We start from the raw sequence: 1,062,270 nt of genomic DNA, 5'->3' as shown, positions 1-1,062,270 counted from the left end.
ATAGGAGGTATTAGGAGTGTAGCATTCTAATGGAGTTTCTTTGGTTTCCGAAGAATCTCTATGTATATAATAGGTATTTGGTATCTATGGGAGCCTCTGATCCCCACTTTCTAGTTTAATCATTAGTTTTAACCTTATTATACTTCATTAGGGCTTTTTTTGAGGGGAAAAATCATCCAATGTATTCTCTCGCCTTAGGCGAGGCAAGAGGGAGTGTCAGACTCTTACTGACTAAAAACCAACCCGTTGCTACTCCTGCTTTTCGAGCCGGAAACCCGGTAAACCCGCTAGGTAGTCCGCAGCTCCGGATCAGGCATCAGCCCTGCTGGGCCCCATCTGTAGTGATCTGATGGCTCTTTGAGCACGCACGCACGCACGGGTCTGGTTCTGTTCGTGAGCTACCCTTGCTCGCTGTCCGCAGGCCCGCACTTACGGTGGCCGGAGATCGTCGCGCGATCCCCGACGCTCGGAGTGTCTCTCGCGACGGCTGGGGCGTGAGGAGGTTTGTTCTCTCACGCACCCCGCCTCTAGGGCTAGACCTAATACCATCGAAGGTTTGAACGTCAATGTTTAATAACTTGATTTTGATAAGTTACTGAAATAATATGTTATCCGTTCTCTTTTTGTACAATATTTTTCTTGCATTTAAATTACTCTAAATTCGACGGATAGCTTGTTGTGATCTATAACGAAACCTCTTTTATTTGATGTCAACCTGGTACGTGCAAAAAATGCAGCAGTTTGATAGTAATAGGCTGATTGATAATAATAATTGTAGAAAGAAATAAAACAAAATTGACAATAATGAAATATTGTTACCAACAGAGATATTCGATTATTTATATTTACAGAAAGACAAATTGTAATAAGACAATGATGTAGGTGGTGATGAAGGCAATCACGCGGAGTGGGAAGGACGCGTCCACTGCGAACAGGCCGCACACTCGCAGCTTGTTGAACGTCGCGCCTTGGACGCGCACGATGTTCTTGCAGAATCTTCTTTGATTAACTGCAGACATAAAGAATAATAGAAAATACTGGTTCAAGAGTTGATAGAGAAATAAAGATGCCATTGAGTCAAAAAGAACATTAGGACTGATATAAAAATATAACGTCAAAAATGACATATTTTTTTACCCTCCCATTTTTTGAGAGGGCAATATCATGCAATGACTTCTCTCGCCTTGGGCGAGGCGAGAGGGAGTGTCAAACTCTTACTGACTAACCCGCTAGGCAGTCCGCAGCTCCGGGTCGGACACACAATATGCTAGTGAAGCAATATTGCCAAAGTCATCGACTTTTAGTTCCAGCTGTTACCGCATCAGAATCTTTTTTGCCAAACTGTATAACTGTATAAATAACGTTTCTACTTCCTTCTAACCTGAGCTCCTCTCCGAAGTAATCATCTGCGAGCAAGTGCTCTCAACTTGTTTGATGGCCGAGTAGTACTTCTCACACTCCACGCACAGAAACGTTATTATCAGGAGGTTCTTTATCACCCATGTTAGGGATGAACATGTTAACAGAGTGTACTGGAATCAAAAGTAAAGTTATTCTATTTTGTAATTCACATCAGATCATCAAGCCGAGAGACTATCATAACAAGAGAGTTCCCCTTAGTCTTCCACGTACCTTAAGTTCATCCATGGGTACTCTGATGTGGGCCTCATTTCTACTCGAACCCAAATGTCCAGTAATGAGTTTGAACACGTGTGTACTATCATAAAAGAGTACCTTAAAAATTAGAATCTGGCCTCAATATAAATTTGTAATGAGTTTGAACACGTGTGTACTAAATAAAAAAGGATCTGTAATATAAATTTGTAAAAATATTATGTTGATTATGGAGCCATCATATTCATTCACAATGTAATGCAATGAAAGCTAGAGTCAATCTTTTTAACGACATGAGTACATTGAGAAATGCAATTCCAATCAACCTAAGCTTCAGGATATTAAACATAAAACGTTGTAAATAACTTTGACACTGAAAAATGACAATAGAAAAAGCGAAACGTTTTCATCTCAGAATTAAGTACAGTAAGTACATACCATAGGTTCAAAAGTCTTTTCAATTAATTGAAAAACTTCAGTGATATCAATAAAACACCCAAACATGGCGTTCCAGTAACTTTCATCCCGTGAATCATTAGTGTATGCACACATCTGCAGATCTCTCCTCCAATTCTTGAGAGATTCTGTGATTAGTCTTAAACATCTAGTAGCATAAATCCCGTTAAAATCAAAGCGAATGCAGACATATCCAGATATAATATTGAGAATATCAATGTCATCGAAAGCAAAAAAGTAGATGAAAGTCCATATGATATGGAAACAGTTGATGGCGAGCACACAGACCCAGTTGGCTATAATGGTGCGGTTGTAACAACGCTCGTCCAACTTGAGGATCCTGTGCACGTTCTGGATCTTCAACACGTACAGCACGTTGTTGTACTTCTGCTTTATGTTGACAACTACGTTAATAAGCCCTCCGATAGAGAATATGACAAAGTGATAGATGTTAAGAAAGAAATATTCGAAGTCATCCACACCACTTATATTTTGTGTCAAGAAAATTGAGCTGTAAAGGTACACCTTGATAAGAAAGTAAAATATAACAGATACGGCGCTGTACAACCGACTGATGGGCTTGATGACGTGATCCTTGATTCTGTATTTAGCGCAGAAAAATACATTTTGGATAATATTTAATGGTCTCAGTATTGATACTAAGTAAGGTTCAATAATATGATTCTGCTGAGCGTTAACTTCACTCTCATTGTGATTTGTTTTATCTGGTGGAGGGGGCTTAGTCTGATCTGGTAAAATATAAATACTTGAATTTCTTTTAAACATTTTTAAAGACGACATGTTAATACGATAGGTCGAGATAATTGTGGCAGTAAGTGAATAAAGTAACTTATAAATAAGTACATTATAAAACGAGTTAATATCGGTTCACTATTCTCCAATTTGTAATGAATAATCAACGCAAGAATTCCTTATTCTTACAATTCTTCCACCAAGCCTATCTTGGGTAAAATAGAATAATACTAGCTAGGCTTTTACTTAAATTAATTTCTATTTCTAAACATTCCGCAGTACTTACGTCTAGTTTGTATTTACACAAGAAATTAATTTACTGCAGCAAAACTATTTATTTTATTTACTGACCTAGAATAAGTTTCTAATATTTTAAAAGTGAACCTTACGTGTTTTTTTTATGGAATACAACGAAATACAACGAAATCGTTGTTTCACCTCAGTTTTCTGTGAGGCCGTGGTATCACACCGGTCGAGCCGGCTCATTCGTGCCGAAGTATGGCTCTTATACTTGTGTTTGCTTTTGTAGCATTTTATTTAATGTGTGTAGTGTAATGTCTTGTAATGTTGAAAAGATTTTCTCTAGGCTAATGACAGAAGACTTAACCTGTTAACTGTAACACGAGACTAAACATAATATTACTATAACAGCGTAGTAAAGGTTGCGAGGAAGATTTAGACAAAAAAATAAAAGAAGTTCAATTTAAATTAAGTATACTCCAGTTTTTAAATTACGGCTTACTCACGACTGGAGCCTTACGTCTGCTATTTCAATTGCCATGCAGAATGGTCGATTCATTGAGCAGTGCGAGAGGGGCAATTCTGATACAATTGTAATGCAGACTAAGACCTGTAGACGGATCGGTGCACGTCTGCTTGGTAAAACGATGACTTTGTAGGATCTAAGTCCTTTTAACAGTAGAGGTTGAGACATCATCATCAGAAGCTGTGAGCAGCTTGATACTTGCTTATATGTAGCTTGATAATACATTTATGTTTTACAGAAAGACGAATTGTAACAAGACGATGGTGTAGGTGGTGATGAACGCGCACACACGCAGCGGCAGCGACGCGTCCACTGCGAACAGGCCGCACACTCGCAGCTTGTTGAACGTCGCGCCTTGGACGCGCACGATGTTCTTGCTGAACCTTCTTTGGTTTGCTGTTGACATAGTAAAACAAGATCAAGAAGAAATGTATTAGTGAACAGAGACGATGGAACAAAATATAAGAGATTATGGTATGAAATAATGAAGAAAAATCGGACGGATCACCTGATGATAAACGGTTTACGCCGCCTATGGACACCTACAATAATAGATGAGCCACAGTGGCGTTACCGGCTTTTTAAAATACTGCCAACGACAGCTGAACTTTTTGGCTATTATAGAGACGCCGATTGTTACCATCAGGAGTTTCATCGTAACTCATTTTCCGTCCTATGCCATAAAAAGTATATTTTAGGTTTATTTTAATTATCTTATTTGAAGTTTCTTCTAACCTGAGCTCCTTTCCGAAGTAATCATCTGCGAGCAAGTGCTCTCAACTTGTTTGATGGCCGAGTAGTACTTCTCACACTCCACGCACAGAAACGTTATTATTAGGACGTTCTTTATCACCCACGTTAGGGATGAACATGTCAATAGAGTGTACTGGAATATAATAAAAATGTTAGTAAGGAGCTAATATATGAAGATATTAGAAATTAACCAAATTAATTCCATAGCAAACGCGTAATTTAAAATACCTGAAACTCAGTGTCAGATGCTATTGGTCTCTTTGACACGAACCCAGATATCTAGCAGTGAGTTTGAACACGTATGTATTAAATAAAAAAATATCTGAAATAAAATTCTAAAATAAAACAAATCTATTATCTGAGCCAAATAATGATTGCAGTAAATACTTACCATAGGATGAAAAGTATTCTCAACTATTGGAAAATTTCAGTGATATCCATGTAACACCCAAATAAAGAGTTCCAGTAGAATTTATCCTGTGAATCTCTCATGTATGCAGACATCTCTAGATGTGTCGTCCAAATTTTGAGAGATTCTGTCATTAGCCTCAAGCACGCAGTAGCATAAATCACATTGACATCAAACCGAACGTTGGAGTATATTGACAATGTACTGAGGAAGTCAACGTCTTTAAAGGCAAAATAGTAAATTAATATCCAGGAGATATGGAAACAGTTGATGGCGAGCACACAGACCCAGTTGGATATAATGGTGCGGTTGTAACAACGCTCGTCCAACTTGAGGATCCTGTGCACGTTCTGGATCTTCAACACGTACAGCACGTTGTTGTACTTCTGCTTTATGTTGACGAAGAAGTTCACAAAGCCTCCGATAGCGAATAACACGTAGTCGAAGACGTTCATGAAAAAATGCTCGAAGTCGTCCACGCCACCTTTATTTTTTATCGCGAAGAACATACAGTAGAGGTACACCGTGAGGAATAAATAGAAAATAACAGACACGGCGCTGTACAACCGACTGATGGGCTTGATGACGTGATTCTTGATTCTGTATTTAGCGCAGAAAAATACATTTTGTATGATATTTAATGGTCTCAGTATTGATACTAAGTAAGGTTCCACAAAATGTTCGAATAAAACAGTGTTTTTATCATTATTTAATTTATTTGACGGCTCAGGTTCCGTATTGTACATTGATACATGAATTCTATTACTTATCTTTCGTTCATGGGACGACATTTTAATATGGCTCTAATAAGAAATGGCTTTGGAAGTTTGATATAGTAATCATTGTCAAACATTTCCATTTCCATATCGTTTATAATTCAAATTATGATAACGATTTATGTGTTTAAACATACCATTCATTTATAGAATTAATGTCGATCGATAAAGGTAAACGTCCATTGCCGCATCGTAATTGCGGCACGCAACGATTCTTAGTTTTTTTGTTAGAAACTCATACATGCGGCAATTTACATGCAACCGAATAACGATGCCAAAAATTCAAGTGAAAGTGATATCGGCAATCCGATAGCTAATAATACTCGCGTCGGCAATCCAAACGCTGCCGATACAGTGGACGCAGTCAATCCGTTTGATGTGATCCGTCCGACGCGTACGATGCGGACCTGTGGATGCCTATCACAAATCGACGAAACTAGGACAAAGTAGTACTTTGGAACAATTTACAGAAACACGAATTGCAACAAGACGATGGTGTAGGTGGTGATGAACGCGCACACACGCAGCGGCAGCGACGCGTCCACTGCGAACAGGCCGCACACTCGCAGCTTGTTGAACGTCGCGCCTTGGACGCGCACGATGTTCTTGCAGAATCTCTTCTGAGGACCTGTAGAAATAATAACATACAGTCAATTCTCGTTAATTCGAAACTGAAAGGACTCCTCAACTATGTCAAATTACCGAGTGTTTGAGATATCAAAATCACTTTGACTTTGAGAGAAGCAACAAAATATGTCTTATCGTCTACCTTTTCTTAAATTTCGTCTATTACGTCATAGGGAAATATTTTCTATTAGTGTTTATAATATGGGCCTTATTATTATTATTCTTTAGTGTCATTTCTTTCTAACCTGAGCTCCTCTCCGAAGTAATCATCTGCGAGCAAGTGCTCTCAACTTGTTTGATGGCCGAGTAGTACTTCTCACACTCCACGCACAGAAACGTTATTATTAGGAGGTTCTTTATCACCCACGTTAGGGATGAAAAAGTTAAGAAAGTGTACTGAAATCAAAAGCAATATAATTTATTTAACACTAAACTTATAGACTTTATTGGACTAGAAAACGTAAGAATACCTGAAGTTCCTTATGAGGTACTGTTGGCCTCATTTCAACTCGTACCCAAATATCCATTAAAGAGTTTGAACTTGTATAAACTAAATAAAAGAGTACCTGCAATAAAATTCCACCAATGAAACCTTAAGACTATAAATAGGGGTGACTGGTAATTAGTGAAGGATATTTAAAAACGTGATTGTACTCATGATTGCAAACAACTTTTCCAAAGAAACTTTTTATTTTTATCACAATAACAAAATAACAAAATTTCGCGCGCGCGTTCTTTTGTTTGTTACCCAAATAGTAGGTATTATGGCATGGCGAGAGAAGTCTTTGGATGATTTAAAAAAATAGGTATTATGGAACTTTACGCAAGCGTACTATTGAAATTTTAACTACCTTCACTAAATACCAGTCACCCTATATAGTAGTGTTCTGATCTGACTTACCACAGGATGAAAAGTTTTCTCAATTAATTGGAAACCTTCAGTGATATCGACGTAACATCGAAACATAGTACTCCAGTAATTATTATTCTGTGAATCATTGATATATGCAGACGTCTGTAGATCTGATGTCCAAGCTTTGAGACACTCAGTAGTAAGTCTTAAGCACCTTGTAGCGTAAATCACGTTAACGTCAAATCGAATGTTAGAGTACCCTGACAATGTGGTAAGAATACTAACATCATTGAAGGCAAAAAAGTAAATTAAAGTCCAGGAGATATGGAAACAGTTGATGGCGAGCACACAGACCCAGTTGGATATAATGGTGCGGTTGTAACAACGCTCGTCCAACTTGAGGATCCTGTGCACGTTCTGGATCTTCAACACGTACAGCACGTTGTTGTACTTCTGCTTTATGTTGACGAAGTAATTTGTAAAGCCTCCGATGGAGACCAAAGTATAGTCATAGATGTTCAGAACAAAATGCTCGAAGTTGTCCACACCGCCTTTACTTTTCGTTTCAAAGAACATGCAGTAGAGGTAGACCGTGAGTAAGAAATAGAAAATAACAGACACGGCGCTGTACAACCGACTGATGGGCTTGATGACGTGTTCCTTGATTCTGTATTTAGCGCAGAAAAATACATTTTGTATGAAATTTAATGGTCTCAGTATTGATACTAAGTATGGTTCCACACTATACTTATCCGTAGTTTCGTTTTCTTCTCCGTTAGTTTCATGTGATGTCTCTGTTTCTGTATTGTCTATATATATACCAATGCTTTTACTTGAATTACATTTGCGTTGTGTACGGGACGACATATTGATTCCATTATAGATAGCTAACGGCCTGTTTTTGATACTTCATGATTCTAATTTATGATTATTAATCGAGCCATTAGCCTTGTTTATGTTTTGTCATACAATCCAAACGTTTTTTCATTATAGTAATATTCTTTCAATCAATATAATAGTGTTTATCTACACCATAATTTTATTTGCTTTATTTTGTCAGTGAATGAAATTACTATTTCATTTGAAGGTAGCATAAATTGTACATCGCTTTTCACTCAATTAGTTTACAAAGAAACTTTAATAAAAATATACTTCACAATGCATTTACATTTCTTGGAATGTTTTACTAGATATTACGAGTATACACGTGTTTCATTAATCGATCGCACCCACACTAAATGCATGTATGAACTTCAGCATGCAAACTACCAATAAACAATAATTACTCGAGTAATAAATAATGGATAGTGCTATTGACCTTTCAAGTACATTTATACATACATTTATAAACTAAATATGAATGGCAGATCGTTTTGATAGCGTAATTATGTTGATAGAGTTTTGCGTTGTATTGAAATTTTAGATTTGATATATATTAATAAAACAAAACAAGTTTATTTATGGAATTTATTTGGCAAAGAAAGCAATAGCGTTATTATAATAAATTATTGATATAATTCTTTAACAATTATTAAATAAATATAACATGTATTACAGAATAGCAAACTGTAGCAACACTACTATGTAGTTAGTGAGTAGACTCATGAGACTCAGTTGTAGCGCGGCGTCCACGTAGAACAGGCTGCACACACGTATCTTGCTGCATGTATTACAGAATAGCAAACTGTAGCAACACTACTATGTAGTTAGTGAGTAGACTCATGAGACTCAGTTGTAGCGCGGCGTCCACGTAGAACAGGCTGCACACACGTATCTTGCTGCATGTATTACAGAATAGCAAACTGTAGCAACACTACTATGTAGTTAGTGAGTAGACTCATGAGACTCAGTTGTAGCGCGGCGTCCACGTAGAACAGGCTGCACACACGTATCTTGCTGCATGTATTACAGAATAGCAAACTGTAGCAACACTACTATGTAGTTAGTGAGTAGACTCATGAGACTCAGTTGTAGCGCGGCGTCCACGTAGAACAGGCTGCACACACGTATCTTGCTGCATGTATTACAGAATAGCAAACTGTAGCAACACTACTATGTAGTTAGTGAGTAGACTCATGAGACTCAGTTGTAGCGCGGCGTCCACGTAGAACAGGCTGCACACACGTATCTTGCTGCATGTATTACAGAATAGCAAACTGTAGCAACACTACTATGTAGTTAGTGAGTAGACTCATGAGACTCAGTTGTAGCGCGGCGTCCACGTAGAACAGGCTGCACACACGTATCTTGCTGCATGTATTACAGAATAGCAAACTGTAGCAACACTACTATGTAGTTAGTGAGTAGACTCATGAGACTCAGTTGTAGCGCGGCGTCCACGTAGAACAGGCTGCACACACGTATCTTGCTGCATGTATTACAGAATAGCAAACTGTAGCAACACTACTATGTAGTTAGTGAGTAGACTCATGAGACTCAGTTGTAGCGCGGCGTCCACGTAGAACAGGCTGCACACACGTATCTTGCTGCATGTATTACAGAATAGCAAACTGTAGCAACACTACTATGTAGTTAGTGAGTAGACTCATGAGACTCAGTTGTAGCGCGGCGTCCACGTAGAACAGGCTGCACACACGTATCTTGCCGCATGTATTACAGAATAGCAAACTGTAGCAACACTACTATGTAGTTAGTGAGTAGACTCATGAGACTCAGTTGTAGCGCGGCGTCCACGTAGAACAGGCTGCACACACGTATCTTGCTGCATGTATTACAGAATAGCAAACTGTAGCAACACTACTATGTAGTTAGTGAGTAGACTCATGAGACTCAGTTGTAGCGCGGCGTCCACGTAGAACAGGCTGCACACACGTATCTTGCTGCATGTATTACAGAATAGCAAACTGCAGCAACACTACTATGTAGTTAGTGAGTAGACTCATGAGACTCAGTTGTAGCGCGGCGTCCACGTAGAACAGGCTGCACACACGTATCTTGCTGCATGTATTACAGAATAGCAAACTGTAGCAACACTACTATGTAGTTAGTGAGTAGACTCATGAGACTCAGTTGTAGCGCGGCGTCCACGTAGAACAGGCTGCACACACGTATCTTGCTGCATGTATTACAGAATAGCAAACTGTAGCAACACTACTATGTAGTTAGTGAGTAGACTCATGAGACTCAGTTGTAGCGCGGCGTCCACGTAGAACAGGCTGCACACACGTATCTTGCTGCATGTATTACAGAATAGCAAACTGTAGCAACACTACTATGTAGTTAGTGAGTAGACTCATGAGACTCAGTTGTAGCGCGGCGTCCACGTAGAACAGGCTGCACACACGTATCTTGCTGCATGTATTACAGAATAGCAAACTGTAGCAACACTACTATGTAGTTAGTGAGTAGACTCATGAGACTCAGTTGTAGCGCGGCGTCCACGTAGAACAGGCTGCACACACGTATCTTGCTGCATGTATTACAGAATAGCAAACTGTAGCAACACTACTATGTAGTTAGTGAGTAGACTCATGAGACTCAGTTGTAGCGCGGCGTCCACGTAGAACAGACTGCACACACGTATCTTGCTGCATGTATTACAGAATAGCAAACTGTAGCAACACTACTATGTAGTTAGTGAGTAGACTCATGAGACTCAGTTGTAGCGCGGCGTCCACGTAGAACAGGCTGCACACACGTATCTTGCTGCATGTATTACAGAATAGCAAACTGTAGCAACACTACTATGTAGTTAGTGAGTAGACTCATGAGACTCAGTTGTAGCGCGGCGTCCACGTAGAACAGGCTGCACACACGTATCTTGCTGCATGTATTACAGAATAGCAAACTGTAGCAACACTACTATGTAGTTAGTGAGTAGACTCATGAGACTCAGTTGTAGCGCGGCGTCCACGTAGAACAGGCTGCACACACGTATCTTGCTGCATGTATTACAGAATAGCAAACTGTAGCAACACTACTATGTAGTTAGTGAGTAGACTCATGAGACTCAGTTGTAGCGCGGCGTCCACGTAGAACAGGCTGCACACACGTATCTTGCTGCATGTATTACAGAATAGCAAACTGTAGCAACACTACTATGTAGTTAGTGAGTAGACTCATGAGACTCAGTTGTAGCGCGGCGTCCACGTAGAACAGGCTGCACACACGTATCTTGCTGAACGACGCGCGGTGCAGGCGCAGCACGTTCTTGTACAGTTTTCTTTCATCATCTGTAAAATGCGACATAAGTATCTCATACATACATAATGTATACAAAAGAAGATGGGTATGGAATTAAATATTATTGTTTCTAAAACAAAATATCAACCTGAACAATCTGATTCCAAAATAAGCGTGCAACTGTCTGGAACAGTTTGGAAGGCCAGGTATAATTTCTCACATTGTCGAGTCAGTATTGTTTGCCATATCAAGTCTTTGCACAACCAAAAACATACTGACGCTGATATAACCGCTGCTTTATCCTGAAAATTATGAATAGTAATGATAGTTTGGCTTATAAACTACTTCATTCTAATGCAGAGAAAGCTGGACTCTCCATTCAGAAGTTACAAGCGGTCATTTGATTAAGTTAGCGTTACTATAGCGTTTTGAAAGTGTATCTTTACAAATATTTCTTGCATCGTCTGTCGATCGGAATGCAAGAAATAAATAGCCTTAGTATTAAAATAATACTTTATGCTATAAGCCGGTAAATGAACAGACTGGAAAGTGGCCGCTGTTCATGGAAACCCGAAACATTAGAGGAGATACAAGTGCGTTGCAGGCCTTTTAGGGGTAAGGAATTTAAGGGTTATTAGGGAATAGGTGATGGATAAGGAGGATAATGGGGCCTCCGGTAACCTCACTCACACAACGCAAGCGTAGTTTCGAGTTGGTTTTCTGTGAGACCTTGGTATCACTCCGGTCGAGCTAGCATTCCTGCCGAAGCATTGCTCTCTCACACTTCAATAATTTATTAACACTTAACAATTACCTATAATCACAAAAACATGAACAGAATACTCACAAAATTTAAAATCACGCTTCTTTTCATAATTTCAATTGCAGCTTGAATGTATACGAGTGCGTGTGTAAACAGTTCCATAATGAAGTAGAGGTACTGGAAAGAAAACAATTTGTGATTAGTTTAGAACAGACCATATTTTTTTAAACAAAATTTCGACTGCACGGTTACACTAATAACTTCAATTCAGCTTACTCTGCAACGTCTTTCGCCGCAGACGTAACTTGCGATTATGAATCCCGGTAATGCTTGAAAGTAATCGAGCTTGGAACAGTAACATGTTCGCAATCTTATGTTCTGCGCTTTTTTTCGAATCCGAAACAACAATTTGTGGATCACACAAAGAATTGCTCGGTGCTCGAAGTCGCTAGACATTGCAAGGCAGTCAATATCAATATCAGTCAAATAATAAATATATTACTTACAAATATCTGGAACGTTCTGTTATTACTGTTATAAGTCTCCAATATATCGACGTAAGACTTAAATAACTCTTTATGGTTAAAACGTCCACGTCCCTTTCCATTCAGAGACTGCAGAGCCTGAATATTCCATAGCACAACTTTATCCTCCAAAAGTTTCAACACTCGAATGAAATATAAAATGTTTATATCAAAGAATATAAAGAAGTACCAACTGTACGCCCAAATGAATGTAAGTTCTAAATATACGTAAAACGCTGTCAAATAGACCACCATAAAACATGAGACGGAAACCACAGAAATCCAATTCCAAACAATATACCGTTTGAATTCAACAACATTGTTCAGAAAGTTATGAACCTTTTGGAAACACAAGACGAATTGAATGTTACTTTTGCTTTGAACAACGGTGACAATGAAAATGAAAATGAATCTAGAGCAGGAGAAAAGACAGTCGTAGTAAACGACGATACCATGGAGCCTAGTGCCGTCTAAGTCTTTATAGAAAGGCAGGACAATGTTCCGATGGATGACGGAAAATATGAGTGCGAACATAACACACACTGAGAGGAGTTTAATGAAGATGCTATTGGGAGTGATAAGGTTCCTTTTGATGCAGTATCGGGGACTGAACATGATATACTGTATCATGGTGAAAGGTAGAAACATGGACTGTACATCCTTTCCCACGAAGTTATTTGGTTGGCGAAATTGTTTCAAATACATTTTTCGAATGAATTCTATGTTATCGGCGTGTTGGAATTACACGAGCATAGTCTAGTCAAGAGTACTTACACTAAATGCATATAAACTTACTTATAACTATTAAATATTGTCATTACTTAAATTAAGGATGGACCTGTCGACCTTAATGGTATTTATGTCAGCAGTAATTTATGATCATTTAATTTGTTTTGTTAATTATAATATTAACTACTTCATGAAGCTTCAAAAAAGAACAAGAAATGAGATATATTTATACTTTTATTCTTTTTTTTATAGGACAATTAGTTGCATTTAAAATTAACGAATTTACTTAACTAGGTTTAATGTGTGTAAATATGTTTTCATATACATAGAAGCAAGAAATAGCATTTATGGGGCAGTATGAATATCAATGAAATAAAGATATTTACTTCTTAAATCTTTAATTATCTATTTTTTTTAAAGGGATTTGTCGCAAATATCTTGCGCATGAAATTATACCACTATAATACGAAGTAAACTTAATAAATCGTTCTTATATTGAAAAAGCGGTTATTTAATTTTGCCGTATTTTAAAATTCTTTAGAGAACATTTTGGCATTTGACTCGATGTGAGACTATTTGAATAGTGCGCGTGTTACTCTTATATTACGTGAACAGATTTAAGACAGTTTAAGACAGACGTTGAATGTGAATCTTGGGTTTTATAAACCAAGGACATAGCTGCGCAAATTACAGAATAGCAAACTGTAGCAACACTACTATGTAGTTAGTGAGTAGACTCATGAGACTCAGTTGTAGCGCGGCGTCCACGTAGAACAGGCTGCACACACGTATCTTGCTGCATGTATTACAGAATAGCAAACTGTAGCAACACTACTATGTAGTTAGTGAGTAGACTCATGAGACTCAGTTGTAGCGCGGCGTCCACGTAGAACAGGCTGCACACACGTATCTTGCTGCATGTATTACAGAATAGCAAACTGTAGCAACACTACTATGTAGTTAGTGAGTAGACTCATGAGACTCAGTTGTAGCGCGGCGTCCACGTAGAACAGGCTGCACACACGTATCTTGCTGCATGTATTACAGAATAGCAAACTGTAGCAACACTACTATGTAGTTAGTGAGTAGACTCATGAGACTCAGTTGTAGCGCGGCGTCCACGTAGAACAGGCTGCACACACGTATCTTGCTGCATGTATTACAGAATAGCAAACTGTAGCAACACTACTATGTAGTTAGTGAGTAGACTCATGAGACTCAGTTGTAGCGCGGCGTCCACGTAGAACAGGCTGCACACACGTATCTTGCTGCATGTATTACAGAATAGCAAACTGTAGCAACACTACTATGTAGTTAGTGAGTAGACTCATGAGACTCAGTTGTAGCGCGGCGTCCACGTAGAACAGGCTGCACACACGTATCTTGCTGCATGTATTACAGAATAGCAAACTGTAGCAACACTACTATGTAGTTAGTGAGTAGACTCATGAGACTCAGTTGTAGCGCGGCGTCCACGTAAAACAGACTGCACACACGTATCTTGCTGCATGTATTACAGAATAGCAAACTGTAGCAACACTACTATGTAGTTAGTGAGTAGACTCATGAGACTCAGTTGTAGCGCGGCGTCCACGTAGAACAGGCTGCATACACGTATCTTGCTGCATGTATTACAGAATAGCAAACTGTAGCAACACTACTATGTAGTTAGTGAGTAGACTCATGAGACTCAGTTGTAGCGCGGCGTCCACGTAAAACAGACTGCACACACGTATCTTGCTGCATGTATTACAGAATAGCAAACTGTAGCAACACTACTATGTAGTTAGTGAGTAGACTCATGAGACTCAGTTGTAGCGCGGCGTCCACGTAAAACAGACTGCACACACGTATCTTGCTGAACGACGCGCGGTGCAGGCGCAGCACGTTCTTGTAGAGTTTTCTTTCATCATCTGTCAAATACGACACAGTTATTTTTACCATTTAAATTTTCATCTCTCATACACATCTCTTTTCATTTACCTGTACCATTCGACATTAATATAAGTGTACATCTGTCCTGTAGACTTTGTAGTACTATGTAGAACTTCTCACATTGTTTGGTTATTATAGTCTGCCATAATAAATCTTTTGATTGCCACATAAATATCAGTATTGATAATGCTATTGCATTGTCCTGTAAAAAAAGATGAACTACGCTTTGGAACAAGCACGAAGCTTCATTCGTTTTCATTACTTTAAATGTAAAACAAAATCAAACGAAGGGTATTTTATAAAGTAAAATAAATTATAACTACTTACCAATTTATCTAGTGTCATATTTTTTTTCATCATTTCAATTATAATTTGGCAATAGAGTAAAGAATGAGAGAATATTTCAACGTAGTAGTAAAATATCTGAAAATTTGCAAAATAATATAAAAAAAAGAATTTTATCAATTAAAATTCATCATTCAAATTGAATTAACTACTTACAAAAATCGAAAAAGTCGCTTTATGTATATTGTAACTGTGTAAAATATTGACGTAAGCTTGGAACATTTGCTTGCTGAACTCCTCATCACGCGCGAGTCCCGACCTGTGGTAGCTCCAGGCGCGACTGTTCCACAGAATCACTTTATCCTCCAACGCTTTCATCACTCGAGTGAAATAAATAATATTGCAGTCAAAAAATATGAGGAAGTAGCAACTATACACTTTGAAGATGGATTGTCCAGCTTCTACGAACATAAAAGTGTTCATAATGAGGTAGGTAGAGAGCGTTCCAAAAACAGTGATCCAGTTCCAGATGGTAAACCGAATGAAACTGATCTCGTCATTGAGAAATCTATGAACTTTTTGAAATGTCAACACAAACTCAATGTTCCTTTCGGATTGAATGGTCGCAATGATGAAAACGATGACAAGCCTAGAAATAGGAGAGATGCAATCGTAATAAGAGGCGAAATTTGAGAAATCGGACATTTCAACAAAATTTTGGTAAAAATACCAGTTCTTAGTACGATGAAGGATTGATAAGGTAAATGCTAGTGTAACGAGTGTAGAGATGAACTTAATGAGTGCAGTGTTGGGAGTGATGCAGTTGTGTTTGATGCGGTATCTCGGGCAGAACATGATGTACTGCATCACGGTGAAGGGCCGCAGCATGCACTGCACATCCTTGTCCACTGTATCGTGTGACGTCACGTTTGGAAGACGACGTTTCATTATACAGTTACACCAGTTTCTTATTTTTAAAAACTTTGTCATGGTACAGAGCTAGCGAGACAAGCACATTGATACTACATAGTTATGGTCATAAATAATAATTCAATATTAACGAATCCTTATTCATCAATGGTTATTTCTGTAAAAATATTTTTTATTTACATTTACCTATATTGGCATATTAAAATTGTCTGTAATCACATTTAGGTAAACATTGAAAACACATTATCTAATAACAAATGCCTGTTACGTAAAGTATAATGATGTTTTTAGTCTTACGTTAACTGTCAACGCTCATGCTCAGTGCGTAGTTTGACAGACAACGACCAAAATGCTAGTAGAGAATACGATATAACATCGACCTTCAGCGAGCTGTTTAACCCTTGGTATGCCGTAACGCAGATCTACCCGAGACAGAATGTGTTTTCTATTGTGTCTCATATACGATTGGTAAATGGATAAAAAATATTTGATAGGTAATTTTGTTAATTAACAATGATAAAAACATGGGTTGCCTGTTGAAATTCTTGACCAGGTTATATTTAATTAAAAGTTTCATCTTCTAAGTACTGCTGCATGCGCTGGTGCGGCTGCTTCCGCGGCAGAGGACCTCAAGCGGCGCAAATATTCTAACTTAGTTGGCAATTATTGTTTTGAGCCGTTTGGGGTCGAAACACTTGGGCCATGGGGTCCTGGTGCACATTCTCTATATAAAGAAATTGCACATAAGCTATTCGACTCTACGCGTGACCAGAAGGCTGGCTATTTCTTCGGTCAAAAGATAAGCATTGCCATACAACGTGGCAATGCGGCCAGTCTTCTGGGAACGTTCCCCAATGACAGCGATGCGGACGATTACTTCGAGGCCTAACCACGCCTAACGCCTTTATTTTAGTTTTAAGTTAGTTTTTATTCCTTATTTTTTTTTTGGTATTTTTAAGTTGTAAATAATGTTTTAGTTTAGATTAATAATTATTCCTAGTTACTATTCCAGAGTACGTTATACATAAATGATTACATATTAAAAGTTTCAAAATGATTTTTGTTTTAAATATCATCATTGTTTTTGTAAGTTTTGTTCTAATTTTCACAAGATGGATCTCCGCCATTAGCGCTCGCTGACGTTGCGCATACCGTTAGCGTGAGATTAAAATCAGGCAATCAATATTATATTACAAACGTAGTTAAAGTACTTGTTGGTACTCTTTACTTTAGTAGCTGTAACCCCAGTGTACGGTTATAGACTCTGCTCATTAGTTATGAAAACATGCTGTTTTATATTCGCGAATAGTGGAGCATATGAGTACACCTCTGTCTAACCATCACAGAAATAAAAGATATGTTGTCATTTTAATTTATTAATTTTATCTAATAGAGAAAATCAAACTATAGCAAAAGTACTAAGTAATTCATGGCCTGACTCTTGACATGAAACTGTAGCGCACACGTAGCTTGTGCATGTATTACAGAATAGCAAACTGTAGCAACACTACTATGTAGTTAGTGAGTAGACTCATGAGACTCAGTTGTAGCGCGGCGTCCACGTAGAACAGGCTGCACACACGTATCTTGCTGCATGTATTACAGAATAGCAAACTGTAGCAACACTACTATGTAGTTAGTGAGTAGACTCATGAGACTCAGTTGTAGCGCGGCGTCCACGTAGAACAGGCTGCACACACGTATCTTGCTGCATGTATTACAGAATAGCAAACTGTAGCAACACTACTATGTAGTTAGTGAGTAGACTCATGAGACTCAGTTGTAGCGCGGCGTCCACGTAGAACAGGCTGCACACACGTATCTTGCTGCATGTATTACAGAATAGCAAACTGTAGCAACACTACTATGTAGTTAGTGAGTAGACTCATGAGACTCAGTTGTAGCGCGGCGTCCACGTAGAACAGGCTGCACACACGTATCTTGCTGCATGTATTACAGAATAGCAAACTGTAGCAACACTACTATGTAGTTAGTGAGTAGACTCATGAGACTCAGTTGTAGCGCGGCGTCCACGTAGAACAGGCTGCACACACGTATCTTGCTGCATGTATTACAGAATAGCAAACTGTAGCAACACTACTATGTAGTTAGTGAGTAGACTCATGAGACTCAGTTGTAGCGCGGCGTCCACGTAGAACAGGCTGCACACACGTATCTTGCTGCATGTATTACAGAATAGCAAACTGTAGCAACACTACTATGTAGTTAGTGAGTAGACTCATGAGACTCAGTTGTAGCGCGGCGTCCACGTAGAACAGGCTGCACACACGTATCTTGCTGCATGTATTACAGAATAGCAAACTGTAGCAACACTACTATGTAGTTAGTGAGTAGACTCATGAGACTCAGTTGTAGCGCGGCGTCCACGTAGAACAGGCTGCACACACGTATCTTGCTGCATGTATTACAGAATAGCAAACTGTAGCAACACTACTATGTAGTTAGTGAGTAGACTCATGAGACTCAGTTGTAGCGCGGCGTCCACGTAGAACAGGCTGCACACACGTATCTTGCTGCATGTATTACAGAATAGCAAACTGTAGCAACACTACTATGTAGTTAGTGAGTAGACTCATGAGACTCAGTTGTAGCGCGGCGTCCACGTAGAACAGGCTGCACACACGTATCTTGCTGCATGTATTACAGAATAGCAAACTGTAGCAACACTACTATGTAGTTAGTGAGTAGACTCATGAGACTCAGTTGTAGCGCGGCGTCCACGTAGAACAGGCTGCACACACGTATCTTGCTGCATGTATTACAGAATAGCAAACTGTAGCAACACTACTATGTAGTTAGTGAGTAGACTCATGAGACTCAGTTGTAGCGCGGCGTCCACGTAGAACAGGCTGCACACACGTATCTTGCTGCATGTATTACAGAATAGCAAACTGTAGCAACACTACTATGTAGTTAGTGAGTAGACTCATGAGACTCAGTTGTAGCGCGGCGTCCACGTAGAACAGGCTGCACACACGTATCTTGCTGCATGTATTACAGAATAGCAAACTGTAGCAACACTACTATGTAGTTAGTGAGTAGACTCATGAGACTCAGTTGTAGCGCGGCGTCCACGTAGAACAGGCTGCACACACGTATCTTGCTGCATGTATTACAGAATAGCAAACTGTAGCAACACTACTATGTAGTTAGTGAGTAGACTCATGAGACTCAGTTGTAGCGCGGCGTCCACGTAGAACAGGCTGCACACACGTATCTTGCTGCATGTATTACAGAATAGCAAACTGTAGCAACACTACTATGTAGTTAGTGAGTAGACTCATGAGACTCAGTTGTAGCGCGGCGTCCACGTAGAACAGGCTGCACACACGTATCTTGCTGCATGTATTACAGAATAGCAAACTGTAGCAACACTACTATGTAGTTAGTGAGTAGACTCATGAGACTCAGTTGTAGCGCGGCGTCCACGTAGAACAGGCTGCACACACGTATCTTGCTGCATGTATTACAGAATAGCAAACTGTAGCAACACTACTATGTAGTTAGTGAGTAGACTCATGAGACTCAGTTGTAGCGCGGCGTCCACGTAGAACAGGCTGCACACACGTATCTTGCTGCATGTATTACAGAATAGCAAACTGTAGCAACACTACTATGTAGTTAGTGAGTAGACTCATGAGACTCAGTTGTAGCGCGGCGTCCACGTAGAACAGGCTGCACACACGTATCTTGCTGCATGTATTACAGAATAGCAAACTGTAGCAACACTACTATGTAGTTAGTGAGTAGACTCATGAGACTCAGTTGTAGCGCGGCGTCCACGTAGAACAGGCTGCACACACGTATCTTGCTGCATGTATTACAGAATAGCAAACTGTAGCAACACTACTATGTAGTTAGTGAGTAGACTCATGAGACTCAGTTGTAGCGCGGCGTCCACGTAGAACAGGCTGCACACACGTATCTTGCTGCATGTATTACAGAATAGCAAACTGTAGCAACACTACTATGTAGTTAGTGAGTAGACTCATGAGACTCAGTTGTAGCGCGGCGTCCACGTAGAACAGGCTGCATACACATATCTTGGTAAATGACGCGCGGTGCAGGCGCAACACATTTTTGTAAAGTTTCCTCTCAGAATCTGTAAAACATAATTCAACTGTATTCCCGTCATTGGTCACAATATAACTCTCCGATTCACACTAATATAATATATATTATTTCTTACTGAATTAGTTACTTCTATATGGTAATAAAGAAATATATGTTTTACCTGTACAATGCGAGCCTAAAATAAGTGGACAATTGTCTTGAAGATTTTGCAGAGCGATGTAAAACTTTTCACTTCGGTAGGTCACTATAGTAACTAATGCCAAATGTTTTGCCTGCCACACGTATATCAATATTGACATAAGCATTGCTGTGTGCTAAAACAAAGACTGGTATGATTAGTTGTAATGTTGTCCACTTCGATCCGTTGATATGCTTAATCTTGTAATACATTTAGGTCTTTCATGTAACGAAAATACTCACTAGGGTCCCTGTCAATACACTTGTTTTCAACGATTCAATCGTGAATTGGAAGTAAATTAATACATGAGTGAATGATTCTGCCAACACGTATAAGATCTGAAAAGATATGACAAAATAGTTTCAATTCTTCGTCTCAATTTTAATTCAGTATCGCGATCAAAGTCAGTAAAAACTTACAAATATCCAAAAAGACGCTTTATGTATATTGTAACTGTGTAAAATATTGACGTAAGCTTGGAACATTTGCTTGCTGAACTCCCCATCACGCGCGAGTCCCGTGCTGTGGTAGCTCCAGGCGCGACTGTTCCACAGAACCACTTTATCCTCCAACGCTTTCATCACTCGAGTAAAATAAACAATATTAGAGTCAAAAAACACAAGAAAGTAGCCACTAAAGGTATTGGAGAGAGGTAAGACCGCGCATACGTTAAACGAACTGAACATAAAAATGAAGGTAAATACTGTTGTGTAGTGAACTATCCAGTTCCAAATAATATAATTCCTGAAGCTGTTCTCGTCGTTCAGATATTTGTGAACTTTTTGAAATGTTAAGACAAAATTAATGTTAGTCTTGGAACACATGGTTGTGGTGACGAAAACTATAATCAGTCTTAAACAAGTGGTAACACAATCGTAGTTTGTACAGACCAATGCCAACGCTCGATTTTGTATAAATATGTGATAGAAATTCTTCACTTGGGTTCGAATAATGTTGCTTAATAGGAACGCTAGTGTAACGAGTGTAGAGATGAACTTAATGAGTGCAGTGTTGGGAGTGATGCAGTTGTGTTTGATGCGGTATCTCGGGCAGAACATGATGTACTGCATCACGGTGAAGGGCCGCAGCATGGACTGCACGTCCTTGTCCACTGTATTTTGTAAGACCACGTTTGTATGACGTTTCATTTCCAATATGCGTATTCTTCTTTGAAACTTGAACATGCTTAGAACTAGCTAGTAAGCTAATGATCTATTGATGCTCATATTTAAACGTACGATGTAAACTTATTGATTACATAGACCACATTTAGCTCAATGCTTTAATCATTCTACTTATGATATGAATACTCATCTACATTGAAGATATCGGAAAATATGTAAACATAGATTAGTAATAATAATTTTGTAATTTACTTAAATCTATCTTCTAAATATATAAAACTCAAAGGTGACTGACTGACTGACATAGTGATCTATCAACGCACAGCTGAAACCACTGGACGGATCGGTCTGAAATTTGGCATGCAGGTAGATGTTACGACGTAGGCATCCGCTAAGAAAGGATTTTGATCAATTCTACCCCCAAGGGGATAAAATAGGGGATGAAAGTTTGTATGAAACTTTGTCAATTTTAAACCAATCGGACTGAGACTTTGCATGCATAAAGCTACTAAGGCGTAGCGCCTAATGACAGATTAGTAAAGAATAAAGATATAAAACTCAAAGGTGACTGACTGACTGACATAGTGATCTATCAACGCACAGCTGAAACCACTGGACGGATCGGGCTGAAATTTGGCGTGCAGGTAGATGTTATGACGTAGGCATCCGCTAAGAAAGGATTTTGATCAATTCTACCCCCAAGGGGATAAAATGGGGATGAAAGTTTGTATGAAACTTTGTCAATTTTAAACCAATCGGACTGAGACTTTGCATGCATAAAGCTACTAAGGCGTAGCGCCTAATGACAGATTAGTAAAGAATATTGTGTACAAAGAAGTTTTGTAGGCCCTAATTTTTTACACACGCTAAACAAAAATAAGCCGCAAAAACCATAACTAATTAATAATAATACTTCTTAACGCGAGCAAAGCCGCGGGCAAAAGCTAGTAATTTATAAGTTCAAGAAATTGGAATTGACTATGTTGTACATGGTATGACTAGACATAATTTTAATAGGATAAGTATTATATTGGTTTAGATATACCCAGATATATCTATCCAATAATTTATGAACGAAATGTTCCAGGGTAGATTCTCATGAGAAGGAACCGGACGAAATCTGTATTATAGCTCTCTAGAAGTATTTGTTTTAGATTAAATTCTTGTTTTTTATAAAACAAAATACAACGGATTGTCAATAATTTTAATAATAACGTGATAGTGATGCACAAAGACAAGGTATTTGTGACTCAGTTGTAGCGCGGCGTCCACGTAGAACAGACTGCACACACGTATCTTGCTGCATGTATTACAGAATAGCAAACTGTAGCAACACTACTATGTAGTTAGTGAGTAGACTCATGAGACTCAGTTGTAGCGCGGCGTCCACGTAGAACAGACTGCACACACGTATCTTGCTGCATGTATTACAGAATAGCAAACTGTAGCAACACTACTATGTAGTTAGTGAGTAGACTCATGAGACTCAGTTGTAGCGCGGCGTCCACGTAGAACAGGCTGCACACACGTATCTTGCTGCATGTATTACAGAATAGCAAACTGTAGCAACACTACTATGTAGTTAGTGAGTAGACTCATGAGACTCAGTTGTAGCGCGGCGTCCACGTAGAACAGGCTGCACACACGTATCTTGCTGCATGTATTACAGAATAGCAAACTGTAGCAACACTTCTACGAACATAAAAGTGTTCATAATGAGGTAGGTAGAGAGTGTTCCAAAAACAGTGAACCACTATGTAGTTAGTGAGTAGACTCATGAGACTCAGTTGTAGCGCGGCGTCCACGTAGAACAGGCTGCACACACGTATCTTGCTGCATGTATTACAGAATAGCAAACTGTAGCAACACTACTATGTAGTTAGTGAGTAGACTCATGAGACTCAGTTGTAGCGCGGCGTCCACGTAGAACAGGCTGCACACACGTATCTTGCTGCATGTATTACAGAATAGCAAACTGTAGCAACACTACTATGTAGTTAGTGAGTAGACTCATGAGACTCAGTTGTAGCGCGGCGTCCACGTAGAACAGGCTGCACACACGTATCTTGCTGCATGTATTACAGAATAGCAAACTGTAGCAACACTACTATGTAGTTAGTGAGTAGACTCATGAGACTCAGTTGTAGCGCGGCGTCCACGTAGAACAGGCTGCACACACGTATCTTGCTGCATGTATTACAGAATAGCAAACTGTAGCAACACTACTATGTAGTTAGTGAGTAGACTCATGAGACTCAGTTGTAGCGCGGCGTCCACGTAGAACAGGCTGCACACACGTATCTTGCTGCATGTATTACAGAATAGCAAACTGTAGCAACACTACTATGTAGTTAGTGAGTAGACTCATGAGACTCAGTTGTAGCGCGGCGTCCACGTAGAACAGGCTGCACACACGTATCTTGCTGCATGTATTACAGAATAGCAAACTGTAGCAACACTACTATGTAGTTAGTGAGTAGACTCATGAGACTCAGTTGTAGCGCGGCGTCCACGTAGAACAGGCTGCACACACGTATCTTGCTGCATGTATTACAGAATAGCAAACTGTAGCAACACTACTATGTAGTTAGTGAGTAGACTCATGAGACTCAGTTGTAGCGCGGCGTCCACGTAGAACAGGCTGCACACACGTATCTTGCTGCATGTATTACAGAATAGCAAACTGTAGCAACACTACTATGTAGTTAGTGAGTAGACTCATGAGACTCAGTTGTAGCGCGGCGTCCACGTAGAACAGGCTGCACACACGTATCTTGCTGCATGTATTACAGAATAGCAAACTGTAGCAACACTACTATGTAGTTAGTGAGTAGACTCATGAGACTCAGTTGTAGCGCGGCGTCCACGTAGAACAGGCTGCACACACGTATCTTGCTGCATGTATTACAGAATAGCAAACTGTAGCAACACTACTATGTAGTTAGTGAGTAGACTCATGAGACTCAGTTGTAGCGCGGCGTCCACGTAGAACAGGCTGCACACACGTATCTTGCTGCATGTATTACAGAATAGCAAACTGTAGCAACACTACTATGTAGTTAGTGAGTAGACTCATGAGACTCAGTTGTAGCGCGGCGTCCACGTAGAACAGGCTGCACACACGTATCTTGCTGCATGTATTACAGAATAGCAAACTGTAGCAACACTACTATGTAGTTAGTGAGTAGACTCATGAGACTCAGTTGTAGCGCGGCGTCCACGTAGAACAGGCTGCACACACGTATCTTGCTGCATGTATTACAGAATAGCAAACTGTAGCAACACTACTATGTAGTTAGTGAGTAGACTCATGAGACTCAGTTGTAGCGCGGCGTCCACGTAGAACAGGCTGCACACACGTATCTTGCTGCATGTATTACAGAATAGCAAACTGTAGCAACACTACTATGTAGTTAGTGAGTAGACTCATGAGACTCAGTTGTAGCGCGGCGTCCACGTAGAACAGGCTGCACACACGTATCTTGCTGCATGTATTACAGAATAGCAAACTGTAGCAACACTACTATGTAGTTAGTGAGTAGACTCATGAGACTCAGTTGTAGCGCGGCGTCCACGTAGAACAGGCTGCACACACGTATCTTGCTGCATGTATTACAGAATAGCAAACTGTAGCAACACTACTATGTAGTTAGTGAGTAGACTCATGAGACTCAGTTGTAGCGCGGCGTCCACGTAGAACAGGCTGCACACACGTATCTTGCTGCATGTATTACAGAATAGCAAACTGTAGCAACACTACTATGTAGTTAGTGAGTAGACTCATGAGACTCAGTTGTAGCGCGGCGTCCACGTAGAACAGGCTGCACACACGTATCTTGCTGCATGTATTACAGAATAGCAAACTGTAGCAACACTACTATGTAGTTAGTGAGTAGACTCATGAGACTCAGTTGTAGCGCGGCGTCCACGTAGAACAGGCTGCACACACGTATCTTGCTGCATGTATTACAGAATAGCAAACTGTAGCAACACTACTATGTAGTTAGTGAGTAGACTCATGAGACTCAGTTGTAGCGCGGCGTCCACGTAGAACAGGCTGCACACACGTATCTTGCTGCATGTATTACAGAATAGCAAACTGTAGCAACACTACTATGTAGTTAGTGAGTAGACTCATGAGACTCAGTTGTAGCGCGGCGTCCACGTAGAACAGGCTGCACACACGTATCTTGCTGCATGTATTACAGAATAGCAAACTGTAGCAACACTACTATGTAGTTAGTGAGTAGACTCATGAGACTCAGTTGTAGCGCGGCGTCCACGTAGAACAGGCTGCACACACATATCTTGGTAAACGACGCGCGGTGCAGGCGCAACACATTTTTGTACAGTTTCCTCTCAGAATCTGTAAAACATAACTCAATTGTATTACCGTCATTGGTCACAATATAACTCTCCGATTCACACTAATATAATATATATTATTTCTTACTGAATTAATTACTTCTATATGGTAATAAAGAAATATATGTTTTACCTGTACAATGCGAGCCTAAAATAAGTGTACAATTGTCTAGAAGATTTTGCAGAGCGATGTAAAACTTTTCACTTCGGTAGGTCACTATTGTAACTAATGCCAAATGTTTTGCCTGCCACACATATATCAATATTGACATAAGCATTGCTGTGTGCTAAAACAAAGACTGGTATGATTAGTTGTAATGTTGTCCACTTCGATCTATTGATATGCTTAATCTTGTAATACATTTAGGTCTTTCATGTTTTGGTTATTATACATCGTTTGTATTTAGCGACAATACTCACTAGGGTCCCTGTCAACACACTAGTTTTCAACGATTCAATTGTGAATTGGAAGTAAATTAATACATGAGTGAATGATTCTGCCAAGACGTACAAGATCTGAAAAGATATGACAATGAAATAATTTCAATTCTTCGTCTCAATTTTAGTTTAATATCGCGATTGAAGTTAGTAACAACTTACGAATATCCAAAAAGTCGCTTTATGTATATTGTAACTGTGTAAAATATTGACGTAAGCTTGGAACATTTGCTTGCTGAACTCCTCATCACGCGCGAGTCCCGTGCTGTGGTAGCTCCAGGCGCGACTGTTCCACAGAATCACTTTATCCTCCAACGCTTTCATCACTCGAGTGAAATAAACAATATTAGAGTCAAAAAACACAAGAAAGTAGCCACTAAAGGTATTGGAGAGAGGTAACACCGCGCATATGTTAAACGAACTGAACATAAAAATGAAGACAAATACTGTCGTATAGTGAACTATCCAGTTCCAAATAATATAACTCCTGAAGCTGTTCTCGTCGTTCAGATATTTGTGAACTTTTTGAAATGTTAAGACAAAATTAATGTTAGTCTTGGAACACATGGTTGTGGTGACGAAAACTATAATCAGTCTTAAACAAGTGGTAACACAATCGTAGTTTGTGCAGATGAACGCCAACACTCGATTTTGTATAAATATGTGATAGAAATTCGTCACTTGGGTTCGAATAATGTTGCTTAATAGGAACGCTAGTGTAACGAGTGTAGAGATAAACTTAATGAGTGCAGTGTTGGGAGTGATGCAGTTGTGTCTGATGCGGTATCTCGGGCAGAACATGATGTACTGCATCACGGTGAAGGGCCGCAGCATCGACTGCACATCCTTGTCAATTGTGTCGTGGGAGATCACGTTTGTATGACGTTTCATTTCCAAAATGCGTATTCTTCTTTGAAACTTGAACATGCTTAGAACTGGCTATAGTATACCAATGATGTATTGTCTATATTTAAACGTACAATGTAAACTTATTGATTACATTTTACTCAATGCTTTAATAATTCTACTTATGATATGAATACTCATCTACATTAAATACATCGAAAAATATGTAAACATCGGTGACATCACTTAATATTAATTATTTTGGACTACAAAGAAATTATATGCTCAAGAAATTGGAATTGACTATGTTGTACATGGTATGACTAGACATATTTTTATTAGGATGAGTACCTATCTGATTTAGATAAGTATAACCAGATAATGATCTGTCCAATAAAAATTATGAATGAAATGTTCCAGGGTAGATTTTAATGAGAAGGAACCGGACGAAATCTGTATAAACAAATACTTCTAGAGAGCTATAGCTCCCTTTTAAATCAAATTCTTGTTTTTTATACAACAAAATACAATGGATTGTCAACAATTTTAATAATAACGTGATAGTGATGCACAAAGACTTTTGACTCAGTTGTAGCGCGGCGTCCACGTAGAACAGGCTGCACACACGTATCTTGCTGCATGTATTACAGAATAGCAAACTGTAGCAACACTACTATGTAGTTAGTGAGTAGACTCATGAGACTCAGTTGTAGCGCGGCGTCCACGTAGAACAGGCTGCACACACGTATCTTGCTGCATGTATTACAGAATAGCAAACTGTAGCAACACTACTATGTAGTTAGTGAGTAGACTCATGAGACTCAGTTGTAGCGCGGCGTCCACGTAGAACAGGCTGCACACACGTATCTTGCTGCATGTATTACAGAATAGCAAACTGTAGCAACACTACTATGTAGTTAGTGAGTAGACTCATGAGACTCAGTTGTAGCGCGGCGTCCACGTAGAACAGGCTGCACACACGTATCTTGCTGCATGTATTACAGAATAGCAAACTGTAGCAACACTACTATGTAGTTAGTGAGTAGACTCATGAGACTCAGTTGTAGCGCGGCGTCCACGTAGAACAGGCTGCACACACGTATCTTGCTGCATGTATTACAGAATAGCAAACTGTAGCAACACTACTATGTAGTTAGTGAGTAGACTCATGAGACTCAGTTGTAGCGCGGCGTCCACGTAGAACAGGCTGCACACACGTATCTTGCTGCATGTATTACAGAATAGCAAACTGTAGCAACACTACTATGTAGTTAGTGAGTAGACTCATGAGACTCAGTTGTAGCGCGGCGTCCACGTAGAACAGGCTGCACACACGTATCTTGCTGCATGTATTACAGAATAGCAAACTGTAGCAACACTACTATGTAGTTAGTGAGTAGACTCATGAGACTCAGTTGTAGCGCGGCGTCCACGTAGAACAGGCTGCACACACGTATCTTGCTGCATGTATTACAGAATAGCAAACTGTAGCAACACTACTATGTAGTTAGTGAGTAGACTCATGAGACTCAGTTGTAGCGCGGCGTCCACGTAGAACAGGCTGCACACACGTATCTTGCTGCATGTATTACAGAATAGCAAACTGTAGCAACACTACTATGTAGTTAGTGAGTAGACTCATGAGACTCAGTTGTAGCGCGGCGTCCACGTAGAACAGGCTGCACACACGTATCTTGCTGCATGTATTACAGAATAGCAAACTGTAGCAACACTACTATGTAGTTAGTGAGTAGACTCATGAGACTCAGTTGTAGCGCGGCGTCCACGTAAAACAGACTGCACACACGTATCTTGCTGCATGTATTACAGAATAGCAAACTGTAGCAACACTACTATGTAGTTAGTGAGTAGACTCATGAGACTCAGTTGTAGCGCGGCGTCCACGTAAAACAGACTGCACACACGTATCTTGCTGAACGACGCGCGGTGCAGGCGCAACACGTTCTTGTAGAGTTTTCGTTCATCATCTGTGAGTGATGAGAAATGATACTGATATGCATTCTTCGTAGCAAAATATTTAAGTACATAAGTGTACGTGAGTCTAAGGTTACCTGCACAAGTCAACATTAGAATAAGCGCGCAATTGTCCTGTAGATTTTGAAGAGCTATGTAGAATTTTTCACTTTGTATAGTCAGTAATGTGAGGTACGTTAAATCTCTTGACTGCCACAAGCATATTAATGTCGAGACAAATATTCCTGTTTGCTGAAAAAAGAAATTCTTATGTAACCTTAGTTTATTTTATCTAGACGTTTGATTTATTATAAAGTTTAGTAACAATACTCACTATGTTACCGGTCTTCACACTTTTCTTCAAAACCTCGATTGTCGCTTGAAAATAAAACAATTCTTGAGTGAATATTTCTATCAAGCAAAATAAGATCTGAAAGAAAATGTGATTGTCAAGTATCCAAAAAGTAATTAGATACAAGATATCCGAAAATTGTATTAATATCACATATCCACAATATGAATGGGGCCGTCGATAAAAGGCATTCTAGGTATGGTGCGGAGCGAGAGGGACTGGGATGCCGTCTCCTCCCTTCTACGAAGCAGTCATGCTAGCTAAAGAGGAGGCGGGGCGCGTGAGAGAACAAACATCCTCACGCCCCAGCCGTCGCGAGAGACACTCCGGGCGTCGGGGATCGCGGGACGATCTCCGGCCACCGTAAGTGCGGGTCTGCGGACGGCGAGCAAGGGTAGCTCGCCGCCCAAACAGAACCAGACCCGTGCGTACGGCGCGTCGCGTTCCGCGCGCGCCTCAAAGAATCATTAGACCACCACAGATGGGGCTCAGTAGGGCTGATGCCTGATCCGGAGCTGCGGATTACCTAGCGGGCTTACCGGGGTAAGCCAAATTAAAAGTACCCTTAACCGACGAGCACGTATAAAAACACTGATGACTGTTGATGAAGCAAAATTTATGTATAATTATATGAATGTAAATTGACCGTACAAAATCTCAAATATTACTCACAAAAATCGAAAAAGACGCTTTATGTATATTGTAACTGTGTAAAATATTGACGTAAGCTTGGAACATTTGCTTGCTGAACTCCTCATCACGCGCGAGTCCCGTGCTGTGGTAGCTGCAGGCGCGACTGTTCCACAGAATCACTTTGTCCTCCAACGCTTTCATCATACGGATGAAGTAAACAGTATTTGAGTCGAAAAATATGAGAAAATAGAAACTGTACGATTTAGACAATGCCATCCCAGCGGTTTTATTGAACAAGGTGTACATAAAAATATACACAAAAAAGTTTGAATACAAAAATATCCAGTTGCAGACGATATAGAACCTGGAAAAGTTACTAAGGAAATTGTGGGCCTTTTGAAATGTTAGAACAAATTCAATGTTAGTTTTCGTCTGAACAGTTGTTATAAAGAATACGACAAGAAGTCTGATACAAGAAGTAGCGCAGTCGTAGATTGAAAGAAAGCATACAAAAGCAGTACTTTGTATGAAGGTTTCATAAAAATCTGTGTTCCTGGCGCAAAAAAATGTTGAAACAATGAATGCTAGTGTAACGAGCGTAGAGATAAACTTAATGAGTGCAGTGTTGGGAGTGATGCAGTTGTGTTTGATGCGGTATCTCGGGCAGAACATGATGTACTGCATCACGGTGAAGGGCCGCAGCATGGACTGCACGTCCTTGTCCACTGTATCGTGGGAGATCACGTTATTATTGCAACTCTTATTGAAAAAACGAAAGTTGGTCCTTTTAAATGACTTGAACATGTTTACAGCTGTAATGGCTCACGCAGCAATAATTATATTGAATGGAATTTAAATTTCTCTAATGTGTATAATGTCTACTGAATTTAATCTTTTAAGGATGCCCTTACTAGTCAAAGCAAATATAAATAAATTGTCGAATTACGTAAAAAAAATAAGTGATGAGTATATTTCTAACACATTAGCTTCTGCCTGCGGCTTCGTCCGCTATCTCGTGTTGTTGTTGTATATTATTTTATTTTGATTAAAATCTATCATTATGTCATCATCGTACGTTTATTTTATCAGAATGTAATTAATAATCTTTAAAAAGAAAATATTTTGATTGTGACTCAACAACGCATTGTGGTATCGGTACAATGTAATCAGTTTGCAAATATCAAATAGCCGGTAAACGAGCAAGTCGTCGACGGTAAACGCCGCCGCCCATGGACGCCCAAAACACCAGAGGCGTTACAAGTGCATTGCTGAGCTTTTGAGGGTCAGGGATTAAAGAGTTGTTGGGGATTCGGGGATTGTGAAGATTGGAAGGAAGGTAATTTGGCTACTGGTAACCTCACTTACACAACGAAACACAACACAAGCGTTATTTCACGTCGGTTTTCTGTGAGGCTATCACTCCGGTCAAGCTAGCCCATTCGTGCCGAAGCAGGGCTCTCCCACACTTAAACTACTAACACTAAGACTTGAGTATCAAACATAAAAGAAAAATAATGACAATTTTTTATAATATTTATTAATGTATAATACGTATACACAATAATGTAGGATCAGTTCAATCATTCATCACTGTTTGAACTCTGTTAAGATATTTTCCCAAAATTGTACTTCTTCATCGTCAGGTGCTTGACCAGGTTTCAGCACATTGCCAATCTCCAGATAATCCTTGTTGTCCACAGTATACGGAGTCCAAGTAACGCCCAATGAATCATCAGGGGTGGGGTTTCTGAAATATTGAGAAAATGGTTTAATTCTTATGAGTAGTTGATTCAAAATAATGTCGAATGGTTGGCAAAATAAGGCACAATTTGGATTGATTTATATAAATGATTTTCTGAATACATATTTGCATAATTATTATCTTTCTTTTAAAGGTATAAGCTAAAGGTAAACGAGCTGATGGTTCATCTATTGGTAAGCAATCGCGCCCGCCCATGGACACCCGAATCACCAGAGGCGTTATAGTGCCGTAATTATTTTGCGTTGATAAGGTGTAATAGGGCCTACGGTAACCTCACTCACAAAGGAAACGTCCTCGAGCCGAGCATTATCTTTTAGCTTTTGTTTTGTCATTTTGAAGAGTCAGAATTCTTTAAGGTTTATTTAAAATGTGAAGCTACTTACCCATATTTAGCAAAGTTTGTCCAAAGTTTAGTGACCTTTTCCACATGTTGGAATGTTTTCGAATTCATGTCGAGTTCTGGCATAGTATTCGGTGTAAACAAATAAAGTAAGTCATCTGCATGAGCCACCACTGGTTTATCCTTTATTAAATCTGCTAGGCCCATCATCTGAGATATCACATTCAATTCTGTAACACAAGTGAACTTGTACAAATACGTCTTGTTCCTCTTAGATTGAGCACACAGTTTTACCCATCTGTTCGCAGGAAACACGAATAAATCTGCCGAGTAGAATTTTCCCAACTTCTCCCAATCATCTGTTATCGAAATGGGACCCTTGAAATAGTATTCTCTGATTCTCTTCCCGAGCTCCAATTGGTCATTCGTTGATAATGTTAGGGACATTGGATACGAAACGAAAAACTGTGGAAAGTTTCTGGCTTGGTCTAAACTTGCTGAGATATCTCCAAAGATGCCCAAGCCCATTATACCCTCATCTGCTGTGTATCCTGTCATAATCTCTACTCCTTCGTGAATACCATTCGCTACAGCATCAAGCACATCTCCATAGAAGAATCGTTCATTGTTTCCAAACTGTTTTTCGTCAGCCACACTAAAATATGCCTCAGTTTGGATTCTTGCCTTCTCTGAAAATGTTATCGGTACAACGGCTTTAATAAGAGCCTCGAGAGGTTGTTTTTTTAAGAACTCGTATACTTCCTTAGGGTCATCGGAATATAATCCTAATTTCCTCGCTAACGCAAAGCCTCTTTCACGAGGTTTGTAGGCTTGTGCCCAGTAAGAGATACAGACACCACTCTGAGCTATTGCTCTCCTGAATAGTCCCTTGGACATCGGTGATATCAAGTGATAAGTGACACTGGCTCCACCAGCGCTCTCACCGAATATAGTTATATTGTCTGGGTCTCCACCGAAGCTGGCGATATTTTTCTTCACCCACCTGAGAGCTGCTACCTGATCCTTCATGCCAGCATTTCCAGGCGCATCCTCAGTGTCTAAGCACAGGAAACCAAGTACTTCAAGTCGGTAATTGAAAGTGACAAGGATAACATCTTGTCTTACAAGAAACTTGGGACCGTATAGGTCGTCGTCACCAGCACCAGACACTAGACCTCCTCCATGGATGTAGAACATAACTGGATAAGGCTTGTCAGGTTTGACGTTTGGTGTGTACACGTTGAGATAGAGGCAGTCCTCACTACCTTCCACTTTTCCTCTTTCAAAGAACGCATCATATTGGTAGCATTTTGAACCGAACTGTTTCGCGCTGCGGACATCTTTCCATGGCTTTGGTGGTTGAGGGGCCTGTGAAACGATCATAAACGAATATCAATTCTACGTTTCATTTTGAATAGGTTCGAAGATAAATATAATTAAATCACATCAAAATTAACTACACAGCTCGCAGTGTAGTCAGACCCTGATCCGGAGCTGCGGACTACTTAGCGGGTTTACCGGGGCACCGGCTCGACAAGCAGGAGTAGGAACAGGGTAGTTTTTAGTCAGTAAGAGTCTGACACTCCCCCTCGCCTCGCCCAGGGCGGGAGAAGCCATTGGATGATTGTCCCCCGCAAAAAAGTGTTGTTTCTTTATCAATATTTTTTTATTATTATATGACCTGGTAGTAACATACCTTGAACCTTAATTCTCCAAGAGGAGGTTGTGCGTACGGGATCCCCTTGAAGCTACAGTAGGAGCCGCCATACTCGTTCTTAACCACCTCCCCCTCCAATACCCCTTCGTTTACTTTAACTTGCACCATCGTCACTGGACCGACACTCAGTACCTCGCACGACTGATGTCAATTTATAACTGTCGTAATCTATATATCTATTAATCTATCATATATCTATTTTCTTATCAACTATCTGATTATTTGTCTAAAAATATATATTGAAGAAAAGAAACTCTGGCGTTTGGTTCCCAGGCGTGGATAATCAAGAAGAACAACTAACCTTTGGTCCTTGATAACAACAAAAAATATCACGATGACATTTCAAGTTGAAAACCAATGTTTATGTTTTACACGCGCTAAAATAATTGTTGTTTTTTGGCTGCAGATTAGATAAAATCAATATTGGAAATTATGTACCACGTGTAAATGCTTAAGGTAAGCGATATAACTACAGCTATTACTGCAGTTGTTTTTTATGGAATAGGTGGCAAACAAGCAGACGAGTCACCTGATGGTAAGCGATCAGCGCCACCTATGGACACCCGCAACACCAAAGGAGTCACAGGTGCTTTGCCGGCCTTTTAAAAAGGAGTATGTTCTTTTCTTAAAGGTTTCAAACTTTCAAGAGAAGAGCATCATAATAATATTGGTTCAAGGTCATATCGTTTCGGAAATACCTCCGACGACAGCTCATTCCACAGTCATTTCACAGACTTCACTTCATACTACAGACTCTAACTAATACGACTAACATTAATTCCTTTTTAATTGACTCAACACCTATTATAACTTGACATAAAAACTATGACAAACTGCATTTCAATAAACCTTGAAATGCAGTACTATAAAAACAAATAACTATCGTTAAAACAAATGTAATAATAATTATTAAAACAACACATTTGCTGACAGATGCTGAACAGTTCTACAGAGCCGTTTACAAAATGGAAACAAAAATTGGAACTATCACTACGGTTAAGTCTAAAAAAATACTTCGAAGTGAAGTTTTACTAGACAACTTTATTGAGAGAGATTTACAATCTGCTTTCAAGCCGTTGCATTACATGCAGAGCTTACTAATTTGTTCAAAGTACTCTATTAGAGACAATTTCATCACTTCTAACACTTTCATGTACGATTTCATTGGAATATTCGGTTTTATTGTATGTCGTTCCATTAACCTGTACAACTTGGTCATTCTCATGGGAGACTGGAAAAGTACCGAATATTTGTTCAACTGGAGCGGTTTATTCGACTATGCCAGCTACACCTTTGGGTTCCTCTTAAACTACTACATCAACATCAAATTCTGTGATGACAATATTCTTATGGTGATCAAAATTCAGCGCGTGATCAGGGCTCTTAAGATTAGCTCCAATGATCTCAGAAGAGCGACTATTTTTAACTGGTTTGCCGTTATAATCATCAATGCTATTATAATTTTTTCCATCGCAGTCATCTCCTACATTTTCTTTCCCAATGTAAATTTTTCTGATGTGGTGTATTTCTACTTTAGTATGACTTATGACATGAATATGCTTTATTTCACTTTTATTATCAAATTGTTGTCTATGACGCTATGTGCTTGGACTGAAGATGTGCGTAAATCGGTTAATTCTTACAAGGATTGTTATTGGGAATGTATGTTTGATGTTTATATGGATATATTTACAGTATATGAGAGTGTTGTTTCAACGTGTGGATATTTGGTAAGATATTTGACTTTTTCCACATGTACATACTTAACAGCTTCATTTCGTCGGCTTCGCTTATATTCACGTGGTATAAAAAAGTAGCCCATGTATTATTCCAGACTATAATCATCTCTATCCCTGCTACAAACACCCTGATCCCTTCAACCGCTTTGACGTAAAGGGAGTAACAAATGAAATGTCCCTTTTAGAATACTAGTAGGATTATCTACCGCTCTTTTTTCTTTCCTCTTCTCTCAAAATCTAAACCACGTTTGCTTTTAATTTTTAGGTTTTGTTCTTCGCAGTATTTGCAATATCTCATGGTCTCATGAACATGGGTGTTGTAATAAAATTAAACCTGGCCTTGGCAGGTGCAGGTATACAGGTGGGTGCTACAGTTACTAATTCTACCATTTTTGATGACTTTGTTGTCTTTTCTGATGTTGATGATGAAACATACATTACATAACCTCACTCTTGTCTCCCACGAGCATTTTTTTAAAGGAGAAAATCATCCTATGCCTTCTTCGGCCTTGGGCAGAGCGAGAGGCCCCGTGTTGCCTCATATCAGACTTTCAATTACTAAACACTACCCCGTTCCTACTCCTGCTTTTCGAGACGGAGCCCCGGTAAACCGGCCAGGTAGTCCGTAGCTCCGGATCAGACATCAGCCCTACTGGGCCTAATCTGTGGTGGTCCGATGGCTCTTTGAGGCGCGTGCGGAACGCTCAACACCGTACGCATGAGTCTGTTTCTGGTCGCAGTCGCAGACTCCCTTAGGTACCTTTTTTTTTTTGAGGGGGAAAATCATCCAATGACTTTTCACGCCTTGGGCGAGGCGAGAGGGAGTGTCAGACTCTTACTGACTAAAAACCACCCCGTTCCTTCTCCTGCCTTTCGAGCCGGAGCCCCGGTAAACCCGCTAGGTTGTCCGCAGCTCCGGATTAGGCATCAGCCCTACTGGGCCCCATCTGTACCTAGACTGCTAAGACCAATTGCTATGAATCACAATGATTATTAATCTAAAATTACTTTCAACAGGGCTCGATATTTATATTTATAACGCAAGTGTGGTTTGTAAAGAATATTGTCCTGATTGCGTATCTGAGTGTTGTATGCGAGAGATTTTACAAGGCTATCGAAGAAGTCCCTGGTGCGTTTATGTTGCTCACGAAGAGGCATGGCCGTTCAGGTATTAACATATTCGATTATTATTTAGAATTGAAAAATAAAACGTGATATTTACCATGTTTTACTTTTTTATTTATGAGTTTCCGATATTTCGGCACTGTTGCTGTTTTCGTTTATCCGTGAGTAACTAAGTTTATCCGTGATCATGGCGCTTGATTAAGTAATGAAAAACATGGTAAAAATCCCGTTTTAAGTTTCAATACTAGTGTTAGTGACCATGTTAGTTTAAAAAGATTATTATTTAATTTTGTTCCATAAATACTGTAGAAATAGAAAAGACAGTCTTAGGTACAACATACAGCTAGAAAGATACAAAAATTGAAAAAAGATATTTGGATGTTTGTATCGTACGTCGTACGTATATTCATTTGCAGGCCGTTTAAAGCGGTTATTTCAATATTACAAACAGACACTTCAATTTTATTTATTAATCTAGATTATTTTATTCCAAAGCAGTGGATTAATTAAGTCTTCTTCTTCTCCTCAGACACGCAGAAAAGAGTTTGCAAAAACATTGAGCGCATTCAGAGAACGCGTTTCATGAAATTGGACGCGTGTGGCGTGTTCACCGTCGATGCAACACTTCCCCTGGACTTGATCAGCTTCACTACAACTTACACTGTGGTTCTATTACAATTTTCTATATAGATATATTATTTTTTATTTAACTTAAGTTTAAGTATGGGAGAGCCACGCTTCGGCCGACTCAACCGGAGTAATACCACGGCCTCACAGAAAACCGACGTGAAACAACGCTTGCGTTGTCTTTCATTGTGTGAGTGAGGTTACCGGAGCCCCAATTACCCCCTTTCCCAATCCCCGATTCCCCAACAACCTTAAATTCCTAACCCTTAAACACCTTAATTGGAAACCAGATTCTTTTTCAAAGCTAGCTATACAATTAGACAATATTATAGAAATGTGAACTGCAGAAGGACGACAGAATAGTCAGTAATGACTCCCATGAGACACAGGATGAGTGTCGCGTCCACATAGAACAGCCCGCACGCGGACATCTTGCTGAACGTGCGGTTCATCTGCTTCACGCGCTTGTACAGCCGTTCTTGACTCTCTGAAAGTAACAAATCACTTAGAAACATAATTAAAATGTTATTTTCTATAACTGTAGAGAAACATTTAATTTATTTAAATACATTTTTTATAAACGTCGCTCCATTCTAGGATTCCGTGTGTGCGTTAACAAACATACAAGTTCATATACATATCACATCCAAACCCGAAAGAATAATTTATGGACCAAAAAAAGTGTTGCTCCGTGCGAGGATCGAATTTGTTTTATGTTGCACGGTAGTCGATTGCCCAGCCACCGCACTAACCGAGCAGTCATACACAGTTACATATACATCGCGTAAACTATTCGATGAGGTAATTTGTCTAGTTTCAAACTATAAGTACCAGGGGCACATAGTTGTGAGCAGCACTACGTGTACACAGTAGTGTCTTGTCTGCTGACCTGTCGTCGAACAGTTTTGTTAGTCTGTATGCCGTGCAATGTATAAGTAACTAGCTACTTCCGCGCGGTTTCACCCGCTCTGCTCGGCTTCTATTGGTCATAGCGTGATGTTTTATAGCCTATAACCTTCCTCGATAAATGCACTATCCAACACAAAAGAATTATTCAATTCGGACCAGTAGTTCCGGAGATTAGCGCGTTCAAACAAACAAACACACTCTTCAGCTTTATAATATGAAGTATAGATTCTTGTTCAAACATATTACTTGTATAGTTTCTATTCTTCATGAGTTGTATGCAAGCCGATTCAGCTTCCTCGACCGCAGTGTAGAACCTCTCATTACATATGACGTGAATAATTGTAAGAAATCCAATTTTTAAGAGCCAAAATGATGCATTCGCTAAATAGATGGGGGAAGTCTGAAAGATAAAACAAACTATATGTCATATATATTTTTTAAATGGTGCAAATAAACTATAAACTGTTTTTCTTTCTTATTTTCTTTCTTTCTATATATGTACCTACACATATAATATTAGATACGGACTTTGTCCTAAAAGATAAAACAATATTGTGTCATCAAGTTTAACACATATTTCTTTTATTTTCTCCAAATTCAGATTTAGTGTACTTTTCCACCAGAGATGTGACATGCTAACAGCAACGGCTGTGGATGCGTTTGGCTTCCACCAATCATATTCATTGGTACACTGATAGCTTAGCACTGGTGGAAACAGATAAGCAATGTTTTTTTATATGGAAAGATCAAAAGATGCATGCTATGGATACGTGCTATGGATGGCTTCCCTACTATCGATACATCGCATACTGCGCATCTTCCTCGCACAGCTACATTGCTCAGTATTAGTGGAAATGGCCACATAGTTTCACTGCTTAGCTATATTCCATCTTCGTAGCATAGCTGCATAGCACATCTCTGGTGGAAAAGCACCGTTAATCGCTTTATATAATGTATTCGAATAATAGAGATTTTGGTATTACTTACCTGGCTTCCTGATATTAAATACTTTTTCACTTTAAAAATGATGATGTAGAGAGACAGTAATGTTCGAACGAATTTGTCCACGACGTGGCTTAATGTCTGGAAAAGGATGAAATTGATTTGAAATAATAAATAACATTAAGCATTACACAATTCACTGGAACTTTTATTATCAGTCTATCTACAAATAATTTTATACGTAAACGAGTACATATCACATTTTTTTAAGGTTGGGAAATCATCTATTGTTCATTTTTTGAGTGGGGAAAACCATGAAATGACTTTTCCCGCCTTGGGCGAGCCGCGCAGGAATATCAGACTCTTATTGACTAAAAACCACCCCGTTCCTACTCCTGCTTTTCAAGCCGGAGCCCCGGTAAATCTGCTAAGTATTCAACAGCACTGGATCCCATATGACCACTAGTATTATTGTGTTATCTTTAAAAAAGCAATTCTCAGCTAAAGTTTCTTGGTATGGTACTTACCAATAATTCATAAATATCCTTATACAGATTGTAAACCATTAAAATATTTTGGTACAATCTAAATAACTTGAGGCACTGCTCATCATCATTTACACGTCGATCCTTCATTTTGAGTACTATTTCAACCCATTCGTCCAAATACTTCTTTAACAACACTATGAATCTAATACAAATCACATAACTGACATCGAATACGAAAAACATATAGTCAATAGGAATTTGTACCATAATTTTTGTGAAACTGACATTTAGGTACAATGTGTAGAAGGTAACGCATATGTACATGTTGATAGATATAATGGCAATTAAGAAGATCCAGTTCCAAATGATATAGCTTCTGATACTGTTGCTAATATTAATGTTCCGATTAATATTTTGGATGCCCAAGATGAGAAAAACGTTGTCGTACCTATGAACGGTGTCAAGGACAAAAGTCATGATGAAGTTACCCACGTAGATCATGAAATAAAGGGTGGTAAAGAATCTAATTAAGCTATTTTCCAAGTTCGTCATATTCGTGTCTGTCATTGCGAATGTAACAATTCTGTAGAATGTCAATACATTTGAAATTATCATGATAGAGAAGGCGATGAAATGGTATATATTGCCTCTTGGGTAAATGTGGTCATTTTTTATGGAATATTTTGAAGCGAAAAACAAGTGAAGGGGGAAATTCAAGGAGTTGGCTGCACTTTGTATTTCTTTGTCTAATTTGTTATTGAGTAGAATTTTGTGTGAGCCTTTTGTCATAGTTTTACGTTTACAAAATATAGAAACCATCTTCAATGTCCTTCAGTGGCATGTGGTAAACTAGAAAGTTTTTACGTGTAATGTAATATTACTTTAATACTTATGATTAAACACACATTAGAAATATTAAATGGATGTTTCCATTTTCTAGCCATCTGACATTTTTAGTTATATTTATATTTCTATATATAAAAATCAATTGCTGTTCGTTAGTCTCGCTAAAACTCAAGAACGGCTGGACAGATTCAGCAAAGGGATTTGAATTATTTGTGGAAGTCTAGGGAAGGTTTAAAAGGCGAGAAAAATTATTGAGGCGGAACGAAGTTTGCTGGGTCAGCTAGTATTAATAAAAACCAACATATATTACTTTTAATATCGATTTCAATGATAGGTTTATTAAAGAGGATAAGTAAAAAACCAATGATACAAATATCTTGGATGTACTAGAAATAGATGAACTGCAGCATGACCACAGCGTAGTTGGTAATGACTCCCATGAGACACAGGATGAGTGTCGCGTCCACATAGAACAGCCCGCACGCGGACATCTTGCTGAACGTGCGGTTCATCTGCTTCACGCGCTTGTACAGCCGTTCTTGGGCCTCTAAATGTAAAAACAAACAATTACTATCAAAATACAATATCATCATGTAGACAATTCTTTTATTACTAGTTGCGTCTTCTATTCATTCTCTTCTATTATCCTTCATCTAATTGTTGACATAAGAGCTTTTGTCTTCTTATTCACGCTTGAAGCAAACTATAGATGTTTTCTTTCATATAGCTTTCTTGTTTCTTGTTTTTGTAACAAGTAGCTATAGCTTATAGCTTCATTAATGGAACGACTAGTGTAGAATTCTATTTCATCGCTACATGATACTTGTTATTCGGATTAACCAGCTTCTGCCAGCGGCTTCGCCGTGGGGTAAACAATAAGTATCCTATCATTTAAGTCAGCTCATACCCTGTCTGTATATTAAATTTCATCAAAATCTTTTCAGTAGTTTCAGCGTGATTGACGATTTATAATAATAGTGTGATTGAAATGATTCGATTTTGGTATTAATCTTTTCTACCGCTATCTACATGTGTATTATTACGTTACAAATTATTAAAAAAATAGAATGATAAGATTATAATGTCTCTTACTAGTATATTGTCTGTTCTTCAGAAGTTGTATGCACGCTGCCTCAGCCTCCTCTACCGTTATGTAGAACATCTCACAGTATGCCGTGTGGATCACTATTCGGAATACATTTTTCACTATCCATACAACGGAAATTATTATATAAACCCAGGAAATCTGAAATGTTTGAGACAGATTATTATTCTTCATCATATTCAGTTACAATGTCCACCATTAGGATGCTTTTCCACTGGAGACGTGTCATGTAGCTGTGCTGCGCAGATGTAATAGCTAAGCTATGAAACTATGTGACCGTTTCCACTGATACTAAGCTAAGTAGTGGTGTGATTAAGATGTGCTGCCGCAAAGTACTGCACGAGGAAGATGCGCAGCTCGAGAATGCGATGTATCGATAGTAGGGAAATCATAGCACACATCCATATCACACATCTTTCCATGTAAAAACATCTGATTAAATATGATTAAGGGAAGCCAAACTCAGCCACAGTAACGTAGCACAGCACATTTCTGGTGGAAAAGCAGCCTAAAGATCTCTCTAAAGACTTTCAAATCACTTGATGATAGAACAACTTTGTCTCTGTATACAGAATTATAAAATTTTCTTAGAAACTGTAATACTTACAATGTTTGCAGTAAAAACGTTTTGTATGAAACTATAAACAATTATGTTGAGAATTATCAAGCTTCGAGTGAATGTGTCCAAAACATGGTTTAAAACCTGAAAAGTATAAAAACATTTAAATTCGAATACCTGCTTATTTTATTTTATTCTTCTTCAGACAAATAACAGTGCATGGCCGACTTAATGCCTTCTGCGGACTGCCTAGTGGGTTACCGGAGCTCCGGTTCGAAAAGCAGGAGTAGGAACGGGGTTTTTGTCAATAAGAGTCTAACACTCCCTCTCGCCTTGCTCGATGCGGTTAAAGCTATTGAATGAATTTCCTCCCTTAAAAAAGACTTAATGCCTTAAGGCAATTTCTAACAGTCAACCTGTTCTAGATACAGCTTAATTCCTGTTAATTGCTATATTATTTTTATGACATGCCCCATTACACGGTTCACTGGTATATACCACAGGAATGTTGTTATCAGCCTAGCAATTAACTTCTTGTCTGTCAGTATATGAGACACAATAAAAAACTCATTATGTCTCGCGTAGTTCTGCGGGTTAACTTACAACTACCGTACAGTAAACATCACAAACCTACCAATATTCTGTAAATTTCTTTATACAGGCTGTAGGCGTTTATAATATTCTGATACGATCGGAACAAATTCAGATAATACTCTTCATTTTCTTGCTTCATCTGTGACACCAATACCTTCTGTATCCATTTATCCAGACACTCTTTTAACAACACAACGATTCTAATGCCGCTAACGTAATAAATGTAATACATAATAAATATATAGTCACTCAATCCGCTAAACAAAAGGGTTGTAAAATTGCCGTAACTAAAGAAAAAGTAGTATATGACAAGAAGCATGATTTCAACGACAATATTGACAATCTGTGAGACCCAGTTGCCAATGATATAGGTGTCGATATTGTTGCAGAGACCGATGCGTCGGTAGATGGTCTGGATTTCTAGAATGAGGTACACGCTTCTTTGTTTGTATAAGAAGTCAACAATGAACAGTACGTTGAAACTAATCACATGTAGAAAGTAATAAAAGATACCAAATATAAGCATGATACAGTTTGCAAAATCAGACATGTCTTGAGCTATGTCGTCTACGTTAGGACGTCTGACGTCTACGCTAAACATACTATAAACGCAGCACAAATTCATGAGAAGGACGACACAGATCTTTGATATTCGAAATTTGTTACTTTCTTTCAAATATAAATGATCATGTTGTACACAATATTTTGGAAAGCCAAATAGATAAAGACCAAAGTCTAATGATTCCACGATATCTCGAATTTCTTTTTGTAGTTTGTATTGGTACGAAGGCAACATTTTTCATGCTTTCCACATTACAATCATTATCAGAGTATTGACTTGTTCTTTTCATTCTGTACAATGACCATTTAATTTTACTAATGTTTTTTACAAACACTAATGAAATCAAGATATTAATGTTGATTTGAATTACATTCAAACTCAAAGTCAAAGACAAAATTATTTATTTCAATTAGAAGGAACTTTTGAACGCCTAAGCAATTATGGTAATATTAAAAATATCTGTCTATCGGTCAGTCCTCTAGTGAAGCTATTTGCTCGTTCCAAAGTGAAGATTCCTTTGTTGTTTGTTTTAGTTAATTATGTAATGTTTTGTTATTTAATATGGCTGCCTTAATGTTTGATTCTTTAATACGAGGTTCTGGATTAATTCTTTAATGATTATCTAACAAGATAAACATAACGTAATCTAAATACGACACGAGTGTTAGGTCAGTTCATGATAACACTTTGCTACACATATTTTTCCATTAGCTAATGCCCGCAGCTTCGCTCGACTGGATTACGGACGTTGTGACTTCGTTTTCTAAAATAAACCAGCCTACAGTAGATACCTGGCAATAAAAGTCCCATTAAAATTGGTCCAGCCATTTCAGAGATTAGCCGGAACAAACAGACAGACAGATAGACAAAAATTGTAAAAAAAATATATTCTGGTATATGTATCATATGCATATAATAAAAAGCGGTTATATCAACATTACAAACAGACACTTCAATTTTATTTATAAGTCATATTATAAGATATTTAGGCACAGCCCATTTTTCTAAGAAAAAACAAAGTTCTTGTCCTTCATCGGGGTTAAGTCTTTGGAAGAAATTATAAAAAGGTGAACTGCAGCATGACCACAGCGTAGTTGGTAATGGCTCCCATGAGACACAGGATGAGTGTCGCGTCCACATAGAACAGCCCGCACGCGGACATCTTGCTGAACGTGCGGTTCATCTGCTTCACGCGCTTGTACAGCCACGCTTGACTCTCTTAAACAAAAAGCATGTTTAAAGTTACGGTTAGTTAAAGTTAAACCATTACGGTGGTTCCTCTAATATTTTCCTAGGTTGTGCAAACATTAAGGATGGCGAGCACGGGTAGCTTGCCGGAAGACCGAACCAGAACCAGAACCGTGCGTACCGCGTGTCGCGTTCCGTGCGCTCAAAGAGCCTTCAGACCACCATCTAGCGAGGCTGATGCCCGATCCTTCGTCTCAATGTAGGTGTCGGGAATGACGTGGTTTATAGTCTGTAAGAGTCTGACACTCCCATTCGCCTCACCCGAGGCGGGAGAAATCATTCGATGGTTTCCTTACTCAAAAAAATTGTGGTCTCTTGTCTGGTTTAGAGAATACCTACTATTATAATCGCCATTCTTCAAAAGTTGTATACACGCTGACGTAGCTTCTTCAATAGCAATGTAGAACCTTTCGCAGCAGACCGCGTGTATTATCACCAGGATGGCATTCTTCGACACCCACACGAATGAACCAATTATATAAAATGGTGTAGCCTGAAATTAAATGAATGACATTCAGTTGTCACCTTTCTCTTCAATCGATCAAATAAATAAAATGTCACGTGAGTGAGCCAAATCCTCTCGTCCCCAAACCCCCTAATCCCCGTGCGTATGGCGTATCCCGTGCGTAAGGCGCGTTGTGTTCACGCGACTCTCATGAAGACATCAGACCACCACAGATGGGGCCCAGTAGGGCTGATGTCTGATCCGGAGCTGTGGAGTAACTAGTGGGTTTAGTGGAGCTCCCTCAGGTGATAAGAGTCTGACACTCCCTCTCGCTTTATAAGCTAGGCTAGAGAATTCATTGGATGATGTTTTCCCCTTAAAAAAAACTCCAATGCGCAAATTCGCAAATTTCTAATCCCCAAAAGGATTTCAAAAGGAACGCACTTGTAACTCCTTTAATGTTGCTCTCGTATTGATGGGTGGCGCTGTTTGCTTCCATATATTATGTACCATTAAAAATAGGACAATAAAATAATCTAGAATAAGTACTCACACCACCACTGGAGCTGGTATATCGTTTCGTCGAGAAGAGTATAATATAGAGGGCCAGTAAACTGCGGATAAATGTGTTCACTACATGACATAATGTCTGGAAAATAACAATTTTAATTGTAATTGAAATTTATCTTAAACCTCAATCTCAGCACTACTTAATATTCTTTTATCTATTAATATACATATGTCTTTTATCTTATATGTTACCTATTTTTTATCTATTAATATATATTTATAGATAAAATAATATTAGGTTATGTAACACAGAATAAAACTGTGTAAAAATAAAATTGGAGGAAAGCCATGCTTCGGCACAAATAGGCCGGCTCGACCGGAGTAATACTACGGCTTCACAGAAAACCGACGTGAAACAACGCTTGCGTTGTGTCAGTGAGGTTACCGGAGGCCTAATTACCTCCCTTTCCAATCTTCTTATTCCCCGCTTCCCCAACAAACCTTAAATTCCTAACCCCAAAAAGGCCGGAAACGCACTTGCGTTTCGGTTATCCATAGGCGGCGGCGATTGCTTACCATCAGGTGATCCGTCTGTCGATTACCGACGTATACCATTAAAAAAACTGTGTACTTACCAACACTTTAAAAGTTTTCTGGTACAATTTGTAAGCTTTTAAAATATGTCCGTATGTTCCAAACAATCTCAGATTCCGATCCTCATTTACTTGCTGGTTCTCCATCAATACTTCTCTAATCCATTCATCGAGATATTGTTTCAACAGCATCATGATTCGAATACTAATCACATAATTAACTTCAAAAGTAGTAAACACAATGTCACAAAAGTAATCAGTCAGGATTTCTAAAGAAGTGGAATTCTCATACAAAATCACAAACGAAGCGTACATGTAGAAATTGATGAATATGATAGCAAATATAGAAACCCAGTTCCATATGATGTAGCTCCAAATATTTTTACTGAAGTCTAAGCTTCGATGAATGGCTTGGATTTCTATGATGATGAAGACATTGTCCTGTTTATGTAAGATGTCAAGAATGAACATGACGGTAAAGCCAATGGTGTAAAGCAAGTAATAGAGGGCGCTGAGGAGAGTAACCATATCATTCTCAGATTCAGACATATTTGGGTCAGTAATATCTACGGTGAACATTCTGTAAGTACACACTAAATTCATGAACATGGTGAAACAGAATGCTAAACACTGGTACTTGTGTCCTCTAGGGTAGAGCCGGCCACGACAAATATTGTACTTTGAAGCACAAAATATTTTTAAAGGAAAATTAAACGAGTGCACTACTCTTTGTATTTCTTTTTCTAGTTTATTGTTTAGAAGCACTTGGAAGGTTGGTTTTGGTAATATTTTACATTTTTCCATAATTTTTATCATCTTCATTGTTCTATGGTTCTGCTGTGTCTACTTTCATAATATTGTTAATGCCTTCGACAAGTAACATTCTGATCTTATCTAAATTGCCATGCCTTGTTACATTAGTGGAATTAAAACTTCATGTGTTTCTTTCTTGTTTTAAATGAATACATTTTGTTATTTTGTAAGTAATGTCCATGGCTTGTATTTTTATGTTGCCTTGAATAATTTGAATTATTCTGAGTGATTGCATTTTGTCTGGAGTACCGAGACTTTTTCTTTTATGAATTCTCAGTACTTAATAACATTTTATAAAGTAAATAACTTTTCCTAAAGAAAAGGATGATTCAGAAAAATACAAAAAATAATAAATTGAACAACAACATCAACAGCCTATAAGTACGGTAGCCACTGCTGACTAAAGGCCTCGTCTCGCATGGAGAAGGTTTGTCAGTGGTGTCTAAATCATCTTAGAAAGTACATATAACTCGGAAAAAGTCACATTGGTACCTGCCGTTGTTTTCGAACCCGCACCCTAATAAACCTCCGGGCCACTACGACATAATTATTAAATTATATACTTTGAGTAATATATTGAAGCAGTAATCAAATTATAGAAACATTTCACATTAAATAGATCGATACTATGAGTAAGTGTATTATGCAAATGAAATTGTTTTGTTCGGAATTACTAACAGCGCACACAGTCAATTCGTTATTTCATTGGATTTTATACCCTACATCTTTCAACTTGGAGTTCAAGTTCGAGTTTATGAGTTTTGTCCATTAGAAAAATATCTTCGATAATCTTTAACATCTTCTGTAGTATTTATCATTAAAAATCAAGTCTGAAATCTGCCTCAGCCTATAATGTTGCGGGTCTGGAGTGTGTGACATAGTGAACGTGGTTATGTAATAGCGTTTTTTGTCAACCCGGGATTTGAACCTACGCAGCCGCTGGCGAACAAGTCTAACGTGCCAAGTGTGATTCCAGGCAGAGGGCGCGATAGGTGCGAAACTCGAGTCGCCAGTAGCAGCGCGACAGTCGCCGCATCATGTGTCGCGAAATGCTGCTCATGAATACAAGCCTCAAGCATGGCTTGGAACTAGTCAAGTTCCTTGTCAAACAGTTACGTGAGTAAGCCGATAACACAATAATTAACTATTAATTAGCTCGTACATAAGTATAAAACTGAAATTGCTTGCGTAGCTCACTCCAATCATTGCTTTGTCACTGTAGGTAATTGCAGACTTGAATAAATCGATAATAATTTGAATCCACGTGTAGCTTATGTACCTAGATAATGCTAGAAACAAAAGAGGTACTAATACATTAATAGAAATTCAATTGTTGTAATATTTCAATTATTAGCTATTACAAAATGTAAGACCTATCATTACATGACACTACTATATTGACTGTCATTTTCATGATATTACAATAGGGTACAGTAGGTATACAGGGTATGAAAATTCGAAATCGATGAATTAGTCCCTAAAAAAATATTATACACGCATTTTTTTATTTTGTCATATATACTTAGACGAAACTGACTTAATTATATGAGGTAGTTACGTCATGCTACTCTATAAATTGTAGTAAATCGTGACGTCACAGGATATTTCAAATCTGTTTCAAATAAGTATCGTCAAAACTATTGAAATTCAATTTTGTACAAAAAGAAAAAATACATATCTAATGTTTTAAAAATCTACCAGACGGACATTAAAACAAACTTAGGATATTACTCTATTCATTCATCGTGGAACACGAACTACTAGAATACGTAAATATAAAAATAAGTAATTTTTCACTGCAACAAAGTCAAGGACAAATGTATAATAATTTTAATTATTATGTTATCGACTTACTCACGTAGCTGTTTGACGAGGAACTCGACTAGTTTCTAGCCATGCGTAGCATACGTAATTTTGCCAGAAAGAATGATGAAAATGTGGCGCAGTCACGTCTACCACAGATTAGACTATTGCTGTTTTAAATCTACCATAGACAGGGTTCATGGTGAGAAGGCTTATTAAATTCTGTCCCGGAGTTATCTATTTATTACTAGGTATAAATATTTTTGACCTATAAAGAACTATTTAAATCAATCTAAAATTCTCAATTCATTTATTCTTCACACACAACCACACACGTTTTTAGTTGTGGAATAGTCATGAAACTAGTCAATTACGCGATCTAATTATGTACTAGCATCGAGCTGCTTTTATGATGGAATTGCTATGTCGCTCATGGAACCTTATTAGTAAAAATATCGTGTCTGGGCTCGTATGGTTTCTTCTAATTATTACAGGATGATGCGTCTTTCTGAGGGTGTTTTTCCACCAGAGATGTGCTATGCTACGTTGGTTGCTGTGGATGTGTTTGGCTTCCACAAAACATATTTATTGGTACACATAGCTTAGCACTGGTGAAAATGCGCTCAGCAATGTTTTTATTTAGAAAGATGCGTGCTATGGATGCGTGCTTTGGATGTGTGCTATAGATAGCTTCCCTACTATCGATACATCGCATACTCGAGCTACGCATCTTCATCGCTTGGAATATTCTTTGCAGCTTTCAGCAAAGACACGGTCATATTCTTAGTTAAAATATTGCCTAAATTATTTATGAAAATATATTTTGTAAAAAAAATATTCGTCTCATTACCACAAATAGAGGTTACATGTTACTTATCAATGGCCCGGTACACATTCATTTGACGAATACCAAGCGCATGGAGGATTATAAAAATTGGGTTTGGACCTGTACCTACCTTTTGTAATGCAATTGCAGCAATTAAGGAAAATCATCCCATGACATCTCTCGCCTTGGGCGAAGCGAGAGAGAATGTCTACTCCTCCTTTTCGAGCCGGAGCACCTGTAAATCCGCTAGGTAGGCCCCATCTGTGGTGGTATGGTGTCTCTTTGAAGCGCGCACAGAACACGACGCGCTAAAAATCACAGCGATACGGTTCTTTTATCACTATTATAATTTTAATAACTCAAAATATTTTATAATATGGGTATATTGACGTAAAATAAAAGACACAATCAATCATACATTCAAAAGAAATGCGATAGACACTAAGGTAGAGTAAGAAACAGATATAGTAGGGAAACAATGAATTGTTTGGCTACATACGTATCCAGAACCCAGATCACTCATTGATACTAAAGATAACGAAATTCATCGGAATTCGATAGTTATATTTCATTTAGGAACAGCTATTATCATGATATCGGTATAATAGTTCCTATTATTGAAATGAGACATTAAATTCCGTTTTCTTTTCATTAGTAATTCTATTCATTCGTCGCACATTAACCTTACTGAACACATGAAAATAAAAATGTTCTCTCGACATAATAAAATAATGGATAAACGTATAAAGATCTTACCAGAAGTTTTGATGAACAATAGACTGGAGAAAGACATACAGAAGATGATGTTTCCAGTGCATCTGATGTTCTCAATATTTCTAGCTTCAAAGTACACCATCAAAGATGATTACGTCACTCCAAAAGGAAGAGTCTACCGCATATTTACATTCGTCTTCGTAGCCGTTTTGTTTGGAATGACTTTGAATCGGTTGTTCTTTGAAGGGATAGAAGATACTCTCGGCTTATACAACTTCGATCTCGTCTCACTGTTCTATATATACTTCTGTTTCTTTTACCTGACTCTTCTCGCCATTCTCTTCTATCTAAATATGATTCACAGTGAAGCGAACATTTCCCTCATTTTGTTAATTCAAAAAATTTATTTGGGTTTAGATTTTAGTGATAATCTTAAAATTATCACTAGACGTAACTGGATCGGAATCGTTGGAACCTTTCTTTTGAATATTTTCCTTCAGTATTTGTTCTACACGACATTCGATGAATTCCATTTAATTGACACCATTCTGGACTTCATGTTTACCATCTTTGATTTGAACTTGGTCTATTCCTTACTCGTCCTATTATTGTTGAGAAGATATCTCGAGAAATGGATCAAACTTGTGATCGGTGATTTTGATGATAAAACTTCAGTGAAACTTTTTATTATTTATCGAAATATTATTGAAGCTTACAATCATTATAAAACTACGTTTAAGTTACTGGTAAGGTTAATTTTCGATAATTTTTCCTAATACAACAACATCAATAATTAAATTGTCTTTTCCATCCACAGATTATGTTTCACACAGTCGATACGTTTACCCGATGTTTATTCTACTTCACGATGGCCTTGCAAAAGCTGAGAATGTTGGATAATGTGGAGGATGACAAAGTAACTATAAAACAAATTAATGAAACATAGTCAATATAAATATTTGTTGTACTATATTTCTTGTATTTAATTCCAGAGAGACCTGCAACAATCAGTGACTGTAGTACTGGCAGTTGTGTGGTTATCGAAGAACATCTTCGTGCTGGTGATGCATAGCGTTCTGGGTGAGAAGTTTTACATCACTATCGAAGAAGCGGAGACCGCCTGCATACAACGACTGAAGAATAGAAATTATTTCGGTTGGTATTATACAATTTTTAGGCATTTGGCTGTACCGGTCATGTTTTGTCCATCGCTACCTTGACTCTACGCCAATTAATGCAATCCAGCAAAAGCCAGATGGTGGAAAGTATTGGAATTAATGATCTGTGTCTCCAATTTCCACCAAATCCCTAAGATTGCTATCTAAACTACACTGGCACTCATCTCTTTGTAATTTTTGTGGTGTTCCCCAGGGTAGTGTTCTTGGTCCGGTAGATCTGATGATACCGCATTTTTGCTTGGTCTTTAGGTGAATACGTTAAAATTACAATAATCACATGAAAATCACATCTTGCATGATTCAGCAATAGTTACGCGTATTTTTGCTCGGCTAATAACATTACATAGGTTTTTAGGCAATAATTGTTAGCAAGATGCTGAGAATTTTAAAATAAAGTACACGTTTCCCAGTTTATGCATATACCAAAACAAAATGCTTGGTATTAAGAGTGCTTTTTGAGATGTGAAGATGTAATAGCTAAGCTGTGAAACTATGTGAAGGTTTCCACTGAAACTAAGCTATGTAGATATGCGAGGAATATATGCAGCTCAATGTATTCATAGTAGGAAAACCACCCATAGCTCGCAAATTTCCTTATTATCAAACATAGCTTAGCTGAGCCCGTTTCCACCAGTGCTAAGTTATGTGTACCAATGAATATGATTGGTGGAAGTCAAACGCAGCATACATCTCTAGTAGGAAATCACCCTGAAGATTTGCCATTCTGGATTATATCATGGTGTAGTTAAGGAGTTTAATCGCCTTCTCAATACCAGCACCCTTATACTAACAGTAGTTGTAATTTAAGTTAATAATGATTTTCTTTACAGAATATGAAGGAGTTCTATGTAAGGAAGTGGTGCAGTTGAACCGAGTATCGTTTAGTAAGTTGGACGCGTTTGGCTTGTTCCATATCGATGGTACACTACCACTGCACTTCGCTGGAATCGTTACCAACTACATCGTACTCATACTGCAGACAATGTTCCTATAATTTTGCCTTTTTCTCAGCTTTTTTGTCAATACACAATATAATATTACATATATATAAGCCTTTCACTTTTATCTTTAAGAACTCTAAAGAGCTAAAGACTGTGTTAGAATTGTGCTAAAATGACCAAGAAACACCAAAAAAATTCACCTCTCGACCATTTTTTAGGTTAAGTTGAAAATCACATTTTCACGCGCGCGTTCCTTTACATGATCAGCTATTAGCAGCAAGGCGTTATCGGAAGACTAGAAGGTATTTTTTGTTTGGAATCATAAATACAATCACGTGTTTAAATATCGGTCACTAGTTACCAGTCCTACAATATATATACCAAAAATAGGAATGGACCTAGTATTACGCCCTGCGGTACGCCCATAGATATGCTAGCACCCCGTGAGTTTACTTTATTTACTTATAATTTAAGTTGCCTATCCTGAAGGCATAACTTCAATAGATTTAAAGATACCCCCCGAATGCCGTAACGTTCCAGCTCCAGCAATAGTGTCTCGTATTTAACGCAGTCAAATGCCTTCGAAAGATCACAAAATATTCCGACACGAGGCGATAACCCACTTAATTAGTGCTACTCCAGCGACAGTTCTACACCGTCTATTTATGAACCCGTATTGTTGATCGTGAAATGTAGAATTCATCTTAAAGTGACGCAGCATCTTAGTAAGCATCAGTTTTTCAAACACTTTACTGAGCACTGGTAAGATTGAAATCGACCTCTAGTTATTGCGTTCTGCACTATCACCGAATTATTTCAACGAAAACAAAGAAAACCTTCATCAGAATTCAATTGTAATAATTCATTTCGAAGCCGTTATTATTATGATGTCGGTCTAATGGGTTCTATCATTCAAATGAAATATTCAATTACTTTTTTATGATAATTCTATTCATTCGTGGCACAATAAGCTTCTGAACAGAACGCAATAAAAATGTTACTCCAGCCTAATAAAGTAAAGCGAAAAAGTGTGAAAATATTACCAGAAGTGTTATTGCAGAACAGATTGGAAAAGGATACACAAAAGATGATGTATCCAGTGCATTTGATGTTCTCATTATTTTTATCATCAAGGTATGCCATCAGAGATAATTACGTCACTCCCAGAGGAAAAATCTACTACACATTTACTCTTGGCTTTGTAGTAATTTTGTATGGTATGGCAGTGAAGCGATTTTTCTTCGAAGAGCTTAAAGATTCAATGGGAACGTACAACAACGATTTCCTCACATTGTTTGCCATATTCTTCTACATATTCTACCTCACTGGTTTCACCATCCTCTTCTTTCTAAATATAATTCATAGTGATGCGAGCATTGCCCTCATTTTGTTACTCCAAAAAGTCTATTTGAGTTTAGACTTCAGTGAACATCTAAAGAAGATCACTCAACGTAACTGGATGGCAATGATAGGAGTTTTTCTTTTGAATATTTTCCTTCACTATTTGTATTATGTGACTTTCAACGAGTTCAATTTGAGTGATACTCTCTTTGACTTCATGTTTATAACTTTTGATCTGCATTTGATGTATGCTTTGGTGGTCATAATTTTGCTAAGGAAATATCTTGAGAAATGGATCAAGTATGTGTTGCACGACATCGATGATGAAACTTCAGTTAAACTTTTAGTTATTTATCGAAATATTTTGGAAGCCTATGATTTCTACAGGGAAATATTCCAAGTGCTGGTAAGTTATTTTCTGATTGCTTATTAAATTCAAATACAAATCAAATTACTATATAGTGATATTAATTTACTCTATTCCTGTCTACAGATTCTGTTCCACACAGTCGACACATTTTTCCGATGCTTATTCTACTTCACGCTAGTGATGCAAATTCTGACAATGTTGGATAATATCGAAGCTGACAGAGTAAGTACCTATGGCAACAAATTAATTGCATCTATGTAGTACTGGAATAAGCTTCGTAGTATAGTCACGTCATTCATGTCGTTAAGTCATTCTATCTCCTGCATTAACACATTGAACGCCGTGGTGGTCACCAGTGACCGACGTTAGCGGAGGATTTGCCTTCAACAGTTTTCTATTGGCAGTCAAAGAAGTGGAAACTATCGTTTTCTTTTTCTTCTCCTCTAATAACATCTTCTGATTTATTTCGTTGCGGGATCCAAGACAGTCATTCATGTCCCTGCGACGCGTCGGACTCCAGTGTTCCGGTGTTTTTATGGTGGTATCTACTGTAGATCCTAGTTTAGAGGAGTTGCAGTGTTAGGGGAGGCTGTAGCGAGTTTGTCCCATTAAAAAAAGATCAAAATAAAACAATCTAGTTATTGAAATAACATAGTATAACAGGACAGACAGACTGCCTCGTTGGCCGAGTGGTTGCAAGTGCGATTGCCGGGCAAGGGGTCTCGGGTTCGATTCCCTGGTCGGGCGAAGTATTACTGGGCTTTTTTCGGTTTTTCGAAAATGGCTCACCACCTATTACATGGGACTTACAACATAAATTATGAAATGTGGGTGTAAATTGGCATTATGTGCCATAATGTGCACCTCTGCCTACCCCTAGTTATAAAAAAATTATAACAGGAATATGAATTGATGTCAATTATAATTGTTCCTACATCTGTTACAGAGGGTGTTAAACCTATCAGTATCGTTTATAGTGTCAGTTGTGTGGCTATCCAAGGACATCTTGTTTGTGATGGTGCAGAGCATGCAGTGTGAGAAGTTCTACAACACAGTCGAGGAAGCGGAGACCGCCTGTATACAACGATTGAAGAATAAACATTATCTGGGTAAGCATACAATCTATAGAACTTTTTTATTGAGGGGGAAACCATCGAATGACTTCTCTGGCCTTGGGTGAGGCGAGAAAGAATGTCAGACTCTTACTGACTAAAAACCACCCCGTTCCTAGTTCTACTTTTCGAGCCGGAGTCTCGGTAACCCACTAGGTACTCCGCAGCTCCATGTCAAAGAATTTTATAGAACTAAGTGCATATTATAGAGAATTTCATTGTTGGTAACACCAATAAATATTGCTAATTGAATAAAACTTTATAGATCGAGCAAATGCTATAACCAATCTAAGCCAATATTATTGCAAGTTCCTTTACCTAGAGACGGCCGATAATAATAATGCCTTTATGATTTTCGGTCAATAAAGTATTTTTTTTTATATATATTTGATGGATCGGCGTTTGGCCGTTATCTCCCCTGGTTGAAAGTGATGATGCGGCCTAAGATGTAGCACATCTGCCCAAATGCTTAGATTTCGTGTTTCCTTCCAGATTGTGAAGAAAATCTATGCAAGGAGGTGGTGCAACTGAATCGAGTGTCCTTCAGCAAGATGAGCGCGTGTGGCTTGTTCTCCATCGATGGCACGCTGCCACTGCATCTCATGGGGATCCTGACTAACTATATCGTAGTCATACTGCAGACTATGTTCCTATAATTTGCTATTAGTCCATAGCTATATTTGATTTCGTGGATGTTGTGGTGGGGGTTTAAGCCCATTTCTGATGCATGAGAGTGCGGTTTTGAAACCTACCAACGGCTATATGTAAGATAATTTAGACACAACTGACAAACGGTGAAAGAAACATCGTGAGGAAACCTAGGCTTATTTTCTAATTATAAGTTTGAAATCGTCAACCCACATTGAGCAAGCGTGGTGATTAATGCTTAAACCTTCTGAGGCTCGTGAGAAGAGGCTTTGGTCAGCAGTGGCTAATTATAGAATAGAATAGAATAGAATATAGGCTGATGATGATATTTGATTGAAATGTATGGATCCTGTCACGCACTTTCATTGTTTATTTCGTTGATTAATTTTAGTGTCTACACGCTAGATATTTCCAAAACCAATCTTCAGATAGAAATCAAATTTAATCTTGGCAGAAACATCTATAAGTTGTGTAAAACGGGATGAACTATGAATAATTTCTAGATATATTCTTCTTTGTACTTTATAGGTCACAGCAGCAATATAATCTATACCATTAGCTTCTTTTGTCTCTATTCATCTCTCGTTTCCTGTTCCCCCCGTTTTACGGTATGTTATGAATTTAAAGCCTGTAAAGTTACAAATGATTTAAAAACTACTTGAAATTATGACATTACCAAAAAAGAGATTTTGGCCTCCAGGATTGCCAGATAAGAAGACGACTACACGGTTGGCGTGGTAACTGGGCAACTGGCTGACGTGCAACGTGTAGCGGGTTCGATTCCCGCACGAAGCAACTCTGTGTGATCCACAAATTGATGATTTTGGGTGTCATGTGCATGTGAACTTGTATGTTTGTAAACGCAACCACCACACAGGAGAAAAGCCTAGTAAATAGGCAAATAAAAAAAAAATGATTCCTAATAGTACCAGGAGAACAGAAACAAAAAGGAGATAGTAAAAGACATAGATGTACGATATAAAATTAGTTTTAATATTTACAAGTTTATGTTATTTACATATTTCGCTTTTGTACTTGTGCCTTATATTTATAGTTTAGTTTACATTCAATATCCTACGAACACACACTTTATCTAAAGTAACACATTTAAATTTAAAGTTCTAAACAATTGTGACGTGAATTCTTAGCTGTGTGAGAGTTTGTGTGTATTTCTTATTAAACTTTGTGACTTCAATTTCTTGTTGTGTTATTTACACTTCTTATATTATTACATTGTTAAGATTTATATTTGTATAAACCATTTTATCGTCGTATGTGTCTATTTTCTTTATGTTAACAATATTTGCTTAGCTCATGCTTTTCTCTATATTTCGATTTCATTTCAGTTTTTCTACTTTAATTGAAGTGTGTTAATTAAGGTTCTTGCAAAAACAGTTTTTATAAAAGAAAGCGAACACAATTTGTAAGAACTATACCACTGTTAAATAAACTGAATTATTCAAAACTAGTCGACCTGGCAATTTTCGTCTTAACTCTAAAAAATTTTTTTCACTTTTTAAACGTTCCCTAAATGATTCAAGAACAAAATTAGCCAAATCGGTCCACCTATTTTTGACTTAAGCGAGACCAACAAACAGAAATTCATTTTATAGTAAAATAAACAACCAAGACGATATCTTCATCCATCTACATATACGTATATACATTTGCAATTTGTGACGTCGTTGTATCATTTTCTGCACCAAAAGTTCACAAACTTGACACATCACTTTTCCCTCGGTCTTTCCACACAGCTGAATATTTTGAAGTCTCTTCCGAAGGTCTCGCCATCTCCCAGGGTCTGCGGCAGTGGCTGGTTCAAGGTTTCTGGCAGGAACAGGGAGGTGACGCCTCCCATCACACTCAACACTCCCATTATTGTAAGCGGCAAGGCTCTGGAGTATACAGCCTGGAAAATTACAGACAAAATAATTTGATATAGTAAATGCAACTTAATCTAGTTATTTAAGAGATTGACGTGTAAAAAAGTTACATTAAATATAATTTATCATTTAATCTTGAAAGGAACACATAATATAACGTATTGAACTGGTGTAGGTATAAAATAATATACCTACATTCAAAACCTCACGCCTGTCTCCCATGGGGGTAGGCAGAGACATTAGAATGTCAATTAGGTACTACGAATCTTACATAATATCTCTTTCGCTTCATTAACAGTCATCAGTCTTTTCACGTATTGTCGTCGGTTAAGGAAGCTTTTAATTTGGTCCTTCTTCAATATATCGTTAATCCGGTCGCTGTATGTCTGTCTAGGGCGCCCTCTACCGACGGCCCCATTCATATCCGCCTTATATATTTCTTTCATAAATCTGCTTTCATCCATCTTTTCTATATATCCAAACCATCGTAACATTGCCTTTTCAATCCTTTTCGCTACGTCATCTTTCAATCCACACTTTTCTCTAATAACACTATTTTTCACTCAATCACTCAATAGAATCTAAAGTAATCAAGTTAAAACTTACCAAGTGCACAATATATGGGCAGGCTAGTAACCCCAATCCAGATATAAATGACGCAGCTCCCATGGCCTGGGCTCTCAGCACTGTTGGTAGTAACTCTCCGATCAGGACGTAGAATACAGCGAATGATGACGCGGCGAATAGACGTCCCAGCATCGAGAGGGATACTGTTATCCATGGCCACGCTGGAATAAATGAAAGTCAAAGTCATAAATAGGTTTAAGAAAAATCTTACAGATCTCATTATTGATTCTCTACTTAGTCTAAAGGACTTAGAGGAAACTCCTGTAGACACGACCCTCAGTAATGAAAAATGGAGAAGATGACTTTTGCTGGTCTAATGAATAGTAGGCATTGGACTAGTAATTGATATTGATATTGTAGTAATAGATATTCATCTACCGAAACCGAATAGTAGTAAATTCGGCTACACGGTTGGCGCAGTGGCAGGGCAACCGTTCGCTACGCAACGTGTAGCGAGTTTGATTCCATACGGAGCAAACCTGAATTGTATGTATATGAATTTGTATGTTTGTAAACCCACGACACAGGAAAAAATCCCAGTGTGGGGCGACGTTTTTTTAAAAAAAATCTGTTATTACGCTCAGTAAATAGGTAACATAGTAAAGATTCGTAACAGTATAAGAAAAGATTCCATTAAAAAGTGACTCACATTCAGGCACAAGGACGCAGCTGATGCAAGCGACACCCCCGACACACATGAAGATACAGAGCACCCAGCGGCGGCCGAACCGCTCCATGCAGCGCCACGCTATGAAGTACGATGGGATCTCTACGGCACCACCTGCGACAACATTATTGTTATTCTACAGTTTAAGCTCAACAAAACATAGTTCAATCAAGTCGTATGTGGAATACGACTTTTATCCTCGAAAGAATAGTGCACATTACGGCACGTAATGCCTTTTTACCATTTGTGTTATAAGTCCCATGTAATAAGGGGTGAATCTATTGCCATATACTGGGAACAATTCCAGATTCCGTGCTAATACTAAGAAATACCCCACTACTACTTTGCCGACTTGTATCGAACCCGAGACCGCTTGCCCGGCAGTCGAACTTGCGACCATTAAAGAGGCAGGCTGTTCCAGTTTAGTTAAATCAAATGTAAATTATAATAATGAACTTACCAATGAAAAAAGCCAAATAGTCGTTAACGCCCAAATTGGGAGTATTGTAACTCATACTGTTATACACAACTCCAAGCGCGACCCAATCAAACGTCAGTATGAAGAACTTCTTCCGTATGTTCGGATACCGAAACACATCCAGCGGAGACGCCTTACAGTCTCCTTCAGAATTCTGATCATCCATTCGTTTGTTCTCTATTACATCCTCAACGTCCCCTTGTATAAATATCTTACTGACTAACTGTATAGACTTTCTTCGTAAAGTACTCGCTGGTGATTTGGTAAACTCAGTCTGTGTCGCTTTCTGCTGATGGTCCGCATTCAGATTTGTAGTTTCAGTCGCATTTGGGTCCTTATCTTCTTCTTTCTCTTCTCTCTTTAATCTTGACTTCTTATTCACGATTTCTGCTACTTCTAGTGCTATTATCTTTTCTAAATTGCTCTTGTTGGCTTCGTCTGTTTCTGATATTCTTGTTAAGTCTGGTTTGAATGTCAGCATGTTACTTATTCTTCTGTCTAGAGCTTCGTCTTTCTCTGGTACTTCTGTGTACCCAGCGATGTGTCCGTTCATGTTGGACATTGTTGCTAGTTCTTCTTGCATTTCTTCTTCTTCCTCTTTTATTTTTTTCTGGAAAAGTCAATATTATTAGTTATAAAACAATGATTTGATTTGTAAAGTTGTATTTTAAAGTTTCAATGTCACGCCGATAAAGGAGCATACGTATCGCCCATCGGAATTGAGCCTCCGATAACCTAACTCAAACATTGAAATACAACGCAAGCGTCGTTTCACGTCGGTTTTCTGTGAGGCCGTGGTATCACTCCGGTTGAGCCGGCCCATTCGTGCCAAAGCATGGCTCTCCCATTAATATCGATTTTGATCAAAGTACTTACGTGTAATTCTAACAAAAATCCTCTTTCTAATATGATGCCATTTTTCCTGGCGAGATTCCTGAGGACTTTCTCAGCGTCAGCTATTCGGCCTCTGCCGACTAACCATCTTGGAGATTCTGGTATTAGCCAATAATATCTGGAAAGTGAAAACCCATAAGTATGAAATAACAAACATGATATTTTGATATAAATCTGTGGCGCAAACTGCTTGCTGTTGGTCGAGTGGTCACAATTGCGACAGCCGGGCAAGGGGTCTCGGGTTCGATATCCGTGTCGGGAAAACTATTACTGGGCATTTCTCGAAAATTTCTCAATAGAAGCACAGAGTCTGGAATTGTGCCCAGTATATTATGGCAATAGTTTCACCCCCTATTACATGGGACTTATAACACAAAATAATTGTGAAAAGTGGGCTACATTGTAAAGCGGCATTACGTGCCGTAATGTGTACCTCTGCCTACACTTTCAGGGATAAAAGGCGTGATGTTGGTGTGGTTAATAAAGTCTGGTAGATTTTAAACTACTTGAAATCTATTTAAGTTTATACCTAAATAACTAACTTACCCGTAAAGGAGTATGAAAGGTAACGTAGTGACTAAAGACAGGTGGTACCAGTCCTGCACAGCGTACGCCAGGAGTGATAGCAGACACATGCCGCTGGCAAACAGCATGCCTACCACAATACCTGGAAAACATAAACGTAGACAGTTAGTAGCATATAGAAGTTTACTAAAATAAACTACTTGGTTAAAATATTGCTTTGCCGAATACTATGGTACACTACAAGTTTGTGCTTTAGACTCTTTATTTATTTTATTTACAAACTATCGTGTAGCTTGAAAATCATTATTTGTTACGAGGCTGCTCTCCCCGTTTTTTTTAAGATTGTTAATCATCCAATGACTTCTCTCGTCTTGGGCGAGGCGAGACTCATAGTGACTAAAAAACACCCCGTTCTTACTCCTGCTTTTCGACCCGGAGCCCCGGTAAACCAGCTAGATAGTCCATAGCTCCAAATCAGGTATCAGCACTACTGGGCCCGTTCTTCCCGGTTGGGATCGTAGTAGCCAATTAAGGTATTAAAAACAATGACCAAACTGCAGCACTCTCTACCTCTCACCAAGCTCAGATAATATGGAAAACTCTCAAAGAGATCCACAGTCCAGCAAAGAACTGCCATTAGCTCTTGATGTTGCCGGTATCTACTAAAATTCTATCTACCTGTATGATTCCTCTGTCCAGGCGGCATCAGCTCCAGTGCCAATATAAACGGCAGCTGGTACAGAGCTGGGAAGAACAGTCCACCAGCCACTCTCAGCCCTACATATGTCCAGAACGACGTCGCGAATGATGATGCTATTGCCAGAGGAACTTCCAGGAATACCATCAGTAGGATTGTGGGGCGACGGCCGTATCTGCAAGGAAGAAAAGAAACATAGGTGTAAAGCATTAACGTCACGCCTTATATTCATCAAATGCGTTGGTGGAGATGCATATAAGCAATGTAACTTAAGTGTGCGAGAGCCATGCTTCGACACGAATGTGCCGGCTCCACCACAGTGATACCAAGGCCTCACATAAAACCGACGAAAACAATGCTTGCGTTGTGCTTCGTTGTTTGAGGGAGGTTACCGAAGGCCCAATTTACCTTCTTTCCAATCTTCCGATTCTTCAACAACCCTTCAATTCCTAACCCCCAAGAGACCGGCAAAGCACTTGTAACGCCTCTGGTGTTTCGGGTGTCCATGAACGGCACCGATTGCTTACCATCAGGTGATTCATCGGCTCGTTTACCGGCTTATACCATAAAAAATCTTTTCATCAGTTATGTTGTGTTCCATGTATATGGAGTTCATTGTCATTCACCGAGCACATTTTCAGACTCCGTACTACACTACGTATTTAAAGATTTTTATTTACCTACCTATCCGACATCCATCCAAAGAAGAGGTTCCCAAAGATGGATCCCACCCAAAACAGAGTGTTGCACATTCTTGGAAGCCAGTCCATGTCGCAGACTAGGGAGAACTGGAAAACAAAACAATACGGATCATCAGATTAAGAACCAACATGCAACACTTATGAAGAAAATGGGACACCGAATGACAATATTCTTCTTTTTCTACAAAAAGTTGCCCCACACTAGGGTTTTCTCCTATGACGTGGGTGCGTTTACAAACATACACATGACACCCAGACCCGAAACAACAATTTGTGGATCATCGGTCGATCGACCCCGCTACACGTTGCGCGGCAGCCGGTTGCCCAGCCACCGCAAAAATCAGGCATTCATTCTTGGTTAAGGAAATAAATAATATTTAAACTATACAAAACGTAGAAGAAATAGAGTTAAGCTCTAACAGGCACCTATAAAATTATACTCACATCAGTGACGAGGGTATCCTGGTACTGTTCCGTGCTGAACCGCCAGCCATTGGCACATGGTGATGTAGTGTTCCTCCTCACTGAGAGCACCGCGCTGGTGACGTTTGATATCTGTGAGTTGAAAACAAATGTATGTTATTATCTTTTTTGGAAATCTTCTTTAGCATACCTACATATATATTATTGTGTATTGTAGAGTGGGAGGAGAGAGGCCTTTCCCTTGCAGTAGGACGATCATGGTTAAAAATAAAGATGGTACATAGGGACTAATTTTTTTTTTGAGGGTGAGAAATTATCCAATGGCTTCTCCCGCCTTGGTAAAGTGTCAGACTTACTGACTAAAACCACACCGTTCCTACTCCTCTTTGAACCGGAGCCTCGGTAACCCGCTATATAGTCCGCAGCTCTGGACTATCCCACAAAGGGACTCTCTATTTTTATTATGCTCGTGAATAAATATAAATCTTTGCTTTAATTCAAACATATTTGGTGGTGTTACTCTTTAGTTAGCAAGAGTCATTTTGTTTGACAATTTTCCATCCTCACAAAAATTTGAAATCGGCCTCTAAAGTCTATAGACTGGTCTATCAGACTCCAATACTGCTTAGACTCTAAATATGTAGATCAGCTGCGTAAAATAAGTACTTACCAATTCTTTCTGGCGTTCATCGCTAACAGAGACCAGCTGATATATCTGCAGTGTATGGAAAGCATTGCCTTCCTTAGTCGTCACTGTCCTGTGGAAGAAAACAATACAATTATTGATATACTTTTACAAAGAATAATTAATATTAAAAAATGTGTCTTCAACTCTGTATGGTGAAACGTGAAACAACTTGCGTTGTGTTTCGTAGTGTGAGTGAGATTACCGAAGGCCCAATTGCTCCCTTTCCGATCTTTCCAATCCCCGATTCCCTAAAAACCCTTAAATTCCTAACCCCTAAAAGGCCGGCAACGCATTTGTAACGCCTTTGGTGTTTCAAGTGTTAATGGGCGACAGCGATTGCTTACCATCAGGTGATCCGTTTGCTCGTTTACCGGCTTATAGCATAAAAAAAATCTATTTTCAATTATTCAATTTTATAAATATTCCGCAACTAAATTACCATGGTCATATTTAGTTGCGCATGGTAAAACCTTGCAAAATCGCAAATGACGTAGTAAAATCGACTCGAGTTACGTGAAACTTGCAAAAAATTCAATGAACGAGACGTCTGTTGGTTCAATTGGACGCCCACGTGTTTGTTTTTTGTGATCAATTTGATGAATGTTGTTGTAAACGGCTTAATTATTGTAATTAATATAAATGAACGTGTAAAAATTATACACGATACGTTTCCATTTAACTTTGGACGTAAATAAACTTTGCTTTTAATATTTTTGAAATTGATATCATGTATCATCTGTCAGTCTGACATCTTGTTTATTCTTATGCACTCCTAGTATAAAATATTTGTTTTACAACAAAATACTCTCAGTTCAAAGGTAAGTACTTAAATAACCTGTCATACGACATACGTTACCAATTAATAAAATTACTTGTATTAGAAAATATTTATCAAGAAACTAGCTGACCCGGCAAACTTCGTACTGCCTCAAACATTATTTTCTCACCTTTTAAACCTTTCCTGGACTTCCACAAATAATAATTCAAGACCAAAATTTGCCAAATTGGTCCAGCCGTTCTCTAGTTTTGGCGAGACTAACGAACAGCAATAGATATTTATATATAGAGATGAAACAAAAAGGCTGGCTGGCTTCATCTTTTTGCTCCCAAGTATCAGATATATAGGTATATTACCGATTTATATATTACAGAATGGGACAAAAAACGCAGGCGCCGCGCGCCGTGTATCGCTCGCGCGAGCATGTAACAAGAACTAAGTTTTTTTAAGAGCAACTATACATAACAATCATAATATATGCTATTTGTTTTTCTATTTTTTCTTTCACGATAAAAAGTAAATTATCATAAAGTCCGTAGTACAAGAGTCAAGTGCTTGCGTACTCATATCTTTAATATTGTGTGATATATTAACCAACGTAGATCTACGCGACACACAATGTGTTTTCTATTGTGATTAATAGTAAAGTTCAATTTAATTTTATGTGAAACAAAATATGGTATTGGACTCCAATCTTCGGTTAATCCAAGATTGAAAATTCAGAACATAGGTGTAAGCATAGTCTAATAAGCGTATTTTTCCATGATACAGATAAAAAAGAAACAAAAAGTACATGTATTGCGTGCATACTCGGACCATGTAATTAGTCCACTACACTAGTCTAGACAACAACTCTTCGCGCGATGATCTCCGGCCACCGTAAGTGCGGGTCTGCGGACGGCGAGCAATGGTAGCTTGCCGCCCGACAAGAACCAGAGCCATACGGCACGTCACGTTCTGTGCGCGCCTCAAACCGCCCTTAGAACCCTCAGAAAAGAGCTGTCAAGGCTGATGCCTGATCCGGAGCTGTGGACAGGTAGTCCGCAGCGGGTTTACCGGGGCTCCGGCTCGAAAAGCAGGCGTAGGAACGGGGTGATTTTTAATCAGTAAGAATCTGATACTCCCTCGTGCCTCGCCCAAGACGGGAGAATTTATTGGATGACTTTCCCACATCAAAAAAGGCAGTAACTCTTGTGCGTGCATACTCGTGCGTGATATTTTGATACGTAGTGCTTATACTTCTAAAATGGACCATATTTTAATCCCCAGCGAAGGTCCACCACTATTCGATGTTAATAAATAGTTCTTAGGCTTTACATATCATTATTTAAATACCTACAAGTTTATTTATACGTATTTAAAACCGGTACAATTGTTGTTTTGATCCTATTATATGCCTTATCGTGACAATGACAATCAAGGCAACTATCAGTCTAGATTTTGAGAATTGCTATGTTCGTAACACCTAAGTCAATCCTATGTACATAGTATAATGTTAAATTTTGTTGCACTGCACTCATGGATGCTTCTGGTTCAATACCCTTAATATGAGTTCGCTTTGAACGAAAACAAATCAAGAGCGTGTTTGGCGCTCTGATTGGTTGGTTCATTATCGCCAGGCAATCAGAGCGCCGAACGTTCTTACGTTTCAATTTCGTGCAACGTAAAGCAAACTTGTTCTAAGGGTACTGCTGGTGATGCAAGATGCTTTATGCTACGACGACCGCAAATGATCCAGGTAATCTTATGGGATGGTAACTGAATAAGAAACTAACAACTAAAGACAAGAAGAAGGGTTCCTTTCCACCAGAGATGTGCTATGTAGCTATGTTAGGAAGATGTAATAGCTAAGCTGTGAAACTATGTGACCGTTTCTACCGATACTAAGCTATGTAGCTGTACGAGGAAGATGCGATGTATCGATAGTAGGGAAGTCATCCATAGCACGTATCCTTCCATATAAAAACATAGCTTAGCTGAGTCCGTTTCCACCAGTGCAGTGCTAAGCTATGTGTACCTACCTATGAATATGATTGATGGAAGGCTGGAAGCCAAACATCATATCCATAGCAACGTAGCACAGCACACATCTGTTGGAAAATCACCTTAAACACAGTTCCAAATTCTGAGCTAAAATATGTATATTAATAACTTTCTGAAGTCAAAACAATAATTATTAATCTGCGGGAGTCATCGAACTGAACTAAATATAAGGACGCTTAGTTCACAGCTAATTTACAACTGCCAAGTGTGTTGACAAGGTAGAAATATTAACTAGTCGAGAGTCTAGACGAAAATAGATGAAAACAGTCAACGTGGGATAGCACTGAAATATAACATTTGTTTTTATTTATGAGATAAGCCGGTAAACGAGCTGACGGATCACCTGATGGTAAGCCATCGGCACCGTGCGTTGCCGGCCTTTTAATTTTAGGAGTTTGAGGATTGTTGACAATAAAGATTGGGAAGGTAAGTAATAGGGCCTCCGATAACCTCACTCACACGACGAAACACAACGCAAGCGTCGTTTCACATTGGTTTTCTGTGAGGGTATCACTCCAGTCGGGCCCATGCGTGCCAAAGCACTCTCACACGTTTGTCCCAAATAAATAATGTAAAAAAAAAAAATTGGCAAATTACCACTAACTACAAAAAAGAAAGTCATGTCACCAGGCGATCATAAATCAGAATTACCTTTCGACGATGAAATCTCCGAGCGCTTCTCGTAACTCCTTGCGGTCTATATCGTACGCTGTGCATGACTCGTACGTTCCCTGCTCTCCTGGTATTGTTAGGGAGCGAAGCAGCTGGTCTGGTAATCCTAGGTGATCCAGTTCTGGTGGTGGGGCGCACCAATGTTCTGGTGTTGCATTTGTAAAGACCTGGAAACAATGAGAAAAAGAACAAATTCAGAACAGTTTTTAAAGATAACATCTTAAAAAACTTTGTGTTTGGCATAATACTACACGTATTATGCCAAACACAAAGTTTAGAAGATAGAAGAGAAGAAGAAGATAGATTAATTGGCATTTCACGGTAAATGGGCATGTTGTTTCCACAAACCCCTTAAAAAACTAATGGACAGGCGCATTTTTAAAAGGGTTGGGGGCAGATATATAAAAAAAACTATACACGATTATTTTGTTAGTCATAAAATGTCCACGTGCCAATGTTTTGTATTCTATTTTGAAAATTGCGGAATGTTCCATACAAACATCCACTGGGATCTTAATAAAGTAACCTATGTCACTTTCCAACTTCACACAAAAATCATGTCATTAACTCGTTCCGTTACGACGCGAAGCAAGAGCAACAAACAAACATACCTTCCCATTTATAATATTGATAATAAATAATATAGTCTGTAGTATGAATTATCCAGAGCATTAGCTTAAGTGACTTAAGTAGTACTAATGTAGTATAGGTAATAGCCGATCAATCAAAGAATTGAGATAAACTATTCCGAATAATTTATTACACATTTTATGTTCCACAGATTAGTCATTTAAACTGTTAAATAAACAACGTTTAACTCAATTAACGGAATGGATAGCACTTTACGAACTCGTATTTTGGCACTGCGCCAATCCATTTGTAATACATCAACTTACAACATTTTAAATTAAAATCACTTTTAAATGATGCATGAACTACTTAAACAGTAGTTCTGTGTGTGAAATGAACCCATGTTAATGTTGTACATGAGCCAACTGCATTTAAGTGTGGGAGAGCCATTCTTCGGCACGAATGGGCCGGCTCGACCGGAGTGATACCACGGCCTCATAGAAAACCGAAACAACGTTTGCGTTGTGTGAGTGAGGTTACTGGAGGCATAATCCCCGATTCCCCAACGACCCGTAAATTCCTAAGCCCCAATAGGCCGATAACGTAATTGTCACGCCTCTGGTGTTTCGTATGTCCATGGGCGGGCGGCGGCGATTGCTTACCATCTGGTAAACCTTCCTTTTGTTTACCGGCTTATACCGTAAAAAAATGGTAGACCAAAAGTACTAAATACTGAATACTATTCCAATAGTTGACCATTACAATATGTCATTGCTAATACGCAGTATACAATTTCAAGTCAATCGTAATTCCGATTACTTCATAACTAAGCTCACGACTCCTTTATCCTTTACTGAGAAAACTGATCTCAATGCATTGTCTCACGATCATGACTCCCTGGTACTTTTGTCATGAAAATCAGTTTACGGAATGCCCTGAATACGGTATGACGTCACTTGTTTATTATGGGTATACTATGCTTTGTAGATGTGACATAGTTTCATATAAATGGGTAATGGAAATGCTTAGGAAGTAATCGATTGTGAATATAATAGGGACATAGGTATTTGTAATTAATAGGTTCTTCTACGAAATGATAAAAGTGCTTAATAATAAATGTGGCTAAGTGTAATACGCTCGCTTTTACTTAATTTTGTTGAAGTTTTCATTATATATAACAATTTTAACACTTCATGATAAATATTACGAACCTGGAAACAAGCATCCATAATCCTAATCAAGTATTCTTAATACCTAAGTAGTCAAATTCAATACTCTTTACTAAATGTTACAAACCATATTATTTTCTATGAAATTTTTAGGTATGAAATAGTGCGTTATGGCGTCATCAGATTTGTTCGTCAAATAGCGGACTTAATTTTAGAAAATTAACTAGAAAAATTAGAAAATTCAGTAAATACTCGCGAAATAAAATAAGAAAAAAAGAACAATAAAAATAAATGTAGATATACACAAAACTTAAAAAACAAATACACTAAAAAAATATTGTTTTGTGTCCGACTATTACACCAAAAATTCAACATGAATGCCAAACATAGTTGTTTCATAGGTTCAGTCGAAATTAGCGTCAGGTACTCTAGTGCCTGTGGCTATGCCGCAACACACGTAAAGCAGTAGTTATAATGTCTACAGCGGCTGGATAATGCAATTATTATTAAATTTAGCCTTTGCGTGATGCAGGTACACATAGACTCAGACAAACCGATAAATAACTATAGAACAGACTTCTAACTCAAATATTTTGTAAGCAAACTTTTCTTCATATAGACAAATCTAAGCTATATAGGTACTTAAAGTTAAAGAGTTTGTTTGTTTGAGCCCGCTTATGTCCGGAACTACTAGTCTGATTTGAATAGTTCTTTTTTTGTTACATAGTCTATTTAAGGAGGAAGGCTATAAAACATCACGCTGCGATTAATAGGAGCTGAGCAGTGCGAGTCAAACCGAGCGGGAGTAGCTAGTTCAATAATATACCATTTTATACCATTTAATTCAATCTTATTATTCATACACATATGAATATTCAATACCTATATAATATGTACAGAGTGAAATTCCCTAATTATATATTTTAAATTATTATCTACTGATAACAACGTATTGGCTCAAATTGTTTATGCATATAATCCGTATTAACTGCAGTTTTAGTAGATAAATATCTTTGATGTTACCTCACCTGGGAAGTACCTTCGGTAAGTACATGTTACGTCAAATTGATGAATATGTAGTATTGTAGATAAAAATGCAGGGACATTACATTTTTTTCATTATCATTGCATTTTTAAAATAACTATCGTGAGACATAGTAAATTAACATAAAATCGCGACTAGTGTAGTAGGCTGCCGTATTTCGTGGGTTAAGAACTAGAGTAGCGTAAGGGCAAAAACTCAAAAATTTTTTTTTTTCACCATTCGCTTTTTCAATCCCCATATTTGTATGTGCCGAAAAACTGGAACGATGTAGTGTGTAGATTGCTTAGTACAATAATAACGCATAAAAAATTAACAAGTTTGTTTATTGCTAAAAGGAAGTATTTCTACTTACAATAATCTTGACATTATTTTGTCAATAAAGTTATGAGCACAACGATTGTAACTCGACTTACGAGCGAATAGGACACCGAATTATGATTTTGTAGCCTTAATTTTTTCGTGCCAAATAAACGTAAGGAGCCGTTACTGCTTATGGGTCCTTGTTTTGTACGCTTCTGTAATTTTTCTCCGTGCCAAAAAACGTAAGGGTGGGTTACGCTACTATGGCACTAAATAATTAAAGTAATGCAGTCCGTTATTATGACGTATGTCAACCAGTTTTAGAAAAATATATGTATATATATTTTTTTAATTTAATTTTTTACCATACATTTACAGTAATCTGTAGCCAATAAATAAAGCTTTATTTTAAGTAAAAACCAGATATACAGATACTATAGATTTTGCCACAAAAGACCTACAAGTTGACGGTAGGTAAATTTGAGTTGTTTTTCGGCTCTCCTGAGAAGTTGTCATTTTGCCCTTACGCTACTCTAGTTCTTAACCCACGATTTGCTCTCTCTGCTCATGATAAAGAATCCATCTGTGACTCGAAAATAGTACAGCTTTTCTCCATTAATTTAGTAAACCGTGATTTTTAGTTAATGACAAAGTCAAAGTCAAAGGAGATTGTCCAAATCTGGCTATTTTTGAACAGGCTGCTCAACAAAAATGTAATTTACCAATAATTTTGTTTATATTTTAGTAAATGTCTGACCCTAAGGCCTCGGCCTCGAATTTTGCGGGCAGCGGGGCGGCGGCGGCGCGGGAGCGGGAGCGGGGCGGCGGCGGCGGACCCGTTCTCGAAACTAGCGGGCAGATCGCGCGGCACTACAGCGGTGTAGTGTTGTGTTCGTGGTTGTGTTGTCGAGATATTTGTTTTTATTAGCGAACGAAATCTTTTTGATTCAAATTTATTCCTAACGCTCGATTTACTGTGGGCAAAAGAAGAAGACCTACTATAGGGCAAGGAAAATAAATGGCGAGTTTTATCGAAATTATGAAGAACAGAGACAAAATCCCGACAAATTCTACGACTACACTAGAATGAGTGTAGAAACTTTTGACTATATTCTTGAAACTATCAAGAGTGATTTCAGTTTTTGCTTTAGTCTTCAATATTCAGTTCGTTTTTTATTTCTTCCCATAATTGGTTAATTTTTCTTCTATTTTTATGGTTCACATCTTTGCTGTTCCGTATGGGTGTCCTCTCAAAGATTGCCGAAATCATTTGCTCTTGCACGTCCGAGGACATTTTGATACGTCACAAAAAAAAATGTAGGTACACAACACTATACTACAATGCAGACGCGCAACGCGGGCGGTCACCGCTTGACTGGAGTGCACCGCTCGTTGCCCGCTCCCGCGCCGCTCCCGCGCCGCTGTTTTCGAAAACCGGTCCATTTGATTATACGCAAAAGATCCTGCCGCTGCCGCGCCGCCGCCGCCGCCGCCCCGCTGCCCGCAAAATTCGAGGCCGAGGCCTAATAAATTTGTATCAATTTGTACTTTAAAAAAATCGATTTTTATTGGTATTTGTTATGATAAGACCAAGTATTTGTAGTAGTTGGCTTTGAATTTGACTTTAGTGCTGCCAATCTGCTGTCAATCTGTTGTGTTTTTCGTTAAAATGACAGATATTATTCGCTTTGTTCTTTTGCATTGTGAGTGTTGAAACTCCAATTTATTGCGTGGGTAAATACAAAGTAGACACATTAGTAGGAAAACATATTTTGTATATATATTATATGAAAATAACACTAAAGGCAGGACAGCCATAAAACATTATTGCTGCAACTGCATGGTGGGTCATAGAACAGTAGGTCGATGTGCACATATAATAACTATTATTTGGTTTTTAAGCTGAGCAAGGTACCAGAAAATTATTAATCCACATGCCGAGTTCCTTGACCATATTTTAATTACATATGAATCGGATTAATAATGCAATTTAATAGAAAAAAATGTTTTATTTCATGCATAATCAGTTTCAATAAAATGTAAAAAAATATCTAAATATAAATCTTGATACAAAACTAAGTTTGTATCTTCATTCTTACCGATATGAAGTAATAAATCAAACATATATTATTAGCTGAAGTGCTTGTTCAAAAATAGCCAAAGTCCCATACAAGTTGGTCAATCCCCTTTATTTATTTCAATTAGAGGGAAGGCACTTTTGAACGTCAAAGCAAATAATATAATAATATTAATAACTTCTGTCTGTCGGTCAGTCCTCTAGTGAAGCTATTTGCTCGTTCCAAAAGTATTTGTAGATTTCTATGGAGAAGAACGAGCAAGAAACTCCATAGGTTACTTTTTTCAATCAGATTCATAATACAATTCGTGGTTACATTGTTTCGATTGCTTCAACTATGTGAGAACAATGTAAAACTAAACAATATTCAAACTTGAAATAGGAACACATTTGTTTTGATAGGCCAGCAATGTTTTTTATGCCCTGATGGTAAACAGTAAGCAATCGGCACCGCCCATGGATATCCACAATACCAGAGGAGTTACAAGTAAGTTGCCGGCCTCTTGGGAGTCAGAGATTTACAATTGGGGATGGGGGCCGCTGGGGTCTATAGTATTCAATACTCAATTCTTCATTGCTATAGTAACTTCACTCATACCTACTCACACGGTTCGGATATAGGTTTCTGGACAAGGAACTGCAAGCTGAGTAGAAGCTCAAAATTTTCGATAACCTAACAGTCACGTGGTAAGCTTGGGGATAATGATATAAAACCCATCCCTGGTTTGCTGTTAAGTCGCTACTATCTATCCCTTAGATGGCAGTATCAATTCTGGTTTCCAGCACATTACAAAGATTGGAAAATATAAATTTAATTGTACTTAGGTACTAAGCAGTGAACTCTATTGATCCAACCATTAAGAATTCATGAGGTCAGCTGCATGCAAACTGTCGCGGCCTTTTGTGATTGTAGACTTGAAACACACATTGACAATTATATTTTTCGGCTTATTCACGTAACTGTTTGACGAGGAACTCGACTGGTTTCATGCCGTAGTAGTGGGTCATAGTCATTCAGTAAATAATCAGGTTTATCAGAGAGCACTGTTGCCAGGTGTCTATCAAAATTTCTGTATACTCTGCAACACAGTACGGATTAGAGTGCTTTTCCAACAGAGATGTACTTTGTTACAATGCTACGAAGATATAATAACTAAGTTGTGAAACTATGTGACCGTTTCCACCGATACTAAGCTATGTACCGGTGCGAGGAAGATGCGCAACTCAAGTATGCGATGTATCGATATTAGGGAAGCCATCCATTCCAGGCATCTTTCCATATAAAAAACTTAGCTTAGTTGAGTCCGTTTCCACCAGTGCTAAATTATGTGTACCAAAGAATATGACTGGTAAAAGCCAAACGCATTCACAGCAACGTAGCATTAATAATTACAATACACTATAAGGCAATGACTCCTTCACATTCATAGTTGCCTGGTACATTGGTCTAGTAAACACGAGTGACCACTACAGTAGCCCTGATAAGAGGAGTAAGTACCTCCTTTAGACAGATACTAATTGTAATTACTGACACATTTCGTAAACATAAACATTATCTAAAGTGCTCCTGATAAGGATAGCTAACGACTTTGCTAATTATTTCGCGTATTTTTCTTGTTACCTATGTGATAACTGATAACAAGCAATTGGTCGCAAGTGCTACTGTTGAGCGAGACGTACGATATAATCGCCCTGTGAAACAAAGGCTTAATTCACAGATTGTTTCTTACCCTACCAACTGCAAAGTACCAATGTGACTTTTTCAGAGGATATAATATGTACTTTCTATGATTATTTAGACACCACTGATAAACGATGAAGGCATCGTAATCGGAAAACATCGTAAAGAAAATTGGACTTAAAATTTTTAATTATAAGTTTGAAATCGCCAACCCGCATTGAGCAAGCGTGGTGATTAATGCTCAAACCTTCTCCGTGGGAGAAGACGTCTTTGGTCAGCAGTGGCCACTTATAGGCTGTAGATGTGTGTGAAGCCTATGTTCAGCAGTGAACGTCTTTGGATTCATAAGATGATGATCCATTTATTTCAAACACTTTATTGATTGAGAGACATTTTTTAGTTTATTTATGTCTAATTTCGAAAGTACACATACTAGTGTACTTTCCTTTGTGTGTTATACATAGGTACCTATATTGAGATGCTAACACGCGAATAAAATCTTCGGATCATCAATAATCCTTTCTCCGGCTAACTTTCACTACTTTCGCGACGTGACAAGCACAACAGATACAATCTGCGACTCTATGTTATTTACATATCCACACTATGTACTTGTGTAGCAGCATTCACCTTCGTTAAGTTACATTTGTCTTAGGATGGCTTTGGCCTCCCTATTTGTTGATGACTGGACTTTAAGAGGTATTTGCTATAATTTCTACGTTTGGTAGGCGGCCGGCAGGTCAGAGATAGATCGCATTAAAAGGTTTTAATTTATCAAAGTAGGTACCTGTTTTGGAGAAAAATGTCTTATCCTTTAAAAGCAGGAGTAGGAACGGGGTGGTTTTTAGTCAGTAAGAGTCTGACACTCCCTCTCGCCTCGCCCATGGCGAAAGAAGTCATTGGCTGATTTTCCCCCCTTAAAAAAACTGCTTAGGTACAGGAATTAAAAAATCTCATAAATAGAAAATACATTAATAAATAAATAATAAGGTGATTGAACTTTCCTCCATAAATAATTACATGTTGTTAGTAAACATTTAATGTTTACATACATATACAATAACAAATCTTAAAATAAATCAATGTAATCTTTGTTTTATGTTTATTTTAGTGGAGCATGATTATTTTGGTAAGGAACGCTTGTTTTTGTACCATTTATCTTGTGAACAGCCTTGAATTTTGTACTTTTTAATAATTTATAATTTAAATGACTGATAATTTGGTGAATGTTTGTAAATTTAAATGAAAACAAATCTGGTTATAACTACTACATTTTGGAACTAGCAAATAGCTTTATTAACCGATAGATGGAAATTTTTAATATCTGAATGTTTGTTTTGACGTTTAAAACGGTTGGTGAGGGTTCGATTCGCGCACGGAGCAACTCTTTGTGTGATCCACTAATTGGATGAATTTGGATGTCATGTGTATGTGAACTTGTATGTTTGTAAAAGCACATACAGGAGAAAACATAAAATGTGGGGGATTGTTTAAAAAATAAGGTAAATGTAAATCTTACTGTCCTCGCATATGCACGCGCTCTTTTGAGGGGTTGAGGGCACATTTTCAAAACAGATTATTCACGATTTTTTTAGTTAATCACAACTAGTCCATATACGATTTTTTAGCTTTTTGTCTTGAAAATTGCTGAATGTTCCATGGCAAACTTCAACACCCCATTTTAGCAAAGTGTGGAGTCTAGAAAAAATCAAATGTAGCATAAATATGTCACACTCCAGCTCTCCAGCTATCTTTACACAAAAGAATCATGACATAAAACTTACTCCGCTGCGACGTAAAGAAAGAATTAAACAAACAAACAGACAGACACACTTCCCATTTCTAATATAACTAACTGACCCGGCAAACGTTGTTTTGCCTTATAAATTATTTCTAGAAAATAAATAGTAGCCGATTCTCAGACCTACTGAATACGCATATGTATAAAATTTGGTAACAATCGGTAAAGCCGTTTCGGAGGAGTACGGTACCTACCTAACATTGTGACATGAAATGTTATATATAGGTACAATTTCCTCTTATAGGTAATGAACACATTTATCCTCATTTTAGCGTATTATAATAATGTCATGTAAGTACGTGTGACCTGACAAATATCAAGCACAAGGTTTAAGTAAAACCTGGCGGATACCAATGTCGTCTCCAATCGATTCATTTACATACACAAACTAGTAGAACATAGGTAAACAAATATAATGGAATATTTATTTTGTTAGCAAAAAATATTTGTTGATTACTTGTGTTAAGTAGGTATGTCACTTATGAAGCCGGCCTCATCTATTGAAATATTGACGTGTAAAAGTGTTATTTTATAACCTATTTATAGAAATAAATATCATTTATCATTTATTTATGTACTACTTACTCCTGTACGAGCTATGGAGGTATTCCACATTGGGCACCTGTTTAAATGGCACCCGAGCTAATGGCACCTGAGATATTCCACTTACGGCACCCATAGGTATTTTTCAAAGGTGCCATTTGTGGAATAATAAGATACCATATTTTGTATAAAACGTTGCCCCCACACTAGGATTTTCTCCTGTGTCGTAGATGTGTTTACAAACATACAAGATAACATACACATGACACTCAGACCCGAATCACCAATTTGTGGATCACACAAAGAGTTGGTCCGTGCGGGAATCGAAATCGCTACATCGCTACAGCCGGTTGCCCAGATATTGCGCCAAACGTGCAGTCAAATATCATGGTTGGGTAAAGAAAATTCCCCCTAAAACTCCCTTACTTGGTACTCTTACTGCCGCACTCAGAGTCATTTAATGATTACTTAAACTATTTCTTAGTAACGATTTTGTATCCAAAACAATCGCTAAGGACTGGGTTAAGTAACCATTAAGTGACTGAATGAGGCTTCCGAAATATTTGACTGTAAAAATATGTGTGTTTTTCATCATTTTCATGTATTTTGTTGTCTAAGGTAAGGGATTGGTATCTGGTATCAAGTCCTAAATATAAAGACTGATCACGTCTATTCAATTAAGTAGGTTTGGGTGTGGTAAATACCAACTGTGATTGTGATTAATTAACTGGTGCAATATAATCATTAATTACGAATATCACCTCCTGTGCGTGTAGTATCTAATCTACATAGAAATGTTTTATGAATTAAACACATGTGTACTACAAATTACAACGTAGCTACTTGTGATACAATGGGTGAATGTTTTTTTACCCGACTGCGCCAGAAGGAGGGTTATGTTTTTCGAGAGTATGTATGTATGTATGTATGTATGTATGTATGTATGTATGTATGTATGTATGTATGTATGTATGTATGTATAATTGTTTGGCACGCTCTGCAGCCTAAACGGCTTGATGGATTTTGATTTGAGAGGTGTCGTTAGATTCGTATTAACTGTGAGAGTGACACTGGATATATCAAAATGTTTAAAAAAACAAAATGGCGGATTTTTACGCCAAATTCGAATATTGCTCACTCTCTAGCCTAAACGGCTTGATGGATTTTGACTTGAGAGGTGTCGTTAGATTCGTATTTACTGTGAGAGTGACACTGGATATATTAAAATGTTTAAAAAAACAAAATGGCGGATTTTTGGCGCCAAATTCGAATATTGCCCACTCTAGCCTGAATGACTCGATGGATTTTGGCTTGAGAGGTGTGGTTATTTACTGTGAGTGTGACACTAGATATATCAAAATATAATAAATAATAAAACTAAAAGAAAATAAAATAAAAAATGGTAATTTAAAAAATTAAAAAACCCGACTGCGTTTTTTTAACATGAAAATGAAAAAACCTTAAAACAAGAATACAAGAAAAATTTAAGCAGTCGGGACCCATTCTAGAAAGCCATAATTCTAGAAAACATAGTATATAGAATGGGTCCCGACTGCTTAAATTTTTCTTGTATTCTTGTTTTAAGGTTTTTTCATTTTCATGTTATAAAGAAACGCAGTCGGGTTTTTTAATTTTTTAAATTACCTTTTTTAAATAATAACCTGCACTAATCACCTATTTTTGGTTTTTAAACCGGTAAGAAGAGCAGACGGATCACTTGCTGGTGAGCAATCGGCGCCGCCCATGGTTACCCGAAACACCAGATTGGTTACAAATACGTTGTCAGCCTTTTGAAGGTGAGGAATTGTTGAGAATTCGGGGATTCGGGAGATTGAGGAGTGAGGGGTGATTGGGCTTTCGGTAACCTCACTCACAGGATGAAACACAATGCAAGCGTTGTTTCACGCCAGTTTTCTGTTGAGCTGACCCATTCGTACCGAAACATGACTCTCCCATACTTATATCAGCCTATAAGTCCCCACTATCCACATCCAAGGCTTCTTCTAACACGGAGAAGATTTGAGCATTAAACAACACGTTTGCTCAAGGCGGATCGCCGATTTGAAACTTATAATTATAATTAGGTAAATAATAAAAAAAACAGAATTTACCGATAAACATCGCCAGATGTTACCTAAGTGATAGATAAGGTCCCATAACACTACAGAAACGCTAATCTTTTATAGGACAGGGGGCTTTGGACCTAAGTATTGAATAATGCCCAGTATATAACAAGTTTGCCCTCCTTCAATGGTCTCATCATGTGCCGATTAGACCATTGAACTGGCCAGTAGGTAATTGGCGAACTCTTTGAATGTTCCCTTTGCCTAATGCCTGTCCTTATGCAAAAATGGTGACAAATTGTATTCCCTACCCTATCGTTACCCGTTACCAAACGGCAAAACTGATAAAGGTATATTTAAGTCTTTGACTGCCAATAGAAAACAGTTGAAGGCAAATCCTCCGCTAACGTCGGTCACCGGTGACCACCACGGCGTTCAATGTGTTAAAAACTCAAAAGTGCAATTACCTGAGAAAATACTAGGAATGAAGTAGGTATGGCCGCCAGTCCACAGAGTAAATAGAACAGCACCACATGCCAATGGCCAGTCTTTGTGGCCAGTACCGCGGCCTCGTCTAGCTCTTTAGTCCACGTCATAGTCACCTCACTATCTTCAACACTTTTTCAAATATCGAACTAATTCCCGCTCGTTCGAAACTTAAACTTGACATTTTATTAAAAAAACGTAATTTTTTTTTATTCGATAGTTCTCGACCTGTTATTTATTGATATTAGTTATTATTTTTATTTATTGGGACCTGTTATGTTATTTATGACACTCTCGTTATTTTATTGCTGTATTATGATATTATTTTTGCGAATTAACACATTATAACAATTATTTAGTATTCCTAAACATAATATTGATTTATTAATAACGTGTTATTGGCACTTAATTTTAATATTAATAGTATTTTTAAGACATAAATATTTATTTATTGTTTTTTTCCGAAATCACTGTGAATACGATTTTCTTTTGATTATTACGATAACTGTTTTAAATAAAAATATTAGCAACACACGTCTGTCTTTCAAAATGTTTAAATTACACTAAACATGCTTGCTCCGTTCTGCCTGACCAGGGGAGATAACCCGACCATATGTGAATGTTATGTATTCAATAAAGACAATAGCAATTTGCAAGTCGTTTTTATTTAGCCGCGTTATATCGATGGAGTACATTGAGTGATTACTACTTTACATTCTCATTGCAAACTCACGCTGGTGAAAACAAATGTTTATTCGAATTGTTATTTTATTTGTTTGTTGAATTAGGAACTTTATATATACGTATTTTACTACGCGTTTAGTATAGGCAACGAGTTTATTTCATGCTTAGACGAGTTGATGTCAATTGGAAAAGGAATAAGGAGAGGTGACACTAATTTTTTCAACTAGTTTTTTTAGGGACACCATGTACCCAATTTAGAGGGTGAATAATTGAACTATATGCACAATTTCAAATTCTATGCTATTTCTGATACATTTTTGAACAACTTTTGAAAGTAAAGATTGAAAGTATCTTTTCAGTCTTTCGAAAAGGTATTGAACAAACACTTTGCCTGGGTTAGGTATCGAACTAAAGATTCTTTTAATTTAATTCAATAACAGAACTGACTTACTTATATGATAAATTTGAATTTGTCCCGTATTCTCACGAGACTAGAGCAACGAGTTTACACAGTTCTATAACCTTTTCTTATATTAATAAGAAAAGGTAAAAAAAGGTAGAAAATAAGAAACCTATGATTAGGTATTAATATAGGTAACGGTAAATATAAGTATCTATATAGGTAACGAATGTATGTATTAATATTTTAAGTGAGAACAAATAGAGTTTCCATAGTAAACATTGATAAATCAGAAGTAATGTTATAAAGGCGTGGTGCAAGTGATAGCGAGTATCATAAGATTTTATTAATACCATTTTATACCGTTTTTAGGGACCTGTGAAATTTCGCAAACTCTACTAATGGAAACCTTTTTTATGTTGAAGAGCCTCATAGTTTAGCATCCACTGCACTATAGTTGGAATTATGCATCGGTAGGTATACAATATTTTTTTTGAAACCAACAAGCCCCGATTGTTATATTAATAGTTAGTACCTAGTGTTATAACTTACATTAGTTACTATAACTGACTATAGGCATTATTCCTACTAGTCAAATTCAATACTTTTTTCGAAACGTCAAAAACGATATTTTCTATGAACTTTGTATGAAATACTCTATTATGAAGTCAAATAGCAGACTTATTTCTAGAAATTTAGCTAGAAAAATATTTGAAAATTAAGTAGTTCATAAAATTTATGAATGAGAGTTATGTCACATAAAGAGGTGTGATTCTGAAATAAAACAATGTGTTATGTGTTATAAATGAATAAGAATTGTAAGTAAATTTTTGACCCAGCCATTATCCCTATTTATGCATTATAAATTCACTTGCTAGTACCTACTGTTATAGAGGTAACTTACATTAAGTCGACAATAATCCACCACAGACTCGCAGATATAGTGGTTTACTAATAGACGTCAATTGCGCCAATGCGTCAGGGACCGCTCAGTATGAGTTCCATTTGTGGAGGTTTCTCACTTATCCAGGTCCCACTTAACCAAGTTTCACTGTATATATAACTTTGTATGAAATACTCTATTATGACGTCATAAGTTATTGACGTCAAATAGCAGACTTATTTCTAGAAATTTAGCTAAAAAAATCGAAAATTAAGTAGTTCATCAAATTTATGAATGAGAGTGTGTTAATTTTTGAATATTTTATTGTATTGAAATGTATTGAAGTTGTAATAATTTATTTTTGACCCAGTCATCTTCCCTATTATATAAATACCTAGTACCTACTGTTATAACTTACATTAGTTATTATAATCCACCACAGACGCGCGACTCAGTGGTTTAGTGACGTCAACTGCGCATGCGTCACACCTCTCGAAGATGATTACAAAATATTAATAAACAAAGGTGTCATAATAAAACTAATGTTATTACAAAATTATTAATTGTATGTCTGTACCTATTTATAGACTAATATAATTCGTATATTTTCCTTAGTAAGTGTGTACTTCGTGCCTCTATACACTATAGTTTTATAATAACTATCGTGGGACATACTAAATTAACTAAAAATCACGGTTTACTCACGCGACGCTTACAAATAGGCTGCGCAATGTCGCCACGTCTACGCTCGCAAGAGTCAATCTGTGACTCGAAACTAGTAGAGCTTTTCTCTATACACTATGTATTGTAAACCACACATACTTAAGCAAATATGTAAAATTATCGCCCGAATACTGAAATACTAATTTTAAGTCATACTTATATCGTGCTATATATATATCTGTTATTTTACTAAGAATTTGTAGTGACCGAACTATTATTGTGAGCACCGTAAAATTTAATTACCTAAAAAGTCACGGTTTTGGTCATATGTCTGGCGCACTGGCCGCACCAAATAGCAATTATCTATGGTTTTAGTCTCTATTCACTTCTAGATTCTTATTCACTCCGTTTTACCGTAGGTACCAAATATTCTAAAATGCCTTCCGATTGAACTGAAATGGCGCGAAAATCCTTTGAAAATCGACAGCGCGGTGGCTGGGTAACCGGCTCCCGCGCAACGTGTAGCGGGTTCATTTTAATATTTCTTTATCTCGCTTACACTGACACCCTACCCTAAGCAGTGGCGCTTTCAAATCAAGATTTCGACCTGTTTTGAAGTAGATAATGCGATAATGTATTAATAGAATGAAACTAGTCTAATATTGTTGCTGTTCAATTGGTAATCGGTCATTAAAGTTTATGACTCGCTCGGGTTATACTAATATCAACACTAATCACTTATGATGCCCTAGTAAACACCAAATATAATTTTGATTTGTTTTGGAAAACAGAACATCTGGCCTTTTATTACCGACTAATAGTACCCGCTGTTGCCACATGTTTACACGTGACAAACTATAAAACCATTTTAAGATTTCTTAATCTCGCTTTACACTGACGCCCCAGCCCTAAGCAGTGGCGCTTTCAAATCAAGATTTCGAATCCTCTTTTGAAGTAGACCAATGCGCATAATGTATTAATAGAATGAGAACTAGTCTAATATTGTAGTGTAGTTTCAAGTACCAAAAATAATAAGAAATGGAACACCTGCTTCTCATCAGTCATGGTTCTAAGATTTTTACATTATAGATCATTTATAATTAGTACCTATGTGGAAAAGATTAATGTATAGAAACTAACCAGGCATGGCTTGTCAATCAAAAATGAAACTAAACTAAGCAAGCATTTCTTCAAGTGGTAAATACTGGTTTTTGTATAATATTTTAATATCATTATTATTCGAATACTGACGTATTTTAGGCACATTACGCGTAAAAATCCTTTTTTTTTTTTTTTTTAGGTGGATAATCATCCAATGACTTTTCTCGCCTTGGGCGAGGCGGGAGGGAGTGTCAGACTCCTACTGACTTAAAACCACCCCGTTCCTACTCCTGCTTTTCGAACCGGAGCCCCGGTAAACCCGCTAGGTAGTCCGCAGCTCCGTATCAGGCATCAGTCCTACTGGGCCCCGTCTGTGGTGATCTGATAGCTTATTGAGGTGCACACGTAACGCGACGCGCACGCGTAAAAACCCAACCCGCGTAAATGACAATCTGGAGAAGCTTGTGGTTGTTGGTCAGGTTAACTGGAAGGACCTCGCGGCCGTTCACCAACCCGTAGGCTAGATGCTGTTAGGTTAGGCTAAATGCTGTTAGTCCTAACTTACTACTCCGTGCCAGAAATGAGGTCAGGACAGACCTGGCCGTCATGTGTTATGGGGCTGTAGAAGAATCTGGACTCTCGCGCCCCCCACGATCACGTGCTGAAAAGACACCGGGGCGTTTTAGCCGGTAAGAGTTCGGCATACCCCTCCGCCTTTCCCCGGGCGGAGGAAGTCTATGAGGATTTTACCCGACAAAAAAACTTAGATGCTGTTATAATTAGTATGCGTAATAGATTATTGTGTAGAAACAAACCAGACAAGGCCTGTCAATCAAAAATGAAACCATAACCTCACTCACACAACGAAACACAACGCTAGCGTTGTTTCACGTCGGTTTTCTGTGAGGCCGTGGTATCACTCCGGTCGAGCCGGCCCATTCGTACTGAAGCATGGCTCTCCCACACTTAAAAAGGTTGCTGGCAAAGCACCTCACCTTGTTACTCCTTTGGCCTTGCATCATGGATGTCTGGCCACTTACCTTCAGGTAATCCGCCACGCCTGCACATTTGCCACCCATCCTCGTTTCATTGTTTTTAGCTGTTGGCATTTCTTAGAAAAATATGAAGTCACATAGCAAAGAAATAGTACTTATTGTTATTATGTACAAGGAAATAATATAATAACATAACAACTAATGAACAATTGTTTAGTTTTTCTCTCCTGCGGTTTTCTACATCGTACTTTACCTACAGCAGAAATCTTTGTTATAGACAAAAAAACCTAAAATGAGTATGTTTTTGTACAAACAAACAGGTTTATTGGCATTCTGTTATAATATTCTTGTCCTATTAATAACTTATAACAATAACATAGCAATAAATTAAATTGCTATTTATTTTATTACATTACAAATGTTGAATTAATAAATTTAATTATTGAGTCTTTAATCGAATCTTGAATGAATAAATTCTATTAAAAAGTGATAATATTGCTTATTTTAATTGTGTTTATCTAACAAATTAATTTACACCTTGTTAAAAATATGATAAAAACTATTTTTAAACTATCAGTTTATTGATTAGTCTATCTGATATGCCACTTCTTTTTGTGATTAGAACTAATGAAACAACGACTGAATTAAGGTCTCATTAAAAAAAATACGCGTAGGGGTCAATTTATTACACTTTTTATGTAATAGTAAGTAAGCGATCAGCGCCGCCGATGGAGACCCGCAACACCAGAGGAATCACAGATGCGTTGCAAGCCTTATAAAAAGGAATACGCTCTTTCCTTGAAGGTTTGGTCGTATCGGTTCGGACACTTCATTCTTTGACGACTTTTAGAGGTTGTCGGAGGCCCAGTTACTCCCATCCCCAAACTTCACAATCCCAGATTCCCCCAACAACCCTTAAACTCCTAACCGCCAAAGGTGTTTCGGGTGTCCATGGGCGGCGGTTGCTTACCATCAGGTGATACATCTGCTCGATCATCTATCTGTAATATTTTATTGTATCCACGTACATTGAATTCTTATTTTGTAGACTACAAAATAAAATAATAATATATTGAGTGCTAGTACCAGATTCTTTTCAAGATTTTTGTTTTTATTTGTAAACACTCCCACGGATCTTGGTAAGCGTGGGTGCGGTTGTAAACATTATTATTTTAAGTCTTAAGTATGCAAATATAATTAAGTAATGTTTTTCAAGCAAACCTTGGTGCCATAATATTTGTTTAATAAGCACTCCATATTAATTTACATAGAGTTTTTATATTTTTTTAAATAATACAACACAATCTTATAACTATTATAAATGTGAAAGTTTATTTTGATGTTTGTTCGTCAATCACGCTGAAACTACTGAACGGATTTTGATAAAATTTGGTATACAGACAGGGTATGAGCTGACTTGGGTGATAGGATACTTTCGGTCCAACGGTCACGCAAGCGAAGCCGCAGGCAGAAGCCAGTCCCTTACCTAATAAGTAGATATTGTTAGTTTTGATGCTAGAAAAAAAAACAATTCTTCTCTTACTTCGAGTAAAGTTGATTTTTTTAACTGTCACTGTGAATTTCAGTGTCCTACATTTATCTGTCAGTTGTTCAACTGTATACTCAGTCAAGGCTGTGTCAGTCAGTCAGTAAATAGTTTCTAATGATTTATTTGCACGTGGAAGAGTAATTTTCTCGAGCAGTCCAACCTATCAGTCTACAGGAACTAAAATTAAAATACCAGGAGCGCATACTAAAACAGGAGTTTAGTTCCCAACGATACAGGTCATACGCCAGTTGTATGAGCAAACAAACCAGCTATACGGATGTTTGAGCATAATTTAGTGGCTCGTAAGCAATTGCAGAGTTCCTACCGAGTGCCGAGGGTCCATGTTCTTCGAATTGAATTATTTATGTCTTGCCCATGTGCCAAATACGAGCTCTGATTTATGATAGAAATCATGTAATGATGATATTGGAATGTGGGAAACATTTTACAAGTTTTAAACTATACCAAAATTTGGAGTTCTGTGAAAAGTATAATATTTTGTCTCGCCTTGTTAGAGCTAATTAAATTAAGTAGGTGACTGAAATTTGTATTATAACTTTAGTGAGACATACTAAATTAATTATCATGTTTTTCTTCCCATTCACATAAAGCCTCGTATTCATGGTAAACATTTTGCTTAGCAACAGTTGATCAACGTTGTTGATGAATAGCGAGAATGCTGCTGGAAACTTTGTTTAAACTAATATAAACTGATGTTTTCGCTCGCCGGGCGTCAACTGTGTAGCATGAAGCGATCAACTCCGCAACACAAGTGTTGCCCGCAACATGTTTTATCCAACCATGTTGCTAAAATGTTTACCATGAATACAAGGATTAAGTGTGTTGCGCGAGTATCATGTTCATATTCATGAGGAACATTCCGTGGAATGCTCTTCATGAATATGAGCTCCTAGTATCGCTTGAAACTAGTCTATATGAAAAGTTTTATCGTAGACTGCACGGTTAGCACGGTGGCTGCCGGGCAACTGGCTGCCGTGCAATGTGTAGCGGGTTCGATTCCCGCACGAAGCAACTCTGTGTGATCCACAAATTGTTGTGTCGGGTCTGGGTGTCATGTGTATGTGAACTTGTATGTTTGTAAACGCAACTACGATACAGGAGAAAATTCTAGTGTGGGGCAACGTTTTATATAAAAAAAAACAGTATCTAATATTCTCACCCGTTGTGTCCTTGGTGTCATAAACAGATACGAAAATAAAAATTGATTCAAGTGACTGATGTCATTTACACTATTGTAGGTAATCAATAGAAGAAATGATAAATCATTCGATATGATAGGAGTAAAAATAGTAAGTCGTATGCGCAATATATCATGTTATCTTTGATCCGATCGATAAAGATATATTTGTACAGATTTATTTGTTGGTTTTCCTGTTTATAAGTGGTATTTCTATTTAGGTAAATATTCGGAGATATTTTATGATGAATGGTTATAAATATAATGATATCGCATTTTGTAATTTTGCAAAAATGTAGGGGATCATATGCACCAGAGATATGCTATGTAGCTATGCTACGAAGATGTAATAGCTATAAACTGTGAAACTATTTGATTAAGCTATGTAGCTGTGCGAAGAAGATACACAGCTCGAGTATGCGATGTATCGATAGTAGGGAAACCATCCATAGCACGCATCTATAGTACGCATCTTTCCATATAAAAAAAACATAGCTTAGCTGAGTCCACCAGTACTGAGCTATGTGTACCAAAGAATCTTATTGGTGGAAGCCAAACGCATTTACAGCAACGTAGCATAGAACATCTTAGGTAGCAAAGCACTCTTACTGACTAAAAACCACCCCGTTACTACTCCGGTTTTTCGAGCCGCAGCCGCGTTAACCTGCTAGGCAGTCCGCAGCTCCGGACGTCATACAAGCTGTGGTTCTTACTTTATTTAACCTTCAAGAAAATTCAAGAAAATACAACTCGTTGAACAGATTTACCACATTGCCCATTTCTGTTCCCTCATTCAACAACCAGAAATATATCAGAGGTTCTCCTTGCAATAAAAATGTATTAAAAGTATTCTGGACAGTACACGCGTCATATTGTAAGTCGATACGAAACACATGGCACTAATGTACCACACGTTTCGATATTACGAGTCTGGCTGTGATCTACTACTGTTATGACCATTGATTGCTTTGTTTATCACACCGAAACCTATATTTAGATGGTATTAGGTTTCATAGTGACCTGGATTTATATCTAGTCGAATGGGGCTTAATCCCCGAAGGGGTAGGCAAAGGTGCACATTATGGCACATAATGCCAATGAACACCCACATTTCACAATTTATGTTGTAAGTCCCATGTAATAGGTGGTGAGCCTATTGCCATATACCGGGCACTTTTCCAGACTCCGTGCTACGACTGAGAAATTTTCGAAAAACCGAAAAAAGCCCAGTATTACTTCGCCCAACCCGGGAATCGAACCCGATACCCCTTGCCCGGCAGTCGCACTTGCAACCACTCGGCTAACGAGGCAGTCGAGGGGTTTATTTAAGTCTAAATGTAAGTAAGTAAGGAGGGAGCCTGCGCTTGGGTGACTCAGAATTGATTAATTCAAAGATTAGCAACTCTCTGCCTCACACGGCAAAACTGTGGAATTAGCTGTGCTCGACATCCTTTTTAAACTGCTGGCTACGCATCTGTGATTGCTCTGGTGTTACGGACGTCCATGGGCGGTGCTATTCGCCACCATCAAGTGATCCGTCTTCCGCTTACAAATGCGTTGCCGGCCTTTTGGGATTCGGGGATTGGGAAAGGGGGTAATTTTCCAATATTTGGGGGAAATATTCTCTGGTAACCTCACTCAAACAACGAAACACAGCGCAAGCGTTGTTTGACATCGGTTTTCTGTGAGGCCGTGGTATCACACCAGCCAGCCTATTTGTGCCGCAGCATGGCTGTCCCACACTTATTTGAGAGATGAGAGTTTCCTTGTCAAACCTCTTTGTGGTTGCCTCCTAGTTACATATATCTATGTTATATGGAATATGGTAGTAATTTTACATAGACTGATACAATGAGTGAATTGGTTTTCAATCATGATGCATCGTTTAACACTGCAACTATGCAGTGTGCAATGCGGACAGTTGCGCGACAGACCGTGCAAGACCTTTGCAGACGCCAATCATGCGTGCATGCTGATCTATTGGTTGATATTACACACGAGCGAAAAATATCACGTAGGTACTTCTTTGGAATTCTGATAGCCTGGTAATTGGTCAGCTGAGTTAAGTGTGGGAGAGCCATGTTTCGGCACGAATGGGCTGGCTCGACCGGAGTGATACCACGGCCTCACAGAAAACCGACGTGAAACAACGCTTGTGTTTCGTTGTGTGAGTGAGATTACCGGACGCCCAATTCCCCCTTCCCCATCTTCCCAATCCCCGATACCCCAACAACCCTTAAATGCTCAACCGTCAAAAGGCCGGCAACGCAATTGTAACGCCTCTCTCTGGTGTTTCCATGCTTGTATATTAAGTAAGTTGGGTTCACACATTACTAGAGTTGATAAAACATATAATCTATGTTAGTACATGCCTGCCTTACCAAGGAAGGAACAAGCTTGAAGCTACAAACAAACCCCTTTTAATCCAATCCACGTGACTCGCATTACCAGGCGCACATACGTCAGCTGGCAGTGAATAGTTCCGCACACATCGATTAGTTAATGGGCAGCAAATTGTTCCTAATTGGGACGCTGGTCGTTGGTGATGTATTGCCGTACATTCAGTACCTAGACGCTAAAACAGGAATATCAGATGATTTATTATTTATCAATTTATGTATTCCTAGTAACAATTCGTTTATAATGTTGTGATAATCAGAACTAAATATGCAATAACTTAATCTACAGAGTAGAAGAAACATACATAAATAGCTACTAGTAACGTCACGCCTTTTATCCCCGAAAGGGTAGGCAGAGGTGCACACTACAGCACTAATGCCGTTATACCATGTACACCCACCTTTCACCAATTGTGTTAAAGTCCCATGTAATGGGGGGTGAGCCTATTGCCATATCTCTCAAGGTGACACAATTTCAGACTTCGTGCTACTACTGAGAAATGATCCGAAAACCCCCAAAAAAGCCCAGTACTTTGCCCGATCCAGAAATCAAACCCGAGACCCCTTGTCCGGCAATCGCAAACCACTTGACCAACGAGGCAGTAATAACATAAATAAATGTCTATTTTTCATAGAGCACGTGGCTCCGTCTCTTGCAGTATATTCCTTTATTTGCATACTAATCTATACTAATATTATAAAGCTGAAGAGTTTGTTTGTCTGATTGTTTGTTTGTTTGCACGCGCTAATCTCCGGAACTACTGGTCCGAATTGAATAATTCTTTTTGTATTGGATAGTGCATTTATCGAGGAAGGCTATAGGCTATAAAACACGCTATGACCAATAGGAGCCGAGCAGAGCGGGTGAAACCGCGCGGAAGTAGCTAGTGTACTATATTGTGCTAATGTAAAGTCGGGCCTCAAAAACATGTTGTAATCTGATATTTAGGACAGCATTAGAAGCAGTACAAAATATGTAGATATGTATTTATACTTCAAGTATTGATCACTATTATCAGGCCTTTGCCCTGCTAACGATTACGGCTAAAAATAAATAAATATACTATCAATAGAAAAAAGTAATAGTACCTGTAGTACTAATATTACATGTTGGGAGGGAGAAAACTATTGCTACTTGAAAAAATAAACATCGTAATGTACACCTCTGTCTACCCCTTCGGGGATAAAAAGAGTGACGTTGCGTTGCGTTGAAAAAAATATTGTTACTGTATCTTACATTAATTTTCAATCCATTTTATTCATAACTTTTTATATCCCCACTTTTCCTTGCTTTCTAGTACTTAGTACCAGGATATCAGGAAAAGAATAGCGTTTTATTCTTGTTAGTAGGCCATGCTGTGCATCGCCATCGTCTCGGCGCGTCGTGTCGTCGCCTTGGCATTTCTTTTTTGCTTCTACAAAAATGACGTCACGCGCGGTCACCGGTGACCGCTTGGGCGTTTGAGGCATGGTATTTTAGTGAATGGTACCAGGACATCAGGAAGAGAATGGAGGTTGTTATTGACTCATTTTATAACATTTCAGTGGTGGTTGGTGTAAAAGAGACGGGAGACAAAAGTAAATAAATAAAAATTGATACGGTATAAATGAGAATAAGAGACAATAAATTAATATTTTTTTACAGACATGAGTACCAGGACTTTAGAAGGAAAAAGTTCCAACCTCGTTAAACAGGAAAACTAATACGGCTGGCTGGGCTGGCTAGACTAATAAAACGAACCTTCCACGGTGGAGTATTATGACAGAAAGGTAACGATGAAGTTTCTTGCTCGTTCTTCTCCATTCGAAGCTACACATTGGAACGAGCGCCTAGCATCACTGACATACAGACTGACGGACAATTCAATTTGACGTTTCAATAGTGCCTTATTTAGTATTAATTGATAAATGTATTTTTATTCATATAAACCGCAGGCCATTATTACAGTAATCCAAGCAAGCAAGCAATCGCTACATAAAACATAAACATAATCATACAAATTACATAATGTAAGTAACAGATGTACTAGGACAGCATAAGTACTAGGGAGGCGCTCTATTACTTGTACAGGACAAATTGATTGACCAGTGGCCGCGTAGTACCAATGTCCACCAGTATCGTGGGAGTTTGCGTCAACAAGCCAACACCTTGGTAGAGTGGTGACGAGCACAGTGACGCACGTGGAACACGCTTCGTTTAACTATATCTTTATGTATAAATAAATCTTGAAAAATTATGTTTTAATGTATTTTATTTGGTGTCAAATGTATGTATGTAGTAGGTGTTGTGTTTTTTGCTTGTACTGTGTTTAGGATTGGTGGGTTTTTATTGAAAAAAAAAAAATACTTTGTGTTTCGCTAAAACAAAGAAAGGTGTTAAGTGTGTGTCTATCTATGTTACTGTTTTATTTTATGATTCAGGTAGTCATTGCTGATTAAACTTATCAAACTATCATTATTAGTAGTCCCGATGGTCGCCACCACAGAAACTTCAATCGTATTATTATAATCGTAAGGTATATTTCTATTGCAAACAATAGAAATATACATATAGAATATTTGTTGTCGTGTCATGATAGTAAACGGATCGTATATCTTTTTGAAAGAAATTAAGTATATAATATAACTAGCTGTGCCCGCGACTTCGTCCGCGTGGAATATTTATTTTAGGCATTATATTTATTTTTGCAAACAACTTTCTCAGCTTCATAAATTATGTACTTATAGCTGTTACCCACGGTTAATTTGTGCATTAAAAATTCGTGATAGCACTGGATTATGATTATAAGGAACAATCCACACTCGTTTCCACTGTTTTCCGGAAAACTGCGCCTATAGGTTGGGTAACCGCCACCCAGGTTTGTGTTTCAGAAATAAAATTCCTAGGGTACTTTTTAGATGGGCTCGCTACATGCGCGTTATAGCAGTGGTAAGTCCCCTCTTTGAAGAGTGGCTGGTACCTGTTTCGAATTCGGCGGGAGGAAACACCCAGGCGTTTTGTCTGGGTGTCGTCATTGCGAGGACCGCCCGGAAGATATGGTGGAGCATACAGTGGCGGTGTGCATTGCATGTGCTGAGCATCGCCATGTCCTTAGGGATGTGAAAGGCGACGGTAACCTCTCACGTCCGGCTCTAGTTCAGGCCAAGGTGCGGAGCGAGGGGGAAAGGGACGCCGTCTCCCCCTTCTGCGAAGCAGTCATCCTAGCTAAGGAGGAGACGGAGCGCGTGAGGGAACGATCCTCATCAAGCCGCAGCCGCCGCAGAAGACACTCCGGGCGTCTATCGGATCGCGTGACGATCCCCGACCACCGTAAGCGCGGGTCTGCGGACGGCGAGTAGCTCATCGCCCGATCAAAACCAGACCCGTCCATACCGTGCATCGCGTTCTGTGATGCCCGATCCGGTGCTGCAGTCAACGTAAAAGATTACCGGAGCCCCGGCTCAAATCAGAACGCGGTGATTTTTACTCTCCGCTTCACCCAAGGCAGGAGTAGCCAACGGATGATTTTCCCCCCTCAAAAAAAAAAGAAAGAGTACTTTCTAGAATAAATGTTTTCTTTCATACATGGTGTCGCAAGGTAATGAAATCCTTAAAGACCATATTTTTATACCCTATCATATTTTTATGACAATAAATTGAAGAATTGGATTTTTTTGTTTATCAAATGTTTCAGCCGATATTATTGCACTATACGTAGAATCTGGTTGTACTTTGTTAGACAGCCACAATAAAGTGTAAACCGCTTTTTTGCTATTCTACGCTGTAAACAAACGCTTTCGATGGTCAATGATCAAAAAATGTTTTACTTCGTTAGTAAAACTATAATTTTTTTGAGTATAGTTACACCAGGCTCCGCGTCGTTCGCAAACAATGCCTCTCCTCCTGGCAGCGTCATGTTTCGCGCATCATGCGGCGCGGGTGAATTTTATATCGGAGTTATTTTAAAATTGTAATATCTTCTAAGATGTTTGTTGAAGTTTAGTGATGTCAAAGACAATTTTGTTCACAATTAAATACTCTTAATGAATAACACATTTATTTCGATAAAGATTAATATTTTTTCGTTAATATAACTCTTAACAAATAATGCATTAATTTCGACCCAGTTTGATTACCATAAAAACGATTCTAGTAAGTTAATACTAAAAGATAGACATATACTGTCGCGGACTTTTTTAGATCATTTTAAGAGGAATAATTCTTTCATACATATAATTTTCGTATCTTGAACCATTTTCGCAGCGCACGCAACGGAAGCCCTCAAGAATTAATAATTTCCCCCGTTTTGTCCACATATTCCTTTATTTCTTCGCTCCTAATAGTTATAGCGTGATGTTTTATAGCCTATAGCCTTCCTCGATAAATGGACTATCCAACACAAAAAGAATTATTCAAATCGGACCAGTAGTTCCGGAGATTAGCGCGTTCAAACAAACAAACAAACAATCAAACAATCAAACAATCAAACAAACTCTTCAGCTTTATAATATTAGTATAGATAAAAAAATGATCTAGTCTATAATTTTGACGCCACTAGTATGAGTTTCCGTGGTGTAGCGGTTATCACATCTGCCTAACACGCAGAAGGTCCCCGGTTCGATCCCGGGCGGAAACATAGTTTTGTTCCTCATAGATAAGATATATTATTATTTTTTAATATCCCTTTTTTTCAATTTTTGATAAAATAATTTTAATAATGCTTTTTATTAAAACTTAAAAACGTATTATTAATATCTACATACATCTAAGCCGCGCCATCTCTGAACAAATAGTAGAACTACAACAGTGCATGAGAATTAACAGAGCATATAGTATAGCTATTCGACAACAGATGTCGCCACCTGCCTGATAAGACATTTTACGAAGTGGTAAAGGCCAACCCGGATTCTATGATTCCGGATTCTATGGTTTAGTTATTAATTTTTCATTATATAAATACATTATGTTTTTGTCCCTCAAATAATTTAAGCATCTTTTTTTAATGGTAATAAAATTGGTTTTATATTATTTATTTAGTTCATATCTTTTATTATTTTATTGATTAGCTAGGCCAGATCTTAGGAACTCGTGTGTACCATGTTTAGACACTGCGTTTGTTACAATCAGAAGGCGTATACCACCTTGATTAGGATTTTAATCTTCTATTTTTTTATACAAAAATGCACCACTTTCAACGTATCTATTACTTACTCATTCAAATAACCCTTTTTTAATTACATTACTTTAATGTATAATTTTTATTTATTTTCTAATCGACATCGACTTATAAACAATAAATGTTACAACAAGCGCCTGATCACAAATGCGAGCAACGTGTTTCAGCATTAAATATGACCTTCACTAATACATAAGGCGTTACATTATTGTAGTACATAGTTCTTATTATTTCCCTAGAAAAAATAAATGCTTCAACAGCAATAGAAAAATGTAATAATCGATACATAAGATATTGATTATTCTCTTAGCTGTTCAGCGACCCTGGTATATGGCTCGGCTATTTACTTTACTAAGCAAACATGACTTATCAAGCAAATGCGTTTTCAGGAAAAAAACTGCGCACACAGATCGTTGCACGATAAAAAAATGCAATGTCTGATAAAAAACTGCAGTGAGTTACTGTTATTCTGGTTCATTGAACCTTAAGGTACATATATAGCTGATATAAATATGATAGGTAAGTGTACTTACCTAGGTATATACAGATTTTTACATTAGTTTGAATATATCTAAAGTAAAACGGAACTAACTTTTTTCTTAAGGGGCAAAATTCATCCAATAACTTCTCCCGCTTTGGGCGAAGCAAGACGGAGTGTCAGACTCTTACTGAGTAAAAACCACCCCGTTCCTACTCCTGCTTTTCGAGCTGGAACCCCCCGTAACCAGCTAGGCCGCAGCGAAACTGTACCCTCAATGCAGTTGAGTCAAATTCTCGGTACTTACTTGTTACTTAGTCATTTATTTTAATCATGTCCAATATCGAGTCTTGTCGTTATTGGTCGGAAGTAAGGTCGTTGCGCACTGCCTAGCTGGTTACGGGGGGTTTCGGCTCGAAAAGCAGGAGTAGGAACGAGGTGGATTTTGTCAAAGTCAAAATTATTTATATCAAATAGACCAGGAAGGCACTTTTGAACGTCAAAGCAAATATAATAAGATTAATAACGTCTGTCTGTCTGTCAGTCCTCTAGTGAAGCTATTTACTTTGATCAGTAAAAGTCTGATACTCCCTCTCACTCGCCTCGCCTAAGGTGGGAACAAGCAATTGTATGATTTCCCCCCCCTTAAAAAGGGTACTTGTTTAATAGTAACGACCTTATAAACTGTAGGTAATTAGGACATAACTTACGAAGATCACTAAATTAGCTACTCCCTAATGCAAGATCGTGATGATTAATTTATTAATTTCAATCAATCTTGATGTAACAAATGACATGTCGCTCAAAATTGACTTTCGCGAAAAATTATCCAACTCCCACTCGTAATGACTAGGTGGTGTTCGCGTGGGCATTGCAATATTGATTTCGCCTTTACGCTGTATCATTAGCACAAGCTGTATAAGACTTGTCTTTACTTATGCGATCCTAGTACTCTGATGAATTTCGGTAACGCGTAATACCTAAGGTTTGGTTAATTAAATCGAACTATTGCACTACATTAATGAATAATAGCGATGTCTAAATAAAGTTTTAAAGTGTTTTTTTAAGGGACAACCTCGCACACCGCTGCAACTCCTGTAAGCCAGGATCTACAGTAGATACAACCATGAAAATACCGGAACATTGAAGCGTCCCAAGGACATGAATGACTGTCTTGGATCCCGCAACGAAATTAATTAGAAGATAATTAGAAGATATTTTAAAGTGTTTCTAAATTGATTTTTATTATTACCTTTTTATATTTACAGTTATAGAATTTATAAATATTAACAAAACATCATTAGATAAATTGAATTTAACGTAGGTAAATCCCAAGAGTCGGCAACACACTTGTAACGTCTCTGGTGTTTCGGTTGTCTATTGGCGGTGGCGTTTATGCTTAGCATCAGGTAATCTGTCTGCTCGTTTACCGACTGATACCATAAAAAACCTGAGGACGAATATGTATGTATCATCGGGTTTTAAATAAAAGAAGACGTTCAGTTATACACATAGCTATATGTAGGTATATCTACGATCATTAATCCCATAAATACAGACGGTTAAAAGGAAATAGGGTAAAAGCGATATTTTGATCAAAATGAGTTTACTATGCTATCCTACGTAAAATTTTCCGCTTTTTCTCATGGCTCTACGATGACAGTTTTTGGCGTTTATACCCTAGCAAAAAAAACATTTTCCTAAGATTCTTTCGACGACCGACGAGTTTAAACGGCTCTCCTGAACATTTCATTTTTTGTCGCTTATACCCTATTTCCTTTTAACCGTCGATATGTTTATGTAGACAATAACATTAGATATAATAAAGAACTAGGTACATATATTATATACTGCTTATCTTTGTAATCCCTTGCAGTGCCGTCAATCGATAGTAATCACCGGTCACCGATTGAAGGTGATTTTAACTACGCACTTACTTTTTATAAAACAGTAACTCTTATTTATAACTGAATCGTTTGTATTGATTTTATAAATAGTTTTTTTTAAGACTTATCGTGAAATTACCAGCCTATCTACTTATTTATCTTTGGTTCAGACCATGGTGCGGAGCGAGGGGGACTGGGATGCCGTCTCCTCCTTCTGCGAAGCAGGTATGCTAGCTAAGGAGGAGGCGGGACGCGTGAGGGAACGAACTTCCTCACGCCCCAGCCGACGCGAAAGACACTCCGGGCGTCGGGGATCGCGTGACGATCTCCGGCCACCGTAAGTGCGGGTCTGCGGACGGCGAGCAAGGGTAGTTCGCCGCCCGACCAGAACCAGACCCGTGCGTGCGGCGCGTTGCGTTCCGCGCGCGCCTCAAAGAGCCATCAGACCACCACAGATGGGGCCCAGTAGGGCTGATGCTTAATCCGGAGCTGCGGACTACCTAGCGGGTTTACCGGGGCTCCGGCTCGACAAGCAGGAGTAGGAACGGGGTGGTTTTTAGTCAGTAAGAGTCTGACACTCCCTCTCGCTTTGCCCTGGCGAGAGAAGTCATTGGACGATTTTCCCCCCTGAAAAAAAAAAAAAAAAAAATCTACTTATTTATTTTATTTTAGGTAATTTTTTCATGGTATAAGCCGGTAAACGAGCAGACGGATCACCTGGTGGTAAGAAATCGCCGCCGCCAGTGCGTTGCTGGTCTTTTGGGGATTAGGAATTTTAGGGTTGTTGGGGAATCGGGGATTGGGAAGGGTAATTGGACCTCCGGTAACCTCACTCGTTTGGGTTGGTTTATTCGAGCCTGCCAATCAGAGCGCTAAAAACGTTCTCGTTTTGATAACTTTACACGTAAAGCAAAATCGTATTAAGGATACAGGTTACCTCCTGATCCTGTACCAAGGAATCATAACATTCAGGAGTTTACTACTCCAAGTAAGTAAGTAGTAAATCGAAGTCAAGAGCTATAAGAGTGTGGCAATCAGTTGAGGCTTCACCGCTTCATAAACCACGAGCGACCCAGTGGTGTGGCGAGCTAAAATTTTCCATAATTATGTTATATTTTTATAGAGAACTGGGTCAGTGTGACATAACACTAGGAAGCGATCACAATGACTTGCTTCTTCTCATTTTGCACGCTGTTGCGTCAATCGCGCTGCAACTTTAAAATTTTATGTTTCTACAGGTTGATTTTATTTTTGTGGCGGAAATTTTTGTGGTTGCTTTGAAATGGAAATTATTTTGTGTATTTATTTATCACTGTATTGTATTTCTTGCTGTTTTGAATACATTATTCTATGTGTACGATGCAGAAGAATTCTTACAGAGATAGCAACTTACTCAGTTAATAAATTATTTAATTATATTTAATCCCATTGCAAAAAAAAATCGCTTACCCCTTTCACAAAATCCGAATAAATTCTCAGACATCTGATATCTATTACGTAGTAAATGTTTGGTATGTTGCAAGTTGCAATTGAGATACTATTTGCTAATAGAATTATTTGTATGCTTATGTATAAGCAAACATTTTTTTAAGTATTAAAAAAACCTAGTAGATATGCTATTCTGCATATTTAATTTGGTTTCTAAAAGGCTTAATTTTGACTTGACAGACAAAATAATAAAATTACCTTTACAAAACGTGGGAAGAAATATATCAAAATATTATATAGCCTACGATTACTAAATAAAAGTGATCATTCTGTATATTACACCGTTCCGGTCTACTTGCCCAGTTGTCGGCTAGTTGCCGTGTTATGTAACACCCTGTAGCAACCACTAGACACTTTTATTGAGTACAACGCCATCTACAACTAATTCCAACTGCGGACTATTTGAAACGCCTTGAATTTATGGCGCCCTGGTACCAAGCAGACGTAATAATCAGCTGTTTATTTTTGTAGGCCAACTGATTTTTCTCGGCGAGTGTGTACTTGCACAGTGCACGCTGCTCGCTCGTACATAAGTCGACTGGGTTTTGTGTATGAGGCGAGGATTGCATTTCCTAGAATTTATGTTATCCTTGTACTTTGTAGTTCAAATGATCAGCTGAATTCCTTGTAATACGGGCGATGTTGTTTTGAAAATAACATTACCAGACACACTTAGATTAGATGAATGAGTTGACTTTACTCACACAGGCCTACGGACTGCAAACATTCTCGAACGTATGCTGCCCTAGTACGTAGCAGGTGTGATGGTCAGCTGTGGAGGTTGAGCAACAAACAAGATTTAGATTTAAAGAGAAGCTAGCTGTATCTAAATGCTGTATTAGTAAATTAGTTTTCATGATTTCGGAAAATATTCCAAGCAAAAACTACCTAATTACTGAACTATTGGATATTAAAATGAACTAATTATAATTATCAATTTGATAACCTCTATCTCTGTAAGTTGAACTGAAACCACTAAAAGCCCCCTTTCATTCCTTAAAAGGTTTAATTAAGGGAGGATACCATTTAATTAAGGGAGGTACCGAAATAATGCTGCTGACGTCACACATTTTTTTTATACAACTTTAATGGGACGTACTTGATAGATAGTTTTAATTTGGGATAAATCTAGATTGGTCTATTACAGTGGTTCGTAGACCACTACTTCGACTAGTAGTCACACCACACAAAATTGATTTGACTGCATGATTGGTGCGGTGGCTAGGCAACTGGCTGCCACGCAATGTGTCGCAGGCTCGATTCGACACGACGCAACTCTTTGTGTGATCTACAAATAGTTGCTTCGGGTCCGATCCGCCTTCTCATACCAGAAAAAAAGACAAGATATTTATGAATGAACCAATAAGTAGACAATACTAAAACAAAAGCTTAATATTACAATGAAGGAACTCAGATTACAAGCAAACTGCTGTATGCACAAAATGCAACACTACCTTGCTGACAGTGGCTGTATAAGTAATTGTTATATTCCGAGAAATATAACATTCTAATTAATTGTCATTATTAATGTATTCTTTATAAATTAGTCACCTGTGATATATTTTCGTGTAATTTCGGTAAAGGAATGTTTTCATGGTGGTCCTTTGGTATTGTAAGTGGTATGGTATGCTATGGGTGGGAATATGGTAGTTTCTGTAGTCGTTTCCGTAGGATTCTTTGGTGGTCTGAACATGGTGTTGTGTTTCTTTAATCTGCATTACAAAAATGCTAAAAATTGGAATTTGATTGGCTGACACTATAAGCTGACAGATAAGTCGGTAAACGAGTAGACGGATCACCTGATGGTAAACAATCGGCACTACCCATGGATACCCGAAACACCAAAGCTCAAAGGCGTAACAAGTGCGTAGTCTGCCTTTTGGGAGTTTGGGGGGTAATTGGGTCTTCAGCAGCCTCACTCACATAACAAGACACAACGCAAACGTCGGTTTTCTGTGAGACCGGTGAATCACACTGGTCGAGCCAGCCCATTGCAGGTACCGAAGTGTTAGGTGTAAGATTCAGACAGAAATTCTAGGGAGTTGTAACCACTGCGGCGGTCACCATTAGATCAGCCCCTAAAAGGAGGAACTACGTACAGAAAATTAACGGCACACCATTAGGACCCAGATAAAACAGACATAGATAAAAAAGTATGATAAAACCTTTCTAATGACAACCAAACAGCATTTTTTTTATTGGGACAAGCCCGCCACAACCTCCCACACCGCTGCAACTCCTGTAAGCCAGGATCTACAGTAGTTACAAACATGAAAACACCGGAACCCAACCAAATAGCATCTCCCAAACTAATCCATCTTAATCGAACATTCACTAGTCAATCAGTGATCCATAACAACTAGTAATTACAGTCAGCTGGTTGTACTACCCCCCTCCCCTCACTAGTTGCGCGGTTTTTCGGCCGGGAGTGTTCGGAGGCTGCGCGGGAGTGGGTCGGCGACCCGCCGCGCCACGGCCTTGCACGTGCGACTGTACAGGCCAACGAGAGACTCGATATTATTTGTAATGTACTTATATTTAATAAAATATTTGAATATATATTTTTTTAGTGATAGATAAGTAGTTAAATTAGATCCGGTATTCCATAGCATTGCAATTTTTTTTAATACACATTCTATTACATCTTTTTTAATAAATAATCAAATGATAAAGGTCCTGAAACATTAATACGAAAATATCGTTAAAAGCGTAGTTTTAATATAAGTATAATAATGGTTCAGAGTTATTTTATTAGAATCGACGAACCATAGATTGTAAGTAAAACAATAGTTAAGACAAATCAAAATAATCTATTACCAGCAAACTATATTTTTTAATAATTGATTATAACTATTAATTAACCAAAATATATTTTTATTCAGTTATTTAACAATTATGGAAAGCTAAAAGCTGTGTGAAAACTAATAGAAATGTGAGACTGACAGCTGATACCAAATCTCAACAAAAACACACAAATACTTTTATTATTTATTTAATCGAAATTAATGAATAATAACAATTATTAGAAAATTAAATAAGAGCGACATTAAAATTAAACCTGCGCTCCAGTCTGTCGTGCGGTTGTGCGGACGCGTACAACGACCGGAACGTTGACACTGCTCTATGCAGTTTTGGTAACAACACCGAATGCATTTTAACTTCCCCCTACTAACTTCTTTAACGTATGATATCCTGGTACCTTAAACTGGATTATAGAGAAAGTCGTAGAGGGTAACTATGTATGTATGTATTGGGATTAGGCAATATTTCAATAAAACGTCTTGTTTGATTTCTTAATCAACACGATATAATTTCTAACTCAAAAATAAGAACAACGTCATTTTTCAAATCAACGTATGACAGACACATAAAAGAAAACATCGCCTCTCGCAGCAGACAACAAAAAAGTTCTCATGAACATAGAGAAACCTACTTTATAAAATTATATTTTAACACTCCCACTTAAATTTATAAAGTAGACATACAATTCTCTAGAAAACAAACATTCTTTTTTCTATTAAAATTATAAAGTACAATTAATAATACTTGACCACTATAATGTAATTGTAGTACATTAAACATGTTTCATCATCTTATCTCTAATTGTATTAAACTTAATTACAGGCAAAGCCTTGGTTAAAAAATCAGCCAATTGATTAGAAGTGTCAACATATTTAATATCAATTATTTTCTTTGCAACATTTTCTCTCACAAAATTATATTTTATATCTATATGTTTGCTTTTTCTATGAAACACAGGGTTGTTAATCAATTTAATTGCACTCTGATTATCGACATACAAATTAATTAAGCCTTGTGGCTCCTTAATGTCACAAAGAAATTGCCTAAGCCATAAAATTTCTTTGGCTGCTTCACTGGCTGCCATGTATTCCGACTCAGTTGTGGATAAAGCCACAGTATTTTGTTTACGGCTAGACCAAGTTACAGGACCTCCATTAAACAAAAATATATATCCTGTGTTAGATTTCCTAGTATCTAAATCACCTGCATAATCAGAGTCAGAATAGCCTACTAATTCATGATTACCATGATATACAATAGATAAATCCTTGGAATGGATAAGATAACGAAAAATTCTTTTCACAGCTGTAACATGGGATGGACCTGGGTCATTAACATATCTACTGACCACATTTACAGCATAAGCTATGTCAGGTCTAGATACTAATGATAAAAACAATAGTGCTCCCACTGCCTCCCTGTAGGGAAAACTTATAGGTTTATCATTACATGTATTCTTTGACAAGTGTACATTTACATCAGCAGGGGTACTACAACTTTTAGCTTCTAATAAATTAAATTTATTTATTAATTTCTGAATATATTGTTTTTGACTTATGCTAATATAATCATTTTCTCTACATATTTCCATCCCAATAAATGAATCACAATTACAAACCTTAATCTCAAACTTTTGTTTAAGTATATTTATAAGTTCAGATAAAACAACTTTATCTTTAGCGAATAGTAATCCATCATCAACATAAATAATTAATATTACTTTGACATCCTTGTAATGTGCTACAAATACACAATTATCTGATGGACATGGTACAAAACCACAAGTATATAGAAAAGAACTAAACTTTTCATTCCAACATCTAGATGATTGTTTAAGACCATAGATAGATTTAATTAACTTACAAACTTTTGAAGACTGCACTTTTAAACCCTCTGGTACCTCCATGTAAATTTCTTCAGAGAGCTCACCATACAGGAAAGCGGTCTTCACATCAAATTGTTCCATTTGCAGCCCATCTCTCGCAGCAATGCTGAGCACCACCCGGATAGAGTCGTATCTGCAAGTGGGGGAAAAGGTTTCATTAAAATCAAAGCCCTTTGTTTGTGTGAACCCACGTGCACACAAACGTGCCTTGAATCGTTCTATTTCTCCATATTTATTTTTCTTTATGGTAAACACCCATTTACAAGAAACAGGCTTCTTTTCAGTTCTATCAGTCAATATCCAAGTTTGATTTTCTTTATGTGACTGAAGCTCTTCTGCTATGGCTTTCTTCCATAGATCAGAATTTGGACTATTCATCGCTTCTTGATAAGTATTAGGTATTTCAAATTCTGTGAGATTTGCTTCTATATTGTTGTTTCGACGTGGACGTAAGGTGATGTTTCTTTGTTCATTCTGATCTAAATGTATATTTCTTGGGGGTACATAAGTTTCATCTAGATCTTCTGAACTTTTCATGCTATCATCTGAACTGATTTCTTCAGGAATGGTCATCTCTTGATTGATGACATGTTGAAACTCATCCTGTGATGTAGACTGATTTTCATTTTGTTCGACTGTCAGTTCCACGAAGTTTTGTTTTTCTTCTAGTGTACTATGTTCATCAAACTTCACGTCCCGTGATACTGTAATCTTCTTGGTATTTTGATCATACATCCTGTAATTATCATGGTCATATCCAACTAACAACATCTTCACACTTTTCTTAGAAAGTTTCTTCCTTTTTTCTTTAGGTGTGTGTACATATCCAACACATCCAAAGATTCTTATATGGTGTAAGTTAGGTTTCACTCCATGCCACAGTTCAAATGGTGTTACATTTCCCGTCTGACTTGATGTATTTCTATTTAATAAATATACTGCGCAATTGACAGCTTCTGCCCACATGTTCAAAGGTATATTCTTTGCATATAGCATTGTTCTTGCAGTTTCCACGATGGAACGCATCTCCCTTTCTGCTCTCCCGTTTTGTTGAGGTGTATATGGGGCAGTACGTTCATGTTGTATACCTTTACTCTCTAAAAATGACTTGAATTCTTGATTTACATATTCACAACCATTATCCGTATGTAATTTCTGCAAATCATTTTTAAATTTATTAACCACCATTGCATTATATTTCAAAAAGTATTGAAATACTTCACTCTTGTGCTTCATAAAGTAAACATGGCGATAGCTTGTTGCTCCATCTTTGAATAAAACAAAGTACTTCATACCTGATACAGATGGTTCTTCTATAGGGCCACAGACGTCGCTGTACACTATTTCACCAGGTTCTGTTGGACCTCGGGTAGATTTCATGAAAGGACGTCTTGCTTGTTTCCCATATTGGCAGGCTTCACAAACAAAATCTCGATTTCCAGTCAATTTAACAGGAATCACACCATTCTTACACATATTTTGAAGCTCCTTGACATTCAAATGTCCCAATCTTTCATGCCAAACTTTTATATCTGTTTGCACAATATTACAATATTCTTTTTTAATTGTTTTGACATTTAATTCAAATAAATTGTTTTCTGTTAAATGTGCCATCAAAACTACAACCTTATTTTTCATAATCATTGCTTCAGTATTATTCTTTATTATTATATATCCTTTTCTTGTAGCAGCACCTTCTGAGAACAGATTTCTACGCAACTCAGGTACATATAAAACATTTTCAAGTTTACATATTTCCCATGTACCATTAACTTGTTTGTTTATCAGTATTGTTCCTTCACCACATACTTTGATATTCTGTTGGTTTCCCAATTTCACAAAATTATTGTAAGGAGACTCGTTCAACTCACAAAAGTAATCCCGCTTGAAGGTCATATGCATTGAAGCTCCACTATCAAGGATCCACGCCTCTTCATCGTGTTCCTTAAGCGCAACACTGAATGCTAGCATGTTCTTAGGTTTCAGGTTATGCTTTTTCTTTGGCATCATACACTCTTGGGCGAAGTGACCTCTTTTACCACAATTGTAGCATACAAATCTATGACTTGATGATTTTTGATCATTTGTCTTCGGTTTATTAATATTTCTTGAATTGAACTTTCCTTTTGACGCCACTAATGCTGTCTCACTGCTACTTATGTCAGTAGCAAGACTGGCTTCTTCATCTATTAGGCGAGAAGTGAGATTCTGAATTGTTTGATTACTCTCATCAAGTGATAACCATGCTTGTCTGAGTGATCGATATGTTGATGGTAATGTACTCAAAATCTTAGTAATTATCGCTGTGTCACTAAGTTTCTCACCAGTCTCCCGTAACTGCTTTGCTAAGCTCTCCACTTTGGACACATGCTGTGCCATTGTGTCACCTGTGCTATATGAATATTGATAAAATTTTTCATGAATCAACATCTTGTTGTATTCTGACTTCTGTTCATATATTGCTTCTAATTTTGACATGACTTCTTTAGCAGTCTCACAGTTTTCTATCAAGGATATTTGGTTTAAATCCATGGATGATGTTAGAATGAACATTGCCATACCGTCATCTTTATCCCACTGCACTTGCGAGCTACTTTCCAATGGTCTTGTTTTTTCTATGCTTAATCCCTTTGCTCGTAACGCACATTTGACTTGGAATTTCCATTGTTTGAAATTTCTTCCATCAAACTTCTCAATTTTCATCGCGTTCGCAACCTCCATCTTGAAATGTGGTTTTCTTTTACCGGTTGTAAAATTTGCTCATAACTCGAAATTTTATTGAAATATTTATTTATCTAATTGCCTGGGCCCATAACCTATTGGGATTAGGCAATATTTCAATAAAACGTCTTGTTTGATTTCTTAATCAACACGATATAATTTCTAACTCAAAAATAAGAACAACGTCATTTTTCAAATCAACGTATGACAGACACATAAAAGAAAACATCGCCTCTCGCAGCAGACAACAAAAAAGTTCTCATGAACATAGAGAAACCTACTTTATAAAATTATATTTTAACAGTATGTTTGTTTGTATATTGCAATTAATGAATGTATTCTTTTTAAAATAAACTTTTCCCCATATTAGGATTTTCTCCTGTGTCGTGGGTGCGTTTACAAACATACAAGTTTACATACACATGACACCCAGACCCGAAATAAGAATTTGTGGATTACACAAATAGTTTTTCCGTGCGTAAATCGAACCTGCTATACGTTGCACGGCGGCCGGTTGCCCAGCCACCGCGCCAACCATGCAGCCATTAGTCGACTAGTTCCAAGTGCAACTTGCCTTGTTTTAACAAAAACTGGAAATAAAGAGTTTCGTACAGAAACAGTAAACAAATATTAATTTAAATCTGATATTCCAAACAAAATATTCTGTCCTATTTTTAAACAAAATAAGGATAATTGCGCTCTTCTCTATCGCTTATCTCCTAGTACCCAAGAAAGTAAACACTAAGTAAGTAAGAATAAAAAGCATTAATATTTATTTACTTACTTATCTTTCTCCTTATCCTTAACAGAAGTAGGTCATCATATACTACAAACTGAGTACTAAAATATTTATTTTAGGTTTAATTAGATACTTAGTCATCCTAACTTATTTTGTACTGCAAAACAGTTTCTTCCCGTGACCTTGAAGAAATAGTCCTATTTACCAATACATCCCTGTTTAATTTATAAGAAATATTACTCCTATCGATTCCTGCGTCCCTGGTACTTATTAACGTCATCCCAGTTTGACAAATACTTTCTTTTCCTATGGCGCACCGAAAAGTTTGTTTTTTTTGTAGATTCAGTCCTATTTACCAATACATCACTGTTTAATTTATGAGAAATATTACTACTACCAATTCCTGCATCCCTGGTACTTATTAACGTCATCCCAGTTAGACAAGTACTTTTTTTTCCTATGGCGCACCAAAAAGTTTGTTTTTTTTTTGTAGATTCAGTCCTATTTACCAATGCATCACTGTTTAATTTATAAGAAATATTACTCCTATCGATTCCTGCGTCCCTGGTACCTATTAACGTCATCCCAGTTTGACAAGTACTTTCTTTTCCTATGGCGCACCAAAATGTTTGTTTTTTTTTGTGCTGCAGATAAGTGCATCGGCCTGTAGGGCCAAGGGCCTCAGAACAGGGCCCTTAACCTCGGTGAAAGTACGACTTTAGACCATCTCGCTTATTTAGTTCATTCACTCTGGAACGAACAGGGTAAGTGGAGTCGCTAGGGTCCATTATCTATTGTTTGTAGTTTTATTTTTTTGAATGCGTGATTTTAGTTAGAAATTGTTTTTGAGCGAGTAATTGTCAATGCATGTGTTTGATTCGGTTTTATTCCAAAAGGATGAATATTATTTATTTTGGTTACAATAAAAAGTTTTGTTATTTCATAAAAAAAAATATTTTTTTAATGTCACTTTGCGATGACCAATTTTTCATATAGCTATTATAAATCTGAAAGAAATAAAAACAATAATCACTCAAGCTACATAGGTAAAACAGTTATTTACTAAAAAGGAAACAAATTCATAAATCTGCATGTATATTTAAATATCCTAACTTCTTACCAAAACAAACAACACTAAAACCATTTCCCAAACAAAAAAGAAAAACATCACAACAATAACTCCACAAGTTACGCTGCTCCAAATTTTCAAGGCTGTCGTTAGAGGCGGAAGAAAGCTTGGAAAGCGATAGTGGAATGCTCTGCGGTGCTTACTCATCCCCGCTCCCCTTCCCCCTGCACACAGGGGGGAGTGCAATGCCTCCAGGGCATTTCTTTTTTGGAAAAAAGTGTGTAATAAAAAATCAACAATAGATAAGTTGTGGTAAGTAGAGATACTTCGATGGAATGCTATAGGCTGTGTAGTGTTGATTTCAATTAGGGATGTGTTATACTTAGATGGTTGTGTGTGTGATTATTGGAATTTAATCTGGTATTAGTATTGTTTGTTAGCTATTAAAGGTAGGGAAAATAAAAACAGGATTTTGATGATTCTTATACACACACACACACACTTTTTTTTTGAGGGGGGAAGATCGTCCAATGACATTTCCCGCCTTGGGCTAGGCATTAGAACTGTAAGACGGGATATTTATTATTTACCACCCTGTTCCTACTCCTGCTTTTCGAGCTGGAGCCCCGGTAAACACACACACACTTAAGGATATAACTTTTTAAACTGACATGGTCACTAACACTAACATTAGAACTTAAGACGGGATATTTACCATGTTTATTAGTTTTTTCGTGTTTCCGATATTTCGGCACTGTTGCAAGCGCCATGATCACGGATGACCTCGCTACTACAGTATGTCACCAGGTTTGCCTAGGACGGCCACGGTTCCTATTCCCTTAGGGATTCCCTGTTTCCCCCTAGAGTTTCGGCAGTCGATGGGGCTTTCATGGCATATCTCTAACAGGTCTAAGTTTGAGATGGTCTCGGGCCAGTAAATACCGAGAATGCGACGCAAACATCGGTTAACGACGACCAAGAAAAATATGTCTAATGCCCTCCCAATAAAGCTTACTATACTAAGTCTAGTTGTTAATACGTAGTGCATCTAAAACCCAGATATATCTATGTCTAGACATTATTAAAGTCTGAATCTAGACTGCAGTTAGACAGATCAAGTATCAAGCCCTTTGATCTGGAATAACTTAATTCCTATACAAGTGTCAGTGACTAACTGAGTCACTTAGTGACAAGTGATTGAAAGGTCGCGGATACGAATCTGAATGAATATGAAATTAATTGACATATGTACCTTAAACTATAAGGTATATGACAATAGGGATGATGACGGGGTATAAAAATTAAAAATCTATCTAGTCTGCCTGTTAGGTATCTAATGAAAAAATATTAGACACGTATTTTTTTTTAATTTGTCATATAAGATAGCAAAACATACATAAAACGACGACATTTTTACGTATAAACGTACTTAAAAGTGACGTCACGCGACATTTTAAATCAATATATCTTCGAAAGTTTTTGTTCCCATAAGAAAGTAAAAAATACGTGTCTAATATTTTAAAATAATCTAGCGTTCTGATTGATCCGGCTAGAATTAACCAACCAATGAGAGTGCCGAACGCGCTATCGTTTCGATTACTTTTAACGTAAAGGAAACTCATACTAAAGTATACATTATCAGCCTATAAGTGGCCACTGCTGACCATAGACCTCTTCTCACGCGGAGAAGGTGAGGAAGCATTAATCACCACGCTTGCTCAATGCGGGTTGGCTATTTCAAACTTATAATTAAATTTCAAATTTCAAATTTATTTATTTGCTCAAATGTGGTACATAATATAGGTGTTACATACAATATAATAAGATCAGCACATTTACCATTATTGGCATGCAATTGGTCAGAAAGGTACAAGAATACTCATGCATAAGACATATTATATACATTTTGACAACAATTATTTAAGTAAGCTTTGGTACATAAGCTACACTTAACTTAATTTAACTTAACTATTATTTATTTCTTATTATATAGCCAAAAGATTTACATTAATTTTTTACTAAAAATTCTTGCACTGAGTAGTAATTTTCTTTTATTAACCATTTCTTTAATGTAATACAAAATTTCTTATAAGGAAGTTCCGTTATAGATTTAGGTAAGGTGTTATAAATAAGAGGAGCCATGTAAACACAATTCCGTCTAAATAACTCTAACCTAGGTACGGGCATTTGGAGAAGCACGCGTGTTGCTTTTCTCTTATTTAAGTTATCTTTAACTTCAAATAGCATTTAAAAATTTATAAACCCAGGTTTCACTAAGGGTACTGATAAATAAAATATCTAAATATACAAAAACCGCCATCATTAACCATAACTTCTAATAGAATCAATTATATTATTGTTAATCTGCATTGAGTTAGCAATCAGACTTTACCTTTTCAATTATTATAATTATAGGCATTCAAGTAGGACCTAAGTGAGTACTAGATTATACGGAAATGTGATGAAACGATGATGATCAGGGTTTCATCACGAAGCGCACTGTGATGCAAGGATCCTGATGGGTTGATAGATAACTGTAATTATATACGTCATTGGTTTATTGTCATGGGTAGAAATATGCTACTATTTACTTGGGTTCTGCTTATACTTGTAATACCGGAAAAAGAATCCTGATCGATTAAATTATCTTATATAAAAAAATTAATTTCTAATCGTTGGTCTCGCCAAAACTCCGAAACGGCTGGACTGATTTGGCTCATTTTGGTCTTGAATTGCTTTTGGAAGTCCAGGGAAGATTTAAAAGTTGAGAAATAATAATATTGAGGCGATACGAAGTTTGCTGGATCAGCTAGTAATAGATAAATGGAATAATGGCTTTTTCTTATGTTGGCCCACACTAGAATTTTTACGTGTCGTGGGTTGCGTTTACAAACACAATTTCTCATGACATCCAGACCCGAAATGAATCATACAAGAGGTTCACCGTGCGTGCGATTAAATTCGTACCCCCAAAAGGCTGACAATGCACTTGTAACGCCCCTGGTGTTTCGGGTGTCCATGGGCGACAGCGATTGCTTACCATCAGGTGATCCGTCTGTTCGTTTATCGGCTTACACCATATAAAAAACCTATAGCATCTTAGTAGTTTAATCTTTCATAGTAAAGATGCTAGTAGCGTATCTAAAGGACTCCTAATTGTATAATGGGGATCTTTGTCCTTCCTCGACAGGTGGCGTATTACTTGTAATTAGTTCATTGTCTTGTCTTTACCGCGTAACCTAATTGTTGGTTATATCAATGTTAACGTGTATACCATCTTGTAGCTCTGAGCTCCTAGTACTTTTATAAAAAAATATAGATGAGAGGTATCAGAAATTGTATAAAATAAGTGTCTGATAAAGTCAAAGTCAAAGCATTTATTTCAATTAATTATTCAGGCACTTTTGAACGTCAAATCGAATTGTCTGTTAGTCTGTCTGTCAGTGAAGCTAGGTGCTAGTAGATACTTACGTATACGTAGTACTAGGTTCTGCCATAGAAAAAAAGTATCATATCACCCAAGTCAACGAATACCTGTCTATATACCAAATTTCATTAAAATCCATTCAGTAGTATCAGCGTGATTGACGGACAAACATCCAAACAGCCAAATATTTAACTTTAACATTTATAATATTAGTGTGATCTAGGTTTTGACCTAAGGCGTCGTATCGAGCCTAAAATGAAACCTAAATCACTCTTCAACAATGGAATTATCATTATAGTCATCATCATATCAGCCACAAGACCAGCAGTGGACGCTGAACATAGGTTCCCCAATGACTTCCAGATAGGCCGGTTGGAAGCGACCTGCAGTCTGCGGCTCCCTACGATCTGTAGAAGAACAATAGAATAACTTTATGAAACAAATATTCTAATACTATCTCTAAAAACTAAAATTATACATAGCACAAAAATGTTCCGTGTTGCTTTAATAATTCGTCATAATAGAACTATTTTACAAAACACGCTTACAGTTTCAGGCGACTTTCCTTTTCATCTCTCAAATGGGCACGTAATAAAAAAAAAAACTAAATTTTTCAACCATTTGAAAGATAAAGATAAATAGCACCACTTCACGTCACGATCGACACATTTTTTTGGCAATTTTTACTTTCATACGATCTGACCTATCCTTCGCAACTGAACCAATTCCATAAAAATGAGACAACGTTCACCGTTATCCGCAATTCAATCCTTAAACCAAGGAAATAAGATACAATTTTCAAATAAACTTCACTGTATTGCCTCATACTATCGCCTCTACGTTGATCTCGTGGGATAGTTCCCAGAAGATAATTGTTATAGAATTTTATACTAGTAACTTCTATTCGATTATGTTTGCCTGGTACTCGTAGATACAAATATGTGCAATAATCGCTCTTATAACTCTTGAATAACCACTGACCGGCATTTTATATTATCATTCATGAACTTTAAGATTAAACGAATGGTTTTTTTTTTAATCTTATAATGATTTCCAAAATAATAGGCCAAATGAATGGACGGACGATTATTTTGAAATTCGTTGAGACTCTCATAAATTAGGATTATTCGATCATTCTTGTTCGTAACATACATTTCAATAATAAATCTTTCAGATTGTGAAAACTGTTAATTAAGTAGCTATCAGGCTATTACACAAATCTGTATTGGAAATATAGGCAAAAACACGCTTAATTATAGTGTTAGCATTTCACCACAAGACGTGGAACGCCTCAACCAATGTAAGTAGTCATTATGACACTTTAGAAGAGTGTATTTTTCTATGGAATATTCAAATCAAAAAATAAAGATTTTGTAATAAAATGAATGAATGATTTTTTGTACGTTAAGTGACAAGTTATTTATAATGCTTGCATAAAAGTGAAGCGTACAATTTTACTATAAACACATTAAAATGTTGTTATTTATAAACTAGACCTTTTAAACAACATATTTTCTTAATTAAATTCTACTTTAAATACTGGTTTAAGACACGGAATCCATTTATCTATTTCCCCAAAGGCCTATCGTCTCTCGACGCCATTAACTTAAGTAAAACCCACCTTCGTTCGTACAAGCCGATTAAAACGAACTCTTTGTTGATTCTGTCGCCCTGGTACCAGTGATTGGGTTTATCGATACTATTGAGTAAGTTAGTGATGATCGATTTGGTGTGATCATCACCATTAGTCGATGATTTTTGAGGAACTATCTTCTTGCAGTTTGTAAAGTATTAAAATATTTACCATTTTTAAGAATTGGTCTATTCTGTGAACGAAATTAATCGGTAAATTTTAATCGATTCTCGGTTCGACAGTTCTTACTGTAAGTATTTATTCGAGTATTTCAACCGATTGAGTAAAAATATGATTCTATTACTATAGAATATTGCATCAGTAAAACTTTTGAATGACACAATAGTATTTCATTCAATATACATTGAATGGAAGTGCCTTTTACATTGTAGGCAAAGGAGGTGAGAAAACGTGACGTCTGGTAATTTTTTGGCCAATTTATATGATGAACAGGTTTACCTATTTTTGCAGTTAAAATCGGATAGAATACTCTACTTAAGTTTTCATATTAATATAAAATGTATTATGGCTCAACGTTGCAATAGCCAGAATACATCAGTTGCCGAACAAAGGCTTGTGTGTTTAGAGGGGTTTGCTATGTATACTTAATAGTTAATCCCCATATTAGGATTACTTGATACTGGTTGATTGGTTCTCAGTTAGAGATTATCAATTAAAAGAATGCTCTCTGATAGCTGTTTGTAGTTTTAGGGTATACTTACTCAACAGGAGCTGCGGACTACCTAGCGGGTTTACCGGGGCTCCGGCTCGAAAAGCAGGAATAGGAACGGGGTGGTTTTTAATCAGTAAGAGTCTGACACCCTCTCGCCTTGTCCAAGGCGGAAGAAGTCATTGGATGATTTTCCCCACTTAAAAAAGGGTATACTCAAGCCCCTATTGTTCTCGGAGGTTAAAATAATAACTTATATTCTATGAACATGCTACGTCACGAGCAAGACTCCAAAGTAATCTTGATACTTTCATCTGAATGTCCAAAAATAGTACATAAATATGAGGACTGGCTTCACTACGTGCGGTGCTTCATCAAACGCCTAAATCCGCATTTACATGCGACGCGTGCGCTCCATCCCCACCACCATGCGCTTGCGCGGACAAACTTTCACTTTCATTTGTAGGGCAAACGTTTTACTTTGACAAAGTTGTTTGAATCATCTTCATTGTAGTAGAAAATCAACTTTTCACTACTAGAAATAAAGAAGGTTTTCATTTGTATCTTATTTCCTATTTAGAACTTAGTTGCAACAGGGAATTCAAATGACAAAAGTCGAAAGTGATGATTTATGTTTTATAGGAATTGTGATTCTGGTGTTTTGACTTTTAGGTTGATTTTTCAGTGATATGTAGGTGGTTTTAAGATGTTTTGTAAGGAAGATGAGCGAGTTCCGATATTCAGAGCCTTTGACGGATCCACGTTTTGTGTTATGAAATAGAATTGACACGAACTTTTGTGTTATTTTTCTTTTAGCTGTTTTTTTCTTAATTAAGGTCTTGCACCATTTACTTTGGGGGACTTCCTGACTCTAAAAAGGTTGTATAATTCATGAAAAACTGGTTGGGTGTTGCATTATTTATTAGCCATTTACACATTTTTCCTTCTTTAGTATATTTAACTAGTACTATTTAAAAGTATTTTAATTAAATCTAAAATTAAGATTCTTTAAAGTTCTGATGCTGCTTTGTCTAGGTATTGTACAAGTAAGAAGTCTTATTAAACCAGTGCTTCCCAACTAGTGGTCCGCAGAAGAAAAAATATATAAGACAATTCCTCTATACGATAAATAGCACGTTTAATAAAACTTCGAATTAGACTTATGTCAAAGAAGACCACTGGGAGGAGCAACTGATTTTAATAATCCAAAAGTATTATAAGGTTATTTTTATAAGGCCCATGACTCTGATGGTAATCTTGATTTGGAGCCGCACGAAAAAAGTAACAGTGGTCCCTCACCCAACAAGAATGATAAATAATAGTGGTTCCAAGAAAATGATGACCAAAAAATATGAAGTTACCGAAAGCCTAATTACCCCCCCACAATCTTCCCATTCCCCGATTCCCCAAACAACCCTTAAATTCCTAATCCCCAAAAGGCCGACAACGCACTTGTAACGCCTCTGGTATTCCAGGTGTCCATGGGTGCCGGCGATTGCTTACCACCGGAGACGGAGACGACAGACGGATCACCTCCGTTTGCTCATTTACCGGCTTATACCATAAAAAAATTAAAAGTTAATTTTAAAACGGAAATCGAAGATGTCCTACTTACAGTATTCGGTTTAGGGTGAGTCAGAGAAAAACCCGTTAGGTGTGTTTCTTTAGGCGCCACTCACACCGAATGTGTGATAACAGAAATTTACAAGTCTTCTAAAATTTAAATTGTCCATGTATAAAAATTTTTAGTAATGTCCAGGTTTGTTTTGGCTTTACCTGAATCTGGTATGATTATTTGAATAATCAGATATTAATTATATTTAGGGGGTCTTTGTTCAGCAGTGGACGTCTCTCGGTTGATGATAATGATGAATTATATTTAGGAGGAGGTTATTTTTCAAGTTCATCTGATTGATTAGAGTAGAAATCATCATGAAGGTTACGAATTAAATAGAAGTTAGGGGATTAGCAGAGGAGGTAAGGAAACACAGAGGAATTACAATGTCACTGTCATGATTTGAAATTTCAAAAATAAAAATCTAACAACTATTACGAAAGATTCTGGAATCGATATTAAAACGAATAACTCTATTGTAACACACATAACCAGTCGACCGACGAGACAGTTATAAGGATCACATTTATTAACATCATAACACCAATACCTAAGTCATGTTGCGCGTTGGTGTGACACACGTCCCACTCCGCTCGTACCGTTTCGCGGATGTCTGATGGCGGATTCAGGATCTTACACTCTTGCTTTCATTTGATTGTTCATACTTTTACCTTGACATCATTCGTCTGATACCGTATGTGTTATGTTCGTTAGTTATTATTTTGATCTTTGTTTTGTTTCTATTTATTGGGTTGATCGGATCGTAAAGCATATTTTTTTATTTCATAGATGTCTTATACTGGTCTGCCTTCCATATCCATATATAAGAAGAAGCCAATAAAAAATCTGACACCACAAGAAGCATAGCTACTTCAAGCCATTTATAGGACCACTGATAGAAACAAAAAAAGTGACAGAAAACTTAGGATGCCTGATGTTAGAATTTGAAAATAACACCTTAAACATTTTTGTTTTCTCACCTTTATATATAAAAAGATAGAATAGAATTTTAAATTGAAAACAAATCTTATGTTGGAGATCAGGTAATGCTAAAATTGCGATAACATTTAAAGAATAAGAAAATTCTATGTCGGATATGGAAGACAGACCAGTATAAGACATCTACACTAGTAGATACTTATGCAATCAAACTTCGGTCTCTAGGACTAACCACAATATTTATTGACATCGGAATTACATTTATTGATGTTGCAATTTTCATTGAAAATTGAAATACGAGTATAATCTAAAATGTAATACGCTGTGCCTAATTTTCTCAAACAGTAACAAGTGACTTTGAAAAATGATTCGAGCTGATATAAAAGTATAGGTACCTATTACTACCCGGAGCTGCGGACTGCCTAGCGGGTTACCGGGGCTTCAGCGCAAAATGCAGGAGTAGGAACGGGGTGATTTTTAACCAGTAATAGTCTGAGACTCCCGCTTACCTCGCCCAAAGCGGAAGAAGCCATTTAATGATATTATCCCTCAAAAAATAAAGGTACCTATCAAAAATTTCATTGTCCTGTCATTAAAAAAAAAAACATCATTATGATCACGGTTGATCAGATAAATTAATAAACATGGCAAATATCCCGATTCAAATTCTATTGAATTATTTCATATCAGTTTAAAAACTTATAAGTACTGCTACAGTGTGCATTAAACTTCATAATTTCCGTAGTTAATCTGAAAATATCTCTTAAAATCTGTCACCGGCCCATTCGACATAGTTTCACAAAGCTAAATGACTTCCTTCCATTAAAGGGGGTGGCATAAAAAGACAATTGTGTTACATAACCTCTCGCAAATCGTTGAATGTCGGTCAGTCGGTTGTGCAATAGTGAAAGGTTGCATAAGGCAGCTTAGGCGAGATGAGGCTCTTGCGCCAGACCCGAAACAGCGCAGATACGACCACTCTTTGATCGAGCTGATTAGACGCTGTGCATTTATTTTTAGAACACAATAGAGTATTTGGAGTTTATCTAACTTTTTAGCTTCTCGTGTTACTGAAAAACAATGAATCGGATGAAATATAAAAAAAAAGAAATCTTTTTCGTCGCTACAAACAAATATGAGTTTAGTTATATCATTTTTGGGTTTTAGAAAAGTCTCTTTCACTTGAATTTCGGGAAACCAAACACCAAACATTTTGGGATTGGGATAAAATCCCTCATATTAATTTTACTTTGACTTTGTTTTTTACTTTGACTTGACTTGACTTTGACTTGACTTGACTTGACTTTGACTTGACTTGACTTGACTTGATATGACTTGACTTTGACTTGACTTTGACTGACTTTGACTTTGACTGACTTTGACTTTGACTTTGCCTTTTGACTTTGACTTTGACATTGAATTTGACTTTAAAAGTTTTGTATTTTTTAAGTACCTCTACTAAGTAGACACTGACTTAGAATAGATAAAAAATCTATGATGCAATAAAAAAAGTGAACGATTTGAAAAGCAGGTCCTTCCTATCTTTTATTCTTGAAATGACACGTTTGCTATTGCGCATTAGTATTGATAGGGCTATGTCCGTGCAGTATCTCGTATTATGCAACTAATTATTATCTCTAGTAAAGTTGTTTGAGAAATTATTGATAAGCCATAAAAAATTACGTCGTGGAAATTGTTGTTGGGAAATTCAACGCTAATTTCAATTCATTCGAAAGAATGAAAGATGAAGAAATAAATTCTGTGGAGTGAAGAATTGAACACAACAACGTCATGCCTTTTATCCCCGAAGGAGTAGACAGAGGTGCACATTACGGCACGTAAAGCCGCAATGTACACCCACTTTTCAGCGTTTATGTTATAAGTCCCATGTGTATAGGGGCTGAGCCTATTGCCATATACTGGGCACAATTCCAGACTCCATGCTAACTAGTTACTATTGCGAAATTTTCGAAAAAAACCGATAAAAGCCCACTAATAGTTTGCCCGACCCCAATCGAACCCGAGACCCCGAGAGAGTGAAGAATTAACTATGTTTTTACGTTGTTACCACAAAACTGGTTCATTAGCACAATTCAAACTTCAAATGTGAATAGAATTTAATAAAGTGGAATACAAACAATAGTCGTGATAAAGAAATACACTAAAATAAATTTTATTGCTAGTTATTTTGGCACCGAGACTACGATTAATACCAATACATGCAACAATGTCCATATTGTTGCGTCACGTAAAGTACTAGGGCAACATTAGAGCGAAGAGGTATGTTAGCGAATCTCTTCCACCTAGTATCTGTTGCTTTGTATTTACAGTTATTATACTAGGGCTTCAGAACATCACAGAATATGTTTCGTCCTCAGTGAGATAGTGCGATATTCTACCGAGTTTCGCTTCTACAACTTCTGCGCTCCTCGTACAGTCTTAAGATCGAAAGGGGGGATGTATGTAGGTTGCGCCAAAGTCTTTGTTTCCCCTCCTATTTGCGGTAATTTCAAGCTAAATCGTGATGCTGTGCACTCATTTATTTGCAGAATTTGTTAAAAGGTAATTTTAATTATAGTGATTTCATGCATAATGCGAGGATTATGCATAAAATTGGAATTTGTAAGCAGGAGACGGTTTTCGTTGTAAAAGTGAGAGGATCTGATAACCACGTCTAATGTATGCCTAAACTAATTCAATATTAATTATTGCTTTACATAACATATCGCTTTAGTTCCTGATTCTATTCTCGTTGTGAGTTATTATCTGACCCGTTTTTAAATGGGTTCCGTTGAACCAAATATACAGTATAATAAAAAACATTATGCATTTAGATGTGGTGGTAAAGGTGCCTGCTTCTCAAGTAAGGGTTCTAGAGCTAGCAAGTATTAATACATCATTTTCTAAGTAACAGAATACAGTTGATAAAGGAAAACGTCTTGAGGAAACTTCGACTTATAACTTCAAATTAAGAGTTCCAAATCGCCAATCCGCGTTGAGCATGCGTGGGGATTAATAGTCATTCCTTTTTCGTATGAGAAGAGGTCTTCCAACATCTGCCAAACGTGGGGATGATAGTAAATCTTCTTATGTAGAGAATAGGGTAATAAAGACATTGATTTCTTCCGTCTAAGATGAGGTGAGAGGAAGTGTCAACTCCTACTGACTAAAAACCACGCCGCCTGTATATACTCCTACTCTTCGAGCGGGAGTCTGGGTCACCCCTAATGTTTTTGAGGGGGGAAAATCATCCAATGACTTCTACCGCCTTGGGCGAGGAGAGAGGGAGTGTCAGACTCTTACTGACTAAAAACCACGCCGTTCCTACACCTGCTCTTCGAGCTGGAGCCCCGGTAAACCCGCTAGGTAGTTCGCAGCTCCGGGTCACCGAGCCTATTTTATGAAATACCGGACACAGTATAAAATGAATCTACAAATACATACGTCATATCGATGATGAATTCTATCTTCTAAGCAACGTTACATCACTCTCAATTTCAAATTAAAATGAACTATAAGCCATTGAACTAGAATAAATTTTCTTATGAGAACGACCGAAAAAAAAACGAAATTATATAAATAAATCAGTTCCACGTATTATATAAGTTTTGAGCTTTAAGATCAATGATAGTGGCGAAGTGATACAGACTTGTATGTCAGTGGGTGACTGACGTTGCGCAATAGTGCTGGCTGATATACTTTTTTAATTACCGTCTGTTACGTGATTACGTGGTGTTGTTTTTTTCGTTTTTAGCACGATACAGAGTGTTTTCGATGTCACGGTTTGTGGGATTCGGATTAAGATGTAGTTCGTTTAATGAATAATTTATTAATGCAACTTTTTGAAAGTGTTGATGCCGCATTGATGATTTTAAGACGTCTTCTAGAGTTCCTAAGATTCGTTTCATTGTTTTTCTTTATACGGTTTTGATCAAATATCTAAATAACCTGTTGCTTAAGCTAAGGGTTGATAATTGCCTTTTTAAGCGATTTTAAAAAAAGAAGTTCTCAGTTTGGATCAGTAAGATTATCTCGCGTTTGGTTGAGCCGATTTTGATGCGGTTTTCAGCATAGTCTTTTTCAGATTCAGGAAAAGGTTTTAGGGATTTTACCTGACTTAAAAAATGGAGGTAGTAAAGTAAATTTAAGGCAATCCTTTTTTAATAAGTTTTTTTTAATAATAATAACTAACTACTAATATAATAATAACTACTAACTAACACTACCACGAGCAAATAAAGGATTATTCCTTTATTTGCTCGTGGTAGCATTGATGGAAACGGTCACATAGTTTCACAGCTTAGCTATTACATCTTCGTAACATAACTACATAGCACATCACTGGTGGAAAAGCATACTCAGTATCGATCTGTCGGGTAAATATGTGAAGATCATTACTGGGCATTTGCATATGTACCTACTTTCAATAAGGTAGTCAGTAGATAGACAACTATAAATTATGCCAGTAGGCAATATTATGTGACGCAATAGTTATGTTATAATGTTATTGTTATACGCATGCGCACTGATATAATTTTAATTACTCGATTGTTACGTGATCAACGCGGAACATTTTTCTCAAATGTGTTTTTTTATTTTGGTTTTTATTTTTAAAACGTTTAGTTTAAATACATTATGAAGTTTTAATTTTTGCATTTAATTATGAGTTTGTTGTTTATTTAAATCTAAATATATTATATAAGTCAAAGGTGATCCATTGACTGACTGACATAGTGATCCATCAACCACTGGACGGATCGGGCTGACATTTTGCTGCATGCAAAAAATGGGTATATGTAATGACGTAGGGATCCACTAAGAAAGGATTTTGGTCCATTCTACCCCCAAGGGGGTAAAATAGGGGATGAAACTTTGTCAATTTTGAACCGATCGATCTGAGGCGATGCATAAATAAAGCTACTATGAAATAGGCATCCCATCCAAAAACACGGGGTGGTTTGTATTCAGGATACTCTCTCTCGCCTCACCCAGGGCGGGAGAAGTCAAAAAAACTCATCCTAAAATCTATTATGTAGAGGATGCCCACAATTTAGCAATGACCAATCACAGGCTGTTGGCGGCTAAGTAATAGATATATTTGAACGTATAATATGAAGAATCGAACTAAGATTTAATAAAAAAAATATTTTCTGAGTTTGTTACGGCATTTCTTCTCAGAGTAGTCCGATAGGAAATGCCTGCCTCATCTAGTTATTTAAGAGATTGACGTGTAAAAGAGTTACATTGTATCCTATTTGCAAAATACAAATATAATTTATCATTTAATAAACAAATAAATAAATCCATCTCATTAATCGCTTTATAATGAATGGTGTAAGAGCTAAAGTTTACAATACCAATGTCAGTAGGTGAGAGATGTTATATAACACGTTATGTTATTAACTGTTATTAAGCAATGCTCACACAGTAGCACGCTTTATAATGGCGGGTTTATGCAAGCTGTTATCTATTTTATTTACTAGTAAACAGCTTCAGGCTATAAACTACATTTTTGGAGATCTTGTTTAAGTAGATAAACAGATTTAAAAAATAAAAGTTTATCTCAATTAATGTTTGTAATACTTATTTTATATTTCGTTTTATTTTATTTTAACTACGCTTTACTCGTATTGCGTTTTGTACCTAATTTGAATACCTGTCTAAACTGAATAAGTAAGTATTTTTAACTAACTTGTTTGAATTAATAAAAAGTCACAGCATAAAAAAATATTCAAATCACTCCTCAGATGTGTTCCGACAGTTAAAATTTAACTGCAAGTCAGTCAACCAAAACTGGCTACGTCACTAGGAGTCAAGAAGTTCGACAGAGGGCGTTGTCCGCAGTGAAATTCGGCGTTATGCCGTACCCGGCGGCCTTCACGCCGCTTTCCATTATACTAGTACCTTCGTTTTCTGTTCGCCTAGTACCTCGTTTCACTTAGTATGCACAAAAAAAATGTGGTCCGTCGGTTTTTGTTTACATAAAAAATGGTAATTTCGTTTTTACGGCGACAAGAATAAGTATAATGTTACCTCGTGGGTTGTAGTAAGAATTTTAATTTTTATATTGTTTTGAATTTTTTTGGGTTAAATTTTCTAAAAATATTTGTTAACTAGACACAAGCGTGAATGCTCAATAAATAACGTTTAGTATCGCAAAATGCATAAATTAGTAGATACCGGTTGCTAGCTGCACTATGAATCATGTAGGCTATTTATTTCCGTCTGCGAGCTAGCTAAACAATTATAATAATGCTTGTATTTACCTGTAGCGTGAAATGTACTTACGTTAAGGACCATCCATTCTTTAAATACTTTTATAACAGGATCTTCATGTGATTAGGGCTATTAGGATCCAGTTCTACAATAAAAACTATGATTAATTTTATGATTATTGCAGTCATATTTTCTAGTGAATCTTATAAACGACAACTAGGTGACCCGGCAAACTTTGTACCGCCTCAATAATTATTTTCTCACCTTTAAATCTTCCCTGGACTTCCACAAATGATTCAAGACTAACATTATCCAATTTGGTCTAGGCGTTTTCGAATTTCAGCGAGACTGCTGACGGCAACTGCTGTTCGATATAATTTTTATATATAAGAAGATTATATGTTTTACATACACAAAATTATTTCATTTCTTAGTGAAGTAATTTAAACGTTCATTGTCTATTTTCCCATAGAACCGAATCGTAGGACGATAATGTTCGCCAGTCTTGGGCTAGTAGGCAAACAGTATGACATCACCTTACTAAAGGTTAAAGACAAATTCTGATATGTTTCTAACAATCCCAAATTATATACTAACTAAATATAAGACACAAATAGCTAAGAAAAACCCTTAACTGGCTAGTCTAGCGGGTTACTGGGGCTCCGGCACGAAAAACAGGAGTAGGAACGGGGTGGTTTTTAGGCAGTAAGAGTCTGACACTCCCTCTTGCCTCGCCCAAAGCGGGAGAAGTCATTTGTTGATATTCCCCCCTCATAAAAAAAAACCATTTTCATTTTAAAGAATGCAATAAAACAATATTATTTGTTTAAATAAACCAAAACACTTATATTTTGAAGCCCTAGTAAAAATAATTTTCACTATTCATACGAGAAAATTCCAATTTTCCGGCGGTAGTGCGAGCCGGAGTAGCGTCGGGTGAACGCTCTCCATTCGACGCTATCATCTGCGGTGCGCCCGCGCAGCGGCCTTTATTAGTGTGCACGAAGGGCGTGTAGTGTTCATAATTTAAAACAAAAAGGATTTGAAGTTTTTTAAACGTTTTGTTGGTTGATATAGATGAGTACATATTTATTCTATTTCGTAGATTATTAAGATTATGACTGTAAAATACATAATATTTTTTTTTTACAGAAACTCTAATTTCATTTTCAACTAAAATGTTTACAATAAACTTGCATTTGGTACCTAAATGCAACAACTGAATATTTAATTTCATTCTTCTTATTAATCTTCTTAAACTATTCAGAAGTGTAGTTTCAACTTCACGTATTTTTTTTTGTATACAAAACTTCCAAAAACCCGAGCACACGAATAAAGGTGCAGCCCTCCAACACGTGTCCCTCCTATCTCTGTGACCCACTTACACACACAGCTACACATCTGCGCATGAGTGCGTGCGTGGGCCGTGTGCGTATACGTGTAATGCATTAGTATGCATTCAATGTGTCATTGTGTGCGGCAAATTTGGAGTAAACAGTATGCATGTGTGAGTTTATCTAGGATTACTGTTTCCGTACTGTGGTTTCGGTCGCTTTTTTCTAGGAGAAAAGAAATTGCGTTTAATTTTTAACATAGAATTTTCATTAACGAAACCTTTTTAATAGGAAAAATGTATGTGTTGTATATATCATCCAGTTCATCCGTGATCATGGCGCTTGCAACAGTGCCGAAATATCGGAAACTCATAGACTTAAATAAACATGGTAAATATCCCGTCTTAAGTTCTAATGTTAGTATATGCATATAAGCTTCTTGTAGAAGAAATAGAGGATAAAATATGCAAGAACGAGTATCAATAAAGTCTTATTTTAGCCACAAATCCTAAAATAAACAGTCATCAAACCCACAGCAAAGTGATACAGTCTAAACAGAATTATCTCAGAAGGGCAATAATGCGTCACTCAAGGATCTCACTTTACGTGCAAACATCTTCTACCTTGTCATACTTGCCTAGTACATTTACAGCCTACATTGCGAACTTAGTACTATACAATATAAAGTATCGTCACGCCTTTTATCCCCAAAGGGGTAGACAGAGGTGCACGTGCACGTTCTGACGTGTATTTTTTTATATACGTAATAATCAATGAGGATGTGAACTGCGTAGTACCTAATGCGTTTGTGTGTGATCGTATATTACAGTCCATGTGTGAGTTCCGTACTTTTCTTTGATAGTACCTATTTTTTATGGAATAGGTGGCAAACGAGCAGACGGGTCACCTGATGGTAAGCGATCAGCGCCTTCCATGGACACCCGCAACACCAGAGAAACAGTTTTGGTGTAAACGTAGGCAGTAGTTGTTTTAATTTTTGAAGCCCAAAACAAGATTTGAAAGTTATGTAAAATTGTGATCTAATGTATTCATGTATTATGCTAATTAGGGAAACTTGTTGTTGTGGGTTGACCGGTAATGACTTAATTTTTGCCATTTGTATCGGAACCGTGACTTGACCAATTTGGTACAAGCGCAATGAATGCCCTAGCTTTTCAGACCAATTTGTCAAAAACAAAAAATATCTTTGGAAAATGGTAACTTAGGTATTTCTCTATATCTAGAGCTGCGGAATACCTAGCGGGTTTACCGGGGCACCGGCTGGAAAAGCAGGAGTAGGATCGTGGTAGTTTTTGTCAGTAAGAGCCTGACGCTCCCTCTCGCCTCGCCAAAGGCGGGAGAAGTCATTGGATGATTTGATACCATTAAAAAAAGGTATCTCTATTCCACTTTCTCAACACAGCTGCTGGGGGTGTTATACTGTCCTGATTTACGCAAATACAATTGGGAATCCTGTACTATATATAATAAGGCTTTAGCACTGAAATGATCTAAGAATCTTAACCCACAAAATGCTCCTAAATCTTCAGGCTCCGGCTATCATTACTTCACGCAGCGATAAGGTAAATTGGTTCACAGCCGTATGTGCGGCCTGTAAAATAAACCGGTATAGATTAAATTTTATTTTATTGCAAATTGTTTATTGACTTGCATCTCATTATAGACCGGGCTGCGTGTCAAAATTCATGATAATCTGTTCGTAAAATTGTATGGCTTTGTAAAGGTATTTTGTTCATAGTTTGTTGGTGAATCACGTAGGTACCAAAGGTTCTCGAAGATATTTTGATATTAGGAGGAGTGTAATTGCAGTGCGTTAACTTTCCAATATATTTTATGTTATGTAGGTTTTAAAAGCCATCGTATAAGGGATGATACAGTTGCTCCAACTTCTGTGGATCTGGTACTAGTACAGTTTATTTTTGAGGGGGGAAAATGATCCAATGACTTCTTCCACCTTGGGTTAGGCAAGAAGGAGTGTCGGACTCTTACTGACCAAAAATCAGCCCCGTTCCTTCTTCTGCTCTTTACGCCGGAGCCCCGGTAACCCGCTAGGTAGTCCGCATTACTCATACAGTAATACAGTATAATATGGCACAGTGTAAGTAAAGGTAAATTAAAAAAAGAAACGTGGAAATCTATAGCCTGAGAGTATTAGCTCATTTTCGTTAGTGTCGTCAGTACAGGGCTTCGTTAACTAGTGAATAAGACATCTTGAGACTTAATAGGTTTTGTACTAGGGTACCATAATTTAGAGATACCCAACAATCTTAGAAGTCCATATTTAGCTATCGGCGAAGTCGATAGATTAAAATATCTGTTAAAACAGAAAGTGATGCAGACGGGTTAGTTTCCGTCTAACCGCACGTTGTCGTATAACTGGGCCAGTTAAAAATAACGGCTAACATTCCCGTCTCAGTTAGCGCGCCGCTTTTGCCAAATGCTTAACCCTGATCAGTTCAGGGTGTAGTCTGGGCAGCATTGATACGACCTTTTGCTGAGAGGGCACGAGAACTATCTGCCTTTAAACTTTAAAGTTCTTAGCAACTTATGCTGCCCTGGTACCTTGCGGGGAAATGTTGGACAGTTCTGTCTGTACCTTATTGTTTATTGGATGGATTGATTGTGATGATTGGTCATCATGACTCATCACTTTTGACTTAAGAACGTCTCTTGACTGTTGACGATGATGATTTTCTATAAATGGTATGCCTCCGTAGTGAAAGTCACTTATCAGTCCATAATACACTGTGTCCCTTTTGTTACGAGGAGTGTCTCTCAAATGTCACGAAGTGTCCATTTAAAAGCGTTGTATGGATTTAAGACTCTGACTTCCAAACCACTCGGTTTATCTTTAGTCTTTAGAAACTATTTATCGAGATATCATGCAAAATATATAAAAATTAATTCGTTGGTCTCGCCAAAACTCGAAAACGGCTGAACCGATTTGGTTAATTTTGGTCTTGATTATTTGTAAAAGTCTAGGGAAGGTTTAAAAGGTGAGAAAAAGACGTCAGGTAGTATAAAATGTTTTTAAAATGTCTTCTCCTGGAAACATACATCAACCTATTGACCGTCTCTTACCTAAAATATAACCATAAGGCACTTTTTGAACGTGATTTCAAAGCGCCACGTGTTACTCCATATATTTTTAAAAACTTGCTGTGTAAAGAGTGTTCAAATGCGCACTATTAAAAGTATTAAGTATGAATAAATATGTTATATGATATTATGTCAATAAATAATATGGCGCTGTGTAAGTATTACGGCCGGTACGGTTGCCGCACGCGTAACGTCCGGCGTGCCGGCTAACTAGGGCTGTCGCGGGGTGAAATTAATGTAAAAAAAGTGTGTAAATAATAATCTTTATTTTTATGCCTATCTATTATTTACACTTTTTTTTCCTATGTGATATTTGTAAAAATATTCTAATTAGTCCTAAGCAGAAAAGTATGATTGTGTCGACAATTTTTCAACCAGTAACTATTAGCAATAACTAATAAAGGAACTGTGATGGTTCCAAATACATAATACAACGGCTAATAAAACAAATACATGTATTAAGAATCGTATTTACTAAAGATGTATAGTTCTGTGATATGTTTTCTTAAAGTCTTAAATCTAAGTAGGCACGGTCTTATTATAAAGTTAGTACAGGAACGCAGAAAAACCGTAGCATTACAATATAGACAAACAACAAATCCATTTGACAACAATTTATTAGCTACACTGAGTTCCTAACCTATAAATTTTCAACAATGACAGTCTCAAAATAAATTTTAACACAACTATGTATTTTACAACGTGTCAACCCTACGTGACGCGACGGTGCAAGTGCAGTGCGTATTTATATCGGCCCAAATTCTAAAGTGGGATGCGTTTGTGGGCCAGCCCTGCGTATCCCTCGCGCGTATACATCTTTGAGTTTATATTCTCCTAGTACCTGGCGACGAGTTATCGATAGATTTTAAAGATTAGAAACGATTTTATCGATTAGATAAAAAAAAACTTTAGATTTTTTTAATCGTACGTAGTTAGCTCGGGTATACGAGTTTGATCGAGAAAAATACTACTTTAAGTAGCTTCTAATCGAATTATGGATCTTTCTTTGTATTGTTTTTACTGCAATAGGAGACACTTTTATTTGTATTTCATACATAGTATAAAACAAAGTCGCTTTCTCAGTCCTTATTTCCCTTTGTATGATTAAATCTTTAAAACTACGCAACGGATTTCAATGCGGTTTTTTTAATAGATAGATTGATTCAAGAAGAAGGTTTATATGTATAATATTATATGCATAATATATCACCATTGCACCCATGCGAAGCTGAGTACTAGTGTAGCATAAATTGGTTTTCACCTGTGGATTCATATTGCAATCCTCGGTCATGTTTCTTTAGGGGCGGAGTCTATGTCTATATTATGCTATATTACTTCTTTTTCATAAAATTAACGAGCGTAGGTAATTGTAACTTCTGTCTATTATTTATTAGTTCTATGTAAATTATTGGATTTTATATATGCAACATCACGCCTTTTATCCTCGAAGGGTAGGCAGAGATGCACATTACGGCACGTAATGCCACTGTACAATGTACACCCACTTTTCACCAATTGTTTTATAAGTACCAGTTTTATTGTTTATTTTTTTATAAGTCCCATGTAATAGGGGGTGAGCCTATTGCCATATGCTGGGCACAATTCTGGACTTCGTGATACTACTGAGAAATTTTCGAATTTACTGAAAAAAACCCCAGTTATCCTGACCCGAGAATCGGACCCAAGATCCCCTGTCCGGCAATCGCAATTGCGACCACTCGACCAACGACCACGGCAATTGTGTGTTTTTCTTTAATTCCTTTTTATTTTCGTCTATGAAACATTGGGATTTTCAATTTCAAAATAATCTTTTGGTCAGGACTGTGTATTCTTTTCGGTGATATAAAAATAATCTGTAACCCTTACAAAATAGTTTGTTGTTACCAGGAGTACATAAACGCAAAGATCTTGAACAAACGTGCGTGCTATCATGTAATTCCTTTCATCCACGGTTAAGATCCTAGATGTCTCCGGTACCTCACGCAACAGGAAACTGTTCATAGCACCCGGAAGGCGGACAACCTCGGTTACTCATTAATATAATAACGCCCTATAAATTATTGAATGATACTAAAACAATGGAAAAATCGAGTTTTTTTCCAGCGCCCGTCACGCGATGCAAATGTCGCTGTAAGGCTGTGGAAGTCGATAGGAAAATATGACGAGTATAAATATTCATTTGAAATTACAAGTTATATTTGTTACAATTACAATGTAATTAAAACCGACTTAAAACAGATTGACCTGTATGTTGGTACGTATGTTTGCTTGTGTGCGTTTCAACGTAGTATTTTTCAGACTTTTTTTAAGTGGGGAAAATCATCCAATAACTTCTCTCGTCTTGGTCAAGGCGAGAGGGAGTGTCAGACTCTTACTGACTAAAAACCACTACTGTTGCTACTTTACTTTCCGAGTCGGAGACCCGGTAAACCCGCTAGGTAGTCCGCAGCTCCGGATCAACCAGTATTTTTCAGACTTAGGAAAAGGTTTTAGGTATATTACCCGACTTAAAAATGTAAGTCCAAACTTTAACTTTTGAAAGCGTTTTCTTTTTTTATTCTATCCTGCATGGCTATCTTTAACCCGCATCTCGTTTCAAAAAATGAGATGCGTGTCACTTCTAGCTGGTCGATTTGAAAGTCATAGGTGACGTTTTGTGAAAATTATGCTTTGCAAGCAGCTTTGAGATAAAGGAAGGTTTTATAAACAAATAATGAAACTTGGTATTGTTTTTATTTAAAAGACTGTACAATTTATTACTTGTCATTGTCTCATTGAAACTACGCAATGCACGTGTAACTGATTGAATCATAAAAACTCAGAAATATTATCTTCCTATTCCTTTTTGTTGGTCTTAATTTCTTTAAGATCTTCAGCACACTCATGTTGCCTTGGTATCACAGGTGTATTTAGGCTACGCTGACACCTTACCATCAGTCCAATCGTAAGCTATGTGGTGACTGCTTGATGTATAAAAACATAGCGGTTGAATTGAGAATTTCTTTCTTTTTTGGATGTCGGTTAAAAAGTAAGTTACCACAATAGATTTTTTGGGACCTCAGACGACAGCATGGAGGTCGTCTCGAGCCAGGGACTACAGTAGATGTAATTATGAAAACACCGACCTACACACCAACCAATACTGAAGTTGCCGCATGTGCGCACGCTGCTCATGATGAAGAGTCCCTCTGTGACCGTCTTGGCCCTGGCAGCTAAGTTACCATCATAGGTTTCTTTTTGGGAAAATTTCATCACGACCTCCCCGAACCGCTGCAACGCCTACAAACCAGGATCTACAGTAGATACAACCATGAAAACACTGGAACACTGAAGTCCGGCGCGTCATAGGAACATGAATGACTGTCTTGGATCCCGCAACGAAATAAATCAGAAGGAATAATTAGAGAAAAAATCAACCGTTACCATATAAGTTAGTTAAATAAGTATAATTTCATTGAATTTATTGCAGACGTGGCTCCACAGGTGTGGACAGTACAATATCGTCGATGTAGGTAATTCTTCGAAACCGCTGTTCTTATACATAATTTGATACAACGGACATATGAGTGTTTTGTATTGAATTACAACTTACTACAGAATTACCTTCATTTATTTTACTTGATGGTAACGCGATCTTTTTGTGGTCTTTTTGATGGTGGAAAATCAGTAAATTACTTCTCCTATCTTGTGAGAGGCAAGAGGGAGTGTCAGACTCTTACTAACTAAACACCACCAATAGCTAGGCGACTTTAGAAGATTTCCCCCCGAAAAGTGTTCAAGATTTATTCGGAGTTTATAAAAACGTGAACTGTTTCTTTCTAAGTTTATTTCTTTATGAAATTACTAAAACATCGATTAAGTTCCTGATGCAGCTTCAAATGCTCTACTTTTGTAGAATTTTATTGGAATCAGATGCATATTTTTAAGGGTACACCGCCACCGTATGTTCCACTGTATCCCACCCAATCAGAAATAGGAACCTACTGAAGCTGCCATGTCCGCCGTCCGGTAAGCACCTGCGTCAGGCGGTAGGTGAGAATGCCGTGGCGCCTCTTAAGCGTCTCCCCAAAGAAGGGACTTAACGCTGCAATGACAGCGAGCCCAAGATGCATAATATTTAGGGTTATATGATGATCATCTTCACGAAATTCGACTGAATGTTTAACGCCCTACTTATACCTACATATAATATTTTGCGTGAAGCGACATATATCTGGAAGAGATACGATATCTTTACTCACATCTTGATATCAGATATTCCGTAAACACCTGTAAATACTTACTAAGATGATTATGACCTACGTTTACAAAAATGTACGTATCTATCGTCGGTGGGATTTTAAACTGTAATATCCAACTCCGCCAAGCCTGGAGAGGCAAACCTTCTTATGTAGAGGAGGTCCATAGTACTGAACTATCTCAGTTGATGTTGATGTTGATGTTGTAGCTCTGTATTCTCTGCTAAATACAGTGGGATGGTTGCGACTGTCTCGTTGGTCAAGTGGTCGCAAGTGCGACTGTCGGATAAGAGGTAAACCTAGTGGGATGTTATTGACTGTCTCCTTGGGTCCAAGGGGTCTCGGGTTCGATTCCCGTTTCGGTCAAAATATTGCTGTGTAATTTTCGGCTTTCAAAAATTTCTCAGTAGTCGCAAAGAGTCTGGAATTGTACCCAGTATATACATGGGACTTATATCATAAATTATGAAAATTTAGTCTTACTTCGGACAGTGGCATTACAAATACTTGACGATACATAATACATATTGATAATTATATATGTACAATCCTAAGCATATAAATAAATGACAGCTAGTAAGCACATGAAAGTACCACCATCTATAATTACCCCGATACTAATTGACAATATAAATATAATGTCTGTCAAGGTGATCAGGGAGACAATGCAGGTATTTCGGGAGCTGTCCACTGCCAACTGTTGCCACCAGCTCGGCCAATGTTGGGGCCAACGTTGCATAAGATATGACTATGCTACACGCCCACTTGAGATAGCTGAACACAAAAAAAAACATCAAAAATCAGAAACTGGCAAACGAAATCAAAGTCAAAATTATTTATTTCAAATAGACCAGGAAAGCACTTTTGAATGTCAAAGCAAATATAATAAAATTAATTACGTCTGTCTGTCGGTCAGTCCTCTAATGAAGCTGTTTGCTCGTTTCAAAGTGTAGATTCCTATGGAGAAGAATGAGTCCTTTATTTACACTCCCCTCAGGTAACTGCAAGGTATTATACAACTATGTTACCGGTCTTTTTTTGATCCTCTGGTAATGTCAAGAGGAGCTAGATGGAAGCCACTTAGATCCAGGGACCTTTACTGCCCAGAGATGCTAACTGCCTAGTGGGTTACCGGGGCTCCGGCTCGAAAAGGAACATAGGAACGGGGTGGTTTTTAGTCAGTAAGAGTCTGACACTCCCTTTCGCATCGTCCAAGGTGAGAAAAGTCAGTCAGATTTTCACCCCTTAAAAAAAGGGATCTTTACCAGGTCATCAAGGTCTTAAAGTTGTCCATCAAAGACACACCTATATTTACAAAGATAGATAAGAAACCTATCTTCCAATGTTTGATCCAATGTTTGGCCATCTATTGGCGTATTGGGCCAGCCCTCAATTGGCACCGGATATGCCAAGGCATGCGACACATCCAGACAAGTGTTATTCATTGAAGAGATATGCAGACTATCACCGCGGTGCAGACTTTGGACAGTTTTGATTTATTGAAAAACAATTTGTAGATAGACTTATATATGTACTATTAAAACTACCCGTATATGACCCGTATATATATACCCGACTTTTAGGAGGGGGGGATTGTCCAGTAATAAATAAATGATAAACGATATTTATTTCTGCAAGTAGATTACAAAATAACACTTCAATATTACACGTCAATATTTGAAACAGCTAGAAGAAGCCGGCATTTCCTATCCGTCTACTCTGACTATCAATGACTTCTCCTAATTATTTATTTTAGTTTGCTATACTGCTGTTCACGGGCATTCCGCTTTGCTTCCAGTGTCGAGCAAAGTATTTTCTAGATTTTCGAAAATAACTCATTTATGATACCTACATTTGAATTTCCACTCAACCAATTTCACAGCAAACTAAAATGAATAATCAAGAAGAAACTATTGTTCTATGACATAGACCTAAATAAGGAAACATGAGACACTAGGCGTGGGCAGGATTTGAACCTGCGACCTCTAGTACACGAGCTCGGGCCTGCCAACTGTGCCACTGGGCTGCCAACTGGGCCACTGTCTGTCCTCGCCAACTGTTTAATTAAGACCCCTTTTCTTTATGTTCAATGGCGAATTGTAACGTATTGTATCTTTCGAATATTCGCTTCGAATCCGATTCTCAAAGCAGGAGTACAAAAATGAAGTGATCTTTAGGCAAAAAGAGTCTAAAACCCCTTCTTGTCTCATCCAGGGCGGGAAAAGTTTTTAAAGTGGCTCCTCCTTTCCATCAAAGGTTCTGTAATACCATCCTGGAAAAACTATATCAGTAAATCTGGCTGCTTCGTTGGTCGAGTGACCGCAAGTATGACTGCTGGACAAAGGGTCTCAGGCAAAGTATTGCTAGGAATTTTTCGGATTTTCGAAAATTTCTCAGTAGAAGCGCGGAACTGGGAAAGTGCCCATTATATGGCAATAGGCTTACCCTCTATTAGATGGGACTTATAACAAAAATGGTGGAATAGCGGCCAAACGTCGACCCATTAAATGTTAAAAAAAAAATAAAAAAAAAGTGAGTGTACATTGTATAGCGGCGTTACGAGCCGCAATGTGCACCTCTGTCTACACTTTTGAGGATAAAAGGAGTGATGTTTTTTAAATATGGCTCTGGATCTGACATCGTCCAAATGTCCACTACATAGGAGAAGATTCTAGTGTTGGACAAACTTTACTTTAAAAAATATTGGTAATTTAATAAGGGTTTGAAAGAAAACAATAAAGTATTTTTCTATTAAATAGGTATATATTAAATTTAATTGCACCTATAACATCGAAGTTACGTGGTTCTGCTACCACTAACATTATTGTCAGAGAAAATTAGCAAGGCCTCATTCCTTCCTACCAAATAGGACTTTGAAATATACAAAATAGGTCAAAGAAAATATATATTGTATAAATTATACATAACTCATTCCGAAAAGGAAAATAGACGCATATTGGTGAACATAAAAAAAAACATTTTTACAATATACTCTGTACTTCTTTTTGTGCAAGTCATTATTTTGCATTGATTATTTTTTCATATTTTTTTTGTATTTACCAATATGCGTCTGAATTTTCGCGCGCAATAACAAAACATTAAGGAAAAAAAATAATAGTCTTTGGCTCAGAAGTATAGAAAGATTTGATCTTATAGCACCATCTGGACGACGTAGAAAAAAAAACTTTAAAAATAAAACAACATTTTTTTTTAACAAAGCATAAGAAAACAAGACATAATTATGTATCTAACGCCGGAATACTGAAATGCCACTCAATTTTAAGCTGCACTTAAATATCGTGCTATCTCTGTCATTTTATATAGAATTGGTAGAGACAGAACTAGTCTTGAGAGCGTCCTAAAATTGAGTAGCGTTTGAGTATTTGTACATAAGGCCTTTGTCTCACATAAATGTAAGAAATAACAATATTTCGGAACTTACTCTCCTATTTAGTATTAATTGAAGCCAAAACAATTTTTCTTTAGTACATTTTAATTTTCTATATATATATTATATTTATACAAAGTATTTGAAAATATATTTCATGTGCTTAGGCTTATTTTATATATTATATGTATATGTTTAAATAAAAGCAGGTAAAAACGGGACGGAGTATAGTATTATGACGTCTACACACAAGATATGTTTTTAGAAATATTTATACAAGTCTTTTGTTTATTTTTTATATAAATATTAAATAGGTTTGTGTATATAAATAGCATTAAAAAGACATAGAGAGAGAGAAAATACGTTTTTTTATAAATAGTTACTATACAATGTATTTTATAAAAATATTATTATATGTATAAAGAATATATTTTATTTTGTAATATAATTATAAAATATAGTTTTATTATTTATTCCACAGTGTGTAGATGTCATTTCTCTTATAATCATTATTACATTGTAGGATTCAATCTGGTAACTATCTGTTTCGAGACCCGTTTTACAATGACTGCCAACCCTAAGTAAGCATAGACAACTTTATTTATACTTTTAATTACACCATTAGGGGTGGCACTCAAAGTTATTGTTTGCATTTTGTTTTTTTATTAAAATAATTATATAAATCTGTTTTAAGCAGCCTAGAACCCGTGCTTGTAGCTACCGTAAAACGAAATTAAGTAGCGCATAACATTTACATCAGTAAGTATATTTTTAACATAAATAGCTCCTTGTACTTGCCATCTGGCGACGCCATAATAGATCATGATTTTATCATTTAAAACATCACTTAATCTTAAAAGTAAGTAGACAAGAAAATATCTAACAAAAAAGAAAGTTAAAAGGTACTTTAATAGGAATAAAAAATTTTTTAGACTCAACAAAATAATATTTACCCAAAAGAAACATTAAACACTAGATACGCTTAGCGATACGCCTAAATTAAGAATTATGTACACATTAAATATTTTTTATTAAAAAGAATAATAATAAAAAGAGTTGTATTTCCTCAACGATCAATAAAATTTCTCAGCAGAACAGGTAAACACATAAAAACCAACAATTTTTCAACATAATCGAGCTACCATACGATAGTATTTACCTCTTCTGTGGTTTAAGTCCAAGGAGTTATCGAAAACAATTACATATTAACTCTAAACATTTGATTATTGATTCAAAATTATATACAACCAATTTACATTAACATAACATAAACTATAGCTACTATTCTATATATTACAGTAAACTAACATAATATTTAACGAAAAAATAAGAAAAAGTTCAGTAAATTATCGTCTTCGTGGTGAAAATCTGATCAGTCATATTTAATGAGTTTTTTTTTTCATTATGAATGCTGCGTGACTTGTCGATGTCTCATAAATCCATTACAAAGTAAAAATTCTCTAATTAATGACAACAATTATGAAGAAAAATAAAAGAATAATTTTCATTTAAAATAAAAACGACCATAATTAAATGTTAATGCACTAAAATGTAAAAGCAACAACAACAATAATTATTTATATTCATTCATTTTTATTATAATAGTTTTCATTTTAACAATAAGTAATCTTTTATTTTTTTCATTTAACATCTTTAACAACAATCTTGGTACGACATCAATTAATGGAGTGTCATATTAACAAAAATCTATGACAAATGATGGTATATTATGACAATGAATTGACGAAGAACTATGATGCAGCCTTTAGGTAAACTTAGACTTTATTGTTATGACTTTAGAGTACATTTTCGAGACAACAATGGCAGTGATCGTGTGGTGAGCTGGCCCTGCCTACGTTTGAGATCACTTCTTTACGACAGGACTCACCGGTTACATCTGATGACAGGTATTAAAACGTAAGACTACAAAAACACGTAATTACATAGATTTATAATATTTGAATAAATAATATTAGTTTATAAATAATTCACGTAATTATTCACCGTGTCAACCCTACCTCAATCGCTGTAGTGATGTGCATTCGAATAATTCAACATTGCACAAAAGTTGGAACACAATTTTCATTTAAAATAAAAATGGAAGCATCAGGATTGGTGATTATAATGTTTGTTTACCTGTGACATTGCAATGAAATTAATCACGTACCAATTCAATTAAATAATTAATTACATAATAATGTAACTTTAACAAAAATAAGTTCAATCGTATGCATCTATGCGCTGTTACGTCTTCTTCTAATCTTACGTTATTCAGCTTAAAATCTAAACTATCCGTGTATATTTATAAAAAAAAGTAAACTGTAAAAATCACATAGTAATTCCGCTAACTAAACTTACAATGTAGAGGCGTCACATATATCTTTTTTTTTTGTTAAGTTTAGTTAATGCACAGTATCACACGGGCTTGCGTTATGCCGATTTTTACTCCATCTGTAACAAAAAGAAAAATAAACGTTAATAAGAACCTATTAAAAAGAAGCTTGATGATATTTTTAGGATTATCATCTCTAATCAATACTTCTTGATCTGCCAATATGATATAATGATAAATGCAGATACGTAAATACCACCTCGCAAACATTGAATAGATTAGTCATAAATGGGGTTATGATTCAACCAGTTTTCCCTTGTCATCATATAAGATACAGATCTTGCCATACACCACAGCATACATCCAGAATCCTCACAAATATGTCCTAGTAAACCTTCAGATGACCAAAGGACCAAAATTCTCACAATCATCAGCCACGCTCGCGCTCACCAAGTGAAGCAGTCTCAACCAGATTCTAACCTAAAAATCAACTTTCAAACTTCACATGACCGCAACCAAATAGTTTAAAAACGGTTTCATGGTCCACACAAGTATGCCAGCACTTGAGAACCATTACGTCACCACGGAAGCTTGCCGACCGACTTTCACAGGTTATGCAACGCCAAATTCAACTTACATAAGACCCCAAGACCCAATGTCCCAGTATTATTATTACGTCACCGTAATTTTTGAAGTTGAATGTTAGTAGAAAGTGGGACGTGCGAAATGTCAACATTAATAAGTCTATTCACATTGGCACGGATTTTTTTAGATCGTCATTTTTTGGGTTATAATTTTTAAAAATCACTGTGACGTTTCATATTGCACGGGGTTTCCTTGTTTCGTCTTAGATAAAGATTTCAATGTCCCTACTTCTAGTGGTGTTGATGTAGAGAAAAGGACCAGTTGTAATTTCGATACTCTAGCCATTCGGCTCAAAGGACCAGTTTCATAAATTCCTAGCATTCAAAGCTGTCCCAACCCTAATGAATCATATTTTGAATTCTAATGCAATTTCTGGGCAATATTAGCTATAACATTGTCATCTATGGGTTCTTAGTTAAAATAGGACTCACTTTTTGGGCAAAAGTATTGAATCTTTATCAAATACCTACTAGGTTGTCATCACTTGGCTACTATATAACATTAGATTCAGGTGTGGCATCAAGTAATATATCAGTTACTTAATAACTAGTTACTAGCAAACAGATGGCGATAAACTACGGTTTGAGGAAGCTTATGTCATAGAAAAAGGTTCTCTATTATACCTACACTGACATTTATAAATGTGAGAAGTTCGTAAGCATCTTATTAGATTGGTGACAGGATGACGTCTCGTAAATATTATCTAACTTTTATATTAATTTATTTGCATTGTTAGATTTTTATAATATGTACTGTTTGTAGCAGTAAATCTTCTATATGGAAAAGTCTTATACAACTTATAGTTATTTTTACGCAGTAAATATTAGGCTATGCATATTGGAAAACATAACTTTACTATCAACAAGAAATTAATGCACATTTTTTCGAATATTTTAAATTGAAATTCCTACAAAAAAGTACTAGGATAGCATAAGTTAAACAGGGTTTCTCTAGAATAATCTTCTATTTTCAAATTCAAGAGAGTTGATTAGTTCTTCCGTAACGAGATTTAAAGCATATGTAAAGCGGCCACTGTCTGAGATACTAAACCCATAGGGAAATCAGATTAATGAACTAAGTTCCTTGTGAACTCATCGCTGGTCGTTTACCTTAGTAGGTAAGGCATAAGATAACCGAAAACAGGTATAAGAATAGAAATTTCTACGAACAAAAACATGAGCTAAAAATAATTCAATAAAGTTTATAAGCCAAGCCATAACTTTTATTTTCTTTTGAGATACATTAATAAAAATCACGCTAAATAAACCCTTCAATTTTCCCAACGAAGTACCAGGCACACAGAGATCCCAACAGTTCAATTCGATCATAAAAAGATTAAAGCAATCAAAAGTCAAAGTACCAAGTACTATCGTGGTATCCCGCGCCGGAGCATGAGTGCATTACCCGATGCGTTTCGGCGGCAGGTCATTGACCTTACTGTGTGATTTTTTTATGATACTGGCTTGGGACTCGTTGGTTTGTGACCTCGGAAATAGATTGTGGGTTTTTTGTGTTCGGTGAAATAGATCGATGTGTGCGTGGTGACATAATGTACGCACACATCGGTAAATATGGGTCGTTGTTTAGATGGTACTGTGCTGACATATACCTGCTTTTAATTATAGAGAATTTAGATACTTTAAGAGAGATTAAAACTGCATCTTTATCTGTTTTGTATTCATAATAAATAGAAATAAAGGAAAATAGCTAGCGTTATCTCATTGGAAATTGGAAACATAGTTTAATTGTGAGCGTTCATTAAAATAGTAACAATAGCGACAACACATACACGATACCGACCAAGTTTATATTTTGGTGTCAATGTATTTCACTCTATAACGCACAATATGTGAGGTAAGAACTTCAATAGACTGCTATTCTCGAATGCGTCTTGAAGGACCAATTTTCTTGTTATTACAATGTACACACATAATTATAAAATCAGTAAAAAGAAGGATAACAAATGATCTGTAATATTATTGTATCTCTATCACAATTAAATCATAAACATCTTCAGTAACTGCCACGCAAAAATGTCCCAGGAAATAGGTATTTAGACGTACTTAAGTATAATAATAACCAAAGAAATTAGTCACAACTGAAGGTTATTAGAAGTTCCACGGATAAGCCATTGTTTGTAAATAGAATCAGACGTAGTACTAGTAATGATAATTGTGAATCAACACGGAAACTTACTTAGAGGATAAAATGAAATACTAAGGAAACATGAAACAGAAGAGGTCTTCTGAGCACCTCTTTAACATAAACACGCAGCGTACCGCGCTACGATTCTTACAAAACATTACGTTACTTATACAATAATGACATTGCACGCGCATTCGCGTGACGTTTCCTACATCCAGTTCGATGCAAGTGCGATGCACGCTGACGTAACAGAATCCCAAATGTGGGCCAAATTAATAAAAAAACGTGGCCACGCCTACTTCAGTAGCTCACGCACACGAACTCGCAGTGAAAGTGCGTCGGGTCGGCGCTAGCGCAGCTCAAAGCGAGCCGATTGTCACTTTAAATGCGGCCGTTGTAGCGGACGCACGGCTGATAATTACGTTAAGATTTGAGAGGTCAATGTTTTGGGGGAACAGAAGTATGCTGACTGTTCAAATTATGTAACGACGATTAAATCATTTCAGTTATCTAATAGATTTAAATATTTAACTAGCACATCTCGTGTTTACCGAGTCAATTATAATCAAGAATGTTTTTTTATTATTTGTTGCACTCATCAGTAAACAACACTTGATTGAGTACTTATCACAATGAATCAATATGGTAGACAACAAAAATACTACGTTTCAAACAGAATACATGATTCATATAAGTATTTTTAACGTGTTTTCCAGTCTAGACTGACTCAATGAAAAATTCCTAAAAGAACATTTGATAAGATTATGAATGATATGAAAACAAAAGCGTATCAAAATCAATTGCATACATTACCATCGCGCGCTGTAGCTCAGTACTAGTATGTTGACCGGTCAACATTCATCACTACATTCATTGATGCGTTTCTACCTATAATACAATTTCCTTTATGTTAAAATGGAGCAAGGGATATTCAATTGTAGTTCCCTATTATAAAGATCAAATTACAACTAGTTCCAAAAATTGCAAAGGTTTTTAAAGAGTACTTTCATATAAAAAATGCCAGTACCAGTCTCGATTGAAAGTAATCTTAAAGATAAGTACCACAGATAAGTGGATGGGACTAACAATCAATGAGTAATACTTTTCTCATGGAATGCGATCGATAAATAAGACAATTGATTGTCAATAGCATGTGGTAGTTACGTGTCAGGTTTTATTTGTAGCAAAAGGAGGAAATTTCCTTATAAATAAATAGGTAAAGGTAAACTATCTATTTACTAGGATGCCATAAGAAAGAAGTATGTCCAATCATTCAATCACGAAAGCTTAGAGTTAAAAGCACATGCAAAATATGTGAACTTTTTTATAACAACAACGCTTTTGTGTTATGTGGTCCTAGTACATGTTAATACAGCGAACACTTTTTGGTATGACTTAAATATATTATCACCTTAGTAGTCCTATGACAAAAATATTTAGAGTTTCCTCATGCTGAAAGCATAGAAAATCTTAGAAAATCTAATTTATTTCATACCTTTTTCTTCAAATACAAATAAATTCTACTAAATATTAAGTACTATAGCATTTATTTTTGGTCCTTCAATCCACAATCTACTTTTTACTCACTGAACCCAAAATATCTATCGGCGATCTATCAGATATGTTTGTTTGTTTATTTAGTGATTTGATAACGAATGTATGTCATTATTATCACTTCGTGCCCTAAATACTCAACTAGCTATGAATGAGTGCGTACTTACAAATGTAGAAAAGTTTTCCAATTATATCGACAATACAACTAAAGATTGTCTGTTTGTCGTTCAACAAAACTACATCACATTACTTCACACAAGTGATCTAATCATAGTGTCATTTGTGAACCTTTAAAATGGCCCTTCTCTAACACCAAATTGTTATCCAAACTGCCAACCTATTTTCAAGATTGCATTGTATAAAAATTTTCTCAAATTACAATGTAAAACGTGGTGTTTCACATCTTTCCTACCGCGACGAAAAACATGTGCTTCAGAGAACGTGGTCCTTAGAGGCAAACAATACCACGCGACTCCCAATGTGCAAGAAACGTGGTTAGAAGGAAAGAAAATACTTTTACTACTTCAAAAGGAAACCAAGCAAAGCACTTGGAAACTTCCAAGTACCAACCGACAACATGGTGAAATATTTTTTTTTTCGATAATGTTCGAGAAAAATTCTTGTTGCGCTGTTTGACTGGGCAGTTGTTCGGGATATTTGCTCATAAATTTTTTTACTCATAATTTCAGCTCAGTTAACAACTCGATGTGAAATAGTAGAACTCCTACAGATTCAAAAAAACATGTTACGAAATTCACAAGCCACCATAGGTGAGGGGTTGCTTCACAGAGGGAACTATTACGAAATTCTGTTTCATTCATTGTAAGCAAAGAAGGAAAATTTTGATCACGTGACCGTCGCCATGATCGACCCTTGAGAGAAACCGTGTGACAGGAAACTGGTGAACTGTTTCTTTGAAGCTACCAAAGTCAAGGTCCAAATAGAGGCCTGGTGTTATAGGAAAATGGGTGAGGAATGAGGAAATACAAGAATGTAGGTAATCTGTTGTTCAGAAACGTCAGTGAGATATATTTTCCTCCTAACTTATCAATGGTAGATATCTAACGTTGAAAGAATTTGAGTGGAATTTAGGTGGTATTCACTATAAAGAGTCCCACGCATAAGAAAAAAGACTAAGTTTTAAGTAGTAACAATGAATTTGTGTCACAAGTCTGCTTATGTTAAGAATTTAAACACCTTAAACTCTGTTATGCAATGACTATAATAAGTATCAATCTTAATGTTAAAGTTTTAATGAATTCAGATCAAATTAACTGACTATTAAATAAAAACAGTGACCGGCTAACGCAAGAAAAATAAGTTGTAAACAATCAATATTTCCATATTTCTTCATAATTTTGCAAGGCGAAGTAAAGCACCCGCGAATACACGTGATTTCTTCTAAACTTTATTTTGTAAGGTTTTCTTAAGTCAACATTTTAGGGCGCATATTTTTTTAAGAGTTAGCAATCGATTCGAAAAGTTATAAATAATTTACGTAACAGTCCATTCGGAAATTTGATTATAGATGATAGGGAAATGGTTGATTCAAGGGACGAGGATTATAAAGAACAAGAGGAAGGAAAGGGAAAGAAACATTACATAAGAGAGAGAGAGAGAGAATTTGAAGAACAAAATAGACGATAGAATAAAAGATGGACTTTATAATGATGGTGTAACTAATGATAAAAATGGTAGCAAAACTAGTGAGCCTGATAATGATGGGCATGCCACTGGGAAGTGAACACTTGATGGTATATCGCATTCAATCTCGTGACCCATTTTTGTATATTATTGGCCTTGAAAGGGCTTGGAGTCAATTGTGTTAGTACTACGAACTTGTGTGATAGGGAATGAAGTTTTGTGGATAGGTACTAGGGCAGTATGAAAGTGTTAGAAGTATTGTAAGCCAGATATTATGGTGTTGTATGTCCCAGTGATATAATACGCATCATGTTTAAATTAATCGTTTTATTTTTTACATTGCAATAGTCTTTATTTTTAAGAGTATAAGGTTCATTATCCTACTTATAGTTTTTCTGTACCCTGTTGCTGATTTTTTTATAGATTTACCAAAATGTATTCCATAACACAATAAATTATTGACCATTTCTTTTAATGTGGTTTGTCTTTAGATGCTACTTTATAGTTTACCCATTCCAATAAAGGGTAAATACAAATTCTCTCTTCGTTAGATTTAATTATTTTTCAATGACGACAGTAATTATTTTATGAGCTCATTGAATTTCGTGTGTTATTATAACACTTTATACTATGAGTGAATTATCAGTTTCTTCCTGTTCATTATCAAGCGGTCATTGAAGCGGCATAATGTGTATAATTAGTTTTGTATCATCTTGTTTAACATTGTTATAATATCGAGCCATGTATCATGGTAACTCACTTCCCCGTTTCATTGGGACAAGGTTGTACCAAAATATAGTTACCAACATAATATGTTTGTACAATATATCACTGTATATAAAAATCTATTGCTGTTCATAAGTCTTGCTAAAACTCTAGAACGAGAACTCGAGAAAATTTTTGGTCTGGAATTATTTGTGGAAGTCCAGGGAATGTTTGAAAGGCCAGAAAAATATTGGAGGCGGTACGTAGTTTGCTGGGTCAGCTAGTATTCATACGTAACACAAATTCATGTATATGTCCTATGGAGTTGCAGAATAGTATCTTGCATACTTCTTGAGCTCCCATCACATTCATGCTACTCATGATGAAGGGAAGTTAGAGATTTTGAGGTTTGATTAATGTCGAAATTAGTAGTTGTGGGTTACAAAATTGAACTAAAAGTGTAATGAACATGATTTTAGAGGGGTACCTTCAAAATATAAAAATATGTTCTTTACAAAGTGCCTTTAAAAGGCTCGATTTCTACCTACCCTGCAGAATAAAGGCGTATACAAATATAATCGAGCATGCCGCGTCACAGATTTCCCCGGACATTGCCGAAAACTTTCCAACATGGCCGCCGCTCCTGCGCCTGAGCACGGACTTATGCAATAACTGAACCATGATTTAAAAAAAATCTTAAAATTTTCTTTTTTTATATTTTTTTTTAGTATCGTTATTTATGCTAATTATAGTATGTGATTAACTTCATAATTTTAATCGGATTGTCAAATAATTATTTTTAGATTTTAATTCTATTATTTTCTTATGACTGTAACTTTGAACAACTTATCCTAATTTCCCTATGAATAGCCAAGGTGACGACAGTGAATTATGACACGATTCTTGTTGTACGTCAAAGTAAATTTAATTTGAATTCAAATAAGATATTACTCAGCACTCGTGGTACGTAGGCGATCGGTCGTAAAACATTATCTTGTACATTGGATAACCTTTAGATTTATAGAATTTAGATAGATAGCAGGAACAAAGTAAAAATAAATAATTATAATGCTTTAAATCTTGTTGATTGCGAAATCTAAAATAATATATTTCGTTTTTTTTTTATTATAAACTAATAAAAATATAGTAAAAACAATCAAAACAAATAAAGGCAACATTCTCTTGCATGACATAAGTCGTTCGTCGATCGTTTGACACACATACTGCTGGGTTGCGCAAAGCGGCGCGCGCGCCGCTTGGCACCGGCCCTCTGTTCTGCTTAGCGCATTTTGTAAGTTGAAAACGGATGTCTGGTGGATTCTAGAATCTAATTTGTCTATAAGACATAATAAAAAATTTTTTTTAAACGGTAGGTAACTAGTAAAACTCTAATCTTGGACCAATATTACATTAGGAAGTAAAATAGCCTACTAAATGATTTAGTTCAACGATCTAGGTTAAATAACAATTCAATTTTAAACCAAATTTTTCGCGCTTACTGAATTCCATGCCATGAAAAAAATTTAACAGTCCAACTACCATTCACACATACCTAGCATTCACACCGTAGATCCTACATCATGATTCCATACAACATAACATCATCCAAAAACACAAAAGGCATATTAACGAAAAAAGTGAAAGTGAGCCAGGCACGCACACACGCACAGACACGCCTACAGCCTATATGCGCGTGTTAATCTCTAAGTTGATTCATCGAAGTGTAGGTAGACTATTTATTATGTCCACAAAGATATGTAAATGCGCACATTTGAATTTGTATAGCTAATGAACTCAAGATTATGTGAGAAATCGATTACAATGTAAACATAATCCGAAAAAATCATTGTCATCCTGCTCGGTTTTAGGTTAATTATGTTTTAGTTCAATCAATTAGCATTTTAAGTACAACTTTGTTGGTATATTTTTGTAGTATCTATCAAGCAAAACATTGAATTATCTAGCAAGTTTCACGACAAGGACATGACGAAACTAAAATAGAAGCAGATACAAAAATACATCTAAACGATTAATAATATAATCATCACAATTTAATTATAATTAATATTAAATTAAAATCATTTTGCCGAAAGTGAAACTCCTTATAAATGTTTGCGAAAGTAGAACTCAATATATTTTGTCCGCCTACGCGCTATTATTTTTCTAATCTCGTTCTGTTGGTACTTTATATCCGTTATTTTATAGGTACATTAAATTTTTGAGTTTACCGACCTACCACAATATTTTCATACTTAGTGGCGTTTCGCTCTATATAGCATCTATAATTAACATACACCAGTTAAGTATGTGCGAAACGTAGGGCAAATTGATAATTAAAATACCGGTAAAACTGCATGGGTAAATACTGAGTATTTATAGTAAAAAAAAAAAATGTCTAATGTCGCCAATGGGTTAATTACATTTATAAACAATACTCTTCCTGCTTTCGAGTAAAAAAGGATTCAAATTCAAAAAAGAAAACTAAATAAATTGTTTGACCTACAAAATACTAATTTCCAAAACTATTTTTAGAAAACGAGAATTTTACCAATTTTTTGAAACTGTTTTACTAATCCATGATAGGAATTGTTGAAATAACTCAATAGAAGGCTTTGAGGGATAGCAAGTAATGTACTAGGAGCACATAACCATAGAAGAGTTTAGCGAACACCACGTGGAAACCGGTTTGCCAAATTATATTCAGTGTAAGTTGAGGCCAAGTAATTAGCATCCACATCTGAATTTTGCTACTATAAGTTTCTAAATTTCAAATACATTCAGAGGCTCGCAAACTATTGTTCCATAAGCGTGCAAACATAAAATAGTTAAAATCAACAAGTCAAACCGACGGAAGCCATTAAGTAGGGCACGAGAGGCGAAAATTTCAACTTTGACAGCCGAAAAAGTAACTTAATTGGTGGGTGATAAGGTCCAGTTTCCTGCGGCAATGACGCAGCGGTGAAAACGAAAGTCGCCGTCAGACAACGTTTTGCACAAACGAATTTGAATACTAAATATTTCGATCCGGCATTAAAGAGTTATGCTCCTTTTCCAAGAGGCCTGGCATATTTTTCACGGTACATCGAGGCAAAGTTGACATATCCTGAAAGATGGTGGCATCCGGTATTGTACTTGCATACTTTCTACTGTAAGGGCTTATTGAAGTGACACACTTCACACATAAGGATATGAATCACCAAGAAACAGATTACAATGTAGATATCGAAGTAAAAAATGGTATACTAAACGAGCAACCTGATTTTGAACTCAGTAATAAAAACTAACTAGATCACTTAAGTCAAGTGAAACCTGAAAGACAAGAAAATCGTAAAAGAGACGGTTCGAACAATAACAAAACAAATGTGTTTGGTAACCTAGATACTGTCCTAGCAACAGTATGTATTAACTTCTACAGTAAACGCGAGAGTCTCACTTACAATAAAAAAATATTCATAGTAGTTACAGGTAAATACCCTACGGAAGACCAATTGGTCCTTCGGGACAAGTCTTTCTACAATACTGGTAGGAACACACAGAACTATATCAAATAGAAAACTATATTACTATTGATGGTATAAGTAGCTGTTTTTGTTTCAAAACCAATTTAAACCACATGTATCCAACTGACTGTCTACATCAGCATGCTCTTCAAAGACCAACGTTTTTCCTAAAGGCAAAATTTAAGAATAGTTTCCGATTCGACAAAAATAGATCGTAATTAAAAGTCACACCAAACACAATCAGCATATATTTGACGTCATTGGACTGACAAGTCGGTCAATATTAGAAAAACGTGGATTAAGCATACCTTTGTCCAACAATCGTGTCAGCTTGGTAAATAAACTAAAACCTTTTTGGTTGCTATTCAACCTACAAATGGTAATAGGAGATGCTTTATTATTTTGGCAGATACATATTAATTTCTTGTTCTAAATATTAACTTAAAAATATTTGGGCTAAAATAGGTCCCTGAGGAACGCCTATAAAGTTCCAGAGGTATTGCTTTCGAATACAAAAATTAGTCAATAAACTTTTATATTTTTGGAAATTGAGATAGATTGCTTAATTTCTAATATTAGGATTTCTATTAAAAAGAAATATGTGTAGGTAGTTTCGTTTTAATGTCATTATTTCTTTAATGTATAAATTAAGTTCTATCCAAACAAATCTCAATAACTGTTAAGGAAAATAGTGTTTTCCCGCGGGAAATCATCCTAAGTCTCGCTCACTTAGTACACAAGTTTAATACCTAGGTACCAGGACAATATGGGTTGCGAGGAACTGAAAGTGTTATTCATATTCAAATCGACTAAAACCGGAATCTCTATAAATTACAATATTCATTCATTTAAGGCGTTGTCATTGTAGCCGTATTTGTTAAATTAAATATTCGATATCACTTTTGTTTTCGTTTATTGTTTTTATAATATCACGGTTTTGTTTGAACTAAGGGGTTGGTAGAAGAGAAAGCATTAAATAGGTATTTCGATAACCTAACTTTTTGTCATATTAAGCTGTCAGATTAAGTCCTATGAAGGTCGGGGTGCGTGCAAAAACATGATCAAAATCTTGAATTTAAATTCAAATTGTATCCAATAAAAAGACCATTGTAACAATATACTTATCTATTTATACTTTTATCTAAAAACAAACATACATACGGAACATTTCTTCGCATTAGTACATTTTTGCGCGCATTATCTAAAATCCTTAGGCCATTGCCATTTCAGTAATCTTTTTTGCAAATATTCGCGTTATCATTTATGTAATACCGCAAACTTATCTATGTAGGGTTAAGGCCGTGTTTGAAGGAAGTCAGATTATTTTTGTACCTAATTCATGTCCACGTCATTTTATTTATTTACTTTGTACAATGAATTATATTAATTATTAAATATAGCTCAGAAACCATTGCCAATGTTTATAAAATATAGAACAATTTGTCACTAACCAAACAATGAAATAAAACAATACAAAAGAATCGTTTTCTTTTTTTACCAGATATGGATTGTGCTACGTCATCTACCAGGCATGCAGAAGATAAAGAAGTTTCATTGTATCTTTTCGAAGTTTGATTCTTGCTACGCTACGTAGCAATACGTAGTCGCACATAGATAATAATAGAACAATATGCGAATATCGTAACCTCATCACATACACTAACATATGGTCGCTTCGAAAGTGACAGTACATTCATTTGGTTCGCAAAGCGCGTACTGCACTCGCGATTCTAGTTAACATTCAACCTTAATCCATTACAAAAAGACCCAAAGTAAATAATTAAAAGAATACGTGATATACATCACATATCGCACTGTAAAAATAAACAAACGACGTACTGGGTCACGTGGGCCTTTTAATATTTACAAACTAGTACTTTCCCTATAAAATTAAAATAAAGCTTTAATTATAGAATCAAATGTATTTCCAGATCAAACATTATGTCAAACTTATTTCTATTCTCGTAAACCAAATACCAAGGCTTCATGAATCTTAACTGGTGGCACTAACATAAGCCGATTACTGTTAGCAAATACACCGAGCACACATAAATTGTACAGGGATTAAAATCCAGTGCGCAACTGCCAAAAGCAGAGATCATAAACTGTACTAAAGTTCAAAGACAGCTTCTAGGAAGTGATGAGATCCTGGTACTTTATGTTACGAATATTATGCAAGCGTAAAAACTGGTTCGCGAGGTAGCTAACGGGACCTCTTTGAGTATTAGCGAAACGCATAACTTTCACAATGATTCAGATTAAACGTGACTTTGTTATTGAAAATCACGTGCAATTCAACGTAACAATTGTAAACTAACTATAATAAATTAAGTTTTGAAAAACATTATTGTTGGTGCACACGTGAGTAGAAAATCTTAGTAATATAAGCTTGTTCTTACTCATTCATAACATCCGACTTAAAAAGATGCAAAGAAATTTTTTAACTGAGTACCTACACTAAAGCTTATTTTTGAAAACAGATTAAAGGGTAATTATAAGGTAAGTACTATACATATTTGCCACATATTTACAAACGATTATGATCGTTAAAGTGATCAATGCGATCATCAATCAATAGATTTCAGAATAAAACTAATGGTGGTACATCGTTTACATTCACCGCTAGTTATCGGTCAACGCAACAGTAGAAAAAATGTTCCCCGAGAGATGATTAGCAATCTATCACTTATGGCTTACACCATATGAGACAATATTGCAACACACGATTGCACTAAGCAGCTTTGTATCTGCGACGCGTTTGACAAAAACAAAATAGATTAACTGAAGGAAAATTAGAAGTACCCGAATAATAAAAACTGATTTTATCGGAGTACCTGGTTTCTTCGGAAATTAGCTCATTATGTTTAAATATTGAATGAGGTCAAATCAAGGTATGTATTATGTACAATTTTAAACTAACCAAGCTAACAAAACAAGGGACAGTGTTCCTCATAAGACGGAAATTAAAAATAAAGAAACTGACATTTATAAACATTAACGATGCACTCATTTCTAGTAAAACAAGCAGCAACACGGCAACGGTCAAGTTTCAGTCGCTTTTACAATCAAAGAAACACTTGTACAAAGTGAACGACACTCCTGAACTACGACAATAAACAAATTGCGTAACGCTCTCATAAAATACAAAAAACCTTTTCTTTACATACACCATGTGATTTACGACTTTCCATGCTCGCACGAAAATAATCACACACACAATTTTTGTATCGCACACTACACTACCACGAATGCAGTTGGACGCACACACATGTGATATGGTACCTACCTATAATGGTCAGAGTGAATGATCCGGCGCCTGCGGCGCGCCCAGCTGCAGCATGGAGCGGCACAGCTCCGTGATCTCCGGGTGGTTCAAGTTGATCAGATGCACGTACATCTGTTTGTGCAGGCTCAGCTCTCCTGACACCGCCTCCAGCCTCTTTAGTAACACTTCTTTCTCCCGGAGGAGCGTCTTCACTTTTTCCTCTACTTCCCGAGAACGTACTTTAGCTTTTTCACGAGACTTTCTCACTGCAATATTATTTCGTTCGCGACGCCTTCTGTACTCATCCGTTCCCTTATCAAGTACCTTCCCAGACGAGCGTCTAGCAGGGGCGGGCTTGTGTTTCAGTAGAGGAGGGAGCAAAGGTGCTCCTAGAGGAGGTAGTGGTGTAAATCCTCCTCCATACGGTCCACTGACGCCGACAGTCGGCTGAGGATTATATTGCCCAGTGTACTGGGCGCATGTCACTGATCTGCGATAGTCATGGGGCTCGGGCGGTTCCTCCTTTATGGGAGGTGCCTGCTCGTGCCCCTGGCTGGTCTGTACGGGTGCATAAGACGCCCCCGAGTGTACTGGCTGTGGCATGTACGCCAATGTCGTCCGATTGTACCTTGGCTGAGGAGATTTGCCACCAGGAAGTATTTCCTGGAATAAGGCCATGCTCTCCTCACTTCGGAACTGGTCCTCAATGAGGTGCTGTAAGTCAAGGCTGATTTCCTGGCCATTGAGCTCGTCTAGGTCCGGTGGCGGGAAGGGTTGTCTCTTATCCTCTACTGCCTTCTTCAGGTCTGGTTGGGGTGGTGGTGGTGGCGCTGCGGCCGCGTCGTACATCTGCGGGGATTCCATACCGCCGCCCGGGCCAATCACGGGCCCAGCGGCGCCGGTAGCCCGTGGCTCCACTTCAAAGCACTGAGAAGCCGTCACTGAAGCACATGCACCGTCAAGTTAATCCTTTGCGTGTTGTGTTCGCGTCTGATCACGTGTCGGTGCGGAGCGTACGATGCGCGCGTGCGGGCGCGACGGCGGTCGGGCGGTAACTGCGGCGCCGCGCCGCCCGCGCAATGCACGCAAGGTTGGCCGGAAGGAAGCGCTGAAGTTGCCGCTGAAAGTTCGCGAGTAAAAGTTTGCGCGCCCACATCGATATTTAGGTGGATACTCTATTAATTTTTTGTGCTAATATTTTATTTTGGAACGCGACTCGACTATTGTTAAATATATTAAATATTATGAAATGATTAGAATGGATTGAAAAAAATATTTTCGTCTTTATATACGAAGTTTAATTGTAGTTATTAATGCGGTGAGGGAGTTTTAATCCCTATTAATGAGTAGAGTAGCGGTAGAACCCGTTAATCATCATAGTTAAGACGACTGCAGTTAATGAGTGCAGTAATGCAACTAATTAGTGTTGTGCTTATGTGATAACTTAATTACTAGATAAAATTAAATAACAATTACATAAGTAAATGGCTCTTAAAGAGTTCTACCGTATTAGTAGTATAGTTTTAACTTATTATTATGCAAAAAGGTTAAATATTTACTATCAGTGAATTTATTAAATGGAATAATACTACATCTAGTGAATCTACGCGTTAGATTATTTTTGAATAAATATAGGTTAAAATTTTGACAATTTTAACAGAAACTATATTTTTATCTTTATTTTATTTACAGGGTTTTTTATGTTAACAAAATTACACCTCAATTATTGAAGGCAATAGATACTAAATATTAAATAATTATTAACAATAAATAATAATTGAAAAAATCTTACTTACCCGCCATCTTAAGCCTATAGTTATATTGTTAAACAAAGTTCTATCTTTATCCGACAGTGGTGAACAAACACTATCTTAATTATCAAAATATATATTTTAGAAACATACATACATAAAACTGGTCGTTAATTTTGTTTATACGATTGCAAATCAACAAAATGTTATTTAATAGTGTCAAATAGATAAGTATGTGTTCGTAGGAAGTAGTTGTGCATAAGTTTGATCATCGAATTGACCATACCTACTATATCTTATGTATTATTGATTTTGTTTTGTAATATTACGGAATCAAGAATTGCTCCCTGTGCGTGGCAATAAGCTCACATCCTATTACATGAAACTTTTAATTTATCCAATGAAAAATTTGTGTACCTATGCAACTTATAAACAACTTATATTAAATATCATTTAACTTTTGTTTACCATCATCGTTATGAAAAGACGTATGTCTATGTTGTTTTATTTAATTTCACTTGCAATATTTTGAAACATAAGACAACAACTTTTTATTTTTAGCAATATTCTATAGGAGTTTATTATAAAATTTTTCATAATAAAGGCAATAGAAGTTTTTTCTGAGCAAAATATTTATTTGCCAGTCTGCAAAGTGTCTATTATGAAAGTTCTACTGCGTAGGAAGGCAGCAGTACTAACTTTTTTCTTTGGTATTGTCTTAACTTCAAGTTCCTTTAATAAACTTTGGTTGTTACTCCTTCATATTTATTCGCACACTAAGAGGTGCTCCGTATGGGAATCGAACCCGCTACATGTTGCACGGCAGCTACCACACAAACTATTGTCAGAATCTTGCAATATACATTCTTAACTATTTTGTTTTAAATCGCTGTTTAGTCATTCCAATTGAGTTAAATTCTACGGATTTTTTTTAAATTTCTTTTCAAATTCATAGCAGAAACAAAAAACTGAGAACCTCCTCCTTTTAGGAAAGTCGGTTGAAATCAATATCAAAATAAAAAAAAAATACTCTAGGTACCTCACATGTTCTCGATAACAGCCACCTTATCCCAATCTCTGGTTAGACGAACTAGTGATTGACCACGTACCAAACTAACGATTGTCACATCTCGATATTTTTTAATCGATTGCGTAGATCCACAGTGTTATCGATGTTCGTGACGATAGCCACATTGTGTCGATGGAATCGCCCCTCACGTGGCCAAAGTCACATGTGAAACGATTCATTAGAAATCGTTTACATTCGATAGTGTTGTGAAATTCATGAGAAAAAATTTTTCGACTATCTTTTGGTATGTGTTGATTGTGGATTTTTCTAAAAATATATTTAGGAAATTTTATTGAACTGCCTACTTTCATTTAGCTTAGTTGATTCCAAAGGTATTCACTTAAAATCTACATAAGTACTTTTATTCCTCCTAGTCTTGCCTCTTTTTTGAGGGAGGAAAATCATTCAATGACTTCTCCCGCCTTGGGCAGGGGTCTCAGATTCTTACTGAATAAAGACCACCCTGTTCTTCTTCTTGCTTTTCGAGCAGGAGCCGGTAACTCGCTAGGCAGTCGGCAGCTCGCTTAAACCTATGTACATCATCGACTATCGTCAACTAAATATATATTTTGTCAAATCACGATATCTTCCCTAACTTATTATTAGGCTTTAACAGGCCCTCCACAATTAATTAAGCCTCCCACTTAAGCCCTCACTTCAATATTTTCTTTTAAGCAGTTTGGGCTTTGCAGAGCTATTCCAATTTTGAAGTGTTTAAAATACGTTTCAAATGTTAAAGGTCTTTAGAAGCAGGACTATTTTAGTTGATAAAAAAACGAGTGCGGGAAATGTATTCTGTACCTAAATATAGTAATATAGGTACCAATACCTCTGTCCATACTTCTATCAAAAAAGAGACATTATAATGTTATATTTTCCATTGAAAACATTATTATTTATTGACAATCACACGTGTTATCCGACCTAGAACATACTCGCTGATTTTAGCACATATTTACTAAAAACTACTACATTGCAGAATTCGATATTTGTTCGCGAATAATTGCCATGTAATTACTTTTCGTATTTAGTTACTCCAATTACGTATGTACGTATTTTTTCGTTTTACATTGCGTTATATAATTTCATACATCTGTTGACTAAGTGAATTGCAAGACTGATTGTCAACACGAGCACGAATGACTTAGCCTTAGGTGGGTTGGTTGACCCGAGGCTGTGGATGACCTTGCTGGTTACCAGGGCTTCAGCACGAAGCAGGAGTAGTAACGGGGTGGTTTTTAGTCATTAAGAGTCTGACACTCTCTCTCTCTCTCGCCTCGCCCAAGGCGGTAGAAGTCATTGGATGATCTTCCTACTAAAAAAAAAGTGAGTTGGCGACCCGAGGCTGTGGACGACCATGCTGGTTACCAGGGCTCCAGCACGAAGCAGGAGTAGTAACGGGTAGGTGTTTAGTCAGTAAGAGTCTGACACTCACTCTCTCTCACCTCATCCAAGGCGGAAAAGGTCATTAGTTGTCATTAAAGGTGAGTTGGTTGACCCGAGGCTGTGGACGACCTAGCTGGTTACCAGGGCTCCAGCACGAAGCAGGAGTAGTAACGGGTTGGTTTTTAGTTAGTAAGAGTCTGACACTCTCTCTCTCACCTCATCCAAGGCGGGAGAAGGCATTGGAGAATTTTCTCAAGCCAAAAAGAAAGGTGGGTTGGCTACTCGGCTCTGAACAACCTCGGCGTTTACCAGGGCTCCAGCACGAAGCAGAAGTAGCAACGGGTTGGTTTTAAGTCAGTAAAAGTCTGACACTCCCTCTTACCTTAATCAAGGCGGGAGAAGTAACCTACTTCGAGCCGGAGCCCCGGTAACCCGCTAGGCAGTCCGCAGCTACAGACTCTGCATATCTATAAAATCATAATAATCAAGTCACATGTATCTATGAATGAATTTTCAGTGTAACACATTCTTACACACATTACGAATGATGAGTTAGTTCGTGCCACACGTGGTGTTTGTCGTCACGTGTCTGTGCTGCTTCCTAGGTGCAGTGGATAGTCACACGACTGCTGACCGTGAGGTCCTGAGTGACTGGACAAGTGGCTTATGTACCAGATGTTTGAGGTTGGCATTCTTGTCGGAGCATGGGCTTATAGCCCATATTATAGATGTACTATATTGCAATGGGCTCGCTTCCTACTACATCGGATTCGCAACAAAATTATAAGGCATACTATTTTGTTATTTCTACTCTTATATGTTAAGTACCAAATCTCCAATTCTCAATTGCTTACCATCAAGTGATCCGTATGATCATGACGTGTCGTGGTGGCCCATAAAATAAAGACAGCTTCTCATGCGTGAGGGTTCGAAACCTACCCATGCAAATACCAATGTGACATTTTTCAAATTAATGTGTACTGTCTAAGATTATTTAGGCACCGCTGACAAATGGTGAAGGAAAACATCGTCAGGAAAATTAGGCCTATAATTTCTAATTGTAGGTTTGAAATCCACATTGAGCAAGCGTGGTGATTAATGCTCAAATCTTCTCCGTGTGAAAAAAGACCTTTGCTCAGTAGCGGGCTCAGTCAGTTTCTGCCAGGGGCTTCGCCCACGCCACGCCCATAAAAAGTGCAGTGTCCTTTATATTATCCCAGACTACAATCTACCCCTGTTCCAAATTTCATTACGATCCCTTCAGCCACTTTGACGTAATTAAGTAACAATCATACACACAACTCACAAAACTCACAAACATTCGCATTTATAATATTAGTAATCTGAAGATGTAGGTGATCCGTATGTTCGTTTGCCAGTCTCTTCCTTAAAAAAAAAACCATCTGCAATGATACCTCTTAACTACCTAAAACCTCGAGCACTAAGTACAAGTCATGATGTTTCCCATTAAGGTTCACACAGTGCGACACGCTGTTCAGTAAAAACTAGTTACTAGGCCATTGTCTAGTGAACCAACACAATCAATTCTCGTCTTAAACAGACTATGTTCTATGAAAAACTGTTGTAGATATACTATGTTACTATGTTACATGCGATCGGTAATATGCTTGCAGTTATTTAGTACTTAGGTATTACTTATTTATCATTAACGTTCGTGGGATAAATAGTACTATCTCCCAAGTCAGCTCATACTCTGTCTGTATACTAAATTTCATCAAAATCAGTTTAGTAGTTTCAGCGTGATTAACGGACAAATAAAAAAACTTTCACATTAACTTCGGTTATTTTGAAAAACGTGGATTCCTCCACACTTTTTATTTTTAAGGACGGAAAGAGGAAGCTAGGCGAGATGCAGTATCAGGCTCTTACTGAATAAAAACCACCAAGTTATTTATCCTTCTTTTCGAGACGGAGCCCCGGTAAACCCGCTAAGTAGTCCGCAGCTTCGGATCAGGTTAAGACAAACCTACAGGTAACATGGATAACCTCATTTTAGAATTTGATAGAAAAGAAAATAAAAATACTAAAGTTACATTAAACACTGCAGAAAACGACAAACAAGTTGCATTACGATTCGTAAATCGATAAAGGAACCCGAGCCTAGGCGGATAAATGTGTCTTTTATTATATCATTATTTTATAATACTGCTAGAGTGTTATTTTCCTTGGTACGGCTAGTGCATACTAAAGCCCTAGTAACAGAGCCCCACCACTGGGGTGGGGGGTGCGGTGAGCGGCCCGACTGCTGTGACGCAACCCCGCGCCCGCGCAATGTGCTACGTTCGCTGTGCACTGGCATACTATCGGAAGTCGAACGTTTGAAATAGATAGATTGTTAGAAAAGGCAAAATCTAATTAGATGAAAGAAGATATAATTAGTAATTTAAGTGATTATTGCATCGTTCCCATTAAACTGGATTATGATAATTTATAATTAGTTAAGTACTAGTACTAGCGTAATACCACAAAAGTACGGGGCACAGTAAAGTATGAATTGTAAAGGTAAGAACCGAATAATTTAGGTATGTTACGCAACTATTGAACCTAGGAAAACAATATTTAATTTTTTTTTATATTTTATACACCAGAAGTGGTTTTAGAGGATAAAAATATTAAATGAATGTAACATAAAAAGTTATATTTTTATCACAAGTGTCATACTACACTTGATCATATAGAGCATATTCACTGACAGACAGACTGACAGAATATTATTTATTTCTTTATTTGTTGACATTTTAAAACTATTTTATTGACGCCTTAATTGGAATAAATTATTTGACTTCAACTGTTTTATAATAATTATTTATTACAAAACAAAAAAACTTTAAATAAAAATGAAAATAAAATCTTACATCAGCCAATCCACACCGCGCGAATGTCTCAGTGAATGGATAAGTAGGCGAGCGACAGCAGAAAGTGGTTGCAGTGACGCAACCGCGCCGGTAACCTAGTCACCGTGCCTTACCTTACCAGACGATGGTGGCCCTCCACTACTCTGCTGCAGCCCTGGTACTAACATTTGACTTCATGGAAAGGAGATGGACAAAAATGTTTAGGACCTGTGCCCCAGAATGTACAGAGATGAAGTATATGTCGTTCAATAGGGCACATCTTCAATAATTAAGAATCGTAAGTTACATATAGCTATGCAGTCGTGGAATAAAGTTATAAAGAATTAAAACTCTTGATTTTTTCAATCAGTTTTCATCATGATTTTACAATGTTGTGTGATAGTTGTCCGAATATTAGGTATATTATTACCTAATATTATATTTATTATAATTAGTGGAGCATTTGCATGGGGCTACGACACCATAAAATAATAATACGAAGCAAACGAATATAGTGAACACAATATAAACAACGAGTACTTCAAGTGCATAATATGTCATGTCAGTTTTGACGTTTGACGGATTCATTGAGTGTTGTTAGTAATAATTAATTCAAGTATAACCTTTATGTAAATAAATTATTAAAATATGATATTGTCTGTGTACTTTCAGTTTTGATCTAAAAAATCATTAAAAGAAGGTTTGTTTAATAAAAAAAATATCGTCAAAAATATATTTAAATAAATATTTTGTTATTAATATTTTAATTGCTGTATGCGTTTAGTTATATTTTCTTCTAAGCATTAATATTATTATATGGCAACATTGAATATGCTTTTTAAAGTGAAATTGAACGGATAAAATCGCTTAAAATTCTTTTATTTTTGTACTTTATTCAGAGACTGCTATGAAATATTATTAGATATTATCAATTATTTATTTATTTTAATTTAATTAATTGTAATACTTTTAATTATGTACAGCTTGGGGCAAAATTTGTCCATCTCCTTTATGTGGGAATAGGGCTGTAGAAGAGAACTCGTGATAATTTTCAGAAATCTTTATTAGTTCAGCCAAAACGTCTTATGTAAAAATCGTCTTAGAACTACTACTATCTGACGCAAACACCGGTTGCTAGGTAAACTTTTTCATGTTCTAAATATAAATAATTAAATACTCTAAAACGTTCTAAAACGTTCCCATACCTACATTTAGCTTAAAGGCTAGTAATTATCTACTTATTTCAAGCCTTTGGGAGACTAATCTTCTATTTCACCATGCCTTACCTTACCAGACGATGGTGGCCCTCCACTACTCTGCTGCAGCCCTGGTACTGCCATCTGACTCCATCGAAATTTATGTTAAAGGTTATTTGCCTACTTATTTCAAGCCTTCGGGAGACTAATCTTCTATTTCACCGTGCCTTACCTTACCAGACGATGGTGGCCCTCCACTACTTTGCTGCAGCCCTGGTACTACCGTCTGACTCCATCGAAATTTATGTTAAAGGCTATTTGCCTACTTATTTCGAGCCGTTTTCATGGAGATTAAAGACTAATAAAATCTTTTAAGCTGTTGAGGCTGGTAATCTATTCATCTCTGTTCACTTGGCACTTCAGCTAAAGTCCTGGTATTATCAACTTGGATCCATCGAAATGTATGTCAAAGGTTTCTGCTTAGATATCTGATGAATTTAGTAATATTAGAGGTATTTTTGGGCAACCCGTGCTACCTTACCAGACTAATGTGCTGAAGCTCTGGTAATATCATCTGAACCGATCGAATATTAAAGGTCATTTCGAGCCTATTCCGTGTATAGTAGAAAACTACACCGAAACATATAGATAAAAAAGAAATGTAAGGATACGATGACTTTATCGTGAATTACGAGTGATGCTTAGTTTATCTTGCATGTCATTCTAAAGGTTGAACCAAATTGAGGTCGTTAGCAAAGGACTGGCGGTTCTTCCTGAACCACTGACGATCGTCACGTCGCCCAAACGGAGAGATGCTGCAAATAGCATCCGAAATGAAATGATCGTTTCTGTGAAAGTGTGACTCAAGGGCATGAGTTGGATTCGGAGGATGAAGATTCGATCTTACATGTAGACTGGTCATAACCTCATTTTAGCCGACTTAAGTAACTTAGATATTTTTTATGAGACTGTATCATTTAGGCTGATAATTTGTCTAGTTAATCCATTCTTAAAAATGTGATCCTGGTTGATTTCCGGATTCTCCAGTTTTTTTTACTTAATAGGATGGCGTTTGGCCACCATCTCACCTGGTGGTAAGCGATGATGTGGCCGACGATGAAACACGTCTACCGTTGAGCAACCTGTTCATTCTGGACTTGAAGACACTCAAGTTATATTTTGTAGGAAACACAGACTCAAAAATCCAATAACACAATTCAACATCTTATACTAACACGATATCATATTTGGACCTATAACTGAACCTTGCACACACGTTTTCCTTGTTGTTTCTTATTGATCCGTCTGATCGTTTACGGGCTTATACCATAAAAAAGGATAATTTCGCCCTAGAACAGAAATATGTAGTTATGAACTACATAATTATTTCTTTCAATTTTTGCTATCGATAAGTACGAAGTATAAATGAAACAACACAAGTTACTGCACTAAGGATTTATTAAAAAGAAAACTCCTTGCTAGTTTCTCCTTCAATGTTGACTGAACAATGACTCCATCACTTACTCTACGATTAATGTCTACGTGACTTATAACAGCTTGCACAGTCAGTATGAATTTTATACAGTTATTGGTATTAACATGTTTAACTGTATATTAAAAAAGAAATGTGTACATATTAGTATATGATTATGTGTGAAAAAATTGGTTATTTATTTTAGAGTCTTCAAGTTTTAAAAACATTTAACAATAGGTTTCGTTTCGTAGATCATTTTAAAACATTACACACTTATTCTTTATTTTCTTACGGAAACGAATACTTTCAAATATATATTGATTTCAAATATCGGGTGACGTTACTTCTAAGTATATTTTACACGTATAAATGACGTATTTGCTCCCACTACTAAAATTTAATTCGTTTTATACGTACTGCTACTGATATCTTATATGACAAAATAAAAAAAACGTGACTAGTATTCTTTCATTACCTAACTGACAAACTAAATAGATTTTTAATTTTCATACCCCATCATCAATTGTAAACGGTCATCGTATTTCTTAACCATCAGAATAAAAACAACAACAACAAAATATGAAAAAACAACGTATTTTCCTCATTTCCCAAAAACATGGTGGACTTGCACCATCTTGGCCATGCCCTGAATGATTCAATGCATTAAATAGAGGTGACGGATCAGATTCTCTGATGATTGGATATAGCGCCAGCCCGGACACCAGTATACGTCAGTAGTCAGTTGTGTAATCGCCGGATATTATAGAAAGCGATCCTTTGGAGTTTACGGTGACGCGTGACGTCTCGGAACTAAAAACTAGCTAGACTAGAAAATAATTGCTTGAACTATTTTTTTGTTATGAAATATTTTATTAAATTAAAAGATAAATCTTATCAAGATGGTTATGTTTACATTTATTTACGAGAAACGGCGTAACATTTGCCCCGCTTACCAAGTAGACTAAAGCCTACAAAATGTTTATTATAACAAAAACAACAAAACAAAAGTTTTATCCGATTCTCACAAAAAATCAATCGCAGCTAAAATTAAGTAAGACATCGAAATACTTTTAGACAAAAAGAACTTGAATGTAGGTAACCACGCCGAGTACTAGGGCGTCATGAGCCGAACAGCGTTACGCAACCGGCCCACTCTCACTTTCGCGAGCTGAGGCCGCGCCGAGCTTTGTGCCGCCTCGCCGGTCCTAATATCATCAACAACCTACTACTGAGCTATGATCGCCTGGTATTTTTCTTACCTCGCAATAATAATAAAAAAACTTCGCTAGCGGTTACATTTTAACGGTTAACTTACCGATAAATTAACTGTTGGATAACATTGGAACAATTTGCCGACATTGATTTTATTCAGTTAGATTTATTACGAAATTATAGATCGAGCGAGAAAAACGAGGTGTTTGACCAAATTAAGTAATTGTAAAGTTGAGAGTTATTTATGTATCAATTCATCGGTCTGTTAGCACTGGTTTATCGGTTTAATGAGATATTCTCAGAAAAAGTAGACAAACGTAAACTTATTTGTAATTGAATGTTTTGAAAGGATTCTTAATTTACTTATTCATTGGTTTCACTTTGTTATTGCTTCTTTTATTTAATTTTAGGATTATTAATATAGTAAGTAAGTACTGTAAACGACGAACTCTTCTTTAACTATCAATGTCAATCTCCTTGAACATAAAAAAAAATATCTCAGAACTTCATAATTTTTACAACAATGACGATGAAAGATGACTTTTAAATGGCTCAAATTCATTCTACGCTTCTTTCGAATCCTCAAGGCAGCGAACAATACAGACGATATAGGTACTATGGTACCTACATTCAAATTTTATGATAGTACAGCAACATGATTCGCTCTGAGCGAAAGTGTGTCATACCTTATACCCACGCCACCAAGTGGTAGGGATGTGGTATTTCCCACTACCTTATATTATGAGGTACACATTAAAGATATTAAATAATGGACTTTGGCCTGTCTTTACTGAATTTCGATGAGTTCAAGAGAAGGAGTAATTGCTATACAATTTCTTGGATAAACAGAAATAATTATGGTCCTTATTTCAATTGAAAGAAAAATCTGGTCCTTGGGTCCTCAATAGGAAATTATGCTTTATTCTTCTTTAAATAAAAGTGAAACTTGCGGTTGTAATCTTCATTTGTGCTGAACTATATTCCAGTCAAGCGCAACACAAACATTTGGAAACTGTTTTGCAATGCTATACTTGCACTTTTATAAGTATCGTTGTAAATTCGGATCGAACGGTGTTTAAGAGCATTTGACCTGGTTCTGCCAATCTTGGTTTAAAATATTCTTTTTAGGAAATGGTGTAGACTGTATGACAAAGATAACGGAGACATAAAGAAAAAGAAATTTTCTATACCGATGACGTTCATGAATCACCTTAAACAGACAAGTCCGGACATGTCCAAAATGGAAAGTGAAATAGATAAAAATTGCGCAATATTAAGAAATCCATGCCCATAAATGTCTCTTTTAACCTGGTCCTTAAAAATAAAAGCACCTTTGTATTATATCCTGCGCCAGAAAATCCCAAGAAGTAAGAAATAACTCTTTTTTATATTAAGATTTCTTAATTATGCATTTGGTCCTGGTATCTTCAAAAGTAACGACTGTCCCTTAACCATATTAAAGGAACAGTGTATGATGTTTCCTAAGTTTATAAAGACAAGGTAATTTTTTTTATTAGTACAAGCCCGCCACGCCCTCCCAAAACCGCTGCAACTCCTGTAAGCCAGGATCTACAGTAGATACAACCATTTAAAATTGTTAGTTTGAGGACCGTGTGAGACTTTTGCTAGTCATTTTATTTTTAGTAAATTATATTCTGACAGTTTGAGCATTTGTGTGGCCTACCCAAATGTTCTTTTGGTTGGTGTTGTTCGTCGGATCATTCAGCAACAGCCGTCAGCTGAGCTGATTGTAAACTGACACATGCGTGCTGCCATCTGAACAGGTCCGCTCAAACTGCTGTGGTTCTTTCCTCAAAAGACCACTACAGAATCAACTTGCACGGTTCTCCGACATCTTTAATTGATTTGTCTGGACTTTAAAAGAGACTATGACCTCTGAGTTTGTTTCGGCATTTCTTCTCAGAGTAGTCGGATAGGAAATGCCGGCCTCATCTAGTTATTTAAGAGATTGACGTGTAAAAGTGTTATTTTATAACCTATTTGCAAAATAAATATCATTTATAATTTATCATTTATCATTTATAACCCTGAAAACACCGGAACACTGAAGTCCGGCGCGTCCCAGGGACATGAATCTTGGATCCCGCAACGAAATAAATCAGAAGATATTATTAGAGAAGAAGAAAAAGAAAACGATAGTTTCCACTTCCAAGACAAGGTTAGTCAAAGATTTGGGTCCTTTAGTCCACATAAGGACCAAATCCAAAATGGTCTTCAAAGGTCAAAAGGACCTTATAGTCTACATTAAACGAAAAGAGAAAGACACTCCACACAAACAGACAATAGAGAGAATTTCGATACACTGTCATTAGACACGGAATGAATGAAACTCGCAGACTGTGTAGGCAGGACAGTAGGTGTTCCCAGTTAATTGAAGAGGCTGTCAAGATATTTGATGACGAGAATTAAATTATAGACAGAGATCACGCCACTCTTGATAGGTCAGACAACTATAAACGAAGTACTAATACAGGTTTTTTGAGGAGGGAAATTCATTCAATGACTTCTCCCGCCTTGGGCAACGCGAGAGAGAGTGTCAGACTTTTACTGACTAAAAACCACCCTGTTCTTACTCCTGTTTTTTAAGCCGGAGCCCTGGTAACCCGCTTTGTTTTGAGGGGGGATAATTATCCAATGACTTCTCCCGCCTTGGGCGAGGCGAGAGGGAGTGTCAGACTCTTACTGACTAATTACCATCCCGTTCCTACTCCTGCTTTTCAAGCCGGAGCCCCGGTAACCCGCTAGGCAGTCAAGCAAGGCAAGTAGAGAAGAGCTAGAATTGATTGATTCCTGCAATAGAAATTAGGAACAATAATAAACTAGAGCAAAATGAAAGTGAAATCTAGAGTAATAGCATAATGTCTATTGTTAACAAATATCGTAAAAGCTATTGTGAAATTAAATTTAGGAACCTATCTCAATCGATACTAATAAATAAAATTGAAGTGTCTGTTTGTAACATTCAAATAACTGCTTTTTACTACATGCATTCAGATGCATGAAAATATGTACACGTATGTATAAAAATAATGCATCGTATGATACATCAACCAAAATATTTATACTAAATTTTGTCTGTCTGTCTGTTTGTTCTGGCTTATCTCTGAAACGGCTGGACCAATTTTGATGGATTTTTTATTGGAAGGTAGCTGACGTACTAAGGAGTAACTCAGGCTACTTTTATTTTAGAAAAAACTCAAATCACGAAAGTTATAATAAAATTATAACGACTTGGGGAAGTGATATCTATTTCCATACTACATCTTCAACATCGCTTTTATCGTATGTTACTTATCAATACGACTTTCTGGTCAATCACCACATCCAATTCTGAGTCATAAGTAAGTCAGTATAGGAATGTAAATGGCGCAACAGTGGTTGCAAAAGATAGGTATTCCCCAACTAAAAAAAAAGACTCAGTGAAGCGTGAATAATTATGTTTCTGATTTATGATTCCCTAGTACTTGATCCAGTCATTCTTTCATATCTTGTTTATTAAACTTGCCCTTAGTTTGTCTTAAAGGATATTTACACCAGTATCTAATACTACATCGTCATTGCATTGGTCATCAATGTTTAAGTGTGAGAGAGCCATGCTTCGGCACGAATGGGCCGGCTCAACCGGAGTGATACCACGGCCTTACAGAAAACCGACGTAAAACAACGCTTGTGTTGTGTTTTGTTATGTAGGTGAGGTTAGCGGAGGCTCAATTCCCCCCTTCCCAAATTCTCCAACAATCCTTAAATTCCTAACTCCAAAAGGTCGGTAATGCACTTGTGACGCCTCTGCTGTTTCAAGTGTCCATGGGAGGTGGCGATTACTTACCATCAGGTGATACGTCTGATCGTTTTCCATGATAAAAAAATCATCGTCATCGACCAATCGCACAATAAAAAATTAAATCAGAATCAAACTAAGTCATTAGAGTTCACTCATGCAGACACTGGCATTAGCATACAATAATATATGTGACGGATAATTAGTTGGTCAACACTGAACACACTGACCTGCCGTCTCCATTGTCAACGACCTTGGTACTATTCAGATGGACTATATTGTGTTAAGACGTAGTACGAAGGGGAACCACGTGTTTCATTCCTGTTGAATTCTGCTAGCCTGGTACTTGAGAGACTGATTTCCTTACACTGAAGAAAATTTTCTTTCATGCCTCAAAGATTAAAAAATGAAAGACGTGTTCCTATTCCTGTTGAATTATGCTAGCCTGGTACTTGAAGACTGATTTCCTTATATTAAAGAAAATTTTCTTTCATACCTCAAAGATTAAAAGAAGAAAGACGTATCCACGTGTTCCTATTCCTGTTGAATTCTGCTAGCCTGGTACTTGAAGAGACTGATTTCCTTATACTAAAGAAAATTTTCTTTCATTCCTCAAAGATTTTTTTTACAAAGAATTACATATTTTTACAAAGAAAAAAATAACAAGAATCAGTAATTTGGAAATCTTTATCTACCTATCTTCGTTTTTTTTTCAAAGAATTGGTTTGTCGAGTTAATTTTCTATGCTTTAAAGTGCAATAAAACTATATGTACCAAAATTCCCGCTTCAAAATTATCCAAAACAACGTCACACCTTTTATCCCCGAAGGCTTAGGCAGAGGTGCACATTATGGCCGAAATGCCGCTGTACAATGTACACTCACTTTTCACCATTAATGTATTATAAGTCCCATGTTATAGGGAGTTCTGCCTATTGCCATATACGGGGCACAATTTCAAACTCCATGCTACTGAGAAATTTTCGAATAACTGAAAAATGCCGAGACCGCCTTGCTTGCAATCGCACTTGCGACCACTCGACCAACGAGGCAGTCAGCAGTGACCCAAAACTTGCCAAAAATACATAATTTTCTAACCCACATTAAAACGCTACTGAAAAATCATAACAACAACAAGAATTTTAAATCTGAAGCAAATAAACACGCAGTCGACTTTATAACACAAGAAAATCTCTGTGTTTGTGCTACATACAATGCTATCAGACGCACACATGCACACCAAAGGGTATGTGACCTAAAAAAATGTAACGAAAAGATGCAAACAATCTTTTTAAGTTTTTATAACAGAGACGGACTTGGGCCTATCATGAAGGATGTGACAGGTGCATGAGATAATAGAATAAATTCTCTTTTAAATCGTGTAAAATATGTTTCAATTTCCTTAAAAATACATACGTAATTAATAAAGAGTGAGTGAGAGAGTGAGAGATTTAGTTGCCTTTTTAAAAGCGTACCTTTCACAAACGACACATACTTAAAAGAATTTCAATAAGGACATAAACATATAAGTTCATGTCAAACAACAATGTAAGTTCACAGTAAACAAGGTAATTGTTTAAATATAAATAGTCACCACTACAAAGATGCATTCACAGGACGTTCAACCAGGAAGGCAAAGTTAAAAATAAATGTTTTAAAATGCGCATAACTTTGTGATTATCGATAAAAATCTGTGAAGCCGGCCCTGCCTCTTTCTATTAGTATCTGCTCGACCTATTTAAGGGATTGCAACAGAGGGCTACGCACACTAACGCATTCTTGTGTGTGGTCCGTGGTAACATCAAATTGTGTGCCTGTGTGAGTAGATAGTGCGTAGACGCAGACGCGAGGTGTCTCTTTTTATAATTCTTAAATTATTTAATAGTTTGATAATGTTTTGTTGAGTTTTCTAATGAAGTTATTTATTTTAATTACGTGATAAGTTTGCTTTGAACACAGGAAGATATCTGATCACATAATTGATCATAATTGTAATTCTAGGTTGATATAAAACATTCTTTATTATTTTTATGAGACGAGCAGACGAATCACCTCGTCACTAGTCATCAGAGAAACCCATGGACATTCGCAGCACCAGATAAAGTATGAGTGTCTTATAGTCTTTAAAAATATTAATATTTTTCTTAAAAGATGGTAAACGTTTATCCTCAGAAATAAGACACTGGTTTACCGATCATTAAAAAATCTGTTGCTTTTATTACGGTTATGCGGGTAAACGAGCAGACGGATCACCTGATGGTAAGGAATCGCCGTCAGACACGGACACCCTAAAACGCCAGAGACTTTACAAGAATTTTGGGGGCTAGGAAAGGCGGCGATTGCTTCTCATCAAATGATCCGTCTGCTCGTTTACCGACTTACCCCATAAAAAAAAAACAAATTCATAAGATATTTCATACTTCCTGAAGCATATGAGTCGAATTTCTTGACAGATTCAGCAAATATAGTATTTTTGTTTGAAATATGAATTAGCGATTTCTAACACAAACAAAGTTGACTAAAATAAATATGAATGAATGAGAACTGAAGTGTTAATAATAACACAGTTTCTTTTAATAATTACATTATATTTTTTAATGCGATATCCATTAGTCACCATTACAAAAAATGTGCGCCAGTACCAGGGTATCATAACTGAACGATGTTTATTTAATGTTTGTATAAACGTAATTACTGACAACAATGTGAACTATGATTCAGAGATTTGAGATGTACGTACACTGCTAGCTATATCGTGCTTTATTTTGATATAACTACTACAACTTTCAATAAAAGAGCCTTATCCTTTTTAAAAGACTGGCAACGCATCTATTACTCCTCTGGTGTTGCGAGTGTCCAAAGGTGGTGCTGATCGCTTACCATAAAACTGGGTGACCTGTTCGTTTGTCACCTATTCCATGAACAAAACAGTAATTCTGGACTCCTGGCAAGTTCTAAAACTGTGGCAAAACTGCTATCCCCCTACCTTCTGCTCTTGTTTACGTCTACAAAAACTATACATATAATAAAGTCAATTGGTCGCAAAAAGTGGGGGGAGTTATTAAAACTCCCGGAATACTTTCCAGGTAAAACTTTAATAGTTGTGTGATTGGACTAATATGCCTTTTTTATCGAGGGGGAAAAATCATGCAATAACTTCTACCACCTTAGGTATGGCGAGCGAGAGTGCCAGACTCTTATTGACTAAAACCACCCCGTTCTGTCTCCTACTCTTCAAGCCGAAGCTTCGGTAACCCATCTAAGTCATCCGCGGGTCCATATCGGGCATCAGTCTTATTGGGCCCTATCTGCGGTAGACTGGGATTAATATGCGTAATACTACATTTTATAGCATTCAAACCTTTATTACAACACGGACTTTACCCATAGGCTATGAGAAAACGATGTTTTTCTTTCCATAAAAGGTGCAAGCAATTAATTACGTCATATGTAATAAGTTAGTTAACAGTGATCACACGTTAACCATTAACTTTACTTGCAAATGTCAACCGTTAACTTAACTGAATGGTTAAACTAAGTACTGGTTACAATGAGATGAAACTACAGGTTAATTGTTATGCTATCGGCTTACTCACGTAACTGTTCGACGCGGCGATTGTCGCGCTGCTACTGTATCCCGGAATGCTGCTCATGAATATGAGCCTCTAGCATGGCTTGAAACTAGTCGAGTTCCTCGTCAAAAAGTTACGTGAGTAAGCCGATAACATAATAATTGGTTTGTATGTCTCACGAAAGTTATAATAAAAGTTAGAGTACAGGTTGCATGAATTTTTTTTTTTCCTTAGAATTAATGCGAAAGCCGACACAGACATGCTGGTGTCTGTTGTACAACGGGTTTGTTCGTCTTGATTACAGGGTTGGGCAAAGCAATCGCCGACGCCCATAGACACCCGAAACACCAGAGGCGTTACAAGTGTGTTGCCGGCCTTTTGGGGGTTAGGAATTTTAGGTTTCGTGGGGAATCGGGGATTGGGAAGGGGAGAATTGGGTCTCCGGTAACCTCACTCACAAAACGTAACACAACGCAAGCGTTGTTGCACGTCGGTTTTCTGTGAGGCCGTGGTATCTGTTGGTATTATTGAAATAACCATTTTACTACATGCATTTTTGTGTCTGTCTATCTGTTTGTTCTTGCTAATCTCTGAAATGGCTGGACCGATTTTCACGGGACTCTTATTTGCTATAAACACGTGGTAAAATCCCATGGTAACTTTGGTATGTGTCCTCACGCACATAAAACACTAATTTTGCAAATGATCTCATTAGAAGTCCGACCATGTAACTACTGAACTGCGAATGAAAGTACAGAATGAATTAAGGAGTAAAATACTGCCTTCATTAATATATTGTTTTTCTACTTGTTTGTTTTATTCATTGATCATGTTGGCTGGGCAATGGGTAGCAGGTCGAATCCCGCACGGAGCAACTTTGTGTAATCCACAAATAGTTGTTTCGGGTCTTGGTGTCATGTGTATGTGAAATTGTCAGCGCTAAAGTCTAAGTCTAAGTCATTCTGTCTCCTGCATAAAATTCACCGAGGGAAGTGGAAACGATCGTGACAATATCTTCTGATTTATTTCGTTGCGGGATCCCAGATAGATGTCTCTGGGACGCGTCGGACTTCAATGTTCCGGTGTTTTCATGGTTGTATCTACTGTAGATCCTCAGTTACAGGAATTGCAGCGAAAAGGGAGGATGTGGCGGGCTTGTCCAAAAAAATTGTTACCGCTAAAAATCTTTACTTAAATAATTTAATTGTACCAACGAAACGGCGTCATTTAATTATTTGCATTTTTTAACGTCAGTACACCGAGTGTTAGTGTGTTAATGAGATTTAGTTCGTTTGTGTTAATCAGTGACTCACCTACTATCTACTTTATTCGTTCAAGTGGAAATTTCCGATAAAAATGTTCACGCTTCTTATAAATGTGCCTTTTTACCAACTAAGGGGTAAGCAGAAGTGTTAAAATAAACTTAACATCCATTGTACGCTGGCGGTCGCGGGATTTGAACCACGATGAGACCCATAGATTATGCCTACTTGATCAAACTGCTAGTTATCACCTGATAGTTATGAGTACCTTAAAACTAATAACTTAACGTGTGACTGAGATTACCGGACGCCCTATTACCCCTTCCCCAATCTCCCCAATCCCCTAATCCACAATTCGCAAATTCCTAACCCCCAAAATGTCAACGCAATTGTAACACCTCTGGTGTTTCGGCCTTGCGGTTCCGATTGCTTACCATCAGGTGATGCGTCTGCTTGTTTGCCGGCTTATCCCATAAAAAAACATAACTTTTTTATATATTTACGGTTTATTTTGTTTTATTTAATGTGATAAGATCGTCGAAAAGGTAAGTCAGTTGCCATGAGTTTAAGACCCCAACTTATCATTTCTTTTTTAAATCTATTCAGTTCTTACGTAGCTTTACTTACAGTGCAAAAAAACCTACAAACGTGTTCTCAAGTTGCATAGAAAAGGAAACTTGAAATGCATCACTGCTGAAACTGAAAAGCTGATTATTCAACTTATAGAAAAACCTCATCTTCATAGATTACACCACTTGCATTTTTCAGTACCTATCTATCAAATGTAAAAAAGACTGAAACATGACACGATACTTTTTGTAGCGCTCAGTTAGGTAAATCGATTCGGAGGGGGGAGATGAAAAGAATCGATTTCAGTATCTATCTAACCGAGTTGTATAATAGTGGTAACTCGATAAACCGATTGTTCACGACTATTATGTAAAAGTGAGAACCAGATCACCGACATACAAATTGGTCACATTTTTATTTTTCAGATTTTCAAAAGTAGGTAGGTAAGGTAAGTAAAAACTTTACTGTTACGTGTGCTATGCTGAATCTTTGTTACCCATTTACATAAGGAATTTAAACGCTTATCAAACGACTGAATAGAATAGCCAATGTATTAGATTGATATTGGACATTTGACAAAAACTTCTTATATAAAAGGTGTCGTGGTGGCCCGGAGGTTTAAGCCGTTCGTTTCTCATTCATGAGGGTTTGAAACCTACCAATGGCAAGTACCAATGTGACTTTTTCCGAGTTATATGTTCTTTGTAAGATTATTTAGACACCACTAATAAACGGTGAAGGAAAACGTCGTAAGTAAACCTAGGCTTATAGGTTAGAAAGTACATATAACTTGGAAAACATCACATTGGTACTTTCCATTGGCAAATTTCAAACCTGCACCCTCATGCATGAGAAGTGAGCTTCTTAAAACTCCGAGCTACGGGAAAATAAATAAATAAGTATTTTCTATAAAATGCTTGCTATTATGTCAATACTTTAGGAGACCACTACAAAATAAAATCACATTCATAAAATGTAAGTAACCGCAAAACTTTTTGTTTGTAATGTCGAAATAAAATGACATAACCGTTTATTTACACTCGGGAAGAAATTTTATTTCAGAGCAGTTTTTTATTCTAAATTAAACTTGATTACATAATGTCACTTCGATTCAAGACATAATGTGAAAAGTTTTTATGTAATCCAATTGATATTTACACAAAACGCTTCGACACTTTATACTTGAATAGATGTCATCTTGTGGTAATTACTGTTACCTATTTCCTGAGTTTTTGTGGCTGTTTTTTAACCGACTTCAAAAAAGAAAGAGGTTCTCTGTTTAACCTGTATGTATGTATGTATGTGCGCGATTATCTCACGATTAGCCGAACCGATTTTGATGCAGTTTTCAGAAAAGTATTAAAATTTTTTTAAGGGGGGAATATCATCCAATTTCTCTCGTCTCGGGCGAGGCGAAAGGGAGTGTCAGACTCTTACTGACTTACTGACTAAAAACCACACCGTTCCTACTCCTGCTTTTCGAGCCGGAGCCCCGGTAAACTCGCTAGGTATTCCGCAGCTCCGGGTCGGAAAATATTACACTTCGGAGCAGTTTTACTAACTATATCGATTATATGAATTAAAAAAGAGGATATTTAAGTCTGCTTTTTTAAACGAAATTTACTGAAAATCATCTATGTACTAGGATAGCAGAATTTATGAAGCGTTTTTACGGGACTAGTGGGATTAAACAGGTTGGCAAAATATATATTTAAGTATCATAATTAGGCCTCGCCTATGTTTATTACTTACAATAATTATAATTCATAACTGGCTATAATTTATGAGTTTAAATTGTCTACCTTAATACTCAATGATTCTCATTGCATTTATCATTAGGATAATCATAATACACCACTATACATGGCATTTACTAAGTACATACTTACCTCTCATAATCATCACGATGATAGCCGGCAACATCATTAACGCACATTTCTCGCAATTTCTGCGCTCCTAGTACTTGCGTGACGCAGAAACCAGTTATTTTATGTACACTTTGGAACGAGCAGCTTCACTGACGGACAGACTGACAGACTATTATTTATTTCTTTATTTGTTGACGTTTCAAAGATGCTAAAACGATGGTTTGATTGGAATAAATGTTTTTTTTTTTAAGGGGGGAAAATCGTCCAGTTACTTCTCCTGCCTTGGGTGAGGCGAGAGGGTGTGTCAGACTCTTACTGAGTAAAAACAACCCCGTTCCTTCTCCTGCTTTGAGCCGGAGCCCCGGTAACCTTTTACGTTATCCGTGATTTGACTTTGACTTTGACTTAACGGGTTATTTTAACATCTTTATATTAACTGGTTTATAGCAGTTTAATGTATTGGTTTAACTAATTAATTTATTAGTTATTACAGTTTAACAATAGATCATTTAGTTAAATTTGACTGTTGATTGTTGTTTGCGTTCAAAATTAGTCATCATACCCTTCATTAAGATTGTGTACAATGTGTGGTCTCGCTTTAGTACTAAGGGACCACCTTACAGTTACATATTATTCATATCAATTTTTATAGCCCTTTTAACATACCACAATTCATTTACAGGTGTAAACATGGAGTAGGACAATATACTAAGTTTTGTGTAACTAAACTAACTATACAATACATGTGTCGTAGAATCCTGCTCATGAATATGAGCCTCCAGCATGGCTTGAAACTAGTCGAAGTATGGGAGATCAAAGTGTTATGTACTAATTGGCCGACTTGACCGGATTAATACTACAGCTTCACAGAACACCGACGTGAAACAACTTGCGTTGAGTTTCGTTGTCTAGCTAAGTGAGGTTACCGGAGGCCCAATTACCCAATCTTCCCAATCCCTGATTAGGAACGGGGTAGTTTTTAGTTGCGTTAGTAAGAGTCCGACACTCCCTCTCGCCTCACATAAGGCTGGCGAAGTAATTGGATGATTTACCCCCCTCAAAAATAATCTGGATATAAAAAGTCAATCAAAACCATGCGTGATAGGTATCCAATGGTACATTTTTACTTCCAACTCTCTCATTGTATTATATATTGCTTTGTCTGGGTAAAAACACAGTAATTACACATCAGATCAAAATGCAATCGACATAGTAAAAAAATGCGAAATAAACAATCCATTTTACTAATTATTATTATAGCCTTTATTAACAATCTTATATGACTTATACAAAATACTTAACCTAATCATTTATTTATTTATTTCTAAGTACCTTTGAAATATCTAATTATTTGACACTAGTAGACACCTAGGGCTTGCTATCCTTTCCTATTTCTATTTACTTAAATTTACACTGATTACAGATTGTCTTGCGTACCCACAAAGGCCTCCCTCTAGAGTTTGCCATGCTTTCCTGGTCTGAGCCCTTCTACTCCAAGTTACCCTTACTGTTTGTCAGATATCATCCTCCCATCTTAAACGTTGTCTCCCTTTCTTTCTCTTATAGTGTCTTGGACACCATTCCTTTACGTCTTATCTTTCTTGCACCTAATCATAATATGTCCCACCCATGTCCTGTCCATTTTTAATTTCTAGTACAGTATTTTGTCCCTGTCTCTAGTTTTCTTCCTTAGTGTATCTAGTTTTACTTTGTCATGTAGTTTAACATTAAGCATACTTCGCTCCATACTGTGTTGACTAATAGATACTATTAAAGTAATAACATTATTCATTAATGTTTTTAATTACACACATCCAAATATAAAAATTGATCTTATTTGCTGGATATTGTAAAAATGTTCCTGGTTTAATTTTTGTGATCAATGATGTTATTTCCTAAAACATTTTCTAATTGGAAATAGTTATATAACCTTAGAGAACTCATCCTTAGTACTTCTTTCTTCGATCCAGTTAATCCAGATGTCACGATGCATTTTCCTACTATTCATTCTTGTAGCGTTTCCTTACATGTTATACATACGTAGTTAGTTGTCATGGTACGTACCTACACTTAGAATATATTTGTGTGCCAGATAGGAGCTCTTCTTGTTAAGTGGCGTTGCTTGGTAGAGCCTAACATTTGCCGCCACGACCGAAGTTGCGACTTGAAGATCGGCTTGACCTGCGCCGTTTATATAAGCATTAATTATGCTTATTATGCAACTATCAACTTATATGTATACAATAGAAATGTTGTGACACTTTTCGGGATAAGTTTACATTTTGGTATTTTTTTAAGGTTAATTCCATAAGGTTAGTGCATTTTGATCTGATGTGTATTAATGTTAAAGCAATAATGCTAAATTAATAGAAGTTCTAGACATAACTTGGGTTAAAAGTTTGATTTTATCTAATTTACCAATTAATAAAATCATGAAACAACTAACGCCATCTGTTCACAAATAGCTACACTATTTAGTAGCGCCACCTATTATTGAGTAGCTAAAGCAATGCGTGTCAACAGTAAGATTATTTATTGTTCACAGACAAAACTCCTACGAGAGATAAATATTGCCATTAAATGTTTGGTCAGGAATTGATATTTAAATAAATAATTAAATTGTACCTTATATAAACTACGAAAATAAAACAACAATCAAAAGTTTTATGTGGTTTACTGTGAACCCAGTTTGTAAAAGTTACACAAGTAAACTCATAGATGGCGCTGTTATTAAAATGTAAACTAAAAATTAATAGATGGCGCTGTTATCAAAAAAGTAAACGAAATCAAAACAGTAAATGACTAAAATAAAAATCCAGCCGTTTTGTTAACAATATTTATTCATCTACTTCCACTAATATAAGCAATAAAGCTTTCCGTACTGTCACTGTCATCTTCTGGATTTGTCCTGTGGGCAAACATCTCGGTGCTCCTATCATTTAACATAACTTCATGCAACGCTAATGTTCTTAGTAATTTATCCGACTCAGAACCGTCACCGTCGTCTAAAATTCTATCATTAATCATATTTGTAAGGTTTATTTCATCTATCATTTTATCATCAAGACTACTCACATTTAACGTGTCGTAATCATTCGTCCTTCTCGTATGGAAACCAGCTTCTTTCAATTTCTTTTTGGCTAGTTCTATGAACGTCGGTGACTTGAGAGTCTCACGGAGCCATGTTTTGATTTTGTTTTTCTTATCTTCTACTCTTGCTTTGAATCTGTAATTAAGAAGTTTGTGATTAGGTAGTGGCCAAGGTCGATCTTGACTGCATAACTGCTTATTATTAACTAAAATCACGGTATTGAAAAGCTATACTAGTTTTGAGTCATAGTAGCACGTAGCGTACTGACATGGCATTTTATGGCATGGCAAACGAGCAAACAGATCACCTAAGGGTCTACTAAGAGTTTGTTTTAAGTTTACCAAGATCATTAAGTTACCACATTTAGCCTCCCGATTGGTTAGTTCATTAGATTATTGTTCTTCTGATTATATCTTTTTCTTTTAAATAAAACGTGCCCCACACTAGATATTTCTCTTGTGCCGTGTGTGATTTTACAAACATACACTCGACACCCAGACCCGAAACAACAATTTGTGGATCACACAAAGAGTTGCTTCTATACGTTACTTAGCAGCCGGTTGCCCAGCCACCGCACCAACCGTGCAGTCAAGTTATATTCAATGTCAAAGTCAAAGCATTTATTTCAATTAATCCTAAATTAGGCACTTTTGAAGCGTCAAATTGAATTGTCCGTCAGTCTGTCAGTGAAGCTACGTGCTCGATCCAAAGTGTAGCTTCGAATGAAGAAGAACGAGCAAGAAACTCCACCGTTACTCTTTTTTTTAAAAAAAATGTTGTTCACAATATCTCTGATACATTATTTGATCATTTAGCTATTGTTCATCATACGAGTATCTCTACTTACTTCTGCAACTCCTTCTCCCTCTGCCTCGCCTTCTGTATCTTGGGCATGAGTTCAGGCACCGTGTTGGCCTCGTTGTTGGTGATGGTGTCCTCCACCCACTCCGTGATCTCCGACACGCGGCTGTACACGCCCGGGGAGCGAGGGTCGCCGCACTGCTTGCCGCCGAACGATACTATGCCGAGCAGCACGCCGTCTCTCACTGCTGGACCGCCGGAGTCATGCTGGAGAGGTGGAAGGGACATGGAATGTATATTATGATATATGGGGTGTTAACCGCCACGTAGGTAACAGGTGACTGGGGTTAGCAGAGGATTTGCCTTCAAATTAAGTTTTTTGATGGCAGTCAAAGCCTTAAAGAAAATTGTGAATTGGTCATGGTGATAAATTATTATCGTACGAATTTAGCTTTATTTAACTATTATTACCTATTACCTACCTTTTTACTAAATATTTAACTTGCTATTAAGTAGGTATTATTTTCACATTCACCATTTTGTTTAATAAACAATTTCATTATTTTGGTTACGGTATTTTAGCCCTTTTGCTTTTTAAGTCGCAGCGTGGAACGGTCATCGAGAGTTTGAGTTAGTGGCAACTTGTCTACGATGCGTAGGTAGATACCTAATAACATTAAATGCTGTAGGTATAGCATTTTTATTTAGTTAATATATGTTGCCCTACAATAGGATTTTCTCCTGTACAGTGAGTGCGTTTACAAACATACAAGTTCACATGCAAATGACACTCAGACTCGAGAGTTGTCTAGTGCGGGAATCTGCCCACCACACATTGCGTGGCAGCCGGTTGCCAACTTAGGTATATGTATTTCGTTTGTAATTAACAAATTATGATCATTCCTTTAACACAAATCTTCAACACTTACATTGCAAGCATCTTTCCCGCCGGTGGCGTACCCGGCGCACAGCATCCGCGGCGTGATGTAGAACCGGTACGACTTCTGGCAGTCCTCCAGCCGCATCACCGGCACCGGCACGAACCGCAAGCGGTCCGGGATGTGACCGTAACCGGACTCCTATTATAAAATAGATAAATGCTTATATTGTAATAGAACATCTACGTAATCCATACTTTCTTTGACAAATATAGTATAAGACAAAATCTTCATGGAAGATGTTTACTGAATTTTATCCACAAAAAGTTAGAATAAAGCGAAAAAGCTGAATGACTGAAAGAATAATTTAAAATAACTAATACTTTGTGGAGCGACGAGTAAGAGCCTTCTCTTGTTTACGATCGGAAATCCAAAATCGAATTTAAGTGTGGGACAGCCATGCTCCGGCACGAATGGGCCGGCTCGACCGGAGTGATACCACGGCCTCACAGAAAACCGACGTGAAACAACGTTAACGTTGTGTGAGGCCCAATTAATTACCCCCCTTCTCAATGTTTTTTTGGATGTATATATGTTTGTCCGTCAATCATGCTAAAACTACTGAACGGATTTTGATGAAATTTGGTATACAGACAGGGTATGAGCTGACTTAGGTGCTAGGATACTTGATATCCCACGAGAACTGAAATCGCTGGCAGGAGCTAGTACAAAATAATGATAGATTTAGGTGTTAATGATTCTGACGTTGATGATAACCAGTATAACTCACATCTGTACTCCCCCATCCTGTGACGATGAGGATGTCACTCTCCTTCATCATATAGTCCTTGGAGGGCAGGTTCAGCACTGCTATGTTGCGGCCTATGGGCATGGGCCGGTCCAGGCGGAGTAGGGAGTAGTCGTAGTCTGCGTTGCCCGGCACGTATTCGTGAGGGAAGAACACCTGGAAATAGGAGATTTTAAGTGTGGGAGAGCCATGCTTCGGCACGAATGGGCGGCTCATCCGGAGTGATACCACGGCCTCACAGAAAACGGACGTGAAACAACGGTTCGTTGTGTTTATGAGGTTATTAATTACCAAATAACCCCTCTCCCAATCTGTGCAAACCCCGATTTTAAGATTAGAGCGACTATAATGCCTGCAATAAAACAATGCATGGTGTCTACCTTATTGACCCTCGCTTGGTATCCTCCTCGGTTGTGGAAGGAGCTGCCAGCTCTGATTATGAACGGCTGCAGCTTCCTCTTGTCGCCATCAAAGGCCCTGCAAAATAGAATCAAAGAATTAGAACAAGTAGACCAGTAATAAATAACTACAGTAGTTCAAACGCTTACTAAGAGAACAGTACATTTGTTACGGTTAATACATTTTGATTTTCGTCAGGTATTATATCAAATTCGACACGGAGCACATAACTAGTGAAAGTCATGATAAAAAAACTGGATCGAGTTACTTAATTTTACAGTTTATTAGGTAGATGACTAAGTTTTCATTAGACACGTATTTTTTATTTTCTTTTGGAAATAAATACTTTCTAAGATATTATATCGATTTGAAAGAAATATCGCGTAACATCACTTCTAGGTGTGTTTTATACTGCTAAACTAAGATTCATTTTATTTTAGCATTGTTATCAATGACGTCAAAATAAAAAATACATGTCTAATTACCAACTCTCTTTTATCATTACCTAACTGACGGACTAAATAGATTTTTTCATATTCATACCCCGTCATCATGCCTACTATAGACATTAGAAAATCATTTAAAAGTTAATTTTAATGATTAATAGCTAATTACTATAGTGATGTTAATGGCTCGAAGTTTTAGGGCGTTTAATCCTATTATCAGCGATAATAGGAAACCTGCAATCACGTGCTGATTGTAGACGGTACACAAGATCACGTTTGGCTATGTAACATCACGTGTCTGCTTAGAAAGGGACCTATCATTAAGTTCGTACGATCACATGTTGATAATAATGATGTGAACGGTTCAACGAACACTGAGACTTCTCACTGAGATTTCGAATCTCTCTCTTCACACATTGAACGCCGTGGTGGTCACCGGTGACCAACGTTAGCAGAGGATTATCCTTCAACAGTTTTCTATTGGCAGTCAAAGACTTAAACTTTTGCCTTAAATTCAATTACATTTTTCCCAGACGGTTCAGTCTATGTCCGCGTAAGGCTTAGGGTGATTTTCCACCAGAGATATACTATGCAGCTATGCTACGAAGATGTAATAGCTCAGTTGTGAATCTATATGACCGTCGCTTACTGGTTGATCATGTTACCAGCGGTGCTAGCTTTACAAATAGGTATATCTGTTAAAATATAACTCACGATTCCAAGCAGTGTCCAGCAGTCAGCACCCACTGTTCATCAATGATGGATCCTCCACACCAGTGCTTGGCATTCCTGGAGATGGCCACGTTGTACGGGTACATGCTGACGCTGCTCTCCATGCCGCCCACGATACGGCGCACGGCATACGACCGGAACGCCCAGGCTATGTGGCGTTCATCGTGGTTCTCAGGGAAGACTAGGGAATCATAAATGAAGGATGACTAACAAATTAGAGTTAATTTTTAGAGTGTCAAAAAAACGGACCATGATGTCACAGTCGATCAGAATTACTCAAAATAAAATAAATTTTTCTAAACTCGAGAATGCTGGACAGATTTGGCTAATGTTCTAGAATTATTTATGGAAGTCTAGGAGGTTTAAAAGGTGAGAATAAAGTTTCCGAGGCGGTACGAAGTTTGCCGGGTCAGCTAGTTAAGATATAAACCTACTTAAGTTTAAAAAGCATACACGAAAACCTACAGGACAGAGGAATATCATTCAGTAATTTCTCCCGCCTTGGGCGAGGCAAGAGTGAGTGTCTGACTCTTAGGCCGGGACTCCACCAAAGCAGAGATGTGTGCGGTGTGCTGTGTGCTGTGCGAGAAGAGATGTTTTTCAGCTCGCGGGACTCCACCAAAGCGGAGATGTGTGCGGTGTGCTGTGTGCTGTGCGAGAAGAGATGTTTTTCAGCTCGGGTGCGGGGCGTGGTACTAGCAAGATGGCCGGCCGGCGCGCGCGCGGGGTTCTGCGGGTTGCTAGCGGGCGAGAGGGGGGAGGGTGACATCGCTCACTGCGCGCCGCTCACATCTCTCGTCTCCACTGCGCGTCGTCCGCGCACAGCTCACATCTCCGCTTCCATCGCGACATACAAATATTACACATCTCCGCACAGCGATCTCCACTGAAGCTGAGCGGAGAGGAGACGTGTCAATAACTCAATTCTATTGGTTGTTTAAAAAACATCTCCTCTCCGCTCGTCTCGTCTCCGCTTTGGTGGAGTCCCGGCCTTACTGACTGAAAACCACCCCGTTCCTACTCCTGCTTTTCGAGCCGGAGTCCCGATAAACCCGCTAGGTAGTCCGCAGCTCCGAGTATTCGCTATCCTTCCCTTACATTTCCGATTAATGATTTATAAATGGTTCCACAAACCTGGAAACTCTCCTCTCTCCTCCTTTGTCACCTTAAACCTGGTAGACGTCTCATCATTCTTAAACTTATACTTCTCTTCTAACAAAGCTTTAATATCTTCTTCATTATCATAATCATCCTTTTGTCTCATTATGGTTTCTTCTACTTTGAATTTCTGCTGTTCATCATTATTGTATTGGTTCTGACTATCCACGTCCAGAGGTTCATCGTCATTGTTAAACAATTGACCGTCATCCGCGGATAAGTCTGTTGCTCCTATCCTAAACAAATTGTTCACTACTATTGAAATAAAAACAGTTTTAATTATGCCTACGTTAATATGTATAACCATTTTTGTTTCATCTTAGATATTTATTCCAAGATTCCGATTTCCTTCGGTAATGAGTTTCTGTGCACTTCGATAACATGTTTTATGCTTGCATTTTATGGCTACGTCGTAAAGACAGATGGAATTTTTAAGCAAATTATTTGGTTGCCCTGTGTTGTTGAAATTTGGACAGAACAGTCTTCTTGTAGCTGTGTAGAGAGCTGTTTAATTAATATTCCTTTTTATTCAACTCTTGGAAGATCAGCATTGGTTCGTGTTCAGAGCTCCGTCTTCAAATGATCTTTGGCTTAAAACAATCTTGGTTAGTAATGGAAATTCATAAAACTACCAATAAAATGTAAATGTTCGATGTAGTAAATAAAAGAAACCATAAAATTATATAAAGTAAATCATGTTTTCGCTACAACATAAACATGGAAGCGGTACCCAGAACTCTCGGGGTTGTTAACGTATTTTATTTTATTCCGTTGGGTTTAGTGTGTATTCGAATTTAGCGAAAACAACTGGAGCTTGATTTTATGTTTTGTTCGGTAATCTAGCACTTAATTGTTATAGTTATATATTAGAAACTGTTGCTAAGTAGTTATTTTTCATTGTAATTTATTAACAAACTAGCGATCCGCCCCAGCTTCGCATGGGTGCAATGGTGATATATTATGCATGTATTATACAATTATAAACCTTCCTGTTAAATCACTCTATCTATTAAAAAAAAACCGTATCAAAATCCGTAGCGTAGTTTTAAAGATTTAAGCGTACAAAGGGACATTGGGACAAAGAAACTGACTTTGACTTTGTTTTATACTATGTAGTGATGATAATAAGTAGGTATGAAGTAAAAGATTTCTTGGGCCATCGACTTGTTCATAAGTCACTGAATCAAAACAATGTGTCTATTAATATCGTAGAAACTAGTAAATAATTCAATAATTACAGGAAGTTTGTCGGTCTGTTGGACGTTCAACGACTGTCCATTTGGCCGAAATCAATAATAACAATAGTTTATTTATTTTCATGTCGATCCTATATTTGTACCAGGCGTGTAGGAGTTAGAAGTGGTATTGATTTACGTGACATTTTGTGAATGTATGTAACTGGGTAAGTAGATAAGTACAATGAACCTACTGGTGACCAGATTTGTGTCTCCAATTAGAAAGAGGTTCTGAATCGTGGTAGACAAAAATACCTTTTAATCTTCATAGTGGCTTTTTAACGAAATTGGTTTCATTTACTTTTTATACTGCCCTCAAATAAATCATTTCATCAATATTTCATACCCTGAGTCACTGACTCAAGTTTCAAAGATGTTCTGTTAATGACTTAGAAATTCTATCAGAAGTAAACCGTAGGTAGAATTAATAATTTTTTTATTGAACACTATAAATCGAGCAGGCGTATCACCTGATTGTAAGCAATCGCCGCCGCCCATGGACACTTGAAATACCAGAGGCGTTACAAGTGCGTTTGGGAAAGGGGGAATTGGACCTCCGGTAACCTCACTCACACAACGAAACACAACGCAAGTTTTGTTTCACGTCGGTTTTCGGTGAGGCTGTGGTATCACACGGCACGTGGTATACATTATAAGTGGCGAGCATATATTTAAGGATTGGCAGTCGCAAAACAATTGAGGAAACTTATTTCTTCATTATGTGTATTTTTATTTATGCAGTATATGTAGTCGTTTAGCAGTAGATATATATTGTATTATGTGTATATATATGTATATAATATGTATTATATATGTATATGTATTGTATATATTGTATTCTTATATTTATTCTTTTGTACCTATGTTTTGGCTTCGCATCAATCCGCTTCATTTCTCTGCACTACCCTATGGTTGACTGTTAGAGAATGCCTTAAGGCATTAAGTCCGCCATTCACTGTTTGTTTTTGTGATGAAGTATAAATAAATAAATTATAGCATTAATCCTGTTAAAAAGTTAAATTTAAGTAAAATGGCTACAAATGCGTTAATAAAATTCTCGTGTTACGTACAGTGCTACCAGGACCGCATCATGGTACAGCCAGTAATAAAAGTTTACAGCCAACACGTGCTACCAATTGCTTTATGATTACCTAGTACAAGGACATATATTTTACGTTCTGAGTGAGTGTTGCGATTTTGACTGTGCACAATCAGTGAAGTGACTGAGTTACTGGTAGCTGGACAATTTGTTGTAAGCTTTTTTTTGAGGGGGAATTATTGCTCCCACCTTGGGCGAGACCAGAGAGAAGTGTAAGCCTCTTACTGACTAAAAACCACCCCGTTTTTACTCCTGCTTTTCGAGCCAGAGCCCCGGTAGCCCGCTAGGCAGTCCATACCTGAAAAGGTGACAGAAGTGTCGTAAGCTAAATTGAGTATAAAGTTGTTATCATCATCATAATCAGCCAGAGACCTACAACACTCCAACCTGTTAGCTATGCTGTGTGGCAATTATAGCTAAGTTGCGAAGCTATGTGACCGTTTCCAGTAATACTAAGCTATGTAGCTGTGCGAGGAATATGTGCTATGAAGATGTGCCGCCGCAAAGTAGCTGCACGAGGAAGATGCACAGCTCGAGTATGCGATGTATCAATAGTAGGGAAACTATCAATAACACGCATCTTTTTATATAAAAACATAGCTTACGTTTTCACCAGTGGAAGCCAAAGGCATCCACGACAACGCAACAAAGCACATCTCTGGTGGAAAATCACCGTAAAAGTGTGATACTGAATTTCTAATTCATCCATCAGCCACAATGCGTTAGATATTTAACCTTGAAAACATAATATACCATAAACATGTAAAAATTAATAAATCTGTCAGACATCATACGTCATCATGATCATTAATTGTCATTAATTTTTGTTTACAATGTTTTGAGTATTTATTTTGGTAAATAATTTCAATTCTATGACCAACAGTGTTGCCCTGGTGGTAGCGTTCTCATTTATCATTAATGATATACATTTTTTTATTGATTGTGAGTTATCTTTCTATATTCAGACACAAAAGTTTTCTTTCTTTAACCACCGGGAGGCGGGAGATGCTTTTCGCTCGTATTACTACGAGTAAAAAAATATTTATACGGTTGTAATATAATATTATTATCCAACCAACCTCTCTAACATGACTGAGATCTCTGCTACATGCAATTTTATGCAATTCAATTCAATTACATCTAAAAAAGTGTGATTTTAAGTAATGGGCCGGCTCGACCGGAGTTATACCACGACCAATTACCCCCTTTCCAATCCCCGATTCCCCAATAATCCTAAAATTCCTAACCCCCGATAGGCCGGCAACGCACTTGTAACGCCGCTGATGTTTCGGGAGCCCATGGTGATTTGTCTGTTCGTTCACCGGCTTTGTAACAACAGGTCGACTCACGGATCTGTAACATTTAATGTATATATTTCGTCAAGTGATTTTCTATTACAGCCAGTATCCTCCAAAACAAACACTTCACATCGAGCCTTGTCTATTTACTAAGCGTATGCCTTGTTCTTCGCAAGATCACCTTGATTCCTGGCATCGTATCTAAGAAATGGCCCATGATATGTTTCATTACAGAGGTAAGTCTAAAGGTATATATGTGTCCACAGACCCGCATCGTACGCAATGCACGCAACGGATTTTAGTTTGTCTTGTATAGAAACTCACACAACTGCGTCCACTGATCCGCATCGTACGCACCGCATCATCAGCAATGCCTACATGCGATGCGTACTGATGACGTCATACGGAATTCGTACGATGTGGGCGTGTAGACGCTTACCTTAATAGAATGTTTTTTTGTATGTGCTCTGAATGAGCAGCAACACTCTTTGCTTATTTTTCTTTTAGGTACCCATATCAATAGTAATACTAGAAGCATTCCTGTTCTATTTTTGGAAGCCAGTTCAAGACTATTTACTCCTACACTCTGATACTATCCTGGTACATTTGGCCGAGGAAAGGAGTTTGGACTGGCTTGTCTGTCACCTATGCTGTGGACACAGTAACTGCTCAGAAATATTTGCAGATGTTATATTGAAGTTTTTAAGCTTTGTCATTCTGTTTTCTGTTAGCTTTATTTCTGTGAAACATTTATGATATTGTTACTTGCTGGTTTTAAAGTAAAATTGATGACGACAAAATAATAAGCATTGGTTTTATTTATAGTAGCTGTTTAATCTATGTGAGCTATTCGTTATGATTATTGCCAGGCAATAAGTTGTTTAGTGCGAACACTAATTGGGTTTAAAATAAAACAGTTGTTGTGCTCTGATCCGCTGCTTTGAGAAATGCAGATCTATTTTATAGTTGATTAATTACCTCATTAAACTCATGTAACTTAACCAGAGCGCGATCTATTACGATCCCAACGCCATCTATTGAGATAGGTAAAAAAAATTTCTAAGATTTCTAATAATTTACATATTGGTCACAAACACATTGAACTTCTTACATATTTATGCTATCCTAGTCTTTTTTCCAACGAGAAAATGTATGTAATGAACCAGAAAAAAATGTATTATGGCTGCAACTCTCTGCACTACATATAAATGTATCAAAAAGACCTTGATTGCACATTTTTAGTTCATTTTAATCTCAACATCTAATGAATCTTGAGTCTGAAAGCGGAATTTACATTCAACGCCCATTCATTCCGCCTTTACGGCTGACTAATTTCCCGTCCCGTTCATCAAGACGAATCAAATGTGAAAATGAGGGAACATTCATTTCATATTCTGTAAGATTAAAACTAAAGCAGTAGTAGGTATCTACAGTAGTGAACTAGTAATTTCCTGAACTATGCTAGTAATTCCTATTGGGTTTGGATTTATACCCTAAAAAGGTAGGCTGGAAAGTAGTAACTAAAAATCACAGTTTACTCACGTAAATTAATGGAGAATATCTCTACTAGTTTCGAGTCACAGTGACTCAGTAGGCTGTTTGACATGCATCGCCGCGTTTGCGCACGCTGCTCATGATGAAGAGTCCCTCTGTGACTCGAAACTAGTAGAGCCTTTCTCTATTAATTTACGTGAGTAAACTGTGATTTTTAGTTAATTTAGTATGTCACACGATAGTTATTATAAAAATATGGTAAAGACGTACACTTATTTTTCCTTCATTTTTTTACCATTCTGTCATTGATCAAGCCGAAGCTTTGGACGGGTGTCCAAAACCTATACTTGGACGGGTATCAATAATTTTATTAGTAGTGCTTACCACTGCCTACTAAACTGACGAGATTGTGTGCAATGCACCAGGAACAAACAATACCCGCACCAAACAATACCAAGAACGCATCAAAGCGTCGCGTCGCTCGTTCACTATAGGAAGCTACGTACCAGGGCATCATAAAAGCGCTGTAGTGTAGCGGAAATTGACGTAGTAACGCGACACTGGGTGGGCCCTTGTCAATTAGTATTATGAGGCACATTCTCTTGGTAAACAATATCATACAATAACACTATACAACTGTTATGTGGTCCTGGTATTGTAAGGAATTAATTGAATGCTCCGAAGACATGATAAAGTTAAAAATATGTAGTTAATTTTCACATAATAAACAGTGAAACCTTTATATCTGGTTATTTCTATGTAAATAAGGCAATTATCTTTGAGACAACTCTACGGATTTTCATGACATTTTCATAGCTAGATAAAGTAAAATTGAGAGCAAAATGAGAATTTTGTTTAAAATACTGTTTAGAAACCACACATTTACTCATTTAAATAATCACTTTTTGCCCAATGGAGATGGCTAAATGACTGACCCAGGCATAATAACAAGAATACGAATTTCACGCTAACCCGTATCATTTAAATATTCACTTATGAATTATTTTGTGTTTAACTAATTCTTATAACTTGGTGAACAAAAATTAACAAAAATAAGTTTCATAATTGATTTTTTTCTGTTGTGGTTTGACATGACAACACGGAAGTAAGTACTGCAAGCTATTATTAGGACATTAGTTTCCCCGAAAATCAATTCGAAATAATTAAACAAACATAAATTTTTAATAACGGTAATATAATGACTTTTTTCTGAAACCAAATAATTGTAAATGTTTTGATCGACACAAAATATATATTTTGTATAAGATTGCACAATCTTACTATATATTTTGTGTCTGTCCTTGGTTACTTTGTGTCCATTATCTAGTATAAGCAGAACTGTTTACCTATCTACCTCATATATAAATAACTTTCGGCTTAGGTACCTCAAAACGCCTTGGAAAAGTTCAGAGCAATGTTATATTTTGAAGTTTTTGTAACGTTGTTTGACGTAGGAGCGCTACTTTATTTTCAGGATTGCGCAGATATGCCAAGTTTCTGGACCTTCTTAACTACAAAATATCAATCTTTAATTATGCGGCTTTATTTATTGCTAGGTACCATATTTATTCAATATTTATTTGTACGGGTTACGACGTCCATACTTTGGTTTAGCCATGTCCTTTATAAGTGTAGGGCAGCCATGCTTCAATATGAACGGGCCGGCTTGATCGGAGTGATACCACGGCCTCACAGAAAACGACGTGAAGTAACTTTTGCGTTGTATTTCGTTGTGTGAGTGAGGTTACCAGAGGCTCAATAATTAAGATTGGTAAAGGGGATAATTATTATCCCCTATACCAATCTTCGATTTTAAAACAACCCTTAAATTCTTAACACCGAAGAAACCGGCAACGCACTTGTATCACCTCTGGTGTTTCGGGTCTCATAGGGCGGCGCTGTTTTTATTTATGGTATAAGCCGGCAAACCAGCACACGGATCAGCTGATGGTAAGCAATCGCCGCCGCACATGTACACTTGATTGCTTACACTAGGTCATCTTTCTGCTCGTTTCACGAGGTATACCATAAAAAAAATATTATTGTGCTTAATCTATCTTAATAGACACGCCATATAAAATTCCAATTGTCTACAAAACATAAATGGCGGACGAAACACAGTTCATTGTCGAACCCTCAAACAATTTCAGGCAACAAAATGAAACTGTAGACAAAATCTCCGGACCAATCCCAATGGGGCAAAGCCATTAGATATCGGGATTTTCAATTTCAAAATATACAATAGTACGAAATATTTTGTTGCTGTATGACAATAGACACAAAACATTATGCCCTATATTTTATTTACGAGAGTCTTAAGAAAAAATAAATTAAAACTAGAAAGAAACAGTCTGCTAGCGAACCGTTTGATTAAAGTTAAATCAATTACTTGTAGTTATCCAGTTAGCGCTACGTTGTTTATTTTAAGCCGCCACTAGTGACGTGTATTTCTCTTACAAAGTCTGCGGCCCTGGTCTCCTGCACCGTGGTCTTGTACTCCATGTATTTTTGTCCTTTTTAATATTGTTGTGCTATTTTGAATTGGAAAGGACATAGATAGGACAAAAAATAAACGCCTGTGTCCATATTGCAGGGTGGACTAATGTGTAGAGGGCACACAATTAAGACAGCTTCGAAATCGCAACGTAATTCCATAAATTGTGTAAAAATATTTTTAGTTTTTACCGCTGCAACTCCTGTAAGCCAGGATCTACAGTAGATACAACCATGAAAACACCGGAACAGAAGTCCCGCGCGTCTCAGGGATAAGAATGACCATCTTGGATCCCGCAACGAAATAAATCAGAAAATATTTATATTAGAAGAGAAGTAAAAATAAAAGATTTTAAACTATCGTATAGTTTAGCCTATGTACCTAATAGATATTTTATTCCGGAATAATCACTATCCAACGTTGAAAACTGTATCAAAAATCGTTCAGTAGTTCCGAAGAAGTGTGCTAACAGGCAAGCAAACACATTTTTGTAAGGATAGATGACGGTATTGATCCATGAATTAAATAAATATCCAATCAAGTCTACAATGACTATAAAATATATCACGTCGTCGTCAATGAAATGTAAACTTAATTGTATTCCCAAAACGATTGCTTTTCACTTACTCAATTACGCCCTAAAAGGTTCTCCGTTAATGAAATAAGAATGTATAGATTGTTTTAGGAACAAAGAGTATAAAATACATAAACATACAAACATAAAATCACTTTATAACTCGTCCAAATATTTAGGTAAAGATTCAACGTTTGGCATTAAAAAAGCAATATAACTGTGCCTTTTTGATCGAACCAGAAATCTTTTTTTGTTTTTTGTTTGCCATACATTTCTCACACTTGTGACCACTCGGCGACAGACGAAAATGAAAATAGGAAAATATATAGGCTGTTTTTTTTTAATTCGTGTCAGAAGCAACAAGCCTTAGGGTGATTTTCCACCAGAGATGTACTATGTAGCTATGCTATAAAGATGTAATAGGTAAACTGTGAAAGTATGTGATCGTTTCTATTGATACTAAGCTATGTAGCTGTGCGAGGAAGTGCTGCTTGAGTATAGATAGTAGGGAAGCCATCCATAGCACACATCCATATCACGCATCCATAGCACGCATCTTTCCTATATGGACAAATAAGCCATGTTTGTCCATATAGGAAAGATGCGTAGTTGAGTCCATTTCCACCTGCAGTGCTCAGCTATATGTATGTACTAATGAATATGATTGGTGGAAGCCAAACGCATCCATAGCTATGTAGCGTAGCTCATCTCTTTTCACTAATAGAATTACAATAGAAGTATCCTAAATACTTTGTCAACATTGTTCAAATACACTACACAATCATTTTCGTTAACCAATCCTCCCCGAAATAGACAACAAAGAAATTGACCATTTAAAAAGTCCAAACATCGGCAGTTCAGTGTCACAATAGACGAGGCAATTTAAAACAACTCAATCGATCTCGTCAATCAAACAACTTTCTAAAACAAGCGATCAAACCTATATGGGTCAGTTTTGAACAAAACAATTACAAAAAATCACTCAATAACACCTTTATTTACTTAACTTTAAAGTTCAATTTAGTGTAGCATAACTGTAAATGGGTATTTGTATTAGCAGCATCCAAAGTAACTCGACGAAGATGGGTAGTCTCCGTCTGTGAGGTAATTGTGTAAGTGTGAGTGACAATTTATATTGGACGGATAATAGCAGCTTTTGCTTGGAATATTCGGGTTGTTGGCAGCGAAAAGATTCCTTAGTTTTCGGGGAAATTCTCCCTAGAGGCTAGAGCGCTCATTTTAGTACGGAGCCTTTTATTCGCATTGCTATTATTTTTATTCTGTTAAAGTGAAAATTGTTTGCGATACGCGATGTTTTTAGTAAATGGTTGTGTTTATGAATTAATAAACAAACTTCATTAAAACTACTTAATTAATTATGGATGGAAATTCCTTTTTTTCTATTTTATATAGATTCTGATAATGGATACCTATTTGAAGTGAAATAACAATCGACCCTAATAAGTACGAAAAATAAAAATTTCAGTAAAGGTTAATTTCTGAGATAAAAAAGTAATCAGTATTTTTTTCTTTTAATAAACACATCCTTTCAGCAAATTGCTTATTACACTGATCTTTTCACATATCTTATTTATAAAGCAATAGAGTCGACATTTCATCAACCAAATGACAAGAATAAAATATACGTGCAGAATTTAAACATACTCCCTCCCCACTTAACCGTCGCCATACATTTTATTACTTACTAAGTAACTGAGTAGCCTACTTAAGGCCCGGCTTCAGTGAAGTGTTAAAAATGAATGAATATTTGACGTAGTTAGTCAGTTTGGAATGGTAACCCCGCGCAAACTGTTGCTGGGCGGCTAGTCGCGCGCGCCCGCCCACCGATGGATACAACGGTATTTGTATAGAGTGGCTAGTTTGATGGAGAGTTATATTTTCTTTTAATGTTTGGTAAAAAAATATGTGGTTGATATTAATAATCTCAATTAATTTTGTAAAATACTTTGCTAATTATTTATAAAGTGAATACATTATTATGTTATCGGCTTACACACGTAACTGTTTGACGAGGAACTCGACTAGTTTCAAGCCATTCTAGAGGCTTATATTCAGCATGAACAGCATTCCGCGACACACGCTTATAACATAATGATTAATTTAGTTTGTCTCACGAATTTTTTTATAAAATGATTAAATAGTGTAGCTTTAATAGAGTATCTAGTTGCAAGTGGCTATTGTACTTGTACCTCATGTGACTTGGTCCACTTACATGTTAAACTTTAGGTTTCTAAAAAAAGTTCCTGAAAAATAGACGCTATACAATGAATATCGAATTGATTTCCTGTTTATGTAATCATTATTTTAAACACATACTTTGTAATAAGTCTTTCAATAAATGTGGAAGTTCCTCATCTTTAAAAATCTTTTTAAGTAACTTCACATTTGGCTAATAAATAAACACCCTTGGTGCTAACAGCTCTATATGTACCTAGACAACCCCTAACTAACCAACAGGCGACAGTGTGCCCCCGACCGTGCGATCGCTAACACGCGTACCAGGACGGCAGCAACGCGCGGGAGATGCACAGGTACGATAATATTTATCATTTTTATTTACACTTTAATAAACAAACAAAATTATTTCGCTTCGAATTTTACCTTTATCTAAATAATAAATTACTAGGCTAACATAAATTGATACAGTTAAGAATCGCAAATAGAATTTATGATCTTGATGAATGTCTCGGTGAAAATTGAGATGAATTTGTTTTCATATTATTTCCTTTTATTCGTAATTGCTCTTTTACTTTCTGTGACCTTAGTACTAGGGAAGATATAGTGATTCAAAAATTGTACATGGAAATGAATGCCGTATGCAATCAGTTCTCATAGTGCAGTTATGCAAATAACTTTAGATCGATTGAACAATTTTATAGGAACCTTCAATTGTGAACTAAAATTGAAACATTGTTTACTGAAATATGGAATGGTACATAACCTTTAACCTTTGAAACACGCTCAATGTTGATAAAATCGTTCGTAACATGTTGTTTTACAAACATACGAACGATCTTTATTTTTTTAACGAATAATTTTCATTGAAATACACATCGTTTCTACACATATATAATTATTTTATGAATACTAAATGTCTATGCTTAGAATAAGGTACAATCGCCAAAGATGTCCCGGTTCCTAAGATGGCCCAATACCACATTTTAAAAAAAGAGTTTATATTTTTTTCTGAGTTCATCCGTGATCATGGCGCTTGCAACAGTGCCGAAATATCGGAAACTCATTGAAATTAATAAACATGGTAAATATCCCGTATTAAGTTCTAATGATAAAGTTTATATTTGTGTTAAAATGCCAAAAAACTATATTACTTTTTTAGATATCTCGATGGTCAAATAAATACGTTACAACTTCCAATATGCTTCTTCTTAACTTTATTTATCTGAAAGATTTTACGAGACTTTGCAATAAGATGGGCCTTATTAGGCGTCTGTACCTTATAATAATGGTAATCAAAATCATAATATTAAACATCGTTTATTTCTCTGTCAGTCTGTGTGCACTTAGTTTGCGTAAAAACTGCTGAAGATATTTTTTTAAATATTGCCCACACTAGGATTTTCTCCTGTGTTGTAGGTGCGTTTATAAACATTCAATTTCACATATGACATCAAGACTCATTGGGTGCGATTTGTTAAAATATTTTGCTTAATCTTAAAAATATCAATAATGATATTATGTGGGGTCTATTGTTGAGTATTCAAGACTGTTTTTCCAATGAACAGCAGATAAAAACGATTGACTTGTCAGATACAATCACTATATTATAATAGAAGAAGTTATTGTATTTATTTCAAACTTTTATTACAAAGCTGCTATACTATCCATCGGAGTGGAAGTACTTTTATTACAAAGCTTTATGTGGACAGGCAGTCCACCAGAGCGGAGCGCAGAATAGTAACCAATAGAATTGCACAAAATCAAAGTTAAAGTCAAGTATTTATTTCAAATTGACCGGCAAGGCACTTTTAAGCGTCTAAGCAAATATTATAATATAAAATATGTCTGTCTGTCAATCAGTCAGGTCAATCTGTCCTATTGGTTAATATTTCTCTGTTTTTCCGCTCGCTCCGCTAACTCGCCCATTCCAGTGGACAGGCAGTCTTAAACATGTTTATATTTTTTATCATCTAATGGCTTCTCTCGCCTTGGGTGAGACGAGAGGCAGTGTCAGAACCTTAATGACTAAAAACGACACCGTTCCTACTTTCTGTCCTTCGAGCCGGAGCCCCGGTAACCTCGCTAGTTAGTCCGCAGCTCCGGATCAAGCATCAGCCCTACTGGGCCCCATAACATACTGAGTCTAATGGCTCTGTGAGGCGAACGCTGAACCCTTTAGGAAAGCGAGTGCGTAAGTTAAAAAGGTAATTTAAAAAAACTAAAAAACCCGACTTCTTTATAATATGAAAATGAAAAAACTCTAAAACAAGAAAGTATCAGTAAAGCTGTCGGGACCCATTCTAAATATTAAGACTTAGTGAGGACACATACGGCTGGCTTTCTAGAATCCATTTTTAACCCTCCTTCTTGCGCAGTCGGGTAAAAAAGTTACCTAACTACATTTAATACCTTTGCAATATTGACTTTATCGCTCTATGTAAAACACTAGCAAAATATGTTTTAAAATTCAGAACCGATCCCAAACTAGTTAGTAAAGGACCAGGAGAGAAAAAAGTTTAGTAAATATTGCAATTGAGTTTAAAGAGTTAGTAGAACAGTCCTTGAGGAAGGTGGTCTTTGAATACAGTTACACAGATCTATTGATATGCAATCGACAGTCCTGGTGGCCCAGAAGTACTCGTTCCTTGAGTTCGAGGGCCGCTGTTTCGAAACCTGACAAGTACCAATGTGGCTTTTTTTTACATGTACGTCTAAAACTATTTAGACACCAATTTCACACAGTAGAGGTAAACATCACCGTCGTGAGGAACCCTGGACTTATAATTTCAAATAATAAGTTTGCAATCAGCAATCTGATGCCCGATCCGGAGGCCTGCGGAGGACTTAACGGCTTGTTGGGGTTCCGGCTTGGAGCAGGAGTAGGAACAAGGTAGTTTTTGATCTGTAAGAGTCTGAGACTCCCTCTCCCTCAGCTATGCCAGGAGACGTCATTGAAGAAAAAATAATATTAATGGTCATTCCTTACCCTTGCAAGAAGAGACCTGTTCTCAGTAGTGGGCCGTTGCAGGCTGCTGATGATAATGACATCATATCGGCGTCATCATCATAAATATCACTTCCAAATCAGTTGGTTAAAAGCTACCTGCATTTAGCTGCTCCTTTCGACCGTAGATGGATGATCATTATTAACGCTTAATCTTATGCCCCATTAATTTGTCATCAAGTAAGGAGATTACCTGCCTTTGATACCTCATACATGTGTACTTATCATCATCCTAAACTCTTTAAGCAAAATATACCATGTTACGGTTTACCTGCCTCGTTGGTCGAGTGGTCGTAAGTGCGACTGCCGTACCGTGCGTCTCGGGTTCGATTCCCGGGTTGAGTAAAGTATTACTCGGTTTTTTCGGTTTTTCGAAAATTTCTCAGTGGTAGCACGGAGTCTGGAATTGAGTCCTGTATATGGCAATAGGCTCACCCCCTATTACATAGGACTTATAACATAAATGGTGAAAAGTGGGTGTACATTGTATAGCGACATTACGTGTCGTAATGAGCACCTCTGCTTACCCCTTCGGGGATAAAAAGGTGTGACGTTGCGTTGCTACGATTTACCTAACAATCTAAAGACTATACAAAAAAAAACTATTTACATAGGCACATGTCTATGCCAAAAAGAAATAGGTAACCCACCATTTACATAAGCACTGTACAAGCAAAAATTTACATTGAAAAGAATTGTCTGAATAGTGAAATGGACCCTTGTCAACGTTGTCCTATGTTCGGCCGATGGTATTTTGTTTTAAAGATACGATCCTACCCACGGGCCCAACATAATATAATAGTCTAACCGCCGTACTCAGAGTCATTTACTTTAGGGAACAGAGAGCAAAGTTCCTTAAGAAAAGGAGGATCCTCCGACCAAGCGAGGTGATCATGCCTGGCGGGCTTTCTGCCCAACGGTTGTTCGTTGGGATTTTCTATCTATGTTAATTCGCATGTAAACATTAAGTCGCAAGTAATCATTACATGTGTCTGAGTATGGCAGTAAGAGCTACTGAACCCTCCAAATAAAATTGTCCAAGTGTGGCGACACTCTGACAAGTGACAAGTAACAATTGACAGATGACAGGAGTCGCACATAGACTATCGACGAGCAAATCAATGGATGACGTCACAAATATCCTGCATCGCACATATGAAGTTTGCAGGCGGAATAACATGGATAGAAAATTCCAACGAACAAACAGTTGGGCAGAAAGCCCGCCAGGCTGATCACCTCGCCTGGTCGGAGGATCCTCCATTTCTTAGGGAACTTTACTCGCTGTTCCCTAAACAAGTTGCGGTCAAAAAGACGTGCTACGAAGATGTAATAGCTAAGCTGTGAAACTATGTGACCGTTTCCACTGATACCAAGCTATGTAGCTGTACGAGTAAAATGTGCTATGAAGATGCGTCACCGCAAAGTAGCTGTGTGAGGAAGATGCGCAGCTCGAGTATGCGATGTATCGATAGTAGGGAAGCCATCAATAGCATGTCCGTTTCCACCAGTGCTAAGCTATAAATATGATTGGTGGAAGCCAAACGCATCCACAGCAATGTATCATAGTACATCACTGGTGGAAAAGCGCCCTTACTCTTTTCTTTCTTTCTTTTTTATTTTTCCTTTTTTAAAAAAAAACGTTGCCCCGCTCTAGGATTTTCTCCTGTGTCGTAGGTGCGTTTATAAACATACAATTTCATATGCACATGACACCCAGACCCGAAACAACAATTTGTGGATCACACAAAGAGTTGCTCCATGCGGGAATCGAACCCGCTACACGTTGCACGGCGGCCAGTTGCCCAGCCACCGCGCCAACCGTGCAGTCTAACCCTATTAGTATTCAGTTTCAAAGATTCGACCCATCGACCAATGGCTACAACATAGGACGGGGCTAACAATAAACATTGTATTTGAACTAGTGACCCGTAGGATTTACTGTGGACCTGTTTACATTTCATCTCGCAGAACAAAATGTATGTATTTGTTTAATCTGTTTTGCTTTGCGTTGTGATTAGGATGTGTGTTTTGTTCGCTATCGTCGTATTTGGTGATTGGATTTATCGTTTCTGCTTTCGTTTATGTGCTATTTATAGTATCGGGACTAAAAAATTTAATTTGAGTGTTTGTTATTTTGAAATAAATGCTCTTTACTACATACATGCATATAAATACACATCTAACACATATATCAAAATATATTTTTTACAATTTTTATTTGTCTTTCTGTCTGTTTGTTCCGGCTAATCTATGAAATGACTATACCGATTTTGACGGGACTTTTACTGGTAGATAGCTAATGTATTTAAGAGTAATTTAGGCTACTTTTATTTTAGAAACATATTTTATTTCATAGGTTAGTCGCGCGACCGATGCCACGCGCATCAGCTAGTCCAATACCTCAATATCTAATTGAATAATTAGTTAATTTACACTAGAATTGTCTTCACTGTCATTGGTGTATTTACAAAAACAAAATTTCTTGTATCATCACAACAAATATGTAACTCACCACAAGAAATGTCACTGTACAACTGCGTACAAAGTAAAGTCAGGCATTTTGGCAAGACTACCGTTGTTTTCTTAATAATTTTCAAAACTATTTTGGCTTCGGCAATGTACCTTATCTATCTGGCGAATCAAGAAATTGTGATCTACCCTTTATAACTGCGGAAAATATGATACAAAATTCGTAGTTCAACGAACAGTAACTAAGATTACATGCTCTCTGAAGCACGGGGGTAACATGAGTTGTTGTGTCATTCTCATATAAACCTACCCCACCAAGGTTAACATTGAATGAAGTACGGTTGGTCGATCTGGAAATCTTTGGAAGAGACTTATGTTCAGCAGTCTACCTCTTATGACTGGTGTGATGATGATGATGATGCTGGTTTATGAATGCCTGGTATTTTTTGTACGAAATCATACAAACTGTATGATGTATGAAGGTATTGAAGGTTCCACCTGGTCCCATGAGAAAAAGACGTGAATTTGTGTACCTATGTATAAAAAATATATTTTCTCCATCACTTGTCCTCCAAATCATTTTCAGAACCGATACAGATGTTTAATCGCATAAAAGTGCTTTTCCACTAGAGATGTGCTATACTACGTTGTTGTAGATGCCATTAGATTCCACCAATCATATTAAATGGTGCAGCTTAGCACTGGTGGAAACTGACTCAGCTAAGCTAGGTTTTTTTATATGGAAAGATGCGTGCTATGGATGGATTTCCTACTATCCATATACTCGAGATGTAGTATCGAAAGAAACGGGCACATAGTTTCACAGCTTAGGTATATACATCTCCGTAGTATAGCTACATAGCACATTTTTGATGGAAAAACACCCTATTACTAAGTAATGGGGTGCTCTTCCTTAAACTTACTATTTATTAATAAAGATAAAGCCTAAACAATCAAAACAGAGATAAATAGTGGGAGGGATAACCAGGCTAATCGGGACTAAACATGACAGTTATATAAATCCACCCGAAACCAGTTAAAGCTGTTAATTTGTTACTGAGATTCCGGTTACTAACTGGCTGGCCCTTTCTCGTGGGACTCGTAAGGGATTACATGACTCCTCGTTGCTCCTGCTATCCTGGTACTAGGGCCACGCTAATAGGGGAAGTGCTGAGGACTAATGACCTAATTTGCGAGGTTGGTATGTTTTGCAGGAAGATTATAAGGCTTTTTGCTATGTACATAGTTTTACTGTGAAACTATAAGGCTTTTTACTGTGTAGACATATTATACTCTTTTTGAGTTGGTACTATAACTACTATAAGCCTTGTTTTTGTATATAATATTATGATCTCTTATAGGTACACCTACTTTTGTAGTATCCAGCTCAAAACTACCATGGTTTACTTAAAAAGGAGTTGGTTAATTGTCCGACATTTGTATTTGTATTTAAAGGAAATCGATCAGAAAATATATGTCTTATGCTATATACCTATTAAATAAATCTCATTAAGAGACAGCGGTTCCAGAAATCATTTATTTCCAACTGACCTCCTAGAGGGGCTCTCTTTATTTCCATAAACGTAATATTATTTATTTGTCTTGACGAGCATCTGTTCCTGACAGGTCCTCTGATACCTTTAATGTGCCTTTTGATAGCAGCTTTCATGTTCTCCCAACAAGAGCCGGCCAGTCATCGGCGCGAGGAAATTCATTAATAACGAATATTACAAAAATATTTATATGTACAGCGATCTTTTGGAAATTATTTCTTTGAAATTATAATTAAAGGTATATATTATATATTTTGAAAGTAATGGGGTTGGCCTATATTTTGGTAAGCATAAATTCGTAGTGTCGTAGTAATGCTACGCCGTAGCCGTAGCTCGTAGCTAGATCCGCGTAGCTTGCAAATGTACCTATTCCGCGGCAACATAGAAAGATATATTGTGAATTTATTATTTCATAAAAACCTAATAAATAACTAAACAATCAAAAAGTCTTTAAACATTTTTAAAATTAATGTTCATTTGAAATTCCACTTAAAAAATAAACACTGCAAACACATAAATCGTCAACAACTAGCTATTATATTTTTTGCAGGCGCTAAACGGTCTTACAATAAATATAAGGAAAGTCCCTTTCACACGATATTTTCTTGGTACAATTACTACGGAGGCTAAAAGCTTTGAGAGTCTCAGTCTGAAACGTGATATCGTGACAGCGTGAATTCAATCTCAGATAACGCGAATGTAATTTCAAACACGTGCGGCTTAAGGTACATTTTTAGACTGTTTTATCGCGGCGTCGGAAACAACTTTTGTGGTTTATTGTATAGACAATTTTATACAATACATAATTCTTAAAGTTATAGTAAAAGTCAAAGGCAACATTATTTATTTGAAATAGACTAGGAAGGTACTTTTGAACGTCAAAGCAATATAATATAATAATTTTAAAAATGTCAGTCTGTCGATTAGTCCTCTAGCAAAGCTATTTGCTCGTTTCCAAGGGATAGAAGAATAGAGAAGAACGAGCAAGACACTTTACGGGTTACTCTTTTTTAATCAGGTTCTTGAGGATGTTTTCTTTGGTCACAAAACATTTATTTATGTTTTTTTTTTTAAAGTAAACATCTTTATATCGCGCTGTAGGTATACGAAGCATTGCCCAAGGTAAATGTATAGTACTACAACATAATACCAGCTTACATACGCTGAAATAATACCAGGATAATAGAAAGAGTAAGGCTAGCACACACTACAAAACACACTCGAAAATCCACACACGAAACTTCAAGCATCAAATTTAAAACACCAAATAAAAAACAATTAACAAAATTGTTCACAAAATTTAGCTCAAAGGGTTCCAAAAACTCCACAAAGCATTCTTCATTTTACAAAAAGCTTTAGTTTACTCTTGTGGTTTCATGTGAGCCTGGTAGTTGCTCGTGGTATGTCGACGACGGTAGCTAAAAAGACCGCTCAGTTAAACACGGTGACGCTGAGAAAGCTACTTGTGGTCGGAATTAGGGGATGGAAGAGAGTACTTGTCCCTTTCTTGTGGAATTATTATGGTTGTGGAACATGAAGCCTTTAAGTAGCTTTCGTTTATATGGGAGTTAGTGCACTGTGCATGCACGTTTTATTTCAAAGTTTCAGTAACACACTGGTTGAAAGAAATATGGTTGTTCTATACCAAAATACGTCTATAAAAGAATGCATCAAAAAGTATTATTCTTGGTAATAATATGATCAATTTAAAGCCAATAACAAACTCAATTTGTCTTTATATCAACAGTAGTGTATGACTAATGACTATCCCCTACTTTCGGAACTATTAAACATTTGTTTATCTTTTTATTCGCCCCAGAACGATGATATTTTCTGACATCGCTGACGTGATTACCATTAACGAGTAATTTACTGGTTCTGATCCCCTGGTACCTTTGCATTCGTATTTATTCAACATTTCACTAGTGACCTATAGATAATTATTGCATTATTTATGCAATTTAGGTGATAAGATAAGCAGTATTTTTTTATACTTAAGTTAAATATTATTTAATATCAAATTACAACATCTTGTAATATCAAGTAATAGATTAAATGTTCAGGTAGTAAGTATAACTTTTATCTATAATTATAATTTCATAGGAATGAAATGCGAGTCTACAAACTTATAAAATAAAACGAACATTACATAATTGCATTGTATTTTTAAAAGAGCATATTTAAAAAACAAAAGAGATAGGTAACAGAGAATCTTTTTCCACGAAAACTTAACAAGGCTCATGCATCATCGAATAGGAACACGCCCTTCGCCCTTTCCGTATCCTACATGGCAATAAATTATTCACAAGCAATGCCAGCCTTTGACATAAAAAGATTTTCTTTCACAAGCCTCTAGACCTCAAGTACCAGGCTCCCAGAAAGCTATAGGAGTTAAGTGGCTGTATTTTAAGACCGGAAAATGCTTCGACACTTTCCTCGAACATTGGACGGACATTGAGCGATGTTCTCTTTTAAAACGTTTAAAATCTATTTTTCAAAAGTAGATTTCTTTGGATTCTGTAGAATCTGTTTTAATAACTTTGTAGCTTGGCGTAAGTTACTCAAATGTATATTAAAATAAGTGAGATTGCTTACTTTTGTATTTACTAAACATGACGCATTGAAACGGGAATCCTGGGTTTAAGAAAACATTATTCATTGTTTTGTATTCTATAATATCGTGTACATGTTTTCTATGAATATTAAAATAAGACTAGGTAAGTAATAATGTAAAGAAGTGACACCTAAGTGATTCCTCTTAGGCAAGAGCTTTTCCTATCTACAAATATTCGACAAAATTTGCTGACCACGAAAGTAGGCTAAGTGCGGTCAGGGCTAGATATGGTTTTATGGGACCAATATTTTTGACGATATTACATCTCCATATTACATGAAATATTTTTCTTAAAGTACCTGTCCACAGCTATGTAAAAAATATATCAAGCCAAAGTAAAGCAGTCCAAATATTTTACCAGGACTACATAGCTCCGTAAAGTAAAATAGTTATGGATATTGCTCGAGCTGCGATGAAAGCGGGCAGCTCAAGGAAGAGCCGACCTATTGCCGATCATAAATACTCGTAAAACCTTTTAACCTGGATAAAATTACACTACTTATTTTATGGTTTCCTGGTACTTAATAACTATGTGGTTGGAAAATATGTTCATGTTCTTCTTATTTATGTTCAACATATAAACTTGTTTTGATAAAAAATGTCGATTAATTATTCTGTACGTAGAAATTCTATTTAATATGGTTTTTCCATTTTAAATGCTCAGTAATATTCAAAGTCTAGATTAAGTATCTTGTACGTAAAAATTCTAGAATTTAATAAAGTTTTTGCATTTTAATTCCTCAGTAATATTCACAGTCTACAATTGTGCGAAATGTGTGCTAATTTAGTGTTGTTTTCCTACACAGAACATAGTCAAAAGAGAACATTATCCTAAGTCATCATTATCATAAACAGCCTATAAGTTGGCCACTGCTAACCAAAGACCTCTTCTTACACGGAGAAGGTTTGAGCAATAATCACCAAGCTTACTCAATGCGGGTTGGCAATTTCAAACTTATAATTAGAAACCATAAGCCAAGGTTTCCTCACGATGTTTTCCTTCACCGTTTGTCAGTGGTGTCTAAATAATCTTAGCAAGTACATAGAATTCGGAAAAACTCACATTGGTACTTTGCCATTGGTAGATTTCGAACCCCATTAATGAGAAGTGGGCATTTTAAACCTCCGGGTTACCACGACATCCTATCGAAGATATCCTAAAGGCAATCTATAATCCCGAAAATAATAAAAATTTTTTCTTTCACAAAATACCTAAAATGTAGCTCTTCCTTCCATTAGCTACATTGCTATCTCACATTAGGCTCACTACTCACGCTTGAACAAGACTAGACTGAATTAGATTGAGCGTGTGAATGCTACCTTATTATTTAGAGAGCTGTCCGGTAGATTAGCCGTCAATCACTACACACGATCAATCTAACTCCAGTTAAGTAGGAATCGGAAATAAATGTGAACAATGGCTTAATTGGTTGGTTGCAATTGATTAATTAAGTCGACTTTTTACTCATATTATTGAGAGACTACTCAATTCCCGTGTAGGGCGAAGTATTGATGGGATTTTTTCGGTTTTAGGAAAATTTATTAGTAGTAGCATGGAGTCTGGAAATGTGCCCGGTATATGGCAATATGCTCACCACCTACTACATGGAACTTACATCATAAATTGTGAAAAGTGGGTGTAGATTGTACAGTGGCATTACGTGCCATAATGTGCACCACTGCCTGGGATAAAAAGCGTGACGATATAATAATAAAAAGACTACTCGATACTACTTTCACGTGCCGAGGACTGACAGCAAAGAATAAGTACATAAACACTACCCCTACGCTTCCCACGGGTAAAAGGAATTATACGTGAAAAGAGGCCTGTCATCAGCACTCTCAGTAGTCTCAGTGACGAACGATCTCATACTATAGGTACTCATTGAACTGCGATCTCCGACTTAACCGGCTTTCATCCCCGAAGAGGTTGGGAGAGGTGCACATTACGGCACTTAATGCTGCTATACAATGTGCATCCTGTTTACATCATTTACGTTATAATTTCCATGTAATAGGGGATGAGCCTAGTGACACATACCGGGCCCAATTCTTCGAGGTACTACTTTAACCGAAAAAAGCCCAGCACTACTTTAGCCGGGAATCGAACCCGAGACCCCTTGCCCGGCAGTCGCACTTGCAATCACACGACCAACGAGGCAGTCTTAATAATAAGTTTCTTTTTAAATTTTTAAAAAAAATAAATAACCCTGACCTAATTGTTATAAGAATAATACCAACAAATTGTACCAGAGCAACATAAGTAAGAAGCAAGTGAAACCTTTAAAACAAAACTAATTACTAAATTGCAGCAAATATTTGGCGATGTCTCCAACAGGTTCAGCCACTATATCATATTAATTTAGGTGCCAACTGGTCACCTTTGATAGTGGGCGCGTTATATCTCCCTACACATCTGACTCCCTGGCACTGAGCCAACATAGCGGCGAAGGAATTACTTGATTTATTCATACATCTCTCAGTTCTCTTGCCATAATTTCATTTAAAAAGCTTATCTTATCCAGAAATTAATTGTTTTCTTTTCAAGTTAATTAATATGACTCTTTCTGAGTGGAATTTATGAACACAGATGCTTGTTATAAACGTTTTAAATTGAATCGACTCGTTAGAGCAGTGGCTGGGCAACTGGCTGCCACGCAACGTGTAGTGGGTTTCGATTCTTGCACGGAAAAGTCTTTGTTGTTTTGGGTCTAGGTGTTATGTGTATGTAAACTTGTATGTTTGTAAACGCACCCACGACATAGAAAAACATCCTAAAATGGGGCAAAGATTAAAAAAAAAACAAGAATTAATTTACCGTCTCTAATTTGTAAAATGTGCACATAAAGATATTGCCATTTTTACAGGACACCGCGGTAATGTAAGTAGTGCTTATTCTACAAAGCATTTATCATTAATGTTCACAAATTTATTAACTAAGAACGAATACAAAACACCCAAATGTGAAATAAGGACTTTATTTACACATGTGTACGTATAAGTCCCTACCCATTCAATCTCCATTCAAGAACAATCACGTAAAAGTTCGTCACATAAGCCTGAACGCTTGCTATTGTTTCTGCCACCCTGGTGGAGACTTATCGATCATGCGAGCGCTTTATTTTGTAGAAATCTCAATTCATCGCTCAGCTCGCGGGAACAAAGGATAATTGTGTTGGCTCACTCAAAGCCAACACGTCAAAGGATATATGAAAACCAACACACGATGTAATTTGACTACCGACGTTTCAAAGTAATCCAATATTTCCCCTTAATTACATTATACTCTTTGAATCGGTGTCCATGGCCGGTGAAAAAGGATGAGACATATTATACTATCTACATATATGTCACTCGGTAATTTGAGCGTATTTGATAAATAACTTTATATGTAAATGTAATTCTGCTTCTCCATTCCAATCTACTTGGGCACATTAAGGAGTCTTCTTTTTTCATCCTCTCCCAGTAGCTCATTCCTCCTAAAACCACTGCAATTCCTGTAACCTAGGATCTACAGTAGATACAACTATGAAAACACCGGAACATTGAAGTCTAGCGCATCCTAGGGACATAAATGACTGTCTTGGATCCCGCTACGAAATAAATTATTTATTCTCTCAAACACCGTACTACTACAACAAAATCCGTTCTCTTTTATTTTATTCTTTACGTAATTTCTCAATTTTTTTATTCAAGTCATCCCAACCATTCCATTCTTTCCAGCATTTACTTTACCTTTATAGGTAAAATACTAAACCCCATTATCAATTTGCTTATAATTCATAACAGTTACAAGAAATCTCGTACAAAATTCCCTAAATACTTATTATGTGTAGTATTCCTCGTAATTCTAGACAGCAAAACCATGCCAGTACCTAGACAAGTCATACATAGTTAATAAGAACGTCAGTTTAAACTCCTAACATGTTGTGTACCAGGCAATCATAAGCAATGAGGGACTACTAATAATTCAAAGTGACAGAACGCTACACTAGTTTTCGGTGTTCCACCTAGAATTAGGTAAATAGCTAATGTGACTTTAAGTGGACTATGTTATTGTAATGAAATGGTTAAAATTGGAATATTGGTTTTGTGGTGAAATGAAACTCTATTTCATTATCTATGAGCAGTTTGCATGTAGATCAGCGATGCGGACGAACCGATTTTAATTTATGCTTTCCGAAGTTGGTCTGTGGAATATCTCGTTTACTATGTAAAATTGTCGGTACCAGTTATCATACAAATACATACTCGTATCATCTACACCAATCGTTAAAGTCAGAATCCCGAAATGTGTCACTCTTATTGGGTTGCGGATGACACGTGACAAATGATTTGATACAAAAAATCTGGAAACTGTTTCTAGTATATTTTTTTAAACGTTGCCCTACATTCGGGTGTTATCCTGTGTCGTGGGTGCGTTTACAAACATACAAGTTCACATACACATCACACCCAGACACAAAACAACAATTTGTGGATAACACAAAGAATTACTCCGTACGGGAATCGAACCCGCTACATGTTGCGCGACAGCCGGTCACCCAACCACCGTGCGAACCATCCAAACCGTGCATTTACTACAAACTAATGAATTGGATAAGGCCACAAAAATCAGTTTTTTACCATGAAAGGTACTAGGGCAACAGGAATGATCTAAAGTATATTTACTTACAATCATGGATCAGTAAAGCCCCAAAGCATTAATGAAATTGAACGTCAGCCTCTCGCAAATTACCCGCGGTCAGTGCAGCTTACCTTCACAGATTAAACTGTCCAACTAAAAAGGCTATAATGAACTATTTTAATGAAAATTCGTTTAAAAATTTCGCCAACAAAACAGCGCATGAGAAGTTTGCATCCTCATAAATTTAGTGGTGCACAGGCTCAGTGTTTGTGACCTCCATTGTAATTTAGGATATTATTCAACTTTGTATGTCTACTACAGAATGGTAACATGACAGATTTATAATTCTACGTTTTTGTAATTTTGAAAATTCTATTGTATCTGTATTATATTTTGTAGTTAAATAAAGTATACACAAATTATTAGCTCGTGACCATTCGTGACAATTCATTGCTAGCTAGTTTCGTTGTATGAATGAGGTTACCGGTGGTCCAATTACCATCCTTTCCAAAATTCCCAATCCCCGATTCACCAACAACACTTAAATTCATAACCCTCAAAAGGCCAGTAACATGCTTGTAATGCCTCTGGTGTTTCGAGTGTCCATGGGCGACAGCGAATGCTTACCATCAGGTGATCCGTCTGCTTGTTTACCGGCTTATACCATACAAAAAAAACACTTTCGGCACTTTCAGTTTGCTCTATATAAGTGATACTCTTATCACTTATAAGAGATATATATTACAATGATATTATCACTTATAGAGGCGTTTAAAATAATTTCCATGGTAAGCAAGCGGGTTGGAGATCAATCATTGGACAAAATCATCAAGGTATTTTACATATCACACAGTCGATTGAATTAAAACTTCATAGTACTCAAAACTGAGATCATTCTCCCACAAGTCTTTGTACGACAAAGAATAAGAAACGCACAAACTTCGTCTAACTTTCCGACTTAAAAACATATAAAACTTTAGGATTTATTTTACTTTCTGTAATTTTCCAAGTTTTTATCAAATTTCCGAAAAGTTTCGTGAAGTAAGAAGTACCGGGGACTTAATGTTATATGTATACTGGTACAAACATAAGTAAGTATGGTTTGTTTTAACTTAACTTATGAGTTTATATTCTACGTTCCTATGGTTTGTTTTAACTTAACTTATGAGTTTATATTCTACGTAGTGATCGCAAGTTCGAATTCCTGAGAAAGGGCAGGTCTGATCTCTTATGCCTTGTTCGTACTACGCCAGCATTTTAGTCGAGTAGCAAGTATTTAGTAACTACTTCTAGAGAGAGCTACTATGTACTTGCTACTGGACTAAAATGCTAGCGTAGTGCGAACCAGGCATTAGGTCCGGTTTGGATTCTTAAATTCTCAGGTCCGGCAAAGTATTATTATTTTTTTATGAATTCTGGATAAATTCCCAGTAGTACTAGTATGGAATGTCGTTTTTTAAGGGAGGAAAATCAAATGACTTCTCTCGCCTTGGGCTAGGCGAGAGGGAGTGCAAGACTCTAACTGACTAAAACACACCCCGTTCCTACTCCTGCTTTTCGAGCTGGACCCCTTAGGTTCACTCGTCCAAAAGCGCAAAGTACTATTGTCTTTCCTTTATTGCAATTTTAAATACTTATTAAGTATTTACAAATGTGACTTCACCGTTGTAAAATGCTGAATATTCTACAGGCGTGATGTTTGTCTGAGTATTTGCTTAAACATGTTTAACACGCAATTCCCATAGAGACTGGTCCAAAAAACAAACATTTTGACACAATTTATGTACTTTCAGAATACTAAAATTGTTCTAAATTTTCATATTGTTTTTCTGAAAATCCAATGCTAATCATCTCAGAAACGTGGCCAAAAAATTCGGAATACCATTTAAAAAATAATAATTACCTACCAGGAGTTCAGATATTAGAAAGAGATATAAAAAACAATTTATTTCCAAATGCAATGCCACGATGTCTTTCTTAAATTCGATTTGCAAAATATAAATTGTGTTTTGAAGGAAATTAGATTTTAAGATGTATTCGATAAAGACTATTTTAAATTACCTTCGGCCGGCAGTTTAGGAAGAGCGATAAATTCAATCTCGCTCCAATTTGCAACGAAATTAATTATGGTCGTTTTAGATTACAGTTATAATTTAATGAGAGCGCGTTTTATTAATTTTATTTGTTCAGCTTTTCGCTTTGGCTTAACTAAACGACTTGCTTATTTTTTCACGGAAAAACACATTCATAAAATACGTACCTGAAAATATTTCGTTTTAGATATTTTATTATTTAGATTTTTTCCTGCAATTCTTAACGAAAGTAAACCATAACTTCAGTGGAAGTTTCTAATAGAAGTTTCCACCAGCGATGTGCTATGTAGCTATGCTACGATGTGGTAGCTAGGCTGCGAAACTATGTAACCGTTTTCACTGATACTTAGCTATGTCGGAAGTTGCGCAGCCCGAGTTTGCGATGTATTGATAGAAGCTATCCATAGCATACATCCATAGCTCGCATCTTGCCATATAAAAAACATAGCTAAGCTGAGTCCATTTCTAGCAGCACTATGCTATGTGTATCAACAAATATGATTGGTGGAGGCCAAACGCATGCACAGCAACGTAGCGTAGCACATGTCTACTGGAAAAGCAAACCTTCACATCTACCTTTTTATGCTTTCCTAGTACAAGTAACTAAACATAACCAACAATAAAAATTACAAAATAAATACAAAATCGTCGTATTTATTCAAATAACCACCGCTTTCAGGGCACTTCTAAATAAAAAAATATTGTTGTCATCATTTTTCATCTCACAAAACCTAATGAATGAACGAGCCAGCTTTCCATTAGCAGTTACATCTATATGTATGTGTACATGTCCCTCAGAGTAATTGTTATACAAGTCCCCATCATGGCTCGGCTTGGCATCACTGGCGTGCCACACACTCACATTACAGGTTTAAAAGAAGTTTCAGTTTTCAATATGGCAGTTCCATAATACTGTAATTGTGTCCAAATTCTTATTTATTTAATTTATTTAAGGTTTGCTTTAAATGATTAGCAAACAACAGGACATTGTAACAAACATTATTTCTTTTATGGTATACGCTGGTAAACGAGCAGACGAATAACCTGATAGTAAGCAATCGCCGCCGCCCATGGACACCCGAAACACCAAAGGCGTTATAATTGCGTTGCTTTTTGGGGGTAAGGAATTTAAGGGATATTGGGCAATCGGAGATTAGGAAGATTGGTAATTGTGCCTCCGATAACCTCACTCACACAACAAAACAAAACGCAAGCTATATTTATTCACGTCCGTTTTTTGTAAGGCCGTGGTATCACTTCGGTCCAGCCGGCCCATTCGTACCGAAGTATGAGCATCCCACTTAAAAATATGAACGATATATGAATGAATACAAAATGTTACCAGTCCGTAAATATAACTTGAGAGAGTTTAACTTACCTACGTCAGTTACAAAGGAACTTTTGTAAGTAAAAATAAATTATTATTATACGTAACTGTTTGAAGAGGAACTCAACTAGTTTCATGACAGCCAATAGCATGATTTGAAACTAGTCCAGGTCCTCGTCAAACAATTACTTGCGTAAGCCAATAACACAATAATTGATTTATTATCTCTCACGAAAGTTATAACAAACAAACTATTATATGATATCAGTACGTGATATCACATCAGTGAGAGTTTCATTCCAAAAATACGTCGACACAAAGAACCAATCAGCGCAACTGTCGAAGTAACCGAGACTTCTGTCCCACACATGTAGTTATGACATGATGCTGATAAATATCTCGCGTCGTATTGTTTCCTCGAGTTGGGCCCAACTATGACGGCTGTTCGTAGGGACAGAGTATGTGAGTTAGGTACTAGGGTAGCATGGGTGGCTAGAAGTTTAGACATGTTGACGTTTACATGGAATGTTACTACTTAACATTGGACTTACATGTCTTACATAAAGTCACTAGTATTATTATAATTAAAAAAATATAAGCTCAGGTTTCCTCATAATGTTTTCCTTCACCGTTAGTCAGTGGTGTCTTTTTTTTTAAGGAGAGCAAGTCATCCAATTCCTCCTCCCGCCCTGGGCGTGGCGAAAAGGAGTAGCAGATTCTTACTGACTAAAAACCACCCCATTCCTACTCCTGCTTTTCGAGCCGGAGCGTCGGTAAACCCGCTAGGTAGTCCGCAGCTCCGGATCAGGCATCAGCCCTTCTGGGCGGCTGTGACTAAATAGTTAATCTTATCAATTGCGAAAAGTCACATTAGTAGTTGCCGTTGGTAGATTTCGAACCCGTCTTAAAACTCCAGACCACCAGGAAACTGACGACTAGTTCCAATCAACTAAAATTCGTTCTTTCAAAAATCCTAGATACAACTCCATTTTTAGACTCACTGTTCCTATCCTTCACGTTGTTAGTCCCATGTCACTTGTCATAGGTTTATCGACTTACCACAAATCCAAATAGCGTTCAAATGAAATCTGAGAAATCCAAAATGAGATTTTATTTCTGAGATCTGAGATTTTTATTTTATTATTTCCTAAGAACGTTGCCCCATCCTAGGGTTTTCTTGTGTGTCGTGCGTTTATGATATATCATATAGATTTTTTAAGTGAATAGTAAACTCTAATAACTTATTTACTAAAAAAAAAAAGGGAACCGCCTTAAATTTTCTTTACCGCCTCCAATTTTTTTAATCAGGCAATAAATAACCCTACAACCTTCTCCTTTGTCTGAAAAACTATGTTGAAAACCGCATCAAAATCGGTTCATCCAAACGCAAGATACATACTGGTGAAAATAAGAATCTCCTTATTTGGAGTCGATTAAAAATCTAAAAAAAGGGGACATACTTTGACTTTTCACATCACAATTTAACCCAAAAAGTAAACAAGCCACGTTTAATTTAGCTTTAATTAACGATTCGACGATCTCGTTACCGCCCTAATAGGATGCCAGTCAACGATAATGGCCTTTCCAGGGACCTCAATGTGGTTCTTCAATTGGTTTTTCTTGTTCGTTCCGAGTTCCGAGCGACCATCCGTAACTTCTGTGCGCCTGGTAGAATGGATGTGATTAAAAGGTTAACTTTGATTTATAACATAGTTTAATTTATTTATACCTATAGTTCAAGTTTTATTGTAGCAAAACAACTGCCTCGTTGGTCGAGTGGTCGCACGTGCGACTACCGGACAAGGGGTCTCGGCTTTGATTCCCGGGTCGGGCAAAGCATTGCTGTGTTTCTTCGGAATTTCGAAAATTTCTAAGTAGTAGCACAGAGTGTGGAATTGTGCCCAGTGTATGGCAATAGGCTCACTACCTATAACATGGGACTTATAACACAAATGGTGAAAATTGGATGTATATTATACAGTGGCATTACGTGCCGTAATGTGCGCCTCTGTCTACCCCTTTGGGATAAAAAAGGCGTGACGTTAACGTGTTGTTGTTATTTAGTTTATTTATATAATTTTATCAAAAAAACTAACTTATTAAATATTGCCTTCTTTATTTACTATTCGGTCAGCAAAACTTAGTCAGCAATAATTAGGTTGTGTTAGTAAGATAAACATTCCTATTTATCTATCGGCAAATATAATAATTTGGTACACAACTTAATGTCAGCATATTGCTAAATGAATCAGCTTTTATTGATTGACTCATCACTTTTTCAAAACTAATTGTAACTTTCCGAGTTAAAATGATATGAGAAAATAATAACCAATACCGACTTTCCGAAAAGAAAGAGGTTCTTTATGTTATACATATAAAGAACCTCTTTCTTTTTACATACAACTTGCTTTATCATCACAACAAGTAATGACAATTTTATTCACGGATGATGACTGTGGGCCTTCTTTACTTAAGAAAATTGTCCAGGAAACAATAAGTGCCTTAAGCCTGTAAATATCTTGATTTAGCTTATGGGATTGTCGACATGTGGGATGTAGATTCAGCAATCATTGTGCCGATAGTCGTATCTGCCAATGGCTTTATAGCGAAATGCGTCGACCAACAGCTGAGTAGGCTAACGTTAGATGGTTGGGTCAAGGGCCTGATGCAGAAGGCAGTACTTCTGGACACAGAAATTCCTCTCTCTTGAGCCTTGACGGGTAGATTGGATTTTTCCCGTTACTGGTGGGTACTGCTTTGTATATTTTTAAATATAAAAATGTTATTTACAAGTATTGGGCAATTATAAGGGCAATAGGCTCACCCCCTATTATATGGGACTTATAACACAAACGGTGAAAAGTGAGTGTAAATTGTAAAGCGGCATTACGTGCCGTAATGTTCACCTCTGTCTACCTCTTCGGAGATAAAAGGCGTGACATGGCGTCAAGTATTGGAAATAAATAAAGAATAACTAAGTGCATTAAAGAAAATATAATGCATATTTTGTGAGAAGGAGCAAGTGCAAGTAATCAAGTTCCCTTGTACATCTTTAATAACATCATTATAGACTAGCTCTCTATTAAAGAAACGGAGGGAAAGCACAATCAATACAAATTATAAGTAGATACTTGTACATCAATAGTTAATAAGTTGTTGCCCCAGAAAATCACCTACAGACCTGATTAAAGAACTGAAAAAAAAATGGTGTTTGTGTTATCCTACTAATAATACGTATTATAAATGCGAAAGTTTGTGAGTATGGATATTTATTCCACTTTTACGTAAAAATTACTGAAGGGATCAGGATAAAATGTGGAATATGCATAGTTTATAGTCTGGGGTAACACAGTTTTTACCATGCATAGCACAAATCCAAAGCACACCTTTTTTTCATATAAAAAACATAGCTTAGCTGAGTCCGTTTGCACCAGTGCTAGGCTATGTGTACGAATGAGTATGAGTATGATTGGTGGAAGCCAAGCGCATCTGTAGCAACGTAGCATAACATACCTCTGGCGGAAAAGCACCCTAATATTTATAGATAGTATTCGCTGACGATGCTCTCTGCTTAGCCCCTGGGGGGATACATAAGTGCTAAGTTTACTACGTCGCCGATAGTAAGACTTTAAGTATAAGTTAGTGCTTAGCGGCAGATGTCGACAGCTCGTGTTTAAGTCAAATATTTATAGATGTTCATTTCAATGGCACTAGCTACATCCGCGCGGTTTCTCCCGCTCTGCCCAGCTCCTTTTGATCGTAGCGTAAAATTTTATAGCTTATAAATTTTATAGCCTTCCTCAACAAACGGACTATACAACACAAAAATAATTATTAAAATCGGTACAGGGGTTTAGGTGTAAAGAAGACACAGAGACGTGACTTACTTTCGTTTTAGCGTAATAATTTTTCACCCGTGCTCGGCTTTTAATGTCATAATTATTTGACCAGCAGTTACGAAGACTAACGCGTTCAAACAAACAAACTCTTCAGCTTTATATCTTAGTATAGATTGCAGATAGTATAATATGTAGTATAGACTTTTTTAAGAAGATAGTATAGACTTTTTTCGGTTTTTCGAAAATTTCTCAGTGGTAGCACGGAGTCTGGAAATGTGCCCGGTATATGGCAATAGGTTCACCACCTATTACATGGGACTTACAACATAAATTGTGAAAAGTGGATGTACACAGTGGCATTACGTGCCATAATGTGCACCTCTGCCTACCCCTTCGCGGATTAAAGGCGTGACGATATGTATGTATAGATTGAAGCTAAAATTCTTACTTTAACCTGCGTTACATAATAAAGTTAAGGAACCTCTTAATATAAAAAATAGACCCAATAAAAATGAAACATGTAGTACGCACGTTGAAATCAGATGTCATAATCCTTTGAGAGTGGCCCTGGGTACTAGGACTACAGAGCAGAAAGGGACTGCACGTAAATATAAGTAGTTACACACCTACCCTACATTACTACGCCGTACTAAAAGCTTCATTACAACTGTGTAGGTGAAAACAAAAGGTTCAGTCAGTTTTAAGTTGTGGAACATTGTATATTAATGGCTGCTTTTTTTCCATTTATGTTTCTTTTTGGCTATTTTTATGACAAACTTAACTTTTAATTTTATCCAAATTGATCTTAGCGTTATATCGGAGATTACATGAGATTTTTCATGCTTTAGTTCAGTAATAGCATAGAGTTTAGTTGTTGTATGTTGTTTGGTTATTTTGTTTAAACCACGTTCTCATTTTTAAAAGGAGGACAAAGGAAGAGTACTTCATTTTGATAAACATATAATTTGCCTTTAATAAATCCAACTGTACAAAAATATTCACACATTCTTCTCCGTCCTTTCCTTTAAACACATTGTAACAACATTTTAACCAGCTATTCACTGCAAAAAATCTTGAAAAACGATGTTATAAAAGCGAATATGGCTCGGCTTGCCGTGGTGGCGGCCCTCGACGACTGTTCACGTTTAGCAAGAGCACTCGAACGCTCAGAGAGACGTCACACATCGCCTGTGATACTGGCAGCTTATAGCTTATATTTTGTAAGAGATATACGATGCTGTAAAACTAGGTTTTAGAAAGAATTTAAAGTCGATTTCGACGATTTTGGTGTGCGAAGGCTAGTGTGAGCAGGATTGCTATTCATCTTGGTAGTATAGTGATAGCGTTTAGGTATATTGCAAAATGGTTACAAGTTTACAAAAATGTGTTTTAAAAGCTTCCATAATACGGGAGAAATTCGCGTCCACTATATTATTTGGTAATGTTGTAAGTAAAGAAAAGAGCGAAGTCCATGTGCATACAACGCACATGGACTCCTCTGGTGTTGCGGATGTCCATGGACGACGCTGATCGCTTATCATCAGGTGATCCGTCTCCTTGTTTGCCCCTTATCATTACCGCTACGTATGGTATATGGTATATCATTTATTACACTGGGTTATGTATACCTACACTAATAAAGGCCGTTTTTATTAATGTCTTTTCAATTTGAATTAACCCTTGAGATAAAATAGGTGACATTAAACTTAACACATTCAACGCCTTGGTGGTCCGGTGGACCGACGTTAGCGGAGGATTTGCCTTTACCAGTTTTCTATTGGCAATCAAAGACTTAATGACATTTTTATTATTTATTTATTATATAGGTCTTGTATTACAACGTTTCAATCAACTAGTCCTCTTAACCTTCTGTTTCCTGCTCTCCTAGTAACATTTCACAGTTGTAAGTTATTTTAGCAGAACCGGTATTTTATTGCGCGCCACATAAAACCTACGTGAGGGTGCTCTGATGTGCGGTGCGCCCTTCTTAATAGGATTTCTTTGGATGGATGCTGCAGAGTGGCATTTTCAAAAGATCTTTGCGGTGAGGCCAATGTGACGTGAAAGTGTGTGTCATTTATAGGACATGTATGTACTTTTTTGAGAGGTACATGTACCTTTCGTGGCTGTTAATAGTTTTCATGACTGTTGGGTTGCTAGTTTAATTCGCCAACAATCCTTAAATTCCTAACCCCTAAAAGGCAGGCAACATTCTTGTAACGCCTTTGGTGTTTTGAACGTCCGTCCGTTGGGTGGTGGTAATTGCTTACCATCAGGTGATCCGTCTGCTCGTTTACCGGCTTATACCTAAAAAAAATAAGTTAATTAATGTGTTTTTAACCGTACTGGGCGATGTTGCCTCGAAAAGAAAAGGTACTTAAATTAATTAAACAATATATACCAATAACCTACCTCACCCCCTATTACATGGGACTTATAACACAAATGGTGAAAAGTGGAGTGTACATTGTATAGCGGCATTACCTCTCGTAATGTGCACTTCTGCCTACCGCTTCGGAGATAAAAGGCGTGACGTTGCACCATGTACCTATAACCTGACGAAACCGCCATAAATACTTTAATATCTTCTATAAAACCACATTTCATTCTCAGGATTTCACCTCAATCAGTCAAATTAATAGTATAACTCAATTTAGATTCAACGTTCATGATTACTTAATTACATACTCGGTTTAATTCGACTACTGCAGAACAGGCTTCACACTTTGCTAATTCAATTGGAATTTACAATAATGAATTATTATATGAACTTACATTACAGTAATCTCATGTCTGTCTCCTATGGGGGTAAGCGGACTATAGAACGCCAATAGCTACGAATCTAAGGCTGCTTTTTAAGCAGGATGTGCAGGGATGTTGCTGTGGACACGTTTGGCTTTCACTAATCATATACGTTGGTACACATTTCTTAGCACTGGTGCAAATGAACTCAGCTTAGCTATGTTTTTTTTTATATATATAGAAAGACGCATGCTATGGATGCATGCTTTGGATAAGTGTCATGAATATGTGCTATGGATGCACTACTACTATCTATACTAATTTCCCTACTATCGATACATCGCATACTCGAGTTGCGCATCTTCCTCGTGCAGCTACTTTGCGGCGACACATCTTCATAGCACATCTTACTCGCACCGCTACATAACGTAGTATCAGTGAAAACGGTCATCAGCAGTCGCACTATCAACCACTCGACCTACAAGGCAGTGTGCTATCTATAATCCCTCGAAGCTCACATTAATTAAGCCGTTGGTTATGCTATACTACGCCCGAATTGTTTCCGATTGTTACGTGTTTAGAGTTTATCCCTGTATTTGCTCGACCGATGTTTGTGCGTCGTTGGACATTGGACATTCCAATTGAGATTCTCCCGTGATTTGTATCCGAAATTAATATCTTCCGATCTTAATTTAAAATCTATCTATCGATGTAGCTAAGTTTTTGATAAAAAATAAATCTATTCAAATCTTGACACGAATTGTATTGCATTTGGCTGTGCTAATGTAGTCCGAATTGCTTACCATCAGTCGATATCACACTAATATTATAAATACAAACTGCACGGTTAGTGCAGTGGCTGGGCAATTGGCTGAGGCGGAACATGTAGCGGGTTTGGTTCCCGTACGGAACAACTCTTTATGTGATGATGTGACATGTGTATATGAACTTGTATGTTTATAAACTCACCCACGTTATAAAAAACAATGTAAAAGTTTGTTTGGATGTTTGCCTGTCAATCACGCTGAAACTACTGAGCAAAAAAAAAAAAAAAAGAGCAGATGTTGACGAAATTTGGTATACAGACAGTGTATGAGCTAACTAGTGTGAAAGGATACTTTATATCCCAAGGGAACGCGGGCGAGACCGCTGGTAGAAGCTCCGATAAAAAAGTCGACCTGATACTTTCAATACTCCGATATTTCCAATTCTACCTCATCCATGCACATTATGCGTCCGCCATCACATTAACAATTAACTACTTAATGCAAACCGAAACGTAATGTATTACGTGTTCCCGCATACTTATCGCCTCATCCCGATTTTTATTCAACGACCAATCGATTAAATGGAATCCCGAATCGATTGCTGTTTATTTACTCGGGATTTATGACGTGGGACGTGTTTTATCGTACTCGTTTATCGATTTATATTAAGTGGAGGTGGTTGTTGATGATACAGCGTGTTTTTCTTCAAGAGATGAGAGAATGAGATTTGATGTTGATACTTTAGGTAAGTTTAGGTGATTTTCGTCTGGGGCTACAGCCTAACGATTGTATGTTGATTTCAATTTAAGAAAAGTGTTGATCGAGCAAATGATTATTGCATAGAAGAAACTTGATATTTTCTGTCGTACTAAGAATCTGAAATTGATTTTATATACGGTGTAAACGGAACGCTCCCAAACGCCACAAACAGGCGATTATAAAAAACGAGTTTAATATAAAAAAAATAAGGATTTCAATGTTTATTTTATGTATTACTCGTAGTTATAACTCGTAGTTATAATCAACTACTTAAAGCAGAAAAGAAAATCTATTTTTTTTTTAATTTAGCGTTTTGCGGGAGCATTCCGTTTGCAGTTAAAATATACAGGACATTTTAACTAGCCAAAAAATATTAATACTGCAAGAAAATTCCCTAACTTACTTTAAGAAAAACTACACGACAGTACTTAAAATTCAACTCTAAAATATTCTCCCTAACTTTTCTTCCTCCTTCATAAACAACAACAACAGCAGCTTACCAAACACAACCACAACAGCATACAACAACATTAACAATCTTCAACACACACACCGCTCCAATCCGCACTGAAACCACAAAGTTTCAGACTGAAGCTTTTTTTTTTGAGGGGGAAAATCATCCTATGACTTCTCCCGCCTTGGACGAGGCGAGAGGGAGTGTCAGACTCTTACTGACTAAAAACCACCACGTTCCTTCTCCTGCTTTTCGAGCCGGAGCCCCGGTAAACCCGCTAGGTAGTCCGCAGCTGAAAAAAAAACAGAATGTATCGAGTAATATTTTCATCTCAGGCACAATGTGCCTCTCGACAAAGGCCAAGGCCTCGGACGGGAAGGCCAGGGAGGGCAGGGTAGGGGGGGGAGGTTTTTCATTCAGTCGAGTAACAATAAGGGGTTATAATTACAGTATCAACGGCGTTTGATGTCGAAATAATAAGAAACTAATTAGTTATGACGCTGTTCATAGTTATAGTTGGAACTTAATGCGCTAGTTTCCAATACTTTTATGAAAAAACTATAGTTTTCTATGAATTTTGTAGATCGCTGATTATGAGGTCATCAAGTTTTGCGTCAAACAACATACGTATTTCTCAAAAATTTGCTAGAAAAATTAAGTATACTGTTAATATAATGAATGAAGTACGATTATTTTGGGATATTTTACATCTATAAAATAATTCAATTGTAAAATCTAATGTGTTTCACTTTTTTATTCTTATTGAGTTTCGTTTGTCTCCATCAGTCTTATTGATCAAGTGATAGTAAGTGTAATTTCGGAACTGTCTTAATTTCGATTCCCCAATCGAACAAAAAGTTTTTCCTAAGTTTATTATTGGAACATTTTCAAGTAAGTATGTTTAACAAAACTTTAACCGATAAACATACATTAATTTAAGACTTGTAATGTATAACGTCTGCAAAATTACTTTTTCCTATTTTTGTCCCCACCTATAATTTAGAAACGTCTAATTACCGTTATCAATATGTTTGATACGAAATAAACATAGTAAATAAGTGGAATCATTCATTGTAATGCGATCTATCACGCACACAAACACACACACACCGCCTCGCATCAATTATGTTATTAAATATTTCCAACGCACGTACGTAATATCGACGCAGGAGGCATTAGTAAGTATGGGACAGAGGCTTAACCATCGACATATTTATTGAATAAACATCTTACATATTGTATCTATCTATCAATTAATGTATTCTTACTGTCTCATAGTCGTGTGTGTAAGTGCCTATAACTGAGGCTTATTCATTTGATCGAAAATTCCGAAAAACACAAACACAAATTGTGAAAACTGGATGTACATTGTACAGTGGCATTACGTGCTGTAATGTGCACCTTTGCCTATCTCTTCGGGGACAAAAGGCGTGACGAAAAAACGTGCAAAAAAAAGGAAAAAAAACGGAGAAATTCGGTTTAAAATTGTGTAGTATTACTTTACCGTCAAAATAAAATGCTGGACACAATTTAAATAGATAGTTATAAAATTCTGACTGAGAATTATTAAGATTTTTATTTGGACATTCTAAATACAATGCAATAGATTTCTGCTCGTTTACAAGTTCTTCTCGTTTGGATTAGAGGACTCCATAAAAAAAGAATTATACTATTAACCAGAAACGAGACAAAGATAAATAACATAACCAACGAACACAACCACAACACATTACTTGTGTTTAGTTCACGTACTACATAACCACGTTTAATCCCACCACGTCACATGATTTACTCAAGACCGTATACATGTTTTTTCAGACGGATTAAGCGTGTAATATTTACATTGCGTAAACACATACGAGAAGGGAAAGCCACAACAAAGCGCTCCCATTTACACAGTTTACTCAGGTACAAACGAACGTGCGTGCGAAGTTTAGACTCCGTTGCTTATCTACTCCGTGCCACGTAGCACGCGCGCGATAAATATACCACCTGTGTGGATAATTTATGAGATCTATCGAAAATATCGACATATTTGATTCTGTAAAGGTTTGGTAGACTGCTATAAATGTTTTCGTAAGTAAATGGTGCCTTGGTAGAGGTTTAGTATTGTTTTATTATATAGCTTGATATCGAAAAACAATACCAGACCGGACGGTCTGGTAATAAAGCTTAGTAATAATACGAAAACTACTTTAACTTAAAATAAAAGTTTATCCACGTAAATATACTGAGAGAAAAGTCTACTAGTTTCGAGTCACAGAGGGACTCTTCCTCGTGAGGACGATATTTACAGACGTAAATAAAATTGCACTTTTCAGTGTCATCCATCGAGTTTTCTACTCTCTCGGTAGACAAAACCATTTTGGTGGGCACCGAAAATTATCTTATGACCCTTTTTTTTGAGGGGTAATGGTCCAGGGTAATCGTCCAGTGGCTAAGTGGCATTCGGCTGCTGCGGTCTGCCTACCGAATTACCGGGGCTCCGGCTCTCGAAAAACAGGAGTAGGAACGGGGTGGTTTTTAGTCAGTAAGAGTCTGACACTGCCTCTCGCCTCGCTCAAAGCGGCAGAAGTAATTAAATGATTTTCGCCCTCACAAAAAAGAGTGGGGTTCGGCTCTGAATAGAATTCGGTACCTAGTACCAACTCTAACGTGGTAATGTCTATTTGCCATCTATTTTTACGAAGAGCCTTGCAAGTTTTTTATTATATCGTCCAACTTTTTCTAACTTTTTACCATTGACCGGAGTGACGTCATCGTTTCTCAGTACAGGTTTATCTATATTTATAGATAAACCTATAAATATAGATAAACCTGTATATTGATTGTTACATTTGTAACAATCAATATTAGTTTGAGCTGTTTATAGACGAGAACACACGGTCGACTGAACTCTAGCTGACTACTAAGGAGAATTGATATTATATACTTTTTGACGGTACCGAGAAATTATCTCAACTTTTTGCTTCATCATCAGATCTCATTCATCATGCCGTGTATACTTTTATTTTATTTTTATTTTTTTGATCAATTACTTATATTAATTGTTTTTGTAACGGTGCAAATAAACTGTTTTTCTCTTCTTTCTTTCATATATATCTCTCTCTCTCTCTACAGACCTACATTTAATTGTAGGGTTTACTTAAGTTAACTAAAAAATTACCATTGCAAAAGATCTCCTCGATTTTTGTGACAACCAACGAAGATAATAAATCACTAAAATCGGTTTAAAAAAAGTTATTCCACTTTATGTGTTCATCATAAAGTGGAATAGAATTGTGACACCATCTTTTTAAGAGAAGGTAAACAATGTTATAGTTTTAAGCACTATGACATGCCATAATGTATTCTCTGAAAACGTAGGAAGAGGTCCAAGTACCAACAAACATATAGAGTCACACATAGTAGGTGTAGCTGCCCACATTGTTAATTACTTTATTACTTCCATCAAATTCCATGTAGCAGAGGGTGAAGTCATTGAGGACTTCGTGGAATCGAAAAACTCAATAATAGTACCTTGACTCCGAAATGAACACAAAACTAAACTTAATTTTTTGGATTACTGTTTAAATCTTGACATACGTAATTGATCAACTTTAGAAACGACTAGCAACTCGGCGAACTCCGTTTTGTCACCAATGTTTTCCTGATTTTCTCTTAAAATTTTCCTGAATTTTCTTTGCTATAAACCTCATGGAATATACGAATGCAAAACCGTGCAAATCTATTCGTGTGTTCTTGAGTTATAGCGTCAGGAAGGAATAATAGATTACTTATGATGATTTTACAACATTTAATTGTTTGCCAATTCATCATCAGCAACGTCTTCATCTTTTTGATGTTAACAGCGGGACCTAAACTGGTTCCATTTTTTATGGTATAACGCAATAATCGATCAGACGGTTCACCTGATGGTAAGCAATCGCCGCCGCTTATAGATACACGATTCACCAAAGGCGTTACAAGTGCGTTACCGGCTTTTTCGGGGTTAGAAAAAGAGTTGTTAAAAGGGGAATGGGAAGATTGGGAAGAGGGTGAAATTGGGCCTCCCATTACAAATTCCATCACAATTGTGTGATTACCATTCAAGACCATTCTAGTTTCAACTACAACCAAATAGCCACTGCAACTGCATCTATCTGTAACTATCAGTAGCAGTAATAAAACAATATTTCAAGCTATCACACACAGTGAGCTATCACAACACTACATAGTAGCAAGTTCTATTGCCTTTCCAAGTTCATATTGAGAAAGTTATACACTCGATAACTTTGCAAATAATACAAGTATGGATTCAGTACTTCGCCAGCTCTCTTGACCGCTAGCTCGGCGTCTTCCTGCAAACTTGTGTGACTTTAGTCGGTTTGAAGTGGCTTTATAGTTATAATAAACTGTAGCACGTGCTAAGAAGTTAGTTACACATGGTTCAGTTTCATTATCAATTACATTATGATCTGTTGGACTATAGGTACTAGGACTACATAAGTAGGTGTGTAGTTATAATAATGGTGTGGGAGAGCCATGCTTCGGCACGAATGGGCCGGCTCGGACGGAGTGATACCACAGGCTCACAGAAAACCGACGTGAAACAACGCTTGCGTTGTGTTTCGTTGTGTGAGTGAAGTTACCGAAGGCCCAATTACCCCCTTGCCAATCTTCCCAACAAACCTTAAATTCCTAACCCCAAAAGGCAACCAACCGCGTAGTCGGTCGCTTATTACAATGTTTAGACGAATGTTTATTCATTTTCATATAACGGCAGGTTAGGCTCAATCTCTTTCGGATAGATAAAGTCTAGTCCTAAGATTCTAAGCCCAGTCATCACCACCAATACGAACGCCTGCAAACTTAATAACATAAATGCTCTTACCGCCCCAAACAGCTTAATAATGCATCCTAAACCTCCGCTTATTCATAATTGAGCGGGATGATGGTACAAATCCTTTTTCAGATAGAGATACCGCCGCGGCGGGATTAAGCCAGGAGCATTCGCGGTAATCGACTGAAAGTAATGCTATCCTGGTACATGTAAACGGTAATTCGCTGGAATCAGACCGCCACACGAGGCCGTAATCAAAGATAATTACACCGCCTCGCCTTCTGATTTCCCAATATATTAAATGAGAAAGTTTGTTCGTTTATTTGTTTAGTAAGCTTTTAGGTATGTTCTTTGTTACTAACTTAGTAAGTAAGGAAAAGTTATTTGATGTCAATGTAATAAGTTTAGTATTTTTCTTTTGTACTCTCCCTCATTAGTTGGCGATTATACACTTCTTTTAAAGGTCAAATATTGTTAAATTACCAATTACTCCAATTTACCCGATTCGCGATTCCCCAACAACCCCATATAATCCTAACCCACAAAAGACGGCAAGGCACTTGTAACGCCTGGTGTTTCAGGTGTCTATGAGGGACGGCAATTATTTACCATCAGGTGATCCGTCTGCTCATTTACCGACTTATACCATAAAAAAGTATTAACCATTTTTTTAATCGTTAGTTCGCTGATTTTAACAATACTCTGAATCTTTGATATCAGCTTTTTATTATAGGAAAATGTGATGTCTAGCAGTACGAGAACTGGTTGACAATCAAAGATTAACTCTTTGAAAAGCATGAAACAAGAAATGGGGTTAACGAGGCCCAAACCGTGGGCAAAGGGTGGCCATACAATAAATCGATAAAATAACGACTGGCTTGATGTTAGCATACCCTAATTTGGAATTTATGAACTATCGTGACCTTTTTGGAGAAAAGTTTAATTTTATCATCTTTTCATACCAAACGGCAAGTATCAATGTGACTTTTTCCGAATTATATGTACTTTCTAACATTATTGAGACACCACTGCCAAACGGTGAAGAAAAACATCGTTAGCAAACTTGAGCTTATAATTTCTAATCATAAGTTTGAAATCACCAACCCGCATTAAGCAAGCGTGGTGATTAATCCTCAAACCTTCTCAGTAAATAGTTTCACTGCTTAACTATTACATCCTCGTAACATAGCTACATAGCACATCTCTGGTGGAAAAGCACCCTGATCTTTGCAAAACCAGGCTAACGTAGTTGGAATTACTTTACAAAACTTACTACAGACAAACTATTAAAGTAATATTAAACTAACAGCTGATGTTTAAACACCTCGGTACTAGGAAACCATAACATACAAACAAGTAACTCGCTAATGTTGGTTTACTCCAAATTACATTCAAATATAGAGCTTACCTACATTCGAATATTGATTAATTCGCCTCACCTGCTACATAAGTTTGATAAATTGTACTTCTCTCAAAGATTTGTAGGTAGCTGATATTACTTTATGATATGGGACTTATGGAAGAGATCCAAATAAGTTTCTTTTCCATTATTTATATGGAAAAAAGATTAATACGTATGTTTTCGAAGAACTGCCAATTTTACTATTTTCCATGACGTAACAAACGTCTGTAGGTGTACGTGTGGGTACGTGTTCCCAATTAATTAGGTAACGCCTAACTTTTAAGTATCAATTTAAGTGTTGTGTGGCTCTTAATTGATTGGTTTCTCAAACTAATTAAAGTTACACAAAGTAATTAAGTAAACTATACATATATATGTACACATATTATATTGTTTAGCTATACATGTTCGAGTGCGGAGTTGATGGTACCAGGATCACATAACCGGCAAGAGATTTACTAGACATTAATAATAATTTGTAATTAAGTATTTCACGAACATCCTTAAGGAAAATGTATTTAACCGCGTATTACTATAGATTTGTAGTCTGGAGGCTGGCTATATTATGTAATATTGTTAATAAATATTAATTAAAATGTTTGTTTTAGTAAATAATCCCATACTTACTTTTGTATAGAACTTACTTCAGCCGCTTTATGAAGTATTAGTAAGTTATTAGCCGACTTAAAAAATATTGACTTTCGCGCCTTTGAATGCGGTTCCATTTTTAATCAAACCTTAAGAAAACAGTTATTTTCTTAAAAAAAGAACTCCTAAATAGAACTGTTTGTCAAAGAGATTTAATTATTTGCTTGTAACTGGAATCACAAAGAGACCTTTGTCCATACAATTAAAAATAAAAATATCGCCAGTACACTCCGGGTACCCGGGTACTTTCAAACAGTTACAAAAACAAAAGATTCGAGAATAAAACCGTTTTTTCCGTTTATTTTTTTACACTTTGAACTAAATATACAGAGTGTTGATAAATAATTTAAGTTGTAAGTGATATTTTTAATGAATGCACTAAATACTGAGCTATAAACTATGATTAAGATTTTGACACCTTAACTTACTGGAGGTCAAATAACTTCCTCTCCAATCTCTCCAATACGCAAATCTTCAACAATCCTCAAATTCCTCAACCCCCCAAAAGACCGGCAACGCACTTGTAATGCCACTAGTGTTTCACGTGTCCATATGCGGCGCCAATTGCTTACCATCTAGGTGACCCGTCTGATCATTTACCGGCTTATACCATAAAAAAATCAAAGTACTCTGCTACTCAATTCCAGACAAATGTCAAATATAAAAAGAAATCACACCCTGTATTGAACAAAATTGCGTCATGGCTGAAAGTTTACAAGAAAAGTTTCGCAGAAGAAAATATTTATTTCGTTAAACATTGAACGTTTCATCGGGGCTCGATGAAATATTGTCAAGCAAAGTTTTTCAATTAGTTCACGCTGAAAAAATGTGTCGAGGCCTTGTACAGTTGTACAGTTGGTGTACAAAGAACAATTGACTCTATTCTGTAGGTACGCGTAGGTTGAGTTTGCCAAAACAGCATTGCTTGGATATTAAGGTAAGCGTCCACAGGTTCGCTTCGCACGCACCGCAGGCAAATGATTTTAATTTGTCTTCTATAGAAACTCATACAACTGCGTCCACTGATCCGCATCATCAGCAATGCCTACATCCGATGTGTGCCGATGACGTCATACGGAATACGTACGATGCGAGCCTGTGGCCTTTACCTTTATACTGCCTCATTGGTTACATTGTCACAATCAGAACTGTCCAGTAAGCAATGCCCGGTATTATAATATGTATTATAACTTTCGTGAGACATACTAAATTAATTATGAAGTTATCGGCTTGCTCACGTAACTGTTTGCGGAGGAACTCGATTAATTTTAACATTTATTGCGATTCTGAATGAAATAATTAGTAAAAACTCGAGGTCTTTATTTGTGGTATACAATGTCGTGATATTAGATTTAAATAATATTTAGGTCTTTCTTAATGTTCCTATAAATCTACGGAGCTGCTCGTTCTTCTCCATACGAATCTATACTTTATAACGAGCAAATAGTTTCACTCAATTTGATATTTTGACGTTCAAAAGTACCTTCTTATTCTAATCGAAATAAATATTGTACCTATCCAAGGATTCATCTTCATTCTCTCCTTCAGTAGTCTCACTACTTACATGCGATTCAACCACACAATCTTTCATCGTTTCAAGAGTAGAATTAATAAAACAATTTACACAAGGGCTGAGCTCGAGGTCAGAACCAGACCTCTGTCAATATGTGCTTACAACATGAATAAAAGAACACACGCCCCTCTGAGCCGACCCTCACAGCAATAGATGATATAAGCAGAGTAGTATTATCCCTAGGGCAACCCAACTAGCAAAATCAGTACTTAAAACGATCTCAAGACTACTTTTATTTTCACTTATAAGAAACTTGTAGCATTCTACAAAGCTGGATTTGGGCGCAGTTATAAGATCAGTTATTTCTATATCTATCTTATAATCAACTTATAAAATGTTACTAAGCCCTATAATATACTTGCCTAAGCACAATAGCTTCTATAATGTTATGAGACTACACAATTACAAGTACAAACGCTCTTGTTAGTATCTGACATAAGTATCTTACTAAAGCAATCTTGTTTATATGGCACTAGTAATGTACTTAGTTATTAGTTATAAGTATATTTTAAGAGGTTATTTTTGTTGTTGCTTCGGGTCGTGGCGCCGGTTGCTCTGTAGTCATTTATTTTTAATAAAAACGTAACTATTATTTTGTGTTATTGTAAAATATAACTAATAATACATTTAAAATATAGGGTGTGAACCCGTGGGAAAGTCATATTTACTGTAAATGTGTACCAAAATTTAGTTAATTTCACAATGCCCTCCGAAAAATAGCACATTAGTATATTATTGCAAATTAATTATTTCAACAATGTCATGAATATCCGCCATGTTTTAAAATTGCTCTTCGTTAAGTACTTTATAGAATCATTATAGGTAAATTAGTATTTGTAACAGTTTCTGTCCAGATAACTCTCCTCCATTTTAAAACAAATTAGGGTTCCCTTGAAGTCTGCCTGTTAATGATCGATTTTCCTTTTTTTAGGATTTAATTAACAAGATGGTCGTATTTCTGATACGACCATCTCTGATGTCGACTGTTTTTTGACAAAATCTTCTTTGATTTTACTTACAAATATAAGATGGCCTTGGACAAATACACATTTTGTGTTATCCGAAAGCTGCAATGGGTGTGGATTTCCAGTTTATATAAACAATATGTATAGACCTACTCATTTCCTTTGACCATTACATCGAGGATGAATGCACAATTTGTTACTGATTTTGTATCCACATATTTTTTAAACACACCCATAAGTACTTAATTTTTTAATGTTAAAATAATTTTATCGGATAATATTTTTTTTGACATTTGTTATTTTTTTATAGTCAGTGGTCTCTGCGTTATTTAAATCGTATTCTTCTTCCCAATTTTCAACTTCTTTACTTTCTGAGTAGTGGGAAAAGGGTGAAAAAATATTATTGATCGCGGAACCCTCAATTACTTCACCTGTGTTTGCACTTGACGCGCTTGATTTATATCCCGATCCTGTTGTTTACTAGTAAAGTGATTGATCTACTATCTTATAAACCTTTTTGATCTTATAGCTCTCTTTTTAAGTACTATTAGATTTAAAAGAGTCTCGAGCAAGACTATGATGGCACAAACTTGTAATCGTTTCAGCTAAGTATGTTATAATATCATTTTCTCTCACAAAATGCTACTATAGGATCAAAATATTATTCAGGATTATTTAGTCTTACTTCAAACAATTATAGGAGACTTATTCCTTAAAGTGTCCTAAAAGATAATCTTATAGTTAACTAAAAGACTGAGTTATAAAGGCTATTACTCTTGAGTATATGTATGCTTGTGAAATGCTATTACTAGTAAAAATGTCCTATAAATGTTTTAGAGATCAGTCTTGTAGCGAACTACAAGACCGAGATATAAAAACAAATGCACTTGAGTATGTTAAGGCTTGGCAAATGCTATTATAAGTTAAAAAGTCTATCGCAATGCCTTTACAAGAGCGTTATTAGTAGTGACAGACTTATAATATTTCCTTATAGGATTACTTTGCTTGTTGGGAAACTATCCAAATAACCAAATACCTAGGGAGAGTGCAGAGAGGCACCGTGAGACTAGCGTGCCCAAATTTTTTTTATGGTATAAGCCGGTAAACGAACTAACGGATCACCTGATGGCAAGAAATCACCGCCGCCCATGGACACCCTAAACATCAGAGGCGTTACAAGTGCGCAATAACCCCTTGCCTTTTGGGGGTTAAATTCTTAACCCCCAAAAAGCAGGCAACGTAGGTAGGGGTTAAGAGTTGTTGGGAAATCGAGAATTGGGATCATTGGGAAGGGGGGTAATTTGGCCTCCGGTAACCTCACTCACATAACGAAACACAACGCAAGCGTTGTTTCACGTCGGTTTTCTGTGATGCCGTGGTATCACTTCGGTCGAGCCGATTCATTCGTGACGAAGCATGGCTCTCACACAATTTCATACTTACATAAATGCCCATTAAGTGACGGCTTGTTGTCTAGGGCGCTCTCTAGTTGTAATCCGCCTCTGTATATCCACCATCTATCAGTTCTTAAACCGGTTCAGTATTGTTGCTAGTGTTTACTTACTGACTGTACTGGGACCAATTTAAAACAAGAAAGGGGATGTTTTGTTGGTTTTCTATGTGAGTTAATAATTCATGTTTCTATACATATAATTATGTGGTCCTATTTACATAACTATATCGATGCATTCCTTTTTAATCCCGATGGGATGCCAGAGGTGCAGTCTGAACTTCTTTTTTTTTTAAGGGCTAAACCGTCTTCTCCAGTCTTGGGCGAGGCAAGAGACAGTGTCACTCTTACTGAATAAAAAACCACACCGTTTCTACTCCTGGTTTTCAAGCCGGAGCCTAGGAATTGACTTCTTCGCAAAACAAACAAGAAACTCTATATTTTTTTAGTGGTTGTGTACTGTGGTTACTGTAAATTCTATATTTTTTTTAGTTTCTAATTTCAGTATTTAAATTAACTTCAAATGAAAATAATGCAAAACAATCGAGTGGTTTAATAAAACAGTAACAAATTACTTTTTCCCTTAAAACCAGTAATTCTGAGGTCTATACTCTAAGCCCCGGGAAAAGACGAACAGACACGCTTCCGGATTAACGACATTAGTACGGAAATGACAGGACATGACGTCATCACGTGGCGGGCAAAATTCCAAAGTTGTGACAAGAAAAACTATGAAATGGCTTCGCTAACCTGAGATACGATAAACAAGTTGTGTATTATTGGTCTTGTTTATTTTATACAGCTTTTCTCCCGAATCTTCTATCAGACAGTATTGTTTAATAGTTTCAGAATCAGTACACAAAAACAAACAAACAACGCTTGCGTTGTATTTCGCTGTATGACTGAGGTTACCGGAGGCCCAATTACCCCCCTTATCAATCTTCAGAATTGCCGATTTCCCAACAATCCTTTAATTCCTTACCTCCAAATGGCCGACAACGCACTTTTACGCACCTCTGGTGTTTCAAGTGTCCATGGGCGGCGGCGATTTGTTACCAGTTTTTTGCCTTGTATAAAATACATATTCTGCTACAATAGGGATACTAGAAGCAGTAGTAATAAAGAACTGGCTGTTGACTGCTTATACCATAAAAAAATTAATCAAAAGCTTAAAGATAAAAGCCTTAAAAGAAAAATACCCAATTCTACATTTAGCATAATCTTTAAAGAGGAACAAATACACATTACATACTCTATTATAAATACATAGCCATAGACATGTAACATTACACACGGTAATGTCTTTGTTTGTATGTTATTATGTCTGTTTCTCGAAACATTTACCCGTTTTATGATGTTCACCTTTACCGCTCAGCAATAAAAAGTTTTTTATTAGAGATTCGCGAATACATACATATACAATGTTGAATAAAATTGTGCTTAAAACTTTCTTCACGTCATTATAAAGAGGAAGGATTTTATTGTTTGTTTGCATCGGTTAAGCTCCGAAACTACTGAACTGATTTGAAAAACTCTTTAGGTGTCTCTTGGTCCAATAGGTCTTTTTTTCTACTCTCTAGGTCTTTTTTCCAGAGAGTTTATTATATAGGCTTTTTATGGCTTAGGACGGCAACAGACAGACGATCACCTGATGGAAAGCAATTAGCGTCGCCTATGGACACTCGCAATACTAGATTAACTACAAGTGCGGAAGTGCATAAGTGTGGGAGGGCCATGCTTCGGCACGTATGGCCGGCTCGATCGAAGTGATACTACCGCCTCACAGAAAACCGACTTGAAAGAACGCTAGCGTTGTATGAGTGAGGTCCAATTATCCCCTTCCCAAACCCAATCCCAGATTTGCCAACATCTCATAAATTCCCAACCCGCAAAAGGCCGGCAACGTACTACTAATGAAACTAGTGTAGCGGGTCTCCATGCGGCGGTGATTGCTTACCATCAGGTGATCCATCTGCTCGTTTACCGGTTTATACCATAAAAATAGTGCGTCTGTTTTTTAGGAATGAGGGCCTTAGGAAATTACGGTAGGTATGGGCTTTCGGTAACCTTGCTCATATGCACGTCATACGACTTTTAACAACGAAAATCTTTATTTTACGCACAGCATCCTGAAATATTCCAAATTCGACTCAGGCAAACCAGTAGATGGACAACTAGTGAAGGATAAACGTGTTCAAACCGTTATACATCAACTCTCGCTATCCACTCTGATAAGGCTTTCACAAAAAATTGGATTAACCTTATTTCAGAAAACGTGAGTGGAAAGAGTAGAAAACTCTGTTGGCATTGTGAATTTTATTGCCCATGATATAGAGTTAATATTTGTATGACGACGTGATTTTGGAGGAGTAGGTACCTATAGTAATGAGTTGCCTTTTTGTGAGGAGTTACGTTTAATTGGAGAACAAATATTTTGTCATACATTTCAATGTATGCGTAACGTAATTGGCAATTTGAAGTTTTGTGTCATCATAAGGCAATGGAGTAGGTAGATTGAGTTGGGTTCATTGACCCGAAACGTATCCAGACTGATAAATAAAATTGTAGTGTCTCTTTGTAATATTGATATAATCGTTTTTTATGTACTACATGCACATGAATATACACATGATACATATACCAAAAAAACATTTTTGTCCATCTCTTTATCCCGGCTAATCTCTAAAATGGCTAAAAAGGTTTTGACGGGACTTTTATTAGCAGCTAGATGATATACTAAGGAGTAACATAGGCTACTTTTATGTTAGAAAATGAAGACCAAAAATATATGCGAGCAAAGCTGCGGCATCAGCTAGTATATTAATATTTCTAGAGGAATGTGAATAAAAAAATCATAATGTTAGTAGGATTATTAGTAGGTATATGTAAAGGTCTGTGGGATCCGCCATCCTTTAACTCCGCAACCCTCAAAAATCCATTGGAAGAAATACTCACGTAATATTATTCAGGGTAAACAGGATTTTCCTCATTCTGAAGTACGAATAAGTACGACAAATATTATTGTTAGGAAAAAAACACATCGAAGAAAAAATTGGAAGATAACTTTTACTTTCTTACTTAAAACAAAAAGTTACAAAAATGATGTAAAAAAAGTAATGATGCAATATCCCTTCTTTTATGTATAAATATAAAAGGTATCAGAGAGTAAAGTTCCCTAACGCTCGAATACTGAAATGCCAATCAATTTTAAATTGCACTTAAATATCGTGCTATCTCTGTCATTTACAAAGAATTTGTAGGGACAGAACTATTCTTGAGCGCGTCTTAAATTTGAGTGACGTTTGAGTATTTAACCATAAGAAAAGGAGGATCCTCCGACCAGGCGAGTTGATCGTGGCTGGCGGGCTTTCTACCCAATTTTTCTATCCATGTTTATTCGCAGTACTTCATAATTATGAGCGATGTAGGATTTTTGATGTCATTCGTTGATTTTCTCGTCGATCATCTATGTGCAACTACTGTCATGTGTCGCCACAATTTAAATTCTTGAACAGTGGATTAGATTTAATCGCATAAAATAAAGAAACAGCAACATTCTTTATTAATAACATACCTACATTTTGTTTTAACCCTTCCTTGAAAGTACTAGGATCACATAACCTCAAGGAACTAGACTGTTCATAAAAATTACTTACCACGGCTGACTTCTTTCTGAAGCAATAAATTAAGGTTACAGTAAATGTTTCCGACACTAAGATATAGCTACTTTTTAAAATGGAAAACTGCCAAACTAACTAATTGGGTTTGGCAATTAGCTGACAATAAATTAACTTACACTTAAAAGATAAGTAGAGGTTAAAAATGGTTGGATTAGACATTTTTAAAAGAGGCTTTGTGACAATATTTTACCCGACTTCAAACAAAGGAGGAGGTACTCAGTTCAGAAGCTTGTTTTTTTTTTAAATATATTTTCACCAACTACTCTGCCATTTGTGGATTGATTTCCATTTTTTTTTTGAGATGTTATACTCCCAAGTTGGTCCTATATCCACCAAGTCAGAATCTGATGATGGAATCCTAGGGAAGGGAAACTTATGGCACCTACTTCTAATCTATCAGTTAGTTCTTATAATCGTGAAATACAGAGATTCTGTATGCTGTGCTTCAAATAGCCATTTTATGCTTTTTAGCTTTAACTTTTGGTTTTTTTTAAGTTGCTTCTTAAACGCAGTTTTTTATATTTATTTGTTTACATCGTGGTATTCCTAAAAAAACAATGTCTCTATTAATATCGTGGAAACTAGTAAATAATTACAGGAAGTGTATCGGTCTATTGGACGTTCAACGACTGTCCATTTGGCCGAAATCAATAATAACAATAGTTTATTTATTTTCATATCGGTCCTATATTTGTACCAGGCTTGTAGGAGTTAGAAGTGGTATTGATTTACGTGACATTTCATGAATGTATGTAACTGGGTAAGTAGATAAGTACAATGTACCTACTTGTATAATTTTAATGGAAGAAATTCATAGTTTAATCTAGATGTCCGTTATTTCGCAAAAGAGAACCTTTTCAGTAATAATAACTTTGGTAAAGCTAGTTTTCTGACAAAGAAATAAACGGGAATTGATAGACTCAATTCCATATCTATCTACACAAAGTACTTCATTTCCTTCGAAAATGTTATTAAATATATCTTGTTCTAATACCACAAGACGGTATAATATATTGCAACCTTCGAACCGAATTACTACAAGGAGTTACTACAATTTTGACACTATTGTGAAAAGCGTATCGATCCCTCCTCTCTCCTTTACCCCTCGACCCTCCAAATTCAGCTAAAATTAAATAGAAACCTTTGCTAACACTTTATTAAACAGGGAACCGAGCTTCAATTGGATTTTCCCTTCCAACGCAAAATGATTTCCGTCTGCGAGGCAACGGATATGGAATGTTGAACATTTTCCGTCACTAGCTCATGCAGAGTATATTTTGCAAACACCTCGAATTCATGATTGCCTGGTACGTGGTCCGGCTGATGTATGAGCAGCTTCGATAACGATAAGTTCGATTGGATTGAGAATTGGCAAGCGAATCGAAAGTAGTCCGAAAAATATGGACGGAGTAGCGATTTTCTCAGAATTGGAAGAAAACATTTGGTACAAATTGTGTTTACTGGCATAAAACTCGACATATTTTATCTAATTCATATTTATCTTATGACTCAACTTTTTAACTTGCCGTCACGGTCGTTTACTTTAAAACGCTGAACAATATGTAAAAATTTTCATGTTTTATTTTATACTAGGCACTTCGCATGGGTGCAGTGGTGATATATTATGCATGTATTATACATATAAACATTCCTCTTGAATCACTCTCTCTATTAAAAAAACCGCATCAAAATCCGTTGCGTAGTATGTAAGCATACAAAGGGACATAGGGACAGAGAAAGCGAGTTTGTTTTATACTATGTAGTGATGGAAAAGCTAAATAATCTACCAACAAAGGAATCAATACTCTATAATATGGAAATCCACATCATCAAACTCAATATAATCCTCTAAAGAAAAGAAAACTCTTCAAGACAGCAACAAGTGGGCCTTTCGAACTAAATCGAATAATGTTTTTCTTTTATTATTCCGTCGAAGATCCCTTTGAATTCTTTCAGATGTATCTAAAAGACAACTGGAACATACCAGGGCGACAGCATTGTAAAGAATAATAAAATTAAATGTACCGTAATGTGACGCAATAGAGAAATAACGCGGAGACATTAGACCAAGTAAACTTGTAATAGAGCGTGCAGAATGTACGCGGAGGGATCTCGTTACAATAAAATACAAATTGTGATCTAAATGTAACTTTATTTTTAAGTCTGGCTTCGTATTATTACATATTAAATTCTTTTGTATAAAACTGTATAATAATTTTGAAGAATTGTTTCTTAACTTTTATTTTAATGCAACGTCACGCCTTTTACCCCCGAAGGGGTAGGCAATGGTGCATATTACGGAATGTAATGCCACTATACAGTGTACGCCCACTTTTCACCACCTATTGCCATGGCAATATACTAGGGACTAGGAACCGAAAGCCTTATAATACTTTGCCCGACCTGGGAATCGAACCTGAGACCCCTTGAACAGCGTCGTACTTGCACATACTCGACCAACGAGGCATTCTTTTATTTAAAATATTTTTTTTTTCCAATTTGCTACATTCGGAAATTTTTATTAACACTTATTATGAAAATGTGTTGAAATATGATAGCATAACTAATCTTCTAGCACATCTACCGCACCATCGGATACAAAAAGCAAGGTTTTACATTTTGCAATCCGTCACAACCAACTAATTTCCCTAAATCTGAATAATCCAATCGAAATTTTATTCAAAACACGCAGACGAAACTTAGGTAAGAAAATCTAATGTGCACTTAAAGTCCTCGGCTGTCAAGGATTTTCAAAATGGCGGCTTTGAAACGTCAAATTAACGGACATACTTCGTTCCTTCCATTTTCTTTCTCTGATTTATGTCGCGGAGGGTTTTAAGACATTTTAATGAGTTTCTGTCGACTAGACTGTGATTATACGGATCTTTTTCATGACCAATGTAATTACACGAGCGTTCTATGTCTATAACCTTTTATGTTCATCGCCATAGTGCTAGCTAGTGTTATATCTTTCATTACTTTTTGATGTCACTGTCTCTTATACGTTTTGTGGTTGTGAGCACGTGTATAGAGGAGTCCGGTAAATTAATATTTATAATTTAGTTTTCCAACAGGGTTAATTCAAAAGCATCCTGGGTTTGTGCGCACCTGCGTGATAATTTTCATAAACCTTTCGTATTCTACATTTACAATTCTACACTAATATAATAAAGCTGGAGAATTTGTTTGTTTCAACGCGCTAAACCTCGGAACTACTGTTTCCAATTGAATAATTATATTTTTTTATCGAAGAAGAGCTAATAAAGCGAAGGCTATATGATATAAAAATATCACGACCAACAGGAACCGAGCAGAGCAGAACCTTTTAATAAGTCAATAACTTTTCTGGTACTGTGAGTGTCCATGGACAGCATCAATCAATCATCTACTACTCATTTACTAGACAGTATCAATCATTATTTTATCTACTCATTTGCCTAAAATCAATTTCTTTGCAACTCTTTAGGATATAGAATAGAATCAGACGTATCTATCTATCTACACTAGCATGCATTATTTCCTACAGCAAAATAAAAGCTAAATATTTACACAGTTCTTAGTGTAACTGTTCAGGAAATAAAAAGCATATTACAATGTTTCATTTTATTGATTTCAACAAAACCGTTTAAAGTAAACAACTTAATCGTTGTAACCATAACATGACGACTTTATCGTCTCACTGAGGTTTGGTGGAACAATCCAATTTTCCAGAACAATAAATCACGTTTACAGTATGAGACAATTTACATCAAGCGTTCCCAATTATTATTATGTCCCGGGGAGCTGGAGCCGTAATGGAAAAAACATGATGGCGCTTTACCCGACCCGGAAATTGAACCGAAGGCCCCATGCTTATTAAGTGTGAGAGGGTGCAGTGAATGAAGGCTCAATTTAATTATGGCCATACAAGATGTTTGAGATTGGAGTCTGCTATAATATTATGATAATATATTTAAATATTCCACTTCTCAAGAAAGTGAACTTTATTCCGCAGTAAAGATGGTTCAGTTTACGGTAATAACGATGATGATATGCTGACTGTGATAAAACCTTGGTGTCCATGAACGGCTCTGATCGTTTACCATCAGGTGATTCGTCTGCTCGTTTTTCCTCTACTAATTCCATAAAAATATCAATTATCCTTACACCGATTAGTTCTTTTATTATTACAAAAACGTTGCCCTCACCAAATTTTCTCCTGTGTCGTAGGTGCATTTACAAACATACAATTTCACATACACACGACACCTAGACACGGAACAATAATCTGTAGATCATACAAAGAGTTGTTCCGTGCGAGAATCGCGTCCGCGACACGTTCTACGACAGTCAGTAGCCCAGCTACCTCACCAAATATAAAGTCGAGAGCTAAGCCTTTTTCCTTAAAGAAATTGAATATGATGTATGTATGTCGCAGTACAAACACACATAGTTTACTCCACAATAGCCATCTCCTTCATGCATGGATTTAAACTCCATTTCGGCTGCGTCATAACGTTTCATGACGTCACTAAAATGATACACACGTCACATTGCATTGTATTTTATCGTCTGTAACGTTTTATTGCTGTTCGATCAGCCATTCCGAGATATATTAAAAGTAAGACTTTTAAGTATACAACTGGAAAACTCGCGATGTTTTCGATGTAGAAATGATCAAGTTTTCAAATAGGACTAGGACCTCATAATAGGGTAGATGACTATTTTTTATTTTAATGTCCGTCTTGTAGATTATTTTAAAATATTAGACACGTATTTTATATTTTCTTACGGAAACAAATATATTTTCCATATATCGATTTAAAATATCACGTAACGTCACTTCTAGATACGTTTTATATGGGAAAATGACACGCTAGTTACATTTTATACGTAGAATTACGTATTTTGTTCTCTCCCGCTCCTAAACTATGCTTCGTATTATCTAAGTATTGTTATCTTATACGACAAAACAAAAAAAAAGTGTCTAAAATTTTTTCATTACCTAACTGACGGACCAAATAGATTTTTAATTTTCATACGCTGTCATCATCATTCCTATTAATCGATAGGTCACGCAATTCAACAATATGTATACAGCTATTTACAGTTTCTCACTTGGCATCAAATTGGTTGTGCAAACAACTACTGGTCGGCAACCCTATTATCAACCCTGTTTGTCTCACTGTATTTCTGTATTTACCACGGTTGCGCGACCAGTCGTGCGACAATGGTGTCCTAATTGCTAAAGTAATAGGGTTCTTAATTGTAACACCTCTGTCTTCGAAATATCACGCCTCGATGCTGTTGTTTGTTTTGTTTACATTGTTTAAACAGAGACAATCTTGTTTGAGAGGGAACTTAAGTCAGTAGAAGAGAATTAGCGCGATTAGATTATATTATTTGGATGCTAGTAAATCTCGGTAGCAGTGTCATCTGAAATATTAGTAGCAGGAGTAGGAACGGGGTGGTTTTTAGTCAGTAAGAGTGATAATGGCTCAATTCCCTATTGAACGAAAAATGAGAGGTTCACACTGGCGCCATCTGGTGAGCGAAAATACGGTAGCCCCAATTACATTGAACGGAAAAACTAATAGGTATTTTTATAAAATTTAATCCATTACTATCCTCAATCGCTCTTTCAGAAGAAAATTTCAAAATATATTGAAAATATCGAGAAACGTTATTTGGGTGAAAACGAGGCGGGCAAGCCGCGAGTTATTTATACATGTAACAATGTTGCTTACTCACGTTTCCTGCTTTGAAGTACCAGGGCAACATCCGGACCAAGAGGTATTTACGTCCCTTTAAAATGTTCGTATCGATCGCTTGTTAAACGTTTCTATTATTTATTCAATCCTAGTGACCTATAAATAGAATATCGTTTGCTTGTCCGGTCACGATGGGGTATCCTTTCCATTTTACCCCTTAAGCGTAAAACGGTAAATTAAGGGTAATGGAACGGAAAGGAAATAAAACTTAAGTTTCTTTTCATTGGCAAAAAAAGTCTTAAAAGTTTTATAACCGAGAATGGGACATTCATTTCACTCTTAGGGTTGAATAGGATAGAAATAAATCGTGGGTATAATCGTGGGTGGTGTGTCTCTTTGTGGGTTAGAGTATAAAGTTATCTACTCTTATACATAACGTCTTTCATGCTGAGGGCTTAGTACTAGTTTGTGTTACGTTTAACGAGAACGCGTTTGGCGCTTTGATTGGTTAATTCTTTCGAACCAGTCAATCAGAGTACCTACCAAAACGCTACATACGAAATTACGGGCAGCAGCTAATTACAAAAATACAATCCTGATGCCTCTTCCAAAAAAACAAACCAGAAAATAAAATAGCCCACTATAGGTATAAAGTACTAGGCAAGCAGTAGATTATAAGAGTAATGCGGTAATAATTCCCGTTGTATATTATAGGTATTTATATGTGCTAGGGTGTGGGTAACGTATGATGCACCTGCTAGGATCCCAGGCGGGCGGCGGCCTTTGACCACACGTTGTCCTAGATACTGCAGATACATTTTTAATATGGAATATTTTGCAAATAACACAGCGTTTTTGCTATACATACTACCTTTCTCCCAGTAATTCATAAACAGCACAGTTATTTCAATTAATCCTTATTGAGGCACTTTTAAAACGTCAAATTCTCTGTCTGTCTAGTTGCTCGTTCGAAAGTGTCGCTTTGAATGGAGAAGAATGTGCAACTTACCTTATTTTCTACCCTTTAACCGCCTAACATAGTTCCGTGTACCTGCCGCTCATGTCGTATTGCTGCGACAGAGAAGATGCATATTATTTCGTTCTATTCATACGATAATCCTTCTTATTTAGTGTAGATATATTTATTTCTGTTTTGTAGCTACGTGCTATGGGCGCAGTAATCGATATTTAATAGCTTTAATTTAAATGGTTAATGGATATAACGCTCTCCAAATAATAATTAAAAACAGTGTCATTAGTACATTGTCTGTCTTTCATATAAGAGTTTCGTGTATAGGTGATAAAATTATAAAATTCTTTCTTCTAATACTGGCCCTAAAATTACTACACGGGTCACGTAGTAATTATTATGAAACTGTCCCAAAATTACGGCTAGAATTCGACATTAGGTTGGCCCTTTGCTACTTGGAAACTAATAACATTACTGGTGAAAAGTAAAGTTTACTTTTTACCTCTTTTGAACTCTTCAAACAACGTTTAAATTAACGTCTTTTTGAAGAAACCCAGGTCTTGTGAGTAAGTATTACTAGGAGTTCATACCATGAAGAGAAAATTCAATGTATAGTTTTGTCACTGAAATAACTCAAATTTTTCGCCACAAGTCGATTAAAGGAGAAAATTTCGCTCAAGATGTACCATAATATATTGCCTAACCAGCCTGCCTTACCCTTACGTGCATGTATTTTAAAATTTGTACAATGTACACTAGTGCAGGCGTCGCGTGCATGCATGCATCATGCACACGCGAGCTCACAGCTCACATGGCCGGCTTCATTAAAATGTATCGGATCTGCTACACAAGTAGACATTTTTATTTGGATTTCTTAGAAACATTCGTTCTTTGGAAATTGGTTAATTTTGAAGTTATTTTTGTCTACTCTAGATGCACAGCATAAGTAAAAACTCTCTGCGGGTCGGCGAGCAAAGGGTAGCTCGCCGCCCGACCAGACCAGACCCGTGCATACGACGCATCGCGTCCATGTCTCTATCTCTATTAAAATACTATTTATAGTTTTTATAAAGTCTTTATTTATAGTTTCACTGTCACTAACATACAAATAATTTTGTTTTGAAAAAGAAAACAAAAATAAACTTGTTTTTCGGCTAAAACACATAAAGAAAAAAGAAAAATAATTACCCCCAATTACCAGGCTAGCATGAAACGAAAGAGCAAATACAGCCAATTCTCCGAAGAGTAAACATAAATCTTCGTAAATCGGGATTTTACCTAACGTTTACCCCGAATTTATTACCCGGGATCAATTTACCCCTTTCTAAATAAATAGGATGACGGTGACAGTTATCAAGTCTGTGGGGAATGGATAGGGTAGTGTTTTTCGCGAATGTTCGACAGAACGATACATGGCTTCATGATTAACAATAGTCTTTCTGTGTTGTTTGAACTACGCGCGATGTTCAATTTCCAGCCGCTATTTCTTTTGTCGTTTTGTGTATTGTAGGTTTAGCTGATAGTCTTTTATAAAGATTGTTGATTTTGTGTTATTTTATACAGGTTTTATTATTTAGAAAAGGTCTTAATTTATCGTAACTAGGCAGTTTCCGTGCACTGCTGAACGTGTGTCTCTCTAGTCTAGGATCACAACATAGCCAATATTCGCGATCTCCAGCTCTTCACATTCAATTAACATGGGCCTAGTTTATATTATATTTTATTTAGGTTAAATTAATCAATCCTTGTGGTAAATATTTTACTCGTAGTGTACGTGTCTTACCAAAGGAAGTTGGACAAATCTATACAGGTATAAAAATTGTCGTGTTAATCGTGTTATTAATAACTCAAGAACGGCTTAATCGATATGGCTGAACATTGATGTGAATGCTTAGAACTAGGATATGGATATATCTAGAGTACTTTTTATACAAGGATTTGCCGAAAATTCTACAGGAATGAGAAAAACCGAGATTGTGCTTACGAAGTCGCAGGCAGAAGCTAATGAAGAATAAGTGAAAAATTCACTATGCACTATTTTTTTACAGTTCGGACTTCTAGAAATAAAAACAGAACAAAAACTTACTCAGTTCACACTTCTAAAGTACCTAAAAATAAAACTACATCTACGATATACACTTACGTAAGTTTTCGTGCAAATGCGTTAACTCCCAAGTCGTTTTAAACTGTAAGCTAACATTAGCATTGCGTGCCTTACAATATTTATTGGGTTTAACCCCCGACCAGCTGTTAAATTAACCACTAGCCACCCACTTACACACGGTAAGAGTTTACCAAAAGAACTGGGTTACTTGAATGAAGCATTTAACTTTGAATAGGTGAGCTATCATTATTTTCCATTGATTTCTGTAATGTATTTTTCTTATAGAATGTTCTCCATCGATTTCTGTATTCCTAGTACTCATTTTATTAAACAAATACAAAAAGTGATTTTCAATTAATCACATCACATCAACAGCCTATTAAGTGGCCACTGTTGATCAAAGGCCTCTTCTCACACGGAGAAGGTTTGAGCATTAATCACCATGCTTGCTCAATACGGGTTGGCGATTTCAAACTTAAAAAGCCTAGGTTTCCTCACAACGTTTTCCTTCACCGTTTGTCAATGTTGTCTAAATAATTTTAGAAAGAGGGTACGTATAACTCGGAAAAAGTCACAATGGTAGTTGCTGTTGATAGGTTTCGAATTCGGACTCTGATGCATGAGAAGCGGACATCTCAAACCTAAGGGCCACTACGAATTTGTGTCATTTTCGTACATTGAATTTTCTACTCTCTCGGTAGACAAGTGCTTAACACATTGAACGCCGTGGTGGTCACCGGTGACCGACGTTAGCGGAGAATTTGCCTTCAACAGTTTTCTATTGGCAGTCAAAGACTTCAATGGCATTTGGCTACAGGCTCAAGTTTACCAGAAAGTAGCTGCCCTATATCTGGTAGATGTGCAGTCCCTTAGTGTACTATAAAGACACCCGCGAGAACATGAGCTCTGGTAACAAATTGTTCTCTGCCGGACCACAAGGCTTAACTGAATATCTATATTATTGGCTAAATCAAAATGAATTTATAGAGAGTGCATCGTTATTCGAGTTGTCGCAAGTGCGACTATCGAACGAGGGAACTCGGGTTTGATTCACGGGTTGAGCAAAGTATTATTAGGCTATTTTCGGTATATCGAAAATTTCTTATTAGTATAACACGGAGTCTAAAATTGTGCCCAGTATGTGGCAATAGGCTCACTCCCTATTACATGGGACTTATAACACAAATGGTGAAAAGTGTGTGTATATTGTATAGCGGCATTACGTGCCGTAATATGCACCTCTGCCTACCCCTTCAGGGATAAAAGACGTGACGATAGTACACTACTATACTAGGTACTTACGTACATTGAAATCGTTCATGTTGCGTTGATTATAACTACATAACCAAGGTACTACTACATACTAATGTAGTACTAGTAAGTCCTTGGCTTTCCTAGATACGCATCACGCAAATCAATACCAATACACCTTGCTTTACACCCGCACACTGGGACATTACCTCATTGTAGGTTATGGTTTCATTGTAACTGTAGTTTACAGACATTTTGCTAAGATTACACACCTCTTTTGCTTCATCAACGGTAATCAACAGTAAGGTATAGAATATACATACAGAAAGAACAATACTGTTTTTTTATGACTTCTCTGGGCGAGTCGAGAGGGAATGTAAGACTCTTACTGACTAAAAAACCACCCCGTACCCACTCCTGCTTTTCGAAAAGACCGGGGCTGCGGATCAGAAGAACAATACTGTAGAGTGAGATGTTTGTCACATACAATACATAATCCTAAACTCCACGCAGTCAATAATACTATTTAGTAAGTAACGCTGACAAATATTGGAAATACTGGAAAAAAAAACCAATAATACTTTTGCTCAGCAATCGCATTTGCGAACCCTCGATACACCCAAAAACATTAAAATATTTTTTCATTACATACAAACAAACAATGCGATTATTTTAAAAACTCCTATTATAACACAATGTAACACTTTACAAAACAAAAATAGCACCAATTACATTCATAAATACTCATAACACAAAATCCCTTCAACGAAATAAAACACCTCTTCACCCCGAAGCCTCTCAAGCCAGCAATTATTAAACATTTCCAGGTAAATGTTCCAAAAATTCATATTTAGCTTCCATTACAGGATTAACACACAAACATATTTTAATTATGTATAATACATACATACATATCGTCACGCCTTTATTCCCCGAAGGGGTAGGCAGAGGTGCACATTATGGCACGTAATGCCACTGTGTACACCCACTTTTCACAATTAATGTTGTAAGTCCCATGTAATAGGTGGTGAGCCTATTGCCATATACCGGGCACATTACCAGACTCCGTGCTACTACTGAGAAATTTTCGAAAAACCGAAAAAAGCCCAGTAATACTTTGCCCGACCCGGGAATCGAACCCGAGACCCCTTGTTCGGCAGTCGCACTTGCGTCCACTCGACCAACGAGGCAGCTTCCATTACAGGATTAACACACAAACATATTTTAATTATATATAATTGGGTTCTAAACGCGTACTGTCCATAGGGACATGCTGTATATGTGTAATGGCTACGTAAATGACCGATGTGCGAAGAAAATTGGATTAAAATGTAATTGGAGTGGAACCACGTTTGTATTCATATACATATGTAATTGTGGAGGGGACTTGTAATGATTTGATTTTATTATATTCTATTCTACTTCATGTGTGTTTTAAATGCAAAAATGATACTTATATCTATGTTATTAATGTCCAGTTTACATTAGTTTAGTATTTTAGTGGAGTAACGAGTGATTTAGTGGCTAAATGTGTGTAAACAACAAAAAGCTCTAGAATTGAACGTAAAACGGGATATTTACCATGTTTTTCTATTTCTATGAGTTTCAGTTCATCCGTGATCATGGCGCTTGCAACAGTGCCGAAATATCGGAAACTCATAGACAGAAACATGGTAAATATCCCAGTTCAACTTCTAATATTAGTGTTAGTGACCATGTCAGTTTACTTATATAACAAAAAGCTCGTTCTTCTCCATAGGAATCTACACTTTGGCACAAGCTTCACTAGAGGACTGACTGACAGACAGACGCGTTGTTAATATTATTACCTATATTTGCTTTGACGTGTAAAAGTACCTTCCTGGTCTATTTGAAATAAATAATTTTGACTTTGTGGTATTTTTGCAATTATTTGCAAATCTTGACCAAAGAGGAAATAAAACAACCAAATATAGGTACAATCCTACTTCAAAAAAACTAATTGCAAAAACACGGCAACATAACGTGCACATTGCCCAGTTAATTATATTGTTCGTGTTAGTTTTGTGCATGCATGATTTAATTTTATATTTTTTAACTATTGTAAGTTAGTAATTGTATTTTAATGCGATAATTGAAGCATCGTGATAATACAATCAGATAATTCTAATACGGCTTACACACGTAAGTGTGTTACAAGGAACTCGACTAGTTTCAAGCCATTCTAGAGGCTCACAATTACAAGTAGCATTCCGCGACACACGGTCGCGCTTCCACTGAATCAGTCTGCCGTACTCAGAAACATTTAATGACTACTTAACTGTTCCTTATTTCGTAACGAGTTTCTTCCGAAAACAAATGTTAACGACAGGGTTAGAGTAATTTAAATGTCATTTCAAGGCATTTTTTAAATACCTAAAACATCAGAAAAGTACAAGTGCGTTACCGACCTTTTGGGGGTTAGGAATTTAAGGGTTGTTGTGGTATCCTGGATTGGGAAGATTAGGAAGGAAGGTAATTCGGCCTCCGGTTACGTCACTCACAGAACGCAAGCGTTGTTTCACCTCGGAACTCCTACACTGTAGCATAATAATTCATTTAGTATGTCTCACGAAAGTTATAATATGGATTACCTATAACGGATTTAGGAACTATTGTAGTTGATAAGTCTCTATTACACAAGATATTAATAGGAAGAGATATCCAAAATTAATTCACTTGAACTTTCCCATTCTTGTTTACTACACTATCGGCAAAAGGGACCTCCATAAAATGTAATGGTATCTAAGAACAATACTTTATGTTGTAATATCGTTCAGAATGATAATACTCGTAACGTCTTATCTGCACTATTAACTGGACAAAATACTCGTCAGCTACACAGCTTAGTATCAGTGGTGTAGCTCATCAATGATGATGCGCTTGTAGAGGTCCGGCTTCAAAGCCACGAACACAGGCGCAAAGTTGTAAGCCTTTCCGTTTTTTGCACAACTTGATTAATGTTAGTCCTTCTCATCATCGAACCACAAGATAATCAGCGAACCCACTCGCACGAAGCGGTTCGCTTCAAGCTTCCTTATGCGAACTGCTTAGGAGTGGATTTTTTTGCCGGAGTCTGTGTTTCCTGATGGGTATAACCTGGGTGTCTTCAACGCCCGAGTGAATAGTTTGCTTATGGGCAGACGTGCTCCATCGTAGGCCGCATCATCACTTACCACCAGGTAAGATAGCGGCCAAACGTCGACCTATCACGTATAAATAAAAAAGAAACAGTCACATAGTTTCACAGCTTAGCTATTACATCTTCGTAGCTTAGCTACATAGCACATCTCTGGTGGAAAATCACCCTTAACCAGATGTGATTATCTCATCTCTCTGAAGCTAAGTCTGTGACGGCCTACGCATCTCTCGTGTGTAGGTTTCTTGATTTAAATAAATTACGAGTCTAGTCCTAGTACCTATCTTGTAATCCCAGCAAATTAAATACATAAATTGTGGCAAGAAACTTGAACTACGCAAAACTAATTGTATACATGGCTAAACATCGAGCTACATTTTTATAGTATAAGCCGGTAAACGAGCTGACGGATCACCTGCTGGTAAGCGATCACCGAAGCCCGTAGACCCCCAGGAACACCAGAGGCGGGTTGTGAATTTAAGGGTTGTTAGGGAATCGGGGATTGTGAAGGGCCAATTACCCAGTTGGCCTCCGATAACCTCATTCATACAACGAAACACAACTCAAGCGTTGTTTCACGTCAGTTCTAGGTAAGGCCGTAGTATCACTCCGGTCGAGCCGGCCCATTGCCGAAGCATGGCTCTCCCACACTAAAAACCATTTCATTATGGTCTCTGTTTGTATCATCTTTCTGCACATTCGATCGATCAGTTTATATTAGCTAGCTTAGTTTGATTTGCAATCTTATGTACAATGCATAGGTACGGTCTATATATTTGTATTGTAATTCTCTGCCTATATTCATAGTATGGCCAAACCGAGGGGTACTTCCAAGCCGGCTCCAGAGTCGTAGCCAAAAACTTTGAGGCACAGCTGCGTTTAATCTCAAGTGATAAAAATAATTCAAGTATGAATATGAATATTTAATTGGATCTGAATTTCAATTATTCCATTTACAATTCTGCTATAAGATTTGGGTAGGTTCAGATGACAAGCGCTCAGCGCGCGTTGAACGCGCGTTGAATTTTTGTATAGTGTTCACATGGTGCGCGCTTGTCAGGCGCTAAACGCGCGTTGTTGCGGCCAGTTTGAGTTCTACATTTGTCGAAAATGAACGTAGAAACAGTTTTATCGGTGATTTTATACAGACGGCAGAAACGACACAACAGAAGACGGAGATATTGGGTTCACCCAATTTTGTCAACCAGGCTGACTGAAAGTCAGTACATTATTTTATATCCTAAGTTAAGGCAATTTGAGCCCAAATTCTTCAACTACTTCAGAATGTCCATCAAGTCATTTGATGACTTACTGACTCTCATAAACGATGAACTCGTAGCAGATAAAAACGCTGTGCGATATAGCATTTCACGGACGAACTTGACGAACCCTAAAATACGTCTACGAGCGTCGAAAGCGCGCGCTCAACTGAACGGAAACATAGAAAACCAATGATCTCAAAGCGGCGTTGACGCGCGCTGACAACAGTCGAGCGCTAGCGCAGCGTTGAACGCGCGCGTTACTAAAACGCGCGTTAGCATGTGTACGGCCTGAATAAAATGTATGTAGTTGTAAACGCGCGTTGAGCGCTTGTCATCTGAACCTACCCTTAGGAAATTATTATTTTAGCATTTTTTCACATTAAATGTTTTTCAAATGCAGAAATGCCATGTTTTTTTTTTAATTTATTACTTATTTGCACTGCTCGTTGACAGCCTCGGGTCTCAGGTTCAATTCCCATGTCGGGCAAAGCATAGCTGGATTTTTTTACTTTTTGAAAATTTCTCAGCAGTAGCCTGAAGTCGGATATTGTCCCCAATACATATACCATACACAACAATGACATATGTACGTATTTTACTCTGAAAAACCAATTAACATACAACATCTATTTATTTAAACCCAACAGAAACGATATCTACAATAATTAAATTAAGAATTAAACATTTCACAGAAACTTACAAAAAACTCATAATTATATGATCAATATCAATTCCATAACAATCTGTTACTGTATTTATTCCCTGACCCGCAATCAACACTCCATCCATTGAACCGTTTATAATGGAACAGGATTTAACTCGGGATTAGAAGGGATTGGGGTCATCATTTGTACCACAGATATTTATCAAGCCTACCTCTGTACATCTCCTGTTTCATGCAATATTTATGGTTGTTTATTGTCGACTGGCCAGCAAAGCAAGGGGTCTTGTGAAATGTTAAAATGCCATAGTGGCCAGGAGGTTTAAGACACCCGCTTCTCGTATGAGGGTGTGGTTTCGAAACCTATTAACGGCAAAGTACTAAGATGACTTTTTTCGAATCATAAGTACATACTTTCTAAGGTTATTTAGACACCACTGAGAAATGGTGAAGGAAAACATCATGAGGAACCCTTGGCTTATTTTATATGAAGTTTGAATTGAGGAACCCGCATTGAGCAAACGTGGACGCTTCCTCAATGCGGGTTAGCAATTTCTAGGCTCCGCTCTGATTAATGCTCAAACCTTCTCAATATGAGAAGAGGGATTTGTTCAGCGGTGGCTACTTATGGCTTAGGCTGGCGAAAATTCATAGAATCTAATAGCTTAGTGTTTGATGATGTGTCCTCTAAGATTTTTTTATAAATTTCTTTTTCTGTGAAAATGAATACGCACAAATTGAGAATTCATTAGGAAAGTCGAACAATTACACGATTCATTAAGGTTTTCCTTTTCTCATGTTTCTTATCGTATGTTATGTAGATCAAACATTTCTCAATGTAACGAAAATCTTCACAATAATTGTCTGTTCATTAAAAATACGTATCAGCATCACAAATATATAATGGATATACAGGATGTAAACGGTAAGCTCCTGAAAAACGCTACATTTATTTTTAACCGACTTCCCAAAAAGGAGGAGGTTCTCAATTCGGCCGGTATGTTTTTTTTTGTTTATTTTCAGCCATGGTCGTCCCTCTGCAGGGCAAAGGCCTCGTCTCTTCGTAGAGCTTTCTGTGGCTAATCCTTATCAAAGGCATCGAGTTCATCCCCCCATTTCTTTTTTGTTTTTATAATTTTAATAGTATTAGTTTTTGTGTTATTCATATAGCATCAGCTTTAAGTAGTTGATTACAACTATTGTAACATAAAATAAATTTTGAATTCCTTAATTTTTTCAATACAGAACTCGTTTTTTGCCATCATCTGGTTGCGGTTTTTGGGAACGTTCCGTTTACAGTAGTATCCGTCCTGTAGGTATAGTAGAAAAAATCTTCGTCCGTAATAAAAGAAAGGCAAGACCCTGAGTAATATTAATATCAGCAATTCGGAGGAACCTCACAGTAGAGGGAAACGGACACGAGAATGTAGCCCTCTTTATCACACGGACCTCTTTCTGTCACCCGCGTAGATATATCTCGAGCGGTATGTCCGTAAGTCCTCCGTCGAGGACACGGTTTAAAGGAATTTTTACTTTAAGACAGAATGTATTTAACAATCTTATTGATATATTCTTTGGTTTATGGGAATAGAATCTTATTAATTTGATGTATAGAAAAGGAGTGAATGAGTGTCTTGTTAGGGGAGCCCTATGTTCCTATGTATATCTTGTGGCTGATTTGATAATGACGGTAAAATATAAGGAGCCTATATTGTTACACAAAATTTCAAATTAATATTTTTTTATGATATAAGCCGGTAAACGAGTAGACGAATCCGAAGACGAATATTACCTGATGGTAAACAATCGCCGCCGCGCATGAACACCCGAAACACCAGAGGTGTCACAAGTGCATTGCTGTCCTTTTGAGGGTTAGGAAATTAAGGGTTGTGGGGAATCGGGGATCAGGAAGATTAGAAAGGAACGTAATTGGGCCACCGGTCACCACTCACTTAACGCAAGCGTTGTTTCACTTCGGTTTTCTGTAAGGCCGTGATATCACTTCGGTCGAGGTGGCCCAACAGTGCCGAAGCATGGCTCTCCCACCTTAAATTCTTTCCTGAAACTACTAAGGTATAAATAATATACATAGTGGACCAATGACACAATCATACGGCTGTGTATTTCCCTAAACAATATCATATTGAACCACTGTACGAAATAAGGTACAAAGTGCCTTTTGCGGTTTAGTTAGTTAGCCTTCCTCATCAAAGTTTCCCCTACAAACTTGACCACACCTTAAGCTCACCTTGTGTAACCGCTGACTACAATTTCCTCGATCAGTTACAAGTTGTACCTAACCTCTTGATAAGTTATGAGTACCTGGTAATTTCAGATGAAAATATCTATAAGTTTTGACGAAACTGAATTCAAGAAAGTGGCTGATTGATTAATCAGTATTTTGCTATTATTAAAAGATTTCGAATATATATTTTTTTATTATTGTTTGAAATATTTTGTAGTACCAAATGTTAAGCCAGCAAGCCAGCAACTCCAGAAAAAAGATATCAGAGACTGCTTAACTAATTCGTTGCAAATACATTTACGTCAAGTACAGTTATAAATACATAAATACATTTAGCATAAAAGTACCACTTTTTATTTAAATGAATTTATTTAGAGACTCATGCATAAATGCAAATCGTGATAACATGTTTGGAAGTTTGCCTATTTCTATTACCTGCTTGTCAATCTGATGATTGACGAGATTGAAAGCGGTTGATCACTATCAAGACAAGTGATGTTCGTTAAGAATGATGATACCTACCTGTTCATTTACTTCCCGTTATTTATTTGGCCCTAGTACATTAACATATAAATTAACCTCTTTGACGCATTAGAATTAAACTAACAAAACTGTGTGATTCCATAGTGTGATCGAATAAATGTTTGTTGTAATTTCTGACACTTGTAATTGTTCAGTTAGTGTGTCATGCGTTACTAATTACCTATTTAATTACTAGGCAATATTTATGCAACTGTACCTACCTATCTACCTACGAACAGCAGGTAAAATATTAGGGCCTGTTTCGGCCCAAATGTTTTACCTGAGCAAACTGCATGCCAATCAATTTCAATGGCTTAGCACCGTAAAATCTTCGTACCAGGGTATAATAAAACGCGAAAGCTTATCTAGCAAACAGCTGACGTACCGAAAGTACCACAAATGGCATGTAACAACGAAAACTTTCGGCGTCCGAAGTGCCTGCATTAGGTATGAGACTTTATCGACATCGATGTCGATATCGATGTCCCGCGGGAAATACAGGCCACAGATAATGTGATTCCTTGTTCACCAACTTGATGTTTATTGAAAAGTTTCACTTTGGAAAGTAGATTGTAGTTTAGTTGTGACTATTTTTGTATATTTTTTCTGACATTGTGAGTATTTGTGATAGCGTTTGGTTATGTTAAGTTATAGTAATAAATACATGACTTCTTTTTAGGTCTTTCGCTATATTATCGTTACTCTCACATATAAATATACAATAGGTAAAGGTCAGAGAATCAGTATCAGAGAGATTGTAAAAAAAAACAAATTTGGTACAAGTTAGGATGGAGTTTCTTACTCTTTCTTCTCCATTCGAAGCTACACTTTGGAACGAGCTTTACAATTCAAGGCTTGAAATGTCACAGATGTTATTCACCATGTAATAAAATAACAAACGTGCAATCGATATCTGCACATAATATCTGATCCGTAAATAAAATATCATCCCTATCGACATCAACTATTTATACAGTTGACCCCTTCACTAATGCTGCACCCCTGGTGCTTGCAACTGACTTATATTTAGATTTGACCTTATAGCCTCTTTTAGACCATGTTGCAGTTGCAGTCTAGACATTGTATAGAAACCAGTTTCTACTGGAAAAATACCTACATTTTACAAAAATGCCTGCCTCGTTGGTCTAGTTGTTGTAAGTGCGACTGTCGGACATGAGGTTTCGGGTTCTATTACTGGGTTGGGTAAAGTATTATTTGGGCTTTTTTCGGTTTTCGAAAATTTCTCAGTAGTAGCACGGAGTCTGGAAATGTGCCCAGTATAATAATATGGCAATAGGCTCACCCCGTATAACATGGGACTTACAACACAAATGGAGAGAAGTGGGTATACATTGTATAGCGGCATTGCGTGCCGTAATGTGCACTTCTGCTTAACCTTTCGGGGATAAAAGGCATTGTGTGTGTTTTACGAAAATTATGGAAAACGTGAACTGTAATGTAAAATGTGGGTCGAATTTACAATTAAATAAGTTTTATAATATTTTAAAGTTTTACTAGAGCAACAGGAGAGAGCGAAGTTTTGTTAAGTTTTGCTAGGAAAGTATTCAATGAATTAAGTAGGACAGAGCTAGGATAGTGAGCAGTCACGGTTCGTTGGATTTTTTGTAACATTATTATAAGAGATGATACGTAGAAGGTCGCTTAGATTATTGTGAGATCCTTAAAAATTATACAATATCTATGCAAATAATGTGTAAGTAATCATAATAATTTACTTCGAATAAATTTTGCCAGTGAAAATATAAAAAAATATATATCTATGTACCAACTTCAAAATCAGAGTATTACTTTTTAAATGGCCGACAACGCACTTGTAACTCTTCTGGTGTTGCGATTGTCCATGGGCGGCGCTGATCGCATACCTCGCTTGGCATATATCCCATAAAAAAATAAAACATTTTCCTCATTTTCCCACCAATCCAAGCGCACATAAACCTCTACTTTAAAGACCGTAAACCGTCTAAGTAATAATGTATCTCATTCATATTTCATCGACCGCACGAATTAACTTTGCACAGGCGCCCTCTCCCGGCTAAGTACACCGAAAGCGCTCGGGAAATATAAAACGTTAAAAGTGATTTCAACAATCACTTCACTTTAAGGCGGAACGTCTAATCATAAGTACTGCGAGATGATCCTTCAAATATTTTACATTTTCTTTGATATAATGGAAACATGAAAGACGTGCTTACAAAGTTAAGAAATATTTTGAAATGCTGCGTAAATTCAGCAAGGTTTTGAAAGGGTTTTAATTTTAAACTTTCAGAAAACCGACGTGAAATAATGCTTGCGTTGTATTAGTGAGATTACCGGAAGCCCATTTACCCTCCTTCCCAATCTTCCCAATCTCCGATTCCCCAACAACACTAAAATTCCTAACCCCCAAAAGGCCGGTAACGTACTTGTAACGCTTCTGGTGTTTCGGGTGTCCATGAGCGGCGGCAATTGCTTACCATCAGGTGATGCGTCTGATCGTTTACCGGCTTATACCTTAAAAAGTAACATTTTTAAACATTCCTATTCCCTAGAACTTAAAATGGGATATTTACCATGTTTAATGAAATGTTCATCCGTGATCATGGCGCTTGCAACAGTGCCGAAATATCGCAACTCATATAAACGAATAAACATAGTAAATATCCCGTTTTAAGTTCTAATGATATTACTAGTCACCGTGTCAGTTGAAAAACTTATATTCTTATTCCTTCTTAAATAAAATGCTAAACAATTTTCCAAGGGAATCGATTTTCTTATAGCAGTCAGAGTTATTTCAAACAAGATTAAATCCTTGTACATTTTCAATACAAGTCAAATATAAGTCGCGCCTCGCCTCCGCACCGTGTCGCGATCAATTCGCTCAGACGGCGGGGAAAAAGTTCCAATCTATAAGATTAGTTAAGGTCCCAAGTTACTGTAATAAAGTTTCAAGGTCAAATCGAATGCTTTTCCCTTTTTCATCTTAACTTAGAGGGTTGTTCCACGGGGTTGAGAAGGGTTTCATTAAGTGTATGGTTGGTACAGAAAATTGGAAAATAATATGGCTTTATTTTAAAAGGTTTTGCTAAGGATTTTTGTTATGTTCTACAATGTCCTAAAACAATTGGATAGTTTCTTTAGTCTAAAAATAAAACTATTTCGACTTTTCAATACAATAAAATATAAAAAAATATATCACACTTTCATTCATAGATTTCATGATCTACTTAATTGTAGAATTTTTCTAGCTTATTTTTTAAGAATAAGTCTGATCTGATGTAAAAATCCGATGACGTCACTATACACACATTATTTCATACAAAAATCATATAAAATATCGTTGATGACGTTACGAAATAAATATTGAATTTGAGTAATAGGAAACTAGCCTATTGTGTAATTAAACTTTTAGATTCCATCATAAATGTGTCGTTTTGATTCGACTATTTTATCTCTTTGCAAATTCGTAGCTGAAATTGTATGCTCTTCTGTCCTATTCTGCTTCTTCTGTTAACTCAATAGTACGTAAGTAGTGCAGCTCAGAAGTAAAACTATAACTGCAAAATAGAGTAAAATCGTAGAACTAATAGACAAAGTAAAAGTAAATAAGAGATGTGTGTTTTCTTAGAAAGTTTTTCCTCTTCCAAGACAAACGAAAATTGTAGAAAATTCACGAAAAACAATCTTTCTACAATTGAACTTTACTTAAAACTTTTCATTACCACACTATTATTTACTTCGATTACTAGGCTCCCAGGTAACCAAGGAGTTACTTGAAACGTCTCGTAAACGCGCTTGCAGTCATTACGAAGTATCTCCAGAGTAATAAACTGTGTTAAACAAAACTCGTTGCTAGTTGAGACCACGCCTTTATAGAGTTAAAGTTATTAGTAGACTAGAAGCTGGAAGCACTTAGCTGTAGATAGATAGTGATAAACAAGAGACATGGCCACCGGACGCTGTTACCGAAGAGTGGCCACTTCTGCGCTAATAGCTGGTTACACAATGGATGGTTAGCCCGTCACTTACTTTCATGAAGCTTATCATATGACACAAATGCTAGCTAGTAGCTAAGACTAGCTTCAACTGTTTCTGTTGCCCTGGTAATTAAGGAACAGAACTATTCAGAGAAACAATGGATTTTCATTTAGTTACGGTCATATGATTGAATGTCGTGGTGGCCGCTTTTCATGCATGAGGTTACAGGTTCGAATCTTACTAACGGCAAAGTACCAATGTGACTTTTTCCGAATTATATGTACTTTCTAAGCATATTAAGACACCACAGACTAACGGTGAAGGAAAAAATCATGAGGAAACCTGGGCTTATAATTTGTTATTGTAAGTTTGAAATCGACCAAGCGTGGTGATTAATGCTTAAACCTTCTCCGTGCAAGAAGAGGCCTATGGTCAGCAGTGGCCACTTATAGGCTGTTGATGTTATGTGATATACTTATTAGATTTATAAAATTAAGAACAGAATATTATGTCTACAAAATAAATATGATACAATTAAAATACTTATAAATATCACAGAAAACAAACTTCCAAATCCCAGAAACCAGTACTTCCTCGGTAAGTAGGCATCAATAATTCGAACCACACCGAAACAATTATATCAAATCCCCTCCAAAAACAATTACGGATTGTCTCCGAATTTCTGACGTCGTTATTGTTCCTGTTAAATTCCCTTATAGAAGTCAATTGCGCTGACTCACGTGGAAAATGGCCGCGGCTTGCTAATGAAAGGCTAATGACCGAGCAGCCTTTGTCCTAAGAATGATTTGCAAATTCTCGCAACGAAATTTTTGAATTATCGTCTTTTAAATCAGTGCAGTGAATGTGGGACATGTTTTTAAAATGAATCTGAATATTTAGATAGAAGAATTTTAGCTGGATGCAATATATTTGGGCGTTTTTTTAGTATAGAAGAGTGATTAAAATGTAAAGCAAAGATACTAAACATTTTAAAAGTTTTTGACTACACGGTAGGCGCGGTGGCTGAGCTGTCGCTGTCCTGACGTGCAATGTGTAACGGGTTCGATTCCCGCACGGAGCAACCCTTTGTATGATCCACAAATTGTTGTTTCCGGTCTGAGTGTTATGTGTATGTGCAAATGTATGCTTGACACAGGAGAAAATCCTACCAAGGGTAGCGTTTGTTTTTACAAAAACAAACACAAACAAAGTTATAATTTTGTAACGAAGATACTCGTAATCTTGATATTAGAAAATGAGCCCAATAATGTAAAACTTTCTTTCGTAATTGCCAGTGGCATATAATCTTACAAAATTACCAGGTTTCAACGTTCAAAGTAAAATTTCAAAATTCCATTGTAACCCGACTTCCTTTGGTCGGGTATAAATAATATTCTCTCTAGTAGAACGACTTCCTGATACCAGGACTGCATAAAAGCGTGGAGTAGTTAGCATACAAACGAGTGTAATCTGTGTTTTGTTGCAGGAACCGCATAGAAAGAACCGCGTCCAAACGATGGCGGGGCACCGTGCGGCGTATTGTGTCTGCTGCTGTTTGTAAGTATTAAATTGTATGCATAAGAAATTACAAATATAAAAACTCGAGGAACAAAATACAATCCAATTTATTCGGTTGTTTTGAAACTTTGAAAAAAAATGAGTATGTTGACCAAATACAAAAGGCTATTACAGCAAGACAAAATAAACTTTGCAATACGTAGCAGACAATAGACTGCTATTTATAACATTTTATTTCTTTGTAAATTATAAATGAAAAGACAAATCCAAGTAATTATTTTCATATTTGAATTTGACCAAGATTTACTCAAACGGAAAATACTACCAGGAACACAGACAGTAGCAAGAGCATACACTATGCAAAATTCAATTAGTGTAGCCACGTATTACTAACGTGGTTGGTATGCCTAGCCCATGTGTAGGAAGCCTTCATATTCAATTTACTTTAAACGAAGCATGTCTCTTTTATGTGAATGTGGAATTATGTACGTGCTACGAAATCATAATTCTCGTAGCCGTGCTACGGCGTAGCCACTTTTTTAATTTCTTTTTGTAATATTTCTTTAACCACCTACGAGGACCAAAAAGGAGATCTTTCTAAGCGAATCATAGGACCAATTTTTTAATTCAGAATTTGAGATAAATCGGAAACAAATAAAATATAAATCTGATGTCAAAAACGCCATTCGTAAAAATAAAACATTGTAAACAAAATATAATGATTTATATATTGTATTTCCAAAACACATTTTAAACCTTACCTTCAGGTACCAGAGTCATTGAATATTAAAAACAAACTAGTGTTCAATGCTAGAAATAGCAAAGTAATCAATAATTCGGATCACGTCGCGGTCATCTTGGCAGATCGGTAGTCGGGAACATTAGAACCATCTTTGTATAAGCAGCTGCGTGACTTGCAAGCAATCGGAAACCACTTCGCTGGTACAAATTATATTATTCTAAAATGGAAAGATGGTTAAGTTTTATAAAGGATTTGCTCAATGCTTCGCTCGCGGTAAGAAGTATTATTATTAATGGAATTTATCAACTTTATACATGCAAAGTCTCACGCCTAATCGTTTGAAAATTGACAAAGTTTCATTAAAACTTGAAACGAGTTATTTACCATGTTTATTAGTCTTTGTAAGTTTCGGATATTTTGTTCATCCGTAATCAAGACGCTTGCAACAGTGCCGAAATATCGGAAACTCACAAAGACTAATAAGCATGATAAATATCCCGTTTTAAGTTCTATTGATATTAATTCTGACCATGTCAGTTTAAAAACTTATATTGGCAAACTTTCATCACCAATTTTATCCACTTAGGGTGGAATTGACTAAAATTCTTTCTTGGCGGATGCCTACGTCATATCATCTACCTGCAAATACACTACCGTTCAAAAGTTTGGAATCACCCCAATTTTCATCGACAGAAAAACTATACCGCAATAAATCCATCAAAAAGCATATTGTTATTGGGGATTAGTATTTTTACGACCGTACTAACAACAATATTTAACAAAAACACTAATTTCTTATCAACTATCCATTGTTTTCAAAAATGACCAACACACGTATTTCATGAACACTCAAGTTGCGGCACCGCCGTTTGAATATTTGTTAGAATAGGCGGTTTTAAGCATTGTTGTTAGTAATAAGTAATGTATAATCTTTGGAATATGGGTATATTATTTTTAAAATTATCAGTTTATAGTTCAGTGTGAGACGTGAGAGTGTGTGACGTTCATGTGATAGTTACAAACGTTTGCAAGCTCATAAAATGGCAAAAAGGAAACAAATTTCGCTTGAACAGCGGAGTGCTAACTATACTTTGAGCAAAGAAGGCTATTTTTTGCGCCAAATCGCAGAAAAGGTCGCTATTTCGTACATTATACTCTTGTACGAAAAAGAGCTACTGGAGGAAATCAAGACTGGAAGAGATCTGGACGTCCCAAATCTGCAACTAAGCAGGAAGAAAACTTCGTTGTGACATTATCAAACAGAAATCGACGTTTAACTGCACCTCAAATTGCCGCTACTTTAAATGAACCAGAGAAAAGTCTGTTTCAATAACAACTGTAAAAAGACGTTTGCTATCTGCTGGTCTAAGAGGATGTGTACCAGCGGAAATACCCAGTTTGACTAGTGTTCATAAAAGGGGAAGACTGGAATGGGCTAAAACACATAAAAACTGGACAGAAGAAGACTGAAAAAAGTTCTTTGGAAGGATGAGTGTAAATTTCTAATTTTTGGATCTAATAGACGAGTTTTTGTACACCGATCAAAAGAGGAGCGGGCTTTAGAAACGTGTACTGTGCAGTCTGTTAAGCACAGCGGTAGTAGTGTGATGGTTTAGGGATGCTTTGGCAATAATAAACCCGGCCATCTGATCAAAATCACCGGGAAACTGAATAAAGAAGGCTATCTGAAAATACTTGAAGACAATGCCATTCCCTCTGGAATTAATGTGATCGGTCGTAATTTTGTTTTTCAACAAGATAATGTACCAAAGCATTCATCCAAATGAACCAAAGCAAAAACGATGTGAAAAAGTTTTGAAAATCATGAAGTGGCCCTCACAATCGCCAGATTTGTCTCTGATTGAATTAGTATGGGATGAACTTGATAGAAAAGTGAAAAACCGGTGTCCATCGAGCTCAGCACAGTTGTGGGAATATATACAGAACGAATGGAAGTCACTGGACTCCGAATACTTCAGTAAATTAATCAAAAGAATGAGTAAAATTTTTAAACTTAAGTAATAAAGAATAAGGGTGGTCATTTTGACGAAGCTTAAATTTATCGAAGAGTGTTAACTTTTGGTCTTAATTGTCCTAAGTATATTTAACTGAATACTAATCTATGATTTGATTAAGATTTAAGTGTAATAAAGTACACTTTACACATATTATAGTCGTTTTCATTAAAATAACCCTAGTGATTCCAAACTTTTGGACGGTAGTGTATATACAATGTGATAGGGGTGAGACTTCTAACCCGTTAAGGCTGAGTACTATATCTATTTCTATCGACAAAAGTCGGGGGTCGAAGGGGTCGAATCCCCTCCCCCTAAAAATTATGGCATTTTGTTTTACTTTTTTTGATATCAAAGGTTGTATGCGTCATAGAAACAAAAAAAAACGACAAATGGTAGCTAATAACCTTGGCTAACTAATTCATATGTTTGATAATGTTTTGGTGAGAAAAAAAAATCATTTGTGAATTATTCTTACCGAAAAAATCACTATTTTTCAATATTTTCAATTAGGGATTCAACCCCCCATATTATTTTTTTTTGTCGATAAAATTAGATGTAGTACTCAGCCTTAACGGGTTAGAAGTCCCACCCCTATCACATTGTATTCAGAAGAGATATTATAGGAACACAATTCTTGAAACAGTAGACATTGAGTACATATATTCCTCTTCAACACCTTCAAAAGACTTGCAACTTTTCTTGTTTTCTGAATGTTTGTGGACGACAATGGCAATGATCTGGAGGCGGAGCGCGTGAGAGAACAAACCTCCTTACGCCCCAGCCGTCGCGAGAGACACTCCGGGCGTAGGGGATCGCGAGACGATCTCCGGCCACCGTAAGTGCGGGCCTGCGGACGGCGAGCAAGGGTAGCTCGCCGCCCGACCAGATCCAGACCCGTGCGTGCGGCGCGTCGCGTTCCGCGCGCGCCTCAAAGAGCCATCAGACCACCACAGATGGGGCCCAGTAGGGCTGATGCCTGATCCGGAGCTGCGGACTACCTAGCGGGTTTACCGGGGCTTCGGGTCGAAAAGCAGGAGAAGGAACGAGGTGGTTTTTATTCAGTAAGAGTCTGACACTCCCTCTCGCCTTGCCCAAGGCGGGAGAAGTCATTGGATGATTTTCCCCCTCAAAAAAAAAAAATGATCTGTCTGTCCGTTTGTATGTCTATCTACATATTTAGTTCGTGGATCAAACCGTGGTAAAACACCAAGCCAACCGTTATGAAACTAATAGTGTATGAATTTAATATCCCATCTCGGCGGTCTAGTGCTCGCAACTACTAACAGATGTGTGTAGTTATGAAGTACTATTCCTGACTTAAATACAATTTTAGACTACTGTAGGCTCACGTTATCATACGTTTTATATGGACCTCACATCATAACTAGCGAATTAAAACATAAACTTATGTTAAAATCTTTGAACTCTTAAGCTGCCTTAGGCATGTACTACACTCGCTGTCCGACCAGAACCAGACACGTACGTCGCGTCACGTTTCGTGCGTGCTTCAAAGAACCATTGGACCACCACAGTAGGACAGATGCCTATTTCGGAGCTGCGGACTACCTAACGACTTAACCGGGGATCCGGCTACAAAAGCAAGAGTAGCAACGGGGTGGTTTTTAGTCAATAAGAGTCTGATACTCCTCTTCAAGGCGGCAGACGTCATTAGATGCTACCCAATCAGTGCAGACAAACTTAGCGATCGCTTTTGCAACCACTTGACCAACCAATGACTTCATAGCCAACCATGAATCTACATATTTCACTTTGAATAATCAAAACTGAAATAACTGTCAGTCAAAAAACAAAAACATTATACAGCTATATTTTGCATATTTTAATCTACATTTCCATTGTCTAAACACTGTCACAAATGTACTGCAAAAACAGAGGGCGACCCGCCACCGTCCGCATCCGCAAACAGCTGTCCCAAATATCCGAATGATAATGTACGAGTAAACAGCCCATAAATACAGCTTTTTGCATTTCTGCTTTCCTAGTACCTCTGTTACTGAATTTTAATATGGTTTTGCAATTCTAATTGTATTAATATTTATTCTGTTTGAATTGTTTTAGTTATTATTTTATAATGCTGTTTAGATACTCTGTTTGTTTTAGAGGGCATCTTAGGTAAAGGAAAGGTGTTGTTATTAATTCCTTCTGATAATGGCAAATGGCATTTTAACTTTTGCATCTCTATTGTTACATTATAAATGAAAACTAGCAAAAATATTACCAATTAGTAAAATTTCGTCAACTATGATTTAATGTAAACTGACATCTACCTACTTAACTTACCTACATTAATAAAACGGTGTCAGTTAAGCTAACATAGAATATTAACCAAAAAATCACGGTTTACTCACTTATTATTAATGGAGAAAAGCTCTACTAGTGATTGAGACCCTCTGTGACTCGAAACTAATAGAACTTTTCTCCATTAATGATATACATGAGTAAACTATGTTTTTTAGTTAGTTTGTATGTCACACCATAGTCATTAAAAAACATAGATTAGATTATGTAGTGAAACAGACTCTCATAGTACTGAATTTGGTAAACATGATCGTTCTGTCTGTATCTTTTCAGATAACCTATCCTGTTTTACCCACGGCTGCAGCACCGGATGGGTATCAGGAGTACTAGGGAGCGAGGCGTTAACAGGAGGTGCCTGGTTAGCCGCGCTACCGTGTCTGGTCGCGTTGCCAGCTGCGCCATTTTTCGCGGTGCTAGCTGACGCGAGAGGACGCAAGGCTGGGGCTTTTTGTATCTGCGTTAGTTTTATTGTAAGTAGATGACTATCGTACTTTATTTTATTTTTATAATCATCTGTTTATTTACGAATAGAGTTCCTTGCTCGTTCTTCTCCATTTAAAGCTACACTTTGGAAGGAGCACCTAGCAATAACGGAAAGACTGACAGACTATTAATTATTTATTTTTTGACATTTCAAAAGTACCTCTTTATGTTTTTACTAGCTTTTGCCCGCGACTTCGTCCGCGTGGTTGTGTTAGTGGTTGGTGGTCAAAATTAAAACGCCTTCTACCCTTTTTATTCGCATTCCTCCCCTATTTTTACCCATTCTCCCCTATTTTTTTTGCAATAAATAGTAGCCTGTGTTCTTTCGTTCCCCATTAAGTGTCTAAATACAAAGTTTCACTGTTACAGCTTTAAAAATGGCGAATTTCCGTATGACTCTCACCTATATTTTGCAATAAAAAGTAGCCTATGTTCTTTAGTTTCCGATTAAGTGTCTAAATACAAAGTTTCACTGTTACAGCTTTAAAAATGACGAATTTCCATATGAACATTCATACCTTATTTTTACTCATTCTCCCCTATTTGTTCTGTCCTTCAGGGTCTATTTTATCTCTGTACCAAATTTCATCAAAATTTTCGGTTTACTGGCTTAGGCGTAACGGCGCAAGCGTAACCATAGATCTAATCACCCCTCTCCCGCACGCGCACCCCTGGCCTTGGCGACGTCCACTTCGCAACGGGCCGTGCAGCAGAAATCGTAATATTTTAATTTCACCACAACTTCAAAACCAAACGTCCAATTTTAATCATTCAAAGACCAAATATTATCAACATAAACTGTACTTAATGATGAAATAATTTATTTTGATAAGGATTAATAGCATGAGTGAAATAAACGCGTTTAAATGTAGTCCAAAAAAATTCAAGATTTTTAAATAAAAATGTGGTTGTTGTGCCTCACTCGACATAGATAGGTATAGTGTGTCGCGGACTTTTTTGTAGATATTTATAAGATCTACAATTAATTATAACATTTTATGGTTTTATCTTTTGTAGTTTAGGCAGCGTACGCAAAATAAGTAACTTCTTTGGTTGATTTTTTTCAGTTTGTGTCCGAAAAATCCAAATATCTTACGGAACCCTATTTTTCCCAAAATAAAATATAGCCTATGTTACTCGTGGATAATGTAGCTTTTGAATGGTGAAAGAATTTTTAAAATCGGTCCAGTAGTTTTTGAGCCTATTCATTACAACCAAACAAACAAACAAAGTTTTCCTCTTTATAATATTAGTGTAGATTGTAACTTTCGTGAGACATACTAAATTAATTACTATGTTATCGGCTTACTCACGTAATTGTTTGACGAGGAACTCGACGAGTTTTAAGCCATGCTAGAGGCTCATATTCTTGAGCAGCATTCATGGTTAGCATACCTCTTTATGGTTTAATTGGAATAAATGATTTGAATTTTGTAGTAGAATCTAGAAAAAATAAATAATATCAATTGTTTCCAGATTTTTTTTGTGGGGGGAATATCATCTAATGACTTCTCCCGCCTTGGGCGAAATTGTTTTCAGATAAGCTGGTCGTTAGCAGCATGGTGTGGACCCCGAGGAGTTTGGGCTGCCAGGGTAGCAGCCGGCGCAGGAGGTGCAGGTGCTCTCGCACTGGCACCGCTGTACTGCGCAGAAATCGCCCCAAGGACAAGAGGGTTGGCTGCAATGCCTTCATTAGCTTGCAGGTAACCCACATGGGAGATTGTTGTTAGAGTAATAAAATCAAAGAACTGTGTAATTTATGTATATGTAAATTATAATTATTACACCACACCACGTTTAAAAAATCTCAGCGCATTTACCTACATATATACAATAAGCAACGGAGTACTAAACGCAATTACTAGTACATGCGAGTACTAGGAAAGCAGAAAGCATAGGTGTTCACATTCTCGTCATTCACATTTCAGTTGCGGAATTCTGTTCGCGTACGCAGCCGGCGGTATACTGTCTGCACATGCACTATCGTTGTCAATGGCGGTACCGCCTTGTGTGCTCCTGGTATCGCTCATCTGGCTGCCAGAGACACCATCATTCCTAATTAGCGTTGGGAGGATACAGGTAAAAAACAAACAGAATGAATAAGTACATTTAAAAACCATTTTTAGTGACTGAAACTGAACACAACACAGTACAGTACAAGTTTGCTTTACGTTGATCGAAAACGATCTAAGAACGCGTTCGGCGCTCTGATTGGCTGGCACAAATGGACGAACCAATCAGAACGAAGAACGCGCTCTAGTTTCGACATCGTTAAAAGTAAAACAAACTCGAACTAAGGGTAGCTGTACTAAGCTCTCAGAATTGTAAGGAGTTTTTATATTTCATAGGATGCAGCAAAAATAATCTGCTGGTTTGACGGCTCTGACTTCCGAGAAGACTTGACGGACGTGATAGAACAACAAGAAGTAAAGATTAGGACTTCAGACTGCTATGGGAGACGGGACCCCATCCGAAGGCAGGACTCTGATACATTCCAGCCGATGTTGAAGAGGAGCAGTGGATTGGACTCCAATTCTGAGAAGAAAAGAGAGCAGTCGGCTTGTAGGGAGCTGTGTGAGTAACATAACCGTATGACTACATATTATAGTGTTTCACAGCTATGTCAAAAAAAATGTAACAGAAATGTTGTATGTACATTTCGCTAACTTTTTTCTGATTATTAAAAAATATTGGCCCACTCCAGGATTTTCTCCTGCGTCGTGGTTGTGTTTACAAACAAACCAGTTCACCTACACATCACACCCAGACCCGAAACAACAATTTGTGTATCACGCGAAAAGTTGCTTAGTGTGGAAATTGAAACCACTGCACGTTACTAGCCAGCCGGTTGCCCAACCAACTGTGCAGCCGTAGAGTCGTAGAATTGTTACTTATAACGAAGCCAAAACTTGTACATTGGCTTTAAAAACCTCAATTTCTTTTGAAAAATCTTAAAAGATTAATTAAAGTCCCAAAAATTTTAACTATAGGCCTTTCAGCTACTTATAACTGTACTTCCAGTTCGACACAGACGCACGCGTCGCGCCCTATTCTCATGCCTGGTGCTACTGAGCGCTGCTGCAGGCAGTGGCGCGGGCGCAGTGAACAGCTTCGCGGCAGCAGTACTGCGACACTCCACGCACAGCGTCCCACATCTCAACGTTACGGCTTACAACTTCACTATGTATAATGGGTAAGTCTTCTTTTAAGAACGGTATAACAATACCTGTTTATTGGTGAAGAAACCATTTTCGAACAAAATAATCTAATAAGTGTGGGAGAGCCATGCTTTGGTATAAATGAGCTGGCTCGACCGGAGTGATACCACGGTCTCACAGAAAACTGATGTGAAACAACGCTATCATTGTGTGATTGAAGTTACCAGAGGCCCAATCAACCCCCTTCCCAATCCCCGATTCACCAAAACCCTTAAATTCCTAAACACCAAAACCGATTCCCCAACGACCCATGAATTCCTGACCCCCAAAAGACCGGCAAGACCGGCGGCGGCGATTGTTTAACCATCAGGTGATCCGTCTGCAAGTTTACCGGCTTATTCCATAAAAAAATCTAGCGACTACATCCAAAACCTCGACCAATTCACCTCGAATAAAAAAGGCTTGTAGACTGTTACTCATCACATACGAATATGTCTGTATAAGGTCTTTCGATTTTTTTTCCAGAACTGCACCGCGCTCACTATTCGAGCCATCAGAAGCCGGCTCTATACTATGCGGTACTGCACTAGTCCTTGGAGCCGCGGTAGCTACTGTTTCCGTAGACAAACTTGGCAGAAAGGTAAGAAAGACTTACTACTAAACAATTTATGAGAAAGACATTCAATTATGGGACTAAAGACTTATTTCCTGTTAACGCTTACAGATGCTGCTGCTCTGGTCGTGTTCAGGTATAACCTGTTGCCTCGCAATACTAGGAGCGTACTGTGACCCCAACATACGTCTGTACTCCTGGTACTCTCACCGCTTGTGGCCTTACAAACGTACGCACAATATCAAAGAAAAGGGCTTGCAATTGACAGAAAACTTCACACAAGTTAATACAATTCCAGAATGGAAGAATTATACAAACGATACTTCCAGATTTAGAGTGGTACTAGAGAATGGCAGTGTTCCTGGAGAATGGAAAGTCCAGAATATAACAAATGTGGAAGAAGATTCGGAGAAATCAGAAGAAAATTTATGGGCCCCTGTAGCTTTGATGTCAGTGGTGCTGTTTTTGTACAATATAGGATTGGGATCCGTGCCTTATGTACTTATATCTGAATTGTTTACCATCAATGTGAGTATTAACAAAAACTACGTAACAATACAATCAGTTATATCTAGTCCTTGGTGTCTTACAATTTCTTTTATCCACAGGTAAGAAGCCTAGCATCTAGTCTCCTAATATCATGGATGTGGCTTAGCAGTTTCTTCATTCTTCGGTACTACGGCACCATCGCCGTCTCTGTAGGCCTCCACGGCACCTACTACATCTGCGCCTCCATCACACTCCTAGGATCCTTGTACATATTCTTCATCATACCTGAGACCAAAGGGAAAGCCCAAGAACAAATCGACGAAGCACTCGATGGACCTCTATTGGTGATTAAACGAAAGAGAAAGAACCGCGATCAACGATGACAGAGAATTCCTAAAGTATTTACAGTGTTCTTCTCATCATTATAAGCTGCTATGAGTTCATGATGCCCTGGTAGGGCGGGAGTTTGCCAAATGGAAGTCGCTCAATTATTATTAATGGCGGTTGACAAACATATCGAGGTAAGAGTGTTCCGAAGCTAGTGGTCCGAGATCCCAGAGCTGTCAGACATATGTTATTTTTACAAGCATTTAACCTTCGGCTTACAGTAGTCTTGTATATACTTTTTAATGTCTGAATGTTTGTAAAGCTGGCCGAGTGACACCAGCGCAGGTACCAGGTGAGAAAGGTGACTAAAAATTAGACTAACTTAACTTATTTTTTTATGTCTGATTTTTATATATGTTTTGTAGAATATTAATCTGAAATCATATTAAAAAAATCAGACACTTTCCATGGACCAAAACTTTTGTCAGACGCTTTAAAGCTGTAAGAAAAATAAATAAACTTAATTTATTTTTTAATGTCTGATTTTTTTATATGCTATTAAGATAACTATTACAATGTCATATTTAATTAGTCAGACAAATTGCATGGACCAAACTTCCCCTAAATACCAAAATTACTCAACCATGTGTATGAACGCGAGAGCACTATGCACATGCGCTTCAGACCGAGTGAGACATCCATGGTAACTCGGTTCCCGTTCTTAAACTCACAATCTATTACTGTAGGTACTACTGCACATGTATGTGTATATACTATGTGCACACTTTTTAGGGTTCCGTAGCCAAATGGCGAAAAACAGAACCACAATTAAGGTTCTGTAGTCTATCTTCCAATCGTTTGGCAGATAGACACTTCCAAAGTGGAAAAATGAGTGCCTCCCTCTAACTTTATTAATAAGAGAGTTAGAAATCTAAAAAAAACATATGCTGTAGATTTCAATGGAAATTTTACACGAAAATTGGTTTTAACGAGATATCATTATTAGTTTTTAAGAAATATGCACCTCTGCCTACCCCTTCGTGGATTAAGGGCGTGACGATATGTATGTATATGTATGTATTTTTAAGAAATAATACATTTTCAAAAAACGCAAATATAACTTTGTCGTTCATACAAATACTAAGCAAGTTATTTTATAACTTTTTTATTATGTAATCTACCTGCTGCTACGGAACCCTTCATGGGCGAGTCCGACTCGCACTTGGCTTTATTTTACTATACATCATACTTCTATATTCGGGTTTTTGCGACCATATTGTTATAGGGTAATGAAATCACTTTGTTCTATGTAAAATATAGAAAAACTTTAATATAACTTTAAAAAAACAACGAACCTAGAAATCGATGACCGCTTTCTACGGGCCAATTACATCACCAGTTTATGGAATAATGCAGATAAAAAATTACCAACAACTTTTGCTCCGGAAAACAACGGATGGACGTTGGAAGATGGCCAATATCTTTTTTATTGGTTTGATGGTGACCAATTACCAGAATTCGTCAGTGATTCACTTCAAGAACTAGGTAACGTAATTTGCTTTCTGGTTTGCAATTTATTATATTGATTGTTCAATTTGTTTAATGTTTATCTTTTTGTTTTTACAGAACATGCTGCTAGCAACAATAACACGTCAGATGGTGATGAGGATGATGACTTGGATGAACGCGATATACTAAATGATGAAAATTATAATTCTAATTACTTTGATGATGATGAAGATGATTAAAATCAACTAAATGATTTATATTTAAAACAATTTTAAGTAACTCTGACAATGACATCTTATAAATATCTATTGGATCCAAATACGGCGAGGCCTATAATAATTTTCGGATTTACGAAAAATTTCTCGGTAGTAGCACAGAGTCTGGAATTGTGTCCAGTATATGGCAATAGGCTCACCCCCTATTACATGGGACTTATAACACAAATGGTGAAAAGTGGGTGTACATTGTACAGCGGCATTACGTGCCGTAATGTCACCTCTGCCTACCCCTTCGGGGATAAAAGGCGTGACGTTGTGTGTGTGTGTATATATAAAATAAATGTTATTTTCTTTAAAAGACAGCTGCTCAGAAATAGTTTGTTTTTGCCTGTTTATGCAATTTTTTTTTGCTGCTGTTGACATTTTCCTGCACTGTAGAAGGCAACAGTTTTATTATTAGTAATAGATAAAATAAATGTTATTTTCTTTAAAAGACAGCTGCTCAGAAATAGTTTGTTTTTTCCTGTTTATGCAATTTTTTTTTGCTGATGTTGACATTTTCCTGCACTGTAGAAGGCAACAGTTTTATTATTAGTAATAGATAAAATAAATGTTATTTTCTTTAAAAGACAGCTGCTCAGAAATAGTTTGTTTTTGCCTGTTTATGCAATTTTTTTTGCTGCTGTTGACATTTTCCTGCACTGTAGAAGGCAACAGTTTTATTATTAGTAATAGATAAAATAAATGTTATTTTCTTTAAAAGACAGCTGCTCAGAAATAGTTTGTTTTTGCCTGTTTATGCAATTTTTTTTGCTGATGTTGACATTTTCCTGCACTGTAGAAGGCTACAGTTTTATTATTAGTAATAGATAAAATAAATGTTATTTTCTTTAAAAGACAGCTGCTCAGAAATGATTTGTTTTTGCCTGTTTATGCATTTTTTTTAATTAATAATTGTTTTTTAAATTATATTTTTTTCTTTATCTATAAATATTCATATTAAACGTAGTAAGTTTTTTTAAAATATTAAGATATTTTAGTCTGAAGCGCATGTGCATAGTGCTCTCGCGTTCATACACATGGTTGAGTAATTTTGGTATTTAGGGGAAGTTTGGTCCATGCAATTTGTCTGACTAATTAAATATGACATTGTAATAGTTATCTTAATAGCATATAAAAAAATCAGACATTAAAAAATAAATTAAGTTCATTTATTTTTCTTACAGCTTTAAAGCGTCTGACAAAAGTTTTGGTCCATGGAAAGTGTCTGATTTTTTTAATATGATTTCAGATTAATATTCTACAAAACATATATAAAAATCAGACATAAAAAAATAAGTTAAGTTAGTCTAATTTTTAGTCACCTTTCTCACCTGGTACCTGCGCTGGTGTCACTCGGCCAGCTTTACAAACATTCAGACATTAAAAAGTATATACAAGACTACTGTAAGCCGAAGGTTAAATGCTTGTAAAAATAACATATGTCTGACAGCTCTGGGATCTCGCTCTATAGAAATTAAATGACGATATTAATTTTACAATGGTATGGAAAGTGGTGTAAGCTGATGAGTATTGCATTATGTATTAGTACTTACTAATTTCAGTCTCATGATGTGATTAACCGCTGTATATGTAAACCTACCTATTTTTCAGTTTACTCTAGAAAAATTGCACACATTTTTTAGTTTATGAATTTTCTTTATAGCAAAAGTATTTCCATAACCTCATTCACTCGACAGATTAATTTCTCGATTTCTAATCAAATAAATCATCGTTTTCTTAAAACGTGAGCCCCAAAAAAACTAATTAATGTGAAATGTTTGTGATAGTTATTTAAGTATCGGATTTAATGTAATGAATGCACAAATTATATTGAATGTAAGTAGGTGCGGTTTGGTCATAATGAGAATAGATCATTGATAATACAATTTAAGCATTGAATTATTTTTTTTGTAAGAACATGTAAAGAATTTATAGGGCTCCATCAAAGAATTAATTACTTTTAATGGCTTACACATATTACTGTTTGTTGAGGTAGCTCGACTAGTTTCGAGCCACGCTAGGGACTCATACTCATACTCAATACTATGAAATCATGATTAGATTGTTCTTATTATGACCATCAATACATGTTTATGTGTACACTTTTAAGTACTTAATCGTACTGCCAACAATATATTTAAGTATATTATGTGTTCTGATAAAGGTGTACATAAATGGCGATGTGTGTTTCTAAAGTACAATCGATGAATTTCAATCATGACCCACTTTGGTTATAAGTCATTTGAAATGGTGAAAACCAAGATCGTTTACCATGAGCTGCGGACTACCTAGCAGGTCTACCGGGGCTCCGGTTCGAAAAGCAGGAGTAGGAACGGGGTGGTTTTAAGTCAGTAAGAGTTTAACACTCCTTCTCGCCTCGCCCAAGGCGAGAGAAGTCATTGGATGATTTTTCCCCCTCAAGGAAAAAGATATCGTTTACCATGGAACTTTATGTTTAAGGGAACGTAATGTGAAAGGGAAATAGTGGGTCATGAATAAAATTCGTTGATTATATTATTATAAATAGATAAATATTGATAAAATTGTTGTAACAATAAGAAATTACTGTATTTTATAGCAGAAGCCGTGTTGTACCAAGTAGATGTTGCTCACACGATGTCAATATTGTAATATAAGTGTGATAATATTTTTCTATTAGTCACTTTGTGATAATTGTATGATATTATAGGACGAACGAATTAGTGGACATACTTCACTCATTAGTAAAGATTGTAACAGTGATCAATAGCAACAGAAAACATATTTCAACTTCTATCAGTTCGGTTTAATGTATTTCTCAACTAATTTAATTTACATTAAAAACATTAAATGTATAATTTCGTGAGACATACTAAATTACTTATTATGTTTTCGGCTTACTCACGTTTGACGAGGAACTCGACTAGTTTCAAGGCATACTAGAGGCTCAAATTCATGTGTAGCATTCCGCGACACATGATGCGGCGATTGTCGCGCTGCTATTGGCCGAAGCCGCATGGCTTGAAACTAGCCGAGTTCCTCGTCAAACAGTTACGTGAATAAGCCGATAACATAATAATTAGTATTAAATATAACTTAAAAATATTAATGTTAAACCAACTTATGTCCACTTTCAGTCTTTTTCTTCTTACATAATTCTTTATGCCACAATATCGTTCGTCTTGTAATAACACATAGATGGTGAGAATTATAGTTATATACCAAAGATTTTATTGGAAATAGTTGCAGAAAAGAAGATTTTCTATAGATAAAATTACATGATTGTATTATATTTGAGGACGAACCATTTGTTATGTATTTCACGTTAGTTGGGCAAGATGAGTATATATCGATAGTACATTTGACTCAATACTTTGTTTTAAAACATTGTCAAAATTTCTTGAAGAAGAAAATTAATAAGAAAACCGGAACACTTGCGGATTAAACGCCCGGCAGTTCTCGACTTACCGGCAAGCCTCGGAGGCTACTTTTTTCCTAAAGTGGCGCGCGTGCGCATATCAGCTTCCACCTCAAGGCGGTGTCGACGTGCGCGTCAGTTTAAATACCTATCCTAATGTTAAGTTAGTCATCAACCACTACTTATAAGTTTTTTAAACATAAAAATTAGATATATTATACAATTCCTATCATCAGTGATTTATTATAATCGCACTAAAACTATAACATCTTGTCATCAGACAAACCTAATACTATCAGTATAATAGTCAAGAAGTCAAATCCCGTGTCACAATATAACGACTTTATGATATAATATTTTATGTATGTATTCAATGTTCGGTGTGCCCAACTATGTTAAACTGTTCAATTCGCACAAAGTGTGTACAAACGTTTTGTATATTTATATACAGCGTGAATTTTAAATAACTGCTCTCCCAATTTAGAAAGATTTGATCTCAGTGGAACCGTCTATTTAGGAACAATTATGAATAATTATTTGGTTCTGAGACAATGACCTCACGACCAGCCTAACCGCTTCCACCCACCTATTGACATAAAAGGGATGATGATTATTTTTTATTTCTATGTAACTATATCCTTCTGGTAGATCAATTCAAAACATCGAACTGGAATCAAAAACTTTAGACGATAAATATTATAACATATTATGTATAATATTGATTTGAAATAACATATGATGTCACGATTGCGTGGCATATCGAGCTCGGCTTATCTAAGTATTGTTTTTTTTTTTAATGTCTAATATTTTGACTGGCGCATTAAAAAACTGTAATTTTATATCTTGTTATCATCCTGACAAGATATTTTAATTATCTATTACTATTGGTTCGAAGTCGCTATCAAGTTTATTTTTCACTACCATTATTAAAAATGTTTTTTTTAATTCTTACAAAACAAGACATGTTATAGTAGTACATTCTATTAAAAAAATATAAGTGTTGGGAAAACGGTAATGAGAAATTCACGCTATATATTATATGTATAATATCTAATTATGTACATAGATTAGGTAGCTCAATACATTAAATATAGACGGAAGATGATTTTTAGCCAAATTTTACGGAGATATAAAATAAACATATTTGTGGAATTGAATGTTGATATTATGTATTACATTTTGTATGGATGAATTAATTAAATGGCTTTAAATGTGTCCTTGTGTATATTATTTACATATGTTTCTTATTTACCTGACTAGCTGACCCGGCAAACTTTGCACCGCCTCAAACATTTTTTCCATTTTAAACCTTCCATTGACTTTCACAAATAATTCAAGACCAAATTAGGCAAATCGGTCTAGCCGTTAGTTTTACCGAGACAAACGAACAGCAATTGATTTTTAAATATAGAGATTTTTTCATTTCCACTATTTTGCGACAAGCACATACTTTTCCAGCAGTTATATTTATTGATTAATGCAGAAACGTAATATTTACTCTATTGTTTTTTATCTTAATTTTACTTTAATTTTTTTCTGGGCTTTACAGTAAAATTAACATATGAACAATAATATTTCAAAGAAATAAAACAACAGTTTTTATTAGATATAAACATTTTAATTTCCATTATTATCTTTACAAATGCATGTAAATTACCTAGTGCTTACATTGAGATTCTCCGTTAGACAAAAATCTCCCTAATTACCACAATATTTTAGTTCAAAATTCATTGTAAATTCTATAAAATATAATATTGATATGTTTTACTTTGCCTCAAATGATTTTGTTATAAAATTATTTCTATGTTTTTATTTTCTTACATATAATAGGTACCATTAAAAAATAATGCATACATTTTTCTTTCTACTAAAATTCATAGGTAGTACTCATCGCCTATGATATCCTAGTACCTCAAACACATTTTTACACAGCCGTTATCACCAATAAAACATGAATCACAAAAAATAAACTTATTGACTGATAGAAACAGGATTCATGCTCCCATAAATATTAATTCCAATTTATGATGCCCTGGTTAGTGGTTATCCCTATTTACAACTTCCTCTGCTGATCCCAATTTCATAAATTAACCATATCCGTAGCGAACCCCGTGTTATTCGATGTTAAGAACTAATCAGTATAATTTACATAGTTAAAATAACATATTTTATAATAATGTCAAGAACATAATTTATACAATAATGATTTTGTTTATAGGAGAAATTAGTAATTAGTAAAACAGTCTGCTCATAACATAACTTACAAAACCAATATACAGACACACTAATTCTTAAAATATAGAAGAGTGCCATCAGACGGACAAAATGTAGCAACAAATGGGGGCTACAGGGTTCTTTTTTTGTTCACTAGATGGCGCAAATATAAAAAAGGCTTTTGGTCCAATCACTGCAGCTGTCAAACATTGAAACATCCAATGGTGTGACACTAGTTAATTCTCTATTGGACAAAGAACGAGAGGCCTAGCGTCATCTGGCGATTCAAATACAATACCCCCTATTGCGTGCGGTTCCTGCATCCATCTGATGGCAATCCAACATTACCTAAACACCTTCCAACATTTGGCATTCAAAATCACAGTCTGACTAAACCCTGCATGATATCATCAAACAGTTTCTGGGTTAAAGGAACATATTCTCCTGTCTTTTGATCCATAAAATATATTGGATCGCTTATAATTTCTACATCAAAACCTTGTTCCATTAGCTCTTTCTTCTTGAGCTTAAATGTGGCAGTGAGAGGTGATTCTGGCAGGATCCTGACGAAGAGAGGTCTTGCGAATACTGGGAGTGATGAACGAAGGCCTTTGGCTAGTGCGGCCAGGTCCAAAGTCCTCTCTGGATCAGCGATAGCTGCCATTCCTGCTTTTCCTTCAGTGTTCGGAACCTGATGATATAAAAAATTGGTTAACCAAAACTGCAACTTAGTCTGTATTTAATAAAGATGAAAGTAGCTCAGCTCTTACCTTGACTCCATAAACTACAGCATCTTTCAGTCCAACCAGTGAACTGATAACTCCTTCTACTTCAGCTGTTGATACATTTTCACCACGCCACCTGGCAAAAAAAAGATTAATCAGTTTAAAAGTCTTATGCCCGAATACTCAAACGCTACTCAATTTTAAGACGCTCTCAAATGTAGTTCTGTCACTATCAATTCTTTATAAAATGACAGAGATAACACGATATTTAAGTGCAACTTAAAATTGAGTAGCGTTTGAGTATTCGGGCGTTAGATATTTTCCTCTCTTTCTTAGTTACTAAACATACAGGTACTAGGCTAGCATAAACTCAAGGCGCTTACCTGAACGTGTCCCCAGTCCTATCCTTGAAGTAGAAGTACCCGTAGTGATCCATTACTAGAACATCACCAGTGTTGAAGTAGCAATCACCTTCACTCCTCACATTGCGTACCATCTTCTTTTCTGAAGCAGTTTTGTCAGCATACCCCGCAAATGTGAGGATAGCTTTCTTCGCATCAATTTTACCTAACAGAAGACCTGGAAAAATAAGCTTTGTTATTAAGTAGTTAAGGTTCATCTTGCTGTGATATGAATGATTGTTTAAAACATACCTGGTTCATGAGGACCGCATGTAATACATCTGCCGTTACTGTCCCGTAAGATTTCACCAGTAATCTCATCACATCTGAAAGTAAATGTTTAGGTTTTTAAATGCTTTGACTTTGACTTTGACATTGGCGGACCGACACACGTATTGAATGGAAGTAAATACTCACTTGACTAAAGTAAGCGGGTAAATAGTTGAGAATATCCTGCTCAAAAAACCAATAGCTCCCACTTTCGAGTCCAGATTTACTGAAAATTGAAAAATGATAAAATTAGACAAAATAAAATGTATGACTGAACCATATTCAATTATACATACAATTTCAAAACTCACCGAGATTGCTGTTTCCCTCAGTAGCTCCATAGAACTCCATGACCCTTTTGATGCCGAACCTTTTAACAAACTCTTCCCATATCTGCGGCCTTAGTCCATTACCGAAGATAACGTTGACTTTGTGAGCGCGGTCGTTAGGACCAGGGGGCACAGCGAGAAGGTAGCGGCAGATCTCACCAATATATTGGGTTGCCTGAAGAAGAATATTTTTATTACATGTAATTTAAGTACACTTTCAGAAAACTTAAAACAATGGAAAACCATTTCTAAAAATATTACAAGAGCAATACCCAGCTGGCTCATGTGTGGGCTAGTGTGAGTGCAAATGGGCCGGCTCGACCAAAGTGATACCACGGCCTCGCAAGAAACCGACGTGAAACAACGCTTGCCTTGTGTGAGTGAGGTTGCCGGAGGCCCAATTACCCCCCTTCCCAATCTCCGATTCCCCAACAACCCTTAAATTCCTAACCCGTAAAAAGCCGGCAACGCACTTGTAACACCTCTGATGTTTCAAGTGTTTATGAGCGGCGGCGATTGCTTACCATCACGTGATTCCTTCAATAAAAAAGTAGGCCTTTCATTATAAAATATTTAGTGTTAAAATGCTAAATGGTCAAAAGACTTACAGTGCATCCATATTTAGCAGCATCGCTCCAGTAATTGGAAGCGGAGAACTTCTTCCTTAGCACAACTGTACACCCTGAAACTATAGAGAGTCCTGCGCCTAGTACACCGCCCGCTGTATGGTGAAGAGGTAGTGGGTCGTATATCACGTCGGAAGGAGTAAGCTGCGCGGAGCTCTGCACTCCTAGTGGTATTAATAGGTACCTGAGAAGAAAGCAAAGAGATATTATGACATTTTGAAGGTTATAAAAAGATTTCTTATTTTGTGTAGCGGTTTTTACAATTGTCACAAAAATTATGCTTCTAAAAAAATAACGTATGAAAATCGCACATTATTCAAGGAAAATTCGCGAATTGGCACACATTCAAACTTACGAAATTATTATTCGAAAATTTTGAGTGGAATCTCCAGAAAAACACAAAATTTTTCTTACGAAAAAGTAAGTTTTCCTTGAGTGAATCATCACTATTTTCCTCTAACCTCACCGTTTTAATACGACATTTGAAATTATGAATCTTAAAAAACTTGCTTGCAAGTCAAAGTCAAAATTATTTATTTCAAATTGACCAGGAAAGCACATTTGAACGTCAAAGTAAACATAAAAATGTGAATAACGTCTGTCTGTCGGTCAGTCCTCTAGTAGCTCTATTTGCTCGTTCCAAAATGTAGATTCCTATGGAGGAGAACGAGCAAGAAATTCCATAGGTTACTCTTTTCAATCAAATTCACAATTGGTTACATTGTTTATTTTCTTGCTTTGTTTACGTACTCACCTAATATTAGTAATAATAGCTGCCTTAGGGAATCCAGTGGTCCCACTAGTATAGATATACAAGAGCGTGTCTCTTGGCTTTGCCTTCTCTTTCTCAATAACAGGCTCTGTGGACATTTCCTTCAGCTCAGTGGACAAGTGTGTGACTCCCTGGACGAATGGGGCGTTCTCCCTATCCGGTGAGTTGTATTGGAAGAGTGGAATGTCTGGGATCTCTGACTGGATCTCTTTTACAGCTGAAATATGAAAACAACATAGTCTTTAAGTTATAGAAATGTTAAGTGGGTTATTGAAGTGAAACTACGGCATCGTTGGTCGAGTGTCCGAAAGTGCGACTGCCGGACAAAAGGTCTCGGGTTCGATTCCCGGTTTGGGCAAAGTATTACTGGGTTTTTTTGGTATTTCGAAAATTTCTCAGTAGTAGCACAGAGTCTGGAATTGTGCCCAGTATATGGCAATAGGCTCACCCCCTATTACATGGGACTTATAACACAAATCGTGAAAAGTGGGTGTACATTGTACAGTGGCATTAAGTGACATACCCCTTTTTTTTTTTTTTTTTTTTTTTTTGAGGGGGAAAATCATCCAATGACTTCTCCCGCCTTGGGTGAGGCGGGAGGGAGTGTCAGACTCTTACTGACTAAAAACCACCCCGTTCCTTCTCCTGCTTTGAGCCGGAGCCCCGGTAACCTTTTACGTTGTCCGCAGCTCCGGATCAGGCATCAGCCCTACTGGGCCCCATCTGTGGTGGTCTGGCTCTTTGAGGCGCGCGCGGAACGCGACGCGCCGTACGCACGGGTCTGGTTCTGGTCGGGCGGCGAGCTACCCTTGCTCGCCGTCCGCAGACCCGTTACGGTGGCCGGAGATCGTCACGCGATCCCCGACGCCCGGAGTGTCTTCTGCGGCGGCTGGGGCGTGAGGAGGATCGTTCCCTCACGCGCTCCGCCTCCTCCTTAGCTAGCATGACTGCTTCGCAGAAGGAGGAGACGGCGTCCCATTCCCTCTCGCTCCGAATCATGGCCTGAACCAAAGCCGGACGCGAGAGGTCACCGTCGCCGATCACATCCCTAAGGACACGGCGGTGCTCAGCCCATGCAGGGCACACCGCTACTGTATGCTCCACCGTGTCCTCCGGGTGATCCACGCAATGCCGACACCCGGGCGTTTCCTCCCGCCGAATCCGAAACAGGAACCTACCGAAACTTCCGTGTCCGGTAAGCACCTGCGTCAGGCGGTAGGTGAGGACGCCGTGACGCCTCTCTAGCCACTCCTCAAAGAGGGGACTTACCGCTGCTATAACAGCGAGCCCAGCCCTCGGTTGCAATAGTCGTTGCTTCCATTCCGCCATGAGATCGCGCCGGAGCTCATCCCGCCACGCACTAATCTGGCGCGGCAGTGGACTTTCGCCCCGGCGATGCGCCTCCGCACGTAAGCTATATACGTGCGCGAGCACTTTCGCCTCCAGATCCCACGGCGGTGATCCCGCAAGGAGGTTATCCGAATGGCCATGACCCTCTGGGATGAAACCAGCGCACGAGCTGGTCGTCTCCGTAGATTTGGCGCCCACACCGGGGCCCCATAGAGGGCCATGGACCGCACAATCCCCGCGTACAACCTCCGGCAGGAGGCGTTTGGTCCCCCAAGGTTGGGTAGGAGCCGCTTTAGGGCAGCCCCCGTCCGTTCCAACTTGGGAGCCAAACGTCGGAAATGTTCCTCGAATTTCCACCGACTGTCGAGGACGAGTCCCAGGTACTTCATCGTCACCTCGACGCCGATGGAAACCCCTCCGAGTGACATACCCCTTCGGTAATAAAACGCGTAACGTTGCGTTGGAGTGAAACTAGACTCACTTGATGAACATTTGGTTATTTACAGGTCTTCAAAATAGATAATAAAAAGAGATAACAAAGACAAAATATAAAGAATCACAGTTAGCAGTGAGCGAATAAAATACAAAAGCAAATAAATGATTCTGTAGGTAACTACTGATGTTGTTTTTAAAGTCGTTAAGTCAGTTTAGTAGCTTCAACTAAAACAAGATAATGTACCTAAACATAATATTTTATGCATGTGTGCAAAAGAGTATAAAATAAATAAACAAGATAAGATTATCAGCAAATCAGAGGATAAAGTTTACTGAACTCATAATAAAACAAGAATCAGCTATTTATTTTACAAAAATCTGAACGTGAGACATAAATACGATTTTTTAAAGTCACACAACGCTTTATGTTACTTATGAGTAGCGTTAAAATTTGTACTTTGTCTCTAATTATTCAAGAGAATAGGCCGTGCAACACCACGCCTTTTTCCCCGAAGGGGTACGTAGACGTGCACATTACGGCACATAATGCTGCTATACAAAGTACACCCACTTATCACCATTTATGTTGTAAGTAGCATGTAATAGGAGGTGAGCCTATTGCCATATACGATTCCGTGCTACCACCGAGAAATTTTCGGAAATCTGAAGTAATACTTCGTAGGAGGGGGAGAGTAAGGCGTATACATTAATTAATATTAAATAACTTACATTCAGACATTTCATCACCAAATATAACAGCTTTGCAGCCAGCTATCCTGAGGCAGTGTATCAGCTGACTGCCCTTCAAGTTGGTGTTGATCAGCGCAGTTGTCACCCTGATTTTGGCCAGGCCGAGCCATAGGAACACATACTCCGGCTGCGTCTCCATCAACAGGGCGATCACCTCACCAGGCTTGTATCCTGCGCGTTTAAAGTACCAGGACATTCGGTTGCTGAATTCATCACCCTGAAAGATAAATAAGTTTTTTTTATTTGATGCGTCGACGTTTGTCCGCTATGTCGCCTGTTGGTATGTGATAATGCGGCCTACGATGGAGCACGTCTGCCTGTAATCAGCCTATTCACTTGGGCATTGAAGACACCCAGGTGCCCAAGTTATGCCCATCAGGAAACACAGACTACGGTAAAGAATTTCACTCCTTAGCCGTTCACACAAAGAAGCTTGGAGCGAAGCGCTTCTTGCGAGTGACTGGGATATCTACCATGAAGCGGTGGCGCTTCGCCAATTGTCTTGAGGTTGAGAATTAACTTAAAAATAAAATTTTCAAATTGGTCCTTCGGTACAAATATCTAAAAAAAAAATGTAAATGAACACCCTTTATTTACTCAAGAAGCACCCTCAATTAACGAAAAGAAAGGCAATCTGTTATTCTTTTGTCCCTGCCTATGTATGGTTAAGATTAAACATTTTACTTAAAACTTATAATGCATCCGAAGATTCTGTGCAAGGACCATCCGAAATCATCCACTAGCTTCTACCTTTATCCTTCCTATTTATGTATCGTACTACTATAAGACATGTAGCTCACCTCGCGGAATGTGAGAGCCCTATTGTCCATGACAAAGGCCTTTTTGTTCGGGCTCATACGAGCCACGTCGGCCCACCTCGTCACCACCGTCTTGCCTTGACGCTCCCACATCCATATCCTGAATATTGTGTACAGAAGTACTCGCAGACCTCTGGAATAGAAAAATAAGAGACCTTGAATTCTATAATACTTTACAGGCAAAGTTGTTCTTGGTTAAAATTTAAAAGGAAGTGCCATATCTCCCATATTTGACTAGCAATTTTGGGACTTGCAATAAAATGATATTTTTATGGAGCAGGCCGACCTGATGATAAGCAATCGGCGCCAATGACACCCGAAACACCAGAGAAGTTACAAGTGCTTTTAGAGGTTTAAGTATGTATATGGAGAGTGGGAATAAACAAGACACTGCTACCATACTCCTGATGGCTGATGGTTGCAATTTTAGGACATTTGAATATCTTGCATATGTACGAGTAGGTACTATCCCTAATCCTAATCTTTAATCTTATTTCTAATTCTTTTCAAGCGTAGGTATTTTAATAATGCCTATAATCTTATCATGTTGGTACCGTAAGCTGAAAGTATTATTTTATCGCAGTAGTCAAGCGTAACAAACATCTGATTAAATACTATCTAATGATATTATGAAGTCACGTTTTTAATTTATTAATTTATTACATAATGATAAGAAGATATAGATGAAAGTAATCATCATATTATATTATCTCAGCATTAGTTTTGTTATGTTTATTAATTATAGCAATAATACAGTTTTTTTTTCCAAAATTCAAGTGAAACTAAAAAATATTTAAATACAGTTTTTCATTCTTTCTCCATTTTAGCAAGCCTAGCTCGTAATATTCCCACATGCAATCTACCAGGCAATCATAAAATTACATAACACTTCGATGACGAGCTCTCGTATGTTCGAGCTCGCCAATCATCCAATCATTGAGAGCAACTACGGTGGACTGACACCTCTTACTATACTACCTATATCTTGCTGCTCTCCTGGTCTAATAGTGAGCATCCGGCTTACCTTAAATTGAGAGTTATTTGTTATGTTGCATCGTCAAATTTCAATAGATTTGATAAGAACAAAAAATAAATAATATTGAAAATGTTACGCTTGAACGCTTTTAGTAATAATTATTGTTTAACATTTAAAGAGACATTGTGATAATTTCTTAAAATCAGAGTTTACGAAAGTAAGTGTAACGCTGTATTTCGTCCTTCCTTACATAATAATGCATAATTTATAAGTAAAACCTGATTATCTTTCTCGTATTACTTTTGAGGTTTACTCGTTTAATTTATAAGCGTATTATTAACGTATCTGAGATAACGCAATTGTAAAAATATTATAATAGGCATTTAAATTCTCGGCTTTGAGAACATACACACACACACACATTTTGTTATTTGGCGATAGGTAATAGTAATACTGTGCCTCTCTGTGTGAATTAATGCCTTTTTAAACTAAAATAGTTTTCTTTCATCGTATTCAGAGGCGTGTAAAGCGACTTAATAAAAGAAGAGATAAAAGAGCATTTCGCCTTGGAATGTTAACTGAACGAGTCCCCCTTGTAAACAGTTTATGTACTAGGAGATCAGGAGAGGCCAAGGTCCAACGCAACGGGCAATTGCTGCAGACACCTTGTGGCCGCACAATGGAGAGCTATCAACTGCGTCCGGTGTTTCGCATTACTCGCTACAGCTTATGTGACTCTGGTAGTTTGGGGGGATAGGGACAAATATGTAGTGTTGATATTTTCATAGAATTAAAACTTATTTGATTCCTTTCGTGGTCCTTATTTTACAAAAGGGTTGCCCTCTTGCCACGATTGATTGTAAACCATAATATTGACATTAACAGTATAGTAAACATACGTAGAATATACCTATACCTGTAGGTCTACTCCGGTTCTCGAATGCGAAGTTTCGTTTAATCTTCGGCCGTAAGTTTTATTGATTTACTAATGAAATTACTTAAAATAACGTTTTATTTTTAATTTCAAATCTAAACCTATTTATTTATCTTCATTTCATTCGTTCATTTTTGTTCACGAAAGTTCGCAATAAATGGAATTGTAGTACGAAATCTGTGAAGTTTCGGACGAAACTTCGTTTTTCGTTGAATTAGAGTAGACCTCCTGACAACACGCAAAATAATGTTGCATATGTTACCCAACTGTCTTAAACTCGACTTTATCAACGTCAAATTAAAAAGGTTCCCCAATTTATTAACACAAAATTGAATACGTCATCGGCTCATCCATTCAAATCACAAATAAAGATTGCTTCAAACACTGCATTGCAAGTATACCTATAATATTTCCTGTACATTGTACTCAAGTAAATATAACAGACTGCATCTCGAAACGAGTTAGACGAGTGCATGTCGCTCCTTATCAGCGGGCTGCATGTTCCTCACACGCGATGCCTCAACGAGCTCCAATGCAATTCATTAGCGCTCATTAGTACTGCTGCATCGAACTAACTGCACCTGTCTTTCTTTATTTTAAACGTTGACTGATTTATTATATTCTTTTAAGGAAAACAAGTTTAATTGAACCAATATGGCCGGTAAACGAGCAGACGGATCACCTGATGGTAAGCAATCGCCGTCGCCCATGGACATCCGAAACACTAGAGGCGTTACAAGTGCGTTGCCGCTCTTTTCGCGGTTGTTGGGTATTCGAGGATTGAGAGGATTAGGAAGGAGAGTGATTTGGCCTCCGACAACCTCACTCACACAATGAAACACAACGCAAGCGTTGTTTTACGTCGGTTTTCTGTGGGGCCGTGGTATCACTCCCGTCAAGCGAGAACCATGCTTCGGCCTATTCGTGCCGATAATTAATATAAGCTTTAATATAAGCTTTATATAATTAATATACTTAAGCTTTATAACACTAAAGTAAATTGGATTGGATTGGTAGTAATATTTTTCAAAGATTTTTTATATTTAACCTAAGCTTTGTGACTCACGTTTTGTAATTAATTATAAACATCAAAATCACCTTCCTCAAACCTTGACGAAAAAGGTAAATAAACGCACATCGTCAGTTCTTAGTGCACCTAGCAACACATTGAACTATCTATAGCCTATACAGATTAATTGGTAATCATATATTTTTTGAAAATTAAATGCTTAATCATTTTTCTCAATCCTTTTATCTGTTGATACTAAGTATTTTAGTCATGATAATGAATTATCTCCGTATCAAGTATTGAACTTTCGACTGCATTATAAATATATTTTTTTGTTTGAAATCTTATTTACTTTGATAAATTCAATGCTGCAATGCAAATGCTGGGTTGGGTAACCATTAAATGACTCTGAGTACGGCGGTTAGATTTAACTAATAATAAAACTACGTTTATAAAACCAAACCTCCATTTTTATGGCGGGTAAATTTTCTTAAAATCCCTAAAACCTTCTCCTCAGTCTGAAAAATACTATGCTGAAAACCACATCGAAATCGGTTCATCCAAACGCGAGATAATCGCGCACAAATATATATACCTACAGATCAAACTGAGAATCTCAACCTTAACCCAGTTCGTAGCATTGTTTTCGATACAAAATTGTTACTAAGGAATAGTTTTAATAATCATTAAATGTCTTTGAATGCGGCAGTTGATGTTTAATTTAGTTTAATAAAGAAAGCATTGTTTATTTATATAAGAAAATGTACCTCTTTGTTTAAACAATCAATACCTTACAATAATTACATTCCACACATATTCATCCAAATAACTGATCCTATACAAATATTTATAAAATGCGCCTGTTTACATTGCACTTTGCTCACTAGTAGTGTAAATTTTGCAACAAAACCCATGTATTGTTTAGGAGAATGTGAAAGAATGGATGGACTTCGATCCGTTTATATGTACCAGGGGACAATGAGTTGACAGAGCATCGGCGACACGCGACACCGGCCTAACCTTTGCTCTGTTGATAACATGTGTAACAACATGCTTGGAATGAATTGGGGGCTATTCTGTAATCTTTAATGTGTTTATTTTTCGTGTTTAATACTTAATAAAAACAGGAAAGACTTAATAGAAACAAGAATTTATAAAAAGAGAAATATTATTATGTACATTTTTTTTAATGAGACTTCATTATTGTTTGTTTCATTATTTTAATTTAATCGTCGAATTCTTAAAAAACATTAGCTAAACTTTAATTTAAAAATAATGACTTAAATGTGCACAAAACATTTCAAGAAAACAATAGTTGCTATGCATTAAAGATAATTATTAAATAACACATCCTTTTTTATCAGAAAATGTTAATTATGCATCTCACATAATGAATATGACTTACCGCCATAATCAGAATAATTTAACGATTACTTAACCCAGACATTAGCAATTGTTTTTAGAACAAAATCATTGCTAATGTATAGTTTAAGTAATCATTAAATGTCTCTAAGTGCGGTAATTAGCTAATTAAATTCTGAAAGTCACCTTTTATACAAAGATTGTTGTTTATGTACCTAATTGTTATTTTGGTCCCTAGGTAGGTACTCAAAAGATTTTTCAAATTTGTACCTAAATATTAAATCATAAAGTCTAGTATCATAATTTTTTGTTCATTAAGATTATATTAAGATTTGTCTTGCAATATAGAGGTCGACTTAATTAGGTATTATTTACCTAATTATGTTTTATACATCTTCATTATAATGCATAATTTACGTAAATATTTGTCGCAAATATTACGTAACGATTTTGTTAGATAATTTATCTATACCACTCTATACTAATATCTTAAGCTGAAGAGTTTGTTTGTTTGTTTGTTTGAACGCGCTAATCTCCGAAACTACTGGTCCAAATTGAATAATTCTTTTTGCGTTGGGTAGAGGATTTATCGAGGAAGGCTATAGCCTATAAAACATCACGCTATGATCAATAAGAGCCAAGCAGAGCGGGTGAAACCGCGTGGAAGTAGCTAGTTATTTATAATGAGGATTTTAGATTTAGATTTCAGCCATGATCGTCCCACTGCAGGGCAAAGGCCTCCCTACCCTATAATTAGGGTAATGAATTTATTATTTATTACTATATTATACGTTTAGGAAAATACTTTTTTCCTAAAAGTTTAATAAAGTTAATGTGTTTCTTTAAAACACACAAAACTTTAATTTATTAAATCATTATTCTCCGTTATTAAGCATCGTGGTAGCTTACTATCATCCTTATTTTTATTGGATTAGTTAAGAGCAGTGTCTTAGCATAATTTATTAAAACCAAATGTTGGTACACTTGAGAATAAACCTGCTCTCATTTGTCGAAAAGCCCTATACATAATTACCTTTAACATTAATAAGAACAATAGGCACATTAAAGATAACATTTAGTATATTGTTCTCTGCATTCCAGGCATATTGGATGCATAAGTAATATACATATCGATGGTTGAAAGGCTAATAGGGCCTGACCTCTGAGTTTGTAGGCATTTCTTCTCAGAGTAGTCGGATAGGAAATGCCGGCCTAATCTAGCTATTTGAAATATTAACGTGTAAAAGTGTTATTTTATAACCTACTTACAGAAATAAATACCTATCATTTCTTTTTAGGGATGAAAATTAAAAATCTATTTAGTCCGTCACTTAGGTAATGAAAAAATATTAGACACGTATTTTTTTTAATTTGTCATATAAGATAACAATACTTAGATAAAACGATTCAAAATTTATGAGTGTCAAATACGTTATTTCTACGTATAAATTTGTATTGAACAATATTTGGCTATATGTTTACCTATAACATAATATCGCAAAAAAAAATGTCGCTAAGATTAAGTAGCCTTTCAACCGTCGACATAATAAACTGATTTTGTTAAATAAGTAGTAGGCCTAAGTAATACCATACATCGGACACAATTTCATACTTATGTATCAGTAAGTTGGTATAGAAATCTGTGTGATTGAAATGAGAAACCTTGTATTATCTGTGGTCTGAGAAACAGAGGTGGAACTAACCGCAGCTGATTGAAATAATGTCACCAAGTCGAATATGAATATAATTTAAGTGTGGGAGAGCCATGCTTCGACACAAATGACGTGTACCACTGACAAAGCTTGCGTTGTTTCATTTTGTGAGTGAGATTACCGGAAGCACATTTACCCCTTCCCAATCCCAATCTTTAAATTCCCAACCCCCAAAAGCCAGCAACGCACTTCGGGTGTCCATGGGCGGCGGCGATTGCTTAATATTAGGTGATTCGTCTGCTCGTTTACCGGCTTACACCGTAAATAATTAAAAAAACAATACAAAATATAATATAAATACTTGCATCTACTAGTTTCTAGGATAAAGTACTCCATGTGTCATTCCAGACTATAATTTACCTCTGTATCAAATTTCATTCATCGCTATCGATCTATCGACAAATTAGTAAAACTCGTAGCCGTCGCACGGAAACAGTTTACAAACTTAATCAAATGCGTGGTCTGGCCATCTGTTACTAAAAAACTATTGTACGACAGAAAGGTAGTAAACATTAAATAGTCATATATTAAGTCAACAAAGACGAATAGCTGTACATTTTGACTAAACTCGTATTTTGTGTATCTAAGCTCTTGCTGTATGACACTAATTTACGGTTTACACCCAAAACCTAATTAATAGGTTTGAATATACAGAGATAGTCTGCAATGACACAAAGGGTACTTTTGTAGCGGGAAAATGCTTCTCCGTTACAAACTACGCACTACGAGTTACGTGCTACGAACTACGCACTACGAACTACGCGCTACGAACTACGCGCTACGAGCTACGGCTGTAGTATATCGCCGCAAATTAACTAATTTAGGGCTTATACATTTAAGGTTCAGCATGTAGGGTTAGAAAATGTACAAACTTCAAATAGAAGAATGACTAGGATATCATAAACATGACAAAAGTAATTTTTAATACTCACAGAAAATCCCTATAATGTGTCTGCTTCCAAATGTAGATCCATTGGTATCTATCTCCGGTCAAGAAGTATGTGCCCAGTAGGGCCACAGCGCCCATTACAGTCGGGGACCCGCGCGTTAACCATCCTAATGCTGCACATGACACTGCTATTGATGTAAGAATAACACCCTTCTTCTTCTCCGCCTCTTCAAAACGTACGCCTGTCTTTTCTGTCATCCTGGTACTTTCATTTGTTATTGTGCATAGTTGTTTGGCTGGAAAGAAAACATGTAGTTAGAAAATTTATAATAACTTGAGAATTTTATTCAGACTATTTTAATGTAACTAAAAATCACGGTTAATTCACGTAAATTAATGGAGGAAAGCTCTATTAGTTTCGAGTCACAGAGGGACTCTTCCTTGTGAGCAGCGTGCACAGACGCAGCGACGTCGCGCAGCCTACTCGTAAACCGTAAACCGTGATTTTTAGTTAATTTAGTATGTTTTACGATAGTTATTATAAAAATAATTTATTTCATAATTAAATAACATAGAGACTAACACACTAAATAACAGCAAAATGTGATACTGAACAACGACACAACACTATTTAGTCCTTAACTACGACACGACACTATTGAAACAAATAATGACATTAACATTGCAATGACAAGAAAAAAAAAACAAAGTTATCAAGTCCTAACTTATCTTACAATTATCTATCGTCTGTAGTAATTACTTTTGTGTTTATTAAAAAAAGGAATTTGCAATATCCCTATATCGGTACAGCACTCAATTGACAACAGATAAGGTTTGATATTGTAAATATGTATATTATTATTATTTCCAACTATCTTATCACTTATCACACGAGATCCCACTTTCATATGATAACGACCCCATACTACTAATATACTGTTACTTCTATTGACATGACAAAGGTCGCTTTTATAGACCTGTGACAGATGACAGAAGTCACACATAAACGATCGATGAACAAATCAACGGAAGACGTCATAAATCCTACATATGAAGTTTACATGCGAATAAACATGGATAGAAAATCCCAACGTACAACAGTTGGGCAGAAAGTCCGCCAGACACGATCACCTCGCCTGGTCGGATGGTCCTCCTTTTCTTAGGGAACTTTACTCACTGTTCCCTAAAGACCTGTGTCTGACATAGGCGTCTTTATTAGCAAGGTACTTATTGGAAGAACATCTATTACATAGCGACCAAAATAAACCTTAATTGGTCTGGTTAAATACATACTAATGTTGATTTCGATTCGACTACTATTAAATAAATTAGACATTGCAGCTATGGTCCCCGATTGTGGTTTGAAACTAGTCAAACATCTCCTCGAACAATTACGAACAGAAACTGTGTGTTTAGTTTATTTGTTTGCATGTTTGTCCGTCAATCACGTTGAAACTACTGAACGGATTTTGATATAGTATACAGATAGGGTATGAGCTGATTTGGGTGAGAGGATACTTTTTATTCCACGGGAACGCGAGCGAAGCTGCTGGCAGAAGTTAAACCTTTCGACTAGGCTATTATTTACTTAAAACTACATTTTTATTTTTTTTTCATAAATCTTTGATTTCCCGAGATAAGTGCTTCTACGCCAAATGTCTTTATTTATTTATCTCTAAGTTAATACGAGGAAAAAATATAAGATATCAACGTACTCAAAGTGCAAGAACCTCTGAGTACATTTTATTGATAATTCACGGTCATTACATTGTGATAACTGACAGGTTTGAAAACAAATTATAATCCTGTCTTACGAGTGCATAGTAAATACATTCAACGTATTTACAATGCAGACTTTAAGTGTGGGAGGGCCATGCTTCGGCACAAATGGGCCGGCTCGACCGGAGTGATACCACGGCCTCACAGGAAACCGACGTGAAACAACGCTTGCGTTGTGTTTCGTTGTGCAAGTGAGGTTACCGGAGGCCCAATTACCCCCCTTCCCAATCCCCGATTCCCCAATAAACCTCAAATTCCTAATCCCCAAAAGGCCGTCAACGCACTTGTAACGCCTTTAGTGTTTCGGGTCCGTATGCTCGTTTACTGGCTTATATCATTAAAAAAATCCGGTAATGTCGAAAACAGCCACGATAGTGTTAATTTCTAGCTCATTTTATTTCAAATCACTTCTTGAATAAATACTTCGACTCTCATAATTGTAGCGTTTTCACCTAAAAGTGTTGCAATCATTTACGAGTTCGAGGTTGGTCAGTGCCTACTGACTGAGTGACAGTGACAGTATTTTATATAGGCACAGCATGCACCTTGTGCGCCAATTAGCATTGCACCGCGTATTCCATTCAGTGAAGGTTAACATACGTTTAGTCAGTACAAGTGGTTTAGAGATTATTAATCATTTAACTAAACATTTTACTTATGATGATAGAAACGTGTTTTGAATCCATTTATTTTTTGGAAGGGGTAAAATCTTCCAATGACTTCTCTCGCCTTGAGTGAGGCGAGAAAATAATCGGAGATACATTTGGAAGTAGTCCCTATTGAGAATATTGGAATGTTTTTAATTCCTCGAAGTTAAAAACATCTGATGACAAAATTAGGTTTGACAATTAGTTATCTTTCCACTGCACGGAACTAGACAGATTAGACTACAAAACTATTAGAGAAAAAAAATATACCAGCTGAATCACGAACCTCCTCTTTTTTTGGGAAGTCGGTAAAGAATATGCAGATAAGTGTAAACTCAATTGTAACTTGTTCCTTCCTCCATGTTAATCTAAACATTCTGTTGGAGACATAGCTTACTTTCAACATAACTTTACAAAAAGTAAAACAAACATAAATGAGATATAAGACAGACTACCAACTTTAAAACAGCCAATATACTTCATAGATCCTTGCATAAACTCCTAGTACATAATCTCCTCCACTAACAAAACCCGACAAAACGTACGTCGAGTTGCACTTTGAACACATATCCTGCTCATCAAAATGTGGTGACGTAAAAGGAAGTCAAAGAATACGGGTCCGAGAGAACCGTTTAACTGAACCGAGTGCTGACCGCCGGCAAAGTAAATCGGTCCTTAGTGGCGCGGGAAGTTGCCATTTACGGTGCTTTTCCACCAGAGATGTGCTATGTAGATGTGCTACGAAGATGTAATAGGTAAACTGGGAAACTATGTGACTGTTTCCACTGATACTAAGCTGTGTAGATGTGCGAAGAAGATGCGAGCTCGAGTATGCGATGTATCGATAGTAAGGAAGTCATCCATATAGCACATATACATAACACGCATCCATAGCACGCATCTATAGTACGCATCTTTCCATATAAAAAAAGAACATAGCTTAGCTGAGTCCGTTTCGATTAGTACTAAGCTTACTTGAGTTTACCTTTTACATTGAAGTTTAAAACATTAAATTAATTTATTACTCATATAGTAATAATAAAAGCATATTTTATAGTTTTTATTTCATTAAAAAATTATAAAATACTGAAAGAATCAACGACTTATCGCGAATATTTACGAATTACTAAAAGTATTATTGAAATATACGTTTTAATAATGTATGTGGGAACTATTGTTTGCATAATATATACATTGTATATTAACATATTATACAATATACATGCATAAGTACATAATAATAGATTTCGCCCTATCTTTGCATAATTTTAACTTTTTGATTAAATATAATATACGACTTGATAATTCATTGACAGTAACCACATTAAATGAACCTGATTATTGGTGAAACCTATTGGTAACCTAATTACTGGACCAGGGCTGCAGAAAACCGAGGACATTGGTGAGAGCTGGAGGAGGCCTATGCCAAGAGGCAAACCGAAGTGCGAGATAATTTACTTAAATCTAAAGAAAATAACCAAAATGTAAAACATGTAATTCGGAATAAAAAGGCTTTATTAACCATATCAAATAAATACCCAAACAAATCTCCTATAACAACTCCTACATAAATACTTCTATTACTTTATTAAAAAACATCTACATTCTCATAAAAACAAGACGAACCCAAACGATTTACTAACGACATTAACACTTAAAAACTTATAAACTAAAATAGTTATCAAAATAACAACCAACACAGCAAACATACTTAAAAAGAAATAACCCAAAAGAATAACCAGATAATTAAAAAAATATATATCTTAAAATCTTAGTAGTAAAAAGAACAATATAAAATATTTATCATTACAGTACTTACCTAAACAAATGTGTTAATAAACTGATAACGTAATCACAGGCACACGATTGCACGGGCAACGCGCTTTGCTCTCAAAACGAGACTGGCCGTCAACTCTACAGCTTGCATAATGGTGATGTGTCATAATCCAACGACAACATGTTTTTATCGTTATTTCATTTTATAACTAGTTATCCGTTGTTTTGATCTGTTGTTTCGTTATTGTGCTGTGTTGTGTTGTGGGTTGGTGTAAAGTGTTTTTTAGACTGTAGTGTAGTGTGTAGTGTTTGTTGGATTTTGTTGGTATAGGGCATGATGAGGATTAATACAATTTATGTGAAATAATCTAATTAAAGTTTGTTGATAATTTTCTTAATGTATTTTAGATTTTCGAATGATTTCGGTAGTAACACGAGCTCAGTACGAGTTTGCTTAACGTTGAATTAAATCAAAACGAGAGTGCGTTCGATGTTCTGTTCGTAGACTAGTGGCCTAGTAATGATTCGTCTGTAGTCTATTTTAATAGAACTAATAACATAACTATAGAAAAAAAATAGGGTTCTGCTTACTTTTAAGGGGATTAAGTAAGTATGATGTTATTTTACTATGAGATAAAACGTAGATAAGCAGTTCCTAGGCCCCCTAGTTTAGGATAATTAGTACTAATATCTAATCGCTGCACCTACATAAGAAGATTAAATTTCCACTAATTATAAATATCGCTATCTTAAAGCTGATTACTTCTTTAGCAAAAGTAATTCAGTAGCCAATCACTACCCTCATGCCTTGTCTTTAAAACATGTAATTATGCTTTGTGGTCCAAGAACCCTATGCATCATAGCAGATTGTATAAAATAAAATTCCTTGAAAAGAGTAACCTTCATAAGGCGTATACTTTAGGGAAAATGACTAAGGAATGTAGCATTCTTACACAGACCTACATTTCTTACTTACTGGTAGGCACCGGTTCCTCTGAAACTCTAAATAACCAACCAGCTTCAAAACCCAGATTTTGCTTCGCATTTAACTTCAGATAAAGTCAAAGAATTTATTCCAAATAAATCACAAATAGTTAAAATAACATGTCAATATAACATGCACTAACAATACGTAGACACGTTATAGACCTTGACAATCTAGCAAAACAACCGATATAAATAGCAGTTACTCACAAACCGTTATCGTTTCACATCGTCACAACACTACAACGGTCAGGGAACACCGCTGTAATAAAAATAAACAATCTGCCATCCCACTTGTGTCGGTTACGTCCTTTTTAACTGAGTTTGTCATTAAAATATTATCTGTCGCAGACGAGAGAAGGTCTTAAGTGCCATTGTATGTAGGAACGAGTTTATTACATAAGAGCAAATCTCATTCATATTCTGTTAAGATATCTCTATCGGTCTATCGGGATGTTTGTTAGTACAATGTGATCGTAAATTCCTAATCAATCATTGTTTAGACGTAGTTTTGTGAATTCTAATTGGATGGGTGATTTATTTTAAGATATTATGTTAGTAGGTATCCTTTAAATTCGTGGGTATTTATCTGTCTGTGTTTGTGTTTAAAGTGATGAGGAAGTATTATCTTCAAATCAAATCACTTTAATGCATCCATAGTGTGTACACTATGGATGCATTAAAGTGATTGACCACACTGTAGTGTGGTCTACAATTTTACAGAAATATAAAAGTATTTAATCTACTAACATATGAATTGGTAACATTGACATACACATCAACAGCCTATAAGTGGCCACTGCTGACCAAAGGCCTCTTCTAACACAGAGAAGGTTTGAGCAATAATCATCACGCTTGCTCAATGTGGGTTGGCGATTTCAAACTTATTGTAAGCACAGGTTTCCTCACTATGTTTTCTTTCACCGTTGGTCAGTAGTGTCTAAATAATCAACGGGGCTCAGATCCACCACCCGCAAAAGGCCGGCAACGCATTTGTACCTCCTTTGGTGTTGCGACTAGGTGGACTGACGACATCGTCAGAGTCGCGAGGAGCCAGTGGATGCAGGTGGCGGCTTGTCGTTCTACGTGGAGGACTAAGGGGAGGCCTTTGCCAACAGTGGGTGTCTCTCGGCTAATGATGTTGATGATTGGTGTCGCGGCTGGATACCTTTGCATCTGATGTCCTGGTACTTCATAAATAAGTTATTATATTATGGTACAAAATTAACCGCTAGTTTACTATATTATGTCGGTTCAATAGTTATTACATGTAATCCTATGTGACCTTGGTACATCTATGACAATTTGTCACGCTCCAGTGAACAATGCGTGGTCGATAGTTATGCGTAAATTACTACAGAATTATAATAATGTACCTCATACCTTGTAATATTTTTGGGTGAGGCTGTTTGTTGGGTTAATGGCTTCATCAATTTGATTTCTATTAACAAATATTTTTTAAACGGTTTTATTTGGCTTGCATCGTTTGTTTGTTTGGTCTTTGAAAATGAAAATGAAAATATCCTGTATTGTTACCATTTGTTAGAACATTGGGTAATACTGTTAGGGGACTCCTTTTGAGTAAATTATACCTGTGTTACATAGAGACCCCGCTCTTCCATAACAAAAATGCTCCTTTAGTAATTCTCTTTTTGATGACAGATCGATCTGATATTTGGTACACTCCAAGGGTGCTTTTCCACCAGAGATGTGCTATGCTACGTTACTGTGGATGCGTTTGGCTTGCACCAAGCATATTCATTGGTATACATAGCTTAGCACTAGTGGAAACGAACTCAGCTAAGCTATGTTTTTTATATGGAAAGATGCGTGTTATGAATGCGTACTATGGATGCGTGCTATGGGTATGATCCGTCTGCTCGTTTACCGGCTTATATTATAAAAAACACACCACATAGAGCAGATGAACTATGCATATTGAAATCTTGTATCGAATCATACAATATCGTTTGATTGTGTTGTCTGATCAAAGCAACCTTGACCTCATTGCACGTCGGGTCAACGGCCGGTAAGTGACCAACCAACGCTTTGTTGGCCGAGATAAATTATACAGCATTTATACAGTGTGTCTGTGAAATGGGAACGAATTATAATGCTTGTTGTTTATCCTGTGCCAGCTGTGGCGTGGTACTTCGGTTTGAGCTATATTTTTATTATATATCATGTGCAAACGTTCATAGCATGTTTTTAATGTTGTTGTAATAGTGATCTAGCTTGAAAACAAATGTAATTGAGAGAAACTTTAATATCTGATAGTCTTCTGAAGTCAAAATTCTAAATTATTTATAAATAGACCAGGAAGGCACTTTTGATCGTCAAGCAATAATTAAAATAATATTAAAAATGTGTGTCTGTCAGTCAATCCTCTAGTGAAGTTATTTGCTCGTTCCAAAGAGTATATTCCTGTGGAAAAGAACGACCAAAAATCTCCATAGGTTACTCTTTTTCAAAAGATTCACAATACAATTTTTGGTAACATTATTTCGATTGCTTCATCTAAAAGAGAACAATGTAACACCAATATTCAGTCCAGGTGATAAAAAAAGAAAATACCATTGAGGATAGCAAAATAAATGCAGTCTGGAACTCACCAGTTCTCCAAGAAAAAAAAAGTTTTTTTTTATTTAGTACGGCTTCTTAATCCCAATTAATTTCAAAATATACTTTTAGTATTCTAAAGCAGTCTTCTTTACAACACATTTAAACGTTTTATTGCATTGATGTTTGCACAGGCGCACGATATATTTGATACGTATTTGCATGCATAGAATTTTATATAGTACTCATCCTGAAATCACTAGGTGTAGATCATATTAATAATGGTTTTACCTTAAGGAGAATTGAATACACAACAACAGATCGGGCACCAATCTATGTATAACCGCTTGTCGTCAACGTCTTTTATCCTCGAAGGGGTAGACAGAAGTGCACATGACGGCACGTAATATCATTGCACAATGTACGCCCACTCTTCAACCATTTTTGTTATAAGACTCATGTAATAGGGTGTAAGCCTATTGCCATATACCAGGCACAATTCCACACTCCTACTACTACTGAGAAACTTTCAAAAAACTAAAAAAAGTCCAGTAATATTTTTGCATACATACACACAAATGAAACCATAAATAAATTATGTACATGTCTATAATAATAAATTCTTATTAACAAAACAAATACTAAATTAACGTAACCATTTCTTAGAAAATAATTCTTGTATGGCATACACTGACAGTCCTTTGGTCTCTGGCAAGAAGTAAAAGAAGAAGATTGCTGTAGAAAAGCACATGAAAGCGAAGAAGTAAAAGACAGGTACCAGGCCTACAGAACTTATTAGGAGGTTGAATATGAACTGGACGAAGAAACACATTGTCCACGACCACTCCACTGCTAGCATTGACATTATGCTTTTTACCTGGAAATAAATAAAGGAAATTATATTGGTTGAATTACAAGTTTAATAAGATTAATAAATACATCGAAGTTTGGGAGAGCCATGCTTCGGCACGAATGGGCTGGCTCGACCGGAGTGATATCACGGCCTCACCGAAAACCGACGTGAAACAACGCTTGCGTTGTGTTTCGTTGTGTAAGTGAAGTTACCGGAGACCCAATTAGCTCTTTTCCAATCTTCCCAATCCTGAATTCCCCAACAACCCTTAAACTCCTAATCTCCAAAAGGGTGGCAACGCACTTATAACGCCTCTTGTGTTTTAAGTGTCCATGTTAGGCGGCGATTGCTTACCATCAGATGATACATCTGTTCCATAAAAAAGTCGCATTCATTACAGCTACTCTCTACTAAGAAAGGGAGAAGGCCATGTAGGTAGCCGTCGAAATGGTCTAATAACCCTTTGTTTTTTTTTTTTTTTTGAGTGGGGAAAATCATCCAATTACTTCTCCCGCCTTGGGCGAGGTGATAGGGAGTGTCAGACTCTTACTGACTAAAAACCACCCCGTTCCTTCTCCTGCTTTTCGAGCCGGAGCCCCGGTAAACCCGCTAGGGTCTAATAACCCTACCAGGATCTCATAACAGAAGAGAAGACAGTAGTACATTAAATTAAGCATTTTTCTCTTACCTCAGGTAAAAACACTTCAGCCAAAATGACTACAGGCACGGTTCCAGCCCCAAATGTATAGAACATTGTATACACGTAAATAAACATGGGAATTATCCACGTAGGACCCCACTCCGTCAGGATCTGCGTTCCTAGTACCACGCAGCACAAACCAGCAGCTATTGACGAGTAAATTATCAGTGGCTGCAAAAAAAAACATGTTTTATTAAAAAAAAACAACGTCACGCCTTTTATCCCCGAAGGGGTAGGCAGAGGTGCACATTACGACACGTAATGCCGCTATACAATGTACACCCAGTTTTAACCATTTGTGTTATAAGTCCCATGTAAAAGGGGGTGAGCTTATTGCCATATACTGGACACAATTCCAGATTTCGTGCTACTACTGAGAAATTTTCGAAAAACGGAAAAAAGCCCAGTAATACTTTACCCGACCCGGGAATCGAACCCGAGACCCCATATCCGGCAGTCGCACTTGCGACCACTCGACCAACGAGGCAGTCGATGTTTTATTTACTGTTTATTTATTCATGAGTTAAATTAATTAATACTAATGAGTACAAATTAAACTTAATGTAAAACTCGAAGCAAATGACTCATTCCTCTGTTTATGTATTCAAGTAATTTCATTAACATATTAATTCGTTATTTCTGTCATCATCTTACGCGCAGTTTAGTAAAATCTCGAAGGATGCATATTTATGCGTTTATATCAATTAATTTCATCACAAAGTGTAAATTCCTGTTGGAAAGAATGAGCTAGAAAAATCTTTTTCAATTTCTAGGTATTAGAGCAAGAAATATTCTCAGTTCTAGACCTATAGAATATATGTATATATTTTTTTTACATTTAATGGGTCGACGTTTGGCCGCTATCTCACCTGATGGTAAGTGATGATGCGGCATACGGTGGAGCACGTCTGCCCATAAGCAACCTATTCACTCGGGCTTTGAAGACACCCAGGTTATACCCATCAGGAAACACAGACTCCAGCAAGGAGTTCCACTCCCTAGCAGTTCGCACAAGGAAGCTTGAAGCGAAGCGCTTCGTGCGAGTGGGTGGGATATCTACTATGAAGCGGTGGCACTTCGCCGATTGTCTTGTGGTTCGATGATGGAAAGGACTAGAGGGAATCAAGTTGTGCAATTCCAAAAAATAATTCAAATATACATACAAAACCTCACGCCTGTCTCCCATGGGGGTAGGCAGATACAATAGACCACCAATTGCTACGACTCTTACATACCTCTTTCGCTTCATCAACAGGCACCAACCTTTTCATGCATATCATTAACAATTAAAAATTCAAATACCAGGACTTCATAAACTCTAAGAAGTAGAAGGTCACTCACCCGTCGCCCAAGTATATCGGTCAGGAACGCAGATATACTGCCAGCGACAATCATGACGACTCCCATGAGCACGCTGCATAGGTTCGGCGAGATGACGTCACGGGGCACTGCCTCGGCAAACATAGGCTCTGCGTAAACCTGAACTACTGGTAGTCCTTGCATGATGTACGCTACTTTGAGGGCCATTATTATGTAAAACTCTCGTCGTGTCGATGGTGAATTTTCTGAAAATTATGAAATAATATTAATATAGCGTAGTTTAGAAATGAAGAAGGTTTATCTCGTAGGAGAAAAACATAGCATTTTCCAACAAGAGACAAGAAAAGTCCAACACCCAAACTGAGTTTTTCGAGTTTCAGTTAAGTGGTATGAAATTCGGAAATGTGCTTGGTAAATAACAATAAAGGTAAATGGACGTGATGTTAGATTTAAGATATTACAGGGGTGTCATAATTTAAATTAGGAAAGTTGATGTTAGATTTAAAATGCATCCCTTCAAGGCATGGGTACAAAACAAAATGTGTGTTGTTTTACATTGTAAACAAAAATAGGTACTTACTGAAAAATTGCCAACAAGACACTTTCTTATTCTTTGGCAAAGGTGCTAAGCTTTCATCGATCGTTGTCAAGGCTTGGACATCTGCAAATAAATATGGCATCTTTTTATAACATCGTGAGTACTAAATGAACAAAATACAATTTGGTCCCGTAAATTAATAGAGTAAAAGAAGTCAACTAGTTTTGAATCAGATGGACTTTTGACCATTAGCATTTTGCGTAGACAGGCATCGCACATCCTACAGACTAGGCTTACTTCGATTAGGTTACGTGAGTAAACCATGATTATGTTAATTTAATATGGTATTTTGGACGAGTGGTAAAAAAGAAGCTAGTATACATTACTGCGGAAAAATGTACGATGTATGTCTTTACGTAGATACAATAATGAAGTAAGATTACCATCTCCGTTCACATTGAAGATCCGCCTCAGTTTGTCTATTTCTTGCAAAACTTCTTTAGATGTCGTCTTTTCGCTTCTATAAAACGCTATCGAATTTGCAGCGTCCTGAAAAAAAAAAACAAATAAATTGACTGATAATATTGTAGTGTGGGAGAGCCATGCTTCGGCACGAATGGGCCGGCTCGACCGGAGTTATACCACGGCCTCATAGAAAACCAACGTGAAACAACGCTTGCGTTGTGTTTCATTGTGTGAGTTAAATTTCCGGAGACCCCTCTTCCCCAATCTTCGCAATACCCGATTCCCCAACAACCATTAAATTCCTAACCCCCAAACGCCTCTGGTCTTTCGGGTGTCCATGGGCGGCGGCGATAGCTTCCAATCAGGTGATTCGTCTGCTCGATTACCGACTTATATCATAAAAAAGTATTAATACTTTGATACTACTACGATACGATATGAGTTCGAAATTATAAACTTAAAAAGAGCTCAAAGCTAATAAATTAATGACAATCCTTGAAAAAATCGTGATAAGAAAAATTTATGCCTACCTATTGTTTTTTTACGAAATTAATTTGATAGATCATACATACCTAATCTAATTACCTACATTCTATGCCTATTAACATTTTTAACGCGTATTATTAACAATGCTAGACCTCTTTACAACAGTTATGTTTAGAGTTCTATCAAATCCCATGTAATAGGGACGAGCCCTATTAAACCACTCCAATGGGTACACTCAGCATCTTTAAGAGTCACTAGTCACCTTAGTATGAGTTTGCTTTACGTTTAAAGTAATCCGCCGGTTGATGGGCTCAAATAAACCAACAATAAGAACGCCGCACGCACTCTTGTTTCCGAATCACGTGATGGTAAGCAATCGCCGCCGGTCATGGACACCCGAAACACTAGAGGCGTTACAAGTGTGTTGTCGGCCTTTTGCCATTAGGAATTTAAAAGTTGTATGAGAATCAGGGATTGGTTAGAATAGGAAGGGGGTAATTGGGTCTCCGGAACCTCATTCACACAACGCAAGCGTTTTTTCATGTCGGTTTACGACCAGCTTAAGCCTATAACTGGCTTATGCTAGCTCATAGGCTTAAGGCTAGTGCATGCTAGCACTGTGTCAGTGCCGGCGTTAGGGGGGCTAGTGGGGCGATGGCCCAGGGCGACAAATTCTGGGGGTCATAAAAATTAAAAACTACTACTAACACTTGATATTGCTTTCCTCAAGTGGGCGCCACAATATTTTCGCCCGGGGTGTCAGTGGCCCCAACGGCGGCACTGCACTGTGTCAATAATAAAAGTTTTTTTTTTTTTTGAGGGGGGAAAATCATCCAATGACTTCTCCCAGAGTCTAGGTCCCAATTACCTCTTCACGTCCTTTAGCCATCAGTGTCAGTGGTGACTCCTTGAGCACGGACAGCAGCAGCACGCCCACCACGGAGAGTGAGAGGCAGGCGTACACCATGTGGTGGTACGTCAGGCATCCACCCAGGAAGTAGGACACCAGGATCCCAAACCCATAGAACTGCATCGGCCCTGATGTCATTGTGCCTGGAAGACGTAGGTTTTATATAATTAATCACACAAAATATTACTTGAAAATGCTTTCTGAAATGGATGTGTGTAACCGCTTGAAATATGTATGTATCGCCTTTTATCCCCAAAGGGGTAGGCAGAGGTGCACATTACGGCATGTAATGCCACTGTACAATGTACACCCACTTTCCACCATTTGTGTTGTAAGTCCTATGTAATAGGGGTGAGCCTATTGCCATATACCGAGCACAATGACTCCGTAAACTTACTAGTTCGCGTACTGAAGAATTTTCGAAAAACCGAAAAAAGCCCAGCATTACTTTGCGCGACCCGGTAATCGAACCCGAGATCCTTTGTCCGGCAGTCGCACTTGCGACCACTCGACCAACGAGGCAGTCTACTACTTGAAATAAAAACCTCAATTTTTATTTCCGAAGGCGATCAACTCCGATCAGAGATATTTTATTTTATTATTGAAAAGACTGGTACGGTCGGTACTTAATCAAATCAAATCAAATCACTTTAATGCATCCATAGTGTGGTACAGTGTGGTCTACAATTTTATACAGTAACTAGCTGACCTGGCAAACTTCGTACCGCCTCGAAACATTTTTTCGCACCTTTTAAACCTTCCCTGTACTTCCACAAATAATTCAAGACCAAAACTTGCTAAATCAGTATAGCCGTTCTTGAGTTTTAGCGAGACTAACGAACAGCAATAGATTTTTATGTATAGAGATATGTTCCAACTATAATAAACTTAATTTGAATAGTGCGTCTTCATGCGTCTAATAAATTAATCTATGCGTATAGGCTTTATCTTGTTCTTACCTAGCTAACGACCTTTGGTTAAGATAACTATAGGCATTCAAATGAGAAGGTTGTACCGTAGTATCACGCCTATAAATTAAGATAAAATACCTACCGAATTCTTTCTTAATTTAATTTGCTAGATACACAATATTGTTTAAACCTAATTTAATAGCCTAGAAAAAACATAGGGTACAATGCCACAGTAAGTACATTGTGTTACAGAATTTTCTCGACTTGGATATCAACCGAAACCCCATAATCAACTATGTGTGACTGCACGGTTGATGAGGTGACTGGGCAACAGGCTGCCGTACAACGTGCAGCGGGTTTGGTTTCTGCACGGAGCAACTCTTTGAGTGATCTACACATTGTTCTTTCGGGTCTAGGTGTCATGTGCATGTGAAATTGTATGTTTGTAAACGCACCCACGACACAGTGACACACGACAAAAAACACAGTGTAGGTCAACTTCTTTAAAAAAATATCAACACAAAATGTGGCACTCGAAACTGAGGTGAATCAGCAACAGAACCTTTTTGCGCAGACCATAAAAACCGACAACCAGGTCGACAGTAGCACTAAGGAGTTGAAAAAGATATTTCATTGTTTATAAACACCTACCTCTTATGGAATCCTGGCATATCTCGCTAATATAAATAGTAGATTCCAGGAACACGGCGAACCCGAGACCTCCTATGAACATCGCAGTAAGAATCACTTCTACTTGACTTGATAGAGCTATTATTGACCACGCTATCTGAAAATTTAATTAAAAAAGTTGTATGAAGCAATTCGATAAAAAAAAACCTCAGCAAAATGTGAAAAGATCAATGATATTTAGTCTAAATCGAGACTTGAACCTTAGACATTCAGCAATCTCATTTCCGATCACTCGATTGTCGAGGCAGATCCTCTCAATTCCAAACATAATTTTTAGTCTCATCATAAAAACAGTCAAGTCTACTAAATAACATACTCGTTCAAGACTGACGCACGCTTCTCACCGTTTATGCAACCCTGGTACTCACCACGAAAATAAGAGAAGATAATGTGACTGATTTCTTTCTACCCAACCTGTCTAGTACCAGCCCAGCTATAGGGTTGGCTATCAGACATCCTATGGAAGGCAGACTGCCGAGGAGTGACACTTCTGCTGCTCTCATCGGCCGGTGAAGAGTTGTGTTTTCAGACTTGAAGAGTAGGATGGTGGACGATGGCCATGCCATCAATATACCCATGTTTGCGCAGGAAAGGCATACTGGAAATACAAGAAAAAAGTGAAACTAAACTAATAAGGATGGTGACGGGATATGAATATTAAAAATCTATTTATTCCGTCAGTTAGTTAATGAAAAAAATATAGACACGTATTTTTTATTTTGTCATATAAAATAACAATACTTAGATAAAACGAATCAAAGTTTAGGAGTGGGAGCAAATACGTCATTTCTACGTATAAAATGTACATAGAAGTGACTTCACGTGCTATTTCAAATCGAGAAAATAAAATATACGTGGCTAATGTTTTAAAATAATCTACAAGACGGACATTAAATTAAAAATTAGTCGTCTATCCTATAGGTTTTTTAGTTGCGTTGCGTTTTATTTCGCTGCGTAATTGATACTTACGCTGCTTTTTGAAAGAATGTGGTATCACTCCAGTCAAACCGGCACAGTTGTGCTGAAGCAAGACTTTTCCTTTAACCAAAGTGTTTACGTTCTAATACATGAAATGAAATACTCATGTATAAAACCTACAATAAATTATACTATATGGCATAGTAAGTATTATAAACGTACTTATCGTCGTGCCGATGATTTGAAGAGTGACCCCCATGATTTCCTCGTATGTGATGACGCTGCAGCTGAAACCATTCATCAAGTCATTGATTATTTACGTCCCGATGTCATAAAGTGTTTAAAGCTCCATTGACAGAAATAAACAATAGAGATAGGTATCTCTCTAGTATCGTAACAAGATTGGGTACAGTACAATTTTTTAATAAATATAAAACAATAATTAAAAACATAATAAGTTTATTTACTTTTTGGTTAATAGTATAAGCGGTTTACGATTCGACGGATCACCTGATGGTAAGCAATCGGCGCCGCCATAGACACGCGAAACATCAAAGATATTACAAGTGCGTTGCTAGCCTTCAGGGGGTTAGTTGATTTGAGGATTTTCGGGGATTTGGGTAGATTAGAGAGGGGAGTATTTGAGCCTCCGGTAACCTCACTCACACCACGCAAGCGTTGTTTCACGTCGTTTTCTGTGAAGCCGTGATATCACTCCGGTTCAACCGGCCCATTCGTGCAGAAGCATGGCTTTCCCACACTTAGATCAAAGATTACAACTTTAATATAAGTATAAAATAATACTTAGAAATCATCTCAATTCCTATAATTACTTAGACGATATAGGTACCTACTAAGTCCAAGTATTCTTGTAGCTCTTTTGAGAAAAATAAATAGGTAATAATTTGTTGCATAAACAGACGCCACAAGCTGCTATCTCGTTTAATATTCATAGAATTTTATTCTCGTTTTTGACATTTCGAAAACATGCATTATTGCATTGAAACATTGCATTTTATAAACATACAATAGGTACCTATCTTTATTATTAAGCATTTAATTACAGGTTTAATGTTGCTTATTAAATAAAAATTAAGCGGCAATTCGTTTTTAAAACTCCTTGTTGTACCCTAAAACTGCAACCCCTGTAGACGACAGAAGTTTTTGTTCACCAAGGGACATATTCTGGCTATACAGTGATAATAACAATCACGCTTTTATATTTATTAACTCTACAAGTCTGTATCACTAGAATTTAAAACGAAATATTTACCTACTATGTTAAATATCCCGTTTTAATGATATTATTAGTGACCATGTCAGTTTAAAAACTTAAATCTTCAAGTCTGGTTTACATCTTAGTCAGAAAAACATACCTATTTATAATATTTCGTCATATATTAATCCTAATGTGTTTTATTTAGTAGCTTAAAATAGACTGATAGATAAAGCTGTTCACCATTATTCCTAATTCTCAAAAAATCACGTCATTCTGTGCATAGCTTCTTTAGACGTGAAAGAATGATAAATAAATACATTTCACATTAATATTTATAAGTAGGGAAGTGGAGATACATGAAGACAAGTGATATTCTTTTATTAGGTACTGTTTCTCTATGAGATGTTAAGTAGCTTCAATGCTTCATGAAATACCGGAATATTATTCTACAAATATCTTTATGAATGATTGTGTAATAATTACGTAATTTCTACAAAAAGATAATTAGTAAAATATCTGCATTATGTCCACATAATTGTAAGCTTACATTAAAAAAATTATCTAAAAGTAAGTAGCTATGTTATTTCAACTTTTGTAGCGTTTATTTATTTAATTTAATATTTAGTAACCGTCGCAAAAACATTATTATTAATTTACATAGCTTTAACTTAATTATTTATTTAAACAATATGAATAATGCACTAGCTGAATTCTTTATTAAACGTGCCAAAACAATCAAGAAGCTTCTACTTTAAAAAAAGTTTATAAAAACAAAACTATTAAGGCTTGAGCAAAAAAAACCGGTAAAATATTTTATTTTACTTCACTTTATCCGCTCAATCACTACCAGGCTAACATAACAAACAGCATATTATACCAATAAATAGATCAATACAAATTAATAGACATACCAATGATAAACTATTTCAGATGCTCCTTCGAATTCATGTCACCCGTGTCACTAGTAACGCGTCACACAACGGAATGAGGCTGCGACCTACCTAATTGATACTTTAAAGTATTAAGTTTCTTATAGCCTACGAGTCTTTACTAAGAATTAAAAATCGTGAAACAAAATGACGAACAAATTGATTAGGTATTTATATAGTAGGTAAATAAGACCTAAGGCCTTTAGAAATAGGCCTTGGGTAATCTATTTTATGCACTTTTTATGCTAAAATATAAAGCAGGTAGGTAGGGTACTTAGCGACTAATGTAATGTTTTAAGGGAGATTGTGGTTAAAAGTTCGGCGTTCGATCCTCGTCTGACCACCTCGTGTAGCAATAAAACAAATGCCGTCAAACACGTTTTTTTTTTATTTGTGTTCACAAATAAATAGGTACATTATGTTAGTTTATTTCCTAGCCATAATATTAATCATGCTAACATGTATATTTATAGCGAGGCTTAATTCATTCGCGTGTATATTTTTGTAGGAATTATAGATTTTATTTAGGCACTACTTATGTCCTGATGTCCTAGTAACCTATCTAAACGGGTATTTAATCTACGAAGGATAAAACAGAGGTGTAAAGTAACTAATTGACACTCACTTTTCACTAATTAAGTTTTATGACAACTTTCGTAACATACATACTAAATTAATTAAGCTTACTCACGTAACTGTTTGACGAGGAACTCGACTAGTTTCAAGCCATGCTAGAGGCTCATATTCATGAGCATTCCGTGACACACAACACGCGATTGTTGCGCTGCTACTCTACATAATACCGACGTTTATAATTCCATGTCATAAGTGGCGAGCCAGTGTATACGATAGCGAGATACGATACGATATTTCAGACTCCGTGGTATTGCGAATATTCCATACTTCTTACTTTTGAGTGATACCACGGCTTTACAGAATACCGGCGTGAAACAACGGTTGCGTTGTGATTCGTATCCTTTTCATTCGATTCCTCACTACCTTTAAAGTAACCCCCAAACTAGGTAGTGATTGCCTACCATCAGGTGATCCGTCTGCTCGTTTACCGGCCTATACCTACCATAAAAAAGTACTTCTTACTACGAGATTTTTGGACAAGCGCAAAAAGCTAACCAACGAACAAAAGGACGAGTCGTGACAGTTCCTAATTCTCCTTAAATGCTTGAATCATTTTTATTGCTTCTATTACAGAGCTTAAAGGAAAACTTTTTGCAACTATACTTACTGCTGTTTTTGCAAAAATAAAAGTAGGTATTTTAGTCAGTTTTTTGTGGCGCTAAAACTACTTTATAAGATTAGGCATTCAGAACGTGACGTACATCTGAATTGATTAAACATTATGCATTTATTTACCCGTACCCACAAAAAACTTGTCAGTTATTAAATAATCTTCTATCTGCGTGCTAGGAATATTTTTGAGTTTTTTATTTTGTTTTGTTTTTAATAGGAATAATGACTGGGTATGCAAATTAAAAATTATTAATCCGTCCGTTAGGTAATGAAAAATATTAGACACGTATTCTTTTTCCGCGTCCGCGTATTTTGTCATATAAGATAACAATACTTAGATAGAACGAATCAAAGTTTAGGAGTGGGAGCAAATACGTCATTTCTACATATAAAACGTAGGTACCTAGAAGTAACGTCACGCGATATTTCAAATCGATATATCTTCGAAAGTATTTGTTTCCGTAAGAAAATAAAAAATATATGTCTAATATTATAAAAAAATCTACCCTATTTAAGTGGTTCGACGATGGAATATTCGCAAGTTTGACTTCTGTACTTAGCATTTCTAATTCAAAACCCTATTTGGATGAGCATAAAGTCTTATATTGATAGGAATAGCATCAATCACTTACTATTTTGGTTGAAACAGCTCCTCAAACAGCTGCCCTCGTCAAATGCAACTGAACTTCTACTATAGCCTACCTTCATAGACCATCACTAAGAAATCAATTGACCATCCACTCTCAGAGAACCTCACAGCACCACTGTACCACTACGATTGGCAACAAACACGGAACACAGAAATTACAATAACAGTTTCTGTATTCCATGGCAACAGAGCCCCTTTTCACATGTTCTCGTTTCGATCACCTCCCCGAGCTTTCATAATAGATTTTAATGGCTCTTTTTTGTACCTAAATAAATACTTCCTAAGGGCTCTGAACGCCTGGTAGCCAGATGTGATATTTTAGATATTTCTATTATCCTTATTTAAGGGCTGTTTGTGGATTTATTTAACAATATTGCAACTTATTGCCGTGACATTGAGCAAGCGTGGTGATTAATTCTCAAACCTTCTCCGTGCGAGAAGAGGCTTTTGGTCAGCAGTAGCCACGTTTTTTATTTACCATTTTTACAATTAATACAGGGTTATGCATATTTAATAGTATCTAACAAAAAACCACGAAGGTTTAAACTTGTGCTACCATGAACATGAATCCATCTCAGAATCGAAACTATATAAAACTAGCGGACCCGACAGACGTTGTCCTGTGCTATGTTAGCGTCTTATAATTTGATTCATCATTCATCAATTCATCATCGATCATTTGTCTCTTTCATTTTTTGAGTACCTACCAAAACAAAATACGCGCGGCTGCCGAGTGCCTTTTTGATCGAAAATTACCTACCTACTGTCAAATGTATATGACAATATCTATGCGTCATTCACTAGATATTAGTACAAATATGCGATGGTAGCGCCGTCTGAAAATCGGATTCATATGTAAATGCATATCCAAATATGCAAATGCATACTATCTGATCTCTAATTATCATTATTTAAGGGCTAATTGTGAAATTTTTAACAATCATTGCTCTCATTGGCGGCATTGAACAAGCGTGGTGAATCTAAACCATTCTCAGATCCTCTTGAACACACACAAAAAGTTTTACAATCAAAATCCGGTTATGCATAGTTAGTAGTAACCAAAAACCACTAAGGTAGGAACTTGTGCTATCAGTGACATACCTACATCGTACGGAATCGAAACTACTATATATAAAGATTAGTTAGGTATAGGCTGTTGATGTGTGATTGCACATTCGTTACAAGATTTAATACGCCTGCTGGTGTTAATTTTGCAATGTAATTGAAGTAAAACTTCACTGCATCTCTCCTTACTATCTTACTTATCGACTGGTAGTAGAGTACTTCTCCAAGAACTCTTAAATTTCCTAACACCCAAAAGGCCGGCAACGCACTTGTAACGCCTTTGGTGTTTCAGATGTCCATGGCGATAATGATTGCTTACAAACAGATGATCCGTCTGCCTTTACCATAAAAAAACTATAATCAAAAGATTTAATTGTCATACCTACCTATAATACCAACAGCAAACACCACACTTGAAAACTTCAATACATTAGATTTATTTTGAACACTTCCGTACTTTTCAAGGCCGCCGTTTATTTTCGAATTTGTTTCACAGGACATTCACCTTACCCCGTCCATAGGTACTAACTTTTCACCACTCTCATAGAAATAACTATTCACATTTTTACTTATAAAAGTCCTTAATACTACTGTTATGAACTAATACTGTCAGTTCGCACTAGATAGAGTTTATAGGTATAAACTGTATCTATTTTTATAGCACGTCGGAGATAGATAGGTACTTCATTGCGTAAGATCGCCAACTATTTTTGTACCACAGAAAGCTATTCTATCAATCCGCCAAATTACATTGCGGACATTAAACGACTATTATTTTAAGTTACTGCTGTTTTTATTTACCTACTATTAGTATATTTACTTTCATTTGTATCACCTACACTTCTACATTATTTTTTATACTAACTGGACCGACATACTTTGTACCGCCTCAATAATGTTTTTGAAACCCTCCCTGAACTTTAACAAATAATTCAAGAGCAATATTAGCCAAATCGGATCATCTGTTTTCAAGTTTTATCGAGACAAACTTAACACTAAAACCACTTTATGACATGCCAACATGTATTAGGCAAGAGGAATATAAAGCAGTTTGTGGACATTTTTTATCCTCTGACGAACATCAATTAATATCTATTAGACTATATACATACATATCATCTTGCCCTACGTCCGACTCTTATTGGGGTAGGCCAAGACAAACGCCAAATGCTAAGATTTTGGCACACCTCTTTGACTCCATCTACATACATCAATCTCTTCATGTATTATTTACATAAGTTGCTATAAACATATCTATTTTACTCATACTTTACTAGTTAACAAGGGGATGTGGGTTTTTTACCTCACTAAACCTCCCTGGTGGCCAAAGGAGGCACCGGGTCCACTGTGCCATATATCTAGATACAATCTCAGAATCCGTTTTATTAAATGCGTACTAAGAAATACATAAGAAATCAATAACACTTCGTCTACTGCAGCGGTATCTCTTGCTCAGCAAATTAAAATAAAACAATAAATACGTTATGTAATAATAAACTTTATTGTGAATGTGTTTAAATTAAATTACCACATCTGTAAGGAATGCATTGTAAAATAAATATACAATGACATGACTTTGTTGTTGCTAAGGAAATATAAATAAAATATAAATAACATAATTAAATATTGTACTATCAGAATCATTTAATGGTTACTTAACCCAGTCCTTAGCAATAGTTTTCGGAGCAAAATCGTTACTAAGGAATAGTTTAAGTAATCATTAAATATCTGAGTACAGTAATTAATCTCTTGGTGTGTACAGTATAAATCGATGGAGGCCCGGAGGTCTAAGACACCCGCGTCTCACGTATGAGATCATGAGTTCGAAACCTACCAACGGCAAGTACCAATGTGACTTTTCCGAGTTATATGTACATACTTTCTAAGATTATTTAGACACCACTGACAAACGATGAAGGAAAACATCGTGAGGAAACCTGGGCTTATTATTTCTAATTATAAGTTTGAAATCACCAACCCGTATTGAGCAAGCGATTAATGCTCAAACCTTCTCCGTGTGAGAAGAGGTCTTTGGTCAGCAGTGGCTACTTATAGGCTGTTGATGTGTACAGTAAACGACAAAAATATTCAATGTGAATGTTGTAACAGTGAAAATTCAATCAAACAGGATCTGAATATTTACTGTTTTAACTATACTGTGTCACAACCATATTAAATGCAGTAAATAAACAAAATTAACTTAAATATTAATCTTCTCAATAACATAAGTGTATGGTACATTACATAACAATATTAAGAAATAAGAAATCAAACTAAAAACAAAAAAGTGCCATCAATTGTAAAAAATAATTATTAATTAAAAAATACCTTATGGCCTTCATATATCATACTTGGCGTTTCAAGGTAAGCGTCCACAGGCCCGCATCGTACGCATCGCACGCAACGGATTTTAATTTGTCTTGTATAGAAACTCATACAACTGCGTCCACTGATCCGCATCGTACGGACCGCATCATCAGCAATGCCTACATGCGATGCGTACTGATGACGTCATACGTAATGCGTACGATGCGTACGATGCGGGCCTGTGGACGCTTACCTTAAAATAGAAATATTTCTAAACAAAAACGCCTTTACATTATTTGTTCGTAAAAAATGTCTACATCATAGTCAATTATTTTAATTCTAACTTTCAAGTCGTTTCAAGTCTTAAGCCCTATAGGTAACTATTTCATTGAGACCCTGTAGTCATTCGACCAGGTCGCACAATAGTACTGTCTGACAAAGATACACTAGAGATGATTTGGTTGCCGACCACCAGATAATTGTGCAACCAAGTTGTTACCGGCTTAATACGAGTTCGTATCGAAACAAGACGGCGTTCGATTCTCTGATCGGTTGATTCAGTTTAGTCGACCAAGCAGTACCCTTAGTATGAGTTTGCTTTACGTTAAACGAAAACGAAACGAGAAGGTGTTCGACGTTTTGATTGGCCAGTGCGAGAGAACTAACCAATCAGAGCAACGAATGCGCTCTCGTTTCGATTACTTTAAACGTAAAGCAAACTCAAAACACTCCGGGGTAATTAATGATCGGCTCCAATGAACCAAGGCAACGCATCTGTGACTCCTCTGTTGTTGTTGGTGTCCATTGGCGGCGCTGATCGCTTACCATCAGGTAATCCGTCTGCTCGTTTGCCTCCTATTCCATAAACAAGACGTAAAACAAACCCGTACTACGCCCTCAAGTGATATATTACATTTCATTGGTTGCGTGCGACCTAGTCGTACGACAATGGTATCCAAATGAAGTAGAGTTCTTACAAGGGCTCACAGAATTTATAAAATATACAAATTTAATACTAAATGGCCTTTGGCGTCTAGGGAGCATTGACCTTTATGTTGAGGATCTGCCAGAATATCAGCCATATCGGCAGCAGTATGGAGGTCGACAGGTTGAACAACCAGTTCCCGTACAACTGGAAATAGAGACAAATATTTTCATTATAAAGTACGAAATTTCCTCTTAAAGCGTGATTATAATGCGATAATTCGGTAAGCAACGTGAGCACCATAATTTTTTTTAACGTTGATAATTCTGCGTTTGGCCAATTGGATGTGGCTGAGGATGGAGCAGACAGATTTAGAAAGTACCTATTTACTCTGACCTTAAAAAGACCCGGGTAGTATTTCTCAGGAAAAATATTGTTCCATTTCCGTTTTAGTATGCGGACATTAGTTTGTTTATTACACTATACGTTGTAACAAGGTGCGGCTGACAGATTCAGTAACCGTTTCATAAAACTCTAGAAAGTTGCTGCGATCTCAAAATTATGCCTTAGTATTTTAACTGTATCACATGCCTATCACGTTAAATGCATTCGGAAGTGTAGTTAATTAAATTAAAACCAACCGGAATGTTCTATTCTTTAAATAAACATCTAATGCAATGATTAATAACAGTAAAGTGTTATGCGTATAACGTAAATCCATAGTCGTGTTTAGTGATGGGATGTACTGCTACGATGGATAGGTAGTCGATGTTTATTTAGAATAGAAAACGAAAATCGTGTGTCGTTCAATTATCACTCTTAAAAAACCTTTAATTATGTGGGTAAATCTACTGTAGACGCGGCTCTCTCTGCCCGAACCACAATGACTTTATCTGAGCACAAACATGTAGTAGGACATTTCAGGCGCCTTTGATAATGCGTGGTGGTACTTAATCTGAAAGATCGTGGTTGCTTTAGTAACATATACAAACTAATATACACTTATATTCTTCACGGTTCTGTAAAACTGAAACTCTGAAACACCTCAGGGCTCGGTCATAAAATATTTATTTTGAAAAGTATATACACGTAGTTACACTGCACAACTAAATAACACACACATTTAATAAAAAAATTAAAGAGAATTAAATGTATGCTGCGAGTATCGATAGCGATAAAAAAAGATTTTTCTAATGTCCATCCCTAAAGAGAGACGTCAACGTCATACAGGCATCTGTCAGCCGCACCTTGTTATAGCGCAAAAGGTATAATATAATATTATTCTACGGATTTCACAATTGTGCGACTGCGGGGCAAGGGGTCTTGGGTTCGATTCCCCGGTCTGGCAAAGTATGACTGGCAAATTCTGGCGTAAATATCCCTTTATACTAACCATAGAATCCACGACGGAGAACATGATGGCCTGCATGGCGGCGTCGGAGCCGCGGCTGAGCGTGGCCAGCCAGCTCTCGTCCGCCACCAGGTGCCGGCTGTACGCCACCATACATACCAGGAGTACCACCAGCGGGTGCACCAGTAAGCAGACTAGGCGCTTCAGGAGCTGGAGACATGCGCTGTAATATAAGAATAGTATGTACATTATTATGTGGTAATCATATAAGTCCCTTTGCCCTGCAGTGGGACGACCATGGCTGAAAATAAACATAATAAAATAAAAAATCATATAAATGTGGGAGAGCCATGCTCATCGGTTATAAACGTTTACTAGCCTGTTACAGACCTGACCCCGGAACAACTACAAGATCATATTTTGTTTTTAGTATAACCCAAGTAGGGTTATTATGTGGTAATCATATAAGTGTGGGAGAGCCATCCTTCGGCACGAATGGGCTCGACTGAAGTGATACCACGGCCTCACAGAAATCCCACGTGAAACAACGTACCTTAAATTACATGGGCTGTGGCGATTGCTTACCATCAGGTGATCCGTCTGCTCGTTACTTCGACCGTTAACCAGTAAACCAATAGATGGTAATAGTTGATTGCATGACGTTTCGTCGTGCTACAACACAATATGATTTTATGATTATGAAGCCCCAGTGTTACTTGAAACTAGTCGAGCTTCTACGCGTAATATATTCTTAGTATGTTTCATGACAGTTATTATAAAAACACAATAAATTGGACTTCATTTCACAATGCAAAGCAACTTCGCTAGATTTTTTTCCTACCCCAATCAGCTTTACCCGCCTCAAGCAGCAAACCCAAAAACTTTTTACTCAGCATCAGACTTACACAACTAAGAAAACAGTCAATATAAACAACAACAAAAAAAAATAACTCACCGTGCTTTCCCAGACCCTCTAACGTGGACACTGGTCATCAAAGCCAAAGGAGTATAAATAACAGCCATTGCGAACCCTAGAGAGAAGTTCTGCATAGCAACACTCAGACATACAGTGGCCAACTCCGTCAGTACTAGGATGTTGACTAGAGATAACTCCTCGTAACTTATGGGGCCCTTGCGCAACAAGTATGGGAGGAACGGAGTTATGAAGATGAGGAGTACTGCTATGCTTATTATACCGAAGTAGACCGACACTTCTGGCGGTTTCATGTAGTATACTGAACCTGGAATGATTGAAAATATTAGTGTGAATGCACTATATTAAATAAGTATCTTATACAGACTGACTGGTGAGATACCTTCAATATTTGAGGACGTGATAGTATGCGAACATATATCATGAAATTAAATAACATAAAAATGAAATATTAAATAACTTCTTAGTAAACTTCGTACACAGTACACCGAGAGTCCAGTATTTATTTATTTAACTGCGGAATACTTGGACACCGCGCGGACGCACGGGTCGCGCAGTGCGCTATCAACACAGAATACATAGGTACCTACACTGTACAGCTGTTGCCTACCTACATCGAGACCTATTCAAATTTCACTTATTTTTAGAGACATTTCGATAAAAAATTAAGTACCTATTTTTTATCAAGTTTACGAGAATCAAGTACTCTCTATTTTCCCTATAAGTATTGACCCTATTTCACCAGTCACATGATATTAATAATACTGAGGTGATTTGGATGTTTTTTTTTTTGCCCAGAGCTCTGATCTAGCTAGTCTGGAATAAAGCATAGGGTACATTTTGTTTATATTATAAATTAACTCATAACAGGATTAACATGTCAAAATGGTATTTTTTTATTTGTTCCACAAAATCAATATTAACCCATAGTACGTAATATATCTCATATACTGGCATACAAGAGGTTAAATAGTACATATTTTCGTGCGTTTCTACTTATTTCATTTGCCTTTATATGTGCACGCAATTCTATCATATTAGGACTGTACTAATGTTCAGTGATTTTTAAATTTGAAACGTAAAAAAATAAAGCAAAACTCACCATAATAAGCCATCATAAAAGGTGAGTTCATAACACCGTATCCAATAAGATGTACTAGGAGATAATTAACGCCGATGTTCAACACACTCATGTTTATATCGGCTTTCTTTTTCTCCGGAGTTTTAACTTTAGTAACCTCCTTCGTTTCCTGCTCGCCTGGTTCCTCCGAGTCGGAATCTTTAGCTTTCTCCAGCTTGTGTTTGCTTGGTTTTTTATTTGTTTTGTTTGTTTGTTTGTCGTTGTAATCGCCATCTTGTTGTAAGGTGGTCACCCATAGTGATAATGCTCTGATTAGCATAGCTACGCATAGTAGACATAGCGATGGCATGTACTGACCTGTAATGTAGGAATGTCGTTTCAGTATGTGTTTGACAAGTGACAAGTGACAAGTGACAGACGACAGAAGTCGCACATAGACTATCGACTAGCAAATCAACGGATGACGTCATAAATATCCTGCATCGTACATATGAAGTTTACATGCGAATTAACACGGATAGAAAATCCCAACGAACAACAGTTGGGCAGAAAGCCCGCCAGGCTGATCACCTCGCCTGGTCGGAGGATCCTCCTTTTCTTAGGGAACTTTACTTTCTGTTCCCTAAAGTTAGAAAGCATTATCTTGTGTACATTTAAAAAAATCTAGTTCTCTTTTTAGTCTGACTCTTAATTAGATACAACTAAATGATAGAGCTATCAGTTTAAAAAAGATACATGTCACGCTTGCGTTGTATTTCGTTGTGTAAGTGAGATTACCGGAGGCCCAATCACCCATCTTCAAGACCTTCCCAATCCCAGATTCCCCAACAACCCTTAAATTCCTAACCCCAAAAGGCCAGCAACGCACTTGTAACGCCTCTGGTGTTTTGGGTGTCCATGGGCGACAGCGATTGCTTACCTTCAGGTGATCCGTCAGAAATTACCGGCTACCATAAAACGTGTACCACAAAAAAATCTACCATCATTGTTATTCTGGGTATGTATATGTAATTCTACTTTTATGTTTATAAACGCACCCAAAACCCAGAAGAAAACTTTAATGCGGAACAAAGCTTACTTTAGAAGAAAAGATACTTGGTCATTTCATTCTATATTCATATTTCGACTGCACGGTTAGTGCGGTGGCTGGGCAACTGGCTGCCGCGCAACGGGTAGCGGGTTCGATTCCCGCACCGAGCAACTCATTGTGTGATCCACAAATTGTTGTTTTGTGTTTGGGTGTCATGTGTATGTGAACTTGTATGTTTGTAAACGCACCCACAACACAGGAGAAAATCCTAATGAGGGGCAACGTTATTTAAAAAAAAAAATAATAATTTAGTGTGTCCATGGGCGCCAGCCATTGCTTACCATCAAGTGATCTGTTAGACCGTTTACCGTCTACCATAAAACTGTACCATAAATAAAAAAACTACATACATTGTTATTCTGGGTATGTATATGTAATTCTACTTATGTTTATAAAGGCACCCAAAACCCAGAAGAAAACTTTAATACAGAACAAGGCTTACTTTAGAAGAAAAGATACTTGGCCATCTCATACTTATATTCATATTTCGACTACACGGTGCGGTGCCTGGGCAAGCTGCCGCGCAACGGGTAGCGGGTTCGATTCCCGCACCAAGCAACTCATTGTGTGATCCACAAATTGATGTTTCGAGTCCGAGTGTCATGTGTATGTGAACTTGTATGTTTGTAAACGCACCCACGACACAGAAGAAAATCGCAAAGTGGGAAAACGTTTTAAAAAAAAAAAAACATTTAGTGTGTCCATGGGCGCCAGCCATTGCTTACCATCAGGTGATCCGTTAGACCGTTTACCGGCTACCATAAAACGGGTACCATAAAAAAACTACATACATTGTTATTCTGTCTGTGTAATTGTACTTATGTTTATAAACCCAAACCCCAAAAGAAAACCCTAGTGTAAAAAAAAAAGTAATTTAAAAAACTAAAAAACCCGACTGCGTTTCTTTATAATATTAAAATGAAAAAACCCTAAAACAAGAAAGTAATCGTAAAAGGAGAAGGGGACTTTTGGGCCCAACAGTTAACTAGTTGAAATATATATTAAAAAAACCGTCATATTTTTCTAAGGGAAATCACAAAATATGGTACCTTGTTTCTATCTAGGAAGCGAGAAAACTTAAATTAAGTTGTGTAATAATGTATGTAAAATAATGTATGTATAACGTACTCTGTGATTTAAACTTCTTAAAACACTTCTGTCTGACTTCAGTCAGTCACCGATTGACAGATGACACTTTCCCTATACTCTTTGGATGACACTCGTTCGTTGTGTTTCGTTCTGAGTGCGCACGTATTTTCCATGTTTTATTGTTTAACCCCACGACCTCGGCTTTATAAAGGACTTTTAACGGATCTTGAATCTTTAAATTACCTGACTCTCTATTTTGGACAACTGCAACAAGCCTATCAATCGGATATTGACGACATGGATCGCTGTGTAAATTGTACGATTGCGACTGGTCGCAGTAACAGAAGATGAGGCGATTTTATCAGTTATTCGTCAGTGGCGTGCATCTCAGCCTGTATAATATGGTATCTCAGTTGGGAAAGATACCAAGAAAATATACGTACCCCGACACCCTACACAATTCTAAGATGACATTCTCCTAATTATTGAAGATGAATAATACATATTTTATACTAATATTGGTGTTTTATTTATATATCCTCCTGTCCCTTTTTTAGTTTTTAAAAGGTTAGTGCCTACTGCTTCTAAGGGCCTATGCACAACACGTTTTTTAAACGCGCCGGTGCCGTGCATTTGTATCGATACAAACGACAACAAACTGTTCTGCAGGAGAAAAACGCACCGTCGACGCGCGTTTGTAGCGATACAGACACGCGTGTGTAGCGGATGCGGAAGTGCGCCGTCGACGCGCGTTTTGGAAACGCGCGTCGACGGCGCGTATAAAAAGCGTGGTGTGCATAGGCGCTAAGTACAGAATATTGAATGTAAAAACTTGTCTTCGACTGTAGCGACTGTTCGGGGCGCTGGAGAGCCAAACGTGTCAGATCTTCGAACCGTCACACACGCTCCTTGCTTAAAACCATAACACAACCAAAACTATTCAAAAGTATTTCATAAAAAACACAAAAAACTGCAATGTTATAATATAACCTCACTTTTACTACATTAGGTACATATAACTTGATTCCTGGATAGCCAAATTTCACCAAATTTTCAGTGAGGGCTTGTTATTATATCCTCTAACAAATAAGGCTAGTTTGATTCAGTTAACACCTGGGCCCAGAAATGTATGGAGAAGTCCCCTTCTCCTTTAAGCAGTCGGGACCCGTTCTAAATATAAATACGTTGTGAGGGCACATACGGCTTGCTTTCTAGAATGGGTCCCGACTGCTTAAATTTTACGATTACTTTCTTGTTTTAGGGTTTTTTCATTTTAATATTATAAAGAAACGCAGTCGGGTTTTTTAGTTTTTTTAAATTACTTTTTTATTTATTTATTTTTAGTTTTATTATTTTTTCATTTTGATATATCTAGTGTCACTCTGACAGTAAATACGAATCAAACGACCCCTATAAAGCGGAAATCCATCGAGTCGTTCAGGCTAGAGAGTGAGCAATATTCGAATTTGGCGCCAAAAATCCGCCATTTTGTTTTTTTATTATTTTTATATATCCAGTGTCACTCTCACAGTAAATACGAATCTAACGACACCTCTCAAGTCAAAATCCGTCAAGCCGTTTAGGCTGCAGAGCGTGCCAAACAATTATACATACATACATACATACATACATACATACATACTCTAGAAAAACATAACCCTCCTTCTGGCGCAGTCGGGTAACAAGGCTTGCTTTAGAAGATACTCACCAATAGAAATGAACCGATGAGTAGAAGCCAGCATATAGAAGAAGTAGCTCTGGTGGAATCGCTCGAGCAGGTTGTTCAACGACCGCAGTATGCTCTCCAGCGCAATGCCCAGCTTGTAGAAGTTGCACCGAGAGAGCGTGTTGACGCGGGGCACCTTGCCGCCCGGGTCCATCTCGTCGCGGCCTTCCAGTGTCACCGCCTCGATGCCGAAGCGATGGAAGAGGCCGTGGTTACCGTCTGGCACCTGGAATTTTAAGAGAGAGGTTTTTTATAACACTTAAAATGAAAGCTGGTTTGTTTAGATGTTTGGATGTTTGTCCGTCAATCACGCTAAAACTATTGAACGGATTTTTATGATATTTTATTTATGTGTGATACTCTTACTGACTAAAAACCGCCCCGTTCCTATTGCTATTGCTTTTCGAGCCGAAGCCCCGGTAACCCGCTAGGCAATCCGCCACTCCAACCCTTTACAAAGTAAAATATGTATCGTAATATAATTATAAACTAAACAACTCCTCAAACCTCTGAGTTTGTTTCGGCATTTCTTCTCAGAATAGTCGGATAGGAAATGCCTTATATATTTGACGTGTAAAAGTGTTATTTTATAACCTATTTACAGAAATAAATATCATTTAACTGATAGACAACTTCACAAACTGACATACCCCATCAATCTGGCCGACCATCATCTCGAACATGGTCCAGAATCCGTTCTTCCAGTCGTCCATACTGTCGCGGCCGCGGATCCAAGAGTAACTGCAAATCATATTCAATTTTCAAGTAATGAGGGCTACTACAAATTGATTTATTGGCATCGCTAGTGTAGCGAAAGACCTCTTGTCGAATAACTGTTTACTAACGTAGAGTCAAATGAACATAGTTTATATCGCAAGTATGGGTAATACATGTCTTTGGACCCTCAATGTTCGGTAGCTACAGGGATTGAACAAAGATACGGTCATGTTACTTGAGCCCCATCTGTATCCTTAGTACGAATTTGCTTCGAAAAAGCGTTCGGCGCTCTGATTGGCCGGCTTTAATAAACCAACCAACCAGAAAGCCGAACGCACTCAAGTTTCGATTACTTCAAACGTAAAGTAAATTCATACTAAGAGTATGAATTTGCTTTAGGTGAGCAGATAAAACTGTAGTCGAGATTGTTTTGAAGGATCTGCAAAAAACAAAGGATTTCTGTCCACTACACTACATACCGCAATAATTACCTTTTTCCAAAAGAATGATGTATCCCTGACTTCTGACACAGCTTGTGAACCAAGTTTACAAGATCCAAGTTAGGCAGCTGACCGTTCAAACCTTCTATCTTCACCTCAACATACTCTGAAAAAAAAAATTTAAGACATTAATTTTATTTAAACAACATCACCAGGCAAGACTGGGCAAACGTCGGCATTATAAAAAAATAAATAACTAAACAAATTAAGTATAAAGTTAAGAGCCGATTTTTTAATCAACAGGCAACTTGTATTCATAGAATAATATTGAAGTCAGATAGTTTTAGTGTGGAAAAACTCGTAATTATTCCACTTAAACTTATCTGGCATTAGAAAAATCGTTTGTTTATTTATTTATTTTTTGTGCATCATGCTCGATGCTAAATAAATCATTAATATTCCTTCTTTCTTTCTTTCTTTCAAAAATCAACCCTAAAATTGAACAACATAATAAAAATAGAACTGATATACCAAGGGAAAGGTACAGTATAACACATATTTTGATGCCATAGAAATCACTTCACGGAATCTTCTATTTCACAATACCAACTACAAATACATAGCAGTAACAAAGAAAATCGTGTGCAAAGCGAGGTGTAACTGTAAATAACTTCTTAATAACAATGATGCTTTATTTACGGCTTATGATGCTCTTTCATTATTTTCAAACAAGCACTACCTCAAACAATGTCAAAGTCAAAGTCAAAGTCAAAGTCAAAATTATTTATTTCAATTAGACCAGGAAGGCACTTTTGAACGTCAAAGCAAATATAATAATATTAATAATGTCAGTCTGTCGGTCAGTCCTCTAGTGAAGCTATTTGCTCGTTCCAAAGTGTAGATTCCTATGGAGAAGAACGAGCAAGAAACTCCATAGGTTACTCTTTTCCAATCAGTTTCACAATACAATTCATGGTTACATTGTTTCGATTGCTTCAACTATGTGAGAACAATGTAAAACTAATATTTAGTCAAAGTGATAGAAAAAGAAAATAACCCTGAGGACAATAATCTTAATGCAGTCTGGAGCTGACCAGTCCCAGTTGACAGCGCCCGTTCACGAACATGACACGTACACCAGCACCGCCCAACTCAACCATGTTGCAGGGAATCGAGCGATCCAATGCCCGTGCCACCGCCAATGAGACCTTTGAGTGAGCATGACAACTCCAAGCTGACACAAGTGCATTCTACTAGTCTAATACAGTTTTAGCTAATTACAGGGCTCTCACATTTACAATGATTGTATCTAATTTAACAGAACAAATTGAAATAACATGGTTTTATTATTACATTATTGGAATTACTTTATTTTTTCGTTACCCTGTGGAGCTGGACCAGCCTGCCTCCAAGCATTTTTATCCTCTATATAATCATTCAATTTGTAGTATGCTAATCTACACATCGTTTTTTTAATACATAATTTAAATTGTCTTTCATTTAGGTGTTTTATTTCCTCTGGAATTTTGTTATAACATTTAACACCGAATCCCATGAACGACTTACTTATTTTTGACAATCTAAAGAATGGCTGGCTCAATCTATCCTTATGTCTAGTTTCATAATTGTGTCTGTCAGACACTTTGTCAAACAAGTTTAGATTTTTCCTAACATACATAATGTTTTCATAGATAAATTGACATGGAACGGTCATAATATTGATCTCCTTAAACTTTTCCCTGAGAGATTCGCGACGACCAAGATTGTAGATAGCTCTGACGGCGCGCTTTTGTAAAATAAAAATAGACTCAATGTCAGCAGCCTGTCCCCACAGTAAAATGCCGTACGACATGATGCTATGGAAGTAACTGAAGTACACTAGTCTTGCCGTGTCTATGTCGGTTAACTGTCGGATTTTCCAGACAGCATAAGCTGCAGAGCTTAATCGTCCCGCTAGAGATGTAATGTGAGGACCCCATTGCAATTTGTCGTCTACGGTGATTCCCAGGAAAGTAGTCTCTTTTACAAATTCTAATTTTTCACGATTCAATAATATGTCACATTTATTACTTTTAACATTTGGCAAAACAAATCTAATACATTTTGTCTTTTTATCGTTTAAGACTAAGTTATTGACTGTAAACCAATTCTGAACCTTCATTAGAGCATCATTTACGTCGTCATAATTATTTGTTCGTCTGTTTATTTTAAAAACTAGTGATGTGTCATCAGCAAATAATACCATTTGAGGTTCATTTTTGAATAAATGGGGCAAGTCATTTATATATGCCAAAAATAGGAATGGACCTAGTATTGATCCCTGAGGTACACCCATAGATACGCTAGCCCCATGTGAGTTTACTTTGTTTATTTGAACTTTAAGTTGCCTATCCTGAAGGTATGACTTTAATAGATTTAGCGATACCCCTCGAATGCCGTAGTGTTCTAGCTTCAGCAACAAAGTCCCATGCTCAACACAGTCAAATGCCTTCGAAAGGTCACAAAATATTCCGATAGCGTCCTGAGCTTCTTCCCACGAGGCGAAAATCCGTTTAATCAGAGCTACCCCCGCGTCAGTAGTAGAGCGTCCTTTGGTAAACCCGTATTGTTGATCATGAAAGATAGAATTCATGTTAAAGTGACGCAGCATCTGAGTAAGTATCAGTTTTTCAAATACTTTACTGAGTACTGGTAAAATAGAGACCGGCCTATAGTTATTGGGTTCTGCACTATCACCGGATTTAAATAATGGAACTACTTTACAATGTTTCATTAAATTTGGAAAAACTCCTTGATCTACACTTTTGTTAAAAATTAAAGCTAGATGAGGCGCTATAGTCTCTATAAAAGACCTACATATCCTAACCGACATTCCCCAGAGATCTTCAGTCGACTTAACTTTAATATCTTTGAATGCTTTGATGACTGCTTGTGGGTTTGTGTATTGAAATCGGAAATCAGAAGTGCATTCTTTAACATTACTTTTAAGAAGCTCGATAGAAAGAGATGGAGACGATTTCAATGCTTCCGTAGTTTTTAGCGGAATATTCTTAAAGAAACTTTCGAATTCCTGAGCAACTTGTAAATTTGTACTGATGCGTCCGTTTTCAGTATTTAAATTAAATTCAACATTACGTGGTTTATTTCTACCTGTCTCGTTATTAATTATATTCCAGGTAGTTTTTATTTTGTTTTCCGCGGTCTTAATTTTACTGCTAATATGAAGTGCTTTAGCATGCTTACAAACCGATTTAAATATTTTTGAGTACCTGGAGACATGACTGTGGAAAGCCTCACTACTATTAAATGGTTTCATGCCGTAAAGTTCAAACAACTTTTCCCTACTTATACGAATACCTGGTGTAGCCCAGTCACAAAAAACAAACTTACATTGAATGTGTTTACGTTTTAAAGGGAACAATTTATCATACTGTGTTTTAATAATGGATAATAAGTTGTCATAAATCTCACTCGGGTATTCATTATCATGTATTTGGTTGCCTAATTCATTTTTTAAGTTGTGATTTAATAACTCAATTTTCTTATTTGTGAATTGTCTGAACATAATTTCCCTATTTTGTACAGTTGTGACCGTGTTAAAGTTGACTGTCAGCCCACTGTGATCAGATGGTAATCTATTTACAATGTCCTTATGTAAATAATCACAGTTGCAAAAAATATTATCTATACATGTCGACGAGGTGGATGTTACTCGGGTGGGCTCTAGGAAAATATTAGACAAATCAAATGACTTAAAGAGACTCAACAAATTAGTACAATTATTGTTCTTTTCCAGGAGATCAACATTAAAATCGCCACATACTATAACATGTTTACTACTGGAACATGTTTTCTGTAGTACATCTTCCATTACTGAATTGAAAATACTAAGATTCTGCAAAATAGGAGGCCTATAAACACACACTACAATATGCCTATCCAGCTCAACACAGGACAACTCTATTGTGTGCTCTACTGATAGTAATGTAATATCTTGTCTTTCTTTATATTTCACTGACTCTTTCACTAAGATCAAGCTACCACCATGTATCATTGATTGACGGCAAAAAAAGTTGCCAACACAATAGTTTTTAAAATTAATAGATTCTGCTTGATAACTTTTCAGCCAATGTTCAGTTATACAAACAATATCATACTTAAATGATAATGGAGTAGGAATAATATATTATTTAAAAAAACGCTGACAATCATAGCTTTGCGCTAGGATTTACTCCTGTGTCGTGAGTGCATTTACAAACACACATATTCACATACACATGACAGACATGTAACAACAATTTATGGATCACACAAAGATTTTCTCCGTGCGGGAATCGAACCCGCTACACATTGCGCGGTAGCTGGTTGCCCACCCACCGCACCAGCCGTGCGGTGATCGTTGGTCAATTATATATTACATAATAATTATCTAACTACCACTTACTTATCTTTGGAGAGCTAAATTCCAAAAGAATAGCAGCCTGAATGGATCCAGACCTCCCTTTCAATGTCCCAGGATTCAAAGGCTTTTTACCTCTCCCTCTAAACGGAATATTAGGCAAGAAACTATCCATGGTAAACTTGGGAGTACCAGGCTTCCAGAAACTACCAAGGCTAGCGTGGAATGGCTCAGCTTCACTGTGCAAACCGTGGTAAGCTTCCAGCCACGCCTGCATTCCTAGTTGATCATGTTGTGTGACTAGGAAAATTATGTCTTTGGCCCAATATTTTTGTGCTGAAAAAGAAACAGCTGAATTTAAAAACAATGTAATACAATATTTTCCAAAAAAAATGTAAATAAACATATAGATTGAAAAAAGTTTAACGTTTTTTTTTTTTTTTTTGGCGATTTAACACGTTGCCCCACATTAGGATTTTCTCCTGTGTCGTGGGTGCGTTTACAAACATACAATTTCACATGCACATGACACCCAGACCCGAAACAACAATTTGTGGATCACACAAAGAGTTGCTCCGTGCGGGAATCGAACCTGCTACACGTTGCACGGCAGCCAGTTGCCCAGCCACCGCACCAACTGTGCAGTTAGATCCATGATTAAATTATATGTAGTACTTACGTCTTGCAAACTTGGCGAATGCTAACATAAGTGCTATGCCAGCCACGGTGGTCTTCTGATGAGATCCTACACTCCTGTATGGCACTGACACTACTATAGCCTCAAGCGATGAAGTACGAGGAGCTCGCAGTATACCATACACATTGGTACCTTTGAACACCTGATAAAAAAATTACAAGTCAACTATAAATGTGAAAATTCATTGACATTTGATACTCTGCACAATTAGATATAATTATATATAGTTTAATATAGAAAATTATTACATACATTTATTTTATTCAAAGGACTTTTTTAAAATACAAAACTCAAAGTTCAAATTCTTACACACCAGAGAAATTTTACAAGTATTGCAAGACTATTTAATAAGGTATACTTTTTTTATGGAACAAGCCCGTCACTCTTTCCCAAAACCGCTGCAACTCGTGTAAGCCAGGATCTACAGTAGTTATAACTATGAAAACACTGGAACATTGAAGTCCCATTGGCATACCAGGGAATCAGATTAACTACTGTCTTGGATTCCGCAACGAAATAAATCAGAAGATATTATTAGAGAAGGTATGATTATGATAAAACTAACTTGTCCTTTCCCCAGTGGGTAGCGAAGAGTAAAGTTGTGTGTGTAAACCTCCAAATGTATATGTGACATCATCCCCACCAGCCATGGCACCGGCATTTCATCCGTCTCTTCATAGTTTGTCTGAAATATTATCATTTAAATCTTTATCGCCATTCTCAATTCTCTCTTCCAAACACCATGATCATGGATAAACTGATCATGGCGCTTGCAACAGTGCCGAAATATTGGAAACTCACAGAAATTGAAAAACATGGTAAATATCCCATTTCAAGTTCCAATTCTTGTGTTAATGACCATGTCAGTTTAAAAACTTATTTAAGTCTTTGACTGCCAATAGAAAACTGTTGAAGGCAAATCCTCTGTACTCCAAGTACCTGTAGAAACGATCACATAGTTTCACAGCTTGGTTATTACATCGTAGCATACCTACATAGTACATCTCTCGGTTGTTGTTGTTGTACATGATTCATTGCAATTTATCAAACAAAACATTTACTAAACTTCTATATTTTCTTATCGATACATTAGAAAAGTTTAATTCATTTCTCACCTGTAATTCCGAATGTAATTCATTGAAATATTGATTTGCAGTCTGCTCTGCATTGAATTCATTGGTCACCAAGCCAGGAAGTAAAGCATTCTCGGAGAAATAAGTCTCGTTATTGAACTCTCTATGGCCGAGCAGGACAAACCATACCAGGGCACCAACATAGCATAGGAAGCAGACAGGACCGTGCACTCTCTTCAGCACCCTCACCCACTTCACAGAACCAACATCAGGGTCTGATAATAGACCCATTTTGCTATAAACTACTAAATGAGTTCACAGCTTTAATTATAACCGATGGAGTACAAATTTCATTAGTTTTTAGTCATTACAATTAGAATTGAATAAGACTTTTATCAAATGAAACGCCGCTCATCCAATATCTTTTATTTATCAGCAGGTGTCAACTGTCAATTACACTGACAGTTGACATTTAGTAGCCGTACCATAGTGTCATGACAACTTATTTATGGACGAAATGGAATGTAAAATAATATTATTGTTATTAAAATATTAGCTTCGGCCAGCGAGTTCGGCCGTGTTCCTAGGAGAAATAATAGCGTAAGTGCTAGCTATATTTAGTTCCATTTACGTATTGCGTTAAGCTGGTAATACACCCATTTCGTATTGATAGGTATGATAGAAAATTTTAGGATATAAAGTATCTGGGTAAGCCTTTTCCTAAATTACGTATTATTATTTAATGCAGAGAGATTCTCAGAAATACCTAAAATTTTGATGCAGGAATCGAACCCACGATTTCTGGCTCAATATTCACACTTGATATTCTTAATTAGGGTGAAGTAGTGTTCAAATAAAACATACACAGAATTTCATTTATTTTAATAACTTTTTTGCCGCCTGTACAAATAACCTCGCTCAAAAGTACTTTGTACCGTTTCGAAGGGCACTCTTCTTGTTTCTCTCATTATCAAATAGCATACAAATGCAGTCAGGAAATTTACACATGCGAATGCTAGGAAAACTCCAGATAATCCGAGGGTGTCCACGGCAGGTTTGAATATAAATAGAAGTATGAAATTCGCAATAAACAATGAGCACATCACGACGCTTGTCCCGAAACTGTTCAGCTGCAAAAAAAAACAAAAAAAATGTAAATAAGTATTATCTACACATGAGCCTCACGTTATACCTAAACAAAGATACCTCTTATGTCAAAAACCGGGCACAATTTTTAAATATTACTGAGATTTTTCTACTGACCCGGGATAAATGACCGGACCGCAAATGAGATTATAATTAAATTATAATTATGACTTCTTAAGACAGTAAAGTGCCTGGATGCAAGTAGCGTCCTTGGTCAAAAATCAAGTATTTTAACTTTAAAATACAATAAAATATCCCACAATAATCGTACCTTCATTCATTAATTTAAAAATGGATGACGTCATCAGTTGCTATCTCGTACAAAATTCACAAAAAAGTATCGATTTTGACATTTGGATAAAAGTATTGAAATATAACGTGAATGATAATGAAAAAAAAACATTATCATACTCACCTGCGGTGGTAAACATTCAGCGATTTGTATAAACGGTATGCTCCCAGACCCGAGCTGGAAGACTACGCAGTAGAGTATCATCACTAGTGGAATGCCCCACTCCGGGGCCCAAGTGAAGTGCTGCATGCTGGCCAGGCACGCCATGCAGCAGCCCGATAGGAAACATGTACTTATCATTAGAACCTGGGGATAGTAAACGGCAGATTAGGCAAATACAAATCCCTGTACACAAAGGTCCTAAAAGACTATAAAATCGTGGAGATAAAATATGATTATCACATAGTAAGTTGCAGAGACGCATTGCCATTCTGGTGATTCTGGACAATATTCCAAATTGTGAGAAACAGAGAGAGTAACCTTTTATAATTGAGAACCACGTTATTACTTTGTCCGATCCGAGAATCGATCTCGAGATCCCCTCAGGAAAAATTCAAAAAGCAGGAAAGCGGAAAATCACCAATAGAGCAATCATGACCAGACTTTTTCCGGCCACCACGGTTTTGCCTGCGTAGTCACTATCCATTTGTAAAAACCTAACAAAAATCTGTCAGGCAGTTTTTAAGTTCATGCCGTTCATGCAGATAGACGCGAAAGGGTCTAATAATGTTAATCTTACCCGTCTAGGTATTATTTCAACTATAAATACGGCGACTCCACTAGTAATTGTGACGATTATGGCCAGTATCACGGAGCAGAGATGTGGCGAGAAGCTTGGCGCTGCTTGCTGGAAGAATTGGCCGGCAAACGCCTGCACGGCGATCATACCCATAAACACGCACAAGTTTATTTGAACTAATAGAACTATTAAGGCGCGTCTTGCTGAGGTTGATGTTCCTGAAATTATTTAGATATTGATATTATACATTTTTTAATAATATGTATAGAGCTGCAAATTGTCCCATCAATATGAGCAAGCAATTTCCTATAATGCGATAGGTTTTGTTCAATAATAAATATGGCTTAATTATTAATCATCCATTTTCTTAAAGTGATAACCGGCGTTGAATGCCTAAGGGGAAACCTTCTATAGTTAAACATTAAATGCATTTATCCTAACCAACAATAACTATAAAATAAGCACGATAAATCGATTATCAAATCGAGTAATTATGTGATAGCGCGATGACAAACAGTAGTAACTAAATTAAAACAACATCCACATTTTCATACAAATAACCTAAACGACAATTTACATGCCAGTCGTACTAAAAATTTTAGCCAGGTAACATGTTGCTAAAATACTCTGGCAACGGCTCCGCACGGATGATCAAACTGAATCTTTTGTAACAAATGCTCCTTTTCTACTAGGCTACCATAAGACGCGAGAGCTATAAGAGTTTTGTACATAACGTGTATACCTACCGATGTAAATGGAGGGGGGAGAGGCAAAAGGTGGGACGGTGTTGTGCAACAACTACGGTTCATCCAACAATGTGTCGTAAGTGGAAAGCAAAAAGTTTCAATGTACTAGGACTGAATGAACCGCAGAAGGTTATTAGTTGCTTGAGTACCTATTTCGCAAACTAATTATCACGGATTCGGACTGAAGAGTGAACGAGTGAGGACGTCTGACAAAACTCAATCCGACATTGTGTCAATGACGAATCTATCGACTGTAATTACCAGGAGAACATAAAACAAAAGAATACGATAATATAGGCAGAGTTAAAAAATCGGACAATCACCGCTAGTGGGCGAGTGGGTGGGCGGCTATTCTGTTGCACGTATTTGAGGGAAAATGTAATAAACTATTTATTTAGTACATAGATATAGATACCATTTATCGTCAGAGTTCCAGTCAAAGAATCATACACCTATCATGCTGTTGACTTAGAACTTCCGAGAGAATGAATAATAAATATGTCAGAATTAAGACAGGTAATTTCTTTGTCCTAAGATAAGTGAAAAGTTTGCACATTCACCAAAGTAAATACTTATTATCACGTTCATAAAACCACTTACGCAATGTTGTCCAAGCGCTGTTTGATTTAATAATGCCACCAGTCTTAAGATTATTTTCTTCATTTAACATTTCTTTTTCATGTTGTAATTGAGGGATTTTCATCTCTGGAATGAAGAAAATTATTAACTTTTTAATGTTCCATTCTATTTAATTGATTACTAATCGTAGAAAATAATCTACGTAAATCGACACGTAGTAGATTAGTAATGGGAATTTCAAAATAAAGCATTGACATGGTTCAGATATCGGCTTATACCGGCCACAGCTACCAGGAGTTCAGACGGTCATGCAACTACGAGAAAACGTTCACAGATTTACTACGTTTTGTAATGACCACGCCCTCCATAAGTAGTGACCAACACAAATATACACATCTCTTTCTACAGTACTTCTAAACAACGAATGTAAGAAAGAATAATAAATATGTACCACGTAACATTTGTAAATGATCAAGGGTCCGATTATGTTATCTATAAAGAGCTTACCGATTTCATTGATATTTTCATTAATTAGTTGGCTTTTCAGATAAACTATTTCGTCTAAAATTTCTTGAGTAACCTTGGATGCGCCTCGGTAAAATTTGAGAGATTTTATTGCCTCCTACAAAAAATAAACTTAATGAATATGTATCATCATACCCCTTAGATATAAAAGATTAGGCTGACTGACAAGCATTTTTAGCTCAATTTTGTGGGATTGAACTAGATAGGTAGATAGATACCTATTTGTTCTTTTTTCAGCGATAATTTTGAACACTCTCAAACAAAAACTCACCTTTTCTTTTCCTATTCTTAACAAGTAAACGGGTGTTTCTTTAAGGCACATCGCCAGTAGTATAAATGTAACAGCTGTAGTTAAATTCAAGTAATTGATGACTTCATAACTGCAGAACCAGCCTTCTGTATAAGAAGCGAGGGTACCTAAGTTGTACATGAAGGACATTATGGTGAGAAGAGCCCCTCTGATGGATGCTTGACTGATTTCACCAATGTAAACCACGCCGGTGACAAAATGTAACCCCGTTCCTAATCCTATAATGAACCGACCGATTACAAGTTGCGTCACATTCTTTGCAGTTGCTATTGTTGACCAGGCGAGCTGAAATTGAAAGAGATTTATGTAATACAGATTTTCTGAAGAAGTTTTGTTTTGGTGCCTGTAGGTTTTATTCGCCAGTTGTGTTGTTATCTAGCCTCGTATACAACAGTTGGGTTTTCAAAGTATGCTCAAATAAACAGAAGTTTACAACTTTTCGCATAATTGAGCAGTTTCCTAGGTCAAAAATAAATATTATTTTTTATGTCAAATAGACGCAAACATTTTATGACGTCATAAGTAGCAATCTTTTACAAAATTCATGGAAAAGTTTTTGACATTTTGATAAAAGTAGGTATTCAATTAGGTATTAAATTGACTAGTTAGAAACTTACTTAGGTATTCTTCGATTACTTTTACTGAATAATCATTACGTCTATTAACCATTGGTACATATTTAATATAACAGCGATAAGATAACATTCAGATGTCACTTCATTACTCTTTATTATACTAAGAACTTTCCTTCCATTTCCTAATAGACCATTACTACATACATACACACAGCACATTAATACAATACATAGGTACGAGTACATATTAAGTTGATCTTAAACTCACCACAAAACATAGTCCACTTAATATTTCTGTTTTCTTTCGACCAATCCTGTCGCTTATGTATCCAACAATTACTATAGACGTTAGGGAACCCAGCATAATCACTGAAGATACCAGATTGCTATCACTCTTCGTGATTGGATATCCTATTGGAGAGTCTTCGCTTTCCAGAATGGGTAGTGTGTAGGACGTCCACGTGTTTCCAATTGCTAACATGAAGGTTGGCACTGAAACTGGTGAAAAAGAATTGTATACAATCTAAAAACCTTTTTTTCAGGGGGGAAAATTATCCAATGACTTCTCTCACCAGGGCGAAGCGAAACGGAGTGTCAGACTCTTACTGACTAAATACCACCTACTCCTTCTTACTCCTACTCCTTCTTGTCGAGCCGGAGCCCCGATAAGCCCACTAGGTAGTCCGTCGGATCAGGCATCAGCCCTACTGGGCCCCATCTGTGGTGGTTTGATGACTCTATGAGGCGCGCGTGAACTTTTAACTCTTAGGCAAAGTTGTTGAACTCCTGTGAGTAGGCGGAGGATTGGACTTCCAACAGTTTTCTGATAGCTGTCAAAGGCTTAAGTGTGGAAGATACAAGTTTCGGCACTCTTATACCAGCTCGATGGAAGTGAAACCACGGCCTAACATTAGGCGTTAAACAAACCTGACGTTGTGTGAGTGTTCCATTTTCTGACGGATTAACGACGATAAAATCTAGAAATGTTGGTGCTTTTTGTATGTCATACTTTAAATAAAGCCATTTTACCATAAAAGAAGACAATACAAGTAGAATGTAGCAGGCTGTACTATGATGGAAGGTTCTGAATGAGCATTCTTTTAAACTATATGTAAGTGAAGGCTCTCTTTCCTGCAGATCATTTATTTCCTTACAATAAATAACTGATAGCAGGTAGCTCAGACAAGTAAAGCACAAGCACAGCATAAGGGTATATTAAAAACCACTACTTCGAAATAACATCAGCATAATGCAAAAATACCAGTAGAATTCTACAAAATCATCCAAACAGCTACGTGAAATGAGTGGTTTATTTACATTCTTATCAGTTGAATGTCTTTGTACTTACTATGTATTATACTAATATGTATGAGTGGTAAGTCAAGGTATACAGTTCGGTGACCTCACCGGCATCAGACGTAACAATAACACGTGTGATTCGCTATTTACTTTAAAATAAATACTAAAGAACTAAGTGGAAAAGTAGTTATTTTTGTTACCTGATCAGTTCTTTTAATATAAAGAAATATTTAACCCAAATATCTAGAAAAAACAAAAAATAATTCTATGTGATAACAACAAATGTGTTTGATAAAATCAAAATGTTTTGTTGACCCAGGCGTCATTTTGAAATCCTCATATTCAAGAGCAATGTAACGATGATCTATGACTTAACAGAGCTGCTAAAAATTAACCTCGACCTTGATTAAAATTTTACATAAGAAATATGAAATTAAACTCACGTAAAAGAGCTACAGCTGTCTGTACCACAATCGGATTCATCTTGTTATATATTTTTTATTTATATTCAATCTCGATTAACAGTTACTTCGGAAATCCAACACAAAATTGTTCGAATAAATTATATTTTCCTGCACGAATGTGATGCGATGCGTCACTGAGTTCCGCTAGAATATAATTCACTAAAATAAATAATTATGTATCTAAGCAAATGCTTCTGACTACACTGTACATGTTACCGTACACCACATAATGCTACTTACAATACTTGCTCATTTTATTTATATTAAATTTATATCAAATAACAGATAAAACTAAATCTTTATTTAAATAATAGGTATACTACGTGTGTTCACAAGTACTTCAAGCTTAATAAGTGAAGCTTAAAAATAACGCTAGGTATGTACCTAGCGTTAAGTGCCTATATCGGTCTAGATTTCAATAAAAAACAGCACTATATATTGAGAATAAAACATAGGTACATTGTAATATTCATTCGCATGCTGATAATCTATTATTGTTCTTATTTTTATTTACGTACAAGTATTCTTTTATTTACATATGTACCTAAATAATTTGTTTATTTTAAGTACAACATATCAGTACAACGCAGGCAACCCTTCATCATCTCCTATCCCACTTTTTACCAATCCAAAGGTAGTCGATATGAAATTATTTTTTATTGACAAAACCACCATATTGCACAATGTTTCTGAATGGAACTTGCCAAGATATGATGCCTTGAGTTTCACAATTTACATGGGTACCTCCTTAAGTAGGTTCCTTACCTAGACAATGGAAAGTTACCTCTGAGTACTCTATCCTATATTGATAAGCGAAACCTGTTGATCTAGTCAAATTTGTATATTTCACAATGCCTTTTTTATCTTAGTGAGTGCGTAATGATGTTGTTGAGTTTCATTGACATAATTTATTCACATAAAAGTTTTAATTTAAAAATGATGAATCATTACATGTACATACTTAAAATATTTATTTAAATATTTGTGATACCATAATAAGACCCCAACAACAACGGGCGTGTCGTATTCTCTCGTATAATAATGAGGCACGCTATAAATTCGCAACGATGTTCTAACAGCTTATATTTTCCTGGTACAGCGAAGCGCCTTTCAGTGGAATAGTGACACAACTCAGTGCTGCTCAACGGATGGAGGACAGCATTTTCTTCGCATTGCCTCACCACTTCATTGCTTCACTCAGAGAGGGCGCGACCGCGACTTATTTTTTTACTTTATTTTTATGTATAAATAAATATTAAATGGGTAGTTAAGTAGGCAGGTATTAATATTGTATGTACATAATACCTACTTAAAATATAACAAGCACTTATATTATTATTTTTTGTTTAAAAAAACGTCATTTTCTGCTTATTGTCGTCAGGCCCCTCACAGTTGCGGAGTGGACTCTGTCGTCGTTGTCATCATAACAAAACTGTTACGTCAATTTTGCCTATTTTCACCAAGACATCATAAGAACTAAAGAGGTGTTTTATAACTGAAGACTTGATTCACGCCTATTCATTATATTTTTTTAAACAAGCTATGAATACAATGTGACGCGAAATGATGAACTCATTAAGAAATAATGAACATTTACGACGTGGAATAATGGTATTAGATGGACCTAGCCACCTATCTCTTAGTAGGGACTTTAAAATCTCCCCCGGTTGTATTCGCAACATCATGTTCCACGTCTAAATACCAGGGCGATATAAATACAAGGCGTTCGCTACGTAGCTCGTCATATTATAAGTACTAACATCAATATAAATAATGTATGTATGACAATGGCCACGCCCACTTAATCGGCATTCAGCGGAAATACCTACCAATCGTATACATGTATATGTATATCTTACAACTATAAAGTATGTATGTATTTATAAATATGTACGCAAGAGACAGAACAAATATTCACTGGCAATTGTTTATTTATTATTTAGTTAGCGTATATTTAACTAGCCCTTCCAGATTAATTAATCAATCGCACAATGTCATTGATTAGGTATAGGCAATTCGGGCTAAGGTCAACGACACTTTCTTAATTTATTGACTCTTTTTGTGTTATGGCGCTCTGGTAACTCGATGTTTTGTTTTATTTATTTAAATTGTTTCAACATATTTATTTATTTATTTCCATTCATTTCACATAAAGTGCTTAAAATTAAATACTTTTATAGGCATGTAGTATGTACAAAATCATCTATGCGTACGCTATGGAGTGTACTACAATTGTTTGTTAATAATTATGTAAAACAATTTTGTATTTATAAGTACTTACCCATAAGAAACCTATATGAAATGTTATGTGTCTGGGGACAGTGGTGGTGGTGGGTACTTAATAAAAATACTTATTATTTGAAGTTGTCGAACAATTTAGTAATCTGTACAATAAGTCTCAACAAACAATTATTGTGGGATGAACTCCTGATCCTTTAGATATAAGAGATTATAATTATTATGAAATAAAAAAATCCCCTACCTAGCCCAGGTCTTGGTTTCATGATGTTGACTAGTTAGTTATAAATGCCATAACAATATGGCATTTATTGTTGATATTTTTTAACAACTTGTTTCTTTAAAAAATGTATATATGGTATATAAGTTATAGCAAGTTCACTTAGATGAACGAATAAATAAAACACACAACATTTTATTAAAAAAAATATTAAATTGTACTTATTTATTTAATAAATAATACTTATTTCTACTTACTCATAATATGAACTATGTACAAATATAAATAAGGTAAATAAATTAATTAAATAGAGAACAATGAGTATGACGGATATTCCTAGAACGCAGAAACTTCCATTAAATTTACTCATATTGAACACAATACAACTAAATAAACTAATTATTGCAATGTAAACTCTGTTGGAAATGATGAAACAAAAATCAGCTGTGCATTCTACTAGGAGTACATATACACAAGAAGATTGTAAAAAGAGTTCGTATGTAACTATAGTACATGGTCGTTCGCTTGTCTATCTTACCTCGCACCTCGTCATGTTCCCCTTGTAACAAAATGTTGTATCAACCTGTTGCAAATGTTTGGTATGCGGTGCGGTAAGAGCTGAGGAAGCACAGTAACCTTAACCTAAATATTAAGTAGTTGAATGTCCAACCAGGAGCGCACAGACGTTGAGGTGAGTCGCGTAAATATTGTCGGAGCAGCAACAGTCGGACAAGTTGACGATATCCAACCAGACGTAATGCCCCAAAGGCCATCTTCCGCTATTACTGGCGCCCCGGCATCGGGCTGTGAATAAAAATCAAACTTTATATTTTACCATTCCACTTTATGGGTGCTGAATTAAATACTGAATATTATTTAAATAAATATTCTGTATTTAATGGTCACGTTTGCTATGAATCAAATGTTGCGTTGTATAGAGTTTAGTTCGAACCTAAATATCTACGTAATATTAATAATATAGAGATTTATTTTATTTATTTAAATTCAATCCATATAATTACATTACAATAAACTAAGCCCCACAAAACGTGTACATTTCGAGATAAATATTGTTTTTTCGTCTAGTAAATATAGTTTATTTATTAGGTAAATAAGTATCGCCCTTATATACAAAGAAAACATATTATTTTATGAATTCTATGGTGCTTCATGAACCACAAACATTTCGAGATACCTAAATGTAACATTTTCGGAAAAATTAAAATGCAAAGGATAAACATAAATAGATATTATTACAATGTGTAAGTGTAGTGTGTTCACCGATCAATTAATAATATTATAATATTATAATAAATATAGTAGTCTAATTTCTAATGAATTGGCTCATAATTAAGTAATTATTAAATTGTTTTACATTCGTTAATCAGTAGGCTACTCTGTGACATGAATGGCTATGAAAAATCTTTGCAACGCGGAAACTTAGTATCAGCCTAACATTTAGACTAGGCGCGCAGAACGCATAGGATGCATTATTATTATTTGGGTCGCCAGTCGCCACACTTACCATGCACACACTGTGATGAGTTACTATCGGCTTCAAACACATACTGGATTCGTTAATGTATTCTTTGATTCCCATCATAATATTTTTACATGTTTCTAATGGAATAAGTTTCTGAGTTGATACCCTCATGCTGTTATGTTTTATCCGTTCCTTTGCTGTTTCTGGTATTGTTTTGCCTTTTAGCTAAAATAAAGATTAAGATAAGTATTTTTTAATCCATTAATGTGTAATTTCTATTAGTAATATAAAGCCTTATTGAAGTCTTACCACTATTCTCGGCCAATATGTTGTCATAAACGTAGCACTCAGGACCTTCCCCTTAATATTCGATATTCCGATTGGTCTTAAAACCTCAGAAAATTCTACAGGCATAGCCAGCCTTAGAAGAGCGATGTCAAAATTTGGTTTCCCATAGATGTAGTATGGATGGATTTCTACTTTCTTTATTGGGACCAAGGAACCACCTCTTTTGCAGTCCACGGATCCTAGTCTCGTTCTAAATAATTTCAAAGATTCTCGGACACTGTAAATATATTAAACGATGATGGTCAATAATCTAATCAACATAATAAATACTATTAGGTTATTTACATTCCATAATTTTACAATATCGGCAAAGATAAGATTCTTTCGTAATGAGTATTATGACAACGCAATGATCTTGTTATTGTATGTCAGTAATGTCGTCTATTCATCAATGCCCAACACAGGATTGCACCTAAAGTCAAAATCAAAAGATATTTATCTAGTTTATAGAATTAGTAAAAAAATATTTCAATCGATTTCATTTTAGATTAGATGCTAAAGTTGATCTCTAAGCATGGGAAAAAGTTATAACTGACCAGCTTAATTTTTACTTGACTGCCAATGCTGGTTAAATATCACCCGAATTAATCAATTTTAAGAGGAGTAGGAGGATATTTTTCTAAAAAGCTAACACGCATTAGCAAACACGCATGTGTATGAAACAAGCCCTTAACCCTTTGACGCATGGGACACATTTGTCCCCACATATTCATTACAGTTTACAGAGTAATAAGTAACTTACTGATAAAACTCTCCGGCTACGCTCAAAACAAATCGTTTGTCAACCAGGGCCCCAGAAACGTAATGTGCTCCTTTCTTCTGAATCGATACAGAAAATGGATAGTCGACAAGTGTGTCTTTCTCGTCATCCTCTTCCTCTTCGGTGCTGATATTCTGGTACCCGCAAGTTACATTCTCGATGGTGGCAGTGGCAGTCTCGTTGACAGTGGCAGTCTCGTTAACAGCATCTATAATTTAAGAATTATATAGGTACATGTGGAATGTGAATTCAGCTATCATAGTGCCGATAGTCGTGTCGGCCAATGGATTAAAACCTAACAGCCTCGACAACCACCTTAGGAGGCTGGTGTTGGGCTGATGGATCAAGGGCCTGATGCAAAAGGCACTGTTTCTTCAAACAGCACGTATGACGTATTGTGAGGAGGTTTCTGTATCTGGAGCCCTAACCACCGGTAGCTTGGACCATGCTCCCGCTACTGATCGGCTCCTATTTTTATGATTTTAAATATGATTTTATATTGTTATAGAGTAGTATTAAAACTTTGAACGCCGTGGTGGTCACCTGTGACCCGACGCGACGTTAGCGGAGGATTTGCCTTCAACAGTTTTCTATTGGCAGAATTTAATTTTAGAGAATTAAAATAAATGTATGGGAAATAATATCAAATAACGCCTACAGTGTACAATCCCGTAGTAAACATTATTAGGGGGTCTTTTATCGCATACAGGGTGTAAATTAAAGCTATGTATTTACCCATATCTCTACTATCGTCGTCTAATCCATTACTATCGCCGACAAACTTAATTTCTTCTTTAATTAACTTTGTTTCACTTTCATTTTGATCTGACGAGGAGTCTCCCCTATCTTCAGGCCTTTGAGGGTTGCTATTGCTGATCACTTCTTTATTTATATTATTATCACATTCATTACCAACATTTTCTTCTGAGCTATATGCATAACTAAAATCTTTGTTACTAGAACATCGGGAATTGCAGTGAATTATAAAAACTATTAGGAAAATATGCAACGAACACATTAACTGATTCATGGTAGTTTGACTAACTAATCACCGAATTGTACAGAATGAACTTGGAAACATGTATTTCCAAGTTCATCGTGCAGGTGTTAAATACAATGGTAAAAGAGCGGCAGAAAATAGAAGAGCAGTTTTTTAATCGTCTATTCAATCAAGTACAAAAATAAAAACGCTCGATGGAAACAATATCAGATAGTTAGCCATTTGTACTAGATTTTTCTATCTTTTTGATAACCTTTTGTCTGTGAAATGTATGCAATTATAATTATGGTATATGTCACCGTAAAACTCGAGAACGGCAGGACCAAAGGAGGATGCCAGAGTTTCTATGAAATCTGGTCCCACTTCCAATAGCTATGTGTGTTACATCATTGGATAGGTAATTTTGAGCCGAATAAAAGTTACTATGGCGCCAAGTTCCAAATCTTAGTCCGTTCAGAGTTTATTATGTGTATATAATTTGTGTAGATGTTTAGAAATTAACATTTTACTTTTTATCGGACAAAATTTCCGTGCGAAGTTAGGTCAGCTGAAGAAAAAAAAAATTAACACTTAGCAAAAGCTAATAACATACTTACACATGATTATGTAGATATCCACATTTATTATTGAAGTAGCTCGAATAATATAATATTTATTATGTCCGACTAAGAGATAATCAGTACCACTGCCGACCGCGCACGATAAGAACCAATCAGAACAAAATAAAAATCTGTGTCACTGTGTCCATCAAAAAGGTCAGTAACGTAGAGAATCACCAGGCGCCCATGTTGTAGAAGATATCATTATAAAAAAACGAAAAGCTATTTTGTTCAACGTCGCGTAGCACGCGTAGCACATCGAGTTGACCGTGTCTTAGAAATCTTACAATATCACTACGATTTTACTTGTAAACGATAATCTTTATGAAAGAAGATACGAACTTTTCATTTTATTAGAAAATTAATAAAGATTACAATACACAAATCGCCTGAAGAACCGAAGACCTACCATATTTGTTAAGCCTTCAATTGACTGATAATAACTGATGGTGCTATTGCATAGTTTCGATGTTAGGCGCAATGTTTAGATGCCTTTACATAGCCAGGGAAATAGCTAGATACCTAGGTTAGGATTTTTTATGATATAAGCCGGTACACGAACAGACAGTTCACCTGATGATAAACAATCGCCGCCTCCCATGGACACCCGAAACACCATAAGCGTGCGTTACCTATCGGCCTTTTGGGAGTTAATTTAAGGTTTGTTGGAGAATCGGGGTTTGGGATGGGGGGGTAATTGGGCCTCCGCTAACCCCACTCACACAACGAAACACAACGCAAGAGACACTTTACCTGAATAAAAAAATTAAGTTCTTTTGTTTTATCATTTATGTCTTTTGGATACGATTTCACCGTACCTTATAATCTTTAAATGTTTATTATAAAAAGAAAATTGATAACTAAGGACGGAGCGAGGACGCGGATTTATTTTTAAAATCTTACCCGCCATACTCAATCATTTTCAGTCAGGTTTTCGGAACAAAATCGTTACTAAGGGAATAGTTGAAGTAATAATATTAACGGCTAATTTCAATAACCTATCTATCTGTAGATGTGCTGGCATTTTGACATAAGCTCCATACAAAATGTGTCAAAATTGTATATCTAGTAAGCAAATCTGCAGATAGATAAGTTATTGAAATTGGCCGTAAGTGTCTCTGAGTGCGGCAGAGTTACATGGAATTCACGAACACTGTGAAGTAGATAGATAGAAGTAGATAGTTGACAGAATTCACTTAGTTTATAAACTATTTACAAGTATTTATAGGCAAACATAATATACAGTGTCATAGCTAAATAGAAATTATGAATTCCAGCGAGATGTGTTATAGTAACCAGTAAGTAATTTGTAACGTTTGTTTTACAAAGTTCCGCTATTGTGCTGAGAAACAATGCGTTGTTACTTAATCACAATTATTGTTTGAATAACTAACTGTGCATAAACCAGCGATTAGATGAAATTACCCGCAAACGTTAGTTTCTTGTGAACTTTACTCTATTTTCAACGTCTTTTCAACATTACGTAAAATGGACAGATAATGTGAACGTTTCTGAACACTTACTTAGTACAATTTTATTGCAATTTTACAGCAATGGAGTGCATTCAGTATTTGATGTATTTTTTAGTTTTAGTTAATAATTTTAACCGTAATGTATTCGTGGAAAGCGGTAAGAAGAAAATTTATTTATGGACATGTGCGATTTTATACTTTATTTAGTTCATTACCTTGTTAATTAATTTTGTTAAAGTTTACTAGGGTAACAGCAATTATTATGGAGGGGAAGTAATCTGACCAGTATTTCAAATTATGTAGGTTCTTATTTTGACCTTAAAAGCTCCTCTAAAATTGAGTTAGTTCTGTACAAGCGTAAATATTAATTAGGAAATTCTTTAAGTAGAATTTGTACAATAAACAAAAAATCTCAAAAGCATTTTGATCTGTTGAGATTTCAGAGAAAATTGGCATAAACAAAATTTGAAAACGTGGTATTTCACGATCAACTATTCAAAAAAATTGTTGTAGTGTGAGACGATCACACGCAACGTTTTTTTACTACTCTACTTTGACAATGAAAGTTCACATGTACCAGGAGATGAGAAGTTAACAAGAGTTCGTTTCTTTTGCTTTAGCCATGGTCACCACAAAGAGGACTGAGTTAGAATGCGAATTCCCGCCTAAAATGGAAGAAGATCTCACTCATGTAAGAAGAAAAAGACTAACAACTGAAACTGGATTGGTCTGTCTAGAAGACTATCCCTATACGGTATCTGTAAGGTAAGAAATAAAGATAATTTTCCTAAGGTAACTTCATTACCCAATTAAAGTGTGGTGACTGCTAACAGCATATTAAGCTGGCCTAAAGCCCTAAGATGACCCACTGACCGTAAGGAACTACAGATCGATTCAGCGCTCTCTGATAGACAATATGATTACGATAAATCCTCTTTTCTGTCTAGAAGACCCAAAATCCAGGAGTGGTGGTGATGTAGTTACATTTCCTACTGACAAAAAATGTATTTTGTGAAATTCTTTACATTATTAATGTTATTCATTATAATATTTTTATTCTAGACTACATGGTAAGCACTGGTGTGGTGGAGCAATTGTTGGAAAAGTGTGGATACTCACTGCAGCACAGTGCTTCGACTAGTAAGTCATTATTTATCATTTTCATGATCCCTATAAATAAAATGTATGTGTAAAAAGTAATGATATAAATTGGTGTTTAGTAATAATATCCACTGCAAAAATTAAGTCGGAAAAGCCATACTTTTTATGAATCAGAATGCACTTTAAAAAAATTCATAAAAAGATTAATGAATTAATTTAGAAATCGAAAGGAATAATAATACTTGTTTTAGGGTAGCATAAATATTGAAGAGGTTGTTTGTTTGTGAAGTAGGTATATTGGTGTAGTGTGAGTAATTTGCTGTCTGACTTTGTAAAAGGCTGGTGGCTTGAACGTAGCATGACTTTATGTCTGTAATGTATGACATAATTACTTATATTACGTTAAATGCAAATATGGGCTTAAAAATAAGTATTTTTCGTCAACAGCGTTACAAAAGAAGAGGTATCAGTTCGGATGGGATCCGTGTTCAGAGATTTCGGCGGGAGGATATTGTCAGTGGTGGAAATCAAGAGACACCCGGACTACAGGATGGATCAGTACTATCCGGAACATAACTTAGCCATGGTCAAGGTAAAACATCAAATTACGCCTTTAAATAAATCCCCAAATGGGCAGGCAGTTTCCACCAGTTGTAAGTCCCATGTTGTAATATTGCCGGATTGCTAATTTTGAAAAAAAAACCCATAATATTTTACTCGATGCAAAAAATCTTGCTACCGGACCACACAAATCTGTCTATAGGTAATGTCTGTCTAGGTAGGTACCATTCATTTCCAGTAAAATTGGGCAAATGTTAGTTTCATCATAAAAATATTACAATTTTACAAACTAAACTGCATTCAGCAACTTTATCTATAGATCGGAGCGCTTCAGTGATGTTTCAAACAGTTCTCAACTCAAGATTAGTCTTTACTAAGTTTTAGATAGTCACTAATCTAAGTATGAAGCGACTATTACCTTCAATTTATGCCTTCCTGGTATTACAGGTGAATCTGCCGATAGCTGAAAACAGCAGAATGCAGGTCGTATCATTAGCTGGCCCTGATGCTGATCTGCCACAGCTGTTCGGAGAAACTGTTGTTACTGGATATGGTTCTGTGGTAATATCAAGCTGTTTTTATGAACACGAGGAAGAAAAATCTAGAAATTAGATTCTTTTGTACTTATCCTAGCCTAGGTTTTATATTTCCTATTTTTTGGTCTATTAGCTCCACAATCTACAACAACAAAATTCCACAACGAATGAATGTTGAAAAAAATACACTTCATTGTAGGTAAATAGGTAATGGGAGCATCAATCTGGTATTTACTTCCGTGGGTACCAGGTTCCCATGATCAAAAAGTGTTAGAGCGAGGCTCTCTGGCACACCGCCAAGGCCATGCTTATAGTGTTGCAAAAGCCGTCATTATCTACGAAAAACCGCTATCTATCATCTATCTATCTATCCATCTTTGTCGCACCTAATATACGGTTCGTTCAAATAGATGAGATAGAAAATGACCTGGAAAAATGTAGTTTCAATTTCTACACAGTGCGATGAACTTTACGTAGTAATTTATGCGCACGTGTAAAGATCAAGTATTACGTTACTTCTAATCTACGACTACTAGGGTATTAGAAACACATAGAAGTTAGGGCATACAAAACTAATTGTATTTAGTATTTTGTGTAACATTTAATTACAGGTGACTGGGCAAATTAGAGAAGGAGAGAATCAAGAATTGCGACGAATGATAGTTCGGGAAGTAAGCCGCAGTGAATGTCGATTGATTTACGGGAACGATTATCACCTACAACATGACAATATGTGCTTACAAAGCGTTATAAAAGGAGTTGCGTTATGTGCTGTTAGTATTACCTACTTTACACAAAATCTTCAGTGTTTTACTTTTGCTTTCGATCAATTTTCTTATCTCTATTAGTTTGATATTATTTGTACATGCTTTAAAACTACATTGCTACATGGCACCTACACATAATACATACATAGATACCTATCTACTTCTAACTGTTCAATAATTATCACCAAAATATTCAAAACCTTGACGAAAGGCAATTGTAACAGTTCTCTCAATGTTTTGGTACCAGGGTGACACAGGTGATCCGGCGGTTCATTTTAGTGGCCTCAATCGCGCGGGCACACTTTACGGCATAGCACTGTTTTCCGGCACTGAAGAGTGCGCTTACAAGTCGAAACCAGGAATTTTTGCTAAGGTAATAATTAATTGGTGATTTGAAATTATTCTATATAATGAAATTATTAAAATTCGTGATTAATGGAATTACATGAAATTAAAAATTCATACAGTTGCAACCCAGTGGGTATAAAATTTATTCTGTAATCAGTGGAATTAAAACCTTCTGAAAAAATTGTATAATCTAAGCCGAAGAAAGTAATGTAGGTAAACTTCGAAGACACATTGTTATTAAGATATTTATATAGCAGATTTATCAAAGTAGGTATAAGTTTGGTACCTACCCACATAAATGAAGAAATAGTAAGAAAGAAGAGTGGGGGAGATGTATTTATTTACTAAAATTATTGAGCTCTTATATACCTAGTAGTCTCAGGTATATATTTGTACTAGGAGTTCATATTAAAGAAGAGGTAGGTAAGTAATTGAATCGTTTTTTTTCTAGGTTGCATACAGCCGATTATGGATTGACAAAGTGCTCGGAGACATTCCTGATCACCCGGAAAGCGCTGACAGTACAGAAAACCTCATCCCAGTCGACATAAAATAAAATAACTTGATAACTTTATCATAATTACAGTACAGCAAACGTAAATGTATAAATTATTTTTTAGAATAAATATTAGCAATGATTTATTTTGGTTTTTTATTTGTCACCATTTTTTTATTTTGTCAAGCCTTCTCATTCCATCAATAAAACTGTTTATGAATACCATTTATAAAATTAACTAGCTTGTCTACGCTTTTCTAGTTTGATAAAGCATAAAAAAATCAAATTACAAATGGTGCCTAGAAAAATATCATAGCAATAAATAACACGCCCTCATAAACTAGCCACATTTTATTATGTATGGGTTCCACCTTGGTCTCGCTACCATATAATTCTACCATCATCGTGATACGTGATCATGATAGTTGGGTTATCATAGGTGATTGGTTAAATTCGGTTAACTAAAAAAAAAACACAACAACGTAAAAAAAACATAATCCAGACAAAAAATACGTTAACTGATGTCTAGCTCAAAATACAGGAGTTATTTTTCCTGGTGGGTATTAAGTTTGAATACGATATTCATATCAACAAGTTCTTTTTTGTTTCGTTATGTATAAAAATCTCCAGTTATGACTAATGAAAGATATCAAAAATCTACAAAACATTTTTTATCGTCGTACTTCTTAAGATAATTATAATATTAAAAAAAAACAACTATTTTTTAATCGGTGAAAACGTGTTCAATTGCCGTTATAGATGAAGGTACGAAAATTTTGCCACACCAAAAAAATATATATATACTATTACTGTGTACTTATACCTTCGCAGTGAACGCAAATGGCAGTATTGGGCAGCATCAGTTCGATACGTTAAGCTTAGAAGTAGTAATTGTATTATAGATATGTTGTAGTATGTACTATGTCCCTATTTGGTTTTAGAAACTATTATCCTGTCAAAACTCGTAGACCCACCAAAGGTGGTATGAAACCAGTATCAGAATCAGAATACAAGTAAGCATGTAAAAGAATAAATCTGATTGTAAAAAGAGAGCGGTCTGGGCTACTTGGCTATTTAGAACATTAGTATTTTCTCTAAAGCAAACACAATTTTTAGGGTGATCAGTACTGTTACTTTAAACTTTAGTTAGTTCATTTTTGTTATTTTGATAATGTCTTAATTTATTTTATACTACAAACGCTATCGTATCAAGTTGAATAAAGCGTAAAATGGAACGCAGTCTATGGCTACGTCAGAATTGTCAGATTCGCAATCATATGTCAAACTGTCAAAAATTTAAAATGCAAATTGTCAAACAATTTATAGAGGTTATGTTTGGATAAGGTAATAATTTTAATTTTACGTAACTGCAAGCAATATACCAACATAATCCGTAAAGTTAACAATACTAGAAATTAAATATACCACTAAGTTTTTTCACAAAATGAGTTCACGTAAGTGTTTATTGTGACATTCGGTCTATTTTGGGATTGCAAATATTTAGGCCGGATTGTGTCCAAAGGTTAAGGTTTTGGATGTGATTTAACAGTTTAAGCGGCTAACGCTGACCCTCCATCGGCTCGTGACGCTCTGACATGGATGAATTGAAGCACAGAGCTGGTGAAAAACTCGAAGCATTACAAGTAAGTGACTCTTGCTAACTTATGACATCCTGGTAGTTTCGCGCGAAAGTGCGTCGGTTATTCACGTCATTTTTTTTAGTAAATGTTTCTAGCCATCGGAATTCTTTCACAAACTACGATTTAACTATTCTCTGTTTGTTTTTGTTATGACAATGAAATGTCATTGCCCTAGTTTTACTGCTAATGACCATGGACTTATATAATGTTCATTTATTTTAGTCATTTAGCACACATTGCTCACACTACTAACTATTTCATGTTGCAAAATAGTAAATATTGATGATTCTAGGTTGCTCCACTTAGTTTTCCTTGAATTTCTATCCTTGTAAATTAAGTCTGTATTTTATTTATGTGAATATAATTAGGTATAATGTAACTGTAGGTAAACAAAACATTTGTAGCTACCCATTTTAAAGGAATATAAACATTTTACATATTTGATGTTGGGTAATGTAGCTAGTATGTTGATATGTATTAAAATTAAATGCATTCATTACTTGTTTTACATCCTACTTGTACTTGTTCATGTATGCTTAACAAACTATGCACACACTACATTATAAAAAATAGAAGTAACTCTTTATAAAACAAAAAATCATCATCATTATCACCAGGCTATAAGTGGCCACTTCTGACCAAAGTCCTCATCTCACATGGAGGTATGAGTATTGATAATAATCAGAAACATTTTATCATCTGTGAAAAGTGCTTATATTTAGCATATTTACAAAATAAATAAAATCTTTTATTTTGGTCAATTTAAAATACTTTCATAAAATAAATTCATTTTGTATTAGCAAAAAGTAATATTGAACCCTAACAATCTGAATATTTCTGAAATATGATTTTATGATAAGATAAAAGTCAATCTTTATATAAAGTTCTCACAAAATCTTACATTGCAATTTTCAGTTAAACCTAATTATTTCGTTTTTTAATAAAATAATTTATTTCGACTTTTCATAGATTTTTGATCTACTATTTAGTCTGATATTTGACATAAAAATCTGATGACATCATAACACACTACAAGTATTTCATACAAAATTCATAGAAAATATTGTTTTTGATGATCCGAAAAAAGTATTAATTTGACTAGCAGAAAACTAGCATATTGCAAATCTAATCACATATTATAGTTAGGTAATTAAACATTCTGTTGTTTTGACAAATAAATCAACTGATGTAACAAGAATACAACTAATAAAATTATTTCACCCATATCTCATCAGGTAGCAGCAAAAACTGTAGCTGACAATGGTAAATCGCGCGTACAAGATGTTGTGCAGACCACGGTGGATGCTATTCAGAAGGTATGTTGACCTAGTACCGTAGTTATCTACATTCTGTAAGATAAGATACTAGGATGAACCGTGGTATACTTGTGTCATGATTTATTGCTATATCAGTGTTCAATGGAGGTATGTGTACGCTATATCTGGTATTTTGATTCAAAGTTTAATAAAAATGTTAAACAATAATATAAAATATTTGTACTTGTTTACATTTTTATGGTCGCTGTAAAGATAATTGTCAGTTTGAATCGCATTTCATTTAAATTGATCTAACCTCTGTGCAGTTGACTTCAGTGTGGTTCAAAGAATGAAAAATTTATACTGAGTAAAATTGTAGATCATATTAATGTTTCTAATAGACCGCTATAAATGGTTTGCAATCAACTGACATTTTATTATAAACAATATACAAGGAGTTTACTTATCACATAAAGAATTTAACAATTCATAGGTCTACATACATAATTAGTTTAGAACTAATACATCAGATGACGCTATTGGTAGAACATATTATTTTGTTATATATATATTTAACAGTTTCTTTATAAAAATCATAGATCCGTGAAGCATTTCACGACATTTGGCACAACGAGCTGATCGCGGAGGGTCGCGAGCGCGCGGCCGCCTGGACCCGCGAGGCGGTGCGCCGCATCCGCGAGGGTGCTCCGCCCCTCTCGCCCGTCTTACTCTATGAAGAACTGGTGGCGTTGTGGCACGATAGAGGTTGGTATGCTAAGTTTACTTTGTAATTGTTATTTACCCAGCAGTAGATTAGTTAAAATTGACACTTATTACAAAGTAATTCAAGTTACTATGAGGGTGAGTGTCTTTAGATTACACTGTAAGGGATAGAATAGAACAGTCAAGCATACGGACTACGTAGAATAACAGTGGGAAAAAAGGTGATACAAGTTTTTACCTTTTCCATGAAACAAAATATTTATTTATTTCCAGTATGGCGTCGCAGTATGTTAATATTCGCGTGCGGCGTGGTGGCGGGCGGCAGCGCGGGCGTGCTGCTGGGCCTGAAGATATCGCGGCGCCAGCACGGCGGGCCGCACGCGCGCGCGCTGCACTCGCAGGCCGACCAGTCCGTCATACTCGTCGAGGACGCTGTCGCTCCTGGTAACTTAGTCTTTTGGACATTTATATAATAGCCCCTGCAACTCCTGTTAGCCTGGTTCTACAGTAACGACTAATCAGAAAAGAAAAGTACCAAAACTAATAAAACGCTATAAATGGTTTGCAATCAACTGACGTTTTATTACAAACAATATACAAGGAGTTTACTTATCACATACATAAGGAATTTAACAATTCATAGACAATACATAATTAGTATACAACTAAGACACCAGATGATGCTATTGGTAGTAGTAGTTTTGTTATATCTATTTAACAGAAACCATGAGAGCCTATTGCATCTCAGGAATATGAACAAAATGTTTTAGATTATACTAATCTGAAACTAATCAGAAGATATCATTTGCCGAAGAAAAAGACAGCTATTTATTTTGTTCTATCGATTTTTATTTCACCAAAAGTCTCGCTTTTGCCTCATGGGGATACGTAGATACTATAGAACGCTATTAAGTGATAGTTCAGTAAAAATTATGACGTTCAGAAAGTTATTATGTAACAAAATTACGATGAACTAACCAACATTTTTACATTCCCTAGGCGCGGGTTCAGGGGAGGTGTTAGTACGTGTGCAAGCATTCAGTATATGCACGGTGGACCGAGGGGCGTTGCGCGGCCGCGCCCACTTACTGCGCTCCCTACTGTACCGCGGATACGTCACTGTCGGGAGAGGATTCGCAGGTAAGGCTCCTGGATTGTTATGTGCGCCTGGTACCTGAAGTCAGTGGAATTTAACTTTTGATTAATTTTGATTTGTTGAGGAATAAAACTCCTAAATCTGCCTAAAAGCTTTTTGGTGATAACTATAATCTCCAACCTGCATGTCAAGTGTGGGGATTAGGGCAAATGTTCTCTTAAGAGAGGTTTATTCAGCAGATATATTCTGTGGGAGAAGTGAGGGAGAGCCATGCTTCGGCACGAATGGGCCGGCTTGACCGGAGTGATACCACGGCCTCACAGAAAACCGACGTGAAACAACGCTTGCGTTGTGTTTCTTTGTGTGTGTCGTTTGATTCCCATTCCCAAACCGATTCCTCAACAACTCTTTAATTTCTAACCCTCAAAAGGCCGGCAACACACTTGTAACGCTTCTGTTGTTTCGGGTGTTCATGGGCGGCGGTGATTGCTTGCGTATGATCCGTTAGCTCGTTTACTGGCTTACATAATAAACAAAGTCTGTAAACAATAAATTCTGCTGACGATGAATAAAAAAAAGTAAATTTTCGCTAAAAATGTGTTTGTTTTCCAGGCGTGGTGCTGGACGTAGGCCAAGGTGTGACGGACTTAGAAATGGGAGACGAAGTATGGGGATGTGTCTCGGAGTGGTGTGGTGGGGCGGCCACCGAACTGTTGACTATCCGCAGGTAACTATTTTTATTACTTTTTACTGTCCCATATAAAGAAGATATTCTTAACATGGGCTTATTTCGGTTTTTCGAAATTTCTCAGTAGTAGCACGGAGTCTGGAAATGTGCCCGGTATATGGCAATAGGTTCACCTCCTATTACATGGGACTTACAACATAAATTGTGAAAAGTGGGTGTACAGTGGTATTTTGTGCCATAATGTGCATGTCTGCCTCCCCCTTCAGGTATTAAAGGCATGATGATATGTATGTATGTCCTAACATTTGTTCTTTTCTATCAAATATTCCTGTTTTATATATTATTTATTAAATAGATCCTAATTTTCATCAATAGTACGAAAATAATGTATGACGTGGAATTTTTCGATTGTGGAACCTCATTTTCTCATAGTTATCTATGTCAACAAACCTCTTATGAATCTTTGTTTTCCTAGTACTCGAGTGAGCAAACGCCCCCGCGGTCTCGCAGCCGATACAGCGGCGTCCTTGCCCTGGGCCGGGGGCGAAGCCCTAATAGCGCTTCGGAACATCGCTTACACGCCTGATAACTGTAAAGGGAAACGGTATGTTCTGTGTTTCTTCTCAGAGTAGTCAGAAAATATCGGTCCTCCCAAGCTAATCATTTTTAATATTGACATGTAAAAGTGCAATGTTGTTAGACGTATAGATTTTATTTTTATAATAACTATGTGAGACATACTAAAAATCACGGTTTATATTAATGGAGAAAAGCACAACACCACAAAGCATAGTACAGCAAAGCAAAGCGTTGCTCATGAAGAAGAGTCCCTCTGTGACTCGATACTAGTAGAGCTTTTCTACATTAATGTACATGAGTAAACCGTGATTTACAGTCAGTTGTAGAAACGATCATTACATTTTTAAAGTGACTTTAAATATTAATGAATCTTTAAAGTGTTGCACAAAATAGCATTTCTCTCTTATCTTAATGCCCCATTAACTTTAATTAAAGAAACGTCAAATCGGGACTTTAGCCTTAGGTAACTTATAGGCATTATTTAATGAATTTATAGAACAAATATTAATTGTTTGTTGTAACGTTGCAGGGTAGCAGTATGTGGCGCGGCCAGCGGCGAGGGTTGTGCGCTGGTACAACTGCTGAGCTCGTGGGGGGTACACGTCACCGTCGTCGCGCCCCGACACGCCGCGCTCACACTCAAGGATCTAGGTAATTAAATCTCCTTACTGTTGCTACTTGCCTGGTACTTTTTGATTTCGGTTTGGTAAATGAAAGGCATTTATAAAAAGTTAACTGGAAGATACCACTTGCTTATTCGACCAAGTCAATTGATCGCTCATCGTACCGCTTCGCGTTCGCTTCTAGATCGCTCACGTAAGACGTCGTGTTATAAAAATATGGTTAAAATTTAAGACACATCTTAAACCATACCTATGACGTCAGATAAAATAAATAGAACTACTGAGATCATACTCAATATGTGTTTGCTATAGTGTGTGCAGTTCCGTTTCATCAATCCTTTCAATGCCATCATTAGATCCGCTCGATTGCATCATAATATTGTGTGATCATAATTTTTTTTATGGAACACGCCGGTCGTCGAGCCCGTGTATCACCTGATGGTAAGCAATCGCCGCCGCCCAATGGACACTTAAAACACCAAAGGTTCTACCTTTTTGGTGGTTAGGAATTTAAGGGTTGTTGTTCGGGAATCGGGGATTGGGAAGATTGGGAAGGGGGAATTGGGCCTCCGGTAACCTCACTCACACAACGAAACACAACGCAAGCGTTGTTTCACGTCGGATTTCTGTGAGGCCGTGGTATCACTCCGATCGAGCCGGCCCATTCGTGCCGAAGCATGGCTCTCTCACACTTAAAATCTTCTCATCTAATCTAATTGCTAGATTTCTTTTTACATTATTTGTCCTTATAGACATTATGCGTGTTATTAACATGATTGCGTTGCCATCACCAGGCGCCTCAGACTTCGTGGACATAGAAGGCAACCGTGAGTCGGGCGCGTGGTCGAGCCTGGAGGCGCGGGCGCGGCGCACGGGCCCGTGGGACGCCGTGCTCGCCTGCGCAGCCGCAGAGGTGCCCCCTATAGCACTCGCCAACAAACCTGCATTACTCAAGTATGAATGCTGATTTTCAGTTGATTTTTGGGCCGTTTCACTTACTCTAGGTAGCCGACTTTCTAACAGATATATAAAGTTATCTAAAACTATCTGTCCGGGCTTTAATGGGTGGTAGTGTTGTGTTTGAAGATTACAATAGTTACCCAGGACCAGTTACATCAATTTGCGAACATAAAGAAGTTATATAAACATTGATTACTCTGTATAACGTACCTAGTTCACAAATACGCACGATGCATCGCTTCGTCAATGAAAACAATTGCTATCTCTTTTCATCTGTACTAATCGTGTACGGCAATCACTATCTAACGACTAGTTCGTCACTATCTAATGTACTAGGTACACATAAATATGCAGACATATAATAAGCTCTTGATGGTAAACAATAAACGCTGCTCATGGACACCCTGCAAAACCAGGGAAGTTACAAGTAGCTTTTTGGATTGGGAATAGGATGAAGGAGAGGGAATGATTGGGTGTGTTGTAACATCACTCATACGGCGAAACGGTTCGAATTCACGTTCCTAATCCGTGCAGCCAGGGTATGGAACAATCAGCCGGCTTCTATCTTTCCTGAAAAATACAACCCGGGTCTTTTCAAGGTCAGAGTAAATAGGTACTTTCTAAGCCTGTGCTCCATCCTCAGCCACATCTTCGATTCGCCGTCCTGGCAGTAAGCGGGTTGGTGGCCAAACGTAGACTTATCAACGTTAAAAAAAAGTTGTTTCATGCCGATTCAATTTGGCCCAGAGTTGATATTATTAAATAAATAAATAAAAGTGTTTGTTATTTCCAAACAAATGTTTCCATCACCTATATTTTGCTACCAGGGCAACAGCATCGCGCACAGCTTTCGTCGACTTGAGACCGGGGCCGCTGATCACCGACCGCCTGCCGACGCCTTTCGCTATAATATATGCTACTTCATTCTACACCTTTAGGGTCTTACGGGTAAGTTAAGCAAATATATTTGTACTGTAATTATAGTCAACGTCAAAGACAAAACCATTTATTTCAAATAGACCACTTTCAACTAGACCAGGAAGGCACTTTTGAAGCAAATAGAATAATATTAATTACGTCTGTCTGTCGGTCAGTCCTCTAGTGAAGCTATTTGCTCCTTCCGAAGTGTAGATTCCTATGGAGAAGAACAAGCAAGAAACTCCATAGGTACTTTTTTTCAATCATATACTATTTTGATAAACTTTTCATTCGAAGTGAAGTCAAAGTCAAATCATTTGTTCTAATTAAACCATTTACTACTTATGAAACATCAACAAATAAATAATAGACTGTCTGTTACTCTTATAAAAAAATATGTTTACAATTTTTCTGATAATTTTATTCAATTTGTAATTGTACGTATATGTGAGAACAATGCAAAGACATTGCAACGCGCAACACAAATGGTAGAACTTACTAAGTATATTGTCGTATTTTGTTTCACAGTGGCTGGTGGGCTGTGGTTCCAATACAGATTGGCTAGAAGATCGATTTAGACTAAGAGAAGGCTTGGAAGCTCTTGCCAAACTAGTTGAGCGCGGTACTATGGCGCCTATACTTGATAAGGTAAAGATAAAATATTAGCACGATAATATGGAAAATACAATCTACTTCTTCTCTATTTTGTTAAATGAAACTTACTATTTTTTGCATAATGCTTTAAAAAGGATGAATATAATAGAAGCAAGAACACCAGGCGAATATGAATAGTAAAGAGTTCACAACGTCACGCCTTTTGATCCTCGAAGGGGTTGGCAGATGTGCACATAATGTACGGCACGTAACGCCGCTGTACAATGTATACCAATTTTTCACTATTTGTGTTATAAGTCCCATGTAATATGTAGTAAGCCTATTGCCATATACTGGGCACAATTCCAGACTCCGTGCTAGCTCTGAGAAATTTTCTGAAAACCGAAAATGCCTAGTAATACTTTGCCCGAGCCGGGTATCGAACCCGAGGACCCCTTGCCTGGCAGTCGCACTTGCGACTACTTGACTAACGAGTCAGTCTGATATAGAGTTCTTTCTTCCTTATTTTTCAGGTATACCTACCACAAGAGTTCGAGAGCGCACTCGCGCACGCGTGCAGCGATGACGCGATCGGTACCACAGTCATACGTTTCCCTTAGCAAATTACATCTGTTCCTTTATGTGAGCCTGGTACATCGGGCCAGTCTTAGTTCTAAGTAACCATCACTGCCAGTGGAGGATCATAAAATTAAATAGGAATTATCTTATTTATACAAAAATACTGCATACAAATCCAAACATAACGAAAATCAGAAAAAAAATGAAAAATAATAAAATCTAGACAGACGTTTTGTTTTAAGATCTAAATTGATTTGACTGAATAGGCAATTTAGTGATTTAGCGCAAATTCGAACGAATTATTTATTATTATATTATATTTATTTTTCTATATTGCGAAACAAAAATACCTCCTTAAAAATCTACATTTATACATTTAGTTACCAGGACCACATAACATACGTAGCGATGTATTTATTAAAAACGGAACTCAATAAAATGTTCCTGTGGAATGTTGTTCCTAAACTTAATTAAAAATTACTTTTATGAAATAAGTTCATCAATTAGTTACTTAATTCGAATTGTAGGAACACTGCGAAATCCAATAGCTAGTGTAATGAGCAGAGATCGGAACTAGGTAGAGTTATTCATGTACTTACACTGCACTGATTTCATACAGCGAAAGAATATATATGTATGTACCGGTATCTTTAAAATACGCACGACGTTGCCAAACAGCAAAATATCAATACGTGTGATGTTGCCAGATTTGTAGTTCTCACAACATAGCTTGTGAGAACAATTTCTTTCTTATTATTATTCAGTTGTAATATTGTTGGCCACACGGGATTGTCCATTAGAAATCCACGGAAGGTACACATTAATATCAACATTTGGATGCAAGTACATAAATAACTCTACCTAATTCCGACCGCTGGTAAATGTTAGCCATATCACACTGAATGCGTGCAATTATATTTGGTCGAATATTAATAATGTAGCCTCGACAATAAACTCGTATACCTAAAATTATTTACAAGTATTCACACGTACTATAAAATATTATTTACGTATTTGTTTTATTTTTGAATATTTTTCTTTTTTGTTATTTATTTTAGAGAATTATATCCATTGTTACTATAAGTTTTACTCTTAACGTTACCTAAAGTATCTATATAAAATCAGTGTGGATGTCTTAAGTGGCTCCTAAATGCGTCACAACATCAGAAGACTGTACAATTAAATATGTAAACAGATCTGTAAATAATGTAAATAAAGTTACTAAAATAAATAGGTGCTCAAACAAAAGTGTATATAAAAAAAAATATTCAATAATTTTCTGAAATTCAAATTTTACTCATTGTACGCCAATTTTAATGTTCCGGCCACACTGACGCGACACGTTGCAGCAACGCTTGACACGTAAAGCCTTGTATTCATGGTAAACATTTTGTTTAGCAACATGGTTGCAACACATGTTGCGGGCAACACTTGTGTTGCGAAGTTGATCGCGGCATGCTGCAGAGTTGACGCCCGGCGAGCGAAAACATCAGTTTATATTAGTTTAAACAAAGTTTCCAGCAGCATTCTCGCTATTCATCAACAACGTTGATCAACTGTTGCTAAGCAAAATGTTTACCATGAATACGACGTAGCAACGGTTGCTGCAACGTGTAGCTGCAACAAACTTATGAACTTTCCAAATCTGAGCTTTTAATATAGTCCGGTTTTGATGCGAACACGTTTTGTGTTATGTATTTACTTTTAATGCATTATTTATTACATGAATATTATTGTAAGTGCCATTTACAAACTAACTAAGTAATGTCTATATCGATACAGGAATCATGATGTATGATACGTTATTAATTCAATTATTATGACAGGGACAAACAGAGAATGTTATCAAAATGAGAAGCTTATTTTTAATCATAAACTTATTAAGTAAAAATGTGTGTAATATGATTTAATCGTGTTATTTATTCCAAGCGGGTGCTCGACTAGTTTCAAGCTACGGTAGGGGCTTATAATAATAAACAACACGCTTTAGGGTTGCCGCGAGGACGTAATTGTCTCCAATTGGGGTAGGCAGAGACAATGGATCGCCAAATGACACGGTTCCGGCACAGTCGTAGTAATTATGCATACTCGAATCTAGAACAAATTGCCGTGCGTTTAGACATTTTTGCCATACCTATTATAGCAAGCAAGTATAATAGCTCACACATAGGACCCGCTTAGTTTTAAGTCAAATTTCTGTGGTGCTTGGCGACTGGGCTCCTCCCAGTTGTGCAGTCTCTTTTATGCCTTTAGATTCAGTCACTCTGTCTCTAAATATACATACTACATACTCGATTGAGGATGCTTAAAGTTAAAGTAAGTATTTAAAAAGTTATGTACTTTGTATTGACGTAGACATTACATAGTTACAAACATGTACCTAATAAGGCAAGGGATTGTCACAAAGCAGTATCTGATCTGTACCGACCTCAATAACTCGTCCAAAGTAGATAGGGTAAATTAACTGAAATGTAATGTAGATAGATAAACGTTATTTTAAAATATAAACTGTTGTTTAAATATTTGTGGAGTTTTATTGTTTATCCTTGATGTAGAGAGCGCCCTTTTTTAAGGAGGCAAATCATTAATTGACTTCTCCCCTTGGGCGAAGCGAGAGTCTCAGTTCTTACTGACTAAATAGCACCCTGTTCCTACTCTTGTTTTTTATGCCGGAGCTCAGTAACCCGCTAGGCAGTGCCTGCCCGGTTAGCCATGGTGCCTTATGTCCGTTTTTACCAACCATCCCTTAGCTATCTCTTAATGAGTACCTAAACTTACCTGTACTGTCAGGTGTCACTTATATAGATTTCTGAAAACACAAATGTCACTTTTCTTAACGTATGGGTTCCTTGGTTGGTGCAAACAGGTATCAGAGCAACTTTAAATTGAGCGTTTGTCCAGTGTAGGTTTGGCGCATAACGTATGCACCGTGCAGACGCGTCGCGTTGTAGTGGCCTCAGTATAGTCCAGTAAATGAATACGCTGTCGATCGCCTACGCTGGATAATAACTTAATTTGATTGTGCTGCCCTTAATTCGTGGTTCTTATGACACCCATGAGAGGAATAGGGGTGGAGATAAATGTATTGTATTGAGAAAGTACCAGGGCAACATAACTGGCAACCAGTTAAAACATGGCAACTAGATGAAACATACTTAACCACAAACGACAATAAAACAACAAAAATATAATTGGAACCACATTTATTTAGTACACAACCGAGTACTGAACGATACATTTAGTATATAACATTAAGTACATAGAACGATGCAACGATTATATACACATACATATACTTTCACCCGCCGTCCACCGCGCACCTTCACCGCCCGCAATATTCATGTTTTTACTAAAAATGTACTAAATTGACCAACAAACATATTAGTGAAGGGGCTTAACGAGAGGCTTATAATCAGTGATATAATAATAAGGAAGTCTCTTCTTTAAAGTGTAGGCTAATAAGCATTACCTATTCCTATCACTGCTTATAATTCAGGTTTGTGAAAAATGTCACCAACAACTTGATTCAACTGCATCGTGAGTACTTTTTGCAATGCAAATGCAAAAGTAATTTTAGTTGTTTGTTACTTAACACTTTATCTATGCAACCAATCTTCTCATAAGGTTTGAGCATTAATCACCACGACTTCTCAATGCGTGTTAGCAATTTCAAACTTATAATTAGAAATTAACTTCTTTCTAACTTATAATAAGATCTTATAATTATAATTAGAAATTATAAGCTCAGGTTTCCTCACGATGTTTTCTTTCACCGTTTGTCAGTAGTGTCTAAATAATCTTAGAAAGTACATATAACTCGGAAAAAGTCACATTGGTACTTGCCCTTACTAGGTTTTTAACCCGAAAGGCTGCAAACATGTAATTTGGATAACGGATGAAGCTTTTCACCATGTCAAATATTAATAGAAGAGAACTTGCAGCGATGCAGTTGAATCAAGACAGACAAAACATTCCTCGTATAGGCAAACATTAACTCTTTCAAACAGTATATAAAATGTCGGAAGCAATTAGCTTTTCTACAACATATCAAAAAGATTATACAAAAAATGCTGAACAAAGGGCTTAGTACGAGTTTGTTTTACGTTTAACGAGATCGAAACGAGAGTCCGTTTAGCGCTCTGTTCCTTAGTATGAGTTTGATACCAACGTCACGCCTTTTTATCCTTGAAGGGTTAGGCAGAGGTGCACATTACGGCACGTAATGTACACCCACTTTTCACCATTTGTGTTATAAGTCCCATGTAAAAGGGGATGGGGTTCGGCTCTCTGATTGGTCGGCTCGAATAAACCAACCAATCAGAGCGCCGCTCTCGTTCCGATTACGTTAAACGTAAAGCAAACTTATACTAAGGGTACGGCGAACACGCTCTTGTTTCTATTTCGTTCAACGTAAAAGGTCGTACTAAGGCTATTGCATTTCATGAGCGAATCATTACAATTTTACAACAGGTACTTAACATTTTAATGGACATAGAAGCGACGAATCATTCGCTCATGATCTGCTATAAACAGCTCAATCTTAAAGGCAGTGTTACTTGAAAGAAACTCTTTCTACATGGTTTAGGTACAACATTAGCATTTTAAGGACTAACCGACACACTCAGAGTCATTTAATGGTTACTTAACAACTTAACCCAGTCCTGAGCAAATGTTTTTGGGATAAAGTCGTTACTAAGGAATTATTAAATATCTCTGAGTGCGGAGGTAAGGACTTTCATTTCATTGGACACCATAGTCGTACAACAGTCTTTTCAGCTTTTGATTGGTTAGTTAATTGGAGCTAGCCAATCAGAGGATTGAACGCGGTGACATTTCAATTGCGTTATCACTTTAAACTGTAATAATGTATTTGGCTTAAGCTATAAGCCGTAAAATTAAGCATGTTTTTACTAGTAAATAAATTGCAGTAAGCCTTGTGGTAAGATACCCTCTATACAACTGAATACATTTTGTTGGAAGTGCGACCATGGTGTCCTAATAAAATGAAAGGTTTAAATTCTAACAAATGTATAAGTTTTAAGACAATATTTAAACATAATATTGTTTAAAACAGTATAAAAACACATTCACAATAACATATAATAAATTAATCACATTATATTAATAATTATTTAGGTGTAAGAATATCATTCACTTAGCTATACATATAAACGTAAATAATACAATCATAATACGAAATATTGGGATACTGATATAATTATATTAATTCATATAATTATATGAATAATGTCGATTATAAATACATAACAATTCATAATAAATATCTTGCTATAACATAGCTTGAATGCATTAAAGCGTTTACTAAATTGTGAAGTTTAAAAATAGACACAATAACTGGTTCTCTAACATAAACCTCTTTTCATTTATGGTAATTTGATAGTAGTACCGTCATTCCTTTTATCCCCGAAGGGGTAGGCAGAGGTGCACATTACGGCTCGTAATGCTGCTATACAATGTACACCCATTTTTCACCATTTGTGTTATAAGTCCCATGTAGTAGGGGGTGAGCCTATTGCCATATACTGGGCACAATTCCAGACTCCGTGCTACTACTGAGAAATTGTACTATAGATAAATGTTCATTTGACGTAGTAAATAAGAATTCATAATTATACTTTCAATAAATCTTTCAATTATTGTATAAGGCAACCTAACATTTCACCAAAACGATCAATCAAAATACTTTTCACAGTTGACCAATAACTTTACCGACCAAAATCAAACATTTGTACTAGCCTACATATTTTTCTACTTCTTCTAAACAATTACGTAATTATATCTCTCTCAATAACCACGATATATTAATAAGATGTCACTTCACCTATGAAACTGTCATTCGGCCATTTCAATTTTTTTTTCATAGTCATTTTTATCATATTAGCAAGACGTTCAATGCTGAACATACATAGGCCTTTATTTAGTCACAAGACACCCGTTGCCAAAGTGTAACCATAACCGTTGTATCCGTGTCCCCCAATGAATCCAATCTTCCCAATCCCCGATCTCCCAACCACCCTTAAATTCCTAACCCACAAAAGGCCGGCAACGCCCTTGTTATCTTTATCCAAATCATTAAAATCTTTTATTAAAATCAATAATTTATTAGTATTCTCTTTTCATCACATCAAATTTGAACAAACCACATCAACTTTTTATTCTCAAAATTGACATTTACCTTAAAAATTTTTTCACGAAAGACAGCAGTTTCATAGGTAAAAAAAGACGTCTATTTAAATCAGTAGATAAGTCTATCTGATAGATATCTCTCAGCCAGACAGTTGGTCCCTACCAGGGCAACATAAAAAACAGAATATTGCTTTCACCAAACCACACCGTACCTTAGCCACCTACTAAATATCAAATAGTTATAGTTTTGTTATTAATTGTGACTATAGAAAATGTATTTTTAATTACATATTATGTCTCATAAAGCGTCATTTTCATGTCAAGAAGTTCAATTTTAGTTAATTTGCAGGAAGGATGACACGATACAAATAACAGAAACAAAAAACGTTTCATGAGCATATATTTAAAAAATAAAAGCCATTTGTTTCTTGCCGAAATTATTCGAAATAAGAAAAGTCTAGTCTTAGATAAAATCGAATTAAAGTTTGGGAATTTAGTGGCGAAGTCGATTGCCGCATACAAAATGATACGCATCATGATTATAAGCCCCGGTGAGGCTTGAAAGTGGTCGATCACCCTCGAAAATTTACATAACTCGGGAGTGTTTTTTAATTAGATACTACCTAAGTCACAATTGATAACAAATGCCCTATATATGCATTAGTAATAAGAGATTCTCCTATAACAATATAATAATTACAATATTGTGAGTAAAAGCAACAGGAATGTAGTTAAGTCGTTATACATTACTTATTATTATCAAAGTTGGAGCCAAAGTCAGATTACACGTCGATTATTTCAATTATTATATAGTATTATGTCAAAAATTGAATATTTCGCAAAGACATTGTTTATATGAATTGGTACCCGACATGAAATATAGGAAGATTTTGTCGTAGTTTAAGAAAGTTAGTTACGTTTTTCTTTTCTTATTCTTGTCTTAACATATCAGCCACAAGACATCCACTACTAAACATAGGCCTCCCCTAATGACTTCCAGATATACTAATCTTTAATCAGGTCGTCTATACATATTCTTATTAACTCACTTCACAAAAGAAGATTCTTAGTTTGACCTGCGTATGTTTGTCAGCGATTATCTCACGATGGGCTGAACCGATTTTGATGCGGTTTTCATAAAGTGTTTGTTACACTTATGAGCTCTCTCTCATACACGGCACTCTTACATTTATTTACTCCCAAGTAGACATGTTTAACCCCTCGTATGCCGTATATAAGACAACAATAGAAAACACATTGTGTCTCGCGTAGATCTGCGTTCCGGCATACAACGGGTTAAGACTTAAACAATAGCAATAACCACAAAATAAACTATGACAAAATCTCACCATATTACATGTCAGGATAATGATTAATAGTTTAGGCCAAAAGTATTATCATCCAGGCAGTCTTGAGGTAAGTGATCACACGAACGATGTCATCTGCGAGCCGATACCGTATACCTTAGCATAAGTCGAGCGAAACTAACATCCACAGGCCACTACTGAAGATTGGTATTCCTCCACCGGTTTGGATTTGAACTGGAAATAAAAATAACAATATTATTAAGAATAAATGTTGTAAAAGTATAATACTTTATACGAGTATATTTGTAATGCTATAATTTATAACACTAGCAACTTCCGCGCGGTTTCACCTGCTATGTTCGGTTCGGCTCCTATTAATCGTAGTACATATTATGTTTTATAGTCTATAACCTTCTTCAATATAAATAGACTACCCAAAACGAATTATTCAAACCAGACCAGTAGTTCCGGAGTAATCTCCGGATGCGCTAATATGCGCGTTCAAATAAAATATAAGATTCTCTATCTCGGCATTTACTGCTATCTGGTGAGCCCGAAAACCCCGCCTTTAATGCTTTTTATTCACTTATCAGTAACATTTATACAAGTTATTTATATAAGTTAGGTGTTTATACATACCACAATAAGCTCAGTAGAGGAACAGCTCCGGAAAGTACTTGGTGTATGGCGGCACGGCGCTGGTGTAGGACTTGTGTGCGGCGGGGGAACACGCGCCCGAGCCCGGCAGCAGGGGCTCCTCGCTGATCGAGTTGAAGATCTCCTCCAACTTGTCCTTGATCTCGTACTGGGAGATATATGGGTTGTTGTTAGCAATGGTAGGTACTAGTAAGTACTGAATAGTGTGTAGTGGATTAGTCTTTGTATTTGAAGTTTGAGTCTAAACTACACTACTACGGAGCTTCTTCTCCATAGGAAACTACACTTTAGAACGAGTAAATAGCTTCACTAGAGAATCTTCAATTTTCTTCAATTTTAATATTATTATATTTGCTCTAACGTTCAAAAGTGCCTTCCTGGTCTATTGGAAATAAATAATTTAGACTTTTAACACAAAAAAATCTTACAATATGGCATCATTTTTGTATGAAGTAGTCTGCTAGTTATATTTATTGAGAAGGGGGGTAATTTGACCTCCGGTAACTTCGCTCACACAACGAAATACAACGCAAGCGTTATTACACGTCGGTTTTCTGTGAGGCCGTGATATGACTCCGGTCAAACCGATTCAGCAATGCCGAAGTAGGGCTCTCCCAGATTGTCCGTCAGTCTTTCACCTGCAAAGCTATGTGTTCGTTCCAAAATGTAGGTTTGGCTTACCTTAGGCTGTGTAATATGCAGCAGATGGTCGAAGGGCGCGGTGCGGAAGGCGTTGTTGAGCGTGGCGCGGCGCCGCTCGGCGTCCCGGCGCTCCGCCGCGCTCGGCCCGCCCGCCGCGCGACGCAGCGCTTCCAGGCTCACGCATGATGCCGTGCCGTTTGCCTGGAAATATTTAGATTTTTTTTTTAGAATATTACATTAGATTTTATTTGTTTATGTAATTATAGGTATAAAATTAAAAGCGCTATTCCCGCCGTCAAATTGTTTTAACAGTTTGGTGGGTTGACGTAATGTATATTTTTGTCAAATAAAGATTTTTTTTATTAAATGCATTTGAGATGGTAAAATCGTTGGTGCCCTTGAATACCCAGAAGTATTATTCATATGGCAAAACAAAGCTACTAGATTAACCACCATATAACCAGTTTGAATTCAAAATACTCAAAAAATACGAATCTTAAGTAATCAGGTTTTACAATATACAATAATACAAATCTAATTTACAAAAAACCAGTACCATTGCTTTTCAATGCAGCGCATAACAAACCATACCTATACTTAAAATAGTAACACACTTTCTCTTTTAATCTAATACTAAAATAATTACAAAGTCGACCATGATAATTCAATTACAATACAATCTAATAAATACATGACCATTTGTATATATGTAATTACAAAGTCGACCATGATAATTCAATTACAATACAATAATAAAATAAATGAACTACATATCTAACATGTCTAAATATTCATACTACGCCATTACCGTAAGTTTCCTATCCCGTCGCGAGTAGCGCTCACTGCTGTGCGACTCCTGGTGGCCCCAGTGCCAGAAGTCATTGTCAGTGCGCTGACAGGGGGAAGGGAAAGGAGAAAGGATGTTTGATAGGGAATTTGGAACTTTATGACATATTCTAACTACACCTAACTATATGTTCTTCAAATAGATCTTTTTTAGGTTATGTTTACAGTTCTATTACTGCAAAAGTAACTTGTAGATTTCTTTTTTTAAGACGTTCCCCCACATTAGTATTTTCTCCTGTGTCGTGGGTGCGTTTACAAATATACAAACAAGTTCACATGACCCGAAACATCAATTTATGGATCACACAAAGAGTTGCTCTGTGCGGGAATTGAAACCCCTACACGTTGCCCAGCCACCGCACCAACCATGTAGTAATCATTGGGGAATAAATAAAATACATAGTTTCCTCATAGTTCCCATTGGTAACTTTTTTAAACATAAAATTAACTACACAACTTTGAAGAAGCCTAGATTTGTTTTATGGAATACGGGGCAAACGACACCTGATGGTAAGCGATCTGTGTCCATGGACACCCGCAAAACCAGAGGAGTCACAGTTAGTTGGTAATCACCACAGAAATTTTTTGACTAAAAAAAACATATCGGCCGAATTGAGAACCTCCTCTTTTTTAAGACGGTTAAATAGGACATTGAATTCAATTACTACAATATGCAATGACAGTATAAGCAGTAATTACATAGCATCCAAAGTTCTGCATGACGGGCCGGTGGTTGTGGTTGTACTTCTCAATGAACATTCGGAACTCCTCGTCCAGGTCGTCGTACTGAGTTAGCTGAAGACGAGTTGACGATCACTATTTTTTATATTAGCTTTATAAGAAATCTTCCCCCAAAACCTAAATTTCACTCAAATATCCCTAAAACGGTGTATTTGACTTTATAAAAGAGAAAGTAATGAGAGTTCGGGTACCAGGATCGCATAAGTTGGAGAGGGTTAGTAAAGGAATTTTATAAGGAACGCAGTGAACGCATCTAATGAATAAGTAATTACCGTGTCTTCTCCATCGTCGGTGTAACACTTCGAGAAGAGTGTCGTTCGTTCACGTTTAAAATATTTTTTAAATATCACTTGAAAACCAAAATTTATTACATAAAATCTAGTTCTATTTTTGACTATGCTGTACTTACTAGGTAACAATTGATTTTTATTTCATTATCATTGTTTAAAATTATACTAGAAAAAATACATTTATTTTAGTAAAAGTTTTGAGGTACCAGGCTAGCATAAACCGAAAGAGCCTGCAGTAGATACTCACCCGTTGTACTCCGGGCGAGCTGTTGGCACTGTCCAGTTCAGTGCCAGGCGCCGTGATCTCCGCGAGACTGTCGCGGCCTTGAGCTGCGCCTATTATTAAAACATTATGTTCTGAATTATAAAAAAAAAGAAAAGTTAATATATGGATAACTTATTTTTCTTTAAGTTCATAATGTTTTTGTGTCTGGTTATTATAATACGATAAAAAACGTAACGTCACGTGCATTGTATTGTAAGTCACATGTAAGTGGCGAGCCTATTGCCATACACTAGGCACAATTCCAAACCGAATAAGCCCAGGAATACTTTGCCCGACACGGGAATCGAACCCGAGACTCCTTGTCCGGCAGTCGCACTTGTGACGACTCGACCATCGAGGCAGTCTTATATTATAACTAGCTATTTCCGCGCGGTTTCACCCGCACTGCTCGGTTCCTATTTATCGTGGCGTGATGATTTATAGCCTTCCTTGATAAATGCACTACCCAACACAAAAATAATTATTTAAATCGGACCAGTAGTTCCGGAGATTAGCACGTTCAAACAAACAAACAAACTCTTCAGCTTTATAATATTATATATCGTAATATTATATATTATATAAGCATAGATTATTATGTGTTATAATGATAAAAGTAAGAAAATATGTGTTCCAAAGTACTAGGAGAGCATAAACATGAGAGAGTATGTACGTACCAGCCTCAACCCAGCTATGTCGGTGCGGCAGAGCCACGTTCCCAGCAGTGTAGGGCGATGTAGAGGACAGACGCGTCACGTCCACTCCGTGGGACTTCAGCAGGTCGCATAGTGCCATCTGTAATGATACATATTAATATTAATTCGAGTAGAATACATTTCATATTTGTTACCTGTATCACCGTTTTCGGGAGTGTTGTAAAAGCTTACCAAGGAATCATAGACGTAGACAGGTTTTAGTATCGGTAGGGGAGGGGGTGTCAAGGTTCGAACAAAACTTCTTAACCCTTCAGCAACTATTAGTTAATATAACCAGTTACTAGCTAAGTAACTATATAAATTTTAATCGGGGCGGAGGGGGTATTTGAACCCCTAACCCCCCCCCCTGGCTACGCCTATATGAGGGCCATATTCATTGTACACACATTTTACTGAGACTAGTAGATAACCAACTTGCCTCCTAAGCATGGAAATAGCAAGTCCAAAAATAGACTGTCATGCACTATTGATATTGTTGAAAAAAATAAATAAAGGTAGCATTTCACGTATTATTCTTTTCGCTTAGTTTTCAGCTTCAAGTGGAATTTCCAATAACATAAGTTAGTATTATATTCAGGCTGACTTAGGACTATCTTGAACAGCTTTTTTACCAAAGTTTAATATAGTAGGGAGTAGTTACCTGATCCATCATGAGGTAAGGCAGTTTGTTAGGCATCTTGGCGGGGGGGAGGTCGTCATAGTCCTCTTGTAGTGGAGGGAGGAGGTGGGGAGCTTCCTCGCGCCTGGCTGCTATTATCTGTAATATAAACAATAAGAAATAAATATATTATTGGCAATACTTTGATGAGAAACATGCTGAACTAATTTTAAAACGCGATGTTCTAATGAGAGTTGTTCGAGAGTAGTCGACTAGTTTCAAGAGTTATTATGGACCCCAGTCGTAGTTTGAAACTAGTCGAACGAATATTGTAAGTAGTAAGTCATGTCGTGTAGACGTTTTGTGGCAGATTCATACTAGGGCACGAAAGGGCCGGTTCAACCGGAGTGGTACCACAGCCTCACAGAAAACTGACGTGATATAACTTGCGTACCCCCTTCCCAATCCCCGATTTCCTAACGCCCCTTAAATGCCTAACCCCCAAAAGACCGGCAACATACTAGTAACACCCCTGGTGTTTCGGATATCCATAGGCGTCGCCGATTGCTCACCACCAGGTGATTCATCAGCTCGTTTACCCGCTTATACAATAAAAAAAATATTATGATGATTATGATGCTGATGACGATGACAATCATTTACCTTGTTGATGTAGTCAGTGAGGCGGGTGTGCATCATGACGTGCGGCAGTAGCGCCGCCAGCGAGATGCTGATGATTATGATGCTGATGACGATGACGATCAGTTACCTTGTTGATGTAGTCAGTGAGGCGGGTGTGCATCATGACGTGCGGCAGTAGCGCCGCCAGCGAGATGCTGATGATTATGATGCTGATGACGATGACGATCAGTTACCTTGTTGATGTAGTCAGTGAGGCGGGTGTGCATCATGACGTGCGGCAGTAGCGCCGCCAGCGAGATGCTGATGATTATGATGCTGATGACGATGACGATCAGTTACCTTGTTGATGTAGTCAGTGAGGCGGGTGTGCATCATGACGTGCGGCAGTAGCGCCGCCAGCGAGATGCTGATGATTATGATGCTGATGACGATGACGATCAGTTACCTTGTTGATGTAGTCAGTGAGGCGGGTGTGCATCATGACGTGCGGCAGTAGCGCCGCCAGCGAGATGCTGATGATTATGATGCTGATGACGATGACGATCAGTTACCTTGTTGATGTAGTCAGTGAGGCGGGTGTGCATCATGACGTGCGGCAGTAGCGCCGCCAGCGAGATGCTGATGATTATGATGCTGATGACGATGACGATCAGTTACCTTGTTGATGTAGTCAGTGAGGCGGGTGTGCATCATGACGTGCGGCAGTAGCGCCGCCAGCGAGATGCTGATGATTATGATGCTGATGACGATGACGATCAGTTACCTTGTTGATGTAGTCAGTGAGGCGGGTGTGCATCATGACGTGCGGCAGTAGCGCCGCCAGCGAGATGCTGATGATTATGATGCTGATGACGATGACGATCAGTTACCTTGTTGATGTAGTCAGTGAGGCGGGTGTGCATCATGACGTGCGGCAGTAGCGCCGCCAGCGAGATGCTGATGATTATGATGCTGATGACGATGACGATCAGTTACCTTGTTGATGTAGTCAGTGAGGCGGGTGTGCATCATGACGTGCGGCAGTAGCGCCGCCAGCGAGATGCTGATGATTATGATGCTGATGACGATGACGATCAGTTACCTTGTTGATGTAGTCAGTGAGGCGGGTGTGCATCATGACGTGCGGCAGTAGCGCCGCCAGCGAGATGCTGATGATTATGATGCTGATGACGATGACGATCAGTTACCTTGTTGATGTAGTCAGTGAGGCGGGTGTGCATCATGACGTGCGGCAGTAGCGCCGCCAGCGAGATGCTGATGATTATGATGCTGATGACGATGACGATCAGTTACCTTGTTGATGTAGTCAGTGAGGCGGGTGTGCATCATGACGTGCGGCAGTAGCGCCGCCAGCGAGATGCTGATGATTATGATGCTGATGACGATGACGATCAGTTACCTTGTTGATGTAGTCAGTGAGGCGGGTGTGCATCATGACGTGCGGCAGTAGCGCCGCCAGCGAGATGCTGATGATTATGATGCTGATGACGATGACGATCAGTTACCTTGTTGATGTAGTCAGTGAGGCGGGTGTGCATCATGACGTGCGGCAGTAGCGCCGCCAGCGAGATGCTGATGATTATGATGCTGATGACGATGACGATCAGTTACCTTGTTGATGTAGTCAGTGAGGCGGGTGTGCATCATGACGTGCGGCAGTAGCGCCGCCAGCGAGATGCTGATGATTATGATGCTGATGACGATGACGATCAGTTACCTTGTTGATGTAGTCAGTGAGGCGGGTGTGCATCATGACGTGCGGCAGTAGCGCCGCCAGCGAGATGCTGATGATTATGATGCTGATGACGATGACGATCAGTTACCTTGTTGATGTAGTCAGTGAGGCGGGTGTGCATCATGACGTGCGGCAGTAGCGCCGCCAGCGAGATGCTGATGATTATGATGCTGATGACGATGACGATCAGTTACCTTGTTGATGTAGTCAGTGAGGCGGGTGTGCATCATGACGTGCGGCAGTAGCGCCGCCAGCGAGATGCTGATGATTATGATGCTGATGACGATGACGATCAGTTACCTTGTTGATGTAGTCAGTGAGGCGGGTGTGCATCATGACGTGCGGCAGTAGCGCTGCCAGCGAGATGCTGATGATTATGATGCTGATGACGATGACGATCAGTTACCTTGTTGATGTAGTCAGTGAGGCGGGTGTGCATCATGACGTGCGGCAGTAGCGCCGCCAGCGAGATGCTGATGATTATGATGCTGATGACGATGACGATCAGTTACCTTGTTGATGTAGTCAGTGAGGCGGGTGTGCATCATGACGTGCGGCAGTAGCGCCGCCAGCGAGATGCTGATGATTATGATGCTGATGACGATGACGATCAGTTACCTTGTTGATGTAGTCAGTGAGGCGGGTGTGCATCATGACGTGCGGCAGTAGCGCCGCCAGCGAGATGCTGATGATTATGATGCTGATGACGATGACGATCAGTTACCTTGTTGATGTAGTCAGTGAGGCGGGTGTGCATCATGACGTGCGGCAGTAGCGCCGCCAGCGGGATGCTGATGATTATGATGCTGATGACGATGACGATCAGTTACCTTGTTGATGTAGTCAGTGAGGCGGGTGTGCATCATGACGTGCGGCAGTAGCGCCGCCAGCGAGATGCTGATGATTATGATGCTGATGACGATGACGATCAGTTACCTTGTTGATGTAGTCAGTGAGGCGGGTGTGCATCATGACGTGCGGCAGTAGCGCCGCCAGCGAGATGCTGATGATTATGATGCTGATGACGATGACGATCAGTTACCTTGTTGATGTAGTCAGTGAGGCGGGTGTGCATCATGACGTGCGGCAGTAGCGCCGCCAGCGAGATGCTGATGATTATGATGCTGATGACGATGACGATCAGTTACCTTGTTGATGTAGTCAGTGAGGCGGGTGTGCATCATGACGTGCGGCAGTAGCGCCGCCAGCGAGATGCTGATGATTATGATGCTGATGACGATGACGATCAGTTACCTTGTTGATGTAGTCAGTGAGGCGGGTGTGCATCATGACGTGCGGCAGTAGCGCCGCCAGCGAGATGCTGATGATTATGATGCTGATGACGATGACGATCAGTTACCTTGTTGATGTAGTCAGTGAGGCGGGTGTGCATCATGACGTGCGGCAGTAGCGCCGCCAGCGAGATGCTGATGATTATGATGCTGATGACGATGACGATCAGTTACCTTGTTGATGTAGTCAGTGAGGCGGGTGTGCATCATGACGTGCGGCAGTAGCGCCGCCAGCGAGATGCTGATGATTATGATGCTGATGACGATGACGATCAGTTACCTTGTTGATGTAGTCAGTGAGGCGGGTGTGCATCATGACGTGCGGCAGTAGCGCCGCCAGCGAGATGCTGATGATTATGATGCTGATGACGATGACGATCAGTTACCTTGTTGATGTAGTCAGTGAGGCGGGTGTGCATCATGACGTGCGGCAGTAGCGCCGCCAGCGAGATGCTGATGATTATGATGCTGATGACGATGACGATCAGTTACCTTGTTGATGTAGTCAGTGAGGCGGGTGTGCATCATGACGTGCGGCAGTAGCGCCGCCAGCGAGATGCTGATGATTATGATGCTGATGACGATGACGATCAGTTACCTTGTTGATGTAGTCAGTGAGGCGGGTGTGCATCATGACGTGCGGCAGTAGCGCCGCCAGCGAGATGCTGATGATTATGATGCTGATGACGATGACGATCAGTTACCTTGTTGATGTAGTCAGTGAGGCGGGTGTGCATCATGACGTGCGGCAGTAGCGCCGCCAGCGAGATGCTGATGATTATGATGCTGATGACGATGACGATCAGTTACCTTGTTGATGTAGTCAGTGAGGCGGGTGTGCATCATGACGTGCGGCAGTAGCGCCGCCAGCGAGATGCTGATGATTATGATGCTGATGACGATGACGATCAGTTACCTTGTTGATGTAGTCAGTGAGGCGGGTGTGCATCATGACGTGCGGCAGTAGCGCCGCCAGCGAGATGCTGATGATTATGATGCTGATGACGATGACGATCAGTTACCTTGTTGATGTAGTCAGTGAGGCGGGTGTGCATCATGACGTGCGGCAGTAGCGCCGCCAGCGAGATGCTGATGATTATGATGCTGATGACGATGACGATCAGTTACCTTGTTGATGTAGTCAGTGAGGCGGGTGTGCATCATGACGTGCGGCAGTAGCGCCGCCAGCGAGATGCTGATGATTATGATGCTGATGACGATGACGATCAGTTACCTTGTTGATGTAGTCAGTGAGGCGGGTGTGCATCATGACGTGCGGCAGTAGCGCCGCCAGCGAGATGCTGATGATTATGATGCTGATGACGATGACGATCAGTTACCTTGTTGATGTAGTCAGTGAGGCGGGTGTGCATCATGACGTGCGGCAGTAGCGCCGCCAGCGAGATGCTGATGATTATGATGCTGATGACGATGACGATCAGTTACCTTGTTGATGTAGTCAGTGAGGCGGGTGTGCATCATGACGTGCGGCAGTAGCGCCGCCAGCGAGATGCTGATGATTATGATGCTGATGACGATGACGATCAGTTACCTTGTTGATGTAGTCAGTGAGGCGGGTGTGCATCATGACGTGCGGCAGTAGCGCCGCCAGCGAGATGCTGATGATTATGATGCTGATGACGATGACGATCAGTTACCTTGTTGATGTAGTCAGTGAGGCGGGTGTGCATCATGACGTGCGGCAGTAGCGCCGCCAGCGAGATGCTGATGATTATGATGCTGATGACGATGACGATCAGTTACCTTGTTGATGTAGTCAGTGAGGCGGGTGTGCATCATGACGTGCGGCAGTAGCGCCGCCAGCGAGATGCTGATGATTATGATGCTGATGACGATGACGATCAGTTACCTTGTTGATGTAGTCAGTGAGGCGGGTGTGCATCATGACGTGCGGCAGTAGCGCCGCCAGCGAGATGCTGATGATTATGATGCTGATGACGATGACGATCAGTTACCTTGTTGATGTAGTCAGTGAGGCGGGTGTGCATCATGACGTGCGGCAGTAGCGCCGCCAGCGAGATGCTGATGATTATGATGCTGATGACGATGACGATCAGTTACCTTGTTGATGTAGTCAGTGAGGCGGGTGTGCATCATGACGTGCGGCAGTAGCGCCGCCAGCGAGATGCTGATGATTATGATGCTGATGACGATGACGATCAGTTACCTTGTTGATGTAGTCAGTGAGGCGGGTGTGCATCATGACGTGCGGCAGTAGCGCCGCCAGCGAGATGCTGATGATTATGATGCTGATGACGATGACGATCAGTTACCTTGTTGATGTAGTCAGTGAGGCGGGTGTGCATCATGACGTGCGGCAGTAGCGCCGCCAGCGAGATGCTGATGATTATGATGCTGATGACGATGACGATCAGTTACCTTGTTGATGTAGTCAGTGAGGCGGGTGTGCATCATGACGTGCGGCAGTAGCGCCGCCAGCGAGATGCTGATGATTATGATGCTGATGACGATGACGATCAGTTACCTTGTTGATGTAGTCAGTGAGGCGGGTGTGCATCATGACGTGCGGCAGTAGCGCCGCCAGCGAGATGCTGATGATTATGATGCTGATGACGATGACGATCAGTTACCTTGTTGATGTAGTCAGTGAGGCGGGTGTGCATCATGACGTGCGGCAGTAGCGCCGCCAGCGAGATGCTGATGATTATGATGCTGATGACGATGACGATCAGTTACCTTGTTGATGTAGTCAGTGAGGCGGGTGTGCATCATGACGTGCGGCAGTAGCGCCGCCAGCGAGATGCTGATGATTATGATGCTGATGACGATGACGATCAGTTACCTTGTTGATGTAGTCAGTGAGGCGGGTGTGCATCATGACGTGCGGCAGTAGCGCCGCCAGCGAGATGCTGATGATTATGATGCTGATGACGATGACGATCAGTTACCTTGTTGATGTAGTCAGTGAGGCGGGTGTGCATCATGACGTGCGGCAGTAGCGCCGCCAGCGAGATGCTGATGATTATGATGCTGATGACGATGACGATCAGTTACCTTGTTGATGTAGTCAGTGAGGCGGGTGTGCATCATGACGTGCGGCAGTAGCGCCGCCAGCGAGATGCTGATGATTATGATGCTGATGACGATGACGATCAGTTACCTTGTTGATGTAGTCAGTGAGGCGGGTGTGCATCATGACGTGCGGCAGTAGCGCCGCCAGCGAGATGCTGATGATTATGATGCTGATGACGATGACGATCAGTTACCTTGTTGATGTAGTCAGTGAGGCGGGTGTGCATCATGACGTGCGGCAGTAGCGCCGCCAGCGAGATGCTGATGATTATGATGCTGATGACGATGACGATCAGTTACCTTGTTGATGTAGTCAGTGAGGCGGGTGTGCATCATGACGTGCGGCAGTAGCGCCGCCAGCGAGATGCTGATGATTATGATGCTGATGACGATGACGATCAGTTACCTTGTTGATGTAGTCAGTGAGGCGGGTGTGCATCATGACGTGCGGCAGTAGCGCCGCCAGCGAGATGCTGATGATTATGATGCTGATGACGATGACGATCAGTTACCTTGTTGATGTAGTCAGTGAGGCGGGTGTGCATCATGACGTGCGGCAGTAGCGCCGCCAGCGAGATGCTGATGATTATGATGCTGATGACGATGACGATCAGTTACCTTGTTGATGTAGTCAGTGAGGCGGGTGTGCATCATGACGTGCGGCAGTAGCGCCGCCAGCGAGATGCTGATGATTATGATGCTGATGACGATGACGATCAGTTACCTTGTTGATGTAGTCAGTGAGGCGGGTGTGCATCATGACGTGCGGCAGTAGCGCCGCCAGCGAGATGCTGATGGCTTGAAGTTGGCATTGCTGGGCTACCGACAGTACTGGGTTCGATAGACTTGACTGCTGGATGCTGCAAGCAAATATTTATAGTCATTATAGAGAGTCATGCTTCCCTTTAATTGAAGGATCACAAGACTTCCACGATGTAGCAAATTATATTTGAGCATGTGAGTGTATCCTTTATTGGGAGTTCAAATAAACTTTTTATGGGGGAAAATCATCCATCCCACTTCTCAATCCTTGGGCGAAACGAGAGGGAGTGTCAGACTCTTAATGACTAAAAACCACATCGTTCCTACTCCTGCCATTGTTATTTCAAGCAGAAGCCCCGGTAAACCCGCTAGATAGTCCATAGTTAGATTGACCGGAGGGATACCACGGCCTCATAGAAAATCTGGCGTCAAACAAAGCTTGTGATGTGTTTCGCCGTCAGATTTAATCCCCTTACAAAAGGCCGGTAAAGCACTAGTAACTCCTCTTGTGTATCTATAGGCGGCGCCGATTGCTTACCATCAGGTAATCTGTCTCACAAAAACTTAAGAGTAGTTTCTCCATGATTAGCAACACACTTAACCCGTTGTCTGTCGGAACGCAGATCTACGCGAGACACAATGTATTTTCTATTGTGTCTTATATACCGATATACAAGCGGTTAATACCTCTGGAAGTCATTTCTTAATAGTAAATGCCTTTGGAGTTACATCACAGTGACAGCTCACCAGGCAAAACCTAGTACTTAAATAAACACTAAGCGCCTGTTTCACAACCTTCATATAAGTCACCCGATAAACTTATTGGACAGATAGTGCATTCAAAATACCAATTTATCTCGAACATAGCGGCTATGCAGATATTGTGAAACAGGCCCTTAAAATAATAAATATCCAGCATATACTCACGCCAATATAAGCTGCATGATGTCGCAGACGGTCTCCTCAGACGCCAGCTCGATGCAGATGAGCGCTAGCGTCGTGTAGATCGCCTCCACGTTCTCCATCGTGTTCGATTCTAGCTGCAGACCTAGGTGATGGAATCCGAAGATGTTATTAGATGAGAAGAATAATGAAACAGTTTCCACTTCTTAAGGATATAAATAATAGCTAAGGTGTGAAATTATGTGACCGTTTCAACTAATACTAAGAAGATGCGCAGCTCGGGTATGTATCCATAGTAGGGTAGCCATCCATAGTACACATCCATAGCACGCATCTTTCCATATAATAAGATATCTTTGTTGAACTCGTTTCCAATGCTAAACTATGTATACCAATAAATATGATTGGTAGAAGTCAAACGCATCTACAGCAACGCAGCATAGCACATCTCTGGCGGAAAAGCACTTTTATACATAGTGGTAGATGCAAGTCATATAATACAAGTTTTTAAACTGACATGGTCACTTACACTAGAATTGGAACGTAAAACGGGATATTTACCATGTATAATATCGGAAACTCATTAAAATTAAAAAACATGGTAAATATCCCGTTTTAAGTACCAATGCAAGTCATATAATGTCCATATTTATATTAAAATGTAATTAAAATCCAGTATAGTACATACCTTCATAGAGCGAGCTGAAGAGAGCGTACCCGTGCTTGCTGAAGAAGATGAGGTCCTGTCGGGAACATTTCTCCACTATCAGACCCAGCTCGCATACTTCCACACTGTGTACAGACAAATACACATTTAGTTCTGACACAGAGTTACAATATACATATTATATTTATTGATTACATTAAAAAAATATGATGCCTTTTTTAAGGGGTATAATCATCCAATGACTTCTCCCGCCTTGGGTGAAGGGGAAGGGAGTGTCAGATTCTTACTGACTGAAAACCCGCCGGAACCTCGGTAAACCTGCTAAGCAGTCCGCAGTTCCGGGTCGGCACGGGCCCTTCTGGATCCCATCTGTGTTGGTCTAATCATTAGACTCTAATGGAGCTTAGGGGCGCGCGCGGAACGCGACGCGCCGCACGCACGGGTCTGGTTCTGGTCGGGCGGCGAACTACCCTTGCTCGCCGTCCGCAGGCCCGCACTTACGGTGGCCGGAGACCTTAACGCGATCCCAAGATAAAAAATGTCATTGCAATATTTGCAATCAATTTAGCTAAATTTTTATCTAAAAACATAATAGTTTTCATCAAAAGTACTTTTCACATTATAATGATGTCCTTTTATATGATTGAGAACCATTCACATTATAATGATGTCCTTTTCTGTACATACGTGGGAGAAGCGAGTCTGGGCGCGTTGTCCCGTCGATCCAGCAAGGTATGCAGGATGCGCTGCAGCGTGGTCCGCGCGCGGGCCCCGGCGCCGCCGCCCAAACGGAGCAGGGCTTCCAGGAACGCCGCCGGGAACGCCTTGCTCAGCTCCACCGTGCGGTATGTCGTACCCACCTGGAGGATACATCACATATTTTATAGTCTTAAATTATATTAAACTATACAATGTGATAGGGGTGAGACTTCTAACCCGTTAAGGCTGAGTACTACATCTAATTGTATCGACAAAAAAAAATATGGGGGTTGAACCCCCTCCCCCTAAAAATTATGGCTATTTTAATATTTTTTTTACTTTATGTGATATCAAAGGTTGTATGCGTCGTACACGTCGTACAAAAAAAAAAAAAACGACAAACGGTAGTTAATAACCTTGGCTAACTAATTCATTACTCTTTTCATATGTTTGATAATATTTTGATGAGAAAAAAAATCTGAATTATTTTTACCGAAAAAATGCAATTTTTTAATAAGTATTTTGAATTGGGGTTTCAACCCCGCCTATTATTTTTTTGTCGATAAAATTAGATGTAGTACTCAGCCTTAACGGGTTAGAAGTCCCACCCCTATCACATTGTATAATTCGACGGTTAAAAGGTAGTAAGGTAAAAGGTAAAGGTAATAAGCGACAAAAAATTAAAGTAGAGCTGTTTAAAGTTTTAAATTTCAGAAAATTTTTCGTAGGATAGCATATTAAACTAATTTTTGAAAAAAATGTCGCTTATTCCTCTATTTCCTTTTAACCGTCGATATCAATTTTGTTTTTTTATTTCAATGCTGGTAAAATTTGTTGACGAAATAAGTTTGGGAGAGCCATGCTTCGCTACGAATGGGCCGGCTCGACCGGAGTGATACCACGGATTCACAGAAAACTGGCGTAAAATAACGCTTGCATTATGTGAGGGTACCAGAGACCCAATATCCCCCTTCCCAATCTTCCCAATCCCCACCTTAAAATTTCTAACCCCACAAAAAACTAACAACGCATTTGTAACGCCTCTGTTTTGCCGGTGTTTCAAGCGTCTATGGGCGGCGATTGCTTACCATCAGGTGATTCGTCTGCTCGTTTACCGGCTTATACCAAAAAAAATATTATACCTTGAGTAAAGATTTAAGCAGTATACTCTGCAACATAGCATCAGCTTTGGTCCCCTTGTTGGCGCGCTGACTGCTCGGCACCTTGTTGATGATGAACATCATAATATCTATTTTCTGGAAGTCGGGTAAGTGGTCCGCGAACTCGCCCAGAGCGTTGATCAAAGCTTCTTGGTATAGCTTTTCGTCTGTTTCTTTCTGTACATATAAAATAAGATATTATAAGTATGTATATGTATGTTATATTTAATTAAATTGGTATTTTCATAGGATAAAATATAGCACAAGATTAATTAATTATGAAATGTACACATAAAGAATGATTTATTATTTTGCATGAAGTACCAGGGTAGCAGAAATGCAAAGGAGATGTCGTTTTAAATTCCCTTCTTCTAAATATCAATGAACGTCAACTAATATTTTATACTGGTATTCTAATATTCAACGTGTAAGTAATTATGTATGTTTGTTAGATTTAATTAAATTGATCATTCTAAAGGACAAAATACAGCACATGATTAATTAATTATGAAATTTTCACACATAGAACGATATTATTATTTTGCATAAAGTACTAGGGCAGTAGAAATGCTAAGGAGACGACTTTTTAAACTTCCTTCTTGTAAAGACCAATACATGAAATCAACTAACATTTAATTGTACTGGTATTCTAATATTCAACGTGTAAGTAATTATGTATGTTTGTAACATTTAATTAAATTGATCATTTTATAGGACAAAATACAAGATTAATTAATTATGAAATGTACACGTAAAGAATGATATTATTATTTTGCAAGAAGTACCAGGGTAGTAGAAATGCAAAGGAGTTCAAACTTCCTTCTTCTTTGGTATTTTATATTGGTATTCCAGTATTCAATGTGTAAGTGAATTTATGAACTTACTTCAGAATCTCTAGCGACGGACGCGCGCAAGTTAGTCAGCAGATTGTTGATGATCTCCAAAACTGATGGCCCTGTAATAATACACACATTTTGTAAACAACTAAACAATATGAAGTTTACATGCGAATACACATGGATAGAAGAACTCGATGACTGTTCGGCAGAAAGTCTGCCAAGCGCGATCACGTCGCCTGGTCGGAGTATTCTCCGTTTCTTAGGGAAGTTTATTTTCGGTTTCCTAAAACGGTGTCTATACACGGTGTAACAAAAAGGGGGTATACATATCAAGTGCATGGTTTCTAGACAACATAACAAAAGATACGGGAAGTGTTTTTAAAACTCATGTTTTCATGGAACGAAGTTATAAATTTTTCCAATACATAAAATTCCAGAAACCGAACATCAAAATTAAATAGATACAGGTACTAGGCGATCAGATTTACAGAAGAAATGTTTCGTAATTAGCGAGTAACCCCTATAGTATTGTGACATGTTTGTATAATTTAAAATCAAGAACCATGCGATACCAAGTATTTGGTACCAATTTTTTTTGAAACGTATTTTAAGCTGAAGCTTTTTGTAGAGATTCTATTCAACCTGTATTCTTCAGTGGTTATTGATGTATATGAGTATTTTGTTACACGTTGTAGATGATGATAGACGGGCAAATCAACATCGCATATATGAAGTTTACATGCGAATAAACAGGGATAGAAGAACTCAATGACCATTCGGCAGAAAGTCTGCAGAGCGCGATCACCTCGCCTGGTTTGAGGATCCTCCATTTCTTTGGGAAGTTTACTTTCTGTTTCCTAAAACGGTGTCCATATAATATGTACCGACGCTGTCGGCGGCGGCGATGGCGACGATGTTGGAGAGCACGGCGGCGCGCGCGGCGCGGACGCGCGTGTAGTCGCGCGGGTCGCCGCTGCGGTTGCCGCCCGCGTCCAGGTGCTGCATCAGCGCCTCCACCACGCTGTACGAGTACTGCGCCTGCAGGGGACACGGACGGTGTTCGGTTAGTTAGGTTAGTTCATTTAGTTTCATCTCGTTGAGCCGCAGTCGTAACTCGAAATTAGTCTAACAACTCAGTTGAACAGCTTTTCGAGTAAGCCGTTATTTTTTGAGAACCATCATTATTTCGTTAAAATGATTACTTTATTATAGGAAAGATGTCCTATTGTTTTATTGTCAACTATCCAAAACTGATTAGTTACCTGTATAGAGAACATGATGATCTTGAACGTGTGTACTGCGAAGTCGTTCGGTATCCACAACTCGTGTCGGTCGAAGTGACTGTAAAAGAGACATACATAAACATACAAACAAATTCATTAAACCAAATTTTGCCTAAATTTTCATTTTCATTTTGGTATACAATATAATTATGATATTTATTAATTAATATTGATTTTGTTAACGTTCCTTAATAGTAATAAATAAATAAAAATGCATTTCTTGTGCATTACAGTGTATGAAAGGTACCAGGCGTACATACGTGAGCACAGGTCGCAGTACGCTGCGTATGTGTCCGAAGGACGCCCGGCCCACGAGTTCCCTGAGACACGCCTCCGCTAACCGCGCGGGTTGCTCCTCGCCCGCGCCGCCTTCCATGCATAGCACCGTGTCGTATTTCTCTGCAGTCTGGGTACGTATAATTAGTCATATTAGATAAATAAAGGGAAATGTTTTGTAGACAATATAACCAACTGAACAAGCCCGCTCACCTGGGACAGTAAACACAAGAACTTTGCTCAGTAAATTATTTTTGTGTGGGAGAGCTTCAGCACGAATGGGTCGACTCGACTGGAGTGTTACCACGGCCTATCAGAAAACCAGCGTGAAACAAAGCTTGCGTTGTATTTCATTGTGTGAGTAAGGTTACCGGAGGCCCAATTTCCGATTCTCCAACAACCTTTAAATTCCTAACCCCTAAAAGGCCAGCAACGCTCTTGTAACGCCTCTGGTGTTTTGGGCGGCGGCGATTGCTTACCATCAGATGGTCCGTCTGCTCGTTTACCAGCTTATACCATACAAAAGTAATGATATATTACAGTAGTATTTGTACAGATACTGCACCTGCATATTGTAGAGCAGCGAAGGCACGATCTTGTCCATGTGCTGTGCCTCCCATATGTTCTCCACCAAGTCATCCGACACGGTCTTTCTTATCACACCCTGGAGATTTTGACATTTTGTTAAACATATGATAGACGACTGTACAAATAAAAATGAATCGCCAAAATGTATGTACGTGCATAACTTCTAAACGACTGCGCCAAATTGGATGTTTTTTTATGTATTCTTTATAGTCAGGAGAAGGCGTGTATAAAAAATAAATATTCGAAGAGACTTGCTGTTCGTTAGTCTCGCTAAAACTAGAAAACTGCTGGACCGATTTGGCAGATTTTGGTCTTGAATTATTTGTGTAGGTACAGGGAAGGTTTAAAAGGTAAGAAAAAAAATGTTGGAGGCAATACAAAGTTTTCCGGGCTAGTTTGTAATACCTATTAACAGATGGATTTACAACGACTACATAGCTAAATAAACCGTGTAGCTAAATAAACCGTGTATTAGTCACCTGCAGTCCCTGTATGCCGGCGAGCCGTATGCTATCCCGGGTGGGCTTGTCGATGTGGTTGCTGTGGCACATGGCCGAGAACTTGGACACGAAGAAATCGTAGCGCCGGTGGTACGACGGCGTGTCCTCCTCTATGTTCGCGAAACGAACGAACTGGAATCAACGTTTTTGATAAGTAGAACACCTCTTTACACTACAGAGTGATTATAGTGATGACGTCGATGGATAAAACTGCTTTTTTTTTGAGGGTGGAAAGTCACCCATTGACTTCTCCCGCTTTTGGGCAAGGCGAGAAGGAGTGCCAGACTCTTACTGACTAAAAACCACCCCGTTCCTACTCTTGCTTTACGAGCCGGAGCCCCGGTATACACGCTAAGTAGTCCAAAGCTACGGATTTGTGATCAAACTTGGGCTTGAAGTTAAAATATGTCTTTAATCGGCATGTGGTGATCAATACTCATCCCTGTTCCATATGAGTAAAGTCGATTTATCCAATGGTGTAACATAACCCACTATACCTAGTAGATCAAAAATAGGGTACCGCTGTTGATGTCATATTGAGGCTTTGTAAGACACCTTTGTGTTAGCTGGACAATAAGAGAAAAAGTATGTAATGAGTTACTCCGGCCGGCCGGCCTCATCTATGTAGTTATTTAAGAGATTGACGTGTAAAAGAGTTACATTGTAACCTATTTGCAAAATAAATATCATTTATCGTTTACTCACACTCTGTGTAGCAAGTATCTGCAGCTGAGGGTCGGTGGACTCCAGCAACTTCTGCACCATCTTGAGGAAGCTCTCGACGAACAGGTTGAGCGTCTGCGAGTGGCACGCCACTAGCAGTTGGTCCATCGCCTCCATCGCTATTATCACGAACCTGAAGACAAAACGCTGTTATTATCAGAGAGCAATTATGTTACGGAACAGTTAAAAGGATATTTTTTTTAAACGATGCCCCACACTGATTACCCCAATTCTCAATTCCTCCCTTCCCAATATTCCCCATTCACAATTCCCGAACAACAACACTTAAATTCCTAACTCCCAAAAAGCCGGCAACGCATTGTAACGCCTCTGGTGTTTCAAGTGCGATACGTCCGCTCGATTACCGGCGTGTTAAAAATTAAAAAAATATATATTTTCTCCTATGTCGTGGGTGCGTTTACAAACATACAAGTTCACATACACATGACACCCAGGCCCAAAACAATAATTTGTGGATCATACAAAGACCGTTGCTCCGTGCGTCGTCCAGCCACTGCGCCAATCGTGCAATCAATTATATACTTATAACAAAAATATGGTGAAAAGTGGGTATACATTGTGTAGCGATATTACATGTCGTAATGTGCACCTCTGCCTACCCATTCGGGGATAAAAGGCGTAACATTGCGTTATTGAAAAACATATCATCAGTCAATTTTTTATAGCCTGAAGTTTACGACTCCCTGATATCGAGTTATTTCTTTTATCTAATACGTTATCTAGATAAAGTTCTAACACCTAGCAATATACATATTATAGATACCACTCATCATATAGCATTATAAAGATTACTTATTTGCATCTGTTTAATATTATAGTTTTCCCAAAAGATTAATGATAAATACGTGTAGATTCAGCAATCACTCTATCGATAGTCGTAGCTGCTAATGGCCTCATTGTCAAAACCATCGACCAACACCTGAGTAGGCTAACGTTAGATGATTGGGTCAAGAGCCTGATGCACAAGGCAATATTTCTGATCACGACGCGTATTTTTCGTAAATTACTCTCTCTTGAGTCCAAACCGCCGGTAGTTTGGATTTGGCGGTAGTTACGGTTTACTCATGTACATTAATGCAGTAATGAGCATGATGAAGAGTCCCTCTGTGACTCGAAACCAGTAGAGATTTTCTCCATTAGGTAATGTACGTGAGTAAACCGTGATTTCAATTTAATTTAACTAGTATATCTTACGATGGTTTTATAGATTACGTCAATTTAGATAGTTTCTCACGATAGGTATTACAATAATATTTGTAATTTTATACAAATGTTCTTAACATAGAAAGTTAAACACATGTTTTGTGTTTTGTATTAACCAATAATAAGTTTTATAATTAGCACAGCAGTGGTGCTTATGACCATTCGACTAACAATGCAGTCAAATGCATATTTTTATTAGGTATGCCATAACAACTGCACTGCATTTAAAATAAATTCCTAGTAATGCTAAATGCTACCTATTTACTCTACAAACATTAGTGTTATATACCATTGTACCTAAGTGTGCTTTTCCACCAGAGATGTGGTATGTAACTGTGAAGATATAATAGGTAAACTGTGGAACTATGTGTGACCATTTCCACTAATACTAAGCTATGCAGCTGTGCGAGGAAGATGCGCAGCTCGATTATGCGATGTATCGATAGTAAGGAAGCTAGCCCATAGCACGCATCTTTCTATATAAAAAAACATTTTAGTTGAGTTCGTTTCCACCAGTGCTAAGCTATGTGTACCAATGAATATGTTTGGTGGAAGCCAAACGCATCCACAGCAACGTAGCATAGCATATCTATGGTGGAAAAGCACACTAATGTATAGGAAAGAGCTCTATTACGGTAACACTATACCTCTTTTATTTATTTGTGTCATTGTTTAGCAACATTAGAGAAATACGTGTGGGTAATTTTAATTATTATGTTCATGGGATAATGAAGCCTCATTGGTAGTTGTGTTTACAATACTAAGCCTAAGATTACCTACTTTAAAACAGTCAGAAGTGATCTTAAGAAACCGGCTCATTCAATCAAAAAGCTTTATAAATTATTATTTTGTAAAAAACTTTGCCATACTCTAGAATTTTTCTCCTGTGTCGTAGGAGCGTTTACAAACATACAAGTTTACATAAACATGACACCTAGATCCGAAACAACAATTTGTGGATCACACAAAGAGTTGCTCCTCGCGGGAATCGGACCTGCTACACGTTACGTGGCAGCCGGTTGCCCAGATATTTTCAAATTGTTCTATACATGTCACACACATACCAAAATAATAAATATTGACATTTTAAAATGCTTAGTTACATATGTATTGCGTATGAAATGTTATTGTCTTTTAGACTGAACCTTTGACCGCATTGTGGCTAACCTTATCGACACAATAACATTACTTTTTTTATACAAATATAGAAAGAAAATACAACATTTCAATGTTTTATTGAAATGTTGTATTTTCAATACAGAATGTACATCATTTAATTCCTTTAAATGTAAATGAACAGACGAATCACCTGATGGTAAGCAATCATGGTCAAGCCGGCCCATTCATGCCGAAGAATGGCTCTCCCACCCTTCATATGTACCGAAACTATTAGAGTTCTAAACCGATTCGAGAAATTCTTTCAGTTTTCTTTTCAGGAATCATCACAAGATCATTATCTACTTAAAGCCGGGTCCAGACGAGTGTAACGTGTAATGTAATCCACCGTGTAATGTAACACGAATTCTACGTGTGGACGGCAGTACGAGCATTACATGTAACACTCGCGCTGAAGAATTCGTGTTACATTACACGGTGGATTACATTACACGTTACACTCGTCTGGACCCGGCTTAAGTGAAACCGCAGGCCGAGTGTTAAGCCGGGTCCAGACGAGTGTAACGTGTAATGTAATCCACCGTGTAATGTAACACGAATTCTACGTGTGGACGGCAGTACGAGCATTACATGTAACGCTCGCGCGGCGCTCGGGGTTGATCCATCGGCTGTCGGTTTTTCGCGCGAACACAAAGACGCAACTGAGTGGCACACAGCTTTTGAAATATTTTCGCGTTCACAATTCGCTTTGAGTTCGTGTGCCGTCCACACTGTTGATGCTAAATTACACGTAATGTTACATTACACGTTACAATCGTCTGGACCCGGCTTTAGACGTAAAACGTCAGAAGATACCTAAATACAAAGTAAATTGATAACATCACTTCTATCAAAATATAACTGTGGTACATGACAGCTTCGGCACGGAAGTGATAATCTTACGATAAGCTAACTGAAGATCAAGGAGTTATTGCCCAATATTAACTTTGACAACTACTCATGATAAGGTTTGAACAAACAAGGAAGTATTGGAAATGTAACAACATTTTTACACCAGTACTTAGTACAAGTTTGTTTTACGATCAAAGTAATAGAAACGAAAGCGCGTGCGGCGCTCTCACTGGTTGGTTTATTCGAGCCGGCCAATCAGAGTGCCGAACACGCTCTTGTTTGTAGTTGGGAATCGATATGGAGACTTTGCTCGGTAGTAGCAACCATACGAGGTAGTCAATACATGTCATACTAGGATTTTCTCCTGCAACCAGCAATTATGAAAAAAAAAGTTTCTAACTAGAACTTTTACTTACCCATGTCGTCTTCTATAGATATCTCTGGAGGCTTTCTGAAACAGGTACTCTCCGATCCTGTCCAGTTTCTCAGGACTCGACAGCGAGTAGAAGGTGAGTTTCTCCATGTTGGTCTTGACGAGTCCATCCTGTGGTATCGCGGGGAAGATGTTGTCCACCAGTCTCTTGTAGCGAGGCCGGAGCGCGGAGCAACAGCCGCAGCAACCTGGAATCATAAGGGCCTGATTAAGAATTGATGCCATCGGTGTTGGCGAGCTGATGGGACGAATTAGATAGACTATAGTTGTATATTTAGATAGACTATTGTAATAAAGTACGTTGCATCTTTAAGGACTTCGTCCTTTCGTACAAGAATGGTCTTTTGGTATCACAATGTTTTTATATCACACATCATCATCAACAGCATCTGTAAGACGTCTAGTTACTACGGCTCAGTGCCGAAAAAGGTGTTTCTTTTATTAGGCAATTTATCTAAATCCCTATGTTTATTAAGAGGTTAAGGGTTCATAGTTAGGACACCAAACATTTTGGAGCTGCCAGTTTAAACAAACATTTTTGAACCATTTATAACAGACTTCAAAACTAATTCCTAATAATTAACGTTCTCAATTACAAAAACAACGAGTTTTACGTAAGAGTATCGGTGAACAACCTCACTAAGTCAGTACCACGTTATCGAAAGTGAGATTTATCTAAACCTTCACCGCTCTATAGTCTCCTAGTAACCGATATTATCTCAATGTCATTTTAGTATTGCTTCAAATGTCTAAATACTAATTTGTCTTGCTTAAGGAGACAAAAAAATGTCTCAGGATCCGAAGCTGCGGACAATGTAACAGGTTACCAGGGCTCCAGCTCAAAGCAGGAGAAGGAACGGGGTGGTTTTTAGTCAGTAAGAGCACAGAATAATAAGTACAAGGTAAGAGTGATGACATTCCTTTTCGCCTCGCCCGAGAGAAAAGTCATTGGATGATTATCCCGCAGTTAGAGCCTCGGTAAACCCGCTAGGTAATCCGCAGCTCCGGGGAGGAGGAACCTGGCCTTTATCTTCTAATGATAAGTATGAAATCGCCAACCCGCATTGAGCAAGTGTAGTGATAATCTTTTTCTCAAAAGAGGCATTTGGTCAGGAATGGTCAGTTCTAGGCTGTTGATGATGATGAGATACTAGACCAAGCTAAAAATTAATGTTGCAATAGTCATAAGAAGTAAGTTGAATATTCAAAAACAGCAGCTCGCATTCCATAACTAAGTGCAAAGAGAGCATCAAATAACATAAACATATATCATAGCATAGGCACCTATACATATACCTATCTTAAATGAATCAGAGGTATCAATAAAATCAAGGATTGTTGTCGCAAATAATTCGTTACAGTAATAGTATCAATATAGTTCATTATTTACTTGATAAGCTGTATACAGACACAATTATCGAGTGAACAACATTAAGTGGTTGTTATTGGAATGTTATCGATAATTTCATCACGTATTTTGATACCTGAAGGGGTAGACAGAGCCACGTATCTAGTGTAAGTAGATAGGTATGTCGTAATTTCACTAGTTATTTTATAAATCCCTTGTTTATTCAGGTAGGTAACACTTAATTTCACTATTTATGTTATAAATCCCTTGTTTATTCACGTCGTTATTAAGTCCCATGTAATTAGGGGTCTTCTAGTTAGCTCATTATCAAGTTATTCCGCTATTATTATAAATGTGAGAGCTTGTTTGTTAGTTTGTATGTTTGTCTGTCAACCATGCTGAAACTACTAAACAGATTTTGATGTTCAGTATAAAACCGGGGTATGAGTTGGCTTGGGTGATAGGATACTTTTAATTCTATGGGAACACGGGAGATAAAGCAGAAGCTAGTCATACATAATGTCATGTTCAGACTTCGTGCTGTTATTGAGAATTTTCGACAAAAAAAAACAGTAACAATCTCAATATCGCTTTATCTAACTCAGTTATTGAACCCGATATCATTCGGCACTTATTATGACCATTCAATTTGTGGGGCTGAAGGTTTTAATTTACTTGGAAAAGAGGAGGAGGTTCTTTTTGATAAGATTTTTTTTTAAATAGTAACTATGGAGTTTCTTGCTTGTTCTTCTCCATTCGAAACTACACTTTGGACTCACGGACAATTCAATTTGGCGTTTCAAAAGTGCCTAATTTAGGATTAATTGAAATAAATGCTTTGACTTTGACTTTGATACTTACATGTCATGTACACAGTTCGACTGACTATGAAACACGCTCGGTGAGCGATCTTACGGAGAGGCAGCATTGTCAAAACTTTATGATAACTTTCAGTCTAAATTATTATTTAAAATTACACTTATATTACTCTTTGGTCACACATCATTGGTATAAGAGATTCTTTATCTCAATTTTGGCAAATTTTACACTTTATACTTAATTTTAACTTCATTCACATACACGTTCGATAGGTTCCTATAGTTAAATAATTTAATGCAGTTTATGAAAAGTTTCAAAGTATATTTATAAATGTTATAAAGACAATCTCCTTTTTAACACACCGTCACAACGCAAAATTTTACAACATGAAGTTACTATAGGTAATTTATGTGGTCCTGGTATTTTCTTTTATGAAATTAATTGCAAAATATGGCTCAATTCATCACTTTAAAGACGTGAATTTAAACTACTTTTTAACACACTATCACAACACAAAGTTTCACTACCTAAAGTTACATATTACTATACGTAATTTATGTAGCCCTGGTACTTATTTTTGGAATTAACTACAAAATATGACTTAATTAAACACTTTGATATTAAAGAGAGCCTTTATTTTTGACTGACTATCAGTTTGCAAAGACACTACTTATTAAAATTATTATCAAATCTGATAACACAATTAATTTATTGCACTCAAGTTCACTCAACACATACGAAAAAATATTAATTTTAACATATCCCAGATAAGTATCTACATAAAATAGTTCAATATATTATTCATATTGGAAATCCACGTTTAACTTTTCAACACAATCCATATCAATTATAAATTCACTATTTTCCGCGATTAAACTATAAATAAACACAACAATATATCATTAATATCACTTTTATATATAAAAAAAAAACGTAATTTCAGTTTGTTTATGTACAATTTATGTTACATATCAATACGATTGATACATTATGTTATTGTGGAAGAGACACAACTGTGTCACGCGATTTGACATCGCACACTGAGATCATACTCCAGTGATAAGGACGTATGATAACAGAACTAAGGCTGATTTTACAGTGGTACCTACAATTGTATGCCGCCCTAGTAATTTATGTATGTAGTACTACTTTTTTTTAGGGAGGAAAATCATCCAATGACTTCTCCTGCATTGGGTGAGGCGAGAGGGAGTGTCAGACTCTTACTGACTAAAAACCACCCCGTTCCTACTCTTTTCGAGCCGGAGCCCCGGTAACCCGCTAGACAGTCCGCAGCTCCGGGTATGTGCGGTAATACTTAATATTTTATTGTTAGTTTATTCAAAATAGAATAAATATACATATACCTAACTCAGCTCATGATTATAAGCCACGGGAAGCCTTGAAACTAGTCGATTACCTTCGAATAGCTTAGTGAGTCTTAATAAATAGTTTAGTTAAGGCTTAATAAATAGTATTTTTTTTACAGTGGTAGCCATAAATGTAGGTGAAGTATTTATACTTGGTTTACTCAAAATGGTAGGTTAGTTAGAATCCAACCTATCTCAGCTCGTGATTATAAGCCCCGGTAAGTTTTGAAACTAGTAGAGCATTATTCGAATTGTTTATGTGAGGCATTTAATATTATTATTAAATTAGCAATTATACTTTAATAGTGTTATTTAAGTTTAGTTCTAGTCAGAATTAAGTATAATATTGGGCTGTTAAACTGTTTTAGTTAACTAATATGATTCATTTAGCAACCTGCCTTTTACATCTCAATTACTCAACTTCATTTTAGAAAATACATTACCTAACCATGTTTATTAGTCGCAAGAGACGCATTTCTAATTTTCCACCATTGAGATCCATAGCGAAGATTATGATAATTACAGTTGACGCCAGCCCGGTATCGACCAGTCTGGCAAGCTGCCGTACTTTAGTACTTCAAGCAAACCCTAATATTTATGCATTTTCAACCTTCTAGCTTTAGTATTAAGTTGCAGATTTGGAAGAATGCGTGTAGGTTCACCTGCGTTTTATAATCGCAATAAAAAATGACATGTCAATCAAGTCTTTGCAATTATTAAAATAGATTATAGATGGGTATATAGGTAGCTTTAAACGCGTATTTTCTACATTTTTTTACGGGGGATACCTCGTATACCTACGGTAGTCTAACTACACCTGCAACACCTGAGGTAACACGACCGTGCATGAAACTGTTTAATTATGCCACCGTTTTCGTCGCGAAGTAATGAACTCTTGTATTAAAGCAGCTCCGGGTCGGCATGAGTATAAACTTAATGGGATGTTCTAAAGTACAAAGTCCAACTAAAGGGTCCCAGGTCATAGATAAATGTATCGGTAAAAGATATCTCTGTGAAGTACATACATGTTGTATTCTTAAACTAACTAACTAAACTATTCGTCACATAACATAAATTTCACCTCTTTTTCTATAAAAACCTTGCCTCACACTAGGATCTCCCCTGCAGCGTGAGTGCGTTCACAAACGTAACAGTGCACATGCACATCACAACCGGACCCGAAACAACAATTTGTGGATCACACAAAGAGTTGCTCCTCGCGGGAATCGAACCCGCTACACGTTGTGCTGCAGCCGGTTGCCTAGCCACCGCGGCAACCGTACAGTGTTGACCTATGTCTCCCCTAATTCCCAATAGACCCTAAGTTGAGAACTTAGCCTCTACAAGGACGATAATTAAGAAGAAAAAAATAGAATACACCAACAAATGATCAGCCGAAGTCTTGTGTTTTTTGATTAGTATAACCAGGGTATCTTCGAAGCCCGAGTGAATAGGTTGCCTATGTGCAGACGTAATCCATCGTAGGCCGCATCATCACATACCATCAGGCGCGATAGCGGCTAAACGACGACCCATCAAATGTTTAAAAATCAGGATTTATAGATTTCGTTCCAAAAAAGTTCATCACAGTTATTTACTTTGGCTCTAAAAGATTTTCTATGTAATCGCATTCCAAAGCGTCGCTCTCATCGATACGATCTAAAATCTAATTGGTTATGAGTATATGAGTTCTTGATGAGTAAACATATGAATCATTCCGTTATAGTGTATACAAGTTCATCTAGATATCTATTAAAACCTACTGACTGACATGTTTTGTCTAGACTTGGGATTAGGTCAGCTTATCACGAGTTTAAGTACTAAAGATCTTAGTGAATCATCTCGTGACTCTTGACTATAGACCTTTGCCGTTTTCAAAACCTATATCCTAGTTCTATAATTTTATAGCTACACAATATTAGAAAATATTTGATTGGGAATTTAGACCCTGTAGCCTGTAGGTACCAGTGTATAGGCATTTAATACTAGAAAATTTAAACATTTAGGTAACTTAGGACTATCTCAGATTTGTACAAAACAATAAAGATAGATAGAAAGATTAAGTTATGTTATACGTAAACAACATATCTATCTCTACTCTCAATAATTATATGGTAGGTACACCATTTAATAAATTCGCGCATGTGAACAACGCCTTACCAACTATAAAAAACTAATGAAGTAGGTAAATCGATCATTTTTAAATGTCGTTCCTTCCTCCAGCTTTTCTAGAGCAAGGCAAAAAAATATATGAGTTAGGTTGGTAACTACAAGGTAAAATAATATCATGTAGGTAGGTATGTAAACAGTGGACCAAAACTTATGGTCCTTCCGTCCATAATTGGGTCCTCGCAGGACCGACAGGTAAGGAAAATATGTACAATAATATTTAATAAATACGAAAGTACATATTGTAGCTCCCTAATAGTTGTACATAATAACAATTTAAAACGTTAGTTCCCAGTCAGTGGGTCATTTTAGGGGCTGATTACGGATTATTACTTACCCCTGCCGAATACAAGAATCACTATAAAAGCTTACATTAAATTGTATGTATTTGTAACTATACAAATACCAGCGCCACATAACAAACAAGAGCAACCTAAAAATCGCAGTCAAAACTAATGACTAGTAATGAGTAAGTATAATGCAAGTTCCCTATTCCCTACTTACCCCTTCTTAACACAAGAATCAGTATCACTATAAAAATACCCGTATTTTATGTACCAAACCAATGCAAATACTAGGGCCACATAACAAATAAAGAATTAAAATCAAACCTATAAATTCTAAACCTAAAACAATTATAATTGGCACTATTCGGCGGTGCAGAGCGCTCCGGACGCGGGCTCACAACAGACTGGCTAAATATAAATCATTGCCCACTCAACCAAAATAGATTGCCTACTGGAAAGGGATGACTTGAAAAGGGTGACATGTGACATATTTGTAGTTTGTTGATCTTATGTCTATACATAGAATATTTGGGCACGTGGACCAAAGGGAGAGGGGATTAGGTGAATATAACCCAGTGATCCATGCTAATTAGCCAGGTGTATACCTCTGCTTATATATTATACTTTCTTTGATCTCACCACATGAGAGATGTAAGGGCTAATTTTGAATACCTCAAATAAGCTTTACTGAAAAGGGCAAATGTGAACTGAAAATGGCAAAAGTAATTTTTGGCAATGTCATAAATCTGTTTAACAAAGGGCAAGTAGGAACCTTTTATGAATTCGATCAGATCTTAGCACATGAGATAGGTAGCTTATTTAATATTAATATCAAATTTTTATTTGATTTCTGGTCTGGTCTGAATATTGCTTCCTGTTAGTGTGGTTCAGTAATGTATTTAGCAACATTGTTGGCTACTTAGATGAGGCAGACTTAGAAGTAAGATATTTTTAATATACAAAAGAAAGATAGCACTATCCTTGCTAATTATTACTATTCTAAAGGATGCTGAGGCTCTCATAAGGATTGAGTAATTTGAGTTGTTATATGGTGATTGGACCACTGTTGCTCAAGGTGGGTCAGTGGCAATTTCAAACTTAGTAAAAGTGGAATGTTGGAAAAGGAGGTTTGCAAATAGGATTTATTTAAATTCCAATTGTTTTCTAATTAGATATCTATTCTAATATTATGGAGAGGGTACTAATTAAGTGATAACGTTTATCAATCAAGATAATTAGAAAATACCGGTTCATGTGGGAATAAAGATGACTAATATTATGAGTCACTAGCTACTATCAGCGGCTTCGCCCAGTGTTCCCATGGGATCAAAAGCGTCCTGTCTGTTATTCCAGACCATAATCTACTCCTGTTTTTCTTGCATTTATAATATTACCAAGGTATAATAAAAGACAAACATAATAATATTAAGCATTTATTGAAAAACTTAGATAATTATATACAGTCTAATGCTTCCTCTTGTCATCCCTACCATCCCTGCTAGATTTAGATCTATCATAGTCGTCATATTTCCGTGACATTCCCCTGCCACGCTTATCATCCATTCTACTACGTTCACGAGAACGATCCAACTCCCTATCCCTGGAACGAGACTTGTGTCTCTTACTGCTGCTAGTATTATATTCCCTTTTCCGTTCATACGGAGAACGAGACCTGTGTTCCTTCTTCGATTTATGGCTACTGTGGTATTTTGATGACAATGGCGGAGTTTTCGGTGACTTGTCCTTTTTAGAATCCCTTCTACTAGTCTCCTTAGATGTTGACGCAGTAGGAGACTCAACCTTCTTCTCTTCAGCCTTGCTTTCCCGGTCCTTTTGAGCTTGAATATGCTTGTTTGCCTGGTACACCTTACGTAACAGGTCTACTTTACTTTCCAGCTCTTCTGGATTCACTTTAGGCCTTTTATACAGCTGCAGGATACGAATGGAGACTTCCCTGATGTCTTCTTCAGTGACTTTGAATAACAGGAACCAATGTGGGTTATTTGGTAGGGGGAGACCAATCTTCCGTGCAGTCAAATATATGCAAGCACATGCAATAGTCTCCGGAGGGAACCTCATGAATACATCAGTGCGCAACGCATCATTCATGTAGTTCCATGCCATCTGCATCAACTGGCGGTTCTTTTCGTACTGCAGCAGTTGTAGATATACTACAATAAGCTTGTGTGGATGTTTAACATGCACACAGAAGCCAAGTTCCTTAAGAATTCTCCTTTCAGCCTTAATGACTTGGTTCTTCAATTCAATGTAGTTTTGGTCAACAATCAGAGGAGATATATTCTTCTGGGCCCTCACTTGCTTGATGTGATGGAATACGTTAATCACATCACGTATTCTACACGGCTTTTCTTCAACTTTAGAGGCTAAGTAAATGCTACCCATTGCCATAGTTTCCATGGGATATCTTACAAAAGATTTAGAATAATAGAACCGTTGGAGGTAGATTTGTCCGGTTGCCATGGCAACTTGTGGCAGTTTCAGCAGGATTCCGGCGGTCTGAATCATCTCACATCCGAGGATGCGGAGGTCCGTCTCAGTTTCCACATCAAGGCCGTCAGTCTGTGAGGGCGTTTCCTTGAATACATTCTCCGGCAAAAGACAGTTGTACAACGTAAGGACTATCTTTCCATACGTTTTTTGAGGTTTAGCAGGCGTCGTCGTACTGGTTTTAGCTTGATTTTGCACTGTTGTGTTTGTGGTCGACATGTTAATGTTTTGCAACCTTTCACTTGTTGAATTATGTAACGTATTCGTTAAAATTGTCACTCTGCGTTATTGTACGTATACTTTGTCACTTTAACTCATACATTTTTATAAAATTTCACTACAACGCGTTAGTAAAATGCCATGAAAACACACTGCTCAATGAATGTCATTGACTTGACGACAGTCGACACTCAGAATGAACTAAAAACCAAGATGGCGTCATAAACTTACCATATGTCAAAGTACATTTTTGTAAACAAATTACTAAAAGATACTTATTAGAATAGGGAAATTATATAAAATACTACATACCAGCCATTATTTCCTTTCACTTTACACACTACAATTATTCTAATATGGTATTTTTGAATTAAAATACCAAAATACAATAAACAGTCTCTGAGTCAGTCGATCGATTTTAGTGGGCGCGTTCCAGTTTCAGGGATGTTTAGCATTTTAGTAACCAAAGACAATATGAGGAAGTTTTTGCAGAAACACTGGAACACGCCATATTTAGTACCAAGTATTATTCTGTTATTAAAGTACAATTAGCACCAAATTTAATGAAGAAAGTAGTTACAAATAACTATTTAAGGAAATAAATTTAAACAAATCAAAAGCATATGTTTTTAAAACCGTTCCCGGTTACTTAGATCAGCTTGTGTGTGTTTTGGAGCGTGAAGTTAGCGCTACTTGCAGTATTTTCGCCCTTGGCGGCAATTACAATCGGGCAATCAATAATTGTGACAGTAACAACAACAGAGCATTTTTGAAACTGCGCCAATAATTGTTAATTTGTTAATTAAATTATATAAGTCTGTTATACAGCTAGTATATCGATTTTAATAACAAAATACTTACAGCCAGGATCAGTACATTTTTGCACGAAGGAGTCCAAAAAATCGTGGCCCTCGCCAGCTTCAAAACAACATTTCACGAAAGACATTTTTGTAACGATATAAATTCAAGAATAAAACTATTATAACAGGGAAATATAGAAGGAATTGTATAAAATTTAAATCTTCATTCTAATGAACAAATTTAAAGACATCACGACTTGTACTGTATAGATTTTAACACTTTTTACACAAATGTAACAAGGACTTAAAGACAAAAATATTATTTAGGCTCTTAGTAACTTAATATTTTTCTAAAAATAAATATTCTCTTAGAATTAGTACACAAAATATAGTATTGCTTTACAGTATAGCGTTAAATTGACTAGAATTAACAAAATTTAGGTCAACTATGTCACATTTCGGAAGCTAGGTGTTTTTTTTTCGTCTGAACTGAATGTCAATGCGATCATAATAACATGTTAACCGACTTATTTACAATGTCGCGAATTCATAACCTACATTCTTCTTATCAGGGATCTCGCCAACTTTGTAGAGTAATGCGCGGTAGCGGCTGTGTTACATTAAGTTGTCTAACATTTTACACTAGAGGCGCTAGTTGAAGAGCATCTAAAATGGAAATAGACAACTTTTCTGCTTTAGCTACTCGGCAACAGATGACGCTAGTAGTATATGGACTAGTTGGTTTTAGCAATGAGGTGGAATTAAATTGAATTAATACACTTAATAAAATGTCCACTTTTGGATCTTTGTTGAATAGTTATGTTGTGACTTATTAGTCGGTTCTTACAACGTCCATAGCGAAAATAATAGGGATGTAGCTGCTGTTAGTTCACAGTAATGCCCTATAAATAACTCCTACATTAATTAATTTAGTTTGATCAAACTCATGACTCATGACAGTTGATGAAGCGAAAGAGGTAAGTAAGAACGATAGCATTGGCGTTCCATAATCTCTGGCTACGCACAGGGGAGACAGGCGTGAAGTTACATGTATGTATGATTAAACTATTAACTGGTAACGGTCTTCTAACCCCATGATGTACATGGAAACGATACACTGTACCGATGTGGTGTATACTGTAATATTTTATGTTCTAATCAGGTATTAACGGACACGTAGTGGGTGGAGCGGTGACAATGCGACACCGGGTGCGTGCTGCCTTATCTAGGCAGTACAGTCGAGCGCTACCGGGTTAGAAACTTGGAACTAGACATAATACTGTTAAATAATTTTGTAGTAGAGGGTTTAGGAACTGTCAAGGAATGTTGATTGATCGTGTTTCGGTTTGGTTTGATTCACATAAGACTTATTTTATGCGAATTATTTTTATAATAATTATCGTGAGACATACTAAATTAACTAAACAACACAGTTTATTGCCGTTTATTAATCGAGAAAAGCTCTACTAGTTTCGTGTGACAGAGGGTCTCGAAATTAGACGTCGCGCACCTACTCGGCCTCATCTAGCTATTTGAAATATTGACGTGTAAAAGTGTTATTTTATAACCTATTTATAGAAATAAATATCATTTATCATTTATTTACTTGCTACTTCTACGCTGCGCGAAGTCACCGCGTCTGGGCACGCTACTCGTGATGAAGAGTGAAGACTCTGTGACTCGAAACTAGTGGAGCTTTTCTCCGTGAGTAAACTATGATTTTTAGTTAATGCGAATTATTGGCCAACGGGCTATTAGGACAAATAAATCTTATCGCCGTGTTATTAAATCAAGTTGAAGAGCTTGTTTGTTAGTTTGAACGCGCTAATCTTCAAAAGTATTGGTCCGAATTCATTCATTATTTTTGTGTTAGTCAGTCCATTTATGAAGGAAGGTTTATAAAACATCATGCCACGCTCAATAGGAGCCGAGCTATTTAACATAAAGTCAAATGATTTATTTTTCGCTTGATATACCATGATATGACAATAAGCATTTAAAGTCCCTGATTCTACTGCTGTCCTGGTCTGCAAGTGCGACTGTACGAACAAGGCATTATCGGTTGCGTTTAATAGAAAAGCCGTGTTATTCTCATTATAAGCTTCATGTAGGGCCTGTAACGACACGCCTTTAGAAAGTCCCAGCTTGATAACACACTAAATATAATATTTAATACTCAGCACTTTATTCTAGGTTACCGAGAGGTAATAGAAGTGCTATTCTGAAAGTTTATGTTGCAAAGTCACTTCTGAATCTGCGTTGAGACTAATTCCTTCCCAATCTTCCTAATCCCTAATGCCCTAACAACCCTTAAATTCCATTCCATTCCATTCCTTAAAAGTTCGGCAACGCAATTGTTCCTCGGCGATTGCTTAACCATCAAGTGATTCGTCTGCTCGTTTACCGGCTTATATCATAAAAAAACCTCAGAAACATTTAATGATTACTTAACCTGTAACGATTTTATGTACTACTAACTACTTACTATTCCCAAACCGATTTTGTTCCGAAAACAATTGTAAGGCCTGGGTAAATAACGCATTAAGTAATATAAATTACTTGATTACACGGTAACATAAATAGAATTTTGTATGTTATTTAGGCAGTATTTTATCTATTTAATAAAGAATTTTGACATTGTAACGAGTTTTTTTGCAAATGTAACTTCTAGATGAATTCATCCATTTTCAGAATAACATTACTGGTTATGTTTAGAAGCGGACCTTGCTTTGAATATTGTTTTCTTACCGTTGTGTAGGCTTTTTAAGAGATGCCATTATCGTTTCTCCGATTTCTATGTTTTCTCGTGTTGCATAGGAAAGTATTGAGCACCTAATATTGTATACTACTTATTGACATAACGTAGATATGGTATTGATTGTATAAACAGAAAGCCACTAGGTTGATTGCATGGGAGCAGATACTTAAAATATAGGAGGGGATATTTTAAAAGCTGTTAGGTATCGGGATATTTCATAGTTTACTTCAGGTTCACCGGCCTTGAATCTGCTCCTTTTAGTCGTAGTGTGATGTTTTATAGCCTATAACCTTCCTTAGTAAATTGACCATTAAATAAAGAAATAATTATTTAATTTGGAGCAGTAGTTTCGGAGATTAGTGCATTTAATCGTAGGTCCAATTACCTCCCTCCCTTGTCCTCCCAATCCCCGATTCCTCAACAACCCTGAAATTCCTAATCCTAAAACCGCACTTGTAACGCCTCTGCTGTTTCGGGAGGCCAGGGACGGCAGCGATTGCTGACTATTATGTGATCCGTTTGCTCGTTTACAGGATTTTATTATAAAAAATTCAAACAAACAAACCAAAAATAATCTTGTGGTTTTTTATAATAAAGTATAAAATAATATGATACCCCTTGTATGTTATGAGATATCTATCTATCTAATTGGATATTGAAAAACACTTATGATTCCTCTATCCTAAAGCTTATTGCTTATTAAAATTGTTTTGAATATATAATGTAATGTTTGTAATACATACGAATATGAGAAGCGTCATAATATGTGATTTCATAACAATAATTCATAAAGGCTTAATATGAGAGCTGTGAAACCATCATTGTCCGTATGAATGTGGGACTTTTACGCTGCTAAGCTCATAAAAGGCATACGAAGAAGTGACCGCAGGGCGCCATCATACAAAAAACCTGTCGACTAATGAGTCTTAGCGTCCACTCATGACATCATGCCTTAAGCCTCTAATCTTAACATTAACCAATTTGGCAGTATGACAAACACCTTCGCCCAAATGTAACGCCAAGCTGTTTTCCTTGCAAATAGCCTCATGCATATGCGGCGAAGCCTTTAAGCTACGTAATAGGTGCTCTCTCACTCGCCAATTTGATTTAACTCATTCAGTCGACCTCGAGGTACAGCCGAGAGCGGGTGTACGCCATCTTGTATTCTGAACTGTCAAATTTCGCGCCGATTCTGTGACTGTGATAGCACTAATTGCCAGCAAAAAATTAAGAATAGTGTAGTGAAAATTAATTAGTAACATTTAATAAAAAATTAAGTGTTGTTTTTCTGGAATTAATTCGTGTTGTTTATCTCGGTGTTATTGGCTGAGATCTCGGTCTGTGATTAGTGCTGTGTTTTTGTTATTTTTTTTTTATTACTTTTAGTTTTGATACCGTTTGAACTGTCACTGTTTGTGCCCGGAAAGGATATATTTCGGTAAGTTTTTAATTTATTACTATTCAATTGATTTATATTATCTACTACAAGCGATTTAAAAAGTCTAAACAGTTGGCTTCCTGTCTAGTATCGAACAAAAAATATATTATCTCGATTAAATCGATTTAAGACTTGACTAATTACGCCGGATACCTAGTGATCGAGATAAAGAGTGCTAAGATATCGATTAACGAGTGTAATCGACGTAAAAGGAGTTCGCAAGGACAGTTGGACCGGCCACTCTAATAAACACGAGAAATAATTCCACATTTGGTCTGAATACTGAGCTGTGATACCTACATAGGTAGATAGGTACTTGTATGTAAGTGAACGTTTATATTTTTGTAGTGAACGCGTTTGTTCATACTGTTGTTGTTATTTGTATCGGGTTGTTGCACAACGTATCAAACGGACCTTTGCTTTGCTTTGGGCTCAACTTCACATTCTACAACCTTTGTCGGTCATGTTCGCAGAGATGGATTTTGGGAAGGTGGGGTTCTGTAATAGTTGTTATTTAAACTGATATTTGTACTTCTTAATTTTTGTACGTTTATTTGTAATGCATAAAAGCAATAACTATCACTGGACCTTTATAAGCATAAAATGTTATCTTAAGTCACATTGTAGGTGAACTGGTACTATCTATCAACTACAAATGACACTATGACTATGGTACAATATTGGTACACACTAGGTACCTGTGACTGAGGTTATTTCCAAAGTCAATACAAGTGTATTCAAAAATTATGATTAACTACTAATTAGTAACTATAATAAGCCATATTTACCTATTTCGTTTTTTTTTATTCAGGAAAATAAAATTAAGGGCCTTTATATGTTAAATTCGGCCCTGTATGTAGGTAGACGTCTGCGGCAATGTTAAACTGTTTAGCACGCCCGTGTTTGTTATTTTTGTAAATTATCGTTTTAGTGTTGAGTTGTTTTTAATTCCGGATTGAACTGTCTGTTATCGAAATTATTGGCGTAGTAGGTACCTAGCTGGACGAGTCGGTAGCATCATTATAAATGCATAAGCTCTATTTACCACACAGAGGAAAAATATTTAGTTTTTTATGGGAGAATAGAATTTTCTTAGTGGATTATCTCAGGAATAGTGAAAAAACGAGAATTGTCTTTTTATGCATACGAAATTGTGGACAGAGGCTAGTGATAATAGTTTAGAAGCTATTAATGCGGAATGAATACCAAGGTAGCAGCGTCACAATCGCCGCATCGTGTATCGGGGATTGCTGCTCATGAATATGAGCCTCTAGCATGGCTTGAAACCTGTCGAGTTCATCGTCAAATAGTTACGTGAGTAAACCGGTAACACATATTAAATAATTTAGTATGTCTCTCGAAAGTTATAATAAGAATACAAAAGTTAATCAAACTTATGTATGTGTACCTACAATATTTTGTGGTATCTTATTCCCTGTGCTACTTTATTTTATTTTACTCAAACTACTAATAACTAGTCTAATTACAATTTCAATTCTGATATCGTTTAAAATTAGTCCCAGTTCGACCCAAACGAGGTTGATACCCTTGCCACAGATGTAAATTAATGTATTTGTTTATTTAATATTCAACATTTTCCTAATTTACTCGCTAATCCAGTTTGCTAAGTCCTAAACCTGGCTATACAGCCAGCCTGACATAATATATACATATTATGTCAGATATCATTTGATATTTGAAATATAAAAAAACATATTATGTAAATTGGAGATGCCTTAGAATTTTATTGAAATAGAAAAAATGTAGCTTGTTTTATGATTCTCATAAGGATAGTCACGCATGCATACATATGTATGTAGACGGGTTGTAGACATCAACAGTGCATCAATTTTTAGCAAGAATATTTGATTCTAATCTTTGAATCCATGTGAACAACATTGGGTAGTTTCCTCAGCAAAAAATAAATTATTTAAACTGTTGAATACAATTAAATATTCCTAAATAATCACACTTTCATTCATACATTTGATTTCTAGCAAATTTCCTAGAAATAAGCCTGTTATTTGACGTACAAATCTGATGACGCCATAACACACTATTTCAAACAAAATTCGAAAAAAGTAATGAATTTGGTTTGTAGGAAACTATAGCTAAATAGTTCTTTCAATGTGATTTAGTCAAATTAACCAACATTTCTTGCAAATTTATTTTTAGTCTTCAGGAACCTCGTTAGTAGACCGCTACTATCAAAGCTAAAACCTTTTTGGGAACGCCCCCAGGCAGGTAATCAAATAAGATCTTCCCTAATGTCCTACGGAACCCTTTGAACGTTAATTATGGCTCATTAAAGCATGTTTTTGCTTTTGACTCATAACTTTTTTTGAAATAGCGTGTTTAAAAGTAATATTTTCTTGTGAACATTATATGTATGTTAAGTTTGCGAATGTGCGCGCTATTTTTGGACCGTTTTGAAGTATGTAGTTAGGTTAGGTTGTTTGGTCATATTTTGCATGTAATAGGACCTATTTACTAAAAGTAAAGGTGAGAACTTTTAATGATACTATCACATTATAAATGTGAAAGATGGTTTGTTTGGATGTTTGTCCGTCAATCACGCTGAAACTACTGAATAGATTTTGATGAAATTTGGTATACAGACAGGGTATGAGCTGACTTAGGTGATAGGATTATTATCCCATCGGAACGCGGGCAAAGCTGCAGTTATATGTTGTTGTTTCAAACATATACACTCGTGTTCGTTGATTTTCAATCTAACCCTAAGGTTGACTGGGCGAGAAAGCCGTATCGCATTGATATCTGTCTTAACACATTGAACGCCGGTGTGGTCACCGGTGACCGACGTTAGCGGAGTATTTGCCTTCAACAGTTTTCTATTGACAGTAAAAGACTTAAGTAAAAGTACCATTTCTTGTCTTTGTGTACATTTAAGCTTAAATAAACAAATAAATAAATAAAATAAATGTTTCTGGAACCTTTGCATGTTCATATGAGTAGGAAATATCAAATTGTAAACCTTGAGTGTTTACGATACCTATATAAATTATAAGTTAACTACCTATTGTATCAGCGCTATAGCTGTGGAGTGAAGTGGGTGAAACAATAAAAACAATTCAACCATAAAGAAAATTAATTGAATATGAACTAGCATTGGGCAATAAAATATAATATAAATTAATATACTGCCTCGTTGGTCGAGTGGTCGCAAGTTTGACTGCCGGGCAAGGGCAAGGTCTCGGGTTCGATTCCCGGATCGGGCAAAATAATGCTGGACTATTCAGTTTTCAAAAATTGCTCAGTAGTAGCACGGAGTCTGGAATGTCTAGTATATGGCAATAGGCTCACCCCATTACATGATAAAAAGTGGGTGTACAGCATTGGGTGTACATTTTTGGCATTACGTGCTATAATATACGCCTCTGCCAACCCATTCGGGGAAAAGAGGCATGACGATACGAGATACGAATTAATAGATTTAAAAATACGTTCAAGGACATAGGATTATAAACGTGTTTACAAATCTGTAACCACGTGAAACAATCGTACTACAGACGCAAAGATTCTGTTAATTGTAATAAGATCTCTTTATATCAGAGGTAGTGATTAACAAGGTCCTATGTTAGCAATGTAGTAATGGTCTGGTGCCTATAATCACTAGACCATAGAAATAAACGTAAAAACAAGTCCTAGACCAGAAGAAATAAGTCAGTTTTATAAATATTATTGTAATTATTGTAACAAAACAAAATTTCTCGAAAGATAAGACAAAACAAACAAAATGAGAGTATAAAAATAACAATAACTAGGTTGCATGACGTCGCCGCGTCTGCTCACGCTGCTCATGATGAAGAGTCCTTATGTGAGTCGAAATTAGTAGAGTTTTTCTCAATATATTTACGTGACTAAACAATTTTTTTAGTTAATTTTGCATGTCTAAATTAGATATTAACTTTGATATTATTATAAAAAAATCCATAACTATTTTAAAGCCCTGTTTCATTAAGCTTATAATTATCCCCTAAATTATTTAAATATAAATCAGGTAATTTACAACATTTAACAGACAGTTATTCTATAGTAGTGACATAATATATCTATCACATGAAAGTAAAATTAAAAATGGTGGAAATACTGCACCTCTGCTGATCCAAAATAAGGTCTTTTAGTTACCATAGGTCATTTTTGTGACTGTTGATTTTTCAAGCCTCTAATTTTTCTGCCTCGTTGGTATAAATAGTGAAAAGTGAGTGTATAGCGGCATTATGTGTCGTAATGTGCACCACTGCCTAGTGCCTATCCCATCGGGGATAAAGGCGTGACGTTGCTTTTTTTAATTTTTCAAGCTGTAATTGAAGCATAAACATGACCTATGTTCTACCACAACGTAGGTCATTTGAAAGACTGTATCAATGAGCAAGTAGTCATAACATTGGCTGCGATCGTAAGAAGCGAATCATCACGGTGTGCGGTGCGCGGTGGCCGGCCGCTGTTAATTAGTTATACGGAGGTTTTTGTTCTAGTCGGGCGTGGCGCCAGTGGTGGCGGTCTTGTTAGGTTGTTCTGGATTATTGTGAAAATGGTATTACAGTGAGATATTATAAAATGTTGTATCAGAGGGCAGAGAGCTAGGAGTAAATTAGTGAGAGTAGTATTATTATCAAAACAATATAAAATACTAGCAAACCAGCAATGATTTTTCTGTTTCTGCTTTTCTCTTGAATTTATCTAGAATTTTCTTTTCTATATAAACTTCACGGAGCCTTTCTAACGAATGCAAACCCGTGGAAATCGGTTCGTGCGTGCTGTAGTTATAGGGTCAGAAAAGAAAATCCGACTTATTTTTATATTATAGGAGAGAGATTACATTGAGAATGTATGCATATTTTCAATGAAAAACTACATACTACATATGGAGTTAGTTAATATGTATTAATGTAATTTTACATACTAAATATTATCTTTTGAAACCAGTACTTAACTATCATTTTCAATTGGAAATATGGTTGATTTTACAGCAATGTAGTTCTACAGTTATTTCTACAACTTGTTATTAGTTTTCAAGCTCCAATTCACACAGAATGTAAATTGTTTTTTCGAAATAAATATTGAAATTGTAATATACCGTATATGAGGTACAATGACCTTTACAAATACATACAACTAAAGATAAAATGTCACATTTATTTTGTTTTTCTTTCATTTAAATAACTAATTGCTTTGCAAAATATATTCTAATGTAACATTAATACATTTATTTAATACAAAACGTGACTGAATTTAAATGAATACAGTTGTTCTTATTTCTGAAAAATATCCTTGAGACATTACTAAGTATGTAACATTAATACGTTTTATGCTAATTAGTCGTTAAATTATTTTGATTTCAAAATCGTACGAGTTGCAATCATTGTGAATGTTTGATTTATAACATAATTTGTTGAATAGATAAATATAAACAACTGTTTTAGTATTTTTTGGAAACATATAATTTTGAACACTCTAAAACTCTGATGTACCCTTGAAATGTTGAAAAATGCTTTTAATAAAGATCACAGATACTCACTGGATTCAGTTCACTTCCAACTTGTTGATCTGGAAGTAAGTAGTTTTAAGAGTAAGCGCCCTGGTTAGACTGGTGGCTTAACAGATAAAGATAAAAGCAGACAGAAACTCTGTGTCCATTATCCGCTCTCCGCTCTCCGCTATCACTCCCACCACACCTCAACAAAGCAAAAACCGCTGGATGTGCGCAGGCGTAACGTGGGCTGGAAGCTGTGGCTATCCAACCGTGTCCTGATGACGTAATCACCGGCCCAACTGATAAACTCCGTGTGGCATTTGTATGGACACAGTGTCACGAACGAAAGACATCAACGCGGAATTCATGTGCACATTTTTGGTATTGCGACATTTTGTTTGATTAAAGTGTTGTTTCTTAGTGTTTGACGGTGATATATTGGTTTGTTTTTAAATATTACGATTGTTTATGTTGGAGGTATAATTTTTGTTATTAATGTGATTTTTGTCAGTGATTTTAGTTAGGAATGTTGATATTTCAAAATTAGGCGTTAATATGTAGTTTCATTGAACAACGTGTTGTCATTAACAACTATGTGACTCATATAGTTACACTTTGTTAGCCAATGATTCTAAGTAAGTATCAATTGTAGACCAATCCGGATATTCTTTTGCATTCTTCTTCTTAGTCGTTACACTCTTGGCAGAGTGGTTGTAGTCGTCATATAGGTGTAGTGGCAAGCTTTACAATTTGTCGCCACTCCTTGCGCGCTGCAGCCTTCCTCATACATTGGTAAATTGGGTCATTGAGCGCAGTTTTAATTTGATTCATGCATCACATCGATGACCTACCTGGCCTATACTATAAGCCGCTCCACAGTATCGTCCCCTCAGCATGAAGCATAGCCGAAGAAAGTGAAAATGCGACTCAGGACAGTGGAAGATAGACGCTGCCTTATCCCGAGCTCCTTTGCATAGGATAAGCAGCAATATCAGAAATATTGTGTCCTCACTTTTCTTGTCAGTAAATAAAACATAACGTCACGCTTTTTATTCTATGAAGGGGTAAACAGAAGCGTACTTTATCTTCAGTTATTTTACAAACATGTAATAGGGGGTGAACCTAATTTCATAAATCATAATACACACAGAAAATAAACACACCGAAAACTATTATAATCTGTAATACCTTTTATTACATCACATTAAATCAACTACAAACATTTGTCAAACGAAAACGAAATTACATGTCGATGTCGTGTAAAATTGCTTAACCTCGATCGATCGCACTCAGCCCAGATGTAACCTGCGTATGTACGTGTAATGTAAGTACTGAAACAGTGTGAGTGAAAGTGCATACATAGCCTTGACAACACAGACCAGTATGTGCGGAACTTTACACAATGTGCCAAAAAAAAAACTGCAAACTGAATTGATGTCGGTGGCCGAAATTGCTATTGCCAGCTGTTATATAATACGATGGTTTTTGATAGGTATTTTGGTGGTTGATTGGCGAGATTTTTCTATAATAGTCGTAGTTGAAAAATGGGTTTTTTATGGTATAAGCCGGTAAACGAGCAGACTGGGGCCTTATTCTGCTATTACAATTGTGTCAGAATGGTCGATCATTGATCAGTGCAAGAGGGACGCAGCTATGTAGGTTGTATAACTCCATCCCTCTTGCACTGCTCAATGATCGACCATTCTGACACAATTGTAATAGCAGACTAAGGCCCCTGATGGTGAGTACATGCCGCCGCCCAGACACCCGAAACATTAGAAGCGTTACAAGTGTGTTTCCTATTGAGAGTTAGGAATTTAAGGGTAGTTTGGGAATCGGGGATTGAGAATATTGGGAAGTCATAAAACGAAACACAAAGCAAGCGTTGTTTCACGTCGATTTTCAGTGGGGCCGTGGTATCACTTCGGTCCGATCGGACCATTCGTGCCGAAGCATGACTCTCCCACATTAAATTAATCGGTCCAAATAAACTGTTTTTCTTTCTTTATTTAAACACAGTTTGGTGAGGTAGAATGTTTGTCTAACCTAAACACTTGCCAAAACTAAATTATTGAAGGCATAACCTCCGCTAAGTGTCACCAGTACCCGACGTGGCGGTTAACGTGTTAATTAATATACTGACAAAGAAAATAAATCAAAGTCATTATAAATAGCTAATAAACACCACCTGACTTAACAGACAATAAAAATATTAATTACAAAAGTAGAATTTATGGGAATAAATAAACGAATGAGAATAAATAACAGATTTGTGCTGTATTTAATATGTGTTAGAGGTCAGTCTCTGACCGAAAGATGCTAAAAATATATTTAAATTTACAAAATTAATATTGCATGTTGACAATTTATTATTATATTATCAATCTATTATGTTATTTGATATTTAGTTTTAAAATCAGACTCTGATGGTAAGCAATCGCCACCGTAAGTGGACACCCGAAATACAAGAGGCGTTACAAGTGCGTTGCCGGCCTTTTGGGTATTATGAATTTAAGGGTAACCTCACTCACACAACACAACTTACCTAATAATCTTATAAAAATAGAATGTCTCGCCTAATATACATTGTTATTTTTTTATAATGATTTATTAAGATACTGATACTTTACTAAATATAATTAAATTATGTTCCTTAAGATAGATCATTAATTATTGTAACATAAATGAGATCTAGTGTTATTACATTTTGGAAACCGCGAAATATATTTATTTTAGGTACTTTAATTCCCACACGTTTATACACAAAGAACTTAATTATTTTCATCTCAAAATCCGGTTGATAATGAGTGAATAAGATGATATATATCAATTACAAACACGGTAATTATGTTGTCGGTAAATTTATCGCATTATCATAATAAAAAGTAATTTAATACAAATTAACATAACGTATAACAATTATGCGTGAGAGTTTAGCTAACAATAACAACATCGTTTACTGTGAGAATACCAGGGACGCAGCAGTGCATAGAGCTATGTTGATACAAGAATTGGCAAATATTTTCTAAATGTTCTTTTGTTATAGTCTTATTTCGTATTTTTATTTAAGAACCGTGTGTTTTGAGAAGAATTGTGATAAAAATAAAACTAACTAGTATACAAAAAAAGGTTCTTTAGGAAAGTTGTTTGTAATCACGTTTATATATCGGTCACTAATTACCAGTCACCCTATACATATGTAAATCTGTGTGACAATTTTCGTTTTTTATTAGGTAAATGCTCAGTATTTTTCAAAATTAGCCAGTCACAAAATGCTTATAGTCGTAATAGTTTCAAAATGCTCAGAAATACATACATACTTTGTTGCGTTCGTGTATTCCGAACTTAAAATCAAAAATATTATAATGTTTACCTTCACAGTGTTTTATTTAACATTTTTATATTGGAAAAAGTTCCTTCTACACGTTCTGAAGTAAATGAGATCATGTCCGTCCGATGTAGATATCAAAACATATAATAATAGCTCCGCACGAGCGCTGCACTCCGCGTCAATCATTTTACACATTACACTTTGTACGTGGGTGAGCGCTTTACTTTTTTATCTGCAGGCCTTGATCAGCTGCGCTCCTTGCATTCATGCAGTCCTGGTATTTCTTTTGCATTACTATTAAGATGTAAGTTATGGGGTCAGTTTCAAACGCCAAGATTCTTGTTTGTTTTTTAAAAACAAGAGATTTTAATACATAAATAAAATAAACAATACAAAATTAGTTAGACACATGGATTTAGAATTGGAAACACCTGATAGGTTATTAATCCTCTAAAATAATGGCTATACACTACACAGGGCATAAATTGTGGATTCCTCGTTATGCATTCTTGAGACAACAGTGTAAAAAATCTTTCTTTCTTTCTTTTTTTGAAAACGTTGTCTCACATAGGATTTTCTCCTGTGGGTGCGTTTACAAACATACAAGTTCACATACACATGACACCCAAATCTGAAACAACAATTTGTGGATCACACAGAGTTGCTTGCTTGCGTGCAGGAATCGAATCCGCCATACGTTGCGCGGCAGCCGGTCACTTAGCCACCGCGCCAGTCATCAAATGAGAAATTGAAGCCAAAACCCCTTAAGCAGTATAATTAATCGCCATTCTCGCTTATAATCACCTAACCGAGTATTTATGTGGTGTTGCCTGTAATAAGTGGCGATTACGAAAGAATCCATCATTTTGCTCATTACTCGTGCATAATGTGGGTGTATTCCCGTGCTCTTTATGGTTTATCTGAAGACCTTGATCGGATGCACTCTGTGCATTCATGCGCGCCTGGTATGTCTCGAGCCATACAGATGATAATATGATGAATTACAGGTTCATGAGTAAGCTATTTATAATGTTTTTATCTTTATTTTGCTGATCTAGAAGCGTTCTGTGGGACATAAATATTTACCTTTATGTTTAGCATTCCGCCTACAACTTCATTTGCCTGGAATTTAAATGATTTCTTTAGAGTAGGTATCGTATAAGAATATTGCACTAAACATTCTTTTGATAGTGTTTTGAAGCCTAAAGAATGTTTGAAGTTATTGTGAATTAATGTATTTCACCACACTTTTCCAGCAGAGATGTGCTATACTACCTACGTTGTTGTGGATGCGTTTAGCATCCACCAATCATTTACTTTACGGCGGCGTATCTTCATAGCACATCTTACTCGCTGCATAGCTTAGTAACAGTGGAAACTGTCACATAGTTTCACAGCTTAGTTATAACATGGCAATACCGTGTATCGATAACACCAAGATTAAATCAGCAGAATATAATTTATTTAAATATGGTAAGTGTGTAATTAACACACAAGAAATAACACATATAAAATTAATATTTCACTGTCTACTCCAAGACACATGGCTCGATCAACTTAATACATACCGTATCAATAATGCAGTGTAAATGTTGCAACAGTTGATACAACGACAAGATTCTTCGGCCACACCTAAAATGAATTCTAAAGAGATTCAAATCAGAGTATTAAAACAACAGAAATTGGCCAACGAGTTGTATGTGGAGCGGCTGAGCTGTATGTCGACATTCGACCTTCGATGTAAAGAGCTGCAGGTGGACGCTTATCTATCTTGGAATAGATATATAATATATAATAGATCTGTTTATAACTCATGTTAGTTTATTTGAAAGGTGATGTTTGACAGGCGGTTTGATTGTGTATTGGTTTGTTGGGAACTTCTGCTTTTTACATACAATATTTATATTAGAACTTGAGGCGGAATATTTCCCACGTTTATCTGTGTTTATGAGTTTCCGATATTTCGGCACTGTTGCAAGCGCCATGATCACGGATGAACTGGGCGAACGGAAATCATGGTACTTGCTTTTTTTGAGGAGGGAAAGTCATCTAATGATCTTTCCCGCCTTGGGCAAAGCGAGAGGGAGTGTCAGACTCTTGCTGACTAAAAACACCCCGTTCCTACTCTTGCTTTTCGAATCGGAGCCCCGGTAAACCCGCTAGGCAATCCTTATACATATTTATATTTATGTAGCGCCCTTATGTATTCCTATGGTAGTTATCGGGATACTTTTGGTGATGTAAGATACTGCCTGGATTTTCCTTTCCAAAGCCAGATAGGTCGGTGAAAAAACTGGCCCATACGTATTATCATCATAAGTATCAGGCGTGCCACATCATCGCTTACCACCAGGCGAGATATTAAGTATAAAATATAAAAAAATATGATATACTTAATAACTTCAAATAACTTCATCATCATGTAAAGAAGTTTCATTTCAGAAGATGGTCCGGCAAGAACCTTGTCCGTGCAACAGATAATTAATTGACGATAGTGTGTTAACAGCATGTTGAATGCTTGTGATAATTCGACCTTTTACAAGTACAGGGCTGTACTTCTTAATAGATGAGTCAACGTTTACGACAGGCCCAAACTTGACATTGAAAGTTGTTTTAGTGATGAAAAACGCAATGTCATGCCTTTTATTCCCGAAGGGCTAGGCAGAGACGCACTTCCACATTACGGCACTTAATGCCTCTGTACAATGTTCATCAACTTTTCCCCATTTATGTTACAAGCCTCATGTAATAGGGGGTAAGCCTATTGTCATATACTGGACACGTTTCCAGACTCCGTGTTTTAACTGAAAATTTTTTGAAAAACCGATAAAAGCCCAACACTACTTTGTCCGACCCGGGAATCGAATCCGAGAACCTCGACCACTCGACCAACGAAGCAGACTACGCAAAAACATAATCATGTCATTTTTTCATTATCATGCTCAACTCGAATTCTTTAAATAGATTATTTAGTTTATTCATGACCTTTCCTTCTATTTTGGTACAATTTTATTACGACTTAACATTTCAAACACCAGCTTAAAATTACAATACATAGTGCCGTTAAATACCTGTATTTAGTCTAGATTACAGACCTAGGCGGTAGAGCAACCTTGTCAATAAACGGTAACATACCTCGCGCAATAGCTAACTAATGTTTTAGACTAGTCCAGTTTTTGTTTGCTCTGTCTCTTAATACATGTTGTTCGTACAAACGTCAGGTGTCAAAGCACCTCCTTATATTTATACAGTCCTGGTACACTGGTGTTTAAATGAAGGTGCCAAGTATGGAATTACAAATAATTGTTATTTGCTATGTTTTATGATTTATGAGCGTATGCCCAGTTGAAGCTTGGATGTATGAGATATTCCTATTTATATTAAGAAACTACACTACATTTGACAAAATCCTAATGTTTTAGACTAGTCCAGTTTTTGTTTGATCAGTCTCTTAAAACAATTGTTGTTCATACAAATGTCAGGTGTCAAAGCATCTCCTTATATTTATACAGTCCTGGTACACGGGTGTTAAAATGAAGGTGTCAAGTAGTTTTCACATATTTAGTTTGGAATTACAAATAATTAATATTTGCTGTGTTTTATGATTTATTTGTCGGTATGGTGGAAGCAAGAGCGTATGGCGAGCGTGAAGTTTTATGTTCGATGCGCAGTTGAAGCCAGAAGTTTGTCCATTTTGCTATCTAAACTTAAGGAACATTTGACAAAATCCAATACTGTCTGATAAGCTAGGACGTTGAACTGCAATCTCCAAACCCTCTGCCAAGCGTGGAGATAGGCTTACGTAAATGAGGCACTAATAAACGAGCATTTGTCGGTATCAGTGATGGTAGTTGCAAGAGCGTATGGCGAGCGTGAGGTTTTGTATCACCTGATGGCAAGCCTTTGGGGGGTTAGGGATTTAAGGATTGTGGGGGAATCAGGGATTGCGAAAATTGGGACAGGGATGTAATTGGGCGTCCGAGTAACCTCACTCACACAACGACATAACGCAAGCGTGGTTTCACGTCGGTTTTCTGTGAGGCCGTGGCATCACTCCGGTCGAGCCGGCCCATGCGTGCCGAAGCATGGCTCTTTCACACTTATAGTTGAAATTGACACACACACACACACACACACACGATGTATTCTCCATTAACGAGAAAAAAAAGCCCAAATTACATCCAATATAAACAATTGATTGGTTAACGGTCCACCAGATGTTAAACTACTAGTTATAAATATCTACTAATGTGAGATAATACATCATATCTCGTTAGTTTTACTTTAGGCTGTAATTATGTTTGATTAGAGATCATTTTTAAAAGAACTCATTTCGTTTCGCCGATTGAGTTATAATAATTATAAACTTTATAATAAAGTTGTGTGTGTGTGTAATTAGTAGGTAATTAATTGCTCAATGAATGAAAGGAACGGTTGAGCAAGAGTAGTGTAAATTAATTTGAAACAAAAGGCTGGATGTAATGATCTGAAGATCGAGCTCAGTCGTGTGTTAATTAATAGGCTAACATAAGTTAGGCAGAGGATGCAAAGAGGTTAATCGGACCATCAGACCACCACAGATGCGGCCCAGCGGGACTGTTGCCAACCCATTGCTGCGGACTGCTTAACGGATTACTGGGGCTCAGTTTCGAAAAAGAGGCTCAATTCCCCCTTCCCAATCTTCCCAATCCCCGATTCCCGAACAACAACCCTTAAATTCCTAACCCCCAAAAAGCCGGCAACGTACTTGTAACGCCTCTGGTGTTTCAAGTGTCCATGGGCGGCGGCGATTACTTACCATCAGGTGATACGTCTGCTCGTTTATTGCAAAAAAGCAGGAGTAGGAACGGGGTGGTTTTTAGTCAGTAAGAGTTTGAAATTTCCTCTTCACCTCTTCTATCGTACATAAGTGATCTTCAACTACATAATGTATTACACAAAATCTTAATTCTCACTAATATTATAAATGCGAAAGTTTGTGAGCTTGTGTGATTGTGTGACTTTGTGTATGTTTATTACTAAATCGTCAAAACAACAAAAGGGATCGAAATGAAATCTGGCACAGGGGTAGATTATGGTTTTTCCTTTGGGTATGCAGACGACAGTACTGTTGCTGAGAGATACACGTCCAGCGCACGAGCTAGTGGGTCACAAATCCAGTCTCTTCGAGAGGCTATGGTGGGGCGCTTGAACTCTTCCTTGGAGGCGGTATCCGCATGGGGCAATGCCAATTTGGTTGAGTTCAATGCTGTCTATTTTCCGCTAAAAGGAGCCAATTCAGCCCTGCTCCTACTTTCCGGGGTGCAGCCGTGCCAATAACCGACCGTCTAGATATTCTTGGTGTTACGCTAACGTCTACCCTCAACTTTGGGCCATTCATTGAAGCAAAGGCCCATCTTGCTGCAAAAAAACTGGGAATCCTCGCAAAGGTCAGACGATACTTCACGCAGGAACAGCTGCTCAAACTTTATCAGGCGCAAGTTCGATCATGCATGGAGTATTGCTCTCATCTTTGGGACGGATCAGCCCGATACCAGCTTGATGCACTCGAGGCAATCGAGAGACGAGCCAAGAGGATCATTGGCAATGACGCACTTGTCGAGTCGAAACTCCAAAGTCTAGAGCACCGACGCCGAGTGGCTAGCCTGTCGGTTTTCTATCGGCTGCATTTCAAGGAGTGTGCGTCGGAACTGCACAATTTAATTCCGCCTAGCCCGTTCCATCATCGGACAACCAGACGTACGGCAACGCGTCATCGTTACATGGTGGATATCCCATCTATACGCACAAAACGTTTTGGGAGTACATTCATTATACGTACAGCTAAGGAATGGAATTCCCTGCCGGAGTCTGTGTTTCCCGAGAGCTACAACCCTGGAATATTTAAATCAAGAGTGAATAGGTTACTTCTAGGTAAGCGCGCTCCATCGTCGACCGCATCGTCGCTTCCCATCAGGTGAGATAGTGGTCAAGCGTGAACCTATAGCTAATATAAAAAAAAAAAAAAAAAATGGTTTGGAATAACACATAGGCCGCTGGCAGAAGCTATTTTTTTGTATGGGACAAGCCCGCTACAACCTCCCATACTGCTGCAACTCCTGTAAGTCAAGATCTACAGCAGATACAACCCTGAAAACAGTGGCAGAAGCTAGTATTACAATATTTTTTATACACACATATAGTTAAGTGGTGAAACAATTTGTTTATGCGGTTACTTAAAGTATCTATGTGGTCAAAAACCATTCTTGGTTATGACCACATACTAGGTGGGCTGATAGTTTTTGTTAGTCATTGAATTACATAAACATCGTACAAAACATACCATAATACGAAGCTAATATCGAAAAAAACTATGGATAAACCATAATCAAACCTGCCATAACTATTTAACCATTAGGCTAAGAATTAAACTGTGATTAAGGAATTATGTTCATTACTTTTTTAGTTCAGACGCAACACAAATAAGTCTTTGAATATTATTTGATAGTGAATATCTTTTGATTGCTTCCGATATCAATCTGTTATTATTAATTTAAGTTATTGTTTGAATTTGTTTGTATTGATCAAGGTTTTGTTGAAGGTAGGACTTTCATAACGCTATACCTTTGATGTGCTATCAATAGTAGAAACTAGACAGAACAGGAATACAGAAGTATTCCGTAGTTTATCACGTTATAAAAAATACTACTTTGGGGTATTAAAATAACTGATACAAACTATTAAATGAAATGGAGAAATAAGCGTGCTTGTTTACAATGCCTTACGATACTACATACTCTGAATAGGTATTAAAATTACGATGCTACGAGTACCTACTCTGAAGTAATAAAATCTCATTCCAACTTTGGACATTATCAACACAGGTAACTTCGTGTGCCATTAAACATATTTAAGTACACAATAAAATAATACAGTTGACATTAAAAATTCGTACCTACATACTTGTCATTTTGAACACGTTCGCCACACTTATTTCGCTAACATTTGTAGTAACTTGTAATGTTCTGAAATTCCACCGCCGGAATATTAAGTGAAGTCCGTTTGTCACATCGTGCAGCATGCTCCTACAGTTCCTGCCGCCCTGGTATGTTAGAATTTGTATAAAGTATGTTTTGTTATAAAGTATTTTCAGTTGTGGTTAATCACATTAATATAATAAATGGGAAAGTTTGTTTGGATGTTTGTCCGTCACGTCAATCGCGCTGAAACTACAGGAAACAGGGTATTTGCTGACTTGGGTGACAGGTTATATTTTATCTAACGAGAATGCGGGCAAAGCCACTAGCAAAAGCTATTATTGCCATAAATGAAGATTGAGTTACTAGAAATGTTGGCTTTTACAAAAATTTCCACTACACTTTACAATTTAAACTAAACACTAGGTTTTTTTTGAACAGTATAAAAGCTCTTGTAAATTCCTGTGTCCCTGGTACCTTTACTTATCCTAGCCTACAGTTGAGCGTGGTTGAGCTCTTTTTTCAAATAAGTGTAGACTGTATTGTATCAGTATTGTGTAGTGGATATAAATTAAATACATTGTTAAAACTACAGTATACAGTAATCAAGAGGGTAAAATAATAAATATGGTTTATTTTTAGCTACCTATGTAGGTAAATGTAAAACAATTAACCACGTCCTAACACAAGTCCATATAAGTCAGTTACAACTATTTCATTCACCATAAATGCGAATCATTCGAATTTCAATCTAGTGGGCGCCAGACAAGTGACGTCACGTCAATAAAAGCTGCTGATTGGTCGCTGCGTCTGTCACCTTGGCTCGTGCATGCCCACGCGCAGAATAAAGTTATTTAACTCAGTTTTTTTCTTTATTCGAGTTTATTTATTGGGTGGTTTGATTGTAGGAAGTGGATGACTACATGGAATTTCTCTTTGTCTACAGTATTTCCTATAAAAGGTATTGAATGAGTGGCTGCTCAGCTGACGGATGGTGATGTGGCTGCTTTACCCTTTTTGGATGGTTACTGAGTGTTTTTGTTTACGTATGAATGTATAAAGAATTGTACGTTAAGTTTTGCTCGTATTGCTTTAGCTCGACTGCCTTGTTGGTTGAGTGGTCGCATGTTTGACTGCCAGGCAAAGGATCTCAGGTTTGATTCCCGGTTTGAGCAAAGTATTGATGAGCTTTTTTCGGCTTCAATAAACGAGCGGCCGGTAAACGAGCAGACGTATCACCTAATGTTAAGCAATCCAAGCCGCCGCTCATGGACACCCGCAACACAAGAAGCGTGACAAGAGCGTTGCCGGCCTTTTGGGGTTAGGAACTTAAGTGTTGTTGGGGAATCGGGGATTGGGAAGATTAGGAAGGGGTAATTAGGTTTACGGTAACCTCAAGCACAACGAAAAACAACGCAAACGTTGAAGAAAAATGTCCTTATTCTGTATTCTCCATAAACATTGAACGAACGATGTTTACTATTTCTACAAGAAGTAATTTATGACTGTTTATTTTTGTCTGCCAGTATAAATGTTTGTCTTGAAGTGTATAAAGTAGACTGCGCTTAATGTCACCGGTCGACATTGCTCGTTGAACATTAATACATTAATATGAGATGCTCTGAACTTTAAGATGTATTTCGTTTTGTAAACTTTAATTTATTTTTGAAGGTTTTGACGTGATATTAAGTGGAGTTGGGAATACAATAACAACAACGTCACGCCTTTTATCCCCGAAGGGGTAGGTAGAGGTGCACATTACGGCATGTAATGCCGCTATACAATGTACAACCACTTTTCACTATTTGTGTTATAAGTCCCATACAATAGGGGGTGAGCTAATTGCCATATTATACTAGGCACAATTCCAGACTTCGTGTTCCTCTTGAGAAATTTTCGAAAAACCACTGTGAAGCGTGGAGCTTATGAAAAATCCTTTTATAGGCAGGAGACTAATAGTTTACTTATTATTCTGTGCTAATAGTCTCTTCGTGGACTGTTATAGTCTGGTAGGTACTGATGATGACTATTGTTGTGATGACGATGTATTCGGATATTTTTTATGTCTTGCAGATAAAAACACCTCATGAGTATCATTCTTTCAGTTTTTACGTATTTTTTAAATATTAGTCTTAAATTTTTCCGATTTTCATCATATTTCTTTTATGAAACTTGGATGTCAGCTCGACTTAATAGATATTTATTTATTTTTTATTTAACACTTGCATATAAGCTCAACTTTTCAGAGAATTTCTTCAATTGACAGCTACCAGGATCACATAAAATATATGTCGACCAATAAATCCTTACGATAGAAATCACCATACTTATGTTTGCAACTTTGTAATATGAAAATGAGGTGCCATTCGGGTGTTAATGGAAAAAGGTTATATTTCAAAATTATCTGCAAGGAGGCGTTGCGTTGGTCAATCTATTATTTAAATACTTAAGTTGCGATCTGGTAAAACTGAGGATGCCTCATAGATCGTCTTCCTACACCTACTTTACTATTACCAACTTAATAACACACTTGATACCACTCTTATGTCTTAAGACTTAAGACTGAAAATCGAATATTTCATTACAAATCGTATATGGTCTAGTAATAAATTATGATTGTGCTGTATTAACATGCTTTATGTCGTTTAGATAAAGTTGAAAATGGATTGTTTTAAGTGTATTTGTGTGGTGGTTGTGGTTATAAATAATTATTGCAGTGGAGCGTGGGCGCGGCAAGGTGACACGGTGACGTCACCGCAACCTGCGCACACGGCTATACTTAGTTCACTTGATCGTAGTACCAAGTACTGAAGTTATTGTCTATTGATTTTACATTAATTTATGCTTTATTGTGATCTGTTATTGGAGTTGATGTCGTTTTGTTTGATTGGTTCTGATATACTCAAAGTTATTGTGACGTTGTTGTGCAGGTATTGTATTATGTACGTCAAAATGCAGCGAAATGGGGCTAAGAAATAAATTGCTATGCAATTTCATATACTATATATTGCACTCATTCTTATTAGGAACAGAGGGCAGAGGGCTTAGTAGGAGTTTGTTTTAAGTTGAACGAAAACGAAATAAAGCGCGTTCGACACTCTGATTGGTTGGTTCATTTGTGTCAACCAATCAGTACCCTTAGTACGAGTTTGCTTTACGTTCAACGAAAACGAAACGAGAGCGCGTTCGGCACTGTGATTGGTTGGTTCATTCGATCTGGCCAGTCAGAGCGCCGAACGCACTCTCGGTTTGTACAAGGGTACAGATCAATCAAATATAGGTGACCCATGCGATTTAGGGTTACCCTGTGCCCAAACATTTACCGATACTGTGAAATTTGATTTACCTTATTCATCATTAGAGAAACAAGCCCTAAGTAACCTACCTATTACTGAAGGTGCAATTCTTAAGCCTACACAGTTGTAATGTATTCTATGCATGAAAGCTGTCGGGAAACAACAGGCGCCACCTGCCGCATTAATCGTGAACTATGGCGGTACGTGGGATTACCGTGTGCCAAGTATTTCTGACGAGGATTATTCTAATAATGTTATTATAACATATTTATCTTTTCTTGTTGCCTTTAAAAAACTTAATAGTTCCTCGATTTCAGAGGCCTTTTTTAAATCATAAAATGACTTCTCCCACCTTAGGTGAAACGAGAATGAGACTGTCAGACTCTTACTGACTAAAAACCACCCCGTTCCTACTCCTGCTTTTCGAACTGGAGCCCTGGTAAGGGCTTAGTGCGAGTTTATTTTAAGCATAACGAGATGGAAACGAGCTGTCGGCTACCAACCAATCAGAGCGCCGAATACGCTTTCGTTTCGTTTTCGTTGAAAGTAAAACAAACTTGTACTAATGCACCAGTATTTAGTGGAGTTTATCCGTCCATTAATAACAAATGAATCTTCACATAATTACCTACCACATTATACCAAGTCCCACACTTACGGATGAAGACTGCGAAGCTCGTACATATGCATGGCGCTATGAATATGTAAGATAGGCTGTTCACACAACTTAATGAGGAAGGATTCCAAATCGGGAGGGCAGTAGCATTGTGAATGACGTCGTGTGTTGGCGCCTTTAGCCTGCTGATTAGTTATGAGTTCCTGGTTATGTCGTACGAAGGGTGCAGTAGTTTAAAACGTCTGGTTTATTTTATTTATTTTTCTGATAAATGTTAACAGTAACGTACAGTACAGGGCTTAAATGTGTCGGAGCTGCGGAAAACGTAAAACGCTTAAATCTTAACTCACTAAACTGTTCCATTTGATGCCGAGAGGCGCTCATTACATTATTTTATTGCATTAAAAAAAGGTAAATGATGATTTAGTATAATTTCTAGATAAATATATAAATAAAGATAATGTAGATAGATATTTCTATTTAGATTTCACCATCCTTTTGTCCAGGTATTTTTGTTCTTTTTCAGTATTTTCTACACAGACAGGGAGTGGAAGGAGAAGGAGGGTAGGGTAGCGTCTTTGCCCTGCAGTGGGCTGATCATGACAGAAATATTAATCAGTAGCTATCATCTTGATGGATGGATGGGATGTTAAAACGTCCATCTTGCTTATTGCTATATGCTCCGACTTCTAAGACTCTTCTATCAAGTGAAAGTTAAAAGTATACAAACTATTACATTAAATTATATTTAAAAGCTACAAACTTTGCGCCAGTTTTCATCAACAGATTTTTAAGTCACGCACTCAGATGAAGATTTAAACGCGACGATAATTCGCATCATTAGCGTTATTCAATACAATCTAAGTACCAGGGTTTCATAAGTAATGACAAGTATCAACAGAATGACAACGGAGTCGGCTCAATGGCCTCCGATGCACGCTCGCATTTAAATGTGACACGATCGCTGTAGAATCGCAATTAGTTAAGGCAGCGATAAATACGTAATGAGGGACCATTCAGATGAATTGTGTTCGATATTAGGCAAATGTTATGGGACTGTTTAAAGTTCATGTTTATTTTTGAGTTGCTATTACGTGTCTTAGAAATACACATTCTATGAAGTGTAATCTGGATACACGCATCGTCACGTATCCCCGAAGGGGTAGGCAGAGGTGCACATTACGGCACGTAATGCCGCTATACAATGTACACTCACTTTTCACCATTTGTGTTTTCAGTCCCATGTAATAGGGGGTGAGCCTATTGCCATATACTGGGAACAGTTCCAGACTCCGTGCTACTACTGAGAAATTTTCGAAAAGCCGAAAAGCCCAGTAATACTTTGCCCGACTCGGGAATCGAATCCGAGACCCTTTGTCTGGCAGTCTCACTTGCGACTACTTGGCCAACGAGGCAGTCAAGTGTAATCTGAATAACCATTGGAAAATAGGTTTTATTGTATTACCTGATTGTTTAGCTGGTACACACAATAAAAAACCAATATATCATGATCTCTCTTTCCAAGCAATCTTTCCGCACGTTCAGGCCAGGTTATACTGGTCTGTATACCTTCATGTGTACTCGTATACCTACTTATTAGCTTAGTCTATTTTTAATACCAATGTAGTGCAGTAGACAACAAATGACTCAGCCTTCAACCTGTCATATCACGATCAGTGACAAGTCATGTATTAAGTCCTATTGTTTACTCACGATTAATTCAATGAGCCATTAATAAAAAATACTTTTGTCAATCAACACCTTGTGTGGCAAAAAACTTGTAACTGGACGTATACATTTGTTTTAAGTCTTTGACTGCCAATAGAAAACTGTTGAAGGCAAATCCTCCGCTAACGTCGGTCACCGGTGACCACCACGGCGTTCAATGTGTTAAGTATCTTTAGTATGAGTTTGCTTTACATTGAACGAAAACGAAACGAGAGCGCGTTCGGCGCTTTGATTGGCTGGCGCGAATGAATCAACCAATCAGAGCGTCGAATGCGTTCTTGTTTCGATCTTGTTAAACGGAAAACAAACTCGTACTACGCCTTTAGAACATCGTTTGATTTTTAGTAGTTTACAATAGTGTACAAATTGATACAGTAAAAAAAGCTTCTAAGATCAATAATGACATATCTATACAAGTGACACCCACGCGCCATCTTATTTTCTTTTGCCAGCACATAATGGCGTAGGACAAATAATTTTATTCAGTTCTTAAGTCAACATCGATTTCATCACAATCACGTGTTTTGCACAACATTACTAATTCATTGACATCATTGAGTAATTTGCTTAAGAATTTTATAAGATGACAGTTTATTTTAGCACGACCATCGAATAATATTAAATTCTAGGTCGAAATGTGACCTAAGAAACATAAGTTTATGTATAAAAAACTAATAAAAATACCTATTAAACTGAAACCTGCGTCCGAGTGCAATAATTTTCTGAAAACCGCATTAAAATCAGTTCAGCTAATCACGAGATAATTGCGAACAAACATACATATGTAAATGCAGATCAACGTGAGAAACGACTTATTTTTTGAAGACGGTCGAAAAATGATGGCACCAATAAGGAAGAATATTGAAAATAAACAATTTAATGCAATGGATATGACCTTGACACTAGACCACTAACTTCTAGTTCACATGACACTCACGTCACGACTTAATAATTAAAACTTATAATTTTGATACCACCTAACAAGGTCAGTGCGTTCGGTCGTCAAATGCACTTTTTCTGCCATTACACTTTGAACCTTAGCTCAAGTTAATAGAGTCGGTAGTTGTTTACAGTTAACTGTAAGAATGACACATGTGACAATTGACAGCGTTCGATCTAACCTTGTAGCGGCGTGTTTGTACCTGCGGTCAACTTTGGCGTTTATAGACAAGTTACGTCATTACGTCAGAGGTTATATAACATTTTTTATAAGTTCATAATATTATTAAATAGATGAAGTGGGTCAAAGCCTAGAGAAACCTACGTTTTGAGGAAAATTTAGGTAAATTGAGATCGTGGACAGTTCATTACCTACGTGAGTAGATACTATCAACATATTATGTTTCATTTAAAATACTTTCTATGGGCGTTTAAATTTTTTTTTATCATGCACCTTTTTTTGAGCGGGGAGAATCATTCAATAAGTTCTCCCGTCTTGGACGAGGCGAGAGGGAGTGTCAGACTCTTACTGACCAAAAACCACCTCGTTCCTCTTCTGCTTTTCGAGCCGGAAGCCCGGTAGCCCGCTATAAAGATTTATCATGCAATTGGCCAGGGGATTCCTAACCATTTTTGGTTAAATACCATTTTTTTAATCATTTTTGTTAGGTAATGAACTACTACTATCTACTATTACTTTTTTCATGTTGTCCCACATAAGTTTTACTCCATGGTCGTGATGTTAGTTCTCATAAGAAAAGTGACTTTCTTATTATTGAAATCAGTTGATCCTCTCGGTTTTGATGTAAATTTTATTGGAACTTTGAAAATTGTATTTTTATTAGGTGTTGTCTTGTGAATCAATCTTATTTTGCGGACCATATGTTGCCTTCTGTGGATCACCGCGCGGTTGGTAACCACTGCACTAGACTTATATCGAACAAGTTTTAAAAACTAATAATAAATTAAACTGCATAAAACAATTACTTATTCCAATTAAAAATTCTAAATTAAATTTAAAAAGCCTTGTTTAGTGACAAGTTCAACTGTAAATAATGATAAAACTAACACGTGCAATGTGCATGTAAAGACGACATTAATTCTTAAAGAAAATGAATCACGAAATACTGCAGTTCATAAAAATATTTTTAATAAATTAAATGCCTAAAAACTGTGCCTAGGTCATTGCTGAACATTTTAATAGTTTGCTTTATAGTTTTTTTTTATAAAGTTGTTTTTGTGGTATAAGCCGGTAAACGAGCAGACGGTTTACCTAATGGTAAGCAATCACCGCCACCTATGGACACTCGAAACACCAGAGGCATTACAAGTGCGTTGCTGGCTTTTTGGGGGTTAGGAATTTAAAGGTTGTTGGGGAATCGGAGTTGAGAAGATTGGGAGGGGGTTATTGGGCCTCCAGTAACCTCACTCACACAACGAAACATAACACAAGCGTTGTATACGTCGGTTTTCTGTGAGGTCGTGGTATCACTCTAGTCGAACCTACCCATTCGTACCGAAGCATGGCTCTCCCACACTTGCAAATATCTTTGAGATATCAAGTTAATTCATCTACTTTATAACCCCAATTAATTTTCATCTAAATATAATACCTTATATATTAACTAAGAACTATGAGTTTATTAATTTTAATTGCTAAATCGTGACTATTCTGTCCTGTATAGAGTTTCTAGTTGGCAACTATTGTCAAGGCTGGCTTTACTGCTTATAATAACTTATACTGAATGCTAAAAGCCATTGTTTCACTAATTAAATTGAAGAAAAATTACTCCTATTTATAACTGAGTGACGTCATAGAAATCTTTTTTATTTATAAAAGGCAATTGCTGTTCGTTAGTCTCGCTAAAACACGAGAACGGTTGGACCGATTTAGCGAATGTTGGTCTTGAATTATTTGTGGAAGTCCCGGGAAGGTTGAAATGGTTAGATATTTTTTTTTGCCATACGGTTTGCCGGGATAGCTAGTTAAATATAATTATTCTTTAGAATCACAATAGAATTTTTGATGTTATATGGCCGTGGCCCATTAGGTCCTAAAATTTTACTGCGACATGGATGCCTCTCGTCAAATAATTACGTGAGTAAGCCGAAGAATATAATGATTAATTTAGTTTGACTCATGAAAGTTATAATACAGGTGTTGAAGTATCACACGTTTTCGTGGTTTAACTCCAACGTGACAGGTGAATTTACCTTGTGTTATAGAACACGACTGATTTTCTTTTTTCTTTCTTTTTTTTTCTTTTTTTTTAAAAAACGTTGCCCCACATTAGGATTTTCTCCTGTGTCGTGGGTGCGTTTACAAACATACAAGTTCACATGCACATGACACCCAGACCCGAAACAACAATTTGTGCATCACACAAAGAGTTGCTCCGTGCGGGAATCGAACCCGCTACCCGTAGCACGGCAGCCAGTTGCCCAGCCACCGCACCAACCGTGCAGTCAAATTTTATTACAAACGTGATTAAAGAACTCTTCGAAGAGGATACTCGGTAATCAGTAGACGTGTGTGACATTTATGCTACCCTGGTACAATTGTAGGAAAACTCTTGGGAAACCTTGATTGACGTTTGGGAAAACACTACGGAAATAAGACTTTTACAAGCCCTACAAAACAATGAGAATTGTTTCACGGAATCTTTATAAGAATATTAGAATTGTAATGACAACAATGACATAGATTGAGAAGATAGCCTTTGTTAATAATGACAATCTTGCTTGCTACTGGCAATGAGCCAACATAACCTATAATAAAAATAAAAAACAAAGCAACAATAAACCTCCTCGATAGTCATGGGTTCCTAGTACTCAGACCACACGGCTTGCAGTAATAAATCGTATGCTTACTTTACAAAATCCTCGCATATTTCACGTCCATTTCCTGACCGATAGAGCGGTTTACTTAAAATATAGCATGTCGCAAGACTTATTTCGTGCATGCAAGCCTTGGTTGGCGACAGTGACATTCACTGTTATCGTTTAAATTAAACAAAATATCTGGCCTCATTATTGTGTGCTAGAGTAGGCCCATTTCGGTATTGCGGTTGGGGGTACAATTACATATCGAACGTAGTAGGTTGGACTACATTAGCATCTAAGTGGCGCTTCTAGGCGGTAGTTTGTGATATATGGCAAATGTTTGTGGGATTGTGTAGGTAACTTAGTTGTAGTTTTCGGGGGCAACGACCAGTTCAGCATGTTAGCTTGTTTTGAATAATAGTAGGGTGAATTTAGAATTGGGCTTTAAATGGAGTATTATTCTTAGTTCACTGTGAGGTGGACTCTTCAATGTACTAGGAAAACATGAAACAAAAGAGATGAGGTACGAGAAAATGACAGTAGTCAATTTGGATATGCAAGAGATTGAGGACGTATTTTGCAAAACTGTGTATGTATTTGATTTGTTCAGAGTTAGATATACATATAATATTTAGCACTTTTAAACGCAATACGTCCGTAAGTAATGCTGTTAACTTACATCACTATGACAACACAAATATGACATAAAACATAAAAATCTAGATTGCGTTCCCAGAAGTGTAGTGTAAATAAATCGCGTTGGAGCAAAAATTTCTTATACAACTCCATATTTTTTTTCTGTACACGGCAATTGTCCGTCTCAAGGTCATCGGTAACAACTGTGATTATTATCATAACAAAGAGAAAAACACACAACGTGACCGACATGTGTCATTGAGAAATATTAAAGATAACAGATAAGTTAGTAAAATAACTCTAGAAACTGTTCTAAGCTAAATTTGCAAGGACCCAAATGTGGTGGCAGCCTTGAGGTTTAGGAATAGTAATTGTAGCGTAATGATGACAAATTACTCGTCTTTAGAACAGTCGCGTCGATGGGTCGCTTGCTGCATTTGGCATGTATTACAGTTGCTATATTTTAAGATCATACAGGAAAAGAGCAAAGCTATTATTTACGAGGAGTGAAATTAAGACTTTCTGCTAAGACTTATGCTTTTTTTAATTATTGGCATTATAGACTCTTAAATAATTTAACTGAGCAATTATATTACGCTAAAATTTGTTATAGAACCGACAAATAAATAAATAGAGGTATGCAGTCCTCATAGCAAAGCTAAACAGAGATCATTTCGATAAAATTCTCACGATCTTTACCAAAAAAACATAAATTCAAGTGGCATTTTTTTCCCGGATACGTACAAACAGTTGAGTTTTTCAACACATTAGAGAATATTATTTAGAGCAGGCAGCCGCAAGGTCGGTCGGTCCGTATGCCGCCTTCACTTCGTCGACTCGTTTACTGCCACTTGAGAATACATTTGCACAGCTATTTCTCTGTATACTGACTAACTATTCTACGTTTATGATGTCCTAGTACTTTTTTGCTATTGTACCTGTTACTTAGTACTAAGATGTCATCTAAATTACGACCTAATAAATAGGCATGAAACAACAAAATTAACCTTTTTTTGTAACGACACTTCCGATCGTGATTGAGAAAGATCATACTTTCCTTAAATACTACCACGCTACTTTTATAAAGTCCTGGTACTTATTTGCTGTTGTCCCTACTACATACAATTAAAATGTCATCGAAATTAAACCTAAAAACAAAGACGCAAAAAGCTAAATTAGAATGAGAGCAAAATTGAGTGCTAATTTGCAAGTAGCAAAAACTGCAACGATGTTATAATTAGTATACACTTGGCTAAGTAATTATGCGTACAGTGAAGTTATTAACATTTTATCGCTACATAATTACTGACAAGTAGGAAGTATCAAGAAGGACATGTTCGACTTCTCGTCATAATATTAGGTGATAAAAAGTAACAAGATATAGTGCAGGCACTGATTTTTGGCCTGTCAGGAATCAAAGCACTTTTGATAAGGTCAGGTTTGAGATGTCTCTTTTTTACGTGTGAATTACTAGAAGTAAAAATAGTTTTACCTCAAATTGTAACAATCGAGTTAAAAAATAGTATGGACACCGCTTCACCAGAGCTGTTGGTCGTACGTTATTAATTCTCTCTGTGATAATAAAATCAAAGATGATAAAAGTTCTTCTTAATGTAATTTGAATATACCATTCGCATGTTATTAGCGGACACTATTGTTTTCTTTTTCTTCTCCTCTAATAATATCATCGGATTTATTTTGTTGCGGGTTCCAAGACAGTCATGCATGTCCCTGAGACGCGCCGACTTCAGTGTTCCGGTGTTTTCAGGCTACCAAAAGTCCTACCTCAATAAAAAAATCCAAAAGGTCAGCAAAGTACTTGGGGTTTCCGTGACCCGTTTATATTTTTAACCAATGCGTTGCAACTACATTATAATGCCTACGTCTCACGAATCTCATTAAAACTAAAGACCTGTAAACATATTTAAATGATTCTCGAAAACATAAATAATTAATCATCGTAAATTGCAACTAATAGTTTTTAATTTAGACATCATATGGAGACCACCTGATGTATTTCTGTGTGTCCTGATGGGTATAACCTGGGTGTCTTCAAGATTCGAGTGAATAGATTGCTTATGGGCAGACGTGCTCCATTGTAGGCCGCATCATCACTTACCATCAGGTAAGATAGCGGCCAAACATCGACCCATCAAGTATAAAAAAAAAAAATATATAAATAAATAATAATTAATCATCGTAAATTGCAACTAATAGTTTTTAATTAAGACATCATATTGAGACCACCTTTATTAGGTACAGCTTGTTTTAAAGTTAGCAATTCCTACAACTACAGATACGTTTATAAGGTCAATTAGAAAAATGTATATCTATTAGAGTGTCTGAGTAATATAGTACCGAGGTTGTATATCTATGGCTGAAGGCTGATCGTATTAGCACATTGAAATCATTTAGATATTTTTTATCGATCTGAATAAGTGTTAGACCTTATATAATATCTTTGGCAGCTATAAAGGTTATTGGCAAAATATATCCGCTTTGATTTCAGTTACTTGAGCACGAATATTAGAGTTTTTGTAATGGTTTAACTGTATATTGAAATTAGGGTATTGTGTCTACGTATTTAAATGGGCTGGTAAAGGTCGCAGGGAGCTAAACAGATTGCTTCCTACTGACTGTGATCTAGAAGTGACGTCACCAGCCAACCAATTATGAACTGCAGAGTTTTCTAAACTGTCGCTGATCTAACAAAGCATGTCGTCCTATTAATAGTGAGGGATCTTATTTCTAATCTATTGTTTAAGGGCTATACTTCACTGGGACACTATGGCGGTGCAACTAGTAACAAAACTATTAACAAAATGTATGCTCTATAGAGAGTTACTTACCTGGTGTCCGCTTGGTTGCGCATCAATCTAGAAGCGCGACCAGCTCGGACGGCAGCATATACCTAATGTTACTGGTAGCGCTTCCATCGTGGTCGCGCCACCACTAATTACAATAGTGCAGTATGATGTGTCACTCACGCAGACACCAGTACGGAGTTCCATTTTGATATTACCTGCCTTGTGGTGCGACGACTTTAGTCTGTATGGTGTCTAGATCGGTAGTTTACGGAGACCACGGTGGCGCGTCTGGTGTCCTGGTCATATACACTCACAGGCACATTTAACCGCCCACCTTAGAAATACGTCACCGCGTTAGTTTGCGATAAGGAATGTTTATCCCGATGGCTGTTATGTTTCAAGTGGCTACTTTGGCAATAAATTAAACACTTGACCCTTGTTTTTTTTAGAAGTTCCTGCATTCAGATGCATTTTTGTAACTTAGTCGAAAATTTACATTCTCAGCAATCGGGTTAGTGTGAGTTTTAACCCGATTATCCTGCTCTTTTTGGTGTGATTACCATTTTGCTTAACTTCCTGCACCCCCTTGATTATTCTAACCGAATAAAAGTGCCACTGGATGCAACTGGAGCTGCAAGAACCGTAGTTTTTGCCGAAGCTGGGTACAGCCAACGTCGCATTGCTCGGATGCTTGGTGTACCTCGAATCACTGTACGGGATGCTATCAGACCCTTTCGGGAGACGGGTTCCTACACGCGGAGACCAAGACAAGGCCGTCATCGGTGCACATCGGCTCGGGACGATCGTTTCATTGTGAACAATGTATTGAGAAATCGCTTTACCACAGCTCCCGAGGTTAGAACTCGCCTATTTGAAATGAGAAATCTCAGCGTAAGTGAACGAACAGCGAGAAGAAGGTTGGCAGAGAGGAACCCAACTGCGTTTCGTCCAGCACGTGCCCCAGAATTGCCCACACAGCACCGTAGAGCGCGAATTCAATTTGCCCCAGAATACGCAAACTGGTCTACAGACCAATGGAAGGACGTTCTGTTTTCAGACGAAAGCAGAATAGCCCTATGAGGTCCAGATGGGCGTAAGCGAGTGTATAGACGACCAAATGGGAGGTTTGCCCCGTGTACGATATGGAAACTGTGGGTTATCAGGGAGGTTCAATAATGATTTGAGGCGGCATCAGTTACGACGCTCGTACCGATCTCGTAGGGTTTGATAGGTGTAGTGTTATTGCATACAGGGATCTGGAAGAGGGTCTTCAAGACCATATCGTGACATTTGTACCATTTATTGGTGAAAATTTTCAATCAATGCATGAGAATGCGCGATGTCATGTCGCTAGAATAGTGACCCAGTACCTGGACGAGGTCGGTATACGAATATCACCGTGGCCAGCACGCAGCCCTGGCCTCAATCCGATTGAACACATCTGGGACAACCTTAAAAGATGAGTTCGAGCAAGGGTTCCCGCACCAACGACGATTGGGGAGCTCAAGATTGCTGCAATTCAGGAGTGACACAACTTTCCTCAACCTGACATCCAAGATGTCATTTATGGCCTTCCAAACCGGCTGCAAGAAGTCATTAGAGCCCGGGGGGTAACACCCATTATTAAAATTCAATAAATGAGCCCAGAAACTGAAAAATAACAAATATTGTAAAACAAGAGTTTTCTACAGAAACCTCTAAAAATGCTTTTTTTATTTAAGTGATAAATAAATTCAGTTTTTAACATGACTACAGAGTATTTAATTAACAAAATGTGTCTAGTTTTTAAAAAAAATATCAAACTTTCCCAGATTTAAGTAGTGTATGAGAAAATCAAGAAAATCAAGGTGGGCGGTTAAATGTGCCTGTGAGTGTATATAGCTCTAACAGTGGATACCTTCCTGTTGCTGATGATGATGATGATGATAACTATGAAATGTATTGTCTTTTAAAATGTTTGTTGACTTGAACAGAATATTAACATCATAAACGTGAACTATTAAGTATTTAAGGAACTCTAAAAAAGCTACAACCTCAGTTTCATGCACAAACTATCGGATCGACGATCTAAATACGAGTTTTTTGTGTTGGCAACGTGCAAACATGTTTACATATAATGAGTAAAAAGTCAAAATGGACGCGTGCGCAAGTAAACAGTGTAATTATTGAGATACGACCGTGTTAGTGAACCTTAGGGACCTTGAGTTTTGTATAAAGATCATATTTTTACTTAGTTTACTTAGAATTTGTCGACGGAGAGATAGGTAGTTGCTTTGACGTGATATGAGTCGTAATTTGAACGCTTTTGTACCAGGATTGACTCGTTGGCCGAGTGGTTGCAAGTGCGACTGGCGGACAAGGGATCTCGGGTTCGATTGTCGGGTCGGGCGAAGTATTGTTGAGCCTTTTTCGGTTTTTCGGATATTTCGCAGTAGTAGCACGTAGCCTGGAATTGTGCTCAGTATATATGGCAATAGGCTCACTCCCTTTTACATGGGACTTACAACATAAATTCTGAAAAGTGAAAGACATTATACAGTGGCATTACGTGCGTACGTAATTGGACCTCTTTCAATGTGTCATCTATTGAAACATGGGCGCCTAGTACCTGTACATTCGTATCGTCACACCCTTTATCCTCAAAGGGGTAGGCAGAGGTGTACATTTCGATGGTATACGTATAACGTGTGTAAATATGATGTGTGGCTTTCCCAGTACGTGAAACGAATATTTTTTTACATATTGATCAATTGTTCTACTTTATTACTGATGTGATGACACTATTGTATTCCCGAAATTCATTCATATGAATGAGTAGTATGGAATTAATTTTGTAAACTTTTCACGTACGGGTAAATCCATTATCGAAGCTATTATTTTGTGAATGAGTATTATATTATCTACTAATGTATTATATGTATGTTAATATCAATCTATTGTTTTTATTCTGCTCTTCTTTAATGTTACTTGGGTTAGGTACCTTCATTATAATTCCTCATACATGGTGTGCGGGTGTAGTATCAGCTCGCCCCCTGGATCTTGCCCCTTCCGATTAAAATGTTCCACTCGCCCCGTTTTTATTAATTTGGAGTTGTGGTTCGCCCCTTACGAAAACCCTTACGGGGCGAGTGAAAAATTTAACAATTAAATAATTATTTTGATGCATCGACTCGCCCCTTGCGGCATTCCCTTTGAAATTTAACTAAAAAAGGTATATTCAGAAAAATGTACAGTAAACAAAACTGGTAAGTAATTTAACCACTTGTGATAGTTTTATTACCTGGCTTACCTACTGTAACAAAAGGGACCTTTTATGGGTGTAGTATCAGCTCGCCCCCTGGATCTTGCCCCTTCCGATTAAAATGTTCCACTCGCCCCGTTTTTATTACACATGCAGTTTTATTTCAATTTTCACTATTAAATCCCAAGGCATTATTGAAGTTTTAAGAAAAAATATTCATTTAAATATTTTATAAACTTAGAGTGCTGACAGTACTTTTAACTAACCAACAATCGGGGGCGAGTTGGAGTATCTAATAATTTAAGGGGCGAGTTGATGCACTTAGGCAATCAGGGGCGAGATCCAAGGGGCGAGCTGAGCCTACACCGGTGTGCGATGTTTAGTGTTTTTTTTAGTATTGTTTTTACCCATTCAAATTCAAAATGTATTTACACAAACCAGGTATAACATTTTAATTCAATGTGGGAGAGCCATGCTTCGGCACGAATGGGCCGGCTCGATCGGAGTGATATTACGGCCTCATAGAAAACCAACGTGAAACAACGCTTGCGTTGTGTTTCGTTGTGTGAGTGAGGTTACCAGAGGCCCAAACTACCCCGCTTCCCAATCTTCCCAATATTGGACTCGCCAACAACCTTTAAAGTCCTAACCCCCAAAACATATTTGTTGTTTCGGATGTCCATGGGTGGCGGCGATTACTTACCGTCAGGTGACACGTTTGCTCATTTACCGGCTTATACCATAAAAAATGAAATATGTATCAGTTAAGTAAGTAAAAACTTACAAGACTTTGCTGCAACAGACCATATAAAATAACTCATTAGTCGATTCCCAAAATTAACTTAGCTCCATGACAAATCCTATACGTTACGTCCTTAACAATTTACCAACAATCAAACGGTACAGCATTAATAAAACATAGCAAGGAACACGTGTACATATGAAATTGTATAATTCCATTAGAAACGGCTCGCCTTTTAGAATAGAATAGAAATGAAAATTACACCCATGGTGAATTCAAGGATAGTGTGTGTGTAATTTTGGTAACCGATCACGGCAATTTGTGTAAAGGTTGCTTTGCCATTAAGAGCAGGTTGTGGTTACCAAGATGTTCTGCTCCCTTAGTACGAGTTTGCTTTACGTTGAACGAAAATGAAATGAGAGTGCGTTCGGCGCTCTGATTGGTTAGTGCATTCAAGCTGGCCAATCAGAGCGCTGAATGCGCTCTCGTTTTGATTACTTTAAGCGTAAAGCAACTAAGGGTCCTGATTCAACTCGCCCTAATGTACTTGATGTGAAAGATTATAAATAAAGACAAGGGTTTTTTTGCTCATATACTTGAGTTACTTGTACAAAAAGTGTCAAAATCTGTTTAGGAATCCCTATTGGGACGTCAAAGCAAAAAATGTCTGTCTGTCGGTCAGTCCTCTAAGTGAAGCTATTTGCTCGTTCCGAAGTGTAGATTCCTATGTAGAAGAATGAGCAAGAAAATTCGTAGATATAAATGGAACCCTACGCTACGTAAGTGCCATCTGGTGAATACTAAAAAGTCTTTGACATAATTTCGTAGTACCTATCCTAGTATTTTATAAAATTATAGTCTATTGTTATTTTTTATTAAATCATTTAAAATTTATTTAATTACAGGGTTTTTACCTAAACAATACATACATACAACCTGTTTTCATCTAACGTTTATTTATTTTCAATTAAGTTTTCTAATACGTAGTATACATTGGAAGGTACTAGGGTAGTATAAAGAGTAAAGCGTTTAATAATCACTATTGGTCAAGGTCTACGTCGTTATTATTGAATACGTTTGAAAATCGAATGTCACGTGTTTACACGCGCCAACGATTGAATGGAATGAATAGATCGAATCGACCGATTTATTTGTCAATAGGTAATTAGTGGCTCGTAAAAAGTTTGACGTGTGTCCCGACTAGTGTTGTGATCACCCGGATATTCGATGTTCCGACTTTATCGATATTTTTCCGATAACTTTGGTTTCGGTGAAGTGATCTGCAATAGATTTTATTTCAGAGAGTATAAATTAAGGGTTTCTATAGAACAGAATAAATACAAGTTAAATGAAAAATTACTAAGATACCTTCACTTAGGTACCTTTCTATCTCCCGTTAAACTCAATAAACTATAAGTATAATAATTTTATGATTATTTACTCACCCCATTTAAAATAAAAACTTTTCATAAAACAGCCAATTTCATTGCAAACCGCGAAACCACACTAGTCTTGTCTCTTCAATAAATTGTGATTCAATAACAAGCTGCTGAGGCCCATTAAAGTCGTAGTTAGTTTCAAAACTGACCATAATTACTGAAACAACGAAGTAATCACTCATAACCACTTCTAGGAGTTGCGAATAATCGTTTACAATTGATATTATGTGGAACTGGAATCGGTAAACGACTTGGGTGGCGGTGAGAACGGGATTGTGGTTAAATTTTTTCTTTGGTTGCACATCCCTACTAATTGTGTAGCGATTTCAATTGGTAGTCGACTAAATATGTACGTATTTGTGGTTATTTATAGCTGGCAGTTGGTATGATTAGCCCTTCTGTGGTTATTATAGTATAAGCCGGCTCGACCGGAGTGATACCATGGCCTCACAGAAAACAGACGTGGAACAACGCTTGTGTTGTGTTTGGAGGTTACCGGAGACTCAATTACCCCTCTACCCAATCTCTGTTTAAAAAACAATCCTTAAATTTCTAATCTCCAAAAGGCCAGCAACGCACTCTGGGGTTTTGGGCGTTCGTGGGCGGCGGCGATTACTTATCATCAGGTGATTTGTTTGCTCGTTTATATCATAAAAAAGGATACCTTCTCAGTAAGAACAAAACATGAAACACACATCTGCAGTGAAGAAAATCTGAAAAATCTATTTTAGTTGTTACTTCAAAAAAACTCAGGCTGAGCACTTGTGTTTACGCTAAACTGAATTGCGTTTAATTGAATGTCAACCTCAGACCACTTTTTTTTCTTAAAGTATTTATCGTTCACATATACTTACATCCTTACCTTAACCACTCGATAATGCTTAAAATTTTCTCAAAAAGGTAACGACAAGCCCTCCAATCATGAATATACGATGAGAACGAAAGTAATTTCGTTTCGGGATCCAAGACTAAGGAGAAAAAACGTTTTTCTCACGAGCAAAAAAACTTTGAATCGTGATCCTTAAGATTCGGTAGCAAAAATAAACAGAAAAGACATGGTTTCGTTACTTCTTACTTTCTCAATGACCTTATATCGTGCAAGGTGAACCCGGGCAATGGTTCAATGGACCTTGTGACCATATTTAGGGCCTGAGACTCCAATGTAGGGTTGGGAAGTCATTAATGTACTGAATTTACAAATAACAAGCAATTATTTTTAATTCGAAATGACTATTATATAGACGTTTAGCCAAGTATTTCATTGTAGTTATATTTTTAGAAAAAAGTTAGGTAGGTATTTGCAAAACAAATCAAAGTACCAGGATAACATAAAATCAAACAGACATAAAACCAAATAAAACAGACATAAAAATCAAATTAGGTAAATAAAACATCGGACGTTACCGGTAAAGAACCTACACCTATATTTAACAAATCTTTGAACACGTACCAGGCGCCCATAAGACGACAGAAGTTTATTCAAATATTATCGGATTGTACGTGGAACATCACTACTGCGTGCGCATCAACAACGGCTTGACGTTGACAAGGATCCTGACAATACTGAGAACTTCAAGTTTATTGATGTTTATATTGATGAGGAAGTTTTAACTTGGCAAGGTAATGTTAATACGAAGCATTATTGCTTTAACTACTTATTTTTAAAATTTAAATAGGCATACTACTTTTTTAACTGCCATTAAGTGGATAGGTATGTATATCTTTGTCCTTCTCAAAAGGTAAGTATGGGAAAGAGAAAAAAAATCTAGAATTTAAATAATTCAACAAGTACTGCTTATTTATTGAGGGCCTAAAAACATTAAGGTAAGCGTCCACAGGCTCGCATCGTACGCATCGCACGGTGCAGGCCTTCTTTGTCTAGAAAGAAATTCATACAACTGCGTCCACTAATCCGCATCGTATGCACCGCATCATCAGCAATGCCTACATGCGATGCGTACTGATGACGTCATACGGAATGCGTACGATGCGTGCGATGCGTACGATGCAGGCCTGTGGACGCTTATCTTTAAAATAGCCTAACTACAAAATAAGAAATGAAAATAAGATCAACTTAAACTGAAGAAAACACTTTCTAAGTACCAGGGTGACATAAAATCAAAGAGGCGTAATTGCTACCACCGTCCTTTGAAGGGGTCAAACCAAAACTTTAAACAAAATAAGACTACGGAATATGGTCGAAAAAGCAAGACAATCGTCTCGATCGATGGCCCGATGTTGTTGACCGAACGACCGCTGAATTTTAAAACACAACCATCTTTGTTTTGGTAATCGTCGGATAAAAAGTTTCGCCATACTCAGTTCGTATTATGAACTTTTGTTGTCTCTGTTTTTGTTTACGAAAGCGAAGATTTGGCTGACAGACGGACATACACTTTCGTTTCGATTTGAAGCTTGTTATTTTTTTGTCAAAGAAATGGCTCTCGGGTTATGATTACTTAATCGAAATGTGTTGATTCATGGAGTCCAAATTGTGCAAACTGCGACGAGTCATACAGTTTGATCCGGGTATAAAAGTTAAAAGAATTTTGTGTGTAACGTAATGTGTTGAGGGTGTGGCCGAACGCAGACAATTTTATCAACGCTAAAAAAGTGAACATTAATATCACAGACTTTGGATACCAACTCTCTACCAAATACTGGAATTTCTGTGAACTATTTGACAGTTTATATCAAAGGGCTTAGTACGATGTTTTACGTTTAAACAGAGCGCGTTCGGCTCTGATTGGTCGACTCGATGAGAGCGCGTTCGGCGCTCTCATTTCAATTACGTTAAGTTAACCAAACTCGTACTAAGGTTACAGGTATTTTTGCGAGAATGTTGAAGCTGTTCTTATACTTTTGTCTTATAAAACTAGTATACTACTAAGTTTAATATGTATAATAGCTGAAGATATACCATTATTACATCTGCTCTTAAATTCAAGCACTAATCAAGATTCATATTACTTCACATGCGCTAAAAACGGTCATCAACACTCCGAATCATTACGATTGCCATCGAGACGCCTTTCTCCTCACATTAAAATACCTTGGGCCTTACAAAACCTAAACCCGTACCACATTTGTCACCATATATGAAGTGGTTGCACCGAAATATGCGTCCTTGCGACCATATACGATGTTTGGGCTGCAATCACGATCTTGCAGGGTATTAAGCACAGAAACCTGATATGTAGGTACATCATATTTAGACTGACTTGAGATGAGGTTTTGACGAGAGGCTGGAGAAAAAAAATATCGTCATCGTAAGTAGCATCCTATTTACGTCCACTTCTGGGTTATAAGTGTTACTACTAAACTATGTAGATTTTTTTATGGAACACACCGGTAAACGAGCAGACGTATCACCTGATGGTAAGCAATCGCCGCCGCCCATGGACACTTGAAACACCAGAGGCGTTACAAGTGCGTTGCCGGCCTTTTAGGGGTTAGAAATTTAAGGGTTGTTGGGAAATCGAGGATTGGGAAGATTGGGAAGGCCCCCTTCCTAATCTTCCTAATTGGGCCTTCGATAACTTCACTCACACAACGAAACACAACACAAGCGTTGTTTCACGTCAGTTTTCGGTGTGGCCGTGGTATGACTCCGGTCGAGCCGGCCCATTCGTGCCGAAGCCTGGCTCTCCCACACTTGAGTAGATACTATATATCATTACAATATTTTTATTCATGGCTACTTCAAGAATAAAATGACTGTCTTCCTGCATAAACTACGAGAGCATCTTTTGACCCTTACCACATTTTCACACCACCAAAGCATGCATTACATTACATAACTCTCTCTACTTGATCTATGAACCTAACAGAACATATAATAACTGGCTCCGCTCTACCAATAAATCGTAATCGATTCCATCAGATCAGACTACACGTATGAGTTTTTAAGATCGTTCACGATCGATTAAATTAAAATGTCATCCGCGAATAATAAATTCGCTTGTCTTATGTATGAACAGGTATTATTTGTATAGTCGTATAGAAAAGTGTTTGTGATTAATGCAATTGATTATTTGGTAGCTATTTGGTGTATGGCTACTGCGTTAGAAATTGGTCGCATGTATAGGGACTTGGGTTCAATTCCTTGATTGAGCAAAGTATTATAGAGATTTTTTAATTTCAGTGTAATATGGCATTGGATTGGGATATGGGACTAATAACACCAATGGTTAAAAGTGGGGTTACATTGTACGTATAATATGTTGTATGTATAATATGACACATAATTATGTGTCATTACGCACATGTCTGCCTACTCCCTTGGCGATAAAATGTCTTATGTTATAAAAATGTAAAGTATTTTTATAATAACTATATCGTGAGACATACCAAAAAAAACGCGTTTTATTGGCGTTATTTGTTCTTATAAATCTAATTATTTGAATATAGGCAATGCATATATACCTATTTGTAAGTGTTTTGTAAAATGAATTACATTTTCTGCAAAAAAATAACTATGTAGTATCAGTAAGTATCAGTTTTTTTACCAGCCAACCAAATCATTAGACAATTTAGCGTGCGACTGTACAATAGATGTTTCGGATTACTTTTAATAAAGTTTCATAAAAAGTTTATCCGTTCTGAGCTTATCAATGAGAAACGAGTTTGCCTCGGGTGTTGCCACGGTGCGGGTGCATATTTATCATATTCATATACCATTTAAGACACACACTATGTAATATTATAATATGATCGTGAATTTGTATAGGTTTATTTTATTCCTAAGTTCCGTTATAGAATATATTTTTATCTGAAGGGGGAAAGTCATCCAATATCTTCTCCCGCCTTGGGCGCGGCGAGTGTGTGTCAGACTCTTACTGACTAAAAACCACCCCGTTCCTACTCCTGCTTTTCGAGCCGGAGCCCCGGTAGTAACCAGCTAGGCAGTCACAGCTTTGTAATAGATACTTACCTTGAAGACTTCAGCAACAATAATATTTCCTAAACACAGATAAACTAAGATTTTCCAAAAAGGTTGGGTTATGACGTGTGTGTTTGAGTAGTTACTGACTGACTATTATCAATATCCAAAGTGTATGCCAGTCTTCACAATTGGCAGAGACCAAGGTAACAGCTTTTCTGATAAACCTGAACCTTATATATTGAGGTCGCCAACCTGACTGCCTTGTGTGGAGATTAAATGGTAACTGTCCACGTTGAGTTATTTGACGATTACATGCAGCCTTCACAAACAACTGCTTGCATCTTGCTTTGAAACAATGAAAACTGTGCAAAACCGCCTATGATTTTTGACGAATGCATGCATTCGTCACGTATGACACAATGATATCGTGGACTGTAGGCCTTACTAGAGACGCAAAATCCTGCAATGGACTATCACGGGCTGTTCACATTGATGTTGAAAAATCTAAATAATAATATCAACCTGACCTTTGAAACATTTAATCAGCTATAAAATTAATAATTATAATCCCCGTTTAGTAAGTGTGAGGCCAGTTTTAATAAATACCATTAAACATAGAATTTTAAATGTAGGCGTTAAATGAAGTGTTGCTAAACTCACGTGGGCCTCAAGGTGCAACCGACCTCTGCATTTCTGTCGCAAATCTTCCTAGTCACTTATGTTTTCCTGGTACTTGTCCGTGTTATGTTATGCATTTTTGTTCTTAATATAGCAGACAAGAAAACAAGTTATTTTTGTTGAATTTGTGTCATTTGTATTCAAGTTTATACTTACCTATATATTGTATGGAAATTAGTAAAAATTTAATAAACAGGATAAACTTATTTTAATCCCACACGAGACAAGATTTCAATCAAAATTTTCCTTTACCTACTGTTTATTTATTTAAACCTGAATATAAACAAAATAAAAAAATATAGGTAGAAACAAAAATACAGCACTAGTAGGAATTTGACTGCACGGTTGGTGCGGTGGCTGGGCAACCGGTTGCCGCGTAACGTGTAGCGGGTTCGATTTTCACACGGAGCAACTCTTTGTGTGATCCACAAATTGTTGTTTCGGGTCTGGATGTCATGTGTATGTAAACTTGTATGTTTGTTAACGCACCCACGATACAGGAGCAAATACTAATGTGGAGCAACGGTAAAAAAAAAGAATGACAATAATCATATTATTATGATCTTTATACTCCTTTCATTATCTGCAATCCTGGTAGGTGTCATCAAAAAATCTATTACAAAAACTTCTTTCTGACATTTCATTGATATCTGTTTGTTTAGTGACAAAATAAGATGTTTCACATATTTATTGAATAGAATGAAAGGTTAACATACAATAATGTGCTAAGTGTAGTTTGTTTGCAGACCAAGACATTACGTAAAGAGTTAGCGTAATAACTTGTAATATGTATCTAGAGGTACATGATGCTGAATAACTTCATAGTGCGATATGGTTAAATGAGCATAGAATTTGGAGCTTTTATTTCGAAAACATTTATTGCTTTTTTTTGGTTACTCAATTGCAATAAATATCGTTTTTTAAAGGCTACAAATTTAATTTATAAGCAAGAAAAGTCACCTGCTGTTTTTTATATTATCAACTATGATTGTCGTCGTATCGTTACGCCTTTTTATCCTCGAAGCGGTAAGCAGAGGTGCATATTACGGCACGTAATGTCACCGTATAGTGTACACCCACATTTCACCTTTTGCGTTATAAGTCCCATGTAACAGAGGAAACTATGATTGGAACATTTTCTTAACAATAATCACATATGTATTGTTAGAAAATCCTATTTATTACCCAAACACTACTAATAAAGACTAAAAAGGAGTCGATCTTCACATAAAGTTGCATAACTGTAGCATTTAATGCATACACAATGAGTAGTTTATTACCCAATCACGTTTCAATAATTCTTATTTCTAAACCAGGGCCGAACCACACATGAATACTAGCCACAAAAAGCATTTTCATGCGAATTAAATAAATAACTGGCTTTAATAATGTTTAATTAAGGTTTTAGAGATAATTCACATCGTACAAGCGAATAAAAAAGTAATGAGGTCATTAAACCTTCCATGGATCTTAATGACACCCGCTCTGTGTTGAGTAAAAGTTTTGTGTGGTGTTTGCGATGAGCGGACAGCGAGTTAAACAAGTCAAAGTATTAATGTAAAATTTTAATCAACATCAAAAATAATTGTGTAGGTATGTGTTGTAAGCTGGATTCATTTAAGATTGATTATAAATTTGATTCTAGAACTAGTTCTAGATTTTTAAGGAAAAGAACGAGTAAGCACACAATTTATTAATGTTAAACATAATTATTTATAGATATGCTAAAACGTTCAATACATAATTTTATACGACTTTTTAACCAGAATTATAAGTTTAAATTAAATGTCAATCTACTCTTCATTCCATACTATTAAATGCAAAGTCAACATACGACGTCCTCCGCTCGTCGCCTATACCTTACACCGTCATTGGCTAAGTAATGTTATTGGCAAGTGACCATTTGCTTTCGTAATCGGTCCACCGGCGACTGGCTACCGATGTGGGACATATCGCCACACCAAATATAGTCAATATTAACATGATTTCGTACTATGTACCTAAGAGACTGGCTAACAATTAGGCCACGCATTTCTAAGCAGTTTTATTAAAATAAGTTTTTTAACATTAAACTTTACGTGCCGTGACGTGTGCCTCTGCCTACCCCTTCGGGGAGAAACGGGGATAACGTTGCAAGTTTTTTTTAAAATAATACGGTTAAATCATGTAATTAATGGACCATACTCAACAAATTTCAAGTAACTACAGAGTTATGAATTATAAATCCCGGTCATAATTTGAAACGAGTCGGGCGCACTGAAACAGTTGTGTGAATAAGCCATATTTAATTTAGGTAATTCGAAATTATGTTAAGTCACTCTTAACAGTAGTTTGGACAATAAGAATTCGAAACCCATTATAACCCTTAAAGTAATTGCCCGAATCCACTTTTAAGAGGGTCCTACAAAAACGCCAGTCACTTCAACCTGTACACTACAGAGCCTTTTGTTATGTGTTTCCTTTTGATTTGAGTATCTGATTGATGATTGGCAGTCTTATAATTTATTGGGGAAATTTCAGGTTACTGCCCTTTTTATGAAAATTGTATTATCCTATAAATCTTTTAAGATTCTTAAGAGTATCTATGAGAGATTTCATTCATAACATGGTTTCCGAAGTTGTGTTCATGTTCACACTACTGACTGATGGCTGGACAACTGGCTGCCGTATGCAACGTGTAGTGGGTCGATTCCAGCACGGCGCAACTCTTTGTGTGATCCATAAATTGATGTTTGGGATCTGAATGTCATGTGTATGTGAACTTGTAAGTTTGTAAACGCACCGACGACACAGGAGAAAATCCTCATGTGGGGCAACGGCAATCCTCGATATCATTATAATGTTCAAACATTAGTAGCTGATCTAAATGTCGTGACACTACATTCATATCTTAAGAACTCATACCAAAATATTGATGGACCATAAAAAATACATTATACATACATTACACAACCAGAGTATTTGCTGATGATGTTGGTACCCATATTTCACGATATAGATTATCATCTGAACTTTGATCTGGGTTTGTGTGCGATGAGATTGTAGTTAATAATGATAGCTCTGTGTGAGGCAATAAAACAACATGTACTTCTAAAATACAATGTATTTGATGTGGAAGAAGCTAAATACATAACAGGGGACGTGAGAGAAGAGGAGCTATTTGTTTTACTAATTCTGATGATTTGGAATATACTTGAGTACAATAGGAAAAATAGAAACAAGGAAAGAAAAAATATTTATTCAGTACTGGGCACGATGCACCAAAAATACACACAAAACATTAATTAATATTAATAAAACCAAAATATTTTTATAAAAAACAGAAATAAAAATACTACACAACATAATGATAGAAGGACAGTATGTAGTAATGAAATAGAAGGAGATGAATGATATCATGGCGATTGATGGAGAGAAGTGGAAAAATAAGATAATATTGATAAATAAGACTTCAAGTGGTTTGGGATAAGTGAAAAAAGAAGACGTAGATTGATTAGCAGAGATAGTACAGTTGTAATTTTTTTTTAACTGAATGATACTATCATAACTATAAGACAGCATGGAGACAAAGGGAGCTTACAAATAAATCAATAACAATATATTTTCTTTGTTACAGGAATTTTGGTGCAAAATGCGGTCAAAGCCACGATTGTTGGTGATGTGAACAACGCAGTCGCCCCAATGTACGATAGCCCGAGAAGGTATGAATCACGTTTATTGATAACTATGGTTACTGCTACTGCAACGATCCCATAGAAATTCATGGTACTTCTATACATTTAGGTTCCATTTTGGTATATTTTATTTTCAAATATTTATGCCATTTTCAAACGCAATTAACTCATCTTTACATGAAGAATCCATCTTTAATTCATGTACCAATGTTTCTAAACATGGAAGCTATAATAGCTGCCAAAATTTCAAACCGGGTCTAAGTCGGTAAAACTTTTTACAGATAAGCAAATACCGATGATACCGAAACGCAAACTGCCGAGTTGACGGTAACCGAAACAGTAACTGAGGTACCAAAACCTGGGTACCTCATCTACCCAATGACTGATGAAATTGTCAAGTCGGATAATGCCGAAGATGGCGATAAGGTAGCCAAAGATACGAAGGTCGATACCGAAACGAAGGAAACGAAAGAAACAAAACCGAGAACTGTATCATTTAATAGGGACGTACACGTGAAACGATTCGGTGAGTTCGAATATCGATAGCTAACTCGGTTACATCTCTTGTTCTATAGAGACGGGACTACTTCGTTAACATACTAATTTTCCATCTATCTCGGTATCGGAAATCCTACAAAAGAGGTTGTAAATAACAAAAAATAACCGATTCACCTTGAGACTAATTCGTTCAAATTAATAAGACTAATTTTAATAACGTTTTCCTTTTTTTTGTTTTTTTTTTGTGTTTATCTTCCGTCGAAGCTTATTCTTTTTAGTCAAATTCTTGTTTTCCTATTAGCTTTTTGTAGCCAATTTTCCTTAATATTTTATTTTTGGTTTTGTTTTGCAAAACTGTATGTATTATTTTATTTACATTGCAGTTGAATGCTTGATATGGCATTTGCATTTTATTTATCAATATTATACAGACTAAATTCCAAATTCTTTACTCGTGCCGACTCGAGTTATGTAAACTCCTGACTAGTATGTTAACTCACCAAGACACAACAAAAAAAAAAGAACATTCAAAACACATCACAAATGTCAGCCATTGTACAAAATCTCCCCCTCCATGCAAACACAAGATGTTCTAAAAAATGTACTAGGACAACATGCAACATTAGAAGTTACCGTTCAATAAACAAACACAACAGTAAGATGAGAAATATGCCATCAATAGAATTAAATAACAAAGACAAGATAAGAAACAAGGCCACACCAAACAAAAAGCAATCAAATAAACAATTTGATCACTAATTGTCCGCAATTGAACGTGACGAATTATAATTGGCATATTTTACGACCAAACGGGCCATCACCGTTTTATAAAACAAATATTGATACAGAACAACAGTTTATACGTGAAATTGAGACGAAAGTGTAAAAGAAAAAACGTTAGACGTAATTGTTGTAGCCATTTTGTAAGAACGATTTTTATTTATGTATACCAGCGTTTGGAATTGTAAAGCTAATGGTTATAGGTAAACATCAGCTAACGATTGAATTGAAAAGTTATTTATAGCTTTTCCTCACGACAGGTTGTCTGTTCAAGTTTATAAAAATTGTATTATCGAAAAAAAGAAGCAGAAATATAATACAACTTAAATAGATTTCTGAGAACGAATTTACTCACATCTTATCTAGCAACTATCTATCTATAGGAACTTCATAATCTTTGGCAACGATCATCTCAATTCGTCTAGTTATTTCTGCAATGGATTCAAAACATACTTTATCACATTTATAGGCAACATTAGCAGGATCATCATTAGAACTCATAATGGGATACTTACCATGTTTATTAATGTTTACGAGTTTCCGATATTTCGGCACTGTTGCAAGCTAAGTATCCCGTCCCGCCAGCTAAGTTAAATATCCCGTTTTGAGTTCTGATCATATTACTAGTGACTATGTCAGTTTAAAAACTTATATTAGTAGGATCTCCTGACATTCACACGACATACATCTATCACACGATGCTCACATTTTGGGATATTTATAAACAAGGAAAATGGTAATATGTTGTATCTTAAATCTGTCGTATCTTTATTTTGTTATATTCTGCCTGTCTGCTTCTTAATTATTATTTTTTTATGTTTGCTCGCAGATTGATATTATTTTTCTTCAGCTAGTATATTTTTATCTGGTGTTTCATCCTCTCATTAAGTCATTACTTTGTATCATTTTCATTCGCCTTTTCTATGAGCAAATCGATTTCACATTCATCATCGTCATCATCCCCAAAATCTCATTTTCTTGCACTACTGGACATCCTTTATCTGATACAACGAGCAGACGGATCACCTGATGGTAAGCAATCACCGCTGCTCATGGACACTTCAAACACCAGAAGCGTTTCAAGTGCGTTGCCGGTCTTTTGGCGGGTCGGTTAGACATTTGAGGATTGTTGGGGAATCGGGGTTTGGGAAGATTGCATTGGAAGATAGGGGATAATTGGGCCTCCGGTAACCTCACTCACACAACGCAAGCGTTGTTTCACGTCGGTTTTCTGTGAGGCCGTGGTATCACTTTGCTTGAGTTGGCCATTCGTGCTGTAGCGTGGCTCTCCCACACTTATTTTCCTCATTTTCAACTTTGTCTTATTTCTTACTATTAATTATTAAATATTTAATATTAAATTTTAGAACTGGTTTTGGTCTTTGTGTGTTAAAATGTTTCTGAGTTTTATGACTTATTTTATTAAATTTTTAAGTGCTTAGTGGTTTGATTTAAATATTGTAGTATTTAATTATGTTTGTTACATGTCGGTTTGCCTTCATGTCTTACCTAACATTCAGTGCATTGAAGGTCATTGTCACTGTTTTATGGTCGCCGTGGTACATTAATTTGGTATGTTTTATTTTAAGTGCACCTAAGTACCATTTTTATGTTGGAAGTTTTATTAATTTGATGTTTTGTATTACATTTTGTTGTTTGTTATTCGATGTAAAGACTTTTTGTTTGGTAGTTCTAACAATGTGTTCTATGATCCTTAGATTAGATTTGATTTGATTTCAGCCATGATCGTCCCACTTCAGAGCAAAGGCCTCCTGGGTTCCTTCCAATGATCCTTTTATTAATCACTTACTCCACTGACTCTACAAGACAAAGTGGACTTAGAATCAAGAGTCATGAACTCCGATGAAACATTATCGTCATTTCTCGAGACTTTCTCGACAATAACTGTATCGAAACCCCTAAGCAAATAAATAAATTAAAATTAACTAATTTCTTTAGTACAGGGCTGGCAAAATACAAATGATAAGTAAGACATTTAAAACATCCTCTTCATAATAGAATACTGTGTCTAACATTTGTCGTTTAGTGTCTATTTCTTTGAAATAGTCGAGTTAACTTAAAACTTGTTTTAAAAAAGCTTGTATTCAGGTAGTGACCTTGACCGTTGTCGGTTGTTGTAGTGGACAACTTTAAAATTAAATAAACAGAATAACTGAAGTATAATGTTGATGTTTTTGTGGACGGCCTCATTTGTTGAGTATTACAATAGTGCCTCGTTATTCAAGTGGTCGCAAGTGCCGGGCCTGGGGACTCGGGTCCTGGGTCGGTCGAAGGACTACTGGGAATGAATAGTCCTATAAGGGTTCATGAACATACCATAATATGGTATAAATTACCAAGATAAATAAGTAGGAACCCATAAAAAAGGATTTACAAATTATTATAATTCTACGTTTAAAACAAAACACTATTACGTAGGGGTCAGAGCCCATTCGTCCCCTAAAATTCGTCCCCCAGCAAAAAAGTTGTAGATTCGGCCCCTATATAGGTGCCCATTGGTCTCCTTGTAGGGGACCAGTTAATATTTTAATTAAAAATATTATTTTTAAGGTACCCATTCGTCCCCTCTAATAAATATACAATATAAGTTAAAGATTCGGCACCTATTCAGGTACCTATTGGTACCCTGAGATAAAATTAGCTATATTTTACATAAGAAACGGTTAACATAGTACACTTGTAAACAGTTTATTATCGGAATTAATTTAATAAATCATAACATTTCTTTTGATTATTAAAAAAAACATAACCCTCCTTCTGGCGCAGTCGGGTAAAAAGAGCTATGATGAATGATAATCCGTCATGATAATAATATATAACCTGTCGATAGGCTTACGATGTAAAATTGTCTCACTACGAATGGCTTGTTAAAATAACGGGTTACGAATAGATAAGGTGTTTAAAATTGGTAAGTACTTACTCTCCAGAAAAAATAAATATTCTTCAGGGGACGAATGGGCCCCTCAAAAGTTGCAGGGGACAAGTGGGCACAGGGTGCGAATCTTAGGGGACGAATGGGCTCTGACCCGTAGTGGGTCAGAGCCCATTCGTCCCCTAAAATTCGTCCCCCAGCAAAAAAGTTGTAGATTCGGCGGGTCAGAGCCCATTCGTCCCCTAAAATTCGTCCCCCAGCAAAAAAGTTGTAGATTCGGCCCCTATATAGGTGCCCATTGGTCTCCTTGTAGGGGACCAGTTAATATTTTAATTAAAAATATTATTTTTAAGGTACCCATTCGTCCCCTCTAATAAATATACAATATAAGTTAAAGATTCGGCACCTATTCAGGTACCTATTGGTACCCTGAGATAAAATTAGCTATATTTTACATAAGAAACGGTTAACATAGTACACTTGTAAACAGTTTATTATCGGAATTAATTTAATAAATCATAACATTTCTTTTGATTATTAAAAAAAAGCATAACCCTCCTTCTGGCGCAGTCGGGTAAAAAGAGCTATGATGAATGATAATCCGTCATGATAATAATATATAACCTGTCGATAGGCTTACGATGTAAAATTGTCTCACTACGAATGGCTTGTTAAAATAACGGGTTACGAATAGATAAGGTGTTTAAAATTGGTAAGTACTTACTCTCCAGAAAAAATAAATATTCTTCAGGGGACGAATGGGCCCCTCAAAAGTTGCAGGGGACAAGTGGGCACAGGGTGCGAATCTTAGGGGACGAATGGGCTCTGACCCCGTAGTGGGTCAGAGCCCATTCGTCCCCTAAAATTCGTCCCCCAGCAAAAAAGTTGTAGATTCGGCCCCTATATAGGTGCCCATTGGTCTCCTTGTAGGGGACCAGTTAATATTTTAATTAAAAATATTATTTTTAAGGTACCCATTCGTCCCCTCTAATAAATATACAATATAAGTTAAAGATTCGGCACCTATTCAGGTACCTATTGGTACCCTGAGATAAAATTAGCTATATTTTACATAAGAAACGGTTAACATAGTACACTTGTAAACAGTTTATTATCGGAATTAATTTAATAAATCATAACATTTCTTTTGATTATTAAAAAAAACATAACCCTCCTTCTGGCGCAGTCGGGTAAAAAGAGCTATGATGAATGATAATCCGTCATGATAATAATATATAACCTGTCGATAGGCTTACGATGTAAAATTGTCTCACTACGAATGGCTTGTTAAAATAACGGGTTACGAATAGATAAGGTGTTTAAAATTGGTAAGTACTTACTCTCCAGAAAAAATAAATATTCTTCAGGGGACGAATGGGCCCCTCAAAAGTTGCAGGGGACAAGTGGGCACAGGGTGCGAATCTTAGGGGACGAATGGGCTCTGACCCCGTAGTTTCTGTCTATTTAATGTTATTCTATACTATATATCCTATTGCCTACTTAACGATGCTCTACGAGCTCTTAATTTAGTCGCATCTAGTCTTATCAAAACATCTGTCCTCGCATCAATGCAAAAATGTTGGAATGCTTCACAGAATAATGATCAGTTTTAGAAGGATTTTTTTTATAAACACCTTGGTTGCTTTAAAGGAAAAATTACAATGTTAGTATAGGCTAGGAGTAGTACTGCCATTTTGAAAATCCCAGTTACATCATCTGCTGCCACAACATCCAAAACCGCTGCAACTCCTGTAAGCCAGGATCTATTGATGAAAACATTATATAACATATTAATACCACAGCAACCGAGCTTACGGGCCGCCTGTTGGCGAACGATCAATGTGTGCCCAGTATCATCATATCAACTACAAGACGTCCACATTTGAACATAGTCCTCCTTAAAATATGACTTATACAAAACTAGCTTTTACCTTCTTCGGCGACTTCATTCGCGTGGAATAGTTATTGACTTGTGATATTTGGGTACCATACCCGTATCTGTGCATGGATACAGACAGACAAACATTTTTTTGTCACATTTTTGGGTTCAGTATGTACCTAGCAATACCCCTTACTATTTTTTTTAATATTTTCAATGTACAGAATTAACACTTCTACAGTTTTATTATAGACCACACTGTACACTATGAATGCATTAAAATGTTTTGATTGATTTGATGTGTGTATAGATATGCCTTAATACACCTGCAACACCAGAAATATCGTGAGTGTGTTGCCGATCGTGAATTTAGAATAAAACATTACGAAATATTAATAATATCTCTATTATATGAGACAGTCGCAGTAGTCAAAGTAATATTACCAAACAATTGCTGGGGGTCAATTAAGATCGTGTGAGTTCTGACCATTGATCTAACCTTTGTACATATGTATTAAGATTTAAGCAGTGAGGTTATGGAGGTCAGACAGCAGTTGCTTCGTGTAAATTATTAAATAAATATATTGATTTTGATGCATTTAACTGAACATGTCTATAGTATTGATTTTTGTTATTAAACACTATAACGTTTTTAGCGTTTCATCATTAGCTTTCTATGTAGGTATAGACTTAACATTTAAAGTATTTTTTGAATGTTATTTTGATGTACGGTCCACATAAAGAACATCAGTGTAGTTTGGAGATTGACGCTCGCAAACTATTAGCATCAACGTATATGTAATCTGTCTGTAAATTACAACATTCGAAATCAAACCACAACACATTTTCAGAAAAAATCAATCACTCATGCTTCTGTGTTGATTAGACAATTTACAATTTTCTTTATCCCATAACTTTTTCTATACTTAATCTTATCAAAACATGTCTATCTGCAAACAATTCAATCACCACGTTAGACGTTACATCAATTTTTTCACCAATCATTGTTACATCTACATCAGTGAGCATGTCTTGTTGCTCATCTTCATTAAGGTCAGCAAAAACTTTGACATGAACATCATTGTGAACCTTATCATGATTAAAATAGAATCGTTAATCAGTAGGGAGTGACAGATAGTCATCTTCGTAAACATCGTGTTGAAGATTAATTTGTAGTTGTTTTTATTGTGATGACTATGTTTTGTAAGCTATGGAATGTATCAAGTGTTTTGTAACTTGAAGAGCAAGATATAGGGTGATTTGTAATTGAACCAAATTTTGCTTGTACTAAATTACGCATAATTGGGTTATGTTACAGAGAAATAGATCGTTAGGCTGGGTAGCACATTGGGTGCAACAAATTTAGGCTGATACTAATTGTATGTTGGTTTATGTTATAGAGGAATAAGGCCTAAGCTGCACACTGGGTCCAATTCAATTCGATCTTAAAATAGAGAATCTGTTTCAATATTTGATCTTAAAATAGAGAATCTGTGGAACTGTATAGCAGTATTTCTTTTAGGCTTGATATGACGATAATAAAGAAACGTAATAGAGCAACATTATAGAGGCTGTGAGTGAACCAAAATTTTGGTTTGTACTAATTGTACGTCATTGAGTTATGTTACAGAGGCATATAGGGTGAGCTTAGGCAGCGTACTGGGCCCAATTTTATTCTATTCACTCTTAAGTACTTCGAAAGTGAAGACTACAAACCTGACTGTCTTTAAGGTCCATAGATAATACATTAGTTTAAAATGTCGGTTTTACCCTTACAAAACAAAATTCTACTAGTAGTCTCTTTAAAGCAATTGCATCATCACCAGCAAAGTTTCTAGGCATAATTTAGCTTAAAAACAAGGCTATGTCTTTTGTAGTAACAGTACAGAATTCTCGCAATATATTTTGTACAGTTTGTTTCCTTATAGTGTCCTTACTTCACAAACCTCTTATGTGCAAGGTCATCCATGCATAATTGCGTCACCGAATTTCCCAGACTGGTCAAATATTGAAGACATAATTATTATATCTTGTGCAATGTTTTAATCGCTTTGTGATAGGTCATTTGGACATGATGTGTGTTACTAGTTACTAGAAGTATTGTAAACCAATTAAATAATACACTTTTATTTCGAGTCAGACTGCCTCGTTGGTCGATTTGTCGTAAATGCGATGGGTAGGACACCAGACAAGTGCTTTTGGGTTAGATTTCCGGGCCGGGCAAAGAACTGTTTTTTTTTCCGTTTTAGAAAATTTCGGAACCTAGAATTGTGTCCGATATGTGCCCAGTATGTGGCAATAGGCTTACCCCTATTACATGGGACTTATAACGCAAATGGTAAAAAGTGGGTGTATATTGTACAGTGGCATTACGTGCCGTAATGTGGGGTGATAAAAAAGCGTGACGATACTTGCAGTTTAAAAGGAATATTGAAATTACAGGTTAAGAAAATGCCAATTAACATTAAAAAATTGAACTCAGCAAAGCAATATCGATCAAAATTAGGAATGAACCAGCGAAAGTTGTATTAACAGAGCATTGTCTTAACTAAAATCTGAAATAGAGCAATTTTTTTTAATACCAATATCACACCAATCAATACCAAGTAATCCACCACCTATTACAATCTACCTCACGACTACAGGAAGCCTAATCCAATACGAGCGCCCGGCCAATCACAATTACCTAACAATTAATACCAATGCCCGATCACATTGAGTAATAGCAACTAGAAACAAAACACGATCATAATTTCTTCCCAGCCACTTTCCGACAATAGTAAAAGTGCTTAATGCCCGCTGGGTACACACGTATACAGCGTGTAACAAAATACATCAAGAAGCACTGAAGAATACAGGTTGAATAGAATCTCTATACAAAATAATTGGTGTCGCTTGGTTCTTGATTTTTTCATACAAACGTATTACAACACTACAGGGGTCACTCGCTTATATTACGAAACATTTCTTCTGTAAATCTGATCGCCTAGTACCTGTATCTACCTAATTTTGATGTTCGGTTTCTGGAATTTTATGTATTGGAAAAATTCATAACTTCGTTCCATGAAAACATGAGTTTAAAAAACCCTTCCCGTATCGTTTGTTATGTTGTCTAGAAACCGTGCACTTGATATGTATACCCCCTTTTTGTTACACCGTGTATATACGCTGGCCGGTTGTAGCTTTGTGATGTAATGTATTACTACATTCTTACATACTCGCAGGTCTTGTATGCAAAGATAAGGGTTCACGAAATATGTGGACGGTGGTGTTGTGCCAAATTCATTTATTGGTTTGTAATCACTTGATGAAATTTCGCAGCCACGCCTGTAGTTTCGCATTCGTTTTTGGGTGTTGTGAAATTGTTGATTTATACGACATTATTTTTTTTTAGAACTGTCGTTTTTTGTGTATAAGCTGGTAAACGGGCAGACGGATCACCTGATGGTAATCAATCGTCGCCGCCCATGGACACTCGAAACACCAGAGGCATTACAAGTCCGTTGCCAGCCTTTTGGGGTTTAGGAATTTAAGGTTCTTGGGGAATCAGGGATTTGAAAGAGGAGTAATTGGGCCCACAATAACCTTACTCACACAACAAAACACAACGCAAGCGTTGTTTCACGTCAGTTTTCTGTGAGGCCGTGGTATCACTCCGGTCGAGCCAGCCCATTCGTGCCGAAGCTTGGCTCTCCCACACTTAAAGTCTAGAAAGGATATTTCTTTTTAGTCCTTTATTGTCTCTGCCTATTTCAACGACAACAACAAGTATGTTGATGATTTGTTTTATTAATTTAATATTCAAGGGGAAAAGGGGTGTTCCAAAATCTTAACACATTATCTACCAACAGTCAACGACTAAAAGTCGAATTTAGATAATCTTCCTTAGTCACAAAAGCACGTACAATCTACAACCTCATAAAAAATTATGTACGACGTGCTTCTGTAAATAACACACTGTACAATTTAGTAGCAACATCTATTTATCAGTTCCAAGCTCAATCATTATAATTCCATCCTCCAGAGTTTTTACAACCATGCAAACTAGAAATTTTGCTATACATATTTGGCAGACAGTAAATCATGACTGTAGTAATCAAATTCGCGTTTAGCAATACCTAGCCTCTCTTATAAACCAATTTGAATCTCTTTAGAATGATGCTTCGAAAATCATCTTAATTAAAGACAAGGTGTTATTCTGACATAACAAATCGTAAATCATTAGTAAGTAATCATAACTAAATTCGTTATGTTAGGTAATTGGCCTTTCCTAATTTATTATCTGTAGGTAGTTATGGCTTGATGGTAATATGATTAGTTTACTTTTTGTTTGTTGTTATGGGATTGGACTGTAGGTAAGAAACGGTAGTCATGAATACAGAACAAGTTAATGTAGACTTTCTGTAAGTAACATTAAAATCGTATTTTATTTGAACTTAAGACGGGATATTTACCATGTTTATTAATGTCTATGAGTTCATCCGTGATCATGGCGCTTGCAACAGTGCCGAAATATCGGAAACTCATAGACATTAATAAACATGGTAAATATCCCGTCTTAAGTTCTAATGTTAGTGTTAGTGACCATGTCAGTTTAAAAACTTATATCGTTTTTTTATTTTTCTAATAGCCTCTAATAGAGAGTATATTTAATAATAAATTACCTTAAAATAAAATAAATAAGAATCTAGACCAAAAGCCATTGGAAGTATTACCTCGAAACACAAAAAGATTTCGTCGATATAAGTGGCCCCAAAATCGTACCCTGAGGCACCCATTTGTGTCTTGCGTAGGGGGCGGGTCCTCTGCAATCTGGCGCTACAGACTGTCCAAAAACGGCATGCGATGACGATATAAAACATATAAAGACAGTTTCTGAGTCGGCATTGACCTAAACGAAGGAGCCTTATGCGGTGAACGATTTCGAAATCCTCCGTAAAAACATTTCAATGAACGTTAATAGAATGATTGCAAATTTTGATATAAATGTTATAATTAATCATTGTATTAGTTTATTGCGAGTATTTTGATTTAGTTTACGTAATATTTTGTGGTTTTAGATTGGACAAATGACTTGATTATATTGGAATTTGAAGAGCGCGTGGGCGATGGAGTGGCAACCTGTCACTGTTGTCACTGTTAAGTTAAGAAACTTAATTGCTCTATGTGGGTTTAAGTGATTTCTTAACTTTATTAGTAACGAGCCTATAGTTTTACTTGCTAACCCAGCTTCCATTCGAAACATGTAAAAAAATAATTGCAAGTAATTTAAAACTGTTAAGATTTCAGCAAATTAACTGGAATGGTTTCCTTATTATCAAGTCGTTATTGTCCGTTATGATAATTGAATTGATATTGTATGTGTTATTCATGTAGACTTTCAAATCAGTGCAATTATTTACATCGGTATGTTTGTATGTAATTTATTGCTCGTTTCCTTCATTGAGTCTATTTATTGTATCTATTGTATAGTGTATTATGATAGTGTGTTGTACCGCTGATTGCTTTTGAGAAATAATTTTGAAAGATTTGCACAAATAAGTTGCAATAATTCTATTATGTCCATTTTGGTGTGGTTTTAGTCGTCTATACACTTTCTACAGATGATAGAAGATCTGACTAAGGGACTACATATTTGAAATGATGGAGCGGCAGCGCTCTCTAATAAAATTTGAAACTTTTAAACTACTATCCAACCGTTTATATTACGTGTCAAATTATCTTGAGGCCTGTGGATTGTTACGGGTTGTTGATAATTTCGTTTACATGATTCACATTAATAAAATCTTTATTAACCTTGTCAAGTTCTCCGGATAACTTAATTCGCCTTCGATCACCACCATCTGCAAAAATTAGGTCATAAACGTCGTCAAATATTTTATACTTGTCCACGTGGGTTCTTGAAGGTTGTGTCAAGTTCATCCGCATATGCCACTGTTATTTGTCATTCTTATGGTAGGTATAGGGCGGCAAACTAGCAGACGGATCACCTGATGGTAAGAAATTAGCTCCTCCATGGACACCTGCATTATTACCAAAGCGTCGCCGGCTTTTTGGAGTGAGGAGGCTGGGGGATTAAAATTGGGCATCAACTATTCAGTGAAACAACGCTGTTTCACGGCGGTTTTCTGTGAGGCCGTGATATCACTTCATTTGTACCAACCATGCCATCTAGTACTACCGTTATCAGACCCAACAAAAAGATTGTTTGTGAAAGAATTTCGTAATTAGTTTCCAGATGAGCTCCCTTCCCATTTCTTTGTACCGTTAAACTGACTAATAGATTACGTCATTACGTTTTTGCTAAGGACGTTTTCCACGCACGTACCATCTTAGATACTTCTTTGGCTAAGGAATGTTACTGTATTCCGGTTAGATGGTATGTTTGTCTGTATAATTATAAGCAAATAGGAGGAGACATTAGTTTGGATGGTTAAGCCAGTTATAGTATTATTCAAATTATGGGTTTTGTAGCGTGTAATAGTCACTTGATTACTTAAAGTTTATATTTTTGTTTTTTGTATAAAATAAATATTACCAAATCCGACTGCATATAGGGAACTCAGGTTCGACTCTTGGCTAAAATATAGGTACTTTCTCTTAAACTTTTTGTGGAACCACTTCATTTCCAAATCTTAGTCGTTAGCTGGTATAAGACAAAGTAATGTAAGATTTAATCTACTTTTAAAAAATTCTTGGTATTATTACAAAACCTAGAATTCTGCCCGGGTGGACATAGATTACCCTCTATTACATATGACCCATAATACGTATAACTGCTAAACAGTGGGTGTTGCATTATCAGGGACCTCACTTCTTTTTGTAGAGCCTAACAATTTATATATAACAGATTTAAATTATAATATATTGTACACCTCTACCAACTCCTTCGTGGATTAAAAAGCGTGCTGTTATATTATCAAATAACAATACCTGCTATCCGGTCATCCCACATAGCGAATACTTCTAATGGCCTTCAATAACTGGTTCGAAGTTATCTGCAACAATGTACATTGTTATATTTGTTACTCTATCGCCTTGTATTGTCTCTACTTGATTGTGCATGAAAACACATTGCTTCCTTGGTGTTGCAGTTTTATTTTTAATAATAAGATTTACATAGATTACAACATGAGTGATGATTTAATGCGTAAATACAATTTATTTTTGGTTTTGGTTTTCGGTTTGAGCTAACGAAATAACGCCAGTGAAGCCTAAGACCCCAAAAACCCAGCAGTATATAAATATTTGTTCATGTTTATGTTTAGTCATCCCATTTGTTGTTGACTAATTACTCGCACAATTAGAGGCGGCAGTGTGTTTTATTTGGCTGAACGGTCGGCGTGCCATGTAGCGGGTTCGATTCCTGCACGGAGCAACTCTTTGTGTGATCCACAAATTGTTGTTTCGGGTCTGGGTGTCATGTGTATGTGAACTTGAATGTTTGTAAACGCACCACACAGGAAAAATTCCTAGTGTTGGGAAACGTTCTAATTTAAAAGAAAAGAAAGAAGAGTCTTAACTACACTAGTAACCATCTTTAAAAAAAATGCATTGTGAAAATGTATTGTCAATAATTTACAGTCAAAACCTATAGTATTTACATACAAAAAAAACTCTCCTAAATTAATTTTGTTAAAGATTCACATTTAATTAACTACAATTAAAACAAAACAAACAAACTTTCAGCACCTATCTTTCAATTAGACAAGAGGTGAAAAAAAAGTCATCTCTTAAAAGATCTGCATTCATTATACCGTACAAATCTAGATAAAATTGTGAGCAAACTTTTTGTGTAAACTCGCCCACGATAAACGGAAGCCTCCAAGGTTCACTACCCACTAATGAGTGTCTGCCTTTGTGTATCAATCTCCTAAATACGGACACGTCAGTTAGCACCTCTGCATCATAGAGTGTTGGTTTAAAAAATAAGGAAACTGAAAGGATGGGCCGACCTTGTGTCGTAAAGTAAAGATGAAAATTCGTAAATATTTTCTGGGTCTTTTTGCAAAAAAAAAATTGGCGTTTCCCTAAAAAAAAAAAGATTTTTTTTAGTAGCCGGCTAGATAACAATAATTAATTAAATTTTAGACAATGAAGTATATTTCTTAAAACAAAGAGTAGAAGATCGAGTTTAGTAGAGTAATAATAAAAGTACTCACACACGATAGAACTTGGTTCGGGCCGGACTTCAAACATTGTGCGCTCCGAATGATATTCGGTCGTGTAGCGCATGACTGTTACCTTATGGGGGTTAGAAATGTAAGGGTTGTTGGAAGATCAGGGATTAGGAACATTGGGAAGGGGTGTAACTGGGCCTCCGGTAACTTTATTTACACAACGAAGCACAACGCTATCATCGTGTCACGTTGGTTTTCTGTGAGGCCGTGGTATCACTCCAGTCAAGCCGGCCCATTCATGCCGAAGCATGGCTCTCCCATACTTAGAAATACATAAAAAGGTACTTATAATGAGTCATTAAACATTAACAAAATTGATCTCAAGATCTTTCAAAAGTACTTTACAAACCTACGTATAAACTGGATTATACACACGAAGGCTTTGTTTGTCATCCACGCGGATATTTATTCTGGTGAGTGTGAGTGGTGACTAAGTTGGATGTGATCATCGATTTTAAGACATAGACACAGCTTAATTGATTTTGAAGATGCTCTGCTTTTTGGGAGTTGTTTTAAAAAGGACGCTTCGTGTAATTACAACAGAAAATTGACTTTGACCAAGAAAAGTACCATAATACAATAATCATCATCATCATCATCATCAGCCGAGAGACGTCAACTGCTGAACAAAGACCTCCCCCTTAGTCCTCCTTAATATAATAATAAAACGGGCTAATGCAAAACAAATAGTAATCACCGGATCACCATTCGTTTTGGATTAGCTCAACGACGTAGTAGGTGTCATAAACGAGCTAGTGGGTTACCGGTGCTCCAGCTTTAAACAGGGGTAGGAACAGAGTGGTTATTGATCAGTAAGAATTTCTGACACTCTTTCTAGCGTCACTCAAGACGGCAGAATTCATTGGATGATTTTGCCACTCAAAAAAAAGGTGTCATAAAAAGAGATAATTACTCGTATATGTACAATAATGAATAACCAAATAAAATTCCCAAGTCGAGTATAAAACATACTACATAGTGAAGATGACAAAGTGAACAAACAAACAAGTTTTGTGACGTGTCTGCGTGTACAGATGTGTGTGGTGTGAACAGGTGTCGTGTGAGTAGTTGTATACTTTAACCCATACATAATTATATATGTTGTGGAAAATTGATATCAATGATTTTTGAAACATGAGTAACGGAGTGAATTAATGAATGAGTCGTTGGTTATAAATATAAATCTTTTACAATTGACTTGCCTAAGGGTGTTTTTCTACTTGAGATGTGCTATGTAATCAAGCTACAAAGACGTAATAGCTAAGCCGTGGGCAGCCGCAGCTCGAGTACACAGCGCATCGATAGTAAAGACTTTCCATATAAAATCAATTAGAAATAAAATTAAGCTATGTGGGCTTAGCTGCGTCCGTTTACACTAGTGCTATGCTATGTGTACCAATGATTATGATTGGTGGAAGCCAAACGCATCCACAGCAACATAGCATAGTCTTTTAAAAGCAGAGTTGCATATAATCAATGCAACTATCATTTTCGATCATTTGTTAGGCAATCAGGGGTGAGCCTATTGCCAAAAATATACTATAATAATACTTTATGATAACCGACCTGGAATTCTAACCCGATATTGTTCGACAGTATTCACCTTCTAGTAAGGCTATGGAAGCGACATAAGACTTACTACGTCTTACAAAATTGCAATTCTCATCAGCATACATAATTACTTTTACATAATATTAATTTATATGCGACGAGCTACTTAGATAAATCATATTATTAATTGGCAAACGTATAATGAGGTAGACAGAGAGGTCAGCGTTATAATAATGTTTAAATACGTAAATACAGGTTTCTGCGCCATTTTCCTTCACCGCAAAACTGTTATGTTCGTATGACGTTCGTACTCGGATTCTAGATTTAGATATTAGATATTGTATGTTGTATCGTCTTCATTGGGGGATAATGTTCTTTATTTTGTAGTGTTTAGGAAATACCTGTATAAGTATTTAACTTGTTTTGTAGTGAATAACATAACGTCATGTCCTTTAATTTAAGATTTGGAGGCAGATACACATTTTGAATAACAAGCAAAGCACAGCCAACACTTACAGACTTGGAAAGGTAAAACTTAGCATGTGTGTGCGTTACTTGGGGAGTGTAGGGGAATACTTAGAGAGGAATCCCTAAATTCCCACATATTAAGCGCATACAAATTCGCTGGGAGAAGCTTTGCATATAACCAATAAAACTGTAAAATGAGTTTGTTAATGCATTTCTAATTAACAAACATTTGGTAGATTAAGCATGCAAATAAATGTACAGCAATTACGTTTATTTATTCAATTAAAACATTAATTAAAAATCACGGTACTTACTCACGTACATTGATGTCGTCGTTAAATGGTGACGTAAATAATGATAAATAACGCTTCTGCGCATGCTGCTCATGATGAAGAGTCCCTCTGTGACTCGAAACTAGTAGAACTTTTCTACATTAATGTACGTAAGTAGAGATACAATTTTGACACATTTTGTATGGAGCGCATGTTAAAATTGTATCTCTAGTAAGCAAGTCTACAGATATATAGTTTATTGAAATTGGCCGAAAGCCGTGATTTTCAGTTAATTTAGTATGTATCACTATAATTATTATAAAAAAAAACAATAAAAATCTTCTTCAAACTCAAGCGAGTCAACCCGTAAAATTATTCAAAGTCTTACTTAAAGATACGAGAACCGGCAGACTGATAAAATGGCTTATAAATTTGTATATTCACAATAATATTCTCGTTATACTGGTATAAACAGTTATTATAGTGGCTGTGTTTAGACAACGGGCCGGCATTGTCACGGCCGCCGAGCGTGTTTTTATGTACAAATAATATGTAAACTACACATATACTAGTTTTTCGCATACGTGCCGCGTGTTGTTTACAGGGTATATCATATATACCACCGTACTTAAAGTCATTTAATGGTTACTTAACCATGTCCTTAGCGATTGTTTGCGATACAAAATCATTAAATGTTGTGAGTGCGGCAGTTAAAGGCACTTCTCCAACCCAACTTGTCATTTAAATTTGAACATTAAATCTTATGTCGTATGATAAGTATACTTCATAACGTCAGTACAAAAGGGCTGTAAGCTCGCGGTCGGCGAGCTGGCAGCGCGCTTACAGCTTTTTTATATTGTTTCCAAAGTAAAAATTTTCGGTGTTTAGTGGGAGAAATGGTTTTTTTAAAGTTACATTAGGATTAGTGGATCACACAAAGAGTTGCTCTATGTCAGAATCGGATCCGCTACAAGTTGCGCGGCAGACAGTCGCCCAACCACCGCACCAGTGTAGTCAACGTCAAATGTGGTTCAATAGTTTCAAACCCTACTTCATGCAAATAAACAAACAAACAACCAAATCCCTCCTCTTTAGGTACAATATTACTAAGCTAATGATAAACATTAACAAATGCTTGGTATTTTAGCAACACGTAGAGGTGCTAAATAATTTTACACGTTGCTACTTATGTGCTACATCCCACTATGTCGTGTGGGCTTATTGTAATTAAAAGTATGCCCACGCGAGATTTATAATATTTGGATGTCTGGTTGCAATGTGAGTGTTAAGACTAAGTCCGTTATTAATAACTGTTTTTGTCTTTGACGCATTGTTTTAGTGTTTATTTTATAGGATACCTAGTTTATTTCTATTTGATCGTGTGTGCTTCGCTAATGGAGTGGTCGCAAGTGCAACTGCCGGACAAGTCGGGCAAAGTATTAGGTACTAGGTATTTTTCGGTTTTCGAAAATTTCTCAGTAGTACTATGGAGTCTGGAATTGTGCCCAGTATATGGCAATAGGCTGACCCCCATGGGTCTTATAACACAAATGCTGAAAAGTAGGCGTACATTGTATAGATGCATTACGTGCCGTTATGAGCACTTCTGCCTACCCCTTAGGGGATAAAAAGGCGCGATATTATGTGTATAAATATTGTGCGATCGTTTTCGGAGTCTCTGAGCTATTTAATGTCTTGGAAATCCCGACTTTGACCTTACACCAAAAAATACAATATTGAATTAATCTGCCAATATTATTATTAACTTCATTTGACTTAACAAGTTGAGACAGGAACTCAATTGTAAACTATCGATTACTATCGCTAGACCACAGTCAAGATCAATTCCAGTCAATTGAACTTCATCAGTTTGAGGCTATTCAGTTAGAAAAATTGTATTTTAAACCTGACATTGCATTGCTATTCAAGAGGGTACTGACTGATTGGCGATTCCCGGATAGGGAGAAATAATATTGGTTTTATTAAGATTTTCTAAAATCCTTAGGACATAAGTAATGTCACATATTTTGGGATTGTATGTAATCAACATTAGGTTAAGTGTATGAAGCTACACTTTGAAACGAGCACCTAGGTTCACTGATATTGCATACTGCCTAGCGAGTTAGCGGGGCTCCGGCTCGAAAAGCAGCAGTAGGAACGGGGTGGTTTTAAGTCAGTAAGAGTCTGGCACCTCGCTTCACCTAAGGTGGGAGAAGACATTGGATGATTTCCTCCTCAAAAGAAGGGTTGTTGGGGAATCAGGGATTCGGAAGATTCGGTAGGTGGTAATTGGGCCTCCGTTGACACTCACTCACACTACCATCCTCTTCAAGGATTAACAAAAGCCTTTTGAAAAACCTGTCAATATTTAGTGGAACATCTACACCGTTACCAGCCAATAATTTATATGTGAGATTATTTACAATGCGATTAACATCTCTAGAAGCACAGTATCACGTATCCTAGGACCACACGGACGATTATTTGATAAAAAATCTTAGATACTTGGAATTGTGATTTATAATGAATTGTAACTGGTAACTTTGTTTTTTAAATTTGGTTGGTGTAAGGCTTCATGAGTATCTGATTAGGATGAGTATCATTATCTTCATGAGTATAAGTTGTAGACCACATTGTACACTATTTTTTTTTTATGAAACACGCCGTAAACTAGCGTACGTATCACCTGATGGTAAGCAATCGCCGCCGCCCATGGACACTTGAAACACCAAAGGCATTACAAGTGCGTTACCGGCTTTTTGGGGGTTAGGAATTTAAGGGTTGTTGTTCAGGAATCGGGGATTGGGAAGATTGGGAAGGGGGAATTGGGCCTCTGGTAACCTCACTCACACAACGAAACACAAGGCAAGCGTTGTTTTATGTCGGTTTTCTGTGAGGCCGTGGTATCACTCCGGTCGAGTCGACCCATTCGTGCCGAAGCATGGCTCTCCCACACTTAAACTATGGATGCACTAAAGTGATTTGATTTGAGGATGGCAAATTAAGGTGTACTTAAGGGTAATCGGTTCAGCCATTTCAGATATTAGCCAGAACAAACAGACAGACAGACAGAAAAATATTGTAAAAAAGATATGCAAGTAGTAAATGTAAAAAAGATAATTATGCAATATAATTTAATGTGTACAGATAGACTAGAAAATATACCAAAAACATTGAATTGTAGTTTTTATCGAACTATTCATCGAATTGAATGCATAATTGCAATACTTTTTACTTAATAAGAAACTCATCGACAACTTTTTATTAATGGCAATCCTTCATCAACTTTATAAATAGGCACCCAAGCCCAATCCACAGTATTCCGGGTCCCCCATACATAATATAAAATTCGTCGTATTTCTGCATACTACTTATACGGTTGCGTCGCAGGCGCATTAAGGCCGTGACGTCACAGTTGCTCACGCTTATTTTTAGCTCTGACTTTTGGCGCAAACAACTTTTGAATTTTCTTTGCTCCTTTTTTAATACTGGTATTGGTTTTAAACGGTAGTAAGTTTAAAGGGTTGGTGGTTTTTTTGTTGCTTTCAAGGAAGATGATGCGTGCAAGTTTGTATGCGAGAGGAGTACGATTAGGCTTTTTTTAGGGGTTTAAATCATCCAATGATTTCTGGAGAATCAGACTCTTACTGCCTAAAAACCATCCCGTTCCTACTCATGCTTTTAGATTCGGAGAACGGGTGGCCCGCTAGGCAGTCCGCAGGATTAAGCTTGCGGGTATTTACGAAGTGTAGTTTTGCGTGTGTAAGTGTGAGGAAATGTGTGTATGTGTTTTTTTCTCTTCAACCTGTACTACACATAACATATCATCAGCCTATAAGTGGCCACTGCTGACCAAGGCCTTTTCTAGCATGAAGAAGGTTTTGAGCATGAATAACTACGCTTGCTCAATGCGGGTTGGCGATTTTCGAGTATAACATATGAATAATTTCAGTCTAAATTAACTAAAAATCACAGTTTACTCATGTACGTTAATGGAGAAAAAACTCTACTAGTTTCGAGTCACAGAGGAATCTTCATTGAGCAGCGTGCACAGACGCGCAGTCCCTCTGATACTCAAAACTAGTAAATTAAGTATATCTCACGATCTTTATTATAAAACTTCAATCTATTTATTACATGTAGTAAATCATATTTTAAACGACATTTCCATAACATTATTATAACACAAAATAAAATTGATAAAACCAAAATCTGGCAACTTACGATTATGGTTAGTCTTGATGCGAATTCACCAAATGGATACTCCATAACAAATGATAGATCATTAACCATCGGTAAATCATTAGCTATTGTGTAGTTTTTGCTACAGACCAGGACCCGGGGTGACTAACATGCGTAGGAGTGGAGAAATAAGTTCTTTGCTCGATATTCTCCGTTACATTATGACGCCACTATATGTAGTCATATCGCTTTAATATGGACCTCTGTAGTTAAGTACCTGTATTAGGTACGTGTGTTTTTGAAATTATTGAGAGTAGTGTTGGCCCGTAGGTTTAAATGTGCTTTTCCACCAGAGATGGTCTATGATACGTTGTTGTGGATGCGTTTGGCTTCCACTAGTTATATTCTTTGGTACTCATAGCATACCACTGGTGGAAACGGGCTCATCTTATCTTTGTTTTTGCATGGAAAGATGCGTGCTATGGATTGGCTTCCCTACTATCGATACATCGCATACTCGACCTGCTACATAGCTTAGTATCAGTGGAAACGGTCATATAGTTTAACAGCTTAGCTATTACATCTTCATAGCATAGCTACATAACACATCTCTGGCGGAAAAGCACCCTAAGGGCGTCTTAGGGTGCTTTTCCGCCAGAGCTCTCAACGTAGCAACGGCTAGTACCAATGTAACGTTTCCCAAGTTATATGTACTAGATTATATAGAGAAACGGTAAAGGAAAACATCGGGAAGAAACCTGGGTTTATAATTTCTAATTATCATCTATATATTAATACGTGATGCAAAAACTTTGGACCGCTTTTTACGAAAATTGCGCGAACGTAGGAGCATAAAATTTGGTACACTTATAGTTTATGTGTAGGAGAAGTGAAGAACGCTAATATTTTTCAAAAATAATGCTTATAAAGTACATTAAATCAATAAATAAAACATTACACACACATGCATAGTATCTGATCGTATTTGACAAAACGTCATAATCAATAGACATTGCGATGATATTCTGACGTCTCATATGAATAGAGTTTTATAAAAGAGTTTGTTTGAGTTTGAGTTAAATAAAAATTATCCTTGAACGTATGTTAAGTGGTATTGTAAATTAAATCGTATATGGTCGAATTTCGACCACTAGGCGACCACTAGTAAGTTTGAAATCGCCAACCCGCATTGTGCAAGCGTGGTGATTAATACTCAAGCCCTCTCCGTGTGAGAAAAGGCCTTTGGTCAGCAGTGGTCACTAACAAATAGGCTGTTAATGTGTGTGTGTGTTTTGGAAATTGATTAAATTAATTTTGTTATGATTGGCCTATGTCGTAAAGTCAACGAAAAGTTGTTTAAAAATTCACAAGAGTTAGGCATCTCTCTGTTTGCAACGTAATTAATCATATGTTATAATTTTTTTACATTATTCTCAATCTCAAATCATGTACCGTGTTAAAATAAATAATCGAGACGAATCAAGTAACCTTAGCAAATCTATTACATGAATAATTTTGTTTTTATTCAACTTTGAAGTACAAAAATGTACGATTGTTCTTCAAACTTATCATAAAAAATATGTTAGTTAGACAAAAATGATTAATATATTTATCATTTATGCTCATACAAGTACCTTTTGAGTATTTTAAATATATCTTTATTATTATTTTACACAAAAATAAATTTGTGACAGCTTAATTAATAGTCTAACGCAACTGGTATCTGCAACCACAGGTAACATTTTGTTTGTGGAATGTGAACCTTACTATTCAGTAATAAAGTTTATTGTATATGTAAAATATATGTCATAATAATAACTTAATGTTTCACATAATAAGCCTGGTACTACTAGTACGAGTTGCTTTTCATAATAACTCATGGAATTAACCATTATGTCAGAAGATACTGATCATTGTATTTTCAACATTATTTGCCATTTATCATCTATGAACTACGGGATAAATTACTCATCTAACTCAATATTTACTAGCCATTAACAAACATACAATCATCCATCTTCTAAAGTAAAACGATACTAAATAAGGATTAAAAAGAAATAACTAATTACTTATATTTCAAAATTCGACCAATGCTAACTTGCTAATAAATTAATTCAGAACACGAAACCAAATAGCTAGCTAAATATTCCAATTATTTTTACAGATAAACCGCGCGCAACACGAACAACATCATCTGACCAACCCAAGTCCATCAGAAAAGAACCATTCACACATCTATCAGAAAAGGAACTCATTGAAGAAGCTAACAAAGTACGCGCACAGGCTGAAGGCATCACATGCACCTCTGATCATCCACCTGAGAAGTTCTTCTCCTTACCACATCGAAGAAAAAAGGACAATAAGATCGGAAGAAGGAACAGCGACGAAGGTGCTCCAGAGAAAACTCCTCTAGGACGATCAACCAGTGATGTAAGCAACAAAAAGAGAAGAGAAAGAACTTCCCTATCTACGCTATTCAGAAGAGCACAAAGCGGTAAGGGTTCTGACGCACCAGTTGTTGTTGCCACAAAACCTGTTGCTATAGTCCAGAGAAGTAAAAGTGACGTGTCCGATCTAAAGTCTAACACAACGCTAACCACGCAGAACAAACCAATCCGCAAACGATCGGGCAGTGAGACTGAAGAGTTCCTTAAGTCATTAAGAAATAAGAAGTCACAGCTGTCACCCATCATAGAAAGTTCACCCAGAGAAGATTACTTTAAGAAAACGCCACCCCTCGACCTGTACCAGAAACAAAATTCTGCTCAAAAAGAAAATAATTCTGAGAAGGAGAAATCGGATAACAAAAAAGTTAATCCCGTCGAAAAGCCTCCTAGGTACAAAGCTCCTGAAAAACCTGAGCCAAAAGCACCCACTAGAGCTAAAAAAGGTAAATCACAAGAGAAGGAGAAAGAGAAATCACCACAAATAAGTGCCACACCCAAACGAAAAACTGATGTGAAGAAGACAATTCTTGTGGATGAGATTGATTCGCCCAAAAGTAAAGATACAAATCCTGCTGATGTAAAAGATAGAATCAAAGATAGCATAAGGAAAATTGAAGAAAACGTTTATGGTGATAAAGAAATGATACATAGTAGTCAGCAACCGCCGGATAAACCGCCGTTGACTAGAGGACATACTGTGGATCACTTAGTGAGAATACTAAAGGAAGACCAATCTTCACCTCCACCTAAATCTCATTTGATTTCACCTCCCAACGGGACTAACGTGAATCAACCATTCTCTTATATTAAACCAAGTATCAGTCCTGATCCTAATCTTTTTGTTAGGAATACTAGTCCTGATAGAGTACCTTCACCAGTCAACAAGATGGATAAGGGGGTGGTGTATGCTCACGTAGTGAGAGATCACGACTCACACATCAACAATAGATTAAACAAACAGACAGTACATAAAACATTTTCTCCGTCCAGAGAAAAGTACGGAAACTTCTCCGACGAAGATGAAGGTTTAGGTTATGAGGAGAGACATAAGTTTGCTAAAACTCAAATGTATGACTATGATTATAAAAACAAGGAAAATGACAACTTCACTAACTTTGAGCCGACCTACAATATCACAGATTCACCCATAAGACCTCGGTTTAGGGAATACAAGCTGACTAGTTTTGAAGACTTTGAACCAACTTATGCCAATGAATATGCGCCAAAAGACAAGTCTCCTGATCTAAGTAATCAATACAGGGGGAGAGGAGATGGTATGGATACAAAAAAGAAGCAGTATGAAACAGAACCAACAAAGGTTGATTTAGATTTCAATGAACTAAGTCACAGACGGCAGCTTCTGGAATCAAGATTAAATGCTCGAAGACTTGATAGGGAGAGAAATGTTGAAGAGCCAATATCACGGTATTTACCCGAAGATCCCATATATGAAGCTGAGAAACGCATGCAAGCCACTGAGCGATACGTCAATGAAACAGTTCGTTACTATCGGAACACATTAGAAAGGGATGGCTTTGCTGAAAGCAGTGTTACTGAAGATTACAGTAAGTATGATTCAGACAATCACAAAGTTAAATATAACACAGAAAGCAGAACCTTCCAAAAAGTTCCTAAAGGAGAACTTGATAGACGTGAGTTCATTGATAAGTTGGAACCTAGATACAAGAGTTCTAAAAAAGATTTCCCCCCAGAGCCTGAGTACGAGCCTCCAAGCTTAGACTCAAATACAGGCAAACCTTTGCTCAGTCCTGATGAATATAAAGAGAAAAAGTATAAAGCTAAAAAGCAACTTACTTCTAGTCATGATGTACTTCAAACTGGACAAAAATATAAAGGCAAAGAATATTTCGGTAAGAGAAAAGGACATTACTCCTCCAATCCTGAGATTGCTCAAGAACGTGAAGAGGATTATGCGAATCTCCCAAAGTATGCCGATTCATACCATTCTCTGCGTCGAGTGAAGAATAAAGACAGATATAAGGAAGATTTTGGCATGACACGACATGATTCTGGTGACAGTCGTGAATACTACCGGGATGATAGATCACCTCGTCGCTTCGATATAGACAACAGACTAGTTGATTCTGGAATTGAAAATGACTTCAGAAAAGACTCAAGCGGAGAAATACACAGAACGAGGCACAGGAGACATGAGAGTGATGATGACGTCAGGGACACCTCATTATTTTTGGCTAGTGAAAGACAGCATACAGAAGACAACTACCCAGCTGAGCAAATATACGCTAACGGAGAGTATTTGGCAAGGTTTAAGGATTATAAGGACGATGGATATAGGAAGGAGTACACGAGGCGAGATAGAAGTGCTGATGAAGGATCACATTTTGAGCCAAAACATGAAAGATACGAGAAAAGTCCTAGTAGACTTGATGATAAAGTCAGTGCGAAACCGCCGAAGGCAAAGAAGCTAACTGGACTTGAAAAGGTAATTTGTCTCTTACATTTTTTATTATGAAGTTATAGAACGTGACTTGGAACTAATTATATCTTGTTTTGATTTATAAAGATGAAACAGCTGTTCTCTCGCGACTCTTCTAAGAAGAGCAAGAAAGAGAAGGAAGTAGTCCAGCCAAAGACTCGCACACGGGTGCTCAAGAGCCCTGAACATCTTGCCAGAGACGACTCCGAATATAGAAGGTACATTTTGTTAATTTTTTACTACTAACTTTCCACGTATAGTTTCTTATTTAGAAGATTCCGTGAGGTATAGCCTGCAGGAACATCTGGCTATAAAGGGCTTAATTTGGCCGCTTTCATCAACTATCCATATACTATCTTTTAACTAAAAGTTATTTATACACTGTTAGGTGTTCCTCATATCGATAAAATCAAAATTCCATTAAATGTTATCTATTTTAGTTAAAAATTGTGTAGTTGTTGGGGAAACAATTAAACTGTATTCAAGAAAAGAGCATATTCCTTTTTGAAACGCCCCTGTGTCTCATCTGGTATTGCGGGTGTCCATAGTGGCGCTAATCGCTTTCCATCAGGTTTTCCATCTGCTCATTTGCCCCCTATTCCATAAAAAAAACTGTCCGTTAAATAATGTACCGTTCAGCCATTCAAGACATTTACATGAAATGAATAGATTCATCAACGTAACAGATGTTATTTGTAATAGTATAGGACAATCTACTTTCCTAATTTTGCATTCTACTGTTTCATATAAACTTGTCTGCGACAATTCTGTTGCTCATGTAGGGCAGAGCAAGGAGCGGCGTGAATCACGTGGGATTTTCATGTCACTTATATTGTTATCAGATGAAAGTTGTGACCTGATTGTGTTGTTTTACTTTATCTAGCTTTGTTTTGTTCTAAGACAAGTAAGGTACTTAGAATTGACATGACTTTCCGTTTTAATGTACAAAGACTTATATTGTGGCAAGAATTATTATGGGTGTCATTTTGGATGCCGTCTGTAGTATTAATTAATGATTTGACACAAAATAAAACCCTTGTTCACTTCGGTAACCACCAGAGGCCCAATTATAATTGGGCTGGTAATTACCAGCCAATCTTCCCAATCTCCAACTCAACCCTTAAATTCCTAACCCCCAACAGGCAATGCACTTGTAACGCCTTTGGTGTTTCGAGTGGTCATCGATGGCAATTGCTTACCATCAAGTGTTCTGTCTGGACTGTTCGTTTACCGGATTATACAAAAGGTTACTTTTAATGTATGGGTTTGGGGACATTCACAAAATAGACGTTTCAAATTGTGAAGTAGTAAACGAACAGCCAATATTCTTGTGTAGAAAACAACTCTATATTCCATACATTTATGGTATGTAACATCATTGCAATATTAACCTAGATGACATTGAACAAATATAAGTAGTTTATATGCATACACAAATAGATGTTACTTAGATATTCTAAGTAGAATGAGTCATATCAAATGCATCAATGTATAAGAGGAAAACTTTGGTATGAAAATGCAGTCATCACGCTTCGTAGCAAGTTACCAAATTAGGTTTTTTGTTACGGATTAGTAATATACTTTCTTGATACTGCATCTGTTACTCATATTATATCCAGTTTTGTCTTTATGGAATAAGCCGGTAAACAAGCAGACACCTTATCTGATGGTAAGCAATCGCCGCTGCCCATGGAAACCCGAAACATCAGAAGCGTTACAAGTACCACTCACACATCCATGGAGAATGTAGTCAAATGGGTTTTATTCGAGTCATCCTATGACTTCTCCCACTTTGGGCGAGGCGAGAGGAATAAAATTGTCAGACTATTACTAACTAAAAATCACCCCGTTCGTTCCTACACCTACTTCTCGAGCCGGGGCCCTAATAACCCGCTAGGCAGTCCGCAGCTAGCCAAATGGTTAAACGCCTAGTTCTTCAGGAAACAAAGGACATAATATTATTTGTTGATACTAATATATATTAATAACTAAATACCTCTTCAAACTCAGGTACACCGACCCAGAACCAAGTGAAATCATAGTGAAGAAGACAATCGACTATGAATGCAAAGCTGACGAGCGAAGGTACAGAAACTCAAGGGAAGATCTGGATAGGCAGAGGAGCTCCAGAGAAGACCTGAGCAGGCACAGAAACTCCAGAGAAGACCTTAGCAGAAACAGGAATTCTAGGGAAGACCTTACCAGGCACAGGAATTCCAGGGAAGACCTGACCAGGTACAGGAGCTCAGACCCTCGGGACAGTGATCCTGAGAGGAAATATAGAGAGGATTATGATGGAAGGTGAGTTCGGAAACAATTTTTTTCTTCTTAACCAATTTCCATCTAAAATGTCTGGATTGATGTAGGTTTTTTAAAGATATCTTGTAGAATTGAAGACAAAATTCACATCAATTAAACGATTTTTCAATTTCGGTAGTTGTGATTGTAAGTTTGCGATAAATCAAGGTTTGGCTTTATAGTTCAAATATATTTATATCCACTATTGCAGAAAGGTATTCCCTTTAATAAGGAGTTTACCAAAACCTCCACCTCTGGCAGACATGGACTCAATTAATCACCAAATTGTACTTTGTCACAGTCTTTGGACTCACCCGGGATTTGTAGTACAATAATCGCCTGCCAATTTACGTACTAAAATACAAACTCTTCCAGATATGACAAGACGTTAAAAGAAGAAAGAAGATACAAGGAACGCAAAGAGGAAAAGAGACGGTACCATTCCTCGGACAGAGAGAGTGATAGACAGTCGAGACCTTCTGACGGAGAGAGCGATTTGAGGAAGTCGAGATCCAGGCCTTTGGACTCACCCGCTTTGGTAAGTAGACTTTATACTTTATTTTAACCCTTAAACTGCTAATAGATTAATGTTAAAAAAGAATCCTCCGCTCACAAGGGTCATCCCCCTTTTTATGGAATAGGTGGCAAACGAGTCACCTGATGGTAAGTAAGCGATCAGCAACACTAGAGGAGTCCCCTATGCGGCGGTTAACGTGTTTAAGGATAGCGACTTTAAGTACAATGCACATGATGTTATTGTTTTACATTAGCTTCTAACAATCTATCTATGGCAATGTTTTTGAGGGGTATTTTGAGGATATTAAATTATTTATGACTAGCTGAACCGGAAAACCCTCAGCATCTCTTTCTCCCCTTTTAAACTTTCCCTAGACTTCTACAATAATTCAAGACCAAAATTAGCCAAATTGGTCCAGTCATTTTCGAGTTTTGGCGAGACTAACGAACATCAATTCATTTTTATATACATATAAAATTAAAGTGGGTCATGATTCAAACCAATCAATTTTACGTACTTATAAGATGTCGTAATTGATATAAATAAACAGGAACAGCAAACATACGTTACTGAAAAGGTTCATTAAAGAGATCAGCACTTCTCTTGACATTTAAAAATTGTTTAATGGCCCATAACATGGAAGTTCACAAAGCGTGTATAAATTGGCTATTGCATAGTGTTAATTAGGGCTCCGTCCAAGCATCGGCTCGCAATGCGGAACTGGAAGAATCGTCATTCACTGCGCTGCTCCGCGCTGACCTATCGATGGTAAAGGTCGCCAGTTCAATATGAACCACTACTATTTGTTGCAAACTCACTTACACTTTACTTGGTGTACATACATACATATCGCCTTTAATCCCCGAAGGTGTAGGCAGAGGTGCACATTATGGCACGTAATGCCACTGTGTACACCCACTTTTCACAATTTATGTTGTAAGTCCCATGTAATAGGTGGTGAGCCTATTGCCATATACCGGGCATATTTCCAGACTCCGTGCTACCACTAAGAAATTTTCGAAAAACCGAAAAGCCCCAGTAATACTTCGCCCGACCCGGGAATCGAACCTGAGACCCCTTGCCCGGCAGTCGCATTTGTAACCACTCAGCCAACGATGCAGAGGCTTCGTGTAGTATCGTAATAAGCGCCTAGCTTCACTGACGGACAGACCAACGGACAATTCAATTTGATGTTTCAAAAGTCTCTAATTTAGGATTCTTAATTGAAATAAATGCTTTAACTTTAATATGATTGATAAATAAATACTTATTTCTATTATTATGATTTACATGAAGCTTGATTACATTTCATAAGGATGTTAATGATGTAGGTAGACTGTAGCGCTTTTAATTATGATTGATGTATTTTTTTAACATTTTTTTTTCTGCCTGTAATGGCAACCGAGTCTCAAACTCTACTATACTGCGATTGTCGATTTTTTTAATCTACGCTAGCTAGCTGCTATATCAAAACCAATATCAAAAACTGTCCTAATGACCCAATGTTTACCCATTAGGCCTTTAGGTTCTAGTAAACCCAGTTGTTATACGTAACTATCGCGCGCATAAACATTCTAAGCATTTACTACTTTAAAAAGATTTGTTCCAATTCTTTACAGCGATTAAGTAATTTGGATTACTATCAGTATACAACAACCAGTTGTTCCTTTTATTCAGATTTAATTCAATACAGTAAGCTTATCGCAGACGATCGGGGTTCTGACTCGGAAAACAGTCGGAGCCCCGACGAAGGAACGGGGTGGTTTTTAGTCATTATGAGTCTGATACTCCTTCCCGCCTCACCCAAGGCGGGAGAAATCATTGAATGATATTTTAACACCTAAAAAAAAAATCGCGGGCGATAGATTTGTACTGCATGTTTTTACTCGAAAACTTTTCACTTACATTCGATTCTCATGATCATTCGAGTTCTGATAGTAGTGGTATGATTACACAACTGTTCGCGCTCGACCATCACTTGCAGACTGCACTTTGATTGATACCTGCAGACTATACCCGCGTTAGAGAATACCTGCTTTGTTCTAGAACCTACATTGTTGTTGTTAATGTTAGATACTTAGTTTTTTTAGATTTTAAGGGAAATACTAGGTTTTATCAACAGTTTCGCTCGTATTAAAAGATGTGCCTAGCCTATGTGTTATTCCAGACTATAATCTACCTGTTCTAAATTTCATCCTGATCCTTTCAGAAGTTTGGTCGTGATTGTGTAACAAACATACACACAAACTTTCTTTGCAAGGCGCATGATTATTAAATAGTTCAAACGTTCTTAGTATCAATGTGCAAAACGTTTGCATGTTTGTGTAACATTGAGAGAATTCGTATAAAAGATGGATACAAGGATTGATATGAATAAAAAAGTAATTAGACGAATAGAGAGCTTAGTACAAGTTTGCTTTACGTTGAGCGAAAACAAAACGAGAACGGGATCGGCGCTCTGATTGGCCGGTTCGAACCATCCAATCACAGCGCCTTACGTGCTCTCGTTTCCTGTTCGTTCAACGTAAAGCAAACTCATACTAAGGGTACAAATAGACAGATAGACAGATAAACCCTATATCGTACACCATTCATTACTTACAGTTGTACCGAACAATTACAATAACAATGGGTGGCCTTATCGCAAGCAGCGATCTCTTCAATCCAGGTAGTAACCTTAGGATGGATCAATGAGAATTAAATTAATAAACGAATGTTGATGTTGCATCTTAATTAATGTTGTAGTACATATATACATAACATTACGCCTGTTTCCCATGGAGGTAGGCAATCCGGAGCTGCGGACTACCTATCGGGTTTACCGGGGCTCCGGGCCTAAAAGCAGGAGTAGGAACGTGTTGGTTTTTAGTCAGTAAGAGTCTCACACCTCACTCAAGGCGAGAAGTCATTGGACGATTTTCTCTCTTTTCTTTAAAATAGGGGTAGGTACAGTCAATGGAACGCTAATTGCTACAATCTTACACACCTCTTTTGCTTCATCAACAGTCATCAGTCTTTTCATTCATGCATGCACTTAATTAAGGTAATTAATGTAGTTATGTTTTTTTTTCAATGTAGTTTAAATGTTTAAACATCGGAAACAACAGCTCTGGTAATAACTTGTAGTTTCCAATGCAATCAATGCGACAATTAAAGTGGAGGAATGTTTCAACACTAGGCAACTGCAATATTTGTTCACACTCCAAGTTATGTACTTATTGAATAAGTACTTTTTGAGATATTGTAAGTTTTATTATTGAACTTATCTTCAAAATGTCAGAATTAGCTCAGTTCAAGTGTGGGAGAGCCATGCTTCGGCAAGAATGGGCCGGCTCGACCGGAGTGATAACCGACGTGAAACAACGCTTGCGTTGTGTTTCGTTGTGTGAGTGAGGTTACCGGAGGCCCAATTACCCCCTTCCTAATCTCCGATTCCCCAACAACCCTTAAATTCGTAACCCCAAAAGGCCGGCAACACACTTGTAACGGCGATTGCTTACCATAAGGTGATCCATCTGCACGTTTACCGGCTTATACCATAAAAAATAAATAAGTGTATTCCTTTACTTCACTACATTATAACAATATCACAGCTTAGACAAATATTAATAAGATAGAAAACGCTTCGTTTCATGGCTTGAGGTACTAGGGCTACATGAAAGTGAAAGTCAAGTGACAGGCCGCACTCCTGGTCGATATAAGCGGTGGCCTATATTTGAACCGCAGACGTTCGCAGTTTTTATGTTTGCCGTGTACTAACATTTAGCACGCATGTTTTTTTTTGTGATAAATAGTTCTTTGACAATGTTAATAATTTGGTAATAGATTTTTTATGGTATAAGCCGGTAAACGAGCAGACGGATCACCTGATGGTAAGCAATCGGCGCCGCTCATGGACACTCGAAACACCAGAGACGTTATAAGTGCGTTGCCGGCCTTTGGGGGTAAGGAATTTAAGGGTTGTTGGGGAATCAGGGATTGGGAATATTGGAAAGGGAGGCAATTGGGCCTCCGGTAACCTCACTCGCACAACGAAACAACGCAAGCGTTGTTTCACGTCGGTTTTCTGTGAGGCCGTGGTATCACTCCGGTCGAGCCGGCCCATTCGTGCCGAAGCATGGCTCTTCCACACTTAAATTAAGCAATGCATCTAGTAGGCGCACCTCATATATTATATGGGACTCAACATACCTTTTGCATAATGAATGTAAAATTGAATATACACACATTTGCTTTCCGGAATTAAAAAACGTGATATCATAAACATTTTTCTTTTCAAAGTTAAAACATACTTACAGTATATCATTATATATATAATTCTTCTGTACGTGTGTATGTCACTGAACTCCTCTTAAACGACTAGACGGATTTTGATGAAACTTTTTGTGTGTGTTCAAGAGGATCTGAGAATAGTTTAGATTCACAATTATGTCCGCTGGACAATGATTTTTAGATTATTTTTTAATTTATCAGTAGTTGTTGATTATGGAATGTTTTACATTGAATCCGACAGACGGCGCTACCATCGCAGTGTCAAATATGAATGACGTTAGATATTGTCATAACATTTGAATAACAATTTTCATCAAAAAGGTCCAGAATGTTTTAGCTTATTAAAAAAGTTTAAAATTTTCAAATTAACGTGTAGACAGGACAACGTCTGTCGGGTCCGCTAGTATCATTATAATTAAGGATTATTCAGTGAAATAATCTCCAGAACGGTCGGGGTCACTGACCCGAGTTCAATGTCGTGTATTTGACACCGACTGTGATGTCATACGAATATTCTCGAGCGCGGTTATAAAATAAACTCTCAAGGAATTTCATATCCTTAGCTGAATGACAAATGATAGTTTTGCATCGAACTTCTTCGTTGTATGTGCGCCTGGTAGCTGAAAAATGTCTTGGAATATTTTTTTGGCAAAATATTTTTCGGCTACCAAATTCATCAGCTTTGATTAAAGAAATGAAATGACATTTAATTTGAAAATAAATTAAATGAAATGGAATTAATTTGAAAGAAATGAAATGAAATAAATTTAATAAGAAATGAATTGCTGTATCGCATGCGTTGAATTTCTTCGTATTGTTTCTCAATTATAAGTGTTACGCGCTTCACAAAAATCCCAACAAAAGCCGGACAGGCCGAACACTGAAAAATTTAGCCGGACTAGAGACTAAAAAGTCGAACATGTCCGGCTAAAAATAGACAGATTGTAACCATAGCCGTGATTAATGTAAATCCTATTATATGTGCTGATAAACCTGTGCGTATTTGCTGTCTAACACAAGTTGGTCTTTAGTCATCCGATTAGGAGAAAACCTTAAACTTTACAACGTAAACAACAAGGTACATTATTTCACCACATTGTTGATTATAGCGACATTTTTAACTATTATTTTGTTCTATGTAATCTCACTTTCTAATCCTTCGTTGAAATTATGATAATCATTCAGTATTTACGTTTTTGAGATCGAAATATACTATGTTTGTTTGTTTACTGGACCGCAAACCACGTCGCCACTTAGATGGGTTTCGCTAAACAATTGCAATTTGGAGCCAAACACCGTTTTGCAAACAGCCTACGAGTAGCAGTTTGATAAAAGCTTCTTACGGTGTCTATAACCCAAAATGGTATCTTGACATACCTGCCTACTACAATAATACTTTGAATGGAACTTAATATCAGTTTTTGAACTTATATTTTCTTCTGCGTCGCGTCGTAGATATGATTTATTTTTTTAATAAAAGGTATAGGGCGTCAAACGAGCAGATGGATCACCTGGTGGTAGGCAATCGGCGCCATTCACGGATATCAGATGATCACATCCGCAACATTACAAGATCGTTGGCGACTTTTTGGTGATGAGGGATTTGAGGATTAGGTGGGGATTCGGGGATTTTAGGATTTGTGGTGGATTGGGAATTCGTTTATACGTAACATTACGCCTTTTATCCTCAAAGGGGTAGGCAGATGTGCTCATTACGCCACGTAATGCATGGATTCGTTTATAAACATAAAAATTAGGAAACAACAATCCCAGATTAAAAAAAGTCAAATCATTTATTCCAATTAAACCATAAATAGTTAGGTGCTTTTGAAACTTGAACAAATAAATAAATAAATTATAGTCTATCAGTCTGTCCGTCAGTGAAGCTATACAATGTGATAGGGGTGAGACTTCTAATCCGTGAAGGCTGAGTTCTATCTAATCTATCTAATTTTAACGACAAAAGTCGGGGTCGAAGGGGTCGTTGGGGATTCGACCCAACACCCCGACTTTTGCTAAAAGTTATGGCTATTTTAATATTTTTTTTTTACTTTTCTTGTATCAAAGGTTGTATGCTAAAACAAAAAAAAAACGACAAACGGTAGCTAATAACCTTGGCTAACTAATTCATTACTTTTTTCATTGTTTGATAATGTTGTGGTGAGAAAAAAAATCATTTGTGAATTATTTTTACAAATAATCAATATTTTCAATTAGGGGTTCAACCCCCATATTATTTTTTTTCTCGTAAAATTAGATTAGTACTCAGCCTAGGGTTAAAGTCCCACCCCTATTTTGTATAGGTGCTAAAGGCTTGCCAGGTAGATTCAAAAGTCAAAAGTTGTTCCTCGTTTTCTAGCCAACATATTAGACTGAAACTATGACATATTTACTTGCGTTTACAAAGCAGTAGCAGCAGTTTATAACATGTTCAAACACAGACATGCTAATCAGAGCAGATTGTGGAAACAGAGCAAGACGTGTCACGATCATTATTGCTCTTATTGTTTCATGCCACTGACATGCGACAGACTATTTTATTTACATATACGTAATTATATGTACAGAGAAGAGAAATTCACATTTGTAATGATTAGCAGTAGGTAAATCCTTTGGGGAGCCAGTGGATGCAGGTGGCGGCTGGTCGTTCTACGTGGAGGACTAAGGGGGAGGCGTTTGTTCAACAATAGACGTCTTCCGGCTGATGATGATGATAAAATCTTCTAATTTTTTTTATTAGTAATGTGTCGACGTTTGACCACTATCTCGCCTGCCCATAAGCGACCTAATTATTAAAAAATCTATAATTTAAATCAAATAAAGTAAATCAAAAACGGTTTAACCAAACGCGCACAATCTACATACATACAGGTCACACTACGAACCTCTTTTTTTTTTTAAGTCGGCTAAAAATTGCATCATTCCTAGAGCCTCGGCAACCCGTAAAGTCTTCCGTAGTTCCGGATCACGATTAATTACTTATTATAACTTAGTAGGTACTTTTGTTTTATAACAAAAATCCATTGAAGAAGGCAACTTAATATCCAGCCCACCCATACAACTGTGACAACAAACTTTTAAGGCTTTTCATACAAGTATTATTAACAAGAAAACTGTTTTACCTTCATTGTACCAAAATGGGCCAGTTGAGGTCACCGGCCATATGGCGGGCGGCCTTAAGCCTTAAGTTGTAGCGACAATCATTGATATCTCTCGTATAGCATTGTTTGTTCCGGCTGTAGTGTCAAAATGCGATAAAATTTGTCGGTTGATATAAATTACATCTCTTGTCTTTTATAACCGCCTAGTACCTAATTTGTTCTTTCTTAGTTTTCAAATACTTTATTAGGTACTCACTTGGCACACCCGTTCTGCTCAGTTGCTTTTCGTCATAGCGTGATAGTACTAGCTACTTCAACGAGGTTTCATCCCCTCTGCGGATCAGCTGTTGATTAGCGCGTTTAATCAAACAAACTTTTCAGCTTTGTAAAACAAAAAAATGTATAAGATGTGTGACAAAAACCTGTGGATCACACAAAGTGTTGCTACGTGCGGAAATCGAACCCGCTACACGTTGTTCAGAATGCAAAATATTGCTTTAAAACTATAATTTTTAAAACAAAAAAGAACTCAGGTACCTATTCATACATTGCAAACCACAGTTGCAAACATATTAAAATTCATACCTAATTATATTTTATCTGTCTGCAAGTATACTTGTCTATGCACTGTCTCCACACAGGTCATTGAACTCAAACGGATGTTGACATAGACAAGCGTTATATATCGTATTTGAATTACCAAAAACAAACAGTTCTAACCTTTTTTGTCGTAAGCTGATACTGTCGGTTAAATATAAAACATTATTATGGCTAGTCTGTATTTAATAGAAGACACTGGTTAGGAAATTAAAATTAATTATTACACTTTAAAAAACTTAAAGCAAAGTAATTAAAAGCCATTTTGACGGGAAACTGAATTCATCAAACCTTAGTATGAATGTGAATAACGTTAGAAGTAATTGAAATGAGAGTGCGTTTGAAGCTCTGATTGGTTGGTTTATTCGAGCCGACCAATCAGTACCCTTAGTACGAGTTTGCTTTACGTTGAACGAAAACGAAACGAGAGCGCGTTTGTCGCTCTGATTGGCCTGTGCGATTGAATCAACCAATCAAAGCTCCGGACGCACTCTCGTTTCCGTTTCTATCTCGTTAAACGTAAAGTAAACTCTTACTCAGCCCTCTGACTGGTTGGTTTATTCAATACGACCTATTAAAGCGCCGAACGCATTCTCGTTTCTATTACTTTAAACGAAATTCAAACTCATATTAAGGGTACAGATCTTCACTCTCGTGACTAAAGTTAATTAATATTTTTTCTTACATAACACAAACTATTAATGTTTTGACATGACAACAAATAAAAACTCTCAAAATTATAATTAAATAAAGCACTGACAAGCGTGTGGTTTTCACACAAAAAACATCTTGATTGATACGAGGTACCAAGGCATCATAAAGTATTAGGCGGTATTCAGGTATCTAGCCGACATCCGTTGCCATCCGTCATCACTTAAATCAAGTTTAAAGTGCACTCGCGAAATAAATGAATAAGCTTGACTTGTTATGCTTCATTAAAACTATAGGTAACTACTTACATATTGTACAAAGCAATATTTTTTATTTGATCATGCTTAATTAAAAGTATACGTAATAAAAAAACGGTTTTAATAAGTTCACATTGTTTGGTCATCGAGATTCAGAGTCTGTACCAAATATTAAATCGATTTGACTTTTTTTTTAGAGGGGGTAACAAAATCATCTAATGGCTTCTCCCGCCTTGGGCGAGGTGAGAGGGAGCGTAAAACTCTTACTGACTAAAAACCACCCCTTTTCTACTCCAGCTTTACGAGCTAAAGCCTCGGTAGCCCGCTAGGAAGTCCGCAGCTCCGGATAAAAATCCAATAACTAGATTTGACCCAAACAATAAACGAGCAAACATGGTGATTAATGCTCAAAACCTTCTCTATGCAAGAAGAAGCTTTGGTCAGCTGTGGCCGTGAACAGGACAAGCTAAATAGAACGTTTTAAATCCAGGACTAATAATGTATCTTCGTATAATGCGAAAATATGTAGGCATGTCAATTTGTTTGTTTTGTATACTCAACCAATCTTCTTGAAGGTTTTCGTGCTTACATAGGTACATATTAGCTGGAAATACAGACAACATAATTTACATTTCACCCGAGAAAAACCAAACATAGAATTTATGGCAAATTCTTGTTTTTCATAGTCAAAGCAAGGCTCCCACGGACTGAATATTAAAAGCTAGTACGAACTAAATGAAGTAAAAAAAACTGATTTCAAAATCTCAAGTATCCTAGAAGATACTATTTTATGAACACGACCGGTGTCAATGAACTTCATTACTTCATGTGGAGACGTGCTAACATGTAGCGGGTATGTGAGAAATAATAAGATGATCTCAGATCACAAAAACTATATTACGTTGTATGTGTACATACATCGAGCTCAATTGGTCATACTTATCATCTAGAAGACAGTTTCTTAATGTTTGATTTTGTTAATCAACATCAGTTCATAGTAGTAGCACTCCACAGAGCTCGATTATCAGTTCCCTACATTATTTTATCAACCACTTTGCCTTTACCTAGACCTCTATGAAATCAGAATTATAAGCTTCCATTGCTAAAGATGAATTTAACAAGCAGTAGAATATGCCGTCGTTGTATTTCACAGGCCTCACAGAAAACCGACGTGAAACAACGCTTGCGTTGTGTTTCTTTGTGTGTGTGAGGTTACCGGAGGCCCAATTACCCCTTTCCCAATCTCTGATTCCCCAACAACCTTTAAATTCCTAACCCCCAAAAGGGAACGCACTTGTAACGCTCCTGCGGTGTTTTGGCTGTCCATGGGCGGCGGCAATACCTGCTCGCTTACCTCACTCATAAAAAAATATAAGTCTTATCGTGGTCTTATGACCTCATCATTGTAGTGATGAACTCATGACAATTCGCTACCTTAACCAATAAGTCTAGTAGTCGATGCCTTTTTTTTTTGTGGGGGAGTAATCATCCAATGACTTAAGCGAGGCGAGAGAGAGGGTCAGACTCATACTGACTAAAAACTACTCCGTTCCTTCTCCTGCTTTTCGAGCCGGAGCCCAGGTAAACCCGCTAGGTAGTCCGCAGCTCCGGAGTAGTCGATGCCTAGCCTAGTAGGTAGATTATTAAATCATATCATCATCTAAACTACGATCCTTACTTCCAGGCTGAACGTTACCGCGAGAGACGCAGGCTGGCCACGCCGAGCCCGACCCCATCCCCGCCGCGGCGACAGGCTGCCCCCACCCCACCCGCTGGCAACTGGTTCAAGTCTCTCGATCGTCTTACTAGGAAGAAGAAGAATACTAAGGTACCATTAGATTATATTAGTTTTGGGTTTATTATAGTTGTGGGTCCTTTTATAGGCGAAGAAATTTTCAACAACTTTAATGAAGTGACAAAATTGAGTGTGAAGCGATTAATAGTACATATGTGAGGCTAATTCCTCATTTTATTGAGTTGATAACTTATTATAGTCACGCCTTTTATCCCCAATGGGGTAGGCAGAGGTGCACATTACGGCACGTAACAACACTGTACAACGTACACCCACTTTTCACCATTTTTGTTATAGCCGTAAGTAATAGGGGGTGACCCTATTACCATATACTGAGCACAATTCCAGACTCCGTACTAAGAAATTTGCGAAAAACCGAAAATAACTCAGTAATACTTTGCCCGACCCGGGAATTAAAACCGAGATCCCCAGCCCGGCTATACTAGCGAGACACATTAACTTAAACATGTATCCACTTTCAGATTGAAAAAGAAAGCATAATAACAACAGAAGATGAGGCACCACGCAAGACGTATCCCAAACCCGCCAAGCCTTTAACATCACCCGCAAAGAACCTCCGCTTCTTTGGAGACACAGACGTCGATTCAGATGCCAACGTCAAACCGGCGACAGAAACAAAACGCTACACTCACACAAAACATGGCACACTTCGGAAAACCATCTCAAATTCCAGCACAGGTCTAGATGAAGTAGATCATGGTGAATTGCACAGCAAAAGCTACTCTCTATCTAACCTACATAGGGACGAGAAAAGCGAATCACCAAACGGCAAGCACTATAAACGAAACCTTCAAAACATTTCCGAAATCCAGAGTAACTCCGAAAACGAGAGTCAATTTGATAGGAAGGTGAATGCGAAGCCGCCCATCAGTCCGTATGAAAGATCAAGAAGCCACAGTAGTTCGAAGACTTTGAAGGGATCTAAAGGTGATGTGAGGCGGAGACACGATGATAGAGGCAGCTCATCTGAACTCAGAGGCAGTAAGCAAGAACTCAGCAGGGATATTAAGTGAGTATGAGTTTAGTAAAGGATTTTAATCTTTAATGCAATGTATCTACTGTAGATTTTGGCTTACAGGAGTTGCAGCGGTATGGGAGATTGTGGCGGGCTTGTCCCATTAAAAAAATAATAATAATTAAATATCTAGTCATGATTTTTGAGTCATTCTTGAGGAATCCACTAAGACCATAGATTTAGGGCATATTATTATTATTCAGATCCAATTTTTATTAAATTGTGGAACATTGTGTGATCCACAAATTGTTGTTCCGAGTCTAAGTGTGATGTGTTGAATGTTTGTAAACGCACCCACGACAAAGGAAAAAATCCTAGTGATGTTTAAATGAATCAATGTTTAAATTCAACATTAACACGAAATTTTGCAACAGATTCCTTAAACAAGTGAGAACAAAATATCCTTGCTTTGAACACGCAATAATTATTCTTTCGACCTTGCCACGATTATTCAGAGCCACTTGCGTAAATTGTTCGCAACTTCTTGGCAAATTGTAAATCTAATTTATGACTCGCAGGCACCGCCGCAGGACCCCAGTCACTAATTCTGGTGAGAGCAGCACTGAAGGTGACTCCAGCCACCAATCACAGCGCAGCGTCGTCTACTTACATGCTACTACCGGTAAGTCTCATTCTAAAAGTTTTAGAATTAAAATAATAAAGGCATACTAGAAAACACTAATCATCCAATGACTTGGGCGAGGCGGCCTTGGAGGGAGAGTTACACTCTTACTGACTAAAACCCACCCCGTTCCTACTCCTGCTTTTCGAGCCGAAGCCTGGTAAACCTGCTAGGTAGTCCACAGCACCGGATGATTACCTGCCCTGCCTTGGCCATTGAATTTTGTTTTAGGTTCAGGCTCACTACTGATTCCTATTGAACCGTTGTCTATAATATGATTTTCATTCCAGTTGGTGACATCCCGGACCCCGGCCGAGTGACACGCAACCGCTCCCGCGACGATGTCTCCTCAGTCAACTCCTCAAACCTGCAAGTTCGATCCACAACGAAGAGCTTCTCAATATTCGCTCCCTGGACACCGAAACACTACAACGACCAACACGATGTCCACTACGCGCAGCGACCAAGAAAACCAAAGCCCAAAGAAATCGTGAAGAAGGCATCCTCAACAAAAACGCTGACAGAAGACAGACCGGCGACGTTACAGAAGAATAAGTCTTACAGCCAAACCACGTTGACTAGGAGACCACAGAATAGTAGGTTAACAAGCTCTAGCTCAACATTATACAAGAAATCTGACAAAAGAGTCAAAGATACAAACACTACTCCGCGGAAATCAGTAGCGAGAGACGGCAAGAAATCTCAATCGAGCGAACTAATAAACCGGGAAAGTGATAGGGAACGGGTATCCCGATCGATCTCTATGCCTAAAGATAACAACAAAAAGGCTGGATGGTTCAGGCTGTCTAGCAAAAACAAGAAGCCAGAAATCAATACTAGAGTCCGTTAAACAATAACTAATTCAGTTACCCCCAAATACTGAAATGCTACTCAATTTTAAATTGTACTTAAATATCGCGCTATCTCTGTCATTTTACAAAGAATTTATAGGGACAGAAGTATTTTTGAGAGCGAATTAAAATTGATTGGCGTTTGAGTATTTGAACATTATATTTGGTTTTTAGAACGCTGATCATTGCAATAATTACTAACACGCTATGAATTCTTTCGTCGGGTTGATTGGCTAAATCTTAGCTTTGACTTTAGATAAAAATTGATCAGCCTTCTGGAAACTACGAGGATTTGTTTCGTTACAATTCTTTTAATCCCTCCACTAATGTTAATGAGTAACGGACAACCCGTTCGTATTTGGTTAGGGTAACAAACATTGACACAAACACAGGTACATATCTTTGACAATGCAATTGTGTGCCATAAATCTAAACATCTTTTCTTGACTACAAATTAAAATTGGGAGCGATGTGAATTTTTTCGTTTAACGTGATCGAAACGAGAGCGCGTTCGGCGCTCTGATTGGTTAGTTCATTTGCACCGGCCAATCAGTACCTTTAGTATGAGTTAGCTTTACGTTTAAAGTATTCGAGAAAAGAGCGCCTAGGACACGCTCTGATTGGCCGGCTCGAATAAAGCAACCAATCAGAGCGCCGAACGCGCTTTCGTTTCGAACAATTTAAACGTAAAGCGTACGAGTTTTCGTACTAATGGCTTTGATTGGTTGGTTCATTCGCATCGGCCAATCAAAACGCCGAACGCGCTCTCGTTTCGTTTTCGTTCAATGTAAAGTAAATCCGTACTGAATGTACGGTTTGGATCGTTTTTGTGGTAATTAAACAAACCTGTGTTTCTTTTTGAGTGGTGCTACGGCTCTAAATATTGTGTAGTGCCTATTTAGTGGTTATTCAATAGTGCCATTGACCACTTGTATACTTACTTAGGTATTTTATCAATAAATGTTACCATTTTCTTATTATTTTTAGTCATTACGCAAAAATTGCTTTTAATACTAATAAGATATTGAAAATATCTGTGCATAATACCTATTTTTAATTTAATTTTCATTTAGTTTTAAGTTTTTTCTTTTGGATTTCATTTATTTTTAACGCTTTTGAGTACAACTAATTTGACGTGTGTTGTGTTAAATTGGAATTGAATTAATGACACGAGCAATGCTTGTTTGTAATTAAGTTGATAATTTGATGAAAAAGCTAATATAGCTCGATTGTAACTTGAATGATTTATAAATAAACGTCTAATTATACCTACAATATGTTTGATTGTACCCATATCCAGTTAGCTTTCATGTTATTACTCGGACGTCCGGACGACCTAGCGGGCTACCGTGGCACCGGCTCGAAGTAAGAGTAGGAGTGGTTTTTAAATTTTAGTCTGACACTCCATCTCGCCTTACCCAAGGCGAACGAAGTCATTGGACGACGTTTGTCAATATATTCATAAGATTTTTAATTTAATACAACAATTTACATATTTTCTACTTTGAGCGCCATCTATTAACGAATAGCGTAAAATAATAGGACTCACTATTTCCGCTATTCGACAACAGATGGCACAGCCGAAAATCTTAATCTCTAAAAGAAAAGGATCGTCAATTAATAAAAATAATTAATAATATTAGGTACTATATTTTTAGATTAATTTTAAATTGCATTTCTTTTATCGAAAAGAATTATCGAATTAACCCAGAAATCTGAATAATAAAACAATAATTATTTGTTCTTGCCAGCACCAAAAATTCGAAATTTTGTCTTTGTTATCTCTGATAGAACAGTCAGTTTAAATAATTTTTTTAGTAATTATTTGGATAATGTAGTATTAAAATTATTATCATAAATCTTAATTAATTTAGTTAATAATATTTTTAACTTTTGGCTTCCAGTTCCAACGTTAGAACCCCGGAATAGAAAAATGGTTCGAACACTCTATGGCTAGAACACAAATAAAATTGAAATTGACGTGTCCATTACGTTTGACATTAGACAATGTTGTATGTCAACGTCATGCCTGACTGGAAGGCAGACGATCTTTGTCATTTCGATTTTAATTTCTTTCGCGCACAGTTTTCACTCTATCTCTGAAAGTACTAGTGCTTCAAAATACTTGTCTTAAACAACACTAACCATGGCCCGTCGATATCGAGACGCCGCTGCGAAAATGCAGGAGAACGTTCAAAAGCATCTGAAGGAAATGAAGGAACTATCGTCGTCTGAAGATGAAGAGCCTTGCGAGTCCAGCGTCCTTGAAGGTGTGTTCCAAAGTTACTGGCGAGGTGGAGGTGACACTCAAATGCTTAACAGGACTAAAAATTTGTTAGAAGAAGCCATCAGCGGCCGCTCCGTAACGTGCCTCATATGCATAGGATCGATAAAGAAAAGCCACGCTATTTGGACATGTGATCATTGCTTTTCCTACTTCCATCTATCCTGTATACAAAAATGGGCCAACGATAGCATAAGCCTCCGTAGCGAAGAAAGTACCGGCGCTATAGCTATATTAAAACAACACAAGATTGAGTGGTGTTGTCCGAAGTGCCGGCATTCGTATTCTAAGGAAGAAATACCACGCAAGTATCGCTGCTTTTGCGCCAAAACCGATAACCCGCCTCCTCACCCTTGGTTAATCCCACATACATGTGGAGAGGTCTGTGGGAAGAGATTGTCCACTGGTGATAATTGTAAACATAAGTGCTTGCTTCTATGCCACCCTGGTCCTTGCCCCCCGTGCCCACAAACTGTCAATGGAATATGCTACTGTGAAAAGGAGAGGAAGAGAGTGAGATGTAGTGCGGCTAAATGGTCTTGTGGACAGCTTTGTAAGAAAACCCTGCTGTGCAAAACTCATAAGTGTGAAAATATATGCCATGCTGGAGATTGTCCAGATTGTACTTACACTAGCATTCAGCCATGTCAATGTGGCAGTGAGAAATCAAAAAGACCATGCAGTGACCCAATCTGGCATTGCAAGAAACCATGTAACAAGCCTTTTTCATGTGGTTACCATAAATGTGAGAGAATCTGCCATGCTGGCGAATGTGGCAATTGTCCCAACTCTGGAATGAACACATGTCCTTGTGGGGCCAACAAGCGCTTCCTAAAATGCCCAGATGTCATGGAAACATGCTTAGGCACATGTAGTAAACGACATGTTGAATGTGACCATTGTTGCCCAGAGAAATGTCATTATGGTAAATGTCCACCATGTCAAGTTTTAGTTTCTAAGAGATGTCATTGCTCCCATCATACGAGGCCACTACCCTGCAGTAAAGACTTTAAATGTGACAGTAAGTGTAGAGGAATGAGGTCTTGTGGCAAGCATAGCTGTGGAAGAAAGTGCTGCAATGGAAGCTGTCCTCCATGTGAGAAAATTTGTGACAAGGGACTTCAATGTGGGAGACATAAATGCACCAACATTTGTCACCGAGGGCCATGCTACCCATGTCCTCTAGAATCCAAAGTTACATGCAGATGCAAAGCAACTTTTGTACGAGTCCCATGCGGACGAGAAAGGCAGACGAAGCCACCTAAGTGTAACTTACCATGTAAAATTAAATATAGGTGTGGTCACACAGAGGAAAATAAACATACATGTCATTTTGGTGACTGTCCGCCATGCAAAGCTATTTGTGATAAGCAATATCCTAAGTGTGAACATAAGTGTAAAGCTGTGTGTCATGAGTATGTTGCTGTAGTGTTCAAACAGGTAGAGAAACCTGCAACTCCTTGGGAGGTGCAGCCACCTAAAACCAAAATTATGACCTTAGAGTGCCCTCCGTGTGAAACTCCTGTACCAGTTGTTTGTTTTGGTGAGCATGAGACCGACAACCAGCCCTGTCACACAGCTACTCGCAGACCTTGCGGAAGAGATTGTGGCAAACCACTGGCTTGTGGAAACCACAACTGTACAATGATGTGTCACTTGTACAGTCCGTTGCCTGAATATCCAAATGTGCCTTCTAGTTGCAAGCAATGCAACAGAGAATGTTCAGTTCCTCGTCCAGAGAAATGTGCTCACAAATGTCCTATTCGTGCCTGTCATCCAGGTCCTTGCCGTCCATGTGAGATATTGGAAAGATTGGCTTGCCACTGCGGCTTAACGGAAATCTACTTACGTTGTCGGGAGTTATCAACTGCAACGGAAGAGATGTTGTCATGCAAGCAACAGTGTCCGAAGAACTTAGAGTGTGGGCACCGCTGCCGTAACACATGCCATTCAGGAGCTTGTGGCAACCAAGTATGCACAAAGAAGACTAAAGTGTACTGTCCATGCGGTAACATTAAAAAGGAAGCCCCGTGTAACTCTGTTAGAAGTGGAGAAACAAAGATATTGTGTGACTCAACCTGTGAGGCTAAGAAAGAAGCAGCGAAGTTAGAGCAAGAGAAAGAAAAACAGAGATTGAAGGAGTTAGAAGAAGAGAAGAATAGAAAAGAACTAGCGGAGTATGAGTGGAAGTTGAGCGGCAAAAAGAAGAAGTATAAGGAGAAGAAAATGGTTGTGGACACGGATGATAGAAGCTTTTTGAGAAAGTATTGGGTACCGTTGTCATCGTTCCTCGTTTTTATAGCAGCAGCTATTTATTACATATTGTATGTTTAGTTTAGATGAAAAGACTTGTCAATTATTCCAACGTAAATACTTTTAAGTAGGTAATAAGGTAAGAATGCTACCTAGGCATCGCTAGAATATAGCTCACTAAATATTACTATTATGGTATGGCTTAAAATTATGGTATAATTATCAAGATTGATTGGTTTTATGGGATATGTATATAAGGCTAGAAACACTGGATTACCTTGTGGTAATGCTTAATGCACACTCAACACCAGATTTATAGCAGTTACACTGTAAGATTTAACTAACTATGTAGTTTTAACTGTACAGTTGAACTGTATTTAAATTACTGTACAGTTAAACTGTGCAGTTACATTGTATGGTGTGTAGACTGTATGGACATCAACCTACAATTTAACTATACAGTTATAACTTAGTGTTTGTAGAGCAAACCAATTGAATTATTATAACGATTGTGTTATATAATTGAGATAACTGTACAGTTAAATCATAGGCCCATATCTATACTAGGTCCTAGTCGATACTAGTCTACCGTAGTAGGTGTGTAGACTGTATTGACCTACGATTTAACTGTACAGTCCGACTGTACAGTTAAAACTGCACAGTTGTATAGTGAAGAAGAACACTATGTGACACTACTAAATTGTATAGTTAGTGCGTTGTAAGTTAAGTAGTGCGTTGGAAGTGTGTGCCTGCCTTTTCGGGGAAAGGGACGGATTCTATCCAAAGATCCTATATTCTCATGGGATAGGCAAAGACAGTGCATCTGATGAGATGCATTATCATGTCCTATTTCCTTGGTATTTAAATTACTGTGTCTCATTTACAGTTTTGTAATTTAATTATGTTTTGGTACCTCTTTTGTGAAATATTAGTGGTATTTCAAATGAATAACTATTATGTTTTTATCATGTCCAATTTCCCCTGATATTTAAAATACTGTATCTCATTTACAGTTTTGTAATTTAATTTGTGATTGAATTGTATTTTTGCACAAAATTTGTGAACTTACTATTATTTTTAACTAATAACTATTATGTTATTACCATGTCGAATTTCCCCAGATATTTAAATTACTGTATCTCAGCTACAGTTTTGTAGTTTAATTGTATTTTGGCACTTATTTTGTGAATTCACTATTTTAAATAAATAGTTAACTATTATTACAAAGCTACGTTATTACCATGTCAAATTTCTGTGGTATTTAAATTACTGTATGTCATATTACAGTTTTCTAATTCAGTTGTATTTTTACAATTTGTGAACTCACTATTATTTTAATTGAAAGACTTATTACAACTTTATGTTATTATGTTTGTGTGTATCATTGTGTTACTTTTTAATAAAAATATTAAAATATAATTAATTCTTGTCTTTTTTATGATATAAGCCGGTAAACGAGCTGACGGATCACCTGATGGTAGGCAATTGCCAGTACCCATGGACACCCGAAACACCAGAGGCATTACAAGTGTGTTGCTGGCCTTTTGGGGGTTAGGAATGTAAGGGTTGTTGGGGAATCTGGAATTAGGAAGATAAAAGCAGATGGGATCGAAATGAAATTTGGAACAAGGGTATATTATAGTCTGGAAAAGCGCAGGCTTCTATGTATTTATCTCATAAATGCGGGCGAAGCTGCTGGCAGAATCTGGCAGTTTACCACTCGACACTCGAGTAATTTTTTAGACGTAGGTAAATAAACATTTTAACTCCTAATAACTCTTATTTAATAAAAAACATTTATTGTTATAGGTGGTTGAGTTGCAACAGAACCACGACATAGCCAGTTAGAAGTCCGATCACAGATATTGGTAGTTTCACATCTACATATACCAGACCGTATGCAGATATCTTATTAAAATTACGGCTTGTCCGTAATACTTCTTTGTAAAGACGTGTTTGATCATCTGAAAAAAATAAAAACTTAAAAAAAATTGAGGATAGTGCCATCTGTCCTACAAAATGCAAACTAATAAGTTAGGAAACTGCAACGACGTTTTCAGAGATGACGCTATAATGTACTTTTTAATAAAAACTTATATTTAAGGCTAATATCTGATTTTTATCTTTAATGTGTATGTATTAATGTCTTATTTAACTAATCAGTTTAGTCACTTACTTGGGCAATTCTTTTTCTTCATAAGCTGTATGCAGACCATCTTAGCTTCTTCGACAGCAATATAAAACTTCTCGCATTGAATACTATGGCAAATAACTAGAATAATATCTTTAGTAATCCACAGGGTCGCTGATAAATCAATGACGGGGTTATTGAATACAGTCAGTTGCTAAAAAAGAGTAAGTATTTTAGAAGAGCATGCCTTGGCATGTATACCTTGGCTTGACCGAAGTGATTTATGATGGTCTCAGAAAAATAGGTTAAAACAACGCTTTACCATGTCTGCTCCTTTGCTGCCCTTTTTATTAAAAACTTAATTAGCTAAGGGAAGCCAGCAATATTTAACGCTACTTACTATTGTTTGTGATTCAGAGGCTTTCTTTAGCAATACTAAAATTTTCCAAAGAAAAAATAAATTGCGCTTTAGCACCGTGATTGCAAAGTACAGTATCTGCAAATAAAATTAAGAGCAATAGATATTTTAGGATTAGTACTCGGTATTTATAAGAAGTCTTCTTTAATTTTATGTTACTGATTCTATATAGTTACATCCACAATATGGCCATTGTGAGAGGTTACGAAATTCAAGGGAAAATTCTTACTTCCCCTTATGTCTTTATAATAATCGACATATGAGTTATTTCAGCAGCCATTGACATTGAATGTGACATTACATACCAGTCCTTGGAACATATTCTCGTACAGCTTATAAGTCTCCAAAATATTTTGGTAAGTCTTCGATAAATTGCTACAAAGTCCCTCCAAATCTGGTCCTTGGCTCAGTTTAATTATCATATTCGACCATCCATTGAGTAATTTAGTTAACAATGTTATAATAAAAATTGCATACGCAAAGTTAATATCAAACGTAGTATAAAAATAATTACGGATTAACATAGGTAAGCTACTTAACTCATATTTTATAACAATAAAATATGCTGTGAAGATAAAAAAGTTCACACTAACAACGATTATTGCAATAATCCAATTCCAAACTGCTAAGCTGCTAACACTTTCTTCTTTTACATCAATGCTTTCAACAAGTCTTTGTATCATCACAATTAAGGAAACATTGTTTTGACGGTGAATGGTATTTGTGACAAAAATCATAACAATACCGATACAGTAAAAGACATTTACTGAAAACACAATCACTTGAATTATAACGTCGTTCCCATGGAGATTAATGTAAGCTTCATTGTCCTTTTTAAAGTACCGGTAAACTATGGCAACTTTACCGGACCCTTGGCAACTTTACCATACTATAGGTATTCGGTATAAACTCATTTATCTAAAAATCTACCCACTAGAATTCTGTTTTGTAATAGTAGTATGTTTTAGACTTTAAAAGGAAATATTTACTATATTTTGCGTAGACGTAAGACTGCTATTATGCCAGTAATGGCCGTTACAGTGTAGTGCGTGAAAATGTGCTAAAAGTTAGTAGTTCCTAAATTGTGCTCACAGAGCCTTAATTATTTGTCACAGGTGAGTGAAATTTTGATCTTGTATGTATAATATAGTTGGGATTACTGTTGTAATGTCAGCAATTGCTTTTTTTAATTTATTGATAAATAATCGCTTCGGTAATGTTGACACAGGTTAGGTAAAGTTGCCACGGCCTGCTTTGTGGCAACTTTACCGACAGTTAGGGTTGGCAATAAATGTTTTTTTCTTGTTTGTGTGTATGTAACCATTTCGAATACCTAAATTTCCCAGCATAATAGTGAATATCCTGGATGATAAGTTATAATGTATTTAATAATACCTTTTGTTTTAGAGCCAAAATGGCTCACATGAAACAAAACCGCAGAAAACTCGGAGCTAGACAATATAAAAAGTATACGAAAGTAATGTTAAAATTAGCTATGGAGATAGTGAAGTCAAAAAATTAAAAAGTCAAAAGATTAAACATTATTTTGTAGCCTTTTTTACAATTTTAAACATAAATACTTAAAATTTTAGAACTTAATTTAGTTTAAAAGGGAACAATATTTTTGTCAGATATTTATGCTTTTTTTTAAGGTTTATAATTTTTTTTTAAATATACATGTCATAAAAAAAATTCTCATTTTTTGACAACCCCGAGCGTAACAAATTATTTGTATGTAAATTACGATGAAACCCGTGGCAACTTTCCCGACTGTCTGTGTAGCCGTTATCTTTATAGATTTCCTCATATTGTTTGCATTATAATACGAAGAGGTCCTAGATGAAGCCCTCTGTACCTCAACAACTCTTTAATATGCAATACACGATGAATACGGCGCGTAGGTAAAGTTGCCAAAAATTTGGTATCTTTACCCATGTTGTTTTTTCTTTACTACGGCTAAAGTAAGCGTTTGTATATAATGACGATTACAGTAAAGTGAGCCAGATAGATTACAATTCTAAATATATAGTTTTGGTTTCTATGCGTCTTATGGTTAAAAATATATTTCGATTTTTGTTCCAAAATATGGTAAAGTTGCCATGTTTTACGGTACATGAAGTAAATTGTAACTATGATAACGAAACAGACACTTAAAAGAGATATAAAAACCCGTTTTCTTTCGTTTGGACGAATATATTTAGATGATAGTGAAAATTTTGGAGAGCACAATAGTATAAAAAGAAAGTGGAATGGATGTAACATTTTTACAATTTGTCTGTTTATTTGATAGTCTGCTTGTTGTTGTAGCTGTTGGTTTTTGAACACTGACAAAATTTTGTGAATCATTTTGTAATGTAATGTAAATTGTCTACAACTTTGTCAACTCTAGACAAGAGTATTCATAAAGGTCGTTATTGGTCTTTATGTTCCCCTTTTGTTTTAAAGGGGAAAGTCATCCAGTGACTTCTCCCGCCTTGGGTGAGGCGAGAGATTGTCAGACTCTTACTGACTAAAAACCACACCGGTCTTACTAGTTACTCCTGCTTTTTGACCCGGAGGACCGGTAAACCGCTAGGTAGTCCGCAGACTTTATATTACCCTACAGCCGTTTTTCTTTAAAGAAACAGTCATTGTGTTACTTCCGCACACTTCTAGAGTATACAATTTAATGTTTTTCAAATTTTTAATTCAAATTAACAATAGAAACAGTAATAAAGTCTCAGTCTTGTTGACACACTTATTGATTTTCAGGCTTATACTGAATAATTGATAATCTTTATATATATAATTCTTCTGTACGTGTGTATGTCACTGAACTCCTCTTAAACGACTAGACGGATTTTGATGAAACTTTTTGTGTGTGTTCAAGAGGATCTGAGAATGGTTTAGATTCACAATTTTGTCCGCTGGACAATGTTTTTTTAATTAATTTTTAATTTATTAGTAGTTGTTGATTTTGGAATGTTTTACATCGGATCCGACGGACGGCGCTACCATCGCAGTGTCAAATATTAATGACTAGAGACCGGATAATATGCATTTGCATATTTGCATATGCATTTGCATATTTAAGCGATTTTTAAGGCTAATAGCATATTTTTACTAATATCTAGTGATAATGCATATTATTGCTATAATTTACAGTACGGTAGGTATTTTTCGAGCGTAGCGCACTCGGCAGCCGCGCGTATTTTGTTTTAGTAGGTACTCAAAAAATGAAAGAGACAAATGATCGATGATGAATGATGAATGAAAATATAAGCGCTAACATAGCACCCAAGCTCAAATTCTGCTCAGTTACCTCAGTAGATGTGGAGCGATCATTTTCGACCTATAAAAATATTTTGAATGATCAAAGACATAATCTTACCACTGAACATTTGGAACAATACTTGATTGTTAATGTTTACAAAAATACTAAATAATGTTACTGTATCGATAAACATCTATCAATGGATAGTTTTCTATAAATGTATGCTGTTTTTTTTATAAAAAAATATTAAACTTAATAGTTATTTTTATTTTATCAAATAACAATAAATTAAAAAGATACATACATAATAAAGTAAAACATAAGACAAGTATTTACTAACAAAATACTTAAATCTAAAGGAATAATATTTACAAAACAAAAAAAAACTCATTTAATGTTGCATATTCTGTCAGTTTTCGTGCATATTTTAGGCATTTTACATGCATATTTGCATGCATATTTCAAGCTTTTTATGTTGCATATTATCCGGTCTCTATTAATGACGTTAGATATTGTCATAACATTTGAATAATAATTTTCATCAAAAAGGTCCAGAATGTTTTAGCTTATTAAAAAAAGAATAAAATTTTCAAATTAACGTGTAGACAGGACAACGTCTGTCGGGTCCGCTAGTGTACCTATAAAAGTTTAATAGATTAAAAGTACATAGATGACAATACAGTTTAGTACTGAAAATAGATTATAATAATGTACATACACGATACAGAATTCTTGGTTTCGTTTCTATTATGATAATGATTAGAAGAATAGATATCGTGAGTGACCCGGTTGTGGCCACTTTAAGAATTTTGTCGACTTTGAGGCTATCTTAACTTATAGTTTTTGTTATCACGAACATATTTCTTGTAAAAAGTCATTTAACATGTATTAATCTTGCCTAAGAAAACCCGTTTTTTAAAGAACGTCCAGTAAAAAAATAACTGTATAAAAAAGAAAAAAAAGGGAGTTTGTGCCATTTTTGGCCAGATTCGTGCCATTTCTGGCCACGGTCGTGTGCCAGTTCTGGCCATCAAAAAATACAATAAAAGTACTCAAAATTTATTAATTAGATTTGACATTTTAGAAACAATAGTTTTCATTTAGTCTGGAAAATATGAAATATTATTACTTCACTTGATTTTAACTTACAAATAAAGAGATCAACATTTATATGACGTTGGTAAAAGCTGCAAAGTAAACTGACCTCCCTTTGTGTGAAGGCAATTTATTGCATCTCTGAAAATGAAAAATATGTGTTTGTTGATATGTAAAGCCAAGGAAAAATAATAAATAAATTACGATAAATGACTAGAAGTGGGGCGTTTATGTACAAAAGTTTTGGCCTGCCGTGTGGCCAAAGATGGAGAAATTCATAATTTTGTCTCCATTAGTGGCCACCTTCTAATAATCCCACTTCAGAAACATATGGCGACAAAATAACTTTAGTTCCACTTAGACAATATATTCTTCATGTAGTATTAACATAAACATCCAAACAATAAGCAAAGATTTAAAAAAATAAAAACCAAATCCTCACCCGCTCGCCTTAGCCTTTTTGTTAAGATCTTAACAATTTCACCCTCAACTAAAAAGAATGACTTGTTGCATCGAAGTGAAGTTTGACACATCAAAGCTGCCAACGGTATCAGTGTCTCCAATATTCAATATTTTAAATACTGTACATAACAGAGTAATTTATTTGTCCATGCCTCAGTTATAAATATTTAAAGGCCCAAGTGGCCACAAAGGGGTCGATGGCCACAACCGGGTCACTTGCCCTACCTAAATTGTTTCAAGGTCAAAAAAGTAAAATTTTCAATTTCAAAACGTATGATGTATGTATTGTTGAAATATACATGCAACTGGTCAATAAAATAAATAGATATATCACAGGAAAGCAAATTGTAGCATCACACAAATGTAACCTGCTTCAATCACAGATATTGTTAATTGAGCATCGACGTAGAAAAAGCTAGACGTAGATATACGATTAGTTCGTAATACTTGCTTGTATATTCATAAATATACTGAAAAAAATATTATTTATATTTTACATTACTTTAGGAACAAGACATAGGTCAAGATAATGATTTGATTCGGACCAGTAGTACCAGGGATTAGCGCGTTTTCAAACAAACAAACTCATCAGCTTTAGGTATATATTAGCATATATTTCATAAAATGGCAAATTGTAACAAAACAATGATATAGCCTGTAAACAATTCAACCACAGCTATTGTCAGTCGAGCATCGACGTAGAACAGGCCGTAGGCAGACATTTTACTAAACACACGATTTGTTTGCAATATTTGCTTGTAAAGACGTCTTTGATCATCTGTAACAAAATAAAGTCCCTATTATTAAATATAAATATATTAAAAACAAATAGCTTTTCCTTTAGAACTTAAAGAAAGAGATAAATTGGAAAATGATAAAAAGAAACACGAACGTTAACGTAGCGACATCTATGTTAGCTTATATAAATCTGGAACGTTGATAGTAACAGAAACGTAATACAGGTGTCGCTTTTCACAAACAACATTTAGGTACATACTTTGATGGCGGTGATTTTGAGGTTGATAAAAATATACATTCAAGTTTGTTTTTAAGATTTTTATAACACTTCTTCAGACGTAGTCAGTTAAAAATAAGCGTTTATATACCCGCATCGTACGCATCGCACGCATTCAGTATGATGTCATCGGTACGCATCGGATGTAGGCATTGTCGATGATGCGGTCCGTACGATGTGGATTAGTGGATGCAGTTGTATGAGTTTCTAGGTAAAAAAATCCGTTGCGTGTGATGCGTATGATGTGGGCCTGTGGACGCTTAAATTAAATTGCTATTTAGCTGGCTGTGTAAATAAAAATATTTTAAAGAGCGTAGCGTAAGATACAACTAGATTTAAAGCAACTAGCTAAATAAAAATATTTTAAAGATATCTTAAGATACAACTAGATTTAAAACAACTTTACGACTTACTTGGACAATTCTTATCTCTCATGAGTAGTATACACGAAGTCTTAGCTCTCTCATTAGCCAAATAGAACTTCTCACACTGCACGCTCTGAATAACGATGAGCGCAATATCCTTGAATATCCAGAGAGACGCCATAAAACCAATGACTGGGTATTTATAAAAAACCACCAACTGAAAGTATTTAATACATTAATTTTGAGTTTATTTGGGACAGCGGCTGCGACTGCGGGTAAAGGTGCGCGGGTACGGGTTTAGTTAAAGGTACAGGTACAGTTACGGGTAGGGGTACGGGACTTGATTACATGTAAACCGCTTGCGTTGTGTTTGGTGAGGTTACCGGAGGCCCAACTACCCCCTCTAAAATATTCCCAAAAACCCGATTCCCCGACATTAAATTCCTAACCCCTAACGGTCGGCAAGCACTCGTAACGCGAGTTTGTTTCATACATAAAAAATGTAAAATGTTTCATTATAATACCTACCCTGGCTGGTGAATAATTTCTTTGTTCGAGTTGACACAGAACAGATTCTACAAAACATACGTTACGAACAATTGCATTCGTTGTTATGTACAAAACCTGCAAAAAAAATTATATACAATAATAACATTATAATACCGTAAGGAATCTATGGAATCTGCTCAACGTAACGTCCGAAAGTATTTGCAGAGAAGTCATTGAATGATTTACCACTCTTAAAAACAATTAGGAAAAAATAATAAAACGTTGTGTTATTTGTATAAAATTAAATTATTTGATCTCGACACTTACCCACGCTTGAAACAGAGTCTTATACAGCTTATACGCCTTTAAAATATCTAGATAAATGATCACTAATTTAGTAGTGTTCATATAATATTCTTCTTCTTCATTCAAACGAGCGATCTGGTCTACCCATTCATCGAGACATTTATTCAACAGCGCTAACACACGAATCGCGTAAACACAGTTCACATCAACCGTTGCGTACATACAATTCCGAATTAACAGTGGTAGAGTAAAAATATAAACACCATTAGAAGTCATATGAAACGAGGTATAAATGGCGATATTACTAATGATTGTGACTCCAGCAATGATCCAATTCCATATAACGAAACTGTTGACGCCTTTAATTATTATGAAACTCCTGTAGATTTTTTGAATGGAAACCATGAGTAAGATGTTGTCTTTACTATGAATGATGTTGAGGAAAAAAATCATGATGGTAATAGTCAGGTATAAGATATGCAAGAAAATTGTGATGACCAACTCAATGGCGCTTTCATGGGCACTCGCATAAACATCATTCTGTTCTTGGAAAAATAAGTAGAAAACAGACACTATGAACACAAAGCATACGCTTAAAAATGATAGAATGGTTCGTGTTATTCCATTTGGAACTATATAACTGTTCCTTATGGCATATTTTGGAGTGCATAACAGAAGTAAGAGACAGTTGAAGGGATAAAACATTCTTTGTATGTCTTCATCTAATGGGTAATGTATAGGAGACGACGAAGAGGAGTATAGGAATTTGAATGATATTTCAGAAAACATGGTTGCAGTAATACTTCCTCACGACTGACTGACAGAAGTAATATAATTTGAAAGAAATGTCAATGTTATGGTACATGTCAATTTATAAGGATCATATACGTTTTAATAGGAAAGCACTTAACGATGTATCTTCAGTTGTAGTCTGTTTTGTTGTCCGATCCATTTAGTGATATTATATTTTTTTTAGATATTGAACGGAATTAGAAGCTCATTTAATCTTTTGGATTAGGTACTTTCTTTGGAATGTTTCCTCAATTAAGTAATTGGTCAGCATTTTATAGTCAGAGCTATAAAAGTTTCCTAATGAGATTAGGAAGCCTAGTCCTCATTGCCACTTCTACAAGCATCCTAGCCCAAGCTAAGATTAAGCTAAGCATAAGCTAATTTGGGATATTTTCAATGAAGAAAATGAAAAAATTATCCTGCAACGCATATCGCCAGGGACATTGTGTGAAGTAGAACGACGTTGTCGGTCTTTGACTCTGCCGTCACATACTATATTATAATGTCCGGCAAAAATTCTCTCGATATTTTGCCGATATGATTTATGTCGTGGGGCATTTATTCCTTAGTGTGTTCTTGGTTCAATGACCATCATTAGGAGGCGGAAACACGTTGTACGTCACGTACATTTATCATTTTTCATTATTGTGTTAGTTTCCAAACCGTTGTAGTGCCTATTTATTATTTTTCCAATAATAGTAATGTCCTTGTTTATGATTTGATGATTGACAACGCTTACGTTGTGTTTCGTCGTGTGAGTGAGGTTATTGGAGGTCAAATTACCCTCCTAGCAATCCTTAAATGTATAACTTCCTTGATGTTTTGGGTGTCCATGGTATGCGCTGATTGCTTACCTTGATTAATCTGTTCGTTAACCGACTTATCCAATAAAAACCAAAATTAAGTACTAATGTGTGGGCGATACTATTTAATTTTACTGTGTAATGTGTCATATAATCTGTAGTTAGTATTGGTATGTCTCAGGCAGTTGAATTTTTGCCCATAAAAAGATTTCAAAATCTTTAAATGTTAAAATAACTATTTCTCATAAAACTGAACTGCCTCGCTGGTTACCGGCTCCATATCGAAAAGCAGGAGTAGGAACGGGGTGGTTTTTAGTCAGTTACGAGTCTGACACTACCTTTTGCCTCGCTGAAGGCAAGAGAAGTCATTGGATGATTTTCCCCTCGCAAAAAAGAAAACTCCTGAAACTAGTTTAAGCCCCACCTGGGCAAAATGAGCTCTAGATCCCTAACTTGGTCGTGTCACTTGAAACCACTTACCAATAAGGTATTCAAAGGTGATGATAGTTAGGCTATTTCTCATAAATAACAATATTACATTGCGATGCAGACATTTAATTAATTACACTATGAGTTAAGATAAGTGAACTGCAACAAAACGATGGTATTAGAAGTTATAAAGTGGAACAGTTTCAGACTCAGCTCGGCGCTGACGGCGAACAAGCAGCATGCTCTCAGTTTAGTCCACGATCTCCGTTGCAAGCGAAATACTTTCTTGTATAACCTCCTTTCAGCAACTGTAGATGAAGAGATTAACTAAAAATCACGGTTTACTCACGTATATTAATGGAGAAAAGCTCTACTAGTTTCGAGTCACAGAGGGACTCTTCATCATGAGCAGCGTGCGCAGACGCGGTGACGACGCGCCTACTGCGACTCGAAGCAACAAGATAGTTCTCAAGAGAGTTCAATAGTTATTATAAAAATAATATTTTCTTTTTCTGAGACTAGATTAGAAGTTAAGATTAAGTTATTAAAAATGACCAATTTATGCTAGTTTAACATTGAGAAAGTATTATTCAGTTTAAAATAGCCAATTAAAAAAAAGTACGAGTTGGAGAAGACGGTGGCCATGTAAAGCGTTACTGATAGAATGCATCATTTCACTGATGTAGGTCTCCGCAATCCTAGCAGATTTTTTGTCATCATATTATTTGGATCAATAAATTAGTTGTCGTTGTTATTAGTGGTTTTAAGTCCTCTGGTATTGTTGGTGTCCATGGGCGGCGTTGATCACTTACCATCAGGTGATCGGTCTGCTCGTTTGCCCCTTACTTCTTTTAAAAAAGTCTTACCAGAACATTCTCTTGAGTTCATGAGTAGCACACAGGTACTCTCTATGTCTCTAATGGCTGCATAGATTCTCTCACACTTCACCGTCAAGTATATTATTAAAATTATGTTCTTCATGCTCCAGATTTGTGAAACCAGAGGCACAGTTAGATTCTGCAAAAATACGTTTATGAAAGATTAGCTTCTGCTAGCGGGTCCACACGCGTTTCCGTGGTATAAAAAGTTTCCTATCACCCAAGTCAGCTCATACTCTGTCTCTATACTTATCTTACAGTGCAGCGTGATCGACGGACAAATATTCAAACAGACAAACTTTATAATAATTAGTGTGACTATACTAGCTATATTATTAACTGAAAGGAGATGGCTAAATAACTGACCCAGGCATAATAACAAGAATACGAATTTCACGCTAACCCGTATCATTTAAATATTCATTTATGAATTATTTTATGTTTAACTAATTCTTATAACTTGGTGAACAAAAATTAACAAAAATAAGTTTCATAATTGATTTTTTCTGTTGTGGTTTGACATGACAACACGGAAGTAGGTACTGCAAGCTATTATTAGGACATTAGTTTCCCCGAAAATCAAATCGAAATAATTAAACGAACATCAATTTTTAATAACGGTAATAAAATGACTTTTTTCTGAAACCAAATAATTGAAAATGTTTTGATCGACACAAAATATATATTTTGTATAAGATTGCACAATCTTACTATATATTTTGTGTCTGTCCTTGGTTACTTTGTGTTCATTATCTAGTATAAGCAGAATTGTTTACCTATCTACCTCATATATAAATAACTTTCGGCTCAGGTACATCAAAACGCCTTGATAAAAGTTCACAGCAATGTTGTGGTTTGAAGTTTTTGTAACGTTGTTTGACGTAGGAGCGCTACTTTATTTTCAGGATTGCGCAGATATGCCAAGTTTCTGGACCTTCTTAATTACAAAATATCAATTTTTAATTATGCGGCTTTATTTATTGCAAGGTACCATATTTATACAATATTTATTTGTACGGGTTACGACGTCCATACTTTGGTTTAGCCATGTCCTTTGATCATCCTATCAGACATCCACTGTTAAACACAGAGCTTCTTCAACATCCCCGTCTAACCTACTGTTCTAACTGTTCATTTACTGTTCTAACCTAGCAATAAACTTATCATATAAAATAATGTGGATATTAGATCATGTCTTAGAACTTACACTACCATCTCCAATAAATACGTTATCCCGTAGACATAAGACTACTGCAACGTTTCGCAAACTGAGATACGCTGAGAATACTGTATATAAGACTATCTGAAAAACAATCAAATTATTATTGAAATAAAATATTTATTAAATGATGAAAACATAGTAATAGAAGACGCCAACTAACCATTTGTTGAAATGTCTTCCCAAGAATAATATAAATCTCATGCACATTAAAATATGCATCTAGTAACGCATTCCAATACGCATCATGTCTGTAGCTTCTAAACTTTGTCGATTTCCAGACCCTCTCCATCCATACACGAAGAAATTGCTCGACTAATTTAAAAACGAACAACGCATACAACATCACTATGTCGTAAGTGACTGTTACGTATGAGGAAATCATATCATAGACAGAACATTTATTGAAAATGATACAATAAGAAACATTGAAGGCTGTAAAGTGGACATTGAGAATAATGACAACAATCCAGTTGAAGAAAACCAAATGCCTGATATCATTAGAATTAATTTCTAAGACTTTAATCACGTATTGGATCCTCAAGACTAAAGAGACATAGTACCTATGCTTAATGTCGAAGTAACCGTTAATGAAATCGGCCAACACATGGAAACATAATTCAAAGCAAGTGATGAAGATATAGAAATGATTGTATATGCCCCACGAGTTGCTATTAAGATATGAAATATTGAAATTGAAGTTGTAAACACAGAAACATCGGAATATGATAGTGAATAAGACTCTCATAACGTTATACGCCCGGGAGTTGCAACTGATGGTATTGTTATGAATATAATATTTCCTGCAGAAGAAAATACTGAACATTAAGTTTAATGGTCTTAACACTGATTGTAGATGTTCTTCAATCACGTTAGTTTTTAATGCTTTATTTAATGGCATTGCTGGTAGAGTTTTTTCTTTTATGAGTTTCAAAGAGAGTCCATGAATGAATAATGTTATACCACCAATGTAAAATGAGGACACACGAATTTATTTTATTAACTCAAATCTCGAATTTGCTGACATGGAACTTGTACGTTGACTTGAACTTCAGCGCCAACTGATGCCTAATTTTGTGGTCGGAAAACATGTAATTGAATTGACTATGTTAATTTATTTAACAATGAACGTACTCGTGTTGTTTTATTAAATCTAAAAAAGGGTCAAAAGGGTAATTCATTATACTGTACCTACTTTTGGAATGTTGAATGGAAACAATAGTGTCGTGAAAAAATAGTGTAAAAATAATGTCGTACAAAACCAGAGGCTTAAGATTTCAGTGCAAGAGAGTGTGAGTTTGAAATCTACCAAGTACCAATGTGCCATTTTTCAATGGTAACTACTGAAAGATATTAACTCATAATTACAGGGTATTTCAACAAGAACTTTGTTTTTTAAAACAAAATAAAATAAAGAATTTGGTGGAAAATGAATAAAATTTTTATTGTATTAAAAAGAGAAAAGTTTGGCAATTATGAATGAAAAATGATATCTGACAAATGTCCACCAGGACCACGCTGACAGATGTTGATTCTTTCATCAAAATTTTTAATCACTTTCCTAACAATCACTCCTCCAGACCACATAGCACACCACACAGTGACACGTTGAGCATGCAAAGGCTTCTCAATAATTGCTTTAGGATATTCAGAAGCCCAAATGCGGCAATTTTGCTTATTGACAAATGAAAATGTGCTTCGTCTGAAAAAATGATTTTTTGAGAAAAACCAGCAGGTTGTTCTGAGCAAATCTACGGCGATTTGAATGGTCGGTCAGCTTCAATTCCTGCACCAGTTGAATCTTGTAAGGCTTCAAAGCCAAATCCTTTCGCAAAATTCGCCATGTTGTGCTTTTGGACAACCCCAATTGTTGAGAACGTCGTGAAATTGATAACTTTTGATCTTCTTCAATACTGTGGCTCACGGCAGCGATGTTTTCTGTTGAATGACCCGGTCGAATACGCGTTGGTGTTGGCACATTTTGTACCGAGCCTGTCGACTCTAATTTCGCGACCAAATTCTTGATAGCGATCTCAGAAGGACAATGTTTCCCAAAAAATATCACGAATTTTACGAAATGTAACTTTAACAGAACGACCATTTTCATAGTGAATTTGAATTATTTTAATGCAATTTTTGAGCGAAATTGAATTCATTGTAGCAATTGCCAAAGCACCTACTACGAATACCGCCAAAAATTAAATGTCAAAATCTGCCACGTTCTTGGTGTTGCTCTAATTAAAAACAAAGTTCTTGTTGAAAAACCCTTTATAAACAACTTTCCTAAAAAAGAAACATACATTTTATTTTTATCACAATAACAAAACAAAAATATTCTTTAGCACGGGTCTTGTGGTGCAGTGGTCTTATCCTGAGGTTCTTAAACAGTTGCCTGAAAATGCGGCGAAATGGTTTCAGCAAAGAATGGTACGACAATGTTTGCTTCGCGCTAGACTTACCGATTGTTTACCTGGTTACATACGCAGAGGGAAGGTATTTTTTTTTTGTCAGTCATGGTAGTCCTTTCTATTAGAATTTTATTGGAAGTAAAGTTCCAGATACAGGCAAAAATTTTAATAGAATCTGCGACTCTTATGGTTGTCGGCTTACTCACGTAATTGTTTGACGAGGAATTCGATTAGTTTCAAGCCACGCTAGAGGCTCATGTACATGAGCAGCATTCTATGATAAATGTGCTGCTACTGAGTTTGAGCCATGATTCGTTGAGTGCGTCTTTTAATGGTAGTAATTGTTTTCGGAACAAAATCGTTATTAAGGAATAGTTTAAGTAATCACTAAATGTTTCTAACTATGGCAGTAAAACGCTTACTCAGACTTATATACCATTAAACAAAATTAAATAAAAGACATCGCGATCAATACACCCATTAAAGAGAATGTATACAGTTTAACCACAAAGGTGAAATGATAACTACAAGTTAAGTCGTACAGGCTTAAGCGTGGTCACATCAGCTAATCGATAAAATGCCTACAAATAACATTATCCCAATAACTCAATATAAAACAGAAATACACAACAATTATTTGGACAAAGATATAAAAAACATTATATATCCGTTCCACCTTTTCCTTGCTTTGCTTTTCTCATCAAAGTATAGAATAAAAGGCAATTATATTACTCCTATTGATAATAAGTGTTTCTTTATAAGACTATTATGTGTTTGCTATATGATCGGCGTCACAGGCCATCGTATATGGCATAAAGATATTGAAAGCTTTATCTATAGTGGAGATGTCTATATCGTGAAGTTTATCTCATTGTTCCTACCTGTGACTCGATGCCTTGCCTTCGTGGTAGATGTCACCATCAACTTTGTTTACAGACATAGCAGCGTCTTACTTATTCTTATCATCCAGAGTATTCATAGGACCATTGATATTAGGGAAGATATTTCCAGTTTGATCACTTGTAACTGGATCATAACTTCAACAGTTCTCTGTATAGATATCTTCGTTTTTGTAACCATTGGCACAGCCACACGATTCTTCAACTTCTTCAATTGTTTCTCTGAAATTCTATTGATTAATTTTGATGTCGATTTTGTTTATACGATTCAAATTCTTGTCCTGCTTATAAAATGCCTTGAAGGATGGGTTAGACATGTTGAAATGGTGAATGTTGGGGAAGACGAGAAGCTATATTATGAGAAGTTGTTTGTGACGTATCAACATATTTTGATAGCGTTTGATTTGTATAAGAAGGTGTCGCATGTATTGGTAAGTACGTAGATATTATAATAAAGGTGTAAACAGACGTACTTATTTGCATTGTTCTAAATTCTATTGTAATCTGTAAAAAGCCACCAGCTCAATCGAAGTTTCTTTATGTGAGTGAGGTTACCGGAGGCCCAATAAACTCCCTTCTCAATCCTCGATTCCCCAAGACTGACAACGCACTTATAACACCTCTGGTGTGTCGTTTGTCCACGGGCGGCGGCGATTGTTTACCGTAATACCGTAATCACTAAGATCTTTACAGTGCAGTGGTCGATTAATAATTTTGGTAATTTCTCTTTTACAGATATTTTACCGAACAATGAACGCTCTTTGTCGCAGTTTATCATCTTTCGAGTTCACTATGCAGTTCGTTAAAACAGTAAAACTCAGCAATGAACAGGTAAATTACATTAGAGTTTGTTTACTTTAACTAAAATAAATAATCAGATCAGTTCAAATAACTCGCCAGCCAGCAGTAGACTACCTAGCGGGTTTACCGGGGCTCCGGATCGAAAAGCAGGAGTAGGAACGGGGTGGTTTTTAGTCAGTAAGAGTCTGAAACTCCCTCTCGCCTCACCCAAGGCGTGAGAAGTTATTGGATGATTTTCCCCCCTTAAAAAAAGCAGCAGTAAATAATATGAAGACAAAAGAAGAAAGTTTCTCAATTTGTCGTACCTACTTTTTATATTTGCAGATACAAGTATCGAAGCTACTGACAAACCTGATGTTAGTGTTGGGTATAGTCAAAGACGTTCTGCAATTCATACTGCATTGCGTGTACTGTGAAAAGTTCTATACAACAGTAGAGGAAGCAGAGACCGCATGTATAAAGCAAACGATGAATGGAAAGTGTTCATGTAAGTAACCACTTAAACAAGTTACGTTTTTATGGAATAGGGGGCAAATGAGCAGACGGATCACCCGATGGTAAGCGATCAACGCCGTCCATGGATGACCGCAATACCAAAGGAGACACGGATGCCTTGACGGATTTTTAAAAAGAAATACGCTCTTTTCTTCAAAGTTTGACGGTCGTAGATGGACCTATTAGCCATATATTGGGCACAATATTGAGACTATTCTCCTTAAATCAGTTTAAACTTCTCGTTTAAGCTACAAGCACCTGGGTAAATGGAGTTCTAGATCCCTAACCCCCAATTGGTTTTGGGTCTGGGTGTTATGTGTATGTGAAATTATGTTTGTAAACGCACCTACGATACAGGAGAGTATCCTCAATTCTAGAGTAAGGCTATGTTTATTACTAAAAAATAAACTACTAAAGCTTGAACACATGTTAATCGTATCTACTTTTTCTTTTTCAGATAGTCAAGGCCGCCTCTGCATGAATGTCTTAAGGGAAAATCGATCGTCGTTCATTAAGATGAGTGCGTGTGGCCTGTTCCAAGTAGACACCATGTTACTACTGAGTGTGATGGGGTTACTCACTAATTATGCTTTTGTCCTATTACAGTTTGCTTTTCTTTAGTATTTGTATGTACCGTTATATGCGAAATATTGTTCAAATGTAAATACTTTCGGATCACCTGATGGTAAGCAATCACCGCCGCTTATGTCCACCCGAAACCCCAGAGGCGGTACAAGTGTGTTGCAGGCCTTTTGGGGGTTAGTAATTTAAGGGTGGTTGGGGAATTAAAGGGAAGAAATATAAATATAAAATAATCTACAAGTATATAGTTTTATGATAAACAATTGTGTTTATTAAATAATTTGTACGTAATTTTGGCATAATAGTAGTTTGATTTATTTACCCTGAAATACTCATAACGACTATATGATATTGCTTTTCGAACAGAAATTGACTTTGTGCAATATTATTAAACATATTTTTTCTATCAATTAATCTCATAAAAGCTTTAGCAGAAGAAGTAGTGAAGAACAAAATGGGTCAAAGCGTTGAACCCTGCGGAACGTCCTTTTTTGGTTTGCAGTTGCGGAAAACATTCGAAGGCCTTAGAGAGGTCATTAAAATATAAAAAAAATATGTGTAGGGTAATAAAACTCTTAATGTGTTACAATTAAAACTACAGTTTTCTTCAAAATTTGTTGTTTATTGACTTTAATATTCACAAAAAAGCAAATTGTAAGAGTACAAAAGCATAATTAGTAAATAGCGCCATTGTACTCAAGGGTAGAGTCGCGTCCACATTGAAAAGTCCGCATGCCCTCATCTTAATGGGCGATGATCGATTTTCCCTTAAAACACTCTTGAATAGTCTTCGATGATTTTCTGTAAAGAATAAAAAAGTCATTGATAGATCCCAAAAAATATTCAATACATACTCAATTTGCACCAGTTCCTGTTATTGATTCCTAGCAAAAAAAAACGGAGCTCAAACTGATAATATTGTAATTAGGAAGCTTACTTCGGAAAACCGACGTTAAACAACGTTTGCATTGTGTTTCATTGTATGAGTGAGATTACTGGAGGCCCAATTACCCCCCTTCCCAATCTTGCCAATCCCAGGTCCCTAACAACTCTTAAATTTCTAACCCCCAAAAGCCTGGCAACACATTTGTAACGCCTCTGGTGTTCTGGGTGTTCACGAGCGGCGGCGATTGCTTACAATCCACGTTTACCGGCTTATAGTGATATGTTGTAAGCTTGTAAAAATAGTTCTTACTTGAGCAGTTGACATTCATCATTCGCTGTATACACGCTGCCTCGGCTTTCTCTACCGCTATGTAGAACTTCTCACAATACACGCTTTGCAATATTACTATCGACATGTACTTCACTATCCAAACTGACATCACTACGCAATATATCCAGTCTGGGGAACGGACCTTAAACATTACATTATTGTAACTAAAACTCCGTACAAATATATTTTTAATGAACAATCTACTCTGTAATTTTTTAAGTGTGGGAAAGCCATGCTTCGGCTCAAATGGGCCGGCTCGACTGGAGCGATACTACGACCTCACAGAAAACCGACGTGAAATAACGCTTGCATTGTGTTTTTTTGTGTGAGTGAGGTTACCGGACACGCAAGTACTCCCCTTCCCAAGATTCCCGATCCCCGATTCCCTAACAACCCTTAAATTCCTTAGCCCCAAAAGGCCGGCAACGCACTTGTAACACTTCTGGTGTTTCGGGTGTCCATGGGGGGCGGTGATTGCTTACCATCAGGTGATCCGTCTGCTCGTTTACCGGATTATATTTTTATAAACGTCATCGATCGACGAACGACTCGTGCAAATTCTTTTATTAATTAAACGGTATTAATTAATTGGCTTTTCCCGTTTGTATGTTTGGGCCAAATTTTGTAATTTGAATTTTAACCACTTTCTGATGATAGATCGAGCTGATAGGTGGTAAACCCTTAATTTTGATGCCCATATTATAATATAATCTAATATTTTTCACTACGTCATGCCGAACTATTCTGGCTATGAACATGAAAATGATTTGATATTGGCTCATAGTTTTACTATAGTAAACATTAGAATAAAAAATACACATAATATTAATATACTAACATTATCACGTCGCTGGAGAAATTTCGTTTTTATTATTCGTATAGCATTCTGCAGGTAACCTAGATTACGTCCGAATGCATTCATTGTACGATAAAGAACCTGTAGATAAAAAGATTCCTTAAAATGTTTAAAGTAAATTAACCATACTGTAGTAGACAGTCGTTTACGACGAGTCGCGTTCTATGCGCGCCTCATAGAGACATCAGACCACCACAGATGGGGCCCAGTAGGGCTGATGCCTGATCCGGAGCTGCGGACTACCTAGCAGGTTTACCGAGGCTCCGGCTCGAAAAGCAGGAGTAGGAACGGGGTGGTTTTTAGCCAGTAAGAGTCTGACACTCCCTCTCTCTCCCAAGACAGGAGAAGAAACTGAATGATTTATCCCTCTCAAAAAAAGAAGAAAATCGTTCAGTTTAATGTTTTTATACGATAGGTATTTTTCTAAACATCAGAAAGCGTTGCATAAGATAGCAATGCTAGATAAAAAGAATCATAGTTTAGAAGAGGCATTCCTACGTATAATACGTGTCTAATGGAAAATAAAAATAAAATATTTATTGTAACAGAAATATATAAAAATAATTTATTACTATACTCACCAATACTTTTGATAATTTCTTAAAAAGATTGAAAGCTCTTAAAATATTTCTATAGTTTTCCAAAAGTAACATGCAATACCTTCTATCAATATCCTCACCTACATTCATACGAAGCACTTTCACAGTCCAAGCATCGAGATATTTCATTAACAAAATAAGAATTCGAATACCGTAAACCAAATCAACATCAATACTACAGATGAATACTTCGCAAATAACATTAATATAAGCAAAGAACTTAAAGGCTCTACTGAATAACAAATATACTAACAAATCACAGGAGAGAACAGCAAATACTGTAATCCAGTTCCATAAAATGATACTATGGGTAGCCTTACTGATGTCGATACATCTATGAATATCTTGGATGATGAGAACAAGCAAGACATTGTTACACCTGTGCACAATACTCAAGACGAAAGTTATAACAAGACCAATACATCGCAAGGCTGGTAAGATTATTATAAAAAAAGTCTCAGCAGTCAAAAAGAAAACCCACATGTTTGTAGAAATTATAAAGCAAACGTTTAGGAAAGCTAAAATGTAATATTTCACTCCATTTGTTGCTATACAATCATCTTTGATAGAGTATTTTGAAGATAGTTGTAATTTTAATATTAAATTGAATGGGTACAACATTTTCTGGATATCTTTGTCGAGACGATTTTGTATAAGATTCATTATTCCGCTTATTTTTTAATGTTTTCTATTAAAATGTCAGACGCAATTCATTTGTTCTACGAGAAAGAATGGTGGAGTAAAATTGGATTAGAAGTAATTCAATAAGGCTGCAATCAATGACAACTAGACAATCAATCTTAATAAAGCAAAATCAGACGTAGAAAGTAATATAATATTTCCATACTTACTACCATAATAAACAATGAATCGAAAGCCTTGGGCAAGTCATAAATCTAATATATAAAATTTCCATGACACAATGTTAGTGACCGTACTTCTGCGAAACGGCTTTATTGATTTTTATCAAATCTTTATATATATAATTCTTCTGTAAGTGTGTATGTCACTGAACTTCTCTTAAACGACTGGACCGATTTTGATGAATTTTTTTGTGTGTGTTCAAGGGGATCTGAGAATGGTTTAGATTCACAATTTTGTCCGCTGGACAATATGTTTTACATTGGATCCGACAAATTTTCAAATTAAAGACGTGTAGACAGGACAACGTCTGTCGGGTCCGCTAGTTTATTATAATATGCGTATTCAATTGGTCTGAGAAATCTCTAAGTGATAAGGGTTGTTCACCCTTAAATTTTTTGACGAAATAATTTTAAGGCAAAATAACATTGGCGGATCAGCTAGTATAATATACACAGTAATGTCTGTTACATTTAAAGTAGAATAGTGAAGGGTAATGAGGTTTAATCTTCTATGACAATAAAAGTAGTTGATATTGTTTTATTAATACAAATATTTTTCTAGAAGAACTAATTATAAGAAAGCAAACTGCAGAAGTATGAAAGAATAATTAGCAAATAGGCCCATTATACTCAAGGGTAGTATCACATCCACATTGAAAAGTCCGCACGCTCTCATCTTAATGGGCGACGATCGAGTTTCCCTTAAAATGGTTTTGAAGAGTCTTCGATGATTTTCTGCAAAGAAACAAAACATATTTTCTTGTACAAAATTGGCAAAATTTTGCGCAAGCAGCTTTTTTCCCGTTTCCACTGATACTAAACTATGAAGCTGTGCGAGGAAGATACGCAACTCGAGTATGCGATGTATCGATAGTAGCACGTATCTTTCCATATAAAACACATAGCTTTGCTGAGTCCGTTTCTACTAGTCCTATGCTATGTGTACCAAAATCAATATGATTGGTGGAAGCCAAACGCATCCACAGCAACGTAGCATAGCACATCTCTGGTTAACGATGGTAAAGATGTTTATCTAACAAATAAGTTCTTACTTGAGCAGTTGACATTCATCAGTCGCTGTATACACGCCGCCTCGGCTTTCTCTACCGCTATGTAGAACTTCTCACAGTACACGCTTTGTAACGTAATTACTGTTAGATACTTCATTATCCACACTGAGGTCATCGCGCAATATATCCAATCTGGGTATAGAAACTGAAATATAATACACTGCATTATCTATATAAGGCTTTTGCACTTTTTTTGCTATGAAGCACTGCAGCAAACTAGTGTACGGGTCATCTGATGGTTAGCAATTAATATTTATTTATTTTTATTTATTTATTTCTTTCACATATTACATTACACATATAACTTAAACTAGGCACACAATTAGACCTCTGGGGTCTGTCTTAGCATGCCATGGCCAGCGATTGGATCAACGCGCTCATTACAGTTATGCATTGGCGACATCAATGGACATTCGTAACACTAGAGAGAATTACAAGTACATTGGTGGCCTTTTAGGGGTTGAGGATTTACGGGAGGGGACTCGACCCTTTTTTATGGTAATGAGCAGACGGGTCACCTGGTAAGCAAACGCCGCCGCCTATGGAGACATAAAGCACCAGAGGCGTTACAAATGCGTTACTTTTGGGTGTTAGAAATTTAAGGGTTGTTGGGGAATAGATGATAGGGCCTCCGGTAACTTCACTCACGCCGGATGATAAGAACGAGGATGTCGTTACATACAACGCAATTATTATTACACTTCGGTTTTTTGTAAGGCTGTGATATTTGTCTAGTAGAGGCATCGGTCCATTCGTGTCTTTTTTGAGGAGGTAAAATTTTTCACCGACTTTTCTCACCCTGGGTGAAGCAAGATGGTCCATTCGTGCCTAAGCATGGCATTTTTACACATGCTTTAATTCTCAAAAAAATTTAAGCTACTTTTTGATAAATAAAAAAGAAATATTGTACATTATTAATACTTACTGGGGTACGTTGTAAAAGAGTTTTTATTTTTAACATTTGTATAGTATTCTGCAGATGAGCGAGATTGCGCCCGAATGCATTTATTGTACGAACAAGAACCTGTTGAAAAAAGTGCCTTATAATTTTGTAATTAAGCACGCTGAAAAGGTATTGAGTTTATCATTTAAATATGACATAAATAATGGATGATAAATTGTATTTTACGTATGTCATTATTAAACGTGTGACTGATGATCAAACCCATCATTGTCCCATCATGACCATAATTATAAAGGACAACACCAAATCATCAGTACTCTCAGTATGAGTTTGCTTTACGTTTAAAGTATCAGTCCAAGAGCACATGCTACTCTCTGATTGGCCGGCTCGAGTAAACCGACCAATCAGAGCCCTAAACGCGCTCTTGTTTAACTCGTACTAAGGGTACAGCCCGGCCTTCCTATGATGAACATAATATTATTTTTCTTCAATATCACGATACTAGTCTTGCTATGATTTCAGCCTGTCATTATAACTAAAAGATATTAAAATCATTCATTACTGTACTCACCATCACTTGTGACAGTTTCTTATAAATATCAAAAGCTTTTAAAATATTTCGATAGTTTTTCAAAAGCAATACGCAGTACCCTTTACCAATTCCCTCATTTACACTCATACTAAGCACTTCCACAGTCCATGCATCGAGATATTTCATTAACAGAACAAGGATTCGAATACCGTAAACCAAATCAACATCGATACAAGCGAAAAACCCTTCACAGAAAGCGCTTGAATAAGAGAAACGGGTAAATGCGTTGTAAAATACAACGTAAATGAACATGTCGCCGAAGACAGCACTAAAAACTGTGATCCAGTTCCAAATTATGATATTGCAGATAGTCTTACTGATGTCGATGCATCTAAGAATATCTTGGATGATGAGAACAAGCAAGACGTTGTTACATCTGTGCACAATGCTCAAGACAAAGGTTATAATGAGACCAATACATCGAAAGGTGGGAAAGATTATGGAGACATAAGATTGAGTTATATCAGTAGTTGATATATAAACTATCATATGTGCAGGTATTATAAAGGAAAAAACGAGGAAAGCCAAAATGTATGACGTCACTCCATTTGTAGTAATACAACCGTCTTTGATACAGTATTTCGAAGCGAACTGTAATTTTAACATTAAATTGAAAGGGTAAAATATTCTACAAATATCTTTGTGCAAATGGTTCTTAAATTTTACAGCATAAGGTTCAATATGCCATTTGTTATTTGGTAATTTTAAGTGGTTTAGGAATTTTGATAAAGTCAGCCACATTTTGTTCGTTTTTCCTCAAAGAAGGGTTGAAGAAAATTGGATTAGAAGTAACTCGATAAGGGAGTAATCAATGATACAACAGTCTATCTAATTAATGTAAAATCACACGTGGGTGGCGATATATATTATTTACGTAATACTGAACACAGTAATGATTATTGAATTCTTTCTAATCCAGTTTCATCGTGTTCTTGTCTGAGGAAGAACGAACGAAATGTGGTGGGCATTTTCAAAACTCACCAATTGCTTGAAAACGTTAAAAAACAAACAGAATAATGAATCTACAATACTTAAAAATCGTATGGACGACAACTTAATATTAACTTAATATTAAAATTGCAAAATACTGTAGCAAAGGTGATTGATTGTATTACTAGAAATGGAGTAAAATATAACATAATCATAATCTAGCATGGCTTGAAACTAGTCGAGTTCCTCGTCAAACCGCTACGAGAGTAAGCCGACAACATAACAATGAATTTATTTGATAATTATATTGGTTTAGCAAACAATCTCCCATTAGCTTACATTATATCTGTGCTTGATTAATCTGTAATACATAATATTATCATGTTCCATCAATTTGTATTAAGTAAATTAGCATTTTCTAGACATTTCATTAGAAGGTTTACTAAGAATAGAATAAAGAACGGCAATGACTGAACGATACGTACTATACGCTCCTTAATTTTCCTAAATGCTCTCGTCCAATGACATTGGACTCAAAATCGAACTTTAACATCAGATCTTAGTCAATGATAACAAACAAACGTCATTATTCTTTTTTATACCACAAGCCTCAATTCCAATACAAAACACATTGAACATAAACGAAAATAAATGTATTTGAGCAACTTATACAATATGTTCTCGAAGAAAATACATCCAAGTGATAGTAAAAGTTATCGAGTGAAAATATTACAGAACAGTGAAATTGACAAGGCTGTAGAGAATATGCTAAAGCCTTTGAACCGAATGATGATGCTACAGTTACCACCAAAATACCATCCCACAAACAACATTCTTTTAAATAAAGCTTCTATACTTGCGGCAGTCTTACGAACCATTCTGTTCTTGCTTCGAATGTGCTGCGACATTTCAACTCATATACATGACTTATTTTGCTTCGTGTTAGTGTCTATTGATTTCTTCCTCTACTCCATTGGATTCCTTGTCATTTATATTTACAACCTCACTCACACCAAGATTCATTATGAGTCCATCTTGAGGCTCTATGAAATTCACAGGCTTTTCCAAAATAAGTCTGTCTTTAAAAATGTTGTTATTGTTAGCTGGTGTTACTTTATCATGATTTTATGTTTCCATATAGGTATTGTGATCCCCAATTACTTGTATTGGTTGCCCTGGGAGATAATTGTCTCCAATTCTATTCTATTCTGTTTAGACGCTTGTATGGTATACTCAATAAGATTTATCAACTTGCTAGAGTGTTACGCTTTGTCCTGGAACAGTGACTTCTTTGATGCCTCAAGAAATATCGGTAAAGAAGCTAATTATGAGAGTTTTTATTATAAGTATAGTAAAATATTAGAAAGTTATAAACTGTTCGGTATTCTTTGCCAGATTTGGGTAAGTTCATTGTTTGTCATATTGTGTAAATAAAACACATGGAAAATATATATTAAAGAGCTTTATTAATTGTTGATTATATAGGTACATTTTTTAATTTTCGTGTCGATTATGGCGAGTTTATGAATAACAATATTCGGCCTAAATGTATTTTTTTTTAGGTTCTGTTCCACGCAATAGAAACATTTGTTCACGGACTTGTCGATATTCATTTCATGATTGGTCTTTACAAAACCGATGAAGTAAGTTTGAAAAAGTCTAACGATAATGACATGAAATTAATAAACAATGACTATTATTTGGCGTTCTGTGGTACCTCCCTCCTAAAATTCCTTATGGATGTGGTAATACTCATACTGCCTCGTGTGATTTTAAGCCTAACCAAAGTGCCATTAGGCTAGAGGCAGTACCGTTAGTACCAGTTTGCTTTACGTTGAATGAGAACGAACCGAGAGCGCTTTCGGCACTCTGATTGGTTAGTTCATTCGCGCTGGCCAATCAGAACACCGAACGAGCTCAAGCTAAAGCAAACTCGCACTAAGGGTACTGATCTCTCTCTTACTCTAACTCTCATATAATAACATTTATAATGGCAGTTGGAAAGAGATAGAGAGATAAAAAGCTGTGACTATTATTTGAAGCATGATTTCACTAATTTTAGACTAACTGTGTTCTTATCAATATTCATTCGCTTTTACTATTAAATCCTTTCCAGGAAATCATTAAGCCGTTGATATGCAATTTATTATGGATTGTGAAGAATTTGTTGCTTCAAATACTGTTGGGATCGTCTTGTGAACTGTTCTACGCAGCTCTGAGTTCATGTCAAGATTCATGTACCATCATTTTAGGTTCAACTCGTTCAGGTATTAAAATGATACGTAATGACAGCATTTTAGTTATTGAATCAAATGATCGTGACGATGGATTACGAGATCAAAATTATACCCGAGGCTAAGAAGTTTTATAACTGGTAGGGTCCAGTTGAATAGTCATATGAGTTTTAATATGAAGAAAATTAATTGTCTGACTGCCTTCTTGGTCGAGATCGCTTGATGTCGCCATCCATAGACACCAGAAACATTAGAAGTGTTACAAATACGTTGTCTGTTATTTGGAGGGGATTAGGAATTTGGAGATTGTTGGGGATTAGGGAGATTGGGGAGAAGGATAATATTAAGTCTCTGGAAATCTCACTCACATGATGAAATATAACGCAAGCGCTGTTTCACGTCGGTTTTATCTGAGGCTTATCATTCCCATCGAGCCAGCCCATTTGTGCCAAAGCATGGCTCTCCCACACTAAATTTTTTTCATAATAATAATTTCCATTACAGATGCCGACAAGAAGATTTGTAAAAACATACAGCGTTTACATGAGACCAATTTTATGAAGCTGGAGTTATTTGGGCTGGGTTCGGTGGACGCCATGTTGCCAGTGGCACTGTTCGGGCTGCTGACAAACTATACTCTAGTACTGCTGCAATTTATGCTGTTACCGTCTGAACAGCATTAAATATAATTGTTTTTTATTAAATATTATAATATTTTCTTTTCCATCCCTAATCCATTCCTTCTTTTAACTAGTGCTGTATCTACATTGTAAAGCATATTACATAGGTAGGTTGATTTTTTGAATTTATTTCTAATATTTTAATGATGAGCTAAAATTAGTTAAATACTTCTTTTGATAATCAGCAATCATAATTTGTTGAATTATATTTTATTTTGTGACTGTAAATTTTTTTTATAATAATACGGTAACTATCGTGAGAGATAAGCTCTATTAACTAAAAATCACGGTTTACTCACGTACATGATGTGAGTCCCGCGACTCGAATCTAGTTGAGCTTTTCTCTATTAATGTACGAGAGTAAAACGTGGTCTTAGTTAATGTAAAAAAAATATTTAATTTATAACACCCATTCCAGCATTTTAAACTAACAGTATAACAAGTAATGGGAAAGTAATATCGTAAACACACTTCACTTCTATACCAACCACTTAAGGATCATCAATTATCATTAATTTGTCAGTCACATTTACAGTTAGATCGATAGAAAGAGAATGAAGTACAAACGATATGATGTCCATTTTAAATTTATTGTACCTTATAATGAATACAACTTTATTATTATATAGTAGAATTTTTCAGTCAGTTTAGTTTTAGTTTTACTCTGTCGTGGGGGCCTGGTAGTTTTAGATTCCCGTTCCTCGCGCATCGGGGCTAGTCCGAAACCTACCAACAGCAAATACCAATGTGACTTTTCCAAGTTATATGTACTTTCTAAGATTTTTTAAACACTACTGAAAAACGGTGAAGAAAAACATTGAGAAGAAACCTGGGCTTATAATTTCTGATTATAAGTTTGAAATTGCCAACCAGCATTCAACTAGTGTGGTGATTACTATCCAAACCTTCTATGTGAGAAGAGCTTGGTGAATAATATCCGTTAATAGGCTGTTGATGATGACGATGAATGTCGAAAAATGCATTTATTAATGTTTAAGTGACGATGAAAATCAGTATTAAACCGTTTGAAAACGATCATTTTCTGGACAAAATTTTCCAAAGTGCAATTTTCCCATACAGAATACTGCAACACGCTGTATTCCTATCTAGATTCGCTGTTGATAACAATTGTATTAGACCACACAGGCTTCCCTATTTACTTTTCTCATTCTTTGGAGTCCTTCTGTTCATAGGATTTCAATTCCTAACTTCTTACTTCGTTCATAAGAAAGGCAATCAAGCTGTGATCAACTTTACTGACGTTAACGTTACTTTCTTGATCATTTCCTTCATCACATTCTACTCAATCAATGTTATCTACAGAAAAGACAATGTCGCCATAATTATCAAGATTCAGAAAGCGTATAGGGCTGTTAATTTTCGAAGATATAAGCAGGCCATCTATTGGAATTATTTTGGTGTGTTTCGCCATTTCGTATTTTATTCCGTCTGTATTATTTTAATGCCTGATGTAAATATAGCGGTTTATTTCTATAGTATTATTTATTTTGATGTCTATGTAACGTATGGGACGTCTTTGATGTCCTTTATAAGACATGGTGTGGAAACGTGGATATCTGAAGTCGAGTTCTATTGTTCAATTGAATCTGATGTAGAAGACGAAGCGAATGGTGTTTTCAAGAAACTATATCAAGCTTATATGGATTTGATGGATGCCTTTTGTATCTTTAAGAGACTGTTTCAATTTTCGGTAAGTCTTGTCAAAGCATTTATTCCAGTAAAATCATAGATAGGTGTGTTTAAATAATCAACTAATAGCGTTGTGTGAAAGATGTTTCTTTTATTCTAATCTTCCCAATCCCCGAGTCCCCACAACCCTTAAACGTCTAATTCCCAAAAGGCCGGCAACGCCGCTGTTTCGGGTATCTATGGGCGGCGACGATAGCTTACCATGAAGTAATCCGACTGATTGTTTACCGGCTAGCATCAGTGAAGTAAGGTGCTCTGAAGAACTGTCTTGCTAAATCAATGCATTTTCTAAAAAGTGTATCATTAAACTTATATTTGTGTTTATGTTACAGACTTTATATCACGTGGTGGACACATTTATACACAGTTTAGTGTTTCTACAAACAGTAATAGAAATGAATAGAAGAGATATTTATGTTGGCAAAGTAAGTTTTAAAAATAAAGTTAATGAATTTGAAATATTTATGGATGATGATGCAAAGACGATGGGGTTTGTGATGGCATGACTTATTTAGAGAAAATGGTAGAAAACATTTTCGACCCATCTCAAGAAAAATAAGAAGAAATAGAGGATGAATTTCAAACTCATTTTGTGACGTATTTTTGCTTTGATCAACTAAAAACTATCGTAATCTATAGTTCATGGCTAACACTGCAAAGGGGCGTACCTAATACTATTTCTTATTTGAGGCTCGCCCCTTTGCGGTATTGGCGATGAGTTTATCAAAGTATTCTTGCTACAATGTTGTTCGTGTATTAATTTGTTTCATATAATTTTTCAGTATAACGTCAGACATTTCGCTCAAGTCGCTGTTCTGTGGGCATTCAAGAATTTGTTGTTCGTCTCTATGTTCAGTTTTTACTGTGAAAAGTTTTACATTTCTATCACTGACGCCAACGCTGCTTGTAGTAAGTTGCAGAAACAAACTAACATGTCAAGTAAGTAGTTGATTTACCATCTGATATACTAATGGCTAATATCAGATGATTGGTAATTTACAAACGATTACTCTTTATAATAATAAATGGATTCATTATTTTCTGTTCTTATCATCATCATCACCAGAGCTATTGTAATATGAATCATCATCCATCACCATCACCGCATCGTCAATAGCCTATAAGTGGTAACTGCTAATCTCTTCTCGCATGGAGAAGGTTCAGCTTTAATCAGGATGACGATTTCAAATTTATAATCAGGAATTTTAAGCTCAGGTTTCTTCAAGACGTTTTCCGTCATCGTTTCGCTTTGGTGTCTAAATAATCTTACCAAATACATGTAACTTGGAAAACGTCACACTTATACTTGCCGTTTGTAGGTTTCGCACGAGCACCTTCGTGCATGAAAAGTATTAAACCTCTGGAAAATCACGACATTATCTTCACTGCAGGATAAAACTTGTCCTAATAGTAATCCACTAGCGTCCATTTTCATCTCTTTCCACCCAACCACTTAAATACTACATATTTGTTACAGAACATGCCAAAAGACTTTGTAAGAACGTGCAGCGGTTTAACCGAGCAGCCTTCCGCAAGATGACAGCTTGTAACATCTTTACCGTTGATGCAAGCATGGCTGAGATGTTCAACCGCTTGGAAGTCGAGTATATTGTCATTGTATTACAATTTGCATTTTTGTAAAATGAAAATAAAGTCGTTTTTGTTATGGAGTGTTTTTTTCAAATATAGTAATAGTATTGAAAGAAATGTATGTGTTAGTTGAAAATACAGAAGTGATTTTAAAGTGACGTACAAAATTTTAACTCTAGAAAATAACTGAGAATTTTGAAACCAAAATCTAAAGTTTTTTTTTAAAGAAATTGAGGGAATAGGAAATAATGGCTTGATACCGTAGCCTCACAGCAACCGACGTGAAACAACGCTTGCGTTGTGTTTCGTTGTGTGAGTGAGATTACTGAAGGCCCAATTACCCAATCTTCCCAATCCTCTATTCCCTTAAATTCCTAACGCCTCTGAGGCGATTGCTTATCATCAGGCGATCCGTGGGCTCGTTGACCAGCTTATACCATAAAAAATATTTATTTTTTATTAAGCACGTAAAAGTAAACGATGCATTACAGAAAAGCAAACTGCAAGAGTACAATAATGTAATGAGTGGTGAGCTGCAACAAATGTATTGGGAGCCTGGCGTTAAAGCAGAACAGGCCACAGGCGGATATCTCATTGAACGTTCGATTCGTCTGCAACACTTTCTTGTAAAGGTATTGATGACTCCCTGTAAAGAAAGATGGATCTTGTTATTCGTATTAATGATTTAGAAAACTTACGGAGTTTGGGATCGGATGTCGTCTCATACAGGAGAATGGATAAACAAAAAATATTGAGTGGACCCAAAGTAACTTTAATTAAGAGCAGAAGGAAGAAGTGATTATGTTTTATTGCATTCTTGCATTTAAACATGTTTGAAGCAGAACAAGAAGAGGTAGATTACTCACGTGGACAATTCGAGTTTTTCATAAGCTGTATACATGCAGTTTCAGCATCCTCGACGAGTTTATAAAACTTTTCGCAGTTCACGTTGTATAGTGACAACAAGAACATATTCTTGATTAACCAAAAGCAGACAAACACAGTTAGACCAATCTGGAAAGGTTTGTCAAAATATATTACAATATACGTTTTTTAAACCTTGCCCCTCGTTAGGATTTTCTCTTGCGTTGTGGGTGCGAAACAACAATTTATGGATCACACAAAGAGTTGCTACGCGCGGGAATCGAACCTGCTACATGTTGTACGGCAGCCAGTTGCACAGCCACCACACCAAAAAATATTATTATAGTAATTTATTTTTGTCAAAGTCAAAGCGTTTATTTCATTTAGACCTCACACTGGCTCTTATGGAACTTTAAGCATTTTGTCATCGTCATAATAATTATTGCCTTCATCATTATCTGCTACAAGCAGTTCACTGCTAAACATAGGCCTTCTGTCTTGACTTTTGATAACCCTAAACTGTTTAGAACTGTAGCTGCTGTACAGCAGAGTAGAAACAGGGTATGGGCTGGGAACAATCCCTCTCGCTTCGCCCAAAGCGGAGCAAAAGAAAACGCTGTTCAGAAAACCAAAGTATTCTCACCGATCCATGCAATATCTGAAGTTTAAGAAGTTGTAGCGTGGTTTGACTGTAAGCCAAAGTTCTACAGAATGTATCTATAGTGTAATATAAAATCTGAAAACAAACCACAAGACGTATTTGTTAAGAGACACTGTAAGTAGATCATGTAATTTCAAGCAAAAATCAAAATTACTCTTACCAATATATTATATAGTATTTTATACAAATTGTATGCTTTCATTATAAGCAAGTAGCTCTTGTGCAGTTTCAAACAATACTCGTCGTCATTATCCATTCTTCTTTCCAATTTATTCACATATTTGATCCATTCCGACAAATATTTATTTAACAAAATCAAAAGCCGAGTGGCATAAACTACATTGATATCAAACACAGCATAAGTAGCTTTACTGGCAAACTCGATAGGACTAAAATCTTTGCAAATTGTGAAATAAATGAAGATAGTTACCACGTTAAAGACGAAATTAAAAAAGACGGAGACATAATTCCAAACAATAAAGGTCTTAATGTAATCACTGATGTCGATGCTTCTATGGATATTTTGGAATATGATAATAAGGTCGCAATTCCCTTGGCTAGTGTAGATAAGGCAGATGAACATGACAAAACAGCCAATGGAAGTAAAAATGTAGTAGGCAAGGTTTATAGCGTTTAAGATAAAATGTATGTCACCGATACTAGCACGATACGAACAAATAACAAATAAAATGATTATTAATATTAACCAAATTATAAATATAAGTTTGCCAACGGGAACGATTTCATTGTCTTGTATTTTGTATTTAGGAGTAAGTAGGAATTTGAGTATAAAGTGGTAGGAATTAAACATCCTTTTTATATCTTTGTCGAGCACATTGTTTTTGAATACTTTTACTCGGTACGAGGATTTGGGTTCTAAAAAATTGTATTTGTTAGCCATAATAGTTGGTTAACCGCTCTTGTTTAAACGTTGTTCTTTAGGAAAATGGACAAATATTCTGATGTATGTAGTTGAACAATCGATCATGCATGTCATAAAAAATTTACTTTAATATTGGTCAATTATCTGATGTCTATTTTAGTTTCTCTCGTATATTACGTCATTGTACTTAATTTGTTTTAATATCTTACTATCATCATTATCAGCACGTCAGAAGCTACTGAATTATGGACCTTCTGTACCAAATAGGGGTTTGTTAAAATCTTCACGCTTGGAAAGCGGGGTAATTCATCAACTCGTCCCTTCCATTCCCCAACTTGCAGAAAATCAAAATTTATATTATTTTCATTCTGCAACTCACCATAATCGTCTGATATTACCGTAGTATGACCAGAAGATACATTACAAAGTCACACATCAGACCATTATCTACCTGATGTTTGAAAAATATAACAAAATAAACGGAATATATTTTTATTAACACAATAAATGTAAATAGGGCATCACAGGAAAGCAAACTGTAGGAGCACAATGATATGATGAGTGATAAGTTGTAACAAATGTATTGGAATGCGGGCGCTGAAGTGAAACAGACCACACGCGGAAATCTTACTAAACGTTCTGTTTGTTTGTAAAACTCTTTTGTATAGATCTCGTTGACTTTCTGTAAACAATGTTTAAATTTATTAAGGCTTCTAGGTCTCTTTAAGTCAGTTAGTCAGATAAGACAGTCATTCTGGTGCATGAGATGTGCTATGTAGCTATGCTACAATGATGTAATAGCTAAGGTTAGAAACTCTGTGACCGTATCTACTGATACTAAGCTATGTAGCTACGAGAGGAAGATGCGCAGCTCGAGTATGCGATGTTTCGATAGTAGGGAAGCCATCCAAAGCACACATCCATAGCACGCATCTTTTCATATAAAAACAGCTTAGCTGAGTCGGTTTCTACCAGTGCTAAATATTTACCAATGAAGGTCTCAGCACACATATGGGATCGGAAAGGGATCGTCACCGTATCGCCTCGAGCCGTTCAGAATGGTTTGTATTAAACTCCCTACTGCAACGCACACTAATCGGAATAGTAACGTAATCGCCTCGCCTCGGAACAGGCTCCGAACTTGAATTCCCGCGCTTACGGCTCATCGTCCCCGCGCTTACGTTTCTCCGTCCCCGCGCTTACGTCTCTCCGTACCCGCGATTACGTCTCTCCTTACCCGAGCTCACATCTCTTCGTCCACCCTTTCCCCTTTCCCCTTCCGCGACGGGACGGCGAGGTGTAAGCGCGGTGTCGCCTAGCCGTAGCCGAGTTGACGTACAGGCGCTGCTGATACGCTTTCGTTACGTGCATACGGTCGTCAACCTATGACGCCTGGTTGACAGCGAGGCAAAAGGCGTTACGGTTACGATCCCTTTCCGATCCCATATGTGTGCTGAGACCTTGAATATGTTTGGTGGAAGCCAAACGCATCCACAGCAACGTAGCATAGCACTTCTCTGGTGGAAAAGTAGCCTAAGAGTTGGATGATACTTAAATACGCTTTTAGAAAGATCAGAAGAAAACAACAAGGCTGGGGAAGGCCAACATTAAGATACTAAAGTATATGTACTTTAGTAGGGCTACAGAAGAAGTTACTTACTTGGACAATTGGAGTTCTTCATTAACTGTATACATGCAATCTCAGCTTCCTCAACTAGTTTGTAGAACTTGTCGCAGTTCATATTATGTACGGACAGCAGGAACATATTCTTGATTAACCAGAAACAAGTAATTACGGTAACACTGATCTGAAAAGTATAGGTAGAGTGGCGTACACAAGAACACGCAAATTTTACGTTTTGCCATAATGTGCCGTGTGATACGAGGCCGGTCTAGTGCCATAAAAAAATCTCAAGTCTCATACAACTTATTTTTGAAAATCGAACTCAACACTCGTTTAAAGAAGTTTAAGCAGTACTTATTCGTTTTTTTAAATGTTGCCCCACATTGCGGTGCGTTTACGAACATACAAGTTCACACACACATAACACGCAGACCCGAAACAACAATTTGTGGATTACACAAAGAGTTGGTCAGTGCGTAAATCGAACACGCTGTTTAGCAACTAGCTGCTGAATAGCGTGTACTAACTAGCCGCACCAACCGTGCGGTTAATTTACCAACCGAAATATTATAGTTACCGATCCGCGCAGATATTTTTGAAGTTTTAATAGTTGCAGCGTCGTTTGACTGTAAGCCAAAGTTCTACAGAATGTGTCTACAGTGTAGTATAAGATCTGAAAAAGGAAAATAATTTGTTAAGTGACATTGTAAAGAAGTTTAATTACAAAATTAGGGATAGCCATAATCTAAATACACTTGCCCTTGCCTTGCCTTGTATATGTTGATCATGTAATTATTTGACCAGGAACTCGAGTAAATTCAAGCCATTCTAGAGGCTCATATTTATGAATTCTGTGAATCTATGTTGCTGTGTTACTCAAACTAGTCGAGTAGCAGCGCGTTCGTAGTTCCTCGTCAAACAATTACATGACTAAGCCGAAAAACATAATAATTAATTTAGTATGTGAGACAAAACTTATAATAATTATAAACAAAATGTTGATGATGAATATCATACCAATAGATTATAAAGCTGCTTGTACAAATTATATGCTTCCATTATCTTTGAATAACTCTTGAACAACTTCTGGCAATAATCGTCATCGTTTGCTTGCTTCCCATTCAACGGAGCCACATACTTGATCCATTCAGTTAAATACATATTTAGCAACATCAAGAGACGCATGACATAAATAACATTCATATCAAAAGAAGCATAAGTAACTTTACTAACAAAATCAATCGTATCGAAATCGTTGCCAATTGTGAAGTACGTGAAAATAACAATCGTATTAAAGACAAAATTACAACAGATGATGCAATAGTTCTCAACAATAAAACTATGAACGCTATCACTGATGTCGACGCAATTGTGGATCTTTTGGAACATAATTATAAGGGCGCAGTTACCGTGACGGCAGTAGATTTGGTAAATGAAGATGGTAGTCAAACCGATACAAGTACAAATGTAATAGCTGAAGCTTATGAAGTTTAGGACAAAATGCTGGTCACCGACGGTCGCCCGGATGGTGCAGGTAGCAAATATGATGGACATGATCATGAACCAAACAATAAAAGTAAGTTTCCTGACAGGAACAATTTTATTATCCTGTATTTGGTATTTCGGAGTAATCAAGAGTTTAAGTATAAAATGGATGGAATTAAACATCCTTTGAAGTTCTTTATCGAGTTTGTTTTCATCAAAAACGTTCACACTGTATCTAGAATTGGATATTTTCATCATTTTTATGGAATAGGGGGTAAACGAGCAGGCGTATGTCCTGAATATTTTTTAAAGCGTCTTAATGTAATTGAGGTGCTTACGGCAATGATAAGAAGGTTCCAAATACGTTTGTTCCGTACACGTGTAGTAGAGCAATCAATCATTTATAAAATGTTACTTACTTTAATGGCCTGATCTGTTGTGTATTTCGGTAATCAATAGCATAATTACTTGTATTATGTTCAAACTTCCGTATATTGACAATTTTGGAAGAGTAGGCATTGATCTCAATATTAAATGTGTATTATGAGCCATATGCATTGACGAGCAGGCATTTAATAATAATGAATAAAATCAATTAAAGTTGCTCCAGCAATATCTGGGATGATCTCAGTCAATAATCTTTCTGGCTATTTTAGGAATCGACTAAGTGGTTTAGGCTGTTTAAGATATAGGTAAATACCAATATACGTACTTATAACTGTGAATATTTGTGAGTTTAATTTTTAAGGACCCAAACCAGCCAAATTTTTTAATTAGTTTGACGAAAAAAGTCTCGGAATTTTTACTCTTATTGATAGTAGCGTGATGTAATGTAGCCTATATAGTCATCCTCAACATATTCGGGTTGATTACGGTCTATAATAACATATCGGATAGACTTATTATTATAACTACACGTACGCGACCAAAGTCACTGGCAGACAGCTAGCTCCATTAAAATATATTTTACTGTGTAAATGTTTGATATGTACCACCTGTACTACATTGTACACAAAGTAATTAATCATCGAGTTTCTTCAATATTACGGCCAAATCGTATTTTAATGTATTTTAGAAGTACCTATAGCGTAACTATCTACACAATACATATATTGGTGTGGATCACCTGTGTAAATAGTGTGTTAACTAATTTGTGAAGGAGTTTATTTAACAATGAAGATTGACATTCTTCCGATACGAAAAACCAAACCCCTAAATATAGTATTGAACAAAACAATAGACAAAGATGTGCAATCAATATTTCTTCCTTTAAACTTAATACAGCAACTCACTTTATACCCAAAATATCGAATAAAAAATGACATGATAAAACCAAACAGTATAATTTCAAACATTTGTTCAATACTAGGAACAGTAGTGATACTTTTTGCATTGGGTTTGCGCGTCCATTTAATTTCTTCTTACAGTTTCAATGGTGCGACATTTTTGCATTTTTTCATGTATTATGACTGTATTTTCTATAGTATTGGGTTTGTTATGAACTGTGTAATCTGCATCTTTCAAACCAAAAACATTATTGACTTCGTCCTTACTTTCCAAAACGTGCACAGGTTTTTGAAAAACGATATCAGCACTAGAAGATTTATCATTAGCAACTGGGTTATTATTGTTACCTTCTTGAGTAGTTTCATCTTTTTTGTCGTTTTTACCCACAAACGAATGAGTTCCCCTTACTTGACAATGTTCCTTTCTCTAACATTAATTACGTTCGATTTACACATGCTGTATGCTATACGGGTCATAATGTTGTTAGAACATAAGTTAGATCTTTGGAATCTTCGAATTTCTCATATTAAAGAAGTGAATGATACACATGATGATGATTATAAGCGAATGTGGAAAGCTTTTGTTAATATTCTTGAATGTTACAATATTTACAAGAAATGTTTTCAGCTATATGTAAGTGTAAAGTTTTTAAGTATTTAAAGATAATTTTGAACTAACAATAGAATTGTTTTATGGATTAAGCCGGTAAACGAGCAGATGGATCACGTGATGGTAAGCAACCGCCGCCGCCCACGGACATTTGAAACACCAGACGCATTACAAGTTACCAGAGGATTTAAGGGTTGTTGGGGGATCTGGGATTGGGAACCTTAGGAAGGGGAGTAATTGGGTTTCCGGTAATCTTACTCACACAAGGCAAGCATTGTTTTACGTCGGTGAGGTACTCCGGTCGAGCCGGCCCGTTCGTGCCGAAATATGGCTCTCCTACACTTAAAAATGTGTCTAATATTTTTTTAATTATCTAGCTGACAGATTAATTTGTTTTTAAATGTTCATACCCTGTCTACTACCTTATTGTATTGGCGATACCAAAAGCTTAATTTCAGTGACGAATAAAGATCTTATTACATTTTTCTTGGTTTCAGCTACTGTACTACCTCCTAGAAATGTTCACGCATTCCCTCATCTACATTCAAGTTAGTATTGAAATGTTATCCGATAATTCTTTGGCTGCTCACAACTTCGATATAGTAAGTTTTTTTTATTTGATAAAAACTAATGCTTGACTACAATCCCACCTGATGGTAAGTAGTGATGTAATCGTTGATGGTGAGGCGCACTAGTTTCTTAAGAGCCTTTTCACTCTAGACTTAGCTGGCTCAGCAAACTTCGTTATAGTAACCCTTAGGTATATTTTTATAGTAACCCTTTTATTGCAAGTCACCCAATACGGGAGACGCCTCTATAAAAAAAAGAAATCATAGATGAGTATTCGATTCCCGTCTGGAGCAATTCTCTCTGTGATCCACAAATTGTTTCTGACCTGGGTATGATGTGTATGTAAAATAGTATGTTTGTAAACGCACCCACGATATACGAGAAAAGGCAACGTTTTTAAAAGAAAGAAGAAAAAAAGAAAGGTTTATTTAAGTATAATAAAATTTCAAGTTTAAGTTAACTGTATTATGGCCTTGATCATAATACAGTCATTTCAATAAAATTTATCGTATCTTTTTATTTCAGGAAATCGCACTGTTTTCAATTTTCTCAATATACGCTTGGGTATTCAAGGATTTGATGTGGCAAACTGTACTGAGTTGTCAATGTGAGAAGTTTTACGTCGCTATTGATGGAGTAAAAGACACGTGTTCACTTGTTATGAATTCCAACTGTTCAGGTATTAAATATTACCAAAAAATAGAATTTACAAAAGATTTATCGTATAGTAATATCAATGTTATAAGTTTTTAAACTGTCATGGTCACTAACATTAGAATTGGAAGTTACAACGGGATATTTACCATGTTTACCAAGTTTATCCATGATCATGGCGCTTGCGACATTGCCGAAATATCGGAAACTCATTAAAATTTAAAAACTTGGTAAATATTCCGTTATAACTTCCAATTCTAACATCAACGTTCACCTACAGGGTAAACAGACCACCTGAGTCTCTAGCCAAATGCCACTTTAGCGCTCCTCTACCAAGAAAGTAGAAAATTCAATGTATGATGATGATAATGACATAAACGTGATCTACTAAATAAGATTTTGCGTTCAACTCGTTATCCACTGCCAAGCAGTGTTCTTAAAAGACTAAGGGCGCTGTTCATCTTTCTATAAATATGGTGAAAGCCAAACGCATCCACAGCAACGTAGTTATAACACATCTCCTATGGAAAAGTACTCTAAAATACGTTATGATCCCTATATCTCTTTAAAAGTTAATAAAATTTTACAGAAGACCAGAGAAAAGTATGTAAGAACGTGCTGCGTCTACTGAGGACGTCGTTCAGCAAGATCAGCGCGTGTGGCCTGTTCTACATCGACGCCGCGTTACATGTGGCGCATGTGACGCTACTGACCAATCATGTCATCGTGTTGCTTCAGTTTAAGCTTTTATAATATAATATTATTATATTAAATAATAGACGATGGATTTCATTTAGAAAGAAAGGTCAAATCTTTGATCTTTGAACTTTATGCATAAAAGTGTAACCATCGTACTCAGAGTCATTTAATAGTTACTTTTTTGCGGGAGTAAATCATCCAATGCCTTCTCCCGCCTTGGGAGAGGCGAGAAAGAGTGTCAGACTCTTACTGACTAAAAACCACCCCGTTTCTACTCCTCCTTTTTGAGCCGCAGCCCCGGCAAATGCGCTAGGCAAACCGCAGCTCCGGATTTATTACTCGTAGTTACTTAACCCGGACCATAACAATTAGTTTCGGAACAAAATCGTTTCTAAGGAATCTAAGGAATAGTTTAAGCAATCATTAAATATCTCTGAGTACGGCAGTAAGTGTTCAAAATATGTTTAAACAACATTTGGATAATAACTAGTCTATAAATAATTACAAGACAAGAATAATTACAATTTCGTTTATTCAACATAGTTCATTAGTTAGTATTGTGTCGTATACAATAATCCTCTGAGTATTAAATGCCTCTATCTTTTGTATTTAAGATAATTAGGTTGAAAACCAATATTATTAAGTATCGATTATTGAGCTGTTAATTTCGTTCAGCTCTAGGATCACACAAGCACTGTGTATTGTGTGTTGCAATGTACCGAGTTTTCAAAATCAACCAAATAAAATATTCATATTTCAGTTTGAGTGACAATGTAGATAAGGACGTGCAATCCGTTCTGTTCCCTTTAAATTTGGCACAACAAATTACTTTGTACCCTAAATATTGGATCATCAACGACCATATCAAACCGAATAGTTTCATTTCTAACATCGTATCACTAATTGGAACAATAATCTTTGTCTTTATTATCAGCTATCCCGTGTACACGCTTCTTTTTTACTCTAACACTCAAACATTGACGAGTTTTACGTTAATTTCATCTTACTATGATGTGGTTTTCTATAGCTTAGGGTTCATTATAAACTTCATAGTCAGCATCTGTAACACCAAGAACGCTCTTAGCTTTGTTCTTATATTTCAAAATGTTCATAGGTTCTTAAACGATATCAACTTCACCAGAGCCTTTATCATCTGGAACTGGATAATTTTGATCACTTTCTTATGTGGTTTCATCAGTTTCATTATATTTATCCAATTAGGTATGGATTCGCCATACTCATTAATATATCGCACTGCTATTTTGATTTCGTTTGATTTAAATTTGTTTTACGCCATTCGGGTTATAAGTTTGTTGAAACACAAGTTAGATCTTTGGAATTTACAAGTTTATAGTACAATGGATGAGAGTGAAATGCATGATGATAGCAAAAAAATGTTTGAAGCTCTCTCTAATATCCTGAGATGTTACGATGTCTACAAGATATGTTTTCAACTATACGTAAGTTATTTATTAACGATAATAATTAGATTACATAATTATTTTTCAAAAATCTAGTGATGTCAGAATTGCCTCCATATTTGTCACCACTTTTTTTACTTTTGGAGGCTTTATGTGGGCCGTATGATTTACTATTAAGTGTAATGGTCTTTGATAACTTTTTTATGCGATAAATCAGTAAACAAGTAGACGGATCACCAGATAGTAAGCCATCGCCGTCGGCCATGTACACCTGAAACACTAGAGGCGTAACAAGTTCCTTGTCGGTCTTTTGGGAGTAAATAATTTGAGGTTTGTTAGGGATTAAGGATTGGGGAGATCGGGGAGGGGTTTCATTAGGCCTCCGGTAACCTCACTCACACGACGAAATACAACGGAAGCGTAGTTTCACGTCGGTTTTCCGTGAGGCCGTGGCATCCGTCATTTGGCACAACAAATAATCATCCGTCGCCTATTTGTGCCAACAGCATCGCTCTGCCAAACGTATGACAAGTGTGAAGAATATTATTATAAAGTGATTGATATAAATTATTAGATTTGATTAAAAAGTTTGTGTAAAGCGTTAATTTTGGTTTTCTTTCAGATGTTATATTACGTAATAGAAATATTTAGTCATGCTTTAGTCTACATTCAAGTTACGATTGAGATTTTTTCTGTCGAACATTTTATTGCTTATCCTGTAAGTACTATTTTACGGCTTATTTGGTTTATGTTACGACTTACTTATCGTTAATTGGTTCAACGAATGCGATCTTTCTATAGAGTCTCGGGTTCGATTCTCGGGTCGGGCAAAGTATTACTGGGCATTTTTGGGGCTTTCAAAAAATTTCTCAGTACGTAGCATTGATCGCTTGAGTCTGGAATTGTATAGCGGCATTACGTGTCGTATCACTGTGTGCACCTCTGCCTACCCCGACCATCGGGGATAAAAGGCTTAATGTTTTCGTTGCGTTTTTTTGTTTATGTTAATAAAAAATACTTTTTAAAGTCTTTATAACACTGTTACAGAAAAGGACAATATTTGCAGCTTTCTTTATATATGTCTGGATTCTGAAGGATTTGGTGTGGCAAACGCTTTTGACTTATGAATGCGAGATGTTTTATAAAGCTGTTGAAAATGTAAAAGATAATTGCAGTCTTATTATCAACGGTAATTGCTCAGGTACGTTTAATTTGCTATTGTGACGTTAACTAAAATAACACTCACTTAAATTAATAGAGAAAAGCTTTACTAGTTTCGAGTCACAGAGGGACTCTTCATCATGAGCAGTGTGCGCAGATGCCAACACCGCCAGCGCAAACGCACGGTCTAACCTACTGGTTAGTAGATCGTGCGTTTGCGTGTGCGGCTGCGTGACGTCACCGCGTCTAGTAACCCGCTAAGCTAGCAGAAGCTAATAATTTTGCTAGGTTACCGAGGCTCCAGCTCGAAAAGGTTTATAGTCAGTAACAGTCTGATCATATTATTTAAATTTTCACAGATAACAAGAGGAGGATGTGCAAAAATGTGCAGCGTTTACTACGGGCATCGTTCAGTAAGATCAGTGTATGTGGCCTGTTTTATATCGATGCCACGTTGCATGTGGCGCACGTGACGCTGCTCACTGACTACGTCATTGTATTGTTACAGTTTGCTTACTTGTAATACTATCGTAATAACAAGTAATATATAAATAAAATGTTTTATGTTACACGTTAAGAATATTTAATGCTCCAACATAATTATCACGATTAAAAGAGAACCATTATAATTTAACATCGATTATTACAAGGTTGTTTCATTTCTTTATTACTTCCGCCATCAAACAGACTACGTGTGAACCAGACAATGTTTCGATCGTTCAAAATAAAAAAAGACGCTAGCTTAACTTTTATGCTCAACAATATTGTTAATCAAGATGTCCAATCATTTTTCTCAGCTCTAAATATAACTCAGTATACTACTCTTTGTCCTAAATATCGGATCATCAACAATTGTATTCTACCAAACAGTTTTACTGCCAATTGTTTGTCTTTCCTCGGCGCACTAACCTTTGTCTTTTCAATGAGCATCCGCGTTTATAAACTCCATTTTAATTCTGAACTTAATAATATCTCCTACTTCATGTTTATTTCTGTTTACTACGACGGTATCTTCTACGGCATAGGCTTTATTATGAACTTCATAATTGGCATCTCTCAGTCCAAAAACATTATCAATTTTGTTCTTACTTTTCAAAACGTTCACGGGTTTTTGAACAACGACCAAAGCAGTAGGCGATTTGTCTTTTGCAACTGGATCATTGTGATTGCCTTTCTATGCGGTTATAACGTCTTTGCTATATCTTTGAACGTGTATATGCAAATTCCTTTCTTGTTTATCTATTTAAGCAGCTTAACTACGGTTTTTGATATTAATATTTTGTATGCAACTAGAGTTTTGAATTTGTTGAAAATTAAGATCGTTGACTGGAATGAGCGAGCGTTGAGTAATTTAAAAATGGGTATTTCCAATAATAGTTGCTATTGTTCGCAAATGTTTCAAAGTTACGTTAATGTTATGAAGTGTTATAATTTATATAAACTATGCTTTCAGTCTTTTGTAAGTATACGATATGTTTTGTCTTTGAATTAGTGATACATTATTAAACATATGAGTTTTTTTGACGTTTAAGGAGATTGGAACGAAGGCGCGTTTGGGGTTCCGATTTATTGGTCCATACGTACCGGCCAATCAGTACCCTTAGTATCAGTTTAATTTACGTTTAACCCTTCGTATGTTTGTAACGTTGATCTACGCGAGACACAATGTGTTTTCTATCGTTGTCTTATATATGGCTTACGAGAGGTTAAAGTATATTAAAAGTCGAATAAACCAATTATTCCATCAGAACGCCGAACACGCTCTCGTTTCGATTACTTTAAACGTTTATACAATGTTTTAGTTATAAGAGAATAAATACTATGTCCTTAATTGTTTCAGATGCTATATTATGTGTTAGAAATATTTTTACACAGTATGGTGTATATTCAAATTCATATTGAACTGTTCTCGGGTAGTATCTCAGTTTTCGATGTGGTGAGTATCAACACTGTGAAACTTAGGTATATTTTGATACTACGGTCTCACAGAAAACTGACGTTTGCGTTGTGTTTCGTTGTGTGAGTGACATTACCGAAGGCCCAATTACCCCCCTTCCCAATCTTTCAAATCTTTGATTCCCCAACAACCCTAAAATCTTAAACCCCAAAAGGCGCATCGCACTTTTAACGAAATTGGTGTTTCGGATGTCATGGGCGGCGTTGATTGTTTATCATCAGGTGATCAGTCTGCTTATTATTAGCGGCTTATATCATAAAAAATAAGTTTAATACTTAATTGTATTAGTATTATTTTTTTATGGAGAGTTCAGCAAACGAGCATATGAAGAATGGCAAGCAATCACCGTTGACAGCCGCAACACCAGAGAAGTTACAAAAGTTATTGGGGAGTCCGTATTTAGGAACTTGAATTTGGGCATCTTATAATACCATGGTTTTTGTTACAGAAAGTACACGATCTGTCTATCTTGCTCATAATTTGTTGGCTGATAAAAGACTTGGTGTGGCAATCCTTACTGTGTTATGAATCTGAGTCATTCTACATGGCTGTTCAAAACGCGCAGGATACTTGCACGTTAATATTGCGGACACACTGCTCAGGTAATTTTGCTAGTTATTTTAATTGTGAGTCAATAATCAAGGCAATTTTTTCAACTAATTATTAAATAGGCACTTGACGTCAAATTGAATTGTCCGTCAGTCTGTCAGTGAAACTAGGCGCTATTTCCGAAGTGTAGCTTAATGGAGAAGAACGTACAAGAAACTCCATTGTTCCTCTTTTCAAAAAAAATTGTTTTTTTAACATCTCTGATACATTAATTGATTTTTAACCGTTTGTATATGTGAGAATAATGTAATGACACTATAGCGACAAAATTAATAGAACTATAAAACCAATTTGTGAAGAAAAAACTTAAAGACGGTTGTTTCAAACATAGCATTTTTCTTTCGGGTGTTAATGCATAAATGACCATTTTTTACTGACCTTAAAATTATTGTTTCTTGACAGACAGTGAGAAGAAGCTTTACAAGAACGTGCAGCGCCTACACCGGTCGTCGTTCACCAAGATACACGCGTGTGGCCTGTTCTACATACACGCTGCGTCACTGTTGGCTATGATGGGCTATCTCACCAATTACATCATTGTGCTATTACAATTCGCTGTTCTATAATAAACATAAATAGAATGCTAAATAAATAAAATATAATGTTGGATAAGAGTAAACCATTATTATAATCTGATGGTAAGCAATCGCCGCTAACCATGGACACCCAAAACACATGTTGCAAGTGCATTGCTTTAATTTTGATCAGAGGGGAGGAAATTGAGTAACTTGAATGTATATGTACGCAATGAATTTTGAGGGGATAATCATTCAATGACTTCTTTCGCCTAGGATGAGACGAGAGAGATGTCAAACTGTTACTGACTAAAAACCACCCTAATCCTACTCCTGCTTATTGGGCTGGAGCCCCAGTTACTCATTAGGTAGTTTACAGCTCCGGATCGGGCACCATCCCGCCTGGGCTTCAATTATGGTAGTCTGATGGCTCTATACGTACGAGTCTGGTTCTGTTAGAATGAGCTACCGTTTCCTTTTACAGTAGCCGGAGATCGTAGTGCGATCGTCGTTCCCTCGGTAAAAAGTAATAGATAAAATTTTAATTTAGAAATTGTAAGTACTTCTGACAATAATAACAATAAGGAAAAAGGATTAACTTAGTGTAATGAATTATTGTAAACAAACAAGTAATCAAATTACCCTTTATGTAACCCTAGTAGGTAGTAATAATAAAAACTCATTACATCAAACAGAGTTTATAAGAAATACTAGTCTTAGAAATCATGACGGAAAAGCTGCAAATACCTATATTTCAAGAAGCCTTACCTTGTCACTTAGATGACGACATACAAAGATTCATCAATTTCCCAATTTTTACTCTAAATCCTTACAAGATATTAACATTCAATCTGAAAAATAACTCAATTACTTTAACAAGAAAGAGATGCCATATCCTCGTATTCTTTCTAACATTTCTCATTAACGCTATGTGCTTGTACCGTTTCTTTACCGTCGAAATTAGAGATATACCGAATGTGTCAAGACCAGACATTGCAATGATAGAAATATCTTTATATGGTTTCTTTACCATAGCCCTTATTGGAGCTACTGTAACATTAATTTTGAACCTTATTCATAGACAACATAGTGTTCATTTTATCTTAAAGATTGAAGCTATTAACAGAAGCATTGACATCAGTAAAGGAATTAAAACCCTAATACTTTGGAATAGGGTCTTATTATCCATGATCATCGGTGTTAACATCTTAACAACTGTTTTATTCTATTCAACTTTTGATTACTTTTTCGCCTCTGAACGTATCCCAGATTGCATTCTAGACTTTTCGTTTTTATTTTTTGATATAAATACCGTTTTGTCAATTCAAGTTCTAACGTTGTTAAGGAAATACATCGAGAAATGGATTGAAATGGTGGTGAAGATGAAAGATACTTGTACATTAGATAATCATGAACAGTGTCTTGATTTATTAAAGATTTATAAGAATATTTTAGAAGCTCATGATTTATACAAAACTATTTTTCAAGTTGTGGTAAGTTATACATAAGTTAACATAATTATTTATTTTATTTACACTTCTGTATGACGGACTTGACACCGGGTGGCATTTACTAACCCTTTATAAGGCATAGGGAATATTTTTACCACCATGTTTACTTCAACGAAAAGTTCAGTGAATATTACAAAACGCATATTTTAATAAACTACAAAAAGTTTTGCTTTAACTCGGTTAGTTCTTTATTTTTATTTTTTATGGATTTTTTTCTGATGGAAAGCAATCGCCGCCGCCCATGGACATTTTGAAACACTAGGCGTTACAAGTACGTTCCCGGTTTTTTAGTGGTTAGAAATTTGAGGGCTGTTAAGGAATCAGGGATTGGAAAGATTGGGAAGGGGGAAATTGGGCCTCCGGTAACCTCACTTACACAACGAAACACAACGCAAGCGTTGTTTCACGTCGGTTTTCGGTGTGGCCGTGGTATCACTCCGGTCGAGCCGGCCCATTCGTGCCGAAGCATGGCTCTCCCGGAAATTATGCCTTATAAAGGGCTAACAGTCTACCATTGGGTGATGCAGAGATGTGCAATAGATAGATAGATGTGCACCAAATATTATCAATGGATCTATTTATTTACGCAGTCAATAGGCTAAAAATGTGTTTTGTTCCCTTTTAATAAATAAACTAATTCAATGGTTTTAATTTTCCAGGTATTGTTTTCAATATCATGTGATTCATTCCTTCGTTGTTTGTCTAATGTAAGCATTACGTTAATTATTATAAACAGAAGGAGTTTTGGAATGAGAGTAAGTTTATCGGAATAATGATAATTCTATGTTAATGCTTTTAAAATTATATCTTCCATGTTCTGTTTATATAATAACTATCGTAATATACTCAGAAAAGCTCTAGGTACTAGTTTTGAGACACAGATAAACTACTCGTGAGCAGATATCGTGTCGCGCAGCCTATCATACCCTTAGTACAAGTTTGCTTAACGTTAAACAAAATCGAAACGAGAGCGCGTTCAAGATTAGCCGGCGAATGAATTAACCAATCAGAGCACCGAACGCGCTCTCGTTTCGATCTAAAATAAACACGTACTAAGCCCTCTGATGTGGACCCTCTGCGACTCGAAACTAGTAGAGCTTTTCTCGTATATTTACGTGAGTAAACCGATATTTTAATTTAACTTCCTCGTTCTGTTGCAGGAGACAATTTGGTGTATTGCAACCATTATAATAATTATAAAAAACATGGGATTACTAATTCATCAAAGTTTGTGTTGTGAGAAGTTCAATGTGTGTGTACAAGAAGCGGAGACGGTGTGCTTTGAGCTTATTAAGAAGAAGAATTGTCCAGGTATAATGGTCTTAATGGGATTTACCGTACCTTTGCTCTCCGATGGCTTTAGTATGAATCTCTTGTTATTCGTCCAATAGGGAATTAGCTATTGTCACACCATTGGACGTTCAATATTTGACAGCTGCTGTGATTGGACAAAAAAGCCTTTCCTAAATTTCTGATGCATGATCCGGAGTTGCAGACTACCTAGCGGGGTTACCTCAAGCGCATGCTGTTCGAAAAGCATGAGTAGGAACGGGTTGGTTTTTAGTCAGTAAGAGTCCGGTAGTCCTTTTTGCTTTGCCCAAGGCGGGAAAAGTCATTGGATGATTTTGCTCTTAAAAGACTTATTCCTCTTATGTAGAGGAGATTTAGTGTTTAACTGATATGAAACAGAAATTACTAAATTATTTGATCTTATTTTTTGTAGAAAGCCACAAACGTCTTGCGAAGAATATTCTTCGGATGAATGAGAATTTTAGTACGATGAGCGCTTGTGGACTGTTCTACGTCGATGCCGCGCTACCGATGTGCCTTGTGGGGGTGATCTCCAACTACGTATTCACAATAGTGCAATTCATATTTTTGTAAAACATTTATAAAGAATAGTGATGAAACTGGTCCGTATTTTCATTTGTTTTCGTTTAAGTTTTTGTAATTAATTTATTTGATTTATTTATAAGCACACAAACAACACACTCACCTACATGACAGATGAGAAAGGGCTTTTTAGCTGACTAAAAAGAGGTTCTCAGTTTGACCTTCATGTATGTGTGTTTGTGCGCGATTATTTTGTGTTAGGCTGAACTGATTGTAATGCGGTTTTCAGTATATGTATTCTTAGAAGAAAGTTATAAGGATATATTTGACTTAAATAAAGTGGAAGCGGTAATGAAAATTTAAGGCTGTTCCCTTTTTTTAAATATGTTTCTATTTCATTACGATTTCTGGTTTTAGAAATTCTCAATAACTCTGAGTCTTAATGACATAAAGCTTTTATTACTATGAGTCTAATAAATATGAAAATTGAATTAGTGCCTAAGGTAGATTAAAATCAAGACTTTTATCTTAGCAACAGCCTGTCAACAAAACCCTATTTTCTATATAGAAATACAATAATACTATATACTATGTATACTAATAATACACTTATTAATCATATTGCTTCCCTCATTGCTTTCTTGTTCTTTTGTTTAATACTTTTCATCATTTGTATCGCACGAAGCGCTTCGCTTCAAGCTTCCTTGTGCAAACTGTTAGGGAGTGGAATTCTTTGCCAGAATCTGTGTTTGCTGGTGGGTATAACCTGGTTATCTTCAAGGCCCGAGTATTGCTTATGTGTAGACGTACTCCATCGTAGGCTGCATCATCTCTCACCACTTGGCGAGATAGCGGTCAAACGTCGACCCATCAAATGTAAAAAAAGTATTTGCATTTAATTGTAAATATGTTGTCAAGAAGAACCAACTATCAAATACAATTGGAAAACTATATTGACAAAGATATCCAATCAATGCTTCTACCTCTAGACCTGATACAAAACATCTTCTTGTTCCCTAAATACCGCATCAAAAACAATCGTATCTATCCAAATAGTCTCATGTCTAATTTAATTTCTGCCTGTGGCGTTATTATCTTCATGTTTTTCTTCGTTCATCACATCTATGACATTGGTCATTATGACTACATTAAAGAAAAGTTGGATTTCGCTTACATGAACTCCTATGCCGACATCTTTATGTACGGCATCGGTTTCTCTATTAACTACATCAACCGTTTGACTCAAACATCTTCAAGTATAATGTTTGTCTTAAGAATTCAGAATGTACATAGATTTCTTAACAACGGCTCTTATTTTGACCGTTTCATTGTTAACAATTGGATCTGTATGGCTGCTATTGTTTGTTTTTACTTGGTGATAATAACGCTTGTGACTGCCATATTTAAACTTTCCATATATACTCTTATGAAGAGTTTGTGTCTCATGTGTTTTGATTGTAATGTCATTTATGCGATCAGACTCATTCAACTTTTAACCCATAAGCTACATTTGTGGGATATTGAAGCTCAAAATTTTCGTTGGATGGAAGATGGTTCAACTAAGGATTATTGTAAAAGGATGTTTCAAGTTTATGCACACATACTGGAGTGTTATAATCTTCATAGGTCTATCTTTCAATATTTGGTAAATAATAATTTATAATATTTTTTTTACTGCCATCCCAATTTACAATTTTATTTTCAATCCAATGATGTTTTGGTTTATTAATAAACTAGCTGATGCCTGCAATTCGCTCGCGTGAATAACTTTGTGACCAGTTACTTCAGTAGCCTAAATTTCTCCTTAGTACATCAGGTGCCATTGTTATTAAAAGTCCCATCAAAATCGGTTCCAAGTCGAGTCTAGAGATTAGAGAGACAGGCCGACAGAAAGACAAAAATAACAGATAGAGACAGACTAAATAGATTTTTAATTTTCATACTCCGTCATCTCCCTATTGACATAATTAAAACTAATCAACTTTCTTATATTTCAGATAGCTTTCCATTCTATCGAGTATTTTATATGTTCTTTAACAAGATTTGAAATGTCAATACAGATATTTCATTTGGTGGAACCATTTGCTTTAAATGTAAAGGTAAGTTTCCAATTCAATCTTTACTAACTTACTACTTACTACTACTTACTTAACTACTTTACAATACTTAATTAAGTCACAGTGGTATGTCGTGGTGGCTCGGAGGTTTAAGGTTTCTCATGCATGCGGATGCAGGTTCTAAACCTACCACCGGCAAGTACCAATGTGACCTATTTCGAGTTATATGTACTTTCTAAGATTATTTTGATACCACTGACAAACAGTGAAGGAAAACATCGTGAGGAAATCTGGGTTTATAATCTCTAATTAAAAGTTTGAAATCGCCAACCCGCATTGAGCAAGCGTGGTGATTAATGCTCAAACCTCCTCCGTGTGAGAAGAGGCCTTTGGTCAGCAGTGGCCACTTATAGGCTGATGATGTGAAGTGATGATGATTGTAATAAAAAATAAATTACTTATTTCAGCAACATGCGTATATTTATGCTGAATTCTGGAACATATGGGTGATTAAGAGTTTTATTTTGCAAATAATTTTGACTCGTTACTGCGAGAAGTTTGACAAGATGATGGAAAATGTCCAAGACTCGTGCACTATCATCTTAACCTCAAATTGTACAGGTAAAGTAAATCTTACTAATATTATAAATGCATTACGCATTCGTATCACGTAATATGTTTGTGAGTTTGTGTGTATGTTTGAAACCTGACTGATTATTATTATTAATGCGTAATTTTCTCTTATTTATTTCATTACTTTATGATTACATTTTTAAATATTTAATTAGTAAAAAAAAAACATTTAAAAATATAAAAGGCAGTAGCCCAACAGTAACGGATAAATCCAAGCTACCGGCTCAAGAGAGACGAATTTCCGGACAATACGCGCTGTGTTCAGAAATACTGCCTTCTACATCAGGCTCTTGATCCAACCGTCTAACGTTATAAATAATTATTATTTATACGTATTTTTTTCAGAACATAAAAAGCTGTTATGCAAGAATGTCCAACGCCTCCACCGCGCAGCATACAGCAAGATGTCTGTTTGTGGCATGTTCTACATAAACGCTGTATTCCCATTGAAGATGATTGCCTTACTCGCTAATTATGTAATAGTGTTACTGCAATTTGAGCTGTTGTGAATTTTTTAAATATGTGTTTTAAGTCGGTTGCAGACAAAGAGCTAGGCTAAGTCATTTCTAATGTGGCATTTTCTTCTACCTTCCCTTGTTAACTCTGTTTAATTTAATAATGTGATTCTTTAATTTGTTATGTAAAAGAAGTGAGAATCTTAATTTATGAATTACCTTGTACATGTCTAAAAACAAGCTATAAAAAAATGGCTATAACGAAATATAATAATATTTCTGTCTTTTTCTACCTCTTCAATGTTCTATCTATAATTTTATTATAACTTTCGTGAGACATAATAAATTAATTATTATGTTATCGGCTTGAAACTAGTTGAGTTCCTCGTGAAACCGTTATGTGAGTGAGCCGATAACATAATAATTAATGATCTATCTCTTTATGATAATAAAAATAATACTACACCTACGCACAACTAAAAAAAGACTACGGAATAATCAGAAATACATTAATTTCTCTATTCTACCATCTTGACATTCAATTTTAACGAATGACAAACTATGTTTTGACCTTTCAGTCAAATTAAATAATCTTTAAGTATTTTAATACATTTACCATTCCAGTCTATATCGGCTCACAGAAATGGAGTCAATACAACGATGTAATATATTTTCAAACAAGAGAAAAAACTATCGTGCTCGAACACCGTTAGACGATTCAATTGATAAGGACTTACAATTAATGCTTCTATCTCTAAACATAATGCATTATATATGCCCGTCTCCGAAATACCGTATTAGGAATAATTTGATCCAACCAAATAGTCTGACTGTATCAATAATTTCGATATGTTGTGAAATTGTAGTCGTTTTATTTTTTATCTTTCGCGTTATAGATCTCTATAGAGTTGAACATATAAGAAAACATATGAGTATCATACTATTTGATACCTCTTACGATGTCTTCGCCACATCAATCGGTTTAGTCATAAATTACTACATTAATGTATCAAAAACGAAAGTTAATATTTCCTTTGTCTTAAAGCTACAAAATGTACATAGATTTCTCAATGATAAAGTACACTTTAAGCGGTTTATTATAATAAACTGGATCAGTTTTGTTTCCTTAGTTATATTCTATATTCTTGCTATCCTATATTCTACTTTTCAATACCGATATTTCGTTTACCATTTCTGTTATGGCATCACTTATTTGTATTTTGATATCAACATTATTTATGCTATCAGACTGATTGTATTTTTAACTAAGAAAGTCGATTTATGGAATTATGAAGTTCAACAGAGGTTGGCTATGGAGCTAGAAGACAATTGCACTTATTGGGAAAAACTATTTGAAACTTACGTTGAGATCTTGGAATGCTATGATCTTTATAAGAGAACGTACCAATTCATGGTACTTTGAAGATCTTTGGAAAATATAGAATTAGATAAATTATTGTACAAATAAATGTTCAAGTGTAATTTCTTTGCAGATTTTGTTTCACACTGTTGACTTTTTAATCAACACTCTGATTAGAACGCAAATCGTCCTTCAGTTGTTTAAAGTTGCACATATTGGAGGAAAGGATTGGTATGTGAGTATCTTTGTTAATGATAAATGATATTTATTTCTGTAAATAAGTTATAAAATAACACTTTTACACGTCAATATTATATTAGTAGTAGTAGTAGTTATAAAGGTAGATCTCATATTATCTCTTTTATCTGGCACCTGTATAGGATGACTGGTAATTAGTGAATGATATTAAAACACATGATTGAACTCATGATTACAAACAACTTTCACAAAGAAACAATTTTTGTATACTCATTAGTTTTAAAAAGTTTCTTTGGAAAAGTTGTTTGTAATCATGAGTACATTCACGTGTATAAGTATCGTTCACTAATTATCAGCCATCATATATACCTCTTAGCATGCACGTGTTAGATATTGCAACTACTATAAGGTTGAATATTATGTGACAAAACGAGATTTAACTGCATCAATATTTTAACAGACGACAGCGCTGACTGTGAACCTAAATTTGAACACGTGGGTGATAAAAAGTATGATTCTGGAAATAATTTTGAGTTACTGCTCTGAAAAATTCTACAAATCAATGTGTGATGTTCAAAATGCTTGCACAGATATTCTAAAATCGAATGATCCAGGTAATTTATTTTTTAATAAAACTTTGTTACCACACTAGTATTTTCTCCTGTGTCGTGTGTTTACAAACATACAAACTAGTTTACATATACATGATACCCAGACTCGAAACAACAATTTGTGGATCATACAAAAGTTGTTCCAAATGGGAATCGAACCCAGAACAAGTATTTTGCTGCCGGTCACCCAGCCACCGCGCCAACATTGCAGTCAAATTATCCGTAATATACTTTATCCATGGTTTTTTATTTTAGTTACATTTTTTTTTATGGAACGGGCAGACGTATCACCTGATGAGAAGCAATCGCCGCCGCTCATGGTCGCTTGAAACACCAGAGACGTTACAAGTGCGTTGCCGGCCTTTTGGAGATTAGGAATTTAGGGGTTGTTGGAGAATCGGGGATTGGGACGATTGTGAAGGGGGCACTTGGGCCTCCGGTAACCTCACTCACATGACGAAACATAACGCAAGCGTTGTTTCACGTGGGTTTTCGGTGAGGCCGTGGTATGGTTGAGCCGGCCCATTCGTGCCGAAGTATGGCTCTCCCACACGTATACATGAATGTTTTTTACAAAACTGAATATTATTTTTCCAGGTTGTCAGAGAAGGTTGTGTAAAAACATTCAGCGGTTGCATAGAGTGACATTCAACAAGATGTCGGCGTGTGGAATGTTTTACATCGACGCTACGTTCCCTTTGAAAATGGCTGCTCTAGTTGCTACTTACGTACTAGTCTTGTTACAATTTGCGTTGTTGTAATTCGCTTCGGTATCTATAGAATAAATAAATCATGTACATATGTAAATTTATTTCATCGAATAATTACTATTTTTTCAAACAGTTTTTTCAATTAGCTGTATGCTTTTCTTGTTTACATACATACGATGTCTACTACTAAACATAGGCCTCGCTAGGGACTAACGTACTACGTATTACGTACTACCTGGCTGCTATCAATATGAGATACCTCTCTTACTTTATAGATCTTTGTTTCTGTACTTGTTAAGTATTTGATCCTAATCGTTCTGTTCAGTTCTGCACCCTTAGTACTAGTTATATCCTTAGACTACGAGTATTCTATATACTTAATATGAGTTTGCTTTACGTTTAAAGTAATCGAAACGAAAGTGCATTCTGCGCTTTGATTGGGTGGTTTATACGAGCCGGCTAATTAGAGCGCCGAACGCGTTCCCGCGTTCGAAACGTGAAGCAAACTCGTACTAAGTATACAGAATACTCATTGTCTAAGTACTTAAGAAAAATGTTATTTTAAGTTAAAAATAAAACATAACCTTAGAAATATAATATTCCTAATATGTTTTCGATCAACGACTTCATTCAAATTAAGTATGTATACTTAATCGCTTTCGAGAACATCGAACTTCATTTCATTCGTGTTTACTTGCTCACAAAAATGGTGTCGATTTGGGAAAGCAGTAGAACTCAATTAGATAATTATGTTGACTGTGATGTGCAGTTGATGCTTCGACCACTGAACTTAATGCATCATATATATCCAGCTCCAAAGTATCGAATCAAAAACAATTTGATCCAACCAAATAGTCTCATGTTAATAGTGATCTCAGCATCTTATAAAGTATTGTTATTTCTATTACAAATCTATCGTGGTTACAGTTTGATTTCAATAAAAGAAGTTCGATTGTATATGGAAATTGTGATCTATATCACCGTCTACGATCTATTCTCATTCTTGATTGGCTGTGCCATAAATTTTTACATCAATGTGCTGCAAACGATGATCAACATTTCTTGTGTTTTGAAACTACAAAAGATTCACAGGTTTTTGAATGATGAAGTCGATTTCAAGCGCTACGTCCTCATGAATTGGTTCAGCTTCATTTCTATTTATTTGTTTTATATTATCATTATTGTATTTTCTTATTTTGTATATTCTAAGGGTTGGTACGAAATAATTTTGGCCCTGTCCTATTTGTATTTCGACTCAAACTTAATTTACGCTACCAGGCTTATTGTACTGTTAACTAAAAAAGTTGATCTATGGAATAATAAAGTTCAAGAGAGACTGAGTTTGGAGCAAGACGATAGTGATACTTATTGGAAGAAGATGTTCGAAAGTTACGTCGAGATTTTGAACTGCTATAATCTGTACAATAAAACTTACCAATTGATGGTACTTTAACATTTTTTCTTTGGTGAAATGTCTGTTCTAGCCCTGGGCTCAGTCAGCTCAGTCTCTTTATTGACGATCAATCAGCCCCTTCCAACTTCTGCTCCATGCTGGGGTCTTGGTACCTACATACTTAATATATAACAATTTACCGTTTACCTCAGTAGACTTTGACATTTTTATTAAAAAAAAATAATCTTACGATAGTGCATTTCTTTTTCAGGTGTTATTTCATACGATTGATTTTTATTTTGTTGCTATGACTCGAATGCAATCGGACCTTCAGTTATTTAAACTGGCAACTCTTGCGGGAGATTCTCTCTTTGTATGGTATATTTTTAAAAAATACTTCTGAGAGGTGATCTAAGTAATATATGGAGTTATTATGGGAACACAAAAATAACGAAAGGTTTTTTTTCGCAGTGGTCCGCTGTGAGTTCGACTATTTATCTATATGCGTGGGTGCTAAAAAGTCTAGTATTGGAAATAATTTTAAGTTACTGCTGTGAACAATTTTACAAATCAATGTCAAGTGTTCAAAGTTCGTGTGCATTGGTATTGAAATCTAATTGTACAGGTAAGATAACATCCATGAACTTTTTTATCATTATACCTATTTATCTATTTTCAGCCATGGTCGTCCTACTGTAGAGCAAAGGCCTCCCTACCCTCCTTCCACTCGTCTCTTTTCTTAGAGCTTTCTGTGGCCAATCCTTTTCATAGGCATTGAGTTCATCCCGCCATCTCCTTCTGGGCCTACCGCTATGTTAATTGATGTTGAGTAGGCTCCACTCATTAGTGAGATTGATGCCCACCGCTCGTCAGAAATGTCCAGCCTATTTCCACTTCAAGCTTGCGGCTTTCTGACCAACGTCAGCGATTTGAGTTTTAGAGCCCAGTGTGGAGTTTCTTATTCTATCCGACAATAGGATTCCTAAGATTCTGCGCTCCATGGTTTGGCAAACCTATAATTATATTTTTGAATGTTTTTTTTCTGGTTTTCTTACATTACAAAAATAAATTGACGGAAATTAACATATGGTTCTTAAAAATTTCAGATTATCAGAAAAGGGTATGCAAAAACATCCAGAGACTGCACAGAGTGACGTTTAACAAGATGTCGGTGTGTGGAATGTTTTATATCGACGCTACGTTCCCTTTGAAAATGGCTGCTCTAGTTGCTACTTACGTTATAGTCTTGTTACAATTTGCGTTGTTATAAGCTGTATATTGATCTGGTATAAAATTATAAACTGTCCTGTTTTTCTTTTTTTAATATTCCAAGTCGCTCAAGCTAGCAGTTTATAAAGATCGGGATTATCTGCCTGGTTTTTGTTAAATATGGTATTCTGCGGATTGCCTAGCGGGTTACCGGAGCTCCAGCTCGAAAACTAGGAGTAGGAACGGGGTGGATTTTAGTCAGTAAGAGTCTGACATTCTCTTCCTCGCCTCGCCCAAGGCTAGATAAGTCATTGGATGATTTTCCACAATAAAAAAAGCCTTGGGAAAAGCAGTAGTAGACGTAGCCTTAAATTTAAACTGCACGGTTGGGGTGGCTGAGGAACCAGCTGCTGCGCAACGTGATGTTCCCGCACGGTGCAACTCTTTGTGTGATCCACAAGTTGTTGTTCCGGGTCTTGGTATCATGTATATGTTTGTATTTTTTAATTTTCTTTCAGAGGTGTAGCATCTTGAACTTTAAACTTTTGGCTTGCTGGTTTACCAGCCGTATCATTGGATATATTTGAAACTTTTTGATCCAACCCTTAATGGGATCAAAAAGTTTGTATACCACGTTGTTACTTACTTTTATACTTGTAGTATGATGGAAACATTTGAGACAAGACTAATATTTATAATGTGTTTGATATATTTCAAATTGATTGCTTTTAGTTTAGGAAATTGAAATTTTCCATTTTCATTTCTACGAGTTCAGTGTAAAAACAAGACAAGAAAACATGAAGGAAAGTTCTAATATTAAAGTACCATTTAACAATTTTGTGGATAATGATGTGCTGTCGATGCTTCTACCACTAAATATAATGCATCACATATTTCCTTCGCCTAAATATAGAATTAGGAAAAATTTGATCCAACCAAATAGTCTTACGATATATGTAATCTCAGTAATTTGCAAACTAATACTACTTGTACCACTTATTGGTCGTTTTTACGAGTATTACTCAACGGCAGAGTCGGATCATTTAAACATAGTAATATTTACCTTTTTATATGATTTCTTCTCATATTTTATTGGTTATGTTTTGAATTTTTACATCAATGTGCTGCAAACGATGATCAACATTTCTTTTGTTTTGAAACTACAAAACATTCACAGGTTTTTGAACGATGAAGTCAACTTTAAATGCTATATCATTGGAAACTGGATCAGCTTCATTTCTCTTTTTATGTTTTACTTCGTCCTTATCGGGGTTTTCAGTTTGCACTATCAGACAACTATTTATAACATTATTTATAGTGTGACTTATTTGTATTTTGATATAAACATGATATACGCAATCAGACTTATTGTGCTGTTAGGTAAAAAAGTTGATCTATGGAACGACCAAGCTCTAAAAGGATTACATATAGAGCAAGAAGATAGTGCTACTTATTGGAAGAAACTATTTGAAACTTACATCGAGATCTTGGAGTGTTATGATCTTTATAAGAAAACCTACAAGCTGATGGTAATTGGAAATACTTATAGTTTAGTATATCTTAATGTTTTCTTTTTCAATTATTTATTTTTTAAACATAGCCTTTTGCAGACCTCATTTATACCTGGCAAGTACCGACGAAACTTTTCCAAGATGTGCAATAGCACATCTGACTATAATCGAGCTCACTTCAAATGTTTCGAATTAACAATTACAGAATAGCCTAGCTGAACTTATCATTTCTAATTATAAGTTTAAAAGTCCTAATCTCTTTTGAGCTAGAGTGATGGTTAATGTTCATTTCTTCTCCGTGTGAGAAGCCTTTGCTCAGCAATGCCCACTTAAAGACTCATTTGTGACGTGACTATAAACTGCTGACTGACAAAAAAAAATTGAAACTTGTTTTCAGATTTTATTCCACACGGTAGATTTTTTCTGCAACACCGTTATTAGAATGCAATTGGTACTTGATATATTCCATTTATCGTTGCAAGTAGAAAGTGAAGTTTTGGTGAGTACATACATTATTATGGTACCTACACAAACCAGTTTATAATGGTTCTACTGCATTATTATGGCACACGAAACCCAGTTTATAATGGTTCTATATTGTATGATCTTTCCGCACATTCATGGGTGCATGTTATGCATAGCTTGATGTGTCGCCCGTGTGTAAACTTTTATCTGTCGTTTTTTTTTGTTCCTTATTGGTCTTTTACTTTTACTGCGTTATATTTATAAGGTAACCATGAATCAACTACAAAGAGGAGATGTCATAATTTGATTGTATGCTGTGATACAAGAAAACGGGTCTGCCTTATCATATATTAGTATTAGTAAAAAGGTAGATAGGTCATAAGCACTCAGACAGTGGCTTCTAAAAATAAATGTAGACAATTGGCAATATGTTTGTAATATGAGACCGCTAGATGGAAAATAGAGAGGGATGCGTTTTGTAACGTCTTGCGCTCCCTGTAAAGTGTCATGCATAATTTTAAATGGAAATCCAGTTATGACATCTCCTCTTTGTATTTACTTAATGGTAAATACCTAATTGTTTGTATTTCAACAGGTAACTGCATTGGTCATCATACTCGTTCTCTACTTGTGGGTGATAAAAAGTCTGATTCTGGAAATAATTCTGAGCTTCTCCTGTGAAGAATTTTACAAATCAATGTCTAATGTGCAAAGTTCATGTGCATTGATTTTGAAATCTAATTGTACAGGTAATAAGACCTAAAATAATTTTCTCGCAGTTGAAATGTGTTCCATGAAACGTTATACTATTGTTTGCGTAAAATATTTTTCCAGACTCTGTCGTCGAGTGGTCGCAAGTGCGATTGCTGGACAAGGGGTCTCGGGTTCGATTCCTGGGTCGGGCAAAGTATTGCTGGGCTTTTGTCGGTTTTTCGAAAATTTCTCAGAAGTAGCACGGAGTCTGGAATTGTGTCCAGTATATGGCAATAGGCTCACCTCTTATTACATGGAACTTATAACACAAAAGGTGAAAAGTGGGTGTACATTGTATAGCGGCATTACGTGTCGTAATGAGGACCGCGTCTGCCTACCCCTTCGGGGATAAAAGGCGTGACGTTGATTTTTATTTTTCCAGGTTGTCAGAGAAGGTTATGTAAAAACATTCAGCGACTGCATAGAGTGACGTTCAACAAGATGTCGGCGTGTGGAATGTTCTACATCGATGCTACGTTCCCATTGAAAATGGCTGCTCTAGTTGCTACTTACGTTTTAGTATTGTTACAATTTGCGCTGTTGTAAATTGTAATTCGTTTCGATATAGAATAAATAAATCATGTACATATGTAAATTTATTTCATCGAATAATTACTATTTTTTCAAACAGTTTTTTCAATTAGCTGTATGCTTTTCTTGTTTACATACATACGATGTCTACTACTAAACATAGGCCTCACCAACGACTTTTTGTTAGTACCTGAGCTGCTATCAGCGTGAGATACCTTCTCTTACTTTATAGAGCTTGTTAAATTAAATAATTGATCCTCATAGTACTGTTCAGTTCTGTACTCTTAGTACTAGTTATATCGTTAGACTATGAGTATTCTGTAATATGAGTTTGCTTTACGTTTAAAGTAATCGAAACGAAAGTGCATTCTGCGCTTTGATTGGGTGGTTTATACGAGCCGGCTAATTAGAGCGCCGAACGCGTTCCCGCGTTCGAAACGTGAAGCAAACTCGTACTAAGTAAACAGAATACTCATTGTCTAAGTACTTAAGAAGCCAAAATGTTATTTTAAGTTAAAAATAAAACATAACCTTAGAAATTTAATATTCGTAATATGTTTTCGATCAAGGACTGTATTCAAATTAAGTATGTGTAGTTAATCGCTTTCTAAAAATCGAACTTCATTTCATTCGTGTTTACTTGCTCACAAAAATGGTGTCGATTTGGGAAAGCAGTAGAACTCAATTAGATAATTATGTTGACTGTGATGTGCAGTTGATGCTTCGACCACTGAACTTAATGCATCATATATATCCAGCTCCAAAATATCGAATTAAAAACAATTTGATCCAACCAAATAGTTTCACGTCAATAGTGATCTCAGCATGTTATAAAGTATTGTTATTTATATTACATTTCTATCGTGGTTACAATTTGATTTCAATAAAAGAAGTTCGATTGTATATGGAAATTGTGACCTATATCACCGTCTACGATTTATTCTCGTTTTTAATTGGCTGCGCCGTAAATTTTTACATCAATGTTTCACAACCGATAGTCAACATTACCTGCGTTTTGAAACTACAAAAGATTCACAGGTTTTTGAATGATGAAGTCGATTTCAAGCGCTACGTCCTCATGAATTGGTTCAGCTTCATTTCTATTTATTTGTTTTATATTATCATTATTGTATTTTCTTATTTTGTATATTCTAAGGGTTGGTACGAAATAATTTTGGCCATGTCCTATTTGTATTTCGACTCAAACTTAATTTACGCTACCAGGCTTATTGTACTGTTAACTAAAAAAGTTGATCTATGGAATAATAATGCTCAAGAAAGACTGAGTTTGGAGCAAGACGATAGTGATACTTATTGGAAGAAGATGTTTGAAAGTTACGTCGAGATTTTGAACTGCTATAATCTGTACAATAAAACCTACCAACTGATGGTACTTGAACACTTTTTTTTGTGTAGATAATAATTAATCATGAAATGTCTGTTCTAGCCCTGCCCGTGTGTCAGTCTCTTTACTGACAAACAACTAGCCCCTTCTTACTTCTGCTCTGTGCTGGGGCCTTGGTACATATATACCGATGACATCAGCAGCCTTTGACACTTTTATATGAAAAAATATTCTTACGATAGTGCATTTCTTTTTCAGGTGTTATTTCATACGATTGATTTTTATTTTGTTGCTATGACTCGAATGCAATCGGACCTTCAGTTATTTAAACTGGCAACTCTTGCGGGAGATTCTCTCTTTGTATGTATCTTTTTAAAAAATACTTCTGAGAGGTGATCTAAGTAATATATGGAGTTATTATGGGAACACAAAAATAACGAAAGGTTTTTTTTCGCAGTGGTCCGCTGTGAGTTCGACTATTTATCTATATGCGTGGGTGCTAAAAAGTCTAGTATTGGAAATAATTTTAAGTTACTGCTGTGAACAATTTTACAAATCAATGTCAAGTGTTCAAAGTTCGTGTGCATTGGTATTGAAATCTAATTGTACAGGTAAATAAGTTAACATCCATGGATTTTATTATCATTATATTTATTTATTTTCAGCCATGGTCCCACTGTAGAGCATAGGCCTCCTTACCAATCTTCTTAGAGCTTTATGTGGCCAATCCTTTTCATAGGCATCGAGTTCATCCCGCCATCTCTTTCTATTGACGTTGAGTGGGCTCCACTCAGTAGAGAGTTTTGCCCACCGCTCGTCAGACATGTCCAGTCTAGTTTCACTTCAAGCTTGCGGCTTTCTGGACAACGTCAGCGATTTGAGTTTAGGAGCGCAGTGTGGAGTTTCTTACCCTATCTGACAGACTTCCTAAGATTCTGCGCTCCTTGGCTTGCTGGCAAACCTATAATTATATTTATGAATATTTTTTTCTGGTTTTCTTATAACAAAATAAATCTATGGAAATTAACATATGGTTCTTAAAAATTTCAGATTATCAGAAAAGGGTATGCAAAAACATCCAGCGACTGCATAGAGTGACGTTCAACAAGATGTCGGTGTGTGGAATGTTCTATATCGACGCTACGTTCCCTTTGAAAATGGCTGCTCTAGTTGCTACTTACGTACTAGTCTTGTTACAATTTGCGTTGTTATAACCTGTATATTGTTCTGGTATAAATTTATAAATTGTCTTTTTTCTTTATTTAATATTCCAAGTCGCTCAAGCTAGCAGTTTATAAAGATCGGAATTATCTGCCTGGTTTTTGTTAAATATGGTATTCTGCGGATTGCCTAGCGGGTTACCGGAGCTCCAGCTCGAAAACTAGGAGTAGGAACGGGGTAGATTTGAGTCAGTAAGAGTCTGACACTCTTCCTCGCCTCGCCCAAGGCTAGATAAGTCATTGGATGATTTTCCACAATAAAAAAAGCCTTTGGAAAAGTAGTAGACGTAGCCTTAAATTTAAACTGCACGGTTGGGGTGGCTGAGGAACCAGCTGCTGCGCAACGTGATGTTCCCGCACGGTGCAACTCTTTGTGTGATCCACAAGATGTTGTTCCGGGTCTTGGTATCATGTGTATGTTTGTATTTTTTAATTTTCCCTGAGAGGTGTAGCATCTTGTAATTTAAACTTTTGGCTGTCTGGTTTACCAGCCGTAAGTATCATTTGATATATTTGAAACTTTTTGATCCAACCCTTAAGGGGATCAAAAAGTTTGTATACCACATTTTTATTTACTTTTATACTTGTAGTATGATGGAAACATTTGAGACAAGACTAATATTTATAATGTGTTTGATATATTTCAAATTGATTGCTTTTAGTTTAGGAAATTGAAATTTTCCATTTTCATTTCTACGAGTTCAGTGTAAAAACAAGACAAAAAAATATGAAGGAAAGTTCTAATATTAAAGTACCATTTAACAATTTTGTGGATAATGATGTGCTGTCGATGCTTCTACCACTAAATATAATGCATCACATATTTCCTTCGCCTAAATATAGAATTAGGAAAAATTTGATCCAACCAAATAGTCTTACGATATATGTAATCTCAGTAATTTGCAAACTAATACTACTTGTACCACTTATTGGTCGTTTTTACGAGTATTACTCAACGGCAGAGTCGGATCATTTAAACATAGTAATATTTACCTTTTTATATGATTTCTTCTCATATTTTATTGGTTATGTTTTGAATTTTTACATCAATGTGCTGCAAACGATGTTTAACATTTCTTTTGTTTTGAAACTACAAAACATTCACAGGTTTTTGAACGATGAAGTCAACTTTAAATGCTATATCATTGGAAACTGGATCAGCTTCATTTCTCTTTTTATGTTTTACTTCGTCCTTATCGGGGTTTTCAGTTTGCACTATCAGACAACTATTTATAACATTATTTATAGTGTGACTTATTTGTATTTTGATATAAACATGATATACGCAATCAGACTTATTGTGCTGTTAGGTAAAAAAGTTGATCTATGGAACGACCAAGCTCTAAAAGGATTACATATAGAGCAAGAAGATAGTGCTACTTATTGGAAGAAACTATTTGAAACTTACATCGAGATCTTGGAGTGTTATGATCTTTATAAGAAAACCTACAAGCTGATGGTAATTGGAAATAATCTTAGTTTAGTATTTCTTAATGTTTTCTTTTTCAATTATTTATTTTTTAAACGTAGTCTTTTGCAAACCTCATGCAAACCAATGAAACTTTTCCAAGTTTAAAGTGATCGTGTCGAAAATTAAAGACAGTGAATCTTGTTTTCAGATTTTATTCCACACGGTAGATTTTTTCTGCAACACCGTTATTAGAATGCAATTGGTACTTGATATATTCCATTTATCGTTGCAAGTAGAAAGTGAAGTTTTGGTGAGTACATACATTATTATGGTACATATTAATGTCAGGTTATAATGGTCTTGCTTTGTATGATCTTTCTGCACATTCATGGGTCAGTTTATACTAGTTATGCATAGCTTGATGTGTCGCCCGTGTGTAAACTTTTATCTGTCGTTTTTATCTTTTCCTTCTAGGTCCTCTACTTTTACTATGTTATATTTATAAGGTAACCATGAATCAACTACAAAGAGGAGATGTCATAATTTGATTGTACGCTGTGATACAAGAAAACGGGTCTGCCTTATCATATATTAGTATTAGTAAAAAGGTAGATAGGTCATAAGCACTCAGACAGTGGCTTCTAAAAATAAATGTAGACAATTGGCAATATTTTTGAAGTATGGGACCGCTAGATGGAAAATAAAGAGGGGCGTGGTTTGCAACATCTTGCGCTCCCGGTAAAGTGTCACGCATTATTTTAAAGGGAAGTCCAGTTATGAAATCTCCTCTTTGTATTTGCTTCATAGTAAATACCTAATTGTTTGTATTTCAACAGGTAACTGCATTGGTCATCATACTCGTTCTCTACTTGTGGGTGATAAAAAGTCTGATTCTGGAAATAATTCTGAGCTTCTCCTGTGAAGAATTTTACAAATCAATGTCTAATGTGCAAAGTTCATGTGCATTGATTTTGAAATCTAATTGTACAGGTAATAAGAGTTAAAATGATTTTGTTGTAGTTGAAAGCCGGTTGTGGACCAAGAACTAACTAATTCAGCGTATGCTAGTTAAGCTTAGTTCGAATAGCCGACGCCGTTTTCCCTACAGGTGCAGATCACGAAATATGGAACAATTATGGAAAACTGTAGTGTCGTGGAGGCCTGTAGGTTTATCAAGCGTGGTGATTAATGCTCAAACATTCTACGTGTAAGAAGAGGCTTTTGGCCAGCAGTCCGGAGGGCGCAAGCCCACCAGGTTATTGAAGAAAAGCCTAGCTTAGCCTAGGATAGCTTATTCAACAATAACCTGGTCGGAGAAACCTTCCGCATCCCCAATAGAGGGTTTAATAAGGTTCGTTCACAAGGATCAGCACACCATATTCCCACTGGGACTAGGGTTTCCAGATTTCAGATTTCAGTGGCCACTTATATAGGCTGTTGATGTGAAATGTGGTGGAAAACTGTGTCGGATATGCCAAAAGCTAAACTATCTTAGCATAGGTCTTAGTCTTGGTGCAACCGGCTGAAATGTTTTCCACGAAACGTTATACTAAAATTTTATAAAATATTTTTGCAGACTATCAGAGAAGATTGTGCAAAAACATCCAGCGGCTGCATAGAGTGACGTTCAACAAGTTGTCGGTGTGTGGAATGTTCTATATCGACGCTACGTTCCCTTTGAAAATGGCGGCTCTAGTTGCTACTTACGTTATAGTCTTGTTACAATTTGCGCTGTTGTAAATTGTAATTCGCTTCTATTTGGAATTGAATTATTTAAAAAAATATAAAACGTTTTCATTAATCAGTCTAGTGCATTTTAATGAAATGTATTAATTAATTTTAATTCAAGGTTGATTAAAAGTAGAATTTGAAATTGAACTCTTCAATAATTAGTCGAGGGCAAATTTTCCAATGACTTCTCCCGCCTTGGGTAAGGTGAGGAAGAGAGTGTTAGGCTCTTACTGACTAAACACCACCGCGTTTCTACTCCTACTTAGAAGTTGTCCAGAGCTCCGGAATCCTCCATTGTGGTCGAGTCGTGTCCGTACCGTTTATTTATTTAATATTTTATGTATGTATAATTATTTCGTTTGAACATGCAATGACTTTTACTCTGTGAGACATTTTTGTGTAACGATATTAGACATTTTGTTACTACAAGGTCAAAACATTGTGAGAATGCTTATCGAAGTGGTCTTATTTATAGAACCATTAAATACATCATGAATAAGTAATTGCCTCAAATATTTTTCCATCCATGACGTTAATCATAACATTGTCAAGCTCCACACTGCGTTATTGGAACATGTCGCTGTTTGAAAGAATTAGTAACATATTTCATAGAAAACATGGAATTGAGAGTCAACCGCAACCACCCTTACACCCTCAATTGGATGAAGACATACGAAGACTGGCGTATTCCTTTCATTTCCCACTAAAATATATGATGACACCAGCCTTTCGGATGAAGGATAATTACATCAGTCCGCATGAAAAACATAGTGTCATACTCAGTTCTTGCTACATCATATTCTTGGCCATATTTTGCCTATATTTGACTTCCACGGAAACTGAACCCGCCGATGACATGAACGAAATCGAAGTTGCCTTTTTGAACTTATCCTTAAAATGTTATTTCGTCACTTACCTGACATCTGTCTTAATGATTTTTCTTACTTCCATTGTGCATAGTAACAATACCGTCTCACTTATATTGAAGATCCAAGCCATTCATAGAACCATTTATACTTCTAACTGTATCAAGAGCTATATCACCTGGAACTGGATTTTAATTGGGTCCTTATTTGTTCTAAACACGATAGTAAACGTCTTGTTTTACGCTTCAGACTATGAAGATAAGATTAATGATGTTTGTGAAATAATTTTTGATTTTTTAATCATCGTACCTGATGTGAACTCGTTGATTGCTGTACGGATTATGGTGTTGTTGAAAAGGTACATCGATCGGTGGATTGAAGATGTTCTTGAGTTGAATAATAATGAACAAGAAGACGAGAATGAATGTCGAAAGTTACTAGAGGTGTACAGAAATATTTTAGCCTCGTATGATTTGTACAAAAGAGTTTTTCAAGTTCTGGTAAGGATATTGATTGTTCAAGATCATTTTTTGAGCTAAATGACATTTAAACGCTGGTCCAACAAGACAATAAGGAACTTCACACAAGGAATTGACAAAGTCAAAGTTAAAATCAAATCATTTATTCCAATTAAACCATAAATAGGTACTTTTGTCAACAAATAAATATTAGTCCGTCCGTAAGTGAAACTATCTAGCGTTGCTGACGAGCATCTATTCACACTGCTATATTGTCAATTTTTTTGTCAATCTATATCTTGATTTTCCTATTCTCTCCTTTCTATTTTCTCCTTTAGATTATCTGTGATATTATTTACGTTTTCTGTTTCTAGAACTTGCACATAACGGTATCGGAATTATACCGTGTCCTGTGTAGCGTTGCGCTGTTGTTGTCAACTGTCAGATTATATCCTGATGAGGCATCAGAAGTAAGCATATTCTTAATATATTGCTTATTGTGTTTATTTATGTTGTATTTGTGTATAAATAACTAGTGGAAAGATAAATATGTAAATAGCTTTGCTAGCTTAACTTCTGCCAGCGGATTTCTGGTTCGATAAAAAGACTGTGTTGTTCTAAACCATAATCAAAATTTCATCTAGCCGTTTTGGCGTGATTGAGTAACAAATTTACATACAAACTCAGAAATACACATTTTTATTATATTTACTAGCTGACCCCGCAAACTTCGCACTGCCTTAAATATAATTTATTCACCTTTTAAACGTTTCCTGAACTTCCGCAAATAATTTAACGCCAAAATTTGCCAAATCGGCCCAGCCGTTCTCGTGTTTTAGCGAGACTAACGAACAGCAATTGATTTTTTAGATATTTACTAGTAAGATTTTATATATTTTTTTTCTAATTTCAGTTTCCTTTCAACTGGATTGCGATATTAGTTTGGTTAATGAAGACCTTTGGAATAATTACTGCACTGAGTTATTATTGTGAGATGTTTTATCTACGGGTTGAAGAGTCTGAGTCGGCATGTATACAGCTTATCAAGAACGAAAACTGTCCAAGTATGAACTTTATATCATTTTCTTCTTCTCAGTCCTTCTCTTCATTACAGAAGGTCATGTCTAGTCTGGTGCACGCGTCACTTGATGTACGACCCTCCTCCAAGCGCCTCTGGTTTCTACGGTGAAACTGTGATTTATCATATTACACATAACAGCATATTTTTTCCAGTATGAGATTTTAGGTATAATCTGGTAAAGGAGCAGACTGACCAACTGATGGTAAGCAATCGCCGTCACTCATGGACAGCTCAAAAATCGGATGTATTACAAGTGGGTTGCCGGCTTTTTGGAGGTTAGGAATTCAAGGGGTTTTGGGGAATCGGGATTGGGTAGATTTGAAAAGGGTTTTATTGGGCCTTCGGTAACCTGACTTACACCACGCAAGCATTATTTCACGTCGGTTTTCTGTGAGGTCGTGGTATGACTCCGGTTGAGTCGGCCCATTCGTGACGAAGCATGGGCTCTCCCACATTTGGAAAAAATTGAGGGTTTTGTTTTTAACTCTATTCTTAGAATTTAGGAATGTATCCAAAAAACAGCCAAAGACTCTAAATAACGTAGATATAAATGAGATATTAAGGTGTTTCTTAAAAAATAACTAAGCTTTGTTTCTCTTTCAGAAAGTCACAAAGATCTGTGCAAAGAAGTATTAAAGTTGAACCGAACGTTCAGCAAGATGACAGCGTTCGGAATGTTTAATATCGATGCAACATTACCTACAAGTTTATTATCAATAGTCACACATTACATTATCGTATTGCTGCAATTTCATCGCGGATAAGATATTTTTGAGGAAAAAAAAGATTACAAAGCAATTAAAATCTTACTGTCAGACAACGAACTTGTTATTTTTATATCTAACCTTTGAAATTATTTTTTGATCTATTCTTTAGAGGTGGTGGACAAGTTTGTGCGTGTATATGTATGTTGCGCCTCAATTAGCTGTTGGACCACCATTGATAAGGCCTAGTAGGGCTGATGCTCGACCCGGTGCTGCGAACGACCTACTAGGTTACCGGGGCTTCGGCTCCAACCATAAGGTAGAAATGGGGTGATTTTTAGTCAGCAAGAGTCTGACACTCTCTGGTCTCACCCAAGGCGAGAAATCGTTGCATCATTTTCCTCGCTCAAAAAAAAGTCTTAAAAGAATTTGTACTCTAAAATTCTAATACCTTTTAAGTAATTTTTGTAAGTACATAAATTAAAATACCAATCAACAATCGATTACTACGAAAAAGTTGTTTATTAACTGATCCACTATCCACTAATGGAATGAATAATGCTTAACAGCTTTTTAGTATTGCACAACTTCGAAACAAGACGTCTTTGACAAAATTTAAACGAATTTATAATAATAATGGAATATATACAAACCAATATAGTGTTAGACGATGAATTGTTCAGTATCATTTATCCTTTCTACATTGTAAACTCTTTTCTATTAGTCCGAAAATACAATATCAGAGATTACAATTCTATTGAGCATGTAAACAGGACAAACATGATGTGTGCCGTGTTCATAAGTTGCTTTATCTTCTGTTTCTATTACATCGTCATGAACTACACACATTTTGGCGTCGTCATCTATAGAACTGGCTACTTCTTTGTGTACTTCTGTTACGCTTTCGTTTTTGCCTCCATCAGTGTTATAAACTTATACCACACCGATGTTAGCGTTCGATTACTCTACATCTTTAATGAAAACAACAAATACCTCTATAGCAGAAAGTATATACGCAAGCTAAAGTTGATCACATGGGTATCAATAGGGCTAGTAATAACAGACTGTGTTTCATTGGTTATATTCAAACTGATCTACGATATACATTGGTCTTTCATGAGAGGCTTCTATGTGGCAATGTCAGGTCTTCTTGACGTAGAATTAATACAAGTATCAATCTTGATTCTACTGCTAACGTACCAAACGAGGATTTGGAACGAAAAAGCGGAGAACTGGAAGCCAATGTTTGTAAACGATGAAAGTATAGTTGCGGATAATGATATGATGTTGGAAGAAATTCATTTTAACTTCAAATGTATTATTGAGGCTTGGAATCTAATAATGAAGTCTGCGGAATTGTTTGTAAGTGGAACATGTATTTTATTCTATGTTCAGTTTTATACATAAAAGACAATGACAATTAGGGTGCTTTTCCACCAGAATTGTGGTATGTGTGAAACTATGTGACCGTTTCCGCTGATACTAAGTTATATAGTTGTTAGGTGCGAGGAAGATGCGCAGCTCGATAATTTAGCTGAGTCCGTTTCCACCAGTTCTTTGCTATGAGTGCCTATGAATATTATGTCACCATTCTTATTTTCAGATACTCTTCCACTACGTAACAACGTTCATACAGTCTATATTTTACGCAGAAATTCTTATAGTTTGGTCAGTAAAAAACTTTGTAAGTACCTACGAATTAAAATACTTTATTTTCATAACATTCACCCCCAGATTGATTCAAATGTGTGTGTCTTATTGCAGTGAACAGTTCAATAAACTTATTCCCTATTGTTAACATTTCCAGGGTAAACTAGAGTACATAATAAGTCACGCGGTTGGAATGGTATTATTGCTAACCAAAGCTTTCTTTGTGGAAACTGGCTTATGTGTTGCTTCTGAGACTTTTTACGAAGAAATCGACAGAGTGCATACTAATGTTATTTTGAAGTTGGCTGAAGATTGTGAGTAGCGAGATATCATTTTTTATATTAAAATTTTATCGGTTGACGTTTGGCCACTAACCCTGTTTTCTTGCCTGGTGGTAAGTGATGTTGTGGCCTACGATGGACCAGGTCTATCCATAAGCAACCTATTCACTCGGGCCTTGAAGACACCCAGTTAATATTCATCAAACACAGATTCAAGCAAAGAATTTCACTCCTTAGCAGTTTACACAAGGAAGCTTGAAGCGAAACGTTTCGTGGGAGTGGTCTCATTTTTCTAGTATAGTCAATTCTGTAGAATAAGTGGGTGCTAAGGCGACTGACAATCACAAAGTTGTAGGATTTTAAGACCTTTGTCCTTACCAAACCCAAAAGCAGCTAAATCTGTATAAATTATGTCTACCGTACAATGCTAAGCTAACTTAAGCGTGTGAAAGCAGTACTTCTGGAGAAAGCCGTACTTCTGGACACAGCGCGTATTCTCCGGAAATTCCTCTGTCTTGAGCCCTGACCACCGGTAGCTTGAAACTTCCGTTACTGGTGGGCTGCCGTTTTGTTTTATAATTTATATTTAAAACTTAATGATCAAGTGTCAAAGAATATTATGATGATACATTAGCAAACGTTCTAAAGAAATGACTGGAAATAAGACTTAACCAATAACTTTAACACAATTTCAGTGCCATCAAAGAAGATTTGGAAGAATATTTACCGAATACTAGACGAGGAGTTTGACAAGCTACACGCTCTGAACATGTTTGTGGTGGACGCAGCTACTCTGCTACATTACTGCAACCTCGTCACTACCTATATCATTGTGCTACTACAGTTTGCTTTTCTTAATTGATTTTATTTAGTTTATTGACTGGAAGATTATTTAGTTTTGTTTTTGAACCGTACATAATTAAATAAAAAAACAGGTTGTTTAAATTTTTCTATCTATTTTTTTTGGAATGTCATATATTTAAGCGTGGGAGAGCCATGCTTCGGCGCGAATGGGCTGGCTTAACCGAAATGATACCACGGGCTTACAGAAAATCGACGTGAACCAACGCTTGCATTGTGTTAGTGAGCTAACCGAAGGCCCTATTACTCTCCTCATCAATTTTCCTAATCCCCAAAACAACCCTTGAATTCCTAACCCCCAAAGGCCGGCAACGCACTTGTAACGCCTCGGGTGTTTCGGCTGTCCATGGGCGGCAGCGTTTTTAGCCGATAAACGAGCCGACGAATTACCTGAATGAATCACCGCCGCCCATGGACTCTTGGTTATCATCAAGTGATCAGTCTGCTCGCTTACCGGCTTATAATATAAAAAATATTGGTAAAATACATATGCCAATAAAATGTAGGCAACAAATAAATATCAAAAACTAAATATTGTAATACCTATAGCTTTGTCATAATTTGATCTTTATCTTACTATTGTTATAATAGAAGATTATAACATATTACTACTAGTACTTATAGAAATTGATTATAGAAATATTAGGTGCATTGTCTACTTCAACAGTGCCACATATATTCTAGAATAATTCTCATTAATAATATTGTGTCTGAATTTGGTGTCTAGGCTTAAGAAGTCACTGGAAGTTTGTCACATTTTTCTGTTTAATCGGCAACCTACTTTAGACTAACGATACGATACTTGAGGGACTTACGAAATAAAATACAGTCAAATTATATAGACTCGGTAGCTCAAACAACTGAGAGAAATAATCGCTTTTCATTTCATATTGTAATTGAATTGGAATGAACTAACTACTAAGTACATCTGGGCGGAACGACTGTTTCTAAACTATATCAACTATGCCTTCTCTACAAATCAATGTACGGAGTTAGACTTAGAAAGTCACTGAGTGAGAACTATAGATGATAGAAGAACTATTGTAGCCAAGTTAAATAAAACAAATGTTAATGAAAAAGGCACAACCTCTTTAGTAGAAATGTTTAAATTCTCACGAAAGCAAAATATCATTACAAAAATCGGCCAGGTTTGGGAAAAATCCCAATCAAAATCCAGTGTTATATTACTTGAAAAAGATTTAATATCTGTATTGAAACCTATAAGTATACTACAAGCAATGGCGCTTGCATCAAAATCCATAATCAGCCGTAAGATCTCTGCTTACAGTTCATTTTACAATGTAGCATCAATTTTAGTGACGTTTGTTTTATTCTTCGTTACCTTATACTCTATGTTTAAACCTGCCTTAAGCAAAAACAATAGTTTGGATAACTTTATGTACGTTCAATTTTTAACTGATATTATATCACTTACTTCGATAGTAATGTTTGTCGTTAACGAGAGCATTAATTTTGTTTATAGAAGCGATCACCTTAGGCTTATAATTGACATTAGTGACTTGTATAGGGCTCTCAAAGTCTATGGCAGTTTTAAGACCCTTGTTTGTTCAAACTGGTTTTATATCATAACATACACTGTCTATCATATCTCTTGGATGGTTTACTACTTTTATAAATTCAAGCTTCCTTCTTTAGCCTTTAATTACTCAATCTACTTCTATACTTGTATGGACCTACACATTATTTATACTACTAACATTATAATGCTTATGAGGAAACTTCTCCAAATTTGGGTGAAGAAGTTTGAAACAATGACTCATGGTTATAAATCTAACTTTGTTCCACAAGACAGACATGATTGGAATTTACTGTTTAAGATGTATATTAAAATATTGGATACTTTTAAATTTTTCCACGTCTTCTTTCAAAAATGGGTATGTTCTGTACTTTTGTTTGTTATATTGTTAATAGTGTCTGTTTTTATGCGATTTTTCTACTGAATTGGCGTCGGCTTTTAGTTTAACGTTTGATCATATTCATGTATTTTCGTATATGAAATTTTCTGTAATCGAAACATATTGTTCCAGATTTTGTACCACTTGGTAAATATAGCTGTTAAATCCGTGATGGGAATAGTGCTGCGCATTGAAATGAAGAAAGTTATCATCGACACTGCAATTCATGTTAGAAAATATTTCTATTACAAAATTTCTATTTCTTTCATTACACAGTCCAACTATTTTTCCCATGAAGCAAATTCAAAGAGATTGAGAAGAGTGGTTTGTTGCGTGCCGTGTGTGTGTTTTGTGTTACGGCTGTATATGCATTAAAGCGGCAAAGTTTGCAGGCGGAACGACAGTGCTGCAAATTATTTCTGATAGTGGAAAAGAGCTATATAAGCTGGAGTCCCGGTAATCCGCTAGGCAGTCCACAGCTCCGGATCAATATTCGGCACTTGTTTTGTCATTCGCTTATTTCCTCATTTAATGTATTGAGCTGAGAATCAATGTCTGCTTTCTTGTATTTATATAACTTCTTTGTTATTGATTCGTGTATTTTGTTTCAGTACGCATTGACTTCCCTACTATCACTTTCATGGATTATTAAAAACTTCCTCCTTCTCACTTGGCTTGTTGTGGAGTATGAAAGGATTTATTCAATTTTAAATGAAATAGACAGTATTTGTATTCAAGTCATTAGCTCTGGGAATTTCTCAAGTGAGTATTGCGTTATAGATTTTATATTATATTACAATTGTGTTGATTTATTCAAGAGTTATGAAATAAAAAATATTTGTATGAGTTGTGAATAAACAGCTGCGACTGCACGAAGTCGCCGCGTCTGCGCACGCTGCTCATGATAAAGAGTCCCTGTGTGACTCGAAACTAGTAGAGCTTTTCTTCATTAATGTAGATAAATAAACCGTATTTTTTTAGTAAATTCTTAACTATTTGTACATGAAAATATTTATATTATTTCCAGACGCAAAAAGAAATATTTGCAAGAATATCCACAGAGTTCAATCTAGGAGCTTTAAGAAGATGGATATGTTTGGTTTATTCACAGTAGACAATTCACTTCTACTAGGCTTTGTGCGTGTACTCATTGGGTACATTTTTGTTGTATTACAGTTTGAATTTCTATGATTAAAGTATTGTACTTGTATCATTTCTAAGGTTAATGGGCAAATTGTATGGTAATCAAGATTAAAAATGTGTACCAAATATCAGATCGATCGGACGTCAGGAAGAGATTAAGTTGTTAATAAAAAAACGAAGTTATGACTAATTTTATTTTACAAAAAATACTATGTCTAATTTTATTTTATACAGGCTCACCCTCTATTACATAGGACAAGTAACACAAATGCTGAAAAAAAAGTGGGTGTACGTTGTATAGCGGCATTACGTGTCGTAAAGTGCACTTTTACCAATGCAAACGTTGTAAGTCGATATGAACATCGGTTTTCGGCCCATTCGTGCCGAAGCATGGCTCTACCACACTTAAAAGGATTTTAAGTCACGTCCTAGGACTTTAGCATTATAACAATAGTCGGTTTTTTCGCCTCGTTTATCGTTTATTAGTTTACGCAACATTAATTCATCTACAAAAATGTAAATTGCAAAAATACAACAGCGTAAGTAGTCACAAAACTGGATAATTGCAGAGGGAGTGTGGCGTCCACAGAAAAGAGGCCGCAAGCACTCATCTTCTTGAAAGACGTCTTCTGTACGCGAATGATGTTCTTACAAGCTCTTCTTTTCCAAACTGTTGACAATAGTATAATAATGACCAAATATCCAAAAGTAATTTATGAAGGACGGAAAATGGAGTTCTTTTAAATAAAAAAAAGCGTAATGTAAAGTTAGCTTTTCTCCTGGGCCGTGGGTGCGTTTACTACAATATACAAGTTCACATAAGTACATATCACACCCAGACCCGGAACAATTTGTGAATCAAATGGTTGCTCTGTGCGGGAATCGAACCTGCTGCTCGTTGCGCGGCAACCGTGCTGTCGTAGAAAAGCACCTCAAGAGCCGAACAGTGGGTAAAACTATGATATTATAATAAGGAACATGGAACACAGAAGGTCACATGATAGCTACCTGGACACTCCTTAGCGTTAATAATCTTAACACAAATACTTTGAATATCTCTTATAGCTGCGTAGAATTTTTCACACGTTACAGTGAACCATATTAAGATGAACATATTCTTCACGTTCCAAGCTTGAGTCAGGATAATAATAAGAATCAACTGAAAATAACATTAACTTAAATTAGTTGAAATTGATGAAAATGTTACGAGCTAGTCATTGTGGCCTAGAGGCCTAGGCTTGGGTGCATTTCTTCTAGAGATGAGCTGTGCTACGTTGTTGTGGATGCGTTTGGCTTCAACCAATCACATTCATTGGTACACATAGCTTAACGCTGATGAAAACGGACTCAACTAAGCTATGTTTTTATATGGAAAGATGCGTGTTATGGAGGTGTGCTATGGATGGCTTAATGCGCATCTTCTACGCACAGGCTATGTAGCTGCTACATAGCACATCTCTGGTGGAAAACCACCCTTAAGTCGCTTTTTCCGAGTTAAATAAATAGTTTCTTAGATATAATTATGTATTGGTTGTATTAATATATTTACAGGATCAGAGACCGAAAAGATATTTTATAGGATATCTTCCCGTCTATAATAGCTAGCTAGACTATAAGATATAGCATGATTTTACTATTATACATAATAGTAGTAATAGTAAATTGGTTACATTAGTAAATACTTACTTCGACATCTTTCCCTGATAAATCGTCCAGAAGTATTAATATTAGTACCAATATTCGTAAACTGACACATGCTATGTATATAGTAAAGAATACAATCTAAAAATACAAAAACAAAATTCTAATTATTATTAATCAAGCAAACATTTTTGCAATTACTGCTCTGCCTGCGACTGCCTCGTTGGTCGAGTGGTGGCAAGTGCGTCCGGTCAGGTACTGGGCATTTTTCGGCTGTTCAAAAATTTCTTAATGATAGCACGGAGTCTGGAATTGTGACATTTATTACATGAGACTTATAACACAAATGGTGAACAGTGGGGTGTACAATGTATAGTGGCATTACGTGCCATAATGTGCACCTTTGCCTACCCCTTCGGGAATAAGAGAACGATAAAAAATTGCAATTAATACTAGTAGATATATTAGAAGAGTATAAAAAATAATACTTATTTACTTTCAGCCGTGAAGTTCTTTCAAGATACCCGTATATTTTATAAATATCAAGGTACATATTCAACATTTTCTTCCAATAATCCTCGTTTAGTGTATCGCCACATTTATTTAATATTACAATCCATTTTTCAATAATATTGTTTAACAATTTCAATAAGACTGAGGCGTATAATACATTTACGTCAAAACAAATAGCGATGGCGATCTCAACAAAATCACAAATACCTATTCCTTCGAAAATACAAAAGTGCAAAGTACAAGCAGATATAATAGAAAATATAATTGCGAAAATAATATAAATCCAGTTGAAGACAATAAGATATTTGAGATCGTAGAAATTAATTCTGAAGCTTCCAAACATACGTTGGATATTGACGATGAGCAAGATACTGCCTTGATTCTGGTATACACATAAAACGCTGTTCACAAATATACCGACACTAAACAAAATGAAGTCACATATGGTACCTAATTTGTAGTAGATATCCATAAAGCCAGAAGGGAGATCGTAGTTTAGATCAGAGATGAAAGAATAGAAGTTGTAAATTTGGAAAACGATGAAGTAGGATACACAGAAAAAGTCGTAGATGAAAGAATTGGAACCAATAATGTTATTGGTGATAGAATAGTTTGAAGAGAACAAAATGTACTGTATAATATGGAAAGGCTTTAAAACAGATTGCAGTTCTTTGTCAATAACTCCATTTGGTTCAGGTTTTCTTGTGTCCAGTATATTAGTGATGCTGATAATTTTGTTTTTATTTTTTGGAACTACTTTTAATGTTACAGCCATGTTTTTTAATACTGGAAAGTTTCTTAAAATACATTAGTAAAACGTTTAGACTTAGAGCCGCTTACTGTCTGATAGCTACATTAGTATTGATTAAAGTATATATGAAGATATTATATGAATATTCAAGGTCGATAACTTACAAAAGTAATGTTACATTAATAACTTTCCTCAATTCATTATTGTCTTCAGATAATGCTTCTTCACATAAAAAGTACTAAAAGTAAAATAACTAGTAGAAAATCTATAAGAATGATGGAGAGATGACAATTTTTTACTTTAATGTCCGTCTTGTAGGTTATTTTAAAAAATACTTTCGAAGATAAATTATTGGTTTGAAATATCACGTGACGTTACTTCTAGGTATGTTTTGTACAAAGAAATTACGTATTTTCTCTCACTCCTAAACTTTGATTCGTTTTATCTAAACATTGTTATGTTACACGACAAAATAAATAAATACGTGTCTAATATGTTTCAATAACCTAACTGACGGACTAAATAGATTTTTAACTTTAATACCCCGTCATCATCCCTATTATGACTTCAAGCTTAAAGATAGGCAAACTGTAAAAATATGATCGTGGATGAAGTTATAAAAGCTGATAGCTGAAGTGGTAGTGTAGCGTCCACAGAGAAGAGGCCGCACGCACTCATCTTCTTGTACGATGTCTTCTGTAAGCGGAGGATGTTCTTGCAAATCTTCTCTTCTGATTCTTAAAAATATAAAATGTTTACCTTAGGGACCAAAGTCATTGAAATCATGAAAACATTTTAAATAAACCCACATAAATACCATTTTGAGTGAGGTTGCGGGAGGTCCAATTACCGCCCTTCCCAATCCCCGATTCCCCAAGAACCCTTAAATTCATTAATACATAACCTCACGCCTGTCTCCCATGGAGGTAGGCAGAGACAATGAAACGCCAATTGCTAACATCGTTACACACCTCTTTCGCACTCTTAAATTCCTAACCTCAAAAAGCTGGTTACGCACTAGTAACGCCTCTAGTTTTTCGGGTGTCCATGAGCGGCGGTGATTGCTTACCATCAGGTGATTATACTCGTACTATAAAAATCAAAATGTATTAAATAAGAAAAAGGTCTTACTAGGAAAATTAGTGCCCGTTATGTATAAGACACAAGTGCTCTGAAGATCACTCATTGCAGTGTAGAACTTCTCACACTCCACACTCAGACATATTAACATGATGATATTCTTCCAATTCCAAATTTGTGATAATAGAGGTAATAAAATAGACTGAAATAATTAAACAGTAACTTGAATTAGATAGAAACATAATATTTTCTTAACTAAAAATCACGGCTTACTCACGTTAATTAATGGAGAAAAGCTCTAATTCTGTGTCTCGAAACTAGTAGAGCTTTTCTCCATTAATGTACTTGAGTGTAGTAGAGTACCATGATTTTTAGTTAATATAACTTATTTTTAATGAATTTGGATACTTACTTTTAGTTCCCCAGTAACAACCAGTTTTTGTAAAAGCAATACTAATGCTACGTTCCGCAAACTAAGATACGCTGTGAATACCGTATAATACACTATCTGTAAAAAGAAAAACAAACTGCAAGTGCAATTATTATTAAAAATAAAATAATCATTCTACTACCCTTGGTTTGGCTCAACGTAAAGCAAACTCGTACTAAAGGTAAGCGTCCACAGACCCGGATCAGACGGATCGCACGCAACGGATTTTAGTTTGTTTTGTATGAAAATTCATCTCCGCATCGCACGGACCGCTCATCGGCAATGCCTGCGATGCGTATCGATGACGTCATACGAAATGCCGAAGCCAAAAATCTGAGTGAAAGTGGTATCGGCAATCCGATTGCTGTCGATACAGTAGACGTAGAACCGTCCGATGCGGATCATATACAGAAATCAAGCATTTTATTAAAACCTACCATCAATCTGAATACCTTCACTATGATTATATAACTCTCTTGTATAGTCTGATAGCAGTCAAGTATTGTCCTCAGCTCTCCATGTTCCAATCTTCCAACACTTCTTGAGTTTTCAACCCTTCTTATCCACGTACGGATAATGTGTCGAATTAATTTCAATAGTATAAGCGCATTGACAATATTTACATCGAACACAATGGTCATGTATGCCATTATGACCTCTATGACGCTCCAATTTAATGAAACAAAAATATAAAATAGGATGTAACTAATACTAAACATATTTAAGATGATAATATACACCCAACTGCAGAAAACAAGGCTTTTTAACTCTTCACCCTTAATTTGTAAGACGTTGAACAAATACTGGATGTTTAACACTAATAAGATATTGTGCCTGCTATGTGAGATGATAGAAAGGCTATCTAAGAAGTCTCCAGTAACATACAAGATAATATCAGTGCTACAACACAAAAACGTATATAACATCCTTAAGTCATTTTCTAAAGACTTAAAGGAAATAAATTCAAAATCAACACTAATGCAACGAAACAGGAATACGATGATAATTCGAAGTATGATGTAGAGATACGATTTAGCAGTGATTACGTTGTTGCGAATGGAATACTTCGCACAGAATAAAATTTTTTGCATCAAATTCACTGGTTTTAACACCGTTTGCAAATCTTCTCCAACTTTGTTGCCTAGTAAAACTCCATTTGGGATGGTCGTTGACCGTCTTTGAATCATAAAGGGTATATGATTTAGTTTCGAATATTTTTTTAAACGAGCGTTCATTTTAATAGCTTTAGCCTCTTTAAAGTGATTGGTGTCACTAACTCAGTGAAGTATACTATCGATCGTTTCCGTAGTACTATCATTAATATTACTAATGCTCATATTGGATGCTTCAATTAAAGTTTTTTCAATGATTAGATAATTGTTGGCCGAGTGATCGTTAGTGCGACAGTCGGGCACGGGGTTTCAGGTTTGATCCCCGGGTCGAGCAAAGTATATCCTTTACTAGTTGTTTCGAGGTCAGTTTTATGGTATAACATAAATGTAATAACAAAGCCTATGATTTTGGGATTTATCGTAGACCTTGTACACTGTACAAATTTTGGGGCTCTTTCGAATCAGGTACTGAAATCCTGGTACTATACAAACAATCTCTTCAACATAGCACTGGATTTATGCAATAGGAGATTGCTTAGAAAAATACTAGATTTTAAATAAATTATTTATTAATTAGCTGATGCTCGCCCGCTAGGTTATTCACAGCTCCAGGACAATTCTTATAAATTCTGATGCGCTTTCATAGAAAAGCAAACTGCAAGAGTACAAAGACGTAACTGGTGAAGAGTTCCAGTAAACACATTGGTAACGTAGCGTCGACCTTGAATAGTCCACACGGTGACAGCTTGCTGAACTTGCGAGTTTCGTTCAAAACGTTCTTGCATAGTCGCCTTTGATGCCCTAAAACATTTAAATTAACAGCTTCAGCAGGGCAAAAGTCTCCCGTCACACTAAAATTTTCTCATCGTGTCGTTAAGTGCGTTTACAAAGATACAAAATGACATACAAACATATATGATGACTGACACTTAGACCTCAAACTAACAGCCACACTAACAGAGTTTCTCAGTGTGGGAATCGAACCATAACGTTGCGAGAACGGCAGCTGGAATGAGAACCCAGTCACCGCACCAACCGTGCAGGTCAGAAGGCACCGCCTCATGCACTTTTTTTCTGGTATTATTATGTTATCTTATATGACGAAATAAACGAAAATACATGTTATATTTTTTTATTACCTAACTGTACGGAGTCCTAAATAGATTTTTAATTTTTATACCCCGTCATCATTCCTATTATCGTTATACTTACTTGAACAGTTGACATGAATCATTCGCAGTATACATTCTGTTTCAGCTTCCTCCACAGCTATGTGAAACTTCTCGCAGTACACGCTGAGAAATATTATTTGCAGGATTTCTTTTATAATCCCCAACATTGCCAGAATACCCAGTACTATATTAGCTATGGGGACCTAAAAAGTAAAGAAAGAGTCTTATATCTTCAAAGGTTTGTCAAAAACTCATAACTCTTACGCGATGTCTTGCGTGAGCGATTTAGAAGTGAACGCGAAGTGGTGCGGTGGCACGCAAATTCAACGCGATGTGGAGCGACCAAGCCAATTGATCACTTACCGCATCTCACGTGCGGTAGGTTATTAAGATTTTAGCTTGTATAGCCTAAATCCCACTAAAAATATAAATGTCAGAATTTGTATGTGTTTGTTACTCCTTCATATCATAACTATTTTAGGAAGTAAGATAAATAATAAGTATATGAATACGAAAAACATAAATTAAATAAGATAAATAAATATTATAAATACGAAAGTTTGTTTGATTGTTTGTTATTTCTTCACGTCAAATTAATCAGCTGTAGGGATAGAGATGAAACTTGGAACAGGTGTACATTATGGTCTGGAATTACACATATACGCCGCGGGCGAAGCAGCTGACAGAAGCTAGTATTTGAAATTTGTTACTTTACCTTAGCTTTGATCATGTTTTCCGCATTGGTCTTTGGCTTAACAAGTTGTAATGCGAACTCAAAAAAACACAAATTGCGACAGAATGCGTTCATTGTCCTTAAAAGTATCTGGAAAAATACATACAAATACTGGCGGATTGAAAGTGATCAAGGAACTGGACCAACGCGTGGTATTCTCTAAGCGAGAAAGCTCAGCGAGCCGGGCGGCAACGAGCCGCCTATTAGGCGTAAGTGAAACATCGTTGCATCGCCTGCTTGTAGCTAGCCGTCGGCGTACCGTAAGCACGCTGGCAGACAGAGGTAGCCATAATTCGAAAACACGCCGTGCCCAAGCCGAGCCGGAGCAGTACTTTTTATATCTGTTTTGATCATAATAGCTGCCAATACCGGAAAATGAATCAACTTGATCTGCATGAAGTGGAACAAATTTCTAGTTTGAGACTATTTATTATCTCTTACTCATATCTCTTATACAATAACTTTCACAATATGAATACTTACCAAAACTTGAAAAATACTTTTATATAAATCAAACACTTTCAAAATTTTACAGTACACGTTAAACATCTTCTTGCAATACATTTCATCATTGCCCGAATGAAAATGCAGCATTCGAAAATTTTCAATCCATCCATTGAGATATTTAATCATCAACACAAGAACTCGGATGGTATAAAGCAAATCAACATCAAAACAGATAATGACGAGCTCGCAGACGCAGAACAAATCAACAAAATGGCAGATGACACCAAACAGGATAAAAGCCAATACATTAAAGACGGTAGACGCTACAACAAGAACCCAGTTCCAAAAGATAAAACTTCTAATACCATTGAAGTGGATGCTTTTATGAATGCTTTGGATGATGACAATTAAGACAACATTATTATAGCGATGAACGATGTTAAGAATAAACATACAGACATAATCCATGCAACGGGAGATTATTAGGAAATAAGAAACTAAAAGGACGATAGAAATATTTTCAATATTGTGACCAAACCGACTGATGTCTTTCAAATGAATTCTATAAGCAGTAGCTATTATCATAAAGGCAACTACTAAAGACCGTAGTATTAAGGATTGTCTACTGATTGGTCTGACATAGTTCTGTTGTAAATTAAATCTTGAAGATAAGAATAATGACATTATGAAGTTGAAAGGATAAAATATTTTTTGTACGTCTGTTTCTAGAGAGTTTTTAAGACATATTTCCTTGGATTGGAATTTTGTCACGGACACTATTCGTTTTCCGAACATTGTTTTTATTGCAATGAATGATAACAGCTACTAAGTTATGTGTTCCTGGTAATTGTGGAATGTTTTTCTTCAATATTACTAGAGTAGTTTATTGTTATTTTTATTTAAATTGTATGATAAAGTGGTACAGAAACATTATAAATAATTCAGTATAAAAGTAATTACTATATAAAACTTCCTAATCATTAAATACATTAAAATATATTGCGTTCTTCCCTAAAGTTGTGTATAAATGGAATACAATAATTTAATTTTGTTTAGAAATTCTTGGACTACAAATACTAGAGGTGCAACAATACGATAGTGTAGGTTGTAAAAGACGATTAATAGATCTGCCATCATTTTCCTGAAGCATGCGTCTTGTAAATCTTTTCAGTCTTGTAATCTCATAATAATATACGCACGCACGGTCTAATCAGTAGTCTGCACAACGTCACCGTGTCTGCGTACGCTGCTCATGATGAAGAGTTCTTTTGTGACTCGAAACTAGTAGAGCTCTTCTCCATTAATATATTTATATTGATTTGCGCGGTTTTTTGTCAAAATATGATTTGTATTGATTTCAATAATTATTTCGTATGATTTATGACCAACGTAATTTCAAGGTCACAGTAATAGAAAAAGCCTTTCAATGTGATTAATTCAGAAATACCGTATATAAAAATGAATGCTACATTCTGTTCTTTTGTATAAACAATTTTGTGTGAGTCAAATAGAGTGACAAAACTATTTGGAAAAGTAGGATGGCAGGCGAAAGCAAGATGGTCAAATCTTACGAGGTCCTTTCCCTCATGCGTCCGCCTCCTTGTTAGCTAGCAGGACTGCTTTGCAGAAGCAGAAGACGGCATCTCAGTAGTCTTCCTCGCTCCGCACCATGGCCTGAACCAATGCCGAATGCGAGAAGTCACCGTCGCCGACCACATCCCTAAGGAGCTACATTTAGGCTAGCAGATGATAAATTATTCGTTAGTCAAAAGGTACAAATTTAAATCTAATCGTGCCAAATGGAATGAAAAAGATTATACAACTTAGAATAACTTCAATAAAAATATTATTATTACATAAACAAACTCGCGGCATAATCACGTAGCGCTTGAAACAATACATATTTTTTTCAATCACTAACATGGATTAATCAAATTACCGACAGTGTTGGACTCACCGACAATTTGGTTGAGACTTGCACAGCTGATATGTCTTGTATAGTAAAAAGAAAAGATTATGTTGAAAACAATATTGATATTCACAATGAAACAGTGCATAATAAATTAGAAAAAGAGTTGCAATCAGTTCTAAAACCATTAAATGTCATAGAAATTTTCTTCTTCTGTAGGAAGTACAAAATTCGTAATGGGATAATTACTCCAAACAGCACGTTGTATAGCATCATCTCAGTCATTTTTACGTTTGTGTTATTGATTTTCTGCGGTTACTACATGTTTGGTTCCTCATTCACCAATCAACTAAAAGGGTTTGAATATTTCGTCCATTGCTGTAAACTTATCTTCTATTGTTTCCTCTTCATCAGTTTTTTGCTTAACTGCTTCATCAACATCTTCCACGGAAACAGAATTATTTGCTTCATCTTAAAATTGCAAAATGTCTATAAAATCCTTAAAATGTTTGCAAATGTAAAAAGCTTGACATTTTCAAATTGGTGCTACATCGTCGTCTTGCATGCGTATCATTGTTTTTGGATTTTGTCTTCGTATATTTGCTTTGTAAACCAGGACGCTGGGTATTATATCATCTCTTATTTTTGGGCCATTCTGGATACGCATCTGTTGTATGCTTTCCGATTAATGAAGCTCTTGATACTACCTCTCGAGAATTTGGTGAAAATCATTAAATTAACGCGATTTGACGAAGAAGAATCATTGACTAATATGCTTGAAATGTATAAGGATCTTTTGGAGGCTTATAGAATATTTGAAGAGGCGTTTGAAATCTTGGTACTAGAATACTTTTTTGTTATATACAAATAAATAAATAAATTGAAAGTGAAAGTAAAGATAATATATATGTTGTTTCAGATTGTACTCCACTCCATACAGACGACTGTGCAAGCATTGGTTTCGATTGTACTTCGCATTGAGTTATGGAAAAATTCATTAGGAAGTGAAGTTACTACGGAATCGGTAAGATATTGTAATACCTATAACATCAAATAAAATCGTTTTGGACTAGTACAGGTCTGGAATCGGAACTGTTGGGGAATCGGGTCGTGAGAAAATTGGGAAGGGGGAATCGGGCCTCCGGTAACCTCACTGGCACAACGAAATCGCAGTTATTGCGTTGTTTTACGTCGGTTTTCAGTGAAGCCGTGGTATCACGAGCAGACGTATCACCTGATGATAAGCAATCGCCGCCGCCCATGGACACTTAAAACACCAGAGGCGTTACAAGTGCGTTAGAAATTAAATTGTTGTTGGGGAATCGGGGATTGGGAAGATACCCACACTTATTCAGAAGGGGAAACCACATCCACGCAAATGTATTGCACGGTGCTCTCAAGATAGATTAAATCGTGATATCTGTAAAGTGACAGAACACGGACAGCTGATGTTTGATCTATGTAAATCTATAGGTGATGCCTAAGCTCTGTTTGATCAGTTATTTATAATAAAATATTGTTTCTAACATTTCAGTTACTATATTCAATCATATCTTTATCATGGATTTTCAAAAATGTAACACTATTCATACTATTGAGCGTTGAGAGTGAAAGATTGTACTCAGCAATGGAAGAAATACAGAGCGCTTGCAAACAATGTATTAACTGGAATCTATGCTCAGGTAGGGGGTACCTTGCTTATGTATGCCTATAATTATTATGCCTTGTCGAGCCGGCCCATTTGTGCCGAAACATAACTCTTTTTTTTAATGTAAACGAACAGACTTACCACCTTATGGTAAGCAATCGCCACCGCCCATGGACGCTTGAAACACCAAAGGCGTTACAAGTGCGTTGCCGGCTTTTTGGGGTTAGAAATTTAAGGGTTATTGTTCGGGAATCGGGGATTGGGAAGATTGAGAAGGGGGGAATTGGGCCTCCGGTAACCTCACTCACACAACGAAACACAACCCAAGCGTTGTTTCACGTCGAGTCGTCACTGTGAGGCCGTGGCATCACTCCGGTCGAGCCGCCCCATTCGTGCCGAAGCATGGCTCTCCCAAACTTTAAATCGAAATCATATCGAATACAATGCTTCTGTGCTTTTTTTTTTAAAGAATCTTTGCCCCACACAAGGATGTTCTCCTGTGTCATGGGTGCGTTTACAAACATACAAGTTCACATACACATAACACCCAGACCCGAAACAACAATTTGTGGTTCACACAAAGAGTTGTTCCGTGCGGGAATCGAACCTGCTACCCGTTACGCGGCAGCCAGTTGCCCAGCCACCGCACCAATCGTGCAGTCTAAGTCTTTGTTGATTAACGTAACTAATTTGTTTAGTCAATGTCCTCATGCTCTGCAAATAAGCACCTTTTCAACGTAATAATTAATGTAATAAATTATATTGAATGGCGTACCAATACTAAGTTGTATCAATAATATATTTTATACATTGCCCAGATACTCAGAAGCGAGTGTGCAAGAACATCCAACGCCTGCACAGAACCAACTTCAAGAAGATGTGTGTGTGCGGCGTGTTCTACATAGACGCGGCGATGTCTATCCAACTGAGCAGTATCATCAGCACATACACTATTGCTATACTGCAGTTTGAGTTCTTGTAAAATTTCTATTTTAGTTTTGCCGTATAAGATATCAATTCTAGAGTAAACCTTATTGTTTAATGTACCTATCTCTGTTAAGATCTAGATGTTAATGTGATGTGTAAATTAAATACAATTAAAGTAAAAAAATAACTAAATAACATGTTTTATTGATTGTCATTGGTTTATAATTAAAAAGTTCTATTAAGCTCACTTTCCAAACACGTCATATTTTATGGGATAGGGTCAAACAAGTTACGATGACCGGATGATCAGATGAATGATGAAGATGTGAAAAATGTAATCTCTGTAAAATGATCAGCAAGGAAAACTAGTAACATTATAACTGCGAAACTACTCCTACTAATATTATAACTGCGAAAGTTTGTATATTTGTTTGTTACTCCTTAACGTCAAATCAGTTGAAGACATCGAGAGAAAATTTGGAACAGGGATAGATTATAGTCTGAAATTACACATAAACTGCTTATTATCCCACAAAAACGCAGGTAGAGCCACAGGCAGAAGCTAGTAAAAACATAATTTAAATAACGTATAATATAAACAACAATTACAATCTAAATGTTTTTTTTCAATAGCTATTATCTAAATTATATGTTAACGCCGACGGTCAAAACAAGGTTAAGTAACAGACTCAATAAGTAAATGAAATAAGTTGGATCGGGCGTATATACAGTATAATTATACTGACTTAAACATGTATGTGATAACAAAAAAGAAGTACATAAAAGACGATGACGTCGACACAGAAACAGTGCATATTAACAATGCCATACTAGACAATAATATAACGAAAGAACTGGAGTCAGTACTGAAACCATTAAATTTAATGGAGATCTTCTTCATCTGCAGGAAATATAAAATTTGTAATAGTAAAATCACCCCAAACAGCACTGTCTATAAGGTCTTATCTATCTTTTATACAGTCGTATTGATGTCAGTCTGCGGCTTCTTCATATTTGGTTTCTCTTTCACTCTTCATGTCAATGGTTTTGAATACTTCCTTCAATTCTGCAAAATTTTGTTCTTCTACCAACTCGCTATTAATACTGTGATCAACTGCTTCATCAACGTCTTTCGTAGTAATCAAATTGTTTTATTTACCTTGAAAATGCAAAACGTCTATGAGCTCCTCAGCATGACTGATGAGATAAAAAAATTAGCGGTTTCGAATTGGTGGTACATCGTCAGCTTGCACATGTTTCATATTTCTTGGATTACGTTCTCATATTTTTTCTTTCCTGGCCTTGGTGCCGATTATAACATCACCTCCTATTGCTGTACTATTTTGGATACGAATTTATTGTACGCTATAAGAACTATGAAGCTCTTGATACTACCCATTGAAGAGTGGGTGAGAAAGATAAAACTGACACGGCTTGATGAAGAAGAATCTTGGACCACTATGCTAAAAGTGTACAAATACCTATTGGAAGCTTACGGATTGTTTGAGAAGAAGTTTGAAATCTTGGTAATCATATTATTTTCTTGTTTTGTACATATTGTATTTAAGTGCACAATCATAGTACGGCTGTGAACTCAAAAATTTATAGGGTGCTACGCTACATTTTTGTGCATGCGTATATCTTCTACCAATCATATTTATTGGCACACATAGCATAGCACTGGTGAAAACGGACTCAGCTAAGCTATGTTTTTTATATGAAAAAATGCGTCTCGAGCTTCCCTATTATAATTATCGATAAATCGTATACTCAAACTGCGCATTGTTGCACATTATTTGCACAGCTACACCGCTACATAGCTTAGTATCAGTGGAAACGGTCATATAGTTTCACAGCTTAGCTATAACATCGTCGTAGCATAGCTACAGAGCACATCTCTGGTGGAAAAGAAGTCTTAATCTGGTAGATAGAATGTTTATGTTTATAATATAACTGTTTCAGATTGTTGTATACGCCATACAAACGACGGTGAAAGCTTTGCTTGCGATTGTAATACGCATCGAGATATGGAAAGCTACGATTGGAAGTATAACTATAACGGAATATGTAATTATGATATCCAATATACTTCAAAGATTTACAGCTACTGGACAAGACTAAAGTGATAGTGACCCAATCACATTTAACGCAGAACTAATGACCGTTCTCATTTCTGGTTTGTTTGGAAGTGGAGGCTACCTCTGGGCATAGTTAACGCAGGGCGCCTTCTAGCTAAGTGTAGTAATGATGATCTGTCCGTATAGTGGCTGACAGTCATTAGTTACCAAGGCTTCCGTGATATACTACTATGTAAAAGACGCCTAAATTAGACTCCCATTTCTATCATCATCATCATCTCTGTTAAAATTGACATAATCATTAACTTTGTAATATTCTGTAGAAGTGCGATTGTTATATCATTCCTAAGTTTCCTGATCTCTATCTTATTTTAAAAAAGCAGACAATAAAATGTGGTTGCTAACATTTCAGCTAATTTTTTCATCGCTATCCTTAACCTGGATTATCAAGAATATAGTTCTGTTCATACTCTTGAGCGTGGAGAGTGAAAGATTGTACTCAGCCTTAGAAGAAGTACAGAGTACTTGTAAACAATTCATTAACTTGAATTTATGCTCAGGTAAGTAATGTTGTAATATTCAAAATTATTTTTGGCTTTCGTGAGATATACTAAATTAATTATCATGGTTTTCGACGTCGAGGTGACTATCGCGCCGTTACAGAGTGCCACGCCGTATAAGGCAGAATGCTGCTCATGAATATGACCATCTGGCACTTAGAGACTCGGCTAATAGCACAATGCATGTGCCTGCAGAGTAAAAAGGGGTTGGGAGTGAGAAGAAGGGGCGCGAGTCTATCACCATGAACCAATACCTTTTATTGTTCATACATTCAATAATCACGGTCAGTCACTGTGGCTAAAATCAGTCAGGGTTCATTAAATAATTTTTCATTTTTTCATTAATTATTCCAGAAAACCAGAAGAGAGTGTGCAAGAACATCCAACGTCTGCACAGAACCAACTTCAAGAAGATGTGTGTGTGCGGCGTGTTCTACATAGACGCGGCGATGTCTATCCAACTGAGCAGTATCATCAGCACATACACTATTGTTATACTGCAGTTTGAGTTCTTGTGAACTATTTAAATGTTTTTATTCAGTTTCCAGTAAATATATTTTGGTATAATCTAGTAAAAATTACTGTTCTTCCTTTTCCAATCCTGTAGCATTTACGAAGAGAAGCATGAGCTCTCTCTTTCTCTCTCTCTCAGTGAAATATTAATACAAACGCTGATTTTGCACACTATTAGTGGAGTCAGCCGAGTCAAGTAGTTTATGTTTACCTCATGGAAAGCATCCACCGTCCATTATACCATACACGTCCATTATATGCACTTGCAACACCAATGATTTCACAAGTGATTAGACTGGCGTTTAACTTTTGTTGTTTTCAAAACCAATCACCATCAATCAAGCTGAACTCATAATGACTTTCATAAAAATACTACATATTATCATAATTATGACATTTAACTACGTAGCACTTAATATAATTTATGTAAGTTTTCCAGTCATTACAATAGTTCATTCAATTTTAATGGCAGTAGCATTGAGCCAATCAAACAAGTTTGTTCTAACTCGTATAGCAAACATGCCTCGGATAAAAAAGAAGAAACATTATAAAGAAAATATCTTTGAATTTGACAACGAAGTAGTACAAATAAACAATCCGAAACTAGACAATAGATTAGAAAAATATTTGGAATCAGTTCTAAAACCATTAAATTTCATGGAGACTTTCTTCTTTTGTAGGAAATACAATATTCGTAATGGGAAAATTACTCCAAACAGCGTTTTCTATAACGCGCTCTCTGTCACATTCTCGTTCCTTTTGATGCTGGCCTGCGGTTATTACATATTCACTTCCCCATTCACCATACAGATGGAAGGCTATCAGTACTTTCTTCAATGGTGCAGAATCATCTTTTTCTGCTTACTTTTCACCAGTACCTTTCTGAACTGTTCCGTCAACAACTTACGTAGTAATAAAATCTGTTTACTTGTCTTGAAATTGCAAAATGTCTATAAGGTCCTCAAGATGAGTGATGATATAAAGAGTTTAGCATTTTCTAATTGGTGTTATATTGTCATCTTACATGTGTTTCATGTTTCTTGGGTTTTCTATGCGTGTTTCTTCTTCACTGCTATGGGAGCTGGGAATAATCTCACTGGTTACTGTTGGTCTGCTTTGGACACGAATTTATTGTACGCCATTCGAACAATGAAGCTCTTGACACTGCCTCTTCAGCAATGGGTTAGGCAAATAAACTTAACACCATTTCATGACGAAGAATCTTGGACTAGTATGCTTAGAGCGTACAAAGATATTTTGGAGGCGTACGGAATATTTGAAGAGACGTTTGAGATTTTGGTATTGTAACTTTTTTTGTCTAATCTTATAATATAGAATACTCCGAAACTAATTGGAAAAGTACTTTTTTATTATTTAGTCTCTTTTTAAAATATTTTTTAAAATTTGCACTAGATAACACACGAAGACAAAATTGATGACTTCTCCTGCCTTGGGTGAGGCGAGATGGAGTGTCAGACTTTTACTGACTAAAAACCACCCCATTTTTGCTTCAGCTTCGACACGGAGCCTAGTGAAATAAATAAATTAAAAAAAAACACAGCTCTCGTCTTTTTAATTCTTTCAGGTTGTGTTCTACGCTATACACACGACACTCAAAGCTTTGCTTGCGATTGTAATACGCATTGAGTTATGGAAGTCTTCATTCGAAGATAGAAGTTCTATGGAATACGTAAGATTTTAAATGAGTTTAGATGTGTTCAAGTTATATTTAAAAAATCTTACGGTTGGTACAGTATCTGAAAGATCAGCAGCTGCACATAGTGCACATAATGTGGTCTTTGATTGATTTCTTTATATGATTTACAATAGTATGAGTTTTTGAGTCTGACAGTTACGTGCACATAAAACAGATTTCAGTCATAATCGTCCTAATGCAGGGCACCTAAACCAACCTACCTCCTTGTACCCCTCTCTGTTTAAAGTGTTAGAAAATTAAAAGAGTTTTTTTTTTGTTATTTCGTCATAATTCTAACGTTTAAGCTTTAAAAAATACAATGACCAAAATCAAAATAGTAGAACCAGAAAATAATTTTAATTGTTTTTCTTACAATTCCAGTTTATTTTTTCATTCATATCTCTGACGTGGATTTTCAAGAATTTGGTGATATTCATACTCTTGAGCGTTGAGAGCGAAAGATTGTACTCAGCAATGGAAGAAATACAGAGTACTTGCAAACAATTTATTAACTGGAATCTATGTTCAGGTACCAATCATAATACGTAGGGCAACAGATACAGATTACACAGATTTTGTAGTAAAAATTGTTCAGAATAAAATTCACAACAATGGAAAAGACACGAGTTTGCTTATCAATAAACTGCTGTTTGATGTACGATGATGTAATTTTTTGTGCAATTTATTTCCAAAAAAAAAACCAATAGAATATTTTATTCATTGGTATCTTTCATATCTTTCAGAAAACCAGAAGAGAGTGTGCAAGAACATCCAACGCCTGCACAGAACCAACTTCAAGAAGATGTGTGTGTGCGGCGTGTTCTACATAGACGCGGCGATGTCTATCCAACTGAGCAGTATCATCAGCACCTACACTATTGTCATACTACAGTTTGAGTTTTTGTAAACTATTTAAATCTTTTCAATGCTCAGTAAAATATTATTTAAATACGGATTTTGAATACACTCTACGAACAAGTTGGCTTTACTACTCTAGACCACATCCATACCCAGGGCTAATTATGCAAAAGTCTAAGATGTACTACTTGCTTCTTATGCCACGCTTGGTGTTCACGGACTACAAGAAGGCCTTTGATCTTCTTTTGAGTACAAGAAAGTTTCACTAAAAATAATCATTTCACTCGTATTTACTGTAGGAACGAGTCCGCGGGAAGAACTAGTCTTAGAAACAGTCTAGATAGATAAATGTTACAACAAAATTCCTTAACGACCATTTCCGAAATTAAGTGTCGATTATGAATAATGTTCTGAGCTAAATGTTTAGTAGGAGTAGTCAACATATCAATAAAGTTGGATCAGGCTTATAAAGTTGACATGGTTGTAATAGCAAAGAATAAATACTTGAAAGAAAATGTATTGCACGTTGACGTTGAAACATTACCATCAATACATATCAACAATCTCAAGCCTCATATAAAATTAGGCAAAGAGTTGGAGGCAGTTCTGAAACCATTAAACCTCATGGATATTGTATTCCTTTGTACCAAATACAAATTTCGTAAAGGGAAAGTTATTCCAAACAGCACTTTCTATAACGTTATCTCTGTCTCTTTCACGTTCCTATTGATGTTGGCCAGTTGCTATATCATATTTACTTCCCCACTAACCGTACAAATGAAAAGCTGCCCATATTGTTTACAATTCATCAGAATAATCTTCTATTCCTTACTCGCCATCGGTACCTTCCTAAACTGTTACATCAACATTTTTCGCAGTAAAAACATATTTCTATTTCTCTTGAAAATAAAACATGTTTATAAGACCTTGAAAATGTTTAAAGATATCAAAAGTTTGGCTTTTTCTAACTGGTGTCATGTTGTGATTTTGCAAGTGTATCATTTGCATTGGATCGTTTATTCCTGTTTCTGTTATACTCCTTTGAGTGTAGGTAATAATGTAACGGGTTTATTTTGGATAGTACTAGACGCAGCTTTGCTGTATGCTATACGAATAATGAGGCTCTTGACACTGCCTCTAGAAAAATGGGCGAAAGAAATCAAATTAATACGGTTTGATGATGAAGAATCGTGGACGAAAATGCTAGAAGTGTACAAAGACCTTTTGGAAGCATATGGGCTATTTGAAGAGACGTTTGAAACATTGGTATTGTAATATACTTTTATCTGTTCTATATTTTAAAGAGTAATCGTTTGGTTGGTTGAGAAAGGGAATTTTGAGTACCTGTTCTGTGTACATGAAAATTACTTTGGTTGATGATATATATGCATAATTGCACAACTTGATTCCCCGTCATCTTATGGACAGAACGATAATCCTTTCCATCATCGAACCACAAGACAATCGGCGAAGCACCACCGTTCATGGTAAATTTCCGATGCGAACCACTGCTAAGAAGTGGAATTCTTTGCTATTTTTACAATTACTGCTGTGTTTCACTTTATGCAGAAAAAATGATGGGTAAAACCTGGGTGTCATCAAGGTCCGAGTGAATTGTGCTCCATCAATAGGTTCCTTTCCATCACCGAACCAACATCAATTACCATCAGGCGAGATAACTGCTAAACGTTTGGAACCATCAAATAAAAATAAAAATACTACATCGTTATACTCAAGACATAGATGAAAGTCTAGCCAATCCAGTCGTATAAAATGTTAATACCCAATTGTTTCAGATTGTGTTCTACGTCATACAAACGACTGTGAAAGCATTGTTTTCGGTTGCAGTACGCGTTGAATTGTGGAAAGCTTCATATTTGAATAGGAATGCTACGGAATACGTAAGATAAATTATTTTAAAATAATACTTTGCACCCGATAAACTTATGTGACAGATTAGATTTAGATAGCCACCATGATCGTCATACTGCAGGGTAAAGGCCTCCCTACCTATGACAGATAGTTCATACAAATTACTTTCTTAATTTGCCTTCCGGGACCCTATAGTACCATAATAGAAAAAGAACTATCATTAAGAACAAAAATGTCTACTATTTGAATGACTATCTGCTATTTATTTGAATATCCTTATAATCAAGTCTTGTTTTTGCATTTCCAGTTTATTTTATCATCTATATCTTTAATCTGGATTTTCAAAAATCTAACGCTGTTTATACTCTTGAGTGTTGAGAGCGAAAGATTGTATTCAGCAATGGAAGAAATACAAAGCACTTGCAATCAAATAATTAATTGGAATCTATACTCAGGTAAGAGATATTGCAACGCAAATCATCATCATATGTTTAGTTAGTATCATCGAGGCTCTTTATCATAAAGAGTGAGTAGTTCAAACCTTCAAGAAAAGAATGTAATCGTTTTTAAAAGGCCGACTACGCACCTGTGACTCTTCTGGTGTTGCGGGTGTCCATAGGCGGCGCTGATCGCTTACCATAAAGTAACCCGCCATCTCATTTATGAGCATGTTTCTCGATTCGTCACTGAGAATTTTAAAATGACCAATATTATTAATTATTCAAATTTAAAGAAGTAATTCTTTTAGAAAACCAGAAGAGAGTATGCAAGAATATCCAACGCCTGCACAGAACCAACTTCAAGAAGATGTGTGTGTGCGGCGTGTTCTACATAGACGCGGCGATGTCTATCCAACTGAGCAGTATCATCAGCACATACACTATTGTTATACTGCAGTTTGAGTTTCTGTAAACTATGATTATGTTGTTGCTATACAAAGGAATGAAGAATAAATGTTAAACATGGGTCGTATAGTCGTATTTATTTACAAATGTTTGACAACACAGCATCTTGTTTCTTTTTTTTATATATAAGCCGGTAAACGAACAGACGGATCACCTGTAAGCAATCGCGCCGCCCAATGACACCTAAACACCAGAGGAGTTACAAGTGCATTGCCGGCCTTTTGGGTGTTAGGAATTTAAGGGTTGTCGGGGAATCGTGGATTGGAAAGATTGGGAAGAATATTAATTGAACCTCCGGTAATCTCACTCACACAACAAAACACAGCGCATTTCTATCACCACTGTCATCTCCACGACTTATGTTGCTATAGAAGTAAATTCGAATCGAGTTTCTTCAGGGGAGGGATGACGCAGACAATACGGTAGCTTGTGGTGGTGTACTTCAGGTGGTAGCCAAACATATACATAGGTATTTTGATTGGACAGATGCTCTGGCACAATAGTTCACTCTGTTATGATAGGTGTAAGTAAAATGACAAATAAATATAATGAAGTAAATTAGATATTTCATTTATCTTATTGAATTAAAAGTAAAAGTTCCAGTACCCGTATTGAAAATAATAATAGTAATTTAGAAATGAGTCCGCATGGTGATACAGTATTAAAAACAATTAAAATAATAATATGATTAATGGTATCATTTTCATTTAGCTTAAGTAATAGGCAGCAGCGGTCATTTAAGTAGACCACTACTTAAAAGTATTTGTAAAGTAAAGATATTTTATAATATCTTCGATCGGGCTTTTAAAGCTAACATGTCTTGGATAGCAAAGAAGAAATACTTAAAAGGAAATGATTCCGACATTGACGCTGAAGCAGTACCATCAGCACACAATTCCAAGCCAGAAAATAAAATAGAGAAGGAACTAGAGGCATTTCTAAAACCACTACACATAATGGATTTCTTTTTCTTCTGCTCAAAATACAAAATTCGTAAAGGAAAAATTGTTCCAAACAGCACTATCTACAATGTCCTATCTTTCTTTTACACATTCCTCTTGATGGTTGCCTGCGGCTATTTCATATTCGCTTCCCCATTCAAAATACATATCGAAGGCTATCAGTACTTTCTTCAATGGTCCAGAGTCATCTTCTATTTCTTCCTCTTCACCAGCACCTTCCTAAACTGCTTCATCAACATCTTCCGTAGCAACCGAATCGTGTTGTTCATCTTGAAAATGCAAAATGTCTATAAAATCCTCAAAATGACTGAAGACATCAAGAGCTTGGTGTTTTCTAATTGGTGTCACGTTGTCATCTTACACGTGTATCATGTCGTATGGGTTTCTTACGCGTATTTTTATTATTCCGCTTTGGGTGCTGGTAACAATATCACATCGTATTGTTGGGCTGCTGTAGATACTAATTTATTGTATGCCATTCAAACAGTCAAGCTTTTGATAGTACCTCTCCAAAATTGGGTGAGAAAAATTAAGTTGACACGATGTGATGAAGAAGAATCGTGGACTAGTATGCTGGTTGTGTACAAAGACTTTTTGGAAGCTTATGAGATATTTGAGGAAACGTTTCAGTTCTCGGTATTGTAATACTTTTTATACCTATTAATAATGTTAGACATTAACATTATTAATAGGTAACACGTCACTTACGGTAATTTTCCACCAGATAATTATATGCTACGTTACGTTGCTAATGGCTTCCACCAATCATATTCATTGGTACACATAGACTTACAGCAATGGTGGCCACTCAGAGTTGTTTTTTTACGTTGCTGTGGGCTTGTTTGGCTTTCACTAATTATATTTAGAATAAAATGATGGTGCTATTCATTGGTACACATAGCTTAGCACTGGTGGAAAAGAATTCAGCTAAGATAATATATTTTTTATGTTTTTAGATTTTGATGCGTGCTATGAATGCGTTAAACCGATTTCGTTTTTTTATGAAATTGCCGGATTTGCGTTGTTCCTTTTTTTTTATAGAAAAACGCATTCATATCGCCTAGTCAACTCTCAATATCTCCAAAATCAAAAATGGACCGTTCAAATACTTACATTCTCTTTTATATTATATTTTTCTTACATCATCATGTAATTTGATTCTCATGTAACAAAATGGGTTATCTATTATTCCAGATTGTATTCTACGCCATACTAACGACATCCAAATATGTGCTCTCGCTTGTGATACGCATTGAATTATGGAAAGTTTCATTTGAAAACAGATCCACCACGGAATACGTAAGAATTTATTAAGTTTTTTTTGAACAAAACGTTTTAGTCTGGTCATTTTAGCGAAATATTATGGGGGTTGCGTGGTGGCCCAAAAGTATTAGACGCCCGCTTCTCATGCACGAGAGTGCAGGTTTTTAACCTACCAACAACAAGTACCAATGTGGTTTTTTCCAAGTTATTATGTACTTTCTAAGATTATAATATAGACACCACACGATTATAATATGACAAACGGTGAAGGATAAATATGTGAGGAAACTTGGGCTTATAATTTCTAATTATAAGTTTGAAATCGCCAACCCGCATTGAGCAAGCATGGCGATTAATGCCCAAATATCTGTGTAACCATTTATAGGCTGATGTGTGCAGAATGTTGAAAATTGGCAATGCTGTAGATTTGTATGTGCTCTTTCCAATTTCCGTTTTCCAACCTCGTACGTGAGCCCATCGCGTTGCCATCTAAACTTAACTTAGCCCTAACACTAAAGTAAAAGTGGGTTTACATTTTAGCTACGTGTCAAAATTCTAAAAGGCGTATTAATGTGGAAACGTAAAATTAATTGATTATGTTTTACATTTGCAGTTAATTTTTTCATTTATATCTTTTACCTGGATTTTTAAGAATCTGACGCTATTTATTCTCTTGAGCATTGAATGCGAAAGATTGTACTCAGCTATGGAAGAGATACAGAGTACTTGCAAACAATTCATTAACTGGAATCAGTACTCAGGTAAGTAAAACCATGATATGCATAACATTACAAACAGAAAGTTGTGATTAATTTAAGTGTGGGAGAGTCATGCTTCGGCATGAATGGCCGGCTCGACCGGAGTGCTACCACGGCCTTACAGAAAACCGACGTGAAAGAACGCTTGCGTTTTGTGAGTGAGGTTACCGGAGGCCTAACTACTCCCCTTCCTAATCTTTCCAATCCCCGATCCCATAACAACGTTTAAATTCCTAATTTCCAAAAGGCCGGCAACGCACTTTTAACAGTGATGATCTCTGGTGTTTCGGATATCCATGGACGGCGGCGATTACTTACCATCAGGTGATCCATCTGCTCGTTTACCGGCTTATAACACAAAAAAAAAACAGATACTAATTTTCTTTGACCTATACAAAATTCTATTTATATTTTGGTCTTTCAGAAAACCAGAAGAGAGTGTGCAAGAACATCCAACGCCTGCACAGAACCAACTTCAAGAAGATGTGTGTGTGCGGCGTGTTCTACATAGACGCGGCGATGTCTATCCAACTGAGCAGTATCGTCAGCACTTACACTATTGTTATACTGCAATTTGAGTTTCTGTAAACGTTCTATTAATTATAGTCGTTATTTTGACTGTGTATTTTTTTTTTCTTTATATTGAAATTGAATATAGCTCAGTGCCTCAAGATGAAAGTCAATGTGTGTTACCAGCGATTACCTATGGAACTAAAACGTAGTGTTGCTACTTTATAAGGCCTGTAGTTAACTCAAGGTCGCTCAGCGCGCTATGGAAAGGGCTATGCTTGGAGTTTCTTTGTGAGACCGCATAAAAACGAGAATATCCGCAAAAGAACAAAAGTTGCTGACATATCCCAACGGATAAACAAGCTGGCAGTGGGCAGGGCATAAAGGCGCGGAGAACCGACGGCCGCTGGGGTAGAAAGGTTCTTGAGTGTAGACCGCGTACCAACAAGTGTAGCGTAGGACGTCCACCCACAAGGAAGATAGATAACCTGATTAAGGTCACAGGGAGCCACTGGATGCAGGTTGCTTCCAACCGGCCTATCTGGGGGTAATTTTGGGAGACTAATGTTCAGCACTGGACGTTTTATGGCAGAGAATGATGATGGAATTGAAATGAATAGCTCTAGGCTAATTAAGTCTTTGACTGCACGGTTGGTGCGGTGCCTATGCAACTGGCATAGAGTGTAGCTGTGTCTGTGCTGTCTGTGTAGAACAACTTTTTGTGTGCTCCATAAATTGTTGTTCCGGGTCTGGGTCTCATGTAACATCGTATGTTTGACAAACAAACTCTAGAAGCACGAGCGGGTTAGCAGTCAGTAAGAGTCTGATACTCTTTCTCGCCTCACTCAAGGTGGGAGAAGATCATTAAATGATTTCCCTCCTTCAAAAACAGAGGTCATTACATCACAACTACTCAAAGGTTATAAAGACCGCAACAAACTTAGAGGTCATATTAACAACGAAACAAACTCAGAGGTCATAACTATATTATTATTACTTAAATAAAGTTCATAGACAAGTGAAATCATTTATTTGGATAAGATCAACAGGACATATCAAAGTCAAACAAAATATTTAGCAAAAAAAAAATGTTTTTCGGTCAGTCCTCTGGTGAAATTATGAGGAAGTGAAGGCCTAATTATCCCTTCTCCCCAATATCCCCAAACAACTATCAAATTCCTAAGGCCCCAAAAGGCCAGCAACGTTCGTTTACCGACCTATCTCATAAAAAAGTAAAGATAAGAATGAGTCCGAGGGAAGAAGTAGTTTAATACAATATAAATGATGTAACAATTTTTCAAATGCAATTATGTAAAGTAAACGTCACCTCTAAATGTCTTTCAGTCTTTAAGTACTTAGTGAACTCATCAAACAAGTTGGCTCAAGCTTATAGAACTGACATGCCTTTGACACGAAATAATAAATGGCAAAAAGAAACGATTTCGATTCTATTGATACTGAAGTAGGGCATAACATTAACATTATGCCCGATAATAAATTAGAAAAAGAATTTGAGGCAGTCCTAAAACCGTTAAACTTCATGGAAAATATTTTCTTCTGCACCAAGTACAAAATTCGCAATAGCAGAATCACTCCAAACAGCGTCTCTTATAAGATCATCGCTGGTTTTCTCACAATCTTTTTAATGTTGGCCTGCGGTTGCTACATATTTGACTTTTCATTCACCCTTCAAGTGAACGGCTATGAACTTTTCATCCAATGGTGCAAAATTTTCATCTTCTCTTTACTCGTCATTGGCACCTTCTTGAACAGCTACGTCAACATCTTCAGCAGTAACCGTAATGTTTTATTCATCTTGAAAGTGCAAAATGTGTGTAAAATTCTCAAGATGACTAACGATATCAAGAGGTTGAGATTTTCTAACTGGTGTTACATTGTCACGTTGCATGCGTCTCATGTTTCTTGGATGCTCTATTCAGTTTTCTTCTTCTCCTCAATGGGTGCTGGTTATAATGTTACTTCTTATTGTTGGGCTGCTATAGATACTAATATGATGTATGCTTTGCGAACGATCAAACTTCTGACTCTGCCTCTCCAGAATTGGGTGAGAACAGTGAAGTTAATGCGATTTGATGGGGATTGGACGAGTATGTTAAAAGTATATAAAGACATTTTGGAAGCATATGGAATATTTGAGGAGACGTTTCAGCATATGGTATAATTTTTCGTAAATAAATCTTTGTCGTCCATAAAATTGTTTAACAGCACACGTCCCAATTATGAGCCACTACCACAAGGCGTTGTATGCACTGATATCTAGTAACCCCAAAATATGTAATATGTCCATTTTTTTTATTATAGCCATACGACCTACCAAATTAAAATCTCTACTCATTGTGATACCAAAAACTGGGGAAGACTAAGACTAGTCTTTTGTTCAGCAGTGGTCATGATGTGGCTGATCTAATGCTGGTGAATTTGTTGCAGATTGTATTCTATGCTATACACACAACGATGAGATCTTTGCTTGCAGTAGCAATACGTATTGAGTTGTGGAAAGCGTCCAGTGGAAGAACTAGCACGGAATATGTAAGAATTGTATCAGTTTTTGGATGTGGATTGGCAATCATGTCAATTAAAAAATATCTAATTCTGTTTATTATGAAGCTCAAAATAACATAAAAATTTTTTTGAGAGGGCAATATCATCCAATGACTTCTCCCGCATTGGGCGACAGTGTCAGACTCTTATTGATTAAAAACCGGAGCCTCAGTAATGCGCTAGGAACTCCGCAGCTCCGGATCAGGCATCAGCTCTACTGGGCCCCATCCGTGGTGGTCTTTTGGGTCTTTGAAGCGCGTGCGGAACGTGACATACCCTACGCACGGGATGACATACGACTATGACTTTGAAATATGTAAATTGGTCTTAAAAAATTTAAATCAAACACAAGGCTAATTTTAAATATTTTGTTTTAAAAGAACAATAAAATTACATATAGGTATTCATAAGTATGTTTCATTTGCAGTTCCTGTTTTCAATCATATCAATAACTTGGGTTTTTAAGAATATAATGCTATTCATTCTCTTGAGCGTTGAGAGTGAAAGATTGTACTCAGCAATGGAAGAAGTACAGAGTACTTGTAAAGAGTTAATTAAAGGCAATCTTTGTTCAGGTAAGTCACGATATTGGATATTATGTTCGTAGAATCATAATTCAATTACAAAATCAACATGTTTTTGTTATTTTTTTAAACCGATACCGAACGAGCCGACAAATCACCTGATGGTAAGCAATCACCGCCGCCCATGGCGACCGCCACTGGCCCACCTGAAATTCCAGAAGCGTTGCAAGTGCGTTGCCGGGCTTTTAGGGGTTAGGAATTTAAGGATTGTTGGAGATTGGAAAGCTTGTAATCACAAAGCATAATTATATACTTTTAGCTCATCCTTAAATTTGTTTTTTTTTCCCAGAAAACCAGAAGAGAGTGTGCAAGAACATCCAACGCCTGCACAGAACCAACTTCAAGAAGATGTGTGTGTGCGGCGTGTTCTACATAGACGCGGCGATGTCTATACAACTGAGCAGTATCATCAGCACTTACACTATTGTTATACTGCAGTTTGAGTTTCTGTGAACTGCGACTACCAATTGAAATATTATTTATCTTCTTCTCTTCTTTTTGTATTGCTTATTTGCATTTAGTTTTATATAGAATGTAGAAAAGTAATATTTAGATTGCAGAATTCAACCAACTATTTAATGAAAATAATAATACAGTGGCAGTGGAACCGCCTTAATCTATACTTATAATAAATCTGTAGAGAGGTCAATTCTGTACATGAGATATATTTACAAAATAACTATCAGCGGGTGATTAGTGATCGATACTAACGCCAAAAATGCAATCAGAAAATTTTTTGTCTGTCTGTCTGTCTGTCTGTCTGTCTGTCTGTATGTTCTTTATAGAAACAAAAACCACTTGACAGATTTCAATGAAACTTGGTACAATTGTTCTTCAACTCCTGGGCAGGTTAGTAACCATCACGCTACGATCAATAGGAAGCAGTGAAGGGAAATGTTGGAAAAATAGGAGAACTTACTCCATTTTTTAAGGTTACGTCGCGTGTGCAGCATGGTTAAAGCTACACAGAAATCATGTATGACGAAATGTTCTCCTTAAAATGGTTTAAAACTTCCACGATAGCAAATATCTATCTTTTAGGTTGACCTACACGTATAACTCCCGATAGCTGCAGTTCGAGCTTTCTCATTATATTTGTCTACTCTTACGTTTATAACACTCTAATTCATTCATTCATTCATTCATTCATATTATAATAAATCTGTAAAAGGACAATTCTGTAAATTGATATTTAAAGAATAAGTAGCAGGGGGTGTTACTGGATCGATACCAAACCCAAATATGTAAATTTTTTTTGTTTGTCTGTCTGTCTGTATGTTCAACCAAAACTAAAGGTTCAATTTTGAAGAAACTAGGTATACCTTATATCCTGGGCATAAAATAGGATCTTTTTTCCTGGATTGTAAAAAAAATCTTTAAGTTTTATTCTACAGAACGAGCTCAACAGCAGTGTCTCAATAAGGGATCACCTTAAAACCTCGCCGTATTTGGGTCCAATCAATAGATATTTATAAGATTCATTGTCAGAGTTACTAAAATGGAGAAATAAAACTACGCGAGAACATCCGCGCGGACGGAGTAAGCTAGTCAAAATAAAATATTGAATAATATCTACCACAAACTTTAATTGTCATTGCCAATTGCTATAGAAAATTACTTTAGAATAGAAGAGTATAAATACATTTTGAAGATTTTCAAGAAGCGTACGAAACAAACAAACATTAAATGAAGAACCAGAACCATAAAGAAAGATAAGGAACCAGAATATTATAAGTTTTACAACAAACAAAAAATAGAAACAAAAACACAATTATGATAAGTGCCTGACAAAACATTTGATTGACCGTTAACGACAATAATCAAATAACGCTAAAATAAATGTCAAGTAAACAATATTAAGAAACCATTTATAATTTCTTCCTTTATTTAGTTTTCTGTCTTTCATTTCCGTATTCAAAATAACTACGACACAATGTCTATAAAAAAACAAAACACAAAGATTCTTGTTCTAAATTCTAAAACAGGATTAATTTTGGAAAATTATCTGGATAGAAATGTGAAGTCTATGCTACTGGCTTTTGTTACAATACAAACTGTTTTGCTAGTTCCAAAGTTTCGTATAAAAAATAACATTATTACTCCAAATGATACCCTTTTCAAACTCCTCCTGTGTATCGGAATAGCAATATATATTTTTGGAAACGTATATCAGCTCTATCACATTGCGGATGACGATTTACAACAATTCTCTTTGATACAAATACAAGATTTTGTTTTGTATAGTAACTACTTCTCCAATATCATTGGGTTCTTCGTGTATTTTCTTATCATTTTAGTTCAATCCAAATCCAATGTGCAATTTATCATTAACTTCCAAACAGTCTTTAGGTTTTTCTACAATGACGTCATCGACAAGAAGTATGTTAGGCGTAACTGGATTTCTATCGTCATAATTGTCGGTTTTTACCAGGGTGTCCACAGCTAATGTTCAAAATAATTCCCTGACTTTTCCCTGACTTTCCCTGACCATTTTTTTAAATTTCCCTGACCAAATTTAAGCCGTGTTCAAACCAAACTGACTGTAACTCCTTTTATTTCCATACATATTCAGTTTTTCGTTTACATATAACCGACAATACGTTATTACATGTTCTTTAGTACACTGGGACTCATAGTAAGCCTGCTCACATTCGGCGGCTTACAGTTAGTTTGGTTTGAACACGGCCTAATCATTCAAGTAGGTATGTTTTATTTGTAAAGTAGTTTATAAGTTGAGTAAAACTGCATACAGGTAATATTTTAATTTCTTTTATTTTATATAGCAAATATATTGAGATCGGTATTTATCACTTAGGAACTCTTTCTTATTAAGAATTTTATAACATAAGACATTGCATAAACTGCATAAGACTTAAAACAAAATCAACAGTTTCAGTAGTAAAAATAACAAAATCAACAGTTTCAGTAGTAAAAATTTTACTACTGAAACTGTTGATTTTGGTTTAAGTCTTATAATTTTACTACTGAAACTGTTGATTTTGGTTTAAGTCTTATAATTTTACTACTGAAACTGTTGATTTTGGTTTTAAAAATTATAATACTTAAACCAAAATCAACAGTTTCAGTAGTAAAATTATAAGACTTAAACCAAAATCAACAGTTTCAGTAGTAAAATTATAAGACTTAAACCAAAATCAACAGTTTCTGTAGTAAAATTATAAGACTTAAACCAAAATCAACAGTTTCAGTACCTAGTAAAATTAAACTTCGAACTTAAATGAACAAAAAAATTCTAACCTCCACATATAATTATAAAACAAAATTAAATATCTGCTGATATAGGTAGGTACTAAATTATTATCAAGTTATAATTATTGCCAAGTTATGCCTAAATTAAATATTTTATGCTTATTATAATCTTTGAAAAATGAGATCGATAAGTAGGAAGGTATCATTATTAATCACATATTCCTTTTCTTCATTTGTAAAGCCCTTTTTAACGTCTGTAATTCCACGAGTTCTTTTTCCTTCTGTAATTCCAATTTTTTCTTTTTCTCTTCTACTTCTCTTAGCTGTTCATCAATTTTCCTTTTTTCCTTGATTTTCTTTTGTTCATCTGACATTTTTTCTTTTTTTTATCCAAGTTTTCCTGATATCTTCTTCGTGAGTTTCGTACTGAAGTGATCAAAGATTTTGTAACAGCGAAATTTTGAGGACCACCGATATTTTTCAAGGCGTCATATATAATTCTTTGCGATATAAGTGAATCTTCCAGTAAATTTTCCACCAAGAGAGATTTGTTAATAGAAAACCCGCCCTCCACACTCGCGTTTCCGTGGGAGAGGATGAAACAGATTTTCATAACGCTCCATATGTCTACGTATTGTTTATCACCTCCAATAAGTGAATGATAGAACTCATCAACACCGATTTTATCATAATCAAAATCTTCAAATTTTTGGCTCCAGGTATTTTGTGCTTCGGAAATTAGTTTTTGATATTGCCTTTTGGCACTGTCAGCGACAAACCCTTTTATCTTGTCGGATTCGTGCAAAGTTTCCAACACGACATCCACACGCTTATTGGCCACTTCAGATTGATGCTTTATAATTTTCGGATCAAAGCATGTTAGACCCCTTACAAAACTCTTCTTGACAGGACTTTTCTCCAGCATCTTTTGAATACAAGCTGTAACAAATTTTCTAAAATCGTGTTTGAACAGAAGTTTGTCTTTATCTGTACATTTTGCATCCTTTAAAAGCCGCTTTGCTTCGAATCCAATTTGAATATTTTCAGTAGATACCAAATTTTCTGTTAGCTTTAAGTCTAGATTTAGAAAATCTTCGTTTAGTTTTGTGGGTTTCACGATCTTCATCATGAGAGATTTTAACAATTCCATCAGAGCTGTGTACAAAAACGGTGAAAGTGGTTTTTCGCTTTGGAATCGTCTTAAAAACGGTTCGCATTCGGATATAACTGACCTTGCAGCTACTAATTTGACTTTCAACAAAGGATCTTTCATAGTAGCACTTAACTTCTTCTTGTTGTGACTTTCTGGGACAGATGCGTTAGTAACGAAATTCAATACATTATCATAAACCTTTACAGCCCGATCTATGCAAGGGCCATTTTCAAGCCATCTTATCGATGTGAACTTCTGCGGGAATTCTGTACTTCCAGTAATTGTAGTATATAAAGCTCGACGTGCTGGTGAATCTTTAAAATAATTGTACATTGTTCTTAAAAGTTCGTATATGTCCCAGTTAGTTTGCTTATGTCCAGTTTTAACAGCGCCATTTACGGTGTGTAGACCACAAACTCCGATGTCTATTAATGGAGTTTTCGATTGTTCTGTGGAGAGTTCTGCCTTTAGTTTTTGAATAAAGCTAAGGTTTACATTGGGCCCGTCCATTGAAACCTGCAATAACTTGTCACGGTCTAGATTTAACAACCCTTCTAGAAATCCATTCAATAGATCAATAGCAGTTGATTTTCCAAGAAAAATGCTAGTCCAATACCTTGTGTCGACTCTTGCGGTACTCTTGTTCCAAAATCTAATGACCATATCCATTTGGCATTTCTGGGAGACTTTATTCAATGATTCGTCAAAGGAAATTACGTAAAATGAACAATCTTCAACTTCTTTCTGCAAACAGGATCTTAAATACGGTGCTATTCCGTGATTTATCACATATGAGGCTTTTGTTTTTCCCAATGTAAAATTTAAGGCAATTTTGCTGTCAGGAAACATCCTCTTCATTGCGGTGGTAGTTCTGTCACTAGAATTAAGAGACATTTTGTTGAAAACAATCTCTAAAGCCCATAGTATCTCTGCAGTTGTCACATTGTCGTCTTTGTACGTAAACGTTTTAATTTCTTCGGTTTTCGGTGGGTCAGGAACAGTTTTTGTATTTTGCGTCGTATTCATGTTATCGCTGACAATTGTCGCTGTTGATGTTTCATCAGATTTTACCTTTTTCGCAAAGAATGAAATATTAGGTTGCATTTTCCTCAGTTCAAAATTTTTAACATGTTTAGGGCCTTTAGCATGTGAAACCAGAGCTTGTTTGCCCATATTACTGAGTTTGAAGGACTTGCAGCATACTTTACAATATGCTGATCCTTGGTCATCCGCTACATCATTTAACCATTCATAAAATTCTGGGCTAATTTTGGGATCTAGCCACGCTTTATTAAATAAACACTGTTTAGCACTCATTTTATCACTTATAATTTATAGGTATAACTTATAATTTTATTCTCACATTAGGAATTAAGAGACCTGTAAAAAAAGACCTGTTAATACGGAGTAACCTAGTTATGACAATGGATCATACATAGCTCACTCCAACCTTGAAAATAATAAAAATGGAGTAAACTAATTATGACAAAAAAATCATACGTAGTTCACTCCTCAATCTTGAAAAATAAACGTAATTTAAAATAATCCCGTAATGTTATAAAATAGTTAACCTTGAAATAAAACAAATTTATCGTGACATATATTTATTTATTTCAAATTAAAATAGAGTAATCTAATTATGACAATAAAATCATAATATAGTTTACTCTCAATCTGAAAAAAAATGCTTCTATGGCCTGGATTAAGCGTCGGACCAGAGCATAAAATTAAATCCCTCATTTCACAATCACTGGGAAAAAATCTCAATTTTCCCTGACTATCCCTGACTTTCTCTCCTTTCCCCTCAATTTCACTGACTTTCCCTGACCACCTTAAGCTTCCCTGACTTTTCCCTGACTTTCCCTGACTTTCCAGAATGTGGACACCCTGTTTACATCTTGTTTGTTATTTACAATTGTTTAATGTATCGGGATCTACCTATTTTCTTCACCATAACTGTCATCACTCCGATTGTTTTTGACGTCGATTTGATTTGCGCGATCAAATTCATAGAGGCACTGAACGACAAAGTTGTATTATGGAATCGATATGTTTTGGACTCTGTAGAAAACGTGTCTTGTCTCAAAAATTTGCTAGAAATTTACATTCACATACTCAAGACTTATGATGTCTACAAATGTAATTATCAAGTTTTGGTGAGTTCATCAATATCCTTTTACTCAGTTCATATTGTTTTATATTATCCAAATAATACATTTTTGATTATTTTCAGATTTTGTACCACACTTTTAGAAACATCTTCCATACCTTACTTAATGTGGAAATGTTAATTCAATACTATGAATTGTCAAGAGGAACAAAAGAAAATGTATGTTAAAATATATCATGTCTTTTTATTAGAGAGGGGCGTAATTGTGTCTCCGGTAACCTTACTCACAACGCAAGCGTTGTTTCCCCGTCGGTTTTCTGCGAAGCCGTGGTATTATTCCAGTCGCGCCGGTCCATTCGTGCCGAAGCATGGCTTTCCTCTACTTTTGTATTTTGTAGAAAAGTGACACTCCTGTGTTAAAGTAAGTTATTAAATTTAATGTCCTGTTCTTTCAGTACATCATATTATCGTCGACCACAATGATATCTATATGGTTGTTAAAAAACTTGGTTATACAAGTAATATTGTTCACATACTGTGAAGCATTCTACATCACTATAGAGAAGTCTCAAGACATTTGTTCTTTGGTACTAAAATCAAACTGCTCGGGTAAGATCATTCATCATTTTAATTGGCGTTAGTTGACCGTTTGCAATTTCATATTCATGCAAGGATTGGTCAGTCAAATAAAATCTTTCATCTGTGTGTTCCCACTTTTATTTTTTCTTTTGGGAATCTGTACCTTCAAACTCATACTAGAGTTTGCTTTATGTTTAAAGTAATCGAAACAAGAGCGCGTTCGGCGCTCTGATTGACAGCTCGAACAACCCAACCAATCAGAGCACCGAATTCGTTCTCGTTTTGATTACTTTAAACGTAAAGCAAACTCGTACTAAAAGCACTGGTATCAGAGTAACTGGAGACGCAAAAAATGCCCTATAAAAAACTGGAGTTACCTAACTAACCCATGCCATGGTTGCGTCACAAGCTGCTATATATATCGTCGAAGACCTTTAGGAGCCCATTTACGTTTGTTTTCATAACCTTCAAGCAAATTTCTTATTGCGTGATGTAGTGTCTATAATATTGAAGGCAGTACACTTATATCAGTTACATCTCATTGTTTACAGAAGCCAACAAGAAGCTGTGTAAGAACGTGCGTCGCTTGCACCGCGCGTCGTTCAGCAAGATGCGCGCCTGTCACCTGTTCTACGTGGATGTCTGTCACTTGCTGCATCTGTTCGAGCTGCTGGCTATCAATAGCATTGTATTGCTACAGTTTGCATTCCTTTAATAAACATGTAACCTTTTTTTTAAAAGAAAGGATAAAGACTGACTTGTGTTTTTATGGTATAAACCGGTAAACGATCAGGATTACCTGATGGTAAGCAATCGCCGCCGCCCATGGACACCTAAAACACCAGAGGCGTTGTAATTGTGTTAGCGGTCTTTTGGATGTTAGGAATATAAGGGTTGTTGGGGAATCGGGTATTGAGAAGATTGGGTAATTGGGCTTTCGGTAACTTCAGCCACACAACGCAAGAGTTGTTTCACGTCGATTTTCTGTGATGCCGTGGTATGTTTCGACCGGCTAACGATTAAACGGATCACCTGATGGTAAGCAATCGTAGCCGCTCATAGACTCGTAACCTGTGCGTTATCAGCCTTTTGGGATTTAAGGATAAGGGAATAAGAACTAAAATGCCATGACTGATATAATTCTCTTATTTAATTAAATGCTATCAACATTACAGAAGCGCAAATTGCAGTAGAGCAATCGTATAGTTTGTAGTTAATTCAATCAGATCGAGCGGCAAGCTAGCATTAATGCGCACTATCCTACACACATCCATCTTGTCAAACTCCACTTCATATAGACGTTGAATATTCTTGCATAACCTTTTTTCTGCATCTGAAACACCACAAAACCATTTTTAGTGTTCTGAACTGGGCCGATCTTCTACCAAAAAAGCTTCATATACGAAGTTGCGGCGCGACCAGTACCCTTGCGACGCTCTTATTGATCAGCGCGAATGAACCAACCAATCAGAGAGTCGAACGCGCTCTCGTTTCATTTTCGTTCAACGTAAAGCAAACTCGTACTAAGGGTACTGACTACCAGCGAAAATGAACTACAACTTTACCTGTGCAATCCGAATTTAAAATGATAGCACAAGCATCTTGAGTGTTGTACATCGCAGTGTAAAAGGTCTCGAAGTAGCAACTCAGGAACACATGTGTCATCAAAATTTTGAATAGCCACGAACTGTAGTTAAAAAGGATAACTAAAGCCCCGGTCGGACCCTGAAACAAATAGAATAACCATTGGAGTTCATTAAATACTAACTAATTCCACTCGGTTTCATCCGCTCTGCTTAGCTCTAACTGAAAGTAGTGTAATCTTTTGTAACCTATTCAAGCTCTCTTCAATAAATGAGCCATTCAATACAAAAAGAATTATCCAATTCGGACCAGTAGTTCCGGAGATTAGCGTGTTCAAACAAACAAACTTTTCAGTTTTTATAATGTATAATAATACAATACATAAGATCTTATCATTACCATAAAATACAAATGACGATTATATTGGCTTTGAATTAAATGAAATTAAATCATTGAAAAAAGCAGCGTAAAATTGGATTATTTTACTTACAAATTCTAGATCTAATGGCATGTACTCTGATGACAAAAACGTCAAACCTTCTACAGTTATCTCAACGTATATCAAAATGTGACAGAAGAAATGAATAATGTTGAATAAAATCTGAAAGAAGGAAGAAATATTTAATCAATCAATAACAATGTTATGTAAATTAAAAATCTATTTAGTCCGTCAGATAGGTAATTTATTTTTTTATTTTGTCATAAGATAACAATACTTAATAAAACGTCATATCTACTTATAAAATACCTAGCAGTGACGTCAAGTGACATTTCAAATTGACAAAGGAAAGTATTTGTTTATATAAGACAATAAAAAGTACGTGTCTAATATCTTAAAATTATCTACAAGACGGACATTAAAATAAAAATTCGTCACTATTTCAATATTAGGCAACAAAAAACCATTAAGTACCATTAGTTGAAAAGAGGATTTGTACATTTCGTAGCTCTCTAAAATATGTTTAAAAGCTTGAAACATGGCTTCACACGTATCCTCATTGTGGACACAATCGGAACGATGCAAAATAATCCTTTTAACTTTATCGGCCCACAAGTTGGTTTTATCAGCCAAAAATGCAATCATTCTGGTAGCATAAACCATGGTAGCATCAAAGAGAATCAAAGACACACAGCAAACATACATGTAAATTGGAATATGCAACAAAAAACAAATGACGATAGACGTAAAGAAACTGACAAATACGTTGCCGATGACATAAATCCAATTCCATTTGATAAAACGTTTAGAACTAGTGTCGTTATTGAGGGCTCGATGAAGATCTTGGATTTTCAAGAAGAATTCAATGTTATGTTTCGAGTTAAAAACGTTCAAGATGCTGATTGCAATGAATCCAATGGAGTAGAAGACTAAATCGAAATAGGCGGAGTAGTACATTGTCGAGAGGTATTGCAATATTATAATATTACAGCCCAGATCTTGTACACGATATATGTAAACAAAACCTAGCAATACTGTCAACACCACTGATAAAAGCTTGAACAAAATATTCGTTGGCTTTATAAGGCCCTTCCTTATAATGTACTTGGGATTCAGCAAAACGCTTTGCATCAGATGCAATGGAAAGAACATGGACTCTAAATCTTTGTCAATAAAGTTATCTTTTGAACGAACTCTAAAATCTTTAACTTTTACATTTTCGAGTTTTAATTTTAAAGATTCCATTTTATTTGGTTTGTTAAAATTGCTAAATGAGCGCTTATCAAACGTTACAGTCTAGCGAGTCTACATTTAAGGCCACAATTTTATTTATGTTAAAACTTTGAATAAAATTATTAAAAAAAAATTAACGATTTATTTATCACTAAAAGCACTAATAAGTAATGGTACGTCAGTTTCAAACCAGAAATTTTATTTTAAGAAGGATCGATGGATGTAATACATTTATAAAAATCAATTAGGCCCACTGTCATTATCGGTATGTGTAAATAATATCGAAGAACTTTTTATTTCTTACGTATTAATATTGACTGACTGTTTATTTAAAACTAGCTCCCCGTTCTGACTTTACACGTGTGCTTCTTGTTTTTCAAGGCAAAGTCAATCAATTCTTCTTTTACTGCCTACTGTAAATATTGCCCTGGTGATAATGTATAAATTTTGTATACTCCGTAAGCGGTGATGGTCGTATAAACATTTTCGATATACGTAATTTTTTATCGATTATGTATTCGAATTTGAAGTTGTCATCGAATTACTTCCTTAGTCTTTGGTCACTCGCTCTTTCTCTTTCCCTCTACGTATTTTTGGGGAACAGTAAGTAAGACAAGGAGGATCCTCCGACCAGGCGAAGTGATCATGCTTGGCGGGCTTTCTGCCTAACTCTTGTTCGTTGAGGTTTTCAATCTTCATATATGTGCGATGTAAGATTTATGACATCATCCGTTAATTTGTTTGTCGATCGTCTATGTACGACTTCTGTCACCTGTCACTTGTCATGTTATTAAATAGTTTGTAGACAAAAATAAGAAGTTAATCAATGGAATGTGGGGAATTACATTATCAATAATTGGTTTGATATTGACTGTTTACGCAGTCATAGACATAAAACAAGGTACTCGTACTAAGAAACTTGAAGGCCACAATGAAGATGATCAGATATTCGATACGAAGGAAATTCTCCGTGATGAAAATATCTAAGAAAAAACTGGACAAAAGTGTGCAGTCAATCATTTTTCCTTTCAACCTAATGAAAATTCTCAGCATGACACCTACCTATTACCTCAAAGATGATTTTATACAGACAAATATTATCCGTTCCTACATCATCTCATTCATTGGAACATTGGTTTTTATTCTATTGTTTATATACCGTCATGTGTTAATGGATAGCATGAGTTTGGGAGGAAAAACTACGTTCATGGATGTAGTTACTAACATAGAAAGTATTATTTCTATTGGAGCTTTCATTGTCAATTACATTATTGGGTTATTCCAAATGAAGAATTCAATCGCATTTGTGCTCATTTTCCAAAACGTGCACAGGCTCCTTAATGATAATAGCGTTTCTAAGTCTTATATTGTTTGGAATTGGATTTGTTTGACCATGGACTGGTTTGTCTATATCTTCGTTTTCCCTACCGTCGCTATAATTGTAGGATTGAACATTTTAACGGTTCTAATCAGCAACTTAATGATCATATTTGACTACAATGAAATTTACGCCATTCGTATGATAAAATTGTTGGAAACCAAAATTGTTTTGTGGACTCGTCGAGTTTTAAATGCTCAAGACATAGAGATTGGCGAAAAAAATTACAACCAAATACTATTCCAAGCTTATGTTGATATTTTAAAATGTTATGACATTCATAAAAGATGCATACATTTTTTTGTAAGTATAATGAATTGTGTTGCTATAATAATAGAGATCAGTATTCAATAATAATATGATTTCCTCTATGTTTATTTTCAGGCCTTTTATTTCCTTTATCTTGTATTCTTATATACGCTTATATACGTTCAAATTCTGATTGAGTCCTTTCGATATGGCCTGACTTTCGAAGATGTGGTGAGTAATTTTCAGATAATCTTTAGAGAGAAATACGAAAAGCATTCCGAAAATGGTAAATATAGACCATATCTTCTATACCACGACGGTGCCAAGAAAGCACACGGCCCACCTGATGGTAAGTGATTACCGTGGCATATGAACGCTTGCAACACTTGGGGCATTACATGTGCTTTGCCGACCCTTAAGAAACCTATTTACTCCCTCCTTATATTACCAAATATACTGGGAAAATTTCGTTAGGGAGTTCATTCCACAATAGGAGGGTTCGTGGTGTCCGTCCTAACCTAACCGAACATAATTATGTCAATGTCATATTACTTATAACTACAGCTGTTATCTAATAGATGACAGTGTATCCCATTCAAGAACAAGAGCTATCATACACATGTATTATTAAAAATACGAGTTTATGAATCATTTTATTCAAGGACATGACGATCTGTGGGACTATCTGCGTACTTTCATGGTTGGGTAAAAATTTCGTATGGCAGTCTGTAATGAACTGGCAATGTGAACAATTCTACATGGCTGTGCAAAAGGCTCAGGATGCTTGCGCCTACGTTTTGATGTCCGATAGTTCTGGTAAGTTTCCTTTGCTAAAAAAATGTTCTAAATGATTGTGAGAGTCATTGTGTAAGCAATCTGCAAATAGTTAGTCAAATGTCTATATATTGTCTCTTAGAGATCTGTTTGAAGGCTTGTTTTGATTGATATATCATCTTCATCATCAACCTATTCTCGTCCATCGCTGGCCGCTCCAATAGCACGCCACTGAGCTCGATCTTCAGCTCTACCTACGCATCTCATTTGTTTGAGACATAGACGAAACTTATTCATTATGTCTTTCGAAATGAGATTATCTGAATTGGAATGATTAAAAAACTAAAGTTCAGGTTTTTTGGTAAATTTTAAAGGACATGGCTAAACCAAAGTATGGACGTCGTAACCCGTACAAATAAATATTGTATAAATATGGTACCTAGCAATAAATAAAGCCGTAATTAAAAATTGATATTTTGTAATTAAGAAGGTCCAGAAACTTGGCATATCTGCGCAATCCTGAAAATAAAGTAGCGTTCCTACGACAACGTGACAAAAACTTCAAAATATAACATTGCTGTGAACTTTTACCAAGGCGTTTTAATGTACTGAGCCGAAAGTTATTTATATATGAGGTAGATAGGTAAACAATTCTGCATTATACTAGATAATGAACACAAAGTAACCAAGGACAGACACAAAATATATAGTAAGATTGTGCAATCTTATACAAAATATATATTTTGTGTCGATCTGAACAATTATTTGGTTTCAGAAAAAAGTCATTATATTACTTATTAAAAATTGATGTTCGTTTAATTATTTGGTATTTGATTTTCGGGGAAACTAATGTCCTATCTATTGCAGTACCTGTTCCGTGTTGTCATGTCAAACACAACAGAAAAAAATCAATTATGAAACTTATTTTTTGTTAATCTTGTTCACCAAGTTATAAGAATTAGTTAAACACAAAATAATTCATTAGTGAATTTTAAATGATCGGGTCTGAAATTCGTATGATTATACCTGGGTTTTTAGCCATCTCCTTTATTCTTATCTATTTGAGTACGTATAAACATCGAAATTTCGACATCTGCCTATATTGTCTTTCTTTACTATACTTCTCTTTATGATATTTTTATTATTTTCTAGATGGCAAGAAACAGCTCTGCAAGAACGTGCTCCGCCTACATCGCGCGTCATTCAGCAAGATACGCGTGTGTGGCCTGTTCTACTTGGATGCTGCGTTACAGCTCAGTCTGATGAGTCTAGTCACTAACTACACTATTGTGCTGCTGCAGTTCGCGTTATTGTAATTCATGCCATAGTACTACTACAATTGTGATTTTCGGCTCGACCTGTGTACCACGACCTCACAGTACATCAACGTTGTGAAACAACGCTTGTGTTGTGTTTTTGCGGATGAGTGATGTTACTGGAGTCCCAATCCTCTCCCCTCTTCCGAAAATCGCAAATATCAAAATCGGTTATCCTGAAATTCTGAATCCCTAAAAGGCCGGCAATGCTTTTATAACTCCACACTGTTGTTTCGGGTGTCCATTGCTCATGCACACCTATTGCTTACCATCAGGTGGTTCGTCTACTCGTTTGTCGACCTATGTCAAAATAAAAGGACCGAGGTACATTAAATAGTTATGACTATTAACACGTTAACGGACATGGCAGTAAATAGCATTCAGAGCTTAATTTAAAATATTAGTCATTAATCACTTAATCTAGATCCTAGTCACTTTATAATAAACGTGTTTTATACAAATAAATTGACTTTTGAAGTTAGACTAAGAAATACATCTAGTAATGACAATTGGTCTGATGTTTACAATAGGAAACTTTCCAATGACCATTAGGGAATCAATGTAGGTATTACTGACAAAGAAGACTACAATAAAGATGAACAGATACACAACAATTAATTATTTTACTAATAATATCGTTGATAAAGATGTACAGACAATGCTATATCCCCTTAATCTAGTGAAAATTCTCAGCTTCACTCCTAGATACCGCCTCAAAGATGATATGATACAACCAAATACTTTTCGTTGGAATATAATGTTCCTAACTGTTACATTGTTCATCATTATTTTGTTCATATTCCGCTACATAGAAACATGCAATTCCAATGTGACAGGAGATACTTTCTTCATGTTTTTGATGTATAACTTTGATCTCATCTTTTATAACGCAGGTTTCATTATGAACTATCTAACTGGGTTGTTTAAACTCAAGAAATCTATTGAGTTTGTTCTTGTCTTTCAAAATGTACACAGGTTTATTAATGATAGTAGTATTTCTAAGTCTTTCATTGTTTGGAATTGGATTTATTTGATTTCTGGTTGTATTCTTTACGTGTTCTTGTTTACCATCATCTTCATTTATGTAAGACTAAATTTAATAATCTTTTTGTCAACTTTTCTACTGATTGTATTCGACTTAAATGAAATTTACGCTATTCGTGTGTTAAAATTATTGGAAATTAAAATTGTTTTGTGGAACGATCGAATTCTACATGTTTACGGAACAAAGTTTGAAAGAAGAAATTATAATCAAAGGCTGTACCAAGCTTACGTTGATATTTTGAAATGTTATAATATTCATAGAGATTGTGTGCAATACCATGTAAGTGTCTTAATCAGTACCTTTAGTACATTTAAATTAATGAAACGAGAGCACGTTAGGCTTAATTGGCCGGCTCAAATAAATCAAATTACAGCGAACACGTTCTAATAAAAATTCTGACTTAAGGTAAGCGTCCACAGACCCGCATCGCTGGCCAACCAATAAGCCTAACGCGCTCTCGGTTCGACAGCGATCGGATTGAACGCGAGTATCAGCAATCGGATTGCCGATACCACTTTCGCTCGGATTTTTGCCGGCATTCTATGACGTTGTGCCAGCTCAAATTAACCAACCAATCAGAGTGCCGAAAGTGGACGCTATTTTTTATGAGTTTCTATACAAGACTAACTAAAATTTGTATGTGCGATGCATCCGATGTTGTGGACGCTTACCTTAAGGGTACTGTATTTTGGTTCTTGTTATTTTATTTGTAGTTTTTTTATTCTTAAATATATTAATTTGCAGGTATTTTATTACATCAATCTTGTATTTATTTATAATTTGATTGACGTCGAAATTCTTATTGAGTCGCTTCAAAATGACTTAACTTATAATGACATAGTAAGTGTTTGTGGTGTAATGGAAGTTATAAAATCCCATAAAAAGTACATATTTAATTGAGTATATTCCTTTATTCAAGAACATGAAAATGTTTGGAACTCTCTGCGCCGTTTCTTGGATGCTAAAGAATTGTATTTGGCAGACAATACTGAACTGGCAATGTGAACAATTCTACACCGCTGTACAAAAGGCCCAAGACGTCTGTGCTGTTATTTTGATGTCATCTTGTGCTGGTAAGCGCTCAGATTTTTTACTAAGTTTTGAATAATTATCTGTACAGCTTATAGAAAGAATGAAATTATTGATTTGCCAAAAATGTAGGTAACAGATATGATGTTATGTAACTTATGTAGAGTTTCGATACATTTTGCCTTACGGCGTGCAACATTATTGACTTTTGAATACATTGCCAAGTTGTTACAAATCCAGTTAACATTTTTATAATTATATGAAATTGAGATAGAAATCGACAAAGAGAGAGACGCAGGTTTCGGCGACGACGAACTCTCGCGTCCGACATTGGTTCATCACCATTACATTTACAAAACTCTGAAATTTATAAAACTTTTATCTTTGTAATATTTATTTTCACAGATGACAAGAAACAGCTCTGCAAGAACGTGCTCCGCCTACATCGCGCGTCATTCAGCAAGATACGCGTGTGTGGCCTGTTCTACTTGGATGCTGCGTTACAGCTCAGTCTGATGAGTCTAGTCACTAACTACACTATTGTGCTGCTGCAGTTCGCGTTATTGTAATTTAAACTTTATAGTTATTGTAACAAGACGTGTTTTATTCACGAAGCCAAATAGTAAGTACAATTGTACCTAAATCAAGTGTGAGAGAGCCATTGGTTATTTGTTTTAAATCTATGTTCTAATAAAACCATTGTGTTATTTCTCGTGTGTTTTCTTTTGTTTCTGCAAATTGGATTGGTAAAGTCATTTAAGAAATAAACTAATGACATACGGTACTTCAAGTTCCTAATCCCCAAAAGTCTGGCAAAGCGCTTGTAACACCTCTAGTGTTTCAGGTGTTCATAGGTGGCGCCGATTACTTGTCATCAGGTGATCCGTAAACTCGTTTATATCCGTAAATCTATGATCTAATAAATACATTCTGTTATTATTCATGTCGTTTCTTCTGTTCCTCCTAATTTTGGATTGGTAGGATCATTTAAGAAATGAACTAATCACATACTTTAGGGATAATATTTATTGTACTCATATTTTAGAATTAATGCATTGTATAAAAATGATATAACTGCGGTGTATGAGAAAGAAGATGATAAAAAAGACAAAAATAACAAATACATAATAAAATTAGGAAAATTTAAAAAGCCTAAGCGAAGAAACAATGGTATGACAAGTCCAATGAAACTTTAAATTTCATAGAAATGCAAATTGCAGTAATACAATGCTATTGTTAGCCAGCAGCTCGAACAGATGCATCAGCAGACAGACATCCACATGGAACAGCTGACAGGCGCGCATCTTGCTGAACGACGCGCGGTGCAAGCGACGCACGTTCTTACACAGCTTCTTGTTATCATCTGCAATACAAAGTATAAGCTAAGATTAGGACACTAGATAAAAATAACTCCTGTGTAATCATATATAAAACCCAGGTGAGTCGCAAATCTGCGTTCATCTACAAAAAATTAGACAGTAAAAATTCTCTGAAATTTTACAGAGTATTATGATAATTACATGATTTTTTTGAGGGGAGAAATCATCCAATGACTCTTATCGCCTTAAGGGGGCGAGAGGGAGTTTTAGACTCTTACTGACTAATAACCACCCTGTTCCTACTCCTGCTGTGAGCCGGAGCCCCGGTGCTGGATGCAAGTTACTTTTTTTACATTTAATTCGTCGACGTTTGGCCGCTATCTCACCTGATGGTAAGTGATGATGCGGCCTACGGTGGAGCACGTCTGCCCATAAGCAACCTATTCACTCGAGCCTTGAAGACACCCAAGGATTTTAATTCTAAACAAAGGGAAAGCCTGTGTTCAGCTATAAAATAAATGTCTTCGGGTTGATATGATGATAAACAATCCTCTGTAGAAGTTATTTTGTGATTTGAGATTTTTTTAACAACCACGTGGTTCCACTGCAGGGCAAAGGGCTCCCTACCCTCTTTCCACTCGTCTCTTCGTATAGCTACTAATGAGATAAGAATAATAATTATTAATGAAAATACCTGAACAATCTGATTCCAAAATGACAGAACATACATCTTGACATTTTTCGATAGTTGTGTAGAAATCATCACAGTAAAGATTCTGTAGAACTTGTAAAACGAAATTCTTGAGTAGCCAAAGCAATATCATGACTGATGATGTTGATGTTATGTGCTGTGGGAAAAGTAACCAGTTTTATGTAGAAAATTATTGTTTTTCATATTAAAAAACAGAACACAGGGAAAATCCTAGTATGGGGGCAACGTACATTAAAATATAAAAGAAATATAAAAAACTAATTTAAAAGCTTGCATTGAAACCCAAATTAGAATTAAGATAATATACAAGGAGTTTCTTAAAAATAAATTGTACCAAACATTTCTTGTATTGTACTTATGTATACGTACTAGTTCTTTTGATCCTTTAGGTATTTGATAATATTCGATCAACATTTCCACATACACGAGAGACTGGAATAAATTCTTTGATGTGTAATAGAAAATCTGAAAAACAAACCATCTAAATAAGTCAATTATATTATCATTAAAAAAACACAAACACACAAAAGATGCTACGAAAGTATCAAAAGCTGACCAAAATTTGAAAATTGTTCTTATACATTTCAAAAGTTTTCATCAAATCGGCATAAATTTCAAAAAGTGGTGTGAGACGTTTTCCATTTTCAATGTAGCTGACGATCTCACGGCACCATTCGATGGCCAAGTCATTAAGCAATTGGATGAAGATAATCGCACAAATCATATCAATATCAAAAATTATAATGATACAGCTACTCAAAATCACATGAAACGGAAGATTGGGATACATTAAACAATTGTAGATGACAAATAAAATGTATAAAATGACAATTGTGATGATACAGAACCGATTACGCCTGACATACTTCATGTAAATGACCACATTGTTGAAAAATCGAAGAACTTTTTGCAATTTCAAAACGAACATCACATTGAATTTGGATTGGATCCAAATATTATTAAGGCAGTTTGCAATTACGCCGGCTACGATAAAAATGCAATTAATATACACGTGGAAATTTTGCACTTTAGTAACTGTAACTTCTTGCACTGTGTCATCTGAATTGTGTATAATCTGATATGCTATCACCAGAATATAAATAGCTGTTCCATATACTATAACGATTTTAAGTAACACATCATTGGAAGTTATAATGTTATTTTTGATTCTATATTTTGGTACTAGCAGAAGGGATTGGATTATAGTAAAAGGAAAAAGTATCGTTTGGACTTCATCAGTGACGTAATTTTCCAAATTTAGTACGTTCTGATGTTTCACAATATTCCATTTCTTTTTGAGTATGGACATCATTTTGTATAGCGTGTTTATGTTAAAAGTACTTGAAATATATTTAAAATTGTGAATGGAAATTTTATCGTTTGATCGCATTGATCGCCACTTACCATAATTGTACATTTTACTGCATTAATTATTTATAAAACTACCATTTACATTAATATTTAGTACTTAATTTTATTAATAAAATGCAAAAACTAAAACTTCGTAGCTGGGAGCCGCTGGATGTAGGACGCTTCCAACTTGCCAATCCGGAAGTCTTTGAGGGATGCTTATGTTCAGCATTGAACGTCTTATGGCTAATATGATGATGATGATGATTATTCACAAAGGACTGAAGACTTAAGTTTAATTCTCAGGAAAAAAAATCGTCAAAATAAGAAACCACACCTACTTAAATAATAGTATTTAATTACTTATTAACAATATTACTATCACACTAGGGATTAATGAAAAACAGGCATTAGGTCATGATTATAACAAAGCTTAAATTACAATAACGCGAACTGCAGCAGCACAATAGTGTAGTTAGTGACTAGACTCATCAGACTGAGCTGTAACGCAGCATCCAAGTAGAACAGGCCACACACGCGTATCTTGCTGAACGACGCTCGATGTAGGCGGAGCACGTTCTTGCAGAGCTGTTTCTTGTCATCTGTGAAATATAAGAATATAACTAGGTAGTTGTCTATTGACATTAAAATAGATTCACATATCCTATTGGATACGTGAATCTGTTTTAAAGTTCCCTATATAAGAGTTAGTAATAGAATTTAGTTATTGCTTGAAAAATAAATTAAAAGAATGGTTTAATCGCGTAAACTAATGAAAATAGCTTCGACTTCGAGTCCTATTGTCCTCTGGACGAGTACTATGTACTTGTAGTTTCATTTCATTTTGATCAATGCTCTCTTGACGTCTGCACCAGAGTGTGATTTGTTCGCAGCGAGATGAAACGATGTCGTGAATGTTTAAGATTTTGTGAGAAGATGGATGGCTGATGAATTAGTTTTAAGTAATCAAAAATATTATATTTCTTTTCTCTTTGTTGTCAATTTTCAACACTTTAACTGTATAAGGCTGTAAAATTATGCATGTTTTTTCTAAATAAATAAATAAATTTAAGTCATATCAGTTAGCTCTATACTGTATATATAATGACTTACCAGAGTATTGAGACATCAAGACAAACGCACAAGCATCTTGAGCGTTCCCAACAGCTATATAAAATTGTTCACATTGCCAGTTCAGTATTGTTTGCCAAACAAAATTCTTTAACAGCCAGGAAAGTACGACAATGGTCCCCAAAATTGACATATCCTTAAATAAATAGTTTTTAGACTGATATTTTTTTTATATCATAAAAAAAAATTATGACTGAAGTAAGCGTTACAAGTACGTTGCTGGCCTTTTATGGGTTAGGAATTTAAGGGTTGTTGGGGAATCGGGGATAGAAAAGATTGGGCCTCCGGTAACGGATGTTACATAGCGAAATACAACGCAAGCGTTGTTTCACGGCGGTTTTCTGTGAGGTCGTGGTATCACTCTGGTCGAGCCGGCCCATTTGTACTAAAGCATGGCTCTCCCACACTTGATTGTCCAGATCGAGCCAGCCTACGTTTTATGAAAACTGTCTCTCTCTAAGATTTTAACCTAAGACGTTGTTGCGTTTACAAACACACAATGTAAACATTCATGTAACTAGCAAGATTGATGGGAAGTAAAAAATATTCTCAATCCACATATCCTAATGCCCGTTTATGTACAGGTACACCTATGTAATTACAATAAGAATTAATGTTATGTATAGATACTTACCAAATCATTGAAAACTACGTCATTTTGAAAAACTTCAATAATACATTGAACGTTTATAAGAGTATGTATCAGTACTAAAAATAAGAAATGTAATGCCTGAAAATACGTAGAATTAAAAGTAAATAACGTTAAACTACTAATTGCAGAACTCAGAAACATTATTTTAATGATTACTTTAAACTATTCCTTAGATTTTGTTCCGAAAACAATCACTAAGGAATGGGTCAAGTAACGATTAAATGACGTTGAATACGGCTGTAACTCTTGTGGTAAAACAATTCATGATACTCACGAAATATTGTATACCATGTTTATGAATATCATAACATTTCAGAATATCAACATAAGCTTGGAAAAGTTTTCTATTATAATCCCTTCCACTGCTTTCTATATCTTGACCATTTAAAACTTCGCGACTCCACAAAACAATTTTAGTCTCCAACAATTTCAAAACACGAATGGCGTAAATTTCATTAAAGTCAAATATGATTAATAAACTGCCGATTACAACCATGATAAACTCCATACCGGCATAAATGGCCATCATAGGGTAAATAAAGTAATAGAGGGTACATTCTATACTCAAACACACCCAATTCCAAACAATATAAGACTCAGAAACCCTTTTGCTATTGATAAACCTGTGCACGCCTTGAAAGATGAGCACAAACTCGATTAAATTCTTGGTCTGAAGTAGCCCAGTAAGAAAGTTGACAATAAAAGCCATACTATAAAAAATAATGTCCATATGAGTCACAAAAAACATGAAAGGAGTTTCGCCTATGATGACAATAGAAAGAAATTTAATGTAACGAAACACAAATGCGAGAACAAAAAGTAACGTTCCAAAGAATGAGATGATACATGAACGAATTGTATTTGGTTGTATTATATCATCTTTGATGCGGTATCTTGGAGTCATGCTCACTATTCTTATTAGAGTAAAGGGAAATAGTATTCTTTGCACATCTTTATCTACTTTGTTCTTGGATTTGTTGATCACTGTAAATTTCTTTGCAGTACTTCTTAATCTTATTGTGTTCATCGCTAAATACAAGTTCGTCTACAAATGTTTTGTTGGGAGCTTTATTGAATAGAAGTAGGCATATTGTAAGCAGACATATTAGTGAACACCAATTTACTTTAATTTATTTAATTTTCAAATGTACTTCATTAATTACATTTTATCAGTATATACCAACTTTAAAAAAATATGAAAGTGAGTGATGAGAAATTATTTAAATGGTTGTTTAAAGAGATAAGATACTATAGAAATGACCTCAGAATTTCGTCTAGGTAAAGACATTACATATAATAGATCAAATTAAGTACATATAGACTGATGAAACAGCTTTGTAGTATATTTTTATTATAACTATCGTGAGCTGAGTTGCGGACACAGCTAGTAATATTATCAAAAAAGTAGAATGAATAGTATTAGACAAAAGCAAATTGTAACAATATAATGATATGATTAGCGAGCAGCTCGATAAGATACAGCAGGAGACAGACGTCCACGTAGAACAGATGACAGGCGCGCATCTTGCTGAACGACGCGCGGTGTAAGCGACGCACGTTCTTACACAGCTTCTTGTTGGCTTCTGCAAACATAAATATTGACTGCTTCGTTGGTCGAGTGGTCGTCTTTCGAAAAATTCTCATTAGTAGCACGGAGTCTGGAATTGTGCCCAGTATATGGCAATAGTCTCACCCTTTTATTAGATTGGACTTATAACACAATGTTGAAAAGTGGGTATACATTGTATAGCGGCATTACGTGTCGTAATGAGCACCTCTACCTACCCCTTCGGAGATAAAGGCGTGACGTTGCTTGCTAAAATACACGAATTTTATGAATATATTCTGAAGATTTTATTCTACAGTAAATTACTAAGGACTAAAGAACAGTTTTAGATTAGAAAAGGTACAAAACCGTTACAAAAGAATAGTTTAAATAATCACTAAACGTTTAGAATGACGAAGCAGTCAGTGATTTAGGTGACAACCAAAATTCAATCCAACTGAGCTTCTTTTTCTTTCTCATCACACTCCACATAAATCTTTCCGTTTGTTCCATCAATTCATTAAATACTTGGTAGTTCTGTTACCTGGACATTTCGATTTTATGACAAGAGCACACGTGTCTTGAGACTTTTCTACAATACTATAGAATTTCTCACATTGCAATATTATTATGAGCTGTAGTATTAAATTCTTGACCAACCACATACAGATCACTGGCGTTGCAACAAGTATTATATGCTGAAACGAAAATTCTTACATTATTAGAAAAATAGAAGCAAAATATTGTATTTTCAAAACTGCTTGGTTCTTTACTACGTACTTGATCACTGTCTAATTCTTGAGGCACTTGATAATATTCAATCAAGTCTTGAACGTATATTAATGTATGTAGGAGATTAGCTAATGTTGTGATTACTATCTGAAAAATAAAAATTTCTCAGGCCCTTCGTCCACTGTCGCGCGTCTGCATCGAGACAATCGCGATGTGAAAATAAAATTAACATGCGGTAGTAGCTACAAAAAGTCGCCGCAAGGGGCCGTAACCTTAGTTAAATGTACATTATATTGCATACTGCACCTTTTTTTAACTTCAAATCAAAGTTAAAAGAATATCAAAGAAACTCACCGATGCTTGAAAACATTTTTTATAATTTTCATAACATCTCAATATTTTTTGGTACAGTCCGAACATATTTTTGTCAAACGTTTCATTTTGACAATCAATTAGGGCTCGACGATTCCACTGGATGACTTTTTCATTGAGTAACCTCATGAGTTGGATCGCAAAAATTTTATCAACGTCAAAAACGAATGTTGCCACGGCAGTAACTGTGAGGTAATGTGGTATGAAAGTCATCACAGCACGGCAGTAAATGTAGAAAGCAATAGCCAATATAAGGAACAAGATAACACAGAACCAATTACTCCTCACATAATTCTTAGAACTGCAGAAATTGACGTAGCGATGCACATTTTGAATGTCCAAAACGAAATCGACAATGTTTTTGGAATACTTAAGGTTACAGATAAGGATCAAAATGAAATTAGTCATAAAGAAAAATGCGTCAGCATACGAGACGTAATTTTGCATCACAACGATCGTGGCATCTTGTACCTCTTTATCAAACATGTGGAAGTATCGATAGATATTTAAACAAAAATAAAAAGATACTCCAAAAACTAAAACAATTTTGTATAGCACATCATTTGGAATTATAATATCATTCTTGATACGAAACTTTGGAAGGAGAACGGCTAGTTGAAGTATATTTAGAGGCCAAAACATAGCTTTTATATCTTTGTCCAAAATATTGTTTCTGAATGCTCCTAAACTAATACTATTATCTTTTACGCTTATCCATTTTTTCCACGGAAAAGACATTTTGTATACACGTCTAAAACATAAATGCTATATTTCAAAAACATCATAATGGATTAGACCGTTTCTAAAGACGTCTAGTTTTATTTTCTTCACATAAATATTTGAAATGAAAGAAATTGAAATGTTATTGTAATTATATAAAGTGAAATAACAATAATTATAATTATAGAAACCGAAAAGGTAAAGACGTTAGATGGATATTTGAAAACTGTATTACGTTGTACTATAAAACATAATAGACCAAATCAACTTGGAGGATATTTTCGAACCTATACGAGGCAAAATAAATTAAAACACATTATTCATATATAAAAAGAAATTCTTCATAGAGAACTCAACTTTATTTACAGATACAAAGAGCACGTTACCGAAAAGCAAACTGTAAGAGTACTATGACGTAGTTAGTAGTGAGCAGCAACAAGCGTATCGGCAGCATGGCGTCGATGTAGAACAGGCCACACGCGGTCATCTTGCTGAACGTGCGGTTGGTTTGAAGCACTTTCTTGTAGAAACCCGTTTGGTATTCTGTCAAAATTTATTTTGTATGAGTACAGATATTTCTACGGATTATTTTTGTTATAAAAATGCAAGATAAAACCTATTGTAGCCATTATAAGTCAATTGCTGAACAAAAGCTAGATTTTGAATAGGGAGTTTAACTATATCTTCGAAAATTGCTTTGCATCAACAAATCTTGGAGCAAGTTGGAGAGGCATAGTCTTGCGGTCATTGATGATGTTGAGTATAACTTACTTGAACAATTAGTATCCTTCACAAATAAAATGCAGGCTATCTTGACTTCTTCTACAGTCATATAAAACTTTTCACAATACACACTAAGGGTTATCAGCAAGATCATGTTCTTCGGTAGCCATAAAAAGGCTAACGTGGCCAAAGCATACTGAAAGAAGTTTATGATGAGCTTCAATTTATTGAGTAACTTTAAATTGCAATTTTATGATTGTGAACCTGATTGAAAAGGAGTACCTATGGAGTTTCTTGCTCGTTCTTCTCCATAGGAATCTACATATTGGAACGAGTAAATAGCTTCACTAGAGGACTGACCGACAGATAGACATTTTGTTTTCCTTATATTATAATATTTGCTTTGACGTTCAAAAGTGCCTTCCCGGTCTATTTGAAATAAATAATTTTGACTTTGACTTATGTAATTTATTATAATCTAATATTTGTAATGATCGTATTTGGGTCTGATTAAAAACAATTTTTCATCATCGAATATAATGATATAGTCACCATATCTCTTGTATCCGAATGAATAATTTGTAACATTTCCAAATATGTTCCACTGTAAAATATAGTATGATAGAAAGTATCGACGGCGTAATACAATATCTGTGGACAAAAGAACACTTATGAACATAAAATAGTAAAAAACAAAATAAAATATAAGCGAAGTAGTTCTTTTCTTATTTTTTGAAGGAAGAAAATTATCCAATGTGTCCTACCTCTTTGGGTGAGGTGAGAGAAAGTGTCAGACTCTTACTAACTAAACACCACCCAGATCCTACTGCTGCTTCGAGCCGGAGCGTCAAAAACTCGTTAAGTTGTCTGCAGCTTTGTGGTGGTTTAATGGCTCCTTGAGGTGCATGCCGTACGCTCAGGTCTAGTTCAGGGCAAAGTTATGTCTTTGTTAATCAAAATCAAAACTTACCAATGCTTGAAACAACTTCTTATACAAACAGTAAGTTTCCATAATATTGAGATACGTTTCATACATTTTCTCATAATACAGTGCATCCGTATTATTCTCTTGCTCGTTTTTTAATTCTAACACCAATTTGTTCCATTCAGCTAAGGATTTTGTTAACAATGAAATGACACTAATGGCGTACACTACATTTAAATCCAGTAAAAAGTATGTTAAATCCGAAATAAAGGTGACCCAAGTGAACTGATTCATAATTGTATAAAAAAGGGCTGTGATAAACAAATTAACTATTATGGTCATTGAAACAGCTATCCAATTCCAAATGATAAATTTTTGGACATGCGTACTGAAGATAATGGCACAATGGATTCTTTGAAACTTTAGAAGTAAAAGACAATTATTTTGACGGTTGAAAAGTTCCCCAAAGAAAATCGTGGAGAAACCAATGCCCGTAATGATAAAGTAAAATATGTAATACCAGACAAGAACTGTGTTAAGTATGAAGATTTTGTTATATTCGAAATATAAGATATAAATGGAAGCACTAAGAAAGATCATACAAATTACATATGACGTCACCAAACATGGTACAGGAGAGGTGATGATCAAATTGTTTTTGATCCTAAATTTGGAACACAGATATAGTGATAAGGCAAAGTTCAGAGGATAGAACATTCTTTGAATTTGCCTGCCTACGTAAAAATTTTGAAGATTTTCTGTATATGAAAATGGAGTAACTCGATTATTTCGAAACATATTAGAAAGTACAAAAGAGAGACGGTGCTCGTAACAAAATAATATTTAGTTTTAACATCAGATAAAATACAGCTAGATTCATTTTGATGATAACGTTCATAATATTGAAAGCATTTAACTAATTGAAGATACACTTTTTTAAATTTTATTTGGTAAGTTAATAGGTGTGATGACGATATTAAAATAAAAAATTTATTTAGTCCGTCAACAAGATAGTAAAAAAATGTTCGATACCATTTTTTTTTTATTTTGTCATAGAAGATTACAATACGTATTGTAATCTTAATTTCAATCTATCTTACATAAGATTACAATACCTATTGTAATCTTATGTAAGATAGATTGAAATTGAAAGTATTTGTTTCCCTAAGTAAATAAGAAATACGTGTCAAATGTTTTAAAATAATCTACAATGTGATAGGTGTGGGACTTCTAACCCGTTAAGGCTGAGTACTACATCTAATTTTATCGACAAAAAAGTAATATGGGGGTTTGAAACCCCAATTGAAAATATTGAAAAATAGCGATTTTTTCGGTAAAGATTATTCAGAAATTATTTTTTTCTCACCAAAACATTATCAAACATATGAAAAAAGTAATGAATTAGTTAGCCAAGGTTATTAGCTACCGTTTGTCGTTTTTTTTTTGTTTCTACGACGCATACAGCCTTTGATATCACATAAAGTAAGGAAAATATTAAAATAGCCATAATTTTAAGAGGGAGGGGATTCGACCCCTTCGATCCCCGACTTTTGTCCATAAAATTAGATGTAGTACTCAGCCTTAACGGGTTAGAAGTCCGAAACCTATCACATTGTATAAGACGGACATTAAGATAAAATTAGACATCGGCCCTATTAAGTATAAAAATATTTCCTAAAGAATGTTTGGATTAGTAACGTATCGAAAGGTTTACAGAAAACCAAATATTTTGGGGTTTCTTTTTATTTACAAAACAAACAGTACACTACAAAAAAGCAAACTGCAAGAGTACTATGACGTAGTTAGTAGTGAGCAGCAACAAGCGTATCGGCAGCATGGCGTCGATGTAGAACAGGCCACACGCGGTCATCTTGCTGAACGTGCGGTTGGTTTGAAGCACTTTCTTGTAGAAACCCGTTTGGTATTCTGTCAAATTGTATTTTGAGTGAGTACCTACAAAATATTTAAGAGCGCTCTTTCTAAATATGCAGGATATAATCCATAATTGACATTATCATCAGCCAGGGGCCTTATTACGAGTTTGCTTTACATTCAGGGAGATTCAAACGAGAGCGCATTCGGCGCTCTGATTGGTTGATTCATTCACGCTGGCTAATTAGATCACCAAACGCGCTATCGTTTGTTTTTGTTCAACGTAAAGCAAACTCGTACTAAGGCTACAGTATAGGTCCACTGCCGAACAATGTTAGCATGCCAGGCATGTTTCTAAAGAGAAAGTTTGACAATATTTTCGCAAGTAGCCTAGGGTGAAACAATCTTGAAGTTAGTTTAGGAGGCATATGTTCAGCATTGGACGTCTTGTGGCTTATTAGATATATTTGAGTCAAATTTTTTTAAGGGGGAAAATCATCTAATCTCTTTTCCCGCTTTGGGTGTGGCGAGAGGCAGTGACAGACTCTTACTGACTAAAAACTACTCCTACTTTTCAAGCCGGAGCCCTGATAAATTTGAGTATAACTTACTTGAGCAATTTGTATCCGTCACAAATAAAATACAGGCTAATTTGACTTCTTCAACAGTCATATAAAACTTTTCACAATACACACTAAGGGTTATCAGCAAGATCATGTTCTTTGGTAGCCACATAAAGGCTAAAGAGCACATAGCACGCTGAAAGAAATTTAATAAAGAAACCTTTAGTATATTAACTATACTGAGATATACTACATTCATTTATAATAACGGTTTAATCACATGTACTAATTGAGAAAAATCTCTTTTAGTTTCAAGTCACAATTACAATTTTATTTATGAGCTTCAAATAATACGTGAGGCTATTTTCTAATCCTCAAAAAATCGCCAACGGATTCGTTAAATGTACCAAGAAGAGAACGTGGGGCAACATAAATAAAAAATTAAGGTAACCATTTCTCCTTTATCCGAATTTGTCATGATTCGCATTTCCAAATATGATCCACTGTAAAATATAGTGCGGTAGAAGGTATCGACGGCGTGGTAGAAGATCTGTGAACAAACGTATACATAGCTTAATCATTTATGAATCATTCACGATGTTACTTCATTAATCCAAATCAACTCACCAATGCTTGAAACAACTTCTTATACAAACAGTAAGTTTCCATAATATTGAGATACGTTTCATACATTTTCCCATAATACAGTGCATCTGTATTATTCGCTGGCTCGTTTTTTAATTCTAACACAGCTTTGTTCCATTCAGCTAGGGACTTTGTTAACAATGAAATGACACTAATGGCATACACTACATTTAAATCCAGTAAAAAATATGTTAAATCCGAAATGAAGGTCATCAAATTGAACTGATTGAGAATGATATAAAAAAGAGCTGCGATAACCAAATTAATAATAAGTATTGTTGTAACTGAGATCCAATTCCAAAAAACGTAAGTATGGACATGAGTACTCAAGTTAATAAAGCTATGGATTCTTTGGAACATTATGAGTAAAAGACAATTATTTTGACGGTTGAACAATTCCACAAGAAACATTATAGTGAAGCCTATAGCCATGATGGCACAATAAACTATGTAATACCCAATGAGAACAGTGTTCTGCAGAATGTAGTATTCTGAATACTCAATCACAAAAATTAAAAGAGAAAACATACAAATTGCATAGAACGTTATCAAACATAGTACTGGAGTGGTGACGATCAAATTGTTTTTGATCCTAAACTTGGAACACAGGAATAGTGACAACGTAAAGTTTAGAGGATGGAAAATTCTCTGAATTTCATCGCCTACATAAAAATGTCGTAGATGTTTTGTGTATTTAAATGAATTCACACGATTTTCACTGAACATGTTCCTCAATGGTTAAATACAAAATGATAAAAAATACACAAACCTACGTTATATATTGGATAAAACTCATACAGTGTACTTAATGTTGTTTATCATGACATATTAATAATGTTAAAAGCATTTAAACTAATCGACGACAAATACTTTTTAATATAAGACTGTCTGGCAAACAATGTTTCAATCAATAGTTACCATGCTAGAGAATAAATGTCTATGCAGACGTTGTGATGACCCAGAGGTTTAAGACGTCTGATCCTTATGCTTGAGAGCACGCTTTTAAAATCTACCAACAGCAAGTACCAATGTGACTTTTTCCGAGTTATTTCTACTTTCTAAGATGATTTAGACACCACTGACAAACGGTGAAGGAAAACACCGTGAGGAAACTTTGGTTTATAATTTTTAATTATAATTTGAATGCTTATAGTTTGAAATCGCCAACTCGCATTGAGCAAGCGTGGTGATTAATGCTCAAAACCTTCTCCATGCGAGAAGAGGCTTTGATCAGCAGTGGCCACCAATAAGCTGTTGATATGATGTGATATAAAGAATAAAGAGTATCAAAAGATTTACAGAAAACCAAAAAGTTTAGTATTTTGATTTCTTTCACTTCATCGGTTTGGACTCTCGCATATTTAGATTTGTTTTTACTTTTTATCAATAAAGTTTCATGGTCGTCTAAATACAAACATACTCTTATATCAAGAATATTAATTATTGTCAAACTCATTACCACCATCATCATCGTTATTAGCCACGTCAAGGTCCGCTGTTCTATGATTCAAATGCTTCTGGGCGTAACTCTATCGCCAACGCTTAACTTCGGCTCTTATATAGAGTCGAAGGCGCATCTGGCTGGTAGGAAGTTGGTCTCGAAGGTGAGACGGTACTTCACACCGAAACAACTGCTGAGCCTGTACCAAGCGCAGGTTCGGTCATGTATGGAGTACTGTTCTCACCTTTGGGACGGCTCGGCCAAATGCCAGCTGGATGCGCTCGAACACATTGAAAGGCGTGCCAAGAAGCTCATCAATGATGATACGCTTGTGGAGGCCCAGCTTCAAAGTCTTGAACACAGGCGCAAGGTCGCAAGCCTTTCCGTTTTTTACCGGATACATTTCGGAGAGTGTGCGGGGGAATTGCACAACTTGATTCCCCCTAGTCCTTTTCATCATCGAACCACAAGACAATCGGCGAGGCGTCACCGCTTCATGGTAGATATCCCACCCACTCGCACGAAGCGCTTCGCTTCAAGCTTCCTTGTGCGAACTGCTAGGGAGTGGAACTCCTTGCCGGAGTCTGTGTTTCCTGATGGGTATAACTTGGGTGTCTTCAAGGCCCGAGTGAATAGGTTGCTTATGGGCAGACGTGCTCCACCGTAGGCCGCATCATCACTTACCATCAGATGAGATAGCGGCCAAACGTCGACCCATTAAATGTAAAAAAAAAAAATCTAGGTTAAGTTTTCATCCCTTATTTAAGAAATTAAAGGCGATATTCCCTTGTATTGTTAATATATTTTACTCAAACTAAACTGCAGTAACACGACAACGTAGTTGCTGATGATGCCAGCCAAGGAGAGTGGAAGCGTAGCGTCGATGGAGAACATGCCACATGCAGTCATCTTACTAAACGTCCCATTTAAACGGATTATGTTCTTGCAAAAATATCTTGTATTTTCTGGAGAGTAAGAAATATTTTTGTTTAAAATAATTTCTGCTTCTCATGGAATCTTTGTCACCAGTTATTAGCTATAGATTTTTCTTAGATTTGATGCGAAGGAACGTATCCAGAGGCTCGCGTCGCACGCAACGTATTTTAGTTTGTCTAGTATAGAAACTCATAATACAACTGCGTCCGCTGATCCGCATCGTACGGACCGTATCAACAGCAATGCCTACAGGCGATGCGTACTAATGTCGTAATACGGAATACGGTTGGTGCATGTGGTGCGTACGATGCGTACGATGCCTGTGGACGCTTACCATATAGATGAGAGAAATATTCGATGATGATAATATTGCATTCGAATTTCAAAAATGTTATAAAAAATGATGACTATTATGTCTATCATGAAGATATAAAAAAATAGATATCTTACTTGAACAAGTTTCATCCTCCATGAGCCGTACACAAGCTGAATCTACGTCCTCTACGCTAATGTAGAACTTCTCACACAATATACACTGCAGAATGATTAAACACATGTTCTTCGTTTGCCACAAGCATACTGATAGTATATTGTACACAGTCTGCAAAACAAGAGATTTTTACATACTTTTAGCGGTATCTAACACAAAAAATTCAATAAGCATCTTCACGTCCTGACTGTAATAAGAATTAAAGTAAAAATCGGGAATATACAGACAATTTATAGTCAACTGAGATTGTTTGATCTTATCATTTGAAACAATGGTCACTTTGAAAATAAACCAGGCAAAATTGACATGGTTAGTAATAAAAGGAATTAATTCTTTGACAACTAAAATTAATAATCAATAGAATGGTAAGGTACTTACATCATCCCCAAAACCGTAAAACATTCTTAACGCAGACAAGATGACGTGAAAATAGACCAGATTACGATAAAAAACACCAAACGAGTGATAGAATACCTGAAAATAAAATTAGTTTCATAAAAAAAACCTGGATTCGCTCGGGCACTTAACCTCCGGGCAGTAGTTCCAAGCACCATCACTAAATCTTTATAATGTAAAATAGATAAGCCTATTTCAATTACCTAGGGAACATAAAATTCTAACTCAGTAAACAGTCATCATCAGAATCATTCTGGCTAACCAGAAGGCTACGTCCACTGCTGAACATAAGCCTACCCCAATGACTTCCAGTTAAATGTAAAAGTTTGAAAATATAATTACTCATATGTGAATAGGTAGACTTTCATTTATTTTTTGATACAGTCATACCAGACTTGTAATCATAAATGAACTAATACCATCACATAACATAAATAAAATCAGACTCACCAAAACATTAAAAATCTTCCTATACAAAACGTAAGTTTTTAAAATATTCTTGTATACTCTAAACAAATTGTTGCTCTGTACGTCATCATGTTTTCCACAGTTCATCATGAGGACTTGCCTGATCCATTCATCAACATATTTCCTTAACAATATGATAAATCGCATAGACACAACGATATTAACATCCAAACCAATAAACAGAGCGTCGCAAATACACTCGCAGACGAAAAAACTTTCAGATGACATATAATAAATGAAATAAATAAAACTATCAGTACAAATAATGCCAATAATAAAAATCCAGTTCCATATAATAAAGCCCCTGATTCTCTTACTGAAACCAATACCCAAATAGATGGATTGGATCTTGAGAATGAGAGAGATGTTTTCTCGTTTAAACGCAAAGTTTAATATGAAGTTCATTGTAAACCCAATCATGAAGTAGATTACGTAGAAGAAATTGAAGGCAGACAAAAGTTTCATCTCTAGTTTGGGAACGTCTTCATCGACATAGTCTATAGCGAGGGTCCGATAAATGCACAAACAGTTGATGCAAATCATAACACAGAATCCTAAGAAGTCATAAATCTTGCCAAGTGGATATATATGGTTATTCCTAATACTGTATTTCGAACTCCAGAATAAATAAAGTACTGTATTTAATGAATTTGCAAGCATCTTTATACTCTTTTCCAAACGATTCTTGATTATCAAAACCTGGAACGATCTTTTTGGGGTTACTTTCTTTGTTTTTAACATCATTTTTATTGGATTTCACTTCTTCTATCGATAGCAACTAACAACTAGAATTTTTCGAAATAAAATGTCATTTCAATGACAAACTGATAGTACTGAAAACTGATGGTATCAGTTAGTTCGACGTGTTACAATACAATGGTTAATATAGTGACAAGTTCTGACAAGTCATTGGGAATATTAAAAGTTCATTATTCATCAGTACTGTACTGTACATGGCTATCTAGTTGATGTAATTGAAGATATCGTTTCAGAAATTGTAGGTTCAGCTGTTGCTAATGGCTATATGTCGATTACTGTATTAGATGTCTAAATAGTACTCAAAATACCATAAAATAGAGGAACACAATGATCTTTTATCTTTGGTCATTTATTTTATTGGTCAAAATGTTAATTAAAATCGGATTCTAGGATCTCATCACAATCATCATCAACAGTCAGTAAGTGGCCACTGCTGAACAAAAGCCTGTTCTCACAAGAAGTTATGAGCATTAATCACAACGCTTGCTCAATGCGGGTTGGCGATTTCAAACTTATACCTATAAATTATAAGCCCAGGTTTCCTCACCTAAATAAACTTAGAAAGTACACACGATTCGGAAAAAATCACAATGGTACTTTGCCATTGGTAGGTTTCGAACCTGCACCCTCGGCGCATCTTAAACCTACGGGCCACCACGGCGCGTTCCAGGCTCTAGATAAAGTTATTGAAGTTAATACATACATTGACTTTAGACTTATTTGACTAAAGAACAAGATTTAATATCAAAATTACATTTATAAAAATGCAAAACCAAGGAACACGATGATATAATTCACAATGTAACTGGATAAGTCAATGGGAAGCCTTGCGTTTATCTTGAAGAGACCACATCCAGACATCTCGGTGAACGATGATCTGTGTATTCGCTTGACATTTTTACACAACCGCTTCTTCGATCCTGTGGGAATAGAAAAAAATAATAATTAGACACTTACACTCACAATAATAATTACACACACGAAAATTTCTTAGTGGTAGCACGGTCCCAGTATATGGCAATAGGCTCACCCCCTATTACATGGGACTTTATTTGGGCATTACTTACCTTAATATCCACCTTTGCCTACCCCTTTGGGGATGAAAGGTGTGTCGTTGAATAATAGGTCAATCATAATAATATAATTAAGAATAAACACTAATTAATTAGGTAGTCGGGTACAGCCAAACGCTTTTGCCGTGGAGGTCTAAGGAGAAGACTTTTGTTCGGCAGTGGACGTCTTACGGGCGATGATGTTGATATCGAGACTGTTAAGAGAAACGTTAGGATTAAATAATGTAAGACCCACCTATACACCGATCAGTTTTCAAAAGCAAGACACAAGTGCTATACACATCATTCATTGTAGAACTAAAGTTTTCGCATTGCACACTTAGGCAAACTAAGAAGGCTAGGTTTTTTGCAATCCAAAATTGAGGTACTAAGGTTTGAATAAGACCCTGAAAAGTAACGAACATTTATTATTCCAGGATGCACAATTTTTTTTATGGTATAAGCCGGTAAACGAGCAGACGGAACACCTGATGGTAAGTAATGCCACCGCCCATAGTCACCTTAAACCACAGAGGCGTTATAAATGCGTTGCCGGCCTTTGGGGGTTAGAGATTCAAGGTTTGTTGAGGAATTGGGGATTGGCAAGACTAGGAAGTGGGGTAATTGGGCCTCTAGTAACCTCACCCACTCAACGAAATACATCGCAAGGGTTGTTTTACGTCGGTTTTCTGTGAGGCCGTGGTATCACTCCGGTTGAGTCGACCCATTCCAAGCGAGGCGAGCTCTTAAGGTAGTAGAGACTCATAGTCCAGCAGCGTCCAGTTGACGACAATATTTTTTATTTGTAACACCTCTCACAAAATTGTGGTTCTTATACTAAATTGTGGTTTTACTTACTTTAGTGGAATCAGCTATAATTATTTTCTTTACAGTTAATAAAGCTTCAATGTTTAACAAACCATGAAAAACTGAATTGGCGACGTAGTATACAATCTGAAAAAAAAATACAATAAATGGTAGTTAGTCTTAAAAGTAGTAGTTATTGTTCTATGGTACAATAGTTTATCTCATTCCATAAGATAAAAATGGCACAATTACATTTATTTGTTATGGTGAAAGGGTAAACGACTTGATGGTAAGCAATCGCTGCCACCCATGGACACTCGAATCTCCAGAGGCATTACAAGAACGTTGCCGGATTTGGGGGTTAGGAATTTAAGGGTGGTTGGAGAATCGGTGATAAAAAATTGTAATGATTATCATTTACTTCACTTACCAAAACATTGAACAATTTTTCGATCATCTTATAAGCGTCCAATATTTTCTGATGCACATCAAACATCACATTCCAATAGCTTTCAACACCTAGTGTATTAGCAGACCTTGGTTCTGTAACTTCCATAATCCAAATTCTCATTGTTTCCGTCAATAGTCTTATGAGTTGAGTAGCGTAAATGATATTCATATCAAATACAATAACGCAAAACGTTGCAACAAGGCCGTAGAAAGAAACTATAGGGTATTCGAAATAAATATAAATGATAAAACCAATATAGAACATGTACAAGACAATGACAAACATCCAATTGCGTGTGATCAAGCTTTTAAGATTTTCTCGTTTGATCCTGAGAATTCTATGGCAGTACTGGATTTGTAAAACCAACTGTATATTGTTTTTGATCTTCATGATATGGAACCATCTGTTGATCATGAATCCGATGGTATAGATGACGTAGTCACAGAAGTTACTAACAAACATGAAACTGGAGACACTGTTCCAGTTAGTAGAAAAACAACTTAAAATAATTTTGTAAAGGCCAATGAATTGAAAAATAAGCATGCAGATTACACCAGTAAAATTGTAGAAGAAACTGTTTGGTACAATGCGGTCATGGTAGATTCTGTACTTAGAATACAGAAGCGGAGCTAACATTAGATTTAATGGTCTTAAAACTGCTTTCAAATCTTTTTCAACATCATTGTTCACTAAAAACATACTCTCAGCAAAATCTTCGTGAATCATTTTTTTCTTTTTGTGATTATAATCACTTTTTATGGGTGAAATTATCCACTCAAACGCCCGGGCGACTATAGTCGCCATCAAAATCACATTTTGGCGTTAAACGCCAGGGCGACTATAGCAGCCCAATTGACTTGTTCACTTCCAACGAATTTTTATCTATGACAAGCTTCAAAGAGCTTTATTAATGTTATACTAGATGGATCTGTATTAAATAACGCATCTATTGGTCGGTAAAACAGTATGCCAGGTGACAGCAAGAATATAAAAAATAATTGTTTACAAACTGTGTGTCAAGTTTTGTGAAGTGTTTGCGTTTAAAATTGAAGTATTCATTTATTTGTAAAACCTACTGTATATTTGTATATTAAAATAATCCTTAATGATTCATTCTGTTCAAAATGAAACAACGAAAATAAATAATAAATAACGTAGTCACAGAACTTGTTCAAAAAAACAAACAAATATTTAGCCCGTTCTGTTAAGTTCAACTTTTTTTTATGCATTTGTGATTGATTTCTGTATTTAATTAGTATATATTTTGATTCCTTAATAATTCAGCTTTAACTGGTATTTTTTACTTTGCTCTAGCTGCAATAGTTTGCTAGAAAATACACTTTGAATCGGTAACGGCATGGGGCGCTCGACGCGGTTCAACACAGATCGAGCGCGTGGGCGTACAAGGTGTTGACAGGTGTCGCACGTTAACGTTTGAGTGGTTATTTTTATATTTTATTTATTCACATATAACATACAAATATCTTCACAGGCTACACCCAATGCGATATTGCATACTTGAGATAGTCTATAAAATACTAGCGAATTACTATAACGGAGAACTCCGCTACGCATCCAATGAATTTCTCTGTTTTCCTGCTTTTCTCTTGAATTTTTCTTTTTATTTCTGGAGTTATAGTATCATGAAGGAAATCCCGACTTATTTTTATATTATAGATTTCTGCATTTACTATGTATAGCAAATCTCGTGTAAATTCACCCAATAAGCAACTGAATACATCTACTACTACGAGATATCGACTACTACATCTAGATTGTCTTTGGTAAAAGTAATGTTAAAAATAGATATATAAGTATTCACATTATAGGTGAGTAATCTAAATACATTTATGTAAATGTAGTTAGATTAATAATTTCATAATGTTCAATTTAATATAACAAAACGCAATTGGTTGTTGCTAGGCCATAAGGTTTCGTTTTCATAAACATAATGTATTTAGCAACTTTTGAACTGACCAGGTGAAGTGATCATGCGTAGCGGGATTTCTGCCCAATTGTTGTTCCTTGGAACTTTCTATCCATGTTTATTCGCATATAAACATCATATGTGCGACATAAAATTTATGACGTCAACCGTTGATTTGATAGTCGATTATCTATATGCGAATACTTTCATCTGACACGTGTAATATGTAAACACATATGCTGTGTTTAAGGTTACGTTTGTTTAATAAAACATGCTATATTTCTTTTTAAAATTCTGCATAATAATTTTATGTCAGCGTACAGTTAACAACTCGTACCTACACATTAGGAGAATTACATGCCATATTCTAATCTTACAAAAACAGGAATTGAAGTATTGCAATGATGTATTTCGAGATGACCTCCGCCAAAGCCATTGGTAGCACAGCGTCGACGAAGAACAGTCCACAAGCGCTCATCTTACTAAAGCTTTCGTTGCGACGCAAAATGTTCTTGCAAAGACGTTTTTGACTCTCTGCAATAAGGTTAATTAAGGTAAATATTGGTTTTAATTAGATGAAAATTTAAAACTAATTTTTAAGACCAAACATACTCTCAGTATGATCACTCTCCGCCCCAGTATGAACAAAATAATATGTATACGTTGTTATAATAACGTTCGGCAACGTAGGTTCAGTATGATTGACAGACAAACATACAAACAACATCGATATAAATAAAAATGAATCGCCAAAATATACATATTTCTGAACGATTGCACCAAATTGGATGACTTTTTTTAATATATTCCTTATTACCAAGAGAAGTTTCGGACATTAAAAAAAAATAAAGAAGCGCAGAACAATTAATTTCCAAGGCGAAACCAAAGTTAGCGGGGTCCATTAGTTTATAATTCTTTTTTTTTTTAATCGTTGCCCCACATTAGGTTTCTCTCCTGTGTCATGGGTGCGTTTACAAACATAGAATTTCACATGCACATGACACCCATACCCGAAACAACAATTTGTGGATCACACAAAGAGTTGCTCCATGCGGGAATCGAACCCGCTACACATTGCACGACAACCAGTTGCCCAGCCACCGCGCCAACCGTGCAGTCAAAATAATATACCTGGGCAGTTTTTATTCTTCATTAGTATAACACACGCAGACTCCACCTCTTCTATGGACATTTGAAACTTCTCACAGCACGCACTTTGTACAACAATAAACAAAATATTCTTTGCTAGCAATAAAAATGTTGCGATGGTCCAGGAAAATTCCTGAAACCAAATATTTTTTTGGGACATAAATACTTTTGGATCACACAAAGAGTGAGTGGCACCGATTGATTACCATCAGGTGATTTGTGAGTTTGTGTACCGGCTTCACACACACACACACACACACGTCAACAGGCTATTGGTGGCCATTGCTGACCAAAGCCTCCTCTGATATGGAGTAGGTTTTAGCATTAATCACCACGCTTACTCAATGTGGGTTTACTTATGGTGACTTCTTCTTAATTAATTTAAAAAAAGCAAAATGTAAAATACAAACATTAAGTCCAAAACTGCCTTCCTTTCTCAATAGGACGACCGAAATGAAAACATTACACATACTTCGTAAAAATATGTAAAACGATGCCAAGAATAAGATCTGAAACAAAGAACCAAAAACATTTTTACCGACTTCATATTTCTACTTTTTTGTGTCTCTCTCCAATCAAAGTGTGGGAGAGCTTGGGCATGAATGGGCCGGCTCAATTGAGGTGATGCCACGGCCTCACAGAAAACCGACGTAAAACAACGCTTACGTGGTTTTTCGTTGTAGGTTTTGAAATTTTGCCTCCACTTCCCAATCTTCCTAATCCCCGATTCTCCAACAACCCATAAATTCCTAACCCCCAAAAGTCCAGAAACGCACTTGTAACGCACCTGGTGTGGCAGCGGCGATTGCTTACCATCAGGTGATACGTCAGCTCGATTACCGGCTTATTCCATAAAAAAATGCAAAACTCACCACTGTTTGAAAAATAGTTTTATACAAATCATGAGCAGCCAAAATGTCCTCGTACGTCTCAAATAAGGAGATACACTTTTCATCATTTCCTCGTTCCTGTTTTAATTCCAACAACATTTTGACCCACTCATCCACATACTTCCTCAACAAGACTATCATACGAATAGACATAATGGAATTAATATCAGTCAATACACAGACTACATCGTTGAAGCAATCAAGAATACGATCATTGGTACCCAAGTAAGCAAATGTTGAATAAAACACGCCAAGTATGAAGATATTCATAATAAAAACCATTGCAATATAGATCCTATTCCATAAAACAAAGGGTTTAATATCCTTTTTGATGTTGATACTCCTGTTTAAAGTCTCAATCTTTAATAAGAAGGAGACAATATTGTGTTTGTGGACAAAGCTAAGAATGAAAGTCACAGTAAGGGCAAATATGGTGATCATGGGATAGCATCTAGCAGGTACTACGACTAGTTTGTTAACAGTACTAGTAGCTACGGTTGTGAAATCTACTGTAAACAGTCGGTAGATACATAAAGCGTTGGTTATAAATGTAAAAAAGAACGATATGATATCATATCTCCTTTTAGCAGGACTAATTCGATTATTCTTTATATTGAATTTCAAAATCATATACGGATTTATATTTAAAATAGGGTAATCAAATAATTTTTGTATGTCTTTATCTAATTTCTTATTTTTCTTCTCTTCCGATGACTCGACTAGTAACGTGATTTTTCCCATATTTTTGTTCTTGAAAATATTTACTACAATGACCAACTAACTACGCAGAATTTGTATGGAAAATTTCATGACAATTTAAGCGTTTAAGTTAATTTTAATAAGGCAGCACTGTTATCGAAAGTGTCACAGTAAATGCTTCTAACAATATTGTAGGACGTAATAATCATTAATGATGATAAAAATAGTAAAACGTTATCTATCGATATCAAAAATTCCGCCTCAACAATGGAAAGTACCTGGAAGGCAAAACAAGGACAAATAATTCCATTATAAATGGAATTGAATGACTTTATTCAAAGACGTTCTACGTTTCATAGTAATAAGTACGGTGGCCCACGTAACGTAGCGTGTCAATTGTTCTAAAGTGTATAAGCATTTGATTTTTTAGGAAAATGGGAGTTGGATGCGTTAAGTTATTATCTCAAAAAGATTTTAAGTGTGGGAGAGGCATGTTTCGGCACGAATGGGCAAGCTCGACCGGAGTGACACCATGGCCTCACCGAAAACCGATGTGAAACAACGTTTGCGTTATGTGAGTGAAGTTATCGACGGCCCAGTTACCCCCCTTCCCAAAGTTCCCAATACCTGATTCCCCAACAACCCATAAATTCCTAATCAATAAAAGACCGGCAACTCACTTATAATGCCTCTGGAGTTTCAGGTGGCCATGAGCGACTGCAATTGCTTACCATCAAGTGATACGTTTAATCGTTTTTATTTATGGCATAAGCCGTATACTATCAATAACGAATAAAGAACACTCTAGCAAAGATTGTAAAATTCAAGTGATTTCTTAAATCTATTAAATCTATAAATAAGCTATGTATAACTTACAGCTTAACTATACACTTTGACAGTACCGTTAAAACCATATAATAAAAACTGCAGGTTTATAATTTGCGTAAGCATGCATGATTCACGCTGAGTATACAAAACAGAAATTAATTGACTTAGGTACCCTTTTAATCATCGTATTGCTATATTGTTCTTACGTTTGACGTCATCAAGTAAATAAGTCCTGATAGATATATGAAAACAATAACACATTGACATAAACTTAATTGTTTACATACACTACAGTAATCCATAGCTCGTGTACTAGTAAGCTACAAAACTAGTTCTCTTTAACGATGAAGTTGTCTAAAAAAACCTTTGTTATCCCACTACAACACACAGCGAATAATTTTGTGGACAAAGACGTGCAATCAATGTTTCTACCTTTAAATCTAATGCAGTTTATGATGTGTTGTCCCAAATACCGTATTCAGAATAATCATATAAGCCCTAATAAGTTCTTTAGTAATTTTATTTCATTTGTTGCAACTGTAGTATTCAATTTGGTCTTTGTTCATCGTTGTTACACCATGGCTACTACTAGCGATGATTATAGATATACCATGTTCATGAATATAGCTGCTTTTATTGATTGCATCTACTATAGCTTCGGGTTCACTCTCAACTTTGTCATTGGTATTATTTCTTCGAAGAGCAATATTGAATTTGTTCTGTGCTTTCAAAACGTGCATAGATTTCTCAATATTGACAAGATTGGTCTTAGACGTTTCACCTATATGAATTGGGTTTGTGTTATCATGGCTTTTTGCATCTATATGATCCCCTTTACGTACTTTTGTTCCCAACTCACCTATTACGTGGTGTACGGTGATTATTTTTTAATGTTTTTCGATTTCAATACGCTTTACACGATACGAATGTTGAAACTCTTAGAAACTAAAGTTAATGAGTGGCAAATTCGTCTGTTGAAATCGAGGGGAATTAAAAATTGTTGCAAAAATATGGAGAGTTTTGAAATGTTCCAGAATTTTGCTAATATTTTGGAATGTTATGATATATTTAAGACTTGTTTTCAGCATTACGTAAGTATTACTTTTTGAGAATGATAAGTAACTACTAATTTATGACGTGAACAATTTAATAGTTCGACCAATACAGTATTCTGCTTATTTTTTGAAGTGGAAAAATCATCTAATGACTCTTCTTTCTTTAAGCGAGGCATGATGAAGTGTCAGTCTCTTACTGATTAAAAATCGTACCTACTTCTGCTCTTCAAGTTGGTGCCCCGAGAACCCGTAAGGTGTTCTGCAGTTGTACTATGAAAACAACATTAGCAATTAAGCTAAATAAAAGTAGCCCCGGTTTGACCAAGGTATATGAATTTTAATATGATTTTTTATCCTTTTAGATGCTGTATTACATTGTTGAAGTTTTCATCCACTCTCTTATTTATATTCAAGTGATGATCGATACTTGCAACGTAGATAAAAATTTCGTAAGTTGTTTTTATTTTGTTCTTAATTATATGTGATAGTTTGTATATGTTTTAAAGATAAAGTAATGCCTTAAGAACAAATCACGCTTAAATATCATACATATACATATCGTCACCCCTTTAATCCCCGAAGGGGTAGGCAGAGGTGCACATTATGGCACGTAATGCCACTGTGTACACCCACTTTTCACAATTTATGTTGTAAGTCCCATGTAATAGGTGGTGAGCCTATTGCCATATACCGGGCACATTTCCAGACTCCGTGCTACCACTGAGAAATTTTCGAAAAGCCGAAAAAAGCCCAGTAATACTTCGCCCGACCCGGGAATCGAACCCGAGACCCCTTGCCCGGCAGTCGCACTTGCAACCACTCGGCTAACGAGGCAGTATTTAATATCTCACGTTTTATTTTGTATATATTTCAGAATAGAGCTTCAGTAGCTTCTGTTACTATCTACTGCTGGATGATAAAGGACTTCATGTGGCAAACGACCTTGAGTTATCAATGCGAGAAGCTGTACATAGCCATACAAAGTGTACAAGATGCCTGCACTTCAATTCTGAGATCCAACTGTTCAGGTAAATTTTATTGTAGTAGAAAAATAAATGGAATAAATACAAAAAATTATACACATTAATACTATAATTTTATTGTGAAAGTTTATTTGATTGACAAAAATAATTTCACATTCCACTGAAACTACTAAATGGATTTTGATGAAATTTGACATACAGACTGGGGTAGGAAAAAGGACGAAAAAGACGAAATTTGATATCAAGTGTGGGAGAGTCATGCTTGGCACGAATGGGTCTACTTAACCGGAGTAATACCACGGTCTCACAGAAAACCGACGCTTGCGTTGTGTTTTGTTGTGTGAGTGAGGTTACCGAACGCCCAATTACCCCTACCCAATCTACTCAATCCCTGATCAACCATAAATACCTAACCCCAAAAAGGTTGGCAACGCACAGTGCAAATTGGGGAATAGAATCAGTAGAAATAATATTAAAACGAGACCTAATACTATTTTACAGAAAATGAGAGAAAGAGCTACAAGAACGTGCTCCGCCTGCATCGAGCGTCATTCAGCAAGATACGCGTGTGTGGCCTGTTCTACGTGGACCTCGGGCTACAGCTCACGATGATGAACCTCCTTACAAACTATATTGTGGTTATATTACAATTTGCTTATTTGTAAGTCAGTGTTTAATAAAATGTTTTGGTTTTTCTCTTATATAATTTTCCTTTAGGCAGATTTTATGCCGTAATGTGCACCTCTACCTATCGATTTGGGGATGAATGGTTGCGTCACTTTTTTTTATAAATTTTATTAATGACGTAGAAAAATAGGAGTAAGGAAGAGTAATTAAGTGCGCAGATAAATAGTGCACTTAAAGGGTTATTTTAAACCTAATGTTTTTAATAAGGCCTTCTTTCAATCAGATAAAATTTATTCAACATGAGTAATTAGCTTAACGACAAGCAAACACTTAATAATCGTTTATCACCAGCTTCTACCAGCGGCTTCGCCCGCATTTCCATGGGATAAAAAGGCCCAAGTATATATTATCCCAAATCATAATCTGCCCCTGTTCCAAATTTTATCTCGATCCCTTCAGTCGTTTTGACATGAAGGAGTAATAAACAAATAAACAAAATGACCTATAACATTGTTTTATACTTCTGAAAATGACAAAAAGAAAGTAAAAACAAAGATTTTCTTATAATATTTATAATACTTTAATTACAAAACAGCAAACTGTAGTAACACAATGAAATAATTAGCGAGATGGCTCATCAAAGCTAATTGCGACGCAGCGTCCATGTAGAAGAGGCCACACGCTCGTATCTTGGTGAACGATGCTCGATGCAGGCGCTGCACGTTCTTGTACAGCCTTTTGTTTGCGTCTGTCGAAGAGTAAAAATAAATGCCAATCAGAATCTGTCTGTCACTAACGTGGCCAACTGCGTGAGTGATCTAGCAAGCGAACGCGAAGCGGTGCGGTGACATGCGAATCCAACGCGATGCGGTGTGACGCGGCGCGATGCGGCGGGTATGTCCTACATGCAAGTGGATCTTTTCGGTATGTTTCTGTTTCCAACATTATTAACAAAAACGTGACGACACCACGTCCAATTCGCGCGGCTTTGGTCAGCAGTGGCCACTGATAGACTCTTGATGTGGAGTGTGATATGCCCTTTATTTTTCTTACCATAATTAATAATTTCACAAAAGCAAAATTATATTATTAGACACTTATACAATGTACATACCTGAACAATTTGTCTTCAAAATCTGCGTGCAAATATCTTGAACACTTTGAACTTCAATGTAAAACTTCTCACACTGATGACACAACAGCGTCAGCCACATCAAATCCTTTATCAGCCAAGTCAGTATGGTTAGTGTAGTTAGAACAGGCATTGACTAGAAAAAAATAGTAAAACATGAACAAATGATGTTGAAATATAAGAGATCAATTAACTAAAAATCACGGCTCGTAAATTAATGAAGAAAAAAGCTCTACTAGTATCGAGTCACAGAGGGACTCTTCATCATGAGCAGCGTGAGCTGACGTGGCGACCTCATGTCGTGCAGCCTTTTTTTTATTTTTTTTTAAGAGGGAAAATTATCCAATGACTTCTCCCGCCCTGGGCGAGGCGAGAGGGAGTGTCAAACTCTTACTGATTAAAAACCACCCCGTTCCTACTTCTGCTTGTCGAGCCGGAGCCCTGGTAAACCCGCTAGGTAGTCCGCAGCTCCGGATCAGGCATCAGCCTACTGGTCAGACCGTGCATTGTCGATCGATCGGAATTGTATTCGAGAGTAAACCCCCGAATCTTGTTCAGAATATCTTATCTTTAAAAGGTTTACTTACTTTCTTTAAAACGCCAGAAAACATTTCAATGTAAGTTTCCATATACATCAGAGCGTGAGTGAATATTTCTATCACGTAATACAAAAACTGGAAAGACAAACGCAATAATAATATACATATTTTATTAATGAAAAACATGACTTAAATATACTTACATAGTGTTGAAAACATTTTTTATATATATTGTAACAATCCAAAATGTTAACATAAGCCTTAAACATCTCTTTACTATTATCATCTTCCAATAATCCTCTTCTTGCCTTAACACTACCTAAAGCTTTAGTTTCCCATAAAAGAACTTTATACTTCAACAAACGTAGAATCCGAATAGCATAAATAACATTAATATCAAAAGAAATGACAGTGTAACTATAGTAGATATAATAGTAAGGAAGCTTCAAATAGATATTACTACAAGTGAAGAAAAACACATAACTGAATAAAAAACCAATAACAATAATCCAGTTCCAGGCGGTAAAACGCTTAGTGTTAATGTCGTTGTTCAAAAATCTATGCACGTTTTGGAAAGTAAGGACGAAATTAATAGCGTTTTTGGTTTGAGTGATCCCAATCACGAAGTTGATAACGAACCCAATACTATAGAAGATCCAATCATAACAGATAGAAAAACGTAAAAATAAAGTCAGCTGATGGAATTCGGAGCAAGCATCAAGAATATATAGACGAGAACCAACTAGAACAATGAAAAACAAAGTTCCAAGTAAAGAGAGAGAGTTAGAAATGAAACTATTTGGTTTGATGTAATTGTTTGCAATACGATATTTAGGACACAAAGTAAGGTATTGAAACACATTCAAAGGTAAGAGGATGTATTGCACATCTTTATCCACAATTTTGTTTAAATCCAAATTATAAGGTCTTTTAAAAAGAGACATTTTGACTAGCTTATACTCTGAAGACTTAGGCAAGCGAAACATCAATCGATGCTAAAACTACTGATAGCAATCATCAATTTAATCATGTTAATGGATAGTACTAAGACACATTGAAAACAATTATTTTAATGTAGTAAAGTTTTAATTATAAGATACTGATAATTAATACAAGACAAATGTTAGTTCTTGAAGCTTTATTTTCAACATAATATTCAATATTATTTATTTCAAATAGTTTAGTAGTACATTTTTGAAGGTCAAAGCAAATATTAAAACACCTATTAAAAATGTCTGTCCGTCGGTCAGTTCTCTAGTGAAGCTATTTGTTCGTTCCAAAAGAACGGGTATGTTACTCTTTTTCAATCAGGTTCAAAATACAACACATTTTTCTTGTTGCTGTTTATTTTAAAGATCTCTTTTGTGTCTTTTAACTCTAATTCTTTATTACATTCATGTGTACTGTACATGTCTTATTGATATTTAAGTCTTTACTTAATTTTACTCCTTTGTTTTTCTCTTTCTGTCATAATAACGTATCGTAACATTCTTTTTGTTCATCAATATTCTTCATTAATTCATATTTTACTTAGTTTTCAAATAAGCAATAAATTATTTCGGTAATATATGAAACCAAAATTGTACAGAAATACTTTGAACAATAACTACAACAAAGCAAACTGCAGCAGCACGATAACGTGATTGGTCAGTAGCGTCACATGCGCCACATGTAACGCGGCGTCTATGTAGAACAGGCCACACGCGCTGATCTTGCTGAACGACGTCCTCAGTAGACGCAGCACGTTCTTACACAGCTTTTTCTTGTCATCTGTTGAATATATTAGATTATGTGTTGTAGAAAGAGTAGGCAGATTATTATAATTAAGGCAGTTGTCCCACCGGCAACGATGAACGAGTAACGAGTAGAGCTAGAACTAGAAACGAGTGAAAACGAGTGAAAACAAAAACAAACAAGTGAAGCGAGCACTCGCCGGCAGTGTGAACAGTCAGCGATCAACTATTTGTATATGCATCTCTTTTGTTTACACGGAAAAGTATATCTATTGTACGTTTCTTGAGCGAGAAAATAGCCGATAGTTAGTCGTTCACTCGCCGTTGGTGGGACAACTGCCTAAGATTAAACACACTTAACAAGCACCAGTGTTTCCAACTGTGGAAAAAAGTGAAAAGTGAAAAATGTTAAATACGTTAATTGAGATGATTATAAAACGACTCATGCGTTCTGCTTAAACTGTTGTGGGTCTTTCGTCAAAAGGCTACTACAAAACAAACAAGGTTCTCACACATCGTTTTTTGTCAAATATTATCTAGATTTTTTTTATAAAAATTTTAACGTGTAAAGGTAGGCCCTTTTGTAGCCTATTTACAAATATAAATTCACTGTTTCATTGTTTTAATCAGTAAGAACCTCTCTGACAAACGTACTATGCATTGTAACAAAAATCTCCTTATTTAGCAACCACCCTTGGTATAAAGATTTTACATCTTTGCTCACCTGAACAATTGGAACTGAGAATAATAGCACAAGTGTCCTCAGTATTTTGAACAGCAATGTAGAACTTCTCACATGACTGACTCAGTAGTGTTTGCCACATCAAACCCTTCACCAACCAACCAAATATACTGACTGTTGCTAAAACTGGCTGATCCTGTAATAGTAGTAAAGTAATATTTAGGAGACGATATAAAAAAATAAAGAAATTATTGACACCGGTCACAATTTCATGATATATTCAACGAATATTTTTTTACAGAATAATAATATACTTATAAATTCTTAAGTTTTTCAATCAAATCAACAGCCTATAAGTGGCCACTGCTAACCAAGGGCCTCTTCGCATGGAGAAGGTTTGCTCAATGCGGGTTGGCGATTTCGAACTTAAAATTAGAAATTATAAGTCCAGTTTCCTCACAATGTTTACCATTAACGTACGTCGTTAGTGTCCAAATAATATTAGAAAGTACATACTATTATATACATAACTCGGGAAAAGTCATAAGGTAGTTGCCATTAGTAGGTTATCAACTAGCACAAGCCCGAATGCATAAGCGTCTTAAACCTCCAGGCCATCGGCCACTTCGATATTACAGTTTCGAAATCGTATTTTTTAAATGAAGAAAAAAAATGTGAATAAAAATAATTCCATAAAGAAATAAAATCAACAGTCTACTTACGTAGTTATTTAATTTAATTCCAATGAACATAACTTGTATTGAAACCTCGATGTAGATTAGTGCATGACTGAATAAATCTATAATGTAGTAGAGCATCTGAAAATAAATACAATTAGCGATAATTGAAATCTTCGAATACAAACAATACATTATCTTACAAAGATACTTACAAAATGTTGAAATCCTTGTTTATATAAGTCGTAACACTTCAATATATTAACATAAATCTGCAACATTTCTTTGCTATAACCTTTATCGAATGCATCACTATGCCCAATATATAAAGCACGGGTATTCCACAAAACAATTTTATTTTCCAACAAATTAATGATACGGATGGAATAAAGTATATTGAAATCGAAAGAAATGATAATAAAACTGACAAATACTATAAAGAAACTGTTATACATTTGGATGCACATGTATGCATAGAAAGTCATGTAGCCACAAAAGTAAGTGATGGTAATAATCCAGTTATGAACGATGAAGCGTTTGGTGATGACACTGCTATTCAAGAACCTATGTATCTTTTGAAAGATAAGGACGAAGCTAATAGCGTTTCTAGTCTGAGCAATGCTAACCACAAAGTTCATAATAAACCCAATGCTATAGAAGATGCAGTCATAATAAGTGGAGATGTGAATGAAGAGAGTGATTTCTTTAATATTGGCATAGATATGGTAAAAGTAGATTCGGAAGCCAGCTGTAGTGATGAATATCAATGTGCCAATAGCTGAGAAGGGGATAGAAATACTGTTAGGTTTGATGTGGTTGTTTTTGATGCGGTATTTTGGGCAGAATATAAGGTACTGCATTAGATTTAAGGGTCGAAATATTGATTGAACGTCTTTGTCTACTTTATTACTTGCTAATAAAGTGACCATTTTATAACGTCGATGTTGTTGAATATTATCAGTATTTTCCATGTTTGTTTTATCTTGAACTACCAAAGCCGACGAACTCCGTTTCGCCACCAATGATTTTCTGCTTTTATCTTGAATTTTTCCAGAATTTTCTTTGTTATAAATTTCACGGAACCTTTCGGAGACCTTTTTAACGAATGCCAAATCGTGGAAATCTGTTCGTGCGTTCTGGAGTTATAGCGTCAAGAAGGAAAACCCGACTTATTTTTATATTATAGAGATTAGTGCGTCGTTTACAAGTTATAAAATATTATTGTATAGAAACAGTTGCTTAGGGAAGTTTAACTACATATTAATTTTGATAAGAGTATGCTTTTAAATCTATTGCTTTTATATTTGTATAACATGTCAGTTACGTAATTCTTGTTTTGTAGCTTGAGAGATAACCATCTATAATACTATTTGCTTCGAAGAATTTTATTATTCTTTTCTATTTATATAGAGAAAAGAAGAAGAAGATACACGGATAGCGCGGTGACTTGGCAACTAGCTGCGGTCCAACGTATATCGGGTTGTCACACGGAGTAAATCTTTGTGCGATCCACAAATTGTTGTTGCGGGTCTGGGTGTCAGGTGTATGTTAACTTGTGTGTTTGTAAACGGGGTGCGTTTAAACGACACAGGAGAAAATCCTAGTGCGGAGAAACGTATTAAAAAAAAAGAAATACATTTCAAACATTTAATTTACAGATCTATTGATAAAAGAGTGAATGAAGGAGATTTATAAGAATGCGAACTGTAGTAACACAACAGTGTAGTTTGTTAGAAGGGCTATCAGATGTAGCGGATGACAGATGTCCACGTAGAACAAACCACACGCACTAAGTTTACGAAAAGATGCTCGATGCTCTCTCCTTACATTTTTGCATAACTTCTTTTGAAAATCTGAAATCAGAAGTAGTTAAAAAGTAACTTAAGCACGTTGAAATATAAGGCTTACTAAAGTTAGGTTAAATAAGATTAGGTCGAATCGGGTAATTGGGTCCTTCCCAAGTTTTCTAATCATCGTTTTCCCAACAATATTTAAACTCCTAATCATCAAAAGGCCGGCAACGCACTTGTAACGCCATTGGTGTTTCGGGCAGCGGCGATTTCTTACCATCAGGTGATCTGTGTTCTCGTTTACCGGCCAGTATACATTAAAAAAAGGTTGATGTTGCGGATAGATCATGGTGTTTACCAACTTAGAACTCAAAAATATTGACACAACAAATTGTTTTGGATTGTAATTACCGCTTACGATCGATAGACGCCAAATAACAGGCAACGAAACCATAACAATATGAATCAAATTAAACTTGCCCATTTCTATAAAATCACACATACTATACATTAAATGAAGCTCTATAGTCTTCTCACTCTCTTTTTGTTAGAAATTGAATTTTACCTGTACATTCCGAATACAACAAAACACGTTTGCTCAAATCTTGCCCACATTTGATGGTGTCATAGAAGAATTGCAATCGCAAACTGATCGTGAGCTGTATTACCAAGGTTTTTATCATTCCTGTATAAAGGAATAGTGATACGTAAGGCGATTTGATCTGTAAATAATAATAAATTGTGACATAAACAACTATTAACCCCATTTTTAAGGAGGGAAATCATCCAATAACTTCTTCCGCCATGGGCGCGACAATACAGAGTGTCAGACTCTTACTGAATAGAAACCATCACGTTCCTACTCCTGTTTTTCGAGCCCGAGTCCGAATTATCCGCTAGATGGTTTGCAGTTCCGAGTCGACCTATATGTCTCTATAACATTACACATCGTACTATTGAACGGATTTTGATAAAATTCGGTATACAGTCAGTGTATGAGCTAACTTAGGTGATACGATAGTTTTTATTCCACATGAAAGCGGGCTAAACTGCTAGCAGAGGCTAGAGTTAAATAAATCAAAATACTCACCAAAAACATGTTCCCGAATTCAATCATAACTTTAATGTTGACTAAACAACGGAAAAATGTCTCTATAGTCTGATAGAGAATCTGAAAAAATAAAAAATGTAAACAAGAAAAATCTAAAATATCTCTTGTATGTAATATTATAAATCTCTAAAAAAACCGATCAACTACAGCCATCCCAAACACAGACACCACACACCACTCAATCAACTAACACACAAAGCTCACAATCCACAACTGGCATTCAATCTACATCCACACAAAATTCAGAACAACACACAAACAGTATCAATACTCAAGAAGTCAGCAGAAGAGGAAGGAGGAGAGTTATAAATTAATAATTAGTAGGGGGCAATGAGCACCGTTTTTCCTGCGGGTCGCGATGCTTATTTTCACCGGGTTAAATCCGAGAAGGGGAAACCTCCTCAAAAGTATAAATCTCTAATACGCACCGGTTGTTGGTAAACGTCTCTCAAAATCTCATAGCAAGTTAAAATATTTTTATAAGCAGAAAACATTTCATTGCTATGAACTTCATCATCACCGTTTTCCAATACATAGAGCAATCGCTCGTTCCATAATTCCAGTTTACAAGTCAATAATTTAGTCACAACAATGAAATACACGTGGTTAGCATCAAGACTAATTAAATTGACCAAAATAAAGACGATATGAAACGGAGTAACAGACATGAACGTCAAAGTAAAACAGTAAAACAAAAATATTAAGACGACGGGCATCCAAATGCTAACTAAAGTGAATTTAAAACTAACTTCTCTATGAAGAAATCTATGAATGTCTTGAAACGTTAAGATAAAGAGGACCATTTTATTTGTTTTAACACAGGTCCTGACGAAGTTCAGAATAAAACCTGAACTATAGAAGAAAAAATCGCAAATGGAAGCAAAGTATAAGAACTTGATTTTGACAAATCTCCGAAGATTTGGATCTAACGATATTTCTAAGGTCCGATACAAGCAGATTCCTATGTAAAAGCTGATGCTGCACAGAGACATAAACTTAATAAAGCAATTGTTTGGCCTAATGACGTTGTTCTTGATGTAATACTGTTTATTTAGCACAATCGTTTGCATCAGGTGCAAAGGAAACAGTAACGACTGGACATCTTTGTCAATCCTGTTCAAATTACTCATGGATACGAAAAGATAGTTTGATATTCTTAAATGGTCTTGCTGTCGCCTCCAGAACTTCATTGTCGATAAACTCAAGGAAGGGAAATGGCACAATTATTATTATGGCAAGCACTTATGAGAAACTATTCCAATGATTATTGTTCTAACAAGGAACGCCATTCACATAATTAAAAATAATGATACTCGTACGTTATTGCGTAGGCTTTATGAAGTTATTAAATTAAAATTCAATTTCTTACATCATTATTAATTTGTTGATTTAAATGTCCGTCAATATTAGAACGTTAAGCAAATACTGATGAATAATTTAACTAATGTTCAGCTGTGCCGGCAAAGGCGATTCATTCCAATAATTCAACGTTATCATTAGACTATGGGAACGCGTAATCACTGCTGAAGACAAACTTCTCAAATAGAAGCCACTAAGCCCAATATTTAGCACAAAAATATTACAGAAGTAAATAAAGACAATATTAATTGAAAATATTAAGAGTCAGAGTTCTTACACAGGAACGGCATGTTGCCAATAGCGGAGGTCGGTGCGCTTCAACGGCTGCCGTCGACGCCATATCAGCTATGGTTGAGATAGCTAGTGTTAAGACGTCGACATCACCGCGTCAACAGTTGCTGTTACCCATGCCGTTGGCAATATATCGCTCATATGTTTTGTTGCTATATTTTCATTGTAATACTTAGTGATGCGTATTATTGCAGAAAACTGAGCGCACTTATACAGATTAATGTGCAAAAATGTATACACCCAATACGTAAGAGATCTAGGAATCGTAATAGAGATGAAAACATACAAAACTACTCTTCTAAAAAGACAGTTACTCCATATAATATATTATCTCAATATCAAAATTTTATCCATTTTTCATTCGTCACTCCAATCGCTCAATTAATATTATGAAAATGTAAGCACATACATACATTAGTAATACGAATTACTCTAAAGCGTTTTGTTCACAACCTATCTATCTATAGAAGTACTAACAAATCACCATGATTCCAAATTATTGTATCGAAAATGAACTTCAAAAAATTCTGTGTCCTCTAAATTTTACACTAAAAATCTTTGGTACACCGAAATACCGAATCCAAAACGGTAGAATCATTCCTATTGAGAAGAAAATTATGACGATGTGGTTCTTGATTGTGATCATCATGTCTATTTACTGTACCTACCATGTGGTCCTTGCACACAAGACTTTAAAAATGATCAATTTTCTCAACCTAATATACGATATTTTTATTTGCTTCGGTTATACCATTTTGTTCATCGTAGAATTTAAAAACAGCCAAGACAATTGCTACCTCATTATTTTATTGGATAAAATCCATAGGAGGATCAAATTCAGTGATGAAACTCATAGTTTTGTCGTTTGGAACTGGATTTTCGCTTTATCTACTATCTCATTTACTTTGTTATTGTTGCTAGGATTTTATATTTTTACCCCAGTTTCAACTATAATTGGAATAATTTGTGACTGTGCTTATATCATGTTTGATATGAATTTAGTATATGCTATTAGTATCTTAATGTTGCTGAACAAGTATTTGGATGTATGGATCAAGTCCGTGTTAAAATTGAATGAAGAAAACAATGGTATAAGTTGTCAAAATTTGTTTGAAACGTTTCTTGATATTATGGACGCTTACAAATTGTACAAAAAGATTTTTAATGCTTTGGTAAGTTTTATTTTTACTTTATAAGATCTATATTTTACTGGGCACCATGACAGCGTAACCAGTCGCGGTTCGATAGTGTCCGAAAGCCACCAAACTAGACACCATACAGATATCAGAGTTTCCACCTCACACTACGACAGTATCAAAATGGACGTGGAAGAGATACATTCGTAATATAAGAAAGGTATCTCCTCAGCCAGTGCTAATACTAATAGCACTGGCGGCTGGATTGGTGGCTGAGTGACTGACATACCATACGATGCTATACTAATTAGTGGTGGCATGACCAACTTGTATGCGCGATCAGTAAAATTCTTTGCTGCCGTTCGAGATGGTCGTGACATTAGATTGGTTGAGCAACCAAGCTGGCACCAGGTGACTAACTCTATATAGATCTTTATAGTGTATAAATTTTCTTGGTAGCACCGCCATGGTGCCCTGGTGAAATATAGGCCTAAACCAAACATCTGTAACCTAACTATTATCACTTTCTACTTAGTACTTCAGTCTTTCTCCTACAATTTCAAGTATTATTTAAATGTAACCTCTTTTTGTATCGATGATAATAATTATTTTAAATGATTTTTTACAGATTTTATATTATACTGTGGATACATTCTATCGCACCGTGACATACGCCGAGTCAGCCATACAAATCCTGCATTTTAAAGTAGGTGTATTAAAACAAATTGTAAATTAATTGACTTTATTAGAGTGTAGTGAATTTTAACTAAAATTTTTGATAAAACCCGCATCCTTCTCATAGTTAATTATCATATCATCAGTTTACTCACGTAACTGTTTGACAAGCTAGAGCCTCATATTCATGAGCAGTATTCCGCGACACACGACGCGGCGATCGTCGCGCTGCTACTGAGTAGTACTCACGTACCTACTAATGCCTCACTGAGTAGTACCCACCTACTAAGCCTCCAGCACGACTTGATACTTGAAATAAAATTATGTTTAACATTTTCTCCTTACAGCGTTCGATGATTATCATAACTAGCTTTGGTTTGATCAAGAATGTATTCCTGTTGTCATGCCATGTCAATACTTGTGAAACTTTCTATAACAAGGTCGAAGAAGCCATGGTGACATGTGCGCAGCTTAAGAATAACTCAAACTATTCAAGTAAGAGTAACACATAATAGCAACTTGCATAATTATATTGATTATTTTTATTGCAATATTATTTAAAATTTTAGCCTCATTGTTACCACTAATGGTCATTTCAATGACTTCACGGACAGACAGACAGACTATTACACGTTTACGTTGACTTTGACGTACACGTTTACGTAGACGTTTGCGTTGACGTTGTCGTTGACGTTTACGTTGACGTTTACGTTGACGTTTACGTTGACGTTTACGTTGACGTTTACGTTGACGTTTACGTTGACGTTTACGTTGACGTTTACGTTGACGTTTACGTTGACGTTTACGTTGACGTTTACGTTGACGTTTACGTTGACGTTTACGTTGACGTTTACGTTGACGTTTACGTTGACGTTTACGTTGACGTTTACGTTGACGTTTACGTTGACGTTTACGTTGACGTTTACGTTGACGTTTACGTTGACGTTTACGTTGACGTTTACGTTGACGTTTACGTTGACGTTTACGTTGACGTTTACGTTGACGTTTACGTTGACGTTTACGTTGACGTTTACGTTGACGTTTACGTTGACGTTTACGTTGACGTTTACGTTGACGTTTACGTTGACGTTTACGTTGACGTTTACGTTGACGTTTACGTTGACGTTTACGTTGACGTTTACGTTGACGTTTACGTTGAAGTTTACGTTGACGTTTACGTTGACGTTTACGTTTACGTTTACGTTTACGTTTACGTTTACGTTTACGTTTACGTTTACGTTTACGTTTACGTTTACGTTTACGTTGACGTTGACGTACACGTTCACCTCTTTTTTCATCGTATGATGATCGTATGACACGGAATAATAAATTTTATCAACCTTATCTTGTATTACTGTAAGAATAAATTGCAGATTATTACAAGTACTGAAACATAATGTTTTCTGCTACCAGAGGACCAAATGGATCTCTACAAGAAAGTGCTTCAAACCAACCGCACGTTCAGCAAGATGACCGCGTGTGGCCTGTTCTACATCGACGCCATGCTGCCGATACGCTTGTTGCTGCTCACTACTAACTACGTCATAGTACTCTTGCAGTTTGCTTTTTTGTAATGTTACAATTCAAATATATACCATTTAGCTTCTAGCCTCTAAATGTTGAATTGAATTAATTATCTAATTATATCATTATTCATATATATATAGCATGTAGCTTCTAACCTAGCCTAGTATTGAATTAATTATCTAATTATTTTATTGTCTCCAATGGTGTGATAAAATTAACAATGGCAGCGGTGTCGTTGGCAAAAAACCAACAAGACAGAGGGTAGACTGATTTGTCTCCTTATAAACATCCACCCGCATATACTCCAGCTCATCCGTGATCATGGCGCTTGCAACAGTGCCGAAATATTGGAAACTTACAAAAATTAATAAACATGGTAAATATGCCGTTTTAAAGTCTAATGATACCTACGTCATATAGTCCACGTGTTTCCTGACATATCGAAAGTGATATTTCCTATTTCCGAGAAATATATTTTTAATGTACAATTACCATTCGTTCTATCAACATTATTATAAAATAAGCAATTACATATATGTATTTATGTATGATTGTACATTGCTCAACTATTCAAGTGTGTTGTTCACAATTACATAATACCATTCACTAGGCAGCCATCTCAAGTGAATCACCACGATGCCAAGTTATAATATTGAAAATGAACTCCAAAGAATTTTGCGTCCTTTAAATCTTGCTCTTACATTTTTCGGCACACCAAAATACCGAATCCATAATGGTAGAATCACTGTAATTAATAAGAAAATTATGACGATGTGGTTCGTACTTGCGATCACTATCTGCGGCTACAAAAGTTTTTGTTCGGATATCGAAGAAATATCCGAGAATGTGAACGTGATTAATGTTGTGAACTCTATTTACAGCATTTTCGTCTGCTTTGGCTTCACCGTTATGCTGATCGTAGAATTAAACAACCGTCAGAACAATTGTTCCATTGTCACTTTATTCCACAAAATTCATAGTAGCATTAAACTCAGTAATAAAATTCATCCTCTCATAATTTTCATTTGGTTTCTCAATTTCACTATAGTCTTATATAATTTGGTAATACCTCTATTACTTGTAATTCTATACACTGACATTAGTTTAATCACTTTACTCAGTGAAATCGCTTATATCACGTTTGAAATTAATTTGGTATACGCTATCAGTATGTTAATGCTGTTGAACAAGTACATAGGTGAATGGATCAACTCCGTTGTAATGCTGAATGAAGAACAAGATGAAAATATGAACTGTGCCCATTTGCTTGAAACTTTCCTTGACATTATGAACGCTTATAACTTATACAAAAAGGCTTATTCAATGTTGGTAAGTTATATTTATGAAAACCTGGTGGTAAGCAATCAACACCGCTTGGACATGGGCATTACTCCAGAGGAGTCAAAAGTGTTCTGCTGGCTTTTCAAGAAGGAGTACGCATGTTTTTGAGTGATTCCAAGATCTACATTATCATCAATAACTGCAAGATGTCCACTGCTAGACAAAGGCCTCCTCATTATTTCTCCATGCCAAATGACAGGTGGCCACGCTGCATCCACTGGCTCCCCGCGACTTTGATGATGTTGTCGGTCTACCTAGCTGGAGGTCTGCACACGCTTCGGTCGAAAGTCTTATTGATTCAGAAATACCACTAGTGACTAGATTCATTCTACATTTTGCTGTGCAAAGCAAAAACTACCACACTACTTGTTACCTAATTATTTGTGGGCCAAAATTAATTTTCTCATTCTTACTTTCTGTTTTTTCTTTCTCCCATTTTTCCTTTTTTACTCCGTTATGCCAGCTCTGCTTTTTTTTACAGATTTTCTTTTACTCTGTGGACACATTCTTTCGCACCGTGGCATACGTCGAGTCAGTGTTACAACTTTTATTGGCACATGTGTATGAAGATCAAATTGTAATTTTTTTGTACTTATACCAGTAGCTTCTAAGTTTACAGTGGTGGCTGTTGCCTAAGTTACTTGCAACATCAGTGCAATTTCAACCATGCAGAACTTTTTTGATTTTGCAGAATGATGTAGCTTTATTGATGTCAAGCAACATTTTTAGATTTTATCCTTTTGTTTGGAGACCCATCTATTATGAGTTTCATCATACTTTTTAAGTGCCTCTCCAATTCTGTAATATCTTCCTCCTACTATCCGTATTTGTGAAAAATAAAAAATGCTTTATATTTCTTTCTATTTGCAGCTTACTATGTCTGTTCTTGCTTTCCTCGGTATGGCCAAGAATTCGTTCCTGTTGTCGCTACATGTCATCAATTGTGAAAACTTTTATAAAACCGTTGAGGAATCAGTTATGACATGTACGCAGCTTATGAGGAAGTCGAGTTGTTCAAGTGAGTAACGATGCAAATGACAGAGAATCTTATATGCGTTTATACATATATTTTAAACTGGCTACTGCTAGCAGCTTTATCACGGTCCCATGGATAAAAAAAGGGAATTAGTCTAATCGGCAATTAAACTAATGATATATTTAACTACGAGAATTATAATGAGCAGTTTTTCTTAAGTAAATATCTTTTTACCCGACTGCGCCAGAAGGAGGGTTATGTTTTTCGAGAGTATGTATGTATGTATGTATTTACGTCTTTGATTTACAGAAAATCAAATGGGTCTATACAAGAAAGTGCTTCAAACCAACCGCACGTTCAGCAAGATGACCGCGTGTGGCCTGTTCTACATCGACGCCATGCTGCCGATACGCTTGTTGCTGCTCACTACTAACTACGTCATAGTACTCTTGCAGTTTGCTTTTTTGTAATGTATTTAAAGTGATACATTTCATTATCTATTCTTTACATACATATAATAAAACTATAGATTTATTAATCCTGCTTTAAGAAAATATAAAAAAAAAAATTAGTTTCACGTGGATAAAGTTACGCTCAAAAACTATTTTTTTATATAAACATTATCTTTACCTTATTTACAATACATCACATATTCATTAAAAAAAAAAACTCTCAACATTATTGCTTATTTTTTTAGCAATGAAATTCAAGGGTAACGTATCTGTTCTTTCAAACATCATATTTTTGGCAATATCCCAAACTTCAAGGCTATAAAAGTAAATTATGTTCTTATGTACATAAAATACATTATTAATGTCCATTTCCCATTTCAATTCGTTCATCGCTCTATTATCGTCATTACAATGAAAGCCAAATGATCTAATATACATAACACATTACCTTAAAGCGTTTTGTTTAGAATTGTATATAAACATTCAGTAGATGGACATTGGAAGCGAACCATCATGATTCCAAGTTATAATATCGATAAAGAACTCCAAAGAATTTTGCGTCCTTTAAATTTTATACTAAAACTTTTCGGTACGCCTAAATATCGAATTGAAAACGGTAGAATCATTCCGATTGACAAAAAGTCTCTTACGATATGGTTCCTAACTGTGATCATCGCAAGCGTCTACTGCTCTATTTGTTCTGTCAACAATCGTAGGTCGAAGTATAACATGCTCAATTTTGTGAATATTACTTATGATTTTTTTCTCTGCTTCGGTTATACCATTTCCCTAATCGGGGAACTAAGTAACCGTCAAAACAATTGTTCCATCATCATTTTGTTCCATAAAATCCACAGAAGTATTAAATTCAGTGAGGAAATTCAGACTTTGGTTGTTTGGATTTGGTTTCACACTTTTACTACGGTCTTTTATGGTTTAATAGTGGTTCTAATACTTCATATCATTTACACCGACATGCTTTTAATTGGTATAATTTGTGACAGTGCTTATATGACGTTTGATTTGAATTTAGTATACGCAATCAGTATTTTAATGTTGCTTAACAAGTACATGGATGAATGGATCAAGTCTGTTTTAATGTTTAATGAAGATCAAGAGGATGGTGATAATATGGACTGTCAGCATTTACTTGAGACGTATCTTGATATTATGAAAGCTTACAATTTGTATAAGAAGATTTTTAGAATTTTGGTAAGATTTTCCTTTATCTTAAAGACAATTCGACAGCGACCTTTTTGGTTATACCTTTCTCTACTATAGTTAATCTTCAATCAACTAATGAACTCATAAATGTTATACCGCGTAACGCAATGTCGTGCGTGAGCAATCTTTAAACGAATGCAAAGCGGTGCGGTAACATGTGAAAACAACACGATGCAGTGTGACCACGCCAATTGATCACATCCTAAGTGCGATTGGTCACGTAGGTTTCGTCAATAGATTTTGAGAGTTTGTTATTTTCTGCGCCGCACCGCGTCGTGTCACCTACGCATTTAGATCGTTAGTAGTATTTGATATTTGAAATCAAAATAACCCAATATACAACTTTTAGAAGCTCGACATGATCACCAGGTATGGTCGCAAGATGGACCTTGACACTTTTTCTAACTAATGAATTTATTATACCCTGTTAAAGCAAAGTTAAGGCAAACAGCCATAACAAACTTGTAACCTCCTATTTTCATTAATAATATCAGTTTCCTTATTTCAGATCTTATATTACTCTGTGGACACATTCTTTCGCACCGTCACATACGTCGAGTCAGTGTTACAACTCCTTCGGTTACAAGTTAATCCACAGGAAATTGTAATTTTTTAAATTGTTATATTTGCTTGTTGTGTCATGTAATATGTCCATATTTTTAAAGCCATGTGAAGTGCGGACTCGCTTTCTATCAGTTGTTACCTCTTGCTCTATAAAAATACTTCTTTGATTTTGAAAGTGGTCTTTGTGAATATCCACATAAAAGTATATTTTCTATATAGGAGACAAAAAAATAACTGCTTCATATTTTTTGTTTTCTATTTACAGCCTGCTATGTCCATTCTCACTTTCATTGCTTTAATCAAGAATATGTACCTGTTGACACTACATGTTGTTAATTGCGAAATCTTCTATGAAAAGGTTGATGAAGCTAATATGGTATGTACGCAGCTTATGAAAAATCTGGAATCGTCAAGTGAGTAACTTTAGCATACATAGTGTGTTCGAAGGAAATCGGTTTCCAAATGTATTTGAGCTGAAGACAATTCAGCGTGTTATATGAGTATTTTGTATTTCGTTGCGCGATTGACCCAGCGGATAAGCATGTTGAAGTGGCGATTGATAGAGTAAGGATGAGGTAGAAAATAAAATAATTCCAGCCAAGGTCAACTCAGGGCATTGACCCACAAGATGAACTTGTGGGTGATGGAGTGATAAAGGACGTAGGGACCCGTTTGATGCAAGCTGATTTGGAAACTCTTTGAGAAGACATATTTTTTAACAAAAGACGTGTTATGTTTTATATATTGTGATGATGAAGATTAACACATGCCAGCGGGAGCAAAAGTGACCGGCACTAGCAGAGGATTTGCCTTCAACAGATTTTTGTTGGCAGTCAAAGTCTTAAGAAATTTTATACTTTTTCTATTAGAACTATTCTGTATAGACTGTGTATAGTAACATATTGTATTATCAATTTCAGATAACCAAATAGATCTATACAAGAAAGTGCTACAAACCAACTTCACATTCACTAAGATGACCGCGTGTGGCCTGTTCTACATCGATGCTACACTACCAATCAGCTTGTTGCTACTCACTACAAACTACGTCATCGTGCTATTGCAATTTGCTTTTTTGTGATTGAAATAAATTTATTGTACATAATTATTAATATTTATTTGCATCTATTGTTTTTTGTTATTCTCTCTAGTACTTTTAAGATGCTCTCTCTCTATCCCTCTCTCTCTCTCTCTCTCTCTCCCTCTGTCTACCCCTCTCTTCCTCCTTCTCTCTATCAATTCGACTGCAGTACGTCTTCAAAATGATAGAAACTCGGTAATAAAATATTGTATATGTTATTTAATAATCCATTCTTCTCTCTTTATTTTACAAAAGCAAATTGTAGTAAGATTACAATGTATTCTACTTCCAAGCTGTTGAATGCCTGCGCCATTCTTGCATCCATGGTGAAGATGTGACAAGCTGTCATCTTGCGGAAGGCTGCACGGTTCAGCCGCTGCACGTTCTTACAAAGCCTTTTGGCTTGTGCTGTAAAAATAAAGACTCTAACTACAAGTCTGCATCAATTTCATGATTACGGAAATTTTATTGACTTTAAACTCCTCTGGTATTGCGGGTGTCCATGGGCGGTGCTGATCGTTTACCATCAGGTGAACCGTCTGTTTGTTTGCCCCTATTCAATAAACAAAAAAATAAAATAATGGTAAGCAATTGCCGTCGCCCATGGACACTTGCAGGCGTTACAAGTGCGTTGCCGGCCTTTTAAGGGTTAGAAATTTGAGAATAGAAGCGATTAGGAAAGGGGTAATTAGGCCTGCGGTAACCCCACTCATAATACGAGGAACTTTTTTATTAAACTTACAAGTACTTAGTATGTGCTTCCTCCATCTGCTGCAAGCGGCGTCTGCCTCCGACACAGTTATATAGAAGTTCTCGCAATGAACACAGAATATAGTGACGAACATTATATTTTTTATAATCCACAGCAATACTAACGTCAGGAATTCATTTATATGAGTCTGAAAAATATGACGCAAATATAATTTATACTTATTTTAGTACTAAAATAATTTTAAACTGTAACTTTTGTGAGACATACTAAATTATTATATTTTTTTGTTCACTCACAAGTGCCTTTTGGGAGTTAGGAATTTAAGGGTTTTGGGGAATCGAGGTTTGGGAAAGTTTGGCCAACCAAACTTTCCGTGGGCCTTACCGAAGGCCCAAGCCTTCGGTAACCTCACTCACACTTACAACGAAACATAACGCAAGCGTTGTTTCGCGTAATTTTTCTTTGAGGCCGCGGTATCATGGCATGCATGGCTCTCCCACACTTAAACTTCATCGACTTCCTCGTCAAAAAGTTACGTGAGTAAACCGAAAAACATAATGAATGTAAACTATTTGCTTGACTTACATCACTGTACTTAGTGAGGCCTGATTTACTTATCTCTGTGACAGTTTGTACATAAATTAGGCTGTGTATGAATGTATCTACTGCCTGGTGTAAAATCTGAAATTAAATTACTTGGTTAGTATTCCTCGAATAAGAAAAATAATCTCTATTTAAAAAAAATCAATTGCTGTTTGTAAGTCTCGCCACAATTCGAAAACGGCTGAACCGATTTGGCAAATTTTGGCCTTGAATTGTTTGTGAAAGTCAAGGAAAGGTACAAGAGGTGAGAATTTTTTTTATGGCGTTGCGAAGTTTGGTTTTTAAGATTTCAAAAGTACCATTTATAGTTTAATTGGAATGAATGCTTTTTTGACTTTGACATTGATAATCTTGCACATTAAACAATACACCCAAGGTCATTTGACTTTGCCTTTATTCGTTTTCAATAGTCACTTATCAAACATAAAACCGAGCAAACTAGTTACTAAAAGATCCTTAATGAAATGATATCATACCGTATACTTAAATATATCCTTGAAAATTTCAAAAGCATCCATCAAATCCACGTATGCTTGAAACAGTTTCTCAAAATGTTCTTGTACATTAGCTTCAAGGGAAACATGGTTCTCCACCTTCGATATCCAACCCAATACACCTTTTCGTATCAAATTGATCAGGCACACAGCATAAGAAATATGAATATCAGAATAAATTAACGTGTACAAATATAGAGCTAATTTTAAGTTTGGTATTAGGGCTATTGACAAAAGGAGGCATATGAAATGGCGTGCAATTAAACTCCAATTCCACATTATAGTCTGCCTATATTCCCGATAGTGAATGGCTCGAAAAACCTTTTGGATCTTCAGAATCAATTTAACATGGTCTCTTCTTTGGATGATATTGAGAAAGTAGAATATAAAGAAAGGGATCACTGAAATGAAAATGTGGACGTTTTCGAAGTTCAAGAGGAATTGATTGCTTAGGTAAGACTCGTTTTCTGCCTTCAAGTACTTTATATGGTAGACAATAAAACAGAAAGTGCCAATGAAAGACCAGATGTAGTAAATGTATCCATGAGGTCTGATGGTGTTATGGACAATAGTGAATCGAGATAGAAACAACATGTGGTGTAGAATACGAAAAGGTAGTAATAGTTTTTGAAAGCTTTTGTCCAAGTAATTGTTGTCCCGTGTGTATTTAAAAAACATTTTTGATAACTCTCTCCTTGATAACTTCTGTCTAAAATGCCCCAACGCTCTTATTATTATTGATCCTTAATATTGATAAAATGTCTTTAAAACTACCTAACATCAATATTATTTTATCATAAACAGTCACTTTAATCACATAAAATTGTACTTACATGTAATTTATAAATTACGCCACACCATGTTTCACCGCATCGATTAAATAAACGACGAATATAAATGATATTGTCATCTTTGAGACAGCTATAAGATATTACTTTTAGTGCCCGTTTCATCAACCGTTATAGTTATACACGGTGTAACAAAAAGGGGGTATAAATATCAAGTGTACAGTTTCTAGATAACATAACAAACGATACGGGAAGTAATTTTTAAACTCATGTTTTCATGAAACGAAGACATGAGTTTTTCCAATACAGAAAATTCTAGAAACCGAATATCAAAATTAGGTAGATACAGGGCGATCAGATTTACGGAAGAAATGTTTTGTAATATTAGCGAGTGAACCCTGTAGTGTTGTGATTCGTTTGTATGATTTAAAATCAAGAACCATGCGACACTAAGTACTTGGTACCAATTTTTTTAAACGTATTTTGAGGTGAAACTTTGTGGAGAGATTCTATTCAACCTGTATTCTTCAGTGCTTCTTGATGTACTTATATGGGTATTTTTTTACACCCCGTGTAGTTATTATGAGTACCCGATAAACTTATGTGACATATAGTTCATACAATTTAGGTTCTTTATTTAGATGTATATGGTACGTAGTGGCTATCTGAACATTGAGAAGGATTTATCTTTAAAAGTCTATCCTTTAAAGATAAAGCCTTCGTGCCCATTTGTTCTTAGATTTAGATTCTTTGTGTACACTAAAATGTATTCTATTCTTTGTCCATACTTTTTTATTCTTATACATACCTAATTGACTCTAAAATTGAACTGACTTAAGGTTATGTCGTTTCTTTTATTTGAAAGAGGGATAGAAAAAAACAAGGATTTATTCAACAAATTAAGCCTGTGCAAACAGCACACAGAATAATAATAAAAACAAAAAATTAAATTCCTAATAATTTTTTTGTGTTTCGTTTTATTTACTCAACCATTACAATAGCAAGCAAAAAATTATAAATAAATCGCATTAATACATAATTGTTAAACTTCCCTTCAGGAACTTATTAATTACAGGGCAAAAAAATGACACTGCAACTTTCAGTTACATAAAAAATGCTAAAGTACAATACCAGACTCTGTGCTATTCACAATTTCAATTGTAGAAAAATTGAATAATACTTTGCTCGACTTCATATTATCCGAATCTGAAAGTCCTTGTTTAACAATAAGATCGTCAAACCACGTTTGTAAAAATGTGAATTGCAGTAGTATAAGAGTATTTACAGTAAGAAATTCTATTATGAGTACCAGGATACCAGCATCGATAGGCAGTAAGCGAAATACCTGAATCTTTCTAAAATGTGTCTCATGTAGTCGTAGAATATTCTTACACATTTTCTTTTCACCTTCTGAAAAAAAAGTTGTTATAAAAAATTCACCACTTACAAAGTTAGTTCAGATACTAACCAACAGATGGCGCTATTACACAAAAAGTAAATGTCCTCTTCGCAAGTGAAGTTTGAACGCAAATAAAAAGGATAATGATTAAAATCTATGAAATCCTGCAATACCTGTGCAATTTGATTTCAAAATTATGAAGCAAGAATCTTGACATGTTTCCAGAGCTGAGTAAAACATTTCACAAGATGATCCCAAGAGCGTCTGAAGCAATATGTTTTTTACAACCCATAATTGATTCAAGAATAAAGACACAGGAATGTTCTGGAAAATAATGAACCTTATTAAAGTAGCTTAAAGTCTATTTATCAATGGAACGTTTGATAATGTCAAGTCATTAGTCACTCAACCCGTGACATTTAAACTAGAAGGCCAAAGGAGACCATATTGCTCACTAACGCCATCTGGTGAACGCAAAAATATCTGGTTAAAAATACATCATTTATTTTTTGCTTTTTTAAGGTGAACCCAGTTAGATAATCCGTTCTTGTCCATAGGAAACTACACTTTAGAACGACCAAGAAGCTTCGCTAGATGACTGACCGACAGACATTTTTAATATTTGCTTTGACGTTTAAAAGTACCTTCCTTGGTGTAATTGAAATAAATGATTTTGACTGTTGACTCTTAAAAACAATAAAAATTCTGCTTAATAGTGAATAGGAAGAACCATGGCACTTTATCATCTTGATAATAAAATATAATTGGCTTAACTAGCGTATCGTGTAATTATCGAAAATGTCATCAAATTCGACTAGTATTGTAAAATGTGTTCACTGTAATATAGTGATTAATGAAGTTTTGGCGTTCATTCAATCGAAAATGGACGTGATGGACGAAGAAAGCATTATTCGTCTATGTGCAACATCCTTTCTGGAGAAAGAAATTGACGCGGCCAAAAATTTGCTGTTTGACTCCATCTCAGCAATTAAGAAAACTACGCGAAAAGGTGACGGGAAAAATCAACGGAACCTGGAAGATATAATTACTACATTAAAACGAGTGGATCCTGAGAAAATACCGATTTTTGTGGCGAGAGAATTGCACCGTTTACCCCCTGTTACGTTCGATCATATCGACGCAACAAGATTGCTCAAGGACATTGTTTTGATGCAAAATGAAATAAAAATTTTAAAAAGTGATCGTGCTACTGTGGAACAATTGGATCAGTTACGTATGGACCTCAATAACATCAAACAAACATCTATAGTTAACAACTTTGACTACAATATTAATAGAAAGAGAGGGGGGTATCGGAATATTGATATTGATATTTCTGGAGGAGAACTCGACAGTGGGCCCGTAGGACTGATTTATAATACGAGTAAAATAGAGGAGGAATCGTCGGAATGTCTATTGCGTACATCCAATGTGTCTTCAGAGAACGATGTTACCGTTAAAAATAAAGAAAGTGCATATATGATTGATCAAAACAAGACCGTAAATCAACAAAGTGAACCGGTTTCCGAAACAATACAGCTGACTCCTAACGACGAGTCACCGCCGCCGCCTGCGCCGCCGCAGCGACTAGATAATGAGTGTATAACTGTGTCCCCACATAGAGGAATAACGATGGCCGAGGTTTTGCGACAAAATAATAAAATACAGTCTAACAAAATGGAGAATAGTAATGAGTGGAAATTAGTTCAGAGGCCTAAAAGGAAGAATTATTTTAGTGGAAAAGTGGGTAATGCCACAAAAGATTCAGAATTAAATTTCAAAGCGGCAGAAAAGAGATTACCTATATATATAACGAATGTTCACAAGGAAACTTCTATAGATGACATCTCCAATTATATTCTAAAGAAAACTGGAGAAAAAGTTAACCTGATAAAACTATCTATCAAGAATGAAAATAAATATAATGCTTACAAAATTTTTGTACCGAGTTATACGTTACGTTTGTTCCTAAACGAATCTATGTGGCCGAAAGGGATAGTTTTTCGTCGGTTTGTACATTATCAGTACCGAACCGCGGATAACCGCCCTGACAAGATAAGTAATAATAAATAATAACATGCATGACCCACAACATAGTAAAATTATGACATTTAATTGTAAAGGACTTAAGCGGTCGATAGAATGTGTCCGGTCTTTCTGTGGCAAAGCGGATATAATAACATTGCAGGAGACGTGGTTATTACCACATGATATCCCACTGCTGGGAACTATCAATGAGAATTACGCGTATTTCGGGAAATCTTCAGTTGATACGGCGACTGGTTGTCTGAAAGGAAGACCTTATGGCGGTTTGGCTATTCTTTGGAGAAAAAGTGCGTTTGTCTCCGTTACTCCTGTGGACTGCAGTAGTGACCGGTTGGTGGCATGTAAAGTGGTGGTGAATCAGGAATGCTCGGTATTAATTTTTTCTGTTTACATGCCCGTTGAATCGCGTGATAATCTTGTCGAGTTTACGGAATTGTTGAGCGAAATATGTGCAATAGTGGACAGCAGTGGCGTGGAGTCAGTGTTCGTACTCGGTGACTTTAATGCCCACCCGGGTGGCCTTTTCTTCAGTGAACTCACGAACTTTTGTAGTGACCAAAGATGGGTGTGTGCGGACACGGAGCGCCTCGGCCTTGATGCAGGTGACTATACGTTTATTAGTGATGTTCATGGGACGTGTCGGTGGCTTGACCATTGTGTTTGTACTGAAATGGGTTACAAAATTGTATCTAACATAAAAATACATTACAATGTTTTCTGGTCAGACCATTTTCCTGTTGAGATTGAGTGTAATTATAATATTGTACGACATAAGAAATTGACTGCAGATTGTGTACCTAACAGAATAGTTTGGGGATATAGAACATCAGCGCAAATTCAAAGGTATCGTGAAATCTGTAATGATGCTCTTAGGTGTATTGATTTTCCGAATGACTTCCAAAACTGCGCTGATAAATATTGTAATAACAAAGAACACCATGACAGTATAGATAGAATGTATGACAGTATTATAGCAACACTGCAAAATGCTAGTATAGAAAGTTGTGATATTGTTAGTCAGAGTAGATATAATAGTAAAAAACCGGTGTCTGGTTGGAATAAGCATGTAAAGGAGGCACATGAACAGGCTAAAACCTCTTTCAAAAACTGGGTCTGGCACGGCAAGCCATCATGTGGTCAAATGTATGAAGCCATGTGCCAAAGTAGAAAAATTTTCAAATCCCGTCTTAAGTGGTGTCAAGACCACGAAGAACAAATAAAAATGGACTTGTTAGCATCTCATTGTAAAGAGCGTGATTTTAGAAAATTCTGGCAATGCACTAATAAACATAATGTAAAACAAAGCCGGGCTGAATGTGTTGACGCTGAAAGAGATCCGCATAAGATAGCTAATTTATTTAAAGCTCATTTTAAGGTAAAACCTCGTGTGTCTCCGAACTCAACAAAATGCTGCCAGCCAAATGCCGCGACAATTATACAAGTAAAACCTAAAGAGGTTAAGAATGTTATTAATAAAATGACTCGCGGCAAGTCTCCTGGGCATGACAGCTTAAGTGTTGAACATCTACGGCATGCAGGCTGTCATTTGCCCAGAGTATTGGCCATGTTTTTCTCCCTATGTATTAGTCACAGGTATCTCCCACGGGACCTCATGCGAACAATAGTGGTACCAATCGTTAAATGTAAAACCGCAGATATAGGTGACAAAAATAATTATCGTCCCATCTCCCTGGCTACGATTCTAGCTAAAGTACTGGATACTTTTGTTAATAATCATCTAAGAAAAACGATAAACCTGCATCACGCGCAATTTGGCTTCCAGCCGGGCCTTTCCACGGAGAGTGCTATTCTCGGTTTGAAGCACACGGTTAGGTATTACTTAGATCGTAAAACACCTGTTTATGCTTGTTATCTAGATTTATCAAAAGCGTTTGATCTAGTTTGTTATGGGGTCCTGTGGGATAAACTTCGTGAACAAAATGTACCTACAGAACTTGTGGAGATTTTGAAATTTTGGTATGGCAACCAATCTAATGTTGTAAAGTGGGCAAATTGCTTTTCTGAGGAGTATAAGCTAGAGTGTGGCGTGAGACAAGGGGGAATTTCTTCGCCCACTCTTTTTAATGTATATATGAACCATCTGATTGGTGAGCTCAGCAGCATGCATGCGGGCTGTTACATTGATGGATTGGCTGTAAATAATATAAGCTATGCTGACGACATGGTGCTGCTGAGCCCATCAATTGGAGCTCTTCGCAATTTACTGAAGGTCTGTGAGAGATATGCCGAGAGTCATGGCCTTTTATACAATGTAGCCAAGAGCGAGTGTATGTTTTTCGGCCTAGGTGACAAGACCCTGCATGAACCTCCACCTATTTGTCTAAATGGTTCTCCTCTTACCAGAGTGCACAAATTTAAATATCTAGGGCATATTGTCACTGATGACCTGAAGGATGATGAAGATATCGAACGTGAACGCAGGGCGCTGGCTGTCCGGGGTAACATGTTGGCTCGCAGGTTTGCTCGTTGTAATGTGGAAGTGAAGTTAACGCTTTTCAAAGCTTATTGCCAATCTTTTTACACGAGCAGCCTGTGGGTCAATTATACTCAAAGGGCATACAGCGCTCTGCGGGTGCAATATAACAATGTATTCAGGATGTTGTTGCGGTTGCCGCGGTTCTGCAGTGCGTCCACTATGTTTGCCGAAGCGCGCGTTGATGATTTTTACGCGTTGAGACGCAAGCGTGTGGCATCGTTGCTGGGCAGGGTACGCGGCAGTAGCAACGACATACTGAAGGTGGTGGCAAGCAGGTATCAGTGTCCCATACACTCGCTCTGGGTGAGCATCGTTGTGGGAGACGTAAAATAAATTATTATGTGTATCGCTAGGATTCTAACATAGTTTATAAGTCTTGTTTGCTACTAACCATTTTGATACTAACATAGTTTATAAGTTCCTATTGTTACTAACCATTATGGATCACTGTTATCTGATTAATAAATAAATTAAATTAAATTAAATTAAATTAACTAAATCTTAGTAATACTTACAACATGTTTCAATGCAAGAAGAATAAAGAACTGTAAATCAATTAGTCCATGGATACACGTCTCTATCGTGTGATATAAAATCTGGAAATATCAAACTTATAAAAAAGAATATACCATTAATAAGAATCAAAGTGTGATGTTCTCCGGCTAGGATTTCAATCTAGTAGAAGAAGTAAATCTGATTTTTTTTTTTTGTTTGAAAGATTGTCCGTCAATCACGCTGAAACTACAAAACGGATTTTGATGAAATTTGGTATATAGAAGGGATGGACAAACATGAGTGATAGGATAATTTTTAACCCACAAAAACGCGGGCAAAGCCGCTGGCAGATGCTAGTTTTTAATATAGGTAGCATGTCATTATTGGAAACATTTTATAATACCGCCTTGTTTTTTTTTCACTCACACTTATTAAGAATTCATATCTCAAAAAGATACAAGAAACACATACCCAATGCTGAGAAGATTTTACAAATAGTTTGTAACTTTTTAATATATCATTGTATACATTACACATTCTCTCGTACTTCACTTTGCTGCTAGGCGGGCTCAACATTTTATTATTCCACGACGAAGCATAGCATTCCAACATATTAACAAATCTTATAGAGTATATCATATTAGCATCGACACAAAATAACATAGCATTGCATACAGTTATGAACATAGGCGTATCGAGATGGAAATTAATAGTAGTATCAATAAGGTAGATGATAAAAATAACACAAATGAAAAGCCAGTTGAAGAAAACAAAATATTTGAAGATAGACTTGTCATAGAGAAGTTTATGGACATCATGGGTCTTAAGGATGCACTGGACGCTTACTTCAGTGAGGAAAATGTTAAAAAGGCCAACGATTATTAGACCAAAGCAATAAAAACTACCGTCAATGAAGATAATTAAGATAACGAATTCGTAACTTGCGTTACCAAAGAAATCTAGAAAGATTCTGCAGAGGAATGGTAGGATACGCAGTATTACTCCGAAAAGTGTTGCGATTTTGGAAAAGATACCAGTGGTACTGATAAAATTATGTTTGATGGTATATTTTGGCAGGAGTTGGACAGTCAAAATCAGGTGCAAGGGTTTAATCAGGGACTGTAGCTTATCATCTATTAGTAAATTATGTAATTTGTCTATCTTCTTCACTCGAGTCTTCAATGGTTGAATTTTGTTTAACAATGTTTCTGATAATTTTTGGAACTCCATTATTTAGAGTTGGACCAAATGCTTATACGGTAAAACGATATTTATATGAATGTGTTAATTTCTTACTAATAACTTAGTAATATTCTAGAATATTTTCGATAATCAAGGACGTTACCACTTTTAATATTATTATTTGTACCTATTAATAGTAGATCTTTTTTTGTTAATACATATTTATCGTGATACGATCTATTAATGACTGTTTTTGTGTGTGTACTGATACTTTTGTACGTTTGCTACCTTTAACGGCTTCTAGTATTGACACCTTCATCAACAAACAGCTCAGGTCTAATAAGAGACATAAATGTTTTACATTTTATTATATTACCATTAGTATTGCGTGATAATTATTGGATATTATTATTAGATTTCGACTCCTGTTACAAAACACATTAAACATCAAAATCAATAAAATTATGTTATTCTTACATTTACAAAAAGTGCATAATTTAAAAATGACTAACCGCCATACTCAGAGTCATTTAATAACTACTCAACCCATTCCTTAGCAATTGTTTTCGGAACAAAATCATTACTAACGAATAGTTTAAGTAATCATTAAATATCTCTGAATGCGGCAGTAAATTTATAAACCAACATTCAAGTATCTAGAAAAGCAAACTGTAGTAGCACAAAAATGTAGTTAAGGATAAGTACGACGAAGCTCAGTGGATGACAGATGTCCATATAGAAGAGGCCACATACACTCATTTTGCTGAACGACGTGCGATGGACACGCAATATGTTTTTGCATAACGTCTTCAGATTGCCTGTGGACAGATACAGAACTTTTAAGTCAATAATATTCATAAAATGAGTAATTATATTTTCTCCTGTCATAACTATCTCCTCCTCATTTCTCCCCCACATCTTAAAGTCAATATTTATCTTAAACTCTCATATCTGACATCATTCATTCCACACATAATATTCATCTTTTATTAGTTGTCCTCGTCATTTTCTTAGGGCTATATTACACCAGGACATCATGGCGGCACAACCAGTTACTACTGCCAACAAAATGTATAGCTCGAAGCGCGAACATTACCATAGAATTTAACTGGTCGCGAATCCACCCTGGTCACGCTACCACTAATTACCATAGCACTGTACGGTGGGTGTGCCACTCACTCTGACGTCAGTCCGGCCGCTAGTGCTACCTTTTCAAGGTTATTTTGTGTGGCGACTCTGTTGTCTAGTTTACTGATACAAAACTGGCGGGCACGGTTGTGCTGGCTGCGCCACTATGGTATCCCTGTGAAATGTGGCCCTTACTTCCATACATTTTAATTCAGCATTCATTTTGTCACTCTCCTTACCTGAACTATTCGATGCCAGAATAAACAAACATGAATTTTGTGACAAGCCGACAGCTTGATAGAAGTCATCTATCTGTTTGGAGATTGAGATCTGCATCACCAGGTTTCTTGCAATCCAAAAATAGAGATAGGTGGATGCTAAAGGATTTCCACTCTGAAAAAACATAAAAATAAACTGCTAAATAAGATAAAAACCATTGAACTGAAAAGAAGCTCTGTTATAAATATAATTGAATGTCAAGATGTAAGATAACATGGTGGCCCGAACGTTTAAGACGTCTTGAGGTTCGAAACCTACCAACGGCAAATACCAATGTGACTTTTTCCGAGTTACATGACTGTACTTTCTTAGATTATTTAAACACCACTGCAATCGGTAGAGCAAAACATCGTGAAGAAACCTAGGCTCATTTTTTTTTAATTTGAAATCACCAAGTCACATTGAGTAAGCGTGGTGATTAATGCTCAATACCTGTCCGTTAGGGAAGAGACTTTTGATCAGCAATGGCCACTTTGGCATGTGAATTTCACACTTAAAAAATATTTATACAAACGCGAATATTTGACAATTCTTACCTTACCATACAATACGTATTGAATAAAAATTTCCACATTTATCATACAAGCAATAAACATCTCCGTGGTTTTGAACAACATCTGAAAAGGAACACGTCTAAGTATTTTGAAAGAAAACCAACCAAGCTTAAGTGCAAAGCATATTAAGTGTGGGAGAGCCATGCTACGGCACGAATGGGACGGCTCGACCGGAATGATACCACGACCACACAGAAAACCGACGTGAAACAGAGTTGTGTTTCGTTGGGTGAGTGAGGTTTATTTCCAATCCCCGATTCCCCATCAACAGTTAAATTCCTAACCCACAAAAGGCCGGCAACGCACTTGTAACGCCTCTGGTGTCTCAGGCGGCGGTGATTGCTTACCATCAGGTGATCCGTATGCTCGTTTACCGGTTTATAAAAAAAGCTGCTCCAAGTTAATGAACCAATCATAGTGCTAATTGCGGAAATCTTTCGATCGCGTTTTTTGTAAAAAAAAAAGCACTAGACCCCCCGCAAAAGGTGACAAAAATGAAGTCTAGATAAACTTAGCGTAAAGCGGGTGCTCTACGCTAAGATCAGAAGAAATGATGACAAGCTGGCAGTGGTTGGACGCAAAGGGTCGAAGATATAGATCAGCAGCAATGAATGGAAACGGGCCAGTAATGCCCGTCGCGTGGTATCATCATTAGTTGCTGCTGCTGCAGATTCGTGGCCCGTGTATTACCTTTATTATTTTCTAGAATTCTAAAATTAAGCAGTAATGTGTGTTTTACTCACTGGTAGCTGAAAAATGTCTGTTGTTATCTTGTAACATTTTAATATATTGTCATATGCTTGGAGCATTTTTATCGAGTGCATTCTATTACAATAATTTTCATCTATCAGGGACAATTTTAGGTTCCATAGAAGTATTTTATCTGTCAGCAATTTCATCATTCTTAAAAAGTAAACAATATTGGCGTCATGAGACACTGATATAAAGATAAAGCACAAAACGTTGAACGGAGGTCTAAGAAACGAAAAGTAGACGTATAAGGTTACAAAGGTGTAGAATGCGAAGATGAGAATAACACCCAACCAAGAGCCGACGATGAACTTCTTAATGCTACTTCCATTATTCAGAAACCTGTGCACTTTTTGGAAGTACAAGATAAACAGAACAGTGTCGCTAGTCTTAAAGATATTGATATAAAAGTTGATGAGAACTCCAGACAATTTTACCATGAAGTCTACATATGACGCGAATAAGAGCACATTGACTTTATTGTATCGTCTTATGTTATCGTCGAACACAATTTCCCACATACGATGAATGTAAAGTGCGATGATAAGCACTGCTCCTCCAATAACTATGAACTTGTTAAAATTATTATTCGGATTGATTATATCATTCTTAATGTGACAATTGGGGTTGAGAGTTATTATTTGCATGATATTTAAAGGTTTGAATATTTTCTGGACTTCTTTGTCTATTGGGTTGTTTAAAGGACGATTGCCCTTTCTACGAATTCCTGAACTGGTATTTATTTCGAAGGCTGTCATTTTGGAAATGCTTTGAAGAACTCAAATGGTGCGCATATTGATTCAATGTACTAGACGTGTTTGTGTACGTCTGGAATTGATTATTTTTCCTAATAAATAAGAAATCTTCATTACAATGTCTCGACAAAATTAATGCAAGACTGACGAAGATTAATGATGTGTTCTATGGCAATAACTTTCAATAGCTTGTACTTGTATTCAATCAACGTTAATTAAATTGTAATGATTTATAAATTAATTATATATGAACATTTACAAATATCTAATATGCTTGTATGGTGCACAAATCAATGTACTTATGACATTTTAATAAAAACACAATAAAAACATTTCAATACAAACATTTTGATAAAATAATTGGTATTGACAACAATTTTGCGATTTATTTTGTTTCCTATTAATGTAATTTGGTTTTGGTTAGAATTAATATTTAAAAAATATGTTGAATTTTACGCAAATGTAAATATATTGCGCGCATACTATTTTGAAGTCACTTTCTAAGTGTATTGATGTGGAGTGAAAACAGACGCGTGGGACCCAATATGCTTCCTTGTGGAACTCCTTGAAATTAATAATAATTTTTATATAATTATAGTCATGCATACAGCAAATCAAATTGATGTCAGATTAAAAGAAACGCTTCTAGTTTTACGGTAACATTTAATCTCATTCGTCATTTTTATAATAATTATAAAATAGCTAATTGTAATAAAACCAATACATATCCGAACGCCAAACTTATAAATTCCTGAGCTAATCTTCCATGGATTGAAAAGACATAACAAGCTCTCATCTTGTAGAACGCTGCTCGGTTCAACCGCTGCAGATTCTTGCAAAGCCTTTTGACATCTTGTATGTTTTGTATGAAGCCCAATAAATTACTACAAGTGGCGTCTGCTTCGTAAAAAGCCATGTATAACTTCTCGCATTGAGCACTTAGGGTTACAACGAACATAGTTTTTTTAAACATCCAAATTAGCGCAGCTATGTTAATTGGCATCATGTAAGCCTGAAAGAAATAAATATTTTAATTTTTTTATCTTAATATGAAAGCTTTAAATGGAGTGGAGTGGAAGGAGGGTAGGGAGGCCTTTGCCCTGCAGTGAGACGGTCATGGGTGACATCAAATCAATCAATATTTGACGTTCAAAAGTGCCTTCCTGAAATAAATAATTTTGACTTTGACTTTTGATTTATATGACCTCTATAGGTTTCCTGTCCTTCATTAAATCCACAGGAGTATTTTCTAATTATATAATTTAAATTAAGAATAAGTTATCATTCTTAAGCCTTACCAAATCTTCTTCAGACATATTTACAATTTCTATTAACGTTTGAACAAATAGCAATGTGGAGGTGAATATATCAACTATAAGAATAAAAATCTGCAATGAAAAGAAAATTGTTAAAAAATATCAATTGAATTAGTTACAAAAGTAAGAATTCTATCAATGTTTGTTTATCCATCTTACTATTGAGTGATGTGTCTTCTTGAATAGATCAAACGCTTTTAACAAATCCACATACACTTGGAACAATACTTTCATGTGTCTCTTAGATTCCTCATCACCTACCCTCAAACAAACCTGACCATAGCATTGGAACTCAGAAGTCCATGTTACAATTCCTTCTTTTATTAAAATCAATATAGACAAAACAATTGTAGAATGAACTTCAAAATAGATGACAGTAACAGCAACCAAAATAACTTTATAATCATAAAAGGTGAATGTAATTAAACAGTAGATAAAATAAATGAAATGATACCAAACGATGATCCAGTACCAAATAGTGATTCTCTTGTAGTACTTATAGTTTAACCTTTTGAAAGCCTTTTGTATACTTAAAAACATTTCGACATGTTCATGTCTTTTAATGAAGCTAAAGAAATAAAAGGCAGTAAGTGCGAATATAAGGACATTTATAACGATGAAGTCAAAGACTTTCATCAAGGCGCTGAAATGTCTATAGTAATCAGCTCTATAAGCTACTACCTGGCGGGTAGTCATGATTGTAATAACAAAAATGAAAGAAATAATGTGATACCAGACACTATGAGCTTTGATATAGCTACGGTCAATAGTGAAGTTGGATATGAAAATAATGTTTTGTAAGCATCGAAGAGGAAGCAACATGTTTAGAAACTTTCTATTGAACAAATTATCAGATGTTTGAGGAAGAAGAGCCATAGCGTCGACGAATTTCTTCCTTCTACTAAAATGTTATTGAAAAAGATTACATTGTGGTATAAAACAACAGTAATCAAATTGAAAGGGTTCTTTTATTTTGATAATGAGTATGCAGGAACTAATTCTAGTAAGTGCCATCATTAATTTTTCACTATAAGAGAGCAAATTGTAGCAACACAATTGCATATCCGAACACAAAACCGCTGAAGTTTTGAGGTAAACGTCCGTCGACCGTGAAGATGTGACAAGCTGTCATCTTGTGGAAGGATGCACGGTTCAACCGCTGCACGTTCTTACAAAGCCTCTTGACTTCCACTGCAACAGTAAATCATTTAATAATAATTAGGACGAAATCATCAAGTGTTAGTTCAGAAGTTCCACTAAACTGAACTAGATGGCGTTGTTAGATGACGTCATAGTCTAAATCGCGGTGTTAAGATTCTCCGTCGATAGACCATACCCTATTATAAATTTTGTATTTTTCGAAAGTTTGAGATTGAACAGTTATCAATAAAAGTCATAGTACCTAAAGAACTTAAGAAATAATGGTGTCATAAATCCTACATCGCACATAATTATGAAGATAACATGCGAATAAACATGAATAGAAAAGACACCAACGAACAAAAAGTAGGCAGAAAGCCCGCCAGACACGATGCCTCTTTTGGATCGGTGGATCCTCCTTTTCTTAGGGAATTTTACTCGCTGTTCCCCAAAATATAGTACTGAGATGAGAATTATTTTTATAAATATCCATAGGTGTGGACACCATGGCTTTTCAAACAAATATCTTTTGAATAAAATCTCAAAAATTACCGGTCTGCTGAGTAGTATGCAACAAGCAACAGCAGGCAGACTGAGCTTCAGAGACGGTCATGTAGAACTTCTCACAAAACGTGCCGACTACAGCTATGAGCGACAATCTCTTGATCATGAAAAATCCAAAGAGTATTTGGAACCGCACTACGTAGTACTGCAAAAATATAATAGAGGGCGTTGAATTGAAATTAAAATAATACATAGGTAGGTAATTATATCGAAGATAATAAACAGAAAGATAAATGACGATGCTAAAACCAGAGTAATCTAGGGCACAAAAATATGTTTCTGAGAAAATTGAGGAAATGCGTTAAGCGTTATTGTTGGAAACGTATGAGCTGTATATTCAATTTTTTCAATTTAATATACTTAGATCACTCTGGTTTTAGCGTCGTCAAATAATTTAAGTGTGGGAGAGCTATGTTTCGCCACGTATGAGCCAGCTCGACCGCAAAGATATCACAGCTTCACCGATAACCGACATGAAACAACGCTTGGGTTGTATTTCGTTGAGTGAGTTAGCGTATCGTAGGCCTAATTCCAAATCCCCAAAACCCCAAAAAAGTGAGTCACTCCCAGTGAGAAAGAGAAAGAGAAAGAGAAAGAGAAAGAGAAAGAGAAAGAGAAAGAGAAAGAGAAAGAGAAAGAGAAAGAGAAAGAGAAAGAGAAAGAGAAAGAGAAAGAGAAAGAGAAAGAGAAAGAGAAAGAGAAAGAGAAAGAGAAAGAGAAAGAGAAAGAGAAAGAGAAAGAGAAAGAGAAAGAGAAAGAGAAAGAGAAAGAGAATATAACTCACATCACGTAGACATCACTGACATAGTGAAATACGCGTCTTATACCGGTCTTCTGTGACGCTTTATTTGAGCTATTTGCTCATATGATATGTAAAAGCAATTGAAAATAGCACTAAATTCAAGACTGACCTTATATCTATCAGGAATCTCGCTCCTTTGTATCTCTATAGTCATTTCAATGTATAGAAGTGCGCCATTGAACATATCAACCACCATGTATGATATCTGCAAACAAAATTATTTAAAGACTACTTCATTCGTTGGTAAAGCTTTGAGTATACGATGTATCGATAGTATGGAAGACATCCATGGCGCGCATTTTTTTTAAAATTTGCATCTATAGCATCCGTCCATTGCACGCATCTATAACACGCATCAATAGCATGTATCTTTTCTATGTATCTTTCTATAAAAAACATAGCTTAGCTGAGTCCATTTTCACCAGTGCTAAGCTATGTGTACCAATGAATATGATTGGTGGAAGTCACAGCAACGTAGCATAGCACATCTCTGGTGGTAAAGCAACCTACTGTTTTATTACTGTTACATGTTTAAAAAAGTAAATAAATATGATTGATCTCTCTCATTATTATCACTCAGGTTGTTGATACTACGACGTATTTGTTGTCGCATTTCATCAGAGAGAACGAGACCAAAATGAGAGCGCGTTCGGCGGTTCGATTGGTTCGTTCATTCTAGTTGGCCAATTAGAGCCTCTCTTTTTGATCTCGTTAAACGTTAAGCAAACTCGTACTAACGTTGAGTTCACTGATGTCAAACTAGTAAAAAATTAAAATCTTACCGGAAACTGATACATCATTTTGAATATATCAAACGCTTTCATCAGATCCACGTACACTTGGAATTGTTTGTTCACATTTGTATAAAATTCTCCTCCATTCGTGTCTACGCAAAGTTTCCTGAGTATTTCACTTCAGATATCCATGTAGTAACTCCTTCTTTCATTAAACATATTATACGAATCCCAATCACGGTATATATGTCATAATAAACAGTTGTAAAACTCAGAACCGCCATATTAAATCCAAAAAAGATTAATACAATCAGAAATAACATCAAAGTTATTAGAAATATGATCCAATTTACGATAGCAAACCTCTTGTAGTGCTTGTAGTTAATTTCTTTAAACGCATTCTGTATCTTTAAAAACAAATCGACATTGTCTTGCCTTTTGATAACGTTTATAATCAAGAGTATGAACATTGCGACGAGTGATGAGTATGATAATATAGTACTAAAATAAAAGATGCTAGGGTTCATTTTTGCTATAAAGCCGTGAGATATTCCTGAAAATCTCCGAAAAATTGTGATTCCTAATAAACACAAGAAGGAGAAGACGTAGTACCAGACGCTGTGTGCTTTGAAACAGTTTTGTTTAATAGTAAACATTGATGAAAAGATCAAGTGTTGGAGGCACCGAAGAGGAAACAACATGTTTAGAAATTTTCTGTCGGAGGAACTATTGGTTATTTGCTCGATATAAACCATGATTTCAATATATTTTATAGGTTGGTACCAGTGTGAAGAAAAAGGCTTAAATCAATGATTCAAAGTTCTAGAAGTAAGGTAGTAAGGTAACTAATTTGATTGAAAGGATTCTTTAATTTAATAGAAGAAGTACATCAATTTATACTATACCTAATGATTTTTTCTATCGAAAGAAATTGTGTAATACATAAAATTAAAATAATTATTTTAATATTTAAGATAAAATGAATCAAAGTTTAGGAGTGGCCGCAAATACGTCATTTCTACGTATAAAATGTACCTAGAAGTGATGTCATGCAATCTTTCAAATTGAAATTAAATCAAATCTTCGAAAGTATTTGTTTTGTGTCTAATATTTTAAAATAATCTAAGAAATGGAAATATGTATAGTAATCTAAGTAAGGAGTTTTCTAGACTGATGACCTAATTTTTTTCTAGATAATAAAATGTGGTAAAATAACAAAATGCATTTCTATTTTTATTTACTATTTTAATTTTCAAAATTTAGTCGGATTATAATAAAAGGAAGTGATTTTAAAATACAGTATATTCATTTTTGTGGCCTTAAACCGTGGTTATGTCATTTGTTATCTTATTATATTTTTTCATCTTCTCGCAAATTACAAAATTGCGAATTGTAGCAATAAAATCACAATATCAAATAATAAACGGCAGAATTGCTGTGGTAGGCGTCCGTCGACCGTGTAAATGTGACAAGCTGTCATCTTGTGGAAGGATGCACGGTTCAACCGCTGCACGTTCTTACAAAGTCTTTTCATTTCCACTGCAATAGATTTAACTCTTTAAATATTAATCGCTGTGGCATAAATAATTAAATGAATGGGCTCTAAACCTATAATCTCTAATATTATAAATGCGAAAGTTTATATGTTTGTTAGTTACTCTTTCACGTCAAAACGGCTGAAGGAATCGAAATGAAATTTAGGATCGGGGTACATTATGGTCTGGAATTACACAAAGGCTGCAAAAATTAATTATTACCTTTTTCGTATTACTCACGTAAATGTTTGACGAGAAAGTCAACTAGTTTCAAGAGAGACTCATATTCATGTACAATTGTACAGCATTACGCAACATGTTAGAGTAAGTCAAAAAACACAATCATTAATTTACTATGTCTCATGAAAGTTCAAAGATTTTTGATAGCTCATCTCACCGGTATCTTGAAAAGAGTTCAATAAACAACTGCAAGTGGCATCTGCTTCGTACACGGTCATGTAGAACTTCTCACATTGGGAGCTGAAGTATACCACGTAACAAAGTCTCCTCAAAACCCAACCGCCGGCGGCTATTTTGATTTGTATGATAAGGAACTGAAAAAATTAAATGCTTAGGTATACATAATCTTAAGATAAGCTACATTATAAAATTGAACAGCTAAACTTATGGTCATGCAAACTAAACGTGTCTACAAAATTTCAGCAATGTAATGGGCGGACGATATTTTTTTTTATTTAAACCTTGCTTTAAATCCTAGTATGGGACTAAGATTTTGTCCTATATCGTGGGTACGTTTACAAACATACAATTCACATGGGCCTTGAAGGACACCACACCAAGAATGCGGTTACATAATTTGTGGTACAATCGGTTGAAGATATCTTAAAAATTCCACTTCACATACATAAAGATATGCATGCATACATTGCAAGTTAAAAGCCAATAAATTTTAGTTAAACAAAATATGTATTATACCGTCTCATTGTCAACGATGTCATACACAAGCATTTCTATTATCTCTTGAAAGTAAGTTAACATGAAACAAAATACATCAACTGTAAGAAATAGAATCTGCAAGAGAAATTATACAGACAATAATTAATTGATTGAAATTAATACAATCATAGCATATCATAGCCAAACCGACCAAATTAAATTATTCTCACCAAAAACTGATACATCTTTGTAAATATACTAAACGCTTCCATGAGATCCACGTAAACTTGTAACAACTTTTTCATATGTAATTTAGTTTCTTCGTCTTCAAAATTCACTACGTACAGTTTAGTATTATATTCTTGTACCTCAGATATCCATGTCAGAAGCCCTTCTCTTATCAGAGACAATATTCTTAAACCACTAGTCGTATGTATATCAAAATAAATGACGCCAAATGTTAAACATACCATATTTATATCAGAAAGAATCAACACACTAACGATAAATACAGGCAAATGGCCCAAAACGAAAATCCAGTTCCAATAAGTGATTCTATTGTAGCATCTAAAGTTTAATTCCTTGAAAGCCCTTTGTATCCGTGAAATCATTTCGACGCTGTCCCGTCTTTTAATAAAGTAAATGATATAGAAAATGAGAACTGCAAACAATAAGACGTAGGAAATGTTTTCATTGATGAATCTGACCACAGTACTGAAATAGCTAAAATAATGAAAATTCTTAAAAAGTAATGTTCGGAAGGCCATCATGCCTAGAATGCAGATGAGAGAAACGATATAGTAACGCGTGCTATGAGTTTTGATACAATTGCCGTCTACAGTGAAAGTGGACAAGCATACAACGTGTTGCAAACATCGAAGAGGCAGCAACATGTTTAGAAACTTTTTGTCCAAGGAATTATCAGGCATTTGAATAGTATGAGACATAATGTCGACAAGTTACGGTAAGCTCACCAAATACGTAGTAGGAAATGACAAAACATTGATAGATAAAAATAATAATCAAATTGAAAGGGGTTTTTGTTTGATTGAAGTACGCAGTACAGTTGTATGGCATTCATTTGTTCGTATAATTAAGAACAGGTAAATACAAATTCGAGATTACCTAACATACATATTATAATTACTAGCTTAAAATTCTACAAGTGATTTCGTACGCATAAAATAGGTGATTCTCAATTTCCCATTTCCATGGGAGTTTAGGAAAATCCTCTCTTAGTAGAATCCTACTTCCTTAAGGAACATACATTCCAAGTGTCAGCTGCCTAGGTCCAGTAGTTTTGTGTTGTCTGTCAGTCAGTCATTCAATAATGGAAGAGTTTTATATGTACAGATTATGGAAAAAGGAAAACTCACAACTTTAGTCTTTTACGTCTACCATGAGAAGAAAACAATAAATTCACTGAAAATCCATGAAAATACGCACACATGTTTATTAAAAAGATCCACAACATCGGATTGTAGATCACACAAATAATTTACAAATTATTCACCACGATGATTACAAGATGGTAAATTGTAGCAAGACAATTAAATGCCCGAACAAATAACTGCAGAACTCCTGAGGTAGACGTCCATCGATCGTCAAGATGTGACAAACCGTCATCTTGTTAAAAGCCGCACGGTTCAACCGCTGCACATTCTTACACAGCCTCTTCATAGCCACTGCAAGGAATTGTAATAAATTTATCAAATATGATTTTAAATTGATAATAATAATCAGAACCAGGTCTTATGACATTCAGATATCTCTTTCTGATATTAATGAAGAATAGATAGGTACTGATTCAACTTCTTGAATAGTCCTGATAAATGCCTACTTGAAGAAAATTAAGATGTAAGAATTGTTGCTAAACAAACAAGAATTGTATACAAAGACAGAAATTAAAATGATAAATATGAATACAAAGACCTTACCAGTCTCTTGGAAACTGTTTAACAAACTGCTGCAAAGACCATCTGCCTCAGTGACAGTCATGTAAAACTTCTCACACAGTGAACAAAATAGAACCATGAACACTGATCTTTTTAATATCCAAAAGCTTACGGCCATCTGCCATGGCATCAGGTGGAACTATAAAAAAGGCAGTTTAATGTTAAATGCTTGTCACCAATGGACTTTTATCATTTTACCCTAGAGTATTAGCATAACACGTAGCCGTGCCATGAATATTTTGCTGGCTGAAAATGCGTTTGGCGTTTAGTTTCTTAAAAATAAAATAAGTTTACTAATGAAAAAAAATTGTAATACTGTTACTTTGTGATCAGCAACTTACGTGTTCATCATCAGGAATATGGTTTATATGAATTTCTATTACTTCTTGAAGAAACAGTAACGAAAAGAAATAAATATCCACTGTGAGGAAGAAACACTGCAAAACGATAATTCTTTGAAATTAACTATTTCGAGACACAGAGGGAGTCTTCATCGTAAGCATCGTACGCAGACGCGACGACGTCGTCTTGTACTCTGTGTGACACGAAACTAGTAGAGCTTTTCATCATTTATGTACATGAGTAAACCGTGATGTTTAGTTCATTTAATATGTCTCACGATAGTTATTATAAAAATAATCTTAAAATACTCAATTACGAAAAGTTAGAACACAATCAAACTCGACTTACAACAAATTGATATATGCTTTTGAATAGATCAAACGCTCCCATCAGATCCAGATATACTCGAAACATTATTTTCATACGCTCATTATATTGTCCTTCTTCGTGATGAAAATGTTTACTGTAATCCTTCACATCAGATATCCAAGTCACAAGCCCCTCTCTTATCAAATTCATGAACAGTATAGAAACAGTAATATGTATGTCAAAGCCAATAAAACTTAAAGCTATGAAAATCTTCTTTATTTCTAAGAAGACAAAAACGACATAGACCAAAAAAATCAGATGGCTCAGAACGACGAACCAGTTCCAAATAGTAATCCTCAAGTAGTGCTTGTAGTTCAACTCTTTAAAGGACCTTTGTATTCTCAACACCATTCCAACATAATGATGTCTTTTAAGAAAATTTGTAAAGAAAAACGTAAGCAGTACCAGCACCCATGTGAAAGAAATATTTTTATTGATAATTCTGATTACCAAACTGAAGTTTTTAAAGTATAAGTCTTCGATTTTAATGACAAGCCGGCAAGTGATAAAGCCCAAGACACCTATGAAGGCTGCTATGTAATATCGCGTGCTATGAGTTTTGATTCGGTTGTTTTGAATGGTGAAAATGGAAAACAATGTGGCGTGTTGCATACAACGGAGAGGTAACAACATGTTTAGAAAGTTTCTGTTGAAGGAGCTATAAGATATTTCACCAATATCAACCATATTGTCGACAAATTCACATCATTGGAATATCTTCGTCTAGACTCAGTGCCATAAAAAATAAAATCTCAATCAAATTGAAAGGATTTTAATTAGATTGATTGTATTTTCGATTCATTTGAGGAATATTCCACAATTTTTATATCTGATGTATGAATATCACCTCTTTTTTGGTTGACGTGGTTCATTCAGTAATTACTTATTTTGTGACTTAAGTAAAGTGCATTGAAATCCTAATCTCCTTCGATCCGTTAAGAATTTGTCGAGTGGCGAGAATTTTCGAATATATGACCATATATTCCAATACTGGTAAATAATCTTATGATCCCGTCAACAGAAAGTTTCGAAACATGTTGCTATCTATACGGTGTATGATGGATTTGATTGGATTTCGGTAACGATCGTCCCACTGCAGGGCAAAGATCTCCCTACCCTCCGTCCACATTCTCTGTTTAAAGTTTTTTGCGGTCAAGCATAGTCTTGTTAGTCCAACCACCTCCTTTCGGGCCTACCGCGAAAAAGTTGACATATTAAAATGCAAAACATAATAATGATAATTTATTATGAATTCAGATACAACTATTTACATACATACATACATATCTTCACGCCTTTAATCCCCGAAGGGGTAGGCAGAGGTGCACATTATGGCATGTAATGCCACTACAATGTACACCCACTTTTCACAATTTATGTTGTAAGTCCCATGTAATAGGTGGTGAGCCTATTGCCATATTCCGGGCACATTTCCAGACTCCGTGCTACTACTGAGAAATTATCGAAAATCCGAAAAAAGCCCAGTAATACTTTGCCCCGGGAATCGAACCCGAGACCCCTTGCCCGCACCAGCCGCACTTGCGACCACTCAACCAACGACGCAGTCATACAACTATTTACATTTCATTAAAACCTTTATGAATCACTGAAATACAGCATTCGTGAAATATTTATTGACAACGCGTATCACACGCAAATATAATCAACACAATAATGTAATTTGCTAACAAAGAAATATATTTCAATGGAAACTTAGCATCGATGTCAAACATTCGACAGATTTTCATTCTATTGAAGTTTACTCGATGGACGCGTAGAATATTCTTGCATAACCTTTTTTCAATCACTGGAAAAATACAAAAATGGTTCTTATTACAGACAAAGAAAGAGTTATTTTACTACATACTTATCATGATATTGTCAAAATGTAGGAAACCCATGCTTCGACACGTATGAGCGGGCTTGACCGGAGCGATACCACGGCCTCACCGAAAACTAAAGTGAAACAACGCTTGTGTTGTATTTTGTTGTGTGAGTGAGGTTACTGGAGGCTTAATTCCCCCTTTCCAATCTTCCCAATCCCCGATTTCCTAACCCCCAAAAGGCCGGCAACGTATTTGTAACGCCTCTGATGTTTCAAGAGTCCATGGGCGGCGGCGATCGCTATTACCATCAGGTCTGCTCGTTTACGCGTTCGGCGTGGTGTTCCATAAAAAAAAACTAGTCCTTAAGTAATTAAGGTTAAGGTTTAAAATTGTTGGCATTACCTGAACACTCCGATTGCAAAATGAGAGCGCATACATTCAGTACTTTATCTGTTGCTTTATAAAATGCTTCGCAATAGAAACTAAGGATTATTTGATACACAACACCTTTTATCATCAAACTGCTCATGAACTTAAATACAGTACTTATCGACAACTGCAAATTACAAACAATTTGGATTAAGAGTGTTAAACTTAGCGTAAATGTAATGTTTAATGACATGTGATAGGTTAAAAATTAAAATAAAGTGGAGAAGTCAAAGTCAATATCATAGCCCATTAGGAACTATAATCAGAGTTGCAGCCTACCTAGCAGGTTACCGGGGCTCTAATTTGAAAAGCAGGAGTAGGAACGGGGTGGTTTTTAGTCAGTATGAGTGTGACAATCCCTCTCGCCTCGACCAGGGTAGGAGAAGTCAAAGGAAAATTTTCCAGTCTTAAAAAAATGCCACGTACAAGACAGCCCCTGCTGAACAGAAAGCCTTCTTCAAAGAATTCTAAATTAGTCTGCTGCAAGCGTCCTATGTCAAACATCTCCCTGCAACCTTTTTTTCCGAGAATCCCTTGGCTCATCTATCGCAATCATCTTCATCATCAACTAAAAGACGACTACCGAACCAAGGTATCCTCTTCAGTCGTCTACTTCCAAAGTCCACTCGACTATGACGATGTGGTAAGTCCACCTAGCAGGAGGCCTGCCCACATCCCGATCGCGACGGTGAAGCCTCAGTTCTTAGTGTTAGGTAATGAAGTATAGAACATACTCACTGGTATGACATTATCACTTTTAAAGAATTTACCCATGTCGAGTATAACTTTCCAATTCATCAGGACTTGTATAAAGAAGCTGACAGTGTTGAATAAAATCTGGAAAGTAAACAAATGTGACATACTGTATATAATACTTGTGATTTACTAGCTTCTGCCAGCGGCTTCGCCCGCGTTTCTGTGGGGTAAAAAGTATCCTATCACCAAAGTCAGCTCTTACTCTATCTCTATACCAAATTTTATAAAAATCCGTTCAATACTTTCAGCGTGATTGACGGATAAACATTCAAACATAAACATTCACAATTTTTTTAAGCTTTCATAAATCTGCCTCTTTCTTCCGGGGGTACCGTTGAAACTGTACAAACGTCATTAAGTGCGATCCACAAAGAAAATCATAAAAGTGTTTAAAAACGAACTTAAACTAAAAACTGTGCAAGTGTAGTGAACATTAAAGACTAAATCTACAAAAATAGTAACACGAACTTGGTGTGTGTTCAGTTAAAATAAATTAATAGCAAGTTTATATTGTGTTTATAACCAACAAATAATATTTACACAGCAAGGCTACCAACATTAGAAACACAATAGTACGTTCCGTTCTATACAAGCCACAGACTAAATGTTGCCACTTCTACAAAATAATATCCTACTAAAATAAAACTGTGTTGCCACTATCACAAATTATTTTGCACCAAATTAAACCAGTGTTGCCAATACTGAAACTTAAAATTACCCGAGATGGACGACCAAATGCAATTATTATTTTCGAAATTAAAAATAGAGATGGAAAAACAAACAACAGTACTACAACACTCTATCAGAGAAGAAATAGACGAGAAATTAAAACCTTTAGTGGAAGAAAATCTATATTTAAAAAATGAAGTGGAAAAATTAAATGAGAAGTTAAAACATCTGGAATGGGAGAAAAGAGAAAACAATTTGATTTTCTATGGATTTGAGGAACCCACAGACTATAAAACCAACATAATCGATATGATAATACAAACTCTTAACGATTCTGGTATTGAAATGAGCAAGCGTGATATTAACAAAGCGTTCAGAATTGGAAAGGCAAATGGCAAAGCACGCCCGATTTTAGTAAAAATTTTGAACGTTTGGAAGAAAAACGAAATATTGAAAAACAAAAGTAGATTACCTAAAAATATATTTGTTAACGAAGATTTCAGTAAAGAAGTTTTGGAAAAGCGAAGAGAACTTATACCACAGCTAAAAGAAGAAAGGAAAAAGGGACGCTTAGCATACATAAAATACGATAAGCTGGTTGTAAAAGACAAAGAAGGTGATACACGGGACAAACGGAAGAGAGAACAATCTATGTCTCCAAAGGAAAATAACAATGATAGTCGCCCAAAAATTAATAAAGTGAATGCCTTCGAAAGAATGTACAGAAGCAGAGCCCATTCAACATCAGAATTAAATAAACTAAATAAAGATTAGCCATTAACACACATCGGTTACCGGAAGACCAGGACAAATAAAGAAAAAAGACCTAAAGCGAAAACTAAAATCATTAAACCTCCCCCAAGCCGGCTGGTCCCCGTGGGGGACTGCGACCAATCCCTTCCAGCTAAAATACAAGAAATTAACTATGGCGCCAGTTTAAAAACACATATAAAAACAAATGAAAAAAGAAAGCTGTTTATCGCCACTCTAAACTGCGTTACGTTGAGAACTCAAGAAAGATTAACAGAATTGGAATTAGCACTCTCAAATATTAAGTGGGATATACTAGGTTTGAGCGAAGTTAGAAGGTTAGGAGAAAACATTGAAGACCATAAAGAATATATTTTATATTATAAAGGCGAAACAAAAGGATTATATGGAGTTGGTTTCATGGTTAAAAAATATCTTGAAAAAAACATTGAGGAGTTTAAGGGTATATCAGAAAGAATAGCTGTACTTAATATGCACCTGCCAGCGTACAAACACAAATGGTCAATTGTTCAAATTTATGCTCCCACAGAACAACATAACGAATCTACCAAAGACATCTTCTACGACCAACTGACATCAGTCCTACAAGAAACACACAAAAACGTTATGGTGATAGGAGATTTTAATGGCAGAATAGGTATGCAGCAAACTGGGGAAGAAAATGTAATTGGCAATTTCGGTTTTGGCCGAAGAAGCAAAAATGGAGAGAGGATGATCAACATGGCCTTTGAAAACAATCTCGCATTTATGAATAGCTTCTTTAGGATAAACACAAAGAAAAAATGGACATGGCATTCTCCAGATGGTTCATACAAAAATGAAATAGATTATATAGCAACTAACAACAGAAAGCTTATCCAGAACGTAAACATCCTTAGCCAATTTAATTTTAACACCAACCATAGAATGGTTAGAGCAGTACTAAAATGGACAGAACAGAAAAAAAGTAGAAGTAAATACAACATACCAACTAATAACTTAAAGCAGCAATTAGAGATAAAAAGTAAGATAGATAACTATTATGAAAAAGAAATAAATGAAATATTTGGATCACCACAAAATATATTAACGAAACCTAAGAAAAATTATACGGAAAATGAAACCAAAACCCTAATAGAAGAGAGAAGGTCGCTTTTAAAATTGAAAAAAGACAAACATAACCTAAAAGCCATCTCAGAAATAAGCAAAAAAATAAGCAACAGCATTAAGAAAGACAGAACTAAAAAAAGAATAAATACAATCAACTACCATATAAAAAAGACGGGTGGAGTCAAAAAAGCCTTGAACGAACTAGTAGAGTCAAAAAACTGGATACCAAACATAAGAAATAAAAATGGAAAACAAGAGACAAAAAGAGGAAACATCATCCAAATAGCCACCGATTTCTACAAAACACTCTATGCAGCAGAACCCAACACCAAGGAAGCAGTTACAAATATCGAAGACGAGGATATAGAAGATATACCAGATTTCATACAATCAGAAATAGAAAAAGCGATACAGAGTCAAAAAACCGATAAAGCACCAGGGCCAGATAAGATAACAAACGAGATATTAAAACTAGTAATAACAGCACCTGATAAACTAAAGAAACTCAAAGACATGTATAACACCATCCTAAGAACAGAGTTAATTCCCTCGCAGTGGGCCAAGAGCACAATCGTACTACTACACAAGAAAGGAGATAGGGACAACATTGAAAATTATAGACCCATAAGTCTAATGTCAAACCTTTACAAAGTGTTCGCTAAACTGATCCTAAACAGACTTACAGGGCTATTCGACCAGCAGCAACCAATGGAGCAAGCAGGATTTAGAGCTGGGTTCTCCACGATTGATCACATGCATGTCTTAAAACAATTAATTGAAAAAAGTGCAGAGTACGGTAAAGCTTTATATATAGCGTTCGTAGATTATAGTAAAGCCTTTGACTCAATATACCACAACTCGCTTTGGAAGGCTTTGGTCGAACAAGGAGTTCCAAAAAAATACATACGTATTATAAAAAGCATATATGAGACAAGCACTGCACAAATAAAATTAGAAACAACTGGTGAAGAATTCCGAATAGCTAAAGGAGTCAGGCAGGGAGACCCGCTATCGCCAAAACTATTCTCTGCAATTTTAGAAAGTGTATTTAGGGGTCTAGAGTGGGAAAATGTGGGTATAAACATAGACGGCAAAAAACTCAATCACTTGAGATTCGCAGACGACCTAGTCCTAACTGCTGACAACGCTACTACGCTCCAACATATGCTGCAACAATTGTCAGAGGCAAGCAGAACAGCGGGTCTCACTATGAATGGGTCTAAAACAAAGGTAATGACAAACAGAGAGGAAATAACTATAACAGTGGATGACAGAAATATTGAATATGTGAGAACCTATACATACCTAGGACAAGTAATTGCATTCAGAGACCAAACAACCATAGAAATCGAAAGAAGAGTAGCTAATGCATGGAAAAGGTACTGGTCACTGAAGGAGATACTCAAAAGTGAATATTTTCCCATGGCCGCAAAGAAAAAGTCTTCAACTCATGTGTATTGCCATGTCTGACATATGGATGCCAAACTTGGGCACTGAGCCAGAAACATCTTTTACGATTGAGAACATGTCAGAGGGGTATGGAAAGAAGTATGATAGGCGTTACAAAAAGAAACCACATAAGATCAGAAGATATACGATCCATAACCAAGGTAGAAGACTTAATAAAGAAAATAAGGCAGTTAAAATGGAGATGGACAGGACATATGTCAAGAGATAGTAGAATGAAATGGACCAAAATTATAACTGAGTGGTATCCACGCGATGGTAAAAGAAGAAGAGGCAGACAGGTAAAAAGATGGATGGACGATATTAGAGAAATCGGAGAGGCTACGTGGTCACGGAAAGCTAGAGACAGAGACGAGTGGAAAAAGCTGGAAGAGGCCTATGTGTCACAGGACACGCTGATCACTAATAAGGATAACTGATGTGTTAGTTTATAAGTTAGATAAATGTAAGTTAATGTATAGTTTTCAGCAATAAAGGCTTAATAAAAAAAAAAGTCTGCCTATGGTCACCAACCGAAAATGTGGCCGAAGATAGAGCACACAGACTTAGAAAGTTCTAATATTAATGTGATAGTTCTATAGTATACTTGCCATGAGTTGAAAAATAGATTTATACAAATCGTAACTCTTACAAATGTTAACGTAAGCATTGAACATATTACGGCAGAAAAGTCCAAGTTTGTCATGGTCAACATTTTTCAAATTTTGTACCTGATCATTCCACAACTCAACTTTATTTGTCAATAACTTAATAAGTCTAATGGCGTAAATAGTGTTTACATCGAAACATATAACGCCGAGGGTATAGAAAAAGATATAAAGACGGATGTTGGTCATGGAGACGAAACAGATAAACGAAAGGCCATGGACCATACAGAAGATAACGACACTAATCCAATTACAAAGAACATAACGTTTGAAGAGGAACTTATCATTAAGTAAACTGTGAACTTTTTGAATCATCATGATCAGTTCTAAAAATCTCTTCATTTGCAAAACGTTGACGCTGAAGTTGATTACCAAGCCGATACTAAACAAGACAAATTCTATAATAATATTAGCTAAAAGTGCTTTTAAGTTTTGTACAAGCGGTTTTTGACAAATGACATAGACACGATAGCTTAGAAAGGAAATTGTGAGCGTAATGACGCACAGAAACATCATGTTGGTTCTAAAACTGTTTGGTCGCATGACGTTATTCTTGATTTCATATTTTGGACTGCATGACAATATCTGTAGTATACTCAAAGGCAAAAGCATTGATTGAATGTCTTTATCAACAAAACTATTGACGGGGAACATAATACGACACGATTTTGTTCGACGATGCTTTCTTATACACTTCATATCGATATTGGGTCCTCCAAACTAAAAGAAATATTTAAGTTCAAGTTAAGTGCTAATTTAACTAATGTCGTTTATGATGGAGTTTAATAGGAAAAATACATTACTATAAATATCATCATAGTTTAAAAAAATTAACTAAACGTAGTCGTAAACCTTCAATAATGAGGGGTTACCATCGGCGTCGAGACGACGATGAAGTACCTAGGACTCGTCCTCGACAGTCGATGGAACTTCGTGGAGCATTTCCGACGTTTGGCTCCTAAGTTGGAACGGACGGGGGCTGCACTTAAGCGGCTCCTGCCCAACCTCGGGGGCCAAATGCCTCCTGCCGGAGGTTGTACGCGGGGATCGTGCGGTCCATGGCCCTCTACGGAGCCCCTGTGTGGGCGCCGACCCTGATGCGGCGACCAGCTCGGGCGCTGCTCACGTCGCAGAGGGTCATGGCCATCCGGGTGATCCGCGGATATCGCACGATCTCCGGAGAGGCGGCTAACCTCCTTGCCGGACTCCCGCCGTGGGATTTGGAGGCGAAGGTGCTCGCGCGCGTCTTTAGTTTGCGCGCCGACGCGCGTCGCCGGGGCGAAACTCCACTGCCGCGCCAGATTAGTGCGTGGCGGGATGAGCTCCGGCGCGATCTCATGGCGGAATGGCAACAGCGACTGTCGCAACCGAGGGCTGGGCTCGCTGTCATTGCAGCGGTAAGTCCCCTCTTTGAGGAGTGGCTAGAGAGGCGCCACGGCGTCCTCACCTACCGCCTGACGCAGGTGCTTACCGGACATGGAAGCTTCGGTAGGTTCCTGTTTCTGATTGGGCGGGAGGAAACGCCCGGGTGTCATCACTGCGAAGACCGCCCGGAGGACACGGTGGAACATACGCTTGCGGTCTGCCCTGCGTGGGCTGAGCACCGCCGTGTCCTCAGGGATGTGGTCGGCGACGGCGCCCTCTCGCGTCCGGCACTGATACAAGCCATGGTGCGTAGCGAGGGGGACTGGGATGCCGTCTCCTCCTTCTGCGAAGCAGTCATGCTAGCTAAGGAGGAGGCGGGGCGCGTGAGAGAACGAACCTCTTCACGCCCCAGCCGTCGCGAGAGACACTCCGGGCGTCGGGGATCGCGCGACGATCTCCGGCCACCGTAAGTGCGGGTCTGCGGACGGCGAGCAAGGGTAGCTCGCCGCCCGACCAGAACCAGACCCGTGCGTGCGGCGCGTCGCGTTCTGCGCGCGCCTCAAAGAGCCATCAGACCACCACAGATGGGGCCCAGTAGGGCCGATGCCTAATCCGGAGCTGCGGACTACCTAGCGGGTTTACCGGGGCTCCGGCTCGACGGGCAGGAGTAGGAACGGGGTGGTTTTTAGTCAGTAAGAGTCTGACACTCCCTCTCGCCTCGCCCAAGGCGGGAGAAGTCATTGGATGATTTTCCACCCTGAAAAAAAAAAAAAAAAAAACCTTCAATAATAATTATAGTTCATAGTTAATATTGGAATCTTTCAACCCGATTAATCATCATCCATGTCTAAATTTTAATCTGACAGTTAGCTAAATTATAATATGTGGATGCACAGAATACCTTATCTGTAATGCTTAAGGTTATCATCAACAATGCCTTTAAATGGAAACGAAATTTCATTTAAAGGCATTTAGTATTTCGTCTGAGGCATATTCGGACTTCGGAAAACATTGTGATTATAAGATTGAAATCGCCAACCCGCATTGAGCAAGCGTGGTGGTACCTTGGTATGCCGGATGGTTTTAACCATTGGTATAACGCAGATCCACGCGAGACACAATGTGTTTTCTATTGTGTCTTATATACGAGAGGTCAATACCGAGAAGAGGCCTTTGGTTAGCAGTGGTCAGATAAAGGCTGTTGATGTGATGTAAGCAGTGAAAGTATTTAATAAGGTTTGTTATTATGTTATTTAATAAATACATACAAACTACTAGAGTAGACTATTACCACTATAGTCTTTTTTTGAGGTTCGAAAATCACCCAATGACTTCTTCTGCGTTGGGTGAGGCGAGAGAGTATCAGACTCTATCTGCCTAAAAACCGCCCCGTACCTTAAGCCGAAACCTCGGTAACCTGCAGCTCCGGATCGATCTACTAGAGCTTAATGTCCTTTTTGCGTGATGGGGTTAAAAACAAATTAATAACCAAATATTTTTACCTAGTATTTTATACAAGTCCAATACTGTTTTATTATAATGAATTTGATTCTAGACTCCATTGATCATTTCTAAATTGAAAGAAATGTCGTTCTCACGTCATGTATATTTTAACAAACGCAGAAGCTACCGACATGATCCCCCTTCGGATAAAATACTTGACAAAGATTTTCAATCGATACTCTACCCGTTCCATCTTATCCATAAAGTTTTACTTTACCCTAAGTTTAACATCAAACGTGATGTAATTCTCCCAAATAGCAAACTGACCAAGATTTGTTCTTTTATCGTCGTATTGTTTAGTATTTCTTTTTTAATTGGTGATGTCTACTCTGCACGTGTAGCATATCACCGTAAAACTAATTTAAAAACCGCCTATGTCATTACCTGTTGCGACCTGTTCATCTACGGATTCGGCTTAATTGCATATTACATCAATAACGTGACGAAATCCAGAAGAAATGTCTCAATCATTTTGAAGCTACAAGCTATCCACAGATTTCTTGGCAAAAAACATAATTTTAATTATTTTACTATCAGAAATTGGATATGTCTCTTCTTTTTTCTGGCGCTCCGCATTTCGTGTTTGTTATATTCTTACTTTTTATACCAATATTCTATATACTCATTATTACGTCATTTTGCTGTGACATGCTTTGAGATCAACATTATCTACGCGTCAAGACTTTTAAAATGGTTAACTACTGAAGTTGAGTTATGGAACGATCAGGCACGAAATTTAGGACAAATTGACTCTAACAACAAACCTATGTTCTGCAAGAGAATGTTCAAAGCTTATACAAGGATTTTGGAATGTTACAACATCTATAAGTCTACTTTTCAAATAATGGTGCGCACGTGCCATTATAAAAAGAATAACAGCATTTTTACATTATTTCGCTTTTTTATAGTATAAGCCGGTAAACGATCCGAACGGATCACCTGATGGTAAGCACCCGCCCATAGACACTCGAATCACTAGAGGCGTTACAAGTGCGTTAACTTTTGGGGCTCATTGGGTCTCCGGTAACCTCACTCGCGAAAAACAACGCAAGCATTGTTTCACGCCGGTTTTCTGTAAGGCTAAGTAGAATTCTACTTCTACTGCGCATTTGCCAAAGTCTACTTCGCATAGTCACAGACTTTGCATAGTGAGCTACTAGCTCACTCTGATAAATATGAACCTTTTAAACCGCGATCTTCACTCCATGTATTAAGAGTGAAAAATATGGCAAGTTATCTTACTTAAAGGAGGCATTTATTTGGGTATGAAGCAGAGACTGTCATAGTTATTGATGTATATGAGTAAAAAGTACCTCGTTCAGAATCCTGGTTTTCTTATTTTCAGATTGTATTCCAAAATATAGAGTTAATTTGTTACATTTTGCTAAAACTACAATATTCTGTCGACGTTTTTCGTATAAGTGTGATTCGCAACGATCTTTCCATATACGTGAGTATTGCAATTTGAAATTAATTTGAAACTACTTTTGGAACACATTTACCTAATCGTTAGAGTTGTATCTGTAATATATCTTTAGTAACATTAATCCATTAACTAAAATTAGCGGAATATATTGTTGAAATTTCTACTAGTGTCGAGTCACAGTAGTTCCTTATGTGCAGCGTACGCGACTAGCGATACTAGTAGATCTTTTCTTAGTACAATAAAATGAGTAAACCGTGATAATTAATACTCAAACCTTCTCCGTGCGACAAGAGGCCTTTGGTGAGCAGTGGCCACTTTGAGGCTGTTTTTTTTCCAAAGGGTGGGTAATCACTTTCTTCTCCTGCCTTGGGCAAAGCGAGAGGGAGTGCAGACTCTTACTGACTAAAAACCACCCCGTTCCTACTCCTGCTAGCCGAAGCCCCAGTAAACCCGCTAGATAGTCCGCAGCTCCGGATACTTAGAGGCTTTTGATGTGTTGATGATGTGGGACACTAATCCTCCTTTGTATGTTACAGTTTAAAGCATGCATCCTGATCACAATATTCCTGATACTGTGGTTCATGAAGAGTTTCCTGACAGTAATCCTGCTAAGCTTGTACTGTGAGCAGTTTTACAAAGCTATGAACAGTATCCAAACCACGTGTGCAGTCCTGCTGAAATCAAATTGCACAGGTGATGAGTTTTTTGACATGTTTTAGAATCATACAGGAAAGAGATCACTCATATGATCTAAATGAAACCAAAAGTAGTATTCGTCCACAGAAGTATACTACAACTATACAAATAATAGTTTACATAAATCAAGTATTAAATTCTGTGTGAACAGCTCCATGTACCTTGACCACAGAAGAGCTGTAATGTTGTAGGTTGTCTAGGAATGTTACGGACACGCGGCGCTGCTGTTATAATGCTGTATTTGTAAAGTGTTCAAATTAGCTCATAGAGAATAATGCACTTTTTGGCTTACCTACATGGCCTATTACGCTCATTTTTCGTATGTCTTCAGCCAAGATGATAACAAATGTGTGGTTTAAATCAAGTCATAAGAGGTCTCTCCATACGGTATATTGCTAGTAGCCAGTCAATGCAAATGTTTCTATATTTCAGATGCAGAGAAAAAGTTGTGCAAAAACATTCAACGTCTGCATCGAGCTGCCTACAGCAAGATGAATGTGTGTAGAATGTTCTACATCGATGCTACATTCGCTTTGAAACTGTTAGCTTTAGTTACAGACAATGTCATTATAATTCTTCAGTTTGCTTTTGTATAATTATCATGACTTTAATGTAATCGGTTTTTGACCAAGTTTAATTAAATCTATTTATTTCATAAAGTACTTAAAATAATACTCTCGTAAAATTTTGCTTAATTACCAGTTACAAGACTTCTTTTTTGAACATAGGTCTTTTTGTCTATTATACAATCGACCATTTGTAAGTAAATAAATCAATTAAACACTGTTCTTCTTTTATTTTCTATAGCATTTTTAAAATATTACCTTCCCAGAAACAGGCATAGCCATTTATACTCAAATGAGGAAAGGGCCCAATATTGGTCCCTGAGGTACACCGATAGAAAAATAAAACATATAACAGTTAGATATAAGTATATATTGAATTTAAACAACACAAACTTGAAGATCATATTTACAGTGTAATCAACTGAAATATTTTAAGATAAATATTGCAAAATACTTGTACTTACATGTGGTAACTGATGCCATTCTTCTAAAACTTTTGTTTTGAGTTCTTATTATATACGAAACCGCTGCACAAGACACACTTTTTTGACAACAGAATAACTTGTGGTGACGGCTATTTTTTCGTGTCTTGAGGGGAGCACTCAACGGTATTATTGATATTTATGTGATGTGAAGACCTCATAATATTTAAAACAAAATAAAATGATAAATTTTGAATCTGTTGTTTTACTACGCGAAAACTTTAATTCTACTACCTCATAGTTACTGCACTTACTATGTCTGTATTGTTTAAGCGTAGAATGCAAAAGCTTTTCAATATTTACAACTAGCGTAATATCATTTGAAACCTAAGAATTTTAAGAGTTTTGTCACTATTCCAAGCTTCTGTATGTGGTTTAGAAGTAGCAAGTACCAAAGGCGATTCAACTTTTCTTTCATATTTGTCTAAGCCTTGGAGTGTCTCTAGGAGAGTTATTATCTGGAGCTGCGAAGTAACCAGGGATTATCGGGGCTTCGGCTCAAAAAGCGGTGGAACGGGGTAGTTTTTAGTCAGTAAGAGTCTAATACACCCTCTGATTGATGATTTTTCTCCCTCAAATAAAGGAGAGTTATTATAATTGATGCCACTAACGTTGTTCTTATAAGTTTCATAGGATTACAAGGTCTCAAGGTCAAAATCACTCATATCAATTCTTCCAATTCTTGTAACAATTAAGTAATTCTTACATAACCTAAGAATAGCGAAATGGTCACCAGATTTATAAAAATAGAAAAAAAAAACAATAATTAGGTAGTCAATCAATCTTATATTTAATTAAAATATAAAAAATGACACATTATGGCCAACCAAATTATAGAAAAGCAAACTGAAGAACTATAATGACATTGTTTGTAATTAAGGCTAACATTTTTAATGCGAATGTAGCATCGATGTAGAACATTTGACAGACATTCATCTTGCTGTAAGCAGCTCTATGTAAACGTTGAATATTTTTGCATAACTTCTTCTCGGCATCTGGAATGTACAAAAGACTATCACAATTTTTATATAGCATTGTTATTAATAGGGTAGGATTTTATAGAATAAAGGGAAGTCGTTACTCTACTCTCAAACTTATCTCAGTTTTATCTGAGTATTGTTTATTTATATGACTACATAAAAAAATACGTATCTGTAATATTTTAGTTATCCAACTGATGGATTTGTTTGATTTTTAAACCCTGTTTTGTAGATAGGGCAGTCCAGTCAGATAGGGTAATCCTATTGAGACATTTTATGCCTGTTTCACCAGAGTAAAGCAACAGGCTCACAGAAAATTGGCGAGGGACAACGCTTGTTTTGTATTAGGCCGTATGGGTGAAGTTATTTGAGGCTTCTATCCAACTAGAACAGCAACGTACCTGCCACTCTTCTAGTATTAAGGAGGAAGAAATAAAGTATCTTGTAAATAAATTCAATTAAATAGCTATTACCTGAGCAGTTTGATTTCAGAATGACTACACACGTGTTTTGGATTCTGTCCATTGATTTGTAGAATTCTTCACAGGTCAAACTTAGAATGATTTCAGTCATGAGACTCTTCACTGCCCATAAACTTAGAAAAAGAATCATGTAGTACGCTTTAGCCTGTTAAATATAAAATGAGATTATGTTGAAGAAAATTGCAGGCCCAAATGTGGAACCCTGGGGAACTCCAGCTTATATAAGATAGAAAGAAAACGATCTGCTAAGGTTGCTCAGAAAGCTGCCTCTTTTGACCCTCTTGTTGGTGATTAACCATCATCTTCAAATCTTATCATTTGATCTAGTAAATGGGCAACTTACACCAAATACATCACGTCCATATACAAACAACGTCTGGTAGCGTTTACAAATAATTTGTTCATGCAATTTTAATAAGAACTGTATTGTCTACTTTGCCTTTAGCGTATATTTGATCAATGTAAAAGAACTGATTTAGAAGTACGGGGTAAAGCACTATTGAATAATTTTATTATTAATTAAAACAATACTCACGTTTACCATAGAATCGTTGTGAACATAACTAATTTTCAAAACATCGAGCGCAATTTGTAATTTGTACAAAATATAAAAAAATAAAATCACGTTATGAAACACAATCTGAAATAAGAAAACTATAATGATTTATGGACAAAAGCTGAAATAAAAGTCTTTAAAACAGTAGAAGAGACGTACCATTATTTGAAAAGAAGACTTATAAATGTTGTAGCATTCCAAAATCTTAACATAAGCTTCATTCATTCTCTTACAGAACACTGGATTATTATTAAAATCCGTTTGTGCGAAACGTTGTGCCTGGTCATTCCATAAATCAACCTCAATGATCAGCAACTTCAAGAGCCTCGTCACACAAACAATATTAAACTCAAAACAGATGATGGATATTTGTTTTATCAAAGTAATTAAAGGATAGGAGAATATACAGTAGGCAACCACCAAACACGTGATGTATGGAATTTCGTATGCCAAAATAACTATCCAATTCCAAATAATCACTTCTTTCAAATTGTACTTTTTCCCAAGAAATCTATGAATAGTTTGTAACTGTAAGATGAAAGTCACGTGTTTGTTTCTGTACAAGACGTTGATAATATAGTAAACAATAAAACCACTGCCGTATACGAAGAATTCGCAGCAGCAATTGACAAAAGACGATAAAATGAAAATCTTTCTTGTATAGAACATGTAGGCGTCGCAAGCTAAAATAAAGATTCCTGTCAATGAGGCGATAAAAGAACAAATATTCGTCAATACATTATTTGGAAGTACCACTCCATTCTTAATACGAAACTTTGGGTAGTACGTAAACTTCAGAACAAGATTTAATGGTAAGAGAAACGCTTGAAAGTCTTCTTCAAGAGTATTGTCTAATACAACATTGAGATTATTTCTTTTATTCTCAAAATATACATCTTGAGAGTACATTTCCACTAAAGGACTTATAAGGAAATAAAGTGCTTCTAAATGTTAATAGCATTGAATAATAATAAGTACATAGCTCTAAGCGATAAGTAAGGAAATGCTTTTTAACTTCGATAAATAAATGATCGATTTGATAAAAGCAACTGACTCACTAATTTTGTTGATGTGGTTGTACAAGTAGGTTCTTGAACACTTAATAACTGATGATCTATGTACAATCGTAAGAACGATAACGAAATATATAATGATGTAGTTTTATGGATATTTGACTACTACTTAGATATTTTTAGTGATTACTTAAGCTATTCCTTATCCCTCTCGTCTCGCCCAACGTGGGAGAAGTCATTGGATGATTTTTCTCCCTTAAAAAAAAGGGTTAACTGCTATAAAATGCCTGTAAACGTTAAGTCCGCTAAAGAATGATCATGAAACAAGTACAAAGAAGAGATGGCATAATGTGAGTGTGCACTGTGACACAAATATCGGCTCTGCTCAATTATGAGTAAAAAGGTGTAGATAGGTTATAAGCTCAAAAGTCATCAAGAAGAAAAGTAATGCTGTATTTAACAAACTACTAAATGATCAATTTAACCATAAAAAAGAAATATAACAGTATTGGTACAATTGGTAAAGAAGAAATTTATCTCAAGAAATGACAATGTTATGTATATGACAAATTAGAAAAAAGCAAATTGTAACAATACAATGAAGTAATTTGCAAGCAAAGCAATCAGGTTCAATGGGAAACAGGCGTCGATGTAAAATAATCTGCAAACAATGATCTTGTTGAATGTTGCTCGGTGCAAACGCTGAACGTTTTTGCATAGTCTTCTTGCGTTCTCTGCAATAGAAGTAATATGATAGAGTCCATATTAAATTTTGTTTACCACCTCCATTTTTTAAGTCAGATAATAAATAACAAAACTTTCTCCTAAGTCTGAAAAATACTATGCTGAAAACTGCACCAAAATTTGTACAGCCAATCGTGAGATAATTACGCACAAACATACCGTGGCGACATGCCAAGTAATAGATGACTACAACTTGCTTATTTTTTAGGAAACTTTACTCTCTGTTTCCTAAACCTACAAAATTATATTTATTTAAATAACTTCTTACCTGAACAATTTGTTTTTAGAATTAAAGTGCAAGAGCTTTGGACATTATAAATCGCTTTATAGAATTTTTCACAGTAATAACTCAGAGAAATTACTAAAATCCAGTTCTTTACTATCCATATGTCCATAAATGAAGTGAAAACCCACGCTGTCTTCTGTGAACACAAATATTTTGGTCTTGAAAGTGGTACTTAGGCACAACCAGGTGCTTAAGCAGAACAGTTGGTCCAGGACCATTAATCATATTAGTTGTATAATCAATTTAGCCCGTAGATCGGAGAATATGAATGTCTTCTACACAAGGTCTGTCATGATCAGTAAGCCTAGTAGATGGGTTGAAGATCACAGCCATTCTCCGTTTTGCGTTTTTAATTACCGTGACAATGTCGACGCTTCCAAGCAAATAATGTGCTTTTATGGGTTTTATGCTGTTATATCAAATTCGGCATTTATTGACTACATCTTGGCTCCCGTGTAAATCGATAGTAACAAAATATCCTGCTATTACCACACTGCAAGGAACATTTATTGTGAGTTTAAACTTAATATAAATTGTTACTTACAAAGTTGTGTTCTGCTTGGACTTTGGATAAATTAAATAAATCAAACGACATTTGGGATCGTACTAATGCATGAAAAAAGGAATCCACTATAATATATATAATCTGAAATGAAAAACAAACGTTATATTCAACCTAATTATATCATAATATGTATAGGAAAGTGTCATAATTCTGGAGCTGTGGATTACCTAGCGGGTTTCCGGCTCGAAAAGCAGACTCATCATTGGATGATTTTCCACTCTCAAAAAAGATATATATACATTTACTTACCATGTGTTCAAAGTTAGACCTGAAAAGGTCATAGCACTCCAAAATATTTGCGTACGCATTAAACATATTTCTGTTATAACCTTCTTCAAGATCACAATCCAAATTTTGAACTCGAACATTCCACAAATCAACCACATGACTTAGAAACTTGATAAAACTTATGGAATTCACGAAGTTGATTTCAAAACAGATAATACTCAAACAAGATAAAAAGTTAAGAGCAGATAGATTTAAAACTAAATTGGCAATAGCACTATTGATAACAGTGTACACAAAACTAAAGATGACAATGAACCAATTAAGAATAACAAACCGTTTGAGATAAACAGTTACATTAAGAAAAACATGAATATCTTGAAGTCTGAGAACAAAATTGACATGATCATTAATTTTCATCACATTAACTAAATAATTGGTGACGAATCCGGTGAAATAGAAAATGAACTCTAAGTTCACAGTGAGGTAGGTTGGATCTGAGTTGATTATGGAAATTTCTTCTACATGGACCAGATACAGTTGATACATTTGAAGAAAGATGAATATCATCGTGCCGAGGAAAGACAAGAAGTTGATGGTGAGATTATTGGGCTGTATCAAGTTGTTCTTAATACGATACTTGGGCGTGAACCAAATAGTGTGCATTATGTTGAAAGGTCGAAGCATCGCCTGTATATCTCTGTCTACATAATTGTGGGCCAGCAGCCTTAAACTATACGAATTCATTTTTTTGTAAAAACAATATAAGACACTATTCAAGTCAAGCTTTTAACAGTGAAACGTAAAGTTGGGCTATGAAAGTCAATTTTATTAAAATTTTATTCAATTGGTATTACACATATTAATATAATAAGTGATGGTAGATGTCGAGTTTAAGTTGAAGGTCGGTTAAGGTTAATTAAAAAGAATAAATGCGTATAATGGAATTCAAATAGAAAGTCTGTATTGATAATTATTTTAGTACTTGACTGAGTGGTCAAGTCAAATTTAAGGCTACTAGGCATTGTGACTCGGTATATGTGGCGACACATTGACAAGTAACAAGTGACAGATGACAGAAGTCGCACATAGACTATCGACGAGCAAATCAACGGATGACGTCACAAATCTTTGGGTTCAATTGTTGAAAAAACGTACAAAATTTTCATAACATTTATATATTAAATATTTCTTATTGAGAATAACTGAGTTCCGTAGTCAATAATATAATTTTTTAAAGAAATTTTCAATACAAAAATTTTCAGCTAGACTCAACGACACCAAACACATGCATTGCATGACTCAATAAGTGTTTGGAGTCTAATTGAAACATTTTTGTTTAGGTTTACGGTACAGCTTATAGTATAAGCTGCAGCTGCGCTATAGTGTATGTGCTAATGATCCCGGCTAACTGCAGCGGCAGTGTGGCGTCTACTACAAACAGGCCATACGCACTCATCTTCTTGAACGACGCTCTCTGCAAACGTTGGATGTTTTTCAAAACCTTCTTTGGTGTGTCTGAAAATAAAACACTATTTAAAAATCATTTATAGTATGGAAATGACCTGTAATTATTTATGTTATTATTATGTTTGCTCTTTTTCCTTCAGGGGACCACAGGATCTCAGAACTTAAGAAGGCGTACGAGGAGCCAAAGCCAACTCGCAGAGGCCTGTTGAACAATTTTAATCTAAGTGAAATGGGACATCAGCTGGCAACTATCCCTGTATGCACTATGAAAGTACCCAAGAACAATCGCCGATTGATGGAAGACTATTGTGACATGTGACAAAAAGAAATGATAGGGTTCTGGGTGTATTTTCGGTAGGTTCCTGTTCCTTATTGGGCGGGAGGAAACGCCCGGGTGTCATCACTGTGAGGACCGCCCGGAGGACACGGTAGAACATACGGTGGCGGTGTGCCCTGCGTGGGCTGAGCACCGCCAAGTCGTCAGGGATGTGGTCGGCGACGGCGACCTCTCGCGCCCGGCACTGGTTCAGGCCATGGTGCGGAGCGAGAGGGACTGGGATGCCGTCTCCTCCTTCTGCGAAGCAGTCATGCTAGCTAAGGAGGAGGCGGGGCGCGTGAGAGAACTAACCTCCTCACGCCCCAGCCGTCGCGAGAGACACTCCGGGCGTTGGGGATCGCGAGACGATCTCCGGCCACCGTAAGTGCGGGCCTGCGGACGGCGAGCAAGGGTAGCTCACCGCCCGAACAGAACCAGACCCGTGCGTACGGCACGTAGCGTTCCGCGCGCGCCTCAAAGAGCCATCAGACCACCACAGATGGGGCCCAGCAGGGCTGATGCCTGATCCGGAGCTGCGGACTACCTAGCGGGTTTACCGGGGCTCCGGCTCGAAAAGCAGGAGAAGGAACGGGGTGGTTTTTAGTCAGTAAGAGTCTGACACTCCTTCTCGCCTCGCCCAAGGCGGGAAAAGTCATTGGATGATTTTCCCCCCACAAAAAAAAAAAAAAAAGGGTTCTGGGTGTGGGTGACTATGAAATTGTTAACCGGTTAACTGTTTTTTTTTTTTTTAGATGTATAAGGACATTTAATTCTTACTTGTTCTATATGCCTTACCATGCCAATTTGTTGACTTCATAAACAACATATTTACTCTTTGCGATTCATTTAAAGCTGTATAGAATTTTTCGCATTCATTGCAGAGATATGATAATAAAAATATACTTCTAGATAGCCACATGGCACTTGCTATAAAATACGGGGAAGTCTGAAAACAAACATTTAGATTTTTTTATGAAATAAAAATAAAAATCTCATTTTTTTGGCAACACATAGATAGTTAAGTCAATTGTCAATTTTTTTGAGGAAGGAAAAGAGGGATTCGGCTTCAGTTTTCTTTAATGCCTTTATTTTTTTAAGTCAGGTGATACCCTTAAAACCTTCTCCTAAATCCGAAAAATCTGAAAACCGCATCAAGACCGGTTCAGCTAAACGCGAGATAATCACGAATAAACAAACATACATACAGGTCGAACTGAGTGAGTACCTTTATTGTTTAAGCGCTCAAAAAGTGCCATGTTAAAATGTGGACCATTGACAACGTGTTCGTAAAAATGGCTCTACATTTGGAAATTTAGTTAGAGAGGGGTGTAGTTTGTAACATCCCTCATTCCCATTTTGTATTATATTAAAAAGAAATCTAGTTATGACATTTGTTTTTTGTATTTGCTTCGTGGTATATTGACTCATAACTATACTTACACAGAAAGCATACGCTCCATTCGCCTGCCCCATTTGTATACCAATGGACACAGTCATTAAACTGTAAGAGGCGATGTACATTGTGTAAAACATCAACTGAAAATAATAAAATCCGTCTTTAGGTAAGCGTCCACAGGCCCGCATCGTACGCAACGAATTTTAGTTTGTCTTGTATAGAAACTCATACAACTGTGTCCACTGATCCGTATCGTACGGACGGCATCATCGGCAATGCCTACATGCGATGCGTACTGATGACGTCATGTGGAATACGTGTGATACGTGGATGTGAAACTCCATTAAATACTTAGCACCCGTTTATAAGACAGATAGTTCATATAAATTGCGTTCATAATTCGAAATTATCTAGTATATAGCGGCTATCCAGATGAAACAGGCCCTTAGAATAGTAATAATATAAAAAAGTATATAGCTTTTTAGTGATAAGACCGCCCATTGTACTATCAATTTCTGAATGTTTGTCCTTTGTGTTTTTATGGTGTACAATAAAGAGTTTTCTAATCTTCAGCACAAGTCTACATTATGGCACATAATTCGTCTATACAATACTTTACATTTGTGTTGTAAGTCCCATGTAATAGGGGGAGAGCCTATTGCCATACACTGGGCACAACTCCAGACTTCATGCTACTACTGAGAAATTTTCAAATAACCGAATAAAAGCCCACTAATTCTATGCCCGGCCGGGACCCGAGGGTCCTCGTCCGGCAGTTGCTCTTGCGACAACTCGACCAACGAGGCAGTCAGTTTTTTAATCAATATAATATAAATCTTACGATTAATCGAAACGTTTCTTCACACAATGCATAAGCTTCCAATACACTTGAGTACACTTTAAACATTTCATTCCAATTGCGTTCTCTCAGTATTTCCTCACAGGTTAGTTTTCTTACTCTTTCCATCCACATATTCAGTGCCCTTCTCAATAAATTTATAATAACAATAGCATACACAATATTAATTTCAAACAAAACATTAGGATAAGTTACTAAAGATCCAACTATCCGATTTTTAACTTCGACAAAATCAATGTTGTATTCAAACTTCTCTAAAAAGTAGAGAAAATTTAGAACGACGACGCAGATCCAGTTGACAATAGCCAAGCTTTTGAAATGGTCCCGTTTAATTTCAAGAATTCTATAAGCATATTGAATTTTTAACACAAGAAACACATTATTATTCATATGGATAATATTGGCAGCAACATTCACACCATACACAACAAAGCAAGAGAAGCATTGGTATAGGTGTCGTAGGAACAGAGTCAAAATGGCGAAATTCCAATAAAACATTGCAAGAATACCCAGTAGAAGTAAAGTGAGGAAACAGATGTATAGAACCGTGCTGAACACTGAACAGCAGTTGTAACAAAAGCTATTTGAAGTTATATAGCTGTCTTTTATAGAATACTTCGCGCAGAGAAAGATATTTTGCACCAGATTCAGCGGTCTTAATACTGATTGTAAGTCTTCATCAATTCTATTGTCTAGTAGTACTTCTTTGTATTGTTCTCTTATTGCCTCTTTGACTATCATCACGTTGCTTGATTTCGATTTGGAATTCATATTAGAATTTGGTTTATTGGCTTTTATGATGGTCAGACTTCGACCAAAGTAATCATACTACAGAAGGACCAATTAACAAATTGTTTATTTTTTCATTGCGACAGAGTAATTGGAAATTACATCGAATGAGCCATTATCATAATATTACATATTGAACGTTTCCGTAATAACGATAATGAATGGAAATTAAACATTTGGGATAATTAAAGTCTTTTGCCCTCAGTACGAGTTTGCTTTACGTATGTTTTGCTTTTATCGAAACGAGAGCGCTTTTGGCGCTCTGATTGCCGACTCGAATGAACCAACCAATTGTAGTGCGGAACGTACTATTGTTAAATGTAAAACTAACTCGTAGTAAAGCCTCTGTATATAATGTATTTAAGAAGCATGGGAGAGCCATGCTTCGGTACTAATGGGCCGGCTCGACAAGAATGATACCACCGGTTCACAAAAAAACCGACATGAAACAACGCTTGCGTTGTGTTCTGTCGTCTGAGTGGGTTTACCGGAGGCCCAATTTCCCAATCCCCGATTCCTCAACAACCCTTAAAAACAAAAGACTGGCAACGCACTTGTAACGCCTCTGGTATTTCGGATGTCTATAGGCGGCGCCGATTGCTTACCATCAGGTAATCCGTTCGTCTGCTCTATTCTCAATCTCAAAAAAGTTTAGGTACATCAATTATATTACTAAACAAGAGAAGAAAAAATGTTTTCAAAAAGAAGATAATAATTTATTTCCTTTATCTTCACGTGGGTGCCCAAGTAATATTGAAAATAAGCTCAGTTGTATTATTATAATTCTCAGGCATCAAAAGCTGTAGCTGCGCTATAGTGTATGTGCTAATGATCCCGGCTAACTGCAGCGGCAGTGTGGCGTCTACTACAAACAGGCCATACGCACTCATCTTCTTGAACGACGCTCTCTGCAGACGTTGGATGTTTTTCAAAACCCTTTTTTGGGTGTCTGTAAATTAAAATACATATTATGTACATTAAATATGTTTTTACTATTCTACTTACTGTCACTTTTGGGAATTCGCTTAAGTGACTTGTGACTAGTGAGAGCTTGTTTTAGCGTTGACACGTTTATGACATCTGGCTTTCTGATTGGTCTGTTCTAAGTTTACCAACCAATCAGAGAGCCTGACGTCATACACGTGTCGATCGCTCAATTTAGTTAGTTAAATTGTACGTCAATGATGCCGGCCAGTTTTTTTGTATTAGCTTTTAATACTAGCTTCTGCCCGCGACTTCGTCCGCGGAAAATTAAAAAAATTTAGGGGGATGAAAAATAGATGTTGCCCGATTCTCATAGATACCGGATAAGCACAAAAAAAATTCATCAAAATCGGCCAAGCCGTTTCGGAGGAGTATGGCAACGAAAACTGTGACACGAGAATTTTATATATGTATTAGATAATAATTATCATCTAGCTTGCCTTACCTTTCCAGTCTGAAGTCTTCATAAGTTTCATATTTACAGTTTGTGATTCATTCAGAACTGCGTAGAATTTTTCACATTCATTACACAAAAGTGACAATAAACCTATGTTCCTTGAAAGCCACACAACTTTTGCTATAAAATACGTAGTTGACTGAAAAATAAGTAAAGTTCATAAATTAAAGTCATGGTTTCACAGAACTACAGAATACCTAGCGGGTTACCGGGGCTCCGGCTCGCAAAGCAAGAGTAGGAACGGGGTGGTTTTAAGTCAGTAAGAGTCTGAGATTCCCTCTCGCCTTACCTAAGGCGGGAAAAGTAATTGGATGATTGTCCACCATCGGAAAGAAATAAAAACAGAATACCGATATAAAACAATGCTGTTTCGTAGTGTAAATTAGATTATTGACGGTCTAATTCCTTCGCAAAAGGCCGAAATCACGCTTCAAGCTCTTTTAGTGTTTCTTTTGTTCACAGGTGATACTGATTACTTACCATCTAGTGATCCATCTGCTCCGTTGTCTCTCATTGATAAAAAACAAATAATAAAAAAATATATCGCTAAATGTGTTGCTCGAGAACACTCTGAAAACTTTCTTCGAGGCGAAACCAATTCGTGGGACTGCTTTGTATTATTAAAGAATAAACTTACAAATACTATGTCCAATCCGTAAAACTTTGCAGCATAAACACATATTGAAATCGTAACCAGACTATTGCATGCGACGTAAATTGTGTCTGATATCAACTGGAAATTAAAAAAATGAGATTATTACAATTTATTGAGTATTTTTTTTTCTATATTTAGCGCCTGTTTCACCACCATTTGTTCCCTATCCTATTCTAATTAATTTGCCTTAATCTCCCCAATCTTAAATCCTCAGTCAGATTAACTCCTAAAAGGCTGACACAAGCACATGTAAGGCGGCCTATCTTAATAAAAAAAAAGTAAATTCTTACAAATAGCCGAAATGTCTTCTGTAACAGTTCATATCCTTCCAGTATATGTGAGTACACTTTGAACATTTCCTTCCAGTGATATTCTTTCCGTGAATATTCCCTTGTTGGCTTCTTAGCTTTCTCTATCCACACACTCAATGCTTTCCTCAGTAACATTACAATAACCGTAGTATACACCATAATTATTTCAAACAAAATATTAGGGTAAGTTACTAAAAATGTGATTATATGCAAATCAGAAATATCCAATGTAAACTCGTTTTTTTCCAAAATAAATAGAAAATTCAAAGTCACTACACTGACCCAAGAGAAGATTTGTGAGACTATAAGATTTCTTCTTTTGATTTGAAGAATTCTGAACGCATATTGAATTTTTAAGACAACCAACACATTGTTGTTGCTATGGACCACATTTGAACAAATGTGCAGCAGCATTACAAGTAAACAAGCGCATATCTGAATGGTCATCCTCGAACTTATATTTAACAAGACATTGTGGAACGAAAATAGCACAAGCATTATAAAAAGAAAAAAGAGAAGAATTAAGATGTACAATACAATGTATGATATAGAACAGCAGTTGTAACAAGTACTGTTGGGAGTTATGAAGTTGTCTCGGATGGAATACTTCGCGCAGAAGAATATGCTTTGCATTAAATGCAGAGGTCTTAGCACTGATTGTAAATCTTTATCGACTATATTGTCTAGTAGTACTTCTTGGTATTGCTGCCTGGGTATTTCTTTAATTATCACTTTGTTTAATTTTGATTTCATGTTCACTTTTTAATTTGGTGTGTTCCAAAATATATGTAGGAGAGTCTGCCAAGATGGTGGGTATCGTGAGGGAAACTATGTCCAGCTTTAAAATATACAGGGTGACTTTGAATTCGACGTATTCCTCTCGGGAGGTGATAATACAACTAATTTCCTACAAAAATAGCCCTGAGGTCCTTGGGCGGAAAGTGGCTAGTTTCTGAGATATTCAACATTTTTGGTTTTGGTAAAAATATCCCGAATTGATTACAAAAACATCAATAAATAAAAAAATACTGGTTGGATTTTAGTTATTTTAGTTTTAATCAGTTGCCAATACATCAGTTATCATTTATAAATACTAATAATGGCAGAATTATCATTCGTTTTAAAATAGCAAGTAATTTCCTATGAAATTTTGTTTTGTTTCACTAATTTGGTCAATAGATAACTGGATTTATTTCGAAAAAAATATATGACACTAAGCGTACAAACTATTAGAAAAACTTCCTTGGTTTATTAGCTACCCAGAAACGTAAAATTATTTACAATATTCCCAAAAACAAATGAAATAATTGATGATAAGTAGAGTGTAAAGAGAAAAGGGCAATTTCAAAAACATCTTTATTTGCAAAATTTTGTTCAAAGTGACCTCCCCTATGACGAATACATGCCCGAACAAGCTTCCTTATCTCTATGACGGTCACTCTTGGACTGAATATGCGTCTTATTTCGTCACTATCTTCAAATATGTTTCGGAGAAGAATTTCGATACACAGCCAATTCCGTCTGTATAAACAAGGGACTTCATGTAAAAATCAACCGGCGTTAGGTTCTGGTCATTGTGCATGCCATGTAGTTGGTCCGTCCTACTAATCCAATGCCTGAGAATCAATGTACCCGACCATTACCGCACAGTAGTTCGTAATGCACTTGACAATCGTCATGTGGAATAAATTCGTCAATCAAAATAATAAATTAATTCAGTAAGTAGAATAAGTTATTTCATCTTGTTTCTAAATTCAAATTTAAAACAATGACCCTAGCACATTCCTTAAATTTTTTTCATAATTCTCACCATTTAAATTGTTGGATGAAAAGTAGGGTCCAATCAAATAATTATTTATGATACCCCTGCAAACATTTGAATTAAAGCCGCGATGCGCTAACGATTGTTTACTTTTTTCGGATTTTGTTAACTTTTTGTGGCTAATAATGGATATTGTGATAGTTTATCCAGTGCACTATCGAACTACTGTGAGGTAATGGTTGGATACCTTGGTTCCCAGGCGTTATATTGGCATGGGGGTCCAACTACATAGCAAGCGCGGTGTCCAGAATCTAACGCTGGTTAATTTTTACATGAAGTCCCTTGTTTATGCAGAGGGAATTGGCCGAGCATCGAAATTCTTGTGACGAAATAAAACGCATATTCAGCCCAAGAGTGAACGTCACAAGGATAAGGAAGTGTGTTCGGACATGTATTCGTCGTAGGGAAGTTCATTTTGAACAAAATTTTGCAAAATAAGTTGTTTTTGAAATTGCGCTTTTCTCTTTACACTCTACTTATCATCAATTAATTCATTTGTTTTTGAGAATATTGTAAATAATTTTACGTTTCTGGGTAGCTAATAAACCAAGGAAGTTTTTCTAATAGTTTGTACGCTTAGTGTCATATATTTTTTTCGAAATAAATCCAGTTATCTATTGACCAAATTAGTGAAACAAAACAAAATTTCATAGGAAATTACTTGCTATTTTAAAACGAATGATAATTCTGCCATTATTAGTATTTATAAATGATAACTGATGTATTGGCAACTGATTAAAACTAAAATAACTAAAATCCAACCAGTATTTTTTTATTTATTGATGTTTTTGTAATCAGTTCGGGATATTTTTACCAAAACCAAAAATGTTGAATATCTCAGAAACTAGCCACTTTCCGCCCAAGGACCTCAGGGCTATTTTTGTAGGAAATTAGTTGTATTATCACCTCCCGAGAGGAATACGTCGAATTCAAAGTCACCCTGTATATGGATACCACAACATGACCGCGATAGTTTAGACAAATGTGAAGCAATAAAGAAGAATACAGTTCTGTCAGTTTAGATTAAAATCTAATGTTTAAATGAAACGGTCAAGGCCTAAATAATATTTAATATTAAACTAATCAATCAAGTATTACATTGAGAATATCAACAGCAATATAAATATTTTTAGTATATTTTTACTGGATATAAAATACATTTACGTAAAAGTAATCAACTTTATTACCGAAATGAAATAAGTTTAAGGACTTTCGAAATTAAGTGTATTTTAATACCTAATGTTGAATGTACACGGCAATGGTCATATAATATTTAAATGGCACCGCTGCAACGCAGCAATTAACTTGCCATTTAAATGTGAAAACATGAAAGCAAAAAGTGGAAGGTGGGTGGAGTGGAGTTGCAGTTGAGACGCCCGTGCGCTTACAGCGCGATGACCACATGCTTACTGCTGGCCGACAGCGAGTCGCCCACCAGGTGCCAGTGAACGAAATAACGTCGCATCGCCCTTGCTGTACCCTGAAGTCCCGAATCACGCCGCGCTTTCCGCGCGCTTGCAACTCGTCATTGGCGCGCAGACTGCGAGCTTGCACCTCACGGGCGCGTGCCGTTAAAGAGTGACATGACTTTCAATATACATGTTAGAGTAAAAAAATATGTCATCACATGCAGGGGCATTCTACGCACATTCAATTAAAAAATATTCAACATTAGGAATATTAATTTTATTTTTGTATAAAATTGATAATCTTTACACAGACATACGACAATTATAAAATTAGATTTTACAAAATGTTATAATAACTTCAAACTTTTTTTTTTTTTTTTTTTTTTATGGAACAAGCCGGCAATCGAGCAGACGTATTACCTGATGGTAAGCAATCGCCGCCGCCCATGGACACTTGAAACACCAAAGGCGTTACAAGTGCGTTGCCGGCTTTTTGGGAGTTAGGAATTTATGTTCGGGAATCGGGGATGGGGAAGATTGGGAAGGGGGAATTGGGCCTCCGGTAACCTCACTCACACAACGAAACACAACGCAAGCGTTGTTTCACGTCGGTTTTCTGTGAGGCCGTGGTATCACTCCGGTCGAGCCGGCCCATTCGTGCCGAAGCATGGCTCTCCCACACTTTTAGATTTTCGGTATTATAAGCTGTAGCTGCGCTATAGTGTATGTGCTAATGATCCCGGCTAACTGCAGCGGCAGTGTGGCGTCTACTACAAACAGGCCATACGCACTCATCTTCTTGAACGACGCTCTCTGCAGACGTTGGACGTTTTTCAACATCTTTACTTGTTCATCTATAAATTAAACCGAATAAAATTAATCAACTGTGCGAGAGTTATGCTTCGGAATGAATGGTGCCGGTTCCACCGGGTACGGCCTCACAGAAAACCGACGTGAAGCTACATTTGCTTGTGTTTCAACGTGTGAGTTCGGATACCGGAGGCGGAACCTCCCAAATCTTCTCAATTTCTGATTCCCCAAGGATCCTCAAATGCTTAACCCCCAAAATGCCAGCAACGCTCTTGTTACGCTTCTGGTGTTTCGATTGTCCATAGGTAGCGTCGATTGCTTACTATTAGGTGATACGTCGTCGGGTGTTTTTTTTAAAGATTGCCCCATACTTTGATTTTCTTCTGCGTCGTGGGTGCTTTTGTAAAAATACAATTTATTTAGGTACCCTAAATAAATAAATTTGAAACATATTATAAAAACATATTATTGTAGAATAACATTGAAATTACATAATAAAATATAATTTACCTGAGCGATACTCTACAGATGGCATATTGATATCCATATACAGAGTTTCATTCAGATCTGAGTAAAATTTTTCACATTCATGACATAAGAACGTTAATAAAAACACATTTTTCAGTAGCCATTGGACATTTGGTGATATTGAGAATGCATCCTGGAAAAGAATAAAAAAGTTTTATCACTTTTACCGATACAAGATACAAGATACAAGACGATGCCTGCGCTTGCTTATATTTAGTTAACTGGGTACTTTATTATAATTCTTATGAAAGTATATTTTTATAATGACTATCATGAAACATACTAAATTAACTAAAAATCCAGGTTTACTAGCGTCAATTAACGTTAAGAAAGTTAAGAAAAGCTCTACTAGTTTCAAGTCATAGGGGGATTCTTCATCGCGAGTAGCGTGCGTAGACACGATAACATCGCACAGACTACTCTACTATTATGAAGGTGGTATAATATTTATGTAATGTAAAATTATACTTACACTCAACATATCATAGTTATATAATTTATAATATTGTACAGCAATGGAAACAGTCATAAGACTATAAGATATCGTGTATGTTGTATAAAATAGTATCTGAAATAAAATACAATTATAACAGTGAAGCAGATTATGTTAATAAAACAGACCAGTAATACATTGGAATGATAATTATAGTCAATGTCAACGTCAACGTCAACGTCAAAGTCAACGTCAAAGACAAAGTCTTAGTCACAGTTAAATCAAATTTATAGTCAACATTATTTATTATATTTAGACTTCCTGGTCTTTTGAATTAAGCACTTTTGAACGCCAAAACAAAATATTAAAAATCAGTCAGTCCGTCAGTCAGTCAGTCAATTTATCAGACAGTTTTTAAAAGATAGGTTTTTTCTTAAACTAATCGTCATTGTAACTTTAACCGCTCAATTGCAAAATGTGAATCAATGGTTTTTAATCAAAAAATATAGTAAAAGTTCTTACAAGCAATCGAAATGTCTCCTGAAACAATTCATAAGCTTCTAGAATATTCGAGTACACTTTAAACATTCTATTCCAATGACATTCACTTTGTAAATCTTCAATTCTTGGCCTTTTAATTTCTTCCACCCATACATTAAGCACTTTTCTAAGTAATTTCACAAAAAATACAGCATACACAACATTTAGTTCAAATAAAACGTTTGTATAAGTAAACAAAATATTAATGACGCGATAAATTGTAATTTCAGGATCGAAATCGGTTTTTTCTATAATGTATAGCACATTCAAGATCACTACAGCAGCCCAATTAAACATCACCAAGTATTTAATATCTTTTCTATTCATTTTTAAACCTTTGTACACATTCTGAATTTTTAACACCAGTAGAATATTATTTTTCTTATGGATTGTGTTTGAAATTATGTTTAAGAGGTAGCCCAGAAAGCAGGAAAAAAATTGGTAGAAAATAGATAAAGCGATGGACAAAAACAAAACATGTAAACGTAAAAGATAGATGAATGAATATATTATACACGCTAAATAAGTAATGTATGCGAGACAAAACAATATCGAAAGATACATGTAGCAATATCTATTCTTTGTTATAAAGTTATTCCGTATACGATATTTTGCGCAGAAGAATATGTTTTGCATTAAATTCAACGGTCTTAACATTGATAGAAAATCTTCTACAATCATGCTATTTAATTCTTCTTTAAACATCTTTCTACGTACTCTTCATCTTGACATTGTTTTTGATAATAATAGTTACTTGTATCACAAGACTCGTTTAGACTATTCAATGGTTTTGGTATCGACTGAAAAACAAATTGATGAATCACAAAGGAAGCAATCAAGAAATTGTTTTATTTTATTGTTGTTAAGTAGTAGAAATGTCCTTGATTGTTATCAGAATATCATGAACGTGAAGTTCCTTATAAAGGTAAGCGTCCACAAACACGACGGCGATCTATCGTGTCCGGCACTGGTTCAGGCCATAGTGCGGAGCGAGGGGGCCTGGGATGCCGTTTCCTCCTTCTGCGAAGCAGTCATGCTAGCTAAGGAGGAGCTAACAACCTCTTCACGTCCCAGCCGTCGCAAGAGATACTCCGGGCGTCGGTCGCATGTAGGCATTGCCGATGTTACGGTCCGTACGATGCGGATCAGTGAAATCAATTGTATGAGTTTCTATACAAGACAAACTAAAATCCGTTGCGTGCGATGTGGGCATGTGGACGCTTACCTTAAAAGAACGTAGAGTCAAGTTACAAGTGTTAATTTGACGCGATGAGTATGAGGACACTTACCAAGGAGGTTTATTGTAACAATTTAACTAAAGTAATTTGTTATGAATACATTAGCGATGCATATACGTTACATGCCATTTATAATCTATCATATTGTATAAAGAATAAACAGTTTGCTAATGGCTGTCTGCAGTTTACTCATTCCGGCTAATGTAATTAATTATATTTAACACTAGCTTCTGCTAACGGTTTCGCTCGTTGCCGTGGGATAACCGTGGTTTATGTGTTATTTAAAACCATAATTTACACTTGTTCCAAATTTTATTTCTATTCCTTTAGCTGTTTTGACGTTAAGAAGTAACAAATAGACATACAAACAAACAAACTTTCAATTTTATAATATTAGTAGCACATAATTTTATTGTAAGTTTCGAGAGACACACAAAATAAATTATTATTATACGGCTTACTCACGTAACTGTTTGACGAGCAACTCGAAAATTTCAAGCCATACTTGAGGCTATTCATAAACCGCACGACGGCGACGCGACGACTGATGCGCGTAACAGAAGCGTGCGTCCTCGTCAAACAGTTATGTCAGTAAGCCGATAACATAATAATTAAATTAGTAGGACAATTATGGATTAGATCAAGAATCATAAAATATATATGCAGCAGGGATATGATAAAAACAGGGATTTGGTTAAATATAGAAGCACTTTTCAATAAGCCAGTTTTTTAGCTTTCTTTTAAATTTCGTGGTAGGTAGCTCTCTTATTTCTCTATGAATATTATTTTATTATTTTACTCTTCTTTTTTATTAAGTTTTATCGTAATACATTTGTAGCTGCGCTATAGTGTACGTGCTAATGATCCCGGCTAACTGCAGCGGCAGTGTGGCGTCTACTACAAACAGGCCATACGCACTCATCTTCTTGAACGACGCTCTCTGCAGACGTTGGATGTTTTTCAATATCTTTCTTTCATTATCTGTAAAAAAACATTCGTTTGTAAAGCATTTATAACAACTAAACCATTATTATGTACTTTTGAAACGTCTATCAGTCTGTTCGTCACTGTAGCTATGTGCTCGATCCAAATTGTAGCTTCGAAAGAACGAACAAGCAACTTAATTCGTTACTCTTTTTAAAATATAATTATGTTGTACAATCTAATAAATATTAACACCATCAAAAAAAACCTGTAAAAAAGCCCAAGTCTCGCACCTTAGTTTTCCTGCCGCAAAAAATTGTGAGATCCATATAATACTAAGTCGCAAATAAAATAGATCGACTTGACCATCGCACATAATCATGCAATAGACCATCGTAATTATTCATAATCATGAAATAGACTAAACAATATATTACGAAAAATATCAACAAAAGTTGGTACACTTGTGTTTTCATGCGATGGCCAAGTCAATCTATTTTATTTGCTACACTACATTAAAATAGAAGTATCCTGTGTACCTGAGTATTCTGTTGAATTCATTAACATAGTATTCATAATTCGTATGTTATTTAAGGTCGAAGAAAATTTTTCAGATTCGCTGCACAACAGTATGAGCAAAATTAGGTTTTTTATAAACCACACTCCATTAGACATAAGATATAGTACATTCTGAAAAGGAAATAAAATTATATAATGATGATGAATAATTAGATTTTACTGAAATGAAAACAATGATCCAACAAAGAAAAAAATTATGAAGATTTCCATATATTTTAAATAAACTTCGGTTACAAAGTTACAAAGCATTTAGCATAAATAGTGCAAATGATAGTAGCGACAATGTGTTTGAACTCAATCCCACAATCAATGTCCAAATCAAATCCATGGGCGCAAAATAAAAAAACTGGTCGCCATGACAGGCGATAGTGCGTTATGATTCTGTGACTGAAAAACTTACTCGTCTCATTGTAGCCGACAATTTTTCTAATTCTATACCTATTGCCACTGCCATTAGACAATTAAAGACTATGTATAGTATGGAAAATGTCACCTAAAAACAATTTTGCATTAAATTTTAAAACAAACATTTATATTACATATAAACCTTCCTCTTAAATCACTCTATGTATTGAAAAAACCTCATCAAAATCCGTCGCGTAGAAAATAAAGGGACAGAGAAAGCGATTTTGTTTTACACTATACTGTAGTGGTTTCATTTGATCCTTGAGAATTTGTTAATTTGAATAAAATTTCAAGTCCTATAGAAATTATTATTATTAGTCTTATTCTCGATACGCTTTCCGGGCGCCGACTGTGTCTCGACATGTCCTTCTTGCATAAAGTCGTTAACTGACAAAATTGATAGTCCTACACTGGTTGGTCAGTTTATATATCATGTACCTACGAGAATACCGAGGTACCCATGCAGATTGTTTAAACTCAAATTTTGTAAAACAAGATTGATCGTAATTCACCGGTTGTACGTTTGGCCCGTCTGTACAATGACCTGACAAATAAGTTGCCAGAACTTGATATTCACTTCCAGCGCCTCCCTAAGTTCCTTAGAATTATCAGAGGGAGTGACGTACTTTAGCTTAAAATCGGCAATTCGTTCTGTTTTTGTTAATTTTTGCTGAGATTATTTTTGTTTTTTTATTCACACTTTATTTTGATTTTTAGTTTCTTTAATATTATTGTTAAAAAATATCATAATACGCATGCTGTTGTTACCTATAATTGTAAATACAGAGAAAGCGATTTTGTTTTAAACTATACTGTAGTGGTTTCATTTGATCCTTGTGAATTTGTTAATTTGAATAAAATTTCAAGTCCTATAGAAATAAAATTAGTAAACTTACTAGTAGTCGAAATGTTTCTACGAATAGTGTATAAGCTTCCAATATATTTGAGTATGTTTTATACATTGTATTCCAACGACGTTCCCTCATTGATTCTTTAGTGGACTTTATAAATTTCTCCATCCATACATTGAGCATCTTTCTCAGTAACTTCAGAATGACCACCGCATACAAAATATTCGTTTCAAATAAGACGCTAATGTAATTTATAAGAAAACATAATATATCTCCAACAGAAAGTCCCGAGAAAAAGCTACTTCTTATTAAACAGCAACATACATGAAGAGAGATAACAAAAACCCAGGTGACGACGACCAATGTTTTAAGATTTTCACCTTTAATGTCAAGAGATTTAAGCACATTTTGGATTTTCAACACGAGCAGCACATTATTGCGACTATGAATGATATTGGAACTGATGCTTATAGCATAACCAGTTAAGAAGACAATATGTATATAATTTATTCGCATTAACATAGATAAAAATTTTGGAATAGGAAAATACAAAAGGAACGCAACAGTGACGTATATTTCGAAGCCTAAGTAAAAGAATATGCAGATTATAGAAAAACACTTATAGTAAGGACTGTTCGAAGTAACGACATTGTCCCGAATAGAATACTTCGCGCAGATGAACATGTTTTGGGTGAAATTCAACGGTCTAAGTACTGATTGTAAGTCTTTATCTATAATTGTGGTAACTCCTTCTTTGTGTTGTTGCCTTGGTACATTATGAATCACTAAACTATTTAATTTTGGCGTAGGATTCATTTTATTGTGATTTTTATTTCTATGGTAACAAAATCTACGGTCTACCAAGACAGCAATCAATATGTTACTATTCGTGTATTTTATTATTATATCAACAATAGCTAATTAAATTAAAACATTGGATAGTATCAATTGAATAATGAATTTATTAAGTTCAAGTCATCAATCAAGTCCAGATATAACGAAATCAACAAAATATTTTTTGTTTTATAAAAATATTAAACAATTGTACAGATCAATCCGATGGCATATTTTTCAGTTCAGCTTATAGAAGCTAAACTAAACTGAATCTGATTTCTTTTAATTCTAAGGTAACACAAGTTGCAGCTGCGCTATAGTGTATGTGCTAATGATCCCGGCTAACTGCAGCGGCAGTGTGGCGTCTACTACAAACAGGCCATAAGCACTCATCTTCTTGAACGACGCTCTCTGCAGACGTTGGATGTTTTTCAACATTCTTATTTGTGCATCTGTGAATTAAATAGAATAAAATTAATGAACTGTGGGAGAGCAATGCATGAATAGTGCCGGCTCCAGCGGATACGGCCTCACAAAAAACCGACGCGTGATCCGTTTACTCCCTCACTGGCTTAAAACAAAAAAAAAGGAAATTTAAATCTAAAAAGGAATCTGAATAAGTTATTCAAGTACCTGAATGATTCATTGAATTCATACACAGTCCATTTAGCAATTGTATTTCATTTAAAACGCCATAGAACTTTTCACATTCACTACAAAATAATGCTAGTAAGAATATGTTCCTTATAAGCCATTGCCCATTTGATACAGAAAACGCTGAAACCTGAAAATAAACGTATGTACATAATAATATCTTAACTAAGCTAGTTCTTTATACATTATGAATCACAAATAATTCGTTAATTATAATCGACCTTCGAAGAATTTACTTAACCGCTTTGCCTCAACGGATTAGTAAAAAATTCCAAAGTAAGTACCTACGAGTATTCGAGTTACTTTTTTTTTATTCGATTTCGATTTTAGAGATGATCTTCCCATTGCAGGACAAAGGCTTCCCTACCCTCCTTCCATTACTCTTAGTGTAAGGCCTTTTGCGGTCAATCCCTGTCATTGATGTCAAGTTCGTCCCGTCATCTCCTTTTGAGCCTGTCGCGACGTCTTTGGACGTTGAGCGGGCTCAAGCCACTATCCTTAGAGACGAGCCTTAGCCCACCGCTCGTCTGACATGCGGCAGACATGACTAGCTCAGTTCCATTTCAAGTTTGCGGCTTAATGACTTTATTAATTAGTTATAAAAATCAAATGAGGAAGACTCAGGGTAACATGTAATCTAATCTTACCACCATGCCACCTCCTATGAGTCTGTCCATTTGTATGCCAATGGAAACAGTCATCAAACTGTACGAGATTGTGTATATAATACAAAATGTCACCTGAAACACGAAACATAAAATATTAGGCTCCTTAAAAAATTACGTTTTTAGGTTATTTATTTATTTATGGACAATTAATATATATTACGGTATACCTCGGTACGAATGGGCCAGCTCGACCGGAATAATATCACGGCTTTACAGAAAACTGACGTGAACCAACGCTTGTGTTTGTTTACGTTGTGTGAGTGAGGTTACCGGAGGCCCAATTACCTCAAGTCCCAATCTTCCCAATCGGGTGTCCATGGCATGGCGGCAGCAATCGCTTACCATCAGGTGAACCGTCTACTCGTTTACCGGCCTGTACCATAAACATTAAACAAGTACTGAATAATACTTAGTAGTCTTACGAGCAGTCGAAATGTTTTCTGGAACAAGTCATAGGCTTCCAAGATATTTAAGTACATTTTAAACATTTTGTTCCAGTAACGTTTTTCTTCTAAATCTTGACTAATCGGTTTCTTCACTTCGTCCATCCACACATTTAGCGCTTTTTGCAGGAACTTTACAATACACGTTGCATACAAAATGTTTACTTCAAACAAAATTGTAGGAGATTGTAATATAATAGCATTAACTTCAATCTTAAAGTTCTCATTAATTTTGCCCGACATATACAGAATACTTATTATGACGACCAAGGTCCAATTGAAAAATAAGACTCTTCTAAGATATTTACCATCAATTTTAAGAGATCTAAGCACGTGCTGGATTTTTAAAAGAAGAAAGACATTATTATTGCAGTGGACGATATAGGAAATGATGTTGACTGTGTACCCAAAACAGGCAGAATAGGCTTGGTAGAACATTTGCAAAATTATGATTAAAACAGTAGTACGACTAAAAAGATATACACAGGATATGATAAGTAGTATCGATAGGAAACTAGTGTATAATATAGCACAGAATACTGAAAAATAATTATAGCAAGGACTGTTAGAAGTTACGAAGTTGTCTCGTATAGAAAACTTGGCGCAGAAGAATAGGTTTTGTGCAAGATTTAAAGGTTTTAGCACTAATTGCAGATCTTTATCAACTATATTATTCAGAAGTACTTCTGCGTATTGCGGTCTTGATACATTTTGGATTAAGACATTGTTTAGTATTATTGGTTTTGACTTTTTGTTTACGCGTCCAAACATCTTTCTTCATATCTGTAGGAACACAAAGTAGGCAGACAATAAAAAATCAATCAGTACGTATATTGATTTGAGCGTTATCAATTTAGGTGAAAGTCTAAGGCCTAATTTAATGACATAATAATATTTACGTGTGGGGTTTCATTAAAATGTAATTACCTATGTCTGGGTTAAAAAACAGAGGGAGAAGTGTTTTGAAGCAATTTTCCTGCTTCACTGCATAATAATGAACGAAATTCATTTAGACATAGTTTAATATTTTATACCTTACGGATCTAATCGAATTAAATGATTTAACCCTTTAACCGCCTGTGTCGCATATCGTTCTATTCACACGATTGCTCTTCCTTATTTAGTGTAGATATATATTTTTTTCAATTAGTAGCTGCGCGCTAGGGGCATTGTGATTGATATTTAACTAGGCAATTAAAGGGTTAACTTTATAATTAATGCCTTGCGTTATGACATCGTCAGTTCAAGCTGTATCTGAGTTATAGTGTACGTGCTAATGATCCCGGCTAACTGCAGCGGCAGTGTGGCGTCTACTACAAACAGGCCATACGCACTCATCTTCTTGAACGACGCTCTCTGTAGCCGTTGGATGTTTTTCAACATCTTCAGTTTTACATCTGTAAATACAATACAAAATAGTTATTATAATTATAAATTACCGCACCGCTTCAAAATGGCAATTAAATTTTCATTTAAATTTGAACTTTTAATTTTATGTCGTATGATTTATTTCATAACGTCAATACAAAAAAGTTGACGATGGGTGGCAAGCGCACGGACCTCTTGAGTTGTATTTGAGGCGCCAACTCTTCCAACGTAAGGACCGGACAATGAGCCGGGTGGTGGCGACCCGCCCGCTTGGTACAAGCGAAACAACGTCGCATCGCTCACCTGCAACTGCGATCGAAAGCAAGCTTGCACCACACACGCGACTATCCGTATGCACACTGGCAGCTAGCGGTGGTCATAAACTGAGCTTGTTAAATGTGCTTTGACCACAATATAGCGCAAATCTCGAGAACAGCTGTTCAGCTAACAGCTTAATATAAAATCGTATTAGTTATAAGTACCTGAATACTCCCCTGTTCTTAGAAACAACATTTTTAAACCTTGCGATTCATTTAAGACATCGTAGAATTTTTCACACTCGTTGCAAAAGAAACCAAACAGAAAGATGGTCTTCGCCAACCATTGACCATATGTCATTATAAACTTATGATACTGCAAAAATAATAAAATGCTATTGATGAAATTAAATAATTAATGTCTTATATCCCCAAAAATGGATTTTATGGTCATCAAAGTATATACGGCACGGACACTCAGACTAAACTTTTGTCTTACTGCACATAAGTCACAATTGGCCCCATTTTTATAAACAAAAAAAAAATTTTGCAATACTTACAATAAATACATCATCTTGTACTGTTTTGAATTGTAAGGTAATTGAAACTGCCATGAGGCTGTATGAAACGATGTACAGCGTGCAAAAGGTTAACTGAAAATAATTTCAATACAATTAAATTAACACCACTGACAATCAGGGAAAAACATTATGAGGAAACCTGGGCTTATAATTTCTAATCATAAGTTTGAAATTGCCAATCCACATTGAGCAAACGTGGTTAATGATTAAACCTTCCCCGATTCAGAATAGGCCTTTGGTCAGCAGTGGCCACTTATAGGGTGCTGATAATTATCATGTGAAAATTAAATTTAGCCTTAAAGAAGAAAAAATACCACCCATCATCGCCAAGATGGGATACACCTACATCCAGGTCTAAGCCTCTTTTCGACAGAACGGATTACCTAGCCTGTTACTCCGGGTTGATAAGCAGGGGTAGCAACGGGGCGGATTTTAGTCAGTAAGAGTCTAACATTACCTCTCGCCTTACAATAGGCGGGAGAAGATATTGAATAATTTTCCCTCTCAAAAAAGTCTCTTTTTAAATAGTATATCAGTGTTATCATGATAAATAACGCTTCTTTAAGTTAGTACATAAAAATATATACCATTTCTAAACATAAATAATAACGAAAATATAATTCTTACGATTAGTCGAAAAGTTTTCTTAAACAATTCGTATGCTTCCAGTATATTTGAAAACACCTTCATTGCTTCTCTCCAATAACTCTCCGAATCACCATTAGTTGAAGTTTTAACCGTCTCCATCCATAAGTCCAGCATTTTTCTCAACAACTTTATAATAAGCGTGGCATACACAATGTTAATTTCAAACAAAACACTGGGATAAGCGACCATATATTCTGGAATTCTGTCTACGGCAAATCCGAATTGAAAGTCAATTCTTTCTACGATATACAGACAATTTAGTACAACAACAGATGTCCAGTTGAAAATTAACAAACTTCTATAATGGTTCCCTTCCATTTTAAGAAATGTATGCACATGCTGAATTTTGATCAGGAGTAAAACATTATCTTTGTTGTGGATGATGTTCGAAATGATGTTTATAATGTAGCCAAGTATGCAGGAAAAGAATTGATAGAATATACGTAAAGCTATAGCTAAAAATAATGACGACCAAGAGTGTTTGAAGCCGAAATTGATGAAGACACAAGTAAGGAAACTTAAACAGAAGATGGCACAAAATATTGATATACAATTGTAGCAAATACTGTTTGGTGTTATGAAGTTGTTCCGTATAGAATACTTGGATAGAAAGAAAATGTTTTGGATCAAATCCAGAGGTCTTAGCACTGATTGTAGATCTTTATTGATATAATTATTTAAGGCTACTCCATTATTCTGGAGCCATGGTAGTTTTCGAATAATCATAGTACTGATTTTTTTTATTTTAATTCAACTTTTAATATGGTTTACTTTATTCAATACACTGGTTACACTGACTACTTTGTTTTATTTAATATTGTTTTACTTAATTTAATATTGTTTCGTGTAAAGGTAATCACTTTAGTTAAATTGACACCACGTAATGAGTAAAAGCTTCTATGTTGTATACTAATGAATTGATTAGTTTGTCTGCTTGTGTCCTCGATATAAATAATTATAGTTTTAAATTTTCGGCCATGTTGTTGGTTGTAAATACGACTGTCGATTAAATAGGGCCTTATTATTCCTAAAGCGTAAAGTAAAATTTCATAGCGGTTATCAACTCTCAAAATTTCAGAAGCGTTTTTTATATGGGTCGGAGTTTGGCCGCTATCTCGCCTGGTGGTAAGCCTATAAAAGAGCACGTCTGCCCATAAGGAAACTATTCATTCGAGCCTTTAAGACATCCAGGTAACATGGACACCGACAAAGAATTCCGCTCCTTAGCAGTTCGGACTAGCAAGCTTGAAGCTTCTTTTTAACATGAAAAGAAACTTCTGTGAACAATGAAGATATTTATTTGTACTTTAATGTCAGTTATGTAGCACTCTTAGTTGCAGCTGCGCTATAGTGTATGTGCTAATGATCCCGGCTAACTGCAGCGGCAGTGTGGCGTCTACTACAAACAGGCCATACGCACTCATCTTCTTGAACGACGAACTCTGCAGACGTTGGACGTTTTTCAACATTCTTATTTGGGCATCTGTGAACCAAGAAAATATGGATATCAATTTGAATCTATGGGTATAAATTATGACTAACCCAATTACCCCCCTCTCCAATCTTCCTAATCCTCGAATTCCTAACAATCCTCAAATTTCTAATGGCGCATTTACATTATTCGGTTAGACCGTATTCGGCTGCAGGCCGTATTCGGTCACCAACTAATATAAACAAAGGTATTCGTTTGGCCGTATTCGGTTTGGCCGTATTAATTCGGTTTCTGTTAAACCGAATGCGGCCGCCGCCTTCGGTGACCGACCTACGACCGACCTAATGTAAACGCGCCATAAGTCCCAAAAGGCTGGCAACGTACTTGTAACGCTTCTGGTGTTTCGGGTGTCCATGGGTGGCGCCGATTACTTGCCATCAGGTCATCATCCGTATGCATGTTTACCGACTTATCAAATTAAAAATAAATACTAAAACAATTAACTTATTCAGAATACAACCTGCTATTGCTCGCAATTAAAGTTACTGTACAAATTCGGAAGAAAACTCAATCTAGGAATAATTTTCTTATCAATCCTAAAAGATTGGGGCTCAAAATGGCAGTTGTATCATACAATATATTCAAAATGACTTTAAAATACGAAAGTAAAAAAATGAGGAAATGTTTGCTACACGCAAATGCTCGAATATAAGACACAATAGAAAATATAATTATTGTGTCCCGCGTTGTAATAATACCAAGGGTAAAATAAAACTTATAAACATACCTGATACTCCTGTAGACTCCATGAACATCAAATGTATATGCTGCGTCTTATCCATAACATCATAAAACATTGAACATTCGTTACAAAGAAACGTCAGCAAAACTATCTTCTTGACAAGCCACTCCACACTTGGTACGATAAATATGTAAGACTGTGAAGATGATAAACTGTATTAGTATAATACAAGCCATTATAATTAAAATTTTGCCAATTTGCCAGTTTGCCAATGAAAATCAGTTCAGCCAAAGTTAAACTGAGAACCTCCTTTTTGTTAGAAGTTGGCTAAAAAACATTTTTGAAATGAATAATAAAACCATTTCCAGATTAAATTTAATAAAAAAAATACTTACACCCGCCGTACCATCTCCCCAATATAGATTTATTTCTATGAGAATAGAAACAGTCATAAGACTATAAGAGATTGTGAATATTGTCTGGAATGTAATCTGGAAATATAAAATAAAATGTATTTTACTAATTATACATTTAACTGTTGCCTGCGACTTCATCAGCCTAGAATAATGTATCATGTCATTGTAAGGAGTAAAGAAAAGGTGGTTGAAAATGTACAAATGATTCAAAATAAATGAAATCTTATGATGGGATGAATTTTAATGGACGAAAATTGAAAGAGAAATATACAACTAGGACAGAAAATATACTTCGGGCGTCAGGGAACCCGCGACGATCACCAGCTTCTGCAGTAAGAGCCCGACCAACCCGTGCTTACGGCACCAGGCACCGGCTCGAAAAACAGGAGTAGGAACGGGGTGGTTTTAGTCAGTAAAATTCTGACACTCCGTTTCGCCTCGCCCAAGGCGGGAGAAGTAATTGGATGATTTTCCCCATTAAAAAAAAACGGACAAAAAATATAGAAGAGTAAGTGCAAAAATTTCGATTCGATTAAATAAAATTCTTACGATTAATCGAAATGTAGCCTGAAACAAATTATAAGCTTCTAATATATCTGAATAAGCTTGAAACATTTCATCCCAATAATCTTTTCTTTGCGATTCTTCTCTGGTTGGCTTTGTGACTCTCTGCACCCATACGATCAGTATATTCCTTAGCAATTTTACAACAAACGTGGCATACACAATATTTACTTCGAAGAAAATAAAAGGTATCTCTACAATTAGACCTACTGGATCAAATGAAAATCCTTCACTAAAATCCATTTTTTCTATAATGTACAAGACGTTGATATTGATTACACAAAGCCAATTAAAGACCAACACGCTTCTGAGATGATTCCTACCAATTTTAAGGTTATTTTTAATATTTTGAATTTTTAACACTAAAAGCACGTTGTTATTGCAATGAATGATATTAGAAATGCTGTTGATAAAGTACCCAACAAAGCAGGTACAAAACTGATAGAACATACGTAGTGATATATTTAGATAAAATGGATTTGAAGCTATGAGCTCCATGACTGTCACGAGTAAATAGATAAGGCCACCCAAGTAACCGAAAGCACAAAACAGTGAGAGGTATTTGTAGAAAGGTTTGTTTGAAGTAATGAAGTTGTCCCGTATAGAATACTTCGCGCAGATGAATATGTTTTGCATCACATCCAACGGCCTGAGTAATGATTGTATATCTTTATCCACTATGTTGTTTAGAAGTATCTCCTTGTACTGATGTTGTCTTGGTACTTTTTTAATGATCACGTTGTATTCCATTTTTTATATTACTAGCAAACCCTGCGAACTTCGTTTCACCACCAGTAATTGCCCCTATTTCCTTGCTTTTAATAATAATAAATTTCTTAGCTATAAACCTCATGGAGACCTTTCCAATGAATGCAAAACTATGGAAATCGGTTGGTGCGTTCTGGAGTTATAACGTCAGGAAGGAAAAATATTATATTTATAATTATAATAGATTATTCACGTATTGAACACACGTTTGGCTACATGAGATATTATCGAACGAATAGGTACTAAAATAACTGACGGAAGTAGCACACATTTCGATTAATTGGTTTTTTGAAGATGACAAACAAATTGTAATATTTATGAGCACGTGTGGTTGAATAGTTTAGTGTGACCTTGAGCATTTAAGGGATTCTTATAGGTAAATGAAGATATGGTGTATTTAAAGTTTAAGAATATTAAATGGCATCAACCGATGCGCGCGCTTATCGTCTCATGACTTTTCGAATACTGCCTTTAATAGGGAGAGTAAAGAGAGAGGGACGTAATATAGTATTAGGCAAGGTATGAAAGTTAAACATCTAGTTAGATATGTAGAAAACATTTGACACGTATTTTAATGTTGTTTTTAATGTTGTCATATAAGTAAATAAATACGTAGATAAAACAAGTTTAACATTGAGAGCCAACCACGTCTCGGAACCTGATAAAATATAGTCAATCGTGATGACATACGATATTTCAAATCAGTATATCGTCGAAAGTATTTAATTATGTAAGAAAAGAAAAATTAAATGTCCAATGTTTTAAATGAATATACCGGACAAGCCAAATTTTAAAAGCAAATATTAATAAACTGCCCTATTTGTCGTCCCTTATAAACACTGAAGGTCCCGTTCTATTACTGTACTTACTACTTACATATAAATAAGTACCTTAGTATACCAAGCTCTAACTATCTCATTAATTATTATTTACAATAGTGTAGGTTGCCTGGTTTATATCGCTTTTAGCGATAAGGCCGTATTTGGTCATTATATTAAGAAGGAGGCCTAATTGCCCAATTGGGCGTAAGTAGGTTCGTTCCCTCACGCGCCCCGCCTCCTTGGCTAGCATGACTGCTTCGCAGTAGGGGAAGACGGCATCCCAGTCCCCTCGCTCTGCACCATGGCCTTAACCAATACCGGACGCGAGAGGTCGCCGTCACCGACCACATCTCTGAGGATACGGCGGTGCTCAGCCCATGCAGAGCACAACGCCACCGTTTGCTCCACCGTGTCCTCCGGGATATCAAGAACAAAACCACTTTTGAAAGTGCATTTTTTAAGTGTAATGAAAATAAATGATTTCAATTTGACTTGCAATATAACATCATGTTTGTGAGGCGAAACGAAGTCCATCTATCAAATGTATGATTGATTTAGTTGACAAATAAAACAAAATAATGTACGCATTCTGAGAAACTTACTATCTGATCTCCTTTTCTTGGTAGAACGTTATTATTAAATTACAACTCGCGCCATGATTGAGCTAAGTAAAGTTAAAAATTACAAATACTACTTTATAACGTGACTATTAGGCCCCCAAGAGACTTACCCACCGTAAGTGCGGGTTTGCGGAAGACGAGCAAGGGTAGCTCGCTGTCCAACCAGAACCAGATACGTACGAAGGGCGCTCAAAGAGCCAGACCACCATAGATGGGGTCCAGTAGGGCTGTTGAATGATCCGGAGCTGCAGACAACGTAACAGGTTGCTGCTACTGTAACTGGGCTCCGGCTAAAAGCAGGAGAAGGAACAGGATGTCTTTAGTCAGTAAGAATCTGACACTACCTGTGCAAAAGTCATTGGTTTCCCCCTCAAAAAAGGGTTAGCCGAAAGAGACACTGTGTTTCATAGTTTAGTTTTTATAGTGATCACTTAAATAAGGTACAAAAACAGTAGATACAATAAATACAATAATAGTAAAAGTATAGATATACTTTTCTTACTTCTTCATTTATCTTTGAATAGATAAAAGCATTAATTATCTATAGACTATTAACACGAACACATTAAGCCCTCATTTTCTATTTGATATTAGCTTAATGTACATTGGTGTATCGTGTTTACTCTTAATAATTCTTAGTAAATTGTTTGCTATACATTTCATTGTCTCTAAGTTAGCGATCAGTATTGTCAGTTTTGATATTGTTTATACATTTATGAACAAAATATCCTTGTTTATTCATCGTCAATATTATTAAACTTCCATACTTTCTTCGTTCGTGAAAATTATTATCAGTAAATTGTGTTACCACTTTGTTCGAACGTCCAATTAAAAATGTTTCTGAATAAAATTTTAGAAATGATCGTTGAAAATGAAACTACTATTGACTATGACTTCTTGTGCGTTTTCTTTCCTTTTTACTTCATTATCGCAATCGTTTGCGATGAGAACTTTATCAAAGAAAAGATTATCGAAAAGAGTTGTACTAGAAAAATGGTTTACGCCTTTTTAGGCAACATTATTTACTTTTGTCTCTTCAGTGCTACTATCATTTGCAACCCATACCATTCCTACAAATTCCAAGTGTTCTATTTTTTCTTATACCTAATGTTTTGCATCAATTTAGTCATTGTCAGTTTCATTAACTTACTCAAGAACAATTCCAATGTACGAATCATTTTGTATCTCTACGAAATCAATAAGTTGATTATCAGCACCGACTATTTAAACTTTGTCAAAAAGAGTTATTGGTTTTACTTCACAGTCGTTGTATTTTTGTGGATTATTAATATGATTGGTAAACTCATCTTCGATGTGTACTGGACATGGATTAGAGTAGTATTTTGCTCTCTTTCTATCATTTTTGACTTAGATATGGGTCATACGATAAGTGTAGTATACATGTTGACTATTAAGACTGATATGTGGAGCAATATTGTAAAAAATACAAATTTTGATAACCCTTGCGACGATGAATGCGAAAATAGTTTTAGGAGAATGAAACTTAAAAGGATGCAAAAAGTTATGAAGTTGATTAGTGAACTTTGGTGGACTATTTGTGACATGTCTGAATTGAAAGTAATTATCTTGTTTTAAAACATTACCTTTAATTGGTGCCCTGGTAAACCCACTAGGTTGTCCACAGCTCTAGATCGGGTATGACCCTACTGGTCACCATCTGTGGCAGTCTGAAGGCTGTTTGAGGCACGCGCGGACCGCTACGCACCGTACGCACGGGTCTGGTTTTGGTCGGAAGGCAAGCTACCCATGCTCGCCGTCCATAGGCCAAATGCGTGTGCGAAAAGAAAAACAAAACACCGAAAAAAATTGAACCACTTTTACACTTAAAAAAAAACAGACTTTTTCCCCTCCAAACAAAAACAGGTTCATACTTAAATTTTAACGGTTTTATTAATGTTTTCAGATCCTGCTACATTTCGTCACAACGTATATAATGTTTGTTATGTATGTAATGACGATATTGATATATGCAATCAGAGTTGGGGTAAGTAGGATGCTTTTTTTAATTTATAAATAAACTAATTTACAAGTTGTTTTTAAAGCCTTATTAAACGATTTAATAAAAGCTGAAACGTTTTTGAAGCGGATTTCAGTATTGTATATTTAAGACTTAGGAAAAAGGAGTGTTTTTTTATTGTTTTTATAACATCTTTTATAATTAACTTTTTCCAGATGACTATGGATATCATAATAAGCCACATACTGGGAGTAACAATCTGTTTGTCGAAATTATTATTCGTTGAGCTGATACTATGTTTAGCTTGCGAAGAGTTCTACAGCAAAACTAACTACGCTCGAAGTATTGTTATTTCTAAATCATCACAAAATGGTAAGTTTGGCCCATAATTTGTCTTTGAATGTTGTCTTTGGTAAGCGGTGGGTACATTAAGACAAAAAAATCTTTTTTATGGTATAAGCCGGTAAACGAGCAGACGGATCACCTAATGGTAAGCAATCGCCACCACCCATGGACATTCGACATACCAGAGGCATTATCATAAGTGCGTTGCCGGACTTTAGAGGGTTAGGAAGTTAAGAGTTATTGGGCCTCCGGTAACCTCACTCACAAATAGACATACAATACAAGCGTTGTTTCACGTGAGTTTTCTGTGAGGCGGTGGTGTAAATTCAGTCGAGCTGGCCTTTACGTGCCGAAGCATGTCTCTCCCATACACTTACTATTCCTTTAAAACTAAAATTATTTTGTATTGAACCAAGACAACACTGAATAGGACTGAAAAAGGGTTATTTTTCTAAAGAGGGCTATAATATCGTGTAATTCATGCATTTTCTATTATTACAGTGGAATCAAGAAGAATTTGGAAGAACATTCGAAGGCTGATCGATGCAAACATGAAGAAGATGAGTGCGTGCGGTTGTTTCAATTTGGACGCCGTGACGTTACTGTATTTCTGTTCAGTCATTACCAGCCACGTTATTGTGTTACTGCAGTTCGCTTTCTTGTGATTATTAATATACTTGTTTATTCATACAGTCCCTGGTCACATTGTTAGATGTACTTTTGTTTTTTGGTCAATTTGTAATTATTTAGATGAGTTTAGTTACTGGAGGAAAGGTCATTGCAAACTATTGGCATGATTAACTTTTTTCCATTCGCCAGAAATGAAACTATATGATTATGTTAGAAGACATTGTATTTTTTGGATTTGTATTTTTTTTTATTCAATATAAAATTACAGTGTTAATTGATTCCTATGTCATATTATAAAATAATATGTAGTAAAGAAATAGCGTAAAAATATATGTTAAACCGTTTTAATGGGCTTAATCTTATATAGTATACTTATCAAGATTAAGAGTGTGTACCAAATATTAGATCATCGTCAGGAAGGGGGTTAAATACTGATTATTTTAACCGAAATAAAACAAACAGGTTAAGATAAATAAAATCATTTAATAATTTAAAAAAGACATAATAATTCTACAGCAAAGCAAATTGTAATAGTATAATACTGTAATTAGCGAAGTACATAACAAGACGTAAAGAGTGACAGCCGTTTATGTGGAACAAACCAAATGTTCTCATTTCCTTGAAGTTTGCTCGATGAAACCGCATAATATTTTTGCAAAGCTGCTTGGATTTATCTGGAAAATGTAGAAAAAAGGTATATTAAAGTTAAAGTCAATGTACCGTATTTATTTCATTTAATCCTTAATTTGGCACTTTAGAAATGTCAATTTGTTGTCCGTCAGTCTGGGACAATTCAAATTGACATTTCTAAAGTCAGCCGGTCAGTCTCGCTCTCTCTCCCCTGCAAATGCAGGGGAATTGCACAACTTGATTTCCCCTAGTCTTTTCCATCATCCACCATGAAACCGCTTCATGGTAAATATCCCACCCTCTTGCACGAAGCGTTTCGCTCCAAGCTTCCTTGTGCGAACTGCTAGGGTGTACTATTCTTTGCCAGAGTCTATGTTTCCTGATGGGTATAACCTGGGTGTCTTCAAGGCCCGAGTGAATGTTTGTTAATAGGCAGACGTGCTCCATCATCGCTTACCATGAGGCGAGGTAGCGCCCAAACTCCGATCCATTAAATTCAAACTTTTGTACAATCGCAATAGTTTTACAGATGATATGTAACAATAAATAGATTTGACAGAATTTATCGAATGTTTATCTATCCAAATCAAATATTACCTGAAGAATGAAATCCCAAAATAAGTATACAAGAATCTTGAGTCTCCTTAAGAGTATCATAAAAATGTTCCAGTTCTAAACTTATCCATGTGTGCAGCAACAAATTCTTTATCGTCCACACAAAAATTAAACAAGACGTTGGATTATATGCCTTCTGTGAAGTAAATAATAAAATGAGACAAATGTAAAAAATTATTGAAGCAATTGAAGATGAAATATAACTAACCCCATTATGTTCATAGTTGTACTTAGAAAATAGTATAATAATTTCAATATTGACTAATCCTTGAACGAACGCCACAAAGATATGAACGAGGATCTGAAAAAAAGTACGATGTTTAACAATTATTTTATGTGAAAACAAGATAAAAAAGGAAATACGTCGGTAAGAATGGGTGCAGCTCGACCAGAATGATACTACGGCCGCACAGAAAACCGACGTGAGACAGAAGAACTAACTAAACTAACTGAAGGAGTGAGGGGACTCCTCCCAAATCTTCCTAATCCCCGATTCCCCAACAGCCTTAAATTCCTACCCCCAAAAGGTGGGCGATGCACTTCTAACGCCTTGGTGTTTCGGGTGTCCTTAGGCGGCGGCGATTGCTGACCATCAGGTGATCCGTCTGCTTGTTTACCGGCTTATACCATAAAAAAGGTTAACTTACAGATAAATGATACATCCTCTTCATATGCTCGTAACATTTAAATACCAAATCATAGGAACAAAACAAATTATTCAAAGACCTTTCATTGCAAACACCATGTTCCAAACTCTTCAATTGACCATTAAACAGTTTCAATACTTTAGTCAGCAGCTGAACTAATCTTGATCCGTGTAACAATTCTGCATCGTAAGTAAGTACGGAGAAATAATAAATATTTACAAGAAACGGAGTGATAGAAGGAACACAGAAGAAACATATAAAAGTTATAAAGTAAAAGCTAAAGAGACTGATGACGGATACCCAGTTTATAATACTATACCATTTAAGAAAAGGGATAATACCAAGAAGGTTATAGATTTTCTGTATACACAAGACGAATATAACGTGATTACTGCTGTTGAAGTAATTGATAAAGAAGAGTAAAGTGAAACTGGTGGCTCGGTATCCAAAATCTAAATAGGAGGCAAAGTAAAGAAACTTAATAGAATTGTACTGAGTGATGTTTTCATCGAGCATTGTAGTCAAAATGTTAGCGATGGAGAAAATTTGAATGTATATTAGACCTGAGATCAATATGAAGTTATTGAAACAGTTATTGATGGTAATAATGTTTTGCTTGAGGTAATATTTTGGATTTAGTACTAGATACTGCATTACGTGCAAAGGTATAAGACATTTTTTAATTTCATCGTCTATTCGATTCGAGTCTTCCATTATTATTTCTACTTCAAAGTCAAAGTCAAAATTATTTATTTCAAATAGAAGGGAAGTCTTTTGAACGTCAAAGCAAATATTACAATATAGAAAAAACAAAATGTCTGTCCGTCGGTCAGTCCTCTAGTGAAGCTATTTGCTCGTTCCAAAGTTTAGATTCCTATGGAGAAGAACGAGCAAGAAACTCTATAGGTTACTCTTTTTAATCAGATTTACTGTACAATTCTTGGTTACATTGTTTCGTTGGTTTAATTATGTGAGAACAATAGTAACTTCTTTGATCACTTTCTTTTCTATAGCCCTTTTATTTCCTGGCAGTATCTCTCTTTTTACATTTGTATTTACACCATAAATAACTTTTACATAATAACCCTTATTTAAATATTGAAATATTCTTCTGAGGGCTTAGTAAGAATTTGTTTTACATAAACATTAACCTGTACATTTAACCCGTAGTTTAACGGTAGTGCAGATCTCTGCGAGACACAATGAGTTTTCTATTGTATTTCATATACCAGCATACAAGAGGTTAATGAGATCAAAACGAGAGCGTGTTTGGCGCGAACAATGTAACTTCTTTGTTAACTTTCTTTTCAACAGCGCTTTTATTTACTGGCAGTTTATCCCTTTCCACATTCGTATCTACACCTTAAACAACTTTTACATAATAACCCTTATTTATGTCCATGAAGGCTAAATAAATAATGTAATTAAGTAACTCGTTCTTCATCTTTAATTAAGTAACTACATAAGTACGTAGGATTACTTATCAATATTAAGTGATTACCTTGTGGGTAAAATAATAAACGTGACTTCCGAGTAAGGGATTTTGGACTCTATATACTACTGGGCAATCTAATACTGGGTATTTTGGTTTTGAATTAAGTAAAACATAGCATAGCAAATGGATTGATGAGAAATATTCTTCTGAGGGCTTAGTAAGAATTTGTTTTACATAAACATTAACCTGTACATTTAACCCGTAGTATGCCGGAAGCACAGTACTACGCGAGACACAATGAGTTTTCTGTTGAGTCTCTTATGCCAGCATACAAGAGGTTAATGAGATCAAAACGAGAGCGCGTTCGGCGCTCTGATTGGTTGTTTCATTTTCACCGATCAATCAGAGCGTCGAACGCGCTCTCGTTTCGTTTTCGTTCAACGTTAAGCAAACTCGTACTAAGGGTACTGTTCGTTAATTAATCAATCCATTAATTTATTGTTCCAATAAAACAGGTTGATTATTATTTTGAACATAATCATATTATCCCTCAATGTCGTAGTGATATGGCTTGTTAATAAAAAATGTCTGATAGATTCAGGACACTTTCTGTTACTGTCATTAATCATTTCCCAAATTCTTTTCAGTCGTTTCCTTCATTACTAAAGGTCGTATCTAGTCTGGTGCACGCGTAACTTGATATACGACCTTCCTCCATGCGCCTTTGTCCTCTGCGAGCCGGTAAAGATTTTTACAGCATCTAGCTAACGGGCTGGTGAACGACCGCGAGATATTTTGCCGTTAACCTGACCAACAACTACGAGCTTCTCCAGATTGTCGGTTTCTCCGCGCAATGTGGCCAAAATAGGTCAATATTCGTAGCAAGCACATTGTGGACAGCCTCGTGTTAATTTCGCATAGGCGGTATAATCTCAACCCAGTAAGGAAATTGTCTGGAAGAGGCTACAGGCCACAGGCTAATCTGGCTACAAAGACCTGAGGAGCAAATACTCTTCGAAAAACCTGGTGCAGAAGCCAATGCAAAACTACTGCATAACAATCCTAAGAAATCTAGTATGACAGAATAGTACCTATATTATTTTGCTCAAAATGGAAAATTGGAATGATAATTTTGGAACGAAATTTGACGCAGATTTCGGTCATATAATTGACAAAGAAATTCAATTAGCATTTCGGCCAATCAACGTGATGCAAAATCTCTTACTCAATCCCCGATATCAAATCAAGAATAACGTAATACTACCGAATAATCATGCCCATAAGTCCTTAATAATCCTCATGACACTGATAATGGCAATCATGTACACATTTCGTTTCGTACGCCATTTCCTTTTATCGCAAGGCGTCGGTTTTCTTGCCTTCGGAACTACATTTGAGTATAGCTTTCGCTCTGCAGGATTACTAATGAATTTACTAATACATTTCAAGAAAACCAAAAGAAGTGTTGAATTCGTTTTGTACTTCCAAGAGGTGCATAGATTTCTCAAACAAAACTCCGTTGATGAAAAGATTCTCAAGCAAAGTTGGTTTGGCGTTGCTTGTATTTTTGGTATTTACTGCGTTATACTCGGTGTCATTGTTCCTTTGTTAATTCGTCCCCCATGGGACATGTTTATCAATATACTAGTGAGATTGTCTCTGGATATAAATATAATTTACGCGTTAAGATTAATGAAGTTGCTAACAGATACAGTTAGACTATGGAATGCTCAGCTCCTACTTGCGCAAAAGGTTGGCTGCAGTAGATTACACAGCGCAAACTTATTTCGCGCTTATGTGCAGATATTAAAGTGCTATGAGATTATTCTAGACGTTTATAAAGGTCCGGTAAGTTGTTTTTTATTTATTTATTGGTTTAGGGACTTTTCGTTCTTAAACATGTCAGCCCCGTTAGGATATCTACTCTTCAATTTACACCTAACATTATTATTTGAATTATACAAAGTTTCAGTGATGCGTGTACCTCTTATAAGCCAATGGCTACAAACCAAATGGGATTCGCTAGGGAAGTTGTAAAACTACAATCATTTAACACATTTAACTTTAATTCACATATCATTGATTCTCTTCTCTGTCTCTAATATATCTTTTACAATTTACTACCAGATATTGGACATCATCAACAACACTACGGTACATATTTCCCGGTAAGCTAACCGGTGTATCTGGAAGTTATTGGGGAGGCTTATGTTCATCTTATGCAGTGGTCATCTTATGGCTGATATGATGATGATGATAATGTAATACTTATTTCTTGGTGTTGAAGGTTTTCGGTTTTTGTTATCCTTTACAAATCAAGAACTATAGTACGTTTAAGTACTGTTATGATTTTCCCTTTGTTTGTTTACCTTCGTCACTTTATACCTTTCTGTGTTTCAGTTCTTCTACCAAGTAATAGATGTTTTGTTTCAAAGCTTGATTGATATCAAAACTTTAATAGCCTTTGGCAAACAGGTTGGGATCAATCTAATTATTACCAAAGACAAAGATAATCTATTTGTAATAACACGCGTAGATAATAATATATCCTTTATGTCATAAACCGGTAACGAGCAGACGAATTACGTGACGGAAAGCAATCGTCGCCGCCCATGGGCACCCGAAACAACAGAGGTGTTACAAGTGCGTTGCTGGCCTTTTAGGGTTATGGAATTTAAGGGTTGTTGGGGGATTGGGAAGATTAGGAAGGGGGTAATTGGACCTCCGATAAGCTAACCCATACAACGAAATAACGTAAGCGTTGTTTCACGTCGGTTTTCTATGAGGCCGCTGTCGCTCCGGTCGAGGCGGCCCATTCGTGTCGAAGCAAGGATCTCCCAAACTTAACATAATATTTATGTTATTTATTATAATATACGTTTCTTATAATAATTATGTTTCAGGGTATTAATGCGGTTCCCATATTAGTATACATTTCAAGTTGGATCATAAAAAGTACGATCATACAATTCGCACTAAGTTTAACATTTGACACTTTCTACGAAACTGTTCACTTGGCACAGATATCTTGTTTGTTGAATTCTTTTGAAAGCAAGTGTACAGGTAGGTTATTATAATTGTTGAAATAAGAAGAATATTTCTAAAGTGATATTTTCTTTAGGTAATATTTTTTATGGGGTAAAAACAAACTAGTAGGTGAACCACCTGATGGTAAGCAATATTTACATCTGCGACACCAAAAAAGTTACACACGCGTTGCCAGCCTTTTGGGGTTAGGGAATTCTCCTTCCATAGCATACGAGTAGTAAAAGAGTAAGTCCTAAGATCGATGGTCTGATGAATAGAAACATTGTACAAGCACATAAATAAATAAAGCAGATATAATAGTATTAACTATTGTCATTCCTCATCTTCTCTAGTATTTTTTTAATAGATAAGCCGGGACATGACCTGTTGAATTACCTGGTGGTAAGCAATTGACGCCGATCATAGTCGCACGAAACAACGGAGGTATTACAAGTGCGTTGTCCACCTTTGGTGGAAGGGTTAGAAATTTGAGGATTTGGGGATTTGATTGAACTTTCGGTAAACTAAAACTCATGACTAAACATAACGCAAAAGTTGTTCCACCCTGGTTTTCTGTAAGTTTTGTTTGAGCTAAACAAATGTATTATTATTAAATGTTTATTTTATTTTCTCTTGTCCAGACTATCACAGGAAGATATGCAAGAATGTGATGCGTCTACACCGCGCATCGTTTAGTAAGCTGTGTGTGTGTGGCATGTTCTACATAGACGTGTGTCATCTACTGCGGCTCATGATTCTTCTTACTAATTACACCGTTGTAATACTGCAGTTTGCTTTCCTGTAACCGAGTGCTTTAGCCTTAAGGACATATCACACCGCTTCAACCCAGCAAATAATTTGTCATTTAAATTTGAACATTAAATCGAATGTCGTTTGATATATTTCCTAATGACTATACAAAATGGCTGTAAGCTCGCGGTCCGTGCGATGGCAGCGCGCTTACGGCTTTTTCATAATATTGTTTCCGAAGCAAAAAATGCCGTGGAATCGAAACGGCTGGAGGCGTGTCCGTGCCGATTTATGTGTGTGATAAACTTTATTCTTGTTGTATAATGTTATTATGTAAATAAATAAATATGAACCAGATTGCATAGCAAATGGTTCAGCTGACGACATATTGTTTATTTCACCAGGGGGATACTGGTGTACAATAAAGTATATAATTATAAGGTGTTCTAAAATTATCTGCAATGGCTTTAATGGGATGTAGTACTGTGTTTGAAGATTACAGTAGTGAAGAAATTTCCGGAAAAATTAATTTAATTTGAGAACATAAAGATGTTAAATAAAAATTGACTCTACTCTGCATAAAGTGGTTTACAAACACGCACTATGCGTCGTTGCGTCTACGCACTAAGCGACAGACATAGTGAAACAGATAGTTCTTTCATAACAAACTCATACGTAGATTTTGTATGAAAAAAAGTACTTAAAATTAATCATTTAACTAATGTAATCTTTAAACACAGTACTATCTCCCATTAAAGCCATTTATCTATCAACTCATCCTATTTATAGGTTTCCTGGACATCTTGATCAAAAATATCTGGTTAATATTGTCAATAGATATTACTATAGACGCTTCTATTTATTGAAATTAGTCACTTTAGATCCAATCATATTATTGGCTTGATTTATGTTCTCTACTTCTGAATAATTTCTTTAAGAAAATGATTTCGGTGTGTTATTTTAATTTAATTAGTTGTTTTTATCAGTAGTGGCAAGGTGAAGTTTGTAGCTGCCCTGTAAGAAAGATTAAATCAAAATGGAAACTATCGAAGTCCAAGTACAACCGCATATAAAAGAAGGATCGAATAATAAAATAGATAAAGATGTTCAATTAATATTTCGGCCAATAAATTTGATGCAAACTGTACTTCTAAATCCTAAGTACCATATTAAAGACGGTCTAATATTTCCTAATAATAACTCCAACAAATTGATAATAAAAGTTCATGTAGTATCATTGGCAATACTGTATTTTCTTCGTTTAATATTTTTAATCTTTGTGTATTACAAGAGTAATATGTTTAGTTATTTAGTATTCAATTTTTTATACGACTGCATATTTCGATGTGTAGGTTTAGCTACGAATTTTGTGATTAATGTCAAAAAGACAACTAAAAATGTTCAATTCGTTTTGTCTTTTCAACAAGCTCATAGATTGCTTAGTAATGTGTCTTGCGACAATCATTTTATTAAAAGAAGTTGGATGAGTATCGCCGCCATTTTTGCGTTTTACTTCGTATTAATTGTTTATATATTTTTCATATTAACTCACGGGCAGTGGGATATATTTATGAATGTAACAGTAAAACTTATGTTTGACATAAATATAGTTTACGTACTAAGGCTGGTGAAGTTGCTAAGAGATAAACTTGTACTATGGAACACACAATTTTTACTCGCGCAGAAGAATGGCTGCAGTAGACTACATAGTACGGGGTTATTCCACGCTTATGTTCAGATATTGCAATGTTATAATATTATTCAAGATGTTTATAATGGACCAGTAAGTTTTATTTGACATTATTTTAACGAGGTTTAAGGATCACCTGATGATAAGCAATGAGTGCCACACATGCAACATCAGAGCAATTGCAATATTGCCGGCCTTTTGAGGGCTATGGATTTGAGGACTAAGAAATTTAGGGATTGCGGACGAGGGGAAGTATTGCGTCCCAGATAATCTCACTCACACGGCGAAATAAAACGCAAGCGTTGTTTCACTTCTGTTTTTTGTGAGGCTAGTCTCACTCCAGTCGAGCCGATCCATTCGTACCGAAGCATGGCTCTCCCACACTTGATATTTAAGTGTGATGAACTTAGTTTCAAGCTTGTCTCTTTTTGGTAGTAATAAAAACTAAAAATCTTTTAATTTTTTTAGGGGTAATGGCGACAGTTCACCTTTTATGCTGTTGAGTAACTTTGTTCTAATTTCTTTTCTTTTCAGATTTTACTGCAAACGATTGAAACTCTCTTTCAAAGTTTATTTGATATCAATATTGTGGTCGTTTTAGGCGAAAATGTGGGGGTAAGATACAGTTCTTAAAAATAATCATAGTAATTAAATTTAAATTCTTCGACAATGCCTTTTTAGGGTTCCGTAGCCAAATGGCAAAAAACGGAACCCTTATAGATTCGTCATGTCTGTCTGTCCGTCCGTCCGTATGTCACAGCCATTTATTTACAAAACTGTTGGTCCTACATATTTGAAACTTTGTAGGATGATGTATTTCGGTAACCGCTACTTGAATTATGAATAAAAATGTATAAATTTAAAAATTAAAGGGAACTCCATACATGGAACTGATTCAAAAAAAATTTTTTTTCAGCTAACATATCCGTGATGGGTATCTATGGATAGGTCTTTAAAAAAGACATAGAGGTTTCTAAAACCACTTTTCGTCAAAATCAATCGTTTGAAAGTTAGACGCTTCCAAAGTGGAAAAATGAGTGTCCCCCCCTCTAACTTTTAAAATAAGAGAGTGAGAAAATTGAAAAAAATATATATAGTAGATTTCAATGAAAACTAACAACGAAAATTGGTTGGAACGAGATATAATTTTTAGTTTTTAAGAAATAAAATATTTTCAAAAACCGCAAATATAACTTTGTCGTTCATACAAACACTATGTAAAACCAAGTTATTTTACAACTTTTATATTATGTCATCTACTTGCTGTAACGGAACCCTTCATGAGCGAGTCCGACTCGCACTTGGCCGGTTTTTAAATTTAATATAACTACAACCTAGCCTTTAGTTAGTCCGGATCTGTGGACTGCCTATCGGGTTTACTAGGGCTCCGGCTCGAAAAGCAGGAGTAGAAACGGGATGGCTTTTAGTCAGTAAGAGTCTGACACTCCCTCCTGCCTCGCCCAAGGCGGGAGAAGACATCGGATGATTTTCCCCCTTTTAAAAAAAAGTCTTTAGTTAGAGACACTTTTCTCACGAAAAGACCGACTCGACCAAAGTGATATTACGGTATCAAATAACGCTTATGCTTTGTTCGCACTCGTTTAGTCAAGTAGAGAGTATTTAGTAGCTCTCTCGCTGTTTTCGTGAAATAAACTAACCTTTTTTTTTCTTTGTTACAGTGGCAAAGTCTTCATTTTATAATGTACCTTATTATCTGTATAGCAAAACATTTGACGGTAGAACTCATACTGAGTTTAACGTTCCATGATTTCTATGAAACTGTCGAGTTGGTGCGAACTTCTTGCTTAGTTAGTTTTATTGGAAACAACTTTACAGGTAGGTAATCACGTTTTTATTCAGGGTATATCACACATAAGCGGCACCGCTCTAACCCAGCTATATACTTGTCATTTAACTTTGAACATTAAATCCTCTCTTTATTACAACTATCGTGATACATGCTAAACTAAAAATCACGGTTTTCTAGCGTATATTAACGGAGAAAACTTTTACTAGGCTGCTCCTGATAAAAAGACTCTGTGACTCAAAACAAGTAGAGCTTTTCTCCGTGATTTTATAGTTTTTTTTTTATTATTTTATGTATTTCGTAAAGTAAAATCGCCGTGTAGTGGCCGTGGCCTGACCGTGCCGTTTATGTGTCTTGAACTGTCTCGAAGTAGCGTTTAAAACATCTTGTCCTAAAAAACACTAAAAAGTATCCAATTTTAGTTGTCATTGCGTTGCAGCCAGTTGCCCAGCTACCGCACCAATCGTGCAATGAGTGCATTATTAATGAGTTCATATTTATTTTTCATCTAGATCATCAAAGGCATTTGTGTAAGAACGTGATGCGGCTACATCGCGCGTCGTTCAGTAAATTACGCGTATATGGCATGTTCTACATCGACGTCTGTCATCCGTTGCGGTTGGTGATTCTCCTCACAAACTACACCGTTGTAATACTACAGTTTGCTTTTCTGTAAACTTAAATTTCTATGAATAATAAAGAACTATGTAATTTATAAGCTACTGTTTTATTTTTCACTTGGTGATGACCCTGGCTTTGATCGCGTGGGTTTTGTGACAAATAAAAGAAGCCTAAGTTACTCCTTAGTAAATGTACTAAGGAGTAATTGGTACGAAGCTAATGAGCTTACACCAATAAAACCCCTGTCAAAATCAGTCTACCCATTTGAAAGATTAGTCAAAATAAATAGATAGGCATGATTATTTTATGTCTCAAAAACGATGCGAGTGTGATAAGTACCTACTAAAAATAAACTAATAGTAATTACTTTAAACGCGGCCATCATAATGTAATCACCATTACTACATTCTAACCATATACTGTATTACTATCGGTGTAATAATACTATTTAGTGTTCATAAATATTTGATAAATTAGAATAGCAATTACATTTGAACCGTGTCTATGACCACACGCTTCTTCAGTTGCCATTAAGTCAAGTTAAATGTAATGAAAAATATGATCAATTCCAATCCCATTATAGACAATTTCTTAGACAAAAGTTTTCAAAATGTTCTCCTTCCCTATCGATTATTACATCATTCAGTATTTCTATCCCGTTTCTGCATAAAACATAACTGTATCAGACCTCATGAGCGCTCTTACTACATCTTTTCTCTCATAGGCGTTATTTGTTGGATCATTTATACTTATAACTACGCGATAATTCCAACTGACAAGTTTAATGAACTAATCGATATCTTTCTCATGTTGAATACATATATGCTAGTGTCTCCTTTCTTCGTATACTACATAGTCAATGTGATCAAGAGAATGGAACACGTGGAGATACTTATAAGGATCCAGAAGTGCTTCAGGATCATCCATTATAACAAATACAGACACACTACAATGTGGAATTGGTTTGGTATCTTTTGCCATAGTTTCTGGATCATAGTCAGTTTGGTAGTACTTCAGGATATTAACATTGCAATATCATTCTATATTATCAACTTTTATGATATACATACTACCTATGGAATGTCCATGATGTTTATGTTAAAATATGGAATGTATGCATGGATATCTGAAGTCGAATATAAAGGCAAAATTTGTTTGGAACTTGAAGAAAGGAAACGTGATCAAATGTTTGGTAAATTATTTCAAGCTTATGAGGAGTTGATGGAAGCGTATGTGATCTTTAAGAGTTTGTTTAAGTATTCGGTGAGTACCTACTTAGGTGTGCTATGCTACGTATTGCTGTGGATGCGTTTGGCTTCTACTAATCATATTAATTGGTACACATAGCTTGGCACTGGTGGAAACGGGTTCAACTAAGATATTTTTTTATCTGCAAAGATGTTTGCTATGGATGCGTGTTTTGGATGTGCTTTTAATGGTTTCCCTACTATCAATACATCGTATCGTATACTCGAGCTATGCATATTCCTCGCACAACTACATAGCTTAGTATCAGTGGAAACGAAATAGTTTCACAGCTTAGTTATTACATCTTCGTAGCATAGCTATATAGCAGATATCTGGTGGAAAAGCATCTTTAATGTAGTGTTACTTGGATGAACCTATCATCGGACTAGATAGAATGAATACTTATTTTCCACAAGAGTTGACAGTATATTTGAATATTAGTAGTGATTGCTAACTACCACACTTTACACTAACATTATAAATGTAAAGTTTGTTTGTTTAGGAGTTTGTCCGTCAATCACCCTCAAACTCCTGAACGGATTTTGATAAAATTACTGAAACTACTGAACGAATTTTGATAAAATGACTGAAACTACTGAACGGATTTTGATGAAATGACTGAAACTACTGAACGGATTTTGATAAAATGACTGAAACTACTGAACGGATTTTGATAAAATGACTGAAACTACTGAACGGATTTTGATAAAATGACTGAAACTACCGAACGGATTTTGATAAAATGACTGAAACTACTGAACGGATTTTGATAAAATTACTGAAACTACTGAACGAATTTTGGTATACAGACAGGGTATGAACTAACTAGCGTGATAGGGTACTTTTTATCCCACGGGAACGCGAGTGAAGCCGCTGACAGCAGCTAGTTTTCTATAATTGTCCATTAAGTTGATCACACGATCTTGTTGTTCCAAAATTCTTAACCGAACATGAAGTCAGAGACTGTTCTAGTATAAAATTATTTTGTTTTTCAGATTTTTATTCAAGCACTATACACTTTTTTTCTGAGTTTGTTGTACATACAAACGATGATAGAAATGGAACAATTGAAAGTGACACATATTGGATCAGTAAGTTTGGAAATATATCTTTGTCAATCCACGCATGTTAAAATATAGAATAGTTAGAGAGTAAGCCTTAACGAATAGACACATTTTGTCTGCACTATCAAATCTGCTTTATCTTTCCTCATTTTCTTCAGATTTATTTTTATTAAGCCGGCAAACGAGCTTACAAATCACCAGATGTTAAACAATTGACGCTGCCTATAGACATTCGAAACTATCCCACACTTAAGTATTGTTCACCACGCTTACTCAATGTGGATTGGCGATTTCAAACTTATAATAAAAAAATATAAGCACATAATATTTCCTCAACATATTTTCTAACACCTTTTCTCAGTGGTGTTTAAATAATCTTAGAGAATACCCCGGCTCCAAGAGCAGAAGTAGGAACGGGATGGTTTTTAGTCTGGCATTCCCTGTCGGCTCACTTATAATTCGGAACAAGACGTATTGGTAGTTGTCGTTGGTAGGTTTCAAACCAGCACTCACATGTGTGAGCAGCAAGCGTTTTGAACCTCTGCACCACTATTCATTTTTTGTAACCATATTATTATTGTGGCGACACTCTGACAAGTGACAGATGACAGAAGTCGCACATAGACTATCGACGAGCAAATCAACGGATGACATCACAAATATCCTGCATCGCACATATGAAGTTTACATGCGAAATAACACGGATAGAAAATCCCAACGAACAACAGTTGGGCAGAAAGCCCGCCAGGCATGATCACCTAGCCTAGATCCTCCTTTTCTTAGGGAACTTTACTCTCTGTTCCCTAAATTATTATTTCTTGTTACAGTATCATATCAACGTATTTGCAATTATCACCATCATATGGGTCATAAAGAACGTTTCGTGCGCCATGTCTTTCAGTGTGATGTGTGAGCAGTTCTATATATCCGTTAGTGATGCACAAGAAACTTGCTTTAAAATGTTGAAATCTTTCCAAAATACTGGTAAGTATAACTTCAGCTTTTTTTTAACGTTGCCCCACACCAGAATTTTCTCCTGTGTCGTGGGCACGCAGACCCGTAACAACAATTTGTGTATCACACAAAGAGTTGCTCTGTGCGGGAATAGAATTCGCTGCACTTTTCACGACAGCCAGTTGCCCAGCCACCGCACCCACCAGCTGCACCGCTCCAGCCACAGCGCAGTCAAAAGTTATAGACAGTTAAAAGTATGTATATTATAATGATCTAGTTATAAAACTGAGAAAGAAAAACTCTTATTATGGTTTGTGGTGTAGCTGGAGGACACTAAAGAGTAAAAAATGCCGACATAGATGTACTACAAATAATGTTTGATTACTTAACGACTACACAACTGGCACGAAGGCTGGGCGATCGGCTGCCACGCAACATGGGGTTCGATTCCCACACGGAGCAACTCTTTGTATGATTCATAAATTGTTATTTCTGATTTGGGTATCATGTATATGTGAACTTGTATGTTTGAAAACGCACAGACGACACAGGAGAAAATCTTAGTGTGAGGCTACGTAAAAAAAACATTACGTCAATTAAAAGCTGGATCTAATATTCTTTTATACTTTTACAGAGGCACCAAAACGATTTTGCAAAAACATTATTCGGTACCACGAAGCTACCTTCCACAAGATGACTGCGCTCGATATTTTCACAGTCGACGCCAACCTAGCACATGAGTTTGCCAGCTTAGAAGTAGAGTACATCGTCATATTACTGCAGTTCGCTTTAACTAGATTTAAACATTAATAAGTGAACAAATAAATCTGGTATAGCTTTAAATATATTTTTTTTATTAATTGGTAAATATTATTTGCTTAATATACGTTAAGTTTTCGTTGGCTCTGCGTCTGAAAAGTCGCTGTATCTGAACAGTCGCTGCGTTTTAACATTTGTCGCATCTGAACAATTGCTGCGTCTGAACACTCGCTGTATCTGAACAGACGCTGAGTTAATACAGTGGCAGTCGCAACTATGACTTTTCAGTCTTCAAATACGAATGTTTAGACGAAATAACAACTGTTCAGATGCAACGTTTGTTGATATGCAACGACTGTTCAGTCGCAACTACGGCTTTTCAGTCGCAAATTTTTGTTGATATGCAACGACTGTTTAATCGCAACTACGACTTTTCAGTCGCAACTTCGACTGTGTAGTCGCAACTGCAACTGTGTAATCGCAACTGCGACTCTGTAATCGCAACTGAGACTGTTCAGTCGCAACTATGACTTTTCAGTCTTAACTACGAATGTTTAGACGAAATAACTACTGTTCAAATGCAACTTTTGTTGATATGCAACGACTGTTCAATCACAACTACGACTTTTTAGTCGCTACTGCGACTGTGTAATCGCAACTGCGACTGTGTAGTCGCAACTGCGACTGTGTAGTCGCAACTGCGACTGTGTAGTCGCAACTGCAACTGTTCAGTCGCAACTTTGACTTTTCCGTCTTAACTACGAATGTTTAGACGAAATAACTACTGTTCAAATGCAACTTTTGTTGATATGCAACGACTGTTCAATCACAACTACGACTTTTTAGTCGCTACTGCGACTGTGTAGTCGCAACTGCGACTAAGTAATCGCAACTGCGACTGTTCAGTCGCAACTAAGACTTTTCCAGTCTTAACTACGAATGTTTAGACGAAATAACTACTGTTCAGATGCAACTTTTGTTTATATGCAACGACTGTTCAATCGCAACTACGACTTTTCAGTCGCAACTGCGACTGTGTAGTCGCAACTGCGACTGTGTAGTCGCAACTGCGACTGTTCAGTCGCAACTTTGACTTTTCAGTCTTAACTACGAATGTTTAGACGAAATAACTACTGTTCAAATGCAACTTTTGTTTATATGCAACGACTGTTCAATCACAACTACGACTTTTTAGTCGCTACTGCGACTGTGTAATCGCAACTGCGACTGTGTAGTCGCAACTGCGACTGTGTAGTCGCAACTGCGACTGTGTAGTCGCAACTGCGACTGTTCAGTCGCAACATTGACTTTTCCGTCTTAACTACGAATGTTTAGACGAAATAACTACTGTTCAAATGCAACTTTTGTTGATATGCAACGACTGTTCAATCACAACTACGACTTTTTAGTCGCTACTGCGACTGTGTAGTCGCAACTGCGACTGTTCAGTCGCAACATTGACTTTTCCGTCTTAACTACGAATGTTTAGACGAAATAACTACTGTTCAAATGCAACTTTTGTTTATATGCAACGACTATTCAATCACAACTACGACTTTTTAGTCGCTACTGCGACTGTGTAATCGCAACTGCGACTGTGTAGTCGCAACTGCGACTGTGTAGTCGCAACTGCGACTGTGTAGTCGCAACTGCGACTGTGTAGTCGCAACTGCGACTGTGTAGTCGCAACTGCGACTGTTCAGTCGCAACTAAGACTTTTCCCGTCTTAACTACGAATGTTTAGACGAAATAACTACTGTTCAAATGCAACTTTTGTTGATATGCAACGACTGTTCAATCACAACTGCGACTGTGTAGTCGCAACTGCGACTGTGTAGTCGCAACTGCGACTGTTCAGTCGCAACTTTGACTTTTCCGTCTTAACTACGAATGTTTAGACGAATTAACTGCTGTTCAAATGCAACTTTTGTTGATATGCAACGACTGTTCAATCACAACTACGACTTTTAAGTCGCTACTGCGACTGTGTAATCGCAACTGCGACTGTGTAGTCGCAACTGCGACTGTGTAGTCGCAACTGAGACTTATCCGTCTTAACTACGAATGTTTAGACGAAATAACTACTGTTCAAATGCAACTTTTGTTGATATGCAACGACTGTTCAATCACAACTACGACTTTTCAGTCGCAACTGCGACTGTGTAGTCGCAACTGCGACTGTTCAGTCGCAGCTACGACTTTTCCAGTTGCAACTACGACTGTTTAGACGAAATAACTACTGTTCAAATGCAACTTTTGTTGATATGCAACGACTGTTCAATCACAACTACGACTTTTTAGTCGCTACTGCGACTGTGTAATCGCAACTGCGACTGTGTAGTCGCAACTGCGACTGTGTAGTCGCAACTGCGACTGTTCAGTCGCAACATTGACTTTTCCGTCTTAACTACGAATGTTTAGACGAAATAACTACTGTTCAAATGCAACTTTTGTTGATATGCAACGACTGTTCAATCACAACTACGACTTTTTAGTCGCTACTGCGACTGTGTAATCGCAACTGCGACTGTGTAGTCGCAACTGCGACTTTTCAGTTGTAACTACGAATGTTTAGACAAAATAACTACTGTTCAGATGCAACTTTTGTTGATATGCAACGACTGTTCAATCACAACTTCGACTTTTCAGTCGTAACTGCGACTGTTTAGTCGCAACTGCGACTGTTTAGTCGCAACTGCGACTGTGTAGTCGCAACTGCGACTGTGTAGTCGTAACTGCGACTGTTCAGTCGCAACTTTGACTTTTCAGTCTTAACTACGAATGTTTAGACGAAATAACTACTGTTCAGATGCAACTTTTGTGAATATGCGACGACTTTTCAGTCGCGACTGCGACTTTTCAGTCGCGACTGCGACTGTGTCGTCGCAACTGCGACTAAGTAATCGCAACTGCGACTGTTCAGTCGCAACTATGACTTTTCAGTCGCGACTGCGACTGTGTCGTCGCAACTGCGACTAAGTAATCGCAACTGCGACTGTGTAGTCGCAACTGCGACTGTTCAGTCGCAACTTTGACTTTTCCGTCTTAACTACGAATGTTTAGACGAAATAACTACTGTTCAAATGCAACTTTTGTTGATATGCAACGACTGTTCAATCACAACTACGACTTTTTAGTCGCTACTGCGACTGTGTAATCGCAACTGCGACTGTGTAGTCGCAACTGCGACTGTTCAGTCGCAACATTGACTTTTCCGTCTTAACTACGAATGTTTAGACGAAATAACTACTGTTCAAATGCAACTTTTGTTTATATGCAACGACTGTTCAATCACAACTACGACTTTTTAGTCGCTACTGCGACTGTGTAATCGCAACTGCGACTGTGTAGTCGCAACTGCGACTTTTCAGTCTTAACTACGAATGTTTAGACGAAATAACGACTGTTCAGATGCAACGTTTGTTTATATGCAACGACTGTTCAGATGCAACGTTTGTTGATATGCAACGACTGTTCAATCGCAACTACGTAGTTTCGGCCGCAACTGCGACTGTGAAGTCGTAACTGCGACTGTTCAGTAGCAATTACGGGTTTTTCAGTCGTACGTGTGTTCTTTACAATCTACGTATCATCAAGTTATTAATTTGTTTTGAGATTTTTATGAACAATTTAATAGAAAATATAAATTAATTATGTAATAGTAATTAGGAAAATGAATAAGTAAAAACGTTGGTTCCAATCAAATAGAAGAATGGGAAATGAATTTGCTTTCATGTCGTTGTTCATAAATCTTGTTCATAATATAATTTGAATGTCTATAATCTAATTATTGATTGTTTGTACACACGTCATTTGTCCGAAAAACAATAAAGCATACGTACATTTTATTAGAATTGATACAAACAAATCTATCAACAAGACCAACGTAGCGCTCGGTTGGTCAAAGTAAAATTTAGTTTTATGCGCTGTGCATAGCTTTCTGCGGCCAATCCTTATCGTAGGTGTCAAGTTCGTCCCGCCATCTCCTTTTGGGCCTGCCGCGACGCCTATTGACATTGAGTGGATTCCACTCAACACCAAATTAAAATAGAATTTAAACTATGCAAGTTACAATGAAGCCATTTTTACATTTTAGCCTTCAAACTGATAATTACTTAGATCAGAGTTTTCAACGCGTTCTCCTTCCCTTTCGATGCCTACAACATGCACTGTTTCAGTCCCGTTTTTCCATAAAACACAACTATATCAGACCTCACAGTCGTTCGTACTATATCTTTTCCTTCTTTGGTACCCTTTGTTTATTCTTTTATATTTACTATTTTAGCGTGGTCATCAAGAATATCGACAGTACCATTGAATTCTTCTTTAAGACCAACTCTTACTTACCTTTTATCCCTTTCCTTATATTTTACGTTCTTAACATTATACAGAGAAACGACCATGTTAAATTGGTCATCACTATCCAAAAATCTTTCAGAATTATCAAATTCAATTGTAAGCAATATAAAGAGTGTGCGTTGTGGAATTGGTTCGGTGTTCTTTGCCATTTATTCTGGGTCATATTTGGTTTGTTATTTTTCCAAGAAATAGTACTTGCTATAATGTTTTATGTCGTGGCGTTTCATGATGTGAGCCTTACGTATGGAATATCGATGATTTTCTTGATAAGAAATGGAATGATGGCGTGGATAACTGAAGTCGAGTATCAATGTGAAAATTGTTTGGAACTCGAAGATAGAAAGCGATGTGAAGTATTCAAGAAATTATTTGTAGCGTACGAAGAGCTGATGGAAGCCTATGTAATCTTTAAGAGATTGTTTAAAATCTCAGTAAGTATGTTCTTTTTTTTTAATTCTTTTATATCCCAAACATATAATATGTGTTTGAATTCTCACTAAATTATTTGATCAAACACACGAATTGTCATCAAAATCTTAAAGACTGGTCTAATTTAAAATGGTTCCACTTTTCAGATATTGTTTCAAACGCTGTACACATTTCTTGTAAGCCTATCGTACCTGCAGATGATAATAGAACTAATACAGCTAAAGATGATACACATCGGATTGGTAAGATTTTTGAAGACCACCTATTCTATTTTATTTATTATGTATCTATCAGAAGTGTACCTACGAATAACGTAGATTGTTTTATGGTATAAGCCAGTAAACCATCAGACGGATTACCTGATGGTAAGCAATCAGCAACACCAGTGGCGTTACAAGTTTATTGGCGAATCGGGGATCGCGAAGATTGGTACGAGGGGTAATTGGGCCTCCGATAACCTCACTCAAATAACCAAACACAACACAAACGTTGTTTCCGTCGGCTTTCTGTGAGCCCATTATGTTTATGTTCAACAATTTTTAACCAACTTAAAAAAAGAGGCTAGTTTAGGTTTTTTTGACCTGTATATTATATGTTTGTGGACGATTATCTCGCGTTTTGCTGAACCGATTTATTTGGCTGATGCGGTTTTCAGCATAGTATTTTTCAGACTTAGGAGGTTTTAGATACGTTATACTACTTAAAAAAAGGAATGAGGTCTGCACTTTAACGTTTAAAGGCGGTGCCTTTCTTTTTTTAAGTATGTTTTTTGTTTCGTTACAGTTCGACCTTGACGTGTACGAAATAGTTATTCTCATATGGTTTGTGAAAAATATTGTCTACGTCATCTCATTCAGTAGAGAATGTGAAATGTTTTACATTTCTGTGACAGATGCTAATGTTGCTTGCTTTAAGTTGATAGAAAAACATCAGAATATCGGTAAGTAACTTCAGTACAGGTAGTGTCGTGGTGGCCCGAAAGTTCAAGACGCTCGCTTCTCATGCAAGAGGGTGTGGGTTCGAAACCTACCAACGGATGGTACCAATATCACATTTTCCGAGTTGTATGAATTTTCTATGCATATTTAGACACCATTAACTAACGGTAAAGGAAAACATCGTGAGGAAACCCGAGCTTATAATTTCTAATTATAAGTTTGAAATCGCTAACCCGCATTGAGCAAGCGTGGTGATTTATGCTCAAACCTTCTCCGTGTTTATAGAGGCCTTTGATTACCAGTGGTCTCTTATAGGCTGATGATGTGAACTTCAGTACTAATGAAATACAGTAGTAACAATACAAAAAAAGAACTGCTTTCTGTTACAGCGGTAGTCAGACGATTTTGCAAAAACGTTCTTCGGTCTCAGCGCTTCTCCTTTCACAAGATGACGGCGTGCAATATCTTCACAATCGACGCCGACCTAGCCCCCACATACACCAGCTTGGAAGTAGAGTACATCATTGTGTTACTGCAGTTTGCTTTCACAAGATATTATAATATTAATACAATTTCTAAGTAAATATAAGTCGTTTTAATAAATTCATTATATTATTTTTAAATAAAATGTGATGTGGGTAGGGAATCCTGTTTTGTTTAACTGAAGGCGTTAAATTAAGGGCAAATAGGATAATTATACAGTATGGGGATCACTCATATCCATTAATTTTATTAAACTATAATGTAGTACTATTACATAGATGAACCTAACCAAAAATTTAAACGAAAAAATTTAAATTAAAAAAGTGAAATTACGAACAAAACAAATAATAAAATAAATTCAAAGAAGGGTAACATTTCGTGTAAGCAACGTACATTGACCACATAAAAGCGGCAACGTCGCGCCTACGTACGGGCGCGCGTGGCGCGGCTTGGCGACACACACACACACAAACTAAAAACACAACTAAAAAACTAAATAAATGAAAATTAATAAAAAATCTAATGTCAGTGTCTATTTCACAGTAAAAAAAACTAAACTAAAATAATAATTAACTAGAAAAAAAAATAAGAATAGTCTATCACAACGCACGCATAACCCACCGAAGTTATAAGTTTTTAAACTGACATGGTCACTAACACTATTATTAGAACTTGAGACGGGATATTTACCATGTTTATTTATTTCGATGAGTTTCCGATATTTCGGCAGTGTTGCAAGCGCCATGATCACGGATGAACTGGAATTAAATGCGGGTGGATGTTTAAGAGCAGACAAATCGGTCTACCCTCTTTCTCGTTCGTTTTTTGCTGACACCGCTACCACTGTCACTTGTAACTCGATTTAATTCTCGACACACGTAACTCACTGTGTCCGCTTGCGAACTTTCTTCTTTCTTACCACTTTTGTGGGTTTAACACAATTGGATCACTGGATTCCAAGCTCTAGACATTTGAAACCCATCCTCCCGGTTGAAGTTTTTGTACTTGGTTATCTCAATCGCTTCTCTTACCAGTCTAGGTATATAGTGTCGTTCTGTCGAGATAACTTGTGGGTTATGAAACTCAATCCAGTGGTTTTATCCAGTCATTCATCATTTCTAAGAATCCAATCTAATTTGATTTATTATTTTGACTATTTGTACACGTGGTGTTTTCCCGGAAAACTGTCAACCGAATAATAAATTTTATCTTCCATTAATCTTATTAATCGATAAAAATACGGAAACAATCTAACTCATTTCAATATAACACACGTGCTTGTCATAGTCATACACGACACAATGAAACCGCTATTCAATTCCAGATTAATAACTGACAATTACTTAGACCCAAGTTTTCAAAACGTTCTCTTTCCTTATCGTTTCCTACAGCATTTATTGTTTCTGTCTCGCTTCTCCATTAAATACAACTGTATCCGATATCACGTCAACGCCTACTATCTCTTTTCCTTCTTCGGATCTCTCTGTCTATTTTTGTATATGTATTTGACTATTACTAATCTGTCCGTTGATAGGACCCCCAGTCTCAACTTCTTCCCTTGGTTAAATGCTTTGGTGCTTTTCTTCCCTTTCTTTTTGTTTTACTGTATCAACATCATCCACAGAAAAGAACATGTGGAAATAATTTTGAAGATCCAAAAGTCTTTTAGGATCGTCAAATTTAAGGACTATAAGCTATATGTTATGTGGAGTTGGTTCGGTGTCTTCAGTCATTTTTTCTGGATCATTCTAAGTTTGATGTTGCTCCAAGAAATACGGATTGCTTTAACTTTCTATGTTATGATCTTTCTTGATGTGAACACTACGTATGGTATTTCATTGATCTTTTTGATAAGAAATGGAATGGTGGCGTGGATATCTGAAGTTGAATATCAATGTAGAATTTGTTTGGAACTCGAAGAAGGACAACGGTGTGAAGTATTCAAGAGATTATTTGTAGCGTACCAAGATTTGATGCAAGCGTACGCGATCTATAAGAAGTTGTTTAAGATTCCAGTAAGTACATTACATTTTTGTATTTTAATGTAAAATGGCACACGAAGCGACTCGCTTTAGCGAATTTCGTGTGACATTTTTTCAGCTTCCTTGTGCGAACTGCTAGGAAGTGGAATTATTTGCCGGAATCTATGTTTCCTGATGGGTATAACCTGGGTTTCTTCAAAGACTGAGTGAATAGGTTACTTATAGGCAGACGTGCTCCATTATCGTTACCAAACGTTTACCCATTAAACGATTAAAAAAAGTAGTAAGTAAGTAATAACGTTTTTCTTTTCCAGATATTGTTTCAAGCGATATACACATTTTTACTAAGCCTGTTATATATCCAGATGATAATAGAATTAATTCAATTGAAAGTAACACACCTGGGACAGGTAAGATAATAATGATACACACACAGCTTCATAGAATTGCTAATGTTTGCGTTGTCTTATTACCTTTAGATTTCTATTGTTATTGCTGGGTAAGAGACACGCGCGTGTACGCGAGTTGGCACCTTCCTATTTTACCTAATTTTGCTGTCATCAAATCGCTCGAACATAAAACTTACTTAATCGGCCGTCACCACTGGTCACTGGCAGTAAAGTTTACACTATATCGGAGACTCGGTTGCCATAAAAAATACTTACTAAAAAAAAACTATTTAAAAAAATAAGTAAAATATTCACAAAATCATTATTCCACGCGGACGAAGGCGTGGGCAACAGCATTTTTTTTATATTAGTAGGATTGACATTTTTTTGAACTTATCTAATTACAGTTTGATCTCGACGTGTACAAAATAATCACTGTCGTTTGGCTTATGAAGAATATTTCTTACGTCATGCTGTTTAGCAGAGGGTGTGAGAAGTTCTATATTTCTGTCGCTGAGGCCAATGTCACTTGCTTTAAATTGCTGAAGCATGTTCAGAACATAGGTAAGGATAACTTCTATAGTCACACTTATATTATAAATGCTAAAGTTTCTTTGTTTGGATGTTTGTTCGTCAATCAAGCTAAAACTACTAAACTGTGGGAGTAACTGGGAAAGTACTAAAGTGTGGGAGAGCCATGCTTCGGCACGAATGGGCCGGCTCGACCGGAGTAATACCACGGCCTCACAGAAAACCGACGTGAAACAACGCTTGCGTTGTGTTTCGTTGTGTGAGTGAGGTTACCGGAGGCCCAATTCCCCCTTCCCAATCTTCCCCATCCCCATTCCCGAACAACAACCCTTAAATTCCTAACTCCCAAAAAGCCGGTAACCCACTTGTAAAGCCTCTGGTGTTTCAAGTGTCCATGGGCGGCGGCGATTGCTTACCATCAGGTAATACGACTGCTCGATTACCGGCATGTCCCATAAAAAAAAAAGCGGAGTTTTATGAAATTTGGTATACAAACAGGATATTATCAAATAAATCTTCTGATTAATCGTCTAAAAATAAATTATTGCTTTTTGTGGTATTGATCAATATAGGAAATACTGTTTCTTGTTACAGTGCCAGCCAAACAATTTTGCAAGAACATCCTTCGGTCTCACCGTGCCACCTTCCACAAGATGACTGCGTGCAAAATTTTCACAGTGGACGCAGATCTGGCGCACGGCTATACCAGTGTGCAAGTGGAATACGTCATTGTATTACTGCAATTCGCTTTAACTAGATTTAATTATTAAATGTTTTATCCAAAGATTTATTATCTATCTACATGTCTGGTGAAAAAACACCCTTTTCGTGTTAAAATTGTGGTCTTAATAACGATGTTATCTACGTATTGAATGTTTGTTCATATTAATTGTCCGAAACACTTATCAAATATTCTATTAATTCCATATAAATAACCATCATGGCCTTTTTAAAAGTATTAATATACAGCTCGACCGCTGTTAAAACAACACGCCTCATTGGTTTAAATGGGATTACAAGTAATCGTTTATGTTAAAAGGTTTTAGGAGGTAGTTGTGGACAAAAAGTAAATTATAATATTGCATGGTCATCAAGATTAAGAGTGCGTACTAAATATTCGATCTATCTGTCATCGGAGGGTAAAATTTTGAATATCAGATCGATCTGTCGTTAAAAAGTGGATTCCAATTACTGTTGGACCGAAACTAACGGGGCAATCTAAACAACCATTTCAAAATACTACGCACAGCAAAATGAAATCATTAATTGACTTTAGCTCTATAACCGACAATTTTTTGGACAAGAGCTTCCAAAATGTCCTCTTTCCTTATCGTTTCTTACAGCATTTACTATTTCTGTCTCGTTTCTCCATTGAATACAATTGTATCAGACCTCACGGTGCCTTATACTACATATTTTCCTTCATCGGTACTACTGGTCTTATTTCGTACATGTTCTTCTGCACTGGTCCCAGATCTTTTGAGAAGATTAGCAATGTACTAGATGCTTTCTTTGTAGTAAACTCTTGTGTTCTCATTGTGCCCTTTTACGTCTTCTACGCTATAAATGTTATTCAAAGGAAGGATCATGTGAAATTGATTTTGAAGATCCAAAAGTCTTATAGGACCGTTAAGTATAAGCAGTATAAACAGATTAGTCTGTTTGGAAATTGGTTTGGGGTATTTTATCATTTCTTTTGGATCCTTCTCAGTTTCATATTACTTCGGAGTGTACAAATTTCATTTTCTTATTATGTCATGACGTTTTTGGATGTCAATACAACGTATGGTCTGTCATTGATATTTATGCTGAGAAATGGAATGACGGCTTGGATAGCTGAAGTTGAATATCAATCTAAAGTTTGTTTGGAATTCGAAGAAAGGAGGCGATGTTGTATTTTCAAGAAGCTGTTTGAAGCGTACGAAGATTTGTTGGAAGGTTTCGTGATCTATAAGAGATTGTTTAGGTATTCAGTAAGTATTTTTCTCGTGGATTTACTTTCAACTCTTTTGCAAAGAGGTTAAGATTAGATTTAGCTTAACTGCTTTCTGTCGACTACGATGTTATGAGTTGCCTGACATTATGATTGGTACACAATATAGTAGCCAAGAATAATAATTTCAATTATTTTCGTTTTCAGATTTTATTCCAAGCAGTGTACACATTTTTGCTGAGCCTGTTTTATATCCAAATACTGATAGAATTCATAAAACTTGAAGTGGCCTACGTTGGACCGGTAAGCTTTTAATCTGCACCTAAGATTTTCTTCAAACTTTATTATACTTTGTTTTTGCTCAAGGGTAATAAGTGAGCGGGAGAAGTCATAAGATAATTTCTCCCCCTTCAAAAAATAATCTTGTCACTAGTATTAATTCCCTTCATCGTTATTAATTTAGGTATTCCTGTTCAAAATGTATGATACTATTCATATTCTTTTTTGCAGTTCCCCATCAGCACGTTTGCAGGAGTCGTTGTCATTTGGCTTTTGAAAAGTCTTTGTTACGTCATGATTTTCAGTATCAGCTGTGAACAGTTCTATGTTTCTGTCACAAATGGAAGATCTGCTTGCTTTAAATTGTTAAAATATCATCAAAATACAGGTAAGAATCATTATTACTATCAAAAATCAGTCATATCTTGTCATAAATATCTTATGGCTGACTAACATAAGCCAGCTCAGCTCAGGATCAGCCGGTTGAAAGTAACCAAAAAAGAATAACGTTTCTCCAATAAGATGAAGCCACTGGATGCTTTCAACCGGCTGCTTGGGAAGTCATTAGGGATAAGAATTACTCCTCGGGCCTCCATTGACGTGTAAAAGTGTTATTTTATTACCTATTTGCAAAATAAAAATCATTTATCATTAATTTATCCAGATCGAAGTAGGAACCGAGTGGTTTTTAATCATTAAGAGTCTGACTCTCGCCTCACCCAAGGCGGGAGTCATTGAATGGTTTTCACCCCTCAAAAAATAAGTGATAAGCGTATCATAAGCAAACTTTGGCTCTATTTCAAAATTTTGGCATAACTGTTTGCATCACAAAACCTACTTTCTGTGTACCTTTAGTACGAGTTTGCTTTACGTTGAACTATAAGAAAATCATAGCGCGTTTGGTACTCTGATTCTCTGATTGGCTGGCACGAATGAATCAACCAATCAGAGCGCAGAAGACGCTCTCGTTAAACGTAAAACAACCCTCTGTTGCAGACGCAGTTAAAATATTATGCAAAAACGTTCTTCGATTCCACCGCGCTACCTTCCATAAGATGACTGCGTACAACATTTTTAAAGTGGACGCCGGTCTAGCTCCCGGGTACATCAGGCTAGAAGTGGAGTACATCGTTGTATTACTACAATTCGCTTTAGTTAGATTTACTTGATGTTAGTAAAATGTTAAGTTGCAAAAAAGGTTGTTTTTTTTCATAACTTCCTTATCTAACTTGTCATGCTGGCCCGGAGGTTTAAGACGCCCGCATCCTCATGCATGAGTATGGTACCAATGTGACTTTTCCCAAGTTATATGTACTTTCTAAGATTATTTAGACACCACTGACAAATGGTAAAGGAAAAGATTGTGAGGAAACCTGGGCTTATATTTTTTTTTATGGATCACGCCGCCGGTAAACGGGCAGAAGTATCACCTGATGATTTTTGGCGGAAACGTGTACGTCAAATTCTACGTCAACGTAAACGTCTACGTAAACGTGTACGTAAACGTCAACGTAAACGTGTACGTAAACGTCAACGTAAACGTGTACGTAAACGTCAACGTAAACGTGTACGTAAACGTCAACGTAAACGTGTACGTAAACGTGTACGTAAACGTGTACGTAAACGTGTACGTAAACGTGTACGTAAACGTGTACGTAAACGTGAACGTAAACGTGTACGTAAACGTCAACGTAAACGTGTACGTTTACGTCAACATCGAAATCATCGACATCATCTGCCAAGATCAGTTCTTGAAACCCCACAGATGAACATGTTTAAGAGAAATGTTAAAACATTGTGTAAATGATATGAAGTATTAGAACCACTATTAAACCATAAAAGACCGTAGTAAAAGTGTGAAACCAAATCCAAACAACCAAAGATTGAATTTCGTCACTGAATTTAATACTTCTGTGGATTTTATGGAACAAAATGATGATGGAACAATTGTTTTGACGGTTACTTAGTTCCCCGATTAGGGAAATGGTATAACCGAAGCAGAGAAAGAAATCATAAGTAAGATTCACAAAATTGAGCATGTTATACTTCGACCTACGATTGTTGACAGAACAAATAGAGCAGTAGACGCTTGCGATGATCACAGTTAGGAACCATATAGTACACTTTTTGTCAGTCGGAATGATTCTACCGTTTTCAATTCGATATTTAGGCGTACCGAAAAATTTTAGTATAAGATTTAGAGGACGCAAAATTCTTTGGAGTTCGTTATCGATATTATAACTTGGAATCATGATGGTTCGCTTCCAATGTTCATCTACTTAATGTTTATATAGGATTCTAAACAAAACATTTTAGGGTAATGCGGTATATGTTTATCTGCTTTTATTGTAATAACGTTAATAGAGCGATGAACGAATTGAAATGGGAAATGGACATTAATAATGTTTTTTATGTTCATAAAAACATCATCTTTATCATTTGTTACTTTTATTGCCTTGGAGTTTGGGATGTTGCCAAAAAAATTTTGTGTTTGAAAGAAAATATACTATATCCTTGATTTCATTGCTAAATAAAAAAAGCAATTTAAAAAAATGATTATGTGATTTATTGTAAAGAAGGTAAAGCTAATGTTTATATTATATCCGCGTGAAATAATGACTTCTGGCAGCATTTGAGTCCTATGTTTTATGACTTTTTTTGGTTCAGTATTAAGTAGATACTGAACACCCCTACTATATTTTTTTATATTTTCAAATGCAGGATTAATAATTATATAGTTTTATTATATGTAGGTAAAGAATAGATAATGAAATGTATCACGTTAAATACATTACAAAAAAGCAAACTGCAAAAGTACTATGACGTAGTTAGTAGTGAGCAGCAACAAGCGTATCGGCAACATGGCGTCGATGTAGAACAGGCCACACGCGGTCATCTTGCTGAACGTGCGGTTGGTTTGAAGCACTTTCTTGTATAAATCCATTTTATTTTCTGTAATCAAAGACATAGGAAGATATTTATTTAAGAAAAATATAATAAAGTTATACTACCGAAGTTGAAGCTGATTATTCTTGCAGTTATTCAAGTGTCCCCACACTTGAGCCATGCTTCAGCACGAATGGGCCGGCTTGACCCGATTGATATAACGGCCTCGCAGAAAACAGTCGTGAAACAACGCTTGCGTTGTGTTTTGTAGTGTGAGTGAGGTTACCGGAGGCCCAATTACCCTCTTCACCATCATCCTTATCCCGATTTCCCAACAAGCCTTCAATTCCTAACGTCCAAAAGGCTGGCAACGTACACCTCTAGTGTTTCGGGTGTAATTGGCCGGCGGCGATTGCTTACCATTAAGTGATCCGTCTGCTTGTTTACCATGTACCATAAAAAAGTTAAGTATTAAGATAGTCAAGTTATTAAGATTCTGTATCATTTGTATCATAACTCACTTGAACAACTCGACTTCCTCATAAGCTGTGTACATGTCATAACTGATTCCTCAACGGTTTTATAAAAGTTTTCACAATTGATGACATGTAGCGACAACAGGAACGAATTCTTGGCCATACCGAGGAAAGCAATAACAGATATAGTAAGCTGCAAATAGAAAGAAATATAAAGCACTTCACATTTCGATGGATCTTTACAGGAGAGGCTTCCAAAGTTTAAATTTACTATAACTTCGGATTAATAAAACCGATCTTTACGATTATTTGCATGTTTGCTAAGACAACTATCCTCCTCATTTATACTATAGTATTATATGTATACATATATAGGTTTTTTTTTAACGTCACATTGGCCTTTCTACGTAAATTTTTCTTGATAATAGATTACGATATTACATAATTTGAAAGGCACTTAAAAAGTATAATTGATAGGTTACTATTTCGTTGTCATCCTCATCATGATATCACGTTTCCAAAAAAAAAATTGCAAATCACACAAATAGTAGTTACACAATTAGGATAAAATCTATAAATGTTGCTTGACATCAATAAAACTATATTTAGTCCCTTCTTAGCTAACTGCACTCCTCACGAATGATAGCATGATCAAAGAAGTTCTGTATAGTTAAAATTGTACTTATAATGCCTCTGATGTTGCAAGTAACTTAGGCAACGGCCACTCTCATAAACTTAGAAGCTACTGATATTAGTACAAAAAACTTACAATTTGATATTCGTACATATGTACCAATAACAGTTGTAACACTGACTCGACGTATGACACGGTGCGAAAGAATGTGTCCACCGAGTAATAGAAAATCTGTAAAAAAAAACTTAGCTGGCATAACGGAGTAAAAAAGAGGATGGGAAAATTAATTTTGGCCCACAAATAATTAGGTAACAAGTAGTATGGTAGGTAGGTATTAACAAAAGCAAAAATGCTTTGCACAGCAAAATGTAGAATGAATTGTCACGGTTGGTATTTTCGAATCGGTACGACCATCGACCGAAGCGTGGGCAGATCTCCAGTTAAGTGGACCGACGACATCATTAAAGTCGCAGGGATCCAGTGGATGCAGCGTGGCGACCTGTCATTTAGCATGGAGGACTAAAGGGGAAGCCTTTGTCTAGCAGTGGACGTCTTCCAGTTGTAGATGATAATGTCGACCTTGAAACAATCCAAAAACGTGCGTACTCCTTCTTCAAAAGCCGGCAAAACACTTTTGATTCCTCTGGAGTAATGCCCATGTCCAAGCGATGTTAATTGCTTACCACCAGGTTTTCATAAATATAACTTACCAACATTGAATAAGCCTTTTTGTATAAGTTATAAGCGTTCATAATATCAAGGAAAGTTTCAAGCAAATGAGCACAGTTCATATTTTCATCTTGTTCTTCATTCAGCATTACAACGGAGTTGATCCATTCACCTATGTACTTGTTCAACAGCATTAACATACTGATGGCGTATACCAAATTAATTTCAAACGTGATATAAGCGATTTCACTGAGTAAAGTGATTAAACTAATGTCAGTGTATAGAATTACAAGTAATAGAGGTATTAACAAATTATATAAGACAATAGTGAAATTAAGAAACCAAATGAAAATTATGACAGGATGAATTTTATTACTGAGTTTAATGCTGCTATGAATTTTGTGGAATAAAGTGACGATAGAACAATTGTTCTGACGGTTGTTTAATTCTACGATCAGCATAATGACGAAACCAAAGCAGACGAAAATGCTGTAAGTAGACTCCACAACATTAATCACGTTCACATTCTCGGATATTTCTTCGATATCCGAACATAAACTTTTGTAGCCGCAGATAATGATCGCAAGTACGAACCACATCGTCATAATATTCTTATTAATTACAGTGATTCTACCATTACGGATACGCTATTTTGGTGTGCCGAAAAATGTAAGAGAAAGATTTAAAGGACGCAAAATTCTTTGGAGTTCATTTTCAATATTATAACTTGGCATCGTGGTGATTCACTTGAGATGGCTGTCTAGTGAATGGTATTATGTAATTGTGAACAACACACTTGAATAGTTGAACAATGTACAGTCATATATTATAAATACATATATGTAATTGCTTACTTTATAATAATGTTGATAAAACGAATGGTAATTGGACATTAGAAATATATTAGGACATTTGTTGGAAATAGGAAATATTGTTTTTTCACTGTCGATATGTCAGGAATACATGTGGACGATATGACGTAGGTATCATTAGAACTTAAAACGACATATTTACCATTTGCGATATTTCGGCACAGTTGCAAGCGCCATGATCACGGATGAGCTGGAGTATATGCGGGTGGATGTTTATAAGGAGACAAATCAGTCTACCCTCTGTCTTGTTGGTTTTTTGCCGCTGCCATTGTTAATTTTATTACATAAACGTCAACGTAAACGTCAACGTAAACGTCAACGTAAATGTCAACGTAAACGTCAACGTAAACGTCAACGTAAACGTCAACGTAAACGTCAACGTAAACGTCAACGTAAACGTCAACGTAAACGTCAACGTAAACGTCAACGTAAACGTCAACGTAAACGTCAACGTAAACGTCAACGTAAACGTGTACGTAAACGTCAACGTAAACGTGTACGTAAACGTCAACGTAAACGTCAACGTAAACGTCAACGTAAACGTCAACGTAAACGTCAACGTAAACGTCAACGTAAACGTCAACGTAAACGTCAACGTAAACGTCAACGTAAACGTCAACGTAAACGTCAACGTAAACGTCAACGTAAACGTCAACGTAAACGTCAACGTCAACGTAAACGTCAACGTCAACGTAAACGTCAACGTAAACGTCAACGTAAACGTCAACGTAAACGTCAACGTCAACGTAAACGTCAACGTAAACGTCAACGTAAACGTCAACGTAAACGTCAACGTAAACGTAAACGTCAACGTAAACGTCAACGTAAACGTCAACGTAAACGTCAACGTAAACGTCAACGTAAACGTCAACGTAAACGTCAACGTAAACGTCAACGTAAACGTCAACGTAAACGTCAACGTAAACGTCAACGTAAACGTCAACGTAAACGTCAACGTAAACGTCAACGTAAACGTCAACGTAAACGTCAACGTAAACGTCAACGTAAACGTCAACGTAAACGTCAACGTAAACGTCAACGTAAACGTCAACGTAAACGTCAACGTAAACGTCAACGTAAACGTCAACGTAAACGTGTACGTAAACGTGTACGTAAACGTGTACGTAAACGTCAACGTAAACGTCTACGTAAACGTCAACGTAAACGTCTACGTAAACGTCTTCGAAACATACTAACGGCAAGTACCAATGTGACTTTTCCGTAAACGAGTAGTTATATGTACCTTCTAAAATTATTTAGACACTACTGACAAATGGTGAAGGAATACATTGGAAACGAACTAGGTTTATAATTTCTAATTATAATTATGATAACGAAAATAATAAAATTATAATTGTAATATCATTAAAATTTGTTACAGAAAATAAAATTGTAAAAGAACAATAAGATGATTTGTTATTAGTAGAAACAGATAGATCGGAAGCTTAGCGTCGATGTAGAACAGGCCACACGCGGTCATCTTGCTGAACGTGCGGTTGGTTTGAAGCACTTTCTTGTACAGACCCATTTGGTGATCTGTAAGGAAATGATTTCAGTTAAGGTCTTATTTCTTCTAAATAGGGCAAACAGCTATAGAAGTTTACGATTGCTACTGTTATTCATCTCAACACCGTAAACCAAAAGCTTAAACTCAAATCAAAAGACAGATAAATATGAATCCCTTCATAATACAAAAGATAGTTTGTTTCGTAAACAACACTTTATTTTAACAAAATTAAAGGATTATCATTCAATCACATACTGTTCACTACTGAACATAGGCCTTCTCCGACCACTTCCAAATCAGCCAATTGGATGCCATCTGCGTCCAAAAGTTTTCCGATTACCACATAGTGCACGTTGTGGATAGTTTATATAAGTGATATCATTCATTATCACAAGAAGTTAGTTATAACGCCCATAGATGGCGCTGAACGAATAAAAGGTAAAAATCGTTTTGTGCTCGCAATTTTACACCATGTTTTTTAAACTTTTTATAAGGAAATGATGATATTAAACTTACTTGAATAGTTTGTTTTCTTAAGGAGTTGCGCGCAAGCTATCCTCGCTTCTTCGATTTTAATGTAAAACTTTTCACAATAAACGCTAAGGGCCACCAATATGATCATATTTTTAACAAACCAGTTAAAAGTAAGAAGCATTAGGCTAAGCTGTAAAAATTAGGAGACTGATTAAATTAATTAAACAAAAAACGATTAAAGTTCCAGTAATTTAGCTAAAAATCACGATTTTACGTGAGTAAAGTAAATATATGTACAAAATTCTCTACTAGTTTCGAGTTACAGAGGGGCTCATCTTCATGATCATAATGACTTGAAACTAGTAGAAGTCCCAGATAGCCATTTACGCGAGTAAACCATGTTTTTTAATCTAGTAATTTCTTAAATTATTTTTTAAAATGTTTATCAACAGTAAGATAATTTGATCTATACTCGAAGAGTAGAACTGTTACAAAAATCAATTTGCAAAGTTACCTAAGCCTACCTGCTATATAAAACTGGAATGGGAACATTTGGACTAAAATTAATCTGACGGTTGCTATTATGTTTATTTTTTTCAAATTCTTTGCTAGACATAGGCTTCTTCAATACTTCACCATCGTCATCATCAGTTGAAATGCGTCCACTGCCAGACAAAAGTCACGCTTGACAAACTGCTGAACATAGGGCTCCCCCAATGACTTCCAGATGGGCCGGTTGGCAGCGACCTGCATCCATTGGCTCCGTGCGACCTTTATCAGGTCGTCTGTCCACCTTGTGGGTGAACGTCTTACGCTACGCTTGTTGGAACGCCGCCCCTTCTCGAAAACCTTTCTGCCCCATGTTCTCCGCGCTTTGTGCCCTGCCCACTGACACTTCAATTTGCATAAGTTAATTATAACAAAAGTTTACCGCAATACTTTTATGAGTTTGTTCTTTCAATTCTTCTAAACTTGCTTCGCAATATAGCAAAACACGACAGTATGTATCCACGGTATAATATAAAATCTGTGAAGATATTTAAGGTTTTTAAATCAATATTTCATCGCTCAATGCAACACAAACAATAATTTTGAATTCCCACTACATTTAACGAACCGGCGAAGCCCAAGCAACAAATTTTACTTATCGAAATCCAAAGCATGAAACTTTCAATCAGTTTATAATAAAGAAAGAAAGGACGAAAAGGGACTAAAATAAGTAAAGTTTCTTACCAACACTTCAAAGAGGTTTTTACTCAAATTATACGTCTGTATAATAGCGTCGTACGTCTGAAATGCTATCTTAAAATCGATATGACTGCCATGAACGCCTTGATCTTCCAATAAAGCCACACTTTTAATCCATTCATTTAAATATTTAGTTAACATCATCAAGATACAGATAGCATGAACAATATTTATGTCAAAATTGATGTAAGAAAAATCAAACATAACATTAATCACATCAAAGCCACACAAAGCGTAAAAGATGGACACAGCGAAGATGTTAATAGCAAAAGTGCTTATAGCATAGACCCAGTTGCAAATGATAATTTCGTCGATTTTCCTTTGAGAGTTAATATTATAATTGATATACTGTAGCATCATTATGAGACGGCAGCTGTTACTACGATTCACGACCTTATTGACAAAAATCATAGAGTAACCAGTAAAACAATAAATAACGTAGAATGCTCTTAGAAAGGACAAAATACTGAAGATGGCGTCTTCCTCATTATAGTAGCTACGGTACATATTAAACGCAAATAAAATTAGGATAATGATAACTAAGGAAAACCAGATAAATATGTTTTTAATTCCGATTGGAATTATGACATTGTTCCTTATTTTGTACTGTGAAGCACATAGTAAGGTAAAAGCGAGATTAATAGGATAAAATATTCTTTGAATATCATTTTGTATTTGGTATCGATAGAGATTCATGTAAGCGTTTCAAATGCTGTTAAAAATAATAATAATCTATTGTCATATATTATTATTTTTTCAAACATCAATAACGTGTCTTGATAATTATGTCTAAATATGTCGGCCATTGAACTAAATGCTTCGATAAATAATCAGGCCTTAAACAAATATCAATAAAAAAAAAATTGATGCTTTTAGGTAATGAAATTTTTATAATCGTTGCCATAGAGCGGAACATTAATACCTTTCACGTTGGAATTGTAATAGACTTGTATTGTGTCTACAGATAGATTGACAACATCTTTTATTTGAAGTCCGTTAAAATAATTAGAAACTTAAATATGCCGTTAAGTTTAGTCAGAGAAGATACTGTTCTTAGCAACCGCTATCGCCTAGAGAAAGACATTCAACAATGGCTTAAACCATTCAATCTTACCCTTTGCGTAATATTTTCTAACAAATATTCTATTAAAAATAATTATATAGCCTGCAAGACAAGGACAGCAACATTGGTTACATCGTTTTGTTTAAGTATAGGCATCATAATTTCACTGTATAACAATCTACATACAAACGATCCCTTATCAAATATTTTCTCCAAGTTTCTCAGTGCTGCCTTTGTCATTGAATACCACATTGGCTTAGTAATTGTGATCATTATTAATATAACGCACAGACGCGAAAATATTTCACTCATACTCATGATACAAATTATACACAAAAGCATCAACATCGGCAAATGTTTCAAGTCTTTCATCATCTGGAATTGGATTTTCATTTCTATTTTGTTTTTTATTTGTTTTGGTTTTTTTACTACAATTTATTTTTCGTCAAATCAAGTTAAGTTTTACGATTTTTTCGGTGATATCATTTATATGTCTTTCGATCTGAATTTGATTCATGGTATCTGCATTTTGACGTTGCTAACAAAATACCTTGAAGAGTGGACCAACAGTATCATTATGCCCATTAATGAACCTGATGATGAAGAGTATTACAATAAATTGTGTTCCACGTATAAAGACATTTTGAAGGCGTATGATTTGTACAAAAAGACTTTACATATAGTGGTAAGCTTTAAATTTATGTGTTAATATTTTGCTTAATATTTGTCTAATGAAAATTAATATTCTATCCAAAAATAACGGTTTACTCGCTTAATGGTGCATTTCTCGTATGTAGCTACGCTACGAAGTTGTGAAACTATGTGACTGTTTCCATCGATACTAAACTATGTAGCTGTGTGTGTAAGATGTGCTATGAAGGTGTGCCGCCACAAAGTTAGTGCTGCAGGTACTCTGCTCTGCACACATTCATAGGACGCATCGTTCCATATAAAAACATATCTCAGTAGAACCCGTTTCCACCAGTGTTAAGTGCATAGCACATCTTTTTCATGAACATCGTAAGGGTACACTTTAAAAAACTAATTTTGTTTCTTTTGCAGCTCTTACATTATACATGTGATACATTTTTGCGGGTTTTATTTTATATCCAAGTCTCGATAAATACAGTGAAGTTAAAACCACATCTACGGAAAACAACGGTAACACATAATTTTAATTTATAAATACTAAGTGTGGGAGAGTCATGCTTCGACACGAATGGGCCGGCTCGATCGGAGTGGTACCACGGCCTCACAGAAAACCGACGCAAAACAACGCTTGCGTTGTGTGAGTGAGGTTACCAGAAGTCCAATCCCCGATTCCCCAACAACCCTTCAATTCAGAACCCTTAGAAGGCCGGAAACGCACTTTTAACGCCCTTGGCCCTGGTGTTTCGAGTCTCTATGCGGGCGGCGGCGATTGCTTACCATCGGGTGATCCGTCTGCTCGTTTGCCGGTTAATATCAAAAATAATCTTTATCTACATTTAACCAGGCTTTTTAAATAGTGCAGAAGAGCGACTTTTATATTTTCAACGTCATAGTTTTTATTGTTAAAAGATAAAATTAAATTAGGGTGAATTAAAAACCACTTCTTGAATAATGCATTTTTTTTATATTGCACGACCGATTATTCTCTTTCAATCGGTTTCAGAATAATTTTGTTTTTTTTGCAGGTAGGTGCGATGTTCTTTGTAGTACTCGGATGGATGGTCAAAAATATAATTTACTTGACGATAAATTGCATAAAAAGTGAAAAATTTTATATCATGGTAGAAAAAACTGAAGATGCATGTTTACAGCTCATGAAAAATCCTAAATGTTCTAGTAAGTGGCATTTTATAATAAAAAGAAAATAAAGAAATAATAATATTAGCAAATTTACAATTTCTACCTAAAATATTCTATCCACTTTTCATTAATTGTAATCTCACACAACCTCTCACGCTCACCCTAGGCGCGACAACTCTTTGGACGATTTTACCCCCTCGACATAAAACTTTAGTAAAAATACTATTATTCAGTATTGACAGATTTTGAAAGCCACCTAAACCTTAAATTATGAGCTACCACGAAAACATTATCTCTTTTCAATTTTTGTTTTATTACAGGGAATCAAAAACATCTGTGTCGGGTGGTGTTACAAGCAAATCGTTCCTTTAGCAAGATAAGCGCGTGTGGACTGTTCTATATAGACGCCACTCTTGCAATACTGTTCACTGAAGTGTTGACTGGCAATATTATCGTTTTGTTACAATTTGCGTTTTTATAACATTTATACAAACATTGTACATGTTTATTGTCACGTTTACATTTACGCTAAAGATACATATTCTAGCTCTTCTATGTATTAATGTACGAGTATTTTATATTATGCCAGAAAATTATGCCAGAAAATTATGCCATTCTAATTCATCTGTTTTTCATGATTCCTATAATATACATTAGAAAATAACTAGTTTCGTATTTTACTTATAAAAATATAATTATTCTTCAACTCGATTAAAGACTTTTATTAATATTTAAAAGCATGTATTTCGTTTTAGTCAGTATTGACAGCATATGAGAGCATAAAATATTAATCGAAAGTCGTTATCATTCAGTATCGATTCGATATGTTTAATAACGATATTATTGGTACGCTTGTTACTTTTTCACAATTCATAATATTTACCTACTTTAATAATGATTATCATAGTGAGTACGGCACTAGTATTAACTCGTATTGTGTCTATAAAATAACACATAACCTCAAACATGTCGTTAAGTTTAGTCGAAAAAAATATTACTTTTAATAATCACTATCGTCTCGACAAAGATATTCAGCAATGGCTTTACCCCTTTAATTTTTTCCTACGTTTAATTTTTTCTAACAAATATTCTGTTAAAAATAATTACATTGCTTTTAACACACGGAAAGTTATAATGCTAACAGTATTGTGTTCATGTTTAGTGATCATATTTTCATTCTGTAACATGTTATTTATACCTGAGCTTTATTTGGATTTCCTCACGATATTTCTTAGCATTGCCTTTATAATTGAGTACCACATTAGCTTAATAGCTATTATCGTGATAAATATCACGTATAGACGCGAGAATATTTCACTCGTACTCATGATTCAGTTTATACACAAAAGCATCAACATTGGCAAATGTTTCAAGACTTTCATCACCTGGAATTGGATTTTAATTGTCGTAGTAATTTTTAATACTTTGATTTTGTTTCTTAATATTTACATTGGCTCTAAAGGTATCAATTTATACGATTTTATTGGTGATATTTTCTTTTTATCTTATGATTTTAATTTGACTTATGGTATCTGTGTATTGATGTTGCTGACTAAGTATCTTGAAGAGTGGTGTAAAAGTGTTATTATTCCTGACGATGAAGCTGACTGTGAGAAGTATTATAGTAAACTGTGTATCACTTATAAGAATATTTTAAAGGCATATGATATCTATAAAAAGACTGTTGGTGTAGTGGTTAGTTTTAATTTAATATATATATATTCTGAATTTGTTTCGGCATTTCTTCTCAGAGTAGTCCGATAGGAAATGCCGGCCTCATCTAGCTATTTAAAATATTGATGTGTAAAAGTGTTATTTTATAACCTACTCCCAGAAATAAATATCATTTATATTAGCTTTTTGTAACATTAAATTGTCACACTAGTTCTAAGATTACAGTCAGCTGTTGATTTAAATTTTGTACTGTTTTGTAAGGTGTAATAATGTTTTGAGTTATTTTTCTTATTCTTGTCTGTTGCAGCTTTTACAGTACACGATTGATACATTTATACGAGCTGTATATTATTTTCAAGCTTTCATAGATGCGTTGAAGGAAGAACAACATTTGCGGCAAGCAACGGTGAAAGATGTTCCATTAGTTTTATTCATTCAATCATAATATTATATCATATCAGTTGTTATAGAATTAGCTTAAATAGAAAATATTTTTCGCAGATAGGCAACATGTTCTTTGTAGTCTTTGGATGGGCAGTCAAGAATTTGATTTATTTGACCATTAATTGCATACAAAGTGAGAAATTTTATATAATGATAGAAAAATCCGAAGAAGCATGTTTACAGCTAATGAAAAATCCAAAATATTCAAGTAAGTGGCGTTTAAGAACGGGTATAGAATATATCATCAAGTATTTATTCAAATAAGTTATGAAACTCATGAATTACATTTACATTTTTGACAATTTACAGAGAATCAAAAACATCTGTGTCGGGTGGTGCTACAAGCAAATCGATCTTTTAGCAAGATAAGTGCGTGTGGACTGTTCGATATAGACGCCTCTTTTCCAATACTGTTCATAGAAGTGTTGACAGGCAACGTAATTGTTTTGTTACAATTTGCGTTTTTGTAACATTTATTTGTTACACTAGCTTTAAATTACTGTCAGCTGTTTACGTAACTTTTATATGATCTAAACTTGATCCACAAATTGTTGTTCAGGGTCTGGGTGTGATGTGCATGTGAACTTGCATGTTTGTAAACGCACCCACGACACAGAAAAAATCCTAATGTGGGGCAACGTTTAAAAAAAATATTGTATAACTTTTTTTTACCTTTTTGTTACAAAAACGTAGATATTTTGTTTCTTTAAATGTTTCATTTTTGAATTTCTCTGTTGGAATATTTAATTAATACTTACTCTAATATCCATTTAAATGTGTTTTTTTCCTCTTACCCTAAACACCATTCCAGCTTTTATGTTACACAGAGTTGTCGTTCTAGTCCATTTCTCTAGAAGTATCTGGTTTTCAATCAACAAAATATCATCGATATTAATAAAAGTTTTGAAACAGGCTGGTATGTTTATTTCACACTTTTTCCTCATAATATGAGACCTGACATCGAAGATTTGTAAATCTACTTAATGTAATGTAGGTCTGTATGTATAAATATTTTAGGTAATGAGCCCACACGTGCCATGAAATAATCCTTTCAAATTAATTACCACGAACGTGATTACCAATCTTCTTATATACGTACAACCCGAAAGGATTAAGTGATTGAACAAACAATTCTTCACATTCATTTTCCTTCTCTTCTCAACAATGACGCAAACAAGTGAAATATTCTCTACAAATAATTTCTCAGACAAACAGTTCCAAACAATGTTCCTACCTCTACGACTACTACAACACCTACTGTTCCTATCCAGTTTCCATATCGACCACAACTGTATCAGACCACACAATTATTTCTACCACACTATTTCCTTCATCGGTACTCTTAGCTTCGTCATCTTCTACTCTGTAAACTACTTTGAAATGAGCTTCAAGAAATACAGTTTCTTCATCAATGTGATCAACACTTTCAATGGCTACTTCTTAATTATTGCTTTCATTGTGTTTTATTGTTTAAACGTTATACAAAGGATCGATAGTGCCCAAATGGTTTTGTACATCCAAAAAGCTTTACGTATCATCAATTATAAGCATCATAGATTCTTCTATATTTGGAACTGGGTCTACGTCATAATTCACTTTGTTATATTCTGCTTTGGTTCTGTTTTCTATTGTGATTTGCAGATCATTTGTTTATTGTACACCTTAATTTATTTTGATGTAAACATTTCATATGGTTTACGAATAATGGCTTTGATACAAGATGCGATGGTGATGTGGATAGCAGAGTTTGAGTGTTACTGTCGACTTAATGTGGAAGTCGGTGAAGAAAAGTATAAAGAACATTTAGAAAGACTGTTTGATACGTACTTGGATCTTGTTCGAGCGTTTGGTTTATTCAAAAGAATATTTCAGTTTGCGGTGAGAATTTTATTTGTACGTCATTGTTCTTGCAATTGATATTGATATGTATGCTATGTAGTTGTGCTACGTAGATGTAATAGCTAAGCTCGGAAACTATAGGTATGTGACCGGTTCCACTGATACTTAGCTATGTAGCTGTGCGAGGGAGATGTGCTTGAGTATGCAGCTCGTGACGTCATTAAGGAAAGAGACAAAAAGAGATGATTGGAAGTTAAATTATTTAATGAAAGAAATGCTTAAAAAAGGTGGAAGTAGTAAACAGTAGTATGAAGTACTTTTCTATTATTTTTCAGGTCCTATACGAATCAATCGTCGTATTTACACATTTACTATTATTTTTTGAGATGGCAATTGAAAATTATGAAAATATTAAGAATTATCCGGTAAGATAACTATATATCTCGTACTTTTAACTTAAAAGTAATATAGTAGAATATATTATAGTCCATTACTATAGTAGTAGCTATTAAATCATAAAAGTTTTAATATCGTTCACGTATTTTATCGTTCACGCTAGGATTTATTTTGGATTTTTTTGGTATTTTAAGTTGTAAATAATATTGTGTTAGTTAGTACAAAATTAAATTAGAAAAAAATCAGTTTTGGAATTTATAAATTTATTATATGACATTGAAGTGGAATTTACTTAAAAAAGTATATTAATATTTCGATTTTCTGTCCTTTCTCAGCGTCGTTTTCTACCATTATATGTAATGGTAACTTTATGGCTGATTAAACGGATCATGCTAATCATTGTCTTCAGTGCAAATTGTGAGAAATTCTATATCGCTGTCTGTTGCACTAATGAAACTTGCAGTAGTCTTTTGAAGATCACTCAGGACACTTGTGAGTATGCATACAGTTGAAGCATTTACACCTATATGAGTTCCGACTAGGGAGCTTACTATTGAAACCAATCTCAATTTAAATGTCAATGCAATTTCAATAATTTTTTTAATGGTATAAGTCGGAAAACTTGCAGCCGAATCACCTGAAGGTAAGCAATCGCCGCCACCCATGGACACCTGAAACACCGCCGGCCGTTTGGGGGTTAGGCATTGTTAGGAATTCGAAGATTAGGAGGGGCGTCTCTCTTTGTCTTGGGTCAAATTCATGCGAGTTTTTTATACCAACTGTAGTGGCAATGCTAGCAAGTCTGGCCATTTGTGCCAAAGCGATGAGAGATTGTGATGATTAATTTCATAGTAACAGAAGATAAGCCTAATATATTATTCTGGTATCTATTACAGTGTACGCAAAGAGACTATGTAAGAACATACGAAGGTTAAACCACGCGGTGTTCCACAAAATGTCAGCTGTATACATCTTCACTATCGATGGAAACTTACCACAGAAGCTCTGCTCCTTGATTTTCCAGTTCCTCATCATCATATTACAATTTGCCATTTTAAAATAGACCTTAAGATTATCTGTAATTAAATCTTTATTGTGTAGTATCTTTTACTCTTCTATTTCATAATCAACGTAACTTTACTGCCTTTTAAACTACTGCTGACATAGATCAGCAGTACAGTGTAAATATGCTATAGATATGCTGAATATAAATAGCGGCTTCGCCCGTACCTCATACCCTTTCCATGTACCAAATTTCATCAAAATCAATAGTGTCAGCGTTTAGTTTCACGTTTGATTGGTACTTATTGACTTCATTTTAGTAATAACCTTTGTTAAGTAAATAAAACATTAATTGCTTTATTCTAAGTCATTATCTAGAAACCATTATGTTAAACGCCTTGTATACCTCACATCACTACACTACCTATATCACAACGTCAATACAGAATACAATGAAAATTCTAAAACGTAGAAAAATAAGAATAAGGCCATATCATCATAATATGGTCAGCTCACTTAATTTTATTGACAAAGATGTTCAAGCCTTACTTTTACCGTTAAACTTAATGCAAAATATTTTGGGCTATCCGAAATACAGAATCGTGAACAATGTTATAACTCCTAATAGCCGTTTTATATCGTTGTTGTCCCTAAGTGTCACATTACTGTCGATTTCTCTATTTTTCTATAGAAGTTTCCATCGAATTTATACTGGAAAAATTAACAGTAATTTAGCAGCTACTAGTACATCCTCTCTTATAACTGATTTTGTCATCCCCTCTTTTGGTGTTACCATAACATTTTGGTCATGTTTCTTTCAATCTGATTGTAATATTTTGTTCGTTTTAAAGTTTTTGGGTATCCATCGACTGCTCAACGATAAAGGCGCATCTAAACGTTTCATAGTTTGCAATTGGATTATATTCTTTACAATTTTCATTTATTCCATACTCTTTATAGCTCTCGTGAATATACAATTCCGATTACCATTATATAATATCGTTTGTGGGTTTGCTGCTGTCTGTTTTGATACAGATATCATTTATGCTATAAGGATCATTATGTTACTAAAAGATAAAGTTGTGCTGTGGAATATTCAAGTAAAAAAATTTCGGAATATGGAAGACAGTGAAAAAGAATACTTCTGTCTAACTTTCTTTCAGACATACGTTGGTATATTAGAGTGCTATGATATGTACAGAATTTGTTTTCAACAACAGGTAAATATAATATTATGGCTTAAGTCTAATTTAGTGGTGTTAAACTATTTATTTTGTTTTTTTTTCAGATCTTATTTCACTATGTACATACTTTATGTATAAGTCTTTCTGATGTTCAAGGTATCGTGAGTAGTGCAAGAAATGTAAGTTTCTATTCAATATTTTATTCAGCACTAGCAGACCTGGCGAACTCCGTTTCGCCACCAATAATTTTCGTATTTTCTTTGCTATAAACCTCATGGACTTCGAGACCTTTTCAACGAATGGAAAACCGTGGAAATCGTCTTGCGTTCTTATAGCGTCAGGAAGAAAATCCCGACTCATTTTTATATCTATACGCGCTAATCTCAGGAACTACTGTTCCGCTTTGAATAATTGTTTTTTGTGTTGGATAGTCCATTTATTGAGGAAGGTTATAGGCTATATATAACATCACGCTATGATCAATAGGAGCCGAGCAGAGCGGGTGACACCGCACGGAAGTAGCTAGTTAGAGATAATATGTACAACTAAGTGTGGGAGAGCCATGCTCAAGTGTGGGAGAGCCATGGTAAGTGCGGAAGAGCCATGTTTCAGCGAATGATATCATGACATCACAGAAATTCGATGCCAAAAAAACATATGAGGTTCCGAAGACCCTCTCTCCCCTAGTTACACTCTCCCCAACCTATCGGGGAGATACTCGAATCCCCTCAGTCCTTAAATTCCTAACCCCCAAAAAGCCGGCAACACGCCTAACGCCTCTGGTGTTTTGGTGTCCATGGGCGGCGTTGATTGCTGACCATCAGGTGATCCGTCTGCTCGTTTACCGGCTTATTCCATAAATAAAATTATACTTGTTAAGCATTTATACGTGTTTTAAAAAGTGTCGTAGGTTCACATGAAAAAAAAAATATATAATGACGTTAATATTGTTTTTTTTTTTTCAGTACGCAGAATTCATATCAGTAACAGCGAAATATTTATCATCATATACTGTATGGTTTTTAAAAAAAATATTGCTTGCATTACTAATGAGTATAGAATTTGAGAAATTTTATGAAGCTCTTCATGACATTCAAGGGACATGCAGGTGTATGTTGATATCAAATTGCTCCGGTAAGTAGAAATTAAAAGTAGCCAAAACTCATCAAAAATAATTTTGTAAACGATATACTAGGAATCATTAGAACTTTTCACAGTACATTTATATTTTATCACTAGCTTTTGCCCGCGACTTCGTTCGCGTGGAATAGTGACTTCCGGCAAATTTTTGGTTTTAACCACATAGTTCCCGATCTCGCGGGATCTCTTCAAAAATGAGATGTGGAAGATATTCCAGGGAACTCTTCAAAAATCAACATAATGAGCTCTGCGTTTGAATTTAATAGATGTATACTCACTTAGGGCATTGAAAAAATAGTTTAAAAACGGACTTAAACTAACTTAAAACTAAAGAAAGCTACGAATTACGAATTTATAACAATTAAAAAAGAAACTATATTACAACCTATCCTCTATGCTATAATAACCAAGCTTAAACTAAATAATTTAAAAGAAACGACTTAAATCTAATCTAATTAATTTATAAATTAGACTTACAATTTTATTTAAAAAACTAACTACAGTAACTACTAATAATCGATATCAAACTAAACCTACGTTAAATAGTTTAACCAAAAAACCAGGAAAACCCAACAAATAAACTTATTAATTGACAAATACAACGAAACCAATTTAGAATATACGAAACAGCAGGACCACTACAGACAAATAATCATACGACTGATAATACACTTTTTCTACGATAGTACCGAAGCGCTCGGCCGATACCCAACCAAATGAATGTAACGAAACCATAGCGCGATCTATTTCGATCCCAACGCCATCTATCGAGGATAAAGACAACTTGGATTATTTATTTATACTCCGTTCGGGCATTTTCTTTGTACTAAAAGTTTAATTATATTGATATTATTTTTTTCATACCTTTTTACTATTTATTTACTTTTTTCGATGAATTAAAACAATAACATGAACCGAAGTCGTGTAACGATCGACATAGAATTATCTATACTCCGTTAGAGCATTTTCTTTGTACTAAATGTTTTATTATATTGATATTATTTTTTTCATACCTTTTTACTATTTATTTACTTTTTTTCGATGAATTAAAACAATAACATGAACCGAAGTCGTGTAACGATCGACATAGAATTATTTATAAATAATTTATTTCTTATTTTTATTTTTTGATTTTTGAAATAAAAATATATCTATGTCCTTTCTAAGGTTCTAAACTATATCTGTACCAAATTTCAACCAAATCCGTCAAATAGTTGCGGAGATTAATGGTATAAGCATAGAATGTTCGACGTGATTCTTTAATTTGACATAACTTTTTTATTTATGAACCGATTGACATGAAACAAACACTAAATGTAAATTTAAGCATCCCACAATATATTCGTGAAAACCGCATCCAACTCGGATCAGCCGTTTCTGAGATTAGCGCGCACAGACGAACAGACAAACAGACAAACAGACAAAAAAAAAGTTAATTACATTTTTGGGTTCGACATCGACATAACAATAACCCCTGCTATTTTTTTTATTTTTATTTTCAATGTACAGACAGCACTTTTCTACGATTTTATTATATGTATAGATGTTAGTAATAATATGGAAACGGCACGTATTGTGAGGAGGTTTCTGTCTCTGGAGCCATAACCATTCGTAACTTGAACCATGCTCCCGCTACTGGTCGGCTCCTATTTTTATATATTTTTTTATTTGGTGTTTTATAAGTAGAACTTAACAATTTTATTTTAGAGATTTTAAAACAAATCGTAACTTCAGGATGCAAAAAGTTTACTAGACTTTTCTTTTCTAATAAGTTTTTTTTAGCCTGATGTCGTCGCATCTACTCGTCTGTTTTTTATTAAATTTGTTAATTCATTATAGTATTGTAGAAAATTATAAATAATGTTGTCTTATTTCACTTTATTTTCAAAGAACCAGTGATCTGATATGATCGTAGATTCCTTGGTTTTTGTGTCTAATCTAACAAATTTATTCACATGATCATGAACAACATATAAGTGGCCACTGTTGACCAAAGGCCTTTTTTCACACGGAGAAGGTTTGAGCATTAATCACCATGCTCACTCAATGCGAATTTCAAACTTTTTTCATAATCAGAACTTAAAAGATCAGGTTTCCTCGTGATGTTTTCCTTCACCGTTAGTCAGTGGTGTCTAAATAATCTTACAAAGTACATATATTATAACATCGAAAAAGTCACATTGGTGCTTGCCGTTAGCAGGTTTCACGCCCTCATGCAAGAGAAACGAGCGTTTTAAACCTTCATAACAATCTATTCACACACATTTGGCTAAATGATTACAAAAACTTCTCAATAGTAACTAAATTTACATTCATTTATTTTCACTTATCTTTGTATTACAACAGAGCAAATTGTAACAATACAATACAATAGTTACTAGTCAACATAATAATAACGAATGGCAACATGGCGTCCACGTAGAACATTCTACAAGCATTCAGTTTGCTGAACCTGGTTCTATACAGTCGCTTGATGTTTTTGTATAGACGCCTCTCGTCTTCTGCAACATAATTGAAAATCAAATAAATTCTTAGTAATATATATTTTGTGATGGTGACAATAGATAAGCGTCCACAGCAACATCGCACGCAACGGACTTTTAGTTTGTCTTGTATAGAAACTCATACGTCTGCGTCCACTGATCTTGCGATGCGTACCCATGGCGTCATACGGAATGCCGATGCCAAAAATCCGAGTGAAAGTGACATCGGTATTCCAATTGCTCCAATACTCGCGTCGACAATCCGAACGCTGCCGAACAGTGGACGCAGTCAATCCGTTTGTTGCGATCCGTCCGATGCATGCGATGCGTATGCTCGCAAATCAACGTTTTATGATTTTTTTTTATAAAATTAAAGGACATTTTCGAGAAGGAAAAGATTAAATAAATATTTTTACAAGAATACTCACCTACGCAATCCGAATGTAACATGAGCATGCATACATCCTGGGTTTTACTCAAACTAATGTAGAACTTCTCTAATTGTATACTAAGGAGAGCTTCCAATATGAAATTCTTGATCACACTCATCATATTTACAATAATTATTATAATGAAAAACTTTATTTCAAATGTCTGAAACATACAAAGGAACATGAGTAATTTTGCAAAAGTTGGTTACTAAAATTTTATACCCTACTATTTTTAGTAAGTCATTCAGCTCATATCCCCATAAATGAGATTATTATAAAAAAATACAACAACTTACATATTTAGCATATTGAATCGCTGCCTCAAAATAAATTACTATTTGAATAAAGGAAAAAATACAGTGGAACGCGACCTGAAACCAAAATATTTTTATTAGTGCATAAAAAAACTTATATGAAATTCGAACTCATTACTGTTAAAGAAGTCTTTGTCCAGAACAAAGGATAACCAGATGTTGTTGTTGTTGGGTTAGGTTGTTGGGGAATTGGAGATTGGGAAGATTTGGGAGGCGGTTATTTGGCCCTCCGGTAACTTCTCTCACACAACGCAGGCGTCGTTTGACGTAGTTTTTCGGTGAGACCGTGGTATCACTCCGGTTGAGCTGGCCATTCGTGCCGAAGCATCGCTCTCCTACACTTAAAAATTATGGTAATAATTATCTCCTACTACATGTTTTATTTCTACTTACCTGTTTCTGAAAACTGACACAGTAGTGTTCGTAACTGTCCAATATATTGGTATAAGCTTGAAATATTATTTTACAGCACATTGTCCTATCTCTATCATTAAACTGATCATGTTTAGTATTCCAAAGATGCACTTTATCTTTCAAAAGTTTTATAATTATGGTGGAATAAACCATATTACAATCAAAACTTATCACGACAAAGCCACAAATAAATTGGTATGGCGTATAATGAAATGTGATAGAAATGAACAGAATAAAACTTATTTCAAAACAAAAAAACATAATGACATTGATCCAGACCCAAATACCGAAGCGTTTGAACGCAATTTCGTTGTTAAAAAACTTATGGATAGCGATGAATTTTAATATGAACATGATACTACTATCGCCATGAAAAACAGAAGTCCAATAGTTGATTAAGAATCCAGCGATGAGAGAAACTAAATAAAGACCTCTGAACAAATTATTAATAAATTGGTATTGTGGGAAGTCTTTGAAGATGTTAGTTTGGTTGTAAAATCGATACGAGATGAGAGCGATGCAGATGAGAGTGAAACAGGAAGAGATTAGTATTGATATGTAACTGTTTGGATTGATTTTGTTGTTCCTAATCCTGTACTTAGGGCAGAAGAAAATATTCTGCATTAAGTTTAAAGGTTTTATCATTGATTGCACATCTTTGGGAATGGAATTGTTTGGTGGGACTTTAGAGCGGAACATTTTAAATCCATTCGAATTATTGTTCGGCATTTTTTTAAATTTCTTTAGGAACAGAAATACATAGGTACGTCATACTTTTACTAATGGTTGATATTATTTGACATGTTAGTTAAATTTCAATACAATATATATGTATGTAGCACTATGGTCATTTAGATTATTCCATAGATTATTGTGTAATATGGACAGTCATTGTTTTAGTACCTACTTAAATACTTTGTAGAATGTATTAATATAAATTCTGTTTGATGCAGAACATTTTAGGCTACCTGTAATACATAATTTGGAAAAATTTCATATTTCTTAATAGTTGGCTAGTTTACCTGCGTTCTGTAGGCTTACCAGGGCTCCGTCGCGAAAAGCTGGAGTAGAAATGAGGTGTTTTTAGTCAGTAAGAATCTGACACTTCTGACACTCCATCTCACCTCTACCATGGCAGGAGAAGACATTGGATGATATTCCTCCCTCAAAAAAAAAAAGGAACTGAGTAATAAATTAACACTTATTTAATGTATCTCGTATTTTCTTTTAATTCTCCAATACATAGAACAAAATAATATAAACATTTTACATTTATTTATACCTATTTCATTACTTTTAAGAGAACAATTACATTAAAGCCCACGACATACGTGACACAGTTTATCCATTGAGAATTGAGAACCTGTAATAACATTATTTTTAAACACAACGTATTAGAGACTAAAGTTAAATAAAAATGAACAAAATAGAAACGCATAACCATAGGAGTAGATCTCAAACCTATCCAGTTGAAGTCCCATCAGATGCTTTTATACCTAAAGATGTCCTATCAATGATAAGACCTTTATACTTGATGCAAATTATTTTCTGCTGCCCCAAGTACTGGATAAAGAACAATGAAATATCGCCAAACAAGTATTTGTTGAATATCATATCTTTTTGTTTTACCATCATCGGCATAGCTGGCAATTCTTATCGTTTCTATGAAGATATTAACGAGACTTAAGTGTGGCAACGAAAACCAGTTATCGACTGTTTATTCAAAAGCGGTTCTTTAGTTTCAATTATCATTGGATTCTTGATTCATTGCAGGACTACTGTTTTCTATTCCAACAATATTGTTATCTTCTTTATAAAATTTATCACCATCCTTAAACTTTTTAATAACGAGATTGAGTTCAAGCGATCCACAATTTACATTTGGATCAAAGTGATTATTTTCTTTTGCTACGAAAGTTTTGTGGTTTTATTCATTTGCCTATCACTTGGATTATTCATGTACCATATTATTTGCGGTTTTCTGTTAGTGAGTTTCAATGCAAATATCCTCTATGCGTTCATGCTTATTCAGTTATTGAAAAATAAAGATCAACTTTATTGAAAAATAAAGTGGATCTTTGGAAAACGGAACATTTTAAGCTTAAGTTTATGATTTATGAAGCTGGTGATAGAAAAGTGTACTGTGAAAGATTGTACCAAGCTTTTGTCAATATAATGGACTGCTATGAACAATACTGTATTTGTTTTCAGCAAGTTGTAAGTTAGAATGGATCGTGATATTCTACTATAGGGATGGCGAATCATAAGTACGCGTGCCATTCTTGACACGGAACACAATGTTTTGGGAACGACTGCATTTATTATGGCACTAGTATTGCTGGTATCTAAGTACACATTTTTATTGAGAGGTGAAAATCATCTAATACTTGCGAGAGGCCAATGTCAGACTTTTACTGCCTAAAAATTACCCCGTCAAGCTCCGGAGGCATCTCGCAGCTTCGTTCGTAGTAGTAGTAGGTCGTAGATCGTAGGTGTACCATACACCCACTACCTCAATACACTTATCTTTAAAGTAATTGGCACGTCAATATGTAAAGGTTCGCTATCCCTGTTCTAGGATGCAGAATTTAATTGATTAAATAATAAGCTCATTGTTTCAGATTGCGTCCCACTGTGTGTATTCATTTATTGGAATACTACATTGTTTTCAGAAAGGACTTGAACATGTTGAATATGTGAGTAATTCAACGATTATGATATGATATTAATAAGTATAAAGATTTACTCCTAATTATTACTGGTGTTTTGCGTTATAGAATTTTAGCTATATTTTTTGACAATTTCAAATTAATTAGTATGTTATCGGCTACTCACGTAACTGTTTGGTGACAAACATAAGCCTCTAGCTTGGCTTGAAAGTCGACGTAGTCGAGTTCCTCAATAGTTAACTCATTAGTTTACAACCAATAGTTAAGTAAGTAAGCCGATAACTTAATAATTAATTTAGTGTATCTCACGAATGTTATAATCAAATACAATTTTTTTATTGCTTACTTTAATGTGATATAGTTCTTATACATGAAATAAGTGGGTCACAATTATATAAGAAATAAATAAATTATTTCATCGGTTTTAGGATTTGGGAACCTTATCATTGGTTAAAATAACTTCAATTAATGTGGTAAGAATAATGAAGGACTTCGTTCTGGAAATTTTAATTAGCCTGGAGTTACAGAAGTTTTATATTAGCTTGAACAAAACTCAGGATGTATGCGCCCTTATATTAAGTAATGATTATACAGGTAAGTATTCATTTAAATATACATATACATACATACATAATCTCACGCCTGTCTCCCATAAGTGTAGGCCAAGACAGTGGGATGCCAGTTGCTACGAATCTTACATACCTCTTTCGCTTCAGTCATCAGTCTTTTCATAAGAAAAGTTGGTCCCAAAAGACATCCTTGTGGAACACCTACTATTCTAAGTTATTTTTTATTTCTTTAGAGTTTAGTGCTTTGGGGCTTTGTTAAATTAATAATTATAAATAATTTCATAGGTCCAAAACCACAGCACAAAATGCTCAGAGTGATTAAATCATCACAATCGACTCTATAACGTCTACTACTGAATTTATACTTCCCCTAGTACAGTTACTAGGGGAAGTTACTAGGGGACTGATCTGGAGACACAATAGGTTCGTTATAAGACACAACGCAATCTAGTTTCGATTACGTTAAATGTAAAGCAAACTCATACTAAGGAGCCAAGTAGGGCAGATGTCTGATCCGGAGCTGCGGACTACCTAGCGGGTTTACCGGGGCTCCGGTTCGAAAAGCAGGAGTAGGAATGGGTTGTTTTTAGTCAGTAACAGGCTGACAAGGCGCCTCACCCAAGGCTCCCGCCTTGGGTGAGGCGCCTTGCCCCTCAAAAAAAAGAGGACTGAAGATCATGATCATGACCAGAATCTATTCACCAAGGTCTAACTTTCAACTATCACTTACAATAATTTATGTTGCAGATGGAGAAAAACGTCTATACAAGAATATCAAGCGTCTTTTTCGACATAAGTTCAGCAAACTGAATGCTTGTAGAATGTTCTACGTGGACGCCATGTTGCCATTCGCTATTATTATGTTGACTAGTAACTATTGTATTGTATTGTTACAATTTGCTCTGTTGTAATACAAAAGTTTAATATAATATTCTTTTACTTTTTTATCTTTCTATGGTATTTGTGTTAAAAACCTCGTATCCTGGTATATATATTAAGATAGGATTCGTAAGTAAGTAAGCAAAAAATGAGGGTTCCGAATATAACCTTAAATTAAAAGTTTTCTAATGTGTTTCATTTTTGTTTACAATTCTGATGTATTTCATTTTTATTTTAGATTACATAGAATAATATACAATTGCAACCAAATCGCGTCCTTTTTATTTATATCTTTTTGACCTTACACTGAATGTAAATTACCAAACAATACTACTTACTACCTTATTGTACTGTGTCTTCTTAGTTATAAGAGATTCAGTTGCCTGTTGTATGCAAGGATCATAATAATTGTAGTCAACAAGACATTCATTTTTGTCATTAAGTGTTTCGAAATAATTCACAAAAACACATGTGTTGACGACCAAAACCTACCCTATCCGTTACAAGGATTTACATAAGAGGCAAGTTTTATGTCGTCGTATTGTCGTGACGTTGTATTGCGACCAAATAGATCAAATATAAAAAAGTCGTAATGTCGTATTGCGACCAAATAGATCAATCCAACGAGGTCGTGTGGCCATGTTGAGAACAAATAGGTCAAATATACGAACCAGTAGTTCAAGCACTAAATAGTGGTTTAATTTCAACCCTATTAGTAGCTACATTAGGTCAACAATTACTTCGGTAATTAACAACATGTCTGAAAAACATTTATTTATCCCAAAACAGCAAATTGTAGTAGAACTACAATATAATTGGTGATCAACATGAAAATATTCAGCGGTAATGCTGCATCTAGATAGAACATTCGGCATACACTCATCTTGTCGAACCTGGTCCGGTGAAGTCGATCGATGTTTTTGTAAAATTGTTTTTCGTACACTGTAATACATAAAATAAATTAGAAATTTTAAACGAAGCTTTAAAAGTATCTGCCACAGCTTTAATGGTTGGTAGTGTTATGTTTGATGATTGTAATAGTGAATGTAAATTATTGACTGTAATTATATTTGTCATACAAAAAAATCTACCTACGTATTTGTTATGAAAGAGTTTCTTTCACTGTCTTTGTCAATTGCTATCAATTGTTTTTACTGACGAAGCGACCCATAGTGCGTATTTTGTAAACCATTCTATGCCGAGTAGAGTCAATCTTTATTTAACTTCTTTATGTTCTCAAATTGAATTAACTGGCCCGGAATAAGAAAATTTCTTTACTATTGTAATCTTCAAACACAACACTAACATTAAAGCCGTGGCACATATATTTAGAACACCTTACATCATTTATGATATTACTTTTACTATCACTTTTTCAATATATTAAGGACTTGTTTACTATCCACTCACCAGAACAATTTGATATCAACATTAGCCTGCATGTCTCCCGAATAGCATGAACAGTATCATAAAATTTCTGGAATTCCAAACTTAATACGACTCCATATGACATTCTTGTGGACAACCAAACAAAGTACGATGGGAAATCTCTATACACTATTGGTAGAAAATCAGCACGCTGAAAAAAAAATTACTTAGGAAAACTTGGGCGGCGCTGATTTATTTATTTATTTAAAGTAAAATAGTATAACATTACAGTTTTTACACCAAAGCGTTATACATTTCATATTATTATACCAAATTAAATTCGGCAAAAAATAATAATACCATAAAAGACAAATAGTACAAATAAAAAGAATACAAAAAGAACAAACAGTAGGAACACTTACTTTCTAAAATGATACCTTAAGGCCAATGTATACAATTTAAAAAACAATCAAATTTGTACATACAGTATACACATAATTAAATAAGATCTGAAATAGTCACACACATTACAATAGAGCAGTATCATTTTGAAAAGGTTACAAAGGGTACAAACTTTCGTAATGTAACATAGTGTGGATGCCTTGCAAAAGATCAGGAACTGAGCACACTATTAAAAAATAGCGAGCAACTTACGTGCCCGCCCAATGAAATGTCGCGAATGCTCTATGCGATTTTTAAATAAGCCGAACATCTAGGGATTCGCAGTAAGCTAGCTGCGGAATACGTTACAAAGGGTACAAACGGGGTGAATAGAAACAAATCAGGGGTGAAGAACTATTTACACAATTTTAATATTTTTTATTAATTCATTATTTAAACCAAAAATGCTCTATTAAAACCAAAAACATGAAAACAAACTAATAATCCTAATATAAATTGTTTCTATTCACCCCATCTGAGTTTCTATTCACCCCATTTTACCGTATTCTCGGCAGACTGAGCTGTGTTCGACGCTCACATTGGAAATAGAAGCGAGCATGTCTTGCTCGGTTAACGCACCCGACGTGCTCGCCTTACTTAGGTATAGAATGCATCCTACACTATAAAATGTTCCGTTCATGTTACATTACGTAAGTCTGTACCTGACATTAAATATCTAAAATTATATATTTACATGCTGTTGAAAAGAAATTCTGTAAATGTCATAACAGTCCAAGATATCGTTATAAGTCTGGAAAACTCTTTTTAAATAATTCATCTTTTTATTTTCTTCCATACTTTGAACGTTAGTAATTTGCACATTCCATATAACTGCCTTATCTTTCAAAAGTTTAATATGCATGATAGCAGAAGCCATATTTATATCGAAAATAACGACACAGAAGCCACAAAATAAATTATACAGAGGAAGTTTAAAATGTAAATTAATGACGAGAATAAAAATTGAATGATAAATCGAAATAAATAAGACGAAAATCCAACTAAAAATTGTAAGTCTTTTAGAGACATCCTTATCGCTATGCAACCTATGAATGTTCATAATTTTTAATACAAACATAATATTAGAATCAGCATGAAAGAAAATCGAAGTGAAGGTGACAATGATGCCAGAAGATGGGAAGAAAAAATCGCTGAACAAAATAAATCCGTTGTTAGCTAAAAGGTTGCTATGTATTATCCCAGTCAGAAAACGATCGTAACTGCGATAGAATAGCATAAAAACGCTTATTAGTGCAACACAGAATGAATACAAGTAAATTGACCGATTGTTGGGAGTTATAAAATTGTCCAGAATTCTGTATTTAGGGTAGCCTAAAATGTTCTGCATTAAGTTTAAAGGCAAAAGCATGGATTGTACGTCTCTATCGACGAAGTTGCTTAGTAAAACCTCCATGCAATAATTCTGTTTTTTCTTTTCACATTTATTAATTTTCTTCATTTTAAAGTACGAGTAATTGGGTTTAGAACAATCATCTCTGCTTAGTGACTATAAATATATTGTTGTCTAGTTTTAATATTTGAATAGAGATAATACGGTCATCACAAATTAAAATCTTATCTGTATCTAGACGTGTACTTTAGAAATTAAAAACAATATTGACTTTTATAATTTTTATTTGATTTGTATTATATTTACTTTAAGCCGACGCCCAAGCACTTAAAAAATTTGATGATATGATGATGAATGATGATTAAATCGGTCATTCCTAGTTTGACACGTCGTCCTAATTACCTTGACAAATGGTCAAGGTTCAAAGGTTCAAGGTTGCTTTTCCTTTTGAAATGTGCTATGTAGATATGCTACGAAGAAATAATAGCTAAGCTGTGAAACTATGCGACTGTTTCCATCGATGCTAAAACTGAAAAATTCTTGACCGTTTCCACTGATACTCAGCTATGTAACTGTGTGATTCGCGCCGCCGTAAAGTAGCTGTGCGAGGGAGATGCGCAGCTCGATTATGCGATGTACCGATAGTAGAGAAGCCATCTATAGCACACATCTATTTATACGGGCACGCCGGAGAAGCCAATTAGACAAGTACTTTTTTCTTTAATGAAAATTCTTATTAATCCAAACGGATCAATAAGAATACATTCATCAACAATGACTTTCTAAAGTATATTTTTTTTTATATCTCATCATAACTGACGAACTAAGTAGATGTTTCATTTCCACTTTCTATCATCACCATAATATACATAATGTAAGATTAATATCTAGAATAGTCAGAATCATTAATCTTTATTCACATATAAATCGACATTACACAAAAAGTACCATTTTAGGCTACCTGTCGAACTATAAAAAAAGTTGATCACAATGATTCATTGAAGAAATAAATGTTAAAGAAAATAAAAGGGCATAAAATGAGAAGACAAGACCACCGTATAGAGATGTTACCTCATAACTTTGTAGATAAAGACGTGCAATCCATGCTTCTGCCACTAAACCTAACGCTGAGCATTTTAGGCTACCCCAAATACAAAATTCGGGATAATTTTATAACTCCCAACAGTTATCTAGAGTATATATGGTCCCTATTCATCTCATTTATGTCCATTTCTTTATTCTTTTACCGCAGCTACGATCGATACGTGTCAGGAAAAATAAACGATTATTTAATGGCTAACAACAATTGTGCTTTAATCACCGATTTCCTTGTCCCTTCCTTAGGTATCATCGTCATGTTTATTTCGATTTTATTCCAATCTCGTCAGAATATCAAGTTTGTCTTAAAGTTCTTGAGTGTCCATAGACTGCATGATGATCAACAAGTAACCAAACGTTTCATATTTTGCAATTGGATCATTGTCTCTTTTGCGTCCATTTATATTATCGTTTTTATTCTCGCTGTAAATGCAGTTTTACACCTTCCATTTCATAATATCTTTTGTGGATTTGCTACAATATGTTTTGAAATAAATATGTTTTATGCTATCAGGCTCATTAAACTTTTAAAAGACAAAGTTGTTATATGGAATGTACAAATTAAAAATGTTCAGAATATGGAAGAGAGTGACAAAGAGGATTATTGTCAAAAATATTTTCAGTCTTACATTGATATCTTGAAATGCTACGATTTATACAGAATTTGTTTTCAGTTACATGTAATTATATTTTTTCTGTATCTGTTTTCTATTTAATTTTAACTTTTGAAAAAAATGAGTTATCTTGTACTTTTTTAAGGTCTTATATCACTACGTGGAGATTTTATGTTCAGGCTTGATAGACATATACAATACATTGGGTGGTAAAAAATTGGTAAGTATGCTATATTTAAAACGATTTCATTTCATCTTACTATAAATACTCACGCCTGTATCCAGTGGGGGTAGGCAGAGACAATGGAACGCCAATTGCTACGATTCTTACATACCTCTTTCACTACATCAACAGTCATCAGTTTTATCATGCATGCTCGTCGGTTAAAGCTGCTTTTAATTGGGCCCTTCTTTAATAATAATATGTCGGCAATCTTACTTACTTAAGTAATAAGATTGAAAATTGTATCTTATATTTCAACTAATCAACAGCATTTCTTTTTCAGTACGCGGAGGTGATACCTGTCATAGCAAGTGATTTCATACCATACTTTATGAATTTATTTAAAAATATATTTGTGGCATTCTTGCTGAGTTTCGAACTAGAAAAGTTTTACAAAGCTGTTGATATTGTCCAAGAGACTTGCAGGACGAGGCTGTTATCAAGTTATACGGGTGAGTACATAATTACTATGACTGCATCATAGGAAGGATATCAACAGCGCCTGACTACTTGATCTCGATCGAATATATAGTGTCTTACTGTTGAAATTAATAACCTATCTCAATCCAAACTAAGGATCAGAGTTGCGGTCTGTCTAGCAGGTTACCGTAGGCTCTGGCTCGAAAAGCAGGAGTAGGAACGGAGTGGTTTTTATTCAGTAAGAGTCTGACACTCTTTCTCGCCCCGTCCTATGTGGGAGAAGTAATTGGATGAATTTCATTAAAATCGACTGTCTACATCTTAATTCAATATAATTGTTGGTGAAATATAAATTTGGCTATAGGAGAGTAAATAGCAACTTTAAATATTAAAATAAGACTTATCTGACATTAAGTAAAATTGGCCCTTAGATACAATAACACTTTACTTGTTAATCAATTTGTTACAGAGACTGAGAAGAGATTTTACAAAAACATCAATCGGCTTCACCAGACCCAGTTCAACAAAATGAGTGTATGCAGAATGTTCTACCTGGATGCAGCATTACCGCTAAATATATTTGCTTTGATCACAAACTATATAATTGTTCTATTACAGTTTACTTTGTCGTAATGGGAATAATGTACCTTACTGACAATGTTCTGATGGCTTAGTACGAGTTTGTTTTGCTTATTACGTTCAAGAGATTTGGCGCTCATATTAGTCGGTTTATTCGTGCCTAATCAGAGCGCTGAACGCACTCTCTATTGTTTTCGTTCAATGTAAAGCAAACTCGTACTAAGGGTACAGTATAACAACCTGATACCAGTTGATGTAATTTTAATTCATATGTAACCTCTCGCCTGCCTCCCATGGGAGCAGGCAGAGACATTGGAACCGATTGCTACGTATAATTTATCAGTTATCAGTTTTCATATTATTATAATATTACTATTGGAAAATCATAGACCAGATATTGACTAAGAACCCAGAGGTGACACAAATTAAACTCCCGATTCTAAAAACCATATTAAAGTATACTCGTATGTCTAATTTGGCATCAATAACTCTTGTGGCGTCATATGAACGATAAACAATTTACGCTATGCAGAAGATAGTGAAATAGAAAAATAAACGTTTTGATAGAGAAGTGTATGACGTTATTTTATTGTCCTTTTTATCCAATATTTTCTGCAGCAATATTAGGAGCAGACGGATCACCTGACGGTAAGCAATCACCGCCGCCCATGGACACCCGAAACACCAGAAGCGTTACAAGTGCGTTGGCGGCCTTTTGGGGGGATTGAATTTAAGGGTTTTTATATACTATTGTAATGCAAAGTATGTAAAATATGTATAAACAAAACTAAAAGTGGCCAACACCAGACCGGCCATTTTTTTGAAACAACAATCGTTTGAAGTTAAAATTAGACTAGGGAAATCGGGGATTGGGAAGATTGGGAATGGGGGTAATTGGGCCTTCGATAACCTCAATCACACAACGCAATACAACGTTGTTACACGTCGGTTTTTGACCACATCAGAATAGAAAACAACACTTAGTATGATTCTTTATTCCAAACTCAATACAAACAACATACATACATACATATCGTCACGCCTTTAATCCCCGAAGGGGTAGGCAGAGGTGCACATTATGGCACGTAATGCCACTGTACAATGCACACCCACTTTTCACAATTTATGTTGTAAGTCCCATGTAATAGGTGGTGAGCCTATTGCCATATACCGGGCACATTTCCAGACTCCGTGCTACCACTGAGAAATTTTCGAAAAACCGAAATAAGCCCAGTAATACTTCGCCCGACCCGGGAATCGAACCCGAGACCCCTTGCCCGGCAGTCGCACTTGCAACCACTCGGCCAACGAGGCAGTCAATACAAACAAGATTACAGCAAAGCAAATTGTAACAATACAATACAATAGTGACTGGTCAATTTAATGATATCAAATGGCAACATGGCGTCCACGTAGAACATTCTACAAGCATTCAGTTTGCTGAACTTGGTTTGGTATAGTCGCATAATGTTCTTGTATAGACGTCGTTCTTCATCTGAAATAGACACAGTTGAAATAAACTTGAAGAGACCGTGAATATTTAGTAGAAATTTACGAAGAGCAAGGATAACCTGTCATATGACTAGAACTACACCCAAAAAGAGTTTTTTAGCATTGATAAGTCTGCGTTTGGCCACCAACTTGCTTTCTGCCAGAACGGCGAAGCGAAGATGTGGCATACAGGCTTAGATAGTACCTATTCACTCTGACCTTGAAAAGACCCGGGTCGTATTTCACAGGAAAAATAGAAGCCGGCAGATTGTTCCATTCCCTGGCTGCACGGATTAGGAACGTGGATTCGAACCATTTCGTTCGCACAGTCTCATCAGGCCACCAAATAACTTCAAGGGAAGTCATCAAATAACTTCTCCCGCCTTGGGTGAGGCTCTTGTAACGCCTCTGGTGTTTCGGGCGTCCATGGGCGGCGGCGATTGCTTACTATCAGGTGATTCGTCTGCTCGTTTACCGGCTTATCCCATAAAAAAAGAATACGTTTGTTTCAATACCCACCTGTACGAGCACAATTTGAACTTGACATGAACACACACACATCTTTTGTTTTCTGCATACTAATATAGAATTTCTCTAACTCTAAACAAATGAAGGTTTCCAAAAGCATGTCCTTTACCACTCTCGCCACATTTACTATGGACGTTACAATAAAAGAATATTCAGATCGCTAAAACAAATACATCTTCTAAACATTTGATAGCATCTAAAATTTGTAACAGTATTTTTTTTAACGTAGGTACGTCGTAGGTGCGTTTATAAATATACAATTTCATAAACACAGGACACCCAGACTCGAAACAACAATTTGTGGATCACACAACGATTTTCTCCGTGCGGGAATTGAATCCGCTACACGTTGCATAGCAGCTGGTTGTCCAGCCACCGCACCAACCGTGTAGTCATGACAACAAAGCTACATAGTAATTAAATTGGATTTAGATAAAATAAAATTAAGACTTAGGTTTGCAATTTAAGTATCAGTCTGGTCAACTTACCTTAATATTAAATTGTATTCCTATCTGGAAATAAATTACTATTTCGGCAAACGAATAAATGCAATGGAACACGATCTGAAACAAAGAGAGGGATTAAATTAGTTTACTATTCTTTTTATGAAGGGTTTAAAATGATCCACCGACTTCTCCCGTATTGGACAAGACGAGAGGGAGTGTCAAACTCTTACTGACTAAAAGCTACCGCAGCACCGGATTAGGCATCAGCCCAACTGGGCCCCATCTATGGTGGACTGATGGAGCACGCGGAACGTGGTCCGCTGTACACACAAGTCTTGTTTTGGTCGGGCAGCGAGCTGGCCTTGCTCGCCGTCTAGACTAGACTTACGACGGCCAGAGATCGATGCGCGATCCCTGTCACCTGGAGTGTCTCTCGTGACGGCTGAAACCGCATGCTCCACCAAATCATCTAAGTGGTTCTCGCAGTAATGACGCCCGGGCGTTTCCTCCCGCCCAATCAGAAATAGGAACCTACCGAAGCTTAGTTTACTATTTAGTTAAAACTTTAACATGTATAAAACCACTTACATGTTGCTGAAAACAAATGCAATATTGTTCGTAACAGTCCAATATATTGACATAAGCTTCAAATATCTTTTTACAGTACATTTTTCTTTCTCTATCATCCATAGCACCAAGTTGGTAATGTTTAATATTCCAAAGATCAACTTTGTCTTTCAAGAGTTTAATAATTAAGGTGGCATAAACGATGTTACCATCAAAACTGACTATAAGCATACCACAAATAACATTGTAAAAGGGAAGTTTAAATGAAAAGGAAATGTATACAATGAAGAACATTTCAAAAGAAAAGAAGGAAATAACGCAAATCCAGTTACTAATAGTGGATCGTCTGAACGCAATCTCGTTGTTGAGAAACTTATGAATAGCGATAAACTTTAACATGAGAACAACGTTATTGTTAGTAAAAACAACGGTTGTCCAATAATTGACCAAGAATCCTGTGATAGTTGAGACTAAACTGCCCATTCTGGTTACCAAATTATTGATTTGTCCTTGGTTATTTACAATATCGATTCTGATTCTATCGTAAAGTCGATAGATGATGCACATTATGCAGATGATGGTAAAACTTAAAGACATGAGTTTAGACAAATAACCGATAGGCGTTATCGTATTGTCCTTGATCCAATACTTGGGGCAGCAGAAAATATTCTGCATCAAGTTTAAAGGTCTTATCATTGTTTGCACATCTTTGGGTACTAAAGTATCTGATGCATTATGAGTTTTACAAATCTGGACCTTATTCCGACGTTTATACGTTTCTAATTTAAACATTTTTAACTGAAAGCCCTAGAGACGTTAGGTTCACGGAAATGGTTGACAATATTTGGTATTTGTTTTTTAAATTCTAGTTCATATAGTCGTTGCCGACTATTATAGATATTAATGGAAGTATTTTGTCTACTTAAGTAATGACATGGGTATAAATAATGGTATGTTTAAACTAAATAATTCAAGGTTGGGTTCATTTTAATATTAAAACATTTTCGTTTACAGTAAGAGCTGTCAAAAATAAGGGTAATAATATGGCATTACGAAAAAAAAGGTAAATATTTTACATTTAATTAAACTAGCTAGTGTAGTGGCGGATGTGTTTAAGTGTAGGTGCGCCATGCTTTGGCACGAATGGGCCGGCTCGACCGGAGTGATACCAAAGTCTCACAGAAAACCGACGTGAAACAACGCTTGCGTTGTGTGAGTGAGGTTACTGGAGGCCCAATTACCTTCCCAATCCCTGATTCCCAAACAACCCTTAAATTCCTAACCTCTTAAAGGCCGGCAATGCCTTTGTAACGCTTCTAGTCATTGCTTACCATTAGATGATCTGTCTGCTCATTTACCGGTTATACCATAAATACCACTTAGCAACAAAAAAAAAATAACTATTTATTTAATGAATTTGATATGAATCAACTTGTTGTCTACATAGTAACAATATCATTAGCTATGCAATAGCATTGGAAAGCAATTTCATTAATTAAATTCTCTAACTCAACAACCCTTTCAATTTTAATCCGACAATATTCATGTAACCACATTGTGTTTGTCAAGTCAAGTCAAGCCAAAACTAGGAAGTATTGAGTGAGAATGATAAATTTTCAAAAACATCGAAATAGGGGTGTCAATTATCGTATTGAAGTCATAACAGATAATTTCATCGACAAAGATGTGCAATCAATGCTTCGCCCTCTGAATTTAATGACGAACATATTCTTCAATCCATTTTACAGAATCAAAAATGGTTTCATTACGCCCAACAGTTGCATCTCAAATTCTTTAACATTTTGTTTTCTTATCTTTACCCTGTGTTTGTTCTTCTACCGTTCCTACGACCGTGTTAGGATGAAGGCTGGTATAATCAAATCTGTCAGTGTTATAAATATTGATTACTTTACAGACGCCTTCGTTACCATTTTCAGGTATACTGCAATAGTCTTGTATAGCAAAAATAATGTTTTGTTCGTGTTAAACTTTGTCAAAGTCAATAGATTTCTTAATGACGAGGTTGCGTTCAAAAGATTCATCTTTGGCAATTGGGTTAGTGTTGTCTCTCTCTTTCTCATCAACGTGTTTCTTATTTTCTATATTTGTCTCATGCTTGGACTGCCTTCCTATAATTTAATTTGTGGTTGCATTTACGAATCTATGGACATTCATGTCCTTTACGCCATCAGACTCATCAATCTTTTGAAGCATAAAATACAATTGTGGAATTGCAAAGTTTTTGAGCTTCAAAGTGTTCAAGATGGGACTTTGAAAAAGGGACTGTATAAAAAAATGTTTCAATCCTATTTCGATATTTTGCATTGTTACGATTTCTACAAGAACTTCTTCCAATTTTTGGTTAGTTAATAACAAATTATATTAATTATGATATCTTTAAGTGTCATGTGATTTTTAAATATTTTTATCTAACTTGAACTATTTATTTTAGTGTAACTAATGTTGATTTCAGATTTTGTGCCACTGTATAAGTTACTTTATAAACAACTTAATTCACATGGAATTGACAATTGAACATCTTCCTAACAGTAAGTACTATCTTTATATATTTTTATAATAACTATCAGCCTACTCTGGAAGTAAAGTACCTTTGTGACACGAAATTAGTAGAGCTTTTCTCCCGTTTGAGTTAAGAGCTATCATTATTAATTGAATTTATCAAAATCTTTTCTTAGGGGATGCCTACGTCATAGTAGCTTTATGCATGCAACGTGTCAGCTCAATCAGTTTAAAAGAGACAAAGTTTCATACAAACTTTCATCACCTATTTTATCCCCTGTGAGTAGAATTTATCAAAATCTTTTCTCATCAGATGCTTACGTTATAACACCTACCTAAATGCGAAATTTCAACCCAATCCATCCAGTGGCTGTGCATTTATCGATCACTAGGCTGAGTCAGTCAGTCCTTTGAGTTAGATATAATTAAAAGATATGTGTCTCTTGTTACACTAAAATGAGAACTTGAGACGGAATATTTACCATGTTTAATTGTGTCTATGAGTTTCCTATATTTCGGCACTGTTGCAAGCGCCATGATCACGGATGAACTCTCAAGTCTCAAATATCCCGTTTCAAGTTCTAATATTAGTGCTATTGACCATGCCAATTTAAAAACTTATATCTCTTGTTACAGTCTCATTGATGGATCAAATTTTAAAATTGACAACGAACATAGTATGGACTTTGAAAAATTTTATACTGGAAATAGTTTTATGCAGTGAGGTTGAAAAATTTTACAAAGAAATGCAAAAAACACAAGATGTATGTGTGAATATGTTGAAAGAAAGTTGTTCAAGTATGTATCCAAAAATATTTTAATCGACTACAAGTTTCAGTTATTAAAATTCGGTTGCACTGTTGGCGCGGTGGCTGGGCAACCGTCTGCCACGCAACGTGTAGCGGGTTCGATTCCCGCACAAAGCAACTCTTTGTCTGATCCACAAATTGTTGTTCCTGGTTTGGCTGTCATGTGCATGTGAAAGTGCATGTTGTAAACGCACCCGCGATACAGGAGAAAAGTCTAAAAAATAAATTAAAAAAAATCGATGGTGTGACTCACACTCATGGATATCTGCAACACCAGAGGAGTTGCAAGTGTGTTTTGGGTCTCATGGGCGAGCGTTATGTTGAGGCTGGACACCAATAACAGTTTTATCGTTTACAACTACCAGTATCAATTATTGCTTGGTAGCCGTTATTAATAAAAAATCTCCCTAGATACTCATACAATTATTACTATACTAATTACAGGTGAAGAAAGACACCTATACAAGAACATACAACGCCTACATCGAGCTAAGTTCAACAAAATAGACGTGTGTGGACTGTTCTATGTTGATGCTAACTTACCACGGAGAATGATTGCTTTGGTTGCTAATTATACTATTGTACTGCTACAGTTTGCTTTTCTGTAGTTAAACCGAGACTAACAATTATTAACTATTTTTTTTTATTGTTGACATGTTTTGTGGCCTTAACATTTTAATCGACTTTTTTCCTATGTCTTTATTAAATTGCGTACTTATGTATATTAAAAAATGTAATGACCGAATAAACAAACAAATATTTTATAATGTGTCATTGTTGTGAAATATTAGGGTGCTTTTCCACCAGAAATGTGCTATGTAGTTATGCAACGAAGATGTAATAGCTAACCTGTGAAACTAAATTACTGGTTCCAAATCAAATAATGATACCAAGCTATGTAGGTGTGTGAGTAAGATGCGCATCTCAAGTATACGATGTAATATTGGAAGAGAAGCCATCCATAGCACAAATCCATAGCACGCCTCCATAGCAAGTATCCATTGCAAGCATCCATTGCACGCATCTTTTCAATTAAGAAACGTAGCTTAGCTATGTCCGTTTCCATCAATGAATATGATAGGTGGAAGCCAAACAAATCTACAGCAACGTAACATAGGACACCTCTGGTAGAAAAGCACCCTTACGATTATACAAAACAACTACAATTTCTTTATTACCATAACAACTTTCATTATTCTTCAATATTCTACCTAGTAAGACTTCGTAAGGAATCCCAAAATGACATTTGTTAGAAAACGAAAATCGTGTAAAATTCTAATGAATAATTACGTAGATAAAGATTTACAGTCCATGCTTTATCCTTTAAATTTAACTCAGAAATATGTATTTTGTCCAAAATATAGAATCGAAAATGATCACATCGTTCCAGTAGGGCTTGTCCACAAACTAATAAACCTCTGTTTTATTATAATGTCCTTATTACTCTTTACTTACCGCTGGTATACTCGATACTTCAATAAAAAAATAAGCGAATTCTACAAAGTAAGTGACTTCTACACCAATTGTTTGGATTTCTCCTTCACTCTCATTACCATTCTCATGAATAATTCTACTATGTACTTCAAAAGTAATGATTATATCACATTTGTCTTAAAACTTCGCGATATCCACAGGTTTATTAATAACAAGATTGGTTTTAACAGATTTATTGTCGGTAATTGGATCAGCATTGTCCTATATTTTAGCTATGCCGTGACTTTTATTCTGTCCGTTTGTATCATTCTCAAATTGCCTTTCCACGATTATATTTGTGGTTTTATTCTAAGTAGTGTAGATTTAAATACTGTGTATATCATCCGACTCATTAAAATTTTAAAAGAAAAGGTCCTTCTTTGGAATTCTTTGACGTATCAGTCTTCGATTATGAGCGATAAAGAAAAAAGTGATTTTTACGTTCGAATGTTTGAGGCTTATGAAAATATACTAGACTGCTTTAATGCTTATAAGCGCTCTTTTCAAGTAGTGGTGAGTTTCTTTTCCTAACGATTTTTACTTTTCGATTACTAATTATATTATGTTTTAGAGGCATTTCCAAATATAAGCATTATTTGTTATTAAATTACTATTTGATTTCAGATATTTATCATCTGCATGAGATTCTTTACCACTACTCTAATTCATGTGCAGATATCAATTGATAATTTCAAAAACAAAGAAGTAAGTACGACTTTTTAATATAATATAATCTGTCTTACCAGCCAGTCCTTTTAAAAACTAATAGCCTAACTATGATCCTCAAACTCCCTGTTAGTCCCAACGATTATGGCAAATGCGTCATCCCACTCTCCTTAACTCCCAAATCCTTAATCCTTAAGTTCCTCACGTCCAAAAGGCCGGCAACGCAGTTGTTACTCCTCTGGCGTTTCACGCATTCATTAGCGGTGCCAAAACATTGCTCAACATCAGATGCCTGCTTATTTGCTGACTCATACCGTAAAAAATAAACGTCTTAAGAGGAAGTCTTTCTGCAACAATGAACGTAACTATTAAAGCTGATGATGGTAAAATACCTACTAACAACTTATCTGTTGCCAGGGCAGTGACACCGCCAAGTCAAGTAAAAAAGCGACACAACCGTACCATCCTTTTCTAGAAACCATTACTTGCCTTGCCAATAACTTCATTTATACTAATATTATAAATCTGTGAGTTTGTTTGTTAGAACGCGCTAAAATCCCGAACTACTGGTCCGATTTGAATTATTCTTTTTGTGTTGGGTAGTGCATTTATCGAGGAAGGCTAAAGGCTATAAAACATTACGCTATGAACAATAGGAGCTAAGCAGAGCGGGTGAAATCGCGCGGCAGTAGCTAGTTGTAGATAAAACAAGAAGCCTGAATACTAACAACTTATATTATTTGCATTACAGTACAGCGGAAACCTCATGATAATAGATATGACTTTGAACGTCGCGTGGATTATCAAGTCGTTCGTTATATATGTGGTTCTGAGTTTAGAGTTTGAAAAATTTTATATGGCTACGGAAGACGTCCTTGTCACATGCGCTATCAAGAAAAATTCTTGCTGTTCCGGTGAGTACTTTATGTTCGAATTTCAATGTCGTAACTAGTAAAATAGTATCCTGCAATTCAACTACATTTCATGTGGTACTAAGGTTGCTTTTCTACCAGAAATGTGCTATATAGCTGTGTAAGTAAGATGCGCAGCCACAAAGTAGGTGTGCGGGCAAGCTGTGCAGTTCGAGTATGCGATTTATCGATTTTAAGGAAACCATCCATAGCACACATTTTAGCACGCATCCTTAGTAAGCATCTTTCCATATAAAAAAACAGAGCTTAGTTGAATCCGTTTCCACCAGTGCTAAGCTACATATACCAATGAATATGATTAGTGGAAGCCTAACGCATCCATACCAACGTAGTACAAATCTCTGGTGGAAAAGCACTCTTAATCTTAATAGTAATCTGTCTGATATTTTAATAAATTCAAGACCTCGGTGCTTGCTACTGCACGACCAAGAGACAGTCACTGTTTTCACTTTCATCATCAATTATTTTATTTCTTTATGTACTGTTGCAGATGAAAGACAGTTATACAAGAACGTTGATCGCCTTCACAAAACTATGTTTGAGAAGATGAATATCTATGGAATGTTCCAAGTCGATGCAACTTTACCACTCGTGCTTACCTCTGCAACTACCAGCGTTCTCTTACTATTGTTACAATTAGCTTTTCTTTAATTTTGTTTATTATTATCTTGATCACAGAATACATTTCTTTCATAATTAATCATTGTATTTTCTTATGGAAGAAATCCATTTTTACTCCTTCTTCTAGCTTGTGTCTTCTGCTTCTGATTATTAGCCACATAAATAATAATTAGTAAGCAAGCAGTTTATTATCAGATACTAGGCATATGTATATATTTAAAATTCATTTGAGAACTTAAAGAAATTCAAACTATTTGTGCATAAAATACCCAAGTCGTCATGTAACTACAGTTAGGTACAAGATCTTTACTAACATTACACCATAATTTCAATATAAAATTGTTGAGACCTCGTGGTAGCAATTACCTATATATTATTGTTGAAACTCACCTTCCTATTTTGATCTGAATCTGCATTTGCTAAAAGCGTTAAGTTTCGCCTGGACACCAAAATCAGTTTAATAGTCTAAACCACCTTTTCAGTTATTGCTTGTTACCAGTTAACAGTTAAGTAACAAGTAACAGTTACCATTTTAAAAAATCTCTATAAATGCTACGTACACGTATTACTTTACTAATTACAGGTGAAGAAAGACACCTATACAAGAACATACAACGCCTACATCGAGCTAAGTTCAACAAAATAGACGTGTGTGGACTGTTCTATGTTGATGCTAACTTACCACGGAGAATGATTGCTTTGGTTGCTAATTATACTATTGTACTGCTACAGTTTGCTTTTCTATAGTTAAACCGAGACTAACAATGATTAACATTTTTTTTTTAATTTAACATGTTTTGTGACCTTCGACGTTTTTCCTATGTTTTTATTAAATTGTTTACTAATGTATATTAAAAAAATGTAATGACCGAATAAACAAACAAATATTTTAATGTGTCATTGTTGTGAATCATTAGGGTGCTTTTCCACCAGTAAAGTGCTGTGTTACGAAGATGTAGTAGCTAACCTGTGAAACTAAATTACTGGTTCCAAATCAAATAATGATACCAAGCTATGTAGGTGTGCGAGTAAGATGCGCATCTCAAGTATACGATGTATCATTGTAAGGGAAGCCATCCATAGCACATATCCATAGCACGCATCCATAGCAAGCATCCATTGCACGCATCTTTTCAATTAAGAAACGTAGCTTAGCTATGTCCGTTTCCATCAATGATTATGATTGGTGGAAGCCAAACACATCAACAGCAAGGTAACATAGCACATCCCTGGCAGAAAAGCACCCTTACGATTATACAAAGCAATACAATTTCTTTATTACCATAACTACTGTCATTATTCTTCAATATTCTACCAAGTAAGACTTCATAAGGAATCACAGAATACTGACATTGAATATGTTTGTTAGAAAAAGAAAATCTTGTAAAATTCTAATGAATAATTACGTAGATAAAGATTTACAGTCCATGCTTTATCCTTTAAATTTAACTCAGAAATATGTATTTTGTCCAAAATATAGAATCGAAAATGATCACATCGTTCCAGTAGGGCTTGTCCATAAGCTAATAAACCTCTGTTTTGTTATAATGTCCTTGTTACTCTTTACTTACCGCTGGTATACTCGATATTTCAATAAAAAAATAAGCGAATTCTACAAAGTAAGTGACTTCTACACCAACTGTTTGGATTTCTCCTTCACTCTCACCACCATTCTCATGAATAATTCTACTATGTTCTTCAAAAGTAATGATAATATCACATTTGTCTTAAAACTTCGCGATATCCACAGGTTTATTAATAACAAGATTGGTTTTAACAGATTTATTGTCGGTAATTGGATCAGCATTGTCTTAATTTTTAGCTATGCCGAGACCTTTGTTCTATCCGTTTGTTTCCTTCTTAGATTGTCTTTCCACGATTATATGTGTGGTTTTATTCTAAGTAGCATAGATTTAAACACAGTGTATGTCATCCGACTAATTAAGATTTTAAAAGAAAAGGTTCTGCTTTGGAATTCTTTGACGTATCAGTCTTCGATTATGAGTGATAAAGAAAAAAGTGAATTTTACGTTCGAATGTTTCAAGCTTATGAGAATATACTGGGCTGCTTTAATGCTTATAAGCGCTCTTTTCAAATAGTGGTGAGTTTCTTTTCTTAATTGAAATGTTTTACTTATCTATTATTTAATTGATTATTAACTATCTTTTAATTTTACGAAATATAAGCATTATCTGTTATTAAATTACTATTTCTTTTCAGATATTTGTCATCTGTATGTCATTTCTTAGCTCTACTTCAATTCATGTGCAAATATCAATTGATAATTTCAAAAACAAAGATGTAAGTACGACATTTTAACAGAACACAGTCTGTCTTACCAGCATCTTTTTCTGAAGCTCCAGTGACCTAACTGCGATTCTCAAGCTCCCTTTTTTTTTTTTTTTTTTTTTTTTAATGGGACAAGCCCGCCACAACCTCCCATACCGCTGCAACTCCTGTAAGCCAGGATCTACAGTAGATACAAACATGAAAACACCGGAACACTGAAGTCCGGCGCGTCCCAGGGAAATGAATGACTGTCTTGGATCCCGCAACGAAACAAATCAGAAGATGTTATTAGAGGAGAAGAAAGAGAACGATAGTTTCCACTTCCCTCGGTGAATTTAATGCAGGAGACAGGATGACTTAAGCCTTAAGGCACAAAAGAGACTGCACAACTGGGAGAAGCCCAGTCGCCAAGCACCACGGAAATTTTACTTAAAACTAAAATATTAAATGCTAATACTAAATGGGTCCTATGCGTGAGCTGTTATACTTGCTTCCAATAATAGGTATGGCAAAAACGCCTAAACGCACGGAAATTTGCTCGAGACTCCACAAGGTCCGTGTAATAAACTACACCTGATGAAACAATTAAATTATCCAACATAGTGTTACGCTCAGATTACCAGAGACCACACTCCCAGAGTATGTGATGGGCGGATTGCTCATGTTGCAACTCCGCTGTCGAACATTGGCACCATGGTGAATCAACGAGTTTAAATGAGAACAATTTGCTTTTAAAGTTGCCATGGCCAGTAAGAAATTGGGCAACACAGTGATCCACCTCCAACCATGTCCTCTCCAGACGCTCATGCACGGATGGAAAGAATTGATAGAGGTGGCGGCCCTTGGTAGAAGATTCCCATCTACACTGCCACTCAGTCAGAAGTTCATCCCAGACGTCCGTTAAAGGCTTGAGCAATCTATCAATTTTGCTTCGATCACGTTGTGCTAGAAAGTTTGCGGAAAAGTTAGGTCTCGCATTATAGTACATGGCAGCACGTCGCTGCACCTCAAGATCGACTGGAAGTAGTCCCGCGAGCACAGGTAGGGCCTCTGTGCTAACCGTCCTATAAGCCTTACACAGAAAGATCAAGGCTAGACGCTGACCTTGGAGAAGCTTTCGCCGTACCGCGCCTATTGTGGCCCTATCAGCCCACACTGGTGCCCCGTAGCACACGCATCCCAGGTAGGTTGCTCCGTAGATGGTTCTGAGCGTAAGAAAAGAGAGACCCCAGGTAGCCTTCGAAATTCGCGTGAGCGCATAGAAATTGTTTTTGGCTTTCTCACTAATAGTCTTAATATGTTCAATAAAAGAAAAGTTTTTTCTAGGACTAGACCGAGATAGCAAACCGACTCCTTACGTTTGACGGGAACGTTATTGAATTTAATAGACGGCCATGATTTCAAATTTCCTTTAAGCAATAATTGATAGGTTTTATGGGGTGCAAAAGTTAATCGATTACGTTCGCCCCATCGCGAGATCCTACTGAGGCAGTCCTTAGCTAAATTCTCTAGTCCGGCTCGAGTATTTGATTGTATTAACAAAAGGCCATCATCCGCATATCCAGTCAACGTACAACCAGAAGGAAGGGGGGTCGCGAGCAAGTCATCAAACCCTAAATTCCACAGATACGGGCCAATAACCGAGCCCTGAGGACATCCCATTGACAACGACTTCGACCGAGAAAAATTACCAAGTTTCAGTTTTACAGAACCATGAAGAAAATAAGTGTATAATAGTTTGTATATGTTACTAAAGCAACCACGACCCTTCAGTTTAAGGAGTAGCATTGGCCACCACGCGTTATCAAAGGCACCGGAAATGTCTAGAAAAATGCCTACTACATATTTGTGCTCAGACGAAGTCACTATGGTTCGGACAGAGAGAGCTGCGTCTACAGTAGATTTACCCACAGTAAAACCAAATTGATTATTGTGAAATTTCGGTCCACCGGGCAGCAAACGAGGAACGATAAGCCGCTCAAGAAGTTTTCCTAATGATGGTAAAAGCGTAATAGGCCGGTATGACTTAGGGTCATCGGGTGGTTTATTTCCATTCTTAGGTATTATGCGAATGAATCCACGTCGCCATATACGAGGAAAGACGCCCTCCGCTATACAACGATTAAAGACAGACAGGATCGCGTCAGCCGCAGATTTGCACGCTTCTATTATCATTTTATTTGAAACTTTATCCTCACCAGACGACAAGCTCCCTGTTAATCTGTCGCGTCAGATTAGTGCGAGGCGGGATGAGCTCGGACACGATCTCATGGCGGAATGGCAGGAACGACTGTCGCAACCGAGGGATGGGCTCGCTGTCATTGCAGCGGTAAGCCTCCTCTTTGAAGAATGATTTGAGAGAGGTCACGGCGGTCCCCACCTACCGCGTGACGCAGGTACTTACCGGTCACGGGAGCTTCGGTAGATCAGTCAGTAACAGTCTGGCACTGATACAAGCCATGGTGCGGAGCGAGAGGGACTGGGATGCCGTCTCCTCCTTCTGCGAAGCAGTCATGCTAGTTAAGGAGGAGGCGGGGCGCGTGAGGGAACGAACCTCACGCCCCAGCCGTCGCGAGAGACACTCCGGGCGTCGGGGATCGCGGGACGATCTCCGGCCACCGTAAGTGCGGGTCTGCGGACGGCGAGTAGGGGTTGCTCGCCGCCCGACCAGATCCAGATGCGTGCATGCGGCGCGTCGCGTTCCGCGCGCGCCTCAAAGAGCCATCAGACCACCACAGATGGGGCCCAGTAGGGCTGATGCCTGATCCGAAACTGCGGACTACCTAGCGGGTTTACCGGGGCTCCGGCTCAAAAAACAGGAGTAGGAACGGGGTGGTTTTTAGTCAGTAAGAGTCTGACACTCCCTCTCGTCTCGCCCAGGGCGAGAGAAGTCATTGGATGATTTTCACCCCTCAAAAAAAAGAGGCGCCTCATCCCATTCTCCTTAATTCCCAAATTCTCAAATCCCTAACGTCCAAATGGCCGGCAACACAATTGAATCCTCTGGTTTGCCAACTTACCTACTAACAACTTATATTATTAACTTTACAGTACAGCGGAAATTTCATGTTAATAGATATGACTTTGAACGTCGCGTGGATTATCAAGTCGTTCGTTCTATATGTGGTTCTGAGTTTAGAGTTCGAAAAATTTTATATGGCTACGGAAGATATTCTTGACACATGCGCTATCAAGAAAAAATCTTGTTGTTCCGGTGAGTACTTTATGTTCGAATTTCAATGTCGTAACTAGTAAAATAGTATCCTGCAATCCAACTACATTTCACGTGGTACTAAGGGTGCTTTTCTACCAGAAATGTGCTATATAGCTGCGCAAGTAAGATGCGCTGCCGCAAAGTAGATAAGCGAGCAAGCTGCGCAGCTTGAGTATGCGATGTATCGATAGTAAGGAAGCCATCCATAGCACACATCCATAGCACGCATCCATAGTACGCATCTTTCCATATAAAAAACATAGCTTAGTTGAGTCCGTTTCCACCAGTGCTAAGCTACATGTACCAATGAATATGATTGGTGGAAGCCAAACGCATCCACAGCAACGTAGCATAGCACATCTCTGGTGGAGGACGTAACCTGTCTGTCAAATGATGTTTCCTAATTTCACTTTAATCATGATGATTCTTTATGTATTGTTGCAGATGAAAGACAGTTATATAAGAACGTAGATCGCCTTCACAGAACTATGTTTGAGAAGATGAATATCTATGGAATGTTCCAAGTCGACGCAACTTTACCTCTCGTGCTTACCTCAGCCACTACCAGCGTTCTATTACTATTGTTACAATTAGCTTTTCTTTAATTTTGTATATCGTTATCTTAGTCACAGAATACATTTCTTTCATAATTAATCATTGTATTTTCTTATGGAAGAAATCCATTTTTACTCCTTCTTCTAGCTTGTGTCTTCTGCATGTGATTATTAGCCACATAAATAATTAGTAAGCAAGCAGTTAATTATCAGATACTAGGCATATGTATATTTAAAATTCATTTGAGAACTTAAAGAAATTCAAACTATTTGTGCATAAAATACCCAAGTCGTCATGTAACTACAGTTAGGTACAAGATCTTTTACAAACATTACACCATAATTACAAGTTCTATGTTCTATCGAATCATGTAGTTCAAACTATTAAATACATGAACTGCAGCTCAAAACACTAAGTATAGCAGTGGTAATTGAGCCAGTTCAATCGAAGAGTCAAGCAAAACTAATCATGAAAGCTATCGTCAAAATGAAAACGGTAATAGAAATTCCATTAGCGTGGGTACAAAAACATGGTGTCAGTAATACAATCAATCAAGGGAAGACTTAAATTAAATTATATTTGTCTAGGTACAACATTGTAAGTGTAAAGACTGAACATACAAAATGAGTTCACTAGAGAAAGCAAGACATAAGAAACGCAGCCGTGTAGATATTGAAGAAGAACAAGAATTCCCTGTAGATATTGTGCCGGATAATCTCATTGACAAAGACGTTCAGCATATGCTTCTACCTTTGAATATAATGCAACATGTGTTCGTTTCTCCCAAATATAGAATCAAGAACAATCGTATCATTCCAAACAATTACTATTCCTACTTTTCTGCTGCGTGCTTTGCAATATTTTATGTGGCTATTTTTTCCTACCGCACCTATTGCCGAATCACCAGTAAATCTGCGACTGATTACTATAAATTCTCCGATGACGGTACTAATTACATTGGTCAGATTATTGTCTGTATTATGCCTATTATATCTCTATACGCAGTAATATTCCAATCGGATAGTAATGTTAGACTCATTTTGAAGTTTCTCAACATCCATAGGTTTCTCAATAATGAAACTGAGTTCAAACGTTTCATTGCCTTTACCTGGATCAGTGTCATCCTTATCTTCTCGTTTATGTTCATTTTTATTGCCTTCATTTACATCTCTTTTAAACTTCCTTATTACAATATCATTTGTGGCTTTTTAATCGAAAGTATTAATACAAATATAGTTTATGCTATCAGGGTTATTAAAATTTTGACGCAGAAGGTTGTTTTATGGAATCGTAAGACTTTTGAATTACAAAGTATGGAGGATAGGGAAAGAAGAGATTGTTGTGATAAATTGTTTCAAGCATATGTCGATATTTTGGACTGTTTTGATATTTATAGGATTTGTTTTCAACAAACGGTGAGTTTATTTCGTTATAAAAATGTTACATCGCACATAATAAAGTTTACATGCTAATAAACATGGATAGAAAATCCCAACGAACAACAGTTGAGTAGAAAGCCCGCCAGGCATGATCACCTAGCCTGGTCAGAGGATCTTTCTTTTCTTAGGAAACTTGACTTTCATTGTTCCCTAAAAATACAATCATAGTTGCTTCATATCAACTGCTACTTGAAATTATGTGATTAACAGAACACCGAATACTTTTTAAGACATTCAATCATTATACTCTTTAAACCGATTAAATGCTTTTTTTTCAGATCGTAATGCATTACGTTCACTGTTTCACTACTAATTTAATTCACATCAAAATATCGATTGATAATTTGGAAATGAATGTAAGTACTAATAAATCTGATTATTTGAAACTGTGATTTTCAATCAGCATGCCAAATATGGAGTTTATTGCAAGCTGCTCATTTAAAGAGAAGCTCTAAGTAATTTAACAATGATCTCTCATGAGTTGTTGATTATGATGACTACTTTTTTATGGTATAAGCCGGTAAACGAGCAGACGGTTCATCTGATGGTAAGCAATCGCCACCGCCCATGGATACCCGAAACACCAAAGGCGTTACAAGTGCGAAAAAATTGAAGTATCACTCTGGTCGAGCCGACCCATTCATGCCGAAGCATGACTCTCCCACACTTAAATATTATGGTAACATTTGTTTGATTTTTCCCCATGGACCCTCACTAACACTAGTTTTCTTTTCAGTATGACAATTATTCTTTAACTAGCTTTTGCCCGCGGCTTCGCTCGCGTCAAGAAGTATTATTATTAATTAGTTATGGTGTGTAAAAAATTAGGGCCTACAAAACTTCTTTGTACACAATATTCTTTACTAATCTGTCATTAGGCGCTACGCCTTAGTAGCTTTATGCATGCAAAGTCTCAGTCCGATTGGTTTAAAATTGACAAAGTTTCATACAAACTTTCATCCCCTATTTTATCCCCTTGGGGGTAGAATTGATCAAAATCCTTTCTTAGCGGATGCCTACGTCATAACATCTACCTGCATGCCAAATTTCAGCCCGATCCGTTCAGTGGTTTCAGCTGTGCGTTGATAGATCACTATGTCAGTCAGTCAGTCACCTTTGAGTTTTATATATTTAGATAGAAGGGCCTACAAAACTTCTTTGTACACAATATTCTTTACTAATCTGTCATTAGGCGCTACGCCTTAGTAGCTTTATGCATGCAGAGTCTCAGTCCGATTGGTTTAAAATTGACAAAGTTTCATACAAACTTTCATCCCCTATTTTATCCCCTTGGGGGTAGAATTGATCAAAATCCTTTCTTAGCGGATGCCTACGTCGTAATATCTACCTGCATGCCAAATTTCAGACCGATCCGTCCAGTGGTTTCAGCTGTGCGTTGATAGATCACTATGTCAGTCAGTCAGTCACCTTTGAGTTTTATATATTTTTAGGCGCTACGCCTTAGTAGCTTTATGCATGCAAAGTCTCAGTCCGATTGGTTTAAAATTGACAAAGTTTCATACAAACTTTCATCCCCTATTTTATCCCCTTGGGGGTAGAATTGATCAAAATCCTTTCTTAGCGGATGCCTACGTCGTAACATCTACCTGCATGCCAAATTTCAGACCGATCCGTCCAGTGGTTTCAGCTGTGCGTTGATAGATCACTATGTCAGTCAGTCAGTCACCTTTGAGTTTTATATATTTAGATAGAAGGGCCTACAAAACTTCTTTGTACACAATATTCTTTACTAATCTGTCATTAGGCGCTACGCCTTAGTAGCTTTATGCATGCAAAGTCTCAGTCCGATTGGTTTAAAATTGACAAAGTTTCATACAAACTTTCATCCCCTATTTTATCCCCTTGGGGGTAGAATTGATCAAAATCCTTTCTTAGCGGATGCCTACGTCATAACATCTACCTGCATGCCAAATTTCAGCCCGATCCGTCCAGTGGTTTCAGCTGTGCGTTGATAGATCACTATGTCAGTCAGTCAGTAACCTTTGAGTTTTATATATTTTTAGGCGCTACGCCTTAGTAGCTTTATGCATGCAAAGTTTCAGTCCGATTGGTTTAAAATTGACAAAGTTTCATACAAACTTTCATCCCCTATTTTATCCCCTTGGGGGTAGAATTGATCAAAATCCTTTCTTAGCGGATGCCTACGTCGTAACATCTACCTGCATGCCAAATTTCAGACCGATCCGTCCAGTGGTTTCAGCTGTGCGTTGATAGATCACTATGTCAGTCAGTCAGTCACCTTTGAGTTTTATATATTTAGATAGAAGGGCCTACAAAACTTCTTTGTACACAATATTCTTTACTAATCTGTCATTAGGCGCTACGCCTTAGTAGCTTTATGCATGCAAAGTCTCAGTCCGATTGGTTTAAAATTGACAAAGTTTCATACAAACTTTCATCCCCTATTTTATCCCCTTGGGGGTAGAATTGATCAAAATCCTTTCTTAGCGGATGCCTACGTCATAACATCTACCTGCATGCCAAATTTCAGCCCGATCCGTTCAGTGGTTTCAGCTGTGCGTTGATAGATCACTATGTCAGTCAGTCAGTCACCTTTGAGTTTTATATATTTAGAAGATAGAAGGGCCTACAAAACTTCTTTGTACACAATATTCTTTACTAATCTGTCATTAGGCGCTACGCCTTAGTAGCTTTATGCATGCAAAGTCTCAGTCCGATTGGTTTAAAATTGACAAAGTTTCATACAAACTTTCACCCCCTATTTTATCCCCTTGGGGGTAGAATTGATCAAAATCCTTTCTTAGCGGATGCCTACGTCATAACATCTACCTGCATGCCAAATTTCAGCCCGATCCGTTCAGTGGTTTCAGCTGTGCGTTGATAGATCACTATGTCAGTCAGTCAGTCACCTTTGAGTTTTATATATTTAGATGATCAATGTAATTATGAACGTACTAGCTTCCGCCCGCGACTCCGTCCGCGCGGATGTCGGTCTTCGCGTGGAAGTTTTATTTCTCCATTTTGAGTAACTCTGACAATGACATCTTATAAATATCTATTGGACCCCAATACGGCGAGGCCCATAATAATTAAGGAGATCCCTCTATTGAGCTACTGCTGTTGAGCTCGCGTTCTGTAGAATAAAACTGTTTTTTTTTTACGTATTTTTTCAGGATAAAATGTATCCTATTTTATGCCCAGGATAATAAGGTATAATTATACCAAGTTTCATCGAAATCGATCCGTTAGTTTTCACGTGATGCCCGAACATACAGACAGACAGACAGACAAAAAAAATATTTATTACATATTTGGGTTTGGTATCGATCCACATCCCCTGGGTGTTACTATTATATTATTTTTAGGGTTCCGTAGCCAAATGGCAAAAAACAGAAACCTTATAGATTCGTCATGTCTGTCTGTCTGTCTGTCTGTCTGTCCGTCCGTCCGTCCGTCCGTCCGTCCCTCCGTCCGTCCGTATGTCATAGCCATTTATTTCCGAAACTGTTGGGCCTACATAGTTGAAACTTTGTAGGTTGGTGTATTTTGGTAACCGCTATTCGAATTTTGAATAACAATTAATACATTTGAAAAATTAAAGGGGGGTACTCCATACATGGAACTCATTCAAAAAAACAATTTTTTGTTTAACATATCCGTGATGCGTGTCTATGGATAGGTCTTTAAAAAAGGCATTAAGGTTCCTAAAATCATTTTTCGATAAAATCAACTGTTTAAAAGTTAGACGCTTCCAAAGTGGAAAAATGAGTGTCCCCCCCCTCTAACTTTTAAAATAAGTGAGTGAGAAAACTAAAAAAAATATATGTTGTAGATTTCAATAGAAACTAACAACGAAAATTGGTTTGAACCACATATCATTATTAGTTTTTAAGAAATAAAACATTTTAAAAAACCGCAAATATAACTTTGTCGTTCATACAAACACTATTTAAAACCAAGTTATTTTATAACTTTTATATTATGTCATCTATTTGCTGTTACGGAACCCTTCATGGGCGAGTCCGACTCGCACTTGGCCGGTTTTTATTTCAATTTGAATTGTCCCTTCTATACATTTATTATAATATATGAATGAATGAATGAGTGTTATAAACGTAAGTGTAGACAAATCTAATCAGAAATCTCCGAACTGCTAAGCTATCGGCAGTTATACGTGTTATTGTGAGTCAACCATAGAAGATAGACATTTGCTGTCGTAGAATATTTTTCAAACAATTTTAAGGAGAACATTTCCGTCATACATTATTTCTGTATAGCTTTAACCATTAAGGCTGCACACGCGACGGAAGCTTAAAAATGCAGTAAGTTCTCCTGTTTTCCCAACATTTCCCTTCACTGCTCTGCTCCTATTGATCGTAGCATGATGAAAAGTATACTATAACCTGCCCAGGAGAATAAGGAACAATTGTACCAAGTTTCGTTGAAATCTGTCGAGTAGTTTTTGTTTCTATAAAGAACATACAGACAGACAGACAGACAGACAGACAGACAGACAGACAGACAGACAGACAAAAATTTTTCTGATTGCATTTTTGGCGTCAGTATCGATCACTAATCACCCGCTGATAGTTATTTTGGAAATATATTTCATGTACAGAATAGACCTCTCTACAGATTTATTATAAGTATAGATTGTGGCTAATCAAAAACTTGTTTCTTGAAAGCTTATTGAGTTTGGAAATGGAAAATTTCTACATAGCTACTACTAAAGTTCAAGATACGTGTCTGTTCATGATGACGATGAATCATTCAGGTACTTATGTATTTCATAAACGCTTTCATAAATTCATTTGTTTTTATGGAATAGGTGGCAAACGAGCAAACGAGCCACCTGATGGTAATGGTCCGAGATCCCAGAGCTGTCAGACATATCTTATTTTTACAAGCATTTAACCTTCGGCTTACAGTAGTCTTGTATATACTTTTTAATGCCTTAATGTTTGTAAAGCTTGCCGAGTGACACCTGCGCAGGTACCAGGTGAGAAAGGTAACTAAAAATTAGACTCACTTAACTTACATTTTTATGTCTGATTTTTATATATGTTTTGTAGAATATTACTTTGAAATCATATTAAAAAATCAGACACTTTCCATGGACCAAAACTTTTATCAGACGGCTTAAAGCTCTAAAAAATAGTGCGCCTTACAAAATTGTAATAGCAATATATGGTGCCCCTGTAATGCAAAACAGTAGTACAAATCATCATAGTTTTACCAGATAATTTGCACGAACGTGATTACCATCGTGAATGTTACAAATGTGCTACTGCTTTGCCGAAAAGACATTTCTCTCCAACCTCACATATATTGCTATTACAATTTTGTAAGGCGCACTATTTTTTAAAGCTTTAAAGCGTCTGATAAAAGTTTTGGTCCATGGAAAATGTCTGATTTTTTTTAATATGATTTCAAAGTAATATTCTACAAATCATATATAAAAATCAGACATAAAAATTTACGTTAAGTGAGTCTAATTTTTAGTTACCTTTCTCACCTGGTACCTGCGCAGGTGTCACTCGGCAAGCTTTACAAACATTCAGGCATTAAAAAGTATATACAAGACTACTGTAAGCCGAAGGTTAAATGCTTGTAAAAATAAGATATGTCTGACAGCTCTGGAATCTCGCTCTATAAGCGATCAGCGCCACCCATGGACATTTTTATGCTAAGCATCAATTTATCAATAAAGTCGTTTTTTTCGCCTCACCGAATCACTCAAGCATGAGATATTATTTTTTATTTATCTTTATTGGCCCTCCAACAATTGTATACATTATTACATTTAATAACAAACATTTCCAATATATTTAAGTAAAATGTTACAATTATTTCTTTTAATTATTTCCAGATGATGAAAAAAGACTATACAAAAATATATTACGACTACATCAAGGAACGTTTGAGAAAATGAAGGCCTGTCGACTATTCTGCGTGGATGCTACATTACCTCTCAAAATTAGTTCTTTGATCACAAACTACACTGTAGTAGTGCTACAATTCGCATTTCTATAAATCAATTAAGAAATTTTATAGAACAGCAAAACATGTTCCTAAATGTATATTAAATACATAGTATTCTACTGAAGCAATTCTTATTTTTATTAAGTAACTAAGTTTTAATTATTAAAAAAAATATGTTGAATTATAAATCGTCTTACTAACACGACTTTTTTATTAAAAAGATGTACTCAATATGTTGGAACCAAATACCTTACAGTAATGTTGACTAGGTATTATTAAAATCAAAATACCACTATCATCAATCAATAGCTTGCAATCAGTGGATCTGCTAACTCGTTTACCATCTGTTCTATGGAAAAAAAACAAAGTTCAAAATGAAATAAACAGCATTCGAATATCAAATTATTTTTATTTGAAACCTTTGATACTTCTGTATGTATTAAAGGAAAGCAAACTGCAGCAAAACAACAGTGTAATGAGCTGTGAGTGTTGCTACTCGTAATATTTGACAAACGTCCATTGAGAACAAGCCACATGCAGTCATCTTGGTGAAGGCTGCCCGGTACAAACGCAACACGTTTTTGCAAAACTTCTTGTGATCCTTATTTTCTGAAATTAATAAATATTTTTTTACAAGCGCCTTCAATATTTTTAGTGCCTACAATTTTTAAGTCAGAAAATATCCCTAAAACATTTTTCTAAGTCTGAAAATATTATGCTAAAAATCGCATCGACACCGGTTCATATACGCATACATACAGGTTAAACTGCGAACCTCCTTTTTTGAAGTCGGTTTCAACAATCCTGTTATAGAGTATGATTAAACTATTTGTTTTCAAAAGTCCATATTTAATACTGCTTGATGTTTACGTCTATAAAGGTTACACACAAAAATAATTGAGGAAAAAGATAAACACTAGTCTTCTTGTTCTTGCTATAATTTTCTTTTTCCTATTTTTCTATTACTATCCTTTTTTGGGGGAGATAAATCATCCAATCACTTCTCCCTTCCTGGGGCAGGCGAGTGGGAGTGTCAGACTCTTACTGGCTAAAAACTACCCCGTTTCTACCCGAGCCGAAGCCCCGGTAACCCCTTAAGTTGTCCACAGCTACGAATACGCTACTAAGGCCCCTAGCAAACAGACCAGTAATGTAAAGAAAAGAAAATCACCTGAGCAACTATGTTTCAGTAAGACCTCACAGGAATAACATCCTTGTTCCATGGCTATGTAGAATGCTTCAAGTTGAAGGCTTATTATCATATTTACAGCAACAACCTTTATAGACCAAAGGTAAAGCAAGATTGATATATGCGGATTATTTTTCTGAAAATATAAATATAAATTTAAGACTTAAGGATTGGGTAATTGAGCCTCCGGTCACCTTACTCACACGACAAAACAAAGAACTGGTTGTTTCACATCAGTTTTCTATATGGCCGTGGTATCACTTCAATCGACCCGATCCATTCCTGCCAAAGCATGGCCCTCCCACTCTTAAATTGAAAATTGTAGTCAAACAGAATACTCACGAAGTAAAATCTTCTGAAGTCAATCATTACTTGGACGTTTACTAAGAAACGCAAGAAAGTTTCTATCGTTTTAAATAACACCTGAAAAAGTTAAAGGATAGAAAGTTAAAGGATAGAATATGTTAGTAATGTTACTGACATATTTCTACAGTGTAAATGTATTCGGTTTTGTCATTACATTGCCATTAATTTTAGACTATATGAATATTATAATTCTCATTATATACGGTGATCACTACGGTGATTACGGTGGCACTCGTCCATGGTTTGATGCCGACTGCGGACGTGCTGAGGCGCGAAAGCATGCGGCATACTTGGCATGGGCGGGTGCCAGGCGCCGTAAGGCTGGCGACACTCCTCAGAAGAAGAGAGCCTTCAACCGGGCTGCCAAGTCATGCAAAAAGGCACTGCGGATGGCTCGGTTCAACCACATTGGCCGAATAGGGAACAAACTGGCTTCCTACCCAGCGGGGAGTAAAGCGTTCTGGTCCCTAGCCAGGGCGGTTGAATCGAACTTCTGCCGCCCCTCACTTCCGCCTCTCCTGGGGCCTGACGGGACGCTGGCTCACACCGCAGTAGAGAAAGCGAACTTGTTTGCTTCCCTATTTGCGGAGTCTTCACGTCTTGATACTGGTGGCGCTATGCCTCCTTCTCTACATAACGTTTGCGAGACAAAAATGTCGAAAATTCGCATCCGACAGAAGGAGGTATATAAGACGTTGCGTAATCTCGACGTGAATAAGGCCAGTGGACCCGACAGAGTTGTCTCCAATCCTGACACGTCTGTTCCGCCTTTCCTTAGAGACGGGTCAAGTGCCGGTTGCATGGAAGCTGGCCAACGTGCAGCCTGTGCCCAAAAAGGTAGTCGTGCCGACCCCAATAATTACCGACCTATCTCGGTCACGTCCATACTCTGCAAGAGTATGGAACGTGTGCTTAACAACAGGCTCATGGCATACCTTGAAGGTAACGACCTCCTCAGCGATCGGCAGTATGGGTTTCGCCGCAACCGATCTACTGGGGACCTTCTTGCGTATGCCACTCACATTTGGAGCGAGGCCATCGAGAAGCACGGGGAAGCATTAGCTGTCTCGCTCGATATATCTAAGGCCTTTGACAGGGTATGGCACGACAGTCTTGTCGGCAAGCTTCCTGCGTATGGACTTCCCGCTGATCTGTGCAGATGGATTGCAGACTTCCTGACGGATCGGTCAATTCGAGTAGTCATCGATGGCTGCTCGTCTGACCAATTTGGCATCAACGCCGGAGTCCCTCAGGGGTCAGTACTTTCAGCAACGCTCTTTTTGCTGCACATCAACGACCTGCTTAAGCCCGGTATCTTTGGGTATGCGGATGACAGCACAGTTGTTGAAAGGTATGTGTCCGATGCGCGGACTAGCGGAACACAGATCCAGTCTCTAAGAGAGCAGCGGTAAGTCCCCTCTTTGAGGAGTGGCTAGAGAGGCGCCACGGCGTCCTCACCTACCGCCTGACGCAGGTGCTTACCGGACATGGAAGCTTCGGTAGGTTCCTGTTTCTGATTGGGCGGGAGGAAACGCCCGGGTGTCATCACTGCGAAGACCGCCCGGAGGACACGGTGGAACATACGCTTGCGGTCTGCCCTGCGTGGGCTGAGCACCGCCGTGTCCTCAGGGATGTGGTCGGCGACGGCGCCCTCTCGCGTCCGGCACTGATACAAGCCATGGTGCGGAGCGAGGGGGACTGGGATGCCGTCTCCTCCTTCTGCGAAGCAGTCATGCTAGCTAAGGAGGAGGCGGGGCGCGTGAGGGAACGAACTTCCTCACGCCCCAGCCGTCGCGAGAGACACTCCGGGCGTCGGGGATCGCGCGACGATCTCCGGCCACCGTAAGTGCGGGTCTGCGGACGGTGAGCAAGGGTAGCTCGCCGCCCGACCAGAACCAGACCCGTGCGTGCGGCGCGTCGCGTTCTGCGCGCGCCTCAAAGAGCCATCAGACCACCACAGATGGGGCCCAGTAGGGCTGATGCCTAATCCGGAGCTGCGGACTACCTAGCGGGTTTACCGGGGCTCCGGCTCGACGGGCAGGAATAGGAACGGGGTGGTTTTTAGTCAGTAAGAGTCTGACACTCCCTCTCGCCTCGCCCAAGGCGGGAGAAGTCATTGGATGATTTTCCACCCTAAAAAAAAAAAAAGTCTCTAAGAGAATCAATGGTCGAACGGTTGAACTCGTCCTTGAAGGCGGTCTCCGATTGGGGTGACGCCAACTTGGTCAAGTTCAACGCTACCAAAACCCAGGCGTGTCTCTTCTCTGCCAAACGGAGTCAATTTCCGCTGACTCCTACTTTCCGAAATGTATCCGTTCCAATATCGGATCATCTTGAGCTTCTGGGCGTAACTCTATCGCCAACGCTAAACTTCGGTTCTTATATAGAGTCGAAGGCGCATCTGGCTGGTAGGAAGTTGGGTATCCTCTCGAAGGTGAGACGGTACTTCACACCGAAACAACTACTGAGCCTGTACCAGGCGCAGGTTCGGTCATGTATGGAGTACTGTTCTCACCTTTGGGACGGCTCGGCTAGACACCAGTTGGATGCGCTCGAGCGCATTGAAAGGCGTGCCAAGAAGCTCATCAATGATGATGCGCTTGTGGAGGCCCGGCTTCAAAGCCTTGAACACAGGCGCAAGGTCGCAAGCCTTTCCGTTTTTTACCGGATACATTTCGGAGAGTGTGCAGGGGAACTGCACAACTTGATTCCCCCTAGTCCTTTCCATCAACGAACCACAAGACAATCGGCGAGGCGTCACCGTTTCATGGTGGATATCCCACCCACTCGCACGAAACGCTTCGCTTCAAGCTTCTTTGTGCGAACTGCTAGGGAGTGGAACTCCTTGCCGGAGTCTGTGTTTCCTGATGGGTACAACCTGGGTGTCTTCAAAGCCCGAGTGAATAGGTTGCTTATGGGCAGACGTGCTCCACCGTAGGCCGCATCATCACTTACCATCAGGCGAGATAGCGGCCAAACGTCGGCTCATTTAATATAAAAAAAAAAAAAAAAAAAAACTAAAATTATCTGCCACGGCTTTAGTAGGAGGTAGTTTTGTGTTTAAAGATTACTATAGTGAAGAAATTTTGTACCGCGGACCAGTTAACTCAATTTGAGAACATAAAGAAGTTAAATAAACATTGACTCTACTCTGCATAAAATCGTTAAAGTCGTGGCAGATAATTTTAGAACACCTTAATTATATACTTACCATTTTCTCAAAAACATTTTTGAAAATATTATAACAGGTCAATATTTTCACGTAAACTTGAAACATCGCTCCATGGTCAAAATTCTGATCAAATTTCTGTATTTCTAAAGCCCACAGCTTAACTTTTTCCGTGAGGAGTTTTATCAAAACGAATGCGTGTACTATATTGACATCAAGAACAATATAGAGCATCAAACTGATATCTAAATTGATAAAAATCTGTTTGTGGCAGATTATTGGGATCACGACCAGAGTAATAAAATAAAAAACAAATGTACTAGAGGCATAGATCCAAATCTTGATAATGTTTCTTCTAAAAACGCTTTTATCATAGATATATCTATGAATGTCTTGAAAGATCAACACAAAGGTGACCATGTTATTGGTTTGCGTGTAAAACATGAAGAAATTGACAACCATCCCTGAAGAGTAGAAAATGAAATCGTAGTAGGGAGTGGCATACAGAAACTTGGACATGACTAAATGTTTCAAGTTATCATCGAATAAGATCGAAATGAATCGACGTGTAAAGATGGACAGAGATAGAACTAATGATAGTATTAACACGAATTTACAAATGCAATTGTTTGGTTGTATTTGGTTACTTTTTAATCGATATACTGGATTTAGCACTAATATCTGCGTCACATTGAGTGGTAAGAATAACGATTGCACGTCTTTATCGATGCCTTTCCATGTATTTGTATCATTATGAACGTTTATTCGAAATAGTCGATACAATTTGTCTCTTAGAGACGTCATTGCTTCGCTAGAATGAGTTTTAATTAGAATTTTATTGTAGTCATTACTTTAAATTACATATTTCACCATGTTATCGACATGAGCAATATTTTATTCAACTACAAAAAAAAATCTTATTTCACACAAGAGTTTTCGTTTAGGACTAAATCAAATTTAAACAAAAAAATAAAATGAAATAATATTCAGACAAAATAAACAGTTTTGTCGATTAAAACCCAGTGTACAAGTTTTATAAACCTGTGGAAGACTAAATGAGAGGTCTTTGTCCAACAGTGAACGTCTTCCAGCTGTTGCTGTCCAGCAGCGGTATATGTTTTTTCTATTAAACATAAAATAAATAGTAATTAAGGTAAGTGTACACACAGCTGTCAATCATATTTTTATTGATATTGAAATGATGTCTCATTATTATAACAATGGTAGGTTTAATAACGATAATTATATTGTTATTGCACACTCTAAGTGATAAAGATCAATATACTCTTAAGGACATTTTTTAATTTAGTTTTTTTATCGGTCGATATCTATATTATCAATTTAATTGCAGGGATGGCGTGGTGGTTAGGCAACTGGCTGCCACGCCATGTGTAGCTGGTTCTATTCCCGCAAAGAGCAACACTTTGTATGATCCACAAATTGTTGTTTCGCATCACAGGGGCCTTAGTCTGCTATTACAATTGTGTCAGAATGGTCGATCACTGAGCAGTGCAAGAAGGACGGAGCTATGTAGGTTGTATAGCTCCATCCCTCTCGCACTGCCAATGATCGACCATTCTGACACAATTGTAATAGCAGACTAAGGCAGGTCATGTGTATATGAACTTGTATGTTTGTAAACGCACCCATGACCAAGGAAAAAATCTCAGTTACATTTTTTACTGGAGATTCATAAGAGTAGCTGCAAAATGCAAAATGGAGAGGGCGGATCAGACTCTTACTGACTAAAAACTTTTAAGGCCATTTCTGGTTTTGGCTTGACAGTGATATTAAAATTTATCTCATTCAAAGAACATACACTTCTTATCCTAAAATATACATAATTATGTAATACATTCAAAACTGAAGGTTTTTTCCTTCCTAAATTCAAGGCTATACAATTTTTAATAGCAGGTAAATGTCCATTTACTAAATGAATGTCTGTCTAAATAATATGTACCAACAACTTCATTAATGAGACAGCAATGTCAGTACAGCGTGATAACGTATTTATGGATGAATTATTATAATATCGTTCAAATTCTAAACGAGGACGACTATTTACTACAACAGACATTAGTAGATCAATATTATATTGTACCGTTTGTCAGTACAAACGGTGAAGGAAAACATCGTGAGGAAACCTGGACTTATAATTTTATTCCTAATTATCAGTTTGAAATCGCCAACCCGCATTGAGCAAGCGTGGTGATTAATGCTTGAGCCTTCTCCGTGTGAGAAGAGGCGTTTGGTCAACAGTGGCCACTTATAGGCTGTTGATGTGTGATGTGACTATTGTACTCAAAGGGCTGTGTTTGAAGTGGACGAAGAATAAAATACAGAAATGTTTGGAAACAAAATTAATGTTTCTCCTTTTCCAAAAAACTTTTACGATATTACTTTGGATAAGGATGTCAAGAAACTAGTGAGCATAATGGAGTTTCCACAGAAATGCATATTTATCTCAAAATTCAATGTGCGAAACAATCGTCTGCTACCAAGAGAAAAGACGCAAAACATACGCGTTGTCTTCTTCCTATTATTCATTAACATATTGTGTATCTACCGAATTTGCATTTTCAAAGTAAACCATGTTAATACGAAAAGAATTGAATTCGACTTCTTGACTCTCAGTACTGCTATCAACTACACCACGTTTTCTATTTTAACAACCATCATCTTTAGTCTTGACATCAGCTTACATTACAACTACAGCTGCCTTCTCATACTGAAGATACAAAGAGTTCACCGATATCTCAGGGTGAATGGGAAATTTCAAAGGTTTATCTTTTGGAGTTGGATTTTTATTATCATCCTTTTTGTATTTACCATCACATCAATGTCTTGTAACCATGCAACATCTAACATCATCTACATTAAAGATGCCATAGCTGATGGCATCGCTGACTTTGTCTGTATCACTTTGGATTGCAAAATGATAATAGGCGGCCGAATAATTATTCTGTTAAAAATGTACATCGATATTTGGATTAAAGATGTTTTGAGGGAAAAAGACGATGAGAGTAATGATCGATGTTTGAAATTGTTTGAAATATATCGTGATATTTTGGAAGCGTATCAGTTGTGTCAGAAAATATATCAAATTCTGGTGAGTTGGATTGAGTTTCTATAAATATAATGAAGTATTTAAATAATTCTTACATGGTCTGCAATTATGATACGAGCAGTTTACCATCAAATGCTCCTTAAGTTTTCTTGATACTGCTAGTAAAAATAAAATGATGTATTGGTTTTGTTGAAAAAGAGATATTATTCTCTGTTTATATTTACATGGACAAATTATGACTTAAGACCATTTTGTGTTTTCAGATTTTCTACCACATCTTTGGCGCCTTTTATTTTGGCCTCTACCATTTAAGTTTTGGGTTTCTTTTAATAAGAAAATCAGACTATGAAATGAATGTAAGTATTTTCCTACGATGATATTGTGACAAAAGAATCTAAGGTTTCTTTTTAATACATAAACTAATCTTGCAGGCATTGTATCAAATATTAGTGTTGATAATCTGGGCATCGAAAAATATAATGGTGGTCATAATATCCTGCATAAGCTGTGAGAGATTTTACAAGACAATTGAAAATGTTAATTCTGTTTCTTTGGCATTAATGCAGAACGAGAACTGTTCAGGTGAGGAATCTTTGGAACATTTGGAGATCGGTGTTCTTTTTACGGTTAATATAAACTCTAAACTCAACTAACATACTATAGACTCAAGTCTACCGCCACACCAGCAAGTGGACACTATCGTTTTCTTTTTCATCTCTTCTAATAGTTACCTTCTGATTTATTATGTTGCGGGATCCAAGTCATACATAGAGAATTTCAGTGTTCCGTTATGTTTTTCTGCTGTAGATCCTAGTTTACAGGTGTTGCAGCAGTTTTGGAAGGTAGTGGCGGGCTTGTCCCAAAAAAGCAAGCACCTTAAGCTTAAGTCTTTTGATGACTTTGCATTCTTACAAAAAATCTGTCGTACTTATGGTAAACTAATCAACATTTTTATGTTTCCAGAGAGACGCAAGCATCTATTCAAGAAAGTGTTGAAACTGAATCGGTCTTTCAACAAGATGTTGGTATTTGGCGTCTTCCATATTGATGCTAGACTACCAATGAACTTCGTCAGAGTCTTTGTTCATTATGTGATCGTTATATTACAGTTCAATTTCTTGTAATCTTTATTTCTTGGATATTTTTCTGGAATAGGTTGCAAACGAGCAGACGGGTCATGTGATGGTAAGCGATCAGCACCGCTCATGAACACCCGCAACACCAGAGGAGTCACAGATGCTTTGACGGCCTTTAACGTACGCTCTTTTCTTGAAGAATATAAGATATACATATTATCTGTAAATTATATCTTGTGTGCTTAATTACCGGCTTATACCATGAAAAAATATGAAAAGTTAACTATCATATCTATTATTATATTTTTTGATGGTATAAAGAGCCATGTCGGCACGAATGGGCTCGACCGGAATGGATTACAAAAACCGTCATGGACAAGACATTAATTATTCTATTGGCGATTGTATCACTGTATAATTACATCTTCGAATGTTTGAAATTAGTTTAATGTTAGTAAAGTGAATTATGAGAATAAATAAAAGTATGCAAAAAGGCCTGTGTTTTATCGAACTTTACACAATTTACCAATGAAACGTAGCCTTTATTTACAGATGCATAGAGTACGTTAAAGAAAAGCAAACTGCAAGAGTACTATGACGTAGTTAGTAGTGAGCAGCAACAAGCGTATCGGCAGCATGGCGTCGATGTAGAACAGGCCACACGCGGTCATCTTGCTGAACGTGCGATTGGTTTGAAGTACTTTCTTGCTGAACAGTTTTACACTCTCTGCAATAAATAATATAGTCTAGATGTTATTAGTCCTTTGCCAAATGGCTTTACCTAAGTCTACCATCAGGGTAAATGACAGTATTTAATTTTTTTTTCAACTTGAATGGCACTTCATAAATCTGATTGGCCAATTTAGTTCGATCGATGCGAATTTTAAGAATATACTCTTCAAAAACATACAGTTTACGGATTAAACTAAATATATGTTTAAAACCATTAGGGATAACATGTGCTATGGATGGCTTATCTACTATCAATACATCGCAAAATCGAGCTGCACATCATCCTCACACAGCTAAATAGCTTAGTATCAGTGGAATCGGGCACATAGTTTGACAGCTTAGCTATTACATTTTCGTAGGATAACTGCCTAGCACATTTCTAGTGGAAAAACACTCTTAAGCTTTAAAGGTATGAACTTTTCACACCTGTAACATTACTTACTAAATCCCTACTATTAATTACTTAGGGATGGTTCTTATCTGACGGAGCATGCGCCGCGAATTATTGGTCGTGTAACACCAGTACAGACAAATGTATAGAGAAACACATGACCGTTCACACGTAAGGTATCAATCCAATTTTCAATTAAGGTTTTTTATAAATATTTTTTTACTCACTAGAACAATTTGAACAGGTCCATAGTTGTATGCTTGCTGACTGCGCGTCTTTTATCTTTATATAAAACTTTTCATACTGTATATTGTACACTGTTGACATTAAGAAATTCTTCAAAAACCAAATGTAGGACATTATAATAGCAATCACCTGAAAAGAAAACAATTCAATCAATATCAATTAACGCGACGTTTTGCGCGAGCGATCTAGAAGCGAACGCGAAGCGGTGCGGTGACACGCGAATTTAGCGCGATGTGGTATGACCAAGCCAATTGTTCGCTCACCGCATCCCACGTGCGGTTGGTCACATAGGCCACGTCAATAGTTTTTGACAGTTTTTTTATTCTCGCGCCGCACCGTATCGCTTTCGCGTCTAGATCACTCAGGCAAGACGTCGTATAGACCTTGTGGCAAGTGGCAACACATGGCAAGTCACAGATGACAGAAGTCGTACAGATATTAATGGAAAAAGTAACGGTTGTGAATAATACTTAATACCACAGATTCCTTTTTAAGATCAATCAATCCCAGTAATATTTTCGTATACAGCATAGTACGCCCGAACGAATCCATAATGTAGAATAAAGCCTTGAACAAATACAAAGTATAAGTAAAACAAAATACGAAGAGAAGAGAAGACTAATTTATTACATGAAACAAACATTGCGAATTTCAAAATATACTTTATCTAGTCAACTTTGTTTACCGATATTTGAAAAACCTTCTTAAATAGCTCATAGGATTTCAGAATACTGTCATAAGTCTTGAGTAATTTCTTGCAACGAAACTCTTTAATTTCCTCGCTACATTCATTATTTAGTCTTTGAACACATTTTGTCCATTCTTCAAGATACATTGTCAGTAAAGCTAGCATACGGTAAGAATGAAAGAATACCATATCGAATTTAATGACCAAACAATCGGAAATCAAATTCACTACATCGAATCTCTGATAATTCGCGTAAAATATAATCGTTACTAACACGTCAAAGATGAAAATCATTAAAACAGAAATCCAATTCCAAATGACGAAATTTTTACGTCTTTCACCGAAATCGATGCTCTTGTAAAGCTCTTGGATGCTTAAAATGAGCAAATAGCTATCGTATCGGTGAACTAACTCTTCGACGAACAACATACAGCAACCAACCCATATAATAAGCCAGTAAAATAAATCGGAAAGAAAATAAAAAGCATTAGAGTTAGGCAGGTTTATATCCAAGAGATAATCACGGTAAAAAGCTAAAATTTGAACACTGAACACAATTATGAAACGTAAAACTATATGCTTCTTTGAAAACGGAGTCACAGAGTCCTTTTTCATTCTATATTTTGTTGCTAACGTGATAAATAGTATGAAGTCGAGAGGATGAAATATTTTTTTAAAGTCTTTGTCAATTATATTACTCGTATTTTCATTTATTTCGTTAGAAGATTCTAAAGAAAGGTGACAGTTATTACGAATCATTCTCATTGCAACAGTCTTCAATGTGAACACTTGAAGACATTTTAATCTTGATATTTTAACTAGTCATTATAGAAAAAAAATGTTTACTAATGTGTGTGAAAGCATTTTATCATTAGTAGGTATCGTTTCATAAAACATCGCTTAGATGCTAATCGTTTGTCGTCGTTTGTAAAGTAGTGACATCTATATTGATACACAAGAACTTACTGTTTATCAAGTTGTAGATAGATGTCACCTCAGCTCCCATACAAAAATGGCATTTAAGAACTACTTGATGTATGCGACTGACATTGTTATTAATCATATGAGATGCTATACACTTACTTTATTACTATTTCCACTACTTACTAGTAGAAATATCTGGAAGACTAAACGAGTTACCGGGGCTCTGACTCAAAGCAGGAGTAGGAATGGGGTGGTTTTAGTTAGTATGAGTCTGACACTCTCTGTCTCTTACAGGCAGGAGAAGTCATTGGATGATTTTCTCCTCTTAAAAAAGAAGAGAAGACTAGATTTGACATCGGCTTTTAAGTGTCGACAAGACACATTCATTTATTGCCCGCATAGCATACATACATATTAATTATGTTGAAGTAAGCTAAATAGTTTAAGAAAGAAAAAAATAATGTGTATCGTCGACACTTACATTTAGCTCATAGTACTGGTAATTGTTAACAGAAAAATAATTAATGATACAAAGCATTAAAAGGTCTTTATTGTGTATAGCAAAGATATAATTTAAAGAAAAGCAAATTGCAAAAGTACGATAACATGGTTAGTGGTGAGTAGCAGAAAGCGTATCGGCAGCATGGCGTCGACGTAGAATAGGCCACACGCGATCATCTTAGTGAATGTGCAGTTTCTTTGTAACATTCGTCTTCTGAAGAATTTTTCACTCTCTGCAAGAACATAAATGATATGTGATCATATTAAATCGCTTCTAAGTATCTGTTACTGGTTAATTAACTTACAGTCGGTCATTATCATCATCATAATCACCACCAGTTTATAGATATTTACCACCAAACATAAACCTCTTCCATGACGCTCCATAAAAATGAGTATTAAAAAATGTCCAGCTTCACGTACCGGAATTTAAACGGTCATCAAACTGTATGCTAGCTGACTATGCTTCTTCTACTTTCATATAAAATTGTTCGCATTGAACATTATAAATTGTTAACATTATAAAATTCTTCGCGAACCAAATGAAGGAGAGTATGCTGGAAAACAACTGAAAACAAAAACAAATAAACATCTGTCCACTGTTAAAGCAATATTTGATTAAATTTCAGGGTAATTTTAGACTGTAAACATATTTAACATAAAGATTATAATACCATATCATCCACATCATATTCATTTATATTTAGAATAATTTTTGTGTACAATACAGTACGACCAAAAGAATCCATTGTGTAGAATAAAACCTAAAAGCAAAAAGTACAAGAAGTCAATAAATAGGTATAAAATAATATTATAATATCAATAGCATATCAATGTAAGTAAAGGTATCCAAGACAAGCTCGAATCGATTTGAATCGATCAATAATAATCAATGTATTAAAGTTATGACAATCCATACCAAAAGATTTATAAATATCGAAATGAACTTGTCTGTTCCTTACAATGAGTTTTACCGATATTTGAAAAACTTTCTTATACACATCGTAGCATTTTATAATATTGTCATAAGTCTTGAGTAATTTCTCGCAATGAAACTCTATTGGTTCATTGTTATTTCCATTATCCAGTCTTCGAACACATTTTATCCATTCATCAACATAAAGTGTTAGTAGGGCTAATACACGATAAGCAACAATGAATACGACATCAAATTTAATACAGACTAAATCAGAAATCCATTTTAATAAATCAAATTTCTCAGGATTAGTATAAATAACAAATGTCATTAAGACGTTGAAGAAATATACAGCTAAAACGAAAATCCAATTCCAAATCAAATAATTGTTGAATTTCTTGTTATAATCAAAGGCCTTGTGGATCTCTTGGAAGCTCAAAATGAGCAAATAGTTATCATGACGATAGAAATACTCTTCGACAAAAGACAGACAACAGCCAATCCATATTAAAATCCAATACAATAAATCTGATGTAAAGTTAATATTATTTGAGATGAAAATTAATTCGTGTAAAGAACTTGCGATTTGAACACCAAACACAAAGATGAATTGTATGACTATAAACTTTTTGGAAATGGGCGTAACTAAATCGTTTCTAATTTTGTATCTAGAAGCACTTGTTATAACTAAGATGAAGTGTAGCGGGTAGAATATTTTTTTAAAGTCTTTGTCAATTCTATGTTCTTGTAAATCATTTGTTCTATAGGTAGACACCATTGATTGCTGTACATTATTGAGAATCATTCTCATTTTAGTTGTCTTCTAAGACAACATCTATGAAACTAAATACGTAGCATCACACTTTTAATATTATAAAATTAAATGTGAAAGTTTTTTTTAGATACTTGGATGTTTGTCCGTCAATCACGCTGAAACTACAGAACGGATTTTGATGAAATTTGGTATACAGTCTGTATCTTAACTACTTTTCTACTTTGGTTTATATCTTTTATCCCGCGGAAACGTGAGTGAAGCTGCTGTTAGAAGCTAGTAACTATTAATTCGATCATAATTAATCTATAATCGTATCGACAGCCCAAAATAGTTCACTGCTAGACTAGAGCATTCTCTACGCATGAGACGCCATAATCGTAATATTTGGTATTTAAGTTTGTCTTAGATCGAACTTGACCTTGACAAAAGGTTAAAAAAAGTTTAAGCGCTACTGCGTACTTTGAATAGTCGATTCTTACGATACCCGCGTCAAGGGAAGGAGTGGTGACAAATGAATTCTATTCAACCAATACCACAAAGCAACTAGTGCAACGGAGCTAATAAAATTGTATTATAATCTTCGTGAAAGCTTTTTATTATCCTTAAGTAAAACGTCGTGTCGTCGTTAAGATAATAATCTATTGTCTAAATAATTCTTTTGAAACGCATTAATTAATGAATAACTCCTTTCAAGTAGTGACATCTGTACGGATACGTAAGAACTATGAGTTTAATAGTTTTATTTGACACATAACAGATGGCGTTAAAAATTATGGTTGTTTGATTTTAATCTTGGACTTTTTCCACACTAAGATTTTCTCCTGTATCATGGGACGCACCCAGACCCAAAACAATAATTTGTGTATCACAACAAAGAGTTTTTCCGTGCGGGATCGAACCCGCCACACTTTGCGCGCTAACCGGTATAACTCAATCACCGCAGTACTATTCACACAATGAAAATGCGAATTCCAAAACCACGGTTTACAAGATTGGATAAACTTATTGATTAAAATAATGGTTATGGTTTACTTCCCTATGGAAGTAGTAAACCGTAATAATAACGGAAAACAAAATCGTTCTAGGGGTCTAGTACGATTTTGTTTTACGTTATTATTACTTTGAACGAAAACGAAAGGCCGTTCGGCGCTCTGATTGGCGGGCTAAAATGAACTAACCAACCAGAGCGCCGAACGCACTCTCGTTTCTTTTCGTTCAACGTAATGCAAACTCGTACTAAGGGTACAGTATATCTCTTGTGGTCGACGGTCGTGACGATGATGATTTACGAACCGGGCGATGAATAATAAATCATTATTATTTTACTCTTGTTTATTCTTTGCTCAATGAAAAGCGAATTGCAATAATATAACTACGTAGCCAGTTAGAAGAGCCAGCAAACACATTGGTAGTTTAGCATCAACACAGAACAGACCACATGCAGTCATCTTCGTGAACGTGCGGTTTGCTTGTAACACTTTCTTGCAGAGAAGTACTTGATTTTCTGTGAAAATAAAAATCTAGATTAACACGTTACTATTGTTTTATGGTATAAGGTATGGTAAACGTGCAGACATATCACCTAATGGTAAGCAATCGTCGCGAATGCTGTGGTGTCCATAGTATGGACTCCATACACCCGAAACACCAGAGGCGTTACAAGTACGTTACCGGCCTTTTAGGGTTTAGAAGGGTTATTGGGGAATTGAGGATGGGGAAGATTGGAATAAGTGGCAATGATTCTAGGCAGAGGGCGCGATGGGCTCGAAACTGTCGTGTGTTGCGAAATGCTGCTCATGAATATGAGCCTCTAGCATGGCTTGAAACTAGTCGAGTTCCTCGTCACACAGTCACGTGAGAAAGCCGATAACATAATTCTTAAGATAGATGTCGGTAACAGAATAAAAAATAAATTCTCTACTTACTAGAAGAATTATTATTCTTCAATAATTGTATGCATGCTGTTTCAGCTTCTTCAATGGCTGAGTAGAATTTTTCGCATTGTATACAATGAGTTATGACTAGCAATAAATCTTTAGCCATCCATAAGATTGTTGCACATCCCAGTAGTGGTGTTCGGAAAAGCTGCTGGACGAAATTTTACCTTATTAGTTAAGTTGAATAAATAAATGAATATGGAGTTTATGGAATGAATAGAAGGTTATAAATAAAATGTCGTGGTGGCCGAGAAGTTCGAAACATACCAACAGCAAGTACCAATGCAACTTTTTCCGAGTTATACGTACTTTTTAAGATTACTTAGACACCACTGACAAACAATGAAGGGAAACATTGTGAGAAAATCTGAAACCTTCTCTATTTGAGAAGAGGCTTTTGATCAGCAGTGGCCACTTACAGGCTGTTGATGTATAGCGTTGTGAAATTTAGATTTGATGTGATATTAGGTTATTTATTTTTTGTTCAAAAAATAAAGTGCTTTATAATAACTTATTATCATTATAAAATTGTTACCTCCATATGATGAGTATGAGGAGCTTTGAATATTTGTAGTCGTCTCTCCAAATAGCCTAAGTTTCGAGTAAACACGTTTACTGTAGTATACAATACCTGAAAAAATAAATAAATAAATACTTTTTTATCCTTGTGGGTTTCGTAATATTTTAATAATGACTATCGTGAGACATACTAAATTAACTAAAAAAATACACACTGTTTACAGGCTACAAGCAGTAGGCTGCGCACGCTGCTCATGAAGAAGAGTCGCTCTGTGACTTGAAACTAGTAGAGCTATCTTCATTATTAATTTACGTGAGTAAACCGTGATTTTTTTAGTTAATTTGTTTTAGTAATGGTGGGTTGTGAACTTGAATCGGCGTTGTGCCGATTCAAATTTTCGACCTATAATATAATTATTTATATTATAACTTACCAGTACTTGAAATATACTCTTGTACAGATTATAAGCTTCCAAAATAATTAGATATAACTTCGACAGCTTATCAACATCACATTCATTTTTCGAAACCAAAATCTTCTTAATCCATTCTTTGAGATAATTTTCCAACAGACACAGTGTTTGGATAGCGTACAACAAATTTACATCGACCGTAGAAAACAATAGATTGGAAAAGAAGATACCCAAACGTAGACCATCATAATGAGTTACCGAAATAATATTAACGAAATAAATGAAGAAATTGATCCCAATGACAGAAATCACCGAAACCCAGTTATAAAAGATCATTCTAGCACTATGGCAAATATTGCTATCTATGACATTGAACATTATGATAAAGAGAATATTGTTCTGACTATGAACGATGTTAAGAATAAAAACCATGATGACACCGAAGCAGTAGTAGATACTATAATAATAGGTGATAGCCGTAACTATTGAATTACGATGCTTCATCAAGAGACGGTCATTCATCTCATCATAGTATCTATAGTAAATGCTAATGACTAGAACGAAACACACACTTAAAAACGATAAAATTGTTAGTTTCTTCCCATTAGGAGTGATAAAGCCATCCCTAATAGAATACTTTGGTGAACATAGTAAGAATAATAAACAGTTTATTGGAAAGAATATTTTGTAAACATCCTGTCTGATACAATTATCTAACAGCACTTCTGAAGGATACATTAGTAACTTAAACTTGGATTGTTTTTTAAGGTTTTGTGGGAGTGAATCAATTATAATATTAGACATCTTTATTTCAATCAATTAATGTGTGGCGACACCTGACAAGTGACAGATGATAGAAGTCGCACATAGGCTATCAGCGAGTCGGTTTGCTTGAGGCCTCTGCTTATGTTAGCTAGCTTTGCTCTGATATAATTTCGCCGCGCTTCTATATTTATGTAATTCTGTGCTTTCTAACTATTGCTTCCATCTATCTGTTCTCATCAAATCTTTCACTCCTTCTATATATTTACTAATCTATCTTCTTCTTCTTCAATATTCAGAACCTACAAATGTAATAAGTTCTTGGAATTTCCAATACGTAATGATTCGATTTTTTCTTTATGTAATGGTTTGTAGTGTCCGATTCGTGGAAAACAAAGAAAAATGAAATCTATATAATTATATTGAAAGTTTAATATATTGTACAGTCTTATGTTTGTTCCGTATTAATTTTATAAATGGATGGCGTTTTGAAGATAAATAATGATGAATGGTGGTTCGTAAGATAATATAGAAAAACAATTTTTAAATTTATAGTTCCTTGTTCAACATATTTTTTAGAAACACACTAAGACTTTATTCTGTGTCGTGGGTGCGTTTACAAATATACAAATTTACAAACACATGTCGCCCTGACTCGAAACAACAATTTGTGAATCACACAAAACACTCGCTACACTTTCCACGGTAGCCAGTTGCCGAGCCACCACACCAAACTTGTAGTTATATCATACAATTTTATATTCTCTTTCCTCTATTCTATAGACTAACTAACTCTCCGTTTCGAGCGCAGATTTAGTGCAACATAGTTTAACTAAAAATAATCTAAAACTGTTTTAGATTAATTTGATTAGAGGTTTAAGCCAAAACATATTTCAATAACATTATATTTAATTCCACAAATAAGCAAACTGCAACAGTACAATGGCGTAGTCGGTAAAATATTTTAAGAAAAACAATGGTAACGTAGCATCGACACAGAACAGCCCGCACGCGGTCACCTTATTCAGTTTCCTATTCTCGCTTATAACATTCAGATAAAGATGTTCTTGAGCTCCTGAAAAAAATAAATAAAAAGAGAATCTTACGATTGTTATAAATGCGAATGTTTGTGAGTGTAATTTTATGTTTGTCTTGCTCGTCAAAATGGCTGAAAGGATCGGGATGAAATTTAGAACATCATATATTATGATCATAGAATATGGTCTGGAATAGCACATAGGATGCTTTTTATTCCATAGGAACGCGGGGGAAGCCAGTGGCAAAAGCTAGTAAACAATCAACATTGTCAATGTAAAACTTATTTTACATCTTTAATACACAATTCAATTGAATAGTGGTACATACGGTGAACCTAATGCCATATAGCATTAATTTATCAAATTCAATGTAAAATACCAATGTCAAAGTCAATATCAATGTCAATGTCATTCTCAAAGTGAAAGCCAAGGACAAAGGAAAAGTCGAAGTCAAACCCATGGTAATGTCAATTAGTGAATTACACTGACAAAATAAACTAGACTTACATAAAATGTTTTTACCCTTACAAAACTTTATTCTAGATTCCTCAATAAAAGAAGGAACTAATTCCTATTACTTACTTGTATAGTTCACATTCATAATTCTTCGTATGCAGGCTCCCTCCGCTTCTTCTAACGCGATGTAGAACTTCTCACAGATAATGCAATAAAAACCGACTTCCACAAAGTCTTTTACAATACCCAGCATTGACAAAGCGCCCATTATCAGCGTAGGTAGAGATAACTAAAAAAAATTACTCCTGAAATATTTTTTTAATCAAAGAACACTTTCAAAATTTTTTATTATTCTCGAAACCGTAGATTTCATACCTTTCCATCATGTTGTTCCTGTTTTATGACTTGTAAAGCATACCCGAAGAAACATAGATTACGGCAAAATGCAATCATGATACGAATAAGTATCTGTAAAGATAAAATTAAAGCAATATAGTAAAGTCAATCAACTTTCAACGTATTTAAGAAAGATTGCAAGTAAAAACGACCTTACCACAACTTCATAGAGCTTCTTATACATCTCATATGCCTTTAAAATATTTTGATAAGTCTCAAACAATTTCAGGCAATAAGCTTCATCGTCTTCTCGATCGTTGGTCATCATATCGATCTTTTTAATCCAATGATCAATATACTTACATAGCAAATGCAGAATCCTGGTGTTATATAAAAAATCTATTTCGTAACTGATAAGTATGTATGTACAGGCATTGTGAAAGAAATTTGGGATTACAGAGAAGATAATGGCGACAGACATACTAGCTGAGACCATAATAAAAATAGGAATCGTGACAATAATCCAATTGACAACAGTGAAGCTAAAAACTCCAGTGACTTTGACGCTTTTGTAAATACTCTGGATCATGATGATAAGGCAAACGTTATCGAGACTATTTTTTATGTTAAGTATGGCGTTCAAAACAAAGTTGAACCAACGAGTAAGATTGAGGAAAATGGAAATTAATTTTATGATGAAAGCGTTACCACTCGGCAAGAAAGTCGCAAGATTTGTAAGACCCAATAAATCAATAGTGATAGCTGTTACAAAACAGATGCCGAATAATTGAAAAATGAGGATTTTGTTGCCATTTGGAGTAATGTAATTGTCTCGTATGGAATATTTTGGGCAGGAAAACAGCGTCAAAAAGAAGTTGAATGGAAATAATATTCGCTGGATTTCTTCATCTAAACGATTATTTAGTAGCACTTCTTTAGGATTGGGATATGCTCGTGGGATTTCTTTACAGACTTTAAACATTTTCAAATTGTAGCTACACGATCATCCGTGCAACTTGCACAGCGAGGCTCAAGGGAGGCGCACGTCTTCCGAGGATGTGCCGTAACAGGTGTCGTTGTGGGGGCTCCGGAGGAGGTCTATTAAAGGTCCCGGTGCCACCACAGGTGCTGAGGTGGGTTGATTTTAGTGAGGTAAAATCCCACACTCCCTAGTCTTTTATCCCCAAAAAGCTAGGCACCTTTTGAAGGAAAAAAAAGTCACTCGATCATCATTCTGAACGTGTGTTACTATAACTTATTTCTTATTTTAGGTTCCCTTGATTAATGTACAACTTTATCATTGTCAATATATTCATTTCTTTAAAAGGGAGCTTACGTTTTAATGATTGTCCATTTATTGTCTTTGTAGCCTAGAGGTCATTATAAGGTTCTTGCTTATCTAGTACAAGCACGCAAGATATTAATTTTGGTAAAAATGTATTTTATTTAGTGAAGGAAATTTGAACACATGATTGTGCTCGCACATTACAAACAACTTTTCGAAAGCCCCTTTTTTTACCCTTTTTTATACTCGCTAGTTTTATCAAAACAACAAATTTTGCTCACAATACATGTGCTTTCTCATAATCAGCGACGCGGTTGCGCCCGCGTTATCGGAAGATTAGTAGGTATTTTGGAACTTTATGCGCGCGTTTAAGTCGATAATATAACAATTAATTTAGTATGTCTCACGAAAGTTACAATAAAAAAAATATATACACTTTAAAATTACAATACGTTTTATTGATTTCTTTTCACAGAAAAGCAAACTGCAACAACACAATAGCGTAGCTGGCAAAATGTTCTAATAAGGACAATGGTAGTTTAGCATCCACATTGAAAAGTCCGCATGCGGTCATCTTGTTAAATTTTCTATTTTCCCTCACAACATCCATACAGAGTTCTTCTTGCTCTTCTGGAAAATAAAAATAATAACGACGGCGAGTGAAATGATCAGGGCAAGGAAACATAATAAAATCTACATGGCAGCTTACTTGTTTAGATAGAAACGTCGAATTGATTAACCAAGCAGGATAGTCAGTCTATGAATTAATTATAAGAATAGGATTGGTTCGGAACGCTGGAGTGTAGAGTTAGATCTCTATGAACGCCCACTTATTTCTTCGACTTTTTTATGGTATAATATGGATCACTTGATGGTAAGCAATCACCGCCGCCCATGGACACCCGAAACACCAGAGTGCGTCGCCGGCCTTTTAGGGGTTAGAAATTTAAGGGTTTTTGGGAAATCGGGGATTGGGAAGCTTAGGAACTTACTTGTATAGTTCCCATTCTTCATTAGCCGTAAGCAAGCCTCCTCTGCGTCTTCTAATGCTATGTAGAACTTCTCACAGTACACACAATGAAAGCCGACCTGCACTAAATCCTTTACAATCGCCATCAAACTCAAAAAGCCCATTATCACCGAAGAAGTAGGCAACTGGAAAATATCAAAATCTGATTAAATATCCTTATCTCTTAATTCTTTCTAGTTTAGATGGCACCACTGTTAAAACTCATACCTTGCCATTATTTTGTTCCTTTATTTTCACAACTTGTAACATAAACTCGACGAAACATAAATTACGGCCAAATGCATTTATTACACGATAAAGTACCTGAAAATACAAATTTTATTATTCGCTTATCCCATTAACTAGTGTCTAGTGAGCACACTTAAACCGATACGACCTTCAAACCTTCAAGAAAAGAGCGTATTCCTTTTTAAAAGGCCGGCAATGCACATGTGTCTCCTCTGGTATTGCAGGTGTCCATGGGCGGCGCTGATCGCTTACCATCAGGTGATCCATCTGCTCATGTGCCTTCTATTCTATAAAAAACGGTCTTATGTCACATTATTTCGTATTATTAAACTTACCAACACTTCATAAAGCACCTTATAAACATCGAAAGCCTCCAAAATCTTTACATACGTTGCAAACAATTTCTTGCAGTAAACTTCGTCAGAAACACATTCCCGATCTTCACTCATCAAATCGACATTTTTAATCCAATGCTCAACATACTTACTTAACAAAACTAAAACCCTGATACTGTATATAAAATCAATTTCGAAACATACCATTATAATTTCACAAACAGTCTTTAAGTTGTCATGGTACTGAACGAATCTACCGACCAAGATGAAGGCCAAAGCAATAATCAGGACAAGAATTGAAACAAAGATCCAATTCAGAATAATAAAACGGCGCATCTTAATAGGTTTAACATTTTCATGTATATTTTGCATGAGAACAATGAACAATACATTGTTATGTCTGTTCCTTATATTGAGAATGAAGTTGATGATAAAATTGATGCAACGGGTTGTAGGGAGAAAGATGGAAATGAATCGTACGATTGAAAAGTTACCGTTCGGTATGAAGAAAAAGATATCGCTGAGAGTTAATATGTAGATAGACACAGCGACTATATAAAAACAAGCTAAACATTGGAGGAAAATTATACAATTGCCGATTGGACTGATTTGGTTACCTCTTATGAAATATTTTGAGGAGAAAAACAATGTCAGGAACAAATTGTAGGGATACAATATGCGCTGGTATTCTTTTCCTAATGCATGTTTTTTAAAACCATTTACGGGTTTATTTGGTTTAGAAAATGCTTTCGGTATTACTTTACATACTTTGAACATTATGAAAACTGTCTTCTATAAAACGACTTGATAAGCACCTGGCTATTAAAGGAATGATGTGAGGCATTTTAATTTTTTTTATACTTTCTTTTAAATATAATCAGCCTTATTGATTGTATTATATACATTAATTTCTTTAAAAGGGACACGAAAATATTTGTTTCCGTGTTTAAAGCGTTCTTATTACTTAAATACGTTTAGATTATTACAAGTCATTGCAAAGGTTATGTGATATAGCTTAAGGACTTATTTGTCACGTGGACATAGAACGATGACTTTTAGAACATTTTACATGTTCTTTTATAAAAACATTTGGTTATTGAAAAAAGGGTCAACTATTACTCATAGAAACTCTTAATCTTATATTTTGATCATGATAAAATAAATAGTAAGATTTCTGTGACCCTAGGAGATAACTTTGACCCAAACCTCTAAATCAATGAAAAACGAATATATGGTTAGTTCTGGATTCCTATTGGTTAAAGCTAAGAGTCAAAAAACTGATCTTACCGATAATTACTGAATAAATAAACCAAAACAGAAAAATGTTATCGGCAGCAGACTTTGTAATTATGAATAGAAACAGATATAATATGAGATATGTTGTGATAAAAACAAAATATTTTAAAGAAATTTTATTTACACTTCCTTTTAAGCATGTTCTTTTAAAAGAGCAAACTGCAGTAGTGCGACGAAGTACTGAGTAAGAAGTCCCAGTAGACTCAGCGGCAGACGGCCGTCAATATAGAACAGTCCACACGCGGTCATCTTACTGAACGTTTCATTTTCTCGAAGAACGTTCTTGCAAAATTGTTTTTGGAGTTCTGTAACACATGGAAACCAAAACCCTTTGGTTATAACAAATATTTCTAAAATGTATTAGTAAAATAAATAATTTATCATCTTTTCACCATCTTTGAAGAAGAAAATCCTATGGGAAAACCCATAGGATATTTTTTTAAGATCGCAATCAATGTGAGGCAATTACGAAGTGGAGATGCCATAATGTGATTGGGTACTGTGACACAAAAAATCTGCCTTTACCAATGATATAACTAAAAGGATAGGTTAGAAACCGCTCAGAATTTCAGCATATTAAAATGTGAATTTACAACGTTTTAGCATGATACAGCTAGTTAGAAGATAGAGAAGGGTGTGATTTGTTAAGTCCCGTGCTTTTCGTAAAGTATCACGCATTATGTTAAAGGGAAATCAAGTAATGACATCTCCTATTTGTATTTGTTTCATAGCGTTTGAGTTGGTAGACAGTCACTTGTTACTTACTTGAACAGTTTACATTTTTCATTCGCAGTACACATGTCACATTGGCGTCTTCCACCATCATATTAAACTTCTCGTTGTACTGACTATGTATCATTACAAAACTCACTAGCTTTGCCATCGCTGCAACAATCACTATTATCAAAACGAAATTCGTATAAGGGACCTGCAAAAATATTATTATTAATAAAAGCACTCATTGACTGCACGGTTGGTGCGGTGGCTGGACAACTGGCTGCCGCGCAACGGGTAGCGGGTTCGATTCCCGCACGGAGCAATTCTTTGTCTGATCCACAGATTGTAGTTTCGGGTCTGGGTGTCATGTGCATGTGAACTTGTATGTTTGTAAACGCACCCACGACACAGGAGAAAATCCTAATGTGGGGCAAAGTTTTATTAAAAAAAAAGAAAAAAAAAAAAAATTTATCAACATGAACAGTCTAAAGTCAGTTCAGCAGGGGCCTTGCTGAGCAAAGGCGTTTTCAACTAAAAATCACGCTTTACTCACTACTCTGTGCTATGCGACATCGCCGCGTCTGCGCACGCTGCTCATGATGAAGAGTCACTCTGTGACTCGAAACTAGTAGAGCTTTTCTACATTAATCTACGTGAGTAAACCGTGATTTTTAGTTCATTATATATCCTACAATAGTAATTATAAAAACAAAACTTCTTCTCACGCAGAGAAGGTTTAATCATCACGCTCGCTCAAGGCGAATTGGACCACGATAAACACAAACATTCTTGGTATTATCTCAAATATCATCTTTCTCAAACAAACTTATACATACCTCCTGATAAAATGTATAAAAATGACTAACATTTTCAACAAAACTCAAATATAATTGTAAAATACACAAATTTCGGAAGAATGCATTAAATATCCGATACAGTATCTGCAAAGAAACAATATTTTAATAAACTTTTTATTTGGCCTGTAACAGAATGATATGTAAAAACATCATTTGAGATAAAATGACGGAGAAGGGTGGTCAGCAAAGAGAAGAATACGATGCAAATTGGAGGAATTACATTCACAACTGTCAATGTGAGCCCGATCTTCCCATTTCCCAATTCCCAAACAATCCTTAATTCCTAATCCCCAAAAGACTGGCAATGCACTCGAAACACCTCTGGTGTTTCGGATGTCCATGGGCGGCGTCAATTGCTTACCATCGGGTGATCCGTCTCCTCATTTAACATAAAAACAACTTACCAAACATTGAGAAACTTCTTTAAATACATCGTAAGCTCTCAAAATATGTTTATATGTTTCAAACATTTTCGTATAATAGGAATCTTCATCAACTAGAACATCTACCGACCGTACTTTGTCAATCCATTCCTCAAGATACTTGGTTAGCAACAATTGGAGTCGAATAGTATAGACGAAATCGATATCAATAATAGAGAAGAATATTTCGCAGATACCATTGATTGCACTCAAATAATTTAATAAAAGACTTAACAAAATGTAAAAAGAAATATCGATGAAAATGATAGTGCCAAGGGTGATCCAGTTCCATAGGATAAAACTGTTAATATCTCTAAAAGTGATATTCTTATGAACGTTCTGTATAATTTTTATTAATAAGACGTTATTATGTCCATGCACGATGTTTACAATGAAGGTGATGAGATAGCCAGCAAAATTAAGGCCAGGTAAACATATAGAGAGAAAAACTGAAGTGGGATCTTGGAATCTTTGAGCGAGGATCATATTAGTCATTGTTGTGTACATACGGAACCCTGTCACTGCAATTACGAAGAAAATTCCAAGGAATCTGACGATACAATACTTGGATCCTCTTGGAGATATATTATTATTATGTATACTGTATTTTGAGCAGAACACTAAGGTTAGAACAGCGTTGAAAGGATAAACTACTCTTTGAATTTCTTTATCTATACAATCTTTCTGTAAAACTGTTATTCTATTTGGTATAACCCTTATTTTAGTGACCATTGTACAATTTATCTTCAAATATTTGACTAAAATTTAGTTCACATGCCAACAATGACCGATTATTGAGGACAGGTGTTTACGTTTAATCATTTAGTATAGTACAAATATGTTTTACTATTACAAATGTCGCTACAGGGAAGTATTTAGTAGCACATTAAGTAAATAAATAGCTCTTGTCATTACATGCTAATACAGTTAATTGACCGCTCCAACCGCATCAACCGAAACAACGTCGCGCTTACAGCTAGCTATCGGCACGTCGTAAGCACGCTGGCAGCCAGCCGTCGGCGCGTCGTATGCATGCTCGCAGCTAGCGATAACCACAATGCAAAACAACGCTCTCCCGAGCCGTGCTTCTTAAATATGTTTTTTCTACGGAGATAAATACTTTCGAAGATATATCGTCGGTTTGAAATATCGCGTGACGTTACTTCTAGGTACATTTTATACGCCGATTTTTTTTTCATAACCTAACTGACGGACTAAATAAATGTTTAATTTTCTTACCCCGTCATTATTCCAGCTACTTATTTAAATATACTATTAAATACCTTTTTGTAGCCACAATATACTTCGATGTAGTTGTTTATATTAAACAAGGCCATTAATCATCAACATCGGTCGGATTAGGTTTTGTTACAGTATTGACCTAATAATAAACTAAACGTATGTTTGTAACTTCTTTTTTATATGTGAAAATGTTCACCAAATCCAGAATTTTACCACTAAATAATAGAATAGAAGTTTTATCTAAAAATGATTTAAATAAAGATATTCAAAGATTATTTAATCCTTTTAACGCTGTTATGACTTTACTGTTCTCCTCAAAATTCAGTATAAATAATAATAAAATAACTCCAAGGGGAAGAAAATATAATATTGTGAGATTACTTGGAATTTTCTGTGCAATTGCAGTGACGAGTTTTCGCATGTATAAAACGTATATGTCACGTAATGTAGCTGCTAAAAGCATCAAAGATCCGATGTTACTATTCGTGTATTTTTGCATGCCTTTCCTAAATTTTGCCACCTTTTTCTCTTGCTGCATTAATGACATCGTCAACAGTCAAGACAACGTCGTGATTATTAAAATGATACAGAATCTAAACACAGATGTCGCTTTTACACAAATTCGTAGGTTTATTTTATGGAACTGGATCTCTCTCGTCATGGTCATTGGCGTGGATGCTTTTGTCTATTTATCAACGATTATTTATGTCGGGAATTTGAGTGTGATTAATACTGTAAGCGAAATATTTTTTTCCGTTAATGATATTGATTTCGTGTACACTATTCGAATGCAATTGTTGTTAACTAAGTACATGGAAGAATGGATTGCGAAAGTACGGTCGATAAACGGTGTGGTTGATGAAGATTCCCATTATACGAAAATGCTTGAAACATATAAAAATATTTTGAAAGCTTACAATGTGTTTAAAAGACTATCCGAACGCTTGGTAAGTTCAAACTTGATTAACCTTCCTATACTCGCGTGATTTTTTGTTACAGCTATACTCGCGCGCGGTCTCACAGACCGATAGTTTGAACTGCTGTCATTTATTTTTTTCTATGAAAACCTATAAAGATTATATTTTGTTTTCAAAATAGAGGATATAATGAAACAATCATATCATGTTATAACTTGTTAATTATATATTTAACTTGACTATCAGTCTCATACAAAACAGCCTCCAAAATTGACATATTTTTCTTATGTACTAAGTAAACAGAACTAAAACATATTTCTTCAAAAAAGAAACTCAAATAAACTTTATTATTTTAAAAAAAAATAGCTATAAGATATGTAAATCACAGATTCACTTGGTTATCAGCTTCACAGTAACAATCTTATACTACTTTTATACGTACGATAAAAGTTACGCCTATACTCGCGTCGGTCTGACGGACCGATTGGCGCCAAACACACCAACATGTGCGTTTCGCACAAACGCACTGCGTGCACTAAAATGAAGTTGGCAACGAATCCGGCAGCTACTAAAAAAATGGAGTCGCTGGGGTTACCAAAAACAAAAAAAAATTGAAAAAATGTTTCGTCGGTCTCACAGACCAATGCGCGAGTATAGGAAGGTTAAGTTGTTGAATAGATAGTCCATTAAAGTGTTATAATTTAAATGCCGAGTAATGTATTTTTGAGTGTGGGGAAGCCATGCTTGCATAAAAGGGCCAGTTCGACCTGAGTCTGTGTTTCCTGATGGGTATAACCTGGGTGTCTTCAAGGCCCGAGTGAATAGGTTGCTTATGGGCAGACGTGCTCCACCGTAGGCCGCATCATCACTTACCATCAGGTGAGATAGCGGTCAAACGTCGACCGATTAAATGTAAAAAAAACAAAAAAAAAAGAGTAATCTCAGAATTACAGAAAACCCATGTGACACAACGATTGTTTGTTGTGTTTCATTGTATGAGTGAAGTTACCAGATGCCCAAATTTTCCTTCCCTATATGCAACGCAACTTGGGCGGCGGCGATGATCAGATGGCTTGTTTACCGGCTTATAACATGTCACTTTTATATTGTTTGCAGATTACGTTTCGTGTAACGAGTGCATTTTATAGAAATTTATGCATCTTCCAATTTATTTTGTGTTTGTTAAGAAAGTGGGGGCCTTTGTTTCGGAATTCCTTTGAAGTAAGAATATTTTATTAAAATGAATTATTTGTCTTATGCTTCGTGATGCATGATGATCCGTGATTTTTTCGTTAATTTAATATTTTCCACGATAGTTGTTACAGTGATTAAGATCATAAATTACCAGTATGAAGTTAATTAGCCTTATCTAGTATGTATACGTTACTGGACAAACTTACAAACAAACTTGTTTCCCTATTTTTTTAATCATTGATGCTGATGATGACGATGATGTGTTTAACAATACCATTTTTGTAGATTCCTCAATCAGAACTAATCATAATAATAAAGTCTGTGTCAACCATGGTTAAGATGATATTGATTATTGTGATACATTGTCAGTATAGCGAGAAGTTTAACATGACAGTAGAAGAAGCTAAAGTGGCATGTATACTTCAAATGAAAAATACAAATTGTCCAAGTAAGTATAATAGAATAAGTTCTTTTTCTTTTCTGATAATAATAACTTATGATTTATTTCGTTGCGGGATCCAATAAAGTTATTCATGTCCCCGAGACGTACCGGGCTTCAGTGTTCCGGTGTTTTCATGGTTGTCTACTGTAGATCCTGGCTGGCGATCCTGGCATGGCAGGCATTGCAGCCGTTTTGGGAAGTTGTAGCGGGCTTGTCCCAAAAAAAGGATTAGTAGTCTAGGATTAGTCCCTCCATTTTTGGAGATGTTTTTAAAAAATGAGTAAGGACTAGAGTCTTTTGCTCGTTGTTCTACATTCGAATCTTTATTTTGGAACGAGCACCTAGCTTTGTTGACGGACAGACTGATAGACTATATATATTTTTTTTAATGTGGACGCTCTAGCAGTACCAATTTATTGTTTAATTGAAATTAATGCATTTGACTTTGACTAGGCAAGAAATCTAGTCAAAAGTCGATAACTTAATTATATTAATGATATTTTTAAGTTTTGCATTATTTTCAAATATTACAGAAGCCGAGAAACGATTGTGCAAGAATGTTCTTCGACAAAACGCAACGTTCGGTAAGATGACTGCGTGTGGACTGTTCTACATTGACGGCCGTCTGCCGCTGGGTCTACTGGGACTTCTTACTCAGTACTTCGTCGTACTACTGCAGTTTGCTTTGTAAAGAGAAAATACTTGAAAGAACATTTAATAAAACGTTTACTAAATGAAAAAGTATTTGTTTTAATATCGTATCAAACACCTCCCTGTCACGATATGTCTACGACATATTCACATTGGAAAGAAGGAAATTAACATTTTCAATCAAATTAAACAAATAATAATTGTTCTAGCGACCAACAAACTAAACGTTATAGTCGATAGTCTTATCTGTAAAATACTACAATGTCGACCCACAACAGTGTTATACCAATACCCAATAATATAAAAGTTGTACCAAAAAATCGCATCGATAAAGATATACGAAAATTCGTTTACCCTTTCAACGCTGTTCTGACTTTAGTTTTCTGTTCAAAATATACCATACGAAATGGTAACATAGCTCCAAGGGGAGGCAAATATTGCATCATGAGATTCATAGGTATATTCATCGCGATTGCTCTAACAGGTTTTCGCATGTATAAAATCCTTCACAGTTTTGAGGTTAAAAATTCCAATGACCGTATTATACTATTCTTATCAATATGCTTACTAGCGCTCAATGTGGCTAGTTTCATCACTACCTCTATAGTAAACTTCATGCAGGGACAAGACAATGCCTTGCTTATAAAAATTATACAGAGTATACATAAGGATGTTACCATTAGAAGCATTAAGCGTTCCATCGTTTGGAACTGGATCACACTTACGACAATTGTCTTTGTTGATATATTTCTCTATATACTGAAAGGTACTACAATTAGTAACTTGGATACAATAAATTCTCTCAGTGAAATATTCTTCTGTATAATCGATATTGATTTTGTCTATACTGTTCGGCTCCAATTGTTGTTAGTCAAGTATCTTGAAGAGTGGATTGACAAAGTACGGTCGGTAGATGTTGTAGTTGATGAAGATTCTTATTATACGAAAATGTATGAAACTTATAAAGATATTTTGAAAGCATATGGTGCATTTAAAAAGGTTTCTGAGTGTTTGGTAAGTTATGAACTTTTCTTCTGAATTGCATTGAATTAAATAAATGTATTTTATTTATGTATTTTTTGCAGGTATTGTTTCGTATAAGTACTGCTTTCTTCAGAAATCTATGTAGATTACAATTATTGTTGTGTGTCTTAGAAAAGTGGAAGCATTTGTATTCGAATTCAGTTGAGGTAAACATTACGTAGATATGATCTATTAACTTAACCTAAGGACTAGTACTCCGTTCCTACGAACGGGGTGGTTTTTACTAAGTTAAAGTCTGACACTTCCTCCTGTTGTAAGTCCTTCTTACATATAAGCCTATGTTCAGATGACAAGCGCTATATACTTACATTATCGTGAGGTTATGTATGTATGTGCATACATACTGTTGGTAGAAAGAAACAATAAAACACCAATTAGTACGAATCTTACAAACCTCTTTTGCTTCATCAACATTCATCAGTCATTTCATGCATGCTTGTCGGTTAAAGGTACTTTTAATTTAGGCCTTCTTTAATATATCGCCAATGTTGTCGCTATATGTCCCTCTACCAACGGCCCCATTTATTTGCCTTGTATATTTCTTTCGTAAATCTGCTTTCTTCCATATTTTCTACATATGTATTGCAAGTCCAATACTAAAATATTACGTCAATTTTAGTGTTAACAATAATTTTACAGATTCCCTATTTAGATCTATTAACACTACTAGTAGCTTCATCAGCAATGGTGAAGGTGGTATTGGTAGTTATGATACATTGTGGGTACAACGAGAAGTTCAGTTTAGTATTGGAAGATGCTAACGTCACATGTATACTGCGGATGAAAAATGTAAACTGCTCGAGTAAGTACGCATTGACTAGTTTTGTATTCCGCTATATCATGAGATTTATAGCTTTGTTTAAGTGCCAAGAGTCATCTTATGTAGATGGGATCAGAATAACTAGAGCTATGAAGGCAAGAGCAGCAGAAGACTTAATGAATTACAAGGGCTCCAGCTTGAAGAGAAGGATTAGGAACGGGGTGGTTTTTAGTGAGTAAGAATCTGACATTTCTTCTCGCCTCACCCAAGGTGGGAGAAGTCATTGGATTATTTTCCTCTCTTATACTGTATTGTCACCTAGTTGGGCCTACACTACGTTTCCTAGAAGAAGTTTCTAGTGAAAAATACGTTTACCGTAGATGATGTCGATGATGTAGTATGGTAGCTTTTTTAAGAGGGGAAAATAGTCCAATGACTTCTCCCGCCTTAACGGCGAGGCAAAAGGAATTGTCAGACTCTTACTAAAAACCACACCGTTCCTACTCCTGCATTTTCGAGCCGAAGCCCCGGTAATATAGTATGGTAGCAATAAAACTTATTTAAAATATTATATCGTATTTTACAGAAGTCGAGAAACAATTTTGCAAGAACATTCTTCGAGAAAATGAAACGTTCAGTAAGATGACCGCGTGTGGACTGTTCTACATTGACGACCGACTGCCGCTGGGTCTACTGGGACTCCTCACTCAGTACTTCGTCGCAGAACTGCAGTTTGCTTTTCTAAGAGAAAATACTTGAAATAAAATAAAATGTTACTAAAATAATAGGTCCTTATTTAATATCCTATCAATACCTCCCTGTCAAGATAGGTCTGTAATTATGTCCGTATTAAAAAGAAACATTAATCTTCGACCAAAATAGGTTTAACATAATTATCCCAGTAGTAAGCTAAACGATAGTCAATAGTTTTATCGGAAAAATACTACAATGTCGACACAAAGCAGAGTTATACCAATAACCAAAAAAATTAAAGTTGTTTCAAAAAATCGTATAGAATATAATGAAATACAAAAATTTGTTTATCCTTTCAACGCTGTTCTGACTTTAGTATTCTGCTCAAAATATAGCATATGTAAAGACAATATTACTCCGCGAGGAATCAAGTACTGCATTTACAGCTTCCTTGGAATTTTCTCCGCGATTACGGTGACGAGTATTCGCATGTCTTTAATGATAGCATACTATTATAAAACTAATGAAACTCAAGATCCCCTAATAATCTTTCTTACAATATACCTACCCGGTCTCAATTTAGCCAGTTTTATCACAGCCTGTATTACCAACATAACGAATGGTAAAAGAAACGTTTTGCTTATTAAAATGATTCAGAATATAAATGCAGATGTCGCTTTTGGAGAAATTCGCAGTTTCATTATTTGGAGTTGGGTATCTCTTATGATAGTTATTTGCGTGGAAACTGCTGTTTATATATCTGGGAGTTCTTATTTGGGCTTCATAAGCATTTTAGGTGGTTACAGTGAAATTCTTTTTAGTATGATTGATGTGGATTTCGTTTATACTATTCGTCTCCAACTGCTGTTAACTAAGTACCTTGAGAAATGGGTTCTTAAAGTGCAGTTGGCGACCTTTGAAGGCAACAATGAAGATTATAATTTCAAGAAGATATTTGAAACGTATACAAATATTCTTAGAGCTTATGATTTGTTTAATACGGTTTCTAAAAGTTTGGTAAGTTAGATACAAAAAAAATATTAAGACCATCAGGTTGCTTTTCCACCAGAGATGTGCTATGAGTGCGTGTGGCTTCCAATGATCATATTTATTGGTATACATAGCTTAGCAGTGATGGAAACGGGTTTAACTAAGATATGTATATTTACGGAGTCTGGAAAAGTGCCCGGTATATGGCAATAGGCTCACCACCTATTACATGGGACTTACAACATAAATTGTGAAATGTGGGTGTACATTGGCATTACGTGCCATAATGTGCACCTCTACCTACCCCTTCGGGGATTAAAGGCGTGACGATAATAATATGTGATATGTATTTTTATAAGGAAGATGCGTGATATAAATGAGTGCTAAGGATATGTGCTATGGGTGGTTCTCCTACTGTCGACACTCGATCACCTTTATAGAACATCTTAGTCGCACCGCTATATGGCTTAGTTTCAGTGGAAACGGTCACATAGTTTTACAGCTTAGCTATTATATCCTCGCAGCACAGCTATATAGCACATCTCTGGTGGAAAAACACCCTCAAATGTTCACTAACTTTAAAAATTTCCAGATAATGTTTCGGGTCATTAATGCATTTTGTCGAAATTTGGGTGATTTTCAATTAATGTTATGTTTCGTAACAAAGTGGAATAATGTGGTAAGAAATTGTTAAAAGTTAAACCTTTCTTCTTCTTGTATCATCTTCGATCATTTCTTTATACTAAGTCCTATGTTTTCTCCTAATTTAGTACAATTTGAAATTACTAGAGCTTGTATGAGCACCTCTAGAACTAGTACATCAAAATGGTGATAATAAATCCAGATTGCATTAATTTTGTTGTCTTCAAGGTTATTATCTCTTTAACTGAATATTAGTTTTACATTGTTCTCACATAGTTAAACAATGTAACCAAGAATTGTATTGTGAATCTGATTGAAAAAGAGTAACCTATAGAGTTTCTTGCTCGTTCTTCTCCGTAGTAATCTACACTTTGGACTAAGCAAATAAGCTTCAATAAGAGGATTGACCGACAGACAGTCATTTTTAATATTGCTTCACCATTCAAACGTGCCTTCTTGGTCTATTAGAAATAAATATTTTAAAACTTTTTATAGGTTTTTCGTACAAATTTCATGGCAGTATTAGTGGTTATATTGGCCATTGCGAAAATGACATTGATTATAATGGTACACAGTCGATACAGCGAGAAGTTTAATATGACTGTAGAAGAAGCCAGCTTGGCGTGTATAGTCAGAATGAAAAATCCAAATTGCTCAAGTAAGCTTTATAATAAATAATTGTAGCGATAATTTGTAGCGACATGATACATTAGACGTATCTAAACGACTCTTTCGAGACGACTTGCTTCATTGTTTTTTGATAGCAGAGAGTCAAATACAAAGGTAATTGGTCGGCTCTTCACTGAACGGTACGGTAACGGTAATCTGGTTTTTCACGGAGGTACGGTAATGGTAATCTGGTTCTGACGTAGTTGAAATGGTAATGTATCATGTCGCTATAAATTAATTAAAAATCGAATGGCCTACTTCTCTTATATTTTTTGGAACCTCGATACCAATTTGTATGTGTGAGGTTACCGGAGGCCCAATTACCACCCTTCCTAATCATCCCAATCTTCGATTCCCCAAGAACCGTTAAAATCTTTACGCCCAAAGGTGTGCCCATGGGTGGCGGCAATTGCTTACCATCAGATGAACCGTTTGTTTGTTGCTTGTTTACTGACTTATACTATAAAGGAATTTGATGCAAAATAAGTGTGACAATTTACACCTTAATATAAAAAAGTTATTTTGTCAATGTTACAGAGGTCGAGAAACAATTTTGCAAGAACATTCTTCGAGAAAATGAAACGTTCAGTAAGATGACCGCGTGTGGACTGTTCTACATTGACGGCCGACTGCCGCTGAGTCTACTGGGATTTTTGACACAGTACTTCGTCGCACTGCTGCAGTTTGCCCGTTTGAGATATTAATATTTGAAGAAGCAAATAAATTACTCAGAACTGTGTACATTTTTAAAATTAAACGTGTTGCTTATTGACGTTAAGTCTTTGACTGCCAATAGAAAACTGTTGAAGGCAAATCTTCCGCTAACGTCGGTCAACGGTGACCACCATGGCGTTCAATGTGTTAAAGCACTTTCGATCCGACACAAGTAAAGTTTTCCGAGAGCGTGTTCGGCGCTCTGGTTAGTTGGTTTAGTCGAGCCGGCCAGAACGCTAAACGCGCTTACGTTTCGTTTAACGTAAAGTAAGGTCGTACTGAGGATACTGATTGGTCGGCTCGAATAAACACCATTATTCGAGCCGACCAATCAGAGCACCAAACGTGCTCGTACTAAGGATACAGCAAACTGGTACTAAGGGTACAGATAAGATTTATCTGTTGATGGAGAAATCAACCCTTAGTAGAACATAAATAAATCTATGTTTATTAGTTAATTTTTCTGACGACTCACGCTTCCAGTTATTCAATCATCTATCATCATTCGGATATTTATAGCCAACAAACTGACATGAACAGTCCTTGAATATATCATTTTGAAAGGGTTATAACCCTAATAAATTACCACAATATCAATAGATTTACATTTCGTAGGTGAAGGAACAATCAACTTGAAGCCACCTTGTGTATTAGACATGTGTTCCTATATTAAAACAAAGAGAATAGCTGTAGTAGAAACTATACCGGCAGTATCTTCAATCAAAATTTTAGATAGAAATGTGATAGGAGAAGATTTACAATCAGTGCTTCGTCCATTTAATTTCATGCAAAATGTGTTCATGTGTGCGAAGTATTCTATTTGTAATAACATCGTCAGTGCTAACAGCTGCTTCTATAACCTCATTGGACTGTTTTTCTTAATCTTGTACCATGGTATCTATTTCCATCATATAATGTCTCTTTTCATCAAATTCTATAAAGGTGAATTGCCTTACCATTTTGTTTTGAACTTGATCAACGTTTTTGACTACTTCGCCTATTTGAGTGGTGATTTGATAAATAGCGTCTCACATATAGTGCATAGCTGTTTCAATATTCAATTGGTCTTAAAAATCCATCATATGTTTAAAGTCTTAGGAATGAATAGTGATAAACTCAGAATTTACACTGTTCAGAACTGGATTTGTGTTATTTTAGTCAATTTGTCTATTGTTAGTTTTATTATCTTCTATTATCTGACTTCGGTTGATATTAGCATCGTTGAAGTTATAACATCTTATGCTAGCCTCTCTTACGATGTAAACATCCTTTATGCCTTGTTCATGACTAAGTTAATAGAGAAATGCCTAAGACTGTTGATTGAAAGAGTGGATAACTCAAGAAATCCTGATATTAATGTACAATACGAAGATTTTTATACAACCTTGTTTGATGTATATTTGGATATTTTTGAGTCTTACAAGATTGTTGAAAGGACTTTTCGACAAATGGTAAGTTTAATGTTCTAGTCGCTTACCGTATTAAATTTTCTAAGGCGCAATTTTATGTATTGCACAATATTGTGACATAAATTAATTGTAGCATGTAGTTATATATATATGTCTCGACCTACTATTAATTGTAGCATGTAGTTATATATATATGTCTCGACGTTACCAATGTTATAAATTTTTATATATCTTTATTATGGAAATTTACCTATAAATGTTGTAATTACAATTTTAATACTATTTAAACAATGTTACCAATTAATAATAATATGTGAGTAGATTAAGTACTTTTGCGGTGCCCAATAGGGCCCATAGTTGAAACATATTACTGTAAAACTGAAGACCAAATTGTACACTATGGATGCATTAAAGTGATTTGATTTGATTTGATTTGATTTGATTTGACCTGAGACCCATAAGGTCGTATGTCAGAATTTGATGATTCGGACATAAAAATGTAGTAATGAAGTATACATATTATTTATCAATTCTCAAATTGACTGCCTCGTTGGTCGAGTGGTCGCAAGTGCGACTGCCGAACAAGGGGTCTCGGGTTCGATTCCCGGGTCGGGCAAAGTATTACTGGGCTTTTTTCGGATTTTCGAAAATTTCTCGGTAGTAGCACGGAGTTTGGAATTGTGTCAAGTATATGGCAATAGGTTCACCCCCTATTACATGGGACTTATAACACAAATGGTGAAAAGTGGGTGTACATTGTATAGCGGCATTACGTGCTGTAATATACACTGCCTACCCCTTCGGGGATAAAAAGGCGTGACGTTGTGTTGTGTGTGTCGTTGTGTTTCTCAAATTCTTTTAGAAACAATATGATAGCCGACGTTACTTGTAATGTTTTTTCTTCTATTTCAGATTGCATTTTATACCATATTCACCGCTTACCTTTGTTTGAGAAACGTCATCATGGTATTATGTCTAAAAACTTTAATATCTATTGACATCGGTGTAAGTATTTTTATATTCACTAAATATTTATTTTGTTTATGAATTTGAACTAACTAGAATTCTATGGATGGCAAAAACCGTGTCTGGAACGAATAGAGGTTGTGAGGAAGTGACCAGCAGCAATTTCGAAAATATTTCGGCCCCTAACCTTTTTTAAGAGTAGTAGAGTCATGCTTCGGCACCAACGGGCCCGCTTCTTTCCAATCCCCGATTCTCCAACAACTCTTAACTGCCCAACCCCCAAAAATCAAGCAAATTGATCTCCTTCGTGTATCGGGCTGCACCGCACCTGGGCGAGTTATACCGCACGAGCGGTTGCTCACGTCAATAGACCTTGGCAGTTTGTAATTTTCGCGCATCTATTTCGCTAAACGCTGGATATTGCGTTAGAGAGAGATGTAAGAATACAAAGAACAAGAATAAGACAAATTAATTTATCTCAAAGCTTAAATTGAAAATCATTTCAGTATGTTCTTCTACCGCTGGCATCACTTATATGGAACTGGAAGAACGTGATTCTTCTAATCTGGTTAAGTGTCGAGTGTGAGAGATTCTACGCAGCGATCAAGGACGCTCAGTGTGCTTGCAATATGCTGATGAGGTCAAGAATATGTTCTGGTATGTATCCATAATACTTTACAGTAAAAATATGCTTAGCAACAAACCTTGGAATAAAAATAAAATAGCATAAAGATAAATTAGTTTTTAGTCAGTCAGAGTTTGACACTCCCTCTCGCTTTGCCTTGACGAGAAAAGTCATTGGATGAAATTCCCATTTCAAAAAAAATTTACGATTTTTCAATTAACAGAATTCTTTTATCCATAGAATGCAATTAACGTCTGACAGTTTTTGTATGGAAAACCTGGCAAAAATTCAAAATTATACGTGCTTTTCTACGCGATACTAATTAATCTATGTAGCTGTGGGAGTAAGATGTGCATTGCACAACATAGCTTAGCTGAGTCAGTTTCCATCAGTGCTTTTTTTTTATGGGAGAAAATCATCTAATGACTTCTCCCGCCTTGAGGCGAGAGGGAGTGTCAGACTCTTACTGACTAAAAACCACCCCGTTCCTTCCTACTGCTTTTCGAACCGGAGCCAGTGATAAGTATGCAATGAATATGATTGGTGGAAGTCAAACGGCGTAAACAAAGCCAAAGCAACGTAACATAGCACATATCTGGTGGAAAAGCATTACTTTTACTTAAAACGTCCATCATTAGTTTCAGAAACGAGATTCAGCAAGAACATACTCCGTGTCCAGAGGGCTCAATTTAAGAAGATGAGCGTGTATGGCTTGCTCAGTGTGGACGCTACCTTACCACTGAAGTTATCTAGCTTCATTACCTTTCATACTATTGTTTGTTTACAATTCGCTTACTTGTAATATTTGTTTCTTGTGTAACTGTGACGTCATAAATATCATCTAGTGGTATCTTTTCTGTATTATATTTTTTGATGCTATTTTTTTTATTTATCCTATTGTTTTGGTTAACCATATTATTTGTTTCTGATCAACCCCAAAATGCCTTTGCGGCCTAAAATTTCAAGACGTTTCGAAACCTACTAACGGCAAATACCATTGTAACTTTTTCCAAGCTATATTATTATGTACTTTCTAAGTTTATTTAGAGACCACTGATAAACGGTGAAAAAACCTACGCTTATAATTTACATTCAAAATTAAAACGCACCTCACAAATCCACATTGAAATCAATAAACGAGTACTTAGAATAATTAATATTATGTAATCGATTGTCAGTTATATATTTTTCCATTTACGAGCAAGCTATCAGCCTCAATCGACATGTTTTTCATGTTCAATAATCGTACCTATCTTAATCCATACAAAGATGTCGTTGCAACAACAATTGATCAGACAGTGTCTTTTAAAGAAATATCGACTTATAAAGTTATCGATAAAGATTTGCAATCAGCCCTAAAACCATTGAACGCTATGCTTTTCATTTACTTCTCTACCAAGTACTTCATTCGTAATGATATCGTCACTAGTAATTATACTATCCACAAGATTCTCTGTGCTATCTGGATTTTGGTCACTTTTGGCCTATGTGTTTATAGATTCATAGAGATATTATATTATCCATTATCCCATCTTGGTTTGTTCTATTCCTTCATCAACACTATTGACTTGGTTATCATTGTGTGTGCTATCATTCGCTGTTGTTCTCTCTTCAAGAAAAACAATGATGACCTCTTAATGCTTTACAAGATTCAATACGTTTTTCAAGTTCTTCAAATCAGTCGTTATCAAATTCGAGACTTAATTCTCTGTTACTGGATCAGTTGTATTGTATTCAATATTTTCGTGTTTTCTACCTTTATTGGGATTTTCTATATCTTCCATAGCTTTGAAACCGTCAATACGGCTTATGTTTGCTTTGTGTTCGACGTGTCAACTATTTATACTTTTTTAATATTGAAATTGTTGAGGAAAATACTTCGTATCTGGATTGAAAAAGTTGTGCAGTCCAAGAGTATTGATGATAGTAAAAAATAAAGTAATTTAAAAAACTAAAAAACCCGACTGCGTTTCTTTATAACATGAAAATGAAAAAACCCTAAAACAAGAATACAAGAAAAATTTAAGCAGTCGGGACCCATTCTAGAAAGCCATAGTTCACAATATTTAAAATGGGTCCCGACTGCTTAAATTTTTCTTGTATTCTTGTTTTAGGGTTTTTTCATTTTCATGTTATAAAGAAACGCAGTCGGGTTTTTTAGTTTTTTAAATTACTTTATTTTATTTTATTTTTTTTTAGTTTTATTATTTATTATATTTTGATATATCTTGTGTCACTCTCACAGTAAATACGAATCAAACGACCCCTATCAAGCTGAAATCCATCGAGTCGTTTAGGCTAGAGAGTGAGCAATATTCGAATTTGGCGCCAAAAATCCGCCATTTTGTTTTTTTAAACATTTTGATATATCCAGTGTCACTCTCACAGTAAATACGAATTTAACGACACCTTTCAAGTCAAAATCCATCGAGTCGTTTAGGCTAGAGAGTGAGCAATATTCAAATTTGGCGCCAAAAATCCGCCATTTTGTTTTTTTAAACATTTTGATATATCCAGTGTCACTCTCACAGTAAATACGAATCTAACAACACCTCTCAAGTCAAAATCCATCAAGCCGTTTAGGCTGCAGAGCGTGCCAAACAATTATACATACATACATACATACATACATACATACTCTCGAAAAAAACATAACCCTCCTTCTGGCGCAGTCGGGTAAAAAAGGGTATTGGAATACAATATTTGATGTCTATCTGAAGATACAGGAGATATTTATGATTATAAATAAGATATCTCAATACATAGTAAGTTTTATTATAACTTTTGTGAAACATACTAAATTAATTATTATGTTATCGGCTTACTCAGTAGCAGCGCGTCGTGTGTTACGGAATACTGCTTATGAATATGAGCTTCAGCATGGCTTTAAATTAGTCGAGTTCCTTATCTTATAGTTACATGAGTAAGCCAATAACATAATAATTAACATAGTAAGTTTATTTATATTTTGAAATTGTTCGGTTAATTTATTTTGAAGTCTCAATTCACATCCTTCATTTTTTATTTATTTTTCTTTCTTTTATAAATATTTCTAAAGCATCTGTACAAATGTGAATATGTATTGCTAAACAGATTATTCTTTTTAAGGTACTTCTTCATATATTAATTGCAGCGTATCTCATTTTGAGGAATTTGACAGTAGTATTGATCTCGGTTCCGTATCTGATAGTTGGTGAGATTTCTGTAAGTATGAAATAATAATCGTAAACTAACCTGATCTATATTTATTATATACTATATCTTTTTAATATTGACTCGTGTCGTGAAGGCCCAGAGGTTTAATAACAGCAAGTACAGTGACTTATTCTGAGTTATAATATGTACTTTTTAACGATATACGATGTTTGCTACATAATATAATACTTATATCTATTTATATTTCCTTAACTAGGTGATAATGCTGACGATATTTATTGAAATTTGGGACATAAAGAGCCTAGTTCTGCTGATTTGCTTGAGCGTGGAGTGTGAAAAATTCTATTCAACCATGAGAGATGTCGAAAACACTTGCACTATGCTTATGCCATTGAGTATATCTTTTAGTAAGTATAATTTTAGTAGACCTTAGCCCTCCTTTGTTTGCAACATACAATTCTGTCAGCCAACTTTACTGCTCTAACTGTGAAAAGATTCTCGTCACCTAATGGTAAGCGATCAGCGCCGCCCATGGACACCCGCGGGCATCCATTGACCCATAGCAACACCAGAGGAAGAACAGGTGCGTTGCCAACCTTTTGAAAAAGTAATAGATACGCTCTTTTCTCAAAGGTTTGCTTGTCATGTTTCAAAGAAGTTTTTAAGTAATAGTTTCGGTTGGGCTGACTTACTCAAAATTGGAAGTAACATAAACTTGATTAGTAAGCTCATTTGATCCTAAAGTGAAATTCATAATTATTCTTGTTTTGTACAGAAAGAAAAGCACTCAAGAACATCCTCCGGCTACAGAAGACATCGTTCCACAAGATGAATGCTTGCGGCCTGTTCCCTGTGGACGCTTCACTGTCTGTGGAGTATTCAAGCTTCGCCAATACTTATGTTTTAGTTATATTACAATTTGCGTTTCTATAGAGTAATTGAGAATAAATAATGTTGTTTAATTTTATTTCCTTCTTCTTGTGGCGATATACGATACGCGACAGATGGCAGAAGTACAAATGGATGGCCGACGCACAAATCAACGAAGGAGGCTGATATGACGTCATAAACAGTAGGATTTATAACGTCATTGGTTGATTGATGACGTCATTGGATTTATGACGTCATTCGTTGTCATCATTGTCATCGTCATCGCAATTGTTAAAATCCCAACGAACAACTGTTGGATAGAAAACCCGTCAGACACGATCATCTCGTTTGGTAGGAGGATCTTTCTTTTCTCAGGGAACTTTACTCTTTGTTCCCTAAATTATTACAATACTAGATATTTATTTTCCAGTCCTATATTTTTGTAGGAAATATTTATAAATATAAATAAAGAAAAGCAACACCTCAAACAAATGTTTTATTTAAATCTACAGAAAAGCAAGCTGTAACAGCACAATAGTGTAGTTTGTGATAAATACTATCAACCGCATTGGGTGGCAGACGTCGACGATAAACAAGCGATACACGGACATTTTCTCAAACGACGCACGATGCAGGCGTAGTATATTTTTGCACATCTTCCTTTCTTCATCTGAAATCAAAATAATTTAGGCCAATTGTCCCCGTATCCGCACGTCATACGCACGTTTTCGTCAATAGATGATAGTAAGACGAATGCTTGCATTTTGCTTGAAAAAAATCAACTGTGCCCAGCCACGGAACGGGAACGTTCCTTACTACTTATTCAAAATACAATACGTTTGCAGGATGCATGCATTCGTCAAATGACGCGTCGTGGACATTATGACTTACTCATTAATAAGGCAACGTCCTTGAGTAGACTTTTGTTTGCATTTTCTTCTATGTCTACCTTTTCTTAATTATAATATGTAAAGAAAAAATATTTCGTTAATTTTAAATTTGGAGCGCTTCGCCGTTTTTTTATCAAAATGCCATGTTTGTCATGATTGAAATATGTTGAAGTAAAGATTTATTTGAGCTATACACGGTTTTTAGAAGCAACTCATTAGTTTATTTCAAAATGAAAAATCGTACCTGTACAATCAGTACCGAGTATAGTGAAACATGAGTAGTTCACTTTCTCTACCGTATCGTAGTACTGTTCAAGGAACAAGCTCGTGATTGTTATAATAATCACGTTTTTTACTACCCAAGCAAATAATAACGCTTGCATGAAGTGCTGAAAGAAAAAAATATAATCAAAAATCCACTCACATTTTTAACTTAAATAGGAATTCAGTGACAATATTACGAGTTTAGTTATTCCAACACAAAACGATAAAGACAATGGTGCTTTTTTCATGATCTATACTAATATTATAAAGCTGAATAGTTTGTTTGTTTGAATGCGATAATCTCCAGAACTACGGGTCCGATTTGAATTATTATTTTTGTGTTGGGTAGTGCATTTATCGAGGAGGCTTTATGCTATAAAACATCACCCTATAACTAATAGGAACCAAACAGAGCGGGTGAAACCGCGCGGAAGTCGCTAGTATAGAATGAAAATCAGACTTACCGGCTCTCTGATAGAATAAACATACTTGAAAAAGTTAATCAGAATTTGATTATTAACCAACTCGTGGAACAGGCTTTCTGTAGTCTTGACGAAAGTCTTAAAACAATTAAAAATAAATATTTAAGATTATAATCTCATTTACCTATCCAACGTCATAAATTAATCTGATTTATTTCATTTTTACGTTGCCACACACTAGGATTACTACCGTGTCGTGGGTGCGTTTACAAACATACAAGTTTACATACATGTGACAGTTAGACCCGAAACGACAATTTGTGGTTCACACAAAGAGTTGCTTCGTGCAGGAATCGAACCCACTACACCTTGCACGGCAGCCGGTTGCCCAGCTACCGTACCAACTGGTCAATCATAATAAATATATTTTGACTGCACGGTTGGTGCGGTGACTGGGCAACTGGCTGCCGCGCAACGGGTAGCGAGTTCGATTCCCGCACAACTCACGGAGCAACTCTTTGTGTGATCCACAAATTGTTGTTTCCGGTCTGGGTGTCATGTGTATGTGAACTTGTATGTTTGTAAACGCACTCATGACACAGGAGAAAATCCTAATGTGGGGCAACGTTTTTAAAAAAAATATGACAAAATAATGTTTCACTTACCGCTGCTTGAAAAATACTTTTATAGCTGTTGTAACATTCTTGAATTTGAGTATAAGCTTCAAACATTCTACTACAATGCACACCAACACCTTGATAGTCATCCAATAACCTCCTATTCCACAATTCAAGCTTATTTACAATAAGACGCATCACTCGTATCGCATAAACACAATCAGTGTCCATAGTTACTAAGACCAACATATGAAAAAGAGTATACCAAGGCGGGTTCAAATACTCGAAATACATATATACAGTACAAGAGATATAGAAACCAAACACTAGACAAACATGGATCCAGCTATGGACAATCATAATCACGTTAAACTTTTCATTGTTCAAAAATCTATGAACTTTTTGGAATGTCAGGAGAAATTCGACGTTTGTCCTATTGTTTATATAACAGGACATGCTGATCATGGTGAAGCCCATTGTGGCGAATAGGATGTCAAAGGTGGAGGCAAAGTAAAGGAATTTGATGATCTGGTATCGTTTCATGTTCTCATCGAAGAGTACGATGAAGTAATTGTACCAATGCTCCACGATGAACGAAGCTGTTGAAAGAAATGTTATAAAATTCATTGTCGCACTATTTGGTTTGATTATATTGTTTTTGATCTGGTATTTTGGGGTTAGGACTATCGTTTGCATTATGTTTAGGGGGAGAAATAATGTTTGCACGTCTTTGTCGACTGTGCTTTTTGAAAATTCTTCGTTATGAATACTAATTGTGAGTGACTTTTCGTCCATTTTGTTAATAGTTGCTTCTTCTTGTCAATGTTCGACTGGATTATTTATTCAGGTTTCAATGTCTGTATCGGCCGCTATATCTTTATCTACATTGTGAGTACGTTTATACTATTTGTTATTGTTAACATTTTCATTATTGAAATTGGAAATATTAATTTCTTATTTCTATACCTGTAGTTATTTTTTCTCTTGACCTTATTCTCATGTTTAAACTGTGTGACATTTTAAGGATATAATTGAATATACACTAGCTGCTTCCGCGTGGTTTCGCCCGTTCCGCTCGGTACCTTTTGATCGCAGCGTCATGTTTTATAGCTTATAGCCTTCCTCGATAAATGTGCTATCTAACACAAAAATATTATTTAATTTGGTACAATGGTTTAGGCGTAAAGAAGAGTCAGAGTCTTCTGTTTCTTTCGTATTTATATAAATTTTCACACTGTTCGGCTCCTATTTGTTAAGTCAAAGTCAAAATTATTTATTTCAAATAGATCGAGAAGGCACTTTTAAAAGTCAAAGTAAATATTATAATATTAGAAAAAATGTGTATGTCGGTCAGTCCTCTAGTGTAGCTATTTGCTCGTTCCAAAATGTAGATTCCTATGGAGAAGAAAGAGCAAGAAACTCCATAGGTTACTCTTTTTCAATCAGGTTTACAATACAATTCTTGGTTACATTGTTTCGTTGGTTTAATAATGTGGGAACAATGTAATTATGATAAAGTAAATGTCTTCAAAAGTTATAAATGTATTTCATCACTATACTTCCCTGTTATGACAAAGTAAACATGTAAACATCATAACATTTATTTCATTAGGAACAAAACAAACATAAAGAATAATTCATTAGATGTAACACATCGATTGTACACCAAGTCCAGTTCTACATGTGAACAATGAAGAGGAAATCGACAAAAATTATAATAACCGACAATTATTTGGACAATAATTTCCAAAAGCTACTCCTGCCTCTCCGATGCATACATCACCTACTTTTCTCATCAAAATTCTCAATTGAATACAATTGCATTAGACCCCACACTATTCTCTACTACTTATTCTCACTAATAGGAATTACTGGCTTCATAGTGTTTCATTTAGGCAAGCTCAACCCCATCAGCTCTCAAGGAGTGAATAGCGAAGCTGTGGAAATAATTATGAAGATTCATGTCTCAGTTTTAGTTACATCCTATATCTTATTCTACATCATAAACTTTATGCAAAGGAGAAATCATGTGGATATGATCTTGAAGATCCAGAAGGCGTATAGGATTATCAATTACAAATACAACAGACGATTGATATTCTGGCACTGGTTTGACATGTTTCGTCCCGTCAGCTTCCTTATAATAAACATGGTATTTATACCAGACCTTACAATATTCCTACATTTATGCACTTTAGTATATTTCGATGTGCAAGTTGGTTACGGTATATCCATAGCAAAAATGCTGAAACGAGGAACTGAATCGTGGATGTCTGAGCTTGAAACTTTTTGTAAATTTAATTTGGAATTGGGTGAAGAAAAATATAGTGAGCATTTCAAGAAATTGTTCCAAGCGTACGAGTATCTTTTGGAGGCTTACGAAATGTTCAAGACGATATTTAAATATTCGGTAAGTTCCTTAACACTTTAAACGCCACAGGGGTCACCAGTGACCGACGACGTTAGCGGAGGATTTGCCTTCAACAGTTTTCTATTGACAGTCAAAGACTTAATCATATTTATTTTGTACCGAGTACCTAGCTTCACTGACATACTGACTGACGGACAATTCAATTTGACGTTTCAAAAGTGGCTTATTAAGGATTAATTGAAATAAATGATTGATGAACAGATTAATGAAATTTTATTTTATTTTCAGATTTTATTTCAGGCATTGGATACATTTTTCCACAGTCTTGTGTTCGTAAAAGGTTTGGTAGAAGTGGCTAAATCTGGCGCAACTCATATTGGCTTGGTAAGATTTGTTAATTTTAAATCTGTTATAATATATAACTAATTCATAGTCCACCCATCGAGTGTCTTATGTGCTACCGTCAGGGTATAAGACATTCTCGGAGCTGCGAACTACCTAGCGGGTTTACCGGGGCTCCGGCTCGAAAAGCAGTAGTAGGAACGGGGTGGTTTTTAGTCAGTAAGAGTCTGACACTCCCTCTCGCCTCGCCCTGGTGAGAGAAGTCATTGGATGATTTTGCCCCGTTAAAAAAAAGGTATAAAGCATTTGCCAAGGCCAAACACGTGACGGCTTAATCTTCAAATCAATCAATATTAGAAATTAATTTGCCAGTTTGTTTTTTAAGTTTGAGTAGTACCGGTAATTTTTGAATTTCTTGCCGGAGTCTGTATTTCCTACAAAATATAACTTGGGTGTCTTCAAGTCCCGAGTGAACAGGTTGCTCATAGGTAGGCGTGCTCCATCGTCGGTCACATCATCGCTTACCATCAGGCGAGATGGTGGCCAAACGCCATCCTATTAAGTATAAAAAAGTTTGAAAGTAAACAGTGGTTTCTGATCCGCCATATACCAAACGAGCCATTAATGGCAAATTAGATTTTTAATCGAACATATAGTCCTTTTACAACGAAAGTTTGGTGAAATATTTACCATGTTTATTTATGTCTATGAGTTTCTGATAATTCGGTACCGTTGCAAACGCCATGATCACGGATGAACTGACTAACTGACTCATAGTCATAATTAAACATGGTAAATATCCTGTCTTAAGTTCTAATGTTAATGTAAGAGAAGACATTATTTTCACTTTTCATTTGTTAATGACCATGTCAGTTTAGAAACTTATACTCTTACATCACTAAGGAATTATGTTCTTTATTAATCCATACCTTATTATTCACACAAGACAATTAAATTTTCAGTACCACGTCGGTGAAATACAACTCGTCGCTACGTTCTGGCTGTGGAAAAACATTTCTCTAGTCAGTATATTCAGCGCGTACACTGAGTACTTCTATATATCTATCAGTGAAATTAACAGTATCTGCACTAGATGGTCGATGGCTGTTCAAAATATGGGTAAGGTTCTGTTACATTATATGACTAGCTATAAGCTATGTATGTTTTTTTTTATATAGAAAAATGCGTGCTATGGGTGAGTGCTGCCGATGGCTTACCTACAATCGATACATCACATACTCGAGCTGCGTATCTTCCTCGCACAGCTTGGTATCAGTGGAAATGGTCACATAGGTTCACAGCTTAGATATTACATCTCGAGGAGGCGGTGAAGGAACGATCCTCCTCACGCCCCAGGCGCCGCAGAAAACACTCCGGGCGTCGGGGATCGCATGACGATCTTCGGCCACCGTAGTGCTCTGCGGACGGTGAGCAAGGGTAGCTCACCACCCGACTAGAACCAGACCCACGCGTACGGCGGCTCAAAGAGCCAGACCAGTAAGAGTTTGGCACTCCCTCACGTTTCGCCCAAGGCGGGAGAAGTAATTGGATGGTTTTTCCCCTTCAGAAAAAAAGAAACGAAAAAAAACTATTACATCTTGGTAGCATAGCTACATAGCACATTTCTGGTGGAATACACCATATTACTTTGAGAATACCGCTCCCTAGTACCGCTAGTGTAGACATACATAAGCTCACGCCTGTCTCATATTTATAATATTAGTGTAATTTTTGTTATAGTGGAAGCAAAGAAGCTCTGCAAGAATGTTTTGCGGCTGAACCGTGCAGCGTTCCACAAGATGACAGCGTGTCGCATCTTCACAGTGGACGCTGGTCTCGCTCAGGCATTTAACAATTTGGAAGTAGAATACATATGTATTTTGCTACAAATAGCTTTAAAACATACTGATTGAAATGTACAAATAAAATATTAAACTAAAGATGAGTGTAATTTTATAGCTCACGAGTGACCCGCCCCAGCTTCGCATGGGAGCAATGGCAATATATTATGCATGCATTATATATATAAACCTTCCTCTTGAATTAATCTATCTATTAAAATAACCGTATCAAAATCTGTTGCGTAATTTTTAAGGTTTAAGCATAAGTACAAAGGGACATAAAGACAAGAGAAAGCAACTATGTAGTGATTTACTGTAACTCCATTAAATTAGCGAACTAAACCAGATCTTAATCTTCGACTAGATGTTTCGCTATTTCTCAATGATTTCAGTAACTTTTCCCATATTTTCGATCGAAAACTATCAACTGCTCTTTTACTATATTTTTTACCTGCAAAATGATGTTATTAATGTGTCATGATAAACATTTGAAAACAAAAATTGTGTGAAAGTGTTCCAAGAACTGAATTTCATGCATTATACTCGGCAAAAGTTTATACAAAACGAGTACGGTACTATTAGTTAGTAGTTTCATTTAAGTCATAATAATATGTATAATTTCGATACTGTTTATTATGAGAAGGAAAATGCTTGAGAAGATGGACGGAAATAAATTGTCATTTTAGAAGTCATAAACTTTAATGGTGTTGAAAACAAAAATATTATTCTTTCTATTAAAATATGTAAAGATAATAATCTAATATCGGTAATGGACTTCTAGGTCAATCGTTAATTACTCTAATGACTTATCAATATTAGAGCAGTAACAAGTTCTTCTTTAGACTTCGAAAGCCTTAATTTCATTGGAGTACGTACACACATACTCACGCCTGTCTCCCATGGGGGTAGGCAGAGACAATGGAAGGCTCGAACGACTCTTTCACTGAAGTAAATAAACAAATTGAAATAAATATGAATAAAAATCATCGAGTAAAAACATCAATAAATAATAACTTCATAGATAAAGATGTACAGTCAGTGTTTTTTCCTTTAAATTTAATTCCTAACATTATATTGTTTCCAAAGTATCGCATAAAAGACAACTATATACGCCCGAATTCTTTATTAACTAATGTAGTATCGTTTATAGCAACAGTAGTTATTGTGATATTCCTATACGGTCGTGTCTCTGATCTTCACAACCATCCTACTATCAAAAGCAGTTCTGCCACAGCATATGGCACTGCATTCATCGGTTTCATCATTAATAGTATTGGATTCATAATCAATTACTTTTTAAATTTAAAACACTCCAAATGCAATATTATGTTTGTCGTCAAATTTCAACAAATCCACAGACTTTTGAATAACAAGACTGTTTTCAAGTTCTTCATTGTTCGCAATTGGATCTTGATCATGTTAACTTTAGTTTTCTATTTTTGTTATGCCATTTCTATTAGTACTTTGTTACAATATCCTATATACAAGTCTTTTTACGGTTTTATCAGCATCTATTGTGATGCTAATATCATTTATGCAATCAGACTTCTCATGTTGTTAACTCATAAAATTGATTTGTGGAAAGTAGAAGTTCAGAATTTGCAGCAAAAAGAAAATGGGAGCCACAAAGATTATTGTACAAAAATGCTTGAAGCATATCAAAATATTTTACACTGTTACGTTCTTTATAAATCTTCTTTCCAATTCATGGTAAGTTTTTAAATCAAATATTAATATGAATTTCTATCCTTATAATTTAGCTTTAGGAAGATTTTTATTTTCAGATTCTTTTTCATACTGTTGAGTTCTTTTCTCGCACTTTAATCAAATTACAAGTGTTACTTGAATTAATGAAATATTATTCGCTGGGCATTCCTCGTTTTGATGTAAGTATTAATTTTTATTGTGTTTGTTAGCAATTATTAAAAAAAATACATTTTGTTATTTATTGCACCATAATATTACAAGGGGCAAACGAGTAGACTGATCACCTGATAGTAAGCAACTGTCGCCGCCCATGGGCATTTGAAACACCAGAGGCATTACAAATGCATTGCCGGCCTTTTGGGGGTTAGGAATTTAAGGGTTGTTGAGGAATTGAGGATTGGGAAGGAGGTAGTAGAGCCTCCGGTAATCTCACTCACACAACGAAACACAATGCAAGCGTTATACCACGGTATCACTCCGGTCAAGCCGGCCCATTCGTGCCGAAGTATGGCTCTCCCACGTTTTATACTCATATACATACACTTTTGTTAAATGGCTACCTTTTTATGTTAACAGAGAAGCCCTTGGGTCCTCACTGGGTCCTTCAATTTTTGGGTCTTTAAAAGTTTAATACTGGAAGTGATTTTGAGTTTGTACTGTGAAAAGTTTTACAAAGCGATGAATAATGTTCAACACTTGCGTGTAATCAATTTGAAGTCAAGTTGTACAGGTAAGATATACTAAATAATTGTGTGTATATTGTCGTTAGTGGGTAACATATCGATTCCTTTGGGTAGAAATGTCGTATAAACCATTTTGGCCAAATTGAGTTGTATATACCATTTTGTTCAGTTTTTTTTTCTCTATCGATCTGTATAATTATACAGTCACAATATATCTACATTATATCTAAACTAATATTATTAAAGGTATATATTTGAAAAATTATTTTTATGTTGGATAGAGCATTTATAGAGGAAGGCTTTATGCTATAAAACATCACAGTACAATCAAAAGGAGCTGAGAAGAGCGGGTGAAACCGCGCCTGAGTCGAGTTTGCAATTTAAGAAAATAAATGATTTCGAAATTGAACCTTTTAGCTAAGATAATGTGAACAATTAAGAAAAATATTAATTACTTGGAAAACATTACAGATGCTGAAAAAAGAATGTGGAAAAACGTTCGACGCCTGCATCAAGCAACATTTAACAAAATGGCAGCCTATGGGATGTTCAACATTGATGCCTCTTTTCCATTGAAAGTGATAGCTCTTATCTCCAATTTTTACATAGTTGAACTAGCGTTTGCGATTCTATAATATTATTGGTTGCTGAAATTATAGTGTTTAAGTCACAATTATTGCGTTTTTTTTTTTTTTGTAATATAAAAATAAGTCAAGTTTTCCTTCCTGACGCTATAACTCCAGAACGCACGCACCGATTTCCACTGCTTTGATTTCGTTGGAAAGGTCTCGGCTTCTGTGAGCAAAACACAAAATTCAGGAAAAAAATTCAAGAGAAAGCCAAGAAAACAGGGCAAATCATTTTTCACATACAGTGCCATCTCTGATACAAAAATAAGCGAAGCCATTTGGTGGCAAAACGGAGTTCGCCGGGTATGCTAGTGTCCTATAAATACAAGATATATAGGTATACCTAAATCTCGCGACGAGCCTTTAAGCTTAGCATTTATGGGCATTCTAAACTAAACGTATCAAAGTTTCGGCAAAATAAATTAATCACAATTATTTTATAATCCCACGCTAGCTTTTTTATAGACATACAGATAACAGATTATCCGTACTCATAATAGAGATGATGATGATGAGATATGAAAATTAAAGTAATCGAACCGGGAACGCGTTCTTGGTTACTTACGTTAAACAAACTCATAGTGTACTGCTTTATGTTTTCCAATCAAATTAATAAACCCTTTCAATCTGATTAGCTTATTAATGAAAAATAACCTTGAACTATTATTTTTCAAGGCATTAATTCATCAATAGCTCATTGTTAGAAATCTGTCTACACATGACAAGCGACATGACTCAAATTTGTCCGCCACCTGATAATTCCTTCAATAGAAAATTTCTAAACATGTTGTTGCCTCTCCGATGTCTGCAACATTTCATTCTTTCTTCTACCTTCACCGTTCACCATAACCGCATCAAAAGACAAAACGTATTCTACTACGGTTTAACATTCATCTGTATTCTTTCCATCCTCATTTACCGATGGATTATATCCGTTCAAGAAAAAACCATAGGAAAAATCAACAAGGTGACCGTAATCGTGAGATTCACAATCGAAAATTTCTTACTCTGTTCCATTATCGTCCTTTATTTCATCAACCTTATCAAAAGGCAGGATAACGTTGAAATGATCTTGAGGATTAAAAACGTTTATAGAGAAATTAACTATAAGTACTACAAGATGTTTACTATTGTCAACTGGATCGTCTTGATCGTGCATTCAATATTGTTTTTGAGCGTCATCATTATCTTCGAGTTCAATTTGATCGTTTCAAGTTACACTCTTATATACTTTGACATACATACGATGATTGGTATTCGTTTCTTGGGTCTTATTAAAAACGGAATCACTTCATGGATATCTAAAGTGAAACGTTATTGTGGAATTCGCTGTGACCTCCGAGAAGGTCCTAAAGATATGAGAAAGCTATTTCAAGTATATGTGGATTTGATTGAAGCATTTAAAATTTTTAAAAGTTTGTATCAATTTACGGTGAGTTTTATGTTTAGCTATAGAAATAAATTTACCTTTTTTTGAAAGGAGAAAATCATCCAATGCCTTCGAGAGATAGTTTCAGACACTGACTAAAAACATCTACTACCTTTTACTCCGTTCTTTGAGTCGGAACCCCAGTGACCGGTTAGGTTGTCCGCAGTCTGGGATCGGGCATCAGCATTAATGGAGTCCCATTAGAGGTGGTTGGATGGCGCCTTAAGGTGCGCACGGAACGCGACGCGCTGTGCAGTACAGTCGCCATTCAGTGCCTACGTTGAAGGAAAATGACTAATTTTTTTTTTCAACCACGTATAATCAAAGAATAAAGAATAACGCAATGACATTATAATGATATGGATCTAATAAGTTTATATTTTGTTTCACAGATTTTATTCATCGTTTTTGATATATTTTTCGTTTCTTTGGTATACGTTAAGATGATAATTGAAATTCAAACATATGAATTTTCTGACTATGTGATGGTTAGTAATTTGATGCTTTCAATTTAAATCTATTTGTTTACAAACATACCACATGAAAGTTAAATGAACATAATTATTATGCCAAAATGAATAGTATTGAATAATTTTAATGTCCGTCTTCTAGATTATTTTAAAATATAGACACGTATTTCTTACATTCTTCCTGAAACAAATACTTTCGAAAATATATCGATTTGAAATTCGCGTGAAGTCACTTCTAGGTATTTACTCCCACTCCTAAACTTTAATTCTTTTCATTTATGTATCTTATAATGACAAACTGAAAAAAGCGAGTCTAATATTTTTCATTACCTAATTGACAGACTAAATAGATTTTTAATTTTCATACCCCGTCATCGCTCTTATTAAAATATTTTTGAATCCCAAAAAATAATAAAGTTTATGTAAATCACATAGCATTTGAAAAAGTCCTATTAAAAAACTAGGGCCTCGAAAAATCTAACTGAATAATGATGAAAAACCTTATTCTTTGGTGTTTACAGTACTATGTATGCAGATTTATGACTTTAATCGGGTTTTTTATACTCAAGAGATGGACCCTCATAATCCTGTTTAGTGCAGTATGTGAGAAGTTCTACATGGCGGTCTCTGAAACTGATGCTGCTTGCAGTTGTTTGCTGCAGTCTACTCAGAATATTGGTAACTGATATATAGTATTTAGTACTGGGGAAGCTCACAATAAAACACACAGCCCATTTGTAGCTCGGTATAATTAAAACTGCGCTTGACAATTCACGTTGACAACTGACATAGACAACTGATGTTGTACACAGATTATGCGCTTACACTACATCCCTCCCCACTTAATTAAGAATTACAACAATTACCCCTCTCTAACTTATTACCTACTTAATATCTAACAAATTATGATTAACTTAAGAATACTTATAGTTTATGGTTTTACCCACTCGACAACTCCGAACGGGACGTGGCTGGGTCGGTACTGGGGTGGTAGGAGGCGTGGTAAAGTCCTCACTGATTGGCATGCCTAAATCCTCAACGGACTCTGTATTGGTACCTATCTTACCCCCGGGCTCACCCAGCTGCTCGCCTCGAACTACGGTCCGCTCAGATGGGATCTCCGCCTGGATATCAGGCTCCAAAGTCTGAGGGTCCACGGAAGACGGTCTCGTACCTGTGGGGACTACAAGCGAACTCCTCGTTCTACGCTTTAGCTGGTCGAGATGTCTATGGTGAACGTTACCCTTATCGTCAAGAATTTTATAATCATTAGTTCCTGTTGACTTAATCACAGATCCTGGTTGCCATTTTTCTGCCTTTAGATACTGACGGTACCAAACATCGTCACCTACTCCTACTTCTCTACTCTCCCCACCTTTACCTCTAACCTGCCGCTGCTGCGACTCACGAACCTTGCCTTCCCTATCTGGTTTCAACGCGTCTAACCTAGTCCTTAAACGTCTGCCCATCAGTAATATCGCCGGACTTTCTCCCGTAGAACAATGTTCGGTATTACGGTAATGTAGTAAGAAATTATTCAAGGTCAATTCTATATTTTTGTTCTCAGCTATAGCCTTTTTAATAACCTTCTTTAGGGTCCTGACTGCGTTCTCCGCCGCCCCATTTGACGCGGGATGATAAGGGGCTGTAAATACGTGTTCCACCCCGTCACCCTGTAAAGAGGTGGCAAATTCACTACTTGTAAATGGTGGACCGTTATCTGTCACTATCTGCCTAGGAACGCCAAACCTACTCCATAGTTCACTAAGCTTAGAAATAGTACTTCGAGCTGACGTATTAGGAACCAAAAAAACTTCTAACCATTTTGACATGGAGTCTACTACGACCAAATACAATCTACCTCCGATGGGGCCCATAAAATCTAAATGGAGCCTAGTCCATGGGCGGTGAGGCCAGGGCCAGAGCCGTGGGGATGCGCTGGGGGGCGCGTCCGCATGCTGGGCGCAGGTGGCGCACGCGCGGCACTCGCGCTCCACCGCCTCGTCGATGCCGGGCCACCACACGTAGCTACGTGCTATGGCTTTGGATTTAACTATCCCCATGTGCGGCTCATGTATTAATTTTAACACTTTATCTCGGCAACCATCAGGAATTACAACCCTATGCCCCCACATAACACATCCTAATTCCTCGTATAATTCCGACTTCCTATTAAAATAAGGTTGCATACCTACTATACTACACACTTCGGGCCAACCGTCCCGTATAAACGATAAAACCCTACTCAGAATGGCATCCTTCAATGTAAATGTTTTTATTTGTTTATTATCCAATAATAACGCTTCTTGTGCAAAGTGTAAATATGTCTGTTCCGGAATTACGTCACTTTCTTGTTTAGTAGTATTGATCGGCAACCGCGATAGGCCGTCCGCACAGTTTTCGTTAGTTTTAATGTATTCTATATCGTAGTCATAAGCAGACAAAATGACGGCCCACCTCTGCATCCTACTCGCGGTCATAGTCGGTATCCCGGCATTAGGGCCAAAGATAGAAACCAACGGTTTATGGTCAGTGCGTAATGTAAATTTTCGTCCGTATAAATATTGATGGAATTTCTTTACACAGAAAATAATAGCTAAAGCTTCGCGGTGTATTTGAGAATAATTTTTCTCCGCAGCAGTGAGGGCACGCGACGCATACGCCACTGGGCGCTCGCCCCGCACCCCGCGCTGCGCCAATACCCCTCCAATACCCCGCGCGCTCGCATCACACGTCACGATAACCGGTTTCCTAGGATCGTAGTGAGCTAACACCTCGCTACTGACTAACGCTCTTTTGACTTCTCCGAATGCGCGCTCGCACTCACTGTCCCATTTCCATGGAATCTCCTTCCGCAGTAAACTATGCAAAGGAGCTAGTAAGGAACTAAGATTTCTAGTAAATCTTGCGTAAAAGTTAATCATACCTAGGAACGAACGTAATTCTGTTACATTGGTAGGAGCTTCAATCTTAAGAATAGCATCAATCTTAGAAGTATCCGCTTTAATTCCATCTTTTGATATCACATACCCCAAATATTTAACATTGTCTACCAAGAAAACACATTTATCCTTCCTTAACTTTAATCCGTTGTCAGCTAAACGCTTCAAAACAGCCTCAAGGGCCTGTAAATGCTCCGTTCTAGTCTGACCTCCTATGATGATGTCATCAAGAAACGCTTGCACATGCGGAATGCCCTGTAATAAATTTGTCATAATGCGTTGGAAAATTCCTACGCTAGATGCTAAGCCAAATACTAACCTATTGTATCGAAATAACCCTCGGTGTGTGTTAATGACAGTAAACTTTTTGGAATCATCCAACACAATCTGATTGTAAGCATTAGATAAATCTATTTTGCTTAAATATTGAGCTCCATTTAACCCTACCAAAACATCATCAATTCTAGGAAGTGGGTAACGATCGACCAGCAAAACGGGGTTTAAAGTAGACTTGTAGTCCGCACAAATACGTAACGTACCGTCAGCCTTATTAACAGGCACCAGTGGAGAAGCCCAGTCCGAGCAGTCCACCGGCTCGATGACGCCGGCGCGCAGCATCGCATCGAGCTCAGCGTCGACGCGCTCGCGGAGCGCATACGGCAGAGGCCGTGCTCGGTGAAATACGGGTTCCGCGCCCTCGTGCACCCGCAGTGTCGCCTTGCCCCCCCCTGTACCGTCCTAGCCCTCCACTGAACACTTCTTTATACCTGTCAAGTAATTTACACAACACAATATCAATTTGTTTGTCATCCTTCCTGATAAAATTACACTGAAACTTTGGAATATCTATTTGTAATTCTGCCAACCACTGTCTCCCAATCAAAGATGTGGTACCATTCTCAATGACAAATAATTCTAATTGTTTTTCTATGGCATCATAACACACTGACGGTTTAATTATACCCAAGGGCTTTATTTTCGAGCCATCATAAAATTTTAGGATAGTATTATCATTTTTAATAGGCAAATGGTCAAAATACAAATCATATACATTTTTATTTATACACGAAATGGCTGTGCCAGTGTCTATCTCCATTACAATTGGAATGTTATCTATAAGAATGGGTAAACTCACCGCCTTATAATTATTTAATGCCATGAGATTTAGATCTTCGATAACCCCTTCTTCATCACTGGTCCCGTAGTCGAGATCTCCGAAATGAAATCCGCGCCTAATCGCTTTTTCTTGACCGTCATTGTTTTCCTGCGACCTTCGACCTTTCCACTCAGGACACACCCGCCGCAAGTGACCCACATTTTGACATTTGCTGCACACAAAGTTCCGATAGCGGCACCTGTCAAAATCGTGATTCGCCGCCCCGCATGCTGCGCAGCCTGCGTTCACCGACCCGGCTGAGCCCGTCATCCTGACATTGACCGGCCGCGTGCGGCCTCTAGCTGTCGGTGCTACCGGTCCCGCTCCGCCAACTCTGCGCCCGCGTCCTTGTCCGACACGCCCCGCGCACTTTTCTAGCGCATGGACCGAGCACGTACTCCTCGCCTCTGATGCTCCTTTCCCCTCAACCACAGCTGCGTCCCTCTCCGCTGCTTCTAACGAACACGCCAACTTGACCGCCTCCGCAAAATTTATGGTGTCATTTTCAGCGAATAACCGCTGCCGAATGACGTCACTGCGCAGCCCGCAGATAAATTGGTCGCGTAAGTTTTCGTTCAAATTGGTGTTGAACTTACAATTCCGCGACAATTTCTTCAGTTCCGCTACGTATGTGGCCACATCCTCCGTAGCACCTTGCCGTTTCTGTCGAAATCGGTATCTTTCCGCTAACGAAGATGGTGGCGGTTGTAAGTGTTGTTGCATCAAATCACCAGCTTGTACGAAAGATAATTCCGAAGGCTTGTTTGGACTAGCGAGATTAACCAGCAACTCGTAAGCTTCATCCCCCATACTAGCAATCATCGTCGGTAACTTCATTTCGTCCGAGACCTTGTTCACCTTGAAGTACATCTCAAGTCTGTCCATATAAGACGTCCATAACCCCGACCGCATGTCGAACTCTTTGATTTTACCAATCGACATTGTGACACACTGTAGATTGAATGCGCACGCAAAACCGTAACTAATTGTCCTCGTCGCCACTATAGTATTTAGTACTGGGGAAGCTCACAATAAAACACACAGCCCATTTGTAGCTCGGTATAATTAAAACTGCGCTTGACAATTCACGTTGACAACTGACATAGACAACTGATGTTGTACACAGATTATGCGCTTACACTACATGATACTCATATTTTTATAATAACTATAGTGAGATGTACTAAATTAACTACGAATCACGGTTTACTTACGTAAATATTTGAATAAGCTGGTTTCATGGTCTGGTTTCATGTTCTTTTTAAAAATATTTTGAGATTTTGAGCTTCAAAGTCATTGGTTATTTGTTATCATTCATTGGTCTTTTTCGCCTTGTGCGACGTGAGAGTGAATGTGAATGTCAGACTCTTACTGACTAAAAACCAACCCGTTTCTACTATGTACTACTTTTTGAGCCGAAACTCCGGTAACCCGTTAGGCAGTTCGCTGCTCCGAAAAGCAAACATTAGTCTTAGGATCTAATCTCGTAGAACCTGTAATAAAAATTACAAATAAATACTGATGAGTCATTCATAACTTAAAATTAATATCTTGTTTCCAGTGGAAATCAAAAGATTTTGTAAGAACGTGCAGCGGTTGAACCGTGCAGCCTTCCACAAGATGACAGCTTGTCACATCTTCACGGTCGACGGACGTCTACCTCAGGAGTTTATCCAAATGAAGTTCGGATACATATTAGTTTTACTCCAATTTCTTCTTCTATAAGTGAAGTTACGAAAGTAAGATTAAATGTCCCTTTAAAAACAGCCGTCAAGATACTGACTTTTAAACGGCCCAGAGACACCGAAAATCAAGTTAGCAATATAAGTTAAAATTGGGATAAATTATTCATGGTAGACTAGCTTCTGCCAGCGCTTAGTCAGCTCATGCCCTGTCTGTATACCAAATTTCAGCGTGGTTGACGGACAACCATCCAAATATCCAAGCACACAAACTTTCACATTTATAATATTAGTTTGATGTAATTTTACCAGAAAATTAATGATAATTTAAAATAGAATGATATTACTAAAACATATTAAGTTGTTTTTATTATTTGGATTTAACTGCCAGCTTACCATTTTCCAAACTTTGTGATAAAATTGCCATTTTTAACCTCTCGTCAAAGATAATTCTCTCTCTCTCTTTCATTTATTACCTAAACTAATTTTACATCTTTATTTTAATTAACTGTCACAATGACAAATAGTTATGTGTCATTTATAATATAGATATTGTAATTTATTACCTTTCCATTTCATTAACGACTGTCAGTTATTACTCAGTATTTATTATTAAAGTCAATTACTTACCGGTCCATATAAACTGAGTCTATCCAAGTATAAGGTGTTCTAAAGAACAATATAGGACCTAATTCTGTATTTTTACTCAGTACAATGGCCTCAATGGACATTGCAACGGAAAACCAGATTGAAATAAATATTAAAACTGTTCACAAAAACCCAATAGACAAAGAAGTTCAGCAAATTTTCAAACCGTTGAATATAATGCAAATGCTAGTTTTGAATCCCAAATTTTCGATCAAAAACGGTATAATCAGTCCAAATAACAATTTGAACAAGTTCATATTAATAGGAGGCGCAGTGATTTACATAACGATTCACATACATAGAATAGTGGAAATTTTGATCGACGACAATTTTCGTCGGTACAGTAAAGTTGATTTTCTCTTGTTTGCCTCAATTTTCGACTTTGCCTTCCGATGTTTAGGGATTATAATTAACTGTTACACTAACTTTAAACAAACGTATAGGGCTACACTGCTTATTTTGTACTATCAAGAAGTGCATAGATTTATCAGTGATACGACTAGTGACAAAAGGTTTATCTTCAGAACTTGGTTGAGTGTCCTATGTATCTTCGGGTTTTACTTTACCATATGTGCCTATTTTTACTTCTTCTATCTTAAGCCTCCATGGAACGTTCTAGTTTATCTACTAATCGGGGTCACTCTCGATTCAAATGTGATTTACGTGTTAAGATTAATAAAGCTATTGACGGATACAATAGTGCTTTGGAATATACAGATGCTATTGTTACTCAAAAAAGAATGTAGTGTGGTTCATCACGATAAACTGTTCCATGCTTACGTGCATGCGTTGGAGTGTTACAGGATTGCGATAAATATTTTTCAACCGTCGGTAAGTAGTTGTTTTTTCTGTAGATAATAGTGGTTCCATTCCTTTGGCGATTCATAGTCACCTACCACCCCCAACATACTCAATATCACCGGTGTTCAATTGAAGTTTTTGAGCGATCTAGATTATATTTGATATGTCCTCGTTATTATTATTTTTTTATGTTATGAACCAATAAACGATTCGAACGGATAACCCGATGGTAAGCAATCGCCGCCACCCATGAACACCCGAAACGCCAGAAGCGTTACAAGTTTAGGAAAGCCTTTTGAGGTTAGGAATTTAAGGGTTGTTGGGGAATCGGGGAATGAAAAGATTGGGAAATTAATTGGGGCTAATGATATCCGAGTATGAAGCTTAAAATTAATTATCATTGTGTATTGGATTGGTCATAATTATTATCTGTCTAATAAATGGGTCTAGTAGGTAGTTAATAATCAATAATCAGCCTTGCTTATATTTCCTTTGTCATTTCCAGATCTTGTATAAAACCATTGAAACATTTTGCCAGGGTTTAATTGATATTGAAATTGTCATTGAATTTTTGAAACTATATAGCAAAAATACTTATAAGGAGGTAATATTTTCTATGATAGTATAGTAAACGTTATTAATACAAACCCACTCTTTGCTCACTTGCTTTGGAATTTATTTGACTTAGTACATCATCATTATCTTTGTAATCCATCTTTTTTTTACTGTAATTTTCGTATCATTTTTCTCTAAGAAAAGGAGGATCCTCCAACCAGGCGAGGTGATCGTGTCTAGCGGGCTTTCTGCCCAACGTTTTTCGTTATGATTTTTTATCCATGTTTATTCGCATGTAAACTTCATATGCAATCTAGAATTTTATTACATCATTTGTTGATTTGTTCTACCATCGTCTATGTGCAATTTCTGTTATCAGTCACTTGACATTGTGTCGCCACAATATGATTACTTATTTTGATGATTTTAACAAATTATTCGTAATAAAAATATAATATACATTTTCAGCAACCAAATCCTGTTTCATCCATACTTCTGTCTACTTGGATTTTAAAGAATTTAATCATGCATATAATACTTAGTCTAAAACTGGATGATTTCTACGAAGCTATTAAGTTTGCGCAATATTCCTGTACTTTCATTATGGTAAAAGATGGTACAGGTGAGTTATATCTAAGTTTACACACACCATATTGTTATTTTTCGTATCTTAAGTTCAATTACAGAATCAAAAACATTAACAATATGCATACTATTGTTTAATTTAGAAAATTGACAAAAGAGGCTGTTTTTAAATTGTATTATTTTTGAGTCTTATAGTAGTACATTTGTGTGGGCGCCTCCCATCATCTAGGCGTCTGTTGAAATTGTAGTAAAACTTGTATTACAATTCGTGGAACAGATTTGATCTGGGTTTTTTTATACGTTGGATACGTTTTATACATTTTTTATACACTAGGGTTTTCTTCTGTGTCGTGGGTGCGTTTACAAACGTGTTCTGTTGTGGATCACACAAAAAATTGCTCCCTTCCCAGCCACCACACCAACCTGATGACAACACTGTTAAAACACTTTCTTTTTCTATTTTCAGACAGTCAAAAGACGCTATGCAAAAACATCTTACGAGCTCATCGCGCGTTGTTCACTAAAATGTCAGTGTGTGGTCTATTCGACATGGATATCTGCCATCCAATGCGTCTGGTGGCACTATTTGCTCATTACACCATTGTGCTGCTACAGTTTGCTTTTCTGCAATCTTGATTTTTTGCTGTAACTTATAACATAATAATTATTATAAACTAACTAACCCGGCAAACTTCGTACCGCCTCAAACATTTTTTTCTCACCTTTTAAACCTTTCCTTCTACAAATAATTCAAGACCAAAATTAGCCCAGCCGTTTTTGAGTTTTAGCGAGACTAACGAACAGCAATTGATTTTTTTAATATAATATAGATGTTTGCAATAGAATAAATATTTGAATGTCATTTCCCATTTCCGTTTCAGGTATTTATATTTGCTCAGAAATTTTAAATTATTAACATTATCATTATATTAAGTAGAAAAACATTACTTTCAACAGTAATAATACTAAAAACTAGATAAATATCAATCCAATACGCACTTATATTTTTTTTCATAATAGCCTAATGTTTATCGACATTTCATGTAGGTATTCACAACGCCTTACCATAATTATTATTTGTTACTAAGACCAGTACTGTAGCAATGATTCGTCAATATAATAAAAACTTATGGAAAGTTTCACTACAGAACTACATTGATAAAAATATGCAGAAAATGCTTTTGCCATTTAATTTTATGCAAATCATCCTGTGTTGTCCCATGTATCATATTAAAGACAATTTTTTGGTACCAAACGGTGTTAAAACAAACATTATCGTTGGCTTTACTTCTATAATACTGATCATGTTTATACTCTACCATGTTTATTTAATTTACTTTGTCCATAAATTGAGTCAATATTTCATGTTTGCCTTTACGACTTGGTCCGAATCCATCTTGTACACTATCGGATTTTTTATAAATTACTTCTGTAATGCCTTGCAAACTAATAGAAATGTTTCCTTTATCTTAAAACTTCAAAGTGTAAACAGGATTTTGTACAAAAAGAAACAATTCAACCGATTCATTATTAGAAACTGGATTACTATCATTTCAATTTTTGGTTTATACACATATTTGGTCTATCGCGGTTGGTTCATTAACAAAATTGATTTGTACTACTTCTTCTACGGTTTGGTTTGCTTTTGTTTTGAAATTAATGTTATTTGCTCCATACAATTTATCAAGCTGTTGACGATGAAAGTCGATCTGTGGAATAATCGTGCTCAACGTCAGCAAGATATGGAGTGTGAAAGTAATGCAGGTGAATGCAAAACACTGGTTGAAGCTTTTGCCAATATTGTGGAGTGCTATGGACTATACAAGGCTACTTTCCAATATACGGTAACGTACATAAATGCGTCTGATATTTAATATTGCTTATTATGTCAGTTCCCAAAGTTTTCCTGGTCAAGAATCACTTTTATATAATTCTTCTTAGGTCCTGACCTAAGCCACTATTGTTAATGCTTTTTTTATTTCGTTCAAAACTCGGATTTTATTTGCTCCTCTCAATTGTCTTCTTTGAAATTGAGTTTTTAACTTTAATTTGAGCCTTTTAACTTTAACCTTGGTATTTATTGGACAGAGGTTCTATGTAATGTTTTTTTCTTTTCGCGTAACGTCTTTTGTCTTCTGCGACCACTAGGTCTCCACGGACTTGTTGGAAACCCCTGATTTGAAGGGATTCTGATATATTGTACAAACAATTTAATTTTCAGATTCTTTACCACACCGCTGGCTTCTTTTGTCGTTTTGTGATGAAACTAATCGAAACGTCACAACAGATAAAATTAAATTTTTCTGTGAATGCAGTCGCAGTGAGTTTTTTTTTTAATATTTTAAATACAAATTACTGTTTTGATGGTCGCTGGGTTGTTGTTGTTGAATAAATTAACACTTAAGATTGATTTTAATCCTTAAACTAAAAAAGTGAGTTATGTGGTGTCACGGAGGTAGAATACAATTTAGCCCAGTGAAGTCTGCGGATTGACTAGCGAGCTACTGGAGCTCTGACTCGAAAAGCAGGAGTAGAAACTCGCCAACAAAAGGCATGATGATTCCTACGTTTGCCTGATGGCATTGTAATTGTCACTGAGAAGCATTCGCCGAAAATAAGTATTCTTAGATGGACAGCAATTTTGGTATTACACTTATATTATTTAGCAACAAAGACTGCTTATCATAAGCTCTATTGCTACTGATTAATAGCAATCCTAGTGACACAATTGATTTTTTTTTGTTTCAGGTGGATTATAAAGTATCAACTATATATTTAGACATTTGGCTACTTAAGAGTGTAATATTAACTTTTATGCTGAGTTCTAACTTTGAAAAATTCTATGTAGCGATGAAAAACGTGCAGAATTCCTGCGTGTATATGGCAAAATCAAATTGTACAGGTAAATATTTTTTGTAATAACTAGCGGACCCGACAGACGTTGTCCTGTCTACACGTCTGATTAATTAAAAAAACATTGTCCAGCAGACAAAATTGTGAATCTAAACCATTCTCAGATCCCCTTGAACACACACAAAAAATTTCATCAAAATCGGTCCAGTCGTTTAAGAGAAGTTCAGTGACATACACACTTACAGAAGAATTATATATATAAAGATTACATACATTAACACAATGTAATATTGTAATAATTACATACATTAATAATAATAATGTATATTATTATAAAAAAAAGTCTTCTGTCACGTATCTATTTGAAAGCTTAGTTTTAGTTTTTAGCCATGATCGTCTTACTGCAGGGTAAAGGTCTTCCTATCCTCTTTTCACACTTCTGTGTAAAGCTTTTAGCGGCCCATCCTTGTCATAGATGTCGAGTAAGTCTCACTTTCACCTTTTGGGTCTGTTACGACGTCTGTGGACGTTGAGCGGGCTCCACTCAGTAGTGAGTTTCGCCCACGTTTTTAAACAATAAACCTTTTCACACACCTCGTCACAAGTGAAGCTAATTTTATATCCTTGTCTTTTACAGATGAACAAAAAAGATTTTATAAGAACGTGCTTCGTCTATATAAAGTCGGTTTCAGTGAGTTGTCAGTCTGTGGCATGTTTCACATGAATTTTGCTTTACTATGGAAATTACAAAGCTTATTCTCTGAATATACAATTGTCATCTTGCTATTATTAATACCCAAATTGGATTTGTACGGGACGTCCAGTGTTAATTAATATTAAGTATTAGATTATTAATGAACTGAAAATTATTCAATTTTGGTCTCTATGCTGTTTGTAATACAACAATAATTTGTTTGTGAATACATTATTACTATTGTTCTTTTAAGTTGTTATTTATAATATGACATAAAATATAGATTAATTGTTGTTATTCATTTTATTTAATAACGTAACATCGATCTGGATATAAAAGTATGACGAGATTGCAAAAATAAACTTGGACCAAGAGCAGTGCCTTGAGATACACCATTACTCCATTATTCGAAGAGGACATCACAATTGTAAATGAGTGAAATAGGTCGAGTAGTTAAGCCAAAAAGTGTTTCTTTTTCCCCTTTAAGTGAATTTGAGCATTCTTTACAAATAAGGCATTACAAATGTCGCGCCACATACCGATAACATTCTAGGTATAATCAGTTCTAGGATAACTAATATAGTATCGTTTATAGCAACAGTAGTTATTGAAATTTTGCAATACCCTCGTGTCTCTGATCTTCACAATCGTCCTACTCTCAGCAGAAGTTCTGCCACAGCAAATAGCACCGCATTCCTCGATTACTTCATAAATAGCGTTGGATTCAAAATGAATAACGTTTTAAATGGTTATAGGCTATATAACATCACGTTACCATCAAAAAGAGGCGAGTGAAACCGCGCGATAGTAGCTAGTTCTTAAATAATTCATTAACTAAATATCATTTTCATGTTAAAAGTTTCCCATTAATTTCACTAAGTGAACGTCTTATTACACGCGACGTTATTCTCGATAAAAATATTCCGACATTTGACGAGTAAAATGATGTTTTTTACAAAAAGAGAACAAGTGGAAATGTACAGACATACAAATGTACACGAAGAAGTTTTGTTAAACAATGTTATAGAAAAAGACTTACAGTCCATACTAAGGCCTTTGAATTTCATACAACATTGCTTCATCTGTTCCAAATATACGATCCGTGATAATTTCATCACCTCCAATAGTCTCAAGTACAATCTATTTGGTCTCATCTGTGCTCTTTTCTACCGTGGGTGCCTGTTATACGATTTTGGATTCATTGCCTATCTAAATTGGTATACATTTCTAATAACACTTTTTCTGCGTGTGGGATACCAAAATTTGACGCTTGCTATTGGTTACCTTCTTCATTTTGTCTGTAATATCCTTTATGGCAATGATAATGTCGTCTTGATTGTTAATGTACAAAATTTGATAAGGACCTTCAAGCTTGAAAGAAAACATCTGAAGTGCTTTATCATCTTCAATTGGTTTTGGGTATTGTTTCTAAACATAGTGTTCATTTCTCAAAATTTTAGACATTTCATTATTATTGATTTAAAAAACTTTAACATTCACGATGTCATTGGGTATATTCCCAGTATCTTACTTGATATTAATATTGTGTATGCCATTTTCTTCATAAACTTGCTAAAGAAATTATTAACAGTAATGATAGAAGAATTGGTAAGATCTACAGTTCGAGTCATAAATACTCGTAGACGAAGTCATTGGACTGAATTTTACAACAGTTTTGCAAAAATATTGGAGACTTACGAATTGTTTCAGAAAACGTTTCGTCTGCTTGTAAGTTTTGTCATTTTTTTTTCAATTGTATAAGCCGGTAAACGAGCGGACGGATCACCTGATGGTAAGCAATCGCCACCCCCCATGGACACCCAAAACACCAGCGGTGTTACAAATCCGTTGTCGGTCTTTTGGGTGTTAGGAATTTAAAAGCTGTTGAGAAACCGAGGAATGGGAAAATTGGAAAATAAATATGAAATGTGATATTATAATGACGTATGACTAAGAAATATTTTATATAGTTTTTTTTTTGTTCTAGATTGGTTTTTATTCATTTTTCACAATATCCAACTCTCTTATGAGCGTGTCCATATTCATAACTTTGGGACATAAGTTCAACGTCATGACAGTAAGTTTAAAAATATATTTATATATTTAATAGGGATGATGACGGAGTATACAAATTAGAAATCTATTTAGTCCGTCAGATATGTAAAGAAAAAATATTATTTTCTCGCGGAAACGAATGAAATGAAATGAACTCGACGCCTATGAAAAGGATTGGCCACAGAAAGCTCTGCACAGAGACGAGTGGAAGGAGGGTAGGGAGGCCTTTGCCCTGCAGTGGGACGACCATGGCTGAAAATAAAAAAATAAAATAAACGAATACTTTCGAAGATATATCGATTTAAAATATCGCGTGACGTCACTTCTGGGTACACTTTATACGTAGAAATGACGTATTTGCTTCCACTCCTAAACTTTGATTCGTTTTATCTAAGTATTGTTATATTCTCCATTCCAGATCATTCCTATTGTGTGTTTAAAATTTTCTGAATCTCCAGTGATGTGTTTTTTTATTTCAGCTCGCAGATATATTGTCAACGTTCTTCTCAGTTTTGGGAAGAAATGTACTGTTATTAACATTACTGTGTGTTCAAAGTGAAAAACTATATGCAGCGTTCAACGAAGTTTATAATGCATCGCTCATTAAATCAAGATGTTGTTCAGGTAGTATTTAAATACAAAATATGAACTAACGAAGCGTCTTACATAATCCTCCAGAATTTTTTTACTAGAGGTGCAGAGGTCTTTTCGGAAAATATTTTATTTACACAATTACTGTATTTTGTACATATTTGCTGATCTTATAAAAAGTATTATATTCTAGAGCATTGAAATATCAAGACCATGGCCAGACATAGTGAATTAATTTTTATTTTTTGAACTCGACTAGTTTCAAGCCTCGCTGGGGGATCACAGTCATGGTCAGCATTGCGTTAACCACGACAATGTAGCAAACATCACACAGCTACGAACAGCGAGGCTTGAAACTATACAATTTCCTCGTCAAACATTTAAGTGAGAACGCCAAAAAAATTATAGTTTGTTTAAAATTGTTTATATTTTTCTTTCAGAAACCCAAAGGATTGCATGCAGGAATATCCAACGTTTATACATGGCTTCGTTTAAGAAGTTTACTGTATATGGTTTATTCGTCATAGATGTGAAGTTCCCCATTCATCTGGTCGCCGTCATCAGTGTCTATACTATAGCACAACTACAATTAATATTGCCACGTGATGAATAGTTTCTTTTTCTACCATTTGTGTTGCGCGTTGCAATGTCTCTGCATTGTTCTTACATGTAACATAAAATCAAATCAATTTCAAGAAAATTATATAAGAATCAAACATTTTTAATTACAATAATAATAGTAATTATTATTTATTTATTTATCACTTTAAATGGAAAAATGTACCAGGGAAATTGTAAACATTATTTTTTTTAAAGACTAACGAATTATTTCCTTACTCGTTCTTTTCCATTCGAAGCTAGAAAAGCACCTTCACTGACGGACAGACTGGCAGACTATTTATATCTTTTTTTGTTGACATTTCAAAAGTACTTATTTATTTTTTTTAATTTTTTTATTATTATTTTTTTTATTTTTTAAAAAATGTTGCCCCCACTAGGATTTTCTCTTGTGTCGCGGGTGCGTTTACAAACATACAAGTTCACATACACATGACACCCAGACCCGAAACGACAATTTGTGGATCACACAAAGAGTTGCTCCGTGCGGGAATCGAACCCGCTACCCGTTGTGCGGCAGCCAGTTGCCCAGCCACCGCACCAACCGTGCAGTCAATTTTATGGTTTGGTTGGAATAAATATTTGATTTGAATTTGACTTTACACAAAACTAAAGTAAAATCAACTGCAGTATGACCACAGTATACGTAGTAATGGTTTCGAAGTAATCTAAAATAAAAGTCGCGTCGATAACAAATACTCTAAAAGCGGACATCTTTTGGAAATGTATGTTGCTTTGGCTGAAACAAAAAAAAAAACAAAGTTTTATCACATACCGATGGAATAGTGACTTTGGATAGTTTTCACAGTTCCTCCTTCGTAGGAGATGGCCTATATGTTGACCCGACCTGTTAGTAATATTCACGCTACATTTAAAGTTAATATATGTAGTACTTTTTGAGTTCAGCTCGGACATACATACAGACAAACAGACTGAGCATCTAGCTTTAATGACGGACAGACTGACATATTTATTTATTTATTTGTAAACATTACAAAAGTACCTAGTTATGGTTTAATTAGAATAAATGATTTGATTTAGAGAGAAAAAATCTAAAAACTATATTTTCTTAGCTAGCTACGATATCGGTTGTAGATCATGATCTTTCCCACTAATGTAGCGTACCTCTACGATATTTTAGGTACACAATATGTCAGCACAGGGTTGCCTGTCCAGCGGAGCGGAACGAGGTATACAAAATCTTTGTTCCTCTTTTGTGGACAGATTTTGTGCAATCCAATGGGTTAATATATCTCCGTTTCTACAGGTAGCCTTAAATTTATAAAGTCAACTTACTGTCATGTGTCAATTTCCATGAAATAATGCGATCCGCCCTCTCAACTTCAATGTAAAATGATTCACAAGTCACGAAAAGGAATATCTCTTCAAATAGCATCTTTGGTATCATCAGCACCAACCCTACTGATTGACTGAGGACCATATTTGCGCCTGACTGGAAATGTTGAAGTTATTGTTAGACTAGCTTCTCCCAGCGGCTTGTCCCGTGGAATGAAAAGTAACCTACATCAGCGATAGGCTTTTTACAGATGTATCCCATAATCTACATCTGTTCCTTTTATCTTGATCCCTTCAGCAGTTTTGACGTGATTAAGTAACAAAAATGGTACTCACGATGTATGCCTTTGCCCAAAACGTTACAACTACAACGTACATCAGTATCTTGAAAAATGCAGTAATAAAGTAGAATACTACCTGAAATTGGATCAATATTAACTATAGGGTACCCTTAAATAAAAAGGTATTAGAACCATACCCGCTAAGCTTTAGCAAAGATTAGGATTGTAAGGATTATAAGTGTACCATGGAGGACACAGGAGTAACTCTCCGTATAAATGGTGTAAAATAAAGCAGCTATCTATCTAATATTTGATATTACTAAAGAAAATTAAAGGTTTAAGTTTGGGAGAGACGGACCACCTGATGGTAAGCATTCCGGCCCATTTATGTCGAAGCATGCTTTGACGCGAATGGGTCGACTTAACCACAGTATACCGACGTGAAATAAACGCTTGCGTTGTGTTTTGTTGTGTGAGTGAGATTACCGGAGGCCCAATATTAGATTGGGAAGAATCCCCGATTCCCCAACAACCCTTAAATTCCTAACCCTTTAAAGGCCGGCAACGCACTTGTAACGCCTCTGGTGTTTCGGGTGGCCATGGACGGCGGCGATTGCTTACCATCAGGTGATCCGTCTGCTCGTTTATCAGCTTATACCATAAAAAAGGTTCAACCAATACAGTTGTAAACAAACAATTTCCAGTAAATAAATAAACAATGTTTACTTGTAATCCCGAAATTCGAACAGTCAAATCCCAAGCTTCTAAAATTGCTACCAGCAAATGAGTTTTATCATCAAGCACTGAATCTATATCAATTGTAACATCATCACCATCATCAGTATCGTCATCAAGTTTCAATTTTAGAATATCATCATTCCATTTCTTGACTTTGCAAGTTAGTATGTAAGTAATCAGACTTGTCTCTATAACTTCAGAATCTAATAAAAGAATCACTGATGCAAACAATGCTCTCATCAATGTCCAATGGACATCGACCACGATTTTAGTTATAAGAAGGAGACTAGATATTAAAATTAGCATGTAAACTAATGCTTGAGCAATGTTTTTAAATTTCTTTATGTCTTGACTGCTGTAGATGGAACAGTTAATTTTATAGAGCAGAAAAAGCAACTTCAAGCTTGTAGCACTGTAGTACCAGTTCATGATTGAGACTACGAAGTAATAAATGAGCTGCTCGGTGTAAGCAATATAGTAAACGACTAAAGCGTGTCGCATGATGAAATTCGTGTATAAGTATGTGGTTATCAACAGGATGGTCATAGTAATAAACCCAATAAAACTATAGAAGACATGTTTGCAAGAGACTTTCTCAACACAGTTATCGTTGATGCTATATTTTTGCACACAAAGAAAACTTCTGATGCAGTAAAATGGATAAATGATGCTCAATATATCTTTGTTTAGGAATATTTTCTTTTTGTCCTTAATTTTATTTGCCATGGTATTTAAATGGAGACAAACAAATGTTGGTTGAACGTAAACAGTCGATGATAGACTATTATTTAGGTCTAGAGGTAGGTTAGATTAGGAATACTGATTAAGTTGATGACTTTATTTTAGCTAGTCTGATGCCTATCACCAGATGTGGATTATTTTCTTAATAACAATACACTTTATTGTTACCAGTTATTTATACTTACATTATAATAATACTCCCAGTTTTGTTTCACTTTACAGGTATAGCAAGGCTAATGCTCTTAAAAAAATTGTATGTGAATTATTACATACATATTTTCAATACAATTTTCGAGTAACTACACAATATTTCTGTGACGCAACCAAAATATATCTATAGTTTCAACTATAGTGTACTTACTTCCTTTCTGCTTCCTGTGTTTATCTTAATTTTCTACTGGCAACAACACAGGCATTATTCTATTCTTTTTTATTCTCTTCTATTAGATATTTTCTAATCACAAGCTTGTTTTTCTATAATTGCTTAAACAATCTTTTCTTTCTCTTCCTTATCATGCTTCTACATTTCGGTTTTGTGCTATAATTTTTACATTTTAAAAACAAATTGCCAGACTCAGAGACATTTAATGATTCCTTAATCTACTCCTTAGAAACGTTTTGTATAAAAAACAATTACCAAGAACAAGGTTAAGTAACCATTAAATGACTCTGAATACGGCGGTAAGACTAGAAAGAAAGACAATTTTTTACCGTGTATCAAATTCATAAATGAACACAAACTGACAAACCTGTGTATCGTCACAACAAAGTAAATACATAAAAACAATAAATGATGACAGTTAGGAAAGCTGTTTATTCAATCAATAACTTTCAACGTAACACTCTATTGAACGATAGTACGCTTGATACAATGAAGTTAACTAGAAGAAAGAAAAACTCTAAAATAAAAATGTTCGTTAAAAATACAGTTTTAAACAATGTGGATAATGACATGGAACAAATGTTGAAACCTTTAAATCTATTCCAAACAATCACGTTCTACCCAAAATACGCAATCAAAAATAACAAAATTATTCCAAATACCTTCATGACTAATTTCTTTACTTTAATAGCTACAATAGTGCTTTCTTCTACTCATATATACCGTATCTATCGAAACCACTCTGATCCTATGCACACTGATAACATCACTTCTTTTATCAACGGCTTTTTATCTATAATGTACTGCGTTGGATTTTTTATTAATTACTTCTTGAGTGTCTTCAGAACCTATGACAACATCACCTTAATAATCACTATTCAAGAGATCAATAGATTCCTTAATGACAGAACTGGTTTTAGACGGTTTACCATCTGGAACTGGATCAACGGCTTCATGATCTTTGGGTTTTATACCATCCTCATTACTTATTTCACGACGACGCTCAAAATGGGTGCTTTTGGTATCTTTTGTAGCATTATTAGTATTACCCTTGACATCAATCAGATTTATGTTATGAGAATCATTGAGTTTTTAAAGGATAAAGTTGTGCTTTTGGACGCAAAGGTATTACAGTATGGAAATGTGTGTGACAGTGGTAGTTTTGATGAAATAAATGATTATTTTGAGAAAGTATTCAATGTTTACATTGATGTTCGCAAATGTTATGATCTTATTGAATCATTGTTTCGGTTACCGGTAGGTTATAAAGATAGAAAGTTTTGTGTAATATATAACATTTCTTTACGGCTTTGGTGTTATATTTATGGGTGATTTTTACTCTTTTAGATACTATACGCAACTGTTTCGTTAGTGCTTCAAACACTAATACAAATTCAACTTACAATTGTAGTATTTGGAATGGATTATCCGTATTTTGTAAGTACTATTTAATTTTCATTTTAAAAACTTTGGAAAAGAAAGAAAAGCTTTTGAATATTTCTTAATTAGTTTCTGCCTACGATTTCCGATGCATAATCCTGTCAATGCGGGTTCGCGAAATTATAAGCTCAGGTTTCCTCACGATGCCTTCCTACACCAGTTTGTCAAACGTGTCTAAATAATGCTAGAAGGTACATATAACTCAAAAAAGGTCACATTGGTACTTTCCTTTGGTAGGTTTCGTACCCGCACGATCATGCATAAGATTTTTTTATGGCACAAGCCTGCCACGACCTCCCAAAACCGTAGCTGCAAATCCTGTAAGCCAGGATCTACAGTAGATACAGCCATGAAAGCATCGGAACACTAAAGTCCAGTCGTCACAGGAACACGAATGACCGTCGTGAATCCTTCAACCAAATAAATCGGAAGATTAGAGGAGAAGAAAAAGAAAACGATAGTATCCACTTCCACAGCATTGTAGATTATAAAAAAAGTAACATGAATTAAAATATTGCAGATTAAGCTTCTGGTAGCACAGTCTGTATGCTTCTGGATGGTCAAAAATATATCGATGATGTTATTATTAAACGGAAAGGGTGAAAGTCTTTATCGTGCCAACGAAAGTTTAAAAGAAACTTGTCTACAACTGCTGGGAACAACAAGTATATCAGGTATTTGTCGATAAATGTAGAAAATTATCTAATTATAGTTTGTTACGGTCGTACTAACGTAACATCGTGATGCCTCGGCAAGCAATAAAGGAAATGGTCCTGCGCATAACCTCTCTCCTATCATGTCGATTTGCCGTCCCATCGGGCTTAGAGAGGGAGAGAACAGAGAGTACACCTTTGTTTGCGCACACATTGGTGTACTATAATAATTATCTTCTGCGTGGTTGAATTACTGTCACAAAGACCGGCCATGATGATTGAAATAGATCAGAAGATTTATACTTTGATTTTCATGATACAATTAATATAGCTCCAAATGAGTATAATTAGTATTCATTCGTCAATTTCACAGGACAACAGAAGAAATTACTGAAGAATATCCTCCGCATTCATGCATCAACACAAAGCAAGCTGAGCGTGTTCGGTCTCTTCGATTTGGACGCAAAATTAGACGTAGCGACACTGACCATCATTGTTAATTATACTTTTGTATTGCTACAGTTTGCTTTTCTTAAATAAAGCCTTTGTTATCTGTAACATCCTTTTCTCTTTCTTCTACCTTTTTCTATTTTTTGTGGGACAAGCCGGTAAACGAGTAGAGGGATCACCTGATGGTAAGCAATGGACACTTGAAACACCGGATTCGTTACAAAACACTTGAATCACCAGAGATGTCACAAGTGCGTTGCCAGCCTTTTGGGGTTAAGAATTTAAGGGTTGTTTTACAGCACTTATTATTATTTATTAAGCCCTCTGGATTTTTTTTTTAAACGTTGCCCCACTTCACGATTTTCTCCTGTGTCGTGGGTACGTTTACAAACATACAAGTTCACATGCACATGACACCCAGACCTGAAACAACAATTTGTGGACCACACAAAGAGTTGCTCCGTGCGGGAATCGAACCCGCTACCCGTTGCGCGGCAGCCAGTTGCCCAGCCACCGCACCAACCGTGCAGTCGAATTGTAAACGGTATATTCTGTCGTAAGTGGTGACAAAGTTTACACAAGATAAATACAACCGATTAATGCTATACAGGACGGTTATAAATTGGTTGTATGTTTTACTTACTACTGTGACTTCTTTACCTTCATTTTTCTGTGTTTATCTTATGTTACGTTTGATATCAACCCAATGTTCTGTCTTCTTCTTTTCAGTTCTCTTCTGTCAGACTTATTTTTATTGTTTCTTTTTCTCTCATGTCATTTCTCAATCTGTGTATCTATATTTTCTTTGTCATCCGTTTCTTTATCATCTATCTGCATTTTCAACTTTCCTATTTTATTATATAATTTTGATTGACTTCTTATTCCAAGTGCATTATGAAAACTGAGATTGGTAATCTGAGAGAGAGTTACCAAGAGAGACAGTTTTGCACTATGAAATGAACACAACATCAACTGGCAAACTTCTATTTTAGTTATGTTCACTCTGTATAAAGACAACAAAGTAAACATAGACGGTCATTGGTTACGACAAGAGAAGTTGTTTATTCAATCAATAAGTTTTAATGTTTCTTGCTGTTAGACATTACAATGACTAACAAAATGAAGTACTGTAGAAGAAAGAACAAATATAAAGTCAAAATGTTCGTTGAAAATACAAATTTCAACAATGTGGATAATGACATGGAACAAATGTTGAAACCATTAAATCTATTCCAAACAATCACGTTCTACCCAAAATACGCAATCAAAAATAACAAAATTATTCCAAGCACCTTAATCACTAATTTCTTTACTTTGGCAGCAACAATAGTGTTTTCTTTAAATTTTTTATACCGCATATATAGGCACCAGTATAATCCTGTTGCCACGGATGAAATCACTACGTTTATCTTCGACTTTGAGTCTATCACTTACTGCGCCGGATACTTTATCAATTTCTTCTTAAGTGTTTTCAGAACTAACGACAACATTACCTTAATAATCACTATTCAAGAGATCAATAGATTCCTTAATGACATTACTGGCTGTAGACGCTTCACCATCTGGAACTGGATCAATGGCTTCATGATCTTTGGGTTTTATACCATCCTTATTACTTATTTCACGACGATGCTCAAAATGAGTGCCTTTGTTGTAGTTTGTAGCTTCATTAATATTACCGTTGACATCAATCAGATTTATGTTATGAGGCTCATTGAGTTTTTAAAGGATAAAGTCGTGCTTTTGGAGGCAAATATATTAAAATATGGAAATGAAGAAGGGATCAATAATGATGATAATATAGAAGATTATTGTGAGAAAGTACTTGATGTTAACATTGATATTCGCAAATGTTATGATCTTATTGAGTCTCTGTTTCGGTTACCGGTCGGTAATACAGATATATAGAAAATTTTGTATGGACATTACGTTTTCTATTTAACTGCCGTGATTCATGTTTGTTTGTGTTTTAGATACTATACGTAACTGTGACGTTAGTGATTCAAACTCTAATACAAATTCAAATGACAATTGTATTACTTGGAATGGAATTTCCATATTTTGTAAGTAATTGTTCTTTTTTCTTCAGAAGTGTGTGTGAAGAAAGATAACTTTAAGAGTTGACGAATGCATGCACCGCCACAAGCAAGGGCGGCCTACAAAATGACAAATACTTGCAAATTCCCAAGGAATAATGAAAATTGTCTACGAAGGGGCAACGTTCAATCCGCCTATAATTTTTGACGAATACGTGCATTCTTTTATTTTATTTTATTTTACACTTTATGAATTATACGAAGGGGCAACGTTCAATCCGCCTATAATTTTTGACGAATACGTGCATTCGTCAAATAGCACAACACAAACTCTAGGCGTTAGAGTTTTCTTAAATATTATTTTAAATAGAATTGATTTAACAAGACTATATACAAACGCACTGTAGATAAAAATTAAAAAAGTAACGTAAATTATAATATTGCAGACTAAGATTCTCATAGCGCAGTTTGTATTCTTCCTGATGTTCAAAAATATATCAATGATGTTATTTTTGAACGGAAAGGGTGAAGGTCTTTATCGTGCCAACGAAAGTTTAAGAGAAACTTGCCTTCAGCTGCTGGGAACAACAAGTGTATCAGGTATATTTGTTAATTTTTATTTACCCAGAATCTGCGAGTTCAGCGACGTTTTATTTACTCCCGTGTCTCTGAAAGCACGTAACGCCGTTAGTCGTGCACCTAACTTCTCTGCGGTCGTGTCGGTCTGCCGTTCCATCAGGCTAAGAGAGTAAGAGAACAGAGAGTGCACCCGTGATTGCGCTCACATTTGTGCACTATTTATTGCCTACCTAGTGGGCTAGTCTAGTAAAACAGACTGGCCACAATTATTAAAATCAATCGGGAGATTTATATTTAGATTTTTATGATACAGTCAATATGACTCAAAAAATCAGTATTCATTCGTCTATTTCACAGGACAACAGAAGAAACTACTGAAGAATATCCTCCGCGTTCATGCATCGTCACACAGTAAGCTGAGCGTGTTCGGTCTGTTCGATTTGGACGCACAATTAGACGTAGCGACACTGACCATCATTGTTAATTATACTTTTGTATTATTACAGTTTGCTTTTCTTAAATAAATCCTTTGTTATCTTTAACATCCTCTCTCTCTTTCTTCTACCTTTTTCTCTTTTTTTATGGAACAACTCAGTAAACGAGCAGACGGATCGCCTGATGGTAAGCAATTGCCGCCGCCCATGGACACTTGAAACACCAGAGACGTTACAAGTGCGTTGCCGGCCTCAAAGAGCCATCAGACCACCACAGATGGGGTTAAGAATTGAAGGGCTATTTAACCATTTCACCTAAAACATGACGCAAGTGGTTTTTAGTCACACAGTACTGACACTTCTGTATGTACTGTGGATGACCAAAAAAAAAGTTGCGTCACACAAGATCTATACAACCGATTAATGCTATACAGGACGGTCATAAATTGGTTTGATGTTTAATTTTCTACTGTGGCTTCTTTTCCTTAATTTTTCTGAGTTTATCTTATGTTAAGTTTGACTTCAGACCCAGTGTTGTGTCTTCTTATTTTCAGTTCTCTTCTATCAGACATTTATTTTTATCATAAACTCCTTTTTCTCTCATGTCATTTCTCAAACTGTGTATCTATATTTTCCTTGTCGTCCGTTTCCTTCTCACCCTTCTGCATTTTCAGCTTTCCTTTTGTTGTATAATTTTGATTGACTTCTTATTCCAAGTGCATTATGCAAACTAACATTGGTAATCTGAGAGAGTTTTGCACTATGAAATAAACAAGACATTGACTGGCAACGCACAAACTGGCAAAGCACCTGTATTTTTATTATATTCACTCTGTATAAAGACAACAAAGTAAATATAGACAGTCATTGGTTACGACTAGAGAAGTTGTTTATTCAATCAATAAGTTTTAATGTTTCTTTCTGTTAGACATTACAATGACTGGTAAAATGAAGTACTGTAGAAGAAATAAAAAGTATAAAGTCAAAATGTTCGTTGAAAATACAAATTTCAACAATGTGGATAATGACATGGAACAAATGTTGAAACCTTTAAATCTATTCCAAACAATCACGTTCTACCCAAAATACGCAATCAAAAATAACAAAATTATTCCAAGCACCTTAATCACTAATTTCTTTACTTTGGCAGCAACAATAGTGTTTTCTTCTAACTTTTTATACCGCATATATAGGTTTCAGAATAATCCTGTTGCCACGGATAAAATCACTACGTTTATCTTCGACTTTGAATCCATCACTTACTGTGCCGGATACTTTATCAATTTCTTCTTAAGTGTTTTCAGAACTAACGACAACATCACCTTAATAATCACTATTCAAGAGATCAATAGATTCCTTAATGACAGAACTGGGTTTAGACGCTTCACCATCTGGAACTGGATCAACGGCTTCATGATCTTTGGGTTTTATACCATCCTCATTACTTATTTCACGACGATGCTCAAAATGAGTGCCTTTGTTGTAGTTTGTAGCTTCATTAATATAACTGTTGACATCAATCAGATTTATGTTATGAGGCTCATTGAGTTTTTAAAGGATAAAGTCGTGCTTTTGGACGCAAACATATTAAAATATGGAAAGGAAGAAGGGATCAATAATGATGATAATATAGAAGATTATTGTGAGAAAGTACTTGATGTTTACATTGATATTCGCAAATGTTATGAACTTATTGAGTCTTTATTTCGGTTACCGGTAATAGAACATTTTATATGGACATTACGTTTTCTTGTAAGTACCGTGATTGATGTTTATTTATGTTTTTTAGATACTATACGTAACTGTGACGTTAGTGATTCAAACTCTAATACAAATTCAAATGACAATTGTATTACTTGGAATGGAATTTCCATATTTTGTAAGTCATTATTCTTTTTTCTTTAGAAATGTGTGTGTGTATAGAAAGACAAAACTTTAAAGGCACCACGAATGCGTTATATGCCAAGTGCTAAGTGTGGAAGAGCCATGCTTCGGTACAAATGGATCGACTTGACTGGAGTTATACCATGGCCCCACAGAAAATCGACGTGAAAGAACGCTTGCGTTGTGTTTCATTCTGTGAGTGAGGTTATCAGAGGCCTAATTATAATCCTTCCCAGTCTTTCCAATCCTCTATTCCCCAACAACCTTTTTTTAAAACACAAAACGCCAGCAACGCACTTGTAATGCCTCTGGTGTTTTGCATATTCATGAGCGGTGGCGTAAAATGTTATTATTATAATATTGCAGACTAAGATTCTCATAGCGCAGTCTGTATTCCTCTGGATGTCCAAAAATATATCAATGATGTTATTATTGAACGGAAAGGGTGAAGGTCTTTATCGTGCCAACGAAAGTTTAAGAGAAACTTGCCTTCAGCTGCTGGGAACAACAAGTGTATCAGGTATTTGTTAATTATTATTAACCCGGAGTTAAGTAGTTCGGCGACATTTCACCCCTGTGACTCGGAAAACATGTAAAGCCGTTGGTCCTGCGCCTAACCTCTCTTCGGTCGTGGCGGTCTACCGTCCCCTCGGGCTTACAGAGTACACCTGTGTTTGTCCACACAATTGTACACTATAATATTTCCTGGGTAAAGAGCTAGTCTAATTATATAGAATGACCACCTTTTTTATTTTTATAATGCTATCAACGTCCCGAAGGAATAGGCAGGGGTGCACATTATGGCACGTAATGCCGCTATATAATGTACACCCACTTTTCACCAGCTGTGTGATAAGTCCCATGTAATAGAGGGGGGGCCTATATCCGTATATAGGCCCACCCCTTCTGGAATTGTGCTCAGTATATGGATAATGAACACAATTCCAGACTCCATGCTACTACCGAGAAATTATCGAAAAACCGAAAAGAGCCCAGTAATACTTTGCCGAGATCCCGAGACCCATGGTTCGGCAGTCGCACTTGCGACCACTCGACCAACGAGGCAGATGAACATGGCACAACAATCAATCTAGATAAAAATGGGCCTAATTAATATTTAATTTCACAGGACAACAGAAGAAACTACTGAAGAATATCCTCCGCATTCATGCATCGTCACACAGTAAGCTGAGCGTGTTCGGTCTCTTCGATTTGGACGCAGAATTAGACGTAGCTACACTGACCATCATTGTTAATTATACTTTTGTATTGCTACAGTTTGCTTTTCTTAAATAAAGCCTTTCTTATCTTTAAAAGCCCTCTTTGTTTCTTCTACTCTATTTCTTCTCTCTTACGGGTCTTTTAAAATATTATTTCAAGTTATGGAGTTAAATTATGTAACAAGTGTGTTTCTGGTTCATAAATAAACTGGCTAAAAATCTCTTAGAAATCAACTGCTGTTCGTTAGTTTCGCCAAAACTTGAGAACGGCTAAACCGATTTGGCAAATTTTTTGTATTGAATTATTTTTGAAAGACGAGGGGAGTTTTAAAAGTTTGAGGCATTACGAAGTTTGCTGGGTCAGCTGTGACCAATAAAATTATTATTTTTGTCTTTTTTATTTTTTTTTCTTTTTTAAAAAAAAAGTTGCCCCACACTAGGATTTTCTCCTGTGTGGTGGGTGCGTTTACAAACATACAAGTTCACATACACATCACACCCAGACCCGAAACAACAATTTGTGGATCACACAAAGAGTTGCTCCGTGCGGGAATCGAACCCGCTACACGTTGCGCGGCAGCCAGTTGCCCAGCCACCGCGCCAACCGTGCAGTCAAAAATTGTTGTAAACATTAAGGTCTTTTGGGGTACATCTTTTGAAAAGAAGAATTCCCTTTATTACAGAGATTTTGGAGGTCATTTGAATTCTTTCAAGGCCTAAACTTTCCGTAGTTTACAGAAGTTTACCAAGACGGATATTGTCAACAACTTCTCTCATAATTGATTAATTATGTTTTATTTAATAAGTTTTCTTTTATTCAATTTACTTTATTGAACAACAATACTTAAGGGTAGGATATTGGCTTTAAAATAAAACTGGATTTCTTGATAATATTTTTTTTCGTTTAATATTATTAATTTATCCGAATTCAAATGTCAGTGTATTTATAAACAGACTAGCTTCTGCAAGGGGCTTCAAGATTATCCTATTACCCAAATCAGCTCATACCTTGTCTGTATACTAAATTTTATTGATACCCCTTAAATAAAATTCAAGTGTGGGAGAGCAATGCTTCGGCACGAATGGGCCAGTTCGCACGGAGCAAACAATGCTAGCGTTGTGTTTCGTGTAGTCATATGAATGTGCCCCAATTTCCCCAAACACCCTTAAACTTCTAACCCCCAAAAGGCAACGCACTTGTAACGCCTTTGGTGTTTCAGTTGTCTGTGGGCGGCGACGATTGCTTACCATCAGGTTATCCGTCTACTCGTTTACCATATTATATACCTATACCATAAAGTAATAATAAGTAGTGACAGCGTGATTAACGGACATACATCAAACTTTCATATTTATAATATTAGTGTTTATCATTCATTTATTTCTTTTACTTGGTTGTTACATTTTTAAATATTAAATTAAAAAGAAAAAAAAATAAAACATTTAAAAATATAAAAAGCAGTAGCCCACCAGTAACGGGATAAATCCAAGCTACCGGTGGTCAGGGCTCAAGAGAGAGGAATTTCCGGACAATACGCGCCGTGTCCAGAAGTACTGCCTTCTGCATCAGGCTCTTGATCCAACCATCTAACGTTAGCCTACTCAGGTGTTGGTCGAGGCTTTTGGCTATAAGGCCATTGGCAGATACGACTATCGGCACAATGATTGCTGAATCTACATCCCACATGTCGACAACCTCATGAGCTAAATCAAGATATTTACTGGCTTTATCTTTTTCAGCTTTCACAAGATTCTCGTCATGTGGGATTGTTATATCAATTATCATTGTGCGACGGCTTGGTCGATCTATCACCACAATGTCAGGTTTGTTAGCAACAATTGTCCTGTCTGTGATGATAGTTCGATCCCAATACAGTGTGACATCTCCATTTTCAAGAACTGGGTCAGGCAGATACTTATAATACGGCACTTCAGATTCAACAAGTTTGTATTTTAAAGCAAGTTGTTGATGAATAATCCTGGCTACAAGATTGTGTCTGTGCAAGTACTCTCCGTTAGCTAAATGAGAACAACCCGAAATTATATGTCGAATGGATTCCCCTGGGCGATGACATGCCCGACAAATGTCAGCCGTTCCATCCTTTATAATATACTTTCGGTAGTTGTTCGTCAACATAACTTCGTCCATAATTGCACAGACAAAACCTTCCGTTTCTCCAAATAAGTTACCAAAACGTAGCCAGGATACGGACGCTAAGAAATCTGTATCTGGCCCATGTAGGGCCCGATAGTAGCGTCCGTGCAACTCCTTACTTTGCCATACATTCTTGCGATCCTTAGTGCTTAGTATTATAGGTTCTCTCCAGTCCTTATTAGCCAAGGAGAGCGGAGTAAGTCCTTTGTCCACTGAGACAACATCTCGATGCATCCCCACCTCCATTTTGAAAAAATATTTTCGGAGACTGCACACTTCACTATTGTGTAGGGTTTTGGCATTTAAAAAGCCTCGCCCCCCACATTTACGTGGTATGTACAGTCTCATTACTGATGATCGTGGGTGATGCATCCGATGCTCAGTCAACAATGAACGGACTTTTCTGTCCAGGGCGTCCAGTTCCGTTTGAGTCCACTTGAGTATGCCAAAAGAGTACATCAGTACTGGCATGACCCAACCGTTGTAAGCGCGCACTTTGTTACCACCTGATAAAAGACTATTGAGAACTTTCTTCAGGCGGTCAAAGAAGCGCTCCCGCAACGATTGCTTTATGACAGCTGTCAATGCCTAACGCTTCTGACATACCCAAGTATTTATAGGTTTCGGTTGAAGAGAGAAGTCTAAAGTTTGTGGTATCAGAGTTTCGTGTTTCATCTGATTCCACAATTTCCCCTCTTTACATGCATGATTGCACATTTGTCCACACCAAATTCCATCCTAATGGCATTACTGAACGTTTCAGTGACATTTAGTAATTTCATTAGATGCGAGTTGTTTGGAGCAAATAGCTTTAAATCATCCATGTAAAGTAGGTGGGATATAATTTCTCCCCTCTTCTCAACCTGTAACCTAACCCGGAATCCTCAAGCAAAGTGCTTAGAGGATTCAGAGCTAAGCAAAACCATAATGGACTCAAACTATCACCCTGGAATATACCACGCTCTATCCTAATGGGTTCATCGTTCTCACAAATTTGTCGACATCCTGGATAGCAAAGAACTGTTCTCCATTGTCTCATACATGACATCAGGAAAGCACGCAGAGCTGTATCGACTTTGTACAGCTCCAGTACCCTCATGAGCCATGTATGTGGCACGGAGTCGTAGGCCTTCTTATAATCTATCCAGCATGTGGACAAATTCTTGTGAGATCTACGAACCTGTTGGCAAATGGACATGTCAATGAGGAGAAAGCTCCTTAGTACCACGGGACCTATTCCTACATCCATTTTGGGAGGTAGACATGATATTATTGTCTTCAATATGCTTATTAAGTTTTTCTCTCAAAATAGATGTTAGGAGTTTATAAATTGTCGGTAGGCACGTAATCGGCCGATAATTTTTGGGTTCCGCAGTACTTCCAGATTTATGGAGCAGGTGAGTTAACCCAGTCGTAAAGAATTGAGGCAAAGATCCAGACTCCAAAGCTGACTGAAATTGAGATGCCAAGCGACTATGCGAACTGGTAAACCATCTTAACCAGAAATTGTGCAGCCCATCCGGGCCTGGAGCTTTCCAGTTAGCCAACGGATAGGCTGCATTAGACACATCTTCCGTGGTTATGGAGATTTGTTCCATTTCTGGTACCAGTTCACATTTTCGCCTAACCTTCTCAATCCAATCCCCTTCAGTGTGACAAACAGGTGCCGACCAAATGCTACGCCAGAACGACGTCGTAACATCAGCATCTGGTAGGCACGTGTCAGTCCTAGTCTGTTCTTTTAGCTCCCAATTTCTATACACCCACCTTTGATCCCTTTGGAATGTGCGATTCTGTGTATACCGTTCCACTCGCTTCTTATACCGACGAATACGGTTTGCCCATGCATAAATTCTCTGTTTCAGGAAGTATATTAGTGTGATTATTATCAAACAAAATCTACAGAAAAGAAATAAGTCTAAAAATTACCTTGTTCCATTTTATATAGTCACAACAACTATTATAATAATTAACATAATTAATTAGCAACAACTATTATAATAATTAACATATAATCTTATAGACAGCGATAATTGGAGAGCCGTCGCCTTAAATAAGAAAAATAGGGCTCCAATAAAAGTGTGTCAAGCTTTTATCAATATTGATGGTACATGTACTTACTACAAACCGTATTCCTACTCATATCATTATTTACCTTACAGAATGGAACATAGACGGCTGTGCAACTTACTTCATTGCAGTTACGTAGATAAGGACGTGCAATCAATGTTTCTACCTCTGAACTTAATGCAAACAATTACATTCAACCCAAAATACCAAATCAAGAATAATTTTGTTCACCCAAACCATCTTGGGAGTAACATCTTCTCTTTGTGTGGGCTCATTACTTTCTTAGCTCTTAATGCAAGCCGAATATTTGATATCTTTGATGAAAATCTTAGGCGATATCAGACCGTTAATTTCATCTATTTTGCTACAGTCATCGACTGTTTCTTCTATTCATCTGGCTACATCATGAACTTCATTCACCACTTGATTTACTCTAAAGACAATGTGACTTTCATTCTAACCTTTCAAGACATCCATAGGTTTATTAACAACAAGAGTTGTACTGATTCTCTTATCAAGTACAACTGGATCCATGTTATCGTGCTTTTCATTTGCCATATCTTTGTTAGTTTCTATATTTACATCGTTTACATGCACCCTCCTTGGTATATCATCTGTTTTGTTTTCATCTTGATTACGACTGACTGCAATACTGTCTACGCTATCGCTCTCATCAAGTTGCTTACGAATAAAGTGCAATGTTGGAATACAAGAGCCTACATGTCTTTGACCAATGGCAGCCATATAATGCGATGCAACCATATGGTGCATGTTTATTCTCAGATACTGCATTGCTACAATATTTTTAAGAAAATGTTTCGTTGGCCTGTAAGTAATAGTTTATGTTTTGGATTATTGTCTGCAAGATGACTGGCAGAGATACCGCCGTTCCTGTGTGTGAAGAATGACTCTGAAGTCATTTAATGGTTACTTAACCCAGTTGCCTACTAAACACATTGGTACTGAACTGGTTTTGATGCGGTTTATGGCGTAGTATTTTTCAGAATTAGGAGAAAGTTTTAAGCTTCTCAGCTGATCGTGGCAGTTAAAGAAATTGAAATCGGTTGCCTTTATTAAAAGTTATTTTTATAATTTTCTTTTCTGTTGCTCAATAAATTTCTTGTTCTTCGTTTCCAGGTGTTATATCGCTCATCTGAAACCTTTTTCCTTGGTCTGGTGAAAGTTCAAGTCTTAATTAGTTTTTTGCATTACTATTCAAGAAATCCCGATTGTGTGAGTATTCGTGTTGCTTATTTATCTATTTATTATGTTCTTAGCTGACTAAATGTTTTGATAAATAAATTTCATCACGCAACGTCGTGTCTTTCATCCCTGAGGGGTAGACACAGGTGCACATTACGGCACGTAACTTAAAGCCGTTAATACAATATACCCCACTTTTCACCATTTGTGTTATAAGTCCCATATAATAGGGGTGAGCCTATTGCCATATACTGGGCACAATTCCAGACTCCGCGCTACTACCGACAAATCGAAAAGCCTGATCTGAAACACTGATTACTCGATCAACGAGGCAGTCAGCCTAAAAAATTCTTGTAGATACGAAACTAAATTTAATTTAAGGCTTTTATTTTTCCAGGGCACACCAATTATCCAAGGAGTACTTTATATAGTGCTACTGAAGTACCTGCTTCTGCAGAATTGGCTCAGCTATCATCTAGAAGAATTTTACGCAGCTATAAAAATCTCACAGGATACATGTTCATTGATTTTGGGATCTGACTGCACAGGTATCTTCGTACAATTTGGTTTAATATTATAAAACGTTTACAATGCTTCTAACTCACCTTCGTGTGGCAAAAAATTGTATTGAGACTTTGACATCCTAACTTTCATTTCTAAAGCCTCACCCCCACCTTAATAATACTTGGTTTACTGCATGCTCTGTAATTTACCGGGGCTCTGGCTCGAAGCAGGAGTAGTAATGTGGTGATTTTTAGTCAGCAAGGATCTGACACTTACGAAAAGTTCATACCTGACGTAAAATACGTCGAGCGTATCATCAACCTTCCCTCATGCGACGTCCTGCAGAGCAATCTAGACGCGAAGGCGATGCGGTGAGGCGCGGCGCGGCGCGAAAATAACAAACTGTCAACATTTACGTGGCGTAAGTGACCACTGCACCTGAATGCGGTGAGATTTCGCGTTTTTTTTTTATAAAATAGAAACAAAACGAAGCAATTCACGTGCACGTAAGACTTAGCCGCCACATCGCGTCAAATTCGCGTGTCACCGCACCGCTTCGCGTTCGCTTCCAGATCGCTTACACAGGACGTCACGTTACATCTCAAATAAAAAACCCTCTGTAATTTGTAATCGCACTTTCAATGAATCGATTCAGTTTTATTAAAAAATATGTATTTTTTAACAACTATTTTACAATTTTGCAGATGAAGAAAAGAAGTTATGTAGAAACATACAACGCTTGCACCGTGTTTCGTTCAGCAAGATGAGACCATTTGGCCTTTTCTACGAAGATATGCGTCACACATTACACGTTCTAGAATTACTCACAAACTATATTGTAGTCTTGTTGCAATTTGCTCTTCTTTAGTAAATATCTCCAGTATTTATTTTTGTTCTACATTATGTATTTATATTTGAGTAATAAAATCAACAACACTTCAATAATCTTTATACTTTATTGCATTTTTATTTTTTTACAATGACTTATTTTATATTGTAATATCGCTTACAAACAATAGGTGTATATAAATAACAAACGCATCATAAAACTCCGGTCTTTAACTTATTTTTAGCTAGTCTAATACATTATACATCGATACAAAAAAAAATTAAAATACTAAATCAAAAGCTTTACAACTGTCTAATATGTTGTAAAATATATTTTATGGTACCATAATATCAGGATTCTTTATCCCTATAGGGTAACTTTGACCCAAACTTTTAAACCAATAAAAACTAATAGTACTTATACGCTTTGTTCTGCATTCTTATAACTTATAAAATTATGTTAAAAGAAACCAAAACATCCCAAAATTATCTTTACAAGAACTCAAATTGAAATACAACAATAACGTAAGTGGTAAGAATACCGGCGAAGTGGAGGATCAATGCGGCATCAATGACGAACAGTCCACACGCATTAATCTTTGCAAAGGACACCTCTTGATGACGTAGGACATTTTTACAAACTCTTTTTTGGGCATCTGTGAACAATAAGATTAAGTTATGTAATGTATGAAGAACATCATAAATCAGTCCATTTTTGTCTGCTGCTGGACATAGAGCATCAGATCAACAGCCTATTAATAGGTGGCCACTGTTGACCAAATGCCTCACCTCACACGAAGAGGGTTGGAGTTTTAATCACTACGCTTGCTCGATACAATTGGGCGATTTCAGACTTATAAGTAGAAATTATAAAGTTATACAAGGAAAACATCTTGATTCTTCAAGATGTTTTCCTTCACTATTTGTCAGTGGTGTTTAAATTATTTTAGAAACTACATACAACTCGGAAAAACGATTTCAAACTTATAATTAGAAATTATTACCCCAAGTTTCTTCAAGATGTTTTCTTTCGCAATTTGTGGCTTAGAAAATACATATAACTGGGAAAATGTCGCATTGGTGCTTGCCGTTAGCAGGTTTTAAATCCGCACCTGCATACATGAGAAGTGGGTGTCTTAAGCTCAAATAATACAAGTATTTATTACCTGAACATCTTCTTGAAGCTATCATTTGAATGCAGACGCTTTGAACTTCTTTCATCGTGGAATAGAACTTCTCGCAGACAAAACTGAATGTGATCAACGTAAATATATCTTTGTATAGCCAGAATAGTGATAATAAGTTTGTGACCAAAATCTGGAAATGAATTGTATTTATTTACTTTACTTTATTGTACACCACATAAACAGATATGATAACATAAATAAGTTCTATCAGCGGTCTTCTCGCAACTACCGTACCTTAAGAAATCCACCTTCAAATATTTTCGCTATTTCTACACGAATGTAGATAGCACACACCGTGTTGTCCAGTGTTTTGATATAGAAATATAAAACCTGGAATCATTAACATAATTTTATATTATGTGAGTGAGTTTCTTCCTTCTTTCCAATCTATCCAATCCTTGATTCCCCAACAACCCTTAAATTTCTTACTCTAAAAGGCCGGCAATGTTCTTACAACATCCTCTAGTGTTGCGGGTGGCAGCGTTTGCTGACCATCAGGTTTTCCGACTGCTCGTTTACCGGCTTATACCATGGCTAAAGAAAAGCTTTATCCATATTTTTCCAAATCATCTTTTTTGGGAAGAAAAATTTAATTAACAAATGAATATAAACTTACCAATGGTTGAATAGCATCTGCCACAGTTTTGTACGCCTCAAATATTTCCAAATAAACTGTGAATAGTCTTTCAAAGTATTCTTCTCTCTCTGTTTCTGCTACTGACTCTGAATTGCGAACGTCTTCAATCCAAATCTCGAGCGCTTCTCGTATAAGCTTCACAATCCTTGCTCCATAAAGAACATTAACATCGTAGATGACGTACAAGAGGTAACTGAGAACTTGATCCATTTCGTAAACAGTAGAAAAAGAGTATTCAAAAATTATAATCCACATGCTTTGACTTAGAACGCAGTAGAGCACATACACCCAGTTGATAAAAGTGAATTTCTTAAATACATCTTCTCTCCCATGTAACCGGATAATTTCGCAAAGGTTTTGGATGATTGGTGGAAGCAGAACATTTGTGGGTCCCTTTAGAACGTTCGTGAAGAAGTTGAATAAGTTTCCTAAGCACATTAGCAGTACTTCTTGCAGATCACAGAAGAATTTTACAAAAGCAATGCCTTCTAGAGTTTTTGAGTACGATATACGTAAATTAGCAATGACTATGTATGTTATTTGTAACGCTGTGAACAATCCTGAGAAGACATTGTACAGAAGAGAATTTTGGTACGCCGTATTGCCTCGGATTTGGTACTTGGATAAAAAGTAAATGTATTGGACTATGTGGAATGGTCTGAACATTGTTTGAACTTCTTTTAAAGACACAAGTCTTCTATCAGTGCTAAGAATTTGCTCGTTATTGGGAGTTATTGGAATTCTTAGGATCACGTCCATATTTAATTTAGTTATTTTAGTATTTTGACGCCTAATGGTGAAAACTCTTTTTCTTAGTTTTAATTTTAGATTATTGTAGGTTGTACATCCTTTTATGTATTACTTATTAAAGTGTTTATTTCATGTACATTTGTTTTAGTTGATCAATATTAGGCGTAGAAATGATAGTTTCTGCGGTTACCATTACGTTAAATGAAAAACGCCTCAGAATTGTAATGGTTATCAATAAATGTTTGTGTTGATTACAGTATGTTATTTAAGTAGTAAATTATGATAAAGTAAATGTAATTCAACCTACCGTAGTAGTTGTACTCAAACTTTATTTGTATATTGTAAGAAAAATAATTATTATTGTTGTGTTACATTATCAAATTGAAATTATGAGTCAAAAAATTTTGTATGTAATTCAAAAGGTCGCTGATTCCTGTGTTCAAGGTCATGTATGTCTTTGTCCTTTAAAAATACTTGAAGGCATCGTACAATTTTTCGAGTTGGCAAATTTTTTAGTGTAGGCACATAGGACGATTTTATGTTACTAATATTATAAATGAGAAAATGTATATGTTTGTTTGTTTGTAACTGATTCACGCCAAAACGGCTGAGATTAAGATGGAATTTAGGACGGAGGTGGTATTGTTTTGGATAATACGTAGGCTACTTTTTATTCCACGAGAACGCGGGTAAAGCCGCTGGCAGAAGCCAGCTTACAAAATTTTCTTTGGATAACAATATTGTCATGATACCGCACCAACTATTACGTAACATATAAAAAAATGTATCGACTGATAATATTATAAATTGAAAAAAAAGAGGAAAACAGGAAAAAAGATCACAAACGAACTTTATTTATATGATAACTAAAATAATTTGAATACTCTAAATAATACTGAATATTAAAGGTCTCACAAGGATTGCAAAAGAAATAAATCTATGTACGAATATACAGGGTGCAGATTTGAAACCATGACAGAACTCGGGAGCATGTTACGGAAGTAAAAAATGTTCAATTTAAAATAAGGTTTCTGGCCAATAGTTAAAAACACAGCTATAATAAATTATTTAAGATTGGCCGTCTTTCAGAATAATTCGTCACCGGCGATTCTGAATATTTCAGAATCGCCCAACATGTCACGCACACAGCGTAACAAGACAGCGTCGAAGGTCAGTGGGCGGGGCTACGCGAGACGCCGCGAGAGTAGGCAGTTAGAAAGCGAAAAGAAAAATAATCACCAACATTTATTAATGATTTGATTGTTAACACATTTTCAATAATCTTAGAGTGCAGAAACAATCAATAAAAAAGTAGTACTCGTATCTTCAAAGAAAACGTAGGTATCAGCTGATTCATAACACTACGTACCTAATGATTTACTTATTACGTTTTATTGCAATCCTGTTGGATACTAATAATTTAAAACTTAGTTATTTAAGGTCTGAATTATGAAAACACATCGCTACGAAAAGGTAGGTAGGGATCTAATCCAAACGCTCAGCTGTTTGCGAGCATAATCTTAGGTACCACTACCTACTAACTAATATCAACAAACACATTGTACGTAGGTAAGTTCAACCCAAAGTTTTATTCGTGTTTTAAATCGAATGATGTAAAATTTTGTTTCCTATTTGAATTAAGTCGTTACTATTAACCATTAATTAGTAACTGACTATAAGTTTACTTATTATTCTGCGCCATAGGTACAGTATTTATCAGTTGATTCATAATAGCTAATGAATTATGATGTATTAATTAAATTTTATTGGCATCCTGCTGAATACGTAAAACAACCAATTTCAAACTTAGAATCGTAAGATCGGGATAATAAACACACATACGTAAGTAGGTAGTCCAAGCGCTCAGCTGTTTGCGGGCGTGATGTTAGATAAGTAGTTTACTAACGTATTCTGTCTACCTAGATACATTCAGTTCAAAGTTTTAAATCTAAAAATGGTTTCATCCGCATAACCTACGTACGTACTACGTACCTATCACCTACTTTATTGTTAGTTTGTTATTGCCTAACTAATTTCTAACAATTAGTATACTACTTACCTACTTATTATCATTTCATGTATGTTCCTGCGGTAGTTATCAGCTGATTCATCGTAGGTACTAGTTAAGTAATGATTTACTTATTACGTCTTATTGCAATCCTGCTGAATATCGCTCAGCTGTTTGTTTCATTTTTGTGTGTTGGAACAATTTCTTTAAATTCATCGATCCTATTGATGCGTTCTTAATCCGATCTAAAATAAACTAGTTTCTGCTAGCGGTCTAGCTATTTAATCAGAATATCGCAGTGGCGGGCAACAACCGATACCATAACGAGTCGCGGGTTCGATTCCAGCATGGAACAACTCTGTATAAGTACCTAATCCACAATTTGTTGTATCGTGTCTGGGTGAGACGTAGTTATGTGAATTCAGTAGTTATGTAAAAATTGATATTTAGAGAGCCAAAACTACTAATGTAATTTGAAAGTTAATATCAAAATACGCATTGTACGAGTAGGTAAGTGTCCAAATGTTTATTCGTGTTTTAAATCGGTTGATTATAAAATTGTCGGTCAGTGGGTAGCCTTAGGGGCGGATTTGTCTTTCCTATTTATGCATTGATATTCCGCATACATACCTACGATAGTTACCAGCTGATCAGCTGATTCGTAATAAGTACATACTAAATGCGTTTCCTATTGGTGTAACTAATAAACAATTTCAAACTTAGTAATGGGCCAGTGGGTATCCTTAGGGACGGAATGTACAAGTAAATAAATTACATAAATATCTACCTGTGTCACTCGGAGTCCGGAGATTTTGTTCGTCTTCGTAATCTACCTATGCACAGTAACATAGGTATGCACTACGTCACTGATTGACTATTGTAACACTAAGACACTTATTTTGAATGTGTTTCAAGCACTAAACTTCTTACAGTCACTGGGTAATAGTCAGCATACGTAATTGTCATGCCTGTGTAGGTATTTTCTGGTTAAGACGAACATTTGAATAACTCGACGGAGAATTTTTCTACCGGTGGCGGGAAAGTAAACTACCTAGACTAAGTGTCTGTTATCATCATAAACACTAAACTTTGATAGTTAATAAGACGGGAGTTCAAGGTCATGCATAAGAAATTTCGCAAGCGACTGCCACCGGCAGTGCCAAAACATAAACTGAATGCGTGTGCGTGCGCGCCACAGGGTGAGGGTGCTAGGGGGGGAAGCTTGTGGAGCGTTCGCGTTTCTTATTGGAATTTTAGGGAATTGGTAATAATGTCTAATACGCGTTTGAGTTTGTGTGTGTAATACCGCGCTTTAGTTCGAAATGTGATAGGCGTAGTTCTCACTTACGGATTTGCGAATTTTACAAAAAAATAAAAAAAAATTTTTTTTATTGATTTGGACTCAGAATCGATAGCCGAGTCACCTCCTTGAATGCGTCTCGTTTTTAAAAATACACCCTGTATAAAGCTGAAGAGTTTGTTTGAACTTCGGAATTACTGGTCCGATTTTAATAATTATTTTTGTGTTGGATAGTGCATTTATCGAGGAAGGCTATAGGCTTTATAACATTACGCTATAACCAATAAGAACCAAGCAGAGCGGGTAAAACCGCGCGGAAGTAGCTAGTAATTTATAAAAAGTCAAACTGAAAGATGACAATAGTATACATAGTCAGGACAGAACCAAACCTCAAGAGAACACGAGCGTCCAAAACGAACAGACGACTTATTTCCAGTTTCTGATAGGAACCCGCTTGAAGACGTACAATGTTCTTGCAAATCCGTTTTTGAATCTCTGTGAACAAGTCTTAATGTAAGTAAAACGACTGACTACACGGTTGGCGCGGTGGCTGGGTAACCGGCTGCCGCGCAACGTGTAGCGGGTTCGATTCCCGCACGGAGCAACTCTTTGTGTGATCCACAAATTATTGTTTCGGGTCTGGGTGCCATATGTATGTGAAATTGTATGTTTATAAACGTATCCACGGCACAAAAAATCCTAATGTGGGGCAATGTTATTAAAAAAGAAGAAAGAAGAAGAAGGGCTGATGCCGACCCGGAGCTGGGGACTGCCTAGCGGATTACCGGGGCTCCGGCTCGAAAAGCAGGAGAAGGAACGGGGTGGTTTTTAATCAGTAAGTTTCTGACACCCCCTTTTGCCTAACCCAAAGTGGTAGAAGTCATAGTATGATTTTCCTCCCCTCAAATAAAAAAGAGATCTATCTGAATCCTCACAAGTTATTAATACTAAAAAACTATTAAAAACTCACCTGAATGTCTCCGAGAAACAGTGAGTTGCATGCAGATATTTCTCGCTTCTTCCATATTCGAATAAAAATGTTCACACTCCACACTCAACATTATCAACAGGCCCATGTTCTTGTAGAACCAACATTGAGCGATCATTGATTTGATGATGAACTAAAAAAGAAGACATTGAATTTTGAACCGTATGCATAAGTACATTTTGAGTGTTTTATAGTTTAGTCATTAAATTTGTTTACTCACTTTTATTAAGCTACCTTCATACACTTTGCCTTGTTCTATGCGAACTATTACTGAGGATAAAGCACCGCTGAATGTCTCAACATAATAGTACAAAATCTAAAAAAAAGTATGTTTTATTTATTTTAATAGACATTTAGGGTAAAAAAAACTGGCAGAAAGATCAAATTTTTATAATTTTCTAATTATGACGATAGCAGCCGTGCTTAGGAACGAAAGGTTCGGCTCGATCGAAATGATACCACACCTTACAGAAAACCGACATGAAACAACGCTTGCGTTGTGTTTCGTGGTGTGAGTGAGGTTATCCGGGGCCCAATTACCCCCATCCCCATCTTCAGGTGGAATTACATTCCAAATTATTTCAAATCTTAGTCGACAAGAGCATATACATACACAGCAATTAATGTAAGCTTACCTTTCAGAATATCACTTACCAGTGGCTGAAAAGTGACTCGAAGCAATTCGTAAGCTTCCAAAATCTCTTCGAACAGTTTGTGCATTTTATTCCAATAAGTTCTACTCTCAAACTTTAACATAGATTCAGTAGCTTTTTTGACCCAAAGCCTTAAAGCCATGGTTATAAATTTTAAAACCCTCGTGGCAAACAAAACATTGATATCAAAAATGATATAGATCATATTCCAGATAAGTTGACTGATTTGGGCGAAAGCCGAGAAAGCAAAATAAAAGTAAATTATCCATATAAGTTGGAAAAATACCACACTCATGGCAGACACCCAATTGACAATGGCAAAGATTTTCAAACTTCGCTTGTTAATTTTAAGGAATTCATAAAAATTCTTAATTTTGATGGCGAGTAAAACGTTTGTGTGTCTATAGATTACATTGGTGGTGAAGTTCGTGATTCCACCCACACATAAGATGGGAATGCATTGCAGTGTGGTGTAAAATATAACGTGGTTTACATGTTCCATGTCAATACCTATACAGTTTCGTAAAATTACATATAATATGACCATATAGATGATCAAGTTAGAGATACCAGATATGACATTGTAGACGAAACTGTTTGGTTGTATTAAATCGTCTTTGATTGTATATTTTGATAACATGAATGCAGATTGTACAATGTGGAGAGGTTTGAAAATTAACTGCACTTCTTTAGCCACATTAGTTTTAAAAGTAAATCCTTTAATTTCAATCCTTGGTATGGTTTTAATTTCAACCATTTTGTTTTCACAAAGAAACGGTTTGGTGCCTAAGGAATTATGAGACGTAATAACAAAGGTGTAAGGTTTTAAAAGCAAACAGCTGTCAATGTTGTCTGTGTTGACTTAAGTAAATGTTTTTTTCATCAATTAATGTGCGATGTGGCCTTCGGTAGTAACTAAGGGAATGGTACTAATTACGAGCTTGAATGAAAAAATACTGTATCATTGGACAAAGATAATGCTTTAAATTGAGAATTCTATTACAACAGAAATGAATATCACATACACTTACAATATAATTCATGTAAGTGGGTTGATTTGAACATGTAGAATGAATGGAAGTAGATTTATAAAAGAAATATAAGGCGGATATGAATGGGGCCGTCGGTAGAAGGCGCCCTAGACGGACATATAGCGACCAGATTGGCGATATAAAGAAGGGCCAAATTAAAAGTACCCTTAACCGACGAGCATGCATGAAAAGACTGATGACTGTTGATGAAGCGAAAGAGATATGTAAGATTCGTAGCAATTGGCGTTCCATTTTCTCTGCCTCTAGACAGGCTTGAGGTTATATAAATAAGTATAGGTGTTACATTTGAAATAATTACATTTTTCAAATTCTTCTTGGTTTACAATACTCAAAACAATACCGAATTGTATAACATTTGCAAAGTATAGTCGTTGTTAATAAATAGGTTATGAGGAACAAATAAAAAATAATATATTATGTATCTTTCGTTAAGTGCATTTAATTACAGGAATGCAAATTGTAATATAACTAAAACATAGGTGTTGGTGAAGCTGGAAAACCGCACAGGCAGCGTAGCGTCCACAGAGAAGAGGCCGCACGCACTCAACTTCTTGAACGATCTCTTTTGTACGCGGAGGACTTTCTTCAGTGCTTTCCTTTCTGAATTAAAACAATATGTATACATTATTTTTAAATCACTTCAATTAATGGGGTTGGTATAACCTTGTTAGATTAAAAACCAAATTACTTCGATTGTAAGTATGTAAGAGCCATTCTTCGAGACGAATGGCCGGCTCGACCGGAGTGATACTATGACCTCACAGAAAATAGATGTCAAATAACGGTGACATTGTGTTTCATCGTGTAAGTGAGGTAATCGAAGGCCCAATCTTCCAATCCCCGATTCCCAACAATCCTCAAACTCCTAAAGAGTCCATCCCCTTACAAAGGTCGACAACGCACTTGAAATGTCTCTGGTGTTTCGAGTTTCTATGGGCGGCGCCAATTGGTTACCATCAGGTGATCCATCTAATCGTTTACCGGCTTATCATATCAAAGAATCACATTGCGTAAAGAATTGATGGCAAGCAGTGGATGTGATTGTCAATATCATTATAGTTTTCAGTACTGACGACGCTTTTACCCCATTACAATTATTTGTCCAGTCCTGAATACTTACTAGAACAAATGCTAGATGCCAGAAGTATGGTGCAGATGTCCTCAGCGTCTCTGATGTCTGAATAGAACCTCTCACACTGCTCGCTCAAGCAAATCAGCAGAATTAAGCTTTTCAAATTCCAAAATCCAGAAGCTACCAGTAACATTATCAGCTAAACCAAAAAATGAAATTAATAGAAATAAAATGTATAATTTTTCAATCAAATAAAATTGCATATAATTTATCCAATCTTATTTTGATGTACTTACAAAAAGGTTTCCACGTATAGCGTAACTTTTTATGATTATTATAACTATTAAATTTCGGAATATTAGATAAGCTGCAAATACACTATAGAACAATATCTGAAAGAAGGCATAAATACTTATTAATACAAAACTTAGGTGTTACTTTTTAACAGAAGCCCGATGCGCCACGTAACGCGCTGCGTCTCCGTAAATTAGGCCTTAATGCGATCACAATAAAAACTCACTACGTATCGAGAAATCTTATTCAAATGCATGTATATCTCCTGTATCTTCAAATAGACATCAGATAACACATTCCAATACATTTCTTGACGATCATCAATATTCCTGGATTGCTCAACTTTTTCAATCCAAATTTTAATAATTTTCTTCAACAATTTCAACATTAGAAAGGTGTAAACTATGGAAACGTCGAACAAGAAACTAGCGTAGATCGTATTTACTGCTTGGAAGTCCAAGAACATACAATATTGCAAAATTAAAGCGCTGACGATGATAATATTCAAGACAATGACAATGGACCAATAATACTTGATTAAATTTCTAATACGTTCACGATCAATTTGAAGGACTCGAAAGACATACTGGATTTTGAATAGCATCAAAATATCGTCGTGGTTTCTCAAGAACATGGAACAGGTACAAAGAGCGTGGCCCAACACAATAATGAGTAAATCGACACAATTAGTCAACCGATAGAACAACTTTTGGAAATTTAACTCAGACTTGAAAAGCCAAGTAAGTCTATATATACAAAAACTTTCACTGATCAAAACCCAAATTACAAAGACAATTTTGCAAGCAATATAGTTGCTAGAAACAATATTATTTCGAATAGAATATTTAGTGTTGAAGAAAACAAATAGCATGGCATTCAATGGTCTTAGGACTAGTTGCAAATCTCTATCAATCACTCTCTTAGCTAGTATTTCATTAAATGAAACTGTTTCATCAATATTGATTTCCATATCTTTCTTTGGTTGCAAACGGTTTTTGAAATTACAGAACATGTCAGTACACTGAAGTACTCATCACTATAAGACTAAAAATGGAAGTGGCAATCGATAAAACTGTTTAATGTTTTCGTCTGTCGCTGTTCAATTTTGAATGTTATTACAATATTGTAATGGTCTTTTATGTAATCAGCTGGTTGATCAGTAGCCTTACAAGGTCAGTGACACAGAGGCTTAAGACGCCCGTTTCTCATGCATGAGATTGTGGGTTCGAAACCTACCAATGTGACTTTTTTCCGAGTTATATGTACTTTCTAAGATTATTTAGACACCACTGACAAACGACGAAGGAAAACATCGCGAGGAATCCTGGGCTTATCTCCATTGGAGAACATTACAAAAATAAAAACAGGCATGATTCACACTCAAAATTTTATTTAAGACAAATTATAAAGTGACGATTAACAATTGATATTTGGTATGACAATGTTACGAAAAGTTTTATGTTCAATTGAAGCGATGTTTACAAGAATTCAAATTGAAAAACAACAATTACATAAGTAGTTAGAAGACTACAAAAATGTAGAATTAACGCCGCATCAACAACAAACAAGCCACACGCGTTCATTTTCTCAAAAGAAACATCTTGGTGACGGATGATATTCTTGCAGATTTTCCTCTCGATATCTGAGAACAAAATGATCTTACATAATAATTTTATTGACGGAATCGGGGCAAATAAGCAGATATTTTTGTTATGGAATAGGGGGCAAACGAGCATACGGGTCACCTGATGGTAAGCTATCAGCGCCACCCATAGACACCCGTAACGCCAGAGGAGAGCACAGACAGTTGCCAGCCTCTTAAAAAGGAGTACGCTCTTTTCTTGAAGGTTTTAAAGACGCATCGGTTCGGAAATTCCACCAACGACAGCTCATTCCACATTGTCACATTCCAGTTATGCTGTGTGAGGCAGAAAGCCAACCATCTATATCACCTGATCGTGAAGCTTTACACCAACACAAACATAATGAGTCAATGCACGATGAACGCCCGATGCGCCACACAACCTCCGCGTCTCCTCTATCGATGCCTCAGCAATAAGCGCCACCCATTGACATTGGTCACATCATCACTTACCACCGACCTCCAAGTTCCTCGAATTTCCACCGACTGTCGAGGACGAGTCCTAGGTAGTTTATTGTCACCTCGATGGAAACCCCTCCTGCCATTATCCGGAACCCACCCGGAGGTGGCGCATTCCCGCGGCCATAAAAACACAATATGGCCTCGGACTTTTTATAGCGCCACCTCGAGTCCCAGCTGCCGAATCCTTACAACAATTATCGCAACCGCCCTCATTATCAAGTCGGCCGCCGCCTGGTGCGACGTTCTAGCACCAGCCTATCGTCACCGTAGCAGACCACGCAATTGGTGACCAAACGGGGAGATACACATACGCCCGGACGTAGTACACCTACTTTTTTGAAACCGGTAAAATATAAAAAGAGTCTTATTTACCTGAAGATCTTCTTGAAGAAATTAGTTGAACACAGATGCTTCTAGCTTCCATCATCGTAGTGTAAAATTTTTCACACATGACGCTGAATATGATCATCACCACAATATCTTTGTACAGCCAGCATAATGACACCAGTGTTACTGCCAGGAGCTGAAAAATAATATCACTGGAGAAGTAGGCACAAAGCACAAGCAGACATCAATTGTACTTAATAATTATTTTACTAAGTCCGTGACTATTAAGGACTACACTACAGTAAACGAGCAGACGCATCATCTGATGGTAAGCAATTGCCGTCGCCCATGGACACCCGAAATACCGGAGGCGTTACAAGTGCATTGCCGGCCTTTTGGAAGCTAGGAAGCGTTGTTTTACGTCGTTCTGTGAGGCCGTGGTATCACTTCGGTCCAGCCTACCTATTCGTGCCGAAGCATGGCTCACCCAACCCCTAAACTTAACCTATGTTTAATTTTTGTGAAATAAATATATCAGTACTAACTGTCTACTGATTGATACGCTTACCTTAATAAAATCCCCTTCAGTAGTTTTCCCAATTTCTACGCGTAAGTAGACTGAAAATACAGTGTTGTCCAATGTTTGAATGTAATAGAAAAGGATCTGGAATTAGCAAAAAATAAAGTAGAAATCAAAGCCAAAGCATTTATTTCAATAATCAATAAAAATTTGGAGACACCTTTTGAAACTTTTAATATGACTAGTCTAGACTAGACTTCTAGTCCATTAGTTACTTATGGAGGTTGGTATGACGAAGACCAAGCTAGAAACTCGATCGCTACTCTTCAAAAACTTGAATATTGATTAAATAAAAACATTTATTTAACAAATGCTTGCTCACCGCGGGATCAAAAACATCCACTGCAGTTTTATAAGCGTCAAAAATTTCCATATAAACAGCAAACAAATTGTTCCAGTAATCTTCTTTTTCAAAATCAGACAAAAACGGTGACCTTCGAGCATCATGAATCCATATTTGAAGGGCTTTCCGCATAAGTTTAATGAATCTTGCTCCATACAAGACGTGAGTATCGTATATGATGTACACAATGTAGGACACTACTTGGTCCACTTCAAACATTTCGTTAAAAGCATATTTAAAAACTAAGATCCATAAAATTTGGGCTAGAATAGAATAGACAACGTACAACCAATTGACGAAAATGTAGTCATTAATGATGTGTCGTTGCCCATGTACGCAGATGATTTCACAAAGATTCTGGGTATTCAATGGAAGCAAAGCATTAGACGGTGCCTTTACAACGTTTAGGATGAAGCTGATCAAGCAACCCGCGACCAATACTATCACATCTTGCACGTCACAGAAGAATTTAACAAATTCCAAGCCTGTTAATCCTGATGCGTAAGAACTTCGCAAGTTTGTATAGATTATGAATACTGATAGTAACACCGCGAAAATGCCAGAAAATACGTTGTAGCGTAATGAATTTCGGACGACCAAATTGCCTTTAATTTTAAACCTTGATACGACAAACATGGCCTCCACTATTTCAAATGGTCTAAACATTAATTGAGCGTCCTTTAAAGATATACTTTTCATTCGCATATTAGGAATTCTCTCTTGATTTTCCATGGTCGGGAATATTTCTACTACATCCATTTATGAATATTGTGAGTGGTAACGTTTGCCTCTGTGGTGTCAATGTTACCGTATAATGGTTGGCATTGTTTATGTAATCGATAATTTTTCGATTACAGTTTTCATTTCTGTAATAACGTAAGTGGTCTTTAATATCTAAAATAAAATCTTTGATCAACTACGATGACTAGATGGAGTAAAAAAACCGTCAACAAAATCGATGCCTTTTTAGCCTCACACTAGTATTTTCTCCTGTGCCGTGGGTGCGTTCACAAACATACAAGTTCACATACACATGACACCCGAAACAACAATTGGTGGATCACACAAAGAATTGCTCCGTGCGGGAATCGAATCCGCTGCACGTTACACGGTTAGCAGTTACCCAGCCACCATGCCAACCGTACAGTCAGTTTTGCATCGCTAATCAGAATACAGGTTATTGTAGTAGGACAGATCACATACATGATATACGAGTAAACGCAGAGATCGGGTTGCTAAAGGAGATGGCTAAATGACTGACCCAGGCATAATAACAAGAATACGAATTTCACGCTAACCCGTATCATTTAAATATTCACTTATGAATTATTTTATGTTTAACTAATTCTTATAACTTGGTGAACAAAAATTAACAAAAATAAGTTTCATAATTGATTTTTTCTGTTGTGGTTTGACATGACAACACGGAAGTAGGTACTGCAAGCTATTATTAGGACATTAGTTTCCCCGAAAATCAAATCGAAATAATTAAACGAACATCAATTTTTAATAACGGCAATATAATGACTTTTTTCTGAAACCAAATAACTGTAAATGTTTTGATCGACACAAAATATATATTTTGTATAAGATTGCACAATCTTACTATATATTTTGTGTCTGTCCTTAGTTACTTTGTGTTCATTATCTAGTATAAGCAGAATTGTTTACCTATCTACCTCATATATGTATAAATAACTTTCGGCTCAGGTACATCAAAACGCCTTGGTAAAAGTTCACAGCAATGTTATAGATTGAAGTTTTTGTAACGTTGTTTGACGTAGGAGCGCTGCTTTATTTTCAGGATTGCGCAGATATGCCAAGTTTCTGGACCTTCTTAATTACAAAATATCAATTTTTAATTATGCGGCTTTATTTATTGCTAGGTACCATATTTATACAATATTTATTTGTACGGGTTACGACGTCCATACTTTGGTTTAGCCATGTCCTTTCACTTGAGCAACTTTAAAGTTGTACGTTATAATAATTTCAATGGAGAGTTTAATATTAAACAAAATCCAAATCAATCAACCTTCATCGACATCAGTTACCCCAACTAAAATAAAAGTAAGTAACCAACTGGACTTTATTATTATGTCATCGGCTTACTCACGTATTTGTTTGACGAGGAACTCGACGGTAAGCAACACACGACGCAGCGATTGTCGCAGAATGCTGCTCATGAATATGAGCCTCTAGCATGGCTTGAAACTAGTCGAGTTACTCGTCAAACAAATACGTGAGTAAGCCGATAACATAATAATTAATTTAGTATGTCTCACGAAAGTTATAACTGGACTTTATATTTTTATCACTCTGTATAAAGACGACAAAATAAACAATATTAACTAATATTAAGTGTGCAATCATATTAAGTATATTATGTTCAATCAACATTTATCTTTCATAGACTCCTACAACTTTCGACAAAATGAAGTTTCACGGAATAAAGAAATTCCGTAAAGTTAAAATATTATGTGTTCAAATTGTAACTAACAACAAATTGGATGAAGATATAAAACAGATGCTGAAACCCTTGGATCTAATACAATTAATCACGTTTTATCCAAAATATTCCATAAAAAATAATAAACTTACTCCAAATACATTACTGACTGATTTCTTTACTCTCCTAGTTACATTTGTGTACAGTTCTGCACACATTTGCGGCATATATTACAACCGGATTCATGTTTTACCGAGAGGAACAATTACTACTTTCGTCAACGACATTGCCTCCGTGGTCTATTGCGTTGGGTTTCTTGTTAGTTTTTCATTGAGTGTCATCAGAACTCATGACAACATCACTTTGGTAATGACTATGCAAAGGATCCACAGAATTCTAAATACTAACAAAATTTCTTTCAAACGATTCGTTCTTTGGAACTGGATTTATTCTATCATGATCTTCAGCTTTTATATTATTGTTATCACTTATTTTACGCTCACGCTTAACATGTCTGCTCTCACTATCTTCTGCAGTTTATGTCATTTAACATACGATATTAATCAGATCTATACCATGAGAATCATACATTTTTTGGAGGATAAAATTGTAATTTTGGGCGCAAATATCTTAAAATTTGGAAATATGGAAGAGAGAGAAAATTTTGGTGATATTGAAGGATACTGTGAAAAACTATTCAACGCATACAAAGACGTTGGGAAATGTTATGACCTATTACAATCATTGTTTCAACTGCCGGTAATGTAGACATTTGAAATATTTAGTTACTTACCTTAGTCATAGGTGTATAATTTGTAATTAAAAGTCACGGGGCGCATCTTTTTATTAAGAGAGAAAATCATCCAATGACTTCTCCGCCTTGGGCGAGGTAAGAGGAAGTCTCTTACTGACTAAAAACCATTCCTTTCCTACCTAGCCGGAGCCCCGGACACCCGCTAGGCATTCTACAGCTCCGGGTTGGCATCAGCCTACTAGGTCCCATCTGTGGTGATCTGATGGCTCTTTGAGGCACGCGCGGAACTCGACGAGTTGTACGCACGGGTCTGATTCTGGTCAAGGGGCATGAGGAGGTTCATTTCCTTACAAGTCTCGTCTCCTCCTCAGCTAGCATGACTGCTTCGGAAATAGAGGAGACGGCATCTCAGTCCCCCGCTGAGCTGTAGCTGTCTTATCAGTATGATAGTGACTATTTGTTTTTTTTTTTCAGATGCTGTATGTAACTGTGCAGTTGGTAATTCAAACTCTGATTCAAATCCAATTGACTCTCGTACTGGTTGCAATGGAACTGTCATTTTTTGTAAGTAATTATAAGTTATTCCGTCAAAAAATAAACAAGCAAGCTCTTTAATATCTACGTCCATTAATATTATCTTTAGCACTTTTTATGGTATAAGCCAGTAAACGAGCAGATGGATCACCTGATGGTGAGAAATATGTAACACCAGACGCATTACACATGCCTTGCCGTCTTTTTGGAGGTTCCGAATGGTTAAGAGCTGTTGGAGAATCGGGGATTGGGGAGATAATTGGGCCTCTGGGGCCACTTTGGTTTTGTTATTTAAAATAGGTTTAATTTTAAAATAGGTATAATTTTAAAAAAACCAAAGATTGTGTCCAATTTAAACAATAATGCTAAGGTTATTGCAAATAATAGGTTTGTTGATGAACAAAATTAGTTAACATTAGATTCTATCAAAAGGAACAACAAAGATACTGCATAATGACAGTGCCAATTAAATACTTTACGTCGATTGGTGAAAAGCTGCGATTAAAAAAGAAAGTTATATTGCAGCTAAAACTAACAATAGTTCAGTCATTGTGCCTGTGGATGTCGAAAAATGTAATATTATTTGTATTGTTGAACAAAAACGGCGAAAATTTCTATCGGACCATGGAGGATTTGCGAGAAACTTGCATTCAATTATTGGGATCTAGCGTATCAGGTAATATTTTATAACCTTTATGTAACATGCAATGTATGTATGTAGGGTCACTGTAGACGTTGCGTCATTTGAGTAATGCGTGTATCCTTCAAAATTAAATGACAAATAAGCATTTGTCTTGCATCTTTCTTAGAAACAATGAAAACTCTCCGCTGTTTGTCATTTGTAGGCCATATTGTTTGTGAAGGTAGCATACATTTGTCAAATTACGCATTGTGGACAATAGGCCTTACTTGGGTATCCGGAGCTGCGGACTACCTAGCGAGTTACCGGGGCTCCGGCTCCTTTTAGTCAGTAATATTCAGGCACACCCACTTGCTTCGCTCAAGGCGGGAGAAGTTATTGGATAATTTTACCCGTTCAAAAAAGGTCTTACTTGGTATCAATGTATTTTATAATGTCGTAAGTAGAGACACTGCCTTTATTTCTGAACTATACCATAAACAGTCAATATTTTTTAATACTAAGTGTAATAAAAAATATTTTTGTTTTTATCTTTACAGAGCCAGAAAGGAGAATGTTAAAGAATATTCTGCGCATTCAAGCTTCGTCTCGCAGAAAGCTGAGCGTGTTTGGTCTTTTCGACGTGGACGCAAAGTTATACGTAGTGACACTAACTATCATTGCTAACTATACTTTTGTATTACTACAGTTTGCTTTCGTCAAATAAAACAAATATATTTTGACTTACCTACTATTTATATTTATTGTATGGCAAATGACTACCTCGTTGGACTAGTGGTCGCAAGTGCGACTCCTGGACAAGGGGTCTTGGGTTCGATTCGTCGGTCGGCCATGGCAATTGGCTCACCTCCTATTACATGGGATCATATAACACAAATGGTGAAAAGTGGGTGTATATTGTATAGCGGCATTACTTGCTGTAATGGGCACCTCTTTCTACCTTCGTTGCAAGAATTACAAATGTCCTTAAATGTCCTAAGATGTAAATGAATCGCGTATGCAATGCTAACCCTCATAAATAAAAATTAATCAACGAAACTATTTTCAATTACAAATCTTTAATTAAAATTAATTACAAGAATTCAAATTGAAAAACAACAATCACATAAGTAGTTAGAAGACTACAAAAGTGTAGAATTAACGCCGCATCAACAACAAACAAGCCACACGCGTTCATCTTCTCAAAAGAAACTTCTTGGTGACGGATGATATTCTTGCAGATTTTTTTCTGGGTTTCTGAGAACAAAAAGATCTTCATCATTAGAATGCTTTTCCACCAGAGATGTGCTATGTAGCTATGCTACGAAGATGTATTAGCTAAGCTTTGAAAATATCCGGACCGTTTCCATCGATACTAAGCTATCTATGTAGCTGTGCGAGTGAGATATGCTATGAAGACGCGCCGCTGCAAAGTAGCTGTGCGAGGAAGATGCGCAGCAGCAGTATGTAATGTATCGATAGTAAGGAAACCATTCATAGCACGCATTTTTCCATAATTATAAAAAACATGGCTTAGCTAAGTCCGTTTCCATTATTATTGATAACCTATGTGTACCATGTATATGATTGGTGGTATATCACGCCAGAGGTGCACCTGCGACTCCTATAGTATGACCGGGCGCTTATGGGATAGACATTTTAGAATAAGAGATGGGCTACTCGAGTCCCAGTCCTCTACAATCGATCCTCTAGTAATATCAAATAAGAACGCAAGCATTGTTTCACGCCATTCTTCTGTGAGACTCTAGTTCGCATCGAAATAAGGTTTTCCATGTGGGAAAGCTTCTACAATACCAATGTGATCAATAATTCTCACAATAAAAAATAGCTTTTATATATTTCGTCAAGCTATTAACAACCACATTATACAGTTATGAAGAAGTAAGTTTTACCTGAAGATCTCTTTGAAGCTATTAGTTGACTGCAGATGCTTTTAGCTTCCCTCATCGCAGTGTAAAATTTTTCACACATGACGCTGAATGTAATCATTACCAATAAATCTTTGTACAGCCAACATAATGACACCAGTGTTATAGCCAGGAGCTGAAAAAATAACATCATAATTGTGACATTCAATGAAAAATTTGGTAAAGGAGCACATATCAAATTTTAATGTATTTATTATTAGATACTTAATTAAGAAAGGCCACTGACATAAATAAAGCAGAAACATTTTTGGAATAACCTGCCTTTACTGCAGATAGGTAATATGCTCCTTAATAGAAATACATTATAAATTTAGACTTTTTTTTAATTTAAGCAATTTTTTGCTGACATGCTTACCTTAATAAAGCTATCTTCAGTATCCAATTTTCCAATTTCAACGCGTAAGTAGATTGAAAATATGGTATTGTCTAGTATCTTGATGTAGTAGAAAAGGATCTGGAATTAGCAAATGTATGATTAAGTAAATATAATATGTTTATTATTTTCGTCACCTAAAGACTAATTTAGATTAAACATCATCATAATAATCATCATCATCATCATCACCACTATGTCATGTACAAGACGTCCACTGCTGAACATAGTTTCCACTAGTGACATAGTGACAGCAACATAGTTCCAGATAGTTTGGAAGCCGTTTGGAAGCGCCCTACGTTCAACGGCTGTGGATGAACGCTGCATCATACCCTGCGCTTTCCAGTACATGGTCTCCATTTGAGACTTTCCTGCCCCATTGATCATTGCGTAGGTTGGCCTAGGTATGTGCCCCTGACTCTTCTGCTAGCAATTTTTATTCGTTTGCGGATATCCTCATTTCTGATTCGATCTCGCAAAGAAACACTGATCATCATCATATGTAAATTATTATTTAAGAAATCTTTGCTCACCGCTGGATGAAAAGCGTCAGCCACAGTTTTATAAGCATCAAATATCTCCATATACACAACAAACATATTGTTCCAGTAATCTTCTTTTTCTGAATCTGACGAAAAGTCCGATTTTCGAGCATCACTGATCCACATCTGAAGGGCTATTCGCATGAGTTTAATGATACTTGCTCCATACAAGACGTGGGTATCGTAAATGATGTATATGATAAAGGACACTACTTGATCCACTTCAAAGAGGTTATGAAAAGCATATTTGAAAATGATGATCCACAAGCCTTCGGAGAGCACCGAATAGACAACCCAAACCCAATTGATGAAAACAAATTTCTTAAAGATATGCCCCTGACCGTGTATACAGATGATTTCGCAAAGATTCTGGGTAATCGATGGAAGCAAAACATTTGACGGTGCCTTTATGACGTTTGTGACGAAACTGATCAAGTTACCCACGGACAGTAATAGCATTTCTTGCACGTCACAAAAGAATTTAACGAAGTCCAAGCCTGTTAATACTTCTGCATAAGAACTTTGCAAGTTTACAAATACTAGGCATGCTGTTAGGGATACCATGAAAATACCAGAAAAGATGTTGTAGAGTAACGAATTTTGGACGACCAAATTGCCCTTAATTTGATATCGGGTTAAGACAAATATTGCCTCCACTATTTGAAATGGTCTAAACAATGCTTGAACGTCCTTTAAAGATATACTTTTTGGCCTTCTCTTAGAAGATTCCTCTTTGCCTTCCATAATTGTAATTACTTCTACCACATCCATATTATGTGTAGTAATGTTTGTTTCTGCGGTAACTATTACGATATACGCAATGTGTGTGTAAAATAGTACATGCATCAACAAAATTAAATGTTGATTACAGTTTTCATTTCTGTAATAATGTTGATGTTCTTTGACATTCTTTCATATTTTAATCTATCAGTTATAGGATACAATAATAAATGATGTAATTATCGGATCCATCCAATAATAACATAAAATATCCACCACTAATGTTGAGTTTAATATACAAAAAGACTCGTCTATCAAAAAATCTGAACCTGTGAAAGTCACAGCAAATAATATCAATGTCTGGACTTTAAAAGAGACTATGACCTCTGAGTTTGTTTCGGCATTTCTTCTCAGAGTAGTCCGATAGGAAATGCCGGCCTCATCTAGCTATTTGAAATATTGTCGTGTAAAGGTGTTATTTTACAGAAATAAATATCATTTAATGATTTCCCGTTATTTTATCCCCAAAAAGCAGATTGTGGCGACATATGACAGAAGTCGCACATAGCGATCCACACGCATGGCAATAGATGACTTCATAAATCCTATATCGCACATATAAAGTTTACATGCTATTATCAGTTGGGCAGAAAGCCCGCCAGGCATGATCACTTCTCCTGATCGGAGAACTAAGGTTAGTTCTCCTTAGGGAACTTTACTCTCTGACACTTTTTCTTCACTTAAGACATAGGTGCATTGCGTACCATTTGTCAATAATTAGAATAACTATGAGATATGGGACTTATTATAATACTTAGTGAAAAGTGATTGTAGTTAGAGATGATAATATAGTTATCTTATACCATGTAACCAAAACATGTAACGATTTGTATTGAAGGATAAAAATTGATTTATTAAGTAAAACATAATAATTATACATTACAAAAACTCGAATTGAAATACGATGATAATATTTGTAGTGATAAGGCTAGCGAAGCGCATCATTAGAGCCGCGTCAACGGCAAATAGTCCACAAATTTTCATCTTTTTGAAACTCACGATTTGATGTCTCACGATATTCTTACAAGTATTTTGTTGAATATCTGAAAACAGAAATTGTACGAGTCAGCGACTGTACATCACACGCACACGTTATTCATGTCAGCAGTTTTTAGTTTATTCATTTCATTATAATTATAGTAACCAATTTGTTTTCAGTACACATACAGAGATCCTAGCATCAATACCTCAGTACTCATCAATCATTAGTTGATAATGTAGTCTGCGTGTTAGGTTAGTGTATCCGGACTATCAGTGAGACTCACGCAGCATCTCATACAGAAATTATATTTCAATAACAGTATTTCAATTCTATATGTAACACTACTCATAACTATGTTGCTTATTCTATGTTTTTCTCTGGACAATAATAGCTATAGATATCAAGGTATAGAAACAGATGGAGGAGCCAAACTCATTTTGTAGATTTTAAAACAAACTAACCTGAACTTGGCTCTGAAGCTGCAAGTTGAATACAAATATTCTGTACTTCTTTCATTTTGGTGTATAGCTTCTCGCACTCCAAACTCAATAAAATAAATAGTAGCACATCTTTGTACAGCCAGAACAATGAAATTACTGCTGTGAAAGTATACTGTAAAAACAATATTATTTAGGTAAGGTAGGTAGGTAAAATATTATAGAATTAAAAGACGCCGGCAGTAATTCAGAACCAATACGATCTCCCTTAAAGGCTGATGTTGCCCAGATGTCCTTAGGCGGCGTAGATTGCTTACCATTATGTAAAATAATCCTGCACCTTATATTTTTTCATAGTATCAAGCAAAATTTTTTGTCTAGTTCAAATCACTACTTCGTGGTCAAAAAATGCAACTAAGGCCACCCAAACATTAAAAAAGTCGTTCAAGAAATTATTAACTACATACCCTGACCATACCAGTAGTAAGAACTTTTCCAGTCTCAATACGAAACAGTATACCAAATAGCGTATTTGTGAACGTTTTGATGTAACAAAATAGAATCTGAAAACAATTTTATTAAGAAAGCCATTCAAACAGAAGAAGAACCATTTAAACAGAAGAATTCTACTTATATTGTACTTTCATAGAAACTTTCGCATTTGCGTTACACGAGTGCAAGTATGGATGGTTGTTACTCTTTTAAGGCAAAACCGCTGAAAGGATCAGCATGAGATTTGAAACAAGGGTAGATTATAGTCTGAAAAAACACAAAGGTCATTGTTTCTTCCACAGAAACGCGGGCAAAGGCTAAATTTTCTTCATACACTTCTTTATAAGTAATTAGAAAAACGTCTACAACGCTCCTTATGTCATGGGACTCTTAACATACATATCGAAATGTACCACAACCGAATGCTCTTATGGAAATGAAATGATCAATTATAAAATAAAGTCTTACCAATGGATTCAGAACTTTAGCTGCAATTTCATAAGCCTCATAAATATCGACGTAATCCCTAAACATTTTGTTCCAAAAATGTCTTCTATTACAATTTATTGCCAACTGACATTTTTTCGTCTCATCAATCCACGACAGAAAGGCTTTCGACAAAAATCTCATGACAGTAATCGTATAAACGATGTTAGTATCAAAAATGATGTAAACCATGTTGCCTACTAACTCATAAGTATGGTAAATAGATGAGAAGGCATATTTGAAGATCAAGATCCATATGATTTGAAAGCTAATCACACTGACAATGTTAAACCAATTCACAATAACAAAGGTGTGAATGCTTCTGCCATTATTTCTGAGAATACCGCAAACATTTTGCATTTTCACAGCAAATATGGCGTTATTTTGTGTATGTAAGATATTTGTGTAGACATTCATTAAAGTCGCTAGCCACAAGAGTGGAGTTTCTTGTATACTACACACGTATTTTGCTAGAAGTGTTTCGTCCCATTTGTCTACATAAAATGGTCTAAACGTTATATAATTGTGGCATAGAAGTAACGCTATTGAAAATATCGCTGATAAAATGTTGTAGAAGGTGCTATTAGGTTTAATTCTATTGTTTTCTATTTTATATTTTGATAATATGAATAAAGCTTGCACTATTGTAAATGGTCTAAAAAATGCTTGGAAATCTCTTAAATTTTTATCACGCTCCTTGTCTTCTTCTGTGTCTATTACTGTTTCTGTGGTATCCATTCCTATTTCATGGTTTAAATTAATGTTTTCCGACATATTTAATTGTAATTGTCTCGACTTTTAAAGAGACTATGACCTCCGAGTTTGTTTCGGCATTTCTTCTCAGAGTAGTCCGATAGGAAATGCCTTCCTCATCTAGTTATATAAGAGATTGACGTGTAACCTATTTGCAAAAAAATAATATCATTTATCATCATGTCCTATCATTTATCATAAAAATCTTAAGTATCTTCTTTTTCTTCTATCCTTTTTCAATTTTATTTTGAGTTACCACTGAAGTCCAATAAATGTCCCTTTTACTAAAACACTGTCACTACCATCTGATTATGGTCGTATTATAAATTTGATTGTCTATGTTTCTATAGTAATTTTAATACCGCTGTGGGAATTTTCTTTTAATATAATTAGTGTAAGTTTTAATCTTTTAATGTATCTATATGTCGAAAGGTGGTGTGGGTGATAAGTTGGGCGAGAGCCCTCTTCCTCACACAATACATAGATAGCAATAAAACTAGAAGTATGTGTAGGTAGCAATAAAACAATAAAATCTTTGTAATGAAATTATTGTTTATTTTCGTAAATTGCACTGTTACTTCAATTAAGCTTTTGATGTGGCCGGTATTTCCTGTTGATTACTCTGAAAAGAAATGCCGACTTGATTAACAAAGTACATTAAAGATGAGTCCACTTTTAATGTAATAATGTTCACTGTTATAATAACATCTGAGATAATCTCAAACTCATTAATAAAATAATTCACAATACTAATTCTAATGATTGCAATCACTGACAGTATTTCCAGTAAGTAGTTAGGTAGTAGCTCTTCGCTCAGAGTCCAAGACAAGAGTGCGTGCCGTGGTGCAATGTTGAATCGTCTACCGCAATTTCGCCTCTTCAACGGAACTGACATCACACTTATTTATTATTGAAGCGCGCCACCTTTATCCATTCGTTTTGGAGTACTTATGACATTTCCGATATATTATAAACGAAACAGTTATTGTATGTTTTCATTCAAAGATTTAATTTTCATGCAAGTAGCTTTCTTGTCGTCAAATGGTAAATGGTGAAAGCAGCCTATGAAAGGTATCATTAGGGCATTGCTCAAACTCAAGCTGATCAAAGACAAATGTAATCAAGCCTTATATTAATTTGAACGACCTGGCCACGTCCACAGAATATCAGTATTTCATGTGGAGTTTAGTTTCATTCCAAATTTTATCATTAACATCATAATATCAGCTACAAAACGTCCACTGCTGAACATAATTACTTCCAGATAGAAGGTTGGAAGCCACCTGCATCCAGTGGTTGCCTGCGACCTTACTCAGGTCGTCTGTCCATCATTCCGAATTTATTAGTGACAAATTCATTGACAAATAGTCGTTCTACGTGGAGGAGCAAGGGGAGGCCTTTGTGCAGCAGTGGACGTCGTCTCGGCTAATGATAATGATGATGCTGAAATAGATTGCAGTAAATACATCGTCCTTTAATACTCAAAAGAAAAATAAAATATTAAATTACGATACTTGTTTATTTAACAAGACAGATCACAAAAACTCGAATTGAAATGCGACAATAATATTTGAAGTAATTATGCTAGCAAAGTTTAGCATTAGCGCCGCGTCAACAGCAAATAGTCCGCATAGTTCCATCTTCTTGAAGCTCACGATTTGATGTCTCACGATATTCTTACAAGTATTTTGTTGGATATCTGTAAACAAGAAGAAATTATGTGAGAAAATACAGCGATTATGTTCGTACATTTTATTTTTTTGTTATTCTATAATCTGTACCCTTAGTACGAGTTTCGATTACTTTAAACGTAAAGCAAACTTTTGAAATAGTCGAAACGAGAGCGCGGTGCTCTGATTGGTTGAAATATTCCAACTGGCCAAACAGAGCGCCGAACGCGCTCTCGTTTCGATTACTTTAAACTTAAAGCAAACTCATACTAAGGGTACTGTTTCTTACGATCATTCAACATATGGTCAAGAGTTTTATTGGTCTTGTAGGGTCAACCACTCCATTTCCGTGAGCCCTTTACATTCTAACCCTTACCCACAGGTCTCCTGCAGCTTTTATTGGTCTTGTAGGGTCAAAGGGCCTTTTGTATGATTTCAACCTATACAGGTCTTACGGGACATTTCGGTAATTAGCTATTAGCTTGGATGAATTTGTTTGAAACAAACAGATACATTTAAAAAAAACTTACCAGAACATGGTTTTATTTCTGCAAGTTGAATACAGATGTTTTGTACCTCTTTCATCATGGAGTATAACTTTTCGCACTCCACGCTCAATAGAATAAATAGAGTCACATCTTTGTACAGCCAAATCAGAGATACGAATGATGTCAGTAAGTACTGAAAAAGAATATTAAAATCTGAGAGAGCACTATCAAATGTGTCTATAAGTGTGGGATAGCCATGTTTCGGAACGAAGTCCGAATCGGAGTGATACCACGGCCTCACAGAAAACCGACATAAAACAACGCTTTGAATATCGTTGTATGAGTGAGTTTAGCGGAGGTCCAATTAACGGAGCCAAAATCCCCGTTTCCCCAACAACCCTTAAATTCCTAACACCCAAAAGCCGGCAACGCACTTGTAACTCTTCTTGTATTTCGAGTGTCCATAGGCGGCGGCAATTGCTTACCAACAGGTGGAAGCAGGACGCATCGTCTTCTCGTTTACCGGCTTATATCATTAGAGAACATCAAATATTGTAGCTTATTATACAAACACTATACTATCTAGAAGGTGAATGTTTATATTCTAATATTTTGTGCGAATTAAAGTACCTAATGATCGACTTTGTACTAGAGACACCGTTTATGCGGGCACTTCATTATTAAAATATACTAATTTAAGTATATTTAGGTGGTTTACGTACCTTAAGCATTCCTTCGTCGTAGACTTTGCCAGCCTGTATACGGAACAGTATACCGAACAGTGTATGAATGTATGTTTTGATGTAACAAAACAGAATCTGAAACAGTAATCTACCATATAAATAAAATACAAAAAGCATCCTTAGGGTATTTTTTCCAGCAGAGATGTGCTATGCCGCGTTTCTGTGTATGTGCTTGGCTTCCACCAATCATATTAATTGGTACACATAGCTTAGCACTGGTGAAAACAAGTACAACTAAGATAATAATGTTTTTATATGAGATGTTACGGATGCGTGCTATGGATGTGTGCTATCGCGCGTCGCGAGTGGTGTATCTATGTGTAGAGCAGAGTACCTACAACAGTTACTTTGCAGCATAGCTACATAACACATCTCTGTTGGAAAACACCCATACTGTGTAGATCTCTAAACATAAATATCAGAAAATAGGTCTAACATTTGAACACTCTTACCAGAGGATTGAATACTTTAGCCACAATTTCATAAGCTTCATAAATATCGACGTAATCTCCAAACATTTTGTTCCAATAAACTCTGTTGTTGAGATTAGTTTCCAAATGCCATTTCTTCGATTCATCAATCCACGATCGGAACGCCATCAACAGAAATCTCATAAGAGTAATCGTATAAATGATATTAGTATCGAAAATGACGTAAATCACATTTCCTAATAACTCATAAGTGTGCATTGTAGACGTAAAAGCGTAATTGAAGATTAAGATCCATGAGATTTGAAAGCCAATATCGAAGATCACATTACACCAATTGAAGAGAGTAAACCTATCGATGTTGCTACCACTATTTCTGAGAAATGTACAAACATTTTGGATTTTCAAAACAAATAACACGTTGTTTTGTCTCTGTACGATATTTGTGCAGACATTAATAAAAATGCCAAGCCATAAAACAGGAGACTCTTGCATTACACACACATATCTCTCAAGAAGACTACCTTTGCATTTACTTGCATAAAATGGTCTAAAAGTGGAAAAATGGTGGCAAATGAGTAATGCCAAGGAATAGACGACAGATAAAACATTGTAGAAAGTACTATTAGGTAGTACTATATTGTTTTTTAGCTTATATTTAGATAACATGAACACATCTTGCACTATTGTGAACGGTCTAAACAGGGCTTGGTAATCTTTTAAAATGTTATCACGCTTTTTATTTTCTTTTACGATTATAACTGTTGATGTTGCTTCCATGTCTATTGCATAAAGCTGACAAAATTTTAAAGAACTATTTTCTTTCTAGCCATTATTCAATTTAAGGTCACTGTCAAGTTTTAAGCGAGTTCGTTTGATTGTCCTTGTGGCTAAAGCTGTTAGAATCATACCACAAACATTCAGTGTTTACAGAATTTGTGTAAACACATTAATAAATTAAAATATGCTGTTATGACTCTGAACTTGAAATGTTCTTTTAATAAGATAAGTGGTGTAGCAATTTTAATTTGTTAATGCAAGTATTATAAAGTGGACATGTTTGTTTTATGTTGTCATTGAGAAATAACTTCCTTATGTATTAATAGCGATAGTTGATCTTAATTAGATGACGATATAAAGAAATGTTTTCTCTTGTTTTTATTTGTTTTATTGAGGTATGGGTATACTAAACATAAATATGCATGTTTGTTGCGGTAGCTGGGCAAATGACTGCCGCGCACCGATTCTCGTATGGAGCAACTCTTTACGTGATACCCAAACCCTTGTTTCGGGTTTGGGTGTCATGTGTATGTAAACTTGTATGTTTGTAAATCCACAAACGATACAGGAGAAAACTCTAGTATGGGGCATAGCAAATGTACAAGTACTAACGTACTTTGCAGCACACTCACACTAACTCATACACACATTTGGCAAAATTTCATAAACATTCAGTCAGAATCCAAGACCCCTAGTACCCGGAGCTGCGGACTACCTAGCGAGTTTCAGAGTGCTCCCTCTCGCCTCGCTCAAGGCAAGAGAAGTCATTGAAATCAAATCAAATCAAAATCAAAATCATTTATTTCAAATAGACCAGGAAGGCACTTTTGAACGTCAAAGCAAATGTAATAATATTAATAACGTCTGTCTGTCGGTCAGTCCTCTAGTGAAGCTATTTGCTAGTTCCAAACGTGGATTCCTATGGAAAAGAACAGCAAGAAACTCCATAGGTTACTCTTTTTCAATCAGATTTACAATACAATTTTTGGTTACATTGTTTCGATTACTTCATTGAACGATGTTCCCCCGTTAAAAAAAACTCCTTGTTCACAACGGCATAAGACAAGACTATACTTTAATCAGCAAAAATATTACTATAGAAAGCAAATTGTAGCAATACAACAGTGTAATTAGTAATTAGTTCCAGCATCGTTGGAGGGAAGGTGGAATCAACGTAGAACATTCCACAAGCGTTCATCTTGGTGAACTTCACTCGATGTAGGCGTCTAACATTTTTGCATAGCCTTTTCTCAGCATCTGTAATGTACAGAAAATCATATTACTATAGATAGCAACCTTATTAGCCTTTGACAATCTTTTGCTAGACTAAGTGCCTCCTCTACGTAAGATAATTGGCCACGCTTATCAGGTGGAGGTCGCAGTTTAGGACGTTTAGGCAGTTGTCCCGGCAACGATGAACGAGTAACGAGTAGAGCTAGAACTAGAAACGAGTTAAGCGAGACGTGGCGAGCGAGTGTGTAGTTCTGATATTTGTGTAGCTCGGCTATAAGCGAGTGTGCGAGTGAGGCGGGCGATTACTCGCACTACGATACGCACTGTAGAGAAATGACCACTGGTTGCTCGCTCGGCGTGAGTTTTAATCGCTTGGCGAGTGTTATCTTTCATAGCTCTTGTCGCTCAGCGACAAACTAGTGAAGCGAGCACTCGCCGGCAGTGTGAACAGTCAGCGATCAACTATTTGTATATGCATCTCTTTTGTTTACACGGAAAGTATATCTATTGTACGTTTCTTGAGCGAGAAAATAGCCGATAGTTAGTCGTTCACTCGCCGTTGGTGGGACAACTGCCTTACGGTACTATTTCACCAGTGCTATGCTATGTGAACTAATGAGTATAATTGGTAGAAGTCAAAAGCATCCACAGCAACGTAGCATAGCACATCTGAGGTTAAAAAACACCCTTACGTGTAGCGAACCATGGTGCCAGATGATCACTATGTCAGTTTTTATGCCAACAACAAATAACATTACAAATGTTATTTAAATTGGTAAAACACCGCTAATTATTAGAAACACTACACATGCCAGTATGTCATCATAATCACTTATTAATCAACTTCTGTATAATATAGGGTTCTGAGTTGTATGAAAAATTATAATTGATCAGACATTAAACCTTTTTAAGTCATCCGTAGACTAAAAAATACTTTTCTCACCCGTAAGATTCGAAGTCAAAATATGCGCACATGTACTCTGGACATCAATCATTGCCATGTAGAAACGTTCACAGTACGAACTTAATATAACTTCAAATATCAAACTCTTTACCACCCACGTATACAAAGTCGAAGCCGTAAGCCAAGCAATTGCCTGCAAAAAGAAACAGTGAAAATCAAAGCATTTGTTTAATTAATCCTAATAAATAAGGCACTTTTGAAACGTTAAATCGAATTGTCCGTCAGTCTGTCTGTCAAAGCTAGGCGCTCGTTCCAAAGCGTAGCTTCGAAAGAAGAACGAGCAAGAAACTCCATCGTTACTCTTTTTAACAAATGTTTTTAGAAGCAAATCGATAATAAACTCTTTTTTTTGAGAAATTAAATTCAGAGACATTTAATGATTACTTAAACTATTCCATAGTAACGATTTTATTCCGAAAACAATTGCTAAGAATTGGGTTAAGTATCCATCAAATGACTTTGAGTACGACATTAACAGCTTATAATAGTTCGTAGCCAGATCTTCTATAGAAAATAAGTTTCTGGGTCTCGTGTGAATCCACGTTTTGGCACTGGAAGGGTTAATAAATACTCACCAAGTCATCAATAACATGTACTCGTTTAAAAATCTCAGTCACAACTTTCAACTTCAGCAAAAAGTGAAAGAAGAACTCCACAGTGTGAAATACTATCTGAAATTAAACGAACAGTATTTTAGTATTGTATACAATTTTCCATTGTATAAAATCTAGTGGAGCCCACTCAACATTAACAGATTTTGCGGCAGGCCCAGAAGTTTGCACAGAGAGGAAGAAGGGTTTTTTTAAGTGGGGAAAATCATCCAATGACTTTTCCCGCCTTGGACGAGGCGAGAGAGAGTGTCAGACTCTTAGTAAATAAATATCACCCCAATTCTACTCCTGCCATTTGAGCTGGAGTCTCGGTAAACCCGCTAGTGAAGCCGCGGCTCCGAAAAGGAAGGAGGGTAGGAAGGCCTTTACCCGGCAGTGGCTGAAAGTAAAATTAAAGTAATAATGTATGGCACAATAGCAAAAATACTTACTAGATGCTGGTAAGTCACGATATAAATATCATAGCAATCCATTATATTCACATAAGTGTCAAACATCTTCTCGCAAAAACTGTCATCATTAGTATGATCCGCCTTCTTCAAAAGTTCTTTAACTTTACAATCCCAAAGCAAGACTTTGTTGCGTAACAGAGAAATTAATCTCATAGCGTAAACAAGATTGAAGTCAAAGACCAAACAAGCTATTCCACACAAGAAATCATGCACAGGAAGCTTAAGCCTGAACCAGGAACAAACATTGATATAGACACTGAAACTACAGGCGATGAGCATGCCAACCCAACCGCGAAGAACAAGTTTATGAAATTTCTTCTTGTCATTAACAACTCTATGTACATTTTGAAATTTTAACACAAAGGACACATTTCTCTCGCTCTTCAAGACATTGACAGTGTAGTTGATGAAGGAGCCAGCAGCAAATAGGAAGAAATCAACGAAAGCGCAAATATACATTGCGTTAGTGCGGCCTTTTGCAAACGCGTTGAAGCTCATATCGTAGAGACGGTACAAGAAGCAGGAGAGAATCGAAATGATGAAACAAAGTGATATGAACTTTATTACAAGACCGTTAGGGTCGATGAAGTTGTTCTTGATTCTGTATTTTGGACAGAGCAAGATGTGATGCATTAAATTCAAAGGCCAGAGCAACCGTTGTACTTCTTTATCCATCAAATTGTTTATGAGAACAGTGACCCGGCATTCTTTCTTCTTCTTCTTAAAATGCTTTTCTTTCAAAGACTTCATTTTGTTTGGATTTGCACTCACTTGCAGCTAAAAGTTTACAGGAAAATAACATCTATGTACGATGAAATAAAAGTCCATTAGTTAGATTAGTGATCTTCTTTATTGACGTTCGAATTTGCACACTATTATAATTGTGTTAATGTTTTCATTTCTCTGACAGTTGACCTAATTTTATATTAAACGTAATTAAAATTAGAGTGTTGCTGCTAAAATTCACTTTCAATGTACAGTCAAGTAAAGAAATTAATTACTAAAATTTATGCTTTTATTTTAAACGTAAACTTCGGATTTCAAAATCTAAAACAATATGCGATTTATAATTTACCTACATCATCATCATCATTAACGTTAATCAATGTCCGCACCAGAGTGCAATTTGTTCGCAACGAAATGGAAGGATGATGAATTAGTTTTAAGGAACTAAAATTATTGTACATTATTTTGTCAAATACATCACTTTCCCTGATGTCTATGTGTATAGCATACAATACATATATTTTCATGGAATAGGAGACAAACAAGCAGACGGATCACCTGATCTGCCGGTAAACGGTCAGCACAACACCTACATTTAATTATGATTCTTCTTCTTATGGTACCCTTGTTTCTAACTAACCAACCAACACTAACCTTAACGAGGTCCAATTAGGTTGAAAAGTTATTTGACACACTTAATAAAATCAATTAAGAAACGCAAATTGTAATAGAACTATGTTGTAGGTAGAAATTAAAGATATGATTTTCAATGGGAAAGTGGCATCAACAGAGAACATCCCGCAGGCAGACATCTTGTAGAAAGACGATTGATGTAAACGTTGAATGTTCTTGCAAACCCTTTTATCAGCATCTGTAATTTTAATTGAAGTAGAATAAGGATAATACGTCTGCTTTTATACTAGAATAGAATAAAATATATTTATTTGTAATATGAGAGAGAGATGTGCTATGCTTCGTTGCTGTAGATGTGTTTGGTTTCCACCAACCATGTTCATTGGTACACATAGCTTAGTACTAGTGGAAACGGACTCAGTTAAGCTATGTTTTTTATATGGAAAGATGAGTGCTATAGATGCGTGCTATGGATGTGTGCTATGGATGGCTATCGATACATTGCATATTCTAGTTTGATAAGTCATTTAAGTGATCACTTAATGACTTATCAAACTAGATCAAACTCTATTCGCACTGTATTAAAATTAATTAACAGAAATAAAAAAATATGATAAAAGGTTGTGTAATTGTGTTTATAATAAAGATAACTTTTTTATATATTACCTGTACATTCTGATGACATAATGAAAACACATGAATCTTGGACCTCATCCATTAGAGAATAAAAATGTTCACAGCACACGTTCAAATATATTTCCAAAAATAAACTCTTCGACATCCAAAAGTATATGAAGAGCAATAAAAATACTGGTATCCACTGTAAATGTAAGATTAAGTTTATATACATAATTCAATCCTTACAATCACATTGTTGAGCTGCTTCATATTAAAAAAAAATCTAGTATTTACGCTTGGCAGGCGGGCTGGAGATAGCACTTACGAAATGAAAAGTTTAAAAGAGAGCACTGCTAGCTGTTCTGTGCGTAATACGAGTATGTAGTTCTTTAGTCGGCTCTTACGATACCTACGGCTAGACATACATACATAACCTCACGCCTGTCTCCCATGGATGTAGGCAGAGATAATGGAACGCCAATTGCTACGAATTTACACACCTCTTTCGCTTCATTAACAATCATCAGTCTTTTCATGCATGCTCGTCGGGTAAAGGTACTTTTAATTTGGCTGTTGTTTAATATATTGCGACGGCTAGAACAGGATAAAACTTTACATAGCATAAAAAAAAAACTTACAAAATCATTCGTCTTCAATCCATTCTTTAGAACTTCCAATGACACTTGATATCTCATAAGGACTCTGCAGACGAAATCTGACACATGGTATAAAACCTGCAAATTATATTTTATTTGATCTTCTTCTTGGCATGATTATACTTATGAATTAAGTCAACTCGACTTAAAGGACCCCGTTCTTTGAAGGCCGATCTTTAACCTATACAGCCCTTTTTTATTTGTCAAAGAAATTGTCAAAGTCGTGTGACTGTGAGCGTCATAAACAAGATGGCGGCGGAATCATAAAGGAACGGGGTTCCTTTGTAACCCCCTCTTTAATGGGATAGGATAGGCAAATGATCAGGCGGATCACCTGTTGGTAAGTAATTAGGCTCACTCATGAGAGTTGTAAGAGCGTCAATGATCTTTTGGGAACATAATTGAGGAAAAAATAATATTATTATGCATATATGAGAAAAGAACTCATACTCACCAATAAATGATAAGTGGACTTGAACATGTCATAACAATCCAAAATATTGACATAGTCTTGAAATATCACATCACATCTGTTCTCAGAATCATTTTCACTCCATTTCAAATTCTTTAGCTGACCGTTCCAAAGCACAATTTTATCACACAATAACTTAATAAATCTGCTAGCGAGAATCATATTCATATCAAAACACATGATAATGAAACCACAAATGAACTCCATTACAGGGATCTGGAGGTAAATTGTAACGAAGATGTTGATGCTGATATAGAGACTAATATAACAGACAAAGGCAGCCCAATTCTCGACAGTGAAACGCTTGAAAGACTTTTCATCATTCACATTGCGATGAACCTCTTGAAGATTCAAGATGAATAAAATATTCCGCCTCGTTTGAACTACATGAATGATGTAGTTTAATACTAGTCCTAAACTAAAGGAAAATATGTCGTAGTAGGAAAATAGGTACAAAGTAGTCTGCTGGTCTATCACGTAATGCATTGCATAGGTACGGTACATGTATAGACAAACGAACATCGTTAAACCACATAAAGCAAACAGATGTAGTGTCACATTGGTTGGCAGTATACGGTCGTCTTTAATTCGATACTTTGGGCAAAAATATACGGTTTGCATGAAGTCGATAGGATAAAGCATTGATTGAAAGTCTTTGTCTACAAAATTGTGTGAAGAGACCGTCACATCTTGATGGTATTTGGATGACATTTTAGATGTAACCTACTAAAAATGTCATACACAGCAATGACAGCAATTTATTTATATTCTATTGTATTGTGTGTGACACCTCACCCTTTATAAGTAAAGTAAGTTAGTATAAGAGAGTCAATTAAAGTTATTCATACGATCAACGCCTCTTACAACTTTGCACTATTACAACTTTTATTTTTAATTTGCTAAGATCCTTTCCCTTTCTTTTCGTCAACCCACACTGAGCAAGTGCGGTGATTAATGCTCAAATATACTCCATGTGAGGAGAGGCTTAGGTCAGCGGTGACCACTTATAGGCTGATGATGTGTGTGGATACAAATATTTCTTCAACGCTGTACTTTTGTTGATATAATTATTATTTCTAAGTGAGTATATTGATCAGTTGTAACTATTACCTAATTTGGGTGTACATCAATCATAAAACGTCATTAGGGTAATTTATTTTGAAACTGAATTCATATTTTATTATGGTTATTCAATTACTTAAGTTTTGATATACATATTTCGAGTTAGCAACAAGCTATTTTGGTTACCACTAATTAAATTCCCGGTAGCAACATCGTAACTTAATATTTTGTTCTTTCCTGTCCTGCCAAAGGTCTATCATAAATAACAAATCCATTATATAAATAAGTTTTTAAACTTTAACTAAGTTGCAAGCACCATGCTTCAAGCAGTGCCAAATATCGAAAACACAAATGCACATGGTAAATATCCTGTTTTAAGTTCTAATGATATACATTATATAATACTTCCACTCTTTTAAAGTCTAGCCTTCATATCTGCACAGGATAACAAGAAATCGAGGAATGAATTTATAGATTTACTCTATAATTTTATTGATCTCTCTCTCTCTCTCTCTCTGAGTCTCTCTCCAAATCTCTTGTCCAAAATACACAAGTATTTATATTAATCAAACGTAATGAGCTCCAGACGCTAGGAAACTCGCGCATGTTTTGAAAACTCTGATCAGCCCCCATCCATAAACCAGAAACCTTCACAACTGGAACTCATACTGAGCATCCCAACGCATTGGTACTGAATTACTACTATTAGTGCGGGAAAACAATCCTCTTTATCTGGGATTTTTATTACTACCTAGTTATCTGAGACACTGGGTTAGTAAAATACCTCTATAAGTAATACCAAATTGCAAGTCCCTTGATGTCTCTCATATTATAGTCAGTGAGACTATAATATGTATAGTATAAAGAATTACAACAAATCAATTATCCATATTTTATTATTAAGAGAAAATAGCAAACTGCAATAACACAATAGCGTAGTTATTGACGAACGCTAACATTTTTAAAGGAAAGTTGGCGTCAATGTAGAACATGCGGCAGACTTTCATGCGATTGAATTGTGCTCGATGTAACCGTAGTACATTCTTGCACATCTTTTTCTCGGCATCTGTAATATCAATAAAAAAAAATTTGGTCAAATAAATGTGTGATACGAACCTTTAAAATTTTCTTTCAGACAAAGAAATTTGAGCGTTGTCTTTAAGTAAATATGGTTTAAATGGCACTGGACCTTAAATCAGATCAGATAAAGATTTTAATGGGTGTTTTTGGGGGTAACTTCTACTTGTATCACAGTCTAGATTATATTTGGGGTTTAGCAGCAGTCAGCTTAACACGTATAGTGACTTTACGTATAATAAATACGGCTTTTGGTTTTTTTAAACGTAGCAGCACATTAAAAATGTCTCAAGTATCGTGGGTGCTTTTACAAACATGGTCACATACACATGACACCCACACCAGAAACAACAATTTGTGGATCACACCAAGGGTCGTTCCGCGACACATTGCTCGGCAGCTAGTTACCTAACCCCCGCACCAACCATGCAGTCCACCTGGAAATGCGGACTGCTTAGCGGGCTACCAGGCCTCCAGCTTGAAAATCAGGTGTAGGAACGGGGTGGCTTTTAGTCCGTAAGAGTCTGTCATTCGTTCTCGCCTCGCCCAAGGCGGGAGAAATCATCGGATGAAAACCCTGCAGTCCAATGATTGTTTCATAATACTCTGTCTGTTAGAAAAAAACAACAAGTTTACCTGTACAGTCCGATTTCAATATAAGAGTACATGATTGCAACATATCATTCATTTTTATGTAAAATTTCTCGTAGTATATTCCCAACACGAGTTCGTAAGTCAAACTCTTTATAGCCCACATATAGACACATAGCATCAAATACTTTGGTGTATTCTGAAAGAGGAATATGACAAAAAATCTCAAATTTAACCAAAATTAATTTAGCATCTTGATAACTAAAAAAGCTTGACTAATATATAATGTACCTATATTTTTTTATCTACACACTACTACATACAGCTGAATAGTTTTTTGTTTGAAGGCGATAATCTCCAAAACTACTGGTTCGAATTGGATAATTCTTTTTTTAGTGTTAAGTCTGCGTTTGTCCCTATACCCGCTTTCTGCCTGAACGGCGAAGCCAAGATGTGGCCGAAGATAGAGCACACTGACTTAGAAAGTACCTATTCAATCTGACCTTGAAAAGATCTGGGTCGTATTTCTCAGGAAAAAAATATGTTGTGGTAAAGCTATAAGCTATAAAACATTTCGCTAATATCAATAGGAGCCGAGTAGCCAGTGAAATAGCGCAGGAGTAGCAAGTAAGTGTAAGATACAAACTCACAGGGTTGACTCCCTCTACCAATTCTAACTTGAAACGATCAAGTGAGACTTTGAATTCAAATAGCATGTGGCAGATGAACTCTATTGTGTGGTATACGATCTGAAAAAGGGAAAACATAATTATTAGATTTTAATAAATATTTTCATTAAGCGGATATTTTTGATGGTATACATACATGGTATGGTATGCTCTTGCGTTGTGTGAGTGAGGTTACAGAAGGCCCAATTAGTCCCTTCCCAATCTTTACTATTTTTAAATTCCCCAAACGGCCGGCAATGCACTTGTAATGTCTGGTATTACGAGTGACTGGACGGCGACGATTGCCTACCATCAGGTGATACGTATCGTTTACCGGCTTATGCCAAAAAAACATCATAACCTATTAAAAAGTAGTGTCCGACCGAAAGTTCGGTTTCGGTTTCTAGTTTCGGCCAAAAATCAAGTTTCGGCGACAATAGGTTTCGGCCAAAATTGGCCGAAATAGCCGAAACCGAAACTGCGCAAGAGTAGCTCGTAAGTCGTTTCTTGATAAAAACTCACAGGGTTGACGTCGCCGTACCAATTCTAACTTGAAACGATCAAGTGAGACTTTGAATTCAAATAGCATGTGGCAGATGAACTCTATTGTGTGGTACACGATCTGAAAAGAACCAAAGACATCATCACCGCTTAGATTTTAATAAGTATTTTCATTATTGCCGGATATTTATGGTATACATACATGGTATGGTATGCCTGATGGGTTGGGTGTCTTCGTTGTGTGAGTGAGGTTACAGGTAGGCCCAATTACCCCCAGGTTCCCAATCTTTACTATTTTTAAATTCCCCAAACGGCCGGCTATGCACTTGTAATGCCTCTGGTGTTACGAGTGACCATGGACGGCGCCGATTGTTTACCATCAGGTGATACGTCGGGTCGTTTACCGGCTTATCCACAAAAAACATTTCAATAAATTATTAAAAAGTAATAAATAAATTAACTTACCAACTGCTGATAAGAAGCCTTAAGAAGATCGTAAATGTTTAAAATATTCGCATAAGCTTGGAACATTCTTTTGCAATAACTGTCTATAAGATCCCGATCCATTTGTCTTATATCCCACGCTTGATTGATCCACAAATCCATTTTGATACTCAAAAGTTTGATAAACCTAGTAATGTAGATGATATTGACATCGAAACGCAAGAAGGCAAAACCACAAATGAATTCAAAATTTGGCTGATTGAGAGTAATCTTTCCAACAATTATGATTATAAAGTAAAGAAACGAAGCTATGATGATACTGATCCAATTTAGGACAACGAACCGATCGAAATTGACTTTCTCATTGAGAAATCGATGTAATTCTTGAATTTTTAACACTATAGTGATATTTCTTCTTGAATCCAATAGATTAACGAAATAGTTCAGCAGTAAGCCAATTAACACGGCTATGAAGTCGTAGTAAGAACCGATTAAGACAAATATTAACTGTTTTGTCTTCAGCGGTTGTACATAATATACGCGATAGAGAAACAACAAGATATACATTACAGTAACAATTAAACACACTATCTTTGATATGTAACCATTTGGCAAGATTATGTTGTTTCTGATCTGATATTTTGGGCAGAAGAAAATTTTGTGCAACAAGTTTAATGGGTAGAGCATCGATTGAATGTCTTCATCGATAGCGTATTTTGTTGGTACCACATATCTAACATCGGGTGCCTTTTTGTTAATTTTACTCATGATTTGTTTTATACACTTCATTTGATCACAGTTCTTATGAGTTATTTGAAGATATTGGTTCTCATGGAGACGATAAGGTCATTATCACTTACACGCGTATGTTAAAAGGTCACTTACTTATATTTAAGTGGTGTAAGTATATTAAATGATACATTTAATGCGTTAGTAATGTTAAATATTACTTCTTTCTTGAAATAGAATGTGAATAAAATTGTGATGAAATGTTTCGTTTTGAGGTCAAGTTGACCATTTAGTGATTGAAGGAATATTTTTGTGAAAAGAATTACATACATTATAAAAAGAACATTTAATTTTAACACAGTACACTAACAAAGACGTAAAGACAACGCATTATCGAAATGACATATAATAATTGAAAAAACCAGTTGACTCACGTGAAATAATAAGAAAAACTCTTTAGTTTCAAGTTATTATAATTTTAATTTCATTTATTATTAATCTAAAACAGCAAACTGTATTAATACAATCATGTGACTATTTAGTGAAGACATAATTTTCAACGGGAACGTGGCATCAATGTAGAACATCCCACAGGCAGACAACTTGTTAAACATCGCTCGATGTAAACGTTGTATATTCTTGTATAACTTCTTTTCTGCATCTGTAAATAATAATTATTCACAAATAGACACAAAGATCTTTGCATGTATTTCTGATCATATCAACCATAAGACGTCCATTGCTGAACATAGGCCTCCCCAAAGACTTCCAGATAGGCCGGTTGGAAGCAACCTGCATTCAGCAGCTCCCTGCTTAATCAGATCTATTATATTTAATGAATTGAAAAATACGATTCTAGTTACTCATATCAACTAGAAGCTCTAGTAATTTCAATTGTCGCACAGGGACTCATAGTTCTGTGACTTGAAACTGGCACGCTTCTTTTGTTTCGGGTGTCCATGAGCGGCGGCGATTGCTTACCCACAGGTGATCTGTCTGCTCGTCTACTGGCTTATACTATAATAATGTTATGAAATGTTTTAAAAATATTGTATTGAAAAATCAATTTACTTACTCGTACGATTAGATTGTAACAGTAAAGCACAATTGTGTTGCACGTTATTCATTTGTATGTAGAATTTCTCAAAAAACAGACTCAAGAGGATTTGGTAAACTAAACTCCTTGTGGTCCATAAATATAAAGATGTTATAGTTGTTATTGGGAAGAACTGCAAGATAAAATCGAAATCAAAGTCAAAATTATTTATTTCAAATAGACCGGGAAGGTACTTTTAAAAGTCAAAGCAAATACAGTCGGTAGGTCAGTTTTCTAGTGAAGCTATTTGCTTGTTCCAAAGTGTAGATTCCTATGGAGAAGAATGAGCAAGAAACTCCATAGGTTACTTTTCTAATCAGGTTCACAATACAATTCTTGGTTATATTGTTTCGTTAACATTAAAGAAAGTTAAAAAATCTGATTAATATACGTACATAATCCTTATTGTCGTGAATAGCCACTGATTCGAAAATTTCCAATGATATTTGATATTTAAATAGTACAAGACAGTAGAACTCCACCGTATGGAATAGAATCTGAAATCAATATTTTAGTTAAATACAGTTAAAGTCAAAGCATTTATTTCAATAGGGATAATAACTGCTAGGAAGTGGAATTTTTTGCCAGAGTCTGTGTTTCTTAATGGGTATTTTCAAAGCCCGAGTAAATAGGTTGCTTATGGACAGACGTGCTCCATCGTAAGCCGTACCATGAGGCGATATAGCGGCCAAAAATGTCGACCCATCAAATGTAAGAATAAATGAAAATCTAATTTTCACATTCATAATATTAGTGTGGTTAATACTCAAATTATTACTGTACTTGTATATAAACATATCACATAGATTTTTATTAAGCTTTGGACAATACCACAAATCACATAAAACATTGATGTGAAACTCACCAACTGCTGGTAAGACTTCTTCACCAAATTGTAACATTCCAAAATATTCAAATAACACTGAAACATAGCCTTACACTGCATCTCATTATTATCAACATTTTCCAAATTTTGAACTCTAAAATTCCAAATATCGACCTTCCTACTCAAGAACCGAATAAGCCTGATAGCATAAACATAATTAATATCAAAACATAAGAAAGCAAAGCCGTACAGCAAATCTTTTATGGGCCACTGTACTATAAGGGAATTGAAAATTGTAATACAAATATAGACAGTGATGACTAGTACGGCACTGATCCAATTCCAAATGACGAAGTAGTTGAAACAGTCATCGGAAAGGATTCTATGGACTTCTTGCAATTTGAAGACAAGATAGATGTTACTTCTAGAGTAAAGAACATTGATGATGAAATTAAGGACCAAACTGAAGGTGAATGCTGAGAATTCGTAAGCGACCGACAAATATGATGTTAAAGAACTATTTATAGAGCAATGTATGCTATGGATGCGAATGCTAAATAAATAAATCAGTATTAACGTTGCACATATTGGAGGTAAGTTTATTTTAAAATTTTTGAGACAGTTTGGGTAGATACTGTTGTTCTTGATACGATATTTTGGAAACATTAGCATGTTGTGCATTAAGTTTAGTGGTGAAAGCATTGATTTTATTTCTTTGTCTAGCATTATTGTCTTTAGTTATGTTAAAATGATATGCAAGTTAGAAATCTCTGTCATGCCAGTTTTCTAAGATGACACAATATTGTTATTCTTTTGTTTCTTTATTTCTTTCTTCCGTTTCAAATGATATTTCTTTTCCTTTTGTAGATTTCTTCTATGTTTGATCTAGCAGCCTTTTTACTGGTAAAAATCATTTAATTACTTCTCCCGCCTTGGGTAAGGCGAGAGGGAGTGTCAGACTCTTACGGACTAAAAACCATTCCTTTCTTAACCCGGTAAACCGCTAGGTAGACCGCAGCTCTGGTGATCTAACAGCCTGCTCTTCAATTTTACTTGAATTTTACATAGTTTGCACTTAATGAAATGAAAATGTTTTTGCCAGAAAAACTTTATCTTCTCGTCTTAAATATAATTACTGAAAGTCACGATCCCTTTTATAGTTCCTTAACCACAGAATATTCTGGAGGAATAGAATAATGAACTAAACAGTAAGTAAGTTGTTTTCGTTTAAAAGCAAACAATTGCTACGAATGTACCAACCCAATACATTAATTTAGTTAATATGCAATCCATTATGGAAATTAATGAGTTTTCGAATATTTGGGAGACGTAGAAACAAATGTATTTACTTCTACTATTACACTTTTTTTTTTAATTTAAATTAAAATGCACACCAATTTGAAAAATGCTTTTATTTATAATATCTTTATTACACTAGACACTTAATTCCTTAAACTACCACTACCTACTTTTTATAGAACACACCGCTGACGTATCACCTGATGGTAAACAATCGCTGCCCATGGACACCCGATACACCAAAGGTGTTACAAGGGCGTTGCCAGACTTTTCGGGGAATTTGAGGGTTGTTGATTATTCGAGGATTGGAGAGAGGGTAATTGGGACTCCGAATCCTTGCTATTGCCATACACCGGGCACATTTCCAGAATCCTTGCTATTAGGTACTGAGATAAATCATCAATCAAGATCAATTTAGCCAATAGCCACACAATCTTGCTCTACCAATAGTCTATCAGGAGACTTATAAAAATGCAAACTGGAAGAGTACAATGGTATAGTTTGCGAGTAAAGAAAACATCTTCAACGGGAACCGAGCGTCGACATAGAACATTCTACAGAGACGCAACTTGTCGTATTCTGATTGTAGTAGGCGCATGGAGTTCTTACATAACCTCTTCTCAGCATCTAGAAAAATATGTAAGACATTTATTTTATTCCTCGACTGGCGGAACCCGCGAACTTTGTTTCGCCTTGTAAATATTTCTACAAATATGTAAAAAAATGTTCTCCCGACAATAAGAAAACCAACAAAAAATAATAGGCGAAATTGGTTCAGCTGTACTCGAGATTTGCGCTTAGCAACACATTTACTGATTTCATTTTCATATTATAGATAGACTCGACATTTTTTAAGAGATCAGAACAGGTGCTATTCCATTGGCTTGCATCATTTGCACCACCAGAAAGCTCACAAAGTCACAACTGTATTAACGATCTATTCCTTCTTCAGCTGGACTTTCCATTAAAATCAACTAATATAAAGATTTTAAGTTTGATCTATTGATTACCTATTTTTATGGTATTGCCATAGTAAAGTCAAGTAATGGTAGTTAAGCTAAATTCTCAGTAATTGGCATGGAATATGCCAGAGCATTTTGAATAAAAGGTGACACGAACCTGAACATTTAGATTTCAATACAAGCACGCACGAATCACGCAAAACATCAATTTGTTTGTAAAACTTTTCGCAGTAAATGGTCAGAACTATTCCCATTATCAAACTCTTGATGACGAACAGATCAACATAGAGGATTGCAAAGTTCATTGCGAACTGAAACAAAAAAACTTAATACTGCGCCAGTAACTGTATCAGCAGCTGTAGCAGTCCTTGATACAGTAACTGAGGAGGATCGTTCCCTCACGTGCTCCGCCTCCTCCTTAGCTATCATGACTGCTTCGCAGAACGTTTAACGCAATACATTTTGGACCAAATGAAACCTTTAAAAGCAACGACGTCATTGTAACTATTTGTTGCTTATTTCTAAGAAACTATAATAAGATGCTGTTGGCTTCATGGCGTTAGTAGTCATCGCTTTGATAATCGAAAAAGTCATTGAATATTTTTCCCCCCTTAAAAAAAGCATAATAAAATATTATGTTTCCAAGAAAACTTACCAGTGTGCCTCTTTGATGCGGTAATTTCAGAAAATCAATAGTTGTTTGTAATTTTAATAAAACTTGCCAAAAGGAACCAATAGTGTGGAATACAATCTGGAATTTAATAACACATTCACATATTAAAAGTGAAAAATAAGAAAATTAGACTTTGCATATTAAAAAAATAATCTTTAGTAACGTTTAATGGTTAAGGATTAAAATAATAATATTTTCTTCTTAACACGTTGAACGCCGTGGTGGTCACCGGTGACCGACGTTAGCGGAGGATTTGCCTTCAACAGTTTTCTATTGGCAGTCAAAGACTTAAGGATTATGCCTTTTTCTCAGTCGTTCTCTTCATTACTGAAGGTAGTGTCTAGTTTGATGCACGCGTCACTAGATGTACGACAATCCTCGAAACACCTCTATCCTCTGAGGTCTTTATTGGTTGTGGAACTATTTAGAACTGATTAAGCCATAAAGTGAACAAAAAACTAAGCAAACGTACCATAACCTGAGAAGAATTCTTTAAACATGTGAAGCATCTTAAAATATTATGAAGAGTTTCAAACATTCGTATGCAAAACATATCATCATCATCACTTTGATTCCTCTTCAAAATGCTACTAACTTCATAATTCCATAATACAACTTTATGGTTCAAAGATTCATAAAGTCTTATAGTATAAACAAGATGCGTGTCAGTAAAAATTGCAAGAATATTAAGACAAAACTGGTAAATAGGAAGATTGATATAAAACCAACAATAGATGTTAGTAGTAAAATAACAACTACAGAATAAAACAACACTGAACCAATTGCTAACAATGAAGTGCTTGAATTGGTATTGGCTATTAAGGAATCTATGAACGTCTTGGTACCTTAACACGAAAGAAATGTTATTGTCAACTTGAAAGAAATTTGTAAAGAAATTAATGAAGAAAGCAAAAATGAAGAACAAGATGTCAATATAAGAAGCGAGGAAAATTATAAAGAGATTGTGGCGTTTTGTTGGGTCCAAATTGAAAATATAAGCTTGGTATAGGAACATTGCACTGACGAAGACACCGAAACTAAACAAGAATATATTCCTTTTGAAACCATTTGGGAGTATGACGTCATTCTGGATGCGATACTTTGGGCTTAAGGCAATATTTTGCATTACATTTAACGGTAACAACATGGACTGCACATCTTTATCAATCAAATAGTTCAATGGAAAGCGTACATTGCAAGCTTTTCGTTGCTTGTCGTATTTCGCTTTTATCGTCTTCATTTTTATTACATTTAGATGTGTTTGCTAGTCCTGTTGCTATACTTTAGTGATCAAAATGTGTTGTTAAGGGTCAGTTTCGATTGTATTTAGTAATATTAAAAGTTGTTGATCTATTTAGATTAGTTGTGTTATTATTTTCATTTAATTTTGTTGCTATGACTTTAATGTAATAAACGCAATTCTATTGAGTCTAAAAAAATATAACAATGATATGACAGACTAACATTTGAATATTCTTATTGACGATTAACATTTTTTAAGGGGGATCATCATCCCTTGTCTTCTCCTGCGTTGGGTGAGGCGAGAAAGAGTGTCAGATTTTTACTAACTAAAAACCACTTCGTGCCTACTCCTGCTTTTCGAGCCGGAGCACCGGTAAACCCGCTAGATAGTAGTAGTAGTACTAGCTCTGGATCAGTTATTAATGAAATGGGATGGCTATTTTTAATTTTGCTCTTATATTGAAATCTTTTTTTTAATTTTATTTTATGTTGAAAGCCAGGTAAACTTTTTAAGTAAGATGGGAGAAGAAAAAAATATAAGCATTAATAAACAATTTATTTAATAAGTAATTTTCAAAGCAATCGTTTATAAAAATGAAAACTGCAAAATTATGACTGTATAATGGGTTAACAAAATCATCATTTTTAAAGGAAATGAGGCATCAATGCAGAAAATGGCGCAGACTTCCATCTTTTTGAAACTTGATTCGTGTAGACGCATAACGTTTTTACATAATTTCTTCTCAGCATCTGTAATTATTATAAAATCATTTCTTATGTTTTCATCGCAGACAAAGCCGTAAAAGCTAGTAACCTTTGTTAAAGCCTTGAAATTAGGGAATTTAATTTTAAACCACACAACACGATAACCGATTCTGCAAAAGTACTAAAAATAAAAAAAATGTAACACGCGAATTCGACGCGATGCGGTGTGACGCGGCGCAACGGTGTTATATCCTACGTGAATGTGAATCGTTTAGTTTTGTTTTTGTTTCCGATATTATAAACAAAAACGTGACGGTACGTCAATATTCATTGCCTTCGCGTCTCGATCGCTCACGCAGGACACCGCACTTGTTTCGTGATTACATTTAGAACACATATACCACGTTAAAAAACGTAGAAGTTAAAATAAAGCTTTAAAAACTTACCTGAACAATTAGATTTTAAGATGACAACGCATGAATTTCGAATTTCATCCATTGCCGTATAAAATTGTTCGTAGTAAATGCTTAAAATAATTTCTAATATCAAAGATTTAACGATCCAAACGTACATCATTACTATTGCTATCCACATTTGCAGCTGTAACAACAAAAAATATATTTCTAAACAAAAATGTGTAATCTAATGTGAGCTTGTGTGTATGTTTGTTACTCAATCACGTCAAAACAGTTGAAGAGTCCGAGATGAAATTTGGAACAGGAGTAAATTAGGGTCTGAAGTTACACATAGGACACCCCAATCCCACTGATTAATATAGAAGATAAATATAATGTGAACTTGTATGTTTATAAACACACCTACGACACAGGAGAAAATTCTAGTTGGGGGCAACTTTTTTTTATAAAAAACAAAATTATGGTTGGAAGCGTTCTTCTGGTAACGTATTTCAGCTTCTGATGACCAAGATAGGTATAATTTCTTGGATAAAATGTCCTCGCCAAATGACTGCTAGGTACATATACATTTTGGAAAATATGCATACTTGAAACAGTTTACTTACATATTGCAATCCAATCTTCTCAATTACGTCGATCAACATTTTTAATTTGAAAAATACGTAATAAATAAACTGCACTGTATGATTCATTATCTGCAAATGAAAAATGGCTTGAGTTTCAGTCTATTTTTTCTTCTGTTATAAGCTTTTACCAGCTTTTACACATACTCACCATGTACTCAAAAGAGCGATTATGTAAATTGTAGCAATCCATAATATTGATATAAACTTCAAATAAAGTTTTACAATACAAATCATTATCAATTCTACGACATTCATGAATTTTCATATTCCAAATACACAATTTGTTGCTCAAAAACTTAATAAGTCGGGCAGCATAAACCATATTTATATCAAAACACAACGTGGACAATCCACAGCAATAATAAACAAAAGTAACATCCAATTTGATATACAAGAAAGTAAAATTACAGACAGCAAAAACCGAAATCAAAATAATGCTGATCCAATTCCAAATGATAAAACTTTTCAACCAGATATCGTTTTTAAGAAAACTGTTAATTTGTTGAAGTTTAATAACGAAAATAATGTTATTTCGGGTTTGAAAGACATTGAAGATGTAATTGACAATGAAACCGACGCTAAACAGAACACAGTCGATATATGCGGTAAGGATCATAAAGAATGCGTGCTGACTAATGAAAGAATTACTTTGCAAAGTGTAGATACGATAGCAAAACAAAAAGATATAAAACACGGTCCCAAAGATGGAAACTAAATTCATTTTAAAACTATTAGGGTGGATCCTATCATTTTTGATATTATACTTGGGGTAAAGGAAGATATTTTGTGTTAAATTCAATGGGAAAAGCATTGATTGCAAGTCTTTTTCAAGCATTTTGTTCTTCATTATGTTCACGTTTCGTAACGATAAATCTCAAACTAGATTATGAAGACACAAAAGAATTTATCTATGCAATTAATCTAATTAGGTACTATTTTAAATTAACACGGTTTGATGGTTTGTTTGTTCGCATTGAATTCAAAAGGAATAAATATATTTACCTACACTTTAAAATATACAAAAACTATAACAATGAATAAATAAGGGACGAAAAGGAACTAAAAAATACTCTCAATCTCTCGTCAAAATACTCATCCGCATTTGTGTTACTGGAAAACGTTCCTAGAAGACTGGCAGCATTGCCATGTTGCCATGTTGGTTGTCAAAATCGATCTAGCTACTTCAAAGATAAGCCGAAACAAATGATTTCGATGTATGTATATTATTAAAAGCTGTTACTTCAATATTACAAACAGCCACTTCAATTTTATTTATTAGTCTAGATTAGATTGGAACGCTAACCTACCTATTTTTCAATTAGTAACATAGGGTATGGTTTGTTCTTATATTCCTGAGTTGCGGACTACCTAGCGGATTGCCGGGGCTCCGGTTCGAAAAGCAGGAGTAGAAACGGATTGGTTTTTAGTCAGTAAGAGTCTGACACTCCCTCTCGCCTCGCTCAAGATGAGAGAAGTCATTGGATGATTTTCCAGGCTCAAAAAAAGTGTCGAGACAAATGTTCTAAATTTTACGCAGGCAAAGCTACGGACGGAGAACTAGTTCATAGTCTCATTAAATAAATTAATAATGAACAATTTTCATTATAAATTACTACTCATTATACGGAAACACTATTTATTCACATTAACTGACTTCAAAAAAAGGAGGTTCTCCATTTAATCTGTATGTATGTACCTATATGTGTATATTGCGCGTGATTATCTCGCGTTTAATTGGACTTATTTTGATGCGGTTTTCAGCGTAGTATTCTTCAGACTTAGGAGAAGGTTAAGCATATGACCTGAGATATAACTGATAATTGAAATAATGAAAAAACAACAGGTATACACTTTATTAATACCAGTAACTCATACGACAAAGGATATACAAAAACTTAACGCATTAACTACCGAAAGAAAATTGACAAAGATCCTGCGTGGCGGTTAACATAATAATCGTGTGTTAAAGTAAAATAATCCGTCACAAAATTAAAATAAGGTTTACATTTGATTACAAGAATGCAAATTGCAGCAGAACAACAGTGTAGTTGGTAAGTAGAGCAGTCATTTTGAGAGGATAAGTAGCGTCGACGTAGAACATGCCGCAGACGTTCAGCTTGTGGAACGATGCCCGATGTAGACGAGCGATGTTTCTGGATAACTGCTTCTCAGCCTCTGTGATAATAAAATAAATGGTCAATGCAAAGAAACTATGGGAATACAGAATATTTTTTTATGGTATAAGCCGGTAAACCAGCTGACGGAACACCTGAAACACAAAAGGCGTTTCAAGTGTGTTGCTAGTCTCTTGGGGGTTTTAGAAATTTAAGGGTTGTTGGGGAAGATTGGGAAGAAGGGTATTTGGGCTTATGGTGAATTCATTTATACAATGAAGAACAACGCATGCATTGATTCACGTCGGTTTTCTGTGAGGCCGTTGTATCATTTTCGCGGTTTTCTGTCGAACCGGTCCATTCGTGCCAAAGCATGGCTCTCCTACACTTTTCATTTGGTTATATAGAGAATAGCGCTTCAGTTCATTGAAATGGATGCTAGTATATAAAGTTGAAGAGATTATTTCATTGTTTGAATTCGGACCTTCTGGTCGAATTTGAAAAAATCTTTTTGTATTAGATAGAGCATTTATCGAGGAATGCTATAGGCCGAAACTGCGCGCGGGTGAAACTGCGAGGCAGTAGGTAGCTTGTAAAAGATTAAAATACTTATACGATCAACATTCAATCGATTATTTACATAGAGTTGATATTTTCCTACAAATTATAATGTACAAGTAATAAATACCTGAACATTCAGATTTCAAAATGGCCGCACACGAATCTTTAACATTATCCATCGCGATGTAGAACTTCTCGCAGTACGAACTCAACATAATTTCAGATATGACGCTCTTTATAATCCAGACGTAGAGAAATATTACAGAGATCCAGGCTGCAAGCTGGAAAATTAACACACTAATTTAAATTATATTACACAGGCATAAGGATGATGTTAAAAGCGAAAAATCCGTTATAAAACCTAATATTTACTGCAGCCATAATTCGTTGCTTTGCCAACGTAGGAATAAAAGTCAAATTTGACTGAACTGACAGAAAAATAAGTTCTAACGTTATCTAAACTAATAAATAAAATTGTAGTGTCTATTTGTAATATAGAAATAACCGCTTTCTACTACATACATATGCATACGTCATACGATGCATACGCCAAAGTAACATTGTTTACAACTTATCTGTGTGTTTGTTGCGGCTAATCTCTAAAACGGCTGCACCGATTTTAACGAGACTTTTACTGGCAGGTAGCTGATGTACAAAAGAGTAATTTGAGCTACTTTTTTATTAGAAAACATATTAAAAGATGGGAATAAAATACTCACATTAACATAATCTCCTCCAAACTTGGCTATCTTGAATACTTTAATTGTAATTTGCAATTTAATCAAAGCGATGAAGAAAAGTTCAGTTGAGTGGAATACTATCTGAAACAATCGAATTGAATAATAGCACTAGTACTAAAATACACCTTAAGTTAATAAATTAAGAATGATAATGGGGGTGTAAGGGGTGAACTACCACCATTTTGCCCAAATGCCAACCTCACCTGCCCGTGGTGCATCCTGCCGATTAGCGAACGAGGCTCTGGCGACCGACTGATGGCGGGATAACCATCACTATTAAGGCGTAAACTAAATTACAGGCCAGTGACGGGCAGCAGCATCACTGGTGCGAGAAGTTTACGCCCTGCGATCGCCAACCCGCCTGCCCAGCGTGGCGATTACGGGCAACTCCTCCAATGTTTAAAAGAACTAGGCCGCGGCCCCTAGTTCCCGGCGGCCCCGCTAGGCCTGGCCACGGTGGCGGTCATGGTAGCGGCGGGGCAGGGGGTGCGAAGAATCCCCGGGTTATGGGAGGCCACCAAAACAAATTGACCCTGGCGACGTACAACGGACGCACACTACGGCTTGACTCGCATCTGGCGCAACTGGAGGTGGAGCTTGGGAAGATTAGGTGGCACGTTCTGGGGTTAAGCGAAGTCCGAAGAGAGGGGAGGACACCGTAACCCTAGAGTCCGGCCACCTAATGTACTTCCGAGAGGGAGACCAACAATCCCAAGGTGGCGTTGGGTTTCTGGTCAATAAGTCTCTCTCTGATAACGTTGTGGAAATATCTAGTGTGTCGAGCAGGGTAGCGTACCTCATTATCAAGCTCACCGAGAGGTACAGCCTTAAGGTGGTGCAAGTGTACGCACCGACCTCGGCACATTCAGATGATGAGGTGGAGGAAATGTTCGATGACATATCGAGGGCCCTCCACTTCACTACTAAGACCCACTACAATGTTGTCATGGGAGACTTTAACGCTAAAGTGGGAGTACAGAATTGCAGTGAATCGGTAGTAGGATCCCATGGTTTTGGAGTCAGAAACCATAGGGGGCGGATGCTGGTCAACTTCCTCGAACGAGAGGGGCTGTTCTTGATGAACTCGTTTTTCAAAAAGCAGCCCCAAAGGAAGTGGACCTGGCGGAGCCCCGACACTATGACAAAAAATGAGATCGACTTCATCATAGCGGACAGGCGATACATATTCAGAGATGTCTCCGTGATCAACAGGTTTAACACCGGCAGTGATCACAGACTTGTCCGAGGCACTCTGAATATCGACTTTAAAGCCGAACGTGTCCGTTTGATGAAGTCCAGGCTCCGACCTACTATGCTCCAAACCATCACTGGATCTGAAACGTTCCAGCTTAATCTGGAAAACCGATTTGCTGCCTTGGAAACCACAACGGACGTTAACCAGAACCTAGAAAATGTAGTTCGAGTCCTCAGGGACGAAGGTACGAGATTCTGTAACATGCGACGTAAGGGCAGGAAGTCTAAACTTTCCGAGGAGACCCTGGGGCTGATGAGGAAACGACGTGAAAACCCACCCGTCACTTCGTCAGGAAAACGAGCACTGAACCGGGAGATCAACAAACGCGTGCGGCACGACCTCCGGTGCTCTAATACCGCTTCTATTGAAAAAGCCATCGAGCAGAATCGGGGGTCTAAGGTGTTCGTACAATCTCTCGGCAGAAGCCACCTGACGAAACTGACCACAGCAACTGGAGAAGTTGTTGCCTCTAAGCCGGCGGTTCTTTCGGAAATAGAGGACTTCTATAGCCGGTTATACGCTTCGCATGCATCTCGCCCTGATCCCGAAAATGAGGACTCTAGAGCTACATTAACGCGCCATTTCACTGAAGACCTGCCAGAAGTCAGCATTGGCGAAGTCGAGATTGCTCTTGGGCAGCTTAAAAATGGAAAAGCCCCTGGAGAGGACGGCGTTACCACAGAGTTGCTAAAGGCTGGAGGCAAACCCGTACTGAGGGAGCTCCAAAAGCTTTTTAACGCTGTCCTATTTGAAGGGAGAACTCCAGAGGCGTGGAGCAGAAGTGTGGTCGTCTTGTTCTTCAAGAAAGGGGACAAAAGCCTTCTGAAGAACTATCGACCCATTTCGCTTCTAAGCCACGTCTATAAGCTGTTCTCAAGAGTGATCACGAACCGTCTTGCGCGAAGACTCGACGAATTCCAACCACCCGAACAGGCTGGATTTCGGAGCGGATACGGCACCATAGACCACATCCACACAGTGCGGCAGATTATACAGAAAACCGAAGAGTATAATCAGCCCCTGTGCCTAGCATTTGTGGACTATGAGAAGGCCTTTGACTCGATAGAAATCTGGTCTGTCCTGGAGTCCTTGCAGCGATGCCAGGTTGATTGGCGATACATCCAAGTGATGAGATGTCTTTACGAAGCCGCCACTATGTCCGTCCAAGTACAGAATCAGCAAACACGTCTCATACCATTGCATCGAGGAGTGAGACAAGGGGACGTCATATCCCCGAAACTGTTCACTAATGCAATGGAGGATATGTTCAAGACGCTGCACTGGAAAGGACGTGGCATCAATATCAATGGCGAACACATCTCTCACTTGCGATTCGCAGATGATATCGTCATAATGGCAGAAACGCTGCAGGACCTACAAGGGATGCTGAACGACCTGGCTGACTCCTCTGCACGCATCGGCCTACGGATGAACTTGGACAAAACCAAGGTCATGTTCAATGAACATGTTCTACCGGAACCGATTGCGATCCACGGAGCCGTCCTCGAAGTTGTTCAGAAATATGTCTACCTCGGGCAAACGTTGCAGTTAGGTAGAAACAACTTTGAGGATGAGGTGAATAGGAGAATTCAGTTGGGTTGGGCAGCTTTCGGAAAACTCCGTCGAGTCTTCTCATCGTCAATCCCACAGTGCCTAAAGACGAAAGTCTTTAACCAGTGCGTCCTACCCGTAATGACATACGGTGCCGAAACGTGGACACTTACGGCTAGACTGGTCCACAAACTCAAAGTCGCTCAGCGGGCTATGGAAAGGGCTATGCTCGGTGTCTCTCTCCGAAATCGCATTCGAAACGAAGTGATTCGGCAGAGAACCAAGGTGATCGACATAGCCCACCGGATCAGCAAGCTGAAGTGGCAGTGGGCCGGCCATATTAGCCGCAGGACCGACAACCGTTGGGGTAAGCGAGTCCTGGAGTGGAGACCGCGTCTCGGTAAACGTAGTGTAGGACGCCCCCAGGCGAGGTGGAGTGACGATCTGCGCAGGATGGCTGGCAGGAGCTGGATGCGAGTCGCTAGTGATAGAGCAAAGTGGCGAACAATTGGGGAGGCCTATGTCCAGCAGTGGACTGCTATAGGCTGATGATGATGATGATGATGATAATGCCACTTACAATATGTTGGTATGTACTTCTGAAGATGTCATAACACTCCAAGATATTTTCGTAAGCTTCAAACATTCTTTTGCAGTAAATATGAATATCAGTTTTGTCAATCTCTTGCAAGCGTTGAGCCTTAATATTCCAAATTTTGACTTTATCACTCAGCAACTTAATGAGTCTGATCGCATAAATGATATTGATGTCAAAACACATGGTAGCAAAACCGCAGATGATATAGTAGTTATTAAGCTTAAGCCTAATGTAAAAATAAGTGACAACATAAATGTTCAAACTGTAGACCAAAATAACACTAATATAATTCCAATAGATAAAACGCCTGAACTGAATTTTCTTATACAAAAACCTGTGAACATCTTGAATCTTCATGACAAAAGCGATGTTCCTTTTAGTGTGAAGTACATTGACGGTGTAATTAATAGAGTAACCAATACAGTACAAGAAGAAATCAAAAACAGCGTTAATGTATGTCAAATTGATATGCTTTCTGATGACTTTGTCGATGTGCAGTTCGTAGGCACGGTACATGAATAAGGAGATATAAGCAATGGTGCCTAGGAATGAGACGAAAGTCATTTTAATACTGTTAGGGAAGATAAAGTTGTCTTTAATACGATACTTGGGGCAAAGAAAAATATTGTGGACGAGGTTTAAAGGAAACAACATTCGCTGAATATCTTTATCGACGGAATTGTCAAGACAATCGGAGTACTTATACATTTCTCGTCTATTCACACGTCTTTTCACTCTGATAGACTTCATTTTACAAACAGAACTGTGGCTCAAATGAAACTTTTGTTTCAAAAGCCTGTAGCTGTTCAAATGTATGTAAATTTCCATTAAAATTATTAGTCTCGGCCTATCATTGTCAAAACAATTGGAATTTAATTAGGAAATCTTTATTAAGGTCGTGTTTGGTAGATGGTTCGATTAAATGTAAATATAATATAGTTGTTATGATACCTTACTATTTGGATTCGATCAACAAATGCTTTGTTTACTATTTTATTTCTTACCTCTTGTTCTTCTTCTCGCTCTTACACCATGTCATTGCGAGTTGATGCAACACTTATTTCTTCTTAAAGGTGTACCTTTGATTTGATATTTAACCATTTTTTATAATATAAGCCGGTAAACGAGCAAACCGACCATCCGGTGGTAAGCAATCGCCGGCTCCCAGGACAGTCAATAAGTCAGCACCGGAGGCGTTACAAGCCCGTTGCCGACCTTTAGGAGGTTAGGAATTTAAAAGTTGTAAGGGAATCGGGGATTGGGAAGAGGAGTAATTGGACCTCTAGTAACCTCACTCACACGACAAAACATAACGCAAGCTTTATTTCACGTCAGTTTTCTATGAGGCTAACTATTTAAAGGTACTGATTGAAATTTTTTTAAAAGGTATATAGGCAGATAGTAGGTAGATAGGTACTTGGATAAGGGGCATAGGTGTAGATAGGCATTGGATATAAATAATATAATCATGAGTAGATAACATTAAAGCATACAACATAACATTTAATCTATTAATTTAACCTTGACTGACACAATTTCGTAGTAACCAAGTTTACACATGTCACGTCAAATAACGATGTCAACAAATGGCTTGTTTTCTATTAATTCATTTGTAATGGGTATGACCTAGATTAGAAACAAAGACTGAGTATTTTTTCTTCATTAAAAGGGGGTGAGGCTGTTGCCATATACTGGAAACAATTTCAGAGCTTGTGCTACCACTGAGAAAAAGCTTAGTAAGACTTTGCCCAACCCGGGAATCGATCCCGAGACCCCTTTTCCGGCAATCGCACTTGCGACCACTCGACCAACGAGGCAGTCATTAATTAAAACAAAGTAGTAATAAAAGGTAAGTATTGTATTTGTTGCAAACAAAATACAAATTTTAAAGGAAAGCAAATTGTAATATGACAATAGTGTACGTAGCAACAAGTTTGCAGAAATTCAGCAAAGTTGCAGTTTCTATAGTGAACATTCCACAGGCGGTCAAGGGATCAAATTCTTGGTTCAATATTCGAAGTATGTTCTTCCATACCTTTTTTAGAGTAACTGTAATGAAAAAGTAAGTAGGTAGTATTCATTTACCATAGCATTTATGAGATGTATATCTTCAATCTATATCGCTCGCTCCCTCTTAACGTCTCGTTGTGTTTTATGTTTTACTTTGGTGTCTGTCTAGTTTTTAACGTGGTAAAAAAGACCTTGATGCAATTTTCCTTTGAAATTCTTATTACCAACACAAAGTACCTAATCAACAATTTCATTAGGACACTAATAATTCCAATTCTGGAATTATATGTATATTAATACTAGCTTCGATCAGTAGTTTCGCCCGCGTTCTCGAGGGATAAAAAGTCCTATCACCCAAGTCAGTCAGTCGAAATTCGTTCAGTTATTTCAGCGTGATTGACGGACAAACATCCAAATATCTAAACAAACAAACTTTAACATTGATAATATTAGTTTATATAGTGATTGACTAATGTACCTTCACTTTTCTCTCGTAATCATCTCAATCAAGCAATTATGTAAATCATATAAAAATTCAGTAAATGTCAAAACTTACAATCCTGAGACAATTTAAACACCACAATGACCTGCGCTCTCAAGAGTTCTTTATAAAACGCTTCACAAGCAAGACATAATCCCAGTTCCACGGCAAACACTTTTGTCACCCACAGAAGTACACCAAATACATGACTGATAGCAACATCAAAATCCTTCTGAAAATCATTGAAAAGCATATTAGTTACTGTGAGTTTTATTTTAACAGCGACAAGGATGAATTTTCAATGTGATTCGTTAATCGTTATACTCACAAATTCAGCATGTGACCATATTATTAGAACTCCAACGTATACCAAAACTTGGATAAATGTGGTTATGAAGTGAATTAAAATCTGAAACAGCAAGATTTATATAGAAAATCCCTAACTTGATTCTAAGTAATTCATATGATTGTTTTCTTTATTAATCGTAAAAACACTAGTGTGAATTTCTCTTGTTTTGAAATTGACTTCCAATTTCACCACGTTTATCTTACTGCAAGTTATCTTTTTTTAAGGAATACGTGGCAAACGAGCAGACGCGTCACCTCATGGTAAGCGATCAGAGCCGCCTATGGAAACCCACAACACCAGAGGAGTCACAGGTGCGTTGCCGGCCTTGTAAAAAGGACAAATCTCTTGAGACAAATGTAAAAATAAATAAACAATTACATTAAACCCCGAAGTCTTCATAATTATATTCCAAGCATCGTTCATTGAAATGATTGCTCTCTCCAACTCTTCTAACACCGACACCTTATCAATTTCTATTTCATCATTATTATGTCCTAAATCAATAGACTTGGTATTTTTGTTCCAAAGTTTCATTTTAGAAGTCAACATATAAATAACAATACTTATATGAACTAGTTCTAAATCTAATAGTATTGAAGATGAAACATACAATGCTCTCATTAAAGTCCAGTAGGGATCATAAAATAGTTTGAAAACAGTCAAAGCAAAACAGGAAAAGAAAAGGAAAGCAGTTGAGATACACGATACTTTCTTAAACTTTTTTGTATCAGAACTCTTGTATAGACTCCTGTTGATATCGTAAAGAATAAAGACTAAACGAACGTTTTTAGTACTGTAACACAAGTTAAAGATGCAAACAGAAACAAAATTGAACAAGTATTCGAAGTAAATAACATTGTAGATACTAATGTACTCAATAGATTTAAAGATGGTAAACTTCATGGTGGCGTAGTAGTAGCCAATCATAGCACAAGTAACAAATATTGTTCCGACAATGTTCTTAATTGTGACAATTTGCACATTGTTACCACTGATGTTGTATTTTCTCATACATAGAATGCTGTTGATAAAGTAGAAGGGAGAGAAGATGCTCAAAAACTCTTTGCTAATGTAATTTTGTCTTCTATTTTGCATGTTGATATTGATGGCCGTTTTAGTACTCATGGAATGGTAAACAAAGACCTTATTAAGGTAAAAGACGATGGTACTTTTGGGCTAGGCGACGCAAATGTAAATATTGACGAGGTAATAAACTTGAAAGCTTCTAGCTTTCTAATCAACTTTGTATAACAAGCGGTATGTTTATGAATAAGTAAGGAATATTTTTTAATCAATTACTTTTTATACCGTACTTAATTAATATTGTACTTGTTTGAGGAATTTAATTATGATTTGTCCTTAATTATACCAACATTTATAATATTAGTGTGAAGTGTGCACACTAATATTGTTAATGTGAAATTTTCTTTGTTTGGATGTTTATCCGTCAATCACGCTGAAACTAGTAAACGGATTTTGATGTAATTTTGTATACAGATAGGGTATGAGCTAAGTTGGGTGATAGAATACTTTTTATTCCACAGTGACGCTGCTCGCAGAAGCTTGTGTGTAATAATTTAAACTGTCATACATTAATTAACTAGAATTAATACTGAGTTGTTGTGCAATATTTTTAATTGGTTTATATGACAGAGAAATTAATGATAAGGCTCTTAAGTAAATGAAAGGAATAATAGAGATAAGAGAAATGCTGTCAATAAAATTGTGTGAGAAGCTAAACGAAGGGCAGGTAAAGAAGATTCATTATTATATATTCATAAATACGTAACGTCACGAAATTTTCATCCCAGAAGAGGTAGGCAAAGGTACACATTACGGCAAGAATCATAATAGTATAAGGAATTAACCCTTTTAGTCGAAATCAAACCAAAAGATAAATTATATTATAAAATTTTATTGGAAATAACTCTTGTCTTAGTATTAATAGTTTCTTAAGCAACCGTCTTTCCTTCTTCAATGGCTAGTGCCTTCTCTCTTTCCATTTTCTTCTCTTTCTTCGTCTTCAAGTCTTCATAAATTTCTTCTAAGATTCTTTGCTTAGTTTCTGGTACCCAGATGCCTACGTAGATAGTTGTTACCAGACAAACTGCTCCAAAGAAGTAGAATGCTACCTGAGGTCCACCCACTGCGTTGACTAGTGGCTTGAAGAATAGTGTTTGTAGGAAGGCAGCTACTGATGCTGCTGACATTGTGATTGCCATTACTGAGCCTCGGTACTGGAAAAATGAAATGGTAAATGAGTGAGTTTTTGTCTATATTGCAGTAGACAAAAGGTTTAAAAATTAAGAGTGAGATTATCGAGGTGAATTGGACGTTCAAAACCACTTATGTTGCCTTTTGTAGAAGAAAACGAGAATGAGCCACATTTTTTTCGTCATGGTCAAAATTTAGGGAAGTTTTATTCTATATATTCATCTTATCTAGACTAGTTTTTTAATGAAGCGAATCAATTAATCAAGCGAAATGACTGCACGGTTAGTACAGTAGCTAAGCAGCTTGCTGCCGTGCAACTTAGCGGGTTGGATTGCCGCATGTCACAACTTTGTGTGATCCACAAATTGTTGTTTCGGGTCTAGGTGTCATGTGTAAATAAACTTGTATGTTTGTAAACGCACCCACGACACAGAAAAAAAATCTAGTATAGGGCAATGTTTAAAAAATCTCTACGCAAAAACAAAGAATAATTTAGTTTAGATACTTACTTTGAAAGAGAATATCTCTCCAGTAACGATAACAGACACTGGCTGCAAGCCAAGGGCGTCGCAGAAGATGCACAAACAGAGAGTGACAAGGGGTATCCAGGCTGGAGTGAAGACCTGGTACTCTCGAGCCACAAACCAGGAGGCCAGGGCACACATACTCAGGCCAGATACTAGAGCTGTAGCTATGAAGAGTGCCTGTGGACAAAATAAGAATCGTGAAGACGATTGTTGGGTAACCTGTAATTGGCAACTGTATAAGCCCAAACTTGACTTATATACAGGCATAAAAGCTGTTGGTGTAACTTTAATATAAATAAAGGTGAACAATGTAGAAATGCTGATGCTAAAGTAAATGGGAATCAGAATTTTAGCCTTTAAGTAATGCAGTGTAAATATGATCGATGCAAGAAATAAAATTTTCTATTGGATCTCTATTAGATGCTGTTATTTTGCTTTCATTCTACTTATCTGTCAGATTAGACAATGTCCCTACGTATTGTATTAAAATATCTCCTTCTCTAGTAGTAAACAACCAAAATGATAGATTGATAATTATTTTAAAAAGACGATAGGTATTATTTTCTGATTCACAATACTCGACAGAATTTTAAGTATCTTTCGAGTGTAGTTGAGTCATCTTCCAGTATAAATAAAAGTACTTTACCTTTCTTCCAGCCTTTTCAACTGGGTATGAAGCCAACATTGCTCCAAGGACTTGAACGGCTCCAAGAGCCATGGCTTGCTGATTAGGAGTCAGTACTATGCCAGATCCTTCAGAAGCCATGTAGAAGATCTCCCCAGCGAAGTTCAGCACTGGTATCGAGCCACATACTTCTCTAGCCAAAGATAGTACCATAGCTATTATGAACGCCCTTAGGAGTATTTTGTCTTGCACTGAAAATAAAAAAGTAGTATTATTAAAAGACATCCGCTATAGGTTTTATTTAAGATAGAACTAAAATATGGACTTCATTGAGTCGTAATACTAGCGACCTTGTGGTTTCATAGAGGCACCTCAATGTTTTAAGTTATATCTATAATCTATATGATGTCTATACATCAGTCTTTTTTTTAACGGGGGAATATCATCTGATTACTTCTGCCGCCTCGGGTGAGGCGTGAGGCGAGCTGCCCCTATAGTGTCGCAAATTCGCGAACCCCAACCCGCCTGGAGTGTCTCCCGCGATAGCTGAGGCGTCTAAACTGATCTTTTATTTTACTTCAAAACATCATAATTCCTATAACAATTTATTACTCTAAACTTGGCATATTTATTGTTTTAAAATCTTTTAAACTGTTATCAAATAACATTCGCAAATAAAATTCGCACGGTGCGGCAAACACACGTATTGTTTAAAAATTAAACAATTTGACACAACGTTTACACTAGAAGGCTTAATAAAATATGTTCCACGTGTGCATTGTAAACAAAACACTCAATTATTATCATCACTTCTTTTGTTCGTCAAAAAGGTAGAATACACAACCCACGTAATAAGGACAGCGTGGGGCGCGTCGCGTTCAGCGCGCGCCTCAAAGAGCCATCAGACCACCACAGATGGGGCCGAGTAGGGCTGATGCCTAATCCGGAGCTGCGGACTACCTAGCGGGTTTACCGGGGCTCCGGTTCGAAAAGCAGGAGAAGGAACAGGGTGGTTTTTAGTTTAGTCAGTAAGAGTCTGACACTGACACAAGCGAGTGTCTTACGCTTTTGGGCTACCATGACACAAGTGCAGTTTAAGTTTTAATCATACAAAGTAAAGCTAAAATTAAGAGTTTTATATCTTAATAACTTCTCAAATTCCATCTCCATTCCGATGATTGAACGCATTGCGTGCCACCAATATTCGTTTCAATGTCATCCAATCATACATCAGTGATCAGTCCTACTAGGATTCATCCAATGATATTATTTTGGTAATTCCCGCTATTAAAGACTCCAATCAAGCTCATTGAGTGCCCACGACCGTGCGCTTCAATTGTTTCTCATTATGCGTAGATATATTTTTAGTCTCATAGTAAAATCTTCCGTAGTTATAATAAGACTTGAGCGTACCAAAACAAAATATAGAATAGATATTATTTTTATATATTTTATTATCTTTTGCTGTGCCCGACAGGGTCCACTATTGTTACCTACCAAATGTTTACCACCTAAGCCTACATTGTGGAATGCAATAAAGAATTGAGTATTGAGTATTTTTTCTTCCTTGCAGTAGAAGATGTAACATAAAATATCATAATGTTACAACTCTACATCACTATCAACAATTATTGTGATATTGCTCCGGGGCAGGTCTGTGTGGCCACTGGTTTTAGAGGTAAAAATCCCACACTCCCCAGTCTATTTTTCCCAGAAAACTAGACGCTTTCTGAGATCCCCCCCCCCCTAATAAAAAGAAAAGTTTATGCGATATTATATTTTTGAAGACATTGGCCATGATTAATAGCATAATTTTGAAGACATCTTCATTAGCACATGTTATTTTATTCCCAAAGTGACACAAGATCCATGGGAAGAGCAGGACTGGTAACAAAACAATATAATTTAAAAATAACTTACGTATAGCTTTTAAAATGAATCCATTGTTTTCTTCATCTTTCATTTGTTCCTTCTTGATTTGATTCACTTCACTTATCACCTGTGGGTCATCCTCTTGTCTACATCTGAGCCACGCCATTGCTCTGATAGCTTCCTGCAAAGTGATACTAAAATTATTTTCAATCTGCCTGTACAGTATTATTATAATTTCCCTTCAATCTCCAGCCAGTGAAAACTACGTAGCACATCAAATTAACAGCCTATAAGGGTTAACTGATGTGTCACCGAAAACACTAGAGGCTTTACAAACGCGTTGCCGGCCTTTTGAGGTTTAGAAATTTAGGGGTTGTTGGGGAATTTAAGGGCGAATTGGGCAATCTTGCCAAGATTAAAGACTCAAGGTTACCGACAACCTCACTCACACAACGAAACAAAGCGCAACCATTGTTTCACGTCGGTTTACTGAGAGGCCACTCCGGTCAAGTCGGTCCATTTGTGCCGAAGCATGGCTCTCCCACACTTACTGTGTGAACATACATAGGTCTTGGACTGTTTCTCAGATATTTGACAGTAGAATATTGTCAACCTCTTCAGAGATTAACCACACGTAACGATACTAGAACAATAATTATTACACGTCTGCTATCTCTCATTAAACAAGATTTTCATGTTTAAACACAACTCCACAGCAAATGATAATATTTGGGAGATAGTAGCAATGTTATCTATGTCAAATACTACACGTTTATATTCTGTCAATATGCTGCAGTATTGTTAAGCAAGGGGACTAATAAATTGACGTTTGTTTGTATACATATGTTCACGTGGAAGTAATGACGAGTATGAAACAAAGTCACCTTCCCCTATCCATTTTTTGGTATGAGCCGGTAAACGAGCAAACGAATCACCTGATGGTAAAGCATCGCCGCCGTGATGGTAAGGACACTGGAAACACCAGATGCGTTATAGTTGCATTGCTGGCTTTTTGGGGGTTAGGAATAAGGGTTGTTAAGGAATCGGATATTTATATTTATTTATTATTATATTTATCGCTAGTGATAGAGCAAAGTGGCGAACAATTGGGGAGGCCTATGTCCAGCAGTGGACTGCTATAGGCTGATGATGATGATGATGAAGGAATCGGGAATTAGGAACATCGGGGGATTAATTGGGCATCTAATGGCCTCACTCACACAACGAAATACAACGCAAGCGTTGTTGAAGTCGGTTGTCTATGAGGCCGTGGTATCACTCCAAACGAGCTGGTTCGTTTGTGCTGAAGCATGGTTCTCCCGCACTTATTTGGGCATAGAATACGCTATAAAAGCGAAGGCATGAATTACAAACAAAAGTTGTCATATACTGACGGCTATACGTGATCTTACAAACAACTACGATCTTGCAGGACGAGAATAATCATTTGAGAAAAAAAAAAATATATTACAACGAACTAATAGTTCAAGGTCACAAAGTTCTAGATTGTGTCTTAATATTACGTTTTATCATAAATGATTTAATGGTATATTGTATTATGTAAATTTTATCAAACCTGTCCTAATTGATGATGCCAATTCTGACATACCAGTTCAGTATACGAGTTTTATCTATTTTTAATAACATTACAAACGATTTTGATAAAAATTTTTAATACAATATAAATTCTAACTTGTGCGACCTGGCGGTGTTTGTAATTGTGCCTAGTATATGGCGATTAGGCTCATCATTAATATAGATGAGATTTTTCCAACTTCACCTTACTTTACAAAGAATTTTGATATTTCTTTCTAATATAATAAAGTTCAACTTACATCAGTCTTTCCTTTCTTGATTAAGTACGAAGGCGATTCAGGCATCATTATGAAGAGGATCAAGTGAAGGGTTGGAAGCATCAGACAGATCCATAGGATGGTCCTGTAGCTCAGTATGTCTCCTATAATGTAGGAGAAGAGATTGCCCGTCGTATGAAACAATATTACCTGGAAACCCGAAATACAACAGGATTAAGTCAGTGACATTATAATGCTGACTAAGGCCCCTGGACTATGGCCCTTTTGGGGAGACGGTAAATGAGCAGACTTATCACCTCATAAGGTAAGCAATCGCTGCCACCCAGGGACACAACGAACACACAGAGCGTTATCTGACGTTACGATTTTCTGTGAGGTCATAGGTATTACTCTAGGGTCAAGCCGATCCTTTCGTGCTGAAGTATAGCTTTCCCAAATGAAAACAAACATGAAAAAGCAATCGTAGACTTTTCTCAAAATCTTTTTAATAAAGATGTTCTTACCAAAGTACCGAGAGTCCCTCTGACATTTGCTGAACTGATCTCCTTAGTATACAATGGGCAAGTAACGTAGGCTCCAGCCATGGTGATACCAAATAATGCTCTCGCTAAGATGAACGCCCAAACTTCCATGGATGACAATTTTATCGTCCAGGCCAGCTGAAAATGGATACATAATTAAAACCAGTTATTTTTTATATTTTTTTTAAAATTGTCATAATTAAACAATAGAATAGATCAATATATAGTTGGGCCATTACAAACGTGCGAACTGTCATAACTTATTTTTATCAGATCTCTCATTCGTCATTAGGTTTCATTATATTATCATATGGTTGCATTGTATTTACCCCTGTACGGGTAAAGGCTCCTCCTGGCTAGACAACCTTTTCTCTGTCTTGAGCTTTCTGATGTGATAATATAATGGAGTACTCACAAAAGACGTAGCAGATGTGAAGAACAGCGTGAATTTTCTCCCTAACTTGTCACTAAGTATAGCCATTAAGTAATCAGCCTGTATACAAACTAGATATGGCACTGATGCCATCCAGGATACCTGTAAAGTAATTAAGTATTAATAATAATTCATAGGTAGGTCCAGAATCTTCTACGGTATAACTTTTTTAATGGATATGTTGGTAAACGAGCGAACGGATCACCCAATGGTAAGCAATCGCCGCCGCCCATGGACACTCGAAACAGCAATTGCCTCCGGTAACCACACTTACACAACGCAAGCGTTGTTTCATATCGGTTTTCTGTGGTATCACTCCGGTGGAACTGGCCCATTCTTACCGAAGCAGGGCTCCTTCACACTTTTCCTACCTCACCATTACACAAAAAAACTATATACATTGTAATTGCAAGCAATTACTTACCTCATAATCAGTCAATGGTACATCCCTGGGTGAGTCTTTGGACTGAAGTAGCAATGACATCGGAGACATCCATCCTATGCTGGCTCCGTACGCGAAGACTGGCAAGTTTACTTCAAAAAGTAAAGGGTAATGAACTGAATGTAGGTGTTTCATTGAGCTACAAGAAATCACAACCTATTACTTTTAAAGGGTAGAAAGACACTGCAATTCTACACAACTACAGCGTAACACCGTGTATAAAAAAGGAAAAAAGATGAATATCTTTTTCTTTTTTTATTTACTGAACTTTTTATGCACATAAATGTGTTCATAAGGTGGGCTTAATGCCGTTGGCATTTTCTACTAGTCTTTTTTTGTAACGCTATGTAAATCCTCATGGACTTCCCACATCATGGAGACGGGCGCGTGTGGGATTCTTACTAGTTAAAACCACCACGGTGTGACTACGATCCGGGATACCCTTGCAGATTCACCAGACATTCATCAGTTACCTATATTATAAGTCCCATTTAGTCTACTATAGTCTATCTAAAGGAGAGAAAAATCTGATAAGACTGTTAAGACCCAAGGTAATTGAACTCTCGATGTGACTCGCTAAACAAGATGCTCATTGTGAATCTTTAATGCAATGTAGAAAGTACACCATTGATTGAGTTCAATATCAATGCAAGACTATACAGAACAGTGTATCATTGAATAATTAACTGTAAGTAAATATTAATAGAGTAGGTTTTTGAATGAGGCTACAGATTGTGATTATAGGTTTTCATTGATTTAGTCTGACCCTAAAGATAGTGAACTTGGCCAGATTGGAATATAAATATAGGTTTGTAAGCGTTGTCTGAAAATTATGTGGTACGAAATATTAAGTTAAATTAGTGTTTTCTTTTAAATGGGACAAGCCGGTCATAATCCCTTAACTGCTGTAACTCCTGTAAGCCAGGATTTACAATAGATACAACCATGAAAACCCTAATCTAAGACAGTCATTCATATCCCTAGGACGCACGTCCTGGGGATATGAATGACTGTCTTAGATCCCGTAACGAAATAAATTAAAATATATTATTATACGAGAAGAAAAAAAAATGTGTTGTAAAACGTACAAAGAAATATATGTGTTTTTACATAGAATAAAATTGTCACCAACTTTATAAAGATATTAAAACGTAGTTTGTTTTTCAATTAGTATAGAAAAAATAATTCAATATACTAAGATATTTGATTGTTTATTTTTAAATGCCGTAGTATATTGAACGTTCTTATAATAAAAGAAAGTCTTTTATTATAAGAACGTTCAATATACTACGACATAATAATATTAACAACTAAACTAGAAAAAATAAATAAATAATACCAAAAAATAAAAATAATGTACTATTTACAAATGTATACTTAATAATAGAAAGTAATAGTTTTACAATAATCGTCTCAAATTTTATACTCAAAACTTTTATAAATCTCTCTAAACATCAGATAAAAAATAGGAATTAAAAATACTTAAAAATATGAAACAAATAACTCACCCAGTACAGCACATATAATCTGGTTGATTTTGCTTCCCTCGTCGAAAAAGTAGAAATACTTCTTCATTTTTTCTAAATTTTAATAACAGAAATATAAAAAATAAAACTATCACGTACAAATTTTAATTATAAATGCAACACTTTTACAAATTCATTTAAACTCTCAATTTATTAAAAAAATTAAATAAAATATAATATACAAAAAAATACCAACACTTTTGGTTTTTTTTTTAAACAAAAAGAAAACTATTTTCGACTCATTTTCGAAACAGAAATATAATTATGTGAATTGAATTTTCGCGTCCGACGTTACGCATTCGTCTGTTATCGACAAGACAGGTTCGCGAACTAAATAGTCCGAGGAAGCTCATTGAGAGTTAAAACAAGGAACTGTTTGCTTAGCAAATCAATACATCATGGAATTAAATGAAATCTTGTATCAAATGTTTGAACGAAAGTAAGATAAATAAAAAAATATACAGCGTGTAACAAAATACCCATGTACATCAAGAAGCACTGAAGATTACAGGTTGAATAGAATCTCTACACTAAGTTTCAACTTAAAATACGTTTAAAAAAATTGGTACCAAATACTTGGTGTCTCATGGTTCTTGATTTTATAAATTAACAGACGTGTCACCACACTACAGGGGTCACTCGCTAATTACGAAACATTTTTTCTGTAAATCTGATCGCCTATCTACCTAATTTTAATTCGCATGAAAAATAAAAAAAATAAAAATATTGGAAAAATTCAAAACTTCGTTCCATGAAAACGTGAGTTTAAAAAACCCTTCCCGTATCGTTTGTTATGTTATCTAGAAACCGTGCACTTGATATGTATTGCCCCCTTTTTGTTACACCGTGTATAGCTGATGAAACCGAGTGAAATATTATGGCCTTATTTACTTAGGTATAATGTAAGTAAATATTTACATTGTTCTTTTATTTGTGTACTTACTTTTCTTTGCCCAGATTAGTAGATATAGGTGATTGGTCCACGTATTCTAATTAGAAATTTCGGGATCATTTACAGTCGTATATATTTACAGCTCCTTCGAGTGAATTCACAAAAGTATTTGTTTATTTTAAGTTACGATGGTGAATACTTCCATAGGTATGTACCTACTTAGTTTATTTTATGTTATTTTAAGTTAGTTGTAGTATGTTATTGTTGTTGATATATTTATTTAAAATCTTCTAAAATTACATTTTTAAATACTACTTACAAAATACAAAATAAAATAATATTTAAAAATATAAAAATAGGAGCCGACGTATAGTAGCGGGAGCATGGAGCCACCAAGCTTCCGGTGGTTAGGGCTCCAAAGCCAGAAACCTCTTCACAATACGTGCCGTTTCGAGGAGTGCCTTCTGCATCAGGCCCTTGATCCATCCGTCTAACGTTAGCCTACTCAGTTGTTGGTGGAGGCTTTTGGCTATGAGGCCATTGGCAGATACATACGACAAGACATCCCACATGTCGACTACCTCATGATCTGAATTAAGATATTCTTGTTGTTATTGTATATGTTTTTATGTAAGGTAATTCATACATATGTTGGGGAAAAGTTTCTTTATTATGATTGTGTTTTGCGTTTCTTTTTCTCCTTTTTTGTGTATAATTTCTTTTAGTTCTTTAAGTTTATTTTGTACACTAGATTAAGCCTCACTGTTGAATTCGGAAAATCCTGTAATGAGAGTGTAGGAAGATTGAAGTGGCGCCGTCTGACAGCTTGACAAAAAAGTTCAACCAAAACTTAACAGGTGGCGTTACTATCGCATATAATAATATACTAGCTGTGCCCGCGACTTCGTTCGCGTGGAATAGTGACTATGAGCAGCGTATTTTTTTAATATATGTATACTTATTTTTATTTTGGATCATAATCACAGTCATTTTGGGTAGCTAAAAACCTACTTTACTGTAATGCTTCTCTATATACAATATTAGACGTATGGCCATCGGGGGTGAAAGCATACAGGCTGCTAGGATTGCTAACACGGGACAGAGCCACATACAATTGACCGTGCGAAAAACAGCTGATACTTAGATCTACACCCACAACTTTTAGAGTCTGACCTTGAGCTTTATTAATTGTCATGGCGAAACATAGGCTCACTGGAAACTGAATTCGTTTAAAACTAAACGGAAAATTGTTTGGAATAAGAGGAATCCGAGGAATAAAAACACTATCACCGTTTCCGCACCCTGTTAAAATTTCTGCTTCTATCAGATTTCGTTGTAAATTTGTTACTTTTAATTTAGTACCGTTGCAAAGTTTTGGTGGGCTTAAATTTCTAAGGAGCATATGGGTACGCCGATTTTTAATTTTATTTTGTGAGCTGGTAGTCCAGGAGCACTAAGAGATTCTAAAAATTCTACCGGGTAGCTGGTAGATTCTCCTTCTTCTATAACTCTGTTAATAGAGATATACTCTACATTATCCCCCGAAACTAAACTCAAAATTTCAGCGTTTATTGCTGCTGCTTGGTCGTTTCGTGGAGTCAAAATTGCTCTTTCGCAAAGCCAGGAATTTTCGCAGATTAGTATTTGCGTTGGGTTTCCATACATCTTTGAAAAATGAGGTCTCGTACTGATAAAACTTTGCTGCATAAGTTTTCATTGAGAACAAATTTTCCTTGTTCTTGCGGATACACACCGTTACCGATCTCCAGTAATAACTCTGAAAACTCTTGAGCATTTTGATTGCCTCCGATTTGCGCTCGCATATTTAAAGTCAAATGCAAAGGGATAATGTAATGTCACAGATGAGAACTCTTTAGACAGGCTCTAACTTCATCAGCCCTTGTTCCGCGTGGTATTACAGGGAGAGTCTGACGAAAATCGCCACAAAAAAGTACAGTAATGCCACCCATAGGTTGGTTATTTTGTTTGATATCACGCAACGTTCTGTCTACTGCTTCAACTGCTTTTTTGTTTGCCATTGTGCACTCATCCCATATAATAAGGCTGCAATCACGAAGAACCTTAGCTTTATCGCTGTTTCTTGAAATATTGCAAACAGGGTTTATTTGACCTTTATTAAGGTGTACGAAGATCTGTGAGCTTGTGTCTGCGCATACAGATGTATTGTATGGGTGTTAAGTCGGTGTATGTGTGTGAGTGTTGCAAAGTTACAACCGGCGACGTTAGCCGCATATAAACTGTTGTGTACAATTATCTAAATAAATAATATTGTGTCACCTAAACCTATTAATATAGGTTATGGACCCAGAAGACTATAAACAATCAATGAATTATTAATTGTGTCAACTTTAATACACCATTATGGCTGCAAGCAGAACGCAGTAGTTCTGAGCGGCAAGGATATACGACGATGTTTAGCATGACGGAAGAGGCTCACATTAGTGAACAAAGTAATTCTGTTTGGTGTGTCGATAGTGGATGCACTGGACATAATATGTGCAACGACAAGCACATGATAAAAGGATTTACGCGTCTGGACAATGAACTAAACTTAGCAAACCATGAGAGTACACAAATAAATAACCGGTATGGGACAAGTCAGTATTTCGGTTGATAACGGTTGTAAAACACGCCTAGTAGACATTCAAAAAGTGTTTTATGCGCCAGATTTACGTACTAGTCTTTTATCAGTATCGAAAATGACTGATCATGGATTTGAAGTTCATTTTACAAAGCAAGATACCGTCGTGACTGATAAGAACAAAAAGGTTCATATAAGGGCAGACCGTGTCGGGAACTTATACCATGTCAAATTGGGTTAGTAATATTCCAATAATGTACAAATGGTGAAAAAGCCAATTGACATGTGGCATGAGCGTTTGGGACACATTAACGAGCGTGATTTCAAAGCTCACACACACACAACGTCACGCCTTTTATCCCCGAAGGGGTAGGCAGAGGTGCACATTACGGCACGTCATGCCGCTATACAATGTACACCCACTTTTCACCATTTGTGATTGTTTCACACAATTCCAGGCTCCGTGCTACTACTGAGAAATTTACGAAAAGGAGAAAAAAGCTCAGCAATTCTTTACTCGACCCGGGAATCGAACCCGAGAGCCCTTGTTCGGCAGTTGCGCCTACGACAACTCGACCAACGAGGCAGCTCATGTTCAGGCAGCTGATCTCAAAGCTATGGTCTTGAAATTGAAAGGAATAATAAAGATGAGAAAAATGCAGTTGAAAATAATTGTGTGAGAAGTTAAACGAAGGGTAGGGAAGGAATTTTATCCCCGAAGAGGTAGGCAGAGAGACACATTACGGCAAGAATCATAATAGTATAGAAGAAATAACCCTATTAGTGTTTTTTTGGGACAAGCTCGCCACAACCTCCCCTACCGCTGCAACTCCTGTAAGCCAGGATCTACAGTAGATACAAACATGAAAACACCGGAACACTGAAGTCCGGCGCGTCCTAGAGAAATGAATGACTGTCTTGGATCCTGCAACGAAACAAATCATAAGATGTTGTTAGAGGAGAAGAATTAACCCTATTAGTTGAAATCAAACCAAAAGATAAATTATATTATAAAAGTTTATTGCAAATAACTCTTGTCTTAGTATTAATAGTTTCTTAAGCTCCCATTTTTCCTTCTTCAATGGCCATTGCCTCCTTTCTATCCATTTCCTTCTCTTTCTTCGTCTTTAAGTCTTCATAAATCTCTTCCAAATATCTTTGCTTAGTTTCTGGTACCCAGATGACTACGTAGATAGTTGTTACCAGGCAAACTGCTCCGAAGAAGTAGAATGCTACGTGCGGTCCACCTACGATATTGACTAGTGGCTTGAAGAATAGTGTTTGTAGGAAGCCGGCTACTGATGCTGCTGACATTGTGATTGCCATTACTGAGCCTCGGTACTAGAAAAATGAAATGGTGTATGAGTAAGCTATTGTTGTTAGACAAGACAAGAGATTTTAAATCAAGTTTGAGATTATTGAGGTGAATTGGACATTCGAAACGACTTAAATAGTCTTTTGTAACAAAAATGTAGTATATACATTTATAGAAGACACTCTTTGTGATCCACAAATTATGGTTTTAGGTCTGAGTGTCATGTGTACGTGAACTTGTATATTTGAAAAACAAAAACCAAGAATTATTTAGTCTAGATACTTACTTTGAAAGAGAATATCTCCCCAGTAACAATAACGGACACTGGTTGCAAGCCAAGGGCGTCACAGAAGATGCACAAACAGAGAGTGACGACTGGTATCCAGGCTGGAGCGAAGACCTGGTACTCTCGAGCCACAAACCAGGAGGCAAGGGCACACATACTCAAGCCAGATACTAGAGCTGTTGCTATGAAGAGTGGCTGTGGACAAAATAAGAATCGTGAAGATGATTGTTCAAAATTGTTGGGTAACCTGTATTTGGCGACTGTATAATCCCAAAACTGATCAATATGTATTTATTGTAATTATATACCCTTTATAGAGAAGCTGTTGTTTGAAGTTGGTATACTTTTAATAAATAAATAAAGATGCACAATGTAGAAATGCTAATTGAGGTAACTGTAACTGATAGTATTTTTAATCTACAAGTTAAACCATTGAATTAATTATCTTCCAGTATAAATAAAAATACTTTACCTTTCTCCCAGCCTTTTCAACTGGGTATGAAGCCAACATTGCTCCAAGGACTTGCACCACTCCAAGAGCCATGGCTTGTTGGTTAGGAGTCAGTATTAAGCCAGATCCATCAGAAGACATGGAGAAGATCTCTCCAGCGAAGTTCAGCACTGGTATCGAACCACATACTTCTCTAGCCAAAGATAGTACTACAGCTATTATGAACGCCCTTAGGAGTATTTTGTCTTCCACTGAAAATAAAAAGAAAGTAGTTTTATGAAATGATTATTATAACACCCAACGTCCGCTATAGGTTTTATTTTAGATAGATGTAATATATGCCATGATGTTGCCACTGGGGTGGTTTTAGTATAAGTAAGAATCCCCCACTTTTTAGTACTTTATCCCCAGAAAGCTTGGTGCCTTTTAAAGGTTTCTTTGCGTCATCAAAACAAAAAAAATGCGATATTAAATTTGTAGACATCGCCCATGACTAATAAGTTTCATTAGAACTACTTAAGGTCCGAACACATAATCTCATTGTTGGCAATGTATTTTCATCATCAAAACATTAACAGCTCATGATGGTTTACTTCTGGACAAATGGGCTTCCTTTGCCTAATAGTGTTTGCCTACACTAACGCTTGGCAGGTGGTAGGTCCAATCTACCAAAGATCGACGAAAATGCTACCGGCCGCTCTTTATCAAACGTGTGTTTCCTAAGAAGACACTCCACCCGTGGGGAGAGTAGGAATGGTAACAAAACAATATAAATAAAAATAACTTACTTATAGCTTTTAAAATGAATCCATTGTTGTCTTCATCTTTCATTTGTTCCTTCTTGATTTGATTCACTTCACTTATCACCTTTGGGTCGTCCTCTTGTCTACATCTGAGCCACGCCATCGCTCTGATAGCTTCCTGTAAAGCGATATTAAAATTATTTCGAATCTGATTGTCCAATATATCACAAACGATTTTGATATTTATCTTTAACACAATAAAGTTCAACTTACATCAGTCTTTCCTTTCTTGATTAAGTACGAAGGCGATTCAGGCATCATCATGAAGAGGATCAAGTGAAGGGTTGGAAGCATCAGACAGATCCATAGGATAGTCCTATAGCTCAGTATGTCTCCTATAATGTAGGAGAAGAGATTGCCCGTCGTATGGAACAATATTACCTGGAAAAGAAGACAAGAGCCTTAAAATCATCAAAAGCCAGTGGCATTATAATGCTGGACTATAGCACTCTTCTAATTTCCAAACTTTCCAAGCTAGCAGGCCTTCCATCTGCGCCTAATGTGAGTCTTTAAATTTACTGACTCTTACACACCCATGGAAATAGTTGGGTTGGTGTATTCTGCTACTATGTATTCTACTAGTATATTCTACTTTGCTTCTGTTCTTGCTCCCCTACCACCGAACCAAAGGTATTCACGATCACTAAGGCCTACCGACCAAGACGCGTCGTTACCGCTTCGTGGATAGTTTTCATTACTTCTAAGCAAGTTGCAAGCATTTTTTGTGTGTAGGCTGCCCATCGCCGTATTATAGACATTAGTTTAACCATAATCAGAAAAAAACTAACATGAAAAGGTAAACTTTTCTCAAAAGTATCTTAATAAAGATATACATACCAAAGTACCGAGAGTCCCTCTGACATTTGCTGAGCTGATCTCCTTAGTATACAACGGGCAAGTAACGTAGGCTCCAGCCATGGTGATACCAAATAATGCTCTCGCTAAGATGAACGCCCATACTTCCATGGATGACAGTTTTATTGTCCAGGCCAGCTGAAAATTTAGGTATACAACATTAAATTCCGTTATTTTTTTAATTATTAGTTAAAAAAACCTTTTTTTCATTCCTAAAATAACAATGATACATTTTAATTGATGGTAACTAAACAATAGAATAGATCAACATATTATGGTTTGGGCCATTACAAACGTGCGAACTATCATAAGTATTTTAACTCTTGCTTAAGCAGCTGCGCATCTGCCTCGCACAGTTACATAGCTTAGTATCAGTGGAAACGGGCACATAGTTTCACAGCTTAGCTATTACATCTTCGTAGCATAGCTACATAACACATCTCTTGTGGAAAAGCACCCTTACAGTTTCGCACGATTAAGGCCGTTTGTAACTAGCAACTGAATATAATTGTAAAACCAAAGGTACACTATGGATATACCCAGGCCTACACTTTCAGGAATAAGGGGCATGATAATAATATAATGGAGTACTTACAAAAGCCGTAGCAGAAGTGAAGAACAGCGTGAATTTTCTCCCTAACTTGTCACTAAGTATAGCCATTAAGTAATCAGCCTGTATACAAACTAGATATGGCACTGATGCCATCCAGGATACCTGTAAATTAAGTAAGTATTAATATTAATTAATAAGTTGGTCCAGAACTTCTTAATCCAGTCCAGAATCTCTAACTTAAGGGATAAGCCGGTAAACGAGCGGACGGCCCACCCGATGGTAAGCATTCGCCGCCGGTCATACACACTCGAAACACCTGACGCGTTACAAATGCGTTGCCCGCTTTTTGGGGGTTAGAAATTTAAGGGTTGTTGGGGAATCAGAGATCGGGAAGATTGTGAAGAGGTGTACAATTACCCCCTTTTTAATCTGTTAGAAGGCCCAATTGCCTCCAGTAACCTCACTCAAGCATGGCTCTTCCACACTTTTCTTCCACACAATTCCATAAAAAGAAAAGCATCTTTAACATAGTAACACTATAGTAATGAAAAATTCTGAAGAAGTGTCCTTAGAACTACGGTCTCAACACCATATTAATAATATCATCATCATCATCATCATCATCAGCCTGTTTTTGTCCACTGCTGGACATAGGCCTCTCCAATGGCACGCCACTGAGCTCGATCTTCAGCTCTACGCATCCAACCACTACCAGCCACCTTGCGAATATCGATACTCCACAGTAAATATAACACCTCATACCCTGACGATATAGCAATACTCGTATTACTTACCTCATAATCAGTCAATGGTATTTCCCTGGGTGAGTCTTTGGACTGAAGTAGCAATGACATCGGAGACATCCATCCTATGCTAGCTCCATACGCGAAGACTGGCAAGTTTACTACAATAAAAAGGATAAAGTTAGTTACTACAAGTCACAACTTTTTACTCCAAAAAGGGTAGAAAGACATTACAGATCTACACAGGTACAGTCTAATACCTGTAGTCATCTATTATATAAAAATAAGTCAGGTTTTCCTTCCTGTCGCTATAACTTGACTGCACGGTTGGTGCGGTGGTAGCGGGTTCGATTCCCACACGGAGCAACTCTTTGTGTGATGCACAAATTGTTGTTTCGGGTCTGGGTGTCATATGTATGTGAACTTGTATGTTTGTAAACGTATCCACGATACAGGAGAAAATCCTAGTGTGGGGCAACGTTTTTTAAAAACCAAAACGCACGAACCGATTTCCACGGTTATGTATTCGTTGGGAAGGTCTCGGCCCCGAGAGGTTTATAGCAAAGAAAATTCAGGAAAAAATGCAAATTATGATGCAAGTCCCATGAAATAGATGGTGAGCCTATTGCCATATACCATTTTCAGAATATATGCCACTACTGAGAAATTTTCGAAAAACCGAAAAAAGCCCAGCAATTCTTTGACCGACCCAGGAATCGAACCCGAGACCTCCGAGCCTGGCAGTTACATTTGCAACCACTTAGCCAACGAGGCAATCAAGTTGAGGAACTTTAAAATATTAAAAAAATATGAAATAAATAACTTACCCAGTACAGCACATATAATCTGGTTGATTTTGCTTCCCTCTTCGAAAAAGTAGAAATATTTCTTCATTTTTAATAAATTTAAATAACCGAAATACAAAATAAATTATCACGTAAAAATTACAATAATTTAAAACGCCACAATCTTACAAAGTAATTAAAACTCGCTTAAGTATTAAAATTAATCTACATCACAATTTTTACAAAATATAATAAATAATATACACACAAAAAACCAAAAAAATCTATTGGTTTTTTATACAAAAAAAAAGTTATCGATTCATTTTACGAGCAATAATTTGAATTAAATTTTCGCGTCTGACGTTACGCATTCGACTGTGACCGACAAAGTTGGTTCACGAACTAAATAGTCCGAGGAAGCTCATTCTGAATTAAACCAAAGAAACTGTTTGTTTAACAAATCAATACATCATGGAATAAAATGAAATCTCCTATCTAATGTTTGAACTAAAGAAAGGTAAATAAAAAAAACTATGTAGCTGATGAAACCGAGTGAAATATTACACAGCCTTATTTACTTAGGTATAAGTAAATATGTACATTGTTCTTTTATTTGTTTATTTTTCTTCGCCCAGATTAGGACAGGTGATTGCTCCACGTATTCTGATTAGAATTTTCGGGATCAGTGATTCATTTTTTATTGAAGAAAATATTTAATTGGGTGTTAAAATTCGTGGTTTTTTTACTTCAGTTTTTCCAATGTTTCCTATTATTTTTGGTGTTCAATGTGATTTAGCAAAAAAATCCTTATTAACACAGTCCAAATTATTTTTGAAAATAATACTAGTTTTCTATCTAATATCACTTTCCCCCCAAAAGCATTATAGACAGTGCTACAAAACTATAAAATAATAATTACATATACAATGAAACCTCAAACGAAAGACCTCCATAGATTTGTTCCATAAACCATAATTTGATAATTTATTAATCTGACATACGATTTGTCATTTAGTGTCAAAAATGTGAAAATAATGAGGAACCAAAAATACTATTATACCCTTTTATGCAAAAAGAAATAGTAAGAAATGCAAAATGAGCCATCGTAATCTTCGTAGGAATCTTAGCCCGGTAAGTTAGAAATCGCTTTTTGAGGGGGGAAATCATCCAATGACTTCTCCCACCCTGGGTGAACACAAGGGTGAGGTCATTGGATGATTTTACGTTGATAACGTTTTTAATTGAACGGGGTAGTTTTTAGTCAGTAAAAGTCTGACACTCCCTTCCGCCTCACCCAAGGCGGGAGAAGTCATTGGATGATTTTCTACCCTCAAAAAAAGCGGTCAGACTAGTGGGTTTGATTTAATTATTTATTTTATTTTCTTTCTCTACAGAGTATTGGTAATCGGGAGTACCCACGATGCCATTTTGGCTGTGGGCACTATCATACTTCGCAATAGCATGTAAGTTTATTATAAATTCTATGTCTTAAAACGTCTGTCTTATAATGTGTAGTTTCAATATATTAAAAAGAACGAGATCAAAGATAGAGCTGAATGCGACATTATTTATTTTTAGCCGTGTTCGTCCCACTACAGGGCAAAGGCCTCCCTACCTTCCTTCCACTCCTCTCTGTTCAGAGCTTTCTGCGGCCAATCCTTGTCGTACGTGTTAAGTTCGTCCCGCCATCTCCTTTTGAGCCGATTAGTCTGAGTATTCGACGTTAGCCTAAATAAACCTTAGCGTCTTTAGGTATGCATACGACTGATGAGACAGCTCTCAGGTGCCCGAAGCAGTAACCCTGAAGCAACCGTGAGGCGTCCAGCTACACCAAATAGCACCGTAGCCCACCAATAGTAGTTGTTGAGCCTTATTTCTTACTACCGATAGATTTTTGTACTGAATTACATATCGTTATATAGGTATAGATGTATAGGAGACTTATAGATTATTTTTACTAACTTTGAGATATTCTCAAATGAGATAGTCTCAAAATTAGTAACTTTTTTACATTTGACGTTGCGACGTTTGGCCGCTATCTCGCCTGATGGTAAGTGATGATGCGGCCTACGATGGAGCACGTGTGCCTATAAGCAACCTTTTACTTTTTTCACAGCAGCCATAGTAGCATGGAACGACGACTTCAGGGTGGAAGCTTTAAATGATTTTTCGACGAAATTCAAGATTCTGGTCGACGAGTTATCAATGTACATTCAACCGGTCGGCTTCCCCATCGAGTTGGTCGCGAGGTTGTGTATGGGCAAATTGCAGACATAACATCATGGTAATCGACTGTATCGTGGAGTTACCGATAGAAAAACCTTTTTTTCTACGGTTTCTACTATCGTATTGCTTTACAATATTTCTTTTCTCATTGTAGATTTTCTTACGCATTTTTTTCCATACGAATTTACGCTTTTAGATAACAATTGGTTTTCATATAATGTAATTATAGTATATTGCAGATTTGACTCTAACAGAACTTTTAAGCACCAATTTAAACCATCGTTATCACCATCGCAAATACATCATTAAATTCAGTAAGACTTACTTTAGTATGGTCATTCATTAGCTTAATAATCTTGAATATGATAATGAACCAATTTATCGTATTTTGAGTCGCATTTTCATCTTTTCCTATAAATGTATGCAAAGGATTTTAAGCCGTATTAACCTAATATTAGAAGAGTCTGCGGCTATAATTGTAGACACATGAATGACTTAATCTTTGTCTTTAGGATCGTCTCTGTGCTCATCGATGCCTGGTATACTTTGGTGTGCTTAGTTTACGATTGGTACTTTGATATTTATTATATTTTCTGATGTAAGGTGTTCTAAAATTATCTGCGACGGCTTTAACGGGAGGTAGTGTTGTGTTTGAAGATTACAATAGCGAATTTCGTACCTCGGACTAGTTAATCCAATTTGAGAACCTAAAAAAGTTAAATAATATTGACTCTACTCTGTATAAAGTGGTTCACATATACGCACTATGCGTCGCTTCAACAATTGATAGCAATTGTTTTCATTGACAACGCGACAGAAACACTGAAAGATAAAAGCTTTTCATAAGAAACTCATACGTTGACTTTTTGTATGAAAAAAAACTCATAGTCAATAATTTATATTTACTATTGTAATCTTCAAACACAACACTACCTCCCATTAAAGGCGTGGCAGATAATTTTAGAACACCTTATATTTAGTTAGAGCTAACTAATCTGATCGACGTTGTAGGTATATTAAAAACTGATAAACATCTAACCGCCATACTCAGACTCATTTGATGATTACGTAACTTAGTTCTTAGCAACTGTTTTTGGTACAAAATCGTTACTAAGGAATAGTTTAAGTAATCTTTAAATGTCTCTGAGTGCATCAGTGAGATAACTATGCGAATTCTGTTCTTTGGGGTTATTAATATTATATGTAACCTCTTTTATGTGTTTTCGCTTATCCTTTTACAATTAATTATCGTTCAATGAATTAAATAATCCTTATCTTATTATTTATTTACTGTGTCCAAGATTTTTAAAAGTTAACGCTTAACTTTTAGCATTGGCTATGGCAATTAACAGTTAAAATATTTTTCTACATAAAGTGATTATTTATGTATTTTTTATCATGGATTTTTAACTTGTTTATCGTGAGTATTGTGTGCATTCCTTTTTGTTATTTTTTTGGTTAGTATATACCGTTATCGCCCATCCTTCACGATGATTTTTTATTCAATTACTTATTCTGGTAGTCGGGATATATGAGGTATTCTAAAATTATCTGCCACATCTTTTGATACTTTTAAAGCTCCTTATATATCATGAATTAAATAAATTATTGTTTTAAAAAGAAACGTAAAATATATTGTATATATTGCCTGTTGCCGATGCTAAAAGTATTCGATTTTGTTTAAAATGTCATGATATTTGTACAAGTAGAAGGATGGGCAATAAGCATATATTAGTGGTGGTGGATTAGTAGGTTTAAATAAATATACATCGCCTGATTATTAGGTGCTTGCATTTGATTGTTTCTGCAATTGCTCGTGCAGGCAAATAATTTTGATGCTATTGTTCGTGCATGCACTGACATATTTTGTACCTGTGCTTATTATATTTAGAAACTGACTAGGTTATTCTTTTGTTTTTAGGGTTGATGAACGCGAGCGAAGGAATCGGTCTATACGCATAATTTAATAATTAATTGAGAAGAAAGAAGTCGAATAAGGCAAGATTTTCAATTAATGTGCTACGGATAAAATTAAAATCATTAAGATTTTAGAAAAATCCGTATATAAATAAAAGTATCTCTTTCTTACTTAATACAATAGTAAAGGACATCAATATAATATTTTACTGTTCTCAGAGTGCAACACAATTAAATGTAACATTTCAAATATAAGATTTTGAGAATAAATGAAATAAGAAATAATGTAAATCTTTTTATTGGTTTGTTATTATTATTTATTACAATTGGCAATACACGGTAGATTACGATTATAGAGTATAAAAAATGTTATTGAAAATGTAATTACATTATTAAATATTTGTAGATAAAAATGTTGAAAAATTCACGTACTTTTATTTAAATTGACTAAAAATTACAGATATTTTTGATCAATTAAATTATTATTATTTTATTCTAAAAATTAAATAATAAATACGTAAATCTATTTTTATTTGCATAATGATCTTAAATGAAAAATGAATGAATAATTGTGAATGGTCTTAAAATAACTGGTTCATTTGTTTTGCTTATGTAAATGAAAATCGTATGTCTACGTTACATTTGCTTATTTCTTTAAAAGATTAATGTATTCCGTTATGTATGATGTATGTTCCCTAATATTTGAGCAATCCATACAAATATGATTGCAATATGTCATGACACAGTTATTTTAAAATAGAATGCTTTAAAAATTAGGCGGCAAATGCACAAAACTGTCACCAATTTCTTTTTTTATTACAAAAAATCTTATTGTCATTAACATTTAAATAATAAGTCTTCTTCTAAATGCATCGATTCTTAGAAAAAACAATAAATACGTCGAGAAATTCACTAATTATTTACAAAACAAAATATTATCTTAGTATTACTACGCAAAGAAATAAATAATAGAATAAATAGACAGTCGAAAATTAAATCTAAAATCACTTAAATATATAACCTAAAAGAATAAGGTGTCTGCCATTATTTTCGTCTGTTCGAATTTTTTGTACTGATCCATTTAACAAAGAAATGCTCGAATCGCATAGTTTAATCGATTCTATCTCGATTATGAGCCGATTAAGAATTTCCACACTTAATTACGTAAAGCAGAAAGCCAAATACCGTTATGTACTATCAAAAAACCCAATGTGAAGAAGTGTTGCGATTGATTAGTGTGGAACCCTTACCGATTTTTAATCGATTAAACTATGAACATTAATTATGAAACTTAAATTTTATATATTGGAAGACGCAGATTGGTCGCTTACATTATTTTACAGTATATTTTTACTTATAAAAAGTTGGCACTAATAAGTGGGATTCCGATCCCGAGAATACGATTATGGAAAGAAAAGCGATTAATCGATATGACTGTTAATCGATTCGTTTATCGATATAGATAGTTTTTCGGTTCTTCCGCGATGGGTTCCGTGCATGTGCCCAGGTGCTTCAGTTGTACCAGACTCCTGAAACGAAAGAAATATGTCTTCAGTTAATAATAATGAATATTACAATTACAAAATCACCTAACATAAAGATTAAATTCTCTTAAACTAGCTTCTGTCAGCGTCGCCCGCGTTCCCGTGGGACAAAAAGTCAACTCATACCCTGTTTGTATAACATATTGCCATTTTTATAGAACTACAAAATATAACACGCATCTTTCCATATAAAAAAAAAAATAGCTTAGCAGAAACCATTTCCACCAGTGCTATACTATGTGTACCAAACGCATACACAGCAACGTAGCATAGCACATCTCTGACGGAAAAGCACCCTAATATGTATGTCTTTTGTTTATCATACCATCATAATCATCATGCATGGCTTCATGTATCCCTTTATTTATCATGTATCACTTCTCAGTATTGTACTTTCCACATAATTCTAACAATGTCGTCAATCCAACAGTCTTTTTTCCAAACCTAGACTATCATTCAGTACAAAGTAAAAATACACATGACACCCAGATCCCGAAACAACAATTTGTAGATCACACAAACAGTTGCTCCGTGCGGGAATCGAACCCGCTACACGTTGCATGGCAGCCAGTTACTCAGCCACCACACCAACCGTGCAGTCAAGTTGCGTTGTATTGTATTGAAATCAAATAACCAATATTTTATAACAAAAATGATACATATCAATAATGGTTACATACATATTTGCAATAGGATCATTCCATCATTAAAACCTATGTATATAAAGCTGTTATAAAAATAGCGTAAAGTTATGTCATCCCATAAAATAGAGGTCGAGGCTACAACTGAATGATTAGAAAAATTAACACAAGAATTAGTTTCCGAAGCTACTGTAAACATTGCCATTTTACTCCGGTTATCAAAGTATGAAAGGTAAACATTTACAATGTTTCACACGTTACGTCTGTTGAGTATTATCATACAATAAACAGTTGGAATAATTTACACGGATTTATTTAATTAAGTACTAGTTTCTGTGCGCGGTTTTACTCGCCTTCTTTAGAGGAGTTGAGAGTAGATTTACAGAAAAATAAATTGTGTACTATTTTTATTTGTTAGTCATAAGTAGTCAGCAAAAATTTAAGATTAAAAATTCAACCTTGATAATTGCAAAATCTACAGTACCTAATATTTTGTAATATTAAACTGATGATAATGTTTCTTTAAACGCGTTAATCTCAGGAATTACTGGATCTATATGAAACAATATTGTTGTATTGGATAGACCTTTTATTAAAGAAGGCTATAATAATAGAAACCGAGCAGTGCAGGAGAAACCACACGGGAGAAGGCAGAGCTTTATACAAATTTTCACTTCTCATTTTAGGAAAGTAAGCTGTTGGAAAGGCAAGAAGTATCCTATACAACTCTCCACCCTTTCAAATCATCTTTGCTTAAAAATCACGACAGTTTGTCGTTTGCCCTATATCTGTTTTAACAATATTTTATAATATTAGTATGTATACACATACACACGCCCACATAACAAAAGTATTATGAATGGGTTTTTTTATAACGTAAGAGCGCGTGAGATGTCCAAAAATAGATTTTGTTTATTCAAATGTCTTATACCCACTTGGTAATAAAAACTACGAGTGTTCTAATATTTGTATAACAATGAAAATGTTTATTTTTCTATTTGAACATGTAGCAGTGGCTGTAAATTATCTGTTGATACGGGGAAATATCCCAAAATAGTTTTTGTACAACTTATCTTTCAACTCAACTTATTTGACTGACATCAACGGCCCGTGATAATCCGTGCTATATAATTATTTTAAATGGAAAAGTTTGTTGGTTTGTTTGTTTGTCCTTTTTTCATGTCGCTATGGAACGAGTTTATGACATGATTTCTCGTGTGAAGTTAGTTGCTGGGGGCTGGAGAGTGACATAATCAATTTATCTTTTTGTCTCTTTCAGTTGTGAAAGTGGAGAGTTATCTTCACTTTCTTAAAATGGGGGTGGAGGTTTGTATAGAACGATCCGCAATTAATTTTTTTGTGGAAATCTGCCCAAGATTTGCTATAATCTCCACTTTTGGCAGCAGCTTAGAGGTCGAAAATTTGAAAGGTTTGAGTTTATCAGAGAATACTGCTGCCCACGGTCACTATTAAGTGTGTAATCTCTTACTTAGCTCAACTCTTGCGTCACTACATGTCTCTATATGCCATTCTTACAACCATTCATTTGATTTTTTTACTCATAATAATTACATAGTCGCATCACAACCCCTGCAAAAAAAAACACAGACTACAACAAAAGTACTAGGCTAGCATAAATTCAAGCAACTCACCTAGACCGGCAGTTCTCCATCTCGAGGAAGCATTTGTTGGAGTAAGTCTTGTCGTCAGTACCACAGACGGGGTCGTATTCAGGCGGACATACGCGCGCGCAGCCCGAGTACTGGAAGCGAGCCAGGCACCGCTTCAATGGTACCACGAACACGTGCTTGCTGGAATGTTAACTCTTTGTTAGTTATGGGTGCCTGGTACTTTTAATTTTGGAATAATACTGTTTTTTTTTTAATTTGCCTCACATTAAGATTTTCTCCTGTGTCATGGGTACGTTTACAAACATTGAAGTTCACGTACACATCACACCCAGACCCGAAACAACCATTTGTGGATCATACCAAGAGTTGCTCCGTGCGGGAATCGAACCCGCTACCCGGTTGCACGGTAGCCAGTTGTCCAGCCACCGCGTCAATCATGCAGTCAAATGATGATAAATAATGCGATTTTTTTTTATTATTATTTCGGCGACACCTGTCGCTTTATTTTTCGTGCAATACTATTCATGACTGTGAGTCCTTGTTGTGGCTTGAAACTAGTCAAATTACCGCGTCAATTATAGTAACATGATTAATTATCAAGACCAGTAAGATCATGACTTTACTCTGCAGACAAATTACAATAAAATTAATTATTTTTATCATCTCTAACTCACCCGCAGTTTTCCTTCTTCATCAAACACTCGTTCTTGTAGAATCGGTTGTCAGAGCCACAGATGAAGGCAGGAGTATCAGGGCACTCCTCATGACAGAGAGCAGTAGTACGGCAGTGGGAGGCAGCTACAGGTACCACGTGTTGTCCACACGTAGCTAGACGGAGCTCGCATTCAGACCTGGTGGGAGAAATGGCAATAGACGTTTAGGGATGATTATAAAAATATGCACTAAGTCGTGTGGTTTTTATCAACATCATTATCATTAGCCAGAAGTCATCCACTGTGGAACTAAGGCTTCCCCCTTAGTCCTCCGCGTAAAACGACAAGCCGCCACCTGCGTTCTGCAGTCGTGGTCTTATGATAGAAATATTGAAACTACAGCACACCAAAGTAACTAGTTTCTTTTTAATTGCGCCACATTAGGATTTTCTACTATGTTATGGGTGGGTTTACAAGCATACATGTTCACGGACTCCTGTTCTTATTCTGATGGTTTACGTAGATTTATGTTTACCTGATCAACAGGACATTATAATCCTTATCAGCTCATTTTATCACGGATTATCAATGTTCATATCATCATACTGTTCATCTTTCGTTCCTTTTATTTCCTCATCAACTACATAGACGAATTATAAACAGTTACTTAAGGTTTTTGAGAGAAGAACCTTATTTCCAATCACTTTACCCAATTACTACAACTACTCTTACTGACTTCAAACCAACCCGTTCCTTATCCTGCTTTACCCGGAGCCTCGGTAACCTGCTGTTACGTCTGCAGCTCCGGAGACCCTTAAGTGCTAATTCAAATTCTCTAAGTACGACTACTCTTTTACCTACAAGATTCTCTATGTCCCCAATCCTCTTTCACCCAGAAAGTCTTCTATTACTCTGAACATCTAATACTCACTTGTAAACGTTTCCATCGGAACCGCAGACTGGTTGCTCGACCACATTCTCGCAGGTGTCAGGACAATCTTCCTTAAACCGAGGCAGTAAGGTGCAGTTTCCAAAGTGAGCCAGTTGTACTCCTTTCCTGTAATTGTTAGAAGTATTTTTGAGATTTTAAAGAAGCATAGTTTTAAAATTCTCTTTAGATCTTTGACTACTGATAAAATTTCAATAAAGGTAAATCACTTATTAACAGTGGTCACCAATGATTAGCATTTGTAATATGGTAATGCTCGAGGATTGAATGTTTATAATGCTTCAATTGTTTGATCTCAAAATAGACTCAAAAATATCATCGCCAATTCAATCAACCTTTAAATCCCTAACCCCTTAAAGTCGACAACGCAATTGTAACGCTTCTGGTGTTTCGAGTGTCCATTAGCGGTGGCGATTGCTTACCATCAGGTGATTCATCTGCTCATTTACCGGCTTATACAAAAAAAAAAGTTTTTTCTCTTTAAAAAAATCACCTCATTTGGCAATTTGTACTATCAATCAATCTTACTTCATTAATTCCACTACATCATAACACAGACCGAACAAAAACGAATATCAACTGAATCCCTAAACCAAAACCACAAAAATCAGTACTCACAGGCAAGTAGCGACCTTCAAGAAGCAGGGGTTGGTGTAGACCTTCTGGTCGGTACCACAGACCGGGTCTATGTCGGCAGGGCACTTGACCTTCATGCACCGGTTCATCTTGCCACGACACTTCTCCATGTCCACCTTCTTCACTATCTTCCTGTTACTCACACTGCTGGTAAAGATAAGAGAAAATTAACTATTAATAATTAGATCAGTCACAGTTTTTTTTAAGGGGAGAAAATCATCCAATGTCTTCTTTAGCTTTGGGGGAGGTGAAAGGGAGTGTCAGACGTCGTACTGAATAAAAATCACCCGTTCCTATTCCTGTTTTTCGAGCCGGAGCCCCGGTATTCCCGCTGAATAGTCCGTAGCTTTAGATCAGACATCAGCCCTACTGGGCAGTCACAGTTTATTGCACATAAGATCTACTCACGTATGTCGTGGTGACCCTAAGATAAAAAACTCCTCAAGCATGAGGACGTAGTTTCGAAACCTATCAACGGCAAATACCAGTGTGACTTTTTCCGAGTTAGTTATATGTACTTTCTATGATTATTATCTAGACACTACTGAGGGTGAAGGAAAACATCGTGAGGAAACCTGGGCTTATAAGTTCTAATTATAAATGTAGAATCGCCAACCCGCATTGAGCGTGGTGATTAATGCTCAAACATCCGTGCAAGGAAAGGCCTTTGGTCAGCAGTACCCAGTAGCCACTTATATACTGTACTGCATTACATGCGTAGGTTACTATGTTTTTCAAGGCGAATGAATTATTCGCATCATACCTTTTGTCTAGAAATGTAAAGGCAAGGCAATATTGCACATTGTATAAAGAATGTTCTGACTAGCGATTCGTCCAATTTTTCTGCGTTCATTTAATTTAATTTATATTGTGTTACGAGAGCTGCAGTAGTTGGTTTATTCCAAAAATATAAAGTATTGTTTGTTAATTAGTTCACTTATTGAATGGCAATATGATTTTTACTAGATTTAGATTTCAGCCATGATCGTCCCACTGCAGGGCAAAGGTCTCCCTACCTTCCTTCCACTCCTCTCTGTTTAAAGCTTTTTGGATTATTACTAAGAAGTATTAAAATTACAATTTTATATTAAACTTGGTTTCTTTTCATTTCTAGATTCCCAGTGTTTCCCTGTTGCACAATACCACCATATTGGGATTACTATCAGTGAGTATACTTTCCAGCTTTTACCAAAATTCAGACATTTCCGAATGATACAGATAGACACCACGAAAAATGTATATATGCTACACCGTGACATATCATATACTTTTGGTCTTTTAGATTAATAACTTCAAGTTTTCCAGTACAAAGCGTGTATTCATTCTAAATTTTTAGCTTCCCCAGAAAATTGTGTATTCAAACACATAAAGAACTAACTATTTCATTTCATTTTATTTTATTTCATTTATTCATAATTCAACAACATTATAGACTTATAGTAGTAGTACCTATACAACTATATCCTACCCTTGTTAGAATTAATCCTTTATATCACATTAACAGTCTATGACGATCCATAACTAATCTTCTTCTATATTAGAGTGTTCAGCACTTACCCGCAGTTCAACATCTTCATTTCACATTCATTCCTGTACACCATTTCATCAGACCCACAGACCAGTTTCTCCTTCTGTCCCAAGCAGTCCTTGGGGCAGGATTCCCCTCCCGATGTCCTTTCCTGAGACACGCAGAACGCCATTGGCACTTCGAAGACATGTTTTCTGGAAATAGAAAGTAACAAAAATTAATAGAAGACGATTTTTAAAAATTGCCATAAATTTTAGGGATCTTTGATGGTTACTTAAACTATTCCTTAGTATCAATTTTTTTCTGAAAACAATCGCTAAGGACTGGGTTAAGTAACCATTAAATGACTCTGAGTGCGGCGGTAAAACTACTACTAAGAGTAGAAAAAAAAGTCAATGTCTTGTCTTAAACAGAATATTAGGCAGTGACAGTGTACTTATTACTAAAAATAATCTTCATTGTTATATCAATCGTCATCAGCAATTCTGGTTTGCTCGGAAAATAAAACTAGAGGGACTTTAATTTTGCCCTCATTTTAAGATAATCTGCATTAATAAAACCATTTTGCGCCATCACTTCATCTATCCACAACTCCAACGAAACAATATCTGATTCCAAATCAATTTTATTCATAAAAGTAGTCAATACTCAATACATACCCGCAGTTGCTAGCCTTCATTCTACAAGCGTTGGCGTACAGCTTGCCATCAGAACCACAAGTTGGTCTGGCGACGCGCCAGCAAGACTCCCGGCAGTGCCGAGTGGTCTGGCAATGTTTTTTGTTTGTTCGAACCACACCTTGCCTGGAAATTTTATGTAAATTCATTAGTTATGAGTATTATGATATAAAAAATTCTCATTTAGATGTTTTCAAAGAACCTTTCTTTAGGAAATATGGTTTTGGAAAAACAACGAATTAGTTTCAACTTCACAAAAAAAATTCGTAGGTATGCAAACACAAAAAAAAATATATTTGATTTAGTACTAGATCGATCAGAATATTAGGCTGCCTGTCCACCTTGATTACACAAAATCTTCCACTTCCCTTTAGTAGACAGATTTTGTTCAATCCTATTGGTTAATATTTCTCCGTTTCTCCGCTCCGTACCAATGGACAGGCAGCTAAACTGGTCCATTCTGTCAAATTTCTTTAAAACACTTACAACTTCATCATCCCGTGTTTAAGTAGTTAGTAGAAAATCTCCTACTTACCCACAAGTCAACAACTTCATTTGACAAGTACTTTTGTACACATTGCCATCAGAACCGCAAATTGGCCCGTCGAGGGGAGCCTGGGAACAATCGACGGGACAATTTTCTCTGTGAGCGCTGATGTTATTACAAGCACCCAAGTGGGAGAGCCCAATGCCGACTCTGTAAAAGAAATAGAAACAGAATTAAAAAGTGTAAGCACAATTATGCATGAAATTCCTGTAGTGCCTGCAATAGAGCAAAGAGAGAAGAGAGAGGGAAAGTTAACAGCTCTTCTAAAAGCAATACAAAATAGAATCAACCAGATAAGGGCAAAGGAATGTGACGACGACGAAGATGATGACGTCAATTGTCAATGTGATCCTTGGAAATAAACTTGTAACGTACTTCTAGTTATTGAGTAATTTGTTTTTTCTTTATTTTTATAATAGGTAAGAATCACATACTGCTACATTAACTAAGTTACTAAATATTGTATTATATTCAACAACAGAGGAGATGCTATTGTCTTACTGGCCTTTTAGTGGTAAGTAATTTGAAGGTTGGGGGATTTGGTAATGAGAAGGATTAGGTCTCGAGTAAAAAAGTCAAGGTCAAATCATTTATTCCAATTAATAGGTACGTTTGAAATGTCAACAAACAAATAAATAAATTATAGTCTGTCAGTCTGCCCGTTAGTGAAGCTAGGTGCTCGTTCCAAAGTGTAGCTTCGAATGGAGAAGAACGAGTAAGAAACTCCATTCGTTACTCTTAACTTCCCTTTTAAGCTTTGATACCTTTTTTTCTTTGAGCCTTACCTGCAGATCTCGACTTGCAGCATACACCTATTGAGGTAAGTCCTGCCATTGGTTCCGCACACAGGGTCCCTCTCAGACGTACACCGATGTTCACACTTAGATCCTTGAGCTCGGGAGCAAGAAGTCTGGTCTTGGGCTAGCCGTACTCCTGTAAATATTTAGAAGCATTTTTAGAATTTAGTTACTTATATGAAAGTTAAGTAACCTGTACCCTTAGTATGAGTTTGCTTTACGTCGAACGAAAACGAAACGAGAGCGCGTTCGGCTCTCTCATTGGTTGATTAATTCGCGTTGGCCAATCAGAGCACCTCCGTTTTCGTTTTCGTTCGACGTAAAGTAAACTCGTACTAAGGGTCCTGGTGGCCTCAAAAGGGATATTTATTTATTTAATCTAAGTAAAGATTCTATTTATTTTTTTCATGAACACGTCAAGTTTATTAATAACAAGATAAAAAAATAAACCTATTGGTACGCACTTGTATTGGTCATTAGTTCTCTAACTGCCGTATTCAAAGATATTTAATGATTACTTAAACTATTCCTTACTAACAAATTTGTATCGAAAACAATTTTGAAAGTTAAGTGACCATTAAGTGCTATGTGTCCAGCGGTAATTTGGCCAAGCTGTCAGACATTTTACCTTTTCCACAAGTCTTCTTCCTCATCTCACAAAGAGAAGGGTAGATGTATCCGTCAGTGGCGCAGACTGGTTCACTCTGCAGCGACGGACCGCAGATTCGGGGGCAGGTTGCGTCGCGGGCTCCCTCGCACCATGAGGCGGCTGTAACGAAGAAATGACGATCAGTAATTATGAAAAGTAAGTACAAAGTGATTTAGCGTTAATGTATATTTTCATGTGGAAACTGTTTTGGACTATATATTATTTAATTTGCATGTAATTTTCAAATAAAATAAAATAAATGCAAATAATTACAATATTAATTAGATATTAATACTCAAAAGCTACGCAATTTTAAGACGCTCTCAAGACTATAGTTCAGTCGGTACCAGTTCTTTATAAAACGAGAGAGATAGCACGATAATAATTATGTAAGTGCATAGACACAATCTTGTAGCCAGGATTATTCATCAACAACTTGCTTTAAAATACAAACTTGTTGAATCTGAAGTGCCGTATTATAAGTATCTGCCTGACCCAGTTCTTGAAAATGGAGATGTCACACTGTATTGGGATCGAACTATCATCACAGACAGGACAATTGTTGCTAACAAACCTGACATTGTGGTGATAGATCGACCAAGCCGTCGCACAATGATAATTGATATAACAATCCCACATGACGAGAATCTTGTGAAAGCTGAAAAAGATAAAGCCAGTAAATATCTTGATTTAGCTCATGAGGTTGTCGACATGTGGGATGTAGATTCAGCAATCATTGTGCCGATAGTCGTATCTGCCAATGGCCTTATAGCCAAAAGCCTCGACCAACACCTGAGTAGGCTAACGTTAGATGGTTGGATCAAGAGCCTGATGCAGAAGGCAGTACTTCTGGACACGGCGCGTATTGTCCGGAAATTCCTCTCTCTTGAGCCCTGACCACCGGTAGCTTGGATTTATCCCGTTACTGGTGGGCTACTGCTTTTTATATTTTTAAATGTTTTATTATTATTATTTTTTTCTTTTTAATTTAATATTTAAAAATGTAACAAACAAGTAAAAGAAATAAATGAATGATGTAAGTGCAATTTAAAATTGAGAAGCATTTCAATATTCGGACGTTGGCTATATATGTTTGAGAAAGAGTGAAAGATAGAGAAAGAGAGAGGGAGAGTATTAATCAATTATAATGAATCTAACAAAATAGTCTTACTTAGGACCTTACTGAATTACTAATATCGTTTATTATTTACAACGCAATCAATCTAGATTTTTTACCAAAAAAGCTTCCAAAATTAGTAGTATACGATACGAACAAAGGTTTAGTCTAGAGAACATTAAACTTCATAAACCAAAAATACCTCAACCTAGCAAATGAAACGAACGAAAATTCCAAATAGCAAACAATTCTAAAATTCAAAGACAAAACCCAGGATTCAATTCCTCACAGCGTTGCATTTGAAAACAAAATAAAATAAAGCCCCGATGAAATTCCCTAGATAGTGAGGACTAAACTGAATCTCAACAATACAACACTCAGATAAGGCGTCGGGAATATAAAATACGCGATTTCGTGTGGAGCCAGAAAAAGTAAGAGAAATATTGCATAAGGTGCAATATCCAGCTTAAATACACAAATGGTGAAAAGTGGGTGTACATTGTATAGTGGCATTACGTGCCATAATGTGCACCTTTGCCTACTTCGGGGATAAATAAGGTATGATGTTGCGTTGCATGCAATATGCAGCTTCATTCTTTATTAAGGAAAATCATCCAATTACTTCTCCCGCCTTGGACGAGACGACAGGGAGTATCACTCTTACTGATTAAAAACAACCCCGTTCTTACTCCTGCTTTTCCCGGGAGCCCCGGTAGCAGCAGGAGTAGCTAGGCAGTCCGCAGCTCCAGGTCAGCATCAGCCCTGCTGGGTCTCATCTGTGGTGGTCTGATGGCTCTTGGACGTACAGGTCTGGTTCTGGTCGAGCGGCACCTTTGCCCGCCGTCCGCAGAGCCGACCGACCACCCCTAAATCATCTTTTAATTGAGTTACATAAGAACTAATTTTATTAAGCACAAACTGGAGAATGTTTTATCGAAAATAGGTACTAATAACATTAGTATTGGTACCATAAAATGTTTTTCAGTATCAGTCATTTTTGTTAATTATCCTACTCATACTAAAACTGAGTTTCAGTTATATACATACTAAATAATATATACATACTAAGATAGTTTGACTACGCTTTCATCGCAAACTGAAAGTACCTACTTTGACTATGTTTTATGCAAAACCATCACCCCCAAACGCATTCCATTGGAAAACAACAAAATTACTTAAAAGCAAAAACAAAAAGCCATACATTTAAAAACCGCATTCGACACACACATCTATCTTCACATATCCTTCTAAACTAGGTCACACAATACTTCACACAAGCCGAAACATGTGAGACTGTTCCCATTATTTTCCGAACCCGCTCGCTTACTGTCCATACACATAGCTAGAGAAACGCCGCGGGCTCGCCCGTTACCAGGGAAGTCCATTAGCACAAACCACGGACCGACACCCCGTACTTATCTTACTAGATAAACCTTGTTGCATAAAAAAGTACGGGTTGAATTTTTTAAACTGATTTTCTGTATTTGTGAGTGATTTCCTTTGTGTGTATTTATTTTCTTTAGTTTTGGAGACATATTTGAAAATGCCATGTTATAAATATGTACATACATAATAACTTTTTACCAGATGTGAATTCTGTCAGTAAGCCAGACTTCCTTCTGTACCTAAAGGGTTATGAGCTCTTGTCATAGCTTAAAACTCGTTGACCACTTGTGAAAATTTTAATTTTGTACGTTGTACGATATTTATTGGACAGAAATAGTTTTAAACAAAGTTTATATAGAGACTAAGAATGAAATATACATACCTACATACCCTCACGCTTGTCTCCTATGGGGGTAAGCAAGGGCTTTTTTTTAAGGCTGGAAAATCTTCCAATGGCTTCTCCCACCTTGGGCTACTACGACGACTAAAAACCATTCCGTTCCTACTCCCGCAAGCAAAGATCGTCATTAACTATAATTCTTACATACGTCTTTCGCTTCATCAACAGTCATCAGTCGTTTCATAAAATATAATATGCAATAATAAATAATGCTTAAATATGGATGATTAGAAGTAATTGACAGACATGGTAATTTTCTTTAGTAGAAAATCTATATATAAATAGGAAAATAGTAAAACTAATTCAATTTGTAAGATGAAATGGCAGTATTCAACTTAGATTAAACTAAGACGTATTATATTAAGAGCATGTCTTGACGGAATATGATATTACTGTGGAAATTTCTACATCAAATTACAGCTTTATGACGTGAGTAATAAAATTCAAACTAGATTTTATTGATCGGTGATTTCTTACGGATTTTCAAAGTGATTTTGATCAAGATTTAACGATTTAGTGAAAAGTGGGTTTATTAAGGTTTTTATGTGTTGTTATTCATTCATTATATTTGCCATAAGAAAGAAAGAAGTCCCTTACTCAACAAAAGACCTCCTCGATCTTCCACTTATTGTTATAAGTAGTTCACGTCACACTAGTAATGTCTTTGTGTTTGTCCGTCAATAACGTTAAACGTACTGTACAGATTTTAATGAAATTTAGTATACAAACAGGGTATGAGCTGACTTAAGTGTTAGGATTTTTTTCCCACTAGAACACGAACGAAATCACTGACAGAAGCTACTAAACTAAAATATATCACAATACACATTTTCATCCTAAAATTCTAACCTCTCCCACTTTAAATCACAAGACACATTCCCTACCTATTAGCACGAGGTATGAGGCCCGTCCTTGAGGACACGAATTGGGCCACATCCCTATTGACAAGCGTGCAACGTGTGCAGCTGCAATCCGAAGGGTACAATCTGGGTCAAGTTCTTACTATTGAACTAGCGTGTTCTAGAAACATGTACTAGTTGTATTAGATCATGATTTATATCAAGTATTGGTTTAGTTGTAAGTTGGACTTAAAATTATTCGTGGAACTATTCTCATAAAAATGTACTACAACGTCAATCCTTTTAATTTGGATAGAAAAGAATGTTTTGTATGTTATAAGCCGCTAAATGACCAGATCACCTGATGGTAAGCAATGGCCACCGACCATTGACAGCCGCATTACTTTAATGTTGCAGCTGTCCATGGGCGAAAATCACCGTCGTCGCCCATGGACACCCGAAACACCAGAGGCGTTACAAGTGCGTTGCTAGCCTTTTGGGGGTTAGGAATTTAAGGGTTGTTGCGGAATTGAAGCGCAAATCTACGTGAGACACAATGTGTTTTCTATTGTGTCTCATATACCGACAGACGAGACGTTAATTAATATTTTACAAACCTATTGAAGTGTTAAGTACCAATAAGTTTTCAAACTTCGCATTGTGCACTTCGAAAGTGCAATTACATGACAATAAAATCCGAATGTATTCCGTCGATGACTACACTAATTGCATCGCAAATCTGCAAATGTTGTAAAAAACTAATTTTTCCTTTTTTCACCTTTAACGGCGGCGTCTCTTACTATACGTTTTACTTATAAAATACAATTTGCAATAACTATTATTATGGCTTGAAGCCAACACGTGTAATTTGCAGGAATAAAAATGCATAATTGCATTGATCTTATGGGTGGTTCGAGTTTTTATAGCGGTCATTGCACACACGGTTACACTTCAAGCTATACAAAACCAGTATAACTTGACCTTCGAATGTGCGAAAAAATCGTAAATAGCGGGACCATGATAAACTGGTTATGTATAGCTCAAACATTCGTTCATTTACATTTCATTTAAATGTTTCGTACGAAAATATCTCTCCAGGCTGACGGTTTCGTGTATTTATAATAACTACAAGTAATTTAAAACTGCATCATTGATTGAATGGATGTTCTTAACAACAAAGGATTACCTATTGGATAAAACTATGTTTTCATATTCTATTAACAACTCCTTTTTTATGGTAAGAGTAACCTTCTAAAGATAAAATTAAGGGATTCATTCTACCAAGCCAAAACTACTAGTCAATTTTAAACCAAAATCTTTGAATGAATGTCAATTTTAAACAATAAATGTATGGAGTTTCTGTCAGATATCAAGATCAATCATTATGAATGATTTCTTAAAACTAACCCGCTGACTATTATAAGGACCAGCAGCTCCTACAAGCAACTAATCCTATAAACTGACCAACTCTATAATACCCATCAAGCAACGCCTGTTAAGCCACATCCCTAAAAAACCCGAATAACAACTACCTCTAACGATTTCAGCTTTATAGCTTTGTATGGCGATAAATCTCCACCCAACGAATTGACACTAATTACAAAATATTACCCTTAAAGACCGGACAAAGGTGCATTTACACACCCACACTTCAACCATGTTTTAAGTCCCATTATAATAGGAGATCTATTGTGAAACACTAGGCATTATTTCCATCGTTCGTTAAAACTGAGAATTTTAGAACCGAAGGACCAGTTTACACTGCAACCTCTAACTAAGAACTAAGAGTGAATATTGTAACTAGTCCTTTCATGTACAAAAGGACCATTAGTCGAGTAGTAGACTGTTTCATGTTTTTGATATTGATGATAAAAGTATCGATTTGATTTGACCGACCTTATAATCGGTAGGAATAAATATTTTGCAGATTTTTTTACATTGATATTATTAGAAATAGCTTAAAATGCGCCTAATAGTAAGCGGTTATAGTAACACTAAAAAACGCTAAACTGTGGCATCACATTCGTACTGATAACAAGATACACAAAACACACCAAAAATCATTCAATCACAACCAAAATAAACGCTGTCAAACAAACAGACACGAATTGGGTCATTCCGGTGATTCCAGATAAAATATGACCACTTCACTCCACTTCCATATTGGATCTATAAAGAACAAGGCACTTATCCCCGAATCTGTCAAAGCCATAAGTCAATAAATCGCACAGATTTAATCGAAATGCTTGATAAATTGGTCTGATTTAATCAGAATCGTTGATAAATCAGATCTCCTTTTCCAGTTGGAAGGAATTTCTGTAATTGTCAGCTCGATCGATTTGATTCTGTCTTCTGCCTGATTTGATTCGAATATTCATTGGCTATTAGAGACAGTTGTAAGGCTTTATTTTGTTCAACTACTTTTTCATGCAAAGTAATTGGCTCGAACAGTTTCGAAAAACCATTTAAAAAAAATTGAAACGTGTTTTGTAGTCTCAAATATTAATTGGTCCTTTGATACGAAAGGTAGTGTTACTGACGTGCTTAATAAAACAATACTGACATCATTTGTTTGTACGCAACTTTGCGGCAATAAAAGCCACAGGCTCTTTATTTTTGTTAACGAAATAGACATGTCAGAAGCAGCTGGATAGAAGTAAATAAGAGATAAATAAATATTTTAATAAATAATCATTATTAAGTTTTAAAATGCGTTTTTTTTTAATTTTCACCTACTACAATTTAAGGAAACACAACTTTCTGTGAAGAAAGTATGCAATAATTATTTTTAATAAACTGCAATCTTCCGTAGAATTGAATTGATAAATCCATTACAACATATCTAATTTACGCTTTATCACTACATAGTATAAACCAAAGTCGCATTTTATGTCCCTATTTCCCTTTGTATTATCTTTAAAACTAGACAACGGATTTTGATGAGGTTTTTTAATAGAGTGACTCAAGAGGAACGTTTATATGTTATAATACATGGATAATATATCACCATTGCACCCATGCGAAGCTGGGGCGGGTCGCTAGTATATGTATAACTAACTATCAGATGGCAATAAAACAGGATTTACTGATCCAGTGGCTAACTTGGTATAACTAACCTGTTTAATAAAATCTAGTCCTAAGCAGGAAGATTCATCAGTGTAATACTATTTTTAGTTCTAGTTTTTATAGTCATTTCTTGCTAGGCGATGTTGAATCATAAGTGGTTTTAGAAAAATGGTCAGGATATATTTATTATGTATACGGTAACATGGTTCATTGGTCATATCGACTTTATGTTGATTAAGTTATTTATATTTCATAACAGATTATTACTTTAATATTTACAGCAGTGTTTTTGTAACACCTATTTTTCACCAGTTATGTTATTAATCACAGACAGGGTTCACATTGTGCCATAGTTAAGTTTACCACCTAAGCCTTACATGTGGAAAGCAATAAAGAATTGAGTATTAAGTAATCTCATGTGATAGATAATAATGTTTGTATTCTCATATATCGAACCAAAAACCCCAATAATAGTCAGTATATCTCAAAAATATTACCAGAAACCACTTACTCAGCATTTGCACCTGTGAACACTCAACTATCGAAAGAAGGAAAGTCAAAACAAATACTTAAAATCAAATCCAGCTAAATAAAACTATCAAACAAACTTTTTTGCAATCATCGTATCACACAACACAAGTTATACAAAACCAGTATATAAAGGTCTCGCTTTATATGATCATTCCGTACGTTCAACGGTCAGGTTACACTGGATTTGCATAGCTTGATGTGCTACACATCACACAAGTTATACAAAACCAATTTATCATGATCTCGCTTTGTATGGTTACTGCGTACATTCAACGGTCAGTTTATACTGGTTTTGCACTCATGTCACAAGTTAAGTGCGTTGACATACTACACGATTTCTAACACTCTCCCGCGTTGGAAAGTGAGTGTTGGAGGTTGAATACAAATTTTTCTTAGACCTCTAACTGTGGGAACTAGTGTCCTTTAAGATTTCTTTATGCTATAGGCCTTTTGAGATAAGTAGGTCTTGTTATGGTTCTGCATGGTAATCTGTTTCAACTCAAGTAGCATAGCATAATTAAGACTGATCCGGAGCTGCGGACTACCTAGCGGGTTTACCGAAGCTCTGGCTCGAAAAGCAGGAGTAGGAACGGGGTTTTTAGTCAGTAAGAGTCTCACTCCCTCTCGGATCACTCAAGGCAGGAGGAGAAAAAAAGAGTTTAAAAAAATATTATTAAGACTATCGTTTTCGCTTTTAACAAATTGAGTATTTCATTTAAATTAATCGAAAGCGATGCGTGTATCTGATAGCCGCTGGATGCAAGTCACTTCCAACCGGCCTATCTGGAGGTCATTAGGGGAGACCTATGTTCTGCAATGGACATCAAATAACTATGTGTTAAGTAGTATTGAAATTATCATTAACAAACTTTAACGTATTTACTAGACATTTTTATTCAAAGATACACGTGAAGTTTTGAACCACAAATTCTATGTCATTTTTGTGTGGAATGTGTGGATTATCCACCCAATGGGAAAGATTACTTATAAAATAGTCATACGTCTTATAAAATATGACATCATATAAACAGTTTCGAGGTAAAAATTACATGGAAACAATGATATTAAAGCTTAATTTACTCTCATAATAATGATATCAACAACACTCTTTCTAAAACCTATCCTAAGTCATTAATCAACACAAAAAAGCAACACTATCAAACTAATCCTTAAAACAGACACCTTACAAACAAAACCACTTTTATTGTTTCGAACACGGACCAAAACATAAAAGTTATAGTACAGTTAAAACTGTTACCAGTATAACTAGAACTTTAGGACCAAATCTGGTCCTTTGAGTCGGGGGTTCAATGTATAATAGATTTTTGTACTAAGTACACGTTTGGCTGGTGTAAGTTGAGCTGTGAGTGCAAAATGTGGTGTTCCCAGACAGGTTGCTATCACTGTTGGTGCGGACAACCCGTTTAAACTATATCACTAGTAGATACAGGATAAATGTACTGAATAATGAGTGTGTCGCTTAGAATGCTTTGGTGCAGGGCTGTGTTTGAATCTATTGGGATTTCTAGTAGGTTTAGTGAAATTGATTTAGATGGTTCATTTTTATTTAGTACGAGTAAAATATATTCATTATTTTCCTTTATTGTTTTGTTATAAGTATACTTAGGTAGTTTAGCAATCGGTGATGAGTTAAGAGTTTCGTGAGGAAATTTTTTGAGTAAAAATTGACGTAGTGTTCTAATTGACATTATCATCGTCCATTGCTTGACTATGGGTCTCCTATGCAGCAGGGAGTTTACCATACTCTTGTTAGGAGAGTTAAAGAATTATCCACGCAGGACAACGAAATTGGATACACTAATTATGAATTTGATTATTTTATGACAAACTGATATTTTACGAACACTACTTCTAAATTTGTTTCTGGAATTCAGCTTAAGTTCCAACAAGATCGTTTACGAGAAAATAGAAAATAATTGCCGAAATCACAATGATTGCCAACCCTACACTATCGTCATGCAACGCGCGAGCCGTGGGCGACTACATGCGCCGCAACCTTCGCTTAAATTCAAATCTGAGCGCGCTTTAAATGTGATGCACGCGTTAGGTGAAAGACCTCTTATTGTCCGCGAAAATGGTAATTTACTCTATTCAGTAATATCTTGAGTACTATGCGATCCTGGTACAACGGGACTTAGTCAGTTGTGACATAATAGCCTGCTTATTTATGAGATCCTTGTCTTAATAACTGCTACTAAAATTTACTGGGAGTCAATTGTACTAGGCGCTCAGGAGATGTGAAGACGTATTGCTTATTCATAAGTTCCTACTCTGGAGTGTATGCGGCCATTGTACTTCTATGCGTTGGTTTATGTTCCATTCTTAAGCATGATAATGCAATCCGTTATCTATTCAGGTTTTGTTTGGCCTAAGAGACAGATCATTTTAAAGTAATTTTTAAATGCCTATTAAGGTATAAGTTAGCATTTTCAGTTCTCCGACGATTATATCTTCAGATTTGACTAATTGGTTTATGTTCCTAAGACACCTCAGCGCAGTTTGTTCAGTTTACCTTATCTTAGAGATTTTCCTGATATCCCATATTGATCCTTATCTACTTCATCTATGAATTGTAATAATCAAAGATCTGAAGAGACATGTATAGATTTATCAGAAGTATTAAGATATGAGATTGATTTAATCATTACAATGTACAAGCCTTTCTAAACACAAAAAACAATGAAATTCCAACAAATACCATATTTACAAATGGAAACACCGAGTAAACGGCGCGTCCTATCACTTTATCGCTTGTCGCACATTTGTTACTTGTAAAGCAAACGGTGTTTACCATTACTGAGCACTGGTTGACTGTTCGAGACATTGTGTGGGACAATAATCGTAAAGTTGAGAATATCTTAACAAGTATGCTGCCCTGGTACCTACAACGGGACTGTTTCTGATATTACGCATAGCTAAGTTTAGTGGGTAAGCTGTTTATTGCATTACTGGGTGCCATTGTGACATTAATAGCAAAGCTTAAGGCATGGTCCATAGGTTTAATTTATAGGTCAGTCAATGCAATAACTTTTGTGATTTCAATGGGTTTTATTACTATGATGTGCATCTCTTTATTAATATTATGCAATGTCGATGTATTCCATAATATTATGTTACACGAAGTCCTATTAATTTCTATACACACTACAATTTTCAGCCAAAACCAGCATATTTTGATCCATTTCCTCTAAAGAATTTCACGATTAACATACTAATAGAATTTGAAAACTTTCTTCTCCGCCAAATATTGAATGCACACATAAAATAAAAGAACTAAAGAAAATTCTCCTTCATTTGCATCCACGTGCTAAAACAAAACACTACTGGCCGCACCTTTGTTTATGAGTCCATATTTTTAAGTAGAAAAGCAGACACCGGCATTATAAAAGTACTCCAATCTGTTTCCCTTCAAAAGATTTTCGCCCATAATACAGAAGAAATAAGGTTAAAAATCCATTTGATTTACAAGAAGGTTGTGCCGGTACTTGGATGCACTTTCTTCGCACATGGAAAAATATTTGATGAAACTATTTTCGTATTTATATTGTCGGATGGTGCGATGTATAGAAATAGGAGTTCAAGTGTTTTAACAACACTTATGATGTTAAAAGTGAAGGTGTGTGTACTATGTCTGGTAGATAGACGGTTTTACTCGCTTGTGGCTTTTTTGTTTTAGTTTGTTGGCAAACCACTTGTAACTATAAGTATAAGTTTAGTTAAGTACCAGAAGTTTTTAAACTAAGTTAAAATAGTTTGGTTAGCTGATTTTACTTATTGCATATAAGCTCGCCATTTTCCGGAGCTGCGGACTACCTAGCGGGTTTACCGGGGCTCCGACTTGAAAAGCAGGAGTAGGAACGGGGTGGTTTTTAGTCAGTAAGAGTCTGACACTCCCTCTCGCTTCGCCTAGAGAAGTCATTGAATGATTTTCCCCCATTAAAAATAAGTTCGCCAACTTTATGGGTTACTCAAACCGATACGTTTAGAACAACGTTCATAAACCAAATTATTATTCTATTTAATTTAGGGGATCATGGTGGATAGGACCAAAGGACCAACTTGACCATAATAAAATTAGTACACTGGTCCTTTGAGCCGAAATTCTGAAACGAACAGAATATTAATACGTTCTCACATAAATGCCTTGATATTGAATTTCGAAGATAAATTCGATTATATGCATGTATGCAAGTTTGTTCTGTATTTACTTAGCATATTGATGAAGTTTACATGAAAATTATACTAGAGAACTTTACTATGTCTTATAGTTTAATATTTGCGCGAGATTCCAGGTTATATTCATGCTTAAACAAAATAATAAATTCGAGTTTTCTATAACGAAATTCTCTGTTAATCGAAATTGTACTGAGTATAATAATTACTTATGGCAATATTTTTTCGAAGTCTTTTACTTATTCTATAGATCCTGGCTACTAAGTTACAGTGTAGTTGCAGGCAGGCTTCTTCCATTAAAAAATAGATATGTTCTTGTACCTTTAAAAATCGGCATATGTAATTTCAATTCAAGCTATTTCAGAATTCGACCCTTTTACTCATTATCCATCTAATGAGTAAATATGACCTAATTTACTCTTCTAATCATTAAGAAAAATAAAAGCGTAAACCCATTGATAGTTTTCGAATGCGACACACGACAGAGACGAGAAGATCGAAAGTCTATTACCATTGCATAGCACCATGAATAATGTACTCGAACATATGTTTGTACTGAGTTTTCAAGTACTGCGTGGGTAGGTCCGCGTAAATCAAACCTTTCACTTTTCTTTTTTAAAGTTTAACTATTCTCTTCTCTTGGAACTTTATTCCAGCCTCAAATCTTACTACCTACGAGCTTATGCGTTCCTGGTACTTATTTATACAAAATTGACCTACATCAATATTACGTGTGTTTGTCACTTAAAATATGTATGTGGGAGGATTGTATTTATTGGTTTTTTATAGTAAACGAGCCTTTAAATCACCTGATGGTAAGCAATCAGCGCAACCCATGGATACCCGCGACACCAAAGGAGTTAGAATATTATATATATTATAATATTATAATATATCCCTATAATATTAGGTAAGCATATAAAGTCGAAAATTGAATAATATTTATATTATAACAAACTTCTATTCTTACTAGGAACACATAACGCTTTAGCAGTTTTAGGAAGCTAGCTCACCATACAATATGTGCGTAACTTCAATACTCTTGGAACTTTATCCCAGCCTCAAATCTTACTACCTGCGAGCTTATGCGTTCCTGGTACTTATTTATACAAAATTGACTTTACTGAGAAAACGTTTTGTGAATCTGGAGCGTACGGTACATCCAGTCTGTTCCTCTCTTTCATATATGATGCTATCCTTGTTTGGCATCAAACTGGGAATGTATTCGGTTTCATCAGCTGATATCTTGTTTCGTCGAATGGTTAGTAATTGCATCTGTCGATTGAGATGTGAGTTTGATTTCTGGACAAAAACAGCTTGTTGTCCGGAATTATACAATAGCTTACATCTGGTTTTCTTTGTATGAAATCCACCTTATGTTTATTTATTTATTAACCATTTATGTACACACATACAACATAAAGCTTAACACATATACAATTGAGGTACATTTTACTTTTATTCTCGGGGAATAAATGGCATTAAGTCATGTTTTTGCATAAGCTTTCATTACCTTGTGCAGTGAATACATAAACCAATTCATTTGTAAGTTTATCAGGAAAGTGAGTGACACACGTAATGAATTATCGTCCTTGTGTGCACATTTGGTAAAATACCATCTGAGTCATCATTAACTGAGGGCTTAGTACGAGTTTATTTTGCGTTTAACGACATCGAAACGAGAGCGCGTTCGGCCCTTTTATTGGTTGGTTCATTCGAGCCGGCCAATGAGAGCGCCGAACATTAAGTAATTGTTATAGAACCAATGTTCTTGACCAATGACTTTCTGTCAAAAGATCGATCCAAAGATTTTGCATTAAGATCGGTTATTGAGACTGTCAGTAAATATTTTGACCTTTTTAAGTACTTATACTTACTTATACGAATCTTTTACAAAACCTGGCTTGCAGCCTAATGTGACAAGGATCTTGTAGGTACGACCATTAATGTTGGCGCTGCGCCTACAACGTAATATTTAAAGGAATTTATTTATTTTAATCTCTTGAATTTGAGGACTTGCGTTGAATTTTAATAAGGAATCGTAGAGCTTTAACCTTAACCGGTGAGGTTGTATGACCAGGTTCTTGAGTGTAATGGACGTTGAAGAAATACAGAAGGATGGTAGGTGGCGCTTTATAATTTTTGCTAAAGACAACATTAATTTTTGACAGTCTACTACTGGACTATGGCCCTCAAGAAAGAAGAGTTTGCCTATTTGTATAAGAGTAGGAGTAGTAGGGTATAGGAATAGGGCTTTCTTCTCTGGAACTGATTACTATTGTGTAAATTTTACCGAACTAATATAACCTTTTTTTGAGAAGGGAAACATCCTATGACTTCTCCCGCTTCGGGCAAAGCGAGATGGAGTGTCAGACTCTTACTGACTAAAAACCACCCTGTTTTTCGAACCGGAGCCCCGGTAACCCGCTAGGCAGTCTGCAGCTCCGGGTAACTAATGTAACCCTACCTGTCGATTTTAAGAAACTATTCGTTTCTTATTGACACGTAACAAATTGTAAAGAAATACCAGGATAGCATAAGCATTCAGAACATACCGCAATTCATCCATAAAGTGACATAAATAATACAAACAGAGAGCCATATGAATGATCCGCGATTACCTGCACTTGATCGATGGTCGTTTTAAATGATTTATCGTAGTTGTTGTTAGACGAGTATTAATTAAAGAGCGCCTGCGATTTATGTTGCCCTGGTACCTCTGTGATTGGTATATTAATATTGCTGAATGCATTTTAAACTGAATATTATAAATGTGGTAGAGAATTTATTTAAATTAAGTTACTGTTTTATTGCTACTAGTATTTTATTAGGGTAATAAATAGCAGTATAGAGTTTTAAATCACTATCACATTGAAAAGCGACATCAGGAGATTTGGTATGCTTACCATTAATAATGTTTAAAAACGTAGTAAATTCAGTTTCAATCAGTCTGCCAACAGAATGATTATTTGACGTAAGTTATTTAGTTTAGTTCTGCGGAAGAGTAGTTTCGTTTCTCGCACCCTCATACCCACGTGTGAGATGGGAGACCAGGGTTTTAAATCAGTAAAAGTTTGAATGTCCTTTTCGTCCTCCTTTGACTAGTAGGGTCCATGAGGATTCCCCACCTTATCTACTAGTTCTACAGGAAATAGTGTCTTAATGATGATTATGACAACATGTTACATAGGGTGTAAACATATAGCCATATACTAAACACAACTCCAGTCGCCGTGCTACTACTGCGAAATATCCGAAAAACCGAAAAAATCCCAGCAATACTTTGCCCGACCCGAGAATTGAACCCGAGACCCCTCGTTCGGCCGTCGCATTTGCAACCACTCGACAGACGAGTCAGTCACAGTTATTCAGAAAGACACATTGGTTAAAGGACTCGAAAGACGAGACATTAAGTACCAGGCCCTCAGAAAATAGAGAAAACTTATATTTATCGGTAATTCCGATACACTGTAACAGCAATTGCTTGCACATGATCAGAATTCATTATTGGCTTCGTATCTCCTCATGTTTACCTTAATCGATTGTTGCCTGTGATACATTTAAATGATGCATCCTCATGCTAAATGCTTTGAAAGTTGGGTTGGGAAAATTGCAAGCGGTTTTCTTTTTTTGAAATCTCCTTTGTTTTATGGTAGCCTGGTACATTTTTTGAACTCATGTAACTTTGTGCTAGTTTTTTGCGATTGGCAAAAAACTTACTCAAAAAGAGAGTAACTATGTAAATGTTTTATTTTTTACATTTTGTTATGTGTTATTTAAAAAATAAGTGGCATTAAAGGTAAGCTTATTATTGCTACTATTCGATATTTCATTATCTCTCTGTTCTAATTAGTACTGATAATTTTCGATACCTATAAAACTCCCTTTGCCCGACTCGGGAAGCAACCCAGTGTTTCCAACTTCCAACCACATGATTAACGAAGCCATGGCATATATCTAATATTCATGATAAATATAATAATTAGGATTATGTCCTACTTTAAACTATGGTCTTTGCGAAATATACATGATAAATATAATCATTAGGATTATGTGCTTTTTTAAACTATGGAAATTTCATCCAAATCCCTTCATCAGTTTTCGCGTTTTTGTCTATCATACATACATCTAAACTTTCGCATTTATCACATACAAGGTTAACACGGTCCACTTTCTTAAAAAATACAACTTCCATAGATAAGAACACATAAATCAAAGATGTCAGCTAGCTATTAAGACGTGAGAGATTCTTTAAAATAAATTAATTTATAACAGCGGCTTCTGTGTGCTTCTTTCTCATTCGTGTCTTAATTATACCTAATTTTGTATGCAAAAATTTCACTTGAATATATAATTAAACTTCACGCCTATTTATGATCTAGTAGGTTGCTCTTCATTCATTCTTCTATTTTAAGGTACGCGTCTACAGGCCCGCATCGTACGCACCGCACGCAACGGATTTTAGTTTGTCTTGTATAGAAACTCATACAACTGCGTCCACAGATCCGCATCGTACGCACCGCATCATCAGCAATGCCTACATGCGATGCGTACTGATGACGTCATTCGGAATGCGTACGATGCGGGCCTGTGGACGCTTACCTTAACTAGCGCTTCTATGAGATTGATTTCTTTTTGGGATAGGGAGCCTTGCCCCAATAGATCACCTGCCACTAGTAATATCAGAGACCTTAGTACAAGTTTGCTCTACGGTTAATGAGATCGAAACGAGAGCCCGTGCTCTGATTGGTTAGTTCATTCGCGCCCGCCAATCAGAGCACCGAACGTGCTCTCGTTTTGTTTTCGTTGATTGACAGCAAAAAAAAATCTACAATCTCTGCCCAATCACTTGGAATTAAAGCTTATAAAAAACGTGTTGTTTATTAGCTGTTAAGACTTTTATCTTCCAATCAAAAAACAGTTATCAATATAATGTATTCAAATAATTAATCAATATGATTATCATCGTTAATTATTAATTTCAAACCAATTAACATTTTAACATAAAAAAATGTTTGAAAGTATTTTGGTTTAATTTATTACTAAGTGTGGGAGAGTTATGTTTCTTCACGAATGGGCCGGCTCGACCGGCGTGATACCACGGCCTCACAGAAAACCGACGTGAAACAACGCTTGCGTTGTGTTTCGTTGTATGAGTGAGGGTATCGGAGGCCTAATTATAAACCCCCTTCCCAATCTTTCCAATTCCCGATTTCCCAACAACCCTTAAATTCCTAACCCTCAAAAGGCCGGCAACGCACTTGTAACGCCTCTGATGTTTCGGATGTCCATGGGCGGCGCTTACCATCAGGTTGATCCATCTATTTATTTATCGGATTATACTATAAAAAAATACTGTACAGGCATATCAACCTAAACCTTTTAGCTTTTCAACTTTATAATTTTGAAAATAAAGTCTAAAATGCAATGAAAAATATGACAGATTGGAGTAGGTTTACTTGCTGCACGCTGATTGGTCGATGAATGAATAGGTTTATTCGAATCGGCTGAATGAGTAATTAAAAAACAAGTTGTTCTCTAGTATTTTAATATTTCCGTGGGAATTTTGGATAGTAAAGTTATTCGACCTAATCCACATTAATACGGTTTTTTTTTTGAGGGCGGACAATCATCCAATGACTTCTTCCGCCTTGGGCGAAGCGAGAGGGAGTGTCAGACTCTTACTGACTTAAAACCACCCCGTTCCTACTCCTGCTTTTTGAGCTGGAGCCCGCTAAGTTACATTAATACGGCTAGAGGTTGATTCTTTCGATTTTTGAACACTATTGTAAGTTCAGCAAATGCTACAAAACTGGAACTATTTGAAAGTGTGAAGCGCTTGGTACCAGTTGAAACATTATTATCACAACAACCACTAGACGTCCATGGCAGAAAATATTTCTAAATTCTCCCTCCTACAATTACTTCTAAATCGGGTAATTGGTAGCAAACCCCTATTCAGCGTTTGGACGAAGTTACTGTTAATATTTTTAAAAATGTTGGAACTATATTTTTCACTGTCCTTTGATCGATCGTCTATAATAAAGTCAATCGTTCGTGTTTATCTGAGAAAACTGCTGTTTTATTTTATTAGTAACAGAATATAGAGTTACTAAAATGAATCAAGAAGACTACACAAGTTTCTATGTCATATCAGCCATAAGACGTCCATCGCTTAACATAGGCCTCCCCAAATGACCTCCAGATAGGCCGGTTGGAAGTAACCTGCATCCAGCGGCTCCCTGCGATATTAATCAGGTGTCTTCCATATCTATCCCTTATTACATGCATTCGTGCATTCTTAAGGTACCAGGCTCCCATAACTAACAAGGCACTATTACAAGACAGAAGTTCAATAAGATCAACCAAACAGTTACCTAAACACAAAAACTAAACAAATGCCATACGCCACCGTATCTACATCATGTTCATGATAATCTGGCATGCACGTAGCGACAAAAAGTCGCATAGCAGACAAGATCGGTGCAAAAAGTCGTGCGTTTGTAACGGTATTGTATCGTCTGAGCCTGGTTAGTATGATGCCGAACTTTGCATGCGACACGACGCCCCTGGGAATTTTGTCGTGAATTTACGTCGAATATTGAATTGGAAACGTTAGTTCATCGTGGTTTTCATTCCCCAAAGGAGGCTTGATGTGAATTTTCAGTGCTATTTGCGTTATTAATCCCAATTCCATGTTATGTGGGGCGTGTATTGGCGTGCCATAAAATATAAGCCAATACTTTTTGTCTATATGATATTACAATCGATATTTTCAATATGTTTATTACGTTACCACATCATTGGAATAGAGAAATTTCTGGTGCAGTAGCGCCACTTACGAGTAAAATATTTCAAGCAATTATCAATCTGAGTAAAATACAGTAGAGCCTCGATAATCCGTACTCAAGCTAATCCGAACGCCGCTGTAATCCGAACTGCCGCTGTCTTTAACTATAACTGAAAAGTGTGCCATACTGGATAGTTTGAAAGATGGAGTGTCTGGAACTTCTCTTTCCCTTAAGTATGGTGTTGGAAAATCGACAATTACTGATTTAAAGAAAAAAGAACAGAAGATACGGTCGTTTGTAGCTCAAACCGAGAAAGGCCCAGGTTTGAGAAAAACGCTTAAATTGCCAGAAAATCCCGTTCTCGAAGAAGCACTTTTCACTTATTAATAAGTAACTTGTGTAAAATGTGGTTTAAATGTGTATTTTACTAAACCTCAATAAATATATTTATATCAAAATATAACTAAATTTTTTTCTATACTGTATTATTTATTTCTATAGTCCATATTATAATCCGAACGCTCCGTGAGTCCGAACAGGGGTAATTTTTTGGTAGTTCGGATTATCGAGGCTCTACTGTATTATTGAGTTTTTGTATTCCAAAATTTTTGTTCCAAAGACCAGGTGTTTAGTAATAGAGATGCTCCCATCTATTAAATTTTTAAGTTTTTAACCGCCTTATTATAGAGAGTTGCTACAGACCTTATGAAAATAATTTATACGTTTGTGAAAAACATTTTTTTTTTTTGCCATTTGTTCAGAAGTTTAGAAAGAGATAGTAGAAGTTAGAAACAGAATAGTCTCTTTCTAAACTCTAAGAGTTAATGTCCACCTTCCGTCAATTGACAAATGTATGCAACCTTCACAAACTATAGGCAACCTACAAATGACAAATGCTTTCATCTTGCTTAGAAACAATGAAACCTGTCCACAGAGTGGCAAAATTAAATTCGCCTATCATTTTTGTCGGATGCATGCATTCGTCAAATGCAAACGCAACGTGGATAGCAGACTTCAGTAACCGTGCCGTGATTTGACGTCACACTATGTGTTATGTTTTTAAACATAAAATACAAAATCCTTTTTTAACTAAGTGCGGCATCAGTAAAAGCCGTTGATACGTGTCGGGTTAAAGATCGCGGTAACTGTACGTGAGTGGTGACTGCTTAAATTAACTTATCAACTTATATAACCTACTTCTCACCTTTTTTATTCAAAGGTCGGTGGTAATTTATCGTGGTTTTTGCGGTTGATACGAACTATTATGTTAGTCGTTCTGAGTATGAGCTCGGTCGGGGAAGTTGGGGAATGTTATGTCTTAAAGCAAAGAATGCATTTAAAAATTGAAATGAGTTTTAAGTTTCTTAGAATAGTATGTTCGTTTTGGCTGAGTGGAGATTGAAAAATATTATGCCTGACAAGGTTATAAGGTGTTTAACTTTCAGTCTATGGTCATGTAAAGTATTAGATACACGATTTCCAGGCATGTATGTTATGATCATGTTATTTACTTTAATAAATATAGGAGAGCCATGCTTCGGCACGAATAGGTCGGCTCAACCGGAGTGATACCACGGCCTCACAGAAAACCAACGTGAAATAATTCTTGCATTATGTGAGTGAGGTTACCGGAGGCCCAATTACCCCCAATCTTCCCAATCCCCGATTCCCCAACAACCCTTAAATTCCTAACCCCCAAAAGGCCGACAACGCACTTGTAGCGCCTTTGGTGTTTCGGGTGTCCATGGGCGGCAGTGATTGCTTACCATCAGGTGATCCGTCTGCTCGTTTACCGGCTAAATAATTGTTACCTTCTATGGACGGAATTCGTCAATAAGTAATTCGTTTGTCGTTACCATCATTACAAACCTAACTGTGCTCAACTCGAAAATAGGCCTCCCATCCTCATTCAAAACAGAATTTAACCTACAAAACCAACTATTATTGCACACACAAAAAAAACCGAACCATACATTTTTTTTCCAAATTCCCTTTCACACCACGCCTACAATAGACTTCATTAAGCTAGTCAAGCCGTCAATGTAATTAGCGGATTACTTTCACATGTTCAAAATAACCAACAGCTTATCAAGATACCTCATCAATCAATTTTCGATTTCCGACTTTATTTTCAAAAGTATAGAGTTGATGTTGCAGATTGATCATACATGTTCGATGTGGACAACAGCTCGTTAATGTAGTCACATTTGTAAATTTTCGAATGTCGACTTTATTACTGAAGTGTAGAGTTGATTTTTTAGGTTGATGTACTAGCATCTGTTTAAGGCTATAGATTTGGCTTAAACACATGTTAGTGGGTTGGCGCTTACTGATGTAAAGCGCGTTCGTGATACATGTACAGCGTGTTTTAATTTTTGAGAACATTTTGTAGGAAAGAAAATCGGGGATAAAAGGCGTGATGTTGCAATAATTTATTTGTTTAATGAGTATTATTGAAGGTTTAATTTTTGTGTTAACACAGTTATAGTTAGAAATATGTTTTTTAAAAATAAATCACCTGAACCGCTGTCACCTACTCTAAACAGCAGCTTAAAAAATTATACTCAATAAGTGTTAAGTTTTAAATGTGGGAGAGCCATGCTTCAGCACGAATAGGCCGGCTCGACCGGAGTGATACCACGGCCTCACAGAAAACCGACGTGAAACAACAGTTGCGTTGTGTGAGTGAGGTTACCGGAGGCCCAATTAAACAACCCTTAAATTCCTAACCCCCAACACAAAAAGCCGGCAACGCATTTGTAACGCTTCTGGTGTTTCATGTGTCCATGGGCGGCGGCGATTGCTTACCATCAGGTGATCCGTCTGCTCGTATACCGGCTTATTCCATAAAAAAAGTTAACTATCCAATCAGACGGTTTTTATACAATTTCTAATTAACTTCAGATGACAAGATACTGTAACTTAACGGAGAGTTAACTGTTACATAATGGAAATTGGTTCAACTTTAACGAAGGAAGCTTAAACCGGGATCGAAGTAAGAAATAGACGGTTTAATGATACCGGTTTAGTGGGTGACTAACTTCATTACGTCATCAGGTCTTATAATCCTGTATGAAAAGGATATTGGATATAAAAGTGCTTGTATGTTATGAGTCCTAGGTATTGGGATGAAAGCCTATAACAATGTATAAACTGAGATTCCAGATTGTATAAGTTTTTAAACTGATATGGTCACTAACACGGATTAGTACCGAAATATTGGAAACTCATAGACATAAATAAAAATTGTAAATATTCCGTCTTCCGGAGCTGCGGACTGCCTAGCGGGTTTACCGGGGCTCCGACTCGAAAAGCAAGAGTAGGAACAGTGTGGTTTATAGTTAGTAAGAGTCTGACACTCCCTCTCGCTTCGCCCATGACGGGAGAAGACATTGAATGATCTCCCCCCCCCCTAAAAAACTACTCGATTAAATATTTTTAATTGGTTCAGAAAATCATATAATTTTTAATTTAGTTACCACGCTCAATGTTAACCCGTCCTGTAGATGGATTAGTACTATACTTCCTTTCTTTGTATGCATGTTATTAACAAAAAATAATGTCACATTAAAAACGTAAACCATTCACACAGAAGGTGAAAACAACTAATTAAAAAAGAAAAGTAAATAACGGTAATAATTATTAAAAATAAAATATTATTAACAGGTCCATTTCACGCCATTTATTATTATTATTTACAAGGTTTCAATGACAAACGTCCGGTGATTGGTGCGTGTTATTAAAACAACCGGTTTCAATATCTTCGCTCTATATGCATAAACATTAGTTTTAGAAAGTGAGATTATATTAATTAGTCAATAGATTTATTGTGTGAGAGAGATTCAGTACAACTATGTGTCATAAACCATAACATAATAATATGCCTTTAAGTCCCTATAGAGGTAGAAACATCATCACATCAACAGCCTATAAGTGGCTACTACTGACCAAAGGCGTCGTTCTGCGCGGAGAAGTTTTGAGAATTAAGCAGGTTGGCGATTTCAACATTAGAAATAAAATACACACGTACATATCGTCACGCCTTTAATCCCCGAAGGAGTAGGCAGAGGTACTGTGTACACCCACTTTGCACAATTTTTATAAAAAGATTTTATAAAATAAATACATATAATAATATTGTATAGGTATATTTATTTATAACTTATTATTTAAGTTCTTATTTCAATTAGAGTTTATTGACATGCACATGCCATGGAGTTGATTCCAGATTGTGCGCTCTTGCCAAAAAAAAAATACCGCAAATAATATGGAATAATGATACATCTCGTGTTCAGTATTTTCGTATTGCATAGGTACTGAGTAAATGAATCATAAGACAGACAAGAAACCAAAAATCATAAGAATTCTGAAACAAATATAACCGACATATAACTGAACCAATAACACTAATAATATAAATATAACAGGCAAAAAGTATGCAACTAGGTAAATAGCAAATCGGATGTTATGTCAGTAGTTTCGATAACACATCCATTCAGCCTGTACAGTTATTCTTATTTTGGTAAAAATAAATCGGACACATTATAATGTACAGTTACAAGTAAATACAAATGGCTAACATTAGGCTAATGTCATTTGAGACCGTAAGCTTTAAGGACGCGTTCTCATAATTGACAGGTATCGAATCGCATCACTACATTGACACGACTCTCGACAATACACACATACGCACGGATAGCTGCGGAAATTATGACAAAATGAACTTGATACTTTGAAAGTTTGAATATTTTCTTACTTTCTTTTTTAATATTTTTATTTTGTTTAGTGCGTGCGTAGACTCAAATGTTTTGTGTTATCTGTTGTTCAATTCCGTTCAGTGCCGAATTTGGGCTCGGATTATTCGATTGGTGTCATTTTCATAGTTTTCGGAAAATAAGCGTTCGAAATCAAAAATCAAATGGTGCCAACGCAAAACTAACTTTTTACATGCTTTTATTTAGTTTCATATGTAAAGGATGTATGTATGTGTGTTTGTTTGTATGTTTCTATATAACCGACCTCTTCCAACTCGATTTTTACCCATTTTAAACGGACCGATTTCGTTCAAACTTTGTAGACTTATCAAGGACCGGTGGCAAATTAATACCTCGTAGAAATTAATCAAGGGTCAGGAATCCCTGACGTGGACACTTAACAGCCCAGATGAACCTGAAGAGATATGAATATACTATCTTAAGAAAAGTTGTTCAGCGTGATGAGCACATTTTAGCGCCATACGAAAATCGAGGATGTAGAATCCCTGACATGAACTCCAGCCCAGCCGAACCTGAAGAGATTTGAATATACTTTCAACAAAAGATATTTAGCGTGATGAGCATTTTATATGAATATACTATTTTAAGAAAAGTTGTTCAGCGTGATGAGCACATTTTAGCGCCATACGAAAATCGAGGATGTAGAATCCCTGACATGGACTCCAGCCCAGCCGAACCTGAAGAGATTTAAATATACAGTGTAGTCCGTTTAGTACGACTTCGCATATAGCAACCAACCGTTTTTAGCGACGAAAGTTTAGGCATTTGTTTGGTTTTAGTATAAACTTGCATTAATAGACATTCGTTTATTACGACTCCGCTTACAACGACCATCCGCTTTTAACGACCGATTTTCGCACATAATTGTCCGGTTACAACGACACAACGACGAGAGTGGCCGTGTTTACAAATAATTCATAGAAAAGAATGAAATAAATGAATAGCTATCTCAGCTATCGCCCCGGTGACGCCTCTGATTGGAAATTGACTGTTTATTTTATGGCAGTACGAATTTGTAGGTAATTCCAAGTGACGCGATAAAACGCGAATAAAACCAGAAAACAAACAAAAATTACAGACTTTTTGCATTAAATGTAAAGTTGTTAGAATAGATTTACACTTCCATATAAGAAAGCGGTACATTATGTACGTACATTACACATCCTTACATAATTTGAATAATTAATAAATAACTATTTTGATTAAAATGAGTTTTTTTTTATCTGCTCATCACCTAAACGGGCATTTAACTGTAATATCTGTTATATAAAAACAAACTTTTTTCTGTTCGTTTAATACGACTTCCGGTTAGTACGACGTGATGGTCCCGGTCCCTTGGCAGTCGTTATAACCGGATTCTACTGTACTTTCAAGAAAAGATATTTAGCGCGATGAGCACTTTTTCGCCATATCTTTTATACTAATTATTCTCATAACAATACTAAATTTTCCGCCTACTGTTAGTATTAATATTAAAATTATTTTGTTCGGTTCATCACAAAAACATGTTTTTAAGTTTTTTTAATCTACAATGTGATAGGGGTGGGACTTCTAACCCGTTAAGGCTGAGTACTACATCTAATTTTATCGACAAAAAAAATAATATGGGGGTTGAACCCCTAATTGAAAATATTGAAAAATTGTGATTTTTTCGGTAAAAATAATTCACAAATGATTTTTTTCTCACCAAAACATTATCAAACATTTGAAAAAAGTAATGAATTAGTTAGCCAAGGTTATTAGCTACCGTTTGTCGTTTTTTTTTTGTTTCTACGACGCATACAACCTTTGATATCAAAAAAAGTAAAAAAAATATTAAAATTGCCATAATTTTAAGGGGAGGGGATTCGACCCCTTCGACCCCCGACTTTTGTCGATAAAATTAGATGTAGAACTCAGCCTTAACGGGTTAGAAGTCTCACCCCTATCACATTGTATATTTTATTATGGTTTTATATCAATGGTTTTCGGGGTCGCCAAGATAAAAAAAAACAATTATGGTAACGAACGTGACAAGACCTGGGTGGAACAAACAAAGAAAATACATAAAATAAATTAAACATCAATTCTTTATTTTCACGATATTTGTTTGAATATGCGAGGAATGAGCCCGTAAATTCATATTTCTTGCCTGTCTTGGGTCAATTAATTCCGGAAGAAGACAATTTTTATAAAATCGAATGATTCACTCCGTATTCGATATTAGCGACCCCAAAAACCACAACAATGACACTCATGTCGAAAAATGACAATGCCAGAATCTCTATAGAGCTTTGTCCCACCAAAAAAATATAGTGTACAGACATGCCAAATGTAGCATTCTATTGCTGCTCTATTAGTGATAACTAAAAACATGATTAAAAGCCTTTAGATCTTGCGGTTTCTATATGAATCTAAGTACAAAATATTACATTTAGGTTAGGTTAATTGCAGTTATAATGGTAGAAATACAATGCTAAATTACAATGCTATCATAGGGTGTTTAGCTATGAAAGGAAGGAATGTCATCACTCATCACCAATATCACCTTTAGTAATCCTACTTTAATTCATAATCATAACGAAACAACAATGTAAACAGAACAGACAGAGCGAATGTCAAATAATGACTTTTTGGACATAATGACACACGCACGCCAATGAGGTTTCGTTACATCTAATCACTAACGTTCAAACACGAAATCATAATTATAATATGCATTCATTATAATATATATTATAAAAAAATAAATAACCAGCAGTATGTATTAAAACCAAATTCATATTAAAATTCGTACACATTACATTAATAAATCTTTTTTTTATTGAATTACTCGTTTTGTTCCTTGTGCAAGCGTACTAAGAAACGCAGAGGGTCGCGATAAATACAGGAAATAGGCCTTGGGTTTTTAAAATTATTTTTATTTCATAATTTTTATCCGCAAGTTTATCAGAATAATAATTAAGTAACCAAGGGTCTTATTTTCATTGCATAATTTTGATTAATTTACAATTTTTGTACATTGATGAAATTAAGTGGGGCAGGATCTGGCATGGTCATTTATATATTTATGTCGGCGCCATCTTGAACTTAGATTTTCACTTTATATTCGTTATAAGCGACCCCAAAAACCATGAAAATGACACCCATGATGGAAAGTTGGCAAATCTTGTCGGCGCCATCTTGGATTTTGATTTTGACTCCATATTCGCTATAAGCGACCCCAAAAACCACGAAAATGACACCCATGATGGAAAGTTGGCAAATCTAGTCGGCGCCATCTTGGATTTTGATTTTGACTCCATATTCGCTATAAACGACCCCAAAAACCATGAAAATGACACCCATGTTGGAAAGTTGGCAAATCTTGTCGGCGCCATCTTGGATTTTGATTTTGACTCCATATTCGCTATAAGCGACCCCAAAAACCACGAAAATGACACCCATGATGGAAAGTTGGCAAATCTAGTCGGCGCCATCTTGGATTTTGATTTTGACTCCATATTCGCTATAAGCGACCCCAAAAACCATGAAAATGACACCCATGTTGGAAAGTTGGCAAATCTTGTCGGCGCCATCTTGGATTTTGATTTTGACTCCATATTCGCTATAAGCGACCCCAAAAACCATGAAAATGACACCCATGTTGGAAAGTTGGCAAATCTTGTCGGCGCCATCTTGGATTTTGATTTTGACTCCATATTCGCTATAAGCGACCCCAAAAACCATGAAAATGACACCCATGGTGGAAAGTTGGCAAATCTTGTCGGCGCCATCTTGGATTTTGATTTTGACTCCATATTCGCTATAAGCGACCCCAAAAACCATGAAAATGACACCCATGATGGAAAGTTGGCAAATCTTGTCGGCGCCATCTTGGATTTTGATTTTGACTCCATATTCGCTATAAGCGACCCCAAAAACCATGAAAATGACACCCATGGTGGAAAGTTGGCAAATCTTGTCGGCGCCATCTTGGATTTTGATTTAACCTCATGTTCAAAATAATATAACGAAACATTCTATATTCAGTAAAGTGTTGCTCGTACAGAATGTGTAAAAAAAACATACAAACAGCCGAACATAGTACCTCCTCCTTTTTGTGAAGTCGGTAAAAATATCAAGATTGGTTTGTGAAGTATAATATCAAATATTTTGTACTCGTACAGCGATCTTTTTCAAGGCCATTTTTTGTGACTTCGCGGCGCAGACTGAAATTTCATTTGACATTTTCTATCCAATAAATCTAAATAGTAAACAAATAAAATAACCCTTATTGCTACGCTTTAAAGTTGATGTCTGACAGCAAAATAGGAGAAAAAATTAAACGGGAACTTTTATTTATTTCCGAGACAATTTGAAATATTTTCGTAATTTTTTCCCATAGTATAATTTTTGATTATGTCTGCTTCCCCGGGATATTTTTTTGAGATTCAGAATTATGCGTGTAGTAGCAGTAAAATGTTCCTAAACTCAACCCTTTTTTGTCAATTTTGTGTGAAGAGGTAAAGAAAAATCGTGTTTGCAATAATAAAATATAACTTTTTTCACATTACAAATCAATATTTTGGAGATAAAGAAGTGATCTATCTATTGTAATTGTTAGTTATGTTCAGTTAAGTTTCTTTTGGTCGTAATATGTACTGAAAAATAGCTTATTTACGTCAGATTTGAGAACGCGTCCTTAATGTTCAAAATAAATGACAACAACGGAGCATTCGTCTGTTTATAATAAGTCAGTATTTCAATGGTGTGATTTCATATTTGTTAGAAATAATTTATAATGTATTTGCTCTGTATAAGAATTAATAATCTAGAGCAAATAAAAGGAAGTAACCTTCCGAAGCTGCGGACTACCTAGCGGGTTTACCGGGTCTCCGGATCAAAAAACAGGATTAGTAACGGTGTGATTTTTAGTCAACGTGAGTCTGACTCCCTTTCACCTCTTCCAATGCGGGAGAATCCATTGGATGATTTTGCCCCCGCAAAAGAGACCTAGTTACTCATTTAATCATGCTCTGTTAATCATACAATCACACACACACATTATTTTGTTTAATTTTTCTCACGCATCAATTATCAATAATGGCTATGCAAATAGACAGTAACCTAAAAAAATCTGACCTCAAAAATTAAACTAATGACCTCAATTCCCCATAAAGGACCTTATTTTGTTTCATCGCAGTCGACCACAAAACCTATAACTTACAAAACTAAAAATAAATAAACGAAAAACAAAAACCGAACAGCCTGTACAATTGCTTTACCGCTAACTTTTATTCGCTTTGCGAAAAAAACAGGCGCAGTGTAACACAGTCCTACGTGTGAGCATGCCAACGCTTTTACCGGCGGAAAAAACCTGCATTTTTGCACTAAAGAGCATTTTTTAACAAAACAGCATTTTGGCACTAGCCAGACATTTTTAACAAGATAGCCGTGTATTTTAATTTTGATGTGTTGCCCGCATTTTTTGTGGTTCCTCTCTTAAATGTGGTGGAAATTATGCTTCGTTGTAAAATTATTAAAATATGAGAATCCAGGCTCAGAGTTTACATTTTTATTTAATTACGGGGGGGAAACCTTCAGAAGGCTTTCTGGGGATAAAAGACTAGGGAGTGTGGGATATTTACCTAACTAAAACCACCCCGGTGGCCACCCTCAACACCTGTAAGGGGCACCGGGTCCTCTAATTAATCTGCTCCGGAAGCCCCAAGCTCAGAGTTTACCTAGCCATAAACAGGCCCAGAGAATACACTAATATAAATATCTGACTGCATGGCAGACGCAATGATTGTGTAACCGACTACCGAGAAACGGGTAATAGGATTAACACCTGCTCGAAACAACTTGGAGTTTGGAACCGAGATAGGTTATGGTCTCGAATGAACACATAGGCTACTTTTTATACCATGGAAATGCAGACAAGGCCGCTGGCGTTCCAAAGGAGTCTCGACCTTATTCCCAGGCAGGACTCAGACAGGAATCCCAAAGGGAAAAGGAAGCATGGCCGTGACCGATCGAGATGAAGGTCCTCTGTGGACGCTCTTTGCCCCATCTAGGGACATAGGACTTTGAGTCTTGACATGCTAACTTTAGGTATCTAAATAAACCACAGATGGGGCCCAGTAGGGCCGATGTCCTATCCGGAGCTGCGAACAACGTAACAGGTTACCGGGGCTCCGGCTCAAAACAGGAAAAGGAACGGGGTGGTTTTTAGTCAGTAAGAGTCTGACACGCCCTCCCGCCTTGCCCAAGGCGGGAGAAGTCAAAGGATGATTTTCCCATCTCAAGAAAAAGAGGGATATTGGATTTTAAGTCAATATATTGACATGTCTAATAATAAGAACCCAAATGAGTCATAATATTATCACATTTGAAAGAACACCATCTCAAAATAGTATGAGAATCAAACCACAAGATAATCGTTTCAACACGGAACTCAGGCGAAATATAAGAAATAAAATCTATGTAGTATTTCGACAAATTTCCGTGAAATGAAGAAATTAAATTGTAGTTTTTTGAAATAAAATCTAGAATTTCAGTTCCAAAACCTGCTTTCTAACTGCACTTTTCGGGTTTAAATGCTTTAAAGTTTTAATATTTAAACGCTTTTAAAGGCAAGCTCTTTGCATTTTTTTTTTTTTATTTGAAAAAACATTGCCCCACACTAGGATTTTCTCCTGTGTCGTGGGTGCGTTTACAAACATACAAGTTCACATACACATGACACCCAGACCCGAAACAACAATTTGTGGATCACACAAAGAGTTGCTCCGTGCGGGAATCGAACCCGCTACCCGTTGCGCGGCAGCCAGTTGCCCAGCCACCGCACCAACCGTGCAGTCAAAAAGTCATTGTAAAGTAATCTTACAGTATTAAAAAATTAAGGTTCCATTTAGCATAACGATCTATCACATGAGCTTTTATTATGAGAATTATTTATATTCTCTTGTGAGAATTTCTATTTTTAGTTTAGTATCAAAATTTGTTGTTCTACAGGGTATTTTGGTTAATAATAATCACAACCAGACAATTAGTAATGATTTTTTATGAGAGAAAATCATCCAATGACTTCTCCCGACTTGGGTGAGACGAGAGAGAGTGTCAGACTCTTACTGACTAAAAACCACCCCGTTTTTAGTATTGTTTTTCGAGTCAGAGCCCTGGTAATCCGCTAGACAGTCCGCAGCTCTGTTAGTATTCGTAGTAATAAAAGCAAAATTCTCATAAGACAAAACTGGCTTAAGTGTGTTTAATGAGAATTCCAATTCAAATCATCTTCACTTGCGCAATCAGAGAAAACAAACTCACATCATATAATAAACTTTAACAAAAACAGAATTTCCAAAAGTACCATATACTAACGTATCTGTAACACCACAAAAATGTTTCAAGATCATTAATAACAAAAAAAGAAGAGAATAATAAATCAAAACAAGTGTCGTATTAACGGTTATTGACAGCTGCGCACGCGTCATCGATCACGATCTATAGATCATTGATCTAACGTCGAATAACATTAGCGCCATTATTATCTGTATAAAAAAACGGTGCAGAAGTTTCACTTATGCTTGTTAGTCGTAAATGAGACAGCCGAGCAAAGCTTTTCGGGTCGTGCAAAGTATTATTGAAATGTTTCTCTAAAAAAATCGTAATAACAATAACACGTAGTTTATAAATATGTTTGATGTACGACAATAAGCTCGTCTTCGTAACTTTTATTATACAAGACTTAACTATTAAAAAGTAAGTGATACTCTGTAGGTAAACCGTTCATAAGATTTAGCTAAGCTATGTTTTTATATGGAAAGATTCGTCTTATGGATGTGTGCTGTGGATGTGTGCTTTGGATGCGTGATATGAATGCGTGCTATGGATGTGTGCTTCCTTACTATCAATACATCGCATACTCTTCCTCGTACAGCTACATACATAGCTGAGTATCAGTGAAAATAGTCACATAGTTCCACAGCTTAGCTATTATATCTTCGTAGCAACATCTACATAAGCATGTCTCTGGTAAAAAAACACGCAAAGGCCAATCCTTCGCTGACGTCGATCAACCTGTTAAAATAAAAGAAAGTGGAACTTCTGCACCTTCTTGTAACTGTCAAAGATTGCAAGTTGTATGAACACTCTGATTAAGAGCGGAACAAATTAAATTATGTTTTATTGCACTTTAATTTTTTACCGCCTTGTCAGAGTAGGAGGTACAAATACACTAATCTTGATGTTTTTGGGCCAAGTCAGTCATGAGATTGTGATGATTGATAGGAATCTAGGCTTAAAAACAAGGACATAACATAGTATTTATTCTGCGAAGGAGTGAACAGATATGCGTATACCATGCAGCACCCACTTTTGGCTAGGAACCTACCTATATTTTGATGTAGATGTAAATGATCGAACACGATTTACGGAAAGGTTGAGTTTTTTTTTAAATGTTGCCCCGCTTTAGTCTTTTCTCTTGTGTGGTGTGGTGCGTTTACAAACACACAAGTTGACATACAATTTGACACCCAGGTCCGAAACAATAATTTGTGGTTCACACAAAGAGTTGCTCCGTGCGGGAATCGAACTCGCCACACCTTCCACGGCAACTAGTTGCTCAGCCACTGTTAGGTTTAGTTAGGTTATTTGAAATTAAGTTAAATGATCTTGTTTTTTACTTGGACACATTTTGCTCGTCACATTTGGTTTGATAAAGAATTGGGAGAAAAAAGCTCAATTTTGTAATTTCTTAGTTGAGTTTTATACTTAAATATAATAACATTGACATCTTCCTACACCACCAAAGGTGAGATCTATTAGAATCTTTAGCCTATTTTGGGAATCACAACAAATCTTACAATCGGATCTATTAAGACTCTACCAAAGAAGCAGTTCCAAAAAAACTGGGACGTAGATCTTTAGGAACGTGAAATATTTTTGGACATTTTAAGGTCTTAAACTTTCTCTTGAAAATATGGAGTGAATGAATATTATCTTCACACTTATCTGACTTAAAGAAATCTGGTTCACAGAATTTGTCTGTCAATCTTATCAGTTTGGTCTTGACTTTTCATAATAAATATTCTGAAGTAAAGTTCTACTTTCTTATTTTACGTGTCTTTGGTGGCACAAAAGAATCTGTACAGCTGGGAAAAGCCCGCTCGCCAAGCACCACGGAAATTTGATTTAAAACTAAGTGGGTCCTATGTGTGAGCTGTCATGTGTATGTGAAATTGTATGTTAGGTGAAAAAATCCTAGTGTGGGGCAACGTTTAAAAAACCTAGAATAATTTTCAGAGTCTATCCAACTACGACGCCTAAATCCAATAGAAGACTTTAGCCCTACCAAAACTCCTGTAAGAGTATATCGAATCAAAAAGATCCTGCTTAACATTTTATTCTTACCGAAATAATTTATCTCTTTCAAAAAAAAATTGCCTTTTTCACGGTCGATGCCCAATACACATTATTAAAAGAACATGTCCGAAACCTTTCTTTAATATTCAATTTAAATAACTTGACATGCCAATAAAAATACCTTGGAGCATAAACGATAAAACTCGATGGGACCACAAGATACGGTTTCAAAGAACTAATTATTGCTTAATTATGTACTGTTATACATTAAGTAGTGTCGTGGCGGTATTACTTGTATTTTATGAGGTAATTGCCATGTTTGATACTTGATTTTATGTTTAGACTTTTTTTAAGTCTAATTTTAAATCGGGCCGTAGGTGGTCTAGATTAAAAACGGGCTGGAGGTGAGGATAGTAATTCAATACAAGACAAAATTGAAAGCCTATCGGTTTTTTACCGGATACTTTTCGTTGAGTGTGCAATTGCAAAACTTGATTTTGTCCTTACCATCATAAAATCACAAAGACAATAAGCGAAGAGTCACTGCTTCATGGTAGATCCCACCTACTCGCACGAAGCGCTCCGGTTCAAGTTTTCTTGTACAAACTGCTAAGGAGTAGAATTCTTTGCCGGAGTGTGTTTCCTGATGAGTATAATCTGAGTGTCTTTAAGGCCCGAGTGAATAGGTTGCTTATGGGCAGACGTGCTCCATCATAGGCCGCATCATCGCTTACCAGGCGAAATAGCGGACAAACGTCGACCCAATAGATTTAAAATAGACAAAAAATCATACTGAAGAAATTCGGTAAACATATTCATTAAAGTAAGCTAGATGTTAACCCTCAGATAGCCTTCAACATTATCCTAGTTAAATAAAGATTTCTTACCTATCCAACATCATAAAGACGTCTATCAAACCTGTCTGAAGCGTCCATCATAATAATCAAAAATACATTAAAAAATTCTTCACACTTTTATCATGAGTCACACAGATCGTTTAGTTATATTTAGCACCCAGTAATCAAATTTGTGGAACAGCTTGCAAAAAGTGTTCTAGATTCTGAAGTGGCTGTTTGTAATCAATTTATTCGATGCTTTTCAGGTATTGTGGTTTCAAATAGCGAGCGGTGAAGATGGAAAAATGGTTCTGTGTAACTTTTTTCGGTTTATGAACTTTCAGTATAGATTATTGGTTTCTTCTTTAGGGTTAGGCATGGATTAACTTGCCTTTTAGACTACTTTTCGAGAGTCAATAAAATTTTTAAAATGACAGTTAAGGAATTTATCACATCACAAACTTACATCATCATCAAAAGCCTCATACTTTTTCTATGGAATAAGCGATCAGCACCGCCTATACCGATTGCGATACCCGCAACACCAGAGAAGGCACAGGCGCGCTACCGGCTTTTAAAAAGGATTTTAAAAAGGAATTCCCCAAAGACCTGTTAGTGTGACTGCTAACACTAAGTGGTGATCACTTAGTGTTAGCAGTCACACTAACAGTTATACAACAAACAACAATACATAAATACTCACAGCGCAAGAAATAAATATTGCACGTTTATTTATAGATCGTTATAAGTCATCGATTGTTATAATAATATTAAATCAGACTTTAGCTTCTATTACTTAAACTGCATGACTTGACAATTTATTGTATACAAGCTTTGCACTTCGACTTTGTAATATAGATCAAAATATACAAATTATGTATAGAAAACATTTTTATTATGGTATGTAAAAAAATAGTAGCTTAGATAAAACGAATCAAACTTTAGGAGTGGGGGCAAATACGTCATTTCTACGCATAGAACCTACCAAGAAGTGACGTCATACGATCTTTCAAATTAACATAATAATATCTTCGAAAATATTTGTTACCGTAAGAAAATTAAAAAAAATCGTGTCGAATATTTTAGAATAATCTACAAGACGATAAAAATTAGTCATCTACCCTATTCTTATCACCTGCAAGAATTAACACCAGAAGAGTTACAATAAAACATTAAAATCTAAAACTCACCGATTATAAGGAGCGCAGCAGTCGCGAGTATGTGCGTTTTAGCCTCCATTCTGTATACCGTACACTTGAACACTGGGTAACACTAGTCAGTCTTTACAATAACTAAAACATTCACTAACACTCAATTACTGGCTGCCGTCCATCGTGTTGGGATTCTGGAACAACAAGAGAACGAAATGTTAGGATAAAGAATAATATAGTATACAATTAATACACATAGTCGGTCTATCGGATAAATAATAATAAAATCGTTACACGGCGCCTTAAACGGACATAATCAGAGACCATATTAGCAATATATCAAAGAAGGGCTAAATTAAAAGTACAATTAACTGACGGGATGTTTGATTTAAACTAGAATATTTAGTTGAAACTATCCATAGCCATGCCGTGGCAACTTGTGTGAAGCAACACTCAGCACGTAAACGTAAACAATATTAATAACATTTTATAAGTGTGATTTGTTAGTTTTACAAAGTAAATATAAATAAAATAAATAAATATACAATAAATAAATATAAAACACACACCCCTATATTTAAAATCCTAAACGTCAAAAACTCAATAACATTTTATCAGATTTCAAAAAAACTTTTATGAATCAACGGGTACCATTGCGTCTCTAAATAAAACTAAACTAAATATCTACTCAAAAACTGTCAAACAAATTTTCATCCGAATTTCACCAACAAATAGACTGAATACCTACTAATAGAGTCTAATTTGTTAAAGTAAATACTAATAGAGTAATGCTAAACGTTTAAATTATATTCATAAAGCAGTATTTGAATATACAGAACTGTAGAATGTAGGGTCAAGTCGATAAATATTTCCAATACAATCATTACTCGTATATAAATAAATTTTACAATTTCCAATACAATCACTATAACCATTAAGCCTAGAAGCTACAACAAAGCCATTTGACCCCAACTTTTAAGTTTACATTAGCATTACAGTGCTTTTCCACCAGAGATGTGCTATGTTACGTTGCTGTAGATGCGTTTGGTTTCCACCAATCATATTCATTGGTACACATAGCTTAGTACTGGTGGAAACGGACTCAGCTAAGTTATGTTCTTTATTATGGAAATATGCGTGCTATGAATACGAGCTATGCATATATGTGCTATAGATGTTTCCCTAACTATCAATACATCGCATACTTGAGCTTTGCATCTTCCTCGTGCAGCTACTTTGCAGCGACTCATCTTCATAGCAAATCTTATTTGCACCACTACACAGCTTAGTATCAGTGGAAACGGTCACATTGTACTAATATTAATCCGAATTTCACCAACAAATAGACTGCTTATTATAATTTATTATGGCTTAGCTATTACATCCTCGCAGTATACATAGCACATAGCACATCTCTGATGGAAAAGCAACCTTAAGTTCACATTAGCATTATATCTAAACAAACGCAAAACAATTACAAACAAATACAAACAACGGCACATCAAGTTATCCTAAAAACATTAACAACCTTATCTTTTTGCGAATAATGACGAAATTCCTTTAAACTAATTTGACTATGATGTGTAACAGCGGCCAGCAGATGAACCTACCACTTTCTTTCAAATATCTTTATTAGATTTTCTACTTTATCACTTTGCAAATAATGTCGAGATTTCTTTGTATAATTTTAGGCTACGTTGATGTGCGATCGTGTCAAACTTTCTAGTACCTACTTGAATGCCCTTCCCTTACAACTCACGACTGACCTTGTATTAAAAGCCATGTATATGTATAAAGCTGTGTTTCATGTCTTACTTTTCATCTCCATACATTTCTGCACTTTGCCACTTTCCCTATTTTGTTCTAAGATTGAGTTTGTGTTTATATTTAAATTGTGTTTATTTCTTGCATAGTTTTCTGCCATTAGCTGTTTTGATTAAGATTGATATAAAAAAGTTTGCTTGTTGTATTTAATTTGAATAAAGAAAATTTCGCGGAATTGCTGCTCATGAATATGAGCCTCTAGCATGGCTTGAAACAAGTCGAGTTCCTCGTCAAACAATAACGTGAGTAAGCAAATAACATAGTAATTAAATAAAGAAAATGAAATAATATTAGTAGAAGTGGTCATCTTGATTGTGTTATAGGTTTCGTGAGTCAAACTAAATTAATCATTACGTTTTTCGGCTTACTCACGTAATTATTTGACGAGGAACTCGACTAGTTTCAAGCCATGCTAGAGGCTCATATCATGCTAGCAGACAAGGCTCATGTATATGAATGTATTTACTTTTCATCAGTTATATTTTGTGCAATAAGGGATTAATGTCTAATAGTCGTACTCAAAGACATTTATAAATAACTAGATGACCCGGCAAACTTCGTACCGCGTCAAACATTTATTTTTCTCACCTTTTAGACCTGTTCTGGACTTCCAAAAATAATTTAAAACCGAAATTAGCGAAATGGGTCCATTTATTTCTCGAGTTTTAGCGAGACTAACGAACAGCAATTGATTTTTATATATAGTGATTATTATTTATATCGTATATACCTAATATTTTACTCAATAATATGTAACTCGGTACCACAATGCATATTGTTGGTTAGTACCCATACATTCATACATCAAACTAAACAAAACCAGTGTAAGCTGACCCTTGAATGTGTGGAAAGATCATACAAGGCGAGACCATGATAAATTGGTTTTGTATAGCTATATGTACCACCACAGTACAGAAAACCAGTGTAAGTAGACCCTTGAATATGTGGAAAGATCATACAAGGCGAGACCATGATAAATTGGTTTTGTATAGCTATATGTACCACCACAGTACAGACCGCAATCGATCGGAATGTTAGTATTAATCCCGATGTCAACGGTACTCTTAGGGCTGGAGGAAGGTCTAGTTACATTCATCTTATTCTTCCTGGTTGTGAACAACTTTATTGGTGGAAGAAAACTGCTAGGGAGTGGAACTTCTTGCCGGAATCTTTGTTTCCTGATGGGTATAACCTGGATGTCTTCAAAGCTCAAGTGAATAGGTTGCTTATGGGCAGACGTGCTTCATCGTAGACCGCATCATCACTTACCATCAGGCGAGATAGCGGCCAAACGTCGGCCCATTTAACATAAAAAAAACTCTTGATTTTTTTGATTGCCTGGTCAGTTGGCGCGGTGTGACGGATGCCGCGCAACGTACGTTTTGATTTCCGCACAGAGCAACTCTTGTGTGATCCGTAAATTGTTGTTTCGAGATTGGGTGTGATGTGTATGTGAACTTGTATGTTTGTAAACGCACCCACGACACAGGAGAAAATTCTAGTGTACGGCAACGTTTAAAAAATGTTAGATAATTTCAATAGTTACTAATACATAATTATAACTAATTCGAGGACACCAGAACTTATTGAGTTCAGCCTTATAAGAGGTGATATACTAATAGAGATAAGATTTTCCAAAATACCAACTGTCATCCGAATCTGTATATATTTTTGATGTTATGTATATTTGTTTCTAAATAATATACCTAAATACACACAAAAAATAATAATAAGCCATCTAATTGAAGGCTTGATTAAATTAAACCTAAAAAGAGTACATTTTAAATCCATTTTTCTTTGCATAATCCTCGAAAATATTTCGACAACCCTGCAATTCACGAGTATGTCACTCGGTCGAGAATGCATTTAATCCGATCTTAAACCGTTCTCTGGCATTCCTTTGTAAATCGCCGACGTTCAACATTTATTATTCAGATTGATGGCTTTTATAAAATTACATGCAAAATTATCTCAGACGATAAAGGTTTTAATAACAGTTTCTTTGGGATCTGTAACCTTAGTACAAGTTTGCTTTACGTTGAACAAATACGAAACGAGAGCGCTGCCAGCACTGATTGGCCAGCGCGAATGAACTAACCAATTAGAGCGTCAAACGCACTCTCGTGTCGATCTTGTTAAACATAAAACAAATTCGTAATAAGCCTTCTGATTAATTGTGATTACATTTCTATGAGCTTATTTTTCTTTAAATTATTTTATTTAAAGTATCAGTACTTCAATGGAAACCATTTATTTATCTTCAATACAACAGACTGGACATGCCACTATTATCAAACATCGGGCATAAGGAAAAACTTAACGTAGACTAAAAAATAAATGTAAAAAATTGAATATTTAACCAGAAATGGAAATCACATTTTTATTTTGTGAAAATAAATTGATTTTATTCAATTTTACGACAGAACAAAACAAAAATCAAGCTATCAATTTACCTAAAGATATCTTTTAACTATTCGAAAAAACGTTCAACTTCAATAATTCAGCAACTTTCCTTCCACATCTTATTAAAGATAATTGCAGCGCCACAATAGTTAACACAAAACTATTGTTCTATGATAATTGTCTTTTCACTGACCCACATCGGAGTCAAGCCGTTTATTGTACCAGGAACGCAGAAACGTAAAGCGTTTAAGCTTTCATCTCTGATTAACAGATTGTTATACGAGTATGGCATTAACGGAATCGTTTACCAGGAGGTCATTTGTATGAAGAGATTAATTCATTTTCCAGGTATTGGTACTCAATTTAATAATGGAAGACATTCAGGTATAAAGTTTTGTAATATATGTAGCTATTTATTTTTATGGAGAAATTTTCTTGACCTGGTATTTTTAAACAATAAGGTCATCCTCTTTTTACTAGAAAAGGATTAATAATTAACATAACCGTAACAGATGTACTGTGCTCCTGGTAGCAAAAAAAAAAATCATTTAGGAATTCAATAGGCATTGTATAATATCTCTGGTGGAAAAAGACTCTAAGATTTTCAAAGATGTTATGTAAATAATTATTATGTATGATAATGAGACCGGTAAACAAAGAAATCAGGGAAAACCCTTACTGCAGAAGGATATAAGGAAAACATATCTCGACAGCTAAATTGAAAACATCCTATGTCTTAAACACTTTACGAAAGACTTTCTTTCGATAATCAAAATATGAGACATAAAGAGAATCTTCAAAACATCAAAACTAGTCAAAAACCCTTTCATTAAGATATTCTCACAGCAGTTACACCTTATGATTCTACAGTACAAAGAGTTACACAAACCATATAGAAACAGATCCGCCAAAATATTCTAAAATAAGCACCAAAACAAAAATCAAACAAAACTAAAAAAAAAAATGGCCATAAATCTCCACTACTCTTAAGCCCAAAAAAACACTTACATACCAAGATAGCATGTTATGAATCACTTACTAGCAAAACACGCGAGCGAACCCACAAAGCAGAAACTTAGCAAATTATAAAGTCAATAGCCTGAACGGCGAGGTCAGCAGTTCTGACGTAACATCTACAATAACGGAATTAAAACCTTGGCCTTACTTTTGTACGAATAAAAAACCACACGTGAGTTGGTTCACCTAATTCCTGTTTCGGTCAATCGCTGTTGTTATTCGGATTTGCGGTTAAATCGTGTAAGTCGATCAAATAGGTTAGTACGGTTTTTTTTTTAAGTGAAGATTTTTGGTGGTTGCGTCTTAAATTATTTTTGTGTGTTTGTTTAATGCACCTCATATTTTTATTTATGCTATTTTATAAGTATTATTTTTGTAATTGATGACTGCCGTACTTAGAGACGTTTAATGATTGCTTAAACTGTGCCTTAGTAACGATTTTGTTCCGAAAACAATTGTTAAGGATTAGGTTAAGTAATTATTAAATGACACACAATAAACAGCTAACATTGAAAATGATGGAATAGAAAATATTTTTCCGCTTTCACCTATTTTTAGAACGGGCCACCACGAACTTCATTTGCAAGGGCAATCAAACTAAAGTACGGTAGTACGGCAACGAGGCACGAGTCCCATAAAACAGACCGGTAATTTCATCGCAAAATACCGTTACAGGACTTTAAAACAAATAAACGTAAACAAAGCTTTTATACAAACCCGTTTTCCAATATCAAGGACAAAGCAAGAAGATAATGCCCCACGAATCAGTGTCAACGGTTTCAACCGCACATTGTGCACGGTACCAGGCAATCATGAAATCAAAGAGGTCACTGCACACACCGATCAACCTTGAGTCCGCATAGCCTTTGACCCGGAAGAGTGCAACGAAAGTAGTTCTCATACAATACCTTGAAATACTTTCACGCAGCATATGCTAGCCTAGTACATTGGACATAATATTGAGCAGTTTTACAATTTTGCAAGCTCCATAATTGCTTGACTGCAATTGGATACGGTGAATTTATTTAATGGCAGTTTGACCCTAATTATTACTGACCCTATAACACCTATTTTGAGATATACATTGTACATTTGTGTGTGAATGTAATCAAATGGCTACTTTTCTTCTATGTACGCTAGACGTTTATTTTTCTTTATTCAATTTTCAAGTTTTGTGACACTGTGTTGTCATTTTTTACCATCAGGTAACCCGTCTGCTCGTTTGTCCTCTATTCCATTAAAAAAAAGTTGAATTAATATAATAGATTCAATTGAATTAATAAATTACTCTGTCAAAACGATTTACACTTCACAAACAAGTACCTACAGTGTTATGTCCAACACAAAGCCCTGGCACACAACAAACTCGGCACGTTGCAAATTGCACTTTAGACCCTGCAAATTATGCTGGTACATTCAACGATATTAAGTTGCATTTGTCGCTCAAATACTCTATGCCAAAATGCGGGTACGGGATGAGGGGGCAACAAAACGAATTGTATTATACAAGACTCAATTAACACATGGTGTGGTGTTTGAAACATTATAGAAGGATCGTAGAATCGGTAGTATCAAAAATATACGAAATACGAAAATATACGAAAGACTAGAAAATGCTAAAGGCGTCTTGTTTAGTTTATGAGAGTAATGTCTTTTAAGAAAAAAAGACTTTGCCGCACTCTAGGATTTTGTCCTGTGTCGTGGGTGCGTTTATAAACATACATTTTTACATACACATGACACTCAGACCCGAAACAACAATTTGTGGTTGACACAAAGAGTTGCTCCGTGCGAGAATCGCACCCGCTACACTTTGCGCGGCAGCCGATCGTCAAACACCGCACCTAACAAAACTTGGGATTAAAGGAGGCAAAACATAAATAAACGTCAAAGATTTTGACGAATGCATAAAGCCAGATAACGGTTTGTTAAATCTCAATGTTTAAGCTTAAGACGTCCAATCTTGCGATGGGTGATTCATCCAACAAGAATACGCAATCACCCGTGTAACATTATGAGTGGACTTTGCAAATATTTGAAGTTAGTATTCATATTTATTCCACTTACAACAATATCGATACATTGACTGAAAATCACGGTATAAATTAATGGAGAAAATAAAAGCTCCTACTAATTTAGAGTCACAGAGGAACGCTTCATCATGAGCAGTGTAGACCCGGTGAAGTCACACAGCCACTGAAGAGTCCCACTGTGACTCACCATAGTTATTATAAAAAATATCAGTACAGTCCCAAAATACCATGATATAAATAAATGCAATTTAGCAGACACTGGCATTACTCGTATAATCAAAATCAGTAAAATTACAGACAAAGAAAATGAAGACATAACCATTAAAATTGCAATAATATGCAGAAAAACAGAACTGTTTGAGCATGACCCAGACGGGCGGAATTACCGCATTATTGGTATTAAAAACCGCCGTTATGGCTTAAATGTTATTTGTACGGCCTGTTTGCGACTGCAGACATTCAGAGTAAGAAATAAATCTAGAGACCTTTTGACTGAGTTAAAACGAAAATAAGGTTCTCACTTTTTGGATAGTGTGCATGATGGCTGGGCAACTAGCTGCCGTACAACGTGTAGTGGTTCGGGATTCGGGAAACAAATCTTTGTGAGATCTACAATTTGTTGTTTCAGGTCTGGGTGTCTTATGCGTGTGAAATTGTTTGTTTGTTAACGCACTCACGACACGGGAGAAAATAAAAGCCACTTTTTTAAAAAAAGTTTTTAGCATTTTTCGGAGCAGAGATTTCAAACAAGAAGAAAATATTGTGTTCGATGAATTTGAAGTCCTGTGAAGTCTATTTATCTCTACTTTGCATCAAATTAAATTATCTAATTTAGAGGGACGTCGAAAAATGTACACCAGGTAGATAAAAGATTCATAAACTGTAAAGTCTATTCAGAAGCATATTACAGTTGAGTTATCTAAAGCATAGTGGAATTAACTAGTAGCGAGATATAGAAAACCTTATTGTAAAAAACAAAAATTTAATTGGACACACAAAAAATCATACAGACCATAGTAACGACAACAATACCCAACAAGAAGAAAACAACACAATTTGCTACCAATTACCTAATAACGGAGATAAACCTGTAAATGATCGATGACCGCTATTCTTAGGACACCTTAAAACTTAACGAGTAAAAGATTTTTAAATTGCCATACAACATGGCGACCTAGTTCACAAGATGGCACCCATTAAAATGGTATTACGACATAATGATGAGCTTGTGTGGTCGTGGGACCGATGGCGCGGGTAATATGGAAGTAATTCCTGTTGTGGTTTACTGACCAGGTGAGAGATTCAGGCTTGGTGCTTGGTGTGTTAGCGCGGATATTTTTTTTGTTTGAGTAAGATTATTATATTTACGAATAGACGGGTTGATAATGGCAATGAGAGTTTAATCTGGATTTCTGAGGCAAAGGACTATATAAATATGATTATCCTGGTTGACGATGACGAAGTTAATACGAAAGAGAATTTCAAAACTGATAACTTTTATATAAATAAAAATAAATCGATGTAGTTTTGAGATTATTTTATTATTTGTCGAACAGTCGAAAGTGTTTTGACAAGTGGGCTTATATTTTTTTTATGGAATAGAAAACGTGTTGTGACGAGTGGGCTTATATTTTTTTCATAGAATAAAAGTTAAACGAGCAGACGGATCACCAGATGGTAAGCGATTTGCACCTCCCATGGATACTCGAAACACCAGAGGTGGAACCACCACCTATTTATTAAAGAATACGCTCACAAAAATCTAGAAATTTGAGATTCTCAAAAACAACATCATGTAGTTGTAAACTGTTTACAGTTTTTGGACCACGTAAATTACGATAATCCACCATAAAATAATTCCACAGATCCCTTCAAAGAATAGACACCAATTTGCAAAATTAAAACAAGAAAGAATCCCATGGACGTACACGAGCGTAACCACGTAGTACTAATTGTACCAAGGCGCCATAAGTAACAGAGAGATACACCACAAGCCACAATACTTGAATTAATTACACTTATACCTCAATCTTCTAAACTATCTTGTTAATAATAGTTAACGGTTAACCGAAGCAACGGCACGGTTAACTGAATTTTGACCGTTAAACTAACCTTAGGTTTAAAAACTGTTGTTACGTACCTCGATCATTATGTTAATTGTTCTTCTTTAGTATATTACTTACTAATTATTATCGTATGTTACAAATTGCGCTTTGCTAATTGTTGGTGCTCTCTCTTGCAGAGAAAATGGGTATTTAATTGACAGTTTGGTTTGAGTCATTTGTGTTCAAGATTTTAAGTTTTTAATTGTTGGGTTTGGAATTGATTGCGACTACTGGATGGGCCAAAAGAAATATAAGACTCAAATGAGTGTTATGATTCTTTTAGCTTGGATATGGCTAACGTTAATCTGTAAAGGATGTCGTTTTAATAACGTCTGTCGGTCAGTCCTCTAGTGAATCTATTTACTCGTTCCAAAGTGTAGATTCATATGGAGAATAATGAGCAAGAAACTACATGTTACTCTTTTTCATTCAGATTCACTATGCAATTCTTGGTTACAGTGTTTAGAATGCTTCAACTATGTGAGAACAATGTCGAATTCTAGACTTCCAAAATTGCTATTTAACCAGTTTTAAAATACAGTGCTATATGCATATGCTAAAACTTGCTATACATAAAAACTGGTATTACAACAAACAAAAATATTCTCAAACAATTCATCACAATCAATATCGAACCGCAAATCTGCAATGACGTCACTTTTAACGGGAACTTCAGACGAGAATAAATAAAAAAATATCTAGCAAAATGAAAACTTTCATTCTAACCAAATTTGCATGCTTCAACGTTTTGCAAATCACCACTTTATAAAAGCATTGTGTGCAAAATCAAGGTATTATCAATCAATCAAGCCGTCTCTTCACTAGCTAACTGACCGATAAGTCCAATTTCTTACTGAAGACTTCGACCACTAAAAAGTGTCAAGTGCCTTTTTGCCATCACACGAACTTGAATGGAAACGCACACAAAGAGATAGTTTTTGTCCAATGACTACGCAGATCTCAAATAAAGACGACTGCACAAGATCGATTAAATTAAAAACGAGTTTTTTGTATCGATGGAAAAAAATATTGATACGATTCTCGATTTTGTTAAAGTTCTGTTAGTTGAATGGTTTTATCGTCCGGTAAATGATGTAAAGGTGTCAATGATGGGAATTAGGTGTCTCTTTAAGAATTCATTGCCGAATTTGATTTCTATTTCAATCAAATGATTGCTAAAAGTCATTTAATAAGTTCCATCTGGAGAAAAGCTCTACTAGTTTCGAGTCACAGAGGGACTCTTCATCATGAATAGCGTGCGCATACGCGGCGACGTCAGTAGGCTTTTCTCCATTAATTTATGTGAGTAAGCCGTGGATTTTTAGTTTATTGTCTCACGATAGTTATTATAAAAATATTAAACTCATAATGATAAAGGACCAAAACTGCAAAACTTTATCCGTCTACAAGGACCAAAGCCAATGCAAAACCATCAGTGTGTAACCCGCTTAAAACAAGAATACAGCTGATTTGAAAGCGAATTATGAGTGCTTTTAAAAAAGAAAGTATTAAATAAACTAGCATTTTGACATGTGAATTGACAGGTACTCGTTTGTCGATGAGTACCCGATGATACATGGTCGTGGGGCGCCTGTCTTACTGAGCGATGAATAATTACGACTGCTACTTGCACTTTTGAGAATAAAAATGTATTTTTATTTACTTTATAAATGAAATAAAGTAGATGTAGTTAGTTGCGTTGTGTTTTGTTGTGTGAGTAAGATTATCGGCGGCCCAATTGCATCCCTGCCCAATCGTCCCAATTCCCTATTCCCCAACAAACCTTACATTTCTAACCCCCAAAAGGCCGGCAACGCACTTGTAACCCCTTTGGTGTTACGAGTGTCCATGGACGTTACCATAAAAAATCAGCAGTGCACTTTGGTTTACAGTGGTAGGTTGTTATTCGGCGTGAAAGACTAAAGAGTCCTTTGTCCTGCAGTCGATTTTGTTTCAGCTATCGATGATGATCGTGACTTAAAAATTAAATGACATTTTCAAATTTAAAACTGCACTGCTCGTGCTTGTTCAAATTTTTTTAGAGGTGGTCGTCTCACTGCCTACTCTCTTTTCAGTCCATTTCAACTACACTCACTTTGTATATCAATGTATGGTGTGTAGATTACAAACGGTACTACCGCAAAACCTCATTAAATTAAATTAAACATCTTTGCTCGAAGCAATTCAAGTGAAATACTTAACTTTATATTCCAATTACTAATTTACGTGCAGCTAATTAATTAATTATTTTAATTTATTCATTGAATTTACTTACTTGCAAGGCGGTTAATTTTACGACACGATCAGTCTTGGCACACTGAACTACAAATGTGGTACTGTAACTGTACCAAAGTAACCATAGGTATAGGTACTGTAAGTTCCACTGCCTCAGTCTTTAGAATATTTAAACGTCTGTGTTCAGTCGTCTTCATAGTTTCAGTCGTGTCAATCTAATCTTACTACTAGATATTATTATAAATGCGAAAGATTATGTGTTGTAGGTATGTTTGTTAGTTAATTTCGTCAAAACGGATAAAGGGATTTGGATGAAATTTAAACAGAGGTAGATTTTGATTTTGATATAGGTGACTTATATGCCATGGACTAGCAGTCAACGTCGCGGGCAGAAGCCAGTAATATAAATATTTTAGAAATTATAAACCCAGGTTTTCTCACAACGTTTTCCTTCACCATTTGTCAATGGTGTCTAAATAATCTTAGAAAGTATAATATAACTCGGAAAAAGTCACATTCGTACTTGCTGTTGGTAGGTTTCGAACGCGCACTCTCAGGCATGAGAAGCGGGCGTCTTAAACCACCAGGCCACCACGACATACCATCAGCTTCTCACAATCAACGTAAACATTAATCATGATAAAAATTACTTTTGCATTACACTTTTGAGAGATTGAAATATCCCACTACCGGTTCTTTTATCAAAAACTGGTTTCTGATTTAAGCCTTTAATAATTTTGACGATGGGCTCTCATCAATAATTATGTGATGGGCGTAATATGAAAAAAATGATTTTGGAAAGGGCAAAGACCTTTAACAGTGTAACGAGTTTATTAGCTGTTCATATACATTGATTTTAATTAATTTTTACACGCAATTTTATCTGCGGGAACTTAAAGTTTTTGATAAAGATGAACTTTTTATTTGATGAGAGTTAGTACAGTTTAGACGACACTTAGTACGATATTGCTTTATGTTTAAAGTAATCGATAGGATCGATTGGTTGGTTTATTCGAGCCCACCAATCAAAGCGCCGAATGCATTGTCGTGTCGTTGTGTTCGATTACTTTAAACGTAAAGCAAACTCATACTTTTTATACAGTCAACTTTGTTTTATTGGCAGTATCCAAAAAACTATTTTAACAACAGACATCCAAAGATCGGCCGAATTTAGTTTCATTTTTAGAAGTTTTAATTTACCTAAATCATCTTATAGGATTAATTCAAACACTTATAAATCACCCACCATTTTAACTTTCCACCTTATGTCAAGACCAAAGCATTGTTTTTCGTAAAACTTCTCATACTCCTAATACATAGATCACTTTCTCAGTATGAACTGCTTAACACGAGGTCAATGGAGCCGGTCAGTGTAATTCAATGTAAGTACACTCCAGTCATCCATCACACATGTTTAGTACGTTGTTGTAATATTTAAGAGTAATAAATTATCTTAGATTAATAGATGGGTCTTTCTCAGCAGTAAAAGGGTTGTAAGGGAGAAAAATGATGATTCTATAGTCGTTTTTGCACGTTTTAGGTACATTTGAGGAGTTTGTGTGGCTAACAGAGAATAGCAAAATTAAAATAGATTAGCTTCTGCTAGCGGCTTTGCCAACGTCAGAGTCGTATTTATTCCTATTAAACCTTATACTTAGGTACTTTTGTCAACAAAAAAAGAAATAAACAATAGTCTGTCAGTCTATTTGTTAGTGAAGCTAGGTGCTTGTTCCAAAGTGTAGCTTCAAATAAAGAAGAACGAGCAAGAAACCCTATTCGTTACTCTTTAAAAATATTTTTACAATTTCTTCCTTATCACCTAAATCAGCTCATACCTTATCTGTATACCAAATTTCATCAAAATCCGTTCATTAGTTTCAGCGTAAAAAACAGATTCGTAACACATCTAAACCCATAAACCAAGGTCAAAATCTCACTTGATTTCAACGTATGTTAGGCCAACAATTTTTTGCCATACTTCAAATCAACGACGCTATTGTCTAACTCTTAAATCCCATCTAGGCTATACACACAAATCAACTTTTTGTTTGTACATTCAAATACCAATTTTATCACCATTAACCTAAATACAATTTTCGTTTAAGCAAAAAGTTTCAACCGCAGAAGTGCCGACATTTCCTTCTATTATCATTTATGCATCCTTAACCACCTTATTGATCAAATCAACTGACAGAATGGGGTTTCTCGACCCATTGTTAATCTTCAACACTTCACCAATTCCATCAAAACTTGATTATAGTACTTACCAAGTATTATAACTGTCAAAAGGTGTTATTAGCTCAAACAAACTAAGTACATCTTCAATTGTTTTGACAGCTTTTGTACTGGGACAAGTGAAAGCGTTATTAACAAATTTTGTTACTGTTATTTTAACTTTCGTTTTCATGTTACTAGCTTCTACGATATGTGAAATATCTAGTCGATTGCGACACAATCGAGTAGCTTTTTCCTTCTCGATGTATTGTATTCGTTAATAATAGATTTACAGTCAATAAGAGTTTGATGTTTCCAATGTGGAATCGATTTAAATGTCCGTTCAATTTAAAGTCCATTTTTGAAATTGATTCGTGTTGGTGCTTTTTTATTTGTTTGTTTATTATAGGTATTACTTTTCTTTTAAGGTGGGATTTTGGATTGATATTGGAAATGTAGTATTGTAGAAATCATTTTACTTATTTAAATGACCATCAAGGGGGAGGTGGAGGCCTTTGTTCAGCAGTGGACGTCTCTCGGCTGATGATGATGATGAAATGACCATCAGTACCCTTAATATAAGTTTGCTAAAGTAATCGAAACAAGAAGGCTCTGATTAGCCGGCTTGAATAAACCAACCATTCAGAGCGCCCAAACCCTCTCGTTTCGACTACTTTAAACGTAAAGCAAACTCGTACCAAAGGTACTGACTGATAACACAAAATAAACTATCAACTAATAATCACATTGAAGTCTTTTAAAAGTATACTCCTTTACAGAAAAAGTACCAGGCGTTCATAAACTCCCAGTAGTCTCCAACCAATTAATAGTCCGTGCATTCATCCTTCAACTTCCCAACGACAAATAAAAAAAGCATTTTAATCACTACACAAACCCTAGAGACTTATCTTCCGATATCACCAATAAGTTCCACCAACAATAGTGCTTAGTAAGAGATAGTGATGACCAGGTTTCTAGACCTCTGTCACTTCTGTTCTGTCAGTAGATGGGGAAGAAATTGAGGGGTCTTCTTTCCTGGGCAGTGTTTATAAATGGTTGGAAGATGCCATAAGTATTGAATTGCTGTGGCATTCTTGTTTGGCTGCATTGAGTCTGCGTTCTAGATGGGACGTTATTATTCTTTATTCAATATGAATTCTACTAATATTATAAATGCGAAACTTTGTGTGTTTGTTTCTTTGTTACTTCGTGACGTCGAAACAGCTGAAGGTATCGAGATGGAATTTGGAACAGGGTTAGATTATGATTTGGAATAACGCATATACTACTTTTTATACGATGGCAACGCGGGCGAAGCAGCTGGCAGAAGGTAGTAAGTGTGTATAATTTACTCGGCTATCTTGTATAATTTATAATAAATATTAAATATTTATTTTTAGTTTTTAATAAACGGATGAGTTATTGAGTATAACGGTTGCGGCAGAATCGTATTTGGTCAGATTTATACCTTTCATTAAAATTTTATATGTTTAAAAAATTAAGAATTAGACAACATCTTCTAACTGGTCATGTTTTACTTTCATCAAAAGAGCCTTTATTTCATTTAGAAGCTTTAAAACAAAGTTGGTATTATTTAAAGTTTTACCGCAAAAACAGTCCTAGTGCATTGCAATAAATAAAGTTTTCCAATACGAGATGTAATATCATTGATAAACCTATCCAACTAACGACACAGCGTGGGTTTACTTAGGGACTTTAAAAAAGGCATTACAAAATAATAAAAGAAAACAACACAAGGCCTGTAAAAAGAAGTCAGTCGTTCCAAAAATATTCAGTTAAGTGCTTATTAGAAACCCTTAGAGGCATTGTAAAAATTTGAAAGCAATTACCACCTTTACACAATAATTACGTCGAAAAAATGCATTACAAACACGTAACAAATTATGCAGAATATCAATTTTCTCCATTCATTTTTCGCAACGTAGGTACCTACGTAAACGAGCATTTTAATGAGCATACCTTTTTTCGCGGAATCCTTTATAATTCTTGTTATTTATTTTGAAATAAAAATACGCCAGAATAATCGCTCCAAAAGCGTACATTCACGGTCTGGTACAACTATCATTGTCCTTACCTCCATCCCATTGTCCGCCATGATGCTTTTTTTATTTTTTTATCCACTCCCGCCACCCCGCGCTGTCATTAAACTTTTTAATATTTTTATTTGCGGCCAGCGTAGATTACTGGCCGGTTAGGTTTTAGTTAAAACTTTATGGTTAGAACAAAAAATGGCGTTCAGCGTTTTTATTGTTGTCTTTGATTACAGCTTTTGTTATAGATGTTGTGAATTCTTTAATAGCCGGGTCCACACCGGACGATCCATCGCGCTCCGATCGCGCGCGGCAGCAGCGCGATCCAAAGATGCAGGCGGTGTGGACGAGCCGCGCGCGATCCATGCGCACGTATTGGAGCGCGCGCTCCTGCCTCGCGCGATCCGTGTGCGGTCGGTTTTTGTGCCAGCATCAAAGGTGCCTCAGTTGCGTGATGCGCGCGGTGTGGACGGTTGTGTTGGTTCGCGCGATCCACTTCTTTAAATTATGATTGTAATACAATACTTTTTTATTGAGTAATAAAGTATGGTTTTACTTACCTTTACATAATCATTTAACAGGTCAATGATGGCTTCACAAACTTCAGGAATAATTATCGATATAGACTGTTTGGAAATGCGGAACAGATACTGCAAACTGACATACGAATCTCCAGTTGCTAAAAATCTCAATGTTAGTAATAATCTTTCCTTCACAGTAATGGCATCTCTATAATTTGTATCATTCTTTCTTAGCTTGTTATTCAATAATTAACACAATATCTCAAATTGATTAGCATTCATTCTTGCAAAATTGTGTTCAACTTTATCTGACACTAACTCTGCGTACAGCTGAGTCCCAGATTCCAAGCGATTTTTGTAAATTTGTTTCACCCAAAACCGTCGTTTTCTTTTTTGTGATTTTTTGCGCAAGCATTTAAGCAAAATAAAAGTTACTGCTGCAACGGCAAGACGCCGCCGTTGTACGTGTGACTCCATATCGTACAAGAGTTAGACTGGCTGAATCACGGATCGCCTTAGGATCGCTTGGAGCGCATATTTGGGATCGCAAGTTTCCAAAAGTGGATCGGCCTAACACGATCCACGATCCACGCTCTGCGATCCTGGATCGCGGATCGCGGGATCGATGGATCGTTTGGTGTGGACCCGGCTAATTAGATTTAGATTTATGATATCGAAACTAGATTGGTAACTATTGCAATTTCATTTTATTTCTACTTTGATTGTTCTGTTGGATAATAAACATCTAGTATTAAAACATAAAAATATTTGCAATTAATTTAGTCCAATTATTTTTATTACAGTCGATGTTAGACTAGATCCTATTAACTACAAATCTCATATTTATTTTTATTCGCATTAAAAAATATTGAGGAATGATAAACACTTTCATTCCGTTTTCATTATTAGTCTTAAAAATAATTTATGTTAACTGCGAATTCCACTCCCTGCAGTGGGACGATCATGGCTGAAATCTAAATCTAAGTGCGAATTCTGCATTCGATTCTTCTATCTAAATAACAATTTATTTTTATATTTAAAGACCTTTATGTCTATAAACATTCATCACAAAAATAACTAACCAAATCCCACACTGGTTAGCTAAAACATACTTATTTCCACATACATAAGTATAAGTTATACACAGAGACCTTGCAGCCATTTCTGATATAAACCACTCATAATAAAGATACTATCCTATTTATATCAGAGTCAACACAAAATTTATTGCAAACAGCAAAAAAAGGATCAAAAACCAGCTCATACTCCATCTTGAGTCAGTGCATGAGATTGTATAAAGTTTTATAGCAACATTACCATCGTAATGGGTATTGTGATAGTTGACACTAAAGCTACAAAGTTGTGTATACAAAATACTCTTTCATTCTATGGTGCCCTGGTACTTATATGGAGCTTAGTTCAATCTAGAACAACATACATTTTTTTTTAATAACTATCGTGAGACATACTAAATTAACTAAAAATCATGGTTTACTCACGCAAATGAATGGACTTCGCCAACAGATTCTACTAGTTTCGAGGTAAATTAGTTTCGAGTCACAGAGGGACTCTTCATCATGAGCAGCGTGCACAGACGCGGCGACATACTACTAGAGCTCATAATATTATAAATGCGAATGTTTGTGTATTTGTTCCTCAATCACGTCAAAATAGCTGAAGGGATCAGGATTAAATTTAAAACAGCGGTAGATTGTGGTCTGGAATAACACATAGGACACTTTTTACCCCACAGAACCGCGAACAAAGCCGTTGGCAGAAGCTAAATATTCTGCAAAATCAAATAACACTACACTTCATACAAAACCTAAGCTGTTTGCTAAACAATTTCACTAGTAACCACTAGACTAAAAGTCCACAAAGTAGTACACCAGATCGAGCCATTATTGGCACAATAGTCGCTTTGGAACACGAAGTGAGCGGATAAAATGATAATAATGCATTCACAATTCAATACTAATGCTAAAGTGTTCGATATGAATCGCGGTTATAAATGTATCGAGGCTTGCGTTTAGATGATATGAATGTAGCTGGAATCGGAACAGTACGTAATGGACTTGCTCTTGCAAGCTTTGGATAACATCTAAATATATATTGACGGTTGAGAGGCTAATTGATCTAATAGACATTTTTTGTGATATTGAGTTATATACAACATCATTCGAAGGAGAAAAAAAGGTGATTATGTATATAAATAAATATCGCAAAAAAATGTCGGTCAGATCAATTAGCCTCGCAACCATCGATAATATTAAAAAGTGACTGTCTGACTGACTGTCTATCAACACACATCCCAAATCACTGGAAGGATTGGGCTGAACTTTGTCATGCAGGTAGATGTTATGACGTAGGCATCTGCTTAGAAAGGAAAGGATTTTGATCAATTTCACTCATATGAGGATAAAAATAAGGAATGAAAGTTAGTATAAAACTTTATCAATTCTAAACCGATCGGGCTCAGACTTTACATGCATAAAGCTATTCTATTACGTAGGCATCCTCAAATAAAAAAATTGATAAATTCCATTAATACTAATACTTCTTAACGCAAAAGATGCTGTGGGCAAAAACTAGTTATACGTATAAATAATGTAGATGATTGTAATTTTTTTACAATGTCATATAATAATTAATAGTAGTTAAATAAAATAGCGGTCAAGTTCCATATTATAATATTCGTATCTCGGCGGGTAATAGAGTTTCAAAAATGCCTAATTTAGGATTCATTGAAATAAATGCATTGACTTTGAAACTATTGGGCAAAGAAAACAAACAATATGATCACAAAATACCAAAGGCAAATCAGCATCAAACAACTTTTTTACCAGATCAATGACAAAGAAGTGTATAAGAAAGAAGATGACAGCTAATCTTCAAGACTGAGAAAGCTAAAACAGTAAGAAAAGAAAATAGATATCCAATAAGCTAATTACCATCAGTCTTGTTTGTATCTAGCAGACCGAAGATAATTCAATCAGTTGATTTTAAAAAGAAACAACCAAATATGACAAATTGCATCGATTAAGCAAAACCAATAAGTTGAGAGATAAAAATTAAATATAATTAAATGAAGTGTCAAAAATGCTAACAGGATTAAGAGGTCTGAATCTATACATATAATAAAATCGTAGAAAAGTGCTGTCTGTACATTGAAAATAAAAATAAAAAAATAGCAGGGGTTATTGTTATGTCGATGTCGAACCCAAAAATGTAATTAACTTTTTTTTTGTCTGTTTGTCTGTTTGTCTGTTTGTCTGTTTGTCTGTTTGTCTGTTTGTCTGTTCGTCTGTGCGCGCTAATCTCAGAAACGGGTGATCCGAGTTGGATGCGGTTTTCACGAATATATTGTGGGATGCTTAAATTTACATTTAGTGTTTGTTTCATGTCAATCGGTTCATAAATAAAAAAGTTATGTCAAATTAAAGAATCACGTCGAACATTCTATGCTTATACCATTAATCTCCGCAACTATTTGACGGATTTGGTTGAAATTTGGTACAGATATAGTTTAGAACCTTAGAAAGGACATAGATATATTTTTATTTCAAAAATCAAAAAATAAAAATAAGAAATAAATTATTTATAAATAATTCTATGTCGCACGACTTCGGTTCATGTTATTGTTTTAATTCATCGAAAAAAGTAAATAAATAGTAAAAAGGTATGAAAAAAATAATATCAATATAATTAAACTTTTAGTACAAAGAAAATGCCCGAACGGAGTATAAATAAATAATCCAAGTTGTCTTTATCCTCGAAAGATGGCGTTGGGATCGAAATAGATCGCGCTATGGTTTCGTTACATTCATTTGGTTGGGTATCGGCCGAGCGCTTCGGTACTATCGTAGAAAAAGTGTATATCAGTCGTATGATTATTTGTCTGTAGTGGTCCTGCTGTTTCGTATATTCTAAATTGGTTTCAGTCAATTAATAAGTTTATTTGTTGGGTTTTCCTGGTTTTTTGGTTAAACTATTTAACGTAGGTTTAGTTTGATATCGATTAGTAGTAGTTACTGTAGTTAGTTTTTTTAATAAAATTGTAAGTCTAATTTATAAATTAATTAGATTAGATTTAAGTCGTTTCTTTTAAATTATTTAGTTTAAGCTTGGTTATTATAGCATAGAGGATAGGTTGTAATATAGTTTCTTTTTTAATTGTTATAAATTCGTAATTCGTAGCTTTCTTTAGTTTTAAGTTAGTTTAAGTCCGTTTTTAAACTATTTTTTCAATGCCCTAAGTGAGTATACATCTATTAAATTCAAACGCAGAGCTCATTATGTTGATTTTTGAAGAGTTCCCTGGAATATCTTCCACATCTCATTTTTGAAGAGATCCCGCGAGATCGGGAACTATGTGGTTAAAACCAAAAATTTGCCGGAAGTCACTATTCCACGCGAACGAAGTCGCGGGCAAAAGCTAGTATAGAATAAATTTTTAATAGACTATAAATTTTAGATAAATTGGCAGTCTAAATAAAATCTAGACGCTAATCGGTTCATTCATAAGAGTAACAGAAAAAACTAGTTTGTGATATTCTGAACAGCTATATTGCAATTAAGACGCGAATAAAATAAAGAATTGATGTTATTTTAAAGTGTTACTACCGTACTCAGAGTAATTTAATTATAGTAATTCTTACTTACCCCTAGTTTTTGGAACAAAATCGTTACAAAGGAATAGTTTAAGTAATCATTAAATGTCTCTACGTACGACAGTTACACTTATTTCTTTTACTTTTGTTTTATTTGCTTTCTTTGTTATTGTTTTATGATCTGTAAATTCCAAGCTGCTTGTAACAATACATTTTTTTAATGTATAAAACTGATACTTCAATTTTTCTAATTCAAAAATTGCTCTTGTATTACTGCGGAGCAACTTTGCAACTACATGATCAACAAAGGACTTGAGCTAATGAATAACTTATGTAATTTTTATACACAACAGAAATTATGTAGACATTGAAGTTAAAATTAGTTAAAAGCACGTTTTAATGGCGATCTTTTTTAAATAGATGTATTGTACATGCTTTCTCTTTATAAAATAGCTTTAAACAGTTCGAATTCTTTTTACCTGAGTCATACCACCGTAGTGCATCCATTTTCCTTCTTGAGAACAATTCGGTTGTAAATCTGCACCCATCTGTCTTCGGAAACATGACTAGATTTTCAATGCTAACACTTAAAATCCAACCCAACACACTGTTTTTAGGAATCCAGTGAAATTCTAGAAATAAAATGCATTAATATACGTGGAAAGTATAACACGTCGATCCTTTTTAAAGTCCACCAGTCGTTGCGTGGTACATTAGAATGCTTTCGACACTTCATTGTGGGTTTTTTAACATTTTATTCGCCATGTCGGGAAGGTCAAAAACGTGTTATGCAGCGATTTTGTTCTGAACGTACTAGGAGACCATAACGAGGTGGTGTTTGTTATTCAGCACTCGTATTTGATGAGCACTGGGGCGGTGTGCCGCAAGGAGCTATGTTGGGCCAAACAAATTTATGCAGACCACATGGTTTGTTTACAGTGATCATTTGCTAATTATCTCGTTTTTATGTTTGATATTCGCACTTAGGTATAAGTTAACGGCAAATTGATTCAGAGGTCATGAAACCTAGTGTTATTTACGAAAGTAATTGAATTTAATTAGAAAATAACGGTATTGCTTTTAATTTTAAAGTACGTCGTTGACTGATTTGTTTGCTGTCTCGAAAAGATTTTTATAAAGTATTTTTAATGAAATTCATGTTATTTATTTATTTAGCTCTTCATGTACATTAATGTGTACAAGGTAGGCTTAATGCCGTAGGCATTTTCAACGAGCCAAACCATTGGATGATTACCGAGTTTGAGATTAACCAGTTATGTATAAAATAACAACAGTATATACAATCTTTTCTATAAAATTACTGATCACGACAGCTAATTTAAACACGATGATAGAAACATAAAGGCTTTCTTCAAGTCACAGCCAATCAGCTGACACCGTAGCTACTAAAACTAAGCTCATCTAGTTAGCACTCAGCATTGACCTCGACCCACTTGGGTAAGATCCAGGCAAAAGAAACCACGTTCTTATTTACTTTCTTATTTTTCTGACACTTCACTAAGAAAAGGCAACAAAATAATTAAAATAACTATAACAATTTATAATAAAACGATTATTTTTATCTTAATGAACGTTTGCTCGGCTCGTTGGCAAGTAAACCTACTTTCACAAAATTAATAAGCTGCTTGTTCAATGTTTACGGATTACGGAAAGCTGTGCTCGTACAATTATCTGATGGAATGATTCTGACAATACGGATTTTTCAAAAGACCATAATATGTCTTGGTTGAATAGTTGTAAAGCTTCGGAACTTGGAGCAAGTGAGAAGAAGAAAAAAAGTATATAGCAATAGGTCATCATATTTAACTGATGATAAATTAATATTAAGAACAGCTCTGTTCTTCGGAGCTGCGAACTAACTAGTGGATTTACCGAAAGGCATCCGTAGGAACAGGGTGGTTTTTATTCAGTAAGAGTTTAACACTCCCTCCGCCGCACCTATAGCGGGAGAAGACATTGGATGATTTTTCCCTCTTAAAAATAATACAATGTTAATAATTGACATGTTACAATTCCAATCACAGAATCATTACAGCATTGCTAAATTTTCCAGCTATTAAATCCACAATTTCTGCACAAAGCCAAACTAAATGACATTTCCAATCCTCATCATTACAGAATCTAATTGTAAAACAAACAAACCGTGATATTCCGAACATATTCCGATTAAATACTCGCAACGTTACTGCGGCAATGAGCATTGCATTGCATACAGCAGGTCACTGCTCTCCAGCATAATTGAATTCTAAACAAAACTATCGAACCGCTAAATCAGTACCGTAAAGCGCTAGCCGCTGGTATTGAACAAAACTGTTCAATGTTCAGTTTATAAGTAACAAAATAATGCAGCGATTAAAGCGATTGATTTACATAAACATGTAATGGTGACTGATTTTGGTGATGGAGTGTTCTAATCTGATTTTGTGGATTGCAATGCCAAATACAACATAATATATAATTATATGAAATAGCCATATACTTCGCCAATGACTTCCAGATAGACATATCTAAACCAGCCAAAATAATACCATAGTAGCTATAAAATCATGCTGGTTTAGGGGTCACACCAAAGCACTGGACACACCTTCACATATTAAATGAGATACTCACATATACAAACAAGGACCTATACCGAAAATCGAAAATTATTGAATTGAATAAGCCAAAACTGAAGTCAAACATGCCTCTCATCCCAATCAATATTTCAAAACAAACAATATATCAAACAGACAAACAAAATCCTCAGAGACTCCCATAAAAACAAATGCACGAAATAGTAATTTATTCCACAACTGGATCTGGTTGGTTGCATACAGTTACTAGTTTGAATTCACGTCTCTTGTGACAATTGTCGTTGTTCAGAGCAGCGCAAACTATCGCACAATGCGAAATGATGTAACTAAACAACAGTAGAGCTTTTATTCCCTGGAGAAGTAAAAGAGGTAGCAAATGTAGTAATGTTGTTTTGTCATTCTACTATCAATGTGAATGTCCCAGGTTGAAAAAGATTGAGTGAAAGAGGTATGCTGAAATTGTATTTGTTCTAGTTTTTATATGTATTTACAAACGTATAAATCACATGTTAACACAAGACATATTCTGTGCGAGAATCGGATACGGACATTTCGCCGCAAAAGTCATTGTGCCAAGAGTAATATCAAAAGTGGTGTTATATTGTCACTAACTTCCCTAATGCTTCCATTACTTTGTCTTCACAAGAAGACTAAATCTAAGTTAGAGGATAATCTTAAAGATAATCACAGGCTATAGTTTCCAGATTTGGGTCGTACTGCCGTACTTAGACACATTTAATGAATACTTAAAGTATTCTTTAGTACCGTATCTATTTGGTCCGAAAACAATTGCTAAAGACTGGGTTAAGTAAACATTAAATGAATCTGAGTACGGCAGTATAAGGATTTCTGCACTCATCAAACCCAAATATTCATTACCCAAAACCTGGATTTAATCCAAAATCTTTTACCCGGTAGTCATGTTCACAACTTTATCAACTAAGTAGTTTTTTTGCATACAAAACGACATAGCTTTGAAAATCGGTCACCATGTTATTTTTTTTTAACTCAATTGAATTGGAACCCGCTATGAATTAAAATTCAGCTCTCGTAAAAGGCATTTTGTGTGGCGATGCGGAAGGATAGAACAACAATTGTTGCCTGTTCGATTGAATTTTTCTATTTTGTTTTACAAACTAGTTAACAAGTTTCATAGGAATTTGTTCGTTTACAATAGCAATGTTTTTTAAACTTAAACTTTTTACAAATGGTAACTAATGTTCATCTTCCTAATTAATTTATTCATACACCTATTTTTTAGTTCTATCTAAAAGATCTAATTTTAATTAAGCCACTTTGGTCTTTATATCTACTTATTCAAAGTCTTAAATATTTTTCATTGCAATGACTACTGACAACCAATTATTTCTATTAACAAGCACATCCTAATCGGCTATTTTATCATTGCTTCCAGCATCACTGTTAACTATACGACTACAATATTCACATTTATCATTTTCATCTAATCTTGCATATAAATCGTTGTTTATAATTAGTGCTTATGACGGTTCTACAGATTTTGCATGATCGTCAGTATTATGATGCACTAGTGGCCACAGCTCTCCAATGTAAGTTTCTCATTATTTTACGGGCTATTGTGTGTATACGTTTAATATGATAAATGGTTAAAGAAAATCTTGACTGATGTGCTAGAAATGGGAAAGTGAGTTTGGTTTAAATGAAAGAAAGCTTTATGCTAGACCGTCGAATTAGTTTTGATGAATTTTATAATAGAATACATACTTTTATGTGAATCAAGATCTTGAATAAGAATCTACAGCATATATTTTTATAATAACTATCGTGAGACAACTAAATTAACTAAAAAATCACGGTTTACTCACGTATAATGGAGAAAAGCTACTAGTTTCGACTCACAGAAAGACTTTATATCGTGAGCAGCTTACGCAGACGCAGCGACGTCGCGCAGCCTAATGTCTATTAATGGATAAACCTTAATTATTTAATTGATCTACAGCTTAAGTCAATATCAATACACTTATAGAAACAATATATTGGACAGTTGAATATAACACTTATTTTCTAAAGAAATAAAAGATGTCACTCCTTAACAAAAGCACGCCAACTTGTCAAGGGACAACTATACAACAGCATTAATTGAGCAATACAGAAGCAAAGAAGAAATAACGAAAGTTAATTTAATTACACGAAAATGAGCACCTCCGAAATCGTCTTAGCCCTCAGGCGCTTACTCACTAAAGACGCGATGTAGTTAGTGAAGAGGTCGTCGATCTATCTTGCTTCAAACTCTGATGAGTTGCCATAGCTAATCAGTTTTCTAATCGACCAGAAAATTGTGTCTCTAATTTAGGTTGCAAAAAATTTCACTGTCCACGTTATTGGATTAAAAGATACAAAAAAAAAATACAATTAACTGGGATTTTATAAGAGGTAGTCAATGATGAAAAAGTGATGAACAGTTTTTAAGACTTTTTGGGTTACTTATATTAGTAAAATGAGCATGAATATCAAAAAACTTGTCTGGACCAGTTAATCGCTAATCGTACTGTTTGGAATTGCCATAAGCTTCCGAATTGTCACGCAACAAAGTGATGAATTTCAAACATCAATGACTATGACGTAGGCAAAGAGATTATGGATCAAAACAGACATCTTTGCATTGTCGACATAGACTAATCGAACGGGTAAACGCAGTTAATAGTGATTGATAAAATTGACCTAACATGTACCGCTAGATTTACAGATGCATTGCTGTTATTCGACTTTTTTGTACAAATGAAACCATTTGTTTCTAGCGTTTTAAATAATTATTTTTTGGCCTCTTTACCAATCTTTAATCTATAGGGATGTCACTCTTATTTATGAAATTAACCGACTTTGCTGAAAAGGAGGAGGTTCTCAATATGACTGTACTATGTTTATGTCAAATCTCTCCAAAAAATACCAAGTACTAAGTCTTTAACCACCCAATTTTACATGCTTTAAACTCGATTTCTCCACATAACCACGCATTACCAGCATTCTGTTCATTTGGCACCGTTATATTTCTCTCACTTTTTCCATATTAACCATACTTATAATGTTTATTACGGCATAAACCATTTCCCTCATACACGGAAGTTTTATATCTTCCTTAAGAGTTTTTGTCAATGGCTAAAAACTTATCTTCTAGTCCGATATCTGTTTGAAAAAATGGCATAATTTCATGAATAATGAGTTCGTTGCTTAACGCTTTGTAGTTTCCTGTTGCTCTTATATTTAGATTTATATGCTGCATTTTACAGTTACATTCATTGCGTAAGTTAACTGTGAGGTCTGCGTTTTGAGTTGAATGTTTATTGGTATTTATTTTTTACTGTTTCCGATGACGTTCGGAGCTGTATTTTTGGTTTCGAAAATTTTAGCATATTCTTCGGTGTTAACTAATTTGGACATCGTTGATCTGTCTCATTTGTTGTTTAGTGAGGACCAATAATTTTACCAATTTTAGAAATTCATATCATATCAACAGCCTATAAATGACCACTGCTGACTAAAACCTCTTCTCACACGGAGAAGGATTGAGCATTAATCACCACGCTTGCTCAATGCGGGTTGGAATTTCGTATCTAGAGAAATTATACTAGGTCTATGTCATCTTAGTTTTTTCTTCTCAAGTAACTAGTGTTCATCATAAAATTTTAATACCGCCTTCACGTGATAAAGATGAATAAAATGATAGGAACATAAGCGCAAATTCTTTTGCTATGTAATATTTATGTTGGTACACTAATCTATGTAATCATCTATTTTATATGTACGCTCTAATAACTTAATACTATCCATGCCTATTCGCTTGTGACGTTAGAAATTGCGGAAAAGGAAAGCCACATTTTACTACAAATTAATATTCTAAGTTTATAATATCATACGTGTTTTAGGGAATCCCGTTACCATCATCATCATCGTCATTACTATCAGCCCATGTGTTTACTGCTAGACCTATGTCTAGACTGAACTAGAGTTCTGTAACCTCCAATAGCATACCACTAAGCTCAGTCTTAGCTCTTCGCATCCAACCTCTGCTAATCACATTATTAACCATGGTCATTCGACACTCCACCTATTTGGAAGGCTAGTACTAAACTACATCTATTTAGACATGGTTTTTACTCAGAATATATTAACTACTAATAATAAATGATAACTACTAATATGACGTCTATGTTGATTACATAGATGAAAAATAATAATCACAAAATGATTATTGTTGTGTGTTTTTTTGTAAAAAGATATCAATGTATTGAGGAAGGTCTAGTGTGTCTAATTTAATTCTAACGTTTTCATCAACTTTTTTTGGTAGTAAGTGTAATAAAATAAAAGTTTTATTGCTTGGAATCCTTAATTGTGTTAATTTAAATTTTACCATCAGTTAAGCCAATTTGAATTCCTTTGCATCAGTCCAATTAAAATTTCGATCTTAACCTCATTTTTTTCCAAGAGTTATCTTCACATCAGATCCTAATCTTCTTGTTATAAATTGTAGTTTAAAAATAACAGTGTTACCTGTTATTCACCAAAACCGATGAAGAGATGCGTAATGCCACAATTTTATCATAAATGTTAAGATACTCATGTTTAAAGGACAAACTTATTGTCCTACTGGCACAATTATAGCCTCCATAATATTATTATGTTTGGGGCCCAGAAGGTATGATGCCGACCCAGAGCTGCCGACTGACTAGCCGATTACCGGAACTCTGAGTCGAAAAGCAGAAATAGGAACGTAGTGGTTTTTAGTCAGTAAGAGTCTGACACTCCCTCTCGCCTTGCCCAAAGCGGGAGAAGTCATTGAATGATTTTCGCCCCACAAAAAAAATACTATCATTATATTAAAATAGCTTAAACGTCCACCCACAAGATGATTTATTAAGGGATCATCATATACATCATGTAGCTGATATGATGAAGATGAGGAATCAAAAAATATTTCCAATTATTTAGAAATGTAAGCCTCCTAGCTTGACAGTTGCTACTGACCACTCAACCAGCACAGGCTTCCAAGTATAACAAGACATCATTAAAGCTACACCTATGATTATTCCACCCAACGAAGCCGAAGTAAGTCATTATGCTCGAAAGTATATTGATACGATTTTAATACGTTCAGAAGCAGTGGATGAAAGTAAAGATTATCGTAGACAAGGTACCGACGTTCCAATTTACACATAATTCGCCAAGTGATTAATTACAAGCGATCCGATTTTGAACGATCAATTAATTTGACGATGGAGTGAAAATTTATTTTATATTCGTGTTATCTTTGAAACTATCTAAAGTGGTACAAAAGAGATCTGCGATGTATCATGTTTTGTAAAATTGTAGTGAATGATACTGGCAATAACTAAAAACAAAACCGTCACCTTATTTTTTTTAAACGTGGATTTTCTCCAGTCTTGTGTGTGCGTTTAAAACATACAACTTTACATACACATGGCGCCCAGACTCAAAACCACGCGCAGAGAGTTGTTCTGTGCGGGAATCGAACCCACCACACTATTATAGGTGTATATTATAACTTAAATGAATATTATGTTTTTCGGCGTACACACGTAATTATTTGACGAGGACCTCGACTAGTTTCAAGCCATGCTAGAGGCTCATATTTATGAGCAGCATTTCGCGACACACAACGCGCGAAATATGAGCCTCTAGCATAGCTTGAAACTAGTCGATTTCCTCGTCAAATACTTATTTCTAGTCTCTCGGATAGCTCGCCATTTAAATCTTCAGTTCTTTGAATCCACTCACTATAAATTACATTGCGGATAACAACTCAGACAATCCCGGAACTAAATCCAAACAAAATAAGATCCACGTACTCTAATACAAATCAAAACACACAAAAGATTCAATAAAAACCCAAAATCCATCAAATCTAAACAAGAGAATTAAATTAGATCAATTTGATCAATAATAAAAAAGGTCCGCCAACTGAATTTCTTGCTCCACATTCATTCAATTGATATCAATAAGTAGTTGAATTAATTCTTAACGAGCATCGAGAAATTACTTGGGAGTGACCCGACAGCCTCAATGACGCGATTAAGGCCATACATTGTGTTCATACAAGTCTGTATTGGTCCACCGCATCATATCACTGAGACTTGCTTTCTATTTGGTCTTGGACTTCTGTTGGTATACACAGAGAAAATTGAAGTCAATATGTGTAAAATTCTTCCGTAACTGAGTGTATGATGAGGCACAATTGAAACAACAGAAGTTGCTTTAGAAGTGTAACGAGAATCACTACATAGTATAAAACAAAGTCGCTTTCTCTGTCCCTATGTCCCTTTGTATGCTTAAATCTTTAAAATCACGCAACGGATTTTGATGCGTTTTTTTTTTTATAAATAGAGTGATTTAAGAGGAATGTTTATATGTGAAGCTGGGGTGGGTCGCTAGTATTATATAAAATTCCTACGACGATGGACGAAGAAAGCATTCTATTCACGTATAAAGTCATAAGCATAAGCAAGACTACGAACATTGTATTATACAATTATTTATCCAATCTGTTAGGCTAAGGTGTTTTATAGAACCAGTCTATTCTCCTATACACAAAACTAATTTTACGAGAATAAACGATAAACTGAACTATGTTTTTCTAAAGCCTGTGGTGTTACGACCAATAGAGGAGTAAGATTATAATTAGTTCACAGGTAAGTATAATCAAGACTCCCTTAAAAATACCTCTCTAAAGCGATGAAATTGGTTGCACTAACATTGAAAGTAATAAAAATGGACAAATTACGACTAGTCGTAAGCTAAAAGTCGAACATACAACACGTTCTAGCGAAAAACATAAAAATGGAATCACCGTTCGCCGATAAATTACACACTTTACCGTACAAGATTATTTATTTCGTAGATAACATAACTTAATAGGAGAAAATTTAACACTGACGGCTGTGAAAGAGGCGAGAGCATGTTTACTAGTTGAAATTGGCATTTTAATTTCTGGTCCCGCAGTTAATATTATATAGATAGTAAACTTTAATTATAGGAACGATTTATGCATCTAAATACCTTTAGGGATAAAAAGCTTTGAATCTGTACTAACGACTAATGGTAGAGATGCATTTAAAAAGGTTTATATGTCTTCAGATTATATGAGAGTTGTGTTTATACATATAGTTCAATCAAGGTTGTTAGTAGACTTCCTCGTTTATTATTACTATGTAATCAATGTAGTTGGTTACATTTCTCATAAGAAATGAAGCTATGATTAGAATAATCGCTAATTTTAGTGATGTGGACTTTAAATCATTTGATTAAAGTCTAATTTATAATGACAACAATGTAAATAATGATGCTATAGATTATACTATTGGACTAACTGATAAAGATGAAATAAAGCCATGTTCAAAAATTTAGAAAATATTAAAGAAACAAGTGAAATTCGTTTTGCTAAAGAACTAATTGCAGAAAATAGACTGAAATTTATTGCATCAATAATAGCTGACAAATAAAATGACGATGAAATAATCATAGAACAAGAACTCAATGCAAACAACAATAAAAATATTGTAGTTTCCGAAGCTCATAACATAATACATCAATCAACACTCAACGACGTAACAAAACAAACGGACAGCAACAATATTAATAATACAAGCCAAGTCACCCCAAATGCCTTTAATTTGAACTCATGAATCATTTGACCTTTCACTATCGAAGAAAAGGATCTTATTGACTTCAAAGGAGTTCAACAATAAGTCAATTGTGCTATACTTGTACACCGTTAACATCGCAACGGGCAAGTCGAACGCCCAATATATAAAAATGATTTGAAAACTGTGTCAGAATCTAGCCTAAATCTTCTGAACAATACTGTTGATTTTTTGCTTCCAAAATTGATGCTTGAGGTAGTCTGAATACTATTGATCCTTATTAATTGATGTAACGGATATTTTTTGCTGCATTTCTTTCTGTTTTGATCGACAGTCGATACTTATGTTTATTATTATGAACTGTTGATGTTTTATTATGGTTAACGTGTTCTGAATATTCATCTTCATTGTGATCCGTATCGCCAGCTTCAGTGAGAAAGTCGAATACTTCATTTTTTGTGCCGATAATTGAAGATTTTTCCTCAATAGGCTGATGTGAATGGAAGATTATAGATTTGTGTCTAGATTCTAGGCTGTGATTGAAAATTTTTGGTTTGACCCAGAACATGATCCGAGATTTGTACGCAGCAATTGTGCTAGCAATGATGGACTAGATCAATAGGAAATAATCCAAAGTTAAAGAAATCAAAGAAATATTACTGCACGGTTGACTCAGTGGCTGGGCAACCGGCTGCCGCGCAACGTATGGCGGTTTCGATTCACGCACGGAGCAACTCTTTGTGTGATCCACAAATTGTTGTTTCGGGTCGGAATGTGATATGTTTGTGAACTTGTATGTTTGTAAACGCACCCACAGTACGGGAGAAAATCCTAATCAGGGGACAGGATTATTTTTTAAAACAACGTTTTCAAAAAAATACTGTCTAACATCAAAAAAACATTACATAAATAAATTCTACCCATATAAAGTTCAGCTTCCACAGATCAATTAACCAGATCTTATACAGTGATTACTTCATCTCCTTCCCATAACTTCCTATTACGAAGTCTAGACTGGATCGCGTTAAAACTGACATTTCCAGTTAGAACGGCTCATAGATTACTTTTTTTACAACTTCCTTACTGAATAAAGGGATCATCTATCCGTAATATTACCTCGTGCAAACCGGATTTTTCTTCTCCCAGTGAGTAATGAGCAATTAATATAATATTGACATTCATTACACTTTTCTATGTATATTTAAACATGTGATTTTTAGCTTTACCTCTGCTATAGCAAGGAAAATACTACCAGGTTTGTATCCCATTTAAAAAATCACGATTTTTATCATTAACCATAAGGCCCAACAAACTTCGTAATGCCTCAAAATTTTCGTCTTTTAAACCTTTCCTGGACTTCCACGAACAATTTGTCAAATAGGTCCAGCCGTTCTCAAAGTTTTAGGAAGACAAACGAACAGCAATTAATTTTTATACATGTAGATCATATTAAGTATTTGTGTGTATTATGTGTGTTAATCTGTCTTTCTGCTACTTATGAAACATAAGATGAGCATTCGTAAACATAAACAATCGGATTATTGGAAAATTATCTGCATAATATTGAATTTGTCACTAGGACTTCATCCGACTGCACACAATCTTCCTCCTTCTATCTCAAACTACAATATGACAAATATCCAAGCTATTTCAAATCTTTATATAAAATACCACAGCCAAGTGTAACCGTCAACAAGCGATGTTACCGCACGTCTGTTTGATTGTTTCTAATGCTTAAATTGCCGTGTCTGGACCGCACAGGCCGCACAGGCGGTCAATACCGTACTTTGAGTCTGTGAGGTAGGTGCTGTTAATGATACGGTGTTATCCAATTATGAGATTACTATAGAACTTGGAAAGGTAATGGATCTTAAGGTGCGAATAGAAGAAATAAGTTAAGAAGTTTTAGGGAACAGCGAGTAAAGTTCTCTAAGAAAAGGACGATCCTTCGACTAGGCGAGATGATTGTGTCTGGCGGATTCTACCCAACTTTGATTTTCTATCCATGATTATTAATGCATGTGAACTTCATATGCGCGATGTACGATTTATGACGTTATCTGTTGATTTGTTCAACGATGGTCTATGTGCGACTTCTTTCATGTGTGGCTACAAAGTCAATTATATTAAAGAAGTATTGAAGATGGTGCGGTGATTCCCTAGTTTCTGCCTAACTCCAGAAAATAGTTAGATGTTTTAGCAAGCTGAATACCATAATTTATAATCTTGTGCTTGAAAGTTGTACCTGTGACCGTATCCGATATTATCTTCGTCATTGTCAAGAGGGCTTTTTATTTATTTATTTAAAACTTTATGTATCGAACAAAGCCGGGCTTAGTGCCGAGTGGCATTCTTTACTAGCCAACCTGTTATTGTGACATTCACAAAATCATAGAATCAAGTATTTATATGACAGTAGACTCTTTCTCTACAATGTGACAAAACTAGCTAAAGTCACCCATTGCAAATATATTTTCCTTTTCGTGTCTAACAGTTGTGTCTTTACGATCCATGGAATAGGCAACGGTCTCAGTGATTACAAATCTTAAGTGTGGCGGGTAAATTGCATCTCTTTGAAAAATTGCACTCATGCCTCAACATTATAGGCTAACGGAATTTCTGAATTACTGGAAAAATACTAATCTTACTATAGTATTTATTTATTTTCCGGAGCTGCGGACAACGTACCTGGTTACCGGAGCTCCGACTCAAAGCAGGAGAAGGAACGGGTTGGTTTTTAGTCAGTAAGAGTCTGACTCTCCCTCTCGCCTCACCCGAAGCGGGAGAAGTCATTGGAAGATTTTACCCTCAAATAAGAAAATATGTATTTATTAATTTTCTACTCATTTTCGCATAAACTACTTAACGGATCCGAATAAAATTTGGCATAGAGATAGATTGATGCTGGAATTTTACGCAGACTACTTTTTGTTTCGGTAACTCAGGTAAAGTCACAGATAGAAGCTCATTCAAAATAATCCTTCTTCTAAGACCAGGTTCTGTTATTCTGTACCTATTCATTTATAAGATCCTATTTTTTTTATGGAATAAGCCGGTAGACGTAAAAATTTGGTAAATTTGGTTAATAAATCAACCATGCTAAACTAAACTATCTTATCTCTTCTATCTTTCTACTTCTTCAATGGTCACATCGTGCAGTTGCAACTATTATACGTTTCCGACAGCAAACGTCTTTGATGAATTATTTCCCTCATAAAAAAAGAATCGCTTCAATATTCTCGTGCGTGCATTTATACATTTATGAAAGTGCTGCATTACCAATTGCATCTCAGATATTTTTAAACCACGTGTTCACTATTTATAGAAGACGTATATAGAGACACATAGACGCTTTCATATAAATATACGTTTTCGATAACTTATAAAAACATGACATTTTTAAAAAGAAACATGGCTTCCTTTAACAACTGTTGACCATTGGAATTTTACACCAAAAAGTTTTAACTCAGAATGAGAATTGCGATCACAAACAAGATTACAAATGGCCAGTGTGCGTTCCAAATACAAAATCTTTGTATACGATTGATCTACTTTATTCATTTGTTCAACTGTTCAAGCAATTACAGGTAATTTGAATATTTAAACTTGGAATTCGAAACTGATATTTTTAAGAACAAGAGTATTTTTTTTTCTTGTAGCTTTTGGCAAAGAGGTTACACATCTATTTTTACTCTTTTTTCGCCAGTTTTTAATGAAATCCTTTGTAATTAGACATAACACTTTTGTCATTTATTGACATTTTAAAAGTACCTAAGTATATGATTTAATTGGAATTAATGCTTTGACTTTGACTTCACATTGACTTCATACCGCACCTTTAGAATGTATCTATGTAATCTAGTAAAAATCAATCGTATATCATGGAATACGATAGAGATACTAAAATGTATTAATACTACAATTTTCTGGCTCATTTCCCACAACTTGCAGTTTTTGGATTCGGTCACTTTCATTCTAAGTGTACCTAATACAATATAGTAATATCATTAAAAAACTTAATGTCATAGTAAAGAAAAAAAGTTTAAATTAGTTTATATTTAGCAGCAGTGTCCATTGGCCATCGTAGATTATACATGACTTTCCATGAATACAGATGTGGGTAATGAGTACTAGAAAACTTGTTCGCGAAATACGCCTTTAAAGGCCAAGCTTTAAATAAATTCTCGCATTTCGTTCTTCAATTTATTGAATGCGTTTCCAGAGGATTTTTATCTGCGTATAAAGTAAATGTTTAGTTTGTTTTATTTGAAGTCCAAAAATAGAACTTAAGGGTTAGGATTTAAGTGTCATAATTGATTAATTATATCGTTATTGTAAAGAGAACTTTTTTGTTTAATTTCGTTGTTAGTGTAGTGTAAAATGATTAAAAAAAACGTGTTCGTAGTTTTGTTAATAGCCTTTTTCCTCTGATGATTTAAAACCCAACTATAGTAAAAAATGATTTATCGCACAAAAACTTAATCATTAAGCTTTACGACTTTCTTAACTATAACTTTTCTCTCGCAGCTAATAGGATAATTATTTTTAACGATACCGCCTGCAATAAAAGTAATTTTTACTTAAAAAAAAAACAACTTACTCAATATAATTCCCAAAGCACGCGTTCACACACAAACACAGCTAAGTTGCAGCGAAATTTTTTGAATTTGGAACGGTCAACGCGATCGGAACTTGGAGAGGCGTGAAACACATGCGGCACCGTCCGCGGACGCTTTGCGACTGAGCTCGGGATCGGCTCACCACTAGCTAATATATCTCGTATACTAGTTTTCATCGTCTTTCACTGGTTTAGCTTCGAGTCGACGGCCACCACTTTCTGGGTTAATGAGGAGCCTGACGGAGCCCGCGCTCGCCCGTTTTCTACGTTTTCGAATACGCGTCGGGTGCCGAGTGATTTTCGAACTTCTTTGTTGCTATGCGCTCCTGGTACATCGCTTGTGGTCTTTCGATGTTTTTTTGGTAAAATTGAAGAAAAAAAATTGTCTTTTTGAAAGTAAAACAAGTACTTATTAAAAAAGCTTGTTTCTTAGTGTTTCCCTCAAAAGCCTATCAAGTTTAAGAGAAATCCTCGTAAACGTTGACAAATGTTTAAAGAAATTGAACTAGTTTAAGAAATAAAGTTTTTAAAGTAATAAACGGGGACTGGTTAAATGCGTAAATAGTCTTTTTGTTTTGTTAGAATGGTTTTTTTCTTATAAATATTTTTTGATGGTGGAAAATCATCGAATGTCTTCTCCCACTTTGGGCGAGGCGAGAGGATGTGTCTGACTCTTACTGACTAAAAACTACTACGTTCCTACTCCTGCATTTCGAGCCGGAGCTCTGGCAAAAGCGCTAGGTAGTCCGCAGCTCAGGTTTTTTAAATGGTACATTCATATTTTCACACGCTTGTAGCAGAAATCGTCACGAAACACAAAAGTTGAACTTGAAACGAAGCCAATACGAAGCTGATGGAAACTGCATCAAAATCGGTTCAAACAAACGCGAGATAATCGCCTACATACATACAGGTCAAACAAAGAACCTCCTTCTTTTTGAAGTCAATTAAAGAGTGACCCATTTATTCTTTACCCAACCATGGAATAGAATTCCAGATCAACGATTTATAAGTATATACAGTATAAAAAAATGCCCCAATAAATACTGTACCCGATCTGGGAATCGCACTCGCGACCAACATGACAATTAAACAATGTGACCAAATAATAACAACTAATAAAAATAAAATTGCCGTAATGTGTGGTGCACCTCTGCCTACTCCTTCGGGGATATACCTAAGGCGTGACATTTTTGTTGTAATAAAAATACATAACACATCCTACCTCGACATATCATCTTCACAAACTGAAGAGAAAACAATAATCTCACGCTGTTATATATCTACTCAAAAACAAAACTTGATTAAATTTATCTCAAGTAAACAGTTAACTATCAAACAATTAACAGAATAACTTCTAACAGCCAAGGGTTTGTAAACTATTACGCTAGTTTAACTAAACCAATTAAAGTTAACCAAACATTACATATCGGGTACCAGGCATGCAGAGGCTTGAAGGATCGTTAATAACCTTTTCGAAGTTCTATCCTTCCTTACGTTTGTTGTGGAGACGCTCCGTGACTCCGTTTAATTTCTGTTATCCTGGTACTTGGTTGAACAAAGGCGTTCAATCTTTGTGTCTCCTGGTACATAGTTTATTATGAAATTGTGTTTCTTTATGTTAGCGATGTACTACAATAATAATTATGTTGTATATTTAATAAGGTAATTATTAATACACCGAGGAAATTGTAGAAATTACGTATAATAATATACATTTGCAGCCATATACGTTCATCGGTCACATCGTTTATTTTTTTAAAAGAACTAAGGTAAACATCATGCTTGCGTTTGGATAAATAGAGAAAAAAAAGAACCAAATACGCTGCATAAAGAGTGCTTTTTCATTACATTTATTTTTTATTCTATGTGTAGAAAGTCGAGCCTACTTTTGGCTCTTTTTAATATACTAGCTTCTGCTAGCACCTTCACCCGCGTTTATGTGGGATAAAAAAGAGCCCATGTGTTATTCCAAAACATAATCTGCCCCTGTTCTAAATTTCATCCCGATCCCTTCAGCCGTTTTGACGTGATTGAGTAACACACATACACACAACTTTCGCGTTTATACTCGTATTAGTAGGGTTTTTTTTTTTTGAGGAGAAATATCATCCAGTGTCGATGCCTGCCGTGGGCAAAGCTAGAGGGAGTGTCAGACTCTTACTGACTAAAAACCACCCCGTTCCTACTCCTGCTTTTCAAATCGAAGCCCCGGTAACCCGCTAGACAGTCCGCAGCAATATTAGTAGGATAAGTATAGGACCTTAGGACACTTTGCGTATCTTTTGCGAAGTAGTAAATACCTTTTATGCTTTAAGACAGTATACTACGTAGTAAAAGTAATTAAACAATAAATACTAACGCCATGCTATAAATCCGTTTGACGTAGGCACGTATTAGTGTTATCGTTGTAATGACACCGGTGCTCTTAACCTAGAACCATCATACGCAGTTATACAATCAGATACACGGGAGAACTATGCTTCGGCACGAATGGGCCGGCTCGACCGGAGTGATACCACGGCCTCACAGAAAATTGGCGTGAAACAATGCTTGCATTGTTTTTAGCCGTTCGTAGGGACGAAGTTACTGGAACCCTAATTTCACTCAAAGACTGACAACCGAACATACTTATACCTCTTTTTGTTTTGCGGATATCACAAAACACTATTTTCACTATATATGTGTAAGCCGGTATACGAGCAGACGGATCACCTGATGGTAAGCAATCGCCGCCGCCCATGGACACCTGAAACACCAAAGGTGTTACAAGTGCGTTGCCGGCCTTTTGGGGCTAGGAATTTAAAGGTTGTTGGGGAATCGGGGATTGGGAAGATGGTGAAGGGGGTAATTAGGCCTCCGATAACCTCTCTCACACAACGAAACACAACGCAAGCGTTATTTCACGTCAGTTTTCTGTAAGGCCGTGGTATCACTCCGGTCGAGCCGGCCCATTCGTGCCGAAGCATGGCTCTCCCACACTTACTATGACTGGTGCTAATCAACCTAACTCTTTGACGTTTAAAAGACAACTGCTTTTAACTTCATATCTACAGAATAATAGCTACACGTGTATATCTCAGAAATACCCAATTTAATAACCAGGAATATACTATTTTAACTATATTGGCTTTACCAGATGACAGCAATAAATGTTTGGGTTTTTTATAGTCAAAGTTATAGAACCACTATATTACGTGATTCTACGTTATATCACATTTTATCGCGCTATCTGTGTCTTTATTATTGCTAGTTGTGTGTTTATGTTGTATAGATAATTATGAACGGTCTGTCTGTCTGTCTGTTTTTGAATATGGGTCTGAGGAATTGGCTTTTTTTGTTCAATTCCCATTTTCGGATGCAGCGACTACTGAAAAACGACACAAAGAGATACACCTACTTTGTTCTGTCATACCTCTATGTAGAAAATACACACTGCAACTTACCACATTCCTTAGGTGTTTAATTGTTGAGGAGGAACGGGGTGGTTTTTAGTCATTAAGTGTCTGACACTCTCTCTCGCTTCACCCAAAGCGGGAGAAGAAACTAGAAGATTGTTCACTCAAAAAAAATGACTATCTCATTAATGCCCATAGTCTTACAAGACCTGAAACTTTTTCAACATAATTATTTACTTGTAATAT

At 36.2% G+C, this 1,062,270-nt stretch overlaps 23 protein-coding genes, 1 long non-coding RNA gene and 1 other non-coding gene across 38 annotated transcripts; 12 read left to right on the top strand and 13 right to left on the bottom strand.

Moving 5' to 3' along the window:
* Window positions 1-31,836: 31,836 nt before the first annotated feature.
* LOC118277582 (juvenile hormone esterase-like) lies at window positions 31,837-34,288 on the bottom strand. Its single transcript, XM_035596454.2, has 3 exons — window positions 34,120-34,288; window positions 32,467-33,791; window positions 31,837-32,068 (listed from the first exon to the last, which is right to left on the bottom strand). Exons 1-3 carry the CDS (start codon window positions 34,246-34,248, stop codon window positions 31,909-31,911), a joined length of 1,614 nt encoding a protein of 537 aa, XP_035452347.2. The 5' UTR covers window positions 34,249-34,288; the 3' UTR covers window positions 31,837-31,908.
* Window positions 34,289-35,105: 817 nt separating this feature from the next.
* LOC126911097 (uncharacterized) lies at window positions 35,106-37,694 on the top strand. The gene is made up of 4 exons (XM_050696180.1): window positions 35,106-35,492; window positions 36,145-36,240; window positions 36,897-37,047; window positions 37,534-37,694. The coding sequence occupies exons 1-4, from the start codon at window positions 35,106-35,108 to the stop codon at window positions 37,692-37,694; spliced, it is 795 nt and encodes a 264-aa protein (XP_050552137.1).
* Window positions 37,695-50,446: 12,752 nt separating this feature from the next.
* On the top strand, window positions 50,447-52,785 carry LOC126911090 (uncharacterized). The gene is made up of 3 exons (XM_050696154.1): window positions 50,447-51,504; window positions 51,581-51,743; window positions 52,597-52,785. The coding sequence occupies exons 1-3, from the start codon at window positions 51,409-51,411 to the stop codon at window positions 52,758-52,760; spliced, it is 423 nt and encodes a 140-aa protein (XP_050552111.1). The 5' UTR covers window positions 50,447-51,408; the 3' UTR covers window positions 52,761-52,785.
* Window positions 52,786-57,150: 4,365 nt separating this feature from the next.
* LOC118277543 (beta-alanine transporter) lies at window positions 57,151-79,550 on the bottom strand. Its single transcript, XM_035596384.2, has 12 exons — window positions 78,971-79,550; window positions 67,234-67,421; window positions 63,744-63,831; window positions 63,095-63,205; window positions 62,634-62,737; window positions 61,931-62,124; window positions 61,274-61,394; window positions 60,710-60,845; window positions 59,816-60,443; window positions 59,338-59,469; window positions 58,668-58,849; window positions 57,151-58,087 (listed from the first exon to the last, which is right to left on the bottom strand). Exons 1-12 carry the CDS (start codon window positions 79,097-79,099, stop codon window positions 57,905-57,907), a joined length of 2,196 nt encoding a protein of 731 aa, XP_035452277.2. The 5' UTR covers window positions 79,100-79,550; the 3' UTR covers window positions 57,151-57,904.
* Window positions 79,551-93,404: 13,854 nt separating this feature from the next.
* Trnav-aac (transfer RNA valine (anticodon AAC)) lies at window positions 93,405-93,477 on the top strand. The gene has a single exon. It is a non-coding gene; the product is annotated as a tRNA-Val (tRNA).
* Window positions 93,478-101,119: 7,642 nt separating this feature from the next.
* On the top strand, window positions 101,120-105,567 carry LOC126911095 (uncharacterized). The gene is made up of 2 exons (XR_007705660.1): window positions 101,120-101,276; window positions 105,534-105,567. It is a non-coding gene; the product is annotated as an uncharacterized LOC126911095 (long non-coding RNA).
* A 27,451-nt stretch (window positions 105,568-133,018) lies between these two features.
* LOC118277463 (CCAAT/enhancer-binding protein) lies at window positions 133,019-150,527 on the bottom strand. Its single transcript, XM_035596252.2, has 2 exons — window positions 149,477-150,527; window positions 133,019-136,116 (listed from the first exon to the last, which is right to left on the bottom strand). Exon 1 carries the CDS (start codon window positions 150,317-150,319, stop codon window positions 149,486-149,488), a length of 834 nt encoding a protein of 277 aa, XP_035452145.1. The 5' UTR covers window positions 150,320-150,527; the 3' UTR covers window positions 133,019-136,116; window positions 149,477-149,485.
* Window positions 150,528-173,447: 22,920 nt separating this feature from the next.
* LOC118277685 (trypsin-1-like) lies at window positions 173,448-180,301 on the bottom strand. Of its 3 annotated transcripts, none has more exons than XM_035596588.2 (8): window positions 179,758-180,299; window positions 178,606-178,804; window positions 177,427-177,523; window positions 177,029-177,202; window positions 176,290-176,439; window positions 175,407-175,627; window positions 174,544-174,694; window positions 173,448-173,649 (listed from the first exon to the last, which is right to left on the bottom strand). In XM_035596588.2, the coding sequence occupies exons 1-8, from the start codon at window positions 180,086-180,088 to the stop codon at window positions 173,539-173,541; spliced, it is 1,434 nt and encodes a 477-aa protein (XP_035452481.2). In that variant the 5' UTR covers window positions 180,089-180,299; the 3' UTR covers window positions 173,448-173,538. The 3 variants fall into 3 exon arrangements, with proteins under 3 accessions (XP_035452481.2, XP_035452480.1, XP_035452484.1); XM_035596591.2 differs by lacking the exon at window positions 173,448-173,649 and adding an exon at window positions 174,303-174,376 and having other exon boundaries at window positions 179,758-180,297; XM_035596587.2 differs by lacking the exon at window positions 173,448-173,649 and having other exon boundaries at window positions 174,295-174,694; window positions 179,758-180,301.
* A 2,611-nt stretch (window positions 180,302-182,912) lies between these two features.
* On the top strand, window positions 182,913-184,210 carry LOC118277684 (uncharacterized). The gene is made up of 3 exons (XM_035596586.2): window positions 182,913-183,057; window positions 183,516-183,649; window positions 183,921-184,210. Exons 1-3 carry the CDS (start codon window positions 182,988-182,990, stop codon window positions 184,167-184,169), a joined length of 453 nt encoding a protein of 150 aa, XP_035452479.1. The 5' UTR covers window positions 182,913-182,987; the 3' UTR covers window positions 184,170-184,210.
* A 6,253-nt stretch (window positions 184,211-190,463) lies between these two features.
* Window positions 190,464-270,847, top strand: LOC118277438 (facilitated trehalose transporter Tret1). The gene is made up of 10 exons (XM_035596224.2): window positions 190,464-190,527; window positions 254,286-254,356; window positions 259,670-259,866; window positions 261,419-261,582; window positions 261,808-261,958; window positions 262,228-262,453; window positions 262,901-263,072; window positions 263,563-263,677; window positions 263,762-264,178; window positions 264,259-270,847. Exons 1-10 carry the CDS (start codon window positions 190,520-190,522, stop codon window positions 264,520-264,522), a joined length of 1,785 nt encoding a protein of 594 aa, XP_035452117.2. The 5' UTR covers window positions 190,464-190,519; the 3' UTR covers window positions 264,523-270,847.
* A 381-nt stretch (window positions 270,848-271,228) lies between these two features.
* Window positions 271,229-289,597, bottom strand: LOC118277430 (long-chain fatty acid transport protein 1). Its single transcript, XM_035596215.2, has 12 exons — window positions 289,450-289,597; window positions 285,248-285,500; window positions 278,305-278,455; window positions 277,484-277,721; window positions 274,952-275,186; window positions 274,180-274,381; window positions 273,554-273,746; window positions 273,390-273,468; window positions 273,225-273,298; window positions 272,955-273,150; window positions 272,617-272,707; window positions 271,229-272,537 (listed from the first exon to the last, which is right to left on the bottom strand). Exons 2-12 carry the CDS (start codon window positions 285,460-285,462, stop codon window positions 272,226-272,228), a joined length of 1,986 nt encoding a protein of 661 aa, XP_035452108.2. The 5' UTR covers window positions 285,463-285,500; window positions 289,450-289,597; the 3' UTR covers window positions 271,229-272,225.
* A 3,943-nt stretch (window positions 289,598-293,540) lies between these two features.
* Window positions 293,541-306,496, bottom strand: LOC118277644 (facilitated trehalose transporter Tret1-like). 2 transcript variants are annotated; one of them, XM_035596537.2, is made up of 10 exons: window positions 306,237-306,496; window positions 300,963-301,027; window positions 300,191-300,420; window positions 299,784-299,919; window positions 298,180-298,364; window positions 296,804-296,909; window positions 296,403-296,483; window positions 295,844-296,067; window positions 294,491-294,673; window positions 293,541-293,826 (listed from the first exon to the last, which is right to left on the bottom strand). In XM_035596537.2, exons 2-10 carry the CDS (start codon window positions 300,997-300,999, stop codon window positions 293,596-293,598), a joined length of 1,413 nt encoding a protein of 470 aa, XP_035452430.2. In that variant the 5' UTR covers window positions 301,000-301,027; window positions 306,237-306,496; the 3' UTR covers window positions 293,541-293,595. The 2 variants fall into 2 exon arrangements, with proteins under 2 accessions (XP_035452430.2, XP_035452429.2); XM_035596536.2 differs by lacking the exon at window positions 306,237-306,496 and adding an exon at window positions 302,871-303,087.
* A 1,090-nt stretch (window positions 306,497-307,586) lies between these two features.
* Window positions 307,587-324,135, bottom strand: LOC118277512 (glycosylphosphatidylinositol anchor attachment 1 protein). Its single transcript, XM_035596343.2, has 11 exons — window positions 323,722-324,135; window positions 323,172-323,291; window positions 322,589-322,748; window positions 321,955-322,245; window positions 317,562-317,676; window positions 317,004-317,094; window positions 316,336-316,579; window positions 312,470-312,805; window positions 311,389-311,674; window positions 310,476-310,656; window positions 307,587-309,289 (listed from the first exon to the last, which is right to left on the bottom strand). The coding sequence occupies exons 1-11, from the start codon at window positions 323,968-323,970 to the stop codon at window positions 309,191-309,193; spliced, it is 2,172 nt and encodes a 723-aa protein (XP_035452236.2). The 5' UTR covers window positions 323,971-324,135; the 3' UTR covers window positions 307,587-309,190.
* A 411-nt stretch (window positions 324,136-324,546) lies between these two features.
* On the bottom strand, window positions 324,547-330,594 carry LOC118277658 (facilitated trehalose transporter Tret1-like). The gene is made up of 8 exons (XM_035596553.2): window positions 330,334-330,594; window positions 328,860-329,089; window positions 327,978-328,301; window positions 327,689-327,803; window positions 327,203-327,307; window positions 325,857-326,074; window positions 325,241-325,423; window positions 324,547-324,809 (listed from the first exon to the last, which is right to left on the bottom strand). The coding sequence occupies exons 1-8, from the start codon at window positions 330,371-330,373 to the stop codon at window positions 324,561-324,563; spliced, it is 1,464 nt and encodes a 487-aa protein (XP_035452446.2). The 5' UTR covers window positions 330,374-330,594; the 3' UTR covers window positions 324,547-324,560.
* A 2,556-nt stretch (window positions 330,595-333,150) lies between these two features.
* On the bottom strand, window positions 333,151-336,468 carry LOC118277483 (hypodermin-A-like). The gene is made up of 5 exons (XM_035596308.2): window positions 336,139-336,468; window positions 335,386-335,611; window positions 334,605-334,860; window positions 334,338-334,520; window positions 333,151-333,616 (listed from the first exon to the last, which is right to left on the bottom strand). Exons 1-5 carry the CDS (start codon window positions 336,431-336,433, stop codon window positions 333,455-333,457), a joined length of 1,122 nt encoding a protein of 373 aa, XP_035452201.2. The 5' UTR covers window positions 336,434-336,468; the 3' UTR covers window positions 333,151-333,454.
* Window positions 336,469-338,425: 1,957 nt separating this feature from the next.
* LOC118277388 (hypodermin-A) lies at window positions 338,426-342,429 on the top strand. 3 transcript variants are annotated; one of them, XM_050696390.1, is made up of 8 exons: window positions 338,426-338,658; window positions 339,095-339,239; window positions 339,537-339,614; window positions 340,023-340,167; window positions 340,584-340,694; window positions 341,284-341,445; window positions 341,687-341,812; window positions 342,239-342,429. In XM_050696390.1, exons 1-8 carry the CDS (start codon window positions 338,556-338,558, stop codon window positions 342,341-342,343), a joined length of 975 nt encoding a protein of 324 aa, XP_050552347.1. In that variant the 5' UTR covers window positions 338,426-338,555; the 3' UTR covers window positions 342,344-342,429. The 3 variants fall into 3 exon arrangements, with proteins under 3 accessions (XP_050552347.1, XP_035452053.1, XP_050552346.1); XM_035596160.2 differs by having other exon boundaries at window positions 338,427-338,631; window positions 340,584-340,697; XM_050696389.1 differs by having other exon boundaries at window positions 338,427-338,658; window positions 340,584-340,697.
* Window positions 342,430-343,514: 1,085 nt separating this feature from the next.
* Window positions 343,515-352,542, top strand: LOC118277462 (reticulon-4-interacting protein 1, mitochondrial). 2 transcript variants are annotated; one of them, XM_050696388.1, is made up of 13 exons: window positions 343,515-343,627; window positions 343,833-343,926; window positions 345,159-345,239; window positions 345,779-345,944; window positions 346,176-346,346; window positions 346,902-347,042; window positions 347,611-347,725; window positions 348,162-348,290; window positions 348,795-348,916; window positions 349,683-349,842; window positions 350,676-350,796; window positions 351,295-351,414; window positions 351,894-352,542. In XM_050696388.1, the coding sequence occupies exons 2-13, from the start codon at window positions 343,879-343,881 to the stop codon at window positions 351,978-351,980; spliced, it is 1,461 nt and encodes a 486-aa protein (XP_050552345.1). In that variant the 5' UTR covers window positions 343,515-343,627; window positions 343,833-343,878; the 3' UTR covers window positions 351,981-352,542. The 2 variants fall into 2 exon arrangements, with proteins under 2 accessions (XP_050552345.1, XP_050552344.1); XM_050696387.1 differs by having other exon boundaries at window positions 343,571-343,737.
* Window positions 352,543-355,125: 2,583 nt separating this feature from the next.
* On the bottom strand, window positions 355,126-856,361 carry LOC118277304 (protein EFR3 homolog cmp44E). 4 transcript variants are annotated; one of them, XM_050696385.1, is made up of 21 exons: window positions 856,352-856,361; window positions 391,965-392,049; window positions 382,919-383,123; window positions 379,254-379,404; window positions 378,528-378,680; window positions 378,026-378,124; window positions 377,445-377,590; window positions 377,164-377,242; window positions 376,786-376,939; window positions 375,947-376,017; window positions 375,045-375,239; window positions 373,891-374,063; window positions 373,225-373,328; window positions 372,561-372,681; window positions 371,596-371,731; window positions 364,191-364,307; window positions 363,512-363,629; window positions 362,817-362,905; window positions 360,732-360,893; window positions 360,033-360,198; window positions 355,126-359,627 (listed from the first exon to the last, which is right to left on the bottom strand). In XM_050696385.1, the coding sequence occupies exons 2-20, from the start codon at window positions 391,969-391,971 to the stop codon at window positions 360,043-360,045; spliced, it is 2,436 nt and encodes an 811-aa protein (XP_050552342.1). In that variant the 5' UTR covers window positions 391,972-392,049; window positions 856,352-856,361; the 3' UTR covers window positions 355,126-359,627; window positions 360,033-360,042. The 4 variants fall into 4 exon arrangements, with proteins under 4 accessions (XP_050552342.1, XP_050552340.1, XP_050552341.1 ...); XM_050696383.1 differs by lacking the exons at window positions 391,965-392,049; window positions 856,352-856,361 and adding an exon at window positions 392,514-392,932; XM_050696384.1 differs by lacking the exons at window positions 391,965-392,049; window positions 856,352-856,361 and adding an exon at window positions 385,145-385,310.
* LOC118277305 (cyclin-L1) lies at window positions 390,343-391,867 on the bottom strand. Its single transcript, XM_035596037.2, has one exon. The coding sequence runs from the start codon at window positions 391,650-391,652 to the stop codon at window positions 390,390-390,392; it is 1,263 nt and encodes a 420-aa protein (XP_035451930.2). The 5' UTR covers window positions 391,653-391,867; the 3' UTR covers window positions 390,343-390,389.
* Window positions 396,202-482,816, top strand: LOC118277082 (uncharacterized). The gene is made up of 11 exons (XM_035595747.2): window positions 396,202-396,648; window positions 439,879-439,963; window positions 440,218-440,462; window positions 462,804-465,550; window positions 465,632-465,762; window positions 467,555-467,845; window positions 468,218-468,380; window positions 478,922-479,065; window positions 479,515-480,062; window positions 480,587-480,690; window positions 480,981-482,816. Exons 3-11 carry the CDS (start codon window positions 440,315-440,317, stop codon window positions 481,538-481,540), a joined length of 4,836 nt encoding a protein of 1,611 aa, XP_035451640.2. The 5' UTR covers window positions 396,202-396,648; window positions 439,879-439,963; window positions 440,218-440,314; the 3' UTR covers window positions 481,541-482,816.
* LOC118277468 (NF-X1-type zinc finger protein NFXL1) lies at window positions 483,540-487,077 on the top strand. Its single transcript, XM_035596258.2, has one exon. It carries the CDS (start codon window positions 483,688-483,690, stop codon window positions 486,157-486,159), a length of 2,472 nt encoding a protein of 823 aa, XP_035452151.2. The 5' UTR covers window positions 483,540-483,687; the 3' UTR covers window positions 486,160-487,077.
* Window positions 606,361-607,263, top strand: LOC126911132 (uncharacterized). The gene is made up of 2 exons (XM_050696391.1): window positions 606,361-606,685; window positions 607,047-607,263. The coding sequence occupies exons 1-2, from the start codon at window positions 606,535-606,537 to the stop codon at window positions 607,208-607,210; spliced, it is 315 nt and encodes a 104-aa protein (XP_050552348.1). The 5' UTR covers window positions 606,361-606,534; the 3' UTR covers window positions 607,211-607,263.
* On the top strand, window positions 658,030-659,220 carry LOC126911096 (uncharacterized). Its single transcript, XM_050696179.1, has one exon. The coding sequence runs from the start codon at window positions 658,030-658,032 to the stop codon at window positions 659,218-659,220; it is 1,191 nt and encodes a 396-aa protein (XP_050552136.1).
* A 100,234-nt stretch (window positions 856,362-956,595) lies between the features above and the next one.
* LOC118277592 (solute carrier family 2, facilitated glucose transporter member 6-like) lies at window positions 956,596-974,344 on the bottom strand. 4 transcript variants are annotated; one of them, XM_050696174.1, is made up of 10 exons: window positions 974,002-974,339; window positions 973,226-973,335; window positions 972,474-972,593; window positions 971,861-972,016; window positions 971,237-971,404; window positions 971,009-971,141; window positions 970,242-970,471; window positions 969,770-969,964; window positions 969,405-969,509; window positions 956,596-956,832 (listed from the first exon to the last, which is right to left on the bottom strand). In XM_050696174.1, the coding sequence occupies exons 1-10, from the start codon at window positions 974,066-974,068 to the stop codon at window positions 956,653-956,655; spliced, it is 1,464 nt and encodes a 487-aa protein (XP_050552131.1). In that variant the 5' UTR covers window positions 974,069-974,339; the 3' UTR covers window positions 956,596-956,652. The 4 variants fall into 4 exon arrangements, with proteins under 4 accessions (XP_050552131.1, XP_050552133.1, XP_050552134.1 ...); XM_050696176.1 differs by lacking the exons at window positions 969,405-969,509; window positions 969,770-969,964; window positions 970,242-970,471; ... (3 more) ...; window positions 972,474-972,593; window positions 973,226-973,335 and adding exons at window positions 957,424-957,618; window positions 958,088-958,317; window positions 959,987-960,119; ... (2 more) ...; window positions 962,689-962,808; window positions 963,131-963,240 and having other exon boundaries at window positions 956,596-956,937; window positions 974,002-974,344; XM_050696177.1 differs by lacking the exons at window positions 969,405-969,509; window positions 969,770-969,964; window positions 970,242-970,471; ... (4 more) ...; window positions 973,226-973,335; window positions 974,002-974,339 and adding exons at window positions 957,424-957,618; window positions 958,088-958,317; window positions 959,987-960,119; ... (3 more) ...; window positions 963,131-963,240; window positions 964,657-965,001 and having other exon boundaries at window positions 956,596-956,937.
* Window positions 974,345-978,384: 4,040 nt separating this feature from the next.
* Window positions 978,385-1,058,777, bottom strand: LOC118277508 (serine protease inhibitor dipetalogastin). Of its 2 annotated transcripts, none has more exons than XM_050696113.1 (12): window positions 1,058,609-1,058,777; window positions 1,022,807-1,022,961; window positions 988,334-988,474; window positions 987,694-987,841; window positions 986,897-987,058; window positions 986,344-986,487; window positions 985,714-985,878; window positions 984,139-984,303; window positions 983,503-983,628; window positions 982,593-982,769; window positions 981,940-982,098; window positions 978,385-979,631 (listed from the first exon to the last, which is right to left on the bottom strand). In XM_050696113.1, the coding sequence occupies exons 2-12, from the start codon at window positions 1,022,853-1,022,855 to the stop codon at window positions 979,553-979,555; spliced, it is 1,515 nt and encodes a 504-aa protein (XP_050552070.1). In that variant the 5' UTR covers window positions 1,022,856-1,022,961; window positions 1,058,609-1,058,777; the 3' UTR covers window positions 978,385-979,552. The 2 variants fall into 2 exon arrangements, with proteins under 2 accessions (XP_050552070.1, XP_050552071.1); XM_050696114.1 differs by having other exon boundaries at window positions 984,139-984,300.
* Window positions 1,058,778-1,062,270: the final 3,493 nt, after the last annotated feature.

This window comes from Spodoptera frugiperda, chromosome 10 (genome assembly GCF_023101765.2).
Source record: "Spodoptera frugiperda isolate SF20-4 chromosome 10, AGI-APGP_CSIRO_Sfru_2.0, whole genome shotgun sequence".
Classification (NCBI taxonomy): Eukaryota; Metazoa; Arthropoda; class Insecta; order Lepidoptera; family Noctuidae; genus Spodoptera; species Spodoptera frugiperda.
The sequence above is the reverse complement of the archived record's forward strand: the minus strand, read 5'-3'. Positions and strand labels throughout refer to the sequence as shown.

Excerpts from the sequence above, each read along its gene's own strand:
- LOC118277582 (XM_035596454.2), bottom strand. The coding sequence starts at position 34,248 with ATGGTGCAAGTTAAAGTAAACGAAGGGGTATTGGAGGGGGAGGTGGTT. Across the intron at positions 33,792-34,119 it reads TTGGAGAATTAAGGTTCAAG|GCCCCTCAACCACCAAAGCC; the intron begins GTATGTTACTAC and ends ATCGTTTCACAG. Across the intron at positions 32,069-32,466 it reads ACAAACTTTGCTAAATATGG|AAACCCCACCCCTGATGATT; the intron begins GTAAGTAGCTTC and ends TCAATATTTCAG.
- LOC126911097 (XM_050696180.1), top strand. The coding sequence starts at position 35,106 with ATGGAAACAAAAATTGGAACTATCACTACGGTTAAGTCTAAAAAAATA. Across the intron at positions 35,493-36,144 it reads GTGATGACAATATTCTTATG|GTTTTGTTCTTCGCAGTATT; the intron begins GTGATCAAAATT and ends TTTAATTTTTAG. Across the intron at positions 36,241-36,896 it reads TGGCAGGTGCAGGTATACAG|GGCTCGATATTTATATTTAT; the intron begins GTGGGTGCTACA and ends TACTTTCAACAG.
- LOC126911090 (XM_050696154.1), top strand. The coding sequence starts at position 51,409 with ATGTTTCACACAGTCGATACGTTTACCCGATGTTTATTCTACTTCACG. Across the intron at positions 51,505-51,580 it reads ATAATGTGGAGGATGACAAA|AGAGACCTGCAACAATCAGT; the intron begins GTAACTATAAAA and ends ATTTAATTCCAG. Across the intron at positions 51,744-52,596 it reads GAAGAATAGAAATTATTTCG|AATATGAAGGAGTTCTATGT; the intron begins GTTGGTATTATA and ends TTTTCTTTACAG.
- LOC118277543 (XM_035596384.2), bottom strand. The coding sequence starts at position 79,099 with ATGACGTGGACTAAAGAGCTAGACGAGGCCGCGGTACTGGCCACAAAG. Across the intron at positions 59,470-59,815 it reads CTATTTGGCTTTTTTCATTG|GTGGTGCCGTAGAGATCCCA; the intron begins GTAAGTTCATTA and ends ATGTTGTCGCAG. Across the intron at positions 58,850-59,337 it reads CTGCGTCCTTGTGCCTGAAT|CGTGGCCATGGATAACAGTA; the intron begins GTGAGTCACTTT and ends CATTTATTCCAG.
- LOC118277463 (XM_035596252.2), bottom strand. The coding sequence starts at position 150,319 with ATGGAATCCCCGCAGATGTACGACGCGGCCGCAGCGCCACCACCACCA.
- LOC118277685 (XM_035596587.2), bottom strand. The coding sequence starts at position 180,088 with ATGGTTATACATATTAACGTAGGCATAATTAAAACTGTTTTTATTTCA. Across the intron at positions 176,440-177,028 it reads CAGGATGGGGGAGTACAGAT|GAGTCCGGTTACGGTCACAT; the intron begins GTGAGTTATACT and ends ATTTTATAATAG. Across the intron at positions 175,628-176,289 it reads GCGGGAAAGATGCTTGCAAT|CATGACTCCGGCGGTCCAGC; the intron begins GTAAGTGTTGAA and ends CCACCTCTCCAG.
- LOC118277684 (XM_035596586.2), top strand. The coding sequence starts at position 182,988 with ATGACCAACAGTGTTGCCCTGGTGGTAGCGTTCTCATTTATCATTAAT. Across the intron at positions 183,058-183,515 it reads TATACATTTTTTTATTGATT|CCAGTATCCTCCAAAACAAA; the intron begins GTGAGTTATCTT and ends TTTCTATTACAG. Across the intron at positions 183,650-183,920 it reads TGATATGTTTCATTACAGAG|GTACCCATATCAATAGTAAT; the intron begins GTAAGTCTAAAG and ends TTTTTCTTTTAG.
- LOC118277438 (XM_035596224.2), top strand. Across the intron at positions 254,357-259,669 it reads TATTGTGTCTGCTGCTGTTT|ATAACCTATCCTGTTTTACC; the intron begins GTAAGTATTAAA and ends GTATCTTTTCAG. Across the intron at positions 264,179-264,258 it reads CTGAATTGTTTACCATCAAT|GTAAGAAGCCTAGCATCTAG; the intron begins GTGAGTATTAAC and ends TTTTATCCACAG.
- LOC118277430 (XM_035596215.2), bottom strand. The coding sequence starts at position 285,462 with ATGACAGAAAAGACAGGCGTACGTTTTGAAGAGGCGGAGAAGAAGAAG. Across the intron at positions 277,722-278,304 it reads GGGCTCTCACATTCCGCGAG|GGTGATGAATTCAGCAACCG; the intron begins GTGAGCTACATG and ends TTTATCTTTCAG. Across the intron at positions 272,538-272,616 it reads CTGTAGTTTATGGAGTCAAG|GTTCCGAACACTGAAGGAAA; the intron begins GTAAGAGCTGAG and ends TTATATCATCAG.
- LOC118277644 (XM_035596537.2), bottom strand. The coding sequence starts at position 300,999 with ATGGGGGTCACTCTTCAAATCATCGGCACGACGATAA. Across the intron at positions 298,365-299,783 it reads ATGCCAGGATTCCATAAGAG|GCACAATGACATCAGGGCCG; the intron begins GTAGGTGTTTAT and ends TACGTCTTCCAG. Across the intron at positions 293,827-294,490 it reads CTGAAGTGTTTTTACCTGAG|GTAAAAAGCATAATGTCAAT; the intron begins GTAAGAGAAAAA and ends ATTTATTTCCAG.
- LOC118277512 (XM_035596343.2), bottom strand. The coding sequence starts at position 323,970 with ATGGGTCTATTATCAGACCCTGATGTTGGTTCTGTGAAGTGGGTGAGG. Across the intron at positions 323,292-323,721 it reads AATTACATTCGGAATTACAG|ACAAACTATGAAGAGACGGA; the intron begins GTGAGAAATGAA and ends ATAATATTTCAG. Across the intron at positions 311,675-312,469 it reads TTTTATGATGGCTTATTATG|GTTCAGTATACTACATGAAA; the intron begins GTGAGTTTTGCT and ends CAATCATTCCAG.
- LOC118277658 (XM_035596553.2), bottom strand. The coding sequence starts at position 330,373 with ATGAATCCGATTGTGGTACAGACAGCTGTAGCTCTTTTAC. Across the intron at positions 328,302-328,859 it reads TAAGTGGACTATGTTTTGTG|CTCGCCTGGTCAACAATAGC; the intron begins GTGAGTTTAAGA and ends TTTCAATTTCAG. Across the intron at positions 324,810-325,240 it reads CTGAATGTTTACCACCGCAG|CTGAACAGTTTCGGGACAAG; the intron begins GTGAGTATGATA and ends TTTTTTTTGCAG.
- LOC118277483 (XM_035596308.2), bottom strand. The coding sequence starts at position 336,433 with ATGAATCAGTTAATGTGTTCGTTGCATATTTTCCTAATAGTTTTTATA. Across the intron at positions 334,521-334,604 it reads CATATTGGCCGAGAATAGTG|CTAAAAGGCAAAACAATACC; the intron begins GTAAGACTTCAA and ends TCTTTATTTTAG. Across the intron at positions 333,617-334,337 it reads CTCATCACAGTGTGTGCATG|CCCGATGCCGGGGCGCCAGT; the intron begins GTAAGTGTGGCG and ends TTTTATTCACAG.
- LOC118277388 (XM_050696389.1), top strand. The coding sequence starts at position 338,556 with ATGGAGTGCATTCAGTATTTGATGTATTTTTTAGTTTTAGTTAATAAT. Across the intron at positions 339,615-340,022 it reads GCAGCACAGTGCTTCGACTA|CGTTACAAAAGAAGAGGTAT; the intron begins GTAAGTCATTAT and ends TTTCGTCAACAG. Across the intron at positions 341,446-341,686 it reads AAGGAGTTGCGTTATGTGCT|GGTGACACAGGTGATCCGGC; the intron begins GTTAGTATTACC and ends TTTTGGTACCAG.
- LOC118277462 (XM_050696388.1), top strand. The coding sequence starts at position 343,879 with ATGGATGAATTGAAGCACAGAGCTGGTGAAAAACTCGAAGCATTACAA. Across the intron at positions 346,347-346,901 it reads CGAGGACGCTGTCGCTCCTG|GCGCGGGTTCAGGGGAGGTG; the intron begins GTAACTTAGTCT and ends TACATTCCCTAG. Across the intron at positions 348,291-348,794 it reads GATAACTGTAAAGGGAAACG|GGTAGCAGTATGTGGCGCGG; the intron begins GTATGTTCTGTG and ends GTAACGTTGCAG.
- LOC118277305 (XM_035596037.2), bottom strand. The coding sequence starts at position 391,652 with ATGTCGACCACAAACACAACAGTGCAAAATCAAGCTAAAACCAGTACG.
- LOC118277304 (XM_050696383.1), bottom strand. The coding sequence starts at position 392,598 with ATGTCTTTCGTGAAATGTTGTTTTGAAGCTGGCGAGGGCCACGATTTT. Across the intron at positions 377,243-377,444 it reads GTACTGCGACCTGTGCTCAC|TCACTTCGACCGACACGAGT; the intron begins GTATGTACGCCT and ends TCTCTTTTACAG. Across the intron at positions 374,064-375,044 it reads TGCTTAAATCTTTACTCAAG|GTGGGTACGACATACCGCAC; the intron begins GTATAATATTTT and ends TGTATCCTCCAG.
- LOC118277082 (XM_035595747.2), top strand. The coding sequence starts at position 440,315 with ATGACTGATGAAATTGTCAAGTCGGATAATGCCGAAGATGGCGATAAG. Across the intron at positions 467,846-468,217 it reads AGAGAGGATTATGATGGAAG|ATATGACAAGACGTTAAAAG; the intron begins GTGAGTTCGGAA and ends AAACTCTTCCAG. Across the intron at positions 480,691-480,980 it reads CTACTTACATGCTACTACCG|TTGGTGACATCCCGGACCCC; the intron begins GTAAGTCTCATT and ends TTTTCATTCCAG.
- LOC118277468 (XM_035596258.2), top strand. The coding sequence starts at position 483,688 with ATGGCCCGTCGATATCGAGACGCCGCTGCGAAAATGCAGGAGAACGTT.
- LOC126911132 (XM_050696391.1), top strand. The coding sequence starts at position 606,535 with ATGAAAATGTTTGGAACTCTCTGCGCCGTTTCTTGGATGCTAAAGAAT. Across the intron at positions 606,686-607,046 it reads TTTGATGTCATCTTGTGCTG|ATGACAAGAAACAGCTCTGC; the intron begins GTAAGCGCTCAG and ends TTATTTTCACAG.
- LOC126911096 (XM_050696179.1), top strand. The coding sequence starts at position 658,030 with ATGGACGTGATGGACGAAGAAAGCATTATTCGTCTATGTGCAACATCC.
- LOC118277592 (XM_050696176.1), bottom strand. The coding sequence starts at position 974,068 with ATGAAGAAATATTTCTACTTTTTCGAAGAGGGAAGCAAAATCAACCAG. Across the intron at positions 957,619-958,087 it reads TTGAAAAGGCTGGAAGAAAG|GCACTCTTCATAGCTACAGC; the intron begins GTAAAGTACTTT and ends TTTTGTCCACAG. Across the intron at positions 956,938-957,423 it reads GAGAGATATTCTCTTTCAAA|TACCGAGGCTCAGTAATGGC; the intron begins GTAAGTATCTAA and ends TCATTTTTCCAG.
- LOC118277508 (XM_050696113.1), bottom strand. The coding sequence starts at position 1,022,855 with ATGGAGGCTAAAACGCACATACTCGCGACTGCTGCGCTCCTTATAATC. Across the intron at positions 988,475-1,022,806 it reads TGCTGCGCTCCTTATAATCG|CCGCCTCATGGTGCGAGGGA; the intron begins GTGAGTTTTAGA and ends TCTTCGTTACAG. Across the intron at positions 982,099-982,592 it reads ATGAAGAAGGAAAACTGCGG|CAAGCACGTGTTCGTGGTAC; the intron begins GTGAGTTAGAGA and ends TTAACATTCCAG.